Here is a 1,153,433-nt window from a genome sequence, read left to right on the forward strand (position 1 = left end):
TTAAATGAAATCCAAAGTAGCTCCTGTACCTACCTGACATTTAGTTAATGAACACAGTGGTACCTCCAGGAGATTAATGGAACTTTGATAAAGGGGTAGTTTAATTAGGGGAAGTCTCACATCTGGATTGCATTGGGAAAGGGGTAAAATAATCCATATATTTGAACGCAGTTTAATGTAATTACATTGTAATTTTGGTTATTGCCGAAAGACGATTTGCCATTTGAAGTGAGAACGGCCATTTGAAGTGAGGATAGCTCATATACATAATTGAAATCGATGAACGAGTGTTAATTGAGTACCTATTATGTTCAAGGCTCTGGGGTAGGTATGACCAATACAAGGAAGCATAGGACTTAGTATTATCTCTTCTCAAGTGATTATTCTCCAGTAATGTACACGCAGTATAGTAAACTAATTGAGAAATGTGTATGTGTGCGTGACGTGCTCCTAGAAATTCCGTGTATTTTGACTTTATAAGTTGACTGACCTGGGGCGCCTGGGTGGCTCAGTCGGTTAAGCGTCCATCTCTCGATCTCAGCTCAGGTCACGATCTCGGGGTTGTGAGTTCGAGCCCTGCATTAGGCTCTGCGCTGGGCACGGAGCCTACTTAAAAAGTAAATAAATTTATTAAATAAGTTTTCACTGATCTCTCTGTGTAGGATATTGTGTTGGTGACACCAAGAAGTATTAAACACAATTTATTATTCCGTTTGGAATTGGCATAGGAAGGGAGGCCTGGCAAGCCGAGTTGGTGGAGTGTGTGACCCTTGGTGTCAAGGTTGAGGGGTCGAGCCCCACGTTGGGTGTAGAGATTACTTAAGGACAAAATATTTTATTTTATTTTTTTTAAAGATTTTATTTATTTATTTGACAGAGAGAGATCACAGTAGACAGAGAGGCAGGCAGAGAGAGAGGGAGAAGCAGGCTCCCCGCTGAGCAGAGAGCCCGATGCGGGACTCGATCCCAGGACCCTGAGATCATGACCTGAGCCAAAGGCAGTGGTTTAACCCACTGAGCCACCCAGGTGCCCCAAGGACAAAATATTTTAAAAGAAGAAGAAGGAGAAGGAGGAGGAGGAGGAGGAGGAGGAGGAGGAGGAGGAGGAGGAGGAGGAGGAGAAGGAGGAGGAGGAGGAAGAAGAAGAAAAAAAGAAAAAGAAAAAGAAGAAGAAGAAAAAGAAAAAGAAAAAAAGAAGAGGAAGAGGAAGAAGAAGAAGAAGGAGGAGGAGGAGGAGAAGGAGGGGAGGGAGAATTTGCTTAGGGAAATATGGCACTGAGGGAAAAAGAAGTGAAAGGTAGCATATGATAAGGTCAAATATTAATAAACCTTCTCTTCACATAACACTCTAAAAGTGCTTTCATACATGGCCTATATTAAAATTATTCTTCTTAGTTCTGCTTTCCTCTTGAGCTTCAGATCTACCTTTCAGATTCCCAAAAGCCTCATTTGTACTCAGGTCTGGCTGCTTGGCTGTTGTAACCTCTTCCTCCCCGTATACGATTTTGTCTGTCTCCCTTCCCGAAGCGTCTCTCCCATTACCCAGATTCAGTGACCTGTTTCAGTTCCCAGACCACAGGACCTCTCTGTCACGGTTGACACCAGAGACTATTCTCCTGCATTTGAAACTTCCTCTTCTCCTTCTCCAATACCACTTTCTGTTGCTTCCCCTTCGTCTCTTTCACATGAGGTGGAAGGAATGGCCTAGAGCCATGAGCCCCAAAGTGGTGGGTAGGCCCCTGGCTGCCTCTGAGATGGTAACATGACTTTATGTAGTATGTGGGGCCCAGACAGAGGGAGATCCTGTCCCGGGAGATCTCGAAGGTTGGGAAGGAGGGTGTGGTTACGTGGTGAGGACTGTAGGGCAATAAGGATGGGGACGGGCACAAGTAGAGGTCTCTGTCTGGCCCCAGGCCTCCAGGGGTAACCCTTTTTGCTACACAGCCCAGACTCCTTTTCTCTCTGTTCACTCTGACATCTGTACCCGGTGCCTCCCAAGGTCCAGGACATTACCAAACCCCAGCACTGGGAGTTGGGATTACGTGGTTGGGGGGTGATGGGCTGCCGTAGCATTGGGCTTCAATTCAGCAGTCACCAGAAAAAAAGAAAGTGGGTGAAGCGTAGCTTTGAACCAGACCTCAGGGTTAATGTAGCTCTGCCTCTTACTAGCTATGACACCAGAGGAAACTTGTTCATACCAAAACCAAGGAGTCTTTCCTATTTCTTCTGCCTTTCCCTGAATCTTCCCACACAGGTCAGCGTGTCCAGTCCACTCCATCCCCAAACCCACCCCCTTCTCTCGGCCGCCGTTCTGGTTCACCTGCCATCCCATCTTGCTGGACCAACAGACAAGCTTCTAACTTTCCCTCCTTTTGCCCTTTATACGTTATTCTTCACACAGCACCCGAAGGATATTTTTGAAATGAAATCAGATTATGTCGCTCCCCTAATTAAAACCTTCCAAATGTTTTTCATTGCCGAGAATAACTTCCAGACTCCTCAACGTAGCTGCGAGGCCTTATGTAACACGAGATAGAACGTTCCCCATCGATTCCAGCCATACATTCTTTGTTTTCCCTCAACATGCCAAGCTTGTTCTTGTCTTCGGGGCTTTGCAATAGCTGTTTTTTACGCCTGGAATGCTCCTTCTCAGTCTTCGGAAGGCTGATCGCTTCTCATCATTCAGTCTCCGCTCAACTGTTCCTTTCCAGGCAAGACTTCTGTAACCAGGCCCTGCCTCTCTTTCCCCCGCCCTCCCCCAACACATCTCTGGTACGTCGCTTTCTTCAAGGCTTGTTACTATCAGAAATTATCTTGCTTATTCTCCCGTCTTCCCACAACCGTCATTAAACGCAGATGACCTGACTACGTGTACTCTGTGCGTTTCTGTGATCTCGATGGTGCCTGGCACACGGTAGGCAGTCAGTAGTCAATCCATGTTTGGTGACTATTGAATGAATGAGGTCAGTAAATCTCTTGGAGCCTGGAGTTTCCACTGAGAGAATTAAATGAGATTTTTTAAATAGATCACATATATCTTATAGGATTTACTATATAATATATAATCTCATTTATATATCTATTGGTAATATGTAAAATCCTGTTACATGTAACATATCCATAAAATGACATTATTTAATATAGAGATGCCAGCTCTTCTTCTGTTCTATATAGATGTCTACTAGCCACTTAACAAAGTGCCCGGCCCATAGTAAGAATGCAGTTGGGGCTTCTGGCCGGCTTAGTCCGTGGAGCACGTGACTCTTGATCTTGGGGTTGTGAGGTCAAGCCCCACACTGGGTATAGAGATTTCTTTTCTTTTCTTTTCTTTTAAAAGATTTTATTTATTTATTTGACAGAGATCACAAGTAGGCAGAGAAGGAGGCAGAGAGAGAGGAAGGGAAGCAGGTTCCCCGCTGAGCAGAGAGCCCGATGCGGGGCTCGATCCCAGGACCCTGAGATCATGACCTGAGCAGAAGGCAGAGGCTTTAACCCACTGAGCCACCCAGGCGCCCCGGTATAGAGATTTCTTAAAAAAGAAAATCTTTTTTTTTTTCTTAGATTTTATTTATTTATTAGAAAAAGAGACACAGTGAAAGAGGGAACACAAGCAGGGGGAGTGGGAGAGGGAGAAGTAGACTCCTGCTGAGCAGGGAGCCCCATGCGGGGCTCCATCCCAGGACCCCGGGATCATGACCTGAGATGAAGGCAGATGCTTAATGACTGAGTCACCCGTGAGCCCCCCCAAAAAGAAAATCTTTAAAAAATAAGTAACTATAGGGGCAGCTGGATGGCATAGTTGGTTAAGTGTCTGACTCCTGATTTCAGCTCAGGTCATGATCTCAGAGTTTTGAGATTGAGCCCCACATTAGGCTCCGTACTCAGTGCTGAGTCTGCTTAGGATTCTCTCTCTCTGCCCTGCCTCCCACTTGCTCACACTCTCTCTCCCCCCATCTCTCTCTCTCAAATAAATAAATAAATAAATAAACGAGAATTTTTTTTTTTAATTGAAAAATGAGTGCAGTAAATGGCAGCCATTGTATTTTCTATGTATAAGGCATGATAAGCTCGGGATCCCGGGAACAAAGTCTGAAACTGTACTCATTCTGCGGACGATGCTCGTTGAAAAACGTGTAGTTTCTTCGGAGATTTCGTCTGAACAAACTTGCTGAACACGCTTCCAAAATTATGAGAAGCCCATTTGACAAAAGGTTTTTTTAAATGTTTTTTTCAGAGCAGATGGCAACGATGCAGGAAAAGGAAATCCTCTGTAAATTGCTGTTCTGGTTTTACCAAATAACCTGACCCATTCAGAAGATTGGGGAGTTCACTTTGGAAGCCCACGGGGACAATGAAAGTTGTTGAACATCATTTTGAGTAGGAATTAATGATCAGTATCCAACCTTACCTAAGAAGTCCAAGAAATACCTTTCAGCTCATCTTTGTCTCAAACTAGAAAACATTGAGCTGACATTCATTTTCAGTTGAGCGATAATTTTAAAAAAAGAGCTTTTTTTCTTATTTTCAGGCATGCCCTTTAGCAAACCAGTTAGCTATGTCATTCCTCGAAGGTTGTTATTTTACTATTATTTTTAAATTGAGGAGCATCCCTTTGTTTTCATAGTGTTGTCGTTATTTTTCATTTACAAAAGTGATACAGTGCTTATCGTGATGACGTAGTATCATTTAAAAATAAATTTAAGGCTGCCCAGGTGGCTCAGTCCATTAAGCATCTGCCTTCAGCTCAGGCCATGATCCCGGGGTCCTGGGATTGAGCTCGCATCAGGCTCCCTGCTCACTGGGGAGTCTGCTTCTCCCTCTGCCTCTGCTCTGCCCCCCCCACTGTGTGTGCACTCTCTCTCTTAAATTAATTAATGAATTTATTTATTTATTTATTTATTTATTGGGGTGACTGCCTGGCTTGGAAAGGCATGTGACTTTTGATCTCAAGGTTGTGAGTTCAAACCCCATGTTGGGTATAAAGATTACTTAAAAGTAAAATCTTAAAAAAATTAAATAAAAATAAATTTATTTAAGTAAAAGCAATTTTCTATTACGAAAGTTATTTTTTAATTTTTAAGAAAGATTTTATTTATTTATTTGAGAGGGAGACGCAGGCACCCTATTTATTGAATAAATGATAAAATTAATGTACAGATACGGCAAAACCCTGAGGGTAGTATATGGCCCCTGAAGTTTGAGAAACAAGAGTCCTACAGTGGTAAAGGACTAGTTTTGTTTTTTTAAATTTTCAATCCATTGCGGGAAGCTAATATTTTTTTAAATTAATTAATTAAATAAATCATTTTGAGCCATCTCTATGCCCAGATAAGACTTGAACTCACAATCCTGAGATCAAGAATTGCATGCCTTTCCAACCAAGCCAGCCAGGCACCTGGGCAGGATACAACTTTTATAAAATCCAAGAACAATTAATTTTTAGAAAAATAAAAGTAAAAAAAAAAAAAAAGAAAGATGTTAAAAGGACAAGCTTACATTTTAAATTACTGGATTCAACATCTATAAAATACTTCTGTCAAAGTGCTGTAAATTTTTAAACCTTTGCTGTCGATTTCAGAACTAACCTCCTAGCATACTGGTAAGAACTTGTAGATGGGAGGTTGCTTCACCCACCGCACCTGGAGTGACATTGGCCTAGAGAAAGAAGACAGACCAGAGAAAGGTCTGTATTTAAGGGTGGAAGAGAGGAAAGGTAACACCAGTGTCTTCTCTTGCAGATCCTTACTTCTAGAGTATCCTCATGAATTCCTTCTCATTCTCTCCTCTCCGTTCCAATTCCCTTGGTCCCAGCCCTCCCTTACGAAGTGAGTATAGACGTAGTGTCTTAAAGTGTTGTTTCTCGTCAAGTTGTTACCAAAAAAAAAAGAGGCCTCTAAAATTTGCTAAGAAATTATCCATGGACTATTGAACATATTATCCTGTATATCGTTCAAAATCTCTTTGAAGATGGCTCTGGAAAAATTGTCCTTTGGAGGGGCACCTAGCTGGTTCAGTTGATAGAGTGTACCCTTCTCGATCTTGGTGTCATGAGTTCAAGCCCTGTGTTCGGGCTAGAGTTTACTCATAAATAAATAAATAAATAAATAAATAAATAAGTTTTTGTTTGGAATTTAGTGCCAGGAAATGTTTTCTTCTTAGGAAACACGACGTTTTGTTTTTTGTTTTTTTTGTTTCCCCCTCTAATCAGATAATAAGAGTTGCATAACACATCCTGGGTGTGTATATACCTTATGGGTATTTTTTTAAAAATTTTTGCCAGGAAGATCAGGGATAGATTTGATATATAATACAGTAATTGTACTGATATTCAGTTCTCCCTCCTCTTTTCGTCTCTTATGAATCCCCAAACTGAGAGAAGGAACAGTCATTGGACAATCAAAAGGACGACTACTTTTTCAGTACTTCTATTCAAGTCAATGAGAAAGAGTTTAAATCTTAGGAAAAAGAAAGAACGAATGAACGCAAACATGAAACAACTCACTCTTCTTCCTAATTTTGTGTCTTTCGGAAGTCTTCTAAAAGTTTGCTACAAAGCTAGAGATTTAGGAGTTTTTTATTTATTTATCTTTTAATCGGGGGTATTTCACTGGCATGGAATTGAACTTGTCCTCTGAGATTAAACAGTTAACAAGAGGGCTCGTGATAGAGCTAGTTCGACATGTATTTTCTGGTAATTGTTGGTAGGCTGTTGGAATTGGACCTGAATTTGTTCAGGATATGAAGTAGGCATGACTCACCCAGTTATTTTGAAAGGGTTGTCTGTCCCAGATCCGGGAGCGAGGCTGTTGTTTGCCTGCTGCCCTAAGGAGGAAGGCAAAAGTGAAGTGGGTTGTATGACACCATGATTACTGGTCTGAGATAAGGAGTCGGAAGTACAGTGTGAACCTGAGGGCATCCCAGCAGAAGTTGGGGGGAAAGGATTTGGAAATCCCAGGGAGCGAAGTCCTTGCCTCACATCAGTTTGAACCTGTGTTCCTCTAGGTGCCTTCTTGGTTTTGTGTTGTTTCCCCAAATGAGTTTAACTTGCCACATATTCTGGTGGGAAGTCCAAGAACTCTAAGGTTTCAATATTTTTGGTGTAACTGCTGGGCAGTTATAAGCTGTCCCGTGAGATGGTGGGGCCAGAGCCAGTGAGCTGAAGGCGATTTGGGGTCTCAGGAGGATTGGGACTGAATGAGGATAGACCTCAATGAGGACGTGGAGAAAAGTAGGAAAATATCATGGCCTTGATGTTGATGACCAATTTATTGCTATTTAAATGGTATTGGGGTCTTTCATCTATAGTGGACACTGATTTAAAGTCTAGCACAGAGGCAACTGGGTGGCTCAGTGGGTTAAGGGTCTGCCTTCCGGTCAGGTCATGATCCCAGGGTCCTGGGATGGAGCCCCGCTTGGGCACTCTGCTCGGTGGGGAGCCTGCTTCCTCCTCTCTCTGCCTGCCTCTCTGCCTACTTGTGATCTCTCTTTGCCAAATAAATAAATAAATAAAATCTTTAAAAAATAAAATTAAAAAATAAAATCAGGAGCATATTACAACATCAAGATTATCGTCATCCTTGACCTGATTGGGGGCTGGAAAGCCTTTAATGTCCTCCTCAGTTGACTTCATGGGGAAGAGATGAGAGAGAAAACAAGTCCCTGAAATTTTTCATGCTAGAAGAAAGTGCTGGCTGCTTGCTCATCTAAAACACAACAGTAAAGGCGGTGAGAAAAGGGTGGAAATAATAATAATAATAATAAATAAAATAAAAAACAACAGTAAAGGTGGTAGGAGGGGAGTAGAAATAATAATAAATAAAATAAAAAACAACAGTAATGGTGTGGGAGGAGGGTGGAAATATTAATAATAAATAAATAAAATAAAAAACAACAGTAACAGTGGTGGGAAGAGGGTGGAAATAATAAATAAATAAAATAAAAAACAACAGTAACAGTGGTGGGAGGAGGGTGGAAATAATAATAGTAATTAAAATAAAATATAACAGTAATGGTGGTAGGATGAAGGTGGAAATAATAATAATAATAGTATAATAATAATAAACAACAGTACCACATTTAAGGCATTTATATAAAAGTAGCTTCACTGATCATGATAAGGTATTTATTATATGTGAGTTCCTGCTTCATGGAATATCCACTTTTATTGAAAAGAGGGTTGGGGGTGCCTGGGTCACTCAGTTGGTTAAGCAACTGCCTTCAGCTCAGGTCATGATCCCGGAGTCCTGGGATCGAGTCCCACATCAGGCTCCCAGCTCCATGGGGAGTCTGCTTCTCCCTCTGACCCTCCCCCTTCTCATTCTCGTTCTCTCTCACAAATAAATAAATAAAATCTTTAAAGAAAAAAAAAGAAAAGAGGATTATTACAGAAACTGTAACTAAATTAGTGGTTTACCTGTGAAGGGAGGAATGAGATAACTTCTATTGTTTGCCTTTCATGGAAGGAATTCTTTTCCAGCTGTATCAGGAATGTTCTGGAATATAGCTGCAATGACAAACCAAGAAGGCTTGCCTCCTTGACTAAACATTCTGTTTTATATTGTAAAAAATATGATAAAAAGTAATGTATTATTGGGACACCTGGCTGGCTTAGTCAGTAGAACGTGTGACTCTTGATCTCAGGGTTATAGGTTTGAGTCCCCACATTGGGTTACTAAAAAATACAGTCTTAAAAAAAAAAGGCAATGAATTTTTGATGTAGTAATGCCATTTGTTGTAAAATAAGAGCAATCTCCAAACAGAATCCAGTACAACCTTGACAGAGAAATTAGAGTATAAACGGGAAAAGTGCATACTAGTTATATTAGTAAGTGACCAGAGTTCATAAATAATGGGAACACATCTTAGGGAGCTAGGATATCCCCCGTATTTTGGCAATGATTTGACAAGCAATTTACTTAAGCATTTGCTGGAGCCCCAGAACTTTTATATTGGTAAAGGGGATTGGCTTTGAGATGATGTTTCTACCTTTTAATCTAATTTTATAGGATTATGGGATTTGAGTGTTAAAAATAGAAACAAAATAGTAATAGTCCCCTCTGACCATAATGAGAACTGTTTCTAATTCATATTAGTGTCCTTAAGGTATTCTCTCTTCATTCTAAATGACTCCCGTGGGATTCCACTTTTAAAGATAACTAATTTGTGTCTTGACATTAGTTTGACTGTGCAGGTTTTCTCATCTCAAATATTTAGTCACTGAGAAATGAGAGGTCCCCAAAGAAATTGTTTTCTTTTTTTTATATCTCATTTCCTCTAGACAGCTTTCCACTCAGAGGAACTATTTCAAAAGCATAAGGGAAAATAACAACTTTCTCTATATACGAATTTCTAGTGAAATCTTCTAAACACATTTCAAAACTTTTCTTTCTCGTGGCGTCTGTGTAGCCTAGCAACAGAGTATCTAAGTCATCAACGTCGCAACGGGCAATGATCAGATCCGAAAAGTTCTTTATATTTGCAATTATTTTTCTAGGCTCTTTTAATGCTATAGCACCATGGTTTTCTAATAGTTGTGCAAAATTGCTGAAACCCCTATTCTTTGCCACGTAATGCACCACATTTTCATGACTTCATGGAGGACTTAGGCTGTCATGGTATTCTGTGGTTCTGGGCTCCTTTCTCTGTGGTTATTTTTAGATCTGAGATGGTTCATTCTTATGTTTTCCCTCTTCTGCATCAACTTGAGCCGGATAGAAATTGGTTCTTCTTTTTTTTAAGTTCCATTAAGAAAACCTTCCGGAAGTCACTACCATGTGTACAAGTCCTAACTGAATTTTTTGTGATCAAGCAGAGAAATTTAATCAAGAAAGTACAAATATCGGGGCACCTGGGTGGCTCAGTTGTTAAGCTTCTGCGGTTGGCTCAGGTCATGATCTCAGGGTCCTGAGATCAAGCCCCGCATCGGGCTCTCTGCTCAGTGGGGAGCCTGCTTCTCCCTCTTCCACTCCCCAAGCTTGTGTTTCCTCTCTCACTGTGTCTCTCTCTGTCAAATAAATAAAAATAAAATCTTAAAAAAAAAGAAAGAAAGAACAAATGTCTTAGAGCGGAACGTCAGGAACACCCTGCCGCACATTCCTTGATCTCGGCCTTCCAGAACCATGAGAGAAATAAATGTTTGTTGTTTGAGCCACCCAGTCTATGGTAATCTCGTTATAGCAGCCCCCAAATGACTAGACAATGGGTGCTAGAAATGTGGGCTCTTGAGATGCCTGGGTGGTTCCGTCGGTGAAGGGTCTGCCTTTGGTTCCTGTGGTGATCCCAGGATCATGAGATCGAGTCCTGCATCGGGCTGCCGCTCAGTGGGGAGTTTGCTTCTCCCTCTCTCTGCCTGCTCATGCTCTCCCTTTCTCTCCAATAAATGAAAAATAAAATCTTAAAAAGAAAAAAGAAAAGTCCTTCTGGTTCCTGTTTCACAGTCGGGCAGCTGAATGCAAAGATCTGGGCTGTGGTGACAATAACGCACGGTAGAGATCACATCTCTTGTCACAGCACAGGAACCCCACAGGCTAGGGCCCTCGTTTGGTGGCTGGTGCTCCTCTGAGTCTCTGCGTCCTTGAGTTGTTTTCACTGCTCTGTTTGAAGTTCTCTCTTCTCTCTCTCCGAGCTCCCCTTTTATTCTTTCAGGTGTGTGTGTGTGTGATACTTCTTTTCTTTTTCTTTTTTTGTCAAAACGGTGTTGGGGGGGCACCCACACCGCCATATTGTTGGAATGTTGAGATCATCTCTTTGACAAATAGATGGCCATGGCAGCCACGTCGGGGTGATTTCCCTGCCGCCTTGAGCATGGTGATTGTGTAATCCGCTGAGCTGTGGAAGGCTGAAGTCACGGCACTGTGCTAAGTGACCCAGTGCACCCCATGCTGACATGGAGGTGTGGACCACAACGAATGGAAAAAAGGCATGTGTTTATTTATTTATTTTTAAAGATTTTATTTATTTATTGGAAAGAGGGAGAGAGAGGGAGAGTGAGATGGGGGAGGGTCAAAGGGAGAAGCAGATTCCCTGCTGAGGGACTTGATCCTGGGACTCCCGGGTCATGACCCAAGATGAAGGCAGATACTTAACCAATGGAGGTGCCCAGGTGCCCAGGAATGTGTTTAAAATCTGATCATTTTATTTTATTATTTATTTATGTAACTTCATTTTTTAAGATCTTATTTATTTATTTATTTATTTACTTGACAGAGAGAGAACAGAAGCAGGGGGAGTGGCAGGGAGTGGCGGGTAGAGGGAGAAGCAGGCTCCCCTCTGAGCACAGAGCCCAATTCAGGACTCTATCCCCAGGACCCTGGGATCATGACCTGAGCTGAAGGTAGATGCTTAACCAATAAGCCACTCAGTGCCCTACAATCTGAGAATTTTCATAGAACAAAGGCATTTCATCTCTGAAGAGGAGGAATTTCAGATTTACAATTTAAAAGAAACAATTCGGGGCGCATGGGTGACTTCCTTGGTTGGGTGTGTGATTCAGGATCTCAGCTCAGGTCTTGATCTCAGGGTCAGGAGGTCAAGCCCTGCACTGGGCTCCATGCTCGGCATGGAGCCAATTAAAAATAAATAAATAAATAAATATTAAAAAGAAAAGAAAAATGGGGCACCTGGGTGGCTCAGTTGGTTAGGCATCCAACTCCTGATTTCAATTCAGTTTATGATCTCAGGGTTGTGAGATTGAGCCCCACCCCCCCCAGCCCCCACAGGGCTTTATGCTCAGCATAGAGCCAGCTTAAGATTCTCTCTCCCTCTGCTCCTCCCCCTGCCCCACCCGCGCTCTTGTCCTCTCTCTCTTTCAAAAGAAAGAAAGAAAGAAAAATTTAAAAAAGAATTCAGCAAAGCAAGCAAGGCACAACAATAGGTCTTTCCTAAAAGGGCTGGAGCTGATTGGTCTTTCTTTTTGGTTTCTGCAAATACAACGAACGATAGGTTATATATGACACACCCCTAAGTGCATAGCCACAGGAGTCTCTTGTAAATACAAATATCATTTTAAAAAACATACATGAAGATTTTTTTGTGTTGTACAAAACCACAAGCATACTGATTAATTCTGATTTTTTGGTGTAAGACTTTTTTTTATAAGATTTATTTTATTTTATTTATTTATTTTTTAAAGAGTTTATTTATTTATTTGACAGACAGAGATCACAAGCAGGCAGAGAGGCAGGCAGAGAGAGAGGAGGAAACAGGCTCCCCACCAGGCAGAGAGCTCGATTGGGGCTCGATCCCAGAACCCTGGGATCACGACCTGAGCTGAAGGCAGAGGCTGTAACCCAGTGAGCCACCCAGGCTCCCCAAGATTTTATTTTTTTTAAGTAATCTCTACACCCAACCCTGAGATCAAGGGTCACATGCTCTACCGATGCAGCCAGCCAGATGTCCTGGGCTATGACTTTCTGAGCAAAATGTATTCACTGTCCTTGGGGCGCCTTGGTGGCTCAGTCAGTTAAGCATCTGCCTTTGGTTCAGGTCATGGTCCCACCGTCCTGAGAAGAGTCTCACCTCGGACTTCCTGCTCAGCGTGGAGCCTGCTTCTCTCTCTCCCTGTGCTCCTCTCCCCTGCTCGCTCTGGCTCCTTCTCTCTCTTTCAAGTAAATAAATACAATATTTAAAAATACATATATTCACTGTCCTTAAGCTCATAGATTTCTATGGTTATATGTTAATGTTCTCTTTTTTAAATTTTCTGGTAAGTCCAGATGTTTTCAATTGATGTAATAATGACAACAGATACTTAATTCGCTCTTCCGTTTTTTTCAATAACGTATATCTTAAATAAAGGCTTTCGAAAACATACATGTTTTAAAAACTTGACACTCATTTGTTTCTTAACATACTTTATGCCCCATGTTCCATAATCTACTTTTTATGCTATTTATTTTATCTGCAGCCTCTTTTAGAAGTTAGTGTATATAAATTTTGACAGTGTTATAACTTCTAGGTCTTAGGAAGTCCTGTTAATAATCTTCCATTATAAATGCCAGTGACTGAAGGATTATTTTGCCCTAGAATCTATGAGTTGTTTATTGGCCATGTTGAAGGAAATTGTGGAAGACACCAACACAGGGCCTAGCACCAATATTAAATGTGAATAAATGCTGACTAATGATGTTCAGGGTTCATAAATCATTTCCTAGAATGGGGGAGTTGAAGTATGTCAAGCATGAGTTACAGTGGTTCAGCAGGGTATAGGAGTGGCACCTGATTAGAGCATCTCGAATCACTTCCCGACTTCAAATCCACCATCCATACCTCTCACTTTCCTACACTTTTTTTTTTTTGTAAGTATGCTTTATGCCCAACATGGGGCTTGAACCCACGACCCTGAGATCAAGGGTTTTGTGCTCTACCGACAGAGCCAGCCAGGCACTCCTCACTTTCCTACACCTTTTATTTCACAGGTTATAGTCAGAGCTCCAAGTTCAACTAGCCATTTTCCAGAAAAGAAAGCAATTGAATAGCAGACTGTTGTCTCATAGGTGACAGTGATTTTAGTGTCTCAGTATAGAAATGGAAATTCAAGTGAGCTATGTGTGGGTTTGAATTCTAGTTTTGTCCGTTTACTACCCAGTGAGCTCGAACGAATCATTTTGCCTGTCCAAGAAGAGAGCATGACAGGTAAGTCCTACCTTTCTGGGTTAATGTGAGGATGAAATGAAATCATGACCATTAAGACAGTACAATCATCTGACACATTCCTCATTATTCCAACATAGTTCCTAGCTTTCTTATACATTTAGATATTACTGTAAAATCTGTCCAGGAAAAGAATTGTATTCTGAATTTCTTTCAACAGACGTTAATAAGTACCTACTGTCTGTCTGTACAACGCTCCACCAGAGTAAATACTACACTTTCTCAAGAAATGGACTGTGCCTGAAATTGATTCGTCTCTCTTTGGTGTATTAGCCTTCATAAATGAACTTGTGCTTCAAGTGGGTTTGTATTGATTTACCCACTTTGTGTTTCACACTGTCCCCTGTGTGAGCCAGGTCACATATACATCCGAGTGGACAGGACCCAATCACAAAGAGTCTCAGTATGGAGGGAGAGAGGCCAGTGCCCACCTGGGGTGCCGGTAGTTAAGACCATGAGAGTAGTTTACCAGCAGGCACACCTGGGGACCGAAATCTGACCCTGTCTTCTCACTTCTGCCCAAACATCAAATCAAGCAAAAAACCATTTTTTTAAGAGCACCTGGGGGGCTCAGTTGGTGGAACATCTGCGTGCAGCTCAGGTCATGACCTCAGGGTCCTGGGATCGAGCCCCACATCAGGCTCCCTCCTCAGCGGGGAGTCTGCTTCCTCTCTTGCTCATGGTCTCTCTCTCTCAAATAAACAAATAAAATCTTTAAAAAATTTTTTAAAAATCGAGACATTACAGACAATTAGCAGAGGCCAAAAACAACCCATTACCTGGATGGAGAGTAACATTTCTAGGAAGGGAAAATGAGAAGCCAGTACAGGAGGAAATTTAACCCTGTGCATGGTAGCTAGAAATGCCATCCCTGTGGCCAAAGACCAGTAGGTGGAACTTTCAAAAGTGGGAGTTGAATGGGGAATTAGTGTTTAATGGGTACAGAGTTTCTGCCTGGGATAATGGAAACGTTGTAGAAAGGGATCGTCGTGATGGTTGTACCATAACGTGACTGTATTTATTATTTTATTTTATTTTAATATTTTATTTATTTATTTGAGAGAGAGGGAGAAGCAGACTCCCTGCTGAGCAGAGAGCCCGATGCGGGGCTCAATCCCAGGATCCTGAGAACATGACCTGAGCCGAAGGCCAACACCCAACTGACTGAGCCACTCGGGTGCCCCTGCATTTATTTATTTTTCTTAAAGCTCTTATTTATTTATAGAGAGAGTGCATGCGAGTGGGCACAGGAACAGAGGGAGAGACTCTACAGCAGACTCCATGCTGACTCCAGCAGACTCCCTGGACTCGATCTCACGACCCTGAAATCATGCCCCGAGCGGAAATCACGAGTCCCACGCTTCACCCACTGTGCCATCCAGACGCCTCACATCGTGACTGTATTTCATGCCACTGACTGTACACTTAAAAATGGCTAAAATGACATATTTTATCTCTATTGTATCACAATTAAAATAAATTAATTGACAAGGACAATGCAGATACTACACACACCCCCCCCCCCCCCCAAGAAAGTAGAAGTTGGCTCGTTGACTCTGGGGCTTCTCTGGGAGGCCATCTCACTTCCTTATTTCTATGGCTAAAATGCTAAGGCCCTGCACTTCTTTTTTTTGCACTTGTGAACCCTCCCGTGGATGTTGATGTTTCTCTGAGATGCTCCCCTCCAGAGAAGTCCAAAGCTTTGTACGCGAAGTGTTGCCGTGTGTGGACGGTGACGATGAGCTCTCAGACTCCGAGTCATTCCCTGATAATGCAGGGCTTGGTGTCCCTCCCGGGCTGGGACACGTGTTACCCCAGTCGAGCTGCAGAACCCAGGAGGCCCGCGCTTTGTTTCAGGGATTTGAGGAAATGGAAATGCAGAGACGCTGAGGCTTGGCTCACCAGGGGCTCAGTGTGAGTGAGCCTGGAACCTGCCTCCTGGGGACTGAGCGAACGTTCTGTGGATTTGCAGGGTTCAGATGTCCCTTCTGCAGATGCAACGCTGGAACTTTGGTGTGATGAGTGAGAAGAGTCACCAACCACATGAATGTTTGCCTTCTCTCGAAGAAAGCAGGGATAAGTAGGACCAACACCAAGATAGTTGAAATGTTCTGGCATTATATAGTCATACCCTAAATATAAAAAGAATTCAATACAAATGTTGGATCAAAATAATTTTAAGGGGTGCCTCGGTGGCTCAGTCTGTTAAGTGTCTGCCTTTGGCTCAGGTCATGATCCTGGGGTCCTGGAATCGAGCCTTGCGTTGGGCTCCAGCCCTGCTTCGTGCTCCCTGCTCAACAGGGAGCCTGCTTCTCCCTCTGCCTCTGCCACTCCCCTTGCTTGTGCTCTCTCACTCTTTCTCTCAAATAAACAAATAAATAGAAATCTTTAAAAAGGGGCACCTGGTGGCTCAGTCATTAAGCATCGGACTCTTGATTTCATCTCAGGTCATGAACTCAGGGTTGTGAGATCAAGCCCCTCTCTCACTGGGCACCGCACTGAGTTTCGAGCCTGCTTAAGATTCTCTCTCTCCCTCTCCGTCACTCTAAAAAAAAAAAAAAAAAAAAAAAAAAGTCTGAAATGTTGGGTATTCTTGGCTTAATCATTCCTAAAGCACATTTACCTCATCTTGTCATCTTATTAGGGCATTCAAATTCCATTTTTGTAAAAAGAGACAAAATTATTTATGTCTTGGGGTGCCTGGCTGGCTCAGTGGTGGGGTGTGAGACTCTGGATTTTGGGGTTGTGAGTTCGAGCCCCATGCTGGGTATAGAGATTACTTAAAAATAAAATCTTAAAAAAATTATTTATGCCCTGATTCATGTGCTACATTTTATATAAATGCAGAAAGATTAAAAACTGATTTTTAAAAAGAACTTCGTTGGGTGGAAAATACAGGTAGAAAGCCTACATTAATAAAGCAAGGGATAAGATTACGCAAACACGTTTACATTTTCCCCTTGAGCAGGTGCTAAAGGAGAGGGGTGTTTCTGAAGAACATTCTGAGGAAAAAAGCAATGAGGGAATCCGTTTAATTACAGGGTTCACCCATAAGATTAAAGGCAAACTATAAACGAAACACACTTTCTGATCTTAAAACCTGTGAAATACTTTTCCTGCAGGTATACATGAAGAATACTTGGTATGGTAAAGTGAAAAATGTCCTTGGCAATATTTACAACAGCCACAAAACTGGCTTTCTTGCCCCAGGTTCTTTGATATCCTTTAGCCGAGGCCAACAGCCTGGCACCAAGCGTGTTCCACCGAGGGTCACGGACACTCTGTGTTTTGAAGTCTCAAGTCCACCTGTAGCAAAAATAATGGAAATCTAATATAATTTGAGCTCAAATTCAACATCAAAGTTTACCGAAAGTACTTAAAGTAGTTAGAGTAAACCTTACCAAATCCCAAGTGTCTGCAGATTAAACACTGATGTATATCAGAATCCATAAGGAAGGGGGTGGGAAAAGGAGCAAAAATCTTACCTACTAAAGGAAACCGCAATGGGTGGGATGTTCTAGGGACTGGGTTTACCCTTGGGCACGTGTGGTTTAAGACAGAAAGTCACAGTGGGTTGGAATTCAGCGGACAAGTAAGCAGGCGAAATGTGAAAGTAATTAGATAATGAATTGATAATCTACGTAGAAGGAGATTTTTAATATCCTTCTTCTGGGCTCTCACCAGGACTTATTAATCCTTTTATGAAATCAATGAGTTAGTTGAAAGTACGGAATTGGGACTGATGAATCTGTCCTATTAGATGTAAGGGCCAAAGAAATCTTAATGGATTGGTGAGATAATTCTGGCAAGACGAAAGCCATCACAGATGAAATAAGGTCATATATTTTTGATGGGGTAGGAAGGAAAATACTGTCCTGATATTTTTCCCCCAGCTTTCTGCATCTTTCTTCTGATTTCAGAAACCCCGAGAGCCCATTCGGTGCCAGACACTGTGCAGTGTGCTGGGAACACAGTGATAAATGAGGCACAAAACCGAGTAGGGACGATATCTATGAAGACTTCCAGGTAGTGTGTACATTTTGGAATAGAGATGTACTTTAGGTACAAGAGTTGTGGGGTGCCTGGCTGGCTCAGTCGATGAAACATATGACTCTTGATCTCAGGGTCATGAGTTCAAGCCTCTCATTGGGCTCCATAGAGCTTATGTTAAAAAATCCTTTTTTAATTTTTTAATAAAAAAAAAAAAAGTAAGCACAGTGTTTGCATGAAGCATGGCAAGTATTCAGTTCTTTGTAAGATCGGGGGAGGCTCCATTAAGAAGTTCAAGAATCGATCTCTATCAGTCCTGGGCCTGGGGTACGGGTAGAGGGAAGGGGTAATGCAGGGAGAGAAAGACACAGACGAGACCTATCCAGGGGGTTACAATGGTTTCTAGTGTGGCTGGAGATGTGTATGTGTGGAGAGGAGAGATGGCAGGACGTGGTGTGAGGGAGGTTATTAAGGCCAAAGCATGGAGGAAATGGAGTTTGACGTCTGGCGATTGAGGGAGCCATTGATAAAGTTTATTTTAGTAAGGAAAGGAGTAATGAGGTCCAAATGGCATTTTTATGAAGGTCACTGTGCAAACAGTGCTTCAGATCATTTGAACATGGTGCTCGGACGATAATGGCGGATACCAGTTTAGAGACCCTCTAGTCAGCTCCTCTGCCATATAATAAAATAACAGACTAGGGGGTTTAACCAGCAGAATATTTATCTTCTCATAGTCCTGAGAGCTTCCAGCCCTAGACCAAGGTGCTCGCCGGTTGCATTCCCCATGAGGGTTCTCCTCCTGACTCCCCTCTGGGTCCTCACGTGGCCTTTCCATGGTCACATGTGGAGAAAGAGAGTGTAAGAACTCTCTTGTGTCTCTTCCTAGAAGGACACTAACCCTATCGGATCAGGACCCCACCCTTATGACCTCATCCAACCTTAATTACTTCCTTGGAGGTTCCAACTCTAAATACAGCCACCCTGCGGGGTAGGGCTTCCATGTATGAGTTTTGGGGAGACACAAATATCCAGGCCATAGCAGACACGGTTACAGTTGTTCTGTTAAAAGATGATACGAGCATGAATTGAGTAGTAGCCAAAGGGCAGGAGGGGAAGGACGTCAGAGACACTGAGGAGATAAGATGGGCAGTTCTTTGTGTCTGCTTCGGTGTGGATTGAGGGGAAAGAAGAGCATGGGGTGACTCCCACAGGATTTTGTTCTTGTTCCCTTTACTGGTGCATTAGTCAGTGTTCTCCAGAGAACAGATAGATAAAGACACAGATACCCTATTGGTGTCTATATCCTCTTGGTTCTGTTTCTCTCAAGAACTTGGGACTTCATGGCCTCCATAGTTCTAGAAGGCAGCAAGGAGTCCTGTGCTCTGCTGACTGCAAGCTAGAGAACCAAGAAAGCCAGTTGTATAATTCAACCTGGATCCAAAGTCCTGAGATCCAGGAGCACCAATGTCTGAGGGCAGGAGACGATGGATGCCCAGGTCCACAGAAAGCAAATTCATCCCTCTGCCCTTTTGTTTGATGCAGGCCCTCAATATACTGGATCATGCCCATCTACATGGGTGAGGGCCATCTTCTTTACTCAGTCTACCTATTCAAATGCTCATCTCTTCTGGAAACATCTTCAGACACAGCCGGAAATAATGTCTTATCACCTATCTGGGCATCTCTTAGTGGAGTCAAGTCGACACAAAATTAAACCATCATGAGATGGTTACCGTTAATGAGAATAAGGATTGTGGGGAAATCTGATTTTAAGACAAAGCAAGTAAAATGAGTTTAAGATACTCTAAGTATGAGGTATCTGTGGGGTGCGGGAGGGCAAATGTCCAGGGAATGGTTTGGTGTCAGCTTCAAGGAAGAGCAGTGTGGGCTGGAGCTATGGGGAGGGGCACATCAGTCCTCAAAGCCATAGTGGCTGGGGTCAGCATGGAGAGTCAGGTATAGAATAAGAAGACAAGAGGACCCAGGATTGATTTTTGGGAAGAAACTAGGCATGGAAACACTGAAAACTATTGCTAAACATCTTGTGACTTCATTTTAAGTTGAGGAGGAAAAAAATATATAGAAATACTTCGGGTTTCATAATTTATATTTTTCCACATCAGATTCTCACCCTTATTCTTAGTAATTTTGCATGAGCACATCCTCACCTTTACTGCTGACTTCAAGTGATATTTTTGCTAATAAAGGAGAGAATCCTCTGGAAGGTGCTGTAACGAGTAAAGGATTGTACTTAGCTGTAAATTTAACCTCTGTAACTCCAGCTGCAGAATGAAGTCATTTATTAGAGGGAAAAATTGCTGGCTCTGGAGGAGAAGACAAATGGTTGCCTCTTTGCCCTAGTTTAAATAGGATGATGGCCCTAGCATCGTTCCCTAGAGAGAAGGTCTGTGCTTTGGAAGCTACCAGCAGCCATTAACGAGGCCAACTGTGATTGGGCTGTTCTGGGTGCCAAATGGTTCTTCTTATAGAGTGGGAAGGGTTCCTGCCTGTGCTCCGGATCAAGGGCTCTGTCTCTAGCCCTCTTTATGAGGGCAAAGCTTGCCTACATATAGAAAGCAAACTAAATAAATAATGGCAGAAGAAAATGCTGGAAGACAGAGGGAAATCTCTTATGAGCTAACACACACTGAAATGAAAAATGAGTATCAAGCCCGAGTGTATAGAGCCTACCATCCTAAAGCAGGTGGTAACGCATTCGAAGTGAAAATTTCACGGGGGGTGGCGGGTGCGTGCACCTGGCTGGCGTAGTCGGTAGAACATGAGACTCTTGATCCTGTGCTTCATGAGTTCAAGCCCCAGGTTGTCTGGAGAGCTTACTTAAAAAAAATAGTTAGGGGCACCTGGGTGGCTCAGTGGGTTAAGCCTCTGTCTTCGGCTCAGGTCATGATCCCAGAGTGCTGGGATTGAGCCCCGCATCCGGCTCTCTGCTCAGTGGGGAACCTGCTGCCCTTCCTCTCTCTCTGCCTGCCTCTCTGCCTACTTGTGATCTCTCTCTGTCAAATAAATAAATAAATAAAATCTTAAAAAAAATAATTAAAAGATCACCTATTCCAAATCATGGTAGAGAGTGTGTAATCAGTGTTACCATTGGTATACAGGACAATATAATAGAAAGTGCAGGATAGAAAGCCAGTGGCTGGGGAAGAAACCACCTTGTTCATCCCTCATGCTTTTTAATTGTATCTAACAGTGACAGGCTTCTTGGGTTGAGTAAGTCAAAGATATAATAGAAATGTCTCCCTAAGAAGTTGCTAAGACTTGGAAGACTTTGATTTTTTTTTGTAGCCTAGAAGAGAAAGTCTGATAATGCCTTTCTCTACAAAGCAAAATATTTATCAATTCTGGTCTTGTTTAAAGCTATTATCACCACAAATAAGTATTTCCACAGGAAACCAAAAGCAATGGCAAAATTGCATGTATTTTGCAGCACAAAAGTGTTGTAAAATCGAAAGCCAACATGTAAGACCATTTCCATTCAAGTGTACTGCCTTCGGGTTAAAGATTTTATCTAAGTTAGATATAAGGGATAAATGTTATGAAACAGAAAATCTGAAATTAAAACCAAAAATTGTGCTATTTAACAGGAATAGCATGAAGTTTTCCCCCCTGAAGTTCAAGATATTGTTGTGGCAGAATCACGTGAGCTTGAAGGACTGCTTTACACGTAGGTTCATCAGGGGCGCCTGGGTGGCTCAGTCGTTGGGTATTTGCCTTCCGCCCAGGTCACCAACCCAACATCCTGGGGTCACAATCCAGTATCCTGGGATCAAGCCCCGTGTGGGGCTCCCTTCTTACTGGGAAGCCTGCTTCTCCCCCTCCTACTCCCCCTGCTTATGTTCCTGCTCTCACTGTCAAATAAATGAATAAAAAAATTTTTTTTTAAGATTTCACTTATTTATTTGACAGAAAGAGACACAGTGAGAAAGGGAAACACAAGCAGGGGGAGTGGGGCGTAGGAGAGGGATAAGCAGGCTCTCCGCTGACCATGGAGCCCGTTGTGGGGCTCAGTCCCAGGACTCCAGGATCATGACCTGAGCCGAAGGTGGATGCTTAACGACTGAGCCACCCAGGTGCCCCAATAAAATCTTTAAAAAAAAAAAAAGTATACATAGGGTAATCATCCAGAAACATTACTTGCAATCAGACATTGTGATGTACATTGTACTAGAAAAAGCACCACCCATCTACTTAATGCAGAAGGCTTCAGAGAAACTCTATCATGGACAGAAACCTGATTCTAGTGGGAAACATACATTGTAACAGCCAACACTGAATGGGCAAATGTGCTGGGGAGAAAATGAAATACTCCTTAAAGGGAAATGTGGGGGCACCTGGCTGGCTCAGTGGGTAGGGCATGCAAATCCTCATCTCTGGGTTCTGAGTTTGAGCTCCACGTTGGGTGTACAGATTACTTAAAAATAAAAAAAAAATTACAACTATGGTGTTTTAGAATCTTCTACAGTAATGGCATGGAAACAATCCTTGGTTCAGATGGGAAGAAAGTAAGGAGTTGTAAGGTATTATGATGCACAAGCAGACACTGATAGATCATCTTGGAGACAATCCAAGGGTGGAATTTTTGGTATCTCTCTTGCACTAACGTGGGAAAATGCTCTATGGGACAAACGTGACAAGACAGAATTATACCAGTATATTCCTACATGTAAGCTAGGTTATTTCTGTCCAATCTACCCTTCAGAAAAGGAGTTTCTGAGAGTTTCTGGATGGCTCAGTCAGTTGAGCATCTGACTCTTGGTTTCAGCTCAGGTCATGATCTCAGAGGTCATGGGATCATGCCCCATGTAGGACTCCATGTTCAGTGGGGAGTCTGCTTGAGATTCTCTCTCTCCCTCTCCCTCTGCCCCTTTCCCTGCTCATGTGCATGCTCTCTTTCCAAAATAAATGGATAAATCTTAAAAAAAAAAATCTTATTGGGAAAAATGGGAAATTACCTCATATTATTTAGCCCCATGCAGTACATAGAGCAGAGATTTTCTCAAAATTCACTGTAGCCTGAAGGAAATAAAATACATTACCCTCCTTGTTCTTTCTGAACCTTCTAACAGTCTGCTGGGGCCCATACGTAGTGACAGAAAGACCAGAGCACCGTTGATCAGGAAATCAGGTTTCTGGTATACCTTCTCTAGCACAACAGTCTCTGGAGGGCTTGGGTAGCTTTTGTTCCCAGTGCCTGTCACCCTTAACATAGATTATTTATTGCAGTTCCAGATGTTTCACTCTAAGAAGAAAAGCTGAGAATCAAAAAGAAATTTACCATCTCCTGTTTTCCTACTTTAACTTTCTTTACATCTACTGGAAGGAATAGGCACTCAATAAAAGCCAGCTGTTTTTAGTATTGTCAGGCTTCTATGTGAAAACGTTACATTTTATTTTTAAGATTTTATTCTGTTTATTTATTTAAAAATATTTAATTAATTTATTTACTCTTTAGAGAGAGAGTGAGGGAGAGAAGGAGCAGGAGGGAGGGGCAGAGGGAAAAGGAAAGAGAGAATCTGAAGCAGACCCCCCCACCGAGTGTGGAGCCCGACGCAGAGCACCGTCCCTCAGCACTGAGATCATGACCTGAGCCAAAATCAAGGGTCTGACACTTAACCGATTGAGCTACCCAGGTGCCCCCTACCCCAATAAAATTGTTTTTTAAAGGGTTTTGGTCAACCTGAATATACACACTTTTAGTTGTTTATTTTTTAAGATTTTTTCCTTTTTTTTTTTTTTTAAGTAATCTCGACACCCAACGTAGAGCAGAACTCACAGCACCAAGATCAACCGGCCCCCATTCTGCCGGCCGAGCCAGCCAGGCGTCCCAGCACTTCACATTTTCGATGATATTTTATTCATACAGTCCCACCGTGTTATGGTAGGATTATGTTATCTCACTCGTGGCAATGAGGTAAAAAAAGGTGAAGTCACTTCCCTGCGGTCACAGAACCGGTGAGTGGCAGAGCTAGGTGACACACGTCACGCTGATGATTCACAAAATTCACCTTTGTAATAAAAAATCCCACTGGCTCCTAAAAGGGTGGCGATAAGCAGAAGAGGGTTCCTTAGTCCATCCTGCGGGTTCTGGAAGGTCTTCCTATGGGTGATGATGGGGTAGAAGAATCCAAAAGGTTAGGGACGAGTTAGAAATAGGAAAAAGGTGCATGCATAAAATCATGCATGTCTCACATGGCATAGTTAAAGCAGTTTAGTGTTGTCAGAGAGGACAGTGTGAGTCAGTGGGATGGGAAATACAGATTGAGAAGGAGGGGGGACGCCTTCTGTGGAGGACCTTACAGCTCGGCTATGGAGATTGGATTTTACCCTAGGAAATGGAAATGATTACAAACAAGAACAGTAGCAACGAGAGTACAAGTAAAATCAATAACTGGCAGGGCTTAGAAATAAAATAGAATTTCAGGGGTGCCTAGCTGGCTCCCACAGGACAGTCTGCGATTCCCGATTTCAGGGTAGTGAGTTGGACCCCATGGGTTGCATGGAGTTCACTTAAAATTTTTTTAAATATTTTTTAAAAAAGAAGTATAATGTGATTTTAATTTTTTCTTAGATGTCTTTTGGTGAAAGCCGAAGGTGGGCTGTGAGTCTTAAAAACATTTTGCAATATAGTGATTATTGCTTGGATATTAAGGAAATGAAAGACATCTCAGAAGAAGTGATTGTCCTTTCGGACCATATTAGGCAAACTATGAAGTATTTGAAATTGAATAGCAGCCATTATTATGTGTAGCTCCTAGCTTAAGGACTTTATTTTTATTTTATTTTGTTTTTTTAAAATTTATCCATTTGAGAGAGATACAGAGACAGAGATAGAGAGAGAGCATGAACAGGGGGAGAGGCAGAAGAAGAGAGAGAAGCAGACTCCCAGGTGAGTAGAGAGCCCAACATGGGGCTCGATCCCAGGACCTGGAGATCGTGACCTGAGCTGAAGGCAGACGCCCAACCATCTGAGCCACCCAGGCGCCCCTAGATTAAGGACTTTAAATTACTATCTCATTTAATCCTTGTAACAACCCCATGAAGTCGGTGATGACTTCTCAGTTTTATTAGGTAAATAAAATCAATAAAACTTCACCAGAGGTGACATGACTTGCCCAATGAAATTTAGTTTAAAACATAGTATGACAAAGACTCACTGAATTTATAGTACTGGTTAACTGGCTAACCTTCGTTGTTGCTAAACCAACGACAAAGATTAGGGAGAAGTAACTCTTTCTGTGGGCAGATGCAAAAATGAAGTGTATCAGACTCCACAAAATCCTAGCCCATTCTTAGTAATTTGTTGGTAGACTTTTTTTCCTCTTTTTTTCTTTTCTTTACTTTTTCTTTTTTTTAACAAAAAAGATAAGCTAAACTTTCATAAAGAAAATAATTTACCCAACACAGCGCCATTAAACTGGAGGTTCAGCTAGAAAATACTATGGGAAGTTCATGTGAGCTACTGTATAAACTTTCCAAGGTCTAAAACCCATAAAGAAAGCAGCGGTGTAATTTTGCAAAGAAAATTGAGTATTTGCACAAGTGATGATGAGCTGCCTATGCCGTGATTCCAGGCAAACTTAACATCTCAGGGGCTTAGGAGGGGAGGGTGACGTTTCGCTCATGCAAAATGACCGCCAAGGTTTGGCCGAGGGGCTCATCCTGGTACCCAGACTCAATCGGTCACCTTATCCAGCACTGAAGCCGATGGAGAAGGAGCACATGCCATCGCACCCTGGCTGTTAAAACTTACACCTGGAAGAGGCATGTAATTCCCACTCACACGTCATTGGCCAGAACAAATTACATGGCCACACCTGATTCGAGCAGAATAGGAAATTTCATTCCTACCCTGTGCCCAGAGAGAGGATAGCCAAGATTTTGGTGAGTGGCATTTAAGGATGACCATGGTGAAATCTTTTTTTTTTTTTTTTTAAGATTTTATTTATTTACTTGACAGAGAGCACAAGTAGGCTGAGAGGCAGGCAGACAGAGGGGGGGAAGCAGGCTCCCCGCTGAGCAGAGAGCCCGATGTGGGGCTCGATCCCAGGACCCTGGGATCATGACCTGAGCCGAAGGCAGAGGCTTAACCCACTGAGCCACCCAGGCGCCTCAACCATGGTGAAATCTTAAAAATAGCAATGAGGGGGGCACCTGGCCAGCTCAGTTGGTAAAGCATGTGACTACTGATCTCGGGGTTGTGAATTCAAGCCCCACACTGGGCATAGAGCTTACTTTATTTTTAAAAGATTTTATTTATTTATTTGACAGAGAGAGACACAGCGAGAGAGGGAACACAAGTAGGGGGAGTGGGAGAGGGAGAAGCAGGCTTCCCACCTAGCAGAGAGCCTGATGTGGGACTCGATGCCAGGACGCTGGGATCATGACCTGAGCCAAAGGCAGATGCTTAATGACTGAGCCACGAAGGCACCCGATAGAACTTACTTTAAAAAAAAGAAAGAAAGAAATAGAGGTGAAAGCCACCTAAGAAGAAGCAAGTTGTGGAGTGAGGAATGGGCTTGGGCCTTATAATTCCGTGGACACTTGATGGCTTATTCATAATGGTGGCTAAGAGGAAAACAGGGTTGTATGAAATGTGTTGCAGAAGATGGCCAATTTCTGCTGTGAGAAGTTTGCTGAAAAATTCCGTAGGGTCTCCCACTGGACATATTACTGACTAGGTCACACAAAGGCATAATAGGGTATGTGTTAATTATCCTCTCTCACTGTCATCAGAGGCTCAGTCAAAACCCTCTGTGTTACTTCTAATTTTTTTTTTAAAAAGTGATTCTAATAGCTTTCCCTATTGCATTGCTGTCTGCTGGCTTCAGGAGTTCTTTCCTTATGAATCCAGGTACAAACCTTCCCAACGTGAGATAACGACTACGTACTGCTGCTTCTACACTTTATTCAGTAGAATATCTAATTTTAAACTATTGCATAAGAAATGAACTAGATAACAAACATTTTTTATTACTGAAATCACTTCTGTTGCAGGGAGCATCTGATCTTGTAGCTCCGTTCTCCAGAAAGAACAGAGCCCTCATTTTGGAAAACACATATAGGAGAGGTTATGTTGAGCTCTTCCAGACGGTGACCCTGCGATCAGGGTTCAAGGACAAGTACCATCGTTTATCTGGGGTGTGATCCCAGAAAGTACTGGTAGGGAGAGACAAGGGAGGTAGGAGGGAAAGAAGAAAGGGAAGGAGGGAGGAAGGGAGCCAACATAGGGTTCCTTAAAGAGCAGGCAACTGAAGTTCCAAGTTGGGGACTTCTGGGAGACACTAGAATAATACAAGTGAGTATAGTCCTACCTCCATACCGGATTCCTTGAAGGCTACTCTGAAGTCTGTGAACTGCCTGGCGCTTCCGGCCTGCCCCCCTACACTGGCAAAGTGGGGTCTGGCAGCCAGAGGAAGCCTTGAACAGAGAAGCAGAGAGAGGAGAGGATTGCAGTGAGATGCCATTGGTCTGCTAATAGGAAGCCGGTGACATAGGGGTGTGGTCCGGAGTAGAGCTCCTACAGTGCCAGCAGAGAGAAGATACTTGGGTTTCTAAGCCCCTTTGCCAAGACATCCGTCTTTGACCCGAGATGCTAATTAACTTTTTTAAAAAAGTATTAAAAATGTGGTGGCCTGTGAGAAAAGATGGCATCATTTTAAAAGTTAGCAGTCGTCTAGGTCATACACAGTGTGGCCCAGGCGTGGGCCTTATTATAGAGATGGGGGAGCTCTGACCTGTTAAGGAGCGAGAATCTGTGGAGAATTGACTTAAAAAAAAAAAAAAAGATTCATTGGGGGCACTGGGTGGATCAGTGATTAAGAGATGACCTTCTCCTGAGGTCATGATCTAGGGTCCTGGGGTAGAGACCCCATCCAGCTCCCTGCCCAGTGGGGAATCTGCTTCTCCTTCTCCCTCACCCTTCCCGCAGCTCATGCTCTCCCTTGCGCTTTCTCTCTCTCTCAAATAAATAAATAAAATCTAAAAAAAAAAAAAGTGTTTACTTATTTTAGAGAGTGGGGGAGGGGCAGAGAGAGATGGAGAGGGAAAATGCTCAAGCAGAGCCCCCTGCAAAGCTGGATTCCAGGATCCTGAGATCATGACCAGAGCTAGAAATCAACAGTCCACCCCTTAACCAACTGAGCCGCTCAGGCACCCCGAAACCACGTTGTCCATGAGCAGGTTGGGAAAGAGAGCTACCTCCAACAGCTCTGACAGGAGTGTTTCATAAAGCACGGACTAGGCCTTCTTAAGGCCGTATTGACTTTTCACCTGGCAAATGGCCCTTACTCCTCAGTCCTTGAGAAGAGAGAAACAAATAGATATTTTCAAAGGACTGGCAGTGTTTTAATAGGTTCAATTAAGTACGGTCTAACAGCAAGTGGGGGGTTGGGTGTTACTTAGAAGTTGGAGAACCGCTCCGTCGATGGACCCTATAACAAGGATCGGCGAAAGGCAGCCGAAGAGAATCGTCTGGAAGTCCTGACTTCTCAGTATTTTCCAAGCGGATCCCTGACGGCAGCAAAAAGTAAGGGTTTTGTCTGGGGGTGAGGGGCGGGGAGGGGGTCGACTTCTCCTAAAAGAGAATTCTGGAAGTCATCATAATTGAACAAAGGGGAAAAATGGGCCCGACTGGAGTGGGTGGGGGCTGCTTTCTCTCTGGGGCGGGTCGTGGTGCGCCCGGGACTCCGCGGCCCGCAGGAGGCTTGCGAGCCCGGGCGGAGGGCGAGACGCCGGGCTCGGAAGGGGGCCGCGCAGGTGTCCGGCCTTGGCGCAGGGGAGGAGGCCCGAGCGCCGGGGCGTCGGCCGCGGCGGGCCCGGGTCCTGCCTCCGCGGCCGGGCGGCTGCTCGCGGGGAGCGCGGGACGGAACGCACGCGGCGCGTGGACACTCCCGCCGGCGCCCGCTCGCGCGCCCTCGGCCTCCCGCAGCAGCCCCGGCCGCCGCCCCGGCCGTCCCCGCGCCCGCGGCTCCGGGTGCCGCCTCCGCCCCCGGCCCTCCGCGGCCCAGCCCGCAGCCAGACTCGAGGAACCCGTTTCCTTCTCTGAAGGGGGCGGGGGTGGGTGGGGGAGGGAAGCGCGTGCTGCCGCCGCCCCGGCCCCGTGGGCAGCCCGGCGCGCGGGCCGGCACCCGCGGCGCGAGGAGGGCTGCTCCCGGGCCGGGAGGGGACGTGGAAGGGGGCGTCTCCGGGCCCCTGAGGCGATGGTCGCCGTGTCTCCCGCCGCTCCCCGCGCCGCGCGCGCCAACTCCGGGGGAAGTTGTTGCAAAGTTTCCGAGAGCGGCGTGGGCTCGTGCGAGCGAAGCGCAGGGCGGGGTGCGGACGCCGGGAGGCGAGGACAGGCGCTCCGCGCGGCGTCTTTGTTCTGCTCCGGGGGAACGACCTGGCAAGGAGTCGCCGGGCGCGCACAGGGACCGCCAGCCGCGACATTCCGGACGCAGCAGGGGCTCCTGGCTCCTGACCTCCTCCTTCAGGCCGCCCCTCACCCCCAGCCCAACGGCGACCAGTGCTTCCAAGTCCCCAGGCCTCCTTCCCTACCCCAAACTTCACCTCCCCGCCAAGATCCCAAGGGCCTGGGGTGGGGGGAAGAGAGAGTGTGGAGGAGAAGGTGCGCCCTGGGCCGGCTCCCTCCCGAAGGGTGGGTGTTTGCCTTGGAATGTTTGGGTTTTGTTCCTTCGCCCTAGAAGCTGCTTCCCCACGCGGCCCCCCATTCCCTCCATTTCCCCCACCTCCCCGCTCGCCTCCTCTTCGATTCTGGTTAAATCTAGAAGAAATAATAGCGCTGCTCGGAGCCCCTCAGAGGGCCAGTGCGGTGGCCCGGAGCAGGGATGAGGGTCTAGGGATGGGGCGAGGTGAGGATGGGGTCTCCTACTCAGGAGGTCGGGCAGCGACTGGCAGAGGGCCTGGGGAAGGGTCTGGAATTGTTCCGGGTCTGAGACACCTGATTTGCCCAGGGCAAGGCAGTGGGTGAGGGGACGGAAAGAGGGGATGCTCGGACGGCACGAGCCGCGCCAGGGGGTCGAAGACGGGGAGGCGGCGAGGGTCTCCGAGTCAGACCTTCGGGGCGAGGAAGGCTGCGCTGGAGGGAAGGGAACGGGTGTGGAGCGCTGGCTCCGGGGTGTCAGGGAGCCCGGTCGTCCAGAGAGCGTAGCCGTCGCGGTTTGAGGTTAGGGAAGTTGGGGTCTGAGAGGTGGGCGCGATGCTCGAGGTGGAAACCCGCCCTCGGAGTCCCTGGACCGAGTTGTGCAGCGCCTGCAGCAACAGGTAGCCCCGAGGGGTGGAGGCTCCGGCTGGCCCCCGAGCTGGCTTTGTCCTGCGGATTAGAAGAGCGCTCTCCTGAGGGACCGCGCTGGGGTGGGTGGGTGGGGGAAGAGCGTTTCCTTAAAAGAAACCCTCGGAGCCCCCTTTGAGTTGTTTCGGTGTTTGGGTGGAGGACGGTGAAGCTGAGTGCAGGAAAGAGGATGGAGAGAGCCTAGGGTGCGCCCTACCTCTGATTGCGTAAATGCCTTTATCTTTTGGGGTTGACCCCCTACCCTTTGCATGTCCTCTCCCCGGATGATGGGAAACTGACAGAAACTCGATGCCAAAGTGGGTTGTTCACACTGATTGGCAGGGAAAGTGCAAACAAAGAGGTGCATCTCCCGGAAACAATGATTTTGGAGATTCCCCCCCGGAGACTCGTGCGCGCTGGGGAGGCGGGGGATAAAAGGGTGGTGGGCGGGAGGGGACAGGACGGGCATCTCCCGGGGAAAGTTTCGCGCGAGGTCGCGGGAGGAGAGGGTCGGGGCAGAGTTGCGTTGAACTGGGGACCGAGCCGCCCGGGCCGCCTCGGAGGTTCCCGAGCCGGGCGGGAGATGCGGGGAGAGGGAGGGGGCGGGGAGGGGAGGGGAGGGAGAGAGGAAGAAGGGGTGAGAGGGAGAAACCTGCCGCCGCTCGCCGCCTCTTTGTCTGCTCCGGGACTTGGAACAAAAGGGGGAACTCTGATGAACTCTCTCCTCCCCTCTCCCCCGGACGCCCGGGTATCTCCCTCTCGCAACTTTGCCGCCGCGACTTTCTCCGCTGTCAGGCCACACGAAAGTGTCGGAGCGCCTCGCAGACTGCAGCGAGGGCAATGTCCCTTAAAAGTGCGACGAGGTGGGGAAGAGGTGAGTGGAAATTGTTGCTTGTTTACCTCTCTCCCCCTTTGCGCTCCCGGCTCCCCGCCCTTCGGAGGACGGAGGCGTAGTCCGGTGGCGAAGTTTGGCTGGTAAGTTGTACCTCCTTTCCCTGTTTCCTTCTCTTTTGTTCTTTAACGAACTTGCACAGATTGTTTTATTTGTTGTTTTTTTTTAATGGGCAACAGCCAGACAAGGCATTTCTCTCCAGTGCCTTTATTACAGGAGGAGCTGGGGGGGATGGGGCCAGGGTATCTCAGGGGGGCATTGCCTTGCTTTCTCCCAGCTGCGCCCATACCCGAGAAAACTCGCTGAAATGGATGGGGACAAGTCCAGGGTCACCCCCACCCCGCCCTGACTTGGGTCATGCAAAAGAAAGAGGTGTGGGGGGTGGTTCATAACTTAATTGTCTGCGCAGAGCTCGGCAGGACCAAGGCACAATACGAAAGCTCCAACAATAGAATGCAGAAGAGGTTTGGGCTGCAGGGGAGTGGACTCTTGAGTTTGTGGTCAGGGGGGGTTAGAGCAAACAGGTAAGAGTTCAGAAAGTTTTCTGTGGGGCTGAGGTAGGGTGGAGGAAGCCACAGGTTCCCCACTGTCAGAGATGCAGGGATGGAGGGATGGGACCTGGACCAGTCGTTCAGTCGGCCATCCTGACCGCCCCTTCCAGTTTCGAGACCCACCCAGAATAGCCTCTGCAACCCCGGAGATCCACTAGCACCTCTCTCAGGGAGCCCCCCTCCCCGTCACCCCCATTTCCTTGCATTTGAATAGGAAGGGGACCGAGAGCCCCAGAAGCTCCCCAGACCTAGCAGTCTGCCCCGCCTTTTGTGTTTTAACCTTTTGTTTCTATCTGCCACGCCCGCCCAAAAGGGGGATGGCCGTGGCTGCTGCTGCCGGGCGGTGAGACAGCCCGATTCCCTCCTCATTTATAGGCCAAGGGAGACTCCCCAAACTGCTCTCCCAAGTAGCTTCACTTCGCAGTCTTTCTGGTTGGGTTGTTGCTCCAAGTCGGTTGTCCCACCACCCCACGACTAGTAAACACGTCCACTGACTAGGAAATGTCTCTTCTTGCTTTTCCACTTTCCCACAAAAGTTGTTTATCTGTCCCATCACTTGGTGACGAGACTTACATTTAGGGACAAAGTTGGGAGTTGGTGGAAAGTGGGCACGCGTAGTTGGCTCGAGCCGTTACCCTGTGCTCAATTATTAGGAGCGTGTGGAACAGACTTCTCCCATTCAATAATGCAAATTTAGGCCATTATCTTCAGGTATGTTTTCTGGGATCCTTCCAAATACCAAGGTGATTTATCACCTTCTCCGCTTTCCTCTCCTCTCCCCCCACCCCCCCCCAGCTACAGGCTTTCCTTACACCCCTGCAGTCAGTCACCTGCCTTTTCAGTCTGACATGATAAATGAACTATCAGACTAATGTGCTACTCATACCTGGAGGAAACACCCAAACACAGTCTATTTTAACTTGCTAAAGTTATGATTTTGCACAGTATTGTATAGAAGAGCCATTATTTAAAACTTGCAGCTAGCAATGATTCAAGTGCCAGAACTATATATATGAAATCTGTTACCGTTATGGTTACTAATTTTTTTTTTTTACTTTAAGAAACTGAATGTGTAGAATGACTTGGATGCTAATGTTAATTAATTTCAATTGTATAGGTGCGATCATTATCACCAGCATCTAGAAAGCATCACGCAGGGCATTGACCTCCATACTACACAGTTCTTACTGGATCTTCCTATCAGTGGACATTATGGAAGTACCAGTGCTACATCAAGTCCTTCCTGGATGGAAAGTTTTCAAACTTCTTCATTTGGAGTTATTTAAACATTAGGATGTTGGGATTTTTGATGACGCCTTCCCTATGTGGATTACTACAATTTGGTTACTGGGAATTCTCTACCTCAAAGAAGGTACGTTTCTTTTTCAGTACTCTTCAAGCATTCGTTTTGGGGCTGGTGCTTATGCCATTTGAGAATTGTCTAGCTGTTGCCTGATCAAAGTGATTTATGATGTTGGATTTCCTTGTTTTGTACCGGTATTTGTAGGTTCATTTTTATTTGCACTGATGATTTGGGTACTTCTGATGAAACTTTACTAATTTTACACTGGGTCCCTCAACACTAGCGCACGTAATGAATGTAGATTATAAAGTCACTACGGAAAGTTATAGAACAATGATGGGTCCAATGAGCACATGTCCTATATTGTTTCTGATTCATTTTTGTTTTTAAGTCTGGCAGTGGATGTTTATATATTTGTAGAATTTTGTAGATTGCATAATTTTTTTTTCACTTTTGATATTTCATTTTGGTAAACAAAATCCAAAAGTGGCCAGAAATAAATGATTTCCTCATAACGGGAGTCACTATAAAGTACAAGTTCTTTCAGAAGGAAAACTTGACCATGTATAACAACAGAGGCTGTAAATTTATTTATTCTTTATAATATTTATCAAGTTTGTATATTGTTCATTAAGAGCCTTATAGTCCCTCTTTTAAGTCCTTACTGTTCATTTTTGTTAATCTCTGTGAAGAAGCAGTTAAAAGTTCACATAAATACTACCGGTAATATAAAAAGTATTTTGATACAGAATTTACTTTCCTTGTCTAGCAGTTGTTTGCCATGGAACGTGAGAGTTTCCTTTGTTTAAACTAGGTTGATTTGAAATGATTTAAGTTGTTGGATTTGATTCTCCAAAATGATTCAAGTTCAAGGTAGTTTAAAATCCTACAGATGGAGAATATCATTGACATATTAAGGTATCGGGAAACGTGAAGGTCTGGTCAAAGATGATAACTGGGACTTGGAAACGTTTTCATCCTGCTGTAGGTCGAAAAAAATATTGTGATTTGCTTCTTTCTAGTTGTATAAACTTGGGCAAACTCCTTAACTTTCCCAGACTTTAATTTATTGTCCATAAATGGAAGGTTAGGTTAAAGAAATTTTGACTTTCAGATTTTGTGATTTGTCGATTGCTCTTGTAATTAAGGTGCACCCTCTCTTGGAAGTTTGTTTTTAAGTTATTCAACAATAGACTTAGTGACATGGAAAAGTTCATATATATTAATAATCATTATTTCATATGAATGCTTAGGTCAGGGAGTATTAGTTCAGGAAATATGTTTCAAATTTTTTGTAAAGTATACTTTCAGCAAAGTGTGCTGTATGGAAATGCCAGATTTCCTCAAATGTTTTCAACAAAAGTTATCTGTTGGAATATTCGGTGGGGGGTGGGGTGGGTAGAGAGTGCAGCGTTATTTCCCAGAAGGTGTTTTACCTACAAGTGTCTGAACTGAGTGTGTTTGAATTTGTTCTAATGGCCACCCAGAGTGGGGCTCAGACATGGGCTTGGAATGAAACAGACCTGAGTTTGAATCCCAGCCCAGGCAACTGCTCACTGTGGTGCACTGGCCAGGATATTGATTTCCTTGGGTCTCGGATTCCTCACTTCTAAGTGGGGAGCATAATACTTATCCCATGGGGTCATTGTGGGGAATATATTTTAAAAAAGCATATATGTAAGAAAAAACTTAATATAGGGATTAAGATCTATAAACGTATAATAAGAGGTACGATCATTACCTTTCACAATGAACTAGTGATGTCTTGATGCTTCCAACTTTCTTTGTTGACTGCCTTACAAGTTTCAAGCCACATTAACCAAAAATATTCAGTTTAGTTGGATACAAGTTTTATGTATTCAATTTTTTTTTCCTCTAAAAATATGTTCTATTCACTTCTTTTATCCAGTTAAGTGTGGATTAATCCACTTCAACACACATTTCTTTTAAAGTCTTATGTGTGTAAGCATATCGCTAAAGGTTATAGCTTCAACTTGGGAGTATGTGTCTTTCCATTTCCTTATACAACTTTCTGTAAATTGAGATAATAGCAAGTTTCTAGAATTGATTTACTCAAATTCTCTATTTTCAATGCTAACCGTGATGAATAGACTTAGATATAGTTTTAATATTGTCGTTCATTCACTTTTCAGCGATAATATAAAGGGATGGTCCACTGGTTTCTTGAGGAGGACATTAAGAACTCTACCATATTTTTTGATATTTGTTTTAATGGAATGGTCCTTACTTACATTAATAAAAACTCCTCCGTATAAACAACGCTTAGAAGAAAAGCATGTCATTGTGTAATAAAGTTTAAAGTCCTGGATTTTCATTCTCTAGATCTGTGATTTAGCAAGACGTACTGTTTTTTTCTGAGTGATGATTTAGTTTGAGGAAGATTATATTCATTTACCTTTAGGAAGTTTATGATGGGAATGTTATGGTATGCTTCCTCTCATTTGTAATTCTCATTACCTAGAAATGATAATAATAAGGGGAAAAGTGGAATAAATTGATATTAACATGGGAATTTTTTTTTTCTTGAGTTGTATCCAAAACTTTTTGTTTGTGGACAACATTGATTTTAATCAGCAGACTGTATATCATTAGTACAGCGATACTAACATATAATTTGTAATTACAGAGTTTAAAATGATAAATTACTTATATTTTCTATGCGATTTTAATTCTTAAATTATAACCAAATATACTTAATAGCTTTACGAGAAGTATCAAACTTTATAGTCTTGGTTATTTGAAACCGTTGATGTGGACTAGTTCCAATTATTGAAACCAGAGAAATATACCAAGTTGTTCACAATAAACTTGCATAGTAAGAAAATCTAAATATTCAGCTCTGCCTCCTAAAAATGATGAATACAATACATACTAAGCATCTTATAAGTAAAGCATTTATTTAGCTTTGAACTTTGTAATAAGTCTAGGAGGTGATTGCCTGCATATTGTGTTGTATTTTGAATACTGTTTCTACTTATATATTGGCTATGAGTTTCTTTAGGTATATTAGGGGCTCCTAAATTTACTTTGCTTTCTTCTTTATGGGCTCACATTGGCTGATATTTAATTGCCAGCCATTTCTAAGACCTTTGATGGTATTTCTGTTCATTACTGTTGAAGATTCAGGTGTTTAAAAATATATTGATCATGAACCTATGAAACCTACTTTGGCCATCCATTCTTAACTCATTCATTTCTTTCGAGTAATATTTATTCAATCTCTTCTATGTGCCAGGCACTGTTCTAAACCCTGAGGATACAAGAAATAAAAATCCTGCCCTCCTGGACCTTTTGACAGTGACAATAAAACAGATGTTAAGATGTGGCGACTATTGTTGAGAAAGCTAAATTAGAGAAGAGAGATAGGGAGTGGGGGAGGCGATGTTGCCGTCTTCAGTGGCTTGGCCAAGGATGACCTCATGGCGAGGTGAGCTTTGAGGAATGATCTGAAGGAAGTGAAGGAATGAGCTGTGTGGTGGTGGGTAGGGGAACGTTTGGGCAGAGGGGTGACAAGAGCCTGGTCAATCAACAGAAGCGAGGAGAGAATTAGCAGCTGGTTGGTGGTGGGGATGAGATCAGAGAGGAAAGAGGGATATGGGCAGCAGATCACATGGTTCTTACAGGCCATTGGGAGGACTTTGGATTTTTCATGGCCGGGAATGAAATACCACTGAGGGGTTTTAAACAATGATTGACCTGTTATAACTAATGTTGCAACAGGATGATTTGGGTGAGTGGAGACCCAACGTGGGGCAAAGGGTGGGAACAGGGAGACAACTTTTTTTAGAAAGCTTTTTTCATTAAGTATGAAGAGGTGATGCTTGCTTTATACAAGTAACAAGCAGGTGTAGTGAGAAGAGGTTGAATTCTGAAGATATTTTGGTCGGAGGATTGTCTGGTGGGTTGGATAGGAAGTATGAGAGAAAGAGAGGAGTGAAGTAGGAGTCTGAGATTTTTGGCTTGAGCACACGAATGGACCAAACGCCCATGAACTGAGACGAAGTGTGGGCTTGGGGTCAGGGAGACCAGGAGCTTAGTTTGGACCCATGGAGACACATTTTGAGCATCTAGGTAATTTGATACACAAGTCTGGTGTTCAGGGAAGGAATCCAGAAAAGCAAATTTGTGAGTTGCAAGGCATGAAATGCCATTGAAAGCCATGATACTCCATGAGATCAGCAGGAGAGTAAGTAGAGGAAGGAAAGAGATCTAGATACTGAGCCCTCCAGATTCAGGAGTGGGGCAGAGGGAAGGGTCAAGTAAAGGAGAGAGAAGGGGCATTTGGGAGGTCATTGCTCGTTGGTAGTCTTGGCTCCAGAAGTTTTCGCAAATGGGGAGAGGTCGCATCTTTCCCTGTTTGTGTGGTCCATTATGTAACTTAAAACATCTCCTGTGTTCCAACTTTATAGTTGATAACATGCTTTCACATAGTTTATCTCCGTGAAGTCTCATAGCAGCCTGAGGGAGATGGGAAGGTAATGTCTATGTTTCTCTTATAGAAGAAAACATCGAGACTCGGAAGTAAAGTAATTTGTCCAAAGTCACCCAAATAAATGATAGAGCTGTCTTTTAACTGCAAACCCTTTGCCATTCACCGTAGGGGAGATAGTAATAATAAAACAATATCCACTATACTCTGACAGAGGCGGTCATAGCAGTAGGTACCCAGTATTGAATTAAATCGAAGAGGAAATGATTATTTTGGGGGGTCAGAAAAGACTTTTTGCGGTTGGGATTTAAAAGATGCATAGCATTTTAGCATCTGATCAAAGAGGAAGAACATTCTAGGCTTGGGAAATATGTGCGAAAACATGGAGGGTTGAAATCAGGGATGACAACTGGAAAGCATTTGGGATGCTTACGCTGTTTGATTCATGCTGACATGAAGGAGAGTGGATGGGGGTAGGGTAGAGTGATAGCAAGGGCTCGTTCAAGCTTGAGTTGAAATATGGTTTTAATAAAACAACTATTAGCTACCATCTTTTTAAAAGAAAGTTTATTTATTTTAGCCATCTCTACTCCCAGCATGGGGCTTGAACTCACAACCCTGAGATCAAGAGCTGCACATTCTACCCACCGAGCCAGCCAGGTGCCCCTCAGTGCCATCTTCAGTGTGCCTCATGCCATGGAGGATAGTTGCACACAACCTAGTTAGAAATGCCTGAACATACGCACATCACCACAAGTGCTCGGTCTTAGTCTGTTCTGGCTGCCATCACCGGGTACCACAGACTGGGTGTTTTATAAACAACAGAAACTTATTTCTGGCAGTCCCGGAGGCTGGGGAGTCCAAGTTGAAGGCACCAGCAGACTCAGAGTCTGGGGAGGGCTGGCTTCCTGGTTCTTAGGTGGCTGTATTTTTGCTGTGCCCTCACATGGTGGAAGGGGCAAGGGGTCTCCTGGGATCTCTTTTCGAAGAGGGCCACTCACATGACTTAATCACCATCTCGGGCCGCATCTCCGAATATGATCACACTGGGGATTGGTTTCAGCATAGGGACTTTTTTGGTGGGAATGGGGATACAAGCATTCAGTCTGTAGCATGTATATTTTCAAAACGTTTTTCATCCTTCGAAATTAAATGTCTCCGGGAATCCTATACCACTGATGGGGGTCCAGTGACTCTACCTCTAGTCTGTATCAATCAGGAGGCTTTTGGCTTCAAGTGAGAAAATACCTAACCAAAAGTGGGTTAAAAAGCAAGGGTTTTTGTTTTATTTTACTTTTTGGTTTCCCATTACAGAAATCTGGAGGACGGCTATGCAGGACTGGCTAATTTAGCTAATTTAGCTGCCCAGCGATGCTGTATTTCCTGGTTAGCTAACTTTTTCCTTTTGGCTCTGAGCTGTTGCAGTGTTAAGCATGGTGTGTCCACTTGGGAGCCTAAGATGTATGTACACACACACACACACACACACACACACACACACCATTTTTTAGAACTCTGCATCATGCCTGAAATATTCTCTGTGCCTATTTGCTGTCAATTTCTGTTCCCACCCACTGGTCTCAGGCAGCCATTCGTGTATGTGCTGTCTCTGTAGATCTGCCTTTTCTGCATGTTGCATACTGAAATGGAATTACACAAGTCGTCGTCCTTTTGTTTGGCTTCTTTTGCTTACCATAAGTCTCTTTTTAAAAGGATTTATTTATTTATTTATTTTAGAGACAGAGACAGAGAGAGAGCAAGCATGCGCACGCGCGCTAGGGGAGGAGCAGAGGGAGAGAGAGAAATTCCTCAAGCAGACTGCCCATTGCTGAGTGCAGAGCCTGATGTAGGAGGCTGGATCCCAGGACCCCAAGATCATGACCTGAGCTGAAACCAAGAGCTGGATGCTGAACTGACTGAGCCAGCCAGCCAGATGTCCCTTGCTTACCATAAAGTTTCTGAGGTCTGTCCATATTGTTGCCTGCATCAGTAGCTTGTTTCTTTTTATCGCTGAGCACTGTTCTGGTGCGTGGATAGTCCAAGTTTGTTTCTCTGTTCACCAGGTGATGGACACATGGGTGATTTCAACTTCTTAGCTAATACAAACGATGCTGCTGTGTACATTATGCACAAGGTTTTCATGGACACGCATCTTCATTTCTCTCTGGTAGGTTGATAGGACTCGACTTGCCGTAGTGTATGGCAAATTTATATTCAACTTTTTAGGGAACTGCCAAACTCTCTTACCAAAGAAGGGGTATCCTTTGACAGGTTTGAGGGTTAACCAGCAAGGTCTCAGAGTTCCAGTATCTCCACATCTTGGCCTTTTATATCTTCTTAGGAAGGAGGGAAACTTCCAAAGAAGTCGAGAGGATTCTCAGGGCACCGAGAAGCCCATGACAAAATCTAGTCACTAAAAGGGGGCCTGGGATTATTCAGAGAGGCGTGGGCTGATCCAGGTACCCCCGGGCCCCGAGAAGAGGCTCATGACACATGTCAGTGTCAGAACAAAACCGTGGGGGGATGGCTTGTGTGAAGGAGACCATGAGACTCCGCCATATGTCCTTGCGTCAGGCTAAAGACGTATTATTGGTATAAACATAGAAAGCAGAGCCAAAGCTGTGTTGATATGACAGTTAACGACTGAAAAGGTAGCCACAAACTCCAACAGAAATAATACGTTCTATGGCAATTCACGTTAATCTCTGCCTATCACAGTAAGAATTTCTGAAAATTAACCTGTCCAAACGAATCACAAAACAGGCGTAGCCTTGGTGAGTGACTCTGCGGGCAGTTGCTAAGCCCCTACATTCCTTTCCTATGAAGTACCATGTAATTTTTTTTGGCATTTCAGTAACAGTTTTTTATAATCTTGGTTAAGTGTAAGTTAACAGCCACCCAATCCTTGGCTTAAGATAGAGAAAGATATTTAGACTATGTTAAGTGTTGGACAACTTGGCAGCAAGTGAACCAGGATGGGAAGAAAAAAAAAAAAACCTGAAACAAAACCCAAGACAGTATTTTCATAGTCTGCATTATTCTTTTATTAGTTCCTTTAAAATCTATTTTCTTTTTTCCTTTTTTGAGAATTTATTTATTTTGTTATTTGCCAGAGAGAGAAAGAGCACAAGCAGGGGGAGTGGGAGAGGCAGAAGCAGGCTCCCCGCTGAGCAGGGAGGTGGATGTGGGACTGCATCCCAGGACCCTGGGATCAGGACCTGAGCCGAAGGCAGTCGCTTCACCGACTGAGCCACCCAGGGGACACTAAAATCTATTTCCTATTGTGAGTTTTAACATGCAGGTGGGATAGGTAAACTCTCTATGTGTAGGTATTGATGCTGTCTTCTGTGGCAATAGCCACAGCACATGGGTCCACATGGTTATTTCCGTGGAATGACGGAATGTCAAGTGATTCATGCCTGACAGTCCCTGACAATCTGAAAAGCAAAAATTTTGCTAATTTGAATGCATCGATGAATAATTCGGATGACTTAGGCAAAGCTGTAGATAAATTATATTGGAAATTGGTTTCTGTGATACTCCTGCTTTGAAAATTATTCTCTTCAAATCTTTCAAGTAGATACCAATGTAGACTGTGACACCTAGAATGTTGTAACTGTAGTCTTAATACTAATATGTTTAGTTATGTAGTCTCTACTTAAAAGAATCCACATAATCCCGTAGTTCTCTCATACTGGGCATGATTTTCGTCAAGGAAAGATGGAGAAAGCCAAGAAGAGAAATTAAGTTTCTTAATTATTGGTCTTAGTGGGAATGAAGTATACATCTTAAAATGTAGAGCTCCGTGTTCTCTTTCTCAGAGGAGGAATAACCATTACAGAACCCTGGGACATTTATGCAGCACTATTTTACCTATCCTCTTAAAATTTATTTATTTATTTTTTAATAAATACACCCCATGTGGGGCTCAAACTCACAACCCTAAGATCAAGAGTCACATGCTCTACCGACTGAGCCACCCAGGCGCCCCTGAGGTGATTGATTCTGCAAATACCGTGTATATATTTTGAGACCCAGACATTTAGTCGGGCTTAAAGGGAGGACAGTCTGCTCTGATGGTGCTTTTTAAATTCCGAAAGATTGTTTTACAAGCAGTGGTTGAGAAGCCAGCATGATGGTGAAACTGGTAGCATCCAAGGGTTTTATTTATTAGACTTTAATGGGATGGTGTCCTTATTTGTCACGAATGTCCCAGAGATGATACGTAACAATATCCCTAGAATCCCCATTCCGTAGCCAACAACACCACCACCAAAAACCCAAACGGTTTTTGGCTCAGCTGTTCACTCATTTCTTCTTCAAGTCAGATCTCTAAGGAAGAGGGAAGACTTTGGGCGCGGCTTACAGTCACTGAATCAGACACACAGGGACGAGCTCCCTGTGGCTGTGCTCTGCTTTGTCCCCTTGAGCTTAAGCTTCTCCTTTCCCTCTCTCTGTCCGTCTCTCCCCAGCCCCATTTCCGTCTCCACCTCGATAGGTATGCAGGGGGTTCCTGTGCAGTAACGTGCTCTTTATTCAGGGCTCTGCCCCCTACCCCCGCTATCTGCTTTGGTGGGCAGCTGCTCTGGGATTTGAAGAGCCTCTCGGGAGACTCCTTGTCGTTTTCCGTGGGGCCCGTGTGACCTGCCCCATGCCCTCCTCCCCCGTCCCAGGACTGCCTCTTACTCGCTCCCTGGCTATTACCACTCCAGTGGGGGGAACAGGATGTCTTCTCTAAAAGCCTGGGGCAGGGCGAGGCCCAGCTACACGTGCTTTGCTTCCTTTCTCCTGGGTCCGGGTATACCCTGCTTGGATGTGGCCTTCGCTGGTGTGGGGTTTGGGGGGGGCTTCCTGAGACCCTGTTTTTCCAGACCACCTTGGAGAGAAGAAGAGAACTTGAACCTCCCTCAATACCGCCCACCAGCAGGGCTGTTGCCTGTACTTTTTGGGGCTTTCATTCCGTGTCTTTGAGGCCTAGTTTGCCATACATCTTCACAACTCCTGTTTAGATTGGAAAGAGAAGCCCAGGGAGTGAACGAGGCTCTTGGAGGGGAACACTGAGAACCTCTTAATCTCCCTTCATTGGGATACAGTAAGATGTAGAAGAAAGAAGTTGTCTAAAAACTTGAGAACTCCTCATTCTGTCTACCTGCCTTGCACCACAGTGCCACGTAATTGTTCTGTGCTGTGACCTCAGAACTCCAAAGCCAGGGATGGGTTTGGCGACTGCTGGCTTCTTAGATCCCCTTTGGAAGGTAGACGTCCACCCAGGCCCTCAGGAAAGGGGTTTGCATCAGTTTGTCATTATTTACCTCCTGATTCAACTTAGTGATGCAAATCCAGGGACTTGGTGTACAGATTCAAATGGTTTATCTTTGCCTATCCTGGTGTTTGGTGTTCCCAGTGGTTTTGTTACTGGCCTTCATTGGGCCTGGTCCTACCCTGCGATTATTGCTTGTCCTTGGTTCTCATCCTTATAACTCAGTCCTTAGAGCTGGCCAGTTTCAGTGGGTCCTGGCTCAGGTTCTACCTCCTGTTCTTTTTATTTTTTTTTTTATTTCTTGAAGATTTTATTTATTTATTTGACAGAGAGAGAGATCACAAGCAGGCAGAGAGGCAGGCAGAGAGAGAGGGGGAAGCAGGCTCCCCACCAAGCAGAGAGCCCGATGCGGGGCTCGATCCCAGGACCCTGAGATCATAACCTGAGCTGAAGGCAGAGGCTTAACCCACTGAGCCTCCCAGGCGCCCCATCTACTTCCTGTTCTTATAGAATCATCTTGGACCTTAACATGTTGCTAAAAAAAAAAAAAAAAAAAAAAAATCATACAATATAGTTCCAGAATCAGAACTCCCTATTTGGTGTTATTCTGTCTGCCCTTCTTTCCAGGGCACGGCATCAATTAAGATGCTCACATTCCTGGGCACCTGGGTGGCTCAGTCGGTTAGACATCTGCCTACGGCTCAGGTCATGGTCCCAGGGTCCTGGGCTCCTTGCTCAGCGGGGAGCCTGCTTCTCTCTCTTCTCCCTGCTCTTGCTCTCTATTGCTATCTCTGTCTCTCTGTCTCTCTCAAATAAATAAAATCATAAAAAAAAAAGATGCTAACATTCTTGAAGTTCAGTGAAGTATGGAGCTTCTCAATCATCTAAAGAGAATGCGGTTGGGCTGAGTACGATGTTTATCAAATGTATCTTAGTGTTTTGATTCTTTTCAAAACTGTTGATGGCTGAATAATGTATGTGGTGATTCTTTACTAACCAGACTATTGGATGAATCCACATAAGGAACTGTAAGAACGTAGCTGAAATAGGTTAGCTTTGCCTGGAGGCCCTCTGGAGTGACCAATAATAATTGGGCGTTTTGTTTTGAGTTGCGTAAACCCAGACTGCGCAATATTTAATTCTTTTTTTTTTTTTTTTTAAGAGAGAGAGAGACAGAGGGAGGGATTGAGCATGCACGAGTGCGAGGGGAGGGGCAGAGGGAGAGAGAGAATCTCAAGCAGGCTCTGCACCGAGAGGAGAGCCTGAAGCGGGGATTGATCTCAAACAGTGAGGCAAGATAAGGAGTTGGACTTTTAACCAACTGAACCACCCAGGCACCTGGGAATTTTTAATTCCGAGCTTAATTTACAAGCACTTGTTGCATGAAACGCTGTTGGTCGTTGACTGGCTGTTTCGGAGGGGACCTGGATGCCTGGTCCCGTGGAAAGAGGGAGACTTTTCATGGTATGCTCTTTTGTATCTTTTGCATTTTAAACTATGTGACTACATTTTACCCAGGATGAAAGGAAAGGAGGGGAGGGAGGGAGAGAGGAGAGAAACTACTAATTACAGAGATTAGCACATCAATTAGGTCCCATTTTCAAGTCCGGTGCTTATCTGAAGTACTTTGCGAAGCTCCTGGGATATAAAAGTATATAGTTAAAGGAACTCTTCAGAGATTCCTGTATGCTGGTCTTCAGGGAAATGACCTTTAAACCTGTCAACAACACCATAAAGTAGGCATTGTTATCCAGTTTTTACAAGTGAGGAGATGGAAGTTGTTCATGGTAGAGCTGGGGGTCGGCCCCGTGTGTGTCTGAACGCGAACACTGTGCCACGATGCCCGTTACAACAAAACAGTGCTAACAACAGACATTTCTTTCTCGCCATTCCGGAGGCTGGGACGGTCAATGTCAAGGGATAGACAGGTTCGGTGTCTGCGGAGGGCCCCTTCCCGGTGTGCGCATCGCTGCCTTCTTGCTGTACCCGCACGGGGCGGGGGGAGAGAGCTCTGGTCTCTTCACTCCCTTCTAAGTGCACCAGTGCCGCCAAGGAGGGGGGGGCGCCTCATCCTCAGGACCTCATTCCAACACAGTGACCTCCCAGGGTCTGACCTTCAGATACTGTCAGCACCTGCGATTAGGACGTCAAGTTGAATGAATCTGGGGGGAGATACGAACGTGCAGTCCACAGTCCCTCCTCTTCAACCAACCTGTATTATAAAGGATCTGTAAATACCCTCCGGCATCGGCTCACTAGCAGAGCTGGCCTTAAGCAAAGTTGCCAAGTACGGGAAACGGGATTGCAGCTGTGGACGGTCCCCACCCTCTCAATCGTCTTCTCTCCCTTTGCTCTATTCCATCCTTCCTTTTGTCCTCTGTTCTTTTCTTGTTCATCCAGAGCATCTCAAGATGTCACTGTGTCCATCCATGCTCCGAGCCCCACCTTACAGCCGCTCATTTAAATATCATTGAGGGGGCACCTGGGTGGCTCAGGGGGTTAAAGCCTCTGCCTTCGGCTCAGGTCCTGGTCCCATGGTCCTGGGATCGAGCCCCACATTGGGCTCTCTGCTCAACAGGGAACCTGCTTCCTCCTCTCTCTGCCTGCCTCTCTGCCTACTTGTGATCTCTGCCTGTCAAATAAATAAATAAATAAAATCTTAAAAAATAAATAAATAAATAAATAAATAAATATCACTGAGTACCTCTTATGGGTCGGGACTGGGCTAGAGGCTGGGGATACAAAGTTCAGCAAAACTGGACATGGTTCCTGCCACCTTCCTTCCTTAGAAGGGAGAGAGGGTCTGTGTATAAAATACACTTGGGGTTTATGTAGGGGTTTACTAGGTTTATGTCCCTCCCTAAATGCCCTGATTATGTCTGGTGGTTCAAATTTTGCTTTTTTAAAAAAAAGTAACTTCTTGAACTTAACTTTCTAGGGAATAGTGATCCCCTCTGGGTGTTTTTTTTTGTTTGTTTGTTTTTGTTTTTGTTTTGTTTTTTAAACTCATGGAATATTCATTAACAAAACTCCACAGAATTAATCTTTGGACAGACATACATTTTGGGAATACTGACTGAAGTTTGTTTTACAAAACCTCAGTAACTTGACAGTTTCACGTGTAAACCACAAGAAAATAGTATTTGAATTGAACGGAATTGAATTGAATTTGGGCCTTGAATCTGGGCTTTAGTCCAAAGGAGAAACATGAGGAATTTTAGGCCTGGTGACGCGTCCTGTCATGCAATATTTGGGGGCAGGCTTTCTGTGTCTCTCAGGTCATGTAAAAGGTAGTTGCTGACTACAGCTCTGAAAAGAATGACCCTAGGACACAACAACAAAAGAAACAAGAGGACTGTGTGAGATCGTAATGGGGTAGAACAAAAATGTGACGGTGTACGGTAAAATGAAGAGGATATAAGTGGGAGGCCACTAAGAGCATCTCGAATGACAAGAGCTGTGGTCCAAGCATGGCCCTTCTGAAGCTAGTAGGATCCTTTGAGAACGTCTGAGAGAAAAGGAGCAGAGCCTCACCCAGGCCCAGGAGACCCATCCTTGTAGCTCGGTGAAGCAACAAGAGCCCCGTTCCCCGAAATCCGGCAGACACTATTTTGATACCCCACGGTATCCCCCTCACTTACGCTTAGGTTTTTAGGCATTTCAGTTTGATTCCACCGAGGCTCTGGGTAGCTTTGGCTGGAGTATGGTCTCCCTCGCATCCCCCCACCAATCCCCTGCAAGAGATGAGGTCCTGATATCTGGAAACTGCACATGTTACCTTGTAAGGAAAACGGACTTAATGTGATTAAGTTAAGGATCTTGACCTGGGGAGATTTTCCTGGGTTATCCGAATGGCCCTACATCCAGTCATGGTGTCCTTACTGAAGATAGGCAGGAGGACATCATCTCCCCAGAGCAGAGCAGAAGGTGGTGTGAAGGTGGTGGCAGAGATTGGAGTGACGTGGCCACATGCTGGGGAAGGCCAGCAGCCGCCACAAGACAGAAGACACAAGGAATGGGTTCTCCTCCGAGGCCTCCAAAGGGAGCAGGGGCGCTGTCGACACCTTGATTTTGGATATCTGACCTCCAGAATCATGACAGAGTAAATTTCCATTGTTTTCAGCCCTGGAGTTGGTGATGATTGGTTAAAGCAGCCCTAGGACACGAATAGGGGTTGCAGACTCTGAGGGCAGGGCAATGTCTTCTCTCCCTGTCCTTGGCCTCTGTCCAGCATGCGGAGTTCCGACCTTCACCGACACTCAAAACGCTTGAGTACTTGGACGGACTTCTTCACTGGTTAAGCGATTCAGGGCCTGAAGATTTGTGTTTAAAATTTTATTGGAAGGGAAGTAAGGCTGGCAAGATCTGATTTGCAAAAGAAGAAATTAATGCCCCCGAGGCGCCGTCTCTTATGAGTTTATTGTATCTGGAAGTTGGATTTACACCACCTTTTAGTGTAGCAATGCCTTTGCTATGCTGCAGTATTAATAATACCACCAAGGAGACTTCATCTAGCAGAACAAGAAAGGCGAGTCATTCCAGGCAATGGTTTGATGTCTTAATCAAATACTACCTTGGTGCTTGCGCTCTCGTCTTTTGCACCGACAATATCGAAATGACAGCGGTCTGGGATTTCTAGATCAAACGCAAAATGTCTTCTGCTCAAATCTTCCATGAAATGCCATTTGGAACTTATGAGCTTGGTTGTTACTCAAGCAGAACCCTAGTGCATTTATTTACCGAGACTTTGCCTGAATGGGAACTGTAAGATCATGTTCTTGGGGGAAATATAGACAGTTTGTTTTTACACATAGGGTAGCTGCAGAAAAACTCTGGAATCTCGGCTCAGTACACTGGCCCGGTGGTGAACATGATCCTTTCCAACAGGGTGACATCTCTCGTAGGCATTTTGTTTTTGTCTTGGAGGGAGACGAGGTCTGCTCTAAACCATTCTTCTACGGTCTCAGTTACGGAGTAAAGCCACATGTAGGAGTTAAAATAAATTGCTAGAACATTTTACCAAGTATGCTTAAACTAATGGCAAAGGAAAGGCAAATTGCACACCATGCAGCGATGTGGTTACTGTGTTGATTTTGTTTTTGTTGTTATATATAGTGCCTACGCAGTGGTTTCCTTCCCACCCACCCCCGCTTTTTTTAAGTCATCTCTGTGTGCAACGTGGGGCTCAAACTCACCACCCCGAGATCTCGAGTTGCATGTTCCGCTGACTGAACCAGCCAGGCACCCCAGGAGTGGTTCCTTTACAGATTTACCGTGAGATTGATTTATTTTTCTTAAGCGTTGCCTGATGCCGCAGAGAAATAAGATTACGCTTCTAGATTTTGCAAGATTTAGTCACTTTCATTGTTTTTAGTAATAAAGTCTAGCAGGTATTTGCATAATTACCTTATCTTCTGATGCATGTTGAGATTGACATTAGACAGTTTTCACTTGAAGTTAACCCGCCTGAGACGCCTGGCTGGCTCAGTCAACAGAGCATGCGACGCTTGATCTGGGGGTTGGGAGTTTGAGCCCCAAGTTGGGTGTAGTGATTGCTTCAAAGAAATAAAATAAAACAAACAGAAAGAGAGTTAATCAACCTCTCATGTCCAGTTAATTCCTTGGATCGTTACTGGCACTCCTGCCTCTTACCATACTTAAAATACACTTCAGATATACCGTTTAGTTTTTACTACTAATAGTTACAGCTGCATTACCAGAGTATCCACTGTTGTTCGCTGGGGTCTTGTTGGGAAGGTTCCTCATGAAATTCCCTAGAGAGAGGCCCGTGTGTGAAACAATACAATACATTGTATTATTTTGCCTGGGACATAGCATTTGCTGAACAAATAACTACTTGACTCAAATAATAATCGAAAAATGATTAAAATCCACAAGTTTTGCTGTCAGCAAAGCCTTAACTAGCAATTTCAGTGTCCTGCGCTCACAGATGAATCTTGTAACTGATGTCGTGAAGATGAGCATCGAAGAGTATCTTTAACAATTTATCCAGGGCTGCCCAAGAAAACTACAATGCCAGCCACAAATATGAGCCAGCATATGCCATTAAAAATTTCCTAGTAGCCCCACTACAAAAGGAAAAAGAGACAAGTGAGATGATTTTTAGTAGTATATTTTGTTTGACTCAATATATGAAAAATATAATTCCAACATGTAACTAAAATAAAAATTATTAATGAGATATTTTATATTCTTTGGTTTTTGAAATCCCATATATATTTTGTAGTAACAGTACATCTTAATTTGGCCTAGCCTCATTTTAAGTGCTCAAAAGCCACATATGGCTAGTGGCTACCATATTGGATAGCGCATGTTTATACCATCTGGAGGCTCCTATTTTAAGTAATTATTCTTGCTAACTAGACGTAAAATTTGGAATTCGTAAGCTATTGGGTGGGATACATGTATAGTCCTGTCAGTGAGCTGATACAAAAGTTGTATCAGCTGTGCAACCCAAACAAAATTTACGAAAAAAAACCCAAAAACCAAAAAAACCCCAAATCAAAAAAACAAAAAACAAAAAACAAAACAACCTGTACCGTTTAGAGATTTTGTAAAATATGTAATTTCTTTTAAGTTTTAGGGTGCACGGCCAAATTTCCGTTGCTCTGAGATTCCGGTTTTCCTTTGTGCTCTTGGGGGGGATGTTATGTAACTCTCCTTAAACCTCTGTTTTCTCTTCTGTAAAATGGGGATAGTGTTTGCATCCAGGTGTAGCCATAGCATTTGCAAAGGTTTTAAGGCTGAAGCATTGCACACTCCTCATTGTTAGTTGGCGTTAGTACTGGCTCAGTTTTTTCTTTTGCAGAGAAAAAAACTGCAGAGAAACATGGGTGATTTCTGCCCTTTATTTGCTGATCTCTTCATAATAGTTTTTTTTCCAAAGTCAACACCCCATTGTGGCAAGGACTTGATCTGATGATTTGATGAAAAAAAGATCATTGGCAGCTTGTTTTCATGGGTTCCCCGTGGGCTTCTCCGGGCACCGCTCTTGCAGGGGCTTCCGTACTAAGAAATCACAAGACTGGCATTTACAGGGGGGATTTACTTGAGGATCCCTTCATAAACTTTCTTGAAGAATTGAACTGAATAGAGACTTCATTAATGCATTGCCGTTAAACATACCCATATCAAGCCCAAATCTATTATCTAGTGCGGAAAGGTGATCATGATGGAGAATTGATTACACGCGTATCTAGACTTTTCATTCTGTGTAAAGCTTATTTCTCCCTCTGCTCTTTTCTGATCTTATGAATTTGCGGGGATACATGAAATTTATGATAGGAAGTTGTTTTTAGCCAGAGTTCCTTTACCTTGCTTTGGGTAAGGGTGAAACCAATAATAAGAAATCACCTGGAGACATTAGCTAACATTTCTTCTAGTGTCCTACCAAAGCTCACATTAGCTTAGTCAAATACTTTTTTTCCTGTTTTTTTTCCCCCGCCTCTGTTTTTAAATGATGTAAATATGTCTGGAGTGTTGCACTTCCTCTGGCTTTTCCTAAGAATTTTTGCATAACTTCAGTTCCTTTATTTAGATGTAGTCATTGATTGTAATTCTAAGTACGATGATGTTCATGATAAAGCCCAGGGGGCCACCAAGCACCTGTTCTTGGGAATCGGTTGTCAGTCTGCTATTGCTTTCATCAATAGTTAATCAGTGTTCTGATCCTCCTTCTCTTGTTTGTGGAAAAACACTTACCAAGGGAAGAATTTATCATTTCAACAATGCTTGACAAAACCCTGACAGACTTAGGGAGAAGAGTATGATTTTTGAGGCTGGTATTAAGATTCTTCTATTTTTAATTAAAAAAAAAAAAGTTTGGTTGTCAAACCTTGCCATACACAGCTGGACTTTGGGAAAGAAGTGTTAACTTCACGTTTGAAAATGGGCTCTTGGGGCGCCTGGGTGGCTCAGTGGGTTAAAGCCTCTGCCTTTGGCTCGGGTCATGATCTCCGGGTCCTGGAATCAAACCCCACATTGGGCTCTCTGCTCAACAGGGAGCCTGCTTCCTCCCTCTCTCTCAGCCTGCCTACTTGTGATCTGTCAAATAAATAAAATCTTAAAAAAAAAAAAAAAGAAAATGGGCTCTAAAATATCTTAGTAAGGGCGCCTCGGCGGCTCAGTTGGTTAAGCAAATTGCCTTGGGCTCGGGTCATGATCCTGGAGTCATGGGATCGAGTCCCACATCAGGCTCCCTGCTTGTCAGGGAATCTGTTTCTCCCTCTGACCTTCCCTCTTCTCATTCTCTCTCTCTCTCATTCTCTCTCTCAAATAAATAAATAAAATCTAAAAAAAAAAAAAAACAGTAAAAGCAACCTACCTTTACTAAATATGATATTTTATTGAGTGAATCTAATAAGTACATATGCATGTTTTGCTCTTCATATTTGTGTAAATTGAAAAAAATACGCAAAGCTGGACTTGTATTTTCTTTTTTAAGAAAAAAAAAATATTTTTAAGTTCATTTAGTGAGGCACTCTCTACACCCAGTGCAGGGCTCGAACTCATGACCCTGAGATCAAGAGTCGCATGCTCTACCAAGTGAGCCAGCCCTTGTATTTTTATATTGCACGGCCTGGATCACTTCAGTTGAAATAGACATTCATCGAAATGGAGAAAATGGAACAACTGTTAGCTTTCTCTTAAGATCCTACTGTTAAAATATCTGGGTGTGTCTAGATCACTCTGAATGTGATGGTTTCCCTTTTCTCTGAATCACTGGTTGGAAAAACCATGCCTTTGGCTTGTTTTTGAATAGGTGAAAGTTGGCAAGTCTAATGCATTTTCTTTGAGGGAGATCTCCAGGAGGGTCCTTTTTGCTCTGAGGTCAATGGTACGTGGCCTCTTCTCTGACCTTTTGTCTGACACAGCTCACCTTGCTGGAATTGTGGGAAACTCTTCTCTGAAAAAGAATAAATACTGTCTGATTTTTCATGGTTCCTTATCTGTGTAGAACCCTCGGAGCAAGGGGACCCTCTCTGTGGAACTTCCAGAAAACGTTGTGTCCCCGTGGTATGAAGGGGTGGCTGGGATGGGTGCATGTTTTCCCTCCTGTGGAAATAAGATAATCACTCTGCAGTTTTCCTGTGAGTCAGGAAGCAGTTACCAAGCTATAGATATGATACCAGCTTAAGAAAAATGAGGTAGTTTATTTGGAAGGGGGGGTGGGGGGAAGAAGAAGAAGAAGAAGAAGAAGAAGAAAGGAGCTGGTGACTTGAAAGGAGAAATATTTGTTTTTATGGATCTACACCCCAATCTGCTTTTTCCTTTATTATTTTGTAGAGAAACTTAATGGGTGTAAACCACCTCTTCATCCTATGATTGTCCTTTTTAACTAATTCATTGATCAACTTATTTTTAGAGAGGGAGGGAGTGGGGTCAGGGGCAGAAGGAGAGAGAGACTCTCGGGCTGGCTCCACACCCAGTGCGGAGCCCCACGCTGGACCCCGTCTCACCCCCTTGAGATCAGGACCTGAGCCGAAATCAAGAGCCGGGAGTTTAGCCCACGGAGCCACCCAGGTGCCCAGTGATGGTGTTTTTTAAACCTTTGCTTTGGTTTTGTAATGACAGTGGTTGGGAATACAGTATAGTTCTTCCTTCCCCGTGGGTTATCCCTAGTTTCGGTTACCTGGCCAGCCTGGGGACCAGAAGCAGATGATCCTCCTTTTGACGGAATGTTGTAGGGTCAGGAGGTCAATAGTAGCCTGACCTCAGGTCACTCTCCTCAAGTCAGCTCCTCACCGTGGCATTTGGTCGTCTCCCATCATCACAAGAAGAAGCGGGAGTACAGGACAGTATGGTGCCTTGAGAGAGAGAGAACACATTCCCATAACTTTTATTACAGTACATTGTTTTTTTTCATTTTTAATTTTTTAAAAAGATTTTTAAAAATTTTATTTATTTGACAGACAGAGATCACAAGTAGGCAGAGGGGCAGGCAGAGAGACGGGGGGAAGCAGGCTCCCTGCTGAGCAGAGAGCCCAGGGCCCTGGGATCATGACCTGAGCCCAAGGCAGAGGCTTTAGCCCACTGAGCCACCCCGGTGCCCTTACAGTACATTGTTTTAATTATTCTATTATTAGTTATTGTTGACCTCTTACTGTGCCCATTTATAAATTAAACTCTATCATAGGCATGTACATATAAGAAAGAAACATAGCGTCATAGGAATGTACCCCTCCTCTGGGGATAAGTGGGGGCAGGTAGAGTGATTTCCCTCCTTGGAGCTGAGCTCTGTTAAACATTTGGTAAGAAACCCCTCGCGGTCAGAAGAGCCAAGAGGCAGGTCTTGTTAGTGTTTTCAAGCCCAGGGAATATTTACTATCCTAAAGGTTGTTCGACTGATAGTTTCGCAGGATCCCGGCTTAAGATAATTTCCCTCAAGATAGCGAGAGGCTGTGTCTCAGTTACTTTTCCTCAGGGCGTTTCATTTTCATTTTCTGATTCCTGCTCCTGCAATTCAGACTCACTTTTTTATACTAAATGATGATGCTGTCCAATGCCAATGGTAGGCTTTTAGCTTAGGGAAACTTGGTTTATTTACTAAGTTAACAGTTTCGTCCTCCACAGTAACTGTGAGTGGAGAGCCCGGGACATCCATCTTTATTGAGCCAATAAAGTTTTATTTACTTGATCTTTAGAGTTTGGTTCGAGATTCCTGACAGTCGTGTGGACTTCAGATAACTTTCTTGGACGTGAGGCGAGGACTGATTTTCTTCCAGGCTATGAGCTGTGAAAACATTTCGGCTGACGTTTTTAATATTGCTTGACACTCTCAGAAATGGTTCATTCTGGAACAGATCCTTGGATTGTGAAAGAGGGAAAAGGGAGAGTGGTTCTTTCCCCCAAAGCTGAGTGATTGGCTCAAGGGGGAAGTTACAGGGTTTGAGCTAGATTCTTTACCTTGCTGTGTGGACAGTGCCCCTTCTTGCCTCTGAGTCAGATGATCATCCAAGGGAAAGTGGAATCACTTTTAAGGAGTGTATATTTTTATATATATATATATATATATATATATATATATATGATAAGGAATATAGATATATTTTTATATAATATATCATAGATAATATATTTCATAATACATAGGTACTATATTAATATACTATTAATTGAATAGTAATCTTATGCATTATTTAGAAATTACATATAGTATTTTTATTTTATACTATTATAAACATATAATCTATATTATATATTATATAAATATTACACATTATATTTATTATGTATTATATAATTATGTGTAATGTATTTATATTTATATGAAATATAATAAAGAAGAAATAATATGTTTTATAATGTTATAAAATATAATTTTATATTATATGTAAACGTAAGTTATTTCATATATATATTTAAGTAGGCTCCATGCCTGGCACAGAGTCCAATGTGGGGCTTGAACTCACAATGCTGAGATCAAGACCTGAGCTGAAACCAAGAGTTGGACACTTACTGACTGAGCCACCCAGGCGCCTCAGGAATAGTTTTGATTATTAGAATCTGTTCCTCTGCATTTTATCATGGAAGAGTTCGTCCGGTGTCTACCTTTTTGAGCATCAGAGACTCACAGTAAGATGTCTTGCAAATGTTGGCTAGTCTATAAATACTATGTGTATCATGATACGCTGAAGTTTTTGTAGCTACCGCTGCGTGCAGGAAAAGCAAAGCACTCAAACTCCTTAAGTTATTCGGGTTTCTTGCCCACATCAAAGAGCCACCACCAGGCACGGGACTGCCTTTAGGAAGGTCCTGACTTCTGGGAGCTGACTCTCAGCATTGTAAAGCTGTTCTTGTCTGGCTTAGACAGCCTGTGTTCCTGAAATGGGAGTTCTGTAGCAAGCTCATTGGATTAATCTTGGTTAATATATGGTTAGACGTGATGTGTACATCTGTAATGGATGCATTTAGCTTAACTATGTTTTTAGTTAACAAAACACATTGGTAAAGTTAAGTCTGCAAATATCTAGAACAGCATGGTGATTCTACCCCTTCACGTCCTTTCGACGAAATAACAATGTGGGTGTGGGCTTTTGGCCAGTGTTTGAAGGTAATTGACCATAAATCCACTGTTTCCAACACTGAAAGTTTTTATCCTCTAGGCAATTTGGAATCTTCCGTGTTACGCTGATACCCTGGATGGTTTTTCGGAATGTCTGATATTCTCAAATTCTGCAGTTTGTGGTCATTGAACATGAAAAACATAAATCTGCAAACATTTTAAAATGTGCTAGAGGGGCACCTGGCAGGCTGAGTCAGAAATGCATGCTACCCTTGACCTTGGGGTCATGGGTTCTGGTCCCACGTTGGGTGTCGAGATTACTAAAAAGTAATAATAAACTTAAAAACATTTTTTAAAATGCTGTGATAGAGACTTCTCATTTGTCATTACGTACTGAGTCTGTGGGCCTGCAAGGGTTCCTCCTTAATGACACGGCCTGACATTTCTAGGACTAACGGAGGAAGATAGAGTTGGTTGTGAATCACGTGGTCCCGTGCTGGAATGCCAGGCTTCCAGCTCCCAGTGCCCAAGGTTAAGCCCAAGAGAGTTGTTGCTATTCTCAGCACCAGGATTTTTGCCTCCATCCATTTGCCGATGTAGCATTCTTGTAATAAAGGTGGACCTCCACACCTCTTTCAAGTGCTTTAAATTTAGACAAATTTATGTTTTATCTAAAGGTTAATCCTGACAAATTATTTTTAATTATTTCTGGAAGGTCTGCTACAGGCGGGGTTGCATTAATCCCATACCACGCATAGCTGGGTGTATATTTTAGGAACGATTTAGTGCATCTTGTGTGTTCAAAGTAGAAGTCCAAGACTGGAGATGCTCACAGCGGGACCAGGATCTTTGCCCTACCGTGCAGATAAATGATGTTCACGAAAGGTAGAATTGGAGCTTTCATATTCCTGATTGCTATGCTCTACTTTCTAGTGTAATCCTTTTTTATTCTGGCTTTGTGACTTCTTCGCCTTTTGATTTCCTCATTTTAATGGGAAGGTAAAACCCGTATTCCTTTATCTTCTGTAAAGACATAGTCTTTGTGTTCTCCTGACACGTACTCCTCATACTCATTGTTTCCAGAAGCAAGAGGACTTTTTCATTTCTGTGGTCCCTGGGTCACACAGATCCAAAGAGAGGATGAAGCAAAAGTGGGCCTTGGAAGAGGAGTATAAATTAGTGTGTGGAAGTTAAAACAAAAAAAAGGCATTGAGCACATACCTACAGGAGATGGGTCTGATAAATGGAACATATTAATTAAGTAGGTGCATCAGTCCCTGCCTTAAAGGGGCTTATACTCCGAGACCCACATGTCTAATGGGATGTAACAGCCCCTCACCGATCAGCACGTTGACATTTCTGAACTTCCCTCAATGAGTGGTCCGCCTCAGTCCACTCGGGCTGCCGTAACAAAGTGCCACCAACCGGATGACTGAAACCACAGAAACTTACTTTTTCACAGTTCCGGAGGCTAGAAATCCAAGATTGAGGTATCAGTAGGGTTTTTTCTAAGGACCTTAAGGGAGGGATCTACTCCATGCCTCTCTCCTTGGCTTGTAGATGACCACCCTCCCCCCTGTCTCTTCATATTGTCTTCTCTTTCTTGGGTGTGTATCCAAATGTCCTCTTCCTATAAGGGCACTAGTCATATTCAGTGAAGACCCACCCTAATGACCCTTTTTACATAATTATTTATCTTATTATTAATTTTTTTTAGATTTTTATTTATTTATTTGACAGAGAGAGAGATCACATGTAGGCAGAGAGGCAGGCAGAGAGAGGGGGAAGCAGGTTCCCTGCTGAGCAGAGAGCCCGATGCGGGGCTCGATCCCCAGGACTCTGAGATCATTACCCGAGCTGAAGGCAGAAGTTTAACACACTGAGCCACCCAGGCACCCCTTATTTTACTTTTTAAGAGATTTTATTTATTTATGTGAGAGAGAGAATGAGAGAGAGAGCATGAGAAGGGAGAAGGTCAGAGGGAAATGCAGACTCCCCGCTGAGCAGGGAGCCTGACATGAGACTCGATCCTGGGACTTGAGGATCATGACCTGAGCCAAAGGCAGTTGCTTAACGAACTGAGCCACCCAGGTACCCTTAATTCTTTATCTTTTAATTTTTAAAAATATTTTATTTTTAAGTAATCTTTACTCCCGATGACGGCTCGAACTCACTGCTCTGAGGTCAAGAGTTGCATGCTCTACCGACTGAACCAGCCAGCTGCACCTGATGACCTCTTCGAAGACTCTGTCTCCAAAGCTAGTCACATTCTGAGGTTCGAGGAGCTAAGATTTCAATGTAGGAATTTTGGGGATCACAATTCAGCCTGTAACAAATGGTTGTAGATATCCCTCCACACTAACACTCATACTTCTTTTCTCATTTCTTTTGCTCTTTTGAGTATAAAAGAAGTCAGAATATTAAGTTTTGTGGAGTTTCTCTTAGATTCTTCTGTGCTAATAATCTAGAAATTGCCTTTAGAGTTTCCCAGTGAAATTTGGAGTTTTTAAAAACAAATATTTATTTATTTAAATAATCTCTACACCCCAACGTGGGTCTCAAACTCACGACCCCGAGATCAAGAGTCGCACCCTCTTCCGACTAAGCCAGCCAGGAGCCCCTGAAGTTCTGTTTTAGCCCTCGTGAGTAGGGCCAAATTTGGTGGCTTCTCATTTCTCGTTTTCTGGCAGTCTTTATTGGTCTGGTATTGAATAACACCGTGAATAAAAGGTAGGAAAAATAAAATATTTGAAGGAGAAAATATTGGGTTGTTTCTTATGAAGGCCGTCACGATCATCAAACCTTTATCAAATGAATGCCTGTCCTTTGAGCCCTTTTACATAGTTCTGAAGTCAATAGAGTGGTTTTTTTTTACCCCCCAATATGTCTGCTGAGTTAAGAATTTTGGGGAGAAAAAGAAGGCATGAGAATATAATCTCTTGGGTATTTTTTTCATAAACTTTTCACTAAATATAATATACATTAAAAAGTGTATCACTAAGGCTACACTTCAGTGAATTATCACGGAGTGAATTCTTTGGATTAAGGATGTTGAGAGCTCTAATTCTGTCCCTTTCCGTTACTGTTCCTCCCAAGGGTAACTGCTGTCAAGACTTTCATCATCAGAGATGGAAGTTTTAAATAGATTTACATTAATCTAAATGCAGCTGGACACTATGTACTCTATTGTGTTTGGCTTCTTATGATTCTGTCTGTGAAAGTCAGTCATGTTGAGTGTAGCAGTAGTTTGTTTCTTTCATGGATTACGGTTTTTGATTGTTTGAATATGCCACACCACGTTTATCCATTCTATTTTTTCTGCCATTTGGACGTTATGAATAGTGCTGCTATGAACATCCTTGTAAATGTTACTTGTTAAACAGATGGGTGCATTTGTTTTGTGGGATGGAGTTGATGGCTCATAGGGTGTATATTAAGTTTTACTGTACACTGTCAAACAGTTTTCTAAAAGGACTTTTACCAACTCACACTCCCACCAGTACTGTATGAGCGTTATGGTTACCAGGGCTTTGCTGGTAGTTGATATTATCATCAAGTTTTAGACCGTAGGCATTCTCTTTGTTAGGTAGTGGAATTTCATTGTGATATTAAGTTTCTCTGATGACAAATGAGTTTATCTTTTCAACAGTTTTGATCATTAAAATATCTTCATTTGTGAGGTTTTGTTTTGTTTTCGTTTCAGAGGTAGAATTCAGTGATTCATCAGTCTTATATAACACCCAGTGCTCATTACATCCAGTGCCTTCCTTCATGCCCATTGCCCAGTTACCCCGTCCCCCACCCACCATCCCTCCAGCAACCCTCAGTTTGTTTCTTATAGTTAAGAGTCTCTTATGGCTTGCCTCCCTCTCTGGTTTCATCCTGTTTTCATTTTCCGTCCCTTCCCCTATGACCCTCTGTTTTGTTTCTTAAATGCCACATATGAGTGAAATCATGTAACTGTCTTTCTCTGATTGACTTATTTTGCTGAGCATAATACCCTCTAGTTCCATCCATGTCCTTGCAAATGGTAAGATTTCTTTCTTTCTCTTTCTTTCGCTATTGTGGACACTGCTGCTATAAACATTGGGGTACAGGTGCCCCTCTGATACACTATGTTTGTATCCTTTGGATAAATACTAGTTGTGCAATTGCTGGGTCACAGGGTAGCTCTATTTTTAACTTTTTGAGGAACCTCCATGCTGTTTTCCAGAGTGGCTGCACCAGCTTGCATTCCCACCAACAGTGTAGGAGGGTTCCCCTTTCTCTGCATCCTCTCCAACATCTGTTGTTTCCTGACTTGTTAATTTTAGCCATTCTGACTGCTGTGAGGTGGTATCTCATCGTGGTTCTGATTTGTATTTCCCTGATGCGAAGTGATGTTGAGCACTTTTTCATATGTCTGTTGCCCATTTGTATGTCTTCTTTTGAGAAATGTCTGTTCATGTCTTGTGCCCATTTCTTGACTGGATTGTTTGTTTTAAGGGTGTTGAGTTTGATAACTTCTTTATAGATTTTGGGTACTAGCCCTTTATCTGATAAGACATTTGCAAATATCCTCTCCCATTCTGTAGGTCTTCTTTTAATCTTGTCGACTATTTCCTTTGCTGTGCAAAAAAAGCTTTTTATCTTGATGAAGTCCCAATAGTCCATTTTTGCTTTTGTTTCCCTTGCCTTTGAAGACGTGTCTAGCACAAAGTTGCAGTGGCCGTGGTCAAAGAGGTTGCTGCCTGTGTTCTCTTCTAGGATTTTTTTTTTTTAAGATTTTATTTATTTATTTGAGAGAGAAAGTTAACACAAGCAGGAGGAGCAGCAGAGGGAGAAGGGAGGAGCAGGCTCCCTGGTGAACAGAGAACCTGACACCGGGCTGCATCCCAGGACCCTGGGATCATGACCTGAGCTGAAGGCAGACGCTTAACCAACTCAGCCCCCCAGGTGCCCCTCCTCTAGGATTGTGATGGATTCCTGTCTCACGCTTAGGTCTTTTATCCACTTTGAGTCCATTTTTGTGTATGGCATAAGAAAATGGTCCACTTTCATTCTTCTGCATGTGGTTGTCCAAGTTTCCCAACACCATTTGTTAGAAGAGACTGTCCTTTTCTGATTGGATATTCTTTCCTGCTTTGTCAAATTTGACCATAGAGTTGAGGGTTCATTTCTGGGATCTCTATTCTGTTCCATTGATCTGTGTGTCTGTTTTTGTGCCAGTACCATACTGTCTTGATGATTACAGCTTTGTAATATAACTTGAAATCTGGAATTGTGATGCCACAAGCTTTGGTTTTCTTTTTCAACATTCCTTTGGTTATTTGGGGTCTTTTCTGGTTCCGTATAAATTTTAGGATTATTTGTTCCAGCTCTGTGAAAAATGTTGATGGTGTTTTGATAGAGATTGCATTGTATGTACCCAAAGATCGCTTTGGGTAGCATAGACATTTTAACAATATTTGTTCTCCCAATCCATAAGCATGGAATCTTTTCCCATTTCTTTGTGTCTTTCTCAATTTCTGTTGTAAGTGTTCTGTAGTTTTCAGAGTATAGGTTCTTTACCTCTTTGGTTAGGTTTATTCCTAGCTATCTTACGGTTTTTGGTACAATTGTAAATGGGATTGGTTCCTTAATTTCTCTTTCTTCTGTCTCATTGTTAGTGTATAGAAATGCACCTCACTTCTGGGCATTGATTTTATATCCTGCCACTTTGTTGAATTCCTGTAGGAGATCTACCAATTTTTTTTTTTTAAAGATGTTATTTATTGGGCGCCTGGGTGGCTCAGTGGATTAAGCCTCTGCCTTCGGCTCAGGTCATGATCTCAGGGTCCTGGGATCGAGTCCCACATTGGGCTCTCTGCTCGGCGGGGAGCCTGCTTCCTCCTCTCTCTCTGCCTACTCGTGATCACTCTCTGTCAAATAAATAAATAAAATCTTAAAAAAAAAAGATTTTATTTATTTATTTGAGAGAGAATGAGTGAGAGAGAGCATGAGAGAGGAGAAGGTCAGAGGGAGAAGCAGACTCCCCAAGGAGCTGGGAGCCCGATGCGGGACTTGATCCTGGAAGTCCAGGATCATGACCTGAGCCGAAGGCAGTTGCTCAACCAACTGAGCCACCCAGGTGCCCCAGGAGATCTACCAATTTTTGAGTGGAGTCTTCCTTCTTTCCTCCCTTCCTTCCTTCCCTTTTCTCTTTCTCTCTTTAAGATTTTATTTGCATGTTTGAGAGAGAGAGAGAGCATAAGCAGAGGGAGAAGCAGACTTCCCGCTGAGTTGGGAGCCCAACATGGGGCTCAATCCCAGTCCCTGGAGATCATGAACTGAGCGGAAGACAGATGCTTAACCATCTGAACCACCCAGGTGCCACTTGGGTTTTCAACGTAGAGTATCATGTCATCTGTGAAGAGTGAAAGTTTGACTAGTTCTTTGTTGATTTGGATGCCTCTTATTTCTTTTTGTTTTCTGGTCGCCGAGGCTAGGACTTCTAGACTATGTTGAATGGCAGTGGTGATAATGGACATCCCTGCTGTGTTCCTGACCTTAGTGGAAAAGCTCTCAGTTTTTCTCCATTGAGAATGATATTTGCTGTGGGTTTTTCATAGATGGTTTTTATGATATTGAGGTTTGTAACCTCTGTCCCTAAACTGTGGAGAATTTTGATCAAGAGAGGATGCTGTACTTTGTCAAATGCTTTTCAGCATCTATTGAGAGTATCATTTGGTTCTTGTTCTTTCTTTTATTAGTGTATTGTATCACATTGATTGTTTTCCGGATGTTGAACCAACCTTGCAGCCCAGGAATAAATCCCACTTGGTCGTGGTAAATAATCCTTTTAATGTACTGTTGGATCCTATTGGCTACTATCTTGGTGAGAATTTTTGCATCTATGTTTATCAAGGATATTGGTCTGTAATTCTTTTTGGTGGGGTCTTTGTCTGGTTTGGGGATCAAGGTAATGCTGACTTCATAGAATGAGTTTGGAAGTTTTCCTTCTGTTTATTTTTCAAAACCATTTCTGAATCTGTTTAAAGTAATCATGGCCACAGAATCATCCCTTAAATTCCCCCAAGTCTTCTAATTCTTACGTAGATAAATAATGTATTGATCTTTTTTCAAATTTTGGTTTCTCGTTTCTAGGGTGAAGGAGTTGGTTTTCTTGGGGCAGCCAAAGCTTATGCTTTATGCACTGCATACTCACTCACTCTCAGAAGTGCCCCAGTTTACACAATAAAATTATGGTCACCCTGTTTATATCCAGCATCTTTGTTATTTCAAGCTTTTCTATCCAAAAATCCCTCATTCATTTATTCTATCGTTGCGGAGCTCCTACTCTATTCCAGGAGTCTGATAAACACCCAGGAAATAAAGGTAGGTATAAGGCATCCCCACCCCTAAGGTCCTAAGTATTGTGGAAGAAACAAGTTATAGAATGGTTTTACCTGATTTAGTCCTAGCTCTGCAATCATAACTCTCAATTCTAAGGGACCTAGATTTCTGCAAGAAGAATATGAATGCTAATGAAATGATTTGTTGTACCTAATGGCTTGTGTTGAGGATTTATGATCTATGTTATGCAACTAATAGTGACTTAGCAATTATCTTTGGTCTGAATCATTGAGAGAATTCCTTGTGTGATTTCCTCCTTCCTACCTTTGTGAAGGCAGTAGTTAAAAAATATCCCTTTGGGCACTGCATTGGTCTCAAGATCTTAATCTGTGTTGTGTATTTGTGGTCAGAGAGTTCTGTCAGCAGCTTTCTGGAACTCATGTTGTGGGCACAAGCCTTAAGTCCTTGAGTTATGGTGTGAGAAACTTGTCTTAATGAGTTGAAGTCATGTCTTGAAAAAGTCATTCTGGTCCCTATGTCCTCATTCAGTTGGATCCAGCTGTGTTAAAAGGGCAATCTAATACTACCTCTTCCCCAGTGGAGAATACTGTTTTAATTTAAATGTGTCCTGTTGTCGCATCTGCCCAGGTGCTTAGCTCTTACTCTGTGTTCACTCCCCTGTGTGATTGAACCATAAACCCTGTTTTGGAATTGTCTGTTTACTTGTCCACCTCCTAGATTAGATTGTGATCAACGTCAAGTTCCCGGCAGCTGGCACAATGCCCGGTACGAGTTAGCTGTTCTGGTCAGTAAATGCCTTTTGAATGAAGTAGGATAAGCAAATAACAGAACCCAAGCGCACACACTCACTCGTTCTTTCTGACTTTCCACATGTAATTACTGAGAGACTGTAAGGTACCTGGCACAGCACTAGGCACTGGGCTGGGTCAGTGCGGCCCCAGAGAGACGTGCCAACTGCTCTACGGGGCTCCGAGTTGGGGGTGACATGACAGAGGCAGAACGGGAGGCTCTGTGTTGGGAGTGTACGTGTGTGTACTGGGTCAAAGACATTTCTAGAAAAGATAAACCGGTTAGGCCATTCATGGGCTAAGGAGGGTCCACCAACCATACTGTTCTTTAAGAACAATGGTTTGCCTTTTGAAGGTTGTACGGGAAGGTATAGGAGCAGATTTGCATTTTATAGGATCACCTTATGCTAGGAACTAGCTTATTACTTTGAAAATGTAAAGAAAAGGGAAGAATCAAATATTTATCCTGACTTTGCTTTATAATTTATATCTCAAAGCCACTGAAGAGCTTACAAAGAGAAATTTCTCTGTAGAAGTGCTCCAACTGATACATGAAAACGAATGGGAGGAGACCACTATTTTGTAACCCGTAATGAATTAGGCACCTAGGCAATAATTACCAATAGCTGTTAACATTAGGAAAAGAGAGACGAGCAGACATGACATGATTCCCGAATGCATAGACTACCATCATTTGGTAGAATCATTGAAAAGTCAAACCTGGACGCGACCAAGCTTCTAGACCTGACTAGCATGTTTTCCAAGAAGTGGGAGGGGACAGAGGAATCTGCTACCCACATCACCACGGAGACGCAGGAAGCAAAATCCAGATCCTGGGAAGCTGAGCACATACAACCCTGATTATTTCAACTAAGAAATTACAAAGGGGGAGAAAAAAAGATTTGGGGGGGGAACCTCAGGATTAAAAACTGTAGATTAAAAGATTTGCATATGTGTATAGACCCTATTTGAACACACTAACTGTAAATCAAAACAGCATTTATGAGATAAGTGGGATAATTTGAACACTCCTGGATATTTAGCGATATTGAGGGATTATTATGAATTATTCTTGTATAATAATGTTATTTTGATTATGTTTAAAGAGAAACAACAGAAAGAGTTGCTCTCTTTTACAGAGACATATTGAAATATTTATGAAAGGAATGATGTGATGTCTCAGATTTGCTTCCATGGGGAAGTAAAAGTGGATGGAGGTTGAAGCTGGGTTATGGGTCAATGGAAGTTCATTTACTTTTCTTTCTACTCTTGTTTCTAGTATTAAAAGTTTTGGAAAATTATAAGGGGGGGGGATACCACCCTGGCTTTGACTTTTCTCCTCAACCCCCAAATCCTCAATGTGTTCATGTTGATATTTTATCAGGTGATCACAGTTTAATGTATTACTATATTAGAATATTTTAATTTTAATATCTTGGATATTGGCATATTTTAATGCCCACTGGTGTGATTAATCTTTTGGAAAATTAATAAAGTTAATTGTGTAAAATTTGGATATTTGGGAGAAGTTTAGCAGAGACAATAAATAGCACTAATAATTCCAGCATTCTAGAGTGAGCTACAGTTAATATTTTTTGGGTAGCCTCTTTAAGGGATATATACATACTAAATATAATTTTACTCATAAAACTGATTATATGATAGATCTCCTTTTTTGGGGAAAGATTTATTTATTTACTTGAGAAAGTTAGAGAGTGACTGAGGGGGGCTAGGGGCATAGGGCAAGAAACTCAAGCAGACTCCACACTGAGCGAGGATCCTGCTGCAGGGCTTGATCTCACCACCCTGAGGTCATGTCCTGAGCTGAAATCAAGAGTTGGATTCCTAACTGACTGAGCAACCCAGGTGCTTCCCTTGTTCATTTTTTATAAGATTTTATTTGTTTATTTGACAGACAGAGATCACAAGTAGGCAGAGTGGCAGGCAGAGAGAGAGGGGGAAGCAGGCTCCCCACCGAGCAGAGAGCCGGATGCGGGGCTCGATCCCAGGACCCTGGGATCATGACCTGAGCTGAAGGCAGAGGCTTTAACCCACTGAGCCACCCAGGCGCCCCCCTTGTTCATTTTTTAATAGTACATCTTGAACATTTTCCCGAGGCATTAGGGATTATGTTATAAACAAATTTTAGTGGCCATTTAATATATCTTAGACATTAATGGCAAAAATTATTTAATTAATTGCCTCTTGATCAACATTTAGGCTTTTTTTTAAAAAAAAAAAGATTTTATTTATTTGTTTGACAGCAAAAGAGAGATCACAAGTAGACAGAGAGGCATGTACAGGGAGAGGGGGAAGCAGGCTCCCTGCTGAGCAGAGAGCCTGATGCAGGGCTCGATCTCAGGACCCTGAGATCATGACCTGAGCCAAAGGCAGAAGTTTAACCCGTTGAGCCACCCAGGCGCCCTGGCTTACCTTCAAAGCTGATCTAACTATCTTGGCACATGTACAACCTTAAGACTACTTTTAGTTTTCTGTTTTGTCTTTTTTAAGGTGAATCTGTCCACCCATTGTTACATACTGTTTTCCTTTTTAAAGATTTTATTTACTTATTGATTTGAGAGAGAGAGAGAGAATGAGAAAGAGAGCACAAGAAGGGGGAGGGTCAGAGGGAGAAGCAGACTCCCCGCTGGGCAGGGCGCCTGATGTGGGGCTTGATCCTGGGACTCCAGGATCACGACCTGACCCGAAGGTAGTCACTTAACCAACTGGGCCAACCGGGCACCCTGTTACATACTGTTTTGAAGACAAGAAACAGGATTATGTAACATGGAGGTCTCTGAATTAACCATAAGTAAACATCAAACTCTGGGCTCTGTTCTGTCGTCAGTTGGGTGTGTGATTGTAGGTATTAGAAGATGAACTGAGGCATATTAAAATTTTTAAGAGTTTAAGCAGAAGTTCTTTCAAACTGGGCAGCACCTAATTTAAAGATAGAAAGTTGCTCTGAGCAACTGTACAAAATGAAAGTCTTCTACAGGCAGAGGGAGCAGGAATAAGGAAGTTGGTGATTTCAAGGATACTCTCCTTTGGGGGACTATAGGGTCTATGAGGCAGATTACTGATTTAGTGCTGATCAGGTGATTCCTGATTCAAGATTCCACTCGTGGGAGAGGCAAAACTATAATTAAGCCTTGTTTCGGTGATCTAGGGCTTAGCATAAGTGACTCCATGTTGGGTTTGTTGTTTTGTTTTTAATGTAGGCAAACCCCTTATGTCCAGACTTTGTTTTTTCCCCTCAGGTTCTTTCCAGATCTTTATTTCTAACTATGTAATAGGTCCTTAAAATATGTCAGTCTCATACTTTGTGTATTAGAGAGAAGGAAATCCATATTTCAGTGGTAGCACAGCAGATAAAATGTCATAGAAGTGAAATTGTGAAAAATGTTCTGTATTTCCTCCTCATTCTGTTTACCTGGTATAGGCTCATTTTGGCATTTTAATTGCTCAGAATATTCCCCTTGGGTCCCATGTCTCCCCAGCATGATTAAGAATAAACATGACCTCACTCCAAAGAATTATGTCACCCCTCGATTTTAGGTGCCAGTTTTAACACTTCTGAGGGGGAGAACACATTTTTTATTTTAAGGTTTACTTTTATAACAAATGACCCAACTTCAGTATTTTGAATCTGGTAGCATTTTCACATAGGCTCTTTGCATTCTAATGATACAAGAAAAGAGTTCACTGAAGTTGAAACCTGAAATGCTTATTGATTATGGAAAAGAGTGGAAAGCTAATGACTTTGGAAATGCATGCTACGGGCAGAGGTAGTAGGGTGCTCAGGATTATGACCTTCTATTGGTTGCTCTTCTTTTGTCCCACTGGGTATCTAACAACACTGTGTTCTGAGAAGTAACTGAACTTGCAGAAATAGCTCATGAAGTCATTTTCTATTTAAATGGTCTGCACTTTGTAGAATAAATACTCTTTAACTAGGACGATATTAATATATGTCTTTGACAGCAACTGCATTGAGAAGACAGCCTTTGCAAAAACACTTTTGTCACCCATCCAAGTATGGGTCTTTTATGACAGATTGTTGTGTATCTGAAGGAGCTATTGTGTCAACAATGAGCATCATAATGAGTCTAAAAATCTGACTCAATGGAACAAATGTATTTTAATGGCGTGCATTTTACTTTAAAAGGATGTACCAAAATAGAGTGAGAGTCTGAAAGCAGGGCATTATTTTATAATGAAAGACTAATATATGGGTAGTTCTAGCTGAAGTAAGGATGTCACTGGGAATGAAAATTGACTTTGAGTGGATAAAATCACTCCCATCAGCAAACCACAAATGCTGTGGGAGAGTTATCTGCAGGGGTACAAGAGGGACCGTTAAAATGGGTGCGGGTACTCAGGAATGTCCTTTACCGACCTTCACTCCAGGGAGATACAGGGTTCTGTAGGGCATCATAAAACGCCCTTCCTATGGCACTCAAAGTACCCACCATGTTCTTCTGCGCTTGCAAGTTCCCATTTACTAAAGTGCCATAAAAGCAATCCTAGAGTAACGTATTTCTTTTGATACTTAAATTCTACTTATTAAGTGTCCTGTAATATTGAAGGACCAAGAGGTAGGTTTGGAGAGTGAGATACCTTTTCTAACATGGTTAAGATAATGCGCGAGTCATAAATTGGTAGAACTAGGCAACAAGTGTGAATGCAAAAGGCGGGTGGTGTAGATAACAGTTTTCTTCGGTATTGACCTCACCATACTTCTGGAATTGATTTTAAAGACTGTATGTTATTTGTATTTTTGGTAAGAAATCTTACATCTTATGCGAACACACTGTTGTACGTTTCTTGCGTTTGAATTTTTCAATTTACTAGGATTCCTAGTCTGAGATATTGGGTGCCCTGTTCATATGTTGAACCCAACCTTAGGTATGTAATGCTAACGTGGGCATTGTTTTTTTAACTACTGTCTGTGATAATCCACATGGTTTTTTGTGTTTCATCTGCTGGCTGTAAACAGTAGCAACTGGGGGCGCCCGGATGGCTCAGTTGGTTAAGCATCTAGGTCTTGGTGTCAGCTCAGTTCTGGATCTCAGCGTGATGAGTTCAAGCCCTGCGTTGGGCTCCAAGCTGGGCGTGGAGCCTGCCTAAAAGTAACGTGGAGCAGCTACTTTGGCGACAGAGGTACATGCTCTGTCCTTATTACGCTTAGTCTGCTATCACTGCAACCATTAACGCTATTTCAGGAAATAGACTGTGTTCCGGCCACCTCTGCATCACCTAGGAAACAGCGCCTTCTACTAAAACATTACATGGCTGTGGCCCCAATTAATTGAGCTGACATTCCAATGTTTGTTCAATGAGGGGGGAAAAAATGAAAGAACCGTTCCCCTCTCCATTTCAGGTTCCCGAGCCCTTTGCTCATCTGTGTTCTGCTGTTTCCCTCACTGAAAAGAACCTGGGGATGTACAGATGCGATGAGAAGAAGAAATTCTTGCCAACTGTTGCAAGAGAAGGAAGGGCAGAGGTTAACGGCGGAATAGGGGAAGTCCGGCCTTGGGGCCCCGAGGAGTCCCCGGACTGGCGAGGTGGATGGGGGACGGTCCAAGGGGCCATGTCTCCGCCAGTGTGGGGGCGGTCCGGGAGGTCACGCCTGGCTCTGAGCTTTGCCCCAGAAGGGAGCTTCTCTTCACGGAACCCCAGACTATGTTTAAGTGAACAGAAGGGAGCCTTTTGTGCTTTGGGACACTGCACATTCCAGAGTCTAACACGGAGAGGTCAGACTTGTGAACAATGGAGGGGTGCATTTAAGGAAAAGGCATCTTTGTTGAAAATGGAATGGGGCAGGGGTGAAAAGGTGAGGCGTGGCAGATGTTGGGTTTGTGTCCTGATTGCAGTATCCCGTTATCTAAAACGTCACTGGCATACAGGACTTGCTCGACTCCTGGCCGTTGAGGGAAAGCCCGATGACAGTCTCGAGGGCAAGATCTGCTCTGGGCATCTCGCAGGAGGCGTAGTAAGCTTTTTCTGCGTTCTGTGGAGTGCCTTGCCTCTTCGTGACAACTTCCTTTCTAGAGTGAAGCCTGCTTCCAGAAAAGAGTCTGTCTCATTGAAAAGCTACCGGAGTCACTTTCCATAGTTGGGATTTTCTTTTCGTGCTTAAATGCATTTCAAAGTGCCTTTTGAAGCCGCTGGGAAAGAAGACTCTAGCTGGGTGACCAAATGGCCAGCACTGCCCACGTCTAGGTTAGACAAAGATAGAAAAGTGCTTTTGGTCATAGTTACTTCCTCCCAGGCTAAAACTACTCATCGGCACCGACACTCTTTTCTGTATTTTAAAAATACCGTAGCCTGTAATTTTGCATGCTAAATTTGCTCGTGTTGATATTGGCCTCAGTTAACCCAGTCGCTTTTTTTCAAGGCCTGACACACCCCCGCTTTGGCAAGCCAGGGCCGTGGCGCAGGAAATACCTCCAGCCTGGAGACACAGTTAGGAGAGGAAGTTCTCCTTCAGGGAGACCACTGGACACACCGGTGGCAGCGGTGTCCTCAGATCTTTCTGGCTCACTTTTCCTGTTGTTAAACCTAAAATGGATTTGCTTAGCAATGGAGATCTGAGCACGGCACGGGGACCCTGGAGACAGGACATTTCGGACTCATTTGTGCACAATTCAGCAAACATTCATGGAAGCCCAGTTATCTGTTAGGTGCCTTTCTGGGGCTGGGGGCTCTTGAGTAGGAATAAGGTAGCCGTCCACCCCGGAGGATGCTCACAAAATTACCTGATGCTTTTCCAGAGGAAGGGTGCTGATGAGAAGACACTACATTTATGAATTACTTGGTTTTCTTGCCTAGACTCTGTGCCACGTACTTTGTATTCTTGTGCCAGGCACTTAGTCCACTTACTACTTAGAGTAACCCCATGAGAAAGATTTTATAGATGTGGAAACTCTGCCTTTGGGGGTTGGGATAACCTGTCCATGGCCCACAGCTAGAGTCAAGCTCTGCCCCACGTCACCTTGGCTCTACCAAACGCTCTTTTTTTAAAAAAATATTTTATTTATTTATTGGACAGACAGAGATCACAAGTAGGCAGAGAGGCAGGCAGAGAGAGGGGGAAGCAGGCACCCCACTGAGCAGAGAGCCCGATGTGGGGCTTGATCCCAGGACCCTGAGATCATGACCTGAGCCAAAGGCAGAGGCTTTAACCCACTGAGCCACCCAGGTGCTGCTACCAAATGCTCTTTGGGACAAACCAAGTTGCTACCTGTCGCTCCATACCCCATGCTCCTAGAAGATGCTGATGAGACAGCAGCAGGACTGCTGTACTCTCGTGGGGGGCAGGGGGGCGGGGGTGGGGTGGGGAAACACTGAGATAGCAGAATTTTAAAATTCTCTGAAACATAGTCCATCCCTACAACCATTTCCTACTTTCTGGAATGACTGGATATGTACTTGCCTGGACCATGATACTCTCTGGTCTGGGGGAAAAAAAAATTCTTTATTTTCTCAAATTCCTGGTCAACTGGATGGAATTTTTCGTAGCTACAGACACGGTAGCCTGGTGTTAAGAAAGATACTTATTTTATTCTGGGGAAAAAACCTTGAAACTTAAAATTTGTTTTAAATCATTGAAAAGGATTGAGATGATTTTCAGTAATCATACCTACTTGAGGTCTTTTTAAAAAAATTTTTAAATTGAAATTCAATTAATTAACATATGGCGTATTATTAGTTTCAGAGGTAGAGTTCAGTGAGTCAACAGTTGCGTAGAACACACCGTGCTCATTACATCACGTGCCCTCCTTTATGCCCATCCCCCAGTTACCCCTCCCCCTCCCCTCCACTCCAGCAACCCTCAGTTTGTTTCCTATGATTAAATCTCTTAGGGTTTATCTCCTGCCCCCAATTAAGGTTTGTTTTATTTTTTCCTCTCTTCCCTTATGTTCTGGAGGCTCCTTTTTTGTCTTTTAAGAATTCAAAGTTTGATATTACTGCACTTCCTTCATGCATCTTACAGCTGAAAGCTTGATGCATTGCCTGTTTTGCCAAACTAGGGTATTCCCCATTCCTGCTCCTCCGCGGGTGGGGAGAGACTGCATTCCTACTCTTGGGTGCAAAGTTGGGGAACAGAGAGGTGCTTCATTTATCATTTAGTAAGGCCTGAGTGTCTTTCCCTTGACGGCACGCCACGCCACGTTCCATATTGCTTCCTCCTTCAGAAATGCCCTGTTTTACTGAAGCACATTAAAAAAAAAAACAAAAAACCAAAAACCGTGGCTCCATGTTTTATTGGAAGGAAGAAGGGAACTGTTTCACACACAATTGCAAGACACCGTGGAGTGTGTGTGTGTGTATTTTTGCGGAACAGGATGGACAGAACACAGAAGTTTCCAGCTGCCGTGCACCCAAGCCTGTGGAATTCCCTAATCAGTGAGAGGATGTGCGCTCCTCTTCTGGGGACAGTCTCCCATTTTAAGCGTGCAGCTTGCTGTGTCTGGGGACGCCTGCTCGGAACTCTGCCATCTGTAGTGGGAGGCAACATCTCCGTCTTGGAGAATGCGTCTGTTAATTTTCTTTCTCCGACTTGATGACACCATTGTGGTTACTGGCCCTCCCTCTCCAATCAATAACCTCTCATTTTCCATTATTACATCTTAAGGATATTGCAGTGGTTGCAAGCTGTTACATTTTCATCTCGGAGAGGCAATAGCTGGGAGACTGTGTCTGGAAAAAGCAGTGGGAGTTCAAGTTCACCAAACAGGGTGGTCTTCCAGGTGGATTAGTTATTTGATGGAAGAACAACTCCACCTGCCTTCGCTTCTCAATGGTAGCTCAGCCAACCCATGCCGCCATTTTACAGGGGAGCAGCTGGGGCTTGGGGACCCAGTCCGCTGCCCACATGGGGCTGATGTAACTCTCAGACTCCCGGGTTCTCACTCTTCTTCCCTGTTGCCTCTTTCAAGCATCACATGTGAGGGAATATCAGAGGACTTTTGAGGCAGGGCCTTATTTCTATGTGGATATCAGGAAAGATGTGTTTGGCCATCAATAAAAGTCTAAATTCTCAAGGATGTTCTTCTTCAGCTAAATGTTGGAGTGGTGGGCTTCACACAAGGATGACTTGAGGTCACAGATTGGTCTTTTGGCAAAGGAAAGAAATCTGGAGGGTGATTTCCTATGGTTTGGTGTGCTAGCATTTGGAATGCTTTGGTTGATTTCTAATAGACACTATTTGAGTGTGTGTGTGCGTGCGTGTGTGTGTGTGTGTGTGTGGTAGGGGAGAGGGGTGTTCTTGCCTTTGAACAATGAACAAAACAATAGAGAAAAAAATAGAGCCCGTGTTTAAGAAATTGTGTGAGAGAAAGACCCAAGATCTCTCTTGGGAAGACATGGAAATGTTTAGGGAATGTGTTCTCGACTGGAAGAAGAGTGGGGGTCAAGAATGCGTGGCCTTGTGAGATTGTGTGAGTTTGGGACTGATGGTGACAGGATCTGGACTGACGGGTGAGCACACCCCATGGGCCACTTTTCCGTAATGATTTGGGCTTTGGATGTTGGCGGGAGGCTAGGCCTGGAGTGTGTTGGGCTCTCCCTTCCTCCATCTTGGGGCTGGTGAATGGTGACAGTGACTGGGGTGAGTGATGACTGGTGAGCACAGGACAGGAACGGGGAAAGTCAGCTCTTGGGTCTCTTACTGCATACTTTCAGAGACTTTTCATCTCTGTACCCTGGGTGCTAATGTGCCAATCAGGGCTCATTTCCTTATGCAAGATGCGTTATTGTGCTTCTTTTCACAGCCAAGAAAAATCCCTGGGTTTTGCCCCAGAGGAAAGGACGGATCGGATCCCAGCAGGCAGACTAGGACCTGTCTTCTAGACCTTCATCCCTCCCCCCTCACCCCCATCTCTCCAAGTCTATTCTGTTCATCTACTGATTGGCCTTCATAATGTTTTCTTGTGGTTTCCAGCCCTAGGATACTCCCAGGCCTTTCTCACCGTAAAACCCAAAGCCACTCTCCTCACCCTTCAAGCTCATCCTGACCGTTCCCGTGGAAACATCTGAAAACCCTCCCGCATCCCTGTGTGGCCTTAGGCATCTCCCTCCTCTCTTGATGCTTCTGGTTTCTGTAGAATAAACGTCACCAAGATACCTACCTTTTGGGCTCTTGTGGGTTTTAGACGACGGGAATGCAGGTAAAGCACTTTAAAACAGGCCAGACACACGGCGGGTGTCTTACCAGGGTCAGCCTTTTTTGTTATTGCGGCTGCTCCGTTCCCCATCCACACCCCTCGAAAAGCTCTCACGTGGCTGGCGTGGGTCCTGGGGTGGTGTCCGGGGTGGCCCGAAGCAGGCTTCTCTCTTGGCCTGCACCTGCTCTGTCTTCTCCCACGGTGCTGGTCTATCCCAGCAGCCTGACTGGCTGGGAGGCCCCCCTCCCTCTGAACTTGCCAGTCCAACTCATCGGGGCTGCTTTCCTCCCCCCCCTTCTTTCCCTCTTCTTGCTGGCATGAATCCCCTTCCCATTCTTGCCATCTCCTCTTTTTGGATAACTCACCCCTTTCCACTTCCCTGCCCTCTCCATTGCCTCCTAGTTCTTCTTCTCAGGCCTCTCCCTCCTTCTTTTCTCTTTTTCTTTCTCCTTCTATCTACCTCCCCCACATACCCACTCTAGTCTTTTGTCATTAGAACAGCTGAGACGATGGGAGGAGGGCCACTCGCTTTATCACCGTCCTCCGCGTCTAGCACAGACCAAGAGTGTGTGACCAGAAAGACCGAAAATTTGTATTAGCAAGAATGGCAGGCTGAGCGGATCCTAAAGGGGTCTCCCCTGACAGGTGTGATAGACGTGCACAAAAACGAAATTGCTTAGTGCAGTTCCATGGTGGAGAGAGGCAATAGTTAGAGCGAGAGGATAAACAGAAGCCTTTAGGGTGAAAATCTGAGGCACTTAGATTGGGCTTACTGATGTCAAAGAAACTTCCTCTTTATTTTATGGGAAAACCATATTCTGAGTTCTAGAATTCTTTTGACGTGTGCATGTGTGTATGTGCATACTTGTGGACGTTTATTCATATTTTAAAATGGAGCAATTTTCTAGGAACTTGCTAAATTTATATAGTAAATATTATTAGCCTTAGGGAGATATTGTACTAACGCATAGTTAATATTCTTGTGAAACATGGTATATCATTTTTTGAATGAGGTGTTTCCTTTTTTGTGGTATTCCACTCACTTTTCTCCAAACTTCCCATGAATCTTTATTAATAATGAAGGCAAATTAAACAAGTCCTGGCATTTTGATATATTTGTTCAAGATCTGGTTCCCAGAGTGTCTGTTCAACTGGTTTTATGTGATAAAGCCCTGCGTGCTTGACTTTTTCTTTTTCTTTTCTTTTTTTTTTTTAACCTTATCTAATAATTGATGAGACACTGAGGTTTGCAATTGCAAAATATCCAGAATTGCAAATGTAAAAAGTAAAGCTACAGTAGCACTGCCTTTCAACATGTCAGGTAATAATCCCTTCTTGAAACAAGAGGAGGGCTCACTAAGAAGGTTAGGTATTTTTCTGTGAGGCCAGGAGGCAGTCGCCTGGGCCCAAGAACAGATGCTTGGAAATCAGCGTGTCGGCCCCGCCAGATATTACTGGAGAGTTTGGGGGGAGAGTTCATGGTGAACGCAGGCCTTTCCCCTTCCAACTGTCACCTTCCTTTCTGCCTCTAATGCCCATTGATGTTCAGCTGGTGAGAGTGGATAAATAATTTATTTCCTGGTATCAGCTTCATCAGAAACCCATAAAGATTTCTTTAAGTGTTTGGATCTAAAATCTTTCTGAATTGAGCCCTGAATTATTAATCGTGTGAAACTAGGGTCCATTTCCTGCCTGTGGTGTAGACACGGCTGTATTTTGAAACTGAATTATTTGTGGATCCCTTTACCACTTGTTCCTCTTTTTGGGGTCTAAAGCAGACGGCAGGGAGGAAATGGAACATTCTAGGCATTTTTACAACCACTGTTAGATAGCTCCTATGGCCCTGGTGAATTCAGTAGACAGAGTAAAAGTCGTTAGACTCTTGGCCCTCCGTTGTCTGATGTGTAAAATCAAGAGATGCATTGAAGATCCTTTGTAGCTTTAAATTTTGTAATTCTTTCCTATAGAACTCGTGAGGCATGCATAATATTTATGGGAACGAAAGTTCAAGTCACTTACAAAGAGGCAGAAATCAGGTTATCAGTCACAGGATTGTTTTTTCCAGCTCAGCCTCTGCCAGCCCAAACCTTGTTATAACCCCAATGTGGCAAGTTACGATGTCCCATTATTATTTCTCTCACTTGAGAATGCTTCAGCTGTATAGATCTATCACAGCAGTTGTTACCCTGGTGAGTTTCCCCTTATCCATCAGAAGAAGAAAATCCATCACGCCTTTGACTACTTTCTCCTCTCCACGAAAATGATCTTTAAGAGAATGACATGTAATATAGACTTTACTATTCTTAAGGCATCAGAGAAACTGCGCCTGAGATAAAATCAATACATGATGCAGTAGTTTATTTACATTTCAAATGTTGAATGGAAAAGCATTTTATCGCCGACTTTGGGACCAGATGAGTGCAGCAGACTGGGGTAGTGTCGAAGGACAGGGTGCCGCAGAGCTGGGGGCCAGCTGCTGGGCCTGGTGCCTGGCTATGGTTCCGTTAGTCTGTCTGTCCCCAGGTGCACTGCCAGAGGGAGGTGGATTCACCAGAGGCGAAGAAATGTAGATTTGGGGGCCAGATTTAGAGATTGGCTTTTTGTTTTTATTTATTTTTATTTTTATTTTCCTAAGGTAGGAAGATGGTATTTATTTATTTATTCAGTTGGCTAATTGATTCTATTTTATTTTACTTTTTCAGTGTTCCAAGATTCATTGTTTAGGCACCACCCCCAGTGCTCCATGCAATCCGTGCCCTCCTTAATACCCACCACCAGGCTCCCCCAACCCCCCAGCCCCTCCCCTCCAAAACCCTCAGTTTGTTTCTCAGAGTCCACAGTCTCTCATGGTTTGTCTCCCCCTCCGATTTACCCCAATTCGCTTTTAAAAATTCCATCCCATAATGTCAAATTAAGTTATAATGATGTTGCCAGGCAACACAGAGGCACCAAAGCTTGGTCTTAGTCTTCATATTTCTGGTTGCATTTTGCACTGTTTTGTAGGTATAGGCATAAATTATGTGTGGCTGTTGTGTCTTTTTTCTTTTCTTTTTTTTCTTTCTTTCTTTTTTTAATGCTCTGACGAGGTTTATATAGCATGGAAATTACTGGTCCTTGAAATTTAAAATAATTGGCCAATAAAACCAAATGGGCATTTAGACTTTTTGTTTGTATAAATTACTTTATCCATTTCTTAATTTCTTCTGTGGTGTTGTTTTACTTTTGAGAATTGTCTATACAGCCACCAGTTTTATGGGGAGTTTAAAATTTTACTGTGAATATATATCAAATTATTACACTGTACATCTTAAATTTACACAGTGTTGGATGTTAGCTATATCTCAATAAAACCGGAAAAAAAACCAAATAAAATTTTACCGTGGAATCATAGATAAGATAAACTTAATTGATAAAATTTTAAACACCTAGTTATTTTAAATTTCATTGGTGTTTTCTGTTTTTCTTTGATTAGGTTTGCATATTCCTCCCCCACAAAATCCAGCTAATGGGTTCATATATTTATTATAACGCTTTTTGGTTTTCTCTTTACCTTCCAATGTGATCTTTAATTTCTCATTTTCCTCCAGCTATCCTGTTGCATTCCAGGGGCCCCCATTCCGCTAGAAGGTGGGACCCCGTTCACAGGTTCACCTACAACCTTCTGGCTTGTCACTCTGCCCTGGCCTCTTCTCTGGGCCTCCTGGGAAGGAATGTGAGGATTCGTAGGCTTTTATGTCTGTCTGACGGCTTCCTGTACATCTGCTGTCACCCGCCTCCCCATGTCATTGCTCTCACTGCTCTTGGTGTCACGGTTTACAGCTACTATCACTGCCTTAGTTTTAGAAAGGGGCTGTTCTCCCCTTTACCCATCTAGGCAAGCTTGGACATAGACCCTCTCCGTAGTTCCTCAAAGATTTCTAAATTGAGGCTGTGACAGCTACCGTGGTGTCAGGAGGGGATCAGGGCACAGAGAATAACTTACCAAGAGTTGTGAGAGATGGTTATTTCGGGGACCCACGGGCCCAGGTGGTCTGCAAGGGTTTCCATTTGGGTTGAGTGTTGCCAGGCGGGAGCTGTCCCCCAGGGGGGTGGAGGTCAGCATTCCCCTGTTCATGAGCACCTGTAAGTGAATCTAGACTCCTGAGAGCTCAGGCCAACATCCCACCAGAATTAGGGGGAGAAACGGCAAATCTCTTTCTCAGCCTTGGAGTTCCTCCTTCAGGATCTACCTCTTCCCGGACTGACTGACAGAGAGAATACTCATTTCTCTCAAAGGACCCATCACAACTGACCTGGAGAGTTATTAGCTTAACCTTTAGCTCTAGCCAAACGAGCACGCAGTAGTGTGGTGCCCCAACGTTTAGCTTTGTGTCCGCAGCTTTGAGTGACCCGTGAGCCCCAGGAAGCTACGCAGTGTTGTGTGGGTGGAAGTCTTTGTCTGGGTGTGGGGGATGGGCAGATCCGCAGCCTTCATCAGATGTTGAAGGGGTCTGGCATCTCTCCAGGGTTTTAGCTGTGTGCCTCCATGCTGGATTGATGAGGTGGGACAGCCCCGGAATCATCTCAGCAGGGCTTCACCTGTAAGTCTTCCTTACACCAGTGCCTAAAAATGGGCCTTCCAAAGCTTCTCTCCAGACCTCCGTGTCTCTGCATCCGATCGCTTACAGACGACTGTCCAAGCACAGGTATCTCCACGGAATTGTTTTTGGAACCCTACGGTGTCTACCTTGCTTGGACAGGAAGCATTTCTCCAGGACTTACGTGAATCTGCAGAGATGTGATTCTCCCTAGTCTGGACAGTCATGGTCTTCCCAGTCTTCGTGTCAGAAGACGTCTTTGCAAAATTTAACTGCTGGTGTAGCCGGTCTGCCTAGGGCTAAGTCTTCTACAGCTTTCTATCTCACGGCACTTTGAAACGTATTCCTGTCAGGATTGTTGAGATCTTAAAGTCAAGGTTTAGTGAGGTCTGAGGTCTTTTTTTTTCTCTAAGACTTTATTTATTTTAGAAAGGGAGTGAGAGTGAGCTTGGGAGAACAGAGGCAGAGGGAGAGCGGATCTGAAAAAGACTTGTGCTGAACGTGGAGCCCCATGTGGGGCTCGATCCCATGACCTCGAAACCAGGAGTCGGCCTCTCAACCGACTGAGCCACTCAGGCACCCCCTTTGCTAGGTCTGAATTCTCATACCCTCTCATGCTTTCTTCTCCCAGCAGTCTTTGCAAGAAGGAAATGTCTCTGAGGCACCTGCCCCAGGATTTGGAGCCAATGGAGCACTGGTGGCAGCAAAGGCTTTCTTGCTTCTTCCACATCTTGCTGCGGACCTCTCCCCTTGTCCTCTGTTGGAACTCAGGCCCTCTCCTGGCTTGGTGTGGGACCCCAATTCCTTGCAGTTTTCCGTGGACTCTGGCAGATCCCTGCTTTCATTTCTGATAATGCAGGGCAGCGGCATATGCATTGCAATGAGCTCCTTTTATGATGTCTGGCAATGTGTTTAGTGTTTAGTATATGCTCTTTCTCTAATGCATGGATCGTCATTTCAGTCTAGACCTGGGTTAGGTGTAGAAGCGGGGCGGAGTTTTTGCCACGGAATTGCAGCTTTGAAAATTGAGCACCAAGGCCAAATATTCTCGAGGCCTGCAAAGACAAACAGAGTGTTCACGGAAGGCTCTTTGCTGGGCCCCTCACCTTGCCTCTGCCATCCGCTTCCCAGCATCATGTTTTAGTTTGAAATAAGATTGCTCTTTTTCCTTCATCTACCATTTTTCTCTCTTGTGTGGCTCTCCTTGCAAGAAATAGGTTCTTGATCTCTGATAACAATCTGCTGGAGAGTTTCTAATAGTATTATTACGTGTGGAAAAAGGACATGTGGAGCATAGGAGTGTGGGTCACCAACCTGGCAGGCTGTGCATTTTCTCAGGATAATGTAGTTTCTTGCTCTGGTGCCCCCTGTGAAGGTTGGTGAAGATCCCTTGCTTTCACTGTCCACCTTGGAACTCGGGAGGTAGATTGCAAAAAGGTGTTTCCGAATCTAGCCACAGTCCGTGGGAGGGTAGACAATGTCTTCAGATTACGATCATGCCCGCTTCCTGTCTTCGTTCCCCATGATGAGATTTACCCCATCTGGTATGATTTCACCTATTTATAGGAAGCTGGGAGTGAAAAGTCTGAGACATTTTACTATTATATCATTTCACCTGAAATTTTGAAATTTTTGTAAAGGACGATTTCAGCAATTTGCCAATTTGTGATCCTGTAGATGTTGATGGGGTTTCCACCCAACTTAAAACAGTGTCTTTCCCACTGACTTTGAGTTTGAAATTTAACGTAAAGGAAATATAAAATTAGAGAGCGCCCCATTTAAGATGAAAAGAGGCTTTCGGTGTAGTATCGACTTTCAAAGTGTCTCAGTTGTGCGATTGGCCTCTTCACTATTATGGGATGTCCCATTTTGAAAGGAATCCAGGTAATCCCTTTCTGGCCTTATTCAGCATCTCCATTTACAACTCAAGTGTATGTCAAGAACTGTGGATTCACGAGAAATCGTTTTGTAATTCAGACCTTCACTAAGACATGGGGTCTCTCCTCCCCTGATCCCTTTGAATTCGTGCCTCTTTCAGCTCTGGTTCCAGAGGACAGAGTCTGCAGAGTTTCCAGGGCTGAGTGGCGGTCCTGACCAAGGCTCTTGGGGCTGGTGAGGTGTTGGCTGAGTGCTGAGCTAGCACTCGGTCGAGGGACAGGTTCGAGTCTCGCACTGCGGTCAGAGGCTGCGTCTGTGTTGCTTTAGCATTTCATCAGGTGGGCCTGGGCTGTATTCCCCTATCACGGGGCCTTTCCATGGTATTTGTTGGAGCTGTTGGGACGCAGCCTTGGTCTCGAGGTTCTTCTTTGCTATCTCCCTGGCATCCTTTTGTGAGTAGCTGTTTCTCACGTTATTTCTTTTCCTGGTTCATGAAAGGCTGTTTTCTTAACTGACAGAGCCGTCCAGGCACCCCAGGAAGGCTGTCTTCTTGATCTGTCCACACACGGTGGAAGGTGGAAGGGGCCTGGGGTCCCTTTATCCCATTCATGACCCAGTCACCTCTTAGAGGCCTCTCTTCCAAATACCATCCCATTGGGGATTAGGTTTCCACACAGGAATTTCGAGAGCTCACATTCAGTCTGTGGTAGATGAGTTCGTATATTGTGTTGTTAGACCTCCCTGACAAAGCTTGGAATAGAGCAAAGAGTCACAGATAGCTAAAACCAAGAGGGGACTTCACGGCCAATCCCACCCAGCCACCTCCCAAAGACCAAGACCCAGGCCTAGAAGGTTCTGGGGATTTTGATGGGATAACCCAATTGGTGGTAACAGAGCTACTGGGGATTCCTTCCAGTCTCCCTGCTACTGTCCCTAGTTATCTCTGTGTCTGGGCTTGTAATCATATATGGATTGATTTTTATTTATTTATTTATTTGTCAGAGAGAGAGAGAGAGAGAGAGCATGAGAGCACAAGCTGGGGGAGAGGCAGAGGGGGTGGGAGAAGCAGGCTCCCTGTTGAGCAAGGAGCCTGCTGCGGGGCTTGATCCCAGGACCCTGAGATCAGGACCTGAGCTGAAGGCAGACGCTGAACCCACTGAGCCTCCCCAGGTGTCCCTATAAGTGGATTTCTGTTTTTTTTTTTTTTTTTTTTAAGATTTTATTTATTTATTTGGCAGAGAGATCACAAGTAGGCAGGGAGGTGGGGAGGGGTGGGGGGTGGGAGAAGCAGGCTCCCCGCTGAGCAGAGAGCCCAATGTGGGGCTCGATCCCAGGACCCTGAGACCATGACTTGAGCCGAAAGCAGAGGCTTAACCCACTGAGCCACCCAGGCGCCCCTATAAGTGGATTTCTATAGCTCAGCACTAGGTGTATCAAAACCAGGAACCTCTACCCTCTGTATAACTAATGAGCTAAAATGTGGCTTCTTGTTCTTCTTTTGTGGGTCCTTTTTAATATACTTGCTGTGGCATATGTTGGGAGTCTGTTGAACGTTTTCAAATCAAAACTGTTGAATAATTTCAAGTTTTCATATTCATTAGTACTCAGTTAAGTACGAAGGTCATTCACAGCCCTTCAAAGTGTACAAAACATAGGAGTTTGAGGGTTTGGCAATCAATGTACTAGTGTCTTTATTCTGAAATTTGTTTTGTTTGCAATTAACAAAAAATTTAAAAAGGGGGGAAAAAGGCCCTTTCTGAAAGTTTGGACAAGGTCCTAGAATTTGTATGTGCTTTTGCAATATGCTTGTAGTGTGCTGCCTTTCTAGTACCCTCAACCCCCATTCTTGGCTCCTTCAACTGATCGAGTTAGAGCGGACAAGGAAGGGGATTTCTCTTCTGCTACCCGATGATGGTATTTTATTTTATTTATTTTTTTAAGATTTTATTTATGTATTTGAGAGAGAGAGAGAGAGAGAGAGAGAGAGCATGAGAAGAGGGAGGGTCAGAGGGAGAAGCAGACTCCCTGCCAAGCAGGGAGCCCAACGTGGGACTCGATCCTGGGACTCCATCCCGGGACTCCAGGATCATGACCCGAGCTGAAGGCAGCCACTCAACCAACTGAGCCACCCAGGTGCCCCGATGATGGTATTTTAAAAGAATTTTTTTAAATGGTGGTGGGGCACCTGGGTAGCTCAGTCAGTTAAGCATCTGCTTTTGGCTTGGGTCATGATCTCAGGGGCCTAGGCTCAAGTCTCCCTCGCATTGGATTCCCTGCTCAGCAGGGAGCCTGCTTCTCCCTCTCCTGCTGCCTCTCCCCCGGCTTGTGCACGCTCTCTCGCTCTCTCTCTCTGCCAAATAAATACACAGAATCTTAAAAAAAATTGTGGTAAAATATATATAATGTGAAGTTTATCATCTCAGCCATATTATAGTGAAGTACATTTGCATCGTTGTTGAACATCGCCCCTATCCATATCTAGAGCTCTTTCACGTTGAGAACCTGAAACTCTGTATGTTAAAATATTTTCTATACACAAATCAATCCATGAAGCTGCAATAGTAAGATTCTAATAGCAGAAGTTTCAGTAGTGACGTGTCACTATTTTTTTAAAAGATTTTATTTATCTAAGAGAGAGGATACACAAGCTGGGGGGTGCTGGTGGGCAGAGGGAGAAGCAGACTCCACGCTGAGCAGGGAGCCTGATGCAGGACCCGATACCAGGACCCTGGGACCATGACCAGAACCAAAGGCAGACGCTCAGCCGACAGAGCCATCCAGACACCCCCAACATATCACTATTTTGATTTTTATTCTCCACGTCACCATTTCTACATCTTCAACCAACATTTATATGGTGTTTTGCTATACATATTCTCATTTAATATTCAGAACCCATGAAAGGTAGACATTCTTCTTCCCATTTTATAAAGGAAGAAATTGAACTTTGACGAGGTGAGAGGTAATGATGGAGTCAGAATTCCAGCTTGGTACTCTTGCCCTGAAGTCCTTTCTCTTCCCATTATCCTGCCCTTCCAAAGACTGTGACTCGTATTTTCTTTCTTTATCTGTCTATTCTATCCCTTTATTTGGTGGGGCTGGGGTAGGTGTTGAGAAGGTGGTTTTGTGGCATTTGTTTTGAATTACGGGTCTTGTTCCAACAACAGACAGTCTTGTTCATAACCTTGGGCATCTCATCAGATCAGGCATTATTGTGTTTTGCCTAAGCACTGACTAGATGCAGCAGATGTCTATTCAAATATTACTTAAAAAAATGCCTGGAATTGTATTTAAATTGCTTCCATTATTCACTAATTAAATTGCAGATTGTTTCTCCTGGGGATTTTGCACTAGGCTGAGTTTCTTCAATTGTTTGTGTTGGACAATGACAAAATAAATCTTTTGCATTGTAGCTTAGTGGAAAAATCCTGCTGAATGGGCAACGTAAGTCCACAATCATCCTCCAACAGACCTATCTAAAAAAAAAAAAAAAAAAAAACCCCACAATAAACCACCCAACAATCTATTTTCTTCTTTTTGGCAAGAGGGAGCATGGACAGATAGTGGGCTTTTGTTTTATTTTTTATTTGTGCATTTTCGAGGCTGGTGCTTCAGATACCTGGAGGGGTCTTAGATACAATGGAGGCCCGTGTGTTCTATTGAATGTGTCGGCTCCCTTGATCGGTGCGGATTTTCCCAAGAGCAGCACAGTGGAATTCAGATATTTTAGAACTGCATGTGTGTCTCCCACATGGCTGCCTCTGTTTAAATCTTTAATCAGTCCTTTGAAAGGGGTTAGGCGCGGGCCACCAGTTGGCCGGAGGACTTCATCTATGGTCCTTACCAGTTGCTGTTGCCTTTGCCAAGAAGAGTCTCCAGTGTGGTGTGCTATTTTCATTTGCAGAGAGAAGGAAGGAAAGACAAATTGAGACAAGAAATGAGGCAGGAGAGCTCAGTGCCCCTCCATTTATTTATTTAGTTATTTAATTAAAAAAAATGTTTTCCCTCTGTGTTATAAGTTATCTCTACACCCAACATGGGGCTTGAACTCACAACCTCAAGATTGGGAGTCACCTGCTCTACAGACTACACCAGCCAGGTGCCCTGACCGGGACACTTTTGAAGAAGAAAGCTTGCTTGCTCTTAAAATGTAAATAATTTCCAGTCCCCTAAAAACATGCACGAGAGTTTTATGCTAACATTCGCTTCAATCCAGAGATAATTAAGACTGTCTGTTCTCCGAATAAATAAATTTCTGACAGCTGTGAGCACCGGCTTTTGGACAGTGTCTCTGCTGAGCCTTTCACATACATTGCCCCATTTCATTGCAACCGGGCGAGGAGGGCAGTATTCTCCCCATTTTACAGAGGAGGAAGGTGAGATTCAGGTGAGAATAAGAAACTTGCTCAGAGGCCACACCGGTCATGCCCACCAGATCTGGGACCGTGCCCATTCTGTGATTTAAGTGCTCAGGATTTGGAAAAAAAAACAACATGAGTTTTTACAGGATTGTGGCTGATGCTAATGTTCTTTAGACTTGAGATCTCCTGTGGAAGCAAGGCGAACATATGGACATTAAAGACAATGTCAGATCAAATGTAAGATTTCAGTTCCACTCAACGATATGCTAACACTGGCAGAGCTAAAGGGGGGAGGTGTCAAGCCACCAAAATATTGGATGGGGACTAGAAGGCTGTTAGACATCAAGTGTGTCTAAGCGACCCTAGACAGTTGGTGAGAAAGAGTTTGTCACCAACGTAAATAATTGGATAGAACTTGGATATGCTCGAAGATACCCAGAGATTTCCACGTGGAACTGCATTTCCACGTGGAAATGAAGGTTACCGGGTGTCCAGGTTCAAAGAGGACTGAGTCTCAGCACCCACAGATAGAAATGACAGCAGCTGGTAACAGAACCAGAAGGGAGACATTTCCTTCTGGATCTGTTCAGAAGAGGAGCTCTGTAAACTCCAGTGACAAACGCAGATACATCACACTGGTTTTGTCTGATCAAAATGCAAGACCACGTTTAAAAGGGACCCTACCCATAACGATTCCCATTTTGAGACATGCTGTGCCATATAAATTGTGTTGTAGGTACAGATCTGTGTTCGTCTTGTCTATTTAATTTGTTTTAAAACCCAAAACATTCCTTTCCATGGAATGTCATACCACTTTACTGTTAGGCACACATTCCCCTGGTTAGTTTTTGGAATGCAATGTAGGTATTTTCTTCTTTATATTGTTTCCCTGTGTTTTCGTTTTAAGAGATGATATGGTGGGCACATTGTCTTGTTCTCTAGCTGTGTGCTAGCGTCTCAGAAACACCGAGGTGGCTTAGTAACCTTTTGTAGGGTAATGTTGAAATCCCCCACCACAAGGTGGTTTATAGGTCAGTAGGAACGAAATGTTGCTGCTTATTTCTGAATGTCAAGTCACAGTGACCTACTTTTTTTTTTTTTCTTTTTCTTTTCATGATTGAAATTTTCCAGGCGTGTATAACTTGGGTGCCTTTTCTCCTTTTCTTTGCTGTCTCTTCTCATGGGATCTTTGTGCTCTGGTACTCACCTGCTAATGTGGATCTTTGAATCACATTTTATTTTATTTTATTTCTTTAAAAGATTTTATTTATTTGTTTGAGAGATAGAGATAGCTAGTAAGAGAGGACATGATGAGCAGGGAGGAGAGTGACAAGCAGACTCCCTGCTGAGCAGGGAGCCCGATGCAGGACTCGATCCCAGGACCCTGAGATCATGACCTGAGCCGAAGGCAGATGCTTAACTGACTGAGCCACCCAAGCACCCCTTCACTGGCCCTTTATGTTGAAAACAGTGGATCTTTGCTCCAAGAAGAAATCCATACATTTGCAGGCACATAAAATTTTTTTCAATAATTTCCATGGTAGATTCATCCCTGAACTCTTGGTTATGAGTCCTCTGTTCTGAATGACCAAAAGTCATTTTGAATATACTTGGCTTTGGGCACTGGCTATTTGTGTGGTCCCCAGAGAAAGGTGTCCTTTGAGGGTGTTTGAGACAGTAGGAGATCTGGACATTTCTAGATCTCATGTGTATGTACCACGGGCCACAGTTTACAGAGAGAGAACTTGAGTATGAGAGTGTGTTTTGTGGGGGGTGTTGGATTGGTAAGAAATGGAACCAGAGAAATATTAGCACAATTCATGCCTTGGTTTTTTGTTTGTTTTGTTTTGTTTTGAAGATTTTATTTATTTATTTATTTGACAGACAGAGATCACAAGTAGGCAGAGAGGCAGGCAGAGAGAGAGGGGGAAGCAAGGTCCCTGCGGAGCAGAGACCCTGATGTGGGGCTCGATCCCAGGACCCTGAGATCGTGACCCGAGCCGAAGGCAGAGGCTTTAACCCACTGAGCCACCCAGGCGCCCCTGTTTTTTGTTTTTTTAACTTGGAACATACACTAATCATGAAGATTTACAGTAACAAATGCAGTGAAAGCAAATAAAGGTACATATTTACAGCGACATTGGACCCTGAGAATGAAGAACAGAGAGGTCCTTGAAGCCAGGGACCACGTCCTAGTGATGTATGTTTGGGGAGTTCCCATATGTGCTAGAACATGGGCTCTGGGAGTGGAAGAGGCCAGTCCTCATTAGACATCTTCTGGGAAGAGATGAGTTTTGGGTCGGACCTTCATCTTGAATCTTACTTCCCAGCGATAAACCACGCAGCATGGGAGGAAAGGCCAGAAGAGCTTCAAGACCTTCCTGGGTCTTGGGAGGGCCCCCTTCCTCATGGGAGGGTCTTGGGATGGGCCCCCTTACTCCTCAGATCCTGAACTACTGTTGGAGAGTCCTGCAGTGAACAAACTCTGTGTAAATCTTGGCCTACAAAGAGCCCTTAGACCACATGTCTGCCCTCCTAGCAATATGTAACAAAAGGCCACAAAACAACAACAGACCCGACTTCATCCTCCTGTAAATCCCAATAATTCCTTATTTACACTCACATGGCGTCTATCAGTTATGCCTTATTGTTGCCATAGTTCATATACAAGACTGAAAAGCTCTTAAATTAGATCAGGGATCTTTTCCCAACACAACTCAGTGGTCCTTTTACTACTAAAGAAAGACAAGCATGCTGCCGGTATTTAGCAAATAGCTTCTGAGCAAATATTAAAAAGGCCCGATATCTAGCGTCCTTTAAAATCTCTAAGCCTTGCCTTCTGAGTTGTTTCTGACTCCTCACCAAGTTGGAACAGTGATTCCAGGTTGTACTGTCAGAGGCTGAGCCATGGACTTGCTATTATGATGAGTTAGTCTTGTAAGTTAACCTAAGTCTACATCGCAAGTGAACTATAGTGTTTGCATTTTTGATTTTCCATTGATGTTTATGATGTTTACGATATAATATGGACTTACGGTCATTTTCTGGTACTTTCATTGCACAGCTTTAGTCATTGGCAGGGATGAAACAGATCCCTTCACTAAATTGATTTGAGTCATTGACTATCAGGACACCTGGGGGGCTCAGTTGGTTAAGTTTCTGCTTTTAGCTTAGGTCATGATCTCAGGGTCCTGGGATGGAGCCCTGCGTTGGGCTCCTTGCTCAGCAGGGAGTCTGGTTCTCTCTCTCTCTCAAATAAATAAATAAATCTAAATTCCTTGACTATCATATGCTAGGTATTACTTTATACACCAAGATAAAAATATGAATGAGAAGTGGTTTTTCTGCTTATAAACAGCTCTCAAGTTGGTAGGACAGATAGCTCCATGAGTCGTAATCACGATATCTAATGTGTTAAGTGACCTGAACGAGGTAAGGGAAGAAGGGACCAAGGAATAACTGATTTTGCCTGGGCCTGGGACAGTGTGGCAGATTCAAGGACAGGGTGAGGAATGAGACTGGAACGGCAACAGTCCAAGCAGAGGAAGAGCCTGTGCAAAGCGCAGAAGGTGTGGAGATCTCTGAGTAGTGCGCCTGGAATCTGGGATGACAGGTGTCGCTGGAGATGACATGGAGATGTGTAGACGCTCTAGAAGGTTTTTGATCTGCCATTCAAAGTAGTTTAGTTCTTATTTCTGCATACTGGGTGCTTTTGAATCGGTCAAAAGTCAGAACCTGCTTACTACTTTTTTTTTTTTTTTTAAGATTTTATCTACTTATTTGAGAGAGAGAGAGAGAGAGAGAGAGAAAGGATGGGAAGGAGGAGGGGCAGAGGGAAAGAGACAAGCAGACTCTTGGCTGAGCACAGAGCCTGATGCCGGGCTCTATCCCAGGACCCTGAGGTCATGAACTAAACCTAAACCAAGAGTTGGGTGCTCAACCAACTGAGCCACCCAGGTGCCCCATGACTACCACTTCTTTATAGTTAATGTCTTCACCCAGATCTGGCTTCTGGCCCGAGGTAAATAGTAATGGGGGCCGGAGTTGGCCAGAGAAGCTATTTTAGCCACTCCAACAATCGTGAGAGAAGCTTAGCGAAAAGTTAGCATAGGTCATGGTGACTGCTATCGCATTAGCACAGAACCATTTTAGAAAGTGAGGAGCTCCTCCTGAACGTACGGTCACTTATTTGTCTGCTTAGAATTAGGAGAAACAAAGATGAACTTGACATGTTTCTCATTTTGGCATTTTGACTTAGGCATCTGAGAAAGACCAACGTGGTTATGAGCACGTCCTTCCCAAGCTGGCTTTGCCTGGGACTGATGTCAGAAGAGCCAGCGGTGTTATTAAATATGAGCAACAGCAAACGTTCAAAATGCTGAATCTAGGTTGTTTGGTGCTTGGTGGGGTAAGAAAAGTGCACAGACCCTGTATATAACCTGCATAAGTGGATTGGTGTGTTCTGGCCCCCTTGTCCGTGTCTGGCAAGTAGTTCTAATAAAAACAACTCCAGGGGGCGCCTGGGTGGCTCCATCCGTTAAATGTCTGACTCGTGATCTCACCTTAGGTCTTGATCTCAGAGTAACGGGTTCAAGCCCTGCACTGGGCTCTACGCCTATCATGGAGCCCACCTAGAACTATGCCTGTCATGGAGCCCCCCTAGAAAAATGAAAACAATTGCACTTTGTCATATACTTAGCAGCATTGTTGCCCTGCTGGTTCCTTCATCCAATAACACATACTTATTGAACACTTAAGTGCTAGTCTAAGAGGTTACATTTTAGGAAACTTCCAAAAAAGAGGCCCTCTTTGCAGCCCATGTCTAGGGCAGTACTTATGTGGAGACCTCCCCAGCCATGTGAGTGAAAACTTTGTCATCAATTAATTAATTTATTTATCTAATAGATACTTATCTTGATCACTAACAAAGTCTCAGGCCCTCTGCTGGAGGGTGGTGTTGGGAACTTGATGTTGAGCTCTGTAGACTCAGTCCTCGTCTTAATGGAATTTACATTCTGGGGAGAGATGTACAAAGAGCAGCAGCGTTGGACTGTAGCGTGAGAAATGCTCCAATGGGGGTACATTCAGGAGAGAGTTTCGGATGGGTTATCTGTCCCAGACTTAGACAAAAGACTTGTTGGAGCAAGTCATGTCTAAGTAGAGAATTGATGGAGAGCATGAGTCAACCAAAGGAAGGGAGATGAGGGGAAGGATGGCACAGAGAGGGTGTGCTGGAACCCAGGGTGAGTGTGAATGTGTGTGTGTGTGTGTGTGTGTGCACATGCGTGCGCGTGCACATGCAATCGAGGAGAATTCATCCGGTGTAGCCTGGCGGTTCTTTGAGGTGTGGGGTGGAAGCAGGGAGAGCAGGAGGGAGTCTGGTGCAGAGCCTGATGGCGCTTGCAGCTCTGTTCAGGTGCTGGGGATTCACCCAAAAGCCAGTGACAGATTTGCTTCCTGGAAAGATCAGGGTAGCCTGTGTGTGAAGAGTGGCTAGGGTGAACTTGAATGCAGACCAGACAGATCCTGCCCTAATCCATTCGGAAGAGAGCAGTAGCCCTCTGAGGGGCTGTAGGAATGCCGGAAAATGCCCGGAATGGGAAGATCGTGGTGAGGTAGGATCTAAACAGGACTCGGTGACTGTGCATGGGGACCGCGAGCAGCTCCGGAAGAGGATGCTGTCCTGTGCATGAGGCAGCGCAGTACCTGTCTGTGGAGGTGCGCATCATCTACCCTATAATTCAAAGAGAATGACTGCAAACTGATGGGAAAACCCTTTACATTCTTCGCTAGCTCAGGCAGTGGACAGAGGCGCTGGAGAGAGGGAAGGAATAAATTCAGAGGGGTGACCGATGTTCATTTTTTGAATTCTCTCTCTACTTCGGAATTTCAAGGCCAGTGGAATATGCCTCATTAGTTTGAGGGAGACTGTGATCCTAGAATCTGTTTCATTTCCAGAGACCGAGAGAGACGTATACTTCCTTGGAGAAGGAGGTTTTTGCAGCCTTTGAATAAAAGCACTTCCAGTTCCACCTTTAGCTGAAAATCAATGGTGTCTGGTGTTTATCAGAAGCCACTCAACACTCTAATGTCCAGGTCACCGGCACTCATATTTTATGCCTGTCACTTTGAGCCAAATAATCTCTAATGGTCCCCAACTGCTAGGATCTCCAGCTCCCATTCTCTTGGATCTTCCATTTTTTCCTTTTTTTTTTTTAATTAAAAAAAAAGTCTCTTCTAGAAAGGCACATGTGATTTGTTGCTGAATTAATGTTTTTCTCCTTTTGAACGTGTCATCCAGGTCGTTAATGGAAAAATGTAGTCTGTGGTGGCTGCCGGGCATGTCCTTTTTATTTTAATATGTTTTAAATATAAAATATAAAAATTGCCTGCACTCTGTTAAAAGAATGTATAGCTGGAATTTTAATTTGATTATCTTTCCCAATTTTCTCAGGCTTTCATAGGCAAGTCCTTGTTTGAACAGCTGTACTCCTGTAAAGCTCAGTAACAAATGAATGAGGAATGATTTTGTGTAGCAAGTCAGATGAAAGGCATATCCTAAGAAAGACGGATCGTTAAAAGAAGGAAGAAAAACTAGCAAATATTTGAGAAATTTAGCAACTGTTTAAGACAAAATAAAGCAGTTTACTCTAATAATTCTTTTCTAATGATGTTAAAAGATGCTGTCCTTAATAGAGAAAGCTGCTTATTTCATTTAGGTTTTAATACTGGGTGGAAATAACATTTAAAACTCGAGTCAGCAGGAAAGGAGAAACGCTAAAAACAGACGCATGAAAAAGGGGGATGTAGTCAGTTTTCCATTATCTGTAATTTTCTGCCTTCTCTATGTGTGTTGCCCGATGCCGGTTGGGGGGATGGGAGGGGATGGGGGAGGGGCTGTGAAATACGTCTGCCTCCAATCACAAAGAGATCCAATTAGCATGTGAAAAGATATTTGAAAGAGCTGTGGGATAGAAAGGCTTTTGGCTTTCAACATCTTACCTACTGGATAGATTTGAAAGCATAAAATAAAGCTAAAGTAAATTCAAGGGAAACATTGATTCACCCAACTGAATAAACAACTTACTGAATTTGCTAATCTAATTAATCAAACTCAGCTTCTCCTTTCCAAAGTAGATTCACAGGCAGTAAAATAAATTAAGTCAACATTTTTTTCCCCTCCACTTACTAAAAATAAGCTTTCTTTCCCTGGGTAAATCGGTCATTTAAATTCCCAAGGCTGTCCTCCCGCTGTCCACTGGCAGGAAGCAATTGTATGGATGTGAAATCGTTTTCTCTGCAGATTGCCCATCTTGGCTTCTGAGTATCATATCTCCGCTCTACCACCTGAACTGATGAAGAAAATAAATATTAACTGAAGGTATTGTTAGAGATCAGTAGCCTATAGGTGATGTTGATTTGCAGAAATGGGAGCCTGTGACTTACACCTGTACTGTAAAGGGTGGGAGGACGTAATGACTTCGGGGAAAACAATTCTAGAAGATTAAGGATCTTTACAATTTGACAGCAGTGGCAACTGTGAAATCTTAGAGACCAAAGTAGGAAAACTGTTTCATTGCAGTAGTGTGCAGATCTGGTCCTCCATGTCGAGTTTCCCTAACTTTAAGCCACTAGAATAGAATCAGGTTTAGGCTGCTTGAACATACATGAGGTATAGTAACTTTACACACACATGCACTCACACACAGTATGCAAGGGAGAGGGAAGGTCAGCATAAACAGGCAAGAACGCAACCGAAAAGATTATAGGGCGGTGAATGACAAGTGCTATGCCAGTTAGGCAAGATAGAGTATGTGGATATTCTAGATAACAAGTCAAGTGTGAGTCAAGACGTGTCACCAGGTTTTTTATTTGTTCGTTTGTTCTTTGAAGGCATGATACCAGGAGGCAGAAATAGGACTGCCGATGACAATTGAGCAGGAGGGCACCGTTCACATTAAAGTCCTGCCCATGTGGCACATCCTTTGCTTTGCCCTGAACGGGCACACTTCCAAGGACGGGTCTAAGTGCCAAGTGTTTCCAGATGACTTCTTAATGCTACCAACGCTACTCACCTTGCTGGTGCCCTCGCCTTGAGGATCAAAGAATCCCCAGGGATGCCTTTCCCCACATTTCCTTCTGTGATGGACCTATTTGTATTCTTTCTAGTTTTATTCACCCTAGGATATTACACTCAAACTCACTTATATGCCCAACTAATCTTAATTAAAATGTAAGGGAAGTTTAGGGCATGATCAAATGAAGTTCTGAGTATACTTGAATAGTGGAGCAACAGTTTAATGGATTACACAGTTCTTGGAAGTGCTTCCTTTGCTGACAGTAAGTCTTAGTAGTGCTGTCATTTCTTAAGACCCCATTCTATTTCGACTTTGGAGTTCTGGCTCAACGTTCTCTTTTAACTTACAGATTACTTTGCTATCTGGGAACTCAATGCCCACCTCTTTGACTTCGGGTCAAAACTGCTTTCCTCACAGTCTGGGAAAGTTTCCTTTCCTCCAACTGGGAAAGTTGTAAAACATTAGAATGTCCTTCAGCGGTGGGCGGTGGAATGTCATGTAAGTCATTACGAATTTTTTTGTTTCCAGAATGTGACGGATTTTCATGTGTAGATATGGTTGTGTGGATAGCCACACTGGATGGGTTTTTAACAATTCACACTGTAATATATCAAGTTATCCTTAGCGTTCAAATTGGGGAAGGATTTGGCTAGATGCAGGTGGAGATGCTAAACATTACCTTGTTTTAATTGTGATGGCCAAGTCATCCTTAAAAACTCAAAATTTGGGGGAGCCTGGGTGGCTCAGTGGGTTAAAGCCTCTGCCTTCAGCTCAGGTCATGATCTCAGAGTCCTGGGATCAAGCCCCGCATCGGGAGCCCCGCATCGGGAGCCCCGCATCGGGCTCTCTGCTCAGCGGGGAGCCTGCTTCCCTTCCTCTCTCTTCTCTCTGCCTCCTTCCCTGCCTACTTGTGATCTCTGTCTCTCAAATAAATAAATAAAATCTTTAAAAACAAAACAAATCAAAACTCAAAATTTTCTTGTGATATTTACCCCAACTCCTGTCTATGTGGTCGGGCGTTAGTAACTATCTGAGTCACTTCCTGTGAACCATTAAGCATAGTGTCTAGAACCATGGAAGTGTATTTATAAATGCTAGTTATCATTATGATTATTTTCAATATTTATAATAAAAACATTTATTTTGTATTTAATTATATTTTGATTTTATAATAAAAATTTATTTTTATATTCTGTTCTCTTATATAGTAAACTCATACATGCATTCAAGTAGCCATAAAATTTTTTTCTTTTTTTTCTTTTTTTTAAAGATTTTGTTTATTTGAGAGAGAGCAAGTGAGAGAGAGAGGGCATGAGCTGGGGGGTGGAGGGCAGAGGGAGAGGTGTAGTAGACTCCCCGCTGAGCAGGGAGCCCCACAGGAGGCTGGATCCCAGGACCCATGGATCATGACCTGAGCTGAAGGCAGATTTCTTAACTGACCGAGCCACCCAGGTGCCCCCAAAAGTTTATTTCTTAAAAAAAATTTATTTCTTGCCTACTGTGTTTCAGACACTGGTGCTAGATTCTGCAGATAACAGAGATGGCTAAGGCAAGGTCTCTGTCTTTCTAAAAATGATGGTCTATCTTTTGTAACAATGAATCATGCTATAATATATTCATTTACATCTTCTAGACTGTGAGATCATTTGAGGTCAAAACCATGGGAGCCAAAAAATTCATGTCACCTTACCCTGAAATAGTTTAAGATTAAGAAAGGTAAATCACAAAGTGCTTTGCATTGAGAAAATGACTTTTCTTTAAAAAATTTTTATTAGCACTTAGTACAGTCTCTGACACGTAGAGAACTCTTAATAAATCCAGCTACGCTCATTAGACCATTTGTTTTTAATGTGGCTCTCTGAATGACTTTTCACTGAAACATATGTCTTTAGTTAGGGGGCCCAAAAAGGGGTAGAGCATCATGCTAAAAGGTTGACCGTTGCTGAGTTTTTCCACCAGTTTTATTAAGATGTAATTGACATATAATACTGTCTAGTGGGAAGATGTACAACATAATGATTTGATAAATGCATATATTGAAAAATGATTACCACAATAAGTTTAGTTAACATTCATCACCTCACACAGCATTTTTTAAAATGACTAATTACTTAAAAAATATTGTTTTTGGCTCTAGACCAGTTTGGGAATATTGGCAGCTGCTGTATCTTGACATCCTGATTTATGCTTTAGAAAACCGTACTATAGCAATAAGCCCCATTGTTTCCCTCATCGCAGTATCTCTCTACCCACAATACCTAGTGTTCTCTCGAGCTCCCCCCTCCCACAGCTCCTGGCTCATTTGAATCTTACAATAATTCTATGAGATATGGAGGGCAGCAGATTCTCCCATATATTATGGCTGTGGGCAACCTTCCCAGATAATAATGATTTCCCTAAGATCAAGTAACTAGCATCAGGGCTCAAATCCAAGTTTCTTCAGTTCAGATCCACTGTGTGCACTGCTGGACTGATACAGCTGGGATATTATAGAGGCAGGGGAAGAACCTAGGACTATTTCAGGGTAGAAAAGATGACCACTATCTTGCCATGTTTGAAAGCCTATCCTGTAACTGGGGTACTCATCAGTCTTACCCTGAAATTGATTTTCAGAGTGAAATTTTGAGTGTATGTTGTTTATGTCTACATTTATTTTGGCTTAATAAGGGTTCCCCCCCCCCATATGCTAGGTCAGAGGTGTCCTGGCCTCTGCCCACCTATTAGCCTCATTTCATTAAGTTCTCCCCAGCCCCATTCATGACTCATTGGTGTTCTTCTCTACCACAGGACCTTTGCACTGTTGGGCCCTCTGCCTAGAATGCTATTCCCCTTTTCCCCATAGTTTTGCTTGGTCGAATCTTCTACATCCTTTAGGACTCAGCCTTATAGTTTCTTGCCCAGAGAACACTTCCCAAAAAGAATCGATGTTGCACAACAACCTGAGTAAATGAGTCATGGTCCCTAACTGCAACGACAGAAATGGCTAGAGTACTGGCTGCCCCCTGTTCTGGCCCGCGGAGCAACAGGTGCAGTGGTTTGCACTGCTGCCAGAAAATCCTCCTGGTTAACAGCTGCTGCCAGCAGTAGGGCTGCTCTGTGTTGGGGGTTCAGCCTTACAATAAGACTTGCCCCCCCCCGAAGACTTGCCCCCCCACAGACTTGCCCGCCCACCGCCACTGGACACCCTGATTGCCACCCTGACCAGTACAAGCAAATCACATCTGTACCAGTATGTAATGTCCTTCCTCACCTTACTCCCATGTGAACCCTCGTTTTGCAAGGGGTTCTCATTGGTGGTGCTGAAGTCACCCTAGCTGCAAAGAAACCCAGAGAACTGGGTTTCCTGAATTCCATACTCAGAAACCAGCTCGGCAAGCCACAAATCAGCCAACCCCCTTAAGATTGTTCCAAAGGCGTTGATCGGCCAGAAACAGGACTGATATCTTCTGCGCTGAGACCAGTGTTCTAATCTGGATGGTAGACCAGTCATACCCGCCTCACAGTGTTGTTGTAAGGATTACGTGAGGTGATTTGCAAAACCGTTGAATGAACGGTACAGAGAGATAGAAGTACAAAATAATAGTATTCGTTTACGATGACTTGGATCTTTGGTCCAAACATTAAATTGCATGTTTAAACGATTGATTAATCTTCAGTTCACTCTAGAGGTTTTTAAAATACGAAGGCTATTCTGTTTCCCCCAAAAGTGTTTTAAATGTTTAAGAGAAATTGATTAAAACAACAACAACAACAACAACGACAACAACAACAACGAGAAAGCTCTTTTTACATCAGAGTGCTTTCCCTTATAAATTTATATCATCTCCACATTTTTTTGTTTTGTAATGGAAACATACGCCATGATGCCAAGCATAGAAATTATAGTTTAAAAAATGTGGGTGAGTTTTCAGCTACTTTTGACTCCCTTCTGAATTTTAAGGCTTTGTTCTAATCTAGTTTTTACTCCAGTTTCATCATGAATACAGCCCTCTTGTTCCAAAACAGACAATGGCTTATTCAACCCTCAGTGCTCTCCACATTTGGTTTTTCTGCCATGGCCCTTCGGTGACTTTACTAGCAGGATTCTTATCTTGGAAGAAAATGTAGATGTGACAGCTGAGGTTTTAGCACAAGTAATAGCAGTTGTGTAAAAGAAGGTATGCACAAAAATGCTCGTAGCAGTTGCCAGATTTCATTAATGCTCATGCTGTGGGAATTGTTCACATGTGCGGTGAATGCGACGCTGGCCTCCTTCTATGGGGAAACCGCCCCCATAGGAGAGGTCAATAAAAATGCGGTTTCAGGAGAGAAGGAGCCAGGCAGGGCTGTTCTCCTATTGGACAGAAATATTCCTCCGTAGAACAGATCTGACTTTTGAGTTACGCCGTTTGGTTAGCTTTCCTTTTCGATAAATATTAAATTAAAATAATGTATTGCTAGAAAAAACTAAACCAAGACCCCTGCTTTGCAGCCCCCCACATTGAGTTAGAATGCTTGGATTGTTCGATTTCTGTCTTCTTTTTTTTTTTTTTTAAAGATTTTATTTACTTGACAGAGATCACAAGCAGGCAGAGAGGCAGGTAGATAGAGAGGGGGAAGCAGGCTCCCCGCTGAGCAGAGAGCCCAGGACCCTGGGATCATGACCTGAGCCGAAGGCAGAGGCTTTAACCCACTGAGCCACCCAGGCACCCCTGATTTCTGTCTTCTTAAAGTTATCTTTTATTGAGGAACATGGAGAATTCTAAGATAAGTGCTTTTAGATGCCTTCTTACGTAAGTGATACCTTGTACCACACTGGAGAGCCCCGGAGCACCGTGGATGACCAATTCTCTCATGTTGAATTTGGAAGAATTTCTTCTCAATGTACACCCTGCTTCTTCCTCCTCAACCCTTTTCCTGCTTATCTGCACGCAAGCACACACTCACTCATGTACGCCTAACCTCAACAGGACATTTGTTTCAAGACTTTCCCTTACGCTGGATTTTGGTAAAGCGTCTTGGCCTAGGAGGCGGAGGCTGCCTTGGGAACAGCACTCAGTTCAACGAGCTCACCGTAGGCGCACACCGAACTAGTACACGGCAAATTTTGGCGATTCGAAATTTATTTAGTGCGATGGATCAGTGTTTGTGTGATCTGTAAATACTTTTCAGCTATACAAATTCAAATTCCATCTATTAAAAGATATCTGAGCATAAGGGAGCTGTCTGTGCATTGAGAAAGGGGAAATGAGGTACACTGCGGGGGGGGCGATGAGGTACACTGGGGAGGAAATGGAATATTCAGAGCGGAAGCTTTTGCTTTAATTGGTGATGTTGGAAGTGACTTATCCGCCTTCCCCTCCCCGCAAACCCCACTTTTTGTCTGCAAAGGAGTTCTCAGGTGACCGAGCTGGTGTATTGTGGTTGCCTTTTATTTTATTGACTTAACTGAATTCTTAGATTACTCTCTACCATTTGATATCCGCAAACCATAAAATTCTCAGAGAACCTACTCAGGAGCGCCTTACAGAGAATTATCTTGTTAATAAACTCAGCATCATTTGGAATTCAGGTTTAATTAAAATGGAAAAGTAAATGATTATGTAAAGATTTTTCCTCATTTAAGCTTATATCCTTTTACCGTCTCTCTGCCTTTTCTCTAAATTCAGAGACAGATTTTATTTCAAACCCATTTCTGCGAGGTGAATTTTTACCGCATCAGTTGTAATACCTGTTCTGCTGTTAGCTTTTGAATTAAAGAAGTTCTTTTTTTTTTTTTTTAAATAAATTAGAAAGGTTAAGAAGAGTGTTCTGAAGTGGAGTCTGAGGGAGGTAAAAATGAAAAGCAAATCTATGTTATCCAGAGATTTTAGTTTTTAAGGATGCTGTTTGAAGATAATGATTGTTTATGGACTCTTTAAAGATGTTTTCTCATAAGAGTTGCCAGATAACAGATTAGTTATCTGAGAGTGGTTTGAAAGGCCTTTTGAAATTGCCTGGGTGACAATACTACCTTTTGGTACTTATAAAGCTCCTTTGAAGTTGGCTTTTTCTATTGGAAAGCCAGAAAATATTTTTCTTTCCTTCTTTTATTAAACAGAAAGTAATACATGGACCCAAGGTTCAGTCAAACGGTGTAGAAGGAATACACTGGTTATTTTTGTGATTGGCTCAGCTTTTCATCTCTTAGCCTTTGTCGGTTGCAGGATTTTTCTGAATGCAGATTCTTAGCACAATCACGTATGAAGCTTTTTGTAAATTACACACAGTTACCAAGTAGACACTGCCAGGCTCCAGATTTGAGGGCCTTGTCCCTTCACTCCCCTCCCGTCTCCCCTTTGGCACAGAGCCCTGCCGGCTGCTCCCAGGCTTGGTTGTTAAGAGAGCTTTGGATTGAGATAAACGTTGTAGGTCACGGGACATTCCTGCATCACCTTTGTTATAGGCAGTCACGCTAAAAGAACAGGGAAAATGGAATGGGCCGTCAGGGGTCAAGGCTGGAGACTTGACGAGGCCCATATTGGAGTTTGGGTTAGCAAGAGTGCATGGGAGCTCACTCACTTCAGTCCGAGCTGATCTGCGCTCACAAAGGAGGTTCACGGTCCGCTGCTCTGCAAAAGCTATTTGGGCAGGCACTTCTCTTCCCAACTAGCTTTTAAGTGCTTCTGGGGCCCTCCAGCCTATTCACTTAGGCCTCTCGGATTATGAATACATAAACCTTAATGATTTTGGAGTCCTAGAGGAAGACAGAGCAACTACACCATCATCAAAGCATGTTTCTGTTAACCAAATGAGCAAATACATCGTCAAGTATCACGAATGCCCTCGGTTCTAGTAGTGAACGTGGTGGTGAGTTTTTTTTTTTTGCAACCGTGCAAGAACATTTATTCTGCTTTAAGATGGATAGGATGGTTGGTACTGATTATAAATCTGCATTCAGACGGTGGAACCAGTATCGTGTGATAGATGTAACTTCTGAGAGCAGCAGAAGCGACTTTAGTTTTTATGGTGTGACGAAAAGTGTATAAGGCATTGGATGAATACGCAAGTTGGTTATTGCCAGCATTTTGGTCTTTCATGTTTAGAAACTTTACATGTTACATAGTTGTTTCCCCCTCTTTTCAGTTTTGTCTTTCAAAATAAAAATTGTGATTATTTTCACTATATTGGGTCTCTTAATGTATACTTCCGTTTTTGGACGCACTGTTTGATATAATCTGAATCCAACTCAAAATCCTTTCTTGAGAGAATAGAAACAATTGTATGAAATTTGCTATAATAGGACTGAACCTGTAGTGTTCTGATTCTCTCTTCCCTTCAATTTTTATCAAGTTTTTAATTGCCCACTGGATGATTTATTTTAGAATTGGCCTACTTTTTTTTTTTTTGTCTTCAGTGCCTGTGGGCAAATGTAAATTTGCCGCTGAATTAGCAAACCAGCGATCTCTGTGTAAGTTAATAACTACAATAGGGAATCAAATAGCTGATTTCTCTCCTATTCTAGATTGGCTGTGTATATAAGGTGGTAGAGCTAGGATGGGGAAAATAGGGGGTTTTAATGGGGACTTGACTGACTTTATATTGTTTTATTACTATAAAAGGAATGCGTATTGACTGTAGACAATGCAGAAACAGAAAAAGAAGAAAAGAAAATGCATTGTTCTTCACTCAGAGATACTTATGTGAGCAGTTTGATATCTTTTATTTTGGACTTTTATGATTTTTGAAAAAAAATTTTTTTTTTATGTAGGCTCGATACCCAGCATGGAGCCCAGTAGGGGTCTTGAACTCATGACCCCAAGATCAAAACCTGAGCTAAGATCAAGAGCCAGACAGTGAACCAACTGAGCCACCCAAATGTCCCTGAAATATTTTATAGGTAGAAAGTATACATATCTTTCTGTCATAAGGAGTAATACACTCCCTACCTGTGTACTTACTGCCAACCAGCTCTACCAGAAGGAAAGCCATCTTGTTTTCATCCCCGTTCATCCTCCTCGCTATGCCCCAGATGCAGTTTTCCCCTGTTCAGTTAAAGTTTGTCTTTCAAAATAAAACATATTATCATGATTATGATAAACACATCAGCTCTCAATATATTTGATTTTTTCATTTTTTGTTTTTGTGTCAATTTTCAATCTACATTCTAGTTAGCTAACGTGTCGTGTCACGTTGGTGTCAGGAGAATCAATATATTTTAAATAATTCGGTATCCTGGATTCTGTGTTGGTCATTTTCTTGTGTTCCTGAGTAGTTCCACCACACCCGTGTATGTTCCTGAATAATACGTTTTTTGTATGTTTTATGTCTTTGAATAAATGGAACTGTCCCGTATTTCTTCTATTATCGCCGCTTGCTTTTCCCTCTTACTCATATTCCATGTCTTGTGATGTGTGTGGTTGTAGTACATTTATCTTCACTACTGTATTACTTTGGATGAAGAGACCACAGTTTATCCAGTTTCTGTCAGCGGATATTTGGGCGTCTTTGTACAGCAGATTCTCTCAGGGCCTTACCGGTGACAGTGGACCGTTCTTGGTGCTCTTACCACCTTCCAGACACTATTACTTGCATCCGTGCCCGAGGGCTCTTCCCCACTGTGGCAGCAGAAAGGCGCCCTTCCAGGGCATGAGGCCTGCTGGACGTGCCCTCGGAAGCAGCTGGGTTAGGAACACGTCAGCTCCTCGGATGATTCTAGTTCCCGTAGTTTCCCCATGAGATGACACTCCAGTCACCCACATAATGACTGGTTTAATAAGATGCCCGCTAGTGGCTGTCTTTCCTTGCATGAATTTACTTGTCCACACCTCTAAGAGTTTTCCTGTTTATTTTTCCTTCTGAATGACCTCAATCTTACCTCAGGGTCTGCTTCTGAGAGTGGTTAAGTAAGACTGGTTGTTTGCAGTTTGGGTCATTGCAAATTAATATCGCTGTGGACGTTCTTGAACATGTATCCTAGTCCACAGAGCAAGTCTTTCTTTGGGATATATTCCCAAGTAGAATGATGAGATCACACTCATGGGTCGTGAATAAATATTGCTATCATTCAGCAACCTTGTTAATTTACCTTTGGTTTTGTGGTGGGCATAAAGTAGCTCCTTATGGCTTTAATTTGCATTCCTGAAGAATTAATGAGACTGTGCATCTTGCATATATTATTGGCCATTGTGTTTCTCTTCAGTAAAACACATATGTACAGTATATCGTTTGTCACTTTTTCTGTGGGCCTGTATTTTTCTTTGTAAGAGCTCTTTATATATTTTAGGTACTAGCGTTATGTATTTTAAAGATAACCTCTCCCAGTTTGTGTCTTTCAGCTCACTTTTTTTAAGTTATTACATTTAGTTAGCCAACATATAGTACATCATTAGTTTTTGATGTAGTGTTCAACGATTCATTAGTTGCATATAATGCCCCGTGCTCATCACAACACGTGCCCTCCTTAATACCCATGACCCGGTTATCCCATCCCTCCACCCACCTCCCTTTTGTAACCCTGAGTAAGTTTCCTGGAGTCCAGAGTCTCTCATGGTCTGTCTCCCTCTCTAATTTCTTCCCATTCAGTTTCCCTCCCCTCCCCTGTGGTCCTCCACGCTATTCCTTATGTTCCACATATAAGTGAAATATATGATAATTATCTTTCTCAGCTTGACTTATTTCACTCAGCATAATCCCCTCCAGTTCCATCCATGTCAATGCAAATGATAGGTATTCATCCTTTCTAATGGCTGAGTAATATTCCATTGTACATATGAGCCACATCTTCATCCATTCGTCTGCTGAAGGACATCTTGGCTCCTTCCACAATTTGGCTATTGTGGACATTTCTGCTCTTTTTTTTTTTTTTTTAAAGATTTTATTTATTCATTTGACACAAGTAGGCAGAGAGGCAGGCAGAGAGAGAGGAAGAAGCAGGCTCCCTGCTGAGCGGAGAGTCCAATGTGGGGCTCGATCCCAGGACTCTGGGATCATGACCTGAGCCGAAGGCAGAGGCTTTAACCCACTGAGTCACCCAGGTGCCCTGCCCATTTTTTAAAAAAAGATTTTATTTATTTATCAGATAGAGATCACAAGTAGACAGAGAGAGAGGGGGAAGCAGGCTCCCTGCTGTTCTGCTCATTTTTAAAAAATATTTTATTTTTAAGTAATCTCTACCTCCAACATAGGGCTTGAACTTACAACCCCAAGATCAAGAGTTATAAGCTCTACTTACTGAGCCAGCCAGGTGACCCTTGGCTCACTTTCTTATGAATGCTTTGGGTGAACATTAATTTAGAGTAGATAAAATCAGAAGAAAGCATTAAATCCTTCACAATTAAGCATGATATTACTTGCAGGTTTTTCTTAGATGCCTTTTAATTGCAATATTTAGTTCATTTGTATTTAATGTAATTATTGAAATGATTGGGTTTAAAATCCACCATCTCATTTATTTTCTTGTTTTCTTTCTTTCTTCTTTCTTCCCCCTTCCTCTTATCCTCTTCCTTTTTCCTCCTCCCAATCTTTCTTCTTCTTGTTCTTCTCATTCTACTTAATACCTTATACATAAAAGTAGAAATACAATATATTAAAATTTTAATGGCGTTTTTATCATGTGGACAAGTCGAGGATTCTTTTCTCTACTGAAATCACCAGCTGTGTAGTGGATATCTGGAATAAACTGTTTCTGACGGAATGTGTTTGGTTATCACTCATATAGTGAAAAATATGAAGTGTGAATTTGTAATACTGAGCCACTTTCAGTGGGTGACTTTGTTTGCTAATCAGGTGGCTCTTGAAATGCCGTAGAATCAAACAAATATACTGGAAAATACCAAATAATTGAATGTGATACTTACCTTTGAAGACCAAGTGAGATAGGTAATGGGCAATATGTTAAGATTGAAATTGAGAGGAACATCTGTGGGTAGCTCCAAAGGTCCATGATTAAATGACCCTCACATCAGAAGTCCCAGGCAAGAGACCCAAACCCATGGCTCACTTCATTCATCAAAAGAAGGGAGTCTTGTTGCTCAACTTTCCCACATTAATCTGCCTATAAATTCAGCAAAACTCTTAAGAAAAAGTAATTGAAATGACATTAGAAAGCTTTATAAGTCAAACTAAGTCTTGCTGCTTTAAACAGTTCAGTAGAGAGGGGTTTTCAGAATGTTTATAAAACGAGGTTGTGTGAGGTCACTGAAATGGTGTTTGTTTTTCTTGCAACTATCTCAGTGGCAGTTATATACTGCTTGATACACTTTGTTTGGGAATGTGTGATCCCATAAGCATACAATTTTGGGGGCTGTACTTCCTGATGTGACGTTCTAGTCTCTGTATAGATAGTGTGGTAATTCATCATTCCTGGAGTTTTAATAATAGAACAGTAATGTGTGTGACCTGAAGTAGGTCTTACACATCCTCTAACTTCCTTACTATATACTATATACTATATACTTCCTTACTATATAAATGTATTTTATTTTATTTTTATATGTTAAGTGGACTCCATGCCCAATGTGAGATTTGTACTCAGGACTCCAAGATCAAGAGTCTCATGCTCTACTGACTGAGCCAGCTAGGTACCCCAACTCTCTTACTATATAGACAAGCAAACAGACACAGAGAAGACTTATTTCAGTCTTAGCAACTAGGACATCTTAGGTAGAGCTTGTAAAATAGAGACTCACCCACAAAATGGTTTAGTGGCTGACTATTGATTTAAGAAAAATATTCATAAAAATTTTTCTTTTTGCGATCAGAACATGGTTGAAGTTTCAAGAATGAGGAAGACAGGCTAAATTTCAGGAGAATCTCTATTTGCCAAGCGAAGCATTCATTAGAAAGTGGTGGGAAAGGGGTTAGGGATCGTTAATCAAAGTGTAGATGTGTTCGGTCCAATCCCATAATTTTGTGCAGCTCCGTCGGTGATTCCATGTAGGAAACGGGATGTACTTAAAAATGGTTCAAAGGGTGAATTTGATGTTACATATATTTTACCACAATTAAAAACATGCAAATAAATGAAAAAAAAAAAAAAGTAGGCTGTGGGTGTGAGGAGAGGCCGGTTTGGATGAGTATAACTTTTGTGCCTTTTCTCAGGGGAGCTACCAAGTCGTGAGGACAGGCGTCACTTTTGAAGGCAGAGCTGAGAGGATTGTCAGTCAAAGTTGTGAACGTAAAAATTGGCCTGCCTGCTGGAAGCTGCCCAAACCCTCTTTTCTTCTTGCATGTTAAAAGAACACTTCCTTCCTGTCACTCCGGCCAGGCTGCTTGGAATGACTCATGGTTCTGCATAAGCTTGCAGGGATGATAATTTTTCAATATCTGTAATGGGTGAGGCAGTATCCTAAAACTTGCATTTACAGGATCACATTTATATATTGCGATCCTGTGCTGGCAGTGGTATTCTCCCTATGTAATCTACGGGAAAAGCGAGGCTCTGAGAGGTGACATAAATTAAGTTCACACACATAGTGATTTAGAGTTGGAATCCAAACCCAGGTCTCTGTTGTTGAAGTTTTTGATCCTTTCATTATAACATAATTGATTCAAAAAATTTTAATTTTTATTTATTTATTTTAGAGAAAGAGAGAGTGCCAGGGGAGGGGCAGAGACAGAAGGAGAGGGAGAGAAGCAGACTCCCCATTGTGCATGGAGCTGGGTGCAGGGCTCCATTCCTGAGATCATGACCTGAGCTGAAATCAAGAGTCTGACACTTAGCCAACTAAGCCACACAGGTGACCGATTGATTCAAATTTTTTATCCCGTCCAAGTTAAGTGGGGGCAAGAATTTAGTACCATTGACTTGGTATATAATTTTGCAAGGGAAGTAAGTACAGAAAATAGGATTTTTATTTGGCATGAAGTGAGTATTTCATTCATTCATTAGACTTTTAATGAGAGCCCACTTTGAGCGAGGCATGCCCTGAACAAGACAGACATGGTCCCTGCTTGCAGGGGAAAATAAATTATGCTTGAGCTGTGTAAACCCACTTCATCTCTATGCAACAGTGTGTTTGAAACCTAATTAAGGACAAAAGTAGAACTTTTAACCATTTCTCTGCTACTTGTGTTACCACCAGCTGTCATCTGGTTTAGTGGGAACAAAATAGACTACTCAGCAAAATGCCTTTCTTTGGAGAACTCCAAAAATACACATATGAAAAGTAAATGCATTCAGTTCTTGTTTCTCACAGTCGTTATACTGTTTAACGTCCCCACAAACACTGAATTAACAATCGCATGACCATTGCTCCTAGGGGAAGCACAAGGATTAGGTTCCTGCGAGCCTCTGCTCGTAACGTTTTCTTCAACTCGGCAACACATTGCCTTGTTTTATGTGTGTTTCTGGTTCAAGACACCTTATTTAATATATATTGTTGATTCATTAACGTTGAAATCGTGACCAGCAGCCCTGCGACTCATGCCCGAACGGACCCATCACACACGCCTGTGTTCTCAGGAAGCACACCAGTCTTTTTGCTCTACGGAATCAGACAGCTTATGGGGGGCATTCTAAAAAGAGAAATTGACAACAACAACAGAAAAAACAAAAAACACCCAAGGATGCAAAAAATGGGCACTGAATGGAGCTCAGAAAGGACTCTTGGTTACAGCGAGTGAGCCCTGGACTAAGAAAACAGAGCATCGCCTTGTCGGCTCTCCCCTGGGAACACGGGCTTTGGGAAACTCAAAATTCTCACTGTTCTGTGCTTGTTTGTGAATGACATGAAAATGGGGAAGGTACTGATGTGTAGGTTACAAATCAAGTTTAGCTGGGTGGACAAGTTTGTAAATGCAAAATCGGTGCCTGCTGAAGTTTGACTGTACTAACTTCAGTGATAAGAGTAATAACCAAGAGAAGTAGCCTTGCTCTGCAGGGAATTAAAGCAGCGTGAGGGGAAGGGGGCATGTGGAGGCTGCTGGTGGGGCTGTCTGTGGGGGAGCTCTTTGAAGGGGCCTCCTCTAAACAGATCTGAATTATGGAAGGAGTCAGGTCCTCTAGCAGTGGCGGAAGGGCATTTGAGGTGGGTGGGGAACAGCTTGAGCAGAGGCCTGGGGTCAGGAAGGGTTTTGGTGTGAGGAACCCTACGTAGGCCAGCCATGACTACGATTTGGGAAGGGCGGGGCTGGGGCGATGCTGGGGGCGGGGCTGGCAGGCAGGCAGGTGCCTGCCTGGTGACTTGGGCTTCATGAGCCGGGGGCGGGGTGTGCGTGCGTGTGTGCGTGCATGCGTGTGTGTGTGTGTAATTGATTCCAAGTGCAGCAGGACATACCAGGTGGATTACAATGTCAGCACTACACAGGTCAGTTTGGGGGCTGCCTGGAGAGCTTGGAGGAACTGCAACAATATCCCGATCACAGGAGCTATTTGAAGTGTGCTCTGGAAAATTCCATTTTTCCCAGTTCCACCCTGCCACAAGTCTGTGCTCACCCAGTGCATGCCCTTCCTTGCTTGTCTGGCTGTCCCTGGCCAGGGATTCTTCCCTTGTCAGAAGCACCTGATTCCAGCCAGGGCTCTGTCCCCCATTTCCCGAGCCACCTTCTCTACTCCACTTGTCCTCCACTCTTGGTGTATTTGTCTTTTTCATTTTCCCAGCCACATTCTGTAAGGGTAGGGGTCCTTTTTGCTTCTTTATTCTCTCTTGGTGCCCTAGACACCGTAGCTGCTATCTGTGTTGAATGAGACTGAGCTTTTGTATTCTGCTGTGGTAAACTTTTCTTCACCCTGTGACCATTATGAATGAGAAGCAAATGTGAATGGCTGATGGCATTAGAGTCGGCTGGCCGTGGGGGGCTGAGTGGTGGCGAAGAGGGTAGTAGGCAGCATTTACAGGAGAGAAAGTTACCAAAATGCTGGAGGTCTGCACTTTCTCTGAACAAGGAACAGCAGTATCTGCCAGGAAACAGAGGGCTGGAGCAGAACAACATTTAAGGTCTTTGATAATTCTTAATATCTATGCATGATGGTCACAGAGCAGTTTAACTAGCTCAAACCCTTGGGGAATGTGGCAAGGTCAGTGTGAAGATAGTGCTCTTCTCTATCTTCTAGCAGGTCCGTAACTCAAAAGTGCTGCTTTTAGCCCTTGATGCCTCATTACAGTGGTTCGTTTCCCCTATTTATCTACATTCCCTTTAATCCCTGTGAGGTAAGCTCTTAGAAAACACGTTGCATTCAGTCTCCTGCTTCTGCTGAGAAGCGGAGACTAAGGATGATAGGACTTGCAAGTTTTTAAATTTCATAGAACCGTGTGTTGTTGAATTTGTCAAACGTCCTTCAGCGTCTTTGGTGAAGGTGGGCAAATTAAATTTGACTTTTCCAATATCCTCTGAATTTTTAATGAGCTGCTATACGTCTTGTCATGTTTTCTGCCGATAGCTATTGTTTTGAGCATAACTGTATTCTGCAGGGTTTTTTTTTCCTACAGAAGTAATTTATTTCTTTTACTTTTCAAGATGGCTTCCATTTGTCAGCTTACAGTTCCAGATTTAAATATAAGACTTTTTTTTTTTTTCTAACTGAGAAGCTGTAGAATCTAGAATATTGCATGATATAACTGTGACATGTTTATCTAAGAAGGAACATGTCATCATGAGGACATGGGTTTCTCTCTTTGGGAAGAGTTTGCAAATGCCTCAGTGCATTACAAATCACCACTGAGTTGTCCAGATGTGAGGACGAGGGATTTTTAGAAGGAAAGAATATGTTCCAAACAGATCTCAGTTGATTTCTTTAATCATAAATTTATATAATGCTCCCTCCTTTGTATAACAAGCTGAATGTTTTTTACTAAAGTATGAAAATACAATCACGAGCCACTGTGTCGCTTGGGAATTAGCGGTTCTTGTACCTGTGGATTATTCCATAGTTTGTGAAGGTGCTAAATCTTCATGCCGAAATTCATTTTAAACACAATTGCGGGCAGAAGTGGAACTTTGCTTCATTGCTAACTTTTGACATCATCAGCTGTGGTTGAGTTTAGTTGGATCAGATGATAGACTAATTCAGCAGAAGGTTTTCTTTTTTTGAGAACTCTAAAAATGCAGATACTGAAAAGCAGTTTATTCTAGTGAAACTGTTGTCCTTTTTACACAAACACTACAATTTGATTCCAGAAAATACCTTAACTGGGGTTCACGTTGGTTTAAAACCCCAGAAGAAGTGCAGTTCCTACGAAAACCAGGACGAACAAGTTGGTGAGGTGTCTTTGTGAACAGTCTCGCGCTTTCAAGAAAATTCAGAACACAGCAGTGTCCACTGTCTGGTGGGCATAGCTTAGGATCCGCTCTCTCCTTGGGCAGCCGCCTGCCACATGTCCCCCGTGGAACACATGGCTTTTGTTGAGAAAATGGGAGTAATTCAGTGTCAGATAAAACTCTAATGATGGGAAAGACAGCTCACAATATGCAGGTCGCTAACAGTAACCTCATAATAATGAGATCAAATCAATATAGTAATCCTGTATGCACGAAGGCAAAGTCATTTAGAATTTCTTATTAATGATGTGATAATTTCATGGAAATATTGCAGCTCTGACAAACAACAGTGTTTACATTTGCCATTATGTTGGTAGACATGCAAACTCAGTAGTTTGGGTTTTTCAGTGGAATTCTGAGGTCAGTGTCTGAGTGATTGGTGACTCTGTAGGAAACACATACAACAAAGTCACCTCTGGCCTTCAGGATTTTGTAAATTCAAGGATCTCAGAAAACCTCTTTCAAAGGAGGTGACATGGAACTAAATCCAACCTATTTTTTTTTAAACTGTTTTTTTTTAAAGATTTTATTTATTTGACAGAGATCACAAGTAGGCAGAGAGGCAGACAGAGGGAGAGGGGGAAGCAGGCTCCCCGCTGAGCAGAGAGCCGGATGTGGGGCTCAATCCCAGGACCCTGAGATCATGACTGAGCCAAAGGCAGAGGCTTAACCCACTGAGCCACCCAGGCGCCCCCCTAAATCCAACCTATTTTTAATAATACACACATTCATGATAGGAATATTACTTATTGCCAATCACATCTCTTACTAAACACTCATCTCTATCATACCTTTGTCTATTACTGCGTACCTCCCAGAATGTAAGCTGTGGACTTACCTCTTAAGATTTCCTCATATCCTCCCTCCACAGATTTTTCAAAGTTTGAACCCACTTCCCTCACCAGCCCCTGGCACGATGTCTTTGAATTTTTAGGGATCGTCTGGCTATTTCTTTTCTCGAGTCCCTTTCTCATCTGAACCCCTCATCTCCGTTCTCCCCCTTTTCTCTTCTCTCTGCACAAACTGAAACATGAGCTTCCTGCTCTTTCTCGAGATTTTTGCAGAAAAAGCAATGTGTTATGAGTGTAGAGATTTTACTGGAAATTTGGTAACACAGGTTCTTTAGAATGGTGGTAATACCAATAATTGAAAATTTATGGTAGACATTCTTGTTGTTCAGTATCTTGGTGCCCATCCTTCTCCATAGATTCCAGGATCTTGTGAGTGGCTGATCCTTTTCACTCCCTTCTCATCTCTCTCTTCCTTGTCTTCAGATTTCTGCAATATTTTTACGTAGAGGTTTAGCTCCACTGTCTTTTTTCCCTGTCTTCCCTTGCTCTCAAGTGACCCATGAAGATATTTTCCCAAATAGAGACAGTTACCTCCCCAAGACAGACCCTGGGATCAGCTGTTAGGATAAGACTTATTTTCCCCATAACAGATACACTTATTATGCAAGATAGTCCCAAATTGTAAGCCCATTAGTGATTTTCCTCTCTCTGTTTGTCTGTTGTGTAGCCCATCTGTGGATTTTTTGTTTCCTATGATAGCAGGTTTTGATTCCTTGAACCATCTGTGCAAAGGGGGAAGAGCACTGGTGTTCACCAATCTAGTGGCAGAGAAGGGAAACCATCCTGACTGTTTCTCCTGCTTTCCCACATCCTGGCACACCTGAGATGTTTGTAAGGCACACGTGCTGGAGTCAATGGAGAAGGTTGCGTGTGTCCATAGATGACTGACCCCGGGGTTCCGGGTGTTCCCAGTGCTCTGGACACACAGCCGCCCTCCAGCCAACCCAGGACCATGGAGATCGGTATGCAAGCACCCTGTAGAGATCTCACAGCCATGTTTTAGAAAGCTCTGGAAAATGATAGCCTCAGGAAGGAAAATCAAAGCTTCTTCTCATCTGTTTGGGCCAAAAGTTCCTATTTGGAACTTGTCATACTTCAAGGAAATGCCTAGTTTTTTATACCTAATTAAACATATATTAGGTTGTATTACTTCTCACTATAGAACTCTGAGCGTACAAAACCAAAAGCCTACCCCACCACATTAGCGTTACTGGATTATATTTGATTAAGTCATATTTCCAAATGTGCTCTACTAAGATGTAACGTATAGTGATCTTTTGTGCTTATTGTTACTTTAACATTCTACTCATTGCTCCTTTTAATTAGCTGGAAAATTCAAGGGGGCTTTGGAACATCTGTGGGAAAATCACCTTAACACACGGGTGGTTAATTCCAAAGCTCATTTTGAAAGTGCGTGGTACGCGATCCTTCATTTTTTCCTTCACTCGTTCATTCAAGAACTATTGGCTGAATGCCTGGTATGTGGTGGTTAAGGCAAGAAAGGGAAAAAGGTGTGTCCTAGTTGCTCCTTCTAGGAGCTATGAAACCTAAAGTCTAATGGACAGACAGTTCTTGGACATTTGAAGCATCAAAGTTATGTTTAAAAGAGTTAATAGTTAGGTATCAAAATAATAGGTAACAGCAGTGAAGCAGGAGTCCTTCCAAAAGAGTATTCAGCTGAGGGAACGTTGTTAGGAGTAAGATATAATTTAAGCTGGTCCTCGAAAGATGGGTAGAGTGCAGAAGAGCTAGAAGCAAGAGAACACTACAACTATAGATTCTGGCAGAATGCAGTTTTAGTGTAAGAAAGAGCTTGTTTTAAAATAAAATACCTGGGCACCTGGGTGACTCAGTCGGTTAAGTGTCTAACTTCGGCTCAGGTCAAGATCCCGGGTCCTGGGATCGAGTCCTGGATCGGGCTCCCTGTTCCCCTGTTCCTCAGGGAGTCTACTTCTCCCTCTGCCTCTCTCTCTCTCTCTCATGAATAAATAAATAAAATCTTAAAAACAAACAAACAAACAAACAAACAAACAAACAAAACCCTCCCAGAGAATAGGGAAACATTAAAACCAAGAGTATTCATAAGTAAAATTTTATTTGTTGTAATGAAACAGAGAGTGCAATGAAGAAATGATCAAAGATGTTGGCAATAATTCTAGTGTAAAATGATCCAGCATAATTTATTCACTAAATATTGGCAAAGGATTGTGTGTTAGCTGTTCAGATGGGTGGTTATTGTTCCTCTAATGAAGATTAAGTGTCTCAAAATTGTTGCCTATCAAGAGAGCAAAAATAGGAATAATATCCATTTTTAAGATCTTGTAAATATTTTATTTGTTGGTAGCCAACACCTTTACTGAAGAGAAACAATTTTGCTACTGTTGTGACAGTTGCTTTTGCTAGACGTATTACAAGTTCGGACGGATGGAAGAGTGATAAAGGTGGTCCATTTCTCTTCCCAGCCTCAACCCAGAGGAACCAACTTAGGGCTTATTTATTTTCCTTTTCTTCTCAGAATTGCTTTAGGGCCCATCATAGAAATGACATAAAACCATGATTTTTGAGTTTATCTGGGCTATGGGGCCAGGACTCCTTTAAATCCCTCGAAAGAAGCATGACTAAATTTTCTAAATCTTGTTGGTTCTTTCTTGAATGTGCTGGTTTGAATAAATTCTCCTCGGGAGTACTGAAAATTAGTTTGTGTGGGAAAGTTGCCCAACAGTTATAGTGTAGAGGGGCCAGAAGCGGGGGCAGGGACAAACCTAACTCTTTTACTGTAGTCATTGTAATCCGTGGAATAAGTCAAAACTGGAGATTTGTTTTGACAGCTATAAAGAAATGCACTCTTAGACCTGAGACCCAGGTTGAACTTGTTTGTGAAGGCTTGCAGCACAGTGTGTAGTAATGCTGTTTCTTTCTCATTATTGACCAAACCCCAAACTTGATGTTGTTCATGTAAGAATGAGTTATTTAATCCATAAAGGAACCATTATAAACATTTTCCAACCATCCATCCATCCATCCATCCATCCATCAATCCATCCGTCCGTCCATCCATCCATCCATCCATCCATTAGTCAATCCATCCATCAATCAATCTATCCATCCCACCATCCATCCATCCATCCATCCATCCATCCTACCATCCAACCATCCATCCATCCATCCTACCATCCATCCATCCCACCATCCATCCATCCCACCATCCACCATCCATCCATCCATCCATCCATCCATCCATTCAGTCATCCATCCATTCAGTCATCCATCCACCCAGCCAACCAGCCTTTCATTGTTTCCTACCCTTACCAGCTATGGCACCAGGGCTCCAAGGGACTGGCTGTACCTCTTGTACCACCTGTCTTTCCCCCCACATGTCCACCTAGTATGATCATTATTCCAAGCCCAAACATTGACATCTTTCTCGTTCCTACAAATGGCAGCATAGCATTTGATGAAATGTAATAGATGCACCATAATTTATTCAAGGAGTTTCCTTTAAAGAATAGAGCAAAACTTACCAGTTCTCATAATGAAATCAGAGTTAGAGAAAGCATGTAATATTTGATTTATTTGATTTATTTAAAGAATCCCACATACTTGGGGGGTCTTGTGTGTGCAAATTAGATATAGCAGGTAACGTTTCTCAAATAGAAAATCCAAAGCTAAAAATCACTCCTTATAGGATGCAATACCTTCTTTTTTTTTCTTTAAATGAACATGCTTTTTTCTTTTTTTTTTAAATTGAAGTGTAGTTGATGCACAATATTACATTAGTTTCAGGTGTACACCATAGTGATTCCACAAGTCTGTCCGTCATGTGGCGCTGTCTCTATGGGTCCACAACAGCAACAGAACAAAGCATTACATGGGATGCACTAAAGTCTTCTACAGCGTGGGCTGACCCCCATTCTCCTTCAAGAGGAATCAGCTTTTGATCGTTCCATTGTTCCTCATCTCTAGGTGTATTCAATTCTGGGGGGGCTTTTCCTCAAACTGTTCTGCATATTCTTGGAAGGACCACCACCCTCCCTAGCTTTGCCAGAGTCAGCAGGCTTCGTGCATACTCTGGGTGCCCTGAAGATCTGCCCACGTCTTCCCACCAAGGTCTCTTGTATTCATGACTTGTTCTGCTGTTGTATTGTAAGTTGAACCAGAGTCAGTCTTCTGTAAGGTTTGCTAGAAGATGTGGTCCTATTTTCAGAGAGTACCCAGTCCTTGCTTGCTCCTCTGAACATCTTGATTGTTTGGTCTGTCTGAATCCCATGAGACTGATTTATTTTATTTTACCCAGATGAATCCAGAATTTCAAATTCATCTATTCAAGTCTATGTAAACATCAGTAGGTAAAAGTCATTCGAAGATTGTTTTTCATGCAATAAAGAACAATATATCATATCCTTAATTGTACCCTCAAAGTTGAGATGAATACGTGTTTTCACAAAATGGATTTATTAGGGAATCAAATGCCAGCGTTGCAGAGAAGAACTGTGCTGCATAATATCTATTTAGTTTACCAAGGGTAGTCACTTGTGTAATTTGAGAACTAAAACCTTCCAGAGATATATAGAATTAATCTTACCTTTCCAATTATTTTTACTGGGAGAGGGTTCTTTTTGCTTAAAACTCAAATGAAGTCTGATACTTTAGTCTGAAGTCCACTTGGCTTCACATCATTGGGCAGCACAAAGCACCTTTATCTAGCATGATCCCCATTCCTTAAAAAACTTTAAAATGGGTCAGCGAGAAGATAACCGTGTAATTTCTTTTACCTGAGAAAACTATCAGGTATTTGCCCAAACGGAGACATTTCCATGCATTTGTAGCTAAGTAATTTAGAATGGATTGGTTTATTTCAAACTGTCAAATGATATCCCCACCAAAATAGACTCATGAAATAGGAAATCTCTAGGAGATAATGAAAAAAATTATACACCTTACCCATAAGACAATAGTCAGCAAAAAAGAAAAAAAAAACATTGTAGAAAGACAAGAAGACAGAGCTCAACTTAGTCATGGTAAAAGTGGAGAAAATGTAAGAATTAATGTACATTTAGAAAACCCCTCTTGGACAGTGGTTCATACTGAGGCAGACTGATCGAAAGTATTTCTAGTGATATTATCGAATAGCATTTACACTCCCGGTCTCTAAAGAACTCTAGCTTCCTAACAGTCTTGTTTCAGCTCACACCATGTCTTTTAGTCTTTTTGTGTTGTGTTCATTTCATAGGGATGATGTAACTGATTACAGAATCAGTTAATTCGGAAGAGAGGCAGCATAAGTACTGTGAATCACGAAACGCTTTTATTACTTTTTTTTTTTTTTTTAAATTCTCATTTCCTTTGGTCATGGTCCTTTTGGAGATTTAAGCAGTCATATCATTTTGATTTCTCTTTCCTGCCCTCCTCGCCCATGAGAATTCAATCTTCAATTTATTGGTTTTAGTTGGTAAATTCTGATGTTGGTAAGCGGTCAATCCGTTGTTCATGAAATAATTTACGAAGCATCTACCAAGTGCCTAGGAGTCAATTAGGTGTTAATTTGACATTATTTTCATTTCCATCATGTTGTCTTATTTACCAATTTTTAAAAAATGGACATTCATGTAGATGAGAACGGAGATGTTTTTGTTTTCTTTACTAGTTGTTTCCTCCTTATATTAAACAATCAGCTTTTGCTCTCCTTAAGCCATCATCCTCCCTCCAGACTTTTAAAAAAAAATGTATTTATTTGTTTTTAGGTAATCTGTACAGCCAACAAGGGGTTGGCTGACAACCCCAAGATAGGGTCCCATGCTCCTCCTACGGAACCAGCCAGGTGCCCCTCCCCTCGGACTTTTAAAGGTCCCGGTATACAATTAAAATTAATAGTTTCTCAGTAGTGGCTGAGTTCCTGGATTGATGGCACTTGAGAATAACGTTGGCATCTAACGAACAGAATAGATTTGTATGGAAATGTCGGTTTCAGAGGCAGAATCAGGGTTGGGATTTAATTTCCCCCTGTAGCTCTGCTTTGAAAATTTTCCTCCGGCCTCCTCTGCCCTTATCCTGGGGTCATCCCAGAATCATCACAATTTTTTTTTTTCCTTGCTTGGGATTCTAAAGGGTAAGAAGGGCAACCCTGGTCCGTTTTGCACCTATTTTTTCCCTGTCTTAACACCTTCCATGTAAAATCTTTTTTGCCCTCTTTCTGCAACTGCCTTGGGTAGACGGGACTGGCAGTGGGAACGGGAAGGTGAATCCAGGGTCAGCGCCAACATCCTTGTCCTTAGCGGCGAGATTTTTTTTGCACGGAATTACAAGCTCATAGTAACAGCTCTACTTCCAAACTTTAATGGAGAAGCTGGTCTTTCTTGTTCAGTGATGTGATCTGTTGAGTTTGTGTTACGCATCCTGTCTTAATCTTTTCCCCTCTCTAAGCTTCTCCGCACCCCGAGAGCCGTCTCTCTGCATGTGTCAGATTTCCTTTTCTCTCCTCGTATTTCATTCCTCCAGGATCTGTCAAGTGTCCAAGTTCTCATAGCTCGCTTAAAAATGGATCATGTCCAGAGGGACCAGTGCCGACTTCTCATTAATCTACTGGAGTTTCAAATGGACAGGCTCGTACCGAGAGAGATGGGAGAGGAGGAAGAGGAGAGGGAGGTCTCATCCCCAGGAGAGGAAGTTACCTCCTGCGGCGGGATTGGTACCTTCTAGTTTGCCCTCCCAGGGTTGAATTTCGGGCCGAGCCGTCTCAGAACAAGCCATCCTGAACCCGGAGGCCTGAGACAGAGTTTGGCTGGACCTCGTGACTCAGCTTCGTGGCCAGAGAAGAATATGTAAATTCACTGAATTCCCAGGCATTTCAGCTGTAGAGGAAGAGGATTAGGGGAATCCAAGAGTCTTGACCTTACTGTGAGGCTGAATTATAACTAGAGCCTGTTTTAAAAAGCACAGCTTGAGTTTCATACTTGAAATAAAGCTTAAATCAAAATACTCTCCTCTCTGACCATATTCTGATGGGAAACTTATTAAATGTTAAAGTCTAATCTGAAAGCAAACATAGCTTTAAATAAAACGATGCAACATCATTTAGTCGTGTTTATAACTTGAGGGACGAGTGTCTGGGCCTCATAACCCAGATAGGGGATGGAATTCCACAGCCCTCCTTCCCCGTCTGGACCTGTCTGGAAGCGTTTATTTGTACGAAGTTTCTCAGTCTGAAAGTCTGTGTCATTGTTTAGATTTGGCCTGAATAAACAGACAGAACGATAAACTTCCTCTTCAGGTGCTTGTTCTATCTTCTGAACCAGACGGTAGCCCGTGAGCCGTGCCCTCCCGGTCAGAGGCTGTATCAGCCCTGCCCATGCTTGTAGGAGACCCTACTGTGTGCCCAGACCCGCCTGGTGGATTTACGGGCCGGAGGGCCCCGACAGTAACACCCAGCCCCTGGGGAAGCCGTAGTCCCTGCAAGAGTGAATCCGATGCACGAAATTAGAGGCTCCTTCGGGAAAATCCCCAAGGAAACGAGAATCCGAAGTTCTGAAGTCAAATGTCAAATCGTGCTCAAGGAGGTACTAGGCACTTAGTCATCCGGCCGGGGAAACACGAGCATTGGCTGTAGTTGGTGGGGAGACGTCCGATGAGATAGGCTGGATTGGAGACGGTCTGTGCGGCGTGTGTTCCGTCTTGGGAGGCGGACTTTAAAAGCGTAACCGGTGAGGTCAGCACAGTGCTCCCCATCTGGGAACCACACGTGGTTTACAGGCCAGAGCTCCTTCCCCCCAACCCTGCCCCACGCCCTTGCCTCTCTTCCCAATATGCTCTACAGATATTATCGTTTTCTCCGTGTGCATGACATGAGGTGTTCACTGGGCAGCGCCGAACTGGAGGAGTTCTTGGATGGCAAAGGACCTAGACACCCGGGACTCCTGCAGAAGGTGGAAGGCTGTCCCCAAACGCCCTTGGAGCTGAGAACATCAAGGGTAAACATTGCAGCGGTTTTCAAACATTGCCAAGGCCATCTTGTTGCAGAGCAAGTTCCCTTGTGATCAGTCTGCGGTGCAGACCCAGGCCTGTTGGGTGGACGTCCCAGTGACCATGCAAGAGTTCAGCTCAGACAAGAGTTTTCTCCCAATTAAAACGCCTGACCAAGCACTGTTCCTCAGAGCAGTGAACTTTTCATTCCTGAAAACGTGAAAGAGAAGTTGGCTGCCAGCAACATGGGCTTGTGTGGCAGTAGCAGGGTTAGACTAAGTGGGCCCCAAGGTTTCTTTCAACATGAATATATTCTTCGCTGAGTGTCTATTTAGGAAACCAAGGCCACTAGAAATGACGGTAGCCTTCTGGGCGAAGGTCCCTGGAGCAGGAACAGACAACGAAGGAGGAGACAGGGATGTCCCGGGGTCGGTCGGGGGTTTGTGGGGGAATGACAAAAGCATGAGATCACCGATCTTTAAACATTCTGACAGGCTAGGGGCAAAGTCTTGCTTCCTGCCCTGGGGCAGGATATGATAAAACAGGTGTGTGAGGGAGTTTTGCTTACTAACCTGGGCTGGAGGGATGTAGGAGAGAAAGACCGGGGAGATGGCTTCTTGGGGAGACACTGAGGGGTTTCTCCAGTTATCCTACACCTTGCCCGGGCTACGGCGCGAGCAATGCAAACAGAGGAAAAAGGCAAAAATCAGAATTTAATGGAAAGACTAATATGGGTCTCCCTGAAAACCACTCTGAAATAGGATTCTCTAAATTACTAACTGAAGGTTACGTGGTTGAGTCTTTAAATCAGGAGACCCGACACAATCCGGGGCAGCAGCTCTTCCTGCCCACAGGTCCTGTCCCCGTGCTTTAATAAATCAGGAGACCACAATCAAGTATTTACGTTTTGGTCTATCACTCGAGATGGCCAGTGACCTGAGACGAGTCATTAAAATTCCTTATATATGAGTTCCCAGTGGTATCATTGCAGCAACAGAAAATGTTTGCAAAAGTGTTCTGAGTCCTGGATGAGAAGAGCCTTGTTCTATTAATATTTTACTGTAATTTTTCTTGTTGTTGGGGTTGTTGTTCTCCATTACAACAATGATGCAATTTTATATTTCCTACCTCAGGGATGTTTTTGTCTTCCAGCTGGATTCCAAAAGATGTTCTTTGAAAGACTGGCAAATCGTTCAAATATTCGTTTTAGTATTGGTTTATCAAGGGAATGTAAAAAATATGTAATATTTGAGATTATTATTCTTATCTCTCTTCCTCCCCACAATCTAATATCTAGAGTATATTGAAAATACTTTGGCCTCATCTACTTACAAGAAGCTATAGTGATTTAGATTGGTGCTTTCCTGGGGTACTGTTTTTTTTTTTTTTTTGTGGAATTCTCTGAACAGAGCTTTCCTGAAAAGAATACATTAAGACTGTCAGAATGATTTTTTTCAGCAGACTAAGCTTTGCAGATGCCCTTTGTTGAGGGAAAAATGCATTATTCTGAAAGTCCTTCTGATCTTTAGGAAAACTGAAAATATCAAATGTTCTTCTACCATTTGAACTTCCTTACAAGAAAATCCCAGGAATTTTTTATTTTCTGGACAAAAGTAGTTCAGAGCTGATGGTATCTTAAAACATAAGCACAGAAGTACCGTAAAGAAAATTGAACTTTTAACATGGATTTACTGAAAAGAAGACCACCCCCCTTACCCTTGGAAAGCAGACATCGTAGTGCCCCCTTTCTGTTTTCCATTTTATGTATTTTTTGCACCTGAACATTACCATAGGTGAGGCGGTATGTCCAGCATAATTATCCTGGGATATAATTATTTAATGTGTGTCAGTAAGACACGGTTCAGATATTTATTGAGCTCTGCTTGGCTGTGCCCTCAGTGAGACCATGCTATTTCAGGATTGCAAAAACAACTCCAATGCATTGGGGAAAAAAAAAAAAGGAGACCATTCCTCAAAAGGAGTGGGTTTCATGGTTTGGAAATGCATTTTGTGGCTTGTGCACGAGTGGACAGTGCCTTGGTGTGAGAGAGCTGACTTTGATTTCCCGGGGGCTTCTAAGATGTGCCGCTCTTTGTATCCAAAGTCACAGACCTGCCATTAGTAGGACATGGACCCGGAGTTTTCCTGGTGGTAAAATTTTATAAAACCAAACAATAATCTCTTCGGGAGGAGCCTCCAAGGCGGGACTGAGTCCGTTCACTTGGGTTTGTACAATGTCTAGCAGGGGCCACGCACAGACAAGCCGGCACAAATGTCTTTGTTGTTGTTGATGATGATTGAAACCGAGAATCTGGTGAGGGGCAGGGGTTTGTTTACTGTGACAGAGCGAAGGGGACCTCTGTAGGTGGGGAGGAAGAAGATAGATGGGCAGTCCAGGACCTAGTTTGGCAGATTCTACTGCTGTTCTTTAAGAAAGAGGAAAAAGGGCTTGGATTCTCTTCCAGAAGTGTCCTGGCCCCCTGTTAGGAAACTCGTTCCTGGTTTGGAGGCCTCTGAGAAGGTTCTGCGCGATTTGGGTGACAAAGGTCATTTGTGGCCGCATTCTCCCTTGGCTTGGCTGGCTGTCCCCCCTGCCTAATTTTTTTTTCAATCCCCTGCCTAATCTTTTATTCCAGTCCCTTCCCCCCACCTCTCCTCTCTCCCTTTCTTCTGCAACTACTTATTGATGTTTTCTTCTCTTCTGGGCTGCAAAGATCCCACACTTTTCCTTCCCGTATCTGGAGACCGGGGCAAGGGACTGTGGACGTCCACAAATCAGTATTTCTATGTGCGAGGGAGCTGAGGCTTGTTTATGTGCAGACGGGGGCGGTCCCACAGCATTTTCTAGCGTGCCTATTGGGTTTTCTTGCACCTACAGCAGAAAGGCATATAAATAGACCATTGCCTCTATAGGATCAGTATAAACTGTAGATGACATTCCTGTGTATTGTTATTGTACATAATGTATCCCTTTAAAGTAATTTTGTGGAGAGAATTTCTCAGTGTGGGGGAAAGGATGAAGAGCAGAACTGGTATGCAATTGCTACGTCGTTGAGTTATTCTCCAAGGACCAAGAAAAATGGTGTGTTTCTCTTAGGCTGCAAATGCGCTGAAATTCTTCTCCGCCCGGATGCGCTTGTGGAAAGTTAGGGTAATTTAGAATCGAAAAACTTGTACACTGCCCAGTTAATAGTTACGGCAGTTCTGGGTTTTTGCCTAAAGGATGACTTGTTTATTTTAAAGTAGGCTCCACGCCCAACATGGGGCTTGAACTCACAACCCCAAGATCAAGAGGTGCATGCTATACGGACAGAGCTGGCTGGGTGCCCCTGCCTGAAAGATGACTTACCACGGAAGAAAGAAGATATACAATGTATATATAGTTTGTTATAGGTGCAAACATTCCTGTGATTTTAGGTGTTCTTCATTAATTACAATTAAATATTCTTCATTCTTTTTCATTTGCTTCTGCGGCTCTGTGCAGCGAGAACTTTTTACTCTGTATTGATCAATAATCACATTTTCTAATAAAGCGAAGGTCTCCAACCTGATTTTTGCCCCCATTCCCAGTGTTCTCTTTGTTAGGAAGATTGTTACTTGGTCCTACTCTCTGGAGGGCCATGGGGCCCCGGTAAGCCACAGACAGAAAACGACATCCCTCCCAGCGTCCTCACTGCCGTGAGCAGGATGACATCCTTCAGGTCCAGCCCCAGTGACAGGGTGAGCCCTGTGCATCTGGACTTGTCCAGGGACCGTACTCAGGGGTGACCCTCCTTAAATCTGCTTTTGCTTTAGGGTAAAAGTGACCTCTACCCTCCAGCTGGCCCAGGACCCTCTCATTGTGCACCTGCTCTCCCACTTATTAGAAGCACCTTGTTCCTTCTCTGGGCTTATTCCTGAGTTACCTCAGGTATTGGTGGAGAGAAGCCAGGTTCCAGTCTGCTGTTACTTTAAGCAGAAGAGAAACTGCTGTTGTAACTCAGTAACTCTGGGTCTACATTGGGTCTACCTTGACTGGTTTCTGATCTGGGAAGAGGGTATCAGTCATTCCGCTTAGATATTCACTCACCATCTATCTAGATACTGAGAATATAGACATAGTTCTAGATACTGGGAACATAGAAGGGAAGAAAACAGCCATTGCCCTAAAGAAGCTTTTGTTTTGGTGGGAGAGACTAGTGACAATGAAAAAACAAAAAGGTACAAGTTAATGTGGCATAATATTGAATGCTGTGAGAAATAAAGCAGAGTGTGGGGGTACAGATGTTGCCAGAAGGGGTATCTTCAGTGGGGTGGCCATTGGAACTGTCACCAGAGTCTCATCAAATAGGTCCTGCGCAACAGGCAATGCCTCGATTAATGTCTTTGGGTGCCCCTCGGGTATCTTGGAACCTCACAAGGGAAAGGAAAGGACAGTGATTGGGCACAATGCTATAGCCGTTTGTGTGTGTGGTCTTCCGTTGTTCTGAATTTGCTCTCCGTAGCTTATCTCCAGTACCAACAGCCTCACACCATGAGTTTTCCACTTGGTGTGTTACCCACATTGCACCTCCAGGGGACTTTATGAGTTCAGAGAGGGATGGAGAGGGGAGGGCATTTCTGAACGCTCCAGAATGTTACCAGGCTGCCTCCTGTCCGTCGTGTGGCTCTGCAGGCTGACGTTCTGGAAAATTCTTCCTATGCCCCAGATCCTAGTTTGGAGCCTCCTGCCATCTGAGAGGTTTGCAACATTTCCTGAACCATAGAGAGGGAAGGGACATGGGCTCCTAGATCCAAAACCTTCAGACTGACGTGTTTGCCAAGTGCTTTGCAATCTGCCTTTCCATAATCCCCCCCTCATTATCTCTGCGATGGGGTTTATCATGCCGGCACCGCACTTTACTGAAGAAATGGAGGGACAGATGGAGATGGCAGCGTTGGAGGAGAACGAGAGAGGATCTGGAGCTGGAGCTCTTCACGGGGATGGCCCGCCTGTGGGCTTCCTGCGGGGACAAGCACGTGACGGGCGCCCAAGTATTGGCTTTCAGTAAACGCTGTGGCGTGAATAAAATACGCAAGGGGAAGGTGAGCTGCTGCTTGTTTGCAAAGTTTTGAACACGATGACACATCAAATTAATTAAGAGATCCTCCTGTTGAAGGAGAATACTGTTTCACACCCTTTCGCATGGGGAAGTTTCTCGATCTGGATTTCATAAGGAATCTCCAAGGCATGATATTCCAAAATGGGCGGTAGATGAAGAACGCACGAGGGCTGAGGTGGCGGTTAGATGGCGGGTGGGTACGCAGTCCCCCAGGGTTTGGGTTGCTGACAAAATCTTAGATGTTGTAGCTGACGGCTGGTGGGTTTGTCCCTGTGTCTGTCTGTCCATCCCTCTATCCCTTCCTGAACCCACTTCTCCGCCCACCCTTTCCAGTTGGCCCTGTAGGAAGAGTTACTATTACTTATGAATAGTGTGCTTATCTCACGTGGACTCGGTTTTCGCGGTTAGAAAATGATGGGTTATGTCTAGAATGTTTAAAATATTCTGTTAATATCAGAATCCCGAGGTGGTTATATCTGATTATGTACAAGCCATTGGAGAGAATATAAATACGAGTTAAACACGTGTCCTCCCTCGGAAGAGTGCACAGTCCGGTGGGTGTGGTGATGACAGAGGGAGAGACTTGGTGCACGTGGAGGGTGACCCGGGAGCAGAGACTCGGAGGGCAATTCAGAGAAGGGCAAGATGTCTTTTGGGTGCGGGTGTTAAGGGAGACTGGCTGGTGCCCGGGGGAGGTGACCTTTATGTGAGTGCGGGGAAGTAACATGTGAAGTTGAGGAGCATCGTTCATTTCCATCCTGCCTTGTAGTTCACTGTGGCTTGTAACAGCGAGACAGGCTTTCATATCCCCATTGAGCAGATGGGGAAAGCGAGGCGGAGAATAGGATTAAGTAATTTGCCCCAAGCTACCAGGCAGGCTGTTGAGGGACAGAGACGGGATTCAGGAGAAGGTCTGTCCACCTCTTTCCAATCTGCCCTAAAGTTTGGGTCAGGAGGGAGATGAGGCCGGCAGGGCATTTCAGGAGAATAAAAGACCCCCTGTGTGGGCATCTGTGAGGCATGTCTGGGACCTCCAGCCGCCCGGAGCACCACGGGCCCAGTGGTCGCTGTAGGAACCAGGCCTGGGAAGCTGGTTGGACTTCCCTGATGTCTGGCTACAGGATCTGGTTTTCATTCAGCCCCCGTGGAGATTTGGTGCAGGGACACAACTTGATCAGAAGAGTGCATTTTAGGATGTTTATGACTCTAAGACCTTCTCATGATTCTAAAACACTTGCCTGCAACTAAGCTTTTCAGTGCAGTGTCCAGAAACACCCTCCCCTAGTGTCTCCAACAGTCTAGCCCTTGAGATGTTTCGTCCCAGGGCTTTTTGTCCTCAGGCACAGCCGGCCCCCTCTCTACCGTCAGCACTTTTAAAAATCCTTTCTCCATGCTTGGGATTTTGAGAAGAAAATTCCTTAATCTCCGCCCCCCCCCTTGCTATTCCCGTGGTTTTAACCTATTTCCTGCTCTTTCAAAACTTCTTCTATTAATAAATGAATAATTAGATCTGCTTTGGCTTTGCTAGTGAAAAATACACCATAATATTTAGATTAAAACAGCCTATAACGGCACTAGAAAAATACATCCCGGTTACATGATGAGTTCCTCCTTTTTCTTTTTATTCGCAGTATCCCGGGGTGGCCTACTGGAGAAAAAATACTATTTGATTCTCCCTGGGTGGTCGGACAGGACTTGTAAAGACTCTTGTTTGTTTTGTGTTGAGTCTTCAAAGGCATGCGGGCTTTCCCTACATAAAGATGTACTAAGAAAATGGGGATTTTTTTGAAGTTGCTATGTATAAAGGGAAATCCAGAGCAACCATCTTCCTTTAGAACTACAAGCTAATGTGATTAGAGGGTCCCTTTTTACCCCAGATCTTTGTTGTTTCTGTGTCTGGTCGATAACTGCCTGTCTTGGGAGTGGGGTGGGGGAGATCCGTGCTCTTGAAAACCATTTCCACCTGTGTGTGTATGTTTTACCCCCCTCCAAACTCATACTTTAATTTTTAAGCCCACATTTATTGTGCATATAATTTTTTTAAACCCACATTTATTGTGCACAGAATTTTTTTTTAAAGTGAAGGAATCGGAGTGGTGTGTGTGTGTGCGCGTGTGCACGCGTGCGTGTCGTGGAGCGCTCTGTGGATGCGAGCTAAGGCAACATATCCTGGGCCACGTGTTCTGCACATTCCAATTAGTAAGGCCCTCCTGCTGTGGTGTGGGAGAAAAGTTTGGATTGGGGTCAGGGCTGGCTAAATGTAGGCTCCTTTTTCATGCAGTCTTTGCAGAACTCCCTCATTAGCACCTTGAGGTCAGTCGGAGCCGGGGGACGCTGGTGTCGTGTGCACCGTTGGTATTTTCTGCTGTGTGTCGCGTGTGTCAGCCATTTTAAATAAAATCCTTATTTTCTCCATTTCATAAAATTAATTGTACTTAATGGGAGAGGTTGATAGTGCTGAATTATTTTAAGCCTGGAGGGAGCAGAGCAGCTGTGTCCTACATCAGACCACTGATCTATCTAATAGGTTGTCTTGCCACCTGATTCAATGGACGAATGTGCGTAGCCAATTATGTGAATCCCTGTGTGGAGTGAAAAATGACCTTGAGCCCCAGAGAGGGAGACCATTGCTCTATGCAGCGCGTGTTCACCCACTGGAGCTGTTTTGTTGCGTTGGCCGAATAGAAGAGGAAACGTGGTGTATTTCTCTAATCTCTAGAATTTTATTTTCTTAAAAAAAAAAAAAAAGAGGAAAGAAAAAAAGGAACCACTATGTGAAATAGTTAGATCTTTCATGACTTGCCAGTAACTTTGCTTGCGGAACCAGATGCTTAGAAAATAAGTAGTCTGGGAGGTGTAGCCCCTAAAAATTTTAAGGGAGGGAAAAACCTCCAAGCTTCTTTCCCTTGTTACATCCAGACATAACCTGCCTTTATAAACTGTGCTTTTTTTTTTTTAAAATGAAGAATATTAGAGAAAGGGTAGTATACATTATTTGAATAAAAAAATTAGAAACAGGGACGCCTGGGTGGCTCAGTTGGTTAAGCAGCTGCCTTCGGCTCAGGTCATGATCCCAGCGTCCTGGGATCGGGTCCCGCATCGGGCTCCTTGCTCAGCGGGGAGCCTGCTTCTCCCTCTGCCTCTGCGTGCCACTCTGCCTGTGCTCACTCTGAGAAATAAATAAGTAAAATCTTAAAAAAAAAATTAGAAACATCATAAGCTAATTTTTTTGAGTATTGGGCAATTATTTCTGTAATCAAATACATTTTGACAAAGAATTTTAAAAAGCAGATTTTTAAAAAAGATAGTCTGGGCACAGAAAACAGACTTCACCCTTGATATAACCCCGCACGTCTTTCTAAGTCCCGGAGTCAGAGTTCACCGTGGCTTTGATGTGACTCTGTGAGCAACAGAATGGCGCTCCGTAAACTGCCCCCGGCGGCGTGGGAAGAACGTCCTTCTGGGGTCAGCCAGCTCCTGGTTTTGATCTATGGCTCTGCTACTGCTGGTTCTATGACCTTGGGCAAGTTCCTGTATGCTCTCAGCCAGTCTCTCTGTCCAGAGCCTTCTGTTGCTATCGAGACTAGCCTTACAAAAATGGTTTTAGAGGGCAAATGAAATAAGCAATAGACAGCATATATATATATATGTGTGTGTGTATATATATATATATATATATATAGTCTAGCATATATATGTATGTTAGCGTTCACTCTTTGCTTCTGATTACATCCCAGGGCCAGTATTTTTTCAGGTGTAGTAATGCACTGTTAGCTTTGGTAGGCACTATGAACACCTGAAACCCTTCATTTTTCACATCATGACGTCTAGCCCCACAACAGGGGAGAGATGTGCTTGCATTGCCTTATGATAGGAGGCAAGTTCAAGGCCATTCTTATGTGTTTAATAAAAAATCAACTTCCCAAATGTTCCTCTCGAAACCTTCAAGGTAGACCAAAATGTGTACCAAAATGTCACTCTGCTGTGTCCTTCTGTTTACTCTTAACAACTTTTGACTCAGTATCCCTTTCTCTCCTAGTACTTTCAGGTGACTACGGAAGCCTTAGCACCCTGCATGCTCAGGTAAGAGACTTTTTGGGTGGGGAAGATTTCCAGATGAAAGGTCATACTGATTCCTTTTGTGGCTACGGTTTGGTTCTTGCTCTTTCCTCGGCTGCCCTGAAGATCCTAATGGCCACCATCCCTCTGGTGGTTTTCCTTTTGCTTTTATTTTAGTTTCTTATCTATGTTAGTACTTTATTATATTTTTATTTTTATCTTTATCTACTCACCCATGCATGTTGTGATAGAAAACATGCCCGGGAATGGTAAACCCTACCAAGAGGAGAGGCTTTGGGTACAAGGCAGGTGTCAAGTTAAACTTTTTCAATGCCTAACTCTTAAAGATAAGAACTCTGTATTTTTTTTAAACATAGATACAATACTGTTTTCATGCCTAAAACAATAGGTAACTGTAATATTTTAAAAAAGATTTTATTTATTTATTGGGTGTGGGGATGGCCAGAGGGAGGAGGAGAGAGAATCTCAAGGTTACTGTGTTGAGCCTGGAGCCAGATTCCAGGCTTGACACGAGGCTTGATCTCACAACCCATGAGGATCCTGACCTGAGCCGAAATCAAGGGTTGGATGCTTAGCCAAGGCTGAGCCACCCAGGTGCCCCAACAATAATTCTTTTATACGAACTATCCAGTCTGTTCAGTATTCCCATTGTACAGATACTATAATAACAAATCTTAGGGATGTCACATACAACATGGTGACCATGGTCAGCACTGCTGTAGGTATAGTTGAAAGTTGTTGAGAGAGTAGATGCTAAGAGTTCTCATCACAAGGAAAAAACATTTTCTTTAAAGATTTATTTATTTATTTATTTGACAGAGAGAGAGAGAGAGAGAGATCACAAGTAGGCAGATAGGCAGACAGAGAGAGAGGGGGAAGCAGGCTCCCCGCTGAACAGAGAGCCCGATGCGGGACTCGATCCCAGGGCCCCGAGATCATGACCCGAGCCGAAGGCAGCGGCTTAACCCACTGAGCCACCCAGGCACCCAAGGAAAAAACATTTTTTTCTTCTCTTTTCCTTTCTCCTCTCTCTCTCTTTTAGTACCTATCTGAGATGATGGATCTTAACTAAACTTATTGTGGTGATCACTTCAAAACATGTGGAAGTCAAATCGTTATGCTCTCTACACCTTAAATGTAAACAGTGCTGTATGTTAATTTTATCCTCATCAAACTGCAGAAAAAAAAAAGTAAATCTCTGGTATTTCGTGTGTTTGAAGGCGCCAGTTTCAGCTGGAGCAGTGGTTCTCAAGGTGTGGTCCTGAGGTTAGAAATGCAACTTGTTAGAAATGCAAGTAGTTGCATTATTAATCTGCCCCAGATGGCATCAGGGGTCTGGGGCTGGAGAGTCTGTACAGTCCTCCGCTCCACCAGCTGAGCTATGGAAGGGAGCGTGGCGTGATTCTCTAGGCGATTCTACTGCATGGTAGCCTGAAGGAAGGGAAGTCCTGGTCTTGGGAAAACCACCAGGTTTTACTCTCTATACACCCTATTTTATGTTTGTCTTTGTGTTTAACACAAAAGCATATCCAAGATGCTCAAAATACACGAGATGGTGCCCTTCGCTGGGTCACCGTGATACAATAAGAAATACACATTGAGGTCTTAGTCCCCGGCTCCTGGCCAGCGCTCCTAAACCCCTTGTAATATCCTAAGACAAATAGAAGCATTTTTTGTTTGTTTGTTTGTTTGTTTGTTTTGTTTTAATATCTGGTTATTGTTCCCTGGTCCTGAAACAGCTCTGGGGTGGTATGTTTTGTGATTCAAAACAAGCCCCTTCCAACCACACCTGAGTTTCTGTTAATAAGGCAACTCTTGGAAAGCCTCTAATTATGGGGGCCGGTTGCCTGGGGAACCACCGCGTGATTAGAGGACTGGTGCTGACAAGCGCCGCCCCCTGACCTCCAGGGAGGCGAGAAGGGGCTGGAGGTTGAGTTAAACACCAGTGGCCAATCACTTAGTTCATGATGCCTACCCCAGGAGAAGGGGTTTGGAGAGCTTCTGGGTTGAACCTGTCGGAGGTGTTGGGCGCTAAGCAGGGCAGGTGGCCTCCCGTTCGCCCCTCGCCCCTCGCCCCTCGCCCCTGCCCCTCGCCCCAGGCGTCTCCTCCTTCCCGCCGCCCGGCAGTGCCGCCTTCCTAATACACTGGTGATCTGGTGAGTACACGGCTTTCCTGAGTTCTTCCAACGGTTCTAGGAAATTGTGGAGCCCGAGAAAGAGTTGGGGGAACCCCTGATTTAGACAGCCGGTCTGTCGGAGTTCCCCGCGGTGGCCGGGACTCGCAGGTGGCGTTTGGGGGTGGGAGGCCGTCCTGCGGGCTGGAGCCCCTCACCGGCGGGGTCTGCGCAGCGGTGGGCACGGTCGGAATTGAATTAAGTCGCATTTGGCCGACTGCGTGTCCATCGAGATCCGGAGAATGGCTTGGTGTGGGAAAACGCGCAGGTTCGGGGTCTGGGGCGCCGAGGTGAGTAGAGGGTCGTGGGAGCTTGGGCTTTCCAATGGCCAAGTTGGCGTGTAAGGTTCCGTTGCCTTCTGGGGCCTGTCCCAAGCCCACTTCCATCTCTAGCCACAGAGAGCCCCAAGCTCAGCCTGCTCCCAGGTGGGGAAGCCAGCCCCCGCAGCAGCACAAAATGCCCAGGACTTCGTGGTCCTCAAGGCAATGACAGGACAGACGGACTGAAAAGAGAGCTGTAATTTGTTTGAGCGTGTTTGGTAGAGAAATCAACTTTTTCTTTTTTAAAGATTTTATTTATTTATTAGACAGAGATCACAAGTCGGCAGAGAGACAGGCAGAGAGAGAGGGAAGCAGGCTCCCTGCTGAGCAGAGAGCCCACTGCGGGGGCTCGATCCCAGGGCCCTGGGATCATGACCTGAGCTGAAGGCAGAGGCTTTAACCCACTGAGCCACCCAGGCGCCCTGAGAAATCAACTTTTTCTCAAAAGCGCACTTCTAAAACCTGGGCTTCTCAACTGCTGGTTGCACCCGGGAGGCTTTTAAAAAGACATGGTCCCCTGTCCTGACCTCAAGAGACCACAGTTTCAAATGGATTTGGGAGCTGGTGGGGGGAAGGGATGGGCTTGGTCCCAGCATCAGCATCAGGCCTGCCTCGAGGCTCTCCAGGTGAGTCTGCCGGTGGCCGTGGTTCAGAACCAGTGATTTATTTGGTTTGAGATTGAGGTAAGAAAGGAGATGAAAATCCAAGGCAAGAGTGTCCCATTCCCCCCCACCTCCACCCCCATCCAGGGGTTTTACTCTTCAAATGAGTAGGTGCTTTTCCGAACAGTGGTGCTTTAAGCCATCAGTTCTCTTCGCAGCGGAGGCTGACCCATTCCACAATATTCCTGGCCACTTCTAGGTACAGTGATTTGATTTCATGTTCTTGAGACACCTGCAGGTGTTTTGGGGTTGGTGGGGGGGGGGGGAATATGTGTTTCTGTAGCTTGCAAGTGCCCCCTGCCCTCTGAACCTCTCGGGTTCCCCTTCACGGAAGTGGAGATTGCTCCAGGAAGGGGACCCCGAGAGACTGAGTTTTTGCAGTGTGGGCTGTTTTAATGTTTCTAAGGCTATCAATGAGACCAGAACCTTTCCTGCAGTCCCGAAGTTATGGAAAGGAAAGATTGAGCTGTATTTGTTGGTGGAGTGTAGAAATATTCCATGGAAAAAGGGAAACAAGTTCCACCACTGATTTTTCTTGGCAGGATTGGTCATCTTTCCCCCCAAGTTTCTGGCAAGTGTGACTAGAAATTGACTTGCAGGATTTGCTCCCACTTGCTTCCCAAGACATCTTTTGCTGGCTTGCTGCTGACTAGCAGTAGTTAATTTGCTATCTCTCACACGTGTTATCCAAAAATCACAGAACTCAGAAATAAACAGCCTGAACTTGGTCGGTTGCGTTCAGAGGATTAGCCAGATGTAAATCTGAGTTACACTTGGGAGGTTTCCTGTGCCTCATTTAAAAATAAATAGAACTCTAGCTTTGAGTAGAAACAGATTTTTTTAAAAAAATGAAATATCTTACTGGAAAACAAATTTTATTTTTCCAATAAAAAATATGGGGAGGAGGTAAGCTTTGCTTGACGCCAATGCTTATTTTATTTCATGCCCTTTCTTTCTCCCTGCTGATGGCAGATGTGGCAGAAATAAGACCCGATTTCATTTTCCAAAATGGGGAAAAAAAATTAATCATTCAGGAATTTATTTATTCTTAATTGACAGCAGACGTTTAAAACCTGATTGGTCACGGTCGCCGGTTTAACGTGCCTTTTAGGAAAATACACATTTATGTGTATAGCTCAGACTGTTCTGTGGACCCATCACTATGTAGCAGGTTGAGGTGTTGGCCTTGGAGTTTTGATTCTTAGCCCCTCTACAAATTTTTCTCTCACCAAGAGAAAAGTAAAAGCTATTTTTCATGTGATTACAATGTGAGTTACGTGATTAAAAAATATTTACTGTTGATATGCAAATTTCTTGCCAGGAATACCAAATATTCATATGCCACCCATTTTTAATTCTAGCAAAACCTACAATCAGAATGAAATAAAAAAAATCTTTGAAAAATCGGAAAAATGGGGGCGCCCGGGTGGTTTGGTGGGTTGAACGTCTGCCTTTGGCTCTGGTCATGATCCCAGGGTCCTGGGACACAGCCCTGCATTGGGCTCCCTGCTGAGCAAGGAGTCTGCATCTCCCTCTCCCTCTGCCTGCTGCTTCTGCTCTCTCACTCTTTATCTCAAATAAATAAAAACAAAATCTTAAAAAAAAAGAAATTAGAAAAATAATTCAGTTTTATTAACCTTTTGTGTTTACCCTCCCAGATCGTACTAAGTCAAATGAATAGGCTAGTGCCAAGAGGTTGACTCTACTAAGTAGAGATAATGTTTCAGGAAGACACATGAATTGAGTTCCACATCTGCCAAACAGTTCCTGTGAGTGGATTTCGATCATCCGGGTTTCTAGCACTCCCCAAATTTAACAATTGTGGATTACATTACCTTTTGTTTTCTACTTATTACAAAAAACTTATTACAGTTTGTAACTTGACAGAGTAAAACCTTCTCCTTTGTCAAAACCAGTCCAGATTTCCAACCATCCCGTCCCGTCTTCCTGCCCACGAAGTCATTTTCCATTCTTCTTCAATCCTGAGATCAAAGTTTCTATGTCTATTCTTACTCTTTTCTAGGATTAAGGATGGTCTGCCCAGTTAGCTCGTGAGTGTTTTAGAAGTAATGGAGAGTCAGATAATGCAGTAGACTAACTTGGCAGAAGGGCTCCTTCCTGAAAGCTTCAGTCCCTGAAAGTGTGGGCTGAGGATGCGGTAATGATGGGGAAAGTGACTTCTCATCTTCCTATTCTCCCCTTGAAAGCTCTTTGGTTGGTAGGTAGGTAGGTAGGTATTATCAAATTTCAATAAGGCTGCAGGAAAAGGCCAAGAGAAAGGAAGAGAGAAAGTACCAGAAGCAAATAGTCCTATCCACACTCAGAGCTTGTCCATATGACCGCAGAAACAGATACTGAAACGGCAGAACCAGACTGCCTCTTCGTGCATTCCAATGATCTAATTAAATGTGTTTTCACTTAAAAAGGATAACAATGTTAGATCTTAATGAAATTAACCTAACTGAAGTTTATTAGGCATTGCTTTGACAGTAAAGATTATGGATGGCTCAAGTCCCATTTTGAGATTGTAGCTTTGGATCCTGTCATTTTTCTGTTGTTTCCGCTAAAAAGAGCAAAGTGCTCAAACAAAATGTGTGTTACAGGACTGACACTTGGAGTAGAAATAGAGTTTGAATGTTTCTCCCTTTAATTTCTTGGGAAGACCGATTTTCACATGAAGGTGAAATATTTGGCTAAAAACAAAGGGGAGGTTTTTTTTTTTTTTTTTAAATTTTAGTAAAGAGAATTAAGGATGTATTGACCCCTGAGGGTCTCTCTTCTCAAAATTATCTAGATGAACTGTTTCTTTAGCCCAAGTTCATTGTTAAGTACCTGCTTTTCTTTTGTATGGGTTGTAGGTACTGAATATTTTTTATCTTGTGGCAAAATCTTAAATTTATCATTCTAGCTGTGTGAAATTATGTATGGGGAGTGGTACTCAGTACGGGCTTGCACGACAATCCCCTTCCCACTGTCCATCTCTATAACTCAAACTGGAATTGTACCCATTAAATGCTAACTCCTCATTCTGCCTTCCCTTCAGGCCCTGGCAGTCAGCATTCTACCTGTTTCTATGAATTTGACTCTTGTCGTATTTGATTAGTAGAATCATACAGTATTTATTTATTTATTCATTTATTGGGGGGTGACTGTTTTATTTCATTTAGCATAATGGTCTCAAGGCCCATCCATCTTGTAGCAGGTGTCAGAGTTTTGAAGACCATATTCCATTGCATGGATAGGTCATTGTGTTCATTTATCAACAGCATGAATGGGTTTCTTCCAACCGTTGGCTGTTACGAATCATAGTAGTAAGAACACGGATGTACAAATACCTGTTTATCAATACTCTTGAATTGCTTCCCCATGAGAAGTGTCTTTTTCCAATTGTGTAAGGGACCCGTATGCTGGTTTTCACAGCTGATTCAGTGACTTCAATATTCTTTGTAACAAAGCCTTTTATGTAGCTTCATGAGTATTAGTATTCTTTGTAACAAAGTATTCAGTTTTCTGTATTCTTTGTAACAAAGTATTCTTTGCAACAAAGCCTTTTATGTAGCTTCATGAGTATTAGTATGTTGGGTATGGGTTATGGAAGTCCCCACAGGCATATGGGGACAGATAAACACATGGCACTGGAAATCCTTTTAGAACACACCTCACTAGACATAACAGTCCACTTTCTCTGGTAAAGACCCATTGGGATAGACTTTTTTTTTTTTTTTTTAATAGAGTCTGACATCTTATGAAGACCTATGTTTTAGAATCCGCCTTAAGAAGAACTCTTGCATGACATCTGGAAAAATTAAAGTGACTTCCAAAATTAACATTCTCTGGTTAACCAGAATTCTCAAAGCAGAAGATAATCTGGGATTTGGACTGTATGTCTACTCCTAGAGAGTGGGGTTTATGGCTTTGAAAGTAGCATAACAGCTCCTACTACTAGTGCATATCCCCCCTCCCCGTGTCCTTGGTCAAGGAATATCTGTCTCACTTGTGAAATCAGGTTATACTGGTATCAAACACATTGGGATATTGGGAAGATTAAATAAATCATGACATAAAGAGCTTGGAACCCACCATGCCAAGGATTGGGTGCATGTTAACTAGTAATAATATCCTAACTCTAACGTATATTTCATGCTCAGTAAATATTAGCTACAAAGATCTTCTGGGAGGCAGGAATTGTCAGTGGCATCTGACAACTCAGGCATCTGACTTCAGCCTGTGTAACCTTGACCGCTATGCCATACTGGCCTGGCACTTTGCTGTTGATCTAACTTATAAGTTATGTGGGCAGCATTTTTTTTTTAAAGATTTTATTTATTTGACAGATCACAAGTAGGCAGAGAGGCAGGCAAAGAGAGAGGGGGAAACTGGCTCCCCGCTGAGCAGAGAGCCCGATGTGGGGCCCGATCCCAGGACCCTGAGATCATGACCTGCGCCGAAGGCAATGGCTTAACCCACTGAGCCACCCAGGCACCTCTATGTGTGCAGCATTCTTTGGAGGACAGATTCTGTGTGTCTATCTAGAAACCCATGCCATATTAAATGATCACCAAGTATTTTAGAGGCTCAGCAACAGAGGGCCAAGCTTTCTTCTGAACTCCATGCCCTTTATTTCCTTTTTTAAAGGTAAACACATTTCCTGGAAAAGGAAATTCAGAAAGGCCATGGTTGGGAATTAAACAAAAAAATTAATATATTTTTATGAAACCGTTACTACTCTGTGAATTTTTATTTTGTAAAGAATTTTTCAGAAATATGAAGAATAAACCTCACCAGAAATTTGGTGTTAGAATTTATAAGGAAGATCTACTTATGTCCAGTTAAAAGTAAGAGCAGTCCCTCTTAAGATACTGGGGTTCTCAGAAGTACTTGTAGCCCCTTTTATTCTAAAATATCCAAGAATCATTATTTATACCTGTTAGCAAGTGAATGTGTCCTCTTAATGAGGTCTTATTTTTTCTGAATGCTCATGGTGAGGATTAAATAGTCCTTTGTAGCTGAAGGAACATTCTGTGAGCGAAAGTCATAGTTGCCAGGCATTTTGCTAGATGCTGTGGATTTAAAGACCGTTAAGAAATAATGGTTAAGATGGGTTGAACTCAGTGTGGGATACAGAGGGAAGGTAGGAGATTTACTCATTCTGTGGAGGAAGGTGGTCTGAAGAACAGTTAACTGGGCGGGAGCTTTTTCAGGTTGGCTAGGGGTTGTCCAGGCAAAGTAGGAGGTGGTGGGGTCGGGGGTGAGTGGTCTCAGGCAGAGGAAAAGCCACATACGAGGGTATTAAGGTAAGAAGCGGCAGATTGTGTTCTGAAGATCCCTGAATAAGGAGCCGAATTAATGTGGAAAATGCATGGGTTTAGGCAAAAGATTTTGTGAAATTACCTTTGAGTCTTGGCTTATCCTCTGTCAAGATATATCAATCACTTTGGGCTTTGTTTTGAGGATTAAAAATAATGTATGTAAACTCTTCAGCAAACCTGCCATCGAGGTTTCCACAGTGATCCCATCATTTATTATGTCGCTCTCCTTTTCATTTGTCTCTTCGTTTGGGGAGAATATTACATTTGCATGGTTCAGAACCCCCAAATGTGAAAAATCTTCCTTGTTTGAGCCTCAGCTATCAAGTTCCTCCATTTCATTCCCCCACGGAAACCACTATTTATAGTTTCTTCTATGGTCCCCTTCGACAAGCCCCTTCTGCAGCTCTCCGAGGAAACAGGGGTATCCATTCCATACTTCCTGCTCTTACACAAAAGGTAGCATATAATACACATTGTATAATACCTTCCTGTTTTATATTTACCATACACATTAGCCCTCTTTCCCTATCTGTTTGTAGGGAACTTCCTCATATGCTTTCTTTTTTTTTTTTTTTCTTAAGTACTACTTTTTATTCAGATAGTTTGACTCCTAAGAACTTACAGTAACGGTACAGAGTTCTCATGTCTTCCTGACGCCTCTTCCCTCAGTTTATAGTGTCGTAGTATGTTGCCAAACCAGGAAATTGACATTGGTACATTATTAACCCAGATACCTCATTAGATACACTTTACCCATTTTTTTTTTTTTTTTTTTTTACTTTACCAGTTTTTATACACATTCTTTTTTTCGAGGGAGGTGCGTAGTTCTATGAAATGTTATCACCCTTATGTATTCAAGCCACCATCACCACAGTCAGGGGGCAGAACTGTTCACTTCCTGGGGCACCTGGCTGGCTCAGGTGGTGGAGTGTCTGACTCTTAATCCTGAGGTGGTGAGTTCAGACCCTATGTCGGGTCTAGGGATTACTTAAATAGATAATCTTTAAAACAGTGGGGCACCTGGGTGGCTCAGTAGGTTAAGCATCTCACTCTTGATTTTTGGCTCAGGTCACAATCTTAGGGTTATGAGATCAAGCTCTGTGTTGGGCTCAAATAAAATCTTTTAAACCAAACAAAGAACAACTGTTCCTTTACCAACTGGTACCTTACTACGACCTTCTGCTACTTTTTAATAGTGCTACCCTACTCCCAGTCCTGACCACCAACACCTGCTGGTCAATCCACACACCTTACGTGTGCCTGCTTTAAGAAACCCAGCCGTGTATTCTAGCTTTCTCAAGGGTAAGAATCGTATTTTCAAATATTTTTATTCCCTATTGGCCCGAGCACTTAATGGGTACTTAATAATGACTTGTGGAAATGCAGGAGTCAAAAACCGAAACAAAGCCAAGCCAAACAGAAGATTCAGAGCTGAAAAACAGATGAGTCAGGATCATTTGCTTTATGAAATAACCAAGTTCAGACTTTCTTAAATCCGAACTCCTCAGTGTGAATTAAGTGACAATTTATCATTTCTTTTAGGACTCCATTAAAAGTACTAATGATCAGAAACAGCTTTTTAAAAGCATCGCTTTGCAGAGTGTTTCCATTTTTATAATTCCCCCTCCCCCCTTTAAGGCCCTCTGTCACAGTGACATGATAGGGTTTATGACGCCTGGTTGACGGAGTAGGAAACGGGCGCAGAGAGGGAAGAAAGTCAACAATCATGGAGTCTAATAAGGCCTTTGATGTAGGCTGCCCGACAACCTCGAGGTTGACGTTGTCCTCATTCTACAGAAGAGAATGAAAGTGCTCTGAGTTTTAGTAACTTGCCTTTGGTCAGTTGATACCAGACAAGCTTCCAAACCTACAACCCTCACCATGACTCCATGATGAATGCTTTGCTTTCCTCGGGTTAAAAGTCAAAGAATTCCGATTCCCTGCCTGTTTTTTTTTTTTTTTTTTCCTTTTTTAAATAGATGGTGGTGGGAGTGGTACTCCAGCATATTATTTATGGACGATATACACTGTACTAGTTTATAAAAATGGTTAAAGGCTTTGGAGCCAGCCATGCTTCTGTCCAAATCCCAGCTCAGCCATCCTCTAGCTTTGCAGACGATGGACGTGTTGATTTATGTATTGAAGGTTCATGTCCTCCTCTATAAAATGGAGACCCTGGTGATTTCGCCATTGGGCTGAGGGAATTAAGTGGAATTAAACATGCAGAGCACACAACGCAGTGACTGGTACCTACCAGTCATTTAACAGACAACTGTTAAAGACCCAACGTGTGGGTCTTTACTTTATGGGTTTTCCACTTCTCAGTACTGAATTATAAGTAAATATTAGGATTCTGTTATGTGCAACACAACATAGTATGGGTGACATTCTTGTGGTGACACAGCAATTTAATTTTTTGAACTTAGAATGTCCTTTGACCCATAAATTTTTTTTTAATCATGAAAGTTGCCATATTGTCAAGTGTAAGGTAGCCATTTTTCCCCCCAAAGGTGGTTTTTATGTTTAAATCTGTGAATGAGCCGATTTTAAAGAAATCAGTAATTTGCGTTGACCGTCGAGGAAGGACTTCTTGGGGTTCACGTCTTGCTGCTCAGGTTCTGGTGATCTAATCTTCGCTCTATCCATGGACCTATCCCTTACCGGAGAAGCGGTCTGAGCCGCTGAGGGTGTTTAGGAGTGGTTGGGGGTGAGGGGCCTCACGGAAGGCCCCTTTGGCCACCATACAAGGTAACTGAGTGCAATCACCGGCTTTGCCATTTGCGATTCACATTGTTGGAGTTGTTGAGGGACCCCCGTTAGCTCTGCTGCGGGATGTTTGTTTGTTTAGGGTGAGACGGAGGAGGTATCCTGTGTCACAGTGACAGACTGTGGCGAGCTCTTTCCTGCGTCACAGGTTGCTAGGAAATTGGATCGGCTCTCCTGAGAAATCCTATCCCACGGCTTCCCTCCATTCGAGTCTGTGACACATGGGAGAAAGGCAGGTGGGGGGCGGAGCCGAGAGCTGGAGGCCGCAGTACCACACGGCGTGGGGTCCGTGTCCCGCACTTAGGGGGACTCTGCATGTAGCGGCAGGGACAACACCTGGCACCCCGTGGAAGACGTGCCTGTGCTCCCTTGAGAGCCTCTTGCACTTCCCAGAAAAGAGAGATGAGAGCTTGCCAGGCAGTTCTCATTAAAAGTCTAAATGATGGAGGTGAATGCTGTGCTAGTGAGGTTGAAATCAGACGGCAATAGACCGGTGGGTCTCCACTCCTCGTGCCTACTAGGACACTTTTTCTCTTCTTCCTTTTCAAATTTTTTTTTTTTATTTTTGGGGCGCCTGGGTGGCTCAGTGGGTTAAAGCCTCTGCCTTCGGCTCAGGTCATGATCTCAGGGTCCTGGGATCGAGCCCCGTATCAGGCCCTCTGCTCAGCGGGGGACCTGCTTCCCTCCCTCTCTCTGCCTACTTGTGATCTCTCTCTGTCAAATAAATAAACAAAATCTTTAAGAAAAATAAATTTTTTTTAATTTTTAAAATAGTCCAAATGGTTTTACTGCCCAGCTTGGGGTTAAGAGCCCCAGGGATTGGGAGAAATCATCCTGAACAAAACAACAAAAGGGCCACGCTGATTCCCACTCCACGTTGGGTGGACGGATCCCCATGTTTCCCAGGGAGGCCATTGATCTTTTGAGCTGGCTGTGGCTGTGTCTTCACATTCCAGCAGTGGGTCCACGGGGCCGCCGTCCTGTTGGCTGCTGTTGCCGCCCAGCTGGTGTTTCCATGGTGTGCAGGACCCGACCGCTCTGCTGGTCTCTGTTGGGAGGGGTGCCGTGTTTTCCTACTTACCCCTGGAATGGTGATTTAGAGTCTCAACCCTCTGGCTTTACACAGAAATGCATGGTACATTCTAAGGGATATTGTGTTTAAATCTTAATAATTTATCTCTTTCATATACCAGAAGTAACTGCAGGGCAGACAAATGCTCGGAGAAAACCATGTGTTTCCCATTTACTACGAATAAGTCATTCCTTCTCCTGAGCTCTCAAAAGTCATAATTTGGAAATCGTTCTTTTCCTGTGAAAACCGGAAAGCTGTTTTTTTTTTTCTTTCCCCTGTCCGTTTGATAGGAGCTGTAATAAAAGTTCCCATAGGCAAAGCTTTTGATTTGATGTGATGTGGTGGCTTGTCTCTCTGGGGAAGTCCTGCAAAGTGCATTGCTACATCTTTTTTTCCCCTCCCCGTTAATTGATGTGTCTTTCATTCTCCGAGTTGCATGCCCAAGCATGATGTCACTCCCCTGTCTTTGGTCCATCCCAAGTCCTTTCGCAAATGGAAACTGCAGGGGAAACGAAAATGGTTGAGTGCAGAAAGTGTGTTTCAGGAACATCCTGAAGGGTATGTTTCAGGGGCACAAAGCTCCGCAGTATTAGCTGACATTTATGGTCCCGCTTCAAAATTAAATGTCTTTCTGATCACACGTTTTGCATAGTGTGACATGTTTGTCCTCTTTTAAATGCATACGACTTGGCAAGAATCTCATTTCACTGGTGGGTTTGCGGAAGCGTTCGCACCAGACGGCCGGAATGATGGATGAGTGCTTTTCAGGGGAGGGAAATGCTTCCAGCTTGGTTTGTATTTTGTCTTACCTGGAGTTTAGCTCCTTAATTTTCTATTTCAGTTAAGAATAATCCTTTTTCACGCTCATAGCCATCATTGCGCTGTAAGAGACTTAAACATCGCCATTTCCCAGCAGTGTTTTTCAGCGTAAGCATTTTTTAAGATTGCGCTCCTTTTTTCCCCAAAACTTTATGAGAAGGGTAGACTGATACTGAGATTTCCTTGTGTTAATGGTACTGACGTGGGGCACCTTGTGGCCCAGTGGAGAAGCTAAGCGGTAACCGAGGGAACCCGGAACCCCAACACTCCGTCTGAAATGGCAGCAGGAGGAGGTGTGGTGTACTCTCATAGTTTTTGAAACGTAACATTAAAATGGTGCCTGAGAGTCTGATGGCTTTGGTTAACATGGGATCGAGGGGGGCAGTGTCTGATTCTGCCTTTCCCCTATATGGCTTTGATGTTTTCCTGTCCTCTGAAATGTCCGCTGGAGGCACCTGGCCGTTCTTGAAAGAGCCACAGGTCTCTGGACGGGCCCAGAGATGGAGCTAAGCAGGCCCTTCCTAGAGAACCATTTCCAAGTCTGTTCCTGCGAAAAAGCCAGCAGGGTAGAGGGCCACGCTGTATCTGGACAGTGCGAACATATGGGTGTGCTGCCTTGACAAACAGCAAACGCCGTTAGCGCGAAGGAAATTCTTCAGTAATGCTTGGACCCTAACCCTTGTGGTTCCTTGAATAATCCCCTGTAATATTGTACGTCTAGAACTTCGCTTTCGTTTCTCCTTTCTCTCCTGATGAACTTGGCGTGGTCTGATCTTCACAGAGCTATTTTTTTCTGGGCTTAGCACATAAATTCTTTCCTTAGGTCCGTCCCCGTTCAATACCAGGTGCTTAAGAAGTTGTCTGCATTCAGGCGCACGGGATCCTGCTCGATGGGTGGTTTGGTGGTTGTACCTGGGATTTACAGTTGCTTCAGATACTGTAAATGGTTCGTGGCCAGATGGAGTGAATCGCTATTTTAAATGAGCAAGAATATCGACTCTCCTTTATTTTAAGAATACTGACTTAGAGTTTCTGATTGGCTGCCTATGGCTCTTATAGCTATGTCAATTTTAGAAAAGATGAATCGGAAGTATTTTTATTGATGGATCTAATCCAATGGATAAACAGTGTTTGAACTTCAAATACTAATCCTTATCCAAATAGTAATCTTGGTATAGAGCAGGATGTGGGAACACTAGGTCCTCACCTCTTTGGGAATCTTTTCTTTTGGAAGGGGGAGGTAGGGTTCATGTCTCCTGATCTGGTGGCTCACTGAGATCCAAGAGTTCTGTATTCTGTTTTTGCAGAAAGATGGCTCACAGAATTCAGATTATGTTCATAAGTATTCTTGTTGGGTTGAAATTATTATTATTATTTTAAAAAAGATTTTATTTATTTATTTGACAGAGATCATAAGTAGGCAGAGAGGCAGGCAGAGAGAGGAGGAAGCAGGCTCCCTGCCGAGCAGAAAGCCTGATGCGGGGCTCGATCCCAGGACCCTGGGATCATGACCTGAGCTGAAGGCAGAGGCTTAACTCACTGAGCCACCCAGGCGCCCCTGTTGGGTTGAAATTAATTGCTTATAAGTGAAGATGAAGGTGAGCAAACACTGAGCCACGCCTGGGGCAGGGAGAGGGAGGGGTCTCTAAGCATGTGTATAGGTACATTTCCCACAATTTAGTTCAGTTCTACCATCAAAACTAAAAAAAATGAACGGTTTTAGTCCTGGAATGGTCTATTTGACAAGCCCCCAGTTGGCTATTAAATCCCACTGCCTTGGGGGCTCCTGGGTGACTCCGTTGGTTAAGCGTCTTCCTTTGGCTCAGGTCATGATCCCGGGGTCCTGGGATCGATTCCCGCATCAGGCTCCCTGCTCAGCGGGGAGTCTGCTTCTCCCTCTTTCTCTCTGCCCTTCCCCCCTGCTTGAGTGCTCTCTCTCTCTCAAAAAAATAATTAAAATCTTAAAAAAAAAAATCCCATTGCCTTGGCTCTACTTAGGAAATTACGGTTCGTAGGAGCTGGATGAGCTGGGTATTTCCAGCTCTTAGTTGGTTCTCTCCTGTCCCGATCCCCCATTTATGCTTAGATGGTCCTAGAAGTGGAGAAGAGTCTGAAGAAAGAATCAGATTTCCAAATTTCACTGTATGGGATTAGGAGTTGACCTTATTAGATTTTACCTTATTTTCTCTTAATTTGAAGGAAAAACAGGGTATGTGTAGGAGCTGTAAATAAATGGTGGGACCTAAATGATAGCAAAGGTACATAACATCTGTTGGAGACCTGATACATTTTAGAAATACAGTTTTTGTACCAAAAAAAAATTTTTTTTAGCTTGGCTAAAACTGTAAAAAAAAATTTTTATGTTGGTATGTTTTGCTTCTTTAAGCCATCCATCTTTTTTAGTTGGAGAGTTCAGACGGGCCTTCAAGGCAATTAATGTGTCTTAGGTTCTATTGAACTTCCTTTCAGAGATGGGTAAGGACTTGAGTCAGTGCTTGTTAGTTCATCACCATTTTATAGTCTGATGGGCAACATGTTAGGATGCTGGTCTTAAGTGCATGCTGTCAAAATCTGGAGTTTTCTTCTTAGCCCATTACCTGGTAGCTCCTTAACCATTTCACATTCTTTGGTTACAGTTCAGTCCCTTGAGACGGGTTTGGGAGGGTTCTTAAAAGAGAAGTTCATATCCACGTACCATCTTCTCCAGAACAGAACCAGTTCACACCAAGAACATACATTTGGAAGCTCAGAGACCATTCCACAGTAATTATAATCACAATCCAAAAAGAATCAGTTCACCAAAAGGGACGAAAAGAACCCTCAAGAACTTTAAAAAAAAAAAAAAAAAAGGCCAGCTGGGGACTGCCGAGCAATTTGGGGTTATGCTGATCTTCTGGACCTGGCCAGAGCCTCTGGGCACCAGAGTTCACGCAGCTGGATCAAGGTTGTACCCTGTAGTTTCTCTTTCCACTTGGACAGAAATGGAGGTGTCGGGCCTATAATCTGGTCCTTGCCCAAAACCAAGTTAGTGTTAGGCAGTGTTTCTGTTTTGAACACATTTGTCCTCATTTTCCCTTTTCTCTGCTTGCCCACTCGCCGGGGAACAAACCATCAGAGGTCCTGCAGGGGTGGGGCCTCGCTTTGATTGCAATGCCCCAGGGTTTTCTAGGTTCACAAATTAGTGCTTTTCAGCCGGCGGAGTCCGGGTGGGTCCGGCCTTCTCCGATTCCCTTCCAACCTTCCCACTCCGGAGGAGAAAGGCAAGCCCAGTCGCAGAGCTCGGAGGGCGTGCTGGTTGGGGAGCACGGGACTGTCGACGGCAGCTGTGCCTTTTTCCTGGGGAGCCCTTCCAGCCCGTTGGAAGGTGGGGGATGCAAACCGTCTACCTTCTTAATGGGCTCCTTTTGTAAGGTCGCCCCGCGTGCCTCTGCTCCGGTGCAGGGGTGCGGGGCGGGGAGGAGATGGAACTCTCTTGGGCTCCCTGCGAGCAGGAGTCTGCCTCCAAGGAAGCCCAGCGGAAACCGTTGGCCTGTGTCCTCCTGCTCCCGGGGGGCAGGAGGGGGGTGGGATTCGCAAAGACCTTGGCGAGCTGCGTGGGAGCTGAGAAAGTGAGTGAGCCAGCTCCGTGGGGCTTGCCCTGCCTCGGAGGAACGACTTTCCTGCAGCCGCCTCCTGCCTCGCCGCTGGGGGTGTGGAAGAAGCAGTGGGAGGTTTTCTGGAGCTGGAGTTTATTGAAAAAACAGCTGCCCCGCTCCACTTCCCTCCCGCCCCACCCCATCCTTCGTTCTGTGGCAGGATGTAACTGTGCAGTAAACTTTGGCAGGGGTGAGGCCTGTGAATACTTTTTTGAAACAGGAACTTATTTGTTGGCGGGCCGCTCTTAGGTTAAAGCCGGGCGGGGGGAGGAAGGAGAAATACAATTTGATACAGTCCTTCTAGAAATGATCCTTATCCCCCCGCCCCCCGCCTCCCACCCCCCAAGTCGGAGTCCAGTGAGCTGGAGGCTGTAAGAGCCCAGCTCCGGGACCGAGCAGCGGCCCAGGCCAGGACTCGAAAGCATGTTCTCTCCTCTTCCTTTATTATCATAACCTCTTGAACAGAACACGCCATCCGAAACGACAGTAAATGCTTCTCAGTGGACAAGTTTATGACCTCGTTTTTTTGACCAGGAGCCCTTCGGGGATCGAGCGGTGCAGGGAGGCGCCGAGGGCCTTGGACACCATTGGCCAGAAGTTCTGCGCACATCAGGAGCTCGGGGCTCCTGAGAACCCCGAGACGTTAAGAAGCAGCTGTTTTATGGTGTGAACTTTTGCACAGAGGATTTCAAGAGGCTCATGCTCCTTGGAAGTCTGTTTGCGAAGTGGTTCTTTCCTGGCTGTTGCTTCATTCTTCTTCGGAGGCCTGTTTTCACTGAGTGGGAGCGTTTCGGGCCAAACCTAGCCATGACCTTAGGGCGCCTGGAGCGGCCACACAGCCTGATCCAGTGGGGGCTGGGGTGGGCAGGACCCAGCCAGGAGGGGAGGGTCTTTTTTAAGCTCCAGGGGAGTCCGGGAACAGAAGCTAGGGAAGGGGAATGCCATGGAATGTTCCCCTGCCTTCCCTCCGAGGATTGCCAAGGCCGGCCCCCTCCTCCTGCTCTCCTCTGAACTGGGGGACCCCTGCTTCCCCCACTTACTCCTTCACACACTCCCCCTCCCCCTTTAAATCTGAACGTACTTGCTTGTTCTCTGAACTTGAGAATAGATCTTTTCCTTGTTCTCTGAACTTGAGAATAGATCTTTTCAGGGAGAATTTTGGGAAATGTATGTAAATTTCAGGAATGGCCTAGGCCTTAGGGTATGGTTAACAGATTGGCCTCCCTCCCCACTCCTTCCTTTCCGCCCCCCCTCCTCCCTTCCTTCACAATTGTTTTTCTTTCTGTCCTCCCACTTGTGTTTACTTTTACAGTGGAATTACTAAACTAAACATACTTGGACATGTTTGAGAAAGTGAAGCTCCTCTCAGAAAAGTAAGGGCATGATGCAGAGTCTGGGATCCAAGAGAAACTGTAGAAGTCAGAGGCCAAAGTGAGCCGCCGTTACTGAGCCACGGGTGGTTAGTTCTGTAAATGATTAAGATGGCCGAATTCACTACATTTCCCCATTCTACACTTCTTTTTAAGGAATGCCTATCTTCTGTACCTGAAAGAGGCACCCTTTTGACTTTTGTCATTCAGGCACATCAAATCTGTGCAAAAAGCTCTTTTACTTTTTAAAAGTTTTTAAATTATTTTTTTAAATTTTGTTTTTATTTATTTTTTCAAAAAGCTCTTTTAAAAGGGAAAAGACAACACCTCTGTCATACACCACTGGAGAAATAGGGATGTAATTGAAAGCATATGAGAAAATACGAAATATTAAGACTACGTAGACCCTGTCTTCAATTTACATGTAAGTTTAACTTGCATTTGAAGGCGAACTTAAGAATTTTGTTTCACTTCTAGAAAACATAGAAGGACTCGAAGATGGCATGTTCAGTATTTATGTGAAAGGGCGCTTCCGAATGCCAGGAAGGAAGCCTCCTAGAATTAACAGTAATTAGAGATTGCAAATGTGTAAGCGAATTTTTACACTTTCTCCTCGACTTTTCACAATGAGCTCCTTGTTGCTCCTGCCCTGCCTCCTCTTCCCACTGCTGTGGAGATGATCCCTGAATTACTTGATTGAAGATGACTCATAATCCGGGAGCAACAGGTCACCATTAAAGTTAATAGTGCTTCTTAAGGATTCCAACGTGGCAATAAAATTTGCAATGAGGCACGAGCAATTTCCATTTGCAACACTGTTTTAATTGTCCAGCGATGTCTGTAAAAACATAGTGTGGCAAATTAAAATCACTTATGAACCGCTGAGATTTTTTTCTTACCAAAAAAGGTTCTCCGTGGAAAGCCCTCTCCTCTCGGGCTGTGCCATGGGTTTGTTGGTTTGAGCCTTTGTAGTCTGAGATGGTCAAGCTGGGCCTGACTTGTGGGGCAGAGAAGCATGTTTCCTAAAGGGCTTGCTTTCTGTATCTCGTTGAGAGAAGCTTTGAAGCAGAAAAATAGCATCACCGAGGCCAGCTCATTGAATAAACGGTTCTGTTCCTGACGCATTTTTGCCTTGGATTCAACCCCTCTATGTACCACCTAAAGGAAATGAAAACTATTTGAATTCTCCCCACGTTCCTCTTTCTAAATCCTTAAAGTGTACATATTAGATATTAGAATATTTTTAAAAATTAACATACAATGTATTTGTTTCAGGGGTACAGGTCTGTGAATCATCAGTCTTACACAATTCACAGCAGTCACCATAGCACATACCCTCCCCTGTGTCCATCACTCAGCCGCCCCATCCCTCCCACACCCCCTCCCCTCCAGCAACCCTCTGTTTCATGAGATTAAGAGTCTCTTATGGTTTGTCCCCTCCCTGTTTTCATCCTGTTTCATTTTTCCCTCCCATCCCCTATGATCCTCTGTCTTGTTTCTCAAATTCTTCATTTTAGTGAGATCATATGATAATTGTCTTTCTCTGATTGATTTATTTTGCTCAGCATAATGCCCTCTAGTTCCATCTACGTTGTTGCAAGTGGCAAGATTTCGTGTTTTTTTTTTTTTTTTTAATGGCTGCATAGTATTCCATTGTATATATGGACCACATCTTCTTTATCCATTCGTCTTTTGATGGACATCTAGGTTCTTTCCATAGTGTGGCTATGTGGACATTGCTGCTATAAACATTTGGGTGCACATGCCCCATTGGGATCACTACATTTGTGTCTTTAGGGTAAATACCCAGTAGTGCAATTGCTGGGTCGTAGGGTAGCTCTATTTTCAACTCTCTGAGGCACCTCCACGCTGTTTTCCAGAGTGGCTGCACCACCTTGCATTCCCACCAGCAGTGTAGGAGGGTTCTCCTAGAAATTAGAATCTTAAGATAATCTTTCCCTTTTGCGGTTTTCCCAGTTTCCTAAGGGTGGGGGCGGGCAGTGTCTAGGGTGTCATGCTTTCACCAATAACATGACGGTGATACAATGCGTCAAGCTTATGTTTCTACTTCTTGCCCATACCTGCCCATACTTGCCCATACTTGTCTTTTTTGGTACCATCCCCTCTAACCTGCTCTGTTCCTGCATCCCTGCAAGGGTGAAAGTCAAATGTTGGGGATTAGTGCCTGCGTATAATGCCTCTCATTTTGAGTAATGCTGCTTCAGGCTAAAATTCTGTGAGAGAGGCCATTTTTACTTAAGCTCAGTTGTATTGATTCCACCCAAAGTTTTCTTCCTGGTTGGGTAATCAGTGACAGTTGTAGACATTAAATGACATTCTAGGCAGCACCTCTAATACTTTGTACCTAGAAGGAAATTTAAAACCCTGAGTTGGCACCCCAGGCCAGGCTCAACGTGGGGATCAGAGCTGGGCTGCCGAGCCAGAGGAAGGCCACTGACTTCTTCTTGATCCCAGTGTTGGTTTTGCCACCATCTTTCCTGGGCATTTTAACCTCTCTGGCTTCAGTGACTTCCCTGATGGGAGAAGATGATGGTGCTTTGTGATCCTAAGAACTTCTCTGACCCAAACCATGGGCCCAAGGGTCTGGCTCTAGTGTAGGTTAAGCGATTCCTTGTGATTCATGCCGCTGTTTGAAGATGAGGCAGTGCTATTTCTGGAAGCGCAGTCCCTCTTTCTGCACTGACAGCCCTTTGGAATGAATGAGGGTGGGGCACAAGTGTCCCCCCACCCCCCTACTGCCCCCGCATCTTCACTGTGTTGAATGTTAAGTGCTTGGCCTTAACAGCCGCCATTAACCACCTAGGCAGAGGTGGGCAGTAAACTAGCGTCCTTGGGTCCAAATCTCCCTCTTCCTTCTTACACTCTACCCATGCGATTTTATTACTTGCAAAGGGCAGAGCTTTCTGGAGAGAAAACAATTCGTGGTAACATTAAACAACACACTCCAGGCGGCTATCTGTGCTTGTCGGACAGCATGAAAACCCAGCCCCTTCCCTGATCGTCTTTTCTGGTCCCCTCTGGGGCCCTCGAGCCTTCCCATCCCCCTCTTCAGACTCCCCCAGATTAGACTTAGGAACACTGATGTTGGTGGGTTTGGGATGGGTCTTTTTCCTCTAGCGAGTAGAGAAACTCAGTCTGTACTTACTTTTGGAGTCTGGGGGCAGCCCTGTAGCCGTGTTCCTTATGTTGGAGCTGTTCACAGAGCTGCCCTTGGTTTCCAGGGAAAGTCACTGTTCTTCAGCAGACAGAAAATTTATCTTTCCAGTCAACCATTCTCATGGAATACCTTGCCAGTGACAAGATAGTTACATAACTTAGGTGGGGAGGATTCCCTCAGTCCACTCCAAACTCCATCTGCTTGTAGCCAGACCGGATCTTTTAAGTAAGAGAACTAACCGAAAACTGGATTTGGGGGGAAGGAATCACAGTGACCTCATTGATGTTAACAGTCTTGTTTGCATCAGCTGTGTATGTGAGGGCTGGTTTCCCTTTGAGAAAGAAGATCCTAAGAGGTCTTTCCTTAAATTTTTTCTCCAGTATATGAGAAGAGTGACTTGTGCACGGTGATGCTCAGTGAATAGGGCAAGTGAGCTAATGAATGAATACCTTCCCTAAGTCCTGTCTCACTCTTTTTTATACCCTTTGCTGTCACCATAGTTCTTGAAAATCTGCTGCGACCAAGTGAATCTAGTTGTGGTTTTTGTAGACAAAATGTGTTTTCACTTTGTCACTTTGTATAAAATCTTCCCTCCCCCATGTTGCTCCCTGGCCCCCATCCAGTAACTGATACTTGCTGTTAGTGATAGCTGAGCTCAAAACCCAAATCTTCCCCAAAGCCTTCAGTGATGGCCCCGTCCACCTGTTGTCTCCACTGCTTGCCTTTACCATCGACAGACCCCATACTGACCCGCTCTATTTGGAACACACAGAAGCCCATGTTATCCTCAGATAAGGAATGTCCTTGGACAATGAATGTACTTTTTTTTCTTTTTTAAACACTTAAAAAATATATTTAATTGACAGAGAGAGACAGTGAGAGAGGGGACACAAGCAGGGTTAGTAGGAGAGGGAGAAGCAGGCTTCCTGCCAAGCATGGAGCCTGATGTGGGGCTCGATCCCAGGACCCTGGGATCATGACCTGACCGGAAGGCAGACGCTTAATGACTGAGCCACCCAGGCGCCCCAGTGAGTGTCCTTCTATGTGGTGGGAAATTGAGTGTGTGTGTTAGAAAGGACAGCTCATCTTCTCTGGACAGAACAGCCCCGGACCAGCAGATGAAATCACACTGATGCCTTGCTGGTGGCAAGCCTGACCCTTTGCTAGCCTTTATGGGCTCCCGGGTACCTAAGATGAAGCTTATTTCAAGGTGACTCTTGGACAGTCTTCCTGTCTTCTCTGATGCCAGTCATGAAGAGGTGAGGTTTCTTGAAACATCAGCCTTGATCGGCCCCCTGGCTGAGTAAAGCTCTCTAGCTTAAGGAGGAAGGGATTTCTGAATAGATTTTCAGCAGTGAAGAAATGCTGAGTTTTTAAAAATATGCATTCATAGTGCAAGGCGCTCTTTTGCCTCCTGGGAATGGACATACAACTTCCAAAAACTTAATTGCAGTCAAGGGCATTTAGAGCTGTCTGTGGACAGGCAGGGGGAAATGGTGGGGTTAAGAGAGACTGACTTTTCTCCTCCTTGACGGTAACCATCACACAGTATTGGTGGCAATTCTTAGCACGTACGAACCTCGTATTTGGAAGGAATTGCTCAGGTTGCTTCAAGACTTAGTTTTTTGGATCAATGTTTTTAGAACAAGTGGTTGCAAGGTTCTTCATTAATAAAGCTCTTCTCTGGCCTGTTCAACAAAGTGGTAGATTTCACGAAATACGGTTTTGGTACTGAAATGCCCACTAACATCAGGGGAGGGTACTGAAATGCCCACTAACATCAGGGGAGGGAATGGACGGAAACAGACGATTCAAACTGGTAGAGTCACCTTGAAGCAAACTGCATGAAAATAACTACAAGGGGAAGGATGTGATCATTTAACTCCTCCTAGGTGAGCTCTAGGGCCATTAGCATCTAAAAAATGGTGAATCCAGTTTTGTTTGGTAGATAAAAACACCACAGATGGGTTTTGTTTCCATGCCCTTTTTCTTTTTTTATTAGAAAACATCATGGTTTAGGAACTTTTCTGATGGACAGGGGAAGAAGGACAAAGTTGTTTGTCCTCTCCACATCGACTTGCCTGATCAGTGAATCAGGGACCATTTCTTGTGCCTCGATAGTAGAGCATTCAATCAAATGACTGGGCTAATTCTGATAGCTAGAGATACAGTCAGGTTTTCTGTCTTTCTCTATTGCAACCTTCTGGGGCTTGTAACTCGCTATAGAAACCCATTAAAATTGGTGATCAGGCATATTATAAAAGCGGAAAGTGTAATTCTTCACTTTGAGCAGGAAAATAGGGAAGCAACACTTCGCCCTTGAGGGGAAGTTGCACGGGCCCAAATCCATGTGCATGGGTTCTCCGCTCCTGTTTTCGTGTGATTACCGATAATTAAAAGACAAGTGTGTTCATAACTAATCTTTATCTGCTACCTTTTTCTTGACCGTTGCCTGGGAAACTACTCTTCGAGGTACAACCTCTGATTTTTTTTTTTTTCCCTTCCTCTTCCTTTTCCTTTTCATTTTTGCTCCTTATCCCCACCTCTTTGCCAAGAGATAAAATGATAATCTTGTCTTTTTCACTATTTCTAACAAATAATGTGAACCTAACATTTGTCCCTGATATGTATTAAGAATTATGTATATTTCAGCAGTTGCTTCTTTCGTTGCATTGAAGAATCAAGAATCTACATGTTCTTCATGGTCTTGGTGATAGATTGCATGGCCACGAATTGACAATGAAATACATCCCACCACTCAGGGTAACTCATATTACAAAGGGGCTGGTGATGAAGCCTGGACCATGAGCAAAGTTTAAGGCCAAAATGGAGAAGGAGGCACTAGACACTTCTCCCATCATCTTCTCTACAGATTGTTGGTAGGGTCAAGGAATAATTTCCATCAGCGTCTTGACTTGTCTGGCCAATTAAGCAGACATGTTTCCGCAGTGTCAACCCTATTAAGTGAAAAGGGTGAGTCCTACCGGGTATAATTGCAATCAAGGACAGCCCACCATCCCTTTTGTAATCTTACCAAAATAAGTATTCTGAACAGAACAAAATCATGGTGAAGCAAAGCAAAACCTACAACTCTTACTAGAGGCCAGATGATTTTCCATCACTATCAGTTATGTGGATTTCACAGGACTCCCACCCTTGGGAATGGAGACTCATTTGAAGTAAGCTTGGCTGGGGGGAAAAAAAATTAGCTACTCAGACCTATAAAGGATATTTTGAGCTGGACTGTAAAAAGCACATGTAATAATTAATATAAAAGCAGCTGAAAGTGCCTGAGGTCAGTAGTTGCTACATCTATATTACATGTAAACAAAGTATTAGCCAGAATTACTTTCAGAGGGCCCTAATTACATCTGTTTTAATTTGATTTAGTCTGATTTAATGACACTTTTTATATGAATTTGCTTCATGGTTACTCTGATTGCAATTTCCTTTCCCTGACAAAAGTGTATTCAAGGTGGGATAATTGTGGACTTTTTTTCTTTTTCTTTTTTTTTTTTTTTAAGATTTTATTTATTTATTTGACAGAGAGATCACAAGTAGGCAGAGAGGCAGGCAGAGAGAGAGGAGGAAGCAGGCTCCCTGCTGAGCAGAGAGCCCGATGTGGGGCTTGATCCCAGGACCCTGGGATCATGACCTGAGCTGAAGGCAGAGGCCTTAACCCACTGAGCCACCCAGGCGCCCCCACTTTTTTTTTTTTTTTTTAAACCACATAGTTTGGTGACCCTGGATTTATCACAGGCTCAGTATCTTAGAGCATGGGAATCTTTGGTTGCAAGACTATAAAGCTAACAGAGAGCCAGTCCTTGAAGCTTCATTTCAACTTGTTTACCATTAGTGCAAAATTTCGTACAATGAGTTAGCGTAAAATTTCATACAACGAAATGCACGAAGCTTATAGGGCCTTTAGACCTTTGACAAATGGATTCACTTGTGTAACTTGGACTCCTGTCAAGCTACCATTACCATGGCCCCAGCTAGTTATTTCTTGCTCCTTCCCAGCCTCTCCCTGACTCACACTATCAACAGGCAACCACCGCTTGGCTCTTCTCATTTTTTCCATCCCAGAGGAGACTGGCCTTTCCTCCAGCTTCATGCAAATGAAGTCTCACAAAATGTACTGTTTTGTTAAAGGCTTCTTTCGCTCCTGAGTTTCAAGGCATGGTTTTCCCAGTATACTTAATGGAAACTCCTTACCATAAGTAGTTGTGTAGGAATAGAGCAAACCAAGAGTGCTCCTGGTTCAAAGAAGGCAAAATTGGGGGGCCAGGGTGGCTCAATTGTTAAGCATCTGCCTTCGGCTCAGGTCATGATCTCAGGGTCCTGGATTGAGCCCCACATTGGGCTCCCTGCTCAGTGGGAAGCCTGCTTCTCCCTTTTCCACTCCCCCTGCTTGTGTTCCCTCTCTCCCTGTCTGTCAAATAAATAAATCTTAAAAAAAAAAAAAGGCTAAATTATTACAATATCATTTTGGGATGGCTAAGCTATAAATACTTATTACCAAACTATTCTTAAATTAAAAATTTATTTGAGGTATGGTAAGTTCCTATGCAGTGGTAAGAAATAATATAACCTCTACTCTTTCCCACAATGGTAGCATTTTGTGAAAATGGAGTACAGTTTCATCATCAGGATACTGACATTGGTGTAATCCACCAGTCTTAGAGTTCTAGTTTCACTTGTACTGGTGGATTGGCAAACACTTATGCTGCACAGTAAAGGTGCTGCCCGGCTCCCACCACACAAGGATTCCTCTTGTTGTTGTTTGAGGGCTATACCTGTTTCCCTCCTGTCTCTAGCCCCTGAAAACCACTAATGGCTTCTCTGTTTCCTTTCTCCCTCTGTCTACCTGCCATTGCAGGGTTCAGACTCACAACCGCACGACCGAGAGTGGCATGCTCTATGGACTGAGTCAGCTAGGTGCCGAGGTTCTCTATTTCTTAAAAAAATAAAAAAAAAAAATGCACACAAAATTTATAACCTTTTGGAGTGCCCTTTGAAAGCCCCCATAATTCCGGGGAGATAAATCCGAGTTGCATGTATCGTTAACCGGTTTCTTTTTGTGGACTCATCCTTCATGGTATGTGTATAGACATACTGTGGTTTAACCACCCACCTGTTGAAGGACATCTGGCCTGTTTGCAGTTTCGGGCTACGATGAATAAGGCTGCTCTGGTTTTATGTGAATGTAACTGTTCATCTCTTTGGGATAAACACCCAAGAATTAAATTGCTGACTTGTATGGCAACTGCATGTTTAGTTTTAAAATAAACTGCCACACCATTTTCCAGAGTAGCTGTACCATTTTTGTCTTCCTACCAGCCATGCGTGAGTGACCTGGTTTCTCTGCATCCTCCCCGGCATTTGCTGTTCTCGCCGTCTTTTGTTTTCACTCTTTTGATAGGTGGAAAGTGATTCCATTGTAGATTGAACTTGAACTTCTGACCACTGATGATGTCGAACATTTTGTGTGTATTTGCCATCCGTATAGTCTTTCCACTGAAATGTCTGTTCCTGCCTTTTACCCACTTTTTAATGGATTAAAAAAAAAAAATCTGTGCTTAAAAGAAGAAACAAAACATAACCCAACTAGGTTTCAGGAGCATTAAAAATATCCCAAGAAATACTCACTTGGCTTGAGAGATGCTGTTAGTAGCTAGTTAAGCAGATAAACAATTTGAATCACCTAATGAATATAAAAGGATGTTTTACAGCAGAAGGGTGAACAGTAAGAATTCTCATGTGTGGTTCTCATGATTCTTCTGTCCATAGCTTGGGCTTCCAATCATTCCTGTTTTCTCAGGCTTTGTGCCCTTCCTTCTGCCCGAGTCCTGTTCTACTTTTCTCTTGACATCTCCGGGTGCCAGACCCGCCTCCTTGACTCGTTTAATTCAGAAGCATGTCGATGGATTCCTTATGTGGGTCTTGTGCCCCCAATTCAATTTTTTCAGCAGAACTTGGGCGTTGGACATCCTCTATCTTGGCACAGTCCTGTAGTGTTTGCTTCTGTCACTCTAAGAGTAAGACAGTATGACAGTTATCTTGATGGAAGGATAGGAAGTGGTCTAGAGACAGAGTAGGAAACCCTTTGAGTATACTTAGTAATGAATTTACTATAGAGTGACATATAGGGTCATCAGAACATTTCCTTCGATGATGCTTTTCTGACCAAGTAATAAAAGAGCCCAAGGCTTACAGGCAAAAGGACTTGGATTTCTGACCTTGTTCTGACCTTACTAATTGAGTGACATTGGGCAGATGACTCAACCTCTCTGAGCCTTCACTTAATTGTGAAAATGGGTAATCATTCCCATGCTGCTTCCCCAGTGAGTTATAAGTATCAAATAGGTTAATGTAATGCATTTGTAGGGATAAAACACTACACAAAAGTAAGCTGCCGTTGTGCTTATAATAATTAGATTTCTTCTCCCTGTGACTAAAGCAAATAGAAATAAAACCTGGAAGAAAAACAGTCATTTTCACAGAATGATGTCTAATGATCACTTAAGTTTTTTAAGGTGGAGAAAAAAAACCCATAAGCGTTTTCTTGGATTTGATTTTAATTTTGTTTGGTAGGCCAAACCAAACAAAACAAAGCCAAAAACCCAAAACCGAAAAACAGACAAGAAAACCCAAAAAGCAGCTAAAAAATTAATCAACCAACAGCAATTGCATTTCACTTAAGCTGTGATACGGCCACTGAGCAAAGCCAGTTAAGAGTGAAAATGTAGTGGATTTAGGAGCATTCTAGTGTTAGCATTTAAGTTCTAGTTTTAAAATGGGTTATGAATGAACTTGCCAGTCAAAGCCTTACCTGGGATCCTATTCCCTCCCACTCTTATCTTGAATCATCAGCTAGATTAGCCTTGTGGCAAAGAAGCCAGACAGGCCCAGGTTTGTAAAAGGAGTGTTATTAATTGTGTGACCTTGGATGAAAGATTAGCTCTCTCTTTATCCATAATATAGATTCAAATGAAACTGTTAATTTGCTACCTACACCATCAATTATCTGGACATTGCCTTTGAACAGTGACTTTGACTAATTTTATATACAGTAGATGCAGGATAGTTGGCATCCCTGTCTATAAATTGAGGAGTTCAGAGAAAGGGTTGATGAGGGTCTGTTCAGCAGTGAAATCCTTTTCTAAAATGTGAAACTGGCTCTTACCACTTAAGGATTTGATGAAACTAAAAGCCAGTTTGCACGCATGTCCTTGTTTGCCCCCGATCTTCGTTTGAGTAATTTACTTTTGTGACTTAGGGTAATTAGAAGGTCTCAAGGCTGTTGTGAGAATCAGACGAGATTAATGTATATGAAAATGCTTTGGGAGTTATAATGTGCTATGCACACATTGTGTGTTGTTGAGGTGATGGTGGAGGACATGAAGTAATGGAGAATTGCTAGGAAGAGAGTGTACATCAAGCTTGAAGACTTGTCTAATATTTCTGGTTTGTTATTGGGCAGTCTTGGAAACTTTGATTTGAATCGCTCTCTACAATGTAACAACAAAGTTGTAGATGGGAACATTTATAAAATTGTCTTTTAAATCTGGGAGGACCAATGTAATGAATTCCAAGGGGGAGGATCTTAACGGAAACCCAGGCAGCGTTTAGATGAGGTGACAGGAAGGGGGTCAAATGAATTATGGGAAAATGAGGAAGGAAATGAGTTAAGTCTTATGCTTTTAGTTACAGTATATTTTTATAGTTGATTCTGTGGGTGGCATATTGTTTAATTCATTACAGCTTTTAAGGACCAATTTCAGATTAAAAGCCTGGATGATTAGAGTTTTAACCAGACTCTAATCCCAGCTACTAGAAAGTGATGACACTTTTTTTTTTTAATGTCCTTTAATCTGAAATAGATTATGGTTTTCCTGTAGTGTTGGACTCCTCAGATATTCCCTTTCAAATACAAGGATTTATTTCACTCTTTGCAAACTTCTGAGGCAGTTGCTTCCTGCCTTTAACACAGGATATTGCTATCTTAAAAAAAACTGTGCATGTTTTAAATGAGAATTACATGAGGAATTTGTTTGAAGCTCGTTTCTCCTTTATTAAGAATAAGAAAATATCTGATTAGAATTGCGATGAAATTAGTAACAAGATTTTACAAAATTTCTGTTACTTGCATCTGATGGTGTAAGTATATTAATTAAGTATATTCTGTTCTTTCCCTGAAAAAGAACGCTGAGGGAATTAAACAGGGTTTTCCTTGGAATTCATTGTGTGTGTGTGTGTGTGTGTGTGTGTGTGTGTGTGCGCGCGCTTGTAAGTCAGACTTATGGATGGTCTTGGTTGGCTCATGTGAGCAAGGACGCATGAAGGGTGCCTCTCTATCTGCTAGACTGCCTCGCACATTTCTTTCTTTTCTTAAAAATTCCTAGATGTTCCTTCATTCATGTGCACGTAAGTAGCCTTTAGCATTTCATACAGACCAGTGATTATTGATGACTCTGGGGAGTGGAATTAATATTATTCTCAGCGTTGGGTTTAGTCCATAATTGAGTTAAAAGCTTCTGAGAAACTTTCTCTGCACACCCAAATAGCAGTATCGGGGTGCCTATGTGGCTCAGTGGGTTAAAGCCTCTGCCTTCATCTCAGGTCATGATCCCAGGGTCCTGGGATGGAGCCCCGCGTCGGGCTCTCTGCTCAGCAAGGAGCCTGCTCCCCGCCACACCCCCCCCCCCACGCCTCTCTGACCACTTGGGATCTCTGTCTGTCAAATAAGTAAATAAAAATCTTAAAGAAAAAATAAAATCGCAGTATCTCCCCCCGACCCAAGGCTTTGTCACTTTGTATCCCCCTCCATTCTGTTTTCCTTCATAGCATTTAACACTATGCGCAGTTAGATGAAATATTTGCTGGCTGGTTGATTGATGGTGTTTGCTAGAATAAGCACTTATGGCCAGGACTTTACTCTGTCTTTTGAGAGCAGGACTGAGCAGGGCACATACACAAGCACTGGGTGAATCAGTTAATGTGATCCCACAAAACCAACCAACAAATGAGCTAAATTCTCTTAATATTTAAGTTCCTTCAGGTTCTAAGCTTAGTATCTGGAATCGTGCTCCTTTCTGTCTGGATTCCAGCACTTTTTTTTGCACTGGAGAATTTCCTAAAGAACCTTATTCTAGGAGGAAGGATGGCAAATGAGTGTGGGTGTCCGGTTATCAGGTAATTATGGGAACAATTTTAGCCTGTGACTGGAAATGTTTATTTGGTTCAAATGTGCATTTGGTCTGACCATGGAGTTAGACTGACTTATGAAGTTGCATAAACATTAATGAATGTTTCTAATAGGGACTATAAGCTGAAAGCACTTAAAATATGAATATTTCAGCCATATGTTAGAAAATAACCAGAGCATTTCAGCTATTTTGGATTGTGTGGGGGGAGGGGGAATGGCTTTATTGACGAGCGTTGGAAATTCAGAGTCCTGGGTTCTTTTTTCATTCCTGCTTTTGACAGTTCTTCACAAAATATCTGTTTAATAAATGTTTCATTGAATATTACTTTCTTTAAAAATACCTTTTATATCCCTCACACTTTCGGGGCTGCAGTTGTTCGGGCTTTATTGATACTTTGTTAGTCTGTTCGTCAGGTTTATCGTCTAGTTTTTTTTTTTTTAAACCCTTTAGTGTCCCCACTTCAGTGTGTGTGTTTGGACAGTGATCGTCTTCTTGTCAGTGCCTCACCTGTACATTAAAAAACTTTTTTAAAAAATATTTTATTTATTTATTTGACAGAGCGAGATCACAAGTAGGCAGAGGCAGGCAGAGAGAGGGGTCCGCAGGCTCCCCGCTGAGCAGAGAGCCCGATGCCGGGCTCGATCCCAGGACCCTGAGACCATGACCTGAGCCGAAGGCAGAGGCTTAACCCTCTGAGCCACCCAGGCGCCCCTCACCTGTACATTTTTATACCTCAGCTTTGTTTAAACTTCACGGGAACAACTAGTCCAGCCTTTAAGATACAAGATTGTGTCTCTGTACCTAAGGCGCGCGAGTAACAAACAAGGATGGCCGGGCGGCTTTTGATGGCGATGGGGAATGTTGTTTTGAATGAAAGTAGCCCAAGATGAGAGCCACCCGAGGAGGGTGGACCTCGATACCTCGATAAATCTTGCAGGAAGGCAGCTCGGGGTGAACCAGGTGCCCTGTTTAAAGAAAGCCCATTTACTACCATTAGTGTTATCAGGACTTTTCTACCAGACTTCTCTCTGTCTGGGGCGTATTTGGTGAATTTTTAACTGAACAGACTTTATAATGGGAGCAAAGGAAAAGACCATAAACAGCCGAAAGGAACCCACTTGAGAATCCCACATGCCTGACCCTGCTCCGTCCCTCCCTCGGCTCTTTGTCTGCCCTCACCCCCTTGCTGGCGGCTCTGGAGGGGTGGTCCTGAGACCACCAGCATCCACAAGTTCCTTGTGGAACTTGTCTGAAAGGGCTAATTCCTGGCTTCCACTGTCGACCTGCTCAGTCGGAAACCACTGGGAGAGGATTTTGAAGTTTTAAAAAGCACCTCTCCCGTGATTCTCAGGCACGTTCAAGTTTGGCAACCTCTGGTTCCTGGTTCAGTGTTACTCGTTGTCTTAAGGTAGCAGGGTCTTTTGTGTGTGGGTTTTTTTGTTTTGTTTTTGTTTTTTGGACAACATTATGCTGGGAACGGAGGAGAGAGAGCTGCTAAGAAAGAAGACCCATTTTTCTCTTCTGGCTCTAGCTTCTTAAAGGTTGTAGGAGGAACTGAGAACCCACACATCCATTTCTTCAGTGACTGTGCTCTCTGGCGGGATACCCTAGATCTAGTCAATTTTAATGTGCTGGTGTCCATTGGCAAGGAACACCTCTGCGGGCGGAAATGAGAAATCCAGGAGCTCAGTAAGGTCCTACCCATTGGTGTGCAGAACCGCTCTGACAAAGATGGCATTGGGGTGAGCAGGCCAGATGCGTTCAGTAATTCAGGGTGAGCTGGGATTGAATTTTCAGTTCTGGGTGGCAGGGAAGGCTTTTAATTTTAATTTTTAAAGGTTTTATTTATTTATTTGAGAGAGAGAGAGAGAGCGAGAATCTGAGGCGGACTCTGCATTGAGCACGGTTCCCACCACCACGAGATCATGACCTCAGCCGAAACCAAGAGTCAGGTGCTCAATGGACTGGGCCACCCAGGCGTCCCAAGGAGAGGTTTTTTTTTGTTTTTTTTTTAAAGATTTTATTTATTTATTTGTCAGAGAGAGAGAGAGAGAGTGAGCACAGGCAGACAGAGTGGCGGAGGGAGAAGCAGGCTCCCTGCGGAGCAAGGAGCCCGATGTGGGACTCGATCCCAGGACGCTGGGATCACGACCTGAGCCGAAGGCAGCCGCTTAACCAACTGAGCCACCCAGGCGTCCCCCAAGGAGAGCTTTTTAATGCAGCTGGTATAGAATGTTCTCTAATAATCCAGTACCGGGTGGGTCTCAGGAAAGGGTTCAGAGTAAAAATACTGCTGGAGATTTGGAAAGGGACTACATGATCGTGCCCTCTGGGATATCCGTTCATGAATGCTCCTCTGTAAGGGTCCCGGTTTCCTAGCGCATGAACCGCAGCCCATCTATGGTCAGGGTACATTCTGAGACTTGAAGCAGAACACGCTTTCCAAGGTATCTGTAAGGGATTCTAGAGGTGTCCGCTGGTGGCAGAATACCTGGGCTTTGTTGTCTCACATGGGCACCTGTGTTGAAAGGAAAAAAGCCGCTTCCTTGGTTTAGGTCAAAAAGGAGTTTTCGTGCCTAGCTTCTATGACCTCATTCACGATGAGCTGGTGTGGGAAGTATGCAAGTCCGGCCCCCTGCCCAACGTGCTGGGGAGCGGGATGAAGACAGTGGGTTCTGCGTTCTCGCCCTCAATCATCTCCAGTTTGCGGAGTTAGAAGTGGAAACAGGATGGAGAATTCGTTTTGGTAAAAACCACTCGGTCACGAAAACCGATCGAAAGCGTAGCGAACTGCTGCGTTAGATCGGATGGTGGTGGTTTTAAATGGCCCTCAGAAGACCTAGGGAAGAGCTGAGGGTTGATTTTCTGACTGATGGGACCACACATTGGAACGTAAAGCCACAGGGCAAAATGAAGAACGTGGCTTAGCGGCTTCAAGGGTTGTGTAGTGGACACGGAGTGGGCTGGCATTCTGGGTGCACGGCCGCTGGTGGCCACATTCCTTTCTCTTCTCAACTTCCCCAAGACCTGTGGATTCCGGGGAGTCACCCTTTAGGATGTGTAGGTTTTTCTTGAACTAATCTTGACTTAAGTTCCTGCAAGTGCCTTTGGAATACACCCTGGCTGAGTTTCAGCTCAAAATTTAGATTGTCTCCCTCTCTTGCAGCCTCGTGGGAAGGATTACATCAGACAATATCTATAAGGCCTCCATCCAGTTTCTGCTATACAATAAGTACTTGGCCAAATGAGCTCCCCTCGGCCACCCCCACTCCCATGGAAAAATCCATGAATTAATGGAGGGAAAGGAATGATTCCAGGGATGGGAAAGCACTGTTGCTGCCCATGGCTTTAGTATTTTGTTCTCTGGAACACCTGTGTGACTCCGTTGGTGAAGCATCTGCCTTTGGCTCAGGTCATGGTCATGGAGTTCTGGGATCAAACCCCAGATCAGGCTCCCTGCTCAGCAGGGAGTTTGCTTCTCTCTCTGCCCCTCATCTTGCTTGTGTTCTCTCTCTTTCTCTCTCTCAAATGGATAAATAGAATCTAAAAAAAATAAAAAACAGAATGGAGGTATGAGGAGTCTTTTATCATTCCTTGCAAACCAAGGAGCCGCCTCTAGCCTCAGACATTTCCATGCCCCAAATCCAGGCTGGGTGGAGAACCGGGGTACAGAGAGTTCATGGAGCCCTTGTTTCTGGAGGTTCTGCCTGGATGCCGAGTGTTGGGGGACCAGCCCTGCTCTCACATGGGTGGTGAGGAGAGGATGGACAGTCGCACATGGAGAGGAGCCGGGGAGGCCCCGGCGAATGCAGGGCCCCCCGTAGAGCGAAGAAACCTGCTTCGGCTTTAGAGGTTTTGACGTTAGCTTTTATTGCTTGACTTTTGGAGAGGCACAGCTTGACTTAAGATGAGCCAAAGCAGCCTCTTAATTGAAGGAGTGACAGCTCTTGGGACAACCAAGTATAATTAACTTTGATGTTTTCTCGTTCCTTTTCCATTCTTTGCCTTGCTTGTGCTTTGATCTCTAATGATACCAGCACCAGGAATGATACTGCAAAAGCGTCGTCTGTGTTTGTGTTAAATATCTGCAGACCGTTCTTGTCGTTGAGTGAGTGCTGGGGCATTTTTACCTCCTGGTAAGACGGACGGGTAAGGAACAGGCTGTACGGAGGAAGGACGTTTTCAGTTGGAGTAACAACCAGCAACATCCCAAATTCAAGGTCAGAGTAAACTCTCCTCCACAGCTGCACGAAACTCTGTGATGTTAGCAAACGGAGTAGGGTATGGAGATAAGTATTACATGAAAATCAATTTGCTCCCCCCTTGGAGCAGGCTCCCTCCTTCTCTGCTGGTGGTTTGCCTGCGATATTCCTGATTTGGGGAATAGTTAGGAGTTCACTACCTGTTCATTTCCCTGCAACTTCCTTTTATTCTTACGATCGCAAATCCGAAGTTAGTGCTACAAAAACGTAATAATCCCTTACTAAGGAATCAAAAGATCGGAATTGGGGGTGGCTATTCACTCATTTGTGTCCTGTTGGGCAAGTTGGGCAACTTTCCTAAACCTCCATGTTCTGAGCTGTGACAAGGGTATGCCTACTGGCTGCATTGCTGGAGGGCTGCAGAAGATAAGTGTACGCAGAAATGCCTGGGAAACCCTAAATTTCTTTTTTTTTAAATTTTTTTTAATTTTTAGTTTTTAATTTTTTTATTTTTTAAAGATTTTTATTTATTTATTTGACAGACAGAGATCACAAGTAGGCAGAGAGGCAGGCAGAGAGAGAGGAAGGGAAGCAGGCTCCCCGCTGAGCAGAGAGCCCCATGCGGGGCTCGATCCCAGGACCCTGAGATCATGACCTGAGCCGAAGGCAGAGGCTTTAACCCACTGAGCCACCCAGGCGCCCTGAAACCCTACATTTCTTAAAATAGGATTCTCTAATGATGCTGAGAGGAAGACAGCCCAGAAGAAGAGCATGTGTATCCTTTCAGGGTCTCAGGACTGGTAAGAAAATCTCCCTCCTCTAGGTATCTCCCCCTCCTGTCGGCCTCCCTCTACCAGTCCCCACACTGTGTCTGTTCTATGCGTGGCCGTTCGGGGACAGACACAATGTCTTAGGAACACACCGACAATCGGACAGTTGCTGATTTAGATAAGCTGTGGTCCGTTAGGAGATGCAGATACAACTTTTTCTTTTATGTTTCTCCCCTTTCCCCCTTATCTCCTCCTCCTGATTTTTTGGGGAGGGATATGAGGTACTGAAATTGGGGTATCTCAGCCCAGATTTGGGGGTCAAACTGTGCATACGGGCATTGAGGCCCTTTCTATCCAGGAAGTGATATTTCACGTTTTATTTTCAAGGTAAGCAGGTTCATAAACGTGTGTCTAATTACTTTACATTGGAGGCTTAAGAACTCAAATATTACTGTTTATTCTGACCTCGTACCCTTGTTACGTATGTTGAAATCAGGTTCTCCTGCAATTTTGCTCGCGTACATACACACACACACACATATATTTTTTCTTTTCTTTTTAATCACCTTGCTAAGTGTTCATTTAGGAAGGTGGTTTGAAGCACTTCTGTCCTGACTGCCTCATTGTGTAGCTTTCTTCTCCTGCACATGTAGAAATCACTCCCCCATCTCAACCGTGGCCCCGTCCTTGCAGTACGCGTGCGCTGCATATTAGCGCGCTGGCATTTAGAGATGGTCATCCTCCTTGTAGCTTTCGATGGATTTTGTTGCTCTGTTCTTTGTGGCCTCCAAGTTATTCTTGTCCCTTTCTCTTAGAGACAAGACGGAGGAAGGAAGAGACAAGATCACAGCATGAGGAGGGAATGGATTTCTCAATCTTCACATCCTTACCCGCTTTCTTTGATGCATTTGAGTTTGCTCTAAAATGTTAGGGGAGGAAGGAAGGCAACCGCTGATAATCGAAGGGGAAGAACGATCAGGCAGGACTCCGTGACATTTGAGGCTACATTTTGGAGCTGTTGCAAGAGTTATGGCTGCCTGGGACTGTTTGACCTGGCTACATGTCAGGGCCATTTGCTTCAGAATAACAGAGCCCCTAAGAGAATGTACTTTTTTAGAAAACTCCTCGTTAATTTAATTTATGGAGGGGAGAGGAGTTAGGGAGTGAAGAGCTGGAAACCTGGGGTTTCCGCAGTGCCTGGAGGTTAGGTTAGGGGAAAAACAAACGCCGAGAACACTGGATTGTGTGGAAATCTTAAAACTCCGCCGCTCTGCCTCTGGTGGTCTCCGAGGCCTGTCTTACTGGGATGGAATTGCCTCGATGGCCTTTGGAGCTCCGTCCCTACCCATGGATCCCAGCTGGGAAATCCTCAACCCTAATTAAGTTTGTGTCTGTTTTGTTTCTCCTCCAGCCCTTGTGGTTGAAGAGCTCTATGTGTGTCTAGTCTCTTGCTAACAGCTTTTCCCACCGTTGGGAAAATGTAGTGTCTCTGTGGTGTTGGTCTTTACCTAGTAGGCTTTGGCCGCCATCTTGAAGTGGGTGACGTGTGTGCACCCCTCTCCCTGCAGTCCCCCACGGGGCTTTTACCGGATTTGGGGACTGGAAGGGTCAAAGCTATCTTTACTAATCAAAGATCGGGAAGAGATCGTGGTGTCTGGGTCCGCAGAGCCATGGGAATGTGCCAGGATCAACCGCTCCTTTCTCATAAAACCCTTTGCCCTGTTCTCTTGAGCCCGGATAGGAGAGGTCTGTGAGGTAGATGGAGAGAGGAGGAGGAAACCATTCAGGAATGCTTGCTGAGCCTGCCTGTTTGCTGTGTGCTGAGATCCCAAGGAAGGAAGAATATCCTGCCGCGTCATCGAGAGGCAGCAGTGCTGTTCCCCTGGTACCGTCAGTACAACACCATGACGGCAGATGGAGAAGAGCCCACGGCGGGTCCCTAGGGAGGTCAGAGGAAACTGCACTGAGGAAGTGGTGTTCTGGCCAGGGATCAAAGAATGCACACTTAGAAGCCTTTGGGAAGTTCACGTGGAAGGAGTATCATGGAAAATGGTATGGAGGTGAAGAAAGGGTAGGTCTACAAGAAGTTCACTATTTCTGGGGCGCCTGGTGGCTCAGTCGGTGAAGCGCCCGCCTTCAGCTCTGGTCATGATCCCAAGGTCCTGGGATCGAGCCCCACGTCGGGCTCCCTGCTCAGCGGGAAGTCTGCTTCTCCCTCTCCCTCTGCTCCTCCTCCCTGCTCATGTGTGCAGGTTCTCGGTCTCGTTCTCTCGCTCTCAAGTAAGTAAATAAAATCTGAAAAAAAAAAAAAGTTCACTATTTCCGTAAAAGTCCTTTGTTCATTTAACGTGGATTTTGCATACTCACTTGATAGCAGGCACCGTGTTAGGTAGCAGGAATAAAACTGGCAAACAGGCCAGATACTCAGTAGAATTTTGTGGTGGATTGGCTGTGGGAGGGGGTCTCAAGGTGTCTGACACTGCGATCAGATGGCTAGTTTGCTAGCAAGGAGGGGGACCAGGCTGGGAGGAGGAGTAAGGGTGGGCGTGATGTGGGAGGTGGGTCAGGGAACGATGTGGCTGAGCCTCTCCGATGTCTCTAAAGGAGAGATGAGGAGGTGGTTGGGTTTACAGTTCTAGAGCTCCGATCCCAGGTCTGGGTGGCCGACGCAAACTTGAGGGAAAGTTCCCTCTGTAGTTCCAACCGGACCAGGCTTGCTGAGGGCCATTGCCTAGCTGGGAGCAGGGATAGAGCCGGCCGAGGAGGCTACGAGTGAGGAACGGCAGACATTGGGAGATGGTCCTAAAAACTGATGGAAGGGAAATGAGCAGAGTCCAGCTATAGACAGAAGTCAAGGCAGGCCAGATGTCTGCTGAGCGCAGAGACGCGAAGGTCGCTGTCACACAGCTCCTGTGGAAAGATTGTGTGCTGCTTGCTCTGGGGGTATTGGAAACTCACGGGATGCATGTTTTTGCGTGTGTTTTTTGGGTGGGTTTTATCTGTTTGACTCTCTTTGGTCTTCATGACTCGAGGGCCCTGCCGGCGTTCGCCAGCAGAACACAGGAGGTGCACACCTTGTACGCGCTGGGTAGTTCTGTCCACGAAAACACGTCCTGTGTGAACATGACCTTCCAGTCTCTCGACAGATGCTTATGTGAGGTGTAGAAACAGGCCTGTTCTCAGGTACTTGAGTTGGAACTGGGCACGAAGCGTTTGTGATTTATGTTTTAATAAACACATCAAATTTTCCAGGAATAAAACTACGTAAATTGGGGGAAGATGGTACATGCTCTTATGTAGAGTTTTACTAGAAATTCACAATCTGGGGAAACCGCATCTTCAGTGGCAGCACCCGCTTGTGGCATTAGAGTGATCCAGGAAAACACCGCGGGTCTGCACTCGTGGCTGTTGTGTGCACGAGGATTCTACGTGTGGATGCCTCTGTTTGCTCCTTTGCACCCTCTGGTTTGGTTCTGCACAAATATTTAAGCAAAAGTATTTAAAAAGTACACCTTTTTCTTTTCCATTTCGCATTCTACTGAGGGCATTAGAATGATTTGCTTTTGGAAATGATCATGCAGGTAGATCCTACTCGTGATTTCAATTTCAGGGCAGAATAGCGTATTATGAAGAGGGAGACTCGGGATTTTCAAGCTTATTGGCCCCTGGCTGTATCTTCAGGCACCTTCTGTACACTTTTAAGGGGAGTTCTGTACCTTGTCATCTCCTGTTCCTTAGAGCATGAGGCTCTCAGACCTTCTAATCAGAATCACGGGGAGGGCATATGAAATGCAGGTTCCTGGGCCCCACTGTACCCCTTCTGACTTCCTTGCCGAAGACTCTGGAATCTGTATGACGTGTCCCCCCCGCCCCCCAGCATCGACCCAATTCTTATCCTCCTGCCATTTGAGAACTCACTTCTGTAGACAAGGGGAATCCGCCAAGAATTTGGAGAAATCAAGGGACAGAAGCAGATTTGGGGGCTAAAAACCATATATCGATGGGACTTTGGAAGGAGCGCTGAAGGAGCCTGGGACTCATGAACTCACTCACTGGGGCCTGCTCTTGAAGGAAAAAATCTGAAAGCTAGCCATGGTAGACACAGAAGAGAAATGACTAAAAAAGTAAAATGCTGCAACATCCTCCCTATGCGGAGTAAGAGGGACAGAGGATGATGATAGAGAGATTCTGGCTGGGCGGGTGGTGGGATCACAGATGGAGCCGGGGCGTTCAGCAGGGAGGGTGGCTGGACTGTGAGTCCTCGTGTGGGCGTGCTGACTTAGTGTCCCGTCTGACCTGTAAGCTGAGATCTGGGTTTGTACCTGGGTGATTTAGTTTAGGAGAGCAGTCTCTCGGAGAGGAGGAGGAGGGCATCGCTCACATGAAGCGGGTTCCCTGGTAGGGCTTGTTCTCTAGGGCGAGTATCCAGAACTTTCATGAACATGCGTATATGTGGACTCGCCTTTTCTTCCTGTTTCTAAGCAAATCTTCCAAAATCTCTGAGACTTCTTTTAGGCATGGCGGGTTTGATGACTGAAGACAGAAGGACTCGAAGAATCAGCTGAAGGGAATGCAGTTGCATCTTTGAGTGAGCGTAGCTGGGGGGCAGTCGGCCTGCCTCTGGTTTTGCCGTGCAGCCCAGCCTTAGACCCAGGACGTGCGTGACAGGGACGGGCAGGGTTTAGGATGTCGTCAGGAAGGTCACTCCGAAAACAGTTGCCAGTCTATAAAGCCAGTGGGGTTGTAGGAATTGCATCTGTGGGAGCTGATCATGAAGAGCCCCAAATCCATTTTTTTTTTAAACTCTGAATATTTCCCCCCCCTAATATACATAGCCGTGCCTTTGGGATGACTAGAGTTTGAAGTATGTTCAGTAAGGAGATTCTAGCTTTAACGTCCATGTCCCATGCCATTCTTTCCTCTTTACTCATTCATATTGGAAGTTGCAAATAAGATGTAAAATTAAACACACCGATTTCTTTTTGTTTAGCCTCTGACCTCCCGTGTCAGAAATCACAGCTGCTTTCTGTTTGGGCCTCCCTCTTAGCTCTGCTATTAGGAGAAATGGTGTAGTGTGAAGTCATTCCTTCCATGCCTCCTGGGTACTTCTGTCCTCATTTTGCTAACTTAATAGCAAATCGAGCAAGGACTTTCTACACTGGTTCTCAGTCAACGCTCAATGTCTTTCATGAGGGGTCCAGGATCTCCAGCCCTTACTGTGGTTTTCACTGTGGAGAAGTTTCACTTTCAGTGTTTAAAAAATCACCGAGTGCCAGGCTCTGGGGACTGACTTCTGGGGGAGGTCCCCCGTATTTAAATGCATTTTCACAGTGCCAGCTTGTGGCTTGTGTCTCACTGGCGTTTCCATCCCCCCTAACTCCCAGCACGCAAGGGTTTATGACGAGGCTGCTCAGGTTCACCAGAAACTGAAGCTTGGTATGCAGACGTCGAGCCTGAAGCAAACTTTTTCATCTGCAAAAACAGTTTCTCTATAAAACCACTAATAAAGAAGCAAAGCTAGTGATTATTGTTGTTGGTTTACTTACTACCATGGGGACATTAGACTGTCATGTGAACTGGTCACCCCAGGAGTTTGGGCAAAAGACCATGAATGTGATGCTGAATTTTGCAGCATGTTTTCCTCTCAGTTTCAAGGCTCATTTGTCTGACTGTCCTGCGGGGGAGACAGAAATGCTCAGGACCTTGGGCGAGCCCCTGTCCTCCACCCTAGGAGCAAGAGAAGGGACGCCGGTGTAGTTGAGGGGTGCTGGGCAGCACGAGTCCACCATAGAGTCAGGATGGTCATGGTTCAGGGGCACGTGTTCATTCCCAGGTCAACTTGATGCTGAAGGACCTCTGTAGGGAGAGCAGGCACCCGGCGCTCTCTCCCTCCTGCCATGATAATGGTGATGGTGATGGTGATGGGTTTCCCCGTATCACCCAGAGCTCTGGCCTTCCTTGTGCCTAGTTGGAAGCATAGGCAAAATGCTGGTTTGAGTGAGGCACAAAACCTGTGGCCCGGGAACAGAGACAGTGTGATTCCCAGTTGGATGAATCCAGGACTCTGGCCTAACCACTCCATGCTTCAACCACTGAGACTATTTTACCCATAGGTTAATGGCGGGCACGCTGAAGATAACCTCGTGTGGGTCCAGTCCTGCCAGTCTTGTCCCTCTCCACCATGTGGTCATAGACATTCATGACATTTTTCTTCTCTTTCCCTTCTGTTGACTTTATTCTTTTCTGTCGTCATCTCCTTTTCTTGGAGGATCTTCTTTGCTCTCCCTTCAAGTAATTTAGACTCAGGAGCCGTTCTTAGAGACCCTCCTGAGCACCCGGTGGGTGCACTCAATGTTTTCACTCATATTCATGACAGACTGGGGGGGTGGCGTCCAGTCTGATATGGAAATGATACACATACTTAGAATAGATGATCTATGTTTTCCACGGAGGTTTATTAAAACCGAGTTTGAGCGAAGATCGATAGGAATCCGGCAGCATCCAGTCCAGCAGGTAGAAAGTTCTGAGTAGCTGTACAAAATGAAAGGCTCTTATAAGCAGAAGGGAGTGGGAATAAGGAAGTTATACTCTGGGGGACGTGGGGGGAGAAGGGCAGGCTGGGTATTACAAGATTCCTTTCCTCAGGATGGTGGGGGATCTCTCAGGGAAATACCTGACCAGGGCCGATCAGGTGATTCTTGACTGGCTTAAGGTTATGTTGCTGGAAGAGTCAAAACTGTAGGTGGAGTCTGATTTTAGCGACTTGGGACCTAGTGGGAGTGATTCCATTTTGGGTCTGTTGTCTGAGGAAGTGTGTGTGCGCACACGTGTGTGTGTGTGTGTGTGTGTGTGTGTGTGTGTGTTTTAAACATGTCTATTTGTAATCTTCAGGTATTCCTGCAATGAAGTAACATACCCAGTTAGGCTGTTTCCATTAAAGGGATGCATCAAACTTCAGTGAATTAGAAAAACATGTCTCTTCTGGTTCCAGGACTTGTGGTTGGTGAACGAGTGAGGGCTGACTGTATGTCCTCCCCCATCCCGAGTCGGGCATGATTGTATAGGAGAGAGCACTCATAGTGGCCCTGAGAAAGTCATGAATTGGTACCAGTCCTCTTTCCAGTGTGTGTGTGTGTGTGGCTATCACTCAACATGACTCCAGTTTTAGGAAAGGTGTCACACTTACTCAAGGCATAACCAAGTACTGTTAATATAATGCAAAATTCTCTATGGATAGGAGGACATACCTAAGTTTTTAGATGACTGGCACAGGCAGGTGGTCTAAGGAATTATTTGTGCAGATCTTGCTACCCATATGATAGAGTGGTGATTGGCAAGCAAGGCTTAGCCAGGCCTCTGAAAACGACCTGTGGTTGTGTTTTTCTTCCCTTCAGTAACTAGAAGGTAATTTCCAGCATAGACATCTTGTTTTATACTGAAGGGTTAAGTGCTATGAATGCCAGGTGGCTCCTTAGATTCCAGGTGTGATGGTTGTCAATTGGGATTGGATGCCTGGATAAGTAAGTATCTTAGTAAAAGTTTTATGTTTTCATGAAATTCGTATCTTAGCCTTCTCGCCAAATCCAGTGGCTTAGCTCTAATTAGATGAAAGGTAAAACAAAAACCAATAAACAGAGAAACCAGGAGTTACGCTTTGGAACACTGAACTTATCGACCTCCTGTGTGCCTATTAAGAAGTGGGCTTCTTGGGACACCTGGGTCACTCAGTGGGTTAAGCCTCTGCCTCCAGCTCAGGTCATGATGCCAGGGTCCTGGGATCGAATCCCTGCATCAGGCTCCCTGCTCAGTGAGGAGCTTGCTTCTACCTCTGCCCGCTGCTCCCCCTGCTTGTGCTCTCTCTCTCTTTCTGACAAATAAACAAACAAACTTAAAAAAAAAAAAAGGAAAAACAGGGCTTCTTAAAACTCCTTTACCATGCATGGCCCTTTCCCATACCTATTCATTTTCTGTCTTCTGTGTGTGGAAAACATGACCTGTAACAATGTAACTGTCTTCCTTTGTTCTCTAGTGAATGTTCTCTACATTCTGTGCAGAGGTAGCCTGTTAGCTGGGAGTGGGAGAGAATGTGACTATGAATCTGCTGCTCCGAGAGCTCGTTTTTTACACAGAAGCCAAATCCTGTCTATCAAGATTCGGAGTCTTTGGGTGAAGTGTTTACAAGCACGGACTTAGGTCATTATCAACAGAATGGACGACTGGACTCTCTTGGACTGTATCGTTTCCGAACAAAAAGTTACCCATTAAGTTCTTTTCCCTTTGGAAGTCATAGGGTAGTTCCTTAGCTCCGTGGCCCACTTCCTGTTTGGGGGGACAGGATGTTGGGTAGTAAATGGCAGACATCTACTCCAGTAGCCTGGGTGAATGGATTTTTTCCGTGGTTTATCCAAGGAGCATGGAGTCAAGTTGCCTCTTGTCAGAGTGGACTGTTCCTAAAAACAGAAAGGGATGTTTTAGTGGCTTTTTTTTTTTTTTTTAATATTAAATCCACCTAATCTTTCTATTCTATGACCGTGGCTTTGCTTTTATAAAATTGTCTTTCAGTTTATCTTCTCCGTATGTAAAAATGCCCAGCTGATCCCGGGTAGAAGGAGTGATTTGTATAGACTTAAAAATGCGCCCCTTCCCAAGTTGCCAACGCATCTGAGAATGTCTCTTTAATGAGACAAGATTTTTTTTTCCCCCTAAAGTCTCAAACCTGTCTTCATCTGTTGCTCACTTCAAAGTGCCCATCCTTAATATTAACGTTGATTTGTCCCAAACAGAATTTTGCTATTGATGAGAATCATAGGAAATTTTACCTGGGGGTGGGGAGGAGAGAGGAAAGTTGGATGTTCTTCATGCCTTGGTGCCGTATTTTGGGAATACCCTACGCCTTATCATCGTTTGGGAATACCCTCCGCGTACGTACTTCTAAACTTTCTCTTCCTGAATTTTAGAAGCAGATGCAATGCGTCTGCATTCCACAAAGGGACTGCATTAAAAAAATACACCACTGCATTGATTGGAATGAAAAGACAAAGGCTAGATGAGATGACAAGTAGAAGGATGCCTCATGAGGTAGTGCCAGCTGCTGGGCAACACTGAGGAAAGGACTCATCGCAAAGATGGCGGAAGGAGCAGATCCTGTGATACATCAGCCCTCACCAGGGCTTTCTGTAGTTCTGAAAAAGGGAAGCTTGGCCTGGGTTCCCTGGTGTCTACTGGAGGGTGTTTGTTCTGCAAATATCCTTCTGATTTGTCACGTAACTTCAATGTGTAGCCTCTGGGATCAGATTTTGGAAGCCAGATTCCACCTGTCATTGCTGACTTGAGTAAGTGTGTTGTGAGTATGTTGGATTTGAATTACAGATTAAAGAATGAGCTTGGAAAATCGAGTCAGGGAGATTTTATAAGGAAAAACATCGTTTTGGTTTATAATGTCCCAGTGTCTCTTACATCTGGCCGTACCTTTGCTCACACCTTTGTGCACACACGTCACTGGCAACTCTAGGCCTCTGGATGCTTGCCAGCACTTGTACCCCTCGCGGAGGCTAATTCGGTCAACGTGATTAGCGATGTGTGGATGACTTATCTACGACAGTTAAAAACAAAAATGAAAACAACAAAGAAAGCCTCAAAAAACAATTGGCTTTTTCCTGTTGCCAACCAGTCCCTGTCGGTAGTTATTAGTTGGTTTTGTGCTGAGGGAATATAAAATTGAAAATTCTAAACTAAAAGTAATTAGGGAGGGAAATCGGTTGCCAACTTACCACCCCCATATAATACAACTAAAACCAAATGTAAATGATTTTCTGATGATCCAAATTAGTTTTGCCTCCTGCCAACTACATGGGAGCACCAAGATTAGAGAGTAGTAACAAGGCCTTCTAATAGGTGGGTTTTGGAAAGGATTCCATTTATCTTCGGAAAGGGTATTGGGAAGAATGCCTTTTTGAAACATTTACTTAAATGTTTATTTTTGGGTTTACGATACTAGCATACTGCCTTTTGATTTGCTCCTTTTCTGAGTGTTCAGATTTTCATGTCTTCCTTTTGATTTTTGTCTTGGTGAATTTTTATAACTTTCAAAATGAGAACATCCATTGCTTAGCATATGGGACAAAAGGAAAATTTTTCTCCCTTATAGATTTCTCTCTTTCTTTCTTTCTTTCTTTCTTTCTTTCTTTCTTTCTTTCTTTCTTTCTTTCTTTCTCCTACTTTCTCCTTCTTGCTTTCTTGCTTTCATAAAGCATCAAAAACTTTTTTCACTTTTTCTTTTTTTCCCTTAAGCCTCAAATGACCTAAGGGTTTAGAGGTCTGAGGTGAGATTCTTTGCGTCACACGCAACTGTCTTCTCCTTTGATTGTGATCCCCCTGGTTTGAACGGGGATTCCATGGGGCAGGGAGAATCTTTGGTTGGCCTGGGTGGGTGTGTATGTGTGGGCAGATCGATGTTTCAGATTCTGTGGCCCCTAAACAGGGAGGACCCCAACTCCTCTTATCCCTTTGAATCTGAGTTTACCTTTGAAGCAAGTTAATTATGAAAAGGTACAGACTAATGACTCTGTGGCCATGTTTCTGGCATGGGAGCTGGTGAGTTCCAAGCCAGAGGAAGCTTGTAGACATTGAATCCGCTTTGAGTAGAGTCCTTTTTTTTTTTTTTTTCCTTTTTCTTTCCTCCTTGTACATTGTTAAATCTGTAGGAAAGGAACATCGGCTTAAGATCTGTCATTCTGGCTCCAGGCCAGCATGCCAAATTCTGTCATCTTTGCTGCATGGCCAAGCATATTTTATTACATGTTATAATTCTGGGCTTGGGTTTGATCCAGCCATCCTGATACAACATCAGATGGTGTGGAAAAGGAAAAGGGGCTATATTCATTTCTTGACAAGGTTTGGGGAGACGTGTGAGAGCAGAGTGGATGTTGCAGTTGAATAGGGCAGGAATTTTTCACGGGGGCAGTAAACCTCTCCTGTGTTCCGCCTGGAATTTTAATGGCATCATTTCTGTTCATCCAGATTGTTGAGTTTTAGGCTGAAGACAAATTTGGGCCATGCTCCTACTCTGGCCACCACATCTCCAGGGGGCTCAGCGGTGAGCCCCAGCCTGGAGGACAGTGTCACCATCACAGACATGCAGGATTTGTCCCCATGGCCCCATGCTCCTGGGGTTCATGGTGAGGCTTGGCCTCCATTGGTCATGGGTGGGGGGAAGCTGGATTCCTGAACTCTTATGTCTGCCCTGGGCAAGGATTAATGATTTCAGAATGAACTTCTCTCATTCCTTTCTTAAAACTGGCTTCAGGTTGGGGGGTTGGAAGCGGTATGAGTAGATAATAGTTTAAAAAAAAATAGGGAAAAGGATTGTATTTGTTTCTTGGGCCCAGAGAGCCTTGACTTGACCCCGTCGTTGGCAGTACGGTCCCTCCTGCTCCTAGTGGCTTCGCAGATGAACCGGACTTTGGTTTGTCAGTGAGGGACAGTCCTAAAGCTCTAGAGTGGGTTCAGCAGCTTTGCAAGAAGCAGTGACCCAAGGTTCCAGCCACTGTCCCCCACCTTCCACTTATTATTTGGGGATTGTCAGAAGACCGGCTGGGGTGAGGAGGAAGAGGGACGGGGAAGGTTTTTCTTCTTCTTCTTCTTTTTTTTTTGGCAGTTTGGCTGCTGAATGAAAGCAGGCACTTTATTTAGAAGTGAGTAGGGAGGGAAATGCAGCTTAGGGTTGACACCCTTCTGGTGCTTATCCATAAATATGAAATGGTGTTAGAACACCAGACACCAGAGGCCTTTCTGATTGGCTGTCGGTGATGTCATCTTGTCATTAATACTGTGCTCAGAAAATAAACTGATCTGCCTGTTTTCTCTCTTTCTGTCTTTTAAAGCTGAAATGTATAAAATCCATTTTGTAATCTAAAATGCGGCACGTCAGTCAGAGCATTTTGAAAGGATTCTATGTCTCACTTGTTCAGAGTCATTTTGGCCTTCCCTTGAGCACTGCAGTAACGAGTCACAAGTATTCAGCCTGTCTCGTCTTACTGTTGGAAAGTAAGGCAGACGCTTTTCAACACCTGGGCACCAACAGCTGCTATTTACCTGTACGAAGTGCCGAGGTTGTAGACGGGAGTTTCTTTCTGGCAGCCTTTCCATGTCTTAGTATGCTCATGGTCACGGTTGGCACTTTTGGGTACTGGAGGGATGTGGATGGAAATGAAAAGTGCTCGCTCTGTGTTCTTAGATCCTAATTTTATTTCTCTACCTCTGATGACTCTGTAGTCAAATCGAAACCGGCCTCCTTTTCCACTTAATGCTCATCTGATCTCATGATGGTGTTTCGGCAGGAGGATCACACTTGTGGAATGTCCATTCTGTGTGTGTGTGTGTAAAATCCGACAGCCGTCTTGCTATGCAGGATTGATTGACATTCTCAGGGGGAAAGCCACTGCCCAGCAACTGGGTGACCCCTGCATTGATCTGTGACCCCCAGAGTTCTGGGAAGGTCTGACCATCCTTCATTCCTCCTGGTTCACTCCAATTGAAGGCGGTGTACGGAGTTTCGATGAACCATTGGGAAGTGTTTCGTAGAAATACAGCGCTCTGTGTTTTCTTTACGTGTAACATAGAACTGTCCCTTTGAGGGAAAGCCATGATTGTTCATTAGGAATTTTGGCTAGAATCCTCTTACACCTAAGATATCTACCTTGGCTTTTGTGTGTAACTGTTCTATGACACGCCCCTTTGTTAACGTAGTCGCAGGTAGAGTATCTTAACGTCACACACAAGTGTGTCAATTCAGCATCCTCTTCTCCCACCCGAAGCTGTTCCTTATAGTAAAAGTGCATCTGAGCGTTTAGCCCACCACTGATGAAATGGCTGCCCAAGGTTATTTTATGAACGCCGTGGATGGATTCCTTGGATTAGCAGAATGCCGAGCAAGCAGGTGCCACTGATGTCTGTCTTGAAACCGTATCTCTGGGCAGAGGGAGATGCCGCCCTACCTTTCAGAGTTTCCCCTTGTTTTTCAGCAAGCTTAGAAACCATAGATTTCGTGGCCTTTGGGGTCAGAGGGAGAAAAGAAGGGACAATGAGGCCCATTCATTCTTAGGGGCTCTAATGAGTCATAGAGATGGTCTGTTCTCCAGGTTAGAGCTTTGTCTGACAGGCTTCAATTATCTGTGAGCTGAAACAAGGAGTGATAAAAACATGCAGAAGCCTTTCAGGAACAGGTTTTTGAAGGAGACGAATCATGGAGCCCGTGTCCCCCTTTGTGAGGGGCCCCTGTGGCTGCTCCCCCCGCCGGCTTGCCCCTGGATCACGTGACTACCGTGCGGGGACCAAAGGAAAGAAACGATCCTTCTCTCGCAGGAAACCTAATCCTGGGCAGGTGCAGCTTGAGGAACGACCCTGGGCCTGAAGGTCGGCATGGCTGCACGTATCTAAGCTTTTGCAGATGGTGTAAGTGGGAGGAGCAGCTCCAGTAACGCGTCCCTCCTCCGCCGCCCCCCAGACCGTCCTCTCCTCCGAGATCCCCATTTCTCCAGATTCTGCTGAACTTTTGAACCCAAGTACAGTGCACTCTTAGGATGTTTGTTTGAAGGGTTTCAGATAAAGCAGTGGCGGATTTTAAGGAAACAGTAGACAGATCCATTTTCCTTTTCCTCCAGGGATGTGAGCGATCTAATTAGAAGTCAGTGTTTAGCCGCTTCCTCTCTCTGTGTTTTGGGTTCTTTTTCTTTTTTCCAAAAGACGATTCTGGACGCGAACAAAAGCCGGATGTTGCATTAGAGCTTCTGCACAAGTGCTCGGCGTTTAGATTCAGCTCTGGTTTACGGGACCATGTTCGACTGTGCACGGACCCAGCCAGGTCCCGTCCGGTGTTAGGACTTGTTGTTTTCACAGTCGGAGCTGTTGTTTTCAGTCTTAGAGGGTCCCTCTGCCATTTTACTCTACATCCATGACTGATGGCCACTTCTTCTATAGAGATTGTTGCTTGGAACTGATGGAGACGCCAGGTGCACCAGTGTGTCACACCCAAGGGCTGCCGTGTTTGGAAAACCCTAACAATAGTGTAGGCCGTCAGTCACCCTTTGGAGGAAGGGGGAAGGCCAAAAATCCAATGGGAATTGCAGAGAATATCAAATACACAAATTTGTAGGGATAAGAGTGGAACGTTTTCTCAGTTGCTGCCTGATTTCTTGAAATCTGATGTTGGGGAGAAGAGAGTATTTGCTAAACTAATCTGCTTCTCTGAATAGCTCCCTCATTTCTTGTGGCTTGGCGACTAAAACTCAGAAATCCACAATTATACCGTATGGATGAGCCTTGTTGTAAATTTAGTATATAATCTCCACGCTCGGGCTACGTATGGCTATGAGCACCCACTTAAGAGCTAAAAATGTAAGTTACCACCCACTTTGTCCTGAATTGGAATCCTACATAATTGCTCGATGCTTTAAAAATCCTCCCCGGGGGAAGGAGTTCAAGATTAAGTCATCAGTGGGCAATCCCTTCCATGAAGCCAAGAGTCCCTTTGAGCTCGTGGAAGACACTGAGTAGATACTTGTTGAAAAAAATAGAATAAATGAAGGAGTAACATTCAAGGAAGGAGTCATTGGGGTTGCTTGATCCAGATGTCACACACGGTGAGTCTAGAAGCTCTAGACTCACCTTAGAAATAAACACGCGTCGCGCGATGGGTTTAGGATATGCGGACGTGTGCTAACTGGTGGACTAGGCTACTAGAGTGGGGAACAATGGAACCCATGGAAGGTCCAGTGGTTTCCAAATCTGGCTGTGCGTTGAAGTCCTATTGTGAACTCTGGGTTGGGGCGGGGTGGGGGAGGGGGAGAAACAAACAAAACTCACCCACACCCAGACCTAACTTCCAGAAGTCTTGCACAGCCCCGGGGAGCCACTGCCTTTGTCCCTAGGTCGGGGATACCCGGAATGAGAAGGGGATCAGCAAGTGGAGGTGACCCAGTGAGGGGACAAACCAGAGCCATGGCAAGGCCAGAAGAGAGCAAAGAATCACTCGGTTTGGAGGCTTATTTTAAAATTGATTCGGTAAACACAGAGCACAGCACGTGGCGTCCCATATTGCAATAGAAAAATATACCCAGCAAAACTCCTTCCTGCTGATGGGCTCAGGCAGGCTTGAACAGAATCACAACGCCACTTGTCCCGTGGGTTATGGACCCCTGAGCACAGTTACTGTAAGGGTGGTGGATCGAACAGCGGGTTTGAAGAAGCTTCCCTGGGAAGTGATATTTAAACTGGAGAAGACAGCCATGCCTGTTGGCAGTAATTTGGCTAGACTAAGGGGTTTGGGATTCTATGCTGTAAACGACCCTTTTCCCATCAGGAGACGCGGGAGAGGTGCGTGGGTTTGGCCTCCAACAGAATGCTAGCCCTCAGAGCGGGGGGTGGGGGGGGGACTTATTTTCCAAAGGTAATTCTCATTCCCGGCAGGCGGCATGCAGTAGGCACCAACAACTACTCTTTGGTTAATGGAAAGATGTTTAATATCTGCCTCAATAAACAGAATAATCATTCTCTGAAAATGCTTATGTGCCTTATTTTTGTTTTTGTTAAAAACAAAAATTGGGATGAAAAAGAGGGAAATCTGCTGGTTCGCATTCCATGTTTTTTCTCCTTGGGGATTCTTTGATTTTCACACGTCACCCGCTGGAGGACTTCCTCCCTGGCTCCCAGGCTCCTCGGATCCCAAAGTGAGCTCGGCCCCCAGAAGCAAGAAGGTTTAGAACTAGTCTGTTTTTCTTCACACAGCTTCTGAGATAGAGCCACAAGGATGTGGAAAGGAGGGATTTTAAGCATTTGAGATGACTGCCTGGTCTGTCTTTGACACGGAGGGGCCTCCACAGTCCTGGAAAGATGCAAAATGGCCGCTCTCCACAGGCTAGAGGCGCTGTTTCTAAGAGGGGTCTTTGTGCTTATTTTTACTGCTGGTTTGTTTGCATCTCTGCAGAATATATTCATGAGATAGAATAGGAATGTGGTGTTTTTGGTTTTCCCCCCCCCCCCTTCCTTTAAAGATGCCAAATCCAGGTGGGGAGTAATGATCTTGATGAATTCTAACGCTTGTCAATTTGAAAATGTTCAGGGAAAACAAATGAAAGAGAGGGTGGGTTCGATGACGTGCTGTCGCTCAGTGACTCAAAGCTGCAGACATCTCTTTCTCACTGCACTTTTGAAGTTGAGGGTTGGAACTGAATAATAGACAGCCTTCCAATATAAAGCATTATCAAGCTTGAGGGATTTTTTTTATTGGATTGTTTTTTTTTTTGATATTTCATTGTTTTCTAGCTTGCCTTTGTCTTTGATCACTTATTCCTCTGACAAAAATTTGGTCATGTTACTGCTTTTCTCTTCCCCCTAAGCTGATACGGCATGACGGGACTTCTCTTTCTCTCTCTCTCTTTTTTTCTTCCTCCCTTTCTCTTACTAATTTTGTTGGTTACAAATAATTTATCTAGACCTAGAGAGTTTAAATATACCCATCCATTGTATATCTACTTTTGTTTTTTCCTTCAAACATTTTCAGTTTTCTTTTAAAATTTGTTCATAGTAAAGAATTTTATTGATACAATAAAACCTGGTAACCTCAAGTGTTGGCTAAAGCTTATCTTGGTAGACCATTATCAATGCCTTGAATTAAAAGTTGAGTGATATTTTGGAGGATGTGGTGTGTTTAAAAATCTTAGACTGTAAACTATTTTCAAGTGTCTTCAAGTACTTCAAAAAACTCCATTTCCATCCTAGCACTTGATATGGTAATGATGATTCTCCGTGTTCCTTCCAATATGAGCCTAAGGCTCCCCTGACCATTTGTTAACTTCCCATAGGTTGGAAAGTAATGTTTGTTTTGCTTTAAAAAACAAACAAACAAACTATAATTTGGTATTTTCACTAATCCAACTGAGCTTTCTACTTTTTCCCAAGTTGATAATGACATGAATTACTTTTTAAAAAATTTATTTATTTATTTATTTATTTGAGAGAGAGAGAGAGAGAGAGAGCACGTGCACGCGCGTGAGCGCATGGGTTGTGGGGGGAGGGGCAGAGGGGGAGGGAGAAGCAGATTCTCCGCTGAGCGGAGAACCTGACCTTTTAAATACCTCTGAGAAAATGAGGGTGGTCCAGCCACAGTAGGCAGGAAGAAGTGTGGGGTTGCCTTGGAAGGTCCTGAAAGACCCACAAGTCAGAGGCATGGTGATCTCTTGCCTCTCACTTTCTACAGACAGCCTCTGTCGCTGTGTTTCCAGAAACAATTTCTATTTTTTTCTTGAGGTCAAAACAAGTTGACATTATCTCAAAAAGACAGTTCTGTTAAAAAATGGGGATAAGATGGGAGAGGCAATTTAAAAACATGTACACACACACACACACACACACACACACACTCCCCAGAATATTACGCAGCCATCAAAAAAGAAATGTTGCCATTTGCAAGGACATGGATGGAACTAGAGGGTATTATGCTGAGTGAAATAAGTTAATCAGAGAAAGACAATTATCATATGATCTCCCTGATATGAGGAATTTGAGAAACAAGACAGAGGATCATAGGGGAAAGGAGGGAAAACTGAAACAGGAGGAAACCAGAGAGGGAGACAAACTATAAGAGACTCTTAATCCCAGGAAACAAACTGAGGGTTGCTGGGGTGGCTGGGTGATGGACACTGGGGAGGGCATGTGCTATGGTGAGTGCTGTGAAGTGTGTAAGACTGATGAACCACAGACCCGTAGCCCTGGGACAAATAATACATTGTATGTTAATAAAAAATAAAAAAAAAAATAACAAAACATGTCTACCCGATAGCCAAAATGTGGAAGGAATCCCAGCGTCCCCTAGCACTTACAGGGTGGGATATTCAGACTTCAAAAGGAGATGCTGACACGTGATAAATGTGGATGAACCTTGAGGACCTTAGGCTCAGTAACATAAGCCAGTCATCAAAGAACAAGTAATTGCGTGATTGCCTTGTATGAGGTACCTGGTGTAGTCCCATTCCCAGGCACGGTAGAATGGTGGTAGCCAGGGGCCGCGGGTAGAGGAAATGGGAGTTCATGTTTAGTGGGTAGAGTTTCAGTTTTGAAGAGTTAATGTGGCTGGATAGTGATGATAGTAACACAACAACGTAAATGTACATAACACAACAGAAATGGACACCTAAAAGTGGTTAAAGTGGTAAATTTCCTTTACATTTCACCACAATGAAAAAGAAATCTACAACAAAAGGGAAAAGCTAATTTTTTTAAAATTTAAAAGTTAATGTAAAGTCGGTCCTTTTGGCTAATTTTGAATATTTATATATGTACTATAAATAATACATGTTTAACATTATAGCACCATCTAAAATAAAAAATGGACAAAATCTTGACAAATTATTGCATTTAATGTAAAGAGATCAAATAAGTCATCAGATTTTTCTGGTTTGTGGTATTTGTCTCCTGTGCATGTTGTCATTTGGATTCTTGGTTTAAAGTAAATAAAGTGCCCTTTTTTTGAATTTGGGATTCTGGGAACATGTGAGAACTGATACATGTTCCAAACCAAAAGGGAATGACCAATGTGTTACTGGACATTGATAAGTGTGTGGAGCACCTGGGGATTTAACACACATGTTCTGACTTAGGGACCTGAGAATCTACCAGAGGCCAACTTCAGAGCGACTTCGAATGGGGGGGCTCTTCCCACTGCTAATATTAGGATCCCTCCGAAGGCTTGCTGCGTCACTCCCATTTTTTCTTGCCACTGGGAGCTTCTGCGAGATCGAAGCTGTTGTCATCCAAGTCCTCTTGACCTTGAGGATTTCGGCAGTCTAAAACACCTGCACTGTAATGGGGTGCTGGATGAAAGGAAGGGAGGTATAGTGCCCACCTTTTTTTTTTTTTTTAAAGACTTTATTTATTTGTTTGACAGAGATCACAAGTAGGTGGAGAGGCAGGCAGAAAGAGAGGAGAGGAAACAGGCTCCCTGCCAAGCAGAGACCCCAATGCGGGGCTCGATCCCCTGAAGGCAGAGGTGTTAACCCACTGAGCCACCCAGGTGCCCCTAAGTGCCCACCTTTAATAGGAAGACTCTGATCCTGTCTTGTTTTTTTTTATGGTGATGTCCTAGTCATTGGGGGATAGCTGAATAAATTTAGTCTGATCATGAACAATGATACAATGATTAAAGTAGGAAAAAATCTCTCTGCCCTCAGTTTCAGCAATAAAACCTATTTCTGTGAAAGTTCTTAATTGTGTCCATGCCACTTGATCGTGGATATTTTGGGTAGAATTGTTTTTGTAGTTAGGCAGTGTTGGGGCAAAAGAAACACGGCCTTACAGCATTGTGGGGAAGGCAACATTCTGCTACAGCCCTCAAGATCCCCTCTCTGACCCTAACCTGCCTTGCTTACACCAAGTAATCCCTGGCACTGTGAATGTGGAGTTTGAGTTGACCTTGAGATAGGGAGATGATCCAGGGGAGCCTGCCTTAATCACATCAGCTCTGTTAAAAGCAGAGAGTTTTGGGGGGGTTAAAAAAAAAAAAAAGGCAGAGAGTTTGTCTTGGTGATTGAAGAGAGCCTGGGAGAATTTGGTGCACCCTTGCTGGCTTGGGACCTCCGTCCTATAACTACAAAGAACTGAATTCTAATGATGAAAATCAGCTTGGAAGTGGGTTTCCTCTCCCCAACTCCCCCGCCACCCTGCCCCAGCCTCCTGATGAAAACTCAGTCCAACCAACACTAGATTTCAGCTTCTGATGTGCTGAACTTCTGATCTGAAGAACTAGTCTAACACCTGCCTTTTGGAGCCACTCAACAGCAGGGGTCTGTTCTACAGGGAGAGGAAACCGATACACATTGCATCTCTGTGTGTGAGTGCATTTCAAGAACATACCAGCTGTAAGGGTGGCTCAGTCGGTTAAGCTCCTGCCTTCAGCTCAGGTCATGACCCCAGAGTCCTGGGATTGAGCCCCTCATTGGGCTCCCTGCTCAGCGGGGAGTCTGCTTTTCCCTCTCTCTCTGCCCCTCCCTGGCTCATTCCCCCCCCCCCCCCAAATAAGTAAAAACTTAAAAAAAGATTACATAAGCTGTAGTAAGTAAACACAAGCTAATGCTGCTTAGCCAGCTGGACAAAGAAAGTCCATCTCCTTATACACACTGGAAATGAAAAAAAAAAAATCTCGAATATGTAAGAAGTCAAACAGTGGAAAGAACCATGAGAGACTACGGACTCTGAAAAACAACCTGAGGGTTTTGAAGGGGCGGGGGGTGGGAGGTTGGGGGAACCAGGTGGTGGGTATTAGGGAGGGCACAGATTGCATGGAGCACTGGGTATGGTGAAAAAACAATGAATACTGTTATGCTGAAAATAAATAAAAAATTTAATTTAAAAAAAATGTGGATTTTGAGAGACGAAACCTGAGCAAGTCTTAGCTCTTTTACTTCCTAGTTGAGACGAGTGCCTCATGCCTCTAGGCCTTATCTGTAAATCCGAGGTTGGCCAATGGCATCCTATTGTAACCACCAGTTGTACTCCCTGTGTAGTGTACTCAACTTCTCTCCATATCTCTCCATGCAGCTTACCCCTCACCACTAGATAGAGTATGAGGGGTGTTGGTTGCATGTCTTTTTAGGGTAGTTTTCTGAAAGCAGTTGAAAATTTTCTTCATTTTTTTTTTTTTTTTAAGGACTAGTCAAAAGTGTTCCCATGTCAAGAACATCAATAACCTGATGTTTGCACCAAAAAGCTCCATCAAAGCCTATTACTCAAGTAAGATAAAATGTCTGAAATCCACTCATTTTTCTATAAAATGAATGTGCTTCAATAGTTTTTATCTTTTGAAAAATCCAGAAATTCCCTTCCTCTGTGTTTAAAATATAAAGGTAGTAAATGATCTTTAAGATCTATTTTTGAAACCGAGGGTGTTTTTAACTAGAAGTACTTCTCTGCCTGGAACAACTCATCAAAATTCCTTCTTGGTGTGTTTTTGCAGCCTTTGTACATCACAGAGCATGAGCCTGGTCCCTTGCTCTTAGACGTATGTCCATCCAGGTCTGTGTGTCTGAGTGTCGGCGTCTTAAAAGAAAGGGTTGTATGGGGCTCTCCACGTGGCTTGTGTTTTCTTTCTGTGAGAGGACTCTTCCTTGAGCTTAAGGCTCTTACAGTGTGACATAAAAAATCTGCAGAAAATTAAGGATGCTTCACTGACAGTATCTCAGGAATGTGACATTTCAGCGGGAAAATGCTGCTCACGGAGAGATCTTGCCCTCAACACCTGGAGGGCACTGTCACCAGCTTGCTGCTGATGCTCATAAATAGGACTGTAAGGGTTGGTGGGGGGGGTCAGCTTTGGAACCACCAGGAACGTGGTGGAAAGGATTTGTCAGTCATTAGAACAAGAGTAAAGAACTATGTCTTCAGCCACCTCCTAGCAAATGAGGGGCCTCCTCTAGGAAGGTCTTCCCCTGTAGAGAACAAAGTTGTCTACATGGCCAGGGTTTGGAAGTGCCTTGGTCATATGCTTTCATGACTCCATCACAGACATTAATAAACCTTCCCATCGACCCAAGGGGCATCCCCACAGTCCCCACAAAGGCCCCCTCAGAGCAGATCTGTGGTGTGAGCTGTCCCCCTCCCTCTATCCTTCATACTTCTGCCCAGACTTGCCAGGCCCCATTTGGTGTTGGGCTTGTGAAAATACGTTTCCTGGAGCTATTGTTTCTTCTGTCATTTTTCAAGAATATCAGAGGATGGCGGGAGGGGAAGGGGAATCACAGCTCCCACACAAAGCAGATGCCTCTTTGAGAGTGTGCTAAAGCAGCGATATTCTGGGAATAGTGGTCTCGTTTTTCTCGTCCATTCTTCCCCATTAGTAGAAGTGACGTATCCTCTGACAGTGGTTCAGGGACCAGAACCCTCAGGAGTCTCACGGTCTGGCACATTGTCTGGAGCGTGCTGCCTTGCCGTGTGTGCCGTGATGTTTACCGGCCATCGCTGCTATTCCAGCACACCCTGCTTGTAGGGTTACAGCACAAATCCTTCTTCGGATCTGTAGCTTGGGAAGCGCTTTTCAGATGGTTAAGCCTTAAGCAAATGACGCTTCAGTCATTCGACCATTTTGTGGAGCATTTAGAGCTTACTTTTACGTTCCTCCTTCTTGCTCTCTGTGTTAGAAGACTGAGGGAACCAGAGATCACTAAAAGTGGTTGGGTCTTAGAATGCTCATGTAGCTAACTGTGCAAAATTGCCAATGACCCATTATCAATGGAGGCAGCCAATCTCAAATGACCGGTTGCCTAGCTTTCTACGTTACGGAATTCCAGAGTTTTAAAATGATGGCGACGGCCTCCCAAGCTGCAACATTGAACCAGTGTACAAGCTTCAAAGGTTCTGGCCCTGCGAAGTGGTGTTTGATGGGAGGACGTACGTGTTTTCCCCCTGACGTGATTGTGGGTGCTTCCTTCCGGAGGCAGTGTTCATTTAGCAGAACTGGGATGTCCCCTGAAGTCTTGGGTTTGAAGACTTGTTTTCTCCTCTCTTGGCAAATAATTTTCCTCCTGGGGGCTTCAGTTTCCCTATATGAGAAATGGGTATAATAGCTTCCTCACCAGGCCTTGTGGTCATTAACATTGTAAAAAGAATTGCCAAGTATCTGTCACAGACCCACAAGGAGTTAACTCTTTGTTCCAGGTTTGTGCTTTAAACATGAGACATTATTTTTATCAATGTTAACTTACTCCCTTCTAGATAACAACACAAATAACGCCAAACTAGATTTCACATAATGGCTCTAGGTGTGTAACTCACAGCCTTGACTCTCCCAGAGCATACATTGACAGGGCATTTCCCTTCTCTTCCTGGTAATGTTTCTAGGAATGAATTGGAGCGAGTCACAAAGAACTTGTGACTTTGTGAGAGGGGAGAGGGAGAGGCTCAGCCAAGGCACAGAGGAGCCCATCAGGCCTCCTTGTTGGGCATCATCATCATCTTAGGAAGATGAGGGGTGTCCCCTAGAGTTTTGACTTCCCTTGGCTTTTGCTTTGGGTGTGAAGCCACACATAATGAACGAAGCTAATGAGGAAATTGCCGTCTTTCCTTCTTCCTTCAAAACAGGAAAGACCCACCTGTTCTTGAAGGCTAGCTGCCAGCAGTGGCTTGGGGAGTATCCTCGAGGTCAAGGCCGTTATGGCAATGCCATGTCCATGTGTCGATTTTTGTTGCAGTCCTTCGCTCCAACAGGCCCCATCCTTCAGGTCAGCACTGCATGTGGCTCTGTTGGCTTCAACCTCTGCCTGGGGAGAGGGCCAGGATCTCTGCGCTGCCAGGTACCAACTTGTGGCCATGGGGGAGGGCTCCCTTGGCGATCTTCAGGCAAGTCTGAGCACTTCTCCGCAGCCTACCCCGTCTCATTGTTTCAGCTCTCCTCTTGCTGCTGGCCTCTTCCTTTCCTTGTTCTTGTGTCTTCAGAGATGCATAATCTCACTGGGTCCATGGACTCCCAAGAGCTCAAGATCTACTTTGACTTGCTAGTCTTCCTCCTTGACTTCTTTTTGTTCTTGTGCCATAGGGTAAGAACTCAGACTGTACAGTGAGAAATCTGTTGCATTCTGGGGGGTATGGGACATCAGTGGGGCCCAGAGGGGGTGAATGGGACGTTGGTGGGGCCCCTTTAGAGGAAATGTTCACTGCAGAAGAAACCGGAGGACTCCAAGTGCTCTCTGCTATTTTCTAATTGGAAGTCTTTTGACAAGCAACTGCTTTTAAGCTTTGATTTCCTCATCTTGGAGGAGACCTCAACCTCAGGGGTAACCTCGGGGGTAACCTCAGGGCTGCCTGCATGGCTCAGTCGGTGCAGACTCCAACTCTTGATTCGGGCTCAGGTCGGGACCTCACGGTTGTGGGATTGTGAGCCCCGAGTTGGGCTCCATGCTCAGTGAGGAGTCTGCTTGGGATTTTCTCTCTCTCCTTTTCCTCTGCCTCTACCCCCCACAAAAAGTAATAAATCAATCTTGGAAAAAAAAATAGTCATCACATCTATTTAATCTTCACTATGGGGCTGCTGGGAAAATCAAGTGAGATAAAATATGTGTAAGAACTTTGCAAGTTGTAAAATCAGTTAACTAACACCTGTCCAAGGCAACGAACTCAGTGCCATGGGAGAACTAGTCCACGTAGGATGGTAAAAAATGTGCAGGATTTAACGTGAGAAGACGTGGCAGTGGGGCTCAGGTATGGACCCTTACCAGTAGAGAGAACTACGGCAAATCATTTAAACTCTTAGAGGTGTAGCTTTCATTTTGCCTTACATTGTTATCTCTATTAAAAACATAATGTGATAACATATTATCTAGAAGATTCTGGGTAATGCAAATGTTAGCTTTTTTGTCATCCTCCAAAATTGTTCAGTGAGTCAAAGAAACAATTTTTGTATATATATTTTGCATATATTAAAAAAATCGCGTATTGTGGAATCGTGGGAAAGTAAGGAGCATACCTTGTGATCCAGGTTGTGAGTAACATAAGGGGTTCTTTGGAATTGAGAAGTTAACAGGACTTGAGTCAAGTTCCTTCAGCTTCCACATAGAGAACAGTTCTCTCAGCTAATTTAGCACATTCTTTCATTTTTGTAGGATCTTGAGATGAAGGAAAAGTTCCCTGTTTCATCCCTCTTCATATTCAACAAACCTGATTGAATCCTTATGATAACTTAAAAAAAAATTCCTTGGGGCGCCTGGGTGGCTCAGTGGGTTAAAGCCTCTGCCTTCGGCTCAGGTCATGATCCCGGGGTCCTGGGATCGAGCCCCGCATCGGGCTCTCTGCTCAGCAGGGAGCCTGATTCCTCCTCTCTGTCTGCCTGCTTCTCTGCCTACTTGTGATCTCTTCTGTCAAATAAATAAAAATAAAATCTTTAAAAAAAAAAAATTCCTTTAGTATCTTAATGTTCCCAGCTTTAAAAGTAGATTAAAAACACGTGTCTTAGTAGGTGGGATTGTTGTAAAAGCACTGTGAGATGATTTATGGGTAGGTTTTGGAAACTTAAAAGCTAACAAATACATTGTTACTATTGTTTTAGTATATTTAGAACCGAACATACACTCTGGTCCAAAATACTTATTTAGAACATGCTAAAAAATACCTAAGCAAAATAGAAATGAAATGAATTCACGTTAATGGGTTTCATTATGTTGGCCTTGAATTCATAGCTCACAATGATAGGAAGTACAATTGAAGTAATCTCTCTAAATAATAAATACATGAATTTTAATACTGGGACATAATTGGATAACAGGAAAACTGACACCATCCTAACCAGAAACATAAAGGAATCAACAGAACTGCAATGTTAAGGGGTGGGTCAAACACATATCTGTTTGAAAAAGTGAAATGGACCAGATAAAGATGCTAAGGATTTGGTCAATGTTAACAGCAATTAAGAATTAAGTGTTAGGGTCGCCTGGGTGGCTCAGTGGGTTAAGCCTCTGCCTTTGGCTCAGGTCATGATCTCAGGGTCCTGGGATTGAGCCCCAGATCCGGCTCTCTGCTCAGTGGGGAGCCTGCTTCCCCCCTCTCTCTGCCTGGCTCTCTGCCTACTTGTGATCTCTATCAAATAAATAAATAAAATCTTAAAAAAAAAAAGAATTAAGGGTTAAAAACACACGTTTTTTGTGCCTCACTGAGACTGGACCTTATCACATAAGTAAGATTTTTTTTTAAGGGTTCATGTTATTGCTTCTATTTTTTTTTAAAAAGATTTTATTTATTTATTTGAGAGAGAGCCAGAGCCAGAGCGCATGAGCGGGGGTGAGGGGCAGAGGGAGAGGAAGCAGACCCCCACTGAATAGGGAGCCTGACACAGGGCTTGATCCCAGGACCCTGAGATCATGACCTGAGCTGAAGGCAGAGGCTTTAACCCACTGAGCCACCCAGGCGCCCGCTTGTATTTTTAAGTGTCTGAGTAATTGGATGATTCTGTACTATCAACTCGTTGGTAAAAATTGTTAGACTTTTCTGCTGTTTTACAATAGGTGCTTCTGTCTTCTGCTAAAATAGGAGGCTCTCAAGACCTCGTAGTCTGATGAGAGCCAGGCCCACCTAGGCCAGACACCTCCCCAATGAGTTTAACAAGAGGAAACCACCCCCTTCCTGCACCCTCTGTCGTTTCTAGTCTGCATAGAACATTGGGAAAGGGAGGAGGAAGGCTCATTAGCTTTATATCAGAAGCGAGAGGGAAAATTCCAAGACACTCACCCATAGAGATTGGGGGTGCCTGCATGAATGCAAAAAGGTGTCGGGATTTTCTGGTTGAATGTCTGCTCAGACAGACATGCCTACCTCTCCCTGTGCCTGTTTGGGTTGGGGAGGAAAGAACTGAGAGGCATGACAGGGGAAGGAGTGACCAGTGGAGCAGCTTACATATTCTTTGTTTAGTTTGGCAGGGACATGGGAACTCTCCGAGGGTGAACACTGGGAATGGCACATGGTCTTGATCCATCTTGTTAGACTATCCCTACCAGGCAGTCTTCTGGTAATGGGAGCCAAGGGGTGGGTGGAAGAGGTTGGGCCAGAGCTGGCCGGGGTCAGACCTACATCAGAGAAGCTGTGCAGTGAGGAGGTTCCTCAGAAAAATTCACACACCACCCAGCATTAGAGGAGTCATGGCCTTCTATGGAGGGAGACGTTTGTCTTTCCCTCCCAACCAGTTGCTTGCAGGAGTATGGACTGCTCAGAGCAGGGAGGAGGAGAGTGAGTAAAAGAATAGATCCCAGAGGTGTCTGGATGGCTCAGTTGCTTGGGCATCTGACTTGGTTTTGGCTGAGATAATGCTCTCGTGGTTTGTGAGATGGGAGTCCCACATTGGGCTCAATGCTCAGTGCGGACTCTGCTTGAAGGGTCTCTCCCTCTGCCCCTCCCCCAACTCGAGGGTATGTGCATGCACGTGTGTGTGTGAGAGAGAGAGAGAGAGAGAGAGAGCGAGAGCATGACCAGAGGAAGAGGGATAAACAGCGAAAAGCAGGGAGCCTATCCTGGAGCTGGATCTCAGGACCCCAAGATCATGACCCGAGCCAAAGGCAGATGCTTAACTGACTGAGCCACAGAGGTGCCTGTCAAATAAATAAATCTTAAAAAAAAAAAATGCAGATCCCAGCCCTCTCTGTTTATAATGGGAGTTACAGGTTTGCCTGGTGTCAGGTACGGCCTTGCATAAACCAAAGTTGAACTTCAGAATAGAAAAATGAAATTGCCGTAGCGTTTTAGTAACCCCAAATCATCCCCAAATTGTAGGATCTGCACAAGATGCCGTTGAAGATGGAAAAGGCATTGAAAAAATAGCAATTGGTAGCTCTGATGTGAATAAAGCCAACTCATTTCCTGTTAATTGCTTGTGAGATGCTAACACTCAGTAAATGCAATTTCACAGATTCTCCCTTTTTTGTTGTTATGACACCAGATATTCATTCCATATCCAAATCCATGCCAGCACTGCTGCTGTGCCCGATCGGCCTCCAGGAGGAGTTGGACTGTTGTTAAGCCCCTGGCCCTCCCTCTTGTTGTATATGGTGTACGTCATCTCTGAGGGTAAAGACGACTCACGACTCTAGATGTTTCCTTGGGTGAATTGTGGGTGATAATTTGATGGCCTCGTTGTGAGTGAATGGAAATGTCTTTTTAAGAATTGGACTTCTGTTGTCAGTCGTGTATTGGGCAGATCCCCGAGACCTATAAAAGATACAAGATACAATAGTAGAGGCAGATGTACATAACGATGCAGCTGAAGGAGCCTCAGTGCTCCTTATTTGCTTAAGGAAGGCTGTGAGCATTATACGATACCATGTCAACACAGCTTAATAAAAAGCTTCCTCATAAAGGGAGAGACAGATACGGCCTGTCTCTCCTAACGTTTTCCAGAGAGCCTGTGAATGAATTGAGAAGTGGATCCAGGATTTCATGTATAAGCACCATAGGTTTTTATCATTTCTATAATCCTTTTTCTTTCTTTTCCCCCTGTTACTGTCAAGATTTTAAAGGGGGATTCTAGTTTGAGTTGAAGAGAGCAGGCCATGCAGGCATACCACACAAAGTTGTTAAATCTCAGAGGCCTGAGATTTCTTGGCGCCTTTTAAGTTTCGGAAGCCGGGCGCTCCTAGGGAATGCTATTAGGACTTGGCTTCATGGAGAAAGTGTAGCTTTTGGGTCGTCGGCCTTTGAAGCTGAGAGAGGATAATAGGCTGGCGGCCGGGAGAGGGGAAGTCGCTCCAGGTTTAGAAAGTAAAGGGCGTGAGCAGGGCGGCCGTGGCGGCGGCTCTGACTGTAACAGGCAATCGTTCTTCAGCGGGACCAAGTGGTGCTCCAGGTTGAGCTCAATTTTCCACCGAGGGCATTTTCCGAGTCTTGACAAAGCCTGGGTACCCGCTTACAGAGCGTCTGCGTCTTTGTGCCCTGATTGTTAGGGCCGTGCTGTCCGCTTGGCCAACTGCCCCCTTCCTTCGGGCCTGAAAGGAGTAGTTTAAATCAGACGGCGTCCACGCAGGGCTCGGCGGACGGTACGGCCAGTGCTGCGTTTCCTTCCTCCTCCTCACGCCACGAGCGGTCTCGCGTCCCGTGGGCGCATCCGAATACACGTGGACGCCACCCTCGGCCGTGGGGTAGAAGGGGCGGCGGAGCTGTGCGGTCCGGGCTCTCCCGAGGGGCAGGTGCGGGTCGGGTCCCGGCCGAGCGGGGCGCGCCGGGGGAGGCGGCGGAGCCGTACTGGTCATTGGCTTCGGGACGGCCTTTCCGGACCGTGTCCCCCGCTCGGGAGATGGAAGAAGTGGAACACCTCGGTGGGCCGCCCCTCTCAGGTTCTGTGCAGAAGAAGGTTTATGTTGCTTCCCGGGCACCGAGTCTGTCACCTTGTTAAATGTCAGTCCTCTTGAGGGGGTGGACTTAACGGCCGCCCCGGAGCTGCCGGGACCCTGGTTCGGCAGCCAGGGAACAGAGGCGCGCAGGCGCACACGCAGGCACGCCCGCACGCATGCGCTCAGGTCCGCACGCATGCGCGCAGGTGCCCACGCCGCTGCCGGGCAGCGCTGCTGTCATTCATGCAGCAGCTTGCTGGGTGGAATGCGGTTATCTTGCTGGAAGTCCTGTGCCGCGGGATTAAACTCCACGAGGGAGAATCCGAAACTCCGTGTGACTGCAGCGCTCAGCAGCGGTGTTCTGGGGTTGTGGAGGGAGAGGAGGGAGACCTGTGTCGTGACCTGCAGGAACAGCGAGCTCCAGGCTCGTCCCTCCACACGCTTTGGCGGGCAGGCAGCGCGTTGCTTCTGCGGGTGGGGTGTCGGTCTCGTTACGAGCACCCGAGCAGGTTCACTGCTCCTACCGCCGCGTTCAGTCTTGGGAGCTCGTGAGTGTGTTTGCTCCGACGTCGTGGAGGCTCCCTGTGCCAGACGTAGGGGGACGGACACAGGGCTCGGAGCTTCCGGTGTCCGTGTGCTGGAATTCTGTGTACAAGAGCATCGCTCTGTGTTCTGCAGATGAGCGCATTCGGTCCCAGAGAGGGAGCCACTGACCCCTTCCCCTGAGACGAGCCGGCAGAGTCAGTATCAAAACCTAGGTCTCCTGACTCAGCCCAGCGCCTCTCCTGGAGTGTCCCATGGTTTCTCTCCTTGTCTCGGGATTAGCTGGAGCCACAGGGCTGCGGGATGGTCGTGCATAGGTGGATTTTGGCGCTACAGCTGAATTAACTCGTGTCAAAGTCTTTTTAAAAGATTTTATTTATTTATTTGACAGACAGAGATCACAAGTAGGCAGAGAGGCAGGCAGAGAGAGAAGGGAGGAAGCAGGCTCCCTGCTGAGCAGAGAGCCCGATGTGGGGCTGGATCCCAGAATACTGGGATCATGACCTGAGCTGAAGGCAGAGGCTTTAACCCACTGAGCGGGTTTCCGCAACACGTGGCGAATGGCCACTCGTGTGGCCTCAGAACTGGGTGCTGGAGGATATCCTAATCACCCGGGCTAGTCCTTTCTGCTGCTTCCCTGTGCAAGCTCCTCTGCCTCTACTTGTCTTTTCCTCTTTAGGGCAGGGATGGATGGGGTGGAGCCCCGCAGTTCACATGCAAAGGCTGTACCCAAGCTGAGCCGGGTTGGAGCCCATTGAATGGCATTAGTACAGACATCATAGATGCTTGCAAACCAGGGTATTAGTTTTTAGGCGGATATAGGTCTGTTCTAAGAGCAGTTGCTTGACAGGCTCTGAGACTATGAAGGGGCACTGGCCATGCCACAAGTGACGGGGATTCCCGGTGCTTTCTCCAGGTTAGAACTCCCCCTGAGAACTGGCTTTGCCCCGAAAACTCCTCTGACGTTTCTTACCGTATTGGCTGGCAGATTCTGTGCAATGGATTTTACTGATAAGGTACTAAATTTAAATCTTGCAGTTATACAATGTGATTATTTAAAGGAACTTTCACCATTTTAGGCCAGGACTACGTTAAATCCCAGGCACTGTCAGATTTAGAGTTTTTCAGTTGTGGTGGATGGCTCACCCTCCATATGTTCTGATTTTAGTCCACAGTACAAAGTGTATCAAGACAATTAACTGGATTTAGGGATCAAAATAGTGAGATGATTTCTTTTTTGTGAAAGCTGTACTAGCCCCCTTTCACTTGGGTTAAGCTGGCCTCATTCACTGCTCCTCTTAATTTTGTTCCCTGGACCCATTCTTAGAGAAGGACTATTCCATTTCCTATGTTTTCGAAAAGCTAACCAAAGTTGGCTTCAGTTGCTTTTTTGTATGTGTGCCTAATTTCTCACAGCCCTTTTGTCAGAACACCCCACTTCATTTGGGCTGCCCGAGGTGTTTTAGCACAACAACACACACTGGTGTTGTTGATTTTCCTGTTCTGCCTCTTCTGATACGGCCTCTGGGGTTCCCCCCTTTCCTTCTCTGCTCCCTTGGTCCCAGGTCCTGGATGCTCTTTTGGCTTCATTGCCTGTTTGAAGTATGGCCAGTTGGGAATTACAATGCTTTTGCTTCTGGTTCTTCTTCCCCTTGAGGGCTGGTCTTAAAGAGGAGGACCCAGAAGGCAGAATGCTAGAGAACAGGACGGGGAGGAGGTGGGGGCAAGTCAGGCATGAGTGGTGATTGCCCCTTCCTTCAGCCAGATGTTAAGCCCCGGGAGAAGAGTAAATGAAAGCAGGCTTTCTCTCTGTCCCTACAAAGCTCCTTTCCTCCTTGTAACTGCCTTGACCCCTTAGCTAGTCTTTCCTTCTGGGTTCTATAAATGACGAGCATTTGTTGCCTCAGGTATATGTGGAATTAAAAAAAAAAAAGTCTCTGTAGGCTGGTCTGGAATCTTAATCCCTAATTATGATTACTGTTTCTGTGAGAAGCTGTATTCTGAGCTGCAGATAAATTACAAACATTCCTTAGGAGTATGAACCATCTGCATGTTGAAGTAAGTAAAGCCATCCTTTGTGGCTGGGTCTTTTTAAGTTTGTACTTTGTTTTAGAATCTAATGTTGTGACAGATAGCTATGAAGGTATCAGAATGGGTGAGAAGCCTGTTCTTCTCTGGCATTAAATCTCCTTTGCTCTCTCTACAGCTTCTGAGATGTCTACATTTAACTTTCCCTGAGTATCTTACAGAGGATCATCATGTCTTGGTCTTTGGATAATTGTGCTTTAAGAATACAGCATATAGCTGGGGACTTGCTTTGAAAGTACTGTGCAGAGTTTTCTCATTTTAAAATACTCCCCCTGCACCCCCTTGGCTGACTTCACTAAATACCGTAAATTCAAGAAGAGCTCCGTGGTTGCAGATCTGGTATCGATTATCATTAATTCTTCCTTGTATGACTTTGCCACTTAAATACACATTTAGAAACAAACCAAATAAACATTAAATAGCATAACTAGGTCTTTGACTTGGGTGGTCCAGTGAGTTTCAACATGTGCTAAGCTTTGAAAGGTGGTTATGAAAACATTACATTTAACCAACCCATTAAATGATTGCAATAGGTTTATTTTGAAATGTATTAATTCGGATATATTTAAAAAGAAATCTTGGATTATTTATAATTTATTGCTATACAAAGTAGCTAAAAAGGCAAATTTTTGCCCATGCAAGTGTTTAGTCCCTGTATTTCAGTGTGGCTGGTATAACCTGGTTGGCTTCCAGCTGTATGCTATTGGACAAGTCACTGAGTTTTTTCTGTCTCATTAGTGACAAGGAAGATAAACTCCTAGGCTTTTCTGAAATGCTAGGACTCGGCAATTCTGTGAACTTAAAAGTTGGTACTTAAAATAATCCCATGAAGCCAAAAGTATGCTATTTACTCCACAATATAAATGGAGAGATGGCGTGTTCTGGGATGATCAATAAAGGTCTAAAAATAGCATAAAATTCTGAGCCTTCTTTAAAAAGTTGGTCTTTATTTATGGCCTTGTTTATTGAACTGTGCACACGGTTGGGAAAATAGATGGGGCATCTAGAAAAAATACTAACAAAATATTTATGGGCAGAGACTATGCCTCAGCATCTTTAATATGTATTACGGCATGTGGTGATATTGCCGTCAAGTGCAAGGTCAGCTATGTGAATCAGCCCCATCAGAATAACTTTGGATTCGGTCCAGTGGTGTTTCATTGGTTTCTGGATTGTGTGTTAGAAGTTGGAGGTTCTAGAGTGAAGAGTTTCCTCCTTTTACTCGTACAGGTTGGCATTTTGCATGGATGAAAAGGAGGAAAAAAGCACCCCTTTCTGGTTTTGTTTCTCTTTCACACCCTTTTGTGATCGTCTTTGCTTGCCTGTCTGGTGACCCATTCCCCCCCATTACAGGAAGAGTTTTTTCCGCTTGTCCTAAGTTGCTTTCATAGCAGGGATTCTGAAGTGTTTTCCTGGACGAAGAATTGGCGATTAGATCGTGATCTCCTAAAACGATTGTGGAGAAGGTGGTTATAGGAAGAAGAACTATAATCAGTCTTAAAAAAAGGCACTGTAATGTACCATGTTTGCAAAATCAACGTGGTTCCTGCAAACAGAGCCTGGGGCAAGCCATTTTGCTTTGTCACAGTGGCAGCCCTTGGGCAAACGCTAATGGCACATGAAGGAAGAGTGACCGCAGTGTTTCATTGGGTTCCTTTGATCACTCTTACCTGGTTTTAATATTATACCAACATTTTATCAGAAACCAAAATACTTCTTAGTGTTCTAACCCTGGCAATTGTTTTTCCCCTCTCTGAAGGTTGGAAGGTTGGCCGTTGTGTCAGTATCTCATGCAAACAACTCTCTTAAAAACTGTCGCCATGAGGACTTCTGAGTGTTTTCTTCCCATTTGTCCCAGCATGCTGAGAGTGCAGAGGTGATATATTAGTACCCCCAGACCCTACCCAGTGCCTGGTATATGGTGGGGGCTTCCTGTTGGGTTGGGTTTCTGAGGACCCTGCAGGAATCACAGAAAATCTAAGTGATCCCAGAAGACAGAGAATAAAATGAACCTTGTTCCTCTTGTCCTTGTGTTTACATCTTCAAAATTGAGGGCTTTTTCTCCCTGACCCATAAGCGTAATCCTATAAACGCAGAGTTAATGTTGATGCTTTAATAACCACACTCTGTAATAAAGTGTTGATGATGAAAACAAACTTAAATCCCACCTTTCAGCGATAGGCTAGTGAAGGACGGTTACATCTTTAGATGCCGAGGAGGCAGAAGAGTGGGTAGGGGCCTTGACAGGAACGTGAGTTACTTCAAGTGGAAGAGTCTGCCCACATCTATTCTGGCTGCCCTTTTTGGGGATGACTGGGCTGTTGGAGACCCATGGATTTGTGGCCATCTCTACTGTAAAGACCTGCTGAGGTCTTTACTAGGAGTCCTGTGGCCATATTTTTGCCATGACTTTGCCGCCTTCTTGCTTGACTTGATACCTTTAGGCTTGCCAAGGATTTACCGTCCCGCCATCTAAGCATCCTGCCTTCCGCCTCCTCCCTTGCTGCTTCCGTACTGGTATTTATGTCGGAGGCACAGGTCTGTGCAGCTCTTTCTCTGCTCTGGGTGCCTTTGGTGCTTAGAGGCAGAGCCGGTGTTTGTCAGTTGGTGGTTTAGACAAGTTACAGGTAAAACACGATGAAAGTCTCTGTCTAGATTCTTATCTCTTGCCCCTGCAGAAGCAGACAGGGAGGGAGGAATGAAGTAAAATGTCGGGCAGCCTTTGTTTAAACAAAGGAGATGCTGCTGTCTAGAACAATTCCAGCCCCTAAAACAGAATAGGGCCTGGAGGTGGAGGAAAGACCTCATAAAGCTTTACACCCAAAGCCTAATGTTGAAGTTAAGGCTTGTAAAGTCGGTTTCTCAAAGACCCACAGGAGTCATCCTGGAATGTGAAGGTGTTCATTTTTTACAGAGAATGAAGTCTTCCGTGCCAGGTGGTCCCAGGATGGGTTAGTAAAGTTACAATGGAGGGGAAACCTCTCATTTTAAGTGTTTCCGTTTGTTTTGTGTGTGTGGGTTGTTTTATAATATCTAGATAAGGAGTCGGAAGGCTGTGAGGAGAGGGTCTGTTATGATAGCCGCGCCGCTTTGATGTGGACTAGATAAGGGTTGAGGAATGGTGTGAGTGGCTGGTAGCTAAGGTTGAGAGGGGAGGAGCCAGGAGGAGCCCATGCGTTCCCAGCCCACGGAGCCAGCAGTTACCCAGAGTTGTCTGAAATCTGGAAAAACTGGCAGAGGAAATGGCTTGAAAACTCATGGAACCTGCTCTTCAGATGATGCTGTGGTGTCCATGGCAGGTCTGTGCCCTTCCCTGCCCACTTCCTCACAAGCCCAGAGTCTTCCAAGGAAAACGATTGGGGTTAGACGGATTATTCGTTATATATTTGTAGCCTCACAGATTTTTCCTTAGGATGAGCTTTTTAGCCCAGTTAGAGCTCTGCTAAGTGGAGTCACTGATTCCTCAGGAAAGGAAGATGAGGTCACTTATCTTAATTTCCTAAAACCTTTAATCATGGTAGATACAGATGGGGTTTCTTTGGAGCTTGTAGAGATGTCTTCCTTTTGTGGGAGTTGGTTGACTCTTAGCAGGTTGAGTCATCAGAGGACTCGAAGATCTAGAATAACACACCATCTGTAAAGAATTGATGACAGTAGCTGGTCTTGACAGACCAAAAATTGTATTTACAAAATCATCCAACAGATCTTTTAGTGACTGCACCACACCTGAAATAAATGTGTGCTCACCCAGCGAGCATTTTGAAGGCATGACTGATGTCCTGTGTTCAGGGGGCCCTCGGCCTCCGTAGCCAGGATCCCCATTACCCAGAGACAGAAGCTAGAGACGCACAAGGCAATGTAAACTCTTGGCACACACAGTAGGCATCTAGTAAGCACTTGATCAGCAGCTGATCGCCATTGGGAACCCTGGTGATGGGTTAATTCTCAGGTGGAGGGTGGGTGGGGCTATGTTCTTATGCACCAGCCCAAGGGACATGGCCCAGGCTCACACGCTACAATCCTGATAGGATACTTGTTGGCATTTACTACCCTTCTGCAGATTCCCCTTGTGTGTGGGGGGTGCCTTTGCCATAGAATTTGAATCCTGATCTACATTGGCCTTCCCTTATGATGCTGCTTGGAAGGCTTTCCTTGTGGGAGGAGAGCTTCCGGCCTTGTCACCCGTTTTTGGCAAAGGACCACGGGGTAAGCGAGGCCTCCTGCCCTGAAGATCCCCTACAGCTCAGCCAGTACCAGGATCCTGATTCCATGCAAGCGATCCCCACCCAAAGAGCTTGAAAACGAGATTCTTCTCCTTTGAAATTTAAAAGAAGAATAAAAATGTGCTTGCTTTTCAACATAGATTGATTAGCTGGCACGCAGGAAGGCTGGCCTTTGAAATCTATAGGCATCACGTTGCAGGCCTGACCCCGCCGACCCCGGTAGATTAGTAATGGTCTACGCAGCCTGCTCTGTCAGCACGTCTGGCTGGGCAGGCACAGATGGTGCCAGTTGGAGAAAATCACCGTGGAACGCCGCATGGCCGTCTCGCCTTGGCCGTGCTGCTTCGGGAGGAGGAGCCGAGACGGGGTTGTTTACAGACGTGTTCCTGCCCGGCGCTGGGGAATAGACCCGTGAGATGCCGGCCCAGGGTTAGGACGCGTTTGCTGATTCTGACTTAAGTAATGCTTTCTTGTCCTAGCTCAGGCCTTCTGCGCCGTTGAGCAGCTGGGATTTTTACGGGGTCTGTGGCCTTGGGGTTGTTCTGGAAGGGAATTTGAAACTAGAACTGATCTCATTCCAGGGAGTCAAGCATAATGCAATACTTGTTTTCCTAGAGTCAATCAGCCTAAGGAAAATGCGAGTGGGCTGGAAGGGTGGGGGGTGGGGGTGGGGAGGTACAGGAGTCTTTAGAGTTTGAGTAATCAGCCCAGGAGAGAGAAGAATTTTACGACAGGAATAAGCTTCTGCCACCTCTGTCCTTCCATCTGCCACTGGGTTCTAGCCTATCAGGTGGTATCCCGAATTTATGATCAACACTTCTCATGCGGGGTCAGTCCCCTCCCCCCTCGTGTGGGGGTCAGGAGAGCAGTGATTCCGCTCCCCAAAGATAGGAAGGGAAAGGACCTCATTCAGATGTAGCCACCGACTGGGGAATAGTCTAACAAAGCTGATTAGAGCTAAAACTGTAAGCCTGCTCTTTTGAGTTAGGCATTCTGTTGCTGGAAAATTCTACTTGGAGTTGCATTGAAAGTCCAGGTTAAGGAAATGTCTCCTCCTAACACCCTTTGCCTGAGCTCTATTTCAGCAGGCAGAGGCCAGGCTTGAAAAACAGCAATGTTGAGCGGCTGGGCAGATGCCTCTTTGCAGGGACCCTCCATCAGCCTTGGCCAAGGACTTTTGCACTATTTGGAACTTTGTTTTGTATTCTTCTCACCAAAACTTTCTTCTCTAAGTCTCCATCCAGGTTAGTCTGGCTTTGTGACTTGTTACTATTTAACTGACTCACTGGGTTTCTTTTGGGCTTTATGAAATACGTTGTTTCATTCTTGAATTTCCCTTGGAGAGGCCGCTGGTGTGAGATGGGAACAGTTCTTTTAAGCTCTGATTTGAGGAGAGTTTATGGTGGCTTGGGAAAGGCAATTAGTTTTTTCCTCCCAACGATATAAGGAGGCGGGTCCTGTCTGACGCACGCAAATGGTTTTGAAGTTGGGATATGGGTTCACGGTCTGGAGGGAGATCTGAAGGAACGAAAAAGGCCTTTTACTACGCACTGCGCACAGTGGGTTTGCAGTCCAGTGCAGACCACCTGCTTGAGGCCAGAAGGGGGAGAGACTCAGAAAGCGCATTTAAGTGTGATGGAGGTTTATCTGTTGTTCGTCAGTAGAGCCTGGTGTAGGCAGGATGGCTTCATTGACTGCATGGGAGACTGAAGAGGGAAGTCGAGGCTGCCTCCCAAGTGGGAGGTGGGAGAAATCAGCAGATGATGAAGTGTGCTGGCCAGAGGAAGTAGAGTTTTAGGCAAGTTTAAGCGGTTTGTAGTTGAAATGTCCATTAGGGTCAGGATTTGAGCAGAGAGGTCCATCAAGAGAGAAACTTGGGAGCTGTTAGCACAGTCACGGAAGAGAGCGGAGATGAATAGGAGAGTCAGAGAACACCAAAAGCCAGTCCCGGTTTCCCTCCCGCTCTCGTGTTCCAACAATGACAGGTACTGGCCCAGAGCAGGCGACCAACACAAATGATGGAGTGATTGTCAGGGTCGTGCTTATGGTATATTGGGTAGGAAGATGCATAATCGTCTTGGGAAATGAAGATACAAATTCTTAAGCGATCCCAAAGTAGGACTTGGGAGTGCTGTGGTCCATTTCTCAGATGCTGTCCCGTTTGAAGCAGCGGCCAGCGTGCAGCGGAGGACAGAGAGCAGGGAGGCAAGCATGTGCTCATTTCTGTAGAAGCGGGGCATGCACGGGGACTGGAGGGCCACTGGAACCAAGAATCAAACCTGGTCAAGAGACCACATCAGCCCTGCTTGGCAGACAGGCCTAGTGGCTTCGGTAATTACACTGGTGCCTGCTGTGTGTGCCTTTTCCACTGAGTTTAAAAAAGGCTTTCCTCTAACTACTGGGTCTCCCAGAAGTTGGGCCACTTCTGCCCTTGGTGGTTTTTTTTTTTTCTCCCTGTGGGATCTTTGCTGTGTCTGCTGACTCCATGACCAAACTCGGGGCCTGTCCTCTTCACACAGCTCCTGCCCGCGTCCTCCTCCTGCCAGAGCTCCTAGGAGCTTTGTGAGGACATGCCCTTCTGGAAGAGTCCAGCAGAAACCACATGACTGCATGGCTAGACGGGCACACGTGGACTTGACCAAAGCCTTTTCTTTTTGTGTTTCTCTCTCTCTCCCTCCTGCTCCCTTTTTCTCTCTCAGTACTTTTGGCATAAGTACTATGTAATTAAAATGATTAGAAATTTCATGGCAAGGCGTATTACTGGTGGTGAGGGCTTATTAACACCGGAACTTCCTTTGGATTAATACTTTCATTTTGACTACAGCTCCCTTTCACACCCACGTTCACCACCGATTCTATTTTAAGTCTTCTAACTCTGGGAAGGGCAGAGGAAGCAGAGACAGAACACTTGAGAGAAAAGAATCCAGAATAATAATTCTGTACCTTTTCTTTTGTATGCCTCTACCATCTATAAAGTCCCAGAGTCAATATCCAAGAGACTCATTTAAATTCATCGCTGGGATGTTGCTTCTGTTGCTTTCTGGGAGAAGAGAGCCATAAGCACTAGTTAATAATGTGTTTCATGTTATTCTTCAGAAGGAGACAGTGCATTGAGACTAGGATGTCCTAAGTATTTGCAGCTGGAATACTGTTGGCATTTGTTGAATTTTCAGTTGTTTGAAAATTCCATTCTGTTGTACACAAATTTGCTTTTTTTTTTTGGTCACTGTCAGTATGGTTCTTCTCCTTTTTCTTTTTTTTTAATAATATTTATCCACCTTTATATAAATATTAGGGGCACCTGGGTGGCTCAGTTGGTTGAGTGTCTGACTCCTGGTGTCAGCTCAGGTCATGATCCTCAGGGTCATGAGATTGAGCCCTGTATCAGTGTGGAGCCTGCTTTGAGATTTTCTCTCACCTTCTGCCCCTCCTTCCATTCCTGCTCTCACTCTTTCTCTAAAGTAAAATTATAAATAATAGATAAAAATATTAAGCAACAATAGATGTTAAGTCCAGCGCCACCCCCCCCCCCCGCCCCACCACCCCACTCATTTACTGGACACTGTGCTGCCTTTTGGAACTTGAAGATGTGCATGAAGTGGTCTTGGCCTTCAAGGAGGTTGGGGTCCAGTGGTGGCAGGTGCAGAGATAGATGCTTTCGGTTCAGTGTGGTAAGGGCTGTGGGAGTATAATCCATTCCAGGGGGCACTTCTGGGAAAACCCTCTTACTGAATTTAACTCTACCTTATTCTTTAAGATCCAGTCTAGCAAGAGGGGCATGTTTTCCAGTCAGAGGGGTGGTCGGGGACAGGCAGGTGACTGCGGTCGTCAAGTTTTGGCAAACTCTAAGGTGGGGGTGGTGGGAGGAAAGGCTGGAGAGCAGAGCCAAGGTCAGATCTTGAACTAGCGTTCATATTTATAGTTGAAGAGTGTATGAGAGTAGACAACTCTTCCAGTGGGGTAGAGGATGAGAGGGATTGAGAAACGGGAGAACTGCAGTAGGGAATTCAGCGGATCCAGATGGAGAGGCTGAAGTACGACAGCGACACTGAGTGTGTCCAGGGAGAGAAAGATGGGAGAAGCATCTGGAGATGAAATAGGTGAGACTCTTTGGTGGTTATGGTGTGGTGTTTGTAGGGGGTGGTCGCCGGGGAGTTGGGGAGGGGGAGCTTGCATCTTTTTAGCTAAAGTGAGTGGTTAGATAGCATTGTTGGGCTTGTTGAACCAATGAGGAAGAAGAATTACATGGGGAAACCGGTTGTGCGTTTGTATCGTTCGTCTGTGTCTTGAACATTTAACTTTTAAAATACATGCTGGGTACCATTTTATACTTCTCCTTTATAAAAAGTGGAAGTACACATTCAAGTCTGGCAGTGGTGACTTTGAAAATTTGGGCCCTTAGGAACGACTGCCTGTATGGGGCCTCTGTGTCTAGAGACATGGACTTAGGAGGATTGGAGCTGCCCCGTTCTCGTACTTTTCCAGTGCCCAGAGGAGTCGGCGTCTTGGTCCCTCAGGGATTTCTGGATGGTGGACAACAGCATCTGCCACACTGTGTGATCTCAGTGCTTGTTCCTGCTGCCTCTGTGGCCTTGCTGACTCCCCTCCTTTGCTCAGTGTGCCGGGGCCCTGTTGTTTGGGTATCGCTTTGACCTTATATACACGTACTTGTGTTTGGCTGATGGGAACCTATGCTCCCTGTGGGGTAGGGACTGCTTACCATTTGCGTGCTTTTCGATTGTGTCTTTGGAAAGAGGTTCTTGGAAAAGAGAGCCTATAAAGCGCTCTTCCTTGGAAAAGGAGATAGTCAAAGATTTAGAAGTACAAGTGAAATGTCATAGAGGTAGTCATCGGTGACTGTGGTCTGAGCGTGCTGGGACTCTTCAGATAGACGGATTCACCTAGAACATTTTGCCATGATGGGATTTATAAAAAAGATTTTATACATACCATAGTTTTCAGTACTGTGTCTCTTGTATGAAGCCATGTAAACCTACCGTACCTTTCAAGGCTGTGCTAGTTTGTCATGACAGTATAATTTTACATTGGACAAGCTTCAATTGAAATAAATATTTATCCGAAGGCAGAAATTATGCTATTAATAATTCAGAAGAGTTTTCAATTAAGCATTAACAACATCATTGCCTTTGGCGGCAATCTGCTTGAGCTCATAATATCGAATTATTTTTCTCAATGAAGCTAAAATTAAACCTCAGATAACCAGAACACACAAATCCCAACTCTTTAATCAACATGCGCTCTCTTTGAGCATGTCTTAGGAGGAATATAGGATAGTAAAATAGATGAAGGATTTCTTTCTTTCTTTCCTTTTTTTTTTTTTTTTTAAGTGTCCCTTCCCAGGCATATCCTGTGGTCTGTTTACATTTGGCTCCGTATTCTAGGACAACATCATCACAGTTCACTACATTTAAAATTCTGATTCAAAAGCATGATCTTGAACTACTTGAAAATTCCTTACCATCAAAAAATTATGTTTATGACTTGGAAACATGGGCTAATTATAATTAACACATTTCCTGAAGATCTCAGTTGTAAGTCCAGAAAGGCGTTCTTATGCTGGATGGGAGATTGACTTGGGTGGTCCTCACCGTTCCTGCTCACCCCGATCCCCTGACCCCCGTCAGAAAGCGCCTTCGTCTTCAGTGCATCAGATGTTCTGTTGATGAAAACCTCTCCTTCGACCTAACATGTTGAGTGTGTGCACTTTGGTTCAGAACATTTTTTAAAATTTATGATTGTCTACTGGAGAATGAGCGTCTTTCCTTTCCTGAAGCCATAGTTGATGCTTCCGCATTGCAAGTGGACAGAAAGGGGTTCCTCAGGCTCCTGGAGGTGTTGAGGGCACTTGTATTTCTTGGCATGCTTCCTTGGGGTGTGTGTATACGTAAAAAACAAAACAAAACACAATAAAAGTGATGTTACTTTCAGATGTTATCTACACGGAGTTTTTCTTGCTTTCTGTTTTTTGGGCTAGGATCTATTTGTATCCCGCATCCTTCGAAGCAGACTAGTATCACTCTCCATACTTCCCATTCACCCCTAATTTTTTTTTTAATAAAAAGGCACTTTCCCACCTCAGACGCTAATTATCAAAATTGCCTGATTTGCCAGAAAAACATGAGTCAGTAGTGGTATTTGAGCAACAAATCAATGAGCAAATATTGATGCAACACACATGTCACATGAACATGACACCATCTGGGCTTCTGCACATGATTTATACTGGAAGACAGAGAGCATCTCTGCCTTTAAGTGGCTCAAAATTAATTAATAGGAGACTGGAGAGAAACAGCAGAAAAATGAACCAAAGCTCTTAAACTCATTTTCGCAGTTGCTCGTGTAGCAACATCATTCATTCATGCAGTGTTTGCCGATCCCTCTTGCTACTCGTCAGGAAATGTACTGAGGGCTGGAGATCAATGGGCAGTGTGGCCATGCGTGTGTGTCCTGATCCTTCAGGAGATCACAGATGGGGTTTTCTATGTCTGACCACATAGTTAGTAACATGGGAAGATCACCGTCAGTGATCCAGAAATGAGGGTGGTCATTACCTAAACTACTTACAACACAGTTGTCAGGAAGGTTTAATCTCTGCTACAGAGACAGTCCTCTTCATCTCTAGCAACTGGTGGGTTTGCTTATGGGTCTCTAGATCGTGGGAGTGTGCGTTTGTGTGTGTGTGTGTATGTGTGTGTGTGTGTGTGTGTGTGTGTAAATAAGGAAGACTGTGTTGACCAGAGAATCATGTTGAGTTTGGGTGTTCTGTATATTTCCAATGCCGTTTTCAGCTGTACTTTTTTCCCCCTTTTTCTTTTTTTTTAAGTAGGCTCTATGCCCACTGTGGAGCCCAGTGCGGGGCTTGAACTCACGACCCTGAGATCAAGACCTGAGCTGAGATCGAGTCGGACGCTGAACCGACTGAGCCACCCAGGTGCCCTCAGATGCTGTCATGTTCTTAGAGCATAACTCTTGATGTTGGAGTCTGTAGTTCTGGTTTTAAGTCTGGCCTTGCAATTTACCAGCTGTGTGAAATTAGGCAAGTGACATAAACTCGTTGAGTGTCCATTTAGGAGTCTATAGAAGAGAGAGAAGCTCTGAACTGTCCACTTCATGTGCTCTCCGAGCGTTCGAAAGAGACAATGTGTAACAGGAAAGGAGTTTGAAGATTCTGTTTTACATGTAGTGGTTTTTAGTATTGGATGGTGGTGCAGGATCTGTCCCCCTCAAACATACTTTCCCAACATGGTTTTTGGTTTTGGAGGATGATTGTGCACTGCATCCAAGGGATATATGTTAGAGTTTGTGCGCTTAGTGGTGTGATGGGAACGTAAGGACCCTGTCTCATGCCTTTGAGGCTGATAAAGGGAAATTACCGGGTCAAGTGATAATCTAGGCCTCTACATTTTCTTTGTAGTCTGGCTCAGATTTTGACCATTTGAAGGAATTACGTGAAAGCAGCCATATGTATGTTTTCCCTTTCGTTTCGTTGAGTAACTTTCTAAGCCATCAAGAAGGAATGTTCTCTAGTGTTCATCTGTGCAGACGTGGCTTGAGTGGAAGCCCGAGGAAGACTGGTGTTTTCCTCTATTCTATTCACTGCCATAACCACAGGGACTGGGGCAGGGCCTGGTCAGTACCAGATGCCCAATGGATTTTCCTTAAACTGTTGTCTTTGTTGAGAACCAAGGCATTTGGTCATAGTGGGACTGTCATTTCAGAGTCCGTGACCTTAAGGACCTCATCATCTAACAAAGGGAAAGAAAAAACCCCAAAATGCAGTTTTTCACAAGTGCTCCAGTAGAGGAGCTGTGGGGAAGGGTGGCAGTCGGGAAGACTGCCTGGAGGTGGTGGCGATAATCATATTCCATATAATGTGTTCTTCATGAATGGCAGGCCGGTAGGTGTGCTCAGTTCCAAGTACAGGCAGTAAGAGGGTTGGTTCATCGTCTTTAGAGAATTTAAAAACAATAATAAAACTGACTAAAAGTTGGTTGGTTGGTTGATTACTACCCAGGGAGTCATTCTAATGTGAGACTGAGAAAACTACTCCTTACTTCCCCGGCTCCTTGAAGCCTGCTCACCACCCATCCCACACACCCCTTCCTGTGCATCAGTGTTCTCTGGGTGGAGTTTGTCCCTTCGAGATGCTCAAGCTTTAGAAACAATTGTCTCCTGGAGAGAAGAGCCTTCTGGCTTGGTAATGATGATTTTACACAAGTGTTCTATAAAAAACAAAAACAAAAAAATGGAAAAAGCCTAAACTCTGAATACACACGTAATTCAAGACAACCCTGGAAAAAAGAAATGTTTGCTAGAACTCTCAGAAGTCTGGAAAGGCTTTTCTTTACTTAATCTTTAAAAGCAGTGTGGTCCTTGAAAAAAACAAATCTACTCAGTCTTAAGAATTGGACCAACCTCACAGACCGTCACATCTCTGTTATTTAAAAAAAAAAAAAAAAAAAGGACCTTTTCTCTGTCGAAAAATTTTTATAAAAATTGATTTTTTGAATTCCATCCTCTTCATTTTGAAGGTTCAAAATGGATGTACCAGTTGGTTATCATTACATGTGAGGCTTTTTGTTTGTTTGTTCGTCTTAAGAAAGAAGGTAGCCCTTCTCTTGGGCCAGCCAGAGTCCACAGCTCAGTCATGATCACTCACCGTTGAATTTTTATCTTAATGTTTCGCCATAATTTGGGTGTTGTTCATGCTTTAGGCTAGTTAAGGATCTCGTTCCTCACTATGTTTTGGGTTGTATGGAATGAGGCAGGACATTAGTCTGAATATCGATAGCAAACGAAAAAAGGTATCAGTTTTAGAAAGCTCTGATGGGTTTTTGTTCCTTGAAGCAGACACTTCTCGAATCTAATGCTGGGTGCCTTGCCATACCCGCCGGGGAGCCTGTTTACTCAGCAAGGGCTACACCATTGATTTTTGTGGAGTAAATCGTAACATTAACATTCCGTTGTGCTGAGCACAGAACTCATAGGAGAGCATCTGTGGGGTCAGAGATCTAAGGTAGATTTCAGAATGTACTATCCAGAAAAAGGGTGAAGTGGAAAACGTTTACAGAAGCCAGTGGATAAAGCAAAGACTTTAAGAGAGGGTGTAACAAGACCGAAACTGCATCATTGTGTGACTTTGTAGTCACTGGGACATGCTAAGACGGATTTAATCTATTGTTAACCTAATTTACTCTTCACCAAAATGTAGCTGACTTGAACATGTGCACACCTTTGGAACTTCCTTCGATTTTCTCATTAGGATTTCAAGTATTTAACTCAGTTAATTAGAAAGTGCAGGAAAATTATTTGAATGTTATAATCTCATTCAGTGCTTTTGTTTCCGGTGAGGCCCTCGGAGGGCGGGGATAGCCGTTGAGATAGGAGAGTCAGGGAGGGACCTCGTCTTTCAGAAAAGCCTGCAAAATAACCTGGGTCCCTCTCGACCAGGGGGCTGGCAGGGCTCTGAGAGCGACACGGGAAGTAGAACAGAGATGTTTTCCTTTTGCTTTAGCTGTTAAATGGAGCGTCTGTAGGACCCCTAAGTGGCACTGGAAGGAAGCGGACTGTTGAATAGTTTGGGAACTTGGCAGCGTATACTAGGGAAAGTGGTTTTGAATGTGAGAATTTAGCTATATTAAGATTAAATGAAATCTTAAGGTTTATTATGTGCCAAATACTGCACTAGGCATTTTGAGGTGTAAAGTAAGTGAAATTGAATCCTATCTGTAAGTGACAACTTGGGAGGATGGGCATCTGGAAGAATCTGGAACCTGTCACCAGCCTCAAAAGAACCCTGTGGTTGTGTTAAATTAGCTACAGTTAATCTGACCCAACTGTTCATTTTGTTATCCATTAGCCATTGTTTTGGTGGAAGTTGGGGAAGAACATCTACTTCTGAGGAGTGTGATAAGGAAGGAGCGGTCAGACAAGTAGGAAGGTGACCGGAGAAAAGCACGTCCAGAAAACTGAGGAGGAGATAATCTCCAGAAGGAAAGGGTGGGTCGCATCTCTCCCGGCGGAGAAGGTGAGAGAATCCCAGGGAGAGCTGTTCCCAGAACCACACCAGTGCCGTGGAGGTAGCTGGGGACCCTCAGGAGAGGAGGTTGGTGGGAGCGGTGTGGGGAAAGCCAGCTTACAGAAGCTGGAGGAAGATTCTTTTGAAAGACTAAGGGGTGTGTGTGTGTCAGAGAGAGAACGGGGGTGACCTATGAATCCAGCACCATCCATACCATCCATGTGTGATCGTGGTCTTGGACGAGTTACTTCCTCACTCCGTGCCTCAGTTTCCTTGTCTCTAAAGGAAGGCTGACACTCGCAGCTACTGTTAGATGAGTGTCAGCTCACGTTGTTGAGCAGTGAGTCTCCCGCCCGCTGCCCATTAAATCACAACTCCCCGTCCCCACCCTCTACCGCCCTCCCGCCAACTCCTGGCAACCACCATTCCGCTTCTGCTCCTAAGAGGTTGACTACTTGAGATAACGTCTCCGAGTGGACTCCTACGGTGTTGGGCTTTTTGTGCGGGACCTATTTCCCTTCGCATAATGCCCTTAAGGTTTCTGTGTGCGGCGGCTTGAATATTAACCAGTCCTCCAAAGGAAGGACACCTCCTTTTGAGGGCCGAACACTATTTCACTGCATGGATATTACCAGATTTTCTTTATCCATTTGTCTGTTGGTGGATAATTGTAAACTAATACTGCTACAGACATGCCTGTAGAGAAAACTTTCTCTTCTTTAAACAAGTGGGGTTGGTTTTACTTGCTCTGCATGAGTCATGGCTGGTGCAAGGCCAGGCGTAAGCATAGGGTCCGCGCAGGAGCTGGAGTAGCTGTCAGAAGTGTCTAGAAGCCCACTAATGGAAGGAAGCAGAGCTCAAAGACAAAGGCATTTTTCCTTTAGAACTTAGGAAGTGCTATTCCCAAGAGTGTTAATGCTTGTTGTATTTTTCAGACGAAAAGGGAAGGGTCCATCTTCAATTTCTTTTTCAACTCGAGTGGCTGGAAAACCTCAAGTGGGTCTCCCACAGTGCTGGGCTGTAAAAGCATTTTTCTTTACTGTACAGTTTGTTTTTTTCTCGTGCTGTGAGGGACAATGATAATACGGTGCCTTCTAGACAGGTGAAGACACAAATCCTGCAGCAAGTTCATGGCCAAGCTGGTGCTGCTCGGCCGGCCCGGAGCAGGGTCCCTAAGCCCCACTGTGCCTAGTCCCTTAACAGGTGGTCTCCAGCCTCTCCTGTTGCAATGTCACTCCTTTCCCTCCTAGGAAATGACCTCAGATCATGCCTTTGTGCCATGTCTTGTGTGTTTTCACTGCATTTGTAAAAAGTTGCTGTCTTACACTTGAAAGGTAATAACCTCTTAGACCTTGACCTGATCAAGGGTAGAATCCTAGTTGTTGAGATTCTAGGAGATTTCAGGCTGGACAAAACTCCCCAGAAGTGTCATAATCCCGGAGTAAGATCAAAATTCATCCTTCTGCTTTGTCAAGGTTTTCTGAGTAAAGTATCTCCGATTTTTTCTTCAGCGGCTTGAGGTGGACTAGGCTAATGTGGAGCTGTGGACAGAGTAGATTGGTACTGTCATTTTGAGGTAAAAAGGAAGAATGAAGGGAAAAAGTAGAAAAAACTTAAAAATTCACTGTTTATGGCCTACATAGCCCTGACGGATGGGTTTTTCACCTAGTCAGATGCTAGCATTGTGACTTGCCCATCTCCCGCCCACGTGTAAACCTGGGGGCCGCGCCGCCACGTTCCCCTGCTTCCGCCCCAGCCTCTCAGGGTCTCCGGCCGCACGGCGGATCCCCGTCCCCGGTTGTCCTCGGCTCCATGTCACCCTCCCACTCCTTGGAACTCTCCCATCACCCACCTCCTGCTTCCTTTGCAGCTTTAGAGACATACCGAAGTGATAGTCTATTGACTCACAGAAGGCATTGGGCATTTCTGTGCCAACTGTGTGAGAGCGGAGACTCAGGAGAGCCTCCGTCCCATTCCCTGGGGGGGAGCCAAGGGCTCTCTGCTGGGAGGAAATTGCTTCCTGTGAGAACTGAATGTTCCCCTTAGGAGAGCTTGCCTCACTCCAGAACACAAATGCGTGAACGTCAGGACATGACTTAGGCTCTCGTTTCAAACTGGGCACGAGAGTCCGCCGAGCTGTGGCCCAGATCTTGTAATTTTACCATCAAAATGTGAAATGCTACTTGGACACGCAGTAGGAGGTAGGTCGGCTCTGCTTGACCCTGTGCTCACCCTCATCTTCCGATTCTGACTGGATGTCATCCCACTCACAGAGCTAATGTTGTCCTGTTTTGGTAGACTTTGAAATGTTGGTCTGCAACCTAAACAGAGAAGCGACTTTGCCAGAATAACAACTGTGAGAAACAACTGGTTCTGGGGGATAAAGCCTTGACTCAAAATCAATAGATGAGGACTTTGGGGGGGGGGGGGCTTAAAAGTCTCCGCGCTCTCTGAGTAAACAGAGCGACACTTTTCCTCAGTGCAGACAGTCTTGGTGGATGGAGCTTCAGAAAGTTTGTCCCGCTTTAGTTGGGTAGAGGATTTTTAATTCTTATTCGTGGAATTTTATGAAAGGATGGGAGAAAAGAATGAGAAAAGAGAGCAGATAGGAAGAAGGGGAGGTATTGGTGGTTCTGGGCAAATGGTTGGCTATTACCCAGGGCACGGGGAGGGATGGGCAGAATTCCAAGCAAGACAAGCAAGCAAGATTTTGCTCTTTCTCTACCAAATACATGCTGGTTTTACCTGATGGATGGGGCAGATTATGAGGAAAATAATCTTGAGGATCCTATCTGTTGGAGCTAGCCAAGTCTCACCATTTTTCATTCAACACAGACTAAAATTCTCTGTGGTCTAGTAGGCTCTCCTGGACTTCCTTCTTACTTCCTCAGACCTCCTACTGCCTTTGGTGGCCCAGTCCACGCTAAGTATAAGCTTCTCTCCTTCAGTAGAACTTTTGTTCCATTCCCTACTCGGATTGTGGTTTACCTGTTTAACTGTTTCTGCCCTTTGGGTCTTGATCTCTATAAAACCTATATGAAGTAAATCAGTGCTAGAGAGTTAATAGGTATTTTATCCAGGGGATTTGATACCCAGGACACTAAGCCACGGGTGGGGATTTGGGTATCCTGATATGCAGCCTAGAAGAAAGTTCTAGGGCAGTAGGGCTTCGTGATGCTCCTGTAATCTTGTGTGTATTGGCTGATCGAGCTGCCATATGTAAATACACTCAGCATGGTAAGAATGTTTTGTAAATGCATAGTTTTCTGTTACCAACGTCAGAGATTTTCAGCTGGAAAAGACCACCACTGGTCTCTTTCTAAAGATCACAAATTGATGGATACATGTAGGATTTGTTGCTATCTCAGGATGAGAGAAGGGGGTGGGAACGGGAAGTCGGCTCCTGAAGTTACGCTTCTCACCAGTGAGCCAATGACAGGCTGGGATGAATGAGACTGGCCATGTGTTTGTGTTCTCAGGTTAATTGTTTGTTTAGCTGGTGCTCTTTTGGGGCTAAATACCAAAGCCATTTTACCTAAAGTGCCTGACTTGAGTAGTGGTTGTGACGATTTATTGAAACATTCTAGGAATCAATCTTGCTTTGATAATAGGAAAGGATAAATAAAAGGGTTATGAAAATAATTCAAAAATGATACTTCGTGGTACCCCCCTACCCCTCTCAAAGAGAAATCGAGACTTAGTTTTTTCTTTTATCAAGACCTCGCCCCGGCTAGCTGGCCAGGTTCTTTTCATGTGGCACCAGGCCTGGAGTTCGTGTGAGTCCGCAAATGGACAACAGCAAATGTCCAGCCATCTTATTGGTGTCAAGCCTAGCAAATTGGCAAATTATATGAATACACCAAATGTGTAAACAAGTTTTCATGAGCCAAGTTTTCCAAATGGGGACAGCAGCTGCTGGTTCTGTTCTTAAGAATAGAAATGCCTCTCCTGATCTTCTAATCTGTTATTGCCCTAGGTTGGGAAATGTCAGCTGTAAGATTTATAGATTTAGGGCTCTGGGATAACGAGTTCCCTCTTTGAACTTTTCAGCTCCAAGAGCTGCTTGTTATCCTAGCAGACAGAGATAGAGAGCCACATTTATGCTTCCTTGTATAATCGTGAGTCATTCACAGCATTAGTGGTGGGCTTAAATTTTTTTAAATTTTTTTGGTAATTGATGCAAAAGTTCATCAGTAAACCATGATAACTTTCAGCGAAGTTTCCCTTCAGCTGCTAAATGCTAGTCATCCTGATAAGTGGAGTACAAACCTCTTAGTTTCACACTTGTTTTGCTGTCTGAACTTAATTGAGCCTAAGCCATATCCTCAGGGTAATGGAAAACTCGATTCCTTCCTTCCTCTGTTCCTCCTTAACGCCCATCTTTGAGTCTGTCTTTCCTTCTTAACCCTCTTCCCCCCAAAAATGTTGACGTGAGAAAGATTAAGGTTTTATTCCTTGGAAGATTGTTAGTGCCTCATTGAAATTGAGTATCTGTGGTTCATTATTGAGTGCTGAACTTGGGAGGCGGGCATTTCCTGGCAAATCAGTAAAACCAGCCTTATATCTGGCTATCCATAAGCAAGTGGCAAGTCGAGGGGACTCCTGACCTAGCTGGTCTTCCACTTCGATCAACACAAATTGGTAAACCACTTGGTCTATGGACGTTTTCTGTCCTGCTCTAGTGTCAGGAGAATATTTCCATGGATATTTTATTTACATAGAGAAACCAAACCTAGATCTCCAACCACCATTATAAAACCCACAGAGTGCTGGGCTGTCATTTCGGCTGTAGACTCCGAGCGTGCCTCTGGTTGTGTTCTGGGCGGTGGGTGAGTGTGCGACTGACGGGGGTGCGTTGTAAAGGCAAGACCCGTTGGAGGATCTAATTCAGTGACGTTCTGCTGAGCTCCTTGCTTACATGTCTCTTCATATGTTTTACAATTTTAAATTTAGGGGTCTGTTAGCTGACTTGCGTCGGGCCTAACAATTTTGGGACTCTCTAAAACCTACGTCATCACTCAGTGTAAGTCTGATTAAGACATTAGCCCTTCTTGGTTAAACTGAGTGCTATTTTGTGGACTGTGTAGAATACATGTATATTTCACAAATGAGCCGACGAAATGTCATTACGTGAGTTGTCGGCTTGTGCCCTGCCCCAACTTTAAGTTTTCATATTGAAATCTAGCCTTTAACTACTACTTTAAAATCTCTGCCTTTTAATTTTGGATACCAAATATGGCAGAGTTATTCAGGTGGCCAAGTAGACTTTTTCTGACCTTGAATGTGGTTTACTGGTATTACATTTAAAAAAAAAAAAAAAGGTCAGTATTTGCTGTTTTAGGATAGCATAAGCCTATGAGATTTTCCAAAGATCATTTTTAAAGTCTGACGTGCAGCTGCCTGACATCTACATTTTTAGCTAAAAGGCATCTTCCTTGCATTGGGATGTAAGGGACCCTGGAATGCAAGGCAGGGATAGTGAGCCGTGGGTTAATCTTTGGACACTTCATATCTGACAGACACCAGCATCTGGGGTTTATACCGCATTGTTCTTTAGGTCTAGAAATAACATTCCCCTAAACCTGATGATAGTCAGGGGAATGTTTACTAAGATTGGTTTTCTTCCATTTGCATGGTTTTAAAGCCGGAGGTAAAACATAACACAACTGTGATTTGAAAAAAAAAAAAAAAAAAAAAAAAAAAAAGTGTCATTCAAAAAATAATTCATGCCAGGAGTAAGGTTGAAATAATCCCAGGCACTCCTGTTTTGGGTGGAAGTGTCATCAAAAGATGTATTCTTTTGTTAAGGGACATGCTGTGTCCCTGTTCTGTAGTATGGATGCCAGATATGTTAACAGAGGCTTATTGGAGAGAGTGTATTTTTCTATGCATATACAGTCAGGAGAAGGCATTATTATTAGTGTTTTCCAGCAGCACGACCAAAAAGTCAAAGGAGATACTTTCGTTTTAATATAATGTTAATGGAGTGTGGATAAGAGAGTCCTTTGTTGAAAGTTGAGCTGACCACAATTCATTTAAATTCAGTCAAATAGCTTTTGGCCCTACTGTGTAGGGCATATAATCTTGTTAGAAAGCTCTTTAAAATCAATAAAAAATAAAACAACCTTAAAAGTGTGGTAGCACTGAGTTCATCCTGTAAGAAATAAAATCTATTTTCAATCATAGGATTTGATTTTTTTTTTTAAGTGTACCATGGTGTTTTTATTTAAAAGAAAAAATGCTTTTATCCTGTGTATTTACTGCTGTTAAAATTTTTATATATATATATAAATTTTTAAGAATGACATCCATATATGTATGTGTGTGTGTGTGTGTGTGTGTGTGTGTGTATAAAATTCTTTGTCCTAAGAAACATTCCTGCCCTCATCCATTTCAGAGCTAATCCTTGAGGCGGCCATTTTGCTGAAAAGCAGTTAAAGAAAAGCTGTCTGTCAGCCTGGTCTCGCCGAGAGCGAGTGGCTAAGTGCGTTTCTGAACACCCAATGTGAGCTTTAGTTCCAGATTTTTGAATGAAATAAAATTAAGGTCAGAGAGTCAAATAGAAAAAAAATCTTGCGGACAGAGCCCTCATTAGCATCTAGTCATCCATCTGAAATCCAGGAGCTGGGGGACCATTGTACTGTTATCACACTGATACCGAGCTGATCGGGAGTTTGATGGAACAGGCTGGCTGGCCCTTGTGAAGGGCAGCTGATAATAATGGTGCAAACTCAACAGAAAAGTGGAGTTAAAACTACAGGAGGTGTTTTCTATCATTTGGCCTTGTTCTGGGCTGCTGGCTCTTGCTTGGCAAGAGGGAGGCATTGTTCTTATCCCCCAGCTAGAGAGATTTTAATGTCCTTAAAAGTATTGACGGTGCACTTCTGTTCCTGCCTCTCCCCAACAAGACCCGTAAACAGAAGCAGTGCGCTGGTGTCTGGAGGAGGAAAACCCACCGAAACTTACAAAATTCAAGTAAACCTGAAAAGAAGTTGCTTTTTCTTTTTTCTTTTCTTGAGTCAAAACAGAAGAAGCCTGTGATTACTGAGTCCATGTGTTCTTTCTCTTCAAGGCGTAGTGAGGAAATGGGCACAGAATTTTGGAAAATGGGTTAACTTCAGATATTTTTTCTTAGAATTGATAGTATATTTGGATTCTTAACCACTTCTATGGAAAATTGAGTTTTTGTTTTTTGTTTTTGAATAAAACTAGGTGGCATCTTACAAACTTAGGATTGGTCATGTTTCTGCCCTGACAAATTTATGAGAGGAAAGTCATGCTAACAACAGGGCCAATTCCACTAATTAAAGTCATGCCCAAGTGCGTTAACATGATATAGATGTTTGCTTTTAACAGAGCTTAGAAAGGGTACTGAGACCTGAAATGTTCTGTTTGGAAAGCTTTGCTCTATAAAATTTGCCATTAACACGGCTGATGACTCTTAATTAGAATGATATACTTGCTGGTGTGATGTCTTACTTGAGAAGAAACAACACCGGTTTGCCTAAGTATTCTTATTTTTAATGTATTAAGATACCTTTCTTGGGGCATGGCTGTTTCTGAGTTACGGGTCTCCTCCGCTGTGTTTTAGGTGTGAATCATGGTGTCACAGTGAAAGGCAGATTTATTGCTTTGAGGGGTATTCGTGTGTATGATTAAGGGGTGGACGTGCCGGACTCCAAGATTTACCTCCTTCCTGTTCCAGTGGGGATAGTGGAGGAGAGTGAGTAATGGCGTAGTTTATAACGCCACAGACCCTTCATCTGGAGACCTCTAGCCAAAACAGGAAGATAAAGCTCAAAGGTTTCAAATGGGAGTATACAGTATTTGAAATTCTCTGGGCATACTCATTCAGTGCCAGCAGTAGAGTCCTCCGAATGTTCCCATCTTACTCTTTCCAGGTTTCCATTAAAAAGGGGGGAGTGTAGCCACGCTGGTTAAATTATGTAGGTATTCTTAAATTTTGTATCTCTTCGTCCCGTGCTTTTATTTCTTGACATTCTTAGGTTGTTGGGACATCAGAGGAATGCAGTGGCCTCATTACAGAATGCAGATTATTTTTGTGAGTTCTTAGGATGGAACGTTAGAAGTGTAATGACAAATTTAGCAGCGTTATCTTTTCTGGAGCTTACCAAAAATTAGCCTGTTTCTTTGAATCTTTCATTTTTATTTATATGTTCTTCATTCCAGTTTTGAAGTGATGAAATGAGGGGTTGGGGAGGGTAGAGTTTTTCCCAACTCGTGTGTGTGTGTGTGTGTGTGTGTGTGTGTGTGTGTGTGTGTGTTTAGGGCAAAAGGGTTTAGCTGGCCTTGGAAAGGGCTTTATCCCATGGGATTTTTTTTTTTTTTTTTTTAAACAATCAACTACAGAAGTAAAATGGGGTATCCTGTAGTGTTCAAATGGGTTGTTTCATCACCAGTGACTCTAGATACAGGCTTCTGTGCTTAGTTTAGTTTCATGTTCTTTACAAATGGCAGACAGCGCATTTAGAACAAACATCACCTTCAGATTAAGGTATATCCTTGCTTTGGAGTTACTTATTTCTGAGAGTTTTCAGGTATTATATAATGTGATGAGATCTTTTGACTTGTTGGGGGCATTAAATTCATGAAAAGTGACTGTCATAAGTGATATTTTTATGTTAAAAATACTCCTTTTACCCTTGACTTTGGAATGTCTTCGTGGTTGGCAGTAGACCTCTTTTAAAGACGAAGGTAACGTGGGAACGTTTCCAAGCTCTTCGCTTTCTCCTCTCTGCCTGAGGTGACTAAAACATTCCCATAAATAACTGGTACCCTTTTGAACTGACCTTCAAGTTCATGGGATATAAATATTGATGCCCTTGACATTCCTTGGTCTATGCACGGTTTAGGAGGCAAAGTATCTCCCGATAACTGAAAGCAGGTGAACAAGTGGGTAGACAGTCATGGGCTCCCCCTGATCCCCATAATTCAGGGGGACCCTTGTCAGAACCCACTCTCTGGGCTTTGTGCAGGAAGAATGTCTCATGAGCAAAGGAATCTGCAAGTTCAGGGCTTCTAGTCATTTCTGTATCTAAATCTCTCAGATTTGGACCCGTGTTAGTCTGGCCTTAGAGTAAGATGTTTTCTGGGACAAATAAGTAGGGACTTGAGTACTGCTACCAGGGTGATATTGAATAGTAGCTAAATTCTTTGGAGCTGGAGTTCTCTGATTCAGCTTTCCGGTTCTACCACTTACTATCAATCTCACCCTGGGCAGATGCTTTGACCTCTCTCTGCCTTCATTTCCCCAGCCATAAAATGGGGATAATAATGTATTAAAAGTTAATGACCAGATACCTGGTTGGGATTTAACACTTTCGTAAAGATGTCTTCAATATGGGTCGTAAATGAGTTTCCAGGTATCCTGCCCTATGGAGATTAACCTACAGAAGCTGAAAAGTCCTCCAGTTAAGGAAAAAAAAAAAAGATCTCTCTTTGGAGGTTTACCCTCTTGGAGTATATATTTCATTCATGAAAACCATTTGTTTAAAAAAAAAAAATGAGGATATAGCCCTGACGTTGCAAAAAAATGGTTTGAACAAGTTTGATGTTGCTACTGGTTTTAAAGTAATTTTTCCGGTTTTATGCACTGTGTGGATTGGAAATAGGAATATTAGAAAACTTGGTTCATTGTATTGTCAAGCATTATTGTGAGTCTTAATTTATATATCCATTGTACTGCAATTTTAGTTGCAAACTACCCCCTGCAGGGATCATTATAGCACTTGAGGGGATGGAATTAGTGCACTCTGCTGTGGGTACTTTTTTCGCTAAGAAGTATGGGCATCATGAGATGATACTTACCCATCTGTCGGTGGAAGCATTTGTATGTATATTACCTGAGCACTTAGGCCTGCCACCAAGAGAGAGGATCTAAGACGGAGAAGAAAGATGAAAAAATCCAAAATAAAATAACACGATGGGAATAACAGAAGCCGCTTGCAAAGAATACCTAAACGGTTCTTAAAAACAGATTTAATAGCCAGTCAGAGAAACCGTTCACTAGTGTCTTTAAGAAACAAAGCCCCCTCTACCAAGTTGCAACTGAAGGGCAAAATCTGGAAATTTTCCAGGGAAGTCAAGCCACTCAGGCTTCTGTATCTCCAATTCAAGGGAAAAGAAAATCCAATCTACAAAGTAACTTCTTATGTTGATTGTGTGCTGTCAGTGTTTGGGTAGACCCTGAGACATTAACTGATTAAATTCTTCCACATATGCGGTCATAATTATGGCCTCCTCTATTTGGAGCTTCTAAACGTGTGTTCTTGACACGTGGGACATTCACTAAATGAGGAGGTTGGAGCAGAGTGGAACATTCTGGCCCCAGCTTGGATCTTTCCTAAAAAGAAAGAGTAGAGAGAGCTGTTCAGTTCAGTTGAAAAATTATTTTTTGGTTGCCTGTGCTCTGTAGCACCTAATAAACCCTCATAACATCTAAAAACACTTAAAATTACTTAGAATCCGTAGTGAAATAAAACTTGTTAAACCATTTTTGTAACGTCAGTGCTATATTCTCATTTTTTTTTTTTTCAGTGTATTAAAAAAAACCTCCATCTGCCTAATTTTCCTATTCTAGTTACATCGAATACAAAAATACTCTGCGCTGGTGGGGAGGGAGGATTTCAGGTGTACCCCTGGGCTCCTTGTAGCCACTGTCCATTGTGCTGTGGGCCCTCACACTGTTGAATTCCACTTGGGGGATAAGATATGAAGTGTTTCTTTGCTTTGCTTTTTTCCCTCCCCTATATTCAGTTGTCTTAATTTTTTCCCTAGGCGACCCCCACCTCCAAGGACAGCTCTCTCACCCGTACGGTAAGACTGGGGTCTGGTCTCCCATGACTCTTTGTGTCTGTGCACGGTGGGACACCCTGTGGGCTCCTGACTTGGGAGGATTTTGGTGGCTGCTGGGGCTACACTTCACCGACGGCAGAAGTGGAGGCCCAGAGAGCTGAAGAAACTGGCCTGAGATCGTCGACCAGCAACAGGACGATGTCTAAAGTGAGTGTGATCATGCCTTTCCCACTGAGGCGCACTGGGAGGAAGGGATGTGCTAGGATGCTGGCCTCTGTCACGGTTAGCCGATTGCGGTGGACGGACTGAGGAGTGGCAGGAATAGGGTATAAAGGTAGAAGAAGAAGGAGGCAGGGTTTGCTTGAGGTTGTACTGAAGGGATACCCTTTGGGGAGGAAGCCATGAATTTTCTTCCTCTGATACAGGGGGAGAAGAGGAGATTTAAACCTCCATGAAGATCAGGTATTTTTAGTCGTTGTTTACCCTCTATTGAAACTGGAATAAGGGAATTTCTTCATCAAGTAATTTAGGGTAATGGAGTCTGGACAATTTGTGGTTCTACCTTTTCGCCTCCTTGGGTCCCTGCTACCTTCTGCTTTGCCAAAAGATAGAGCAAGTGAAACGCTTTCCAGATCCGATTAAAGGCAGAGATCTCAAGTGAAACTTCTGGCTTCCATCCTGGGGTGAGGTCACACGGTCTCCTCTTCGCTGGGTTTGTGTCACCATGTCAACCAAAATGCAAGGCGTGTTGCCATGATTCTTTTTTGGCGGTCTGTTTATCAGGTCAGTAGGAGGGAGCTCTTGGGTCAGGTGTACAGTCTATATACTATCATTCCGGAGCCCATCCAAGGACATGTGAGTCTTTTCCTTTTCAGTGGATAGTTTTAAATGCATGTGGGAAAGCCGACTTTTAGTTGCAACCAGTGGTATGGCCTTGGCCTGATCTGTGCTTACTCATATTCTTAAATTCAGTCTTGTCTGGGCAAGTCTGGAGGCCTGGTGTTTTGGTTTCCAGGAGTCTATTTTTGTCATTGTTTGAGGAACCTGTGGGAAAGACCTTGTTCTATGGGAAGACTTAGTTGACTCGGACAAGAAATATTGGAAGGATAGGTCACAGTCAAAGCAGTAACTGTATGTTAAGTGTACGCATCTAAGAATAATGCTTAAGGGAACGAGTTATGGTTAATGAGTGCTTACGATGTACCATGAGCCATTCTAAGTATTTTACCAATCTCAGAACCTGAATTGTGAAATCTGTGCTTCTCCTATGCTTGTTCAAAGGAGCTTGTAAACCGATAGAGGATTGTGTATGTAAACCCAACTTCACAATGTGTTACTGGAGGGGAGGAGGGTTTCGAGGAGAGCATGCTGACAGTCCTTTGGGTTAGTCTGCAGTTGACACCTTCTGGAATCATGGTGGAAACCTAGGGGGATTGGACAGTGTTTAAAGTGAAACCAGGAAGTGAGGAGAGCCAACTGACTAGTATTTGTGCCACATTCCGTATGTGAGGTGACACCAGTAACTCCGTCACAGATTGGGGTTGGCAGAATAAGAGTAGGTAGTGTGGACAGTGGGTGGAGGTAACATTGTTGGTGTTTCAGCAGCTAAATTAGTACATCGGGCATTGGCACCTTTGACGTTGGTTTTTGTTTTGTTTTGTTTTGTTTTTGCTTTTTGGTTTTTTGTTTTTGTTTTTGTGTTTTTTTAAAAAGATTTTATTTTTATTTATTTGACAGATAGATCACAAGTAGGCAGAGAGGCAGGCAGAGAGAGAGGAGGAAGCAGGCTCCCCACTGAGCAGAGAGCCCGATGCGGGGCTCGATCCCAGGACCCTGGGATCATGACCTGAGCCGAAGGCAGAGGCTTTAACCCACTGAGCCACCCAGGTGCCCCTTTGTGTTGTTTTTTGAGAGAGGGAATGTGCTAGTGGGGAGGCGGGCAGAGGGAGAGGATCTCAAGCAGACTCCACGCTGAGCAGGACATAGGGCTCGATCTCATGACCCTGAGATCACGACCGGAGCTGAAATCAAGAGTTGGACACACCACCGAGGGAGCCACCCCGGGGCCCTGACGTTGGTTCTTGGTGGCAGAGAACCCTGCTTGGGACAGAGCAGAGGAGGAAGGCGGCAGATATCATGGGATGGATGGGGAGATGGTGTTCAAGAGCTTATCTGTCATCTCCTGGGGAGTCCACCACACTTGCATGACACGGGTGCGCGGGACGGGAGGAAGGAGCGCTGGTAATTAGAGAGAATGAAAATCCTTCATTATCATCCTGCACTTCAGTTTGGGCCGTGTTTGGGGACATGAAGCCCAGAAACTCCCATTTAGCAGGTGTTTGTTCTGGCCCCCCCCATGATGCCTCAGTCCTATTAGAATACAGTGACCATACTAGAAGTTACCTTTTTGGGTTCGTCTGAAATAACTTACTCTAAATTAGGTGCTCACATTATCGAAGTGCTGCTAGCTCTAATGATGAAGGAAGAATACCAGTCTGTTCTTGAAACAACAGGAGACAGAAACCACCTATGCTAAATCAGGGGAGCCCCCCCCCCAAGGAACCTTATCTTATGGAGGAGTTAATTATTTTTGCAGTTGTGTACGTCTAATATCTAATATCTAATGCCTGTCCCTCCATACCTTTCCAGCCCCAGGTTACATTTGACCAACTCGTCTCATGTACCCTCATTCTCTGTAGCCATGCCAGACTGAGTTTGTTTCTTGAATGTCTTGGTGCATTATCATAAGCAATTTCTACCAGTCTAAAGTTGCTTCCCCCTCCACCCCGGCCCACCCCTGGTTTGCCTGTTGGAAGGGACCTCCTCTCTGCAAACCCTCTTCCCGGCCCCAGCCCCTCTGTTCTGCCTCCACTGCCTTGATCCCGCGTCTCCTAGGTGCCCGTTGGAAACCTGTTTGACCTCACGGTCCTCCCTTCGATGGACAGCTGCCTGGGAGACGCTGATACATATTTGCTTATTTCCCATCCTGGGCACTTCATTTTACTCCCTGAACAAGTGATTATTTCTCCAGCGTCACTGTAAGCTCTTTGAGACTGCGTGGATCAACTTTTTTTTTTTTTTTTTTCTGAGCTGGTTTCCTCATCTGTAAAATAGTTTACTTCTGAACACCCAGAACAGTGGTTAGCATACAGCAAGCTGTTGGATTTTTAAGAACAGAAGTTTGAGACACATCTTTTCAACACAGAGTTTGTTTTGATTATATGAAGGTAACAGCAATGCCTTCTTTATAAGTTTTATTCTTCCTGAATGCCCAATCTTCCTTATGTATAAGAGGACGCTTCTTCCAACCCGCTCAGACATACTTCCCTGGGGCCATTTACCTCCCACTAAAAAAGCAAATGAAGCTAATCTCTTTGGTTTGAAATTGATTCTATCTAGACTAGAGGGAACATGCTAATCACCTTTGCTAAGTGCTTTTTGGCCAAAGGTGCAAAAGCCTAATTTTATTTGGGGTGTGTGTGTGTGGCGGGGGAATTTCTGTCTTAAAATTTGGGATTGTGGAATTTGCATTTTGAAAGGCACTAGGATCTCAAATTTAACGATAGGCTATTTGCCGTGGACAGAGCATACATTTTGACCTTTTGGTTGAATGGAGTACAACAAGGCTAGATTTCTGCGACACTATATTTACTTCTGTTACATTCGATTTAATTTCTACAAAAATAGTGCAAGTCCCCCCTCCCCAGTGCTTTTGTGGATGTTTAAAGCCATTCATTTTCCAAAAGCACAGACTGTTTTTAAGGCATGGTACTTAGGGCTGTCAGCCTGCCTCAGTTTCTTTGTCAACAAGCATAACCCGAGCCACCTGCATACCTCCCTGGAGTGTTTGGCTGAATGGCTCTGAGCTCGTAAAGTACTTTGAATTTCTTGGATGAAAGGATCTTTAAGTACAGGTCTTATGAAGGTATTATATGTGGGCTTTCTAAACTGCCGCCCAGCCTGTTTTGCAAGAACACTAATGCACTTCTGGGCTTAGAGTTGTAAAAAGATGTGCGTTCGGAAGCCTCAGGCTGCTTCTTGTGAGGCCCGTGTCACTGCTTGCTTACCTCTAGCAGAAGTGCTCTCCTTGCTGCAGGGAGCGACAAGCATGCACACGCAGAGCAAACATTTGGACGTAGAGTTGCCTGTGTCTGGCTCCCGTGGTGTTGGCCACCAGGAAGCGCAGGATGCTGGAGGGGGGCCTGTGGGTTCCTGGACCGGTGGCCTCAACTCTTCGGGGTTGACGTAACCACGACACGAGCGAGAGCATGCACGGGTCCTTTGGAAGCGGTAGAATCGAGGGGAGAGGGGTGGCTTTGGGAAGGGACACTGAGGTTGCCGAGAACTGGGTTTGAGTTCTGGTTCTTCCGGTTACTGGCCCGGTACCCTCCTGTCGGCCACCTGCCCCGAGCCTGCTTTCTTTACGCCCCGCTGCTTTCTTTGCGGTGCCCAGAGCCGGAATGTGAATGCGGGTCACATGCTATATATCTAAATATTTGGAAGTTACAAATCAAAGTAAAAAAAAAAAACCCAAACTGTCATTATGTTTAGCAGTTTTCCTACTCTGAGAACTACACCTTCATGACAACCTTAAAGGCCAGGTTTGAATTTTGAGTTTCCAAGTTCTTGAGAAGTCTTCGCCTGGCCAGGTGGCATGAGCAGAAGCGCGGACCTGATTTTGAAAATCAGCTGAGTCTGCCCGTCCCCACCGTGCCTCGTGGACCTTGGGGTTGTCTGTCAAACCCGGGCGAGTATCCGGGGGCAAATTCTGCACAGTCCCGATGTAAGGGAGCTTGGGCTGTTTGAACAGGGAACGTTAGGGTCCTGTTGCCTAAAACATGATACAGAAGGGGGTTTGGGGCTCCTACTGGCTGTGTGCTTTTGGCCATGGATTCTTCTGGCCTGGGGCTAGGGATGCATACGGGATTGGTATGAACGTTTATTGCAAAATACATATCGTTTTGCATTTCTACAGTGTTAATATTACGTAAGTGGGAAAGACTTCTAACAGGAACGTTTCAGCTTTCAGTTCAGCCCAAATCACATTACACGACGATGAGAGTGAGATGAACCGGGTGGGATGATGCCTATGGTTCCTGTCTCTCCAGGGCCAAGCCCGTTGTGTTGTCAGTATTTATTTGTTTGGTAACACATAGTCAATACAGGTATATTGGTTACCTCCTTTTTCCTAAGCATTCACTTAGTCACGTTTGTAATGTCCGTGTGCAGACACGACGTCCTGCCTTTATAGAGCTCACACTTCAACAGGAAGAAACAAGAAATAAGGTTAAAATATATAAACTTGTTAGAGTCCTTGAAGATGGCTTACTCTACATTCACTTACATATAAATTGTGCCCCCGCCGGGGACTAGAATCTTGGACTTCACCAGAGATTCAGATGGGAAGAGTGAGGACAAGACGAGACTTCAGCATTATTGTGTGGAGTGCTGTTAATTGCAGGGAACCCTCACGCCCTTTGGGACTGAAGTTCTGGACTTTCTTTTTCATTCAACTCATCAACTGTCTACTCACTCTCCACCGCATTTGAGGCATTATCCTAGGCCCTATGAGAGCGTTCATTCAACTCATCAACTGTCTACTCATTCTCCACCGCATTTGAGGCATTATCCTAGGCTCTATGAGAGCGTAAACATATTAGCTGAGGCTTTTTCATCCTTTAGCATTTATAATTTCCTGGAGGTAATATGTAAGATGAGATCAGTTCTTGGTGTCTGGTAAGTACTTGAACATCAGCACTTTTCACTTACCTGCCTGCATCCCTATCAACAAAGTGAACTATGCTCCGTCCTCTCTCCTGTCTCCTTCACGGGGGCAGGGGGAGATCTCGCCTGCACCAAGCCACACGGTGGGTGCATATTGAAAGAATTCTTTTCAACACCCTGGAATGCTGTCCTTGGGATTCAGCTGACTTCTCTCAATGGGGACTCATACATCAAGAAGGCAGTTGTATAATTATCTCAGCTACTGTGAAGCCACTGAGAAAGCACTTGCTGAATCGGGGTGTAAATTTATTGTGAAGTTTAACAAAGGAAATGTCACCACCTTCTTCCCTTTTCTTCCCTTCCGCTGGGATTGCATTTAAAAGTTTTCTTTAAGAATAAATATGTTATTTGATCTATTAAATGGTCTAACTTTCCGGGTTTGGGGTATGTAAATACCTTCCTGGAGGTGACTTGACTTTGGTGGTGGGGGCAATCTGGGTCTTGTTTTTGATAATTAAAGCAGCTAGAATGAAAAGTATAAACAGTGGTTGTGAGCCATAACTCTGACAATTAGGAACTTCTTACCCAGTTGCTAAAGGGGTCAGCCAGTCTTCACTGAGTATTTATAATAATCAGCTATCCTCTGTGGCTTATCCCTATTAATAGGATTCTTATATATTTCCTACAATCTTTATGGAGATATTGGTTAATTTTCACACACGAGCTATAACAGGTAAACTTTTCCTGTGAAAGAAATTCAGGAGGTGGTTGTAGAAAATGGAGTAGAAAGAATGTTAAACCCAATTTTATGCTCTTTTTTTTCCCCTATAAAAAAGTAATTGTATTTTAAGGAATCAAAAGCATTATCTTTTGGGGTCCATATTTTATCTTTTAGGGGAGATTCTATCTGCATATAACATTCTTCTTTTGGGGGAACTGTAGCTCTGGGGGCAATTTTAATTCTAATGAGTTGTCTGACCCTGGGCAAGTTTCTCAACAGATCTGGCTCCTCCCTGTAAAAGGAATGTGCTAATTTTTGCATTTCTCAGGTTTCTTTGAGGTTTTAGAGTTCAGTGATTGAACGAGAAGAACCTATCGGTTGAAGCTACATAGTATTTCAGGACCCTGGCTATATAGTATAATCACTCAAGAGTTTTTTTTTTTTTTTTTTTTTAAGATTTACAAGTGTGGGCCCTGGCTACCAGCATCCTGATTTAGTCAGTGTAGCGTAGGGTCTTAGGATATGTCTTTCTTTAGAAAGGTTCTCCAGAGCTGCTTCTGATGCATAGCAAGAACTGAGAATGACCAGTTGGCTCTCAGTTCTAAAAAGGGGTGTGTAGTCCTTGAGAATTTAAGAAAGCTATGGGATTGCTTCTAGGACTCTGTTTTTATAAACTACTACAATCAAATGCATAATATCAGATATGATGGAATTAGTGACTACTGTTGTGTCTGTTGGAAATGCAACTGAGAGCCAGAGACACAGGAATTGATATCGAAACTAGGAAGTAGTGTGAATAGGAGACTTTTTTTAAATTTTGCTTTGGCCTTATTTACTGAGATCTGACCTTTCTGATAGGTTTCATGACTCCTTTGGAATGCAAAGTTGGGGATACTAATATTTGCCACCGGGCAGTATTTATTTAGTGATGTGAGAACCTAGGGCCATGAGTTGACTACATGTGTGATTATTAACAGGACCCAGCAAAATGCAACCAGAAATAATGACACCTTTGTTATCACAGTGACTTTTTTCCTTTCCTTTGCCAATGGCACTGAAGAAAAAGTGATATTTGTTATCGAATCAGGCTGGGAATTTACAAATGATAAGGAGTTAGAGGGACTGCATTCTTGCTAGTATCTCACTCTTGTAAGTCCTAAATATCTTTCTCCCATGAAAAGATAAAAACACTTGACCAGGGCCATAAATCTGCTCTGTCCTCTGTCACTAGGGCCTGAGGAAGTATGAACAGCCGTGACCCCCTCCTGCTCTGCTTTTATTGAAATGATGCTCATACTTATTATGTGGTGATAGTTTTAGGAGGACAGACACAGTAAATACATCAGCAGAATTTCCCAAGGAAAGGAGATAAGTGGCTTTTTGGAGGGCAGACATGTCCTCCTTGTGGTGGTGGTGCCTGCTGCCTTCCACACCTTACACAAAGCTTTGTACACAAAGTGGGTTGTGAGACGGATGGGCTACGAGTAAGCATCCAAACCTGAGCCCAGCTCTCCGGTGTCCTCTAATCCCGTTTCTGCTTTTTCTTGTCAATTTCTCTTGCCTTGATTGCTGCCCGTATTTCAGGCAGGGGCACGCACGTCCGTTTTCAACTGGTAGCACTGGGCTAGTGATGATAGACATGGAATGGTTAAGAAAAATTAAACTTCTTGGGGCGCCTGGGTGTCTCACTGGGTTGGGGCCTCTGCCGTCGGCTCGGGTTGTGGTTCCAGGGTCCGGGGATCGAGCCCCTCGTCGGGCTCTCTGCTCGGCAGGGAGCCTGCTTCCCCTGCTCTCTCTCTGCCTGTCTTTCTGCCTGCTTGTGATCTCTGTCTGTCAAATAAATAAATAAACAATAACTAAAAAAAAAAAAAAAAGAAAAGAAAAATTAAACTTCTTTATTTTGAAAGTGTTCAAATGATGTTTTATGGTACCCTGGGAACGACAGAACACTTTGGAGACTAGATATCTCTACGTATATTCCAGGCCAGTACTCGATACACACATTACTGTTATCCGGAGGGGAACGTTGTTATTTCTGGAGGTTGTTAGCGAGTCTGTGGACTGCTTTTGCGGGGGTGCTGTGGATTGGGGTTCTGCTTGTCTCCAGCCCCAAGCTTCATGAATGCACTGTAGTTGACCTCAACGGGACAGCTGGTGTGACCACATCTTGAGTGTCGCTGGCACATTTTTCTTAGTAGATCTGTACTCAACTGTTTTTCCTTTTCAAAACACAACACAAAGACTTTTGGCTTGCCCTGCCTCCCCTATAGGTATGTCTGGCTGTTTCAGATGAGTGAGGTATTGTCCTCCTGTTCATTTCCTTTCCAGGAAGTGTCTGTTGACACAATATGCATTTCAACCCTCTTTATTACAGAGCAGCCTGAGAAATCTTTAGGGCAAGTCAGGAAAGCCCCCCAAAGCCAAAGCAACTTCTGGAAGACGGGCCTGACCAGATACTGGCGGTTCACATTTCTGTTTCTGGAGATGTGACTACTGATAAGGAGAGGTTTCCAGAATATGGAAATATTTTATTTAGAACATTTTGTTAGGAGCTGTGAGCAGAAGGTCTCCAGGGCTTTTCCCCTCTCTGTGTATCTCTCTTGTTAGGACAGTGGTACAGTGCCGGAGCATGTCACTGAAGGCACAGAGGAGGTTGCCAAGTTCAGGTCAACTTGGGGAATTTGGTACTTTAAGACTCTTGGTCGTTTATATTTCTTGGTCTCTTTTTACCAGACTTGGCTATCAAAGATTTCTGCTAAGAAGGCTCTTTCAATTTCAGATATTTGAGGAGCATTGGTTTTCCTGGATTTCTGATGGGGGCATTGAATACTGGAGTCTTACCTGGTGCCCCTCTTCCCTAGTATTGGCCCGTGAGCCCCTAAAATTTGGCGGAGTCTTCCTTTACTCTTCCCCTCCACCTTAGTTCTCCTGCCAGGAGCATTGTACACTTAGAGATAAGCTAGTTGGACTTAGATGCCCAAAGACCATCCGAAGCAGGGAAACCCTCATTTTGCCTGGATTTTGTAATTCCGGCCATGCTTTTCTAGTTCTGACTCTTTCTCTGCTTTCTCATAGATATCGAAAGCAATAGGATTTCTCCTCACCGTCTTAATTTCTGAAGTCCTTCCTCATATCTTATCCTACACCAGTGGCTCCAAGTGGAGTTCGTAGCTTATTTGTGGCCTACAGCTATATCCTCCCCAAAAAGACAGGACGCGTGAGGCTGTGGTGGGAAGTAGAGAAGAGAAGTAAGTGTTGTGTTTGAGTGAGGGGTGGTCATGCGCTGCCGTGTTGGTGAGAACTTCAGGAGGGCAGTGCCTGCTGAGTCTGGGTTCTGTTCCATCAGCTGTTGGAACCCTACTCAGGCTGGAGTGGGCAGGAGACAGGAGTTTCTAATTGGACTTCTAGAACTGGAGTTCACTTTTTCTTTTTTTAAAAGATTTTATTTATTTGAGACAGAGCTCGAGCAGAGGGAGGGGCAAAGGGAGAAGGAGAAGGAGCCCCACGTGGGACTCGATCCCAGGACCCTGGTATCATGACCTGAGCCAAAAGCAGGTGCTTAACCGACGGAGCCATCCAGGCACCCCTCGAAGTGGGGTTCACTGCTCATGGAAGGAAAGTGCATAATTATTGGCTTTTATGATTGTTTTGGAACATTGGTTTGCAAACTTTGAAACAAAGGAAACTGTATAGTGAAATTTTAAAGCAGTTTTCAGTTCCTGTATTTCTGCCAAGGAAACACTTAGTATAATACTTTAAGAATGTATTTTCCGTGTGTGATTCCATCTGTCCCCAATGACTTCAATAACTCATTAACTGCTGACTTCTTTGTGTCTAGCCCCTTGACTCTCTTACTCTCTTAACATCCACATTCCTGTTCTCACTGTACTGCTGTAAGTCTCCATCTAGCTATCTAGAAGGTACGTTGTGTTAAACACAAACACGTTTGAAGCTAATCCATTGTCTTCACCCAATTTCTTCTTACGTTGTCTGTCTTTAGAATGGGTCCAAGTTAGAAGCTGGGACTCACCTTGGACGCCTTCTTCTGCACGGCCAACTGAGTCACCAAGTCTTTCCTGGTTTACCTCCTAAGCATCCCTGGCTCCGTTTTCATTTCCCTCTCTCATCGTTTCTTGCTAGCAGCAGATGCTCTCTCCAGAGCTGGATTTTTAAGGAAGTGTCTGATGACGTCTTTCCCCTGCTTCAAATCCTCCAGGAGAGTACAAGACCCTTCCTAGACTGGTTTTTCTGAATTGTTTCCTGTCTTTCTCCTCCAAATCCTATGTTTAATGTGTCCTGGCTCCTACCTTGTAAGGAATAATGCTCTTTCCTAGTCTGTCCATGAATGCACCTGTCCTTTTCTTGGTTCCTCCCCCTTTGTCTTCCTCCTAGAGACTGTCCTACCTACTCAAAAGCCTAGCCCCAATGTCTTCTCTCCGCAGCTTCTATCAATGTCCCTTTGTCTGTGGCCCCTTTGTTATAGCAAATAGCATATCAAAGTGTAATTGTTTATGTGTCTGTCCTCGCCCTGCTGAACTGGGTATTTCTAAAGAGTGATGGCTGCGTAATGTCTGGCACCCGATAGAAAGTCAATAAGTATTTGCCGAGTGAAGGGAATCCGAGGATGGAAGCTCTGATGCTGAACATTTTTCTTTTTCTTTTCATGGGGATCATTGTTAAAAGGCATCTCTATTTATTTATTCATTCATTCATTTATTTATTTATTTATTTTAAATATTATTTATTTATTTATTTTTAGATCTTTAAAAAAAATTTTATGTATTTGACAGAGAGAGGGAGAGATCACAAGTAGGCAGAGAGGCAGGCGGAGAGAGAGGGAGAGGCAGGCTCCCCGCTGAGCAGAGAGCCTGATGTGGGGCTCGATCCCAGGACCCTGAGATCATGACCTGAGCCGAAAGCAGAGGCTTAACCCACTGAGCCACCCGGGTGCCCCTAAAAGGCATATTTTACATCTATTAATGCTCAGTGATCTGTTGGCATTTATTCCTTTTGCCTTTAAAATAGCTACATTGCTATCTGTTGGGCACAAGAGTGTACTTTTTGAAATTAGATGATGCAGAGACATGGGCACCGTACACACTTGTAATATAAAAATATGCCATCACCAACTCCTCCTTTGTTTGACATACTTGAGGGATTTTCTCAACCCTGACCCATGTCCCTAGGAAATCAAACTTTATTTCCTCTCGATTAGAAAGTCTCCTAAGTATTTCAAGTGTCTAAAAGTCGTTCCCTTTTCAGGAATGGAGATCCTTTCAAGCATAAAATGTCTAAACTTATCTAAAAGTAAAAGGAAGCTGGACATATGGGGATCAGGTCAAGGCATACAGATTCCCAACAGTGAGTTAGTGATGTTTTATTTATTTTTTAAAGCTTTTATTCATTTATTTGTCAGAGAGAGCACAAGCAGGGGGAGCAGCAGGCAGAGGGAGAAGCAAGCTTCCTGCTGAGCAGGGCGCCCGATACGGGACTTGATCCCAGAACCCTGGGATCGTGACCTGAGCTGAAGGCAGATGCTCACTTAACCGACTGAGCCACTCACGTGTTCCAATTTCTGTTTTATAGTCCTGAATTCTTAGTTGATTATTGCTGTTAATAATATATATTGTAAGATGATTCACAGGAAACTAAGGTGAAAAGGATCCTGTTGATCAAGTTAATAGTCTTTTAGCGACTTATGAGCAACTGATTAGGGAGTAGTACTTATGTGGTATGAGCTTGAAGTTTCAGAGTAGCTCTGTTGGTTTTCTTAATGCTCCACACTGATATTGGCCATATTAGAGTGGGTCGACTAGGTCTACCTTGAGATTTCCAAATGACTAATTCCAAAGAATTAAATCTCTCCTGATATTAACTAATTATTAATTTATCAATCAAAGTAGGCTCTATGCCCAGCATGGAGCCCAATGCAGAGCTCGAACTCATGACCCTGAGGTGAAGAGTCAGATACTTAATCAGCTGAGCCACTCAGGCACCTCTCTGTCCTGATTTTAATGCACAGTGAACTTAGGTTCAATTTAAAAATTTTCAAATGTTATAAATGAAGCTAAGAGTGCATCTGTTGAATTTTCATTTCTAGATACTTGGAAATGTTCGTGGTACTGATTTCTGTTTTATTTGCATTATAGTCTGAGAGTATGCATTGTATGATTATTATCTTTTAAAATTGAGAGTATTTTTATGGCCCATTATGGTCTATCTTGTTGAATATTTCATTTCTCAATGTATGTTTTCTTGGTGTTGGGTAGAGTGTCCTCTGTATGTCAACTACATGCAGTTGGTTGATAAATTCAGTTCTTTGCTATCATTATTGATTTTCTGTCTACCTGTTCAACCTGTGTTACTGAAGAGGGGTGGGGTTTGACATCTCCAACTGTAATTGCAGGTTTACAATCGTCCCTCCTTATCTGTGGGAGATGTGTTCTGAGATTCCCAGTACAGATAGTACTGAACCCTATCTACACTATGTTTTTCTGCAAAGTTACGTACCTATGATGAAGTTTAATTTACAAATTAGGCACAGTAAGATATTAACAATAATAACTAATAATAAAAATAGAGCAATTATGTACTGTAATAAGTTATATGTACATCATACATGTACAATGTACTGTAATAAGTTATATGAACATCAGCTCTCTAAAGATCTTAGTGTACTATACTCACCCTTATTGTGATGTGAGATGATAAAATGCCCATGTGATGAGACGAAGTTAGGTGGACAATGCAGGCATCGTGACTGTGGCATTAGGCTACTATCGATCTCCTGACTGTAGCTTAGAAAGAGGATCATCTACTTCTGGGCTGTGCTTGACTGTGGATAACTGAAACCTTAAAGAGCAAAACCATGGAGGAGGGACTACTGTATCTACTTTTCCTTTTATTTTTGTCAGACTTGCTTTATGTATTTTTAGCTCTGTTGTTGGGTGCATATACACATTTTATCATTATGTGGTACTCCATCTTTATTCCTGATAATTTTCTCAGTTCTGTACATAGCCCTATTCATTCCACCTCCCTCTCTGCTTTTTTTAAAAAATATTTTTAATCTGGTGGCACCTGGGTGGCTCACTCTATCAAGTGGCCGACTTGATTTTGGCTCAGGTCATGATCTTAAGGGTCCTGAAATCGAGACTGTAGTCCAGCTCTGCACTCAGCAGGGAGTTTGCTTGAGGATTCTCTCTTCCTCTGCCCCTCTCCTCGCTTGCCCATGTGCGTGCTCTCTCTCTCTCTTTCTCTCTCAAATAAATATCTTTAATCTGCTATAATTGTCGATTCACATTGGGTCATAGGAGTGAACACTTGATCTAATCTGTCTTCGTGGTAACATTTTACAGACTATAATACCATGTCACAGTTAAGAAATGGACATTGATTCAAATCACTGATCTTAACTCAGATTTCCCTAGTTTTAAATGTAACTTGGGTGTGTGTATATTCAGTTAAATGCAGTTGTATTATATATGTAGGTTTCCATATTTACCCCGGTGTTTATCCACTGCTACAAGAATCCTTCTTGTTGTCCTCTAAACACACTCACCCTCTTCCCCCTTTCTGCCAATTCCCAGCCTTAGCAACCACTAGTCTGTTATCCATTTCCATAATTGTCACTTCAGAAATGTAATGTACATGGAATCATACGACACATAACTTTCTGGGATTGGCTTTTTTTTTCACTCAGCATAATTCCCCCACGATTCATCCAACTTTTGTCTCAATAGTTCTTTTTTATTGCTGAGTAATATTTAAATGGTTAATTTTATGAGAATTACACATTATTTAGTGGATTTCCAGAGTGGTTGTATCATTTTATATTCCCACCAGCAGTGTATGAATGATCCTGTTTCTCTACATTCTTTCTAGAATTTGATGTTGTCGCTTTATCTTAATCATTCTGATAGGTTTGTAGTGATATCTCATTGTGGTTTTAAATTTGGACCTCCCTGATGGTTACTAATGTTGAACATCTTTGCATGTACTTACTTGCTATCAGGATATCTTCAGTGAAATGTCTGTACATGTTTTTTTGCCTGGATTGTTTGCTTTTAAAACTTTAAAAAATTGTTTGCATTATATGTTTTTGCATCCTTTTACTGCTAACCTATTAAAGTGAATTTTTCATAGATAGCATATAGCTGAGTCATTTTAAAAATTCAATTTGAGTGGCTCAGTCGGTTTAGTGGCTGACTCTTGGTTTTGGCTCCCGTCATGATTTCAGGGTCCTGAGGTCAAGCCCCATGTCCTCTGGCTCTGCACTCAGCATGGAGTTGGCTTGAGGATTCTTGCTCTCCCTCTACCCCTACCCCCCCACTCATGTGTGTGGTCCCTCTCCTTCTCTCTCTCTCTCTAACTGAATAAATAAAACTTCAAAAAATTTTCATTTGACTATCTCTGACTTTTTATTGTTATGTTTAGACTATGCATACTTAATATAATTGACATTTGGATTTAGGTTCACTATTCCATTTTTTTATTTTTTTGTTTGTTTGTTTACTTTTACTGTCGTATTTTGGGATCTTTGAGCCCTTTTAGTATTCCGTGTTAAGTGTGATTTTTTAAAAAAGATTTTATTTATTTATTTGACAGACAGAGACAACAAGTAGGCAGAGAGGCAGGCAGAGAAAGAGAGGGGGAAGCAGGCTCCCTGCTGAGCAGAGAGCCCCATGTGGGACTTGGTCCCAGGACCCTGAGATCATGACCTGAGCTGAAGGCAGCGGCTTAACCCACTGAGCCACCCAGGCGCCCTTAAGTGTGATTTTTGATATCTCTTTTTATATTCTAATGGTAGCTTCATGGATTACAAAATACACAGTTAAGTTTTTAACATATATTTTATATCTTAACAGTGTATTTGGGCTGTAGAACTCTTTTCCTATAGGTCCCTTTATGGTTCCTTCTTGACGCCAGTGTCTCATGTGATATCTACATCTACTGAAAATCCCATCAAGCACTTTTTTGCTTCCAACCATCAAACACATTTTAAAGAGCTCAAGAGGAAAATAGTCTATTATATTTATCTAGATATTTGCCATTTCTTTTCTTTTTTTTCTTTTTTTTGTTGTTGTTGTTGTTGTTCGTGTTTCCTTCTAGTATCATTTTCTTTCTTTCTGAGCTTCTTTTGGGAATTCTTTTAGAGCAGGGCCACTATCTGCTTCCCTTCATCTGAGAACGTCTTTATTCTGCTGTTATTACAGATGTTTTTATTGGATATAAAACCTGAGATTACAGTTTGTTAAAGATTTTATGCAACTTCTTTCTTTCTAGTTTCAATGGTTTCTACAAGATATCCACAATCATTCTAATTGTTATTTCCCTATGTAACATGTCATTTTACTTTGGCTACTTTGAAATTATTTCTTTGTTGTTTTTAATTGTGGTCAAAATACACATAACATGAAATTTACTATTTTAACCATTTTGCAGTGTTCAGTAGCATTAGTTATAGTCCATTTTTGCAGCCATCACCACTCTCTTGTTCCAGAACTATTTTTCACCACCTCAAATGTAGTATCTTTAGTCCGTAGCAGTTTGTCTTAGCATGGGTTGCTTTGGGTTTACTCTATTTGAGGTTTGCTTAGATTCTTGAATCTGTAGGTTCATGTCTTTTGCCAAAGTTTGCAAATTTTCCACTCCTGTTTTTTTTTTTTTTTTTTCCAAATGTATTTTTAGCACACTTTTCTTTAAAGTAGGCTCTAGCCCAGCATGGAGACCAATATGTGGCTTCATCTCATGACTCTGAGATCGAGACCTGAGCCAAAATCAAGAGTCCAAGGTGTAACCGTCTGAGCCACCTAGGCACTCTGCACACGTTTTTTTCCTGTGTCTTTCAGGCACTTGGGTGGCATGCATGCAGACCTTCCATTATTGAGTTACATGTCTGTAGACCATCTGTTATTGAGTTACATGTCTCTGAAGCTCTGTTCATTTACTTCTGAATTTTTTTCTGTTGCGATTAGATGACTTCTATTGATCAAGCTTAAAGTCCACTGACACTTTCATCTCCCATCTTCATTTAGCTCGAGTCCATTCAGGGATTTGAAAAATTGTGTATGATTGTCGTTTTCAGTTCTAGGATTTTCATTTGCTTTTTTCTTTCTAGTCTCTATTTATTTGCTGAGAACTTTTATTTTAACATTTGTTTCACGAATGTTCATGATTGGTCATTGAAACATTTATATAATAGCTGCCTTAAAGTCTATGTCACATAATTTCAACATCTGTATCATGTCGGCTTTGGCGTCTGTTGACTATCTTTTTCTGTGCGAGTTGAAATTCTTATGGTTCTTGGTATGTTGAGTAATTTTGGAATCTATCCTGAATATTTTGATGATTACATTATGAGACTCTGGGTTGTGTTTAAATCTTATGAAGAATGTTGATTTTTTTTTTTTTTTAATTTTTAAAAGCAGGCATTTGACCTGGTTAGATGGAGACTACAAGTTCACACCTATGTTTAGTGGGGGCAAATGTTTCAATATTAGCTTACTTTTCAAAGTCTTTGTAGTGCTCTTTGGCTCTATTCTCTGCATGTACCTTCCAGCGGTCAGTCTGTGGGCCATGTAGTGGTCCGTCTGCTCATTTCTCAACGTCTTTGGTATGTAATTATCATCTGATCCACATATTTTAGGCTTGGTGATGATCTGACATCTCTCTCTCTCTGCATTTTTCCTGTCCCTTTCACTTTCTTGGAGATCACCTTCTCAGTTGTCTAGGTTCTGCTCTATGCTTCCCTCTTAGTGCCCAAGCCTCAGAAGGACAGAGGGAAAGAAGCACAAGGGCTTGGCTTCCGTGTCTTGTGATCACAACTTCACCAATCGGATAGAAGGACCCTCTCCCTCAGAGTCATTGTTGCTGACTCCCGTTACAGCTCTCTGCCCTCACTGCTACAGAGCTAGCTTGGGGCAAGGGCATCAGAAAACTGGCAGGAAAGGGAAGACATGGAACAAAACTGGGAATTTCCCTCCTCCCGCGAGTGTAGGAGTCCCCTTTTCCCTTCTATGAGTCAGAGTTAAAGGACTTGTCGCTTTCTCCTAGTTGAGTGCAATGCTCATTTCTAGGTTTCTGGCTATATTAAGCTCATGCTGAAGGATTCTTCTGGACAATAAGTGGTAAACCCACTGCCGCTTGGTATTTCAGATTTCATTGGTCTTTTTTGATTTGCGTATTTACTTCTCCAAGTTTTCAAATAGCTCTTCTATGTCATGTGTTCAGGTTTTATAGTTTTGTTCAGTGGAGGAGGTGGAGGAAATATGCTTATGTCATCTTATCCAGAACCAGAAGTCTGACCTAATTCCTGTTGATTTTGATAAGGGTTGGTTTTTTGGTCTCCCCCATGCTAACGGAGTCATGCATGAAAGTGTGAGGACTGCATTAATTTCTGTACTGTTCATGAGTTGTACGTGTTTTTAGGTAATCTCAGTGATCATGAATCAGGTTTCTAACGTGGGGATCTAGGTAAGGATCTACGTAAGGGGACAAAATTTAAAAGGCGTAAGATAGTATGTGAGTATGTGTGTGTATATCCACTCATATTCACACATCATTTTGATAAGGTTAATTTCAAATCAGACCAATTTTTCAGTGATCATAAAATTATCTTAAACAGTGGCATGCGTACTTAGTATGTCATGCCTATCCTAAAGGATAAACATCAGTAACCTGAGAGCGTAGGAATCTCTGTCCAGTGTTGGAGGTGAGAACTTTAATTTTCCTGCTTCACCGTGTTTCATATTCTTGGCATTTAGCAGAGAGAAAACTTACAAAAATAGCTCAAAGGAGCGAGTGGTAGAGTCAAAAAACTGACGTATGGTAAAATGTGGCCTATTTTCAAAGGGGCTCAGAAGAGGAGATTTCGCAGCTTTGTGACTTAGGCGTGGGTTAGTCAAGGGAACGGAATCTATTTATGTATTTCAAGCAGAGAAGGATTTAATACAGGGCATTGAGTTACAATTGTTAAAAGGACTGGAGGAGCAAATCCAGATCAGGGACTGCAGGAGACTGTGACTGTCCGCCCTGGCATGTGTGCCCCTCTGTCCCAGCATGGCCCACCGGGTCGCTACAGGACGGCTGGGCCCCATGCGGCTTTCTGTGGGGGGACCCTGCGTCGTGGGACCCTGCCCGAATCTGAGGCTGTTACCACCCAGAGCCAAAGATAAATGGATTCTGCTAGAAAGAGCCTAAACCTAGAGCCCTCCTGAGCCAAAGGAGCCTGAGGGATGCATTTTCCAGGGCTGAAGCCTTGATGGTCGGGCGAGAGCTTAGAAGGACAGCGATGGTGATCCCTTAACGTAGATGTTTAGTTCACTGACATTTTAAAATTTGTTTTTTATCTCACAGCGTGTTGTCCAGTAAATGAGATTCTAAGCTGCCGGAAGGTAGTGATCATTTTTGTATTCTTCCTAACTCCACAAAGCAGGGTACCCAGAGCCTCGTGCCTGCTTGCTGTTCTTTTCCGATGACCGAGACCGGCACCCCAAGCATGCCTGCAGATCACAGACGGATGTGACTTACATCTCCTTGGTTCCGGAGCCTTCCATGAAAGGGGCCTCCTCTTTAGTCCCTGGGGCAGAAGCCAGAGATGCACCGTCCTATATTCCATAGAATTCCTGGGCTTACATCTTTTCCTCGCATTCATCTACCTTTGAAAGAATAAAATGGTCCGTCTTATGATGTGAAGGCTGTAGAGAGAGAAGGATGCGCAGTTAGGTCTGCGGGTACTGACCCAAGTGACCTCCCCTCTCTTGTCCAGGGGCTTTTCTGCATTTGTTATTCAGTGAGACGGAGAAAGTTTCTCACCCACCCTCCCAGCTGTATGGAGAAAAGATCAAAGCATTCTGGTGTAAACCCTTACGTCATTTTTCTAGTCTAAGTAGAACACATCTTTTAAAGAAAAGTCACATGAAACTTGGCTACTTAAATACAGCAGAGATTTTGGCCTATTTCCATCTGGCCTATCTTCAGTCTTTCCTTTTAATGGTAGTTTGAATAGATGATTGAATCTTTGTAAGACCTTTTATGGTGTCCTTGGTATACTGATGAGATCTGCCATAATTTGCCTCTTCTTCTTGAGTCTTTCTTTTTTGTCATTGTAAACAATGCTGCGTGGCCTGTCATGCCTCAGTTTTTATTTTTTATTTTTTTATTTTTTGGGGTCTTTGGGATCCTTTCCTGAAAGTTCTAGAAGCAGAGCTACTAGGAGCCAGGAAATGCCACACTGATTTTCCTTTCTAGCTAACATTTTTTTTAATAATGTACATGCACAAAACTAAACAAGTCCTAAGTGTATGGCTCAAAGAATACTCTAGACTCTCACCGGAGTCTTGGCCAGCACCTCAGAGACTATCCTGTCGCCTTCCCTTAGATTGGTTTTGCCAGATTTTGAACTCCAAATAAGTGGAATATCATTGTTCATATTCTTTCAAGTTTGGCTCCCTCCTCCCTGCTCCCACATCATGTTTGAAAGGTTCAAAGGTGTTCTCATATTTATTTGAGGTGTCCTATAAAATTTCATTGGATCAACCGCCCATTCTATTGTTAATGGACTTAGGTGCTTTCCAGTTTTGGGCCTGAATCATGATGCTATGAAACAAAAAGGTTTTTGGACAAACTTTTTTTTTTTTTTTAAAGATTTTATTTATTTATTTGACAGACAGAGATCACAAGTAGGCAGAGCAGCAGGCAGAGAGAGAGGAAGAAGCAGGCTCCCTGCTGAGCAGAGAGCCCGATGCGGGACTCGATCCCAGGACCCTGAGATCATGACCTGAGCCGAAGGCAGAGGCTTAACCCACTGAGCCCCCCAGGCGCCTCTGGACAAACCTTCTGGTACATGTGTGTGTGGTTCTGTTAGATACGCACGTATTCACACGGACACACGTGCCTCGGGAACAACATTGCTGGGTTAGGAGGTTTCCATATATTCAGCGTTGCCATCGATATTTTGAAGCTAGTTGTACGTTTTTATATCACCAGTACGAACGTATGAAGTTTTGTTGGAGAAGGTCATTGAGAAGATGTCACTACCAGTTGGCATATGAGCCTTGAGCTAGCTGATGAGAGGCTCCTATCATTGCTCCCTCCCCCTGGCAATGTGGGTGCCCCTTGCCTTTCCTGGTCCCAGAGGCTGCTCCAAGAACACAGCATTGAAATAGTGCCATAGCGTGGAGAACACCTGCGTGGTACACATGACTGAACCCAGTTAGGGTCTCTATGTCAACTTTGAAGATTAGGTGTGGGGGATCCATTGGTCTTGCTGCAACACAAGATAAGCCTCATATGTACGTTCCTTTTGCTTCATTCAAACCTCCACTGACCCATCTGGGAGAGCCGGCCTCTCTTTCTGGTCTCTCCCTCTCTCTGCCCTCCCTATAGTGAGGGTTTGGTGCTGAGGGGAGGTTGAGATTACATGTGGGAAGCCCCTGAGGAGGTTGTGAACAGACAAGTTTGTCCATTGTTCTACATGTGTGTCAACATTTGATGTTTTCATACATGTGCGTTTTTCCATTCTGGTGGCCTTGTAGAAGTATCTCCTTATTGTCTTAATTTATGTTTTCCCTCTAATGGCTAATGAAATCAACATTACATTGTTTTCCTAAGTTTTAATTTTAATTCCAGTTAGTTAACGTACAGTGGTATATTATTTTCAGGTGTCCATCCAGTACCGTCATTCAATACTTCCTTACACGGACGGCCTGGTGCCATTACAAGTGCGAGTCTTTTTTTTTTTTTTTTTTTTTTAAGTAAAGATTTATTATTATTTATATATTTGACAGAGAGAGACAGCAAGAGAGGGAACACAGGCAGGGGGAGTAGGAGAGGGAGAAGCAGGCTTCCTGCTGAGCAGGGTGCCTGATGCCGGGCTCCATCCCAGGACCCCCTGAGCTGAAGGCAGACGCTTAACAACTGAGCCACCCCCGTGTCTCACAAGCGCAATTCTAAATCCCCTTCACCTGTTTCCCCGCATTCTCCCCCATTTTCTTCCCCTATGGTGACCATCAGTTCTCTCTAATTAAAAGGCTATTTCTTGATTTGTCTTTTTTTCCCTTGGCTCATTTGTTCCTTAAATTCTGCATATGAATGAAATAATATGGTATTTGTCTTCCTCTGACTTATTCCATTAAATATTATACTCTCTAGATCCATGCAGGTTGTTGCAAATGGCAAGATTGCATTTTTTAATGGCCAAGTAATATTCCATTGTATAGTTGTATACCACATCTTTATCCATTCATCAGTTGAAGGACACATGGGCGGCTTCCATAATTTGGCTATTGTAAATAATGCTGCCCTAAACACTGGGGTGCCTGTATCCCTTTCAGTTAGTATTTTTGTATTCTTTGGGTGAATATCCAGCCAGCAACCTTTTCATACACTTAGTACACATGTGGATCCTTCTTTTTGAACAACTTGATCGAATTACTTGCCCATTTCTTACTGAATTTTACCTCATTTTTTTGACTTGTTAGAGTTCTTTGTGTACTTTGGAAAAGAGCCCTTTGATAGTTAAGTGTGTTACAAATATCTTTGCCCACTCTGTGGTTTGCCTTTTTGCTCTCATAATGGCGCCTTTTGATGAATAGGAGGTATTAATATTAATGCCCTCAAATTTGTCAGTCTTTTCCTTTGCGATTAATGTCATTTGTGTTCTGTTGAATTTTTTTTTTTTCCTATCTCCAAATCATGGGGATATTTTGTGTCATTTTCTGGAACCTTTATTGTTTTGTTTTTCACATGTAGATCTACAGCCTACTCAGAATTGACTTTTATGTAAGCTGTGAAATAAAGGACCACTGTATTGGAACCAGTCATTTGTTGAAAACTCCACCCTTTATGAAATGCCTTGCGGGGCCGCTGCATCATCAATCAACTCCTGTGAGTGTGAGCTCGTTCTCATCTCATGGTAGTTTATGACTTAACTCTTTATGGCTGGTGATCGCCACTGCTGCTTGCTCTGGCTGGGCTCCATACCCTGCTTGTCTCCATGGTCTTTTACTCTAAGATTTTACGCAAATACAAGTACCTACCTCGCAGATGCAAAATCTGCTGGGTCACCACTTCTACCCAACCCGATTCCTTTATGAATCTGGCGTTCAGGTTCTAATTCTGTGTGGAGAACAATGAGTGGCCTGGTAGGTTTCTTTACAGTTCAACGAAGCTTGTATGCTGTGACTTCCTTCTCATTAGTCATCATGTGTGTATTGACTCAAGCAATCTCAAGCCATCAGTTTGGGCTTTTTTTTTTTTTTTTTTTCTGCCCCTAAGCTCTTCGTCAGAGCTGCCTGAAAGAGGAAGGATGGATTAATTTCATATGATCTTGGCTTCCCGTTATCTCTTTTCATTGTCTGCTAATGGCCGTTGGCAATCAGTGGAATTATCCAAAGTGAAAGGGGGAAGTTTGTATAGTTGTGAAGTGCTGGTCGGGGAGAGGGGCAGAGGGTTTGGCCCATCCATAAAGATACGAACCTCTTCTTCAATAATCTGGGGCCAGCTTTGAAAGTGGACTAGAGGTTCTGGGTGGAGAGGATATTTTCAGATACTCCCAAATTATCCATTTTCCAGAGACCTATTTGTATTCTCCAGTTTTGCTTTGGAAACCTTCAGATACCCTCTTTGAGGAGCATGCATTAGCCTATTTCTTCCCCTCTCTGGAGATGAACTTGTAGAAAAGCTTTATCAAAAATGTTGTCCTACGTTTTCAAAAAGAGGAAGAAAAAGAAAGGATAAACGTTGCAAATATCGTGCTTTAAGAAGCGGCAGTCACATCTTTTAAGTCTGATCTTGTCGCCCGTGTGTACACGTGTTTTTGCTAAAGGTTAACTAAATTGTTGAGACATCTTTAATGGTTGGACAGCCATCTGCTGCATCTAGTTGATTAATGTGCTAGATTTCTGGAGAAAATTCCTTTAATTACTTATTATGAACTGAGAGTGGCTGATTTTGTAAAATGAAATTGCCGTACCAAGTTCTTGGCAACCCAGGGAGTTAGCAAATAACAGTCTACACAAGAAAAAGAGCTCTTGATTCTTTGAAATGCAGTGGAACTTCGTTCTCTAACTACTATTGGTATAACACTGGCAATTTATGAAGCCGTTTTTCTTTTTATTTGCTTCTACAACCATATAGCAATGTTATGAGGACAGGAATATTATGTTTTTAAAAAGAAGGAAACAGAAGCTCAGGGATTTCAAGGACTTAGGCCCAAAGGCATTCAACTAGAAAGCTGGTAATAATAACAGCTCGGGTTTATTGAGTGCTTACTGTTTTCTGAGAGCTTTTCTAAGTGCTTTACACATATTAAATTTTTAAATCTTCACACTCGTCCTATTAGGGAGGTAGTGTACTATTATCCTTGTTTTACCCATAGGGACACGGAGACACAAAGAAGGAACATGTTCGGGATCCTGGGAAGTGCGGCAGTGTGTGTGTGAACCACGCCGAGGCTGTCCCGTCAGTCCGTACTGACCAGGCTTAGACCTTTGGTCGTGACTTAACTTCATGTCCAGGGTTTTTGGTGTTACACCACAGTCCCACATGATGATGCTGCTGGTGTTGTGGATTGAGAATGTGAGTTGAGATCCCCCACTCTTTAGGCTGGGAAGCAGCTCGGTCTTTGGTGGTAGGGAGTCAACATCTGTTGACTGGATTTGGATTCAAATGACGCCATTCTCTCCCATCTCCCTTGTGTGTTTGCTGGTCACCATTGCCGTCCCCTTGTGCTCTTTGGCACAGTGTGGTTGTTGAGGTGTCCTCCGTCACTGCCCTCTCCGCTGCAACCATCCGCTGCGATGTCTTCCTAAACCGGGATTCCAGGCTGCCGGTGACTACGTGACGTCCTCTGTTTTCCATGTGTTCATGAGTGTGTGCTGGGGACCTTGATTCTGCTCCGTGGGCCAGTTGTCACCCTCTGCATTGCGTGTGTGTGTCCCAGTGACACGGTACGCAGAGTGTTGTCCCGTTACAAGGTGTGTCTCCCCCCTCCTCCCCACCCCGTGTCTTGTTCTCCAAGATGTTCTTAATTTTTCTTCTCCTTTGGTTCTTCATGTTAGTTATAAGATTGGCTTGTCACACTGTCACCACGGACAACACTAGTGTGGCTGTCTTGGATTTTGCCTCTTCCTCTCGCTCTCTTTTTTTCACTGAGAATTATTTGTGATGTGTTTTATCAGGAGGCTGATGAGGCCTAGTTATTTTTATGATTTTAGCAGCCATTATGGATCATTCAGATGCATTATTTCCTTAGGGTTTCCAAACTGGTGATGTTCTAATTCCTCGATTATTAGCTGCGATACTTCAATAAAGTATAGTACTATGTAATTTTAAATTTTATTGGCATAAATGGTTCAGGTACTCTCTTGCTTTTAATAGCCTGATGTGTGACTCCCTCTTCATAGTGTCGCTTTTCTATTTTTCATTATCTTGGCAGAGGGTCATGTATCTTAATAATGTCCAGAAGAACTTCTGGTTTAGTTCATCATCTCTGTTTTTTAGTCACATAATTTTCCTTATGTTTTTAGTTTCTTATCTTGTGAGTTTTTTATTGATCTTAAGTTGGACAGTCAGCCCATTACTTTTCCATTCTTGTCATATAAATGCTTAATATCTCTTTTCTATTTTAATAATTTTAAGAACAAGTTCTGTAGGATATGGGTTTTTGAATTTTTATGGAGACCTCATTTATGACAGTCCAGAATTGATTTTAGTAACTGTTTTATGTGTATTTGAAAAGAATGGATATGCTGTACTTGCTCGCTACAGAATTATATATCTATTTATTGGATATTTGATTTTAATCTTTTATATCCTAATATTTTACTTGATCAACGGTGTTTGAGAAAGGTGTCTTAAAATCTTATTAGAATTTTGGACTTGATGGGATCGCCTTGTAATGCCTTTTTTGTGTTTTGTTTTTAAGGCTATATTTGGTGAACATAAGCTTATGAATGTTATAGTTTTATTTTTTTAATGACATGGAGTCCATATTTAACCCTTGAGATATTTTCCTTAAATTCTACTTTTTCTGATATTTGTTTTAACACAGTCTTACTTCTGGTCATTTGTCTTGCCAGGATTATCTTCTCTAATCCTTTTATATTCAGGTTTTCCTGGTGTAATTTTTCAGTTTTCTCTTTTAAGCCTTTATCAGACTCTTTTAGTAAGTACCTTTTATCAATACGCACTTCCTGTAATTACGTATCTATTTTATTTCTACCTCTTTACAACTTAGTCCTTCCTATTTGCCATTTTTTCTTTTGAGTTCTTTCTCCTCATTTCCTGATGTAATTCCTCATTTCCCCTTCCCCCACTGGAACCCACAGTGAAATTTCTAATGTTTTCCAGTGACTGCTTTCACATGTTTAATATCCGATGTATCATATAACTGTACAATTTCCTAATAAAATCAATAGTTCTTCAGTACATTTACCTTCTTCCTGACTATGAACAGAACTCTAGCCTGCCTTACTCATCTATTAAACAACCCCTCTCATCTTGTGTTTGTGGCCAGAGTTTGAACTTTACACTTCTTAACATTAAGAAAAAAAAAATTAGTACTTTCTCAGTCATTTCATCAGATTTACTGATATTTTGCCAGTTGCTTCGCTTGTTTTTTCAAATATCCCCATGTTTGTACCAACCCTCCACTTTTTATTTTACTGAGATCCGTCCTCTAATATTTGTGGGCTTTTTTTGTTTGTTTGCCATTTTTCTTGGGTCTCTTTTTCCCTTTTCCTGCAAGAGGAATTGGAAAATTATTATGTAATATTTAACATATACAAAGAGTACACATTATATGTAATATATATATACATATTATATATATACTATATACATATATTGGATAATGTATATATATTATATATTACGTAATTATAATATAATTATATATTACATACATTATATAATATATACATTATACATACTACGTATATAATACCGTATATATGCTATATATAATAGCACACATACTATTATATATATCTAATGTTACACCTTCTATGTCATGAAGCACGCTGTTAAATGAATACTAGTTAATTCACCACAGGCATTTCCCATGCAGTTTTCTTTACCTGTGTATAACCTTTTACTTTCTCCCCAGAGCAAACCACCCATCTGAATTTAGTGTTGCTTTTTGCTTTTAAAAACACACACATTGGGCTTTTAAAAATAGTTATAACAGACTTAGATTTATATTTGAACTTTAGAAAAATACTGTCACAGCGTAGCTAGTCTTTTGCCACTTTCTCCTCATCCAGAGTCGCATTTTGAAGATTCACTGTGTTAACCACAGCAGCCGTTTTACTGGGGCAGGCATGGGTAATGTTACATTGTTTACAAATGCTACATTGTACTCATTGCCCCATCAGTGCAGGTGTATTTCCAATGCTTTCCGGTCAACAGCAGGGCAGGTATGACCACTGTCACACATGTCAGCTGAGGAGCACACTGGAGAGCTCATCTGGGGTATACACTGTGGCGTGAAGTGGCTTGGATGTGGACTGTGCCCGGCATCAAGCTCAGAACCACCACCCGCATAGCCCCTCGGAATTCCAGCCTCCTTGGGCGTGGCCTCTCTTGCTAATTGGCATTCCTGGTCTGCTTCTGGTCCCTGAAGATGCTTACGATTTTATCCCTTGGGACTTGTCTTTTACTCTTGACGGTGGGTTACAAACCCACCCCACTGTTAAAAAGGGATGTGTCATTTGTGAGCTTAAGGCATTCATAATATGAAGTTGCCGTCCCTGACTACAAATGTTGAGCGGTCTGTGTGAGGTGTTGTCTGGAATTAGAAGGCTGAACCCTTCTTATGATGAAGTAGCTAGCGTTTTCACTGTCTGTCTGTAGGAAATGAAGAACAGCACCTTTTATTATTCTGATTTTAATGTCTATGTTTTGTGGTACTGGGGATGATTTTGTCCCCAGGACATTAGTCAACATCTAGAGATGTTTTGATGGTCATGGACAGGAAGTGTTGAAGATACTTGAATCGAATGCCTAGAGGTCACGGATGCTGCTGGACATCCTGTAGGACAGCCGTCCACAACAAAGAATTACTTGGTCCAAAAGGTTAGTAGTGCTGGGGTAAGAAACCCCGATATACATGAAGAGGGTCAGTCATTGTGTTCTGCAGGTACCCACAACAAAATCTGATGGAGTCACTTTTTTTTTTTTTTCTTTTTCTTACGAGCCATCTTTGGGAGTGTGCTTTTGGAATGCCCAGGTAACAATGCTAATGAATGCCTTGTATGATATCTGTGAAGTGTTCAAGTCTTGTGAAATGAAAGATTCATTATCAAGAAGGGACAGGTGCTGACTTCAGTTGTATGAGAAGCCCGTTTAGTTTCTATTTATATCTGTAAATAGAATTCTGTAAGTGTCCGTGGGTATTCTCTTGGTCTGGAGCCTCTTAGGACTACTGATTCTTCGGGTCATCTCAGCTCTTGATCAGGGAGCAGAGAGCCGCATTCCCACACACCTCCGGGACAGCTGAGGGGGGTGGTGTGGTCCATGGATTTCAGGGAATTTTGTAAAAAAAAACAAAAACAAAGCCCACAAAAAAACCCAGGACATCTCTTCCCCCACTTGATTGGCCCTGGCTGAGCAACTGAGCTACCCGAAGAAGGCAGAGGCACTGGGACTCCCTGAATCTGATTGGCTCTTGGTTTCTGCCCCGGGTGTCCCCCCCATCCACCAAAGGTTGAAACCTGAGTGTCGTTTCTGACAAAGGGAACCAGGGAGGGGGATGAAGGAGGAGAGGGCAGATAGCAGCAGAATGTAATCAGCATTTTATTACCATCCTCAGGAAGTAGGAATGGAGAGGGGGAGGAAAGTAGGTTGGAGCAAGGAAAGTTAATTATGTGAGCTTATTTTACAGGAAATTACTAAATACAAACAGACAGAAGACACACTTTTTGAAGCGGGGTAGGAAATCTCAAGTTACTTCACTGTGTGTATTTGAAACCCCAAAGCAAATTCTGAAAATAGCAGTTTAAACAAAAGCTATCTTATCTGATAAAAGTATTTCAAACACAAAGGGAAATTTATATATTGGGCAGGCGATCTTAAAATAAACTGAGTTTGTTGATAGCACTGCACATTTAATTGTGGGAAAACCCCCTCCGATGTCTTAATTTTTCTTGTAAATGTTTTGAATTTATTTTGAATTTGGCATTTCACGTCTACAAAGGTGTGTATGCGTCACCCTGGAAAAAGTGTATGTGTGTGAAATGAAAAGTACCTATGCGTGTGCTCCTTTTTAGTATTTCAGAATTTCTCTAGGTTCAATATTACTTCCAGAAGAGGAGCGCTCTATCAATAAAGCAAAGAACTGAGAAAGTTTTATCTGAAGTGTTTGTTTCCCAAGGTCATATGTTTTAAGTGTTTTAATTATTTGGTGATTAATATAATACCACTGTTGTTGCTTTTGCAGTAGTTGGGAATGCTGGCAGAATTTTTGTAAATCGGCTAAATGTATTTGATAGTGTTTTTCTTTGAAAGACTGTATGATTAAGGAGCAGGGCCTTTCCCTGTCTTTAATTACTTGGGTTCCAGAATGGCCTCCTGCTGACTAGTCCTTGTTGCTGACTTAGGAGTGCCCAAACTGTCTGCTGGTATTCTGGCCTTATTTTAGTTAAGACTGCTGTCCTCCCTCCTTCCTCCTACCCCCTGCAACACACACACACACACACGTATACAAACACACGTATTTACATCTGGCTTTCCCAAGGAAAGGTACAAGAAAATTTATCTTCCAGCTCTCCATTGTGGGATTCTGTAAAAACATTTAATTAATAGTTGAGATATTGAAGAGTCATGTCAGAGAAATATAGTCTGGGTGAATGTAAAAATCACACAGTCTGGATAAAGTTACACATTCCAAGTAACTTCAAAGAAAAAGCAATATTTTGAAAACATAAATGGAGCTCAAAGTCTGCATTCCTTTTGAAAGGCCAACACCTGTGGAAGGAATGCAGGTTGTTTCCACTTGACCTTCAAGTGTGGAGCTGGGGGAGGTACTTAGATATTACGGTGGTCAAGTATGAGCTCTTCTCTCTGCAGCCAAGTCTCCCGGGGCAGCATCTGTCTTGTCTGTTGTCAGGAAGGGAAAACACGGCAACAGTCCGGCGTAGTCAGAGTGCCTCCCAACCCTCGCTTTGAAGAGCTTGCTGTCTATACCACCAAGTCACCCGGTGATGGATGAGTGAGTGTAGATAATGTGAAGTAAGCCATAACCCCTCGGAGCAATCAGGGTTCCATTTTGCAAGCCCTGGGAATCCCCAGGCAGACAGTATTAGTCCACTCAGGCTGAGTCCTCTGTGAGTAGTAGTTGAAGATAAAGACATCATTGATGTCCCAGACAGATTCTCGTCATGCATAAATAATTCCTGAGGACAGAATTAGCCGCGGTGAGTGGTGCTTCTCCTCCTTTAGGCTACTTGCATTAGTTCAGCAGTTTACTGTGGTGTCTGAAGGACTAAGTGCCCAATTCAACATCAGGGAGAATGTTCCACATAGAATATTCTTTTCGAACGAGGAATTTATGAGTCCGTGCAACTTTGGATGGGAAAGTATGGAGGTCTGGTTCATCTGTCGTCATTACCTTCTTCATATGGGTCTGCAGCCAATATTTCTTAATTGCCTTCTGCGTGCCAGGAGCAGTTGTCGGGTCTGGGAATACAGTGTGGAATCGTACTTGACCTTGTCCCTACTTCTTAGGACACAGAGTTGACCGGCCTGGGGTCTTGCCTTCTCTGTAACCTGGCTTCTGGATCTTGGGCAAGGGGCCATTTGTTCCTACCTCATTTTCTTGGCATAAGTTTAATGGTTTTCCTAGATGAGCCATCAAATCCTGTTCAGTGCTAGTATTTTCTGGATAGTTACCTTTGTTTTTAGATATTTTTATCCCTGTGACTTAGCTTGGTGCCCTTGAAGTGACTGCAGGGCGTGGCACAGAGCCCATCCCCATCGTTGGCTGTGTGCGGATCAGAGTCATTGACTGGGTGTCTGCGTGGTGGGCTAGTTACCTTTCCCGAGATGATACAGCTTTTATATCATCTAGCTGTTTGTCTCTTACATAAATTCAGGCTCCTAAAACTCAACATTCTACTAAAGAGAAAAACGAGGCTTTCCACTGATGGTGGAAACATTTTCAACAGTTCTGAAGCATGGTCTTCAAACACAAAAGATGATTATCACATCTACTTCTTCGCCAAGGCACTAGCCCAGGGTGGTTGAGTTGTTGTTAGCCCCAGTCCAGTGGTAGCTGACAGCACTATGCCTAGGACAAGCGTTATTGAAGTTTGGATTTTCCATAATTTAGTATTCCTTGAGAATGTTGATGAATTCGACTGCTGATTACATGAGCTGGTTTTGTAAATAAAGCTTAATGGGAACAAAGCCACGTTCGCTCATTTACGTACTGTCTATGGTTGCTTTGAGGCTAAAGGGCACAACTGAGTAGTTGGCACAAAGCTGAATCCGAAAATATTTGTCTGGCCATTCAGAGAACGAGTTTGCTGACACCTGGATTCTAGAACATACTCGTCTGCTTTCAAAGCTGGGAACCCCGAATTACTGTTAAAGCAGTTTTAGGTTAAATATTCAGTCCTTTGGTTCCCGAGATCAAGCTTTCATCTCATCTCAGCCGTGAGGGGAGAGGAGACATTTCAGAGACGTGTAAGCCCTTGGAGACATGTTTATAACCTTCCCCTACAGTTTTCCTGTGTGGGTAGTGCACAGAGCTGTAGGGCTAATGCGTCTCATCTGCAGGAGTGCTGAGTCAAAACCAGAGAGGAGGGGGAGGGCAATTCTGGCCCTTGATCCAGGGAGCTGGACCCACGCTAGCAAGCTTCAGTTCAGCATCATAAAATGAGAGGAGCGCTACCCCATGGGCCTCAGAGCGGCGGGCGCCCGGAGCCCAGCCAGCACTGGGGTCCGCCTCCCGTGTTTCCTCAAGGGGTCAGAGTGGGTTTGTGGGGACATCAGGTTCTTTTTAAAAGCATTCCAAGGTGAGGAATACAGCTTCTCAGTAAATGGTTTGTTACTGCCACAGAATACATGAAATTAGGGGAAAACCCAAGTTTTAGGGTGAAGCAAGGCCGCTTTTATGGGTTGAAATTTGCCTACTAAGACTAATCCTAGCATGTAATAATTTCTGAATAAATACTGGTTTCCTTAGTATGTTTAAAAGCTCTTTGGTATTTAAAGTTTACCAATGGGGAAAAAAAATTGTTTCTGGCTTGGGACTTCATGTTGACAGCCCAGTGATTGGGAAGTTTTCATTATTTTCATGCACATTTGAGTGCCTACTATAGACTACACATTCCCTGTCCTCTTGGGGCCTACATGCTCTTGGGAGTGACTGGTAGGTTAACAAACACTTTCCTAAACAATGGGAAATGCCCCTCATAAGGCATGGCCAGGGACCCTAAGAATGTGATGAGGGAGGGGTGCCTCTTTGGAGGAGGGGACTGGGGACAAGGCCACTGGTGGGGGGGGGGCGGCTTCCCAGAGCAGAATGCTTTCTTCTGACCTCTCAGCTGGGATGTCCCTTTCCTTAGAAGGTGGGGTGTGCATGAAGCGTGAATACAGGCCACACCATGGCCCCGGGCATGGAAGCTCAGAGCGGAGCTGGGGAGTCTCCTGCCGCCCCCGTCTGACTTCCCCCCGCTGCTGCTCTCCCCTCAGCCTGGTCCTGTCAGAGAAAAGGGACACGGGCCAAGGACTCCGGTGTGTAAGACAAACAGCTTCCATCCTGGGAGCGAAATGGATGAAGTCATGCGGGATTGCGAAACAAAGCTGACTGCATCACTCTCAGAAAAGCCCTCCCTGCCCAGAGCGCGGGGGCCAGGGCGCCTCCCCTCCTTCCTTGATGGGGTCTGCTCCCTGGCCCTGGCATTTCAGAGAATCCTTTCCTCCTTCCCAGGAGATTTTATAATTAAGTGAGATAAAGGCAGGAAATCTGTAATAAAGTACTAACTTCCATGCATGCCAGATTAAAAAAAAAAAAAGGAGGAAAAAAAAAAAAAAACCCCAGCCTGCAAAGTAACACGGTCTGGTGGGAAGAGATCAAAGGGCAGCCGTCTGGCCAGGCTGGCGAGGGCTCCTTTCCCAGGCGGTCCACATCCTGCCCTTCAGAGCAGAGACAAGTCGGAGGAGGAAGTGGTGTGCAGCAGGCTGAGCGAGGGCTGTTCTCAGGGTTGTGCGCTAGTTCAAGGGCTCCAGGAGTGTGCCTGCGAGTATGGGAATGATAAGCACACATCTGCTTGAATTCGTAAACACGGCTCCAGGAGGCACGGTTTTAAATTACCACTCCTACCCCTGCCGACCGCCCCCACAGTCCCCGCAGAGATGGCAGGTTCAGATAGGGCTCTGCTCGCCCCCGCGCCGCCCCCCACCCCTCCGCCCCCACCCCTGAGGTCTGTCTCACAAGCTCGGATCGAATGGCCCCAGAGCCCAGGATCGGGTTGCAGGCAGGAATACCCTGATCTTGATTTCATTGTTTCTCCTCTCCCTAGAAAGGGGTGTGGGATTGGATCTGGAAGTGGCAGGAGTATTTGCAAGGGAGTTGCTGACACTGTGCGAGGAAAACCTCCAGGGCGGTTATTCCCATTTGGAGGGCTCAGCAAAAAAGGCCAGCAAAGCAGCCACCGGTCCATATCCTGGCGAGTGCTCCGCGGGCGGGCGGGCGGCTGGGGCCGTGCTGGGCTCTAGAATTATTACCTGTAAGGGCAAGCAGGCCGGGTGAGGGCAGCTGTGACGAGGGCGGGTGTGTGTGTGTGTGTGTGTGTAGACACCGCCACCCCCACCCTTCGCGGGACGGTCAGCACTCCGCTCAGGGGATTTATGCTTCCTCTCTGGCCTTTCATTGCTTTCTGGAGATCTACTTAGCCATGACAATGCCGGTTTGGGAATTTCCCTAGGATGGGCCAGGACTTGTTCCCAAAATAACACCTTTCAAAGCATGTAGAGGCTTTAGAAATTAGATAATTGTGTGATATTTATAAAGTGAATTACGTTGTGCTAACAAAGTCTGGGCAGCTGTTTCTGAGGCCGAAGTAAATAACACCTCATGATTCATTAAGGTTGGGGGGGGGGGAGGAAACGGCTTTTTAAAGAAGTTGCTACTTGTGCTCGCTTCGGCAGCACATATACTAAAGAAGTTGCTACTTTACATCTGAGTCTTTGCAAAAAAAATATAGAGAACCCACAAGGTGGGTAAAGCAGTTTCAAGGTAAAATGCTTGGGTGTGCTTGGCGTGGGTAGGTTGTCCTATTCCATTCATAAAACACTTGGCATTTGAAATTTGCTTATCTGTGATTGTACAGAGACAGAAGGGTACTAGTTTATTGCTGCTGTCCTCCATTAATTCTTGATCTAGTGAGGGAGACAGATGTATAAACAGATAATTGTAATACAGTGAGCTAAGTGCTAACAGAAGGATAAAAGAAATGCTATAGTGATATGAGGGACATATCCATTTACAGTGAAAATGGAGAGGAGGGAACAGCTTCACATAGGAAGTGACATTTGAGCAGGATTTGATGGAAGAGGATGGATTTTGAAAGGGGAGAAGGATGTTGCCTTCTTTTGCCTTCTCTTATCCACCAGCCTTCTCTGACCCCAGGGCCTTTGCACATTTCTCTTCCTGGAAAGCTGCCCCCATCTATCTTCCCTGTTTAGTTGTTGAAACTCTAGATTTGGGCAAGCCCTGACTTCCTTAAGTCAGATCTCTTCTTCTCTAAGAGCTCAAGTATCTCGCCTTTTTTAAGGGTACTTATCACAGCTGTACTCTTGTGTTATTTGCATGATTATTTGAAAGATCATTTCCTGCCCCTCCCTCCCCCAGGCAGAGGCTCTGTTCAACTTTGTTTCTTGTCTAAATAAACATTTGTTGGATGATTGGATGAGGTAAGTAAAGGGCATTCTGGGTGCGCAAACCATGTATGTTAAGTGAGTAGCAAGTAGGTAGGTTTGTCGGATCTTAAGATCTATGACCTGGGGGAGGCAGAAGATGAAGCCGTTGAAGGAGAGTGGAAGATGGAAGCTTCTGTTCATGTTGTAGCTTTGTTAATATTTTTAAAATTTATTTTTATTTTTTATTTTTTTAGAGAGCGTGAGTGGGGGTGGGGGTAAGGACCAGAGGGAGAGAGAGACTCTCAAGCAGATGACACACCCAGTGTGGAGCCCGCTACGGGGCTCGATCCCAGGACCCCGAAATCATGACCTGAGCCAAAATCAAGAGTCTGAGGCTTAACCGGGTGAGCCACCCAGGTGCCCCCAGTTCTTATTTGTAAGTATAAAAAGACATTCCAGAAGATCTGCCTCTTAGTATCACATGGGTTAACTGAAAGATGAAATGTTGGAAAAAAAGTAGTGTTTTTAGTTGTGCTCTTGGTTCTTCAACAGACACACCTTTAAAGAACGTGGTGAAAGTACGTAACATGCATATAGAAACCACACATAATTGTCCGACTGGATGAATGATCGCGACATCAATGTATTTGTAGCAGCAGAGCCAGCCAAGAAATAGGTCCACATCTGGAGCCTGAATTATACAAATTGGTACCTGTATCCGAGGCAGAAGAAGACGCAGTGTAGGAGCTTATCCTCCAGGCTATAAAAAGTGCAGGGTTTCTGGAGAAGAGAGGAGAGGGATTCTCCTAATGCTTTCAAGCTTTCTCAGGGACACGAGAAAGTGGGGTGCGAGACTTGCAAACCCACTGTCCCCCATCTGTCTCCTTGTCTGTCCTGGGATGGAGGGTGAGCTCAGCTCTAGATGGGCATGAGGAAGAGGCATTTTTTTTTTAATTTATAAAATTTTTTAAAAAATTTAATTTCTTTAAAAGAACTACTGAGTCCTGTTTCTCTCCTCACCAAGAATGCTGCTTCCTTATCCCCTTCACTGGTGTGTCACCAAGGGACTGAGTTTAGATCTTGTCACCCAGCATTCAGCAGGGAGCAGTGGTGACCTAAGCAGGTTTGAGCTCCCCTGTGACTGATGTCATCTACAACAGCGGTGGCACTGAAGTGTCTGAGTCTGAGGGTCTGTCTGATCTGTCCCTTACTCAGCTGGGGGCTCTCTAGTCACTGTTAATTTTTGTGTCTCACTTTCCTTATTATGTGGGCAGAATAACCTGCCTCCGAGAGCTGTGAGGTTGGACACATTCCTATGTGTAAAGGGCTTATGAGGCGACCTAGCATACAGTAAGCACTCAATAAAGAAAGAAAGCCTTCCTATTTGTAAATATTTTCTTGTTTTGTTTTTTGTTTTTTTTTTTTGACTTAGAATAGCATGGGTGTCCCTAATGCACTATCAAAGTAAGTAGACGGCTTTTGAGAGACAAGACTGGAGAGTTGACATTGTAACTTGGGAGAGAAAAAAGCCTGTAACAAAGAACAAGGCCTTGGTAAATGATCCTAGGAACAGGATATGCTTGGTTTTCTAGACCAGGACTTTGTATATAAAACGATGGAGTCATGGCTTGGGTGGGATGCCTCTCAGAAGAAACAGGAAGACTGCACACTGAAAGGAAATACTAATTTGATCTTCAAGGCTATAAGCTAACGTCTGTGTTGGAGTCGGGGGGTTCGAGGCCGTAAGGAAGATACAAAGAAGGGGACTGTAGCGAGACTGATCGCCGAGGAACAGCCATAATAGAAAACATGCCCGTAATTCCTAAAAGAAATACCAGGGGCTGGAGGTGAGCAAAATTGCATGCAAGGGATGACTTTGAGAGTAGGGAATTTGCAGTTCATCTGGAGAGGTGCACTCGGTCGTGCAGCTAGCCCTGAAGCCGAGGGGTGCTCATTCTTGCATACGGTAATGGAAAACCAGCAGGCAGAGAGAGTATACACTCGTACGCCTTTCTACATGTATCCGCTACCACGTTCAGAGGTTTAAGGATTCTCTTCTGAAAACAGTACTGAGATCTGGGTAGTATTAACGTCATAGAAGGATAAGGAAACTTACCCAGTTTCTTTACTCCTCAGATAAGGAAACGGAGGCTGAGAAAGTTGAAAGTCTCTTGGCAACTTGTGCAACCCTAACTGGGGTAATAAGCCTGAAACTGACTTTAAACCATATGCTCCCTTCTGCTCTGCTACGTTGACTTTCATTTATTAAGGAAATGTGCAGCTGTGTTTAAAAAAAAAAAAAATCTACTTGAAGGTAGAAGCACTGAGAACAACATTCGGGTGAGAAGAAAAGGACAGGAGCAGTGATAAATCCTGTGGTCCTAACAGCACAGAGGGCCGAGGCGGATGGAGCGTTTATAGGATGTTTTCAAAGCTGCAAAATCCGTAGTCAAATGAGGCTGGGGAGGGAAACATTAGTGCCCAGACCTTTGCAGTGAATCTTTTTCTGCTAAGAACAGCACAGGGTAAAATCTAGGCTTGCCTTTCAAACAGTTTTATCCCTGGAAGGTGAAGTAAATAATCAAAGAAACAAGAGTGTGAAGTTTAACTTAACAAAATTCAAAATCGCTTTGAAAGTGGCGGAAACCCAGGCACAAGCAGCATTATTTCAGAGCTTTGAAAGAAGGTAAAATGAGCTGCTACATACCTCAGATTGGGAAGGGCTAAGAGATTTTCTTCTTCCTTTTTTTAAAAAAGATTTTATTTTTAAGGGCACCTGGGTGGCTTACTTGGTGAAAAGTTTGCCTTTGGCCTAAGTCATGATCTTGGGGTCCTGGGAGCGAGCCCCACATCGGGCTCCCAGCGCAGTGCGGAGTCTGCTTCTCCCTCTACCCTTCCTCCATCTTCTGGTACTCACTCTCTCTCTCAAATAAATAAAATATTTTAAAAAGACTTGATTAAGTGATCTCTTCACCCAACATGGGGCTCAAACTCATGATGCCAAGGTCAAGAGAGGCATGCCTTCTGACTCAGTCAGCCAGGTGCCTCAGGTTTTTTTGTTTTGTTGTTGTTGTTGTTGTTGTTTTAAATGGCCACGAGATTTTGTGTTGAATGCTGGTTCTCATTGGGAAGCTGTTTCTTCTAGTGTTTTGTTGTAAGGTCTTCTAAGACCATGTCCAGGACCGATAGTAAGAGTCAATTTCTGTGGGTTTTTAATGGGAAGATGGCTTCATACGCGCTAAGCATCCCCTAGCCTTTCAGGGAGGCCACGCCTAAGGAGTACATTGGAAATATTTAAGTTTTCCATTAGCTGCCATGTTGAGGTATTTTGTTCAAATCACAAGGCGGTGCTTCCCCACCTAATGCTTCTGCTGCCCATGCTTGATTTCTCTGGTGGAAGATTTTCTGTTTGTTTCCGCAAAACTCCATCATGTGAGTGGGGCCCACTGCTCCTTGCCCAGACTTAATTCAGTGGGTCGTTGTGTACAGGCTCTGTGTTGCGGAACACAGTTCTAGAAGTTTTTCCTTCCAGAAGGGGGATAGAGCATATTCCGTTGTGTGTGGTCCAGAAAGATAAAGAGGATGGCAGTTACTCAAGCGAGTACAGGTAAATATCTCTAAATCAAGTAAATATCTCTAAATCAAGAGAGTTTTCCAGTAAAAATGACCTGGTTAGAGTTTGTGGTCTGCGGGGGCATATTTTTGAATGTTAAATATATACCATATTTACAGTGCCCTATTTCTTTCTTTTTCTTGTTGATGCCGTTCAAGTCACTGAAACGATTATCGACTGGGACAGATCAAGCAAGAGACCTAAAGGCCCTCGTCGATCTTCAGATCTCCCATCTCCTAGTTTCAGATCTACTTAAAAATACTCCATGGGAGGGACTGTACAACACGCTTTCATCTGGGGTTATTTTCCTTCTGCCTAAGAGCTCCCTTTAGAATTTCTTCAGTTCATGTATCCCGGTGATAAGATCCCTGCGATTTCATTTGAATGACTTTATTTTGGAAGACTCTTTCCACTAGCTATAGCATTCTTCGATATTTTCTCGTATTTCATCAGAGCTGTCGTTTCTGACATCGTGTCTTTGGTTTAACCGTGACTGTGCTGACATTCTGTCCGTCTTCGTTTTGCCTCTTTGAAAATCCGGCCCCCGCCCCGGCCCCCCACCATGAATCCCCCTCGCCCTCCAGCTTTACTAATGTTCACTTTGTTTTTCAGCGGTTTTACAATAATGGTCCAGGCGTGAATTTCCTTGTATTTACCTAACTCCGGATAGACATCACTTCTTGAATCTGTGGCTTGATTTCTCTTATCGGTTTTGGAAAATTCTCAGCCATTTATCTCTTCAGAGAGTGCTTTTACCCCATTGTCTTCTGGGATTCTAATTATAGGTTTATTCATCTGGGTTTCTTAACGGTGTTTTCTCCGGTTCTCTCCATGCTTTGACCCGCTTTTTTCTGCCTGACGTAGCCTCCAGTTCTCTTCTGCTTCTTCGCCTGTATAGATCCACAGCTAAAACCATATATTGAATATTTTCGTTTGTCCTCTCGATTCGTTTTACACTGGAATTCTTTATTTGCCGTCTGATTCATTGCACATGCTCCTTCGTTATTCTAAAATTGTCTCCTGATAATGTACACTATCTGAATTCTCTGTGTCCCTTTTCTTCTGAGTTTTGGTTCTTATTTTTGTAAGCAGGATTCTTTCTGATGGATGCTGGGCCTTGTGTATTAAAAGTACAGAAATCATACCTACCGGTGGGTGATCTTCTCTGAGGGATATTTATGTTTCTTCTGGGAGGCGGGCGGGGGACAGGCAGGGATTAAACTCCAAAGGGGCCTGGAGGTGCGAGTCGCTGGGTGTCTGGGTTATTACACTGACTCCCTTGGTTGAGGGCTTTGGAATCCCAGTTGAAGGTCTGCCTTGTTGCTGGGTCCCATTCCCTAGCGGGCTGTGAACTCGTTTTTGCCCACCCAGCTCTGTAAGAGTGTTCAGCCTCCGAGGATTTTGACTCTGCAATAGAATCAGCAGAGGCCAGGCTCCCCTCTCTCTGCAGCCCGCGCCCTCTGAATCCGTAGGCCTCTGTGGCCCTGTAATGCATTCACTCCGAGGCTGTGTGAACAGAGTTTCCCCCTGGTTGTTGACTTCTCTGTTGGGAGGGTTGGTCTGCTCTAATCTCATCCATCATACTGAAGAAGTTGGACTACTTGTTTAATTTGCTTTCATCCTAGATGTTTTAAAACTTTGATACTATGTTCTAAAAATTTCAAATGCCAAAGCTTGCCATTAACCTGGCTGCCCTGTGTGTCAGAAGTTTTTGATCAAGTTACTGGAAACTGTTTCTGTGGCTGTGATAGAAAATCACAATGCCACATGTTTGCATTGAAAGATAGTTTATAAATTTTAATTATTGTCTCGTTTAATCTTCACAAGAGCCATAGGATGTCAAACATCACAACCGTGTAGGTGCGTCTCCGTGGAGGACGTAATTGCAATTAGTGACTAAACTGGGTTCGTATTCATTTACGTCTTGTGCAATGAATATTCTGGAAAATGGGGATGGAGAGGGGAGGGTATTAGAGTGGAATTTAGAAGATTAGAATTTGGGGGCACCTGGGTGGCTCATTCGATTATGTGTCTGATTCTAGATTTCAGCTCATGTATTGTTCTCAGGGTCGTGAGTTCAAGCCCTGTGTCCTGCTCCTTGCTGGGTGTGGAGCTTACTTTAAAAACAAACAAACAAAAAAGGACCAGAATTTTAAAGGACACAGTGACCAGCTGATTGTGGAATGAGGAGGGAGTGACCATTTTGTTCCAATAAACTTTAGACATGGTGGTTTTCGCCATAAAGGGATCATATTATGGGGAGCATTAAGGTTTGGCAGGGTCCGTAATGAATAGAGAACACGAACACTGAATTGTGCTCCCAGGAGGGAGAGTTATGGCGCAATGAGACTGTTAAGCGACTTGTTAAGGAGGAGAAGAAGAGGCAGAGCCATCTTGAGGGAGAGGCTTAAAATAGAAGCTCCTCTCTACCTCTTTCCCCCACCTGCTGTCTACTGAGGGCCTATAAAATGCTGGACACCATGCCTGGTGAGTGTGTACTTTCTCCCTGAATCTCTCACCCCGTGGGATGGCTACTGGTGTCCCATTTTCTAGCCTCGTCTCCTGGGCAGGCACGGAAGCCACTGCCTCTAGTGGAGCAATATGGTGGAGCACGAGGTTGATCACCGCGTGGATGCCCATGATCCAGGTCCCGGAACTTAGTCTGCATGAAGGCTTCGGCATTTTAGCCTGGAGTCCACTGGCCAAGCCAGGTGCCGTTTCTGGAAGCGTGTGTAAGCGGCGGAATGCCTGTTTGGATGGCGGGCGGGCTGGCAGGGGCCGGGGCTGGGGTGCAGGGGCCGCTGGGCTGTTCGTACCACCACTACCGCCGCTGCTGCTGTAGGTCAGGCTCCAAGATAGAAGCCGCTCCCAGGGCACAGTCAGCGGGGGAAGGCAGCAGGGCCAGGGCCAGCCTTGCAAGCTCCAAGCTAGAGAGCTCAGGACCTGGTGACTGGGAAGGGGAGGTCTGTCCTAAAGGAGGCTTCAGACCTGGGACAGGAGGTCCTCTCACTGCTGTTTCTGGCTTCTGTCCTTCCTGCCCCCCAGCAATCCCCCCCGCATTCCCCCAATCTCACCAGGTGCGTGCCTCCTGTCCTTCTAGACTCCTTGCCACACCTGCTGTCAGGTGAACCTTTCATGCCACGCCCTCCCTCGTGCACATAGTATGTGCTTGTTCCTCTGTGTCACTTTCCTATAAAGGCCCTACCTCCAGGATAGTAGTAGGATTTTCTTTCCCCCCTTCTCTTCTTCCCTTTATCCTTCCTTTCCCCGTGCCTTCTCCAAACCTCCCTTGATTTTTTGCCTAATGGGGGAAACAATTTTTTGGGGGGGGAGGCATAGAGAGCCTAGCACTGCTGTGCGATTTTTGGGTGTAGGGGCTATGATTTTAGGGTTTTATTGCTGATCTCAGGTACTGTGTCTGCCGTGCGTAACGTACTGAATGTGAGAGCAGATGAATGGTGAGTCACCATGTTGGTGTCAGAAGTGGGTGTAAGTGGACAAGGCTCAGAGCAATGGCAGTCGGCTGTACTTGGCTTCATTGCCGAGTGGGGTTCCTCCTTTTTGTCTTTTACCATAATATACGACATTATGTCTGTATACCGTAATACTAACCAACGTGTCCGTTTTGTTCTCCGTGATAACCTCTTTTCTTTTGGCAATGGAGTTTACCACTCGTCACAGTTTTTACTCGATCAGGTTCTGCTTGATAGAGGTTGTGACAAACCCTCCAATGCCCAAATCATGGGTAGAAGCAGAGAAAGGAAACTCTGTGCGTCAGGACTTATTTGCTTCATAGCGTTGAATCTAACCAAGTCCTAGGGACTGACTGCTAGTCTTGGACAGCAGACAGAGATGGGATTGCTTGGAGCTTGGGATTTAAGAGAGGAATGGAGGAACGGAGGAGTAACAAAATTCATAAGTGAGATCTAGATTGAGAGGTTTTGTATTGGGAACGAAATGCCAATAAGACAACTTGCTGCCTCATCTCAAATCCGGCATTAAGTGCTTAGAAATTAGGACCCTGGGGTCAATAGCCGACAGGCGAGCCTTCCCAGCTGGTTCTTCCTGGGGTAGGGAAATCACAGAAGCCATCGATGCAGTGTTCTGTAGCCCTCTTTTCAAGAAGAGATTCTCCTTCTCAGCGGTTCAGTTCTTTGACTGTGTCTCATAATGCAGGAAGGTTAACAGGAGCTTCGTAATTTTTAAGCTCCCGGGACCAGACCGGAATTAATTTTATCTCTAATTTGTCCAGTGACAAGCACCCTGTTGAAGGAAAATAAATATTCACTGTAATTTTTATTAGTTCATGGCCAGTTGTAAATCAAAGCTGTGAAGAATTTAAGTAGCTTTTCCCAAATCCCTGGGATTCCCAGCTCCCTGACTTATCGTTGGAAAAGGGTTGGTAGCGGGGCACCGGCGCTAACCCCGGATGGCGAGCTTAAGGGAACGGAGCCTCTCCCTCCCCCCTAGCTTTAAAATGGGATGTTGTTCTAAGACTAGGGAGAGAAGACTTTTCAGTTTAAATCCCCCCTTTTCCCTTAGGTAGGGCTCCAAATTTTAGATTTCATGGATGAATAGGTAACCTTAGTGAGTGATCTGAGACTACAGTACATAAAAATGTGTCAATAGTTCAGGGTGATTGATGGCGTCTCTTGTAACCAAAGCCACCTGCAATTTTTTATAGTCCGGCGGCATAAGCCATCTTGAACAGATAATCAATTCTATTGTACAAACAGTCATTTTTGTTCACCAAGAAGGTCCACTTTCTCTTCCCAAGCAGGACTGTAAGAAAATAAAACAACCCGTAGCCTACATAATTCCAGGGATCACAATCTGTGGAATACTGGGGGCATTGGCAAAGCCAGCCTTGCGCATCTCCTCCCTGTACCTCGCTCTTGTCTTCTGTGCTGACATAAAGAACAGCGAAACCATTTATGTGCCTGTGACGCAGATCAGGTCAGTGACCTCTCTCCGTCCGCACACTTGCAGGCACACATTTCCGTCGAGGTATTGTTTCTTGCCCAGCTTTTGCCCAGAATGTTGATCCTTAAAGGAGGAGGAGAAAAACCATTTTTCTCCTTAAAGAGAGCATCAGATGCCATTGCAACCACAGCCTGTGGATAGCAGGTATTTAGTTTTCCTTAGCTACTCTCTACGTTCCATTGAATGAAAAGTTCTTAGAGACCTTGAATTTGAAATCTGAATTTCAGGAGGTGATCACGAAAAATACACTTGAGAGTTAAAGTTTTGTTTTGTTTTGTTTTGTTTTGTTTTGTTTTATTAAAGCAGACTTCTATATAAACAGTTCATCTATCTGTTTTCCTCACTTATATACTGGAAACCACATAGTACTCTTGGATTTTGAGTTCTTTAACTAATTCCTGGTTGAATGTCAACTGGGACGCCCTTTTTTTTTTTTTTTTTTTTTTTTTTTTTTTTTTTTTTAAAACACATTATTTGGCCCCTGTTGTCAGGAGACATGATAAGCCTAAAGCGGCAATTCTCAAATGTTGGTTCACAGGCTCCTGGGGTCCCTGCTGTCTTTTTGGTGGGTCTTCAAGGTCAGTTCTATTTTCATAGTAATACTAACACATTATTTGCCTTTTTCATGCTTTTTCTCTCATGGTGGATGGTGAAGGTTTTCATTACATTTAGAACCTCAGTGCAACTCAGGGACTCGGTGTTTTCTGTGTGACCGATGATGGGTGTTGCAGAGTTTTGCATGGGTGTAAAAATGAAGCAATAAGAGCTCAATAGATTTTAATGTACGAGACTATGGAAAGTTCACGGTTGGGGGTCCAGATTCCTATAGAAACTACCTGTTGTTGAGTTTTGGTGTAGTATCAGGGAAAGAATATCCAAATTCATCTGAGAAGGACATTATGCTTTCCCTCCATTTCCCAAATACGTATATGTGTGAGCATGGGTTTTCTTTATGTATTTCAAGCAAAATAAGGTATCACAACAGATTGAGTGCAACAGATAGGGCACCAGCCATGTTCTGTGAAGCCAGACACGAGCAAATTTGCAACAATGTCAAATGGCCACTATTTTCACTCCAGTTTTCGGAAAATCTAATTGTTTATGAAAATGTACCACTGAAGTTGTTCGTAGTAGTGGGTTTTTAGGTCATGTGTTCATGAATTAATAAATATTACACACATAAGAATTTTTTCAAAGATTGTATTTATTTATTTGACAGAGATCATAGGTAGGCAGAAAGGCAGGCAGAGAGAGAGGAAGGGAAGCAGGCTCCCCGCTGAGCAGAGAGCCCAATGTGGGGCTGGATCCCAGGACCCTGAGATCACGATCTGAGCCGAAGGCAGAGGCTTTAACCCACTGAGCCACCCAGGCGCTCCGCACATAAGAATTTTAACTTGAAACACGCTACATGCTGATGATAACTGTAACCTATGTAGGAAAAAGCTTTTTGGAGTCCTCCAAATTATTTTAATTTTTAAGATCCATAAAGGGGTCTTGATATTAGCCAGTCTAAAAGCCACTGATCTGAAGGACTGTGTCAGCAATAATCTACCTTTAGAAAGATCAGGTGTAGACTGAGTTAAATTCCCTGGGATCCAGGCTGTGCTTCTAGGTCTCATTTCGAAGCAGGTTCATGAAGTTTCGATTGAGTCTGCTCGATGGCTCCGGGGCCCCCATTCTGTGCTCAGTGACAGAGGATGAAGACAGAAAACCCGTACAGTAATTTCGTTGATAGAGTCCATTTTTAATCTCCAATCTCCTGTGTCCCAAAGTCGTGAAATCCTCTAGGACCATTTAAGAGTTTCAAACCGCAGCTCCCGGAGGTGGAGCATGGTGCGAGGGCCGCCCGACATGTCTTCTTCCGGAAATCAAAACTGCTTATCTGAAACATCTTCATCACCCATTTGGAAATAAAGAATTCTGCCTGCGTGACTCCCATCCTTGCAGGAAGCTGCACACCCAGCCGACTTCTCAGTCTGGACTTGGGCTCAAGGTCACCTATGTAATTTTTTTTTCTTCAAAGCCTCCACGTCCTTCACTTTCTGGGAGATAATAGCAAGAAACCCATCAGTCATCATTTCCGTCCTCAATTTTCTTTTTGGCTTCCTGCAATTTTAATCCCAAGCCTCTGCAATTCCTTTCCGTGGAGCCTTAAGTAGCCCCATTTACAACCAATTTTCAGCTAATATTTGATGCATTCTTGTAAAATAAACCGAACAGTCCTCACTCCGCAGGCTTTGTGCATTTGGACTTAATGAAATCAAAGGCCCGAGAGTGGGCTTTAAACCGCTGTGGTTTTGTCTCAAGATTTTTAAAGGAAACTAAAGAGATCTTGAGAAAGAGGAGGTAGGTATTTGTTCTTGATGGCTACATTTCAGAATCCAGTGCTGTACTGTTAATGAAGGGGAAAGCAATCACTCTTTACTCCGTTTTGTACCAATTCTTATAAAGGAGAGGAAGGGAGGAGTGGAGTGAAGGTAAGGTAGACGAGTAAAGAAGTCATGGGTTTTTCTGGGGGCTGTTTCCTCTAACTCCTTTGCATGCCTTATCTCTGGCCCCTTCTGTAAGCTGATCCAGCTCATGTCGGCCTGACACATGAACCATGCAAAGCTGCTTTTTAAAGAGATTTTAATTCTTGCTTGACAGGCTAGGCTGAAGCCCATAAGCCACACTGTGTGTGTGTGTGTGTGTGTGTGTGTAAAATAAGAGCGAAAGGCAAAGTGCACCTGGTATTTCATTGAACACTAGACATTTTTTTTTCCTAGAAAAGAAAAAAACAGTTAAAAAAAATAAGAGCTAAGCTTTAAGTAATAAGGCATAGCTGAGTTTGCCAGGAGTTGTGTATTAAGAACAGAGAGCCACCATTTTTGGCCTGCCTGAAGACTGTTTTTGTTCCTGATCTGTTTTAAATCTTTTAAGGGTTTTATCTTCTTTCCCACATTGCCTTAAAACCAACCCATTTCTTTAAGTTTTGTATCTTAGTCTGAAATTTCATCCTTAATTAAACGTCAGAGTATCATATCCCATAAGGTAAATGACACGTTCAGACCCAGGATATCTGGGTAAACTTGACCACATCCAACGTCCTCACGGAAGGAACGCTAGAAACTGGCATTTTCCTTAAGGACTGTGTGAAGCCAGATCTGGAAAAACAGTGCCATGATTTAGGCATTGCAAAGCCTGTGAGTTTTCTGGGTCCTCTCTCCCCCAGAGAGAGAGGGTGGGGTGTCCAATAAGGACATACTAAAATTTCTTGTATCTGTTTTAGAAAATTAATGATACCTGGTTCTTGAAATTTTTATTGCTTAATAAATATACAAATAGATATACAAAAAGAGCTTGGTTTTATTTACGATCACAGCACATTGTTCAATCAGCTTTCATTTCCCGCTGGTAGTATGTATGCACTGCAAACAGCATCAAGGTTTGAAAGTAATAACTCTGGGTACACCTGGGTGGCTCAGTGGGTTAAACCTCTGCCTTCAGTTCAGGTCATGATCCCAGGGTCCTGGAATCGAGCCCCGCATCGGGCTCTCTGCTCAGCGGGGAGCCTGCTTCCTCCTCTCTCTCTGCCTGCCTCACTGCCTACTTGTGATCTCTGTCAAATAAATATAAAATCTTAAAAAAAAAGATCTTAACTCTGGTAATGGAGATCCCGATGTTGGTGCTGTGACAAGGTGGTGATGAGGCGGGCGCTGTCACTTTCACTGAGGCTTGGGTGCTCTGTTCCCTCATATAGCTTGCAGACCAGCTCTCAGCGAGGTGTCCTCCTCCCCACTTTACAGATGAAGAATAGAGGCACCTGGACGCCAAAAGTCGGGGTGACCCGGTTCGTGTGCTGTGTGGTAAGAGTTTGGTGCCAGAGCTGACACCGTGTTGCAAAAAGTCGGTTTAGTCAGCTTGTGACAGAAACACTGTATTTACATCAAAGGTGGGGGGCGGCGAGCCACTTACCACTGTACAGTGCAGCCCCATTTCCATAATATTTTCGCAAGCACTATCTTAATCCTTCCAGAATGCTCATGAGGTAGGTGGTCTTATTATCCCCGTTCTGCATTTCTTCCTCTCTGTGGCACTGTGGTGATGGATGCTCAATTATGACAACTTGGAACAAGGGCAGAATACTAAAATCAGGAACTGTTTTTGGTTATGTGAACTATGTTTATAGTTCAACATTTGAGTAAGTGTTTTATTAATGTTCCCATGGAAGAGATTGTTCTCTAGTTATTTAAAAGAGGCTTGCTACATCTGTGGGCATAAATTTTTCTCATGAGGGTTCACAGCACTGCATGCTTCTCAGTGGATGTATTTTAAAATTGTATGTTAGTTTCTGGGAAAACGTTTTCAGAGGGACCGTGGTGCAGTGACATGGCAGGTCGGGACCCTAAGAGTTGGGTTGTGCTTCCCTTCTAGTTAGCTCTGTGACTTTGGGCAAAGCCTGTGAGTCTTCCGGGTCCTCTGTCCCCCACCTTTTACTATAAGTGGGGTGGGGTGTCCAAGAAGGACATACTAAAATTTCTTGTATCTGTTTTAGAAAATTAATGATACCTGGTTCTTGAAATTTTTATTGCTCAATGATATTTAAACACATCACTTCTTTTTGTTGTAAACATATGAACAATTGTGTGTTTTATGCACAATGGAAGACTGTAAGAGTCCACTGGAAAATAGCTCTAAACTCTTTTCTCTCCTGTGGCTAGGGAATGGGATGTTGTGTTGATATATTTGGTCTTGGGGCCTGGATTACACTTTTCGTAAAGAGATGATCAAGTCTCAGAAATTTAGTATTGCCAGCCTTCTTTCTTGCCGGCTTCCTTTATTCCTTCCTTCCTTTCTTAATTCTTTTCAACTGAATTAGGCAGGTCTAAGCATGGGGTCCCAGGGAGGCCAATAAGCAGATCTTTTGAAGGTCATGGGAGCCAGACCTCTTACTGTCAGAAGGTGGTTACAGATACAATGCCAGAATGAACGCCATGCTGTGAAATTTGAGTATTGGTGTGAACTCGTGGATTTCAATATGTAGAAATTTTAGTGCAGAAACAAATATAATTGTTAAAGTATTTGCATGTATGTGAGTGTGTACACACATACACACACCGCACACCTGTTTCCTGACTTTGCTTATGGAACAGGCCAGGATGCAGTGATAACCCAGTGTGAGCTTGCTTCTCGTACAGATCTTGGTTTTGAGACACCAGTCTCTGCTAAAAGGAACCACGTGTCTTTAAAAAAAAATGTCTGGTCCTCGGGCTGAGGCAGGGAATGTGCAAAGTGAGCTTTGTATATCTTGTGCCAGAAAATAGAGGCATTCTCAAAGAGAGATGGTAAGACGCCAGAACATAGCAGCCCACAAAGAGATGCCTTATGCAGACCTGGGACAAAACAGGCATCAGAATAATACCAGAGATGATATCCCCCAAACCAGTCAAGAGTCCGTGGGGCCATACTCACATAGATGAATGCATGAATAAGTGAGGGGAGGGGAGAAAGCCAGGAAGCCGTGTGATCAACAGAACGTGTGTTCTGGAAAGATGGTGTTTCTGGCCGTCTTCAGGGTACGGACTCAGGTAGGAAACATCAATGGGTTCAAAATCTAGTGAGCGAGAGCTGAATGAGGACCAGCATAGTATATTGTCTCCAAGGGTCCGTCCACAAAGCCTCATTAATTATAAAGGGTGACACAATAACTCTACTGGAGAAACGTGGAAGAATTGACGTTACTCAAGGGATCGAAGTTACCAGTTAGTTGATGGGACCAACTAACATCGTGTGTGATTTGATGGAACGCGCAGAGAACCCTCCCGCAAATGGTAATCCTTGAATCTTTTCATGAGAGAACCTTGGTAATCCTAGTTTGGGGCTTTCTTCAAAATAATGAACCAGCAATCTTTGGTAATGAAGGTTAAGAAGAATGCAGTACGGCTTTAGATGAAGCTTGTCCTCTCTCTTTAGTTTCCAAGTACAAAGTGTGATCCTAGAGGCACTTTTTTTGAACCAGAAGGAACATTATTGGGGCAGCTGGTCCAACTTGAAGGGAGTATCTGGGTGATGGGAATATGGGGGTTCTTTGACTAGTTCATCCAGTTTTTCTGCATGTTTGGAATTCTTTCGAAACAAAATGAAAAGTTATTAGTACAGGAATGCATAGCTTTTAGTTTTTACTTTATTGTACAAAAATAAAACATTCTTTCTGGATTCTATTTTTAGTCTCTTTATTTGTATAAGAAACTTACAAGATATGGTCATCACATAGGATTTTTAGTTTTGCATTTTTGTGAAACTGTGTAGAGGAGAATATCGTTTGGTGAAATCAGGACGTACGTGACGTGTGGTATGGTTTGTGGAGCTGTACAAATTAACTCAAACTTGGCTGAGAGACGGGTCAGAACCTTCGAGTGTCCTAGGGTCCATACTGTGAATATCATCACGACGGTGAGGCCTTTCCGATTATGGGGATCATGAGTGCGCGTTCTGGAGTTGGACTGGCCCCGGATCTGCCTTTGCTGCTTACCAGATGTGTGACATGAAGTGGATGAACGAGACTGTTTTTCTAATTTCATTGATAAAGTAATTGCTAATAGTACATATGTCATGGAGATTTTGTGAGGACTGTTAATCTTGCTACTGTTCTCACAGTATCTGTACTTTGCATACAGACTAGAGAACCTGGTTAAAAGGAATTTCATTTGTTTGCTGGAAATTTGATCCCTCCTCACACTCCAGTGATACAAAGACAGAAATGCCATCGATTTTGGACATCATCCCTGGGTACTAATCCTTCATGGTGCTTCTCTTACCCCCAAAGTCAGCCCCTACCCTTAAGCACACCTTGGGATTCCTTTACTGCTTTATAAGGGGGGAAGGCACACATTTTAATGTTTAGGAAGAACAGCGGAAATGGAGACAGGATCAAAGCAAACTGTAAGGAAAACAAGACCGGAGAATCAGAATCAAGACCCAAAGAAAAACGTTTACTTTGGCAGAAATACCTAGGAAACCTAATGGCTCCGGGTCTTATTTCGAGTTCATATTGAAACTGAACATGTTTACATATTTGCAAATATAAGTAAATTTATGCACCAGAAGGAGCTAGCAAACAGGGACTGTCCCTGAAGGGAAGGCGGCGTGCTGCCGGTCCCTGTCGTCCGTGAGCTACTCAGCACCCTGCCCCCTGTTCCTGGTCCCCGAGGACTCCCTGTCCCCAAAGGCTTCTAGTCCAACTCAGGACCTATCGCATATAATATTTAGCACTGAGCATTATGCATTTCTCTTTTAGACTCTGCTCCTTTGCTAAAAGGGTTTGAAAACACCAATCAAATTGTAGTAAATGCTGAATTATCCACAATAAAACAGCATTACCAAAGCATAGAATGACACAAGAATCCAACTGGAAGAGTGGGAGGGAACACGGATTTTGACCCACACCCAGAGGAATGGGTAACGAAGGGACTGATCAGAGGAGGGAAATGCACTGGTAGAGGAAGAGGTGAGGGGCTTTACAGAATGTATGTTTTCTTGTCTCATTGGTAAGGAATTCCAGAACTATAAGCGCATTTGGTCAACTAGTTGAGTCACCTTGGGCCTGGGCGAGCTTGAGGAAATAACTCTACATGTACCTCATTTGCTGCAGCGCTGCTTAAAAAACCCGGGTTCCCTTCTGCTGACTCGGTCTCTTTTCTGTGTATCATCCTGACTGTGGTGTTTTGAATTTTGGGGTCACATTTGTATATTTTGAGGAACATTGGCAATTGGACAGGCATAAGTCCCCTAGAATTGCTCAGGGCTTGTAAACTTTAAGAATTTTCCACGGATGTCAAGGCCTTATGGGTCGTGGTTGAGAACCCAGAACCTGGAGCTGGGGCCCCTGGGTCCGACTCCTGGTCTGCCCTTTACTGGCCGCTCCATTTTCTTCGTTTGTAACATAGTGTTGAGGTAAGAAACAGATTTGGTTACCTGTGGACGGTGCTGCATGGGACGCTTTCTCAAAATGGTTAACTAATATATGTTTGAGTAGAAATCAGACGTTAATACTTTTTGAGGACTCCTATAGCACACCTTTGACCTACAATTCTACTCGTTGGCTTTTGTCTATAGGTAGAATCGTTTGGTAGAGTTACTCTGTTATTCTTTTCCCATGGAGATCTAGATCTTGATTTGGAAGTTTCTGACAAAATCTTGAATGTCTGGCTTGTATACGTTAGCGGCTGAATGTAAAAAGTGAATTCAATTCATTTAAAGAGGAATTTCTAGTTACTGAAGCATGGAGACAAATTATGTTTTGAGATCGGGAACACATCAAATAAAATTCTGATTTCTTAATGTTAAAAATTATGAAGAATTTCTTAAAAAAAAAAAAGATACAACCAATAAGGAGAAATACTTGTTTTCCCTTAAGTTCATGAAAAGGTTCGTAAAGGCCCTCGTCACATGAATTTTCGAAGTCTCTACTGCCCAGTTGTTGAAATAATAACAACATACGAAGAAACCACAAATGAACGGAGAAGCTAGTTGCCGTAGGAGTTCGAGAGTTGACGGGCTACCTAGGAAAGGGTTGGAAATGATGTGAATATGGATGTAGAAAAGCAACAGGAAGTGAGCCAGGGCCCCTCACGCTCCAGCCCGAGGATCCCGGAGGTTTGACAGAGGAGGAAATCCCTCTTGAGACTCCCTGCTCCTTTTGTGTCTAAGTGAATTGTTTTATTGTGTTGAACACAGAAGCTGATTTTTTTTTTTTTTTTAAAAAGCAATTGTGGGAAACTTCCAATAACTGGCTTATTTTCCAGGCCTCACTTTCTCCTCTTCTCACCGACGTGGTTCTTACCTTCTTTGTTTTAGTTGAAACTCCTTGACCTGACCGCTTGCCCACGTCCCTAAGAGATGTTTTGGACATGAACTCCCTCTCCCCTCTCCCACACACTTACGCCGTGCTCCCCTCTCTGCCTCTGCCACTAACGGGAGGAGGACCCCCTCATTCCCACTCGTTCCCCCTCTTGCCATGCTCTCGGGTCATGCCCCCTTCTCTTTATGGACTTTATTCTTGCCGGTTTTCCCTGTCTCTGCTTCCTGACCCCCTCAATCCTGTTACTACCTGCACCATCTTATTTCTCACTGAGATAGGATTCATACCCCTAAAAATGATATTTTGTATCTTTTAGTATATTTACAAAGTCGCAAGGCTATCACCACGATCTGATTGCAGAATATTTTCATCACCACAAAGAAGCAGCCCATCCCATTAGCGCTTCCTCTCCGTGCCGCTCCCCTGTCAGCCCTTGGAGACCACTGACCCGCCTTCCGTCTCTGAATTTCCTTGTTACGGTCTTTTCCTGTAAATGGCATCCGACCATCTGTGGCCTTTTGTACCTGGCTTTGTTGGCTTCGCATCACGTGTTCAAGGTTGGTTCATACTCACACGTTTCTCAGCATATTCCAATGCTTTCCGGTGACTGACTGATGCTACAGTTTGGACCGTCCCCTGCTTTGGTTCCCCCTTCATCAATTGGTGGACATTTGGGTAGTTCCACGCTTTGGCTATTTTGGTGGAAAAGTGCTGCTGTGAACTTTTGTGTACAACCTTTTGCGTGGACATAGCTTTTCAGTTCTCTTGGGTATAAATCTAAGAGTGGAAATTCCTGGGTGAAAAGAATAGATCTATGCTGAACATTTTGAAGAATTGTCCATTTTCCCCAGTGGCTGGGCCACTGTCCATTCCCACTGGCGATTGTCTGAGGGTTCCAAGATTTCCTTATCCTCCCCAACACTTGTTATGGACCGTCTTTTTCATTAGCGCCCTCCTGCTGGATGCAAAGTGGTTCTTTATCTCCTCGTCTCTTACAGATGTCATTTTCTCCAGGGGAACTCTCCGGAAGGCCTCAGTGCTTCCCTTCTTTGGGTCGTGTTAACAGTTCATCCTATATCTTTCCATAACACCCTGTGCTTATCCTTGGAACACTCCTCATCACACTGAATTATAATTGTTACCTTTATCTACTCCATTAGAGTGTGAATGTGTTAGGGAGGCTACTAAAATATCATTTCCTGTGTATCTCCTAGGATTAACCCAGTGCCTGACAGTCTAATCTTTTTGAGGAGAAGGGGGTGGGGTAGGAGATTTGCAGACAACACTTGACAGCATTATTACCTGAGCCCCTGAACGTTAGAAAGGAAATAGGCATTGGTGTTTTTTGTTAGCTGATACTTAGTTGTCTAGGAGAAAAGACAGGGCTCTTTAGCCTGTAGGTTTTCTGGGACATTATGTTATTTTCTTTTACTGTCGTACTAATCAATTACAGTCCCTTAATTTTACCAAGAAGTTGGAAGGGGAGAACTAGAGGTCACCGTATCATCCCACTGTAAGGAGAAAACACATAGGTGATTTTAAAAATCTAAATCAACGAGCCATTTTTATTCTGACCTTTTTGGAAAGCATAACTGATTGAGAGCTGTCTGTTCCTTTTTACAAAATACTACCGGTTTCATGTGTAGACTACAAAAATTCCAAAGGTCCTTGGAAGGCCCCACAGTGCCCTGAGATTTGAGGACCTTCAGAACCAGTGCCTTTTGATGGTGCTTAGTTTCAAGTATCAGGACCCTGAAGTTCATTAACATCAGAGCTGAGCAGATAGAGATCAGTGCTGAGGAACAAAAGCCGGAAGTGGAATTCAACATAATTAAAGACTTTAAAAAAAATAAGTTTGAATTAAAAAGTACATCCCGCTTGAGGTTGACTCATTGTAAATTACAATGCCCCTGCATGAGTATGGATTAAAAGGCGTATTTAATTAGTTCTTTTGAGCATTTCTCTTCCAGAAACCTGTTTGACTTCATGATCAATATTTAGATAATTTTGTTTCCGGTTATTATTTATGATCCTATAAGGATTTGTTTTTCGTGTCTTAGGGTTTTCTTAGTTGAAGTAAGGTTATTCTTGGGGTAGACAACCATTCCCTTACTCGATGGTGCTCTCCATGCCCTGGAAACTCTATCCTGCTCTTTTGCTGTGATTTTCGTTTGCTTCTGGAATGAAAAGGAAATGGGGGAGGGAAAGAGAGAGAAACAAATGTAAGTTGGACCCAGATCAGTGAGATAGTATCAGATGAGGCCAAAATGAATTTGGCAGCTGCTCTTCCCATGTTTCCCACTCAGGCGCACACATATTGTTACTTGGAACACCACTTGCATTTCTTTCATACTTCTAAGATTTTTCTTCAGCTTCAGTAACAAACTTTAACTTCAAAGAAGAGCCAGGAATGAAAATTGAGATTTTTTTTTTCTTTCTTTGAGCATGCGAATGTGCTTAGAATGGGCATTTCACTATTGGTAAATAATAGAGTTGACACCTTTTCCGCATGAAAATGAGAACCTGGAGGGGGTGAAAGGTGTTTATCTTTGGAGCCCCATGTATCCGAGTTTGAATTCTCATTTTGCCAAGAACAGTTGCATGACTTCTGCAAATCAGTCCATTTAGTCCAGCTTTCCTCATGTGTAAAATGGGTATGTTCAGTTTTACTTCCTACGTAGTGTTGTTGTGATGGTAAAAGAATTTAATGACACATAGAAGGCATTGAAAAAAATGGTAGCGGTTTCAAAATTGCCTTATTCACTGAAGGAGAAAGTGGCTGAATCATTCTTAGAAAAAGTAAGTTGTTTTTTTTTTTAAATCAAGCAATCTTTTAAAATGTCAACTAAGCATTTTATTCTGGTGATGTTTAATTTAGATATGAAGGGTAGTTCCATTCCCCTGGTTTCTTTTTTGTGTGTGTTTATTTTATTTTTTAAAATTTACTTATTTGAGAGAGAGGGAAAGGGAGAGAGTGCACCAGAGTGGGAGGCCAAGTGGAGGGGAAGGGCAGAGGGAGAGGGGGACTCCGTGCTGCACAGGACCCTGGGATTATGACTTGAGCCGAAGCAGACACTTAACTGATTGAGCCACCCAGGTGCCCCCATTTCCCTGGTTTCTGTCTGTAAACGTGGAAGACAAAGAAAAACAATGAAAATTGAGAGTGGAAACACATAAACTTGTATAGATGAACTATAACACCATGTGGTAGTTAATATGTATTTAATGGGAGTTTAATAATATCAAATGGGAGTAAGAGGAATCCAAGGTTTAATTTCTTGTGGTATATATGTCCACTATAGATAACTGAGTCTTAGCCTTTGAAAAAAAAATACATACCCAAATATAGTATATAAATATATTTCCAAAAGAAATTTATATTTGTCTCCAGTGTGTATCTTAAATATGTACTTATATATGACATAGATGTATATAGACATAACTCAAGTATATCTAGATATTTTGCAAATACACCGTGTATAAATCTATTGATATATTGGCTATATGTATATCCAAAGCAAAAAGAGGTGAGATGAGCTTCCAAAACGTTTATTCCCATGATTTTCAAAGACATTTATTTATTTATTTTTAATTATTATTATTTTTAAAGATTTTATTTATTTATCTGACAGACAGAGATCACAAGTAGGCAGAGAGACAGGCAGAGAGAGAGGGGGAAGCAGGCTCTCTGCTGAGCAGAGAGCCCGATGTGGGGCTCGATCCCAGGGCTCTGGGATCACGACCCGAGCCGAAGGCAGAGGCTTTAATCCACTGAGCCACCCAGGGGCCCCTCAGAAACATTTATTGAAATAAATAATATTTATTGAAAATCATTTTAGGTTGCAGGAAGCTACACAGATGATAGGATTCCCATGTGTCTTTCACTCAGCGTCCCTAGTGATCATATCTTCAGTAGCCATAGTAAAATCATCAAAACTTGGAAAACTTGGTAACTGACACTGGTAAGTTTACTCTTAGAGAGCTTAACCCATTCTAGTCTTTTTAAATGGAGAAAATTCTTTTCTAGGTCTCGATGACCTCATCTTCCCTGAAGTACACTTTTGAACGTCAGTACCCTTCACGGAAAGACATTCTGAAGTCAGGGTGCCTTTGGGTAAATCTTGGCTTTGCCGCATATTTCCGTGTGACCTCGAGGACTTTGCTTAGCACCTGTGATCGTCTGTTTCTTCTTCCGTTAAAGGGGTTATCATTGACCCAACAGAGTTGTTCTGAGGATTAGCCATTGTATATGCAAAGAGCCTTTTGAATAAATGATAGTTTTCAGGATTCTTGTTCTCTTACTATATTTTCATCAGAATCCGATGTAGCTGATTGTTATCTTTGATGTGGCGTGTGCCCTTTGGCACTTGGTGAACGCTTATGAGTTGAGGACCAGATACTAGTAAATGCGCTAAGACAGCTCTGTGGTTCCTCCATGTCCTGCTCTGGTCCCTTCCCCCTTACCCGCACTTCCAGCTCTGCTCTACCTTCGTTCTGCCCTACAGACAGAAATCATTCCCTCTCCTCGCAGGAATTCTCTTTCTCCTCCAGGTCTGTTTTGTTATGTGGAGTCTATGGAACCTAGTTATTTTTAGGTTTTTGTTTTGTTTTAATAATGCCTCTTAATTACTTAATTCTGTTTCCTGAGAAGTTGATTATAGCTCTCTGCAGATGCCTCCTTGAAACCCAAGCTCACAGAGCCAACTCCTGGGTATTCCTGCACAAAGTGCCCTCCAGGAAGCGTCGTTTCCATGGTTGTGATGGGGGTTAGACAATGGTGCTGGCTGTTGGGGGGTGTGTGGAAATAAGCCTCTGTATTCTCCTCTACTTCTCATGGCTTCCAAGTGGAAGCAAAGTTCTCTTCTTAATTGTATTTTTTTTTTTAAAGATTTTATTTATTTATTTGACAGAGATCACAAGTAGGCAAAGAGGCAGGCAGAGAGAGTGAGAGGGAAGCAGGCTCCCTGCTGAGCAGAGAGCCCGATGTGGGACTCGATCCCAGGACCCCGAGATCATGACCTGAGCCGAAGGCAGTGGCTTAACCCACTGAGCCACCCAGGCGCCCCCTTAATTGTATTTTTAAAAAGATTTTATTTATTTTTTAGAGTGTGAGAGCACAAGCAGGGAGAGTGGCAAAGGGAGAGGGAGAAGCAGACTCACAAGCAGGGAGCCAGATGCGGGGCTCGATCCTGGGATCCCAGGACCCTGGGATCATGACCTGAGCTGAAGGCAGACGCTTAACCGACTGAGCCACCCAGGTTCCCCTTAATTGTGTATATCTGTGCATTTTTGCCTCTTCTAGCGCGGAACTCTCTAGCACTATTTAACTAGTTCAAAATGACTGTTTGCAGTATCGGCCCAATGAAGGTGTTTTCTGGCAAGCCCTTCTGGGGCAAGGAACTAACACTCCCCTTAAAAGAGGATTTTCAGTTGGTTTGGGCCAGAAATTTTTGTTTGCTTTTAACTTCTCATTGTGCTGCAACCGGGAGCCGGTGGACGTGTCCGGTCTCTACTGCATCTCCTTGTCCTCTTAGCCTCTGCCCTCCTGGAGTCTGTGCAGCCTCCTTCCCTTCCCAGTTTTCTCTTCTATTTTCTTGGTCCCCAGGACTTCTACCCTTTTCACGCGCCGACTTGAGATTTCCAAGAGGGGGCCCCTATTTTCTTATAACTCCATATTATTCAAATGTGTTTAAGGACGGTTTAAAAACGTTCCTTTCTGTTTTCAAGTATCCCTTTATGCTTCAGCAAGTGGCATATCATTTCCTGCTTTAGTTCTGGCCTCGGGCCAGCGAGCCAGGGCTGAGGCAGGGGTGAAAAGTTCACTCTCCGGAAGTGCCGTGTGGGTCTGACTCACGTGACCAGGAGCAACCCCAGACTCCCAGGAATTCCCTGTGGATGTGAGTCTGGGAGAAGGCAGCCCGGGGCGGGGGGGGGGTGCCCCCCCTTTGCTCCATTCTGCTTTCTGTGCTTGGATTTTTAAGAACTGCACGGCCCCTTTCTTCCAGGGATTCTCTCTAATGCTCTTATTGGCATCTAGAGCGATGGTGTCTTAAAATTGAAAGTTGTAGGGGCGCCTGGGTGGCTCAGTGGGTTAAAGCCTCTGCCTTTGGCTCAGGTCATCGTCTCAGGGTTCTGGGATCAAGCCCTGCATCGGGCTCTCTGCTCAGCAGGGAGCCTGTTTCCTCCTCTCTCTCTGCCTGCCTCTCTGCCTACTTGTGATCTCTGTCTATCCAATAAATAAATAAAATCTTAAAAAGAAAAATTGAAAGTTGTAATCCACTGGTAGATTATGCACTCAATCCAGTAGATAGAAATCAGTATTAAAAATAGGTAGCAATATCCACAGTAGGCGTGACACGTAATAATATGTGATTTTCTTCAACATGTGTTTGATACAGGTAGACACATGTAAACGTACATTCTCATAGGGGCCCCACTTGGGTGTGTCTGCGCGCAAGCTGGCGCGGGACGGTTCCCTCTATCCCCTGTTCTGTTCTTCCCAGAAGCTAATTTCCAAAGTGTAGGCAGGTACTTGCCAACGAATGTGTTCTTACAAAATACACGTGGTTTCATATTTTGAACTTATCGTACCTATATTTTAATTTATGCAAATGTGTTACATATCCTGTTTTCTTATTTCTTTACCCGGCATGGTCCGAAGGTCCGTGAACATTGCTATGTGTTCCTCTAGCTCACTGAGTCCAAGGGGTCCTTGGATGTTACTCTGCCCGGTGTACGGTTATATTCTCCCCTAGTGATGACACCTGCTCTGTCTCCATCTTATCTAACCATGGTCAGGGCTGCTGTGAAAAGCCTCAGACATGCCCCCCTACTGGAAGCTACCAAGGGGCATTTATTTATTTGGGATCCAGTTGGATAGTGGAATTGCTTGACCTTAGGGTGTGTGTGTGTAACGCTCAGATACCCTTAACAGTATAGTTTTACCAGGTACTCTGAGTCTCTCTAGATTGATTCCCCAGCCACACTCCCACCTCCCCAGCGGTATGAGTGTTAATATACCCACATTCCCACTAATACTTAGCATCAAGTTTTCTTTCTTTCTTTCTTTCTTTTTTTTTTAATTTTTAGAGATTTTATTTGAGAGAGAGAGAGAGTGAATACAAGCAGGGGGAGGGGCAGACAGAGGAAGAAACAGGCTCCCCGCTGAGCAAGGAGTCTGATGAGGGACTTGATCCCAGAATGCTGGGCTTGTGACCTGAGCCCAAGGCAGATGCTTAACTGACTGAGCCACCTAGGTGTCCCACCTGTCCTTATTCTATGACCTTTGTCCATCATGTTCTTTTAGTGAATCAAAATCTTTAATGTTAATTCATCAAGATTCGACTTCGGGGGCTCCATGAAATAAATGAATCCCTATCCCTCTGTCATAAAGTTTATGTTATCTGTTATATTTTATAGTTTAATCTTTCACGTTTAGGTCTTAACCCATCTGGAATTTATATATATATAATATATGTATATGTATGTATACACACACACACACACACACACACACACACACACACACACACACACCCACACACCATATATCTCTCTCTCTATGTATGGTAGGAATCCAGTTTTTTTTAATACAGTGATTCTGTCTCCTTGGTATCACCTTTGTGCTCCATTGGCTTCTTTCTTCTTTAACTACACTCGCACTGCTGCATTGTTGTAGCTCTGTAGTGTGTCCGTGTGTAAGTCCTCCTTACTGCTCTTCTTTTTCAGGATGGACTTAGGTATCTTGAAGCTTTTTCATACAAAACTTGAGAGTTTATTAGTATCTTCAAAATACAACTGAAGGTCTGATTTGGGATGTGTTGAATTTGTAACTTAAAGCAGGAAAACCAACATTATTTTTTTTTTAAAGATTTTACTTATTTATTTGACAGAGAGAGAAATCACAAGTAGGCAGAGAGGCAGACAGAGAGAGAGGAGGAAGCAGGCTCCCCGTCGAGCAGAGAGCCCGATGCGGGGCTCGATCCCAGGACCCTGGGATCATGACCTGAGCCGAAGGCAGAGGCTTAACCCACTGAGCCACCCAGGCGCCCCAAGAAAACCAACATTATTTTAGTAAGTTCCATCTAAGATCTTTAACTGTGTTTCTGTTCTATCATCTGACCGTTTTACAGTTCAAATTACTCTCCACAGATACCAGTATTCTCGTTAATACTGGGAGCATATAGAAGATGAAGACAAATAATACCAATAATGCATAAAATGATTCTGAAATACTTATAGAAATTGTGGGTTTAGCAGTTGTTTAGGTAGTAACATCCTTTGACCATGGAATAGTCATATAAGAAGAAATCTTCAGGATAATCTCAGGTACCCCAACATTGTATAAATAAAACCAATTCCCAGGGAGGTCAAGGGACTCACTCACGAGTGCAGAGTTGGGGAGTGAATCTCAAATTGAAAAAAGGTTTTCTATCCCCTAGTCCACGCCTTTTGCCAAAAACAATGCCCATAATGGCTATATACTTCTGATATCTTGGTGTTTTTTTTTTTTTTCCTAGTAGACTTATGATTTGCTTAGGCTTCAGAAGAAATGGGCTTTCTTTGTTACTGGAGTTCACAGAAAGTATGATTCACCTGCCAAAGCCCTGAGATGGGGGGTTGGGGGGGGAGCTTTCTGAGCAGCACATTGTTTTCTTATTAATAATGGTGCGAGTTGGCATTGGGGTCATTTCCAACAGTCATTTCCCTGCATTCCAGTGGTGGTTGATAGAGACTTTAAAAGATATACAGTGGTCCTTGCACAAAATAATGGTCACATATTAGCATGTTAATGAAGGGCTAGACTGCTGAGCATGGCTGGTTTGCCAGAGCAGGAGAGAGGGGTCTGTCCTCATTGCTGTGGTGGCCCCTCTGCTAAAGCCAGATGGGGGAAGGTCCGGCTTGGGTTGAGGGGCAGGACGTTACTCATTAGTGACATGCACTTTCTCCCTCTCCCCATGTGCACATTGAAACTTGGTTTTTGCTCTCTTGAACCCATCTGATTTCTCCCAAGTAAGTTGGTCTGGGGATAGAAATGAGGGCTCTTCCTTGTTTCAGACAGACAGCAGAGCTCATGATGGAGTAATTCCAAGACTCATTCCTCTGTTTTAATGACATCTTGAAGAACCTTATGTCAAAACCCACATGATTTCATAGCATTTTAACTCGGTGCATTTGAATCGGAATAACGTGTCATTTTGCTGTGAGTTTGGGTAGTAGGGCCATTGGCTTCAACAAAAGGAGGGGTGGGGGAGTGTGTGTGTATGTGTGTGTGTGTGTGTGTGTGTGTGTGAGAGAGAGAGAGAGAGAGAGAGATTGTGTGGCTAGTCCTGTTAGTGGGTGGCAGAGGGAACCCTTGAATGTTTCCTGAAGGTTGGAGAGCTGTCCAGCTGCTCTCGTAGCCAGTCTAGTCGAGACACTCCTGTCCCACCGAGGAGACCATAGCAATGTTGGGTGCCCATGTGGCCGAGTGATCCCAGAGTTGTTTCTTCAGGATCTGACTTCCTTTAGTATTCAGTGCGTTCCCACTCACCCGTCAGGACTTCTTAACCCGGATGTTCCCTGCCTACCTAGCCCCCATCAGCTGAACACGTTCTAGAAGGTCACTGCTCATGGTCTTGGGCTGACTTCCAGGACTCCTGGGAGTCCTCTTTCCTGCAGCGTCAGCTGCATTTTCCTGGGCTTGCTGACTTGTCGGTCCCCATAGCATGTCACCAAGTCCTCACCGCTACTAGGTAGTGTCTCCTGTGTGCATCCCTCGCTCCTGCTCCTTCCCCTTGTCACTCATGCCTGCAAGCCTGGGTTACCACTCACTGTCTGTTTAGCAAACTCCGTTGCAGACTCTTCCTGGTCAGTAGCTTTCCCTGGACTCTGGTTTTGGATGTGACCGTGATTTACCTGTTCTGCTGGACAGCTTCCTTAACTTTCATGAGCTTAGTTTTTCATCCCCAGAGTGTGAATGGCAAGAACCTGAACCGTTAGGAAGACTGGAGATAATGAACGTAAGGTACCAAACACAGGGCCTGCCGCGTGTAATAAGGACTCTCTCTTGTGCTGCCCTCCTTGATTTCTTTCAAGGGTGATTTCTTTCTCCTTGATGATGGTGCCCAGTGTTCCTGTCTTCTTCAGATTAGAGTTCACCATCCCTGATCGCCCCCCATCCAGAGGGTCCTCGCGGCCTCCCTCCATCCCCGTCCAGCCCCTCGCCTGGAGATTTGAAAATCTCTATGTCTCTGACATCATCTTGAATTTATTCCTCTAGCTTTTGCTCTCTGTCCTTTTTCCCACTTGTGCCCTGGAATGTGAGCCCTATAAAAACGAAGGCTGCATCTGTCCACTTTGCTGCAATAGCCCAGAATGACCGAAGGAGACTTAGAGGTCTTTTCGAGGCTGACGAGTTGTTGGAACTCAGCCTGCCCAGGCGGGCACCAAGCCCTTGGGCTGTTCAGAATATGCAGCAGCTGCCTGGAAAGCAAGCAGTGTGGGCAAGAGCCTTCTGAAGATGGAAATGCAGCCACGGAGAACATGAGACTCTATCTCCATAGGCTCTTGTGTTTTATACCTGGAAGAATCACCCTAGGGGTAGTCATTACAAGGAAGGACCCGAGTAGCTCCATGAAATTAGGTTTTTTGTTTTTGTTGGATCAAATAGACCTTCTTAACGTACTTTCTTATGGCCACTCCATTCCTGGCTTTCAGTTTTCCTTCAGCCTTGCCCCGGATCCCGCCCAGCCTTCGAGCTGCCCTGTCCATCGCCAGGACTGTAGTCCTTATTTACTATCCTGCTGCAGGCCATGTGACTCTGCTTTTAGGAACCACAGATGCAACCTTGCTGAAGGCTTGGCTACCTCCCTGCACACGCCCATCCCTGGCCTCCTCCTTCTGTTTCTTTGTAACCCGAAAAAGGCCTGCACCTCCGCCATCATTGTTCTCCCCACGCGATGGGTGAATAGTAAGCACGTGCTTTATGCACTAAATGAAGAGTTCCCAGCTGACTTCTAGTGTCCTAGACCAGAGTAGCAAGGAGCACCCTGACCCCGCCCACCATGTAGGTGACACCTGGTCCCCACATCACCTCTGTCCACACCCTACCTTCCTGCTTCCCCACCTCTGAATCTCCGTGTTTTCTCAATGTGTCTGGACTGTTCCACTGCTAAGAAAAGTTGTTTAGGATAAGCTTGGGCTGCTCAGCCTGACGTTCAAGGTTTACCCAGGCTGGACCCCACTTGGTTGCCAGCCATGATTCCTACGTGACTCCCTGGCCAAGTGTTACCCAGGCACGAGCTGTGTTTGCACTGCAGTGCTTGACTTCAGCCACGCTCTAGACCTGCCTGAATCACTCCCTGCTCCAGACCGACGCTGAGCCTCAGCTCCTAACTCAGGTCCTGGTGGCTCCAGGAAGTGTCTCCAGTTCTTTCAGTGAACACGTAACCCACCCTCCCCTTGAACTTCTCCTCCTTTCCTGCTACCCCTTCATTTGGATGGTTTCTGCTGTGTGTAGCACCACTCACCTCACTCTGAGTATGCTGGGCCTCCCCTCTTGACTTGAATGCCCCTTGTCGGAAGGAAGATGGTTTTCTTCATTCTCTGAAATGTTGTCGGGAGAGTAACCGTTCTGTTATTGCTGGATATGGCAATAATGTCTGCCCTTTCCGTGCATCCTGTCTTTCATATATTGTGCTGCATGTTTTACACGTGCTAGCTCCTTTAATCTTCCAACGATCCCGTGACATAAAACACATATTTTACAAGAGAAAACTGCAATTTATCTCATCCAGCTCAGAGTTTGGGGGAGTTGAGTTTCAAAGGTCCGTCCGGTTCTAAACCCTGTGTTCTTTCTGCCGTTCAGTGATGGTGGATCACAGTGGTATGCGTTTGAAATTTGGGAATAAATAGAAAAGGAGGGTGGGATTTCCAGTATAATCTGAAGACTCTGGAACCTGTTCCCGAAGACAAGGGATAGTAAAGATGGGGGAAGACTCCGTGTGTGTTGAGGAGACCAAGACCCACCAAGTTCTTCTCCACGTCTCACTGGTTTTCATTCCTGCTTCTCCGTCTGCGCAGCCTATCCAGTTGAATCAGGCCATGGGAAATTGATCATGGATAACATCTCAAATGTATTTTAGCCAGTGGTTTTCAAGATTTCCTTGAACTTTTTCACTAGATATGTTTACAAGTTAGATAACTTGGTTTTTGGCTTTTTTTCTTCTAGGCTTTCTCGGGAGTCAGCTTATTGAGTGGAAGGAACACGAGCTCTACAGTGAGTAAGTGTCGCTTTAGATTTATATTTAATACAAGAGGAAAGGGATGTAAGTTTAACTTCTAGCATCCAGCAGGTTACAGATCCTTCTGTATTCTTTTTTTGGAGGGGGTGGTATACATTCTTCCATGGGTTCATCCAAATGATTGACTAAGGCCATTTACTTACATCCTCAGAAAAACCTCATCTAAGTATAATGGTAGTCCACTGTTAGTACTCATTTTTTCTTATGTACCCATGATCATTTGCTATAAGTTAATTATCATCACTTAAGAAGTTCTCATCGGCACTAAGATCACATTAGCACTGAGCTCTAAGTAAATCTCAGTATCAACTTCTCATGCACAGTTCCAGGACAAGAAGAGTACATGCATAGACTTTCTCAGAAATTTGGGGGGTCTAGGTTCCAACAAACGAAATTAGAGGATCAGACTTGATGGTCTTTAAGGTTTCTTCAACTTGAAATCATTCAGAATCGATGATTTATTTTTTGTCCATTTCTTGCCTCATTGATTTGTCTTCCAAAAGTTAACCTAATGTCTGGCATATCTGAGGAAATAGAAACAGCAGGCTTATGAGAATTGGAAAGACTGTTAGATGAAGTGGTTATTTCCTTCACTCTCTTTTAAAAATAGCAATGTCTTGGACATTAGGGAACGAACAGGATGCATCAAAAGGACCACTTATCCAATGAGCTAAAGAAGTTAAGAAACCCAAAACACAAAAACCTGGATAGGGTTTTTAGCACTTTACTTGTCCAGACATGGCCAAGAATGACTTAGAACTGGGGTGATAGGGGCACCGGGGTGGCTCAGGGGGTTAAGCCTCTGCCTTCGGCTTAGGTTGTGATCTCAGGGTCCTGAGATCGAGTCCCACGTCAGGCTCTCTGCTCGGCGGGGAGCCTGCCTCTCTGTCTGCTTGTGATCTCTCTCTCTGTCTGTCAAATGAATAAAAATAAAATCTTAAAAAAAAAAAAGAAAGAAAAAGAACTGGGGTGGTAACTGTCCCAGTGTTTTTATAACTTGAAATAGCCAAAGACAATCTTAGTACACTATGATTTAGGGAGTATATATTTATTGTTGGCTCTCTCTCTGCAGGACATCCTCTGGGGATTGACTCAAGTTAATATTGTCCCCATTTTTCAGATAAGAAAACTGAAGTTTGAGAGATGTGCCTGCCCTACAGTCCCATACAGTGGTGTAGCCCCCGTCTAGTTGTGTCTGTATTTGACCATGATCCTTGGTTGTTTCTCCTGCGCTCGTTTCTGTCAACACCAGAATTGTCTGCCTGATGTCTTATTTATAGGTTCCGGGTCCAGCACTGTCTTTCTGTAGTTCGGTAGCCTGGTGGAGCGTGTACGCTGTAACTCACTACCAGATCTTTTCTGGTGTTATGACTTAATTAAATGTTGAATAATAACGAAGGCACACTTCTGTAGGAAGTGTGAAAACACTGTTTACACCTGACAAAATCAACTCACTGTTATGTCTATCAAGGTACAAGAATGCAAATTGTGAGGTATTAGACAAAGAGTTTTTCTGTCTTCCCATTCTTAAAATTAGGGATGAATAATACTGATAGAATTGGATGAAATTTTTTTTTCAATTGTAAATATTGAAAATACTTCCTGAAATACTGGTGTTCCTGATTCCATTTTTAATTCATTGTCTTTATTTTTGGATACTAACCCTGTGTGAAGAAAAATAGTATAATTTATAAAAAATGACACAATACTTAAAAAATATATATATGTGTATACATACACACACACACACACACACACACACATATATATATATAATATATATATAATATATATATTATATATATATAAAAAAAACACCATATATATATATATGGTGTTTTTTTTTTCCCCCAGATTGGTGGCCCCTAGTAGTTTCTAACTTGGTTCCTAAGGTATCTGCTTCAGATGTGGGGAGACCATTGCATGTTTGGTTTGTTGAAATTGTAATTCCAGTTGCAAAATTCTTCCAGACTGTTGGATCGGGGTTCCAATGATGATTTCTTTTTTCCCTACTGATTGAATCTTTTAGAACCATACTGTCTAATATGGCAGTTACTGTCCAATAAAATAAAATCTGTTAGTATAAAGTAAAACAAAAAATTTAGTTCCTCAGTTGCAATAACCACATTTCAAATGCTTCATAGCCCGATAATGCTTAGGGAGTACCAACCAGGCTGGAAAGCGTGGATGTCGAGCATCGCTAGGATCCCAAAAAGTTTTGTTGGACGGTGATGATCAAGGGTCACGTTAATGATTTTTAAAAGACTGTTTTTATGATACTAAAAAGCAAGACTATTTTAAAGAGCAGTTTAAGATTCTCAATAAAATTGAGGGGAAGGTACAGAGATTTCCCATATACCCCCCACCCTCACACAGGCATAGCTTTCCCATTGTCAACCTCTCTCACCAGAGTAGTACATTTGTCGCAGTTGATGAACCTCCATGGACACATCATTGTCATCCAGAATCCATAGATTCTGTCACTGCTCCTGGATGCTTGGTGGTGTTCCTCTTATGGGTTTGTACAAGGCTGTAAGGATAGGTGTCCGCCATTATGATATGGAGTGTTTTCACTGCCCTGAAACACCTCTGCGTTCTACCTATTCAAACCCTCCGCAGTTCTAGCCACCACTGATCTTTTTACTGGCGCCATAGTTTTTTCTTTTCCAGAATATGACATAGTTGGTTTTACACACTGTGTGACCTTTTCAGACTGGCTTCTTTCATTCGGCAACACGTGCTTAAGTCGCCTCCATGTATTTTCATGGCTCGATCACTCCTTTTTGTCCATTTTGTTCAAAGCGCTGTATCATAATAGTCCATTGTCTGAATGTACCATAGATTTTTTTTGTGGTGTTTTTTTTTTTTTTTTTTTTGGTTTGTTCTTCATTTTTAATCCATTCACCTACTGAAGTACATCTTGGTTGCTTCCATGTTTTGGCAATTAAGAACAAAAAAACATGAACATCTGTATGCAGGCTTTTATGTGGTTAAATGTATTCAGATCCTTTGAGTAAATACCAAGGAGCGTGATTGCTGAATCGCATGGTATGGGAATCTTTATTCTTCTAAGCCATGAGTGGAGCGTTCATGTTGCCCCACATACTTGCCAGCATTTGGTGTTCCAGATTTTTGCTGTTTTAATAGATGTGTAGTATCTCATTGCTTTAATTTGCATTTCCTATTGACATATGTAGATCATCTTTTCGTATGTTTATTTTCCATCTGCACATCATGTTTGATAATGGGTCTGTCATGATTTTTGGCAGATTGCCTTCTTATTATTGAGTTTTGGGGGTTCTTTGTATATTCTGAATAACAGTCCTTTGTAAGATATGTCTTTTGCAGTTATTTTCTCCTGGCCTGCGACTTGTTTTCTCATTCTTGTGACATTTTCTCTCACAGAGCGTAAGTTTTTAAGTTTAGTCAAGCCCAGCTCATTGGTTCTTTCATGGATTTCACCTTGTTGTCTAAGAAGTCATAGTCATGCCCAAGGTCAAGTAGATTTTTTTTTCTGTGTTATCTACTAGGAGCAATTTATTTTATTTTTTAAAAAGATTGATTTATTTACTTAAAGCAAACACACAGAAGAAGAGGGAGAAGCATACTCCCTGCGGAGCCCCAACATGGGGCTCCCTCCCAGGACCCTGAGATCGTGATCGGAGCTGAAGGCAGATGCTTAACTGACTGAGCCACCCAGGCGTCCTTGCATTTTCAACTTAGATCTGTGGCCCATTTTGAGTTAACTTTTATGAATGGTGGAAGGTCTGCCTAGATTTATTTTATTTTGCTTGTGGATATGCAGTTGTTCCAGCCCCTCTCGTTGAGAAGACTCGCCTTTCTGCGTTGTATTGCCTCTGCTCCTTTGTTAAAAAGACCGGTTGTGTGTCTTTATGTGGGTCTATTTCTGGGCTCTCTATTCTGTTCCATTGATCTCTTTGTCTGTTCTTTTGCCAATACCACACTGTCTTGATTACTGTAGCTCTGTGCTCAGTCTGGAAGTTGGGTAGTGATGATCTGCTTTTAATAATTTGTTTATTTGGATTAAAAACATTATGAATTGGGGGCTTGCCAAAAAAGGTAGCCAGCTCTTCCAGCCAGAAGAGGTTATGGTATGAAGAATGTGCTTTGGAAGTTCTGGCAGATATTTCTAATTGCACATAAGCAGCTCTGCATTACGTGACTTGCTCCAGCGTATGTAACAGCACTGGCCGCCGTCACTGAAGCTTGTCTCAGAATCTGTTATTCTGAATAACTATAATTTTATCAGATACATGGCCCTGCTGGTCTTGATTGGTTGTATCTTTGCCGCGTGAACTGGTAAGGAGCAGCCGTAGACTCAAACTACTTTGGTATAAAATCCGAATCCAGGGAGTCTTCAGTTACAGAGGCGCTTTAAGTCCGTTTTGTAGTCTGCAGATTGTCCTACAGAAATTCACCCTTGAGAGCCTCAGGGCGTTCAGCAGACTGTCTGGTGGCTGTCTGTCCAAGTTCCTTGAGGCAAAGAAAAGAGACAACAGATCCTTGTTCTTTGACAGCTTTATTGAATGTATTCAGTCTTAGGTTTTGAATAATTTGTTTAACTAGAGATATTTTGCACAGTGAATAAAATTTCTTTGCTATGAAATTTAATCCTTATAGGATCTTCAGAATAATTTTAACACTTGCCAGATCTCTGCATCAACTGCTCAGCTCTCCAGATGCCTCTACGACTTGAAACAAACTCTACTCTCTACTTCTGATTTTTCGTCTCTCGTGAACGGGAAGTACAGAAAATATGTGTTTAAAAAAAGAAGGTTATTTTTTTTTTTTTTTGCAGAAGTTGATTGGTTTAATGTTTCTCTTGATCTTGCTCCCTCCAAGCACATGATATTTGATGATTTTTTGCTAATTCTTCTTTCTCATTGAGTGGATACATGTATAATAGATAATGTAAAGACTGCAAAATTAGCTCAATGACAATAAAAAATGACCAGGGAAGCATACATCCGAAGGTTTAAAGGAAATTGATGATGAACATGGAGAATAATTTTGTTTACAACTAGCGCTGGTGGTTCGTCAGAATCTCTTGTGACTCCAAGCGTCTTCACTTAAAATTGTTTGCTCTAATCTTAATATGAAGTTTGGTGCTTTATTAAGATTTTTAAAAAATGTTTAAATTTTTATTATTTAATTTTTTTTTTTAACACTAGATCCCATGATATTGTCACGGTGCCAAAACTGTTACTTCCCTCGGTGGCCCTAGATGGCCCCCTCCTTTAGGAGATCTAGTTATGGAGAGGACTGAAACTGGAATCTGGAATGGGTGGGTGGGTTAGAGCCTCCAGTAATATAATCTTAGTTTCCTGAGTTCGGGAGCTTCCGAAGGGTGCCGCTGTTTATCCTCCTTTACATTCTATCCAGTTCAGACCTGGTCAGGTTAGCACTTAGCTTTTGTAGTCAGCCAAGAATGCACGCCAAGGATTCAGTCCACCAGATGGCTTCACAAAACCTCTCCTATCCTAAGAGTTTTTCTCTGCTTAAATTGTAACCTTACCTGTTGTGGTTGCCGTGCTTAAAATCGGCCATTTTGAAAGTATCAAACTGTTTCGGTTGCAACTGGTTTTCTAAATCAGTTCAGGGTACTCTTAAGAATTTAGTTAAATATAATTCACCCTCCATTCATCTTTCTCTTTTTGTAAATGACTTACCTAGACTTGAGTAGCAACTGAGCAGGAGCAGTCCTTCCCGAATAAAAGGGCAGAATGTGTGTATTTTGCAGTGTGGTGGACTTTAAGATTTGTTTGTGTTGCCTGGAACCCTGGAACACAAATTGAAAGTGGGTGCTGCTAGGTTGCGAAGTAGCAGTTGGCTCATGGTTGAGCTGAAAGGCTTTTTCAATGTAGGGGTGATAGGAATGAATGAAGGGAGGGGGGCAAGCACAATATTGACGGTTTTAAAAAGAGTACTGAGAAAATCTTCTACCCACTTTATTTGGTGTGAGCGAAGCTTGTGAGTACCTATGAGAAAGGGGGAGGAAAAAGGAGATCAGACAAAGTTTGGTTGTGAAAACTCAGAAGTTCTTTGTTCTTACTCCCCTACTGGGTCTTCTGGATTTTGGAGAAAATGGGCATGTATTTGTATTTTCCATTTCCATTGAACTCAGTTTTCTAATCTTTCATACTTGGCCAGTTCCTCTCTGGGAACATATTGTCCACATGTTCTGATGTTGTTTGAAGGCCCTCCGAGAGACAAGAGTTGATTGAAAGCTCTCAGTTCTACTGAAGTGGGTGGCCAGAGAGCTGCGGCGGAACAGCTGCCATACACCCATTGAACTTGTGTCATTTATAAATTAGTTTCCGTGCCATCTGGAGCAAGAGATGGTGCCGTGGTCTAGAGAAACACTTTGTGGGGTACATTCACATCCAGCGCTTATATAACTTGCTTCTTTCCACGTTCTACTGAAGTCTTAAAATCTTCATTTGCTTGGAGGTTTAAAGTGGGAATAAATGCGAGTGACTTCTTTAAATGTCGTATTCGTGACACCACCTCCACCCCTACCAACATTTCCCTTCCCAATCTCCCTTGTAGTGACTACATCCTGCCTGCTTTCAGCTCCAGTGGAAAACACATTAATCCTAGAGTCTCCATGAGGTTTCCTGTTCGATGACATAATCAGAAAATCCTTCTCACATTGCCCTTGGGGTTGCTGTCTGGAGGTTAGGTTGTCTTGGTGGGCGTAACTCAGCCCTCCAGGAAGAAAAAAAAAAAAAAAAAAAAAATCACAGGCCATAAACGCGGAGCCTGAAATGCATTAATATCACGGTACAAGAAATAAAGCTGTGGGTATGCCTGCTGCACTGGTAGAGAATTTCATTAATCTACAGATTCTTACTGGCATCAGATGGGTTGGCGGGTGGGACGTGTACATATGGCGGGCGCTGGTGCCACGCCACGAGCAGGAGGTATTTAAACTGTTCCAGTGTAAGCTGTTAGACTAAATCTTGTGGGAGAATACCACAAACCCTGGACTATTAGACTCTGGTAGTGTCGACGTTAGCCCCTGCCCCTCCCCGGGGATGGTCACCTAGTGAGTTTTGCCTTTAGGGGTTGGTCGCTGGAAGTCGGGACAAAGGAAACCATGGGACAGGTCAGAAATAGAAGTTGGGACACATTTTAAGATGAGAAGAGCAAACCGCCATCTGGCATGTACTGTGGTCTGTAGAAGTTCTGAAGTTGAAGATCTCATGAGGCAAAAACTCCAGTGGGTGTGAATTGGTTGGAAAGGAGAAAACTGTGCGATGAAAGTTGAAACAATAGTACGGTATTCAGATGCCAAGGGGCATGTACACTTTGACGAGTGTAGACGTTACTGGCATAGGCCGTCGAACATATGTTCAAAGAGGGATCTTTCCTTCATTAGCTGGAGAAGTTCTCATGGTTTTTGTTGTGATGCTGGGCTGCCATAACCCTCCATTTGGTCGACTTGGATGAGTGTCTCTTGCCTTTGATCTTGCACGTCTGCGCTTGATTGGCACTTGGTCAGAACGAGAATGAGGAGTGGGCTCCTTTGCAGGATTTGCACAGTCTTGATGCCAACTGCCTCTGTGATTCTCCCTCTTGTTGTACCAGACTCTCAGATGTCTGGGCAGGAGCAGGAGAGATGATGCTTCCTGATGGAGTTTCACTGGAGTGAGGAAGGAGGGGGTTTTAGCCCCAACCCCCGTGAGTCGAAAGCCTGGGGAGATGTTACCATTTCTACATCCTTGTATCAGAGATGTCATTGGGTTTTCTACCTTCTAAGCAATAATAGACTTTTCACTGGTGCTTCCTATGCTGTTAGGGAGTCTAGAAGCTATATCACTTGAATGAAAAAGATTCTATTTCTTTATGGCTATAGGGAGCATGTTTTACGTTTATAAATCGCTACTGAACTCTAAAACTTAGAATTCTGAATTTGTTTCCGTGATTTTATTTTTAAAATGTATTTACTTATTAGAGAGCATGAGGAGTGACTGGGTGGGAGTGGGGAGAGAGAACGGGAATCTGAAGCCGACTCCGTGCTGAGCGTGGAGCCTGACGTGGGACTGGTCCCATGACCCTGACATCACCATCTGAACTGAAACCAAAACTGGGATGCTTCACCAACTGAGCCACCCGGGTGCCCCATCCATAATTTGTGGTGTTGAATGCTGTAGAGACCACATGCACAAACTGTGAGCCTTTACTCTCAACATAGCTTTATTTATCCAATCTCTGCTTTGTGGTAGAATAATGGTACCCCCCAGGGTGGGAAAGCATCTTACATAATCATATCTGATGGATGAATCACTTTTTCTACTGATAACATTTCTTCCAGATGTTACCCAAACCAGGATGAGGGAACAGCTGATGACAGAGAAGCCACTACGTTCTGTAGTCCTTGGGTATTTCACGTGCCTGTATCAGTCAGAAATCTAAGACAAGGAAATGTAGAAGTGCCTGGCTGGCTCTGTCAGTAGACCATGTGACCCTTGATCGCGCGGTCATGAGTTCAAGCCCTGCTTTGGGCATGGAGCCTACTTAAATTAAAAAAAAAAAAAAAAAAAAAAGAAAACCAACAAAAGGAAATGTGAGATACACACACACAGTGGACTATTACTCAGCCCTAAAAAGATTGAAATCTTGCCATTTGTGACGTGGAGGACCTTGAGGTTATTACGCTAAGTGAATTAAGCCAGATGGGGAATGACAAATGTAATATGATTTCACTTACGTGTCGATGATAGTAAAACAAAACAGCAACCACAACAAAGTGAAACTGACACCTGTTTAGAGCAAATTGGTGGTTGCCAAAAGGGAGAGGGATGGCAGGATGGCTGACAGGGCTGAAGAGGGTTAAGAGGATCCAACTTCCAATTATAAAAGAAGTCACAGGAAGGAAAATACAGCATAGGGGATAGTCAGTAATATTGTATGTGGTGGAGAACACTCAGTGTTAACTGCAGCTGATAAATTTTTGAGCCCTACATGTGAGATTCATGATGTACTATAGATTGGCTCATTGGATTTAAATAAAATTATAAAAACATTGTATGTAATACAGTATAGTAATGAGTATTTCACAGTGTAATTAATTGTCGACTCACTATGTTGTACACCTGAAACTACTTTTGATATTTTATCATTGAACATAAAAAAAAATTAAAAATGGTGTAGCAGACAGAGGAAGGACAAAAATCCCGATCTCTGGGCATCTTCCCCGGAAGATCATAGCATCGAGCGGAGGTTGATGCCATTTTGGATCAACCGTTTATTGGTTTCACAAAGTACCCTAGCATCCAGCATTTATTTTTATACCTTGTTCTTTAAGCTGTCACAAGAGCCTTTGTCCGGTCTCTTACTCAAGTCCAAGTGTATTTTGTTCAGTGTACTTCCGTGATGTGCCAGGCCACCAGCCTTGTCAGAGAAGAAAATGAGGTTTGTCTTGTCCCTGTTGAACCCACACTGTGTCAGGAGTGTTGCTTTCTTTTCTGAGTTGTCACAAACCATTCTTTCAACAGTTTGCCAAGGGTCTTGTCTACCAGTAAGTGTGCGGGTGGAGTGTATTACTGGGATTCTCTCTCTCTCTCTCTCTCTCTCTTTCTTTCTTTCTTCCCTGTCTTTTTGACAGTGGGATCTTTGATCTTCGTCATCTTTAGTCATCTGGCATCAATTCTGTTTCTCCATCAGTATTTATAAGAAGGGATATTTAAGAGCAATTAACTTTTATTTGAGTCTAGGTCGCATACACCTCGCCTTTCTGGTGCCTTGTCTCATTTTTGCAAAGGTTGTCCTACATCCTTAGTTGCAATGAGGTGTGTTTACTATTATAAATCAGAATAGTTGACATCCAAGTAATTAGAAGAAATTCAGAACATATTCCTAAATATTATAAATGCATTTAAAAAATCTAGTGTTTGCTTTCTTTATGAAGGCAAAATCACCTATGTGAAAGGCAGTGTATGAAGAATACTGTAATCACATGATTTTATTTTTGAAAAAAAGTTGTAATTTTTTTTCTCCCCAAGTGACAAAGAGCATCAGAGGAGTCCATTTAGTGGAACCTTTACTTGGCTCTGTTAATGTGAACGTGCATAAACGAGAAATGTATTGCCCTTAAAGTTTTGCTCTAAACAGTAATATAAGGAACACTGGGGTATTTAGTTCTTTATGCTATGTAGCAGACATTTTTCATGTATTGTTCATTTATTACAATGATTCTGCAAGGTGGAGGGGTGTGCAAATTTTGGAAAGGAGAAAACCGACACCCAGACCACTTTCGTAAAATACTTAATAAAGGGCAAGCTGGAACTCGAATTTAGATCACCTGATTGCAGACCCACAGGGGTTTCTATTACGCCACGTTGTAACTTTAAATGACATTTTCCACTTGACTTTAAAATTTTTTACTTCTTTAATAGGATGACCATGCTGAGCGACCTTTCATCTGGGCCACGTCTGTGGGAATTGTATGAATAAAGCTGTTACATTAATGAGTTGAGTGATGGTTGAGTTGGACGGCTTTCATACATTTTAAGTATGAAGAAATTTACCAATGAAGAAAAAGCTGCCTTTATCAATCACTGGTCATAAGTGGAGATTGTGCTTTATTTATTATAAATCAATTAATGGTCCTTTCCTCTAACACCCCATCAATCAATGCACACAAGTTTCCATTGATAAGGATACCTCACCAGAAGAAATCAATTCTCCTTTGTCATTTTGACAGGACTTAGCTATAAAGGTGGATTAATCCAGAATGCAGGAGGGAAATACCTGCGGGCTAAGGGCAAAACCCCATTTTGTAAAATCAAAATTGTCCTAAGAACATTTCATGCTGGATGATAACAAAAGGCTTTACTCCTTGTTCCCATAGTAAAGATCAATTTGCTTTTCCAACCTAAGAGTTGAAAACTACTTCTGTTTGTTCCTTTCAGCGCTTTTGCCCCATCGCCAGATGCTGTAGAAAGGCTCAAGATCATGTCTGCTCTGTTTCCCAAGGCTTGGTTTGGAATTTAAACCATTTTAATAGGGAACGGTATAAGAAAATCTAGTGTAATGCCTGAAAAATGTACAGTTTCAGATCTGCATGAGGCCGTTTGCTGGCTTGGTTACAAGGTTTCTGTAAGAATGGTCCAAAAGAATCTTTGGAAAGGAGAATTTTTCATTAACACAGGCTCACCCGAGGAATGTTTGAACCAGTTTGAGCACAGTCAAGCCACCAGCTCTGTGTACACAGTATTACTAATGGTATGCTGGAAGGCAGCAGCCCAGAAGGTGTCTGCGTAGTCTTACTTCAAAAGGTGATTGCAAACATATGAGTAGTTAGCATGCTCTACTTTGGGCCCTAATCGTGATGTTTCCATAGTATTTACCAAAATTCATTTTTAGGGAAATTTGAAAATTGCACATTAGAAATCCTCTCTCCTTAGCTGTGTGCTAAAAAGCAATCAGGAAACCTTTATGCTGCTTTTAGTTCCTGTTTATCCCCAGGCTGAAAAACCTCAGGGCATTTCTAGCCCTTCCTTCCAGAATGTTGCCTTGCTGCTTTGATTAATAGAACTTATATTATGTGGGTTAAATCCTTGAGTAGGAACTCATGTGCATAAGGTTTACTTCTGAATCTAGCTGTTTAAATAGCTTTGGGGGAACCGTACTTGACTACATCATCTTTGCTAAAGAAAGACCCTAAGTGTTAGGTGTTCTTCATTTTTAGAAGTTTTGCAATATTATTTTATTTTATTTATTTATTTTTAAGTTTCACAATATTTTAAAGGTAACATCCTTTTTAGAAATAAAGTAGTTTTGTAGGCCTGTTTCTCTTTGGAAGTTTTTGAAGAAAAGGTTTATAGTTTTATTTTATATAAATTTGATAGGTAAACCTTGATATTGGGCAGTCATTTTCTGGACAGTCCTTTAAAAAAATCTCAAATCCTACTCTAGTTCAATTTGCCCCAGGATAAGTTTTAAGGTAGTTATTTGATCTAGTAATAACACCTAATTTTCTCTCTCAGAAGTAGAGCAATTAGTATTTGGTTTTAGAAATTGTATGGTTTATTTTAAAACTTTTTATAATTCTAAGATAAGACGTATTTGTGCAACTAAAAATACTTTGTCTATTTTCCTCAAGTAGCAACCAAACTTCCACCTAATGAAGTTTTGTTTTTTTGCTTGCTTCTGTTTACTCAAGCATTCCTATAAGTGACTGATGTTTTTAATTCACATAGCCACAGTGAATGCAGCTATGTTAAAGTATGCTATTACTAGCATTATTCTAATATGAAGACCATATGCATCAGACATGTTTCTCTAATGTAAAAGGGATGGAAATCATACAAAGTATATGTTCTCGGACAACAGCAAAATTAAGTTAGATGTTAGTAACAGAAAGCCATCTAGAAAATTCCACCACGTTTAGAAGTTAAACAACTCACTTCAAAATAACCCATGGGCCAAAGAATGTATTTTGAAGTGTTAATAATACATACCCAATGTATCAAAGACTGGGAGATGCAGCTATAGCCTTCCTCAGAGGCTAATTTATTGCTCTAAGTGGTTCTGGTAGAGAAGAAAAAGGATAGTTTTAGAAACATCGAAGATGGTAAAATGATCAAGAAATGGAAAACAAAAACCATTGGAATGGCTGCCCCTCCGGGACAAGTGTCATGACCTGGGAGGGCCAGTGTACAGTTTCTTGAACTGATGTAGATTGGGAATTAGGGGGGTCAGTTATGGTTTGAACTGTGTTCCCACCCTCCTCCAAATTCATGTGTTGATGTCTCAACCCCTAGTTTCTCAGAATGTAACCTTGTTTGGAGATGAGGCCTTTAAAGAGATACCAAGTTAAAATAAGGTTTTTAGTTTGGGCCCTAATCTTACCTGACTGGTGTCTTTATACGAAGTGGAAATTTGGACACACAAAGGGGATACCAGGGAAGCAAAACCACAGGGACCACCATGAGAGAGAGGCAGCAAGAGGGGAGCTGTATATGTGTCGAAGAGAGAAGCCCCAGAAGACACCAGCCCTGTGGATACTTTGATCTTGGACCCTCAGCCCCCAGATCCATGAGACGATCCATTTCCATTGTTGATGACACCCAGTCTGTGTACTTTGTTATGGCCGTCCTGGCAGACTGATGGAGTGTCCATATATATATATATATATATTTTTTTTTAAACAATTCTCTATTCTTGCATGTGTCTTAAATATTCTGGTATCTGTTCAATACCGCATGTCAATTACAGATGAATGCCTGGATAATATCCTGCTGAGCCTCGATACTGCCCTTCCGTGCTGGAGCATGCTAATGACATTTTGGGGACAAGTAGCTTGAATGTGCCAAAGCAGCGGAATAGCTGTGTGTAAATATTGAATTTGCGACAGCAGCATCGCTTGTGGTGATTTCGCATCCCTCTGAGTTGTGAGACCGAGTGTGAAAATGTAGGTAAAGGCTCGCGTGTAACACACGCCGGGCGCGATGAGTGTTGGCTCTCGTTCCTGGTGTGGGTCTTGATTTTGATTTCATCGTGGTTGGGTTTTCTTGAAAGGTGTAGGCTTCCAAACGAACCTCATGTGCTAGATCTTGGGAAAAGAGTGGTGAGTTACATTTGTTGAGAAGGGAGCGGCCTCCTGCTGACCTGGGGTGAAAACACGGAGGAAGATTGTTGAGATTGTGCGTGTCCTCTTGGGGACAGACAGATGGACAGTTCTGTCTCCAGCTTCAACACGGTTCTGCCTTTTGGGCTATCACGGCAGCGGCAGCAGCAATGGATAATGAGAGATAAATTTCTTGTTTTAGGCTACTTCTTCCTTGAGGACCCGTGTGTACTTTTCTAGAAAAAGGAAAAGGAGAGGAAGGAGGGGCTAGTGCTTTTGAACTTCTTTAGACAGAAGTATGTAGAGCCAAGTGGGGGCACCAGCTACGCTGTGGGTTCTTATTATCAGGTGTACGTAGGCTGGCAATCACCATAGGAATGATATTGATGGGCAAAGAAATGTATATGGAATGTGCGTGTATTAGGGAACCAGTGGGAGTTCAGTAATTTTGTGCTAAAAACTCTGCCCCTAAATAAATCTCTCCAGGTCTGCGCTCCCTCCCCACCCCCTCACTCCCTCTTTCCCTCTTTCTCTTCCTCCCCATCATGCTGGGATTCTAGAGTTAAAAACGTACTCTTTGGATTCAAGACGTTGCCGTCTCTTCCAAGAATTTATTTTAACATGATGAATATTCTTGGAAAGGAAGGCTTGGCTCCATGGGAAGGATGGACTCATCCTATCGCTTTGCCGTATGGTAGCTGGACTGAGGGTCAGGATGGGGGAGTGTCCGTCAGTAGGGCTGTGTAGTCTTTGGTCCCGAGCACATACTCTTAGGGATTTCCTTCTGTTCCAGAGCCCCGTAACGTCCACGTGTTCATTTCGGTAAGAATAAACTGGTCTAAATCCATGTAGAATCATTTGAATGGTAACGTAACGAACCATCCCGGGGAACTTCAGCACCTGTGTTCATATTTGTGCCTGCCCCAAGTAGCAGTCCTGGCTTTTGCTAACCATTGATTTATATGTGATGAGTTTCTACGATGATTAGGCTGGATGACGTCCTTTTCTGATATAGGTTAATTGGAAAAGTGGCAGGAGAATCGAGCCACTCTGCTGCCTGGAGTAAGGCAAGCCCTCTCCGCTTGAGAGACTCTTGGCGGTAGCCTTAGCCCCTAGTCAGGCTGGAAGTTACAAATTAATTGTCACACAACCTCCTCTTTCTGACTCAGTTAATACTGTTACATTGTGTTGGTTTTATAGCTTTTTTTGACTCTGTCTTATACATTTATTTTGGCTTAAGAGTTGTATACAGGCTTAAGGAGTTAATTTGTAGTGGTGTTTGGATTCATACTTTGAACATTTAATTTAAAAAGCGTTAAAACTGGGAGGATGAGTAGACTTTTGTGTATTTTTCAAGTTTAAGGAATGCTGATCTGCTGTCGCACAGAGGAAGAAAGCTGGGATGGGTGAGTGCCTGTAGTGAGGGATCCTTGGGGATGTGGGAAGGACGAGGTTAAGCTCGATTGGGTACTTGGGGGTTGGAGAGGATTTGGGAGGTCATTTTGCAGGTGTCCTGGAGGAAGACAGGGGAACAGGCAATCTGACCTGCTGCTGGCCCTCTGGGTGAGTTTTAAGTAATGGAAGAGCTATCTCAGACAAATCTGACCTCTTCTGGAGTATTTAGAAACAAAGGCATTTCTAAAGTGATTCATTATGAAAATTGAGGTCAGTGACCTCTGTAAAGAAAGGTGAAGTGGTGTCAGACCGTTTCCATTTAGCTACCAGCAGGTCCACAGGCCATATGTGGGGTCCTGTGTTTGTAGAGTGAGCAAATGGAGCCAGCAGCCCTTAGACAGGAAAGCAGAGGGGCGAGAGACAGCCAGAGAGCACTGACCACCCTTCCCCACCTACTTGGCGGAGCCTCATTGCTAAGGCTGAGCTCCCGTGTTTATACTGCCATTGAGATAAAACTATGTCTGTGTCCTTTTTAGTTCTTCATTAACTAATCTCACTTTTAGGTGGACTCAAAGATGAAACCAGCTTTATATCAAATTCTGGAAAGGGATTCATGTCCCCAGGTGCTCCTGGGGTTGATCTGTGTTTTCAGGGAGAAACTTCCGCTGAATGATCTTAGGCTCACTTTTAAGCGAACTGTAACTCTAAGTCCAAATAAAAATACCAAGGTCTTTTAAAAGCAAACATTGTTTGGAAAGTTAACATACTGCTGATTATCTCTAAGAAATAGTACTACATAGAAATAGCCATGATAGCACAAAGTACGGATTTATATGATTTCTGGGCCTTTTAGGGCATTGGTATACAAGGCACATAGGCATCCTGCAAAACTCAGGTGGCTTTATAATACTAAGAAGGTGCTAATCAGACCAAAATAAAATTTCAGAATTTCATTTTCTTAAATAATAGAATTACCCCTAGATTTCATTACAGAAGATGTAAAATTGCTTTGGGTTCTATATATGTGAATAGATACTTACATTTCATTGCATGTGTCATTACAAATATAACGAGAACTTATGCTTTATATGTTATATGTATAATGAGAAAATTTTCAATATGGGCCATAATCCAAAACTGTTTTCATTTTGCATGTTTACCATTTAATCTGTTTTGTTCCTTAACCCTGTGGTGGGGAGAATACAGTGAGTGGAAATTAAGTCTTACCATCTGTGGAGGGGAGACCATGTCTTCATGGAGAGCAATGGCTTGAACAAGCTGATTTGAAGCTGGATTTCATTTGCCGCTTACGCTGTCATTTCCACTTTATGTCAGCATTAAACGCCAACGAGCAATTCTTCTCAAAGGAAAAGGGGAGAAATGAGACTTCTAGAAAGCGACTCACAGTACTGAAAATTTATACACAACATTTACTACAACCAAGTTAAGACATGAAGGAAGTATGAGATTTAAAGATTTAAAAAAAAATATGATCTTGAGGGATAGTGAGCTATGGGAAAGAATTAAGGTATAGAGGTGTGGGGTGCCTGGCTTCCTCAGTGAGGAGAGCATGTGATTCTTGATTCTTGATCTTGAGATTGTGAGTTTGAGGCCCATGTTGGGCACAGAGTTTACTTTAAAAATCAATCAATCAATCAATCAATCCAGGGCCACTGGCTGGCTCAGGCAATAGAGCATGTGACTCTTGATTTCAGGGTTGTAAGCTTGAACCCCACATTGGATATAGAGATTACTTAAAATTCTTTAAAAGAAAATCCAAGAAATAGAGATGGGGAAAGATGGAATAAATAATGAATAACTGAAAATGTTACCAAGTAGGTTTGAATTTGAGATCTTTCCTCAAATGACACCTATTAAGACTTTGGTAAAGTAATTTACATTTATTCATAATGGGAGAACTTGTGAATGTATTGTTAAGAGTTTTTCAGCTGTAATAAGATGAAAATGTATGCTCCCCCTTTTCTGCACAAAGCATTCATTAACGCATTAAATGAAAGAACCATTAAAACATAATTTTTTTCTGTGACTTCCCTTTCATCAAGGAAAGAGAAAAATGTTGATATCTTTCATGTTCAACGTCTTGTACATGATGCTAAAACCACGTGAGAACATAGTAGATATGAGTAAATTAATGACAGTGTGTAAATTAATGACAGTGCAGTGCAAACATACAGCTTCTACAGGTCACAGCAGAGTTGTAATTTAGATTGCCTAGTGAGTTTCCTAGTGATGATGTTTGCTTAAAGTTCTGATTTTACCTTCTCTGCAGGTGGTAGGTAGGACCTAGGGATTGCAAATATTTATTACTAATAAACCCCCACAGCAAGCCCTTTCTGTTGCTTCAGCAGTAAGTAATCCACACACCAGCGTGGTCTAACATTAAGGGCAGCATAAGGGAGGTTTATATGTGTGCTGACTTAGTTATTGCGCTACCCGCCTTCAGGTTAAATCTTTTCCTTAGCTCATAGGAATGTAACAGTGTTAACATATATTGTATGCTGTGTACTAAGCAATGTTGTAAGTGTGTCCTGCGATGGTCATGTTGAAACTTCGCAACAACATAATGGAATAGGTCATTATTTTATCCCTATTTGTCAGTTGAGGAAACTCTGTGACGCTCAGGAGAAATTTGCCCCCAGTGAGATCTGAGTAAGAAATGGAGGCAGGGTTTGCATCTAGATCACGTGCTCCAGGACTTTTAATCAGTCCTTACAGCTTCCTATGCACGTTTGGATGCTCCTTAATGGAAGCCACAGTACTGTGATTCTAATTTTGGAATTACATAATGAACTGCTTTTACAGTGTTTCAGCTCGTCTATATTTAATGGTATATTGATCTTTTTACCTGGTTAAGAAAATGTAATAGTTGATTATTAGGGTAGTCATTTTCCCGAGTGGCTTTCAGAGGTCATCCTGGTAAATACGTGTTATATTCTCTCCAGGTGTATTATCCAGTTACTTTGAAGTCCAGTATTCTTTGAGAATCCTCTGCACCTCAGAGTTCAATAAGTTTCCTTGGTTTGACTTGCTAAAATTGGATAGTGCTACAAGTGAACTTATTTCTTCTGTAGAGATGGGCATATCATTACTACATCTTTAGCTGGGCTTGTGTCACCCGAGGTCCCCTGAAAGGGAGAAATCCATGTGGATATTGTGGATAGGGAATAAAACCAGATCTGTGTATATACAGTACAACTATATCTGAAGTTATGGATTTTGATGTACAGAGTAGAGAGTAGGGAATGGACTTAAGGATCCCAGAGTGGATGGAAATCCCGATGCTACTCCCCTTTTTTATTTTATTTTTTAAAAGGTCTGAGTGTGTTCCATGTATATTAAGTCATTTTTAAGGAATTCCTTTGAGATGTCCATTTGTAGACCTAAGTTGTTGATATGCTTTTGGTAATACCTAAACCAGGCCAAAAGATTTTCTGGAGAATAAAAATAAACACAATTAAATGTTTTGAGTCATTCTAGTGTCCATCTGTTAACTAATGCTTGAAACCATGTGTAGCTTTGCAATACCATTTGAGTGGCTACTCAAGGGTTTTCTAACCCATCAACATCTACATATAGGGTATCTGTTCTGTTGGGGCAATGTTAGGTACAGTAAAAAAACAAAGAGCTTTTAGAGCCTAGTCTTAGCCAGTCCTTAGGTAGTTGGGTGACCAGATATCTGTATAGTAAATATACAGGTAATATGTATAGTAAATATATATATGTAGTAAATATAGAGTAAATATACTCAAAATACAGGTAGTAGGTAGTCCCAAGCATGTGCTCTTTTTTTTGGGTAACCTATTCAGGGGAAAGAACAGATGACATTATGTGGAAGAGACGTGGGAGGAATTTGGGGGGATTAAGTTGAATAAAATGATTGAAGGCAGAAATTCTACAATTGGAAATGGTCTGAACAAAACCATGGGTCAAATGAAGACATTAATTTCACTGGAGGAGAGTCTTCTTTGAGGGAGTCTTGAGATGTGAGATCTACTTTGCTCATCGGAGTTGTCACTGTATGTTACGACTAAGGGTAATTTGAGGGTGGATTTGTACGTTTAATGCTAAGCTTAGAAATCTAGAACAATGTTTCTGAAACTGAATTCTTGATCCCCTGTTAAGTATTAGGTGAAATACATTCTTTGATGATACAAATGTGGGCACTTCACAAACTTTCCGTGGACTTCCCAGAGTCTTAAATTTACTCATGTACATGGTGCATTCCCAGGAAGGAAGGATCATAGCATGTTATGGTCTCCCACTTGGATCACAGAATCTTTGTTTCCTGTAGAGAACCCACGACCAGCTACCCTGTGTGCTAATTTTCTGTTTTATGCTGTTTGGAAAAAGATGGTCTTAGGTTGTTCTGTGTTGGGATGAGGCATTAAGAAACATTTCTGAAGTGGACCATAATATGAAAATTATTGACCTGCTGTTTTTAATTTTTGTAGGCATAGATCTAAGCAGCTAAGAGCTTGATTGATTGATTGACTGATTTAAAAATATTTTATTTACTCATTTATTTAAAGAGTTCACGGGAGGAGGAAATGGGGCAGAGGGAGAGAGAGAGCGAGAAAATTTCAAGCAGACGCCCTGCTGAGTGTAGAGCCTGATATGGGGCTTGATCTCAGTACCTTGAGATCAGGTCCTGAACTGAAACCAAGAGTCGGATGTTTAACTGACTGAGCCACCCAGGCACCCCTAAGATTTTAAAGTACAGAGAAATCCCTAGATTTTATGGAATCCCAAAGTCACTTAGAAGAACTAATTTCAAGGTATATTTTAATAAATTTAGATTTTTTTTTTAATGACTAGTTTTTGGCTTCTGCTGTTCTCATTGGCACTGAGTTTAAAAGACTCTTTCCTTGTCGATTGTATTTATTCAACTAATTGGCATTACAGTGTGTATTAGGTGCTGTTGGAGGGTGTATGATCTGAAAGAGAAAAACATGGCCATCCACATTTCCTGTTTTATCCCCCACACCCACTGTGTTGTTGAAGGAAGGACTCACTAGAACCTAGTTTAATGGAAAAGGGTATGGTGGGGCTGTGTTGGTTTCCAGTCTCTCCAGTAGCTGTTGATAAAGCTTTTAATGCTATTCCTAGCACCTCACTTCTAAAACTCCATTTGGATTTGTCCTGGTAGAGCCATGTGGTCTAATACTTGTGTTCTATATTGTCAATTCTGGATTATCACAGGATCATGCAAGATTGGATCCGAAAATCATTTCCTCCTCTGCCCATATTTGAAATAGAACACATGGAAAATTGCATTTCTTCAGTAAAATCCTTGGTTGCTTTTTTTCCTCTTCCTTTCAGTAACTATGTTTGGAGGCATTTTCTCCTTTAAGTTTTGAAATAAGGCAGCAAATAAATGTCTTAGAAAAAACTAGCCAATTGAGAGCATTTGATCCAGAGAAATGTTAGGAGAATCTAAAATACAATTAATTGGATTGTTACAGTGAAGGGCTTCAGTTAAAATCTATTCTTCACAAATACATGACAACTTTCATTAAAAATTGATGTTTCAACCTGTATGATCATGATTCTGTGCTGGATCTTGTGTAATTCTTTTAAACTCAGATTTAGACTGCAATCAGGGATGATGGGAGGAAGATTGGGAGAGTATAAAGTGCAAAATAAATCCTGAAGTTATCTTAGAAGCAACACTGTATTTACTCCAAACTCTAAAATGTAGATAAGCATGTCTTATAGGAGAATCGCTTTTGTGGAGAGTGGATGCTTACAATTTGTCTTTCAGTACAGCTCATTTTGTTATTTTTTGTCACCCTAAACGGTCAAAAGTTTCTACATCCAAGTGGAATCATTTTTATTTAAACTGTCTTCAGAAAATCTGTGTGTGTGTGTGTGTGTGTGTGTGTGTGTGTGCGTGTGTATGTGTGTGTGGCTATTTTGGTTTGTTTGTATCTGGTACTCTTGGAGATATTTGAAATAATCAAAAAACACTTAGGTCATAGACAGTGTTTACTGTCTTTAAACAATAGTTTACTTTTTGTTGTTGTTTTTTAAATAGGCGATGTGGTGTTGGCACATGTATTGAGCATACGGATTGAGTGTGGGACACTGGAATCCTACTGCTTAGATCCAAATCCTGGCCCCATGACATCCTAAGGATGTGATTTTGGGTGACTACCTCACTTTCCCTATGCCTTGGGTTCTCCTTCTACAACACGGGCTTGGTGATAACAGTATCTACTACATATAGTTCTGTGAGGATATTTACGGGCTTTAAATAGTACCAGGTACATCATAAATATTAAATAAGTGTTGGCCATTATGACTAAATAAATTCATAATAAATATTAGACATCTTTGGTTTTTTTTTTTAATTTAAGAAAGTGGTTTTCCTTCTAGTTTTAGCGGGTTCCTGCAGGCGGAGGAGGAAGTGAGATAGGAGAGCAGTACTGTGTTTTGTGTGTAATATGATGGCTGCAACATCTTTAACGGGAAGATAGGCCTTGATGGTTACAGGTGTTTTTGATACGTATGCAGAAACCGTGTCATTGCCCTTGCCATTAATGACAAGCGTCAGAACACTCAGCGTCTGCAGTTGTAGAAGTGACTCCTGGCTCTGTGTTCCTTACCAGGGGCTGAAAACAACCCAAGAGAGTGTTTGATTTACTTTCCTAGTTTCAGAAACCTTCTCTGGCTCTTTGACACGGAAGATCCCCGTGTTCAGGGGCTTAAGAAACCTTAAAAACATATATGTAAATGTTATTGTCAGTGTCAGTGTCATGGAGGGGGTAGGCACTAAAAATACGAGAATACGTACCTGTGGGTGACTCCACTTTTATTTTATCTTTTGGTCTGGCATTAGTGACTAGAATGAAATTGTTAGGTAGCCATAATTTATTTTCATAGTGGAATGCCACAGAACTCTACTGGATGTCCTTATTGACCATAAAATTGAGGTTGATATTTTAGGATGACTTTTGCTTGTTAGATGTCTCTCTTTGAACTATTTTGAGAAATATATTCGCTATATAAGCCCAACTTCATCTCTGAAGTATTTCCAAGTTCTTTGGTTTAGGATTTTTCCCGAGAGTTGGCTATTAAAATCAGAAGCTGTGATGTGTTTGAGACGTTCCCAAGCCTTTCCATCCCATAGCTGGTACTCATCCTGATGAGTCTTGGGCTAGCAGGGGGAGCTGCTTGTATTCTGCCCAGAGCACTGGGCACTGGAGCGTTTTGGTGAGGAGGAGTATGGCCTCTACCGCTGTAGGGCACAAATGAGTCGTGTGTGTGTGTGTGTGTGTGTGTGTGTGTGTGTGGTGTGTGCACGCATGCGTGCGCGCCTGGTAAGCATACATTTTCTTTTGCAGATAAATCCATGTCTTTTTTCCCCTTCCTTTGCCCAGGTGGTGCATATTAGTGAACATAGTGTTTTCTTGTTTTCTGTTTGTAGGATCTGCAGTCGCTGCTCCGGCAGTGTCCAACTTGATGTCGTCTGCGGATTTAACAAATGGGCCGTCTTTTCCATCATCTGGTCAACCCCGGATCATCACCGAACATGCTCCTCCCCCGCCCTGATTGACAGATTGCTTTTCTCTCTTGTCCCTTCCACCAAATGTCCTGAAACCTGGCAGGAAAGGGAAAGGGCTAACGGTAAGAATTCTTTGCCACTCTTCTTTGAAAACTCCTTTCCTTTCAAGCGCTGCCAGAGAGGGACTTCTCTTACAAGAGCGTGGTATGAGAACGGTTCACAAGTGTTGGTTTTGGATATTAAAATTTTTGTGATCCTTTTTCGATTCCTTTCGTGGTGGTGGATCAGGAGGAAGACGACGAAAGAGCACGGGACCTAACTTTGTCAAATGTGCAAACGTTTTAAACACTCTGGGCTTCGGAGCCCGGCATTCTGTTGGCTTCTGGCGGTCCGCCCTGGCATGACCCACCAGTGCCTTGGAGCTCAGTGGAGCTAGAGACACACTCATTCTGTCTGTTCTGCTACACCCTCTTCCTTTCAGTCTGGTGTTCAGAGATTGGTGTCGTCCTTCATCTGCTGCCCCCATGCTCTACCAGTCACCATTCCCCTGTGCAAGAAACTTGCCCAGTCCTCTAAATATTTACCAAGCTGCCACCATCTCCTCATTATTCTGTCTGCCCTGATCATCTCCAACTGTGACACTTTCAGTCACCTTCGTACTGGGTTGTATAGGTCACTGTGGACATCACACCTTGCCTCCACCCTCCTCCTAAAATGGACCTCACTGAGTTTGATGTCTTGACTGACGAGCACGTGGCCAACTTCTTAGCATTCCATGTTGCATTTCCATAAATGTCCCATATCTGGGTCCACCGAAGTCTTTGGTTGATGGTTCTAGTCCTGAGTCCATCTTGATTGTGACAGCATGCATGTAAATGTTTTCCATCCCTCTGGGCGCTTAAAATTACATGACTATCCTAGGCCAGAAGGTTGGGTGCTCAGGGATTATCTCCGAGTTGCTGTATCTCTTCTTGTCTCTTTACTGTTTAGATCCAGTTCCTTCCCTTGTGTGTCAGTGTTTAGTGGTTATGATTTGCAATTCTTCCATCCATTCTGTATGGACTCACGTGGGGCTTTTACCCGGGTTCCATTCCCTAATTTTTGGCCAGTTACTTAGTATCGTTATCTAGCCTTCCTATGTGACTCCAGCTTTGACCTCAACTTCTTGATAGTTGCGGTGCCTTCCATCTGAGTCATTCTTACCAAGACCGGGAATTGTGATTCCCAAAAGCACTTGGGGAGTAACTCCTTGCTCCCTGTGTCTTGTTTCTTATGGTCACTGTAGCGAATTTCTGCAAACTTAGTGGCTTCATACAGTAGAAATTTAGTCATTCACAGGGTCACACTCCCAACAGGGGCCAATGGGAGAATCTGTTCCTTATCTTTTCTAGCTTTTGGTGGCTGCTGACATTCTTTGGCCTGTGGTACCTTCACGCCAGGATCTATCTCCCTGACTGCACTGTCTTCTCCTTCTGCCTCCCTCTTATGAGCATCCTTGTCAGTGCATTTAGGGTTCAGTTGGCTAATCCAGAATAGTCTCCCCATCTCAAGGTGCTTCACTGCATCTGCACAGTCTTTGCCACAGAAGGGAACATGTATAGTTTTTTCAGGAATTAGGACCTGTTATGTTCGGAGGCCATTATTGAGACGACTACCATGACTTTTACCCACCAAACACCAGCCAACTCCTTCTCCTGGACACCATGCTCTCGAGTATCCCTGAGTCATGGTTGAGCTTACCTGGCCCTTTGGCTTCTCTGCCTCCTTACCCTCCTCACTTGTACCTGGGCCATTGGCCTCAGTCATGTATATTGAGTGACAGAAGATATCAAGTCCCCTTTCAGAAATGTCACCCGCTTTGGCTCCCTCTCCATCTTCCGCAGAGGCCTTGCCACTCGGGGCCTCCTGGATGGTCACTGCGATGCTTCGGTGAACTAGGACTTATCTCGACATCCTGGGAGGTATGGGCTGTCATCAACTGACCCAGAATGCACTCTTCCCTTCTTCTGTACTTGGTGACGGTTGTTCATGTTGTACGGTTCTCTGTTCCAGTGTCAGATTCCCTGAAACTCCCCCAAACTCCTTCCGCCCTTCACTTTTCCATGTTGGATTAACGACTTCTTCCTCTGTCCTTCCTCAGCCCTCTGTCCGTACTTCATCTCAACCCTCACCACATTGTGTTCTGCTTCATCGCGTCGGTGCTGCCTCCTCGCGGGTGCTGAGGGCCGGAGACAGGACAGTATTCGTCTTCTTAAAATCTTCATGTGATGCGTGACACGCAACACGAGCTTGGCCTAATGATACAGATCCATTGTTGAATGTTCCATAATTTGGAGTCTCTTAGGGTCTTTTCCCAGTTGTCTCATAAGTCCTGAAGTGGTCGTTTTCTTCAAGTGAGCTTCTGCTCCTTGTCCTTCCGGCTTCTGGGGGCCACTGATGTCCTTTGGCTTCTGGTTGCTCCACTCGGTGTCCACCCCTATGATCGCTTTGCCTTTGTTCTGCCCATTTTGGCTTTTGTTCCCGGTACCGATTGGTTAAAAGTACTCTAATTTCTGCGTTCTGCACTTAGTATTTATTCATTGTCAGGGGATCATTATGCTTACTCCTCTGTGGAACCAGTTTGCCTTAATATGAGACTTGAACAGGCCTGAAACCGTAGTCAAGGCCCCGTCATCTTGTAGAACCGGACCTTGAGGCGGGAATTCAGAATTCTGTCAGGGTCATTTCTTTCAACTTTCTGGCGATCTGTCCGAACAGCACCTTGTTTTGTTTTGCTTTTCTTTTCCCTGGGTGTTTTGTTTGTCGGAGTAGATCTGAATTGGAGGTATCCTCCCCACCTTTTCCCTGGAAGCTGGAGACAGAATTGCCCATCGCCTGCGTGATTTTAAATGTTACGCCCAGGGAGGCGTCAGCCGCACAGAATTGCCTGCGTCTGTTTCCTATTCCTCGAGCCTTGAGCGTCTTAGGACTTTTGTAAAGGGCTGCTGGTATTTTATTACATTGCATGTCTTATATTTATGAGAAACTCAAAGGGCTTTGAGGATTTTCTTTTTTGGTATCTAATCTTCTAACTGCTCTCTGAGGTAGGCAGCGTGAAGTGTTATCTCCATTTTGCAGATGTTACAACAGAGGTATAGGACAGCTTGATGTAGGCCCCACAGCAAATCAAGGGCCAAGTGCAAAACAGCTCCCCGATTTGTAACCTCCATTTCTCTCATCTGGATGCCAGATGACTTAATTTTAATTTTTACCACCAATGCCCACTTGGGTTTGGCTCGAAATGTAGGCAGCCCTCCTCGAGTAGCTAGAGGTCCAATTTTAGTGTGAATTTTTCCAGCTTTTGTGTCCCTTCTCATTTGTTACGCACGTATGCACTGACACTCGTGTGTGTGCGCGCGTCAACAAAAAATTACATACTTTCTCTCAAAAGAACGTACGTACAGAGTTGGGTTCAGCGAAGGGGTTGCGTGGTCTGGGAGGGAACGAATGCTTCGTGGTCTGTCTGATAACTTCTTGATTGTCTTTCTTGTCCATTGAGTATGCCTTATTGGCATCAGCTACAGACCCAAAAACATTTCAAAACACAACTCGTGACAGTAGGAAACGTGAGAAAGAAACAGTAGGTCCTAATGGCTACGAATGTTTCCTATTTAGATAATTCTTCATGCAAATGACAAGATCCCCAAAGTGGGTTCAGACTATAACATTCATATATGTTTCCTCAAATGTTAAGCCTTTCTTTTTTTCACTTAGAGTAAATACTTTTTTTTTTTTTTTTTAACTTGAAAATGCTACTACACATGGAAGTTCTCCATGGGATTTGCCTGAGTCTTTAAAGGGAATGTCTTGAGGGGCTCTGTGTGTGCCATGGAGGGTGTGTGGCAAGGCTCCTTTCTTCTGTGGGACTGAATTTGGAACAACCCCCATCTTTCACCAGGTGGCATTAATTATACCATTGCTCCTAGAGCACTAAGAATTGCCAGGCGGGGGAAATATCCCCACAGTTTCTGGAATCTCCAAGGCACAGTGTCCGTTTCTGGCAGTGGACTGGTGGTGAGGCCAGCTGCCACCAGTGGCCTTAGGGATCAGCCTTGAGACCCTGGATTTTCCTGAAGCCCCAAGAGGGGGACTGGAAGCCCTGGTGGTGGTGGGGGGGAGCAGCTTTCACCGCCCCCTGCTCTGTCCGCCTCTCCTCCCACCCACCGCATTTCTGAGCACCACCCAGCTGCAGCGTTTTTGCCTTGGAACCATTTGGAGCGGCTGGGATGGAGGCCACCCAGGGCTTCTGTGAGCAGCGGTGGCGGCAGGTCTCCTATTGGCCAGAGCAAAGAAGGTTCTCACTTATCGGGGCTGAGCATGGGTGGCCGGGATCCCTTAGGATAATGCAATTTCTCACTGTCTGGGGGTGGGAGCTTATTGTCCGCCCTTCCAGCTTTCTTGTTTAAAGCTGGTTTGTGAGGCTTCCGGCGTTCGCTGACTCACAGACACACACAGAAGAAGTCGGTCCCTCCCACCCTCTCTCTCATCCCCCATTTAATGGCTTTTCACAATGACTCAGAAGATAACAGATCTCCCGGCGAGGGGGTAACCGGCTGAAGTCAGAAGGAGGAGGAATTGTTCACACAGGTCCTCCAAGTCTGAAAATCCTCGTCTTCCTCTGGAGCTGCTAACTACTTCCTATTCTGTTCCTGTCTCCCCTCTTGCAAAGGCTCCGGGCTGAGCCCCGGAGCCTGGACGTGGCCGGCCTGTGATTTCAGGGGTCCTAACTCCCGTCGGGGGCCGTCGGCGGGGGGGGGGGGGTACTTTTGCAGATGAGCAAGTTCGAGGATGGTATTTCTGTTTGCCCGACAGAAAACTGCCCTTCCTAACGAGCATTTTGTGAAGACGCCTCCTTGGCCTCCCCCTCTCGCGTGTGCTGAACTGTACTGAACATGAACGGAGAGCTTGATTCCTGGTGTGTGCACCTGGGCGCTTTGTGGAGTCTCTCTTAGCAACCCGCCGTGGAGAGCGGCCCGGCAGTTGCTGGATTTCTAAAGCAGATCAAGCCTTTTCACAATAGAAGCTTATAGTTTTAGAAACCGCATGGATAGGAGTGCTGTAATTTTGCAAGATTTGGCAGGCATCCTTGAACCCAGTAGCCACAGTGACTGAGGCTGAAAAACGTAGAAAGTCAGCTTTCCTTCTTAATTACTTTTAAACCGTGTTCGCACATTCTCAGGGTCAGTTTCAAGATTTCATTGCAGTGATTTTTTTTTTTTTCCCCCTTGCAGTGAAGTCATGGTCTTAGGCTGTTTTCCTGCATTAAAGAAGACTTTCATTAATTGAGGAAGAAGTGGGAGGGGGTAGAGAGAGCACTGCTAACTGGGGAGCATGTGAAAACTTCTTGTGATTATCACCGTGTACCGGTTGTGCACATGGAAAATTCTAATCGTATTAGGGCCCCTATTTTGTGTGGGCTCTTGCCCGAGTGGATAAGTCCCTGAGCTGGTAACATGGGCACCTTTCTCAATGATTATTCAGAGGAATAACAACATACAAAAATAGTCTCATTCCTCTATTTTATTATCATCAGTTCATGAAAATACTGCCAAAGGGCTGGAAAACAAAATTTTCTCATGCTTTACAACCCAGGTCCCCAGGGACCCTGGGCCTCATTTGTCCTGAGTAATTTTCAAAAGGGACTCTGTCCTTGAGCTCCCTATCAGTATCCAGGCTCTCTCAAAGCACGCTGCAGCCTGATACAGACACTCTGCCGGTTTCCAGGGGATGGAAGGTTCTGGAATGGGGATCATTGTCTCCCTCTGGAAGATACAATGTATGTTTTAGGTGGTGGTGATGGTGGTGGTGGTGGTGGTGGTGTGTGTGTTGTGTGTGTATGTGTCGTGTGTTTGTGTTTGACATACACATGGAGAGGTCGTAGTACAAAATTCGTGAAACCTTTTGGTTTCTCTAAGGCTTGTCTCCAGTGCTTGTGTCTTGAATGCAGATTATAATAAATAGAGGCAGGCTCTGTCTGGAAATGCTGGACATCTCTGCCTGAGTTAGAGCTCTTGTTCCAGGCCTCGGGGGATAAAGACAGAGGGTTGCTCTCTAGCTCGCCCTGGAGTCCCTGAGCCTTTGCTGAGGGACATAGCTGCTTTTCTCTGTGTGCAGAATCTTGCCGCCAGCCTCCCACAGTGTGGGGAGAGGGTAGAGAGAAGTGGGAGGAGGGAGGTCTATCAGTCGGCTTCTACTAAATGCCAGGGCCGGGCACTCTGCCGGGGTGCTCTGTGTGCATTTCATGGACTCTACACCCCAGCTTTGAAAAGTAAGTATTCTGTAAGTGAGACAGTGTTGAGCTTTAGAGCTCAGACTTTAGGTCCGTTCCACCAGGATTTAATTACAAATTTTTTGCTCTTAGAGGATATGACTTCTCCATGCCTCAGTTTCCCCATTGTAAAGTGAGTATAATACAGTGCCAGCCTCAGTTGCTGGTTGTTGAGATTAAATACGGTAATGTTAAAGTGCTTTGAAGAATTCCTCCCGTAGGGCCCTAGGTGAATGTTTCATAAATAAAGGGGATAGAAATGGAGATTAATGTGCCCAATTTGTAGAAGGAAGTAGCCGGGTTAGGGTTCTAAGTTGGGTCTGTTGGCTTGAAAGAAGTGATCTTTCCATCTCACCGCTTACCTTCGTTCCTTTTTCTTCGTCCTAGTTCTGTTCGAGTCGGTATGCTAACTCCATTGTCTTCATTCTTCCTCACCTCTCCAGGTCAAGGATGGGTTTGTTCCCTATATCGTTCTGGTTTTCCCTTGTGTTTGGTCTTGTAGAGACATCTTGGGGCGCATGACCTAGAGCTTAAACTTTGAAGGTGGTTCCTGGACGCAGGTGTTAACAGCTCTTTTCTCCAAAGGACTTTGGGGTTGACCTGGCCGTTTTAGCCGCATGGTCAAGCTGTTGGGGTGCCCGGTGTCGTCTCGTGTGTTGGTTCTTTTCCTCCCTCCACCATGGAACCATCCCATGAACAGATTCTGTGTCACCGACGTCCCATGGTACTCACTCCAAGCGTTTGACTTACTGCTGAGCACATACACAGCAGCTCAGGGATATGTGAATTTAGGAAGGAGAACACCACATCGAACAGCCTTTTCCTGTCTCTAAACATAAAATTCCATGGGGCAGCATTTTTCCTTTTCATGGTGGCAGGTTCAAGAGTTTATCATCCAAATTTTGGGATCTTTGACATGTCCTTTGCTTCCACTGGCAAGTCCTCCTGCAGTTTCCACTGTAAGCTTGTAACCCTTTCTCGCAGGTCTGCAAATATTGTGGAGTTGGCTTGGACCCGTGTATCTCCTGCCAGGTCTCCTTCTTTTACACTCTCTTAAGAAATGCTGCTAAAGATGTAGAACATATTTACAAAGTCCTTAGGTGTGGCGACGAGGAACATAACATTTGGTCTCCAGAAATGAAAATATAGAAGAGATTTTGATTACTTTTGCCTCAGTCCCACCTAACGCACCTACCCGTGTTCAGTTTACTTTGGACAGGAGTTTTCAATAATGTTAACGTTTATGTAAACTGCAGTGGGATTTTTTTTTTTTTTTTTTTTTTTTTGACTGAGGATACAGGGTCTTTAAGGCAAGACAACACTATTAATAGCATGTGGATGTGTGTGGTTTATTTTTGTTTTCAAAATGGAAATGTTTCTTTGGGGTTTTGGCATGCTCTTTGATATGTTGAAAGATGAGAAAGCATCATTTGGGAAACTCAGTACTCATACCATATTAGGAAATTTACAGTGCCTCGGATTTCACATTTAATGTTTTAATTGCCTGGTTTGGTAATAGAAACATTTCAAACTTCTCTCTTTCATTTAAAGTTACCACCACTTTCCCCCCTCTCTCCGGCGGTGGGCTGATGCCAGCCTCTGCTTCCTGCCACCGGCCCCAGCGTGGGCCAACGAGTTGCCCTGAGAAAGTGGTTCATCACATGTCATCTGGAATGACTGTGCTGACTTCGGACACAGCAGTTGTTTCCTGGGGTGCTTGTAAATGTGCTAAAGGTACAACAAAACATGAGTTATATTTATGAAACTCAGAGGTTCTGTTTGAATGGAGGATGCTACTCTGAACGTCAGAGAGAAAGTACAGAAGAAGTCAAAGAGAATGCCGCCATCTTGGTCTGGGGGCGATATTTAAGATGTCCACCTGTGCATGGTAGGAGACAGAGATGGAGATGGCATGGCAGAGCCGGGAAAGAGCAGAAGTTGAGGAGTTCATGGAGTTCAGGCCTTCTGGAAAAATCAAGACCCGAAATAAAGTTGACATTTACTCTCCTTATAAATACCTTCTTATGGAAGAAACGGTGGTGAAGGGATTTCTAAAAGTCATTTCTTGTGGACAATAAAATGTAGACGGAACAAGCCTATATCTTCAGTGTCACACGTAGTCACAAGGTTGAGAAGAGAAATGTGCTCTTCTCTGGGGGAATTGGAGCTCCATTACTAGGCAGCTGAGAGTGGGGATTATGTTCACTTTCCATGGACCACTCTCTAAATAGAATTCCAATTAAAATGTCTATTTCGTGTTTCAATATCCAAATATAATTTTTAATTACAGAGTAATCCATGCTTAGTGTAGAAAATTTGGAAAATACAGGAAGACCTCCAGAAGAAAATAAAAATAACCTATAATTATATAAACCAGAGAGAATTTGGATTTTTTTTTAGTATTTATTTCTATGTGCTTATGTCTGTATGCATTTTTATGTAAGTAGGATCTCACTGTATATGCATTTTGAATTCTAATTTTTTTCTATAATAATAAATATGGTATTTAATGGTCCTGTTGTAATTCTTGATAAGTTCATCCCAGAATTTCCCCATGGCTTTTCCACTGGGCTACTTGTGGTCATGGTGGTTTATTATGTCAGGTTAAGTAATACCAGGAGGAACACGGGGAACCGAATGCTCAGCAAAATGTTGTCGATTGATCTCACTGGTGGTAATTTGTCTGTTTTGTCTCTATTTCCTTTTGCTTTTCCATTTTTTGTATCTTATTGTTCGTTTTCTTATTCAGGATTGAAGATCACTTGGTGTCCTCATTGTGGAACCCAATATCCCTGCTTGCCGCCCTCTCTCTCAAGCATGACCCCATGCCCTCCTCACATCGTATCCTGTTCCGCTACCACCAAATTTCAAAGTCTTCAGAAACAAATCAGCAAGCAGATATTTTCCCGTCATTTCTCGTGGGAAGTTTTTGTTCTCTTGATAGCCTAACTAGTGCTATTTTCTAATTCTCAATATGCTGCTTACGTCTTTCCTTCTTTGCCACATCTCCACATTTTATAACCCAGACTTGGCTCTCCTCTTTGTGGGAGGTCCTCCCCACCTTTTAGAAAGGGGAAATGGCCTATATATGTGAAGATTTTAGAGGTCAAGCACTGAACAGTGGAATGTGGGTTCTTGATGCACTACGAGATCGGGAGGAGAGAGGTGGATGTGGACTAGTTTACTCAAAAAAAGGCTTCACAGAGGGGGCACCTGGCTGGCTCAGTCGGTAGAGCAGGTGACTCGATCTCGGGGTCCTGAGTTCGAGCCTCATGTTTGGCGTCCATCTTACTTGAACAAAAGGCAGCTTCATTGCTGTGGGTGACAATTAGTGTAGATATAAAAGGATGGCAGGATATATGTGTAGCACAGGGAAAGAGAGGGTATTTAATGATCGGAAAGGCAATAAACAAAGACCTACAAACTATTAGTGGTAGTGTTTGGTAGAAATGAACATGGTATACAAGTGCAAACTTGAGGGTAATAAGGATGTCTGTGTACAGTGGGTGAAAGGGGAGCATGATGATCTCTCCGAATTCAGCACGTGCTGTCTGAGGAAGCCCACCCTGAATTTCTGTAGCCCCTCGCTAGACCTACGGCATAGATCCCTTCAGATTCCTGACTCCTGCTCTCCTTTCTCGTGTCTTCATCTCCTCCTGGAAATGCCGTTATCCACAGATAACACTTTCACAATGAATTTCCCAAACGCTCTCTCGTTTGATGCTTAAAATAGTCTTGGTCAGGCATGGCCACACTGACATCAGTGCGTATGTCTGAGGTTCGCTGAAGTTAAAGAAACTCTCCTGAGACTCATGGACTAACAGCAGAAGTGGCCCCTGAGGCTCGGGCCCCTGTTCCTTGTGATCAGTCCTGCCATGCCTGCCATTTAGGCCCGCTCTGTTGGCTCACGTGCTCGTTCACTGGTTCACTCAGTTTTGGCAGATCTCGATGGACCGCCCTGGGCCCCATGTTGAGACAAAGGTGAGCAGAGCTCACTTCCTGCTCCCCCTTCCAGTCAGATAGGGTTCCAGATGCAAAGCTGGCTGTATGATCTCCTTATGGATAGACCTCGAAGGACTTTAAGGCTGAAATTCTGGCATGGCTGTAACTTCCCGCAGGGGAAGGATGTCTAAACTGCGATACTGGGGAGAGGGTGCAGTGTTCTTTGCAGGAATCCATGACCTAACAGGCCAAAGGTGAGAGAGGCCAGTGGTACATGTGGGAGCTCAACAATTGTTGAATTTGCCTGGAAACTAGTGAGCCAATTAGGAAATGGCAGAAGATGAATGTCAGGAGAAAGGCAGATCACCCGTGGCGTTGGAATCCGTGGTTAGAGACTCGAGCTTCTCAGAGCACTGAGAAGGACCCCTGGAAGGGTACAGAGCCTGAGGACAGGCCCGGGTTGGCCACTGAGAAGGTTCCTCTGAAGTGATGGGAAGGATGGTCTGCCAACGAAGAGCCATTAGCAGGGGTAACAGGTGACCTTTTCTCCCGTTTCTGGAGTAGTGTCTTGACGGAATCAGAAGCCTTCTTCTAGAGCAAAGCTACACGTCACGGAGCGCGGAGCAGGGAAGTTTGCTGTCTTACACAATTCTGAGCCACATGCTCACACCTTGCACTGGTTCCTTGTAACGTCTGTGAGTCCGCTGTTAGGAAAGTGGCTTCAAAAGCCATACTGTCCATGCACATCTGGCCTGTGGCCTACGTGGGCTCCCTTTCTCCAGATGGATAACCAAGGCCAACTTGGATTTCTTTAAAATTGCATACGTTTTCCTTTGTCTTTAAGCCGTCGGTCTAAAAAAGCAAGCTTTTTTATTTTTATTTTTTTTTAATTATTATTTTCCTTAAAGTTTAGAATCCTGGTAAAGTATCAGCATACAGCTAACGTTAATAAAAAAGTTATAAAACGAAATGTAGCTCAGGAGCTTTTCATTATAGATGGGATTCACCAGTAAGAGCACGCTGCAAGGTCAAGCTTCAAGGTCAAGCAAAGCAGCCTGGTGAAGACGTACGTGTCTCTCCGACAGACAGTGAAGTCAGGCTGGCCAGGGTAGCTGGACTTTTGTCTACGAGAGCGGCTTTTCTTCTGTGTAAGGAAAACTCTTGCCTCTTGTAGTCCTTTCTACATTTTTCTCACAGGTAACTCCCTTTAGAGAATAATTCTTCAATTTGTCCTTCCCTATCTTTCCATAAAAGCGATGATAGATTATCCCAAAGGGCTGGTGGGAAGGAACGAAGATTGGAATGTGGAGGAAGGAGCTCCACCTATAATGGGACTAGAAGGACCCTAGCGTAAGGTCCTTTTAAGGCCCTTCTATAGGACCCCTGTAAGCTAGGGTCCTTACAGTCCCAGGAGAGCTCTGAACTTGCCTGTTCCCCTTCAGCATCCCTCAGGTGGCCTCATTGCTTCTCTTACCTGGGTAGAAAGAGTATGTGACTCTCTGGCCTGCCTTGCAGTCTCGTTGCCATGGAAACTTCCATTCCATACACCCGATTCACACATCACGCTTGGCTAAGTCCAGACAGAGGTCACAGACTGGCATTTGCCCTTTGTTTCCCCTTCTTGTGTTTTCTGGGCGCTTAAAAATGGATACAGAGAGATGAGAGGGTGGAGGGGGTGTCATGTGTGAGACAGCACTGTTGGCAGGGGTAGAAATTTGGGAGTTTCCGAAGTAATAACCTTTAAAGGAAGGAACAGAGGAAATGGAGAAGTCTGTGTAGCTTGAAGCTTCTCGTGCAAGGAAAGGCTTTGATTCAACGATATGTCTGAAGGTAATTTCCTGGATTTTTAGGTGAGATAGGGAATGAAGAGATCAGATTTGGGACGCCATTGCTCCTTAGTGGGTTTTCTGTCCCATTTTCAGCAAATTACCCAATACGCTGTGGTCCATGGGATACATGTTAAGATTGTAAGCTGGTTATAAGGCAGCCATCAGTTACAGGTGTGTGTTAAAAAATCACGTCCTCTGGTGATGACGCCTATACCATGGCTTGACTTTTATATAATGTACAGTATTTTAGAAAGCACCAATAATTTTGTGGAAAGTTATCATTACGGATGATACACATGCTGGAATAGGTTTCTGCTTCCCCTCTCATTTCTTCCCTCCTCTTACAAAACTCCTTTAATACATAACCTGGGGGAAAGGACCTTGCAGGAGAGATTAACCTTCCTTCCCAGACTGAATTTCTCAGCCGTAGATTGAGTTTTCTTTTGATTCCTGTTTATGAGGCCAAGTTTTCGAAATTAAAAAGGAAGAAGACGTTCACCTTGACCGGGTGCTCAGTCTTCCTAAGATGCGAAGTTTCAAACCTGCATGTGGCAGAATCAGGGTCACCCATGCGTTGGCATTGGACTTGGCTAGGCAGTGGCTGCTCAGCCTTAACCCTGATAGCTCTTCTGTTTGCTTCTAATTTGCTAATTTTCCTCCTATGTAGGTGGCCTCAGTTTACAAAGTGTGCCCTCACAGCAGTCAAGAGGCCCAGTTTGGAATCCACCAGACCTGAGTGAAAAACCTCCTCTCCCTTGTATTCTTGGATGCATATATTTTTAAAGTTTTTATTTAAATTCCAGTTCGTGAACAGTGTCATATTAGTTTCAGGTATAATTTAGTGATTCATCACTTCCGTACATCATCTGATCATCATCTGGAGAAGTGCCCTCCTTCATCCCCACCACCTGTTTCACCCATCCCTCTACCCCCCTCCCCTCTGGGGACCATCAGTGTGTTCTCTAGAGTGAAGAGTCTGTTTCTTGGTTTGCCTCTCTCTCTTTCTTCCGCCCTTTGTTTTAGTTCTTAAATGCCACAAATGAGTGAAATCATATGGTATTTGTCTTTCTCTGACTTATTTCATTTAACATTATACTCTCTAGCACTGTCCATGTCATTGAGAATGCATTGGTTTTCATTTTTTTTAATGGCCTAGTAACTTTCCATTGTGTGTATGTAGGTATATGCATACTCATGACTTCTTAATCCATTTATCAGTCGGTGGTCAGTTGGGCTGTTTCTGTAAGTTGGCTGTTTTTGATAATGCTGCTATAAACATTGGGGTGCACATATCCCCTTGAGTCAGTATATTTGTATTCTTTGAGTAAATACTTAGTGGTGCTATTTTCCTAGTAGGGCAATTGCTGGGATGGTAGGGGAGCTCTATTTGTAACTTCCTGAGGAACCTCTGTACTGTTTTCCAGAGTGGCTGCACCAGGCTCACTCCTACCAACAGTGCAAGAGAGTTTACCTTTCTCTTGGACGTATTTTATCAAACTCAGTTTCCTCATCTGGGAAATGGTGTTAATCATATTAAGTTGCTATTAAAAATACTGTAATTTAAAAAGCGTGTTGCCCCTTGTCTGCTGCGTAATGTCTTTTCTCGCCTTGCTAGATAATTTTTAGAAATAACATTATAGCATCTGAAAGCATCTTCTTTGCCATCAGTGCTACTGCATTTGTTGTTGCTGACTTAGGCTTGGACAAGGATAGACGCTGGCTAAGAATATGAATGGTGGATTAGAAGAGATAGATAATTCTTTCCAAAAACAGAGTGTGTGCACATGTTGTCCCTGGTTCTCCTTCGTGTGTGTGCCCTCAGTCTGGTTTTGGAATCTCGCTGCAGCTTTGAGCAACAAAATGAAAAGTGTGTACATTGAACAGAAGACAAAAGGCTGACATAGAGACCGTCTTGTTTAGAGAGGGGTGATGATCCATCTACATTTCCGGGCAGTCATGGAGGTGGGGGACGGGTGTGTGAGAATTTCCTTTTCCAGGATCCAAGAGCCATTCTAGTCTTCCTTCCTGCCTCTGGAATCTCACCTCCTTTATTTGCCCTTCTTCTCTTGTCAGATTGCCTTTTTATTATTGTGGTACAATAGACACAACGTAAAATACATCATTGTAACCGCTTGTAAATGCTTTCGTGGTGTGTGCGACCATCAGCGCTGTCCAGCTCCAGAACATTTGTCTTCTTCCCGAACTGAAACTTCCACCTCTTTTGTTTTTTTTCTTTGAAGACTTTATTTATTTATTTGACAGAGCAGGAGCGCACAAGCAGGGGGAGGAACAGAGGGAGAGGGAGAAGCAGGCTCCCCGCTGAGCAGAGAGCCTGGTGGGGAGCTTCTGATCCTGGGACCCTGAGATCATGACCCGAGCCGAAGGCAGACGGACACTTAACTGACTGAGCCACCAGGCACCCCTGAAACTTCTAAACTTCTGTCTTTTAAACAAGAACTTCCTGTTCTCCCCCCAACCGCCATAAGCCGGTGGACAGCATCCCCCGTTCTATTTTCTGTCTCTGTGAATTCCAGATGGATAGTCCGCGGTCGTGGGGTCATACAGTCATTGACCTGTTGTGCCTGGCTTATTTCACTCAGAGTAGTGTCTTCAAGGTCGACCCACCGTGGAGCAGGTGCTCGAATTTCATCCTTTTTAAGGCTGAGTAACATTCCATTGTATGTGGGTACCGCATTTTGCTTACCCGTTCATGTGTGGGCGGGCGTTGGCTTGTTTCCACCGTTCGGCTGTGGTGTATATGGCTGCTATTGGTGTGCAACGATTTCAGCACATTTTCTCCTTTTATTTTGATCAGGGGCGGTGAGGTGTTCTGTTGCTGCAGGATCCCCCTTGTGGATTCTTCGGTAGCCATAAAATTCATCATGCCACCCATTGTCTTCTGGTCTTACTATAGTAAAAACACACCATGAAATTAGTCATTTTGATCATTTTTAAGTGTACAGTTTAGCAATGTGAAGTATTATTTATACTGTTGTGCCACAAATTTTTCAACGTTTGCATTTTGTAAAACTGAAACTCTGTGCCCATTGAACAATGACTTCCTTCTCCCCTCCCCTGAGCCTGGCCGTTGCCATTCTACTTTCTGTTTTTATGGGTGTGACTACTTTGGAGACCTCGTACACATGGAATCATACAATCTTTGTTCTTTTGAGATTGTCTTATGTCATGGCCATAATGTCCTCCAGCTATACTTTCCTTTTTTAAGGCTGAGTAATTTTCCACCGTGTGTATCTACCCATTTTGTTTATCCATTCATCCGTGGACGGACCTTTGGGCTGTAATGAACATGAACAAGGGTGCGCGTATATAACTCAGAAATCCTGTTTTCAGTCCCCCTCCCCCTTTTGGATGTATATTGAGAAGTGGGATGGCTCGATCGTATGGTCGTTCTCTTTTTAACTTTTAGGGAACCTGCATGCTGTTTTTCATACCGGTTGTAGCATTTCACATTCCCAATAACCGTGCCCAAGAGGGTTCCAGTTCGATCACATCCTCACTAACCACTGTTTTATTTCTTAGAGGGGTCATCCTGATATGTGTGAGGTGATGTTGTGGTTTTGATTTGCAGTGAATCTTCTTAAAAAGTCTTAAAGAAGGTAGTAAAAGCCCACAGTTGGACTGAGAGAATAGGGAGAGTTGGCAGAAGGAGCAGCCTCCCAGACGAGCTCCTTCATCTCCCCGGGACAGTTCCTTGCAGTGTGTCTGCCTGGTCGCCTGCACGGCTCCGTCTCGCCCGAAGGACTGGAGGTTGAGCTGGGTCTCCGTGGTGTGGCCTGGCCGACAGACAGTCTGTCGCCCGCTCATCCTTTCTGAGTCCTGGGTGATTAGTAAGCATTTTCTCAGCAGCAAATGACTCAGAATGAAATGTAGCTCCAGATAGAAGCTATTTCAGAAACCAACGATGCCTCACTGCGTTTTAACCATTCCTACTGATTATTTCTCTGTTGGTTTTAAAATATTACTGCTGGGTGTGCCTGGCTGGCTTGGTTGGTGGAACATGCAACTCTTGATCTTGGGGTCATGAGTTTGAGCCCCCATTGGGTGGAGAGATTACTTACAAATGAAAATCCTTAAAAGAAATAGAAAATAAAAAAAGATCACTGCTAATCTTGTCAATATCCATGCACTCAATCATTCATTCGACAGTATTAATGGAATATAAAGAACCATTTCTGTTCATACAGAATAGAAACATAATGAAAGCCATATGGGTGATTTTAAGATTTCTAGTAGCCATGTGAAAAAAAATGAAGCAAAGTAGGGAAAATTAATTTAACAGTATATATCATTCAACGTGATAGATCCAGAATGTTATTTCCATATATAATGAATATAAAAATGTACGCGACCGTTGACTTTTTCATCCTGCCTTTTGTAATGTGCTGTGCATTTCAAACTACCGCACTTCTCAGTTTGGTTTGGCCTCATGTCTGGTGCTCAAGAGCCCCACACCTCTAAGAGTCACCTTATCAGGTGGTGGTCGTCCAGACTTGGTCAAGGACATGAAGTCCCACAGAGGTCAGCCCTGAGCTCTGCCTAGTAGGCAAGAGGCCTCCCTAAAGAAGAAACACGGGGTTTGTGCGCTCAGGGAGGGCAACGTGCCTGGAGGGTCGCGCGAGCCCAGAGGAGGGGCGCCCGGCAGCAGGTGTGATCATTCTGTCACCTCTAGACCTTGTCCCTTTGAACTCGTCTCCTGGGGTTGGGCACTGAGGTTTGCCTGCGTCCCGGTCCACCAGACATTCACTTTTTGCCTCCTGTGTTGAGAGCTGCTGGCAAGTTTACGTTTAATTACAGGCTCTGCTCTCGCCCCTGGTCTGGGAGCTGGGATTTCAGCTCCCCGGCTCAGTGCTCCCTGCCAGCCTTTGGCTCTCACGGGCAGAATCACTCACGGAGCCACTGGGGGACTGTCCGTCCGCTAGATGCACCTCCTCACTCCTCGGGTGGCAGCACCTGGGCGAGGTGAAGGGCATGGTGTGGAGAGAAGGAAGGGAAGGAACACGTCGTGATTTGTTTTTTTTCTGTGTCCAGACACCCCTGCTTGCCCTGCCTCCCTGGGAAGGGACACCGGGAAGCCTGGATGTTCACGGAAAGGTCTCTGTTACCTGATGGGCTCCATGTGGATCCATTCTGGGCTCCCTCCATGCCATGAGTCTCAGGCAGTGACCCAGCCGTGTCACGTGGGGGGGCGGGGTTCCTGCGGGTGGGCAAGCCTGTGCCTTTCCCCCGGGATCCCTGCTGAGGAAGGTGGTGGAGATGTGTTCACAGATCCTAGGAAGCACAAGGAAGGGGAGGAGCTGCCCCCACCATCCCCCTCACCTGCTTTTGGCTTTCCCTTCTGGCATTGCCCAAGGGCAAACAAGGGATGCAGAATTTGGCTAAGCAAAAGTAGCCTGGTATTTGCCTACCCCTCCAGCTCTAACCCACTACCCCCCCCCCTCCCCCCAGGAAGCCAGGCTGGACTTTTTCTACCCAGGTCCATGAACAGTCTGGGACTCGCCATTCCTTTCTCCCACTGGATGTGGAAGAGGCTTGGAAACCATGTTCCTTTCCAGGAGATGAGTGATACGGTGCAAAGAGAGAGGGTGAGACGAAGCCAAGGGCCTGGACCTGGAATCTTGACAGACTGTCACGTCAGCACTGGGGCTGCAGGCAGGCTGTGCCGAGGCCGGAGGGCGGCCTCCGGGTACCCCGGCTGTTGAATCCCTCCCGGGGCAGGCGGAGTCTGAGTGGGACTTTGGGGGAGACGAGGCTGAGCCTGGCCCTTCACAGGGTTGAAGACGGCCTGCCCAGGAGAAGGCTGTGCTTTTAATCCTAATTCCGGCTTTATTAAGGCAGATTTCTCCAGGAGTTCTCCACGCTTCCTACCCCTGGGAATCAGGTCTGTAGTCTAAAGATGGCAAGACCCTAAATAATTACCTAAAGTAAAGGAGAAGCTGAACTAAAATTATTTCCTCTCCTGGGACAATGGAAGCGATGAACATGGAAAAATGGTTCTTGCCACTGGTTCACACTCACAAACTCCTTCAATCCAACATGGGCTTCATCACGGGCCTTCGCAGGTAGTGTTTTTGTTGACAGGAAGTGCCAGGGAGGGAGTTGACGCTTCGAAAGGGAGACAAAGAAAGGGGAAAGGCCACGCTATTTGAATGTCACACATGCAGACTTACGTTGTCCTGGGGTACAGGCGACCTCCCTCACCCACAGTTTGCTTTTTGTGGTTTGTTACCTGGATCAGCTGTTGTCTGGGAACGGGATCCTCCTGGCGTGTTGTGAGAAGGTGAGGGGCCATCGCACGCTGCCTCAGACGCTGGTGTCCTCACCTGCCTACCTCTCCTCTCCCATCATCACAAGAAGAGTAAGAGAAAGAGAGGGAGACCACATTCACGTACCTTTTATTATCGTGTATTTTGGGGAGTGTTCTTTGTTAAAATATATGTGTGTGTGTGTGTGTGTGTGTGTGTGTGTGTGTGTGTGTGTATGAGCCCTGTGTGTGTTACTCAACCTTTCTTACCCTGATCTATTTTCCATAAAATCAGAATTACAGATTTATGTTTGTGGAGCTTATCTAGGCAAATACGATCTGAGTAAAATAGCCCGTAGTGCCTGACAAATACAAAATTATGGGGAAATATTAATTGCTATTAATTCTTCTGAAAATGCTGAGTTTAATTGACAATATACAATTGCCCTTGTTTAGTTTTGCCGGTGACTAAGCAATACATTGTTTGGATAACAGTTTTTTGGCCTCTTTGAAAAATTTTTTAATTATGTATACTTTTTCTTTGCAGTATTTCAGGTGTGTGCATGCATGTGTGTGTGTGTGTGTGTGTGTGTGTTCGGAAGGTCAGTAATTACCTCTTGCAGATGGAGTTGCCAATCTGCAACTGTTTTTCCCATAGCAACTGAAAAAATGAAAAATAAAAGCAAAAAAACCCCACTGGGGTTCCATAATTGCTGTCCCTGGCCTAGGAAAGTAGAGATCATGAAGTTTTTTGTGGCTTCTGGCTTTCTTCTGGCTGAAGGTGTTGGGTGAAGATACAGAGGTCCTACTGACTAACTGAACAGGATGCTGTCGCTTGCTTTGAAGTGAGTAAATTGGTCAGAAGTGCAAGTGGGAGGGGAAGTTGAGGTTTAATGAAGGGTCATTATTAATGTTTCCATGGTTTTAGCAGTTTAAAAGCTGGGACTCGAGGTGAAGTTGTTGGTTATGGGGTAAACAGCTCATAGACATTCAGACGTATTTGAAGTTCTGTCTCTCGGTCTTCATTATAACCTGAAAACTGGAATCCAGGTCTCCTGAATAACACAGCCAGGGGTCACTTAATAACTTAAACAGCGAATGCTAATTGTCCCATCTTCAGAGTGGTGTGGGATGTAAAAAGCCACAGCATTCTTTCCAAGCCCCAATTATCTGAAGAAGGTTTTACTTGGGAGGTGAAAAGCACATTATTTTGGATTACTAACCCTTCTTTCAAAAAAGATAGATGTTAATTTTCTATGGCCCAGGTAGAAGGAAAAACACGAGCTTTGAGTGACCAAGTGTTGTCTTTTCCCAGCATCTATAAATTTATCTTTGTATTTTGTATCCCTTTCATAAAGATGGACATACGAGAGTTCATTTATTTGACTGGAACACAGAATTGACTTTTCCACGGGAGATTTGGCTCTCTGGGTCCTGCAACAAAAACAGATAAAACTATTACCTTCCATTCCCAACCCCCAGATGTTAAGCTCATATCTTGTTTTATTTCTTAAAATTATTTTTACTTCCAAAGACCCATGAGGCCATGTATAGGCCCAACTCTGTATTACCAATAATAATTCGGGGGTAGAAAGTGCATGGAGAATTGAAATCTTTAAATTCTCCTAAAACCCAGCTTTCAAACATTTCTTGTGCTCAGCTCTTTAAATGTAAGCGTAGGGCAGAAGAGCGAGAGAGGAGATAGAGGACTCTTGATGTCTGGAACTCGGCCTTAGAAACCAGCTTCTTCCAATTACCTACTCAGCACTGGGCGATATTTGTAATTTCTTGGTGTTCTCCTTTCCCCATTTGTCAAATGGAGATATTCACAGTATTCGGTGGTTTTTGTTTTTCTGTTTTGGTGGTGGTTCTATTAGATGAGATATATATGTGACAGTTTGTAATCTGTTGCGCATTCTCTGGACCTGTCTTACCTGATGGGGCAAGAGGAGGCACACACAGCCAGTAGCCTGAGTAAATATTTTATATCCTTCACCCTAAATTATCAAGAGTACACTGTGAACTAACAATCTCCATTGTCTGACCCCCATCAGTTGTAACTGACCCAGTCCTGAGAGCTGCTGTTGTTAAGACAAAAATGGAAGACGCAAGATCCATATCTTTTTTCTTCTTGCTTACCCTTCCCCATCCATCCATCCATCCATCCTTCCATCCATCCATCCATCCTTCCTTCCATCCATCCAAGACATCCATGAGGCCATTTACCCAGGTCTGGTTTAATGACTTTTTCCTTTATCCTTTATACTGTACATCCTGTATCACCAGTTTCAATGTTCTAAGCTGTGGGAGCTGGGAAATTCTTTCCAGGACTAGCCCCCTTTTTGATGATAGTCTAGGTAACAAAATTCGGAAGTCTGGAACAGTGGTGATTTGCTTTAGCCTGAATGCTCAGAGCTTTTGCGATATCTCTGCTCCAAGTTTGTCTTCTATCTTAGTTCTCCCTGGAACTTAGCTAAGGAAAATATACCTATACCTTTCACCATCCTTGCCCCGTTCTAATCTAGCAGGAATGACTCTTTTCAGATAATGTTCCTTAAAATTTTTCCCCCTTGCCTTCTCTTCATTGAAGATGGGGTTGGACAATTTGATGCTCTCTCAACTGATTTTGTTTGAAACCAGTATAGGAGAGCTGCCTCTTCGGTGTGGTGCTGGTGGCGTGTGCGTAGCATCGTCTGTAGGCTCCACACTCCCCTCAGCATTCCTAGGCCTTGTGCTTGGTCCACTCCCGAGCTCATATTCTGTGATCCCATGACCCTTGGTGAATTCTGAGCACAAGTTATTAACATTCAGACGGGAGAAAGGAGTGAATTGGTGGTCCGATTAAATATATTAGATATGGTATAAAAATTCGTTCCGGTTATAAGAAATGGTCAGGAGTCAAGAGTGGAGGTGTAGTCTTGGTTTTGCCACTAACTAGAACTGTAAAGGTAGTAGAATAACTTGATTTTTATGAACCTCATATCCAAATATGAAATTATGTCATGTTTTAACTTATGAGCTAAGATTTTAGAGTGAATTACCGTTAACACTTCACGCAGCATTATAGTTCTGTTTTTAAGTCCAGTACTTTTGGTTGTAGTTTTGTTATTTTATTAAAGATTACAATGTATACATTTTATATTACCTAAAGAGTATGACATGGTATTCAAGATTGGTCATGTCCCTTTGTGTGCTTAACGTCCAAAGCACACTGGAAGTAGGTTTCTACGACTCTATCTGACTAGTCTGCCTCACCCAGTGGAGGAGACTTTTCTCATAAAACCAAGCCAAGAAGCTTATGTAAAAATGACCCAGTGTCATACATTTTAGTATGGAGAGGGAGTCTGATATAAAGTAAAAAAACAAACAAACAAACAAAAAAACCTGAGTTCAAGAGTAGACATTACTTTTAGAATCCCTCCTTTTGGAAACTTTAAAAATGGAATGAGCAGATTAGTTTATTCAGGTATTCTCTGAAGACCAGAGAATTTTAATTGGCCTTCTAAAGACCGAGTTTAAACCTTAGCCAGTGTTCAAATGCTTCTCTTTAACATAATCCTCTGTTGACAGTTTATGGATTATTTTCAGATGAAATGCAGAAAAAATATACCTAGGTGTGTATGAAAGCCAACAAAACTGTAGTTGGAAGGTAGTGCTCATTCAGAAAGCTTTATATGAAAGATTTTTCCTCAGAATGATGTACGAACCATGAGCCAGCCTCTCCTTGTTCTTGTTTCAAAATCAATGTATTTGTGAACTTGTACTTGGCACCTATGAACCATTCATGGAGCCATTTAAGGTATGAGCTTCGCATTGGTGTTGAGTCAAGTGAATAAAAGTTGTTTATAACTTTGTATTCCTTGCCAACATAGACACTATCTCTTAAGTAAATCATTTTTATATTAGTCTATATATAACATCATGTGGGAGCTTTTCCTCTTTGCTTTTTGTGTGATCTGGATTGCTAATGTAGACATTCATATCTCCTGACAGTGGTTTTCTCGGTTCTTTTTACATTCTAAATTGGCATGAGTCAAAGTTATTTATTTTATACTTGTCAAGGGATAGCACTTTTTGTTCTATAATAACCAGGGCTCACAGTAAGTTTTAAAGCTGTTTCAATTTTCTATCTGTGTGTACAGGTATACTCTTTAAATAGATCCTATATTGATGAATTAAGAAGTGGGGTTTTTTGGTCTTTTTTACTTATTTATGTATTATCCAAACTCTCGACCTGAGAGTTTGCTTCTGTAGAGGATCTCATGGAGCTTGGCTGTCCTTGAACACATTTTGTGTTAACTAAATCTAAGAGGATGAGGAATGCTCTACATTTTTTCCTAGAAGATTAAAATTATAAATATCAGCATGACTATATTTTATTCTTCTTTGGTTCTCTTTCTCTCTTTCAAAATCAACTTTACTTTCTAGGGCAGCTTTAGGTTCAAATAAAGAGAGAGTTACAGAGATTTCTGATATACTCCGTGCCCCACACATGTATTGCCTCCCTCATTACTAACATCCCCCACCCGAGGGGTACGTTTATTACAGTTGATGAACCTACAGTGATGCATTGTTGTCACCCAAAGTCCATAGTTCTTTTCAGCATTCATTATTGGTGTTGTACATTTTATGGATTTAGACAAATGTGCGATCCTATGCATGCGTCATTTACTGTCATGCGGAATATTTTTACTGCCTTGGAAATTCCCTGTGTTTCACCTGCTCATCGCTCCTCTCTCGCCCCAACACAGGCAGCCACTAGCCTTTTAAATGTCTCCATCATTTTGCCTTTTCCAGAATGCTATAATGTTGGAATCATACGGTATTTAGCCTTTCATCCTCCATGTCTTTTTGTGGTTTCTTAGCTCATTTCTGTTTAGCACTGTATAATAGTCCCTTGTCTGGATTTACCACCGTTTCTTTATCCATTCATCTACTGAGGATATCTTCCAGGTTTTGACAATTATGAATGGAGCGGCTTTAAACATCTATGGTTAGACTTTTTTGTGCACATGTTTTTCAACCCCTGTGGGTATAAATACCAAGAAGCATGATTGCTGTGTGGTAAGAGCATGTATAGTTTTGTAAGAAACTTTCAACTCTTTTCTAATTTTTTACACCATTTTGCATTCCCACCATCCATGCAAACACTTGGTTTTGTCAGTGTTCCAGATTTGGGCCCTTCTAATAGGTATGCAGTGATATCTCATTTTAACTTGCATTTCCCTGATGACATATGATGAACATCCTTTTGCATGCCTTTTTACTCTTTGTATATATTTTCTTGATGAGCTTTCTGTTAAGGTCTTTGGCTCATTTGTTACTTGGGTTGTTTGTTTCCTTACTGAGTTTTAAAGGCTCTTTGTATATGTTGGATATACAAAGTCCTTTATCAGATATTTCTTTTGCAAATATTTCCTCCCAGTCTGTGACTTCTCATTCTCTTGATAATGTCTTTCAAAGTCAAAATTTTTTATTTTAAAATTTTATCAGTTACTTTTTTCACAGATTGTGTCTTTAGTGTTGTATCTTAGGTCATTGCCAAACCAAGTTCATCTAGATTCCTCCCATGTTATTTTCTCGGAGTTGTATAAATTTGTGTTTTACATTTAGATCTGAGATCCATTTTGAAATCATATTTATGAAGGGTAGATTCACTTTTTTGCATGCGGATGTTCAGTTGTTCAGCACACTTTGTTGAAAAGCGTGTCCTTGCTCCACAGTATTATCTTTCCTCTTTGTCTGAGATGAGTTGACTGTATTTATATGGGTCTATTTCTGGGCTCTCTGTTCTCTTCTTTTGATCTGTTTTTCTTTCTTTCATTAGTGCCACACTGTCTTGATTTCTGTAGCTTTATAGTCAGTCTTGAAGTTGGGTAGCTTTAGTCCTCCAACTATGGTGCTCTCCTTCAGTGTGGTTGGTATTCTGAGTTCTTTCTTTCATTTTTAAAGATTTTATATATTTATTTGACAGACAGAGATCACAAGTAGGCAGAGAGGCAGGCAGAAGGAGGGGGAAGCAGACTCCCTGCTGAGCAGAGAGCCCGATGCGGGGCTCGATCCCAGGACCCTGGGATCATGACCTGAGCCGAAGGCAGAGGCTTTAACCCACTGAGCCACCCAGGAGCCCCTGAGTTATTTCTTTTCATGCTTTTAGTGGAGTTCATAAAAGTTGACCTTGGATTTGCACAATATAGTAACTTTTTTTTTTTTTAATGGAGTGTCTGGATATAGGGGTCAATCATGATAAATACAGTGTATTCCAGAAATTTTGGAATGTTGAAAAGCGTGACTTGTTGACCATCCTTTCAAGAAACAGTGAATCCACAACTGTTAAAGACATCAGCATCTGACCAGCAGACACTGTTATAGGAAGAAAGGTTTCAGTTCTTAAATTTCATCTATCTGTGAAAGATACTATTTCTCTTCCTCTTCAGCCTGCTATTTTCCTAATAGAGTTTCAGTGGCTCCTTATACATTGATGGTAAAGCAGACACTTAATGACCACTGCCAGTTGGATCCAGTTTGGCTTTCCAGTAGTGGAACTCTGCTTTGTGAATGCGTAGGCACAGAGGAGGCATCGTTTGGGGAGAGGGAGTGGTGGTTCTGGATTTAGATCATGCGGCTCAAATCCTCATGCTGCATTCATTAGCTATATGTCCTTTGTCAAATAACGTCACCCCTCTGAATCTTAATCTGCTGAAGGCTAAAAGTGTGTGTGTGTGTGTGTATGTGTGTGTGTGTGTGTGTGTGTCTGTTTTCATCTGTGATACCATGTAAGTAAGTGCCATGCAGGATCAGAAATTTAATTATTCCTTCAGCTTCTTATTGTGGCTGATTTGACTTTGTACTCTACAAACATGGGGAATCCAGAATTTAAAAAATACTTCCTCTCCTTGTTACCTGTTTAGGTAGTGAATTATTCTTTTCCTGTCATTTAAGATCAAAATATTTAAGTCACAAACCAGCAATAACTTAATGGTAGATTTGGGGGCACAAACAAGCTGTTTAAAAATTAATGAATAAAAAGGACTGTCCACGTATCGATTTGAAGTTTACATCCGATCTTTAATTTGTTGTGTTACTCAGTTATGAAGAGGAGAGAGAACATGAAATCTGATTATTTTCACGACTATTTTTTTGTCTTCTCTAATCCCGGAGAAATATCGAGGAGGATATACAGTTCAGTATTCTCAGATACTGCTCTCTGTTTTCAAAGTGAAAAGTGAGCATCACGTGGTACTTTTATCATCCTCCACTATTCCAAACTTAGGGGAAAGAGGTCGTTATCGCGTACAACTGGCTGGATACTAACACTGCCTATTCCGTAACCTACTTTCTTGGTCTAGGTTTCTGGTAACCATTCACCCTTTCTTGGCCCCCTCACATACTTATTACAACAGATATTCTTGGCTCAAGGACATAGGGAACTCATTCATGAGGAATGTTTGGGTTTTTCAGAAACAGAAAGTAGTTTTGATTGCCTTAGTGTTTTTTTTTAATTCCTTCAGACATGATCTTGTGCGGAAGGGAGGGAAAGTAATAAAAGAATTTTGGAAGATGGTGTGAATCACAGCAAGTCACAGATTTAGATACAAATTGGGAGCAATAAAGATATAAAGATTGTGTGGGTCATCTATAATTAGATACTTTTTTGTATATATGTGACGTTTTCTCAAAGGCGTTAGCTCTGGTGACACATGACTGATCTCCTTGGACAGAAAAGGAGACACGCTTGGGAAGGCAAGTAACCTGGCCCAAAACATTGCTAGTAAGCATCAAAAAATTAAAAATAATTTTTTCTCCAGTCTATTGTATGTGGCTCAAAATGATGTCTTTTGTGCAATCATATGGGTTGGCATAAAATCAATACTACAATTATGTTTCCTTTCAAAACCTTCCTTTATGTCATGCCCTGTAGGAATGTATTTCAGGATCAGGTTTTCATGCTGCCATCAGTGCCACACGCTCAAAATGGCGGTGGCTTTGCCACAGAGACCTGCTCAGAAGGAGCATGTTCCCCTCTTCTCGAATGTTCTACCAAAGATGAGAACATTCCATGATGAACATATAGCCGTGACTATTGCTAAATGTTTAATGTGCGCCCCCTCTTTGTCTCTTTTGTTTATTTGTGTTGACATTTTTGGTCTGCGCAGTGCACCAGGGGTAGGTACCATGAAGTAGCTATGGTACAACATGATTCATAACTGGCCAAGGGCTCAAAGCTAGTGTGGGATCCAACCCAAGTCCACTGGCTCCATGGCCGCTCTACAGTGCTGCCTCTTCTTCTGAGGAGGGAGCAACGGTGGCTCCATGAGGACCTCGACTTGGCCTTGGTTGACTGAGGAAATAGTTTTGTGTGTGTCTTACCAAGCCATCGTATTTTCTCATTAATTATAAGTGGTTGCAAAATGAGTTTTGCAAGGCAGAGTTAGAGGGTGGGAGAGGATTAAGTCACTTGGAATGGTTAGCAAAGCTCTCTGGGCACACTTCCTGGAAATCAAAGTTTTAGCTGCACATGAGGACCCCGGATGTTTGGAGAGAGGGGGTAGACTTTGTGTCTTTGCACATAGGTGTCCCCACATCCCTTTGGTCTGCAGCCTGAACCACTCTGGGATGGAAAAACAAATCTCAGGAAAGATCAAAGAGTAGAACTAAAGGAAATACCACATAGGTTTCAAAGGACTAGAGTTTCATAGCCATAATTTATAATGTCCTCTGCCCTTGTGATAATTTACATGGGATTGTTTATCGTTTTGTGTTTGAGAATATATTTTTCTTTTATATTTAAAAATATCCTGTCTTTAGAATCCTTTCAAGTGCAGTGGTTGGAGGCTGGAGGTCCTTTTCATTCTACCTTTCTTCCTTTTAGTCTTTTGTGTAATTTAAATGCTCCTTTGTTCACTGGCCCACTTACTGAACAGATGTTCATTGAACACCTACTATAGGACAGACCCTCTGTTGGACTCTGGAGATAAACTCTAGGGGAGATGCTGAATCTGTCTCCAGGGAGATTCTGTCTCCAGAATCTGCCTACCAAGGAGAAACTGTTGCGGACTCAGCTAATCACAGGGCACTTCAAGAAATGCTCTGTTAGCAGGAGGCAAAGTTCTGTAAGGGCACAAAAGAGGGAGGAAGTAATTCCTCCCATGTTTATCAGCAGACATTTGAGCTATCTGTGAATGGTAGGGGTGGTAAGGAAAACTGGGGTTCTATGTGTAGGAGACTGGACTGCTCAAAAGCCCAGAGCACCGAAAGGACAGGAATAACAATCATCACCTCACAGCTACCAACCTGAGTCCATGACCAGCCTAGTGTACCTGGGACAGAAACTGGCCACCAACGCCCAGGCGCATGGATCTCCTTGGTCATTCTTCACTTCTTTGTGTATTCTTGGGTAAAACTGGGCTGCTGCTGCTTCTCTCTCTCTTTTTTTTTTTTTTTCACTTTTTCTGGTTGGTTTGATAGATGTGAAGTAGGTGTCGGTGTTATCCACGTTGGGCTTTAATTATACCCAGGGAGTCTAGAAGAAACCAAGCCACGTGCTGTAACCCAGGGCAATAGAACGTTTTCGGTGCCTTGTTTCTGTGTCCTTGTCCTATTTGTTTTCCTCGGGGAATTGTATTTTTTGTGATGCTGTTAGAATAGGTCTATCTGAGGACAATCTACGTGTCCCTCCACTGCCTCCTTTGACTTTTTGTGAGCCATCCTGGAGAAGTGTGGCGTGCAAATGGGGAGACTTCCTCTGTTGTGTTCTTTAAATTTGCTAGTTTGGACTTTTATATCGGGACAGCAAAACGTTCTTGTTTAAATAGCATATGACTCCTGGAGAGCTCATAAAACTGTCCAACGTGATGTCAAATAGTTTGTCTGTATAAGAAACTTTGCAGATGGCTAAGATAAGTATGAGGGGGTGTTTTACGTGTTTTTTTTTATTTACTGTCTCTTTAATTACCTCATATAAAATGGGGACATCTCCTTGATCATCAGGGAAGTGGATGATTTTCCTATTGTAAATCCCAAATACCATAAACTCCAGGTTTTATGATTGACAGGTCTCCACTGAGAGTTTATGTTCATTCTCCAAGAGGACTCCCCAAAATACCATGTCATCGTAGTTGTTCAGAAAAATCTATACTTCAGTTAAATTTCCCCGACCCCAGTTGGCGTTGTTAAGCAACTCAAATCCGATAGCTTCATTTGCTTGGGAAACCAACCGGAGTCCCAAACAGGATTGTGTAAGTTAAAAGAGCACCGTGCCAAAACTTTGTAAGAACATGATGTCAAAAATAAATATATGCATACACACACACAGGTACAATTGAGTATACTGTTCCCAGTGTTTTGATCCAGGGAAACTAGAAGATGAGTGGGAAGCATTCTGATCCATTCGGTATTTGTTCCAGAGAAAGTCACTGGAGGAGAAAACACATTCTTGGCATGGACTGAAAAGCCACATTCTGTGATACAATTCATTTTGTGATTTAAATGTTTATAATTCAGTATATGTAATAAACAAGGTAATGTTGGATGGTGAGTTGAGTGCTGTGAAGTTAGAAGAAGTGTGTGAACCATCTTCCCTTTTATAAAGCAAAGTGCAGAATTGAGGCTATAGATGGGGTTTTCGCGAGCCTCCTTTCCCTTTCTTCTTGTTCATCATTGCGCCCTGTCCGTATATCCCCTTAACCCTCAGCCTAACCTCCTTTGATCAAAGGAGGAAAAAAAAATCTTCAGGAGTTGTAAGGTAATTACATTTAGGATGAGCGTTCTGTTCAATGTAACATCATTGGCGGATTTAGTCATTTCTAGCTTTCTGCCCAGACTTGAAAATAGTTTCAATGCCCATTGCTGAATACTGCCGTTCTCTGCATGTTTTCCTTCTGGGATTGAACTGGACAGGATTCTGGTGTTTTAATACATTCCAGTGGGTATAAGAATATTGGCTACTCCTGGTTTCCTTAACTGACCTGGTTGTGGTAGAAACGATCCCGCCCCCTGGATCCTCGACTTTTCTCCTTTGCAACACCAGAGATTAATAAGTTGGCCATTATCTCCATTACAGTGGGTTACAGAAGCAACTTTGGGGTGAGACCTGGGGCGTGGCCAGGATGGTCACAGAACCAGGTCCATGGGTGGTGGTGGTGGTGTTTGAATACATGGACAATTTCATAAACTGCCAATTTCACGTGGCACTCCTTGCCCCAAATTGTCCAAATAAAATTTCCTTTGCAATATTTTCTCCACTCGGAGGACACGTGCCTTCCCCCGCCCCCCCCCCCGTCCGTCTCCCTGCCCCCAGCACCGTGGGTACAGTCAGTGACTGGATGTCTTCGTCGCTGTCCGGTGGACGTCTTCCTTGGAACCATAGCTGGTGGCCGGTCTGCGTTGGGGAGGCCTGGGCTCGACTTCAAAAGCGATTTCCCCATCCTGACAGGGCAGGGCACGTTCTCCTGGGGCTGGGAAGTCACAGCTCCAGCCCCGTTGAAGACCGCACCTCCCCGGTGCTTTTTCCTTCCCAGGAGCTGCGGAGTCCAAGTGTGACTGCCAGGACGCATCCAGAAAAGCCAAAGAGCCCGGGCATGTCAGACCTTCCCGCAGCCCGCCACACACACACCTACAGCAACCCGGGGAGATGAGTGAGGAACGGGAGGGAAGGAGCGCGCCGGCCGGCCAGGTGAGCAGCCACATGGGTCTGCGGGCTCACGGAACAGGAAGGGATCCTTGGCAGTTCTGTTTATTTGGCAAGATTGTTGTATGACCTGAGCTTACACTAAGTTACCTCACAGCAAATAACTTCTCACCAGGCGCTATAAAGGGGAGGATGACTCCTGGGCTGAGGACAGATGAGTACATCAAAGAAGACTAATTAGTATCCAGGTGTGGTTGGGGAGGGTTGTCTCTCTGCTTTCAGAAGGGGGTTAAAGCCTAACTTTTGTCAGCCCTTAGGTGAGGTTCTTTTGTTCAAAGCCAATGTAAAAGCTTTAATACAGAGTCTCTGGGCTTTGGTCCTTATGGAGGGGTGGGGTGTGTGTGTGTGTGTTTGTATCCACAAGAGGTGGCCAAGGTTCTGTTTCCTCTTTATTAATCTCATTTTTTTTTCTTTTCTTTTTTCTTTTTTTTCTCTTTCTTTGCTTCTTTCCTTTCTTCCCTCCCTCCTTTTGTTCTTTCTCTCTTTCTCTCCTCCCCTCCCTCTCTTTCTTTCTTTCTTTCTTTCTTTCGTCTTTGGGACATGTGTTTTGAAGCTACTTTCCAGGTGAATTGAATTAGATTACACCTTAAAAAATTTTTTTAGTAGTGAATTCACTGGTTGGCGTCTTTTGCAAAGCTTGGTGCTACAATAGGATTTGCCAGGGTTCTGTTGTGCCTCTAAATTAGTTTTCAGTTTCTGCACCCTGCTTTCCTTTTCATTTATGTTCGTGTTACTATTATGTGATGAGGAGGTATTTTCTTGATAGCAAGATATCATTTAGGAACTCCTTCTGAATGGCTACTCCTAAAATCCAAATGGAATATGAGCCCAGGAGGGAGTTTAATCCCTGAAACAATTCTCAGGCAGGGTTCCTCGACCTCTACGCTCTTGACATTTTGAGCTGGATAATTCCGTATTGTATGGGGCTTTCTAGTATTTTATAGTATTTATTAGTACTCCTCGCTTCTACCCACTAATTGCCAGTAGCACCCCCTGCCCCCAGCAGGTAACCATAAAAGTCCCATGGACAAAATTGCCCCCAGTTGGGAACTGCTGCACTAGACCTAGAGGTAACTAAGGAGAAAAACAAGGTAAAGAACACAGTGACAATGGAGAATATGGAGTTATTGTTTTTGCTTCTTAAACGTATTATCTATGTGATTCTAAAGAATGCACATTCTTGGAGGGTAAGGGCCACCAGTGGAATTCTCACTTACCACCAATGGTCTCTCCATTATTGACTGGAAAGTGGTTTAGATTAATACAGTTGCAATTCTTTTGGAAGTATTGATTTTGACGTTTTTACTATCAACCGAAGGATTCTTAGGGGTGGGGGTTGTGTGTGTGTGTGTGTGTGTGTGTGTGTATTATGTATGAATAATATATATTATGTATAATAATAATATAAATATATTATACATATATTTTATATATATTTAAAATGTGCAGCGCTTTCTATGAATGCCCCCGATCTCTTAGTTGATTGGGTGGGTAGACGGAGCGGTAGGAGGACAGGATTCCAGTGAGGCTCCTGTAAGAGTTTAATAACTGAATGCATGAGTGCAATGGAGAAACACATTCAGTCTATGCTGTAATTGAGCCGTTTTATGGATGGGAGGCCGATAGGTGGTCTGAAGACTGGTTTCGCCAAATTCGCCATTTTCACAATACTAAAAATCGTCTAGAATACCGCGTTTCTCCTGTATGTGGGGCTGTAATTCGTCCTCCCTGCTCTCCCTCCCTCCGCGTTTACTCTGACCTCTGTAGTAGACCGTCGGAGTCGTCAGACAAGTAGAATCCTGTCTTTACTGTGATTGAATCGCGAAGGGTGCTGTTGTCTTTATTTCGCATTTTCTTTTATTCTCTCTTCTCTCGTCACAGGAACACACGTCTGCCAGGCACATTCCTGCTTTCCCCTTTCCGTTTCTGATTGTCCGTCCCTCCCGCCCGTCCTTGTTTTCTTCCCTTTTCTCTGACCAGAGGAACCGTCAGGTGGCCTTGCTGGCATCATCTTACCTTTTCTGAACCCTGTTGCCCAGAGACTGCCATTAGCGATGCCTTGGGCGCTCTGTTTCTTTAACGCTGGGTCTCTCTGAGGGATAGTTAATGATCTTTGCAGCAAATGAAGGTGAACTGTTTGTTGCCACATTATTGTTATAATACAGCCAACTGTATGGAACAGATTGGGCTGAGCTCGGAACAGCTGGGGCTGGCAGAGTGAGTCTTGACTCCTCTCGGAAGAGTTCCAGAACTGCCAAATCATCACACTTGAAGGGGAAAGCGGGACAAGGAAGGTTACGGGGATAGTGCTTCCCGCAGGTGCCTTTTGCCTTTGTGATCTACCTTGTTGCAATTCTCGCTGGCTCGTGGATCTGGCAAAGCGTGGGCTAACGGATCCCAGGGGCTGCCGTCACTGCTGTCGGACTGGCCTGCTTTTAGTGACTCTGATGGTATTTTGTTGCTCGTTTTCAGGTACTGAATACGTGATAAAACAGATGCTCCTGCTGTTAAAACTGTGCCTCTTTTCCGTCCACTGAAACTATTTGCAATGTTAAGGAGAATTTGGATGAGCAAAATGGACAGAGCCCTAAAATAAATGAATAAAGGCTCTGTTGGAACTTCTGGACTTGGGCTATAGTGTGTGGCCTCCCAGTAGATGTAATAAATGGGAATCAATGTGGGGAGGGACAGGCTTCAGGAACGGGCGGCCTACAGAAGCCCAATCCAGCCTTGGATAGTTGTGTTTGCCCATACGAGGAAGTGTGTGTGTGTGTGTGTGTGTGTATGTGTGTGTTTAAAGAACTAGCTGCCAACATTAAAAATTTTTTTTATATAATATATATAAATTTGGGGACTTTTTCCAAAGAAGCTGGAAGGTCGGGTTTCCTTGGAGCTGTAGTCTCCCCTGGTGACTGTCAGCTGAGGCTAAGTAACCGGCTACCTGATACCCATCCTGAAGCGGGTAAGGAGCAAAGTATGCAGTTCCCTGGAGTCCTCCCCCCACCCCCCGTGGCTTCCTGCCTGGCCTCTGCCGGCGAAGTGTACAACAGAGAGCTGATGGAGGCTCTGGGATGGGGAGGAATTGGGCTGGACTCTTAGCTTCACCACCAGCTTGAACCTGGGCACGTTACTTACCTTTCTGACTCTTAGTTTCCTCGTGTATCAGCTGGGAATATGGTTCTTCCCCTCACCCAGGTGCTGGGAAGGGTAGTAAGGGCATGAAGGGAGGTGCTAGGCCTTACACCCCAAAACAAGCAGGGTCCTTCCCTGGTATGATTGCTCCACACATGAGCTGTCACTGTCCTTTTCAGGTGCCAAGTGTCACAAATGATACTTCTTTGGAGTCCTGTCGATCGTGTTACAAAACTGGATACCCTTCTCTGCTACTCAGGATGGTAGGGGACTTGAGTCTGGGCCTCCCGTGTTTCTCTTTCTGTCTGGCAATATAAAAGTGACCGTGTCTCGAGGGGAATAATACAATAGACGCTGCTCCTCAAGGCGGCATTGTCTGCAAAAGGGAACCGTTTATGATTTAGTTCATGTTAGGTAGACACTTGGTTGAGGGTTTTTTGGTTTGTTTGTTTTTTGCTTTTTGGCCTGGGTCACGACTTTGTAATTTTGGATCTAAACTCCTGGAGTTTCCTGTCTCCTCATCGTGACCCCATCGGTATCCCAGTCCCATTCACACTCAGGTTGACGACAGCCCTGGGGACTGAAGATGGCTTGGAATTGTCTTGGAGGGAGAGGTACAGAAATGAGACCACTACATCAATTAATATATTTTCTTAAAAGTGGTAGTTAAATTTAGTTTTGATTTGGTGTGAGGTGTATTGAAAGCAGCCTTTTATCAACATTCTGGACTCTGATTCTTTAAGATTACGAAGGATCCCCCCCCCCACCCCGGTGTTGTTATATTCTGTTGGCATCTCTTCTAACACCTGACCTTTGACATCTGTCGGATATTCTGCTGCCATACCAGATGGGGGAGGGGCTTCCTTGTTGTTATATGTGTGGTGAAGACGCACAGGGTTTTCCACTGATTTTTCTTCTTCCTGTAATATTGGGTTTCCTTTAGAGGTGGATATTTCCCTTCAGTGCCTACGCTTGTCTCAGAAGGATAACAACAGCGCAGGGATTTCTTCTTGTGCCTCGTGAAGGTCTCTGGAATACTCTCATGTGCTCCAGCGAAAAGCCTCTTAGAAGAAGGCAGGGTGGTCGCAGTGTTGAGGCAGTTCTAGGACCAGCAGGAGCGGAGAGATACAGGAGGTGACAAATGACTTGTAATCAGTTCAGTTTCTGGAGTCCCAAAATCAAACCACACAGCGTGTGTTGTCGTAAACCCTCCTAGGGTGAGTGAATGTCGTGATTGGGATGGATGCTCCCTGAAGAGAAGAAATGAGAAGAAATGCGAGGACAGAACATTATTTTTTAGATCTTTGCTTAAAAAAAAAATTCATGATTGGAAGTATAAGTCTCCCTCAGGTCCTTGAATGTGGGCCCGGACCCAGAGTTGGTTCTAAGTGACTACTTAGCCTTTGTTCTAGTTCCCACCTCCACCGGATGGAGTTGAGGAGGTGAAGAGGGAGGATGGGAGGGTGAAAAAAACGATGGTTTTTCTGCCCTTGGTGAACTTTCTCTTCAAGTCTCCACAAGGATGGTGGCATTTTGAAAACTGAAGGAAATATTCATGCTGATTCTTACGAACTTGTCCGGATTGTAGTTGTACAAAAATGGCAATTTTACATAGCTCAACCAAATAAAATTATTATGTGTTTGCTAGTATTTCTCTAGGTCCTCTGACTGGGAGTATGGATGGTTTAAAAAGCCAAAGATGTTTTGTCATCTAACTGGTGATTTTTTTTGGGGGGGGGGATATACTTGTCTAGAATATAGAAGTATTTTCTGCTTGGATTTCTCTGTTATCATTTTTCCCCCCTAAAATGACAGTTACTGCCTTAAATCTCATAGCAAGAAAGCCTGGAAGGAGTACACAGCGTGAGGGGGTTGGTAGAGTGTTGTCTGATCACCCGTCCCTGGTCGTGCATGGCGGACAGTTTGGCTGGGGGTGGGGGTACCCAGATCCAGAATTGGATTTTTACCTTAGCAGACTTTCATTTGGAAACAGACATGGACATGAGAAGACAGGAAGCTACTTTCATGGCCATGACCTATCACAGTGTGTTCCTAGGGGTAGAGCCTTCTGCAGAGTTTAGACGTTGGCTTTGCTGGGTGTTTCCTGCCCAGCTCACCCCCGGGTTCTGTGGGTCAGAACGACTCAGGGAATACTCTTAGAGTCTGGGCAACAGACCAATTCACTTAGTGAAGAAAAATGGGAAAAGTGTCTAAGCCGTCCTGGGTGTAGTGGCGTCAGTGGTCTCCTGACCATGGTGGTACGTGTGTGGGTGTGATTCGCGGTGGGAGTTCTGGGCAGAGGGCGACTTACTTGTTTCCTGGTTCTCAAAGCTGCTTTTTTTGTAGTTTTATTTTAAGGTCGGGTGCCTTCTTGGTCTGTCGGCGAGGGCATGGAGAGCCTCCGGGCACACGCTCCCGCCTCTGTAACTTACTATTCCTTGTGTAATATCAAGTGGAAGTGTGGGCACCACAGACCGCTTTGAGCAGAGCCCACTTCCCTTCACCCGCAGAGAACATGAAGCAGTTACACCGACATCAATCAAGGAGAAGCCACAGGCTGAACTCACACCGTTGAAGCAGGTGTGTGAGTGAGCCTTCTCCAACAGGCGCGTGTGACTGAGGTGGACCTCGGTGTCCTGCCCACAGATGTCAGTTACGATGGCTGTGTGGGGCCGTGCTCACTCAGCACAGAGCCAAGACAGGCCTGTCACCTCGGTGGAACGGAACACGTAGAGCTCGTGGCATCTCAGGGCCTGACTAAGGGAGATGAAGGGGGGAAAATGCAAGGTCTGGTGTGTGTGTGTGTGTGTGTTCATATGCATCGGTATATATCAAATGTATGTAGAAGTCTGTGTATGTATAGATGTGTGTCCATATACACGTGTGTGTACACATACATATATGCAAACTGGTTTATTTTTAAAAATTTTAAAGAAGATTTTATTTATTTGACAGCGAAAGCACGAGCAAGGAAGCTGGAGCGGGAGAGGGAGAAGCGGGCTCATCTGGGACTTGATCCCAGGACCCCGGGATCATGACCTGAGCCAAAGGCAGATGCTTAACTGGCTGAGCCACCCAGGCGCCCATACACACCTGTTTAAAGCAGAACTCAAGTGGGCCATGAACTGAAGAGAATATGATATTTTTAAGTATCTGATAAGGTGATGGCACTAGTTAAAAATAAACAAAAATCATGTATCTCATTCCAGCTGAATCACTCTGATATGGATTGGGCTGTAGGAAATATCTACAACAGTTTTGAATGATCTCAAAACCCTCCCCCCCAAAACATTTCACACTGGGACTTCAATATTTATTGTACCTCTTAAACAGTGACTGGTTCTACCAAGTCCACTGTGTAAGTTATTGGTTATGAGTATCCATGTTGAGCTGCTGTTTCAAAATATTATGCATATTACTTATATTTAAATATGAGAACAGTCACCCTTTTAGCAATATAAGGTAAAATAAGACCCATTCTTTAACTATCAAAACTGGCTTATTTTGGGAATAGTTAGAAATACAATGCCGCTATAGGCACGGGGAAAAAAGATTCTACAGAGGAGGGAACTTTATACACAATTTAGAGACTGTTGAGTAATATATAAAATCAAAATCCACAAAATGTTCTTGTTCATAGCTCTGACAATACAGCTCCAAGGCAAATTTATCCTAAGACTATTATCAAACGTATGTAAAGGGTTTACTACAAGATTTCTTTATTACAATCTTATTTTTGATGTGAATTTCATAATTGTCTAACTAATATTAGGGTGGTCATATAAATTATAGTAGGAATGCATACTGAAATGTGAAATGAAGCATTAAAATAACGTTGTAGCTTTTTCTGTGTTCCTGCTAAAAATACTGAGTTGCATGCTTACACCCATGTCTGGGCCTTAGAAATAGTTTGGGAGAGATTTATGTGTAAACCTTGAAGTTATTATCTCTAGATGCCTTGAAGGTAGTAAAATACACACACACACACACACACACACACACACACACACGTATTTTTTATATATCCATTCTTAATAATAATCTAATATTTATATGTATTACCTACATATTAAAAACAGCAAAAGGGAATCACAGAAATATAATTTTAAGAGTAAAATTTATCCAGAAATACTTTTGAAGATCAGGAAGAAAAAGACCTTTTCTTCCCACTTCCCACCCCACCCCATAACTGTTTAGCAGAAGATGTCAAAGACTGTTGGTTGATTTATTCAGCAATATGTGTGTTCCAGGCACTGTGCAAGGCTCTGTCACTATGTTACTTGCTTTCCACATGGCAAATGGCCGAATCAGTTCTACTTTGACATACTCATAAATGTGGCTTTACCAACAGAGTTAATAATAGTAATCTGAAAATCCTACAATAGACATGCAAACACAAAGATTAAACAATGACCTTTTGCTTCATGTCCTCACGTATGTGTTTTATCTGCTCTAGACTGTCGCACACAGTTCAACTTTTCCTACCATGTGGATAATTGGGGACTTCAGGTCAAGCGAGCAAGGAAATCAGTGGGCAAACCTGACTCCATTCATGTAGACTTTAAAGGACTTGCAAAAGCCAGTGCTTTGAAAAATCTGACCTCTACTTATTTGTAGAGTTTTGGCTTTGAAATTCAATCTCAGTTTAATGTTGAGCAGGTGTCGTTGGGGTGGCAGGACAGGATTCGAACGGGGGGAGATTAGTGTGGTGAATGTGGTGTCCATCCTTCTGGAATGTTCAGACTGTGGAGGATATGAATGTCTGCGAGAGGATGAGGGACTCATTTAGAGGCTTGAAATGCTTCTGAGTCCCCAAGAATCTACCCAAAGGGCAGTCTTCTGATGGCTGCTCCTGGAAGTGTCACCTTCCCTGTGACCTCACAACACATTGGCCTCTTCTACTGGTATGAGATTGGAAATCTTAAAATTCCAGCCAGAACCACCCAAGGCTCCCAAATGAGAAGATTTTTCATGAGTTCAGCTATAAAAATAGCAAAGATTCTTGAGAAGGAGGATTTGTTTTGGATGAGTACCAATTTGCCAAGTCGTTGTGTGTGTGTCTAGGGGAATGATTCTGGCTTCTTGAGTTTTGTTCATTTCTTTCCCATTGGTGTAGGGAACAAGTCAAACTTGGGGTCTGGGTCTCTTCCCATTGTCCGATGAATCAGGAGAGTTCAAGCTCCATCTGTCACCCCCTGCTGGTTTTCTGTGATATTGTGGGAAGACTGGTCATTTTCACATCCTCTTTTTTCTCTGTGTTCCCCCTCCTGTTAAAACATACGCTGCCATTAACTGATTGCCTCGGGATACCTTAAAGCAAAAAGAAGGGTCTGGATTGGGGGGGAGACTTTTTAGCTATTCCTGAAACTCAGAGTGATAAAATCAATAATTTGAGGAATTACTTGCCTTAAAAAAAAACAAACCCAAAAACAACAACCAAAAAACCCTTGTAAACAGAACAAGATTGAGAAAAACATGTCTTTAGACGGCCTAATCTAATCACACACAGAAGGCAGCCTGTTTTCTTACTTGTTGGATAACTTCCACTTTATAGTCTCACAGGGAACAATATATTAAGTACAGTATTTAGAAATATTTGTTGAATCCTACTGTCTGATTTTGGCAAACCCCAAGGAAAAAAAAAAAAAAGAATATGTCTTGGACTGCATGAGCTTTCCTGGGAAGATATTGGAGTTTTCCCAGAGAGGCTGGCTTCACATTGTGGGAAACATTGGTTTAGTAGATAACACTGTTAGCATTTGTATCTGAGAGGGTGTTCCGATTTCTTTAGGTTTTTGGAGCAACTGCGGCTGATCTTCTATCTCTCAGAATCTGATGAAACCCAAAGTAGGTGCTGGTCTTTCCTTCTGCTGACCCCTCATTTCCTCCAGAAGGGTACCCCCGCCTGTCATCCCCTTACCCTGTAATGGTAACACGCCGAGCTCACTAGCACTGGAGTTGCCAGGATCTAGAGGACAAGATGTGGGTGTTAACAAGTGAGAGCAGGAGATGGGGCTGGAGGGGTGAGGTGTCTATTGGCGAATGCTTTTTTTTCCCCCCTCTTATGGAATGTTGAAGCATCAACTTTTGGCAAAGCCTTAAGCTAATTCTGTTTAAATGTGATCATCACATGACATGGACTGAGTCAATGAAATTTGTGATGAACGTCAGGATGAGATACGGAGAATGTAATGTTGTGGCCTCTTTATTTAAAAGTGTGTGCTAAGACTCAAGTTCATTTTGTAAGTGAAGGAGGGACGTAAGTGAAAAAAACTCCTTTGGTGTAAGTTTCTTAGCATGTGATCGGCATAAAATCGTTTTAATAGATCTTAGGCAAGGGCGGGTCTGGCAGCCCCTGTTCCACGGCTTGCTTTTCAGTGTGGGGTAGACGTAGCTGATGGGATTTTTTGCTCATTAGCTTGTAACTTTGGGAGGCTGTCTGCCCTGTAAGTTCTCATCTCCAGAAGGGAGAGAAAGAACATTAATCTCATAGTTTTTCTTTTTCTTTTTTCTTCTTTTTAAAAGATTTTATTTATTTATTGGACAGAGAGTCTGAGCACAAGCAGGGGGAGCAGCAGGCAGAGGCAGAGGGGGAAACAGGCTCCCCACTGAGCAGGGAGCCCGATGCGGGGCTCGATCCCAAGACTCTGGGATCATGACCTGAGCTGAAGGCAGACGCTTAACCGACGGAGCCCTCCGGTGCTCCAACCTCATAGATACTCTAAAATAGAACTTATTTTGGATTTTTAAATCTATTATATTTATGTTATTTAGATTTACAGAGAAGTTGCAAAGATAGCGAGAATGCATTTCCGTGTCCTTCGTCTGGTTTCCTTCGTCGTTACTGTGTTACGAAATTTTTTTTAGAGGATGTGTTTATTTATTTGAGAGAGAGAGTGCTTGAGAGCAAGCACGAGTTGGGGGGGGGGCAGAGGGAGAGAGGGAGAGAATCTGAGTGGACTCTGCGTTGAGCACCGAGCCCAATGTGGGGCTCGATCCCATGACCCTGAGATTAAGACCGGAGCCGAAACCGAGAGTCGGTTGCTCAACTGACTGAGCCACCCGGGCGCCACTGTGTGTTACCTTCTTAAGGTGTGTTTGTCAAAACTAAGGGACCAACATTGGCACTTTATAATTAACTAAACTGTAGAGTTTATTTGAATTTCATTAATCTCTCCCAGTGCCCTTTCTGGGTTCAGGGATCCCCTCCCGATACGTGACATTTAGTCATGTCTCCTTGGACTCCCCTGACCTGGGCCAGTTTCTCAGACTTGTTTTTGATGGTTTTGAGGCGCACTAGTTAGCACTTTGTAGATGGTCCCTGCTTTGTGCTTCCCTCTGATGTTTTTCTCCAGAGGAGACCAGGTTGTAGGTTTTGAGAGGAAGACTGCAGAGGCGGGTCACCGTTCTCCACACTTCTGGTCAAGGGTGGACCCATTCACTGGGGCTCTTCACTCTCAGGCTGGAGCTGGATCACGTGGATGGGGTCACGTGGTGCCGGGTTTCTCCAGTGCAACGTGACTGTCTTTTCCTCTCTTTCCAAACTGTCTTTGGAAGGTGGTCACTACAATTTATAGGGTTGTTTTGACGTTTAAATGAGATGATAAAGCCTTTAGGGCAGCACAGGGTGGTTTGAAAACGCTCTGGAAAGTCCACTGTTACTGTAGGGGCTGCTTTTGCCCTTGTCCCTTTCAATACTTGAAAGCTAGAAGTCTGTCAGGCTTCTTCCGTGTAGGTACACGGTCCACAGCCACTTACTGATGTGGTCCAAAATACAAAAATAAGAGAGAAGAGCGCTTACAAACCTCTCCAGCGAGAGGACCGTATTCGAAGGCCCTCCAGGATGGAGGTCCGTGCCTTCCCTCCAGATTTACCCCCGAAAGACTGTATCTTGGGATCATTATATCAGGTCCATTATATCAGGAGAAAAAACATGGGGCAGAGGTATGGAATAGAAAATAAATACAAATGTAAACTGTTTTGCTAATTGTTTTATAACCACAACAAATTTGTACAGAGAATACGCTGTAAGTGATGGCGTCAGGTGTCGACGAGGGGCATGAAAATGCAGGCATGAAGCGGGGTGCGGGCTAGTCTTGGGCATGAGGGGGACAAAGAAGGTAATTTAGGAGCTGGGTCTACATTACAGTGAGGTGTTTTTCTGTTTTTTCTTTTTTTTTTTCTTTTTTTCTTTTTTTGCTATGTTTGATAGCTTTCAGGTAGAATTGAGAGTTCTTCTTAGAAGAAACTGTCCTCAGCATTTCTCTGTAAAATGAAGGCCTTGTTCTGCAACCCGAAATGCTTCAGAGCCCGTGTGGTTGTTGCTGGAGTAGTAGTTGCTGAGCCTGGATAATAGAGTTCGGAGTCCTGTAACCACGTCTGTTGGAATAAATGAGAACAGCTGGTCTCTTGTACAGATACTGTTTGGCATGAATTTTTTATTTAAGTCTCTCCATGTAGCTAGTAAATAGTAAGCAGTATTCCAACACGACTAAAAGCCTCCTTCCAATAAATTGCCTTCACTCCTCCCCATTTAAAAGTTCAGGGTGTAGGGCAGGGTTCATGTACCAGAGGAGGAATGCTAGGAAAGTATTTGAGGAGCTGGAGAAAATAAGGTCCCTTTTCTATGTATTCTTTCCCATTTGACCTTCAGCTTCTCTCGTAGATAACATAGTTTTTGGACTCTTTCTTGGGAAAGCAAGATTCGTGCCGACATTCTTTCGCCATTCTGTATGTACTAAGTGGAGAGACACTTGCCCACATTGAAATGGAATGCTCTGTCCCCGAGTGCTTGGGGAGGGGGGGGGACGATTTGCATGTGCATTAAGGCTAGGTGAGTGATGGAATATTCTCTTGGTCCTCTTTAAATGACTAGCGAGGAAACTCTTTCCATATATCTTTGTGAATTTGTCTTAACAAGCTTACTGGGGGCTGAGCGACCCTTCCCTGCCTGCTGCGGACTCTAGGATGTGCTTGAGGAAAACGGATGGCGTTATCCATTCATTTCCTGTTATCTTTCTTACCCACAGCGAAAAAGACTTTTTTTTTTTTTTTTTTCCTTTTTGCTTAACCTGATGTATTAACCCAGGGGTTCGATGGAGTCAGAATTGTCGTAACACAGTGTCCGGTCTTATTCTTTTGTCAAGCAGCCATTGTGTTCCCTGTCCCAGGGGCTGGGAATCATTATGAGGAGATCTATATGTATCTCGGGAATCACAAATGATCACCTTGATGGGTCCCAAGCAGTGTTTTCTTCTTTTAAGCCTTTGTGAGACTCTCGTGGTCATCGAGGATGCTCAGAAATGTATCAGTTGCCCTCCTTAGGGACACTTAGTATAGATGTGCTTTCTTGCCCTCTTTCGGGTTAGGCGTGACTTTCTGACTGGCTCTGGCCCACAAAAGATGAGCAAAGGTCACATATGTTACTTCCCAGATGAAGCTGTAAGAGTCACTGTGGGGTTCACTTCATGCCCTTACACTTACCTCGGTGGGAAACACACACTGACATGGCGCCTGCCGTCTGCTCTCGGAGGGGTCCTCGTGGAACGATACCCTGACCGAGGTTGGGCGCGTCGTGTGAGCAAGAAGTGAGCTTTGATTATTACAAGTTAGAAGGATTTGGAAAGAGTGTCTTGCTGCAACGTTATCGTCTTATCCTGACTCGTGCGCTCAGCAGGATTATCTCTGCAGAGGTAAGGCACGAGGGCTGGACCGTGGCGGAGAGAGCCACACTTGCAATGGCGCCCGCAGTAGGAAATCTGTATTCATGGCGGTCACTGCCTCGCAAATACTTCGCCATTTCTTAGCGGTGTGACTTACATGTCAGTATAGTTGTTACATTTCGTCAGGAAGATTCCATCCCTTCTGACACGGATATATATACTTTCAACCAGCATCTTTACATCATGGAGAGTAATTCTCAAGAAGGAAAAAAAAAAAAATCTGTATGCACTCACTCACTCACTCACTCACACACACACACACTCTCTCTCTCTCTCTCTAACTTAATCTCCCCAGAGTCACATGAAAGATTTTAATGCCAAACTACTGGTTGAGTGCCAGGAAGAATTTCTTGGGTGGACATAATGCTTAATTTATATTTAGGGAATTTCCACTGTGAAATCACAGAGCTTGTAAAATCTGAAAAGAGGAGGAGAGAATGGAGAGGGGAGCGGGGGAGGGCCCAGGGATGTGGTTGACAATATTGCCTTTAATTGAAAGCCACCTGAAGGCTTCCTTGGAATAATAAAGTCATTCCCACGGGGCTTCCGCTCTTTCAGTGTTGGGACCTCAGAAACGCAGTCTCCTCTGGGCTTCTGCCTGTCTCTTTGTGGGGCTGAGAAGGCTTCCTGTCTGCCGGCTGGTCAGAAATGTAAGCAGAGCCCGCTTCTGCTTGCTGGTGGGGGGATCGGTTCCAGGTTGCACTTTGTACTGGGGCTGGCCTGCTCCTCGTGCAGGGAGGAGCCACTAGACAAGGCATATTTGACCCCTGGAAAGATGGGGACAGCCCCCGGGGCCCCTCTGAAGGTGACTTCGTGCTTCCTTCAGCAGAGCGTCTCTCTGGCACTTGCCTCCACTTTCTTTTGTTCTTCCCTCCCTTACAGTTCCGTTGGCCGTAAATCCCTCCCCCACCCCCCAAGGAAAACCCCATCATTCCATTTGGGTTTTGTTGTTTGCCCTTAAAGGTTTTGTAGCCCTCGGAACTATGAGAAGGACAAATATTCAGGGAATCCAGAATGACTTTCAATGACTTCTACTTCCATCCGGGAAAGGTTCCTTGTTTCCTTATCGCCTGTGAATTTACCCCCCCCACCACCCCCCCCACGCCCCGCCCACCCGTGTGAAGATGAATTCATGATCTCCTTGAGTTATTCGTGGAAAAGCCTTTTGAGGAAGTTTTACAGTATGCTGCTTACCGTAATCCTGCTGAAATATGTGAGGGGGCTTCCCCTCCCCACCCCACCTCTCTCTTAATGGTTTTTTCAGGATCTGTGCAAAAAAACCAGCTTCACTTTAAATGCTACTGAGAAAAATAGTGATCAGCCTCCAGGGTGACACTCGTGTGAAATAAGGTCAGACGTGAGAGTTCACGTGGAGAAAACGAAAGTATTTACAGTCCAAAAACTACTGTTGATAGTTTAATAGAAAGAGCACCCTCTGAAAATATAAAGAACCAATTAGTATATTTATAATAAAAAATAGGTACAAAGAAGGGGCCTTACTCTGGTTGTTGTAAAGTTGGCCCCCAGCTTGCTTATAGTCTCTTAGCAAAACAATTACAGTTTACACAACCATTTTCCCCCTGAAAACTGTTACACCCTTTATTTTGTCTTTGAGGAAATCCCTGTCTTTCCATTTTTTTCATGTAAATTTTGCATAGTTACTTGTTCATATGTAAATACTTTACTTTTGAAAATGAAGTTTTGAGTTGCTGTTATTTAATATAAGGAATGGAAGGAAAAATTAACTCCTTTATTAAAAACAAATTTGCCTGTAAATAAAAAACCGAGAAAAACAACAACAACAACAAAATATGACTGAAAAACAATCGTTCTCTTTTGAGAGCAACTTAGAGGAAGGCATATTTAAATTTGGAAGTTGTTCATTTATTTCTCAAACTGGTGGAATCAAACTAGCTAAGCCCTGGACATCCATCACGACTGTGGACTCTGGGTCCTGTCTAACTCTTCTGATCTGAACTTGTGAACTCCCACCCTAACGTCATTGAAATGCCATGAGATGATTTTGTTGTGGTTCCAGAAGAAGCTGTGTAGGAAACCAAACGCCAGGAATGCGGATCCTCCATCCTTGCGATAATGTCACTGTTTTAACTTCCGTACCTGTTTGTCTATTTAAAAAAAATGAGATTTATGGGGCTCACCTTTTCCCTCTTTGTGGGGTTGCAAAATGATTTCTTCTCATAAGGACAATCAAAGTGAGGTGTATAAAGTGGTCTGAATCTTTTCGAAAGAAAAGGAGGCGGAAGTAGAGGGAGACCGTGTGCATGGAATTACACGAGAGTCTGAAAGGAAATGGGGTTATCAGCTCCTTCAGTTGGCCAGGCAGTAGGAAGTCTTGAGAATCGGTCCCGTTGCAGCAAGCCAGCATTTTGAGGCGTACCCTTGGGCATAGCCCTCGCATCAGTTATTCCACCTAATTTGAAATAAGAAAGTACATGTTGAGTCCAGAGGCACACTTAAAATGACCTCATGCCCAAGTGGCCTCCATGATGTTCGGAGATCACTCGTGGGATATATTTTTGTCCTGAAAATGATCTTGTCTGGCCTGTAAATTGAACGGCACAGTTTGTCTCCTGTACAATGTGTCCCCAAGTGGTAGTTGATCTGTTTCTAAGAAGTGCCTCTTATAAACTAGACTCACATACAGCATGCGAGCTTTTTCTTTTTGCTTAATTTTTAATTGTTAATTACCAGCATAGGGATTTGGAATCAAATGGAAAAGGAAGAAAATCAAACGTCACCCCAACACCAATCCCGATGGATGCCAATGTCTCCGTGTCCTAAAAATGTCCTCACTATGAATTTTTTTAATGTATCCCTTAAATTAAAAAAAAAAAAACAAACCAAAACTACTTCTGGTTTCCTTAGATAACTTTATAATAGTGTATTTAATGATCTACTTAATGAGATAGAGATACGGGCACTTCATCATTTTCTCCACTTCTCTGTACCCCTTCTGGTTTCCATCATGTTCAAAGTGTCCATTTATTTTCACATTGCTTAAAGTTGCTAACAGTTTTGTCCTATAACTTATTATCAAGTCTCCCTTGTCACATATTCAGGCTGATGCTAAAAATTGAAAACTAGTAACTGGTGTCTGTGCTAGATCTATGTAAGCCATGTTCACTACAGGGCCAATTAAGATGCTCTGATTACATTCTTTTCCAGTTTCATGACCTCGGTGAAAGGGGTCAAATGCAGAGGGTCAAAGGAAGACCCCTTCCTTAATTTTCTCAATGTATTGAAACCATATAATGTTGCATTTGCCTCAAACTTGGCCTGTAACCTTCTTATACAATTTATTAACCCTGAATTGTTTGATCTTTGTTTTTTTCTTGCTGGGAGAAGACATACAAGCCTTCAAGGAAAAGTTGAATTTTTTTTTCTGGGTTCAATGTTTTTTTTCTCATTAAGCTTTTGGGATCTCTTTTAATCTTGGTATTCTCAAATTTCCTAATGATGTTTGGGTCTGATTAATTTCTGAGTGGCACTTGGAGTAATCCGGAAATGACATCCCCTCTTGGGCCCAAGGCATTTCTTTTATTATTTCGGTATGTTTTTCTTTGGTTTTCTGTGTTCTTTCTTACGGAGCTCCTGGCAGGTAGAAGTTGAGTCCTCAGGCGTGAACATCCGCACGTCTTACCCTTACTTCACGTTTTTTATCAGTCTCTATCCCTGGGTTGTGGGGCATTGACTGTTTTTCAGCCTTTCCTTTAGTGTTGTTTTTTTTTTATTTTTTTTTTTTAGCAGTCAAATTTTTAATTTCTAAGAGCTCATTATTTTATTTTGGGGGACAGTATTTTGAAATGCACAAAAACAGTAGTATAAAGTGCTAGTATTCTGCCAGGAATTCGTCTGTTATAAAGATCTGCATTTTGAAGTCAAAATTCCCTGTGGGTATTTAAAGAGACAGCTAGAATTACCCTCCGGTTTCATAATCTGACCACTTAGGAAAAGAATGCCGGTCGCCCGTTGGCCATCTGATTTGACTTTTACCTTATTAATAATGAGTACTGGACAGCAGCTGTAGACACAGTGAGAAGTGAAAAACACACAGTTGCCATTCCCAGGAAAGAAAAGACAAAAGCAGAAACATCTTAAGAATAAAAATTGCCCTATGATTGGGGCAGGGGGGATTTACCAGAGGAGTTGTTTTGTTTTGGTGTGGGGGGAAGTGTTGTGGGGTTGTTTTTTTTTTTTTTTTTTCCATTGTTAGAGGATCCCTTTTGTACACATAGCTTTTTTCAGTGTTTTGAAATTTTTTTATTTATTGAGAGATGTGGAAAGGTAAGCTGTTGGATGAAGAATATTGCTTTTGATAGATATTTGCATATATCTTTGATAAGGCTACCCATTATGTGTTACAAGATGAACTATATCGAAATCTAGCTAGCAGTGGATTTTGTAATTTTTAAAGAATTGATTATGTGTGAAAAGTGCCATTTTATGTTAGCTTGAATGATTTACTGTTCTACCTTTTATTATGCATTGACATTTATGTATAAATTGTAGTATACCCAAATGCGAAAGATACTTTATTTTCCTGTTTCTCCTTCTTTTCCTCCTCTTCCTCTTCTCCCTCATCTTCTCTCTTTTCCAGTTTGACTTCTTTGATCTTACTCTCCTCTAGTACTTATACAAGCATGTACCCAATCCAGTGATCCCATGAGGTCATGGGATGATTTCCTGAAGAAGGGGTTGCATGTGTATTGCATTTACTATTAGAGACAGGGTAGTGTTGGTTCTGTTAATAATGTGAAGGCTACCTCTTCTTGGATGGTATGAAATGGAATTGTGGCTTTTGTTGAGTTAGAACTTGAATTGGAGAGGAGGGGGCATTTCTTTGTTGTGTTGAACTTTTCCCTGAACACTATTTCCATCACTTCTTTAAAGGCTATCTTGATGTGGGGTACCTGGGTGGCTCAGTTGGTTGGGTATCTGCCTCTTGGTCTTTGTCTCAGGTCGTGATCTTGAGGTCATGGAATTGGGGCCACACTGGGCTCTGTGCGCAATGGGGAGTCTGCTTGTCCCTCTCCCTTTCGTCCTCTCCCCACTTACATACTTTCTCTCTCATAAAATCTCTAAAAAAACAACAAAAAAAGGACTATCTTGATGTGAAATGGGAGAACCATGTACCATATGAGGACTTGAATTCTTAACCTGGTATCAAAGCGGGACTTAACTGCATAAGGTTGTCATGGTGCTACTTCTGTTTTGAAAGCTCTCTACTGAAATATACAGAGTCTAACAATGTCATTAATAGAGGAACAATAATTGGCCCTACTTAGTATGTGTTTCCAGCCTTATTTTTTTTAAGTTTTGAAATTGACTGTCAGTATATTTTGGCTCAAGAAAATTCAAGGTCTCCTTGAATTTTGCCAGTTAGAATTCTGCATAATGTTTGTCCATTTCCCGTCCAAGAAACACTTAATTTCTTTGGTGAATTAATTCTGAAAATATAAATACATATTACCTGATTCTTAGAGTAAAGGTATTTGAGTACAATTTTTAGGGCTCGAGTGTCAGGCTAACTATTCTGTTATTGTTGAGTCTTAGTAGCTGTGTATTATGTTGTGATGCTTTATTATACCTGAGCTTCACATTTAAGAGATAAAAACAGGTTTCTGTATTTAACCCAATGGAATTACCTGAAGCTTTTTTTTTTTTTTAAAGATTTTATTCATTTATTCGACAGACAGAGGTCACAAGTAGGCAGAGAGGCAGGCACAGAGAGAGAGGGGGAAGGAAGCAGGCTCCCTGCTGAGCAGAGAGCCTGATGTGGGGCTCGATCCCAGAACCCTGAGACCATGACCTGAGCCGAAGGCAGAGGCTTAACACACTGAGCCACCCAGGTGCCCCTTACCTGAAGCTTTGTAGGTAAATAACATTTAAACACTTTGCTGCTGGGCACAGCCCATCCAGGTATAGTCTTGGATATAATGCTGTTGGTTCCTAAAACACCATCTGGCAGAAGGTATGGGGTATGGACAGGAAGAATCATGGAGAGAGACTGAATTCAGTTTGTCTTCCAAAATAAAGAAAAATAGAATTATTCAGGCCTTATATAAAACCCCATGCGTCTTTGGATTTCTTGGATTAAAGCAGTCAGTAAATTACGGGGACCCCAGAATGTTGTGTAAACATATTCGTATACTTCATGTCACCTTGGGTCACAGCATTTGTAGGATTGTGTTGATAAATTGCATGATTGCTTTTTTCCTGATTGATAGTAATAAATGACTGGTGTATCACTGTGCTTATTACATGGGCTCAGATGATAAGCAACTCAACTGTTCAACAGAAAAGTAGACCCGTCTCTTCTCCCAGAAGCCTATGCCTAAATATTAGCAATGGGTCATAAGAAGGGGGAGGAAAATTGTGTAAGGATTGTTCGAGAAACATTCCTGTGGTCAGAACTGAATGAAGAGCCCGTTTCCATGTCTGCCTCTCTCTCTGTTCTGTGGACAGCGCTAGTATCTTGATCCTTATCAGGTTATTGCTTCTGATGGCTACATTTTCATTTACCTTGGCTGCCATTTAATTAGGAAAAGGAAAAAAAGACAAATGACCAGGAGTGCAGTTGAGAATGGGGGTGTCTCTATTAGTCTATGAATCTGTCTCACCCATCACACATCAGTCTGTGATGGGCCAGAATGCTTTATTTTTCCAAGACAGGTTCCCAATTCTTGCTTTCCTAACTTGTTCTAACTTCTTACATAATTTTTTTTTTTTTGAAATCATAAAACTGATGAAAACTCTTGAGTTCGCATTTCTAGAAGGCGGTCACTTTTCAAATTGCCTTCTAAATTGTCTTGAGTATCAAGATGTCCCCGATACCGTAGAAGATAGAGATGAGGGAAGGCACAGGTGACAACTCCCTGGGCTTTTCAGAAAGAGAAGACTTCAGCCAGATTTTTCAAATTATATAATCACAGTTCTATAAAATTTCTCTTAGATATCTGCTGTGCCAAGTTTGAGAACCATTGGTCCAGGGCATCCTAAATCCTAAAACACCTTCCTTCTTCCAGTCTCCCAGCAAGGGCAGCTGATAAAAAACCTGATAAGATCAAGATACTAGTGTTGTCTTGTACAGCACATTCCCAAAAAGCATTTTGACACTAACTGTAGCCCGGGCTGACTCTGTTCTTCAGACCATCATGCTTCCTCTGGTATTATAAATGTTTCTGCTGCTGGGTAGATGGATGGCTAGGTTGACGGATGAATATGTAAGCATCAATGGGAAGACAGGAAGGAAAGCATACAGTGATTTCCACTTGTCTAATTCCTTTATGCCCATGTGTATATTTATAAGTTATTTGATTATATTTCTTACCACGTAGGGCAAGAATCCCATCTTGCCCATGCTTCACTGTCTTACATGCAGTTAGAATAACAATGAACTCCCTAGTCACTCTTTTATATTTGTATGGGCCAGGCACTGTTCTAGATGCTAAGGTTGCAGCAGCAAAAATGTACAAGAATGGGGCGCCTGGGTGGCTCAGTGGGTTAAAGCCTCTGCCTTCGGCCCAGGTCATGATCCCAGGGTCCTGGGATCAAGCCCCGCATCGGGCTCTCTGCTCAGCATGGAGCCTGCTTCCCTTCCTCTCTCTGCCTGCCTCTCTGCCTACTTATGATCTCTGTCTATCAAATAAATAAATAAAATCTTTTAAGAAAATGTACAAGAATAAGTGACCTCATGGAGCTTCTTTCTACTTGGAGAAAACACAGCAAACATGCAGGTAAAATATAGTGCATCAGTTAATGATAAGGGCTCTGTAGATATAGAAAGCGGAAAAGGGAAGAAGGGAATTAAATTATGTCCAGTGGATACTGATTTATGCGCAAGACCTGAAGGCGGGGGAGGGTTCTTGGTAGATCTGTAGAGTAAGAGCCTTTAGGTAGGGTAATCAATAAGGACAGAGGCTGGATGCAAGGAGTTTGTTTGGTGTAACAGCAAGAAGAGCAAGGAGCTGATTGCTATGGGGACCCTGGCTTTTGCTCTAAGAAGGATGGGAAGCCATTGGAGAATTTTTAAGTAGAGGAAGAGAACTGATTTCAGAGTGTTGACCATGGACTTTCTTTTTTCTTTTCCCTTTCTTCTTCTTCTTCTTCTTTTTTTTTTTTTTTCCGTGCAAAAGCAGCCATGGACAATATGTACACAAAGGACTTTATTTAATAGAACTTCATTTAATAAAACAGGTGGCTTACCTGCCATAGTTAGTCCATCATTGAGACAGACCATTTGCCTCGTGGTTTTGCATTGAGACTGTGAGAGGGTGTGGATTATGTCTGTATCACTTATCACCTGAACCACACCCACTACAGACTGGGGCCAGTTGATAACTCTCGTGCATATCCCTTCGCTGTACAATTCATTTCCTATCACCTTGAAGCCATAGATATAACTTAATAAATGTTTATTGAGGATTTAGAAAGACTTTTCTTCTAAAAGTAAAGGTAGCGCTAGATAAGTTCTCTGCTTGAAGTTTGCAATATCACATTGAGGAGTGGGCTATCTGGGATGAACACTAATTCCCTTTGGTAATTGTTCTGAGCCTGCTTGCTCAGAACTACCCCCCTCTCCTACTCTTTTCTGATTGGGTCAGCCCAGTGCTGTCCGAATGGAACGTGGACCTCAAATGCAAGCCACATCAAGAAGTTTAAAATTTATAGTAGCCACATAAAAAACGTAAAGAGAAACAAGTGAAATTAATATTAAAATTGTATTTAATGTGGTATATCCAAAGTATTATCGTTTTAATATGTAATCACTGTAAAAGTCACTGAGATATTTTTCATCCTTTATTTCCTATGAAGTCTTCCAATTCTGGTGTGTATTTCACAATTTGGACCACCAACTTGCCAAACGCCATAGCCACATATGGTTAATGGCTGCCATATTGGACAGGGTAGGTCTGTAGCTACTGGAGAAGGTTCAGGACTCAGCCTTCCCAGCTGACGAATGACCTTTTATGAAAGCACTAACAACACTGATAACCTAGTAATGTGAAAGCTAATTTGTGAAATGACTTTTTTCTTGAAGGAGTATAGATATGGACCACTTTAGGAATGGTGATTCAAGTCCCCTGCGGTTAATCTGCAATGGTTAATAGCAAAGTAGGACATAGCAGGACTTGGAATTTTCAGTGTACTTCTCTTATTCCAAATTTGTTTTCTCCATGTAAGTTTCTTCTGTGCACTCAGTTAACTGGTTATAAATATAAAAAGAACAAAAGTCTACTTTCTTGGCCACTTCCCATTTCCAACCGCCAGATCAACAACTGAGTCCAAGGTCTTTTGTTAAGACTTTAGAACTCCACGGACTGCACCTTCTCCCTCCCTGAGGGGAATCTTCCCTGTGCTCTCTCATTTATTTCAGCATGAGACAGATTTCCGAGGTGGAGACTGGTCAAGGCCGAATGTGCCAACACAGCTCAGTAATACTCGTTCTGCTCATTTTAGATATGTGCACATTCACTCACCTGTAACATGACGGAGTTCTCCAGAATTTGCTTGAGTAAAAAGAGTCTTATATAAAGTGCAGAAATACCTAAATTTCACAATTCTTTTTAATGGACCTGTAAGAACGTAGAATTTGGAGGGTGCCTGGGTGGCTCAGTCAGTTAAGTGTCCTTCTTTAGTTTAGGTTGTGATCTCTGGGTCCTGGAATCGATACCTGCATCAGGCTCTGCAATCAGCTTCTTCCTCTCTGTCTGCCCCTCCGTCTCTCAAATAAATAAAATCTTAAAAAAAAATATTTAGAACTTGGGAACTTGGGGAAACAGCAGAAAGGCTATGAATAAAAACCTTCAGGGCAGATTGGCTGGACGTTCTGCCATTGGCTACTTCTGTGGCCTGTGACGCTAGAGAAAGTGGCAGCCTTCCTCACTGGGCCTGAGACCACTATCTTGGGTTTATCACCTTGTGGGATTCCAGGCCATGGTGGGAGTTCCAGCTGTGTGGACAGGGCTCCTCAGGGAGAGAGAGAATTGGCTATAGAATCTGGCAAAGGAGGTAAAGACAGGAGCTGGGAAGATTTTGAGTCGTTAGTTTCTGTAACCACAGCTGATTTTATGAGGAGGGTATCTTCGAGGTATACATGTAAGTGCTTAGATCTTCCTTAGTTATTTTCAGGTACAATCAGGCAACTGAAATCATAACTGGGTTATAAAGAGATCATTGCTTTTCCATGTCTTTGTGGATCTGTCGAAACAGTCTTACTCATTAAATTTGACCTTAAGCCAGGTGACTTCGGTTTCTTTAAGGAAGGAGTTGGGTAGATGTTAAGATGTAGGAGTCCACCTGCCGTTTGGAATCTCCTGAGATAGAATGTTTTTGTGTACAGTTTAAAAAAAAAACAAAACATAAGTATTCTCATAGCATAACAGAAGCAATCACTGACTTCTAGATATCATGTACTCTGACTAGGCATTATCTCAGAATTCTTTATGGAGAGCTCATTCTTACAACAAGCATGTGAGGTAGGTATCCCCCTTCCCCCCAGTGCATTAGCAAGGGAGAGCAGTTCCAAGAAAGTTTCGTAACTGTGCGTAGCATCGCACAGCCAGGGACTGGGGAAGCTGGAATTTGAACGCCTGCAGCCTGACTCCCTGGTGCTCGCTCTTATAATCATGCTAGGAAGTAAAGACTCATGGGCAGGATCACTGGGTAACTGATAAATATTATACAATCAACTTCTTTCAAATGCTTTGGGGTTGAAATGTAATGCATTCCTCCAGGGAAGTCGTATGAAAATGACTCCCACAGGGGCATTAGTTTAAATCTTAATAGTTTTTAAATCTAGTTTTTAAAAAAATACCAGGCTTACCTAAAAAAGGAGTCCTCTGTAGAAAAGTATTTGAGTTTAAGAAGTAAGTACTAACTAAATTAATAAAGGATAGAATAGTCTATGGCAGGATAGTTGGTCCAATGTACAGTTCATAATTAAGGATTGAATCTTAACTGAAGTCTTGCTTTTAGCTTTAAGCCATTCTGACAATTCCCATAGACACACCCATCCGATAGATGAAAAATTCAGGTAGGAAAAGTCTCCTAGAAATGATCCAAGTAACTCTTTCTTTGTTCCTGTACTCTCTCTCTGAACCAGCTCCCAACATACAGCCTTTAAATTATGTTGATCCTGCCTTGACCCTCTGGTATCCTTTTTTTTTTTTTTTTTTGGCCTTTTTGCTGTTAGTGTCTCCAGTGTTTGAAATGCAGTTTTCCCTAACTACCTTCTGTCTTTGGTCAGCCCTCAGACCCTCACACTCTCTTGCTGTCTGGGCAGCCAGCTTCACAGGAAGTCCTGCTCCTATAACACCCCGCCCCCTTCTGCCTTCTTGGACTATTTCTACAACCAAATATGCTAGTATCATATCGTATTCAGAATTCTGTTTTCTTCAAGCTCTCTCTGGAGATTTATGTGGGCTAATAGCTCCCCACCCACTTGACATTTTGCCCATTGTACATTATATGTTTCTTCCAAGGAACAAAAATATAACTCTCCTTTCCTGACAGCATGGGAGACCTTCTCTTGTTGGTGCTCTCCAGGAAAAATCTCATAATCTAACTAGACAAACCCTTGCTGAAAAAGTAGACTAAATGGCATTTGTAAACTCCAAGGAAAGCATTTTTCTTATGTGAAGTATTTCCTAGCTGGAAGTGTTAGAAACTTTACACATACTGATACCGGTTAGGTTTATGGAAAAAATGAAAAGCTATGAACAGCTGCATATACTGTCAAAACTGAACCCCATCAGCCTCATTATTTCCCTTCATCCCATAGGCTGGGAAACCCGCAGCTCTCTGAAGCTGCATTTGTGACGTGGAGAAAAGTGAATGCAATAAAGTGTGGCTAGTAATAGAGAGACTGGGTAGTTAGCTTGCTCCTTTTTGCTTCTTTAGTAATTTAATAATTCCTTTAGTATTTTAGTAATTTAGAATTTTAGAAATAATATTAGAAATACTAGAAAGTGTATTGTGTGTCTACATCTTCTTTCTAAAATTCTTTTCACACATGAGAAAAATCAATACACCAACTTACCAGTGTGCCTGACACCACTGATGTGTGTTGGGTTTTTTGTTATTGTTGTTGTTTTCATTTTTGACTCATGACCTAAACCCATTAAGCAATGAAATATCTTGAGAAACAAATAACATCTACCTCTTTTGGGTTACCAGGGAACCATAAAGAATCTAAAAGTCTGGGTGTTTGTTTTCAATGTCAGGCTTTTTATTTTTTTAATTAATTAATTATTTATTTATTTTTATAATTCATGTCACACAAATGTGATTTCTTTATAAGGTTCTTTTATTTACTAATTAGCACTCCGCTGTCTAATGCATTCTAGAAAGTCTTCTCGGGTCCTTTATAGGCTATTGAGCTACTAGAGAGAGAGAAAGCATAGCCAGTGACTGACTGAGCCTTCTTGTAGGCTCAAGATAAGCACAATTACATCATCACCTATTTGAAACAAAAATGGGATGGAGTGAATGAATGTGTGTGTGAGTGTATTTGGAGTGAATGTGTTCTGGGGTTAATATTAAATGTAACTATATCTTCATTGTCTAATATACCTCTTTTTTTTAAGATTTTATTTATAATACACCTTTTTTGAAGACTCCGATTAGTGGCATGTCTGAAATTGAACTTTGAATTTAATATAGTTTAGAGAAATAACTTTTTGTCTTGAAAAGGCACCCATGACCAGTAGAGCCACTTGCTTCTTTAATGAATGCCATTTCTTAAGTGATAACATTTCTTAAGTGGTACTTAACTGTGTAACTTGCAATCTACCATGATTTTTTGTGGTATAGGGAGAACTTTAGAGCTATCCATAGCTGTGTGTTTATATCTGACATCTTAGCAACATGCCCTTGGGTAAATTACTTAATCTTTGTCAGTCCTTAATTTTGACCTGTGTGAAATAATGTATTATATCATTTGAAGAACTGTTACAGACCTAAGATAAAATGTCTTACATAGTGCCTGGGACACAGTGATTATTAAAAGGTAATCATGGCCCAGATGATTTCACTGGTGAATTCTATCAAACAATTAAGGAAGGAATAATACCAATCTTCCTCAAAATCTCTCAGGAGATAGAGAAGGGCGAGAACACACTTTATGTAACTATTAGAATCCTGATCTTAAACCAAAAAAAAATTTTTTTTTTTCAAAAAGTAGAGACCTCAGCAAAATATTATTAAGTAGAATGCAGCAAGGCTAAGTATGATTATATCACAAACAAATCAAGTTTATCCCTTCAAATGCAAAGTTAGGTATTTGAAAATTAATCTATGCAATTCACCCAAAGGTACAATATAGAGGAGAAAGGCTACACAATGATTTAAATAAATGCAGAAAAATTTATGATGTGAACCATTCATTTATAACAAATACTTCAAACAGTAGGAATGGCCAGATTAAATGCATCTATGACACATACTCAACTAATATTTTACTTAATGGTGACATGCTCAATGTTTTCACCCTAAAACTGGCAAGGGTGTCCACTCTTCTCTTTTTCAGTTGTTTGTTTCAGACGTCCTAGATAATATGACAAGAGAAGAAATGGAGATACAGATGGTAAAGGAGACAGTGAAGCTATTTACAGATTACATAGTTGATTGTACCAAGTATCCTAAAGAATCTGCAACACAAGGATTAATGAACTTAGCAAGATTGCAGGGCATGTTGTTGATATACAAACTTAAAGGTATTTTTACGTGCAACACAAAGAATGGGAAAAATAATTTTTTAAAGATTTTCTTATTAAGTAATTTTTATGCCCAGCATGGGGCTTGAACCCACAACCCCAAGATCAAGAGTTGCCTGCTACACCAACGGAGTCAGCCAGGTACCCTGGAAAAATAATTTTTTAAAATTCCACTTATTGTAGCACGTTGTGTTGAGATCTCTGTTTCAAGACTGATATCTTGATTTACTGTAATGCCAACCAAAGTCCTATTGGGTTTTTGGATTTGCAGAAAGAGAAGGTGATTCTAAAACATGTATGAAAATGAATGGACCTAGAATATCCAAAGAAATCTCGAAAAAGAACAAATTCTGACTTCATTACTCCCTATAAAACTGTAGTAATCAAAACTTTGTGATGGCTTCATGAAGCAAACAACAAATAGTCAAACAGAATAGAATTGAGTCTAATAATAGACGCATACTTATATAGTTAACTGGTTACCAACACAGGTGCCAAAACATCCAATGGAGAGAGGAAATTATTTTTTTTTAAATGGTGCTGTGGGACGTCTGGGTGGCTCATTCGGTTCAGCATCTGCCTTCGGCTCAGGTCATGGTCCCAGGGGTCCTGAGATTGAGTCCTGCATTGGGCTGCTTGCTCAGTGGGTAACTTGCTTCTCCCTCTGCCTGCCACTCCCCCTGCTTGTGCATGCATGTGTTTGCTCTCTCTCTTTCTCCCCCCTCCACTTTCTGACAAATAAATAAAATCTTAAACAAAAAAAAAAGGTATCATGAAACATGGGAATATCAATGTCTACCTTACGCCACCCACAAAAATTAATTTGAAGTGGATTACAAACCTAGAAATTAAAACTGATATTATGTTTTTAGAGGAAAATATCTTTGGGGGGTAAACAAAGGTTTCTTAGGTTACAGAAAACACAGACCCTAAAAACTGATAAATTGGACTTAATCAAAATTGAAAATTCAAGCTAATGAGAAAACATTAAGAAATTGACAAAGTATATATCATTGACAGAGGGTTGCTGCCCCCAATTATGAAATGCATTTTTACAACTCAGTGATAAGACAATTCAATAAAAACAGAGGCAAAAACTTGGTCATATGGTTCACCAATGAGGATGTACGAATCGATAAGGAACACAAAATGCTAAGCATCATTAATCATAAGGGAAATGCAAATTTAACTGTAATTAGGGAACAGCTAAATTTACAAAGACTGACAACAAAGTTCAGTGAGCATATGAAACAGCTAGAGCTTTGAAGTTTTTTGTGGACATGTACATCTTGTGCAACCGCTTTGGACAAAAGTCTGGTAATTTCTTATAAAACTAAACACATATGTACCCTGGGACCTACAGTTTTACTTCTAGGTACTTTTCCAAGGTGAAATAAAAACACATGTCCATAAAAAGACTTGGAGAAGAATGTTCATAGCAGCTTTGTTTAGAATAGCCATCGGGGCAGCTGCGTGGCTGAGTCGGTTAAACGTCTGCTTTTGGCTAAGGTCATGATTCCCGGGTCCTGGGATCCAGCCAAGCGTTGGGCTCCCTGCTCAGCAGGGAGTCTGCTTCTCCATCTCCCTCTGCTCCCCCTGGTTGTACTTATGCTCACTCTCTCTCTCTCTCTCTCTCTCTCTCTCTCTCTCTCTGTCAAATAATAGAATAGAATAGCCATTAGTGGAAATAGCCATTCCATATCAAGACAGGAGTAGATCAATGGTGAGATTCATAACTGGAACACTTTTCAGCCATGAAAAAGAACTCCTGATTCATGCAACAACATTGATAAATCCCCACGACCTTTATGCTGCATGAGAAACTTCCAGAAAAGAATACCTACTCTATGGATCCATTTACGTCAAGCAATATCAATTTGTGGTAAAAACATCCAAACAGGAGGGTTGGGGGCAGCGACATGACTAGGAAGCTCATGAGGGAAATTTGGGAGGGGATGGTAATATCCTTTATCTTGATAGAGATTTATGTTAATATGGGTATATATGTTTGTCAAAATTAATTGAATGGAGCATTAAAATTTATGTATTTCCGTGTATATAAATTTTGCTCATGAAGCCCTTGAGATATTTTGAAGTGTGTCCTGCATGCTGATGTTTTTATGGGTGACCTATATTGAGATTTTTTTTTTTATAATTTTATTTATATATTAGAGAGAGAAATCACAAGTAGGCAGGTGGGGTTGGGGGGGGGAACCAGGCTCCCTGCTGAGCAGAGAGCCCGATGTGGGTCTCGATCCCAGGACCCTGATCATGACCTGAGCTGAAGGCAGAGGCTTAACCCACTGAGCCACCCATGCGCCCCTGTATTGAGATTTGTAATGACCTCGGAATGCAACAGAAAATCGAGCGAAGTACTGAAGGATGGAAAGATGAGCAGATATCGGATAAAGGGCAAACGTTACCAAATGTTAATTGTAGAATTGAGGTGGAGGGAAATGGGTTTTCACTGTGCGCTTCTCTCCACTTTTCTGGATGTAAGAAACATTTCGTAATGAAATCATGAGGGAGGAGGCCATTTTTCTGTTAGACATGATCTCGATTTGCAGGGGAAGGTGTTGAAATCCAATCCCTCGAGATCCAAAGTTTTTAAACAGATATTAAAATTAATAAAATTAATACATTTATCAAGAAGGATAAATATAGAAACAACAGGTATTCATTTGGTGCCTCTAATCCTACAATCCACATTCTTCTTGTGTGATTGTGCCGCTTTCTAAATCCAAACACCCAGAGCCTGGGGATAAAAATTGGAAGTGGGCATGAAACCTCAGTTTTGGTTTGAATGTCTATGGTTACTCTCTAGTTTCTTAATAAAGTTTTTTTTTTAATTTATTTTTATTTTTTTAAAATTTATTATTTATTTACTTGTTTATTTGAGAGAGGGTGAGCACAAGAGAGGGCAAGCATGAGTGAGTGGGGACGAATAGTATGGAGAGAGAGAAGCAGTCTCCCCACGGAGCAGGGAGCCCAACGTTGGACTTGATCCCAGGACCCTGGGATCACAACCTGAGCTGAAGGCAGATGCTTAACTGACGGAACCTCCCAGGAGCCCAGACTTTGTGTTTTTTCAACAAAAATTATTATTTTTTTAATTTTAATAAACATATAATGTATTTTTATCCCCAGGGGTACAGGTCTGTGAATCACCAGGTTTACACATTTCACAGCACTCATCATAGCACATACCCTCCCCAATGTCCATTTCTCCACCACCCTCTCCCATCCCCCCTCCCCCCAGCAACCCTCAGTCTGTTTTTTGAGATTGAGTCTTTTATGGTTTGTCTCCCTCCCAATCCCATCTTTTCATTTTTTCTTTTCCTACCTCCCCCTAACCCCCCCACATTGCATCTCCACTTCCTCATATCAAAGAGATCGTATGATAGTTGTCTTTCTCCGATTGACTTATTTCGCTAAGCATGATACCCTCTAGTTCCATCCACGTCGTCGCAAATGGCAAGATTTCATGTCTTTTGATGGCTGCATAGTATTCCATTGTGTATATATACCACATCTTCTTTATCCATTCATCTGTTGATGGACATCTAGGCTCTTTCCACAGTTTGGCTATTGTGGACATTGCTGCTATAAACATTCGGGTGCACGTGCCCCTTCGGAGCACCACGTTTGTATCTTTAGGATATATACCCAGTAGTGCAATTGCTGGGTCATAGGGTAGCTCTATTTTCAGTTTTTTGAGGAACCTCCACACTGTTTTCCAGAGTGGTTGCACCAGCTTGCATTCCCACCAGCAGTGTAGGAGGGTTCCCCTCTCTCCGCATCCTCGCCAGCATCTGTCATTTCTTGACTTGTTAATTTTAGCCATTCTGACTGGTGTGAGGTGGTATCTCATTGTGGTTTTGATTTGTATTTCCCTGATGCCGAGTGATGTGGAGCATTTTTTCATGTGTCTGTTGGCTATCTGGATGTCTTCTTTGCAGAAATGTCTGTTCATGTCCTCTGCCCATTTCTTGACTGGATTATTTGTTCTTTGGGTATTGAGTTTGATAAGCTCTTTATAGATTTTGGATACTAGCCCTTTATCTGATATGTCGTTTGCAAATATCTTCTCCCATTCTGTCAGTTGTCTTTTGGTTTTGTTAACTGTTTCCTATGCTGTGCAAAAGCTTTTGATCTTGATGAAATCCCAATAGTTCATTTTTGCCCTTGCTTCTGTTGCCTTTGGCGATGTTCCTAGGAAGAAGTTGCTGCGGTTGAGGTCAAAGAGGTTTCTGCCTGCATTCTCCTCAAGGATTTTGATAGATTCCTTTCTCATATTGAGGTCCTTCATCCATTTTGAGTCTATTTTCATGTGTGGTGTAAGGAAATAGTCCAATTTCATTTTTCTGCATGTGGCTGTCCAATTTTCCCAACACCATTTGTTGAAGAGACTGTCTTTTTTCCACTGGACATTCCTTCCTGCTTTATCGAAGATTAGTTGACCATAGAGTTGAGGGTCTATTTCTGGGCTCTCTATTCTGTTCCATTGGTCTATATGTCTGTTTTTGTGCCAGTACCATACTGTCTTGATGATGACAGCTTTGTAATAGAGCTTGAAGTCTGGAATTGTGATGCCACCGACTTTGGCTTTCTTTTTCAATATTCCTTTGGCTATTCGAGGTCTTTTCTGGTTCCATATAAATTTTAGGATTATTTGTTCTATTTCTTTAAAAAAAATGGATGGGATTTTGATAGGGATTGCATTAAATGTGTAGATTGCTTTAGGTAGAATAGACATTTTCACAATATTTGTTCTTCCAATCCATGAGCATGGAATATTTTTCCATTTCTTTGTTTCTTCCTCAATTTCTTTCATGAGTACTTTATAGTTTTCTGAGTACAGATTCCGTGCCTCTTTGGTTAGATTTATTCCTAGGTATCTTATGGTTTTGGGTGCGATTGTAAATGGGACTGACTCCTCAATTTCTCTTTCTTCTGTCTTGTTGTTAGTGTAAAGAAATGCGACTGATTTCTGTGCATTGACTTTATATCCTGACATTTTATTGAATTCCTGTATAAGTTCTAGCAGTTTTGGACTGGAGCCTTTTGGGTTTTCCACTTATAGTATCATATCATCTGCAAAGAGTGATAGTTTGACTTCTTCTTTGCCAATTTGGATGCCTTTAATTTCTTTTTTTTTGTCTGATTGCTGAGGCTAGGACTTCTAGTACTATGTTGAACAGCAGTGGTGATAATGGACATCCCTGCCGTGTTCCTGACCTTAGCGGAAAAGCTTTCAGTTTTTCTCCATTGAGAATGATATTTGTGGTGGGGTTTTCATAGATGGCTTTGATAATATTGAGGTATGTGCCTTCTATCCCTACACTTTGAAGAGTTTTAATCAGGAAGGGATGCTGCACTTTGTCAAATGCTTTTTCAGCATCTATTGAGAGTATCATATGGTTCTTACTCTTTCTTTTATTAATGTATTGTATCACATTGATGGATTTGCGGATGTTGAACCAACCTTGCAGCCCTGGAATAAATCCCACTTGGTCGTGGTGAATAATCCTTTTAATGTACTGTTGGATCCTATTGGCCAGTATTTTGGTGAGAATTTTCGCATCTGTGTTCATCAAGGATATGGGTCTGTAATTCTCTTTTTTGGTGGGATCCTTGTCTGGTTTTGGGATCAAGGTGATGCTGGCCTCATAGAATGAGTTTGGAAGTTTTCCTTCCATTTCTATTTTTTGGAACAGTTTCAGGAGAATAGGAATTAATTCTTCTTTAAATGTTTGCTAGAATTCCCCTGGGAAGCCGTCTGGTCCTGGACTTTTGTTTGTTTGGAGATTTTTGATGACTGTTTCAATCTCCTTACTGGTTATGGGTCTGTTCAGGTTATGTATTTCTTCCTGGTTCAGCTGTGGTAGTTTCTAGTCTCTAGAAATGTATCCATTTCTTCCAGATTGTCAAATTTGTTGCCGTAGAGTTGCTCGTAGTATATTCTTATAATTGTTTGTATTTCTTTGGTGTTGGTTGTGATCTCTTCTCTTTCATTCATGATTTTATTTATTTGCGTCCTTTCTCTTTTTTTTTTGATAAGTCTGGCCAGGGGTTTGTCAATCTTATTAATTCTTTCAAAGAACCAGCTCCTAGTTTTGTTGATTCGTTCTATTGTTTTTTTAGTTTCTATTTCATTGATTTCTGCTCTAATTTTTATGATTTCTCTTCTCCTGCTGGGTTTAGGCTTTCTTTGTTGTTCTCTCTCCAGCTCCTTTAGGTGTAGGGTTAGGTTGTGTATTTGAGACCTTTCTTGTTTCTTGAGAAAGGCTTGCACTGCTATATATTTTCCTCTCAGGACTGCCTTTGTTGTGTCCCACAGATTTTGAACCATTGTGTTTTCATTATCATTTGTTTCCATGATTTTTTTCAGTTCTTCTTTAATTTTCTGGTTGACCCATTCATTTTTTAGAAGGATGCTGTTAAGTCTCCATGTATTTGCGTTCTTTCCAAATTTCCTCTTGTGATTGAGTTCTAGCTTCAGAGCATTGTGGTCTGAAAATATGCAGGGAATGATCTCAATCTTTTGGTACCGATTGAGACCTGATTTATGAGCCAGGATGTGGTCTATTCTGGAGAATGTTCCATGTACACTTGAGAAGAATGTATATTCTGTTGCTTTGGGATTGAATGTTCTGAATATTTCTGTGATGTCCATCTGGTCCAGTGTGACATTTAAGGCCTTTATTTCCTTGTTGATCTTTTGCTTAGATGATCTGTCCATTTCATTGAGGGGAGTGTTAAAGTCCCCTGCTATTATTGTATTACTGTCAATGTATTTCTTTGATTTTGTTATTAATTGGTTTATATAGTTGGCTGCTCCCATGTTAGGGGCATAGATATTTAAGATTGTTAGGTCTTCTTGTTGGACAGACCCTTTGAGTATGATATAGTGTCCTTCCTCCTCATCTCTTATTATAGTCTTTGGCTGAAAATCTAATTGATCTGATATAAGGATTGCCACCCCAGCTTTCTTCTGATGTCCATTAGCATGGTACATTGTTTTCCACCCCCTCACTTTAAATCTGGAGGTGTCTTCGGGTCTAAAATGAGTTTCTTGTAGGCAGCATATGGATGGGTTTTGTTTTTTTATCCATTCTGATACCCTGTGTCTTTTGATTGGGGCATTTAGACCATTAACATTCAGGGTAACTATTGAGAGATATGAATTTAGTGCCATTGTATTGCCTGTAAGGTGACTGTTACTGTATATTGTCTCTGTTTCTTTCTGATCTACTCCTTTTAGGGTCTCTCTTTGTTTAGAGGACCCCTTTCAATATTTCCTGTAGAGCTGGTTTGGTGTTTGCAAATTCTTTCAGCTTTTGTTTGTCCTGGAAGCTCTTTATCTCTCCTTCTATTTTCAATGACAGCCTAGGCGGATATAGTATTCTTGGCTGCATGTTTTTCTCGTTTAGTGCTCTGAATATATCATGCCAGTTCTTTCTGGCCTGCCAGGTCTCTGTGGATAGGTCTGTTGCCAGTCTAATGTTTTTACCCTTGTATGTTACAGACTTCTTTTCCCGGGCTGCTTTCAGGATTTTCTCTTTGTCGCTAAGACTTGTAAATTTTACTATCAGGTGACGAGGTGTGGACCTATTTTTATTGATTTTGAGGGGCGTTCTTAGCATCTCCTGGATTTTGATGTTTGTTCCCTTTGCCATATTAGGGAAATTCTCTCCAATAATTGTCTCCAATATACCTTCTGCTCCCCTCTCTCTTTCTTCTTCTTCTGGAATCCCAATTATTCTAATGTTGTGTCGTCTTATGGTGTCGCTTATCTCTCGAATTCTCTCCTCGTGGTCCAGTATTTGTTTGTCTCTCTTTTGCTCAGCTTCTTTATTCTCTGTCATTTGGTCTTGTATGTCACTAATTCTTTCTTCTGCCTCATTTATCCTAGCAGTGAGAGCTTCCATTTTTGATTGCACCTCATGAATAGCTTTTTTGACTTCAACTTGGTTAGATTTTAGTTCTTTTATTTCTCCAGAAAGGGCTTTTATCTCTCCGGAGAGGGTTTCTCTAATATCTTCTATGCCTTTTTCGAGCCCGGCTAGAACCTTGAGAATTGTCATTCTGAACTCTAGATCTGTCATGTTACCTATGTCCGTATTGATTAGGTCTCCAGCCTTCGGTACGGCCTCTTGTTCTTTTTTTTGAGGTGAGTTTTTCCGCCTTGTCATTTTGTCCAGATAAGATTTGCTTTCTCCTGCTGTGGAATTCCACTGTTCTTGGTGAGCGAAGTTGGTTTTGGATGGGTTTCTTGTTGATCTTCTGGGGGAGGGGCCCGTTGTAGTGATTCTCAAGTGTCTTTGCCGCAGGCGGAATTGCACCGCCCTTGCCAGGGGCCGGGCTAAGGAATCCGCTCGGGTTTGCTTTCGGGAGCTTTTGTTCCCTGAGCGCTTTCCGTAGAGTTCCGGAGGATGGGAATGAAGATGGCGGCCGCCCAGTCTCCGGCCCGGAGGAGCCGAGAGCTTGGGTTCTGCTCCTCAGTGCACTCTCAGAGCAAAGCGCCCAACCGCCCCGCCTCCCTCGAGGTCGCGCCTCGAGGAAAGCAGTCAATTGCTGGAGCTGGAGAAAAGCGCCGGGTTGCTTCCGTCTCCGTGGCCTCCTGCCGCGCTCCGAGCTCACCCAGCCTGCGACCGGCACAAGGTAACTCCGGGCTTAGAGCTCACTCCTCGGCTCTGTCGCTGTAGCCGGCTTCCCCGCTCTAATACCTGCGAGCTCTGCGGCACTCAGACACCCTGGTCCTTCTGTGACCCCGCGGGACCTGGGGTTATGCTGACCCCGCCTGGGTTTCCCCCCAGTTTAGCCTCTGGAGCGATGTCTCCCAGTGGAGCCGACTTTTAAAAGTCCCGATTTTGTGCTCCGTCGCTCTGCCGCTTGCCGGGTGCCGGCCCCTCCCCCTGGGGTCTATCTTCCCGTTGCTTTGGATTCACTTCTCCGCAGGTCCTACCTTTCAGAAAGTGATCGATTTTCTGTTTCTGGAATTGTTGCTCTTCTTCTCTTCGATTTCCCGTTGGATTTGTAGGTGTTCACAATGGTTAGATAAGCTGTCTAGCTGATCCCCTGCTACCCGATGTCGTCTCAGCCTGCTACTTCCAGAGACACTCAACAAAAATTATTTTTGAGAGAAGAGATGCTGTTGGTGAGCTCATTGAGCCCACCTTTATTAAAGATCGATACAAGGTAAATGTTGAGATGAAATCAGTGATAAAATTTACTTTCTCACAAAATTATTTTTCTTCCTCGTCTCACATCCTAGGAATTCTATAAACAAATAAAAGACCAAGTATCTTAGAATCATTAGCACATGCTCTACGTCTTGTCTTTTCTTGTTCAGTGCGAAATTCTGCAGTCTTGCAGATGATGAGCTTGTCTGTTATTCCTAAGACCCCACAAGTGGGCTTACAGAGCAGTAGAAGGAACACGGTATTGGGGGTACAGGGCCTGGTGCTTCCATCCCAGGTCAGATGGCACCTGCTTCTTTGTACAGCCCCCTTAGCCAGCATTTGAGCCTGCTTTCCTTGCTAGTGTGGGGATAAGAATAAAACACATTTCAAAGCCAAGAGAAAATTTTAAAAGATCATCAAGTCCAACCTTCTTAGCATATTGCTCTGATATTTGAAGCCCCATGAGTTGTTAAGGTGACAGAGCTAAAAGGAAGCAAAACCATGCTGTAACAGGTTTTTCCTGACTTAGAGTTTAGTGTAATGGTTTCATCATCCTTCCTTCCATTCAGCAGTCATGAAAGCACGCCCCAGGTAAATGCACCATGGGAATGCAAAGTGTTATCGGTATTTCTCTTAAGAAACCTGTGAATATGGCATGCATGTTTTTACCTAGAAAATAAGTGTTTTGGTCTATAATATGTATATTAAGATTTTATGTTAAATCTTTAACTGTATAACAATGCATAGATAATCTGACTGTAGGGAAGTAGTCTCTTTGGTTAAATAAATCCTTCTGTTCCTACTCTGATCACTATGTTGGATCTTTTTATCGATTATTCTGAAGTGTAATAGTCAATATACATAATAAATCACAAGATTCAGTATTTGAATTGTAGATGTCCCACCGGGACCTGGAATCAAATTCTATAAAGCTATACTGTACAGTTTTGCATTTGAAATAATAGGACTTTGCAACAGTGTAACTGAATACAATAGCATCTTTTCAAATATATTATTTACTTTTTATTCTTAAAAAGCTAAAAACCATTCTGAGGTAAAAAAAAAAAAACAACAACAAAAAAGGCTAAATGAAATTTCTTTAAACCAAATGCGTTTTGGCAGCTTTTTAATATTGGTTGTGTTTGTGTTTTGTAGACTTTATGTAAGACCATTACATACTTGTTTTACATCATTATGGAGGTATAAAATTGCATATATTTAAATACAATGTGATCCATTTTGACATGTTTATACACTAATGAAAACATCTTCATAATCAAGATAAATAATAATTTCATCATTCCCCAGACTTTCCTTAGAGCTCCTTTGCAGTCCTTCCTCCTTCCAAACCCATTTCTAGGCAACCATAGCCTTGCTTCTTTCTTTCCCCTGTAGTTTCCATCTTCTATAATTTTACATAAAGAGAATCATAAATATACACTTTTTCAGGCCAACCGTCTTCACTTAGCATGTTTTTAGTGTGTTTTTGATAGTCTGTGCTATTGTGTGTATAAGAATTTCCTTTTTCCTTTTTTTCTTTGCCCTGTGCTATTCCATTATGTGGACAGATATGCCATCATTTTCTTTTCCATTCACCTGTTTCTGGGACATTAGGTTAATTTCCAGTTAATGCAGTTGCAAACTAAACTGCCAGATCTTTGTGTGGGCCTATGTTTTCTTTTCTTATGGGTCAATACCTAGAAACCGAAATGACTGATTTGTAGGATAGGGGGGTATGCTCAACATTTTGTGAAGCCACCAAATGATTTCCCAAGTGGTTACCCCATTTTACGTTTCTACCACAAGTATGTGGGAGTTCTCTTTGCTCAAAGTTCTGGTCGGTGCTGGTTATGGTCAGTCTTTTTCATTTTAGCCAGTCGAAAAGATGTGCATTTAATTTGCTTTTCTCTGAAGAAAAGCGATGTTTGCATCATTTCATGTTGTTTTGGCATTTGGATATTTTCTTTTGTCAAGTTTCTAAATCTTTTATCTGTTTTCTTTCTTTCTTTTTTTTAATGGGCTGTACATTATTGTAAATGCTCTTTTGACGAGTTTGAATACAAGTGCTTCATCTCTCATGGTGTTGAGAAAATTTTCTTGCTGAATATGGCTTGGTTTTACGTTCTGAAGAAGTGTGATTTATTCATTTTAGGTTCAGTTATTTGTATTTTTGTGTGTGCCTACACATTTTTCTGCACCCACCATGAGATTGCATGTATCTTCTCGTATGTTTTCCTTTAGAAGTGTTACCATTCTGGGTTGAATGTTTGGGTCTAGATTCTTTTCTGAATCCATGTTTGTTGAATGTACGGTAAGGAACATTGCACTTTTTCTTTCAATTTTGATTTCCATTTGACCCAGCCTCACTTGTTGAGAACACCATTTCTTTCCCCATTGTACTGCCTTGACACAGTTGTCAAAACTTGACCATATTTATATGTGGATTTATTTCTGGACACACTCTTTTTTTCATCGATGTAGATCTGCATCTTTTTGCTAGTAACACACATTCGGTTTTCTGTTTGTTTGTTTGTTTGTTTAATGATTTTATTTATTTATTTGACAGAGAAAGATCACAAGTAGAGGAGCAGGCAGAGAGAGAGGAGGAAGCAGGCCTCCTGCAGAGCAGAGAGCTCGATGTGGGGCTCGATCCCAGGACCCTGAGATCATGACCTGAGCCAAAGGCAGAGGCCCAACCCACTGAGCCACCCAGGTGCCCCAGTAACACACATTCTTGAAGAGCTTTACAAGTCTTGATAGAAGGTAAGCCACATTCTCCAACTTTTAACTATCTAGATTCTTTGAAATTTTGAATTTTAGAATCATGTGGTCAATTTCTACCACAAAACAAGCCTTGTTGATTTAGTTTGGAATTACATGGAGTCTAAAGATCAGTTTGGGACAATTGTCATCCATGGATATGGTACATCTTCCCATTTATTTCCTCTTTAATCCAGTAATATTTTGTAGCTTTTAGTATAGTGGTATTGGGTATCTTTTCTTGGATTCATTCCCAGGCTTTCCTTTTTTCTTCACTAATATAAAAGGAATTACAAAAAAATTCATTTCAATATTTGCTACTAATACATTATTATAGAATGACTTTTAAAAAATATTAACGTTCGTGTGCACAGTGCTAAATCTTTCATTAGGTTTGTGTAGACTTTTATGGGTTCCTTGGTATTTTCTAGGTAAGCAATCCTAGAAGCATGCAAATATTGACAGTTTTACTAATGCTTTTTTGACTGTTACTTGTTTCTTTTCTTATGTTAATGCAACGGGTAGATTTTGTAGTAAAATGGTGAATGACAGTATCCAACGCAGACATTCTTGCCTTCTTACCTCATGGGGAAAAAATTAGGCCTTTCACTCTTGAACTGTGATATTGTGTTGGTTTTTCCTAGATGTTCTTTATCAGTTTAAAGAAATTCTCTGCTATTCCTTATATGCTGAGGCCGATTTATCTTTCTTTCTTTCTTTTTAATATCATGAAAGGTGTTAAAGTTTGTTAAATGCTTTTTGTTTTGCATTTTGTTGAAGTGATGATATTTTTCTTCTTTATCCTATTCTGCATGTTAAACCTGGCATTTTAAGAAGAGTCTCATTGGTTTTGCTATCACTGTGTTTACAGATACACACACATACACAAATTGTATTACACTTGATAACATTTTGTTAGGGATATTTACATCTATTGCAGGGATATTGAAAAGACTTTATTTTTTATAAAATCTCCTTTAGATTTTGGTATTAGCATTATGTTGGCCTAATAAAGTTGGGTAGTGACCCCGAGTTTTTTATTTTCTGAAAATATTTACAAAAAATAAGTGACTTGGGAGTTTGCCAGAATTCACTACTAAAAATATTTGGCCTGGAGTTTTCTTTACAGAAAGGTACTTCATAATTTAATTTCATAATTATTCTTTTTGTTTTCATGTGTCATTTTTGGTAAGTCACATTTTTCAAAAATTTATCAGTTTTTTTAGTTGTCACATATTTTACTGTCATATTGTATTTTTTACCTTTCTAAAGCCTATTGGATCCATACGATGAACTCTCATTCCTAGTATTGTCGATTTGTGTCCCCCTCTCATTTTCTTAAACATTCCACTTAAGGCTTTGTCAATTTTGTTGATTTTTATTTTTTTTTTCTGAAATAACTATTAGATTTTGTCTGTTTTTTCCCCTCACTGATTTTTTTCTTTTTACTATTTTCTTCCGTTTAGTCACTCTGGGGTTAAATTAATTTTTGACAGCTTTTTATGATGGAAATCTGAACTCTTTCTTTCTTTTGTTTTTTCTAATATAAGCATTTATAGTCATGAGTGACCCTCTAAGTCCTTCTTCAGCTTCACGCCACAATTTTTTGTATATTCAAAATCATTTCCAGTTACCTTATGGATTTGTCTTTTATACATGTATTATTTTGAAGTATAATTTACTGATATTTGGTGGTTTTCTCAGTGTTATTGTTTGCTACTTTAAGTGTTGTGGTCAGAATATACAATCAGTATGACTGATAATTTTTAATATTGACCTCATTATGAACCAGAATATGATCTATCTCGGTGAGTGTACTTTGCATATGTGAAAGTAATGTGTATTCTGAACTCGGTAGATGAGGGTTCTTTGTTAACTAGATCAAAGTAGTGCTGTTTTTGAGATCTTCTGTATTTTGGTGAGGGGTAGAATCTAGTTTAAGAATTACCCAGAGGAGTATTAAAATCTCTTGCCAAGGGTGTAGAATTATCTGTTTCTTCCCTCAGTGCTGTCAGTGTCTTGTTTTATATATTTTTAAGATTAACACTGATAATTGTTTACCTGATAATTTGTCCCTCTTGTCATCTGAAATATTACTTTTATTCTCTGGAAATGCTTTTTGTCTTGAAATTTGTGTTCTCTGATATTAAAGTTCCATTTTTTGCTTACTAACTGCTTGTACCTATTTGTCTATTTGTTACTGTAAATCTATTTTCTTTATGCTTAATGTGTCTCTCTTACATTCAGTGTATAGTGGTTTGAGCTTTTATATTCCTTTTGCCAATCAGTGCCATTTAATTAGTGTCTTCAGACACTAATTTACTCTCTCCATTATATTATTTTGTTTGTCCCCTCTAGTTTTTGATTTTCACTTCCTTCTTCCCTGTGATCTTGTATATTATTTGAGTATTTTTTCCTATTCCAGTTTAGTTTAATGTATGTGTTTTGGCAAAGTCTTTTTGTATTTTCTTTTATAAAAATATTTTCTCTAGGAATCACATTTTGCATATGAAATATTTCAGTCTATTTTAATACTGTATAATTTCACATGAATCATAGAAAATTTACAATAATATAGTTTATCCCTCACTGACCATTATGTTATAGCTTTCATATGTATCATATCTATATACACTGAAAATCCTGCTGGCTAATAAAATAGTTTTTCTTTTAATTATATGTATTCTAAAGAACTTAAAAAAGAAAATTAATCTTTTACGTTATCCAAGAATTTATCATTTCTGTTATTCTTTCTTTGTTCCTTCTGGTATCTCTTCCGTTCATTGTGGAGAACTTGCATTAGCAAATATTATATATCATATCACCTGGTGACGAATTATCTTATTTTTCCTTTATTTGAAAAATGCATTGATTTCACTGTCATGTTTGTAGGATATTTACACTAGCTACAGAATTTGGGTTTGACGTTTTTATCCATTTATCCCATGAAGATGAATGTTCTGTCCTTAGGCTCGCAGTGTTTCTGATGAGAAATCTTCAGTATTTCAAACCATTCCCCTGTGTGCAATGGGCCAGATAGATATAGATTTTTTTTTTCAAAATTGTTTATATTTGTTTTTCACCATTTTAGCTATGATGTCTACATGTGGTTTTCTTTGTGCTCGGATCTGTAAATTTATGTATGCGACTATATTTAGTAAACTTAAAGGCAGTTACTTAAATTGTTTTCTCAAAAATGGCATGATGTGACATGTGGAATCTAAAACAGTTGAATAGGTAGAAACAGAGATTAGAATATTGGTTATTAGAGGTATAGAGTTGGGGAGTTGGGGAGATGTTGGTCAGTTGGCACACAGTTGCAAATGTAGAGTTCTAATGTATAGCATAATAATACAGGCAGTGGTACTATATTGAATATTGGTGATTTGCCAGCAAAGTATTGACTTTAGTCATCATTACATTACCTATATGTATATCAAATCATCATATTGCCCACCTTAAATATATACAATTTTTATAAAAAAGAAATTCTTTTCAGTTTCTCTTTCCTCTTCTTGTACTCCAGTTATGTATGTTACATATTTGGAAATGTCCCACAGATCTCTGGGGGCTTTCTTTTTTAGTTTCATTTTTTCCCCCACTATATTTTTAGATTTGGATTATTTCAGTTGATCTATATTAAAGTTCCTAATTCTTCCTTGTATTATTTGAATACTATTGAATTCACCCAGTGAGGTTTTCCTTTTAAGTATTTTTTGGTTCCAGGAATTTCATTTTTTTAAAATTATTTACTTTTCTCTGTCAATGACGTATATTTTCATTTATTTCCACCGTGTTTTCTTTACTCATAGAACATAGTTATCCTAGCTGCTTACATGTCTTGGATAGCTTCAACACCTAGACCCTCTTTTTGTTGTTTGTTTGTTTTTTGGTCTTTCCTTTGGGAATTTACCATATTTTCCTGTTTTTGTTTGTTTGTTTGTTTGTTGGCATGTTGAGTAGTTTTGGATTGTATTCTGGGTAGTTTGAAGATTGTGTTGTGCAGAGTGTATCATAATATTTCTATCATAACCATCGGGAGATGTTGATGTTTATTTTAGCAGGCTATTAGGCCACTTAGCTTCGGGCTGTAAGTGGTGCTTCACCTTTGGGAGGTGATTCAGACCTCAGTTCTTCTTTCTCAGGCGTGGCTGTATTGGTTTGCTATGTCTCTGGTGCATGTGGTCAGAAGTCTCAGATCTCCGTTCAGCTCCCAGTGCCTTTGATACCTTCACTGGGACCGACTTGTACACGCTTAGCTCAGGAATTTAAATGATACTTATTTAAATTATTAAGGGATCCCCTTTCTCTCACTCTTTCATTTTTGGGGTTCTCTCTAAACTCTCTGGCCTGCTGGAACCCTTACTTCTGATTCTTTTTGCCAGAAAGAGTTTATCTGAGATTTTACCTACTTGTGCAGTCATCATTGCTAATACCTTTACAACTGGGGTCATACTGCCCAAGAAAAATTGAAATGAGAAACTCATCACTATACAAGTCACTTTCCCAAGTTTTGATTCTCTTAACTCATCTGCCTGCTATGGAGAGTCTTCGGGTGGCTGAGATAGGTATGTAAACGTATATGTGTTGCCTACATATGGATGTCTGTATCTATCTAACTATATATATGTGAAGTTTGAGGTTTTTAATTGTAATCTGCCTGAGGAATGGGTGATAGTGGGCTCACTCTACCCCAATGGAATCAGAACCCACATTGAGTTTTTTCCCCCCAGAAAAAAATCGACTTTATGTCAAAGTATGGAATCTTCAGTTTAGCAAACCCATTGTGACAAAGTTCTCTTCCGGTGTGAGTTGTGCAGAAAAGAGCAGAGGTGATAGTCAAATTGTGCTCATAACAAACACACACAAACACAATTTAAGAAAACAGCTCCTGTGATACTTCAGATTCTGCATTCCAACTAATCTTTGCATTTATTATTATTTAAAGGGCATAGAGCACAGTACTATGCTTTTTTCCCTCCACTGGATTGTTAAAGATAAAATAGATTATATGTGTTTGGAGACATCAAATCAATCTACAGATAACTCAATTGCACGACTAATCTTTAGGTGTATTTTTCAAGCCCCTTAGGACTGATACTTTGTAGTGATTTAAATATGTTTCAGTTAAGAATAAGGAGTTTAAGAGTTAACACTGGTGACATTTCCTGTTGTGAAATGCATATAGTAGGTCAGTGCCAACTTCCTTACAAAAGTGAGTTTATATAATGATAAAATTAAAAAAAAGGATAAATTATTATGTCTGAATGACGTGTATTTTGGAAATAGTGCAATATTCTTTGTTTGTTTGTTTCTCAGAATAAACAGGCTGGTGTGTATTGTGTATTAAGTATATCTGCTTTTTGGGTAGTGATTAAGTGAGACTTTTAAGCAAATGAAGAATGAGGGCAGCAGGGCCATTTTATGCAACAATGAAATTATATTGTTTTTTTAAAGCATAGGATGTATGAACATGCGATAAAGCATAGGATTTTCCATATGCTTAAGATACCCTTTTGACCCCGCATTTGATCACGTTATTTGAATAGGGCTCAGAGGAGAAGCACATTGCATTTCAGGTGAAAGAATTTTGTAATGTGCACTTCCCAAGCATTTCTTCTTCTTCTTTGCTCCTTGAAATTGTTGGTATAAAAATAGCAATTCTCTGCATTTACATCATTATTTGTTAAATGATGCAGCAGTTAGACATTTTGTTATATGGCAACACAAATGTAGAAACTACTTGTGTTTAATCTCTATTTTTTTTTTAAAAGATTTTATTTATTTACTTGATGGACAGAGATCACAAGTAGGCAGAGAGGCAGGAAGAGAGAGAGGGGGAAGCAGGCTCCCTGCGGAGCAGAGAGCCCGATGTGGGGCTCGATCCCAGGACCCTGGGATCATGACCTGAGCCGAAGGCAGCGGCTTTAACCCACTGAGCCACCCAGGTGCCCCTTTAGTCTCTATTTTATGATGTCCGATTACCCCAGTGTTTTACATTTTAAAAATTGAGAGGTCATTTGCATTGGGTGCCATGCACAAATCTTCGTGGGAAGCACCAGGTTAGCTTTTCACAAATACACGTTCTCTGTGTGTAACCTCAGATTGAGATCTGGATCCTGTCTCTCAGCCCTGATCCCTGGAACTTTTTTCATTCCCCTTCCCTCTCAGTATCCTCCATCCCCAGCCAGAGCTAATCATTTTGACTTTTGTCCGCACATGTTAGTTACCTGTTCTTAAACTGTATATAAATAGAATCATGCAGAATCCCTTAATGCTTTGAGATTCACGTGTTACACATATCAATAGTTCTTGCATTTCCACTGGTGAGGAGTATTTAATTTTATCAATATGCCCCAGTTTGGTTATCCATTTTTCTCTTGCTAGCTTTCTTCCATTTTGGGACTTTATGAATAAAAACACTTAGAATTTTCTTATACACATCTTTTTGTGGAGATCGCTCACATTTTTCATAGGATACAAGTTCATTATAAATTGTGTTTATTATAGCAATTTCTCTATTCCTTTTTCATGTCAACTTTTAGAAGATACTTGGCTATAAAAGGAAAAAAAAAATGGCCCCAGATGTACAAGTTATGCTAAAATATGTTCACATTTTTGAGAGATTAGTTGCCCTTTTTTTTTTGAAACATGGGCTGTCCATATTTGATTCTCTTGTACAAACTGTAAAGAAAAATTAAGCATTGAATATCTATAAAAGGAATATGAAAATTAAAACATACCAGCTCTATGGGATTCTCTTTTTCCGAACAACTTATAGGATTATTTTCTCCCTCGAAGACCAACCACACGGTAGCATGTCTTTGCCCCGCTTTGCTATTTGACTTTACCATATGATAAACAATCACATGTCCATCTCCTCATGAGACTACGAGCTCCTTGGAGACCAAGGCCATCTGTGTCTCACTCATCTTTCTATTCCTGGAATCTAGCACTTTGCCTGGCGCATGGGAGGTGGACTTCATGTCTTGTGTGAATTGAATAGGGGCTTTATTCGCCTTGCAGAGGCTGTTTTTGCTGTGGAAACATAATACACACTTAGCTTTAGCTCAGGCGTTCACTATTCCCTTTGTCTTGAGTCTTTTGTTTAAAACAGGAGCTGACTTATCCCAGTTTCCTGTTTCTATGGGGTAGGCTTTTGATGGAAATGCACCCTACCGAAAACCTATGAAATGTTTGTTTTATTAGCCCAATTACATTATATTAAACTTCACTGACGTGCCCTTGAGGAAAAACAACTTCAGGTAACGACTTTATATATATGCGCCTATACAGAGATACAGAATAGATTCTTAAGGTTTTTTTTTCCTAAGGTATATAGTACTTGGTGCACTCTGTACTTAGCGGTAGAAGGCAAACCTCATTTTTCCTTTTTTAATGTGCAAAGGACACATTATCTGTTTAGCACAATTAAAAGACCTTGAAATTATGCATGATTTTCGTTACTCCTGGGATTTCTATGTCGAATCAAAGGTCATTATTCTAATCATCTCAGACCTCTCTTTTTCCCTAATAGATCTTTGCCATGCCCATCTGTCAGTGGTTCATGGTATAACCTTTTCTGATAGGGGCAGGATGGCAGATGGACAGCAGATGGGAGTTTTGCCCTGCCTCTTGATTCAGCTCCTGGCCCAGGCAGAAACTGTCACCGACTGTCAGTTTGTCCTCACAGTTTGTGGGTTCCAGGACTGTATTTGGCATCCCGGCCACGGGTCTGAAATGATGCAGAGCTGGATCAGCGTTATGGGTCATTGTGACTCGTTAATGGTTAATGACTAACAGGGTGGGAGACACCTGATGAGTCTATAAAAGCGTTTTCTTTCTATCGCACTGTGTGTTAGAAGTTCAGGACCCCAGAGTCCATTCTCAAGATCAATATGGCATTCTTAGGAAAATATTATTAAAATACAGGACTTTTCGTATTTTTAAAATCTAACTCCATTTGCCCAAAGTCTTTGTTTCTGTGTAAAAGCACGTGAAGAAACTAGTGAGAAGGAGAGATACATGGACAGACAGTGGCTTGAACCTTAAATGTTTTTGTCTAAATTGTTGGATGACTTGTCATCTTCCAGAATTCCTAAAGGTAATGGATGGTTAAAACTTGGTCTAATGATAACATTTTGAATGCAGTAACTACAAATGCTTGTGCCATAGCCTTCAAAGAGGCTTCATGAGATGGCTGGTTTTTATAGGGCAGAGGAGAAAGTCTTTTTTATTCTTTTTCTTTTTATTCCAGATTATTAAACACGCACTGTTTTTAATTTGTGCATGAATTTGTTGCTTTACAAGTGACTCTCTTCATTGTAGGTATAAACGAGATTCGAGTAAATAGACAAGGCTGAGTAAATCCATGATGATGGTTAAGCCTCGACAGTGACCGTGAATAAAAGACTGGCATGAGTCAAATTGTGTGCTGAGCTAAGAGGGGTTTTTTCCCTTAGTTTCTTTGGACTTAGAGCTTCACAAAGATCATATTGTGCCCTTTCTTCAGCTGAACTGAATCTCAACTTTGATAAGAATAGAAGAGAGTTTATGTAAAGAAAAGGTGTCTACTGATCTTTCGGTCATTATCCATCCTGAGTATCGAACATTGTCCGTCTCTCAGCCAGTCGTGCCCAGTGCTCAAGGAGACCCTCAGAATGCCCAGTCCCTCCTTGTACTCTGGGCTAGATTGAAATACGGTGCCCATTTTTAAGAACTCTGTGCTGTGTCCTCGGGTGAGATTGTGTATGCGTGTCTCTGTGTGTGTAATTATCCATCAGATTATATGTTTGATAGGTGACTAAGGTACCTTCTTTTTGGAACCATGGTACTCTGTCTGGGGCTTTCTTGAAACCAACCCATTGATTCTCTTAAAGGCATCTCGAAATAGGAAAAAATCTTGTCACAGCACTGCCTGGGATGGCTTAAAGGACCGTGTCACACCCCTGCTAGCGATAGATGTACCTTAACGTGGGCCTTGCTAACATGATTTCAGGGGAGGTGTGGACAGGCTCTAATTAGTTATGAATCTGTAAACGCTGGAAGAGAGGCTTAGGTCGAAAGTCTCCATCTGACTGATAGTGCTGTGACACTCTAATCCCAACAAGGGGCCTCATAATAAATGTCCTTGAGCCATGGCGTTCAGGCCAAGTCATGAACTTGAGGAAAGTGAGCAGTCCCTATGGTTTAGACAGCCGTCATGCCGCCTGATTCCCCTGGACTCGTTCTTGCTTTTGGAAGGCGACTCTCAGAGGAAAGGTTACGAGCATAACGGACTGTTCTACAGAACGTTTTAAGCCGTCTGACGTTCAATGTCTTTGATAAGCAGCTGAGGTCTCATTTTAATATCATCCCGTACGTTGTAGCGTGCCTGGTGGGTTTCAAAGTGCGTTTCCCACGCTTAATCTCTTCTGATTTAAAAAAAATCCTCACGGGCAAGCGGAGGAGAAATCTAAATAATTGAGGACAAAACGCAGTTCAGCTTCCGGTTGGATCAGTTACTGCCTTTTCGCCCCCGCCGTCAACACGGGATCCATAACAGCAAACTTCCAGAAGGTTCTTACCTTCAGGAAGCTTCCGTGGTCATAGGCAGTAGGGATGATGAATAGATTAGCATACGCAGAAATGCCACACCTGAATGAAAATGATCACAAATGCTAACGCAGACCCCAGTGTCAGAGATGGAGAGGGGGTGTGCTTCTTCATTGGGGGGGCCGGAGAAAGCCCGTGTGTGGGTGTGTGCGCACATTTTGTCCCTGTTGGCTCGTTATTGAGATAGACTTCACAGATACACAGATTGAGAATTTCACAAATTTTAAGCATGTAGCCAGTGGGTTTTGATGAATATAATCTGTGCCCCTGCTAATATGTAGACTCTTTTTATCCCCATAAAGAACACCCCTGCCCTCTTAGAGTCAGACCTGTCGTCTCCACTCCCCAAGGCAAACACTCTTCTGAATTGTTTCATCATGGATCAGTTTTGCCAGTTCTGGAAGTGGACTCAACCACTATGTACTTTCTGTGGCTGGATCTTTCCTTCTCTTAAGATTGTTGATGTTTGGGGCGCCTGGGTGGCTCAGTCATTAAGTGTCTGCCTTCAGCTCAGGTCATGATCCCAGGGTCCTGGGATCGAGTCCCTGTGATCGGGTCCTGGGACTGGGCTGTACGGCGGTACGGACTGGCTGTACGGCGGGAAGCCTGCTGCTCCCTCTCCCCCTCCCACTGCTTGTGTTTCCTCTCTTGCTGTGTCTCTCTCAGTCAAATGAATAAATACAATCTTTAAAGAAAAAGATTGTTGATGTTTATTCATGCTCTTGCTCTGTTGTGATCCTCCCTTTTTATGGTGTTCCCTTTATGGTGTATCACAAATTTCTTTTAATCCACTTTCCAACTTGGATTGTTTCCAGTTTGGGCCATTACAAATTAAGTGGTTAGGAATACTTTTTATACCAGATTGTTGTATATATGTGTGTGTGTGTGTGTGTGTGTGTGTGTGTGTGTGTGTGTGTGTTTACATTTCTCTCTGGTAAATACCAAAGAGTAGGTGTTGAACTTTACAGACAACTTCCATACCAGTTTCCAAAGAGATTATACCATTTTCCCCTCCCAATAGCAATTTGTAAGAGTCCAGTTTTTTGTTCTTTGCTTTTTTGGCCCCTTTCATATCCTCATCGACACGTGGCGGTGTCAGTCTCTCAGATCTCAGCCATTTGAGTAGGTGTCTCATGGTGCCTCATGTGGTTTTGATTTGCATTTCCAGAATGACTAAGATTGGGGAGCACTACTTCTTGAGCTTATTGGCTTTTCACGTATATCCCTTTGTGAAATGCCTATTCAAGTATTTTGCCCATATTTTAAATTGAGTTGTTGGTCTTTATATTGTTGAATTGTAGCAGTTAGAACTCCTTTGTCAGATCCATGTGCTGTGAACATTTTCTCCCAGTCTGTGGCTTTATCTGCTTATTTTCCCAATGACGTCTTTCAGAGGACAAAGGTTTTCATTTTAATGAGGTTCACATTATTATTTTTTCCTTTAATTATCATTGTTGCATTTCTAGGAAATTTTTGCCTTCCCTAAGATCACAAAGATACTCTTTTATGTTTTCCTTTAAAAGTTTTATCGTTTAATTTTGCTGTTTAGATCTATGATAATCTAAGATACGTTTTCATGTATGATGTGAAGTGTGGGTAAAAGTTCATCTCCTATCCCCCCCTCCCCACCTCCCCATAAATAACCAATTGTTGTAGCATCGATGGTTGTGGAGATCTCTCTTTATCCTTAGAAATGCTTTGGGGTCTTAGTTGAAAAGCCACTACTTTTCTATTTGGAATGTAGAAATATGAAAAGAACAGTGTTCCCAGCCTTCCAACAACAACAAAATGATAGAAAATATGTAAATACGTAACACTTCTTCAACACATGAGAGGCTGGGATTCCAAGGCAGCCAAGTGACCTGAAAGCCAAGGAAGGATGAGTGCCTCCAAGGAGAGATGGGCACAAGTCCTTGCTTACCAGAGGCCTATGTGTCCAGACGCTGGCAGGCAGAATTCCACTAACATGGGTAACAAATTGTCTAAAGCCCAGTATGGGGTAGCAAGAGAAGAGAAAACTTCTGGGAGCTGTAGACACCAGTGGAATTTGTAGTCATTCCTTACTGATGCATAAAATATGCATAAGAGTGATAGGTCAAGAGTCCTCATGGTTCATTCTTACCTGCAGGTCATGATCTCAGGGTCATGAAATTGAGCCCGGTGTTGGACTCTGCACTTAGTGGGGCGTCTGCTTGAGATTCTCTCTCCCTCTGCCACTCCCCCCTGTCAAAATCTTAAAAAAGAAAGAATGGGGTACAGTCAACGAGAGCAAATTTAACAAAGCTGCTGGCCCAGGTGAGGGATGGAAAATGTCCATTGTACTTAGCAATTTGGAAAATTATCTGTAACATTAGCAGGAGGTGGTTTCGTTGGACTGGCAAAGATTGGAGCTAGAAACCATTGGATTCGGAAATGAATATGATATGAAGAAGATTGGCCAGTAAAAATACTGTATTTCCCCCAGATGTTTGGATAGGAAGAGAAGGATCGGTGCATAGGTAGTGACATGGGAATAGGAGTGGTTTTTAAGGGTAAAAGTGATTGGAGCTTGCTTATAAGACCAGCGGAAGATGTCAGTAGGATGGGAAAATGTGTCATTCGAAGAGAGGAAAGGGCCAGTGGAGTGGTGTAAGCTTAGCGGGTGGGACTTAGTGGGTGGGACTGGGATGTGTATTGAGGGGTTCCTGGTGTAGTACACATACCCTTACGTGCAACATTAAAAGACAGATAATTTGTGGGGTTTCAATATTTTCCTATGTCAGATAATAACTTATCTATGCTTAGAGACCTATATATTAATGTCACCTATATCTTCCTGGTAATTTTTTTTTTTTGATGGGGTAGCAGGGAAATGTTTCCTCTTTACTGAGTTGTGTACTGATAGGCACTTTGTCAGAATACAGCTTTTTGGGGCGCCTGGGGCGCCCAGTGAGTTAAGCCTCTGCCTTCAGCTCAAGTCATGATCCCAGGGTCCTGGGATTGAGCCCTGCATCGGGCTCTGCTCAGCAGAGAGCCTGCTTCTCCCCCTCTCTCTGCCTTCCTCTCTGCCTACTTCTGCCTACTTGTGATTTCTCTCTCTGTCAAATAAATAAATAAATCTTAAAAAAAAAAATACAGCTTTTTGGTAATGGTGCAATAAAGCAGTGTCACTCTGATGTAGTAATATATAACAGGTACAATAACTCAAATCATTCCATCTTGCTTGACATAATGCAAAATGGTTTGAAAAACGAGACCCCAAAGAAGCAGCTTGAAACTCCCAAGTCGCATGAGTTTCGGGGCAGTGGTGTCTTTGAGGGCAAGGGCTGTGCAAACATTCATGCGCTTATCATTGTTCCTAGGATGGTAAGATGCCTCCAAGATGTCAAGTGGATTGGAAGAGAGTAACATGGATGGAAGTCCTATTATCAACATTTGTTTTGTTGTTTATTTTTTAAAAGATTTATTTATGTATGAGTGAGGGGAGGGCCAAGGGAAGGAGGAGAGAGAGAATGCTTGAGCAGACTCCCCACTGAATGTGGAGCCCAACTAGGGGTTCCATGTCAGGACCCTGAGGTCATGACCTGAGCCAAAATCAAGAGTCAGATGCTCAACTGACTGAACCCCCCAGGGGCCCCTGTTGTCAACATTTTAAAGCATATGACTATTGGAGCATATTTAATCCTGTTATTGGATGACTAGTAGAACCTCTAGAAATCCTGGACTTTCAACAGTGGTTGAAGTCATGAAGTTTCAGCTGGCGTTAGAGGTTTCGTCATGGCAGCCAATTCCTCTGGTCAACGTAGAAGGCATTGCACCTGGCAGAAACACTGGCAGCATTCTTCTCCTATGCTTCTCAGTCCTGGACTGTGGGGCTAAGACTGTTTGGCCAGACTCGTTTCCATTATATGCATCTTATTCTAAATATTCACCCCTTCCAATAATACAAATACAGTACATTTGTTATTTTAAAAACTGCTTTACTTTTTACTCCAAACATGTGAGACAGGTTTATTTATATCCATATCTTAAATATTGACACATATGGATAAGAAAATGACATTTTCCTTTGGAAATTGAATCGACAATGGGAACTTTAGGTTGGCTGTCACAGTGGGTCACATGGAAGAACTTGGCCAAGTTTATCAACCATATTTGGCCTAGTTTTCTGCATATGTTTGCCAGATGCAAAAGCCAGCTTGTTGCTCGAGGGCACAGAAACCTGGAGGAACTTGTGCTTGGAACTTGTGCCATTTAATCCACTGGGTGTCTTTCTTTTTGCTGAGAGTTTACATAGAGAGGTCAGGTTGTCCCAGTGGAACATAAATAGAAAGAGGCTTCTCTTTGCCTTTCACGAGCTACAGAGGATTTTTATAGAATGCTCTTGTCAAGTATTTTTGGTAACACAACTGCAAAAAAAAAAAACCCTACAAATATGAGCTTTATGGTGAAAAAATACAGTTGTAGGTACAAATTACAAATGTTTGAACAATTGAGTTGAATAAATATTTTCTTTTATTGAGGGGTCTCAATGCCTTGTAGAAGTTGTCACTTAGGATACAAAAATATTTGTATTCATATGAAACTCGCTCCCTATGTAACATATTTCAGAAATTTTAACAAATCAATCACACAATCAAAGGTCATATGTTTGTAGCTGATTCAGACCTGAAAATGAATAGAGATGTCAAAGCACTGAGCATATTGGATGTTTACACATGAATAAGCAAGATGGCAGAAATTGTTTTCCAGATTTTTTTTTTTTTTGCCTTTGCATGTTTTTGGTAATTCTTCAAGTTGCAATTTTCATAGAATATGTTGTCATATTTTTGTTAGCTTGTGGTGAGCATGTATGTAATTCCATAGTTCTGTCATTACGTCGTAGTATATAATTACATGGGGATTTGTAAATGTTCCCCCTGCACAAAAGAAAAATGGGCCTGGGTTTTAATTTCCCTTACTGAAACATCTCACTACTATTTGGTATTGGGGGATAACTGTACTTTTTAAAATTAAAATTAACAGTTATAATTACATTATAAGCAAGGACCCTAATATTTTAGGGCACGTATTTGGGTTTCAGAATTTGGAAAAAATGGAATTCCAACACATTTATGGTACTCTTCCCCTTCACCCCATTTTACATGTGAATGCTCTAATCACTCTTTAGCTAACAAAGGAAACCTTGGATTGTTCTCATAAAACGTTCACGTAACAGGACACCTACACTCAAGCTGAAAAATCATGACCTACCTCTGGAGGGAGGCTCCCTGTAATTCTTCCCAGATTACCGGAAAATGTCACATATATGGAGAATGTTTTAATGAAGTTTACCAAATTTTATTTTTAAATGCTGTGTTTGCGTGTGTGTGTGCATGTGTGCATGCGCGTGCATGTGTATGTGTGTGTTTGGACAGCTGCTGTTGCTCCAGAGAGGAAGTGTTCATAGTCTATTGAGGCTGTTGAGATACGAAGTCACCAGGGATAAGTGGACAAAAAGTGAACATGGATGGTTCCCATGACTTCCATATTGTTACATATGCTACATTTTGGTCTTTCCTTTTGTGATTAAGATTTATTGAGACAGGGGATGCCTGGGTGGCTCAGGTGGTTAAGTGTCTGCCTTCACTCAGGTTGTGGTCCTGGAGTCCTGGGATCGAGTCCCACATTGGGTTCCTTGCTCAGTGGGGAGCCTGCTTCTCCCTCTGCCTGTTCTACCTGCAGTTCTCATGCTTCTGCTTTCTGTCTCTGACAAATAAATGAAATAAAAATAAAATCTTTAAAAGATAATTGAGACAGAATTGGGGCACCTGGGTGGCTCAGGTCATGAGATGGAGCCCTGCATCAGGCTCTGCGTGAGGCCTGGAACCTGCTTAGGATTCTCTCTCTCCCTCTGCATCCCCACTTGGGCTGTCTCACTCTCTAAAATTAAAAAAAAGAAAAAAAGAAAAAGAAAGGTTTATTGACACAGGTATTTTGTACCAAGTAATTTCTCACATCCCAATGTATAATGAAACTTCTGCCTGTAAAATTATTGTAAATTATTGTAATTATTCCAGTGACCATTTGATGTATGAAAAAAATTAGTTTAGAAAACATAAGAGCACCAGGATACTTAAAATCCTACATTGCTAAATTTGTTCAGTTGTATTATAATTACATTTATCCATCTTGACTACTGTGTTCTGGTTTAAGAGCAGGGACAGTTTTTATTTTTATTTTTATTTTATTTTATTTTATTTTTTTGGTTGTAATACTAATCAGATTGTAAAGTCTTTTTTTAAAATTTGTGTGTAATTGACAAACATGTTACATTAGCTTCAGGTGTACAGCATTGTGATTTTACAACTCTAGGCAGATGCTGTGTTCACCGGAAGAGTTCACTTCCATCTGTCACCATACAACACTTCTATGATACCTTGACTGTATTCCCTGTGCTGTAACTTTTATCCCAGTGACTTATTCATTCTATAACTGGCAGCCTATATCTGCCACTCCTTTTCACCCCTTTTGCCCATACTTTGACTCCCTCCCCTTCCTCCCCTCTAGCAACTGTTAGTTCTCTATAGGTCTTTTTCTCCTTTTTGTTGATTCAATTTTTAGATTCCAAACACAAGTGAAGTCATATGGTGTTTGTCTTTCTCCTCCTTAGTCACTGAGCGTAATACTATCTAGCTCTACTCACGTTGTTGCAAATGGCAGGGTCTCATTCTTTTTTTATGGCTGCGTAATATCCCATTGTGTGTATGTGTGTGTGCGTGTACACATGTGTACGTGTATATATACATATGTATCACAACTTTCTTATCCTTTCATCTATTTTTTTAAAGATTTATTTATTTATCTGATAGAGGAAGGGAGAGAACAAACAAAGTGAGCTGGAGAGGGAGAAGCAGACTCCTCACTGAGCAAGGAGCCCGATGCAGGGCTTGATCCCAGGACCTTGAGATCATGACCGGGGCCGAAGGCAGGGGCTTAACCCTCTGAGCCACCCATGCACCCCTCTCCTTTCATCTTTTGATGGATGCCTACATTGTTTCCGTATCTTAGCTGTTGTAAATAATGCTGCAATGAATGTAGGAATGCATATATCTTTTTTAATTAGAGTATTTTGTTTGTTTGTTTGGGTAAATACCAAGTAGCATAATTACTAGATCATAGACAATTCTATTAATATTTTATGTATATCTATACTGTTTTCCACAGTGGCCGCACTAATTTACATTCTCAAACGGGTTCTTTTTTTTCCACATTCTCACCAACACTTGTTATTTCTTGTCATTTTGATTTTAACCATTCTGACAGGTGTGAGGCAGTATCTCTCTGTCGTTTGATTTGTATTTCTGTGATGATGAGGGATGTGGAGCATCTTTTCATGTGTTTATTGGCCATCTGTAAATCATCTTTGGAAAAAAATTTCTCTGCCCAGTTTTTAATTAGATTGCTTGTTTTTTGTTTCTTTTTCTTTGTTTTGGTTATGTAAGTTCTTTATCACAATTACATTTTTAGATTTCCAATCCCTAGTGTAGTGTTTGTTATATCTGGAAGTTTTCAACCAATGCTAGCTGAACAAGTAAGTTAATAACTTATTCTAATTTCTCTCTTTGGCAGTCTTCAAGGTCATGTGTTTTTTTTCTTTTCATAGGTAAGTAGCAAGGATTTACGTTCATGTTTTCCCTCCTGGAGTTGACTGCTGTTGTCAAGGAACTTCTGTGTTAGTAGTAAAAAGAACGCTAGAGTTATAGTAACTTTGGCATCACTGCTTACACGCTGTGTCTCACTGGGAAAATTATCTTCCCCAAGCTTCCACGTCTTCATCTGTAAAATGGGTTAATTACAGCTACTCTTCATGGTGGTTATTTCAGTTGCCCTTATTCAAGAAACCCTTGAAATCTCTCGTATTCTTAAATGGCTCAGCTTATTTAATGAGGATAAATTTTTGAAGTATTTAATAATACTTTTAAAAGGTTCCCTATAAATCTGGTCGCCCTACAGCTGCTGCAGTCGTGGAATCAATGGCCTTTCTTGCTGTAGGAGTAGGGCAGACACAGCCTAGACGGTGAAACAGTTGTGTCATTGTGCACTTGTCGGAGGAGTTCTTACGTAAGCCAGGGTTTGCTGGAAATGCTAAAGCTTCCATTAACACATTGAAGGCCTGAGAGGAAAGCTTATCAAAGTGAGACCCAACCGCACAGGAAGGGAAGGCCCCCTACAGTCGTGCAATTTGAGGCTTGGTGAGATTTTTTGGGGATGGGAGCCTGGGCAAGGCGACTTAAAAAGAAGACAGGGAGGTTGAGGAAGGAAATGAGAACAAAGGAAATTGTCTCCCTTCCCCTCTGGAACCCTGGGAAAGTCCTCCTGGGGATTTCTAACCCCTGCCCTCTGCCACCAGCATGGGCCGTAGAGTAGAAAAGTGCCCCATTGGGAAGACACCACTCTGTTCACCTCTTATCTGGGTGACTCATATCTGGGGCAGAGATGGAGACCTGAGCTTGTAAGTCAGCATGAGCACAATTGAGCGGTGTCCCAGAGTAAGGGGGATCTGTAGTAGATAGTGCAATGTGCCTCCTCCACCCAGGGTCCCCACAGTGGACACAGCCAGATCGAGAGAAGCATCCCAGAGGCTTCAGAAACAGACATACCAATGGCAGAGACCCAAACCCAAAGACCAGGCCAAGTAGCTCCGCCCTCCTCAGCACGGGGCAGCCCGCCCAGGAAGGGCAGTGATCACAGTTGACACTCCACTCTGCTACCACAGTCTTACTTAAAATTCTTCTTGAGGAGATGCCAATATTTCAGGAGAAGGGACAAGTGAGAAAAAAGAAAAAAAAAAAAACAACAAAGACTAAAAATGTACTCCACAATGACTATTTTCTGAGGAACCTGAGTTATACCAAATGAATCAGCTTAAAGTTTTTGTTTTGTTCTCCTGGTTTGGCCACCAAGTAGGAATGGAGACTTCTGGGCAAGATGAGGTCAGTTCTGTGATGGGAAAACATTTGATTTGCAAAATTGGGTTTTGTGCCTCTGGGTCATAATGAGTAAATTTCAAATCAACCCCATTAGTCTGCCTTCCTCTTTGTTTATAACATATGTATGTATCATGGTCTCATTTATAATTTATGTCTTTGTAAGCTTCGGTGATGTAGGGAATGCTTTCCCATACACCCTCTCATCTGTTTCTCACCATAACACGGTGAGGTGATGTCAGTATTACTCTGCTTCTGTTCATGTGAAGAAATGGAATATTTGTCGTGGAGCAGAGAGCTGATGAGAGAGAAAAGAGCCAAAACAGGTGCCTGTTCAGGGCTGCTTTCTGTGCTGAAGAATCCCTACAAATGCTACTCCTCTGGGTCTCATTTCGTTTCTAGAACCCTAGTCTCTGCAGTGGTATGGTTATTGTTAGGATCGCCTACGCACTTTTTTTTTTTTTTAATTTAAGGAAATATTGCTGCAAAACTTTATCAGGAAGTATTTGAAATGAAAATATTCACTTGTTACTTGCATGCAACTCAGTCTTTTGATTTGGTGGTGGTCAAAAGTTTGCTAGAATAGTCTGTGTGATAGTTTATGAGTACATCTAGGCAAAACAAAACAACAGCCTATGGAAAACTCATTCTGATCATTTCTTATCCTGGGAGAAAAGCAGAGAACAATGAAAGTGAGTCAATATTTTATAAATTCAAGGTCAATATTCTATGTCAATGTCAATAGTGTATGAGCTCCAAAGGATTTGTGTCACTATTAAATTAGAAATGATCCACTCTTATTTGATGTATAGTAGATTTAGCCATATAATGGACAGAAACAAACAGAATACAAAGGATAGAGAGCAAACATATTTTGTAAGATAATTGGAAACCTCTTATGAGCTTCAATACAAAGTAATAGAGACTACCGTCTCTTTGACTATTCATTCATCTTTAGTATCAGTGAATTCACGGCTTATATTCTTGGTCTTGACCTAGAGCCCTGAAGCGCAACATGCCCTTGCCCCGATTCACAGGTCCACTTCAGGAATGTGAGCAGATGGATGCTATTAAAATTGGGAGGGAGACTGTAGTTTGATGTTCCAGGATTTCTTGCTTTTATATATGTTCGCATCTTGTATGTCAACCTTTCACCGTAAACTTTTTATTCTCAACATTCAGTCCATTTGAATTTGTTGAGCTGTCGTTCATGATTGTAGAAATAGATCTGTAGGGTTTTCTTCAAGGATATTTGTCATTGCTAATGTATTTTTACCTAGTCAGGTTTATGGAAACCCCAGTTTGTGTGTTTCTCTGAGATAGATACACCAATGAATGTTTTTCTCCTCATTCAGGAGTTTTTATTTTCTATCAGAGTTGAGTAGGCCTTGCAGAACCTTCTCCAATCACACAACTTACCCTTTAAGCAGTTTCTTTTAGGATGTTAAGAGAGTGTGTTGGTCCTTTTTATATAATTTCTGTTTTGTCAGATCAGATTTGCCATTAGAGTAGTGTAAATTCACATCTTAAATTCCTTTGGAATTCTTTTTATATTCCTATTTTAGAATCTTCACACTAAGCACAATTTTCCAGTCCATGTCTCCGGATTACTACTGATACGTAACGCAAGATGAGCAAACCCATGTTTTTGTGCCCACAGTGGTGAGCCTCTTTGTCACACACTGTATATCCATCATTATCTGACATAGTGGACAACATATTAAAAATTGCTCAAGTTAAATAAATCTCCTTTTCCATCCCTTTATGAAAATGACAATACAACACATATGTAATTTAAAATGACTTTCTTGAGGGGGGGTGGCTGGGGGGCTCAGTAGGTTGAGCCTCTGACTTTTGATTTCTGCTCAGCTCATGATCTCAGGGTCCTGGGATTGAGTCCAGTATTGGGCTCTGGGCTTAACTGGGAGTCAGCTTGAGATTCTTTTCTCAAATAAATAAATCTTTTTAAAAAATGACTTGTTAGGATATTTTTGGCTAGATTGAAAGGACATTTCTGATAATAAGCCCATTTTATTGTCCGAGTTTTCCATACTATTAACTCAATGTCCTTACTATCCACGGTGCCTTGTTTCTATTTATCATGCTTCCATTGTGTAACATGTAAATGAACAATATTCCTACCTGTTTTAAAAAAGAAAATTGGAAAAAAAAAAGCCCTCCATTTATTTATATAGATTTATGGTGTTGTCAGTCCAGGACTGAAATTCTAGGACTTGGGTGGGAGCTGGGGCAACACCGTGTGAGTGGCCTTAAAGCATCGTGAAAGACGACGCAATGGGACACGTAGTGATGCTGTGTTTACGAGGAACTACTCTTGCCTTTATTGTTCGATGAGCATTTCTCTTTCTCTTTTTTTTAATCTGTTATGTAGTTTACTTGCAATTATTTTCTCCTTGGTTCTTCCATTTCTACGTATCCCTTCCAGTGTTATCTTTTCTGTCCTCTTTCTTTTTTTGATAAAAATCATATTAACTGTAACGTATATAAATAGCTCTGAGCTATTCAAGTAGGGTAGGACAGAGAATTTGCCAGACCTCAGATATTTCCACATCTGGATCTAGAACATAGCACTCATTGATAGGAGTTCTCTCACTCATGTCTATTTGCAAGTGCTGTGTACACATTTCAGCACATTTTGGCAAAAGCTCTGTCCTCTGATGAGGAAGTGACTGTCCTCTTCTTGTGTCATTTCCCAGCCCCGAAGTCTTGTTTATACCAAGCTTCTTTGTTAAGGATTCGACATAAAGGTCTTTGATACTCTGGAGCCCATCCCTGACTCATTATTAGCCGACACTTTTTGTCTGGCTGGCAATTTTTCCAGAGTGGTAAGGTCAGCCTCATACAATATTACACAACCTTCCCCATTCCTTGTGCGTCAGTGAGAATCAAATGACTCTTACCAGTGAAAAACAAAATCTTGGAGTAGGGTAGAAAGATGACTGATCTCTGAACAAAGCAAACCAATGTTCAGATTTGGAGGATTCTTTCTTGTTTATTGTGCATCTAACTGGTTTTCTGTGAAACCACTTTCTCTTGCTAAAGTACTCTTTAAAATTTGTCTTTCCTGTAGGTAATCAGCATCTGTAATTTGTGAATTCTCTCCTTAATTAGGTTTTGGAACATTTGATAGTAACTCAGGGTCAACATAGTCAAGTGAGGAGGGCCCTGAGTCAGCAGACCTTCCCTCTAGGTGCCCATTAAAAGGTTCCTTAACTTCTCCTAGTCTCTGACCTCATCTGTACAATGGAAAGAATCATATCTGCCTCACAGTTCATGCATAATTTAATGTGTATAAAATAACTTTGTCAATTGCAAAAACCTATTCAAATGAAACAGGCCACTATGCTTTTAAGAGCCGGAAGGGTTTGCTATTATCATTTGAGAGGAGGTCAGCGTCTTGGAACCTTCTAGAAATTGTTGCATAATGTTGTTGAAGGGGCGATTTGATAAATATTGGCTTAAACTACTGGGATTCTCAGTAGCTCAGTTGCTGCGTTTTTCTTATTACCTTGCTTCTGTGAGGCTATCATGCTGTATTGCAAAACATTCTTCTCTTAACCATGAAATTAAAAATGGAAGTGGGCTTGAGTTCTCTGATATTCCTTCAGTGACTTATGAGCAATGTAGTTTGAGTAATGTGCTCCTTCCAACTGTTTTAGCTCTGTCCCCGTCCCCTTTCCTCAGTTCTTTCTTCATTGGTTGAAAAGAAACAATGGGGAGTTTCCTTCGACTTTTCCTGCCTGGTGTTTGGTGGACACACACAATTTTTTTTTTTTTTTTCCCAAGGAGCCTGTGTTTAATTCAGAGAGAAAATGTGATCTGTATTTTAAACCTCGCGGTGGATACACCAATTAAGGAACCTACAAGTAAAGTTGAACTTTGGAGCCATAGCGATTGTTGGGCTCCAGAGTCTCTCTCCTGAAAGTTCTCCATTATAATCTCCTTTGGCAAAGCTGAAATTGTCCCCTTGGGATAATTTGCCTTGCCAAATCTTCATCCGTAATTCTGAATTGATTCCAAGCCAGACGCTTACCTGAAAAGCATGTCACGTTGTTTCTTCTCTAATCCGTTCACCTCAAGGATTCAGTTTGTGAGCATTGCAAGAGCCAGAAACTGTTTGGAGAAGAGCACCTTTTTCAAAATTACAGTCATTAAGGAATAATGCCATATGGGCTCAAGGGGTGGCAAAGATGCTGCGTGGCTTCTTGCTCATTAAGATCGAAATATTTATATGAGCAGCGATAATAACAGTATATTTTAGAGTCTGCGTGCTATGAAATCGAGCCCTGATGCAATTAGATAATAGTGACAGCCCTGTTGTAATTATGTAAATGGCACCGAGTTGAGTTTTCCATTTCTGTTCCGTTCCCGTGTGCCCGTGTGCGGAGAGCGCCGGGCGGTATGTACCAGGCAGGAACGCTCAGCTAGTTATTTACCTGACACAGTAGCCTGAAGCTTATATTCCCCTGAGTTATTTTTTCATCTAAATTAAGCAATTCCAGTGGGTTGTACAGAAGGGACATGCGGCTATGGGTTTATTCGGAATCATGCTTGGCGAGAAAACATCTGTAAGAGAACCCTGCCAACCCAGTAGGTCCATTTGGAGTTTTTCCATCTCGGAATTGTGTGTTTGGATCCCGCTTGACTGATACCAAGGCTTTTTGTTTTGTTTTGTTTTGTTACCTTTCGAACGGATCATTTTAAATTGTGCTCCGTAGGGATGTTTTCTACATCCAGCTGCCTATCAGTCTTTCCATCTCTGTGCAGAAGTATTTGATTAGTGTATTTAAAGTAATAAAGATGTCAACAGTAGTGACACCTTGATTGATGCTAATTATAAGCCTTTAATGGTTCCTCCGCTTTGGCCACTCTCCTTGCGGGTTGTGATTTTTATGGTTAAAATAGTGCCCTGCCGTCCAAAGGCTTAATCATAAATTCTGGTCTCTCTTTCTCTAATGATTCTGCATGCAGGGGTATAATCCCAGGAACATACATTATCTTTGTTCGTTAAAAGCACGCAGTGACTTTCATAGGGGTGATTAATGCATTTAGAAGGAATTTGAACCATCCTTGGTGGGATCCCAGCAAAGGTTATGATGATGATTCTTGCTGGGCGTTAGAATTAGCCGCCGTGGTACAGAGGCTGTCGGAACGTAATGGAAGATTCTCCCGCAGCCCCCGTTCAGTTCAGCGCGTTAATGTTGTGAATGCGACTCGAGCCGCAGAGGGAAGAAGATGCTGTCAGTGTGCGGTTGTCACACCAGTGAGCATGAAAGCAAGGGAAATGATTTGAGGGGCTTCCCTTCTCTAAAACACACAGTCTTGTTAAACAGATTTGGGGTCACTCAATTTGAAATATCTGTTGATTCAAATGTCTTTTCCACTGGGGTTTTTTCAGGCTGAATTTTCACAGTGCTAATAGATGTTTAGTTTGATCTCTTTTCTCTCAAGCCCGCAGATAGTTTTAAATAAGAGAAAATGAGCCCAGTTCTGTATACAGTTACAAGACTTTCCAGGTATGGACAACTTGCTTATGGAAATCTGTGCCCATATAGGTCATGTGATAATACTTCTCTGAACTGCCCTATCTTCTTGAAGAGAAGCTGCATGTAAATTAAAGGAATGCTTATCTATTTTGGAAGAGCGGTTTGCACCCACATCCATGACAACAGGTAACTCCTTGCATATAGTAGGCCTTATAAAATCATGTTTTAGGGGGTGCATGGGTGGCTCAGTCATTAAGCGTCTGCCTTCAGCTCATGAGGGTCATGATCCCAGGGTCCTGGGATCTAGCCCTGTATGGGGCTCCCTGCTTGGTGGGAAGTCTGCTTCTCCCTCCCCGACTCCCCCTGCTTGTGTTCTCTCTCTCGCCGTGTCTCCCTCTGTCAAATAAGTCAATGAAGTCTTTAAAAAAATAAAATAAAATTGTGCTTTAGCGCTATTAAAGAACATACCAGGAACTTTAAGCAAGGTTGCTTTCGAACTAACCATATCTGCCTGTTGTCTCCTGTTCGATTTTACTGTTTTCTATGCTCAGAAATTAAGCGAGATGGAACTGCATTCTACCCGTCCCAAATGTGAGAAGTGTTCGTACCTCTTTGCTGTCTAATTTTATATTCCGCTCCAGTGATGATAACCTGCTCTGATATTCTCCACCAGCTCTAACCTCTCCACACAAAACTGTTCATTAATTTCTAGTAAGGAGAAAATACTTTTTAAAAAAATTTTTCGAACCCACACTCATTTTCAGATAAGGAAATACCAGACTGCATTATAGGACGATCGTTATTCCCCAAGTGGTACCAGCTTACGGAAAGAAACCACAGACCTCAGAGGCCAACCCTGAGAGAGTCGTCTTCTTGTAATAACATGTACTTAACATTTCTGGAGGTGGCTACAGTTATAGTTTGGGATGATAATAAGATCTACCCAGTATATTTCTTTGGGTAGACTATTGAGAACATATGCCAAGCTGCAGAGTGTTTTTCTAGAAGGACCCTCTTTTGCAAGCAGTGTACTGGAGACTGTTTAATATCTACTTGGTGTTTTTACAGTGATGACTTACTGTGAAGCCTTTTTATCTTGCCGTTGTCTAGTTCAAGGTGGTTGAAATGTTAATTTTCCTATGGCCTGGTGCCGTCTGTTAGATGATGACAGTCATCCAGTGAGCCAATGTAGATCTCTTTACCGGAGTGGTAACGTGGGAAGCACGCGCATGGTCTGTCCTCTTGCATGGGAGACCTTGGCTTTCAGAGCTTGGCTTAGATGTTGCAAATATGGGCAGGCAGAAGGGGGTGCTAGGCAGCATGGGATGGACGAGGAAGGCCGGAGTTAATTGGACAAGGGAGAATTGCCTGATCAGGGAGAAGCCTAGCCTGGGAACCCAAGGGAGTACTAAAGCTGACCTTCACGGTGATGAAGACCGTGTGAGGTCACCACATGGCCCAGTCTGTCCACTCCCTTCCACGGTGGTAGCATCCCACTTATCATCAGTGGTGAGTTTCATCAGAATAACCAGAGACAGAGACTCCTGTGGGCACCGAGAATTGGTAGGAGCCGAGGAGATCGGGGCCCTAGAATTCTATTGTGTGGGATTCTGCAAAGAGAAATGCAGACTTTTTGATCAGTGGCGGCGTTTGCTGCTTTGCTTGGCCTCTCACAATGTGATTATTTCCTTTTGTAGTTCTGATAAATTAACATCGCCTCTCGTACTCAACAGGAATATTTTTTTAAGTTGTTGTTGTTGTGTTTTTTAAAGCCCCAGGGCTCCTGTTTAAAAATGCAGGTTAATTCTCAGAGGCTTTCAAAAGCATTTCTGCATCATGCTACTAATTAAGATAAGGTTATCATTTTAAGTTATACCAGGAATGCAATTAGAGCTTCTAGTGAGAACTGTAGCAATCAATTTTATACAAATTATTCAGACCTGGTAAGGTAGAATACAGTTTTAATAGGACAAGTGAACATACTGTGATTTATTAGATATAATGTGAATTCAAATGACACCTGAACACAGCATCTCTAACCCATCATGAGCTCAAGTCCCTGGGAATCCGGCTCAACAGCCTTTGATCAGAAGGGATTTAATAATACGCCTTCGGTTCCCCGTTGTTCACTGGCCGCTGCTTTGGACTGGAGAGGGATTGTTGTTTTCAAATGCGAATGAACGGTGTTAGACGTGAAGATGTCATTTGCGGAGGACGGAGTGCAGATTACCTAGGCCTCTCATTTATCTGGACTGCCGCGTGCTGCCGAGAAGTCTGCTTGGTCCCGCTCGCTTTTTTTTTTTTTTTTTTTCCTTTTGTGTGGTCTGCAGCTCCAGGTGACCAACTGACAGCGTAATTAGCTAATTTTTCTGTGTTGTCCATCTCTGCTGAAGAATATTGGGTGTTGGAGAAGAACGCCGCCTGTCTTATCTGCCAGCTGTCTGTGATGACTTATTCATTAAATGGATACCTGTGTTGTAGGGATGTACAAGGATGGCAGGGTCGGGTGGCTCCTGAGAAGGTCTTCTGTCTTTTCCTCGTGAGACTCCGCAGAAGGACGTATAAATAAATAACAGTCCGTCTGGGCTTTCTTTTCTCGGACACCTTAAAAAAATTTGGAGCGCCTTTTACTTTCCCCTGCTTATTAGCTTTTATATTTGGCATCCGCTGTTCTATGATGTTATGTGCCTAAATCCCTCAAACTGCACTCAGTCGTTGTGTGTGCATTTATTGAGCTCCCGCTGTATGCCCTAGGTGGTTCGGGGTGTTTGGTGTACGGTGGTGAGGGAGGGATTGTGTGCTAGTCTCTGGACACGAGCCTACCTTTCTGTTCTCCGCCATTAACCACACATCCTGCCCTCGCACACAGGTGACCTTTCCTTATAACTGAGTGAGAAAGGCCATCTGGGACTGTTGTCTCCATGTTCTCTCTCCTCCCTATCTACTACTCTCTACCAAGGGAGGCTATGTATTTTTTTTTTCTTTTGGGTCTACCTGATAGAAAATGTCTCTCTGCTCCATACAATGAGCTGATTAAGTTTAAGAAGTGACTGAATTCATTGTCCTCTTCCCTCCTCTGTCTCAGGCTTTCTCACTCCTCTGCTCCTTCCCTTCAACTGAAGAGACGTGCTCATGTTTTGCCCCCATCCTACGCAGAAACAACAAATAACCATCCGTTGTCTTACCTGCGTTACCCATTCCCACTTCCTGGTTGCCAGTTTTCGAGAGCGCGTCCACATGGATTCTACGTCTTCTTCCCTGTCTCTTTGCAACTGTCTGGCTTCTGGACCAGTGGCCTATGATTAATTCTAATTCCACGTGGCCTCTTAATAACATTTGGTATGGCTGCCTGTTTCCTACTCCTGGAAATGTGCAACCTTCTTGAAGCCATGACGTCATTCTCTCCTGGCTTCGCATCTGACTGTCTGATTGATTATTCATCCTCCATTTCTTTGGCTGGACTGTCCTTCTTTGTCCTTCTTTGCCAGTCTTTTTAGTGACAGTCACTGTCAAGGTTTCTGTGTTGCTTTTCTTACTCTGTTAGGAGGTTCTTTAAAGAAGAGTCTTCAAAAGTGAGCTCTGAATGCCCTGAGGTCATGGACCCCATGTACAGTATGGGTCTGGGTATGTGCATCTTTCTGAGAGACGAATTCATAGCTTTTATGAGGTTCTCAAGGGTGCCCAAGACTTAAAACATGGTTATAAACTCACTTCCTGAATGACCGCATCATCTTCTGTGGTGTCCCCGTCCCAGCCACTCCTGTCACTCTGCCGTCGTCTCCCAAGCAGGGACCTTGCTCTTGACCTAGGTCCTTCGGTGGCGTTCGTGCATCTTCTCTTACCATGTTGGGTATATGCCAGATTCTTCAGTTATGACTCAACAGCCGTAATTGGTCTATCACAATGTTGTTCTAATTAGATTCTCTGTCACCTATTTCTCATCACCCTGGTCCAACCTGTGTACGATTTCCAGAAATGTCTTTTCATAGATCCTAAAATAAAAAGCCTGCTCCTACCACTCTCCCCCACTCAATTTTCTGTAGCGGATTCCTTTCCTCCCCCCGCAAAGGTTAAATTTCTAGTCACTTGGATTATGAAACCCTCCAATGGAATGTCCCTTGAACCTTTTGCAGTTCCCCAGGTATGTTACGGTGCTGTTTTCTCTCCCAGAAACAAGGAACCCCTCTCTGGTCTACCTGGCTGATTTCTGTTTCCCTTTCCAGATCCATCTCGGCTGTTAGCCTGTCAATGAAGTCTTTCCTGGCCCTAAGTCAAGTTAGGCAAGATTTCCCCTTTGTCCTGAACTCCACTGTTGTGTTGACTTTCTTGTATCTTGACCTTTTTAAAAAAAAATTCCTCTCCCCAATAACATGAGAGTCCAGTCATCTGACCTGAGGGACCATCGGCTCTCACCCTCAGCTAGGCATGAAGGTATAAAAAGACACTATGGTTCAATTGGTAGATTAAGTAAACACATCATTCTTGATTGAAGTCCTTTTTGGGAGAGATTCCAACCCTTGTGATTTAAAATAGGTATCATCTCTGAATTTCCCAGCATGATCTCTTATGCACAAATGCTCATTCCATGTAATCTGTATTGTGATGTTTATTATAACACATTTTACAGTAGGCAAGACATCTGGATCTGTTTTATGAAACAAGATGAACACATATAGACACAAAATATATTTTCTCTGATAATCCTTATAAAAAAGTAAATTCCTAATATACTGACAGCATCTTTGCCTCCGTGGATGTGTGACTTCCTTAAGTTTGTGATGGAAATTTGGTATTTTGAAACTTACAACAATTTTGCCTAGCATACAGGCAGAGACCTCCTCCATTCCCCTCCCCCAAGGTCTCATCCCCCCCGCTTTTGGCTAATGGTTAAGACACTCCCCAGACCAAAGTCATTGACATCTCTCTGTGTCTTGGATTTTACAGTGCTATGCTTTAATAAAAATGATGGATTTTTCCCCCTCTTTTCTGAGATTTGTTGGGTAATTTATTAACATGTTGTGTCCTAGGGAAATATATTTTTAATCCTCTTACTATCTCAGTAACATTTTTTGCTGATGAGAAACCTGGATCACAGAGAGGCTAAATGAGTATCCTTGACTTTTTTTTTTTTCCTCCTTTTCCAGAATACTGCAAGTGTTCTATCATTAAAAGCCACAAAAAATTCTTTTAAAAAAATTGTGGTGCTTCATAATCTGTATTAATCCTTTATTCTCAGTCAACCTGGTAAATAGTTACTAGATACCATGAAGCCTAGATACCATGAATGCTAGACAAAGTCCTAGTATTTTGTTCCCCTCCAACCTACTAAGCTCTCATCTCTGTTTCATTTTGCTCTCCATATCTATGTAAGAAAAAGACATAATAGAGATTCTGAACCACATTTTTCTGAAAGTTCTAAAAAGGAAGGAAGGTGAAAATAGGAACGGAAAGTTAATTTTCTTTCTAATCTCTTCCGGTTGGAGTCTCTTTCTAAATGTTCTTAACATAGGAAGGGAACTGCTTCTTGGGTTGTGATAGGTAGATTAATTCAGTGCTATGCATTCTGGGTTTTTGTTACCTTTTGAATACTTAAAAACTTCCTTTCCTTTTCCGAGAGTTTAATATTTGGGCTCAAATAGAAATTAAAATCTAAGCCACTCTCTCTTACTAGCATCTTTGCTCACATTTCTTTTCATCCTACAATGAGTCCTGTTATAAAACATCCAAATCAAAATTCTGTCTTTGTACCTTGTCACCAACTGCTCAGGCTGATCATGAGTCTACTCTCTACTCCCTGAAACGGATTCATGTTCATTTTGGCTAACTCCTATGTATTTTCTCCGGCAAAAGAATACAACCCAGCTTTAGGAATGTTCTAAGGCTAGAAACTGGATTTTTCTTTTCCTTTTTTTTTTTCCTAGAAGGATCTTTGAAGGCTTGAAGCATTGTTTCATGGAGAAGTGTAGAGACGTCTCGAGATGTCTGACCATGTCCATAAAACTCCTGCGTCTCCTAGATTATTGGGTATCACATGTCATAATTTCAAGTATGTTTTGTGATCATTAATCCTCTCTGTGGCAAGGGCTGACTGGCACATTTGACAAGGTGTGAGCATCAGCTGACAGGAATACTTCTTTTAACACTATTTTATACAATTTTACACAAATTTTAACACAAATTTATACAATTTTATACTATTTATACAATTTTATACAATTTTTATACAATATTTTAATACTATTTTAACACTATTTTATACAAGACTATTTGACCCAGACATTCTTTTTTTTTTAAGACTTTACTTATTTGAGAGAGAGACAGTGAGAGAGACCATGAGAGGGGAGAAGTTCAGAGGGAGAAGCAGACTCCCCGTGGAGTTGGGAGCCTGATGTGGGACTCGATCCTGGGAATCTAGGATCATGACCTGAGCCAAAGGCAGTTGCTGAACCAACTGAGCCACCCAGGCGCCCTGATCCAGACATTCTTGCTAGTCTCCTGGAAGATCAGGCATATGCTCTGATTGGAGACCACCACTCCCCCGATTTTACTCAGATTCTTGCTTATGGCATTTGAGGACATCTAAGTCTTCTGCTTACAACTATCTCGTGACCTTTCCGTATCTTACCTTTTCTGCCTTCTGGATGCTGTTGGTGAGCTTACGGAAAGAGTTAGCCCCATGCTAGCTGCATTCCAGAACAACCCCAACCTAATACATACATATCAATATATAAATATATACATACATATGCATACACACATATATATGTGTGTGTTATATACACATCTATATATAACACACACATATATGTGTGTTATAATATCTATATATAGTATCTATATATAACACACACATATATACGTGTGTATGCATATTTATATATGTGTATATAACACACATATATATGTATGCATATGTGTATATAACACACATATATGTGTGTATGCATACGTATGTGTATATATATTATATGATATGTATGATACATAGATGTGTCTATATGTATACATATATATGTATGCATGTGAGTGTGTGTGTGTGTGTGTATATCAGTTACCCATTTTTCTGCTCCTGTCAAGTCCTGATACAGTAATGACAATCCTAGCAGATTGAAGCTTGTGGCTCTAAGCAACATCTGTGCAAGATTATTTTCTTTTTGGTCTTGAATCCTATAGATCAGTTGAAAGGTGCTACTGCCTGCTTTCACATTAGTTCCTTGAAGATATTTAAATAATGTTTTAAATTCATGGCATGATGAGAAAGTACACTCTAACAACTTGGATACAAGGTTGCGTTTTAAGAGTTAAATTGAGTAAGTCTCTGCAAAATGGATGTGATTTATTATGAGTAAGGACTAACCGAAAATTTTCTATAAATACAGGATTCAAGAGATTACAAAGCACATAGATTCTAATCAAGGTGGTCCCTGGGAAAAATCTGAGAGGCAGGACTGGAAAACAGTTGTAATTTGCTAATCAGAAACAATCAGTGTTTTGCATCCTGTTCTAAGAAAGGCTGTATAAATATAACGAGGTTATATTTATATGACTAAGAAAGTAGAGAAAAGTCTCAAAGGCAAAGTTGTTGATGTCCATTAAAGCATGGCCTGGTGGAGAGGAATTCCTGAATAAAGGACTTGCACATTATGAGAAAACCTAATGCTAAATTGATCATCTATTATGTGCCAGGTATGTGCTAAAAACTTGACATTGTCCTCCTACATCTTCAAAATGACTTTTGAGCAACCCTTGCATTTTGAAGTATAGTAGTACATTTTACAGATCAGGAAAATAAAAGTTAGGTACTGAGTCACGTTTTCGCACCAGGAATTTGCTTACTACCAAGCAATTCATTTAGAGAGCTAGGATTTGAACCCCGATACAAGGGCTCCGAGTCCCATCGACTCACCAGCTGTGAGGTATGACTTTGTTGTACTAAAACTCTTTCCCACAAATCAAGGAAACTTCTTATGATCTTCTAAGTAATTACATGACACATACAGTCACGGAGCCGTCAGGACGATCAGGTTGTAGAAGAGTTTCTCATCCTCTCAGATTCCTTCCTGCCCCAAGCCTCTGGAAACCACTGCTCTGTTTAATGGTCCCACTCACGTTTTTCCCAATTTATTTTTGCTTACTTACTTATTTGCGTACTTCCAGGTAGAGGTCATTGATTCATCAGTCTTATATATTATCCAGTGCTCATTATATCACGTGCCCTCCTCAATGCCCATCACCCAGTCGCCCCATCCCTCTCTCCCCTCCTCTCCAGCAACCCTCAGTTTGTTTCCTATGATTAAGAGTTTCTTACGGTTTGTCCCTCTGGTTTCATCTTATTTTATTTTCCCCTCCCTTCCTCTATGATCCTCTGTTTTATTTCTTTGATTCTAGTGAGATCCTATGATAGTTGTCTTTCTCCGATTGACTTCTTTCACTTAGCAGAATACCCTCCAGTGGCATCCACGTTGTTGCAAATGGCAAGATTCCATTTTTTTAATGGCCGAGTAGTATTCCAGTGTGTGTGTATGTATGTGTGTGTGTGTGTGTGTACACACTTCTTTATCCATTCATCTGTCAAGGGACATCTGGCCTCTTTCCATAGTTTGGCTATTGTGGGCATTGCTGCTATAAACATTGGGGTGCAGGTGCCCCTTTAAATCATTGCATTTGTATCTTTGGGGTAAATACCTCCTAGTGTAATTGCTGGGTCATAGGGTAGCTCTCTTTTCAAATTTTTGAGGAACCTCCATACAGTTTTCCAGAGCGGCTGCACCAGCTTGCATTCCCACCAGCAGTGTCGGAGGGTTCCCCTTTTTTCCGCATTCTCCCTAACGTCTGTCGTTTGCTGACTTGTTAATGTTATCCATTCTGACAAGTATGAGGTGGTATCTCATTGTGGTTTTGGTATTTTTTTAACCTAATTTTGTTTAAAAAAACTTTTTTTAATGATTTTTATTTATTTGACTGAGAAAGGCAGTGAGAGAGGGAACACAAGCAGGGGGAGTGGGAGAGGGACAAACTGACTTCCTGCTGAGCAGGGAACCCGATGCAGGGCTCGATCCCATGCCCCTGGGATCATGACCTGAGCTGAAGGCAGACGCTTAAGAACTGAGTCACCCAGGTGCCCCTCATTGTGGTTGCGATTTGTATTTCCCTGATGCCAAGTGACGTCGAATGTGTTTTCATGTGTCCATTCACCGTTGGTTTGTCTTCTTTGGAGAAAGGTCAGTTCATGTCTTCTGCTCATTACTTGATTGGATTATTTGTTCCCACTCACATTTTTATGTGCGGTGATATGGAGCTACAGCTCCAACATGGAGCTGTAGCTTGTCTAGGTTGAAAATAGGCATTGGTCAGATTGACAACATCTGGTTGAAAGGACAGTGGGGCGTCTCCTTGTAAATTAATAGATTGATGTTCTGATTAGAATTTGGTTTTCTACATTGCTTGTAGTACAGAATTCATTGACATGCTAAGTACAGGCATGTATGTGTTTGATAACACTTTTTAGATAAAAAATAGCACATGTGTACATTTCTGCATTTGTGGGAATGATGAATACGAGTCTAGATCTAAAAAAGAGACTAAAGCGGTGCCTGGCTGGTTCTGTCAGGAAACCATGTGACTCCCGATCTTGGGAGTTTGAATCCCATTTTAAGGGGTAGAGATTACTTAAAAAGCACAAAACAGACATTTAAAAAAAAACTTCCCCAAACCTAGGACTTTAAGAAATATATATATAGCAAAGATAAAGGGTCAGGATGCCTGGGAGACTTCAACATCTTCTTTAAACATGACGTAAGAAAATTTTTTATGATTTTCTTTAGTATAATTGACAAACAGTGTTACAGTAGTTTCAAGTTTGTAGTCTAGTGATTTGACAACTTTATACTTTAGGATATACGTTCACCGCATGTATGGCTACCATCTGTCCTAGTACATCACTATTGCCTATTTTTTATTGACTGTGTTCCTTAAGCTCTGCTTTTATTTCCATGACTTCCTCATAACGGGAGAACTGCATCACCCCTCCCCTTCGCTCATTTTGCCCAACCCTCTGGCAGCCGCCGGTTTGTTCTCTTTATTTACAGTTCCAAATCTGCTTTTTGTTTGTTTATTCATTTTTCCTGGGTTCCATTTGTGAGTGGAATCATAAATACAACTCAGATTTATGCTGGTTCAATGACTATATTGGCACCTGGAAGCAGAACCGCATTAGAACAAATATCCCAGATCACGTATTTCCGAGGGCGCTCTGCTTCAGTAAGCGTTCCGAACACTGTTGCTTCCACAACTCTTTACTGACCATCTTCACCAGGCTAGGAACTGGGTGAAGAAATGGAGCATCGGGTAGAAGGTAGAACATTCTCAGTCAGGAATGCTGCATGTATGGAGTGTGTGAAGCGAGAAGAACATGGCGTATGAAGTAAGGAAAGAAGGTAGAGAGAGTCACGGGAAGATGAGGAGAGTAAACTGGAGAAGTAGCAGAGCCGGGATGTGTTACTAATTTCTGGGACATTCTATGAGGAGTAGCCTTTCACTGTGGCTCTACCCGAATGTACATGAATGTATTTATTTTGCATCGGTCCCTTCCTGAGTACAGGGCAAGTTCACACTGTCATTGTACCCTTTTCTTGCCCATATAGGCAACTCCTCCCTCTCAACTGAACCCTTTCCATGGACTTGAAAGCTTACAGTGTTCTCATTTTACATACAAACAACCCACCCAACCTTCCTTGCGTCCATATCCTGGCCCAAGTATTGCTGTCTTTCTTCCTCTTTGTGGCCAGATTTGTGGAAATCATAGCTCTGTCTTCATGTCCTTGCCTTCCATTGCCTCTGCAGTGTAGCTCTACCTCCATCCTGCCATCAAAACAGATTTCCTGTTTACTGTGACCTTCTCTTGTCACTCCCTTGGCCGTCTTCTTAGTCAACTTTTTATTTATTTATTTATTTTTAAGGATTTATTCCTTTTAGTGAGAGAGGGTGTGAGTGTGAGGTAGGGACAATGGGAGATGTAAAGAGAGACAGAATCTCCAGTAGACTCCCCGCTGAGTGCAGAGCCCAATGGGGGACTCGATCTCATAACCCTGAGATCATGACCTGAGCTGAAACTAGGAGTCGGCCGCTTAACTGACTGCGCCACTGAGGCTCCCCTTAGGCGACTTTGAAGAGCATTTTAAGAAGTCCTCATTTAGAACAGTAACTCCTCTTAGCCTCTAGGATACTTCATGTCCTCTTGTTTCTTCATATTAACATTTTTCAGTTTTTAAACATTTAAACATTTTTAAATAATTTTACCCTCAAAACCTCTCTCCTGTCCTACTGCCTACTGCCTCCAAAATTAGTCTCATCTCCTCCCTTGGATTACTATGAGAGGTAGCTTAGCATGACAGGGAGTACCTGGGGTTATTTCCTGGTTGTGTGACTTAAGCAAATGGCTTTAACTGTCTAATAGTTTCATGATATTAAATAAGGATCATTATAATATCTGTCTCATGTTGTTGTAAGGATAAAATGAGTTCATTTATATAAGGTGCTTAATAGTAGATGCCCCTTGAATGCTTAGCTACAGGTATAATATGTGAATAAAAACTAAATTTATATACTCTACATACTTCTGTATTCAGTTGTTTATAAACATCTCCACTTTCAGCTCTAAAGATAGATAAGACTCAATGTATCCAAGATCAAATGCATGGTTATTCTGGTGCTTCGTCCCCAGTAAAAAATATCTGATCACTTCCAGTGTTTCCTGCATCAGTGAGTAGCTCAACCATCCCTCATTTACACAAGTCAGAAAAGTAGATTCCATTTCCCATGATCTCTCTTTTCTCTTTCCAATTTACCACCAATCTCTTTTGATCTGACCTACCGAATTTCTGTTCAAAGCTTCCGATTTTTAGTATTTCCACTTCTCCCACCCGAGGCTAGATACTACTACCATCTCTCATCTTGAGTACTCTAAAAAGAGGTCTCCATGTTTTTACTCTGTCTACTCATGACATTCAGTAAATTCTCCACCATTTTGGAAGAATTAAGCTTCAGAAGGCTGCCCTGATGATCTCCCTTTTGTTTTAACCCTTTCATTAGTTTCCCATTACTCTTGGGATAATGACCCCAGTCCTCTGCATGGTCTACTAGTCCCGGCACCTGAGGCCTCTCCAGTCTCTCTCCCATCCTTTCTGTTCCCTTTCCTCCATTCAAACCCTTCCACTTAAAGCTACTCATATACACTTGGCTCTCCCCCACCAGAACCTTTTGCACATGCGCTTTCCCATGCGAGAAAGCTCTTCCTACTCGTGCCCCATTTCCCAATACATGTCTCAGCTCAAACATCACTTCTTCGGGAAAGCCTTCTCTGACCCTCCTACTCTACTTCAGATAACTATGTAATAAGCTCCCATAAATTGTATATTCTTCTCTTTTAGAGTATGTGCCTCCATTTTTCATTGTAGTTTAAAGTTGGGATGTTCCCAGGACCGCCTTTAGGTCCAAGGATTTGTCATAAAGTCTCACAAGACTCAAGAAAGCTGGTATCCTCAATGGTTATGGTTTATTACAGCAAAGGACACAGATTAGAATCCACAAAGGGAAAAGATGCATAATTGGAATCCAAGAGAGACCGGCCACGAGCTTCCGGTTGTCCTCTCCCACTGGAGACGCTTACAGTACTTAATTCTGTCAGCAGTATGTTGTTCTCTCAAGAACATAATCTGTGGGGGCGCCTGGGTGGCTCAATGGGTTAAGCCTCTGCCTTCGGCCTAGGTCATGATCTCAGGGTCTTGGGATCGAGCCCCGCATCCGGCTCTCTGCTCAGCAGGGAGCCTGCTTCCCTCCCTCTCTCTCTCTCTCTCTCTCTCTCTCTGCCTGCCTGTCTGTGTACTTGTAATCTCTGTCTGTCAAATAAATAAGTAAAATCTTAAAAAAAAAAAGAAAAAGAAGAACATAAGCTATGTGTTGCCAGCCATGGAAACTCAGTTGAGCTGGTGTGCAGGGTTTTTATTGGGGGTCTCTTACATAGGCATACAGTACCTTATCTACTCAGTCTGTAACTCCCCGGAGGTCAGATTTATACAGTGTGCTCCAACATTTCAGGCTTACAAAAACAGGTGCTCCCCCGCCATAAATCCCAGTGTTAACATAAACTGTGTGGTGTGGCCCAAGGCCTCAGGTGATCAAAGACACTTACCTGGTAAGATCCGCCAGGGAGTCAAAGGTCGTGTTTCAGTTGCCAGGCCAAGGACCACTCCTGAAGATGTGAAAAATGGGCAGGGTTTGAGAGCCGAGGCCTTGCTGCATTACCCTTTCCTGTACACATTTCCCTAGTGCTGTTATTATTTCCCAACAGGCTAACCTGAGACCAAAATTGGTAACTATTTTTCGCCAGCCTAGGGCACCAGCTTTATAATGGTTCTTGACCGATAGCAGGTGCTCTGTAACTATTTATTGAATGAATGAAATCTGCTTTTTATTGTCTTGATTTCCTTCCCTTCTATACTGTTTGCTGTGACTTTCTGTTCTACTGCTTTCGTGTATGTTTTTGTTACTGAGTTTTGTCATGCATTTTATGCCTGAAGTTACTTAGTACTAATGAATGATATGTAGTAAATATCTACGAGACTTTTCTAACTCCCAATTATATTTTTGTACCTCCACATACCATACTACCTATATTTAATTTTATTAATTTTTTTAACTTAAAATTTTATTTATTTATTTTCACAAGAGCAAGACAGAGCACAAGCAGTGGGGAGGGGCAGAGGGAGAGGGAGAAGCAGACTCCCCGCTGAGCAGGGAACCCGATGTGGGGCTGCATCCCAAGACCCTGGGATCATGCCCTGAGCCGAAGGCGGATGCTTAATCCACTGAGCCACCCAGGTGCCCCATAGTACCTATATTTTGAACAGTTTTTAAAAGGCAAATGTTTTTCACATTTATAAATATGTAGTGAAATAAATAGTCAATATGTTGAGTTGTGTGATACTTATATCACCAAAGTTATTTCTTTTTGTTGTTGTTGTTACATTCAGTTAGTCAGCATATATAGGACATCATTAGTTTTTGATGTAGTGTTCAGTAGTTCATTAGTTGCATTTTAACACCCGGTGCTCATTACAACACGTGCCGTCCTTAATATCCATCACCCAGTTGCCCCATCCCCTGACCCCCTCCCTTCTGTAACCCTCCATTTGTTTTCCGGAGTCCAGAGCCTCTCATGGTTTGTCTCTCTACCAAAGTTATTTCTAAGACAGAGAAGTATGGACTCAGCATTTGTTCAAAGAATTTCAATAACCAAGTCATGCTTAACTTTGAAGATACTGACTATATAATGAATTTTATTCTGGCTATATCAAAAAGGAAGTGAGACAGTCCCCTGGAACAAAGGGGTCTAATATCCCTTTTTTCTCTGTGAGCCAGAATAGTGGAAATCTCTTCCTGCGAATCCTCAGCCTCTTAACCTTTACAGTGTTCATGACATTGAGATAGTTGACTCTACCTACACTCTTTCCCTGGCCGGGAGACAAAAAGTGGGCAGGCCAGTTTTGCCAATGAACTTGAGTAAATCTCCTTTCAAAATATCTTGATTGTGGTAGTGCTGGCTTATAACCCATAGTATAAGATAAGCACCTATGGGTCTAGATTCATATGAAAAATGATGGAATAAATAAGTGGGAGAGAAGAGACCCTTATCCCTTGAAGAGGAATTCCACATAATTTGTGTTGCTCTCCTGCCCACGGAAAGGTGGGGAATAACTCCCCACTCCGTAGTTCGGGCTGTGCATGGTGACTTCTAGCTTCGGGAAAGCACAGTATGGGAAGTGGATGGGGATGTGGAGCAGGAGTAACTGGATGGTGGAGGAATGTGCCCGGTGCTCCCACAGTCAGAGGAATGTGCCCGGTGCTCCCACTTCAGCCACAGCTGAAGGCACGTTGACAGTCTGCAGCCTAACATGGTGAGGATGGCCATGACCCCTCCCTTCTGTGGTTCTCCTGCCCCAAACCCATCACCCTAGTCAGACCGTAAGGAAAAGACCAGATCAACTGAAATTGAAGGGCATCTCTATAATACTTGAGCTTGACTCAAGATCGTGAGGAAGGACACAAGTCTGAGAAGGCCGTGACCCATGGACATCTAAGGTCATATGACAAATGTAACGAGGTGTCCTGGATGGGATACTAGAACAGAAAAGAGATATTACGTGAAAACTATGAAAATTCAAATATACGTGTGGACTTCAGTTAATAACACCACATCGGTTACTCATTGTGACACATATAAAATGTTGATAATAGGGAATCCTGGGACGAGTAGGGGATTCTGTCCCACCTTTTCCATTGTTTAATGAATCCAAAACTGCTCTAAAATTTTTAAAAAATTTAAATTTTAATCTGTGATAACGTCTTTCCTATTTAATCTCAGTGCGATGTTAATGAAGTTTGCTTATTACCTGTTTTATTTGTGTTTGACCAAGAACTGCCTCCAGCTGATTGGAGCTTAGATTTTTTTTTTTTTTTTTAAGGTGGTGGTCATAGGGTTGATTTTTCTACCACAGACATAGAAACCATTCTGTCATTGTTTCTTTTGGGGGAAATAAGTCTGTCCTTTGTGATTATGAATTTTTTACAATCATCCAAGAAATTTAAGATGTTATGAGTCACAGAGTGTATCCACTTTAGAAGTAACAGGACAAAACCATTAAATTAACTAAATAAATTGGCATTAAAAGAAAAAAAACCCACATACGCAACAGTATTTTTGAGAGCACGAGTCCAGACAATGTGTCTGCCAGATAGGCTTTACAAACTTAGTTTGATTAATTTTTGTTTTTCTGAGGATATGATTCTTTTCTGTAATTATCGTTCTGTTTTTCCTGACAGGCCATCTAGTACTGGCTGCCGTAAGCTCCCTGTGAATTGAGTTATTCTCAATAATACTCTGTATCATGAAAGTATTATTTGAGTGGCTGTCCACTGTGATCTCACTGTTCGGAGCTTTACATAAAACAGGTGGTTCTTCCATCTCGTGAATGTTTCTTATTACCTGGAACTCACCATCTTGTTGTCTGAGCCCCATCGTCCCCACCCCCTCACGGATGAGGCTCTGTCCTCCAGTTTGCCCTTGTCTATCTGGCTTCCCATATGCATCTTGGTCATTTCTCTTTGATGGTCCGAGCTCTCTTGTTTTCAGACTCGATGGGCTCATGCTCTATGGTTATTTACACTGATTAATTCCCAAAGGGTTTTGCAGCGGCTCATTTTGTTTGGCTCTGAGATGACCCAGGCCACTCCGATTCCAACTCTGCTCAGCATGCACAGGGCTGAGAATCAGAACCAAAGAGCAGGCAGCCATGATCTGTTGATCCTATGAACCCGGGGCTCTCAAAGGTGCCATTCTATGTGACCCATATAGATACTCAGTGCGTGACCTGTTTGCACAGACCGCCTTATCTTTTTTCAAGGAGAAGATGCTTTGAACGTGACCTATCATATATGACTAGTCTGGGGTACACGCTGAAGAGTCAAATAGAGCGAGGAGTGAATCTTCACAGGTGTTAGCGATTTCATCTTGAGGCTGTTGCTTCATCTCTGGGGGATCAGTTTCTTCATCTGTAAAATGAGAATAATAGACTGGCAGAGAGTTGTCATCAACGTCAGGTTAAAATTTTTCTTTTTTTTCACATTTTTATTTATTTGACACACAGAGAGGGAGAACAAGCAGGCAGAGACAGGCAGAGAAAGAGAGAAGCAGGCTCCCCGCTGAGCGGAGAGCCCAACGCGGGGCTCGATCCCGGGACCCTGGGATCATGACCTGAGCTGAAGGCAGAGGCTTAACAGACTGAGCCACCCAGGGGGCCCCAACTTAAATCTTTCCGAGGCTCTCCTAGAGTGCCTGATTCTGTCATGGGTGCTTAATATATGCTCACTGTCCTCAGTCTGATTCTTTGATTGGCTTTAACTCCCTCACCTTGGCGTTAGCCCCTTCTCCCTGGCCCTTGGCTCAGCCGTGTCTCAGCCTCCCGTGCTCATTTCGACCTTCCCATGTGTTTCTAGGATGAGCCGACTTGCCAACTTTTGTGCCCTGCTCTCATCACTTTTCAGACTCTACAGGACGTCATTTGGATAATCCTCCCTCGTTGTAAACATGTTCCTTGCATTTTGATGTCTGTTGTTTTCATAATAAAAGGAAGAGCAGAGCAGACCCAAGCTTGGCGTCTGCCCTGGATTTGTGTTGGGTGTGCTTGGGGTCAGATAAGAGAGGGGAGAGAGAAGGAGGACATACAGGCACAGCATCTGAGTTTGAGGCCCCGAATGCCTGAGGGTGTATCCTGCCCCACCCCCAGGCCTCATCTGTTAGCTGTGTGGCCTGGGTCAGGTTACTTACCCTCTCTGTTATAGCCGGTTCCTCTATATAACGGAGGAATATCTAACTATATAACGTTATATCTAACTCCTAAGTTTCCTAATGAGACTTCAATGTCCAGTGCTCACAGCACTGCCTAGCATGTATTAAGTAATAATTAAGGGTTCGGTATTATTAGAATTATTCTTTTCCCAACGTTTCACAACATTTACTGCATCGGATATATCTTATGGGTAGATCTGCCTCATTTCAGCCTCAGTAACTTCAAACTGATAAGATGGTCTTTATCTTTTTAATATACTCATGTAAGTAAATTTATCCTCTCAAAGTAGTCACCCCAAGAATTTACACTCATGTCAGTATGTCAACATTAAAAAATTTTTTAAAATGTCTTTTGTGTTCCACAAAAATTGTTCTTTTGACGATCCTCATTAATAGCAAATCTGTTTTTAGAGGATCAAAAATGAGCGCCAGCTCCATTAAATTTAAGAAAATGATCTATGTCGACACTCTTTCTAAATATGTATTTGGTTTCAGGTACTTGCATCATTACATAAATCATGTAACTTTTTAATTTTAATAAAATATATATACATCACATCCATCTACGTATAAAATGTGCATGAACTTGAGCGGGAGAATGTTAAGAACCAGCATTCAATGTAAACGGAATCATTTTCACAAAAAAGTCAAACACCGAGTCACAGTTAACTTTCAGAAAAATCACACAGAATGTCTCTTACTTTCCAGAATACTTTTAAAAAGCATAATTGAATTTTTTTCCTTAGGGCATGAATTCTGTGGAAACCATGCATTCAGGCAAACGGTGCGACCTATAAACATCTCTTGTCTTTCTGATTCTGGTGCTCTTTTCTTCCCTTCCATATTTTTACATTCCTGCAGACATCGTGACGTTATAGCCCTGATCTGGGAGGAGCTGTAGCTAAGACCAAGGGTGCAGGGGAACCTGCTCCAGGGAGATGCTCGGTCTTACTGAAGGTCTGGTTCCTGCTTCCTCTGTTGCCCATGAAAGCTTCATTGCTTTTGCAGCCAGTGAGATATCTGTATGCTTTTGGCATCCTAAACATTGCCATTTATTATCTGAAAGCTTCCTCTAAAAGTCTGCCTCGCCAGTTGAATGGAGATGTAGTCCTCTGTGCTAATTTCATTTTAGGACCTCTGTTGGTGACAATTAGCTAATGTTTTCAACCTTTGTTCATAATAGATGTGTTTAGGCACTTTATGGTGTAACAGTTTGCCACCTCTGGATATTTTGCAAACAAGTAACAGAAAGCCTCAGTCCACATCTCCAGCGTGGCCTCTGTCTGGACATCATGTGTGTGTGGTTTAGCCATGGCTTCTCATTCCGGCTCTCTTGCGTGTTGCGTGGTCCTGGCTGTATAACTGCACGGTCTTGAGAACTCGTGCTCACTCCCTAACAGTGATCTGGGGCTGAGGCTAGAATGGGGAAGGGGCTTGCACAGAGAAAAGCGAGGTCCAAGCGGGGCCCCATTTCCAGAAAATCAAGCCCACTTTTCTCTTTGGACCTAAGCGAAACATTGCAGGGTCTTCTAACCTACTCAGCAAAAAGGTCAACTGTTGTGCTCTGCGACATTAATGTCCGATGGTTTCGAGGCCTCTTAGAGCTTCCAGGTGAACTGGTCTTCTGTCCTGTCCTTTTGGCCACCAGCGCCTCCCTTCTCACTAAGAATAACTAAGAATGTGGATCTGTTCCCATTGTGAGAACTGCTGATTGATAGCCAGCAACTCTGTTGTCATGGCTCTAGTTTAAAAAATGTGAAAGAAACTGGATCTTTGCAACCTAAAGGTTCTCTCTGTATAGTTAATTAGAGACATTTTAAGACGACATTTGGATTATGGAAAAGTGATGATATCACATTATGACATTTATTTCATTCCTTACCCCAAGAATCGCAGTAATTGGCTCAGCTACTCAAAACCATTATTTCACCAGAGGGTAAAGATTGCAGGACCCCCGTCCGGCTTGCCTCATTTTCCTAATTAGCATATCTTTTTAAAAACAACTGTGGCCACAAGGAACTTTTTGATCTGTCCATGTGCTGTTCACTTGTTTTGAAACCATTTAATGTAAAAGTCTGTAGGAAACTTGATCCAAGGGTTAGTATTTTTTTTGATGCGCTTGTATTAAGGAACAGATTTTAGAAATTTAATTAAAATTCCACGTAAACATTCAGTGTTCAATTGCTGTGGAGCTCAGGGTACTTGTTGTTGAGGTTCTTACTTTGAAATGGAAGAAACTAGGGCTGGAAAACAGTTGACTGCTCCTCTACGGGGTCATATAGCAAATAAATTCCTCCTGGCAAAAAGGGTATTGCAACCTAGAGCCTTTCTCTCCCCCCACTCCCCCCCCCCCAAGATTTCGTTTATTTACTTAACAGAGACAGAGAATACAAGTAGGGGAGCAGCAGGCAGAGGGAGAAGCAGGCAGAGGGAGAAGCAGGCTCCCCACTGAGCAGGGAGTCTGATGCGGGACTCGATCTCAGGACCCTGGGATCATGACCTGAGCCAAAGGCAGGTGCTTAACCCACTGAGCCACGCAGGTGCCTCACAACCTAGAGCTCTTGATTTCCCTGCTTATTCTTCCTGCTAGGCAAAGCTGATTTACGTAATCAGAGGCATTTCCTTCAAAGCAGTGATGTGATATAGGAAAAAGAGCAGGTGTACTCGCTGTCTTCTGGGCGTGTGTGACTTCCCCAGGATGGGGGTAGGAGGAAGATCTTTATATTTATAAATATGTTCCAGTTTCTTTCAAGGATAGTTCATGACTTTGCCTTCCCTTCGTATGTTTCGCTCATACCATAGGATCCTATATGCTGCGACCCCAAAACAACATAAAGGGTCAAATAATCGTACAGAGTCCCTATCCAGTGATAGCTACATTGTGAACCCCAGTGAGTCACCCCAGTTCAGGAAGGCACAGGGGATCCCAGTGAGTCACCAGAGTGACTCACAGAGTGTGACAGCAAAGGCAGGGGGCGCCTGTGTGGCTCAGTGGGTTGAGCCTCTGCCTTCAGCTCAGATCATGATCTCAGGGTCCTGGGATCGAGCCCCGCATCAGGCTCTCTACTCAGTGGGAACCTGCTTCCCCCTCTCTCTCTCTGCCTGCTTCTCTGCCTACTTGTGATCTCTCTCTCTCTCTCTCTGTCAAATAAGTAAATGAAACCTTAAAGAAAAAAAAAAAAAGAAAGAAGGCAAAGGCAGGTTATGCTGTGCTCACCGAGGTCTGGTCTTCTAGAAGGAGAGAGGTGATGGTAGCATTCACATGGTGTGTCCACACCCTGGCCCTTTGCATCCTGTTCCCTGTTCTGTGGGACACCTTCTTCAGAGAGTTACCAACCAGAATGAATTCACAGGCTGAGAAATGAGATGTTGAGGGGAGACGCAGTCGCATAACAGTGACTGAAGAAACTGTAACTATTCCTTGAAGAGAAGGAAACTCTGATCCCCTCTAGTATTTGAAGGACCACCATATGGAGAACCTTCAGGACAGGAGCTCCCAAACCTCTCAGCTGAGGGCCAAGAAATGGAACGCACAGCATCGTTTTCCCCTTTTGGCTCAGGGCTTTTAAGTAATCAGGCAGTGGTGTTCAGAAGATGGGATGGCCTGTCTCCCTTCCAGGGGACCACATTTTCAGTCCCTGGAGGTGCTCCCTGGGAGCCTGGCTGGCTGTGCGGAGGAGATGTTTTAAAGGGCGGCGTTCACAGTTGGGATTCGCGCTTGGACCAGATGACCTTTATGGTGTTTCCCAGCACCTGGGGCTCTGTGATTCTATCTCTCTTACGCACCAAAGCTGGGTATGTGTCACATTGTTTGAAGCGAGAACACTGAGAATGGACAGGAGCGCAGTTTGGAATGTTGGTGGTGCTTAAATCTATTTTGTGTTTGAATTTCTGGAAGCGGTCTTTGTCTTTGAGGCAGTTTGGTCCCTGACCTTCTGTAACATTTGGAGCCCAGCCACACTGTCTTTGTTTACTGTAAAGAGCATGGAAAAACTGACTTCCTCACAGCGCTCTGCGAAGTCTAAGGTCAAACCACTCACAGGTGAACAAACACAGGCTTTCCACCTTAAAATTGCCACTTGGCCCCTGGAAAATGGGGCAGGGTCATGGTACTGGGTAACAGAAAGAGGGGAAATCAGTGCTCTGCCAGCAGCCGGCCATCAGTCACTCCGTCAGTCTGCCTTGCTAAAACGCTCGTCTTAATTCAGTGTCCATTTGGGGGAAGGTAGAACCCATGGTTTGCCATTTTCTGTCCTCTCGCAAGCCGTTAAGGAAGCCTGGAGACCCTTCCTCTCTCTTCCTCATCAGCGCTGCCATTGTAAATATTTCCCAGGATCGCAAAGCGAGAGCGTAGCCGCCTTCTTCACTTAGGGACCTTATGAGTAACAGCAGCTGAATATCTGTATCATCCAAGCTGTGTTTTAATGTTTTACTTTATGGTAAGACCTCAGAGTAGCCATTGATTTCCTCTCAAGAAGGCATATACTTTTTTTTGTTTTTTTTTTAAAGTAATCTCTGCTATCCTTTATTCTCTTCCAAAGCAGTGGGTCCCCTTCATCAAAGGATGGGAAGTAGCTTCCGGGGTAAGGGTACTGCAGACTCATTAAGGGCCTAGACAGTGTCTCATTCATTTTACACCCTCCTGTGTGTTAAACACCATCTCATGTTAGCAGATCCATGCAACACACGTGTTCAAGAGCCACTGAATCAAACAATGACCTTGTCCCATAGTCCCCATTGACTCAAAATCATTAATTTGCAAGGTCCACCTTTTTTTTTTTTAATATTTCAAGATTGATTACCAGAACACTGATCTAAAGCAATAGAAATAACAACATGTCCACCATAAAATCACTTTTTTTTTTCTTTCTTCTTTTTTTCCTTCAAGAATGCAGGAATAAATTAGGCTTTGGACGTAAGTTTTTTTATTTTTTTATTTTTTTTGGTCTCTCGTGGAAGCAAGCTCTTGAAATGCCCTACTTATACCCAACATTGCTGTTGAACTCCACTTAGAGATGATATACTAGCCTTTTACTAAAATATATCTGGGTATTAAAAGCCCAATTCTTTACTGCTGATGAGAAAGATTATTAGCACTTTTTTTTTTCCCCAGCTATAATATGAGGCAATAACACCCTTTTTTACTTCCAGAGCCAGAGGCAGTCTGTCATATGAACCTCCATTAACTGCCTAAGAAATGAGGTGCGTTCGTTAATTTAGTATTCCGGTTAGCTAAGATTGTATGAGAAAACGGATCAACTTCCCTTTGTTTTGTTTTTTCCCTTTGCTACCTATAAAAAAAAAATAATAATAATAAAAGAATGGTAAAATCAGTGCCGCGTCTGGATTCGGGGCTAGAGGTAGAAGAAGTGGGTCTGTAGCTGGGGGTGTTGGGGGAGGGGCATGGATGGGAGCGGCCAGCGGGGAATGGAGCCACCGCTGCCTCATCTAAGGAGAGTCGAAAAGTAGATGGGAGGCATGTGGGGGGAGAATCGTCTTCAAAAATCTGGGCCAAAGGTGGAAAGAGAAAATAAAGTCCCCTTCTCTGTGTATAATTTCCTCATGGACCTTTCCCTTTGGCTCTCCTGTGAAGCGCTACGTTCTCTGTAGAGTTTTTCCTTATACGTAGCATCGCTTCTCATTTTCCCATTGCTACCTCCTTGACTTTCCTTCCTTCCTTCATCATTTTTTAAAAATGCATCAAGCATGGAGCTAGCTACCGAGAAAACAGAGATGAATGATACGACTCCTAAGCACCGAGAACTGCTTGCTTTCTCTATCCAGGCTTTAAAAAAAAGTAGAGTCCACTTCGCTACCATCATTCTCCAGGAATCCATCTCGATTTTCCTTTTGCCACTGCCAGAGTTCAGGCTCCGTCCCCTTATAGTCAGACTATTGAGGGAGCCTCTTTATTATTTTCCTCCTCTCCAAGCTCCCTCTCTGCCTAGGGATCTTAGCTGTGATGACCAGACCCCGTATCTTGCAATTTGGTCATTCCCTTGGCTTGTTCTCAACACAGTCTCACTTCTGCAAAACTAACAGCCTGCCTGAGCCACGTGGGTTTTTTCACGCACCCTCAGCTCTGGTTACGTCTCCTCCCTCTGCTGGTTCCCCTCCCACAGTGTGTCCAGGCCCGAGACTGTCCAGCAAGTTGGGTAAGGAGGTGTGCTCAGTGGTCTGAGTGACCATCACTTGTAGTGCTGTCTTGGACTACTTCTTTCCCCTCTCTTTGGTGTTTCAGCTCTAGATCCTTGAAAAGAACAATACCTCCCTCCTAAGATCATGAGTTGAAGTGGGCTCATGTACACAAAACGTTCAGAGGAGACACAGCATATAACAAGCGCTAGCATTTTCAATACTGGCCTTGCTGTTTTTGTTAGGACCCAGACTCCTCACCCCTGCCCTGGCCAGACATCTCCGAGCTCACTTCAAATCAGGGTTCCCTGGGGACCTTTCCCGGCATCTAGGTAGGTAGAAGTCATGCCTCCCTTCTCAGCTCTTCTCTTGCACTATTTACCCGATATCGATTTAGCAGGCTGACTTAACACCTGGTTACTTTTTTATGAGAAATAAAACTTGAAGAGATAGCTAGCAGTTCATGATAGTATATGACCAGTGCCAATAGAATATGTCCCATGGGTTCCATAGATGAGACCTTCTCGGAGGGTAGGGACAGTGGCCCATGTGTCTTTGTTTCCCTTACAGCAGTTTGTGCCCTGTGATTAAGCACAGTAAGCCCAAATCATTATGCTTTTCCTGATTCAATGGATGGCGTGTTCAGATGCTCAGGAAAAGAGGTCCGTGTAAATAGTGTATAGGCACATAACAAGTCGTCTTCACTGGTAGCAGATGAATGTGATCGACTAAGAACCATGCTCAGTTTTGGGCAGAGGGCTGTCTAGACCATCTGGATGGGGGTTCTGGACACCGTAAACATAGTGGTTTAGCAGGGTTTCTTGGGTGGCGGGACACCAAATGGTCTGGAACGCAAAGAGGAAGACCAGAGAGAAGACGGTGGAGGATGAGGGCACGAGGGTCTGAGCTTAGACTCTGGAAATGGGGAACAGAGAGGAAAGCTTAAATTCGGGGGTAGGGGAGCAGTTTGTAAGGAAGGAATCCACAGGACATGGGCGTTCTTAGAGGATGATGGCGAGGAAAGAGTGTGACAGTGACTGCTTGCTTGCTTGCTAACTTAGGACTACTCAAGTTGAAAGGAGGCTGTCTTCAAAGGAAAAAAAAAAAAAAAAAGGATGTGCGTAGTTACTAGACTGTGAGCCCGTGAAGGCAAGGACCATGCCCATCTGGCTCACCGGGATTCTCGGTGTTTAGAACAGTCCCTTGTCCCTCACACAATGGGACGCTGAGAAGCGCAGCTCGAATGACTTCATGGCCTCCTTCCTTGCTGTCTACACCATCAAAGAAGCCATGGTATAGACCGTCTTGCCACCTGTGTTAACAATATTCTCTTTCTGGTTAGCCGGCATGATCCAGTTTTCTAAAAAGACCTACTTCTTGCATCAGGGGCACGGCTGTCCCAAAAAGGCAACTTGACCCCTAAGTAAGGGAATCTCCAAGATCCCCAGGGCATCTCCTTCCTAGCTGCCTCATTGTAACTATTAAAACGTACCTGGCCTCGCAGCCCTTTGCGGAGAGGTGCTCCAGAAAGCACTTGTTTCCTCTCACCCTGCTGAGAAGGAGCAATATCGGTGTGGCTTAAGGGCTCTAGCTGTAGCCACGACCAGCATTAGAAAAATATCACCACCATTTGCCAGCATGAGATGCGAAACTGCAAATCAGAGGCATGTCAGTTCAATGAAGCAGAAACATTTCCCTTGTTTTTCACGATGACTTGTGGGAGAACTTTATTGTCCTGTGTTTGCGTGCCTTTAAGTAAGAAATTGCCATTTTTGAAAACGATGAAAACCGTCTCGTCTCTCCTCCCTACGAAGAGGCAGGCTTTTCCCACTTGGGTGAAGATTTGCCTGCGCCACTCGCCGAAGAAAAGGGAGCGGTCTTGGCGAGCATCTTATTAATCTAAAAATAAATTATTCAGATTGCAGGGAGAGATAATAGAATTGGTTTTCCAAGCCTGATCATGCTATGAAGACATGGTGTGTGCTTTTGAGGAATCCACTTAAGTGGAATCAGCTTTGACTAATGCAAACTAGAAATAATATTGCTGCCATCCAGCTAGTGTCCGTGGTACAGCATCCTCAGAATGTCTTCGAGCATCCGTGGTCTCTTCCGTCTCTGTCACTGTGCATGCGGGGAAGTCTATAGGCACTTCTTCGGAGATGCACTCTTATTGTTCTTGTAAGGAAATTTCTCCGTGGCCGCGGGTGAGGGGCACGTCCCCCTTGAGACTTGTCTCCCTCCGGCTCCCCCCTGCCTCCGTGAAAGAGTTGACCACATCAGCAGCCGACTCGGTTGTCATGTGGCTTCTCATGTGATGCTGGGGCTGCAGCACTTTGGAGCAGAGCCTTTGTGACTCCGCACTCATGGACAGTAGCGTTCGGGGACAGACGAGATTTTGGAGGGGGCGGGGCGGCCAATAAACCCAGAACCGTCAGAAATAAAAGTCGCACGAAGTACCCTGATCTATGTATTCCTTTTTATTTTTTATTTTTTGAAATTTGATTTTAACTCTTGCCTTTTTCCCCCCTATGGTTTGTGTCTTTTTTTTTTTTTTCCTACCCCCGCAGGCGCCGAGCTGCGCTGTTTTGTGTTTCTTTCTTTTTTTTTTTTTCCCTTTTTTTTTTTTTTTTTTCTAAATTCTGAAGCCAGACCGTCTTTGCTCACAGCTCCGGGGCTGCATGGCTGTGGGCACGCCGAGCTTCCCTGGCTACCTGAGCTGCTCCTGCGGTGCCCCTGCGTCGGCTTCGCCAGGGCGCACGGGAACCCCGAGTCGCGGTCGCTGCCGTACCGAAGAAGGACCTGCTCTGGACTCTGGCCGGGGTCCCTCGCGGCTGCAAGAGGGTGACACCGCAGAAGACCCAGGGTGGGACGGATAGAGAGGACGCCACGGACCGGGGACGGGGAGTTAGGAGCCCGCCCTGTGCCCGCTGGCCGTGCGCGCAGCGAGGGCGACCACAGCCCCGGCCGCGGGCACCCGGCTTGGGCGGCTCCCAGCGATGAGTCTGGGGCGGCGGGGAGGGGCTCGGGGTTGGGGGGGGGAGAACCAAGCCGAAATGTGGTGGCATTTTACCTGAGTGGAGCTGAAGATGGAGAAACCAGGTGTCTGCCGTATCTGCCTGGAGAGGCAGAGCTGGAGAAAGGCAGAGAGGGGAGCGCATGAGAAGCCAGAGGAGAAGCCGAATGCCGCTTGGTTGCCTGCCGCTTGGTCTGCGTTCCCATTCTGGGGAGGACGGCACAATTTATAACCCAGTACATGGATGGAGGAACTGTAAATTGTAGTCTGGATGTCCCCGGTGCTGTCAAGGAAGAAACTGATGGGCTAGGTGACTGTACCACGTCCCCAGAGAGAAGAGCCGCCTTGCACCATGGGTTTAAATGCATGTGCATGCGTGTAGGGACACGAAAAAGAAAGATTTCTGACCATTTTACACAGGAAGTCTGTCACTTTGCTGGATCGGGCTTGATTGCAGCTTGTGTTTTCAGCTTCAGCTCAACACCCATTTCCTGACTAGCTAGAGAGCATGGCCAGAGCAGCTGCGTGCAGAATTTTCTTGTTAATGGGAAAGCAAGACCCCTCAGCTTTAACTCCTTGGAGCTCTGAGCGCTCTGTGCTTTGCTAGGACTGATGGTGGGGTTTTGTTTTCTTCTCTTTCTACAAATCCCTGTAAACACAGCTGTATTCAGTATGGTGAAAAATTCTATCCTGTAAATAGAAATCTGATCAATTTAATCAAAATAAATGTATCCCAGATGACTTTGAGACCAGCTGGCTACCACAGGCTTCAGATGCTAAGTGTTCAATAGAGATGAATACAGGGTTCTATTTACATGTTTTAGTATTCCGGGATCAGCTTTTAATTTAAAAAAAACAACAAAAAATCCTTTCCTGAGGAAGAGAGGTAGTCCTCGCAGCTCGTAGCTCAAGGGTTGGGCATAGATAGGTGCGGGATGCCGGGTGTGAGACGTGGGGATCGGTGGTGTCGCATTTGGAGGGGCGCGTGACCTGTGGCCAAGTCCCCAGTGTGGAGAAAGCGTGCATCTCACTTCCTGTGTGGAGAGGCGAGTGTCCTCGGAATAGCCTCTTCTGAGGTCGGGGGAGGCGCTTGAGGCTGGTTTTGGACCCAGATGAGGGAGCTTGGGTGCTCCAACCCCAGCTCTGTGGAGTCAGCTCAGACCTGGGGAGGAGGAGCTTTCCCAGTTGTCATGGGGAGCTCTTCTGAGACGCCTGTCTGGCCCTTCCACTGTTTGTTACTATTTCTACAAAGGCAGCTCTGTGTGCTGGATTATGTTTGGCCAGCTGTTGATGCATTCCTGCGGGCGGGGTGGGGTGGGGATCTCATTACTGTACTTCCAAACTGTAGATCCGAGTGCACCGGGTGCAGAGAGGGAATGGAAAGCCAGCAAGCCGGAGAATCCGATCACTCTTAACCGCTTTCTCCAGATAGTCCACGAGCGAATGCAGAAAGGCTTATCGTGGAAAGAGGGGAAGAGGGACAAACGGGGGCAGAAGGAGGGGGGGGCGGGGGGTGTAGAATGAAACTGAGCAAGCACATAAGAGAGAAGAACAGACTTAGAACTTCAAAGCTGCATAGACAAGCAGAATGTCAGCAGCTTGTAATTAGCGGCTCACGGTTGCGTCAGTGACTGGGTCTCTCCAAGAATAACTATGTGATGTGTGCCACAAAGTGAAGAAGATAGTCATAACTAAGTTATCAAACCCGGTTCAAACAAGGGCAAATGGATTAAGGAATTTTCTCTGTTTGTAAATCAAATGCTGATGGATTACACTTTTAAGACTTGGTGAATTCTGCATCATTGCAGGCTGGATTCTCAATTTGTCAGGGGGTACAGACGTTCATGAAATGAAATTAGGAACCCTGAAAGAGTCAGATGACTGCTGCAAGCCGAGCGTCAGGGCAGCCCCTGTCGGTGCAAGGTACTTCCCCCAGGCAGTACCCGCCCGTCCTGTTCTGCATCCACACGTAATTTTCGTCGGCTGATTTTTGTCAAATGGAGAGGAAAGAAGGTACATTCCAACACATAGGGTCGGTGACCTTCTACCATTCCCACGTCAGAGCTCCAGAAACTCCCGTGGGGTTCCGATTTCTGTGCCTAGCCCCGGGTCCAGCCTGAACCGACCTGGTGTCTTGCAGGCGGACGGCAGCCTGTTGGTAGCCCGGTGGGAAGTCAGGGCAGGACGGTGGCTGAGACTTGAAGGGCCCCGTCCGCTTGCTCCCCCTGCCCCCCTCGTGCGCTTGGAGATTTGGGTGGGAGCAGGAGCCCCCCCCACCCCCCGCAGAGACAGGTGGGAGGAGCTGATTGGTGGGTAGGCGGAGGGTGTTGACTCTTGTTTTCGGGGCTTCTCCACGGCATTCATTTCGTGTTTGTGTGTGTGTTCACGCCCCGCGATTGCTCCTGACCCGCCTTGTTTCTCCGCCCGAAGACAAGTCGGTCTCAGCTCCGCCGCGTGCAGTCGGGCCTCGCCGGGCCATCGAGGGGCGCCCACGCAGCGCGTCCCCCCCCCCCCCCCCCCCGCATGCGCGCTTCCCTTTTTAATGGGAATCAGGGAACCTTGTGGGCAGGGAAAGCTGTGTCTACGAATGACGTTGCCAACGCCGACGTCGTCTGAACCCTTTTAATTTCCATCCTCCCTCGAGTCACGGAGCGGACCCCCCCACCCCACCCCCACCCCCACCCCCACCCCATTGGAACAGCACATCGGTGCACCCAACGGGGTGGAAGACGAGATTGTGTTTGTGTTCGTTCCCACAGCTGGTCATTAATGCGGTCCCCATCTCTGGAGGGAGGTGGCGAGCACGAATGCCTCCCTGATGAATGCTGCCCCTCGGAGGGTCCGTCCCCTCGCGGCCGCGCTCGCGGCGGCATAATGTAGCATGATGTGATTGTGCTCTAACAGGGTAGTATGTCATTGTGTCACCAAGCAATTGAGGTTATTACGGGGCAGGGCAGACAGACGGGACAGTGGGGTTACTAGACCGTAGCATTTTTAGAAATACAGGCCTGACCTACTTAGAGGGACTCTCTCTGGCTGGCAGCTGCGGGTCCAGGAAGTCTCCTGATAGGCTGAGGCTGTTGCTAGGGGGAATTAGCATGATTTTTTTTTTTTTTTTCTTCTCCACACACAGACTCAGTGACTGAATGATAAAAGCTGACTGGAATTAAAGCGATTTGGTTTAGTATTATACAGATTTATCTGCCTCGTTTTTCTTTCTCGAGTGCAAAGAAACGGTGCAAAAGACAGATTGGGTTTCCATTGGTTCTTGGACCTGCTGGTTCTCCCCTCCAAGAGGCAGGACAGGCGGGACAGTTAGGAAATTTCGGTTCATCTCTTACTGTTGGGGTCATTGAAACGGCGTTACAAATTGCAAGATATTTAAGCTTAAAGACTGCTGGGAATGACTAACAGAAGGTTAGATGATTTTTTCCTCTTCTGTGCACTAAGCTGTTTTGAAGTTGGGCATGCATCTTTCATGCCCTGTATATTTAAACTCTTTCCCTTTTGGGCTTGAACAAAACATTTATATAAATTCTTTTCTATCCAAACAGATTGAAGCTTGCAATCTCTGGCTTGTTTAAAATAAGATAGTAAGGATTCCAGATTTAGACGGGGAAAAAATATATATATTCCCTTTTTTTATTACAATTTTTTCCCCCTGTGTTATTTTGGGTTTGGCTCATTTTTCAAAAGCCAGCCTGATGTTTATGCTCATGGATAAAACTTAACTGCTCCCACCCCACCCGCTTTGCCTCACAATGTGCAGAAAGACCCAGGTTTTTCTCCAGAAGAAAGAATAGCGGCAGAATTTATCTGCAGATTGTTTTTCCTTGTTGCTGATGTAAACACCGCATGTAGAGAGCTCACATAATCAATTTCATAAGATGACCCATTTTTTTTTTCCTACTCCTGCATTCTCCAAGTATCTGTGTGTTTGTGATTTTTAATAGATCTTTTAAGGTAAACTGAAAGTCCATCAGGAGAAAACGAAAAGCAATGAATGTCTAATCAAGAATACTTTGATTTTTCTTGTTCTTAATTATATACTAGCTGGGCTTAAATTGTAGTGTCCCTAAGTTACCTTTTACTGCTGAAAGTAATAATTATCCTGCCTTTTTGATTTGGAATCAATTTTTGTAAGAACAATTTGTGAGAGCACAAGTAAATAAGAAGCTTGGCTGCATAAGGGAGAGGAATGAATCAGATTCTTGTGAACTCGTACCACTGGATTTCTTGGCCATATGAAAAAAGGCGAGAAAATGTAGGTGTGGATTTTGCTTTTCATTTAGGTTTTTGGAAATATTCATAACTCTTTAGATATGTGTTTTTAAACAGTGATTTCTACTTACACCAGAGACCACAGTCCAAACAAGACAAAACAAAAATGCTCTAATGGTGGCAGAGTCAAGAAATCCATCAATCTTCTTCTTTTTTAAACCCAGAAGTATTTACATTTCAGCATATAAATATAGCTTATCAAGCTAAAATAGGATGTATTTTCTGATGACTGGTATTTCATACCCTCGCTCGCTTTGAGAATCCCCCAGGTAACATTTATTTGTAAAGGGTTTCAACCACACTAACAATCTTTCTTAACTGAATAAAATGTCAGCTTATATTTGTTGAAAAAAAGATTACTTCGGTGTGCTGCTCTTTCCAAAATGAAGCAATTTCATTTATTTTAGCCCGCATCTTAATTCTTCCATGGTATCTTCTTTGCTTAGGTCAATGGACAATCATTTAAATTCAAAGTTACAGAACTAAAATGCCATTTTAAAATCACTTAATTAAGGCAAAAACGTTAGGGTAAGTTCATTAACATTTGTTAAGAACAGATGCCTAATTTATATGTGGAGTACAGCCTGTGTCCAGCCAGGTACCCAGTCAAATCGAATATTTGTCGTTTGATTAATAATTCATTGATCACACTGAAATTGTTCAGTGTGAATCTTGTTTGGTTCATTAGGTTGTTAAGAATTTTTCATTGCTGTGGCTTTCTTCCATTACCAGAGAGGTAAATATCAGGTGGGTCAAAAGCAAAAACAAGCCTATTTTAGGGGTCATTTGTGCTGCCTTAGCCACAGTCAAGCTTATTTTTTATAGTGAAGCTTAACTCTGATAATGCATGTCCATAGTATTAACTTCATCCTCCGCCATTGATCAAAAAGCCAAAGGAGCGATCACACTCAATCATTTCGTCAATCACTTCCTCATTAGGTAAGTCTTTGCTTTCTGCTCACATAGGAGGCTGACTTCTCTCCACTTACAAGGTTCAGTATGGACCAGTGGGTTTGGGGGATGTTGTTGGGTAAGATGAGAAAGGAACATAGTAGTTGGTTGTTGTGGGGCACCAGATACACTTAGAACTTGGCTTAAACCATTTCCTTTAGTGAGTTCTGATACCCAATGTTAGGTTATCCTTATAACTTGGGGCAGCTCTGGTGATGACGATACTGGGTGCTTGGAGATGATCAGTTTTCCTGACCTCGTGAACAAGTTGCTCCCTCTCTTCTGAACCGTCTGGACACTTTGCAATACCGGAGAGCTAACCGGAAGCCAGGATGTGTCTATTGTGAAGTCACGGAAGCCTGATGTAACCCAGAGGTTTTCAACTTCGTTATTGAAACAATAGCATGTCAATCCTTTAAGTACCCAAACTTAACATTGCCTGGACCCACGTGAGTCACCATAAATGGTTTGGTTTGGTTTTCTTCCCCTCACCTTCAACCTTCTTCCACTCTTTGAAATGTGACTAGGTTACCCTCTTGTGTGGCCACCCCCGAATTTCCCAAACAAAGGACTAAACAAGCCATATTCGTGTTTTTCATGATCACCTCTGTAAAAAACCGAAGTTAGACTTGTCCAACTTCCTCAGGGTGATACCTTCCAGACTTCCTTTTCCCTGAGTTCCTACTTTATTAGAGCAATCATTACATGGTGCTTTGTTTGTCTGTTTCTCCACGAGTCTCTAACCCCATTCTTCATCTACATGCCAGGCGCATGGAAGTTGCTTCACAAATATTAGTTGATTAACAAATGAATAAATGAGGGAATTAATGGGAATGTAGAAGACAAATTGTAGAGAATAATGAAGTGTTGTAGGGGCAGACTTCTCAGTGGTACAGGGTAGGTTACAGCAAACCTCTTTATAAGGAGACAGGCAGCCACTACTCAACTTAGCTGGTATAGGGAGAAAGCAGCCATAGACAATATGTAATGGAATGCATGTGGCATGTTTTTTTAATAAAACTTTATTTATAAAAACAAGAGATGGGCCAGATCTGGTCTGTGGACTCTAGTTTTCTGAACAGTGATGTAATTTTTACCTATGATATTTCAAGAATGTGATTACCTAGGACGTGTACATTGAACATCAAGATACTAAAGAATTCCAAACAATTCAAAAAAATTAAGACAAGGGGGCGAATATTATTTTTTGAGATGCATTGCTAGTCCACCAAATTTGATTCCCTTGGCAATGACACAAAACAGTTTATTTTAAAAATCAAAGACGAGAGCAAAGATTCTTGTTCTTTCTTCAAATATGCTATTATAATCCGACACCTAAAAAAGAAGAATGGAAGATTGTTACTTCCCCAAATTATCCTTCTGCCGCTTCTTACCCAGGGACAGGAGGTGGCCCTACCTCTGTTCAAATCGCTGCCCCAGTAATCAAAAGGTGCAAAGTGGTAAATCTGGAAGCAACACCAGTGCATCTTGTTATTGTTTCCAGAGTCTTTTGATCAATTTATATGCTGCATTATTTCAATGACCTAAGTCAGGTCTTTGCTTTTCCAACCTCAGTCCCTTTTCCATTTCATAGTATCTAACCTGCACTATTAGAAGTTCTGCCCTATGCTTTTTCACCTTTTCTCTTGCTACATGGGAGTCTCGTCTCTCTTTTCCTCTCTGTTATATGGCAGAGTTTGTGGAGCTTGGTCAATGGCGTTATGGCGGTGAGTGGGTGTGTGTATCATCTAAGAGCTCAAGCCTGGGTGTTAGGCAAGTCTGTGTTGAAATCTCACGCAGGCACGTACCAGCTAGGTGACCTGTGCCCCTGTAAGGTCCTTGTGCGTGAACTTTGTCCCGCATAAAACAAGGACAATGAGAGTACCAACCACATAGGAGTTCTGAGAGGGTGAGGTAAGATCAGGAAACTGAAACGCTCCTGGCACAACATGAATGTCAACCAGTTGGCCCAAATTTGGGTGGTCTTGAGGCTGCCGTTCTGCCTCCATTGGTGGGAGTCATTCTGCAGACCAGGAAGTGTGTGGCTCACAGGACGATTTGAGATCTTGGTGGTGAGGTTGTGGGGCACTCTCCTCGAAGTGAGGAGTCACCTAGCTCTTTCTTGTGGGGAACCAGGCATCTGAAGTCCTGAAGCTAAGAGCAGTGGAGACACAGAAGCCCAGAACAAGTCTGGAGGGATCCAAAAAACTCTCAAGGAATCCTGTGCTTGCCTGTGTCAGCCTCTTTGCTTTTCTTCTCTTTTTTAAATTGGTTGTGGGTGTGTTTTAGCATTATTTTCTCCTAGGAATGTCCTAGAGGTGCAGTAGGGTTGGTTTTTGTTTTTTTGTTTTTTTCCTTTTCTTTTTTTCCTTTTGGTCTGTTTAGAGGACCGATGTAGCACAAAACTGCTCTTCTACTCTAAAGCTGCAATTTTCTTTCTGGAAAATTACGCTCAACGCTTATCTCCTCCAGAAAATTCATCCTGATTAAACGGCTTAGAAGCAACACATGTCCACAAAGGTTCCTCAGTCTTAAGCTGATTTTATGTCGAATTGTTAAGAGCATTTGTTATTCATCATAGCCTGGCTAACTTCCCTGTCCCTTCCTGGCCTCCCTTGAGTAATTATGTTCCCCCGGACGCTTTTTCTGGCCTTCACATGTGGCCTAGGTTATCCTCTCGTGTGAGCACCCTGAGGTCCCCAAGCAAACCACTTATTAAACCATTATTCCCGCTTTTCATCTCTCTGATCACCCCCATTAACTGTGAGAACCACAAGGTAGGAGAACCATGTGTTTTTTTAATATGATATTCCCATCACCTCACGGTAGAATGACAGGCGCTTGCTAAGTGCTCAGAAAATATTTGAGAAGCAAATGACTGTCAGAAGCTTATCCATTCTGTATATTATACTGATTCAGATTAAATGTGTCACTCGGAATTTTGCCACAGTGATAGGAGTAAGTACTCATTACTGGTGAAATTTAAGAGTTAATCTCTCTCATTGTCCTAGAACATCACCAAAAAATGAAGGGTCCTATCTGTACAGTTATGGAATTAGTAAATGAGATAATAGAAACATTATCGAAACTCCTGTGATCGGAAACAACTAACTACACATTTTTGTGTAGACGTAGTGGAGGTGGGCAACTAATTTTTTTATAGTAGCAAAAATAGCAGTTGTTATAAAGCAAGCATTTTGTACAAAAGAATGATCATTCCTCTTTTGTGGCGATTTCATAAAACATGTATCTTATTCCAGGAGCGAGACATGTTCTGAGTTCTAACAAACCATTGAGAAGCTTATTAAATGAAAAGTGTTCAGGAAACATCAATGGAATTTGATATTTTGACTTGTCTTTTTATTTTTCTTTAATAAAAAAAAAATCCTTTGGTTCTCTATCTGCCCAGGAAAATGTTACTTTGATGCTTTTAAGGACCCTTTCTTAACCCAGGGACTAAAGTGTATTAATCACAGAGAGGTGTCGAGTCAGGAGGGGTGAGGGGATGACTGAGTATGTCTCGTCTCCCTGAGGAACTCCCCTCGTTGCTGCTAGTGGCCACAAATGGCCATGGACCCCAGGGGAAGTGAATGCAACAGCATGGAAGTGAGAGCCTTTTTGTGTTTCCTGCCAATTATTAGGTGTGATTGAATATTTTGAAAGAAACCGGTCCATAAGAATTGGCATTTGGTGGGTGCCTTATAGAAGGGGTCTTTCCTCTCTTGTTTTCTTTTCAAATGCGTTTGATATCTGACATTGGATTCTGCCTACCCCTCTTGTTATCAAAGGCTGACATCAGCCTTACAAAGGATGCTCAGTAGATCTGGGGTAGATGACATTGGGTTTACTGTATTTTTTTTTCCCTTCTCTAGTCACTATGGGTTTATGTTTTTCCTTGTTCTGTTACAAGGATACCTTTTACCTCTGCTTCATCTTTTTTCCAGGAATGTAGGACTGAAAGTTCATACCACAAACCAACTTTGGCTTAGGTTTCTAGTTTTAAGAATGAGCGATACCAGCCTTGTTTCCCAAGAATGGCCACTGGCACGTTCAACTGATGGTATTTTCAGAATGAAAGGCATAACAGAATTTGTAATTTTTATAATTTTAATAAGGAAATCTCTTCACTTTTTTTTACTGGAAAAATATTCTATAGGATTTTGCATTTCACATTGTTTCAACAGAAAACAACATCGGTAGCAGGAGTAATGTTTGACCATCATTAATCTTTATAAAATCTGAGGACTCTTAATTAAGGCATTAAGGAAGCTGGGGGCGCCTGGGTGGCTCAGTCGATGAAGCGTCTGCCTTCAGCTCAGGTCATGATCCCAGGGTCCTGGGATCGAGCCCCACACTGGGATCCTTGAACAGCAGGGTGTCTGCCTCTCCCTCTGCCTGCTGTTCCCCCTGCTTGTGCTTGCTCTGTCCCTCCCCTCCCCCTCTCTCTTTATACACACACACACACACACACACACACACACACATATATATGGAACACATATACATATAGAATGAGTCTTGCAGCAAAATATTAATAGCTTACAGCCAATTCAAGTGAAGGTCAGCAAATAGAGTTCAAATATTTGCATCCCTCTTTCCACCAATTGTATTACTAATTGCTGGGAATCAGAAGTTGAGAAGGGGTTGTTTTCATTCCTGGGGAACATGGGAAGGATGGACAACTACGGATTCCTTGAAGAGAAAATCTGATGGTGCTGGGCAACAGAAACCCGATCCCAGAAGCCTTTGGTGTTCTGAGGAACCATTTTATCATATAGGACTGTACCGTATTCCCAGGAATCTGCATGTCCGAGACTCCGGTTGGATCCGCTTGCCTCCTCTCTGCCATCAAAATCACAAGTATAGGTAGAAAAGTAAACGCGGATGAAGGTCTGTGTTTTGAGAGAGCTGCTTTTTTTTTTTTTTTTTTTTTTAAGGTCAGTTTGGAATATAAGAGGTTGACGTGCCCATACTACAGACTCAGTCCTTAAAGGAGGAGTGAGTTAATTTCCTTCAGATCTATACACTGGACTCCAGTTCCACGGGAACAAGTCTTGTATCAATTTAGCTCACCATTGCCTGGCTCAGAGGAAGTGCCATCAATTCATCTGTTGAATGAATTGAAAGCAGTGGAGGGGATGTTAACAGGGTTTAAGCCAAAATGCCCAGTGTAAATGATTAGCTTCCAGTTAGAAATTAAAAAGAAAAAAAAAAATTCCATGTAACATTGTTACAATTTTTACAACTTTTATTTAAGTACAATGAAATTTTCTGAAGAAAAGTGTAATTTTAGCCATGCTATTGCTCTGTATGAAGCTTTCTGTTATAGGAGGCTCTTTCTTATCGTGGTCATGATACCCTGAGATTTAATTTCTTGATAAAGTCTTCAGTATTATTTGACCAATCCTTAGAAATATCCACTGAGAGAACAGGTGGCAGAATTCTTTTTTCTTCTAAGCAGAAGACTAACTTAGAAAGGTTATTATTATAGAATCATTTGTCTAGCAGGAATTAGAATAAGTATCTTAGAACTGGAAGAGACCTCAGAAATAATCTAATCCTCCCACTGCCAGTCATTTTGCAGATAAGGAGATTGGGTCATGGAGAGGTGAAGAGATTTTCTCAAGGTCACACTGAGTTTTTTCCAGCGCTCATTCCCCACCACACCCCTACCTTGATCCCAACATTGTATATGTTTCTGTAACCCTGCTCTACCTGAGTCCCCGTTCTTCTACCTTAGAAGTAGTCTGCAGTGCTTACATTATCCAAGTCATTTGTTTGTTCACGCCTAACAGATGTATTACTAAGAGCTCATATAGGACAACTAGGGGGCATCCTGCTGTGATGTTGTACAATAGAAATTCATATAGAGCCAGTGTGTGGGCATTCAGCATACTGGAACAGAAGGTTGCAAAGCCAGACATGTGGATTTCCAGCCTGGATCCACTGCCTACCAGCTGTATGAGCTTAGGCAAATCACTCCTCTCCCAAGGGACAGGGCCCGCCCAGTGAGAAGACAACACTGTGATAACTAGTTCCCTCTAGTTCTGTCCCTTAATAGTCTGTGGTTAGATGAACAAAGTTCACCTGAGTAAATCTGAAGATCTAATTGGCTTGATTCAATAATTTGTGAATTGGGTAGCACCCATCCAGCCAGTAGAAAGGAACTCCAAGGAGTTGTACCAAATGGAAGACTTTTACAGGCAGAAATGGGACCAGACAAGAAAGTTACTAGTGAAGGAGAAAGGTTTGTTTCAGGCAAAGTCACCTTCTTTGGGGGAAGGGTGGTGGTCTATCCTGCACATGATCTCATGCTGATCAGGAAATTCCAGATTGACTCGTAAAAGGTTACATTCCTGCAATTAAGTCGTGGTTTGCTGTTTTGAGGGACAAGGTTCATTTGGGGCCTATTCCCTGCCCCCCGCTCTTCTTTTTTTTTTTTTTGAACACTGTCAATGTTCAGAAAAAGTGATCGCTATGTTTTTGAAGCTGTGACCAAAGTATCTCTTTCATCAGCCATGGTCTGTGGACTCTGTCATGAATTAAAAGAATTTGGTTTCCAAACAAAGACATGACACAGTTAAAGTTGTATCATAAGGAATTGTTGCCCGGTGGTATTCCCCCTATTAAAGTAAAAGAAGAGTCCTAGGTATGAGATTTTATCAGATTTGTACTCATTTTTAATCTCTGGAACATAATAATATGGCTACCTTAAAAATATATAGCAAAAGTAGCAAATAAGGAGAGTATTTGTTGGGCGGTGTGTGTCCAGTATGGTAGCCACTAGCCTCGTATGTCTGTTGGGTACTTGGAATGTGGCTAGTATGCATTGAGCTGTGCCGTAAGGATAAAATAAATACATCTTTGACTTTTAAGAAGCTTTAGCACAGTAAGAGGAATGTAAAATGTGCATTGACTTAATTTAAATATTGATTACATGTTAAATGATAGTTTGGATATATCGGATTAATGAATGGTATCAAAGTTAAGTCCCTCTTTTACTTTTCAATATGTGGCTTTTAGAACATTAAAAATGTATATGTGGCTCACATTGTATTTCTGTTAGGCAGCGCTTGGCTGTTGATGCAACTTGCCCACTTTTTATGTGGAAATTCTTTAAGTCTCAGAAGCCTGTGACTACCAGAGTAGATGTGGAGCCTGGGAGGGCTGCATGCCTCTGAAATCCTTGAAAAAGTGAAATTCCCACAGATGGGCTGGAGGTTTCATTCTGGGAGTTCCTAGCTGTGCTCAGACCTTCCTGTTTTAAGCCCAGTGAGCTCACGTGGGATGTTCCGACATTACCTAGCCATGGGTGTGGTCAGTCACCCATTCACAGCCCACTGATTGAAATCAATTTCTGAGACCCCTCTAATCTCTGCAGTGCCAGATGTCTTGGCTTTTGAAGGATTTTTCCTTTTTAAATACGGCTTGCAGGCTTTGAGTGGATTCAGTGCGAGGTTCTTACAATGCCAAAAGGCATAATTACCCATAGGACTCACGATAATAGGGAAGTTATGGAATTTAGAATAGAATAGATGGAATGGATGCCCCAAAGGATCGTAAAGGGGCTTTATAACTTCGCCTGTAATAACAAAACATTTGGGCAATAACAACTGTAAGCTTGTGGGATAACCACCATCATCATGAACAAGCTGTGGGGCTCTTTGAAAATAGTATTGAATTTAAGTTTAGAGAGAGAATGAATAGAACACTGATTATGTTCACGTTGTTTAGTGTATTTCAATATTGCTTTAAACTGAGGAAGCGTGACCGCTTGCTTGCATTGTGATACTTAGACTTATAGCTCAGTGTCTTTTTTCATATGGTTGAAAGCTCACTGCAGCCTCTAGAGTGGAGATGGGCATTTTTTAGTGGTGAGGAATCAGAGGTACAGACGTGGTAAGCAATTCGGTGGTGCTGGACTTGGGGCTCACATCTCTCGATTTAGAGTCAAGTAGTTGTTTCTATATTACCTTGGGAATGTACAGCCTTAAAGCTACAGGTATGTTGTAACCACATCACTAAAGCACAAACTCTTTAAGCTCTCTACAATTTCTTAAATCACAGAATATAAAATGCAGCAAAACCTATCAAGAACCACCCCCCCACCCCCCCCAGGAAAGCTAGTTGTTAATACACAAGCATGGAAGTAACAGAACAGAACCAAATACCCTTTGAAAACTCTAAAGACATTGTGTTAGCTGACTAAAAGAAAGGAACACATTGACTGACCAACTCACAGTAACTCTTGAGCTCAGGGCTCTTGAAACAGAAAATAGTCATCAAAGCAAAAGGAAAGGCATCTTTTGCTTTATTAAAACAACTAAGTAGGGTCCTATGGATGGACACCTGTGCTGGAAAACAGCTATAAATTCTGATTGTAACACAAAAAGCAGCCAATTGAAGGCACTTAGAGAGTAAACAAAAGTAGGCAGGCTCTCTAACAGAGGAGTCTTCCTGAAGGAGGAGAATTGAATGGAGTTATTCTTGTTTTCATGACTTTAGTCTTTAGACATGGCACATAGGGGGACAGGGTGCTGGTGAAGAAATCTCTAGTCGTTCTAAACAGGGAACTAGAAAATGGAATCTGGGGAAATTTCAGCCATTGGAGATGAGGAAATCCCAGAAAAGGCAGAGCTGTAGGCGAGATTCTCATATTTTGTCTCTGTATATATCTGGCTTCTGTGATTCTCATATGTGGAACAGATTCAAAGCATTTCAGCTAGTGATAAAATATCTTAACTTGGACCAGAACTGTCATCCAAAAATCAAAATCAGCAGTTTCTAGTTGGGCAAGGTAATTGTAAGCTAAAACAAAAGGAACGACACTCATAGAAGAAAAATAACAGAATCCAGAGTCTCAATATTTTACTATTCATAATGTCTAGGGTGCAATCCACAATTGCATGACCTACAGGTAATAAGGACAATGGAGTTTGTCCTCACGAGAAAAGAAAAACATTAACCAATGGAAATAGGTTGACATAGGTGTTGGAAGTAATGGACAATATTTAAAGTTGTTATCGTGACCACCTGATATGAAGTAAATACAACATACTCAGTGAATGAAGAATTAGAAATCTCAGACAAAAACAGAAAAGATAAAGTACCAGTAGAAATCCTAGAACTGAAAAGAATGCACTTGATGGCCTAACAGCAAAATAGAGTTGACAAAGGAAAAAATTCGCTTTAAGATCTATTAATAGTGGGGCACCTGGGTGGCTCAGTGGGTTAAAGCCTTTGGCTCAGGTCCTGATCTCAGGGTCCTGGGATCGAGCCCCACATCGGGCTCTCTGCTCAGCAGGGAGCCTGCTTCCTCCTCTCTCTCTGCCTGCCTCTCTGCCTACTTGTGATCTCTGTCTGTCAAATGAATAAATAAAATCTTTAAAAAAAATACTAAAAAAAAAAAAGATCTATTAATAGTAACTATTCAATGTAAAGAACAGAGAGAACAGATTAAAATAAAAATGCAGAGAGCTTTAGAGACCGGTTAGATAATACTAGGTGGACGAATTTACATATACTTTGAGTTCCAGACATAGAGAAACAAGGGAGCAGAAAGAAGTATTTGAAGAAATGATAGCCAACATTTCCCCAAATTTGTTGGAAGACAGGATGCTATTACATACTGAGCAGAATAAACAGAAAGATGGCTAATGCAAGGAAAAGGTCTACAAAGCAGCAAGGTACACACAGAAGAGAATACTGATTTGATTGGCAGGTGACTTTTCTTCAGAAACAATGGAGGCAGAAGAATGTAGAACAGCATTTTTATAACTAAAAAAAGAAAAAACTTCCAATTCTATATTCACCAACAATATCCTTTAAGAATTAGGACAACATAAAAACATTTTTCAGATAAAGAAAGCTATCAGTATTTGTTATTAGCAAACTTACAATGCAAGACATTTTAGAAGAAGTTCTTCAGTGAAGGGGAATGATACCAGATGGAAATTTTGACCCTTATAAAGGAATGAAGACTACCAGAAATGGGCACTATCTGGGGAAATAAACTTCTTTTCCATTTAATTTCTTTGTAATACATATGGTTGTTTAAAGGATAAATTGTAACATGGTATTTATGGTATTCATAACCTATATAGCTATAGTATATGTTGTAACAAAAGAATAAATGAAAAGGAGGAGTGATGATATGAACCTATGTCATTGAAGAGTGCTATTTTGTGAAATTGTGCGCTACTAACTATAAGATGACTATGAAAATTTAAGAATTTATGTCATAATTCTTTCCCACCCCTTCCCCAGTTGTGATAACCAAAAATGTCCTCACACAGCCCCTGGGGACCAAAATAGTGGTTGAAAACCACCGATATGTATAATACAATGATTTTAATGACAATACCTATAAATTCTTTGCCTATTGAAATCACTTAATCAATGATGCTTCAGGTTTGTGTATGTGTGTATATGTATGAAAAGTAAAGTGGAATCAATTCAAATAAATTCACATAAGAATAATTCCAAATTCAAATTTGGAATAATTTCAATTAGTAAATTGAATTAATAAATTCAAGAATAATTTCAAATTCAAAAAAGGCATGAAGATAAGATAAAAAATAGAATTGACAAGAAACAGACACAAACCCAATCATACAAATACATAAATAGTGTTGGGACAAATATTCTAACTAAAATGAGGCAAAATGTAATTATGTGCCGTTTACGTAGTCCTATATTAAATATGAAATGTCTACAAAAGACGCACGTATTTCAAATATAAGAACAAAATTGCATTGAAAGTACGTAGATGGTAAATGTATCCTTAAACAGGAAAGATCGAAAGGCCAGTGAGCCAGACAGGGCATGGGAACTTGGTGCACTGCTCTCTCTACCACAATTCCCCATCCCTGCCCTATGTATGTCTTCTATTTGGCTATTTCTGAGCTATAGCCTTTATAATAAACTGGTAACAGGGAATAGAGTGCTTTTTTAAAATATATATTTTTAAGATTTTATTTATTTGATGGACAGAGATCACAAGTAGGCAGAGAGGCAGGCAGAGAGGAAGGGAAACAGGCTCCCCGCTGAGCAGAGAGCCCGATGTGGGGCTTGATCCCAGGGTCCTTGACCCGAGCTTAAGGCAGAGGCTTTAACCCAATGAGCCACCCAGGCGCCCCTGCTTTTCTGAGTTCTGGGAGTGAGTCCAGCAAATTACTGATCCTGAGAAGATGATTATGGGAACCCCTAACTTATAGCCAGTTGGTCTGGAGAACAGGTCACAACCTGGGGCTTGTGGTTGGTGTCTAAAGTGGGGAGGGTGGCAGACTTGTGGGCCTGAGACTTTGACCTATAGGGTCTGTCCTAACCCTAGCTAGTGAGTGTCATAACTGTATTTTAGGATACCCAGTTGGTATCTGGTAAATTATACAATTACATAATATAAAGGAATAACGCATAGACTAGATGTCAGAAGTATATGAACAAGAGGAGGAAGTTTTCTTTTCAGCTGGAAAAGAAGTTCTACAAATCCATGATTTAAGTTCCCACTGTAAGAAGTTAGACAGTGAAAATAAAAATTAAACCTCTAGTACAAAGAAGAAGAAGAAAAAGGAAACTATAAAGAAAAAATTTGAAGTCACTGAATAAAAGGAGTGGGGAAGTGGTAAAGAAAATATAGTAAATCCAGAGCTCATTCTTTGTGAAGTAGAATGAAATTGGTACATATCTCATGACTGATCAAAAAAATACGAGAAAAGGAACAAATTGGCTATGTCAGGAATAGAAGAGGAGCATCACTACAGGTCCTACAGATACAAAAGAATCAGTAAATGTGACCAGTAAGATGAAATGGACGGATTAACTGAAAGACAAAATTGAAGAGAGCTGATCTAAAAATAAATAAGAAACTTGAGTAGACTGATGTTGAATATCAATAAAAGAAATTTAACTCAGAGTTAAAAAGTCCTCAACAAGAAAAACTAGAAGCTTCAATGGCTTTGCTGATAAATTCTGCTGAAGATAGAAGAAATAAAGAATACTAATCTTACACAGACTTTTTCAGGAAACAGGTGGTGAATTCCTCATTCAGTGAAAATGGAGTAACAGTGTGAAACAAATACTACAATGGAGTTGATGTTTTTAAAGGGAGGTCTAATAAGTATTGATTACAGCCCTATACAGTTTTCTTCAGTGATGGGATTCCGTCTGTACCTTCTGGTACAGTAGTCACCCCTGACATGTGGCTCGTGAACTCTTGAGATGTGACTAGTTGGATCCGTGGAACTAATTTTTTTTTTTTTTTTTTTTTTTTAAGGGAGGGAAGAGAGAGGGGGAGAAAAGGGACAGAGGGAGAGGGTGAGAGAATCCTAAGCAGGCTCTGTGCTCAGCACAAAGCTCAATATGGGGCTTCATCTCACGATCCTGAGATCATGACCTGGGCCGAAATTAAGAGTTAGATACTTAACTGACTGAGCCACAGAACTGACTTTTTAATATAACTTAGTTTTAACTAATTTAAAGTTAAATAGCCACGTGTCTAGTGGCTACCATATTAGAACACCTTTCCAATACATAAATTTGAAGCATCAAGGGAAGAATTCAGTGATTTTAATTATCCAGCGTGTACATGGATATTTTCATTGCAACTCTTAAGAACAAATACTTAGTGTGCTAAGTCTCACGTGAGTGAATGATTTGTCCATATTCCCATTTCCCTGTTATTCTCATGACTGGGATGGTGCTAAGCAAAAATTAGTGTTGACTATATTCAATGTTAAAAAATTAAAATACGTTTTTTTTTTTTTTAAAGATTTTTTTTTTTTAATTTGAGAGAGAGGGAGATTAAGAGAGAGGGAGCTAGCACCAGCAGGAGGAGAGGCAGAAGGAACAGAAGCAGACTCCCCACTGAGCAGGGAGCCTGTCTTTCTGCCTACTTGTGATCTCTCTCTCTCTCTCTCTCTGTCAAATAAATAAATAAAATCTTTAAAAAAAATTAAAAAGAAATAAAACCAGTAATCGTGATTGTTACAAGTAAAAGGTATTTAATGATTAGGTTTGCCTGTCATTGTTTGAAGCACATCACATGCATTCTGTCTCTCTTTTTCACTAGAACCTAATGCGATATTTAGTAGTATTACCCCATTTTACAGGGGAGGACATATGGAGCTTTAAGTATTGAAGTAACCTGCCCATGATAGCCCACTTTGTTGTTCGTGGTGGAAGAATGATTTGAATTCAGTACGTTAGCCCTATTTCTCAACCATTCTACTCGATTAGAATATAAGTACCATCCCTCAAAAGTCTCCTCCATTCAGTCCACTCATGCAGGAGGAAAGTTTACACATTAAAATAATTAGTTCCAGGAGATTTCAAAGTAGCGAAAGACCAGTGTGACCTTGGGTAATCTGAGAAGGTTTTATGTTTTCAATAAATAACAGCTCTTGAGTTGACTTTTTATGGCATTGGCCTGGTTTCAACAAAAGACTGCAAGTTGGGAGAACTTTCGTGATAAGAATGTGAACATAGTTCAGTTGCCTCCCTGTATTTGAAATAAGCATGTTGGGATAGAACATTAGAAATATATTAGTTTATCAGTATAGAGTAGAGAGAAAATGAAGTAGGATCATGATGGGCCTTAAGAGCGAATTATAGTTGTTTGTCTTCTACTACTAGGTCCTAGATCAGTGACCTTTAAACTTTGTATCTTGTCTCCTTAGTAGGATGTGAAGTTAATGTATTGGGTCACAATCAACATATTTATTTTAATGAAATGGACAGAGTAGAGCAGAATGGAAATAGTCCAAGTGTCTTGCTTTTAATAAGGGTCTTTGTGAAACATTGGTTTCAGTTATATATAGCTGATACTCATTATTTGTGGTATATTCTATAGAGTCAGTGAAAACAATGAATTAGTGAATGCTGAACCATTGCTCCTAAGGGAAATACAAGATTAGGATTCTTTGAGCCTCTGGTTCCAGGATTTTCATCAACTGGTCCATACGTCACCTTATTTTATGTTTATTTCTGTTTAAAGACACCTTATTTAATACGTATTAGTGATTCTTTAACATTGAACTCTTGGCCAACAGCCCTGCAACTTATACCTGAACAAAGCATATCTGACACACATATCTTCTTCATTAGACACGTCACAGCCGTCTAGCTCTCTGGAACACTAGTTGGCTCGTTAGCATATGCTTGGGGGCCATTCTAAACATTCTAAAAGTCACCAACCAACAAAAAGCTCAGAAACACAGAAATGGTGGCAGGAAATAGGCTGTGAAAAGGATACTTGTTCATAGAAGGCAGAATAACGTCTCGCTCAGGCTCAGCTGGGAACAGGTGCCTCAGCGACTAATGTTACTCTATGTTACTCCATGCTCCATACAGGTCTGTGAATGAATGAAACAGTGTTGTGAGTATTGATCTGGGAGCTAGAGTCAGTTTTAGCAAGTGGGTGGGTTTGCAAATATGGAGTCTGAATAATGCAGAGTGACAATGTGTGGATATGTACAGAAATGTTTACTAGGTCATTGCATGAAATGTATTTCTCAAGCAGAAAACATTTTTTCTTAAAAAGTCTTTTATTAGTGTGAGCACACAAGTAGGGGAGGCGCAAAGGGAGTCATGTTGGGAGTCATCGTTGGGCTGGATCTCATGACCCATGAGATGTTGACATGAATCGAAACCAAGAGTCAGATACTCAACTGCCTGAGCCACCCAGGGACCTCGAGCAAAAACTTTTTTTTTTTCCTTTTTTTTTTTTTTTTTTTGAGAAATATTGCCCTACATAATCAGAGTACTGAGGAATCGCATGGTGAACAGTGTCTCCAGTATTGATACGCAGAATGGGATTAAGGGGCAAAAGACTAGCTGGGGGCAGGGGAGTGGTGGGAGGGTAGGAATTTTGCTGGCTCAGTTGGTGGAGCACATGACTCTTGATCTCAGGGTTGTAAGTTCGAAACCCACATTGGGTGTAGAGATTATTTAAAAATAACTTTTTAAAAAAAGGCTACCTGTACTACAAGGATCTTGTAGTAGTCTAACGTTTCAAAGTAATGAGGGAGAAGGCAGAAATGGGGAATAGGGTTGGAAATTCAGTGAGAAAAAAAAAAATTGAAGACTTGCTTTTAAATTGATCATAGGAATAAAGAAGTGAAAGTTGATTATCAACCCTGATAGTGTCTGGTCTAGAATTCGCAGGCATGGTTAGGTATGTGTATGATGGAAGAACGGGCACCTGGGGGGTACCCGTTCAGTCTGAGTCCAGTGGGGTCCAGTCTGAGTCCATGCTCGGTGACTTTCTTTGTCAACTCACGAGCTTTGTGCTTCATCTCTAAAATAATGCCAGTGGAAGTGCCTGTTAATTTTTAGAATCGAATGAGACAGTATACATAGGTATGATCCTGGTAGAATATGGTGACACCTGGAATCGAATTAGCTGCTCTAGAAATAGCTGGTGATTGTGTGTGTGTGTGTGTGTGTGTGTGTGTGTGTGTGTGTGTGTATGAGGTGTACCTTCATATATGTACACAGTATACATGCAAGATCCCTATAATTTCCCCTGAACCAGTATTGGGTTTTATAAGTAGTGATATTCCTTGGGCCATTGAAACGTGAGACTATAATAAAGCTGAGAGGCGAGGGCTACAGATTTATTCATCCTCAAAGACAAAGAAGCGACAGAAAAGTTAACAGAACCAGGGATAAAATATGAAGGATATAAACTGAATCAGATGATTCTGTAATCCTTATGTTCTATAAAATATATATAATAAAATAAATGTATACTAAATATATATATACACAACCCTGTAATGTGAATTATATATTACAGCTTAAAATAACGTATGCTACATTACGATGGGTTATGTTCATAACACGCATGTTGTAGGATAGCACCAATTTTCACAGCTCCAGAGCAAAAGAGATACACAGTAAAAATGCCCAACACAATGTGACCTTTGTTTGAGAAGGATGAAGACCTTGCAACTAGCCATAATCGTGAATATCACTTTCACCATAGTCGCAAAGCTTGGAATTGCTAGTCACGAGGAATTTCTGGTTGATGGACTACTGAATATGTAGGCTTTTTGCTGTAATTTGTTTGACAGGCTCAAGTTAGTATTGTCAAACACAGCAGGCAACGTTATAGATTTTAAGGCTTCAGCATCGTTGTATCTCCCACGGTATTAAAGGTAATTCAGCCCCAGAAAAATGCTCTTCTCTCATTTTGTCTTTTCTTTTTGATGAGAGATGAATAGATCCACTTGAGAAATGATTATATTGACTGTTGTAGCTTTAGATTTTCTTTAGTCCTCTAAAACTGGCAAAGGGTGCGAGCTGGTGAGTCCAAATGGACCGGAGAGGGGTGATTTCACATTAGATACTCTCTCTACGACATAATGAAGCAGAGTGTCTGGTACAGAGTTATTCCCCAATGAGCTATGTCCCTCTTGCGTGCTTTGCAAGCAGTTTTCATTAATATTAATCGTCACTAATTGTAATTAAAACTTGCCAGGGAATAATGGGAGTTACATTTTTACAATTTACAAATGTTGTCTCACCAAGGCTTCCTTTCTTTATTTTATTTTATTTTTTATCCTGCATCCTGGTCATTGTGTAGTCTGATTGCCTTCAAAAAAAAAAAAAAAAAAACAAAAACAAGCCAAATTGTCAAAGGCTGTCAGTGTGTAATGTCGTGTTCGATCTGGAGCTGAAAAGTGTGGCCTCAGGTTTCTGGCCCGTCTTTTATGTCACAGAAGCACAGAATTGTTAAACAATCTGGGGAAGCCGAAGGCAGCAAACGGGCAATAAAATTTCCTATGTAGCTCAGTGCTGCATAACGAGAGGGACCCGTAAACTCCGCTCCAGTCTTGCATCAGATGCTAACTTCTCTGCTGGAATGCCGTTCACGGCAGATGTAAAGGAAAGCAGAACTTTTTAAAAATAAAACTTCAGAAGGACCTGGTTTTGAAGGCTTTACTGGTTTCGGCTAATGTTCAAAGCTCTCCTCCAAGTGTTCTGTTGGAAGCCACGAAGATGGTACAGGCTCTATTTTCCATTTTCTCCCTTGTTTCTGGGCTTCCAGAAGGGTCTTTTAATAACTGGGAACTTACAGGGTGTTTTCATTAAGGACCGCATTGTCAGAGTATGATAATGTAAACCTAAGATCTCCTGTGACTATCATGCTTTATGGATGGCTTTGCAACAACCTTGTGTTTTATCCCATTGCTGAATCATCACTGTATCTTTTGGAACGGGGTGGCGGGGGCGGGGAGTCAGATGTTGGAAGGAGAGACAACATCTTCAGCCACTGTCTTTCCTTTTTTCTCGATGAAGTGATCTATCTCTGTATTCAATTTATTGTTTTAAAATGTCATATTTACTTAGATCAGCGGAAGGAGGACTGTGTTGAAAATAAGACAGATAACTATTTTCAAAAAGAATTTCTGTCTCTGTCGAGGACATAATGTCCATTTTCCTCACACCAGGAAATGGGCATAATTTGGACAACATTGCCATTATTTTAGAAAGTGCTTTTATGCTTTTGTCTTAGAAAAGTTAAAAAAAAAAAAAAGAAAGAAAGAAAAAGGGTAAGCAGTGCTGATCATCACCAAAATTAATTTACAGTGGGGTAAGGTGTGAATGGAATTCTAGTCTCTTCCTCATTCTGTCTCAGAAATTAAGTTTAGAACCTCAGTGTGGGGCAGAGCACGGTAGGTGTCTGCTGTGGGAGACGGGGGCTGGGGTGGACAGGGGGCGGTTGTGTCTCAGAGCAGGACGTCCAGCTCATGGGAGTGAGTAGGCATTGGTAGGAGGGCTGCCTGGAGGAGGGTGTCAGAGCTTCGTCAGGGTGAAGGGGGTGTTCATGCATGAAATAGCCTGGAGTGGGGTTTTGAAGCCCCAACAGGATGTAGAGGGGTCTCCACGTGTATCGTGGGTTGAAATGTAGACCCCCAAATGGATATACCCAAGTCTCAATTCCTGGCACCAAACTCTGTATTCATTTCCCAGGGCTGCTGCAACAAAGTACCGCTAACTTGGTGACTTAATACATCAGAAAATTTTTTAATGGTTCTGGATACTTGAAGGCTGAAATCAAAGTATGGTTAGGGTTGTTTCCTTCTCGGGGCTCTGAGTGAAAACCCACCCAACCCATCTGTCCTACCTTCGGGTGGCTGTGGACATCCCTTAGCCTTCCTTGGCTTGTAGCTACATCACTCCAATATCTGAGTCCATTCTCCATATCAGACTCTCCCCTCTGTGTCTTTGTGTTACTTCCTTTTTTGCTTCTTATAAGGAAATCTTGTCATTGGATTTAGGGCCTTCCCTAATCCAGAATGATCTCCAGAGCCTTGCCGTAGTTATATCTGCAAAGAGTCCTGTTCCAAATAGGGTCACATCCTGAGGTTTTGGGTGGATGTATCTTTTGGTGGGGTACTATTCAAGTTTCTATAACATGGCAGGGGGTGGCTTATCTTGGGGGGTCAGAGATCAAGAGGAAGAGAAGGGCATCCCCATGGCGGGGCAGCTGCATGGGAGCAGGGGGCAGAAGGGAGCAAAACTCCTGCAGCATAGGAGAGAATCCAAGTAGGAGGTGATCTTGCCTGGGTATCAGATCCGGAGTGGGGTGAAGAGGCCATCTGCTTGGGGCAGGGGAGAGGGGGCCATGAGAGATTGGTTGTATATGCTGGGCTGATCCGATGGGCATGTAACTATATCAAGGGTAATGGAAGCCAAGTTTCTTCTTGTCAGGGAAGTTAAAAATAGTGAAAAGGAGAATATATTGAAATTGACGGTGTCGGTGAGAACTCACGATTTTGTATTCAATAGTGATGCATGGGAAGGTGATGTGTGTAGGTGTATGTGTGTGTGGATAGCCCCTAGTTCTGCCCTTTGAAGGGGCCCGGGCTCAGGACCCTGCAACTACAGCCATATCTTAGTTTCTAATGGTCTAAGAGAAGTAAAAGAAGAAAGAACCTCTTGGGGAAAAATAAGGCTAATCTCAGTTTGGATCGAGGAAGTACAATAGGAACCTGGAGCATCTTCTGCCCGAAAGTGTGGAAGCGCTCAGGGAACGATGGGAGTATGTTAGCAGGACACCGAAGTCGTCTTCCAGTTGCGCCCAGAGGCCAGCTTGGGAATAAGTTGAGCATCAAAAGAAGTGACAGTCATCTGTTATACCCTATTAAATACAGTGTCCTCAGTCCAGAGTACTCTCAGTACATGAATGAGTACATTAAAGGTCTAATGAATGGGGTAGTTAGATATTTGCAAATATACCCACACAAAATACTTCCTAATGACAAAGGGAGAAGGAGTAACTTCTGCATGGGGACCTGGTGGTTGTCCCCTTAAGTGATCAAAGCGAACACCCATGGTCTTCCAATGGCATCAGTCAAAGGTGTCACCAGAGAGATCGGGAGGAGAAATACCGTGGTGTCCTTGCTATAGACAGTAACCTGAATCTAATCATGAGGAAGCTTCACCAACCTCTTGTGAGGCACATTCTCCTGAATGGACTATGATTTTCAAAAATGTCAACAGTGTGAAAGTCGAAGAAAGACTAGGGAACTGGTCCTGTCTGGAGTGGAAAACTCATTGCCGGGTGTGATTCTGAAATGGACCCACTGTTTTGACACTTGGGTCTGAACATCAGATGGTGTTAACACCTCAACACAGGAATTGCCTGGGACGTTCCTGGAGCAGAGTAAGCCCTCATTAATTTCAGCTGTGATGATCATAATGAAGGAAAGGACTGAAGAATCACATGGAAAGTCTATCTGGCATCTGTCTACTTAATATCCTCGGATTCTGGAAGACAATGTTCTGGATTTACATGGAGAAAATCGTCTCCCCCAGGTCTAATCAAGTTAAACTGAGAGGTAAATTTAAGTTATAGTCTTCTTAGTCAACAGAGAAATGAAAGGTACTTTGTCAGGTAACTCAGTGCTTGGGAATTGTAAAATTAAATTGTTTTCATGAAAGTGAAAAAGTCAGTCTTCTTCCAATAACCAGAGAAGAGGAACAGATATGAGGAAGGGAGCATGAATTGTCCCAGCATTGGAGTATTGGGAGTAATTCACTGAACTATAGATTTGGAAGAGTTTTTGGTAAGCATGCCAAGGATCCTTTTATAAAGCCAGTTTTGGAAGACGGGATCTCTCATTCCAGTTTTCAAGGGGAAAATAAATCCCAATGTAGTTTCAGTATTTCCAGGTAGGTCTTCGCCTGTGTTTTCCAAAGGCTGGAGTTCACAGCACGTCATTTGTACTCAGGGAAATCACGTGAGGATCCCACTTACTCATGTTGCAGTGGTATTCCGAGGGATTCTGAATATCCATAGGCCATTGTATCAGCAACCCCGGTCTAATGCAGCACAAGTCACCCTAGATGTGCATATAAAAATACTTCCACGCTACCCCGTACTGTCTCGAGTTGTCACCAAGGGTGGATTCAGCGCTTTAAACCTGCAGTCCTCGGCATGCTTGATTATCTGATTTCCCAGAGCCCCCCATCTAAGAAGCAGTAAGTTTTTGGTATAACCTTGATGTAAGAAAATCGGTATGTGGTCGAAAGATGGTGGAAGCACAGAGGGAGTCGTAGCTAACATCTGCCTGAAAGGGAACAATGACAGTGTGGACAAGGACATGCTTTAGTCCACAGTCCCCAGAAGGGAAGTGTAGTGACGAGATCACCAGGTGGACCTTCTTAAGACTCACGTTCTAGTCTTGTTCGTTATGGGAGACCTTAGGGAGTTGCCCAGTTGGATGATTTCTCTTTACATCTATACAGTGGGGACAATAACAGCCTTGCTGAATGGCTCCTGCAACTGTAGGAAGGAACAATTTTATGAGGAAAGTGTATTGTACACTCAGAGTTCCACACAGATGTAAGGTGGTGTTCTCTTACGGGTCTATAGTGCTGGTCGTGTTTTTAAGTTACATTTAAGTAGGTGCATTAATCTCCACTTGAGCCCACAGAGAAGTGTGCAACAAATTTGGGAAGGGTTTACGTTAAAGATAGTCCAAACACATCCATCATATTGCTCTAGGTGGTCCGTCCCAGATAAGTCAACAGTTAGACTGTTGTTCGAGACGTTCGGTTGCAGGTGACAGAAACCCAACGAAAGGTAGGGGAAGCCACAAACCTGGGAAGTCCCTGATATGGTTCAGGCTTCGGAAGTGGGAACATGCTGGGGATGCCTGATATTTTGTCTTTGTGTCTTTTTTTTTTCTCCCGGGCAGTGTCCTTGCATATGGTGGCAAAGACTACCTATAAGTAAATTTCCCCCTGTGAAGGGTCATTTCAAGCCATTGTGGAGAAGCAATTAACAGCTACTTTGGCTATAGTGGGAGAGCTTCTTTGTTTTCCTTTGTCTGTGATGAGGGGAACAGTGAGCTGTCATGTCAGAGAATGTCCTTAGAGTACATGGCTTGATATGGTAGGGACCATAGGCTGAATCTGGTTTGCAGCCTGTTTTTGCAACATTTTTGGTTTTTGTTTTGCAGTTTTCATAGGAACTCAAGCAGGCCTTTCATTTAGTCATTGTCTATGGCTGCTTAGGAGCAAAGCTGAAAAATTATGACAGAGATATTTACTATCTGGTCCTTTAATTAAAAAAAAAAAAAAAAGTTGGCTGAACCGTGCTCTGGAGGAATGCGTGTTTCTAGTCCCAGGAATAAACCTCTGGAATTTTGTCTTCTCGTCTTTACAGTGATGGTCGTGGACCCAGTCATCCTTGAGACCCCCTTTTGAATGCTAAGGTTTATTCTTTGACGGTTCTTTGGCTTTGTTCCTGATGTTCACGAACACACAATTTAATGTCCCGGAATTCCCTTTTCTCTTTTGCTGAACGTACGCCCCCTCACATGGTTAACGTCCTGCCCAACCTTAGAGGTCTTCAAAGTCATTTTCCTCAATTAAGAAGAGCTGGTTTCAAAAATGTCCCATTATCCCATGCACGCTACCATTGAAAGAGTTTCTCTTTTATGTACTCTGAGGACCGGAGCACCCTGGCAGCTTCCCAGGTAGCAAGGGAAGAGGTTTCCGTGGCATCCATTGTCTATGCAGGGGTCTGAAACTCCTCTTTACTGTGGAGTGCGATGAAAGGAAGGGATGGGATGGAATGGTGGCAGAGGGATGTCACAAAGCATCAGAAAATGTGAGGCTTGAAAAAGACCCCTGCCATTCAGCCATACAGAATTTTAAAAATGAAAAAATCGTCTCCTGGCTTAATGGCTGTTTTGGTAATGCCCGTATGTTTGGCGTAAAAGGCTCACGCCCTAGCTTTTCAGAGCTTCCCATAATGAAATTTTAAAAAATGATGTTCAGATACATGAAGTAGAGACAAAAATCCCAGAGCCAGTTTCCTCTTGTTCCTGCTTCTCCTTTCCTTTGGGATTGGTTCTCATTTCTAAGACCAGCTCCCCAGTCCTGTGGTTTTTATTACTTGCCTCTTGGTGTTTGCCATTCATGGCCAAGGTAATGAAACCATCTAGGGGCTCATGACCTTGTTGAATGATGCGTTATGTAACTAGAGAAGGGATATTTTTGAATTGTGTAACCCTATGGAACCTTGACAGGGATAGCAGTCCGTGTCTATACCTTCTGTGTTTATGCAGGGGCTGGACAGAGGTAATATCTTTAGGACATTATCCTAATTACCAGCCTGTGAGGGGAGATATATATATATTCGTTACGATGGCAACATTCGTTGTTGTCATGTAGAGCCTGTTGAAGATGAATGCAGGTGTTCATTTTTTCACAAAACTGACAAAATTTTTTAATAGTCAGAAAACTCTGGGCATTTTATATCATTTCCAGTATATCCTAATATTTTAAAACCCAAATATTCAACTGTCTTTCACAACCTGAGAACAAAAATAAATATTTTAACAAGAAAAAAAGTGTGCCATGACAGGCTGTGACTTAATAAAGAAAGACAAGGAATGGTCTCTATAGACCAAGAGAAAAATGGGGCCTCAGATATATTTGTACTAAAGGAATGTCATGAGTATAAAAAGCAGCTTGTCAACCCCCGCTCCCCCAAAAAATAAAAAACAACCCACCAATCTTTACTTATGTGATTGCAAAACTAATGCTTCTTAGTGAAATAAAGAAAACATAAATTGGTTTTACTTGTCTCCATTTAATATTTAATAACTTTATTTTTATAATTCTATTTGCCTGAGGGTTTTAACTTCAAGTTCAGCGGGGTGATTACAATGGTTTTAATTGAGGCAAATGCCAAAAACCAGAAGTGAATGAAAACAAAAATAGTGAGAAATGCCTAATAGGTAGGAACCTTAGTACACCAACTCAGGGGTGCAAGAAATGGAAATTCTCTCTCTAGGTTAAACCTAATTTCACTTTGAGCCTCTGATCCCCAGATATTAATTGAACTCACTTTAGGGATGTGTCCCTTTTCCCAAGGGTGTTGCCTGAGTTTTAGGGGGTAATGTAGGGTTAGGGTATCAGAAGGGTGGAGGCTGGGAGGGGCTTGCTCCCCCTGGGTGTTAAGCAGCCATGTTCTCTGCTGGCATCCATCCACGCTGACGTGGACGGAGATGGTTTTGGTTTTGTTTTGTTTACATTTAATCCTTCATTCTTTCCTATCTTGAGGCTTCTTCAGTTTTGACTCGCCCTCAAGAATTTTCAGGCCTCTTTCGATCCCATGGAGAGCCTTCTGTTCCTTCTACACCAGGTTGATCCGTGAGATACCGTACGGGGTTCTTTGAGATCCTCTTGGTCTAAACGCACCTGACTGGTATTTTCCTCCTATTTCCTGCCCCCTTCCCAGGACTAAAAGAGGACTTTAGCTCTTTTAGTCTTGGCAATTAGTTGGGTGTCTCCAACACCCAAATCTCACCAGGATTTCTCAGAAGTCCACAGAGGTTAAACAGCCTTGCTTCTCCTCCAATCTCTGTCCTTCTCTGTGGGGGAGACATTCAGGATGGGAGTCCGATGGCCTGTCTTTGGCTTTGTGTATACTCTGAAGACTATTGCTTATTTGAGGCTTGTCCCTTTCTTCCTGAGGTCTGTGGTGTTAAAACAGGTTGACTCCCTTTGTCTTTTTCTGTTTCAGCCTTCTGCTGGGTTATGCCTTCTCTGAATCAACACATTAAAAAATGCTTTAACTGATTAAATGGGGCCAGGGTCGAGGAGTGTAATCTAATATTACAAAACCTTTTTCTGCCATAAATACAAGTATGATTTATATTGTAATGGTGTTGTTATAGGGGCTGAAACATAGCCTCTCCTCCATAGTTACTGTCAGCCCTCTTGTCTTTGGAAACAGCAGAAGAGGAGTCAATATAGGTAGAATAATGAGCCAAAATCATGATTGGGCAGACTTAAGAATTCCTATTGATTGACTGCCTGGGCTATTACAATATCTGTCTGAAATAGACTTAAGTCTCTGGTTAAAGTGTCAATTCATTTTCAGGGTCCAAACTCAACTACGAATGATCAGACTTCATTGTATTAGTTGACTACCAAGTGATTGCTGAGCCCCTGACCAAGCGATGGGCGTTGAGTACATACAAATACAAGTCCCATGTTCAAGTTCTGACTCTCATTAATTAGTTCTGAAATTCTCTGTTTAGCGATTGCCTTCTTCATGTCTCATTTAAAAATATATAATTAGGGGCACCTGGGAGGCTCTGTTGGTTAAGCATCTGCCTTCAGCTCAGGTCATGATCTTAAGGTCCTGGGATCAAGCCCCACATTGGGCTCCCTGCTCGGCGGGAAGCCTGCCTCTCCCTGTGCCTCTACCCCGCAACCCCTCCCATGCTCTCTCTCTCCCTCTCAAAAAAAAAAAAAAAAAAATATATATATATATATATATATATCTCACATATATGCTTATTATTTATATATAAATATATATTATATATAAATATATATATAAAATAAAGAAGTGGATGAATTATTCAGATTTCTATTCCAGTTTTATTTCAAATCAGATATATACCCCATCGGTGTGGGTTTGGGCTCTGAAAATGTAGGGAATTCACGTCCTGGAGGATATCTTGAGGTTCCAAGAAGCTTAATGCAGAAAAGAGTTGGGAGATGAAGTGAAATGCTCCTTTAGCAAATAAACTGTCCTTACTTAGCATTTTGCTTCAAGCTGATCATGCCCACGTTTTTTACATGGGCCAGGCCGCACTCTCTGACTCCGTTTATATTTCTGATCTGAAACTCGGTGCAGGAAACACCGTGCCGTATTCGGGTACGTATTATGGGGAGAACTCACATGGATTATGGGAAATCCATACGGCATCTCTGGTGCCCAAGGATTTGTGTTCGTATTGTATGGCACTTTTTATTTCCACAGGTTGGTTTAATGGAAATTACTTAGGCATTTTAAACGATGGCCTTAAACCGTGGGAGTGGGGCAAAAGCGAGCACTTGACCTCTCTCCATAAAACTGAATTGCTCTTTACCTTTAAAGTTTTGACAGAAAGAGACGCTGAGAGAGGATGCCCTTATTTGGTAATGAGCACCCATTAAAAGGACAGTATGTTACATTTCATCTTTGTACTCCACGTCGCTGTGTTAAGGATCTGTGAGCAGAGTGCTGGGAGACCTCTAGAGTTAAGAGCCTGGAGACAAGTAGTTTGGCTATTTTAAGGGGCAGCGGATAGTGTGTGTAGTCTGCATGGTGAAGCTTAATTAGCTTCGATTAAATCCAAATGTACTGAGCAGCACTGTGTGTCTGGCACTGTGCTGTGTGCTCAAATGGTGTGAAGGAGAAAGGAGAGCCGTAGGAGCTTTGAGATGAAAAGGAACGTGGAGCGTTTGGTCTCGTGTTCAACACAACAGCAGGTCACCGGTGCCTTCTCTGAGCTTGCAGTCAGCCCCTCGTCGTGGGAGGCAGAGTGACATGAAAAGAGCACTATATTTAGACTCCGATTCCTGGTTCTTTGAATCCCACCTCCACGGACTATCCCTTGAACCTGCTAAATGGAGTTGGTGACTGTCCCACCTGCCATTCTGGGTCGTTTGAATGGCAGATGAGATGAGGAATAACAGATCGCTTTCTTGCAAACCAGAAAAAGCTATTCTGTGCTAAAGACTCATCACATGGGCTGAATGGCATCCCCTCTAAATTCATATGTTGAAGTTTTAATGCCCACATTTCCCTAGCATGGGACTGGTTTAGAGATACGCTCCCCGCCCCCGCACCCTACCATTAACTGAGGCGTGTAACACTGAATCAATGTCAGGTGTATAGCATAATGATTCGAAATTTGTAGAGATCGCAAAATGACCACCACACTGTCTAGTTAACACCCATCAACACACAAATCCATACATATGTGTGTGTGTGTGTTGAGAACTTTTAAGATCTACTCTTTTAGGAACTTCAAATATGCAATTCAGTACTGTAGTCGCCGTGCTGCGCATGGCACACCCGTGACTTTATTTTGTAACTCGAACTTTCTACCTTTAAAGAGATAATTCAGTTTAAAAGAGGTCCTGAGAGTGAGCCCTAACCCAGGATGACAGGTGTCGTCATGAGAAGAAGATATTTGGATGTAGATGTACACAGAGGACATGTACAAGCCGAGGAGAGGGGCCTCGGAAGAAACCACCCTGGATGGGACCTCGATCTTGGGCTGTCAGCTGCCGGAACCACGAGAAAACACCCTCCGGTTGCTTGTAGCTCCTAGCCTGTGTGGTATTTTGCTATCACAGCTCCCGTCAATGCCTTCCGGGGCTGTGATTCCGCACAGGCCGTGCTTGAGATCCGGCGGACCCAAGTGATTTGCCGTGTCTGACCTTGAAGAGTTCCTTATCCTACAGGGCATGGTGAAACATACACGTGTACAAGAAACAGCATACACCTGAGCGTCCGGACTACTAATCAGTATCCTTGGGGCACCTGGGGGCCGCAGTCTGTTAAGCGTCTGCCTTCAGCTCAGGTCATGATCCCAGGGTCCTGGGATGGGGCCCCATGTTGGGCTCCCTGCTCAGCAGGGAGTCTGCTTCTCCCTCTGCCTGCTGCTCCCTGCTCCCCCAGCTTGTGCATGTTCCCTCTCTCTCAAATAAATACATAAAATCTCTTTTTAAAAAAATCAGTACCCTTGGTGCCACTAATATTTAGGAACCTCCTATTTTGTGTTCCCAGTTTCTAACAGCACCATTCACCAACCTGTTTCTTTAGCCCACAGTGAAGTTTTGGTTTCATCTTTTGATGTTATGCTTTGTGCTCTTAAGAAGAGGAAAATACATACCAGGCTGCATGAACTAAGCCAGTGTCTTAAATATGCTATTTATTTATTTATTTAAAAGATTTTATTTATTTTTTTTTAATTTTTAAGATTTTATTTATTTATTTGACAGACAGAAATCACAAGTAGGCAGAGAGGCAGGCAGAGAGTGAGAGAGGGAAGCAGGCTATCTGCCGAGAAGAGAACCCGATGCCGGGCTCGATCCTAGGACCCTGGGATCATGACCTGAGCTGAAGGCAGAGGATTTAATCCACTGAGCCACCCAGGTGCCCCTTATTTATTTATTTGACAGAGACCACAAGTAGGCAGAGAGGCAGGCAGAGAGAGGAAGGGAAGCAGGCTCCCCGCTAAGCAGAGAGCCCAATGCGGGGCTCGATCCCAGGACCCTGAGATCATGACCTGAGCCGAAGGCAGAGGCTTAACCCACTGAGCCACAGAGGTGCCCTTAAATATGCTATTTAAATGCTTAATCCTCACACTAACATTGAACTTCGGATTCCATTGTCAAGGTGAGAAAGCAGGGTCGAGAGGTGAACCTCAGTGGCGGAACTGCTGTTCTTACCCCCTTCTGTCTAAAAGGAAACCCTGGTTCTTTCCATTAGAGAGCTGCTTTCGTCGTAATTATAATTTTGCGACCAGGATGTATAGTCCACTAAGCGATATGTAAAACAAGAGGCATAGAGAAAGTCATTTATTTTTTTATAAAGACTTTATTTATTTGAGAGAGAGGGAGAGAGCGTGCGGGCGAGGGGATGAGCAGGAGGACAGGGAGAATCTCACGCAGGCTCCCCACTGAGAGCAGAACCCAGCACGGGGGCTCAGTCCCAGGATCCTGAGATCACAACCTGAGCCGAAGCCAGAAGTCAGCAGCTCAACCGACTGAGCCATCCAGACACCCCACAAAGGTCATTTAAAGGGTGTCATTCTTACATCTCTCTTCTTTGCCCTTTGCTCTTTTAGACAGTCTCCTTGTTGCAAAATCACCAAGCCTGGGCCTCTTTTATTCTTGGTGCCATTTTGTAGAATTGCCATGAACTCCATCCAGGTGCTTGATCACGGTCCCCGGCCGTTTGGGTCAAGCCGTGTTGCCTTTGGAAGTTGTGTGATTTAAGCTTCCTACTTGGTCTGCCATCTTCTCCCTAAACACACCCTGGGTTTCCAAATCTGCTCCATGTCTGCCTGTCCCATGCGACACAAGCTTCCTTCGGCTATCTCAGATACCCCCTCCTCCATGAAGCCTTCTGGAGCTATCCACGCAATCTCTCTGAGCTTTCACGGCATTACTGCTTCTAACAGTTCAAGCATGAATTTTATGCCACCCTTTATTCAAGTGATGCATCTTTAAACGTGTATGTTTGATTAATGTAAAAATCTCATTCTTAAATATTTCTTCAATTTTCACAGTGTACTAAATATTGTGATTTAAAATGGATCATAGGAATTATAATGTCGGCTTTTTTTTCCCCCTCCAGAATATGCACACTCCCTTCAAGACTCCGCTCCTCTTTCTGCCAACTTCCTATCCTATGTGCCCCTAATTGAGATTTACTGATTTAAGTATCTTATCTTAGGCCCTGGATGGTGGAGGTTGTCGTGACCATGTTTCACTATTCTCCTAATATCTCATGTATAGTTAGTCTTTAATAAGTATTAACATTTGCACCAAAATAGGAAAAACAGGACAAGGCTTGGGAAAAAACCACCACACATAAAAACTACACAGTTAACCAGGCATTGAACTGTGGTCAGCTCAGCTGAACTGTCACGAACTTGCTTACAGCAGCAGGTAGATTTATGGTGGCGACACTAGGAGACACGGCTGTATTTTATTCCATGGGGGGAAGGACAGAGAAGGTTATCCAGTGCCACGGAGGCAGCGCTCCCAGACCTGTTTCCCTCTTTTTCTTCTCGTGTGCTGATTTTTCATTTTGGCAAATACAAACAGAGGGCTAGCATACCGGCCTCTCATTTGCCCTAATAAATAGAATTAGCGCGTTGGCCTTGCCATTAGAGCCTCCGCGTGGTGCCCCCCACCCAGTTTGAGGGAGTAGCATTACGCTGAGCTATAGCTGAAATGGAAACCCTCAGCAGTGGACTAACCCACTGGCGTCTTTCTCCGTCCCCATGAACCTGTGAGATCCCTCCTAGGAAGAGCAGACTCCAAGGGTCAAGACCACAGTATTGGAATCAGATCTGTCATTGGTTTCCTTGGGTGATATAAGGCTAAATAAGGAGAAATAATTTAAATGGAAGAAAGCTATGTACTCTCAGTGCTATCTTAAAAATGAGTATTTAATGGAGACAAAAGAGGTTCTGGGTGATTTCTCTCCTGTGGGTTCTTTAGATCATCCACACCCCTCACAGGCTTACCTGAACACAGACGGGAAATAACATAAGGGATCCTGGAAGAGTGATGTGTGTCTGCTGTGGACTGAACTGCGTCTCCCCCAGATCCATATGGTAAAGCCCCGACCCACCCCCACCCCTACCCTACAAAACATGTGACCGTATCTGGAGGTAGGGTCTTTAGGAGGTAAGTTGGGTTAAATTAGTTCATAAAGTTCGACCCTAATTTGATGGGAATATGGCCCTAAAGGAAAAGAAAGCTCTCTCAGTTACCCCACTCCCGTGTGAGGACACAGCTAGAAGGAAAGTCTGAAGGAACCAGGCAAAGGGCTCTCATTTGGAGTCAAATCAGCTGGCATCTTTTTTATTTTTTATTTTTAAAGATTTTATTTATTTGACAGAGAGAGAGAGAGGGAACACAAGCAGGGGGATTGGGAGAGAGAGATGCAGGCGCCCCGCGGAGCAGAGAGCCCGATGCGGGGCTCGATCCCAGGACCCCGGGACCATGACCCGAGCTCAAGGCAGATGCCCAATGACTGAGCCACGCAGGCGCCCCCCGCTGGCATCTTGATCTTGGACTTCCCAGCCTCCACGACAGGGAGAAATAATTTTTTTTTAAATTTTTCAAGCCAACTAGTCTGTGGTATTTTGTCATGGTTGCCTGAGCTGACTAATACAACGTCCTTCCAGAAAAAGAACAATGCCCCTGTGTTGAGGGTGTTAATTTCTCCATAATAACAGATGTTCTGGAATATTCAAACCATTTTGCAATTGTTTTAGAAGTAAGGACTGGATCCTTTTTTTTTTTTTTTTTCCTGTGTTGTGAAACTCCCACCTTGGGCTTTTCTTATCTGTATAACAATAGTAGGATGGATTGCTCATAGCAGACGGTGTACATTTCATGTAATTTTTCGTAAAATTTCTTAGAAATATTTGTTGTCACCGTTCCCTGGCCAGACTGAGTGTGTGGATTCATCCCGGGCCTCTGCTTCTACTCAGTCACTAAATGTGATTTGATTTTGCTCTCTATATGTTTCTTGAATCTCTTCCTTATTCCCCATGTCTTTATGTATGTCAATAGCATCTCTCACGTGAGTTACTGTTAGGACCTGCAGAATCTCCTTTGGCCATACGTCTGCCCGTCAGTGACTTTCAGTTGCCCACAGAAATAAGACCTTCCGCTGTCTCTCCTGTTCCATCTCTTGCTATGTTTTCAGATCCATTGTTAACTCATTGCTCTCGCGTGTATCTCCAATACTGCTGTTCAAGTTGGAGTACGTGAACACAACGTGCTCTTTCATTTCTGGGTTTTTGATGAGGCCTTTTCTGGTTCCTAAAATGTCTTCAACCCTATATACCCTCATCCATTTTTCTCGATGGCTTAAATAATAACATGGCCAGGGTAAACTGACATAATTTATAATTTATTATAGACTTTTAAAACTGGGACATGTTTGAGAGTGAAAGGAGGCAGGGGTTAATTGTTTAGAACCCTGGGCATAAACTGAAATTATCATGGGAAAATAGGAGGAATGACTATCTTATTTCTAGTTAAAACTCTACAGTCTGTCTCCTTTAGGAATCCCTCAGTAACATGCCATAATTTGCTTTGTGTTTTCCATGTGATGCTGTTCATGCCTTTAGTATAATGTGCTAAAACTATCTTGTTACATTCTGACTCCTCCTGATTTGAAAGTGGAAAGGTGGGAGGAATTGGGTCTTTCTCATTTTGGGGGGCTAGCACTTAGCCCAAGATCCTAGAAACCAGAGAACTGTAAAGAGGTAAACCCCCATATATGATGCTGCTTTTCCTGTTTAAACAACAACAACAACAACAACAACAACAAAAACTCATGGACATTTCAAGCAACAGCTGAGCATGGGACACTGCAGAACTCTGGTGTGTTTCCCAGTCTGAGGAGACTGAAGGTAATATTCAGGGTCTCCGACACTAAAGCCCTAGGAGAAACTCCAGGTTGTTGGTTGGGACCTTAAAAGAGTTGCACACGAGGAAGAGAAACGAAAAGAACATAGACAGTCTTAACCCTGGGCAAATAGATCAACTTAAATTCAGATTCAAGTTAGGAAAATACCTGATCAAATGAAAAGTGGTCTAGTTTCCCTGATTGCCAGGAGCAAAATTCAATCCACACATAGGAAAATACTCTCTGAGCCTCAAATGTTCTCTTCAATTTTTTATAAACAATGCCCAGCATATAATAAAAAATAATTGGGCACACCAGAGGACTGGATAAACTGAAAAAATGAGATGAAGTGGCAATAAATAAAAACCAAGTCATGGGGATATTGCAGTTTTCAGACAATGAACTTGAAAATATTCAAGAAATTATGTACTAAACTAAAGGATAATTGCAGCGAATGGAAAAAGTATAAACAAAATTACTGAAGTCAAGGTGTGGATATGGGGATTTAACAACAGATTAGACATAGTTCAAGAGAACACTGGATCTGTGGATCTATTTCTAGTTTTTTCAAGCAGAATTTTTCTTAAAGCAAGTCAGAAGAAATTATTAATACTAGGCATGAAGGGAGAAAAGCAATGAAAATACAGAAAATGATAGATACGTGGAAAATAGTGAATTAACATATATGTAATTGAAATCTGAGGAGAGAGGAAACGGTTTATTTAAAAAAAAAAAAGGAAGTTATAGAATTAGACAAAGTGGATCAAACATGTCAAGCCAAAGATTCAAAAAGCCTCACGAAAGCAATGTATTAGAAAAAAGTAGACCCAACCTAGGCATACCGTAATGAAATGTGAAAAATGAAAGACAAGAAGGGAATCTTGGAAGTGTTCGCAGAGGACTTCTGGTTCCAGCCGTAAATGAGTACCTTGAATCAAACCAATGCTTTTCCCAAGCACAACCACAAAATCTAGAATGTACTAGACAAAGTACATTCTGGAAAAGTTCAAGGCCATTGGAGGGCAACTAATGCAGGACTTAAGGTGCTGCAATCCCTGATGGAAGGAGTGTGCATCCTGCTTTGCTTCAAAGTCACACTGACTTCTTCCTCAAGGGCATTTGCCAGGTCATAGCAATGGGGGACTCTTGTTTCTCAGTGGGAAACAGTAGTCTCACTGGCCTGAGAAGACAGAAGGTATAACTTGGCACTGCCAAAATTGTTAGGATGTGTCTAGGTCAAAATCCCTAGACAGGGAAAAACTGTTGAGAAATGAGTTCTAAATTTTGCGTCGGAGTCCTTAACTGATGGGTGAGTTGTACATGTACAGAGTATTCGGAACTCCACGCTGAAAGCAGTGGCAGAGATTTGAACTGCTGTGACAGAGAAATAAAAATTGGAGTTCAGATTGTGCCAAGGTGGATGGACTCCGGTAACTGCCCAAAATTTTACTTGACTTCAGAAAAGGCCACTTCTGGGAGTAAGGGTCACACCAAAAGACAAGGGAAACCTGTGATGTAGAGCAGCCCTAATAAAACATCATATAAATGTCTCACAGGGTCAAGGTGGTACACCTATATTCTCTCCGCCTGCCAAAGAAAAGTTTGTCTCTCTCTGGATGAAGAGGCCATCATTCAGAGATTCTATGAATAATTTAAAAATGAGGGCATAGGAAATAACATGAACAAATGACTGAAAACCAAGGGAAAAAATGACAGTAGAAACCAACCCCAAAGTGATTCAGATAATAATACAGTTATCAGACAGCATTTAAAATAATTATGACTATTTGGGAAAATTGGAGGAAATTGGAAAATTTAAACAGGGATTTGAAATCTCTAAAGGAAAGAATCACATTGAATATTGGCATTAAAAAATCAGTGTGTGAAATTTAGAATTTGTCAGATTGTTTTCATGGATTAGACAAAGCAAACCAGGATTCATGATCAGGAAGACTGGGCAGTAGAAAATGACCATACAGATGCGAAGAAGAAAAATGGAAAATGCGAAAAAAATGTGAAGAGCCATTTGAAACTGAATAAACTCTGGACAAGAATTTTCAAGACTATGGAAAGTCTTCAAAAAACAGTTTTAAGATCCTTCATGAATTCCAAACAGGAGGATTATACTGAGGCCAAACTATCCCGATGCACATAATAATCAAATTAATAAAAGATCATAAAAATCTAAAAAGACAGAAAGGAAACAGAGTAAAAAAATTATTTTAAAAGGAGCAACCATAATACTGATGGATCACTTTTCAACAGAACTGATGGAGTCAGATGATAGCACATGATACTTTAAATTGGTTAAAGAAATTGTGTGCCAACCATGAATTCAGTACTTAGTGAAAATATTCTTCAAATGGGAGAGCAGACTGAAAACTCTTCCACTGAGATGAAAGTTGAGAATTTTTCACCATCACAAATGCATCATAAAAATTCTCAATTTCTTTTATAAAGAAGGATGTTGAGGATATCTTCCCTAGGAGGAAGGACAGAAATGCAGAAAGAAAAGTAAACTATCAAATAATGGAACAATAAATGATATAAGTAATAGAAATCCTTGGTTAATTCAAAAGAAACCAAGAAGTGCAAATAATGGAATAATAGACAAATATATATTTTTTATTATTTTTAGAGGCAGGGTAGGGGCAGACAGAGAGAGAATCTGAAGCAGGCTCCATGCCCAGTGCAGAGCCCAACATGTGGCTTGGTCTCACAACCCTGAGATCATGACCTGAGTTGATATCAAGAGTTGGACGCTAAGCCACACAGGCACCCCAATAATAGGCAAATATAAACAAATGACAAAAATGATAGATTTAAACCAAATGTATTAGCAATTAAAAGTAACTGGATTTAATTCTGCATTGATAAGACAAAATTATCAGACTAGGATAAAACAATAAAACTTGTTTATATACCATGTACATGGAAAATTTAATCCTGTTTTAGTCTGTTTTTTTTTTTTTTTTTTAGTCTTGAGGCTCTCTTAAATCGTACTTTATTTTCCAAAGTGAAATCACTCAGAAAAAAGTCACTCATTCAGTAAGTTTAAATCTCTAATCATATTAAATAGATAGAGTACTTTTGTTATGCTTTTAACTCTAATGAGGTTCCTATTTCTGAAGCAAAATCAGTTCAAAGCAGGGCTTTTTTGATATTTGTTAAAGCTAATTATGAATTACACATAATTATTTCATTTTATAGCTGTATTTTGATTTTCCCATAAATAGACCGAATTATCAGTCAACATTGGTGGTATAAGAAAAAAGAAATTCCTTGGTAGACACTAGTTCTGATAGCTCTCATTTCATTATTTTCTAGACCCTTGGTTTCATCTCCTGGGATGTTCTTCCCTTTCTCCCACCTTCTTTGGCCATATCTGCAGGAAATGCTAGAGAATATGTCCTTTGGGTATGGAGCAGATTCATCAGTGTAAGATCTCATGGGAAAATCTGGGGCCACAAAAATTGTTTTAATCTTTTTTCTTTATCCAATTTGGTGCTACCTCTGCCGGACAATCTGTCAAACTTTTACTGGCTTCCAAACAGCTTCCAGAATTTTTTTCTTTTTTGAGACATACTTTCTATAGATTTATTTTGAGTTTGCTGGCTTCCTAGGTGACCCACACACATATTCTCTGTATTCTGAGCATTTTCGCCTTAACTAAAAGATTTTCTATGGGCTATCTTAGAGCACCTCCCATGTTTAAGCAAGTAGGTGATGACCATACCCAAGACTTGAGATATACAAGAGATATACCTTGAGATAGACAATGTACTGTTGCTCAAGTATTTGTCCGTATTTTCTTTTACTAGTTATAGATGAAAAAAATAATTTCATCTTTCAACTCTGTTAGAACTGGAGTTTCTGGATTCTCTCTATAGTTTCTTCCAAGTTCTTCTGAGGTCCTTTTTCATGTTACTACCTTGTCAATGTCAACTAATAATAAAATCCAGGCACCCTAGCAAAAATCTTTCCTTTGCAATCTCTTTGCCTGAAGCCACGAGTTCAATGGATTGTCGAGCTGACTTCTATGCTATCACAGAAGATATTTTAAATCAATACTAAGCCACAAGTATTCCTCATACTCGAATAATATTTTTCTCACGATCTACCCACCTGGCTCCAAGAGCAGTAACTCATACTTTATATATGGTTAAGTCATCACTGGACTTCTGGTACCAATTTGTCCGGTCCAGATTTTTATATTTTTTGTTTTTGCTTCAATAGCAATGACCCTATGATCCCATTAATTTAGAATAACAAACGTTCATTTCTTGCTCTCAGTACATTTTGTCAGCTGGCTGATCCATAGCCACTGGTCTGCTCTGCATGTCTTTACATTCTGACATGCATATGGAGGGAACAACCTGTATATTTTCTGTCTCCATTTCAGCTCTGTTATATACATTCTTTCTACACGTCTTATGATGGGGAGAAAGAACAACAGGGCTTTCAGAAGCAGCCAGTGTGTCTTCCAGCTTTTGCTTATTTGTAGCTCACATGTTGTCATCTCTTGTACCTTTGGCCAAAGCCAGTCCCCTGGAAAAGTCTTATAATGGTACAGGAGGTGTAACCCACTTACAGGGCACTGCAGTTTTTATAGTAATGGATGGGGATGTAATATTCTTTTATAATGAAGAATGGAACAAATAATAAGGGGCATAATATACCAAAGACACAAAGGCCAATAGTTTCTAAGAAGCTTGACCAGTGTGGTGGGATAATTTTCTGAGATGTCCCTATGCCTATATTTCCTGCCAAACAGACTACCTAGAAGACTAGAACCCTAGTTAAAATAAGAGGCATGCCACAGAGCCTTCTTCCTTGGAAGGCGTTTAAATTATCATGACATGCATTGTTAGAGTCATTACCATGGTGTTAGTTCTATTTACATTTTATATTTATTAAGCACCTACCATGTGCCAAGCACAGTGGTAACCCTTTTCCTGACTTTACTTATTTAAACCTCATAAAAGCCCTGAGATGTAACTATTTCTCTTCCAGTTTATAAATGGGAATATTAAAGGACGTAATAGTTCATTTTTCTAAGGTCACAGATGCCGGCTCTTACCCAATATATTTTCTGTCTCATGTAATGCAGAAATTCTGTGTACATTATCATCCATCCTCTCCTTGGACATTGCAAGAAAGGCAACTTACCACTTCCTGAAGCACTCCATTCTAATGTAGGAGAGCTCAAATTACTAGAAAAAAAATTAATGGATCTTTAATCAGTGTCTTCTAATATTTTTTTTTATTCCAGTTGGTCCCAGTTTCAACTCACTGGCCTCAACATACGGGAAATAATCCAGTGACTCTTCCTTTAAGGAGTAGAAACATCTTTAAGTTTTATCTATTCTGTTCTAAAAGTAGTTTCTTGAGCAATTCCTTATATGACATGGATTACAAATTTTTACCATCGTGGTTAGCTTTCTCTTGGACTGTCAAAATCTTTTGAGGGTGGCGAAATAGGAACTGGTAAGAATAGAACACATACGAACATTTGTGTTAAATTTGCAAGCATTGGTGCCTTCTATCAACTGACATGTCTCAGAACATGAAAGAGTACTTGATATCTCAGAAACTCTGCCTCCTGTCTCCTTCTCTGGCCTGAATTGCTATAATAATGAATCACTATATTCTGCTGAATGACCAGTTCTGTTGCTTTTATGGGGGAATCAGTGTCCATCCCCAATACTCTTGCAGGATCCTGGCCTGAGAGCTCCTCTGTCATCACCAAACCTTAAAAAAAGATTGAAGGTGAGCGATGGGTTGCACTGGGTTGCTTTGGCAAATTTCTGTGCTCACATAGAACATTAATTGTTTGGTTTAACTTCACGGCTCAAGACAAGTAACTGCCTATTTGCATCTGTATTTGTCAAATCCCACAGCCAGTGTGAACCCTCAAGAAACCAACTTCTTGCCATCTCTTCCTAATAATACACACAGCAAACCTGTTCACTCTGATTATACTCAGAAATGTCTGCTCACTTACTTTTGTACTCAGGCAGTTAGCAGAAGGTCCTCTTACTGAAAATCCCTGAGCCTGGAAATGAATGTTCAATACCTGTTGTACCATTTTGTCAGTCTCTTCCTAGTTGGTCCTGTGAGTTAAAGCATTTGCCATCTGAAAAGCCCCATTGTCTGCCCTGTTCTATGTAACAGGTAGGTCAGTAGGCAGACCTATTACCATGACTTCGCTGATGTTACTCTTCATTTAGAATTGGGTAAATGTAAATGGGTTAATCAGGTTAGGAAAATGGAAGTTTTCCTCTCTATTTCCTGAAATTTCTCGAGATTGTAATGCAGTTTTCATCTCAGTTTTGCAGGCTTTTGAATAAGGGAAATAAAGACCAGAGAATCCAGAACTGCATTCCGCCATTTTGTCTTCCTTAATTGTGTATTTTGTTGTTGGGTTTTGGGAGCCTGTCTTGAACTTCTTCGGAGAATCAAAGAGCTCTTAAATGCTAAAACTTACCTGGAACTCTTGTGAGAGCACAGCTTGCTGGGCCCCCACTCTCAGACTTTCTGATGCAGAAGATTTGGGTTGGGACCCATGAATTTGCATTTCTAGTAAGTTCTCAGGTGATCTGATTTTCCTAGTCAGGGGACCCCACCTTTAGAACCATTGGTGTAGGAAACTTTGTTTTAGAGCCGGTGGGGAGAGAGTGTTTTGTAGGGAAGGAGGAGAAGGAGAGGGAAACTCAAGCAGACTCCACGTTGAGTGGGGAGCCCATTTGGGACTCCATCTCACAACCCTGAGATCATGACCTGATCTAAAAGCAAGTGTCAGACGCTTAACCAACTGTACCACCCAGATGCCCTGAGAACATTTTATTTTATTTTTTCAAAGATTTTACTTTTAAGTTATCTCTACACCCACCGTGGGGCTGACTCTTAACCCCAAGATCAAGAGTCAGATGCTCTACCGACTGAGCTAGCCAAGCACCCTGAGAATATTTTAAATGGATCTGTCTCCTTAAGGAATTAAGTCCTCCTCCAGGTACTTGACAGTGGAAATCCTGACCTACTGATTATTGGTCTCCTTGCCAGAACCCTGATTCAGTATAAAACCAACATAATAAATCCCAGCAACAATGAGGTTAGTAGCGTGAGGGGGGTACTAGGGTGAGAGTTATTCAATTGGTTGTATGTGGGGCAAAGTAGAACAAGGGACTATTTAGGTAAATAAAGTCATTATTTAGCCTTTTAAAAATGTATTTTGATATTTCAATGTATCTAAATATCCATCTTCTACAGGATGTATGGAAGAGAGCCATTTGGGCACAGGTTTATTCAGAATCTTCCCAGAAGAGTGATTCAGATTTTGAAAATGCCCACGGTGATTATTTTTCTGAGTAAAGGAGGCATTTTATGGCATTTCCTAATAACCAGGAAACAGATGCAAGGGCCTGAGTTAAGGTTAATACCTCATTAGCTGCATTAATAATTTGACACCTGTATTGGTGATTAAGAATCTTAAGGCAATACATAGTGCTATGACACCTTAATTCAGGGAACATTAATTCATTTGAGTGCTGGTTATTTTTTGATATATTTATTAAATTTTAAATGTCTGACATTTAATTATTCAAATTTTATTTGGTTAGGATTCCTAGTGTTCTTTTCTTTTTAATATGTATGCATGTGTGATTGTGTAGCTTTTGAAATGGAATTGGTTCTTAAAAATCTGGTGTGAAAATCCTTCTTTCAAAAAGGAAATATACTTTATAGCTAGTACTACTACATTTGATCTTTCTTCTGCCATCTTATTTTGTGTTTTCTGTTTACCTCCTATTTTGTGGGTTTTTTCTTTTTTGCTTTTTTTCTGACATTCATTTTTGCCTATTATTCAAAAATTGAGAGTTTTTTTACATTTTTCCCCCATTATGTCAGTGTAGAAGTTCATTCTCTTTAACTTCTTATAGTGGGCATCTTAAATGTACATGCCTAACAACATATACACTTAATATAAATTTTGATCTATAGAAGGATCTTTTTTCAAATTTTTATTTAAACTCTAGTTAACATACAGTGTGATACTGGTTTCAGGAGTAGATTTAGTCACTCATCACTTACATGTAACACCCAGTGCCCATCATAACAAGTGCCCTCCTTCGTGCCCATCACCCAGCGTTCCCTTCCCCGCTCACGTCATCCACTTAACCTCTAGCAACCCTCAGTTTGTTTCCTAGAGTTAAGAGTCTTTTATAAAAATTTGCCTCACTTTCTGTTTTTATCTTATTTTTCCTTCCCTTTCCCTGTGTTCCTCGGTTTGTTTCTTAAATTCCACATATGAGTGAAATCATATGGTATTTGTCTTTCTCCAACAGATCTTAAGGCACTTTAACTCATAACTACCCCCATCTCTTTTTGGTAAATCCAACCTACTTTATACTCTTCCTTGTGTTTAAATACCTCTTAAAAATTGGTCCTTATTAGTAATATTCTTCCTTTTTTTTAAGATTTTTTTTTTTTAATTCATTTGAGAGAGAGAGAGACAGAGCAGAAGCAGGGGCAGAGGCAGAGGGAGAAGGAGAAGCAGACTCCCCACAGAGCTGGGAGCTGGACATGGGGCTCGATCGCAGAACCTGGGAATCATGACCTGATCCGAAGGCAGATGCTTAACCATCTGAGCCACCCAGGTGCCCCAAGATTTTGTTTTTTTGAGTAATATCAAGAGTTCTGTGTTTCACCAACTGAGCCAGTGGGCACCCCAGTAATATTACTCTTATTTATACTAAACGCTTGTTTAGATTTATCCCTGATTTTACTATCATCGTTACTCTTTACACTGCCAGACTTTGACAAGGCCTGAGATTGTGCCCTTCCTACCAGCTAACAAAATAACGTTGGGTTTTGCCTGTGTCTCCTGGTTCCAAGACACACGACTTTATGACTCATGGCCGTAGAATAGTAGCCACAGTCCTTCAGTATTTTTTCTAATGGTTCCCTTTGTTCTCCTACAGAGACAACTCCCGGATCCCTTGCTGTGTTTTAGGTGTGGGCTGTGGATGGTTTTATTTGTCCTTCTTACTGAACCATGTGATTATTTCATAGTATGTGAGAATAGTGAAATTTAAGAAGTTTCTATTATGTTAAGGTAACTGAAAGTATTTTTTTTCTTATTTTAAGGGAATTTTTGGGTATCTACTTTATCAAAGCAGTCATCATTAGATTTTATTCTCCTTATTATTAATTACGTGGTGGAAAGTGTGGTGGATATTACTTACAGTAAGCCCTGAAGCAAAATTTTGGAAAATGATCTAAAAAAAATTGCTGAGCATGTCATTCCATGTACACTAGAAATGCCTAATAGGAATTTTTGTTTTGCATTTTCATATGTCATGATGGAGTTGAACAAACAGTAGACCAGCATCTGAATACCAATTTTAAAATATAGTTTTATCTCCTTTTGAGCGACTGTGGATCCTTTGGTCTTGTTTTCCTCACCTGCGAAACGATTTTCTTCTCCCTCTTGCCATCACTATTGATTCAACATTTAAAGCATTGCCAGGCAGAATCGTGATCCCCTGAAGGTGCCTTATCCTAATCCCAGAACCTGTGAGTACGTGAACTCACCCGGGGAAAAGGGCCTTTGCTGAGGAGACTAAGTTAAGCATTTGAAGGGAGGGAGAGTATCTTGAGAGAATATCCAGCTAGGGGCTGGGCAGTGTAATCACAAAGACCCTTATGACTTCAAGAGGGAGTCAGGAGATGTGGTAACAGAAGTAGTTCAGAATTATGTTGTGGCGAAAGACTTGTCTGTACGTTGCTTGCTGGATTTGTAGATGGAAGGGACCATGAGCCAAGGAACACGGCCAGTCTATGGAAGCCTGGAAAATAGGAGAGAAATAGATTGTTCTTAAAAGCCTCCACAAGGAATGAAATCCTGCTAACAACTTTTTGTGTCTAGATGTATTTTCAGTTGAAGTATCCTTGACATATAATATAGCCAAGTAAGACCTGTTTTGTACCACTGACCTCCAAAAGTATAATAAACTTGTGTTCTAAGCCATTGCATTTATTGTAATTTGTTACAGCAGCAATAGGAAACTCATACGCTACTTTAAGAGATTACTGGGATGATTTTAAAAAGGTAATTGATAATGAGAAAGTGCTTTGTAAACTGAAGTATTATAAACGTTAATTATTATTAATAAAATTAAAGTGTGTTCTAACAACTCTAATTAGAAGGATGAGGTCTGTTGGAAACAAACTCTAGATTAGAAATGGGCTAGTGGGTCTTTGCCATTTTCATCAACTTTAATAGGGTTTCTCTCAAAGTGAATTAACAGAACCATTAAAGCAATCCCTCTGGGACCAATCTGAAATTAATTTTTGAGCTTGATCTCCACAACATTCTTGAAACCATAAATTAAAAGGAAGTAATAATTCTTCTCTGAGTCACACATCTGCTTCGGTAAGAGGCCCACGGGTGCAGGGCACAACTGGCCTGGGAATAAAACAACCTTGTCGGGTTGAAAATGCTTAAGTCAAAGAAAAGTCTGTTATATATCTTGTAGCCCATTGTAGTGTAATCCTAATGATCAACTAATTATTTAAAAAAATGTGTAGTCTGCAAATATATTGAAGAAACTTTTCTAGCAGTACAAGCTCAAGAAAGAACTGATTTTCTCCTGTCTCCCTTACCTGCCTCCTCCCTTCCCCTAACCTCATCCTCTGGTTGTTACCACAAATCGGCCCTCATGAGAAAATATAATGACACCTTTATTGGCAACAGACTATAAAATAATCCAATTGGTACAAATCACTTGAAATTACCCCTTTTTAGCTAGTGGTTTCCTCCTTTGTGCCCTTGGAAATTACTTTATATTCAGGAACAATGATATTAGAAATTCAAGACAACCTATGTGTTTGCTTTGAACTATTCACGTATATAGCATTATGTAGAAAAATTATAAATCAAGTGACTAAAATCTGCACTATTACTCCAGATTTCTTTTTGTCAGATTAAAACAAAACAAAACAAAACAAAACTGCTTCTTTATCCTCAAAATTACTAGTTTGTCCTTGCAGTGATTTTCAAAAGCATGTCAATTATTGAAATTAAAACAGATTTGTTGATCATACACATGACCTTGGTTTCAAACAGACATCAGGAAAGATATGCCTCGGCTGTTGGACCCTGTTGGGACACCCACTCCATATTCCACTTTGGATCTTGAAAGAGAAAATGTTCATTTTGAGTCGATTCCTGCACAAAATTATATTACTCTTGCAGTCAAACAACAAAAACCTCCCAGAGAACTTGAGCCACAAGACTTGTGGGAATCGTCGTCTCCTACAAAAATAGCAAAGCCAAAGTGGTGCTATAGGATGAACAGAAGGTTCTGCCTCCAGGAGTTAAAGAATGCCAGGGCAATATGGGTTTTATTTGGAAGGAATTCTCTTCAGGCTCAACCTTAAGACGGTTGTGTGTGGCGCGCCTTTCAGGAGCACAAATTTGAACAGAACAGAAAACCAACAGAATTTGGGTTTGCTTTGGTGTGTCAGTATTTAGTTTCTTGGACTCTGTCCGAGAGAACTAAATATGAATTGTGATCCTACCCTTGAAATCCTCGTCCTAAACTGCACCAGCTGTTGCAAAACGTAGACTGACACCTACTAGTTCTAGGTGTTTGACTTCCCTATATCCAAGTCCTTCTCTCCAAACTGGGAAGATTTTTGCTTGTTAAAATCATAAATTTTCTCAATCAGGCATGTGAAGTAGGGGATTTTGATTTGTAAGTGCTTTGAAAAATTTTTAAGGGGATTTAATTAAGTTTTTAAACGAGATCGGTTATTTTGAGAGGAGTTTAGTTTATGTAACTTGAGTGTATCAAATGCTAATCAAAGTTTCCTCCAAAAGTTGGTCTATTTTATATAACACTTATTATATTTATAAATAGATGAGAGGATTTGCACGTTGAATTTAAAGCAAAGTCTGTCTCAAGTTTTTTTTTTTTTTTTTTTTTTTTACTTTAATACACAAAAATAAAATTTAAAACACAACTCGAAATAGCTCTTTTTGTATAAATAGGCGCCCTTGGGTAAAATGACTTTGACACCGTTGGCAATTCTCCCAGCTGTGGCATATGTCTTTGAAAATGCCTAATTCTTTCTGCATTGCCAAGGCTTCTCTTTGGATCATTGTTCTGCCTCCAGTGGACATCTTGAGAGTACTTTCTACCATACTCAGGGCACCCAGCTCTCTTCTGCTTGGGTGGTCCTTTGTAATAGACTCCTGAGGCTTTTTACACAGTCGCCCCCTACTGGTCTGTCTGGAAGCCTTCCCAGGTGAACTACATCCCTCTTCACTCCCTCCCTGTTCCACCTCTTTGGTCTTCTTAGTTTCCAAAGACCCCTCTGGCTTTGAAACTCTACTCTTGCTTCTTACTCCCACCACACCCCAGGCATCAACCTACTTTCTTTAGTTTTCTGTCCTTTGGTCTGATTTCATTTCCATCTGTTTTTTTGTTTTGGAGATAGCAGGGGATTTAGATCCATGGGGAGTAGAGAATGAGATTAAGGAAAGCAAAACATCTACAGAAGAAGAAGAATTTAAATCCTTTATTAAGCTAAAAAATATTCTTCAACTCTTTTCTGTGAATTGAATTGCATTACAAATAAATTCCCTTCTTAGCTGGATATTGACCTAGCTTACAAATAAGGGAGCATAAGTACAGACCCCACCAAATAAAAGGGGTGGGGAATGCCATCCTGGAGCATCTAGATAGAGCACTCCTGCCTGGTGTTGTAATAGAGTAAATAATAAGTTTTCTTTACATTTTACTTCTGCATGTCATTTCCTGTGTTGTCCAACCCGTCCTCCCTCTCAAGATGGTCTCTTGACTAGGCCTGTTTTGTTTTGTTTGTTTGCTTAAATCTTACTGTGGCAAGAACACTTATCTACCCTCTTAACGGATTTTTAAGTGTATAATATACTGTTGACTGTAGACTAGCCTTTTTCTTTCTGTTTTAATTTGGAGCAGTTTTAGGTTCATAGCAAATTTGAGAAGATGGTACAGAATTTTTCCTTATGGTTCAGCATCTGACTCTTGATTTCAGCTCAGGTCATGATCTCAGGGTTGTGAGATTGGGCCCCACATTGGGCACCATGCTGGGCATGGAAGCTCCTTGAGAGTCTCCCTGCTCTCCTTGCCTTAAAAAAAATAAAAATAAAAAAATAAAAATAAATCTTAGAATATTTCCTTATATCCCACAGTTGTTGATTTGTTACAATTGGTGAACCTATTCTGATGTAGCATAATCATCCAAAATCCATAGTTTGCATGGTTGTTCATTGGTGGTAGTAAATGTTCTGTGGGTTTGGATACACATATAACGACGTGCATCTACCTCTATAGTATACAGAGCAATTTCACCCATCTAAAAACTAACTAGTACTTACCTAGTCATCCCTCCCTCATCCAGTCCCTGCCGATCACTGATATTTTTAGTGTCTCCGTATATTTATTGCTTGTTCCAAAATATTCCATCGTTGGAACCATATAATATGTATGTAGCCTTTTCAGATTGGCTTCTTTCACTTCCTATTATACATTAAAGTTTCCTCCATGTCTTTTTATGGCTTTTTAAAGCTTAATAGGATTCTCTCCTTACCAGATGATTGTGTTCTAAAACCAGCATGGCCTCTTGTACCCGATATGGCCCTATGCCTAAATTCTTTAGGCTCCACTTAATTTTTTAGTTTCCTGGTTTGCCTTTCAATTTCTTCCTGGATCTGGAGCCCTGTCTTGGACCTTGAAATAAGTAGCAGCTTATTTTGGAAGGCCCCCTCCTCGGGTTGATGGACCATGTATTGGAAAACCCAATAGCTGTGTACTCCACATCTGCCTCTAATAAATTAACCTACTAGGACTGGAGATACATTATCTGCCTGTATGGTTAGGACATATATTTGTCTTATCCCACCACCTGGACAGTACCTCCTGGATGTAAGTATCAGCCCTGACTGAAACCCAGGATCCCTTATCTCCTTGAACTTTATGATTTCAACTCCTGACAAGTCATGTCACCTGGTTATTTTCCCCCACCTCTAGACCCTTCCTTTCCCTAAGGTCATTACTCTTTCTGGCTGCCCTGCTTGTGCTCCCAGTGTGCACAGAGCCCACGTGAGTTATGGCCTTGCACATCCGCAGTTGAATTGTAATTGATGTTCATAGGCCTGTCCCTAAGTCACTATAGGAGCTAAAGGTGCCTTCTAAATCATCAAGGAAAGAATAAATTATGTTCAGTAAAATTTTATTGTTCCCATAATTTATTCGTTGAAATCTGGCAATCCACATAGGAAATATGGTTAGCTCTATATTAATCAGCTTCATCAACTGTCCACTTTTGAATAGCTTCAAATTTACTGCCTTAGGAAAGATCTAGATGATTGAATTTCATTCCATATCTGGATATTTGACGTCATATGCACAGATTTCAGACAGAGGTTGGTATAACAGGGAGATCATTTCTAGCACATGAACCCTGCGTCGCTTGGCCATTCATGCCAACAGTCTTGACTCCCTGCTGGTTCTTTTGTTTCAGTCATTGACCGTCATACCTTCTGGGCCAATAATTCCTTTTATTCTTTGAAGAGTTAGGCCCCTGGTTCACCGTCTCTCTCTCAAACATTGCTTCCTCGATAATTCTTTTTTTTTTTTTTTAAGATTTTATTTATTTATTTGACAGAGAGAGAGAGATCACAAGTAGGCAGAGAGGCAGGCAGAGAGAGAAGGCGAAGCAGGCTCCCCGCTGAGCGAAGAGCCCTATGCGGGGCTCGATCCCAGGACCCTGAGATCATGACCTGAGCTGAATGAAGGTGGAGGCTTAACCCACTGAGCCACCCAGGTGCCCCTCCTCGATAATTCTTAATAGTGGAGCTGTGGAGCTGCTGAGGGGAGAGTCATTGCTGAGCTGGTGCCCTGAAGACCCTATAAGCCATCTCCATTTTATCGATTCGCCTTTGGTAGGAAAGCAAAGATCCTTTCAGTGACTAAAGAGACCACATGTTGAGATGCAGAGCCAAAAATGGAATGTTGTCTGACTCTCTATGTCCCTCAACGGAGACAACAGAGTTAGAGAATCTTGAGTCCCACTTTGCGTGATTAGAAATTTGGGGGTATGTTTGCTACCCCTGAAACGTGGGGATTATTTGTTACTGTAGTGTAGCATTCCCTGTCCAGGCAGGTAATCCTTTCAATACCCCGGACTCAAGTCTTTGACCTCTTTTCATCCTACAGTCTTCACATTCCTCTTACCTCAGCCACATATATCCTGGCCTACATCGTGCTTACTGCCAATAACCAAACCTTCTGCATAGATTAAATCTTGAGTATCCTGATCTTCAAATATGATTGCCTGTGTTTCCAGCTTGCCTTTGCCGATGTCCCAACTCCATGAATTCTTCCCAACCTTAGCATTTATTATTCCCTAATCCACTTTATATTCTTTTCTTCCTTACCCTGTTTTCATTGCTTAGTCTACCATTATGACCCTTCCTGTGCACAGAACTATATCTACTTTGCCCTCTCTCCTTTCATGGCATAACCTCCACCTAGGTTAAATGTGACTTGAAAAAAAATTAATTTCAGTTTTATATTAAATTCAGGTGTGCACTCTAATGATTCAGCAATTCTGCACATTACTCTGTGTTCATCATGATAGGTATACTCCTAAGCCCCTTCATCTAGTTCACCCATACCACACCCACCTCCCCTCTGGAACCCATCAGTGTATTCTCTATAGTTAAGAGTTGGGGTTTTTTTGTTTGTTTGTTTGTCTCTTTTTTCTTTTTTCTTTTTAAATTCCATGTACAGGTGAAATCATATGGTATTTCTCTTTCTCTGACTTATCAAACTCCATATTATACTGTCTAGATCCATCCATGTTGTTGCAAATGGCAAGATTACATTTTTATGGCTGAGTAAAAGTCCGTCGTGTATTTTTACTAATTCTTCTTTATCCATTCATCTATCAGTGGGAACTTGGGCTGCTTTCATAGTTTGACTGTCGTAAATACGGCTGTAATAAAACATAGGGCTACAAGTATTCCTTTGAGTTAATGTTTCATATTTTGGGGCATAAACACCTAGTAATGTGATTACTATATCATAGGGTATTTCTATTTTTACCTTTTGAGGAACCTCCATACTGTTTTTCAGAGTGGTTGTACCACTCTTGAATTCCCACCGATAGTGCAAGAGCCACATCCTCACCAACTGTTGTTTCCTATGTTTTTTGTTTCAGCCATTCTGACAGGTGTGAGGAAAGGTCTCATTGTAGTTTCCATTTCTATTGCCGTGGTGAGGAGTAATGGTGAGTAATGTTGAGCAACTTTTCATGTGTCTTTTGCCCATCTGGAAATTGTCCGGAGAAATAATTATTCATGTCTTCGCTCCTTTTTAAATTGGATTATTTGTTTTTTGGGTGGTGGGTTATATCATTTCTTTATATATTTTGGATACTAACCCTTTATCAGATACGCCATTTGCAAATATCTTCTCCCATTCTGTAGGCTGCCTTTCGGTTTTGTTGATTGTGTCCTTTGCTGTACACAAGCGTTTTATTTTGATATAGTTCCAGTTGTTTATTTTTGCTTTTATTTCCCTTGCCTCAGGGGACATATCTAGAAAGAAGTTTCTGCGGCCGATGTCAAAGGGGTTACTGCCTATGTTCTCTCTAAGACTTTTATAGTTTCAGGTCTCACATTTAGGTCCTTAATCCATTTTGAATTTATTATATGGTAACTGAACTTTAAGGAAGTGGTCCAGTTTCATATTTTACATGTAGCTGTCCAGTTTTCCCAGCAGTATTTGTTGAAAAGACATTTTTCCATTGCATATTCTTTCCTGCTTTAAGATCAATTGACCCAATGATTCTGTGTTTACTTCTGGGCTCTCTCTTCTGTTCCATTGATCTATCTTTCTGTTTCTGAGCCAGTACCATACTGTTTTGATTATTTCAGCTTTGTAGTATATCTTGAAATTTGAGATTGTGATACCTCTAGCTTTGTTCTTCTTTTTCTAAATTGCTTTTGCTCTTTGTGGTCATTTGTGTTTTCATACAAATTTTAGGATTATCCATCTTAGCTCTATGAAAAATGGTGTTGGCATTTTGATAGGGATTATATTAAGTCTGTAGATTCCTTTGGGTGTTTATTCCTTTATTCCCAAATTCCTTTGGGTTTCAAAAATGTTCTTCCAACTTATGAGCATGGAATTTATTTCCATTTTGTTTATATTGTCTTCAATTTCTTTCATCAGTATTTTATATTTTTCAGAGGACAGGTCTCTCACTTCCTTGGTTATATTTCTTCCTAGGTATTTTATTCCTTTTGGTGTAATTGTAATTGGGATTGTTTTCTTAATTTCTCTTTCTGCTACCTCATTATTAATGTAGAGAAATGCATTGATTTCTGTATATTGATTTTGTATTCTGCAACCTTACTGAATTATCAATATTAGTAGTTTCTTGTTGGAGTCCTTCGAGTTTTCTATCTATAGTATCTTGTCAACTGCAAATAGTGAAAGTTTTATCACTTCCTTAGCAATTTGGGTACCTTTTATTTCTTTTTCTTGTCTGACTGTTGTGGGTAGGACAACACAGAAGTGGGAAGAGCAGACATCCTTATCTTGCTCCTGACCTTAGAGGAAAAACTCTTGTTTTTCCATTGAGGATGATGTTACCTGCGGCTTTATTATGTCGATGTTCCCGGGACTAAACTTACCTTGTTGAATGTTTTTACCATGAATGGATATGGCTGTTACGCTTTGTCTGATGCTTTTTTGGCATCTATTAATATGATCATATGGTTTTTATCCTTTCTCTTGTTGATGTGATATATCACATTGGTTAATTTGCCAATATTGAACCACTCCTGCATCTCAGGAATAAATCCCATTTGATTGTGGTGAATATTTTTTTAATACATTGTTGGATTCAGTTTGTTAATATTTTGTTCAAGTTTTGCATCTGTGCTCATCAAAGATATTGGCCTGTAGTTCACCTTTTTTTTTTTTTTTTTGGAAGTGTCTTTATCTGGTTTTAGTATCAGGATAATCCTGGCTTCATAGGATGAATTTGGAAGCTATCCTTTCTCTTCTATTTTTTGGAATGGTTTGAGAAGCATAGGTATTCTTTAAATTCTTGTTAGAATTCACTCATGAAGTTGTCTGGCCTGGGACTTTGGTTTGTTTTGGGAGATCTTTGTTTACTGATTCTGTTTCATTGCCGGTACACAGTGTGTTCTCATGTTCTATTTCTTCCTGACTCAGTTTTGGGAGGTTATATGCAGCTAGGAATTTATCCTTTCTTCTAGGTTGTCCAGTTTGTTGGCATATAATTTTTCATAATATTCTCTTATAGTCCTTTGTATTTCTGTAATGTTGGTTATGATTTCTCTTTCATTTTTTATTTTCTTTCAGTTCTCTCTCTCTCCTTTTTTAATGACTGTGGCTAAAGGTTTTTCAATTTTGTTGGTTTTTTCAGAGCAGCAGCTCTTGGTTTCATTGATCTGTTCCATTGCTTTTTTAATGTCCATTGCATTTATTTCTGCTCTAATCTTTACTCTTTCTTTCCTTCTACTGGTTTTGGGTCTTGCATTCTTTTACTAGCTTCTGTGGGTGTAAGTTTACATAGGCCTGTATTTCTATAAACTTCCCCCTCAGAACCATTTTTGCAGCATCCAAAAGATTTTTGAACCACTGCATCTTTATTCTCATTTGTCTCCATGTTTTCTTGATTTTCTCCTTGATATCTGTGTTGACCCATTCATTGTTAGGTAGCATGCTGTTAAAAATCTTTGCAGATTTTTCTTGTGGTTGATTCCTAGTTTCATAGTGTTGTGGTCAGAAAAGATGCATGATATGAGTTTGATCTTTTTAAATTTATTGAGACTTCTTTTGTGGCCTAACATATGATCTCTTCTGGAGAATGTTCCATTATACTTGAATGTGTATTCTGCTGTTGTAGGATGGAATGTACTGAATATATCTGTTAGTTCGCTCTTGTCCATTGTGCCATTCGAGGCTACTGTTTCATGTTGTTATTCTGTTTGCACGATATATCTATAATGTAAGTGGGCTGTTAAAGTCCCTATTATTGTATTCCTATTGATTACTTCATTTATTTTTGTTATTAGCTGCTTTATATATTGCGGTGTTCCTTTCTTGGGTGCACAAATATTTATGATCTTCATGTTGGCTTGCTCCCTGGTTATGTAGTGTCCTTCTTTGTCTCTTGTTAAGGTGTTAAGCCAGCCTAATTGCAAGAACTCAAGAAATTAGGCCCGTCTGATTTTCAAAGCCAGATGTTTCTGGGATTCATCTTCCCCATGTAAGTTCCTAATGCCTGGGGTTACTGGTGTGAGGATCTGTTTGTTTTCTCCGTGTCCGCAGCATCCCTCCTTCCTGCACACAGTTTTGTGGGTCCGTTTAGATCTAGACTAGGGCTTTGTCTTTCCTACCATCTTCAATGTGGTCTCTTCTCTATATTCAGGTGTGGCAAGTCTGTTTTGCCAGTCTTTGGGCCATTTTCTAAGCCATTACCAGTGATGGGGGGTATTATCTTATTGGATCCATGAGACAAGCTGTACTTAGCATCCTCCTACTCCATCATCTTCCTCGCAAGTCTATATGCGCCTTTCTTGAAACATACTCATGTATTTTGTGAATAGGCAAGTGGATTACGGTAGGGAACAAACCATTTGATTCACTGGCCAGATTCTAATTACTATTTAATTACTCCTACTATATTTCCCATGGCTGTTTACTCTCACACTATCTAAGATGGGTATTTCTTATCTTATTCTCTCTTAAATTACCCATCACTTCCCCCCTTTTCATTTTCAGCTGATGAGTTTGTCTCTTATTGAGAAAATGTGAGCAATCCGAAAAGCAGTTTCACACACTTTCCCTACCACATCTACCAGTCTACCTGCTCTGTCCTTCTATTCTGCTCTTCTGCCTGCTACTTCAGAAGAACTGTCTCTGCTCCAAAGGATAATCCCGTTCATTGTGCACTAGATCCCTTTCTTTATGCTTAGTCAGGGTTATTCATCTGCAATTCTCTTTCTTTTTTTCCTGTTTTATAAATTTCCCTTTCTTTTTTTTTTTTAAGATTTTATTTATTTATTTGACAGAGAGAAACACAGCGAGAGAGGGAGCACAAGCAAGGGGAGTGGGAGAGGGAGAAGCAGACTTCCTGTTGAGCAGAGAGCCCGATGTGGGGCTCGATCCCAGAACCCTGGGATCATGACCTGAGTTGAAGGCAGTTGCTCAACGACTAAGCCACCCAGGTGCCCTGAATTTCCCTTTCTTTACCAAATCCTCCCATCAGCCTAAAAACATGCTCTGATATCACTGAGCCTAAGGCAAAGACAGAAAAACTTCATATAACCATACACGTGCCTGCGACTCCCTCACCCCTGCTCTGCTGTTTTTGAGAGCTCAACTCTTGGTGGGTGGTCTCCATGTCTTCTCCTCCCATTTCATCCTAAACTCCCTCCAATTAATCTTACATAGATATCATTGCAATGGATTCGTTCTTATCAAGATCTCCTCCAGCCTCCATATGACTAAGTGAGATCCAATTCTCCGTTTTCGTCATACACTATCATTTGACATAATTGACTACTTCATCCACATTGAAATGATCTCTTCACTTGGATTCCATGACCTCGTTCTCTCACCCCCTTCTACCTCACTCTCATTTTCTTCTCTTTTTCTCTTCTCATCATCTTGATCCTGTGTCATATTGGCATGACATGAGGCTCAGTTTTCATGCCTTTTATCTTCTTTTATCTTCCTTGACTTCCCTCGTCTCTTTTGATTCTATAGTTTTCATTAATATTTATCTCTCCTCCAGACTTGTTATTCAAACTCCAGAGAAGGCGCATGATTATGGAAAAACTCAACGTAAAGAACACCAAGTTCTGCTGGATTTTATTTTTGATTTTGATTTTCTAAGCTGACATGCAGGGAGACAAGTTTCACCATGTAAGCTATAAAACGAATTCCTAAAATATTTTAGTAATTCTATTTGAGTTTTTAAATCATTTGAATATTCTGACAGATGAGGAGAAGCCAATTATACTCATAATTAATTCCAAAAGCATTAAGATTGAACTTAGGTGAATTTGTTTCATTGCTTCCATAAGAGAGTAACATCAAGTTAACTTTTTCTGGTAGTACTTTATATGCTAGCTGACTTTTCATCTTTCTGTCTGAATGGAGATATGGTCTTCACTCTTCTTTTTCGTTCTTACCAAACTTTCCTCACAGCTCTAGGGGAATGTACACAAAGAGTGTAAAATACGTGAGTCGGTAGCTTTGAGACAGATTACAATGAGGTAATTAAATTGCTATTTAAGAAATAAAGGCAATATACAGTACATTGGGTTTAAAACTTGGTTTCCTGAATATAAATGTTGATCATTTTATGTTTGCTCCTACTCTCCAATGATATTTTAAACTTTATGTATTGGCTCCTCATGGAAAAACTTGTGTAAACAGAGAGAAATCTTTCAAAATTGTAACAACCCTGAAAATGAGGAGTTATGGCCGAAAGTTATCCAGAATCTTGTTGATATTTGTACCAACCACGTTTGAATAGGGCTTTTGTAATAGGCATAATAGGAAGAACATTAGACTGGAAATCATGGTACCTCCCACCAAATAGTGGTTTTCCATGAATCACTTCTCTCTGGGTTTAGTTGTCTCACCTGAAAAATAATGAGGTTGGACTTAGTGGTTTATTAAAAGTTCATTTAGGGGGGTGCCTGGGTGGCTCAGTGGGTTAAAGCCTCTGCCTTTGGCTCAGGTCATGGTCTCAGGGTCCTGGGATTGAGCCCCGCATCGGGCTCTCTGCTCTGCAGGGAGTCTGCTTCCTCCTCTCTCTCTCTGCCTGCCTCTCTGCCTAGTTGTGATTTCTCTCTGTCAAATACATAAAATATTAAATTAAAAAAAAAGTTCATTTAGGGACTTACATCTGATGACCTATTTGTTTTTTTGTTTTTTGTTTTTTCTGTTGTTATTTTTTTCCCCCATATCTTTAGGAAGATTGAAGAGATTGAAGGGGAATTTATGCCTTTCTTAGTGTGTGTATGTGTGTGTGTGTGAGAGAGAGAGAGAGAGGGAAATTTTGCAGGCTCGTACATGTGATTTCCTCTACTTCTGGTAAAAAACAAATCCCATTTTTATGTTCCTTGAAGGGGAGTCCATGTTCTCTCTGTCTCGTATCCTTTTCATTTTACAAAGGAGTGCAACCCTTTCTTTTGAAAATTCCTCATTCTCCTTCCTCAGCCATGCGGTTCTTTTGATTCTTCCATGTTCTTGAAAAATTCCTTTCCTCTTCCATGACCATGAAATCAACCTGCTCCAACCCTAGACAACTTTTCTCCTGATCATGCCTGACTGGTTGCAGAATCAGGCGTGTGACTAAACTGGGGCACCCCAATTTTTCCTATAATTGTTCAAGCTACAGATGAAGGACAAAAAGGCATTTCCTCATATATGATGAAGCTGGGAAATAGGAAACAGGTGGCTTCAGGTTCTATTGTTCCCTGCTATGGAGAGAAAGTTGATCTCAGAGCACAATGTGATACAATGAGAAGCCAGGGAAGGGATGAGAATGATGGCCTTAGGTGGTGTTTGAGTCTGTGGCCAGCTGAATTACCCTACTTCCTGCAGTTGTGTGAGCCTTCCCAACACTCTACTTTTTGCTTAAGGTAGAGTTGAAGGCGCTGTCTGTTGCAACCAAGATTTATTACTGACTTTTAATTTCATAGCCAGGCTGATGGGGAAATTTGTGATAGAAGAAATAGTCATTGTTTCCTTCTTTCTTTTCTCTACCCTCCCACACACCTTTTTAAGCTGTCAAAATAATTGAGGACATACGGGAGGATTCTGCTCTAAATTGGTATCAATCACACCCAAACGTGGCTTACTATTGTTCTGGTCCATTCTTTGCTTTTTCTCTCTTCTTCTGGTAATGGTCCCTGGCCCCAGGAATGAGGATTTGACTCAAGATGCTATAATTACATTTTTTATGGCACAGTGATTAGTCCAAGATGTGAGCACATAACCCATGCCAGACCAATGGGTTCCTTTCCCTGGATTTTTTCACATTAGATCAGAAGGCATGCCTCTTAGATTCCTGGGCCACAGGAGTACTATCCGATTGGTCTGATATGTTCATGGCTGGGTTGTCCATACACGGATTGGAAAACTTCATCTTTATTGGGAGAGAATTAAGCTGATTTGAAAAAAAAAAAAAAAAAAAGACAAAAATTTTGGAAAGAAAGCGTCTGAATGCTTCAGGTTCCATTTTCCAGCAGCTCGAGGCCCACTGTCGTAGTTGTGTTCTCGAGAAGCAGATGCTGAGGTGGGGTTTGGCGTGCTGGGTGTTTTGGGGAATTAGTGCCCAAAGATTGTACACTGGGAGGTGGGTACGTGTTACCTTGCAGGGGAGAGGTCTCCGCGTTTTCTTCGGTGGAGGGAAGAATGCCAGCTCTTATCAGGGATGTGTGGGTTGCTTCCACAGGTTCCAATGTTTCAGAACACGCTGGAGTTTAAAATTTTGAAGGACTTTTGCCCACATGACCTCATCCCACGTGTACGTGTCCCAACCAGGTCTTGCTCTTCATCTAACAACCTGCCGTGGTCATTTTCCCCGTCTGGAGATTGGTCATTCTGACTGTTAAGCCAGGATCGAATCCAGTTGTTGTCATTTTTGTTTGTTTTTCCTTATGTTGTAGGAAATGAAGTCTCTTTGTGAGGGACCAGAGAGGCATTCTGGCTTTTACACTTTTGTTTTCATTCATCACCTGTACCTTTTCATTAAGTTTTCCCAGAAGGACCATTTCAAAGGTCTTAGGACCAGAAACATGAGCGTCACCCTGGACCTTGTTAAAAATTTAAATTCTTTGGCACCACCTTAGACCTTCTAACTTAGAAAAATTATATCAGGGCCCGGAAATCTGTGTTTTACCAAACACTCCAAGATATTTTGATTCACGGTAAGGTTTCAGACTCATGGTGTTGTCAATATCTCTTAGCATTAGCCATTGGTATAATGTTGTCCTCTTAGTTGTTCAGTCACAGCCCCTGTCAAATACCTGATACATCGTACCAGCTGGTGCATTCCCTTCTGTGGGTATGCTGTTCCCATTCAACACTGCAGTTGTACTAACAATTGGAACTCCACCTAGTGCCCAGAACTGTCTAGACCCTACCTACCCAGTGACTGAGTCCTTTCTCGCTAAGGCTAGTTTAAGGTAGGATTCTACCACTTACCACTGAATGAATCCTGACTAACACACCTGAAACACTTGAGTGTATATGGGAAATATATCTTTCTACTAACATTATTAACACTAATCATCTAGGACCACATACTCATAGTGCATTGCTGCTCACCGCATGCTTTCGTATGTTACTTCATGCGGTCGTAACTGTGAGATGGGCAGAGCCGATTCTGCCCTAGATGCATATGGCTCTCTCTATCTGTGGATCATCTTGAGTTTTCCTTTTATTATGATATGAAACATAATGTGAAACAAGGTAGAAGCTTCTGGTTGTTCACAGCAGTGCAAGATGCTCTCATTCTTTTATTGCCTTTAATTGAAACTTGTTCCTATAATCTCGGGAGGACTGAAAAGATAAAGACCTGTCCTCTGACTTCCTCAGAGGCGTCTTCTGCAGGATTTGCTGTCACTAGGATGACACAATCTATCCACAAAGCATATGACAGTGTTCAATGACAATATTCCTCACATGCTCTCTGGGTGTATATGCAGTTTCCAAATGACACACTTGATCCTATCATTTTGGCAGTGCTCACATTCAATACAAATCACTGCTCTCCACTAACTGTGATTTACATTCGCTGTTGAGACAGACGAGCTGGTTTTCCCATTGCACTGCTTCTGTATTTTCCATCTATATTCTTGGTCTCTCGGTCTTGAAAACAAATTAGTAAGCTTTCCTTCTGTAGATATTTGGTTGCTGATATTTCAACCAATCACCCAGAAAACATTAGTTTAAACACCTAACGGTTGGGTGGTATGAAGTTTGAAATTGTGGCAGAGAATAGAAAATACGTAAGACATGGTCTAAGTCTAAAAAGCACTCTCTGCTTAGGTGAGTCTGTTAGGTTGGTTCCATGGATCCCAGGTCCAAGGTCGGCTCCTGCAAGAGAGTAATTGAGGTCATATGTTTAGAAAAATTTTGAAGGGGGTGAGAGAAACAAGAGAAAACAGGGGAAGGAGCCAGAGAAATAAATGTGTGGTTTGAGAAAACATCTAGCCTCGGATTGTTCTCGCTGCAGGATCCGGAGAGCGAATCATACGGCAGAGTATGTCCTACTCAGAGAAAAGGGACTGGGCTGTTTGACCTATTCCACTGGTCAGTCACTGGCTATGAGTTGCCTCCAGGGAAAGGTGGCGCCACACCCCAGACACCTTCAGGAGAGGCAGCTCCCGTCAGCCAAGGACAGTTTTCTGGAGAAGGTTGTGGGCAGGAAACTTTCATAGGCAACACCTGCAGTAGCTGAGCGAAGGGGAATCAGGGAAGCAACAGCTTCTCATACAGGAAAAGTAATTACCTGTAATTCTAATAATAATGATAGCAATGTTAATAATAGGAAAGAATGTTTCATATATGTGATGCCTCATTTTTGAGTGCATTGTGGCTATTGACTCATTGAATCCTCAAAACACTCATGTGTGGTTAGGTAGTATTATTATCTCCATTTTACAGATGAGGAAACTATGAATGGCCGTGACCTTGGAGATAATATAGCAATCAAGGGAAAGCAAAACCCAGGCATCGTGGAAAATGTAATTCACGCACTATGTCTATGGGAAAAATAAGGTAGACCTGGTGTTTGAAAGATGACTATCTAGATGGATGTGGTTCTGGATAAGAACAGGTAGGAATTGAGAGGTACATGGATAATAATGAGGATATTGGCAATAACACTCTACTATTCATAAAATGTGCTTACCAACAATATATTTAGATTTCTACATAACCTGGTGAGGTAGGACTTTATTTTATTTTATTTTATTTAAGATTTTATTTATTTTTAAAGATTTTATTTATTTATTTGACAGACAGAAATCACAAGTAGGCAGAGGCAGGCAGAGAGAGTGGGGGAGGCAGGCTCCCTACCGAGCAGAGAACCCGATGCAGGGCTCAATCCAGGACCCTGGGATTATCCCCTGAGCCGAAGGCAGAGGCTTTAACTCACTGAGCCACCCATGCGCCACAGGACTTGGATTTTAAAGAAGACAAATAGTCACAGTGTTTGTGATCAACTTCATGGCACTCCGGAGAGTTGTCTGAGCTTGGTTTCTAGACCAGTTCTATACTGTCCAAATGGGAATATTTTCAACTGATACAACTAAAAGTAGAATAGAATAAATGTTTGAAGAGTGTTGTGGTCTGAATTGTGTGTGCACAAAATTCAGGTGTCGAAATCTTAACCCTCCATGTGACTGTATTTAGAGTTAGGACCTTTAGGGAGGTAATTAAGGGTAAATGATGTCCTAAGCTTGGCCTTAATCCAGTATGTCTGGTGTCCTTACAAGAAGAGGAAGAGACCTCAGTGATGTGCACACAAAGAAAAAGGCATACCTGACTAACACAAAGATCAATGTCAGTGACAACTAGTGATGGAAACAGTCATCACTAAGTGTATGGAACACACCCTTGGACTTCAGGGTGGAGCAGATCGACACATGTAGGCCAACCCGATACATTAACTCTTACTGGTTTGCTAGAGTTGTTGAAACAAAACACCAGATTGGGTGGCTTTGATAGAAGATTTTAATTTTCTCACAATTCAGAGATTAGCAGTTGATTGTCAAAGTTTTTGGCAGGGTTGGTTTCTCCGGAGGCCTCTCTCCTAGGCTTATAGGCAGCATCTTCTACCTGTGTCTTCATGTGGTCATCTCTCTGTGTCCTCCTCTCTTATAAGGACCCCACTCATGTTGGATGAGGAGCTACCCTAGTGACCTCATTTTAATTTAATTACCTCTTTAAAGACCCTATTTCCAAACACTGTCACATTCTGAGGTACTGGGGGTTTGGACTTCAACATATAGGAATTTTGGGAGGACACCATTCAGCCCATACTGCTGACCATTTCTGGAAAAACACACACACACACACACAAACTAAAAACCCTCTAAGTGCCTTGTACCTATCGTATGTCACTCTACTGAGAAAATTAGCTGCAGATGTTTCCTTTTGTATGAGTTGTTTTGCTTTGTACCAAGTGACTTTACTAAGAAATCTGCATCTGATTGGATCAGTGGCTGAATGGGAGGTGGTTGTGAAGAGGGCTGGCCTGTTATGAGAATTCTCCTTAATAATGCTACTTTCCTGTGAGCAGGGAAAGTCAACCCAAACATACCCTTTGTTTTGGTGGCTTTGAATTCATAGCCTACAAAGGGAAGTTAGAAACAGAAGGTAGAAGATCAGCGGAAAGATGATGAGTCAGGAGTGGTGGGACCTGTGCCTTCAGGACGAAGGGAAAGGCCACTGTATTTTCCCCTCCCTTTTGGTCTTAGTTGATATTACCTTCTGTATTCTGTATTACCTTCGTGATTCCAGCTCTGTTTGAAAGCATCTTCTTCGATGGTCTCAGCTTCCATTAGTCAGGCTTTCCTTCCGCGATTCCATGTTCCTCCAGGTAGCTGTCCTTTGTGCAGTCTCGTAACACTGGACATCCCTTTGTCTCTTCAGCCCTCAGGAGGATAGCAGAGCTTAGCTGTTTTTAATGAGCGCTTCATCCCCCCATGGGCTTCTCACCTCTTTCATCATTCGTGAAACCAATTCCTCTATTAAATTCCTCATTCTTGAAATACCTAGAGTAATTTCTGCTTTCCTGACTGGACCACAGTTCCATCGTTTTCGGAGGAGATAAAGTCAAGAATCGTCAAGGCAATACCTATTCCACACTTAAAACATATGAATGCATGGATAGCGTTGTGTTTCCAGTCTTTGGTGTGAATTGCGTGGACCCTTTTTGGAGTTTCTTCTCTGTGTCATAGGGCCTGACAATATATATCCATCATCTGAGATACCTGAAGCCCATCTCTGAGTTCTGCGACCAAAGCAATGACCTATAAGGGAATAGCACTTTTATCAAAAAGGCAAATTATTTCATTGCAGGGTCATAGAAATGGTAAAGCGGGACAGAGCCTAATAGCAATCTTCTTACTTACGTGGATGTTTATCCCATTCACCCAATTACCCCTGGAATTCTTAGACTGGGATCCAGTAGGTAAGGCATATGTGGTTAGAAGGTGGACCAATTTCGCAGGCATTGTAATATTTCTTGAGGATTCTACCCCCTTTAAATTATTCAAACAGTGGAGATGGTTATCTTTTTACTATGCACATTCCTATAAAAGCCTCAGAGGTAACCTTATAATACTGTTGCAGCAGAATCATGGAAAAATCTTGAATATCAGTCTGATTTATTAGGAAGGGGCACAGGCAACCTGGGGCCAACACGGTTATAAATTTTTTTTTTAAAAGCCCCATAGATGATTCTGATACACACCCAATGCCAAGAAAGTCTAGTATAGATTGGTAGAATGATGCAATGTCTTTCAGCATTTTTTCCTCCAGTAATCATCAGTTAGCTGTGTGGTAGATTTTCATGCTCTAAGTTGACACATGCTATTGAAAGCATATTTGGAAAAATAAATGTTATTTGGCATTATTTCAAATTAAATGCATGCCAAGGACTTTAGGGTGTTCTATGAGATTCCCGTGGGGATAGAGCAAGAAGCTCAAATCCCAATCCCAAGAGGAGGGTGTCTGTGTAACAACAACCCCAGAGATGTTAGTCTGGAGTTTCCCAGCCAGTTGCAACAGTGCCCCCTCGAAAACCTCCTCATTAAATCAAATGATGTGGGTTTCCATGTAAGCATCTGGAGTATCACTCACCAACAGACTATAAATTAATGCTGCTTGTAGCACAGCTCTGCTGACAGGGGCTGGGACAACACAAGCTGCACATCATGGGGCGTGGAGTGACCAAAATCCAATAGAACAGAACTACCTTCAAGGCAGCCAAAGTTGCCTGGCAGTAGAAGATGGATGAGTAAGAGGAATTAACCGATTGTCGTAGGCATGGGTAGACAAGAAGAGCATGGCCACCGAAAAGGAGCCGTGGGTCTGAGTGTCCTTGCTGGGGGAGACCGGTCTGAGCTCGTCTGCTCTCAGATCAGGGTCAGAGAGGGGTGGGAGTAGCCTCACGGGGAAAGGATGCCAGTCCCGAATACGATGTTGCTTGTCCTGCTTCCTGGAAAGCACACATCCGAAGGGAGTGAGAAAATCAGGAATCAGATGGCAGAAAGCCTTTCCCCATGGACGGTCACCCTGTGGCAATGGCTTTGGGTTCAGTTTTCCCATAAACCAGACTGCAGCGGATTTGGGGGAAAGGAACAGCCATGGGATATGGTACAGCTAGAGTTTCCAAATGGGCAGGAGAGGGGACGGCACCAGGAATGTGAGCCTGTTGAGTTTTCACGGACTCTGGGACCCACCTGTTTTTCTTAGTGTGGTCAGTTTTGTGTACGTGCTGGTTTTTAAAGGGCTGCTTCTTTCTTACACAAGGAAAAATGCAAAACTGTGAAGTATGTCCGTGTATTTTTACTTAAATGATAACAGATTCAAGTGATCTGTGCGATGTTATTCAATATTAACGACATCACAGTGGTGAGATAGATAATTTACCACTCACTTATTTGGAATAGTTATTTGCACATTTACTTTGTTAACGTTTTCTATTTACAATATAAGGTTAGGAAGATAAATCATTTTGTGTTGATGGGGGAAATAAGGGAAGGACTCTGTAGTTTTTTTTTTTTTTTTCTTGAACTTTAATGCTTTCAGTGAAAGAACCTCAAGGCATATGCTTCTTTGAGATAAAATGCATTTTGCCTCACTGTCCTCCCCCTCACATCATGGGCCTCTGCCTCACCCCGTCGGATGTTGGCTCTGAGACATGTCTTATCTCTTCCTAACATGCATCCTGCCATGTTATATTTCTTAAATGAATGGAAACCTTGTTTAAACAGGGGAGGAGTATAATGATCACCTCACCTGTTTAAATGACTGCATGAGTGTGCTTTGGTCATCATCATTAAAAATGTGTTTACTTGGCAAGTTCTGCTGTATGAATTACTCCAGAAGAACTCCCCACAATAGTTATCCGGAGATGGAAATACAGTTAAGTGACTACTTCCATATGTATTTTAAAATTAAAGGTGGCAGTTTCATAAAGTGAAAAAGGAATGGGTTTTGGAGTTAGAGCTTAATTCTGATTGTATGTTTTCCATTTACTTCTAATGTGAACTTGGGCAAGATATATGACCTTGTTATGACCTCTGAGGCCATTTATAAAAATGAGAATAAAATCCACTTTATTCAGTTTTATCAGAAAAGGGAAGCCACATGAAAACACCTTGCAGATTTGGCATAAACAAACATGATTTTTTGCTTCTTTTAGTGTCTTCATTTTCCTATTTTTTGTTCTTCTTTGAGAATTCACTGGTAATACTGTATGTTGTTACATAGAGGTTTGCAACTGACTTTGTTCATATCTTCCAAGAGAGTGAAATATGCATTTTCTTAAGATAACAGACCAGCAGAGAGACTTCCGTGAGTGTATAGCTTTGGAGCTGGTGGGTCAGAGGAAGTCATCTTAGCTCTGGCGATGTTTCTCTTGCCTTTTTGATCACTTAGCATCATCCTTCTATTTTAATTTAAAATTTTCTGAATGTTATCAAAATGGGCATGTTCTAGTTCCACAGAAAGACGTTCCGAATGCATATTCTAGAAAAGACTAAATGGCTGCCCACGTTCTGAATACTTGAAAAAATGGTTTGACAAGTTCAGTTTAAAGAGAAAAGGACTGGGGCACCGGGGTAGCTCAGTGGGTTAAGCCTCTGCCTTCAGCTCAGGTCATGATCTCATGGTCCTGGGATCGAGCCCCGCATCGGGCTCTCTGCTCAGTGGGGAGCCTGCTTCTTTCTCTCTCTCTCTCTCTCTGCCTGCCTCTCGGCCTACTTGTGATCTCTGTCTGTCAAATAAATAAATAAAATCTTTAAAAAAAAAAATAAAGAGAAAAGGACATAAGTAATGGGCGTCAAACAATAAACAACCTTTATGGGCATACATTCAGGCTGCTTGACTTTTTCAGAACGACTAGTTTCCAGTTTTAAAGGACCCACATAAAGAGCTCTTTCTATAGGGGACACTAACATTATGATATCACCGCAGCTGGCAAGGGCAGCTGGGACATTGGCTAGGTAACAGAAAACACGTTGCTAGGCTTCATTTCTTTCTAAACAAGGACATTTTCCATATTTTGAATGGAAGACCTATCATTTCATACACCTAAAAAGAAACCAGGTGATGTAGTAAAAGGTTATGAGTTTTGGAGTCGGATAACTCAACAGAGGCCACGTTCCAGCTGGACCCATTTGACGAAGTCCTTTTTCCATCTGTACCTCAGTGTCTGAAAAATGGGGACAGTGCCATCCAAATTGCTGGCTGGTCGTGAGGATTTAAATGAGATACTGCATGTGCAAATGCCTGGCATATCCTAGATTCCCAATAAGGGTCACTGTTGGCTTGTTTGTTTGTCACCAACGATATTCTTGTTTATAACCGTAACGGTTAAACCCCAAAGGCCTAGGCCATTTGGGAAATCTCACAGAGCTCCCACGGAGAAACCTTCTAAGGACTCGTGTGAAGTAATATCATGTACATATGGAGTGGATTTCCAACTTGAACGCACTCTGGCCTCAGGATTAAGATTAAAATTATTGGCTTTTACCCACCCTGGAAAGTCTGACAGGAGTTCAACACATTTGACCCCTCACAAACCTGACTGAGTTTGCCAACACCAAGGAGCCAGGAAATGTTAGGTGAAGAAATCACTGCGTCTGACTGAGAGCTCGGGGTTATACATACAGGTGACCTATTGTGAGATGGACTGTGGTGACTTTTTAATGCCGTGACCATTTTTTCCTTCTCTCCTCCATTTACATTTTTGTGGCAACTCTTCGAGATTGAATCCCTAGCTCAACCAGAGCATTTTCCTCAGCCTTACTTGTTAGCTCATTCCCAGAGTTATGCTACAGTTGGATGAGGTTCAGTTGCTTCTGAGAGGCTGTTGTTTGACGTTTGGATTCCATTCACATGACTTCATCCTTCACAACTCACAGATGATCATGAATAATAAATGCTGTCATGAGTATGTTATGTGAAAAGTAGTATTTAAGAGGCTGAATTTCTGAGGCAAGACCTGTGAGGCTGTAGGGGGACGTCGAGGTTATAAGGAAACTTACTGCCTCTCGGAATTAGACTCTTAATTATGTCCAGTCTCTTCCTCAGTCTTTCTCATGAAACTCCTAATCCTGATGCGGTTGTAGAATAGAATTAGAGACGGAGGAATTGTTAAAACCGAGAGTTCATTCGTCCGGCTTGCTAATTTTACTGGTGAGATAACGGATGAAAATATTTTGGCTGGAAGGTGATGTTCAAAACATATGTATTGCATTAAGGATAACAAGACTATTAATTAACTTATGAGTATTAATATATGAAGTATTATATAAGTATTAATATATGAAAGGTTACGAGAGGCCAAAGCCAAATTTAAGAATAGAGATCTATGGTGCTAAGTGTCCATTGAATGTTAGGCAACAGAGGAATGTATGAGTGAGTGGAAAACATTTTGTATTTAAAAAAAAAAAAAAAAAATATATATATATATATATATATATAAATCGAGTTGTGTTTTTACTAGTCATGTGACCTGTACACATGACTTTGTACTTAACTGTACAAAGTCCTGCAGTCCCATTATGTTATAAATGAAAATAAGGATATTACCATGCAGGAATGTTGTAAGTATTATAATATATATGTAAAAATTTAAAGCCAACCTAAAATGCAGTATGTCCTCAATAAATACTATGAACACTCCTAATGACCAAAAATATACTGTGGGTCGGCAGCACCGTGATTCACAAAAACTGTACTCTTTGAGAGACAGAAAGGGTAGATAATTCTAAATGCCCTACCACTAGTCCAAGGTTACAGAGTGACCATAGCAAATTTGAATGGGTAGCGGGTCTTGGTGTGCTCGGTGTAACGAGATGACATTAGATAACACCGAGCCGTCCAGGTCACGAAGTGGTAGACTCTAATGGTGGATATTGGGAGCTAGGTGCTAGGGGACCGGGGTTTGCCCCCTGGGGCATCTGCTTCCTATTTGCATAACCTTGAGTAAATCAGTTCATCCCTTAAAGCTTCCATTTCCGCATCTATGAAATGCTGATAATAATAGTGTCTCTCAGGGTGTCGTGAGGATAATGTGCAGAAACTCGAAGCAAAATGCTTCCCGAGTGCTAAGCCCAGAACTCTGTACCTCCCCCCACCCCTCCGTGTGTGTGTGTGTGTGTGTGTGTGTGTGTGTGTGTGTGAATTGTGGCAAAGTGCACACAACACAACATTTACCGTCTTTACATCTTTTTTTCCTTCTTGACTATTTTCAAGTGCAAATTCAGTGGCGTTAAATACATTGACGGTGTCTCGTAACTACCACCACCATCCATGTCCTTAATGTCCTCAGGGCCTGTCCCTGTGGTCCGGATGGAGCACAGTCGGTCTTCCATACATCTGTCAATGGAAACTTGGTTGCTTCCACCTTCTTTTGTGAGGAAGCCGCTACGAACAAGAGTACACAAATACCTTCGAGACCTGGCTTCCGTTCTTGGGAGCCTACATTCAGGAGTAGAATCACTGGATCCTGTGCTCGTTCTGTCTTTAAATATCAGAGGCCCTACCATGCTTTGTTTGCTGTAGTGGCCGTGCCATTTCATGGTAGCACCAGCGGTGCACAAGGGTTCCCAGGGCTCCCCGTTCTCATCAGTGCTTCCTAGTTTTCTGTTTCGTTTTACAGTCGCCAACATCATGGGAGTGATGTGGGTAAATCTATTTTTTTTAATACCAAGTTCATATTATTGTGGGTCTCATGGTGTCTCTGGACTATGGTGTATGATTCCCACTGTCCACAATCCTGGCCGGCGATTAATCTTGGGATGGTAGCTAAGTTAGGCATGGACTAGGGAAAGGAGCTTCTCCAACAACAGTTATGTGCCTGGAGGGGAGGAGGCTAAGAATTCTCAAGTGTGGGGTAGGTGAAACAAGTCAGAGAAAGACAAATGTATGATTTCATTTGTGTGTGGAATTTTAAAAATTAAAAAGCCAGACTCTTAAATACAGAGAGCAAACTGCTGGTTGCCAGAGGGGAGGTGGGCGGGGGAGGCTGGGTGAAGTAGGTGAAGGGGATTAAGAGGTGGAAACTTCTGGTTGTAATACCAATAGGTCATGGGGATGAAAATGACAGTATAGGGAATGTAGTGACTAACATTGTAATAACATTGTGTGGTGACTACATTTACCATGCTAAACTGTGAGACTCGTCCCATCACTATGTTGTAGCCTGGAAACTCCTGTAACATTCCATATCAACGATATTTTAATAAGGAGTTTAAAAAAGAATCTAAAACTCCAAGGCATGGGGAAGATGAAGAAGGAGGAAATGCATCTCTTCAGGAGGAAATAAATGATCTTCTCCTGGCCATACTAGCCCAAGCTGGATAAAACTCCCGCATCTTAATGTACTTAAGGAGATTTTTTTGGTTGTAGGTTGTGGAGCTTTGAGTTTTGGAGATGAGCATCTGAGTGGCCCCTTTAGTTGAGGGTGAGAGAGGGCGCGGCCATGGCAAAGACGTTGCTTTACAAATTGCAGTGAGACCTTGCTGGAGACAGCCAGGGCAGCGAGCCTGCTTTCCGGAAGTCCATGGTTTCTCCGGTGGGGTTGAGAAGTGCCTCTGAGCTTTTACCCACCCTGGGCGAGGCAACAAGGAAGTCTCCAAGAGGATCAGTTTCTGTGACCCCAGGAATCCTAAATTGTAGTAGGGGGGGGGAGTGCACTAGATAAAGGATAAGATGCTCTCAGTGGTACCCTGGGCAAGTAGAGGCTCAGAGACCTCGAAGACTCTGAGCCCTTGAAATGTGATCTGGCAGTAGAACAGAAGCTAGGGGAATATGTGCAAAATAGTGAGGTCTATTAAGGCACCATGCATGCGAATTCATCCAGAAGCTGATGTTTTGGGGGTGTTGTAGCACCAAATGTGGCAGATCAGCCTTGTCTTTGATTTTCTGTGACCACACTGTATGTCCATGCAAACAGTGGGGAGCCTCTGGGTACCAGGCTCATTAAAACTGTGCTCCTCAAATTTAAAGATCACCCGATTGTATTAGGGGTAAAGTGTGAACATAGGTGTTACATTCCAAAGGTTGAGGAGTGGATCAAGCTCTTCAGAGAACAAAGTGATTCGGATAGAATGCTCCAGAAGTTTTGAGCCCCAATCCAGACTCCATGACTTCATTTATTGGATAGGTGATCTCTGTCACATTACCTCACCTTTCTGACCCTCCGTCCTCAGCTGTAAAAGGATGGGACCTAACAGCACTGACTAAAGGCCACAGATATAATGACAGCCACATGTGTTTAGTACTACGTTAAGAATACTGAGTGTTGTAGATAAATTGGAGGCAAGTGTGGCCGATTGCATTTTCTAAAGAAAGAGCAACAATGTCATCTATCGTGGTTGCTCATCTACCGTGTGACCTTGATACCTTGATGCCAGTGGCCTTGCTTTAAAAGGCTGACATCTGTGCTTCTCCCCCCTGGAGGCTGGGTTGGCTTGTGACTGGTGGTGGTGTGAGTCTTGAGGCGAGGCTGGGGAGGGGCATCATGGCTTCTGCCTTGCTTGCTGGAACTTCTCCCCTTGAAGTCTTCAGCTGCTGTGGAAAGGGCCCATCTGTCCCAAGGCACACGGGCTGTGAGGAAGCTCAAACTAGCTCAAGTCGAGAGACCAGACTGAGAGCTCTCATGACTTTATGGATAGCTTGAGAGATATCTGGCCAGCCCCTAATGGTTGTGTCCCTGCTGCTTTTCTAGCAGTTGCCACCTTCTGACCAACTGTGGGAAAGTTCCTGAGCCAGCACTACCCAGCGGAACCCTTCTTGAACTCCTGGGCCAAATAAACTGGGGGTATAAGGCCTTATATTTGAGGTGTTTTATTGTTCAGCAAAAGATATCAGAATGGTAGTACCCCTCTCCTAGAGGCTTCCTCAGAGAAATAACATCAAAAATGTGACCTTGAGGGTAAGTGAAGTTAAGGGGTTGGGTGTGGTAATGGTACTCCAGTCAAAGACCCAAAGTGAGGGGGAGTGTCCCTGGCAGGCAGCCCATGGAACATTCAGGGGTGGTTAGGTGTAGTTTGAACTTCGTGTGCTATTCAGGAGAGAGGGTGGCAGGGATTTCCTGACTGGGTAAAGCGCTTGGACTTTATCCTAAGGGTAATTAGAAACCATTGATGGCTTGTAGGGAAGCTAGAGTCAAGCCAACTTGGTTATTTTCTTTTTTTTTTTTTTTTAAGATTTTATTTATTTATTTGACAGAGAGAGAGAGATCACAAGTAGGCAGAGAGGCAGGCAGAGAGAGGAGGAGGCAGGCTCCCCGCTGAGCAAGAGAGCCTGATGTGGGACTTGATCCCAGGACCCTGGGATCATGACCTGAGCCGAAGGCAGAGGCTTAACCCACTGAGCCACCCAGATGCCCCTGTTTGGTTTGTTTTAAAGATAATTTTGACCCCAGTGGGAAATGCAGTTTGGAGGAAGATGAGATGGACGGGGGTGGCACATAGGGATACTGTAGTAGTAATTTGGGTGAGAGGGGAGCCTGGGATGAATTAGGGGTGCGGAGGGACGCGTAGACAAACAAAAGGAAGACACCACTGGAGTCGTGTTCAAGAGTGAAGTTCTGGATTGTACCTTGCGTAAAGTGATACCACTTGATGCTGTAGGGTTCAAAGGAAAAGGAACAGATTTCTGGAGCGGCCCATGGGAAAGAAGCTTAATTTGGGGCCCTACTGATTAGGAGGTTCAAGTGTCCCACCGTTCCTGTGTATATAATGTGTGGCTCAGTGGAGAGGTCTATGTGTGGGAGTAATGGGAGTGTAGATGGTCACTGAAGGACACGGGAGGGGTGAGGTCATCCGGGGAAAAACTTGAAGGGTGAGGGAGTAGAGCCCTTGAGACAGGACTGAGGAACAAAGGCATTTATGTGGTGGGCAGAGCGAGCAAAGGCTATGAAGGAGACCCAAGGGCAGGGCAGTCAGAGGTCAGGGAAAAGCCCAAGTGTGGGCTCTGATAAGAAATGAACGAGACTGTTGTTAATAGTTGTCCTTGGTACCTGATTGCTACAGACGAGTCAAGACAGCGAAGATTCAGGACACGTGTCTGCTTTTGAGTTGCATGTGGGGTTGATGACGTTGGCTGGGGCAGCTTCGGTGCAGGAGTGGGGACGAGGCAGATTGCTGTGAGTGGAGGTATAGAGGGGGGTAAGAGGGTAATGTCAGCACAGAGGAAATTGCCAGTGTCGTTTGGCTAAAGAGAGAGGAGGAATGGAAGAAGGCAAAATCTAGCAACAGAACTTACACGATGAGGGAGAGGTTCTAAGGGTGCACTCTTCTCTGTGGTCATCGTGAGTCACTGGAGTTGTGGCCAGTGCCCCTGGGGAGTGGAGTGTTAGATTTTATTTAATTGTAACTGACTTAATTGAAGTAAGTACACGTGACAAGAGGGTGACCAGAGAAGACAAAGCAAAGAGTCCAGAATCTGTAGAAAGAGAAAGAGATTTGTGGGGGTGGGGTGGGGGGGTGGGGGGGCCGGGTAATTTTTCAGCTGGTAGACACTTGCATGCTTTTAAATGCCAGTGGGTATTGGACAGCAAGAGGAGCCTTTGAAGTTGCAGGAGAGGATCAGGGAAGGAATCAATAAAGGCTCTGAGGAGAAGGTGGCAATTGATGGGATCTAAAGCAGAGACGGTTGCATTGGTCTTTCAGAACGCAGGGGACGGTGCGAGAGGCTGTGGGAGGGAAGAGAGAGTGTGATGGGTTTGGATGGTGTTGCGTGTGTAGGCTGGTGGGAGGAAGCTGAGTGGGTTTCCAGCTGATGGATTCCATTTTCTCTGCAGGATGGGAATTGAGGTCATTTACTGCAAGCGAGGAGAAGCATGGAGAGTTAGAGGTTTCAAGAGAGTTGAGGAGATTTAAAACAGCTTTGCGTAGGAGACTGAAGGTCTCTCCATCTCTGTCAAAGGCAGAGAACCCTTGCACCTTGAGTCTTTCTGATTCCGCAGCCATGCTTATGAACGCTGCCTGGAAATTGGCCCACCAACGCCTGCCTCCCAGCACCTTGCCTTTGAGATTTTTCACTTCCATCTTCTATCATGTTTATTCATGTGAAGGCTTTGTTTCTCTTGGCAAATTCCAGGTGGGCAGGACCCATCGTCTAATTCATCCTTGTATCCCTGTCACGCAGAGAGCAATCAGTAAATATTTGTTGAGTGAGGGAGTGGGGGACTGGATAAGGACAAGATGCATGTGGCTGAGGAAAATCCCTTCTGGGACTTGGGTTCACCTTCCTCATTCATATGCAAGATTGGATCTATTTCTGCTTTACATTTCTTGCGGAGACCAAGGGAAGCCCCTCCCCGTGAGATGATTCAGAGAGGCGTCAATTACAATCAAGTGAAGTGAGGCTCTATGGAAAAGAAAGGCGGTTACTTTTGAGAATTTTTTTCTTTTTTTTTAAAGTTCTTATTTTTGTGGACTCCAGACAGGGCCTAAAAGCTGACCCTTCGAAGGTTCCCCTTTCCCCAATATACCTGACCTCCCAGAGTTCCCTCTCTTATCTTTCGTTCTCCAGGATATAAACAAACATTGGGATTGGCCAGAGCCCTGACCTCCTGGGTGATGAAGGCCCACTGTGGTTAAATTCTAACCAAGATCTTCCCCCTGGGTCTCAAATTCTATCGTTTTGCGCGGTATTTACCAATGATGTTACATTTTATCTTTATCATAGCAAATATTTAACTTGTTGAGAGAAAACATGTCATGAATGCATTACTCATACGTTTCCATATTTCCTGAAGATTTTGGCAAGTGGTGGAGATGAAACTTCTGGGGTCCTATTCATACAGTTGAGACAAAGCCAAGTGCCAAATTTTAGTGAATTCAAAGGGGTAGAAGAAGTGGGTGTTGTATAGCGGCTGATAGAGTTATGTACTAAGTGATTTCATATGGCTGGTTGATCAGTTATCAGCCTTTTCCTCGCAATGTTCTTCTTAGCTTGGAAATCAGATGATTTAATAAACAGGCATCTAAGAATGAAGAAAATGTGCCGTATGCACTAAAAATATGGGGAGCTCACCTCTTTCTCCCCCCTCCCCCCACCCAATTCCATGCTCCTCTGAGCAATGAACTGTATGGCTGCCAGTGGGTAGGCCCAAGGATTGACTGAAATTTTTCATTATCTAATTTTTGTGCCAGTGTGTGAGCCTCTGAACCGGAACATCTTTGGGAGAATAAAATACCTCTCGACATGGATGGTTTTGAGACTACTGAAAGCCATAGTGTTTTAGAAAACCCAAATAGGCTGTTTAAAGAAGACTTTTTATTGATAAGCACCCTTAAAAACTCATTATTTGTGCTGCAAGCTGAAATCGGGCCATAGAAGCTCTTTCTTCTCTTGATTTCCCAGGCGACCTCATAAAAGGTTTGAGCTGACATTCTCTAATTCCAAAATCCAAAGAAAATAAATTTTATCCAGATGTTGGGCTCAGGGATGCGTGTTGCATTCCCAACAAAACGGAATATTCGTTTTTTTTGGAAAATCTTACTACTGTATAGGATTTGAAGCAAAGGTTCTATCTGTTTCCTCTTTCTTGTCCAGTTTCTTGTTTCCAGCCTCGGAATGCCCCTTTCCCACTTCTGAGTCTCTGGCCTCTCTATGTTTATCGACAATGCACATGATTAAAATGATATTTTCATATTTCAGTGTAGTTGGAGCTCCTTAAAGCAGAGGGTTGTAAGTGCAAGGGGGGAAAAAAAGATAGGCAGTTCCCTAATGGCTTATTATCATCACATTTGCAATTCAGATCAGCTCTAAATTGACTGAAATTTTTAGACACATAGCAGGCAGTTTAAACTAATGATTGTCTGGAGGTTCACATCTGACATGAACTAAGCTTCTGTTCAAAACAAATTGCAAATAATTCCTCCCTTAGAGTCAAAATGTCACTTTTAAAACTCCATGTTATTGCTAGATTTTTGTCAGTTACACACAAAAAAAGAAATCCGCTTTTATCGTAAGTATTCTCCCTTTGAACAAACGGAGTGACACCATTTTCCCATTAAAAAAAATATAACACAACAACGCATATCTGTACATGTGGCTCTACATCAGTTTCACTAGGAATCGCCGCCCCCCCCCCCTTCCCCTTCAAAAATCCTAATTGTAAAGTAAAACACCCTTGGGGCAGTGGTAGGCCCATGTTGCCTAGCAACCCTCAGCAGGTAGCTGGGATTCAGCGGCAGCTGTCCTGATTCTTTCCTAAAGAACCTTCTTATTACTGTTTGTGTTAATCTTTAACCAGGCTTTTAAACCACAGTCCTGCTCTCCCAGTCCCTTGTTGTTAGGCTGTGGGGCCCCTGCCCCAGTGCTGTCCCAGAGGTAATGGTATTAAGGGTGGCTGTTGAATGTTTGAAGAGTGATAAGCCCCGAAAGGAATTAGAATTGCATGTTCCAGCTCACTTTATTTTACATTCTTAAAAAATATCATCAGAATTGGACCCTAATAGGAACAATGGTCGGTGTTGACACACAGCTCTGACCCCGCTTTTGCGCCCCGGGCTTGTCAATAAAGTGCGTTCCTTTTAAAAATGCCTACAAAGACCACTTACAGAATTCATTTAGGATTTGGAGATAGCAGTGAGAGCGACTCCTAAGTCTCTTGATTTAATTATAGGACAGCTAGGTGTGGATGGGTGGGTATAAAGACAGATTTACTAGGGCAGAAGCGTCTCCCTCTTGAAGGCAGTGTTTCTGTTCCTTTTGGGGGCTTCCTGGGTCTTGAAGTTGATCATTTCAGGGAAAAATCTGTGTGATGGGACAAGCGAGGCCCATTTCACTTTAATTAGCGTAGAGCTCTGTTCCTTTCCTCAGTTAGGAAGTTTGGATGAATTTCAGAGACTGCCCACAACTGTTATTAACCAATGGGGGTAAGCTCATAAAGCATTTTAAAATGAGGCTATTTCTACACTCCCATTACGCAACCTACGAGGAAGAGAAGAAGGCACAGCTTCTCTGAGGTCTTTTCACTCCCTTTCTCTCAGTAGATTAGTCTAAAAGAAAAAAAAATCATCACAGATGATTCGCTCTCAGGACCTTCATTCTGTGTCATTTTAAAGGAATTTAGGCCTTTTTCCATCATAGCATGTGGTTGTAGACCTGGTCCTATTATGCAACATAATATGTGCTTAATAATACTGATTAACTCGCTTGGAAATTGGAGAAAGGTCAGTGAATAGAAAGGAGATAACATTTTCGTGTTTTCCAGACCTTACCGAAGTCAATCTATATCAATACAATCTTCAGACTCGGGATTACACACCCATGTGCACACACACAATGTTATTACTATCCAGATTTCTGAATTCCGTTGATATTCTCCTTTTTGTCTGAGGCCGTTCTAAAAATATTTTGATCTTATGTGAAAAGCCAAAAAGTATAGCTTCCTACAAATTCAAGATTTGATCGTGTCTATGATCTACCAGGATAGAGGTGGACAAGTTCATTTTTATTCCTCTGATGACACCGAACATCAAACACAGGAGATGTACCTTATATTTCTGTCGGAGCAACTGAGACAGAGAGCTTGTTATCTAGATTTTAGGCTGCAGTGTTTGGATGCCTTGCAAGTTCCACGATATCAGAAAAGAGCGGGCACATTCAGGGTGATATGGCTGGCCGTCCACCCAGAAGTCCCACGAGATCAGATAAACGTCCCCGTGTGTAAGGTGGCATTGAGGTTTCCACTGAGATCAGTTCTGCGTTTAGAATACTAGCTCATTTTCTCTTTCCAAGAAATGTTACCCATACCATTTAGAAGGGATAAACCCTCTCTGTAATTTTTATTTGTCTCCTGTTTAAACTCCAACCTCTGTCTTTTATCTTTCTCTTGCCCTAAGATAAATTATTTTGTTACGTGAATGATTGCCCAAGTGGGTCAATTAAATTCTTAATACAGCTGGTGTTGATTACGATTTTGCTAATGAAAATATCTTTGTGGAATCTTCAAGGCAACTTATAAAAATAAACTCCTTGATGAATCTAAAAGAAAATTCCGAGGAAAAAAATTTATTGGCAAACATGTTGGTAGATTTCATTCTATCCATTAAAACTTGGTTTGTGAAATGATAATTTGTCAAATGCCAGTGGAGGAGAATGTCGGTTAGGAAATGGCAATTGGAGAGAGTGTTCTTCTGCCTAGATTGTGGAGTTATTTTCATGGGGTTTGTCTTTTGTCTCTGCAGGTGGGGGGAACCTGGGCCCCACATCTGTGATCCGCAGGCACTGGGGTCCTGTTCTAGCCAGGCAGCTGTCGGTGTCTGTCTTCTCGGGGGCAGACAGCGCTGTGGGCCTCATGCCTGCCTGCTCCTTATTTATGCCCAGGATCTGTGCCTCCAAACCATCCGTACGCCAGAACTATAGCCCCAGCCCTGAGGGGTCTGTCAGGTTGGGATGACCCATGGGGGACTCTGTAGCTCCCACTGTGGTTCATTATTTAGGTTTGAACAAATATTTTTAATGTTTCCAGTCCTACCCCCCACCTCCACCATTGTTTCTTCCTCCCTCCCTCCCCCCTTCCTTCCTTCCTTTCCCCTTCCTTCCTTCCTCCCTCCCTCTACCCTTCCCCCCTTCCTTCCTCTGACTTTTGAACCTAGGTATGAATAAAACACAATATATGTTATTCCTCAACAGAATATGTTTACATTAAGTGGAGAAGATCCATAGATTTGTTTCGTCCAGAATTTTTCAGCCTTGGCACTACCGGTGTTTTGGCCATTATTGACGTTTTAAGCAATAATAATTCTTTGTGGTTGGGACTGCCCTGGGCCTTGTAGAATGTCCAGCAGCATTCTTGCTCTGCCCATGAGATGCCGGCAGCACCTTCCCCCAGGGGTGACACCAGAAACGTCTCCGGGCATTGCCAAATGGCCCCTGGGGGCCCCACATCACCTCCCAGTTGAGAGCCACTGGTTTAGTCCCTTGCCCTGCTGTGTGGCGTGTAGGACAGCCCATCAGCATCGCCCATAAACTTGTTAGAGACGCAAGGTCTCGAGACCCACCCCGGACCCACGGAATCCAAATCTGTGTTTTAGCAAGATCCCCAGATGACTTCATATGAACATGAATGCATGGGAAGTACTGACTTTAGTGCATCAGCTTCAACAGAAATTTGGGCGTTTCCTTCTCGGGAGGAGAGAATGCAGTTCCAGGGGTTGGGAAGTACCGGTAGCGGAATCCTCTGTCTGCATGTTGCTGTATGTATTGTTAAGTGTATTTCAAGCAAGCACCGCTGAAATATTTAAGAAAAATAAAAGAGCATTGACTAAAAATTTTTCTCCCGAGTTACTACCATACCGTCTTAGATCTCGATCCACTTTGTACCATATGATTATGAATTAATGTTACTTTGGAAATACTTTCATATCTCCCAGGCTGGCCCGTACGGAACACTGATAATACGGCACGCTCTAGTTTCTCAGGTTCGTTATGCACTAAGTGTTCTAGTAGGGGCCTTAATCCTGGAGACAACTCTGTGAGGTATTAACCTCATTTGACAGATGAAGAAGCTGGGACTTTGTGAAATGTTAAGCACCTTTGTCCCGATCACAGATTTCTGTAAAGTGAGAGACACAGCAGTCAGGCCCACGTTCTTGCCCTCTTCCCATCCTGCCTCTCCTTCGAAGGCGAGGGAAAAAAACCCCACAATGAACATTTTCTCCAGCTAATTATGCGCCGACAACATCCCCACAGATTCTCAGCCCCAGGAATGAGCAGGGGAAAGAATCATTATTTTTTCCTTGAAAGGCCTCTTTTGTTCTACCTTCTTAAGCAGTGGTCTCATTATACCTTGAGAATGTCTGAGTGTAGCCAACAGCTTGGGGTGAAGAAGTCGGCTCACCCATGTCCGTCCCTGGGTCCCGCTGGGATTAGCGCTCGGCAACCAGAAAGCCGCCCGGTACGTTGTAAGGAGCATCCTTGGGAAAGACTGTTCGTCTCTTGTGTTTGAGATGTGCCCACCGATGGCTGGGAAGGTGAACCACGGACTGCTTAGCTAGCCTGAGGTTTAATAAGCAGACACAAACTGCGAGGGAAAACTAAATGTGGCGTTTACATGATTTAATTGGAAACTAATACCTCTGTGATGCCTCATTTTTTCCCTTCATTAGAGACACCCTCTGCTCTCCTGATCCTTTCTTCAGCGGAGCTTCTCCTACTGTATCTCCAACCTATTTTTTATTCAACCTCTCTTCCATCCGACGGTATCCCAGCTTCCTTTTATCACCATGGTGACACCATGGGCTTATGCCTTTATTAAAAATTTATCTTAAATAGATCTTCTAGGAACTAGTCTTTTAGGCAATGACAGTTTTTCAGTTTCAAATCCACCATAATGTCCAGATACTGGGAATTTGCGTGCAAATATTATTCCACCATTACTATAAAGGGAAATAAAGCAAAATGTTTAAAATTAGCTGCTATTCTTGCTAGCTACTTATGCATGGAAAAGACATTTTACATGCATTCCATTCTTACTTTCCAAGTGCACTTGGCACACATTCCTTTTAAAGAAGAACTTTATGTAGGCTTGAATTAGCTCCTATGATCATGTATTATTGGTAAATTTTGAACCTTTAAAATATGCCATCCGGATATATAGCCTAAGGAAAAAAATCAGAAATGTGAATAAAGAGTGACATGCACGTAATTGGCCTCACTTAAAAGCTTAAAAGTTACATTTTTGTCCACCTATGAAAGATTAAATAATAAATACAGCGATACGGTTGAACAATGTACGTTTCTTAATGATATTACAAATAATTTTAGTGGTGGGAAAAGGATTATATGTTAATTAAAAAAGATATAAAATTTATATGTGACAGGACCTATATCTATAGCTTTTTAGTTAAATACCTTTGGTTACATTGTATCTATCTACTTAGACAATTGACTAAATGCCAAATATTAAAAATGGCTATACCTAGTTTATCAGTTTATGGATAGTTTTTAGCTTTCTAAAGCTTTTCTCTGTTTTCTATAGTTTCTTTAGTGAACATAAAATGCTTTTGAAATCAGAAAAAAAAGAATATTTAAGTATAAAATTAATTTAATTCTACCTGGATTGCACTAATATGATTGAGAGGTCCCTGGGATTTTTGCATATTTTTCCCATATTTAAAGAGTCCATTGTTACAGAAACTACTCTTAACCTGGTGCTTTTGTTTTAAAAGAGGGTTTCAAAACAGTTATTCTAGATGAAGGACAGAGACTATTGTCTTTGCCATGGATAATGAAAAATGAGTTAGAAGGAGATAGGAACCAAATCAGGGGACATTGTCCCGAGTGTGTATAAATTAAATAGCTAATTTTCCAAAAGGTCAAATCGGGAGTCTGCAGATGGGTTTGACAATAGAAAAGATTGCAGGGATATTTTTCATTATGATTAAACAAAAATGTACTTAAATAAAGCACGATGTAAGAAGGTGCTTTTCTATATGGATATGATTAATGGGTATTTTGGGGGGAAAATTCTCAAAGGATGATGCTGGGGTGGTAAGAAAAAGCCACAGGATTTGGTCACAAGAATCCTGGGATCCTAGATTTGACTCTGCCATTACCAAAACTTGGGACGGGTCATTTGATCTCTCTGGATGTCAGAGTCTTCACTTAGAGTTTAAAGGGTTTGATTAGATGCTATTTAAAATCTCTTACAGTTGGAGCACCTGGGTAGCTGAGTGGTTAAGCGTCTGCCTTCGGCTCAGGTCATGATCCCAGGGTCCTGGGATCGAGCCCCGCATCGGGCTCCCTGCTCAGCTGGGAGCCTGCTTCCCCCTCTCCCTCCCCCTGCTCGTTCTCTTTCTCTCACTTGTTCTCTCTCAAATAAATAAATATAATCTTAAAAAAAAATACATAAAATCCCTTACGGTTGAGAGTCTGATTTAGTCTACTATTTCGTAAGTTCTCGTAGTACAGATCAAATTATGGGAGTTTACTTATCTGCAGCTGGGGTCGAGGTCCTAGCTGGTCCTCAGTGAGAACAACTGTGGAGGCTTCGTGGATGAGAGGATTTCTTTGGTGGCTCGTCAGCTCTGTTATTCTTTCCAACTAAATGAAGCCAGGCGATATGGAAAGTCGACCCAAGCACACAAAATCCCTTCTTGATTTCCACCAAACAGAGCTTTTCCACTTGGAACACTATTTGCACGTATGGAAGTATTTCATCTTTTATAAAGTTTAGTATAAACTTGGGATGAGAAGCCACAAATGGTGACAATAGCAGTTCTATTTTATGAAGACAAGTATCTGTTAAACATATCTGATAGGCACTCCTATATGTGAATGCATGTGTTAAAAAGACATTTAATTATTAAGCATAGATAAATATATTAGCTTTTAAAGCAGCTTTATTGAATGCAGTATAATTGATTTCAATAAACTGCACATATTTTAAGTATATGATTTGCTATGTTTTGATATATGGATATACACATAATCCCTCACCAAAACCAAATTAATAACCATACCACCACCCCAAAATATTGGGTTGTTTCCCATGGTAATTCCTCTGCAAACTTGAATGTGCTATTACGAGTGGCTCAAAGTTATCTTTTATTCTTTGCAGTGTGACTATCTGATTATTCCAGTACTTATTTGTCAAAATATTGTCCTTTCTCCCCCTTAAAACTTTGTTAAAAAGCATTTGACCACACGTGTTTAGGTTTCCTTCTGAATTAACCTGCTCTGCGTCATTGACGTGGTTCTCTCGCTGTATGCGGATTCCACATCGTCTCGATTCCCGTAGTTTTATAATAAGTGCTGAAGTTAGGCAGTATAAATCCTCCGAATTTGTTCTTTTATTTTTTCCAAAGTAGTTTTGCATATTTTAGATACTCTGAATTTTCATAGAAATTTTAGAGTCCATTTGTCAGTTTCTACAAGAAATCCTGCTGAGATTTTTATGGGGAGTGCACTGAATCTCTAAATCAGTTTGAGGAGAGCTGGTAACCTGATGATACTGAGTTTTCTGATCTGTGAGCTCATGGCATCTCTCCATTCGTTTAGGTGTTCCTCACTTTCTCTCTGCAAACTTCTGTATTTCTCAGTGTAGAGGTCTTCCGTGTCCTTGTCATTTTGATATTTAAATATTTCCTGTTTTTGACACTTGTCTAAATGGCATTGCTTCTTTCGATTCTAACTTTTGAATATTTATTATCAGTCCATAAGATTATAGTATTTTTTTTTGTGGTTTGTTGTTGTTGTTGTTGTTGTTGTTGTTGTTGTTGTTTTTAGTTGATCTCGGATCTCATGAACTTGGTAAGCCCAATTTTTAGTTCTGCATGTCTGGGGGTAAATTTCACAGGATTTTCTACAGAGATAGTCCTGTCATTTGGGATTAATAGTAGTTTAATGTCTTCCTTTTCAATCTGGATGACTTTTATTTCTTTTTTCTTATCTTATTCCACTGGCTTAAACTCCAATAAGATGATGAGTTGATGTGGTGAAAGCAGATGCCATTTCTTTGTTCAGATTTTTAGAAGAGCACTCAGTATTTAATATTCAATATGTTAGCTGTACATTTTTTGTAGCTGTCAGTTATCATGTTGTAGAAGTTTCCTTCTGGTTTTACTTTCCTGAAGGTTGTGTGGGTTTTTTATGTTTGTTTGTTTTTTGTTTAAACCAGGAATGGATTTGGGTTTTGCAAAATGATTTTTTCTGCATCTCTTGAAATTGATTGTATGTGTCTTTATCAGTTAATACAGTGAATGGACTTGATTTTTCATGTTAATCCAGACTGGTATTCTGGGATAAACTCTAGTTATGGTACATTATATTTAAAATATATTTATGTCTATCTATCTATGGGATTGATCAATATATCTATACACACACACAGTTGGATTTGATTTACTACAATGTTAAAAACTTGTTGCATCTATGTTCATGGGACATACTGCTCTGTAGTTATCTTTTCCTGTAATGTATTTGATTTTGGATTCCGTATAATGCTATTATCACAGAATGAGTTGGGAAGTATTTATTTCTCCCTTCAGTGTCTGCAAGAACTGGCCAATAAAGCCATTAGATATGGAATTTTCTTTGTGGAAAGATTTTTAATTACAAATTAAATTTCTTAATTGAAAAAGTGCTCTACAGACTGTTACCTCTTGTGTGACCTTTAATAGTTTGTGTCTTTTAAGGAATTTGTCCATCTCATCTTGTTCTCAAACTCACAGGTATAAAGTTCATATATTTTTATTGGGTGTTCCAGTTACCAATTTATTACCTCTGAGCTCAAAATCAACTCTCCTTTACCTGTTCTGTGAGAATGGAGCTTTAAACATTTCTCCTTTGCAGCAGGCGTGATAATAAGCTTTGTCAAAGGCAGGCACCGGAGGACACTATAGAGGAGTGAATTTTCTTCCTGGTTCCTGTTGGGAGTCAATGCTCTGTGTCTATTTTCACATTTTTGCAGTGAGGGCTTTTGAGCAAAGAATTCTGGCACCTGAGCTAAAGGATGATTGAATAGAACTATAAAGATAGAGATATCCGGGGAGAGAGAACGATTTATCTCCCCAGAGCCATTTTGTTTACATTTGTTTATATTCTAGTGGTTATATAGAGGGGAGAGTTGGGGATTTCCAGAGAGGATTTGTTTATATTCTGGAGCAAAGGTCTCTCTTAACAGGGAGGACGGCTGGTGTGCCGGCAGCCCCGTATATGCTTTGCGTTTCACAATTTTAGAGTTTCTCTCCCGTGGTGCAAAGCTCATTTTTACGCACAGAGTACATGGGCCACCCTGCTTCGTCCCGCATTTTCATTTGGAACAATTTCCACATGTGGAAATAGAGCATGTGATGCCCCACCGGGTCGCCGTATGGAAGAATTGAATCATGAGGAAGGGACACCCACTGCTCTGGATATAAAAGGTCTATTCCCTGAACAAGAGATCCCATGCGCTCACATGCACAGCCCCACATATTTCTGAATCCGGACACACGCACACACACAGACCTGCACGGTAGGCTGACTTGCTGGCCTGCAGATCTGGTACCGTGTCCGCGCTCGCACAGTTACAGACTCAACGGTCCCATCTGCTGCTGTGCTGTCCCTTTGCTCCTGCTACATGGCTGTCAGCATCTCACGGCCACGGCAACACACACGGAGGACTCAGTTCCTCCGAACGCTCCCTGCCCCGGCCACAGCCCTCGCTCTGGCCCTTCTGACGCGGACGCCATGTTCTCCAGGGGTCACTTAGGGGCACCCCCCAGCCTCTTCCCGTGGTACCCCGTGGGATCATTCTCCACAGCCCTCCTGACAAGACACGGCATACCACCTGCCGCACAGCGCCCCCTCAGGGAGTGTGCCCCCTACTTCTTCTGTATAAGTGCTGTGTGCCAACCGATGGTGCCGCTGGAGCTCCATCCCGACTCCTTTATTTAGTTATTTAATTTATTTTTTTTATCATGTCCAACTAGCCATCATTAGTTTTCGATGTAGTGTTCAGTGATTCATTAGTTGTGTATAACACCCAGTGGTCGTCACCACATGTGCGCCCCTTAATGCCCATCACCCCGTTACCCCATCCCTCCACCCCCCTCCCTTCCGTAACCCTCATTTGATTCCCAGAGTCCAGAGTCTCATGGTTCGTCTCCCTCTCTGATTTCTTCCCACTCCGTTTTCCCTTTCTTCCCCTCGGTCCTCCGTGCTATTCCTTATGTTCCAGAATGAGGGAAGCCATATGATAATTGTCTTTCTTTGATTGACTTATTTCACTCAGCATAATCCCCTCCAGTCCCATCCGTGTCAGTGCAAAGAGTGGGTGGTCATCCTTTCTGATGGCTGAGTAATGTTCCATTGTATACATGGACCACATCTTCTTTGTTGAAGGGGATCTCGGCTCCTGCCATAGTTTGGCTATCATGGACAGTGCTGCTATGAACCTTGGGGTGTTTGTACCCCTTCTTTTCACTCCATCTGTATCATTGGGGTAATTACCTAGTAGTGCAATTTCTGGGTCATAGGATAGCTCTACTTTTAACATCTTGGGGAACCTCCATGCTGTTTTCCAGAGTGGCTGCACCAGCCTGCATTACCACCAACAGTGTAACAGGGTTCCCCTTTCAATCCTTGACTCCCTTCATGTTCTCATTCACCAGCATTGTTTCACCTGCAACTGGGAGAGGGTGATTGTCATTCATTCATTCATTCATCCATTCCTACTGTTTATCACCCATGGACCATCTCTGGTTTAGGCAATCCAGCTAACTTCGCTGCCATGCCGTGGACGGTAAAACAAACTTTTTCCAATCTGGTCTTCATTTAGCCTTGAAGAGGTCACCACTTCCAAGTTTGATCCTCTTTAAATATTCTCCCTCAAACTTACCTTTTTAAAAATTTTCCTTACATCTTTATCATTGCCCGTCATTATAGTTAATTATTCTTTTTTCAGAGTTATGCCAACTTTATGAATAAAGACTCCTGGATTAGTCATACCATGCCATGCATTCATCTAGAATACAGGAACCCTGTGGGCTTACCGGGGAAAGAGCTCACGACACTTAATTTTTCTTTATATCAAAACTTCTCTGTGCAAGTGACTGAGTGTTTTCTGAACCCTGATTAGATTTGGAGTGATACATTGCTTATAAAAACAAATTTGGGGCACCTGGGTGGCTCAGTTGGTGAAGCATCTTCCTTGGGCTCAGATCATGATCCCAGGGACCTGGGATCCAGCCCAGCACTGGGCTCCCTGCTCAGCAGGGAGACTGTTTCTCCCTCTGTCCCTCCTCCCACTCATGCTTGTACGCTCTCTCTCTGAAATAAGTAAATAAAATCTTAACAAGAAAACCAAATTTATAAACAACATACAATAAGGTGAGACTATTTGAAGTATATAATTTAATACATTTTGACATATGCATATATATGCTCCTAATATACAATCAAGATAATAAATGTATTTATTAGCTCCAAACATTTCTTGATGTCAAATGATATTTTTTAGGGATCACATAAAGAGAAGCTGAGTTAGGGATATGGTTTTGTTTTTTTTTTAAATTTATTTGACGGACAGAGATCACAAGTAGGCAGAGAGGCAGGCAGAGAGAGAGGAGAAAGCAGGCTCCCCGCCGAGCAGAGAGCCCAATGTGGGGCTCGATCCCAGGACCCTAGGATCATGACCTGAGGCGAAGGCAGAGGCTTTAACCCACTGAGCCACCCAGGTGCCCCCAGGGATATGTTTTGAGTTCATTAGTATCTATTTATGTGATTCATAGTTGCTTTCAAGTATCGTTAAATCAGTGCTCGTCATCTTGTTTAAGAATGACTTCTGGGATTACTTCCGCTGCCTGCTGTTGTCACCGGCTTCTCCATGGGAAATACCAAAGCCATGGGGACATATGCTCTGGCATTGAGAGTGGACTTGTGTAGCTGTCGGAGGAAAACTATGGTTTACAATATATAAATCTTTTTTATATAGACCCAGGACCTTGTCTGCACAAAAGTGTTCTAAATTCTATGCTCGTGTATGTAAAGACCTGACAAAAGTTGTCCCAAGTTATCAACAAGCCTTTCCATTCCTGATAACGCAAAAATTAAAAAAGTAAATTATCGATAAGGCATCAAAAAGCGAAGAGTCATTTCTAAACTATTAATAAAAAGAAAATAAAACATTATTAACCACATTCAAGTAAAGACTAAATTAGCTGTCCAGTGTCTCTACAACAGAGGGAATTGTAGAAGTTGAGGCCAAAACATGTAGGTAAAACTTACCGCAGCGGTTGTCTGATAGCTTATTCATGAAAATGTTTGTTTTCCTTGAATTTATAATGTATTCGTCAGCCTTGACATTTTGAAACCTGTTGCAGATGATTTTCATTCATTCCAAATATCTATGTTTATGTGTAATTTTTGCATCCACAATTTTGTGTTTTTCTCTTGAAGTGGGACCCCTAGAATGTATCAGCTTCAAGTCCCATGCGAACTGTATCTGTCCCTGCCTCAAACATTTTTTTACTTGAACATGTCCTAGCAGGTGACTTACCCAGGGTATGATAATTATTTATGATAGTAGGAACTACCAAGGGATTTTGAATATAAATACTGACAAAGTTGATGGTCCCAGCGTTGGCCATGGTGAATGTGACAGCAGTGACAGTAATGAGTGACTGTTTTTTTCATTCACAGATCAAGCTAAATCCATTACCACCCTTGGTAGATTTTTCTGACATATCAAAAATTGCTTCTTGTTTGCTCAAAATTGCACCTAGTGCAATTTAAACTTACTTTACCTTGATCTCTCCTCACTGCACAATGAGAACCTCTGGTCAGCATTTACTGTATATTTCCTGATGTGGTCGAGGGCCGTGATAACTATATTTTATCAACCCCAAATCAGAACACACAGCTTTTCCCTGGTTTATACATATAGGGTATTATACAGTATGGTATTTCAAGCTTTATAAAAGTATCTGGTTAATTTATATTTGGTTATATACTTCAAAAATTGCCCTTATTATAGAAAGTGCGTGAGAGTTGAGTACGTATTTTGAGTACATACTTCAGACACATATGAAAGTACATGAAAATTACAGTGGAAAATTGGGGACACTATTATTCAGAGTAGTATTTGTCTAGTCCTCAATAATTATGTTTTCAGGTACGTTTTTTCATTTAATGGTAAACATTGAAATGCGTAGCTTCAGACCTATTTTAGGCTTGAGACGAAGGCTAGAAATTCTCTTGTATATTATGCCTTGAGAATCATTCAACACAGCATAAGTCAACTCAAACGTGTACCTTCATCATATTTTATTTATGGCAATGTATTGTTTTTAGATGTCTATATTTTGCTTTTATTCTCCGAGTCTATCTTCCTAGTTTGAATAGATTCCTTCTTTCTTCCTCTGTCAGGTTTTCAGTTGGATTGCTCAATGCCAAGACAAAGAGCACTTTGATCATGGGCTAAAAAAAAGGGTTAAAGGACGGTTGAGAAAGAATTCAGGAAAGAATGATCCTGTTCCCGCTTGGAGGAGGACAGAGGAACTGAAACCAATGGGGCTGTGGAGCCTGGGGAGGAAATTGTGAGTACTTACTCTTGATTGAGTATCATTATCCTCCTGTTCTCTAGGAGGATGATTGTTATAATTAGCGGCAAATGTCATGGGCAACTATAATTTACCTTTCCCTGTAACAACTGATAGTTTACCTTCCTCAGTGCCTCCTTCTACCTAGACACCATGTCACTCTCCTCTCCCCGTCCCCATAACAATAAAATATAAAATACAATATATTTGTCTTATGGTATTATATATCGATATACACTTATTATAGCAATCATGTGACTGAATTTTTTAGGAGGCACTCACCCAAATTTTAGGCTCTTGTATAGTTAAAATTCCTACAAGGAGAAATGAGAAGCTGTGGGTTTACATAATAGGCACACGGAAGGCATTGGTAGAGATATTTGGGGACTCTTTTTCATTAATTTTCTTTCTTTCTTTTTTTTTTTTTTTAAAGATTTATTGATTTATTTGAGAGAGAGAAAGACAGAGATGAGGGTGGCGGGAGGCAGAGGGAGAGGGAGAAGCAGGCTGTTCACTGAGCAGGAAGCCCTCTGTGGGCTCGATCCCAGGACCTTGGGATCATGACCGAGCTGAAGGCAGATGCTCATCTGACTGAACCACCCAGGCACTCCACATTAATTTTATTTCTGAGAGCAGGAGAAAGGGATGTGATTTATGGTGTTGCACAGTGCCTTTTAAATAGAATTTTAATATCGTTTGGATTTTATTTGTAGTGGGTTTTTTTTTTCAATTTCATTTTGAATTTATTATGGCAATCCAGTAGAATGATACGCAACTCTTGAGTGAAATTTTAAAAACAGTGCCAAGTACAGTAGTTCATAAAGCATTGTGTAATTGTGATGAGTATTGAACTAGTGTATACCTGTGCTATGTATTTACTACTCAAGAGCCACAGTCATTGAATTGCCTTTAAATAAGTGTAGCTCAAGGGCTCTTTCAAAATGTGTCACTATCTGGTACTTCATACTATATCTAGGTGAATAAGTCCCAGTGCAGATTTTTAAATAATGCAGATTGTTGTATTTAGAATAGTCATGAAATGAAACGTCACTGGATAAATCAATAGACCATGAATCTAGGGCAAAGAGAAATGTGCCCCAAACTGAGGAAGGGTGTGAATCATGTCTCATGGTGACCTGTTTTCATCGGAGTGTAGCTTCTGCCCCAGCATTTTGCACTAGTCCCCCATTGTGTGCCGATTTGCTTTCTGCCATTTCAGTTACTGGTGGTCAGCCATGATCCGGAAGCCGATGCGCCTCCTCCCGACTTCTGTCCGAAGGTCGATAACAACCTAACGCTAGTTCACGGTGCCTGTGTCGTTCATCTCATTTTATGTCCTCATGTAGGCATTTTGTCATCTCCCATCATCCCAAGGAGAGAGTCCATACAGTACGATATTCTGAGAGAGAGATCCCATTCACTTAGCTTTATTGCAGCATACTGTTATCATTATTCTATTTTATAAGTTATCACTGTTACGTGGCCTAATCTATAAATGAAACTCTATCATAGGTGTGTATGTATGGGAAAAACAGTGTCTGTAGGGTTCGTTACTCTGCGGTTTCAGGCATCCACTGAGGATCTTGGAACATATGGGGGTGGGGGGACGACTGTCCTTGCTTTACTACCACAATTCTAGGATGAATAGTCAACATCTTACGTCTGCGTGTCTACTTTACATCCTTATGATCTGAACTCATTCTGTATGTTTTCACTGAGACTGTTCTAGAGTATTATTAATATATTGTTTTAATCGTATACAGTGACCTTTGCTCAGTGTCCGTTCTTCATAGCATCTCTGTTGATGTCAACATTTTTTTAAAAGATTTTATTTATTTATTTGACACAGAGAGAGAGAGAGAGGGAGAGAGAGATCACAAGTAGGCAGAGAGGCAGGCAGAGAGAGAGGGGGAAGCAGGTTCCCCGCTGAGCAGAGAGCCCGATGCGGGGCTCGATCCCAGGACCCTGGAACCATGACCTGAGCCAAAGGCAGAGGCTTTAACCCACTGAGCCACCCAGGTGCCCCTGATGTCAACATTTTTGACCATTCCCTGCCTCTCAGAACGGTTCGCTCTTGTGGCCTTGATTCTGGGCAGTTGTCTCTTATCTGGATTGTTCCTTATCTTGCTATCCCCCCCCACCTTTCTAAATGTTCACGTTCTGTTATTCCTATTTCCAGAACATCTGCTCGTTTCCTCCTCCTTTGGGATGTCTTCTGCTTTTTGAATTTGAAGAACAGTTCCGCAAAACAAGATTTTCTTCCTTCTTAAGTCATTTTCTGAACTGGAAATGTCTATGTATCTACATATGGCCTTCACCATGTATGGAAACTGTATTCGATGGCAAAGAAAAACTTTAGGTGGAAGTTAGAAATATCGTAAAGTGATATTGAGGGTACTATCTAACTAGACAAAATCATGAATGGTATGAACTCTATGTTATAAAAGCATTAAACTAGAAAATTGATGTTATCGTAAACACTTTGAAAAAATTGCCATATTAGAAATTTTGAGATGGAAGTTTAAAGAAGTTACTTGAATATTTTTATTTGACCTGTTCCTTTTAAGCTTATTTAAATACTTATATTCCAAGTGTGAGTAAATTGGAGAACTGAGTTACCAAATATTGGAAGACTTAAAAAATATCACCATATTCATACCACTGTTAAGTGTGTTCTATATTCTAGTGGCTGCCAAAACATATAGTAATATGATGATAAATTTATTGAGGGTAATTTGGGGATGTAGTGGTTGGAGAAAATGATTTCTGTGTGACGTAAGACAAAAAATTAAGATAGTGAGACTAATACTTTCACAAAGGATTCAGATTCTATAACAAATGAATAGTTATGTTTCATGTGTATAAAAATTTTGAATCCAGTTTTATTTCACAATTGAGACTTTCCCTGATAGTTTTAGGTAAAACAACAATAAACAATTCCATCCCTAACACATACCCAAAAAGCCAGCACATTAAAGGAAATCAATTTAAATTAATTTTTAAAACTTATGGATATTTGGGAGGTATGCTATCTTCAGTTCTGTTTCAAAGTAATAAAAATGTAAGTCCACAATGTACTTATTTTCTTGCCCTCCAGATATCCACTTATTAGATTATCAGTTATCTGATTTAAAAAGTATACCAGATTTTGTGGGTTTTTTTTTTAAGTTTTATTTAAGTAATCTCTATATCCAATATGGGCCTTGAACTCATGACCCCAAGATCAAGAGTTACATGATCTCCAAGCCAGCCAGGCACCCCTTATTGTTTTTCTTTTCTTTCTTTCTCTCTCTTTTTTTTTTTTTTTTTTGATAAAGCAGACCACTTAATCCCATATTGTATATAAAGAGAAAACAGACTAACAAATCCATCCCACTATTGTAGATTTAAAGCACACTTAAAACACACCAAGAAAATATAGCAAAATATCACTAAAAGTAAATTAAATTAAAAGCAATTTAAACTTTAAAAGATAAACAATGACAAAAATATTAAATGCATATTATACAAACCTACACACTTGCTACCAATAGACCAAAAAGTCAGCACTAAACTTTTTAACAGTGAACTGAAAAATTGTAACATGGACAATTCCATAGTTCACCCAGTTTAGGTTAGAAATAGACCAGTTGTTCAAGAGGTAGAGTTACTTTGTGTTCTAATCCCAGGAAGGTATTTTTTCGCAAGGCTCCTCATTAAGAGAATAAGGTAAAGAACGGTGTCCTCTGTGAGATTCCTACAGAAGCGCTTAGGGGTTCTGTTTTGAAAAAGTATATATGAAATATTTAGGAATTACTATATATATTGTATGGGATTTATATATGAGCACAGAAGTTAAACATCAATATTAAATATTAAATGGCATATTGTGTTTTCCTAGACTCTTACAACAAAGCAGAGAATAGAGAGGTACACGTACTTTCTTCGGAAGTGCGTGGTATAAGAATCATGAGCCAGCAATGTCTTGAATACACATCTGGCCACATCATTTTTTTTTTTTTAAGATTTTGTTTATTTATTTGAGAGAAAGAACACAGGAGCTTGAGTAGGGGAGGGACAGAGGGAGAAGCAGACTCCCCGCTGAACGGGGGGCCCGATGGCAGAACTCATGACCTGAGCAGAAGGCAGATGCTTAACTGACTGAGCCACCCAGGTACCCCTGCCCACCTCATTTCTTGCCAAGCAGAGGGGCTCATGTGTACCCACTCTAAAACAAAACTCATCATTTTTTTTTTTAAACCATGCAAATCAGGGGCACCTGGGTGGCTCAGTGGGTTGGGCCTCTGCCTTCGGCTCAGGTCTTGATCTCGGGGTCCTGGGATCCAGCCCCTGGGCTCTCTGCTTAGCAGGGAGTCTGCTTCTCCCCCCAACCTCTGCCTGCTGCTCTGCCTACTTGTGATCTCTCTCTGTCAAATAAATAAATAAAATATTTTATTTTAAAAAAAAAAACTATCCAAATCAAACAACTGGCTTACTTTTTTTTTTTTTTAAGACTTTATTTATTTATTTGACAGACAGAGATCACAAGTAGGCAGAAAGGGAGGGGGAAGCAGGCTCCCTGCTGAGCAGAGAGCCCGATGCGGGGCTCGATCCCAGGACCCTGAGATCATGACCTGAGCTAAAGGTAGAGGATTTAGCCCACTGAGCCACCCAGGCGTCCCTGACTTACATTTTTGTAAAGATTTCATTTTTAATTCGTCTGTACACCAAACACAGTGCTCAAACGGAAAACCCCGAGATCAGAAGTTGAACACTCTACCGAGTGAGCCATCCAGGCGCCCCTTATAATTTTTGAGCCTATGCAGTACATGAATTTATTTAGTTCTCTGGGTAAATATTTTCCAGTCAACTCTTCTGTACTATACAGAAAATGGCCTGTTATTCGAAACGAACCATTTCTGAGGTGCTTTCCTGAGATTCAAAAGAAAAAAAAAAAGGCTAAAAGACATGCATAATTGGGGTTTGCCTGCATGTATAATTTTCAGGTTAATTTGCTTCAACCATGTACCTTCTGCTGGTGAACTTTGAGGCGCCGTTGGTCCTTCCATCTGTATTTCCAAAACTGCATCCCAGGGCAGCTTCTTGCTTTTTCCCTTAGGAACTGAGATATTCACTGTATGGCGTGTTGGGCGGACACCTCAACTTTCCTATAGGAAGGAGAGCCCATCCCAATTTAGACCTATTGTTCCAAGCCGACGCACAACGCAGGAGAGCCGCGCTCCCCGAAACTCTCAGGGAACGCTGCCTTAGGGACCCTGTAGCTCCCGTTCTGTGGAAAGCTCCTTTGAACAAAAGATATTTATAAACACATGAATGCCTGCACACACCCCCTCACGCACAGACACACACCCCTGCAGAAGCATCTGTGGTCTGGCCGGGACGACATTAATTGACCGCTCACTGCTGTTGGCCCCCCAAATCCTTGTTTTGATCGAATTGCTTCCTTAGTACAATGCCCCAGCCTCCAGTGAGTGATTTTATTTGGAACAGGCTTACAAAACATGTTGATGCACTTCGCGTAAGGATGCTGCTGGATTTCTTTCACCGCACATTGACCTCTTTAAGAGGACCCACACTAGGAACATTCTCTTAGATTTGAAAGCAATGCCTGTCTTGGGCCACATCGCCCATCCATGCTATGAATAACGCACCGGACTGGGCTTCGTTTGGATCCCAGACTTCCCAGTTCTGTCTCCCAAGGCCCTCCTCCCACTGGGTGCTGGAAAAGATAGGGTCAGTATGGGATCTAGCAAGGGTCTACAGGTCCGGCTCTGAAGGCTGCTTGTGTATTCACTTCAGTCCTGGCCTCAGTGAATTTCTTGGGTTGTCATTTTCCCTTGATGCCTTTTTTTTTTTTAAGATTTTATTTATTTATTTGACAGAGAGAGAGAGAGAGAGATCACAAGGAGGCAGAGAGGGGGGCAGAGGGAGAGGGGGAAGCAGGCTCCCCGCTGAGCAGAGAGCCCGATGCGGGGCTCGATCCCAGGACCCTGAGATCATGACCTGAGCAGAAGGCAGACGCTTAACCTACTGAGCCACCCAGGTCCACTCTCCCTGTGTTCTTTAAGCCACCTCCAAAAGTGGACTGTGCTCAAGACTTCCTCACCATCCCCTTTGTCTGTAGTGATAAAATGATCTTTTACCACCTTCCCAGAGAGGACATGAAAACCTGGTTGCTGTTGCTTCTGTTACCTTCATGTCACTTGTGCTGTGGCTCTTTAAGCATAGAAATTTTAATGTAAAATTTAAGACTTCTTGGAAGTGTTAGATTCTGTGGGCTTAACGTTTTTGATGACTCATATTGTCACTCAGTTTCTTGGGCGATTTAGCGAAAGATCTGAACTCCTCTCTGAAATGAACACACTCACTTAATAAAAAAGTGAGATGTTTACATAATTATTTTGATAGGAGTTGACAGTAAAGCAGGGATTCTGAGAAACGTGGGTACTAAATATTGTCAGTAAACTCAATTCTCCTTTGTCTGAAAATCTTACTTAAATGGCACCGCCAAGATTCATTGCATCCAGGAGTACCTTTAGCATTCATACTTTCGAGTAACTAGGATGAATATAGGAAAGTCATTTTTATTAGCTAATCATTCATTCCCTCGTCCTTTTTTCCTGTAGTTAATTAGCATAACTACTTTGTCCTCACTGCTGGTCTAGCTCCTGGAGATACAGGGATGACAAATCAAAATCCTTGCCCTTGTAGAACTTCTCTCCTACTTTCAGGAGATACTCAATAAATGAATGAATAAGCAATGAGATAGTTTTAGATGGTTGTAAATACAGGGGAAAAAGAAGTGGTTATGTATCCTGATGACCTTTGTTAGGGGGATCAGGGTGGGCCAATGAGCTTTGCTGTAAGACCCAGATAAGAAAGGAAACCAGCCATGGGAAGGACCCTCCAAGCAAAGAGAGCAACCAGTACCAAGAATCTGAGCCAGGAACACGTTTCTATCCTCGGGGTCCAGAGACAAGTCCAGGGGGCTTGAGTGCGGAGATGTCAAAAGAGGTAGAGGGGAGGACGACAGCAGGCAGAGGGCAGATCACTTGATGTCTTTGGCTGTGCATGTGTATCTGTTTGAGCCTTGAGAAAGTGGTCAAACATGTCTTGGCCTCAGTTTCTCTTTCTTTAGAATGAAGAGGACTAAAGCTAGCTCATAGGCTTGTTTGTGAATATTTTGTGTGTCCGTTGATGTTATGTGCTTGGAAAAGAGTCTGGCCCTCAGTAAAAACTCTGGGTGTTCTCTGTTACTAGTATGTATATGTGCATGGTACAGATTTCTTCTAGCTAATCATTTCAATTTATTACTCTAATAGGCTTTTAGAGCTAGCAGAGGTCTTGGCAATCACATCTAATCTTGACGTTTCACAGACGAGGCTTTAGCTCAGAGAGGTCAAATGGCCTACACAAGTTCCCACAAGTGGTAAGTAAATGTTTAGACTAGAATTTTAGTTTCTTGAGTCTCAAGCCAAGAGCTTTCTACTGTTGGATGGTGTTGGCCTGTAGTTAACCTAATGGCCTGGAATTACTTTCTTTAATATTTGCCTTCTAGGATTATATTTAGAATAGCATTATTGAGCCTGAATGCTTTTGTAAAGACAGAGATGGTCACCATGTTGCTAGTAAATCACCTGGCTAATGATTTACTGACAACTGAAAGATGGTTGAAAGTAATTAGAATTGAGATTATCCTAACAGATAAACCACAGGTTCAAATATCCCCTTACTAGCTTTAGCATTTATATATTTTTTAATAAGATGGATATAGGAAAATCATTTTTTTACATGATTCATTCCTTCCCCCAACAACTCCTCCGCGTCTTGTGCTGTTCTAGGTACTGGAGATCCAGTGGTAAATGATTGGAAGGCCCTGCCCCTCATGGAATTTACACTCTTGTCAGGGGAAGCAGATAGTCAACCCTCGACTCACTCGACAACTAAGTAAAAGAAGGCAATTTCAGGGCAGTCCCAGAGATACTTTAAAATCGGGAACTCAGGTGGTCAGTGATTTGATTGTCATTATGATGGATAAGGAGGTTATCGCTCACATTGGAAGAGCTAATCACACTTGAAATGATTAACTCACTTAAACAGTTTATTTTTCAAACCTCAGTTCTCTGGCCTCACTGCCTACTGATAAAGTGTCAGGTTTCATAGGTTCAAATGCAGTCACACTCAGGGATGGTGTGCATTGAATGATAGGTTTTCAGTTAATATACTGCATAAAGACTTTGTTAATGCATCACTAAGACTAAAATTATTTTACCCAAGTTGTAGGATTTGGTGGCTTGGGGAAATTTTAAATTTTACCTTGTCTCTTTCTACAGACTTTATGGGTTTTCCTCGACCTGTCAAAATTGGTTCCTGGGATAATCTTTTATATTTTTTCCCCTCCCTTTGCCTCTTTATAGGATATCTCTTATCTGGGAAAGGTTTTGTTCCAAAAGTTCATTTGTAAGCCATTTTGAACTCCTTTGCATAGAAGCAGTGTTTAACAGGGCAGTTAAGTTCAAATGCTGGTTCATAGAAGTTTCTTTCTTTTGTTCTTGAAGCTGAAAGGTTGCACTTAATGGTGTTCCCTTGAATTTTGGCCTGTTTGGTTTAGAAGGAGTAAACAGAGCGGGTGCGTTTTTCGTTTTCTCTGGGCTCAGAACCAGATCCAGTCCATCTTGGGAAACTGGTGAAACACCCCTTTTGCACCCTGCTGTCTTCCTTTCTGTACGCTTCCCCCCTCAAGACACTCTTCTTTTTAGGCCTTCATGGTCCCCCCACAAACTCCCCCACCCCCACTGGTAGAAGTTACATGTCCCTTATTCTGTTTTCTCTCTTATTGGAATAGCACCAGAGTTGATAATTGAATGCACAGTATCAATGTTTGAGTTTTCAAGATGCCCTACAGTATTCCACACTGTGAGAAAAATGTCTTTTAAATTCCACTCAAATACCTGTTTTGGGGGGCCCATCACATATTTCCGAGTTGCCACCCTTTGCTCCCTAACAACACTCTCTGTTCAGTCAGAGCTGCGGCTGACAGGCCTCCCCTACCCCACACCCCGTGTTCATGGAATGTTCTGGCTTCTCACTTTGGGATGGTCAATGGGATTTGAAAATCTGCAGATTTCACTCAGAACAAGTTTAGTCCTGTAAGAGGGGGAAAAAAAAAAGGCTGAAAAATTATAGCAATATTACCCGATTAGTTTGGGTTCACCCTGCTCTTGGCATCTGCTTTATTCTCTATATTGTCTTTGTGCACTTGGCTGTCACGTTAGAGAAATATACTCTGTGAACTCCGAGCCTAAGCGGAAAGCCCACGGAACCAGTGAGTGTGTCCCCCGCCACCGTGAAGACTGTAGATCGCTTGCTGCCTGCCAGAAATAGAGGTAGTTTATCGTTTGTTCAACTCCGTTACTCAATTTTTTTCATTTCCTGTTCGCAGCTGAATAAATGGGGGGAAAGGGAAAAAAATAACTACCATAAAAAGTACATTTTCCCCTCTCTGTTCAGTTACGGAAGGACATCTATAAACACAGGCATAAAGCCCAAAGGAAAGGAGAGATTTCCTAAATGTTGTCTGATAGTCACGGTAGCGTCCAAATAAAAATTGTTTAAAAATACAGTTAGGACATATAAGCAGAGATATTGACATATGGCATGTGATATTTGGCTGAGTTTGTGGATGACATATGAGCCTGCCTGGGAGGAGCTTCGATGATAACTGTATAAGCCAGGAAGAGTCTGGTCGTCAGAAACACGGACATTTAGGGATCTGCGGAAACTTAATGGTCATGTAGAAGAATTTATTTGATAATCAATGCAAAGGAATGTGACTGACACATTAATGAGACTAGCTAGAAATAACTGAATTATTCAGTCTTTACTTTGGTAATTTCCAAAAAATACTCTTTGCTGGGCCCCTGATGACCATGACCTTTGTCAATGTCTACATGTGACTTCTTGTTTCCAGGCTGCTTAGGGTATGACATTTGTCTCTCAAAACGTTACCTCTGAAATGTATCCCATATACATTTATAGCATGTACAGATATATAAGGACACAGAGATTTAGGAGAAAAAGCTAGATTTGCAGCAGTATGTGTTCAAAACTGTGCTTCCTTGAAAAGTAGAGTTTTCAAGAGATAGCAGGGTTTATGAGAAATTCCATCGGGTTGAAATTAGAAAATTTAGTTTCTATTTCTACTTTTGTCATCTAATTTTATGAGTTTAGATAAATGACATAATCATTCATGGGTTTATTTATACAACTCTAAAATGGAAGGACTGTCTAGTTGATTTTCAAGATTCCTTCATTTTCTAGATATCTGGTGAATCCCACTGGGTAATTATTAGGATATGAAACCCCTTTTTTATGTCAAGACTATTGGTTGAAATACCTACAAAATAATATAAAAAGTAAAGAAAACATATCTGAATAGTTTTTTTTTTTTTTTCATTTTGGTTTTTATTTAAAAATTTGTCTTAGCCATTTGCTGACCCCTCAAGTTCGGGTATTTTTTTTTATTGGAAGCAAAATGAATTTACTGTTGGGGATCTGACACATTTTCAGTATTTAATCACCCCATCCATGTACAATGCTATATACAACCATTTAGGAAGGACCTCTTTGTGTCTTTTATTTAAAAATATATATTATATTTAATTGAAGTATAATTAGCATACAGCGTTATGTTAATCTCAGGTGTACAATACAATGATTCGGTACCCCTGTACATTGCTCACTGTCCATCATGATTAGTCTGGTCTTAACCCCCTTTACCTGTTTCACCTGTCCCCCTAGCCACCTCCCTTCTGGTAACCACCAGTTCTCTATATTTAAGAGTTTGTGTTTTGTTTGTCTCTTTCTTTTTTTCTTTGTTCTTGTTTCTTAAATTCTACATATAAGTGAAGTCATATGGTATTCATCTTTTTCTGACTTACCTCACTTAGCTTTGTACCAGCTGTATCCATCCATGTTATTGCAAATGGCAAGATCTCATTTATTTTATATCACTAAGTAATAGTCTATTATGCATACATACCACACCTTAATCCTTTCATCTACTGATGGACACGTGGGTTACTTCCATGTCCTGGCTATTCTAGATATTGTTGCAATAAACATAGGGGTGTATATATCCTTTCTAATTAATGTTTTCATTTCCTTTGGGTAAATATCCAAAAGTAGAATTAGTGAATCATACAGTAATTCTATTTTTAAATTTTTGAAGCATTTCCACACTGTTTTCCACAGTTGCTGCCTCAGTTTGTATTCCCACCAACTGTACACAAGTTTGCCTTTTTCTCCACATCCTTGACAACACTTGTCATCTCTTGACATTTTGATTCTAGCCATTCTGACAGGTGTAAGGTCATGGCATTGTGGGTTTGATTTGCATTTCCCTGATGATTAGGTGATCCTGAGCATGCGTTCGTGTATCTGTTGGCCATTTGTATGTCTTCTTTGGAAAAATGTCTTTTCAGGTCCTCTGCCCATTTTTGAATTGGATTGTTTGGGTTTTGTTGTTGTTGAGTTGTATGAGGTCTTTATATATTGTGGATATTAACCACTTATTGGATACATCCTTTGCAAATATCTTCTCCCATTCAGTAGGTTGCCTTTTTGTTTTGATGTTGATTTCCTTCACTGTGCAAAAGCCTTTTATTTTGGTGGGGTCCCCCTAGTTTAATTTTGCTTTTGTTTCCCTTTCCTTAGGAAAAATATCTGGAAAAATGTTTCTGCAGCCAATGTCAAATAAATTACTGCCTATGTTTCTTCTAGGAGTTTTATGGTTTCGGCTCTCACATTTACATTTTTAATCCATTTTGAGTTTATTTTTTGTGTGGTATAAGAAAGCTGTCCAGTTTCATTCTTCAGCATGTAGCTGTCCAGTTTTCAGAACAATTTATTGAAGAGACTGTTTCTTCCCCATTGTATATTCTTGCCTACATGGTTGTAGATTAATTGACCATATAAGTGTGGGTTCATTTCTCGGCTCTCTACTCTGTTCTCTTGATCTGTGTGTCTGTTTTTGTGCCAATACCATGCTGTTTTGATTACTACAGCTTTGGAGTATGGCTTGATCTCGAGTTGTGATGCCTCCAGCTTCACTGTTCTTTGTCAAGATTGTCTTGGTTACTTGGAGTCTTTAGTGGTTCTATATAAATTTTAGGATTATTTGTTCTAGTTCTGTGAAAAATGGCATTGGTATTTTGATAGAGATTGCACTAAATCTGTAGATTTCTTTTTTGGGGGGTGTTTTGTTTTGTTTGCAGTTTAATTAGTTAATCATTCTATGATTTCAATACTTTTTTTTTTTTTTTTTTTTTTTGACAGAGAGAGAAAGATTACAAGTAGGCAGAGAGGCAGGCAGAGAGAGAGAGGGGGAAGCAGGCTCCCTGCCGAGCAGAGAGCCCGATGCGGGGCTTGATCCCAGGACCCTGGGATCACGACCTGAACCGAAAGCAGAGGCTTTAACCCACTGAGCCATCCAGGCGCCCCGATTTCAATACTTTTAAGTTTGTTGAGCTTTGTTTCACGGCTCAAGATATGGTCTATCTTAATGGTCCACGGGCACTTGGAAAAAACATTTATTTTATTATTGCTGAGTGTCCTAAGTGTATAATTTAGGTCCTTGGTGATATTCTGTCCCACAGTTGTATTCACTTTCTGAGAAGGAGGTAATAGAGTCAAAACCATAATTGTGGATTTATGCATTTCTCCTTTCTGCTTTTCCAGGTTCTGCTTCATGAATTTTTTAGACTCTGTTATTTGGTGTGTATATATTTGAGATGATTATGTCTTCCTGCTGGATTGATCCTTTCGCCTTATGTAATGTCCTTGTATTTTTCTTTGTCCCTAGGAATTTTCTTTACCTAGAAGTCTATTTTATCAGATATTTATATAGTCATTCCTTCCTTTTTAAATTAATGTTTGCCTGGTATATCTTTTTTTATCCTTTTATTTTCAGTATGTTTGTGACATTACATTTGAAGTGCGTTTCTTTGACTCAACATACAAGTGTCTCGTTTCTTTTCTTTTATTCACTCTGCCGGTCTTTTTCTCTAGATTGGTCTGTTTAGACCATGTTTATTTCAGGTAATTAATGATATGTCAGTTCTTAAGTCTGCCATTTTATTGTTTGGTTTCTTTAGTTCTTCCGGTTCTTGTTTATCTTTCTCTTTTTTTTACTTTCTTGGGCTTGACTTTCTTGACTTGGGCATAGAAGATTACACATTAATTTATTTCCAGTGCTTTTGAATGTCTCTGTTTTCTGGGTCAGTCTGTCTGTTTGCCTGCCTATTTATCTATCTATCTATGAATGAATGACTTCTTTTAGCCTATTAGTATTACCTTGGCAAAGTGTAGAAACCTTATTTCCATTTGCAGTCTTCCCCACCTTTAAATAGTACTCTCATGAGTATCAAACGGTATCATCATTTTTGTTTCAATCAATAAATGTGATATATAAAACTCATGAGGTTGAGATTGGTCTGTTGTAAATACTCAGTTCTTTCCATCTTTCTATCTTTTATCCTGATGCTCCAAAATTGTATCATTACTTCCTTTCTATTTGTAGAATTTCTTTAGCCAATCTTTATGACTAGATCTGCGAGTGACATATTCTTTTAGTTTCTTCTTCATCTGCGAATGCTTTCATTTTCCCTGCATTCCTGAAGGATAGCTCAGCCACACATGGAATTTGCGATAGTTCTTTCCATGTGTATGGCTTAGTTCCTCGTATCCATCATAGTTTCCCTTAGATAAATCAACTGACCTGTGTCTTGGTGCTTCCCTTTAAGTAATGCATCATTTCTTCTTGGTTAGTGTCTAGATTTTTTTCTGTGTCCTGCATTTTCTAAAATTTAATTATAATGTGTCTTGGTGTGGATTTCTTTGGGTTTATCCTTTTTTGGGGAGGCTGCACGTTACGAAACTACAGGTTTGTGTCCCTTTCCCCGCATTTAGGAAGCTTTCAGACACTGTTTCTTTGATTAGTCTTTCAGCTCCATTCTGTTTCTACCTTTTTCCTGAATATGTTGAGAAGAATGTTAGATTTCTAATGGATGTCCTCTAGGCCCCTGGAGCTCTGTTCATTTCAGCTTTAGTTAATTTTCTCTCTGTTGTCCAGATTGCATGAATTTCACTGAGTTGTCCTTAAGTTCACTGATTCTTATCTTCTGTCATTCCTACTCTGTGACTGTTTTGTTGTTGCTGTTATTGTATGTTTCATGTATACAATTTCCATGTGGTTCTCTTTTATAACTTTGACTTCTTTGATAAGTTTTTTTTTTTCATATGTTCCTAGAGAATTTATAATTTATCTTGAAATCCTTTTAGGATGGCTGATTTAAGACCTCTGTCAGATAATCCTATCTGATGAGTTCCAGTGTTGGCATGGGTTGGTTGTCTTGACTCATGCAAGGTTTTATTGTCTGGGTTCTCGGCATGACAAGTCATTTTCATTTGTTGCTTGGAAGTTTTTATCTTAGGTTAGAGGACTTTAAGATCTTATTTCAGTCATTTGTTCCAGCAGAAGCACAACCTGTTTGTATTTAGCATGCCGTTTCAGGCCGACTCTGTGGGCTGTGTTTCCACTGACTTAAAACTTCAAAGCCTTCGCCATGTGATTTTGACTTATCTGATGCATCTTGGGCTCCCGCTGGCCCCAGATGTGCTCTCTGAGGAAGCAAAATGGGTTCCCCTAGCCTGGACCATTGGTTGTCTTGAAGTAAGACCAAAAAAACCCAACAAAACAAAACAAACAAACAAACAAACAAAGAAGAAACCCAATGAACCAACCAAACCAACCACAGGACCTATGGGGATAAAAAGGCTTCCTGCACTAGAACTTACTATGGCACGATCCACATAAAGGGCCTCCTAGAGGCTCCAAGGTCTCTGGATAGAGGATGGGATATTTTGCCTTTTAGAGTCAAAGAGACTTTCCAGGCCCTGCTGCCTGTGTGCTGAGGTCTCTCCTGGTGGTCTTTCCCACCTACTCCAATGTGAGGAAGGGTTTCAGGCTTGCGGAGGCTTCTCTGGCCAGGTGCTTGTCTGACAAGATCTTTTCCTCTGAGGGGGACAGAGAGTGTTCCCAGGCTGGGCTGCTTCTTGTGCCGGAATTCCTTTACAGGTGCCCTCTGGAGGAGAGATACGGGACCCTGGGGTCAAAGAGACTTCCAGAATCAGACTGCGTATGTGGTGTCTCTTGCTTGTGCTGTGTGATAGCCTCAGAGTCTCCACCACCCCAGACTGGAGTGGTTCTTCCAATCTATCCCCCTCGCTGCTCTGGCTTACCTCACCTGGTGTTCATTTGGGTTCCCTCTGGGGGAGGAAGAGCCCTTCCCCAGCTGTCTTCTGGTGCTGGTTGGGGGTCAGGACATGCGGAGCATGGGTCCCCTTCTTCATTGGGTGCTGCTGTGCTGCTCCTCCAGTATTCAGATCCCAAACCAGTTCCCCATCTTCTTACCAACTATTAGAAATCTCTTTTAGTGGCCTCTTGTTATTTCCAGGGCAAAGAGTGCGCACAAATAGATCTATATTTTCTCGTCTTGTTCAGCAGTACAGGTTCTATCTTATAGTTTTATGGGGTCTGAGGGGAGACTTTTTAATGAAGCCAGTTGTGGAAGAAAGTGGAAAACTTCATCGCAGGCAGAAGGAAATGGAAGAGGCCTCTTTCTTTGGAAGCTGTGGGAAGTTGAGTAGGTAAGTAAGTTCTAGATGAATTGCACATCCATTTCCGAGTGAGTAAGCTTTCTGTTTCATCCAATTTTAAGTCTCGTATTTTTTCATTACTTCTGTATACAGGTGGATATGTGTAATGATAATCATACTACCTGTTGTTTCTTCTTATAGGCCATTGCTCTGCTTTTAGCCGTGCCTTTGGACTTAGATCCTTATGGAAATGAATTGTATTGTACAATCTGGACTATTATTTAGCACCAGATGAACTGATGGAATAATAAAAGGGGCTAATGGTGATTACTTAATTGAGCTTACAAAATTTTATATATGCATCTGAAGAGAGATATTCACATGTAATGGTATTCCCAGCCCCTTGTGGCACTCTGAGTGCTTTGATTTAAATTGCATGTAAAAGAATTATTTTATTACGATGGTTAAACTGTAGTATAATTACATGTGTGCATACAGAATCTATTAGTCCAGTGGTCTTAAACGTGAGTGTCCTCATCCCTTTGGGAAGGAAATATCAGCATTTCTATTTATTTTTATCTCATTGTCCTTTAATTTCTATTTTATGCCTATTTTAAAATGCCATAATATATTAGAATAGCAATAGATGCAGAAAAATTTAAAGTTATATAATTTGGGGCCCTGCTAGGGTGCTTGACTGGATGGTGAAAATAGTTTGGAGGTTAGTGATTTAGGAAGCAGACATTTTTTTTTAATTGCCTGCATGAAAATGTACTCAGTCTGGGGGAGTTTACCCTCAAATCTTTCAGTTCAAATAAAGAAAGACAGAATGTGTAAAATACTCATGTTTGCTTGAGTTTGAAGAATATAGATCAGGCTTAGATCCTCAGAGAAAGAAACATTTTTGAAGTCCTGCAGGAGAGAAGGAAGTCTGAGCACACAGGACAGAACTTGTGTGATTGCACAGGGAAGTCAGCTTTTGCTCTCCCTAGTGGCTCTCACCTATCTTTAAAAATCACTTCTCTTTCTCCACCTGTGTTTCCCAAGTTCCTTACTGCTTTGCTATGTCTTTGTCCATAGCATCAGTCACCTGCTAACATGCTATAATGCACTCATATTCATGTCTATTCAGATAGAATGTCAGTCCGTGAGGGAAAGGGTCTGCCTGCTTTGTTCAGTGATACGAACCAGACACTTAACCCCAGTGCCTGGGTAACGTGGGAATTAATTAAATATTTGTTAAATGTCCCATAGCAGAGTACAGGGCTGGCCTGCAACTTGTAGGATTTAGTGGTTCTTACAAGCTATTATCGCTCAGTCATTCTGCAGTTAATGTTACCAGGTGAGGACACTTTTCTTTTTCTCTGTGTAAACATAAACTACATTTGGAGATTGAGTTTTGAGACCCAATATGCTAGCTAGAATACAACATTTACAGAAGAAAACAATATTAGTCGGGGCGCCTGGGTGGCTCAGTGGGTTAAACCTCTGCCTTCGGCTCAGGTCCTGGTCTCAGGGTCCTGGGATCGAGCCCCGCATAGGGCTCTCTGCTCAGCAGGAAGCCTGCTTCCCCCTCTCTGCCTACTTGTGATCTCTGTCTGCCAAATAAATAAATAAAATCTTTAAAAAAATAAAAAAAAGAAAATATTAGTTGATTTGCTTTCTTTATTCAAAATATAAGTCTATTCCTTTAAAAGTTTTACTTATTTTTATTTATTTTTTATGGAGGTGTAATTGACGTGTAACAGTTACATTAGCTTCAGGTGCACGGCATAATGATTTGATGTCTGTATGTATTATGAAGTGATCACCATAATAGGTCTAGCTAACAGCCTTCACCATGCATCGTTACAGGAATTTGTGTGTGTGCGATGAGAACTCTTATGATTTACTCTCTTAGCAACTTTCAAATATGCAATGAGCATATTCCCTTTTTGTGAGTGCACTTAAGTGGGACGAGTGGCTCCAAGTGCGAGCATCAAGGAATCGTGATTGAACAGTTGAGTTGAGTAAGACATCTTGTAGCCAGTTCCTACAGAGCCATCACCGAGGCTGGCCTGGCTCCTGTCATGTTGTACGGCATGGAAGTGTGGACCTGTTTTTAAAACCCATGTTATCTTTTCCGTTTATTCATGCATCGAGTTCTAAATGTCATTCATTTCTCCATTTGTCTTTCCTATCTTCGCTGTCCAAATAGGTTACAGTTATTGCAGAAGCTTTCTGAGTGGCAGAGTCAGGTCTGGATGACTCCTGGGCATTTTGGAAAGATGCTGGGGAGTAGCCAACTCACTCTTAGAGTTCTATTTTCAGAGGGTTACAGGCTTTCTGGTTTTAAGTGTCTTTAAATATGAATATTATCTTCGGAGTGGACACTTTTTAATTATTTGTTTGGTTCATGATTAACTGACTGACTGCTGGGCGTAAGACAATGACGGAGTAGTAAACAGGAGTGGATTCAAGAGCAGAGAATGAGAAGCTTATGGAGGAGGGGACAGATTTTGGGGGGGTCAGTCATGATTTTTGTTTAGGTTTTGTGTAGGGCTGGCTCTGTAAAGAAATGGGTTGTTTTCATTTGATTCTTACGAATTCACTGTGCTTTACCATGTATGTATGTGTGTCTGATGTGAGTGCTGAGAGAGACGAGTGACTTAGCACCGTTATTTCTGGGTGATACAAATACTTTGGTTCTGGTATTTGATATAGTCAAGCCATGCCTCTTGTATGTACTCATTTCTGGGATTTGCTAAAGCCACCTACATATTTTGATGGTTTCCGGAACAAAGCGGATGAAATACAGGGAAATTAAGTTTGGAATCATTTGGACAAAACCTTAACTGATCTCCTCTCTTGTCTCTGACTTTCCCATCCTTTATTTAAAATCCAGTCTCATGTGCTTGGACGCCTTTTTGACTCTTAACATCTCCCTCCTTTCTTCAGTATCGTCAAGCCCTACTTCTGTGCGTGCACCTCTCACTGTACTTCGCTTCTTTGGGCTTGGCAGAGCCCAGTTTTCTTTTCGAGTGTCATCTTGTTTCTGGGCCTGCTTCTTTGCTCTGCCAATCCCATACTCCCACAGCCCTCCAAACCAGATTAGTGTTTCTATTTTCCAATTCTGGACATCTTGCTCTCTTGAACAAAAATTTCCTGGTTTCCTGTTGCCTTGTAGAATAAGTGCAAACTTTCCAGATTGACATATACGATCTTCCCGGTGCATAAACAATCCTTGCATGCCCCCGCCCCCCCCAGTACTGTGCTCTCCCCGCCGCCCCCCATACTGTGTACAGCGTATCATGTGAGCCTAATGATGAGAGCTATTACATGTCTGCTAAAGAGTGCACATTGCTTGTGTTTTGATCAAACTTGATTATTTACTGATACCTTAAATGCTCTACATACTAACAGCTCAGTTCCTTTGTATTAACAGCTCAGAATGCAGGAGATCCTGACATCGTGAAGTGATTTCAGATGAATTGACAGATGTCCCGTCTCCCTAGTTGTGCCTTTCAATATCCCATCAACCTTCAGAACTCCACGATGCATCCATCAGTCCAGAACACTCTCTCATTCTCACATCCAGAGGTCTTCTCAGTCTCCTTTCATTCCCCGCAGTACTTGGGTTCACGTGACTTGCTGTACCGACTCTTCTCTACCATCCAGTATAGTGATTTGCATGTTGACGTCACTCTCTCCACCACTTGAGAGCAAACTTCTGGGAGACAAAGATTTTCTAAACCTCTTTTATTCCTTATGGAGCTTGGGACACTTGGTGGGCTCATCGCTCCTATCAGTGCGTTTCAAGGATGCTTGTTTGTTTGTTTCTGTTTTGTAACCACTGGTCTTGTTCTTCCCATAAGAGGTCCCGTTTCCTCAAATGTGATCTTACATGGATATCCATAAAAGGAAGAAAAAAATAGACTCACTCTGGTTGGCAGGGGAGTGATTGTTATATTCTTCCCAAATATCCCCTTTCCGCCTGCCCCTCGCTGACTCTACAGAACACCCATGGCTCTGCTCAATCTTGTCTGGAAACTACAGTATTTACTTTATAGGTCATGGTCAAGCTGGGAGAAGCCTTTTAATATCACCACCTCAGGTATTTGTCTGAGGTCTTGATTCTGTGCTGGGAATAAACTTTATAAGAGAAGAACACACGTAGATGTCTGTGGGCTGGTGGTGACCTTACGTTTCTTCCAACCGCCTTGTCCATTTATTGCCAAATCTTGCCACTGACAAATACCATCCTCTCGGTTGGAAATATCAAGAAACTGAAGGAAAGGAAGTTAGGTGGGTAACACAATAGAATTAGATGTTTTCAGCAACAAATGACTGAGAAAGGAAGGGCCTACAGGTTTTTTCCTCATATTCTCCTGCTTTCAAAAGAAAACTGGAAGATGAGAAAGCTGACATTTTGTATGCAGGCAGAAGAAAAGGGAGGTTCATGATTGGTTTAGGGCAGGGTATTCTGTTGTGTTCTGAAAGGTTCGGGTCATTACGGCGAGAGACAGAAGCAGGACTCAAACAAAAATGACGTTGGCCACAAGGGAAGAGGTTGGTTTTTTTGGGTAGCATCCCTGTGTGTGTGGGAAAGGCTTCTTCGCATGGTGGAGGGAAATTGCCTTGAGTTCTGATCAGAAGACGTGCCAAGTTCTGCTCATCTCTACAGCGATTTGTCAGTAAGGACAAAGAATAATACAAAGGAAGATTTCAGAAAAGGAAGAGAGAGGGTGAAGGTGGAGTATGAGGAGAATATGATATAATGTTTGCTGTTAGGGTATAAAATCAAAGCAATAGATTTAGGTCTTCACCAACTACAGCACTAGAAACATCCCATCCCTTACAACTCAAGTCTTCTGCTCACGTTTCCCCTCTACCCCTCACCCCTTCGCTCCTTATCCTCCTCCTGCTCCAGCTTTTTATTTCCTCCCTTTCAGGACGTTGGATGGAGTATTTCCTATTGTCTGGTGTCTGGGAATTCCTGCCAAAGCCTTAAAGCTGCTGTAGAGACAGCCTGGCAGTCCCACCGCCTTCTGCGGAAAGCTAGCGGGGATGGGCCCTAATCCCGGGTTATTTAGCAGCAGTCGGACAAGCTGAGCCACCCCAATCCAGTTCCCTCCCTCCAGCAGGCGACTAAGTATGTGAGGAGGGTGTTGTGATCCAGTGGCCCAGCAGGGAGTGTTTGCAAGGCCAACTCTCTAAGAAAAGTATTGACTGAGATAATAATTCATTGGTTCTCAATGAAGGGGAAAACCACATGTCGTCCCTCAGATTCCTGTGTGTTCATGAGCCCAACTTTCTGATCCGCTCTGTGTCTGTGGGAACAGGAAGAGAAGAGGCATGGTCAGGAGACCCCAGGACGAGACAAAGAGCAAAGCAGTGTAACAGCCCCTTGATTGTCTGGAGTGGTGATGATGCATGAGTTTGCTGTGGGTTCCCTAGTGGGCTGATGACCCTGAGCTGGGGTTCTCCAGTAGGGTGAGGGGAGCAGCTGTAGAGGCCGGGGAGAACGCTGCAGGGGGTTCAGTGGTGGGGTAGATACAGAATCAGACCAGAGTATTTCCCCTGGCAAAGACAGTGGACAGTGGGGGTGCCCCCATTTGTGAGTGTCCTGGAAGATCACAAGGGTGGCCCCACGAGAGAGACACTTGCCACTTGAGGGAATTCAAGGTTAGCTTCTGTTGGTGATGAGAGGGCCACGGGCAGCACCACATAAGTCAGTGAAGCCAAAACTTGCCCATCTCTCCTCATCCTCTCTCCCATTCTAGCAGAGCAAAGAGAGATGGAGATCCATCCAGAAAGTGGGAGGGGGGAGAAACCTTGCAGCCACCTCTCCTTCCCCCTGGTAGGTCCGATGAGCCACAAAAGGGCAGAGGATAACATTAAAATAGTTTGAATATGAAATTGAGTTGAGACTTGAATGGACTTATGAGACCCAGAGTGACTAGAATCTATAGGAGGCAACCGTGATGCTGCCCACAAGACGAGTTCAGTGGTACATGGTTGAAAACAGCCCTTGGAGAAGGATAATGCCATTTCAGGTTTGAATCTGTTCTGGTCCAAATTGCCTATGTTGAAATCCTAAACACTAGAAGGCAATTGTATTAGTAGGTGGGGCATTTGGGAGGTGATTCGTTATGAGGGTGGAGCCCTCATGACAGGATTAGTACTCTTATAAACAGGCCCTCCTCCCCCCAAACCTCCCTCCCGCCAGTCCCTGGTTCCTTCTGCCTCGTGGGGTCACAGCAGGAGGTCTGTGACCTTGCAGCGGGAGCGTCCTCACCTGGCTATGCTGTGGAAATAAATTTCTGTTTGTGAGTCTGTGGTGGTTTGTTACTGCAGCCAGAATGGACTGAGACGGTCGCCTACGGAGTTGAAGATGGCTCAGTAAATCTCGTGCTATGTGGGGACATCACAGCCTCGGAGTGCTTCCATTGTCTCTTGGAACACGGTGAGAGTTAGCCGAGAGCGTGTGGCAGACTCTCATTAGCCGTCCTGAGAGCTCACTCTTCCTGGGAGCATGACCGTCATGATGAATATGTACCTAATTCTTGGGTTCTAATAACATGACCCGTAATAATTTGCAGTAATTCTAAAGGAAGCTGCTCATGGTTTTATTTGTCATGCTAGCTTCCGCTCTTTGTGACAGATGTCAATAAGAACTTCCCAAAAAATCGTGATGGATTCTCTTGATTTTCTACGAAATGAAGACGAGAAACTTTGACAAATCGCCTTTTTTTTTGGTTTTGACATCTCTAAGGAGTCAGTTTTTATTTTTTAAGATGAGACCCATTACACCCAAGCCTGCATGAGAAAGCTGCAAAGCTAAGAGGAGCTTGCTATGGGACGGATCATTAAGAACCTTCCGGAAAGGGATGGCGCGGATGTGGGCTTAGCAGTTGCTGTCGTAGACGATCCGGCACTTCAGGAGCTTGAGATAATTGTCAATCTTGTGTGAATCCCTGCGTAGGCAGTGGAGCAGGTTATAAAAAGCAAAAAGGCGCGAGTCTTCATCAGCCATCTGCAGAGAGGGAAGTCCTGACCAGACGGAGTAGACCTCGTTTTCTCTGACTCCAGGGTGAACCTAATTGCCGAAAAGAGAGTGACTTAGTATTACTCGTTTTTGCGCGTCTCGGTTCCTGCTAATTGTCAAATTAAGATGTGGGCAAGAGGCGTGGACGTAAAGCTCTCTAGACAGAGGCGTGGGTTATTGAGCGAGTGTATCTGGCATCTATTCGTCGTCTAAAAAGTAGAAGCAGGGTTCAGGTGTGAGCGTCCTAACGTGTAGGTGATGAGCTGTGTGTGCAGCGGAGTAAATAGAGAACCACACGTTTGCTGTAGACTGAGAGTCCCTTGCAATACAGTTGTGCCATATGTCTGTGTATTTATGAGGCGTATGTGTGTGTATGTGAATGTGACCAAGGGACAACCCAGGAGCTAGTCTCAGTTCTCTCAGTCGAGGGATCTATTTCATGTCCTGAATCTTTTCTCTGATGTGTTCTTTGTACCGTGTTTCTTCTGATAGTTCAGCACGATTACATTTATCTGTTTCCTGCTTCAAACCAGTTCTCTTCTCCGTGTAGTGCGTAGACGACAGACCTCAGAAGCACTAAGGATTGCCCCTGATGGTTTGAGATGCAGGTCGTTTGTGACGTCTGTCACAAAGATCTGCCGAAAGAGTCAGGAGACTTTCACGATCTACCTATGACTGTTACCCGCCCCCGCCCCCCCACACCCCCCCACGCCAAAAGTCTATGAGCAATGGGTGCTTTGTTTGGAGATCTCTGGGGTGGGAGATGCTGAAGATAGTGTCTATGAGAAAGAGTGGGGGTGCGAGCAGTGACCCCTCAGTGGTGAGGGCTGGTGGTGGGCTGGGAAGCATGACAGTGAAAACAAAAGGATGCAGAGGAATGTGAAGGAGGGGCACCCGGGTCTCTGTTCCTCCAGGCTTTGTAAGCTGGGAATCTCCAAAGGACTGAGAGACCCAGTAGGCAGCTTGGGGAGTGGGCATGTCAGTGCCTTTGAGAGCCACTGGATACACATGGGGGATAAATGTAGACCCTGATCTGTTGAACTGTCTCCTACAGAGGAAGAATATTTTTTAAACTTGGGATTTCCTATTGGAATTTAAAGTGTGGGTGTTTGTAGTGTGTGTATATGTTGCCTTGCTATATGTTTATTTTTGGTGCTTGGGCCCTAAGATTTAATTTACTGTGCAAGGGACAATGATAAGAATAAGAAGAAACAAATGGTTAAAAAAAAAAAAAAGTATTCTAGAACAAATTAGTGACCTCAGAAAGTGAGCTGGCAGTAATGAAGAAAATAACTTGAAAGTCTAGGTGTCTATTTCGTGTCTCAAGGTGGAAATGTTCTTTGTGTCTGTGTTGGATATATTCTTCTCCCATGAAAGTGACAAACAGGACACACGATAACATGTACTTTGTATGGAGTAAGGGAAGAATGAAATCACTCCTGTTAACTCTTATAATACTATCATTTTCTTTAGACGAGAAATTATTTCTGAGAACTTCATAAAGCTGTTTGGAGCCACCTCACTCAAGCTGAAATGATCCCATCTGATTGGAGATCGATATTATAACTATTAACTCAATCCAAATTTGATGTTATTTGGGGGAGATTAGATGTAATGTTATGAGTGTTGATTTTGGAAACCTCCCCCCCAAAAGAAAACATAAAATTTGGGATGGTACCACTTTCTGCAAAGAAAAAAAATAAAGAATTTCAGAAAAGCTATACTCCCTTCTTTTGTGACCCACTGAAATCTGACCTCATCTTTTCAATTTCTGACAATCTCTTCTCTCTCTGACAAGTGAGTCCAGCAGAGGTGGGGCTGGGGTAGTGGCAAGAAATACCATTTCGCCTGATTTTGATTTTTTCTTTTCTCCCTTCCCACTGTCATCCTTTGGTGTGGGGAGAAAAGAGAAAGGACATGAGCAGAATTTCAGTAGCAGGTGTCCTGGGATACTTTGAGGAAAATGTTTATCTTGCAGACTCCACTCTCTAGTTTTCTTTTCCTGGAAAATATTATAAACCCTGGTCCCCAGGAAGGGGCAAGCTTTGGGTGGATTTGTATGTTCTGGAGGGAAAGCTGCACCTGTCATCTGTCACACCCTAAGAGTCACTTACAGTAGAACCGACCAGTATGGATTACTAGAGTCTTGCTTTATTTAATGGCGACGCCTAGAATGGGAAATGCCTAAATTTAGTTCTTGCAAAGAGAGGTATTTGGGAACTTGTTTCTCCCCATGGAGGTCACCTCTTTCATTGATGAGGAAAACAAAACAGGAGGATACTCACCTGGCCAACTATCTTCTCCATACCCTCTAGAAGTCTTCTGTTTTGTTCCTCAATCTCGATGGCCCTGGAGAGGATCGAATCTGGGGCTTCTTGCATGCCCCGCACTTCCGTGACTAGATGATACAGGGGGTCGTTCCAGGAGCGCAGAACTCTGAGTATCAAGTTCAGAAGGTCTTCGTGCTACGTGACCATATAAAACAATCACATTAAAGAAAGCACAACACAGGGGGGCAGCCGGGTGGCTCAGTGGGATAAGCGTCTGCCTTCAGCTCAGGTCACGATCCCAGAGTCCTGGGATCAAGCCCCGCATCGGGCTCCCTGCTCAGCAGGGAATCTACTTCTCTGTCTCCCTCTGCTCCTCCTCCTGGTTCGTGCCCTCTCCCAAATAAATAAATCAAATTTAAAGAAAGCATAGCACAGTGGGTTTAGTTGCTTGTGAGTTTTTGCTCGGAGAGGCTGACCTAAACGATCTCTTTGTTATTCCTATGTGTATGTAAAAATGTTTGTAGGTGGTTAAAGTTGTAAAAATAAAAATGTTTAAGCCATGGACTTAGACTTTGCTAAAATAAAAAAAATATATATCTGCCTTATTTGAATAACTACTTCCTCTAACGAGAATTCTAGTTGATAGCGTGAGGAATTTTGTTTTCCTCGGAAGTTCTACTATCTGCCCAGTTAGTGAGCTTTTTCTATTTGACAGCTCTGCTTGTCCAAAAAGAGTTTTGTTGGCTCTTGGGATGGGTCTCTAGTACCTGACTCAAGAAAGATAGATTCCACTGGGCGCCTGGGTGGCTCAGTGGGTTAAGCCTCTGCCTTCCGCTCAGGTCATGATTCCAGGGTCCTGGGATCGAGCCCCGCATCAGGCTCTCTGCTCAGCAGGGAGCCTGCTTCCTCCTCTCTCTCTGCCTACTTGTGATCTCTGTCTGTCAAATAAATAAATAAAATCTTTAAAAAAAAAAAAAAAAGGAAAGAAAGACAGATTCCAGAGTGCCAGTGACAAAGGGCTCACATCACACGTTCAACCAAGGACTCATTCATTTTAATGAGTCAAATCATTCTTTAATGGATTAGCTTGTGATGTGTAGTTTTTATTTTGTATTAGAATGAAGACTCGGTGAAGAAGGCATAGCCCTCATCAGTGTGGTCTCCTCAGTCTGTACCAGCCCCCGTCCCTGTGCCGCGACCAGCGCTCTCTCCTCTGCTGAGCCGTGCAGGTGAGTAAAACGGCGCCGTGCTGGGGGGACCATCATCAGTGGAATTTACAAGGGAGCTCTGGCCCCGATCTTCCCATCGTCAGGATCGCACATGAAACTCTTAGGAGCCGCTTGTCTCTGATTTCCAAGGCTTGCTTTCCTGAGGTCTGGGAACTAGTCTAGGGTAGAAGAATTGAAGAATGGAGAGGAACCCAACAGACGTGGTGACAAAAACATGTCCTGGGACATGAAGGAAGTGTAAGCCCTGAATGGCCGTCTCGTTGAGCTCCTTGGAGCATAACGAGTCAGGGTGAGGGCTTGGAATTAGAGGAAGCTCAGACTCAGGGCTTACCACCCCGTCACGACTCCAGATTTCCCAACCTCTGCGAGCTTCAGCTTCCTCGTCTCTGCACGTGTAACAGCAGTGCCTAGTGTCCTTGGGTTCTTTTCTGTGAGGATTAACTGCAGTGATGCACGTCCATGGCTTGGTGAAGTGTCTGGCCAGGGAGTGGCCCTCAATACATTTTAACTCCTCCTCATCCTTCTCCATTCTTTCCCTTCATTTGATCGTCATCATTAACATCAGTGCTATTAAGGAGCTTAGCAAGCAGCAAGAATGCTGGGGCCCATTAATGAAGTTGTGATTGCATGTATGGGGACATATACGTGAAGAGGCTTAATTTAAGTCACGTTAAGATGGTGCCTGTGGCTGGGAATCAGAAAGGAGAGATTCTTAGGATTAAAAAAAAATGGGGATAAATGATTGGGGCTCCCTGTGCAGACTTTGTGGTCATCAGGACAGAAGCAATCATTGTAGCCAGGAGAAAAGAAACATAGTATTTGACAGGACCTTAGGATTCGGAAGTGACAGGTGATGGAGGAGTCAGGGAAGAATGAAGCGAGAAGCAGGTGTCCGAGAAGCAGAAGGAGCATCAGAAGGGGAGCCTACAAAGTCTGGAAGAGCTGGCTCACCGGGCGCGGGGCTCGGTACTGTGGAATGCTGCCGGTGGAGGAGCCAAGGGTATCCCGGGATAAATACAACCGTATGTTGTATGTATGTATGTATGTATGTATGTATGCATGTCTTCCCCATCCCTGAATCTGCCAGACCTTCTGTTTTATACATGGAAGTCCAGTTCGGTTCAGGCTTTCATATGGTATAATAGATGCAATCCTGGGTCCAAGGCACTGATTAAAATCATGCTGGTTGCATGATCAACTTAGAGATTTATTTTGCTGCTATGGTGTTTAGTCCTCACTTGGTTTTACTGATGCCTCGTTGTTACAGACTGCCATCTCTCCCTGATTACTTGCTCTTCCTCCATTATTTCTCTGCGTGTGCATCAGCATTATCTAACCCAGCACTTCTAACAATCTATAGCGTGGTGACACCTCAGTGGTATCGGTGAGAAACCTGGCGAGAAGACTCACGTGGATCTGCTGGGCTTGCTCCTTGTCTTCAGGGGTGGAGAGGGAGGAAGTGTGGCAGCTGTTGATGGCCTTGGTTATGAACCCCCGGCCCTGGGCATACCTTTTATCCTGAAAGCGGGCAAGCAAATTTAATTAGTTACAGTTGTTTGAGCATTGGTTAAATGAGCCCATTACCAGAATATTAACACACTTGATGTATAATTTTTTTTTAATGAGAACTACATAAAAAACTGAAACTAAAGAATTGAGAAAAGCACCTTTTCCCTACCTTTTATTTTGATTTTCTCTATAGATGCATTCCTTTTTTTTTTTTTTTAAAGTCTTACTTTTCCAAATCCCAACCTCTTGCCTTTTTTGTGATTCCCTTGCTTAATTCCACCCTTTCTACAAGTTACTATTTGGAAAGCAAACACTAAAAATACAAAAAAAAAAAAAAAAAGAAAAGAAAAAGAAAAGAAAGAAACCTTAAATATTTTGTTAACTATCCTCTTTCTTTAGTATTTGAACCAATATTCTTGTGCATGTGTACCTATATTTTGCCATTTAATATTTTCTTTACTGGGGGGTCCAAGCCGATATGCTCCCCTCATAGGTATAATAAAGTTCTAACTTTTCTTTGGCTGACATCTGAATTCACCCCTGTACTTTACCATGTTTGTCATAGGTGTGTAATACAATTTTGTTGATTGTTACAAAATGGTAAGTCCAGAAAAACAGGGTATAAAATTTTAGGAAATATTAATCAGTGGACTCAAAAGTAAAATACACACACACACACACACACACACACAATACCACCACCACCAACAACCACAACACTGACATAAAGCTAATCTCTACCAAAAGCTGTGAAAAATCTAAGGAGATTGCTGGGGAGACGTGAGAGACACCAGAACGACAGTCAAAGGCAGAGGATGAAAGGAAAACCAGGGAGTACAGAGAGCGATGGGACACGTGTTTATTACAAACATCGAACCCCATTCTTTACGGAGACCCTCTGATTTAAGGAACCTCTCCTACACAGTAACACACAACTTTGAAAGTACCGTAATCAGAAGGAGAATATTGTTTCCTATTCTAAACCAATCCTTCAATTCTGGTTCTAAATCTATACGCTGGACATCTTAGAGCAATAATTCATAGCATTTTGCGGTTTCAGAAGACCTATTATTGTTTGTTTTCCTGACATGGATTCAGCTTAGTTTAACTTTCTTCGATTAAGTCCATTTCAGGCAGCGTGATGCTCATTTAATAGAGATCTGGGATGCCTTGGGAGACACAGACCCCACACACAAGGACGCACGCTCAGCGTGCTTCCCTTTACCCGAGCTCCCCAGAAGCGCTTTAAGCCAGGGTGTTGTTATGGAGCGATTGGTTGTGTCTTCCCAAAATTCCAACGGTGAAGTCCTGACTCCCAGTCCATTATATTTGAAGATGGACCTTTTATAGAGGTCAGCAAGGTGAAATGGGGTCTTCAGGCTGGATCCTTGACCCACGAGGATTACTGTCCTTACAGGAAGAGACACCAGAGAATCGCCCACCCCTACCTTCTACCTTCTATCTTCCACCACCAGGAGGACAGGGAAAGGCAAGATGGGAAGATGTTTGCCCTTATCACAACCTGACCACGTCTGCACCCTGCTCGCGGACCACCAGCCTCCAGAACTGCCCGAGAGGACATTTCTGTCGAAGCCACGCAACCTCCAGGATTCTGTTGCGGCAGCCCCATCCGGCTAATGCAGGTGCTTCACATTCCTCAGAAAGTTCTTTTTTAAAGGAAATGAATTAAAGGAAAACTTTAAGGAGTTATTATACTCTTAAAGAATCCTTGAGGTGTCATGAAACTGTCCCTTTCTTCTTGTCCCCCATTTTAGGAGCCAATGGCTTTTTTACATTAAAAATCATGTTATTGGAGATTCAGCTCGGGCAGCGTTCCCGTCTCAAGGGTAGGCTCGTCCCCTCACGCCCAGGAAGCTTCCCCTTCCGGGAAGAAGCAACAAGTGCAGCACTTACGAATTCGTTGAACATCTCTGAGGAGAGGTTGTGGATGTAGTGGGAAAGGATGACCGCGCGGTCGAACAGGTCTCGGAGGGACACCTGGCAGTTGACAGCACCGGTGGGACAGATGGGCAGGGAGGCCACGCCCTGGCACAGGAGCAGGTCTGACACCAGCAGCAGCAGGGGCAGAAGAGACCCTGCTCAGATAGAAACACCAAGCACTGTGAGGCGGTCTGTTCAGCGGAGGTTATCGGAAGTCCCGTCCCCCCCTCCATGTGATTTGGGACTGTGATAGCCCGGGGTAGGGAAGGGCTGACACCTCCCGCCGTGTAAATTTCAGCATGTAACTATATTTGCACAGAGACAAAGTTGGAGAAGCAGGTTACTCCCTGCATTTTGGTCTTGCTCCCAGGAGAGCTTCCCTACTTTGCAAACATCCGGAGCTTAAATGAACTCTGAGCCTGGGTGTTTAAGTCATTCTTCTAAGTGAGTTGCACATCTTGGGGGTTTCTGCAGACTTCCAGCAGCGCCGGGCTCTCTGTGAGTCTGTCATCTTTGAAACTCTGTGTTGACGACTACTTGCATTTTAGACCCCGGAATGGCAGACCTCACACGGTACATCTGTTTGTTTTACTTTCATGCCTGATCAGAATAAATATGATTGACGATGGTGGATACAGAGTACGAAGGGAACCGAACAGGAAGCGGTGCCATGGCCTAGATCTGCTAACTTACCTTCATAACCCTATGCGATTTTTGACTCCTTGCCAAAAGCTTTGCTTTTTTTTTTTTTTTTTAAATGTGTGTTTCCTAGTAACCTTGTGAGTGATGCGGCCTTCGTTATTATCATCAAATTACACTGATGAAGCAGAAGGCTTAGAGAGGTTAAGTGATTTTCCTCCAGTCCTATTATTAGCTGGCGGAGGAGGCCGGACATCAGTGTTTTCGCTCTCACTGTGTCGTGTGACGTCCCACACACCTGTGGGCGCCCAGGCTGCACCCAGGTCACCAGGGGCCAGGAATGGGCGTGAGGACCCAGGGCTTGGAGAGTCACTGCCATTCCTTGAAAAGAATGGTACTTTGCCCTTAATGCGTGCTCACAATGGCCCTAGAAAGTTGGCTTGATCCCTTTCTTCTGTTCTATCTGCAAAACCCCCCATTGTAAAATCTTGGACAATTAGTCAGAGATGATTTAGTTATCACTGTGATAGCTCAGCAGATGGGAAGATACAGACCTCTGCCATATCAGTAATTTATACTTTCAAAAGGAAAGAAACAATCTATTAAAATCACTTATTAGCATCAGTGAAACCACTCCAAAAGACTATCTGAATTAGAAATGTATTATCAGAAAACCAAGCTTCGATGGAAACCTCAGTAACTGTAATCAGAAATGTCTAGGATGACATGAGGCAAGTGCTGAAGATTTATGTGTGAAAAACTTCCTAAACCGAAATACCTACACATATCTAAAATTTTTTGTTAATAGAGACTGTAACTCACAACCTTTAGCTGCAAAAGGAAAGACGGAAATGTTGTGAGTCGTCGAACAGACTTCTAATTTTTCAAAAAACATGATATGTCCAAAAGGCTTATTTTAGAGCCTTTAGAGTCACGTAGTTTATCTGAACGGATATTTTATCTACAGGTGTAAATAAAAAGTGTGCTACGAGAAATTGGAATATTAGTTCTAGGAAATTCATCACTTCATAGATAGTATTTAACTCTGACTACATTTATCATCTGAAGGATTCTCACAGTCTAAGAAGAGATAAAATAGATAAATGTTTTTGTTCTTCCTTTAGTAAAATGAATTTTATGGTTGTTGCTAATTTCTTTTTCTTGCAAATGTCAACCAAGAAAGTAAAGATGGTTAATTATTACTAGGCTGTTTTTCTCTTTGAAATGTCATTTGGCTGAAACCCAGCTGACAAAGTATGATACGAGACGCTTCTACTATCATTGTTTCTATGTTACGACTGCAGAGTTGAAAGTTTCACCAGGCTGACTCGTGTCAGAGTCCTGGGAACCAGAAAATGTTGGTGTCTACCCTCTGGAGTTGTGACAGATCGGACCCATAGACATTGGTCGTCTTATTCCAGGCCAGGGGTTCTCAACTTTGGCATTATGGGTGTTTTTGAGCTGGATCATTCCTTATTCTGGGAGCTGCCCTGTGCGCTGTGGTCCATTCAGCAGCATGTCTGAGGTTTGCCCACTAGATAACAGGAGCATGCCCATTCTGAATTAAGGCAACCAGAACATCTCAGATGTTGGCTCGAGGTCTCTGGAAGAAGGACGATCTCCATTTGAGAATGAGCGTACTTGTACAACTGCTTTCCAGACCAGTGGCTAGATAGCTCTCCTAAACTTTGTAAACCCGAAACCTCTTGCTCAGAGAATATTAGCTGAAGTTTCAAATTAGTGCCACCCCCCCCAAGAGTGTGGATAATTCAACAAACCCGTGAGTTGTTGCACGTACCTTTCAGCGACCACCCTTTGTTGTCCATGGTGGGGATACTTTGGAGAAACACACGTCGCCAGAGAAGGCCTGGTAGTCCAACAGCTTTCTCTCCCAGATATTGGCTTTATAAGCCTTTGACATCTTCATGAATATATTTAATCAAACATTCCCTTCCCTTTTGCCAGTCATCTATTTCCGTCATTGAGATTACCCCCATAATTTCAAACATCAAATGGTATTTTATTTCTTATTCATATTCAGGAAGACATACTGGCCAGAAATGAACATTCGAGGAAGGGTTTTGATTAATTAGACCGAAAGGAAATGAGAGAAATGATGAAGGTGAGGTGTGGAGACTATTTTGGGTGAAAGGCCCCATGTCACTATAGCAGTCGTTTGATGTAAAATTTACCTTTATAGCTCTTGAATATAGCATTATATATCACTTAGGTGTCTCACGGACTCGCAATGGGTATTCTTATTTTCCCAGTTCAGAAGTGCCAGGTGAAGTCAAGATGTCAAAGCCGACACAGGAAATATCAGGACATATAGAATAAGGAGAAAGTAGGACATTCGATCTCCCATCATGCTCTTGTTATTTTCGCTGTCGTCTTTTTCTTGCTCTTACACATTCTCTTTTGCCCCTTTTAAAATGACATATATGCATGGTACTTTGTTTTAAAGTGGGTATTTTCATGCCTTCATTTCTTTTGACTTTAACCTTTGTGTAAATTTAGGTTAGCGTCCCCAGTTTACAGATTAAAGGACAGAGGCCTGAAGAGATTTGTTGTCAAGAATTTGAAGTAATTAGTCAAATGTAGATGCTGGAAGGATTATTGCTTCATTAGGAATCAGGAGGGGTATAAAGAAGACTTGGAAATGAATCATTTAACAAACACAGTTGGGCATGAACAAGAAATAAGAAATCACCCCTGACCTTAGAGACTTTATTCTGGGCAAACAACATGGAGGTTTTCAAGGATGAACACACACACACCCGCCCTGGGAATATGGTGTAATAAAAACAAAATTCTAGGCAATAATTTGCACTCTCCTCAAGGACAGAGTGGACAGACTTCACTAATTTATGATCACTTTATTTCTCTGACCCAGCCCCCCTCCAGGGCCAAGGTGACAAAAATTCATCTTTCAGGGGCTCAAAAGTTCCATCCGCTTCTTAGAGATTTCCTAAATGAAATGATTTTAATGAATAAGAACTGGGTTATTGACGACTTTCTCTAATTTTTGAGTCCTTGCATCTAAAGCAGCCGTGACCTTTAGCTTCAATGTCACCATATGCTCTCCCAGTTAATCAACAGGTGAGCTCATTTTTAAAATAATTCCTTTCCAGGGCATTGACTTTCTTCCATAGTTGCTGCTGCCACAGTTGTGCCTCAGCGATTTTCCAAGTGCTCTTCCGGAGACCTAGAAATCTCAACGAAGAGTCACATCCCTTAAAAATCATCTTCCTCATTGTCTTAGCATAAGCCAGGCTAGATTTTGTACCCTGCGTATCAAGTGTGGTGAAATATGGGCTCTCTCAGTCTGAAGGTGGGTCAGGATTTCATCGATCCTCGGTGGTATCCATTTTTTAACCCTGGACAGTGAAAAATCTGAATTAATTTTTAAGAGAGCAGTGCCCCATGGTTGAAAAATTAATACTGCCCTCCATTCCCCTCTTCTTTTAGAAACTTAAGAGTAGGGAAAGCCGCCATAAGAACTGACAACATAATGTTGTGACTTTTGTAGGTAGCCGGGAAAAAAGCAATCTAAGGACACCTGAGTTGTGTTCATTCTGGGAGGCCAAGTGATTTATTTGACTCCAAAGAGGGGCATGTTTCTCTGTAAACTCTCATTGCTTCCTTGCGGCCTCACCACCCCCCGTTTCCTGTTAATGGGATATTGCAATACCTAAATAAGGCACAAGGCGTATTTTATGCAAAAAGTCATAGTGGTCCTATTTTTTTCTGCTATCTACATCACCTACCTTTCACCTTAATTTTTGTACATGGCTCTTTTAAAGATCTTTCTCTTTACCAAACCCTGCCCTTAATTTAGAGCAATAAGGACACTCACTGAGAATAGACTTGTTTGCTTTTATTTACGAGACTTCATTTGTTTGCCATGTGGGGGCTTAGGATAAACCGGGAGCTGATGATTGATTTCTGTCAAGCAGCCAAATAAATTGCTAAAATGATGTTCAAGTTGCCAGGAAATTTTTAGTACCTGAAACTCGTGAACAATTTTGTCATCTCTTCTAAACGATTCTGATTTTTAACATGAAGTAACATTGGGTTTCTTTTCTTACTAATTAGGAATGGAGCTTGCAGTTTCTTTGAATTTTCTTTTGTTTGTTTTTAAATTTGGAATAATACCGCTTTTTCTTGTCTCACTGTGATGCAAAAATATTAAAAAGAATTCACAAAGCTTGAAAGCTATCTACTGCAGGATATGGAGAACATTAAAAAGTAAAAGAAATTAAGAAGTTTAAAAATCATCAGATAAGAGAATCACAGTCATATTTCAATTTATACTGGTCATGAATCGCCTTTAATAAAGTGAAAGTTTCAAATGGTGAAAGGTGTACTGTTAGTGGATTTAAGAATTCCCAACCAGCGGTCTTGCAAAACCTGGACTGAAAGATCAGAGAGGTTACATGTTTTCGATATAAAATAACAAAATGTGAAAGGCACACTGGAGAAGGAATCAATCACTATGGCCCTTTCTTGAACCGAGCTGTTTTCAGGACAAACAACAGTAATGATTTTGTTACATCCTCTGTGTATGTCAATTTCATGCATATTACAATGTATATTTTCCCTTAAGTGCCTGTATTTAACGCTTATCTCTGCCAGGGTCATCAGCTTCCTTAAGTAACTCCAGAACCCAAGTTCTTAATCCGTTAGCAGTGTCTTCAGGGCATTTTCTCCTTCAGTCAGAAAGCCATCATGGAAACTTCTGGAAATTTCTCCTGTAATTTATTTTCACTGATAAATGTTCACGTCCTCTGCTCTAATTCTCTTGAGTTCTTGGCATTAGCTTGTCCTGTGAGTTTCTTGTCACATGTTTGTTCCCATCAACACGTCCCTTTGAACACATTTTAATGCGTGATATAGGACAATGCCAGATCTAAGGAGAATGTGTGTGGAAACCGCAGAGTCACCCTTTAAGATGACATTTTTTTCAAGGAAAAGCATCAGATATTGGCTGTGGGTTAATGTGAAGTGAGGCAGATGATAGCTTTTTTTTTTTTTTTTAAGATTTTATTTATTTATTTGACAGAGAGAGACATAGTGAGAGAGGGAACACAAGTAGGGGGAATGGGAGAGGGAGAAGCAGGTTTCCCACTGAGCAGGGAGCCCAGTGTGTGGCTCCATCCCAGGACCCTGGGATCATGACCTGAGCCGAAGGCAGAGGCTTAACCCACTGAGCCTCCCAGGTGTCCTGATAACTTTTCTTTTCTTTTTTCTTTTTTAAAGATTTTATTTACTTATTTATTCAACAGAGAGATTGAGATCACAAGTAGGCAGAGAGGCAGGCAGAGAGGGGGAAGCAGGTTCCCTGCTGAGCAGAGACCCCCCCGATGCGGGGCTTGATCCCGGGACCCTGAGATCATGACCTGAGCTGAAGGCAGAGGCTTTAACCCACTGAGCCACCCAGGCACCCCTCGATAACATTTTTTATAAGAGATTTTTCATATTCCAATATTTTGTGCGTGTGTGTGTGTGTGTGTGTGTGTGTATCTTCTAAAATGGAAAGTGGATCTGAAGCACACCCGCTTTCAGGGAGATAGATCTCTATATATAGATATGGACACACTCACGGAGTCATCGTCTAATAGGAAGTGGGACTCTGGGCCATTGCTACTTCCAGGGATAATTTTAAATTTTCTAATTAGCACGGCCACGACCAAACAGAACTGAATGCTATAGCAACAGACCAGGGTCCCTGCGGGGGCCTGTACTCCCGGACAGACATTAATTCTTTAATTGTTCAATTGTGGTGAGACTGGCGGGGCCCTTGGGGAGGTACTGGGGCAGTCGGGAGGAGTCAGGGAACATGAGATCAGGGCAACCGATCTGTATGGAGCCGACGAGAACCTTCCCATAGTGTCAGAGCTCATAGGGCCATGCAGGTCTTGACAGCTGTCATCTCTGCCTTCCTCCTCCGTTCATCATTTTCAGGGTATTGAAAGGACTCAGACTAAGAAGTAGGGCAGGTTCTTCATAGGAAATAATATACTTCAGTTCTAGTCTGTACACCCATCATCCTACAATACGTTTTTCTCCTGGAATTTGCCTAAAATAGCTTCCCTGGGACATGTCCCTCTTTTTCTTTAATTTATTCATTAAATGCAAAATGTATTAGCAGCATAATATATGCTTTGATACTCGGGAGTAACTAAAGTGACATTTGTTTAGCAAAACTCTTTATTAGCATTTGGGGTTTAAATATGAATAATAATTACTAGATGGGATGTTCTATTGACCAAATGCTCTATACATACACACACACATATACATATACACGTATTTTATGCTTTTTATATATGCTTATATTCTCTGTGTAGGTATATATTAGTGTGTGTATATCTGTATGTATACATAGACGTATGTATATATGCACTTCTAAATTACAAGGGCAAAGTAGAGTTACACAGTGATTATGAAGACTTTTGAGATAAGGAGATCTCAGAATTCTGGGTCTCCCTAATTCTAAAAAAATGATCAAAAAAGGAAGCTTAAAAACCTGGCAAAATTACACCCACTACCCAAGGTAGGACAGATGAGCAAGTTATTTTTTTCATGGCTTAGAGTGGGGAATCAATAGATAAAATCAAGCTAGTATTCTAAGAAAGGAGAGGAATCAACAGATGATGCAAATTTATTATAACCACTAAAAATATGGGAAACAGATTATAAGCCTTCTAACTCAGAGAAAGGAAGTATAAGCAGGCACACACATGTACACAAAATAAAAGGCATTCTGTTTAACAAAAGTTAGGAAGCATAGAGAATATGAGCAGACACACACGCAATTAAAAGTTAGAATAAGATCAAATTTCAAAAATAAGGGACAAGTTAATTATTAAAAGAAAAAAAATGACTTAGTTTCTTTAAGGGTGGCAAATGCCAGTTAGGTGCTGGATACAAGTGATATACCTAAAAGAATTATTTTTGAAGGGTGAGGAGGTGGGAGCCGACACACATTGGCCATTGTCTGGAGACAGTTTTGATTGTCGTGACTGATGTGGGGGCGATCCTGGCATCGACAGGGTAGAGTCCAGAAATGCCGGTAAGTACAACACTCCGCACAGCCACCAAAACCAAATGCTACAGCATCCCAAACGTCAGTAGCTCCAATGTTGAGAAGCCCTGACCTAAAACAAAGTGGCTAAGAGAACATAAGGGGGTGGGGATGTGGGGGTGGGAAGAGGACAGAGAAAGCACATCAGGTAAATTACTTAAAATTGCTGGGGTGACAACATGACTCCTAGGCAGGTTTAAGATTAAGGCAAGAAGGTTAAAAGGCCATCCTTTGTGATACTGTATACAGTCAGCAGTGGAGACAAAGCTGTCAACAGTCTATGCATTTAATAGGATCCAAAACGTAAAGCATAGAGTTAAGAAAATGTGAGGGGAAATTAACCAGTACGCAAGAGTAGGAGATCAAATGTGTGTGTGTATTTTAAACACCTATGAAACCTCTCTGATAAATGACATTATTCTTGGCCATAATGAAAATGTAACAATTTCCAACCCCCCCCCCCAATACAATACATGGGAACAAGAATATATAAGTAGTTCATTTTGTTTTGTTCTGTTTTCTCTTAATACTCTCCAGTGATTATTTCATTGCTGAATCAAAATAACTCCCAAGTCCCTAGCTATATCATTCAGCTTGTCATTTCCCACTCAGTGTCCCACCGCGTGCCATGACTACCTGTCACATCCGTGAACATGATCCCAACTCTGTCTTCCTTCCCTGCCTTCTCCTCTGAGATGCCATTTACCTGCTACACATTTCAACCTAGACGTCTCCAACCACCTTGAGTAATTTTTTAGTAATCCATACCTGCCCAGCTTTTCTCTTAAACTGTCCTGCCCATCACCCACACTTAACCTCCCAGAGTTGTGTTTATTGCTTTTCTCTTGTCTCCTTTGACTCCCACTCCCTCCATTCCTAGGTTGCAATTATTCTTCCTCCTTAACTTTCAGAAAATTTTCTTTTCTCCTCTTCCCAGGTTATCTTGACCCAGATACTTCCACTAGCTTCTCCATTTGCTCCTACCTGTGTCCATTTCAGTCTCAATCTGTTTATCCATCAGGAAGATTAGTCGTCCTAAAGGGCAACTTCTGAACAATCTCTAATCTGTCGAAACCGTAGTTTTAGAGATCAGAGACACTAGAGAGTACATCTAACCCAACTGCGCATTGCACGGGTAAAGAAAAATGCATTGAGCATATTTGATTACTACAGTTGGCCCAGGTTTCCTGCTTGCCACACTGGTCCTAGTTCTCCTTGCCTTCCAGGGGCACCTGGGTGGCTCAGTGGGTTAAGCCTCTGCCTTCGGCTCAGGTCATGATCTCAGGGTCCTGGGATCAAGCCCCACATTGGGCTCTCTGTTCAGTGGGGAACCTGCTTCCCGCTCTCTCTCTGCCTGCCTCTCTGCCTACTTGTGATCTCTGTCCATCGAATAAATAAATAAAAACTTAAAAAAAAAAACAAAACACTCTCCTTGCCTTCCACATTCATACTTGTGCCCACTGAACTTCTTGTATAGCTGAAGATAGTAAGTTACTGAGGACGTGCAGATGTGACCTTGAAGACACACTGAGAAACACATTACTTCAAGCAAAAATGCCAAGGTAATTGAGTTCCCAAAGAGAGAGGAGAGAGAAACGGAATGTTTTAAACACTTTGAATCCTTTAAGGAAACACTGACACTGTCAGATGGAATTTGAGTGTGATTCTTAATCGCGTTAAAAAAAAAAAAAACCCTGCATTTGTTAAAATATTTCTTAATGAGTTATACAGATAAGGAATGAAGAGCCATTAATTTTATTTCTACTTCAAATTGGTCTTTGGTTTATCTGCCATTTTGGTCTCAAAAGAATTCTTTTACTAATAGGAGACTTGCTTGTGTCATAAAATCTTCATTTAACTTTTTCAGTTGTCACTACTACATCATTAGTAGAATGAAAGTCAAAGAACTTTTGTAGATTAAAAAAAATTAAAAGGTTATCTGTCGACCACTTGAGAGAAGCGATATTATTATTACCATTGTATGTGACGTGGCATTTGAGGATCCCCTTTTCTACAGGCCATCTGTAGTCCTTCCTTCTACGATGAACTTAATAGATGAAAAATAGAGTGTTTCTTCCAGAAAGGGACATTAATTTCATAGAGAGAGTGACTATAAGCTGTATGTTTCTGTTAATAACTGCAGAATTGGGGAGAGACTTTACTTTCAGCCGTGTCTGAAAATAATCTCCATTTATAAATGAAAATCATGGATGTGTATATATGAAATTGTGAGACTGTTTCCATGTTTGGTTTATAGAAAGCTTTCCCATTAAGGTCCCATCAATTACTTAGAAACACACATTTTATCATTTGGGAATATGTTTTGAAGGAAAGTATGTGAAATAACTCTCTCCTCCAAACTCTTGTCTACATAAATGAAGTATTAAAAATGAAGCGATATCGATAACATTCATTTGAAAGAGAACTTTAATCTCAGATGTCAAGACACAAAATTTTCTTTCCCATTAGTGTTTCGAGCAAATTCAACAAGTATGCTCTGCATTAGTTTGCATGGATCTATGTCTTCTTTTAGTGAGGACTTAAAAAATTTTTGTTTACATGTGAGCAAATTAGTTAAAAAGCCATCAATCAAATTGTTTGCTAAGCTTTGTAGATGAAGCAACTGTTAGTGACATCATTAATAATTTTCACTTTTTGAACAATGATGATTGGGGATCAGAATTCTGTCACATGTATAGTGATGGGTAGATTTTGTTAGAGTATTTTAACCTTAAAAATTGTATGTCACTTTTACTCAGTTTTTGCTGGGGAGGGGAGCAGTCGACGTGTCAGTGTATCTGTTCTAAATTACTTAGATAATTGTCATGGTGTCACTGTATATATCACAAAGATACATTTACGTGCAAAATATGTCTTAATTTCTCATCCATGTCTTAATGGTTTTAGAAAATGTTTTTTTAAATTACATGTGTTATTTCTATCATCTGTGTTGTTACTAACAATATGACGTAAATTAAAAATCCCATCAAAATGATGCCATTGGGGCTTCCAGTAACTGCAGGAAGGTCAAAGATAATGAAAGTGGAAGAAAGTCTGCTTTTGATGCATTTAAAAAATTTTTATAACATATATAAAATAAAAGAGGTGAAAACTTAGGTCTGATAGCATTTTATCGCCCCGGCCCATTTACACTGATAACCAATGCTTCCTTCAAAGGTTAATTAAATTATGAACGCACACCTGCAGAATATTTGTGTGTTTAAAAAATTCATTAAAAGTGGAATATACCTTCCTGTTTGGCCAATTCCTTAATGAATATATTTGCATTTAATAATAGCAGCCCACATTTAGAGCTTTCCTGCTCATTTTCTCTGCCTGTATCCTAAGCAGACAGATCTCCAAGGTTAAGATCAAAGGCTCTGTGAAAATGTCGTGCGTTTGTCCTTGTCGGAAAAAAAATCTCCGAAGTCTTTTCTTGTAGTTTACTTCAATGTCATTCCAAGCAAAGGTAACTTTATCATCCCAAACATAAAACCAAAAATGTTGTTTTATAGTATTATGAAAGACTTTATTGTATATATTCTCCCTCCTGACTGATACATTTTAGCACACAGTTCATAAAAGATGACATTAAAGCTGTCAGCTTTCTTTCCAGCCCCAAATTTCAAGTTTCTATCTTTAAGCCTTCTCTTTTCAGAAAGGGTTATGTGGGAGGAAACTCCAGGATTTTGGATGAAGACATATGCTTGTTTCTTGGAACAAATTGTGTGTTATTGTTTATTAGGGAGTTATATAGACTTGTGCTTAAACCATTGAGTAAGAAAAAGGAGTCTCAAATTATTATTGCATCCATTTCTGGCTTGCTGGGGCTGTACTGCATGATTGTGACTTTATAACCAAATTTGATGAGTATGCTACACCATGGTTCAGGGAAGTTCCTGATTCTGCCTATAAAGCTCTGTTAAGTCAACAAGGGCCAGACTTGAGTTAAGGTATCGTGCGAAGGTCTCATGAAATCACCTGGAATAACTCATGTGGGTTAGTGGCTTCTCTGTACAGTACTTACTTAACTATACGTTGAAGAATGTTAAGAATCCTCTGGTTGTTCTGATTATTTATCGCTGCAAAAAAATACCCCAAATTTTAGTGTCTTAAAATAATAATATTAATCAATTTATTAATACGTCTCAGGATTGTTCCTCTGGGTCTCTCATGCAGGTTGCGTCCTGGTGTCGGCGAGGGCCAAAGGTGTCTCCAAGGCTTCCTCAGTCAGATGTCTGGGAATCCGTTGATATAGTTGATGTTAACTCCGGGGGGTTATCTAGTCGAATCCCTACTCATGGCCTCTCCATGTGATCTGGGCTTCCTCACAGCATGGAGGCAGGGTTCCAAGATCAACCAGTCCAGACCTTGGAAGCCACATATCATTTCCTTCACGGTCACTGGCATGCTCATATGGGAGGGGACAGAACAGATACATCTCTCAATGGAAGGGGCATCAACATAGCACTGCAAGCAAAGTGTGTAGAATGGAAGATTTGGTTGTGTACATCTTAGAAAACTTAGGCTGCAGTCATCCTTATCCTCTGGTGTGGCTATTATGTTCAGTCCTTACATTCTTCTGCAAATGAACTTTGATGTCTACCCAGCTTCAATCTTTTTTTACTCAACCGGGAACACATTTCCTCATATTCTAGCTCAGGGCTTGTCCATCAGGGACAGGTTCCTCCTTTGGTCCAAAGGACTGCTTCTAAAACTACTTCTTGTAAGCTGGGACACAAGTCTTACAAAGGAAGGAATACTAGAAATAATTATTTTTTTTTCTAGAATCTGAATTAGGGGTCAGGAAACTTTTTGTCAGAGCCAGAGAGTAAATGTTTTAGGCTTGGCTAGCCAAGAGCCAAAATGAAGGGTAGAACATAGGTGCTTACATAACCATTTTAAAATAGAAATAACATTCTAAACTCATGACATGTTCAAAAGCAACTTGTTTGGTTGCATTTGGCCTGCAAGCTATGGTTGGTTAACTTCTGGCCTAGATCATTAAGACAAAGGTACAAGTTAAAAAGTTTAAGACCAGTGAATCATACTTCATTTGATTTTAGGAATGGGTCAGTGTTGGAACCTGGCTCTGTGCTCTGATCCCTGCAACCGATTCTGCCGAATGCTGTCAATTCTGGCTGCCAAGAGTTACCACACCATAGTCAGATGGACCCTTCATAAAACCTGTCGATTTAAGTTATAAAACTAGTGTGGCAGTGAATCCTACATATCCAGAGCTGGAAAGCAAAGAAGGAAAAAGAACCAAAAGCAGCGTTCAAAAAATTCAGTTCCTTTTTCCCCCTGCCTTGCTGCTGTTGTTTTGAATGGGCCTCAGTTATGTAAAGGGGAATTTATTTCAGCAAACATTATCACTTATTGTTCAATGCATACCTACTCCCATCACTTTTTTATTTATTACCTGTCCGTATCATCTCTCTCTTATTCCCTCCTACCCTCCTCTCACTTTCCTTTTCCCACCCTCGATCATTCTAATTTGTTTGTAGGAATTACTTTGTATGTGTTCCTGTACGATGTGTATTGTTGTCGCGTGGGAATACATTTGTAATTTATCTCAGAGATTTCATCTAATCGTCATCGCGCTCATTGTTTCCATTGCTGTATTTCGAAGGCGGGTTCAGGTTGCTGTGTGTACACGTAGCCTGTCAATTCCAGCCCCTCGTGATGCTTCATTGAATGTATTAACATTGTATTAGTCCACTCTTCCAAATAGCATCCATTCCCCTCTCACTGTAAACAATTGCATGATAATTATTTGCATACATGCCTTTATGCGAAATATTGATAGAAAATTCTCTTGATAATCCAAATGAAATGAGGAATTTGTTGCTGTTGTGACTACATCAGTGCTCCACTGATCCCCTCGAACTATTATAATTTCTGCATAAACGCAATTATGAAAAACACTAAACATATTGAAAAGAAACAACAGAAAATGTATTTACTAGGAGTATAAAGCCAATGATTGTTCTCTTGGCCCTAAATGTATTTATTTGATTGAAGTGACAGTTACTGTCTTAAAAATGAATTATTATGACCTTCAGATTCTAATAAATTTTTTTCTAGGTGCTCTAGCAATTACAGTATTTATTCATAACTTTTTACAGGCTGGTTAGCCTCAGGGTTTCAATCCACATAAAATATAGAAACCTTAAATTACATAGGTCCATTTATCCCTCTCCCCATTCTTTCTGCTATTGCCATCCTATGTGTTACATACCCATACATGATACAACTCACAAAACAGTGTTGGATTTTTTTGCATTAAACATATTATGTAGAAATTAAGAGAGGAAATAGCATTATCTATTTATCCAGAAATCTGCCATTTCTGGTGTTTTCCATTGCTTCCTAGAAATCCAGATTAGCCTCTCATATCATTTCTTGTAAAACTGAAATATTTTTTAACATTTTATATAGTACAAGTTTGCTTATGAAAACTGTCATTTTTTAAAATCTAAAATGTCCCATTTTGCCTTTATTTTGAGTAATAGCTTTGTCCAATATGAAGTTTTAGTCATATATTTAACACTTTAAATATGCATTCCAGTGTCTTCTAGTATCTATAATTTTAGATGAGAAGTCACATGTTAACTAATCATTGTTCTCCAGTGTTAAATGTATTGTTTCTTTTTGTTGCTTTCAGGGATTTCTCTATGATACACTGAGACATGGTAATCTTTGGATTTGCACGACATGGGTGTCATTGAAATTCTTTTATCTGTACATTTTCACCAACTTGAAAATTTTTTGGCTATTACTCAAATATTTTTCCCTAATATTCTCCTCTCTCTTGGAGACACCAATTAAATGTAAATTGGACTTTTAAAATTTGCCCCATCGGTCCCTTAGACTCTGTTTATTTTTCTTTTTCTCCCTCCTTGTTCTTCATATTAGATAATTTTTATTATTCTACCTTCAAATTTACTGACTCTGTCAAAAAAGATATTGTACTTTTCTGGAATGTTTCATTTGCTTTTTTAAATTCTGTTTCTCTGCTGAGATTCTTTCTTTTCATTCATTTTGGTCCTATTTTGCTTCATATGACTCATTTTCGATATAATAATTGTTCTAAAATTCTTGTTTGCTCAAATACCTAAATCACCTCAAGAGTAAACTCCGCTAATTGGCTTTTCTTTGGAAAATAAGTGACATTTTCCTATTTCTTCATTTGCTCCTGTAAATTTTATATTGCACTCATTGTAAATTATATATTGTATTTGGATTTCAATATAGTGGATGGGAGAGTATTACATTTTGCTCGCTTGTGTGTTTTACCTGGCAATTAATTTAACAAGAATCAACCTTCAATCTGCATTTCTTAGATGGTAGTAAAGAACCTTACTTCAGTTCTTTAATTCTTACCTGTGCTGCTTGGAGTTTGCTAGAGGTCAGCCAGAAATTTGTACAGGCTTTGTACACAGAACTTGGGTCTCCTGTTCCCTGGGTCTTTCTTTTCTGAAATTATCTTCTCACTCTCGAGAGGCGTCAGTTGCCCAGAATAGTTGTAAGATTTCCAACAGGGTTTGAGCCACCCAAAGGAACATTATTACAGTCTTTCCTCAAGTTGAAAGCCATATAATACAGGAAAATCACCCTTGTCTTTCCCTTCTTCTGAATATTGCCTGTCCTCTAGAAGTGTCCTGCATTTGGTGTTCTTTAGTATGTTCAAATATGGTTTTGCTCCCTCTCCTTCCCCCCCCCCCTTTCTTTCCTCCCTCCCTACCTCTCTTCCTTCTCCCCTGCCTTCTCCCTTTCTGGCTTTCCTTCCTTTCTCTGTCTTCCGCTCACTTGCTTATGTTCTGTCCGTCCATCTGTCTATCTCCCTCCCCGCTCTCTGTGTCTCCTTTCTTTCCTCCCCCTCACCTCTCCTCTCTTTCCCTCTCTCTTCTTTTTTCTATTTTCTTGCCCCAGAGTTTACAGTTACCAACAGAAGGAGAAAGTACAGTAGGAGATTCAGGTACATGCAAATTTGAGGATATTAAATCTTCCTCTGAAATCCATCAAAACACAAGTCTTTTGATATTCCACACTGAAAAATATAAACATTCCCATAGTTACAAGATAAACCATGATCTGTTTTATATAAAGCAGTGTTGCTGCACATGGGTACAGAGAATTTCAATCGAATTTTTAAAAATGTCTATTTTCCTTTTTATAAGAAAGGATATCAGAGGATAGCCAAATGTCCTTTTATCTAAAGTATTTTAGTAGTCTTCTTTGTTTTAAATATCTTCATTGTTAATATTTCATCATAAAGATGTTTCTGAGAGGGGAATTTAAAAATATGCCTACACAATCCGCTCCAGTCAGGTCTGCTCTAACTTGCATGTTGTCATCAAGCTTTAATAAACTTGGATATCTTTTTGCCCCTGGAACTGGAAAAAGTATATTGAGAACCTGATTTAAGGGTAGAAGAATAACGAGCTGGTGACCTTTGTAAATAGTGGAATTCAAGACTGAAGTGAGAAAGAATTTAGCCTGGGCAAAGACTGATGAATGAGAGAGATTTTATCATCCTGAATGATATCTGAACATGATTGTCTTTCCAATTTATCAGAAGAATGGTAATTAAATTAAGGATAAGATATCAGCACTTACTAGGATTTCTCTGCTCTTGGTCAATTGAAATGGCCATGGTCTCTAAGAACAAAATTGTTATTTATAATTAGGTGATTAAAGCAAAAGAAATGGCCCTCAAAAAAAGGAATGAGTTAGAGAAGTATGTGATTGTATCTCTCAACATATTAAGAGCTTTTTGTGGCAAGCAAAGGAGAATAATAGCTCGTATATTATAGATATGTTTGTGTACATGTATTTCTGTGTATATTTCATGTGTCGTGCATAAATATAAATATACATTTAATTGCTATATAGCAATTTGGGGCTTATCTAAAGTAGATTGTATGTGTGGCATTAAGTATAGCAGAATGTCCTAAGTTCTTGTGTGATCATGGGATCAGTCATTCATTGGTGGATGAGCAAATGCATGATTTTGTTCTGTTAAGATGTTCTTTTATGACTGGATGACCTATCCAAGTATGTAAAAATGACTAAAAAAGTTCTTAATAGGTAATCCGGACTCTGACCTGAAGATCTCAATGGTCAGTGGCTAAATACACATTACCTTTATAGTTTAATGAGAAAAATAAACTGACAAATACTATTGTCTTCATCTCAGTGTCATAGCAAAACTTAATTTTGACCTATATTCCCTGTTAGGTGTTAGAGTGTCCAAGCTTTACAACTGGGCTTGTTCCCAGAAGTGCCTGGATACGAACCCTCCCTCAGAGTCTTTGCTTTTTGTGCTAGAGTCTCTTCCATTTTCTGGTCCACCAAATCCCATGCTTAAGCGTCCTCTGGTTCTAGCCATTTGCACGATCTTTTGTGTTTCGGCTCCCCAGATTGTGTCTCTTGTTCTTTTAGTGGATACCTGAGTGCCGTGGTGATTTATTTTTCAATCTCTTGTGTTGTGGCTTTCCTGCTGCTGATTTGTGTATTTGATCTCAGACCTACCTCCGCCCTTAAATTTTCGTATCTACACATACATTACTCCGCTTCTCTTATTGGTTGAAAGTTGGCTTTTTGCTTCATTGTATTTTTATGAAATTAATGTTTCTTCTGGCGTACAACTTAAACGGGTCTTTTCCCTTCCGGCTAGTTCTCAGTTCTTGGGCGGCCTTGAGAACTTTGCTTTGTCTCTAGGCAAGCCATCCTTCATGTGCGTCCCACTGCTGACTTCCTGAAATTCCACTTCCTGCCTCACATATTCTGTCTTTGTCTTTCTTTCTTCACTATGATGTCATTACCAGGTTCCTCTATGTTGGTATTCATCTTCATAGTATATCATTAACCTGAGGGACTGGAGAACTAAAAAAGAGATAAAAATACAACAGTAATAACAAATCTCTCTCAAACCGTATAATTCATTAAGGCTGCCATTTTTTTTCATGATTTTCTAACCATATATTATTGAGGTCCCCTAGCTAATTCTTCTACTCTGCCATTCAGTTCCGAAATAGAATTTAGAGAACAATGGGTTGCTAAATTGTAAGCATTACCTTGCTTTTCATATTCCTCATTAATAAGTATTACCCACTGGGGCTAATCTGGGGCCCGTATTACAGTTCACTTTGGGGTGATGACTTCTGAGTGCGGGACGTACACTGTGGACTGCAGTCACAGAACAGATGGGTGGAAATGAAAAAAAAAGTAATGCTCAGGAGACACGGAAGGCCTTTGTTCCTCTGGTGGGAAAAGCTTGCCATCCCTATCATCTGGAGCCTAAGCTGGAGATTTATCAAAATTTACTCTTTCTTTGCCCATTTGAAAAAAAATTTTTTTGCTATTAAATTATGGGTTCCTTTATTATTTTAGATATTAACCCCTTATTGTATATGTGGCTTGCAAATAGTTTCTCTCGTTTCATTGGTAGCCTCTTCATTTTGTTGATGATTTCCTTTGTTATTGTGCTTTTCTAGTTTGATGTATTCCCACTTATTTATTTATTTTTGTTGTTTCCTTTGTCTTTGGTGTCAAATCCACAAAAATCTGCCATGACCAATGTCAAGGAGACCACTGTCTCCAAAACTAATGTCAAGAAAATTATCTTGTGTTTTCATCTAGAGGTGTTAATGGTTTCAGGTCTTATCTTGATGGGGATTCAGTTTCATTCTTTATCATGTGGCCATCCAGTTTTCCCAACACCATTTATTGTAGAGATTGTCCTTTCCCGTTGGATAGTCCTGGCTCCTTTGTCATAAATTAATTGCCCATTTATATTGTGTGTTTATTTCTAGGTTCTCTATTCTATTCCATTGATCTCTGTGTCTTTTTTTTTTTATGCCAACATCATGCTGTTTTGATTACTATATATATATATATATATATATATATATATATATATATATATTTAAATTTTTAAAGCTTTTTTATTTATTTATTTGACAGACAAAGATCACAAGTAGGCAGAGAGGAAGGCAGAGAGAGAGGAGGAAGCAGACTCCCTGCTGAGCAGAGAGCCCGATGCGGGGCTCAATTCCAGGACCCTGGGATCATGACCTGAGCTGAAGGCAGAGGCTTTAACCCACTGAGCCACCCAGGCGCCCCTGATTACTATATTTTTGAAGTACCATTTGAAATCAGGAACTATTATGCCTCCAGCTTAGCTTTTCTTTCTCAAGATTAGTTTGGCTAGGGGACGCCTGGGTGGCTCTGTCGGTTAAGCATCTGCATTTGGCTCAGGTCATGATCCCAGGGTCCTGGGATCGAGTCCCTCATTAGGTGCCTTGTTCAGCGGGGAGTCTGCTTCTCCCTCTGCCTGCTCCTTCCCTGATTGTACACGCTCTCTCTGGCAAATAGATAAATAGAACTTAAAAAAAAAAAAAGATTACTTTTTTCAGCCATTTGGAGTCTTTGTGGTTCTATATGAATTTCAGGATTTTTTTTTTTTTATGTGTGTGTAAAATGCCATTGCAATTTCAATAGGGATTGCATTGAATCTATAGCTCGGTTTGGATGGTATGGACATTTTAACACTCTTCCTCTACTTCATGAGCATGGAATATCTTTCCTCTTATTTGTGTTTTCTTTCAGTTTCTTACATAGTATTTTCTAGTTTTCAGTATAGAGATCTTTCACTTTCTTCAGTAAACTTATTCGTATTTTATTCATTTTGAAGCTATTGAAAATGGGATAGTTTTATTTCTCTTTCTGATAACTTATTGTTGGTGTATAGATACACAACTGATTTTTGTATATCTGTTTTCTATACTGCAGTTTTCCTGAATAGACTTTTTTTTTTCCAAAGAAGACATACTAATGGCTAAACTTTATATAAAAAGATGCTCAACATCATTAATCATGAGGGAAATGCAAATCCAAACCACAATGAGGTATCACTTCAAACACTCTTGAATAACTACTATTAAAGACAAGAAATAATAACCGTTGAGGAGGATGTGGGTGAAAGGGAGCTCTTGCCTACTATTGGCAGGAATGTAAATTGGGGCAACTATTATGGAAAACCACTGTGGAGATTTCTCTAGAAATTTAAAATGGAACTATTATATGATCTAGTAATCCCACTTCTGTGTATAAATCTAAAGGAAATGGAACCATTACCTCAAAGATATAGCTGTGCTTATGTGTTTGTTGTAGGATTATTCACAACTCCTAAGTATGGAAACCACCTAAGTGTCTGTGATTGGATGAATAGGTAAAGAAAATGTACGCACACGTGCACACACATACCCACACCCGCCCCCCACACACGCCCTGTAGAATGTTACACAACCATAAAAAGAAGGAAATTCTGCCCACCTGTGGCAACATGAATGAAAATTGGGGGGAGGGGCAGCAATATGCTAAATGAAATAAACCGGGCAGAGAAAGACAGATACTGCATGGCATCAGTGATATGTGGAATCTAAAAAATAGAGAAGTCAAACTCCTAGAAACAGGGTGGAAAGTGATTGCCAAGGGCTGGGTGGGGGGGATAGGAAGAGGTTGGTAAAAGGTTACAAACTTTCCATCCTAGGATGGATAAGGTTTGCTGATGATCTAACGTATAACATGGTCACTCTAACTGCCCAGATTGTGTTGTGTACTTGAAATCCGAGAGAATCGGACTTCCATGTCAACAACAAAAGGGCAAACGTATGAGGTGTTGAATGTGTTCATTAACTCGATGAAAAGGAGAATCAAGTCACAGACTTTTATACACTTGAAAGCGTTTTACAATTTTATTTTTTATTTTCTTTTGACATCTTACAATTTTAGTGGTTGATCATCCTCAATTAAAAAAGAAAAACCTCTTACTCTTTTTTTTTTTTTAAGATTTTATTTATTTATTTGAGAATGAGAGCGAGCGTGAGAGGGTAAAAGGTCAGAGGGAGAAGCAGGCTCCCCATGGAGCTGGGAGGCCCAACTCGGGACTCGATCCTGGGATTCCAGGATCATGACCTGAGCCGAAGGCAGTGGCTTAACCGACTGAGCCCCCCGGGTGCCCCCCTCTTACTCTTTTGACCATTCACCTGCTTGTGGCATTTGATCTATTTGAGTTGGTGTCTGTGTAGGAGGAAACTTGTTCTTGGCAGCATCTTCTGGGACATAGAATCGAGAACTTACTGGGTAGTTTAAATGCTATTTAAGCCAAAGGGTGAACGCAGAGGTAGTGAAGGGTGGATGGAAAGTCCCTCAGCAGCCTGCTGCAGTTTGAACAGGACCCTGTTTTTTGTCCTTCTAGTATTTTTGTAGGTGCCATCTCTTTTGAGACCAACCCACAGGGCAGCCTTCCTGAAAACGGTCATTGGTGTCACTGGGTGTCTGCTGCCCGGACATGCCAAAGTTCCCTATCATTTGAAACAGTTGGTGCAGAATAAAAACCACCCTGTCTCTCACTGGTGTTCTTGAGGAGGATAAAAAGAGCAGAGGTCATGCTAAGGGAGGGATTTCATTCTCCCGCCTGGATCCCTTCTGTCAGGACCAGATAGTCAGTGTGTAATTTTTTTCAGGCTGAGCAGCAGTGGAATTTGTATGCATGTGTATGTGTGACACACACACACCATACAATAAAGCTATGGGCTTGCAACTGAACGTTAGGATCCCACTTTCCATTACACAAAAGATCTAAAATGTAGACTTCTTTTTATTACCGTAATTCTTTTTTTTCTTTTTTCAGTGTAAAGTCTGAATGAGAGAAGTGAAAATACCATATCATAAAACCTGGAAGTCAGAAGAGAATTTTAGCTTCTCCCCTTAATCTTCTTTAAAAAAAAAAAAAATATATATATATACACACACACACACACACACACACACACATACATATATGTAAAATACACATATGTAAACATATACACATAAAGTATCGCTGAGGGAACTTTTAACAAGGATGCTGTTAACATTTGTCTGGACGTACTGTGACACGTTCATGATGACCAGCCCCTGAAAGAATGGAAGCTCTTAATTTGACCAAAATATTTTCTTGAGATGCAGTGGGGGGCCGCCTGGCTTGTTCAGTCAGTAGAACATGCCCACTCTTGATCTCAGGGTTGTAACTTTGAACCCCACATTGGGCATAAGGTTTACTTTAAAAAATCCAAAATCTTTTGGACAACTCAGATTCTAAAGGCTTTGTGGTGGTGCTGATAAGAACAGAGAAACTCACTCTTATGTTGCTACGACCATATCTGTCATATAATTCTGAACCCCTTGGAATGTCTTGTAAGCAGAAGTGCCAACTAAAATGGCTTTTGTAACGTCTGCATTTGTTGTGTGGTACATATTTTATCTTAAGAATATTGCTCATGATTCATCAGTAAAATGGCATTTTTAAGCTGATTTTCAAATTAATAGATTTTCTTTTTTAATGCGTGTATGTTACACTGAAGTTATAGGGACTTCGCATAAGGTTTTTTAAAAAAAAATACAGTACTTGGACCATTTTGGATTTGGCAAATGTGGTTGGGATGACCTAATCTCTCTCATTTCTTTTGCTTGGTTACGAAGTCTGAACCACATCAGATGGTGACCACTCTTCTTCTTGCACAACTCCTGGGAAGTCAGGCCACAGTCTCTTTTCATGATTCATCCACTCCAGGACTCAACAATGCAGACTGTTGGGATTTTTGATTACCTACACCTTGACACTTGAAGGCACCCATTTTTTTTCTGGTTTTACACAGAGTTTGAAGACCTCCTTAGCCTACTAAATAATTTCTATATACTTGAATGTGGTTATTAAATGACCTTGGACCTAATTTTATTTTTTGAGAGAGAGGGAGAGAGAAAGAGCATGAGTGGGGGGAGGGTGAGAGGGAGAGAGAGAGAGAGAGACTCTTAAGCAGGCTCCCTGCTCAGCCAGGAGCCTGACGTGGGGCTCAGTCTCACAATCCTGAGATCGTGACCTGAGCCAAAATCAAGAGTCGGTAGCTTAACTGACTGGGTCACCCAGGTGCTCTGGACCTAGTTTTCTGTAAGTGAAGAAATCCTGAGTATTTAACCTTCCTCAGAAGTCTTACTTTTTGCTTTATCTTTTGTATATCTTAGGGTATGAATTACTACTCATAATTGAGACTATTATAAAGCTTCCTAGTTTATTATGCATTTCATATCCATGCTCTCTTTTCTTTGGTCCTTCCACAAACATTGTGCTAAACCGGGAGATGAGATGTTTGTGCACTGAGATAAGGAAGGAAGAAATCTGGGAGGAGGATGAAGGTACACGGACAGACTAGAGATGGACACCTGAGCATAGCACAAGGTGATGATAGTGGAGTTCATTTGCTTCACTACATGAGATTGATGCCTAAAACAGCTTCCCTTTTCTGATTCACAAACTTCCATATAAAAACCCAACACCCCTCATTTTTGCAGACTCTTATTGGCCGATTAGAGGGACGCTGAGTCCCACGGTGGTCAACTTGGTGCAGAAATGTGCTTGCACACACCGTGTACACACCCCAGCCTCTGTAAATGAAACGAGCTGGTTGTCCATATCATGCTGCCGTGCTCTCCGGTCTTCCGCCTCTCTCCCTCCAGTTCTCTGTACTTTTCTTGCCTTTCTCCCACTGGGTAGGGAGTAGGAAGAGGGGAGCTCAAACTCGTCTATGTATTAAGGAGTGTGGGGATAGGGGCACCTGGGGGGGCTCAGTGGGTTAAGCCTCTGCCTTTGGCTCAGGTCATGGTCTCAGGGTCCTGGGATCGAGCCCCACATCAGGCTCTCTGCTCAGCGGGAGCCTGCTTCCCCCTCTCTCTCTGCCTGCTTGTAATCTCTCTCTTTTTCAGATAAATAAATAAAATCTTAAAAAAAAATAAAAGAGGGGTGCCTGGGTGGCTCAGTGGGTTAAAGCCTCTGCCTTTGGCTCGGGTCATGATCCCAGGGTCCCAGGTTCTAGCCCCACATCGGGCTGTCTGCTCAGTGGGGAGCCTGCTTCCTTCTCTCTCTGCCTGCCTCTCTGCCTACATGTGATCTCTGTCTGTCAAATAAATAAATAAAATCTTAAAAAAAAAACAAAAACAAAAAAACAATAAATAAATAAATAAATAAATAAAAGAATGTGGGATAAAGGGGGCTCCTGAAAATTTGAGGTTACCTCCACTCAGGAAGACCTTTGAGAAGAAGTAATTTCTTCTTCCTTTTTTTTTTTTTTCCCCTGAGCACAGTCAAACAGGATTTAAAAGCTAGTTGTGTTGCATTAAGGGGGAATAAAAAAAAAAACAACAACTCAGAAATCCTTGTCAAGTTCCTGACTGAGGGATGAGTAGATCCACTCAGACCCTGAATGTTTAAACTTCTAGAACGTCCTTACATGGTCATGAGACAGTCAGGGTTGAGAAATTCAAGCTCAGGTCCGTCTTCTCTTCACAGGGGGTCGGCTAGCAGATGGCCTCCTGCTCTGAGCTTCTTGCTTGTCTCTGGTTGTCTCCAGCTTGTAGAGCAAGAAAGCTTAAAAGGCTGTTAGGGTTTTGTGGGTGAGATACCCAATGGCAAAAAGTTCCCCCATTCGCCGATCCCGCAAAGAAAAGAAAACAGCCCCTTTTTGAAATTGGACCCTTTCAAGGAAGATTTATGAACCTTTAGGGTTATGAAACCATCTGGTGTTTCGGAGCTAGCTAGTGGACCGGTTGCTTTGACCGCTGAAAGTTTGGACTGGCCCCCCCGGTCCTTCTTCTAGAGAAGTTCCATGCAGTCTCTGCGTTGATCCCGGGGAGTGTCATCTTCGACATCTGTTGAACGCCTTGTGAAGATCAGTAGGATTTGGAAGGATATACCTGTTACTTTTTAAGGGCATTTTTACTGTTCACTGCAGGCTGCCTTAAGGAGCCCGGTGGGTGAACCCGGAGTTTCCACTCTGCTTTACTTCCTTGCAGGAGCACTGTGTAATTTTGGTTTTGTTTTGACAGTTGGTGACCTTTGACCCCTCCGAGTAAAATGTTTAGGCTGAGGAGAACTGAAAAGAGCTTTCAGATGGGATATTTCCAACCTCTTTCAAGCTAGAGCCCTCTCCCCCCACCCTCAGCCCAGCAAACCCTTATATAGAAATGGTTTTCAGCCCCTAGACGGTGTTCTGGTGGTACACATCAGATCAAAGGCTCGCTTAATATGTTTGAAAAATGCGCATCCGCATTGCAGAGCAGAAACATGCTATGGAAATCAATAATATCATATTCAGGCAGCCCTAACTTCAAAGCGACTCCTAATGTGTGTTCTCCATTTCAAAAGAAAATGGAGAAGATGAGAACAGGGTGAGTAAGCTTTCTCGGCTTCATTCTGTTTGTAACCGAGCTGAGATCTCGAATGTCTCTTTACTGCTTTTTGACGGGTCCCCAAGGACTCTGGGCGTAGGGCAATCTGCTTGCTAATTGCCTGCACCTGTGATAATCTCACACACTTAGGTTACAAGAGTGGCAGACTCTCTTCCACCCCCATGCTTTTGGGATGCAAATTATTTACACTTCATTGGAGGAATAGCATTTTAAGATAGAATATCAAATGAGAAACACGGAGAGAAGGTGAATTAACCCTTGAGATTCTTTTATGCCCAGGACATTGGTTTTCCCTGGCTGTTCATTTTTCCATGGTTGGTACCATATTTGTTGACCCTTTGTATGGCTGTCTGTCCCTCTCCTAAGTATAGTATAGTTACATTTTTAATTATGTGATTATCTTTTGTAATCTTCATGTACTCTTCAGGGGATAGGACTGATATTTATACATGTTGAACTGGCTTGGGGATAACATTAGGACATGTGGTCCTGGGTGTGTGGATGTAGTTTAGCATGGAAACTATGTAATGCATCCTTTCATCACTTATTTGACACCTGTGTCAGGTGTACGTGTTCTGGTTTGCTGGAAAGTACGTATTAACTATAGTGGGATGGAAGCATTGTATAAAATCAATTCTCCCACCAACTCTTCTTCCCTCTGGGTTCTTTCCTAAAACGGTGATGGTGAACTGTCACTGAACCACGTCAAGGACATACCGTGTCTCACAGCCGGAGACCCAGGATTGAGTCGCGAAACTGATCTGTTTCGTAACTTTGCTCGAACCTGCTGGACATGGTATCGAGGGTCGGGCGAACCCGCGGCGTTCCTTCCCTAGCAAGAGCTCTTAGTTTGCTTCTCAGCTTGTGATCATTCTCCCCGTTCGTAACCTTTTCCAGCACAGTGTTAACATGTCGAAGTTCATGTGACAGTTTGTGATGAAAACTGTTTGAATTGTGGGCTTGAAGTGATGCTCCACAGTCATTGTTTAGAAAATGGGGAGATTCCAAATTGGCCAGATGTTGGCACACTCAGAGATGTGTCTCCATCGATTCTGGACCTGACTCAGTTGTGACCGAATCTGGGTTCCTCGTACTGCATTTCATTTCAACTTAAAACACCAAAAAAGGGCATCAAAGCCTTTGATCAGTTTCCTTTACATGTATTTTTAGGTAATTCTTCAGATGCAGCTTAACAGACGAAAGTAGGACTTCCAACTCCTTACAGAAGGAAATTGCATACTCGGAAATTGTTCTTTCTTGCCCTGCTCAGTAAGGGGTAAAAGGCGGACTTTGGGCTGCTTTCTTTCCGTTCTGCAATTGGCAGGAAATAAAAGGGCTCCCAGGCATTGTCGGGTGAACACACGAGTAAAGCTCGGGATTTCGGAGTCAGTTTTCCCTCGCTCCTCTTTTTTTATCCTGCCATCCTGTATGTCCCTGGTTCTCAGACTTTCCCTCCAGAAAGCAGGTATTTTCACTTGACTCTCATGTCAAGTGCTATGAAAATATTTTTGAGTTTTGACAGATGTTATCAACTTTGATTTTTCTAACTAGCAGCTCCGGATAAACTCTGTCCTGGGGATTACTGACCTCGAGTCTGCCGATTGGCTTTGATCAATGTTGCCGTCACTTTTCAGAAAGACGCTTTTTAAAACATCACATGATGGGACTCTCCGTTGTCGTTGGGCCCCTCAAGATCTATCTGCTGTCCTTACTCCGAGATTTAGAAAAATCTCTGAAAAATATCTATAAACAGTTTTGTATAAATCTATACCATTACATATAAACAGACACACACACATTTGTAGAGATAATAACCTTTGCAGTACCTTAATGTTCATGTTCCCATCCTTCCTCCCCCCTTCCTTCTCTTCTCTTCTCTCCTCTCCTCCCCTCCCTCCCTCCCTCCTTTCCCTTCCTTCCTTCCTTCCTTCCTTCTTCCTTCATTCATTCCAGCATGGTTGACATGTAATGTCGTGTTAGTTTCAGGGGTACAATATAGTGATTCAGCTCTTCCATGCAACACCCAGGGCTCATCACAGCAAGTGTCCTCCTCGATCCCATCATCTATTTCCCCCCTCCCTCCCCTGCCTCTGCTGACCATCAGTGTGTTCTCTAGAGGGAAGAGTCTGTTTCTTGGTTTGTCTCTCTCTTTTTTCTTTTTCCCCTTGGCCTGCTTGTTTTGTTTCTTAAATGCCACATATGAGGGAAATCATATGGTCTTTGTCTTTCCCTCAGCATTGTACTCTCCAGTTCCGTCCATGTCCTGTAGTTGCAAATGGCAAAAGTGCATTCTTTTTTACAGCTGATAAATACTTTTTATTTTTAATCAGGAGAGAAAAACAAATTCGGTTCCATCTTTCACTTCAGAGTATTGGGTCTATCCTCTCAACCTTATGAATCAGGTTCTAATTATCACTAAATTGAGTGAGATCCAGAGTTTGTCACTATTTCCCATTTTATTAAATGCTTCATCATGAGGTCTTCATGTGTTTTTCTGACCACTAAATTTCACCAGTGCGAACCCACAATTTACTTCAAAACCATCACAAGAGTTTACTGGCCTTGACCTCTCGATCGTTTGTTTGAGATTTTTCTCCTAACCACACATTTCTGGGTAAGTGAGCACACATATCCATGCCTTTCTGCAATATTATGGTAAAAGTCTTGGTCAAGTTGTTTTCACAGGGGGTGGGGAGGCTGTATTTTTAGTATTCGTGTGACCCCTGGGTCCTGGGTAAAATGCAGATTGCAGAAAAGAAGACATGACCAATCCTGGAACTTTGGCCTTTGGCCCAGAAATATATCTTGATGGGTCTCTGGCCGAATTTCCACAGCAATTCTTAGCACAATAAAACTGACAACCGTGAGCTTTTCTCAAATGTTTACACTGTAGTTTCTTAACAACATGTGAACACGATTGAAGCATTTAGAAATAATCTTTGGATTCTCAAAATTCACCAACATTCGTCTGACCTTGAAGAATGCTATAGACAAGGAATCCGGAATTCCTAGCCTGGAATCACTGAATTAAGCGAGAATCACATATGTGAAAATCCTCTAGAACTTGTAACAGTCGTGCGGGTGTCAGCCATTTTTATAGTTTGATCATTTTCTTTTGTTTCCCTGAAATAAGGTTCAGGTTAGGTCAGCATTATTGGGTTCTAGTATGTGTGATAGTTAAATATAAACTCAATAGGTTTCAAAATAACTCATTCTATCCTTGCCTCTGTATACCAGGTATCTGTCTGTTGGTTCTGTCTGTGCATTATTTCTTTTACCCCTACTTCTGGGAAAAGCTTCCTTCCTTCCTTCCTTCCTTCCTTCCTTCCTTTTTTCCACTCGCTCTTCCTTCCTTCCTTCCTTCCTTCCTTCTAGAATGTATTTCTCACCTGACTTCATACTTTTTGAGCAGGGCTGACCCAATATCCTACTCCAGAGATGGCCAGCTGTGTTCATTTCACCAACCGTAATGCACTATGATTTGTCCTTGGGTGGGCATCTGAGTAGCGCTAGCTTGGCTGCAGTCATCTAGGGAAAGTCATCTTACGGCTTCTAGTAGCTCTTTTCTTCCCTGTGGGGATGGCCTGCCTAAGAATGAAGTCAACATGGAGAAAAACCAAGGTGTGGAGCGCAGGGACACGTTCCTGGTAACAGAGGTCAAGCTCCCGCATCCACCCATGCCCAAGGTCTGTTCATTGAACTTCTAGCTCTGTGATCCAAGGAACATGCCACTTTCGTGTTCCTTTGGTTAGTTTCAGAGACGTTTCTCTTCCTGGAAACTGAGTGTTCTGGTGTATTCCCACTCTCATTCGCTGAATGTCTCCTTAATTGTTTTACTTTGGGTCTGCCACCTAACTTCTCAGGTTTAGGGTTTTCATCTGTAAACCTCAATTACTTTCTTTAGAATTCAGACAGAAAGTAGGCGGCACAAGGAGGTCTGAGTGCTCCAAGGAGTGCTAGTTTGTGAAAGTACGGAGATTAGGTCGTCTTAGATGGGTAGTGTCGATCCAGAGAGATGAGAGCGGGGAGCATATCTGGAAACTGAACAGAGAGAGAATCTTGCAGACAAGAAGCAGCGATTTGTATCAAGAGCAAACTTAACAGGGGAGCCCCGGGGAATGGATAAGCTCACCAGCCCCATTCTCCTTCCTTTCGTCTGTCTCCTGCCAGGGCTTCCCATCCGCTGACCTCAACAGGAATGGACAGGCGTCCTGCTGATGTGGTCCATGGGGGTAGAGAGCAGGGGGAGGGGGTGGAGAGTGGATCTGGACAGGCAAATAGAAGGATCTTCAGTTTGTCTTCTGTTTCTGAACTGCAATGAGTATCGATGAAAGAGTAAGGCAACTTTGGGGTCATTTTGGATGTATGGACACGTATGTGTGAGAAAAGAGGAAAACAAATCTCACTTTTTTTTTTCTTTTGCACATTGAGCAGTCCAGTTCATGAAGAACCCAAATGGTCAGTGCCGTGGCGTTGTCTCTAACGAGGTGGGGCAAAAAGGGTTAATATGATAGTTATAGTAGATGATGCCTTTGTTCAAATTGTTCTTGAATGTTCCTTTCAGTCAGTAATCAGAGTGGGACTTGATCTGAGTGGCAGTTCTGAAAATGGATAAAAAAGTAATTTTCTTTTGTATGTAGTGGACCTGTAGGGCATTATCGCACTCAATTCCATGTGCTTGATAAAAACAAAAAAATACAAATAATAAATATTTACAGTAAGGCCACTCCAGACAGTTGTTTCGTCTAGTTTCTCAACTGAAGAAACAGCAGTCGGTTTCAATGTTGAAACAAAAGCTGACCCGGGGAGGTTTATTGCAAGACAGTAAAGTATGTACTAAGCCACATGTATCTTTCTTCGTGGGCGACCTAAAGAATGTGCAGGAGTGACTTTCTCTGAGATTCTTTCCCCCCACCCCCCCACCCCCCCGATTTAATTGCTGAGTAAGATACACGGCTCTGCTATGTGGCCCTGTAGATGACTCAGGGAGAAAACAGTCATTCTGCATAATGGTGGGCTGGTTCTATGCATTTTGAAGATGTCTACTGAGTTCTTGTCCTTTTATTAGGGCTGCACCCTTGTATTAGGGCTGCACCCTTATAAATATAAAATATAAATGTATGCACGTCAACAGGTGGTGTGGAAAGGACACACTCCTCCGCGGTGTAATAGTGGTCTGAGTCTCGTTCCAGAAACAGGACAGGCTCCTCCTGCCTTGGGATCGTCCTCCTGTACCCTGCCGTCCACCGAGGTCATGCTGTGGCTTGTGGCAGGAGTGCCCACACAATTCTCGGGTACCTTGCACCTGGCACGTGGCTCGAACTATAGTTGTGCCCCTTCCAGAACTCTGCCTTGGCGACTGTGGCATCCAAACTGGGCCATGTCTCAAGAGTTTTTTCAATCCAAAGGATTTCACCTTGAGGTTTTAACCCATAGCAGTAAAACAGACTTCTGGAAAAAGAATGCAAACTCACGGCCTTGATTGCCCTCGGCATTTAAATCGGAGCTCTGACTAAACTCGTTGAGGTCTGTTTTCGTAGGTCAGGTTGGTTTTATTGTCTGTGCAAGAGTACCCGCCAGCGCATTAAGGTAGACGGTTCATCACGCGGACGACCTACTGTAGGCCTCGTCTGCATGGAGGCCGAGAATGAAACTGACACGTGCACCGGTCACTTCCGGTTGCCTTGGTGGGCCGCAGTCTTGGCGTGCAGCGGAAAGGCTCAGAGATGCAGGATTTGACCCTGGGGTGGGCGGTGGGGGGAGGATACAACCTGCATCGATTGTGAGAAGCAGTGATTAAAATTTGGTTTCCGCCTAAAAATGAGCATTTTCATGTTTTTGAGTCTCTGCTGCGGACGAGGCCGTGTGGGAGATGGGTGGTACGCAGCATCACATTTCCACTTCTATCCACACAACAATGCACGGCAAGGAGTTTACAGATGGAGAATCTCTTTCTCTCTTGCTTTCCGTCTCCCTGCTCTGTATAATTTGTTTTACATTTGAACCCCTCTTTAGTCCTAAATCTGTTTCGGACTTACCCGTTTTTTTGTTTTTTTCCAACCTGCTGTCACAAGCTGTTCATCTCTCTGCTGGATGATCAGTCGTCCCCTAATTAACATCCCTATTTCCACTTGTGCTGCCTTCAATGTAGGTTCTGCTGTTTGCTAGACTTCACTTGAAAAATACAAAGCTAATGATGTCTCCCCTCCTTCAACCCCTGGATGGCCTCCCTTTGTCCCTTAGAATAAAGTCCACGTTCCTGGGTCCCGTCCCATGGGTCTCCCAGGGCTGACCTTTCCCTGGCTTCACTCGTGTCCCTCCTCTCCCTCCCCTGTCCAGACTTCCTCACCTCCTTGAGCTGTAGTTATAGATATTGAAAGGTTCTAAGTTCTGCGTGATAATAGAATATTCACTTTAAAATAGCCTTTTGAAAATGATAGATTATTATGGATTATAGTATTTTGGGAATGGTTTAGTGACAGAGCTGCATGTTATGAAACAGTTTCATAATCTGTAACCCTCCTGTGAAAATGATCATAAACTGCTTTTAATTTTTTTTTTAATCGTCCCATAGTCTTTCCAAAGTAAAGTTTTCCCTAAAAAATTGCTTTTAAATCACAGTATTGCTTGGGTATTTGCTTTTGCCTGGGCAATACCACGAAGAGATCAGTTGCTGCTGTGTAACTGTGTTTGTTTACGTTAATAAGAGAAAGAGGAGAAATTAATCTGTTGGAAAGCTCTTGGCATGTGGAAGGTGAAGTTGGTTTATGTTTGTCAGTCGTTAGTTGATCTGTGAAGTTTAATTCCCAGTCCAACCGGTGTTGAGTAATAGATGTGCAAATGTTGGCCCTGGCTTTGGTTAGCTTCTTTCTACTGAAATTTATAAACACCTCTGGGTTGGTAGCAATTTACAAAGATTACAGATTGCCTGAAACTAACGATTCAGGAGGACGTAGGAAGGTCCCTTCATTCCTCTTTCAGACCTTATTTTTTCAGGCATCTTTTAATAGATGAGAATAACTGAAGGTAGAGAAACCCAGCTAATGCTGGTTAGTGGCAAGGCATAGGCATTTAAGTTGGTTTTAAATGTTAAGGAGTCATTGATATTTTGGTATGTGCTGCCTGACAGTTACCTTCCTCTAACTGGTGCCAGTTCCTCTCTGAAAGGAGATTTGGGGACAGAGAGGCTTTCTGGAAGCCAGTGAACCCGGCTTTCTTATTGGTGACAGTTTGAAAAACAGTGGCTGTGGAGACCTTCACTTTGCAATACAACTTGAATATTACTGGAAGGTATTCCTTTCCTGTCTGTTACCTGCATCTGTTCTGTAACTTTCCACGCACCTTTCCCTGGTTCCCAAATTAATTAATTTTCCAACGTGATTTACAGCTGTGATGTAGCATTTGTGGTGTCTGTTGTGTAATTGTAACAGTAGTAATTTTTGAAGGTTGGCTTGTTGTTGGAGAGTGAGGAATAGTAAACCCAACCACGACACTTCTCTTTGTGTGCTTATAAAACGGACCAGTCTGGTTGCATGAGCTTAGAGCTGTCTCCTTGATTCCCATAAAATAATTTCTTAGGTGGTAACTTCAAAAGTAGGCATTTAGAAAGACAGAAATGTCTGAAACAACTTGTGAATATAGAAGAAAATTTTCTGTTGTGGGTCAGCTGAAAGGTGAAGTTGGTTTTGAATGTTAGCAATGAAATACTGACCTTTTGAGATACTCTGTGAGATTCTCTGAGACAAAATAGCTCTGTAATATTTGTTTCTTTTACTAATTTATTTATGACTTTTGCAATTTTAGTGCTAAAAGGAATATTCTTTAGGGAAAAAAAACACTAGAAGTGACATTTCACTAAGCTCTCAAGAGTTTCTGTTTGTTTTCAAATAAATAAAAATGCTGTATGTGACGCTCTTTGCCGACACTCTTGTACGTTTCACAAGTCAGTTCGCAAAAAACGAAGCTATTTTTTGGTGAAGCAAGGTGAAAATTCTGAGTCGTGAATCCCAGTTGCCTGAAACAAACTCCCAACTGTGGCTCTACTGCCAGAAGATTCTTGACATTCTTAATCTGTTTGGTGGAAAAAGTTATTTTACTCCTATCGATAATCAGATAAGTGCCACCTGCAACTGACAACTTTGTTTTCGAACCGGGTCTGGTACTTGTGGAAATCTGACAAGGAAGAAGGGGCAGAAGAACAAGGTGGGCGTGTGACCTTCAGCAAAAAGGATCATTGGAGCAATAAAGTTCATTTCTCATCTTCTTTTATGACACCCACTATAGATGACTGCTCTCGATATACGGTCCCATGGATTTAGAGATGAATATAGCTTGCATGCTGCTGTACCAGGGGCAACTCCTTATTGCTTACTACCGCCATTAGAAACAGAAGGTCTGAAATGCTTGGGCTGGAGTGGCAAGTCAAGTCACCACTGGGTTCCTGATCATTCTTTAGATCTTAATTAGATAGCATACTTCCTACCTTGGCTTTGTAAGTGCCTCGTGGGTTGCAAATTTATTTTGAACCCAAGGCAGATGCTTTATCTGTAAGCCATCCATTCCTGCCTAAATGTTTTGGGCTATAGATCAGTGGGCCCTGTATGAAATCACAGCCAGCACTTTTACTAAATCTTCATGGGCCGCTTATGTTTAATGGCAAATGGGACAATACCTCGGGCTTTCCCAGACCGTTCTACTGCACCTTAATGGGTAAGGAGCAAAATGAATTTGGGGTACCTGAGGTCAAACTTAGGATGATAGTAAGCAAGTAACAGACTGTAGCCAGGATCGTCTTCTAGGGAAGACATTTTGGGCATCAGTCAGGCTGTAATACATTAACTATGTTTAAATATATATTGTAAACACAGGTCATGATCCTAGGATTCTGGGATTGAGTCCCACATCAGGCTCCCTGCCCAGCAGGGAGTTTGCTTCTCCCTCTCCTTCTGCCTCCAACCCTGCTTGTGCTCTCTCACACTCTTTCTCAAATAAATAAACAAACAAGCAAAAAACTTAAAAAAAAAAAAAAAAAGCTTTACAGAATATCTTCTTGGTGATCACAAATGATTTTAGATTTGGAAGGGGCTGTTTTAGGATCCTTTTAAACCCAAGGTCCTCTGCAGTGTCTTTCTTATACCCATGAACATCCGCATAAGTGACCTTCACTTAAAAAACTCTCCCACTGTTGGGATATCCCTTGTTCTCTTCTAAAACATAACATACTGGTGGCCCCTGTTAGCTGACTAGCTGCTCAGGAGGGCCCCCTGCAGGCCATCACAGCTCCCTGTAGATGAGTTAATGTTCCCCAAGAAACGGTGTTATTTGTCTCCATACTGGTTAATGCCCATGGTGCTTGCTATTATCATTATATAACAGCATGAAATAGTATGTAACTGTATTTACATACTAACTAAATCTATTTACATACTAACTTACATGTCATTGCATGTAAGTTTGATAAGAGAGCTGTTTCAATAAAAATAAGAATGGAAGACATTGGTAAGGCCCTTGAGTCTGAAAACATTCACTATCAAATTAGGAATAATCTATCAGATGGAAACAATTAAAACAATTATATCTTAGGACTCCGTACTTAGATTTCTTTTCTACTGTCTTTATATGATTTTACATTAAAGAAGTGAAATCTAGAAATCATGGATAAAGTGTAATAGGTCTGGCCTTTGAGGGGAAAGGACACTTACAGGTATATTCAAGGTAGAGGGCAAGGCCATATGGGAAGGGAAGCATTTATTTCTTCTTTGGTGGTTGGGATCGTTGTGTTTGAAGGATTTTGCCGTTCACCAAGAAGCTATTGGTGCTGATCACTTTGGTTAAGAGGGATTCGGCCACTGACTGTAGCTTTCTCTGGGATGATCCTACTATGCATTTACACAGGTAAGTTCCTGACAACTTCTCCATGAAAGAAACCCAAGTTTGTTTGACTCTGTGTTTCACAGACTTTTTGGAATTCTTAACTCTTTTCTGGTTTTCATTTCTGGGGAATTATAATTCCAATGTAAAATTTCAATCCTCCACTCTTCTGTGCTACTTGTGAGAGCACGGTGTTAAGAATTTTGCTATGCTGTGGGGAGGAAAGAAAAATGCATCAGCCGTAGTCTTAGCTCTTGAGTTTACTGTCTAATGTGGGAAAAACATAATTGTAATGTACTGATACAAATGTGGTAAGGTAGATACAGAAGTATTTTATATGTGAAGAAATTGGGGTGCAAAGAGGTTTAAATATCTTACCTGGAGTTGGACAGTAGAGCATGGATAAAAAGCCTGATACATCTGATTTTGGATCTAATATTCTTTTCAGTTTATTTTTAAGATTGTATTTATTTATTTGAGAAAGAGAGGGAAAGAGAGAGAGAGCACACACATGGGTGAGTGGGGGTAATAAGAGGGAGAGAGAGAATCCCAAGCAGGTTCTGCGCTGAGTGTGGAGCCCAACTCGGGACTTGACTCCATGACCCCAAGGTCATGACCTGAGCCAAAACAAGAGCTGGATGCTTAGCCGACTGAGCCACCCAGATGCCCCTTTTTTTAGTTGAATAGCATAGCATGAAGTATCCTTAAGTCTGACAAATGTACAGTAAGCTCCCATAGTTTTCAGCTAAATTAGCTTAACTCTATATTGAATTAAAAAATAATTTTATCACTAACTCAGATTTCCAGATTTGTTTTCTAGAATACAGGATAGTAACATACAAAGTGATATGTATCCCCTTTTTCTTTAGTATGCTTTGTTTTAAGTACTTAGTGAGTTTTAGCATTATTCTTCAGTAAACCAGTCAAACTCATTCCTTCCCTCCTCAGCCATATTGGGATAGAAGTTTTTTTTTGTTTTTGTTTATTTGCTTTTCCCTCAAGAGGTAGCCAGTTTGTTGGAGTCTCACTGAAATATGTAGAAAGCCATGCATGACTGAGACAGCTAAAGGCCCATCTTCCATGTTATAATATCAAGTGGCACAAGAGGGTTTATATTGAAAAAACATATTTTTGGAAAGCATTTTAATAGTTTGTTTCAATTTTCTCCATTAAAAGACCAAAGAAGAGAGTATAGACTTAAAAAAAAAAACTCCTTATCTATATAAATTAGAGAATATGCTTTATTGACGTGGTATCCTTAGACAATAAGCATAAGGGTACATAGTGGTTATTTGTTGACATGGGTAAGCTTGGACAATAAACCTCTATCATGTTTATAAGTTATAAATGTTTTCCTTACTATAGTAGAAGTTTCTTACTGGAGACAAGAGAAGAATGATTTAAGAAAATAAGAAAAAATCTAAAGTATCATTTGTAGCAGCTACTAAGGCCATTATTTCTTTGTAAAACTCAATACAGATGTTTAAGAGGCAAACAGATAATGTACATTTCAATTCTGTGTTTTCGCTTTATAAAACTGAAGGATACCAAGTCTCCTTAAAGTTTTGAAAGGACATGCTTGAACGTTTCATCATTTCATAACTTTCCCTCTTGGCTCTTTTTTTTTTTTTTTCCCTCTTCATCTGACAATGCTTCTTTCTTTTGCAGATCTGTTTGGTTTTAAACTATAATCCCAGAGCCTTAAGCACATCTCCTTATTTCATAGAAGTGAAATCTGACAAGCACTTGAATAACTGAATGGTTTTAGAATTCGTAAGATGGCAGGTCAAAAACATGGATGGAGTGTGTCAGCCCGTCCAGAGAGCAGCTGAGAGCTGAACGTTCATAATAGTCCGTTTTGCCTGCACCCTGGGGTGGGTGGTTGGGGTGTGTCAAGTACTATTGGGTCAGATTCTGAAGGACTTGTGTGACAGGTTCAGGGATTTCGTATCCTTAAAGAATGGTAATGGTGAACTTGGAAGGAGATATGGAATGAGAGAAATTTGGGGGAAGGACCTGAAAGCAAAAGATATTTTTTCCCTAATATATCCGTTAGGGAAGCACGGTCTAACGTATTAGCTATAGATTATGAAGTTTTTGGCTTTAAATCCAAAATCTTAAACCACTCTTGCCTTAGGTATAAATACCATGTCTGCCAAGAATAAGAAAAAAGAAAACAAAAGTGTGTATGGGGTTGGTTTGTTCCCTATGGTGGTTGTTGTTAATTTAATTGTTCATTTTAAGGTGAAGCAGCTGCATTAAGGGGTGCGTTTGTGGGATTATTTCGCTGAAAGAGACTTCTGTGCCCTCAGACAATCCCCCTCCTCACAAAGATTCCATTGCTTTCTCTGTGTGAGAGCCCACAAACGTATGGAGGAGATTGCGAAGAGAAGGGATTCAAGTAAGCTGTGAAGTTGGTTTACAACCTGGTGCAGTGCACAAAAGGAAAGCCTAGGGAGAGACCAGGAGGTCCCATTGCAGGGCAAGCCTGGAAGGTTATGGAGACAGGGCTCAGGAAATCATGAAAGGGAGACAGTGCAGAGAAGTTCAAAGACGTTTTGGTAGAATTGGCAGATTTGGATGACTGTAAGAGAGGCAGAAAAAAAAATGAGTGCAGTTTGTGATTTGGGCCACAGACGGGATGCTGAGAGATCACTGGTGGGCAGATCAAAGAGAAGGGAGGTCCATGGCTTGGAAGCAGATGGCTTGGGTTTCTGCCGCCGCACTTAGGTCTAAAGCATTTCTGTCATTCAGAAGAAGCCTGAAAGTTTCAGAGGGAGCAACGATCCCCATACTTACCAACGTTCTGGGTCTAGCAAGGGGTGTAGTTCCTGCTTCCTGCTAAAGCCACCTTAACGTGAGTTTCAGTGTACGCGCCAACAAATGAGTTGGCAGCCTTCCACCCTTGGTTGGCCATGGGGTTACTTGTGACTTTTGTAATGTATCTGTGTATCCATAGGTATTCACAGCATTGGTAGTCTAGCACAATTATGTCAAGCTTTTACTACATATATAGTATTCTATAAGAGGTGTGGTTACCCAATAGATGTATTCGAAGCCATGTAATAATTAGCTGATACAGCATGTCTTTACCAAAGAAAGTAATCATGAATCTGATTCTGTCTTACAAAGGCATATACGTACTCCTCACTGTGAGAAATGCTTGTCTGAAGGGCACTGAAGACATACACATATGTAGGTGGTTGGTTGTGAGTGGTCTGAAGGAAATGAAGTGAGTAAATATATATATATATATATATATCTTCTACCAAAAATTCGACATTCATTGAAAATTGGGCAATGTTATTATACATTATTATTGAAATGAGATGAAACATGTAAAATGAATGAGTTATATTTTGTAAGGTACAGCCACTTCGTGGGTGATGTATTTGTAGCACTGTTCTGTTATGTGTTTCCTGATGTGAGGGAAATGTAAATGGTGATGCAGTGTTCTGAGGTGATTTAGATTTTGGAAGGATAAATGAAATGGAATTTTTGATTGGGATGAATACATTAAATTGTTTGGTTCTACATTTGATTTTGCTTTATGTATAGACTTCATAATAGGGTTTCAAATACATAAAAGGGAATTCATTCCATAAGCTAGAGTCAGAAATTCATTTTAAATATTTAATGATTTAATTAAGTTTTATTAGTGTGATGCTCTTTGCTTTGCCGATTAAAAATTGACAAGGGCCTCATCTGTTTTTTCTCCTTTTTTTCCCCTTTTTGGATAGTATCTTGGTTAGATTTGTTTGTTCTGTATCTTTATAAACAGTGATAAATACTAATTTTTCCAAATAAATGCTCTTTTTAAACATCTGAAGTTGCCAAGAGATAAATAGTAAACAATCATAAAGCATTAAAATCAACAGAATTTACTCATTGCCTTGCTCTTTGCTTCAAAACTGATATTTTATACTGTGTCTCTAGAGAAAATTCGATTTACTTTACTCCAGTTTTCTCTCTATACTAATGATCTTTGCCAGAGTGCAGGAGGCATGCCCTAGCTCTCAGGCCGGGTGCTCAGGATGCTGGCCATTGCACTGGACTTGGGGCATGGCCGAGAGTGAAGCAGATGGTGCTCAAGCAGACAGTGGACAAGAGGGAATTCCATGAATCACACCACTATCAACAATGGGTTCACTGTGAGGTGTTCGTAGGGAGTGAAGGTACCGCAAGTTTATACCTCAGGATCATACAGGTACTCCAAGTGGTTATGGAAATACTGTACAAAGTAGAGACGGACTTTGGCCATATGCATGTCTATGACCCCTCATATGCATATTTCACTTATGTTAATTAACGTAAGAATCCACATCGCTGTAGCTCTGGATAATTTGGTGGCTTGAGAAATTTTATTGACAAAATGAGAGAAAGGGAAGAGAGTATAGGTTGGAATATTCATCCAACAGGCAGCAGTGGACCCTGCGTTGCCAAGAATATGATTCTCCAGACTTTTCTGACAAACGCCCTGCCTTCTGCCCCAGTGGCGATCAATAGTAAACATTACCTTCAAATGTGCTTCTGAGGGAAAACTAAAATATGTTTTGGAGATAATAGATGTAGGTAGTTGTTCATTATCCTCTTTCTCTTTAGAAAAATATAATCAACCAAAATTTACCTTTCCTTTTGTCAACTTTTCAAGACCCAGGAACACAGACTGTTAGTAGATAGGAAGGTATCACAGAGCCTGTTGAAAGCTGGAATGGTGTTACTCAAGATGAAGACTGAGCTTCGCATTATGGTAGTCATTAGCCACACGTGGTTATTAACATTTAAGCTTAAATAAAGTCACAGTTTAGTCCTTCAGTGTCCACAGGTGTTTTGTAGATGCCATATTGGACAGCACAAGAAGGATTTCCATCATTGTAGAACATTCTATTGTACAGCACTGGGTTAGAAAGTATGGCTTATGGTACCTAAGAAACAATATCCTTTTATCAATATTATTAGACACAGTTAAACCCCACCATTTCAGTTATGATGAGTGTTTTTTTGGCTTTTTAAGTTTTTAATTCCAGTTAGTTAACATACAGTGTTATATTAGTTTCAGGTGTAGGTTACAGTGATTCAGCATTTCCATATGTCACACAGCGCTCCTCACTAGGATACTCCTTAATCCCCACCTCCTGTTTCATAACCCCCCACCCACACTTCTCCCCCCTAGTAACCATCAGTTTGTTCTCTGTAGTCAAGAGTCAGTTTCTTGATTTGTCTCCCTCTCTTGTTTGCTTTGCACATTTGTTTTGTTTCTTAGATGCCACATGTGAGTGAAATTGTGTGGTATTTGTCTTTCTTGGACGGACTTTGCTTGGCATTATACTCTGTAGCTCCATCCATGTCATTGCAAATGGCAAGATTTCATTCTTTTTTTAGGCTGAATTATATTCCACTGTATATGTATAGCACTTCTTCCTTATCCATTCATCAATCGATGGACACTTGGGCTGCTTCTGTATCTTGGTTCTTATAAATAATGCATGCATCCCTTTGAATTAGTGTTTTTGTATTCTTTGGGTAAATACCCAGTAGTGCAATTGCTAAATCATAGGGTAGCTCTATTTTTAACTTTTCTGTGAAACCTCCATACTCTTTTCCATAGTGGCTGCACCAGTTTACATTCTTATCAACAGTGCACGGAAGTTCCTTTTTCTTCACATTCTTGCCAGCCCTTGTTGCTTCTTGTGTTGTGGATTTTAGCCATTCTGAGAGGTATAAGGTGATAAGTTATTGTACTTTTGATTTGTGTTTCCCTTTTGATTAGTGATATTGAGTGTCTTTTCATGTGTCTGTTGGCCATCTGGATGTCTCCTTTGGAGAAATGTCTGTTCTTATCTTCTGCCTGATCTTCAGTTGAATTATTTGGTTTTTGGGGTGTTGGGTTTCTAAGTTCTTTATATATTTTGGATACTAACCCTTTATCAGCTATGTCATTTGTGAATATCTTCTCCCATTTTGTAGGTTACCTTGTAGGTTTATCGATTGTTTTCTTCACTGTGCAGAAGCTTTTTACTTTGATGTAGTTCCCAGTAGTTTATTTTTGCTTTTGTTTCCCTTGCCTCAGGAGACATGTCTAGAAAAAAGTTTTTATGGCAACGTCAAAGAGGTCACTGTGTGTGTTCTCTTCTAGGATTTTTATAGTTTCAGGTTTCACATTTAGGTCTTAGTCCATTTTGTATTTTTGTGTATGGTGTAAGAAAGTGATAAATATTTCCTGTTCATGTATATGCTCATGTGGGTGTTCCCAGTGGTCAGGCAGCTTTTCTCTTTGTGATGAAGATCCAGGCTCTTCCATCTTGTGAGTCTGCTCTGCCCCAAATCCTTGAATTCCTGCTGCCAACTGCCTGCAGGGTTAGGTTGCACGGGCCTCTTCGCCACCTTGACCTGAAAGTGATAAGATCAATTTTCTCTCGTAAATCAACTGGTGAGAACTAGTTGTAGGGCCCACCTAGACGTTAGGCTTTCCAGTAGCAACACTACCGTATGGAATGAAAAGCCATGGAGAAACTGCCATTTTCTCAGCAGTTGAGAAGCTCTGCAAAACAAATATGAATTTTTTATGGAAAGTGACTAGCGGGGCACCTGGGTGGCTCAGTGGGTTAAGCGTGTGACTTCTGCTCAGGTTGTGATCCTGGCAGGGCTCCCTGCTCTGTGGGGAGTCTGCTTGTTCCTCTCCCTCTGCCCCTCCCCAACTTGAGCACTCATGCATGCTCTGTCTCTCCCTAGCTCTCTCTCTCTCAAGTAGATAAATAAATAAAATATATATTTTTTTTAAAAAAGCAACTAATGGCTAAAGGATAGTTTTCTTCATTGTTGAACTAATTGTGTGCCTTCATCTTTAGCATACATATATTATTGTTTTCTACCTCCTTTTAAGGAATTGTTTTTCACATTATAATTAGATTCTAATTTTACATTATAATTTGATAATCTCTGAAAACCAAATAATAGCTTTATTTTCATGTTCTTGTGCATTTAACCACTTTGTGCCTTATAGATTAAGAACACTCAGTAAGACCAACCTCATTTTTACTTACTTTATATAAAATGTTATAGATCCAATGGAAATTTATATAAAAATGGTTGTATATTTTTATGCAGGCTTTTAATTTTATAGGTGAAATAGTGATACTCTGTTCTTAGAGGTTTTCTCTTGTGGGTCTGAGTATGATTTAACTTAGAAGACTAGAATGTATATAAAATTAGGATTACATTTATCATGTGTAGCGAAGTAACACTTGCAAAGGCGTCTCCTTCATTATATATGAAGAGTTGCTGGTAAGACTCTCATGGATTTGTCTCTTGTAAATCCTTTCCAAGTTAAAAGATAAATCCATGCTCAATTTCTGCATATTTTGGTTTGTTTCCTGTGATTTTTTTTTTTTTAAACAATCTCTACACCCAATGTGGGGCTGAACACACAACCCCAAGATGAAGAGTCACATGGTGCTTCCCCTGAGCCGGCCAACTGAGCTCAAATCTGCATGTTTAATACATGTGAATATCATAATTGGATACCCAGTGCCTATATATATGCAAGCATACTTCTCTTTATTGACCTTTGTTGGCACTTAAAAACCTCAGAAGAAGATAGTTCAAGGAGTTACCCTATGTCTGAATTCATTTTGACCGTTTTCTTTTCTCTAGATATCTCTATCTGTAATCTCTACTTCTGCCTCTCTATCTTATCTATCGATCTATCTGTCATCTCTACTGACAGTCCTCTGCACAGTAGTGTGGGATTGTAAAAATAACCTTGAGAACTGAAAATGCACAAAGCAATTTTAATTATCATTAGGAAAAAAATATGTTTTACATGTGACCTTTACAATTTTTTGCTAAAACATTAAAAATTCTCTTATTCTCAGTCATAAATGTATAGGGAAATGAAAAAAAAAAGCAGTAAAACTCTATTTAGTATTTTATAATTTGAAACAGAAATTTGGAGAATTAAAGAGCTTTGTTCCTTTATAAAAATTTGTCAAGGGTAGTTTGAACCATGCTTGCCGTCTTCTCATCATGTTACTCATGGAATGAATACCTTCTTGGCCATGGCAAATTGCCATACTTCTTTCTCAGTGTGGATCACTTTCTGACATCTCATCCTTTGTGCCTTCGGTGTCATGAAATATCCCTGAGTGTTCTTTTAATGTGAAATTTATGTTTTACAGACGTCACTTCCTCTAAGACAACTTGACCCTTTCCATCACAACTAGTTTCCTCGTGTTTGTTGGTAAGTCCTCTTTCACTGCGTTTTTATTGGTCATATGTCCAGAGTCTCTCAGATGGTAGCAGGGTCAACGTTCCCATGGTCAGCCATGCATGAACGATTCTAACTTAACTTCCAGGTTAGTGCTTTACATTTCCGTGCTCTACTTCCATCTTTGTTGGCTATTTCCCTCTTGATTGTCCTTTTTTTTTTTGATAGAATGTAAAGTGGACTTTTCAATGGGAGGTAGGGGAGCAATGGAACAACATGCTTTTCTGTCTGTACATGCACAAACTAATAGATGTACAGTGATCAGTCACCAATAGACTGATGAAAGTGTGACGGTTGGTCACGGGTAGGGTGCAACATTGACTTTTTCAACGTAGAGTTTTGTGGACTGAAGAGCTAGCAGCAAAGTTTATACTTCAAGTGATTACTCACATTTAATATATTGCAGTAACTGAAATTTGAACCCTTTTGTTGGAGACCGGTTATATTTCACTAAACCGCGATAGCTGAAATTTGTATATATTGGAATCGTGCAGACAAGGATTATTTGTTTCTGTGTGTGATTTCCTTTTATGGAATCCTCTCCCTCCTCCTCAAATCCTTTCTCCTTCTCTGCTATTATGACTTCAGCTGCATCCCATATAAAACGAACGCCGTGAAGCCCTTTATTTATTCTGCTACAATATGTCTATGACATAAGCTGGGATAGGTTTGAGGAAAAGAAGCATCATTGTTGAGAGAAATCGGTAAAATATTTGCCTTTGGAAAATGGAAAAGGGCTTGAATTGGAGAGGGCTAAAAAAACACTGCACCTGTAGGGAGGGTCACACCCAAATGACTGCACACCGTCTGCGTGCATGGGTGTGATTGCATTCCAGTTTAAGAGTGAAATGTTCATTACTCAAGATAGTGTCACTTGAAACTAGTTAATTATGGGATTTGAAAAAGAGCAATGCCGATATTTACAAATAAATTAGATGTGACTCTGGTGTGTATACAGAATAAATTAAAACAATTTTAAACTATAACGGATAAGATTTCTCTTGGGTTATCGACAGTAAAATCTAGATTCGTGGTTTTTAAACTTTAAAATGCATTTAAATCACTGGCAGTTTTTACTAACAGACAGATTCCGGGGTGGGGTCTGAGATTTTGTAGTTTTAACTACCTCCCGGGGAATGCTAAGGAGCTGACCGAACATTGAGTATGAAGAGTCTAGAACTACCAAGATTCTGCTGTATAAATTTAGGAAGCCAATGGCTTTAGCAAATACAACTATACCATATTTAAAATTGCTTTATTTGCCTATTTTTTGCTTCCATGACAGTGGAAAATACACACCGTTAAGAATGACTTTGGTCCTTCCTCTTTGTGTTTGCGTTTCCTTTCAATGCCTTCTGAAAGATTCCTTTCTTTAGTCCTACATCGTCATCGCCTTCTAGACATTCACCAGCTCACCGAATCTGGCTTTAGTCTGGATGTGAGCTTCTAACTGAGACCCTCTACATGTACATCAGGACTGCCTCATGGTCAACTGTGTGATGTGCGTACAAGGTCTAGTAATGTTGAGCTGCCGCCATGCAGTTCTCCCCTCTTTCGGTTTCTGGAACATTCCTGCTCTTGTTTCTTCTCCACCCTTTCTGATGTCACCTTCTCCACCCCCTGCTCTAGCTCCTCTGTTTGTCCAGCCCCTTCAGTGTTCTTCTGTCCTTCTAACTGACCAGCTGCTCCTCACTGGCATTTCCCCTATGGCCCAGTTGCCCATATATCATGCATATTTCAGTGACCCCCAACAGATTACAGTCACTATATCAATTTGAATTTATTTCTCTAGGATGGGACATTCTGGTTTGACCCAACTGTTAGTAACAGCTGATTTGATGGATGCATCCAACATATGAATAGGATATATTTCCTTGGTTATATTTTTGATTGTGGGCATCTCTCTCAATTTAAAACCATACTAAGTATATTGAAAAAAAAAATTTTTTTTGAGAGAGGGTGGGGAGGGAGGGGCACAGGGAGAGGGAGAGAGAGAATCTGAAGCAGACTCCATGCCCAGGGCGGAGCTGACATGGGTTTCGATCTCATGACGCTGAGATCAAGACCTGAGCTGAAGTTGAGAGTCAGACCCTTAATTGACTGAGCCACCCAGGTGCCCCTAATCAACAGTTTTTATCAAGGGCTACGTTATACATCAAATGTTTATTTTTATAGATGGAATTTTTGGAGTTGTCCACATTTGGAAAATAACTAATTTTGAGTTTACTATTCTATCCCTTACATTAATAAAAATGTAATATTCTACTAAGACATAGCCTAAAGAATTTTAGCATGAGAAATGTGCTTGATAAACAGGGTATAAATAGACTGTGTTTAGTGCATTTAATTCAACACATAATTATTAAATATTTATGAAGCATCACCATTTGAATTAAGTCTTGCTGGCCTCAAATTTTTCTTGAGAAAGGGGCAAATTTGTGAATAAGTAATTATAGTCAGGTGTGTTAATTTGTATGGTAAATATTAGTAAAATAGGCTATATTAATTCAAAGGAGAAGACACCCAATCGATCCAGAGAAGTTATTAGGATTTTCAAAAAGGAAGAGGAATTGGATCTTTTGGAGACCTCTTGAGGTGTGAAAAGGGGAGAGAAATCTGGATCTCGGAGAAGAGCACATGCAAAGACATTAAACCCAAAAGGGCACTGAGGGTTTGGGAAAAGTGGTAAATTCTGTAGGTTCACTCTGTGTTCTTGGGTGGTGGTGGAGGAGATGAAAGCAATAGTGAGGCCCTCTGTCTTCCTATCTTTAGGTTTATTCCCCCTACAGGTGGCCTTCTGGGAAGATGGGTGAATCCTTGAGCCTAGGAATGAAAACTCTGCTCTTCATCTTCTCTAAAGTCAAACTTCATTACCCTGGTCTTGGAAGAGGGTATAGGGCCCTTGATGAAGGAAATTCCAGGGTTCAGAGTCCTGAGGGATGAAGGCATAAGGCCCTGGGGAGGAACATTCCTTTAGTCCTAGGGAAGAAAGCCAGTGCGGGGATTTCTACAGCTACGTCTGGGGCAACGGCCCCATTGCCAGGTCTGAGGATGGAGCCCACGTTCCTTATAGCTCCTGGATAGGTTGCTTGGGGGTGGTTGCATGTAGAAGAGGAAGCTGATCGTAGGGATTAGAAGGAGATTTTATTTAAAAACATAATGGTCACTGTCTCTGGCTATAATTAGTGTAATCTAATTTTACTGTGTAGGATCAAAAAGTTAAACCAGAACAATTACACTTCTCAGTTTATAATGTGGTTGTGAATGAATTATTGATTAGCAGTATTATTCATTTTCAAAGAATTAGAATGCCAGAAACTATACTTAAGCCAAAAGTTGTATTAGACAGAATTAAATCTTTTTTTCCTCTCCAAATTTGATTATTGCCAGCACTTCTAATCTTGTGGTGATTCAAAAATGTAAGTGTAACCTATTAGATGCTGGAAATATCAACAAATTAAAGCATGGTGATTATGTAGGGCCTTGAACTATGCTTCTCCTTTATTATAACTCCTGTGTACTGACTTAGGCCATATATGTGACAGAAGAGTGTTTGGGTTTCCTAAATATGAAACTTCATACCCACTAGTGAGGCTCAAATTCCTAGCTAAAACTCTCCGTCAAGATAGAAAGTTGTAGGTGAAGAGCTCTATGGCCATAGGATAATATTTCAAGAGGGTTTTCCTTTAAATAGGCCAGTCAGAGAAAGACAAATACCATATGATTGCATTCATATGTGGAATTTAAGAAACAAACCAGCAAAGAAAAAAAGAGAGAGAGAGAGAGAGAGAGAGACAAACCCAGAAACATTCTTCACTTTAGAGAATACCCTGATGGTCACCAGAGGGGAGGTGGCTGGGGGGTGGGTGAAACAGGTGATGGGGATGGAGGAGGGCACCTGTTGTGATGACACCTCGTTAATACCTGAAACTAGTATAACACTGTGCGTTATCTCAAAGGACTCTTCATCACAGAACATGACTCAGATTTACAGTAAACCAATGTGTTTGCTAAGAAATTCTGCGGCAGCTAATGACACCATCGGGAAATAAAATAGAAAAAAAAAAAAAAGATGAAGAGAAGTGGGTCAAACAGGAAGCAGAGGAAAAGAGAAGGGAGAAGAAAAAGGGAAAAGAGGTTGTCTGCCCTGGATAGTGCTGGGTGCTGAGTCGAGAACGGTTCCAGTCATCCCTTAATGAACAGTCACATTATTATTATTATTATTATTATTATTAAAGATTTTATTTATTTATTTGAGAGAGAGGGAAAGCATGAGCTGGGGGAGCAACAGAGGCAGAGGGAGAAGCAGGGTCCCCACTGAGCAGGGAGCCTGATGTGGGGCTCGATCCCAGGACCCCGAGATCATGACCTGAACCGAAGGCAGACGCTTAACCTGTTGAGCCAGCAGACATCCCACACAAAGCTTTTCTTGTAAAGCTTCCACTTCCTGGAGCAGTGGGTGTTAAGAAATTAAAGTTATGTGGCATATGGATAAGTGAAAGTTAAACACTTGAAACCCCAAATGTAAAAATCGTGCCAAACCTCTCAGTTCTCCCTTGAACTTGGGGACCAAACTAGGAGACTGGAGTTCCAAACTCTACTTGGGACCAATCAACATTGCTGTTCCAACTCCCTTCTCGTTAATTGAAGGTGATGATTCTAATGGAATGCTACTAATGTGCTTCATTCACATGCTTTAGACACAGTAGGGGCTGCGGAGGAGAAGACACCCCACCTTTCTATGGCCGTTGTAACTCAACATACTATTTGTTCTGTTTAGTCTTTTGGATATTCTAAGTATAGTTCATTTATTTTGCTAAATTAAATGTAGAAGAGATTCATTGGGTGTGGTGGATAAAAGTCCCTTTTCTCAGCAAAAGACATTTTTAATCTCAGGGCATACTCGTATTCTTTTTTTTTTTTCATATTCATATTCTTAATGAAAGCTCTTAAGCGGGCAGCTGTAGCACCTTATTTTTAAAAAATGAAATAAAACAGTCCAGTTGAGCAGTAGAGATTCAAAATCATTAGCATTAGGTAGATGAGACATCTTGATGCCTTATAAAAACCAACTTTGTTAAATTAACCGGATATTTTGGCATTGTGTAGACAAAGTCGTAGTTCTGTAAACATTCAATGACATCAGATTTTTTTCTGCTGAAGGTAGCTCTGGTGATTGAATTCAATGTTTTAAAAATTCAGTTAAAAAAAGTAGTGATTTGGGGGGGCGCCTCGCTGGCTCAGTCAGTAGAGCATGCGACTCTTGATCTTGGCATTGTGAGTTCGAGTCCCATACTGGGTACAGAGATTACTTAAAAATAAAATCTTAAAAAGAAGTGATTTGGTTTTAAAATATACACACAAAAAAAGTTTAAGTTGTTCTTTATTGGGGTGAATTTATTTAAAAGTGGTTGGGACATACGTAAAAACTTAAAAACATGCGTAGTGGGGTGGGGGGACTACTTAGAACAATACAGATTTCTCTGTCAAAACAATATTTTGCAATTCTAGAGTTCTTTCCATTTTTCAAAACTTCCATATATATTTTCTCATGTAACTCTCCCGTTTTTTAAAGTAGTGCAAATTATTACGTTTTCCAATTTAGAGGTGAAGAAAATGAGTGTCAGGCAGGTGAACTGAGTAGCCTAGACTGACAGGTTGTTACAGTAACACGCCTCACATCGTTCACACGTCCCTGTATCTACTCCCTTATGTCGTCTACACCTGCTCTAACCGCACTGACTCATGTTGGTTTTGGCCAGTGGAACGACAGCAAACAGGGTACACACAGCGGCTTGACGGGGGCTTGTGCAATGCTCTCTCCCTTTCTTCCTGCTGGGGATCTTTGTGGTCCCAGGTGCAGCCTGAATGGGCCTCCTGGAGGCTGGGCTGGAGCCTCAGACGTGTGGATGAGGTCAGCCTCGCTCTACCGGCTCCAGCAAGGCAGCCAAGGGGGTAGAACCAGCCAGCCAGCCCTCGGCATCATGAATTAATAATCCATTGTTGTCTTAAGCCACTACCTTTGGGGATGGTTTTTAAAGCATCAAACACTAACTCACAAACCTCCAGTCAGAAGGAGGGAGGGGGCAAGACCAAAGCCCAGAACTTGGGGATCCAATTTCAGCACTCCGCCGGGGGATGGAAAAGTGGGTCTTTTACCCAGAACTTGAAAGAAATCGATCTAAAGGATTTTAAAGATTGGAAAGGGAGAAATCGGATCCTTTTACAGTGACTCTCAGAGGCTTTAGTTTTCGCTTATTTTTACAAAATTCTTTTATCTTTGTAACTGAAGAGCTGTTATCTACCCACTCTTTTTTTTTTTTTCTCTTTCTATTTGTTCCGTCATCTCTTATATCATAGTATGTGGCTTTTATTAAGGGTTAAGTTTTCTAGGCAAAATGTAAGCTAAAACTGCTCAGGCTTATTCATTTATTGTCTTGACATATTTATAATTCAGGGCATATGTATTTTACCTTCTACAGGTCTGTGGTGTTGAATAAAATAACCAGGCGAACACAGGGGAACGTTTTTTTATTTTCAAACTTACCTCTGCAGGGGCTGTGCCCACTCAGGTCAGTAGTTCACAACTGCTTAAAAATAAAACAAGCTATTTTTGTTGTTTCACATGACACCAAAAAATCATGCAGAGGATCCCAAGGAAAACAAACATTCATGCTTTCAGTATTTGTTGTCTCAGTAGTTGCTTTGGTGAATTTCCTTCAACTCTTCCTCAGTTTCTTCTTCTTTTGTGCGGAGATTGATCTTTCTGAGGCCCAAAATAATTTTTTTTTTTTTAAAGTAAGATTTAATTTGAACAGGGATGGGGCAGTGGCTACAACAATGGTTTTCCAAGGGCGGCCGGCCACAGCTTTGAAGCCCAGCCCCATAGCCATGGCTTCATAATGCCCCACTGGGGGAAAAAAAAAAATCCCACAGAAAAGTAAACATTTTGACAAGGATCTAGACATCAATTGGAGCTTATCCAGTATTAAACAGAAACACATGCTTTGTTCAAGGCATTTGCAGAAACAAAACCATCCTGCCTTCTTTCTTTCTTTATTTTTTTTAAGCTCCGTCTTCCATTTATGCTATGTCATGGCTGAAGGAGGCCATGAATTGGAAACAAAGGCAAATTCTCCCAGGCAGAGTCTGAAACACGTCTACCCTCCCTTCCCGGTGCCTTTACCCATGACCTCAAGGCACCGCGCCCTTCCGTGTGTTGCTAGAAATACGCTTTGGCCAGGTCTTCGTTATAGATGCCAAAAACAAGAAAGCTGAGCGTACACCCCTCCCTCTGAGGAAAGTACTGAGAGTCATCCCTCTCTCTGGTTTTCTTTTCCACTTTATTTGAGCGGTAGCTGCTGCTGCTGGGGGTTCCCTGTCTTAGGGAAGTTCCCATCCTATAAGTGATGAAGCTTCTCATCCTCCTCTCAACTAAAAGTTCGAGACATTTGAGAAGTTACCTCATACACCACGGCCAGGAGAGGGTCTGTGTGCATTTTCCAGACTATACAAGCCCCAAATTCAAAGGACTGTGATCTATGAGGTGGTATGGACCTTGGGGACACAAAACCAAATAGTCAAAGAGCTTTGTCAATCCTGTAGGCTAAGTCAGCACCAAACCTAGAACATTCTTCTTTGTTTCCATAGGAGTTGTACAACTGGGTACTTAACTAAAACTTTTCACTTTTCAACTCATTACACTGGTGTGGATTGGATGCCTTTCTAATTCTATTGAAAACAGAAAGCTGCAGTGTTTGTAGAGTGTAGGTACAATGAGGCACTGACAGTGTTTTGGCCAAACTTTTTTAAAGATCGTTTCGTTTCTAATCATTATAAAATAACCCTCGGAGTGAGGCAATTTTACATATTAAATTTCACAATTACCTGTTTATAAAATTTACAGGCAATAAAAGGGGAAAACATCTGTATTTCATATTTCTTTAAAATCAGCCTTGTAACTGATGTTTCCAAGACCACCCACTGGAGAGACGTGGAGGTACAAAATGGTCCTAAAAATGGCTCCAGACCCACATAGTCCTTCCATTGCTCATGCTCACCATTTTGGTTTCCGGAAGGAGCTTGAGCTCCTTCCCTCCTTCTCTGGGAATTCTCTACTCAGGCAGAAACAGGTCTAAGAGGGGGCCGACCCATGTTTTTCCACGAACAGCAACTTCTGCTGCTTAGAACTGGCCCATGTTGCTTCTCCACATCTGGCTGTCTGTGTCTCTGTCGTGGGAACCACTGGCCACCCTGGAGATCTCACTCTGCCGTGGAAGGATGGCCGTGGGTAGAACCACTCCTCCGTCGTGCTATGTGATGGTAGACTGCATCGTTTGTCCTGTCCCGGGCTGGGGCGGGAACTTTCCCTCACAGCTCCCTTGGGGGCACATCCCTTCAACCACCGTTCCTCAGAAAAACGAAGACTCCCCTCCCCGCCTTGGTATCAGGTCAGACTCTCTGGTTGGATTTCACATTGAATTCTGCGTATGTTCCGTCCATTTTCAGGACTCCCAATTTATTTATGAAATATCAACATAATTGGTCACACAGCAAGTTAATGGAAGCTTTACCCCCAAATCTGAGATTAATTGAAATGGGATCAACCAGACGAGTTGGTACCAAACCAAGGCATCCTGGGGTACGTGAAGATTGGCACGGGCCAGGCTCATATGGAATGTATTAAGGGAAACCATTTTTAAACTCCCAGCATCCCTGTGTTGTCTTTTCTAAATTTCTCTCTCTGACAAGGCATGTGTATTGGAAGACTCAAACACCGATCTTCCCACCTCCCCTTTCAGAATTGCCCTTACCCAGTTTTATGAAGAAAGGCATGCCTTTCACTCACCCAGAATCTTATCATTGTGCAGTGCCCCAGGGTGTACAGATCTCTGGGATTCCAGACAAAAAGACCATTTGGAATGCTGTTGTCAATGAAGCCTTCTTTGATCAAGGCACCATGAGCTCATGGTAAATCTTCATGTCCTTCTGTCTTACATTTACTTCTCTTAAATGCATGGCAAGAGGAGTCACTTGTGGCGATCTGAATTCACTTATCCTGTGGAACGGAATGACAGTACGGGACGATTTTCGTTCAGTGACCTTGGCCTCTTTGGCTGTGTGTGTGGAGATCTATGTCCCATGGGAAAGGCAGTACATTTGCCGTATGTTGAGGATTAGCATGAACTCTTACAGTCTCCTCATTGTACCTCTGGACTCACTTGCCTCCTGTTCGTTACATCATCGTCACTCAGCGGCTCTGCAATTTGAGGCAACCCTCAGTTTCCTCATCTCGAAAGTACCATTAAACTAGTGCCCACCGTAGCAGGCTGCAGTGAGGGCTGATGGAGACAGCGTCAGGAAAACTTATCAGAGAAGACCCGAATAAAATACACGCCGAAGAAATGTTTGTTTCATGGATAAGGCCACTTCTAGATTTTCTTTTTTTCTAGTTACAATAGGGGAGCATCCTTGGGCAAAACCAACTCTCCAACTGAGGGGTAAAGAACTCAGCCTTCCCCAGAGAGAAATCTGGCCTCTTGACCTTGTTTCCTGGGAGGGAATCTCTACGGCCTTAGAATGTGTCGTCTTGGAGAAGTTGTCCAAAAGTTGACATTGAGAAAAGCACTTCTGTTTACCTGGAGGCCTTTGGCCAGCCAGATGGGAGCAACTGCTGTTTGAAGTGAAAGCTTTGGGCTGCACCAACCACGTGATTTATGACGGGGTTTGCATCATGCATGAGCTGGAGGGGCTGGAGACTGAGATCAGCTGTCTGGGCAGTTAGTCATGCCGAGGTGACAGAGCCCCAGTGAAGTCTCTGGACACTGAGGCTTGAATGAGCTCCACGGCTTGGGAACACTCTCTGCCTATTGTCACACGTCAGTGCCAGGAAGGTAAAGTGGATCCTGACTCCCTGGGGAAAGGACAGCCAGAAGATCCACATTTCATACTTTCTTTGACTCTGCTCTGTATCCCCTTTCCCTTGGCTGATTTTAGTCTGTATCTCTCAACTGTGATAATCCTAACAAGCAGTATAATAGTTTCCAGTGTTTAACTGAGGTCAAAGTGTACTTGAAGCCCTTCTAGCTAATGATGGAACCCAACAGCGGCCTTAGGGATCCCTGAAATGACGAGCGCTGTCAGAAGTGGGCGTGGTCTTATTCATATCATCATGTGTATAAATACTGACTCCCTGTGTTGTACACCTGAATCTAATACAGTATTATAGATCCACTCTTCAATAGTTAGAAGTGAGTGTGGTCTTGTGGACTCCTCTCTCTAAATCTTGCACCTGCAGAAGGACTTTATCCTTGTACCCGTACACTTGATGCTTTCGTGTCAGCTAACTTGGATTTTGTGATAATGTGCTTCGGAACTTGGTAATTAATTCTTATTTTCCAAATAGGGACACGTACGGAGAAGAATTCCTTGAGCTGACTGATCACCAAGAAAGAACCTGCATATCCTCCTGCGTTGTTGTGAAGGCCATCACTAGGCAGCTGTCTTGGGCCTTGGCTCACATCAGCGGCATAGGGCGCTCTGCATGGATGAGGAACTGGGTTGCTTTGGACAAGTCAGTCTCTTATGACTTCTGTTTCTTTCGAGAACCCTGCCTAATACAGGGCTGGAGGCTCCTAAACATCATCTCAAGGTTATTGTTGAAGGTGAACTGGATCCAGCCTACTGAACTACTCGAGTGAAAGAAGAAAAGAAAAGCGGAATGTCTGGGGTGGAAACAACATGTAGGAAGAAGGCTTTTCTATTTTCCTTAATATCCCTTGTCCATTCCAGGCATTCTGCTTGTGTAAAGGTGATTTATCAGGAATATATTGTTCTCACTATGATCCCTGTAGATTGTTTTTTCATGTTCTGAAAAGGATCTATTCTCTCTCTCTCTCTCTCTAAAAAAGATTTTATTTATTTGAGAGAGAGTATGTGTGAGAGTGAGCTGGGGGTCGGAGCAGTGGGCGAGGGACAAGCAAGCTCCATGCTGAGTGTGGAGCCTGACACGGGGTTTGATCCCACGAGCCTGACCGGGCTCATGACCTGAGCTGAAATCAAGGTCAAATGCCCAACCCACTGAGCCACCCAGGCACCCCTGGAAAAGATAATGTTCCCGTAAGAGCCGCCAATGAAAACGACAACTCAGAAAACCTAGTGCAAACTTGTGGCCACAATTTAAGGACAGCATTAATAAATGGCAATGAATGACTCATCATCTTCCATGTGATGAATACAACTCGTGCATTATCTCGCTTGGTCCCCATCCCAACAATACAGAGTAGCCATGATGTATCCCCCGGCGAAGCTGAGGAAGCTGAAGTTCAGAAGGCTTCAGAAGGGGGGGGGGGAGGGGCGTGTGGATAGATGGGATGAACAGAAGCAGGATTGACAGCCCTGCTATTAGGTTCTGAAGTCCGTGCTAGTGTCCACAATAGCCAAACTGGAAGGAACCAAGATGCCCTTCAACAGATGAATGGATAAAAAGATATGGTTCATACATACAATGGAACATTACTCAGCCATCAGAAGGGATGAAGACCCACTATGTGCATCAACGTGGATGGAACCGGAGGGGATTATGCTGAGTGAAATAAGTCAAGCCGAGAAAGACAGTTATCGTAGGGTTCCACTCATATGTGGAATATAAGGAATAACATGGAGGACCACAGGGGAGGGGAGGGAAACTGAGTGGGAAGAAATCAGAGAGGGAGACAGACCATGAGAGACTCTGGACTCTGTGAAAAACATACTCAGGGTTACAGAAGGGAGGGGAGTGGGAGGATGGGGTAACCGGGGGATGGGCATTAAGGAGGGCACGTGTGATGATGAGCACTGGGAGTTATACACACCAGTGAATCATTGAACACTACAACAAAAACTTGTGATGCACTATATGTTGGCCAACTGAACATAATAAAAAATAAAGTCCATGCCAGGCCCTGCCTACTGTGTCCTGCTGCATGTTGTGTTACAGATCTCTCTAGTCATGGTTCACGGGAGGGAAGAGTGTGTTGTCCCAGCCCTATGGGATGCACAGACAGTCAAACGAGTGCCCACTACATGGAAGGAACTTCGTCTCGACCAGTGAACTGAGAACGCCAGGCCAGAGAGAAAGGCCGCACAGGCCAGTGGGGGCATGAGCTGCCACCGGAAGTCTGGATGGTTATGTCCCAGGACTCTGACATGGAGATTACATATTGTGGGGACCCATTTGCAAGAGCAGGTAGGGTGACAGTGATGTAGCAACTTGACTCCAGGGTTGGACACTGGGCTCTAATCTGAGTTCTAACATAACTGCTTTGTGCTCTGGAGACTCATCTTCACTAGGCCTACGTTTTCTTACCTATAAAAGGAAATTCGATTAGAAAATCCCATACTTTTAGGGTGCCTGGTTGGCCTAATTGGTTAAGTATCCGACTCTTGATTTTGGCTTAGGTCATGATCTCAGGAGATCGAGCCCCATGTCTGGCTCTGTGCTGGGCGTGGAGCCTGCTTGAGATTCTCTCCCTCCCTCTCCCTCTGTCCCTCCAAGACCTCCCCCTCCCTCTCTAAAAATAGATAGGTAGATAAAAGTAAATGAGAAAGTCGTTCAGCTGATGTTCTTATTAGCAGAAATGAGCAGAAAACATTCCTTAAGATTAAATATCGGGGGCGCCTGGGTGGTGCAGTCGGTGAGGCATTCAGCTCTTGGTTTCAGCACCAGTCATGATGTCAGGGTTGTGAGATTGAGCCCTGCGTCGGGCTCTGTGCTCAGCACGGAGTCGGCTTAAGACTCCCTCTCCCCACTGCTGCCCACCCTTGTATACTCTCTCTCTCTCTCTCTCAAATAAATAAATCTTTAAAAAAAAATTCCTGTACTTTTGCAAAGATTGTGCAAACCTTTATATAAAACATGACCCCCAAGCTGAGTTTTTATGGCTGACTCAGAAAGAAAAATATAGATTTGTTGTGCAAGTTCCCCATTGGAATCGCTTACAGTCCTCATTATCTGCTCTATCTCACTGTGTATTTGTCTAGATTCGCTTGAGAAGAAAAATCCTCAGTAGAAACAATCACTCCGTGCTTTTGGAAGACAGTTTTCATCTCCTCGGTCTTCCGTTAAAAAGCCTGAATTGTAGCCAGTGTAGTCTAATGAGAGAAATTATTTCACAATGTCAGTATGTCACCTTGAAGAAGTTTACCCATTTAAGAATGGGTTTTGAAGTGTACAGAGAGGCAGAATTTGCATACGTTTGTTTCCTGCAACAGTGTTTTTCCAAATAACACATCTGTCCTGTCTCTATTTGCCTGAAGCAATATAGAATGCATACTCTCTTTGAAAGAGAGAATTAATAATGCATCAGGGAACTTTCATCTGGAACAGCAGCTCAGATGTAGTCCAGTCGGTATCGAATGCAAGATATTAATATCCTAGTCTCTGGGAAGGCAGAATCCCCGTACAGATTGCCACCAACATCACTTGTATACTTTAATTTGACAGTTACTCATTTACTATATGCTAAGAGCCAGGACCCAAGCCAGATGAGGACTATAAAGTAAACTAATGTCTCTAAGATTCGGTTTCCTCATCTCTGAAGTGCTCATCCTTGTAATATTTACCACAAAAAGAAATAAGTTGGTGCATTTAAAATACCAGTCTCTGGCCTGGTGGAGATAGTCAATAAATAGTCATTTCAATGCAGCAGATGTGAGCCCTTGTTGCCTTGAAGGAACTGAATGTGAGTCATAAGGATTAGTACTATCCAAACAATCAGCAATAATATCCGTCAGGATGTGATCAGTGAGATTAGAATGGCAATGGGGATACCTGGAGGCAGAAGAGGGCATAAGAGGGCACTTTTGTTTAGAGAAATTGGGTAGAATTTGATCATGACAGTACCATTTCTTTTGGACCTTAAAAGGTTAGGTTTTCATGTGCAGTATAAGGGTATTTGATACACAGACTCTCCTTCAAAAATTAGCCATGATCAGGATAATATAGATGGCAAGGTGAACCTCTCTGGTGAAGTATCACAGTCATCTACTAAGAAGTAGTTTCAAGAGGCAGGTTTTAGAGCCTCGACTCTTATTTGTTCTGTTCAGCCCTTGTCAGTGACTTGATTATCATGTAGTCAGATGACAGAAAGTGGGAGAGATGGTGTATGTGGAAGAGCAGAATGCAAACCCAGTGGGTCACATCTTGTAAGATGATGTCTACAAGCAAATATATTTATAGTTCTGCCATGAGATCCACCAAATAATGAGGCTCTAGAGTTTGGGTGGGGAAAGAAAGAACTCCTTGATTTTAGCCAACTGTGAGTCATGCGTGAGAGAGAATCTAAAAACTCATTGAGATTTTACTCTGCCGTAATAAAATTATCTCACTCAACAAACATCTCCTGAAGGGCCACTGTATGTAAAGAATGTACATCAGTAAAGACTACACACCTAGACCTTGCGATCTCAGGACTTAAATTTTAATGGAATAAACAGAAATGAAATGAATTTCACAGTTGAATATTGCACTACAATTGTGACAAGTGCCAAGAAGGACAAGTACACGCATAACAAGGGGACCTGAACTCATGGCAGGGTCAGGAGAGGCTTCGTGGAGGAAGTCACTTTTGCTGAGAAAGAGATTTAGGGATTAACCAGGTAAAAGAGAAAGTCTTCCAGGTAGAGGAGACAGCATTTATAAAGGCCTTCAGCCAAAAATGAGAATTTAGAAGAAGACAAGATATGCCAGGATTGAACCTCAGAGGAGATCAGTTCACCTGGTAAGACTCAGTATCTCAAGTCGACCAGACGATTAATGAGGTGGAACATGGTCAGTGCTGTGAAGGAACTCAGAATCAAGTTTTGCTGAACATTGGAGATACTTCCGTTTGCCTGGGGAATTAGGTACAAATTCACCAAGAAGGTGATATTTCATTTGGGTCTTTAAAGAAAGATCTGGTTGTGGCAGGTAGGGTTAGGTATTCTCAATACACAAAGACCCATTAGCAGAGGATAAGAGAACAGTAACTTAAGTTACTAAACAGAGAGGTAGGAAGAAAATCAAGACAGTGTAGGATCATGGGAATTAAAGGATGACAACAGGACAAAGAGGGAAGGGTCACAATTTAGAATGGTTTCACAGAATTCAAATAAGATGAGGCCTGAACTAGATCTACCATGATCTGAAAGTTATTGGTGAACTTAGTGTGGAGAAACTGAGCTGTGAGTAAAAAGCGAGGAAGTAGAGACAGCAGGTAGATAGCAGCTGATACACCTAGAAAACCCAAAAATGTAGGGTTTCCGTGGCAGGATCCCTATGATGTTCATTTTTTTGTATTTTTGGAAGGACGCATAGTGCAGTAGTCATGTAGTAGTTATACAAAAATTAATTTCAGTTGTTGGATGAATGAATATTGGGGAAAAGAAAGGTTAATTATACTAGAAATGGGACAAGACTTTGGGGAAAAAGAGTTGATATTATATTCTGTCTCTAGCAAATTACTAACTTTGTGACCTTGGGCAAGTCATTTAACCACTTTGAGCCCTACTTTCCTCAGTTACAAAATGAGGATAACGATAATTGATCTAATTTCCCAAGAGAGTTGGTGAGCAGGTGAAAGTAAGAAACTTTACACGAATGTGCTGTATAGACTGTGGGGTGCTTACCTAATAAAAGATATTTTAGTATTCGAAGGACTAGAAGCCATCAGGGACTGATGAGGTGGTCAGGTCATTGCCTCCTCTTCCTGGACTTCATTTCCCAGGGACACCAGCACCGAAAAAGTCATGGGTTTGTGGTTGAGCCAATGACGTGTGAGCAGAGGTGATCTGTGCCACTTCCAGGACTCAGTCATTGAAACCTCCCAAAAGGGCTCCTGTATGTTTCTTCTGCGTCTGCTGGTTTGATGCAGATGGGTGGGGGGATGTATACTGGGGGAATATATACTGATGGAGGTACATGTTCTTACTCCCAATATGGAAACCAGTGTGGCATTAGCTTCAAAATTTGAACGTTCTCATATCCCATAGTCCTGCCATTGTACTGCTAGGTATATGTGCTGTAGAGAAACTTGTAAATGAGCTTTTAGGAGACATCCATGAGTAAGTTTATTGTTTATAATAACCCAAACTGAGAGCAATCCAGATGCCTTTCGATAGGAAATCCAGTGTCCATCTACAGACGAATGGAGAAGACAGTTTATGGTCACAAAAACTAAGTAACAAATCACTGTGAGGACAAATCACTGTCCATGAAACTATGTAAACGGAAGTAAGAAATCTAATGGTATGTGGACAGCGCAAGTCACAAAGGAAAATAGGTTGCAGTAAAGTTGTAAAAAAAGGAAAAGATAAAATGGCAGGGCCTAGGAATATGCTTTTTCGCACTGTATGCTTCTGTGGCTTTTTCAAAAAGAGGAAGGGAATCATATAAATTGTCTATTGGCAAAAACTATGGCCCACAACCACTACACAGGTTGGTGATGTAAGGAGACATGTAGTATTTATGTAGCGCGCCATCTGCTGCGTTCACTCTATCTTGCTGGGGCTCGGCTGGTCCTAGCTGGGCACCCTCATGCTGCCAGGGGAGCCGCGGTTGGCCAGGTGGTTCTGGTAATCTGGGCTGGCACATGCCCTTGTCTTGGCTGTTGACTGCTCTAGGATGGCCCTGACCTAGTGTGACGCCATCCAGATGGCTAGTCTGGCCATGTTCTCATGACAAGGCCCCGAGGGAGAATAAGCAAGCACAGTCCTGCAAAGGGCCAACAGGACTGTGCATGTGTGTTGCTCACAACCTATTGGCTAACGCAAGTCATGGTACCAAGCCTAGCCTTAAAATGGGAGGGGACGATGATGTTATAAGGCCTAGGCCATAGAAGGACATTAATGGGGGATACTAATGCGGTCAGTCTGCCACAGGGACACTCATCACAGAATTCAGGACCATGACGACCATGGTCAGGAAGGCAAGGTGTGGAAAGAAGAAACACACAGCCGCCATTGGTGACATTCCAGTGTCCCAAGTGAGATAGCGGTTCTGTCACTCTTCACTTTATAATTATGCCTTGTGACCTAGACATATATATTATGTTAATCCTTTTGTAAGTAGCAAATGCTATATATATATATATTTTTTTTTTTTCCAAATGCTCTATTTTTAAAATACTGGGGGGCGGGAATCTTTTGGGGAAATCCAGTGGAAGGTGAGACCTCTGGATTCTCTTTCTGTGTCTCTGCCAAATGGGATATTAATGGTCACTTTTTAACAGAAGATTGTGACTTTGACAAAGAAATCACTTATTAAGTGAAACTGAAGGACAAGCTTCAGCAAACTGGTGAGAATAATCCTTGCTGCTAGAGACCTCAGATCGCGTTTCAACATTGTGGAAAACACACATTTGTCCTGCTCTGTTTTTCTCCCTTTTACTCTGTTTATTTTATCCCCAGAACAAAGATACCACAGCTTGCCTTCGAAAGACTTCCATGTGAGTGTGAAAGAGGGTAGAATTTGGAACATGCTAGAGTTCAGATAAAACTCTGGATTTTTTTTTTTTCTTCTTCTCAAAGCGCCCCTCAATTGGACCCAGATCCCGGACCGCCAGGGTTTGATTCATTCATCTCTAGCTGGAGCTGTGTTTTTTCCACCCCTCTCCAGAAGCCTGGGAGATTCACTTTAAAAAGACGCTGCTGCCTGCTTTTTTCACATCACAAAAGAATTAATGTTTGCATAGCCCTTTGAAGATGTGGTGTCACGCATATGCTATTATTAATAATAAACTACAGATCTGCTCCACACCATCTGAAAAACAGGGCTGTGCCCCGATGAAAGGACCCTTATTCCTACCAGTTCGCCATTGGGCTTAGCCCAGACTGGGGCTTGTTCCAGAACCTGGGTAAAGAAAGGAAGCAGCTGGAGGGAAACAAAACAAAGCATATACCACCCAATCCCTTACAAAAATAAAGTAAAAAGGAGGATTTCCTAACCATTAGAGGTCAGTGCCACCCACGACAAGCATGTCAGCTGGAACGTGGGTTTGGGGCGCAGCACCTGCTGGGGAGGGGACCGAAGGAGCATGTCTTTGATTGTGCGCGCGTTCTGAGGAAGGTAAACATTCCCGGGTTCGTGAGCCTGCACAGACAGGAAAGAAGGCACTGATCGCAATCTGCTAGGAGTCTTTCCTCCTCTGTTTGCTCAGTGCTCTGAGTTGTTCTGGTCTGTCCCTTTTTTTTTCTTTTCTGAAGCCACTAATATCATTCCTCCAACAGCTCCGTGCATTTACAAACCACCTTTGCATGGCTGAGTTGGAGGAAATGGGTGTCAAATCAGGCCACTGTAAAGACCCGTCCGGGGAAGGCTTCAGGACAGGTGTTGTTTTGGAGAGGCAGGGACAGACACACAGAGCTGAAATGCAAAAGAATGGCTTCCGTGGACGCCCTTAACAGCGGGGACACCCGCTGGCAACAGCAGCCCGAGGAGGAGCCAATTTGAGAGCTGGGTCTATTACTTCTGTTTTTGGGGGAAAAAAAAAAAATCTTTGCACCTGCTTTTGGTGCCGATTCTTGGCTCAGTCCCCTTGCTTCAGCCTCCCCTTGGCTCTGCGTGTTTGAGAGCTGGTTATTCAAAAGGGACCCTGCTTCTGCATTACAGGGGTTTGCAGAAGGAGAACGTGTATCTCTGCTCCATTTCAGGCCCCGACACGGAAGGTGTTGCATCATGAAAAACGGAGCTGGAGAGAGAAAGAGAAGGAGCAAGCAAAAAGAGGCAAAAACACAAAACTCAAGGAAATCAAGATCATGCTGTGCAGAATTGTTACAGCTGTTTCTGTTTTTATTGGCTGTTTCTTTTGGCTTCACTTTTTCAGCAACTGGGGTTCATATGGGCAGGAAGGCGTACAGCATGGCCCAGCTCTGCCACGGTGGGAGGACGGAGGACCGAGCGAGGAGGGGGGAGGGGGGCATGAGCTGGGTGAGGGGGTTCTGAATTCATATGGCTCTTAGAAGGGATCTGCATCAAAGCATTTCTCTTTCTCTCTCTCTCTCTCTTTTTCTTTCTTCCTTTCTTTCTTCCTTTCTTTCTTTTCTGATAGTTTTGTGGAAGTCTTAGCAATAGAATTCAGATGCACTTAATGGAAAGCTGTTAAAAGCATCCCATTCCCTGGCTGGATCAGATTAGTGGTCCATTTTAAGGCATTGTACTAACTCTGGAAATGACGTCCCGTATCTCTGAGGAAATAAAGCGTCAAGACACATCCCTCTGCCTTCTCTTCCCCCGACTGTGATTCACCTAGACCACTGCACAGGGCGAGCATATGGAGCGTGCATGTTTTCCCCGGGGGCCTCTGCTTCTCATGGTTACAAATGGAATGAGCTATATGCCTACTCACTGACCCCAGGAGGAGATTGGCAGCTGGGAAACAGCACCCCAGGGCCCGGTGTAACCTGGTACCCACCTGGATTCCCCTGCATAGCAGCTGGAAGGTGAGCCAGGAGGAAAAAAAAAAAAAAAGCCTGTGGAAAAGCCCACAATTTCCCTCCCTCTCTCTCTCTCTTTCTTAAAACTTCCTATTGAACCGGTGATTTAAATGACATTTTTAAGGTGTATAAAATTGCCTAAACCAGAGTTCTTGAATTCGATGCTATTCTGAACCACACTTGCCTGCCCCCTCCACACACCCACGCTCTTAACAAAATTCAGTCGACAAACCCTAAGGGAAGATTCTTCTTCTTCTTCTTCTTTTTCTTTTTTTAAAGATTTTATTTATTTGAGAGAGAGGGAGAGCATGACCAGAGTGGGGAAGGGAAGAGGGAGAGGGGGAAGCAGGCTCCCCGCTGAGCAGGAGCCCGACGTGGGGCTTGATTGATCCCAGGACCCTGGGATCATGACCTGAGCCCAAGGCAGACCCTTAACTGACTGAACCCCCCAGGAGCCCCTGGAAGGATTATGCTTAAAGCAAATCCTGAGTCTCCAGATGAGGGCAAGTGGGCAGGAGAATGGGAAGAGAGGAAATCTAGCAAGGAGGAAGGCATTGATGGAAGTTTGGCTTGTGGTTAGAGCAAAAGGGAAAATACAGTGAAAAGGTGATTTATGAAAAATGCCTCTATCTGGTGATGCGGGGTTGCGTGCTTTTGCGTTAAAAAGCAATCCAGGGGGCGTCTGGGTGGCTCAGTGGGTTAAGCCTCTGCTTTTGGCTCAGGTCATGATCTCAGGGTCCTGGGATCGAGTCCCACATCGGGCTTTCTGCTCGGCGGGGAGCCTGTTTCCTCCTCTCTCTCTCTCTGCCTGTCTCTCTGCCTCCTTGTGATCTCTCTCTCTCTCTCTCTGTCAAATAAATAAATAAAATCTTTAAAGAACAAAGTTGTTCCTTGTGAAAGACAGTAGTTAAAACAAAATAAAACAAAAAAACACAAACAAATCTCGTATCTGTCACTAATACTTACAGGTTGGGACAACGCTAAGTTCGTTTCCTGCTCTGACTCCATGTAAGCGTGGGCGGAATTCTTTTTGTCTTGAACTTTGGCCACAAGAGGGATTGACAGGGCTTGACCAGAGAGAAATTCTCTCCTGAGAATCTTGTGAAATTAGGACGTAAAGACATTGAAACCCAAGCACTGGTTGTTCTTGTTCGTACTCGATGGTCACCGCTGAAGTTTTACCCTTACCCCTGTGAAACTCTGCAAAGGGCACTCTTGTGACCATGGATGTTGGTTTTTCTTTAAGTGGTCATGATTATTAACAGTCTCCCTTAAAAAAAAAAAATCTGTTTTCTTAATTCACTTTTCTGTGCTTTAGGATGAAAGCTATTGGGATCCTTGGGTGGCTCAGTGGGTTAAATATCTGTCTTTGGCTCTGGTCCTGATCCCAGCGTCCTGGGATCAAGTCCCAAATCAGGCTCCTTGCTCAGCGGGAAGCCTGTTTCTCTCTCTCCTTCTGCTTACCCCTCCTCCTCCTGATTATGCTTTCTCTCTCTATGACAAATAAATAAGTTAAAAAAAATAGTTAAGTTAAATAAGTTAAAAAAAAATAGAATGAGGGGCGCCTGGGTGGCTCAGTGGGTTAAAGCCTCTGCCTTCGGCTCAGGTCATGATCCCAGGGACCTGGGATCGAGCCTCACATCGGGCTCTCTGCTCAGCGGGGAGCCTGCTTCCCCTTCTCTCTCTGCCTGCCTCTCTGCCTACTTGTGATCTCTATCAAATAAATAAATAAAATCTTTAAAAAAATAGAATGAAATCTATGAAACATCACAATATTTCCCCCAAAAAAGCATCTGTTAGGTGCTACCACAAATTTGAGACACCATTCATCAGTAGCATCCTTTGCAAAGGAAGAGTAGATTTTTGCCTATCGAGGCTCAGCCAGGCACCCCCATTAGCTGGTGTATTCAAGCCCCACTTGCAAAAACATGTTTCTGCCATTATCCTTACAGAAAGCCGTGTGTTCACACACATGCACAATTATGAGACCGAACACTCCCTTCTTCTTCTTCGGTTGCTCTTTGATCTTTTGTGGTCTTGCTGCTTGTGTCCATATGGAAATGTTACCAACCAGCGGGCCATTCCTTTCCATTATGATCCCCCATCCGGAGTCCTCCCCCCTGTCGTTTCGTATTTGTGCTGAGCTCCAGATTGATGCCAACATTTCAAAGGAACACACCTCATCGGGTTCAAAAGCTCAATTTGCTTTAAGTAGCCATCAAAGCTTACACTCAGATTTAAGCACTGGTTTATAGCGAGATTTTCCTGACATGCAGTGACAGCGCTCGGGCATCTCCTGAGGAACCATTTTCTGGTGAGACTGGGGAGACCTAGGGGATCGGGTAGGGAGGTCATGAGTGCTGTCAGCAAGAAACCTGTTCTCCGTGCAGGGCGCTCTGCTGATTTCCATTTTGGTCTTTCCCACCTGGAGCTGTATATAAGACACGCACGGGCATGACCTCATCCAGAGGAAATGTATTGAAAATGTTCAAACCCTAAAAAAAGCTCCATTTGTCGATGGCAGTTTATGTTCCTTCGTAACTTTTCTTCCTGTACCCAGGAACGCCAGTGCTGGAAATCCCCCACTTTTATTATGCTGGAAAATACCAAAGATGTGAGAGCACAGAAGTATGTGCTTACTGAAGGAGCTTTCTTTTTTTCAGAGCCTTCCAAAGCTCCTCCTTGGGAGAGATTAAATCAAGCCGGTGCCTTGCCACTTCCCCAAGTCTATCTCACACATCAAACAAATGAAAATCCTTCCCAAACTCATCTCCCTTCATGCCCACACTCAAATATGCTGTTTTATGTGGGTCGACCAAAGTATTTTTCTGATTTTCCTCCCCATCTGTGCTTTGAGTAAACAGGCATCCTAAAGAAAAGGAGGACTTAGAAGATCAAACTTGATTCCTGTATTTGGAAGCATTTTCAAAAGACCACACCGCACTTGGTGATTCGGGCAAATTAGGTTCCGTTTGCTTCTAATAGCATTTAATTACCTCCCACAGGCTTCTCAAACTCTTTGACTTCTTGGTCTGCGTGATTTAGCTCTTCTGATGTCCAAAACGGTTTACTGGCTATCCTGGGTGTCTGGAATCATAGAAACCAGATAACCAGAGACAGAACCAGTTGGTTTTGGACTTTTTAAATTGTTGTTTTGTGGCCAAAGGCACAGTGCCTCGATTTCTTTCTTTCACCAGTGAAGTGATAGGCTCCAGGGGATTTAAAAACTCGCTGGGATGGAAAGCCGGGTGCACTGATGAATTTCTAAGGGAAGTTCACCCCGAAGTATGAGAAACTGAGAGCAAGTTATCTTGTAGTATCTTCAAGGGATTCGGTCATGCTGACAAATCAGTTTTTATTTTTCTTTCTCCAGACTGCAAAAGAGAAGAGGATGGGGTAAAGAGCTTCTCTGGAAGGGAATGCGTGTGTTCATTTGTCAGTATTTCCAGTTTAAAACTTCTGAATAAGAAGTGCCTGGGTGGCTCAGTCGGTTAAGCGTCTGCCTTCAGCTGAGGTCATGATCTCAGGGTCCTGGGATCGAGCCCCGCATCGGGCACCCCACTAAGCAGGGAGCCTGTTTCTCCCTCCCCCTCTGCTACTCCCCATGCTTGTGCTCTCTCACTCTCTCTCAAATAAATAAATAAAATCCTTAAAAAACCCACTTAATAATAAACAAGAAACTTATTTATTAATAATGAAACTTCTAAATGACTGAGATTATGTTTGTTAATTGGAACTGAAAGCCAGTGGCATTACATACAAAGGCTAGTAATTTTCAATATCACAATTCAGTTTAAACCTGAGGTTGGCAACCTTTTTTTGGTTTTTTGTTTTGTTTTGTTTTGTTTTTAGGTCCAAATAGTGAATGATTTAGGGTTTGTGTCAAAAAGGCAACACTTATCCCTCTGTGGTCCTGTTTGCCCTGTGCATTTGGGGGCTCCTGCCTTCAGCTGGGGACTTTCTCTGGTTCCAGAAGGTGGGACTGATGGGCCGGCAGGAGCATTGGTACACAGGGGATGGGGCCAGAAGAGGATCGATGGCCGTTGGTCAAAGGGCAGGCACTGTGAGCAGGAGGAACTGGGACTGAGAGGGGGGATCCCTTTAGCCTCTGTGGCTCACAGTGTTAGCACAAGGGAGTAGTGTCTGAAGGCTATAGAAAAATGGGCTGTGACCTGCGTTTGTTCCCCGGGCTGTGGTTTGCCGACTCCGGGTTAAACAAACTCCTAGCTACCAATGACGCCCCAATGGAACATCCCAGTGTGGGCTCCAGCTCCCTGCTGCACATTTACCCTCAGCATCCAGAAAAGATGTTCCAAACTCAGCGCACTTTTACCTTCTTCTCTCTGTGCCCAATTTCTGTAAATAGCACCACTCTCTTCACCCGCTGCCCAAGCCAGAAACTCTTGTGCTTGTTTCTATCTCCTTGTCTCCGTCATCCTTTTGCTGACGGTGGTCAGACCGGAAGCGATGGAAAGGCACGAACAGATCTAGCTCGTGTTTATGTATGCACCTCTCTCTAGAGTGCCTGACACAGAGTGGGCTTCTAAAAATTGGTTCCTGAATCAATCTACCTGACATCAAGCTCCGTTGATTCTTCTTATAGCATTCCTCTGTCAAAATTCTTCCATGGCTTTCTACGGAATAAAGAATAAGTATAAAATATTTGCACACCATGCAAAACTTCCTCTCTTGACTTGCCCACCCTAAAGACTGACCACACAGAATTATGGCACATGTACTAGTGTCTTTCATACTTCACATCTTGCTTCAAGCAGTGTTGTCCCCTCTGCCCCGAGCGCTCTTTCCCGCTGTCCGTACGTGTAACCCCCACTTGTCCTTCCAGACTTGGCTCCCTGATCATCTGCGGGAAGGACCCCGGGCACCTTCTCATTCATTAGGTGTCCGTTCTAGCACCAGGGTTCTCCCTCTATCACAACATGTCGTCGGTATATTTTGCCCTTACTGGATCATACAGAGATCGAGGCAACGCTGTCTATGTTCTGTCGTGTCTTAGCTTGGCACTTGGGACATGGCAGCGGAGCTAAATGTAACTGAAAAACCTCAGAACTCTTTCTGCATCCATGCAGACCTAAGAGGGGCCTTTTCTAGGCTCCATGAGGCCTTTCTTGAACCTTCCGTTTGTCTGCAGCCAGTAGACTATAATTTGTCTGGGTCAGGGGTGGCTTGGTGCAGTGAAAGGCCCTAGGGCTCTTGTTGGAAAGGATGTGGTGGGGTCGGGTAGGAGGAAAATGTTTTGAGACCCCAAGGCATGCTCTTTGGTCTAGAAACCACTCCCAGCCCCCCACCAGCTCTGGCTTTGTTACACCCAAGGCAAGACAATTGTACTTGTAAGTTACCTAGACGCAAAAAGGGGGAGGCTGACTGGGGCAGCCAATTGGGGCCAGCACTGAGATGTTGGTTTTGTTGTTGAGTCACAAAAAGCCATGCCCAGCAACTCCGGGGATGGCGATACGCATCTTGAGTGAGTTATTTGTTTGTTATTTTTCATTTTTTTTTTTTAGAGAGAGTGCTAGTGAAAGGGATGGGGAGGGAGAGGGAGAATCTTAAGCAGGTTCCATGCCCTGTGTGGAGCCCGAGGGGGGCTCAATATCAAGACCCCAATATCATGACCTGAGCTGAAATCAAGAATCAAGAGTTGGATGCTTGACCCACTTGGCCATCCAGGAGCTCTGAGGTTTTTCTTTATACGTTTAAAAGAAGGAAAGTCCGGAGTGATCCTTGCAGTCAAGGATCGTAATACCTTCTATGTGCATGTCATTATTAAACAACGAAGTCAAGCAATATATTAGTTTCTCTTGTTCCTTTCTGACGTCTGGATAGGTGGAGAATTACAAATAGAAGAAAGAGTGAGGATAATCGTATCGCTGTATTAATGTAGAAAATCTGAAACGTGACATCGGGGGGAATGTGACACCAACTGGGTTATATGAGGGTAAATATGATGTTGTTCAACGCAGGCTTCATATAATTAGGCATTGTTAAAAATCTCTCTAACATACAGTGATGATTGAGTTAATAAGGAAGAGATGGTAACGATTACAAAACTTTTTGGAGGAAGTTGCTCTTCTCAGTTATAAGGAATACAATAAAGCACCAGAGAGCATTGTAGAGTCCAACAAGTGATTGAACAGATATGTGGATTTTTTTTTTTTTTTGCTAAATATAGTACAACATATTGTAAATGTATTTTCTGTTTCTTGTGATTTGCTTAATAATTTCTTTTCTATAGCTTACTTTAAGAATGCAATATAGAATACGTATGTGAAGTATGCATTAATCAACTTTGTTATCAGTAAGGCTCCAGTCATTGCTACTCAGTTTTGGGGGGAGTCAAAAGTTATAGGCGTTTTGTTTGTTTGTTTTTGTCTGCGTGGGTTAGCACTCAACCCCTGTGTTGTTCAAGGGTCAATGGTAGTCAGCCTTTCCAGTTATAGTCTTTCTTTAACCACAAAGGCCTGAAAGTCAGATGAATTTCGGTTGTTCTCAGAATGGAAGAAAAAGTACAAAATCAGGTGCATAGAAAATGCCTACTTAACTCCATTCTCCCCCACATTTCTTTCACCCCAGTAAAACAAGGGGTGAAAAATATTCCAAAAGTTCTACTTCCAACTTACTTAGAAATGAGACCTTTTAGTAAGCAAGAATTCCCCCAAGTGATAAAATTAACTTACCAAGCCCATGACTCAACAACTTCTCTGGGGAGAAAACTTCCTTTACTTCCATATCTTCCTATTTCATGGAAAAGAAAATACAACATCGTGGTTTGATCCCTAATTAATCACATGAAAATATAATTTATTTTTGTCCTGAAAATGTTGATTTTGGGGGAAAGTGAGAAGTAGATTTTTTTTCCTCCTTTTTTTTTTTTTTAACTTTTTAACTTTTTTTTCCCCCCTTAACATTAAGGAAGAAACTAGCAGAAATAAATGAATCACAAAATTGTGGACAAATCAGACCACTGGAATTAATGAGAGTTCGCCAAGTAGAACTTTCTCTCAGGCCAGATTTAGGCTCTGGGGGAAAAAAAAGAAAAGAAAAGGAAAAAAAAGAGTGTGTGTGTTTGCAGGCTTTAAAGACGAAAACTGTTTCCTCTGCCTGGTAATGCAGAAAAGGATTTACCCCACAAAATTTCCCCAGAGTCCTTACTAATAAGATAAAGTCAGCTGAAAATCACTTTGGCTCAGCACAGACTGTGACTTCTGAAAGGCTTATTGGAATGAATCAGTACATTTCTGTCTTACACCGTCTTTGTGTTTCACATCGAAGAATGTTTGCGAGGACCAAGTGAGGAAGAGATGGTTTCCCTGATGGTGCGCTGGCGGTCTTGGGACATGTCACTTTCCTGCGAGGTGGGCTGACACAGGCTCATCTTAAGGGTTCTGCGTGTTGCTAGAGCTGACAGACATGATGAATGGGTCTGACAAGCCTCTACGATCTACTTTCTTCATTCTGGAAGATTCGGCTCCCGAGTCTCGCACGTGGGCTTCCGAGCCAGCATGAAAGGACGAGTGACCGCGGCACCCGGTGGAAATGAGAGGGAGCAGTCGGGAGAAACGTATCTTGGGTTGGAAACACAAACCAGCAGGAAGGTGGCTTATTTCTTTGGGGAGACCCCCGGGAGGCTTCCGAGGTATGATGCTTTTGTGGCGTCCTTCAAGAGTCCATCGCAGGTTATCTTGTCCTTCTGTTTCAGACACGCCAGCTTTTCTCATCTATCACAATGTCCTCTTCAAGAGGGGTGAAAAATGTCTGGATTTTTTCAGCCTCGCTGTAGAACCTTGTTCAGTGCTACAAGAATGGAAATACTGAATAGAATTTGGGAGGTTGGATCGTACAGTAAATGAAATGATGCATAAACTCTTGCCCTCGAGCTAGACAGTCCTAAACCTTTCTTTCACTTTTGCCATTTAAATAAAATACACTTCACATTTTTATGTGTAAATTTTCTTTTATTAATCACCATAGGTAAACGTTGTTTTTGGTTTTTTTTTTTTCTGATTTTGCTAGTGTGTAACTCTTGCCTCCTCTTAGTTCAATTAATAAAATAGAGTGAGGCTTTATGGCTCTCTGTCCAGAAAAATCTGTTTCAATTCTGAATCTGTGGCCTCACTTGCTAATTCCTAACCTTTTGCTATGTGTGTGTGTGTGTGTGTGTGTGTGTGTGTGTGTGTGTGTGTATTCGGTGTCTGCACCCACTTCTTCAGGTTAATGTGGCAGAGAGGCTAAGTTCACCAAGTTTCATTTTATTTTCCTCTTCCTTGGGTACCCAGCAAATCACACTTCCCAGACTTTTCTGCATGAGGTGGTGGCAGATGATGGATTCTGGTCAAGGAAATGTGAAAAGAAGGAATACATGCCAATCCCAGATGGAGACCGTGAAAGCCCTTGGGAGTCTTGGGTCGGTTTGTTCCCCGGCCATGGAAAATGTGAAGGCCTCACACGGAGACCAGAGAGCCTCAAGATGAAAGCCACTTGGATCCCTGTGTCACCGCGTGGAGGACGCCTGCCATGGAGGTTGGCCTAGGCCCACTGCCAGACTTTGCACGTGTTCCATTAAATTACCCAAATTACATGATTGTTGTTTACACGACACAAGCCAGCCTGGTCTAACCGATCTGAGAGGGATACAGTAGGAGCTCCTTCTAGTCCCCTGGAGCACCTTGTGTTTTATCACTTGTGATAATGAAGGCAATAAACACCATCTTGAGCTGGGGATCCTACATAGTTTGAATGGTCAGCTCTTCAATTATTATTAGCTTGCAAGTCCCCTTCAAGCAAAGGATTAAAACCATGAGAATAGGCTACCCATTGAGGACAAGAGGCCGCAGTGGAGGACATTGGCCCTGGATAAGATGCCCAATCTGCTACCCTTCTCTCCATTCATTTGAGTTTTGTAATCTACTTTCTGAGTCTCGGCTACTTCATAGTTAAAATAAGGATAACAATATCTGCTTTACAGAATCGATGGGAAGAAGTATTGGCATGTGCTTGGTTCGTAATAAGCCTCACTGGATTTTGGCTTCACCACGGATAAGCTGTGTGACCTTGAGAGAGATACTTGGCCTTTGCAAGCATGAAATTCTTTATGTTTAAAAGTAGAAGCAATAGCTGTCTTGGGGGGGCTATGGTGGGGATTAGGGGGATGTACCCCCTCTGCAGCGTCTGGTATATGCTATATGCATAGAAGTTGATGGATGCCATGAGTTGACAATCAGACTCATTGGGACGTACTCTTCATAGTGGAATCTCTAAGCACCTGGACTTATCCCTTGACTAAGGACATGAAGACTTTGCCTTACTTACCTAAGGCCCCATATAGAGCCAAGAAGTTTCTTTCTGCTGTTTTTTTTTTTTTAATTACTGTGGAATACAGATTAATAAATGACACTTTCCTTTGTTGTGCTTAAGCCCTATTGTTCAGTGTTTTTATAGACAACTCTCTGAGTCCATTTTGGATTCTGCATGGAGAGGAAAAGGCTTCAAGGATGCTCTCATCCTGGGGTCCTTAGGTCATGCAGATAAAACCTAAGCTGGATTTTCACAGAATTTTCAAGGAAGCATACCCACCGTCTACACCTGTACTTTCCACTGGTTATTTTTTAGACCACCAAAATCTGTTTTTCCTACAAAACATACAACGGGAATGTAAGATGGCTAGAAAGTTTGCTCTCCCTCAGCTGCTGACGGCTTTGGCCATCCTGATTTGCTCTCCATTTCTGAGAGTCTAGTTCTTTGGAGAAGGGGAAGAACAAATTTCAAGCTAGCATCTTGCATACATTATCTTGTGATAATTCACAGTACAGTAAGCAGCAGTAAATGAAGAGTCTTAGTGCAGAAATATCTGGTGTTATGATTTACTCTATACAACTAAAAAAGAAATCCTTATCGCCTCTTATAACCACGCAGCCCCTTCACATTTCTTTTAGCATTTCTTTTCCCCTTCAGGTTTGTGAGTGATATGGGCCCCCGTTGATTCGTGCTCCAGATGGATTATGATGTAACTGGGTTCTTCTCAATGTCTGTCACTTCCGGTTTCGCCAGCTCCCTACGCTTCAGTCCTTCCACGTCTCAGGAGCTCCAGCATCCTACAGCTGTCCTGGTCCTTTCGCCAGCAATCTGTCAAAGGAAGTAATTTTAAGTTTATAATGGTTTTATTCTACACTTAATAACTGCATCAGTTTGAGCCAGTCACTTACCTCTTGGTGAATTTCCTCATCTGTGAAATACTGATGTTTGACTGGATCACACTGGAAATGTTTCAAGAATGAGGATTCTATGGCAAGCCAGAAATTAAGAGCTTTACAGCTTCCAAATAGAAGACTGGAGGGAGGTGATGCTGAATTTAACCAAAATAATTTCTAATGGTAGGTTGTGTTATAGTCAAGCACAAGCATTTGCTGAACACATCCCATATGCACAGCAGGGTGCATTTCGGTGGAATATAAGAAATATAGCAGACGTTGTTCGTGTCCTGAAGGAGTTTTCAGTTCAGTAGTGAACACATGTATATGACTAATTCTATGTCATAAAGTTGTGTTAAGTTAATTAATGTCGTAATGGAGTCCCAGTCAGCGCAATGGCTGATTTATGTCCATTTTAGCTAGCTAGAGTTTCGTAGATAATTATAACTGTTGGCTGCATCAAAAATAGGATCATTTGCGAAATTGGAAAACCATGCCTTAAATGGTTGCCAGAATTCTATTTAGAGATTTGAGGTCTACTTGTTTATCGCAGAGAAAATGGTTTACGTGTTCTCTAGAAATACATTAAGATGCAATACATCCACCATTTTGAATTTCCAGGAGGCAAAGGAGGAGGAGTCCAGATAAAAGGAGACATTTTAGTGGCTTCACACAACCATTTCATTTGGCACACAGTTGTGTGGGGGTCGGAAATTTCAGCAAGACCAGCTGGGCGGTCTTCTGATACGCACAGGGGGTCATCTGGAGTTGGAGAATCTACTTCCATGATGCCTTTCTGCACGCCTGGCATCTCCGTGTTCTTCAGTCTCTCTTTCTCCACATGGCATCTCATTTGCTTTCTTTCTTTCTTTCTTTTTTTTTTTTTTAAGATTTTATTTATTTATTTGACAGACAGAGATCACAAGTAGGCAGAGAGGCAGGCAGAGAGAGAGAGGGGGAAGCAGGCTCCCTGCCGAGCAGAGAGCCCGATGCGGGACTCGATCCCACGTCCCCGAGATCGTGACCTGAGCGGAGGGCAGAGGCTTAACCCACTGAGCCACCCAGGCGCCCTTCGTTTTCTAAGGCTTCTCCATGTAGCTCAGGCTCCTCATGGCAAGATGGTCTCACAGTAGTCTTCTCACCTAGTAGCTGGGTTCTAACAATGCAAAGCAGAAGTACCTGTTTTTTTTAAAGGTGAAGTCCAGAAACTGGCCTCACATAATTTCTGCCGTACTCCATTGGCCAGAGCTGCCAGGAAGGACACTCCTCTCACTACAGAGAGTGTCAAGGAACTGAGGCTGCCATTCCTTTGCCACAACCTGTGGGACATATGATCTCATATGAAATCCTAATGCTTTGAGGTTTCATTGGCCTCATTTTTTTTTATAAGTAGTAAGTAAATAAATGTTTAACCTGACCAACTTTCCTAATGATGGACGTCTGGCATTTTGAGTGATGCAATTCTTTGTGTGCACATGTGCTAAGAATCACAGGGTCTTTAGCATCCAACGAAACGTCATGTATGCCTTACCCCCACCACTGGATGATAAACACATGATCTGAAACATTTCACAGCTCTCTCAGATGAAAGCCACAGGCCTGATGTCTTCATATGGTAGATTTCCTGATCAGGTTACTATTTGGCCTGAATTGATGCAGACAACAATAACATGATTTCTTTCTGTTCCATTTCAATACATACAATTCAATGTTCCCCCTATTTGTATCCTCTTATGTTCATATCCATGCATGTGGAGATCTGTGGGGATATATAATATACACCCTCCCCTCAAGCAGGTAATTACATTATCAGAGACATATTATTCAATGTTCAATAAAAAAAAAAAAAATACCTCCTGGAGGCACCTGAGTGGCTCAGTTGGTTAAGCGGCTGACTCTTGATCTCAGCAGCTCAGGTCTTGATTTTAGGGTCATGAGTTCAAGCCCTGTATTGGGCTCCATGCTGGGTGTGGAACCTACTTAAAAAATAATAATACATTCTGGTCCTTTCAATAAGAAAAAGACATTTATTCCAGGACATTAGAAATATAGAAAACACACATACCTTGAATCACATAATTCAGATAGACCACTATTGACATTTTGATGGATATGATTCCAATTATTAATGGGCAAATCTATTTGGAATATTTTACATTTGTGTGTAAGTAGATATATAATTCATATGATATTTTATAATATTCTGTATGGATTACTATATATAGTACTTTTGTAATATGCTTTTGATAATTCTTAACACTGAGAAAATGGTATAAAACATTAATTAAATGAAGTGTTAACGAGAATCAGGGTAAAGGTGCACATGGAGATGTTGAGTTAATGGGGAAACCTTCATGTGGTCATAGAAGCTGTTTTCTTAATTTCTCTTCCTGCTACTTTGATATTAATGTATAGAATGCAATAGATTTTTGTATATGCATTTTGTATCCTACAACTTTACTGAATTCATTTATTCTAATAGTTTTCTGGTGGAGTTTTTAGGGTTTTCTATATAGAGTATCAGGTCATCTGCAAACAGTGACAGCTTAACTTCTTCCATTCCGATTCGGATGCCTTTATTTCTTCTTGTCTGACTGTCGTGGCTAGGGCTTCCAATACTGTATTGAGTAATGGTGGTGAGCATGGACATCCTTTTCTTGGTCCTGATCTTAGGGGGAAAGCTCTCAGGTTTTCACCATTGAGTATGATGTTGGCTGTGCATTTCTCATATATGGCCTTTATGATGTTGAGGTATATTCTATCTAAACCCACTTTGTTGAGAGTTTTTGTCAGGAATGGATGTAGAATTTTATCAAATGCTTTTTCTGTATCTACTAAGATGATCATATGATTTTTATCCATCACTTTGTTAGTGTATTGTATCAGATGGGTTGATTTGTGGATATTAAATCATTCATGAATCTTTGAAATAAATCTCACTTGATTATGATTATGCTGAATGATCCTTTTAATGTATTGTTGAATTTGGTTTGTTAATATTTTATTGAGGATTTTTGCATCAGTGTTCATCAGGGATATTGGTTTATGATTTTCTTTTTTACTGTCTTTGTCTGATTTTGGTATCAGAGTAATGCTAGCCTTGTAGAATGAATTTGGAAGCATTCCTTCTATTTTTTGGAGTAGTTTGAGAAGGATAGGTATTAACTCTTTCTTACATGTTTGATAGAATTCACCTGTGATGTCTTCTGATCCTGGACTTGTGTTTGTTTTTGTTGTTTTTTGATTATTGATTTGATTTTGTTACTGGTAATCTATCTGTTCATATTTTCTATTTCCTCCTGATTTAGTGTTAGGATATTGTGTCTAAGAACTTATCCATTTCTTCTAGGTAATCCAAACTTATCATTGTAATCACTTATAATCCTTTGTATTTCTGTGGTGTTGCTTCTAACTTCTTTTCTTTCATTTCCAGTTTTATTTATTTGAGTCCTCTTGGGGTTTTCTTGGGTTGTCTTGGATGGTCTGGCTAAAGCTTATCAATTTTGTTTATCTTTTCAAAGAAATAGCTCTTAGTTTCATCGATCTTTTCTATTATCTTTTCAGTCTATTTCATTTATTTCTGCTCCAATCTTTATTCTGTCCCATTTTACTAACTTTGGGTGTTGTTCTTTTTCTGGTTTCTTAGGTATGAGGTTAGATAGTTTATCTGAGATTTTTCTTGTTTCTTGAGGTACGCCTGTGTTACTATAAACTTTCCTCTTAGAACTGCTTTTGCTGTTCCCAAAGACTTGGATCCATTGTGTTTCCATTTTCATTTGTCTTCAGGTATTTTTTTTTTTTAATTTCCTCTTTGATTTCTTCACTGACCCATTGGGTTTTAGTAGCATGTTGTTTAGCCTCCATGTGTTTGTGTTCTTTTTCCAATTTTTTCACTTGTAATTGATTTCTGGTTTCATTCTGTGGTGGTCAGAAAAGATGTTTGCTATGATTTCAGTCTTTTAAATTTATTGAGACATTCTTTGTGGCCTAACATGTGAACTATCCTATAGAATGTTCCACGTGCACTTGAAAAAAGTGTTTATTCTGCTGTTTGAGATGAAATGTTCTATATATATCTATTAAGTCCGTCGGATCCAACGTGTCATTCAAAGCCACTGTTTACTTATTGATTTTCTGTCTGGGTGATCTCTCTGTTGATGTAAGTGGCATATTGCAAGTGACAAGTCGTCTACTATTGTATCATTGTCATTTTTCCCCCTTTTGTCTGTTAATATTTGTTTTATACATTTAAGTGCTCCTCTGTAAGTTATGGAGATATTTAAAATTGTTATGTCCTCTTGTTGGATTGGTCCTTTTATCATTATGTAATGCCCTTTCTTTGTCTCTTGTTGCATCTTTGTTTTAAAGTCTCTTTTGTCTGACATAATATTGCTATCCTATTATTTTTCTCCCATTTGCATGGATTATCTTTTTTCCATCCCTTCACTTTCAGTTTGTATGTCTTTAGGTCTGCAGTGAGGCTCTTGGGGAGAGACCGACCTAGTTGTTTTGTTGTTTTTGTTGCCAATGGAGTCATCCTGTATCTTTTGATTAGAGCATTTAGTCTACTTACATTTAAAATAATATTGATAAGTATGTGCTTATTTCCATATTGTTAATTGTTGTAAGTTTTTTGTATTGATAATTGTTTTCTGGTTGTTTTGCTGTGCTTCTCTCTCTCTTTCTTTTTCTTTTGCTCTTTTCCCTTGCAGTCGATGACTTTCTTTACTTGGATTCTTTTTTCTTTATTTTTTGTGTATCTACTATATGTATTATAGGTATTTGTCTATCTATTATAGGTATAGTAACTATAGTATTATAGTATTTTTGTGTATCTATTATAGGTATAATAGATATTTTTATGTATCTATTATAGGTATTACCATGAGGTTCATAATTAGCATCCTATGGAAATAGCAGTTTGTATTTAGTTGATGGTCACTTACATTCAAACACATTCTAAAAGCACCATGTTTTAATTCACCCCTCCACATTTATATATATGATGTCATATTTTTCATCTTTTTATCTTGTGAATTCCTTAACCAATTTTTATGGATACAACTGATTTTACTACTTTTTTCTTTAAACCTTCATACCAGCTTTATAAGCTACTGATACACTACCTTTACTTTCCTTGTACGGCTGGCTTAGTGGTGATGAACTCCTTTAACTTTTATCTGGGAAACTCTTTACCTTTCCTTTATTTCTCGATGATAACCTTGCTGGATAGAATATTTTTGGTTGTAGTTTTTTTTTTCCTTTTCATCACTTTAAATATATCATGTCACTCCTTTCTGGCCTACAGAGTTTCTGCTAAAACATCGGCCATAGCCTTATGGGATTTCCTCTGTACCTAACAATTTTCTTTCTCTTTTGATTTTAAGATATTCCCTTTGATGTTTGATATTTTAATTATTATGTGCCTTGGTATGGACTTCCTTGGGCTCATCTTGTTGGAGGTTCTCCTTGCTTCGTGGACTTAGATGTTTACTTCTCCAGGGCTTCAAGTCTGAATGATTCTTATTCAGCAAGTCTGGGGTTAGTTTCCTGAATCTCCCATCTATAACCCGTGCAGCTGATCTACAATCTACATTTTGAAAAAACAGTTTTTGAAATTCCTGCTGCTGTGTCCTTGCTTAGAAGATTCAATCTATTAGTGATTAATGAACCTGAGATACTCTTATTTTAGGAGGACATTTTCATTGTGGTTCTGGGCATTCTTTTGGGGTTTGCCTTCCAACTAGATCACATTCCCCTAAAATCTGCTTTACCTCTCTGAAGTTAGAAACTTCACTCACTCAGGACTTGTGTTCACAAGTAAGACTGGTCTGAAAAGTCCTTTCTGTGTAATCTTTATTGAATTTCAATATAGATTGTTATACATATGTTTTTACGTTATATGTGTGTGTGTGTGTGTGTGTATTTTATGTTATATATATATGTTTTTTATATATTTTTTATGTTTTATATATAACCATCCATTTTTTAAAATAAATATGTCTTCTTCCTTTTTTGTGCTATGGAACAAACCATGTAGCACTAGACTCTACTGCTCTTAGGAGTTTGTAAAAGTCCCCTGTGATACCATGTGGACCTGGTGCCTTTTGTTAAGTGAGGCAACTAGATCTTTGATCAATTCCTCTTTTATTTTCATTTGAACTATTGGCTATTTTATTATTATTTCTATTTATTTATTTTCAAGATTTTATTTATTTACTTATTTGTCAGAGAGACAGAGAGAGAGCACAAGCAGGGGGAGCAGCAGGCAGGGGGAGAAGCAGGCTTCCCACTGAGCAAGGAACGTAATGTGGGGCTCATCCCAGGACCCTGAGATCATGACCTGAAACAAAAGGCAGATGCCTAACTGACTGAACCACCCCAGCATTCCTGTTGGCTGTTTTATTCTAGAGTAAATTTTATATTTTGGAAAGTTTATATTTCATCCATGTTTGCAATTATTTTTTTTTTTTTTGTTGGGGTAAGATTCAGAAAACTAGTTTTATATGCTTCTTTGAATTTCATCAATATATTTTTTAAAAGATTTTATTTATTTATTTGACAGATCACAAGTAGGCAGAGAGGCAGGCAGAGAGAGGGGGGGAAGCAGGCTCCCTGCGGAGCAGAGAGCCCAATGCGGGGCTCGATCCCAGGACCCTGAGATCATGACCTGAGCCAAAGGCAGAGGCTTTAACCCACTGAGCCACCCAGGCACCCCTCATCAATATTTATGAATAGTTCTGTCTCTTTCTTATTTTGTGTATTATTTTGATATCTCACTCTTTTCCCTTTACTTAACTTTCAGGTGAGCCATGGAGAAAATGGCAGCAAGTAATTTAAAGATAATTTTTTTCTTTTTTAATGAGAAAAACAATTTAAAGTGAACATCCTTGGGAGCACCTGGTTGGCTCAGTTGGTAAAGCATGTGACTCTTGATTTCAGAGTCAGGATTTTGAGCCTCACATTAGGCTCAGAGCTTACTTAAAGAAAAAAAAAAACCTCAGAAGATAAGAAAGGTACATGCTAGCACACATACCCATACCTAAGAACTTGTTACCTTCTTTTTTTAAAAATATTTTATTTATTTATTTGACAGACAGAGATCACGAGTAGGCAGAGAGAGAGAGTGGGAGGGAAGCAGGCTCCCCGCTGAGCAGAGAGCCCCATGCAGGGCTCGATCCCAGAATCTTGGGATCATGACCTGAGCTGAAGGTAGAGGCTTTAACCCACTGAGCCACCCAGGCGCCCTGGAACCTGTCATCTTCTATTCTAGTGAATCTTGTAATGTCCCTGACAACGAGGCTTATAGTATTCTAATGCATATATATAATACTTAAATGGAAATATAGATAAAAGAATGCCATTCTATTTTGCCAATAGTGTAAGCTGATTACAGACTAGTTAAAATTTTTGACATTGATGTGTCAGTGTAGATTACATTTTGAAGGTATATTCGTTTTTTTATCTACCCATAAACTTAATTGGATTAAACTTCTTTCAAAGGGTAAGAATGCTTAAAGATTTATAAAATTCTTCTAAGCATGTGATCACCGGCTAAGGTCCAGAAATATGGCAAAATGAGATATTAAGAAAGCAATGGGTTGTATTCAATGCATGGTAGTATCAGAATGGTCATTTGTCCTCATGAAATCCTCCCTAAATCCTAAAGTTGGCTCTTACTAGTCATCCTTTGTTGGCTGATCTGAAAAGTAGGAGACGTAACGTAATATTAAATATCTTATGTATATGGGTAGTATTAACCACATTTTACTGACTTCATTTCAGTAAGTATAGTTTTCTTAATTGTATAGGAGGTACAGATTTGCAGAAAGAAGGTTCTTGGCCTTTTTTATGTAAAAGAGTAAAATTTGGGGGGTACTGGGTGGCTCAGTCACTTAAGTGGCCAGCTCTTGATTTCGGCTCAGGTCACAATCTCAAGGTCCTGGGATTGAACCTGCTTAGCAGGGAGTTTGTTTGTCCCTCTGCCCCTCCCCCTACTTGCACTTTCTCTCTTTCTTTCTCAAATAAATAAATAAATCTTTTTTTTTTTTAACTGAAAATTTCTTTCCTGCAAAATTCACTTGTAGCCCTAGAGAGGTCATTTCCTCTCTGTAGGCAAGTGATGGGTCGGAGGCAGAATTCTAATAACTTTTTCAACACATGTTGACACCTGTAGTCTTTTCTTTCCCTCAGGGGGGTGTGTGGCTCTAGCTATGTCCCGAATTTCTATAAAAATGCCCTCTGTCATAATAGGTGCCAGGTGCCCTGCTAGGGCTCAATAACTAATGGAGAATGATCGGCTATATTCACACCTTGAAAATGAGGTGGTGAATTTCCTGAGTTTTCCTCCAGAGTTCAGCACAGCGAGTCCCCATGGCGGTACGCAGAATGAGGATGCGTCCCGGGGATAGCGGGTGATGACAGAGGGCTCTGTTTCAATATGTTTTGTACAGGAAATCACAGCTTTGGTCCGCTAAAGCTGGTGAGTCGTCATCAGTGATACACCTGTGGTGTTAGAGACTTGAGGAATCTGTCATTGAAAGCCAGCGAGTGACTTACTGCAGACGACCCTGGCATCCTTTGGCATCGATAATTACATGTTTGAAGTGAGAACTTCCCTAAAAGCAACCAAATACACGAACACAGCTTTGAGGGCAATGAGCAGGTGGTGGGAGTTTTCAGGTTGTGGATGGAAAGAAAAGAGCTTTCGATCTCATTTAGAGCAGCTCCTGTTACTACGCAAAGTAGGGACGGCCGAGAAAATCAGTGTTTGGGTGGATTTAATCCCATTTATTTATTTCACAATTTCAGATTATTATTATTTTTTAAATTAGCTGCTAGACAAGTGGAGAGGAGTGCCAGCTGGTGTCTAAAGGTTATTGCTGTCTTGTAAGAATAGGCAGAATTTTAAGTATATCAGTATTCCCATGGGAATCTGTACTGGAGGACTTTATTGAAAGTGACTCTGATTTAGGGGCGCCTGGGTGGCTCAGTCAGTTAAGCATCTGACTCTTGGTTTCAGCTCAGGTTATCTCAGGGCCGTGGGACCGAGCTCCTGTCGGGCTTCCGTGCTCCCCAGGGAGTCTGCGTCTCCCTCTCCCTCTGCCCCTCTTTGCCATGCTCTCTCTCTTAAATAAATAAAAAAATTAAAAAAAAAAAAAACAGTGACCCTGATATAGAGCAGTTTTGAATTTCACCCGAAGACCGCCGTCTATTAGGATTTAGCAGGCCTCGTGCAGTAGTTATGTGTAAAAAATGGTGTGTCCATTGGTTTCAGGCTTTATGCTTTCCCACTCGCACACCGAGAGGGCAGCTCACCTCCATGGAGTAAGGCGAGGACAGGTGGGAGCGGTGCACCTGTTCAGTCCCTCGCAGAGTCATCGTGCTTAGGTCAGGAAGCCATGGCAACGTGCCCCTTCCTCCGCGCACTGAGTGAGTCACCTCTTGGCTCCACAGTTCCTCCCAGCTCCTGAGGTCCTGCCTGACCTGAAGGAATGTTCTCCGAGCCCCGGGGAAAGGACAGGGTCAGCGGGTTGGAATCAGTCCCGGTCATGCTGACCTGTGCGATCCTAAGATACAGACATTAGACTTTTAAAAAATAATTATTTCCCTTCTGTGTATTTTTCTCTTCTCTCGTTTGCCCCTGTATGTTTCATTGTTCTGGAAACAGCTACTTTCCTGAAGCCCTCCCTGGGGTAAGCCGAGCTCTCGCAGGCCCTGTCTCTCTGTGTGAGGGATTGCAGAGCACTCTTTGAAAATGTTTTCAGGGGGAAAAAAAAAAAAAGAAAAAGAAAAGAAACGTTTTCAGGTATTTGGGGGTGGTGTAATTATTTTGCCCTCAGAATTTCAGCCCCTAAATATGATATTTTACACAGCCTTATGAAAATGCTGTTGTACTCTCATGTTGCAAAGCTCTGGAATTCTAACAGTCCTAAATATTTAGACAGACCGTGAAAAAGTAGTCAGACAAGTGTGGTGTGCCTCAGAGACGATGCTAATTCGATTACTTAACTTCGGTTTGCCTTCTCTAAGACATGACTGGATTTTTTTTTTTTTTTTAAACGTGGTTGATTCCTGGTCCCTAGAAGACCATGTCTGTGATAAACTGTCCTCTCTGCCCCAGACCCTACTGTCTACCTCTCATTTGTTCCTGGTGAATGACAGCAAGTTCACAGCCTCACGTGGCTTTTTACTTCTTTCATTCTCAAAGCTGCCGTTATCTTTTCTTCCGGTGTATCTTGAGATTTCGTTTGGGCATGCGGTTGAGGGCTTTAAGGGTTTTGCCTTGAGATCCCTGGATGGGAGTCTTTGATTTAAGCTCCTGCCGAGGATCATGCAGGAGTCAGCAGTCCTGCCTGTCAGTGATGCCCGGTCAGCAGGATCTTTTAGTGCTGGGACAGGCTGGTTCCCCCCCCACCCCCCCCACCCCCGCCCCAGAAGGACCGCTGAGACAGGTGCCTGCCCCGAGAGGCCTGTTGGGTCCTCCCTGGTGTCCTCCAAGTCTGGAATTTACTTCTGGGTTTCAAAAGGGACCCTGAAATCCCACCCTATGAGACCCAACTGGCAAAAGCCTGACCAGCTGGAAGACGCAGAAACCCATCAAGTTTGTAAATGAATGGAGAAGGAGGGCCCGGGACTGCTGTCCTCCCCAGGCCTGCTGCAGCTCTCAGCCCGAGGGGGGTTTGGGATCAGATTGAAGGAGTGCGGAAGCATTAGGCTTTTCTGGGTTCAGACGAATTAGTCAAGGAGCCTCTCTGAGCAAGAGTGCTGATTTCAACCGGTTCCTTTCCCTGTGACTTAATGATAACTGCGAAAGAGAAACAGCAATTTTGTTTGCTTATTTATTTATTTATTTATTTTAGAGTTTATTTATTTATTTGAGAGAGAGAATGAGCAGAGAGGAAGGGCAGAAGGAAAAGCAGGCTTCTGCTGAGCTCGATGTGGAACTTGATCCCAGGACTCCGGGATCATGACCTGAGCCAGAGGCAGACACTTAACCGACTGAGCCACCCAGGCGGCCCTGTCTTCTCTTTCATAAAAGCTTTACCTATGGGTCCGTGGGTCCAGAGTCTGTATATGTGATGGGCTGAGCACCTCAGTGGGAGATAAATCTGAGGTACCAGAGCCTTGAGACAGGAGACCCGGAGGCACTGAGCTGCCGATGTGGTTCCCCTGATGTACCCAGCACTTGTCATTGTGTGTCTGGGTACAAAACACCCAGGGGAACAAACCTTGCCTGCAGTGATGCGGCTTCTGGGAAACCTCCGTTGACGCTGTTGGATCCTTCCTTTCCCTTGACCTGGCCTCAGGTGGTCATACCTCCTGTGATAGTCAGAGTACGGGCGTTTTTAGTCGAGGGACCACAAAAGTCACCCACCTGTGGTGGTTTCGGGCGTGGCCCAACATGGATTTCATAAAGCAAGCTTCCCCACGAACCCAGTTTTACTCTGCGATTGGAAACGATTGGAAAGTGAGGACCAAGGAGAGGAACTTGCCGAAGTGAGCTGCAGTGACTGCTCTGACAAGGGGCCTCATTCCCAGGGAGCTGAGGAAAAGTCGTAACAAAATGTTGAAAGGATTCAAGGATCATCTAAGCCTTCTCAAAACAAAACCAGCTCAAGCAAATTGCAGCAAAGCAGTAGATGGAAAAGTAACTCAAAATTTCCCGAATAACTTGGTTCTTTTGCTTTCTCTGAGAAGGCTGTTTGCTCATTTCTGAAGTAGGCGCCAGTCCTGGTGTTGGAGCCCGATACAGGCCTTGAACTCACAACCCTGAGGTCAAGAGTAGGCCACTTAACCGATTGGGCCACCCAGGCACCCTGTGAAGGCTATTTTCATATGGGCTGGCTTGTGCTTTTTATAAAGAAGTACACTTAGTGTAAATGCTGAGGTAATAAACTTGACAGATTAGGGAAAATCCAAGCAGATACGTTCTTTTTTTGGTCATTAAACTATACACTTAATCTGAACTATTTTATTTCTCTCTTTTCAATATTAATTCGTTTTTGTCTAAAGAACAATAATCCGTTTTATCATGGTTTCTCTTTTTGATTTCCGGCCTACCATGGATCATTTGATTATTTTGAGGAATAGAAACCATTTCCCACTGCCTAATTAAGGAATTAAAAATTTAGAATGTCAGCAAACCAGAAAACTATTGCTCTGAAAAGCCATATGTCTTCTTGGAAGGAACATGGCCCTTTCTCTCTGTTTATTTGTAGTTAGTCTTTGAGATTGTAACAGTTATTGTCCACATGATTATAATCTCTTCTGAAGCACTGAAATCGTGAGATCTGTCTGCTTTCAGACTCACACGGCCAGGTTATTTCTTAGGATGCATTTCTCAAAACATGTATCATTGGCAGTAACTTGCGTGTGCTTCAACTGGGAGTCGTGTAGCTGTGGTACCTGTCAGGGGGATGTTGGTTAGGTTGGTTAGGTTGTTCATTGTTAGGTTAGTTCAATATTGACTAGTTCTTCCTTCCGTATCCGAGGATACTGGTTTCCTTTGCAGGGTATATTTTGAGTCAGCATTAAACCTTCAATGTTAAATCTGTTGTAGATCTCTCCTCTGTATTGCTAAAGGGAATTTTCAACCTATCCTTATATATAACAAATTCCATTGTGTGCTCCCCAATGCCTGATACCATTGGCATTGTTTACATTGTTCAAGAGTCCTAGGGACCTCTAGATCTTATGGCCTCTCCTAGAAGCTGTGCAGTAGATTTCCAGAATGCCCATTGTATCGAGCAATGATTTACGTTCATCACAGAGTTTATAATTAAGAAGTTGCTGTGAGCTTCTCTTTGTAGATAAAAAACTCCCATATCAGTGTTTGTACCTCTCCTCTTGCCATTGCCTTATGACTGAACAGCCCATAGGCCTACTGAATTAAAAGCAATTAAGATTAAAAAAAAAAAGTCATTCAGTCAAGTTAGACTAGTAGAGAGCAGAGACACTGGAAATAGCATGCCATTTTTAAGTTAAAATGTCCTACTTCTTCTAATGTTTTCATTTTAAAATGTGGAGAGGGATGACATTTGGCTGTCAAAGATAACATTTGTGACACATTTTGCATTTCCATATTTGTGATTTTTTAGTTTTGGTTATGAAGTAGACTTCAAGTATTTTAGAGCTTTAAGAAAGATTTATACAACATTTTTTCAATATATAGATATTTAAGATTTTTACTGCTAGGCACACTAAACTCATAAAAGAGTTTCTGTAGTCTAAATCTCCATACTTCACTCAGTTTTGTTTATTCTTTAAAACAGCCTGCATTTAATAGGGTGAGATTGTGCTAAACTTTTTTCTAAAGATGTATTTATTTATTAGAGAGAGCACGAGTGCACAAGCGTGGGGAAGGGCAGAGGGAGAGAGAGAGAAAGAATCCTCAAGCAGATTCCCCACTGAGCGTGGAGCCCAGTGCAGAGCCTGATCCCATGACCCATGAGATCATGACCGGAGCTAAAATCAAGAGTCGGACTCGACCGACTGAGACACCCAGGTGCCTTTCTGCTAGACCTTATGTAGTACTTCAGGTGAACCACCACATCCACATTCTCTTCCCTTCCTTCTCCCCTGCCCCCAGTGAGTAACAAGACACTTCAAGTGGTAAGAGTTACATAAACATGAAGATCTCACCCAATGTGATGCAGGGCTCTTGAGGGGCTCAACCTGCTCGTCCCACTCCTGAGAATTCCTCCCCACTCTGTTCCAGTCTGGCTCCCCAAAAGTGTGACCAGTTTCCCTGGCTTACCTGATTTCCCAGTTTTAGCGCTCAACGTCTCACATCCTATGAAATAACTGTCTCGGGCAACCGGGACAACCGGTCCCCCAACCCAGAAGCTGTGTTTTGGTTCATGAGCCTCCCTCAGGGCCATGACTGATTCAGCCATGATGTACATCTTTGTCAAACCGGACAAATTCCCTTCTCTGTCCGTTGGATTCTGAATGCTGAACTAAGAGAAACCCTGAGACGAGGCGTTGTTGGCAGCATAATGATGTTAAATGCAGCCCTCACAGCAGTTCAGCAATGATTGTACTTTAAAAGCATCTGGAACTCTCTAAAACATACTGCTGAGTAGGCCTTGGCCCCCAAACGCTGATTTAATTGGTTTGGGATGGGCCTGGGTATGGTACTTTAAAAAGGTCTTGTCTGATGATTCTAACGTGTAGTCCCGGTCCAAGGTACTGCTCTAGAAGGAAGATACACACTCCTCGTACAAACTCCTCCCACTGAAACTCTGGAATTGCCTTGATTTCTATCACTTCTGACACTTGCTTGTTGAATACTCTCGGATTCTGTGAGAGACTCCAGTATATTTCCAGTAAGTCAATTTTTTACAAATCTAACTTGCATTGTTTCTTTTTTCTTTTCTTTTTTTCTTTTTTTAGCAACCAAAAGAAACACAAATATTATACCTCATCAGTTTTCTTCTAAGTATTCTACTTGGGAAAAGGCAGATGGAGAAACAGATTGGATCATGATTCAGTAATGGGGGAGACACATGCGCTCAGGGCCCAAAAACTAATAATCCCACAGCTAAGGCCAGAGCCTGAGCAGGGCACAAATCAGACACTCAAGCATTGTTAACCAAATGAATGAATGAATGAATCCCATAGTCCCTTGCATCAAAATCCCCATGATCATTTAGAATTAGGTTCTAGGGACGCCTGGGTGGCTCAGTTGGTTAAGCAGCTGCCTTTAGCTCAGGTCATGATCCCGGCGTCCTGGGATCGAGTCCCACATCGGGCTCCTTGCTCGGCAGGGAGCCTGCTTCTCCCTCTGCCTGCCACTCTGTCTGCTTGTGCTCACTCTCGCTCCTCTCTCTCTCTGACAAATAAATAAATAAATAAAATCTTTTAGAATTAGGTTCTAGGAAAAATTGCCACCCTAGATGAACTAATATGCTTTACATTTTAAAAAATAAATTAAAATGGTTGTAGTACTGTGTTTTATTTAGCCTTGGTTGACAGGACATCTAGAACCAAAATTATGCTTAATGAGTAAGAATGTTTCTTGACGTTTAACGTATTTTTATTTTTCTTTTCCTTTCCAAATTTTATAATTTTTCTCTTTATTCCAATTGTCTTATTTTATGAGTCTCATATATTAAGCTATTTTATTTTTAATTGACATATAATTTATTATTTGCTTCAGGGTATAGGTCTGTGAATCATCAGATTCACAATACTCAGCACACAATTCACAGCACTCACCACAGCACATACCCTCCCCAATGTCCATCACCCAGCCACCCTATCCCTACCCCCCACACCCCCCAGCAACCCTTAGTTTGTTTCCTGAGATTGAGAGTCTCTTATGGTTTGTCTCCCTTCCTGGTCCCATCTTGTTTCATTTTTTCCCTCCCTACCCCCCATGATCCCCTGCCCTGTCTCTCAATTTCCTCATATCAGAGAGATCATATGATAATTGTCTTTCTCTGATTGACTTATTTCGTATTAAGCTATTTTAAAGTTTCTTTTGAATTAAGATGTTCCAGACTATGAAGAAAAAAAAAAAATAAAGAATGAAGTGTTCATAGGATGAAAGCTGATATACTAGTTATTAATACTACTGGATTTCAGAAATTCATGACCTTTTAAATTATAAATGCTGATAAATAAGTGCTATGATAATAAATTTGGGGGAAAATGTCAGTAGGTAAACTGGGAAGTATTTCCAAACATGGTTAATGAAAAAAGTTACTATTTTATAAAGAGGCTTTATAAATTAAGATATAAAGATAATGACAAAACTCCAATAAAAATTGGCAAAGATTCACAAAATGAAATGATAATGATGCGTAAAATGAAAAAGGTTAATCTTTTTATCAAAACATGTTCAGCATTATTAGAAGTCAAACTACAGCAGATTAAGATATGAATGAAGTGGGATGTTTTGTCTGTTTTTCAGATAGGCAAAGATTTTACAATATCTGAGATTGTCAAGAACTTTGTATGAAAAAAAAGCTTTTGGTTAGGGTCAATAAATGTTAATGGGAACATTTCTAAAGGACAAATTATATAAAGTTTTCATACACTTCTACCACTCTAAAAAATTAGTACGCATACATCACATGCTATAAATGTTATACATACATTAAAAACGCATGTGATGCATTTTCACTGTGTGCACACATCTGCATAGAAAAAATTAATCAAAATTTTACTAGGTAATTGATCTATACTACCATTATAGGTGATTTTTATTTACCTTTCTGTAATTCCTATCTTTATTTAATGAATGTTATGAATAAAATAAAATTTTGTCTTAAAAAAGGCAATCATTATGTGTATAAAGCCATTCATTCTCTAGACTTTATACTATTCTGAACAGTCCGCTATGGTTTTTATAGTTGTATTAGGTGTTTCCCACAAGTACAACGTCGTTGAGAAATGGGGTATGTGCATGTAGCCACCATTTTATGATGGAGCTTGGGTGGTCTTTGCCAGAGGGATTTATTATTCGCAGTTGAAACAGATCCATGAATTAGGAAGGAGAGGGTACATGGAGGAAGAAACCTAACAAAGTCATAAGTTATGTACTTTTAGAGTCTTTGCCTAACTATAGGTATACGCTTTGTTTATAAACATTACAGATAATCATAATTTTGTTTTTCATATCATACCAGAAAACTAGAATACAGACACTGACTCTGATAACCTACAGAAAGTCTCCTTTATGGGTAAAAGTTATGATCGAAGTCATCATGTAAATAGTGAACATTTTGGAAGAGAAGGCATTATTTAAAAGTTGGGAATATATTGGTTATTCTTATTTCACTTGAGCATTACCTGTTCCTTAGGTTAAATATATTTTGATACATATGATTAACAGTATACAACCAAATTTTGCAACGATTTGTTTAATAGGGAATGTTTGTAAAATGTATTAACTTGGGAACATTATTAAATGCTATGTGTGGGGCTAAGTGCTTTATGTACCATGTAACAATTTTCTTATCAACCTTTCATCCCATTACAGAGATGATGAAAATAACTGTTTATAAGTGAAGCATCTTGTATCATCATCTATATTTTAAAAATATATAATTAGATTCTGTGATCTTGTAGTTCCTATAATTGTTTTATATACTTTTGTATTTGGGTTCAATAGATTCTTTCTTGCAGGGTATGCATTTTGGGCAGTCATAAACTCTCTGTCTATGGGGTAGTATATTTAATGTAAGTATTGTGGTTATTGCTTTTGAGTTCTTTGTTCATAGTTTTGGAATGTGTACTACCACAAATTTATTACACCCATTAATGAAAAAATTGGTGAGACGTCTAGAAAACTCCATTAAAAGTGGAACATGGCCATTCAGATTCACAATTTTAAAACATCAGTATAATGCTAAAATATAATGCAGGGGATATTAAACTATAGAACAGTAGATAATACATGCATTTAAAAAATATTAATGGTGATATATATTATCTTATTTTCTATCTTGGTTTATTAGAACTTGCACTTGCAAACAACTCCCCTGAGAATTTTGATGCAGCTAGTCTGTCCTATGCTTTTTTTATTTTATTTTTTTTTAATCTCTAGAGTGTTCTGTGATTAAATGAATTGGGAAAGTGCTAGAATAGGTGGAATTAAACAAGTTATTTGGTGTAGGACTTCACAGAATTTGTAAATGGCTAATATACTTTGTAAATCTCAAAAAAAAAAAAAAAAAAGAAAGAAATCCCCAAACAAGAGTATGCACCATTTCTGAAATGCACTTGACCACAGAACCTATTTAAAGGGAACATACCGGAGCACCTGGGTGGCTCAGTGGGTTAAGCCTCTGCCTTCAGCTCAGGTCACGATCCCAGGGTCCTGGGATCGAGCCCCGCATTGGGCTCTCTGCTCAGCAGGGAGCCTGCTTCCTCCTCTCTGCCTGCCTCTCTGCCTGCTTGTGATCTCTGTCTGTCGAATAAATAAATAAAATCTTAAAACAAAATAAAAATAAAGGGAACATACCATGGGACTCAAGGCCTGTGAAACTCTGAATTTATGGCACCTGGATCCGTACTGTTAGAGTGGAAATAATGGAATGGCTTCATTTCCGGAAACTGGAATATTCCCTCAGGTGACACTACCAAGCTCAAATGGGGAGATATTTCTTAGCAGTAACTCTCCTTCGTAGAAACAGGACCTTACATCCCTGTTGGTTTTCCATCTCAATATATGGTCTGTATTTAAAGGCAATTTGAATGAGGAGTTTGTTAGCATGTGTATAATAAGACTTGATAATATAATCAAGACATCGTTTAACAGACTCCTCCAGCCTATTTTGGATTAACATATCTCGCTAAAAATGATTACCATCTATAATATCTTTAATAGCAACAGATATGTTTTTAATCAAAATTCAGCATCAAAAATGACAAGCACAGAGGATTTTCAAAAGAGTTTATTTATTTATTTATTTATTTAAAATAAATAAAAAGATTTTATTTATTTATTTATTTATTTATTTATTTTATTTTATTTGTTTTACCGATAGAGAGAGAGAAAGAGAGAGACAGCATGAGCAGGACGAGCAGCAGAGGGAGAGAGAGGACCTCACGCTGACTCCCTGCTGAGCACAGAGCCCAGCGTAGGCTCGACCCCAGGACTCTGCGTTCATGATCTGAGCTGAATCCAGAGTTGGACATTTTCCCTCCTGAGGCCCCTAGGCACCGCAGCAATTTTTAGGGGAGTGAACCTAGTCTGTGTGATAGTGTAATGGTGGATACGTGTCATTACACGTTTGTCGAGACCCGTAGAAGGTACAGCATCAAGAATGAATCCCAGTGTACCCTGCTGAGTTCGGGTGATAATGAGAAGCCATCGCAGGTCCATCGACTGTGACAGATGGACCACTGAGTCGCAGCGTGTCGACAGTGGGGGAGGCTGTGTTGGCGTGGGGACGGGGGGCACGTGGGACATAGACGCTCCATTCAACTTTGCCGTGAGCCTAAAACTGCTCCAAAAAAATACTCTATTAGAAAGAAGCGACAAGCAAATACATTCTCAAACCATGACGAAACTCTTATTTCTCTCTCTTAATGGAGGCATCAGGTGAATAAAGATGAAAGAACAGTACAGCTGGGGAAGCTAATGGATTTATAGAAACTTCGCGCTCTAAGCACATTCCACGTAAAAATAGGCCAGTAAAAATTCTGCACTTGGGTGGACATTCGGAGCACAAATGATACCAAATATCTCAATGGCCAAAGCTTCTTCAGGTGCCATTTCCTTTCTCATATAGGTACTACCTACTGCTAAGGAGACGAGTTTTTGTTTCAGGGAAGAGCAAATATGCAAAAAAGTTTTCTAGAATATTAGTGATATCCACATGTAACACTTCTTGGTTTTGAAGTCATCTTAATGGATTCACAGGTTTTAATCAAAAATATAAGTTTTCCATAGAATTCTTGAGTTAGTAATAGAAATGGGAAGGGGAGCTTGGAGGATAATGAATTAAAATGACAGATCACTTAAGGAAGGCTGTGAGCAAAGCACATGAAATTTAGAAAAGGTTTTTGGATTCCACTCCATCAGATCGTTCCGGAATCTCAGGCTCACGCTGGCGAGCTGGGAGGCGTGGCCGTCTGTTCTTTTTCAGTTAATTTCAGTGTATACACCATTACGTATTATTACCATTCTTTAAATCCTAGGACCGGTCATAAACTCAGGGAAATTACCAAATGACCAGCCAAAAAAAAAAAAAAAAAAACACCCCAGATCATCCCAAACCTTCCCAACAGACCCACACGTCCATCAACTTAAACCTTTGAACATGCAAGTTCTTCATGGAGATGGCGGTGTCTTTGGGGGGCAACAGACAAAAAATTCTCAGTTACCCTCCCTCTTCCCAAGGATGGTGCCCTTGTGATTCAAGGATCCTTTCTTGGGATACCTTTGGCCCATGATGGAGGTGATAACGACCCATCTCTGATTTTGGCTTTACTGTCACTGGGCTCCCACCTCAGAAGCTCGCCTGAAACCTTACTTTACTTTTGCCAAAATGTCATACAGAAGTCCTGGGCACATGTGGGGACCCTCGCCCCAGACCACTGGGATTCTGTGTCTTTGTGTATTTTCACTTGCAGGCTCTACACGGGCTTACTTCTCCCTGGATCCTAACGGCTTCCTCCCTCCAATTGTGACATCAGTGCCCGAGGCTTCTGTCGCACTCGCTCAAGTGTTCCTATTACAATCCTTGGTAAAGCAAAGTTTAGTATAATTTCCAGGCAGCATTTTTTTCTTTTACTGTTTTTGTTTGTTTTTATGTTGTAATGCTAATAATAGTTGATGAAAGCAAGACAAATTTTGTTGGGTTTTTAAGTTTTATTTTTATTTTTTTCAAGATTATATTTACTTTTTTGAGAGAGAGTGAGAGGGAGCAGCACAGGGAGAGGGAGAAGCAGGCTTCCTGCTGAGTGGGGAGACCGATGACGCAGGGCTCGATCCCAGGACCCTGGAATCATGACCTGAGCTGAAGGCAGACACTTAGTGACTGAGCCACCCAGGCACCCCTTGTTGTTTCTTTTTTTTTTTTTTTAAACAAACCTTCAACAGTTAGCCATCTTTAATTTTTCTCTTGTTCCCATAGTGTCTATCCCTCAAGATAAGAAAAACAGCACAAAGAGACTTCTCGGATAGAATGTCTAGTTACTGCTGATGTCCAGCCCATGACGTGCAATTCGTTCTCTGCAGGCCTTCCGATAACTGGAAACCCGCTCCTTCCCACACTTGTCCTGATGACCCCAGGAGACACACAGCCACTCCCGATGAGAAACTCTGCTCTAGTAGGCTTATGCTGACTTAATTTGTAAGAGTTAACTCTGAGAAACCGTGTTGCATAAGCTGGTGAATATTCCGTGGTTCACAACACATCAATGTCCAGTCCTTTTTTTTTTTTTTTTTTAAGATTTATTTATTTATTTATTCGACAGATCACAAGTAGGCAGAGCAGCAGGCAGACAGAGAGAGGGGGAAAGCAGGCTCCCCGCTGAGCAGAGAGCCCCACGCAGGGCTCGATCCCAGGACTCCGAGATCATGACCTGAGCCGAAGGCAGAGGCTTAACCCACTGAGCCACGCAGGCACCCCCAGTGTCCAGTCCTTTTGACTGAGAATTTATTATACTTTGGTTCTGAGTGCCAGTGATTATGCTGTCTTGTCCTAGTAAAGACCAAACTGATTTTCCTCTCCACATGGTCTCTTCATCCTCCTGCAAGTCCTGCTGGCGTGAGGAAGATTGCTAGGAGTGCTTTACATACCTTTAATGTTGAAACCTCTAGAAAATCTGCTAGCAAAATCTATTTTGCTTTTTAAAAACAGTATATGTGAACAGTAAATTGTTTATTCTTTAATGAATGTAATAATTTTAGCATAAAACCCACAAATATTAGGGGTGCATGCATGGGTGGCTCATTGGGTTAAGCATCTGACTCTTGGTTTCCACTCAGGTCATGATCTCAGGGTTGTGGGATCAAATCCTGCATCTGGCTCATAAAAAATCACAAATATTATGAGTTAATATTCAAGATAAAAAATGTAATAGGGAGATTAAATATAAGTAAAAGAATAGGATGGTATGTTATCTTTTAAAAAAAAAAGTGTTTCAGGAGACACAAGTTAAAAGCCTGGTTGTGATTATAAGTAAGAGCCTGGCGACCTTGATTTTATCACGACCTCAGCAACTCTTGGTTTTCTCATGTATAAAATGAAGGATTTGCATGTTATCCATTGGCTCTAAAATCCAATCTTTCATGAAGGATTTGCATGTTATCCATTGGCTCTAAAATCCAATCTGTCCAGTTAGTCTGTACGAAAATAAATAGCAACGACACCTGAACTGGAAATAAGTATTTCTGGAATTATAGGTCACAGTTGTCAAAGAGTGAGTTTTGGTCCAGGAAAAATGGCCAACTGAATTTTGTTTTTACAATCCTATAGCTATATTAGGGAAAAACCAATTTCATCATGTTAACTTCTAGTGAAAATTTGGACAAGGTAGCAATGACATCAGTTTTATTGGAGGATCGAATTTCTTGAGGAAGTTACAATATGATCCTACGGATTTTATTGTGGATTTATTTAGCTCTTTTTTAGGTGTTGAATTGTGATACACAGTACAGAAAATTACATAGTCTAGACGTTATTTACTATCAAAGGCTGCCAAATCATGGTAGGGGCCCCTTTTGATGTTTCTCAGTTGCTTTTGGAGGGTGACTTAATTCGAAATGGGAGAAAAATGAAGAATTATATAAGCTCTTATCTTTTTTTGTTTCCCTAGTAGAACAGATTAATAGTTCTTATCCCAGGAGAGGCTGGAAAAATTTAGCTAGCACCTGCCAGCAGGGTGGTTATGCTCATTTTCCTAGCTTGAATTCTTCCTGATGTGTTTAATGAATTTGAGGGATAAAGAACTTTTTCACTAATTGACCTAAGGTATGCATATTTCCAAAGAAGCAAGGCTTAAATTAAGTCACTTACTTCATTCATTCATCTCCTACTCCTTTTGACATCCCATGTCATTGGATATTTGAAGCTGGTGGGTACCCAAGCATCATCTTCCCTGAATAGCAATTAAATTAATCTTTAGTAATCGGAAAATTTGAGGTTTTCACCCAAAGACAGAGTAAGAACTAGAAAACAAACTGATCATGAATTTTAGAGATTAAACATGGGATTTCAAAGAAATTTCTCTAATAAAGATGAAGCTCAGAGCTATGTGCCCAGAGCCCCGGTGGGTTTGTCTTTGCTTTCCTTGTCATTAGGGCCTTTTTAGCACAAGGGCTCATGAAGGTTTCCTGGACAGTGATGCATTCCTGGCTTTCAAAAACATATAATAAAAAAAAAATGGAAAGATCTATTATTCACAATGAAATTCAGTTTAACTTTTTTCTTGTAACAAGAAGAATTATTTCCAGCAAAATCATTAAACTGTGTTATTGACAGTGAAAGCCTCATCTATTATTATATTTATTGTGCTTATCAAGCCTAAGGAGTAGAATAAAAGGATTCTTTGTCCTATGAGACAATCCAGTAGATTTTCATAGTACTCTTTACAACTTGAAAATTAAGGGCATCCTGAGGACAGACAGAGGCCCCCATACAGTTCTCCCATCAGGACAAGAAACTGATGCCAAACAGTGATACTTTCTATCCTATTTCAGTACTATTACAAAAGGTAAGTAGTTAAGTAAGACATTCTCTTATCTTAACATGAAACCAAGAGAGACATGCAACAGTAATGATTATTTTCACTTAGTTTCTCTTCTTCATGGCCCACATGGACTTTATTTAATTTTTTAGGGGTGATTGATAATCTTTTTATTTAAAAATGATGGCTTCAAAGGAATTCAGTAACAAAGATCACATGTTAAGCTGAGTTCATGATGACTTAGCTTAAATGATAATAGTGAGAACACAGAGGGGAACATAAAATCATCTTAACTCAGGATCCTTTCCACCAACCGGTAATGAAAAACATCTTGTCATTTTTTAAAATCAAGTGTTTAACATTCTCATCACCTTAAAAGAAGCCAAAAACCCTTCGTTTATTTTTAAAGGTGGACACAATCAAGATGCTAATGAAAGTTCTGCTTTCTGTTCCTGCTTCCCAAACATGAAATCTCTTTGAGCCTGGCAGCCTCCTTTCTCCATGCGCAAAAAGGATATAAAAGTTGATCTTTTATGCTCAACATCGTTCATCATCAGGGAAATATGAATCAAGACCACAGAGAGATACCACCTCCCACCTGTCAGGATGCTTAAAATTAACAACACAAGAAACAACAGATGTTCATGAAGATGTGGAGAAAGGGGAGCCCTCGTGCACCGTTGGTGGGAATGCAAATGGTGCAGCCACTCTGGAAAACAGTGGCTCCTCAAAAAGTTAAAAATAGAACTACCCTATGACCAGCAATGGCACTACTGGGTATTTACCCAAAAGATACAAAAATACAGATTCGAAGGGATATATGCACCCCAGTGTTTATAGCATCATCATCAACAATAGCCAGACTATAGAGAGAGCCCAGATGCCCTTCGACTGATGAATGGATAAGGAAGATGTGGTGTGTGTGTATGGGTGTGTATATAAATAACGGAATATTACTCAGCCACCAGAAAGGATGAAATCTTGCCATTTGCAATAACGTGAATGGAGCTAGAGTGGATCATGCTTAGTGAAATAATTCAGTCAGAGAAGGACCAATACCATATGTTCTCGTTTGTATGTAGAAATTAAGAAAGAAAACAGATGAACATATGGGAAGGGGAAAAGGGGGGGAAAGGAGAGAGGGAAACAAGCCATAAGAGACTCTTCACAAAAGAGAACAAACTGAGGGTTGATGGAGGGAGGTGGGTTGGGATAGATGGGGGATGGGCATCAAGGAGGGCGTGTGTTGCGATGAGTACTGGGTGTTGCATGTATGTGATGGATCACTGAATTTTACTCCAGAAACCATATGTACTGTATGTTGTGGAAAAAAAAAAAAAAGGTTTATCTTCTTAGTCTGTGATGAAATGAGATAATATCTGTAAATTAGAACATTTTATGCCAATATAAGGGAGCATTAGTATTCTGTTCATGAGTGACCATAAACAGACTCACAGATTACGGTAATTTCCCATTCTTTTTGTGGGATTTAAGTGACCAATTTGGTGCAATTTGCCATACTCCAGACGGATTCTTCCATTTCTCGAAATTGAATTTTCATTCACATTTTTTTGGTGTTTCATATTGCCCTCTCCTGATTTTGTGGTTGCCGTATTCTTACAGTTCAGAAAATTAATGTCATAAGATAAAAATACAAATGTACTGTGACCACATTTCCCACTGAGTTAAAAAATATAGGAGGAAATGGGGCACCTGGGTGGCTCGGTGCGTTGAATGTCTGCCTTCAGTTTGGGTCATGATCTCAGGGTCCTGGGATCTGCTTCTCCTCTGCCTTTGCCCCTCTCCCCACCCCAACTTATTCTCTCTCTCTCTCAAATAAATAAAATCATAAAAAAAAATAGGAGAAAAGAGAGAGCAGCCATATTGGTACCATTCAAATACGAGTAACTGTTTTTTGTAGTTCTCTCCTATTTAATAGTATATTCATAGAATTTTCATTTAATATTTTGGCATAAGAATTTTTCTAGGTAGTTCTGCCTCCCCACCCCCACTTCATCTAAATCAGAGGTCAGCGAAACTTCTTTGTAAAGGGCCAGACAACAAATATATTAGGTCTTGTGTGTCGTAGAATCTCTGCCACATCTACCCAACCCTGCCATCGTGGTCACCTTAGACAGTATGTGAATGAGAAAGTGTATAAAAGTTTAGTAACAGACACAGGCCAAGGGTCAGATCTGGCTTGTGGGTCTGCAGTTTGCTAACCCCTGGTCTAAGTGATAACAAGTTATTTTATCACTTAACGATGAGGTTATGACACTTCTCTGTGGTTTTATATTTCTTTCTTCCTCGATTGGAATTTGTCTTAAGTTCTCATATTTAATGTTGGGCTTAATTTCTTTTTTTTTTACAATTGCTTCCTGAGAACATTGTTGAAGTAAGAATTGTGTTAGTGACTACACTTCTTTTAGGTACTTTAAAAAAAAAAGGTTTATTTTATTTTAGAGAGCAAGAGCGCAGTGGGGGGAGAGGGGCTGAGGGAAAGTGGGAGAGAAACTTGAGCAGACTCCGTGCTGGAGTGGAGTGGAGCCTGATGTGGGACTCAATCTTACAATCCTGAGATCATGACCCTGAGATCATGACCTGAGCCCAAACCAGGAGTACGATGCCTAACCAACTGCACTCCCTGGGCACCCCCTTCTTTTGTCTACTTCTAAGAACAATGTATACCTTTTCTTTCTTTAATGGAATGAATTAGCCTGTAACATTGCATGAATCTAAGGTGTACGGCATTTTACTTTGATACATTTCAGTATTATAAAATGACCGCCATTGTAGCGGTATTTATCATATTATGTAATTATAGAACAATATTATTGTCTATATTCATTATACATTGCATTACATGTCTATGGCCTATTTACTACTTGTTACAAGTTTATACACTTAAATACTATCAGTCTTAGGTCCTCATCCCCCTATCCTCTAGTAACCACCATTTTATTCTTTTTTTAGATCCCACATACAAGTGATCTGGTACAGTACTTGTCTTTGTCTGACTTATCTTGCTTAGCATGACATGCTCAAGTCCATCCACATTGTCGCAGATGGCAAGACAGCTTCCTTTTCTCATGGCTGCATAATATTCCATTTTGTTTATGTTCTACAGCTTTTTTATCCATTCATCTGTTGGGCATTTGCTTTGTTTCCATATTTTGGCTATTGTGAATAATGCTGTGATAAACATGGGAGTGTGTGTATCTTAACAAAATCCTGTTCTCATTTCCTTTGGATAAGTACCCAGCGGTGGGATTGCTGAATTGCATGGTATTTTTTAATTTTTTGAGAAACCTCCATTTTGTTTTCTATACCAGTTGGACCAAGTACATTCCCACTACCAATGGAGAACAGTGTATTTAGTGAGAAGTAGGACTCATATCACTAATATACTTTTTTTTTCAAATGCCTCTAACTTCCAATATAAACTAACTGAATAAAATGTCACATTTCAGAAGTTCTAATTGGTTTACTCACTAATGATATACTCTTGAATAAATAAGTCAAAAAATATCTTTAATAGTCACACATGTGCAATATTCTGGAACATACAAAAGGATACAATAACAATAATTCTCCTCAGTTGCCAGTCCCCCTTCCCAGAAAGCACCACTTTTATCCATTTCTTACACATTCTTTTACCTATAGTTTAAGCATATCTAAGCTCTGGAGAAATCCTGATAAATATCACTATTTCTTTAGTGGTTATTGGTCTTCACTATATTTAAAATTTTCTTTTTAGTGCAATATTTGGCATTTAAAATTTGTCAGAAATATATATATTATTTACATTTTTTACATTTACATTTGTAATTTCTTACAGTATTAACAACATTTAAAATCTTGGTTGTAACTCCCTTTTTTTTCACATTATAGTTATTTGCAGCTGGCAGTAATCAGTCTAATAAGGTAGACAACCCCTGTTTTATGTTTGTGTATGTTGACGTTTCTTGCTTTCATTGATATTTTTTGTTTTTTATTGTCTTGTTTTTAATTAGATCTGGAAGCCTCTGTTTTGTGATAACAAAACAAGTTGTATAACAAGTTGTTATTTGCTGAGTTACTCATTGGAAGTTTTATGTCTCCCCTCCTACTTGGCATTTTTTATGGAGCATGATCTTTTATGATTTCTTTTTGTTTTCATTCCCTGCATTCCATCAGATACGTTAAATATTCTTTGCCTGGTTTGAAAGTTATGTATTCTACTCTTAGTCTTCTAGCTTACACATAGCCTATTAAAGTTCAGTCTCAGTTTCTTAAAATTTTAATTTATGTCTCTTCCCCCAAGTAAGACATATCCCTTAGCATACTCTCACCTCATTCTGCTTTTTCCCATTACTCCCCATATTCATATTTCTACACTTATTTCTGGATTATTAGCAATATACTTTTGTTATTGCTTTTCCTTGCTTATTTTGACAACTTCACCAAGTTACTTACTTAACCCTTCTTTCGTAAGAGTCATAGCACTCCACTTTGTTTTCAGAAATATGCTGGATCCCCTGGGGCCTTGGAGACTCGTTTTCCCTGTTATTTAAATGATATTTAGCTATTTTGTATAATTCTGGGCTTGAAGCTTTTATCCCTCATTACTTTGATAAATTAATTTAATGTCTCCTTATGACCTGGGTTGCTTTGAAAACCTGATTTTCAATCTAATCTTGTCCTTTGGAGTGCTCTGGTCTTAGCCTCTGGAAGGTTTTAGAACTTTTTTACTCACTCTTGTTTTCTTAAAATTATCTGAAATATTCCGAGTTGTGGGATTCCCCCCCCCATTTATTTATTAATTTAATGGCATTCTATGAACTTTTAATCAGAGGATAATATTCACCATAAATCTGGGAAAATATCATTCCCTAATTCTTTAAATATGTCCTTACTTTTTATTATTTTGTTTTTATTTGGGGGATTTTCTATTATGTGAATGCACTTCTCCTTCTATGTTCTCGTATCTTAGATTTTATTTTAAAGAAATCTTGCCTTCTGTTCTTCCTAGGTGCCTTTTGGAAGAGTTACCTTTCCTGATCGTCTAGCTTTCTCTGTTTCTCATTTGTTGTTGTTTGCAATGTTCATTCTTTTTTTGAAACCACGTACTGAGCTCTTCATTTTAACTATTTCATTTTTCGGACCCAGTGTCTTCATCTAGATTTTCCCAAATGATGACCCATTTTTTGTGTCTTCTCTTCGATATCTTCCCTTATCTCTTTCAGGACATTAATTACACTTATTTTAATGTCTTCTGTCTAGTATATTAATTCTGCTTTGCCTGTTACAGTTTTCTAAATTTATTGAATTTTTAAAATAACAGGTTAAAATATCTGATTCCTTTTCCTCGTGAGGTGGCTTCCCTTAGGGTATGGTAATGTGTTCTTGGGAAAAAATACTGGTGAAATACTGGATTGTATTCCTCCTGGAATATTTCGGAAGGGGAATGCGCTTCAGGAAGAAGTTTCTTCGGGATTGCATTCCACGGGGAAGGACCACTCTCATTTCCCTCCCCATGCAACACCACATTACCCTAGGAAATTTCTTGTACCTCCCAACTCAGTCACTGCTCTTCCCCACATGCGGACTCTCTGACTTGTAATCGGCTAACCTCTGAGGTATTTTGACAAAGAGAGGAAATGCTCAGAGTCTACGGTGAGCCTCAGTTGTTCTTGTTTGCTCCCTGGCTGGGCCGGAGCACAGTTCTCAAGTCGCCCTGTACTTCCAGGCTGTGCTCGGCTGACATGACCTTGGATTTTACTTTACATGATCTCTTTTCTTTCTTCCTTCCTCCTCTCCCCCTCTTCCATCCCCTCCCCTCCCTTCCCTTCTCTTGTTTCTTACAGAAGAAATGGATGCTCAACAGTGTGTTAAGTGATGGAAGGGGGAAGAAATCAGAGTGACTAGAAAACTCTTACTAAAGTCTATTCCGATCCATGCCTCCTAACCTCTCCCTTTGGGTTTCCCTTCCTGCCCTCAGTTCTGTGTCAGAACTCAGGCTTCCTCTGTGTCCCCCCAAGGGATGGCAAGGGCGTCTACAATATTCTCTTTCACCCCTCAGTCACCCTCCCACTTCTGTGACATCTCCAGTGTTGCACTGTGGTTGGAGGAGGACACCTAATTCCATGTCAGTTCACCATCTCATCAGAGGGAGAAATCCAGTTGTTTCTTTATTTCTTTTTTTTTTTTTTAAGATTTTATTTATTTATTTGACAGAGAGAGAGATCACAAGTAGGCAGAGAGGCAGGAAGAGAGAGAGAGGGGAAGCAGGCTCCCTGCTGAGCAGAGAGCCCGATGCAGGGCTCGATCCCAAGACCCTGAGATCATGACCTGGGCCGAAGGCAGAGGCTTTAACCCACTGAGCCACCCAGGTGCCCCCAGTTGTTTCTTTAAGAAAAGCTTAAGGGGCAACCTGGATGTCTAGTCAGTTAAGCATCCAACCCCCAAAGCCTGACTGAATGAGGGGTCAAAGAAAGCCTCCAGAAAACAGCATGCGTGTGATACAGACAAAGATGGTTAACCTCCACCTTAATGGCAATCTCAAAAAGGTAAAAAGAAATGAATAAAATAAAATAAAGCGTCATGTTTAATTAAAAAAAAAAAACTTCAGAAACTAAAGACTACTGAATCTGAAATCTTAAGAATCACTTGGTGTTCCATGAAAAACAAAGTTACTAAAGCAATTAATAATCAGCCTCAACACGAAAACCACTGGACTCATGGACTTCACAAATAAAGACAGGGTCTTGAAAATCAAAGCAGGGAAACCAAGACTCTTTAAGGGGAAAAATAATCAGTTCTCAGAAGATCTTGAAGTAGTGAAGCCCTAAGGAAAGACACTATAGTCCTCAAGAAAGGCACCCAAGCCAAAATATCATTCAAGAATAAAACAGACATTTGCAGCTTACATGAACTCAGAGTCTTAGTTTTCATAAGCTTTTAATTTGTTTTTGGTTTTTTTTTTTTTAATTTGAGAAGGTGGGCATGTGTGTGAACAGAGGGAGGGGCAAAGGGAGAGGGAGAGGAGACTGTCACGCAGATGAGGAGCGCGGAACCCAAGGCAGGATTCCTTCCTATGACCCTCAAATCGTGACCTGAGCCAAAATCCAGAGTCGGGAGCTGAACCAACTGAGTCACCCAGGCTCCCCAGGAGCTTAAGATTTTTTCTTCTCTTTAAAAATATTTTATTTATTTATTTGTTTGTTTATTTTAGAGAGAGTGTGAGAGCTCGCAGGGGGCAGGGGCAGAGGGAAAGGGAGAGAGAGAGACCCAAGCCGGTCCCTGCTGGGCACCGAGCCCAACCCGGGGCTCCGTCTCGCGACCCAGGAGATCACCACCTGAGCCAAAACCAAGCCGGATGCTTAGCGGACTGAACCACCCAGGCACCCCTAAATTTTGGTCTTTGGTGAACCTCTACCTCCGGACTGTGACCTTCCCTTGTGCTTCTCAGTCCGGCCCACACCCCTCCCTGCCTTAGAGGGGTTAGGATGGCTAAGCGGGGGTTGGGGGTGGGTAGTTCTTTTCCCCAGGCCAATTAGCTCTGATAAAAGCCCAGCGGGTTAGGCCGTCCTTATCCTTAAATACTTTCTCCTGAGGGAGGCCCTTGTTAAGAGGAACAGAACGTTCTGGCTTGTTTCAAGATGGTTCCCTCTTCCCTCCTCCTGCTGGACGCGCAAGAGGACTTTTCTCCGTGTTCACTGTGAGAACCTAGTGGACAGGCAGGAGGTAAGACTCCAACAACGTGGGAGCCCCTCAGTGACTGGACCCCCCCGGAGTGTCTCCCTCTCAGAGGTGTTCACGAGAAGCTTCCCGGGCCGCACGTTGGTTCCTACAGACGCTGCTCTGGTGAGTTGTGATTCCTTGTACTTGCCTGTTGGTCTCTCCCATTCAGGGGCAGCAGTTTGCCCTGGGACCTCCCTTCTCTTTCATACCTAAGAAGAGTTGTTGATTTTTCAGTTTGTTCAGTTTTTACTTGTTACTGGGATGGGGTGGCGGGGGGGGATGATTTCCAAGACTTTTACAGGCTGCTCTGGGTGCAGGCCGTGCCGGGGCTCGTTCTAAAATACCTAATGATGGTTGGTACTTGCCTTGCTGCCGTGTTGCCCAATGGGTTCCGTGGTGCTTCCGTAGACAACGCGTTTACCGTAGTCTTTGCTCTGAGTAAGAGAATTTTGTTTTGTTCCTTCACAGCATGCCATCTAACTGAGGAAATCTGGGCCCCACACCCTTGTTGTTTTGAGGTCACAGCTCTGGACACCTTCTTTTTGTGTTATCTTCACCCCTGTTCAGTTTAACAGCCATTTGGAATCCTTGTTATATATATTAATCTTCAAGGTCTTAACTTCATCAAAAACGGGAGAGAAGGAAGCAGAGATATGAATAAAGTACCACCTTAAAATCGTAAGCTACCTATTTGATTTGGCAAAACAGTCCCTCCCCTTGTTTTGGGTCTTACGGCAACACCAGGTGTAGATGTTTTCCTAAAGAAAAGAGCCATTTACCTAGATCAGTACCCCTAGCCAGAATGGAATTGTCAAGAGTTTTACAATCATAACTCTGCTTAACGTTCTCAAAGTTAAATGCTTAGAGAGATCTCCTTCTGCCGCATTAGTCTGCTGTCTCCCACTTGGGGAAAAGAAAAAAAAGGTTGCGGCTCTTGATGTTCAGGACACATCCCAGGGGTATTTCTTCTGTTTTTTTTCATCATGTAGCTAGAGCCGGTCGGATTTGTTAGTTGACTATGAAACCCAGCTTTCTCTAACGTTCCTGCTAAGAATGGTGTTCTTGACGAGTGAGCTAATCATCTCAAAGACTGAAAAATAAAAAGTTTTTCTGCATGAGACTATTGGTTGTTCCTGGGTATAGGAACTGGGTAAACTGATTCGGAGGAAGAAGGAGAAGTTCGCCATGATCTAGGGAAGTCACTGAGTGAATATGTGATGTTTGCGTTCTGTCCCCTGAGAAATGATGATGAGCTTTTCAGACACGTTCTTGCTGATGCCATCTAAATTGGATGGAATGTGCTCTTGGGCTCCCCCCTCCAAATTACTATCAGCTGGAACACAAAAAAAATTCAAAATGTGATTTAAAATTTTGCTGCCAACATGTCAAGTCACTAATGAGGTTTTTTTTCTCCCTTACGTTTAATGGAGCTTTAGAAAATTTCATTAAAAAATTATTTTTAAATTTATAAAATTTAAGGGTTGTAAAAGTAAAGGCAAAATTGTTTTCATACTCATTCCTTTTAAATGAAAGGAACACTTTCTGTATCATCAGGAGTATAGACGGGAAACAGGGAAAGAATGAAAATTAGTATGTCATTAATTGCATTACTCATTCAGACGAGTAGCATCATTAGCATGGAGATCACCAGTATCACATCACCATCCAGAGTCCTTCTGTTTCCCATCCCTCTCCAAGAAAGTTGAGTTACACAGAAGAAACACCTCATACCTTCAGGCTTCAGTGTCCGATAGACAAGTCTGATAAACATACAACAAAACCTAACCAGAAGATGAATTTCAAAGGCACCAAAATACCTTAAAGACAATCAAAAGATTAGGACTTCTTGGGTCAGATTCGCGAGAATTCCATATTTAAATTGCATTGTCACCAGGGGATTCATTGTTTTTCTTTGGCTTTGATGTATTTATGTCTAAGGAATCATCCAGGAAATATTTATTGGGCACCTACTGTCTGAGAAGTAGCAATGCTAGAGACATAGTGACAGGAGATAAATCAGGCATGGATTCCTCCTTTTAATAATTTACAATGTAAGGGAACAAAGATTCTGCATAGCATAAAATAGAAAGCAGAAGATTGTGAGTGTTATTGAAAGACTATCTGGATACTCTGTGTATTGTACCCTGTTCCACATCATAAAACTCAGTATGAGGTTTAGCTCTCTCTGTGATTTCCACATCAAATATAAAAGAAGATACAGAACAAAACACACAGAATTTGTGGATTGTTTGAAGGTTTGGTGGAGATGGAGAAGGGCTCTTATCGTATAAATAAACAACTTAAACTTCATGTTAGAATCCCTTTTATTAAAATTTATCTGGCCATCCTGCTATCTTGATACCCATTCAGTCCTTGTATACAAGTACCATTTTCATCAAGAACTGGTGTGTGTTTAAGTTTATGTTCTTTACTCTGTGTCAAGAGCCTGCAAATGAGTATACCCTGTATATCTCCACTAAGAAAAAGAATATCGTTTCGGGGCAAATAAGGAGATTTCAAGTTTTTCATTACTTTGCGTAGGATTCGCAAATGCTCGTAGTAGACTATTTATGAGGCGTGGGATGTACGCAGGGCATTGCTTTTCCTTGGGGAGCCAATTACTCTATGTAGTCCTTTTGTGCAGAACTGGTAACCTAACAGCGTTTATTCTTGGAATGAAAATTGGTCATATGAAAAATGGCCCGTGTGAAAAGTCTTAGAATCTCAGGATATTAGACCTTGAAAGGATCATAGGGATTCTGAGCTTAACCCCCTTACATTTTAGTTGAAAAACAGCAACGCAGAAAGGTCTACCGAAGGACACCTGGCTATCTTACGGGATCTAGCAATTTATAACCTTCTCTTACAGTTCCTGAGATTTGCATGCCGTAAAGTGATTGCGTGAAGTCCTAATACAGGGGTTGTAGGGCAGAATTTCACCCTTGAGAATTGTTTTTAAGACCCTAAAAATTTATGTGATTTTCCGTTTCCTCAGATTGATCATTTCTGGTCCTTTATAGTTGTGAAGTGAATGCATGACCCAGGTCCAAATTATTTCCGTACAACAAATATCAATTCACAATACAATATAGAACTTGATGTTAATTTAAGAATCAAAACGAAACCGGCTTCAGAATCAAAATCTTTTCTTCTCTAGACTTCCTCAGCACTTACCCATATATTTAATATTGCTATTATATCTTTACTACTTATGTAATTATTTACGTATTGTGTTTCTACTTATGGATCATAAGCGCTCCGGAAGCTAAGCCTGCCGTATCGCCACCTCCCTCACGGGTTACCCCTGTGTTTTCATATAAGGTTTTGCTCCATAAATGTTTGATGCTTTAATGAATAAGTGAAACGAACTTTAAGCTACTAAATTTAAACTTACTACCTGATATCCCCTCTTAAAAGGAGGCATATGGTAATAAAGGTAAAGCGGTAGAAAGACCTACACTGTAGGTGAACGACTAGCTTTTCTGGCTGATTGAAGTCAACCTTTTCTCACAGTGAAATATCACAAATGGGACTGATTTTTCTATTCATAGCTACCAGGATTGGATTCTTTCCCCTGGTCAACATGCTTTACTTTTATGATGCTCCTTTATTTCAAAGCACTTAACACATAATGACTTACCATGCAGTTTTCTGGTCTTCTTCTTACCATATAATACTATTTCTTTTTAGATTTGACTTGCAATGTAGATTCATTTTAGCAGTCACACAGCGATTTCATGATGAAGATGATTGTAGGACTTGGCGTTTCTCATTTTACATCATTATTCCTAATTGCTGACTCTCAGAATTATTTGGAAGGATTTTTCATATCCTACTCACAGATTCATCCTTTGGACCATTTTCCACTGTAGATGAGGCTCAGGCTGGTAACATCAACTTTGCTTTATTAAGATCATCTGGGTACAGTCAAGCATGAATAGATTTTAAAAGTGTTAGTCCACATTGAGCCTTTACTTACTTTCATTTTTAATGGGAAAAGCTTAAGGCCCTTCAGGTCGAAGCCATTTACAATCAATAGTACAAAAAAAATCATTAAAAAAATAAAGTAATCCATTATTGATGAAGCTGGATGATGGTATCATCCCGTGTTAACATTTCTAAGTTCCAGCAGTTACTAATGAACCTATAGAGTGGGGAACATAAAATATTTAAAATATGAATAATTAATTTGCTAGAGGATCATTCATTAAGGTTAGAAGTAATTCACTAATATGGAAATAAGCAAGTAGAAGCAATACTGTAATTCGTTCCTGAGAAATTGCCATTTGGTTGAGGAATAGAAAAGAGCCAGGGAGCACGAAGGAGATGTTATTAATCTCAACTAATTTGTTGGAAGGAAGGATATAGGTTACAAACAGGTGGTTACAAGTTTTGTTGTTGTTGTTGTTGTTTTCTCCTGTTAGCCATACTTCTAAAGGCTTTAGGCTGACCTTGTGCTCTGTGGATCAGAATTCATATAATGAAGGGTTGCCACTGGAGTGGGTTAACCGTTTGTGTTTGTAAGACTGAACAGTGTAGTGTAGTGATACTCGTGCCTGGACACTATGGAGAGTGGCATGGGTGACATTTTTACTCTCCAAATTGGTTTTCCATTTGGGGAGAAATCTAAAGATTATTTCGGGAAAAGAAGTCTGTATTCCCTGCCGAGGAAGCCCAAAGTGGATCCCAGTGGGTTGAATAGATGTACCCCTTTCCTGACTCTTACCAACTGATAACAAAGACTTTTGACCTCAGCACAGCTCCTCCCCAGGACTCTGATATTTGAGGAGATGACGCGAGGTGCAGGGTCAGGGGATTTTTTCTGATGCTGCGCTGGAGTTGGAAGTCAACGGTTGCACGTTCAGAGGCTAGAGTCACCACCATCCTCTCTGCAGCAGGACCTACCCTGTGTTCTGCCCTCCTCTATGCTTCCTCCAGCCTGATTTTTCTACCCTTTCCACAAATGCTTTCAGCCAGAAGTTTCTGATTAAGTTAACCAGAGTCCCAGTTGATTTATTTGGACTATATTTTCATCAACAAAGTGGAGATGAAAAATTGTATCTGTGAGATTGTTTTGAGGATTAAATGAGATAATGCAGAAAGTGTTTGGACTTTGGCTCAGTGTAGGTATTCATTCCCATCAATATATCAACATAGTTGATATCGATTAGATTTTGCCAGAAATAGTTTGTCTTCAATGGACTAGTTATTTACATGCTTAGTGCAGCAGACTAGACCAAATGACCTTTTATGGCTTCCTTCATTGGTTTCCTAGAGGCTGTGTGTCTTCTGGGGCAGCAGTAGCTTTTGGATTCTTGAGCAGGGTGAGGATGTGGTTTTCAAATTAGCGCTGCATGTTCAATGCATAAGATGCCATTAGAAATGTAGTAAGTACAGATCACAGCATGAATTCAGAAATATACGCCAATGTTTTAGGTCAAAGTTGAAGAAATATTATGGTTGAATTTAGAATTATATTTCAGTGTGATGGAAATAAACAAACTCTTTGTGGCTGCTTTGGGTAGTGATTGGACCTTGGCCAATTTTTTTCCTGAGGTAGAAATCTAGAAAATGGCTGAGGTCTCACTCTACCTTCCATAGGTCTTGGAGCCACAGGTTTATATAAGACCAAATTCCCAGGCTGTGGAGGAGGAAGTTAGCTTCCATTTCTTACAAGAGTCTCTCTGTCTTACTCTCTCCTGGGTCTACCCAACATTCATATCTGCATCGTGTCTCAGTGGAAAATGAATATACCAGTTGGGCTCATGTAGAAATTAGTGTTTTTCACCTAGAGTGCTTCACTGTTCTGAATTAATTCTGTATACCCATGACTAGGAAAGATTATTACTGTTTGCAAGTGGGAAATACTAGGCATGCAAATGTTATATAATTCCTCCATGTGAGAGAATTCCAGAGTGCAGCTGGGAATGAATTATTTAACCAAAATCACTTAGCTTCATCATCCATATTCTTCCCTTTCCACCATGCTTCTTTCCTTCATTTTTCTTTCACTCTCTTGCGTTATTCCGAATATCTGCACGCTCGTGTTAGGGGTTATGCACTCTGCTAGTTTCTGGGAATGTCAAGATAAATAAGGCATTGTTCTCACCTAAAAATGTCTCACTCCAATGGGGAAGATGGACAAGTGAATAGAACATTATAATTTAGCAATAAGTTATTTCATGCCTACCCCATCAACTACTAGACCATATGCTCCAAGAGAGCAGAGACCATCTGGTTTACTGCACAATGCTTAACATATAGTAAGCATTTAATACATATTTGTCAAATTGATGAAATAGGTAAACAAGAGGAAGGGAAGCTCATCAGAGTGGTAAGCTAATTTTATCTATCTTCCCCCCAAATTACCAGAGCATCCCATTGTGTGTCGTATTCAATATATTCAGTGCTTTGCCTCTTTGTTGGAAATCTGATGTTTATATGCTAGTAAGAAATGTGGGTAGGAAGCAAAGAACAGACACAAACCCACAGACACATAGACATAAAGAATATATGTTTTGTTTTTAGGTTTATGGTAGTTTTGCTATTTATGTCAGTCCTGGGTCTTTGTTATCACGTAAGTGATGTAATTGGAAGTATTTGTTTTTGCCTTGGCCAGCCCACCTAGTACTCAAGCAGTCTGTGTCACTTTTATTCATTATGTTGGCTTGTCTGTATCCCTGGAAGTGAAGGATGATTTTTCAGTGATGGATGTTTTAATTCTTTGTCCAGCCTAATATTATAACTCTGTGGTTAACGCACTTTCTCAATCTGACGTCTCCCAGTACCAGCAAATTCTTCCTGATACTCAGATGAAAGATTTCTCTCCTCCTACTTTATTCCAACTCTTTGTGAGAGCATGCATAATTCTTCTAAACTTGTTTTATTTTACTCTTATAAAAATATGTAGTAAATATTAAAAATCATTCAACATAATAATGTAAATATCTAACCGTCATTTCTCTAACCCTTTTCCCTTGTAGTCAATTACTGAGTCAATTTAAATTCAATCTTTTCTTGCCACAATTAGATGGGTCAAAAACTCATTTAAGTTGTTAAGGTCATTTTGCAATTTATGCTAATTATCTAATACCCTAATCATGCACTAAGTGCATCTTTTATACACTTTTCTTGCTAAACTTGAACTAGAAAACAGATATCCTAGATCTTTGCCTCATGAATAAATGAAACACATACATAAATCCCTGAATAGGCTTTCAGGTAATAATTGCAGTCATTTCCGTGTACTCTTCATTCTTTTATGCATGCATTTACTCATTCATTCATTCAAGTATTTCCTGATCACTGTAAGACACAATACTAACAGTACATACTAAGAACCGAATAGAGAAAGACCAATTGCAGGGAAATATTATGAATTGCATCAGCTGCCAAAAGAAGTGTTCATTTTATTTATCAATATTCATTTTTAAGTTATTTGTGCAAATTTGTATTTTACGTTCATGTGGAATATTTCGCATTTTTACTTGCAAACATTTAACGTGAGTGATCAGTAATTAACTTTTCCCTCAAAATTGTTCCTTATGGGGTGCTTGGGTGGCTCAGTGGGTTAAGCCTCTGCCTTCAGCTCAGGTCATGATCCCAGGGTCCTGGGATCGAGCCCCGCATCTGGCTCTCTGGTCAGCAGGGAGCCTGCTTCCCCCTCTCTCTCTGCCTGCCTCTCTGCCTACTTGTGATCTCTGTCTGTCAGATAAATAAATACAAACTTTAAAAAATATCATTCTTTACAAAAATGTGTTATCAATGTTGACAAGAAGCATTGGGGATGAACCAAGCGTTTTGGAGTTTTTTTTTTTTTTTTTTTTTCTCAAGAGAGAGAGTGAGAAAGCACAAGCAGGAGAAGCAGAGGGAGAGAGAGAATCCCAAACAGGCTCCACACTCAGCACAGAGAGCAATGTGGGGTTCCATCTCATGACTCCGAGATCATGACCTGAGCAGAAATCAAGAGTTGGATGCCCAGCTGACTGAGCCACGCAGGTGCCCCAAAGGTGAATTAAGTTTTGAGCTCATCATTCACGCCTTGGTCATGGGAATAGTAGTCTCACTTTACCCTAATGGCAACTTTGTTGTCCTCATTCACAATATTTGCACGATGCTTTCTTTCCTCATTTTCTTTGCATCTCTGATTTCACCTTTTGCCTTAGTCCAAGCTATGGACCCGCTTGTGTTAGGATAGGCTAGGGTGTTTTACTGTTAAAAATTAAGCATGGAGCGTGACACAGGGCTCAGTCTCACAACCCTGAGATCATGACCTGAGCTGAAACCAAGAGTTGGACGCCCAACTGACTGAGCCATCCATGTGCCCCTTCTGTCTATTTTTTAATTGGATTATTCATTTCTTGGATGTTGAGCCTCATAAGTTCTTGATATATTTTGGATTCTAACCCTTTATCAGATACATTATGTGCAAATGTCTTCTATTTCATTGCCTTTTAGTTTTGTTGATTGTTTCCATCACTGTGCAGATTTGCTTGGATAATTCTGACTTGCCTCAAACTCCAAACTTGGCTTTATAATCTTTCTTCCTTAAGCAGCTCCTTATCCAAACTTCTTTCTTGTTACTCAGTGCTTCCATTTAACCACCTCAAAAAACTTAAGACTTGCTTTAGGTCTATTTCTCCACATCTGTCTACATCATCATTCTTCAAAGACTCAACTTCTACTGGAGACCACCTTGGTGCAATCACTTCTCCATCTTCACTGTCCCTGTCCTATGCTGTGGTCTGGTCTGGTCTGGTGGTCTCCCCTGTTCCATGATATGTAAGCTACTGAAATAGTTATTTAGGGCCTCTGATCCAACCTACAAAAAACTCAGAGCAATGACTATTAGGATTTTGCTGACATGCACAAGAATCTTGATCTTTTTATTAATAGTGAAATCTCTACCCCTTTTCAAGGCTCCTTCTACATTGTCATATACCTTGATTTGTACTTATTTCTCAACATACACCCTCTAATTTAATCAAGTGTTGATTTTCTGCTTTACACACTTGTCTTGTCTTAGTTTGGGCTTCCTCATCTCACTTCTGGTTGTTCAAAGCCAAGTCCGTCCCTCTGGGGCCCAGCGCCACAATGGTCTTGGTCTTCCCTGCCCTCTATTCAGTTCATGGCTGCTCTTCTGCTCTGAACTTCCCAAGCTGTGCACAGCATTAGCATGAAATTGCATGTCGTTTGAATTCACTCATTCATTCGATTAGTATTAATTGACTGGCTATATGTAAGAAAAAATGCACATTGCTTCAGATGCAAGGGTAAACAAAATTGTTTTAGCTCTCACAGAGATTGCTATGTAATTGGGCAGGCAGATGTTTAACAAATAATTACCCAAAATATATATATAATGGTAAATGATGATTAAAAGACCATCAGGGAAAGTTACAGGGTACTCTGAGAGTGACTTACTGGAAGAGTAATTTAGAAATTAAGAAACACAGCAGAATATAGTGCTAAGCATACCGACACTGGGCAGAGGGTGTTTGAGGTCAGTGGTGGCCTTGTCATTTGTAAACTGTGAAATCCTGTGCAAGCTGCTTAACCTGTCCAGACCCCAGTTTCCTTAGCTACGTCATAGGGATGGTAAGAGTCGGTACCTTGCAGACTGGGTGAGTTAGCTTGCACGATGTCTATCTCCAACCCAATATTCCAGTGTGGTTGTGAGAAAAGCGAACTACTCTCCAAGGCTTCCTTGTAGCACCGTTTAGTAATCCTGTGACATGGTACTGACCCCAGATGAAGGTACTAGGGGTTGTCTGAAAAATCTTTCGCTTCTCTGATAGAAGATGGTGATAAAAATGTGCTGGCTCTCTACGGGGCTCAAGGGGTAGTGGCTAAGTACATTCCCTGTGGTTTGTCACTTTCCAATGGGGTCTTGCAGGAAAAATCCCTGATCCAAGGTGCCTTGATCGCACCTCTGTCCATCACCATGTGAAGGTGCCCAACCTAGCCACCATGGAAGACTGGCTAGGACCTGTGCTCTGTTTGCTGTAGCTTTACCCCTGCTCAGTGCCAGGGGAAATGAGGCAGCACTTTCTCCCCAGGCCAAGCTGCTGAGCCCATGCAGAACTCAGATGGAGGTGCTGGTGTTTGAGTAGCTGCTCTCTGACATTTCATTTCTGTTCCACCGTGGGAAACCGGGAAGAGTACCCAGCAAGTTCAAATATACCATCCTCCTCCTCGTCCATGTCTTTAGGAGGAAACAGGAGGAATCCTTCGTGGCAGTCCCATTGCTGGCGTGGTGCTCGCTGGATACTTCCAACTCGGTCATGGCATTGGGCCATGGGACAAATGGCAGACATTAAAGAAACTCCTACCCTAGGAAAACAGGTTCAGGCCTTTACATACTCCTGTTAGCCCTTCTTCTCTCTTGTCACCCACCCTTTAGCTCATAGGCACCTCTGCCCACACAGTTCTATGGTCACCAGCCTGGGCCTGCCCTGCTCAGTAGCGCCCAGTGCCCTCTGACCGGGCACTGGACCCAAAGTTCGCCCATTTTACATCTTGGCTGTCTTGGTTTTCTGTTCCTTACAACACTTCGTTCTTGGCTACAGTTAATCACGCTAAATGATGCTCATGTATTAATGGGGTTGTTGCTAATAGAATCAAAGATCTCAATAATTTCCTTATAGGATAACAGGGGTCCTACTGAAAAATCCAATGGAATTCAATGTAGATTCAAATCATGTTATGAGTTAGCCATTGGGCAAGAAGACTTTGTGCACATCTATGTAATCTTCCTAAACCGATGGTATGGGTGCTATTACTCCTAAAGTATGAAAGAGGAAGTAGGAATATTACAAATTTTTCACATAGCTAATTACTGATGAAATTGAGGTTCAAAGTTAACACCCAGTCTAGTGATAGCTCTGTGTTGAGGGGAAAGTATAGCTTAAGGGTTAAGAGCATCAGTCTGGAGCCCCACAGCTTGGGTGGGTTACTGGCTTTGTTGCTAATTGACTGTGTGACCTTGGACAACTTATTCAGTATCTTTGTGCCCTTGTTTCCTCAGATGTAAAATGAAGATGGTAATACTATTAACTGCCCCATAGAATGATTATGTGAGACTTAAATGAGTTAGTGTCTGTAAAGGGCTTAGAGTAGTACCAAGGCCCTAGTAACTGAGGAACAAAATGCTGACAATTACACCCGGGACAGTGGGGCTGTTAGTGACTGGGCATTTTTGCGTCTCTAAAACAACATCACAGAGAAAACTGTCTACCTGATAATGCTTGTGCATAGATCTTTATGAGATACAAGAAAGTGCTGTTAAGGGAAAATTGTAGAATATTTTTCCATGTAGGACCTACTAAAGTAGAATAGACAATTCAGGATATGTGGGACATTTTGGTTATACTGTTCAGTAGAGGCCCAGAGATAAAAGTACCACTTTTAAATAACCCTATTTAAGGTGACTTAAGTGGCTCAATTTGACTCCATATGACTCCAGCTGGGCAAATACCAGCTTGTTTCCCACAAGTCTTCTGGAACCTTCCAAAACAATTTAAGTGTCATTTTCTGAGGAAACCATCCTGGCCTATTAAATTCACATTTACATTCACAAAAAGTTTTCCAATCCATCCTATATCGCTAAATTACGGTTACATTGATCTTACATACATCACTTTTATGACATGGCTATCTAACTTAGAGTATAAATATCTCATCCTTCTATTGTGCTTTGCATGCCGTGACATAGGAGTTAAATGGAGCTGGGAAGGTCTGTGGCATGATTCCGAGCATGCAGTGGTACCCGCTGTATTTGGTGCTCACGTGATGAAAGCTGACACCAAAACTAACATTTCGCAGTAGATCAGCCCCTTTTATTGGCCTAAAAGGTATCATCTTATCCAGTGAAAGTTATTATCTGCACACACACACATTTGGTTATGAGGATAAGCAGTGTTACGGAGAGTAAGCCCATGGTCTGCACCCCACAAATCCTTTATCAGTGTGGAAATTTACATCCGATTTAATTCAGTAGACAGTGAAGAGCTTCACCCTCGAAATTCTTGCTGTATTAACAGAGGTGTATAAATAATACCACCATAGGCCATTAATCTTTCTAATTAGAAGTATCAAGAGTAACAGAAATAGGGGGACAGGGCATATGGGGAGCTACCATACTCAACCACAAAATGCTAATTAGCCCTGAAGGGGGCTAATTAACCAGGCAATGCAACAACCTGCTATTTAAGGAAAAAATCAGAACACTTTCCATACATTGTCTCATTTAGTATTTGCCTAATATAGTGAAGTAGGCATTATTTTCATGCTTTTATAAGACTTCAGCTTAGGCTTTGTACTTTGGTGGAGATTAAGTCGTTTCATTGTCCCATTTTGTCACCTCTTCAGTCCTATGATGATCAGAGGAAGCAGGCGTTGCTATCCTTAGTTTCCAAACGAGGAGACTGAGGCTCGGAGAGCAAGTTCAGTAGTTGCTGAAATCAGAAAATGAGTAAAGACAGGACTTTAATCCAGTTCTAACCCTAAAAATGGTGCTTGTCTTAAAGAAGTAAAATAGTCCAGGTGTGCTGTCTCTCATTCTTCTTCGTGGGTCCCATCCCTGATTTTGTTTGAGGGTCCCTCATTACCAGCGAATCCCAGCTGCCATCAAGGAACATAATCCAGTAGTTACACTATTGCATGGTGCTATAATTAATGAATATCAAGAAAATGCTTTACAACGGCTGCTGGGAAGATTCCAGCCACTCTGAGTTATTTTGGGCTGGAGCTTTTCTATTTCACCTCACAAAAAGTATGGAAACACTTTTCTCAGATTTGTCTATGGTGACCCCTCATAACTAGATACCCTATTTGCAGACTCAATTCCCCCTCCCTGCCGACAGCCTGCCAACCTCTAACACCTCTACCCTGGTTGCTTGTAGGCTCTCACTTGGTGCTTAGTCCTTATCACAGGTCTGCCTCATCCCCCAGGTACAGACTTCCCCAAACACATGCATACACCTTTGCCTAAGTTAATCTCTTAGTGTCCTGCCGGTTATTTGTCTCCTCTTTTCTAGGCCTGGAAACTTCCTTGTTCTGGAATGTTCTACACTCCTACTGGTGAATGAGGTGCTGGCAATTAGTTGAACGTTGCTAACCTGCTGTGTTGTCTGTGCTGTGTTCACAAATTACCTCTGATTTAGCAGCTGAAAACAGTCTAATCAGGCTGTAACCTCATATTGGCTGGGGCTGTGTTCTCATCAGAGGCTCAACTGGGGAAAGATGCACCTTTTAGCTCTATCAGCTTTACAGAAAGCTTGCATGTAGGGCTGAGATCACAGTTTTCTTACTACCTGTCTTGTCTGGGGGCAGTTCGCAGCTCATAGAGGCCATTTGTTCTTTGCCATGTGACCCTCCCCCTAGGCCCTCTGTCATCATGACAGCTGACTTTCCAAGCCAGCAAGGAGGAGTCTATTAGACCATCTTACATAATGCAACATAATCATGGGAATGGTATCCTGCCACATTTGCCATATTCTGTTAGTTAGAAGCAAGGCATAGGTTCTGCCAAGATCCAGGGGGAAGAGGATTATACAAGGGCATGACTCACTGGTGAGAATAATTAGGGTGTGTTGGCCACATCTGGTAGCAGTTTTCTTCAATACCAAAGGCCACTCTTGTGGATTTCTGGGACCTGTTACTCTGAGATCTTGATTTCCTATCTCTGCCCAATTTAATGTCTGACTTGGATTGAAGTACAACCTGGAGAGCCCACTGGATAAGGCAATGAATGGTCTCTGAGGGGAGCTAGGCATCTCTGTGTTAATTGGAAATTTGATGTCAGTAAACTGAAATTTTCACTTGTGAATTTAATATAACAATTGAAATGTAATTAGGAAAAAAAAATCAAAAAATTTTGAAAACTTTGCATCTGTCTAGACCTGGTGTTGTCAAATAATTTTTCAAGGTGCAAGTCAGAGTCACAAGAAGTAATTAATTCTACCTGCCCTGAGACCAGCCTCTAAATGGCACCAGGTATCAAGTGAGATTCCAAAACCAAACAATGCACGACTGGCTACAATTTGTCATGAATAAGTGATTCCTTTATTATTTGTGTTCAGCCATTTATGGACCTTTTAAATATTTGTCTATTTCACAAAGTCATAGTTCTAGGGCAATTCCTAATAAAATGTTATTTAACATTAGGTGCATGTAATGATTTTCTTATTTTGAAGATTAAATATTTTGTTAAAGATTTGATTTATTTATTTGAGAGAGAGTAAGAGAGAGCACGAGCAGGGAAGAGAAGCAAAGGAGAAGCCAACTCCCTGCTGGGTGGGGAGCCCCATGGGAGGCTCCATCCTGGGACTCCGAGATCATGACCTGAGTCAAAGGCAGATGTTTAACTGACTGAGCCACCCAGGCGCCCCTAAATATTTTTAATAGAAAATTAGTTTCTTCTAGTCCTCTAAGTAGATTTTTAATAAAGATATGAAGATACTGCTTTCCAAGGGCACTAGATCCTTACTCTGACTTGGATGTCAGTAAGTCTCCCCGGGGCCACGCCTGTCAGAAACTGCCCTCCCCACTTCCTTTACTTCCTATCCTGCCTGATTGCCCCAAGGGCCACCGGTTGGTCATCACACTCTTTGGCCCTCTGAGTGTTTGCGTCTCTGTTTTCCCGTTAGCTTGCCTCAGTCTGCTTGTCCTGTCCTCTCTGAACCTACCCTCTTGTGCTGCCCTGAGCTGCATGTGAAAATATGACGCATTTGAGCAAGTTCATGCTGGATGACATTTTATAATGCATTACAGTTTACAAGCATATGCTCATGCTTCACGTCCCTTGATTCCCCACAATAACTCTGGTGGGGGTACGTTCCAAAACCGTGCCTAGGATGGACTTCACTGAGAATGGGGGGTTAGGGAGGGAGTTGGTGTGTTTGTCATCAGTTTCTTGTGTTTCTTTTTGGAAGAAAGGCCAGCAGAGAGGCCTAGAACTGACTACCCTGTGATTTTAATTTTCTATGATATTAACCTGCCCTAAGTCCTCCATGGGGTCAGTGAGTCTGAACTTGCCGCAGGTGGAGGGATACGGACTTGAACAAATAACGTCTGGATTTTATCGAATAACACTGAAACTCCTCTCTGCCTAATTTAACAAGATTGGTGACCGATCCAGTTGGTTTTTTTTTTTTAAATTTTCACCTGATACAAATTGTGACAGAAATTACTGTTTTTATTATTGTGAGTGGCTAACAAAATGCATAAATGCCAAGCTTAGAATCGCTCTCACTCCGCCAAAGTAGCAAATTGGAGACTGGAAATTCAGCTAAAACTGATAAAAGAAAGAGGTTGACTCGAAATGGCAAAAATATAGATCAGCTGAAGCAAGTTATCTGGAGAGAGGAAGCTCGGCCAATTCAACTTGCCTAGGCCTGTCAGACGCACTTTCTCGTGCTAGATATGATAGAGTGTGAGTCACACAGGATGAATGAATTAGCGTCTTCAAACGTGGACACCCTCCCCGCCCACGCACGCACAGAGACCTTTACATACTAAGGTCTTAGGCAGCTCAAAAACACATTCATTGTCGGAATGAAGATGAAGGTTCACCAAGATCTACCAATCTCTTCATTGCTTTGGCAATATTGATATTCAGACTTTATGTGGTGTTTTCCAGTGTTGCGTGATAGGTGTTTCTACACATTTAGAAACATGAATAAGTAGCCGCGCTAGCCGTCAGAGTGCTTCATTCAGTTTAACCGAAAGAAGAATGGCGAATGTAATGGATGACAACTCAGGTTCTAAAATCGTCTTTAAATGCAGTCTGTAAATAATAATCCATAACAAACAACATAAGTGTCTGTACCACATCAAACCGATATTCTAAATTCTCTGGCTTCATTAGCAACCACTACCTTTTCCATAAAAATCTTTCCTGTGCTAGCTTCTCAGACACTGTTCTCTCCTGATTCCCTTTTGCACTGCAATGGGTTTTTCTCACTTCCAGAATCTCCTTTTAATTCCTCATGAGAGGCTGGCATTTTCTTAGCCTCTACGCTTAGCCACCGTCTCTCTTCAGTCCCCTGCATTCCCGTGGCAACCTGCTCAGTGCCCTCTAGACTCACTCTTGTTCTTACACATACACCAAAAATCTGACTGTCATTACAAACTTCTCCCTTTCTGCCCATACCTAATCTCTCCTACCTGTCTGGTCACTAGATGTTACAGGTTCTCTGTCTCAACATCTCTCAGTCATCGATTCTCAGGCCCCAGCACTGCTACCCTATGTTACGTCTTTGTCATCTCTCGTGGACCCATGTCAGGATTTTCTCATTGATCTTTCTCCACGGTTTCTCTAAGTTTGTCTTCTCTGTTGTTGGTAAAGTCTTTTTAAAAAATAACAACCATATTACTTTACTTCCATGCTTCAAATTTCCTGGCGACGCAATAAATCAAAACCATCTGTGCACGTCATCAAAGGTCTTCTATGATTTGGTCTTTGTCTTTTTGCTCGACCCATCTTCCTTTTCTTCTTGCTTCCCACCTCTGGTTCCATCTTCAGGCCCTGGGTGCACCTGCTCCTTCAAGTTTTCATGTTTTTGCACTTATTCTCTCCATTGCTAAGGCTCTCTCCTAAGACTCTCTGTGGACCATCTGTCTGGTGAACAGCTACTGATTCTACACGACCTTGACCAAGCATCAGGTCTTCTGTGAAGCATTCACATCTGTTTCCCCTCATTCTCCTTCCCAAGGGAACTCCGTAACTTCTTCTCAACTTCTTCTCTTGTACCACAATATCTTATTTGTTCCGCCATGTTAGGTTTTTTTTAAAATACATTTTCTTATTTATATCAGTATCTTCTGGAATCTCCATTTCTTGAGTCAATAAACCAAATATGAGTACTTTCTGACTTTTAGAAGTCTATGTGATTTACAGTAGTTGGATGAATGCTGGAGATACCGACCTTCGTGGGTGAAGTTGGATAAAGTAGGAGAGAGTGGTGGACATATTTTCTCAAACCATTGTAATATTTTTAACAGGAGAAGTGATATATAAAATTTTATATAAAGAAGATATTCCAACAGAGCTTGCCAATAAAAAATAATGTCAGGAAGATTTTTTTGTTGCGACAATTGTGTTCAGCATGGGAAATGTATAAGCATCACATATACAATTTTTTTCCTCTTCTTTCTTCCCTTCTGTTCCTTCCCTCCCTCCCTTCCTTTCTCCTTTGTCTTTTTCTCTTCCATTTTCAAGCTCACTTTGAATTACTTCAGTATTTACCAGATATTCAGCACTGTGCCATCTTCATAATTACATATTTATTGGATAATTTTAAGTACACATGGAAGAAAAATCCATCTTGACATTTTTTTTCCCTCATTGAATTATACATAGGCATCTGTGAACTTACCCTAATGAAAAAGCAATGATTCAATAAGTTCGTTATTTAGGGCAGTAACGTTGCAGCCCAGACGAATTGAAGTGAACCACATCGCTAGTCTTATTTCTCAGTTCGCTTTTGCTCCTATGTGGACTATGATTCTGAAGTCTGGTCTTAAAATGTTATCAGGATGTTTTCTGAGTCGACCCTAGAAAGGCCTTTTCTTTCCCATTTGAATGTTTTGTCTTGAGGACTGTAGCCTTTAATCTAGTGTCATTCACTGACAGTCTGAGAGTTTTAAAGGGGGCGATGACCGAAGAAGCTCACTGGGCTGAAGCTGGCCGGCGTGTGAAGTGTGCGCGTCCTCGTACATCCGGTATTTCGCTGGGGCTCTGATGTTGGGAATCTTGCCATTCCAGATGCGGCCATGATGTGCAGGTGCTCAAGTTTCTGTCTTGAAATAATTTCAAATTCCATTATGAATTTAGGTAGAAAACCCCAATCCTGGGGTACCTGGGTGGCTCAGTCAGCTAAGCGTCTGCCTAAAGCTCAGGTCATGATCCCGGGGTCCTGGGATCGAGTCCTGCATTGGACTCTCTGCTCGGTGGGGAGTCTGCTGCTCCCTCTGTCCATCCCCCTGCTTATGCGCTCGCTCGCTCTCTCTCAAATAACATCTTTCAAAAAGGAAAAAAAAAGGTATGTTTTTCAGGATAGGTAAGTGAAGCCCCTTTGTGGTTTTGGTTTGTAACCAAACCTAACCATACCAAACCAAACAAAAACCTATCCCTCCATAAACAAGGCATCAGTGGGCAAATCCTGTCCTATCTGGAAGGTACTGTAACATCATCAAGTAAGCGGTAAGAAGAAAATGCGTGTTTCCAGAAAATACCAGATACTTGCTGAGTGCCTCAGAGAAGCCTTCGATCTTGCATGAGCAGACTATGAATCACATACGAAATATGTATTTCTCCTTTCATCCTTCTCTTTTATTGAAAATGCTGGAAAAAGGATTATCCTGTGACAGGAGCTGCATTTACTTGATAATCTCTGACATTGACTTTCTCTCTGGTTCTTACTAATAAAAACACAAAACACGGTTGTATCTGTGGGCTGAAACATGCACGTATTGAACATTCAACGTAGGAACATTAAAACATGTAGTTTAGGTTTAGTTCATTGAGAAACGTAGTACCTGAAACTTCACCGTGGAGAACTTTTTTCTGTCTCATCAGTCATGGATGTGCTTTGTTACCCACAAGACTATCACATCTTTCCGATAAACATGCTCTCCCATTTATTATTTGTTATCGATGACTTTATTCACTGATATACATTGAGAGCTGTTAAAGGCTAACAACTATGTCGTGTCCAAGGATAGAACTGAACAAAACCAGGAAAGGCTTCTGCCCCCATCGGTCTGCCAGTCTAGTGAGGGGGATATAAAATCGAGTGTTTCATGAACAAGTGTGAAACCATGACCACTTACTGGAAGCAGTACATGGCTCGATGAGAAAATGTATGAGAAGAGTTCTACCTGGTTAGACCTATCAGGATAGGGTCCCTCAAGTAAGTGGACCTTGAACTGAAGAGACTCAAAGGAAGGGGAGAGTTAACAAGGTGGTGAGGGAGGGAAAGGCATTTTTAGGCAGAAGAAACAGTATTTATTCAATTTCAAATACATGTTTCTGATGTAACATCGGAGCAATATTTGCATTTGTCCTGTGATTTTTTTCTTTCTTCTTTCGTGATATAATTGGCCTGAAACATTGTATTGGTGTTAGGTGTGCAACATGGTGATTTGGTATTTATACGTACTGCAAGTGATCACCGCCATAAGTTTAGTTATCTATCACACCACACACAGCTACAATTTTTTTCCTTGGGATGAGAACTTTTCAGTTCTGTTCTCTTAGTGGTAGAGCATTTGACTGCAGATCTGTTCTCTTAGCAACTTTGAAATATATGCCTCAGTACTGTTAACTATAGTCACCCCGCTGTACATTACATCCCCAGGAAGTTAGCCCTCATTTGAATCTCCATTTCTGTTTGACCCAACTGAACGCCCTTGGAAAAGTTTTCATATTTTTTACCTAGAGATAAATATACCTTGACAGGCTGAATTTAAGGATTATAACTACGTTGAAACGATTAGTTCCATTTTAATTTCTTTGTCTTCTTTCCTACTCTATTCAGATAAGTTTTTCTAAACTTAAGTATCTTCCACTAGCCATTAAAAAGCGGGGGGGGGGCAAGAAGGGCACAGTCGGTTAAGCATCTTCTCCATTTAAAAAAAAAGGGGGGCTAAGAAATCAAGAACTGTGCCATCCTACTGTAGGATACTGAAGAAAGGTTTTGAAGAAAACCTCTTGATTTTCCATCATCTGTTTTTTTTATTCGTTTAGGGTCATTTTTTTTTTTTCTGTAGTACTTTAGAGTATTAAACCTGATTGCCTCTCAAAAATCTGAACGATCTTAGTGTATTGTTGCTGTCATTTTAACAACATAAGGTTGTGGTAGATCAGTAGTGGTAATGATCCTAGTTCTTCACCCTTGTCTGTCGCTATGCCTTTGGTGCTATGAATTTGCAGCTTTTCCCGTCAAAGGGGTAGGATCTCTTGCCCCGTCCCTTGGATCTGAGCTGGATTACCAACTAACTTTGGGTCATGAGACGTCGGTAGGCAGGGCTGGCAGGAGCAGCGGCTGGAAAAAGGTTTGTGCGTTTCTGCTTGCTTTCCGCGCCCCTGAAATTGCCATGCGAACATGCCCGGGCTAGCCTGTTGGGAGGTGAGACATGTGGAAGGAAGCCGGATCGTCCCAGTTGTCCTGCCTGATGCCATCCTTGTCAGCAACAGCTGGGTGAACCTGAGGCCAGAGTGGTCCCGCCAAGCCCAGCTGAGCCCATGAGAGTCACTGACCTGGACACTCATGAGCAAAACAGATGCTTATTGTTAGAAGCCTTTGAGCTGTGGGGTGATTTATTATGTAGCATTGGTTCTGGCAGTATAAAGCTCACAGAACGGGAGAGTCTTATTTGCGACTTTGTTACTTCTTCATAATCTTTCTCAGGGATCCGCATTTGATTTTCCAATGGGAAGCCAGTAAGACAATGGTCAAGTAGATATTTGGCTCTGAGTGATCTTTCAAGAGGCTTTATGTTCTGTGAAGTTTGGTGCGCTTTTGGTAGACCCTTGAAATTTAGGAACAATGGAAAATCCAAACTCCCCCTTTTGTCTGTAAATATACTAAAATATGCAGTTTGTCCCCATAAAATTTGTTTTCTTTATGAAGAAATTCAGATCACCATGTGATGATGGTCTAGAAATGAAAATGCCATATGAGGAGAGCATGACCGTTGGCTGTATTACGAGACGTGCACAAAACTCTGCGGGTTTGAAATTTTATTGAATATAAACTCGTGTTAGTTTTATTAGCTGTAAAGAAAGTTTCTCATATTCCTGTTCTTTAGAAATGCGCCTGCCGTCTTGGGCATGGAAATGTGACTAGAGGGCCAAGTTTGACAGCTGACTCGGTGTAACCACTTAACTCCAAGTCCCTGAAAGGAAGGGACTCGAAAAGCAAACAAAGGGAAAGTCACAGGTTACAGCAGGTAGGGAGTTACATGAAACCAGAGGTCACACGCAGAGTTTTACTTATGTTTTTAACTAGTTTATATTGCAAAAATCGTGAGGTTCTTCAGGGAACTTGAGGTGTAGCGTAGACTGGGTTTCCCTTGCCGCTCACATGTATGTGGTCTTCTCTGTGCCAAAAATCTGAAGATGGGAAAGCTGCCTTACCAGTTAAGCTCCCCAGCCTTGGGGGTAGGGGCTGCAGAATGGGAATGTGGCAGAAGGAGGTCATGGGGTGCGGGAGTGCTCCCTGACTCTGAGGGCTGCCCATACTACGTAGGTTATGGCAATTCACTCTCTAAAGATGGCCTGTGTTTCAGAAAATTAATTTCTTGTGTCCAGCACCCCAGCTCTGTGGATGGACTGCTATTTACAATGTCTTGGGTTAGTCAAAGGTTTACTTTCATCTTTAGATATGTGGAGGCGATGATATCACAGGCCACCCACACAGCAGAATATCATACAACATGAAAAATGATGCCTTTAAAGAAAATTTTAATGGCTTGGAAGAAAAAGGATTATGATAGACACGAAAAAAGGCCAATGTTAAAACCACACACATGTGCGGTCATGATTCTATGTGTGTGCATTTCCTTAGTTCTCCTATGAAAAGACCAGAAGGAAGTATATGGGGAGGTTGTCTCTGTGTGATGGATTTATGATAGTTTTATTAGTCTCCTGGATGCGTTTCTGGAGTTTTTAATTTTTAGAAGTGATTAAGAATTTATGATGAAAGAAATTAATATATTAATGAAAATATACTGGCTTAGGAGCACTTTGGAAACAAGGGTTGTGTTTTATTTATTTCCAGTTTTGGATGTTCTAGAAACCAGTACTTGGAAGGGGAAAAGCATACCTGATCAATGGAAAGGGGCTCTCAGGGAATCCGTAGGTTGAAGAGAGACTCAGTTAATAAAGCAGAACACCAAGGCTAGTTTAGAGCCAGTTATTTATTTATTTTTTTAAGATTTATTTATCTATTTATTTATTTATTTATTTGAGAGAGAGAGAGAGAGAGAGAGAGAAGTCCAAGCAGACTCCATGCTGAGCATGGAGACCAATGCAGGGCTCCATCCCATGGCCGAGATCATGACCTGAGTCAAAATGAAGAGTCAGAGGCTTAACCTACTGAGCCACCCAGGTGCCCCAAGGTGTAGTGATAAGAAAGCAAAGAGATTATTTCTTTAATAGTTGCTATCATCTGTATCCTAAGATACCAGAAGCTACCTAAGATTTGGGACCATTTTTTCATCAGTTGACAGCCTTTGGGTTATCTCTTGATTGCTTTATGGTTTTGTTTTTCTGTTGACTTATTATTTTTAATTATTGGCAAATAATGATTTAATTACAATGACCTTGGGGCGCCTGGGTGGCTCAGTGGGTTAAAGCCTGTGCTTTCAGCTCAGGTCATGATCCCAGGGTCCTGGGATCGAGCCCTGCATTGGGCTCTCTGCTCAGCAGGGAGCCTGCTTCCCCCTCTCTCTCTGCCTACCTGTGATCTCTGTCAATAAATAAATAAAATCTTAAAAAAAAAATTACAGTGATCTCTGAATGCCGCCATTCCCTGATGTAACACTACTCTAAGGGGCATATAATTTAAGAGAGACTATGAATGACAAAGAATATAAAAGGAGCATTTTTTCTTATTTTGATGAAAACTCCATTCTTTTCCTCCAGGGAGTCTTCCTTGATTACTGCAACTACTTCTCTGCTTAACTGTCTTCATGACATATTGTCATTCAGCCAAACACTGTGCCAAATACATGCTTTGTTTTCCACGGATTCTGTTTTGTAGTGTTCCCCACAGGCAAGGATCATTGCATAGAACTTCTCTTTCCTGCTAGAAAATGAAAGCTCAGTGTAGGACTTACCCTCGTGCAAGGTGCATCCTATGGGCAGGTCTCTGTTCTAAGCCCTCTGCTTATGCTGGTGCATTCATTCTCTCTATAGCCTTAGGAAGCAGGTGCGTTCTCACGCCCATTCTACAGATGAGAAAGCCAGGTAGAGAAGTTAAGGACCTTGCCAGCATCCCATAGTTCATTAGGAGTGAAGCTTTGTCCCAAAGTCCCTGTGCCCAATCACAAGGTCATACTGCCTCTGCTACGATTAGTGATGTTAGGTCACTGCGTGTCAATTGCTTAAAAAGATGGCCCAGGTATCTTCGCAATTCCAGAATCATCTTAGACCATAAATGGAGAAGAATGATAGTATCTGATAAATCTGATAGAAAAGTCTGAAAGCTTGATCCTACTTTAAATGGCAAGTCCCAAGCAACTGAAATTTTCGTTACTGGTTGGAATGACTCCAGGAAACATGAGAGGTCGGACCTTTGGGAGGAGGGTGTCTTTGTGGATACATAAATGTTATTGGGGGAAGTAAACCATTCTGTCCGCTTTCTTAATTCTGCATTTTGTTTTGGTTCTTATTTTGCATACGCAGCAGATTTCTAAGGAAGGGACATGAACAGTATAGACCAGCTCTAACCGTGTTTGAATGGGAGGTATGTTAATGGGCTAGGAAGGCTTTACAACAATACACCGAGGGGAGAGCTCACCCAGCCTCCGAGCTCCTAAGAACAGAGCAGTCAGTATGTTTGCAAAGCGGCCCCCATGCACTCAGATAATACCCCCGAGGACCAGAACCTGATCTGGGGACGGCGGGCTGCAGTTCTTCCCTTCAGCTCACATGCGTGCTCTGGGTCTAATCATTTTCCTGCTCTCTGCTTGAGTTTTCTTATCTGTCATGTGGGGAATTAGTAACTGGCCTTTCCTTGGAAAGCGTTTTGAAACCCTTCCCTGAAAGGTGTGGGTTGTCCCTGTTGTTATTAATATTCCCATATCACCGTGACAGGCCGGCCCCTGGCTTAGGGATGGAAAAAGTGAGCCGAACTTGCCTGACGTTATTGTAACCCTAGGAGCCCGGCCAGCTTGCTTTTATATCTGACCTTGACGGCCTCGTGCTACCCGATGAAGTTCAGCCTCTGACAGCTGGCCCCAGGTCACGCAGTTCAGAGCAAAGTGGGCCCTGCGGACACAACACTTGGAGGGCTCTTGGAATGATCTAGCTGGGGTAGGTCCAGGCTCTTCCCGTGCCAAATGGAAAATAAAGTCTGTGTTCGTCCTAGGGAAGCCCGGCATGGGGGAGCAGAGTGCTTGGTTCCTGCCTTCCTCCCGAAATTCGGATTCAGTCTGAGCTGCCGGGTTCATAGTCTTTATCGCTTCCCATTCACCGTGGACATTTCCAAAGCCCGTGCGCTCTGCCTCTTGGCTTTGAACTTTCCAACTACGGCGGAGACTGTGTATTTTTAATGTCTGCTTGGCTGAGATCTGTTCCTCCGGGAGAGGAAAAAGTCATTGCCTCTTGGGTGATTTCACCTCTACTCGTTATTATTATTATTATTATTATTTTCCACATTCACAGAGGGTTTTTGATAGAAGCTGAAGAAACAATCCTGCCTATCAGGAGAAGGGCAGACATCAGGGGCAGCAGCCTGTTCATAATCTCCCGGGCCTGTTTCTGTGCTAATTTTCCTGAAGACTGAAGTGGATGTAGTGCAGAAAACAATAGCGGGATAACTCTGTAATCCCCTCGATTCCCACACGAGTTACTGGAGAGCGCACATTTGGAGCTGGACGTAAGAGTCTGCAGTCCTCATACCCGTGGGTAAACAAAGGATCCCACAGTCTGTTGCCTATCTCTGGGGAATTAAAAAACAAATGTATATACTATAATGTTCCCGGAGATTAAGTTATTTGAAAGGCATTTTATTTTATAATCATGCAAATACATCTGTTCTTGTTTTTCCAGGCTGGTAACCGGATCGCAAAGGGCCAGTCCGTAATCTCTCTTTTCCTTTCTTTCTTGTCTTTCTCCCCTGATCTCTCTTACCCTTTGCTCTCTGATGCGGAGACAGGATGGGTGGGTAATTGGGCACCGGCGAGCCACAGGGACTGAGGGTCATTTTTCATTTCTGATTTCTTCTGAGGCGTTTCCTTTTCTTGAGTTTACCTGGTTAAAGAAAGGGAGAGGGAAAGAGGTTGATGAGAAGGTTAGTCTATTGTGTTTCCTCAAGATTCTGTGTATTTGCCCTTTCCTGAGTCTGTTTACCCTCTGGATCACTTGAAATGCTGAGCATTCTTCTCTGAAACGTCGCTTTGGGCAGCCACCTTTTCGGAACGGAGGAGGCACACTTAGTTCTAAGACATGAATAATTACAAGAAATGGGGGATTTTCTTTAAATCGCCTGAAGCCTAGGAGAAGATAACACCCTTAATTAGTGGTGACCAATTCTGCAGTTTTTCTCCTAAGTCAACTAAGATTCTTAGGCACAATATAGGAAAGCATTGTTCTTGGACACGTTTAAAGCTCACATGTCATAGTGGGACCCTGTCTGGTTTCCTGAATGGAAGTGGACACCAGGAGTGTTGGGTACTGTCTTTTTTTTTGCATAAATACCCTAACTGGGAGAATCAAATGTTACAATGGGCAAGCAGAGTTAACCTGATCATTGGAGTTCCAGTAAAATTATATTTAAGGGTTTGGATTAAAAATGTACTTATTTAAGATTGCCTTACTATATTTTTCATGAATCTGTATTGCAACTTAAGGCAGAATATTAGTAATTCATAAAATATACCTACCTATCTGCACATTGGAAAATTAGAGATTAGTATATGGCTTATTTTTAAAGAGTAATCAAGTGCCATTCTGAGATTTTAAGTTGATTAAGGCATCAGCGTTTGCAAACATTGATTAAGTCTGCCTAAAAATATGTGATGGGTGAAATTCATACACAAGAAAAATTTAAACATGTTTGTAACAGATGGATATTAAGCAAACTTTTTTAATGATTAAAAGGTAGTACTGATTTTTAAAAGTTGCTAGTAATTATGAAGAGTCGGAGATTTCTAGGTTAAGTCATCTCTCACCAAAAAGAAAGTTCTTGTGTTGCCAGAACAAAACTTCTTTTACTCACTTAGCAAGTTGTATGTTACTTCATCATAAAATAATCCATCATTTGACTGTTTAAAAAAATCATGAACCCAGTCTAATCTCTCCAGAACCACGAAGGCTTGACTAGGCCTGACAGCCCACTCCACCCGATTCTTTCCGTTTATGCTGGATTCTGGCTCTCCGTGGCATTTTGCCGGGTAATCTCGCCAAAGGGCTGTGCTATAAATCTAAGTGTGTTTCCCTCCTGAGCCGCAGCCACAGGAAACCAAAGGACATCTGTGTCAGAACACGGGCTTTGTTCCGTTTTTGAACATCGAAGCCAAAGTTTGGATTGAATTGTTCTTTTTCAGTTGGACAGTGCACTGGAACCCTTATGTACTTTATGTTTATATTCTTCATAAGGAAGACTATGTGGGATATAATAAATGAGTGGGAGTTTCTAATTGCTTTCCCCTGCCATAAACAGGGTTTTGTGTGTAGCCCCTAGCCTTGGCGTTCAGTGAAAGCGGTGGTTCTTGACGTTGGGTTCCGGGAGTGAAGCAGGAGAAGCGGTGTGTAAGAATCTCTGGGAAGGAGGTTTGAATTGGGTGTTGGGTTTCAAAAAATATGCTTGTCTACTTGAGAATTGATTCCATAGTGAAACTCTGTCACTAACGGGATTAGACTGGGTGAAAGGGATAGGCTTGAAGTCATTGATTTAAAGTATTTGTAGCAGAGTAGTCAATTTCAGTGAATGCAAAGACCTCTCCCTTGGCGGGGGGCGGGTTGGGGGTTGTTTTCGTGAGTTGATATGCAATGAGGAGTGTGTGTATGTGTGTGGGTGCTTGATGGAAGCTTGGAGAGAGGATCGTGCTAATCTTTGACTCTAAATGATAGGCAAGACCGGAAACTGAAGAACGGAGTGGTATGTGTTTCCTGTTCTGTATTTAGAGGCAATCCTGACTCTGATACTCACATGGAGGTGCCTTTACGGATTCTTACAGTATTTGGAGACACCTCACTGGTGGTCTGACATCCTATGATACTCAGATTTCAGAGGAACTGTGAAATTCAGATATTATAGGTAACATTTCATTTTCTCACAGGCCTGTGAGACTTGAGAAGATTTGGGTAAAATTTTTTCTTAACTTTACAATAATGATTACAGTAATGGGTATACTGGTAATTTAAAACTCTGCAAATATCATATTCAGAAGGTTGAACTTTAGACAAGAGAACTGTAGGTAGCAAGAAGATATAAAAACCCTGATTTTTTTTTTTTTTATGAAAAAGAAGTTATCCAGCAAAATGACACATTCTGAGAAAATTTTCATGTGTGGATTGTAGCCGGTATTTCAAGCCCTTAGATAAAAACTAATGGCTGAGATTGTTCCTGACTCCTACAATTTATTGTCTGTGTGACTTTTGACAAGTCCTTTGAACTCTTTGTGCTGGTCTCTCCATCAGTGGAAGAAGGTTAATACTCACTGTTCGTATACTTCAGGAAAAGTGCCTTATTAATGTTTTATTTTTATATCCTAATCCAGTGACTGAAATAAGGTAAAAATATCTGTGAATCTAATTTATCAGAAAGCTAAGAAACCAAATTTCAGAAAATCATCAGAGCATTTCCAGTGTTATGGCAAAATTCTTACAGGAATCCCTGCCTCTTCCCCTACTCCCCTAGAACCCCCTTTCCCCCAAAAAACCCCTTTGATACCACATCAAGCTTCATGTATACTATTTATTATAATTTCTTTTTTGTCAGTAGATATCAATATTTCTGTATCTAAAACTTCTGGATGTGAATGAAGTGAGAAAATTCCTGGACTGCAGCATGAGATTGGGGAGGGGGGACCCAAACAGAATCTAATAATCTGGCAGAGTTGAGGAGATGGATGCTAGAGTTGAGAAGGTCAAGGAGTCTAGAATTTGCAAAGCATGGTCTTGGGAGTGGGGAGCTACATAGAAAAAGAGGTCCTGAAATGTGGATAAGGATCCCTCTGAAACTGGTTGAATGAATTTTGCAAATGCATAGGGTGAAACCACACCATGCCAGAGGAGAACAACTTCCAAGGAAACAACTATTACTTGGGGCTGAAAGACAAAAATTCCCAGAGGTCACACAGACCTGGGAAATTTTTTTGTGTGTTTCCTCTAACTCAAGTCAGGGTGAAGAGATCCGGAGCATTCAGGAAATATCTTAGAAGGGTATAACTTGGAAATGGTGCTAACCTGGAGCTAAAATAAAACTACCCCAGGTATGCCCTAAAGAAGCTTAAAATCATGTAACAAGTGGATCAAACCATCCCATGATTAATTTAGTTACCTGATGAAAAAATTGCAACACTCTTTAAAGAAATACAACAAAATCCATTGCTCAAAACCAGAAACATCTAAATGGACATCCTCCAATTAAAAGATAACTAGACATTTGAAGAAAGAGAAAATACAGCAAATTATAACCATGAAAGATAAGTCAATAAAAACAGATCTGGTAATGATAAAAATGAAGGAATCAACAGAAAATATGCTTCATATGCCCAAGATGAAAGGAAATCATAGACATGATGAGAGAAATGGAAGATACAAAAAAATGCAACCATAACTTATAGAGATGAAACATAGAATATCCAAAGTTAAAACTACACTGAATGGGAATTATGACAGATTTGACGTTCAGAACAAAAATCAATGAAATTGAATATATTATAATAGGAAAAATCCAAAATAAAGCATGGTGGATTAAAAAGTAATTAAAGCCTAAGTAACCCATTAGATAATATCCAATGATATAACACGTGTTTAATTGGAGACCAAAAAAGAGTTAAATAATATACGAAGAAATGATAATTTTTTTCCAAATCTTATGAAAATGATAAAGCCACATACCTCAGAAATTCAGTGAACCTAAAGCAGATTAAATAGTTTAAAGCTACAAATGTACATCATAATAAAATTGCAGAAAATTAGTGATAAATATAAAATATTAAAACCAGTCAAGAATGTCACATTATGTAGAGAGATAGAGGGAAAAAAAATCACAGCAGATGTCTATCAGAAAATGTAAGCCCAAAAGAAAATAAAATGACAATTTTAGGGTGCTAGAAGAAAAATACACATTAAAAATGTCCAATTAGTATTCTGTACCCAATGTAAATATCTAGAAAATGATTTTTTTTTCAGACCAGTATTACAAGAATTGCTGGAGGAATTTCTTTTCACTGCAGAACTTGACATTAAATAAAAATTCCTAACTATAGAAATAAAATCAAGAATGGTAAATATGTGTCTACACACATATAGTAGGTCTGAAAGGTATTTTCCTCATTTATAAATTTCTTTCAAAAATACTGCCCAGAGGGGTACGTCAGTTATGTGGCCGGCTCTTGATTTCAGTTTAGGTCATGGTCTCAGAGTCCTGGGATTGAGCCCTGTGTTGGGCTCCCACCCTCAGTTGGGGAGTCTGTTTCAGGATTCTCTCTTCTTCTGCCCCTCCCCCCACTTGCTTACCCTCTTTCTATCTAAAATAAATAAATAAATCTTTAAAAAACCAAAACCTGTAAATAAATAAATAAGAATACTGTGTAGATCAAAAGTGATCACAGTCTTTTATAGGATCTATAACTTAAAGAATGGCAGGGGGCTGAAATAGACTATATTGTTACAAGGTTTTTAAGTTGTGTGCTAGTGATATAATTTTTTTTAAGAGTTTATTTATTTGACAGAGATCACAAGTAGGCAGAGAGGCAGGTAGAGAGTGAGAGGGAAGCAGGCTCCCCGCTGAGCAGAGAGCCTGACTCAATCCCAGGACGCTGGGATCATGACCTGAGCTGAAGGCAGAGGCTTTAACCCACTGAGCCACCCAGGCGCCCCAATGATATGTTTTAAGATAGATTATGATAGGGGTGCCTGGGTGGTGCAGTCAGTTAAACATCTGACTCTTGGTTCAGGTTTAGGTCATGTTTCAGGGTTGTGAGATTGAGCCTCATGATGGGAGTTTGATTAAGACGCTCTTTGCCCCTCCCCCTGCATTCTTTCTCTCTTGTGTAAAATAAATAAATACATCTTTAGGAAAATTAAGATACAGTATGATAAAGATGTATATTGTAAATACTAAAGCAATCACTCATAATTAAACAAAGCAATAGATTTAGTAAGTCAATAGAGGAGGTAGAATGGAATAATAATAATAAGCTCAGTTAAGCCAAAAGAACAGAAAAAAAGAAAATACATGGCACAAGTTGAAGACAAATAGTAATGTGGTGGATTTACATTAAACTATATTGATAACCCTATACATATAAATGATTTAAAATGTCCAGTTTGGGGATAGAGAAGCAAGCAACTCCCTACTTCTACAACTTCTACTTCAGTCTACAAGAAATCCACTTTAAATATAAATATAGATGGGTTAAAAGTAAAAGGATAGGCAAAGAAGACCATCCAAACACTAATCAAAAATAATCTAGAGTAAAACTCCCAGTATCTTAGGCAAAATGATCATTTATTTAGAAAGCAAAATTACTAGAATAATTGAGTTTAGTAAGGTTGCAGGGTATAAGGTCAATACACAAAAGTGATTGTATTTCTTTATATTAGCAGGGAATAATAATTTTTGAAGTTAAAAAGATAATACCATTTACAGTGTACACAACAGAGGAAATATGACTGAAAAAACCTGTTACACTGGCAACAATAAAACTTTGATGAGAAAAACTAAAGATTTCCTGAGTAGAGAGATGAAACATGTTTCCAGATCAGAAGACTCAATATTTTTAAGATGCCAATTCCTTCTTTTTAAAGATTTATTTTATTTATTTGAGAGTAGGGGGAGGGCGGAGAGAGAATCTTTACGCAGACTCCCTGCTGTGCGAGGAGCCCCACATTGGACTAGATCTCATGACCCGTAAGATCATGACCTGAGTTGAAGCTAAGAGGTGGATGCTTAACCGGCTGGGCTACTCAGGTGCCCCTAAGATGCCAATTCTTCACAAATTGACTTATCAATTCAGTAAAATTCTAACAAAAAATATCTTAGCAAGCTTTCTTGTAGAAATTGACAAGCTGATTCTATAAATTACATAAAAATTCAAAGGGCCCAGCATAGCCAAAACGATGGGGCAAACAAAACAAAACAAAAAATAAAACTGAAGGGCTTAAACTACTTGATTTTAAGAATTGCTAAGAACCCACAAAAATTAAGATGGTATAATGACTGATATACAAATGAACGGAATAAAACAGAGAATCCAGAGATAGATCGCCACATACACACTCAATTGTCAAGGTAATTTGATAGAAAAAGAGTCTTTTCATCAAACGGTGTTAGAACAAAATGTGCATCCATGGGGGGAAAAGGAACCTCAAACCCTACCTACAGATCATAGAGCCAAACATATGTGCCAGAACTATACACTACTGGGAAAAATCAGGAAAAAAATTACATGACCTTGAGTTAGTTACATGACTTTGTGCTCTTTTAGAACACAGAAAAGAATCATGGATATAAATGTAAGAACTAGAACCATAAAACATCTAGAAGGAGGTCTTTGTGAGCTGGGGTGTATGCAAGATTTCTTAGATGTTACACGGAGAGCAAATGCCATAAAAGAAAAACAGAGTAAGGTGAACTTCATCAAATTAAGTTTTGTTCTCCGAAGTACACCATTAAAGAGATGAAAATGCCAGCCACGCAACGGGAGAAAATATTTGCAAAACATTCATCTGACAAAGGGCTTGAATCCAGAGTATAGAAAGAGTACTTAGAATTCAATAACTAAAAATCCAACCACCAACTAGAAAAAAACAAAGAATTAAATACTTCACCAAAGAAGAAATATGAATGGTCAGTAAACATAAGATACTTTGCATGATCAGTCAGTAGTGAAATGCAAATTGGAACTACCTTGAGATACCTCTACACACACTCTGGGACTACTGAGATGAAAAAGATTGAAAATACCATGTGCTTCTGCTGATGGGGAGCAACTGGCAATATCGTACATTGCCATACAATCGATCATAATAATCGATCATACATCGATCATAATGTCAAATGATACACTCACTTAGGAAAACGTTTAGAAGTTTGCTATCAGGTTAAATTGCCTCAATAAGTCTAATTAAAAAAAAAGTTTTCTGAACCAGAGTTCCGCATACTATGCATTTATATACTCATGCACTTATTTACTTAATTAATGTGAGCAAGGGTCTGGTGATTGGGCCACTGGTAATTGCAATATTGTAAGCACAACCTGGTACTGAAATGGCTTGCGGTGAGGTTGAGGTGGCCATGGGGCTAGTCCAATATGGTGTCCACCTTGGGACCACAGTGTAGGAAAACTGTCAATAGCAGATTTGTGGGATGAGGGAAAGCTTTTCAGAGGTAATGATAGCCAAGTAGAAACCCAAAGACCTTCTATATTGTACTGTATCATATGGCTCCTGTCTCTCTCTGATTCATCCCATGTAGCTTTTAAAATTTGTGCCTGGTGGCCCCAAAAGGCAGGATCACAAAATGTTGTCCTCCCTAGTGAGATGAAGATGGAGAAATGGACAATATGAATCTCGAGCTTTATCACTGGACGTTATTTGGGCCTTGGCTACCACCTCTTCGTATGCGTATTCTTAGCAATCCATAGGATAATTGAATTAAGCAGAGAAGCACTGTGTGAATTATCTGTTGTGTGACTAACGAGAGGATTGCTAGGGAACGGGGGAATCAGGGGCTGAATGCAGCGGCAGTGGGGCAGAGCGGGTTATCCGGGGCGCCGGGTCTGTGGGTGAATGAGGCCTCCCTGGTCCGAGAAGATGGCTGTTGACGGCTAGATTCTCAGGTGAAATTTGGGGTGACTCACCTCTGCTCTAAGTGTGTTGTTCTCCTCAAACACTAAGCCTGGAGGAAAACTTTCCAACACATCTAAAGCTACATCATGGTAGAGAAAGCCCAGAACTCTCTATTCTATTCTTAATCCCCTTTACCAGTCTGAAAATTCCTTGAAATATGTATGTATTTTTTTTTTCTAAGAATGCGGGACATGTACATTATTTTAAACAATCTGGTTCGTAGATAGAATCCAATAACAGAAGTGCTCTTATTCACAGCAATTGACTTAAAACTAAATCTCTGGGCATAGTAATTTGGGATCTTAATGTTATTCAGATTGTGTTAACAGAGGAAAAAAAATAATCAAACTTTATATCTTCAAAAGTGATTAAGTACCCTAAGGTAAATGAGGTCATAGAAATGAAGATAGGGACTTGGTGTTCTCTCTTTTTTTTTTTTTTTTTTCATAAAATATAAATCTCTTCCTGTTCTCTACCTTTCACAGTTTTCTTAACAATTTAATTTTTTGTTCCCATCTTTCCTAACTCATGTGATTCTGTTCCCCCTTTTGCTTTGTTCATATTTCTTGGCTTGTGGAGTTTCCACGGTTCCTTCTTCAATCAGTGGTTCTCAAACTTGAGTGTACCTCAGAATGGCCTAAAGGTTTGGTTAATGCAGACTGCGACAGGCCAGTAGGCTAGGACTCTAGAGTCCGTCATTCAGTGGGGAGAGAGGAGGGAAGTGTGTGATAATTTGCATTTGCTACAAGTTCCCAGGTCATGCCGTGCTAATGTTGCTTTTCCTGGGTCCGCACTTTGAGAATCACCAACTTCCAAATCACAAAGGAAGTTCTGAGTGTTCTAGAATGGGCTAAAATGGAACTTGAGTGGACTGGAAGCCCCATTCCATGAAAGCCCTGCAATACGTCTACATTCTCGAGGTTAATTGTTCATACGGTTTTTAACCTTAATGTTGGAAATATTTTAAAATCTTTTCGTAGCTGTTCCAGTTGGTTATAAATTCAGAAGGTGTGTAGTTTAAAAATTGTTATCATTCATTGTTGCCTCTTCCCGCTGGTAAGTTTCTTTTTTTCTTGATTTACGTAATCACCTTGTACATTTTAAGCCTTTGCTGAGTGTTTTCTATTAAAAACACCACAAAATAGATCATAGCTTATAACATGGTTCTGACAACGGAAGAAAATGCAAGAGTATGTCTGTGTTTAATGGGTCAACAACAGAAGAGTAATAGTGAGCTTCAGTGAAAAGAGATCTCTTAGCTTTGGACAGGCTCCAGTTATACCCTTTCTATAGGTTTTGCCAGAGCTAAACGTAACAAAATTAATTCACAAAAACTCTGTGAAAAGCAGAACCTCCTTTTAGAATTTTCCTTAGGCTTCAAAAAATTACTTTTCATCTATTATTTTGTTCAGACCTTTCTTCATTTGACTTTCCTTAATTTAATTATGTTTGTGGCTTTGCCATCCAGTCTTGCTTTTTAAATTTTTTTCTTCCTCTGTCCTTCACAGTAAAGTTGGTTTTTCTCTTTCTTGAAACTCATTTTAAGCTTCCAGGTTACTTTTTACTCTGGTGGACTCTTCGTCTTGTACCTGAAGGGAGCATTGTGTACTTTGTATAGTGCATTGATAGCTGGAAACAATAGAGTCCCTATTAGCCAATTAAACCTGGCAAGCAGTGGACTGTTGCCCAAGCCGCAGGACCGTTTGATCCAGACACGTGGTGCGTACCCTTTGAACTCAAGAAAATTCTTTGCTTCTTACCCAGCTGTCCCATTGTTCGTGTTGAATGGGGCAGGGGACATACATGGAGGGAACATGGCTGAACGAGAAAAGTCTTTTGGAGAAAAGTAAGACGCTCACCCAGAGCCTTTATGATACTTTGCTTCCCGTGAAAGAACAAACCCACTCACAATTATGGTTTGCTCTTATTCTCGAAATGCTTTTAGATTCCTTGTTCGCCTAAAATTCAGGTCACCTACTGGAGAGGGCCGTGTCACAAACACTTGAATGTGTTTGACTGTGTGCTTAGGAAAAGGTGGTCAGTGCATACCGACCATACCAGCAAACACATTACACCTTGGGGCTCTCTTCGGAGCCCTTCAGGAGAGTCAATGGGAGCTTTGTGTAAACAGAGGATAGAAATGGGCCCATTGTGTTTGCTTCTTGGCCTATAGTCCCCTACCTTTGGATTTTAGCCTCCTGAACTAAACCTTGCGGAGCCCTTATGGTTTGATTATACCCTCATTCTACTCATTCCTCTTCCTTGGGTTACCTTGGTAATTCTTTGAGCGTTGCATTTGGTAAATGGGCCCGCTCCCAGATAATGTATGCAGGGATTAATACATTATGCCTGAGGCTGGCGGTGTTTAGGGGCTAGCAGATGTTCTGAGATTAGTAACTGGAAGAGAATTAGAGAGAAAGGATGGAGAAGAGTTAGGGACCGTGATGTGGAGGGGATCTGACTTTTGCTTTGGTACAAGGTAGTGAAGCCAACGGGCTTTAGAAATTCATTTTCCTTTTACTCAGTCTAGGATGGTTTAGATTCATGTCTCAGAAAGACATTGTCTTCTAGAGCCTTCTTCATGTTCAGAAATCTTTGTGTGGCCTTATTTTCTTTACTCTGAGAATTTTTTTTTTCTTTTTCATTTTCTTTTGCATCTTCCTTTTCTTTCTTTCTTTCTTTTCTTTATTTCCCCCACAACGAGGAAGTTTTGTTTGGCTTGGAGTAAATGAAACTCAGAGCCCACAAGGCTCAGTTAAATTGAGCTTGAGACTGAAAACCCAAGAAGCTCTGATGAGTGCGGAGCAAAAAGGGGGATATTTGCTGTGCTTCCCCCCAGTGGACTCATCGGACTTTGCTCTTTCTACTTCCTCTTTGCCTTCAGAACTGGAAGAAACTAATTATGAGTGCAGGAAACGAACCCTTCTGAAAGATGAAATTCTTATAAACGGGAGCTCTTTCATGACGGGTGCAGTGATTCCTGTTTAGCTAACGTTGGTTGTGAGCAGACCCGACTGACCTAGTTACAATGAAATGCCTTGGCACATGTGTCTACTTCCACCACCACGCTGGCTAGGGACAGCCATCAGACCCGTGCCAGTTGGCAGCTTTAATGGCAAGACCGTAGATCAAATGGGGATGGAAAAAGCATTGCTCCCCCTCTTACCCACTAGACCCGTCCTGTGCTCAATTCAGGATTGGGACAGCCCAGCACAGGCTCTAGACAAATTCAGTGAAACTCCTAGTAGAGGCACCTGTATAAGAATTGCAGTCAACTGAATTGTTATACCTGTCATCCCCCTGTGATAAATTAGTTGCCATGCCAACATGAAGCCCGATAGAAGATTCTAGCTGAAGGTAGGACATTGAAATGGCAGCATTTTCTTATTGTAGACTAAGATGAGTCTACAGAAGAAATGTTTTACGGGAAGAATTTGAAGACTGGCTAGCATTTAAACATTTGCCTCTGCCTAGTGGTTTGGTTCACTCCTTATCACAAGGCTTGGTAATGACATTTTGTACACCCTTTGATGCTCCAAGACTGACAGGACTGTGTTTAAGGGGGAAAGAATGAAAAACTCCCAACAATACTTGAATTCGGCTCTCTTGGCTATCTGAGTTATGACAACATCTTTCATCACGGTGGTCATCTCATAGAGTAATTCTGGACAGTATAACAATAAACTGCTTTTGTCTGCCTTTTTTTTTTTTTTTTTGAGCTTAGCGATTCCCTCATAGTGAACATTTTTCTGTGGACGCAATCTACATTTCCTTCGTGTGTCTTTCCTTGGGGAAAATAATTGGATAAATGAATACATTTTTGCATCTCTTTGGTATTTTAGATTCCAGTGAAGAAGATAAACACTCCTATTTTCAAGGCTTTCCTTGGTTCTAAACATTTACTACATGCACATAATTATCTTTATAGCATTCTTCTGTAGAGGGCCTAACTCTATGCCAAATACGGGCAGTGAGCAAGGGCCCTTGGGAGAACAGGAGAAGACAGAGTTGAGATGACATTGTTTGTGCTACCTAGAAGATTTTAGGCCAAGTTTCTGTACATGCACTGTTGGTGGCTTACCAACGCTGCTGTTTTTACTATAGTTATAGTGGTGGTCTTGTTCCTACAGGAAGGACGCTGCTTTGTTTCCCTATTGCTTGAACCAGAAGAGAAGTTCTTGTTCTTTGTGAATGTCCTGTGTTCTCAGGAAGAGGGAAAGCAGCATTCCCCACCAAAGCTGGCCATTGGGATTCTCACATTCTTAGACCAGGGTGAGGAATTCATTCCCTGGAAGGTGAATGGGGTACACACAGTGATAATAGCAATAGCATGTGTCGAAACTTCCTGTTAAAATGAAGTGAGTGTAATTAATTTTTTTCCCACTTGGACATTTGATGCTTTGACCCATCTGACATCTGTTGAAATAGCTTAAAATACTGTATGTTTTAGATGGTTTAAATATGTCATCTTGGAGGTTCTAGTAACAGCTCTTGAGGAAAATACTGTTGTTCTTCCCATTTGTGGGTGAGGAAACCGAAGCATCAAAAGTTAATTTCTTCTAAGTTGACCAGTTAATTAATGGTTGAGCACAAGAGCCAGTCCAAAGGAATCTGGCTCAAAATCTCTTGCTTCTAGATGATATACTTCAGTGTTAGAGTTGGGAATGTGTCTCTGGTTAGAGATGGGAATTACTGCTTCTTTTCAGACAAACCACTGGACAGTGGTTATGTTTTTTTCTTGTAGGTTACTGTCTACTGACCTTGCTATTAACACAATCCCTGTTATTTCAATGATTAGTACATTTTCTTTCGGATCCTTTCTGGGTGGTAGCATTCACATTAGAGCAACATGAAAGTAGACTCTCTACTATTAGGTTTCTGCACCAGTTCTTATCTTAGGACCTAGTTTTGATATCAGGATGACCAGAAAGCAGGTTGTGCTGGGACCCCTGCAAGAGACCAACTTTCCTGGAGAGTTAAGAGTGGTTCCTTTATATAGATCTTTGTATTGAATGCTCTCAAATAATTAGTGGGCATTTCTTACCCACTGGGTACTCAGCCTTCTGCTGAATTTGTAGTTTCTTTAAAGTTTCGGTATCTGAAGATCCAAAGAACACCCAGCCAGCCACCAACCACCTAGGAAGAAGATTATAAATGAAAATTCTTGTTCCCAATTCTCTGAGTCTGCATTTGAAAAAGACCCTTCAGCAAGTTGTGCCTGGGTGGCTCAATCACTTGAGCATCTGACTCTTGATTTTGGCTTGGGTCATGATCTTGGGGTCATGGGATCCAGACCTGCATTGGGCTCCATGCTTGGTGGGAAGTCTGCTTGGGATTTTCTTCTCTCCTTCTGTACCCCCCATCTCCCGCCACTAAATAAATCTGTAAAGAAAAAAGGACCCTCATGATTCCTATGTACAGGAAAGCATGAGAAGCTCTGCTTTAAAGAACAGGAGTGTCTACACTGCCAGAATGTGACCCAAAAACCCAGATCCTGCCTCTGTCAAATATTGGCTGTGTAAGCACGGGCAAGTCATGTAGAATCTGCGAGCCTCGCGGTCCACATCTGCAAAAGAGAGGAAATCATCCACAGCCTCGTGTTGTTTAAGGATGGAGGTAGGGTGCACATGGAAAGCCCCTGAAATGATGCTGGTTTAAGTTCTTCAGTGACTCTGCTCAGCTTGTGACCCTGTGTGGATGGGATGCTTTATGTCAGGGTGACGCCAAGGGCAAGGACAGCCCTATGCTTTCAGTCCCGCTCATCGGCTTCCCCCCCGGGCAGTGTGGTGTGGGCAGCTGCAGAGGAGGTGTGGGGTGGTGGTAGAGGGTCACAGGTGCAGAGCGGCCCCAGGCCTGGCAGTTCTGATGTCAGGGAATGTCCCAGAAGCAGGAGGAAGGTAGGCTGGGCACAGGGAGGCTTGTTTCCTTTAGCTTTGTGTACATTAGCTTTATCAGCATATGAACACATGGGTCGTCGCACATCTAGCCGAAAGCCCGGACCCGTCCGATGCCAGAACTGAAAAAGGGAAACCTACGTCAGCAATAAAAAACAAAACAAAACAATACTGAAAACGTAAGAGAGAGACAACTCAGACGTTGACAAGAAGGGAGTGCTGACCACACCCAAACTCCGAGGAAGCCTTGGGGATGTCTGTGTCCCCAGGAGAGAGCCGTGTCCCCGCCAGCAGGTCCGCCCCGCCCTCCGCCCTGTCTGGGGTTTGCAGGTGAGCGCGTGGATGGAATGGGGATTTTCCGACCGTCTCTGGTGGGCTCAGGACACGTTTTCGGAATGCATTACAAAAACAGCACTTCCTCAGCGTCCCTCGCTGTGGTCACACTTCCTGATCAACATGGGTTTTGTTATAATAGTTTCTTTCTGTTGACAGAAATGTAGTCGGCGACCTCAGGCAGCCTGTAGCCGGGACGCCAGCCAAAGCAAACACACCCTCGAGCTCCTCCTAGCTTCGGACGGTTGTCGCTTTTGAGTATGGGCCCTGGCAGCTCTCACTGCCGTCGCTGTTATGATTTCAATTGATTGTTCGGCTTTTCAGAATTCTAGTAAAGATAGATCGTCCAAGATAGGACAGGGGTCGGCTAGGTTCACTGAGAGAGGAGCAAAATGCAGGGAGGGGGTGAAGCTGCCGGGCACAGAGCTCTTTACAAACCGGGGACTCCTTGACCTCCTAGATCACCTCCCTGCAACCTGAATGGGTTTCCTTGGATTCTGTGGGCCGCAGGCAGCCCAGAGCATCAAGAATTCCAACGTGGTCCAGAAGGTTACTAGTGGTCATTTTCTCCACCTGCTGCTAATTCAAGTCCTCAGCAAGTAGAGTCAAATGAATACAAATAAATAGGGGTTTCCGTTTTGTTTTGTTTTTCTCCTTTCCATATCTCTATTTGACAAATCCATGCATCAGGTATCAACGGGAATTCCTGAGGTTTTGGTGAGTGACGTGGGTGACAGGCCATTTTATTCCCTCTGCCTGGTTACAGTCTGCTTACTCATTTGTTTCTCTCTCATTCGCTCCTTGTCTTTGAGATACTCTCCCTGCCTCGCTGACTGTCCCAGGCCAGAGGCCTTGCAGGTGTACTGGAAACTTCCATCAGGGCCTGTCCGCTGCGTCCTATGTCCCATTTGCACAGCTCTGCTTCCTCTTCCTTCGGCCACTTCCTGCATGCATGTTATGACCTTCCTTTAACACTTGTCATCGGCCTTGGGTTGTTAAGATTGCTGGCTTCTCTGACCAGAAGGTATTGTCACTTTTTAATCTTTCTTATTTGCATCTTCATTTCAATTGGCAGCAGAATTTGGAGCTAAGGGGGTGTGATGACAAGGTTGTAGAATTCTTCAATTCCATTATATCCCACTTTGGGTCACCAAAGGGGGTGATGAGAGAGTGTGCTAGTATCTCTTTGCAGTTTCCCAAATGTAAGCAAATGCAATAGTATTTCCTAGAAAACCCCAATTAAAGTGGATGGAGATATCACCAAGCCTTGAAATCATTCATTCCCTACCACCTGAGCCCTCAAACCAGCCTGTCTCTCTTGTACTCTGTGTCTTAACTTTAATGGCCTAGTTTAGATGAGAAGCATACAGTTAGGACCTAGTTTGATATCAGGATGACCAGAAGGAACAATTGCACCACTCCTCCCCCCATGACCTATGACCTCTGTTAACGTCATCAGGTATCTGTAAGTGAGGTTCGTCCTTCCAAGTACTGGAGAGCAGAGAAGCCAGTAGATGACCTTCCTTCACCAAAGTAAGGTCTCAACCATTAACCATCCAGCTGCCCCCCCATGTATAACTCACCAGTGGAGTGGCCAGAAGTGTATCTGCAAGGGAAGCCTGTCCAAGAACTCGGGATGGTCTCTTTCCCACAATTCCTTGGGTTCTTCTCTTACCTTATCACTACAGTCCCTCTTGTTTGTTCTTTGAGTGCCCATGAAAAGTCATTTTACTCTGCTGGTGTGTGTGTGTGTGTGTGTGTGTTGTTGTTGTTGTTTTTAGTCTGATAGAAAAAGTCTAGGCGACTAGGGCCATCAGGTAGAAGGACAAAAATCTGTCATGGGAGTCATCATTGGGTTTAAGAGTTCTTTGTAGGGCAGACAGGAAAATATGAACCAAAGCATAGTAGAACAATGGCTAGAGTAGGAATGTGTATGAGATGTTGTGCTTGTAAATTTTGCTGAAGCTCTTTTGAGATTTCTTGAAGCTCTAGGGCCATGCTGTCCACTACAACTTCCTGGGGTGATGGGAATGTTCTGGATCGGTGCTGCCGTATGGTAGCCACCACCCATGTATGCGTACTGAGCACATAAAATATGGAGAGTGCAACTGAAGGACCAAAACTTTGTGTTTTTTTTTTTAATTTTAATTTTAATTAATTGATCCTTAAATTTCAATAGCCACATATGAGATTGCCTTGTATGGTGGATGGTACCTTTCTAGGGTACCAGTTACACGGAGACATTCTGGGTAGTTTACATTTGCATCTTGTTTCCTGGAAGATAAAAAGGGTATGGGCATACATGACACCTTCTTCTTCCAATATCACCAAAGTCACCGGTAAGAATTCTCTGGATGTTTACGTATACTTCCTTTAGTAAATCAGCCCACAGCTGAGGACACTCTCAGAGCTGTCCATACTTACCCTTCTTGCCCTGAAATTGCCTATTTACTTATATCTTCCCACTGAACGGTATACTCTGAGAAAGGGACTATTTTTATCTCAATCACCGCTGTACACCGAGCGTAGACTACAGCGCCTACACAAGAGGTATTTGAAAAACACCAGTTGAACAAGTAGTTTTCCACATGGATTATTCATAGGATCATTAAATGTCAAAGCCAGAGGGACTTTTGTTATTGTGACACACCCCACTGCTGCCTCCTCTAAACCACTTTTTATTTCTTCCTTCTGACTGGCAATCCCCAGTGATGCTACGGTGTCCAAGGACCCCCCTCCCCTTATGACTCAGTGAAACGTGGCCTATTCTCCTCAAATCCAGGGGTAATTCCCAATTGGTATAAACAGATATGGCTGTCTGGCCCAGTTCCCTTGACAATAATTGGTTTAAAGTAGACATATAACCCAGATCTGGTCACAAAGACGGGAGGGGTTTCTTCATGGGAGTGAGTTTTGGGAAAGTTTTACTCTTAAAAGGGCTATCAGGAAGAAGTGGTCCATCTTTTGCTTGGATGTGAAGCCTGGAAATTCTGTTGTCATTTGTAAGCACTGTGGGAGTTGACTGAAGGTAAAAAGTTGGGGCAGGGGCACTTGGGTGGCTCAGTGGGTTAAAACCTCTGCCTTCGGCTCAGGTCATGATCTCAGCGTCCTGGGATCGAGCCCCGCATGGGGCTCTCTGCTCAGCGGGGAGCCTGCTTTCTCCTCTCTCTCTGCCTACTTGTGATCTCTTTCTCTCTGTCAAATAAATAAATAAAATCTTTAAAAAAAAAAAAAGTTAGGGCAGATAAAGTCTTCCATAATGTTGAGCTGTATTAACCAACCAACCCTGAAATCTGCCCAGTATCTCCACAGTTTGTGATGGGAGATCGTATAGGGAAGACTCCCGTTGTAAGCTTACGTGATCACTGATGACCTTCAGTTCTTCGCATGTCACCAGGGGTCTTGCCTTTTTGCTAGCTGGTGGCCAGAGACTGCTCTCAGCCCCTTCTTGTGTGGCCTTCTCTATGAGGCTAGTCACACCTCAGCTTGCTTCTTCAAAACCACAGTCTCTTCACAAGTTGGATCATTATAATCTTATGTAAGAGAGTCACATACATCTTGTCAGCCTTGTTATAGTCTATGGATTAGAAGTTTCCGGTCCTGCCCACACTCAGGAGAGAGGATCACACATGGGCTCGGTCATGGCGACCAACCCCCGAGTCTTTGTGCCAAACCCTCTCACTTTAAAGGTGAGGAAACAGGCCCAGAGGGATGATTTGGCTTCCCCAAGACATGGTGCCTTGTTGGAAGAACTTGGAGTAGATGCTCCATTTTTTTTTTTTTCATCTCAACCTTGTACTTCAGCCACTAACTAGCTCTGTGATATTATCCGTGCTACTTAATTTCATTGAACCTCAGTTTTCTGATTTCTAAGACAAAGTTGGTGCTATCTACCTTTAAGAGATTGTTTTAGAGAGTTTTATATAGTGATATTTGTATGGGTCTCTCATACTTTCTGCAGATGTTAGGTGTTATAAAATATTCTTTTATGACTTCTTCCTTTTTCTACCATGTCATGTGGTCGCTGTCTTATCTCCTTAGTGAGAAGGAAGGGAGGACTAGGCTGTCCGGGCTGTTGTGTTTTACTTTCAAGGTTTAGAATGTAATCTGTTAGGTTGAAAATGATGGTGAGCAAAGGTTTTTTGAACCATCTCAGGAGTGAAATCGAGGTCCAGAGTCAAACAGGAATCCCTTCTTTAAAAGGTGCTAACATAACTCTGTCTTTGCTTTGGCCACAATCTCTGAACTTAAAGTCAAAGCCATTGTATGGCTGAACTGAGCTCTGGGGACCTTCTCTGCAGCATTTTGGTTTTTGCTTTTTAAATCAAGGTCAACCAGCTCCAGTGAAGGGCATTTTTTGATGTCAGCTGATTGTCATAAACAGTACGCCAATCACTGCTGTAAAGGGATTCAGGCTCGATGGTTAATGAAAATTCTTAAAGTGCTGTTGTGATGCTGTGGTTCTGGAAATGAAATTCAGAAATTTCCATGGGTTCAGGATAAGTTCATTTCATAAAGTCTGCATGAAAATTCTATTCCTTCTTTCTGACCCACACTGAATTGTTTCATAGCAGAAGGTCAACTTTCTTACTACACTCTCAGACTGCTGTTCTTTGGGGACAGGAGTCTTTATACACTGGTGAACTCTCATGTGTGATATGAAAGTAATGTCTTATGATAGACTCTGACAGAGTTAAGGGCTGGACTATTGTACCCTTATTTATTAAGTTAGGCTCCTGAGGGAGACCTGTGTATTAAAAATGGTCCAACGATACTCCCTGACATTTTTCCTAGGTTCTTAGTTCCATGGTGCCATTCTGACCTTTACTGCAAACATGAGTTGCTTTAGATGAAATGATTGTGTAGGCTCTGCCTTGTTATTATAATAAAAAAGGTACCTTTTTGTGAGGTCTCATTATATATGAAGCCAAGCTTTCTTCTAAGCGCTTTATGTACCATAAGTCACTTAGCCCTCTCAAATACTCTTGACATAGGAACTACAGCCCTATGAGGGATGTTTTCTGAACAGAGATAGATATGCTGCCGACTTAGGTTGGCCGCTTATTTTGTCAGCAGAATGTAAAATATTATTCATGATATTGGAGGCTGGAGACAATTTTCTTCTTCTTTTTATATCCTCACAGCATCTAACTGTTGGATTTACCCTGGCCTCTACCCAAGTAAGAGAGTCAGGACATTTAGAGTTTCATAGTTTATTACGGACACAACCTCAGGACTGTGGCGTGAGGATCATCTTACACGCCTTATTTTTTTGCTTATAAATAGTGTTCATCAACTATTGTGAAATTGGAGTTAATATAAATATGCCTCATGAGTTCTAAGTGATTATCTGATATTATTATGTGACAGATTTGCTCATTATGTGCAGATGTCTTATACATAACTAAAAGAAAAGGATTATTTCTAAACTAAGATTTACGTGAACAGAATAATGATAATGTAAAATAAGTATACAATACTCAGTCCTAATGACCTATGACTATTTATTAATGATTAACATATTTTAACATTCTTACTTTCATGAGTTTTTATAAAAGGTCCAGAGTTTATGCTGACCCCAAAATCACCGTGTGTCCCTTTCTTGGCTCATTTTGGTCACATGAGAGGCACTCACTCATGGTTTCTGTATCATACCCAACTCTACCACCACTATTTTTTACTGGATTACCACTAACTTGAACAGAGTTTTAATTCTTCTCCTTGGAAAGTAAAACAGGATTGTGCACACTTCTAATTTTTACTCTAAAGCGACTACTAAACTCTATATTTTGAGTAATTGTGTTTTATTGGAGACTGTCAACTAAACCACCACCATCAGAATGGAAAAAAAAAACAAAATAAAACGGTAATACTCTGTTTCAGTTGATGAGGGTTTTGGGGTGAGTTCTGGGGTTTGGGGAGATTTTTGTTGTTGTTGTTTTTGTTTTAAGCTCGTAGGTATAATAGGTTAAATGGTTGTTTTAAGTTGATGCCAAGGACTTTCTGTTGTAATAGACTGAGTGAATCCCACCTGGTTTACAGTATCTTAGCATCATCAAGAAGCCATGAGAAACTAAAATCCAGCTTCAGAAAAATCTTTGAAGGAAATGATACCCATATTGTTCTGAGAACTATTTTTTTAAAAATATTTTATTTATTTGACAGAAAGAGACAGAGTCCAAGCAAGGGGAGTGGCAGGCAGAGGGAGAGGGAGAAGCAGGCTCCTTGTTGAGCAGGGAGCCCGAAGCGGGGCTCGATCCCAGGACCCCGGGATCACCACCCGAGCTGAAGGCAGACACTTAACTGACTGAGCCGCCCAGGCGCCCCTATTTTGAAAACTATTAAAAGAACCTTGATGCAACAGAATTTCAGAGTTACATATCAGTAACTTGAGCTCTAAGTTAAGTTCCTTATCTTCCTCACTGCTAGAGTGACTGGGGAACATGGAACAGTGGGTTTCCTTGGAAAGTTTTATTTCTCCCATGCACATGGGAGACTGTTAGAAACAGAGAAATGGACGTGATGCTTTGTATGGCATCTTCATAGCCAATAGACAGCTGACATTTTAACTGAACAGATAGGTTCATAAGTAGCTTGGGTGCTAACATATGGTGACATTTCCAATTATAGGCCCCTACTGTTGAGTAGAACTTCTGATTTTTTTTTTTTTAATTTGCTAACACAAAACAAAACTCTCTTAATATCCATTTCTTTTGGTGTCCAAAAGAAGAGACAAAATAATTGAAGGTGTGTTATGTAAAAAAGGGAAATAATTTATTGCCTTAGACAATAAACCAAAATATGTCATGTTTAGAAAAATAAAGGCATATGTATTGTGGGAGAGATTTGCTATCTTTCAAAGCCTTCTACCTGGTTTGGTTAGAGCTCAGATGCCTGGATCAAATTAGTATATCCTGGGAGAAATCAGCAGGGCGGATTACATTCTGGATTGAAAACTCCTACAAGAGGCTTTTTGTCTTAGAATCTAGTTTGTGCGGGGTAGGACAGCTGGGTACCCATCGCTAAGCAGATGCTTATCCAGGAAGTCAGACACAGGCATAAGAATGTGGAGAGAATTTAATTCCAAATTTCTAATGTGTTGTTTTAATTTTGAATGTGTGACTCCATGTTTGTGCGTGTGTGTGTGTGTGTGTGTGTGTGTGTGTGTGTAAACTTCTCAAGGACTAAATTGAGGAAGAACTTTGGTAACTTTCATGATGAGCTACACTTGTCTCTCAGTGGCACAGCATGGCCACTCTCCTTACCCCAAATCCTGCCTCCAGAATGTTCTAGTCAGAGAAGTCTTCAGATTCAATTACTTGTCAGTATATCCTCCTCCTTTTGAAGTTAAAGTTTCTGGTCTCAGAGTTCAAAGTTAAGTTTTAGGCATTTATTTCATTTGTAGTGTCTAGATGAGGTTCCTGACTGATCGGTGAAATTTCATGGCTTTGATTTCCCAAATCCCACGTCCAAAGAGCTTTGCTGTGACTTGCAAGTCTCTGTGAAGATGGTGATTGCAAAATAAAGGACAAAAGAGATGACAGGAATGATGACAGGAAGGACAGAAAAGACTGAGGAGAGCAAATAGACCAAGGCAAGGAATACGTGAGTAAGAAATTGTGACAAAAAAGGGATAGGATATGGTTTTTAAAATTTTATCCCTATTTGAATATTTAAAGACCACAGCTAGTTTCTCAAAGTACTGATAAGAAGCCATTCAAATTAGTTAAGTAAAAGAGCTTGTAATTATCATTTAAAAAATCCTTGAGGATGAAAGTCAGATTAAGAAAAGAAAAACAGAAAACTTTTGCATGGGTCCTTCTGATAATAATTAAATAAGGTTACCTATGTCCATTAGACATCCTGTTACCTATCATACATAAATCAGGTGTCTCTTTCCGTTTTATTTTCTTTGAAGTATATTTTAACTTGTATTTCTCTGTGTTATATTTTGCTTGGAGCTAATACCTACAGATGGAAACTTGGCATGCTTATTTGAATTCTAATAGTTAATAAAGTGAAAAAAAGGAATGTTTAATTGATGCCAATAAATTTATTAGAATTTTGGCCTCAAAATGATCATTTCTGGGACACCTGGCTGGCTCCTTCAGTAGAGCATCTAACTCTTGATCTCAGGGTTATGAGTTCAAGCCCCACACTGGATGTAGAGATTACTTTAAAAAAGTAAAGCTAAAAAAAAAAGAGCATCCAAAAAAATGATTTCTTTGATTTTACTAATATTTTTTATTTTTTTCTTGAGGTCCTCTCATGGAAAATTCCCTAATTAACTAATTAACCTGTTGACATTTTAAATTAATTTTCCACCTAAGATATGCTGTTACAATTAGACGGTAAGATTGGTTTGGGTCAAAGGCTAACCTGTACACGGTATAATAATAATACTGTTTAAACGATGGCATCCATTATTTGCCAGCTCATTTCTCCAGGTATATATACTAGGAGAGGATGTTTATGGTTCATGTTAGCCAAGTTAGGCAGACACAGAAACAGGTCTGCAGTCAGCTAATAAAGATCTGCGTGTGAAAGCTTCATGTTGGTATATAGACTGTGGAATCCGTTTCCATTGGCAGTTGCTAAATTGTCAGCATGAACATGCCAATGGTATAGCCGAGCTCTACAAATTGTTGATCCTTCCCCCTTTTTCTTCTTTCTTTCTTTTTTTATTTTTTTACCACACTTTATGACTTCTGAAATTCAGCTTTTTTTTTTTTTTTAAACAGAATTAGGAAGTTTCATTTTAAACACCATGCTACCATGGTTTGACATTTAGCAGTATTCAAATTGTGGGGGAAAATAGGTTTTCATTATGAAATTAAATCTACTTTCTTCCACACAGAAATGAGCCTTGCTTCTGGTTTGCGGGCTAACGTTTAAGTAGTAAAAATGATCTAATGGGCAGTCTTAAATTTGACAAATATGTAGATCTTTTGAATAAAACCCTACTGGATAGCACTGTCAGTAGGATTAACTTCAAGGTTCTCCGTGAACATGAGACAAGGAATTCATTAAAAAAGATATTTCAAGCGCCTTGCTTGACAAATGAGAGTAAAATCAGAGTGGCAGGCCCAGACCCTAAGCTCTCATGGATACATGAACGGATCTGTCTGTAAAGTTCAGGGATTTACAGGAAGACAGTACGGGAAAGCCCATTTCCAGCCTGATGTTAGAGAGCGAGGGAAATAGGAAGGAGGGCGGCAAATGCATCTGTCTCCTTTCCCATGTGACTCTATTCACAATTAGACATTTAATTCTGTTACTATGGCTTGCTGATTTGAGGTTACTTTCAAAATCTCTTTATTATCTTCCCACCATGGCCACAGGAGAATGGGCAGTGGGACAAACCAGAGAAAATGGCCTCCTGCCTTCTGGGAACTTCAGTCGGTGGGGAGCGATACGTCTATAAATATAATTACAGCTTCTGTTGTTCCCATATTTCAAGATACACAAACGGCTAAAAAGTGTTTTTGGAAAAATGTAGGGGTAGGATGAGCAAAAGCAAATACTGTATGAGAATAGGTCCAGAATGTTTGAATGAGTGAGAGCAGGTGACAGACAGTGTCTTCTCTTCTCGGTGTCCTCCCCTCGAAAGCCGAAAGCTCAAAGCTCCAAGCGCTCCCACCAAGTTGGCCCCAGGAGGGAATTTCAGTAGAAGGAGATGAACCACAGCCTTTTAAGGTTACTAAATCTTTCTTTAAGAACTCAAGGAAGTTCTAGCATTGAGGGAAAGGAGGACTTCTATTATAACTAGAGTCTTCAAAAGAACGATGGCAAATTTGTTTCTGGCAAATCAATCATTTTTTACCATCTTCTGCATTTTGTGACCTAAGCCCACTGAAACTTGACTTTTTTCCTAAGCTTGGTATACACAGTCATTAACACTTGTTTCAAATTTCAAACAAGATTGCCCAAATTCTGAAATCTGGTATTTTATCAAATTACCCTTAATTTTTTCTCAGTGTGATTTTTTTTCACTGCCCAGTGTTTTGGAGTGGCACATGTCTGTCTGTTCCTCTCCTCTGAAGGCTGATCTTTGTCTCTGGTAGTTGCTCACATGCATGTGTGTGTGTGTGTGTGTGTGTTACCTTTTTAGAATAAATGAGCAGGCATTCCCCATAATATATTTTCAAAATGTTTAGTAATTTATGTGCTAGAGATATCAAATATATATTTCTATCAAAGATCTGAGAATTTCTTCTGATGATAAAATGAGAGATTTTGCATATTGAGCTATTCTAAGTGAATGTGAAGCACTTAACTATTGAAAAAAAAAAAGAGCTTCATAGAGTTTTATGAATCCAGATGTCCTTTCAGATTGTGAAACAGCTCAAGCTATTATGTAAATGTTTGGGTTGTGGTAGAAACCATAATATATTTTTCCAAAAGGCATTGCTTCTTCCATTTTAAACTTATGTGCTCTTTGAGGGAAACTTAGACCATGTGTTTATGATTCATTTACACTTAACTCATCAGAAGAATGTTTTCTAAGAGCTATTGGGTATCCAACCAGTTTCTTAATCTATGTGGGTTTTTTTTTTTTTTAAGTCGTCTTTTTTTTTCCTCCCTAGAACCAAGAAGTTGAATTTGATCAAACCACTTGAGTTTTTTGTCTTCTGCTTTTCTTTTTTTAATTTCCCATACTTGAGAAACTAAAAGATACAGTGGGTTCAAAGCAGTAAGTTACCTGCTATCTTGTATGGAACAATTACTCTCCTAAGACTGGGATTAGAAGAGAAATCATTAGCTACTAAGAAGTGAGATGTCTAGGGTTGTTAAACAATTAGGTTACTATAGAATGGACTAAGATCTGATGTGATCAGTGGCAATGATTAAAAATGTAGTGGCATGTCTTGGCCATTTAGAAGTAATATTTCCCTTGCTTTATATAAATATGTTTAAAAATAATCTATTGGAGTGTGTAAAAGAAATGGGCTAACATGGTGACTATGGTTTATTGTACACTTGAAATTTGTAAGAGTAGATCTGAATTATTCTCACAAAAAAAGATGACGAGGTGTTAACTAACCTTATTGTGGTAATCATGTATGTGTGTGTGTGTGTGTGTGTGTGTATAAATAAATATATATAAATAAATATATATATATAATCATTCTGTTGTATACCTTTAGAATACATAACGTTGTATGTCATGATATCTCAGTAAAGCTAGGAAAAAAACAAAGCCAATTAGAAATAGGCCCTTTTATTTATTTATTATTAACATATAATGTATTATTTGCTTCAGGGATACAGGTCTATGAATCATCAGTCTTACACAATTCAAAGCACTCACATAGCACATACCCTCCCCAGTGTCCATCACCCAGCCCCCCTATCCCTACCCCTCCATCCCCCAGCAACCCTCAGTTTGTTTCCTGAGCTTAAGAGTCTCTTATGGTTTGTCTCCCTCCTGGTCCCATCTTGTTTCATTTTTTCCCTCCCTAATCCCCACACCCCCATCCTGCCACCTAAATTCCTGTCAGAGAGATCATATGATAATTGTCTTTCTCTGATTGACTTATTTTGCTTAGCGTAATAACCTCTAGTTCCATCCACATAGTTGCAAATGGCAAGATTTGTTTTTTTTATGGCTGCATAGTATTTCGTGTGTGTGTGTGTGTGTGTGTGTGTGTGTGTGTGTATAATTTGCCACACACACACATATACATACATGTACATACACACCCCACATCTTCTTTACCCATTCATCTGTTGATGGACATCTAGGTTCTTTCCATAGTTTGGCTATTGTGGACATTGCTGCTATAAACATTTGGGTGTACATGCCCCTTTGGATCACTACATTTGTATCTTTAGGGTAAATACCCAGTAGTACCATTGCTGGGTCATAGGGTAGCTCTATTTTCAACTTTTTGAGGAACCTCCATGCTGTTTTCCAGAGTGGCTGCACCAGCTTGCATTCCCACCAACAGTGCAGGAGGGTTCCCCTTTCTCCACATCCTCGCCAATATCTGTTGTTTCCTGGCTGTTGTTTCATGTCTTCTGCCCATTTCTTGATTGGATTATTCTTTGGGTGTTGAGTTTGATAAATTCTTTATAGATTTTGGATACTAGCCCTTTATCTGATATGTCATTTGCAAATATCTTCTCCCATTCTGTTGGTTGTCTTTTGGTTTTGCTGACTTTTTCCTTTGCTGTGCAAAAGCTTTTGATCTTGATGAAGTCCCTATAGTTCATTTTTTTTTAAAAAGATTTTGTTCATTTATTGGACAGACAGAGATCACAAGTAGGCAGAGCAGCAGGCAGAGAGAGAAGGAAGCAGGCTTCCCACTGAGCAGGGAGCCAGATGCAGGGCTCGATTGAGGACCTTGGGATCCTGATCGGAGCTGAAGGCAGAGGCTTTAACCCATTGAGCCACCCAGGCGCCCCTCAATAGTTCATTTTTGCCCTTACTGCCCTTGCCTTTGGCAATATTTCTAGGAAGAAGTTGATGCTTGTGTTCTCCTCAAGGATTTTGATGGATTCCTGTCTCACATTGAGATCTTTCATCCATTTTGAGTCTATTTTTGTGTGTGGTATAAGGAAATGGTCCAGTTTCATTGTTCTGCATGTGGCTGTCCAATTTTCCCAACACCATTTGTTGACGAGACTGTCTTTTTTCCACTGGACATTCTTTCCTGCTTTGTCGAAGATTAGTTGACCATAGAGTTGAGGGTCCATTTCTGGGCTCTCTATTCTGTTCCATTGATCTATGTGTCTGTTTTTGTGCCAGTACCATATTGTCTTGATGATGACAGCTTTGTAATAGAGCTTGAAGTCTGGAATTGTGATGCCGCCAAGTTTGGTTTTCTTTTTCAACATTGCTCCTGGCTATTTGGGGTCTTTTCTGTTTTTTTTTTTTGAAAAAAAAATTGATGGTATTTTGATAGGAATTGCATTCACTGTGTAGATTGCTTTAGGTATCATAGACAATTTCACAGTATTTGTTCTCCCAACCCATGAGCATTTCCATTTCTTTGTGTCTTCCTCAATTTCTTTCATGAGTACTTTATAGTTTTCTGAGTGCAGATTCTTTGACTCTTGAATTAGATTTATTCCTAGGTATCTCATGGTTTTGGGTGCAATTGTAAATTGGATGGACTCCTTAATTTCTCTTTCTTCTGTCTTGCTGTTGGTGCATAGAAATACAACTCATTTCTTTGCATTGATTTTATATGAGACAGGCCCTTTTAATTTTTTAATTTTTTTTCAGAGAGGGAGAGAGCGCACACGCATGCATGTTAGCGGGGCTGGGGGCGGAGGAGGAGGGAGAGGGAGAATCTTAAGCAGGCTCCATGCCCAGTGTGGACCCCTGAAATCATGACCTGAGCTAAAACCAAGAGTCTGACATTCAAACATTTGAGACACCAAGGCACCTTAATATATAGGCCGTTTTTAAAAGACGGTTTGATAAGGCATCATCATAAACACTACCTCTGTACTCAGACTGGGTGAAACTCAAAGCACACATGCCACAGTGTTGTCCAGGAGCATCCTCTAGGGAAGAACAAGGGCTTTTAAAATACTTGAAGCAGAGGGGGGAAAAAAAAAGATAAGTAGTTTTTTATAGTTCATAGCTGATTTTTTTCCCCTAAGATTTTTGTAAGGTTGGAAAATTATGGATAGGCAGATGAATGCTGTCTTTTTGCAGGGATGAGAACTTTTGTGGTATCAAAGTTCACACTTGACTGGTGTTACCCAAAATGAGCTAGGGGAAGGTGTTATCAAGAAAAGACTAAGGGGTGGGGCGCCTGGGTGGCTCAGTCGGTTAAGTGTCTGCCTTGGGTTTCAGTCATGATCCCGGGGTCCTGGGATTAAGTCCAGCATCAGGCTCCCTGCTCACGGGGGAGCCTGCCTCTCCCTCTCCCTCTGCCTCTCCCCCTTGCTCCTGTTCTTGCTTTCTCGCTCTCTCAAATGAATAAATAATAATAATTTAAAAAATAAAAAATCTTCAAAAAAAGAAATGAAAAACTAAGGGCAAATGTCTGTCGTGGGATCAAAGAGGTAGGCAGGAGTTGGTTTGTGCAGTCCCCTTTAGGGTGTGATAAGTTCAGATTTGGTGACAACTGCCATGGGAAACTGCTTGTGGATTTCAGGCAGGGGAGTGATGTAATTTGATCTATGCTTCCTAGACCACTGGACTGCTCTATGGAGAATGGGTCACACAAAGGCAGGAGAAAAAAAGCAAGGCTACGTAGGTGACACGCAGAGTCATTAGGGGAAGAGGTGATGCTGATTTAGCCCATGGTGCCGGCAGCTCAGAGAAAAGTGAGGAGTCTCATAATATATTTTGAAGACAGAATACATAGAACTTGCCGACAGATCACATAGTAGGGAAACAATAAACCAGAGGTGGCTCCTTGTCTGGTCTCAGCAACCTGGAGGATGGTGGCATCACACACTGGGAGGATTAGCTGTGGCTATAGGGGTTATTTGTTTTGGTTTTGCTGAATTGTTGTGTGGCCCTACTACAGTGTCCATTAGATACCCACGTGTAAATGTCAGTCAAAGTGTAGATAGCGATAATGTATATTAGGTATTCTCAGTAGGCATGATGCTATTAAAAAAGGTTTAGATAAAAGTATTCCTCCCTGTAATCTCTACATGGGTTCTTCAGACCATTTTAATGAAAACACGGACAGTCAACGTGGTAGACATGGATAATCCTATTAGAACACTTCTTTAAGACATGTCTGCTTAAGGATTTTCCTAAACCTAGGAGAAAAATAATTGGAATAATTAGAATCATCCACCCGCTGTTTATTGTTTGTGGAAGTGCTGTTAATTATTTTATGCTTCAGCTAACTGTTTATTGTTTGCATGTAATTCATTCCAAAATACCATACTCAGTTCTTCAGAGTTAGAGAGTTCTCTAGCTATTACTGAAGAAGTACGTCTTTAACTGCCACACATCAGATGAACTTATTAACATTGTGTTTGTTTCTAAGAAAAAAAATATGTAAAACAAATTTTATATATGGCATCTGCATACACACAAATGTAGCTATATTTATATACAGATAGGTACCCGTTACATCATAGGTATTTCTGACCCCTTTACGCCAACAATATCTGAGTCCTGTTGAATGATCTTAGCCAATCGGTGCTCTCCAAGATTTTCTGAATTAAGGATATTTTGCAGTGGGTTTTGTTTATTTTGCTGGAGTCTCTTCTGCCAATTATTTGTGTTCTGGCAAATAGTTGTGATCCATAAAAGTGATAGTGCTGGACCTACCCCAAGCAGATTTGCATTGTAGTTGTTAAAAGGCAGGTTTCCTGGTAGCTTGAAATGTCTTAAAAAAATGGCCAATTAGGCAGGGGGAAAGATCACCTGGCACTAAGGGAGTGTTAGAAGGGCTCTAAGGTTACAAAGTGCCTCATCCATACCACTGAAGCCTGGAAGACTTTCCCTACCGTTATATGAACCACAACTGGGAGAATCTGTGGTTGGACAAAAGGCATCCCTTTAGGGATTACACTATCATGACACATCGGGCTGGGTCAGTTGGTGATACCATTTCCAGGAACACATGCCTCATGCAAAACAGAGTGTGTGTTTGTATGCATAGCTTCTGACCTGGGTGAACACCAAATGAAGCCCAAAGAAACAGAGCTGGAAAGCATCCCTCTCCTAGAATGTAGAATGGGGCCGAAAAAAGTCTTGTGAGATACATAGCCTATCTCATGTTAAACAAATTCATGCAGGATAATGTGTTGAAACAGAGGCACTCCACCATTTTTTTCCATTATGATACGCAAGGTGAATGATATTTAGTTCTGTAGAACTAACTCTCAATGTCCCAGCTGAAACTCTCCCATACTTTTTTCACTCAAGAAAAGTTACGTATGTAAGAACACAAGCATGTGATAATAAAAATATCCAGATACTCTTATCATCGTTCTAATTTGTATTAAAACACGAATGTCATTCACAAATGTTGATTCTTTTTTATTGCTAATTGCACTAAACACATCTCAGAGCTTATGGTTGTATTGATAGATGTTTCTGAGATTCTAAGTACAACAAATTGAAACACTTGAACAATCCATGTGTGACATCCGTACCCCCAATCAAGCCAACTCTGTGACAGAACATTCCAGTATCCACTCTGAGGATGCAGCTCTATTATATTATGACATTTGGCAGCATTTACCTCAAGTCTTTTGGGTTGTATCCCATACTTAGAAAGGCTTTCCATTTTCCAAGATTATATTTTTAGAAATAACTTGTGTTTTCTTCTAGTACTTTTATGATTTAATTTTTTTCCCTATGTTTGGAACCTCTGTTCTTATTGAGCTATGGAGAAATCCTGTCAACTACTTACTTTCCTTAAAATAGCCAACTCAAAGGCTTTTATGACATATTAAATCTGGAAGCCAAGATGCAAAGACTTTAGGGATAACTATCGGGTTTTAGAGTGAAAATATGCCATAAAGATCATCTAGCATAATGTCCTCATTTTCAAAATGGGGAAATGGACATAAGAAAGCCAGAGTATGGGGGCACCTGGGGGGCTCAGTGGGTTAAGCACGACCTCCTGCTCAGGTCATGATCTCAGGGTCCTGGGATTGAGCCCCACATCGGGCTCCCTGCTCAGCAGGGAGCCTGCCTCCCGCTCTGACTGCTGCTCCCCATTTGTGCTCTTTGCCAAATAAATAAATTAAATTAAATTTAAAAATGCCAGAATATGAAATGTCTTACTGAAGGCCACACAGTGTCAGGTGCCAGGAAGCACACCTCTCCATGTTCATGAGGTTACTTCCTTAATTGCATTCATTCCTCTGCTTTACCATCACTTAATGAGCAAATCTTGATCTGTGCAGCACAGATTCAAGTGATTCAAGTGGGCTGTATTTATTGATCATCTTGTTTCATTTAAGAGGATAAAATGTATTCAGGTTTTTAGAGCCCTTTGGGGGAAATGGGAACCCAGTACGACCCAACTGTCAGATTATGGCTGTTTTTACTTCTTGCCCAGATTCAGAATATTGTCATTGGTTATTACAAAGTCTAAGGGTTAGTTTTAAAAGTATCCCCGAATGTGAAACCAATCTGTTTTCTCCCTAAGCTTTATTTAACACAGGAAGGTTGAGAAGGGCAGATAAAGAGAGGAGAACTCCATCCATTGCCTTCAGCAACATCACAGCATCCTAAATGGATGGTAGATCTCCAGCATTATTCCATAGTCTCACTGGATTACAGAATCAGCAAAAGAATGCTTTTGGAAGGAATTGAGGTGTAATAAAATGTAAAATGTAGAATTCAGTCTCCTATGACACAGACATTCTCCAGCTTCATTTTGTTCTCATGCACGTAGATGGGTATAACTATGGACTGCAAGGTCCAGCTTAGAGAAGCCCATGAGAAGACCAGATCTGTTCTTTGGGAAAACACTTCCTTCGTGGAGGTTAAAGATTTATGCAGCCATCGCTCCGAATTATTCCCCTTGGGACTCAGTATTTAAATTCACAAAGCACCCTGCAGTCAATTCTTAACAGTGATTTTTGTTTTAAAGAAACCATATTGTGCCCCTGCACCCCCCACCCCACACCTTTCTCGCTCCATAGTAGCATCTCAGGCTGTTCAGAAAAAATGACAATGGGTATAAATAGTAATCTAATTATAGTTAGAAGAGATTTACAGCTCTAATTACAACTGCTGTTAAATTTCAAAGGGACTGACATAAGCAATCAACACATCCCATACAAGAATCCATCTTGCTATTATAAAAGCTACCTGCCAATTGTTTGTCAGTTGAATGGCATGCAACACTGCACACATTATCTCCAGAATTAGTGATACCGACAGTTTTGCCATGTTTAATGTATGTCGGCAGTATAAAGCACAGCCATGGAGCCTAGAAATTACTCAATTAGGGATCGCCGAACTGCCAATATATGCATATTTCATCAAGTATGTGAACATCTCTTCTTCTCAATGGCACCTTAAAAATTATTAACTCAATTGATTACACATTCAGAACCTCTCAGTGGTGAAAGTGACCAGTCTGAGAGACATACACGTACACACACGACCCCTTTGTTAGTCATCTAGACAAAAATACCATGTCTGTTACAGGACAAGCACAAGGTATCTGCGCTGTGTCAGGGGAGAAATTTTAAATTGGTCTCATGTGAGACTCAGAATAATCCCTTAGCCTATTTACTACCGTGTCTGTTCTTTTGGATAACTTCTGTCATGGAATGAATATCATACTTTTGGAGAGATGGGGCCAACACATGTGCTTTTTTGAAAAAAAAATTGCTAATAACTACTGCAGGCTGAGGAAAAATGGGGAAACCATATCTCAGACCCTACCTTCATCAAGCGGCCATAGCTGGGCCGCACTGACCTCCCCATCTGAGGCCTCAGCCTTCCTCTGGATTCCCGAACCATCTGGACAAGGCATATTTAATTCTTTCCAGACCAGTTATCTAATGGGACTTCACATTAATCATGCTCCACAATCTGGAATCTGGGCGTCCCAATGTAAACCATCTGGCATCTAGTAAGTTTCTCTCAACCAATGTTCCCCACTTCCCAGGCCTGACTGCTTGTTTGGGCTCCTTCTGCCCTGGTGGTCCGTGCCAGAGATGGGAACTCTGCTAATAAATGCAGTCCGTGGGTGTGGCCTCACTGCCTCGTGTTCAGACCCAACTATGATGACTTCTTTCTAACATGGTAACGCATGTGCCGCTCTTCCACAGGTGTGTTACCAATACATTCTTCCAACTCCTTAGAATCTGCTCTTTTCTGGTCTGGAAGTCTTGTTCTGATGGTTAATGAAATCCCATTTTGTATCCGGATTCACATTCAGATAAGTATGAACCAGTGAGGGCCTATCAGTTGCTAAAATAATAAGATACTTAATACTCCTTGGTGAAGAGCTGTTGGTTCCAAGACCCTCCCTCACCCCCAAGTGTTCCTCCTTCCCTCAAGCTGGCATGGTCTCTCAAGACTCCCAAACATGCATATCATTCAGCGACAGAAGGGTAGTGCCTGGGCACATGAGGAGACCTTTGTGATCCTCCTGATGTAACTGGTTTCCATTCTGCTTGGTTGGTGGTCTTACCTGTTGTGCTATTAATGTTTTGGATGTCACTCCTGACTTTTACCTTGAGATGTTGTCTTTGGTTTAGACAAATGAACAGCCCTCTATCTCAGGCTACAGGGCTTGTTTTCTGTTAGATACCCATTTCTTTATACTCCTTGTAAATGATAGATTGATATTTTCATTTTTAAAGTACGTGTGTGTGTGCGCGCGTGCGTGTTTTATCATGCAGCTATGAACACCACCGCTCTTTAGTCCATATAAAAAGAATAAAGATGCACTAAACTAGCGAAATGAAGGACTTTTAAAGCAGGATTTTGGCAATGATAGTGCAATTTAACCAGACTGTAGGTCAAGGCAGTTGGCCACGTCTCTGATTCAGTGACATTTGAAAGACATAATTACAGTAAGATAGCGCGTTCGTGCCGACATGAATAGTTTTTTTCCTTGAGATAACTGATCCCAGAGGATGGCAGGAATTATTTTCTTATGTATTCTGCTGGCATTTGTTTTGTCAGAATGTAACAAATTATACATAAATCCTGTTTTATAAATGGTATGCTGTGCTTTAAATACAGCCCAATACGTCATTCTGTCACAGATTAGCACTAGCAAACTGTTTGGTTGATTGATTCATTATTCTCAGTGCCCAATTGAAAAAAAATTATTACTGAATTTATGATGAAATTTTTCCTTTAAAATGAATTATTTAAAGAGTCTATGCTAAAATAATAATAAGGGCGTTTTTATTTTTTGCATGTTAAAACTGTTACGGAACCAGCGACGTATCTGCCTCATCCCCCTGAGAATTCTCGAGAGCGTTACTGATGTTTTAGGTAGCTACATAAATGATGCTTGGTTACGATTAATAAGTAATGTAGAATTTGTGTGAAGCACAAGTTTTTTTTTTTTTTTTAACAGCACCTGGCATCTTTTGGGAAACTGCAACCCAACTTTATATCACCTCAAATTCCTATTTTTTTAAAAATTTCATTCCTTTTTCTTTTATTTTTAAATGTCTAAAGGCCCTCATCGAATTAAGAACACACAGCTTTGGCAAATCCAGCCTTTGTATGTCCTGTGTGGAAGACTACACTCAAAGATTACATCTCAATGGCACCATTGATTCAGAGAAAGAATTAAGCCTACATCATTACTGAATATTTGACCTTTGTCTTTTTGGCAGTAGATACCCTGGTTGTCTGGTTTTGAATAGTAAAGTCCTTGCTCAAGTTTTGTCTAGCCAATTCCTTTAGGAGTCCACAGTTTTAGTCCTCTGGGTTGAAAATTTAGCACATTCACTGTGTGTACGGTTTCCTGGTCAAGATGTTTATCTCTATCCCATCTGAAGTCAAGGCTAATTACCACAAACTCAAAAATCTGAGTTTTCCTGTTTGTAAAATTTTGACCTCCTCATTCTCTCTTTGATCACACAAGTCGCTCCTTTTGCCTGGGTCTAAGCAGCACTAAGTCTGGAACTCTTGTGTTACTTTCTGTTCTAAGAGCCAGATAAGGACGAAAATTTGATCTGTCTGTGTAACAAGGCGTGGTGTTCTCTTTTATCTTTGTATGGGTTAGGCAGTGATCCTCTGATGGTTGGGTAAATCCCAGTATGGATTGAGTGAGTCCCCTTTTTACTGATTGGGTTTCAACTCTGAAACCAAAGAAGATGACCTTGAAGGGCCTTTATCTTACTGGCTCTGTTAATTTTCTAGAGGCGCTTTTGCATCTCTTTCCTCCAAAGGAGGAGCTGGAGGACAAACCCATTATGGTCCTCTTTGGCCCTGTAGCTGCTTTTAGCCTGAATAAACTTTTCCACAAAATTTAAGATTTAGAAAGAAAGTGAGGTCACTTAGACTGTTGAACTTAACACTGACAACGACGACAACTCCTTGTGAAATCTCAAGAACTCTGAGTGGGAAGGAGCGAAGGTCTCCCAAGTGCTCTGAAGAAAGTACTGTATCTACGTCCATAGAATTCACTGGAGCATACTTGGCACTAAATAAAAAGGTGGAGGCATGGGGCAGTGACCTGAAAAGAAGTAACTTGAGAATCCAAACCCAGCTGATTTGCTACGATCGAGAGCCCCAGTTGAATTGAAAATAAAACTGAATCTGTATTAAAGCCAAATTATATACCTTTTTTAGACATTTCTAAAATTTCAGGGCCTTATGCTAGAAGTCTAGATAGAGATTGTCTTGCACTTTAATAGTGTTTTAAAAGTATCTTTCTGAAAAGACCAAGTCCTTAATAGTCCAATGGATGAAAAATTTCACACTGGAGACAGTCAATAGATTGTTGAACTAAATCTACATGACTCATTTGAAGAGGAAAAGACCTGGACAGTTGAAAAATGCCATGTTTTCTGAGAAGTAGAAGCTGATTTTTGTCCTGTTAGGTCAAAAGTTAATTCTATAAGCATGCCTATAATGTGAAATTGTTGAAAGCTTTCAAGTTGTCAATAACTTTGGGGTTTCTAAAAATCTTTTGTCATAGTTCATGTGAATTGATAAAATATCACCTATTTCTAAAAAAAGACATTTATCCTGATGTCATTGCCACCCCTCAAAACTGATTTTCTAAAAATTATCTACCGTGTCCTCCCTACCAGAGCTGTTCTGTGTGATTTGACATATGTGTATGTGTGTACACACCTACAGATACACACATGTATCTTAGGTCAAGTTTCTTGGCAGAAAAAAGAAAAGAAGAAGGTTACGATTTGTAGAAAGTTGATAGGGAAGTATTTTTAAAAGCCCCAACTGGAAGGTAATTAAGGAAGCAGCATTGGGCAGGGGAGGATGTAGGCCTGTGATACACTCCTAACAGAATCTCAGCTTATCCTTGGGAAACTCTGGGGCTGGGATGTCACTTCAGATCTGTCCTGAACTGAGGCAGGAGGACTTACCTTTGTACCCTGCTTCCACCAGTCATTGGCCACAGGCTGTCCTAGGTCAGCCTTGGATAAGGAAGCTTTGTCTGAGAGCAATTTCTAGGGAGATATCCACTGTGAACCACCAGGACACCCAACACTGGCAGCTTCTGTCCTCAAAAGAGTAAACTGGGTACCATTTCCATGCACTTGCTTCATATAATAATTTTACCCCCCTGCAAGGAGCTCTTCCATTCTTCTGGTTGGGAAACTTCTAAGAGGAAGACCAGTAGGGGGAAAAGAGCGGTTCCCACTGCTGCGTATGGCCTGGCCTTGCACTTGCACTAGCATATGTTGTGATCTTCCTATTGTGACTTCCCATGAACTCCCTAGAACGGCTTCCGTTACAGATACCTCTGTGGAAGGTTATGAGGTTATCTGACCCAAATGGCAGGACTGCTGGCATTTTAGGTTGGTCCCCCTGAGGAGTCCCATTCTCACACTCACACATGGCAGCCATGCATTACTCAAAGAATTGGAGCAATGTTCCCAGTTGTGGAATAGGATGCTTCCAGAATCTAAAGAGGTTTCGGAGGTGGGATGTTTTCTTCTTCACGGTGGGAACGTCAAGGTGCAAAAACCTATCCTTTACTTGGGCTTCCTCCGGTTGACTGTGCTTCTAGAAACTTCACCGAAGCTGCAGGATTTGAAATCTTCTTCAGGTTATCAGCACTCCTTATTTTCGCTCGGAAGAAAAAAAGCAATTTTCTAAATCATACTCCACAAAATAGTCTTGGATGTAATTGGAACTTGTTATTTTCTTAGAAGGGCAAAGGGATGATAATGTAAGACAGTCTGAATGGAAAGGCATAAGAAATTTTGAGAGGAGGGATTGTTATGAACCAGGTGGTTTCATAAACAACCAGATTATTTTCTGAGCTTTATTATGACTTTGGTCTTTGGAGAATATGATCACTCTCTCAGTAATTATTTTGATACTCTTGGTTTCTATGAACCTTTGTTGAATTATCTTCTCCTTCACTTGTATATCCCTTTAAACAACATGCATTTATTTAACAAATATGTCTTAAAGCCTACTTTGTGCCAGGCTCTGTTCTATGTTCTGGGAATGTAGCAGTGAGTCAAACCCTTGTGGAACTCATGTCATAGTAGGGATCAATAAAGACGAACAATTTTCTATCCATTAATATCCATTCATCCATCCATACATTCATCCATCATTTCTAAAAGCAGTTTATACCTGAAAACAGTGAGAAGATAAACCATGCAGATTTCAGGAAGAAGAATGTTCCAGGCAGAGGGAATGGCAAGTACAAAGGTCTTGATTCTTGCCATGTTTTAGGAGTAACAAGGGTGCCATGTGACTGAAATGGATAGAGCAATGAAGAGAGTATTAGATGAGGTCAGACTGGCAACAAGGAATCACATCTTGTAAGACCTCGATGACTAGTGCAATGATTGGCTATATTTGGACTTAAACAGGAAGCCATTGGAGGGTTTTGAGCAAAGGAGTAACGTGCTCTGATTTACATTTTCAAGTAATCCCTGTAGCTTCTGTGTTGACAATAAGCAGCAATTAGCGAAGCAGAGATGTAGGTTGGAAGCTATCACAATAATGTCTCAGGATAACGTGTTGGAGCTACTAAGTGGTAGGGTTCTGGTTTACTTTGATTCTGGGTATTTAGAATTTTCTAATTGTATATGAGGGTGGAGAGAAAAATTAAAGTTAATTTTAAGGATTCTGATCTGATCTATTGGAGCTATAGCTACAACAAATGGGGAAAGATATCATGAGTTTGTGGGATTGATGTCGTGAAAGTCTTGGTGAACTATAGCATGTTGCAGTTGGGATAACAACCAAATATGTTAGATGGTGGTCAGAAAATGAAAGGCATGAAGTCTAGGTTATGGGTTGTTTGGAGTTTCTATGAATTATTAAGGATAAGGTCTGGACTATGGGAATTAGTAGCTGATGTGGCATGGAGATCTTTGGAGGAGACGAGGTCGAAGAATTGGAAGGTCGGGTGCAAATATTCACAAGAACTGGGGTGTTAGCATGATTACAAAAAGTAGGAATGTCAATAATTCACAGCTGGGGTTTTAGGAAGGAAAGAGAATGATCTGTGTGATGGTACATAGCAGAAAGGACATCGAGCCCATGGAATAAGAGCCACAACAGAAAAAACTGCCATCTCTTGGGGCTGCAGGGCAGGCCATATTTTAGATTTTAGGTAGAGCTTGGTTTAAGGGTTAGGTTTTGGGTAGAGTAAAAGATGAACTTTAGGGGAGTGGCAGAGACAATAGGGGTTTTGCTGATGAAGTGTCTCCTGTTCCCATGGGAACAATGGAAAAGTTGCAAGATTCAGGAAGGAGCAGGAGACAGTGTCAGAAAATATAGCAGTGAGCACTGGGAGCTGAGGAATGACCTGGGAGCTGTGGGCTAGTGTCTGACTCACGTCAAGAGAGAGCAAGGTCCTGATAATTCCAAGGCAGATGACAGTGTGAAATTGTGAGCATTTGAGGGAAAGAAGAGTAAGATTTTGGTAGGATCATGCAGAGACCACGGGGACTTTTATTTTTATTTTATTTTATTTTTTTTAATATTTTATTTGACAGAGATCACAAGTAGAGAGAGCAGAGAGAGAGGAGGAAGCAGGCTCCCTGCTGAGCAGACAGCCGCATGCGATGCGGGGCTCCATCCCAGGACTCTGGGATCATGACCTGAGCCGAAGGCAGAGGCTTTAACCCATTGAGCCACCCAGGCACCCCCCACGAGGACTTTCAAATGAGGGATTGTGGCCAGTGGAAGATGGGCACATGTTTGATTGATCTGTTACAACATCTTGCTACACATTTGTCTTTTCTTTACATATATTGAAAGGAAATAGAAACAACAGTGATGATAGGGTATGTATAGAGTAATGAAGGTCTGGATCATTTCTCTCCATCCCCAGAAAATCTGCACACCATTACCAGCTTCATCTTTCCTAAAACTCCTATACTAATGTGTTATTCTCAGAGCACCGGGCTGGCTCAGTCGGAGCGCCCAACTCTTTTTGATCTCAGGGTTGTGAGTTCAAGCCCTATGTTGGGTGTAGAAATTGCTTAAAAATAGAATCTTTTTAAAAAGCCACATCAGGGCACCTGGGTGGCTCAGTTGGTTAAGCGACTGCCTTCAGCTCAGGTCATGATCCTGGAGTCCCAGGATCGAGTCCCGCATCGGGCTCCCAGCTCCATGGGGAGTCTGCTTCTCTCTCTGACCTTCTCCTTGCTCATATTCTCTCTCACTGTCTCTCTCTCAAATAAATAAATAAAATATTTAAAAAAAAATTTAAAAAAACCCCACATCATTTTCTTACTTACAATCCTCGTTAATATCTTATTTTTACCTTTATAATATTCGTAGGTTATTCACTTGGTATTTAAGACCTCTAAATATTGCCTAATTACTCTTTATTTCTCCTTCTTTTGGTTTACTTATCATTAACCTGTATTTTTGGAGTGCTTTCCTGGTGCAGACACTGGGGATACAAGTGGTAAATATTCATTGCCCCAACCCTCTGCATAGTCCTTCTGTTGGCTTCTTTTTCTGCACTACACTGCACTTGAAACTGGTATTCCTGACCTGCTCCCCGCCCCCAATGACCCACGGAAGAAATGTCACACACATTCGAGACCGATCACTTGCTGGCGGTATTTTCCTGCAAGGAGGCCGCTCCCATTGCTCTGTATTTTACTACATTTGCTTATGCTCCAGGGCCCAGCTCCATTTCAGCCTCCTTTTCTGGAGACTCTTCCAATCACGGGAATATCTTCATTTCTGGCCATACATCGTTTTCACCATCACAACAAAACCTAACACCAAGTATTTGCTCACCACATATTTGATGTTGAATGAATAGTGCCTCTTAATGCATTGCATAATACAGTCCAGGAAAACGGAGTTAAAGTAGCTACTGGCCATAACTCATCTGTCCGTCCCGTCATTTATTCTTTCATTCCAAACTTACCTGTTGGGAAGCTATTAGGTGCCAGATATGGTCTTTGACACAGGGGTTCTTTTAAGCCAAGATGTCTCTGGGTTCTTCTACCTGACAAACATCTTTCCGAGAGTCTGTTAAAATTCATTTTTAAGGAAAAGTAAAATTGACATATTCCTCCAAGTTAACATTATTAAGGCAGGTTTAACATTTACACAGCAGTGGGTTTCCATTTGGAAATGGATTTATCTTAAAATGCCCTGCCTTCATTACCCATTGCTGCTGTAACAAATGAGCACAAATTTTGTGCCTGAAAATAACGCAAATGTATCATCTTCGAGTTCTGTAGGGCAGAAATCTGAAATGGGTTCACATCCATGGGCTCAGGTCAAAGTGTTGGTCTTCCCTTCTGGAGGCTCTGCAAGGCAGTCCCCTTCCTTGTTTTTCTGGCTCCTAGAAGCTGCCCACTCTCCTTGGCTTGGGACCCCCTTTCCATGTTCTGTCTCCCTGGTATATATTGAAGGAGCTTGTGATGACATTGGGCCCAGCTGGAAATCTGGGATGATTTTCCATGTCGACATCGCCTGATTAGTACCTTTCATTTCACTACGAGCTCCATTCCCCTTTGCCTTGTGACCTAACACATGCATAGGCTTCAGAGATCAGAACATGGACATCCCTGAGAGCCAGTCTTCTGCCCAGCACCTGCCCTTATGGACAGAAGTCATCTGATATCATCATCTTTGAGGTGCTCAGGCTTCTGAAGGTCTGGGATGCCGCTCATCAGTCAACCCTGATGCTTCTGCATTTAGAGGGGAGGGTACTGGTTAAAGAGTCAGCCACCAGACAGCATGCACCATGGTTGCCAAAGGTTGAGTTTCATTGTGGACGGGAAGCCTTCCATATTTCTGGCAGGCTTTGTTTAGGGAAACATACAGGACCATCCTACAACTTACGACATTCGCCCAGATAGAACAGAATTAAGCAGAAAGAATATTTGAGGGAATTATACTAAAAGCAGAAAATGACAAACTTGGCAGCAAGACAGGTTGTGTTTTGGTTTACTGACTGGGAATAATTCATTCTCTCTTGTAAGGAATGGCAGTGCGGTGCAGATGAGAGCTGGGTGTGCAGCTGAAGTTAGGAGCGCTACTATCTTACTACAGATGACGGAACCATGGGTTGAAATTTGCCTCTTCGGCCCAAAGTGTAATGCGTCTTGTACAAGTTTCGGAATGGCCTTAAGCCATGCGTCCCCAAGGGGAAAAGTTTTAAGCGAAAGGAAAAGGGCAGGCGCTGAGGCTGAAGTGAGGGAACACCCAGGCCAGGAAAACTAGCTCCGTAGGAGAGATAGGACAAGGCAGGCAACTGTTGGTATTGTTTTAATTAAATGAAATTACTCTCCAGAGAAAAGGTCGTTATAGGGCTTTTCTAGTAAAACAGAAATTGAATGTCTTGCATGAACATCAAGATGAAAATACACTAAGTGCACTCTGTACAGAATTAGCTAGACTCTATTAAAAATTAATATATTAATTATTGAAATGAAAACTATGCTTAAAATAATTTGGAAGTTCTGTGGGCATTTTATCGCATCATGATCAAACCTGTATGGCTTTCTCCTATGATGTGCTTTGGGGACTGGGGAAGCATTTTCTCTCATCCCTTATTTTTCTTTTATGCCAGGAAATAGAAAGTTATACACACACACATAAAATTTTCACTACAACTTTGTTTCCTTTGGCCGTTTTACTTACAGACATTTTTCCCTCTTTGTTTCTTTCCAAAATCTCATTTATGAGACCAGTTTCTCCAACCCACTTTAAAAAGTTAATTATACAGAATATCTTTTACTTCTCTTGCCGAAGATTTTTTTTTTTGGAAGATTTTATTTGTTGTATGTTCACTGAGTATTGGGGAGATATGTGTCAATTACAGAATCCTTTTTTAGATTTGTGCTTGTATTTAAACTGAAGGCATGCTTTTGGGAAACATATCTAGGTAGTTCCAAGATTACTGACCGTCATTTCACTTTGGACAACACAGAAATTAGAAATTCATGCCACTGCGTGCTTGAAATGCAGACTGAAAATCTGTAAGGAAACCATCTGGATCTCAATTCATTGATTTGACGTGTTCATTTCTATCAACTCGGACACAGTTTCGCCCATTGTCCTTGCCCTGGCAGCAGTTTCCAATTTCAGAGAGTCAGTTGTGATCTTAACACACTGTTCTTATTTCTGACAGTATTTTAACATCTTCAAGAACACATTCTTTCCCCTGTGCTATCAACTCTAGTCCTGGGAGGGATGGAGACACTGGGCTCACCACCTGGATTTTGTTCCTTAAGGACAGGCTCATAAAATTATAGAGCTGGTAGAAGCCTTCGTGTTTGTAGCCTTCTGGAAGGTTTCTGAGACGAACCTTCTGTCCTCAGCTCTCTCTGCTCTGGAAGACAAGGGGTTGTTTGAGACATGAATTCCAACCTAAGTTTGCCCAGCTGGGTGGGGGCTTTCCTTCTGAAAAGCCATAGGAAGGCAGACAGGGGACGTCTGCTCGGATTACTGCTGGTCACATCTGGGCTCTGGTCTTAACGATGCATGTCTTTCTCCTCCCGTAAGAACTCAGCTGCTTCTTCAGTCCCCCCCATAAAAGGAGGCTCCGTCAGTTGCTGATGCTCATGCAGGTACATTACAATACATACTGTAATCAACATATGTTAGAAACAGCATCAATTATTAATATGATGGTCCATGTCTTGGTCGGGCAGTAAGCATCACTGCACTGGCTCTTTTGCTCCCAACTGGTATCAAAGGTAGGTAAGATATGAGAGGAAAAAATGAAATGGAGCCAAGGCTTAGCAAATGTGATAGAACTTCCATGGACCAGAAGTTAAATAGAAATAATAGAGTGTGAGGAGTTGTGGTGAAGAGTCTGGGGGAGTCCGGCACCAGAGGGAGGCACTGGCTCCAGGAAGCTGAGCTCACGTGGAGCCTCAAAGTGCTCAGGAGAAGTGGTTCCAGAGCTCAGCTCACAGGCTGAAAGCCAGGATGTTACAGGGGCGCTGGACCTCACAGAGCACCTTATCCCTGCCCTGAATCCAAGTAAAAGGCTGAAATAAATTGCTGTCAAAGAACCCTCTTTGGCTAAACATAATGGACCTGGCCTAGGTGTCCAGCAACTAAAACAAGTCAGCAGCTGATTCAGTCGTGGACCCTGGAACATCCTGCAAGGCCTCAACCCACTATTCTGGAGCCTGTTTCTGGAATGGGGACCAAGAGACAAGGACCGCAGAGATGAGTTAAAAAAAAAAAAAAATAGCATCCGCAGACCCAGAATTTGGCAAGAAGAGAAGTGAAACCAGATGAAGGATACAAAATAGGACAACAGAAGTGGAGGGTGTGACTTTAGAGTTGATCCAGTAGGTATGTGAAACTCACAACACCCACTCCCCATAGAGAATATAGGATACCATTCAAGGACGCACGGTGCATTTCCAAATATTAGCCGCACACCAAATCACAAAGAGCATCCCTGCAGATTTCAATGGATGGTTTGTACTCAATCTCAGGCTGTAAATTTCACAGCAATTTTTCTTCATCTTTCTAATCTTACTTTACTGGAGTATTAAGCTATTTTGTGGGGCATCTGGGTTGGTTTTTTTTTTTTTTTTTTTGCGTCTGAGGGATCTTCGGAAGTTCTTAAAAAGGATGTATCAAAGGATTGAGTGGGATGGTGGGTGAACCAATGGTGAGGTCTGAGGTAGGAGATCCATCCATCCAAGGACCTGTTGACTGACTTATTGGGACTTACACCCAGTGCAGTGGGAGACAGCTCAGTATAGTGGTGGAAACTATGGGGTCTTGAATCACAGATCTCTGTTGACATGGGGCTTCATCAGTAACTTATTAAACCTTTATGAGGCTCATTTGCTTTGTGTTTAGATTGAGGAAAATATCCTAATTTGCAGCATGGTTGGTAGGACTGGAGATAATGTATGTAGACATCTTTGCAATTCTTGGCACATAAGTACTACTCCCCAAATGTTAGACTGGGAATGGCAGGGATTGAAAGGGGCGATGTGTGGTGTGTCTATGTGAAAAATGGAATGGAGATTACTTGGTAATTGACTCTATTTTTGAAGCACAGAAGATTAAAAGATAATTCTAGGAGCTGCAGGAACTCAATATTTGAATAAAATATTTGAATAAAAATTAAATACAAATATATATTTTTTAGATGGCTCCAAACATCTAAGCATTTGTAAATGTCTAGATAATTAACTTTTTTTTTCAACTCTTGTTCCCAAGTTTGGAGTCATGCAACAGCCCACAGCCTACAAATCAACCTGGCACTTACAGGAGTCCTATTTTGACCATGGCTAATGATTTTTTACAAGATATAAAAATAAGTATGATGCACCTAAAATTTAAAATATCTCAGGTATTTATTTAGTGTTTCACTTTTCCAAATTGTACTCCGTGCAAAAATCCGCCTCAGGCCCCTTTATAATTGGCACTTGCACTTTTCCTTGAATCCAATGTAAATTTAGCTAGCTAAATTGTTACTCACTTCACTATTAATAAAATAGAGCTTTATAGGAAGTCCAATCTTTAGTTATTCCTGTTTTCAGCAATTCACAATATCAAATTACAAATAAAACAGTCACTTTTAAAATACAAAATGAAAGAATTAAAGATCCTGATACTAAAATCCTTTTCTTATTGAAATAACTTTATGATGTATCTGACTTGTACAGGGGGTAGAACAGAGGAGATTTAAAAATTATTTTTAATTGAAAACCATGAGGGTAAAAATTAGGAACAATGAACAGAAAGCACAAAATGTATGAGCTGCTACAAGGAAAAAACTATATACATATTTAAATTATATATAAATTAAATTATATATGTTTATATATAAATATATAAGATTTTTTTTAAAGAGTTTAATTATTTGACAGATGCAGCAGAGGGAACACAAGCGGGGGGAATGGGGGAGGGAGAAGCAGGCTTCCTGCTGAGCAGGGAGCCCGATGTGGGGCTCGAGGCAGAGGCTTAATGACTGAGCCACCCAAGCGTGTGTGCATGTAGGTATGCATGCATGCATGCGTGGGGGGTGTGTGTGTGTACATAGATATATATCTATATATAGTTCTTATTTAAATTGCTTCTTTGATGTAGCCTCTTCTCTCCCTTCAGTTGTGAAGTCTGTACTGTCAGGCATCAGGTTGATTTCTGGGGTATTCAGGATGAGTTGTGTTCATGGGGCGAGGTGAGCCTGGGGTCCCTCTGCATCGCCATCTTCTCTCCCATATATTTTAATGTTCTGTTTCACTAGTTAAGCAGAGACACCGAAAGAAGATGGAGAAGCAATCAACAGATCCGATAAGCAAATAAACATGATAGAAAGGAAGGCATGGAAGAAAGATGCAAAGAAAGACAATTATGAAATAAAGAGTTCTGTGAGCCTTCTAGAAAGGAAAGCAGAGACCAAGACCAAGGACGGACAGCCTTCTTGGGGGATAGTTCCTTGTATGCTGTACTTTCTTCCTCACTTAAACATTTGCTTGCCTGTACCATCCTTTCCAGATCCAGATGTCCTTTCTCCACTGCAGGAAATTCCAATTGGTTTCTTCTTTCAATCATGCCACCTTCCTTCTGTTTACGAATTACTGAAAAATGTATCTTCCTTCTAGTATCACCAGTGTCTTCTAGAATTTTTTTGAGATACATTGTGCCTCAGGAGCTGCTCCAGATACCGTGCCTTGCTTTCTTTACACTATAAAATGTCTCTCATGACCTTAGTCCATTTGCTGCTTCCGTTTCCTTGATATCTGGTCCCATCTAAATTCCTGATGAGCAGTGACAATCCAACCAAGTCCAGTGGTCTTTTCAAAGTCTTTTCTTTGTTTCCTCTTTACCTTTTAAGAATATTGATATCGTTTAAGATAAAGACCTTCTTGTTTAAGATCTCTTCATCTGGACTGTGTAAAACTACAAAATCCTAGTTCTTCACCTAAGTCCTTTCCCTCTTTTGAAGGTTTTTTTCCTCCCTCCACCCTGACTCCCCATCCAAACACAGAGGTTCTAGGACTCTCTTTTCTTGTTTAATGGCTACTCAATTACAGAGATCTCACATACTTTCCCAAATTTCCACAAACTTTGACTTTAGAATCTACCAGCAAGACACCTAGCTCCTTTTGGATTTTCCCACCTGGGTATTTGTTTGACATTCCAAAGTTAGCATCTTGCAACTGGAAACAGACTCCTCCTCTTCCTCGGTAAGCATGATGGCGTTCCCAACTTCAGGAGATGTGGAAGTGAAAGAAGCCATTTCAGTCTGATCCTGCCCCTCTTTGGATCAACTTCTCTAATTAAGCACCAAGATCACCTGGATCTTTCTCTTTGTTCTAATTCTAGATTATTTAAAAAAATATATTCCATTTTTATTGTCATCTTAATTCAATTCTTTCCTTATTTAGGTAGCACAGAAACAACTGCTTAACTCCTCTTTCTCATCCCAGTCTTTTCTCCATGAAAGCACTCGTCAGTCTGAGTTTCTAATACTTATTTCCTGGCTTCTCACAGGATCATATACCTACTCGTATTCAGTACCTTCTCCTGCCCGTTTTAGCTTTATCTCCCCATTCCCAGCACCCTTTGCCCTGCCTTGGATGTTGTACTTAGTGTGAACTGGACATGATTTATACCTCATTGCGCAATGCTCTGTTCTTACTATTTCTTTCCCCGGAGCCTCTCCCACATCCTCTCCACTTCAGTTAAGGACCAACTTAACCAATTTTACCCTCACTTCCTTCCTCAAAGTCGTTCCTGACCATCCCAGCCCAAATTACCCACTTCCTTTGGTAACTGTCTCCAGTACATACTGCTGGGTATTGTCTCGCTAGCAAGACTGTAACACAGAACGTAGTACTTGGTATACCCTTCGGTACCTGGAAGAGTGCTCGCTGTTTGCCATACAAGTAAGTATTAAGAATCTTTGTAAATGATTTTACTGATCTTCACTTGCTCATCCAAACACTCCTCCTCTTTCTCTAGATTTCCTCTCCCAAGACTCAATTTTTCACTCATTTCTTCTACATTTTCCCCAAAAATATCACATCCAAATCTTAGCAACTAGAAAACCCACTCTTCCTTAATTGCTATGTCAAAAAGGGTAAATTAAATACCATTGAGGAAAGCTGACTGCTTTTCCACCAGCCAGCTACCTGATATATTTTTTTTTTTTCTTTTTTAGTAACGAGCCATTTTGTGGGCCAACTGACCTAGTTTAGGATGACATACATCCAGGTTCACCTGGGACGGTTCTGTTTTATGCCTGTTGTCCTGGACTAATTATTAATAGTACTTCCTTTTGCTCTCAGGAGTGTCCTAGTTTTGATGATAAATTATATGGTTACTTTAGCTGTAGTGCCTTTTGTAAAAACATGCTTTTTTGGGGGTAATAGAAACTAAAAAGCAACACTCTGTAGTATTTTAATCATGTGTCATTGAGTACTCCCTACTCTAAAAGTGCACAATTATTTTTAGAATGAGCTGAATTTTGCGACTTGCACGAGAAACGTGTTTGTGTGTCCCATCTTCGATGATGTGCACTGAAGTGTAGGATGGGCTGAGGCCTATGAATTTATAATAGGTGCCACCCCGGGAAGGGCTAGAGGTAGACAGTTGTCTACAACCGAGGAAAAGCACGAAATAGCTTTCAAAGAACATTGTACCAACTGGCCTGCACTTGACCCTGAGCTCCTGCTAACTGGAAAATGGAAGCAGCTTCTAAATCCAATGGAGGTCACACTGGGTACAGAAGCTCCAAACCCGTGAGCAGAGCCCAAGATGGATGGTCAGGGACCTGTAGGGAATAGGAGAGAGCCAGACCTCGTGTGCGGACCTGAACCTCCAGGAAGGAATTTGGCCACATTGGTTAAAAGAATCAAGAAACTGTTTATGCATTTCCTCTGAGACCTCATGGCTCTTAAAAAATTTTTGGCCACATTCCAGGTCTACTCCAGAAAGCTGTTCGGCGTGAGCTCTCCGGTTTCAGCAGGGGATTTGCTCTCCGAGGTTTTGGTTCTGATTCATGGCAAATTTTCACATCATTTATAGGGAACTCAGAGAACATACATATACGGGGAGTTGAAAAAGCATGTTTTCAAATCTTAAAAGGAAGGGAGATCATTTTAAAATCTCCTCTGTTATTTATGTATAAAAAGCCACGTACGATTGTGTTCCTAGAGAGGTCGGTCTTTGGTTCCTCTTACTTAGAACGCACTTTATGCGCAACGGTTTATTTCACTTGTAAAAAAATATATGCAGCCCCTCTACGTAAAATCTTGCAGTTACTGGATGATTTTGAGAAACCTGGCTCCTTACTACCGCCTTGGCCTTGTCTGTGAGCGTGCTCCAAATGGACCACTGCTGCATCTCAACCTTCATTCGTGATTCTTCTCGGTGGATTCCGAGGGAGGAGGCTGTACTTGTCATCAAACTTCCGCCTTTGGAAATGGTCAGTTCTGGCCAGGGGTAGCATGGCTGAAGGCTTGTTTGTCCTGCAAGAGTTCAAAGGAGCACCCAAGTTTTCTCCCCCGGCGCCCTCGCTGTTCTTGCTTTCCAAAGTAAGTCTGCAGCCCCACTAGGGCTTTAACCTCCTCTCCTGGGCATGCGCGTGCCGGCAGGGTGGGGCTCTCGCCCACCTCCCCAGAGGAAGGGCCTTCCATTCCAAATGAAACGTGAAAGTATTAATTTTTAAACTCCCACACCAGTTGCGGTACCTGCCACTTTGGGCTTCTGAATTTCATTAGTGTTGACAGAGATGAACGACATGTCCTAATTGAGGGCTGGCACCTGCAGCTTGACAAGTGCTGGTTTCTTTATTAGCACGAGCAGATGGCCTCGCTGCCCGGTCTGTTCTCGGAGGTACTAGCCGCCCCCACAGAACGCGGAGTTGCAAGAGGGCGATGGACCTGCCCACTGGGGTCCAAAGAGAGTCTCCTCCGCTTTCTCTCTTCCCATCTCCGTTCAGCCACTCTCGCAGTCCCCGTACCCCTAATACATTGAAATAGTTCCATCTTTGTAAGCCCCTAAGAGAAACAGAAGAGAAGAGACAGAATGGGCATAGGAAGAAGAAACGTAGAGGGAAACAAGGGAAGAATATAAAGGGAGAGGGGGAAAGAAAGGGAACAAATATTTGAGCTCATTGAAGTAAAATCTCAAAATTTTTCTATTAGGTCTTCAGGTCATTTATCTGCTCAATATTGCAGTTTAATCCATTATTAAAATGTAATAGCTTTGTGTCGACATTGTGTCCATACACTGATATGAATACAAAATTCACCCACACCCTTGGATTTGTGTTATCTGCTATAACCTTGGCTAAAATTATTCTCAGATGAGATCAAAAAGGGTTCCAGTGACTCTACTTCTATTTACCATTACTTGTAAGTACAAACCTACACATACTTAGCACTGCCATGTATGAGGCACACATGTACAGCTGGTCATATTGGTGTGGGCAGACATTCAAGATTTGCTCATTTATGGTCTTTTATAAGTGGAATTATTTGCACAACCCAATGAAAAGCATCATTTTATATATATACATATATATGCGTGTAAATATAGGCACACATATGTATATAATAAGGAATATATATATGATATATATATCTTGTTTTATTTGAAACATACAATATTTTAAAACACAGAATCACTTCATACAATTGATTAATACAATTATTTCACTTTTCCATAAGCTATTCTGTAGCTATTTTGAGGGCCAATGACAACCAAGAACATTTGACTCAGAGTTTCAGACCTAATTTTACCACTCCTTACGTGTGTGATCTCGATGAAGTCATTTAAATTACAAATCAGTAAGGAGGAAAAAAGAGGTTATCCCATAGCAAATTGGGCAGATATTTTGAATAGGCACTTCTCGAAAGATGCCATCTAGATCATTTATAACCATCAAGGAAAGTCAAAGCAGAACTGTAATAAAACAACCACTACCCAATCTATAGAGAATGGCTAATATCAGAAAGCCTGCCCGTTCTTTCAAGGTAAGTCTTATAAATTTCCAAGACAGCTAGGCGTTCAAGATGAGAGAAGAGATGAATCTCAGGGTGGAAAACCTTACATAGCTCCCATCTCATTCACCCCAGCAAACAGCTCCTCTCTCAATTGCATCATGAAACCCTTAGGGAGGAACTAAATATTAGGGAAGAGGACGGCATTCCCCAACACTAGGGGTTTAGGTGGGGACCGAGAAGGGGATGTAAGATGTTAGTCCACCTTTACCTGGATTTGTTTTTTCATCTCCTGACCCAGTAGGGCCTGGCACTATGTATTAGAGCCAAGGACACCTTGCTGTGGGCCTTCAGTGAAGTCTGGGGCAGTGGTCCAAGGTGAGGGAAGAGCAGGACCAAAGTCTTTTTTTTTTTTTTTTTTTTTTTAATGTTCCTTCCCTGGTTGCAGAACTGCCTTCGGTTTCTATGGTTTTCTCACTTGCTGTGTTGCTGGGACCCTCGTTGTTTGCTGTAGTACATGTTTTCCTCTGTATTTTTTCAAGGATTGCTTGTTGTTTGGATGGCTGGTGGCAGAAAGAGAAACCCAGGCTGGCAGGATGGAGAACCTGCAGCAGTATCTGCTTGGATGTATCTGGGCTTGACAAACAGATGCTAACATGGTTCCCAATCCTGGAAAATTACAGAATTTATTTTATGTCCATGGTAGGTTATGTAGATCAAACCAGAGTCTGAAACAAAGCTACTAGGGAGAATCCAAACCAAGAACTCAGGTGTAAAAAATAGAGGAGAAAGTGCAAAATTGTGTAGCCACATGAGTGGGGGCTGGATATATTTAGCATTTCATCCAAGTTTAAACAAACTGAGCATGTGGGGCGCCTGGGTGGCTCAGTGGGTTAAGCCTCTGCCTTCGGCTCAAGTCATGATCTCAGGGTCCTGGGATCAAGCCCCGCATCAGGCTCTCTGCTTGGCAGGGTGCCTGCTTCCCCCCCCCCCCCCGCCTGCTTCTGATCTCTGTCAAATAAATAAATAAAAATATTTAAAAAAAACAAAAACAAACTGAGCATGTGTACTGATGCTTAGCATTATGTAACTACTGAATGAAATCAGTTATAGGACTTAAAAAAATAGTTATTATTTCCCACCTTTAATATTGCTAAGCGTCAATTTTGTGTCATATACTCTTCCAGGCTAGTGGAACACTAGACCAGGTCACAGCCCTGACCAGGAAGCCAGTCATGGAAAATGCAAAGTAAAGTAGTATGTACAGTGGTATGCAGACTCATGAGGCTTCTGGGTTGCTCAGTCAGTTAAGCATCTGTCTTTGGTTTAAGTCATGATTTCAGGGTCCTGGGATCAAGTCCCACATTGGGCTCCTCCCTCACCAGGAAGGAGCTCTCTCTCTCCCTCAAATACATACGTACATACATACATAAAATCCTTAAAAAAATTAAAAATAATATACAGACTCATATGCTCCAATTTCAAGTTGACTGGATTCACCATGAAAGAAGGACTGGGTCTGGTACAAAGATGGGATATCTTCCACCATAAAATATGACAAAGAATAGAGGATTAGTGGTAAGAAGCAGAGGGTAGTTGATTCTTAGGTTAGAAACTCACCAGATTGTCTATTCTGAGTTAGGAGGTAGCAAAAAATGGGAAGTCTAAGAAGAGAGTTAAAGGTTTCAAATATCAAAGGACAGAGGAAGAGAGATGAGTATGGAGACAGAGAAGTACTGTCAGACAAACAAGACCAGTTGGGGTTGAAAATCATGAATTTGCAGTGAACCAACATGGGTAATTTTGTGATGTTTTTTGCCACTTGCAACTTACCCAGATTAGAGTCATCCGTGATTGAAGCCTGGTTAAAAGAAAACAGAGGATGATTTGGGGATACTGGGCAAGACAGGTAATTGATCTGTTGCAAAATGAAGTGTCGACACCACACCGAAACCTTTTGTTACATCCATCTTAACAGCCAATGACGCGATCTACAAGATCGAGAAACCACCACCCTACACAACGTTAGCTGGGGTCACCATGTATTGGTTGCGTGGTATCCATTTCGGTTTGGAAAAACAGATCCAGTTAGAACTTAAAATAAAAATGTGTGCAAGACAAATGGCTCAAAGCCTTTGTGACACCATCTTTTGGTTTCATACTTTACAAAAATACTTAAGAGAGCTACCAAATTGGGTACTTTAAGAAGCCGTTACTCAGATTTGACCTTTCAAGTGATGAAGCAGCTTGAAAATAAGAAAGGTTTACATGGGTTGATGACTTCAGTGCCACCTCATTAACACACAGAGAAATACTTCCCAAGATATTTAAAGAAGAGCTAAAAAAAAAAAAAAAAAAGAAAAAGAAAAGAAAAGGTGCTAACATAATCGGTGGCTAACGTCTCATCTCAGAAAATGTATTTTATGACCAAAGCGAACCCAAAGAGTAAAAATAATAAGTCTGGGTTCTAAGTTTGTAGTTTTTGTTTCTTACTTCTAGGTAGCAAACACACTATAATTTGGGTCCTCTCGGGTTAAGAGTAAACACAGTGGAACTAAAGAGCCGTTTAATGTGATTACGACTGAACCCAGCAAAACATTATCAGTCCTGGTGGCAGTGAGAAATAGAGCTGCGGTTGGTAGTGGTTGTCAGAAAGAGCCTCTTAGCGGGACAATTCAAACCTTGGAACGCTAGTCTGGGGGTATCACTTGGTACTTTGAGTCTCAGAGAAGCTATCAACTCTGGTTCTGAAAGTTTCCCAATGTGCGAATCAGCAGATCTGTTTTATGTTTTTAGCAGGGTAGCGTTCATCAGGGAGCGAGGCCAACAGATCAAAGTCAGAAAATGTGCTTAAAAATGGATACCATGTGTAGCTACTGATTAGCTAGGCAGTCTCGAAAAAGGCTTCACTTTCTTAGCCTCCATTTCTTCCAACTATTAAATCAAAGAATGCTGGTCAGTAATTTCTAAATGTCCTTTCAGTCCAAATGTTATGTTCCCTTTAAAGATAGTACTTTGTGGGTTGTACATATTATCCCTCAACAGTGACTAGTCTAGCTCTTGAATAAGAAGAAAGTGGCTTATTCTGATGGTATCTGAAGAGGGTGATCTGATAGGGCTGTGACTGGAAAACACAGAGCTTAGTTTTGTGTCTGTTAATTACCTCCAGTGGTGTTGAGCATCTCCATAGTGGTATCCTTGGAATTAACATATATCCTTCCTGTTGCTGGATCACGATGCGATAATACATACGAAAGAACTTTGATCAAATAACATGATATGATAATAATGGACTACAGCAATGTACAAGATTAGTATTCTGGGCCAGTCTGATCATGCATCATCGTTAACCTACGGAAGCCCAGGGGCTAGGCAGCTGCGTTGGAGTTTAACAGTCAGTATTTATAGGTCCACCAGGAAAAATTGGATTATATGAAGTAGATCTGTTAGACCGATTCTCCCCCAAATGAATCTTTCAATTAAAGAAGTCCCAGCTAACATCCCTGAAGCTTTTTTTGGGTAACCTTATAGGTTGATAGTTAAATTCATTTGGATGAGAAAACGGGCAGCAACAGCCTAGGCAGTTTTGAAAAAGAACAGTGGTGAAGGCATAGCCGGGCTGGTGGGCGAAGAGGCCTGTTCCATGTGGTAACAGAACATTTTAGAGGTGGTCGTTAAAATTTGGTCATTTTGGTATAAAACTAGACACAAAGACCATTAGTATTGACTCGAGAATCTATATAATTTGTCAATTTAAAATATTAAAATGGAAAAAATTGGAAAAATTCTGCAGCCTGGTGACCCTTCACTGTCCTTTTTTAAAAAAAAATCAGCGTCCTGATATTCACAAAATTCTAAATGCAAAGGAACAAAAACTGTGAAAATGATACGAGAGAATGCAGCGGCATATGCTCACTAACTTGATCCTGACTGGAGTATGTGCTCTGTGAAAACACAAAACGCAAAAGCCAGGGCGCCCTGGTGCTTCAGTCCATCGGGCATCCGACTCTTGGTTTCGGCTCAGGTCCTGGTCTTGCTGTGGTGGGATCGAGCCCCGCGCGGGGCTCCTCTCTCTGTGGAGTCTGTTCACACCCTTTCTCCCACTCTCTCTCCCTCCTCCTCCTGCTTCTCCCCACTCACCCTCTCTCCAATAAGTCAATAGAGTCTTTTGGAAAAAATGCAAAAGCCAGAAAGAAAAAGAAATGGAAAAAAAATAGGGAAATGCTAAATAGAAACTCATAAAATTAAAAGATGATTTGCAAACGAACACTATTTATATCCTCTACACCAAATGAGACATTAGAAATTCAGAAAAGCTGGAGGGAGGGAGGGAGAGTGACGGAAGAAGGTAGGAGGGAAGTTTCCCCTCACATGAGGGGAAACAGAAACATGTCTGTATATACGTTGTATATATCGTGTTTACATTTCCATATTTATTTCGATTGACATATTTTTTATACCTGGTATGAATTTTTATATATTACATATATATTGATATCCGGATATGGACAGTCACCACGGAGTTATCAGTTATAGGAGAATAAAACCGGAAGTTAGGAGTTAAAAACTCATGGCAAGTCTCATCCAGCAAAAAGCCGGAGACTGGAAAGTAGCGTGGAAACGAAACAAAGTGTGTGTGTGTTTTGTTTTGTTTTTTTTCTAAGAAACAGGGTCTTTCAAGTCTGGGGCCTGCTGACCTCATGACATGATGTTCCTTTCACACACGTAGGTTTACAATAAGGTGCTTACGGAGGAGCCGGCTTGCGCCGAGGACGGTAAACTGAGGGCGGGGGTAAATGTCGATGGCGGATCTGTTTACCTGGAGTCCCCATGCACAAAGAGAGTGTTCTCGAGGCTTCCGAAGGACTGCTGGCCATTACATGAACAGGACAGGGTTACAGTTGGGGCACATTTGCTTGTGTGCCTAAGTTTAGCTGGAACCAAACGATTTTGTGGGAGAGACAGAAAAGTGGCCATATGTGATTTTAACTTCTCTTCACAATTGACTTTGCGATATTTTATTCCTGGGAATGCAAAGGCAAATAAAATAACACCAAATCAAAATAAAGTTTTCCGATGATGTGGTTTGGCTTAATCAAGCATTTAAATACATTCAAAGCTTTCTATTTAGGTTATGTGAATTTTAAAAATACAATCTTATGTCAAGGTAGACCCAATTTCCATCTATTTCTCTTCTATTCTTATGCATTCTAAGATACCGTTACAGCTATATATGCGAAAATAGCACCTTTAATCATACTTCAGACTTGCCAAAAAAACAGTTAATAGATTTTATGGAATTCGGTCAGGTCTAAATTTATAGGAAGAGCTCATGGTGGTCTTATGTACACAGTTTGTTTTGTTTTAAACGTAATTAGATTTCATTATGTGCCCAGTAAACATTTTATGGAGGGTTTCACAATGTCCACGGCCATAGAGCTATTTTAACAGCCAAAACGTTTGTGGAGCTTCGATTCTTTTAGTCACGTTAGTCATGGGAAATCTGAGTGTTTGGGAACTGGAGGCACAGTGTGCTTCAGGCCAGAGAGAGTAGCCTGGGGGTGGCCTCCCCCTCGCTGCCCGGGGGTCTGCGCTCCTGGGAGGTAGAGCACGCTCGCTCCCGCCCCCAGAGCCATCTCCAGGCAGGATGTTGTCAGCAGAATGTTCCGGCTGCACGGGCGGGAGTACCCATCCCGTTCCCCGCACCCTTGTCTCCTCCCATGTGCCCACAGGCTAGCGCCACCTCCGCTCCCAACAGAGAGCAATGACCTGCCTCCCACAGGAAATGGTAGTCTAAGGCTGAGAATAAATCGGGCTCCGGAGCCTCTGCTGGCCTTTGACCCGCCTTTCCCAATCCCTTCATATCCCCCACGCTCCGGGAGTGACTTGCTATATTCCCAGCGCTCCCGGCTTTCACATGACCCCGGTGGGACTCCCCTCACCTTCCATACTCTCCCCCTCTCCCTCCTGTGTCTCCGTGTGTTCCAAATGCTGCTGTTCTTGAGGGCCTAACTCAACCTGCACATATTTCTACGAACCTTCCTCAGCCCCCGATCCTTTTTCATTGTTAAAATCTTTGGACTATCCTCGGTACCTTCTTCTGACATCCATCACTTGCCCTGGGAGAGGCCTCGTTTCCAAAGTAGAGTCTGATAAGTGCAAGCAGATGTCCAAGGGGAAGAGTGTCCCCTTATACATGCATTGGCCTTAAATACCTTTTCTCAGAGGGCTTAAGCCGTGCAGAGACACGAGATAGTTATGAAGAATTGACCTCAGCAACTACCATGTATCAGGCACATTATATACATCTCTTCAATCCTAACTATAACACTGCACTTTAGATATTATTATACCAGTTTTGCAAAGGAGGAGTCTGGGGCTCTGAAAAAAAGTCAAGTAATATCCCCAGAGCTCCAGAGGTACTAAGTATTAGAGTCAAGAGTCACACTGCGGTCAGAGAAAGATAATTATCACTCATATGCAGAATTTAAGGAGCAAACTAGAGGATCATAGGGGAAGGGAGGGAAAAATAAAATAAGAGGAAATCAGAGAGGGAGACAAACCATAAGAGACTCTTAATCCTAGGAACCCACTGAAGGTTGCTGGAGGGGAGGTGGATGTGGGATGGGGTAACTGGGTGATGGGCATTAAGGAGGGCACGTGATGTCATGAGCACTGGGTGTTCTATGCAACTGATGAATCACTGACCTCTACCTCTGAAACGATCATGCATTATAAGTTAATTAATTGAATTTAAAAAAAAGTCACACTGTGGTCATTTGGCGTGAAAGCCCACACTCTTGCCATCGCCAATCGAATACAACATATCTTCCACTAAAAGCAGCCTCACGACGCTGAATATGAGTTTCTCTGATGGCACAGATTTCCTAGTTGTCCTGTTCTCACGTAAGCTGCTTGAGGACGGTCATGTCTTACATCCTCTCTTATGCCTAACGAAGCGAACAGGCCATGATTATTGCACGCCTTATTAAGATGGCCTGAGCCAAGATTTTCTCTATATTTCAAAATATATACAATGAAAACTTGACATTATACCACCTAAATAATACATGATTGTGGAAAAGAGGTCACATCATAAAATTCAAATATAGGAACCTCTTACCTGAAATATTAATAATGATCTCAACAGTTTTTTACTCCAGTGACAATTTAGCCTGAATGTTTATGAAAATTTGATGTCTAAAGTTTAGAGAAAGCAAGAGTTGATAATAAACAGTGAGGAGAAATGGATAAATTGTATGAGTCAACTCACATGAGAATTCATGTTTTAATATAGGCTATCTTGGAAAATGAAACATTTATTTCATTTGAGAAAGAAAACTTCTTCCATTCAAACCAGAAATAAGCTGTATGGTGAGGAGTCAGAAGTAGTGATTGACTTACAGACTTTTCCCCCCTCAGTCTGGTTCTGGGGCAAAAGTCTTTTTCTTTTTTTTTTTAAGAGCAGTTTATTCTAAAATTCTCATCTTCTGTTTACATGGTCTGTCTTCTATTTTCATAATTCATATCCCTGGAGTATGTGTTTATATTCCCCCCCTTATCTCAAACCGGGCTGCTCACTGTTCAGAACTTAATGAGCTTCTGCAGGAAAAACATTAGAGACTATTAAACACCCACTGCAAAACTTTATCCCAGCCTCATCGTGTAGGTCCTTTACTCAAGTTCTTCAGCAGAATAAATATATTTGCTTGTACTTCCCCCTTTGGGCCAGCATTCACTGCTTTCTTGGCCTCCTTATATTAAATCATGAGGTTTTTAAGGCTGGTCTTGCATTCCTGCTAAAACTTGGCTTTGGACACGTGCTCCTTCTTGAGCTACAAAACCACTCTTCCCCACATATAGTGAAAGAACAAAATAATTTACATAATATTTTAATAAATGTTAAAAGTGATATTTTAAAAGAAAAGAGGTAGTTTTACCTTTGTTCACAAAGATAGAAGAAAAGGGAAACGCAAGGGCTCATGAGTGGGAGGAAGGGTCCGTTTCATGATACTTTAAGCTACTTTGACAGTTGTTCTCCTTATGTCTGTGCAGGATATTAAAGTGTTAGCTCTGTGTGTGTGTGTGTGAGATTTATGGTGGAGCCTCTTTACCCAAAAAAGCACTGCTATTTTAGTAAAGTTCAATATATTTCCTTTGGGGAAGATTAAATAAAATATGTTAACTCAGTTAAATGTGGAGTCTGATGACAAATGAATAAATGTGTTCCAATGAGGCAGGCACAGGAAATCTGTCCAGCAAAGGACTAAACTGGGAAATCAAGTTGAATGGACACTGGCAAAATTTTGCTCTTTGTTGCTTTAGAGTTCAGGGCTGTGATGTGCCATTAGTGTTAAGTAGTAAATTAAAGTAGAAATAACTTTCCTGTATTCTGGCACACAACCCAGCTACACACCTATACGCTAAAATTCAAATATATATGAGAAGATATAATAAGATAAAATGAAGATAAAATTCAAGTATACAATATGAAGACAGGATGTAGTGGTGGCATATATTTTACATTTGATTTTGGTGTAGGACATTTAAAAAGAGGAAGGATATATGTATTTAACCCCAATGACATGCCAAACTACCCTCAGGGACTACTCAGTTATTACCTTGTGATAATGGAACTACATTATTCTAGAAATAGGGAATATATTCTAACTGTGTATTTTTTTTTAAGATTTTATTTACTTACTTGACAGCGAGCGAGCGAGCAAGCATAAGCAGGGGGAGCAGCGGAGGGAGAGGGAGAAGCAGAGAGCCCGATGCGGGGCTCCATCCCAGGACCCCGGGATCATCACCTGAGCTGAAGGTAGACATTTACCCTACTGAGTCATCTAGGTGCCCCCTTACTGTGTATTTTTTAAATCTATTATTCGATGTAACGAGTAATTATAAAAATAGCATTAGGAATTAACTTGGGTTCAGACAAGTTCAGGTCAGTTGACTTCAGTAGGTAAAGCTAGGAAAGAAAATACTGAGGCATATTTTCACGTGTTTTGCTCGGGATCAAAACTGAGGTTGATATCAGACACTCGGACATCCCAACTCTGTACATGTTTTGGACAGGAGAGGTTTGGGAAAAGATAATGGATAAAAAGATACTGCAATCCCACTTCATAATCCCAGAGTGACCTAGTGGAGAGGTATACAAGGTAACATTTGTATTAATGCTAAACTCACAGATGTCCAAATATTTCCTATGTTGTGAATTTCAAATCTTTGAAAAACACACAGAAATGTAAACAGAAAACTGGAGAATACTCCATGTGCCCCAGCATCTTCCTTTCATTTAACCCTCAAAGCCCAAACAAGGTTAGGCACCCTTGGAAGCAGCCCGAGTACTGCTTTTATCACGGGAACAGAAACTGAGTTCCTCTGCTGTGTCGGTTCATTGAAGAATTATATCTCCTGGAGGGCAACCCATACTTCCAGCCCCTCATCCTTACTAAAGGGAGATCAAACTCAGAACAAAAACCTGGTAACAGTAAAACAATAAAATGATTCATCTCTTAATTATTCTTACATTTCCTATGAAGCTTAGTTTCCTTTCCCTAGGTGGTAAGGCTCAACAAATGATCATCTTGTAAGATCAATTGTACTATGGTTCATTTCTTCTAGGACATCCAGAAGTGCGTCTTTGGCAGGGTGTTTTTGGTTTAAGATAAATCAGAACATGATCTATTCTTTTCTCCACACCATAATGTGGTGCCATTTTTTGAAGGAAATTTCGAGGTAATCCCGTTTCTGATGTCTGAAAGAATCAGAGCCCAGCACTTAGGATTAGTCCATGGAATTAAAGAGGGACAGGGCTTCTCAGATGTTTGGAATTTAGTTTCAAGTAATGAACCAAAAGGATTTAAAAACATGATGTTTTCAATGGCACTGAGTTAGCAGTATTTGCAGATGAAGTTTGCATCACCTTGAAGCAACGACCTCTTTTTTTTTTTAATGGAAACATTATCATTCTCTGGAAAATGTAAAAATGAATCGTGCAGAGGAGACACTGCATGAGCTCAGACAGGAGCTGAAAAATGTGGGAAAATGAAATGTAAGACTTCCTAATATTAAAAAAAAAAATAGGGGTTGAAGAACATCTCCCAGCAGAGAGAGAAATAAAAAAACAACTATTTTCAAGAGTGCTCTGCAAAATGGAATATATGATTGCAGTTTCGTTTGAAGGGCTTTCTAGGTCTTTCCTAACATTCTGATCCCACTCTTCTGTCTCCAGACCAATGTACTGCCGAACAGTCACTCCCATGAAGCATCAGGAGCTGGAGATACCATCGCCTGTGTGGGTGGGGTATATTTCTGTCCACTTTGATCAAGTTTAAGTGTAAATGATTGAATAGTTTAAAAATGAGTGGCTTTTAGAGAACTACTATAGGTGAGTAGAACTGCACTAAAAGATCACAAGATGGGGGTAGGTTAATGTGTGTGGCAATCTAATTGTTATTGGACAAAAATAATCTCCTGGAGCCTAACAGCCATAGAGAATTAGGCAACACGACTCTGACAGATAGGCATCAAGTTTCAGTTTGAACTAAGTGTTTTGCTTTTATCTCTATTTGTGATAACTTCTGAGGAAGCTAGGTGACTTTGACCGAATTTAGTAGAAAGTTCAGGAAGTACCTTAATTTCAATTAATGTGTCAGTCGGCCATCTTGATCTAATTCAAGTTTGACTTGGGCCTATTTTAAATATCAGTTTTCCTATCTTTTGTATCAAAGAAAATACCGAGGTCCTTTAATATTTCCTTCTTTGATATAAATGTTGATTTAGAGCAACTCTTGGCTAAATCTCCATAGAGACCATTTGTTTCAGATAATGCACATATTTTGCTATAACCTTCGACATAAATGATAATGGTAGAATTTCCTCTCGTTTTTAACTCAAACACATAAAATTAAGGTTTAGAAAGGAATTTTTTTTTCCTGTGGTAGATAAAGTGTGAAGGTATCAACCTCAAGTCTCTGGGGACAAATGACATTTTGTAAGACATCCTAGTATAACCCTGATCTTGTAAAACCTACAGTCGGCAACCTCTGTGCTCTACCCCACGTCCACACATGCACAACCTTTTCAGGAACTATCGTATCCTAAATATTACCCAAGAGATGTCCTGAATACACCATGAAGCGGGTCCAGCCAGTCCCTGTGTAATACTGTCTCTAGGCTTCTCTCTCCATCTCCTGTGCTACTAGAAGCTTCTCAGTCTCTTAAGACAGACCAGTGCTGCTTACTGCCCAAGGACTACCGAATTCTCTGGCCTTGGCCAAATGTAAAGGCCGGTTGTAGTCTAAGCAGTGGTTTAAAGAGTCCCTAATTTTTAAAATAGCTCTTTAAAAAAATAAAACTCCTTCCCTTCCAACATTTTTGAGTTTCAGACACCTCCATTAAGTAGAATCTGGACTGGCACTACATGGCATAGGATCAAACGTCCACAGAAACAGCCCTCCCCACTGCCCATTCCGCTTTCTTGCCTGTGTGCTGGATTTTCTGTTCCCACAGAGCTATCTTCCAGGAAACTCCTCCGTCTCCCTTGCTGGTAGCCTTAGGTCGGGCCTCCCCAGTAAGGGGCCTGAACGGAGCTGCTTCAAAGCAATGATGGTGTTAAACCCTCAGCCATTTGTCTAGCATCTCCCTTACTTTTACAGATAAAGATCTTCTGGGGGGAAGAGAGCTGTTCGGAGGCAGGTGATTACGAAGCGTTCCAGGTATCATCTGGAGCCCTGCACCTGCTGCGGTAGAATGAGATTCCACTGGTGGCTCTGGACGGATGCCTGTTCGGGCTTCCCCACGAGCTCACGTGCATTATGTTGTCGGAGGTATCGTGATCTACGCTCTCGAGGCCACCGTTCTCTATTGGTGAGACACAGTAAGCTCACGCGAGAAGCCACACACTGCCATGCATGCGCATGCTGAGATTTGGGGAGTTTCTCTGTGGACGGGGGAACTGCTACATCCGTGCTCTTACCGTATTCCGGGGGCACGTCACCCCTGAGGCTCGTCAAAGTCCCTCCTGAGCACGTACAAACATTCTCCAGATCTCATGAGGTTTTGAATCCTCTGCAGCCTCATTGGTGCTAACGGAGAGGCAGAAAGGGCTGCCTTGTGGTTTACTAAATCTTCCGTCAGCCCTTGGGGTGTGCAGGCCACAGCCTCCTGCTCACAAATCCTCAACCAGTAAGGAATCCCGTTTCTGAATCTGGTCTTCTCTCCTGAGTGGACCCGGCCCACAGCCCCCTTCTCTGGCTCTGTCTGGCATGGCCCCCCAGATGAGAATGATCTCAGGATCAAACCGATACCAGCACTCCAGGGACAGCTTCCCGAGTTTCTGCATTCTGGGATTATTTTGTGCCTTCCTACAGTCTGGACACAAAACTGAGTAAGGCCAGCTTCGCATGTGTGTTACACTGAAGGCGTGCCTCTTTCTGCTTTTGCAAGTATCACAAGAAGAGTATGTTGTTCCTACAGACCCAATAAATCAAGAACTTAAAATAGTTCATCCAGAAGGTAAATCCATCTCCTAAAATGCAGCTGGCAGAAGGCAAAGCAGAAATCTCCATATATGGTGTTTCCCCTGCATTTTAGCATCGAGCTCTTAAAACGTGTCTCTTAGATACATTATATCATTTCAAGCAAGCAAAATACTGTATTTCATTTCAATACTCGAGGAAAAGGGACCCTCTCACATTTGGAAATATTCTATTCTAAATGTGGAATAATAGGTGTTTGTTATGGAAATACTAAAGAAGTTATATAAAGAAGGAAAATAATTTCCTGTAATCCCATCACTGAGTGTTAACAATTGTTTGTTAACGTTTTGTTCCGTTTACTAAGAGTCTATCTGCCTATGCACCTATCTATAAATTGCCGTACCATATGAGAACAGTAACAGTGGTGATAATAGCAAAAATAAAAGCTACCATTTACTGAACATTTTTACCTATCTGGCACTGTTATCTGTGTCTTTCAAACATTAGCTCATTTAATTTTCATATATCTTCCTGAAAGAAATACTATTTATACCCACCTCCAGAGCAGAGAAAACGGAGGCACAGAGAAGTTAAATAATTCCTTTCAAGGTCACATAATTAGTATTTTAGAAAAAAGTGTGCACATACACACAGAAACCTACAGAGTCAATGTACACAAATCCAACACAAACCTACATTTTCTCCAGCTTGTTAATAGTGAACATTTTATGAAGGATTAAAAAATAATATAGGCCTATTGTGAAAAACACGGGAAAATGCACGAAAATAAAAAAGGGAAGAAAAAAAATCATCTATCCCACCATCTAAAACAAACACTATATACATCTATAAACTATTTTCTTCTATCCAGCTTGTTGTGTTTTTCGTTTTTTTAATATTTAAGTGGCTCAGTTAAACACCTTCTTTTTTTAAGATTCTATTTATTTATTTGACAGAGAGAGATCACAAGTAGGCAGAGAGAGAGGAAGGGAAGCAGGCTACCTGCTAAACAGAGTGCCCGATGTGGGGCTCAGTCCCAGGACCCTGAAGTTATGACCCAGTGCTTAACCCACTGAGCCACCCAGGAGCCCCAGCACCTGACTTTTGATTTTGGCTCTGGGCATGATCTCAGGGTCCTGAGATCAAGCCCTGTGTCAGGCTCTGCCCTGAGCAGGGACCCTGCTTAAGATTCTCTCTCTCCCTCTGTCTGCCCCCGTGCATGTACTCTCTCTCAAATAAATAAATCTTTACAAAAATCTTTTAAATAATGCTATGTACATAGCTTTAGATATCATTTTACTCAGCACTAAAGTGAACGCATTATTTCATCATTTTGAGAGCCATGGTACCATAACTTTTCTTAACCCCATAATTTTGCTGAGGATTACAGCTCAACTAGATGTAAGTCAGATACTGGTAGACAGTAGTCACAGTAGTAGACAGGCTAAAGAAAATGTGCCTCCTGCTTAGTATTTCAGATAATCCATTAAAAGAGAAGGTAGGGAAATCAGTTATGCCTGAGCTTAGTTGGAATTGGAACTAGCCTTTTAACTTTAGGACGAACGTGGCTTCATGACAAACCCATGGTCAGATTATTTAGCATAGTGTAGGCAAATGCACTGAAGTCAACCCAGCTCTTGTGTGTGAAAGGGCCAGATAGGCCTCATATAAACTGGGATGCTGAATCCACATGGAGAATAAACTTAGAAGTTCATATTGGAAAGAAGCAGAGCATAAATCGGGATAGAATACAGGCAGATTTGGAGAACCCTGAAATCCAACAAAAGTTGCTTCTATCTATAGAACAGAAGCATAGCTGAATAATGTATATTGTTAAATACAGAACTTGGTAGTTCTTTGAGAGGACTTAAATTGATCTATATTTGCTGAGGTGATAAGAGATCTCACCCTAAAATCCTTTGTCCCTGGAGGTGGAAGGAGCAGACTATTTTGTGAGTATATCCAAGAATGTCTGCCCCTTGAAAAGAGAAACTTACTTCATTTTAGCCAATCAGCCAATCTGTGTTAAGTGCAATGCTTAACCCATTTTCTTTTAATGTCATTTACCAATAGGATTTGAATTAAGTCTATCCTTTATTAGTAGTATAAATACAGAAATCCGAAGTGAGACATTAGCAAATTAAATCTAGAGGTTAATATAAAAAGACTAATGTATCACAAACTAGTGGAGTTTATGTCAGGTATGCTGGGGCAAATTAAGATGAAAAAAGTCAGGTTAGAGGGGCAAGATGGCAGAGAAGTAGGAGACCCTGTTTCAACCGGTCCCTAAAGTGAGCTAAATATCTACCAGAACACTCTGAACACCAATGAAATCAGCCTGAGATGAACACCCATGAGATCAGCCCTGAGATGTAAGATTATATGCTGGATCTCTACGGGGGCAGAAGACACCAGTGGAGAGGTGGTGACTTCCGATTGCTCCGAAGCATTCCAGGGTGCACCTTGCCTGGATCGTGGTTAATCTCTTCAGCTATAAATCCCCTCAACAACCTCTCACCAAAATGACTAGGAGGAGGAACACCCAACAGAGGAAAAATTCAGAGACTGTGCCCTCTCCATCAGAACTATTGGATATGGACATAAATAGTATGTTGGAAAGGGAATTCAAGGTAACAATTATCCAGCCGATGGCTAGGTTGGAGAAAACCATTAGTGACAACATAGAATCTCTAAGGGCAGAAGTGAGAGCCACCAGGGCAGAAGTTAAAAATGCTATCAGTGAGATCCAATCTAATCTAAGTAACAGCTAGGGTAACAGAGGCAGAAGACAGAATTTGTGATCTAGAGGACAAATTGATAGGGAAAAAGGATCAGGAAGAGGCATGAAACAAACAGCTTAGAAACCATGAAAACAGAATTAGGGAAATAAATGATGCCACGAAACATTCCAACATCAGAATTATTGGGATCCCTGAGGGGATGGAAAAAGACAAGAGACTAGAAGATATAGTTGAACGAATTCTGGATGAAAATTTTCCCAGTCTGGGGACTGGAACAGGCATTCCTGTCCTAGAGGCAGAAAGAACACCCCCCAGGATCAACAATCTAGAAAGACCTTAAGGCACTCAATTGTGAAACTGACGAATCCTAATTTTAGACAAGAGCTTCTGAGGGCAGCAAGGGGGAAGAGTTACCTTAGGTACAGAGTAAGGTCCATCAGAATAACATCAGATCTGTCCATAGAAACCTGGCAAGCCAGAAAGGGCTGGCAAGACATATTCAGGGCACTAAATGAGAAGAACGTGCAACCAAGAATACTTTATCCAGCAAGGTTGACATTCAAAATGGATGGAGAGATAAAGATCTTCCAAGACTGGCAAGGTTTAAAAGAGCATGTGACCACTAAGCCGGAACTACAAGAAATATTAAGGGGGGGAGGGCTTCTATAAAAGAAGATAGAACCCAAGAGTGACACAGAACAGAGATTTACAGAGACAATCTATAGAAACCAAGGACTTCAGAGGCAACATGATATCAATAAAAATGTATCTTTCAATAATCACGCTCAATGTGAATGGCCTAAACATTCCCATAAAATGGCACAGGGTTGCAGATTGGAAAAGAATGACAGGACCCGTCCATATGCTGTCTATAAGAGACCCATCTGGAGCCTAAAGATACTTCCAGACTGAAAGTGAAGGGATGGAGAAGCATCTTTCATGCCAACAGGCCTCAAAAGAAAGCTGGGTAGTGATTCTCTTATCAGATAAATTAGATTTTAAACTAAAGACTGTAGTCAGAGATACAGAAGGACACTACATCATTCTTAAAGGGTCTATCCACCAAGAAAATCTAACAACTGTAAATATTTATGCCCCCAATATGGGAGCAGCTAAATACATAAGATAACTGTTAATTAAGATAACGAGTCATACTGATATGAACACATTAATAGTAGATCTTAACATGCCTCTCTCAGTAATAGATCACCCAAGCAGAAAATCAAAAGAAACAAGAGCTTTGAATGACACATTGGACCAGATGGACCTCATAGATACATACAGAACATTCCACCCTAAAACAACAGAAAACTCATTCTTCTCGAGTGCACATGGAACTTTCTCCAGAATAGACCACATACTGGGTCACAAATCAGGGCTCAACCGATACCAAAAGACTGAGATTATTCCCTGCATATTTTCAGACCACAATGCCTTGAAACTGTAACTCAACCACAAGAGAAAGTTTGGAAGGAATTCAAACACTTCGAAGCTAAAGACCATCCTGCTTAAGGATGTTTGAATCAACCAGGAAATCAAAGAACTTAAACAATTCATGGATACCAACGAGAAAGAAGACACATTGGTCCAAAACCTATGGGATACAGCAAAGGCAGCTGTAAGGGGGAAATACATAGCCATTCAAGCCTCACTCAAAAACAACTGAAAAATCCAGAATACACCAGTTCTCTTTACACCTTAAAGAACTAGAAAATCAACAAATTAAGCCAACCGTATGCACAAGAAGGGAAATAATCAAGATTAGAGCAGAGATCAATGAGATAGAAACTAGAGATACAGTAGAACACATCAACGAAACTAGAAGCTGGTTTTTTAAAGGAATCAATAGGATTGATAAACCACTGGCCAAAGTAATCCAAAAGAAAAGAGAGAGGACACAAATTAATAAAGTTATGAATGAAAGGGGAGAGATCATAACTAACACCAAGGAAATAGAAACACTCATCAGAAATTATTATCAAGAATTACATGCCAGCAAGTTAAGCAATCTAGAAGAAATGGATACATTCCTGGAAACCTATAAACTTCCAAAACTGAGTCAGGAAGACACTGACAACCTGAATAGACCAATATCTAGTAACGGATTGAAACAGTGATCAAAATCCTCCCGAGAAACAAGAGCCCAGGACCTGATGGATTCCCTGGAGAATTCTACCAAACATTCAAAGGAGAAATAATACCTATTCTCCTGAAGCTGTTTCAAAAAATAGAAACAGAAGGAAAACTTCCAGACTCTTTCTATAAAGCCAGCCTTACTCTGATCCCCAAACCAGGCAAAGACCCCCACCAAAAAGGATATCCCTGATGAATATAGATGCCGAGATTCTCAATAAAATCCTAGCTAATAGGATCTAAGAGTACATTAAAAAAATTATCCACCATTACCAGGTGTGATTTATCCATGGGATGCAGGGGTGGTTCAACATTCTCAAATCAACCAATATGATAGAACAAATCAATAAGAGAAAAGAACCACATGGTCTTCTCAACTGATGCAGAAAAAGTGTTTGACAAGATCCAGCATCCATTCTGATTAAAACACTTCAAAGTATAGGGACAGAGGGAACATTCCTCAACTTCATAAAATCTATCTATGAAAAACCCACAGCAAATATCATTCTCAATGGGGAAAAGCTAACAGTCTTCCCTTTGAGATCAGGGACACAACAAGGATGCCCACTCTTGCCACTGTTGTTCAATATAGTACTAGAAGTACTAGCAATAGCAATCAGACAACAAAAAGAAATAAAAGGTATTCAAATTGGCAAAGAAGAAGTCAAACTCTCTCTCTTTGCAGATGACATGATACTTTATATGGAAAATCCAGAAGACTCTACCCCCAAACTACTAGAACTCATACAACAATTCAGTAATGTGGCAGGATACAAAATCAATATACAGAAATCAGTTGCTTTCTTATACACCAATAATGAAAATATAGATAAGGAAATTAGAGAAGCAAGTCCATTTACTATAGCACCAAGAACCATAAGATACCTGGGAATAAACCTGACCAAAGAGTTAAAAGATCTATACTCGAGGAACTACAGGACACTTATGAAAGAAAGGGGTACCTGGGAGGCTCAGTGGGTTAAATCTCTGCTTTTGGCTCAGGTCATGAACTCAGGGTCCTGGGATCAGGCCCTGCATTGGGCTCTCTGCTCAGTGGGGAGCCTGCTTCCTCCCTCCCTCCCCAACCCTCTGCCTGCCTCTCTGCCTACTTGTGATCTTTGTCAAATAAATAAAGTCTTTAAAAAAAAAAGAAAGAAATTGAAGACACAAAAAGATGGAAAAGCATTCCATGCTCATGGATTGGAAGAATAAATATTGTTAAAATGTCTATACTGCCCAGATAATCTATACTTTCAATGTCATCCCAATCAAAATTCCACCGGTATTTTTCAAAGAGCTGGAACAAACAATCCTAAAATTTGTATGGAACCAGAAGAGAAACCGAATTGCTAAGGAAATGCTGAAAAAGAAAAAAAAAAACAACACAAAACTCGGGGCATCACGTTGCCTGATTTCAAGCTTTACTACAAAGCTGTGATCACCAAGACGACACAGTACTGGCACAAAAACAGACACATAGACCAGTGGAACAAAGAGCCCAGATATGGACCCGCAACTCTATGGTCAACTAATCTTCAACAAAGCAGGAAAAAATATACAGTGGAAAAGACAGTCTCTTCAATAAATGGTGCTGGGAAAATTGGACAGCTATATATAGAAGAATGAAACTCGACCATTCTCTTACACCATACACAAAGATAAACTCGAAATGGATAAAAGACCTCAACGTGAGGCAGGAGTCTATCAAAATCCTAGAGGAGAACATAGGCAGTAACCTCTTCGACATCAACCACAGCAACTTCTTTCAAGACACATCTCCAAAGGCAAAGGAAACAAAAGCGAAAGTGAACTTTTGGGACTTCATCAAGATCAAAAACTTCTGCACAGCAAAGAAAACAGGTCAACAGAACAAAGAGGCAACCCACGGAATGGGAGAAGTACTTGCAAATGGCACTACAGACAAAAGGGCTGATATCCAAGATCTGTAAAGAAGTCCTCAAACTCAACACAGACAAAACAGATAATCACATCAAAAATGGGCAGAAGACATGAACAGACACTTCTCCAAAGAAGACATACAAATGGCTAACAGACACATGAAAAAATGTTCATCATCATTAGCCATCAGGGAGATTCAACTTGAAATCTCACATTGAGATATCACCTTACACCAGTTAGAATGGCCAAAATCAAGACAGTAAACAAGTGTCGGAGAGGTTGTGGAGAAAGGGGACCCTCTTACACTGTTGATGGGAATGCAAGTTGGTGCAGCCACTTTGGAAAACAGTGGGACATCCCTTAAGAAATTAAAAATAGAGCTACCCTATGACCCTGCAATTGCACTGCTGGGTATTTACCCCAAAGATACAGATGTAGTGAAAAGAAGGGCCATCTGTACCCCAATGTTCATAGCAGCAATGGCTGCAGTTGCCAAACTGTGGAAAGAGCCAAGATGCCCTTCAACAGATGAATGGATAAAGAAGATATGGTCCATATATACAATGGAATATTATGCCTCCATCAGAAAGGATGAATACCCGACTTTTGTATCAACATGGATGGGACTGGAGGAGATTATGCCGAGTGAAATAAGTCGAGCATAGAGAGTCAATTATCATATGGTTTCACTTACTTGTGGAGCGTAAGGAATAACACAGAGGACATTGGGAGTTGGAGAGAAGTGAGTTGGGGGAAATCGGAGGGGGAGACAAACCATGAGAGACTGTGGACTCTTGAGAAATGAACAGCGTTTTGAAGGGGAGGAGAGTGGGGGGTTGGTTGAGCCTGGTGGTGGGTATTAAGGACGGCACGTATTGCATGGAGCACTGGGTGTGGTGCATAAACAATGATTCTTGGAACATTGAAAAAAATTTTAAAAAAACACTAAAAATGAAAAAATCAATATGATTTACCATCTTAACAGAATAAAGGAAAAAAAGATTACTTCAGTGTATGAGGAATGAACATTTGATAAAATTCAACACTCATTCATAGTCAAAGACTCTGCAAACGTGGAATAGGAAAAAACTTTTATCAATTCGATAAAGAATCTACAAAATATCTTCAGCTAATATCCCATTTAACGGTGAATTTTAAAGCTTTTTCTGTAAAATGGGACAGTTATCCACCGATTCCATTCAATATTCTACTACGAGCGTAGGCTGTACTAAGACAAAGTCGTACTGCAAACAAACCATTAGAATAATATGTGAATTTAGCAAGATTGTATAATATGAAGTCAGTATACAAAAGATCGGTCATATCTATATACTGGCAACAGATGATCAGGAAATAAAATTTTAAAATAGTGCTATTCATAATAGCACAAAACTACAAATACTTGGAAATATTATACCCAAAGATATACAAAATTTCTACACTTGAAGTTATTAAACACTGCAGAGCAAAGTTCCTGAGGACTTAAATGGAGATATTCATCATATTTGTGAATTAGACTACTCAGTACTTTTGAGACACTGTTCTTCCCTAAATTAATCTATAGTTCCAAAGCTGTTTTTTTCCAGAATTTTTCTCTAGAAACTGACAAGCCTATTTTAAAATTTATATGGAAATGCAAAGAACCTAAAATAGCCAGGATAATTTTAAACAAGAACAGGTAGAGGGTTTACCCTACCAGATTTAAGTCTTGCTATAGAGCTAGTCATTAAGGTATTATAATATTCATATAAGAACAGTTAAATAAATTAACAGAAGAGTCCAGAATCATTAAACATATAAAAATCATTTATCTCTGTGATATAGGTACTATTTTACAATATATGCATATGTATTATTGACTATTATAGAAGACTAATGAAAGTCAATGAGGGAAAACAGGTGTTTCAATGAATGATGATGTAGTGAGATATCTAAATGGATAAAAAATGAACCTTGCCCTCTACCTCACAAAATTTATTCAAGAGGATTCATATACCTAAATGCGAGCACTAAAGAAATCAACTTTCTACAACAGGGATTGGCAGTTTTTTCTGTAAAGGGCCAGGTGTATAGGCTTTTGGATTACATAGTATCTGTTTCAAGTACTCAACTTTGATGTTACAGCATGGAAACAGCCAAAGACAGTTTGTAAACAGTTAAACATTGCTATGTTACAATAAATATTTATGGACACTGAAATTTGAAATTTATATAACTTTCATGTGTCATTAAAATATTTTTCTTTTGACTTTTTGGGAACTGTTAAAAAACGTAGAAGCCAATCTTAGGTCATGGTTCCCATAAAAACAGGTGGTGGATTGGATATGGCCCATGGGCTATTGTTGGCTGACCTCTGTTCTAAAAGAAAACACGAGAGAATGAACACGTTGATGATTTTGGAGTAGCCAAGATTTCTTAAAGATTTCTAAGTCATTAATCAAATAACAAAACTTCTGCAAATTGTTATTTCAACAAAATAGAAAAACGCAAACCTTGCATTAAGTCTATTAAGCACGTGTAAGCAAACCATCAGCTGAGAGAAGATACTGTGAGCTCATACACTGAGAAAGGACTTGTGTTCGGAATATATAAAGTACTCTTCAGATCAATTAAAAACAAAACAAAGAGACATTAGTCTTTTAATAAGAGGGCAAAAGTCTTGAACAGACTTTTTACAAACGGGAATATCCAAGTGACTACTAAGTGTATGAACCGATTCTCCACGTCATCAGTCATCAGGGAAATGCACAAACAATACAGCACCATGACAGCTAGATGTTAGTAGCAAAGATGAAAATAAATGGAAACTTGGTTAGGATACGGAGAAACTTCAACCCTCATGAAGGGCTAGTGCAGATGTAGAATTACACAACCACTTTGGAAAACACTTTGGTAGAACCTAGAAATCTAAAAATACGCCTTTCCTGTGATCCCAGTTATTTCATAACTAGTGTATGTAATTGAATCTAGCTTCTATCACTATCCAACTAATATTTTGAGATCCGTCTGCCAGATTCTTGAGCTTATCTCCTAATTGCTTTTGAATTCCGCTTTTGGAAAGAAAGGTGTAAGGTTTTTTTAGACTCTCTTAAATGTCAACACAGAGATTTAAAAAAAAACAAAAAACTTTAACGTTCATGTTCAGTCCAAATCCGATTATGGTCAGCCTGCCATTTGGGATACCTTCATTTAGTCCAGTGGTCTCAACTGGGGCAAAATTGCCCTCTCAGGTGACATATGGCAAATTCTGGAGTCATTTCTGGGTGTCAAAACTAACCGGCGGTGTGTGTTACTGATACCTGATGGGTAGAGACCGGGGACACTGCTCATTATCACAGCGTAGAGGGAGGCCTTCCCAAACAAAAATGATCCACTCAAAATACCAGTGGTTCTGAGACTGGGAAACTCTGCTTTAGTCTCCTATTCCTTGTCATACCTAGCTTTCTCGGTTTCTTGCTTTTCTATTCGGGATCTCCTTCTAGAACTACCCACGATTTTCCTTCTATTATGCAGAACAGTTTAGTTCATGTTCTGACCCTTTGGTGGGAGACAACTCCATCAGTTGTATATTAAAGTGTTTCCCCAAAGGCAGGACTTTCCCCAGGCGCAATTGTGGTGCACATAAATCTTCCTATCTCATTATTCTTAAAGTGAAAAATATATACAACTTTACTGAGATTTATAGTAGTAATTTTAATTAATTTTAACTGAAGACCCAACATGTAGTAAGTGACCGAAAATACATTATGGGGCACAGTCCTAGGTTAATTTCAGTTAAAATACACACGGACAACACACATACTGTACTTGACTTGAATAGTACACTGTCTTCTTAATTATATACATACTATAAATTTAGCATGTACTAAAATTAATATGAAGAGAAATGCGCAAAAATAGTAAACAATTTCAAAAATGATGCTGGGAATGGCAATCCTCTCCTGCCTTTGCAAAATGTCAGAAGATTACTTGTGTGGTGCAAAAACTCCCTGCTTTTGGACTTAAGACTGTGTTTGTGATGAGAGGTTGTGCTGCTAGGGATGTACTGATGTCATGTGAAATGATTACAAGAAATTTCCTGAAGATGGTGTGAGAACATCTCCCTCAGAATAACTGAGTTTTGATCATAAGCTGAAGCACGGCAACATTTTTGATGCGCTGGTTATGAACCTGGCCAAATCCCCACAGTGGTCACAACGGGCACATGCATCCAAAGAAAACCTTTTAAGTTTAGGAAAATCTCTTTAACCACTTCTAGTCTCCTTCTCAGATCCTAGGAAGCAGCTGGAAGTCAGTATTGAAAGACCAAATCCCTTAGCTGCTGTCGAGAATCCGAATGGCCTCCAAGACGGCCTCCGACCTTGGTGGCAGGTGTCTGAGCCACAACCATCAGTTGGATTTAAATAGCAAATGAATTCTTTATCTTTGGTTTCTTGATTGTTTGTTATTTCCCTTGTTGTAGCAGGTCTGTACTGTCAAGGCCATGTGATAAATATGTCTTCTGCCCAACACAATAATCTTTATCACCAACAAAGATGATAATTTATTTCACACTTCATTACAGCTATCACTTAGTGAATTATTTTCAATGCTCAACTTAAAGTATCAGTAGATATTTATAAACACAGGCAGGGTGTAGGAATACCATTTTTTTTTTTCTCAGCACACTGACGATTCTTAGCTAATGAAAGATTAAATGAGGAATCCAATCAGTGCACGGATCATCTCTGTAAAGACTGTTGATAGTCTCGGTTCCAACATCCTTTCAAAATAACGCTGAAGCCCCAGGAGGGACCTAACATAAATTTAGAAATTGGCCATAGCACAGTTTCAATCTTACATGCTTAGGCTTAGTGACACAGGCGTTTTCCAAAACTTTTTTAAGATCATGTTGTTCTTTCCCTTAAAAGTCTGCAATCTTGAATTGTTTGAATTGAGATGATGACCATCCCTTTCTTTGAAGTAGAATAAAACTTCAGTTGCACGTCAATCATGAGGCATGGAGTACATATTAAAATTAACATTTTAAATTATAATTGCCTTTGTGTACATCCTATTTCTCCAATTAGATTATAAACCCATTGAAAGCAGGCACTCCAGTCTCTGTAGGCATTTAGAAAGATGTATAGTTGGAAAGCCTCAAACTCTTAGTCATTATCGGCTACTATTAAGTGTATTTGGCAAGACAGTACAAGAAAAAGAAAAGATCACAAGAAAAATGGCCATTTTGTAAACAGAAGTAAAAGAGAATAGAGAAAGCCTAGCACTTTGAGACCTTAAAGAATGTAACATCTTACTATTCCCAGATGCAGGCAAAAAGGAGAAAAAACACCTTTGAGAGACAAGAGCTTCTGGGATCCAGGTGTTATGGCCAATCTCCAATTGAAGTTGTGGTTTTATGAGTTTGTCAGTTTCAAAATGGCTACCACTAAGCAGAGAGAAAGAAGTGTTGTGGGGTTGAAAGTTGTAATAAAATTGGGCAGATTTGAGAATTAAATCTGGGAAAACACTACAGGTAGATATTGATATACAGAACTCACTAGAAGAAAAGATCAGAAACCTCTTTTAAGTTTTTGCAAGAAATGTATTGCCGAAAACACCAGAAGCTGGAACTAAAATGTCTTTGTTCAAAATGAAAGTGCCCTTTAGTTACCAACCATTCCATAGGCAGGAACAGGTTCCAAAAACTGCCCCACCTTCAGGAGGGCATACTTCCTGATGCCCACTTCAGATGTACCCACGGAGGACAGTGAATAAAAACTCCTTCCCTTCTGAGGTCAGAACCCAGAGCTACGGAGATAAATGGAAAATGGGAGTCTAATTAGGGAACTTCCCTGCAGCCTGTTCAGGAAACTTGATAATGTCTGCTCCATAGTAACAGAGCAAACCAGAAACTGCTCAATGTCTCCCATTGTTCCCTACTCAAATGGGAACTTTATGTGGCTACTGTCCCTACTTCATCATTGAAGACTGGGTGTGTACACGGTGAGGAGTGGCAGACAAACTTTTACTCTTGGGTGCACATTCTACTGTACAATACATATGTGTTATTTTCCAAACACCCCTCCAAAATATTGCTGTACTTTATGATTTGAATATGATTAATAATATTCAATGATATTGGTACTATTTCACCAACAGTTCTTACTTTTTAAGATTTCTCAAGGAGCAGAAGACATCCAAATGGCCAACAGACACATGAAAAAATGCTCAACATCAGCTGGCATCAGGGAAATACAAACCACAACCACAGTGAGATACTACCTCATGCCAGTCAGAATGGCTAAAATTAATAAGTCAGGAAATCACAGATGTTGGTGAGGATGCGGAGAAAGGGGAACCCTCCTACACTGCTGGTGGGAATGCAAGCTCGTGCAGCCACTCTGGAAAACAGCATGGAGGTTCCTCAAAAAGTTGAAAATAGAGCTACCCTATGACCCAGCAATTGCACTACTTGGAATTTACCCTAAAGATACAAATGTAGTGATCCAAAGGGGCACATGTACCCAAATGTTTATAGCAGCAATGTCCACAATAGCCAAACTATGGAAAGAACCTAGATGTTCATTGACAGATGAATGGCTAAAGAAGATGTCGTAAATATACACACAATGGAATACTATACAGCCATCAAAACCCCCAAATCCTGCCATTTGGAAGGATGTGGATGGAACTAGAGAGTATTATGCTAAGTGAAATAAGTCAGAGAAAGACAATTTTCATATGATCTCTCTGATACGAGGAGTTTGAGCAGCAGGGGGGTCATTGGGGATAGGGAGGGAAAAATGAAACAAGATGGGATCAGGAGGGAGACCGTAAGAGACTCTTAATCTCAGGAAACAAACTGAGGGTTGCTGGGGGGTGAGGGATAGGGTAGCTGGGTGATGGACATTGGGGAGGGTATTTGCTATGGTGAGTGCTGTGAAATGTGTAAGCCTGGTGATTCACAGACCTGTACCCCTGGGGCAAATAATACATTATATGTTAATTTAAAAAAAAAAGATTTCTCAAGGAGCTCCTCTTTAAAAGGTCTCTCAAAAGCCACAGGGACTCATGCATACCCAGGGAACCCCAGGACCAGCAACACAATAGCAATACAATAACCAACTCTCTAGCACCCGTCCAGCCCACTCAGTACAAACCAACCACTCCCATGAAAAGCAAGTTGTGGGAAGCACTTACTGTGCATCAGACATCATGCTAAGCATTAAAACATATTAATGAATAAAACAGATGCCATCCTTTCTAGAAGTCTCTCTAAATGCTGTTGGAAACACACTGCTGGAGAGTAAACACACACATTTGATTAGTAACTAGTCGGCTGGCAGTAACTGGAAAACATGTTACAGTATTTTGTATACTTTTCACAAGCATGAAATGTATATTAAGGATAAGTTTTACACATATCCTCCAGTGTTACACTTTTAAAGGTTTAACAGAAGCGGTAAGGACGGACTTGGTCCGTTTATCTTGACTAACATACCGTTAGGGTAGAGTTTGTCTTAACTAATTGTTAAAAATTCAGTGCTCTATTTTTTATTTGCTGAATTCGTTTTTACTATTGTATTGGATTGTTCTACAACCTCATAAAAATAAACTGTCTCGAGTTATCCACTAAATATAAAGGGAATCAATAACAAATATTGAAAATAAGACTTTATTGGAGGCTCTATTTTCCCTAACTCCTCAGAGTATTGTTTATTATGGAGCTTTGTCAATGAGAAGCATAAATTTAGCTAAGATTTCTTGTTATTTTCAAAGTACACTGAACTTTCTCATGTTCCCTGTAATATTTGCAGAACAGGGTACGATAATGCTGTTGGTGCAAAAAGGCTTCATTGAAAGGTACAGAACCGATACAAATCATAGCATTGCTAAGAAGCTGTAAAACCCGCATGCTTCCTGAAAACTATTTCAGAAAAAGAGTAGAATGATCAGTGGCTGGGATTCTTTCATTGGAAGACACTCTTGGACATAGTATTCGTGTGCCAACAGGTATTTTTATACTGCAGTTGGATAAAACAATTGGCTTTTCATTTTTAAGTAATGATTATTTTAAGGAACGCAATATAAGCCAGAAATAGCATTTGGCTCATAATTGACATAGTTTCAGCTATCTAATCAATAAGGCAAGGCATTGTCACATGAAAAAAAGAGGTTGCACAAAGATGGCAATCCACTTACCACATTAATTAGAGAAAACAGTTGGAAGTCAATAATATGTCTCCTAATCTTGATTCAGTGATGGAGAAAATAATTAAAATTGAAAATACAATCAAATTTTGCCTCTGAAGGTATGCTTTTTCAGCATGATGTACACATCCATATTACAATATGCTGACTTGTGTAGGCTAGGTACTCACGTAAACATCTGATAGGAGGAGACAGGAGAATTTTTTTTTGGATTATTTCTTCAGGTGACCGATAATGCCGAAGAGTCAAGATTTTGAGCAACATAACCTAATACTTTAGCATCAAATAATCATGCTGTTAAGCACAGGACTTCAGGATTTCTAAGAAGAACTGTCTTCTAAATGACTTCATCGCCAAGAGATTTACTTTTTACTACACATATTGGATTGGAAGAAACAGTCAATCATGTGTTACTGGACATATTTAGGAATATCATTAAATTTCCTCAACAGAACATAAATGTTTCCCAGCACTGAGTGCATTAAGAGATTGATTAAAAAGCAGCTGCTGTTGGCACCCAAGTGAAAACTCAGCAACCACTAGATTCTGAATGGAACGTAGTCAACGTTTAGTAGCTGATGGAATGCTGAGTATCTTCACGGGAAGAGAACAGGGACTTCTGGGTTCAATCCAAATAGCCAGAACTATTTGAAAGACACATCGAACAGTTACTGTCTTTCTTGAGGATTTCAATCATTGAGTTCACTGCATTTTGTCATTTAGGGGAAACAGAGAAGCAAGAGACACTAATCTGGCTCAAGCCATCCATTACTAAATTGAATATCTAACAAACACTAACAAATACTGATTTAAAAATAAGATGCTTTGTCCCCTGGGGATAAAAATACATTATATGTTTATTAAAATAAAAAAAAATAAAAAAAAGAAAACAAAAAAAATAAGATGCTTTGTTCTAGTATTTAAAATTATGATGGACCTATTAACATATCCATAATTATGGTTTATTTTTGTCAAGCTCTAGTTGAGAAGCTCTAGTTAAGAAGACTGCTTGTGGCTGCTTCCATCCCAGATCCTGGAGACCTCTGCAAGAAGAAGTCTTCAGGCCCAGCCCCACAGCTAGCTGGCTTCTCAGTCTCTCTATTTGGCTCTCTCTTTACTTCCTGTTCTTTCCTGGTTCCCAGAAGTCCCAGGTAAGTTAAAAAAAACAAATCAACAAAAGACCTCTAAAGAATGAAAGAATCTGTTCATCAGATAGTTAAACCTGTTTCTTTACATCACGTGATCTGTCCACTTTAAGTGCGGTTTTAATTTTGGCCCAGGTTCCTCCTCCTCATTTTCCTTTGGCTGAGGCACTGAATGCTCCAAAAGCAAGAGTCCATCATCCCCTTTCTAGTTGTCATTTACCACACTCTTTGCAACAACTTAGTGGCCAGTGATTCACAGTGGATAAAAGTGTACACCAGGGCGGCGCCTGGGTGGCTCAGTGGGTTAAAGCCTCTGCCTTCGGTTCAGGTCATGATCCCAGGGTCCTGGGATCGAGCCCCGCATCGGGCTCTCTGCTCAGCGGGGAGACTGCTTCCCCCTCTCTCTGCCTGCCTCTCTGCCTACTTGTGATCTCTGTCTGTCAAATAAATAAATAAAATCTTTTAAAAAAAGGGTACAATGGGAGAATACACATGTTCCAATGAATAAGAATGCTTATTAGTTCTTATTCTGATCTAGAACCAATTCTGATCAAAGTGGATCAGTCAATCAGTACAGGAATGAGGGGGTGTACTCAAAAGGATTTCACTGAAAACTGATTTACTAAATGATCCACCTACAGAGATGTGATCAGGGTTTGGCCACACAAAGCGGGCTCAGAGGGCACAAGAGTGGATGCAATTCTTGCAACAGCTATAAAAACAAGCCATTTTGTGCCAGAGCCATTTTACTCTTTTTGTACCTGGATACTTCCCCATCCAGACTGCTGGCTCCTCTGTGGAAAGGACTGGGGCTCTCCTGGCTCGACTGGCTCTTTCTGCCTGACTACCCAGGGTTTTCCAGGATCTCAGACATGGCCTGATATTCAGTGGCAACCCCATCACTAATCCAGAACTCTATTTCTAGTTGGTTTCTTAATGCCAAGCTATGACATACATCTCTTTTTTAAATAAATGGCTCACTGGCAACACTGGCATTCAAGGGGGAGGATGAGATGTCACCCGTTTGGAGAAGAGGACTTCCAGCCTTTACACTTTACTTGCCCTCAAGCTTACAACAACATCGGGAGTTTACCCATCAGAGGACACAGGTCTCATCACAAATACTGGATGCTCACTGGCAAATTTTACCTTTTGCATACTACAGATAATTATGGAGCCAAATCACTGCTATATATTTAGTGCCCTCCAAATTTTTAAATGATTGTTGTTTGTGGTATTGAAAAGGTTATTTTCTATTAGTTCCATAGACGATAATTTAAAACATTGACAAAGTCATTGCATTGACTTATGCCAATTTTATTGGAAATGAGGGGAGAAATACATACGTGTGTGTATTTATCTCTGTGTATATTTCTGCCTGTGTGGGGGTATGGGCATAGATGTAGATTCAATATAGATTGGAGATGTAGGTTATATGCAGATATGCATTAGATTTACATCCATACCTCTCTGTATATATCTAATAAGTTAGATGTATATATATACTTTAGATATATCTATATATGTTAGATACAGACAGATATTGATACAGATAGCTATAGGTATAGATATGGATACAGATATAGACACAGACATATATATCTGGTCAATAGCACATTCCAGTCTTGGAATCAGACATATCCAAGGACCTAATCTTTCCACTCTACAATCCTGTCTATGAATCCAAATGTCTTCAGTATGTCTTCTCCTTTGCCTTTGATGGACATCACCAGGCTAACCCTTCCCATGCAGCCTGCCCCTGTCATCTGTCCTCTTCCACAACTGTGGTAAGTACTGGACACCAGGGACTTCTTCTGGAATTCCTGTTGACTAGTCTTTCTCTCATTCTAATATTTGAAATCACATTTTATTATCTCTTCTTTCCCCAAGATCTGTATTTTCTGGCATTTCTTCATGGAACTCATACTCTATATAGACTTCTGAGTCCACTAACTGTGGAGAGATGTATGTGGTATATTTTCCAGAAATGGGAACTTAAGGAGTAGAGGTCTCTGATGACACTCTGTTGGTGGCATAATTAAACAGAATTGTGGGTTTATGTTTATGTGCAGGGCACAGATGCAGGAAGGATGGGCTGTGTGCAGAAATATGTAAATAAGTAACTGTTTAATTTCATTTTGAGGGTCCCAAAACTTATTTGAAGTTAACCACAAATGAGAGGATTTCTTCATAATCTACAAAAGCCCTTTTTAAATCCTAATTACCAACACTTTTTAAGAAATGCCAAATGGTGATCATTTGCGGAGTCCTAGGAAGGAACCAAACCTCAAAAAAGGGCACGTCCTTCCCTAAGTTAAAAATTCTGCAAGTGCTTATGTTTACTTTTAATTGCAAAAACATCTCTTCTTATTATTCATAAAATATAAAGCATTCTGATGGGTTCCCCCCTTTTTTGACACTGAGAATAAAAAAAACTTTGACTTACGAAAGTCACAGATATACACCAACCTTCACTCTCCTGCTAATTAATGCTATCAAAAGACCGAGTAGGATTATTCAGCAGGCTTTTTATCTCTGCATGATGAGCAACTTCAAATAGCCTCCCATCTCCCATTACCAGTTGGATGTCACCTAAAAACTGAGTAATCACAGCAACTGTTCCCAGTAAAAATAATGCAGCCTCTTCTTCCAGAGTATGCAGTAAAAGAAGATAAGCAGCGACATAATTATCTAATGACCAGGTTTTTTTTCTTTTCCCATTTCAATTTTAGAAAGAAACATTCTCTGCATTCCATAGCCATGTATATAGCATTGTCTGAAATGTTTCAGGGTGAATTGATTTTCAGATTGTATTACACTGGACTGCAAGAAAAAATGGCAGGGTTTTTGGTAAAATATCTTCAGAATCTTCATAGGCTTTGCATTAAAATTCCTTAAAGCGGATAAAGTCACAACATACATGTCACTGTCATAGTCTATGACAGTTCATGCTGAATATCATCAAAGGACATATTTAACTTTGGGCAGATATATAAATGACTCTTATCTTTTCTAAATGTACTTATAAAATTATGTCTTCTGAATGTAATCCCCATGATTTCCAAAGTGCTTTTTTTTCTCTATTACTATTAAAAATCAATTTATCCCATAAGAGGACTAAAATCTAAGCAAGTTGAAATAAAAAAGCTATTAATGAGGTCCAATAAAAAAGGCTCTTACTGCTAGGATAAATGAGGCAGAAGAGAGAATTAGTGATATCGAAGACCAAATGATGGAGAATAAAGAAGCTGAGCAAAAGAGAGACAAACAACTACTCGACCATGAGGGGAGAATTTGAGAGATAAGTGATACCATAAGATAAAACAATATTAGAATAATTAGGATACAGAAGAAGCAGAAAGAGAAGGGGCAGAAGGTATAATGGAGCAAATTATAGTAGAGAATTTCCCTAATTTGGCAAAGAAAACAAGCATCAAAATACAGGAGGCACAGAAAACCCCCCTCAAAATCAGTAAAAATAGCTCCACACCCCATCATCTAATAGTAAAACTTACAAGTCTAAGTGACAAAAAGAAAATCCTGAAAGGGTTGGGACAAGAGGTCTGTGACATACAATGGAGAAATATTAGATTGGCAGCACACCTATCCACAGAGACCTGGCAGGCCAGAAAGGACCGGCATGATATATTTGGAGCACTAAATGAGAAAAAATATGTAGGCATGAATACTATATCCAGCTAGGCTGTCATTGAAAGTAGAAGGAGAGATAAAAAGCTTCCAGGACAAACAAAAATTGAAATAATTTGCAAACACCAAACGAGCCCTACAGGAAATACTGAAAGGGGTCCTCTAAGCAAAGAGAGAACTTGAAAGTAACAGACCAGAAAGGAACAGAGACAATATACAGTAACAGTAACCTTCCAGGCAATACAATGGCACTAAATTCATATCTTTCAATAGTTACGCTGAATTTAAATGGGCTAAATGCCCCAATCAAAAGACAGGGTATCAGAATGGATTAAAAAAAAAAAACAAGACCCGTGGATATGCTGTCTTCAACAAACTCATTTTTGACCCAAAGACACCTCCACATTTTAAATGAGGGGTGGAAAACAATTTGCCATGCTAATGGACATCAAAAGAAAGCTGGCGTGGCCATCCTTACATCAGATAAATTAGATTTTAAGCCAAAGACTATAAAAAGAGATGAGGAAGGACACTATATCATACTTAAAGGGTCTGTCCAACAAGAAAATCTAACAATTTTAAATATCTATGCCCCTAACCTGGGAGCAGCCAATTATATAAACCAATTAATAACAAAATCAAAGAAACACATCAACAATAATACAATAATAGTAGGGGACTTTAACACACCCTCTCACTGAAATGGACAGATCATCTAAGCAAAAGATCAACAAGGAAACAAAGCCTTTAAATGACACCATGGACCAGATGGACATCACAGATATATTCAGAACATTCCATCCCAAAGCAACAGAATACATATCTTCTCTACTGCACATGGAACATTCTCCAGAATAGATCACACCCTGGGTCACAAATCAGGTCTCAACCAGTACGAAAAGACTGGGATCATTCCCTGCATATTTTCAGACCACAGTGCTATGAAACTAGAACTCAATCACAAGAGGAAAGTTGGAAAGAAATCAAATACATGGAGGCTAACGAGCATCCTACTGAAGAATGAATGGGTCAACCAGGAAATTAAAGAGAAATTGAAAAAATTCATGGAAACAAATGAAAATGAAAACACAGCTATTCAAAATCTTTGGGACAAAGCAAAGGCGGTCCCAAGAGGAAAGTATATAGTGATACAAGCCTTTCTCAAGAAACAAGAAGGATCTCAAGTACACAACTTAACCGTACACCTAAAGGAGCTGGAGAAAGAATAGCAAAGAAAGTCTAGACCCAGCAGGAGAAGAGAAATCATAAATATCAGAGGAGAAATCAATGACATAGAAACCAAAAGAACAGTAGAACAAATCAATGAAACCAGGAGCTGGTTATTTGAAAGAATTAATAAGATTGATAAACCCCTGGCCAGACTTATCAAAAAGAAAAGGGAAAAGACCCAAATTAATAAAATCATGAATGAAAGAGATCACAACCAACACCAACGAAATACAAACAATTACAAGAACATATTATGAGCAACTGTACACCAGAAAATCTGACAATCTGGAAGAAATGGATGCATTCCTAGAGACATATAAACTACCATAGCTGAACCAGGAAGAAATAGAAAACCTGAACAGACAGACCCATAACCAGTAAGGAGATTGAAGCAGTCACCAAAGTCTCCCAAAAAACAAGAGCCCAGGGCCAGATGGCTTCCCAGGGGAATTCTACCAAACATTTAAAGAATTAATACCTATTCTCCTGAAACTGTTCCAAAAAAATAGAAATGGAAGGAAAACTTCCAAACTCCTTTTATGAGGCCAGCATTACCTTGATCTCAAAACCAGACAGAGACACCATCAAAAAGGAGAGTTACAGACCAATATCTCTGATGAACATGGATGCAAAAATTCTCACCAAAATATTAGCCAGTAGCATCCAACAGTACATTTAAAGGATTGTTCACCATGACCAAGTGGGATTTATTCCTGGGCTGCAAGTTTGGTTCAACATCTGCAAATCAATCAAGGTGATACAATACATTAATAAAAGAAAGAACAAGAACCATGTGATCCTCTCAATAGATGCTGAAAAAGCATTTGACAAAGTATTGCATCCTTTCCTGATCAAAACTCTTCAAAGTGTAGGGATAGAGGGTACATACCTCAATATCATCAAAGCCATCTATGAAAAACCCACAGTGGTATCGTTCTCAATGGGGATAAACTGAGAGCTTTTCCCCTAAGGTCAGGAACATGGCAGGGCTGTCCACTATCACCACTGCTATTCAACATGGTACTAGAAGTCCTAGCCTTGGCAATCAGACAACAAAAAGAAAAAAAAGGCATCCAAATTGGCAAAGAAGGAGTCAAACTCTCACTCTTTGCAGATGATATGCTACTTTATGTGGAAAACCCAAAAGACTCCACTCCAAAACTACTAGAACTCATAGAGGAATTCAGTAAAGTGTCAGGATATAAAATCAATGCTCATAAATCAGTTGCATTTCTATACATCAACAGCAAGACAGAAGAAAGAGAAATTAAGGAGTTGATCCCATTTACAATTGCACCCAAAACCATATGAAACCTAGGAGTAAACCTAATTAACCAAAGAGGCAAATATGTACTTGGGAAACTATTGGGGGGGAGATGAACCAAGAGAGACTATGGACTCTGGAAAACAATCTGAGGGTTTTGAAGGGGCGGGGGGTGGGAAGTTGGGTGAGCCTGGTGGTGGGTATTATGGAGGGCATGTATTGCATGGAGCACTGGGTGTGGTGCATAAACAATGAACTCTGGTACACTGAAAAGAAATTTAAAAAAAAAAAAAAAGAAAACTAAAAAGTACTAAAAAGTACTCATGAAAGAAATTGAGAAAGATACTAAGAAATGGAAAAACATTCCATGCTCATGGATTGGAAGAACAAATATTGTGAAAATGTCTATGCTACCTAAAGCTATCTATACATTGAAAGCAATCCCTATCAAAATACCATCAATTTTTTTCAAAGAAATGGAACAAATAATCCTAAAATTTCTGTGGAACCAGGAAAGACCCTGAATAGCCAAAGGAATGCTGAAATAGAAAACCAATTATGGAGGGCATGCATTGCATGGAGTACTGGGTATGTTGCAAAAACAATGAATTCTGTTACGCTGAAAAGAAATTAAAAAAAGAAAAGAAAAGAAAACCAATGTTGGCGGCATCACAATTCCAGACTTCGAGATCTATTACAAAGCTGTAATCATCCAGACAGTACAGTCAACACACACAAAACAGATAATCACGTCAAAAAATGGGCAGAAGACATGAACAGACACTTCTCCAAAGAAGACACACAAATGGCTAACAGGCACGTGAAAAAATGTTCATCATCATTAGCCATCAGGGAGATTCAAATCAAAACCACATTGAGATACCACCTTACACCAGTTAGAATGGCCAAATTAACAAGACAGTAAACAAGTGTTGGAGGGGATGTGGTGAAATGGGAACCCTCTTACACTGTTGGTGGGAATTCAAGTTGGTGCAGCCACTTTGGAAAACAGTGTGGATGTTCCTTAAGAAATTAAAAATAGAGCTACCCTATGACCCTGCAATTGCACTACAGGGTATTTGCCCCATAGATACAGATGTAGTGAAAAGAAGGGCCATCTGTACCCCAATGTTTATAGCAGCCATGGCCACAGTTGTCAAACTGTGGAAAGAATCAAGATGCCCTTCAACGGACGAATGGATAAAGAAGATATGGTCCATATATACAGTGGAATATTATGCCTCCATCAGAAAGGATGAATACCCAACTTTTGTATCAATATGGACAGGGCCACAGGAGATTATGCTGAGTGAAGTAAGTCAAGCAGAGAGAGTCAATTATCATATGGTTTCACTTACTTGTGGGGCATAAGGAATAACACAGAGGACATTGGGAGTTGGAGAGGAGAAGTGAGTTGGGGGAAATTGGAGGGGGAGACGAACCATGAGAGACTGTGGACTCTGAGAAATAAACTGAGGGTTTTGGAAGGGAGGGGCATTGGGGGAATGGGTGAGCCTGGTGGTGGGTATTAAGAAGGGCACATATTGCATGGAGCACTGAGTGTGGTGCATAAACAATGAATTTTGGAACACTGAAAAGAAATAAAATAAAATAAAATGGGGGGGGAAAAAGACACTATGGTACTGGCACAAAAACAGACACACAGATCAATGGAACAGAATAGAGAGCCCAGAAATGGACCCTCAACTCTATGGTCAACTAATCTTCAGCAAAGCAGCAAAGAATGTCCAGTGGGGAAAAACACAGTCTCTCCAGAAATGGTGTTGGGGAAACAGACAGCCACATGCAGAAGAATGAAACTGGACCATTTCATTAACACCACACACAAAAATAGACTCAGAATGGATGAAAGACCTCAATGTGAGACAGGAATCCATCAAAATCGTTGAGGAGAACACAGGCAGCAATCTCTTCAACCTCAGCCACAGCAACTTCTTCCTAGAAACACAGCCAAAGGTAAGGGCAGCGAGGGCAAAAATGAACTATTGGGACTTCATCAAGATCAAAAGCTTTTGCACAGCAAAGGAAAAAGTCAACAAAACCAAAAGACAACTGACAGAATGGGAGAAGATATTTGCAAACGACATATCAGATAAAGGGCTGGTATCCAAAAATCTATAAAGAACTGATCAAACTCAACACCCAAAGAACAAATAATCCAATCAAGAAATGGGCAGAGGACATGAACAGACATTTCTGCAAAGAAGACATCCAAATGGATAACAGACACATGAAAAAATGCTCAACATCACTTGGTATCAGGGAAATACAAATCAAAACCACAGTGAGATACACCTCACACTAGTCGGAATGGCTAAAATTAACCAGTCAGGAAACAACAGATGTTGGTGAGGATGTGGATAAAGAGGAACCCTCCTACACTGTTGGTGGGAATGCAAGCTGGTGCAGCCACTCTGGAAAACAGCATGGAGGTTCCTCAAAAAGTTGAAAATAGAGCTACCCTATGACCCAGCAATTGCACTACTTGCTATTTACCCTAAAGATACAAATGTAGTGATCCGAAGGGTCATGTGCATCCGAATGTTTATAGCAGCAATGTCCACAATAGTCAAACCATGGAAAGAACCTAGATGTCCACCAAGAGATGAATGGGCAAAGAAGATGTGGTGAATATACACACAGTGCAATACTATGCAGCCATCAAAACCCAAAATCCTGCCATTTGGAAGGACGTGGATGGAACTAGAGGGTATTATGCTAAGTCAAATAAGTCAATCAGAGAAAGACAATTATCATATGATCTCTCTGATATAAGTAGTTTGAGAGGAAGGGTAGGGGGCCATGGGGGGTAGGAAGGGAAAAATGAAACAAGATGGGATCAGGAGGGAAACAAAATACAAGAGACTCTTAACCTCAAAACAAACTAAGAGTTGCTGGGATGTGGGGGGTGAGGGATAGGGTGGCTGGGTGATGGACACTGGTATGTGCTATGGTGAGTGCTGTGAATTGTGTAAGAATGAAGGTTCACAGACCTGGACCCCTCAGAGAAATAATGCATTGTATGTCAATAAAAAAAACTTTAAAAATCAGTTTATCTCATAAATGACACAATTTCTAGTTTTAGTAAATTTATGATGTCAGCCTTTTTTTGTAAGAATTAAAGAACACATGCATGGTTTTATTTCCATTATTATCAAAGGTAAAGGAAATATTATAAATAAGTACCTGCAGGACTATTTCTACATGACTTGTCTGCCAAAACATTTTCTAAGAATGAAAATGGGAAAATATAAAATAGTTCACATCTTCCATAATATTCCACAATAATAATTAAAGTGAAAACGTTTTGACCAAGTCTAATAATCAAAGAATATTTATTTCACTATAATTTAAAGGAGGATTAAGGAAAAACTCATTGGTGTCTGATTTCATTCTTACCAAATATCAAGAAACATAGTACCCATGTTTTGAAATAACAGTTTTTTTTAAAAGCCATATTTTAATGGCCTATCATAGCTATTAAATAATCAGTATTTGGGAAAATATTTTTAACCAACCTCTTTTCCCCTCTTCTCACAAGCTAAATTGTTTGCTACTTCTGAGAGTAATACCATTGTACTTGTTAGATAATTTACAGTAAACACATATCCTCTTAATCACATCACTGAAACTTAAACAGATTTGTAAAACCATTAAAAAATCAATACTTAGCTTTTAGGTGATGAATTAATTAATGGAGTGTGAATGCTTGAAGTCTGCATTACCCAGCAAGCAGCACGGCTTTTCATACCATGACTGTCAGTGGGAGCAGTATACAAAGTAACATGATGTAACTAGTTGGGGAAGTGCTGATAAAAATATATCAATCCCTGGTTCCCAACATTCCAGTAAAAACTGCTTTTTGGTAAGAAACGCAATTCAGTGTTTTTCTGTTACATGTGGTGGTGGAAGAAAGAAGTGTTACTGATAAATGAAATCCAGAGGAAAAAATAATCAGGAATTTTCTAACACATTTTAATTAATCAGACAAGAAGGGGGCCCTTGGCTGGCTCAGTTGGTAGAGCATGGAACTCTTGATCTCAGGGTCATGAGTTCAAGCCCTATGCTGGGCACAGAACCTACTTTAAAAAAAAAAAAAAAAGACATGGTACACATGCTATAAAGCTGCAAAGGGCTGTAAGGGTTGGGGAGTGAGATTTTATTGTTTCCGTCATAAAATTTTTTTTTTAGTCTTTTCCTGAAAAATAGATCATATTTTCCTATTTTCATTTGGGTTTGTTTTATAAATAAATAAGCTCTTCCACAGCTTCTTTCCACTTCTTTTAAAATTTCTTCCTTAAATACACCTACTCAGATTTCTACAGGAAAATATAATTACATACTGGTCCCTGCTTATAAGAACTTAGCCACTCATTGGATAATAATAGTATAAAGTAGACCGCTGTTAACAACAAAGGGGTAATTGAAACTGAATAAGTTCTATATTTTAAGCTGGCAAACACAAATAATTTTGGTGATGTTCTTTAAGATTTACAAATATAAATTTACAAATTTACATATCTACAAATTATAATTTACAAATATAAAATTAAATGTGAAGGCATTCACTTTGGGCTATGATTTCATTGAGACCTAGACTCTCACTGAGAGTACCCCTAAAGCTAAGAGAGTTTTAGAGAAACAGGTCAGTTTAAAGGAACTGGGGAACTGTTGTGACAACCAAGACTTAGGAAAACAATCACTGAGAATGGGTAACTATGCAGAGAAAGAGACTCCGCTCTCATCTTGAGGGGATTTTTGGATTCAGGACATAGGGCAAAAGACTTAGGATCTAAAGGCTTGGATAGAGGGCCTCTATGAGGAGGCAGAATAACCTGTAGAGATTTTGGCAATCTTGCAATAATACAGTCCAAAATTATAGTCTTGAGGGTCCAAGACCCTAATTAAGACCCTAAAAATCAGTAACAAAAGTTAACCAAATAGTAGTTGACGTCTGGTAAATTAAGCTATACACTTCTAAATAATAGTTGGTCAAATAAAAAATCAAAATGAAATTAAAAATATTTTAACTATGTGATGATAGAAATAAGACATCAAATTATTAGGATGCTGCTAAAGCTGACTTAAGAAGACTGAAGTCTTGGGTTTATATACTAGGAAATTTGTAAAGCTCAAAATTGATGACCTTTCTAGTTGTTTCAAGAAATTAGAAAAAGAGCAATAAATTATTCTTAAAGAATATAAAAAATATATAATAGCTGAAGTAAATGATATAGAAAAATCACCTAAGTCAAAATATGAGAGGTCTGAGAGACCTATAGAAAGACTAACCAAAAAGAAAAAGTTCAAGAAAGTGTATATGTACATATGAGAGGGAAAAAAAAAAAAACAAATTATCACTATCAGGAATAAAAAGAAAGGCATCATTAAAGATCCCACAGATATTTAAAATACAAATAATAAAAATCAAGAGTACCATAGACACCTTCTATGTATAAGAGAAACATTTAGTGAAAGAAACATATTACTAGAAGCTTGTCAGCTCTATAACAAGAACAAAGAGAAAGTACAGATAGTCCTGTATGTCTTAATGGAATAGAATCTATAATTAAAATCCTGTTTCTTCCTGACATATACACATACCCGTACACACACAAACATAAAATCTCCAGTGTCAGATGCTATTACCAGTAACATTTTCCAAACGTTTTACCTATGAAACAATAGCCTTACACATAATCTTTCAGAGAATTAAAAAATACTCTTAGCAAAAATACCAATTGCAGCTTGGTTTATGATCCCAGCACAGTCTTGCATTATTTTTAGCTTAAAGTTTATTTTGACTGAGGTAAGTTTAGCTACCTCTTTTTTCTTCCTTCCTTCCTTCCTTGCATCCCTCCTTCCCTTTGTCCCTCCCTCCCCCCTTTCTCTTTTTTCTCTTTCTTCTTTTTCCTTTTCTTTCTTTCCTTCCTTTCCTTTTCTTTTCCTTTCCTTCTCCTTCTTTCTTTTTTTTCCTCTCTTCCTTCTCTCCCTTTTCCTTTTTTCCTCCCTTCATTTCTCTTTTCCTCTCCCTTCATCTTGCTTTCATTTTCAAATAGATATTCACTTATTCCAGCACAATTATAAATAACTGTCCTTTCTCCACTGAATTATCTTTTTATTTTTTTCAAAAATTAATTTTCTCTAGTGTTTCTTTATATGTATGGGCCTATTTCTGGGCTCTACTCTCTTCTATTAATTGACTTCTCCTATGTGGACCTAAATATCACATTGCATTGAAAGATTTAAGGGGTGCCTGGGTGGCTCAGAGGGTTAAAGCCTCTACCTTTGGCTCAGGTCATGATCTCAGGGTCCTGGGATTGAGCCTCGCATCGGGCTCTCTGCTCAGCAGGGAGCCTGCTTCCCCTTCTCTCTCTGCCTGCCTCTCTGCCTACTTGTGATCTCTGCCTGTCAAATAAATAAATAAAAATCTTCAAAAAAAAAAAAAAAGAAAGTAGATTTAAGATCAAATCTTGTAATCAGGTAGAGTTCATCATCCTTTTTTTTTTTTTTTCCTTTCTTCAAAGGTGTTTCATTTATTTTAGGTCCTTTGCATTTCCACAGAATTTTAGAATTGCCCGGTCAATTTCCATAACATTTCTGGAATTTTGACTTGGATTGTATTAAATCAAATCAGTATGGAGAGAACTGATCTCTTAGTGGTACTGAGCCTTCCACACCATCAAGACAATATATCTCACAACTTATAAGTCTTATATTTCTCAGAAACAGTTTTTAGTTTTTAGTAAACAAGTCTTTCATATCTTTTGTCATATTCACTCCTAGATATTTTATTTGGGTGTATTTATTCGAGCTTTAAAAAAATCTCTACTTATAATTTAATTCTAGTATATAGACACATAACTGATTTCTGTTCTTTGGTCTTTTTCTCTGAGGTTCTGTGTGGTTTCAAAGAGGGTAAATCTGGTTGTTGCTACTCCATCCTGAGTAGCAGTGAAAGTCTCTTCTACTGGTTTTATAGTTGTATATTCTATTCCTACTGTTTTAATGATTAGTCTAGAAACTTTCAGATGCTAAAATTAATAAGTATTTACTATTCACTAAGAGAATTTAACTCCAACTTCTTATTTATATGCTGTAAGTATTCAGCTCAATCTTGTTTTTTTCAATTAATTGGTTGATTGATTGATTTACAAGAGAGAGCACACACACACCAGTGAGGGGGAGGGAGGGCATAGGGAGATTGACTCCCCGCTGAGCGTGGAGTGCAATGCAGGGCTCACGCTCAGGATCCTGAGATCATGACCTGAGCTGAAATCAAGAATTGGACACCGAGTCACCTAGGCGTCCCTCAATCTGGTTTTTATTACCCCTACCAAGTAGTTGTTGGTCTCACTTTACGCAGTGTTTATTTATATATATCCAAATGTTGAACATTTTTTACCTTCACCATTTCTCCTAGCATAATTTTTTCTTATTGTTTTTTTAAAAAATTTTAAAGTATTTTTTAAAAGATTTTATTTACTTGAGAGAGTGAGCAGAGAGAGAAGAGCATGAGTTGGGGTGGGGGCAGAGGGAGAGGGAAAAGCAGGTGACACAGGGCTCCATTCCAGGACCCCAGGATCATGACCTCAGCCAAAGGCAGATGCTTAACTGACTGAGCCACCCAGGTCCCCCATTCTTTTTTTTCTTAAAGTGATCTTCAGAAGGAACATTTGTGAGGATATTTTTTTGGCATGAATTTATCTAAATGTCCATAATCTTGAAAAGATAATTTAGCTGACTATATAATTCCAGTTGTAATTTCTTCCTGATACCCTTAAGATATTATTTCATTGCCTTCTGGCTTTTGTTGCTAATATTTTAGTCATTTCTGACTTTTCTCTCTGGTGTTCAATTTCTTTCCCACTGTGTTATGTTCAAACACCAATTTTATTATAACTACTGTCTTTGGGTTTTCTGAATCTAGGTATACCAGATTTCGCTTTCTAAAAATAGGTAATGCTGAGGAAGTTATCTTACAGAAGCCCAAGTTCTTTGTGGAGTTTGAGGGTGGGCTGTGGTGGAAAGATGAGAGGGAAAGACTTTCCTTGCTCGACATCCACTTTGATTGGGTACCATGGTTTTTTCTCCTAATTATGTCTCTGTCTGACATTATAATTGAGGATATGGCAGCTCTCAAGGTAAAAGCACAGTCTCCTGAGTGTGTTTGTCTCACTTCCCCATTTTTTCTGGCCCAGAAGATCTCCTTTGCTTTCCTACCGGTCAAGCAGAGCATTTAAAGAAATTTTATACAGAACAGTTTGGGATTAATTTAAGTGTGTTGTTGTTGTTGTCAGGACAAGTCTCTGGAAATCTTTTCTACCGTAGTATCAGAAAAGGTAGTATGGGAAGGAATTTTGTATTCTGTGTGGGTATGGATTTATTTACCCTCCTGGACCATGAACTCTATCCAGTTTGAAACTGCATTTTAGTTCTTTTGATAACCAGCATATGACCTCGTAGAGAATACATAAATATTTAATAATCATACAATAAATATTTAAGTTTTGTAAAGGAGTGTGGCAAGGGAACCACATAATGACTTTTTAGAAGGAGTGAATGGTGAACGCCCACCATTTTAAAATTCAGAGGAAATGTAATGCGCGATCAGGAGTGAGGAGAAGTCACTGGACATAGAAACTGGAGAGTGATTTCGAAAAAGCAGTTGTTGAAGCAGCAGAGAAAGAGGTACAGAGAGGTGAGCAGAGGAGAGAGAGATAAATGGGGCAGTAATGTGTCTGAGTAGTGTGACCACAATGGAAAAAGATGGAGAGGGTGAGGTTGATGGGGAGGGAGGACTGAGAAAACCAGTTTTAATGGGAAATATCTTTAATTGGAGCTCAGAGTGGGATAATCTAATGAAGGGTGAAAAATTAGAAGAGGAATGAGTCACTGATGAAACAAGTTCATTGAGAAGGTAGGAAAAATACAGGATCTAGAGCAGAGTTAGAACAGTTAGCTTCAAGCCAGAATAGAGACAAAAAAGAAGGAGAAGAAGAAGGAGTGGAAATATAATCCAGTTACTAGTAAAAGGCAGGAAAGGTTGAGAGAGATGTTACCCGATGAAAACTATTTTCTTATTTATTTATAATGTATTTCCCACCTACTACAACTAGAAGCCACTGGAATGTTGTAAAAGGAACTAGAAACTGCATCCCAAATAACTTAATTGCAACAGCTGCATGCGAATTTATAGCCATAGATAGCTAACATTGAATTCCTCATGAAAAGATAACAAAGAGAAAAGATTTGGGGAATAAGCTCCTATGATTCAAAAGGAAGTGTCATCTATACTCTGATTTATTTTCACTTGGCACTTTCATTTCAACAGTGTAGAACATCAATCTTCTACTGAGTCGCAGTGATCACACCTACCAGACTACGACAGGATTGTCTAGAGTTATAGTTTGGGAAAAGCTGTGATTCTCTTAGGCCAGTGTGAAAACATCCTCATCCCTCTAGTTGGATGAACACAAGGGTTGAGGCTGAATCTAGACTGATGTTCCCTCTATTTTCTGCTTTGGGACCCTAGAGATTCAATGTTGAGTTTGAGCCTACATGGCAACTTCAATACACGTACCGCATTTGCCATCAAGGTGCTAAATCACATCATGCAAAACGTCAGATGAATGTCTATACGGAGCAGACCTAGAGAACATTTTATAATTAAAATCTGCTATAGACTTCACTAGCATTTCAGGTATGATAATGTTGGGGAAAAAAAAATTTCCCAACACTTAAAATGTTGTAAAGTATCCAAGCTAAATGATGTCCAAAGTAGGTAAGTACTCTTTGAATCTTTGACAAGAAAGTATGTATCTTACGGAAGTCTTCTTCTATTCTTAGATCTGCACAATTGATTGCTTTAAATAGAAGAGAAATCCACAGCCCTGAATATCCACTTAACTGAGTCACTGAAAGGCAGTGGCCCAATACAAATATTAAAATAGAAGATGAAACTGAGGAGGACCCAATAAGAAGCAAAGATCAAATGGAAAATGTTCTTTCCAAAATGAAACACACTGTCCAGGAAAGCCGCAGGAAAGCCTTGAACCCGAGAAGCACTTGGCTCTGGAATCTTGGCCCCTGGTATGAGTGCGTCTGTTACTTTCTGAATAGGTCCAGGTGATACATACTTGTCAAGCGTGGAGAAAGAAAATGAGTCCCAGCCTGGAGCGCAGGGCTCTCTGAAGACGACGTCTGATTCATCAGTGTCCCTTGTGCCCCCAGGTTGCTGTAATCTAACTTCCGGTTTCCAACCTCACATCCAGAGATCATGCTGCCTTCTGTGGGCTCATGTAGGGGCTCTCTCTGCAGTGTCCCATCGGAGATCCGCTCCCCTCAACCACCGTGTCAGTCACAATGCAAGTCTTATTCCCTGTTTGCACAGAGTATCAGCAACTAGTAACTAGTGAGTCCTGTTAGCAGATGTCAGTGTTGCTAACCCCTCCTAAGTGATCCAAGTGTTCCTGGATTGTTACTGTAATGGAAATAATGTCAAGAGCTGGGACTAACTGCTGAGAAAGAAAGCACTGGTTCAAACTGATCTGGAGTCTGTTCTTGTCCTAGACTCTAAGTGAAGAACAAGAGTCTCTAACATTTAAGGCTATTGATGGCGTACTCTATGCCCAACACTGTGTGTGTTGCATTCACGCACACGGCCTCTTTTAACCCTTCCAAGAACAAGTGGAGAAGCAGGCCAAAGGGGTTCCGTGTCTTTCCTGTGGAGGATTAAACACTTAGGTCATGTTAATTCCCCATGATGATACTCCAAGTGTGGTGTCTAAGAGTAAAATTCAGAATCTCATCATGTCCTTCAAGGTCTTACCTTCCAGGTGTGTGTGTGTGTGTGTGTGTGTATGTGTGTGTGTGTGTATGTATGTATGTATGTATGTATGTATATATACACACCTCCACAGTTGTCCGTCTCAGTCTGCAGTCGTGTGGCTTCCTTGTCAGTCTTCTGACACAGAGGGTTTGCTTACACACAGGAGTCTTGCAAACCCTGGTCCTGCTATCTGAAAGCTCTGCCTTCAGGTGTCTGTGGCATCTGCCCCAGTCTCCACCCAAAAGTCTCCCCCTCAGAGAAGCCTTCCCTGCTACCCTACATAGAAGAACATGCACCACCCCAAATCACACTGCTTTAGCTTCCTTTCAGGGCTTTTTCATGTTATTGATGTTACATTACATCCTGTCATATCATATATTTGTTGTGTTTCCCATGAAAATATAAGTAAACTCTGTAGGTGGGACCATTTTATAATGCCAGGGTTTCGAACAACATCTGGCACGTAGGGAGGCACTCCATGAACGTTGAGTATGTGAATAAGTTATGATTCGTTTTCTCTTCACTGCCCAGGGCACCATTGTGATGCCACAGTCATGTTGGTTTTATTGTTGTTGCTAAGGTTTCCTGGGCGCGGACTGCATTTGGAGTATGAGTTAAATGCCTTACAAACTTGATTACAGGTAATTTTCACACGCTCACATAAAGGCATGTAAGTGAGTTTTATTATCACACCAGTTTTACAGAGAAGGGTATGTTATGCTCAGAAAAATTAAATAATAGGTCACAAAAGTAGTAAGCAGAGCATCTGGGATTTCAAGCCAGGTCCGTCCGACTCTAGAAACCACACTCAGGACTACCACGGACAGACACGCCCACATTGTTTTATCAGTGATTTTGCAACCTTTATAGAATCAGCGGTTTTAGCCCTGTCCTTTCTAGTATGGATGAGAAAAGCTGAGGCCAAGAGTGGTTTGGAGAATACGAAACCCAGCAAGATCTAGAACTCATACATCTTTATACTTTCCTGCACATACCGGAGCAGCCTGTGATTAACAAAGAATCTGATGGAGAATGTTAGCTACCAGTCAAGGAGGAAACACGTTTAGGTACTTCCTGACAACACTAATCAAAATAATATATTCAGTGGCAAATTCAGAAGGAAAGCATGTGAAAGTCACATTTGGAAGTGTGAACGATATTTGGATAGTAAGAATCCTCTGGATGTAAATGGAAATTAACCCACAATGTTTGTGAGACTTTAGCATACTCAATTTGACAAAGGCAGGCTCGATTCATAAGAGACACTGGATCCAGTTTGTACCATTTTTAAGATATTTAAGGGAATATAACCTGGATAACTAAGGAACTTATTCCAGCACTTATTTCTTCGTAAACAATATATACACCTGAAGATAATTCTCTCTGATGTGGGAGCAAATTTCAATATATTTTACTGACAGAGGCTGAAAACAGCATTGATGTTTTGTTACACTGAAAGGTACAATCATTGAAAAACGGAATATAGCTACAGAACTTAAAAAAGGGAGTTATGGAGGGATGGGTGGATAGCTAGACAGAAAGCAGTACTGACACATTCCTTTTAATTGAAGTGTAGTCGACACACAATATTATATTAGTTCCAGGTGTACGGCACAGTGATTTGGCAAAGTCTCTACATTATGCCGTACTCACCACAAGCATAAACCACTGGTCACCACGCAACGCTATCACAATAGTACTGGCTATGTTCCCTAGTACGCACGCACTTCCACCTCAAGTTTCTTGTTTAAAAATGCAAGAATATTTCCATTCAAAACGCTCACATTGAACATTTTGACTGATTCCCTACCAGCATGCCAGAAGTTGAACTTAATATCTCTGCTCTCTCTGAGACAATACTAAAATGATAATTAAAAAAAAAAGATAAAGGAAGCACATTTCCAGAGAAAAAGTGAAATGGAGATGAGAAGACAACATCAGAAAAGAACATACTTTAGAAACTCGGGGAAGATGAGCACGTGGTGGTTCATTTACAGAACAGGGAATCTGGCTGAGCCTGGAGAAGTGGAGGAAGGGTGTGGAAGGGAAGCCAGAAGGAGCGAGCTGATGCCGTGGCGGAGTCCGCACAGGCCCTGGCATCCGAGTCACCTCTCACTGCTAAGATGGGGATCAGATGGGGCTCTATTGGCAGGAGGAAAGATGAAGATTTAAAGAAAAGCAATTGGACTCCAAGATCATCGTCCCAGACTTAGGAGGCTGGTGATACTCTTCCTCTACTCCAGCCCAGGATCAGACAGTGGCCATGGGGACAGTTTGATCAGGTAGACGCTGGGTCTGGGGACATCAGACCCAGGCAATGGCAGGAGTGAGAATATGAGTCGTCTTTCTGAATGAGGACTGGATCAGTACCTACAAATTGACCTCTAGCTCCTTTCTTGAGCTTAGCACCTCTACTGAGCCCACTCAGTCCAGTCTGATCATACCTACTTCCAAGCCCCACCGCCTCACCATCTCCCTTTCAAGTGGAAATCTCCCTTCTGGAAAGCCACCCAGTTCAAGAGAAGACACCAACAGATAACACCATTTACGCATCCTCCAATAAAATGCCCTGGTCATCAGGCACTCCTGGCAGCAAAGACATCAACAACACAAGCCCCACTCCTACTTGGAGACCTTCCAAGTATCACTTTAGACCCTCTCTTTTTTTTTTTTTTTAGGATTTTATTTATTTATTTTACGGAGAGAGAGACACATAGCAAGAGAGGAAACACAAGCAGGGGGGGATGGGAGAGGGAGAACCAGGCTTCCCGCCGAGCAGGGAGCCTGATTCGGGGCTCGATCCCAGGACCCTGGGATCATGACCTGAGCTGAAGGCAGACGCTTAACCAACTGAGCCACCCAGGCGCCCCTAGTGCCTCATTCTTAAACAAGAATGGAATGACATTACCACAGATCCATAAGGGAAAGGCATTAACATGAAACAAAAAGACCAAAATAAACTGAAAAAGAAATATGCTTGAAATCAACACAATGCAGAGAAGAAAAATTTCAAAAAAACGATTATTAAGATCTCCAGAGACGAAAGAGAATATATCACATACATGATGGGTTGGGGGGGGGAATCAAACACGACATATAAGAAGAGTCAGAATTGAGAACTCTCATAAATTAAAAAGACCACAGTAAAAAACAAACAAACAACATCAACAACAGCCCCCCCCCCAAAACCACCAAAAACCAAAAAACAATAGAAGGTCAGGGAGAGAAAGTTGGGATGCGACAAAGATGGGCACTTTCCTACATGCTCCTCCCTGCTGTGCCAGGGTTGGAAACCTGGAGCCCACGTTCAGAAAGTCCCTGCAGGCCAACATTCCACAAGAGGAGACCCCCGTCTGTGGTCTGAGAGGCAGACGCGAGGTCCTGGAGCGGCCAGCAAGCGCTTGGGTCTGGGACAGTACTGACGGTGGCCTCCGGACATCCGCGCTGGGGGTCACCCACCCCATGCTGGGCCCGCTGCAGAGCCCCAGACTCCCCGAGCCCCTGAAACGCGGTGAGGGCTGTCACTTGCCCTCCTCCCGCTAGCCCTTCCAGTGATTTTTAAAGACTGAATCCCTAGATTAAATCGTACTCTGATGAGGATGTCTCGAGTAGTCTCTGGAACCCAGAGAAATTCTCTCATAGCCGGGAAATAGGAAAGAGAACTTTCATTAGAGCTTGTGTGTGTGTGTGTGTGTGTGTGTGTGTGTGTGTAAGTGTGAGAGAGTGAGAGAGAGATTGAGAGAGAGGAGGAAACTAGAGGTAATCCAAGGATTTGTCACTAGAAGAGTTAATAAGTCAAAGGTGGTTGGAGAGCCTGGGTGCCTCAGTCAGTTAAATGTCCAGTTCCTGATTTCGGCTCAGGTCATGATCTCGGTGTCATGAGATCGAGCCCCACCTCTGGCTCTGTGCTGGGCATGGAGCCTGCTTTAGATTCTCTCTCTCCCCATCCCTCTGACCTTCCCGTACCCCCCCTTCCTTTCCTCTCTCTAGAAAAAAGGGTAAAATGTGGTTATAATTGTGCACCATACAGTATGTCAGTTGGGAGCCCAAACAGTATGGTACAGAACTCAGATCGTGAAGACATAATATTTAGTGGAAACGAGATGAAATGAGCTTAATGCATTGCATTTATGTAAATGAGAGCACAAACGCGGGCAAAACAATGTTGCACATTTTGCAACAGTCATAACCCCTGCAGCATACCCTCTAGAATGTGTGTGACTGAGGGAAGAAGATGAGGGCTAGGGTCAAGGGCAGATGAAGAGGACAGGAGGCTGCCGCCCTTGGACAGATGGATAACCATGACGGTAGGGATGGAGGACTGAGACCATCTCCCCTCTCCCCTCTCTCCACGCTGCCATCCCTCACTGGCTCTGGCTCGCTCTCTTACACACACACCACACAAAACTAAAATTAGGCAGCCAGTCTGGAACCACTGCCTACCGGCGCTTAAGTCCAGGAGTGATCTGGGAGCACGGCTGTAAGCACAGAGGTGACAAGGAAGGGGAAAGAGGACATAAAGACAGTGAGCTATCAGCTCACTGAAGACAGGGCTGTAGTTCACCCCTGCGTTCCCAGTGCCCGCTGACGCTCAATACATTTTTCTCACACTGAACTGAACCGCAATCAACCTATATCCTCCCCCAGAGTTCAGGCTCCAGGGGCAAAGTTCCCTAAAGCAAAATAAATCACGCGCACATTCTCGGGTCTCTCATCAGTGCTGCTGCATCAAGAGAGCGGAGGGAGCAGCAAACGGGCAGCTTGTAGTTGCCTTAGTTCGACAGGAACAGTGTCAAGTACGGGGACATAAAGTTAGCCTTCTCCTCTCTGACCTCCAGCTTTTACACCAGTTCTCCGCAGAAAGGTTTAGTGGGGGGGGACTGGGGTCGGTGCCAGAGCAATGATTGGGCTCTTAAACAGCCACAGCCCGAATGGGAGGCCTCCGTCCATGGCCATTCGAAAAACAGACATGTTCTCCATGCATTTTAAAGAATCACAGCTTAAGGCTGGAAATGATCAGGGCTTTATATAATTAGGGAATCCCTCTCATCACTTACTAAGATCAGATCACTGCACAGAAGACGGCTCTATAAAATCAGAGAAGCTGACAATTAAAACGAAGGTTAAAAAATGTGGAGTGTGTGTAGATGTATAGATATTTACATTCACGCTTACATACACGTATGCGTATCTGCATCTACACAAACATACAGGCGGATACATATCATTCGTGGACTGGACCCCGAGAACATTTGGTTTCATAAACAGCTTCACTGCTTAATCGGTAATTAGGTCCTGCTTGCCCGTGTGTGGCATGAACATAAATACGGGGAGAACGGCACCAGGTGCATTCAATTAAAAAAAAAGCTTTAAAGAGAGGTATCATGTTTTACCACTTGGTTGCATGTTGGAAACATATTTCACAGGTTTATTCCAATGTCAGGGTTGCAATAAATGGAAGTCAGGCTGACTCAAAACAGACATGTCCTGTGGGTTAATCTTTCTGTCTCCCGATTTCCATCACCTACTTTGAAACAATTTAGTCTTCCATTTGGAGAACTTGCCAAAGCCTGTGGCCGAAGCCTGCCCTCTTCTTTATAGAACAGAAGAGCCATACACACACACACATATACATACAAATATGTATGTGTATGTGTATATATATATATTTTTTTTTTCCCCCACTTGGAACTGTATTTGTCTGAGTCAGGCTAACCATCAAGGCACAGAGCCAATTATGTCCATTACTTCTGTAAAATGGCTCAATGGGCTTAGGCACAGCATGAATAAGAGAGACTTGAACAGAGGCATTAAATAAACTGTGAGCCCATGTGTACGTGTCTTGCCTCTTATTACCACTCACTGAAGGGCTCTTGGCACATGTGATGACCCCTGAATAGCAGACCTTGGCAGCATTAGAATATTATGCAATGCCATTATTTTTAGACTTTTCTGAGCATATGAGACATTTATGGAGTAGCTTAAAGCTGAAAGCTCAGGGACAGAGGGAAAGAAGACAGAGTGAGCTTCAGATGCCGATTTCTCTGGGAAATAAGTCAATACTGATCCGTTAGTCACTGCTAATAACTTCCTGGAAGAAGATTCCTTTAAATGCAATAGCATCGTAGTCTCGGCCCTCATATCTCACAGATAGAAATATGCATACATTTTCTCCTCTTGCACTGGCTTCTCCAAAATTGATCTATAGCCGTGTCTCTAGTACATGTTTTAAATCTCTATTCTGCTACATTCCGTGGAATTCCTCCAAACTATAGGCCCATGTATTTATTCTTTGTGTCTGATGTAACGGTGATCCTAATGAGTATCATTTCGGAAACAACAGTTTTCACATTATGAATTTCTAATTTTTTATCACTTATCCTAGGACAAGTGTTTACCTGAAAAGGCTAGGACTCCCCCAACATTGTTTTCTCTCAATATTCCCATGATCATGCACCCAGAGCTATAACAGTTTCAACACACTATCTTTGTATCCCTGAAAGCCACTAACAGAAGGGACATAAACTGTATCTTCGAGGCACATAATGAGGCGAATCTGTAGAGAAGTTAAAATTCATAGATTTCTTGTTCACCCGAGTCTTGCTCATTCCTTAAGAAAAATCTCAACTCCTGCCACATCCAAAGAGTCTTCCCTGATTATCTTTTGTATAAATGGGTACAAGTTTTTTGTTTTTATTAGGATCTGTTTTGTATTCTCTAAATATTTCATGCAGAGAATTTTTTCTCCTCAATTAACTTGCAAATTGCTAAGGGAAGGGTATACATGACATTTTATAACTTCCTGATACCTAATTAAGACGCTATAAATTCATGCTTTGAGACTTTCCCTTTTTGATCCAACATATGGCAAATAGCAGATAAGATATAAAAGATACAATTAAATAACTTCAAAGTACTAAATGTATCCATAGGCTAAAAATGGAATGAGTCACGGAATGTTAGAGGAGCTAACACCGTGGCTCAGTTGGGTTTGGAGACTGGAAACAAGCAGAGGTGACCACAGGTCTGGATTCTTCCGTGGGGTAGAAGGAAATAAGTCTGTCAACTGCAGGGGGCGCTAGAGCTGGTCTCACTGCCGGGCCAGCGTGGAGCTTCCTGCCACGGAAAGGGCAACTAAAAAAAGCCCGGATTTACTAATTTGGGGGGGAAACAACATTTATAATGTTGCCTCTTCTAGAGCCACAAAGAAGCAGACAACTCTGCCACCAGGCAACCTTGACTGACAGGCAAGCAACCAGGCAACCTGACAACCCTTTGTCAGCAGGACATGAAATCATGACAGATTCCATGAAAATAAGAGAAAAAATATCAATAGTGGTTTTAAATAGGTATGTTTAGAGTCTCTGAAAGGCTAGAGAAATAAGTAACTCATGAAAATAAAACAGATACAAATAAAATGACGAATGGTATAGATATAAAAAATTAGAAATTTGTAAAGTAAAAACTATCATTACCAAAATGATACTAATTGGGATAACCTTTATATCAGACACAAGAAATAAATACATGGGACTATAGTTTTGAGGAATACTATGGAATCTAGCACAACAGATACAGATTTAAAACATGTAGGAGAGACCTGGCTACAGATCAAGATAATTTAATATACTTATTGAAGTGTCCCAGAAGAGTTTTGAGGAAATGTCTGAGAGGCTAAACTTAAAAATATAGGAATTTTCTAGAACGGAGGACAGACACAAGTTCAGAGTAAAAATCTTAAAGTATCAGTCATAACAAGTAAAAATAAGCCCACTCACGTCTTTACGAAATTGCAGTATACCAAGTATAAAGACTTAATAGTTGGAAAAGAGGACACGATACCTCGAAAGAAATGCCTATTGCGCTGGGGCCGACCTCTTAGCAGCAACAGCAGATGCTCGAAGACAACAAAGCAACGCCTTCTTCACATTCTGGAAGGAACAAAATTTTCATTATAAATCATATACCCAGCTAATGCACTATTTAATAGTGAGGCTATCATAAACGTATTTTGAGTTATATACACCTAGGAGAATTTATATACTACTGTACACCCTCACTAACACCATTACCGGGTAATGTATTTCATTTATAGAAAGTAAAGGAAGGGTGTAGAAGAAATGAACGGTAAAATATGTGATAAAATGTAATAAACTAATTGTAAAAAAATATATTATGGGGGTGCCTGGGTGGCTCAGTTGGTTAAGCAACTGTGTTCGGCTCCGTTCACGATCCCGGACTCCCAGGATCTAGTACGGCTTTGGGCTCCCAGCTCCAAGGGAAGTCTGCTTCTCCCTCCGCCCTTCTCCCCTCTCATACTTTCTCTCACTCTCTCGCTCTCAAATGGATAAATAAAATCTTTAAAAATAAATAAATAAATAAATATGAAAATTTAAAGATGTAAAATTTGAGACAATTACAAAGGTGAGTGTTGGGTCTATTCAACATGTTAAGTTCTTCAGATTTAGTTGGAAAATTTACAGAGTTATGTACGTTCAGTAGTAATTTCTGAAGGAAGAGAGTTACCAGGCCAGCGAAGGGAACTAGGGAAAGGGAGACTGGTAATAGTGATGGTCATACTGATGATTAGACAGTACATCTATTAGTCTACAGGAAAGTAGAAAAACAGGGAGAAAAAGAAAAAAAACAACAGAGGCACGGTAAATCAAATACACGAACTGAGTTGGTAGGTACAGAATTTATCAAAAAATGTTAGAAAGGGGGACGCCTGGGTGGCTCAGTGGGTTGAGCAGCTGCCTTCGGCTCAGGTCATGATCCCGGCGTCCTGGGATCGAGTCCCGCATCGGGCTCCTTGCTTGGCGGGGAGCCTGCTTCTCCCTCTGCCTCTGCCTGTGCTCGTGCTTTCTCTCTCTCCCTCTCTCTCTGACAAATAAATAAATAAAATCTTTAAAAAAAAAATGTTAGAAAGGTTAAATTCTCTTAATAAAATTTTAGATTTAATGCAATCTACCCAGAGACTGGTTTCAAGGGTATCATTAAACGAAAGAGCATAGAAAAATTAAAATTAAAGAACTATACCACTCACCTGCCAACCAGAAAAAGCTGCTGCAGGGGCACCTGGGTGGCTCAGTGGGTTAAGCCTCTGCCTTCCGCTCAGGTCATGATCTCAGGGTCCTGGGATCGAGTCCCACATCAGGCTCACTGCTCAGTGGGGAGCCTGCTTTTCCCTCTGCCCCTCCTGCTGCTCATGCTATCTCTCAAATACATAAATAAAATCTAAAAGAAAAAAAAAAAAGCTGCAGCAGCATGCTGATACCAAAGTGTAATTTCAACCAAAAGTCTTCACTAGGGCAGTATCATTGTGATAAAACGAAGGTTCTAACAGAAGCCAAACAATATAAAAATAAGGAATATGTATGTAGTTAACAATAGTGTCTCAAAATGTACAAACCAACCTAATTTAAAGGAAATTGATAAATCTCGAAATACCATGGAAAATCTTAACGTATTTTTATCATAAGTAGGTGAAACAGAATATTAGCAAGAGTATGGAAACACTGAATAAACAGTTAATAAGCTGACTTAGGCATGTTGATAATAAATATATAAAAATATTATATCAATCATAAAACAGATCACACTGATCACAGATAGTATCTCAAAATGTATCAGAGAATGAACATAGCATAGACCACACAGTATGACCATTAGTTAAAACAGTCCATACTCATGTTATCTTTTCCACATCACTGGGTCTCTCCTGGGCCTCTCCTGGGCATACAGTAAGTGCTCAGACATTGCAGGCCCTGAGCTGGTTTCCTAAAAGATGCATTGCATTCCAGATTTCACTTTTTGTTGTTTTCTACATAAGCAGCTTAAAAACTGCCCGTCAAGTCATAAGGATCCCGCAAAGCAAACCAGAAGAAAAAAATGGAAACCTGAACGAACCCAAAGTAGTCTTTCATGATGTAGAAAACCTACATGTTATAATTCTTCCATTTTTTTCTCAGGTATATTTGAAATGTGCGAGGCAGCCAAAATTAGCAAAAGACAAAACTCAATTAACTATTCCAAGTTATAATTGGTGAAAGCATTATTATTAATATTAAATGGTTCAATTCACTAATTTAAACATTTTGGATTGATCTGCTCAATGAAAATCTTACTGACTTTGCTATTACTACAAGAGAAAAAGTTGTGGTCAGCCATCATGAAAGAATATGGCAGCTGGTAAAAGTCTCAGAATATACGTCGTTTGAAATTTTTAAGAAAAGGGGTGCCTGGGTGGCTCAGTTGGTTAAGCGTTTGCCTTCAGCGCAGGTCACGACCTCAGGATTCTGGGATTGAGCCCGCGTGGGTCTCCCTGCTTGCTGGGGAGTCTGCTGCTCACCTTACTTGTGTTCTGTCAAATAAATTAATTTTTAAAAAATAATGAAAAGAAAATGTTCAAAATGCTCTTATGTGGTTGCAATTTATTGTTATAAATATTCTGAGAGAATAAAGAAAAGCTGGCAGTTACTTATTTATTTAATTTTTGAGAGAGGGAGGTGGGGAGGGGCAGAGGAAGAGGGAGAGAGGATCTTAAGCAAGCTCCACGCCCTGCACAGGGCCCCATGGTGGGGCTTGATCTCACCACCCTGAGATCATGACCTGAAGTCAAGAGTCACTTAACTGAGCCATGCAGGTGCCCCAAGGATGGGCATTTTACAATTTTTTTAAAGATTTTATTTATTTGAGAGGGAGAGAGAGCATGAGAGAGAAGGTCAGAGGGAGAAGCAGACTCCCTGTGGAGCTGGGAGCCTGATGTGGGACTTGATCCCGGGACTCCGGGATCATGACCTGAGGCTAAGGCAGTAGCTTAACCAACTGAGCCACCCAGCTGCTGGATGGCCATTTTAAAGAGAAGTAAGCATTCTATCTGTAATACTTTACATTGGAGAGATACCATATCTACACAAACATTACTTGATGTGCAGCTAACATCATTTTACCTTTCTATGTATCTGCCTATCATAGCTTACCAGCATACTTATTTTTCTCTTTATTATTTTAAGAACTGACACTCACTCACTCTTAAGATTAAATCTATACCTTCATTTCTCCCTCTCCAAACGCGGTCATCAAAGGCAGATAGATACACACAGACTTTTTTTTTTTTTTTAAATTTCACTTATTTAAGTAATCTCTACACCCACATGGGTCTCCAACTCATGACCAGAGATCAGGAGTCACACACTCTTCCGAAGGAGCCAGCCAGACCCCCTGACTCACTATTTTTAATGTAAGGATTCTTGTAAACAGAACTCAAATTGTTACTGAAAAACCCTCGGGGACCGTAACTCCGCTAAGGACGGCTAGTTTCCCCACTGCACTTTTGTGATCCCTCTAAGCACTTGCCCGTGACATTTCTGTTTTCTTAGTATTTGCTTCATCCTTTTCTTTTTCTGTCAACCAACTTTTCTGGAGGCCTACTGGTTGTATTTTTTGAATGACTGTGCTCATGATGAGTAAGTGGGCAGGCAGAAAAAAGAAAACTAAAAAAAGAAAAAGAAAGGCATTGCAGTAAAGAGCTTTAACAATGAATTGGAAACAAAGTGTGTCTATCATCTATCAATGTTTGGCAGCGACGTGCTCAGGAAACACTCGCAGCTCTCTTGTAATTTTACTTATGAATCTATTCTCATTACGGCTATATTTTGACAATCAGGAATAGGGCACGAGCTTTTGTTATGTCTGATTTTGAAGAGCAAAGGTGGTAAGACTGTACCCTAAGTGTCTTACGTATGTATTTCAATTTTGCATGTATCCAAAATACCCTACTATGAAGAGTTGTCAAAGAGAAAAGGGGTAACATCGTTTGTTTCATCGGGAGCCATTTTCTGAGGCATCTGAAAGTGTGCTTTCCTCACCAACTCCATCTAAACAATGAACAAACTCTATTAAAGACAAGAAGCAATGTTTGTCGAAGATTTTGCTGCTCTCAAATGCTGGTTCGGGAAAGTTATGTTGAATTTCTATGCCCTGATTTTCTCTCACTTGCTCTCTAGTCCATGCTTTATGAGCTTGTGAATTTCTATGAAATCTCTAAACTCCCTAGAGGACTTACAGATTTCAACAAATAATACACATGGTTCCCTCATTTAGAAAAACCTCAATCGTTCCGAAGGCAAAATATTTCTTTCACAGTGTTTAAAAAGACAAAGCCATTCAGCTCCAATAATCCTTTGATGAGAAAGATAAATACCAGCTCAGTAGAGGTATCTCTAATCCAAAACTAAATGAAAAATATAAGGCATTTTATAATAATGAAATATGAAAAACTCAGGGCGTCAGGGTGGCTCAGTTGGTTGAGTGACTAACTCTTGATTTCAGCTCAGGTCTGGATTTCGGGGTCGTAAACTCAAGCCCCACCATCAGGCCCTGTGCAGGGCGTGGAGCCTACTTAAAAAAAATTATGAAAAATGCAATCAAAATTATTATCTATGTTCAGGTGCCATTTCCATTAATTCAAAATTAGACAAGTGGGTTGAAAAATTCCCTTTTTCTTGTCACACACATTATTGATAATTTCCTTAAATGAAAACAGTATAAATTACTTATTCCCCCAAATTTGTATTTTGGTAATTATTTTGAAAGCCGCGAGACTAAGGCAGAGTCGGAGGTCACTGAGGTGAAGACAGTTTGTAACATCAAAAACTTTAGCAAGGCTTTCTGAAAGCTTTAGTTATTTTAACCATTTGCATGACACATTCATGTAATGACAAGGGCAGGATTGAAATCGCAAAGCCCAGACCCATAGGTGCTCATAGACGTGACCCTGTTGACCTTGGATCTTTCAAAAATGTGTTTTTACAGCATGAAGAACATGTCCCCTCCAAGAAACAAGAAAAATATATGTAACTATATTAAAATTAAAAGAGCACTGGCAAAGTGTCAAGCTAAATTTAGAGCCAGAAAAAAATTTGTGGTCAGGAGAAACAACAGTAACCCCTCCCAAAGGTCTCACGTAATGCAAAAATAAAAAGATTCAGACTTTAACAAAAGAGTAGCACTCCCTATTCTTTTTTTTATAAATTTATTTGACAGAGAGAGACATAGCAAAAGAGGGAACACAGCAGGGGCAGGGGGAGAGGGAGAAGCAGGCTTCCCACCAAGGAGAGAGCCCAATGCGGGGCTCGATCCCAGGACCGCAGAATCATGACCTGAGCCGAAGGCAGACGCTTAACAGCTGAGCCACCCAGGTGCCTCTAGTACTCCCTATTTTAATAATAATGACTAATAGTAATTGAGCATTTAATAGATGCCAGGCAACCTATTTGACACATACTTTTTGTTCATTTGAAACAGCCTTTCTCTCAAATGGGCCCTAAGTTTATACACATTTTACATTTAAGGAACTAGGTTTCACATAGACTGATAAATGGCCTGCCTTATATATTTTCTTTCTTTTCACTCAACTTCATATTTTAAGCATTTTCAAAGTCATTATACTTTAAAAACCTTAAAGACATAGAATATGGCCATTTAATTACGTAATTATTATGTAAATAGACCATTTTATTCATCTAATCCTCAAGTATTGAATACTCACCAGCACTGATAAATTATTTGCTTACACTTTGCTAATTACATAGATTAAAAAAAAAATAAACCATACATTGTCATGTGATAGTTGGAATAAATATCATGCAAGATTCAAATTAGAAAAACATCCATATTATTGAAACATTTCCTTCTTAATTTTTTTCCCAAAGAGTAACGTGTAAAACCTCTAAGCTTCCAACACATCAGGATAACAAAATATAATTATCTGTAACCATCCACTTGTATTAATTTCCGAGTGGCATTCTTCTTTCCATGGTCACAAAAACAGCAGTTTTGCGAACAATTGTGATCTCTGTGCCCCGTAACATTTGTGCCTGGTCAAGGAGGCCCAAGTTGCTAGCACACGTACACCACTGGGGCAGCCTGTGCCTTCTGTCTCCCCTCCCCAAATGCCATCATCAAGCTTAGGCATAGAGTTGACTCATTACTTAAGTTGATAATGATACAGCTCCTTGGAAACTTTCCATACATCATCCTTTAGCTCCGGGACATCCCCACTGATACAGCTTCTCCTACCCCCAACGGATCCCTTGGATTTCAGAAGTCTCTGAGGCTTTAAGGGTTAGGCTAAATGGACACTGATAAAATGCAAAGGTGACAAAATGTAGAAAAATAGGCATCATCTCCTGTGGCTTTCAGAAAGGACAGCGGGGGCATTTTCTACCCACAGTCACAGAGGGGCATTTTTTTTCTGTATAATTGTGCCTGCTAGAACATTTTAAAAGGAAAAGCCACGACCCCACATCCCAACCGTGTATAAACACTTCAGTCGTACAGACCCAGAGGAGGCTAATATTTTTAACGAAGACAAGAGCACAGAGAGAGCAGTTGCATTTATTTTATATCATAGTTTACATCAGACTAATTGAATTTTAAACTAATTAAACAAGAAAACATCAATTAGGTATCTATTGTCTCTCTTGTATAATTATATTGTTTTATCGCCTGCGTCTCGTAATTGCTGCCAAGCAGCCTTTTAAACGCCATCATGAGTTTTCCAGAGAAGGAAACCGAGAAGGCTTACACGTTTTGGACTCTAAGGGGTTCTGAGAGGTATGCCTCTGCTGAAATTAGGGCCTTCTGACAAACAGGTGTTCTTGGCACACCGCTTTTTAAAACATCTTGATCTATTAGAAACAGCTGAGCTCGTGGAGCTCCGGTTCCTAAAAATTGGTAATTGTAGTTGCTCAGGAGTATTTTGTACAACAGCCCAATCCACACCTAAGCAGGTTATCATCATGAACGCCACTTCCCTCTTCTCTCCACTTGGAGCAAGAGAGACAGTAACTTTTAAGAACAAGTTGGTTTCAAGGGTAAGAGAAGCCAAGCTCGCGCCATTTAATTGCATCGCTGAGAACGCAGGTGTCAAAGGAACGAGGTACGTGTGAAAGTGGTCCCTATTAACTCTTTAAATGCATTTCCCTTTTCCTCAACCTTCCTTCCCATTCTCCCGCTTCTGGGGTCGGCTACCACAGGGGAATCAGTTCCAGCGAGGAATAGTGCTTTAAAAATAGTATTCCCACCCAGCAAAATCTCTTATGTGGTCTCGTGCAGAAATTGTGCTGGGTATGAAATTGCTGGTGTCACATGAACTTGAGCTGGCAGAGACTCTCTCCTCATTCTTTAGTGCTCTTATTCGTGAATCCGCGCCTTCCCATAGCTCTTTATTCTTAGTCTAATAATAATAATAATAGCATAATAGTAGTAAGAATAGCCTAATTCCCATCGAAAATGAAACTCTCCTTCACACTTTGTTAGCAATGACCCTCACACCCATGGTCTGCACTTTCATACCCATCATCTCATTAACATTTTTAACAATCCTGAGAGAAATTCAAAGTATTTCTTTAAACACCTCAAGATCACATAGCAGAGGCTCAGAACCAAGAGATCTACTGCCAGCCTTGCGAGGCCAGTAACAAGTCAGGGATGCAAGAATTCTTTCTATTGTGTCTCCTACTACCCTTCCCAATCCTAATAACCACCCTCCCACGGAGTTCTCCTGGAATTCCTTTGTGTTTATGCAAAGAATCCAGGATTTAGCATTTGAAGATTACCTTGAGTTTCTCAGTAATGAAGTCTCCGGGGACTTACCTGTGAAATTATATTTTAATGTCCTCAAACAGAAACATCTTTTTGTGCCGGCCTCATAGGACCACACCACGAGAGGTGAAGATAGGACAATGCTGGTCTGTGCCTAAGAGAATTTCTTTTATTCCTCGCAGATCTGGGGGCTTCTCTACTAGATTTTCTTTCCTTGCCTCTGTTTTCTTTTTGTTTCAGCTTTTGGTTCTTGGCTCTACCCTTCAAACACCCAGTCCAAGTAATACCCACACGTCTGCCTGCATATCTGCCGTGAGTCAACAACCAGGCGATGCTCTCTGATGTGTGGCTTACACCTGGAGGGCCCGCTTGCCCTTCGTCACTCTCATCTAGCGCTGTTGGTTTTCAGGTCTGGCCCTGCCTTCAGACTGACGGGATGGCATAACTAAGCACCCTTTCTGGAAGTATTAGCCAGTCTTTCTCCTCTTTGACCAACTTCACTCCATGGTCTGTGGTTTAGTCTCGCAGAGCGAGGGGAGAGAAAAAAGGGCGCGAGTGTGTGTGGCAAGACCTCCGCTTACAGAAACTCACATTCCTGCCTACCATGGGCTCCGCAGCCGTCCAGGATGTTCTCTTTCTCTTCTATAGCCACTTAGCATTCCTAGCTCTCTGGCGCTTTCCGTATGAAGCTGAAACAAGGAAATGTATCAGATTCACCTTTGTAGCTGAATGTGCTAAAAAACGTTCTGAGAAAATGGCTTGACGGAAAAGCCAAAAGAACTTGTTTAGAATGATCAGCGTGCATCGTATCTGTTTTGCCTTGTTGGGAGAAGGTAACTCTTTGGCCCAAAGCGGGTCTCGGCTATCCAGAGGCAAATATGGCTGATCCAACCCAGCAAACCAGAAACAAATCTGAGCGTAATGAGACGGGTTAATGGTTCTCATCCTCCCCTGGTCACTGCTGGGTACACTAGGAAGGAACATCTGGGTAGTTAAACAGATGATTGATATTGAAAGGTCTTTGTCACAACAGCCAAGAGTACTATTTTGAGAAATCTGGCTGGGGTTCAAAGTGCAAGCTCACCAGTAGCTCGCAGAACTCAAAAAAGATGCAGAAAGCCTTATAACAAAAGCAGGTACACGGAAACTCCCAGAAGTATCCGTTTAGAATAGTCTTCTATCTGGAGAAACGTCTCTTCCTAAAATAGTGTCTCAGCTGAGATCAAGCTTTTTTTAGTCTAGCCCCCAGGAAGCCCTAGTTCCCAACAGCTTGTTTGACCCGAGCAGACCTCTACCTAGTTGTTAATCACAACCAGCCTACGTTTCCCTTATTGTAGGAGTATTTTGAGAGCGTTTGATACACTTTGTGTTAGAAGCATGAAGTCTGTTTACAATACCTACCAGTTACCGAAAGGATAAAGGCCACGTCCGGCACCCGGTGCAAACCCTCCCGTGCAAAGCAAGAAATTCTGATAATGCCCGGTTCGCCCTGGGTCATGCTGCGGCCATCAGCATTTCCCCCCAAATACTACCGGTTCAGAAGACGTGCGCTCAGGACATCCCAACACTATCCCTGACCCCGTCTCTTTGTCAGACCCCCTTCCCCCCCCACTCTGCTCGAGTCCTGGAGGAGGCTCCAGCGGCGGCCCTCAGAGAAATCAGGAAAATGGTGAAAGCCCTGACCCAGCCAGGGGGTCAACGGCTCCTAAGGCGGGAGCAGAGTTTGCCGCTGCGAGCAGGTCGGGGCCCGCACGGACACCTCGAGTGTGCTCTGGCCGGTTCCTAATGTCCCCCACCTCTGTGCTCATGGGGTCACCGCGTTTCCCTCCGCCCGGCCCCATCTTACCCTCTCGGGGCCCCTCTCGAGGGCCCCGAGGCCGAGGGCCCCCGGATATCCGAGCCGGGGGGCTCCTTCCTTCTGGAAACGGCGGCGTCCGCAGCGCGGCCGCGGAGATAAGGCCGTCTCCGCGCTAGAACGCTCTCGGGGCGCCGAGCGTCGCGCCCGTCGGGGGGCGCGCGGGGGGGGGGCGGGGGGCGCGGGGCGCGCGCCCGGCCCAGCCCAGCGGCCGCCACCCGCCCGCGTTCCGGGCGTCGCCAGGGCCTCCGCCGAGGCCGGGTCCGCAGCCCCCGCCATGTCGCGCTTCTGCCGGCGCAAGTACAAGAGCGGCGACCTGGTGTTCGCCAAGCTGAAGGGCTACGCCCACTGGCCGGCCCGCGTCGAGCACATGGCCGAGCCCAACCGCTACCAGGTGTTCTTCTTCGGGACCCACGAGACGGCCTTCCTGGGCCCCAAGCACCTGTTCCCGTACAGGGAGTCCAAGGAGAAGTTCGGCAAGCCCAACAAGCGCCGGGGCTTCAGCGAGGGGCTGTGGGAGATCGAGAACAACCCCACCGTGCGGGCCGCCGACTACCAGCCGGCGCCGGGGCAGCGCGGCGCGGACGGGCCCGGGCCGCAGCCGGAGGCCAGCGCGGGCGACAGGGCGGGCCGCAGCGAGCCGCCGGGGAAGCCGGGCGCCGACGGGCCGGCCGAGGAGCAGGCCGAGCGGGCGCCGCCCAAGCGGGGCGCGGGCGAGCTGCCCGAGGGCTCCCCCAAACGCCCCCGGGAGGCCGAGCCCGAAGCGGGGGCGCAGCCGCAGCAGGAGGAGCCGCAGCCGCAGCCGGAGCCGGAGCCGGAGGAGGAGGAGGAGGAGGCCGCCGCCGCCGGGGAAGGGGTCGCGCCGCCCGTCGTGGAGCCGGAAACCCGCGGCGCCGCGGCCCAGCCGCCCCCGGAGGCCCCCGAGCAGCAGGCCCCGGGCGGCGGAGAGCGCGACGGCCTGTAGTCACCAGTTTCGAGAAGAGCCCCCACCCCTTTCCTGCCGCGGCCCGGCTGTTACTGGGGAAACTGGTCACGGCCTGCGAACTGGGACGCCTCCCCACCCCCACCCGCTGTCCTCCTCCGCCCCCCGCCCGCCCGGCCCTGGGGGTTGACCTGGAGGGGCAGGCCACCCGCCCCCGGCGCTGTACCCCCGCACCCCCGAGAGCCGAGTCAGGCCTCTACTCCCCGGGACGAGCTGCGCCCGCCGCGCTCCTCCCCGCCTGGAACTGCTTCCCCAAGGCTTCAGTTGAGGCCTGGACCGGCCGTTCCCACCCCCAGACACCCCCTCTCCCTCCCCCGGGCACTCCGGACCTCGGCTTGGGAATCAGGGGTAGCAGGGGAAGGGGTGGAGGGCACCTACCGAGCAGGGGCTGGGGAGGCTTCCAGGGGCCCGGAAGGGGCCATCCTCCGACTGCGGTGGTGGTGGTGGTGGTGGTGGGCGGCCGCCTTCCGGAACTCTCTCCGCCCCTCCCATGCCAATTATCCCAGCTGCTCGGAGTCACCGAAAGTGGGAGGACCCCTGGGCGAGGGCCTCTCTCCTTTCTGAGTCCTTTTTGGGCCTTCTGGGATTTGTCGTTTTTTTCATCAATTTGGGAACTTCCCAGTTGTCCGAGAGATGGGAAGGGTTCGCTTGGCCCGGCTCTTTGGATGGGAGTGGTGAGGAACATCTGTCCCCATTTCCATCTCTGGGGTTTCATGGGATGTTTCCTGGCCACCCCTTTCCCTCTCCGCACAGCCTCCAGGCCACCTTACAGTCATATATGTCACTCAGGCATAAAGGAAAAGGCATGTAGTTGGGGAAATATTTTTAATGAAAAGATTTTTTTTTTCCTTAAATGAAGAACTACCCTGGCCATGCCTTCTATCAGCCGGCCAGCTCTGCCATTGCAAACTCCATTTCAAAGATGGACTAGAAGGTTCCCTTTCTGTTTGGGGTTTGAGGACTTTCATTTTATAGTTAAGGCTTTGGTGTTCCTTGGCAATGCCGATTCCCATCCATGACGTCCCGCACCCTGACCTCCTCAGCATTGTCACCAGACCAGAAATGTAACTTCCTGAGAAGAGAGAAGGAAGTGAGTGCCCCCTCCTTCCCAGCCTCTTCCTGAACCTCTCCATGTGCCCTTCTTCTGTTGTTCCCTTCACCCCTACCCTTCTCCCTTGGGCTCTGATGAAAAATTGTTGACTATAGCTTTGGAAGTTGAGAGCTGAACTATTTCAGTTCCAGGAAATAAAACCCGTTGATTACTTTAAACAAATCTCAGGTCTGTTCCTTTGGTTTCTGAAGAATGGGCCCTTAAGATGAATGCCCCCTCACATCCTGCGTTAAAAGCAATCATTGATAACACACAAGGATGTTTTAGAATCCCCCCCCACCCCTTTGATGAACCTCCATTATCTCAAGGAGTCTGCCCTTCACGCCATCTGTAGGAGCACCCCTACACTGTTCAGAACCAATGGAAAGAAGTCAACTTAAAATGTTTGAATGGTGCTACCCTGGGACAATTACTGAGTTTCCAATACTCTACATGCTGTACCAAACGACAGATTTAGAGAAGATGGAGGGTAAGAGGCTTGGTCTTTCCTTTTATTGTTGTGATTGCTTTCCCGGATCCCATTACTACCCTCCTGATAAAAGGCACTTGCTTTATATTTCCAGTTCTTAAAATATGTCATATCCGCAGAATATTTTGTGTTATCTTCAGTGGCTCTGTGCATATATTGAAGGATATTTAAATATCCTTAACGATAGTGACATGCTGCTTTCCAGGTCTTATATTTGTCACCACTGCATGCATGCAGAGGCTTAGTAAATACTGGAGTCCTTTTCATAGAAAACACCAGGCCATCACCAACCAGCATGGTTGGCAAATAAGACAGCCCTGTTTTCTACCCCTGTGCAAGGTGATGTTATCTTCCTCTGAGGCGGATGTCAAGATGATTCCTTGTTTTTCAGCTGCTGCTATTGTAGTCATATTAATACTCGAAGTTACTATTTGATGAATGTCTACCGACATGCCGAGAAGAATGACCTCATTCAATCTTTGTAATAGTCTCGGAAGGGAGACCTTGATATTCAAATTTTCCACTGGAAACAGCATGGTTCATCGAGGTTAAAGTGGCTTTTCTTGTGCTTCGTGGGACCCTGAGGATTCAAATACAGGTTTTATTGGTCCCAGCCTCAACTTTGTCCCCTGAATTACACATTCAAAAAAAAGCACTAACCATGAAATCGGAAGTTGATAAAATTGCTTTTTTAGTATTGGTAAAAGTTATTGGGAGAGCAGCTAATTAATATGTTCTGTGCATAATGTCTTTATTAATACAACTACCCGATTAAGTACCTACTATTTTCTGGAGACCTGAGGTTCAGAGATGCTAAGTAATTTTCCCAAGTAAGTAAATTTCCCAAGTAAATGAGCTAAGATTCAAAGGCAGGTCTTTGTCATAGGTCACAGATGCTTTGTTTCATGATAGTTCATGGGTTCCTATTGAACAAAATGGGAGTACTTATTTTCCTCTACTATTTTGAAGTGAACATTTAGAAATGTATACAGCCAAGAATGTATTAAACAGTGCTAGTGTGTGTGTAAAAAAGACAATACAAAGTATATGGGGCCCCTGACAATTGTTTTGTCATTAAAGGACTTGGTGAAATGATGAGGACCATTGCACATTTCCGGTTTTTCAAGAAGTATGTGACTATGGGAAGTTCAAATATGGATTGATATATTTGCCACGGGCTAGCATGTGATTTTGATAAGGTTTTTATGGACACACATATGAAATGATTCAATAACCTGGAAGATAGAAAACGAAATTACTACCATTTGAGTCCCTCTCTTTGTATTATCTCTTTCTTCCTTTTTTGTGTCTAATGTTGGGGATGGAAGAAAGTTGGTGTCTATTAGGAAGCCTCCCATACATTTGCCTTCCCAGCAACATCAGTATGGTTGTGAAAATGCCCATCCATCTAACAGAGCCTCTGAACAGCGATACACAGAAGTAGCACACACAATTGCAGTGCAATCAAGAAAGGGAAACGTGGAAAATCTGTATTCTCAGCCCTCTTCTCTGAGGTGGCAGACCCCATTTGTATGGTCTGGTGGTCGAGAGATGGGTTTTTTGTGTGTGTTCTGAAAAAGATGCTAGTCTGTAAAACATGTTTGGCTGTCTGCAATTCCCAGTAATTCCAGTGGTGCGTTGTTTTTTTGGTTGTTTTGTCTTTTTCTAGAAAATGCGTGAAAATTCAATGAGAGAATTACTGATCATTAACTAGTTACCTGGCTGAACAGAGCGCTCCACTGGGCTTTTTCCTGATGCGGCATTGCAGGTACCCAACCGCGATCATGAGTGTTCGGAAGGGGGTCTTGGGTAGGTGTTCCACACAAGTGCCCACTCGTCTGTTGTCAGTGATCTGCAGACGCATTTAGCCTACTGGCTTCGGTAAGGCTCTCCAAGCATTTGATGTTTCAAACAAACGTCACCGATGATGTCCCCGTGGCAAGGGACTATTCCACCGGCGGTTGTAAATTTTGTGTCTGTCTTTTAGCTCCCAAGCTGTTCTGCAAATTCTCATCAAAGGTGCAGATTCGTCTTTGTGGCTTATACCTCTGTTTTATGTTTCCTGGAGTCGATATGTAGGGCCCATAGGGCGTCTCCTATTCACTTCGTTGTCGACAGGCTTGTCAAAGAGAAGCTTTGGCTGCACACGCGATGCGCACGTGCTGCTCCTTGCATTGGGGAAACACCGCCTCCCCCTTCTGGGCCTGGCCGGAGAGCCAGCCCCTGTGTTCCAATAGCATCCATGCTCACATCGACTATATTCTAATTTCCTGCACAGTTGTTGCCTTTCCACTAAGCTAGAGGAGAAAGAAATATGTTTTGTTAATATTTTATCCCCATTCCCAAAACAGGCCATCACAGAAGCACACAGTAGCAATTTTCTAAATGCTTGGACGTCTGCTGTCCGATGCTCCTTATAATCACGGTGCTGGAGTAAATGTCACGCGTGAGGCTGGACACATTCTGATCCCATCAGGGAAGCAGGGTAAACTGACTTACACACTCACGACGTGTGCAGGCTGGGGTGATTTTATGTCCGTCATTTTCATAATGCTTGGGTGCCCAGGTAGGCAAGAGAACATTCTGCTGGCTGCCTTTATCAGACAGGAGCCATGTTTTAGCCCTTCAGTCTAAAAGTTAGAGCACTAATGGGTGAGTATGCCACAGAGAACTTGGATCTGCCATTCCTTCAGCCTTAATGATATAGATGCCTTACTGGGTGTAGACAATTCTCAGAAAGTAAGGTATTTAAAGGCACAGGATCTGTTCACTACACAATATGGTCCCAATCTCAGAAGCCAACTCTCGGGCTTGTATAGAAACACTTATGTTTCCCACTCCTGGTGGAAAAATTGACTGTATTAGACTTTGAGCTCTTTAAAATAGAGACCTCCTAAGTGGTTTTCTAGAGTCATTCTGACAGCAGACGATTTTCTCTTTGCAGTCTGATTTTATACATAAACTTCACCTTCACCGAAAGGATCCTGAGAATGACAGAGAACACACAGAAAAAAAGATTGCGGCCAAGGGCTCCAGATGGCTGGGGGCAGCTTGTGGCCTCTGTCGATCAAGGGCACTCCCAGGCGTGGAATGTTCGAGTCTTTGGCATTGGGACCAGTGAGAAACAAGCTTCACCTGCTTCCTGCCCTGGTGTGTGGTCAGTGCCTGAGGACCGTGGGTCATTCGGTGAGCGCCCTTGTCCCTCTCGTGTTTTACCACTTGGAGACGAGCTCTTTTTTCTGCCCAGAAAGTGAAAAGCTGCATTTCCTCCTTCTCTGATGAAGCTTTCCCTAAATTACTACATCAGAGTTCGGTTTTGCTCCAATGTTGCATAAGACCCTGGTTTTCCCTTAACAACGTCTATCCCACTCCCCTGTGCTCAGTAAAACAGTAAAATTCCTTTACGGGTTTGCATCAATCACTAGGTTATATGTTCTGTGGAGACAGGAAGTGTGACCATTTTGCTTATTCTAAGAGCCCACCAAAGTGCCTGGTTCATATTAAGCTCTCCATACCTGGTTGTTAATAGAGAAATGGACGAATGACTAAATCACCCCCACTCTCAGCCCAGCCCTCAGAGGGAAATTTGTAGAATTCTGTCTTGCCTAGTAAAACATTGTAAGGATTTTTTTTTTAAGGGTGTGGGCCCCATTTGTTAAATAAGATTATTTTGTTATTATATATAGATAGGTGTCAGTCTCATAAAATAACCAACTTCAGTAGGACTGGAGCCCAAGGAAGGGCAGTCAGACCAGCCAAGGTCGCCATCTGAATCAGATAGTCAACACAGTATCTGCCTCCTTAAGTTACATTTTCCCTGGAGTCGTCTGATACTTCATTATCAACTTCCTTTAAGGGAAGAGGCAGCTTGGTGGCAGCTGGCTTTGGAGATTCCCAAACTCCGATTTAATTCCTGGCTTCGCGACTGAAGAGCCGTGTGATTTCAGTTTTCCTCAGCTCAGAGTGGTGAGAATGACTTCCCCGTGACAGGTTTGTTGTGAGAAGCAAACGAGCTCATACATGTTAGAATGTCAGGCGCAGGACCGAGCACAAGACAGCCCTGACATATGTGTGAATTCCCTTCCCTGCGATGCGGCCCGGAGAACTCACCATCCTGCTGGAGATCATCGGAGCCCACCTTAACACTTTCATTTAGGAAAACACCGGAGGCCTCTGCCAGATGCCAAGCAGCTCCCTCGTGGAGACGGACGTGACAAGGTTATATTTAGCCCGCCCATGCACAGGCAGCCGCTGAAATCTCCTCCTCCCCATTTCCTCATCTCCCCATCAAATTCCCCCACTGTGAGTCGAGTTATTCCGTACCCACATATCCAATTTTAAATAGCCCTCTTCTCCGGCGTGACTCATCGCTCCCGTGGCTGGTTTTAGGGCTCCGTTATTTCCCCAGGAGCCACTCTGTCTTCCAATGGGGATTTTTTTTAAGTACACCTCCTCAAATACCTCCTAGTCCTGATTTTTTCCCTCATTTATTTATTTTTTTGACGATAGGAATAGGAATTCTATTGCTCTAGCTGTTTTCTCAGCTCCCTCGCCTTTTCTGCCAGGGTACCTCTCTGTTCACACGTAATTCTAATGAGCTGCCCACCTCGATTACTAGAAGGCACCGGAGTATTCCAGGGGATGGACCATTCTTTCCAGAAACCCTGTCAGGTCTCACGTCCTCCTGTGATTTAAGTGTCACTTAATTTTGCTTTTTTTTTTTTTTTTTTTTCACACGCTGGCTGACTTCTCATCGCAGTCATTATCCACCAGTCTTGGTGATCTACTTAACACTTCATTAAAAAATATGTTCAGCTGCGCTCCTTTCTCACTGCCCGCCCCTCTTCACTTGTCAACAAGACCCGCTTTCCCCTCTCACTCCGAGGCTCAGGATGCGTCAGTCGCGGCTTCTCCCTTGCAGGCAGCGGTGTCCTGGAGGGCCACTCCTCAGCAGTGTCTGCTTCTCAGCCTGCACATCTTCGACATCGTTTCTTTCCTTATTGTCGTTGGGCTCACTCTTCACCGTTGGGCAGACACACCGACGATAGTCAGCAAATGCTTGGAGGACAGGGCTTTGAATATCTTTTTAAAACAAAAACATGGGGCGCCTGGGTGGCTCAGTGGGTTAAGCCGCTGCCTTCGGCTCAGGTCATGATCTCAGGGTCCTGGGATCGAGTCCCGCATCGGGCTCTCTGCTCAGCAGGGAGCCTGCTTCCCTCTCTCTCTCTCTGCCTGCCTCTCTGCCTACTTGTGATCTCTCTCTGTCAGATAAATAAATAAAATCTTTAAAAACAAAACAAAACAAAACAAAAACAAAAACAAAAGTAGGAAAGGACACGAGTCCCCGTTACATGGTACGAGCCACTGTTTTTTTCTTTCGAAAATTAAAAATCTGCTGAATTATTAAAAACCTCACAGTAACGTTGTTCTCCCAGGGTTTGTGCGATGTGGGAGCTGGAACGAAGAGCCTTCTGGCTACCGGTGAGTGGGGCCTGTTGCGGGTGCTGGTGGCAGACAAGCTCTTGACCCTCATGAAGCTTATATTCTAGAGGAGAAACAGACAAGTAGACGATGAGTAGATGCAACGGAAATTTCAGAATGCTGTAATACCAGCGTGTGATAGAGAAATGGCAGAAGAAAGAACAAATATTTTCAACGATGTAAAAACTAAACTTTGCATATCATAAGGCTCTGAGTAACTCTGTGGCTCACTTCATATTAAGCTGTTTTAACAGAACAAAATGTTTCTGAGCTCCTGTGAATTCAGAGCATTATTGCCTCTGCTGGTTGTTCCCAGGCTTTTGAATGCATAGAAAAAGATCCCGGAGACTTTCATGCCAACAAGCATCCCTATATGTGTGGAGTAGCAACGATAAGAAAATAGCACCCATTTTTAGAAGTTTATTTTTTTATTTATTTACTTAATTATGTTCAATTAGCCAACATATAGTACGTCATTAGTTTTTGAGGTAGTGTTCAATGATGCATAAGTTGCGTATAAAACCCAGGGCTCACCGCAACACATGCCCTCCTTAATACCCATCACCCGGCTACCCCATCCCCCCACCCCCTCCCTTCTGTAACCCTCCGTCTGGTTCCCGGAGTCCAGAGTCTCTCATGGTTTGTCTCCCTCTCTGATTTCTTCCCATTCAGTTTCCCTCCCCTCCCCTGTGGTCCTCCACGCTATTCCTTATGTTCCACATATGAGTGATACCCTATGATACTTGACTTATTTCACTCAGCATAATCCTGTCCAGTTCCATCCACGTTAATGCAAATAGTGGGTATTCATCCTTTCTCATGGCTGAGTAGCATTCCATTGTGTATACGGACCACATCTTCTTTATCCATTCATTGGTTGAAGGACATCTGGGCTCCTTCCACAGTCTGGCTATTGTGGGCATTGCTAATAGCACCCATTTAAAAAAAATATATGTATGTATTTATTTATTTATCTATCAGAGAGTACAGGCAAGCATTGGGAGGGGCGGGGGAGTGAGAGAGAATGGCAAGCAGACTGCGAGCTCAGAGCCCAACAAGGGGTCTGACTCGGGACTCTGGGAGAGGCTGGACATAGGCTTGGACAGGGGGCTCAATCGCACGACCCTGAGCTGAAACCAAGAGTCGGACGCTAAACCATGGGACCCACCCAAGTGCTGCACTGACACCCGTGTACTGAGTGCTTCCTGTGCGCCAGACAGTCTTTCAAGGGCTTTGAGATACGTCAGTAAACAACACAAACCAAGTTAAACCAAATACCTGGCTTCTTGGTCCTTCCATTCTAGCAGGCAAAGCGAGAGGCAATGAAAACTGAACTTAATAAACAGGGAGGTTCTACTGTATGTTAGAAGATTATAAGAGACACAGGTGAAAACAGAGCAAGATGAGCAGGGCTGGAGAGTAGTCGGGGGGGGTAGGGGGAGTTGTGCCACGCTAAACCGCCCAGTGAGGGCGGTGGCCATGTTTCCGTGTGCACCCAGGCTCTCCCTTGTCCCCTGCATCTCTCAAACCATCATATCGGAATATAAGTGAATAGAGCAGCCTCTTTACAAAGATGACCTTGAATCGATATATTTATGAAAATGTAAATAACCCACAAACTCAAATACTTTGTTTATAATTACCTTCATAACATGTATAATGTTATTTATAATATATCACACCTCACAACAGAGAGAGACACACAAATCCTATAATACTTGAAGGGAGAACCGTCACTCGCTGTGGCTTATTTGCCAAGCTGTCATACACATCCACGGGGCATCTTTCACACCGTGGTATAGACCCAGATTTTATCATTAGGCTATTTAACATTTTTTACCTCTTTTTTTCCCTTTCCTGCTCCCCAAATAGAAAGGACTCAACCACAAGGGCCATGAAATTTCCCAGATCTCCAGCAGCACCTAGCAGAGTATTTCACAAAGAGTCACCCATCGTTATTAATTAGCTGAAATTCACAAAGTCGAAAAGTAGGCAGGAGTTGGCAGCACATCTCCTATCCAGAGAGCACGTGCGCAGGTGAGAGACGTTTCGGATGGGATCTGAGTTACGGTAGAGGCTGGATGCCATTACAGCCCCATGGAGCCTCCAGGAGGCATGTTGTTGTCGTCTGCCTATAGTCTCACTTTGTAAGGATTTGCCCAAACACTTCCCCGCCCCGGTCTTCACCAGCTAATGTCCCTGAATACAAACTGAGCAGTTCACACCGGAGTGTGTACATGCAGGGAAGCATGTGCAGGTGGGGAATATTCTAAAGGCTACTTTCTGTTTTGACGATCGAAGTCAAGTTTTTACTTAGATTTCGTAAGGATGCTTTGGTAGGTAGAGTTTCTAGTTAGCATGAAGTCATTTTAGGCTTTAAAGCCTTCTTCACTTTTTTTTTTTTTTTCCTGGTCCAGGATCTGAATTGTTGATTCATGACAAGAGCAGGGTCTGGTGTTATAATCGACATAAATCAAATCTGTTTCAGGATCCCATGTTATCCAGGGACCCAAGGAGAGGTCTTGTGGTATCCTGGATTTTTGTGAGACCTAACTTGAAATGCCAGTCTTTTAGATGGAAAATCTAAGCCTGGGATGGATGATGGTGCAGAGTGTGCAGAGAGATGCGCTTAGGATAAGTTAAAAGCCCCCTTTCACATTACAGAGGAAACCAATAATTTTGCTATTTCCACTTGATCGGCGTTCCTAACGGCTACTCATTCGCTAGCAGCCTTTGCCACCCAGTCTGAGTGCCACAGTGGTGGAGAAAAAATGCGCATTAAGGTCCCTCGTTGAGCAGAGAGAGGCTCTTTGGACCACATCAGTTAATGAGAGAATGAGTACCCATCATCTCATATTTCTTAGGACTGTCATGAGAAATGGACACCCTGACTATATTTTAATCAAGTTAATATAAATGTTTGAACGCCATGCAGCTCAGTGCAGGTGTTCCATTATATTTCTGGTCCTGTGGGTTAAAAAGAGCGAGAGAATGATGAAAATGGTATCTTACATTCCCAGCGCTCATTGTGGAACAAAGAAACCCAAATACGAGACTGACCCTACTTTCTCATGTCTCCTCCCCCACCCCAAGCAGAAAGTATCACTTATACCAGCTCCCAGAAACAAATATTACACCATGCAGGGGCCCCCTGATTGTGCTCAGCCCATGAGCTGGGTAAAGCGATTCCCTCAAAGCTGAATAAAAACGACACTGAACAGGTTAAAAATGGTGGACAGAGTGCCCCCCACCCCCCGCAACCTTCCCTCCAGAGACATAGCTTGCCCCCTGTGTCATCACGGAGAGTCAAAGATAAACTTCCTTTACAGAAGCTGCACATTTAGCCTTTTTTTTTTTTTCCCTGATGGTGTGGGATCAGGATGGATATCGCATATTTATCAATTTTGAAAAATAAATCAACCCCGCCTCACATCTGGTTAATGACAGGGTGCCTCATACATTACTTGGAGGGCTGTTTTGTTGTTGAAATAAATAGATGCCCCCAAGAATTATATCGTAAAAATAATTCACGTAGCATGTCTCTGCTGGGCTGTTCTCTCTGCGGCCGTCCCCACTCCCCCCACCCTTAATAGCTATTATCCATAGCAGGGCACTCGAGGTCACTAGTGTGGTCTTTGTGCACAGGCCCCTACTAGCCATCCTATGTCATCCTCCAGATTGTGAGCTACGGCCAACGGATTAGAAAACCAGTTTATTCTTTGTATACGGGATGCGGATTTGACCTTGCGTTGTCCTTTTGCGTCTTGTATGATCTCGCGAACCCTCGACACAAGACTTTCAAGCAGCCCGGTTTAAAAAAAAAAAAAATCTCCAACTGTGCTTTGGTTTTGAGTTTAAATCCTAATATTCCAATCATTTGTTGGTTTTGCTATGAAGATGCCTGGGGCATCCAGCTGCAGCCAGCAGGGCAGACTTGCCATTGTTAGTCTTTAGAAGGAGCCTGGTAGTGATTCAAGGTAGCTCAGAATTCATACATTAAACACACACACACACACACACACACACAGAGATGTGTTAGTGAGATGTAGTTTGCTGAATTCATTAGAGCTGTGTGGCTGTCTTTTTAACCTTGCTGCCCTCCTCATTATACATGCAGTCAGTCACCAAAGGGCCTGCTTTCCTGCTGTGCTCCTGAAGCCTCATAAAATGCATCAAATATGAGATGAATCTTCTGGTCTTCCTCTCTGTTGGCCACTGTCTCTGAGATTTCAGCTATGCTGATGTAGCGATAAAATGAAATAAATTCCTAACACCTAAAATGTGTGCTAGGGCTTTGTAGGCACAGAATAAAAGCCTAATGAATTAATAAAGAAAGAAAGGATTACACGAAAGGATATTGTTTATGGTATTTCAAAGACAGCAGCTTTATTTTACCCCAGAAACTAATCAATAGAGAATCTTGCACACCCACGGAAAATTCTCGGGGGAGGCAAAATTCTATGACTTCTTCTTGGTGTTGTCTTAGTGACCAAGAGAGCAGCACCTGAATATGTGAAATAGTTTCCCCCAACCCAGCGTCCCATTTCAGGGGTTATTTTCTTGTCTCTAAAGAAGGTATTAACACACATTAACAATTGGACTCTGAAAATAGAAAGGGATGCTATTTCAGAGGGCAAAAGTCGTTTGAGTGGTGTAATGGGGAAACATTGGTGGCACAGCCAATTAATGGGCATCGCAAAATTAAAGCCAATATCACACGTTAAACAGTGTGATAAGGTCATTTGTGATCATCTCAGTCAGTAACTTCATTCCATACATTTCAGAGTTTAAGATTAAGGTAGACAAGGTAGAATCATTGAAACAGTCCCGAGTCGTTTACATTTTAATGTGGATCACGCCTAGATGTTTTATGAGCTCTTCCATTGCAAATAAACCTCAATCCAACTTTTTTGATCCACTCTTTGATTTGCCAGCCTCATCCTTCTGGAATTTAAATTTAGCCGGAATGAACCAAATTTCCTTTTAATGTAGATGTGCACAGAACAGATAATTAATAAATTTCCTAATTAGACTTTGCTACGATACCCATAAACACGCTTCTGAGTTTTCATCGTGTCGGCCTTATGAAGTCTTATTTGGCGGATGGACCGTTGTAATCACAAACAGAATCTGAAGCTGAAGATAAGGGGAATGAAAGTAGAAAGGTCATAAAGAAGAGCGGAAATGGGGATCTGCGGAAGATTTCCGGAGCCCAGCGAAAGGATCGGATGTCAGGCAGTCTGCGGGGATGCCTAGATCCAGTTCTCTCTCCCCGGTGTTTCCTGGCGAGCAAGCCTGGCTTCAGCTCTGCTCTGTCTCCAGACTCATTCAGTGATTCTACCAGCATTTTCAGGAACACTCACAGGAAACGCTCATTGAGAAATTGTGGGGAATCAACCACAAAGGTATTTTTGTGTAAAAATGTGCCCTGTTACTCAAGAACAAATTTCCCTACACATGTGTAACAGCAAGGGTTTAGACACCTCTTCCAAAAAATAATATTTTTCAACAGCCCCAGCCTTCTTTATGATAACATACCTCCATCTTCCTTTCTAAGATGGTGAGAGTAAGATGTTTTTTTTCCCCCCTCGTGGTAGCAAGTGACAAACGTACGTCGGAAATCTACAAGAAAGAATTTCTGAAAGCTGTCGATTCGCATTTATAACTTCACGGGAAAGTTTTTTAAAGCTCAACATTTGAATATTTTTGCATTAATTAGGAAGCAGCTACGTAGTGAGCTCTAAGGATGGATTATGAGTTTTGACCTAATGTCTGAAAAATGAAGAGAGTGTAATGATTTAAACCAAATTCTAAAGCCCTTATCCACAGTCTGTGTCTTTACTTGCCTCCTGGTCAATCTTGTTTACAATGTATATAATTAAAGAGGTGTTCAGTCTCTTTCAAGGTGTATGAAAGGAGCCGAGACTTAGGAAGGCTGCCGTAAGTGACTTATCTCAAACCCTTCCTCTCCAAGCAGGGAGGTGAGCTCTTATGGTTGTGATGAGATAAAACACCCGTCTTTAACCCAAGTCTACTAACGTCCCCTTGGCACTTAAAAGTAGTTCGCAGTTTTGTTTAGTGTCACTGTTTCTTTTCTGGCAAAAAGAGCTTTTTTTTTAGTGACCAGGGTGACTCACTCCTCACATCCCAGAAATACGGTTTTCCATGACAGTCAGCATCCTGGCTTCTGATTGTGAGCTCTGATGGTGATGACACTGCTCGAGCTTAACACTGGCCAGGGGAAAACCCTCCAACGTCAGGGCAGTGTGACTTAGCTCTCCTCCCAGAGCTGGCCAAGCCACCCTCACAAGCAATAGAAAGTAGAAACCATTTTAAAATACGGATTTCATTTTGCTACAAGCGAGCTCAGAACTTAGCTGCCAAGTCTGAGGACGAGGACCGCTTGCTACCACGTGCCATCCGGATTTCCAGCTAGGACACGGGCAGTGCGAGCAGAGTGCAAATGTGTGTTTTTGACAGCATTACGGCACAGGGTTGACTTGACTAATGTCTTCTGTGCCGTGCGGACGTGAAAGCACGCAGGAAACCGCTGGAGAAACCCTGTAGGCTCAGCCCCAAGGGTGTCTCCCGTCCAGACTGATGAGGCTGGAACAGTGGGCTCTGGATGTTTGCCCATCGGCTTTGAGGCACATGTGATACTGACCCATAAACATGGGGGTTGGCTGTGGCTCAGATGGCTATGTGATATTGCCCCCATTTCACATACGAGCTTTTATTAAATAAATGATCGTTCGAAGTAAAATCACGAACCCACAAATATGTTCAAGAAAATCCTTGAACAGCCACAACAGATATCCTTATGCTGATGGTGTTATTGTTGCAGGGGCGCAGAGCCAAGGAGGAGAGTGGAAGACGGTCCCCCGATGCACCTGACATGTCGGGAACGGTGCCTCCCCAGGGCCTCTCCAGACTCCAAAGTTCTCCCCCGAGACCGCAAATGTCCGCTTACCTGCCACACATGGCCTTGGCAACAGCCTCAAGATGACATATAGAAGGACTTTTTGTCCTTTTCATCTCCCTTCTTCTTCTGGTGGGACAGCACAGAGCTACCAGGCTCTAGGAGAGGGAGGAGAGCGAACTGTGAGTTGTGGTCACAGAGTAGAGTCCCACTGGGCTGGGAGACACCAAACACGTTACCCAGGCAGTGGACTGAAGTTTTGAACTGAGTGGAATTATTATTATTATTTTTTAAGGAGGCTCCACCCCCAACATGGGGCTTGAAGTCACAGCCCTGAGATCAAGAGTCCCACGACCTACTGACTGAGCCAGCCAGGCGCCCCCGCACTGAATTAAATTAGTTTGGACTTTTAAGCAACTGATAATGGTTGACAAATGATGAAATCTGATTGAGATGACATTAAAGTACAGGGAAAAGGGCTTTTACAGAGCAGGTCTGGAAACAGTGCTCAGAGAAGAAAAAATATCACATATCCATTCCGCTAAGTAAACTTTTCAATTTAACGTCATGTTCCACACCTTTTTCCGGGTTGTGTTGAATGAATGAATGGATGGACGAATGAAGGCATTAGGGCCCTGTCACTAACTGCAGAGTAAAATGCATGTTTTTCTACTCTTAAAACAAAATCAAAACCTCAGTGAGCAGATGGTGGAGGCTTCTATTTTCCAGGAGACAGAGAACCTGGCCTGCACCCTCTAGCTCATGACAGTGGGAGGCTGTGGTCTCTCCCTTGGGCAACATCAGCCCCAGCAAATCTCAGATTATCAGGAAAGCTAATCTATAGTGTTCACTCTTTTTTTTTTCTTTTTATTTCACTTAAATTGTCAAAAAAAATCTTCTTTTTCAGCAAGCTATTTGATTTTTGAGAAAATTAACACTTTTTTATTGGTGTTTTCACTTTTGTTAAAATGTTTAAAAACCTACATTCTAAAAAGAACAATTTCCCCAAAAGGGACAGCAGGACTGCCAAGAATAAAATTTAAAAATTCCAATAACTTGGTATTAGGAGTGACAGAGCCTACACTCCAAAAGGATTGAAACTTGACAATGTGAACTAAAATATGTCTGCTTCTTCTGGGTTGCAATTTCTAAAAGTGTGATTCCAAGAAAAGCAACCGAAAGCGGGCATGTTGTTTGTTATTTCATGATGGGTATTTGCTGGTATCAGAGTTTCATTGTTTGAAAGAGACTCTTTTTTTTTTTTTCTAATATGAATATGAAATATCTTCTATGGGGTCAGAGGCATGCATAAAGATATATCATTTGCCTTTTAATAGGGCTTTCTGGTGACTCTACAGTTTTAAATTGTCCTATATGCATCGACTGTTCCTTACTGAATGTTCTTGCTGTGTGCTCTGCAAATATGGATGGAAATAATTACAGTGAGGATGGCTTCACGAGATGATGTCACTCCAGAGAAAACCTGCACCGAGGGGAGCATTTCCAGTAAAGTATGGCAGAAACCGCAGGGTAATCAAAGTGCAAATTCCAATTTATTTAAGCAATATTGTTCTTGCTCCTCCATTTCACAAAGCTGTCCTTTCTCATTAAATTTTCGAAAGAGAAGGAATGAATTTCACCAGCATAAATCTGAATGCGGGTTGACCTTTTTGAACAGTCGGCTTGGAGCGCTGGCATCCGCTGCCTTTTCATACATCTGGTGGGAAAAGGAAGACTTCGAGGCTTGTAGGGAGTAAATCCATGCGAGGCTTGAGGTCATCTGGCTACGCTTTGATTGAAGAGAAGTGTGGGTATACTGAGGGCAGGGCGTTGGTCGACGGCCCCGCTAAGAGCTTGAGCAAGATAAGGGCCTGAGATGTGGCGCCTGGGTGGCTCAGTGGGTTAAAGCCTCTGCCTTCGGCTCAGGTCATGATCCCAGGGTCCCGGGATCGAGCCCCACGTCGGGCTCTCCGCTCAGCGGGGAGCCTGCTTCCTCCCTTCTCTCTCTCTGCCTGTCTCTCTGCCTACTTGTGATCTGTCAAATAAATAAATAAAAATTTTTTTAAAGATTTTATTTATTTATTTGACAGACAGAGATCATACGTAGGCAGAGAGGCAGGCAGAGAGAGAGAGGAAGGCAAGCAGGCTCCCCGCTGAGCAGAGAGCCCGACGTGGGGCTCGATCCCGGGACCCTGGGATCATGACCTGAGCCGAAGGCAGAGGCTTTAACCCACTGAGCCACCCAGGCGCCCCAAAATAAATAAAATCTTTAAGAAAAAAAAAAAAAAGATAGGGGCCTGAGGATTCCTGTGCCTTTTGCACAGGAACAGCCCAGGGACCGGCTTTGGTCTGACCACGCCTTTTGCTTTCCGGCAAACACGCACACACCCAGACACATGAATATGAATAGAATTGATAACATCTGTGTATTGGCGATGATTTGACAGAGTTAAGCTTTATTTCATAGTTCATCGAGTTTATGGTTTCATGAGATGTTTTTTAGGCAACAGTGATGTATCAGTTGACAGTGTACTAGGGGGAGGGACCATAAAATCACACAGAACACAGTTCTTGCCCTTAACATGCTTATGGTTAGGAGGGGCCTTGCGGTCTGCAGGCAGGCAATTACAAGGCAGCGTGGCCCATTCTGTGATGGAAGGAGGCCCGGGGGGCTTTCGGAGTGGCTGGAAGAGATCCTCACCCAGGTGCGTCCGATAAGGAAGCTTTCCAGAAATGGTGAAGTCTGATGTCCGATTTGAGTCTTCGATGACCAAGAGATCAGGAAGGGGTGAAGTAAGAGGGTGTGAAAGCAAAGGGACTAGAGTTTTTCCAAAACACCCAACACAAGAAACAGCCAGGTAAGGGGCACAAAGTCACTTCCCTTTGCCTCGGAGAGGAGAGCTTGGGAGAAGCGGGGGGGGGGGGGGGGGGGGGAGACAGGAGTTTGCCCGTAGAGAGTCTTGTCTTCTACGTTGTGCTACAGAGACATGGATTTCACCGGAAAAGTGACAACAGAGTTGCTGTCGTCCCAGGCCGGAGGGGCCCTTGCTCTAAGAGGCTTTCCTTTAACGATCACGTAAAAAGTTCTTAAAGAAGGCAAGACTACCTCTGGATTTGGGTTGTGCCACCACGGGTGGCCCAGTTCCGCACGTAATCCTCAAGGATCCTCAGGATCCAGGACATCACGGGCCCCGCGTCCACAGGCAACGGGGGCCTCGTGCCACGAGGATCGGTGGCTGCGCCCCTACCACGTGGCAAAGACACCACTTCAGAAATGGGAAGAACTTGACGGGGGGAAGTGGAAGGAATTTTCTTTTATGAACTTGGGCTTATTGGCTGCAACTTCTCAAAATTATGTCTGCGCTAGATTCTTGCCTAACAAAGGATGGTTTGGAGACAAAGAGGTGCATCAGAATTGGGCTAGTCTTCCAACACTGTGCACAGTGAGGCTAAGGAATATTTTACAGTGTGTTAAATATTTATATTGCTTTTAAAAAATTCTGTTTTCTTCCTTTTTTTCCCCTCCATAGATAATATGTATGGAGAAACACACACACTCATGTACACACAGTAGGTGTATAAAAATATACACATAGGAGGGCCTGGGTGGTTCAGTCAGTTATTTGGCTCAGATCATGATCTGAGATCTGAAGGGCATGGGACTGAGCCCTGCATCGGGCTTCACGCTGGGGCATGGAGCCTGCTTAAGATTCTCTCTCTCTCTCTGTCCCCGCAATAAAAACACATAAAGTATGAAAATCTTAACATTGCTAAAACTCAAATGGCCCTATTAACATTAAAATATTAAATTCTTTAAAGTTTCATAAAAATTTCAGCTTTATTTTAAAATATTTTCTTTTTTAAAAAATATTTTAATTTAGTATCTTGGTGCCCTTACAATTTGTCATGTGTCTTTTCATTTTATAGATAATTCTGAATATTTTAGGAGACTGAAAATATGAAAAATAATCATCACTTTTTACCTGTACATTTAACTTACATCATAAATGAAAATATATTAACCTTTTGTCATCTTGGAATGTATTTCCTCTTTTAGATCATTATAGTCACTAGACCATATATTATGTAAAAATATTGATCAAAATAACATAATTAGTAATTTTGCAAAATGAGTATCACAGAGTACATAATAATTACATTTTTGTGTGTTTTTATTACTCTTTCTACCATCATTAAACTCTAAACAGAATGCTCAAGCAGGTACAATAATAATACAATTAGCTGTTTTACTATTTCCCCGACTTCCTTCATATAAAAACCCCATAACTTGACATGTCGTGGTACTATTTTGTCCACTTAAAGGTATACAATTCGCAAGATATCTGCTGTTCATCAGTTTGTTAAACTGCTTTATACCCCTGCGCTGAATTTAGCTGTATTCTTGTGAAACCAACCCTCCCCCCCACCTGAGCTCTTGCCCCAAGCCCCGGTTCTTGAAACGTCTCAGGCAAGGGAGGAGCGCGATCGGAATCGCACTTGGGAAAGCTCACCGCGCTGGGGACCATAAGACCAGCTTGGAGGCTGGTCTTCCTCTGGGTGGGTACTGTTTCCTCCGCTAGCCTGAGCTTCTGAGCCAGCCCCATTCACTTCTTCCCTCAGCACATCACTGGGAAGGTGTGTTGAGCCCCGCCATTGCAGGCTTCCTGCCAGCAAGTTCTGGGCTGCAGGTCTATCCATTTTCAGACCAGGTTTTTTTTTTTTTTTAAGTGAGAGAGAGAGAGAGAGAGCATGTGTACATGTGAGCTGGGGTAGTGGGGGAGAGGCAGAGGGTGAGGGGAAATCCCAAGCAGGCTGCATGTCCAGCATGGAGGCCATCGCCAGACTCGATCTCAACCTCCCTGAGATCATGACCGAGTTGAAATCAAGAGTCAGAGGCTTAGCCCACTGAGCCACCCAGGCGCCCCTCAGACCAGGCATTTTTGACAGCTCAGCCGCAGGGGTGGACAGATGAGGCAGAAGCCATGAGGCACTTTAAAGTCTAAGCTCTCAAATGCACCCAGCATCATTTTTCTGCTAGTGAAAGTGATGCACAGGTTTGGCCCATGTTCCAAGGGTAGGTTGACAGACTCCTTTCTGAAAGGGTCAAAGAACAAAGTCAAATATATAAGAAGACATGGAAAGCATGAGAGATTGTTAGCAAACTACCACCAAGATCTATTTCATAACATTATCTGATTTTCATGCAAGGTCATTTAGCTTCCCAGGGCCCTCGCCCCCTCTAACTGTGTGCCTCTGCACAGGTCCTCTGAGAGGAACCTGCAGCCAACATGAAAATAGACACGCTAGAGACAGACCCCGAATCTGAAATAATCACCAATTATTTGTGTGTCCCTTGGCCGAGTTTTAATTTAAAATGTCATGGATTACAAACAGCCAGTACTTGACAAGGAGCCAAAAACAATGTTTTCTGAATTTCTCCCAAATTTCGCTAGATATCCATCAACTGCTAGTTCTTCCTTTGTGTCAGGATGCCATTCTGTAATTCACCATCATCAGAATAATATGCTGGGTGGGTGGGATTCTGCCGCTCATCACGGCAAATTACCCAAGTTTGGCCATACAGGAATTGTTGGTAGGAAAAAAAAAACAAAAAATTTTTTTAAAAACACCAAAAATGTTAACAAGCAGCAAAACACTCTGTTTATACCTCTGTCCAACACAGGCACGTGTAGCTCATTTGATGTGCCTGTTACCAAGAGAATGAATGCCATTATATCTCAGCGGACACAACTCTTTTTATGTGGTGGGGTTGGGGTGGGAAGGAGTTGTTATCTTTCCATTAGATGAGCTGCAAGTTTAAAATGAGAATGCACTCTCTATTAGGGCTATAGGGTTTGCCAGGGGTGGGGGCCAGGAAGATTTAGACTAAATATACTTACACTTATACTTACACAAAATTATCTGTTTTATATCTGAAACTTAAATTTAACTAGGCATGGTGTCCCTATCTGGACCCCTACCCTCTTTGACTTTGAAGATAAAAGATATATATTTTTTAATTTTAATTTTTTTTAAATGTTACTTCTCTACTGCCCAAGGCTCTCCCAGTTTTAGTATTAAAAGTCCGATATTCAGGGGAGAAAGGCAAAACCTCTTACACTGTTGGTGGGAATGCAGGCTGGTACAGGCACTTTGGAAAACAGTATGGAGTTTCCTCAAGACGTTAAAAATAGAGCTACCCTATGACCCCGTAATTGCACTACTGGGTATTTACTCCAAAGATACAGATGTAGTGAAAAGAGGGGCACAGGCACCCCAATGTTCATAGCAGCAATGTCCATGATAGCCAAACTGTGGAAAGAGCCAAGATGCCCTTCAACGGATGAATGGATAAAGAAGATGTGGTCCATGTACACAATGGAACATTACTCAGCCATCAGAAAGGATGAATACCCACTATTTGCATCAACGTGGATGGAACTGGAGGGGATTATGCTGAGTGAAATAAGTCAAGCAGAGAAAGACAATTATCGTATGGTTTCACTCATATGTGGAACATAAGGAATAACGCGGAGGACCACAGGGGAAGGGAGGGAAACTGAGTGGGAAGAAATCAGAGAGGGAGACAGACCATGAGAGGCTCTGGACTCTGGGAAACAAACTGAGGGTTACAGAAGGGAGGGGGGTGGGAAAATGGGGTAACCGGGTGATGGGCATTAAGGAGGGTACATGTGGTGATGAGCTCTGGGTGTTATACACAGCTAATGAATCACTGACCACTACATCAGAAACTATTGATGTCCTATATGCTAGCTAATTGAACATAATAATATAAAAAGGAATTAAAAAAAAAAAAAACTCCCACATCCAGGGAACCCCACCCTCTAGTCCTAGGCAAATGGATGGTCAGTAGCCTATCATCTACTTGATCAACTCTGATGCTTCAAAGACAGTGCCTGAATTTCCATGATCATCATTTTTTGTGCCCCCCCCATATCAGCCCCATGTCAGACACTTGATTCATAGCTGGTCAACGCTTCTTAATTGAATGAATGAATGAAACGACCGAGTGCCAACAGAAGAGAAGGGTCCCCGGAGGGCAGAGCAAAGGCAGGGAAGGTGGGAAGGACGTCTCTGAGAGCTGAAATCCCCTGCATGTCTTCCATGAGCAGAGAGTTGGAACTGGCTAGCATCAAGCAGAAGCTTCAGCCTCGCTGCACCCCTGAATCCTCTAGAAAGCTTCGTAAAAATACTGACACTTGGGCTCCACCAACGGAATGAAGTCTCCAGAGATACAAAACTAGTGTCATTTTTTCACCCCCCGCCCCACGTATTTCTCAAGGGCAGCCAGGGTTCCGAATGGCCGGCATCCGGCCTCTCCAGACAGGTAAAACAACAAAACAACAACAACAACACACCCTGCAGTAAGAAAATTCTGGAACAAAACGAGCTGTAAAATGAAAAGACGTTAAGGGGTGGTGTGATTCTAACACACTTCTCTAATAGCCTCACTTGGGTGAGTTGCTTATTTTTATGCTTGTCCCTACTGCTGCTCCGGACACGTAATTATCCTCCCAGTGATGCGAGCTTATGGCTAATTTCTGGAGAGGAGAAGCGGGGAGCCCCAGGACCATAGTGGCTGAATGCTCCTAGATCTAACGGCCGTGGCAAATCTGTCTTCCAAGGGTTGTTTGGAGAAATAAATAGTGTCCAAGGCCAGGTAGAGAAAATCGTGAACGTTAGCAGTTTTGTTAACATATCCAGGAAACAGACTTGCTACCGGCAGGCCAAATAAATGTGCGCCACACATGACCTTCAAAACCATTGATCTTCAAGGTTATAAACAATACCCAACGGACCCATTGGTCTGTGTCCTCGGATTAAGAGATCCTGTTGTGGATCTTCCCCTCTGTAGTGCCCTGCTGCCAATGAGGGAGACTACTTTAAAAATATATATATTGAACCAGGTTATATGTGATCATTAATCACAGACTCTCCGCAGGACCGCCGTCATAAATACTGCATCTGCATAAAACTCGCTGCTGAAATTGCCTCGCCCGCCATCTCTTCAGCCTTCTGTGAGAAAGCAGACTCACTTGGAGGGAGGAGGAATGAAAAAGGCACCAAGAAAGGAAACAAAGAGCAAGAAACGTGCTGCCTTCTACGTCTTATTTTAAATGATTGAATTTAAAAATATATTATTTTTAAAAATTACTTTAGATGTTATTCAAAAGTATTCAAAATTACTTTTAAACATGCTAGCTCTTCGCCTCAGAACACAGCGCGATGTTAAACAGGATACCTTACCTTAATCTTTTATATTTTTGGTATTTCTCCATTACCATGTGCGTCTTCTTCACAGGGCAATTCCTTAGCTCCTGTTGCCAGAAACCTATGCAGAATGATGAATACAAAATTAAGTAGGGGATCGGGGAAGGGATCCCGAGGCTGATACTTCATTAATATCACGGTAAATTTGCTCTGGAAACACCAGCTCCATATCTGGGGATATAAATGGTACTTCTTTCCTCCTGGTTATTGTTTTTAAAAATGACATCAAATCAAACAGGTGTATACATTCCAATAACACCGAATCGCACAAATGAAAACGGAAAGGCTTTTTTCCTGGCCCCTCCTGTCACTCACTCCCCAGAGCTTTCAGCATTTAGTACAGGCGATGTACCCGTTTCTGAGAAGTCCTTCCAAACTTTAAGGTTTATTTTCTCCTTAGGCTCTCACACGAATGCATGTTTCTTCACGTGTTCAGAGAGGTACATATATGCTGTCAGCTCTGCTTTTTTCCATTTGTGGATGTTCAAGGTCATTCCCTTCTCTACCTTGTCCTTCAAGTGCGCGCTTGAGTTGGGGAAAACAGGTCTGTTACTGCCACTAAACAACCGGACCATGAACAGCTCAGGCGTCTCACCTTGGTTTGAACCCCTGCTCAGCAAGTTAATAATCATATGACTTAATGATGACCACCACGTAACTATTTTGAATTCTCCTCAACCACGGAAGAGTTCTGAGGTTCAAAATCAGGATAATAATGATAACTGGCTAATGGTGTTATTGCAAGAATTGAATGAGATAGTCCTTGCAAACAGCTCAGCACTGTCCTGGAATATCACACACACAAAATATGAAAAAACCGTGACATCAGCTTCAAGGTCATCATTTTCTTTATTGGCCTCATTTTCGTTATCAATGAGTAGCTACAGAAAGGGGGGTCATACTAAGTTAAATATGACTTTCACTGCTGATTTGTAACTTGGCAGATGCTTTTTGGTGGAAGAGTTTGAAATTACGGACTATGATGAAACGTGGGGTGCCCTTTGGGGAACGGTGCTCCATGTGACCTCCAAGTACACCTACTTGTATGCTGTCCCAGGCGTCACAGAGCAGAGAGGCTCAGAGACCAAAGTATCACACAGCTTGTTAAATCAACCTAAAACATACAGTGAGAGCGAAGGGAGGTATCGGAATGTCCATCATCTTGGGGTGGTGTGCAAGTGGGACAGCGGGACCTCCCTACCTGAACCCTGGGCGTGCACTGTGCATACGTCCTGTCTCTCTATGGCATCAGCCCGCCCTGTGGCTGCTGCCTTTGCAAGGAGCAGAGCAGGCATCTGAGCCAGGGGCTCAGCAGATGGGAAACGCCTGGAGCCAAGACACACGTGCACTTTCCAAAAGACACAGGGCAAATCCATCTGGCCAGTAGCTGTCACTTGCCAATTAGCCCGACGAGCAACTATGATTTATCTGCATTTCTCAGGCAGGGGACCCATGGGGCCAGGATGAGCGTCCACCCACGGGTGGATGATTTAAGACTTCGTGAATATGGACCGCCTTCTGGATCCTTCCATCCCTGCTTACCCATCATTAGCATCTCCGGCTCTGCTCACCTCCCCTGTGCCCAAAGCATGTCCCAGAGTATTTTCTCCTCTACCTCATTTACATATCTACTTTGCATTTTTAATTTCTTATAGAAGAATGGAGTAGTGTGACATCACAGAGGTAACACTCTTTAGACGGGGTTTGTACTCATCGTGATAGAGCAGGGTTGAAGTAAGTCTGCTCTTGGGCCGGCGCACCTGGATGCAAATTCCAGCCCACCCCATACCAGCTGGTAAACATAGGTGAGTTACTGAACCCTCCTCTGCCTCAGTTGCCTTCTGTGCGAACTGGGAGTGATAATGACACTAAGAGTATCTACCTGATAAGCCTGTTGTGTTGACTAAGAGCATTCTAAGCTTGAGAGTTCCGAACGGTGCCTAGCACAGTCATCCAGCTCATACGATTTTTAGCCCTTCGGACAGTGTGCTCTCGGCTGGAAGCCTGACCTCGGGGACTGGGAGGCGAGGTCAACATGTTTATGTGTGGAGAAAGCCAGTCTTTCCCTCGGCAGAGTGCAAGCAGCTTACAAAGAACACCAAAGTAAATGATCATCTTAAGACTTGAAAAAAACTCTGTTAAGCAGGTAACATAAGCAGGTAACATGACCTACATTTCAGCAACCCTAAATCTCAAATTCGGAGTATGAAATGGCTGACACAGAGGCACACATTGATTGGGTCATGACTTGAACCCAGGCCTTCCGACTGCGCGGTGTGTACGCTTTCCTGCTTAAAAATGAAAGACCTCCTTTCCCACCACCTCCTTCTACCACACGCTTAGACTGAAGTATGGAAACTCTCTCTACGGTCAAAGGGAAGATTTAAAGATGGCTTCTTCCCAACAGATAGTGATTGATTCACACTACTGCCCAAATGGCTTGTAACCGATCATCCCTGATTATGTCCTGGGGTGAAGTATTCATGGTTGAGACAGTTGAGGAGGTTAGAAGACATGTCGAGGACGGATCCCAGAAAGGGCGGGCTGGTTTCACCATCTGGCCTCGGGCTGCTAAAAATGAGTTTCTGTACAACACGTATAAATCTGTCTCAGTATAATCTACGGTACCACGTGTTGTCACATTTAGTAGTCCATTGTAATTCAATCTCTATTCAAAAACTGGTCTAACAATGTAAACAGAATACATGCACAAAGGAGAAAATATTTACATATCTCATGAAAACATTTGCACAAATCTAAGTGTAGGCCTGGGGAAAACCTCCAGACTTCACTTGGTCTCTCCTCTTGCCCCCTACGGAGGCACCGTATTGAGCCAAGTGTCAACAACTACATCCAGTGGGCAAAATACATTAATATAAAGAAATGCCAAAGAGGTCAGAGAAAACCATGTAGAAGGAAATAAAATGTTGACAGAGGACAGCATCCTTTTGCCAAAAGCATGCACGCATACACTCACATGTACACACGCGGGCATATCTGCAAACATGTGCACATACATATGCACCCCAACACACACACACACACACACACAAGTGCACACATGCATACACCTGCATATCTGTAGACACACATACTACATGCACATACACCACATGCACATACACCCCAACACACACATGCACACACACATATACACAAACCCACAAGTACTCCAATAGACACGTGCACACATCTACACATCTACAAACATGTACCTAAATGCATGCACACACCCCAACACACACATGCACACACACATACACAAACACACACATGTAATACAACACACATATGCACACATCTGCATATCTGCAAACACACACACAAATGCATGCACACACCCCATCACACACACATATATACACAAACATGTGCGCACACACGTACTCCAACACACACATGCATACACACACATATACACAAAACACATGCACATACAAACACACACATACTCTAACACACACACACACACACACACACACAGAGAAAAGTGAAATTAAACTGTCAAACCATGCTTCTACTCTCTCACATTTGACCGACCTGGAAGGATCTCTTTTCTTACAGAGGGCATTCTTTCAGATGTCCTGGTGACTTCAAGGATGATTTATTTTCAAATTTCAAGTAGTCAGACGGACTCCGACAGACGAGGTCCCCCCATCAACCTGGCTCCTGGGTCATGCCGACCTCAGTCATAATCAACTCTTTGTATGAAGAGGCGAGATGGGATTTCTTCTCAGAAATCTTAAGGTCTTAACAGTTCTATTAAATAGGGGAAAAAATGGATAAATGGATACTTTGTAATTTTCAGAAAAACGTTATTACTCTTGTTCAAGGCGCATAAATACTCCCAAGGGCACTGTGAGGAGGGGCCATCATGCCCACAGGGCCTCCGGTGTGAGAGGGGGGATCCAGGGAGGCCAGGGCGGATTGAGGAGGGCGGGAGTCCATGCCTGGGTCTTAGGATGGCGTAAGAATTTAGAAATCTCATTTTCAGTATCCAGGAACTACCTGACCTCCAAATATTGTTCGATGTTCTTGCCTTTTCCTAGGTAAACTTCAGGTCACACGCTCTCTTCCGTCAACACAGGTAACCTCCAACCTAAAATAATCGTGATTTATTTTGTAGTACTATATTGTAGAGTGCGACGTACATGTGTCAGTAAGGGTTCTGTCAGAGAAGAAGAGACAGTGGACATACAGGAGAGAATTACTGCAAGGAGGTGGTTTACGCCACTGCTGGGGGCTGGCTAGGCAGGTCTGACACCCCCCGGCCATGCCTTCAGGAGAGGCAGGCTAGGGAGCCTGGATGTGAGCAGAAGCAGACAATCGACAGGAAGATTTGGTTTCTTTTTCTTCAGGGAAGCTTTAGTTCTGCTTCAAAAGCTTTCAACTGATGGACTCAGGCCACCATTTTCTCTAGGATTATCTCCCTCCTTTAAAATCAACTAAGGGGTGCCTGCGGGGCTCAGTCAGTTACGATCTGACTCTTGGTTTTGGCTCAGGTCATGATCTCAGGGTCCTGAGATCGAGCCCTGCATCAGGCTCCGCATTCAGTATGGAGTCTGCTTGTTCTTCCCCACCTCCTCCCCACAAGAATAAATAAAATCTTTAAAAAAATCACCTGATTATGGACTTCAATGATGTCTCCCAAAGGCCTTCACAGCTACACCTACATTTGTGTTTAATTGAAATCCTGGCAGGTGTAGCTTGGCCAAATGGACACTTCGAAAAGACCATCAGAATCTATAGATGTCAGGCACTACTGTGAGGGTCTCATCTACCAACTCCTTTATGTATCCCACAACAGCCCAAGTGGGAAACTGATGTACAGCGTGAGGGAGTAAATTGTTCGAGATGGCATAACAAACATTGCATCAACATTTGAGGCCAGGTGATCTGGCTCTAGAGATGACGTTTCAAACATTACTTTGCTGTCTTGAGATCCAAGCTTCCCAGATGCTTTAAAAAACATTTTCTAGAATGTTGTTTTGTCAAGGGACCATGGCTTTTCCTACCAAAATTTCTGGTACCATACTCCAGAATACACCCCTTCCTGCTCTTTTGTTTACAATGTTACATTTCTTTAAGGTAATGATGTTTCTGACAATTAGGGTCCAGGTTACCCTCCCAAGTAGTAACAGTAGATACACGTATCAAGTTCTCTATCTGGGCACTAATTCTGTTTAACCCTTAGCGACATAATCCATTTTGTAATCCATTTTATAGATGGAACAACAAAGGCTCGGGTAATGCCACGGTCTTCCTAAGCTGACACATCTAGTGACAGCTAGAAATGTCTCCTTCTGTGTTTAAGCCAGATCAAATTTCTACACGCCACATGAAATTTCTGTTTGCTGCTTGGAGATGGGAGCAGACAATGAAAACAAGTCTGGAAGGAAAAAAAAAAAAAGAGGCAAGTAGGATGCAAGTTCATGTATAGTCTGGAAATATTTGGGAACTTAAGCATTTTATATAGGATTTTTTTTTTTCCCCCACGAGTAACTGCCGAGGAGAAGAAAAAAAAAAATCTTTCATTTGTGTCAAACTCAGCGGTGGTTTGACGGCCACACTTGGCATGTTTTTCCAAGCTGTCAAGGGTGTGAGGAGCCGGGCTGTGCTGGCCGATCCCGCTGACCTTCACAAGCCCAGAAGGAAAAGACCTGAGCAGGCAGCTGTGAGCGCTCCTGAAGACGCTTCCCAACCTGAGGGAACTGCTTCTACGATCCTGCCAAGCTGACTTCTGTTAAAAATCCCAGCAACATCCCAGCTGCCCTGACCCTGGGGTGCACACACAACTAAGGAGGCTTGTTTGCGAGATGTCACCCCTCCCCAACCTGTCACTTAGAAGACTTGTCACCTTCTCCATCCCCCATTGAATCCTCAGTGAGGAACATTTCGTTCTCCAGCTTGCTGCTTCAGGAGACTGAAAAGTAAAATAATACAGCCGCAGGAAGGTACAGACTCATTACTTAGAAAATTCCTACCCATCAATTGCCTCTTGCTTGCTTGCTTTTTGTTTTGTTCTCTCAAAAGCATTTCAAATTATTAAATATTTTAAATACACAAAGTAATGGATATCCATGTACCTACCCCTGAGACTAAACAGATGTTAGCAAGTTTTATCTTATTTGCTTTAGATCATTTAAAAGATGGAAAACATTACCATATTAGCTCACACCTTACTCCCCACCTTTCCCTATCCCTTGTTCCCTTGACATTGTTGCGTATCACTCCCATTCACATTTCTGTACTCATATTATGTGTCTTTCAGTCTGTCAATCTATCTCTCCATCTATCATATACCTAGCCACGATCCTCAGTCTTTAACATTACACACATTTGACATCATCTATGTATCTTTTTGCAATTAACTTCTCTTCTTTAGTGCTATGCTTTTAAGATTTATATATGATGATAGTTATAAATCTAGTTCAATTATTCCCATCTTGTTTGTTTAGATTTTTTGTTTGCTCTTAGAAACAGCAATGCCATAACCATCACGTTATGACATCCTGTGAGCATGTGCTGGAGTTTCAAGAATATCCAGTAGTAGAATGATTGAGTCATTTGGTATGTGTATCTTGCTTTTTTTTAGGATAGCCACACTGCTTTCCAAAATGGTGGTACTAATTTCATGTATCTACAGCAATGTGTGGGCAGTATTGTCATGAACAGCACAACCATAGTTGTGCCACTCCTATAAAGGAATCGACAATTGGCACCCTCAGAAGTGAAGCGAATTTGCAGCCCTTTGTATAGGAATCCTTTACTCCTGCTGTCCTCACCAAGACATGTTACCACAGGCAATATCTGCTTTGCCAATTTATAATAATATGCCATTTTATTTGTTTGTTTGCATTTCCCTGGTCAGTAGAAAAGTTGAGTATCTTTTTATATGTTCATTTGGTGATTTTTAATTTCTCTACAATGAATTGCTATTTTTTTCTATCGGGTTCTCGTTCTTTCTATTTATAGGATTTTTTACCAATTCAGGGTACAAACCCCCTGTTGTTATTTGTTTCCATGCATGCCAATATCTACTCCCTTTTGTGCTTTGCTTCATGTAATTTTTGCCTAATAGAAATTTTTAATTCTAATATAATCAGACATGTCAATCTTTACTCTTATGGGCTGTGTTGTTCATGTTTCCATAGGATATCTCTCCCAACTCAGATCTAATAAAGGATTTAGCTTTTTTTTTTTTTGCTGTTTTACATCAGTGTTTATAGTTTTGTTCTTCATACATGGTCATTGATCTTCATAAATGAATAGTTATGAAAGAGACTTCATTTTCTCTTTTTCTATATGAATAAGCTGTTGGTCTAAAACCATTTATTGAACAGTCTCTTTTCTCCAATACTGGATAATTCTACTTGAGTTTCTATGTTCTCTTTCTACCTTCTCTATTCTGTTCTATTAATGTATTTTTTTCTATTCTTGAACTATGGCTGTAATGATTATAGCTTTCTAAGAACTCCTTTTTTTCAAGATCTATTTATTCATTTTAGAGATGGGGAGGGGCAGAGGGATAGGGAGAGAATCCCAAGCAGGTTGCACTGAGCATGGTGCTCAAAAAAGAGGTCAATCCCCCGACCCTGGGGTTACCACCCAAGCTGAAACGGGGAGTCAGATGCTCAACCAACTGAGCCATTCAAGTGCCTCAACTCTTTCTTAATTGAGATACAATTGACATTAATGATATTAGTCTCAGGTGCACCGCATAATAATTTGAGGTACATATTATGAAATGTTTATCACAAAAGTCTAATTATTAAGGGCTCTATAGTATATATGATAATTCTTTATATTTTCCATTTGAATTTTTCAATAAATTGAGTTCTGCAAAGAAGCTCATTAGTATTCTAATAGAAATGACATTAAATTTATGGATTAATTGTAGGCAAACTCCCTTCTTTATGATGACGTTGGAACTTCCCCTCGTCAAACACAGTATATCCTCTACTTTTCAGGATTTCCCTTGTAAGCATCATTAAAGTTTATAATTTTGGTCATGAACTGTGTATCTATTGTTGGATCTATATGCTTGTAATTTTTTTCTACTTAAAAGTTACATTTTAACTATTTAGTTTGAAATACTCATAGATTCACAGGAAGTTGCAAAAATAGTACAGAGGCGTCCCATCTACCCAGTCCCTATTGCCTCAACGGTACTTTCTTCCACAACTACAGTATGATCTCAAAGCCAGGAGATGGACATTCATTCGGTCTGCAGACCTTATTCTGATTTCACCACTGTACACGAACCTCCGAGCAATTTTATCACCGGTGTACATTCACATAACGGTCACCACAGTCAAGATATGGGCTGCTCGATTACTGCAAAGATCCCTTCTGCTATCCCTTTATAGTGATACACTATCCTCCTACCCTAACACTACTCTATTCTCTGTCTGGGTCATTTTGTCATTTTCAGAGTCATATAAAAATGAAATCTTTTTAAAGTATGTGTTATCATTTTGCGATTGGCCTTTTTGAGCCCAGAATAAGTTCCTTGAAAATGTATGTAAACTTTCACATGTATCAATATTTTATTCTTTTTTTAAATGCTAAGTAGTATTCCACAGCAAGAGTGAACCTCGGTTTATTGAACCATTCACCCACTGCAGGACCTTCATGCTGCTCCCAGTTTGGGGTTATCATGAGTAAAGCCACTGTGAACATCTGTGTACAGGTTTTTATGTGAACATAAGTTTAATTCACGCTCAGGAGCACAGTTGCTGGGTCGGATGCTACTCACACCTACAGTTTTGTAAGAAACCTTCACAGACTTTTCAGTGATGATACCACCTCACAGTCCCACTAGCAATTCATGAGTGGTCCAGTTTCTCCACAACCTCACCAGTTTTGCTGTTTTCATTTTTTTTTAATTTTAGCTATTCCAATGAGTGTGTCTTGATCTTTCCTTGTGGTTTTGATTTGCGTTTCTCTAATAGCTAATGCTGTTGAGCATCTTTTCTTGTGCTCGGTTGCCAACTGTACATGTTCTTAAGTGAAACAGTCTGCCCGTATAGTTTATGTGTTTTCTAATTAGATCATTTGTTTTACTGTTTAGTCTAGAGAGTTTTTAATATATTCTAGACATTTCTCATCTGTCAGTTGTGTGCTTTGCAAACATCTCCCACTCCGTGGCTTGTCTTTCTGTCCTCTTTATGGGGTTTTTCACAATGTGGAAGTTTTTGTTTTGCTTTCCAATTTTTTGAAGACTTTATGTTTAAGTAATCTCTACACCCAATGTGGGGCTCAAACTCAAGACCCCAAGATCAAGAGTCATATGCTCTACCAACTGAACCAGCTGGGCATCCCATGTTGTTCCATTTCAAAGGAATTCAATGTATTGGTTTTTCCTTTCATGGAGTCTCAAAACTCTCCATCTGGCTCTAGTTCTCGAAGATTTTCTCCTACTTTTTTTCCCAAAAGTTTTATAGTTTCACATGTTAAATTTAAGTGTGTGGTCCATTTAGACTTAATTTTGTACAAGGTATGATGTGAGGTTTAAACTAAATCTTATTTTATTATTATTATTATTATTGCTTCTGGATGTCTAATTGTTTTAGCACCATTTGTTGAAGAGCTATCTTTCCTCCATTGACTATCTTTCACAATTTTGTCAAAAATCAGCTTAGTACATTTTTTGTATCTGTTTTTGGGTCTGGTTTTGGGTTCTATAGTTTGTTCCATTGATACCTGGCTCTATCCCTCTATCAATATTATACTGTCTTGCTGTTGTAGCTAAAGAGTAAGACTTAACATTGAATAGAGTGATCCTTCCCACTTTATTCTTCCTCTCCAAAATAATTTTAGCTCTCTCAGTCCTGTCTTTCCATACAAAGTTTAAGAATAAGCTTGTCCATGTCCACAACAACCTTGAAGAGATATTGATAGGAATTATTTTCAATCTATAAATCATGCTGGGGAGAACTGACATCTTTACTATGTCAAGTCTTCCAGCCCATGAACACAGTATGTCTTTCCATTTATTTAGGTTTTCTTTGATTTCTTTCATATCCTTTTTCTTTCCTGACAGACTGAATGTACTAAAATTGGCTATTTTTATCTGATTCTTCTTGACTGACAGATATTGGGCACCCAAATTCTTCAGTCTGAACTACAGGCAAGCAGCATACTTAAGGTGAAAGGAGAGGGAGAGGACAGAGTAACAAAAACAGTATCCATTTCCAAGAAAGTAGAAGGAACTCATACTTATTTAGAATACCATCTTGGGCAAGTTACATAATCTTTATTTCTTTGATGTTGTCTTTTGTGATGGGGAGGCAATACTAGAGTTCCCTATCAAGGATACATTTAATTCTTAAAGCAGAGCTTGGTGCACCCAAGCACCTCCTTCATTGTCTTATTTATTTACTTACGGTTTTAGCTGCCGTTGTCATTACTTGCCAATCACTTTACATAGCTTACACTACAACACTGTGTGGTAAACCATATTATCTATCACCCCTGAGAAAAATGAGATCTGGACATGGAAACACAAAATGGCAAAATCAATCTGACCCGTTTGGCTTTAAAGCCCATTATGTCCCCCCACCAATATTCTCAGCCCCTGTTTTTTAGCCTATCCTCTGAAGAGTCACAACTTGCTCTTGGTGGCCTCTAAAGTCTTTCAGATATCCAAACCAGGAGAGGAGAATGGGAAGGTCTTCAAAGAAAAAACACCTTTCCTCCTCTGTGACATGCAAAACAATGAAGAATAGGAAATCCTTCTCTTAACACTTACACTCATTCATGTGCCTGCAACTGAATTTTAAGTCTCTTTCCCCTTGTTTGGTTCTTTAGTAGTACTCTCAACATAATTTCCCCACCATTCACCACAGAAGTTTTAATGAGTTTTACTGTAAGCATTAAATCACTTGTCACTGGAAGACAGAGGGAAGGACACTAAGAAATGAAGAAGAAATGAAGAAGAGAGCCTTGTCTGAAAGGGAGAGTGCATATGTAAGAAGGGGGAGGGAAGAATGACTTTTAAAAAATTAAAGATAATTCATATTTTACATTAGGAAGATTTCAATTAGAGCCACATGTACCTTGTGTTCTCCTTCAACCTGAAGGTGTTGAATCAGGCACACCATAAGCCCCGAAACTAGGAAAGAGCCTGGCACCTGTGTTTCTGGAAGCCTTCCTAGAAACTGGTCCAAAGCATACATTAAGCCATGCCAGGAACAAAGTATCACAGCTTGTAGATTTCTGTCCCCACTCTCTTCTCGTACCCTGAGATGGTGGAACACTCACTGACAGCCTCCCGTTATGGGGACCCATCTCTGAAATCTGCTAGTTGGTTAATTCTGAATTGGTAAGATTCCCACATTTGGGCTGCAGAAACTAATTTGGGAGCTGTAGGGGAGGCTGTTCAGTCAGAACAGGGGAGAGGACACAGAGGGTACACGTGCAGGAGGAGATGTAGTAGGCATATTAGTTTAACTGGTACCACACCAGCTGCTTTAAGACATGCAGTGACTTAACACAAGAGTAGTAGATTACTTACTCATATTTAATCCCAAATAAGTCTTCCTGAATAGCAGATCCGCCTTGCACATGGCTATGTAGTGATCTAGGCACTTTCTACTGGGTGGACCCACCCTCTTCAGGGTCTTAGAGTTCTCTGAATGCCACCAAACACGTGAGAAAAAAGGAGGGGGACTGCTTGGACACTCATCAGTTCCCTTCACACCCTCTTAGTACAGGTTAATCACATGGCAACACCTAACTGCTGAGGAAACTGATAAATCACAACTGTCATGTATCCAGGAAAAAGAGAAAGGAGCTTGGGTATTTACCCCCATCATCCCTGCACAATGATCTCACAGAGAACCTAGTCTCAGATGGTCTTGTCCAGAAGGTAGACCAAAGGCTTGACAGTTACACGGACCCGTTCTCCAGGCCTCCATGAGGACAGAATTCCATCAAGTCTGTGCAGGGAAGGAACCATTGCAATTCGCAGAAGAACTCAGCTGAGAGCAAAGTGCTTTATTAAAGTGCTCCCACTTTTTATATCCGTGAAGTACTTTCCAGGCTCAGAGTATACAGTGTTCATTTCTAGCATCTTGGCATGTTGGCTTTTCCTTATCATTCTCATTTCTGTTTAAGCTCAAGGACCTCAGAGCCCTCTCTCTCATTCGCCTTTCTACAAGTGTCCCTTTACCACCATTCAAACTCTAATGCATTACCCTGTTTGACTTCCTTCACTGAAGTTCTCTGGATCTGAAATTATTACACCCATGATATATTTATTTTCTCTCTTTCCCACTGGGATATAATCTCCAAGATAGCATGGGCTCTCCCTGTTTCAGACACTGGCAATGGCACTTCCTCAATAAATGATGGCGAGATGAATTAATAAAATACATCCTCCTAGTTATAAAACTAGGGAAATCCCATTTCCTTCTCCTTGAATATATAAGAAAACAGAGAACTACAAATATAGGCATTCCTATGCCTAAGAAATGCCAGTGGTGTATTAATTCATCACCGCTTTTAAAAATGTTTCCTATTTAACTGTGTCACTATTAATTCATTTCATTGTAAAGCAATTTAGAGAGATTCCTTTAGAGTTTTCTGTGTCTGATAGGTCTGCTTGAGGTCTAAAAAGTCCTAAGTAGACACACAAATCATTAAACATACCCCCAAATTTATACTGTGGCTCATACAGGGTAACTATAGTAAAGTTAAAAAGAACATAGAATGAAATTAACAGTATTTGTCCTTTTAGAATCAGTTCAGTAACAAATAACCAAGCATGTCACTATCCATTTTATTAATACAAAATCTAAAATATTACAATCTTTACTGCAAGGCCAATGTAGCATTTTTACCAGAAAAATTAAACGAAGGTAAAAAGGTGGCAGTCAAGAAATATCATTAACAGTACAAATTTTAGATCTGAATATTTGGGAGATCATTATGTATCTAACTTAAGGAAAAAAACCAGATTCTATTGATGGATTTATAGACAGGATTTTTACATGGGGTGGGGGGGCAAATCTGTAGCCTATTCAGTCTAGAAGTCGGCTAGCCCACTCCACTATCTTTCTGTGAAACACAATCTAAAGCCATAGCATCTCCTCTTCTTTAAGATCCATGCGCCTAAAAATGTCTATTTCATATAATGAACAGAGAAACTGTGTAAATAGATAATTTCTTCTATTTGCATCCAACACAACATCTCTCTCGCTCAGAATACATGTGAATTCAGGAAATGCCTACCACAGGTTTTACACTGTCACTTTATTTATCTCACGTCACTGCTGCTCCAGGCTTGCTAATCATCCCAAATAGTATTGGCAGGCGCTTCCATAACATGCGGTACCTGTGGCAAATCTCGGATTGTAGCTCCTTTATGATCCATCTTATCAGCTCAAATAACTGAGTTCCGGATGAGTAATGAATGGGGTGTTGCTCTGGCTTCACATCCACAAACTTGAGTCCTACCAATTCTGCAGACACCGAAGGCAGCACATTCTCCTGGCTCACCATCGGCTTCCCCTCCCAGTGGGATGTCCCAGCAGCACTGCTTCTGCCCTACTTTTCAAAGCCAAGCGCTGAATTTGGGTCCCAATCTCCTGCCAACTCAATGCCTCGTTGATTTTCCTTTATTGTTTCCAAGTATATTGTGTAGATAAATGAGTGGTGGACAGGATTGTTTAAGTTTGTATAAGGATTTAGTAAAGATTAAAAAAAAAAACCCAAATGTTTGGGTATTCATACATTGCTTATCTACTCCCTTTGGAAGCCAATGGGAAACCATCCAAGAAGGATTTTATAGCCTTGCCAACATTTCCTGCTTTAAGTTGGGTGAAAACAGCATGTGGTCCTACTTCAATACTTACATGTTTTCAATTTTGGTCAGAGTCAGAAATTGTTTTAATAAGCAAGTTTGGGAAACAAGTTGGCAAGTCAACTCAACTTGAAATTCTGAAAATCTTAGGTTCTGGATATAAATGTGGGTATGCTCCGTTTTGTCCAAAATGGACTGGATGACCAAAGGGAACAGAGGAAGAATGAAAGCAATGGTTTAGAAGTTAGAAGAAGTTAGTCTTGGTTTTACAATCATTCCTTTAATAAATCTGGGTGGGTCTTTTAGATCCTTGGTTCTTTCATTGGCAAAATTTACATATTCTAGGTAACAAGTTTCCTCCAAAAAAAATGTGAGTGCCTTACAAATATGAAGCTTGTTCTAATGGATGTAACCTTTTTCCTCTTTTAGGCTCAACTTTGAAATCAGGCAACTCTCTTGAATTTCACCCAGCAAAAACTCATTGCTAATATTTTAGTTTTTACAATATAGATATGCTTTCTGCTTACAGTATCAATTAGTTATAAGTGGGAAGGACTTTTCTTTACATTATTTTGTAGTAATATGCTCAGTTTTCATGCTCTTTCTAATTTTAACCGGGGCATGCAAAATCATTTAGCATATACTAAGCTGGATTTAGTTAAAATGCTAAAAATTATCTGGGCACAAAACGAGAGATTTTTGTTTGGTCATTATTGGTCATGAATCTCATATCCTCTGCAGCCTTTTATGGAATGGGTGATACAGTTTTTCTTCATGCTCATTGTACCCAGAAATATATATTACACATGTGGGATGGTGCAGAACAGGAAAATGATGACACTCGATTGCGTCCTGCAAGGGCCTTTTCTTGGTTTTACGGATTTATATTCCATGATTACCACAGAGCGTGCAGGTGGCGGTTTCCTTCCGTGAGTGCAAACAGCACTTGCAGAGGGCGTAAAATCAGGGGACACGTCCCTCCACGGCCTCTCCTTCCCTGTTTCTACTTCAATGTCCTATGGCCGGTGATGGTCTGAACACACAGTCCTTTATCCTGTCTGAGTCCAATCAGAGGACCAAATGGCAGCTTTCATGGCGAGTCACAGATTGCAGTGATAATAGGCAAAAGTGGTCCGTTTTGAATTTTTCTTAAGCGTGCCAATAATATCAAAGAATAACTTGAGGAGAAACGATTGCGTGCTTGCTCCCGTTCTTTCCATTTTTGTTCACGTGCACGCTTCCTCATTTGGATTTTAAAGAAAAAGTCTAATTGTGCATTATCTGCTCGTTATTTTAAGCTGCCACATGTGACTTTAAAAGAAAAACAATTTAAACCGATACTATTCTCACATAATATGTCAGGAAGGCTCAAAAGAGAGCTCTAGTTAAATTTTTTAAGGAAACACCACTTCAACTTACTGAAAAATGTACGTGCACACACATACTGAAAGGGGAACAGGGGAATACAGAGCCACAATTCATTCTTATTTTACTCTAGCAAATGTCACGGGAAAACATCAGCTCATTCTCCGATAACTAAGTCTGTTGTATTGGTGCAACTATGAAGAAGTCATAAATGTGTAAAACAGAAACTGCTCCGAGAACTAAATTATGTAGGAAACAATGTCAAAGACCAGTTTATTATGTGCATCTATGAGCAATTTGAAATGATTAGCTCCAAAATACGTTTCTGAGAGAAAGCCATCCAGCTTCGAAACAAGACTGTGAGAACACATGAAGGCCCTGTGGGGCCCTATTTACAGCTGTGGAATGTTCTGCAAAATACCAACCCAACTCCAGAAGCAAATTCTACACTTCACAAAACGAAGCACCCATGGACTTTTCACCAGATCTTAGTTTTTCCTAAGTGGTCATTTTGGATTATTTTGCTAGGTTTTGAAATTCTATTCTCTTTCTCAAAAAAGTGGCTCCAAGCCTCAACGGTGAGATGCATAAATGATTAGCATGGTGTTTTTTATATATCGCGAGAGGCACCCCATACCTGATGCACCAACCGCAATGGAACACAAGCCAGTGGTGACGTCAGCAAGGACGAGGAGTGGCACCAAGAAGGAAGTCATCATTTTGTAGGCTCGACTGCAGAGTCTCCGCCAAAGAGTCAAAAGGTCCAAGATGGTATCACAGGCAGAAGTAGGGCGCATCCTAAAAGCTCAGAGAAAAGCACAAGGACAAGGGGAAGAAATGCTTTCCACTGGGTCACTCTTTCTATCTCTATAGGGATGAATGAATGAGTCTGGCATTCTTCTGTACACTCGGACTAAGCTTTAGTTTCTTGGATTCCAGAAACACATGCTAACTGCAGAGAGCCGGAAAACATAGCACCAAATAGCTCCAGTTGGTACAAACAAGAAAGAAAGAAAGCCATGGTAGCTTAAGCACTCCAGGTCCAGACTGCGATGTTTTTCCTTCTCTGTAGGAATATATAGAGGTATACATTCTTTTCTATATAGAAGTCCCAGCATACTTTGCTGTTCCTTTCCTTTTAATGCATGCCAGATACCTGTAATTTATGGCACACAGCAATGGGCTTCATCAATTACATTTCCTTTCCAAAAAATGAAGCTAAATTTGTAAAGGGAAAAAGCTTGACAAGTTCATGGTGGGGTCCTATCTCCACTTGAAAACTGAAAGAATAATTAATAGCTAAACAACTCTTGCAAGAACTATAAGGCCATTATGTGTACAGAAGTGTAGGAGTGTGTACGGATTAGTCATTTGGGATTGCCGGCCACATTAAAGATCCGTGTTCTTATAACAGGAATTCTACCACAAAGCATCCTGTTTCAAGGGCATTACAAAAAAACCTCTTCAACACACACACCAAAAAAAAAAATTGACTTACCGACCTGGTAAGTCATATAGAAATTCTTCGGGACAATTCCATGGAAATTTCCAAGGAAAGAGAATCTACAAGGAAATTTTATATTCTCTGGTGGAACCAAGGGGACGGGAAAATTGATTAAAATGCAAAAATTTATGCCAAGAGAACCTTGTTATAGCAAGAGGCCACAATCAGAACTCTGCTCTTGTTCTAGCAGCAGTGGGGTGTCCCCAAGACCAGAGTCAGCAGCCAGAAATGTCCAAGGAGATGGTGCATGGGCTTGAGAGCAGGGACCAAGAGAAAGTGGAACACATTCTAGGAAAGGGGTCAGCAGGAACCAAGCTCGTGGTCCAAATGCAGGACCAGAAAGCCGGTCACAAGCCAGGAGAATGCAAACCAAAGATACCAGAGTAAATCTACCAGGAACAGAAGAATGTTGCTGATCTGGAAGCCTTTACAGGATGTTTTTAATCTCATGTCTGGTGGGAGCCAATGAACTGGCTGAGCCAACAGGAGGACCACGTCGTCTGACCTTCCTTCCTTCCTTCCTTCTGCTTTTTCTCTTTCTTTCCCTTCCTTCCTTCCTCTTTTTCTCTCCCTTCTTCTTTCTTTCTCTTCCTTCCTTCCCTTCTTTTCTTTTTTTATGTATGGGGAGAAAAGGAATAAAATAGATCAAAGCTTCAAGTGCGTGTGTGTGTGCATGTCTCCGTATGAATGTGTGTGTGTCTGTGACACACATACGCACATTGGCGACTGTGGTTCAAATGAGAGCCAAAGGATCACACTGTAAACCCCTGCAAGGCAGGGTCTGTGGTGTGTTTTTGTTTGTTTTCTGTTTGGGGTTTTTGCTTGTTTGTTTGTTTGTTTTAATCTATTTATTGCAACTAATGCATTTTATGCATAACAACGAATGTTTAATGAATCAAGGAGGGAAAACTTCCGCCCCTTGTAGTACACAGTGCTTTGCAGTTGCATTTATCAGGGATGAACTGTGCTTAAGTACTTGATGACAAAATAAAATTAATCGCAGTATCTTATCAGGAAGTGATCACTATGTTTTTTTCTTTTTTTAAAGATTTTATTTATTTATTTATTTGACAGAGAGAGATCACAAGTAGGTGGGGGGGAGGGGAGCAGGTTCCACGCCGAGCAGGGAGCCCGATACGGAGCTCAATCCCAGGACCCTGAGATCATGACCTGAGCTGAAGGCAGAGGCTCTAACCCACTGAGCCACCCAGGCACCCCAATCACTATCTTTTTAGCCTTAAATCTGCTTTTATGAAAATATAAATCAGTACTTCTGTGCAAGTCACCTGGTGGGAAGGCGGAGTCCGGGGAGGGAGATAAGACAGAGCTTGTGGGGTTCACCCTCATGTTCTTCTGTGACCGGTGAGGCGGTCGCCTGAGGACACAGGTAAGTGGGGGTCATCACGCCACACACCTAAGACCTGTGCGCTTGACCCTATGTAAGCTGGACCTCCAACAGCAACACTTTGCACGCCGAACCAAATGTGTCTCTCGGTTAGATATGGAAAATAAATCCACTATTATAAAGAGCATTTAATACAGAAATGATTTGTCTCAGTGAAAAGAACATTGCAGACATAGATTCCCGAATAGGCATGTGGGGCTGGGAGGCAGCAAAAGATGTTTGGTCCTGAAGAGGACTTTGCATTCTGCAGAAGCATTAAAATAAATGAGCTCCTCACATCCTAGTCAGTTTGCAAGAGAGAAATCGTACATCGCTCGCCTCATCAGTGACGTGGCTGAGTCCACTACATTCTTAGAAACTCACCTCCTTGCGTGGCTCCAACCTCCCCCTCATGCAGGCCCTCTGCATCCATTTCTCAGCTAAGGGACAGGTTGCCTGTTTACTTTGTGTTAGTGTGCTTCCCAGAGCACTGGAGAGTCTCCCAGAGCCGCAGAGCCAGCATCCGGGGGACTAACATCTCCCCCCTGGCCCTCTAGCCGCCCCCTCCAGTTGGCACGAGAGAGCTCAGCACAGCTCCCGAGGCCAGCGGGCTTGAGGCCACAACCCCGTTGGGGCACCTCTCCCTGCCACACATAGGAATGGAGAATGATCTGCTTGGCATCCAAATGAGTCACATAATACCAGCAGCAAAGAAAGTTTATCACGATTTAGTTTACTTGGAAGGCATTAAGAAGAAAAAAATTAAATAAACAAATAGGGATTATTTTTACAATGAGTGCAATCTTCTTAGACTAATAGTGAGAGAAGGGCTATGATGGTTACATGTCTAAAAATCCCAAATGGCAAAATATAATTAAAGTTAAAACCGTTGAACAAATAAACTGTTTAAATACATAATATTACCAGGCAAAATAGCTCTGTGTTTATCACTTTGCCACTGTAATTATGTTCACTGCAACTCTTCATGCATATATTAATATCTTGCTAACATTATGGAGGCTAAAACATAAATTGCAGAGCACTGAGTATAGCTTCAATGAGAAAGAGCGTGGCAAAAGCTGTTGTTATTAAAAAACAAAAATAAAAAGGACCTTTGGATTTAATATTACTCCTAATTGCTTTATTGAGAAGTAAAAGATTCTTCTGAGCACATGTGTCCTGGTGTCAAGTGAATAATCATCACGTACCTCTACCTGAGTGTCTGCTTAGAAAAGTCAGGAAATTATCTACTGCAGGTCTCCTCGAGCGTGAAGCCCAGAAGTTGTTCAGCTGAACCTGAAAAAAGAAACACCAGGAAGTGAACTGAGGTTGTTATTTCCATGTAAATAGAAGACAAATATTTTTAAGTAATTTTAACTAATTTTCCAAGATTATGGATACACCGTAATTGCCTAGATGTGGGTTGGAGTGGGTGTGTTCGTTATTAGGAACCAGGAGAGGTCAGGAAATTAATTCCCCTGGGGTGAAACTCTGTCTCCAAAAATAAGCAAGAAGAGGCTTTGAAATGATTTCTGAAGGCTGGACAAAATCAGTGCCAAAGGTTGCATGGGCAAAGAAAAGGAAGAAAAGATTACTTGCAAGGAGTAGTGAAAGAGGGAGGGAGAGGGACGGGGGTGGGGAAAGGAGAGAGAAGAACAAGTGCTGTATGTACAGGGCACAGCGTGAGACTCTACCGCCTGGGTTCACGAAACGCTGCTCACACCACCGACAAGCTACAGAAACACGGACTGGAAAAGTTTAATAAAAAATCACAAGCTTTTAGGAACAACAGCAGCACCCAAAGAAACATGTCTCCCTCGAAAACTCCCTCATGTTAACCGATTTACTTTAATGTACATGGAATTTCATTTTCACAAATTAATTTTTACCATTAGAAGAGCTAAGAAATACGAGGAGTCTAGAAACAGCAGAGCCAACGAATGAAATACGGTCACCGTCACCACGATTCCCATCAAACCATAATCATAACCATCTTTGGGGGCACGGATCTCACCACAATGGCTACATTTTATTCAGAGAATCAGGAGATTTAAATATTTTATAAGGGAAAAATTTATAAGGGAAAAATTAACCCGTCTTTCACCAAGTCATTGTAATTTCTTTTCCGAATTTCCTTCAGTTCTCTTAAAATAAATACCAGGAAGTGACAATTTCAGTCAGTCACCATATTTTTTTTTTTTTTTTGTCCATGACGTAATGACTGCAGTTGCTCAAACACATCCAACTGATTGGCCACATTGTGATTGTGGTTTTAGAGTGTGAAGTTCTGTTTCCTCACATTTGGATTCTAATCCTATCACTCATTCAAGGCAGACCGCTGAACACCTACCAATTTTTAGCGACTCAAATTACTCCCATTTTGAGATGGATTAAAACTTAAACCGTGTTGAAGGACATCACCCCGCCAGTTAATGTATATATAAGGGGGTGGGAGGTTGCAAATCTGGATGATCTCAAAATGGAAAGTGTTCCATGACCACCGGTCCCCACACACAACACATCTGCACACACACCCACGGCACAGATTTGATCTCTCCTGAGACAACAACCGCTCACTGTTGGCTCCAACGTTGGAGGAAGACCAGGATTTTTACTGTGGCTGGAAAGGGCCCTTGGCATCACCCTAGCCTCGTGCCCTGCCCTCTCTCTCCACCACTCTCGTTGAGCTGCGGTAAAATGGAGCACTTTTGGAATTCCCCCATCCTCAAATCTCTGCCCCTGAGCTTTGGTGCACCCCGTTCTCTTTCGACGACGGCGGTTCACTGCCTCACTTCTCAGCCTGCCATCTCCGGCCTGTCTTCCCCCACCCCTTGTTTGAAGTATCCCCTCATCCAGAAAGTCTTTGATGAGGGCGGAAGCCCATACAGAGGCCTCTGTGGGGGTTTTCAAAGGCTAATCTCTAGTTGGGTGTGTCTCTCCTGCAGGATGATACGTGAGTTAAAGAAAGAGACCTCTGTTATTCAACTTCGAAACCCCAGGACCTACCACAGCACCTGACACGTAGTTGGAATTCACTCATTCAAGCAAGTTGAACGACTAGATGAGCCCACAAGAGCCGACCCAGAGGAGAGGAGAAAGGAAGGGCCAAGGGAGCATCCACGACACTTTTAACTTTAAGAATGTTCTAGGCTTGTGCTGGTCTGCTCATCTAGCCCTGTGAAATATTTTCCAAACTCTCTTACTTAGATTGTCCACACGGGACATAGACATTCTTCAGCTTCTCATGAGGATACACACTCAAAAAGATTTTAGCGATTGGCCTACATGCAGGAAGGTCGTTGCTAACCGGTGGGAGCGAGGCCTTCTGACCCTCAGTCCCCTTCCGTCCACTCGGTTGCCATGTGTTATGAGCTCCAGAAGAAATGCATCAGGAGGAAGGAAGGGGTGATAGGGAAAGTGTCCCCAGATCAACTCTTGGGACACAAAACCTTTCCTTTCATAAATGTAGATAGAAAGCATCTCATTGCGGCTACCTGTTTGTTCTCTAAAGAACACAAGAACTTTTGCTGTAGAACGTCCATGCGAATGAGACCTTAGTATTCTACCTCCAACCTGTAGCTAACTGATCTGACACTGGCCATCCTGTTTTATCTCCCTGGACCCCCAAAATCTCACCCTTCAGCACACGTATGGCCTTCTATGGCACTACAGTATTGAGATTTTGAGGCATTTATAAAAGCCTGAGACATTTTCTTAAAAAAAAAAAAAATCACCCAGAGAGGCACTGGGGGAAGCAGGTGAATAGAGGTAACTGTGAGAAACAGCTCTCCTGGGGCCGAGAACAAATCCTCAGAGACCCCTTATCAAAAAGAGAGACAGACAGACAGATAAAAAGGAAGGAAGGAAGAAATCTGAATTTCTCCATTGTTGCTGTGCTTAGGCCTATAAACATTTTATCACCTGACTATAAACCTCCCTTGGAAGGTGGTCAGCAACAATTCCAGCCAAGAACAGTGTCTTATTAGGCTGTTACATGCACTATGACCATGATTTTGGTATCGTTGGGGACATAGAATTATCATTCTTTGGCATATGAATTACAAGTGTTTATATATTTTTAAAGAAATGTTTACATTGTGTTATTCTTTACTCTTTTTTTTTCTAATTGAAATTCATTAAATTAACTCCATGTTGTTTTGCCCCTCTACATAGCCACGGTACCCACAAAAATTGAAGTAATTTCCTACTTCCTTGCTTGTTTCCAAGGTCTTAATGCTAAACATTACAAGTGTAGAAGAGCCGGGCAAAATGCTGTTAGCTTTTTGGAGACCTATATACTAGACAAATCTTGCAAATAAATGAATAAGTAATATATGAACACCCTGGGTCCTTCATTCACCAGGTTTCTATGGCAAAATATCGATATAGGACGGACAGTAATGTTAAAATATGTAAATACCTACACTGGACAATTCAGGCCCAAAAATATGTATTGTAACTTGGTGCTTATATAAGTTTACATTTCATGCATTTCCATTGTATGAGTTAACATCTTCCTTGCTTTGTACATTCTTGTTTCTCCTATGATGCCTTGTCTTTGGAGTACAGCACAAAATATCAAGAAAGCATTCCTCTCCAAAGTTTAAATCCTGTGTTTGTTTTTATCAGCCATCCCAAAGCAGAGTTTTCTCTCCATAATGAGGTCTTTCCTAACGGCCTGACAGAGTAGTTTTAAATTGGCGTTGACAAGCTTATTCGGAGACTATTCCCGAGCGCCTGCTTGTCTATCTCTGCACACACCGTCGACACCACTGTGAGCTCTGGGTGGAATTCTTCCCATTTCCTCTTGTGCACTACCAATGGCCTGCGCTGCTGAAAATGTTTCTTAAGCTCACGACAGAGAGTTAAGTGTTGATTTCTTGGCATGGCGCGCTCTGTTTTCTCACCTAAGGGGGAGGACCAGAGACGAGGCATCTTTGTTTGGCTCCACAGTGGATGGTCTTCCAGCCACATTGTTGCAATGTTGCATTTGGAAAGAAGAGTTCTGGAAATCATTCCTCGCTCTATTTGCAACTCGCCTTGTATTTTCAGGGTTTTATTATGATGATCGAAGGCAGCTTTCGAATTAAAATGTGGACACTCGCTCCTGGTTTTCCTAAGGCAAATGTAAAAATTTCCACCTCGGTCACTGGACCATTTTGTCCTTTATGCGCCCCATCCACCCAAGGTCAGGTTTATGATCCTGCGGTAAGCACTTGACTGATGAAAACCGGGGATGCTTTCTAGTCGCCTAGGTTTGAGGAGTTCGTGCAATTATTCCAATGGGCTCTGATTTACCTGACTTTCTCCTTCTGCCTCCTTTCTGATAGCAAGAGATGATTTGTTTGAGTTCTTCTTGCAGCTTTTCTGGAAATCACAGAGGCGACAGCATGGGCTTTTCTCCGCCCTTAAAAAAGCTCCCCGTTGAGAGTATGTCACTGCCCATATTTGGGCTAGAAAGCCTGAGGCAGTGGTATTTTCTAGTAAGAGTTAGGTTTTAAAGAATGACCTGGCTTATATTTTGAAAGATCTTTCTTTGGATTGTTTATTTACCCATTTGCTTCTGACTCTGCCTCTGACGATCGTTCGATCATTCGGGTTCCTCTTCTTCTCCTTGATCTTCACTTTTCCTCCTCCGCATGTGGGATTACATCCCTGCCCCACATCTTTTTGGGGGCAGCAGGGATTTAGGGAGTCAGTGAAAACTATAGGAGACTTCTCTTCTCGAAAATGTGATTTCCACGCACTATCATCGAGCCCCTCCTGCCCCTTCCTCTGGAGCAGACGGCTCACAGGTCAGCTCAAGAAGAATCAAAACCAAAGCTCCTGCATGACATGATGAACATGGAAGAAAGGTTGAAACCAAGAAAATGGAGGGAATCCAATGGTCCATGGGCCCACCAGGAAATGCATGAACAATTCCACAGGTGAGGAGAAGTGGAGCAGACGTGGTGTTGTTTCTGTAACTGTGTTTCATATTTAATTGACTCAAACTAACGTACAGGATGGATTCCTTGCCTGGGGCTCCCAGTTTCCATTCATCAGAGAGACAGGAGAGACATGAGAACAAGATGGCAGGGGCAGAGCATGGGAGAGAGGAAGGGGTCAACCAAGGCCCAGGGGCAGGTGGGTCGGGGGCCCACTGTTCACAGGAACTCCTCTGGAATATTCCCTCATGTGCATGCTGCTCAGGTGGGCTTTGGGGATTCCTGCCATCCAACTTGATCTGTCGTTTCCCCCCTGGTCCTCAGCCTCTGTGCTTTGATTTACTTGTAGCTTATTGAGTAGTGTCTTCTGTGTTGATTAATTATGTTTACGTCCAAGGCCATGAAGGCCCATCAGAATTCCATTTAGGTTGCTTGTCATGGGCTCATCAACACCTGGCAGGCTTGTTCCTGTGTTCTCTGGAGTGATCCAGGCAGATCTCTGATGCAGAGAGGCAGACTTCGTGTCAACAGCCAGGGCCAAAGGTAAACCCACGGGTGTCACTGGGGTGTGACTTGCAGGTAGCAGGGTCCAGGGGAAAGGAGTATGTCAATTAAGTGCGACGCAAGTGTGATGAGGGTACATATTCCTGGTGCGGTTCATAGTTCCCAGGGCTTTCAGATGGTAATTGACACCCCGGGAACGTGGATCGCTATAACTGTCCCCATTTCACTGAGGAGCAAATTGTCTTGCACTCTGGAAAAGCTCATTTACGCTCTGTGTATCTTTGCTGCGTACCTAGGTACTTCCCAGGGGTGTCGTGAGGACCAATTACTAATTATCGGGAAGAGCTCTTATGCTCTGATGAGATCCTTTGGAAGGTAGGTATCTGCGGAACACTGGGGGAGACTTGCTCATGTTTCCTGTGACAGATGGCATCAGGCTAGGCACTTTTGGTCATCGGATCAGCACGGTCTGAACTCAATGGATAAAGGAAAGTGAGGGTCATAAAGAGAAAGGTGTAGGAGAGAGGGGTACCCTCTGCCACACCTCACTTGCCAAGACCGTATCTGTAGAGAAACTCACTAGAGGTGACCCTCCCATTACGATGATTTAAAAATAAAAAAATTTAAAAAACATGGAAAGTGAGAAAATTTTAGAATTGGAAGTGTCCACATAGAAATGAATAAGAAGAACCACATCGCAGTATGTAATGAAAACAACACAAATGACCCAAAAGAAGAGTAACAAGGTAAATTCAAGTGCCCCGGAGTGCTTGGAGTTAACGAGGGAAGAACTTCAAGAGAAGACTTTTGACCACAGTTCCGATAAGAAGTGATAATGGACCAAATCCTCCAGATTGTCTTGGTTCTGCCGGTCCCATTGGTGGTTACAAGCTGGTGTTTTCTTCATTGGCAAAATGGGATGAGTGAGGGTATGCCCTCCGTGACAATGTGGGGAAGAATGAGTGAGGGGATTCCTGGCAAAAAGTGAGAAGAGTCACTGACACATAACAAATTATCAATAAATCCGCTGTTTCCTGGTTGCACCTGTGGCTTTGCTCTCAGCATGAAGTAGGTGCTCAACAGTATTTATTGAATGAATACAGAATTCATCCTTTCTGCAGGTCCTTTGTCTGCTTTGATGTAGTAGTGTTGGAGAGTGAAGGTGGGAAATAGAAATTCTAGAGATGGGCTGGTATCCTATGAGTAGAGACCAAAAAACCAAAGAGGACTGCAAACAACTTTTCTCTGTGTAGCAGCATTAAACTCCTTACTCAGGTCCCAAAAGCATCTTCTCTTCTTTCCTGTTCCATTTGTTCTTCCATTCCTGCTGCTTGGTTTCTCCCCTTTCTCATGGCTTTGCTCACCCAAGTCCTCAAGGCTACCTCGGTGGCTGGGTCAACAGCCACCCCACAGCCCTACTTCTCCTCGACTCTTCTGCACCTGACACCTGGCTGGGCTACTTTCATAGTCTCTCTCTCTCAGTGTCTTTTATGTTTCCCTGTCCCTGAGTTTTGTCCTGTATTTCTTTTTTTTTTTTTTTTTTAAGATTTTATTTATTTATTTATGTGACAGAGAGAGTGCAGAAGCAGGGGAAGAGGCTGAGGGAGAGGGAGAAGCAGACTCCCCACAAATCAGAGAGGCCAACGCCAGGGCTCGATCCCAGGACCCTGAGATCATGACCTGAGCTGAAGGCAGACGCTTAACCAACGGAGCCGCCCGGGCCCCCCGAGTCCTCTATTCCTGACTGCTCCTCCTGCTCAACTTCTTTGTAGATGACCACCGATATTATTGGTTCCAGGGCTCTGCTTGCCATTTGGGTCCCTAACCCATTCTGCAGAGGGGCCCCTGGACTCTCCAGCCTCATGCCCGCCACCCATCCCCTCCCGCCTATGACCTGAACTCCTCCTCATTCCATGAGCTGCCTTGAGAATTACTATCTCATCTTTCCATTAGCCTCATGTCTGGTTACCCTTCCGTGGAGAGTGGACTTCTCTGAGCTCTGTACGTCTGAGTCCCCCTTGCAGGAAATTCCTCCATTAAAATACTAGCCTGTTGTCTTGTAATGACCTGTGTCTGTATTCCCTGAAGAGTGGCCTGGGTGTCCTGGGGCATCTGTTCTAGGCAAAGGTTCGGAGCAGAAGAGGTGAACAGGCAGAGAACTCTCCTGTACTCCATGATCCCAGGAGTGGGGCAGCTCTGCCCAGAAGCTATGTCTTTATCTAATTTGCAAAGAGAACTTTTAGGCCAACAGTAGCCCTTTTCTCTGACACGTTGAAAGTTTAAAGAAGGAGAAGCTGTGTCTGTGGTCTTCACCACTGAATTCTCAGCTCCTATCACAGTGCCTGGTTTCCCTCTAATAACCATTGACCCACTTGTGCCTACTGAGCTCTCGAAATGTGGCTTGAGATGTGCTCGGTATACACGATACACTGTGTTTGAGACCCAGCCCACCCACCCCCAAATGCAGTGCAGTGTGTCTTGTTAATAATTGTGTATTGATTACAGAATGAAATAACATTTTAGAGTTATTGTTTTAAATAAAATGTGTAATTAAGAGTACTGTAACCAGGGCACTGGGGGGCTCAGTTGGCTAAGTGTCTGCCTTGGGCTCAGGTCATGATCTCAGGATCCTGGGATCGAGCCCCGCTTGGTGCTCCCTGCTCAGTAGACAGCCTGCTTCTCCCGCTCTCACTCTGCTCCTCCCCTTGCTCATGCTCTATCCCTCTCTCTCTCTCTGTCAAATAAATAAATAAAATCTTAAAAAAAAAAAAAGTGTACCGTCACCTGTTTCTTTACCCTTTTGCGAGTGGCTGCTAGAGAACTTGCCTCCGAGGCTCCCTCTAGGCATCTGTGGGACAGCAGCATCCTAGACTTCTTCCTTCTGAGATGCTGTTCTCTGTGCAGGTCTTCTCTAAACATCTAAACATCTCCAGCTGATGGCCCACGGCCACCATCCAACTCAACGAAACTGAATTTATCACGTTTCCCAACGACTTGTACCACTTCCTAGGGCGTCCCTGGTCACACTCACCCAGTCACCTAAACCACAACGTGGCGTATTCCATAACCCATTTTTTTCCCCCATAAAATGACTCTCTTCCTCCCACTTGCCCTTTTTCTAATCTACCCTTTGCGATGCTATGGAAATGGCTGCCAGACTCTCTGGTATAAATCATGTCAGGACGCCCCATCGGCACCAGATCCAAGGCCCGTTTTGGCAACGCATGCGTGAAACAGCCCTTCGTGATGAGCAGGTTGCTGTCTCGGGCTCCACTCTGTCCACTCTCAGCTGTCTCTCCAGCCCTCTCTGCTTCGTGCTAATCAAAAGAGCTACTTCGAGTACGTTCCAAAAACAGAGCCCCCCAATACTCACTTTACAGGTGAAGGACCTGACGCCGGGAGGATGAGTAATTTACTGAGCATTTCACCTAACCACGTGACAGAGCCAGGACTTGAACCCAGACCACCTGACAGGGGTCTGTCCTCGGCCAACGGGTTCCATGTCCCTCCTGCAGTAATGAAGTCATTGCTGTTCTCTGAGAGCATCAACACAATACTTTCGTGTCTTGGCAAGGGTGGCTGCGTAGGCTTGGGAATGTCTACCACCCCTTCATCACCTCATTGCCAAAGACATGGATGTGGAAAGCTTCAGCAGACCTCCTCAGGGACGCGTAGTAGTTTTCCTTTGTGCATGCCTGCCTAGCATTTAACAATATGTAAATACCAAGTGTCTGTCTCATTGGGATGATACAGCTTTTGTCTCTTAGTTTTCTAGTAGCAAGCACGATGCCTGACACATAGTTGGTTCCCAGTGCCCATCTACTGGGTTTGGGGCTGCGGGGTTGGCTGGACGGGACACTACTTTGTGCAGAACATTGTTGGCTAGGTGGTGGGGAGGTTGCTGACCGAGTTGACCTTGTCTAGACTTTTGAGATTTCCAGTTCTCATTTGAGAAATGTGAAGTTGAGAGACAGTGGACCAGACAAGAAGGAAGTTCATCCTAGTTCACCTCTTAGTGTGGACGTTTTCATTCATGGGACCATTTCTGACAGAGAGTCATAGAATTTCAGGATTGCATTACAGCTGAGACGATTTAATAACCAAAGTCCTTAAGTGTACATAGAAGTAAATGGAGACAAAGTTTAAATAACTCATCTACAATGAAATTGCAAGTTACTATTAGAGGCTATACTTGAACCTGACCTCCTGCCTTCCAACCCAGAGCCCAGGGTCCTTTCTCACATAAACACGAGGACAATTTTATACACACACACACACACACACACACACACACACACACATACCCCTTCATTGTTAATGGACTGACTGAAAAAATACACGTGTTTCCTCACCTAAAACCCAGAGCCATTTGTGGGAACACTCACAGCTAAAAGAAATTGGGCGATTTATACAAAATATCTTCTCATTTACTTCTCTACTTTACAAGGAAATGTACTACTTCACTTTCCCTGGGACAGGGAAAATCTGTCCAGCCAATGCTTTTCAAACCTGTCAGTGCAAAGAAATCAAGTTTACTGTGTTTGCTAGTTAACGTCTGCCAGTTTCCCATTACTTTCATAATTATCACCGTAAGAGCAGCTAACATTTTTTTGTATTAATTATTCTTTACCATGACTTCTGCAAAATGCTTTACCAGCCTGCCCACCTTCGATCCATATGACCATCTATGAGGTAGACCGCTAATACGATTTCCCATTTTTACGGTGAAAGATTCTGAAGTCTAAAGAGATTTACTAAATTCCACAGGGTCACAGGTCTTCTCTGTGGCAGAAACTGCAGTTGTATTTAAAGGAAACCTGACACCAAACCTTAGGCTCTGAACCACTAATCTAGTCCATGTGTCTTCAACATTGTATTCACTTTCTGTTTAGAAAGACAAAATCACGGAACTAAAGACCTAGAAGTTATTTAGATTCTGTCTGGTTCCTACGAATTATCTGGTAGAAGCACAAAGGAAGGTCCTGGAAAATAAACGCGTCAACCCCTCCTGGACTTACTCTTCTTAAAACGCTTTCCACATTTTTCTGAATCACACAAGGAAGTGCTTCGCAGAGTGTACGTGCTAAGTAGGGATGACTGACTTCCACGAATTCTTGCACAAATACAGGCAACCCTATAAACACATGCATATGCATGTATGTATATCAGAACCTAGTCTATGTATGTCTAATAACACAGACCCTTGGAATAACAACCAGCCTGTCAAAACAGAGTAAAAGGACCACATTTTGGAGAGAATTACGGTATCATTACCGCTGACACGGGGAGAATAGATGAGTGTCCCTTAACTACTGCCTGTCAGGACCCACTCCTATCTTAGCACCCGGTTTAAATAGTACTCAGCCGGCTGCCTGTGGATTTAGCCAACATTGCATGTTAACACAAGAGTCTCATTGCCCAGATGGTTATTTCTAGGCTCTTAATCAAGAATAGTAACCGAGCATGGGACTAAAGCGTATCTGGTCTACACGCAGGCTAGCGGCTTCTTGCTTTCTTCCTAGGTCCCTCTTCCGTGCTCCCTGGTCCTGTCGCTGGCAGCTATTTTGACAGTTCCCACCAGGGACAAGAAGAGAGGATCAGAAAGGACTGGACAGCAATCGTCGAAATCTGTGCAGATCTGCACAACCCTCCATCCCTCTCCTCGCTGCTCTCATTGCCTATGGAGACTCGCCTCTACCTGTGAGCTTCCCTAGAGCGAGCGGTCTCCCTCCTTCCTAGATGCCATGTACCGCCAGTGCGGTGGCTTTGCATTTGAGAAGTGAAGTGAAGACTTAGTGACTTGGAGCAGCCGCACAACAGACAGACAGACGGAACCAACCAGCCCTCCGGGCTCCCCGAGGGTTCAGTAGGAGGAGTTCTGGTTTGGATGCGGGGGGGGGGGGGCGCTCTGTGTGCCCCCAGGGAGGAAACTGCTGGTATGCTATGAAAACAACATAGGACAATATTTCTGAGCAATTCCACTTGGGACAAGAAGGGGAACCACCTTCAGTTTCTCATCAAAGCAACTTTCATTAATAATTCTAGTATTTTATTTTAATAAGTCTAATATTTTATTTTATTAGGAGGAAAACCACAGAGGTTGTGAAGATGCCACACACTGTTCCCACCTGGCAAGCCCCGGATTTCTGGGGCATCCCTCCCGATTACACCCCTGGAAAGAGAACTCTACCGCCTCGTCGCAGGGCCTCCCTTCCTACAAATTACGTTGGTTCAGCCTTCATTGGCCCTTCCTGGTTCTGTTTCAAGAAACAAACATGAAGGAATAAATCATCTTGAGCCTGCTTGCTTGCTTTGTTGATCCGACTTCTTTCCTCCACCAGCAACCTTTTCTAATCGTTCTACCTCCCCAAAGCAGAGAATTTTTACAGGGTAAAATTGTTCATTTCCACTTCAGCATTTTTTTCTTACATTTGGAATAACTTGGCTCAGCTGCTCTGACCTTGAAACACAGCCCTGCCGCCCTACCAAGAAATCAGCAGGAGCCGTAAAGGGAAGAACACGGAGTTTCCATTTCTCTGCAAATCCATATTTACATGGCGAAGGCTACGCCGGATCCAAAGGCAAAGGGACAGCCTACCCTCCAAAAAGAATGATAGATAAGGATTAGGTTTAATACTGGAAAACATTTAGAGACAGAATGAAAGACTGCATTCATGACAGAAATAAAAGGGGCCATTCTTTGGCAAAACATAAAACAGCATCTGTTGAAACAACTCAAGTTCTGAGCTGCTTTGCATGGCATCCTTTGTTGCCCAAGGATGGCAGCATCTCTCAGGCCTTTGAGGACATGAAATGATGACAGATAAAGGACCTGTGCCAAGAAGCAAGGGGAAAAAAACCCCCAAACTTCACGTTTTGGTGTGCAACTACTTGATTCTCAGCCATCTAGAAATGAGGAGGAAAGGCTGTCAGATCGACCTAACGAACTGCTTTGGTAGCACCAGGTGATTAATTTCCAGTTTTGCCCCGTTGTGTCATGGAATGGAGGGCACATTACTAGAGCTTTCTGGCTCTGAGGAGGAGATAAGCCCCATGTGTGTAATCTATGCCAGGTGTACCGAAGTGGGCTTTCTGCCCTCTTTCTTTGGCTGTGTACCCCCCTGACATTCTGATGATATATTCACTTTTTCAGTGTGAAATATTCGTAACACAACCCAGAAAACTCCCAAGTACTCTCTCTCTCTCTCTCTCTCTCTATATATATATATATATATATATATGGCAACAACTCTCATTTCTGTTCAGTATTTTTCACATATAATTTTTTGGCATAAGATAGGGGAAACAAAAACACTATCTTGATCATGCCTTAAACCAAAGAACTAAGTAACCGAGTTCTCCCACCACTTACAGATTATTAACAAAGCTTTTAATACAGGCAACCAATTGTAAGTATTGTTAAAAACAGCCCGGATGGACTTGCTTTTTATTTTTTCAGAAGAGTTCTTTTTTTAAATTTTAATTCAATTAATGAACATACAGTGTCTTATTAGTTTCGCAGGTAGAGTTCATGGTTCACCAGTCTTACGTAACACTTTCTACACTGGAGGCTGCTGATTCACGAATCATTGATTAAAGCCACCAAGATCTTTAAAATATACTCGGTTGAATTTTGCTATTTAACATGGATAACCTAAAAGAAGGGGTATGAGTACTAACTCCTGAGACCTTCGTGGTAATGATCTTAATTTTAATTTCATTTGGTTTCTCCAAACCTCCTATATTGTATTGGAAGTATTAAGACAGTAGAAAAATCTTTGTGAACACTTGTCATGATAGAAAGAGGTTATTTTGTTAATCAGACCCAAAGAGAGCAGTTGAGACCCAGGGCCTATATGATAGGTATCTTCCAGTTCCACGATACAACGGAGCGGTTACCCAGTTGGAGGACGAGTTAATCTTAAGAACTGTTGAACGTTGTTATGGAGGTAGAAATTACTGGTAGGTGGGTACTGCAGGGGACAATGTTCAGACAATGTGAATCTGGGGCAGAATTTGGAAAAGAAAGCCACAGAACCTCTCCAAACTCAAATGTAGCCTCCTAACTATGTGAGCAGAGTTGGGAGCTCAATTCCCACAAGCTCTGCCTGTCCTGGACACACACAAGAAAAAATCTTACAGCTGCATCTGGGGTCAGGGAAACATCATTGCTTACCTCAGTGAAACAAATGTCTTCTCTTCTTTGGTGAGCGTTCCTCATTTCTAAAAGGAAAAAAGAGGTCGGAGTGGGAGATGAACCATGAGAGACTACGGACTCCGGGAAACAGAGGGTTTTACAGGGGATGGGGATGGGGGGATGGGTGAGCCCGGTGATGGGTATTAAGGAGGGCACAGATTACATGGAGCATCGGGTGTTATACACAAACAAGGAATCGTGGAACACGACATCAAAAACTAATGATGGGCTGTATGGTGACTCATGTAACACAATAAAATTTTTTTTATAAATTTAGCTCTTATTAAAACAAAAACAAAAACAAACATATCACCTACCTTCTTCCCTTCACTGCTAAGAAAGAACATTGTCTTAACTTAGGCAGAATGGTTTCCCTACTTAAGGAAGAAAGAGTGAAATTTCTCTGTTGTTCTGCCCAGTAAAGCTTAACTTGACTTCTTATCGGGGAACATTTTCGCTCATTATTCTTCTGCAATGCAGATCATTTGAAGTGAGAGGTCCACGGTGTGGGTAAAGGTCTTCTTTCCTGCCTCATTCCCGGAGCTTTATGTAAACATTCAGAACAATTTTTAACTATTAAACTTTTGAAGGATTCCAATAGACTGTCTCTTTAGGCAAGGTTTTCCAGAAATTGCCTTGTCTGTATGCATGGTCTATAGAATATGTTCAATATTTAGAAATCCATTGTGTTGAACATGTTGGCATCCAGTGCGTAGATTTACTTACATCAAAACTAAAAGATCAGTGGATCTGGAAGGTCAAGGAGACCATCTGGATCTGAACGAGGACGTGTCAGGTCTCACGCAAGCCCCATTAGCCCTCCACCGGCAGCGTAAAACCATGGATGACATCCATCTTCTCTTGTGTGGTCTCCTGAGTATTTCTCCCCCAGCACGTTCCATACTTTCTAAGAACTTGTTCTCCTTTTTAAAAATTTACTAAAACATTAACAAAAATACTAGAGAAAAGGAAAGGCGTATGGATAACGATGTAAATAATAGAGCCAGTCAGAGGGGGAAGATATAGCAGCTCCAAAAACCTAGCAAGGCCCTTAGCCTGAATTAAATTATATTAAGCCAAGAACTTTATGTATGTTATGCCCATGAGTATCACTAATAATCCTGTGAGGTGGATATAATTATTTTAGATTTTAGAGATAAGGGTCTGGGACTCAGATAATGTAAGAAACCAACCTTGGTGGCTACATGCGGAGCAAGAATTTGAATGCAAGCCTTTAATTCCAGGGTCCTTATGATCTTTCCTCTGCCATAGCTTCCACCCAGCTAAAGTGAGTGAGCAAATGCCCCATAAAGCTAACTTAACAAAGCAGTGCTTCTCTGATTTGAGGTTATTTCTTTTTTTTTTTTTAAAGATTTTATTTATTTGACACACAGAGATCACAAGTAGGCAGAGAAGCAGGCAGAGAGAGAGGAGGAAGCAGGCTCCCCGCTGAGCAGAGAGCCCAATGCGGGGCTCGATCCCAGGACCCTGGGATCATGACCTGAGCTGAAGGCAGAGGCTTTAACCCACTGAGTCACCCAGGCGCCCCTTGAGGTTATTTCTTAAGAGTCTGCTCCCATCAGATATCTCTGTTCAGAAAGCCCTAGGCAAAGCTACTCTTATATTTAACACTTACAAATATTCAAGTTCAATTTCTTGGCTGGATTATTTGTTTTTTTTTGGGTGTTGAATTTGAGAAGTTCTTTATAGATCTCCAATACCAGTCCTTTATCTATAATGTCATTTGCAAATATCTTCTCCCATTCCGTGGGTTGCCTCTTAGTTTTGTTGACTGCTTCTGTTGCTGTGTGGAAGGTTTTGATCTTGATGAAGTCCCAAAAGTTCATTTTTGCTTTTGTTTCCCTTGCCTTTAGAGACTGTCTTGCAAGAAGTTGCTTTGTCCAAGGTCAAAGAGTTTGCTGCCTGTGTTCTCCTCTAGGATTTTGATGGATTCCTCTCTCACATTTAGATCTTTCATTCATTTTGAGTCTATCTTTATGTATGGTGTAAGAGAATGGTCCAGTTTCATTCTTCTGCGTGTGACTGTCCAATTTTTCCAGCCAACATGTCCTTCATTGGAATTGAATAGAAAAAGAAGATGTGGTTCATATATACAATGGAATATTACTCAGCCATCAGAAAGGATGAATAACTACAATGTACATCGACATGGCTGGAACTGGAAGGTATTATGCTAAGTGAAATAAGTCAATCAGAGAAACACAATTATCACATGGTTTCACTCATATGTGGAACATAAGGAATAATGCAGAGGACAAGAGGGAAAGGGAGGGAAAACTGAATGGGAAGAAATCAAAGAGGGAGACAAACCATATGAGACTCAACTCCAGGAAACAAATGGAGAGTTGTGGGAAGGGAGAGGGTTGGGGGGATGTGGTCACTGGGTGATGGGTATTGGGGAGGGCATGTGATGTGATGAGCATTGGGTGTTATACTCAACTAATGACTCATTGGACATTCTATAAAAAACTAATAATCAAAAATATTCAAGTTCAAGAGGCAAGTTTCTGGTATACAGGTTTGCCTTTATCTACAACCCACTTCTTGCTCAGGATCAAGCCTTGGGGCAGTTTCGGGTACACAGACTACCTGTCCGACCTGGGAAAATTGTCATTACAGGGAATGTGTTCAGTGAGGAGCCAAGTTCTCTCAGTCCTGGCCTTCACGGGCCAATGAGGGTCAGTGCAAAGTCGCAGTGGATTGTTTCATCACGTTATTCCGTTAAAGTTACATGAAACCTCAAGAACCATCAAAACGCCTAGAAAGGGAGAAACCTGTTTCTTCATCCTCTCAAACAATGGTATTAACCTAAGCAAAGAAGTTTCTTGTAGAAGAAAGAATCAATTGTGTCGCCTTGTCATGTCCTAACAGACAGTAACACAAAGGGTATATTCACAGTGGAAAGGTACTTTCCGTTCTTTCAAAATAGAGAACAGCATATTGTACGACGTTTTACAGAGAAGCCCTTCCTCCAAGGACTCTGCAAACTATGGGTTTAAGAACAAAATCAAAGTTTCCATTCATGAGAGTGATTTGTCTTGTATCTTGGAAATTCTAATTGACCATTTGCACCATGCACTGTAACCTACAGACGGAACATACTTCTTCACTTTTCCCATGTGCTCAACTTACAGTCTGTGAAAAGATGATTCCTTTTCAAATCTGAAATCAGAATATTATTCACTGCAATCGCTGCATTTGACCCAGAATTTTTCTCCAGTCATTACGTTCCAAAGAATTTTTCCCCAATTTACTACCTTCCAAGTTCTCTATCACATCCAAAAGCTGGTACGATTTCAGCTTCTGCCTCCTGCTCTTTACGGACTCAGCTGTTTCATCATGTCCTCTACCTCTCCATCAGTGAAATCTAAAGTGAGTGCAGAATCAAAAGTGCGTAAAAGACAAGCTAACGCTCTGTATCGTGGCATCATTTTATTTGCAGAAACTAAAATATTTGAAAGTGGGTTCTGCAAATCAGAGCTGACAGCAATTGACTCTAAGTGATGGAGAATAATTTTAAATGTTAGAACAAATAATACAAAAGGATGAAACCTCTTGGACAGAAACTTTCTGTACAGGAAAACTCGCCATCCTTCTGGAGAGGAAATGATGCATTTTCAACAACAGAGCCTCAAGAACTGCTTGGTTGTGGGCCTCTCTGGAGACCACTGGGATTTGGGGACAATGTTGATTCGAGTAGAGAGCAATTGTGTTTAGATTCCTTCTTTGACTAGTAAAAGTCTTTTTAAAAAAATATCCTATGTATGTACTTCACTGGGATGCTACAAAATGATTGTTTTGTGATGAAGTTCCAAGACAAGCAAATGTGGGTAGTTATCTTATTTTGGTCTCAGTAGTTCCGGGACCCTAGAGAGAAGCTACTTTGTGTATAAGCTTCATAGATAATGCCCTGTCAGAGGTTTGGGCACAAGTCTAACTCCAAACACTCTGGATAAGCAAATCTTATTCCCAAACCATGCTGCAAATGGAGACTTCTGCACTGTGTTCCAATGTGTGGCAGAGTTCTTTGTCACGTTTTAGCCGCATCTGTGTATTACATGTTGCCTCTTCATACTGGCCATCCCAACCATTGATGTGGTTTGCTCTGTGATTGACTTGGCTTCAGCAATTGCTACTTCTTGACCCAAATGAGTGGATCCAGCTCGCGTCCTGTTCCCAACTCATGAGCAGTGTACAGTTAACACCTAATTTGGAGCCCATGTGCCTTAATTATATAATATGGTATTTTGGTGATTGACTAGAAAAGGGGCTATTTCTATAAACTTGAACCTACTACTCATTAAAAAAAAACACACACAACAAACTTGAGACTACAGAAGCTTCAGATTAGTATCTAAAAACACAGAATAAGTGCCCCTTATCAAAGAGAGGAAGCAGTAAGCAACTCCTTGCTTCTGAACGCATCTATTCCCCCTATTTTGTGATGGTTTGCTCCAAGCACACGTACACATTTTTAAGTCATTCTTAAGCACCTGCCATCTTCCAGAACATCTTCTGAGACTGGATAACAAACCTTCCCAAAGCTGCCAAAGAAGATGCCAAAGAAGAGGATTCCTTGCCTCCAAATGTGGGAGGAGACCTTAGAGTCCCCTTAGTAACCTAGAAACAGAACACTCCTATTGTACATGCATAGTTGGCTGCCATGGCCAAGTTTCCACCCAGGGGTAATAATGACATATTTCAGTGAGAAACCTCTTCACTTGAGCAGAGAGGATCAGTTTGAACATCCTTACAGTGTCAACTCTCCTTAGAAAGGGCAGGGCACACACACACATTCATCCTTACTTGCTGGTTTGTTTGTTTGTTTGTTTTTTTCTTTCTTTCCAAAGTGTTTACCATCCTGTGAGCAAAACCGTCCTCTTCCTTGTTCTCAAATAAAATTGTTGTTGGTTTGTGCTTTTCTCCAAAATGCCAAGTTGAAAATTTTCAATGACTCTTCTGAAACAGTAAAAACTAATGATTTTCTTTAACACGACATTATAGTATTTACAGAAAAGACTCTCTGTTTGACAGACTTTGACACTAAAGAGGAAAAGAATTATTTCAAGGGCTATGTACAAACAGAAGGCAATTGGTAGGCATCCTGTGTACAAGTAAAAGACCCTGTGTCTATCTGACCTTGGGAAAACTGAAGGACCTAAACACTCCATAATAGGAATTTCACCGGTTTAGAAACACTCTTCCTACCTGTGGGCCTGCATGTCGGCCACAACAAAGTAAGCCAAAAGAATACTGACAGTCAACGCATTTAAAATTGTTACAAGAATCAAAAATATCTACCATTTTATTAGCTATTCCAACCTAGTTAGTGATTTCAACTGGAGAGGAGTAGTGCAGTCATCACCGAATTAATCAGTACCTCTGTGTATTCAGATTATTTTAAAAAGGAGTCCAGGGGCGCCTGGCAGGCTCAGTCCATAGAGCACGTGACTCTTGATGTCAGCGTTGTGAGTTCGAGCCTCATGTTGGGTGTAGAGATTATTTAAAGATAAAATCTTTGGGGTGCCTGGGTGGCTCAGTCAGTTAAGCATCTGCCTTCGGCTCAGGTCATGATCTCAGGGTCCTGGGATCAAGCCCCATATGGGCTCCCTGCTCAGTGGGGAGCCTGCTTCTCTCTCTCCAGCTCCCCTGTGCTTGTGTTCCCTCTCTCGCTGTCTCTCTGTCATAAATAAATAAAATCTTAAAAAAAATAAATAAAATAAAATAAAATCTTTTAAAAATAAATTTAAAAAATAGAGTCTAGGTAGATAAGGTAAATACAACAAATTAACAGATGATTAATTTGCATTATGAAACAACAGAGAGGAAGCATTGCATGTTTTTGTAAGCTAAATGGAAATGCCCAGAGATAGCTGCATATATATCTCTAATTCTTTCTTTCTTTCTGTCTGTCTGTTGTCTCTCTGTCTATTTCTCTTCTGTTGGTCTATTCAATCTGTTCAATTCACTTTGTGTGCTTCCCTTTATGAAGCTTCTTGGGTGTTGGCGTACTTGAAACTACCATTCATCCTCATTTTCTTTAATTTATGTTTTACTGAGACATATTTAAGATAAACTATACCAATGCTAGAAAGGAGTCATGCATTTTAAACCACAGATAAGCAATACACTGAATTACCAATGTTCAAATTCAGATGATATTGGATGAAAAGAGGCTAAGACATAGAGCCGAACAAATGATCATGTTGGCAGACTAATTCTATAGCCGTGGTTCTCAAAGTGTGGTCAGGGAATCCCTGGGGTTCCTAACACACATGGAGGCGTCCATGAGGTCAGAGCAAATTTCATAATCAACTCAAATATTATTTTTGCTGTTTCCTTCTTTTTCTTTCACAAGGGTCCAATGGAGTTTTCCAGAGAGTACATGATGTACGAGATCATAACAGACCGACTAGAGAAGCAAATCTAAGAATGCAGCTGTCTTCTATTAAGGCAATAAAGAATTTTTTTTTTTAAATCTAAAACTGGGCCATTCTGATGTTTTTTATGTTGTAAACGATAGTTATTTTTATAAGAATATTCAGTTATGTCAAAATGTAATGGATTATTGTTACTTTTTAAATAAATGGATGATTCAATATTGACATTTTTCTCTATTTTAATTTCTAATATAAATTATTGACAGATATAACCCACATTGATAGAAGCTCTGGGAGGGGGGCGGTTCTCAATAATTCTGGAGTATGTGAACGGGTCCTGACTCCCAGACAGGTGACAGTGCTATTTTACAGTCGGAATCTCAGTTTGTTTTTAAAGCCTCAATTGGGAATTTTACAAGAATCAAAATTAGGGTGGCACTTGCTCTGAAGGGCTGTAAAACTACTCTTTAGCAAGACTAGATCCTTATTTTTTTTTTTGTATCAGTTGCTGATTGACAAAGTCCAGCCAACAGAATAAATGCAAGTGTAATTTCTGAGATGATTTGTTTCATCCCTTCCATTCCTGGCTGGCTGCTTTTTCCTGGACCTAACTTTGTACCAATGCCAGTGTATTAAGAGACACCTTTTTTTTTTTTTTTTTTTTTTTTGCTGTGGATTCTGCATCCACTATACATTTGTTGACTTGATTGAAATTAAGGCTACTTCCTCACTTAAGTTTATTTGGCTGAACTGTTATCTTTATTCCTTGTTTTGTTTTGTCATCACCATTTTGGCCAGCAAAACTGGACTGGTAGGCCCTGGTGAGGTGGGGAACAGAGGTGGGGAACAGAGAAGTCTCTGGAGCCACGCAGACTGGGCTGACATCCTGGGTCTCACACTTGCTCCCGTATGAGCACGGACAAGGTCTTTACCTGATCTGTAAGTAAATTTCCTCGACTGAAAATTGGGGATAAAAGTAATGTTTCCTAAGTAATAACTTCATTGTGATACAGATCAGCCAAGTTAACACTTCTTAAAAAATTTAGAGCTAAACTTACCATGTAATAAATGTTAGGTGAGGAGGTCTCAAAATACCATCAATATAATTTCAACTGCCATTTAAAGCAAGGGTGTGGATACCAGGATTTAGTTTTCAGAGAAAATATGGCTATTTTTTTTGATTATTTATTTATTTGAGAGAGAATGAGTGAGAGAGAGCATGAGAGAGGAGAAGATCAGAGGGAGAAGCAGACTCCCCAAAGAGCTGGGAGCCCAATGCGGGACTCGATCCTGGAAGTCCGGGATCATGACCTGAGCTGAAGGCAATCGCTCAACCAACTGAGCCACCCAGGTGCCCGAAAATATGGCTATTTAAAGTGAATTCAGACACCTATTTAAATAAATCCAACCCCTTTAATTCCAAGTTCATCCCCACTACTAATAGTTAAGGATAGCAAGGGAAACATGAGTAACAACACAAACACACTGATAATACAGAGAGGAAAATGGCAGGAAAATGAAGATCGGAACATAGACACAAAAGCTGAGAAGCATGGTAGAGAAATTCAAAAGCATACAGCTAGCAAAGCATCAAAAAGGCAATAATTGAAATTATCTATTTGGGCAATAGATAGAAAATTCAGCCAAGCCTTCTAACTACTTTATTTTCTTAATGATGCAAATGTGGACATAGTTGTTAAAGTATCATTAATATTATCATCTTAATAGTGTCTTTGCAATTCTAGCTCCTCTTCAAAAAATGTCTTACGATGGTAAGCGCATACAGTCATGTAATGTAGTCCAACTGAAAGCAAAGGAAGGATTAGAACATTTCTAGAATTCTTTCACCCTCTGGCTTCCACCGTTTCATTTGGGTTGATTTTCCAACTCCTATCTCCCAACGAGATAAACTCCCCTTCTGCTTGCCAGACTCTAAGTCCCAAAGATGTGGACATAATGCAGATGGGATGGGCTGTGCTCACCAGCGTTGGCGTGCGCTCAGCCTCCTCCAGCCTCACGGTCGCGCCAAATATCCCAGACTCTGAGCCTGTTTACAACAGGCAACAGCGCATACCTTCCAACTTGACCGTTGTTGGCCATTGTTGGGCTTTGTTCTTTTTCTTTTAAGCCCGTTTGAATTCAAACAATTAGATGAAATAAAGGAATTACCAAAAAAGATGTATTTCTTAGCTCTGGTGAACTTGTTTTCTTTATTCGTCTGTTATCCAAATGAAAGGAGATCAGAGAAATATATATCGGATATATATATTTTTTTTAACAGAAAAGGTGAATTGCCCTGAAAATCAGGTATAACCCCAAATTCGCTAGCACCTTGTCAGAAATCACAGGATGGAAAGTCCTCCAGTCTGTCCCCTATTAAGCGACTGCCTGGGGAGGTAAAGCCCCCCCCCCCCCATCTCATTGACCATCTCACCCCATGGAGCTGAGTGCTGGAGAAGCACACTGAACTGTTTAAGGATAATTCATTTTAGGTTATCAACAGTGCAAATATTTTGCTCTTGAGCTCTGCCTTGAAATGATTTTAAGGAAATCGATTTAACGATTTAATGATTTGAGGAAAGTTTAAAATCAGAAAGAGACACAAATAGAAATGTTGAAGCATGAGTACTTCTGGGGGGAAAAAAAGTCAAGTTTTGAGATCAGAAAAACAAGGTGTGAAATGAATTACTACACCCTAACACGCATTGTTTTCTCTCTGCGCATGTTCAGGCAGGTGAACTCCAGGTAGGGAAAGCCCATTTCTGCGAAAACCATCAAGTGCCTGGCAGTTTGTTTTACTTATCACCAGAGGCCTGCCGCTGAGCACGGGGGGCTGCTCTGTTGGGGCTCCCATGGCCGTGAGCCGCGATGCCTGGGGCACAGTCCAGCGTGGCCTGCGGAGCCATGAGGGGACATGGCACGGAGGAGCTTCTCAGTCCTTGGCTCCTGAACCCTGGCCAGCCCAGCCTATACCTCCTCCATCTCGTTACCTCACTGAGGGAGCTTCCTGCGAGAGCTTTCTTTCCATGAAGAACTGGCCGTTCGCTTGCGGTCCTCCAGGGGACAGGACACAGGCCCGTCGTCCCGTTTTCACCTTGTGTGATGGGGAGATGGTCCGTTTTACAAGCGATGCTGTAAAATCAAGAGCTTTGCATATTCCTGCCGCCCCTTCATCTCACTCATAAAGCCAAACTGGATGAACCCTGCGAAATCTCTGCCATTAACTCTCTTTTGTTGGTATTATGGGAAACAGGCTAGACCACCAAAAATGAGTGGAGGTGGAAGAGAGCCATGGCTGTTTCTTTGAGGAAAAAACAAGAAGCAAAAACCAAACCAAACCAAAACAAAACTGTTTACTAGTGATGGGCAAATCAAAGAAGAAACAGAGGAAAAATAATAAGTTTTATGAAGCAACTGAAACAAAACACTGATGGTTTAGATGTGAACTCATCAAGAGTAGGAATCCTCTCTTTCAGATTAGCACAAGGGGGGAGTTTCCCTTGTTAAAGAAATATCTGCACCCTGGGCTTGTTCATCAACAGTGGGGAAGCAACTATCTTCAGCCAAGAATTTCTGGACTGGGTGAGCTCTGGGAAGATTTCCCCCAAGTTCAATGATTTCTGTCCTCTGAATTGGGGCAAGTGTTTCTGAGTGCATCCAAAATGACCCTTTGTCTTCCCCCCTGATGAAATCACATTGCAAGAGGGCCAGAGAGAAATGTAGGGCATATTTACAGATGGAGGAGCCCAAACTTATCCGTGAACTTCAAGAAAACGTGACCGAGTACCTCATTCTTTGGACCCTCACAACAGAAACGGCAGAAACTTCAGGATTATCTGAAGGAAAGAATGTTTCCCAGACCACGTCTATCACCACCTCCCTTCTTTCAGAAGAGAAAAATCGGGAAATTATTACCACAACAGTTTTCTCAGAGGCTTTCCCAGGTTTCTGAAGAAATGGAAATTTTCCAAAACACTGTAGCTATTTAAACTATATTAAATGCCTGATAAAATCATGAATGATATTTGTATTTTGGTTGCAGATTATTTGTATCTTTCATCAAGAAAAAGGATCTGTGACTATTGTCAAGGTAGTCATGGTGATGACTTAAATTCTGAAAACTGTATCTGTGGGAATAACAACCAGATGGACATGGGATGCACAAAGACCACTTACTTAATTAGATGATAAAATCAGTAAAAAAAAAAAAAAATACTGGTGGGTAAAACTGAGACTTGTTTTTACTGAACTTATTCAATTTAATATGTAAAGCTAGTATCAATTCTATAATTACGATGTTATATTTACATTTTATGTGTTTATTAAGTTATAACAATTTGAGGGCGCTTGAGCACAATAAAAAGTTGTTTTCATCTTGCCAGTAAAGAAACTGAAGACCAGAGAGAATAAGTAACTCTTTCAGAGGAGCAGAAGTAGTAAATGGCACAGTTAAAAATAGCCTCCAGGAGTTTAGGTTCTTTTTAGAAGCTCTGCTACATTACGCATTTTTATGTTGCTTCTCTAAGTTAAATTTAAAAGATATTTTGATCAACTAAAGAATTTGCATGAAAACCTAAAATAGCATGGAATATTTAATTCATTCTCCTCCATAGATCGATAGGTGGATAGAGAGGTGGGTAGAAAGATGGAGAAGATAGATAAATAATGGTAGGTAGGTAGGTAGAGAGACAGATGCAGAAGGGCTCAGTCAGTAGAAGCTTCTCCACTAAAAAGCATGCAGCACATTACTGAGATGCCCTGTCCACAATTTTAATGACCCCAATCCAATTTCAGGCACTGCAAACCTACGTGAACTCTGAAAGTAATCACAGGGTCAGATTTTGTTGATACATCAACACCACGTGTCAAATTGAGAACATGTGGATGGCTTATATTGGGTAGAAGGCTATGAGAAGAGCCACAGACAATGGCATAGGACACATGCCATATAAGAACAATTATATTTTGTTTTTCTTTAGAATTGGATATCTTACCTTCTGTTATTTTCTCCAAAACCACTTCTATCTTGGATAAACATAAAGGCAGAGAAAGTATATTTCTAAGTTAACTTTTCATTATAACTGTCCACATCAGTGTCACCATCCCAACTACCTTGTCGATAGCGGTCATAATAGCACACTATACTATGGGCAAATTTAAAAAATGGCGTAAAATAGTAACAGGCAATAGATGCACCAACGTAGAAAGGTCTCCATACAACAAAACAAAACAAAACACATGGATGTACTTCGTAAACCAAAGGGTCAACAGTCTTCGTGGAATGGCGTTTGAAGAGGGGAATATCACTTGCATATTTGCTGGGTTTTTGTCAGGAAAAAAATCATCACTTTTCGTCAAGGAGTCAGAAACGCTTTAGAAAAGAGACTGTTTGCATCGTGAACTTGAAACGTCTTGAGCTTGTGGCAGAGGCATAAATTGGAATGTGTGCAATTTAGATCAAGTTTTGAGCAGGGTGTTCTCAGTTCTTGTACATTCCTCATAGGGCTGGGCAGTCTAGCTATACCTTCTATCAAGAAGAGGTCTACTTCTCTATCTTCATACCACCTTTGCCTTCAGTGTAGAGTGCCTGAGGCTGATTTCCCACTATGGGCACCTAGGAGTTTGCCAACGAGTGCCCCCGTATCATCCTTCCTGCTTTCCAGGACAAGTAAAACCAACCAGTGTAGTGCCTGGAAATAACAGAGACTCAGCAACGACTCTCTCAAAGAGAAGTGAAGTGAGAAAGATGGAGGTACAGTGCTCTGATCCCTTATTTTTATATGCTATACTGTTTGCTCGACCTAATTTCAAGGTAATGTTACCCATGGTGCATGGCATTCAGCAAACTAAAATAATGGAAACCTTTTCCCAACCCCCAGGGGAAAAAAATGACATCACTGACCACACTCTCATGGTTGATTATCTTCCACATATATTTATGCTTCATTTCTTGGTGTCTACTACTGTTTGTCTTCTAGGAAATGCTGGTGCTTAAAAAATTTGCAGAGATCATATAAAAATAGCAACAGCAAACCCTCATAACAATAGCCAACACCTATTGAGAGCTCCTTCCATACTCCATGGTCTGCGTGCATGAACTTACACGGACAGAACCCTGACGGTCATTGTAGGTAAGAAGTTGAACTGACTTTACTCTCATCTTACCTATGAGAAAAACTGAAGGTTAGTGGCTTCAGTGGTTAAGACTGCACTAGCTGCTAATAAGATAAACCCTGAACTCTTAGTATTTAAAACAGAAGTATTTCTCTTCTATACAATAGTCCAAAGTGAGTGTTAAGTGGATCGTCTTTCTTGCCATAATTCAAGACTCAAGATTCGTACTGTTAGGATTCCACCATCTTTAAGACATAGCTTGCAAAGTCGCTGTGGAAGAGGAAAAATCATAGCACCCTAGAAATGATACTCTTCATTCCTGCACAACTTCCATTTGTGAAAATTGGTCATATGGCTTCATTTAGAAGCAAAGACGACTGGAAAATTGAGACCAAAACTTGGAAGCCTCTGTCCAGCAGTATGTTCACACAATGGGTGGGGAGCATAAATTCTTGGTGGACAGCTGGCCATTTCTGCTAGAGGAGGGGTAACCTACTTTCTTAAGAGTGCTCTTGAATAACTAGGGAACCAGGAATTTGAGCTCATCTTTGTGTCCAGATGTAAGCTCCCGCTCACAATTTCATACTTTTGGAAGTATGGCTTATGGTTTCTTGGCTCCTTCACCGCCCTGTACATAAATCTCTATGGTTGTGACTATATATAGCATAGTGAAATTATAATAATATTTTATGGCATTCTGAAAAAAAAAAAAAAAGCCCCATTACTGCCTGAAATTCTGCCAGCAAAATAATCTTGAGAAATTCCATGATGGGGTAGGACCGTCATGTTCTAAGACCGGAATGGGTGTCACGAAAAGATAATAATTTTTAGTACTCAGAGGACACAATTTTCATCACTTTCCCTATAATATTCCCTATAGAAAAAAAAAATCTTAATGTACAGTTTGCCAAATCAAATATTATTCAATGGTGCTTTATCTCTTTTCTATATCAATCTTATTTGATGAAGTCATATGTGGCCTAGAACGGAACTATTTTTCTTATTAACAGCTTTTCTAATATAAAATTTCACAAAGGCAAGTTTTATATAAAATATTAATGTTGGAAGTAACTGTCCTCTACCAATAAGATTTTATCGGTCATGTCTAAGCACACCAAAATAAAGAAAACCACTTGCCTCCCACTGTTCAACAGCAACGGAGAACTATAGAAACCCCAAAGATAAAAAATATACGGAAATGGAAAAGACAATATTACCCTCCTCCATTATGTTCTTTAAACAAAACACCCTGACAGGACTTGCTATATACATTGCTGAGCAAGTTGAATCTCTCTTGAAATTATACACCAAATAAAATTGCTACATAACTCTTTAATTCAACAAATTCAATTTTACATGTGTTTATTTAACAATGCAGCCGGACTGGGAATGCTGACAGATAGGACTAGCTGACTGACAGTCTGCACTGAAAATAAACTGTAAGATCAGTGTTTTGCTATTTCCAGTCTTTCTTCCTATTAACGACAACATAATTATAATTTCTGAATCAAATGCACCAATGATCTACACTTATTTTTAATTCAGATGAAAAGGTCAAAAGTAAGACCTGTAAATAACTACTAACATTGTTTTCTTAAAATGTCAAAAATGGAGAAAAATATAACAAAACTAGAAGCTGAAAATTAGCCTTTTCAACTAATGACATCAACACCAGTTCTTTTCAACAAACATTTAGTGAGCACCAACCGTGTGCTACACCTTGTGATAAGTGTCCCACAAGAATGAATCCTATGTCCTTTTTCTCTTCCAGGTGTCTACAATGTAGTTGGGGGAAATGTGTGCTCACATTCTTTAAAAAACGAAATATAGATAACATCCACTAATGTAGTTCTTCTTAGAGTTCACCTGTGGCCGAATCTGGGAAGGGGCTGTATGTTTGTAGCATTTTTACAGAGGTCTGAAAGCGAATCACTAAACTTCATCTACTGAAAATCACCCAATAACCAAAAATATCAGGAATCAATGTGAAGTTCCTTATTATACTGATTTATATCCATGAGATGGAGGAACCCCCCCCAGGCTGGTGTGGGCTCCTCTTTCCTGTCTTATGAGATTTCACAAACAGCTATACACACAAGGGACAGGGACACACGAGGAGTTCAATCACCACATAGTGTAATAATCCAACTGTCCGTAACTCCCAGTGAACCCCCACGGTACAGCTGAGGTGGAAGGCTTGACTTCGACAGAAGGAGACGCCCTTCCTCGGCTTGGAGTTCCATCAAAACAGTTGCTGAGCCTGTTAGTGAGAAATCCAATGCACAAATGCAGTTGTACCCGATGAAGGTGGCTCGTCTTCCCCAAAGAGTCACACCAAACTCTGTTTGTAGCTTTTATGATGGAGACAAGAGACAGAAGAAGGACATGAGAGCCAAGAATGGCTGCTTACCTCATGGAAGCAAGAAAGATGACAGAGCTACATCCGTGGGGACCACTTTTTCACAGAGCTATCCTCCCACTACAAGATGGGTCCAATTTGTGTTTTGGAAACTGGCCGAACTGGCAACGCCTGTGTGTGGTCGGGTAAACAGAAGCAATGTGAGGAGGACTAAGGGACCGGTCAACAGGGAAGAGACAGCTTTCCTAAAATTCAAATTCTGCTATCCTCTCTGCTCTGGAAAACTTTTCTGAGAAAAATTTCAATAACCAGCTGGTTTGAAAAAATAATCTGCATCCTGATAGGGTGTCATTATAAAATTAGTCTAAAAAGAAAACAGACTGAAATAGGTCACACTCCATACATGTAGGTTCTCTTCCTTTGGGAGGATGGAGGGGACACAGCAAGGTAAGGAGTTAGTGAAGTGGGTGACTTCCCCTCTACCTCATGCAATATCATATTATCACATGACACACGTTATTACATGACAAAAGCTTCACCTTAGTCCTTTATCCTCAACAAATTCAGAATAGTACCTATCAGTACTATAAATAGTTAATACACACTTCTAATCTGGGGGAAATCTATAAGGCTATCCAAAATCCAATAGTTTGTCGATAGATTCTGAGAGAAGGCCAGAATAAGGCAAATATTAATATAACACATAAACCTTGCCCAAGTGGTAGCTAAAGCTGTTGCTTGCAATGCCAGCCCATCAAATTATGACAAGTCATGTCATTTATAAACAACTTCTCAGAGGTTCCTTTCGCTGTGTTTCTTTCCAGAAATATTACTAGGTTTCCTTTTGAATAGCCTAACATAGTACTTCCATTCCTGTTCCTAACATAGCACTTCCATTCCTGCCTTGGGATATAATACAGCTAATAATCAGAAGTATTTTCAAGAGAGCGATGCCACCGAGGTGGTGGGATAGGAGACCCCATCCTTCATCCCCCATGAAGAACAACAACTAGGTAGCAATTCATCAACAAAAACAGCCCAGGAAGGCCTCAGGAATCCACTTACAAAGCTTCAGTAACACAACAGAGCAAGCACTTGAGAATAACAGCACAGAAAGAGTAGGAAAGTGGTTACATTTTGCCTGTATCATCCTCTCCCCCAGGCCAGCACTCTTCATGGCCAAGAGAGAACTCTCCAGCCTGAGGCAGTTCTCCTCACCAGGCAAAGAACAGTGATGGGAGCAACAAGCTGCCTCAGCCTTCCCAGGACTGCATGAAGGATTTGGATTCACCCCACCCAGAGCCCAGCGTAAGTGAGACATATAGTTGTGGCTAGAACAAGGGAGGAGGACAGGTTCTACCAATAGCAGCCACGTGGCGGGAGTGACCATGGTTGCCAAGGGCCTTCGCCACTGAGGACCTCCACAGCCCTTGTGAACACCGTGGATCCTAACAGCTTCCATCACAGATGACCTTCTCGCAGACCTCAGCAGACTGCTCCACAGAGGACTCAAGCAGCTTTCACCACTGAGGAAACCAATCCAATGGTCGACACAACCACCATGAAACCCTGCAACTTTTGCCACTAAGAGCTCCAGGGGAAGAGCTCTGGAAAATTCACAGATATGGTGAGATTGAACAATACGGTCCTAAACAACTAATCAGATAACAAAGAAATCAAAAAGGAAATCAAAAATTTAAAAATGCCTTGAGACAAAAGAAAATGTTAATACAATATTCTAAAACAAATGGTATGTAGCAAGAACAGTTCTAAGAGGGCAATTAATAATGATAAATACCTACAATAAGAAAAATATAAAAAAACTATCTTTATATTACTAGCAACTAGAAAAAAAAATCTAAGCTCAAAGTTAGTATAAGGAAAGAAATAAAAATCAGAGCAGAAATAAATGAAATAGAAACTGGAAAGAAAAAATAAAAGATCAATGAACCTAAAGAGGGTTTTTTTTGAAAAGACAAAATTAATCTAAATTAATTAATTTAATTATACATTAAATTAATATATAATATGTAAATATTAATTATATTATGAAATGTATATTTTATGTTATGTTAAATATATTATATAAAATATATAATATATAATTAATTATATAAAGTAAGTTGATTAGATTAAATTAAAAAGATTTAACTAGACTAAGGGAAAAAAGAAGATTCAAATAAAATCAGAAATGAAAGAGATGTTACAACTAATAGCACAGATATACAAAGAATCATGAGACTACTATGAAAGATTATAGACCAACAAATTTGATAAAAAGTCTTAGAAACACACAATTCACCAACACTGAATCAAAAGAAATAGAAAATTTGAATAAAGCAATAATGAGTAAGAAGATAAAATCAGTAATAAAAAAACATAAAAACAAAACAAAACAAAACCCTCCCAACAAAGAAAAGCCCAGGACTAGATGGTTTCACTAGTGAATTCTATCAACTATTTGAAGAAGAATTAATACCAATCCTTCTCTAACTCTTCCAAAAAAACTGAAGAGGAGGGAACACTCCCAGACTCATTCTACAAGGCCAGCATTACCTTGATTATCACAACCTAACAATGACACCATAAGAAAAGAAAACTACAGGCCAATACCCCTGATGAACATAGATTCAAAAATAGTCAACAAAATACTAGCAAACTGAATTCAATGGCACATTAAAAGAATCATATATCATGATCAAGTTAAATTTATCCCTGGAAAACAAGGATGATTCAGTATATGCTAACCAATAAATGTGATATAGCACATTAACAAAAGGAAAAATAAAACCATTTAAACATCTTGATACCAAAAAAAAGCATTTCACAAAATTCAACCTTTTATGATTTAAAAAGAAAAAAAAAAATCTCCTAATAAAGTACATATGGAAGGGATGTTCCTTAACATAACAAAAGTCATACAGAACAAGCCCACATCATACTCAATGGTGAAAAGCTACAAGCTTTTCCTCTCAGATGAGAAACAAGACAAGGGTGCCTGGTCTTGCCACTTGTATCCAGCAGAGTACTGAAAGTCCCAGCTAGAGTAATTAGACAAGAAAAAAAAAAAGCATCCAAATTGGAAAGGAAAAAGTAAAAATGTCTTTATTTGCAGGTGATATAATCTTATATAGAGAAAACCCTAAAGACTCTACCAAAAAAACTAAAATTTAGAAAAAGTTGCAGGATATAAAGTCAACATACAACAATCAATCGCATGTTATACACTAACACCAAATTACCAAAAAAAGACATTAAGAAAACAATCCCACCTACAATTACATATAGAAGAATAAAATACTTAGAAATAAATTTAACCAAGGAAATGAAAAGATCCATGTGCTGAAAACTATAAAATACTGATGGAAGCAATCAAAAAGGACACAAATAAATGGAAAGATATCTTATGTTCATACATTAGAAGAATTGATACTGTTAAAATATCCATTCTACCCAAAGTGATTTACATATTCAATGCAACGCCTATCAAAATTCCAATGGCCTTTTTCACAGAAGAGACATTGAATAGCTAAAGCAACCTTGAGCGAGAAGAATAAAGCTGGAGGCATCTGAAGTCACAATTTCTAACTTCAAACGATATTCCATAGCTGTAGTAACCCAAATCATATGGTATCGTCATAAAAACAGACACACAGAACAATAGAACAGAATGGAGAGCCCAGAAGGAAATCCATCCGTATACAGTCAAGTGACTTTTTACAAAGTTGCCAAGAATATACAATGGGGAAAGAATAGTCTCTTTGATAAACAGTGTTGTGGAAACTGGATATCTCCATGTAAAAGAATTAAATTATATTACACCAGATGCAAAAATCAACTCAAAATCACTTAAGACCCGAAACCATAAAACTCCTAGAAGAAAACACAGGGGAAAAAACTCTTTATTATTGGTCTAAGCAATGATTTGCTTTTTGAATAGATACTAAAAGCAGAAAGTAAACAAGGTGGACCACTTTAAATAAAAATTTTCTGCATAACAGAGCAAATAATCAACAATTAAAAGGCTATCTATGGAATGGGAAAAACATTTGCAAACCACACATTTGATCATGGGTTAGTATCAAATCCTGCCATTTTCAACAACATGAAGGAATCTAGAAGATGTTATACTAGGGGAAATAAGCCAGACATGGAAAGACAAATATCAGATTATCTCATTCATATGTGGAATCTTTAAGAAAAAAAAAAAAAAAGGAGTGGAATTTATAGTAACAAGAGAGGAGAGTGACAGTTACCAGAGGTGAGGGAATGGAAGGAAAGGGGAACTATTGATCAAAAGGTACAAATTTTCACTTATAAGATGAATACATTTTGGAAAGCTGATGTACAGACTGGTGACTGCAGTTAATACTAATGTACTATATACTTGAAATTTGTTAAAAAAAAAGTTGATCTCAAATCGACCACAAGGAAAAAAAAATGGTAACTATGGAAGATGATGGATGTATTAATGAGTTCGACTGTGTAATCATTTCACAATGTATAGATATATCAAAAGATCATGTTGGACACCTTCCATATATACAATTCTTACTTGTCAATGATAAATAAATTATTTTTTAAAAATAATCAGGTGCGTGTGTAGCGCAGTCGGTTAAGCGCCTGACCCGTGGTTCCAACTTAGGTCATGATCGCAGGGTCATGAGATTGAGCCCCACATCGGGCTCCACACTCAGCGTGGAGTCTGCTTGAGATTCTCTTTCTCCCTCTGCCCTTCCCCCACTGCGCTCCCTCTAATAATAAGTAAGTAAGTAAATAAGTGAATAACTAACTAACTAAATAAATAAATTCAAAGACCAGAAGAACATCATGCAGAAATTCAAACAATTCGCCCATCCCTTTCCTTTCTGAATTCTTAAGCAGCATACTCCATTTTGCTTTGAAGAACTTGGAAAAAGATATTTGCTCTCCTTGTACCAGCACTTCATCCATTCCATCCACCATCTTGTGAATTTGTTGAAGTAATTGCCAGAATTTCCCATCACCAAGTAGTTCATCGATTAAGATAGGATTTTAGATCAGGTCCGACTACCTTTCAATAGAATCAGATTTTGTATGTTGACGGAGCGAGGAATATTAGAGGAGGGGTCATCACTGCTAAGTTTGTAAAGTAGCATATGAAAAAAATGGTCTTTGAGCCAAAGAGAGGGGAAAAATGAGAAAAGGAAGCAAGCTTTTGATCACCCAACTCATAGAGAATGGCATCTGTCTAGCCTTAGGAATGTATCCCACAAATGAGACTATGAGAAGGCTCTTTAGATATTCCCAGCGCATCAGACATGTCTCCCCTGCACTCAAAACCTGCAAGGCCTGTCGTGGCCAGACACGCCCAGGAAGCACATGGGGTGACATCACATGTTTCCGCAATTGCGGGGGCGGGGGGGGGGGTTTACGGTGCGAGGTCCGGCTTCAATGCAGTCTGTCTCCATGCCCCAGGCTGTCGCTTCTTTGTCGATACCCTCAACGGCATATCCCGGAATGTTACTTATTGCTTAATGAAGAAACAGATTGCTCTGCCTAGCATCTAACAGTTGTTAATATCCTAATAACATTAATGTATGCAATATCGAGCTGAATTGTAAGACTGACAAGAGCCTGCGTGTGTGGAAATGTAATTACAGTGCAAGTTTAATGATAAGTCACTGCAGTTTCTCTCTTCCCTAATAAACTGTCAGGTAGTACCAAATACAGCAGAAGCAATTAGAGGAAGAAACAGGATCTGGGGCTGAGGGACAGGAGGGATGGAAGAAACAGAACGTCTGCACCCCCAAAATAGCTTGCATCAACCGCGGGGACTTCGCAGGTGCCAATCTCTGGCCAGCAGGAACGTCAGGCCCCTCGTGCAACCACCGAAAATCGAGCATTTTGATGGCTCATCGGAGGTCCCTTATTTTCAACTGTGATAAAGGGCCTTAGATAGCCAAACAGCCTCATTAAATTCCACCTATTATTTCTGTATTCCCCTCACACCTGTTTAAAGTGGTAATTTATAAAACACTAACATTTTATTTAGTTTTTGCAAAGGCAAGAAATCCCTTATTCCCCAGGTCTTTTAGCTGTAATTGTTAGACGGACAGAAAAGGGTCCAGACAGGGCAATGGATCCAGGACAGCCCATGGCACAGGATAGGGACTGCGCTGCCAAGTGGGGGAACAGCCAAGGATTTAGAGAGTGACAGACCTGAGTCTACTGCCCAGCTCGGTAGCTTTATAGCTGGGTGACTTTGGGCAAGTTATTTCAATCATTTTGATACCTTATTTCCTGATTTAGAGCATGAGGATATCAGTTAATAATATCTACTTTATAAGGTTATTATGAGGAACAAATTAAATAATGTATTAAACTTCTGACATGTCCACCTATGATGCGCTCAGTCCTGATTATTAATAGTTTATTATTATATCATCGGTTGCCATGTGTATACGTGCTCACCCCCACCCTGCAGCCTCCCCACGTTTGCTGGACCCTGCTCCTGCAGCAAAACTAAATGACGGAATCACTACGGCGTCCGGACAGACAAGATTATCGTCATTACACTGGCAACCCTATTATTGGACACCTGAGGGACCTCGGTTGATCTGAATTCATCCGACTCATCTTCAGTTTGGCCGATATGAGCTAGGGACCGGGCTCTGAGGGGGCACCCGAAACGCAGACAGGAGTAGAGCAGAGTCCCTCTTCACCCGAGTCACCATGTTGGTACTGAAGCAGTTCAGAGGCAACGCGAGAAATGCTGCCATGGTTGCTCAAACACCAAAGAGACGGGACGTGCCTCTCTGGCCGGCTCTCTGACAAGGTGTTCTAGAGAAGATGGTATTTGCTCTGTTGTCTCTCGATTATTTCAGTACCGAGCTGCTCTCCTGTGAAAGGGTGGGTATTCCAACAACTTGTAGCTCTACTTCCTTCCAGAAGGGCAACAACTTAGAGGGGTTTTGGTTGCGTCTTGGCTTGGTTTTGTCTTATAAAAATTCTTCCCGGTCAAGGGACCGGATGGGATGAGGATGAGGGAAGGGAGCCCAACACAGGAAATGAGGTGTCTGGGGAACAAAGGACAAGAAGAGAAAAGTTTAGAGAAGTGACTCTGTGCTTCCACTGAGAATCGACACGTTGGGGTTTTATCACGACTGAGTCTTCTGAGGTTCGTCCGTCACTAGACAGTACCAAGCACGGTGTCTTGAAAGGAAATCTTTGTTCTAATTCCCCCCGGCAGGAAAAAGCTTCTGGGTTCACTCAACCCTATCTTTATCCTTTACAGAGGAAAACTATAGAGGGAATGGCTTTACTCCCAGGGGCTTCGGCAGCAACTTCTTATTTAACTAGCTCTGTCTAACCAGACAAGTGTTCCGACTCCCTCCATGCACCTGCTGCAGCCCTCACACAACAAAAAAGCCTGCTTAGATGCTTTTATTTGCTTTCCTTTGGGGTTCCTCAAAGTCTAGGTGCGCCAGAGAGGAAGACTTTGAAACCGGGTGACCTAAGTGATTGATAAAAGGGCTGGAACATTCCAAAAGTTCCAGTGGTTATTGCTTGTTTTCCTCAACCCCACAAGAGTGGAGAATACATGACCCAGATTCAAATCATCAGAAGGAGAGGGTTCCAAACCTACATTAAAACACAAAGAAATGGCAATATGTCTCATATCAAATTTAATGGCTGAAAGCCTCTACCATCCCTTATATACAAAGAACGCTGACAAGCCCTCACTCCAAAGCAGGACTGCATCCACTGCATTTTAGAAAAATTAGCGTTTACTTAATTTTAGGGAGTTCCAGTAAAGAATATTCAATCTCAAGATAACGTCTGTCAACTTTTTACAGCATTCTATACTTGAATTTTCTTTTTTTTAAGATTTTAATTAGTTAATTAATTAATTATTTTATTTATTTATGTGAGACAGAGAGAGAGGGCATGTGCACATGAGTGGGGGGGCAGAGGGAGAAGCGGACTCCCCGCTGAGCCCAACACAGGGCTTAATCCCAGGACCCCAACATCATGACCTGAGCCTAAGGCAGGCGCTTAACCGACTGAGCCACCCAGGAACCCCTATAGTTGAATTTTCTAATATTTATCTCCAATCTCCTATGTTTGCACTGGATCATAATTTCATGTGTATTGCAAAACTGCAGACATCTTCTCAAGAAATACTGCTAGGCCTGGAATTAAAATGATCACTTCCCGTTCTAATGATGCTCCGTGGTTACATCGTGTGTATTGGGTAAGATCCGTAGCTGCAAGCAACAGAATCTGGTCCTGAGTAGTTTATTTATTTAATAGAGAGAGAGAGAGCACGTGCATGAGTAGGGGCGGGAGAGGGGATTGAATCACAAGCTGACTCCTCGCTGAGCACAGAGCCCAACTCAGGACTCCATCTTACAACCCTGACATCATGACCTGAGCTGAAATCAAGAGCTGGATGCTTAAATGGCTGTGCCCCTGGTCCTGGGTAATTTAAATAGAAATGTATTTATTGGGGCACCTGGGTGGCTCAGTTGTTAAACATCTGCCTTGGCTCAGGTCATGATCCCAGGGTCCTAGGATCAAGTCCCACATCCAGCTCCCTGCTCGGTGGGAAGCCTGCTTCTCCCTCACCTTCTGCCCCTGCTTGTGTTCCCTCTCTAGCTGTGTTTCTCTCTGTCAACTAAATAAATAAAATCTTAAAAAATAATAATAAAAAAAAGAAATGTATTTATTGAAAATATAATGGGTTCCCAGAATCTGCAGGAGGATGGAAAATCAGCCTTAGGAAATAAATAGACGTAAAGTAAGGGAATTTGGTAAAGACAAGAAGCAAGAAGCAAAGAAACCACTGCCCTGGGGCAGAAATGTCCAACAGAGACATTGCCTCGGTCACTACAGAGCACTGACGGATCCAGACCCCATAACCTCATTGGTCACAGTGAGAACTATGAATGCACCTTCAATCCCTCTCTCTTTGAATCTTCTGTTGCAGATGAAAATTCAGAAGCTGAAACACCTAATTGGCCAAGGCGAAGTCATGTCCAGTGTGTGCTGACTGCTGATTACTCACACGGACACTCTCTACACATCAATGTTACCACCACAGCACCTTCCTCTAAAAGGTCTTCTTGGCAATAAAAATCTGAAACTCCAGAGAGGGGGAAAATATCTTCATTATATCACTACCTACCATGAGGTAGTAGCTCAAATATCAACAGAGAACCACATGGTAATAACAGAAAAACGAAAGGGGGCCACTAAGACGCCTCCACTCTGCTCTTGGCATTAATTTTGGCTGAAGTGTGCTCACATTTGGTTAGGCCACAAACTCGCAGGGCACTCACCAGCACCAACAAAGAGATTTTTGTCCCGTGTGGTTCTTTCTTGATTACAGGGAAAGTCAGCGGCCTCGGAACAGGTGGCTTCCTTCAGTCAGCTGTGTTCCTGAGAGATGAGAGGCGAGGCAGGTCTTGCGAGATCTGTCACCGTCTGGCAGTGGCTCAGAAATCCCAAGACTTTCTGTCACGTTCTGGAAAGAAGGGGACATTTCAGAAACTACAAAGCTTTTCTCAGCTTTGATTTGGTGCACCGCTCCCAACAGCTGTAGAAGTTGAAAAGTTGACTCTTTGGGGGTGGCAAACAAGGTCAAGTCTGATTATAATGTGGTTCTGCCGGAGTGTATTGTTTTCAGAAGAGGGGAAAATTACTATGTATAAATATGCAGAGAGTGAAAAGTGAAAAGAAAAAAAAAAGGTGTTAGTTTTGTTTTTTTTTTAAGATTTTATTTATTTATTTGACAGACAGATCACAAGTAGGCAGAGAGACAGCCAGAGAGAGAGAGAGGGGGAAGCAGGCTCCCTATTGAGCGGAGAGCCCGATGTGGGGCTCGATCCCAGAACCCCGGGATCACGACCTGAGCCGAAGGCAGAGGCTTAACCCACTGAGCCACCCAAGTGCCCCAAAAGGTGTTAGTTTTTCAAGCCGAAGAGATTGAGCCCACAATCCCAATTACATATAATACATTTCTAGGGGCAGAAGGAATCACTACCTGTCTTTGAAACGCTCCAACATCATCTCCAAGAACATTCCCTGTTTTAGTTCGTTTTAAGCTGTCATGATCTGAATAGTGAGGGGTGATGGTGTCTAAATGCTAAACAGGTTAGTAAAACAAAATTATTTATTTAAAAATGAGTGACTGTTTTTTGCTGTATCCTACGGATTCAGGAGCAAAGTGAAGAATTTTTCCCTTTGGACTTATTTCCTTTTATTGATTTCCTACTATAAGGAGATTTTTTCCTCCAAAACAATTCAAACATATCTCTCTATTCTCTAGAGATTCAAACTGGAACTTTCCCCGCCCCCCTCCAAAGCAGCAGAGTTGTCTCTTCAAAGAGTTCCCAGGTTTTTCAGGGTTCTGTTATCAGTTAGCTGGAAGTGTTCCCATCACTTTTGACAATAAATGCCAGCAGGAAGGTAGTTCCATTTTAATTATTTAGGATAGCAGCTCTTGACCCTTGAAGCATGTTAGAATCTCCTGGAGCACTTCAACAAAATGGATGTCTGGGCCCTTATTCCAGACCAGCTAAATCATCATCTCTAGACACAGAGCCCATCCTGGTTTTTTTTTTTTTTTTTTTAAACCTCTCAGTTGAATCGAATGGGAACCTGGGCTAAAAACTCCTTCTGCCACTTCTTTGTGGCCAAGGATCGAATTTTGTACAAAAGGATTTCTATAAGGCTGCAAAGAAAGAATTAAAGCTGAGATATTCCTGCCTCTCTCCCATAGAGGAACCGATGAGCTTGTGAGCCCAGGTGTAATATAACAACAATGACAGAAGACACCTCACCAAGCCCCACAGCTCTAGCCCTCTTTCTCCCTAATTAGTCTTTTTGATTCAGAAATGGTGCCTGAAACTTGTAGCTTCAGTATCTCTGACTCTCAGAGATCCTGGCTCTCGCGATGTTGCTTGCTAGAAATGGTATCGTCCATCAGAGAATACAGGAATCCCAAGGCGTATGCCTTTGACAATTTCTGGAAACATTTTTAAAGCACTTTTGAGATTCTAAGGGCGAGTTCCCCACTGGTATTCACTTGATGGGCAGAGGAAACTCAGTTAAAAGGAGTGCAGAGCAGTTTAACACTGAGCCCAGCTGGGGCCCGACTCCCACAGCATAGAGCGATGGCTCTCCGATCTGACATTCCGACTCGGTACATCTGAGGTAAAACCCTAAGATGGGCAATTTTTTTAATACGAACCTTCAGAAGATTCTGCAACAGATGGTCTGCAGACCACCCAGGGAAATATGGCTATAGACTATTATAGGAAAAGCTTTCAGAGAAACCAGGAATATTTAGCTGGGGAAAGCTAAGCTGTCTTCAAATATTTAAAAGGTCTTCCTGTTTGGAAAAAAAAAAAAGTAAAATAAATTTTTTTTAAGTCTTCTTCTTTAAGACCTCAAGAGACAGAAAAATGAAATATGGGTGAAACTGTAGAAAAACTGATTTGGCCTCAATTTAGAGAAGAATTTCATAGCAATCAAATTGGACTGCTTTGGAAAGCAGTATTTCTAGATTCGCCCTAGAATGACTGCCACTTAGAAAAGATATGATCAAGGGGATCCAAGTTTATGGAGGGTAGATGGTTCAGTTTGCCATGTCCCTTAATATATGAATTCACTTTGAATAATAACATTTATCTCTATAGTGGGATAAGAAAAATGCAGCTGGGCATTTGTGCACCATATTAACTAACTCAATTTCCTAAACCACATCATTGCGTCTTGAATATTTTATGCAAAGGAATCTTGAAACTAGCTTTTGAGTTAAGAAATTCTAACCTAAACAATTAATAGGGCTGCCAAAATAAAATGTCGATCAACCATTTATAGCTTTATAGTCTAGCATCTAAGCTAATCTAATATAGGGATGGATACATAGATGGATAGATAGATAGGATGGTAGAAGTAGAGAGAGACAGAGAGAGAGATTCATTCACTGCTAGCTAGGACAGACTGAGCACTCCCTACTCCATCTCTGTTTGAATGTGCCTTAAAACCTAGAAAGGAGGATACGGAGTGGTTACTTGAAGATTCTGAAAAGAATATAGCAGCAAGTGGACTGGATAAGACCAGAACTCAAAGTACTATCAAACAGTTCACCAGTCGTATTTCCCTCTGGAGTTTCATGGCCTGAATTCAAGATAACCCAAGAATTAAAAAGGGTCCTTGGCATAGACAGAAATCCAGGACAAACATTCTAGTTCTGACTCAAGGAGTGCTAAGAGGGTCTCCAAATGCTCGTGAAGAGTGTGGAAGTCCCATTTTACTTCTTCTTTTTTTCTTTCTTCATCTTTTTTTTTTCATCTTTTTTTTCCCTTTTGCTGCTTTCTCTTGTGCTTCAGCCAAGCGATTCTAGAGCAGTGGTGGCAATGGCAGCAAGTGGATCCAGCAAGAGCCCATGACTTTGAGAAAAACCTTCCCTTCCAAATACAGGCATTCTGGTTTCAAAAAAGGGGGGGGGGGAAGCCCCAGTTGCTTCTTCTTCTCCCCATTTCCCACTCTGTCTTCCCTTGACCCCAATGTGGGTACAGCTAAGGAAAGTGTGCAGCCCAGCAGGATAGATGAAAGCTCCGGCTTTACGGCCAGAGGACTGAAAAAGAGGAGTTGAAGGAAAGTACTGGGGAGCTAGCAGAAAGGGAAGAGCCTGAGACGGTAACTGCCTGCAGTTGCATATGAACTCTTGTGCTTAGCTGAGCTACATGTGCAAGGATCTGAATCTGAACAACACACACCCACTGTGAGAACTAAATGACAATTTAGTCTACTTTCCCCCCACTGCATCCCAAGTTCCAGACTGGCTATTTGTGGGACATGCAGGACGGATTGGAATAGCACTGTGAACGGATTTGAAAATCAAATCAACAGTGGGACCACAACCTGAAGAGGTCTAGTCAAGACCTGTGATTTGAACCCTAACAAGTTGATTGCTTCCAGAACAAAAAATACCAGCATCTCTGTAGGCTTTCAAGCAGAGCCAGCGATGCAAGGTGGTACTCAAAATGTCCACAGCGTAACTTGAACTTTCTCAGCAGATGCCGAACCTGGAAAATCCCAACTTGCCTAAGAAAAGACAATCTGAAATGATGGAGGTTTTGGAATTATCTGAGGGGAACTTTAAAGCGGTTGTATAAAATTCTCCAACAAGAAAGGGCAACGGAAACACCCTTGACGGGATGGGAAGATAGAAAATCCCAGCAAAGAAACAGGAGACATAAAGAAGTGAGTGAGTGAAGATTTTAGAACTGAAAAATATAATAACTGAAATGAAAACCTTGTAGCTTGGTCTCAACGACAGAATGCAAGCGGCACAAGAGAGAGTCCGTAAACTTGGAGGCTGAAGAACAGACGGAAGGAAGGGAGGAAGGGAGGAGGGAGGTTGGGAGGGAGGAAGAGAGAAGGGGAGGGGAGAAGAAAAGGAGAGAAAGAAAGCCAACAGAGCATCAGGGAACTGTGGGATAACGCCAAGTGCTCCAACACTTGTACCCTCATAGGGCCAGGAGAAAGGAAAAATACGTGGCTGGAAATCATTGGGAAGGAATAATGGCTGAAAACTTCCCGAATTTGGTGAAAGTCTACCTATAGAAGAGCGTGCCTGCGACCTTGGGCAGAAGAGCCAGCGTACAGAGGGACAAGAAAAGCAGATTAGCCCAGCCCTCTGGGAGCCCCAGCAGCAGGAGACGGAGAGCGATACCCCGCCCCCACCTCGTTTAGAGTTAGTTTGTCTCCTCTGCGTTTCCGTAGCGCTCGCTCCACGGCTGCCCTGGGATTGGCTGGCGCTGGGGCCCGTGGAGGGTTGGGCGTCTCCCTATTTCTTAGGGTTCGAAGTTCCGGTTTCAGCTCTTCCAGCCGGGCTTCGCCTGGTGCTTTCTCGGATTGGGTTGTGCCACTCACTTCCGGGGTTCGGGCTGTGTTAGGTGCAGGCCCGAGGATGCTACAGGGGGAAAAAGGAAAACTCACTCAGTATGAAAAGTCGGCTCTTCTCCAGCCCTTGTGCTACTGTATTTACCTGCACCCACAAGTTGCTGCCCCTGGGTGCTCCCCAGGTCTCCTAGGGGCTTTCCGTCAGAGAGACGAGGACTGCTCGCTCCAGTCCTGCAACCCCATCCTTCCAGATAGCTACAAAGGACACACAAATATATGTATGTGTGTGTATACACACACACACACACACACATATATATGTGTGTATATATATATACACACACACACACACACATATATATATATATATATATATATATATTTGGGGGGAAATTGTGGAATACTACAAAATGTTACTTTTGAATCTTCAGATAACATGTTCATGGATGAATGCTAAATAAGTCGCTTCTGGTTTTCTGTTTATAGATTCCTCAAAGGATTCTAATTCCTTTAATTATATTCCTAGTCACTTCCCCATCACACTGCCAATGCGTCTTGAAGAACTAGAAGGATATTTTAAATGTGTCCAAGAAAATCATCTTTTAGAAACTTAAAATGTGTGTCTCTAAACATATAGACTTTACAGATTTAAATAGTCGTGATTTTGGACTATTCTGCCACTGACTACTGTCATTAGTGCGAATAGTGGGAAGGTAGCTGTATAGTGAAGCATATAGTCTTACATGTTAATCATACATTCTGTATTATTTATTCAGCAGATACTGAGTGTTCATCTAGTTCTGGCTTTGGCAGTGGAGCAGCGATCAAATTGGGTAAGGTCCTGTCTTCGCCCTATCAATGTGGATATTTGAATAAAATACCGTAGGCAAGCTGACAAGCACAACTGTTCAGTAGTGTGAATATGTAGATATTTTCTTTCTTAATTATTCTGCAAATACAGTTTGCCTACTTTTCTTTTCAAATGCACTGTGTGGTTTTCGCTATGAGTAAACCCTGCTCACTGTGAAATTCTTGCCTTGAAATATTTTGCAAATTTTTAAAATTTGGGCAACTATGTCAGCTTTACAAAAGCAAAAAACAAAAGAAAAAACATGTTAAGTCCAGTCTTGTTTTTATTGATTCGTGCTCTCCCAGCTGAAGTTAATAATTATACCTTTTATTTTCTTAAGCAACTTTTTAACTTAAAAAGATAACATGACTTGGGCACCTGGGTGGCTCAGATAGCCAAGCATCTGCCTTCGGCTCAGGTCATGATCTCATGATCCTGGGATGGAGTCCCTCATCGGGCTCCCTGCTCACGAAGAGCCTACTTCTCCCTCTGCCTCTCTCTCTCTCTCATGAATAAATAAATAAAATCTTTTAAAGAATGAAAAAAATGATAATATGACTTGATTTAGCACGGTTTTCTCTTTTCCCATGTGGTTTATTAAATGTCACAGTTAACCTCAGGCCTAAAAATAAGGATAAATTTTTTTTTTTTTAAGATTTTATTTATTTATTTATTTGTCAGAGAGAGAGAGCATACAAGCAGGCAAAGTGGCAGGCAGAGGCGGAAAGAGAAGCAGGCTCCCTGCCCAGCAAGAAGCCCAATGCAGGACTGGATCCCAAGACACCAGGATCATGACCTGAGCTGAAAGCAGTGGTTTAACTGATTGAGCCACCCAGGCATCCCAATAAGGATAAATTCTTAACGAAAATGAATTTTTGTTTCTTCATTTTATATCATTTTGGGTTAATTGCAACATAATTTGGATTAACTGCTACAAATTCATTAGCTCATGAACTTGGGGGATTTTGTTAACTTAGTATTTTGTCCTTGAGCTCTGTTAGAAGTCAGCATATTTACATGTTGGACACCAGGCTTCAATGATCTCTTCTCTTTTTGCCCTCATCTTTCATGTCTTCCTCAGTCTCCATCATACCCTCTCTGACCCATCTTTGGCCAATTATCATCTTCCAGAATGTTTTCACCTGGTACTGAGAGTAGGCGCATGCCATCACTTCTCAAATATATCCAGGTGTGGTTCACAGCCAAGTCTGACAGAGACTAAGGCAAGTCTATCATCACGATCACATGCGGTGTGCACGCGTCTGTTTGTATGAGTCCAAGAATGCAAATAACCCTCACTTGGCAGAAACACATTCAACTCATTAAAGCTGGTGGAAACTACAAAAATTTCACCGAGTTCTAAAAATCATATAACCTCTCCGTTTGTTTTGAGGCATTTTTTCCCTAACATTGGTTAAATAGCTATCATTTTTAACATTTGCATTCCTCCCACCCCCCAAGGGAGGATAGTACTATTGTAATTATACTACATTCTTCTGAGGTTCCATAACGAGCTATTATTTTGCTAATGGAATATTCAAGTAGTCTGTAGTAATTTATCAAATAGTCCTAAATCCCATTTTCTCAGTGTGAATCTTTTTGTTCACAGGTAAATTGATGTGTGGGGGGTTATCCAGGCTTTTTTGTAATTCAAATTATCCATTTCACCTCCCTTCACCAAAAAAAAAAAAAAAAAAATTACATTCAATCTTAGAAGAGTTTTTAGAAATATTTAGAATTAAAACTGTACGGACTTCATGTAAGTGGTATTTTTTGCATTTTAATTTGTTTTCTATTTTTTGCATTTTGATACCTAATTTTGAAAAAACCTCCAAACTGAGCTGGGGGAGGGGGGGGCAGGCAAAAATGTAATTCAAGTTCTTTCACACTACAATCTGTTCTTTGTCTGTTTAACTACTCGCAGGAGAACAGTATTTTAAATGAGATCCAGTGACAGGAAACGATCTTAGCTCAAGCTCTCCCACTTCCCTTCAGTCTGAACGACAGGAATTTAAACTGGTGCTGTTCTCATGGATATGGATGGCCACCACTCTTCAGCCCAGAACTCTTCAACGTATAATGACTCGTGCACATTTTGATGAATATATAAGAGCCCTTGAGCAAGAAAACGATGCCAACAGACCCAAGCTGGAAGAAGGGTTTTTAACTATTTGGACAACAGTAACAACACAAGCAAACAAATGCAAACGACTTGTAAAATTAACGAAGCTGCTGACCCAGAGGGTGCCAGTTCTTGTCACGATGGTGAAATGGCTCCTACTGCTGGTTCTGTCTCCTCAAATCAACCTTACAAGTTTATTTTGTCATATTGTCACTATGGGAAAATGTCTCTGAGAGGCTAACCGAAATAACTAACAGACGGCCCTGAAAAGGCTGAGGGATGTCTGAAATCGCTGCATGTGGAAAGGGTCAGGGCTCGCATCCTTCCGCAAGATTTGTATCCTATGGACGTGCTCCAAACATGACGTTGGGAAGACAAAGTGGAGAAAAGCCTTTCAAATTTGGCACTTGCCTTTCCCCTATGTGGTCTGTGGACAACCTCATTTGCCCGTTCACTGGAAGTCTGCTACAGCAGCTCAGATCACTAAGGCGGTGTCCCTGAGATACTGAGGCAGCACAGAGGCCCTGCCTGAGTGATGAATTGTCAAAAACAGGTGAAGGTTGACCAGCTGCCCTTGAGCATTCACTGTCCCCAGCCCCCCCACCCCTGCCTCCATATTCATTTGCTGATCAATGTCAACCTAGACAGACAGCCTACCCCCATTGATGTGTTACCATTAAAAATGAGCCATGAATCACCCGCAGGATGCAACTCCTGTGAGTGACAGTTAACAGCCTGGAATGCATGAGATTCTGTGGTTCCTGGACACTCTGCCCCAGGGCTTACCCCCTCCTCTATTTTTAAATTCCCCACAATTCATGTAGACTGGAGTCTGGCCTTTGGCCCTTGCCCCAAACACATTTCCAGAAATTAAGATCGTCTTTTCTTTTTAGAGGTCCTGCTGAAACAGAGTACCTGATGCACCAGGAAAACAGGAAACAGAGTATCTGATGCACCAGGAAAACAGGAACCAGAATAACTAGATGTCAAAACCTACAATTACCTAAAAGAGAAAGCACAGACCGGGCAACATACACCGTCTTAAGCAAAAATATTAGAACTGACACATTAAGAATTTAAAACAGTATGATCAATATAGAGATATTAGATAGTATTAGCCACATAAAAGAAGAAAAATGAACCACAACGAAGTTCTAAGTGCGAATACGATGTATACAATGTGGGCATTTTTCTCAGAATGAAAGAAACATAAAAGATCTTGCATTTAGAGAGACAAATGAGTACCAAATAGGGCTGTTAATGAAAAACCCACACCTAGACAGAGTATAATTAAATTAAAGAATACAAAAAAGAGAAAATCTGAATACTACTAAATAGAAAGCAAAGGAAGGAACTAACACCCCAATTCAAACAACTCTAGAGGATATAATCAAATCAGAAAAGAACACATCCAGAATATGATGGAAGAAATACGATTAAGTAGGATGCGTGGATATTGTGGCTAACAGTTATTGTTGGCAAAACTTGAGAGAGAATCTAGAGCAAATGAAGAGGTATTATATAATAACCCAGAACTAAGAGTTAACATGACTCAATTTGATGAGGTAGCAAACTTGAGTAGTAAGACTGAATTAAGATATTTGTCTTGTGAAGGAAAACTTCCCTTCAGAAAGTTACATTCATCACTGGTTTTGTTAGAAGAAAAATATATACAATTCTTAAAACATATATACCTCATATACATATAGATGTGTGTGTGTATACATAATACAAATTTAAAAATTTGCTACAAGAATATAATCATGATTATTGGGTCTTTGGAGAGGACATTATCATAGTAACAAAAAAAAATGCCACGTATACATTTTAAATAGCAAAACAAATTACAATCTATCGGATAAAAAACATGAGTAGAGAAAAGAAAAAATGTGAAGTTTACATGAAAAATAAGTACCAGTAAAATAGCAGTTGTATTTATCTAGTAGTTATAGTTATCTATAAAAGCGAGCTAAACATGAGTCAAAAGGTATGGACTCTAATAATTCATGCAAAAAACACAAAGATTTAATAATATGTTCTATAAAAAAAAGATGTATCAAGCAAATATGAATCAAAAGAGAACTGACAGAGTAATCTTATTACCTGACAAATATAATTTGATATCAAGGAGGATGTTATCAACCCATAAAAGAAACACTAGAATAAGAGGATATATTTATCATAAGCCACATCCATTCATTTGTGTATTGTCTGTGGTGGCTTCTCACAACATGTATATGACTTGCAAACCCTAAAGTATTTTCTCTCTGGTCTTTCACGGAAAAAGTGTATCAACTCTTGATATATACAGCTGAGTACTCCACAGAGAGAAAGAGAGTGGAGCAAAAATAAGATCTTAAGAGAACCAGAAATACACAAATGACAGAATTGGTAAAAAAGAGCATTAAAAAAGCTATTATGTCTGTATGCCATATGTTCAAGAAGTTAGAGGAAGGAGTGAATATTTAAAATGGAGACATAGAAGATAAACTTTTTTTTGAAAGATTTTATTTATTCATTTGAGAGAGAGAGAGAGAACATGAGACAGAGCATATGTGAGAGAGAGAGAGAATACAAGCAGGGGGAGGGGCAGAGGGAAAAGCAGACTCCCCATTGAGCAGGAAGTCCAATGCAGGACTTGATCCCAGAGCCCTGGAATCATGACCTGAACTGAAGGTAGATGCTTAACCCACTGAGCCACACAGACGCCCCAGAAGATAGACTTTTAAAAAACTAAATTGAACTGCCATATCTGAGATGAAAAAAATCACTGGGTAGGACTCATGGATGATTAGACATTGCAGAAGAAGAGATTAGTGAAAATGAAGACATATCAATAAAAAGTAATTTTTTTTTAATGTAGAAGATTAAAGGCTAAAGAAATATGGGTATAACAGTGAGCACTGGGAAAAATAAACATGATTGGAGCTGCTGAAAGACAGAGTACAGAGAATATTTGAAAAAATAACAGACATAATTTTTCTGAATTTGCTGAAAAGCCTATATCCCAAGATCCAAAAACCTCAATAAACCTCAAGTGCAAGTGACATGAAAAAGACTTTGCCAAGTCACATTAGAATCAAACTTCTTAAAATCAGGGATTAAGGAACTCTTAAAAGCAGCCAGAGGTAGAATAAAGTACATTTCATATAAAAGAACAATACGTCACAGCAAATTTCTCATTGAATGTAATGTGAGAACCAGGAGTACTAAAAGAAAAACTGTCAACCTACAATTATTTACCCATTGACCATATCTTTCAAAAACAAATACTGAATAAAGACTTTTCAAATATATAAAACCCACGGGGAATAAAGAGCTTTGGGAATAATAACTATGTAGCTACATGTAAAGCTTTGTAAGAAAATTATTTAAATAGTTTTAAAAAGGATTTGCTATTTAAAGCAAAATTAATAACTGTGTAATATGATTTATAACATATGTCAGAGCAAAATATTTAGTTACAATATCTCAAAAGCTCAGAGGGAACAATGGAAATAGATCATTTTAAGTTTCTTAGAGTATACATGACTTTGTATCATATCACTTAAAGGTGGACTCTGATGGTTAAAGATATATACCTACAGACCCTAAAGTAAACACTAAAATAAATGCTCCATCCAACAAAAGAGACAATATGAAATCATAAGTAATACTCAAAAAGAAGGCAGAAAAGAAAAAAAAAGGAAAATGGAATAAATAGAAATCAAATGGAAGGACAATAGAAGGTCAATAATCACATCAAATCTAAGTGGTCTAGACCCCAGTTAACAGAGAGGGATTGTATTATATAAATTTATACAATTGATACATATGCAGAGAGAGAGAGAGAGGACACAAAATACATTTATAGGTTGTCTAAAAGAAATCCATTCTATAAGGAAAAAAGTTAAAAGCAAAAAGTTAGGAAAAGCTGTGATACACATGAAATGTATGAAAATAAATGATCAATATATGAAAATACGTTTTTCTCTTATACATGAGCAAAATCTTGGCTAGAAATGGAACCCATTTGCTTATGTTATAGCTCTGTTCTGTATGAACTGCTTACCAGGAAGTAGTTTAGAGACCATATATTTGCCTGCTGATGTGTTTTTCTTGGCTTGTCACAGAAAAAATGTGAATTTGTTGACGACCTTAAAAATCTGGAGACTTCACATAAAAATTCATAGTCCCTAGTGACACAGAACGAGAGTCCAGTGGCTACCACCACCCTTCATCGGAACCTGCACTCCTCAATTAGCCCTACTTACTTGCACTACTTCACTTGCTTGCATGACCTGACTTCTATCAGTAATTGAACAATTGAGAATGTGAGCCCTGACATTGCTTGACTGGTTTTTAGAATTTTGTGTTATTGGAAAAAACAAAACAAAACAAAAAAAACCCCAAAAACCTGTGATACAATTCTGGTTTTTGTGGTTTGGTTTGTTGTAACTTCTTTAATGCTTTTTCTGGATTCAGATTTCTTTAAAAGTTGAAACCACAACTATACAAGAAAGAAAGCAAAACTGTATAGACCTATGTCTAATTGTTTTTCTCCAATTACTTGTCTGGAACCTAATTTGTTTTACATACTGAAGTATTGAGCTTAGTAAGTTTGGCTTCCATTATAATTTATTACTTTTATTTCTTTAGGATGATTAGCATATGTTGATGATGTTTTTCTGACTTTAATATCTATCATTTTTTCTATCACTGTTTCTGATGTAGGAAAGACATTGACTACAATGCAGGGGCCAAGAAAGAATTCTTGAGAAGTCTTTGGTGCAAAAAGGTGATTTTATTAAAGCACAGGGACAGGACCCATAGGCAGAGAGAGCAGCACTAGGGTCATGAGGAGTGACCCATTATATACTTTCAAGTTGAGAGGGGGTAAGGGAGAGCATAGGTCTCCAAGGAATTTTGGAAGCAAGGTTTCCAGGACCTTGAGGGGGCTGGCTATCATTGGGAAAAGATCATTTATTACTGTCTAATAAAACCTTAGTCATGAGACCCTTCAGATGTATATCAGTGGGTCATATGCTTGGGGGATGATTGCCAACACATATCTTGGGGGATCGAGATAAGGGAAGTTTCCAAAGTAATTTTTATATGTTAAAGTAGACTTACAGGACCCTAGGAGTTGGGTTGAGATTGGCTCTTGCCTTTAGCAAAGTATTAACATCATTGCAGCTGGGTTCCTAGAGCAATGTCACTCAGCCTGTTTCAAGGACTCGTCAATTTGCTGTAGGTAGTAAGGAAATTTAATAATTTTTCCTTTGCCTCTGTTTCCCACATTAGCTTCCATTTCCTTGTTTGTTTGTTTTTTTTTCCTTCTGGGTTCTAAGACACTTAAGATTTTATTCCTTATTAAAAGCTCAATTTTCCATAATGTTGATACAGTTTATTATTTCTAATAATTTTAATTCTGTAATTACATTTTCATTTTTGAACATATCAAAAATATTTATTGAGCACTTAACTATATGCCAAACACCATTTAAACATTTTGGATATATTATTTCAATGATTTTTCTTCCCCAAAAATCTTATGAAAAAAAAATGTACTATTATTATCCCTTATAAAGGCAAAAATAATGAGGCTTTCAGAGATTAAGTAACTTTTCTGAAATAAAAGAGGTAGAAAAGAGTGGAACCAGGATGTGTAATTAGGCTTTTTCTTTTTTTTTAATCCAAAGCCCATGCTCTTATTTAATGAGCTGCATGGTAAGATTTCTTTATCTCTAAATGGTGAAATAAATATTCCAACATCTGGGTCTAAAAGGTTAGCCACACCCATGTTGACCTCAGTCATGTTTCACTCCCTAGGACTATTGGGCAAAGGTGCATTAAAGACTAAAGTGGAGCCAAAGGGGAGAAGAGTGTGTTTGGATCCCACATGGAGGAGCTTTCACAAAACAGAAAGGTGCACCTCTGTCTCCATGAGGTGGTGTATGTAGATGGAAAATCCCTCACCTGGGTAGGAACCCACCTGGCTTTGTCATTCCGCCTCCAGGCTAAAGCTTTCCCTCCTTGACTCCCCACCTTGTTGGCCTGATATTTTTGACCAACCCTTCAAGTTTTCACTGCTGTTGAAACAGTATCTCTTTTCCTGTGTTCATGAGCATTGTAATGGAAAGACGGCAGAGGGAGAGTTGGCAACTGCAGACCGCCAACAAGATAGCCAGAATGCCCTCTTTTCATATTTAAAGAAGATGAAGGTAGGGCGCCTGTGTGGCTCAGTCCTTAAGCATTGCCTTCGGCCGGGGTCCTGATCCCAGGGTCCTGGGATGGAGTCCAGCATGGGTCCCTGCTCCGCAGGAAGCCTGCTTCTCCCTCTCCCACTCCCCCTGCTTGTGTTCCCTCTCCCACTGTCTCTCTCTCTCTGTGTCAAATAAATAAATAAAATCTTAAAAAAAAAAAAAGATGAAGCTAGTAGTTGTGTTTGCCCTCTTGTGCCTAAAATCCAGTGTGTGCCAACAGTCATACACAAGGACGAAGTACCCTTCGACTGTAACTTCAGCTGGTCTTTGAAGAGCCAATTTCTGTTTACTACCACAATCTTTCCCATTTTCTTATCAGTAGTATTGTCCAGGAAAAGGTATATATAAATTGTACAAATTACCTATATTCTATCAAGATACTATTTGTATTTTTTCCTTAAAAATATTCATTTTTTAAAAGATTTTATTTTTGTTTGAGAGAGAGACAGAGAGGGGGTGCATGCGTGAACACAAGCAGGGGGGAAGGGCAGGGAGGGAAGCAGACTCCCGGCTGAGCAGGGAGCCAGAGGCAGAACTCAGTCCCAGGACCCTGGGATCACAACCTGAGCCGAAGGCAGACATTTACCTAACTGACCGAGGCACCCAGATGCTCCAATATTCACCTCTTTTTCAACATCTTTAAGACCAAGTAGAATTCTGATGTGATAACTTTAACTCCTATCACGGTCAAGATTTGAATACGTCCCACCTTCCAAATTCTGTTTCATGTCCCTAATGCCTGTGAGTTTAATGACCAGCCTTTGTGGAAGTGACAATAGCTCAATTATACAATCTGTTAAAAACCCATTCTCCTGTGGTCTAGTTCTTTCATTATATGACTTAGGGAGGGCGGAACGAGTAGGAACAGAAGAGGACAGAGTGTGAAATTTCGGCAACAACTGTGGGCCAAAGCTTGAAATTAAAATTCCAACTAAAGCTTGTTTTAAGAAAACAAAAACAAACTAAACCAAGAATGGGATTTTGTGCGTATGTGTGTATGTGCTGGTGTGTGTGTGCATGTGTGCATTCACTGTGGCCCATGAATGTTCTGTGAGTTAGCTCATCGGCCATGACCGCAGTATTTCTTATGGGAAGAATGGGGTATTGTTAGCATGACCTCATCTATCCTCAAGGAGCAGGAGGTGGTTTACGTGCAAAGGCTTTGAACAATAATAATTCTAGAGAGAGGAAGTGCTGCCCAGTGCTTACAGTCAGCTGCCTGGATTCTATTTCTGGGTCCATCAGCGTTTTGAAGGAGGGTTTAGACAGGTCACATTTTCTTAGGACTACTGTTTCTATATCTGCCTTTGATTGGCATACCAACAATTTCCATTTTATTACTTCAAGGCTATTCTGTGAGTTTTAAAAACCTTAGGTAGAGTAATCTGCAAAAATGTTTTAGAGTCACTGGAGAGCCTCCAAACAAAGGAGGAAGTGTTACTTCTCTGGAGAAAATGTAATATCTTTTCATAGCAAGTGTTGTGTGGTCTTTCGTTCCTTTTTTCTTTTTTAATGGAAAGGCTCAGCAGTGCCAAGTAAATTCCATAAACTTTCTTTCCAAAATTGCCACTTAGCAGCACCTTACCAGAAGCTGTAGGCATTTTACATGGCCTCATTATTATACATGCTTTGTGGCAAATACATTTTCTTATTTTCTTACTATGTTTCAAAGGGGAAAAATAACCAGGGAGGGGGGTGGCGGGGAAGAAATTTGGGAAATATTCCCGGAGCAATATTTGTCACATATTTTGGAAATGTACTTGTGAGAACAAGCCCACTCTTTCTTATAAGATACCCTGGGCAGGTAAGTGAGGAGAAGCCGGTGATTACATTGTTTATATGACTGGGACCAAAGAGGAAGTGTAGGTGCTTGAGACTCAGCTATAGGGAAATTGACGAAGCTGACGGGTTCACCAGTATGTAGAAGCCGGGTATGCACATTCATCTGTCACTCATATGAAAAACCTAAATCCAAAATGCGGTCAACATTTTAAGGAGCACATTCATCTAAGTAGTTCCATGAAAACTGTGAGGCAGAGCAAAGCACCCGTCCTTTCAAGATGAGAAAACTCACGTGCAGGCTTCCTAACAGATCTGTCCACAGTTTCCCAGGCAGAGCACTAGTACCCTAGCCCAATGTTCTGATTCTTCAAAATAGCAACTGATGCTCTACCCTTGATTCACAACGAGGGAACAGAGGGGGGCACTTTTCACACATTTCATGTTTCCTACCCAGCTCCTCTGCAAACTTGGATAAGCAATGTCCCACCAGTTGAGAATCCCTGACCCAGTCAGTCGTCATGATGCCCAGCTTCCCTCCAATGTATTAGAACAGAACTGAACTCGTCAACCACAGAATATGGCTTTTATGTGGATGTTTTCCTTTTCTTTCTATGTCAATGATGCAACTATATTATGAACATGAAATACTTATCTTCATTTTCTAAAGCATGCATTTTTTTTTTTAATGTTCCCAGATACTTATGACAACGTTTAGCCCCACTCGAGAGTTGAAATCTGGCTGCTGTTTTTATGCCCTGATTATATCCCCAGCCGTCTTCCACTGCCTGTACCTAAAACTGACATTCCCCAGGCCTACGTCCCTTCACGGCTGGGGCCTGAGTTTTTTACTAATGCACATTTTAACCGAAAACACATGACATTGGAGAGATTAAAACCTTTCTAAAACATAACCAAGACCCATTTCATACTTGATTTTCCTCTGGACCTTATTCCAATGAGATTTTCATGAGGCTGCAAATGTTGAACTTCACACTGGCATCTATGTTTTGGCATGAACTTGGAGAGAGAAATAAAAGGGGCTCCTTTTCTCATGAAAACCTCCTCTCAGCCTTCAGAGAAAGAAACGGGGAACGTTTCAAGAGGGACATACCTCAATTTTGTTGCAAATCCTTTTCTGCCTTCCAGACTTCAATATCAATATGTCACACTAAATTATTTCATTAAGTACTTCGTCTCCTCTGTAACCTGCTTGTCTTTGAGGACAAACTTTAGATCTGCCATGGACACGTCTGCAATATTTCGACTCAAAGGACACCGGCTGACTCTCACCCAGAAAGCTGGTGTGCATTCCTTTCCTCTCCCCTTCATAAATATATATTGCAATTGCCACTGTTATTAAAAAAAATTATCCTTTGGTCCTTAGTGGTCTCCCGTGCTCTACTCTCCCTTCATTCTTAAGCTGACCTTGCTCCCTCAGAAAGACAAGAAGACAACCTTAAGTGACAACGAGACAAATTTCATTTTGTTGGGAACTGCCTTTTCAATTATTTCTCTCTTCTCGATTTCTCCTTGCTGGCCTGGTCCAAGCTGTTACTTTGACAGGGGTCTCTAACCTCTAAATTAAAATATGCAAATTGTTATGCTTCCTGCACCAGGACCAGTAAAGCCTATGCATTGTAATTGCAAAGGATCGCTCAGTTCCGTTTGGCACCAGAAGAATATAGTTACCTACTTCTGCCATTTCCTGTTATGAGAAAAATAATACCCTGCAGACGGATACATTAGAAGCAATACATTTATGCATCAGTATATTTCTATTTTAAAAATGAAAGATTATTCTCCGTGACCCACATTCTGCCACAAGGAAAATATGTCCAAATATATCCAAAGACTTTCAAAGACTTAGTGGATATATTTTAAATGTTTCAATACTGACACCTCATCTACCTTAATCGGAACCTAACTACGCTTTTAAGTACTTAATTTTTATTTAATAGACTTGAAATGCAGAACACTTACCGCAGGTGGAGTTTTCTTTACATTCCTCCCCTGGTACATTCTTGGAATTGGGAATGCTTCTCTAGTCAGTTGATCAATCAAGTCCTGTTCCAGGCCAGTGAGCAAATCATTTTCAAGGCTATCCTACACACGGTTTGCGTGTATGGACAGATACAGCATTTTCCTAATATATTTAAAAAGTTCTTTTTCTCGGGTGCCTGGGTGGCTCAGTTGGTTAAGCAACTGCCTTTGGCTCAGGTCATGATCCCGGAGTCCCAGGATCGAGTCCCACATCAGGCTCCCAGCTCCATGGGGAGTCTGCTTCTCCCTCTGACCTTCTCTCCTCTCATGCTCTCTCTCTCTCACACACACACACTCTCTCTCTCAAATGAATAAATAAAATATAAAAAAAAAAGTTCTTTTTTTCAATCCCATAATAAAATCAGCTTTATAAATACCCACTGTGATGACAAATAGTATTTACAAAAATTGCTTAAGGCCTATCTCTATGATGCTGTTATATTTGCTACAGTTCTCAAAAATTTCTAAGTGATCCTGAAATGTTTTCTGAGCCTCGTGATTCTTTCCAAGTTGTCTTGGGATTTTGGGGGTGAAAGCCTATTTGGAAGCCACTGAATGGGAACCAGCTATGTATAGAAGAAATAGCAATAATAAATAAAACTATTGGAAAATCAAAAAGTTATTTATTGCTTTGGGATAGGTTTGATATTTTCTATTTACTTTTTCCATCAAAATTTGATTGTGTCAGATTGGCTTAAAGTGAAAATTTTAATACTTAAACATTTGCTGAAAGGAAGAAAACCTATCAAGTAATCAGAAGAAACCCCTCTTGAGTTTAAAATTTTACACATTTTGAGTTTAAAATTTTAACGTAAACATCTTCAATGTGAAGACATCAAATGTCAAGTTTTGTCTCTGTTAGTGAAGGGTAGTATAGACACGGGCTAAATCACTGATCTAGACCTTATTTTCCAAATCTATTAAATTCTACATTCCACGTCGGTGAACTTTAGAGTTGAGAGGACTTTGATCACCTCATCTACCCCCTTGGTTTAAAGAGGGTAACGGGATAAATTATGTGACATTAGCCTACCATCAGTTTCTAGAAAGGCAGGTCGAGAATCCAAGTCATTTGTTCTTTCATTGAATGAGCACTGCACTGAGGAGCGACAGAGCTGGAGAAGCCATTTGAGGCCATGTGAAAATGGTAGTTGTGGAGTGGATAAGACAATTATTGACTCTTACCCCAGTCCAAGGTCATTTGAAAATGGGCAGGGGTCTCACCAATCTTCTCTCAGCTTCTGAATGCTGTGGAGTTAAGACCTAGCTCTAGTACCAATTCTTTGCTCTCATTGAGTTGGTCTTCCTCTCCAAGAGACTGTAAAAACCATTCCACAGTTACTGTGCTTGGTTCACAAGATGGCAAGTGGTTGTTAGATTTTAACAAGAAGGGAAGAAGCCAAAAGGCCCAATTTTGTTTTGTTTTCTTCTCCCAGCAATATGCTTAGATATTTGGGTCTACCATGATGTGGCAGATTTCCTTGTGTTTCACTCTTCTGCTGAGGACATGTGGTCATTTGACCATGGTATATGAAGGCAACTGGAGAAGTATTCAGCAGAGACAGGGTTCCTGAACCCCAGATGACTTGGATACCCAAGTTTTTACATGTAAACGCAACACACGCTTGCCTCTGTGTGTGTGTGTGTGTGTGTGTGTGTACATGCCTGTACCCATGTGTTTAATGTTTGTAAAGCAAGGAATTTGGCAAGACCCTAAATTTTGTTTAAAAGTAGTAACAACAAGGGGCGCCTGGGTGGCTCAGTGGGTTAAAGCCTCTGCCTTCGGCTCAGGTCATGATCTCAGGGTCCTGGGATCGAGCCCCACATCGGGCTCTCTGCTCAGCAGGGAGCCTGCTTCCTACTCTCTCTCTCTGCCTGCCTCTCTGCCTACTTGTGATTTCTCTCTGTCGAATAAATAAATAAAATCTTTAAAAAAAAAAAAAAAGTAGTAACAACAACAACAACAAAAAGGATCAATGGCAGCAGGTATAACATAGGAAAGTTTACAAATTCAGAATGGAAACAAACTCAGAGGAAAATATGTTTTTCTTTACCATTGAAATCATTTCAGAGGCATGAAGGATAGTTAAACATGCTAGAAAACAATGTCTCATGTCAGGCAGACAGAAGGTAATATCCTACCAGGATACACCCAATTTTAGGAAAACTAGTCTGTGTATACATGTCTATGTGTGCTAATATCTAAAATTGGTTTCTAGAGATCAATGTACTGAATAAGAAAAGGGGCATGTATGTCAGAGTTTTGTTTTGTTTTGTTTTGTTTTCCCTGTGTGTGAGGGGTCTAAGAGAAAATGATTAAGTTTTTACAAACTAAAATAAAAATGTGGAAGAGAATTTTCCCTGATCTCTTAGATATTACTGAAGAATATCAGTTCTGTGATTATATCGCCCTGGTTCTGGGCCCTGTTGTTTAACTTTCCTTGCTTATTGGGGGCATATAGAAAGAAGTGTATCATTATAAATCATCCTTTATAACTCTGAATGTCTGAGATTATTAAATAGATTCTAAAATAAACGATTTTTTTCTCTTGGTTTTATCTTTTCTCTTGAGTCACTGTCTTTGAATTTTCCTCAACCCCCACTCTAATCTTATATTCCATCTTTACAAACTAATAGACTTCTGGTGGCATCAAGATAGCAACAAAGGTCATTCCTGACTTCAGTCCCCCTCATAAGAAGATGACCTAACAACTGTTCATAGACCAGATACCATCGGGAAAATTCCAGAAAAGAGGGGATGAGGCTGAGCCCTTCCTTGGATCACAGAGACAAGGAAGGAGTGCATCAGAGGGGCAAGAGAAGCAGCCATATTTTGACCAGGTGGCCCCTTCCCAAGGTTGGCATTGTGTTACACCAAGAGCCGTCCCCCTGACCCCAGTCTATGCTTCCCACAGTAGGAAGATGAGAGTCCAGGGTGGACATCCAGCTCCCCCAGCATTGTCATTCCTGGGAAGCCCATTCGGGTCTCACTTTACAAGGACTCCAGGGGGAATGTGGGGCTTGACTACAGAAGGTCAGACTATGATGGAGAAGAAGGATAGGGCTTAAAGCCACCAGCACTTGGATTTTGGCAGACTAAATTTCTATTCACAGAAGCACCCAACTAAAAATCCTAACTAGCAGACTGTAATACCCCAACATTGGACAAATCAACCAAAAAGAGAATCAATAAGGAAACAGTACATTTAAATAACACTAGAGACCAGATGGCCCTAACGGATATATAACGAACATTCTATCCAACAATAGCAGAATATGCATACTTCTCTAGTGCACATGGAACATTCTCCAGGTCAGATCATAAGTTAGGCCACAAAACAAGTCTTATAAAATTACGAATATTGAACTCATGGCAAGAAAACCGTTTCTAGGGGCAGCTGGGTGGCTCAGTCGTTAAGCATCTGCTTTCAGCCGAGGTCATGATCCCAGGTCCTGGGACTGAGCCCTGCATCGAGCTCCCTGCTCAGCAGGAAGCTTGCTTCTCCCTCTCCCACATCCTGTGCTTGTGTTCCCTCTGTTGCAGCCTCTCTCTCTCTGTCAAATAAATAAATAAAAATTTTAAAAAAAGAAAAGAAAAGAGAAGACCTTTTCTATATAATAGTATGATACTAGAAATCAATAATAGGAAGAAAACCAGAAAACTCACAAATACATGGAAATTAAACACCCATGCTCCTGAACAGCCAATGGATCAAGCAAGAGATTACGAGGAAAATAAAAAAGCATCTTGAGACAAATGAAAATGGAAATACAATATGCCACAATTTATGGGATGCAGCAAAAGCAGTAGAAAGAAGGTGGTGCATAGCTCTACGTGCACACATCCAGAACACAGAAAGACCTCAAGTAATCAACCTAACATTGCACGTAAAGGGACTAGAAAAAGAAGAACAAACTAAGCCCAAAGTTAGAAGAAGGAAAAGAATACCATAACGCAGGAATAAATGAAATTGAGAACAGGAAAACAATAGAAAACTTGGAGTTGGTTCTTTGGAAGGAAAAAAAAAAAAAAACAAAGTTGAAAAACCTTTAGCTAGACTGACCATAAATAAATAAATAAATAAATAAATGTGAGAGATGACTCAAATTAATAAAATTATAAGTTAAAAAGGAGACTTTACAACTGATACCACAGGAATACAAAGGGTCATAAAAGACTTAAACCATTCCACACCAACAAACTAGGCAACCTAGAGGAAATGGAGAAATTCCTGGAAATACACAACCTACCAAGTCTGAAACAGGAAGGAATTGGAAATCTAAACAGACCAGTAGTAATCAATGAGACTGAAAACCTCCCCCTAAAGCAAAGCACTGCGTCAGAGGGCTTCACTGGTGAATTTTACCAAACATTTCAAAAACATAATGAATGACCGTTCTTCTCAAACTCTTTAAACAGTTAAAGAGGAGGGCCCACTCCCGAAGTCATTTTCTCAAAGCCAGATAAGGAAAGTACGAGAAAGGACAACCACCCGCCGATATCTCTGATGAACATGGGCGTCAACATTCTGTCCAAAATACTAGCAAACCAAGTTCAGCAGCACAGGATATAAGAATTGGGGGAGAAGAGCGATCGAGATTTGTGGACTCCTGCTAAGATGATCATGTTTAGAAAAATCTCTTCGAAGGAAAAATATCACTATCGTTGTACATAAAAGTGCTATCAGTATTTTGGTAAATGTAAACCTTACAGTACTTTATTGGCCTTAGTCAGTCCCATAGAGATGTCTTCAAACATTACCATTATCAAATATGAGCTTGGCAATGCCTGAGATTTCACAGGAACTTTCTGGGGAGAGTTTCCCCATGAGCGAGGTGCTGTGATAGCAAGCTCAGGTGTGGGGGGGGTGGGGGAGGGGTGGGGTGCAGAGAGGGTTCCACCAAAAGCAGGGAGGAAAGGCACACAGTTTGACCATTTAGTTTGGGGTATACTGATCTTGCAAAAATATTAGGATGGGTTGGTTTTGAGGAGTGTCATTTTAAAAATAATTTACCAGTAGGGTATATGTGTACACAGTAGGAAATTATGTGGCTCATATTTTACCCTAAGAAAAATGAAGCCAATAAAATCGTCTCCAAAATTCAGTTACTATTAGACTTGTCAAAAGAGGCTGTATGATTCAACCAATGGGCAAAGCAGGCTAATCAAGAGACCTCAAGATGCAAGGTCTCTTATATTTACCTTGTATTGGAGTTTATTTCTCTCTGACATACGAGCGGCAGGTACGTGAGTGGTTTCTTATTGGAGGATCTCCCACACAGTAGAAAGGAGAAATGGGAAGGATCCAGCCCTCCAGGAGGCATCCTCTCTCTTCTGCTGGATCGTGACCAGGATTTATTCACTCCAAACTTACAAGAAGCTAGAAAATAACAGTTCTCATCTGGCTGTGTATTCAGGGGAAACTGAGAAGTTCATGTATTAGGTAAAGAAGAAGGGAAACCGGTAGACAACCAGCAGTTTCTGCCGTTTCACATTCAATTGATTTTAATGGAATAAATGAACACCATTTGCATGACATTTGTTTAAAATCCAGAACAGGAATCCTGGGTGAATTCCCCACTGAATCAGAATAGTGTTTTTAAGCTAGTATTATACAGTTCTAATGCATATTCGCATTAAGTATCATTCATAGGAGAATGTAACTCACAAATATTCCTTTTCTGATTACTGATATTTATTTTCTCCTTTCTGCAGGATGACTTAATGTGGCTCTGTAAAACATGTCTGTGGTTAAGGACGAAGCAAAACACACACACCAAGGTTGGTCTGAAAATATTAAGGGATCGCCACATGCATATCTATAGATATATAGTAAGGAAAAGAAACCGATATCTTATTACCTGCTCCTAGCCATGGAGTGTCTCCCCAATTTTCTTTTTACCTTTCCAGGCCAACTGACATGTTCTCACTAAGACGGCTTGGTACGTCCTTATTTTGCCACTAACTGAAGGAGAATGTCAACTCCAGCCACTATCCCCCATCTCTGTCTACTTTCTGTAACATCTGGCAGGGCTGTGGTTACCTACTTAATTCAGAGCAATGGTACTAATAATTAAATAACATGTGCAAGCCACTTCAGGAAGTGATTTTGCTTTTCCTCCACCAAACCTTGTTTAAATTAGCTATGTTCATTTTCTAGTGCGTTAGCCGGCCTTAATTGAAATTCAGCTTACTATATCTTGGTGATTACCTCCACATTATGCACCACTCTGCCAAGGGCTCTCAAATACATTTATTTATATGCAGCCTTTGGGCTTCCCAAAACTATTATAAAAGCAAGCTGACCAAGAGACACGCGTGTTTTCTCAAAGGGACTGAAATGTCTGCTTCGTATAGGTAATATTAAGGGCAACGATTTATTTAAGTTTTGAAGTAGAGCAAGCAAAATTGGCATAGAAGATATTGACATCAACATTCAAAGGATCAAAAAAATTCAAAGGATCATAGAAAATAATAAAGGTAAAGACAGAGGACATAAAAGTTGATCAAATTTTAATCTAAAAGTATCCTATGCAATTTTAATTAACCTATTGTTTCTAATGCTACATAAAGTTAAATCATTTATAGATGCTGTTGGTGGGTTTTAGCAAAATTATTAGTTTCTCATGTTTCTTTTTCTCTATTCCCATACTCAATCCACCCCATTGAAGTAATTAGCATAATCACCAACATTATAAGATCATTTTCCTCACTCCAAATAAATGACCATCAAACTCATGCTTTACTCTCTATATTCAGAAATGCTTAAATAGTTCATTATTACCCAAATGACTATGGGGAAATGCTGTGCATAAGATGAAAGGAATAATGACTCATGCCCCCCACAAAGAAGATGAAACTCTCCCACATAAGAATTAATTCACTGTAAGATATCTGAGTATCAGGATGATAATTGAAAGGACTAAAAATAAAAATGAATGCAATAGGTGATCTAAAGGTCATGAGACTTGTCACTAAACAATTAGATTTTTAAAAAAATTTCGATAGGTTTTATAAATATTACCAAGGCTTGTATTCTGAATGTAGATTATTTTTAAATGGAGTTTTCTTGTATCTAAATGCCTAGCTAATGAAAATACTTCATATGCTGCAAGCTTTCCCCTCTATCATTTCAAATTATATTGCTAAAAAGCTAAAGGTCATGAGACTTATCACAAACAGATTTTTTTTTTTTTAATTTTCTTAAGGTTAAGTCTTATAAATGTGGCTATTGCTTCTTTGGAATTCAGAACAACTTTTAAATGGTGTTTTTCTATCTAAATGTACATCAAATGGAAGTATTTTTATATATTGTGTGCTTTACATTTCTTACAGCAAACCTACAGAGAATCTGAAACAATAGTAGCCATTTAATTATCCAACAACAGTATCTTCTGTTGGTGACAAGCTTGATGGATTTTCAATTCTGAACCTATAGTACCTGAAACAAATGAGGAGAAATGAGGACAAATAATACTGTCCTCATTTTTAAAAAGATTTTATTTATTTATTTGAGAGAGAGCAAGTGAGTGAGAGAGAGAGTGTGTGCTCAAGGTAGGGGTGGGGGCAGAGGGAGAGGAAGAAGCAGACTCCCAAATGAGCAGGGAGTCCAATGTGGGGCTCGATCCCAGGCCTGTGGGACCATGGCCTGAGCCGAAACCAGACCTTTAACCGACTGGGCTACCCAGTTGTTCCTACTGTCCTCATTTATAAACAAATTTGCTTATGGGGATACATATCAATTTGCATGGCATCACACAACTGTGTAACAATACTGGTTAATAACAGAATTTAGATTTCTTAACCTTGAACCTAGAGCCCAGGTCTAAGCCAAAGTGTGAAGAGAGGGGTTTACTCGTAGCATATCCCCCCCCCCCACTTTGTTTGTCTCTAGCATAGAGACAAACAGTCTCTGGAGGTCTCTGGAAGTCTACATCCAGACAGTTCCTCCAGGACTAACATGAATCTGTTAAGCTATAAGCCTCTTACGGTTGGCATCCATATGATACCTACAGTGACAGGTGATAAAATATTTTGAAACTCACCCATGGTGCGCACTCTTTATGCCAAGCCACTCCTTCCCTATGAGACTTTCCTAATGGAACTCAATGGCAGAGCCATCTCTTCCTCTCCCGAGTGTCTGCTCCACTTCAAATTCTTACAGTCCTGGAGAATCATATACAAGATCAGTGTCCCTCTTCACTTTGGTCAATGTAAATTTCTGGGGTGAGTTCTTAACTTACCTTTAATGTCTGCAGGGGTGCCTGTCAGGAATTAATATTCACTGTTGATATCAAGTTGGGCACCGAACATCTTTAGACATTGTCACAAACCTTCAAGTCATTGCAGATATGCAAGGTTTTTGTGACAGTTTTCCCAGCTGATGGCTTTGAAACATCTTGAAAAATGAAGGCTTTTCCCCAATTTGCAGAAATGGTCAATAAACATAATTCATTTCTAATTTCCAAATGGTCAATAAATACATCAAAGGGTACTCCACATCATTTGTCATGAAAGAAAAGCAAGTGCAAAATATGATACTATTAAACAGTGACAAAATGGCTAAAATTAAAATAATTTAGAGCGAATGAGACTCACACCTGATACACCTTCATGCAATTACTTCAATAAATTCTTGGCATCTGGACACATATATACCCACTAACACCAGTTGTGGATATACCTAAAAGAAAGGCATATATATGGACTCTAACAGAATAATAAAAACAAAAAAACAAAGAAACAAAACCTTCATAAAACACTTCATTAAAAACAAACTAGGAATAAAAACAGTATCTATAGTAAATGGATAAAAAAATTGTGATAATGGGCAATGGAATGCTATCCACCGAGAGAAAAGAGCAGAGAGGAAGCAAGATGGCAGAGGAGTAGAAAACTGAAACGGCAGTAGATCCCAGGAGTTGAGCTAGATCGTTATCAAACCCTTCTGAACACCTACAGACTCAACAGGAGATCGAAGAGAAGAAGAGCAGCAATTCTAGGAACAGAGAATTGACCACTTTGGGGAAGGTGGGACACATGGAGAAGTGAATCCGGAGCCACCGCAAGAGAGACCGTGGGAAGAGGGGCGGCTCCCGGCAAGCCGTGGAGCAACGGAGCAGTAAATTAGAACTTTCAGAAGGTCCGCCCCACTGAGGGACATCGCTCCAGAGGCTAAGGGGGAGGTGTGGAAGCCCACATGGGGACAGTGGGGTCTCAGGACCCACCAGGTCACAGAAAGACCGGGGGTGTCTGAGTGTGACAGAGCTCCCAGGTATGAGTGCAGGGAAGCCGGCTGCAGAGACGGACCTGAGGAGGGGTTTTCAGATTGGGGTTACCTTGATCCAAGGCAGTCGGGCCACGGCTCTTCAAGCAGGGACCCATGAGGGGCAGATCCAGGGAGATTCACCTTCCTTCCCAGGAGGAACAGTGCAGCAGGAATCTGCTGGGTCTGGAGACTCCAAACGGGGCGGTGCGCCAGAGATAGAAACGCTTGGTCACAGGCTGGGTGAGCTTGCAGCGCGGCCAGAGACCAGGGAGACGGGAGGGACTGACCGCTTATCTCTGACAGCGCCCTGAGGAGGGGGGCTGTGAGCTCTTGGCTCCTCCAGGCCCGCCGACTAGGCAGCCGCCATTTTCATTCCCGCCCTCCAGAGCTCTACGGAAAGCGCTCAGGGAACAAAAGCTCCAGAGCGCGAACCCGAGCAGATTACTTAGCCCGGCCCCTGGCAAGGGCGGTGTCATTCTGCCTCCGTCGGAAGACATTGAGAGTCCCGGCAACAGACCCCTCCCGCAGAAGATTAGCGAGAACACCCAGCCAAGCCCAAGTTCACTGATCAATGAGAACCGCAAAACTTCACAACTATGGCAATACAGCACATAAAATTCATGGCTTTTTCCCCATAATCCTTGAGTCTTGCAAAGTTAAATTTTTTAAATTTTATTTTGTTCTTATTCTTTTTTTTTTGAACTTTTCTGCTTTCCTCTTTTAACCTTATTTAACTATTTTATTTTATCAGTAGCTTTTAAAAAAATCTTTTTAAATTTTCATTGTTATAGTCATATTTTATCCCTTCATTGTATTAACCTTATTTTTTGTATACATATAGTTTTTTTTCTTTAAAATTTTAGGATATAATTTCTTCTAATAGATCAAAATATACACTAAATCTAGCTCCAGCCTGATCACATTCTCACCTCTTTTTATTTTCTTTTTCCAACCAACTTATCTTACAATTCCTTTTTTAGAATCCTTTTTAATTTTCATCTTTACAGTTATATTCCATCCCTTCATCATGTTTACCCTTATTTTTGTGTGTGTATATATATATATATATATATATATGTTTTTCTTTCCTTAACATTTTGGGAGGTAGTTTCTTCTAAGAGACTAGAATACACCCAAAATCAAATGGGTGGCTCTGTTCTATTCACCAGTCTAATATGTATATATATTTATATTTTTTACTTCCCCCCCTTTCTTCTCCTCCCAGTTTCAGGTCTCTTCTGATTTGGGTGGTGTATATTTTTCTGGGGTCCTTGCCACCCTTTTAGTATTTTACTCTCTCATTCATATATATATATATATATATATATATATTTAGATTTTATTTATTTATTTGACAGAGAGAGATCACAAGTAGGCAGAGAGGCAGGCAGAGAGAGTGAGAAGGAAGTAGGCTCCCTGCTGAGCAGAAAGCCCGATGTGGGACTCAATCCCAGGATCCTGAGATCATGACCTGAGCCAAAGGCAGTGGCTTAACCCACTGAGCCACCCAGATGCCCTCTCATTCATATATTCTTATCTGGATAAAATAACAAGGTGGAAAACTCACCACAAAAAAAAAAAAAAAAAAAAAAAAAAAAAGAACAAGAGGCAGTACTGATGGCTAGGGACCTAATCAATACACACACTGGTAATATGTCAGAACTAGAGTTCAGAATGATGATTATCAAGGTCCTACCTGGGCTCAAAAAGGCATGGAAGATATTAGAAAATCCCTTTCTGGAGAAACAAGATCCCTTTCTGGAGAAATAAAAGAAATAAAATCTAACCAAGTTGAAATAAAAAAAGCTATTAATGAGGTGCAATAAAAAATGGAGGCTCTTACTGCTAGGATAAATGAGGCAGAAGAGAGAATTAGGGATATAGAAGATCAAATGATGGAGAATAAAGAAGATGAGCAAAAGAAAGACAAACAACTACTGGACTATGAGGGGAGAATTCGAGAGATAAGTGATACCATAAGATAAAACAATATTAGAATAGTGGGGATTCCAGAAGAAGAAGAAAGAGAGAGGGGAGCAGAAGGTATACTGGACCAAATTATAATAGAGAATTTCCCTAATATGACAAAGGGAATAAGCATCAAAATCCAGGAGGCACAGAGATCCCCCCTCAAAATCAATAAAAATAGGTCCACACCCCGTCATTTAATAGTAAAATTTACAAGTCTTAGTGACAAAGAGAAAATCCTGGAAGCAGCTCGGGACAAGAAGTCTATAACATACAATGGTAAAAATATTAGATTGGCAGCGGACTTATCCACAGAGACCTGGCAGGCCAGAAAGGACTGGCATGATATATCCAGAGCATTAAATGAGAATTTAATGCAGTCAAGAATACTATATCCAGCTAGGCTGTCATTGAAAATAGAAAAAGAGATTAAAAGCTGCCAAGACAAACAAAAATTAAAAGAATTTGCAAACACCAAACGAGCCCTATAGGAAATATTGAAAGGGGTCCTCTAAGCAAAGAGAGCGTAAAAGTAATAGACCAGAAAGGAACAGAGACAATATACAGTAACAGTCACCTTCCAGGCAATACAATGGCAATAATTCCATATCTTTCAGTAGTTATGCTGAGTGTAAATGAGCTAAATGCCCCAATCAAAAGACACAGGTATCAGAATGGATTAAAAACAAACAAACAAACAAACAAAAAGACCCATTGATATGCTGTCTGCAAGAAACTCATTTTAGACTCAAAGACACCTCCAGATTTAAAGTGAAGGGGTGGAAAACTATTCACCATGCTAATGGACATCAAAAGAAAGCTGGGGTGGCCATCCTTATATCAGATAAATTAAATTTTAAGCCAAAGACTATAATAAGACATGAGAAAGGACACTATGTCATACTGAAAGGGTCTGTCCAACAAGAAGATCTAACAATTGTAAATATCTAAGACCCTAACATGGGAGCAGCCAATTATATAAACCAATTAATAACAAAATCAAAGAAACACATCAACGATAATATAATAATAGTAAGGACTTTAACACCTCCCTCACTGAAGTGGACAGTTCATCTAAGCAAAAGATTAACAAGGAAATAAAGGCTTTAAATGACACCCTGGACCAGATGGACATCACGGATATATTCAGAACATTCCATCCCAAAGCAACAGAATACACGTTCTTCTCTAGTGCACATGGAACATTCTCCAGAATAGATCACATCCTGGGTCACAAATCAGATATCAACCAGTACCAAAAGATTGGGATCATTCCCTGCATATTTTCAGACCATAATGCTCTGAAACTAGAGCTCAATCACAAGAGAAAAGTTGGAAAGAACTCAAATACATGGAGGCTAAAGAGCATCCTACTAAATGGGTCAATCAGAAAATTAAAGAAGAATTAAAAAAATTCACAGAAACAAATGAAAATGAAAACACAACTGTTCAAAATCTTTGGGACAAAGCAAAGGCAGTCACAAGAAGAAAGTATATAGTGATACAAGCCTTTCTCAAGAAACAAGAAAGGTCTCAAGTACACAACCTAATCCTACACCCAAAGGAGCTGGAGAAAGAACAGCAAAGAAAGCCTAGACCCAGCAGGAAAAGAGAAATCATAAAGATCAGAGGAGAAATCAATGAAATGGAAACCAAAAGAATAGTAGAACAAATCAATGAAACTAGGAGCTGGTTCTTTGAAAGATAATAAGATTGATAAATCCCTGGTCAGACTTATCAAAAAGAAAAGGGAAAGGACCCAAATTAATAAAATCATGAATGATAAGGGAGAGATCACAACCAACACAAGAAATACAAACAATTATAAGAACATATTATGAGCAACTATACACCAGAAAATCTAACAATCTGGAAGAAATGTATGCATTTCTAGAGACATATAAATTACCAAAACTGAACCAGGAAGAAATAGAAAACCTGAACAGATAGACCCATAACCACTAAGGAGATTGAAGCAGTCATCAAAAATCTCTCAACAAATTAGAGCCCAGAGCCAGACAACCTCCCAGGGGAATTCTACCAAACATTTAAAGAAGAATTAATACTTATTCTCCTGAAACTGTTCCAAAACACAAAAATGGAAGGAAAACTTCCAAACTCATTTTATGAGGCCAGCAGTACCATGATCCCAAAACCAGACAAAGACCCCACCAAAAAGGAGAGTTATAGACCAATATCCTTGATGAACATGGATGCAAAAATTCTCACCAAAATACTAGCCAATAGGAACCAACAGTACATTAAAAGGATTGTTTACCACGACCAAGTGGGATTTATTCCTGGGCTGCAAGGTTGGTTCAACATCTTCAAATCAATCAAGGTGATACAATACATTAATAAAAGAAAGAACAAGAATCATATGATACTCTCAATAGATGCTGAAAAAGTATTTGACAAAGTACAGCATCCTTTCTTGATCAAAACTCTTCACAGAGTAGGGATAGAGGGTACCTGCCTCAATGCCATCAAAGCCGTCTATGAAAAACCCACAGCAAATATCATTCTCAATGGGGAAAACTGAGAGCTTTTCCCCTAAGGCCAGGAACACCGCAGGGAGGTGCACTATCACTACTGCTATTCAATGTAGTGCTAGAAGTCCTAGCCTCAGCAATCAGACAACAAAAAGAAATTAAAGGCATCCAAATCAGCAAAGAAGAAGTCAAACTCTCACTCTTTTCAGATGATATGATACTTTATGTGGAAAACCCAAAAGACTCCATTCCAAAACCGCAAGAACTCATACAGGAATTCAGTAAAGTGTCAGGATATAAAATCAATGCACAGAAATCAGTTGCATTTCTATACATCAACAGCAAAACAGAAGAAAGAGAAATTAAGGAGTCAATCTCATTTACAATTACACCCCAAACCATAAGATACCTAGGAATAAACCTAACCAAAGAGGCAAAGAACCTGTACTCAGAAAACTATAAATTATTCATGAAAGAAATTGAGGAAGACACAAAGAAATGGAAAAATGTTCCATGCTCATGGATTGGAAGAATAAATACTGTGAAAATGTCCATGCTACCTAAAGCAATCTACACATTTAATGCAATAAAAACCAAAACACCATCAGTTTTTTTCAAAGAAATGGAACAAATAATCCTAAAATTTCTGTGGAACCAGAAAAGACCCCTAATGGCCAGAGGAATGTTGAAAAAGAAAGCCAAAGTTGGCAGCATCACAATTCCAGACTTCAAGCTCTATTACAAAGGTATAATCATCAATACAGTATGTTACTGGCACAAAAACAGACACATAGATCAATGGAACAGAATAGAGAGCCCAGAAATGGACCCTCAGCTCTATGGTCAACTAATCTTCAACAAAGCAGGAAAGAATGTCCAATGGAAAAAGGACAGGCTCCTCAACAAATGGTGTTGTTGGAAATTGGACACCACTTGCAGAAGAATGAAACCGGACCATTTCCTTATACCACACACAAAAATAGACTCAAAATGGATGAAAGACCTCAATGTGAGACAGGATTCCACCAAAATCCTTGAGGAGAAATATACAGCAACCTCTTCAACCTCAGCCACAGCAACTTCCTCCTAGAAATTTCACCAAAGGCAAGGGAAGCAAGGGCAAAAATGAACTATTGGGACTTCATCAAGATCAAAAGCTTTTGCACAGCAAAGGAAACAGTCGACAAAACCAAAAGACAACTGACAGAATGGGAGAAGGTATTTGCAAATGACATATCAGATAAAGGGCTAGTATCCAAAATCTAGAAAGAACTTATCAAACTCAACACCCAAAGAACAAATAATCCAATCAAGAAATGGGCAGAAGATATGAACAGACATTTCTGCAAAGAAGACATCCAAATGGACAACAGACACATGAAAAAGTGCTCAACATCACTTGGCTTCAGGGAAACACAAAATAAAACCACAGTGAGATACCACCTCACACCAGTCAGAATAGCGAAAATTAACAAGTCAGGAAATGACATATGTTGGCGAGGGTGTGGAGAAAGAGGAACCCTCCTGCACTGTTGGTGAGAATGCTGGTGCGGCCACTCTGGAAAACAGTATGCAGGTTGCTCAAAAAGTTGAAAATAGACCTACCCTACAACCCAGAAATTGTATATTGGGTATTTACCCTAAAGATACAAATGTAGTGATCTGAAGGGGCACGTGCACCCGAATATTTATAATAGCAATGTCCACAATAGCCAAACTATGGAAAGAACCTAGATGTCCATCAACAGATGAATGGATGAAGAAGAAGTGGTGTATGTATATATACAATGGAATACTATGCAGCCATCAAAAGAAATGAAATCTTGCCATTCGCAATAATGTGGATGGAACTAGAGGGTATTATGCTGAGGGAAGTAAATCAATCAGAGGAAGACAATTATCATATGATCTCTCTGCTATGAGGAATTTGAGAGGTAGGACGGGGGGTTGTGGGGGGTAGGGAAGGAAAAAAAATGAAACAAGATATGATTGGTGGGGAGACAAACCATAAGAGACTCGGTCTCACAAAACAAAGTGAGCTTTGCTGGGGGTGGAGAGGTAGGGAGAGGGTGGTTGGGTGATGGACATTGGGGAGGGTATGTGCTACGATGAGTGCTGTGAAATGTGTAAGCCTGATGATTCACAGACCTGTGCTCCTGGGGCAAATAATACATGATATGTTAATAAAAATAATTAAAATAAAATAAAATAAAATTTTAAAAAAAGAGAAAAGAGCAAATATTGCTACATGCAGAAAATATGGATAAATATTGAGAAGAACAGTCGTAAGAGAATGAATACTACATTTTTCACTTATATGAAATGAAAAAGCAAGCGGAATGAATCTACACTTGTCTTTGGAGTTGAATCACTGAGGAGGCTCTTCCCTGAGAAGTAGGGATGTTTCTTTATAAAAGCTGACTGGCTGGGTACTCATAATGTAGCCTTGGGGTGCCATGTTTTTATTTTTGTTTTTGTTTTTCAAAGAAATTCCATATTCAAAACAGATTCATCTCTCACAGATAGATTCTCATTACCCAGGTACATGAGAGTCAGGTGGGCAAACAGAATGCCAATTCACTCATTTAAATTAGTAAATGTAGCAGTTTCATAGACAATAGTTGTGTCAATATAATGAACACATTCATGCCCTGAAAACAACCCCCCACGGAAAGCAATATTATGCAAATACAAGAAGAATGACTGTTGACAACAAATGTCCTTTCCTTTCACAATGAACAGAACATTTCTTATGCAAAGTATGGAGAGCAAGTCTGTTCACTCAAGAGGGACTTGGATCTATCGGATGACACTGGTTCCATTTTGCTGCGCAAACACCCAAACATTTTATCAAGTTCATCTACCGCCTCTCCTATGGCTACAGACACAATTTTGACACATAAAGCAGTTTGCATGAAGAACCCCAAGCCACTTAGGGATAGTGTGACTCTCAGAGAAGGTCAGGAATAGGCATTATCTGATTTTATAAGAGGTAAACTCAAGTTTAAAGACATGAGCGCTTAATCCAAATCATGTTTATTTTGAGGCCACAGATAAAACTAGAAGATTCAGTATACAGGGCTTTGACTCACAGGTGCTGCTCTCATTCATTCAAGAGCTATTTGTTGAGAAATGGCTTTTTTTGTGTGTCCAGCTGTTGCCTTATGTGCTTAGAGACCGAGCTGTCCTTGGAAAAGTCTTTGCCCTCAAGGTGATTACATTCTGCAGGGCAGAAAGACAGACCATACGTCTGCAGGCAGATAAGAAAATTTCACTTAATGATGTGTGCTCCAAAGAAAATACCATTCGAGATCGGGGCAAAAGGCTGGTGGGGATTGCACACATCTGGATGTTCTCAGGGAGAGGGGCCAAGAAGGGCTGTCCAGAAAGCATAAAGACCCCGAGGCAAGAACAAGGTTGGCACATTTGAGGGACAGCAAGTGGCTCAGCATGGCTAGAGCTCATTGCAAGGAAGGGTGGGAGCAGATCAAGTGGGAGAGGCAGGCAGGGGCCAGATGGTGTTAGGCCTCCAAACCCATAATGAGGGGCCTGGGTATTAAGCAAAACAAGAACACATTTGTAGGGCTTTAAGCAAAGCAAACAATGCCAATGCCTTGAAACGAGCACTCTGGCATGTGGTGTAGAAACATACTTGATACTGAGGAAATTTGGAAGTGAAACACCTTAGAAGCACGAGCACACTTCCTTCCCAATGGATAAAACGTTCTCTCAAACGCCTTGTAGGAACACCGAACTCAATGACTTCTCCTTCACATTTTACATGCAGAATTTTATGGTCGCTAACATCATCCCTGCTCTCCTGGGAATCTAAAGAATATCTGAAATAAAGGACAGTCTTATCTAAGGGGTGTCTGAAGAGAAATTTATGATAAAGAGCTAGCATCTAAATTAAATTATCGATACATGATATATAAAAAATACATTCCCTTGGTGGCCAAAATTCATAGCAGCGTTTACGGCTCGTCTCCTCCCCCACTGCTCAGCCCGCTTCTGGCTGAAGGAACACGGGAGCTCCTTGGGTATGTTTTCTAGGTTGGGTGAAATTATCATCTCTAGCCCTCCCCAAACTCGAGAGCTTGTTTCTGTATTAACCCAGATCTCTGCAAATAAAACGTCCTGACGAGGATGTCAGCCTGCTAATTACAGATTGCCTATCTGCTCGCGACGCATTCACAGCTATGAACGGCTCCTTACCATTTTGTTATCCTGAAATCCCCCGTGGCTTAGCTTGCCCTGGAAAACAACTGTGAGAGGCATGTTCCGGACATTATCTCCCACTTGGCTCTCCCTTGAGTTCACCCTCAGGTGAACCACCAAGCCCAAGGAAATGGGTCGGGGATGAATCCAATTTCGTGAACATCTGAAAGCTTTCATCTGGTAGAACACGCCATCCTCCTCTCAGAGCTGAACAGATCCCTCCCCAAAAAGTTATTAGTTAAAAGGCCAACGTGGGGTCCCCGTGGTGATACTTTCAGTGCCACGAGCACTGGGAGAAGGGAGGTAAATAATAGATGGCCTGCTCGCTGGGGAGTTTATGTCAGCCCTTCGCAAGCAGCAGTTGGAAATTTTAACCCACTCCCATCTGAGCTCAGTTGAGAGCCATCTTTCTTGCCCTCCGAAGAACAAAGACGGAATTTCAGGCTAGTTAAATCACTTCCCCTCAAACGACAGGTTGAAAATGATGGGATGAATCACTGCTCTGACCTTCCTGCTGGGATAGAGTTAACTGCTTAACTTCCTTGTCTTCCAAGCCTAAATAACCAGGGTTGAGCACTTAACCTTGGTCTGGGAAGGGTTGTGGGATTCAAAGTAGATACCTTGGAATGGGCCTCCATGCATGCACACACACACACACACACACACACACACACACACACACACACTCTGCAGGACAACCTTTGTTCCCTTTCCCAAATTCCCTCTGGCTTGTCACTGAATTCAGCCAATGGGAGGCTCTGGTGGAAAGGGCAGGTGCAGAGTGTGGTCAGGGTACGTGTGTCCCATGTTTGTCTGTCTCCACTGGCCCACTGACTGGCAGTGGGTGTCTTTCTGCACGAAACACCAGAGCTCCATCTGGCTGGCCTCTCTCGCAGCTTGGGGTCTCTCCAGCTCTCTCGACTTGGCCATACCTCTGGTCAAGTAAGCACATTCATTTCTTCTCGACTGAGCATGCCGTCGCCTTCCTGCCCCGCCATGCCAGCCCTCACTTACAGAAATTGATTCCAAAAATAGTACATGGTGGTTACAGTTCCTATGGCATATGTTTGTTATCATTATGATTATTTTACTATAGATGATCAAGGGTACAATCTAGTCATCTAAGATATTTTATTCGAATAATTTTTTTTAAGAAGAGCAGTTTTATATAAATCTACAAACAGTCAACTGGTGAAGATTTGCCTTAGCAGGTATCAGCCAATAAATTAAGGTTAAACTTTTCAAGTAAATAGGAGATGAGAGCTAACATTTATTGTAAGTCCTCTGAGTGCTAGAGAATTTACACTGTACTCTAATCACTATAACAACTATATATGAATTAGAGTTAGTAAAAATCAGAGCAAATATTGAACAGCTAACCTCACCCTGAGATATCTCCACCTTATTCACACTGCTGTCATTCAAAGGTGTTCATGCAATTTTCTATTTTTATTCCTCGCCATCAAAGAGTGGAGAAGGCAGAATAAAGAGGAATTAGTGAAAATTCAGCACTGTAATCATGGATGCCTCAAAGCATTCCTTCTGGAGGCTGCTGTGATCTGAATGTTGTGTTCCCCTAAAATGGGCATGCTGATATCAGAACCCCCGAAAGGTGATGCTATTTGTAGGTGAGAAGTGCTTAAGTTAGGAAAACACCACCCTCAGGAACCACTATCTCTGTAAGCCGAAGCCACTGGTTCTCCTATCTGGGTGAAAATTAATACACTTCCCTTATCCATGCAGAATGCCAAGTCCATGTAATATCACAATAAAGCCACAGGTTTCAAACCGAATTTCCCCCCGGCCTATCCGTGGAAGTGCAAAACTCCAGCACAAATGCCTTTCCACAATTTTTTCTCCTCTTTCCATTAACAAATGGTTATTTCGGCTGCAGGATTCTCAGCTCTCCCCAACTCATTAGTGAAGCAAGCCACTGACCCGCATCTCTCTTCCTTTGCTCTGTGACTGGCCAGGGGGTGGGGGTGGGGGTGGGGTGGGTGGGGGTGGGGCAGAGAGAATGTCCTGCAGTTTGGGTTCTCACAGCTCTTCTCTTCTTGACACTTCCTCCCTCCATTGTCTGACATTCCTCTGGGTCTGTCCATGTAAATGCAGCTCACCAGGTCCCCCGCCTCCGAAGGAGGCTCCGAAGGAGGCTGCCCCCCATCTCCAGGACACCCATTATTCATCTGCAGATGTCTTCCTGGGCTCCTCCCACAGCTCGCAGCACAGGGGTGGATGGGGGTTGGGGGGTAAGAGCCTCCAAGGAGGCTCCTCCCACCTCCGAAGGAGGCTGCCCCCCATCTCCAGGACACCCATTATTCATCTGCAGATGTCTTCCTGGGCTCCTCCCACAGCTCGCAGCACAGGGGTGGATGGGGGTTGGGGGGTAAGAGCCCTGTTCTCCTTAACTATTCCCTGAGCTTAACTGCAGAAGCCACTGCAGCTGGGCAGGGTCCCATCAGCTTCCCCAGAGGAGGGGAAGATTTCCCAGTGGCGGGGGGAGCTGGGCTTTTCCACTGCCCTTGTAAGGATTCATCTTCCTTTTCTCTCGGGATTTGCTGGTACAACTAATCTCCAAACCTGTGTGTTCTCCTCTCCCTTTTCAGGTCCCTATTTTCTTTTTCTCTTCCTTCTTTACTGTGTCTCCTTCCTCCCTTCTTCCCTTCCTTCTTCCCTTCCTTCTTTCCTTCCTTCCTTTCTTCCTCCTTCTTTTCTCCCCCTCCTCCATTCCACCCTCCCTTCTTGCTCTCTTCCGGGCAAAATGGCAAACAAAGAATGGTAAGCAAATTTTAGAAGGTGGTCATTAAGAGGTGAACCCCATCTGCGTAGTAGCCTGTAGTTGGGAATACTTATTTTTAATGAGAGAATGCACTCAATAAAAAGGGCCATGCCCATGGCAGAAGGCATACTGAATTAAGGCATGACTTTTAACCCCACAAATTAGATGAAATGTACTTAATTCTGCACATATAAAATAAGGAATGGCCCAGATCGCATACAACTTTTGTCCACCTTTACTCTCTAATTTCCTCGAGAATTTAGCCTTATCTGTGCTGGGGGAAAAAAAAAATCATTCTACACATCGTTGTCCACATGGGTATTTCCTTCAAAGTCAAGGATCGCCAAGGTGTAGCATGCCTTCCACACTGTCCCTCCAGTGCCCGTGTTAGTCTTTGCTAATCAATCACTGTTATTTTTACATTTGAGCACAGAGGCAGCCTCTGTTTTTCTCAAAACAGTAATCCACCTGTTAACAGAGCGCATCCCTGGAGGAGAAGTCTATTTCCATTCCTGTAAATAGACCCCAGATTCTCGCCGTGATTATCTACACCTATGGCATTAAGGGTTGTTTCTTCTACTTCTTAAAGATTATCAAAGTGTGCTACAATGATTGCACATTACATCCGTAATCAGACACAGAGTCACTCTGAAGAAATCGACTACCCTGTGTGATTTGAAGACAGAGGGGCCAACACGCAGATTTCCAGCTGACAAAACCGAAGTAGAAAAGTCACGTGAATTATCCGGGCAAGTCTTTGTCTTCCAACCGGTTTTCGAAGCATTATGAACACCCCAAGGGAGTCATATTTCATGACGTCATTTTAAAAACATGAAGACCAGTATTGATTTTCCAAACGTATCTTAAGACACTTCTTATGATTTGTAGAGGAGCAAAGAGGGAAGGGTGAGAGCAAAACATGCAGCGCCGTGATGACTCGTGGAAACTTACAAGGAGAACACAAGGGGTTACAAAAAAAAAATTGTTCTTAAGGGATAAAACATTTCATTTCTATTCCAATTGATAAATCTTCAAATTAGTTTTGACATAACACTTGGAAAAATGTTAGTTAACATTCACAGGCAATAATAGTACCCTAGCTTAAAGAGAGTGTGTGTGTGTGTGTGTGTGTGTGTACATGTGTGTAAACTTCTATCTAATTCACTGTGATTTAGCTTTATCTTGACATTTACCTGGACTCTGGTAATGGCATTTATACTTAACAATTTATTCTTAACACATATCTTACAACGTTATTCTCAAAAGAAGCTCTTGGTAAATATTGGTCAAGGATCCAGAATCTGTCAAGGAGCCTAATATTGGCTTTCACTTTTAGCCATCTTTTTCTCATCTCTATATAAAGAAAATCAGAAACCATTAGCACTCAGGATTTAAGCTCTCATTAATGTCTCATATATAATCCGGGCATGATATCAATGCTATGGGGGAAAATTTGAATAATATGGTGATAGGCCGGTGTGCAGTATGATTACTAAAATGACTTATCTATGTTTCACTTACCAGTTGCTCCTATACACAGACTGTACACTAACAGAGCCCTGGATACTCAAAGAAAAGTCACAAGGTGTATGCATTTACTCATTTGAAAAGAAAGTGATTGAGAGCCTCTTATTACAACATTGTGTGTATCTTAGAAAGTGACCACGATGTGTTCCCTGCCTCACTGTGCACACGGTTTGGTGAAGAGTACGGACGAATAAATGCCCACCCTACAATACAGGCTGCTAGGATGAATCTCGATCGTGATGCATCAACACCACTCTGTTTTGCCCAATGGCTTCTGATAATGGCATTTTGAAAAGGAGATGTCCTTTCTGACTGAATCAATAAATGAGAGAACACGCCTGTTCTTGGAGAACAAGGCTGCTTCTCGAATGCCCTGTTTTCCCCTGCTTAATCTCACCTTTTTCCCCTAAGACATGAATATCTTCTATGGAGTACTGGGTCTTTACTTAGTGAAATATCAGTGACAATAAGCTGCAGCTCTTCTCTACACTTGGAAATAAAATAAACAGACAAAATATAAAGAACGTTTCTTGACACGGGCTTTTCAGAGAGCACGTTTATCCTAGTAGAGGCTATGGAACTTCATGAGCTATTTGACTCCAGGAGGGATGGACAGGGAAGACGTCAGTACGTACCTCCATGAGCTCTATATCCGGTGGACAGGTAATTAAACCTCCCAGCAACTCAAAGGGAGGGGATGTTATTAGTATTAGTATTATTACTATTTTATTTTTATCTTATTATTACCATTTCACAGACGTGGAAACTGAGCCTCTCCAACAGGAAAGTACTTACATGAGGCCACTTAACAGTAAGGGACATAGTTGGGAATCAGATGAGACCAGTCAATACTCACAGTTTCACCTTTCTCACACCTGAGGTTTCCAGGGCCAGATACCAGTAAGATGCACCTCTGACTGGTCAATTAAGGACCAGAAGAGGCCAATCTGTGACTTTATTGGAAGTCACCAGTTATTTTTCTCTATGTTTCACGAATGAAAAGAGCAAGTATTCTCCATGAAGGGCTGCCAAACAGAGACAGATCTATTTCAGGCCAGTCAAAGATCTGGAAACCCTTGCTGATTGGGCAACTCACATTTGTTGGTAAGATAGCTGAATCCAATGAATATGGTACCAGAGACTTCTTTCCCCACCAAAATTAGACCTAGATCATTGGGACGGCCAGCCCAAAGCCTTCAAGTCCGTGGCCCAGCATCACAGCTCTGAAGGCTCTGGCTTCTGCCTACCTCCCTGATCCCAAGCACCTATTTCATTTCATTTTATTATTTTATTTTATTTCTTTAATATAACGCATTTTAAAAAGATTTTATGTATTTATTTGAGAGAGAGAAAGAGAGACAGGGATAGTGACAGAGAGCACAAGTGGGGAGGAGAGGGAGAGGCAGGTTCCCCACTGAGCAGGGAACCCGATGAAAGGGGACTCAATCCCAGGACCCTGAGATCATGACCTGAGCCAAAGGCAGATGCTTAACCCACTGAGCCACCCAAACACTCCATTGAGCACCAACCTATTTTAGTTCATGAGACTCTTTGCCTGCAGGAAGAGATGTCAAGGCAGGAGATGCTTAGGCTAAGAGTCCTAGTATATGGTTCCCCATAAAATTCTCTTCCTCCATCATACAAACTAGAAAAGAGATTTTCAGAAAAGTATACCCACAACTCCATTCTTTTTCTATTCCCTTCTTCTCCTGTTCCTGCTGCCCTTAGGTGCCCTTTTTCTTTCAATTCTCCTTGATATCTCAGTCCAATCCTTTCTACACACACACACACACACACACACACACCCCATTCACTTCCTTCTATGGTGTCACAGAAAGAAGAGATAGTGCAGGCAGTTAGGTTTAATTTTGGCAATAGGCCTGGCATTGAGGGAAACTTCTAGGACAGGGGTTTTTAACGCTTTTTGTGCCATGAAGCCCTTTCACAGTCTGGCAATTCCTGTGAACACCTTCCCCAAAATACAATGTCTTTCCTCAAAAGAATGTTTTTTGAGGAGGATAAAATACATAAGATTAAAATGAAAGCCAATTATTTGGAAATAAGGTTTCAAAATATTAAGAAAATAGATATGGGATATGCTAATTCCTACAATTTTTTTTTTTACGGATCCATTAAATAAAAGGTGTAGCAGTTGGTCCAATAACTACCATAATTTTTAAGTGCTGATGATCTTCAATAATATTTAATGCTCTCCACAACTGCCATAAAATGATACAAAAACCATCTGTGATTCCGATTGGTGAAAAGTTACATTTGCCACTAAAATATGATTTATCTATCTTTGAAAATGAAAAAAATACTAAATTCTGTTAGCAGTTAGTGAAATTAAAAATGTTATTTCCCCCACATTATGGACCCCTTCAATTTAGGTGAAGAATTCCTGCTTTAAGGTCAGTGTTGAGCTCCTCCTGCCGCACGAGGAAGATCATCAATGAAGCGTAACTTCACTGTGAAGGTAGAAACACCACTTCATTCCAAAAGAGCAATAATCCCATGCCTTGGTGTAAGGTGGGCTAAGCCCATCCGGACAGGAACAGCTCTTACATTATTTTGGGGGCAGAAAGGTAATAATCACCTAAGAGTCTGAGGTGCATGGAAGTTAGTTACGCAATCTTATTCCAGATTATAATGAAATAAGGCTACATTCTGCTGCGGTAAATATAGAATGTATTATACAAACACTTCTGCAGTCAAACCCCAAATAGATAGTATTACCTATTCTGTAACTTGGAGAAGAATCTTACCTTTCTGCCTTTGTAGAGGCTCTGGCCACCCTCCTGCATGAAACTCCCACTCCGGGTAGATGTTACCACATTCAGGAGGTGTGACGCTGTGACTTTCATGGTCAGATCAGGTAACTGAGGACCAGCCAGAGAGAGCGACATGGGATTAAGGAGCCACTTGTAAGAACACTGGCTTTGGGTCTTTCCTGAATTCCCGCATTCTATCCACGCAACTGTGCTCAACATCACTAAAATATTTTAGCCACATCACATCCCTAGAACAATTTTCATCTTACCTAATCAGAGTATGGTTCTACGTGCGAACGTGCTAAATAACAAGCCACTAATTTCACGGAGCAAACCCATGTCTGACCTTCATTATGCTGATTAGAAAATCCTCAGGTGTTGATTGAGCTATAGATAGTAAAGGACTTTTAGTAGCCATCTTTGGAATGAGCCCTTCTCATATAATGTTGGGCGCCAACCCTGGCGTCTGGATTCCTGATTATAGAATCGGAATGGCCCCAGAGCTGAAGCTTGCGTTAAGTAGCATGTGTATAATATTGTACAGTGTGTGCCATATTGTTTTAAAGTACATTATTCCAGGCACTGTAATAGACAGTCCCCCATTCAGCATGAACACAGCAAGTGTCTTATCTGAATCAGTTCCCTCACCAAGTACTTCCGGGTGCCCGGGAGAATGGTCACATGTTCCCCGAGACCCGCCATGTCAGCACTTGTCTCAATTCATTGTTGTTTTTTCTCTCTTCACCTCCATCATTCCCTCTTCTATCCGATGCTTTGAGAACACTGGACTGAACCTCAGGATTGAAATGAGATCCTTCCTTAACAAACTCTTCAGTTTCCATTAATTATCTCAAATTGACTTGTCTGGTAAAGTCGCTGATACATTCAAGTGTGAGTTGTTTATTTATTTAGATGAGTTGTTTCCTTTCGAGGAAGGAAGTTGAAAGGTAACATGAATTTCAGTTATTATTGCAAAAGTCCAAACGTATTTTTTTTTTCTATACAAGGTAGCGGCAAGATGGATTCATTCTAAAGGGACCAGAAAATATATGCTAGTGGCACTTGCAAGTTATTACAGTCTAATTGTAGTTAATTTTATTCTCTGGGACAACTAATCTCTCGATAACATTTGCAGTGATTGATTAAAATCCACTCCTTGCTAAAAACCAAGGTCTTTGGGTAATTGATGTGCTAATAGACCTGCAATTATTTGAGGCTGTGCTTCCTCACAGAGAGCAAGTCAAGGAAAGGATAAAGTCCAAATAAAGTACCTATTTTGCAACAGGCCCTATGATAATTGCCAGGAGACAGCCTGCTTATCAGCTGTGAGAGGTTTCCATCCTTCATTAATATGTAGTTCAGTTGGACATCAGAGACACTGGACCCCCTGGGAATACTCTTTGAATCTCCCATTATCTCATTCTCCATACACTTGGCTTGATCCACTTTTTATCTACGTTCACAGAAAGATCTGGCTTTTCACGTACGAGCTTTCTAAACAATCAGCTAGCCATGAACCTGAGACCCAAAGCTCCATGCGGTGTTGGCTGCTGTAAATTTGGACAAGTGTGTACACCATGAAAGGATCTGCTTAAATGTCCAGGCTAAATAGTTTAGAAGAAGACAAAATAAATATTCCAAAGTGGTAACCTGTGAGTTTTCCATTCTGTGTCTTGTGCCTACATGGGATCCCCGCAGTAGACTCTAAACAGGGGCCACAGGTCTTTACCGACTTCAGTTATCTTTCTGAGTGGTCCTGTTCTGCTGTCCACCGACTCCTGGTTTCTTGTGCATCGGACTGACCTCTCTACTGAATCTAAACTTGCCTAAAGAGAGACTGGGATGAATGCATTAAACACTCATTTAGTGGGGCACCTGGCTGGCTCTGTCAGAAGAGCACGGGACTCTTGATCTCAAGGTCATGAGTTTGAGCCCCAGTTTCCTCATAGAGATTACTTAAAAAAAAAAAAAAAGGGACCTCATTTAGTAAAATAACAATCATTTTCTTCTATCTCAGCCAGACATGATCCAGGTGGCCAAAATGATAGAATTGTTACCTGACACTAATCAATTTTATTTTCTCCTGGGCCTTATGGGAGAATTTTTAATCGGGGGACAATTCTTTGTGGCTTTGGCTCCCTTTATCTTTGGCCTCATAAGGAATATTCTTGCCTTAGGGTTTATAAGTGAAGTTCATTAAAGATGATTCTTCACAATTATGAGGAATGACTGGGTTATCTTTATATTTCATCATCATGACGGCTCAAAACAAATAGCCAATGTGGTTAATTACTATGGACAAATGAAGAGAAAACACAGCTGTTCAAGTATTAGAAAAATACCATTTTCAGGTCCTATAATAACGGCTAATGTATATTGTGTATATTACACAATATATACATTGTGTGAATATAGCAATGTATATATTGTGAACTGACTATGTACCAGGCTCTGTGCTGAACTTCCCTCCTACCGTGTTATTTCATCCGTACAACATGTGTTATTTCCCTTACATTACATCCCAACAGGTACTGTTAATCTTCCCATTTTACAGATGGGTACACTGAGGGATGGAAAGGTTAGCTTGACTAAGGTCTCCTGGGGAGTAAGTAGCAGATCCCAGATCAAACCAGAACACTGATCAACTGTTTGATGACAACACCCTCAAATATGACTTGTGCTATTTTGAATAAAATGTAGCAAAAGGCAAAGTGGCCATCAATCATTTTAACCAAGTTCACCTCTTGTTGTTGCTTTTTAAGTACGATTTCATCCCAGGAAATTGGTAGTGAGTGATTATGATTACATTTTCCTCATCTGCATGCCTCTGACACTCTTGTTGAAGATGCTAATCCTGGGTAAAGCTGTCTTTGGGGTTGATGATGCTGCCACATGCCACCTCCTGTGGAAAATGGATAGATGTCATGTATAAAATAGAATAAAAGGCACTGAGGCAAGCTAGGCTGCTAATAAATCACAGTAATAGATTTAAAAATTGGGGCACCTGGGTGGCTCAGTGGGTTAAAGCCTCTGCCTTTGGCTCAGGTCGTGATCCTAGGGTCCCGGGATCGAGCTCTGCATCGCATCGGGGCGGGGGGGGGGGGGGTCTCTGCTCAGCAGGGAGCCTGCTTCCCCCTCTCTCTCTGCCTGCCTCTCTACCTACTTGTGATCTCTGTCTGTCAAATAAAGAAATAAAATCCTTAAAAAAATTATTTTAAGTCTAGTTTTAACCACATAAGTCCATTTCAGAACTCCTACGGATATGAAGAGAAATTCATAAATTCTACACAAATTGAAAACAGAGATTATACTGTTTGTTAAAATACTACTGTCTGGATTATCATATATGTAAATTTATGCATATATACATAAAATTATACATTTATAGGTATAAACTTTAATTTATCAGGACTAATCAGTTTCATCCCCTACTAAATTTAGTCCTGACTAACCTTCAATATTCCCATCCAGATATATTCTCTCATCAATGATGATAAAAACATAAGAGCATTCTAAGATTACTGAGTGTGTTTTCTAAACAAAATTTGCTTCCCATTTTAGAAACTTGATGTCACTGAAGCATCACCATCAAATTTAACTTCTGTATTTTTCGTTAAGATAAAAACAGAGAAGGAATCTTTCTAAATGTGTAAGTCCAAGAAAAACTTCAATTAGAACCCCCTGACTCTTGCTTAGGATTAAGTCTACATCTCACTTCAGTTTGACAGTAGGAAGGAGACTTTTCCTTCAAGTCTAGGTTGAAACCAGAATGAAATGTACTTTGGAAAAACAAAACAAAACAAAAACAAAATAAACCAATGCAGCATATTTGAAATAGCATCTCCGATCCACCTGGCTCCTGTCACCGAAGACACTGGATGGCTGACTCCTGGGGGGCCCCTGGTTGATCGCACTGGAAGGCTGCGACCTGAGTGGACCCAGGGAAGCTTTGCAGACTCACTGGGGGAGCGGTCAAGCTAGAGGTCTCAGATACTCTAATGAGCCTCGATTATTTTGTCACTCAAGTCTGGAGGGCTTTCCCACCAATGGCTTTGCTATGCGGGGTTCAAAACATTGTTATTTTGCCTGAACAGTCCTTGTGGTTAAATGGTTGGCACTGGTTATTGCATGAGACTTGGGTTTTGAAACCCAAGACAGCCTCCTATAAACTTTCAACTTTCTTTTTAGTTAAGCGCAGAAGACCTTCGGTCCATCCATCCTTGTGGCTGAGCTGTCAAAAAAGCCTGGTCTGAAAATGGATAGGCCTGCAGCCCAGAACTTGCTGGCAGGAAGCCTGCAATGGTGGGGCTCAACACACCTTCCCAGTGATGTGCTGAGGGAAGAAGTGAATGGGGCTGGCTCAGAAGCTCAGGCTAGCGGAGGAAACAGTACCCACCCAGAGGAAGACCAGCCTCCAAGCTGGTCTTATGGTCCCCAGCGCGGTGAGCTTTCCCAAGTGTGATGCCGATCGCGCTCCTCCCTTGCCTGAGACGTTTCAAGAACCAGGGCTTGGGGCAAGAGCCTGGGGTGCGGGGGCGCGGGGGGTGGTGGTCTCACAAGAATATAACTAAATTCAGTGCAGGGGTATAAAGCAATTTAACAAACTGATGAGCAGCAGATATCTTGTGAATTGTATGCCTTTATGTGGACAAAATAGCACCACGACATGTCAAGTTACGGGTTTTTTATATGAATGAAGGCAGGGGAGCCTGGGTGGCTCAGTTGGCTGGGTGTCGGACTCTTGAGCTCAGCTCAGGTCTTGACCTCAGGGTCCTGAGTTGGGACCCTGCATTGGGTTTTGTATTGGGTAGGGGTCTACTTAAGAAAAGGAAAAAAAAATATGTATGTAGATGAATGAAAACAGAAAAATAGTTAAACAACTAAATTGCATTATTGTGCATGTCTGGGTATTCTAATATAGTCTGATTATGTTAGGATGGTTAAGAAAATAGAGACAAAATATACAGCTATTGTATATTCTGTAGTAGTCATCTTAGCAAAATCACTACTTTTGTTTTTTTAAGGATTTTATTTATTTGTCAGGGAGGGGGGCATAAGTGGGGGAGAGGCAGAGGGAGAGGGAGAAACAGACTCCCTGGTGAGCAGGGAAACTCCCCCAACCCCCCTACCCTGGGCTCAATCCCAGGAGCCTGGGATCATGACCTGAGCCAAAGGTAGATACTTATCCCACTGAGCCACACAGGCATCCCACTAATTGTGTTTTTAATCAAGATTTTCAGATAATTTATGTTCTAGTGATTGTAAAGAATTGATCTAAAGAATTGAAAATCTTAAAAATGTGCAAAATTAATATTGTATTTTTACCCAAGATATATGATAAAGTAAATGCAGGAAATGAAAAATGAAGATCATTTTTCATAAGTTCGAAAAGGACTTTTGTCCCAAAAGGTCAAAGTTACCTGTAAAATTAAAAGGCAAAAGCCAAATTATAATGGAACAACATCAAAATAAGACCTTTTAAAATAAAGCCTTCTCCCTCATGGACCCATTTTGCTACCAGGTACGGCAGGATGAGAAACTCTCCGGAGAAAAAGCAAGTCGCAGCGTTGAAAGCCCCAATCCTGTTAGACACTGGGAGGGAGATCCAGATGGCCCAGGTGAGCACAGGTGAACACAGGTGTGCCCAGGTGAACCCAATCCCCAGAGGACCTATCAGCTGAATGCCCCCTCCTGAGAGAGCCCAGGCAAGATGAAAAAAAGTACCAACTGGTCCATACACAGAATCCTAAGAAACGATAACTCATTCTTAGAAGTCTGAGGTAGTATTATTTCTATTTACAAACACGGAAAGATGACAGAGAAAGACGCCTTGCCCCGTGTAATACCATCACTTCTTGCAGGGGCAGTGGTTTCAAACAAAGTCTCTGTAATCTCTGTGCCCTCTCCCTGCTCTTTCTTAGAAAACTGCCGGGAATCTTCAGGAAATTGAGAAACCTAATTGGGCCTGGATGATTGCTTTGGCCCATAGATTTTATCTGCCAGGCAAAGTTAGCAAAGTTAATCCTCATTTTTAGATCCCCTGACTACTACTCGGAGTAGCAGAAAATTAAGGGCCGGGTTTCTACTGGCACTGAGTTAACAGAGGCGTGAACATGTATCAGATGAACTAAGGAAGGTACCATGAAGGACTGTTGGGCGAAATCCCTGGCGCTAACCTATATATTACTTCATTTTCTTAACCGCACACCTATAGACTTGACCAAAAATGAGAATTTATTATCTTCAGGGAAACCATGTGCGTCTGGTTCTGTAAAGCTTATTATCTGAGGCACCATTAATCCAACCTGTCAAGTGAACCTGTTGAGCTCGCACCGTGCGTGAAGCCCTGTGTTGGGTCTTGTATCACATTTTCCGGCTGAAAACCCCAGTGAGGATGGAGTGCTTGCGACCGGCTCTGATTTCTAGAATGATGTGGATATTCTTCTTGGGTGGTAACAGGGGACAAAGGAAGACCCCAGATTAATTGCTGTGGACACTTGAGGGCATATGAACTACCGGTCGTCCGTATATATCAAATAAAACGTTCCTGCTGTCTATATTTTGTCCAGATACACATTTGTCATGATCTCATCTATCCATTTCAAACAGAAGTAAGGAACGGAAGCTACTTTTTATACTTCTTTTACTCTCTTCGGTGGTTTGAATATTTCTTGTGTAGAAAGATTGTTTTCATTGAAAAATACGAGTTTAAAAAAGTACTCGTGTTTGGGAGTTAATAAATTTAAGATGCCGTGTGTCTGTCTTTTTAATCCTTGTTTTGTGAACGTGTATTTTTATTATTGAACATTGAATTGCTGTGGTCGGCTCAGGGCACCATGATACCACAGAGTGGATGGCTCGGACACATCTCTCCCAGTTTCTGCAGGTCGAAAGTGCAAGGTCAGGCTGTTGGCAGGTTTGCCTTCTCCCGGGGCCCCTCTCTTTGGTTTGCAGCATGTCACCTTCTCCCTGTGTCCTCACATGGTCTTTTTGTTGTGTATGTCTATCCCCGGTGTCTCTTCTTGTGTCCAAATTCCCCCTTATAACACTAGTCAGAACAGATGAGGACCCCCAGAGGACCTCGTGTGACCTTGATGAGCTGTTTAAAGGTCCTGTCTTGGGGTGCGTGGGTGGCTCAGTCATTGAGCCTCTGCCTTCAGCTCAGGTCATGATCCCGGGGTCCTGGGATCGAGCTCCGCATCAGGCTCCCTGCTCATCGGGGAGTTTGCTTCTCCCTCTCCCACTCCCCCTGCTTGCGCTCCCTCTCTCTGTCAAATAAATAAATAAAATCTTAAAAAAAAAAAAGCCTACTTCTATGGGTTGAGCAATGAGGGTGATACCTGTCTGCAAACTTGGCAGACCTCGAAGACACCTGTGTATTGCTGGTTGGTGCCTGCACCGGCGACCCACTGGGTTCCACGTTTTGGACAGTTTCAGCTGTCGCTTTGAATGGAAAGCCCTGGGGTCTCAGCGAGCTTTCCATTAGAATCCAGTTCATTGGATTCTGGATACTGCTGGGAGTAACTGGGAAACACTGATCCTTTATCAGAGCATAGAATGATGACATCCTAAGCACTCCAAACGCCTCTTAGTTTTTTCCACTTGGAAATCAAATTCGATCGTGTTACTCTTTTTGCCCCCTCATTGTAGCCAATTCTGTGTTAACTTAATAGGCCTTCCTTGACTTTCCATCTTGTAAAAATAGGAGAGAGGCTGTTTACCGGCAATTTCTTAAACGCTTTCCTTACTCAAACAAACACAGAGGTGTTTTGCCTTGTTCTAAATTGGTGTTTTCATTGTACACACCTGCTCATAAAACACATATTTACTCCCTTTTATTTAGTCTTCTGCTACGTGTAAAACTGATTGGTTCCGCTATTCATACCTAATTTTAAAGAAATAATTTTATCTTTTTTTTTTAACCATTTAATTTGCTCATCTGGAGACAGTCCGTCTGAATTATTTCAGGGGTAACCGAGGGAAATAAATTCCAGTTCAGAAAGAAGTTTAAGTGGCTCTACGGAAGGATTTTATAATTGATATTATTTTTGTTCCCATCAACACACTGCGGAAAGTAATAGAAACAATTTTAAAGGCACGAGGTCTGGACCTCATGCGCAAGGGTTCAAGTGTAATTCTGTTTCAACATAGATGCCTTAAGTTCAGCTCCGAGTGTGATTGGACCAGCAAAAGGCAGAGCCTCCACAAACTCATTACAATCAAATGGGACTCGAATTCTCTTGTCTAATGTCATAATAAGCAATTACGAGCATCTTCTCAGCATTCAAATAGGGTAATAGTGAACCCCTAGAGAGACATTCTGTGCTGGCGGGCTCTGGCTGATGGAATATGCATGTGCTCAGTGGGCCCCTAGAGGCAGGACGGGTAGCTTGATGCTAGGGCCGATTGGCCGCACTATTTAGGGTCGACGCTACCTTCCATGATGACTTGTGTTTTATGAGCTGAGCGGTTATAATAATATGTGTGTTCATTCTGGAGAATTCTCTGTAGCAACAGAACCAACAGCCTTTCCCATCTATTTCCCATTTCCGTGAGAGTATAGCAGAAAGAGCTTGTCTTTTAACTTCACATTTCTCTGATGGCCCAGGCTGGGAAAAGAGAAGTTGCTGCTCTGTGTAGCCCTTTCACGTTAAGTTAAATGCCCTTTGTCCACTCCAGGAAAGGCAGCAGCTTTTGCATTATCAGAGGGACAATTTGTCAAGATAATTAGATAAGTAAACACTTGCCAACCTACAGCAAGGCAGTGAGCCTCTGACTTATTGGAAAATTCCCTGCAAACAAATACTACTGAGTTGTCATATTCTTTTTCAGCCGGGTCCTCACAGCGACACGACATGGCCTTTTTTTGTGTGTGAGTTAAAAAGGAGGTTCAACTAAGGGATAGTTCTGCTCCAAATGTATGATTCAGCAAAATAACGATAAGATGACATTAATACATATTGTAATATTTAAACTGGATATCTTGAGAAGAATGTACTTTCCGTAAGGACCCAGTCTACAGGGTACAAGTAAAATAGAAAGTCGGGCCAAATTAAATAGCTCTAAAACAAGTATCAGCATTAAAATTTTTTTTCTAATGTGAAGAAAAACATAGAGAAATGGGAATGATTTGCAGAAATTATTGAATTATTTTCATATATCCCTCATTTGCACCTTACCTATTTCCAAAAACTATTTAAGGCCCAAAGTACACATTGAAAATTGAACCATTATAGACACTCCAAATGTGTAGAATAAGCCATAGACTTCAGTATTTTAAAATGTTCCATTTATTTATTTTCCCTCCAGCAAAATCAACGTAGTTATTTTGTCTGTCTTAACCAGGTCTCCCTGCTCTGTGGTTGATCTGATTCACGATGGTAGTCAGTTACCAAAAGAGAAGCCTGATGTGGCCATCCCATGCAAAGGTGGTCAGAACCAAGCCTTAGCTGTATCCTGGAGTCTCTTTGATGCATACGAATCATAAAAGGATTCTTTTTTGGCTCTTTTTAACCATCAAAGTGAGTTATTTTAAGACCGTCTCACCTTGAGATGGCTGTTTTTCATTTTGCAAATTACAAATGTCATGTTTTCTTCCAGGTAGTGTCGTCGCTCTGGATCAACCCAAACAGTTGTCAATAAAGGGGCAAGCACACACTTTAACAAACAGAGAGACATTCTCCCGTTTATCAAAATCAGATGTAGGGGTTTTCACAGCATGGCGACAGAAAGCTGAATACAAATGTATAAGCGGTCTCAAACACATCACATTGAAATTCTTTTTGAGTAGAAAAGAATTTGGTTGGCTTGACTTCCAAATCGGCATGTCATTGACAGTAATATTTATTTACACAGTTCGGCTCAAGGATTGGTTGGAGGAATTAAAAACAACCTAGTCAACAACCAACAATCAAGGAATGGTGGGAGATTGGACGTCATTGAACAGTGGCCTGGAGTTCAAAAGGCCTGCTTTCCACATCGGTTTTCATAATTCTGATTCCCTCTGTAATGACCTCGGCTCTATGTTTCTATGTGATATCGAGCGCTGGTAACACCAAGAAAGAAGCACGACACAATGCTCCCAAGTGTGAGAAAGACATTTTTTTTTCATGCTTTTAGCAATGTGACCTTAGGTATTGATTTATAGCCCGCTGCAGCCCCCCAGAGCAAAAGGGAACATTGATAATTAAGTCAGTATCTGCACTTTCTAAAATAGTGCTGACTTGCAATAAAGAGAGACCCTTTATTTTTCCTCTCTGTCTCCCCATGAATGCAGATGCAGGCGTTGACCTCTGACCTTTCTCCAAACTCTCTCCCTGCAGCTGCTGTTTTTCCTTCTCTGGGCCTTTAGCTGCTGATAGACTGGTAAGATTCATTAAATGGTGTGTGTGCAATTTTCTTTTAAGCAAACATGAGACAACTTATACCCCAAGACTTACTTATAAAAATATATCTTTACTGAGCTCAGAAAGAAAGGAAGTGCTTTCATTGGGGTGTCTATCAGGGATTTGTTGGTTAAGTACCTAGGCCGATTGGCTAAAATAAGAAGACACAGAATTTATTTTTTTTAAGAATTTTATATTAAACCTTGAACTTTCCATTGTAAAACTCCCAAGATTGTAAAGCAAATTGAGTCAGAAATCTCTCTCTCTCTCTCTCTTTTTTATATTCCATTAGAGTCATTACTGAAATAGGGCCACAAAAGGTAATAGCAATAAAAACCAAATACCTTGAGGTGTGTATGCAAATTATATGCTAATATATGATAATCTGAGTACCATGTTCAGTGGCCATAAAAAATACTAAATGCAGCTAATTAAAGGTAGGTAAGTTGCTGTGTTTTATACTTCACAGCAATACGAGGGAGGTAGTATATTATGATAATTATAGCATCACTTGCCTTGGGGAATACATCCAACATTTTAACAGGATTTCTTATTCTGGTATATTTGTCCATTTCACCGAATGTAATCACTTATTCTCTTTTCTACCCCAGGTTGTAGATCCATGAAGTTAGTGCAGAACTAAGTAACAAATTATGTCTTTAGCCAGAAGGAAAGCACATACTACTCTCCATAGAAATTTTGGAAGTATCATTCCCACTTCACAAGCCTATAATAAGGAGTGCCCCCCACTGGGGTAGTGGGACTCAGCAGTCAGCCACATTGAAAATCTGGGTAACCAGAGCCAAGAATTCTCAACATAACTGGGAAATGCAAAGAACTCCCTCTCCCAGAAATGTAAGCTCAATATAGAGCATGCTTTCATATGGTGAGGTCGAGTCATGGAATATATATTTCCTTTTTTAATCCTAAGAAGTTCAAAGAAAATATAGAACAAAAATTGCAATGAGATTTATAAGAGAGCATAAAGTTGATGTGAGATCTACCTGCCCAAAAAACCCCCCAAAAACCTGCTTTTCCATAATCTAACAAAAAAAATTACGTATGTATATTTAACGTTGGTAGTAATTTAATCTCGAAAATGATTTTGCTACATAATAAAAGTATATATGAAGCCAGTCTGAATATTACCTAAGTTAGGCACAAAACTCACCGGAAATCAATTTACCAACTTGTGATGTTTATGTTGTTGATGTTTTCTGGGCTCTTGGTTGGAGATTTAAGTGTTCTGCAATAAGATGGGTTGATATTTTATGAATTCATCATATATCATGCATCAGTATTTCAAACAAAATGAAATGCAAAAGCAAAACAAAACAAAGACAACCTACCCCAAACCAACCCACAAAAACTCCCAATGCTATGGTCATCCTGTGCGTTGGTGGGTCTTAAATTTTGGAAGACCTTAGAATCACGTGGAGAACTTGTTAAACATTAAGTACTAAACCCAGTCCCAGAAATTTCTTACGAAAACAGGTTTGAGGTGGTGTGGGAGAGTGTCGCTAGTGTGTTTCTGGGCGATACTGCTGGTCCAGAGCCCACGCTTTGAGAACCAATGCTGCAGCCCAAGGAAAGCTAGTTGTGTAGCCTGCAACAGTTAAAAGTGTGCATTAGCTTGCTCTGAAGGCCTTCCAGGCCATTCCAGCAATGAACACAAGAGTCCTTGCAAGGGTGGAGGTCACACTATTTCACCATTGGATGGAATGGTTTCATCTTCATCCATATTCGGGGTCTTATGAGCAAAGTTTTGTGAGTTATTTGAATTTTTTTTATTACCCTGACTTATTTAATGATAGTTCTCTTTGCCAGGACTCTTTTTGTTGCAGGAGCCATAAAAGCAATTTAAAATAATTTAAGAAAAATAGGAGATTTGACTACAAGATCATGGCGAGTCACAAAATTCAGGTGGCAGAGGATTAAGAGTGAGAATTTCATTCACACAGACCTGAGAGCCTGGGAGACCTGAGTGTCTCAGACTAGTAACTAGACACATTCAGCAGTTTCCATTTCTTATTGATTGTCTTCGTTTTCACAGGTGATTTTTCTCTATGCAGCAGAGAACAAAGCTGAGAGCACAAACACAGTAACGTCTTCCCAGGTTGACCATTGCTGTCCTCCTTTCTTGCGGACCCTCTGGAGAATCCCAGTGGACTGACTGTGAGGCTGGTCTTAGGTCCCAGTGAGTATAGTATGACAGTGGAGAGACAAGTAGACATATTTAAAAGCTCTGTCAGGTTCACTTCAATGAGGTGAAGAAGGTCCAGCTTGAGGAGATGAAGGGTATTTGTTTTGAGGAGAATATACTTTCTTAAGAAGTCCTCACTGAGGACAAGAAAGCAAATTTTCATCAAGAACGGTTCATCACTCTCCACCTTGGTGGGGGATCCAGGTAACCACTAACGACAGTGGTACCTTGAAGAATGACACACAATCAGGGACATCCCAGAACCTAGGGGGCTGCTTCTTATTTCTCCAGAAGGGATGGGGGCTGGAAGAACAGTAGTGCCTTTGGGGGATAAGTCTCCATTAAGACAAACATCAGAGTATTCTTTGAAAGCTGAGAGGATCTCTAACTCCATTCAGAACTAATTATGTCTACTGTGCTGAGAGGCATTCACTGTGAACCGGTCTCAAACCGACTCTGTGGCAAGTGCTACTTGTATTAGTTCCCTTTGGCAGCTGTAACAAAGTAGCCCAAACCTAGTGGCTTCAAACAGCATGAACTTATTATCTTCGAAGTCCAACACAGGTCTCACTGGTTAAAGTCAAGGTGTCAGCAGGGCTGTGTTCCTCTCTAGAGGCTGAAGAGGATAATCCATATCCTTGCCTTTTCTAGCTGCTGGAATCCACTGGGATGCCTGTAATTTGTCCCTTCCTCTGTCTTCCAGGACAGCAAAAGCTGGCAGAACCCCCCTCAAATGCATCACACTGACCTTGTCTTCAGCTTCTCTCTTCCACTTTTAGAACCCTTTAGTGATTACTTTAGGTACACCAGATAACCCAGGAAAATCTTCCTTTTCTTAAAGTCAGAGGAATATCAACCTTAATTTTTCTTTGCCACATAAGACAACATATTCACGGGTTCTAAGAATTAGGACACGAATATCTTTGGGAGGGGAGTGTTATCCTGTCTACCACATTGGCGTATGTGTATGAGGAGTAGATTCAGATGTGATCAAACCATATCTTCAATGATTGTATAGCTTATGGTGAGAGGTAAAAGTGCAAACAAATCGTTGTCATACAATTTAATAAATAGTATAATAGAGGAATCTGCAGGGCCCATATATGGAGTAGCAAATTTAGTTTTCTTAGATCATAAAAAATTTAAGAGAGATGTAGGAATTTATTTTTTGAAGGATGGGTAGAAAAGTTCTGTAGAGATATCATGTAGGCAGAGATTCAAGATAAAGATAAAAGTGCAAGGTATAGGACAGGAGTGAGGGGTGCAATGCAGTTGCAGTAATGAGCAAAAGCAGGTATTTAGCTATGCTAAGAACTTGAATTTTATCCTGTGTACAATGAGGAGACACTGTATGTCTCCTCATGCCCCTTATGAATTCAGAGCACTGTAGATATAATCATATCCAATATGTGTGTTAAGTAGATTTATATATTGACAGTGTAGAGGAGAACTTAGGGAGGAATTCACCTGGAATTAGACACCTCCCTAAGGAGATGGTTGCAATATTCCAGGATGGTGGATGTCACAGGCATTTGATGAATTCAGGGGTGAAGATGATGAGGAGAGAGAAGGATGGAGAGAAATGCCAAAGGATGGCTGGAAGGATTTGCTGAGGGTCGAATGCAGAAAATCAGGGAAAAGGGGTCAAGGGATCACTCCTGGTCTCTGCTTGGGGTAACTGGTTAGATTATGACACCGTTAACCAGGATAAGAATTACTAGAGGATAAGCAATGATGGAAAAAAAAAATAATTTCTTCCATCTTGAGTATGTTGACCTTAGAGTTTGTGGGAGAATGCTGAAAACCCATCTTTACAGCAGTTAAAGTGAAAAGATTTGGGATATTTGGTTGATTTTGAAGTTTAAAATAAACCCTCCAAATCATAGTCTTAGTTTAGTTGGATGAAGAGGCTCTCTTGGACCGAGATGGTGCATATGGAGGGGGCTATTGGCCAAGGATGGAGAAGGGGACACGGCCCAGAACCGTGTGGATAATGTCAAGAAGGAAAGAGACAACAAATGTACAAAAATGTTAAGAGTAACTAAAAGCACTCTGTAATGAATATTTAGAGTGGAGGGAAGGTAAGCAAAGGGCATGAGATATAATAGTAACAAATGACACTACAAAGGCAGAGTTGACAGGGATTTTCTTGTGTCTTCACAAAAGAATGGTCTTCAACTTGAAGACAAGCATATGGATCCAAAAACAGATAAAAGAGACACTTAAAGAATATCTTTTTTTTTTTTTTTTTTGCTTAAATGAGTTCCTGTCTTCAGAGTGAGATGATTCCTGAATAGTGAATTAATTTCCAGACAAAGAGCCCAGGCCCACAATCTCTGAAGAGCTGGGGAAGGGCTCAAAGCCCAGCACCTGAAGGATAAGGTCCACGGGGAGGAGAGTCCAGGTTGGTTATCTGGTTTCTGACAAATTCTACAATGGGCCACTCTGACACGTCGCTGTTTGTGGTTAGAGAATGTGAAGGCATTAACGTAGATGCGTGAATGGGAAGTTATTTCATGTTTATTTCACTTTTTATCTTTATTTTTTGAGGGCACACAAAGGTTGGAGAAAGCTAACTCATTGGGACTGCAATTAAATTCTTAAATAGAATGAATATCTTCATTTTGGAAATAGACCCAGACAAGGTGCAAGAGTCAGGGGAGACGTGAAGTCCCGTGTTTAGGTTTAAGAAATGAAACAAACAGGGCAAATGGAAGGGTGTGAGGATGCAGCTTTAGAGTAGTGAAAGTGCCAAGGGGTGCCCAGTTGGCTCAGTTGGTAGAACATGTGAATCTTGATCTTGGGGTTGTAGGTTTGAGCCCCATGTTGGGTGTAGAGAGTACTTAAAAATAAAATCTCAACCCAGCAATTGCACTACTGGGTATTTACCCTAAAGATACAAACGCAGCGATCCGAAGGGGCATGTGCACCCGAATGTTCATAGCAGCAATGTCCACAATAGCCAAACTATGGAAAGAACCTAGATGTCCATCAACAGATGAACGGATAAAGAAGATGTGGTTTTTATATACAATGGAATACTATGCAGCCATCAAAAGAAATGAAATCTTGCCATTTGTGACGACATGGATGGAACTAGAGGGTATCATGCTTAGCGAAGTAAGTCAGTCAGAGAAAGACAACTATCATATGATCTCCCTGACATGAGGAAGTGGAGATGCAACGTGGGGGATTTGGGGGGTAGGCAAAGAATAAATGAAACAAGATGGGATCAGGAGGGAGACAAACCATAAGAGACTCTTAATGTCACAAAACAAACTGAGGGGGGCCGAGGGGAGGGGGGTAGGGAGACGGTGGTGGAGTTATGGACATTGGGGAGGGTATGTGCTATGGTGAGTGCTGTGAGTGTAAACCTGGCGATTCACAGGCCTGTATCCCTGGGGCTAATAATACATTATATGTTTATTAAAAAAATAAAAATAAAATTTTAAAAATTAAAAAATAAAAAATAAAATCTTGAAAAAAAAGAGAAATACCCAAAGGTGTACGTTGGGTTTGCCTTCAGGAACATGGATCATGTCAGACAAAGAGGAAAAGAGCTTTATCCTCACTGGCAAAGATTCCATTTTCAACATTGAGTTGTCTTTTGGGCACTCTATTTTAAAGGGACAAAAATTAAAAGAAAGGAAACTCTTGGGATCTGGAAATTATGCCAAATGAGTAAAAGTTGAAGGAGCTAATTACAATGTTTAGGCCAGAGAAGACATGTTATATCTTCAAATATTTGAAGAAATGATGAGATTAGGCTTCTAATTTTCTTTAGCTTGAGAAGTGGAAATTAATGCAATGAGGTACGATCAAACTCAATATTGAAATAACTTCTAAAAATGAGATCTTCCCAATTTCATCTAATACCCAGTCCTTACAAATTTTTTTAAATTAAAAAAAAAATGATTGAGCTTCTGATGAGAGATGATTCTTCTCCATAACAATCCTCAGATACAGAGTAAGAGACCACTTATCAGGGATGTTGGAAAAGAAATTCTAGCAATAGGTGTGAGGTTGAAATGTATCAGACTTTCCCCTATCTTTTCAACTATGAAGATTACTTTTAACTAAAAAAAAAAAAATTCCATGGGTCTTCATATGCTGATACTTCTACCCATTACATGAAAAAGTAGAGACAGTAACATAAAATATTTATTTTGGTCCAGAACTATAGTCACATAAATACATATTGAAATGGCCCAAAAGTATGTTCACGTTTTGCAAAAATCAAATCCTCAAGACATACTTATTCCACAGACAATGCCTACTGCTCCTTTGGATTCATGGCTCCATGAATAACCTCATGTCCTCTCACCTTGGCACGGTTCAGACTGAGACTGAGCAAGATAATAACGATGGGATTCAGTAGGTCTGGCTAGCATCTGAGAATCTGCATTTTTAACTGATAGAGAAATGTTGTTGATGCTGCCAACTTGCAGATCACATTTTGCATAGCAATAAAGCATCTTCCAGGTTCAAGTTCTGTCTTGTTATGAGCTTTACCCTTCATCCAAGTCCAACCTTGACAGTGTTCCCTGTGGATAATTTATAGCCTAATTCCCCAGCTTTTTCAGAATCCTGACTTTCCTGTTTGCTAAAGCGGAGTGATCTTGAGGAAGTTCATTAAGATTTCCGACTCTTTTGGGAGGTGGTTACATAAGATTAAATGCAATACTCTATATAAAGTGCTTCATATGTTACCTGATAGATAGCGTTCATCCTATGTCTGTGGTCACAGATTATTTTAATGACAATGAGCATAAAGGTGTTGGTGAGAAATTAAGTGGAATGAGAATACAGGAATTTCTTCTCAAGTGCTCTATGCGTTCCTTAAAAAAATATTGCACATTAAAATAATAGAGTTTAGAGCATCAGAACAGTCCAATGCATTTTCTGTAATCAGAGTACTAAGAAGGAAGGGAGGGAGGGAGGGAGGGAGGGAGGGAAGGAAAGGAAGTAAGCCTGGGATTTAATTCAGATGGCCCAGGCAGATGGCTCAGCATTGCCGAAAATTGTCTCCCTGGATGTTAAAAATAAGCAGAAGAGAGTATGGAAGCAATACTGACAACAGTTTCACTAGTGCGGCGTCGTTGGGTAAAGGGATTGGGGTGATAGGGCTGCCATTAAGATGGGCGAAGCGGGGGTGGCCAGAGGGAGAGCTCCAGGAGGCTGACCATGCTCCTAAAATTCCTTCAAGTACAGTCGAATAGGCTCCTGCCGAGATGGCAACAGCTGAGCTGATTTCCCCCCTTTCCTCCTGAAAATCCTAGTTCTGTACCGCACACATCATGCCTCAGGGTGGGGAGGGCAGGGATCACATCCGAGCCAAACCGACTCCTGCATCCTACTGACGTCATCCCCGTGACAATACTGCATTTCAGAACTAGTTCCTAATCTTTGTTACCAAAACCTGCACTGCAACAGAACAGAAGGTACTGAGTTTTAATTTTGAGAAGACGAAAAAAATTTTTTTTGAAAAAAACTACATTTTTTCAGGAAGGCACTGAGAAGGAACAGTTCCCATAAACTTCTTGGATTCCCTAACGCCCAGGTGATCGAAGCCTCCCCAGGGAGAGCACCTTCTGGAAACTCTGATGAATACAGACAAGGGGGTGAAGCAGCCCCCACCGAGGCTCGTCCTGCTGGTTAAACATCGCCCATCATCTTCCTTCTGCTGCTCTCACTCCCTTCCCCGGTGAGGGCAGAGCTCAGCTCAGAAGCACTGTCCCCTCATTCCAAGTCATTCCTAAACCCCCTTCTCATCTTCCCACACCCCTGCCCCCACAGCTTCCTTGGACGACAGCGACAGCGACTGGGGAAGCAGACATCTTCAAAGGGAACGGAGAGGACCAGGTGCCACTTTGGAGTTGGCGACCTCATTTCTTTGGGGAAGGAAAGGATTAAAAAAAAAAAAAAAAAAAAGTCCAGAGCGAGGCTACTATAGCTCTCAGTCTGGAATCTGGGCTCACTGAAAGCTTTCCAGCTTTTCCTTGATGTGTGTTTAAGCAGCTGCCTGTAGCCAGGTACAAGGCAGATTTTCCCTTCGCTTGTTTTATTCTAAATAGTTTTCAAAAGCTCCTGTGAACACAGATGGTGGCTTTGATCCGGGGAACTTCCTCGGGACTGACATTCCCATGAAGGACTCCAGCTTGGACCAGCTTTAGCCACTCTTTAAATTCTCATTTAAATTTAAATTCCCCATAATCTTAACAGGCGGGAGATGGATGGAGAGTGAGAAAGGGACCAGTAAGCTGCCTCTCACGTGTCCATAAGGCCCTCAGATCAAATGGAGCCATGTAGGCAGCAGGGAAGGGGTCAAATTCCTGGAGAAACTACCAGAATACTTGGTGAGCTCCATAGCCCTTCTGGACGTGGTCTTCTGACTGACACGTGGTCTGGACCAACCTGACGCGTGTTTGGGAAGGTCCCCGTAAACCGTGAAGATCAGAACAAAGTAGCTATACATTTCTAAATATCAGGCTGTCCTACAAGACTTCTGAAAAAATTCAAGCCCTCTTTTGGGTTAAAAATAGAAATGAAAGGCTTGATGTGGTGAGCAGTGCGTGGGGGAGGAAGTGTCCTTTGCTTGGGTTCATTTCATGGGCGTTCCTAAAATCCACGGCCAGGTTTTTCTTCCCCACCTCTCACCCCATCGCCTGCTCTAAAGTCGTGCTCAAAACCCGCCCCCGTCCTTGGTGGTGTGAGGAATTTCTCTATTTTGGAGATATAGGAAGGTATTTTTAACTTCTACACATTGGCAGCTGATTCACATTGGTTCACTGAGCTGTAGAGGAAATAAGAAACCCTTTTTCTGCATTTCATTTTGACCCTGGGAAACGGCCCATCCCCCATTTGCTTTGCTATAGAATTTGGGTACTTCTGCTTTTACCTTGGACTCTCCCACTTGTGTGCACTACCCGCCCCCCCCAACACACACACATCTACTGTGCTCTGCATTTGGTGACTTTGGGCGAGTCCGTGTTGGTACCTTTAAGTCTTCTCAGCTAACTTCTCAGTTCTCTGGACGTAGGGAGCTCTAGTCCTAGGACTCTGCTCTTTGCTGGGCTCCTTGGTCTCTCCTTTGAGACAAGAGGGAGGCTTATCCCCTTTGGTTCCCTCATGCTCCACATTTGGGGGACTAAGGATATGTTTTCTTGCTCCAAAATCTGGTCTTTGTAGAAGAGAGGGCGCACGCCAACATTAATTTAATCATTGATCTGCAGGATACACCTGGGACACATGATAATTTTCTAAGTTACAACTCATTTCACCCAAGATCCCTATCTAAAGAAATACGCAAGATGCAGAGACAATGAGTCAAGATGATTCTACAAAGTATCATTTCCTTAAACTGTCGTTTGCTTCCTCTCTTCATTTCTCTGCCTAAGATGACCTTATTCCTGATCACTAATTACCTCTTAATTAGTTCTCTTGCTCTCAGGCCTACGCCTTTCACATTGCCACCAGAGGATAATGTCAAAAATGTCAGAATGCAAGACTAATGAAGTCTCTCTCTTGTTCCAGTGTTTAAAAACATTTCACTGCCTATCCAGCAATTACATCAGCATTTTTGAAAACAGGAACAAACAGAAACAACGGGGAATGCAGGAGAAACTTTAACAAACGAATAAAGGGTTGAATATATGTTTAAAAATTGACACAGTGAAATCCCCTCTTGGAGACTCTGTAGTCATTCATAATTCAGAGCAGTAATGGTTCTGAAGAATCTTACAGTAAGGAAATGTGTTCAATCCATAATTTTCTTAGCATATTCGATCGTGGAATTCCTTTTTGAGTTTTACCTACTAGATATCTACAGTAGAAACACAAGGGATGAAAACCAAGCTGTCTACCTTTGTAGCACTGGGTGCACTGGGACACGTCGTTTCCCGTCTGCCCATCACAGGGCCTGATCTTCTGTCTCTGGAAGCTTGACCCTTTCATTTTCTTCCTGAAAACAGATGCACCAGATCTTCCTCTGTGCCTTTGCCTGTGCTCATCGCTCCTCCCAGAGCGTTTTCCCTCCCCTTGTCTGCCTGGCAAACTTGCCCTCCCCCAAAGGTGCCTCCCCGACATGGAAAATTCTTCCCTGACTCGCTCATTAGAGGCGGTCACTCCCCCTTAGGTTGACCGCCATGCCTTGTTCCCTCGTTCCCTTTGGTTGAATCCATAAAGTGGTTTATAATTGTGTTTGTGGGTCTAATATAGTCAAATGGCCGAGAGGGAATGGATGAGAGAGGTCGACTCTATGGGTGTCATTAGTTTTTAGGGGAATGCCTGGAACATGGAAGGAGCTTGAAAGATGCTTGTAAAACAGATGAACAGCCACACAGTGTACAGTGGTAACATCTTTCGGGATTCTGAACTTCTGTTCATGTAGATTTCTTTAAGTTAAAGAATACGTGTGCATCAAGAAATAAAAGCAACAAGGTTCTCAAAGGGAAATGATATTCATACACATCTGCATATATACATATATACAAACAAGCTCATGCATAATACATAAACAGCTTGTATGTATGCAAGGGACACACACGGGTGAACACTTCTGCCTTGACATCATTTTCTCCAGTCCTAAACCACAGCTATTTCTTATAGACATATCTTGTTTTATTGTGCTTCAGTGGATTACGCTCTGCAGACCTAGTGCTTTTTACAAATTGAAGGTTTGTGGGTCCAGCAAGGCTGTGGACACCATTTTTCCAGCAGCATTTGCTCACATCACATCTCTGTGTCCTATTTTGGTAATTCACACACTAATTTCAATCTTTTTAATTATTATATTTGTCATGGTGCTCTGTGATCAGTGATCTCAGATGTCACTACGATAACTGACTTGGGACACCATGAACCGCACCCATATAAGACCGAAGATTAATTGATAAATGTGTGTGTTCTGTCTGCTCCACAAACTGGTCATTCCCCCTCTTTCCCCGTCTCCTTAGGCCTCCCTATTCCCTGAGACATAAAAATATTGAAATTAGGCCAAATGATAATACCTACACAATGGCTTCTAAGTGTTCAAGTGAAAGGAAGAGTCATGTGTCTCTCACTTTAAATCAAAAGCTAGAACTGAGTAAGCTTAGTGAGCAAGGCATCTAGAAAGCCAAAATAGGCTAAAATCTTGGTCTCTTGTACCAAACAGTTGGCCAAGTTGGGAATGCAAAGGAAAAGTTCTTGAAGGAAATTAAAAGTACTTCTCCAGTGAATACATGAATGGTAAGAAGGTGAAACAGCCTTATTGTGGGATGGATACAGTTTGAGTGGTCTGGACGGAGGATCAAAGCAGCCTCAACATTTCTCTGGGCCAAAGCCTCATCCAGAGCCAGGCCCTAACTCTTGAATTCTGTGAAGGCTGAGAGAGATGAGGAAGCCACCTTGAAGCTAGTGGAGGTGGGTTCATGAGGTTCACGGAAAGAAGCTGACTCCATAACATAAAAGTTCAAGGTGAAGCAGCAGGTGGTGATGTAGAAGCTGCAGGAAGTTCTCCAGAAGACTGAGTTGAGAGCTAATGAAGGTGGTTATAATTTAAAAAAATTAGTTAAAAAATAATTTAATTATTTTTATTAATTATTATATTTATTATATTATATTTATTATATATATTTATGAATTATTATAAAATTAATTAAAAATAATTAAACAACAACAACAACAAACAAACAGCTTTTCAATGTAATGAACCCTGCCTTCGAGGACTTTCAGAGCTAGAGAGGAGAAGCCAATGCCTGCCTTCAAAGGACAGGCTGACTGTCTTGTTAGGGGCTAACGTAGCTGCTGACTTGAGTTGAAGCCAATGGTCAGTCACCATTCTGAACATCCTAGGGCCCTTAAGAATGATGCTAGATCTACTCTGCCTGTGCTCTATGAATGGAACAACAAAGCCTGGATGACAGCACATGTTTACAACATGGTTTGCCGAATATTTTTCAAGCCCACTGTTAAGACCTACTGCTCAGGAAAAGAAAAAAAAAAAAAAACAACTCTTTCAAAATATGACTGCTCATTGACAATCACCTGGTCACCCAAGAGCTCTGATGGAGATGGACAAGAAGATGAACGTTGTTTTCATGCCTGTTGACACAACATCCATTCTGTAGCCCATAGATCAAGGAGCAATTTTGACTTTCAAGTTTTTATTATTTAAGAAGCCCATTTCGAGGGGCGCCTGGGTGGCTCAGTGGGTTAAAGCCTCTGCCTTCAGCTCAGGTCATGATCCCAGGGTCCTGGGATGGAGCCCCGCATTGGGCTCTCTGCTCAGCAGGGAGCCTGCTTCCTCCTCTCTCTCTCTCTGCCTGCCTCTCTGCCTACTTGTGGTCTCTGTCTGTCAAATAAATGAATAAAATCTTAAAAAAAAAAAAAAGCCCATTTCGTAAGGCTACACCTGCCATGGACAGTGATTCCCCTGACGGATGTGAGCAGAGTACATTGGAAATTCCCTGGGAAGGATTCACCATTCTCAGTATCATTCAGAACATTTGTTGATTCATGGGTGGAGGTCAAAATAACAATATGAATGGGAGTTTGGAAGAAGTTGACTCCCACCCTCAGGGAGGATGTTGAGGGATTCACGACTCCAGGGGAGGAAGTCCCTGCGGGTGTGGTGGAAACAGCAAGAGAGCTGGAAGGGGAGCCTGAAAGGGGAGACAGCACGGCTGCCGTCCCGGGATCAGACCTGAACGCATGAGGACGTGCTTCTGACGCAGGAGCGAAGCTCGTGGTTTCTTGAGATGGAATCTTCTTCTGGGGAAGATGTCGTGAAGTGTGTAGCAGGGACAAAAAAAGATTTAGAATACTACACGAATTTGCTTGATAAAGCAGAGGGAGGGTTTGAGAGGATTCACTCCAAATCTGAAAGAAGCTCTACTGTAGGTAGAATTCTGCCAGACAGACTCACAAGCTGCAGAGTAATCGTTTGTGATGGGAAGAGTCAAGTGATGTGGCAAATTTTATTGTTGTTGTATTTTAAAGATTTTGTTCGTTTGCTTGTTTATTGGACAGAGAGAGAGAGAGAGAGAGCATAAGCAGGGGGAGCAGCAGCGGGAGAGGGAGAAGCAGACTCTCCGCTGAGCCAGGAGCCGGGACTTGACTCCAGGACCCCAAGATCATGACCTGAGCTGAAGGCAGACCCTTCCCTGACGAAGCCACCCAGGCGTCCCCGTCGTTGTTGTGTTTTAAAAAGTTGCCACAGCCGCTCCTTCCTTCAGCAACCACCACCCTGAACGGTCAGCATCGACATGGAGGCAAGACCCTCTGCCAGGAAGCTCAGATGATGGACAGCATGTTTTTAAGCAATAAAGCATTTTTTTAAAAATTTGTTAGCAATAAAGCATTTTTAAACCAAGGGTGGACTTTTTTTTTTTAGCCATCAAGCTATTGCACACTTAGACAGTAGTGTGTAAACATAATCTTTATATGCACCAGGAAACCAAAAAATTCATTTGATTCATTTTATTGCAATATTCGCTTTATTGTGGTGGTCTGGAACTGAACCCACAATATCTCTGAGGTTGTCTGCGCTAAATAAATAGATGTGGGCGAATGCAATAAAACACAGACTTTTGATGGAATAGAGTCAAGAGTGGTGCTGGTCATTTTCTAAATCAGCTCTGGGCCCGTTCCTGGCCTGCCCTGTGCCCTGGCTTGACAACCCAGTCCCCAGGTGGCTGCCACTTGCACCAGCTGTCAATGGGACGACAGGAGGAGGGAAGGAGGGGTTGGTTTTCCTTGTTCCCTCCTGCCTTGCCTGTCACGAGGACAGCTCCTTCCTGGGCCCAGATGACCCCTCCTCCCTCCAGGCCCAAAAATGGGAGCAGATTCTCCTATTGCTGCTTCTGGAAGGCTTCCCGTCCCTCTCCTCCCCCCACCAATGTCACAGCTGCCGAACTGAGCCTTCTGGACAGTCTCCCCATCTGCACCATTGGGGTGGAGTGTCTCCAGTTGGAATCTTGTCCCATATTCAGGCAACTCTGCTCTTGTGTGTATGTGAATTGGGTATCTTTTGTGTATGTGCAAATTGTGTGAGCATGACTTTCCTTTCTTCTTAATTTTTTAAAAAATTTCCAGCTTTGTTTTTATATTATCCTGATACTGACATACTAAAAGCAACTCCTATCCGCATTGTTGGGTGTGTGCGTGTGTGTGCGTGTTTGCCATTAGGGTAAACCTTTATTTCGGAGTGCTCAGCCTATGACTCAGTCTCAAGTTGCGGGTTTGAGCCCCACATTGGCTGTAGAGATTACTTAAAGATAAAATCTTAAAAAATAATTAATTTAAAAAATAAAATTTTAAAAAACACTTATACTGAACTGTATGACAGTTAAAAACATTTAAACAACAAACAACATCTTAAACAAAACAAGAAATTTTAAGAAAATGACAAAAAATGAGTTGAAAAATTTAAACTCCCCTAAATTAATCTATGAATTTAGGGCTAATTAATGAATTAATATATTTAATTAATTAAAATGTCATGACTTTTGATTGAGTGTTGCTGTTATTTAGGGTTTTTTCTTATTTTTTAAAAAGACAATCAGAAGTTTTTCAGGTAAGTATTAACTTTCTTGTACAAACTGTTCATATAGTTCAAGATCACATACAAAAATGCTCATGCCATACAAAATGTTCTTAATTGTTTTGAAGGGAGGTATCCGTGCCAAATTTTAATGATGGTTAAACAGCGGATTTTTTGTTTAAATCAAAATATAACACTTACATTATCTAATTTTAGAGGGCCCAATGATGTGAAAAAAAAGTACTCATAAGAACGATATTACACGAATCTTTATTTGAGAAATACTATCTTAAAATTATGCTAGATCTACTTGAATAAGAGCGATTGTAGCATCAATTAAATTACAGTAGCTAAACCAAAAAGAGATCAGTGAAAATTACTGCAAAGACAGAAAACACATGCAGACGTTGTGCCATGGCTGTGGGTGCTCAGGACGCAGCCTGGGAGCTGAGTCACACCTGCAGGTGACCCTGGATCCCTGCGCCCTCAGTGTGGGACCCTCCTCCCTCCTGGGGGGCTGATGGCTCAGGGGACCCCAGGACACTCGCAGCCCCTGTGGGCTGTGGGAGGAGCAGCGGGAGCAGAAGGGCCCTTGGGAAGGAAGGGCTGGCAGTTGGACTGGGCGATGGCCAGCCTTTGGCTGCGCGATCATTTCCTTCTCTCCCTGAGGTTTCTCTCCATCAACAAGCTGCTGTCCAGCTTTCTTGGGCTCTTTCCTCGTGGAAGAGGATCTCCTTTCGACGGCAGAAGTCTCTCTCTCCCGATCTTTGCCTACATCTTCAGCCATCTCCTTGTAGAGGCTGCGGATCTGACTTCTGCTGCTCATGTGTCGACACGTGTCGGGAAGTTTCTTCTCGATTCCCAGCGGTGTGTTTCCTCCTCAAACCATTTTCTCTGACGTTGCGTGACGTGTTCCTGACGTAGTCCAGGCAGAATTTGAAGCTTCAGCTTCAGCTGCTGGATCTCACTGGCAAGCTGTGAATTTCCACGCTAAGAAGATGCTTCCTCAGTTCGGAGTCTTGTTCCGTGTCCCGTAAGCTCTTCATCCATTTGTTTTTCTTCCACGATTGTCTGGCTCTTTCTTGACTTTTCTCTTCAGTACTTTGAAGGGACACAGCGAGGTGGGCATCATCAAGGATGCTCTTCAGGTCAACTCCTGACCGACGGACGGGGTGACGGCATCTTCTGCTTCCGTCTTTTGCTTGACTTCCCGGTTTACGGGATCTCTAAGGACATCAGGGAAGGGGGAGATCCTCCGCGGGTGTCAGCCATGGGCATTAGCTGGCTGAGTTTCTCTCCCAGGACCCGCTCCGTTCCTGCATTCAGCTACTCCAGCCTCCCTTTCTCTTCCTCCTTTTCCCGGACTCCCTCCTTCCATCTCGAAATTTCTCATTTAGGCCGTTCTGGACTTTTGGGAAAAGAAGTATTTTCATTCGAATCATCCATTATTTCCTCCTGAAGTTGTTCTCCATCCTTCCCCGATGCTTCGAAGATGGGTTTTTCATCAGTTGCTTGGAAAAGTCTAAGAGGCTGGCTTTTCTCCGCCTTTTTCAGAAAGTTCACCCGGCTTCCTGCTCAGGTTTGTATTCGTTGCAGAGAAGCACAAGTTTGTGATGTGAGAGGATTGTCCTCCCCCCCAGGTGGCCTGAGGGCCCCATCGGCCCGTGTCGTGGGTCCCATATTCTCACACCTTCCCACAGACTTCACTGCAGGCAGAACACCTTGTGCCCAGGGCCTTCACACTTCTTCAAGTGTCATCTCTTTACTCTCAGAACCAGCACTGCGGTACATACCAGGACTCCCAGGGAAATGCACAGAGACCTGGGACACGGCTCCAGATTTCAGAAATCACCACCAGGGCCCCGCCGGTGCTCCAGGACCAGCCGGAAATGGATCCGGAGGCAGGTGGCCGGCGCTCCACGGCTGCGTAGCACCCCACCGCTCTGCCTCCGAGTGCCGGTGTCCTGTGGGTCTCAACGGGCAGCTTAGAACCCCGGGGAATGTTCCATCTCTAAGGCAAACGGGTGCCAGACAACCAGGGCTGATCAGCTGGGTTAAAGGAGCTGGGGAAAGGGAGACCGGCCGGGTGCTAGAAAGCAGTTCTCCCTAACTTCGCCCCGAAATAGAGCGTGATCTCACTTACACCGGCACTGGCAGAAGTGGAAGCGGGGGGGAGTCAAAGCAGGGCCCGGCCAGGTCCCTCTCTGTGCACAAGAGCCAGTCGGGGCAGAGTGGTGGGGCCCCGAGTCTGGGCGAGCCTCATTTTCCTGGCTTAAGGCGTCCTTCTGCCGCAGGAAGCCTGGCGCTGCCCACAAGGTTCCGGAATCTGCCCCCTCCTAAGGCTCTCTCTCTCCTTTGCATGTGGTCACTGGAGGCAGGCAGGGGCCCCCGGCTAAGGGTCTCCCCAAAGGTATAAACTAGGAGACCTGGACTCCAATCCTAACAACTCAGGAGAAATCAGTCACAACTGACAGGTCTTCTAATTTCATGGGTTTTCTGTGGGGTCTGTGTGCCCTGTTCCACCCAAGTGTTCCCGGGAGGGGGTGACCGCTTCAGAGGTGACACGGTGGCCTGGGCTCCTCCCCTCATGTGGCCTTCCATCCGCAGCCCACGCCTCCCACGGTGGCCTCAGGGAGGGTCCCACGGAGTCGTCTTCAGATGAGGGCCTCTGGGGAAGGGAACGGGTCCTTCTTTGGGCTCCGTTTGCCGCCTTTTATTTCACTGAACCACATCTCACTCTGCGGTATCTCCTCGGCAGACCCGGCTCAGAACCTCCTTGTCCCTCGCCGGGGACTCTGTCATGAGCAACTCGCCCCCAGTCCCTTTACTGAGAGGGATACAGGACAGCCGTCAGCCGAGGCCAGTCTGGGGGTCCTGAGGGGCTCCACGGGGCCGGAGAACGGAGGCTCTGACCAGGTCCGGGGTGCGGGGAGGAGATGGCCCAAAGCCCGCGGGGGTAGGGGGGGGTGTTCTTTCCTTCTCTTTAACCGGACTACTCTTTAAGAGCATTTTCAGGTGAAAAGAAAACCGGAGGGAGAAGTCCAGAGAGCTCGCATACATGAGGGATTATTCGGAAGCCCAGGGGGAGAAACTCCAGCTGGGGCCCTGGACCACAGCCGCGTCTGAGCCATATCACCTCGGGAGCGCTCCTGGTCACGCGTGCCTGGAGCCTCTGGGTGACATCCGCACCGCAGCCCCGCAGCGCCGCGAGCGCACACGCCTCCGCTCCCGTCCTCGGGCGGAGCTGACCCCGCTGGAGATCGAGCACTGCTCCTGCTCCTGCATCGATCCGCTCACGGGGGACCCTGGCCAGGCTCCCTTTGTGTGGAATTGACAGAGGATGCTGTTCAAGGGGAGCTCTGCCGTGCAGAGCAGAAGCACCTGGAGGGGATGCTTCTCCCCGCCCCCCCCCCCCCTGGGGAGGGGACAGCGCTGGCGTGATGCCCGTGGGACTCCTGGGCTGGGCTCCCGTGACCTTCACATGGTGCGCTGGGGCTCTGTTCTCCTGCTGCCCCGTCTCTCTGGCCTTAAGCTAGAGTGAACTCACTGAGCACGAGACTCCTTTTTCAAAAAAAAAAAAAAAAAGAAAAAGAAAAGAAAAAAAAAAAATCGAACTGAAAGGAGGGTTGTTTGCTCTCTGGCCCTCGAACACCAAGGCGCTGTTGTGCTCCTTAAAATTGTAAATTATGTCTGTTTAAGAAAATGTCAGTGTTTTTTAAAACAGAATAACAGTGCTGGAAAAGACTTGGCTGCGCTGTTTGTTACCAAAGTTTCATGCAAGAAAAATGATGCATTCATCATTGTGAGTGCAGCCGAGGGGCCTCAGGACGGGGGCACAATGTGGCTTCAGTTCTTTTAAGTAACATGATGGATTTTTTTTTTTTTCCTCTCCCCGGCAAGTTATCTGAGTAATGTAAAAGCTCATAAGCCCAGATCCAGGCCGATTTTGTCAATAATGCTCTATACTTAACAACAATTAAAGCGTAAGAAACATCTCATATAATTAAATTGATTTTTTTTTTCCTGCCAGAAACAAGTCTTTTTCAGGTAATGATTGCTTTGGCTGTCTAAAATTGTATTTATTGAGGTGGGGGTTGGGGGGAGGAAGAGATCCGTGGTTACCTCCAGACACCGCTTCTTGTGCCTTCGAAATCCAATTCTTAAACAGGCCGATAGGATGATTTTTGAGTCCAGAAGGGTAAGTAGGTATGGATAACCTGGGCCGTCAAGGTAGAAGCACTGTGTTGGGAAACATATTATTTAGGGATATGGAATTTCAGCCCTACAAGTGGCCTCTGATGCATAGGAAAGCAAGGATAAAGGCATTCCCAAAGGAACCAGGGCCTCTGGGTTTGCTGGGTTCGCTGGCCAGTGCGGACCCTGAGCACAGCTCTTAATTTCGTCCTGCATTTCTGCAGTACACTGCAAGCATAAAATGGTCACATTTTTCTGTGTCTAAAATATGTTAAGGTCTGTAAAACAAGGGGCTTCACTTTTTCCATTAAAAATTGCCTTTTAAGGGTAAATGGAACACCATCCCCCCAAAAGCACATAGCTCCTTTTTGACCCCTGGATAACTCTCCTAAATTGAGGTATTTACCTGAACTTTCCTTACTTGGCCTCCAATCATGTTAAACAGCTGTTGGAATGAATACAAAGGGACTTGCCTGACTTTCTAGTAATAACCTTGATTTTCTTTTCTTTTTTTTTTTCCCCCTGGTGGCTTGAAAGCATTATTTAGTGAATTGAGTTTTGCCTTTTCCAGCAATGGGAGTGGCTGTTTTCCCATTAAATATTACTGGGTTCAATGCAGCTAGAAACCCTAGCCACATGGAAATTTTAAAAGAAGGAAAGAAAGAAAGAAAGATTATTGTTTTCTTTTATTTTTATTTCAAAAATTTTTAAGTTTTTATTTAAGTTCATTAACTAACCTACAAAGCTGTAAGTACCCAGAGCAGACAAGGATTCCATGGACACGTGATGGAATGTTTACCGAGCTATTTAACACAAGAATCTAGATGTTTCTCTTCCCATCCTTCATTTCCCTCGTGGTGGCCTCTTAAAAAATTTGCCTCAGTGACTGGTGGTCAGACCCCTTGGAAGTAATGGCCATAGAGTGTGACCATAGCTCATGCTATGGGCACAAGTGCTGAGAGATACGCTCCCATTTCCGACCACGTGGGGATGGAGTTCCAGCTCTTTCCAGGGTTTGCTGGAGAAATGGTTGCAGGAGGGCACGGGAGAAAACTTATCCTAACAGAGTGCTTCCTTGCCGTTAGGGGCTACAACGTGTATCTCTGGGCCTGACTCTTGGCCCTTCACCACTGCTTTTGCTATCACTTGGCCCTGGGCAAAGGAGGAAGGGTGGTGTGGATAGAAACAGGGCCCAGGAGGAGCTCCGAGTGTGCCCTGGAGCCCATCCCTCGTTCTCTGTAGGTCTCCACCTTCTGTGAGACGGAAGCCATGACACCACCTCACAGTAGCAGGACAATGGCTTAAAATGACGACATGCATCAGGAAAGGGGTGGAATTTAATGCAAAAAAATTATAGAAGTGCTCATGTTAGGGTAGTGGGATTTAGGTCAATTTGTTTTTCTGTTTCTCTGGATTTTCTGTAATTTTCCCAACACGCACGTATGCGCAGAGGAGCACACCAGTAAGAATAACAACGAAAGGTCTTGGGGCAGGTCTTTCCCTGGGGATGATTCAGTTTTTGGTTTTGCCTATCATGTGAATCAAGAATCTTTAGTTTATAAAAAATAAAGTTTGTAGAAAATAAAATATGTAAAAATAAAATACAGGTACTCTGGCCTACCACTTTATGAGTTGTTTTGACATTCAAATTAAATGATCAAGGGATAGTACTTAGTACCTTACAACCTATTTAATAGGGAGTAGTTATTATTTTGGAGATCAAATTCTCTTAAAACAGTGATGATGAATATCACAATCTTTTTATTCTCTCAAGAGAATACTTGAGAGAATACTTGAGTCTTTACACACTTGTAGTGACTCTATCAGTTAGTTAACAATGTCTTTATTACACAAGCAAGGAAACCGTGAGTTGGAGAATTTGGCAACGAGGCTGGAGTCACACCAATAGAACTAACATCCAAACCAGGCTTTCTGACTCCTAAGCTCATGATCTTACACTCATTGCTGTCGAATCACCAAGTCCAAGAACTGGAATTTGTCTAATGTGATACCAGCCTAATTTTGTTAATTATTTGGCCATCTGGAAAATATAGTTTATCACAAACATGCATAGATATATCATATATATATATGATTATATGATTACATATATTATATTTACAAAATATTTTTTCAGCCTTTGGAAATGGGACCATTTCAGCTTAACTTACTGAACTTTTAATTTTTAAATCTCTGTTCATGTTACCGTATGACAGTAAATCCCTTCACTACTTTTTGAAGGGTCAACAATGGTAACCAACTTCTTGATTTTAAGAACATAGCAAAGCTCAGTGATGAAAGGTGTGTAGTAATAATTTAGAGTAGTGCTATGTTTAGATCTTTGATGTTTCAGGACAACCCCCCAAATGTTTAATTACCTTGAGTATTGAATTTGAATTCATTCAGGTGAGAAGATGTTAATTCAAGCCTTCAGTTTGGAAAGGTGAGGATGAACTCTTTCAGAATGTACTTTTAGTAATTAACAAGTTTATTTTTTTAATAACAACAAAAAAGAACAGACATTTTTGTTGTTTCAATTACTGCTGTCACTTTTTAAAAAATTTCATGTTTTCCACCCGCGTCCACCATTTTCTGTCTTTAAAATTTACTTTAGGTACATAAAGTCCTTTTTTTTTTTCATTATTGGTAGATCCTGCATTAGAAAACTGACAACTGTTTGCAGCTTGTAATTAATTACAAAAAGATAACTTTGCCATTATTGACTTCAATCTTATAAAGCCATGAAACCAAGTATAGACCAATCAAAGTAAATTGCTTTTATAGGATTTTTATCTTCAAAACTGACTGTGACTCCATGGTTTGGTATGATTAATTAAACCTCATTAGTCTGAACTTCTGATCAAATTAGCTGTACTTGGCGAATTTGTTTTGCTCTGCATTTGACCAAAAATTTGACAGTAACAGCCCAAGGTGAATTTTAGGAACAATAATAAAGACTGGTAAAGGCACTAAAGAAGGAAGTGTAGTCTTATGCCTTAACAGTGTGAGAACTTGAAAATACTTAAACCAAAAGCAAGCAAAGTCTACAAACAAACGGAAAGGGAAGGAGCAAAAGTCAGAAGCATATAAATAAGCAGGATAATGCACTAGAAAGAACACTAGGTCCAAGTCAGGGGACATGGGTTCTTACTGGAGCTTTAGAAATTCCTGTGTGGATTTGCATGAATTTTCCCCAGGGCTTTAGTGCCCTTCACTTGTAAATGGTATTGATTGGGTGGAAATACTGTATGGGTTTTTTTTAACATTTTTAACATTTTAACATTTTTAACATTTCTGTAGTAAATACTAATAGAAGATTGTAATATGTCCCTTTTATTTAAAAAACTCTGTATACTCCTGTTCCATATAAAGTTCAGTTGGGATGGGTTAGGAATGGGGGACTGTTCTCTGTTCAAAAATCCCTCTTTCAGGGCGCCTGGGTGGTTCAGCGGGTTAAGCCTCTGCCTTTGGCTCAGGTCATGATCTCAGGGTCCGGGGGATCGAGCCCCGCATGGGGTTCTCAGCGGGGAGCCTGCCTCCTCCTCTCTCTCTGCCTGTCTCTCTGCCTACTTGTGATCTCTCTCTCTGTCAAATAAATACATAAAATTAAAAAAAAAAAATCCCTCTTTCTCTCTCTTTGCTTCTCTGTCTCTCCTATATGAATGTAGTGTGTTTGTATCATCTATCTTGCTTCCTAAACAATCACTGGGACAAACTGAGCTGCTCTAATATTTTGTGATCGAGGATATTCCTCAATGTAGAGAAAGTCACATTACCTGGAACAGTGTATAGAACAGAGTAGTGATCTTGGCAGACCTAGAATCCAGCTGGGTCCAAAAACGAATCAGCCCTATCACCTAAATCAAGTTGAATCTCTAGCATTAGCTCATTCATAATGGAATTCTCTAAACATCCATCTTGTCAGAGTTTGTCCTGGATTTGACCTTCCCATCTGGCACCTTCCCCCTTCCAGCACCCTGAACACACTGCCACTCACTTCCATAATATAACTTGGACCACGCTGCTGTCCTAATTTCGATTTGATTGCTCACTGATCTTGGGTTTCAGGTTTCTGGAAACTCTTTTCCAGAATATTTCCTTCTCCGGACTTGTGCTCGCCGTGCTGTTCTATCACGAAAGCTTCGGTTGTCTACTTTCAGCATGGGGAGCTCTGTGCTCCTTGAAAATGCTTCTCTGGGCGGGAAAGGCTTGCGCCCACCAGCCCTTCTGCACGAATCACATCAACGAGTATTTGCCCACGACAGGTGGGACAAAGCACAGTAGCGTGTAGTCTCAGATTGCCTCCTTGTGAGAAAGGGAGGAAGAGGAAAAAGAAGCAAGTGAACGACCGCAGGAAGGGAAAATGGGAAATTGCCAAATGCATCAATAACACAAAGTTCCTGATGATTGCAGCAGAGTTTAACTTCCTGTCATCAGGAAGCTTTAAAAATATTTTTTAAAAGATTTTATGTATTTGTCAGAGAGAGAGAGAGAGAGCGAGCGAGCGCACAAGCAGGGGAGCAGCACGCAGAGGGAGAAGCGGGCTCCCCACTGAACAAGGAGACTGATGCTGGCCTTGGTCCCGGGACCCTGGGACCATGACCTGAGCCGAAGGCAGATGCTTAACCGACTAGCCACCCAGGCACCCCTAAAAATATTTTTAAAGAAAAAGCACAGACAAAATGGAACGGTTAAATGATGATACAGGTATGTAGGAGTCCAGTCCTGAAGTTGGCGGATCGTAGAGTTCTTTGGAATCATCTCTGTCAGCTGATTTGCAAATCAAGGGACACCCAGAGGTAAAACCAAAAAGCTCACACTTGCCAACATCCTTATCACACTGTTATTTTTGTGGAAAATATGATAAAATATCAAGCTATCAAATACTCCTATTCCGATTACCAGGTTGGAATAACTCACATTGGAAAGACAGCTATCCCAGTTAATGTGTGGGAATGCATGGTGGGGTTTTGGTTTTGGGAAAGCAAGGCAGAGAAAGAAAGAAGTTACCCAATTGAGTCAAGGGCAGCAACAGAATCTGACCTGGTCTGCGGTGCCAGGTTCAACCCTCCCCGAGGTCTGCAGGTTTGGTTTGTTTGTTGTTAGTAGAAATAATCACTTCTCACACATTTATATTCAAATAGAGACTCAGGAGTCAATAAATGAATCTATTCACTCAGTCAAGAACAGCAATCCAATTTTCCCAGGGTGTGCACATATGTTTGTGGTTTGCTAATATTTTCTTTTTGTCTTTTTGAGAAATACATATGCTCTAGCTTCAAGGGTGGAAAATTTTACACACTTCTGTAGTGAGGAGGTTTAATTGTAACCCTTTTGCATATGTTTTTGGAGAAATATCTATTTTCTGGAAAAACAGATCTTACCTTAGCACCTAGGAATACAAATAAAATACTATATTTAAATATCCTCCTCCAGCCTTTCCACACAAGAGTATCAGGTCACTCGTTCTTTCTGTGCCCCATCCTGGGGCTCTGTTAATTCTACATAAACACATTCTAGAAAACAGCAAGAGGATATGCCAGTCGTAACCTTCCAAATACATTCCACTTCTCTGCATGCTAGAATATATTTAAAACAGATTATATTTTCCCTCTGTGTTTCAGTTTTCACAGTTAATAAGACAGGCATTTTCATGGCTGACTTGCTGTTTTCATGGGTAGCAAATATTCTGATTAGTATTCCAGATACCAAGTTTACCGAATTTTATCCAGAAGAGAAAGTGCCACAAACGTTAAAGATTTTGCTTCTTTGCCATTTCTATTTACAGTGCCAAAATGGTTCTAATCATATCATTAAATACGCTAGGATTGCTCTGGTAGCTGGTGTTTCTAAAGAAAAGTCTTTTGAACCTGTTTGTCTTGAAGGATTTTCATGCAAGCGGAAGCTGGTGAGATTAAAAAAAAAAAAAAATCTCCTAGCATCCATCTCCTATTCAAAACTGTAAAAGAAAACCTTGCTTCTCATGAGAGAAGGCAAGCAGGAGATTCCCACCGCTGACTCGGTGTTAAGAGATGCATTTCTTACAATCTGAATTCCTTTGCTCTTCTATCATACATGATCAACCTTTTAAGCCACCCACTGAGTGCAAGTAGTCAATGGTAATATTGCATTAGCCACTGGTAGGTTTTTCCAATTATTCTTGTGAAATTGACAGAATCAATTTCATTTTAGTACAAAGATTTCATTTAGTACAAAATCTACTTACCTTCCCAACCTCTCTTTTTGTGGGGAGAATTGAACCAGTGTTTCCAAAACAGAGGGAGCTCAGCCATTTCCTCAATTTGATCTGTCCTTAGTCTTACGATAGCAAGGTTGGCACCATCCTAAGTAGGATAGGTAAAGCTCAGTAAAGCAATTGGAGGGAAGATGGAAGGCAACGTGGACGCCACGTGGGGGTGGTGACAGAGACGGACATTTCCAAGGGAAATGATGAGCCAGCATGGAGGTCACACGGATTTCTATCACAGCTTCTAAAGACCAGCCCCAAACTACGAAATGAGTTGTTTATAGTGAAAATATTATATTCTGCATAAAATAGGGGGTAATATCATGGTTATGCAGGCTTAAGAGCTCATTAGTAAGCCTAGGAATGCTATTAATTAGTTGGATGTCAGTATCTTGAGTCGGATGCACCGCAAACCACAGTTTGAGAGCACCACCCTGATGGCGTGGGTCTCTGGGAAGCCGTTGTCCAATCTCACCAATCTCTCTTTCCCTACTGAGAATTTTCCGGAAGGCGGTGTATTTAATTCAGCGTGGCACGTAGGAAGGAACACGGTCCTCTCTTCTAATACTCAAACTCACAGGTGCGTCTGAGAGGAAGCGTGAGCATACACAGCTGACTGGCCAGCTAACGCCACAAGTACATGTCCAGTGATGGTTCCTGGCTCTAGCGGTCCTGGTGGGTATTGTTCTGCCTGGACACTGGTCTCAGACTGGTTTCTAATGGGAAGTCAAAACTTCTGCAGAATTACTTATGTGGGACCCTTTCACAGTTATAATTTTGGTTTGGATCCAGAGCCGAGAATCAGCATGATGGGATTATCTTTTTTCCAGAATGTTGAATAAACAGAAGAGGAGGTAAATTGCCCTTAGGAAGAACATGCACTTTTTTTTTTTTTTTGGTTGTTATTTTTGTTTTCAGCTTTAAATTTTTTTCAGCTTTATCGAGATAGAATTGACAATAAGATTGTAAGACATTTAAAGTAGATAGTGTGAAGACTTGGTAATCACGTATGTCATGAAGGGATTCCGTGTCCCACAGCTGAACTAATAACACATTCATCACCACTACATTTTTTTCTTCTTCTTCTTCTTCTTCTTCTTCTTCTTCTTCTTCTTCTTCTTCTTCTTCTTTTGGTGAGAGCATTTAAAGTTTACTGTCTTAGCAAATTTCATTATACAATACCGTATTATCAACTACAGTTGCCAGGTTTTACATTAGATCCTCAGACCTTATTCTTATAACTGAAAGTGCAGGGTCACCTGGGTGGCTCAGTGGGTTGGTTAAGCGTCTGCCTTCGGCTCAGATCGTGATCTCAGGGTCCCGGGATCGAGCCCCGCATTGGGCTCCCTGCTTGGTGGGGAGCCTGCCTCTCCCTCTCCCTTGGCTGCTCTCCCTGCTTTTGCTCTCTCTCTCTCAAATAAATAAATAAAATCTTAGAAAACAAACAAACAAACAAACCTGGAAGTGTTTACCCTCTTATCACCTGCCTCCCATCCACCCATGCCCAGCCCCCAGCAACTATCGTTCTACTCTTCATTTATATGAGTTCAACTGTCTTTCTTTTCTTTTCTTTTTTTCCCCTTTTTAGATTCCACATGTAAGTGATGCCATGAAGTATTTGTCTCTCTCTGTCTGGCTTATTTCAGTTAATATAATGCCCTCCAGTTTCATCCTTGTCCCAAATGGCATAATTTCTTTCTTTTTTAAGAAAAGGCACATTTTAAAGAAAGATGTTAGGATACAACAGCCCCCAGTGTGCCTTCAGAAAATAACTACTCTGTTCCCAGAGGCAGACGTGGGTTCATTACCTAGGGGTTTGTCCTCTCTGACTACACTAAAGACAAAGGAAAGAAGAAAGAACGAATGAAAAATGAAAGAGAGAAAGAAAAGAGGAAGGATGGAAGGAAGGAAAGCGGAGTATTTACAACTAAGATGCTTTCTGAGAGCTACCCAAGTAGGCACATTGTAAAAGCAACACGAAAGTCCAGATCTGGTCCCATTTACATCGGTTAGCATTCAGTTCTTTGTCAGTTCATTGCCGAGTCCTGCCTCTCGTTCCTTCTGCCGGGCATGGCCAAGCACTATTAGAAGAGAGACCCCGTCCTTAGTGTGCTTGGGGATCTCTGACTCTCAGCAAGATGACCTCCACGTCTGCCATCCAATTTCTCTTATCCGTGCAGCTCTCTCGAAGTTTCAGGGGCTCCTAGATGACGCCTTCTGTGTTTAACATTGATAAACGGGTTAGCTGTCTCAGGCTTTGGCTCGAAACCACACAAGATAGGGACAGCGTGTGAAAGAGTGTAGTCAGAGTCAGAGAAACAAGCAGAAGGAGGAGAGTCTCAACAGACCTCCAGTTCTTTTCCGTAAGCAACTGGCCCTTTCGACACAGCTGCCATCCTTAGTCAGAGGCGAAGCATGTGACGACCCGATTCTCTGAACGGATTCCGCACCCTGGCCCTGGCCTCTTCGTTAAAATGGGACACCGAGGCAAACACGGGATCCCCTGTTGTGGACTTTGGTTCTTCTCCTTTCCCCCCATCCTCTGGTTTGGAAACGGGAGAAGCGGATGTAGGCAAGGCAGGCTTTACGATCCCTGCTTTTCCACTTGTTAAAATTGGCCCCCATCGCTTCCACACCGTGACTCCCCCCAACTTGGAAATGATGCGTGAAATGGGGAAAAGAAATGGAAACAGCGCTGGCCCCGAATGCCCGGGACACAGAAGTGACAGACATAAACTCGCAAAACCAAGGGTGCTACGTGTCCACCTCGCTCAGCCGGGGTGAAGCTGAGTGCGGAGGGTCGTGCCCATCACCGGAGTCAAAGCACAATGGGGACGAGTTTACCTCCTTGGATGCTGGCTAATCTGACTCTTGTCAAGCTTTCTCCTTCTTCCAGCCCACGCACGGGCGCCCCTCGGCTGGAACTCACATCACGTCCTGCTGTTCGCTTTCGTGGATGCCCTCCCCAAATACTCCGTCTTCCCTGCGCATGCACTCTTTTCTTCCTACTATCTTTTTGCTCCGAGCTTTCTTACACTGAGCCACTGCTCAGGAAGCTGGCTGAAGGGGGGCACAGTGGGAATGGGGTCACGAAGTTGAGTATTTATTACAGATACAGGCTGGCCCAGTAGGGACAGCTGCCGAGGGCTTCCGATCTTTAGATGCCCGTCTCTGCATTCTAAGGAAAGAAAAACTATGTCATGTCCCCACCGTTGTGACTGTCAAGCAATTGCCTCCCGGAACATACTTGGGAAAGGTCATTACGCTTAGCATCTCACGCCCACGTGTGTGTACCCCTAAAGCGGGGACTGGGTTACCCTGGGTGTCTGTCTCTATTTTCATTTCTGTCTCTCCCACTGAAAGAGATGAAAATGTAAGTATAGGAGATGCAGTAGAAGTCTAACTTTGAAATTTATTTGAAATAAAGTAAAATAGGGTTGCCTGGGTGGCTCGGTGGGTTAAGCCTCTGCCTTCAGCTCAGGTCATGATCTCGGGGTTCTGGGATCCAGTCCCGAGTTGGGCTCCCTGCTCAGTGGGGCGTCTGCTTCTCTCTCTGCCTACTGCTCCCCCTGTTTGTGCTTATGCTCTCTCTCTCTCTGACAAAAAAACAATAAATAAATAAAGTAAAATAAAAATTTATGCCTCATTTTAAAGACACTATATCTCAGGGATTTTGCTGTTTAGATGTATAAATGAGGCTGAGAAAATTGGTTATTTTCTTCCCTGCTCCTTTCCCTTGGTGAATTGCTACTTGGCTTTTGAGACTTTCTGGGGTTTCCAGAAAAAGTATGGGACTTGACATCAGCACACTGGCAAAGAATTCTGGCTGTGGCATCTACCGCTTGTACAAACTGCCAAAATTAGTTAATCTTTTGAAGGCTCTTTTTCTTTTTTCCCCCCATAAAGTCAGATTGGAATAAAGCCCTTTGGAGAATTTTGTGAATCATATGAGATAGAGTGTGTTCAGGACCTTATAAAATTAAGCAACTGTGCACAGAGAAGATTATTATCTGCTCCAGGATGTTAACCCCTACTTCCATGTTGAGCAGCTAGACTATGAGAATATGGTTTTCACTTCTTCAAAATTTGCCATATTGGTATATAACCAAATATTTCCAGAGCGAGAGTCTAAAATCAATGCCAAGGATCCATTTCACGCTGTGGCTAGGAGCATGAACTCTGCAGCGAGTCTGAGTTCACATCCCAACCTTGCTATGTGACTTTGTCTCCCCATTTGTAGCATGTGGATAATAATACTACAGCCTACAGCACAGGACAGTATGGGGATACTGTGACATAGAGCGGTGCTGGGCCCATGTTAATGTGGTGCATAAACATTTGCTGAAATAAAGAAAATAGAACGTGCTCAAGGCTTTTCTGGCCACGACTGCTCTCCTTAGTATCCTCCTTAAGTATCCCAGGCTACGGATGTCGTTTGAGCTTAGAACTTGTGTGCAGAGATCAGCACTACACATTTCTCTGTGGTTCCAAGAAGATATTTGAATCCTTTTTATTTCAGTCTTTTCATCCCCCGACAAACCACTTTCCGTGATTCGTTTTTATTGGCCATCAGCCGGCCTGCTCTAATGGCGTGGAGAATTTCATCAATCAGTGGAATTCAATCGGCCATTTCCAGTTGCAATATTTTGAGAGGTTCACTTTGCAAACACCTGAATACTCTGGAGGACTGTGGGGCAGCCTACAGGTATGGTACGTGTGTAATGTCAGTGGACCCAACAGGGAATGATCAATAGGTAAGTAGAATCTTTCCCCTCCACCCAACGTCCTTGGACGAGACGCTAATCCCCTACGGACTCAGGGTCTGCATCTGAAATTTACATTTTCAAGTTGTTTTCAAAAATAATTTTGCAGGAAAAAAAAGTGTTCATGGCTCTAGTGGCATTTATCACGTATGCTGGCTTCTTTCTTTACCACTGTCCACCTCTTCGTTCATCTCCCCGGGAATAAACAACTACATGTGACAAAAATCCTGATCCTTGGAACATAAAATATGAAAACAACAACAACAACGAAACCAACAACAGCAATAATAGAAGAGTGAAAAGAAATAGAAAAAAAAAAAGGTGTGTGTGTGTGTGTGTGTGTGTGTGCGTGCAGAAACAAGGATTATTTTTAATTAGCCATGCTTATATTCTCGACAATGGTTAATGTTAATAGTCCTAGAACACTGCTGATAAAACGGATTTCTTATAACTAATACCGAGTTAAAAAGTATGAGTTAACTAGTTCATATTAAGAGTTAACTGGTTGGTTACGCTTTCACACTTTCCACATATGACACAGATGCAATCTAATACATTTCTTTTGCCCTTGGGTCCTCAAACTTTTGTTGCATCGGTATCACCCAGAAGGCTTGATAAACACAGATCTGTGCACCTGTCTCCAGCATTTCTGATTCAGTAGGTCTGGGACACAGCCCAAGAATTCGTGTTTGGAAACAGTTTCCTGGTTATGCTGATGCTGCTGGTCTGGGGACCACACTTTAAGAACCGCTGTCCTATAATTCCCCTGTAGCCAAGGGAACTGAATTTTATTGTGACAGACTGTTAATGGATGTGGCCTCCTATAAATCACACCTCCTGGGGTCCGCTCCCTTTGCATGTGACTTGCCTTAAACAATGGAATAGGGCAGAAGTGATGTCGTGTCATTTCTGGACCCGAGCCTTACAATAGCCTTATAATAGCCTGGCAGCTTCTCCTTTTGGGCGTGTGGAAATCAGCCACTAGGAAGAAGCTTAACTTCCCTGAGAACTTCATGTTTGGGAATGTTCAAGATAAGCACACAGAGAACCAACCCAGGGACTCAGCCAGCAGAGAGACCGAAGGTCCCAGGCAGACAGCCTCCTCTGGGCTCCCCACAGCCAGACAGCCCAAACTTATCTTATGAGTGAAGGCCTTTGAAACCTGCTAGTCCTCCGTCAGCACTTGGCAAAGTGGAAAAACTGTCAAGTCAATGGATGGATGATCGTGAGTCATGACAAGCTATTATTAAGTTTTGGGGTGATTTTGTAAGCAGCAATAGAAAAGGAGAAAAAATATGGTACCTGAAAGTGGAATGTTAATGTAATAAAAAGCTGAATCACATGGTATTAATTGGTTTTTGGGATTAAGGGGCAGGCAGAACTCTGAAAGTCCTCAAGGAGACTTTCCCTATGAACTGGGCAAACGGGAGGAAGTTGCTCTTGGCAATGAGACCGACAGAGGGAATGAGGGAATGAGACCGACAGAGAAGTGAGCGTGAGACTTCCGTCTGCAGGAAGGCAGGTGAGGAGGACGCTTGGTTGGGTTGTGGATCTGGCTTTGGAGATTTCCAAGCACAAGCCCAAAAGTGCAAACATATTTCCGCTGATAAAGACAAAAGGCATGGGACGCATTAACAAGGAAATTGTAGTCGTCCAGCAAAATTAAAGAGAAATATAGAGAAGCCGGGATTCGGTTCACTCAAATATAAAGTTGTTTCTCATTCTCAGCTTTTGCATTCGTCAAATGATTCTCAAAATTATAAATGGCCTTAGGACAAGGATCAAATCAGGTGGTTGTAGGTAAAATGTGCTGTTTGGGTTAGGGTCAGATCTTAAGACCATTTGTTCATCCCTTCGAAAAACTTAAAAGTGAAATTTTCTAGGCCCTCTCTGCTAGACAATAGGGTTTCTGAGAATCTTAAAGGGTATCTCATTGAGCTCCTCAGCTAAACAAAGGACTTGTAAGAATTATAGGACATTGTGCCCTGGCAAAAACTACAAAGGAGTCTTTCTTGAAGAGATTTTTTGTTGTGCTACGTATCTGTTCCATAGTAATGGGATGAACGAACTATAATGAGATTCATTGGAAATCTACAAAACTTCTAAGATAAGAGTATTAGCAGACATGGACTTCCAATATGGATTCAAAGAGACAGGCACAGTTCCGAATTAACAGAAGCTTTTGGACCCTTGGCGTTCCGTCAGCAGGAAGTAGGTTGAGAAACCTCCTCGTCTACAAATACGGGTTATTTATTATGGGAAAGGAAGGACAGGTCAGAAGGTGGATCCAATGGCCATGAGGAAATAATCCCAGATCCTAATCAAGGAACTATTTATGTTTACCCTAACAGATTTCAGAATTTCTTTGACCAGTGATTACTCTGTGCCTTCCATATTCCTTGTCTTTGAATGGGAATTTCTATTATGATTTTCCTCTTCCTGGTTGACAATTGTATGTTGGGGATGCGAAGGAGAGAAAATCTATCCCATTTGCTCACAGATCTTCAAATCAAAGGGAACCATGCCTGATGAACCTCATCTCCACCTGGATTTAGGTGCTGAGTATCTGGACTTTATGCCTAAGACCATGCTTTAATGAGATGAAGTTTTGCGGGTCATACTGGGGGGGAAGTAGGTTTTGCATGTGGAAAGGACTTGAATCACTGAGAGCCAGAGGAAAGATGAACCTAACTCCAGGGTGGGGCCAGTTGAGAAGGAATAAAGGCCCTTGCTGGCCGCCACTGAGCTTCAAGCTATGAGGGGCATCAGGTTGCAGAGACTGAGTGAGTCATTGTGAAAATACATGCTCAGGACCAGATAAGCCATGCCAACCGAAAGCATGTAAAAGACAATTCAGCCCAAATTGCAGAATCAGGAGCAAATAAATCAGCATGTTTTTTTGTTTTGTTTTGTTTTGTTTTTACCCTTAAGTTTTAGGGTAAGATATTTGAAATGTTGTACCTTAGAAAAGACAGGTTAAGGTTTGCCCTAAAACTACCAACCACCCCCTTTTCCCTTTCCATCTGTACAGTAGTTAATTCTGCCTTCTAGGATTCCTACTATCTTTTGCACATTTATGGGTTTTTTCCTAGATGATATCGGCAACTTTCTTCATACTTTCACCCCCACCCCTTGCTTTTTGTTCATTGCTTGCATCATAATTAGTGGACACATTTGTAGTCATTCACGAACCTTCTTCTGCTTCGGTGTGTTGTATCTAATATTTGACTTCAATTCCTCCCAGAAACTGGCCAAATGGACCCTCCTGAGAAGTGCTGGAATCTGCCTGGTACAGTGGGATTGGCAAGCTTCCTGGTCTCTGCGTCCTCTCTGCTTTCTTTCCTAGACTCGAAGGGTATGTGAATGGCACTCAGGAGTGTATCTGCAGTGCCCACAGGGTACGGGTGGCCTCTGTCCCACCATCTCTAGTCCCAGACAACTGGGACTACTTTATTTTCAAGTCCATTAACCTTCCAGTTACCTTTTTCCAGGACTACATTAGCATCCTTCCTGCCTTCCAAATATGGCTCTATTTTATCTCCCAATGATAAACCTGAGTAAATATTCGACACGAGATCTATTTATAGTATTGCACCCTTTCACGCTCAACTTAATTCGGTATCGTTCCTTCGTTCACAAGTTCATTTATGTATCTCCATCCTCCCATCCATCCATTTCATATGCTTATCCCTTCTGAATAGCTCTGTACTAAATACTGAAACAAACATTTAAAAAAAAAAAGAATGTCTCAACTATGATGGATTTTAAAAAAAAATTTAGGTGGCTTCAAAAGATCTGGGAGAGGAGAAGTGAGTTGAGGGAAATCGGAGCGGGAGACAAACCATGAGAAACTGTGGACTCTGAGAAACAAACTGAGGGTTTTGGAGGGGAGCAGGGTGGGGGCTTGGGAGGGCCTGGTGGTGGGTATTATGCAGGGCACGGATTGCATGGAGCACTGGGTGTGGTGCATATAACAATGAATTTTGGAACACTGAAAAAAAAAAAGATCTGGAAGAAATAGATTACTCTTGAACTTTATCACCTTACATTTGTTAGTTACTCAAAGGTTAAAAAATAAGTAGCAGAAAAGAAAATTGCACTTCTGACCCATCGTTGTGTCCTTTGTAAGTTTGTTTGATGCTCAGTGATGTGATATAGATGTGATGTGGAAATGGAATATCATCTTGGGGCTCAGTCTAAACCCAGGAAGATCAAGGGAGTCCAGGGAGATTTTTGTTTTCCAGATTGGAATGTGTTCTACTGAGTTGAAGTCATTCTTGTCTTTCTCCCAGTTTCCCTTAGGGGTTTTCTGGATTCGCAAGTTGTTCTCCTTCCCCTGAGAGTTACCAAGAATAGAGACAACATGAAAAAGTGTCTTTACTGAAGAAGGAAGTAACAAGTTTGTCCAGATAATCACACGAACTAATACTTTTATTTATTTTTTTAAAGGTTATCTACTTATTTATTTATTTGAAAGAGGAAAAGAGGGAGCACACGCTTGAGCTAGGGGAGAAGAAGAGGTGGACAGAGAAGCTGCCTCCCCATGGAGCAGGGATCTCAATGTGGGGCTCGATCCCAGGACTCTGGGACCATGACCGAAGCCGAAGGCAGATGCTTAACTGATGGAGCCACCCAGGTAATCCCTGAATGAATATTTTTAAAGAACTAAAGGCATTAAAGACATCTTTCCTCTCAGAATTGCATTAACTTGTCTCTTAGAGACTCTCAGTCTGGGAGACCGAGTAGAAGCTGGGGGTGCTGGTCACAGGATCCTAATGGAAGGGAGCCCTGCATATTATTGGTCGTGAAAAATAATTCTATTGGACTCTTTAAGATGTGAAAGTGGTCAAGTCAATAGTAATAATTCGGTCTAATGCCGCTATGAACAAGCAACTCTAAACTTTATGGCTTAAAACAACCACCTTTCATCTTTTCCCATCATGGCACCAGGGAATGGCTTGTTGGGAGGCACATGGCTTAATGTCGCCCAACTGGGGTCATAGGCCGGGAACTTCGGTTTTCTCTTTTAGCTGGGGGAATCCATAGACTCAGGGTTTCTGCTTCTCTGTATGTTCTCGCCCCATGATCTCACCACACGGTCTCTCTAACCCGGTAGCCAGACTTTCTCACAGGGAAGTCAGAGCTCCCACGAAGACAAAAGCAGAGGCTGCCAGGCCTTCTCCAGCCCGAGGCCTGGACCTGGGACAACACCGCGTCCATCGTTCTGTTGTTCGACACACGTTTCCGGCCCAGCCCAGACTTGCGGAGAAGGCTCTCCACGAAGGTGTGACTCCCGGAAGCGGGGGGTCTCTTGCGGGCACTCCGACGTCCCAGAGTACAGAGTGCAATCCTCAGCGCTCATCCACGGCAGTACCAAGTCTAACAACGAAGCTTGCAAAACACGCAGGGCTCCCGCAGAATCAATGGTTGGCAAGAGAGGAAGATCACTGTCGGATGACCGCCACCGGTCTCCCGAGGATGGACTAAGTAGGGAAAAAAAAGGGCCCCTGGAGGAAGGAAGACACTTCCAGTGGTCATCTTGAACATCCATTGTTTTCACTGAAGTCATGCTTTTCATCAGACCAGAGCGGAATGGATTGCATCACACTGATCATACGGCTGTGAATTACACATTAGAAAAATCAGACTCTGAATGTATTAATCATCTCTGTCTCGGGAGTGTGGGCATTCCCGCAAAATTCTTACTCCTGGTGCTGATTTCCTGCGAAGATTTAAAATTGAAAAGGAAATAACAGGCGTGCTATCCTCACCGAGTCCTGTGTATTTCAGCTGAGGGGTCCGGCCTGGCAGAGGAAGACAAACACCAGGGCAATCTTGTACATCAGAGCACCAACATTGATACCTTTTTTTCTCGGGGTCTCTTATGTATTATGCGAGGTCCCTACCTAAAAATGAACTAAAGGACAGCTGTCGAGATGAGGACTTAAAAATAATCTTTTCCGCATTATTTCTTTGATGTTCAATTGTGTAGTTAAAAAAAAAAAAGACATGTTTAATCATCTCTTTATCTGATTAATTTACATTATCTCATTGCATGATATTAAAGGAATAGGGCAATTCATATTTTTGGGGGTATATTCTACTATCTGTGGCACTAGGACTCACTCAGTTTTACAAATTAATATTGGAAGAGGTGGCAAGGAACATTCCAGGGAAAAAGACAATCCTAAGCAGATCGTCAGGTTTATTGGAGAATAAATTGTCTTCTTGGGTTGAAATTCTATTTTCTATATTGTTTTAATTTTTCAAATCTGTGTCTAGCTTCCCATGTAGTGGATTTTTTTTTTTTAGGCACTCTCTAATTATAATCCACATTTCTATTTTTCTGTCACACAGAATGGTATGTGCTCCACATACATTTTTATGCAGCTCTGGCTCAGTGCATGAGATGAAATATTTGAATAGCAACTGATGTTGTGTGTGCTTCTCACCCCAGGAGGTTTCTCTCAAGAAAAAGCAGGAGCCGGGTTGTCTTAGAGTCTCTCTATCCGCACTCACACCGCTCTTACATGTGGCTTCATTCTAATCCTCGGGTATAAGAACTGAGCCCAAACCATGTCCTCTTTGTGTACATTATACAGAAGGGCCAAGGAGGAGAAAAAGGGAAGCAGGAGAAGAAGAGAGTAGAAATAAGATTTGTAAATTTCATTGCTCCTGTGTTACGGAGAAATCAGATGTGAGACCACCGCTGATATTAACATGTATGCGCACACACGTGCACGCGTGCGTGCCTGTCAGTGGCGACCTCTTTGCTGGGTCGTAATCCATACCCTCCTCAGAAAAGCTTACAGGCAAGAATGCCAATTTGACTTTGATACTTTAATGGGCTCATTCTTGTGCATTTGGGGCATTGGCAAGAATGGATATGTGCCCACGCGATCCCTTATTATTAAAGGCAACATGCTTGATTATGTTTCTGTATTAATAAGGGCACTTCGTTCCTTGGCTGAAAATCACGAGAGAAGTCAAAACCACCTTCCCAACCCCCCACCCCCTCACCACCGGTTTTCTGCTCTGGATAATCTAAAGCCCCATTCAGCTTGCAGCCAGATGTGAACAATCACCGCTTGACACGGGGTACAAATAACACCTACTCCAGCCATTACTCTGAAATTGGAGCTCTGCCCTTGATGGAGGCTGGAGATTGCTCTGGCTTTTGTAACTTGCACGTGAACAGTAGTAAGCTCGGAGGGACGAGGAGGCCGTCGCATTTAGGTTGTGAGCTGGAAGCCGATCTGGACTTGGCCCAAAGGCGAGTGGTCTATTTTAAAGTGGAGGGAGGTCACAGGTCACAGTTCAGCCCGAAGGACTAAGTGGACTAATGTGCCGCGGGCAGACACAGTTAAATAAAATGAAAGAGAACAACAAATAAGGCGGGGAATGTTGCAGGCCAGCCTTGAAACCTACATGACCGTTTGTTCTCATTCCTCAAAAACTTCCAGGAGTCTTCTAACCATCCAAGGCTGGAGCTATTTATGGTTCATAGCATTCAAGCAAATGGAGTCCTGACATCTAAACTTGAATTAGCCGGAGATGCAGCATAGAATGAAAACATCTGGACTGGAAAAGCCCGGTCCCTTAGCAAGCTGCTGTGTTTGCTAATCATGGTCAGATTGTACCTTGAAAATAAAACTAACACCTCTTCTTAATTCCATAGTATTGACTGGTTTTGGTTTTGCTGCATGAGCCTCTCTCTCTCTCCAAGTTGAGGTTGCAATCGTCCCTTCCCCCTGGATGCCTCGTATTTGTTGTGAAGAGTAACAGCGTGGGCCATCTGCAGAGAAGGCTCTTGCTGAGTTCATGTTCAAGTCCAAGGCAACACAGCTACACAAATCGGGAAAACAGGTAGTCTTCCTTAATGCTTTATTCCTGAACTATTTCTGTTTTGTTTACTTCTGCATTTTTCTTAAATGTTGTTTTTGACAAAAACGAGATTGTCTTCTGTTTCTAACCTTCCCATCGAATTGATTCCCTCGGAAGAGGGACATGAAAATGTTGCAAAAATAAACACGGTCTACAGATCGTGATCAATACCAGTGACGTTCATGGTTCGATGATCAGAAGAGCAAAGCAGAGAGGAGCACGATATGTTCTTTAAAAAGAAACCCAGGTTACTCATGAAGGCGTAAAATGCATAGAAACTTTCTCCCATTAGGAATCACTTACTGGAGCAACAGGAGCTCCCATTCGTTGCTGGTGGGAGTGCAAAATGGTTCAGCCACTTTGGAAGACATTGCGGCTCTTTGTTACCGAACTAAACATACTCTAACCGTACGATCATGCTCTTTGGTGCTTACCCAGAGGAGTTGAAAATGCATGGCCACACAAACACTTGCACACAAATGCTTATAGAAGCTCATCTCATGATTCCTAAAACTTGGAGGGAATCAAGATGTCCTTCGGTAGGTGAATGGATAAACACACCATGAAATATTATTCAGCGCTAAAAGGAAATAAGCTATCAAGCCATGAGAAGACATGGAGGAATCTTAAATGCGTTTTACTAAGTGAAAGCAGCCATTTGGAAAAGGCTACATATTATCTGATTTCAACTCTAGGACATGGAGACAGTAGAAAGATCAGTGATCGCCAGAGCTGGTGGATGGGGTTGGGGGAGAGATGACGAGGCGGAGAGCAGGGGACTTTTAGGGCAGGGCAAATACTTGGTACGATATTATAATGACGAATATACGCCATTACGCATCTGTCCAAACCCACAGAATGTACAAAACCAAAAGTGAACTGTAACATACACTGTGTACTTCAGGTGATAATGGGGTGTCGATGTGGGTTCTATCAATTGTAACAAATGTATGGCTCCGGGGGGAATGTGGATACTGGGGGAGGTTGTGCATTGTGTGCCTGGGGAAGGAGTGTGTATGGGAAATCTCTACCTTCTCTGGATTTTATTATAAACCTAACACTGCTCTAAAAAAATAAAGTTGCTTTTTTTTTTGTTTTTTGTTTTTTTTTAACTCATGTAGAAGTGAAAAGTGAGACACGGAGAGGAAAAACACTGTCACCTCCATTAAATAGAAAAAAGAAAAATCTTAATGTCACTTCTGTTTCTATTGAGTCTTTGTTGCTGTCTGATTTTGTTACGGCCCAGGTGAAGGCTTAGCAGAAGCAACTCACTGGCTTCATTTAAATTTCAGTCACCTTGGCTCTCAGACCATGAATGGACTGCTCCTCATTTGTTTGGTCTGTGGGGAACATCCCCTCTTATAAGCACAATTTGTCAGAAGGATACAAGAATTCCCTTGAAAATAGCATTTATGTACTGAAGCATTTAAGGAAAGGAAAGTTGCTTGTTAAACAAAGAGCAAACTATTTAAAAATTGATCAAATACAAAATTCTTATTGAGAATGTCAGCTGAAATAAATATGTATGTTAGAAATGTGAAACAATAAAACTGCGTAATTTTTTTTTTCCTTTCTGGAGAGGGTGGAGGAGTGTGCTTTAAAATGTTAGCTTAATGTCCTGTTTCATTAGGTCTAGTGAAGTCACACCATGTCTCAATATCTCGCCGTTCCATGAGAAATCCGCCTCATTGCTTCGCTTGGGAAATATTCTTCAATGTGCTCAAATACTGACAGATGAATGGGGGCTACCAACAGCTTACATTTGATCTTTGATGTTGTCTCAAAGAAATGAAGCAGAGAAAAAGTGGGAAAAGCAATCAGTAAGCCGAGTAATTGTGCCTAAAATTCTCTGCTGTTTCAGTAACAAAGAAACCTAAGTCTACCATTGGTTGAGGAGAGGTAGTCGTTGAGGAAATAGTCAAGAAGCTAATAGGAAAATGATGGAGAACTCACAAAAGAACTTCGGCCCTTAAAGAGAGAATGCATCCTTCTTTTACCTTTCTGAAGAAAATAACACCTGTGGAGTGAAATGGAGTGTCATCTGCTTTGTCTTCGAGTTATTTGACATGAAATCTGGGTAGTTGTGGCGGTCCGGCGATGGTTCTGTGCACTGCGTAATTATATCAGCTTTGGATTGAGCGAGCCGTAGATTCTCATGGTCTGCCATTGCCTTCATCGTTTACTAGCTACTCTTACATAAGCTCCTTAACCTCTCTGTGCCTCAGTTTCCTTATCTGTAAAATAAAGGTAATAGTGGACTTCACCTCATAAGTCTGGTTTGAGAGTAAAAGAAAATCATGTGCATGAATTATTGAAAGCAGGGTCAATTCTTTCATAAAAAACCCTATTTTCTGTTATTATACTAGGGCTCTTTCTCAGTTTCAGAAAAACGATTAGATATATTAGATACATTGGAGTATGAAATTACCAGTTCCTAGGCTACAATTTTCTCAAATCTACAAAATAAAGAGATACATAAACATAGAACAATATTGAACTAAAACAGGAAGTTGATGAAAAATAATCGGACTCAGACTTCCCTGTTTATTTTTTTCTTTAATTGGGTCTCAGGTTTGATGTTGAGCTACTTAATCCTGTTAAATGAGTTATATCACATATAAAAATATATGATATAAATATCTTATTATAGATATTATATATTTAAGATATTTATATATATGGGGGCGCCTGGGTGGCTCAGTGGGTTAAAGCCTCTGCCTTCGGCTCAGGTCATGATCCCAGGGTCCTGGGATCGAGCCCCTCATCGGGCTCTCTGTTCAGCAGGGAGCCTGCTAACCTTCCTCTCTCTCTGCCTGCCTCTCTGCCTACTTGTGATCTCTGTCTGTCAAATAAATAAATAAAATCTTAAAAAAAAAAGATATTTATATATATGTTAAAGGGCACAGATTTTAAATGACGATCTTAATGAATTTTTACACATTGCACAAACTTTGTCAACACCACACATAGTAGGATAGAGGGCATTTCTAACATTCTAGCACTCTGGAAGGTTCCCATCCCACCCTACAGTCAGTATATACCCGAAGGGGAGCCATTACTCTCTTTACCTCTTTCTGAATGTTATGGAAAAGAAATATATAAAATGAATGTTTTTGAACTGACTTCTTTCTCTATCATTATGTCTGTGAGGTTCACCTACATTATTATGTGTAAGGTTCATTCTGTTTTATGGATGATAGGATTCTGTTCTCGTTATATACCACAATTTATTGTGGTATATATTATTGTTACTGTTGTGGTATATATTATCGTTCCTGTTGATGAATATTGGTTTTTTTTTTTTCCCCAGTGAGGGGCTACCGTGTGACAACTGTTGTATATCTAATATGGAGGACAAAGACACTCACTCTGGTGTATATGTACTCAGCGGGGGACTCACAGGTCTTAGATAGACTATGTAGATTTACCAGGTGCTGTCAAATTTTTTTCTAAAGTCACCGTACCAGCGAACAGTCCCACCAACAATCCGAGAGTCTTCATTCTCCTCAACCCTTTATACTCTTAACTATAGACATTCTTCAGGTTGTTGGTGATACCATATTTTAACTTGTATTTTTCTGATGAATAATTACCTTGTGCATTTTTACATTTGTATATTGCCCTAATCTTTTGTAAATGTAAGATTTGGGAGATCAGTTTAAAAAGTTGCTCAAGAGGCCTGGGAATAGGGGTGTGTGGGTGGCTCAGTTCTTAAGTGTCTGCCTTCGGCTCAGGTCGCAAACCCAGGAGCCTGAATTGGGCTCCCTGCTCAGCGGAGAGCCTGCTTCTCCCTCTCCCACTCCTCCTGCTTGTGCTCCCACTCACTGTGTCTCTCTCTGTCAAATAAATAAATAAATCTTTTTTTTTTTTTTTTTCAAAAGACGTTTGGGGATGATGTCAGTTTCTTGGCAGTGATCAAGAAGGTGAGAAGAGAGTAATAAGGTTCACTTAGTACTCATCATGTTGTAAGGACATCGCCCAAGCTATCTCATTAACTTTTTAACAGCCATTGGTGGTAGATATTTTTAATGAGTGGTAAAGTTCACGTATTTGTGAATAGGACCCATCTCATTTTTGATTCCCTCTTCTCTTCCTTTTCCTTGATACACCCCTACTTTCCTTTAACTCCCACATAAGTTGGAAAGTGTATTTCCAGATTTAGGAGAATAATGATCACTGCTTTGGCTTCTTGGTGATGCTTATTGAACCCGTGAACAAGCTAACACCATGTGTGATAGTCTTTTGGCATTTGCCTTCTGGTATTTGAATTTTTATAATAAATCACCATTACCACTATAGCTTTAAAACTGTAAACATATTTCCATTAAAAAAAAAAAAAATCCAACCCTTCCTTCTGGTCAAATGAGGAACCAGAACCTTGCTTTCTGAAACTGTAATGTGAGAGGTAATCAATAACCTGTTTGCATCTTTACTTATTTTTTGAAGGCCATTCAGATCCCAGGTTTAAATTAATAGTCTTATCCCAACTCCTGAAGAATCAAATATTTACACTCTTAAGTCTCAGCATTCTTCCTTATCTGTGACTTTAAAAAAAAACTTCTCTTATGTATACTCAGTCTCATTGACACAATTAACCTATTCAAGAAAAAAAAAAAAAAACTCAATACAAAAATGTTAAGCTGAGAGGAAAATCATTAATTTCCCTAACCTCAAAAACAAGTTTATGTGGTGCCTTGGTTGGGAGAGTCCGAGTCAGCTGCTCCTGTTAATGACTTTACCACTGGGTAAGAAGTTTCCCACCCCCTTACTCTCTCTTCCTCTCGCCTTACTCAGCCTTGCAACCCCAAACAAAACCCCCAAACAGAAAGGAAATTAAAAACTTTACTGGAAAAAATAAGCTGGCATTTATCCATTAAAAAAAAAAAGATAAACATATACTTTAAATATTAAGCAAAGCCCTTCTGGTATGGTTCTCAAGGATGAAGGCAAAAGCCGGTTGGAAATGTAAACTCAGTGTGTGGCGTTTAGGCTGTACTCATTTTATACGTGGCTCAGTACATCTCAGATACTTTAAAAATTTCTTTGGATACATCTTATTTTTCCTTGTCCAGCTACTTTTAAAGTCAGTGTTGTCTCAATATGCTTGCTTATCTTGTGTCCAAGCACAAAAGCCTGTTCATCATTGGTATTAATTCTATTTACAACAAAACTAAAAACATCTTCCCTGAAATATCATAATAAGCCACTTCAACTTCTGAAATGTACCAGGTCCAGATGAGTTTTTTTTATGTCTTCATTAGGGACGAATACATTATCTGCAAGTGTCACCAGGAGCAAATACATTAGCTTCTGAGTTCTCCTGGAAAATGTCAAAGGACCTGGCATAAGTCCAGCATGATCTTATTATACCATTTCTGGATTTACCTTTGTTTGTGTTTTTCTATACGATGTGTTTTTCAGTGGCTGGAGGTGGGCCTAAAATCTCAAATCTACCTTTTGCCATACATTTGAGTAGGTTCACACTATTAAGTCCAGAGAAAGTTTATGGATTTGATATAAATGTGTTATCTTGTGTTTGGCAATGGTAACTACATATCTGGATAGACAAAAGAGCTAGCTGCCAGCTCTCCACAGGGGTAGGAATTTTTGATGCCTTTTCCCAAGACTGTTTATTTTGCCCTTCAAGTAACTTTATTAAGTTAAAGAGTCACAATAAATCTCTATCGTAGAATCCAACAGATTCTCAGTCCCTCTTTGCAGCAATGATGTTTTCTAAGTTAGTATGGAATAATTCAGGTTGGTTGCCTTCCATCTAATGTCATTCGAGAAGACAGAACCAGGCCTTCATTAAGACAGAGCGGGAAGCCGGGAATCAATCAATCAAACAAACAAGCAAGCAAACCCTAGAGGCCAGGAAGAATGTGGGTGAGACAGTGACCAAGGTTTTGGTTGGAGTTGCTGCTCAAATTGCTGGGAAAGCTATTTCTAGGCTGTTATTTTGGATATGTGGGAGGGGCTATTCTGAGATTCTTGGATAGGCTGGACAGGATATGGCTGGGTGTGACAAAGATGTGGCTTCTCGGGAAAAGCAACCAAACCAGGAAAAGGGATGAAAGAAATGCATGCACTTCCTTTAGATGAAGGTTTTTGTATCCCTGTAGATTTCAAGCGTAGATTTCAATCTATGAAATTTTGTGTATAATGCCAAGGGGAAGGAAATGTGGTTCCACCCCTCTTTCTGGCTCAACTTTCATTTTCGTTCTCTACGGTGATGAGATATGGTATGCTCCGCTGAAGATGCACATCTCCAAGCCAACCTGTGCTCAGGTGTGGCTGGTGGGCTACAGAAACCAGAAGGTGGGAACGGAAGAGGAAGAACCATTTGGAATGAAATGCAGTTGGAAGAATATACTAGCTCTGACACAAGCTAAGGCTTAGAACAAAGTCGTTGGTATATTTGATCATTGGTGATTGCAGATGAGAGCCAACCAGCTGGTAAATGAAAAATAAATAGTATATTGCCCGCTTCCCAAATCCACAGAGCACTTCCAAGTTTTAATCTTGTGCACGTTAGAGCGGTTCTAGATAACTTATGGGAATACTTTCTCAGTTTCATTGGCTCGGTTATTTAACAGATAATAGTTTCATATCTTGATAATGAGAAAGTTTCACATTCTTTGTGAAATGCTAGGTGGGAAGGCAGAAATTAAAGTGGAAAGATCAGCAGTGGTCAGGTAACAGACAGGCTGCCTTTTCTTGCTGAAGACTCGAGATATACCCTATAGTCTACACAAAGTGGAGCCCCTGAAGGGCTTCACCCAGGGAAAATATTTGCATTTCATTACCACACTCAGTGCTCGCATTACCTTCACTGTATGTGATTAATATAAAGTCATGGTTCCCAAATTTATCTGAGCCTTGGAATCATCTGGGGATCTTTGAAAATTCCAAAGGCCAGACCATATCCCAAAACCAATAAATCATAGTCTCTGGGAGTGTATGTTGGGGAACATTGGTTTAGGCATAAAGAAAAAAAGAAGTATTACTTGGAGCAGACTGAATTGACTTAAGATGGGTTGGGCCATTTCATTTGTTTATTTTACATTTTTTTTCATGATTTTTTACTTCCTAATTTTTGAGTGGTAGAGAATGGCACGAGGAAATGGTGTCAGGACCTTTCAGGCAAATAGAAATCTATTCAGTTGTGATTCTGCACAGGCAATTTGTGTCCTGTTAGTAGAACTGGGAACTTGGGGTGAGGCAAGGAAGATGACTTTCCAGACACTGTATCCTTGGTCCCATCAATTACTCTTTATTTCTCCCATGGAATCATGCTGCTAGGAATATTTTTAATATACCGTACTGTATTTGTGCAATATTTGTACTTTGAGAACAAATAATATTTATTTTTACTGTAATGTAGTGATATGTTTGAGCAGGCATGAGCATATAAGTCCATTATATACGCCATTTCCTTGTTACTCAATTCAGAAATGGATCACTCACCCAATGGACTTTTCCATTATGTTCTGAGTCAGACCTTCTTCTTTTACTCTGGGTTCAAACCAGGATCCTTTCCCTCAGCCTTCCTTGGATGTCAAGAAGGAAGTTTGTTTTTCCCTTTTTTAGTTATAAATGTTGTTTAGTGAACACACGCATCTGCACACACACACACACACACACACACCCCACTAACACAGATTATGAACTCATTGGTCTAGCTGGTGACATTAAACTAGAGAGCTCACCTGAGACACAGCATAGAGTGATTCTGTGCCCCACCTCCAGATCTGGTAAATTTAACGTGTTGCTAAAAAATCTGAATTTTAAACAATTACTCTGCTACTTCTGGTATGGTTGGTCTACTGTCATGGTTAGAAACACAGATTTGCAATGGAGTATGATGCCTCTATCAGAAGGGAGGAATACCCAACTTTTGTATCAACATGGTTGGGACTGAAGGAGATTATACTGAGTGAAATAAGTCAAGCAGAGAGAGTCAATTATCGTATGGTGTCACTTACTTGTGGAGCATAAGGAATAATGCAGAGGACATTAGGGAAAGGAAAGAAAAAGTGAATTGGGGGAAATCGGAGGGGGAGATGAAACACTAGAGACTATGGACTCTGAGAAACAAACTGAGTGTTTTGGAGGGGAAAGGGGTGGGGGGATGGATGAGCCTTGTGGTGGGTATTAAGGAGGTGATGCATTGCATGGAGCACTGGGTGTGGTGCCTAAACAATGAATCTTGGAAACACTAAAAAAAAAAAAAAAAAAAAATTAAAAAAATTAAATAAATAAATTAGCTCACCCCATCACTTTCCAAAAAGAAAAAAGAAACACAGATTTGGACAATTGAGATACAAAGATAAATCAGGGGGAAAAAACTGTCTTGAAAGGGTTTGGGACCAAAACAATCTTCTGTGGCTTCCATATTTGTCACAGACATCGTTCTGTATCTGGATGACTCTTCCCTCCCCATACAACCCAAGAAAAATGTCCAGGCCAGACCCTCTTCTATCTTTTAAATGGTCTCTCCTCTTTTCCCCTACTTTTCATGGTGTGTTTGCTTTCTCTCACCTCATCTACTATATTGGTTGGAATTTTGGATTCTCCTCATTCCTTAGCTCTGTCCCCTGTATTTAATCCAATTTTCTAGCTTTTTAAAAAAAATCGCTTTCACAGTGCTGGGTTATTAGGGGCTCCAGCTGATCAGCCCAGTCAAGACAGTCACCAGAGGCAAGTGAGCCTCCATTCAGCACCTGCTCAGGGAGGAGAATGCAGGGGGATGAATGTGGAGCCAGAGAGCCCACGATCCGGTCTTGCTCTAACATTGAGCTGCAGGAGGCCCCTGAACAAATTCCCTTTCTAAAGTATAGTTTCTTCTTCAGGTCGTTGAAGAAGCTAATATCTGCCCCGCTGATTGGATGAAGTTGTTAATGAAATGAAGTGAAACTGCTACATGGCGTAATAATTTGTAAATCTTAAAAGCCTCAAAAATGTCCAAGGCAGGGTCGCTTGCGTCAGACTCACCTGGAGGGCTCACTCAACACGGCTGGCGAGACTGAGGATTTGTGGCTCAGCGGGTCTGGAATAGGGCCCAGGGGTTTGCTTTTCTATCAAGGTTCCAGGTGCCATTGATGTTGATGCTGCTAGTTTCAGGATCACCCTCTGGAGAACCCTGGTCCCAGGCATGGTTACAATAGGGTTTCATTTCTCAGTTGTCATATGCTCTCTGTGGTTCCTTGTGGATCTAAAATGCTGAGATGCCATCAGCAAAGCCAAAGTGTGCTAAGAGTAATTTGAAAATTGGCTGGGAGTGTAGGTCTCTAGAGTGGACCTAGTACCGCAGAAAACAAGCTCATAAGTGAGCTCCACCAATCTCAAAGAAATTTGATTTTTCAACCTTGTAGTTTCTCAGATAATGGGTGAATTTGCTTTTCTGGGCTATGGAAGCAGGCAGCATTATCCTTGACCTGAAGCTGGACGGGACTGACTGGGGCAACCGTGTCGAGAGCTTCTGCCAATCAGACTGCCGTGTCCAGGTTTAATGGGGCAGTCCTGAGATACTGTAATGAAGAGGAACAGGACACTGTCAGCTTCCAAGCACCTTTGCTGTGCTGTACATGGTAAGGCAGAGAGCTGGGAAATTAAAAAATATATATATATGTCACTACATATCTATGGAACTCTTTGCCATCAAGCCAAGAAATAGTATTCTGGCGAATGGCTCTGAGACTCCACAAAGGGAGGTTAATTCATGAAACAAAGCTGTTCCAAGATGGTCAAAAGGAGGTCTGATGGGTTGGGCCAGCCTTTGAGACGCTAGAGAAGACCCAGTCTGCCTACACAGAGAAGGAGTGGGCTGGAGTCAGCGACCGTCAGGACGGGATGCCCGTAGACCCGCGTCTCCTGCCTGACCTCTGTGGAGTATGTGGACCGGACCAAGCCACAGAACAATCAGGCCTTTGAAGGAATGATGATGGGTCAGCCTAATTGGTCTTTCCCAAGCAGTTGCTCATACTGCTAAATTAAAAAGAAAAGATGGGTCAGCTTAAAGCCATTCCCATGACTGTGATTAGCTGTCAGAGTCCTACAAAAGCCCGAGCCGGGAGGAAATCCACGCTCTCTGTTTCTTCAGGGCGCAAGGGTGGATCTGGCCAGCAGCGCGGCTCTCGGTTGCCCCCTGCAGGGACGGACATCAGGAGCCTCGTCTGGGGAAAGTACTCCAGAGAACTGTGCGTCTTCCCAAGATCTATATGCTCGTGGCAGTAAATTTCAAGGCCTGTCTGGCTCTTTAAGGGCCTATCCAGTGTGGGTGATTTAACAAGCAGGCAGTATTTCCAGGAGCCAAGTTGAGTGCTTCGATGTACAAGGCATTTGCTGACTTGGGAAAACGGGGAGATTTTGGTCAAATAAGAGAAATAAGGGAAGGATAAGGTTTGTTCGTCCCCTTCCCCTTTCACGGGAAGGCTGCAGCCTTGTGGGGGTGACGGCAAGATAAAACAAAACTAGAGCACCACACCACACACACACACACACACACACACACACACACCACTCTTGTTTTTATATATTTAGTACTGATGTTAGTGGAACTAATGAAAAGCAGATTGGTCACAGCAACATAGAAAATCAATTCTCAAGCTCTTTCCTATTCAGGTTTTTGATAGCACACAGCTCTCCTCTGCAACGTGCAGGTCTCAGTGTGATTTTCAAATGGGTTATTCTTTAGAATAGAAATGAAGACCCTTGCCCAGGGTCATGCACAATAATAAAAAGTGACCTCTTGCTCAAAATGGATGCTTTCCGGGGCCTTCAGTTCCCAGGCTAAAAGGAGAGAACTTGTACAAGTCTCTTCCATGAGACTCTTTCTGAGTGACAGGAATCACCAGCGGAAAAAGAAGATGTGTGCATTATGCATGCACTTACAAATTAATATTGATCACCATTTGGGATATTTTATGACTTCATGGTGACCTCATGCTTGGTCATTTCCTCACGTGTTAGCAGGACTTGAAACTCATAAACCTGACTAGGTAAATACATATTCAAAGACGGATCAAAGACCATAGTCTCTAGTCTACAGCCAAGGAATACACATTTAATACCCATTTCCTCCAGCAACACTTGCAGCAACATTATCTTTAGGAAGTACATGGACTAGAGTCCTTTAGGGGATAGGTTAGAAATTATTTCTAAGTACAGATTTGCAAGTTTGCTGTGTCTCTTTGTTGAAGGATGATGAAAGTACGTTTAGCCATTTTGGGCCAAATGCAGCAATTAGAAATATCTGGGTGGGAGGTAAGTGCACAGGCATGAAGGAGAATGGGAATATTTTAGAGGATTAAAAGAAAAAGAATGAGAAGGAGGCAAATAACCACTTCGGGCCTCAGTTTTCTTGTGTATAATAATAAATTGGGGTGATAATAACATTTTCAGTGTGTCCTACCTTTAGCGCAATTTCTATTAGGTCTAAGTACAGATCCCCCAAAGTTTTCATCACAAAATGGGTTTGAGAAAAACCTGGCCAGAGGAATTGAACATTTCTATTTACCACTGGGTTCTTTGGGTTTCATGTACCACGGAACACTGGGAGTTTCCAAGAGGTGGGTAAGTTTCCTGTATTTTTGGCCATGCAACCTTTCTCTCCATACTACAATAAAACTGCCAATTTTCATTATTGTTAGGGTCTTTCCAGTTCTAAAATTATATGGATACACTCTGAGAAGATAGTCTATAAAAAGAGACACTATGCAACGGAAAATAGATACAATTAACCACATTATCTGGGGGACAAGGACCTTCCTTTGCATTTCTACTACATTACAGCAAATTATCATTATTTTCTTTAACTTTCTTTAACATTTCTTTGACTTTCTGTAACATTGTCTTACCAGGATGAAGAAACTTAAGGTAGGGAAAAAGTCACCCAGTAAGAAGCGAAATAACCAAATAATTACATGGCAACAAAAGAGACCTGGACCTGAGATTGTTATTATCTGAGAGCGCACCAGCAACTCACTACTATTTTTAAAGGCAACACAATATCTAGCCATAAAACCCAAGCTCTTCCCTGTCCTCATTTTCCAGCCTGGTAATTCACACAACATGCGAGCACTGGGCAGGCTCATGGCACTGTATCCGTTTCGTGCCTTCATAATTCAGAGAGAAAATGTGGAACGTCCCAAGGTGAGCCGCAGAGATTATTAAGGAGTTGAAAAACAAGCCCCATTTGAAAAGGTTAAATGAGATGGGATTTTTTTTTTTTTTAAGCCTGACGAAGAGTGAGTAGAGAGGCCAGTTAATAGTGATTTCTAGTACTGGAAGTGGTTAAGCCAATGAAGGGGACCAACTATTCTCCGTTGTCTGTGAGGAAGGAACAAGAGAAAACGGGCTCATGCGAGAGCCGTGGGGACTTCTCTTCGATGTGCCCAATCATTTTCATATCTCATGTTTCCAAACAGTGATTGCAGTTAACTTACCATTTGATTAAGTCATAACAGTAGTTTCCGAAGGTATTTTGCCAATGAATGACTAATAATGCTAACCTCCACTAAATTATTTTTGTGAGACATGTTCTTTACTGTGCACGTTATATACCTTATGTCATTTAATTTTCACATGAACTTTTTGAGAAATGTATCTTTATCCCCATTTTATGGATGTGGCAAATGAGGCTTATAGATATTAACTACCATCAGTACTTAGTGGAGTTGTTTTCTGACTAGTTCTTCATGAGATTAAAAGTCATCCCCTGTGCACCATGATATACCATCTCCCCCCCCCCCGTCGTACTATCGCCCTGTGTAGATCAATTAATATTTCTTTGAGTTTATTCTTCAATGATAATATATAGTACAAATTTACCATAATAAGCAGACCAAAGGATATTTAAAGAAGTTGTGCCTTTTTGTCTTGACACAAGGGGTCAAGTGTGATTTTATGGAAGGAGAGCCTACTGCGATGGTTCCGTGTGGTGCTGGGATCGCAGATTGGGTTCTCAGGGATCTTCACTGCCACCCTTCACCTTGCCTTGACTTTTGCTGGTTCTACTACTGAAGACAAAAGGTGAAAGATAGCTGTATATCAGAAGCATGGGTCCTGAGAGACAGGGTCTGTAAAGCAAGACCCTTGGGTACTTTATGAAAGTATATAAAAAGGAGAAGAAGCTGATCAGGAATGTATTATACAAAGTTCCTGAAAGTCAGTGTCACCTCCTTGTATGGGGCCCAAGTAAGTAAATTTAAGGTATGAAAAAGAAGGAACATTGCTATGAAAATTTATATGGGTTTGCAAGGCTATATCTGACTGTATCTGACTTTGAGAGTCTAATTCAAGATAGGTAAATCAGTAATAAAGGGAGAGAGAGAGACAGAGATAAAGAAGAGGAAGAAGAAGGGGGGAGGAGGAAGGGAGAAGATGTTGATGTTGAAGAAGAAGAAGAAGGAGAAGAAGAAAAGGAGAAGGAGGAAGGAGAAGTAGAAGAAAAAGAAGTAGAAGAAGGAGGAGGAGGAGGAGGAGAAAGAGGAGGAGGAGGAGGAGGACAAGGAGGAAGAAGAGGAGGAGGAGGAGGAAGAGGAGGAGGAGGAGGAGAAGAAGAAGAAGAAGGAGAAGGTGGAGGAAGAGGAGGAGGAGGAGGAGGAGAAGAAGAAGGAGGAAGAGGAGGAGGAGGAGGAGGAAGAGGAGGAGGAGGAGGAAGAGGAGGAGGAGGTGGAGGAAGAGGAGGAGGAGGAGGAGAAGAAGAAGGAGGAGGAGGAGGAGGAGGAGGAGGAAGAGGAGGAGGACAAGGAGGAAGAGGAGGAGGAGGGGAAGAAAGAAGGAGGAGGAAGAGGAGGAAGAAGAAGAGGAAGAGGGGAAGGGGGAGCAACATTAGAATTGCTATCTAAATTGTTACCATTTCACTATAATTCATATGAGGAAATTGCTAAGCCCTAAAGTGTATGTATACATACTGTGAATGAAGTTAGGGCGTTTTGGAAATCCATGTAGACTGGGAATGGTCTGCTCACCTGAAGTCCTAGGGGATAAATTCTATGTAGAGAGATTAATAGGAAACCCATTAAGGCTGTCTAATCCAGGTTATATTGTTAATTAAACTGATAATATGAACTTGATATGTTTGATTTCCTCATATCTTGTTTTTTTTTTAAATTTGGAAAGAGAAGAAAGAAGTAGTTATTCACTTTTAAAATGTCAGCTTATTAGTAATGACAATCTAATATATATCAACTATAATCAGATATTCTTAAATTTGTGCCTTTGGAAGTTTCTCAAGGTACGTTTCCCTTTATACCTCTTATTGAACCACAAAAGCTGATTCTTTATTTTAATCCTCTAAAAGGGATAACACTCAAATTCATTAATATGGGGTAGGTAAAATTTTTGGTTATATTTCACATATTTATTATGTCTTTTTAAAAACTTTTATAATCATATAAGGTATTACTTGATAATTAAGCAAAAAGTCTCAAAATATCTAGTATTATCCATGAAAGGATTAGTATTATCCATCAGTAAGATATTTTGGAAGTGAGTATCTTTAATATAACTTAAAAATTAATAGATATGGGAAAGACATCCTTTCTTACTGGATTGAAAGACTTAATATTGTCAGGATGGTAATGCTCTCCAGGCAATCTATGAATTTGGTGCAATCCTTATCAAAGCTTAATGGATTTTTTCTACAGAAATGAAAAAGCTGATCCTAAAATTCATATGGAATTGCAGGGGAACCTGAAGAGCCGGAACAATCTTGAGAAAAGGAGTATTCACATTTCCTGACTTTATAATTTAATACAAAGCTCTAATAATAATAATGAAGTGTGGTATTGGCATAAGGATGGACATACATTCAATGGAATAGAATTGAGAACCCACAAATAAGTTCATACATCTATGGTTAAGTGATTTTTTTTAATGGGTTTGGAGACCATTTACTGGAGAGCAATTGTCTCTTCAACAATGATACTGGGACAACTGGATATCCAGATGCAAAAGAATGAAGTTGGATTCTTACATTATACCATATTAAAAAATCAACTCACAGTGGATCTAACATCTAAGTATAATAGCAAAACTATAAAACTATGAGATGAAAACATACAAAGGAAACTTCATGACCTTGTATTTGACAGTGGTTTCTTAGATGTGTAATCAAAAGCACCAGCAACAAAAGAAAGCATAGATAAATTGAACTTCACAAAATTTAAAATGTTTGTTTAATCTGCAGACACTGTCAAAAGAGTGAAGAGATAATAAATGGAGTGGAAGAAAATATTTGCAAATCATACATCTGATAGGTGTTTACTATCCAGATTATACAGAGAACCCTCACCACTCAGCAACAAAATGCCGAAGGACTCAAGGAAAAAATGGGCAAAGGACTTGAATAGACATTTCTTCTTCAAAGAAGATATACAAATGGCTACCAAGTTCCTGCAAAGATGTTCATCATCATCAGTCATTAGAGTAGTGCAAATCAGTCTGTGTGAGATGCCTCTTCACACCTACCGAGATGACCAGAATAAAGATATTAAAAAGAAAAATAGCAAGTGTTAGTGAGAATGTGGAGAAATTAGAATCTTCCCATATTGCTCATGGGAACAGAAATTGAGCAGTTTCTGTGGAAACCAGTTGGGCAGTTCCTTGGAAAGTCAAACATAAATTACCATATGATCCCACAATTCCAGTCTTAGGTATATAACCCCAAAGGCTTCAATACGTGTGTTCAAACAAGAAGTTGTACACAAATGTTCATAACAGCACTAGTCACAATAAACAAGGTGGAACAGTTCAAATGTCCATTGGGACGAACGGATAAACGATAGTGGTATACCCATCCAATGGAATATCATTTAGCCATAAAAAGAACAAGCTTTATCAACAAACTCAAGAACTGAGTTTCTATGGAACCAAAATGAATGGATTGCATTGATGACTTTTAAACCATTGAGAGTCAGGAACTGTTTGTTACACAGCATAGCCTCTCTTCTACTGATACAATATATTATAGTTTTATGTTAATCAGTAGGTATAATACAGCATACAATATGAATGTGTTTGTAGGTGAACATGAAGTAGTATAATATGATATAAAATAATATATATGGATTCCTATATTGTTGATTCAATGCTAATTTCTTTTCTCCAAGAAATTGGTGTAACTCTATACAGATCTTCCTCAAATTACCACGGGGTTACACCCTGAAAAACTTACACTAAGTTGAAAGTATCATGAGTCAAAAATTCATTTAATACACCTAACCTACATAGCTTAGCCTAGCCTACTTTCAACTTGCTTGGAACACTTCTATTAGCCTACAGTTGGGCAAAATCATCAGACACAAAGCCTATTTGATAATAAGTGTTGAATATCTCATGTGATGCACTGGGCCCTGTACTGAAAGTGAAAATTAGAATGGTCGTATGGGCACAGAATGACTGTAAGGTCCTGGTTGTTCACCCTCGTGATCACCTGACTGCCTGGAGGTTGCAGTCGCCACTCAACCTCCCAGGAGAGGATCACAGGGCACATCTCTGGTCCTGGCTAGAAAGATCCAAATGCAAAATTCAATGTATGGTTTCTATGGACGTGTATGGCTTTCACCCCATCATCAAGTCGAAAATTGTAAATGGAGCCATCGCGAGTTGGACGCCCATCTGTGCCAGATTAGGGATGTGTTTGCCCTGGCTGCTGTCTAGACCTACTACTGTAGTCATCAAGTTCAGGACTCTTCATGGCTCTATTTCTGTGTACCAGGCTATTCCATACTATCAATACGAGACTTATTACTTCTTGGTATAAAGGCAGACATATGGATTACATAGTGTTCTCATTCTTTAAGCCTGAAATTTTGGAAATTAAAATCTGTAAGTCATATTTTTAGTATTTTATTTAAATTGCCCATACCTGTCTTCTAATTACTGGTTGACCAAAAATGGAAAAACCCTGGTGTTTTCTAAAAGTCAGCAGAAGAATGCTTCATGTGGTCTTTTGGTTGTTTCCTTGGATTTTGCCGTCTTCTCAGGATTTTTGAGGAAAGTTTCATTGTCAGGGAACCAGGAAGTTTTCCTTCACTGAACATCATGGTAATAATTAAATATTGACGTGTGCAATCATGTTTTTTAAATGTCTCCTTCAACAATTAAGCTGTAAGTTCCAGGACTCTCTGTTTTGTTTACTCGTTTGTCTTCAGAGGCCACACCAGGCCTGTCACATAGTAGGTTCTTAAATAAATATTTATTGATAATGACCGAAGGAACTTTCCAAAGTTGATTTTTTCTCATCTGCGTATGTGTATGTGTATGTGTGTGTGTCTTTTCTGCTCCCAGGACCACTTTTGTTTACATGAGACTTTAGCGAAAATCTATGGTAGAAAGAATTGCATGGTTAGTGTAAAAGCTCTGTTTTCCCTCCCTCCATCCCACCTGATTTCATCTGGTGCACGATAGCAACATAAGTGAAGTGTGCATGTGGTTCTGAATACAAAGCACGTAAAACCACGTAAATCACTTCATTTTTTAGCTTTTTTATGGTTGTGATTCATGGCAGTGTTGGTGAGACTGGGTGTCAGGAGGGAGTGTTGCATTTGTAATTAGAAAGGGAAACAGATGTAGAAGCCTTCGTTTTAAATATTTCCCTTTTAATAGTCCTCATTGCTCGCTGATCATTTTCTATGTCACCTATTGAAATTCTCACTGAAAAGATCTGGATCTCTAGATAATGCTCACCATATGAGGGCCTCACTGCAGTGGGGCAACTGAAAATTTTTGATTCATTATGCTTATAAAGCAAAACCCCAAAAGATCTCATGTGTAAAGGCACAAAAACAGAAACAAATTTTGAAAAATTCTTTTTGGGGGGAAGCAAAGTATTGAGCGTATAATCACATTTGCACGCTGACTTTTTAACTCTAAACGATTACAGAATTTACCTAGAGTCACCAACACCCGCTTCTCCCAACTGATCAAAGGGTAGAAGAAAGGAACCTGTGTCCTAAATCAACTGAACCCTGTAACTCTGCTCAGAGATGGACCAGGCCAGAGTCATGAAATGCATCCCAGCACGCTGAGTCATGCGATGGGAAACGCCACCTGTGCGGTCTCCATCGTGTCTCCTAGTCAGGGCGCGTTCGCCCACCTGCTCAGATGGGGGTCGAGTGGCCTTGATGTACCTCTATATTTCCGACACTGATACCTGGGCTGCAGAAAAGATGTAATGCTGCCGATTTTAGTTCAGTTGTGATTTATGAGAAGGGTGTCATTGAGGAGGAAGGATATGAAAATGGGGGATGAGTATCAAAAATGGCTGCAGGCCAATTTATGTCTCCCTCTTCTCCCTTCATTCTTGCTTCCACCCCCACCTTGAATACGGGGCCGTGAGCTACGTCTGGTTGAAGCTGGAAAAATACTTGAGAGGTTACGAATGTGTCTGTATGGGGAGACCTGAGAACAAACGGATGCCTATTTACACCCAGAATATCATGAGGGCAGACAGCATGTCTATCCCGTCCATCACTCTACCTGCAGGGCCCGACACAGTAAAAGGTGGAAGGTAAGGGTTTAAGAATTAACTATTAAACCATCTAAACGGCTAGTAATGTTACTCAATAATAGACAGCCCTGGGCTGGTTGTGAACATTGAGTCAAGGAGACCCAGATTTCAGGCTCAAAAAGCACTAAAAATATCTAGAACCAAGCTCTCAGATACAAATCTGCAGCCCAGCTTCTTTTGCCTTGAGGGAGAAACACTTATTTGTCTGGTTTCGCCGGTGGAAGTGGTTGTCCACATCTGAACCCGAGCGAGCCAGTCAGCTCCTGCTTCAGATAGAACGCTTCTCTTCGGAAGAAATAAACGTCAGGCAGTTAGCAAATGGAACGGCACAGGAGATGGGAAATTCAGGTAATGAGTTACAGAGATGCATTGAACAAATCTGCTTTGATGTGACTTTGGAGTGCTGGTGGCAATACTAGGGGGGCCAAGCCCATTTGATAAAGCCCATGGAAAAACAAATTTAAACTTCTTGTGTAACAGCCTGCATAAATGTGTGTGTGCACACATCACTCTTTGATCAGTTAATGGAATCCCCACTGAAACACATTTTCAATCCCCAAATGGTTGTTAGTCAAGTTTTTCAACTTTTGCTTCGCATTCTTTCGTGGGGTCCCTTGACTTCACGGAGTCACTCTTTGGTCTACTTCAAAGCGAGGTGTGTGTTTATTGTCCCTAACGTGCACAGAGGAAGAATAAAAAGCTTTGGAGGGGAGCCTTGTAAATTTGCTCCGAATATATATCAGTGTAGGAAAATGATTATGTGCAAGAGCAGACCTGTGAAATCTCATTCCTTTAAAGGGAGATGGTCTCCGTTAGGGAAAATCTGTCCATAGAGATGTCTATCCATAGACATGAGCGTTGTTCTTCCTTTGATAAGGAGACATTTAACAGGTGATTCCGTTAATCAGCACTCCAATGAGGGCTTCACTTTATTTCTATAAATGAACTTGGAGAGTAAATCCTTAGTTTATAGGTGGCTCATGGCTGTAAGCAAAACGTTCCAGCACAAACCACATGAAGCCAGTAGCCAACTTTGTAATATGTGGAGGCTTCTTCAAATTAGAGTCTGATCTCAACGCTTTGCAGGTGTTGTCCGTGTCACTTTATTCATATTTAAATGCTCTAACTGTAACTTGTGAGCAGCTAAGAGTAAAGGATCCAGCACCAGGGTACTGGCTGTTGGTGGAAGATGGTAAAGCCCGAGGTCCTGGTCTGCAAAAGCCCACCTTTGAGTGAACAGAACGAGCGTCATGAGAGACGGGGTGACTTGCCACTGGGGTCTGAGGAGAGACCTCTGCGTATATATATATATGACTTAGGAAGAAAAGGCAGAATTGACTTGTTTATGATTCAGGGATGTTTTGCTCCTCATCTGAATTTTTGAATAATCATGATCCGCTCTGGAGAGGCGGTGTCATCTTTGCACGAGATGATCCGGCGTCTGCCCTGTTCGTTTCACCTCGCGGGTCAACAGCCCTCCGCGATCGCCCGCAGCGCTGTGCGGGGTACGCTTGTGGCTTGGCGGCCGGGCGTCTGCAGGTGATGGCTTCCAGGTGTTAGCCTACAGGAACGCGCTGAAAGTCAACGCAAACGTCAGAGCTCAGGACGTTCAGCTGCAAAAAGCCTCCCAGGCAAGGTCATGGTTTCGGAACCTGCAGCAGAAACTAAAGAGAAACTCTCAAAGCAGTGTCCATGCTGTCCCAGAGGGAGACCTGACAAGTTTGCTGCGCTGTGGAAAACATTTCACACACATAAAATGCCCACGGCTCCCCGAGGCGAGAAAGAGAGAGTTTTAAGTGTGCGTGTGAAGGAAACAAAAGCCACCTTTTGAATGTTGTCCTCGTGTGGCAGGTAATTAAGGCTTTTCTGAGTGAAGGTCCCTTTGTTTCTTGGCAACTCAGCATTTTTTCCTTCATGCTCAGTGACAAGAAATTTCCCCCTTCCAAAATTCAAGCCATCTGCGCTATTAGCAACATAATCAATCCTAGCCAATAAATCACCCCACCCAAAGTTCTTGACAACACAAATTCTGTAGTGTGTTAAAACATTATAATAAATGACAACATGGTATGATCTATGAGGCCTCTTACCACTATCCCCTTCATCCAGCTGGGAAAATTATGGTCTCCAAAATCTTCACAATTTGGGGCACTTATGTTTGCTGAACAGACGTCTACAAATGTGTCAGTTTTGCGGGATTTTAAAACCACTCACCCATGGAAGAAGCCCTCAGCTTCTCTTGAAAGAAGACTTTGGGATCAAAATGTCTTTTTAAATTCTCTCTATGGCCAAGTAGTCAGTGAGTTAATAAAAACCAACAATCTGGAAGTTAGTTAATAATGGAAAATGTTTCTTAAGGTAGAAAATAAAAAGGTACGTTTGGTGTGGCTTCCTTTTTATGTAGTTCTATTTCTTACGGTTAAGTCTTACAAATGAGCTCTGCTGTCCTCTGCTGTGAAAATATCTATATAGTGGCTTGCAAATATTAACCCATGTATCCTCTGTGTCCTTAGGGTAGACAAGCTGGGAGCATTCTATTTCAAAAATCCAGAATCAACGTATTAAGGCTGCGTCCACCACCTTCCAATGGCCACAATGATAAAGTATCACGTGTGCCATTACACTGAATGACTCATTGTGAATCTTCTTGTTTATTTCTTCACCAGGTAACTCTTCTTGAGAATCTACCAAACTTCTTTAATAAAAGTAATGCATGGTGATTCCCAGTACCAGAAATGAGATCCCAGGTATACTAATAAGAAGCCCTCGGGAAAACTTATGGATTAGCTCTTATCAGTAATAGAGGAGCTATGAAATATTTAAAAGGAGATATAAATAGGTGCCTGTGAGCCATCGCTAGGCACATAATACAATAGATGGCTTGAAGATTTGTTTGAGTCCAACTCTGGCATTTCCCCTGCCATAGTGACAGCTAATGTCAATTATGTCGTACAGGTATGCTGCATCAAGAAAACATTATTCAAGAGAGCGCTAAAGCCCAACTAGAGTGCAAGATGTTAAAATAACAAACTATTGGGGGAGAAAATGTCAAAACTAGAAAATAGGGCACAGATGGTGGAACTGAGAAGAAGCTCTGTTTGATGCAAGGCTAGTAGATATTTACATGCTGAAATCGATGTCACTCATATGTCATGTATTATTTATTGTCTAGGTATACACAAACACGCAGGGTCATCGACAAGAAAGCCATTTTGACAGTCCAGAGCACTCAACTTCAGTGCATCCTTCTAGAGATTTTTCTCCTGAGTGACTGTCTAACTGAAAACATCTTCAGAGGATGTTACTGAGAATAGCCTGCCTGATGAATCCGTCATCACGTGCCCATCAGTCCATCATTCAATCAATCAATCAATCAATCAGAACTAGATATTGTCCTAAACAATCTCTCCAGGGCTTCTGCATTTCATCAACCAGTGAAATTTTAAAAAAAAAAAATTACAAATGGAGAACTGACACAGAATTGCTAACATTTTTATTTTCCCAAGCAGGAATTTAAATAACGGAAACTACTAGTACCAGGTGCTATTACTAGTACTCAATAAAAGAAGCTGTATTTTAACACCAAAAGAGAAATACAGATATATTTCAGATTAAAGCATAGTCCTTTCTAAGAATGAAGAGTTGGGACCTTACACTTATGTCTACCCATGTGCACACACAGACTTACATACGAACTTACCTACATACAGACACACAACTGTTCTCTTCCTTTACGGATTCTAAATCACCAATCATTGTGTATATTGTCAGAAGTTGGTAGATTAGGGACAGGGATCTGACATAATCCCAATCTGAAATAGTCCCCCACATGCCCATAGGGTGATAATGGGAGATATTTTCCAATCATAATAGAACCCTGAAACGCCGACTAAAACTGAATATCGGGTTTTGATATAATGTGCCAATTACGTTACTGCCTCTCAGCTCCAAACCTGCCCTTCCATCCACGGTGAGTGTCTGAAGCCGTGATAGCTTCAGCAGCCCATTGGGGCGCTCGGGGGAGACACAAGGCTACAGAAGACAAAAACCCATTTGTGTCTTCCTATCTCTGTCCCCTGAGCCTCTGTGGGCTGCTGACGACTCTCCCCGAGGATCACCCCAGCAATGCTTCCTCACCCGGGGAGAAGCTGTTCTAGCCACTTGGATCTGGTGTGTAATTTTTGCAATACGTGCAGAACCAAGTTCATAACGCCTTTCCCAGCCTCAGGGGTCTGGCTCCACTCTTGCCAGGGGAGGCCCCTCTTGGAACTTTCCAAATTCTAACAATCCAGTCTTGTCTTTTGTTCTCTCAGTCTACCGGAAGCTGCTGCTTGCAGCTCCTACCTCAACTGATACCTTCAAGCAGGACTTGGCAAACGACAGCTTGCTTGCTCTCCTGCTTGCTGATTGCTTTGTAAATAAAGTTTTATTGGGACACACCCAGACTCACTCCTTCTACCCCAAGCTGCTGCTTACTTGTTTCTGCGTAGAGTCCAGTCATTGTGATGACCTGCAAAACTCAAACTATTTAATCTGGCCCTTTATAGAAAACATTTGCTGGTTTCTGACTCAGAGTTCCCTTTTTACCCTTTCAGTTACCAAGTTAATAACCTCATATCTGATTAATTATTTTTTGGGTAAACGTTGAATTCTCTTTGTTCACATAACGGGATGAGACATTTACAAATTAACAAGAAACTGGCGAGTAAGGGAACTGGAAAACAGACACGGGAAGGGGGAAAGGCAAAGAAAACAACCATAGGTTACCAGGACCTCCCTGAAGAAGAAGCCAGCAAATCACCAGACTCTGGAATTACCACATTCCTAATGCTAAAGGAAACAAAATGGAAAAGTTTTGTACCAGGGAGAAATGATAAATGGTCAAGAGAAACTTTTTAATTGCACATGCTAAAATCAGATAAACCTGCAACAAGAATATTTATGAACAAGTACCATTGCCATGGAGACAGATCCCAACAACAGATCAAAAGAACAACTTTAAAACCAAACTATATTTCAACGAAAGTGAACTGCAGGTCTATTTAGAATTTTCCTTCACTCTGCTTTAATAATTTTAAATAGATTTTATGAAAGTTGGAATGATGGGCTCAGATTACATCTCCACACAATTCTGCATTCCTTTTCTTTATACAGCACTTTTTCTTCAGCTACAAAAAAATAAAAAGCTATGCAAGGATGAGAAGAGGAATATAGGTATCTCCTCATTATTTTTATCCCATCTTTTGACAGGAGCCCATTAAGGATATAACTAGTGGGAATATAGTTTCAACATGATATTCCATTAGGCAACTTATTTTTGGTGGCTTATTAAGAAGTGTTGCCTAATGTACTCTTTTAATGACTAAATCAGGTTTTTTCCTACCTGGTACACAAGGAAAGATTTCTGGGCTTTCGAAGGTAAATGTCAGTCCCTACAGTGAAATACATTTCGTCGACCATCTCTGGAGATTTCATTCACAACATCTCTTTTTATTAGACATCATTTTGGTAAGACATTAAAACCTTATTAATATTCTTGGCTCCTGAATATTAGAAGAGCTAGCTAGCTCTTCTAATAGCCTACCAAGATTTTCCACCAGAATTTGTAGTTGAGTCTGTATTTTTAAGAGGATGTTATTTTACATACATACACTCACACGTGTACAAACATGGTGTGCATACACATGTGATTTGCAATGGAAAACAACTACCCTCTTTACTCTGGTGTCTCTTAATACATGCCTGATGTAGATTGGTATCTGTTTTGTTTTTGAAGCCTGCTACAGTCTTTATGAAAAATATATATGTATTATAGGAATCCGCAAGGAAGGAAAACCTAACAATCAAGGGTAACTTTGAACATGCCCTTGACATTTAGACAACTGAAAAATTATCTGATTTCATGGCAGCAAAATTCCAGAGAAAACATCTCATACAGTACCTTTTTTTTCTATCAAGGCCGCCTCTGTATCAGGGCTTGGCCAACCATGGATGGTAGGCCGAACTGGACCCACCGCCTGCCTTTGTAAATAAAGTTTTATTGGGACACAACCAGACCCATTTATTTACATACCATCCATGGCTGCTTTCGTTATGAGAGCAGATGAAAGTAGCTGTAACAGAGACTATCAGGCTTTCAAAGGCTGAAATATTTACTATCTTGTCTTTCACAGAAAAAAGTTTGCTAACCCTGAACTGTACAAAGCTGGTGTTTATAATTATATTATTTGATCTCAGACTTCATCCTGCCTTCTTTCATTAGCGTTCGGAGAACCAAAGTCTGGAAAATATGAGCGCAGGGCTTCCCAAGTGTCAGCATTTCTAAAACGGATGTATTCCCCTTCCTCCCATCTCTGACATCCTTCTGCTGACTGTTCTCACGTTTAAGCAGACCCCTACCCTCCTTCTCCGTCGCCATGTGTACTCCTTGGTGAGCACGTCTTTCCCCCTGCACTCCTCACACATCCTCCTGTTCTCTCCATTCAGAATGGCACAATTTCTGTTCCTTTCCTAGACTACTGAAATAACCTCGAATGCACTCTACTTTCTTCAGTCCGTCGCCTCAGTATCATTGGGCCAGTCTTGCCAGAATGCAAATCGAGCATGTCCTTCTCTTGACACTAACCCTTTATTGCTTTTGGCATCAGAGTAGCTCTTAACCTTGCTATCATAGGACATTGGCGTGAGGACAGCTGTTCTACATTCATCTGATCTAGAGAGCTTGCTAGATCTGACTGGAATGAAAGAACTGAATTTTGAGGTGATTTTTTGGTGAAGAAAACAAAGGATTCTGCTATCCTTCTGTTTACCTCGACTCCCTGGGATTCAAACACGTGTTTTCTCACAAGGGGAAAAGCGGATGAAGCCTTAGTTAGTTTACCTGGAATTATGCTTTAATGAGGATCTCCCCTGGAAGGGTGGGACCCATGGGGATTCTTCTAATGGGAATCTACGACCTACAGGAGGGGCCTCAGAATCTCAACCTTGGGCACAGGGCAAGCTTCTCTATGGGACCTCCAATCAATATATCCCATAGTCCTATGGCTGTGATGATGACCTGTCCCTGGTTTCTCGACTGTTCTTTCTATCTTGGCTGTCTGTTTCTGTCACCTCTGTACGCTCGGCATACTGTTTCCTCAGCTTTCAATGCCCTTCCTCGTCTTCATGCTTGAGGTACTCCTATTTACTCTTCAAGACTTGGCTCGACTAACTCCTATTCAAGGGGAGCCCTTGCTGACCTATCCAGGCAGACTTATACATATCCTTCCCCGTTCTCCCCGAATGTCATGTTCACACTTTATGCCAGATGTTTCCCTCACCACCTGTGCACAATCTTCAATTACTGTATTGTCTCCCCTCTAGAGGATTTAAACTGTATTTGTTTTCTTTCTTCTTTACATCTCCAGTGCCTGGGACCACACCTGTCATATCAAGGGTGTCAAAGAATTATTTGTTAAGTGATTGGATCTACTATTTTTTTAAATCAGAAAATGTTAGTGTTTACTGCTGGACCTCTGCCCTAGCTTTTCCTCCCAAAGAGTAAAACAGGGACGAGATTTCACTCACGCCCCAGCGTTAGGAGTTGAATGCCATCTGTATTGCTCTAAGCACTAATAGGCAAAGAATCTTAACTCGAAACAATGAATTTGTTGCAAATGATGGGATTTCAGAGGTCAGTAGAAGGTTTTGGGGGTAACAGCCACAGCCTTCCTCACGTCATTTGCATTGAACTGTATCTTCCACTGAGTGGGAAGTCCCTGTCCTCTCTTTGGTATGGTGAGTGTCGCAATTCGAGAAATATTCCTGGAGAATCCCAGGTAAGGTTACCTGGGGGTATTTCTATGAACTCTGAGGTGCAGCAGATGCCAGATATAAGCAGAAGGGTTTTTCAAGAAGAGTTTGGGAGGTTGTCTAAAATAAAACACACCGCCTTCCTCTTAATCCTGCATGCACTAGCTACTGAAAATAGAATACTTAAAAAACATAACCAATTTCAAGTTAGTATTTTTGACTTTCAGGATTTTTTTTTTTTTTAACCAGAGGTGTTTTTTTGTTTGTTTGTTTTTTCTCTGTATAGGGTTCTTGGGTGAGCCAATTGATAGTGAAAAATCCAAACATCATGTAGTTTACATATTTCAATATGATATAATGATTTTTAAAAAATTTTAAACTGAATGACTAACTGTATTTTTTTCTCATGAAGTCATGGGGTTTAATTAGAGCTCAGGACTTAGTAACAGTGAAATAGCAGGTCTTTGCCTTGGAGTCATTGTTTTAAAAAATGGGAAAAAAATCCATTATAGGAGTTGAAAAAATTTACCTTAAGATAATTCAATCCGAACATGAATTGTGAGTGAGAAGTTGATTTCTGGGTTTTCAGTAATGGCACAGGAAATAATCAAACTTGATCAGTGACAAGAAACCCGTGAAACTGGCAATGATAATGGGGCTATTTTGCCCTCGAAAGTTTTCCTGAAAACACAGGGTAATGCCATTAGTGCTGAATTTCCCCACCTGTAGCAAGATCATTTCCTTAGGGCAGAGTCAACGTGAATAGAAACCACAGTGTGATGAAGAAAAAGTCTGGGATGATTTATGTGTGTGGTCTGGCTTGAAAGTGGGTGGCAGAGGTAAGGGAAAAAAAAAAAATTAATGACCTTTCCAGGGCTCCTATATTCCTCTAGTTCTATAGAAAGAGCTGTGTTTGGTGGAACCACAGGGGTAAAATGAGGGCTAAAAAAAAAAAAACATAACAGGGATTATTATTAAAATGTTCTCATAGACGTGGACAAAGAATGTTAGAGTCAGTGGCATGATTTCCACTGGAACGATGCCCATCGTGTACATTGACGGACGGATGGGATAACGGGATAAAGAAAGCCAACTTCTGGGAGTATTTACAAAATCTAACAGTTGGAAAATAACCCCATCGGTAAAGCTAATTTATTTTATTTAACAAATGTTTACTTAGGGCTTACCGTGCATCTCACATTCTTGTAAGGGCTTTATGACCACCAACTTCTCTAATCCTACGTGGAAGGTACTACTGTTGTCTTCATTTTACTGGGGCGCAGAGATGTTAAGCAAGTGATAGAGGAGCACACAGCTAGCAAGCAGTGAGGCCAGGATTTAAACCAAGGCAGTCTGGCTCCTGCTTGTCACCTCGTGGATGATGGAATTCCCAAGAGAGGAAAAGAGTGGGCTATCCTGGGAAAGCCCAGCATGAATTGTGCACCATGTTGACATTAGTTAAAGCAGCCCAGGATTAAACGTTTCCGGTTCTAGAACATCCCCTGTGGCTCCTCACTTCCTCTGCACTTGCCACCGGCCCCTGATTCTTCTCCAGGGAGAAGGATGTAAAGGGAAGACGGCAGAAAAAAAGCAACAGCAAAGTGATCCAGATAATCCGGTGGGATTTTTCTTGATTGAGATACTACTTAATAGGGCGGTGGCTCTTCCAATAATGTTGAAATGAGAGCTGGTTTTCATGGTTCACCAAAGAATGTTTTTTTTTTTTTTTTACTTTTTGCTGTTGTTTGAGAATCTGCGACTGCCCTTAAACCTTGATCTCCCCACACTCCAGGGAAATGAGAGATGAGGATTACCCCTAGCTAGGTCTGTATATGATTAAGACACTGCATGACTCTCTTAATGATCTACTCACAGGACTGTAAAATTCTGTCATATAGGACAAGTGTAACTTCCTTCAAAGTCAGCTGGAATTAACTGAGTGTGGTCTGTGTGTATGTGAGGAGAAAACCATAGGACTCCACCAACATCATCCAGGCCACCACTGAAGTAATTGCTTTGTCAGCAACCCAAACACCTCTCTCCCTTGCCCCTCCGCAGCTGACCTGACATTTTGTAACCAGTTTTGGGGAACTGAGCTGCAACTTAACGTATGAACGACCCCACTTCAAAGCCTCCATTGAACCGGAAAGGATGGTTGGCTGCTCTCGTCTCTGAGCCATTTTGGTCTGAAGAGTTAGCTGGCCTTGAACTCAGTACCACGGAGTGTTGTTGTCTTTCTTGTTCCTCGTCCTTGTGGATACTTCACCTTTTGGATCAACAACGTATTAAATAAGACATTCGGAACGGCCACCGAAATATGCGGCTACATGGGTCGCAAAGCTGGGGAGCTGGGAGACCAAGCTCCTACTGCAAAGTCAGAATGATTTCTCAAGCGAGACATGGGAGCGGGACCTTGAAAAGGAAGATGCCCGCTGTCGTTTTCATGAGGTAGAGACGACCAGTGAAAACCTGTGTCCTTGACTCTATGAAAGGAGACTTCTTCGAGGTCCAGCTAATGGGACAGTGTCTCCAAAGTCTTCCTCATCGTGCCATCTTGGATGGATCCCTACCCTGCAGTGAGTGACAGAGATCAAGGGCTGGAAGTGTGCAGTCACAGCATACAAAATTGTAGGACATGTCACAGTGTGTGTGTGTGTGTGTGTGTGTGTGTGTGACAATTCCCCTCTGAGAACAAGTAAAATATTGTATATACCTTTTCTCTTAACCCCAGTGCTTATTACATTTAAGACCTGAATACACATTCATCAAATACTTGATTCGTCTACAAGCTTGTCCTGTCCTCCTTCCAGACGTGGCCTTTGGCCCGTACATGTACCAACACACTCAGTGATCCTATTTAAGTTGTTTCTCTGGGTCAGACCAACAATGGTCCGTCTTGCCTGCTTGTCTCATTTGTTAAAAGAAGATATTTAGAGAGTATAAAGGCATAAAGGCAGTCTCTTACTTTTGATTCAGACAGAATCACATCTTCAAAAATAAAGATGGTCCAGGAGAGTTAGTTACCCTATCTTACACCTCCTTTGTAGCTCTGAAGAATTAAACCAAAGATGTCTAAATATAAACCCTTTAGATCATTAAAGATAAAACATTAAAAGACACTAGACATTCCTATAGATCATTAAACATGTAACATTAAAAGATACTAGAAATTTCTAATATTCTCCAATCTCTCTCTCTCTCTCCCCCCTCCCTTTTCAGAGTGGTTAATAATCTCTTGGCTGCCTAGTGTAGTGATCTTTATGGCTCACAGACCTGAATTTCCATTTCCAATTTCCCACTTCCTAGCTGTCTGAACCCGGTAAGCTGCTTAATCAGAGACTCGGCTCTTATATCCGCAAATTTGGTATAAAGTGATTTAGCAAGTACATTACGAGGAACAATAAGTGTATGCCTGATCATTCCTCTATATTCCTTAACACATAGAGATGCAATAACTATCAGTCTCCTTTCCCTTTTCAGTTGTGAATGGTTAAGTAGTAGTTCTACTCTCTAAAACAGTTAGGGCCTGATTTCAACAATCTGGAAACGCACTCTGGAAAACCTTTCCCGAACAAGAACAGAGACCCCAGGACTCGTCAGCCCTTGTTGGCTCCTCCCTCGCATTCCTAGTTTCTTGGCTTTGATAACTGAGAGACCGAGGTCTTTGTCTTGGAAGGCAGGAAGTTTGTGCCTCTGCTCTACTTCGTACCCAGTCTTTACGGGATTACCTGGCATTATTTAAATAAACAAGAACATACCAAGCACATCCTCCCCATGGAGCACAAAGCCAACTGAGTCAGAATATCATTTCTTTGTAGCTTGACACACCTTTAGGAAGATCAAACACCGAACCATCTCTTCAAGTCCCTGAGCAGAGGTGATTCTTAGGGTGTGGCCCTTGCTGTGGTGTCTCAGAGACTTTTGGTTGAATCAAAACTTCTTAGAGGCTAATGCAAGAATTCATGACAATGAATGATCTGACCCTAGCTCAGGGACCACTTGCAAATATATGTTTTATATATTTGGTAGTATACTATTATTATACATCATAATGTATAAAATAATGTAGGCTATTATGTAACACAATATACAATGGGCATAATACATAATATAATATTATATATTTAAAATTTATATATTTAAAATGTATTTTTATGTGTGTATTTGTTTATACACATATATACACGCATTTCTGAATTATGTATATCCCAGTAAGTTGAATGATAATATTAGAAGATCTCACATAGGGGCACCTGGGTGGCTGAGTCGATTGAGCGTCCGACTCTTGATTTTGGCTCAGGTCATAATCTCAAGATGGTGAGGTCGAGTCCAGTATTGGGCTCCATGCTCAGCAAAGAGTCTGCTTAGGATTATCTCTCTCCCTCTGCCCCTCCTCTCTCTCCCCAGTAAATAAATTTATATATTTTTAAAGATCTCGTGTAGTACCGTGGTTTGTCACAACCGTATCTGCGTGCACATTGCTTCCCTACGTTAGAACACAAGATTCAATTTTTCTCTTTCTTAACCTTTCTTCTTTCAGCCTATCATCAAGTTTTGTGGGTTCCGTCTACAAAATGTTTCTCATCAATGTGACCACCGCCCTGGTCGAGACCTTCATTTCTCGACTAGCCTATTGCAACAGAGTACCAATGGGATTTCTTGCTTTCTGTTCCTGATTCTCATCAACCTGTTTTTCAATTGTACAAAGATCTTTTCGTAAAAGGTAAACCAGTTGAACATAAGCAGGTTCCCGGTTACTTGATCCAAGAGAGAGAATTCTCTGTCCTCAACCACAAACATGGGTCCACAGACATCTCAACAGCTAGCATGCCCAAAGCAGAGGTGGGACAGAATCCACCCCTTCCTCATCACCCAAGGCTGGCTTAGCATGCCCGCTGGGACATTTGCAGTTATAGTCTAGAAACACTGTAATCCCTCGAAACTATCCTCATGACCACTAGCTATCACCCTGCATTCCCGTTCTGACCCCTTAGCCTTATGCAAAAACTAACCTACTTTCTATTTTCTGTCTCCATAGGTTCTATCTCCTTTTTTGGACATACATGGAGTCATATAATTTTTGTGATGAGCTTCTCTCTCACTATAGTTTTCAAGGTTCATCCATGTCGTGGTGTGTATTAGTACTTCATGCCTATTTTTTGTCAAATAATATCCCATTGCATAGCTATACCCCCTTTTATCCGTCCATTCTGCAGTTGATGGACACTTGGATTGTTTTCACTTTGGGGTTATTACAATAATGCTGATATGCTGATATACCAACTTTTCTGTGGACATAGGTCTTCAGTTCTCTTAGATGCATATCTAGGAATAGAATTGCTATTCTATATAGCCTACCTTTATGCTTATCTTTTGAGTAGCTGCCGGTTTTTCCCCAAATGGTTGCACCATCGTACACTTCCTCCTGCAACGTTATGAGGGTTCCAATTTCTTCACATCCCATCCAACACTTTTTATTGACATTATAGTGGCCGTAAAGCCGTATCTTCTTTTAATCCTCCCCTTCTCCAAAGGAAAAAATGAGTAGTTATCCTTTGCTCTACCACATGCAGCCCAAACTGTCATCAATAACAACGGGCTAGTGGGTGAATTGTGTAGCAGATGCTAGGAGGAAAAGACTCCTAGTAGGGCCTGGTGGTTCACCCACATGAAGAACTGAAGTGACCGCATGGAAATCACCTTACATGTATCCCTTTCTTTACAAATATTAAGATGCAGCGGAGCCTGATCTTCAGATGAGCCCTGGGATTCTTCTTGATATATACATAGCTCCTTGTCTACATAGCTCTATGGCTTTAAACAGGCACGTATGTGGGACCCTCATTATGAGAAGAACGACTCACTGAAGGACAGAAAGCAGAGCAACTTCTTTAATTCCTGCTCCCTTGCTGTATTCAGAAAAGCTGCAAATTTCATGCACAGCTGTGAAATGAAGCTGCCCAGAAGCTAAACCTGCCCAGAGCAAATATTCAGAGTGACAGGCGGGGGTAAAGGCTTCCACTCAAAAACCCTGGCCACTCTTGCGTCCTGGGTTCCGTATTAGGCTAAGATTGATAGCGGTCAGGGACACCAACAATTTGACCTGTTGCTCCATCTAGGGACAGCGTTCTAGGTCACTGGATGGCTATGGGGCACTGAGTGCTTTTGCTTGGCCATGCTGGAATGTTCCTCAGCATCTCGATGCCTCCCTTACTAGACCCGTATTTGAAATAGCCCAGCATCGTCTCTTAGTCCATCTTTTCTGGTGACAAGGAATCCGCTCAAAATTGTGCCATTAAGGGAGAATCTTATAATAATACAATGAAACTCTGGCATTGAATTAGATAAGGCCAGTCACCCTGGGAGGTTAATATGGGAAGACACTGCAGCAACTAGTTTTATTGCCGTGTTTCAGGTGCATGTGTTACTCTCTCCCTGCTCATTGGAGTTCTGGTGTTTTCCCCCACTGCTGCCTGCACCCCACCCCCCCCAATATGCAAGTAGGAGGAGACACTGATCTGTGTGCCGAAAACAAAGCTAAAAGGCAAGAGGCCAAAGGAAAGTGAAGTGAAGTGTTAGCCCAGGGAGAATGGACACCGAGAAGGAACCAAAAGGTAAGTGAGAATGGCTAATAGCCTGATTGGGAGGTAGAAGGAGCTCCAACAGGGCCTGTTCTAAAGCAAATGCCACAAGTCTGGAAAGCCTGCGAGATAGTCTTTTTACACATAGCCTGCTCTGTTTCACCAAACCAGGAGCGAACTCTTCAAGGGACGACTCTAACCTGAGAAACACATTCTCACTTTTTATAATAAGTTGACATTACTATTTAGTCATAAGTATTCTCCCGCCTTTAAGAAATCACGGGATGTCACTTCTAAGTAATTGTAGGGGAAATACATGACATCTCCCTTAACTTTTATGAAACTATGAGACTTTTCTGCAGCATAAAAAGATATTGCTTATTTAAGCTGGAAATGAGATAGAGTTAACCTAAATGAATAAATACATCTTTGCAGTTTTATTCGATGTTCGGGTTCTATATGAGACAGAACTAAATGCTTTCTTCAGAATTAGAGCTGTTCTTAAGGGTGAATTCACTCAAGATATGCATTAATACTCCAGAAACACATTGCCTGTCACTTCTTACTGCTCGTTGCTTAGTTAAAAGGGATGTCAGACACTTCTGAAAAGGCTCTGGTAAATTGTCAAATTCAACAAAAGAAAGAAAATTTTAGATAAAAAGCACCTTATGTAAATTATGCTTTCCCCAGCCCAATTTCCTTCCTTCTTCTAGCCATGGTTACCGTCATTTTAGGTGACTTTTGTCTGGCATTTGAAAATGAAATGCGATTCTCTTACGCACTCCTTGGCAACAGTCCCTGAAATATTCTGTTAAGTGTTTTCAATTATATCCCAGCCCCAATAGAATTTCAGTAAGAGGTTTTAAAAGATGTTTTACCTAGTACATTATGTTTTTCAGTTTGCATGCTATTTATGTTGCAATAAATATAGAACAATTGGGCAATGTTGAAAAATCTTATAACTTGAAATCAATACATTTGCATATGGTCGAACATACCTTCTGAAAGGTTAGGGATTGTAAGAGGTCATTTCAAACCTTTGCATTAGAAATGCCACCAGAGGGGCGCCTGGGTGGCTCAGTGGGTTAAAGCCTCTGCCTTCGGCTCAGGTCATGATCTCAGGGTCCTGGGATCAAGCCCCGCATCGGGCTCTCTGCTCAGCGGGGAGCCTGCTTCCTCCCCTCTCTCTCTGCCTGCCTCTCTACCTACTTGTGATCTCTGTCAAATAAATAAAATCTTAAAAAAAAAAAAAAAGAGGGATGCCTGGGTGGCTCAGTTGGTTAAGCAGCTGCCTTCGGCTCAGGTCATGATCCCAGCGTCCTGGGATCGAGTCCCACATCGGGCTCCTTGCTCGGCAGGGAGCCTGCTTCTCCCTCTGCCTCTGCCTGCCAGTGCTAACTCTCTCTCGCTCTCTCTCTCTCTCTGACAAGTAAATAAATAAAATCTTAAAAAAAAAAAAAAAAGAAATGCCACCAGATTTACAGGCAACAAAATTGCAAAAAAATTAAAACTAAAATTATGGTTATAACAAGTGGAATCCTGGTATTATTTGATTGTATACAGTTGCTTAAAGTTACATAGAAAATAAGCTGCTTGTTGATATTAAACTTGTTAAAGTTGTAAATTAAAAAAATATATATTTTTCTTACATCCTTGGGGACCAGTGTTATTTGGCGGAAAGTCCAATAGAATAAGAAAGAGAACTCTTGTGTGCTAGGCAGGCTTCACAATTCTCCCAGATCTGTAGCTTTCCACAGACTGAACATCCCATGCTTCAATTTCTCCATCTTTTTTTTTTCTTTTTTTTGAAGATTCATCCATTCATTTCAGAGAGAAGGAGAGAGTGCCAGAGCATGGGGGGAGGAAGGGGTGGGGGAAAGCTGACTCCCTGCTGAGTCCAGAGCCGGCGCAGCACTCCCCGCCGCATCTCGTGACCCTGAGATCATGACCTGAGCAGAAACCAAGACCGGGGCGCCCAACTGACTGAGCCACCCAGGTGGTCCCAATTTCTCCATCTTTTCATGGTGATAATAATGTGTGCTTATCCTACGGGATTTTAGTGATACTTAAACAAGAAAATGGCTGCTGACAGCTTTGGAAATTGTAATCTGCTGGGTATGTGCAGGGATCTCGTCGGTTTCTCTCCCAGGTGTGATAGACCCCTGGCCACTCTTGAACAAAGGATGGATTAAAAAGAGATCACCAAAAAGAGGAGAGCCCTGCAAGAGTCCAGTGTGGTTGGCTGTGACATATTTGATTAGTTGTCATCTTGTGCCAGCTTCGTAAGGTGTTTCAAGATTTATAACCTAAGGCTTCAGGAAGTAAAACAAGCGGGAACCGAAAACAAGAGGCTGATAAAAGAAATCTAAGAAAGGATTATGATAATTAGCACGGAATTAATGGGAGAGGTGGAGATTTTAAAAAATTGCATATCTGTTTTAATGATCACTTGAGCTATTGATAATATTAGGTCTTATGATAGGAAGTTTAACAGAAATATAAAGTGAAAGTTGTCAATGATGTCTAGATATTAAAATCGAGAATTTACAAATTCTTACTGTAATTTGGAAAAACAAAAATTATCCAAACAAGACGACCCTTGTCAAATTCCTACTTAAATAGATTAACTAGACTGGGAGTGTTATTTCTGGGAAAACACCCTGCTTGGTTAATTAAAAAAAAAAAAAGAATAAAATCCTTTGTCATTTGCCATCAGGGTAAATGCTGTAATAAGTAATTGTTCTCTGAGTAGCAGCTCCTTCCAAAGTGTCACTTCATTCTTTCTTTGCATGTTTCACAAATTTGAATATTCCCAAAAGACAGTAGTATGCCTTCTGCATGAATAAGATGATTATAGGATGACAGAATTTTTCTTGAGAGCCATTTCGAGAGTCATTATACATACTTTGTGAACTTGCCGTTGGATGCCAGATGCATTAGGCGATGAGACTACTATTGAAAATAAAACAGAGCAAGATAATTATGGCAATTGACCAGTTGCAAACTGAGAAGTCTGCATGTTATGTCTTCAAAAATTTATTTCTGCATCCAAGAGTATGTGACTTCAGCTTAATGGCTATACCCATTGACTTTTCAGTTCTCCTGCATGTCTCTTATTGATTTTCAGGTTATGAAGATTAGGAGGCCGGAGTGCAAAATTTGCTTTCAATCCTGTGTAGGTCTCAATAATCAGGACACAAACAATCTTTTTCCCTCCAACTGGCTGTAATAAACACACATCTAATAGTTATAATTTTCTGCTGTCTCGTTTCAATGGAAAAATTTTTTTGAGATACAGACATACCTCACTTTATTGCATTTTGCTTCACTGTCCTTCATAGAAATTCCATTTTTTTTTTTTTTAAATAATTGAGGGTTTCTGGCAACCCTGCATCCAGCCCCGTCGGTCAGGGCCATTTTTTCCAAAGGCATTTGCTCACTTCATGTCTCTATGTCACATTTTGGTAATTCTCACAATATTTCAAACTTTTTAGTACTGTTGTATTTCTTATAATGGTCCACGATCAGTGACTTTAATGTTACTATTAGAATTTGGGGGGCAGCTCCCCAAACTGTGCCCATATAACCAACCGGCCATTGCTCCACCTGTCTCCCACTGTTCAGGCCTCACTATTCCCTGAGAAACAAAAACATTGAAATGAAGCCAAATAACCGCCCTCCAGTGGCCTCTAAGTGTTCAAGTGAGAGGGACAGTTGCATTATCTCTCATTTTAAATAAAAGCGAGAAATGACTAAGCTTAGTGAGGAAGGCATGTTGAAAGTCAGGGTAGGCTGAGACCTAGGCCTCCGTGCCACAGAGTGAGCCAAATTGTGACTTCGGAGGGGTTCTTGAAGGAAATTAAAAGTGCTACTCCCAAGAACACACAAACAATAAGAAAGCGAAACAGTCCTACTGCTGATATGGAAAAGGTTCGCATGGTCTGGACAGAAGATCAGAAGAAACAGTCACAAACTTCCCTTAAGCCAAAGCCTCATCCACAGCAAGGCTCTGACTCTCTTCCGTTCCAGGAAGGCCGAGAGGGGTGAGGAGGCTGCAGAAGGAAAGCGTGAAGCCAGCAGAGATGGGTTCATGAGGTTTAAGGAAAGAAGTCGATCCCATAACACAGAGTACGAGAGGAAGCGGCAGCTGCTGATGGAGAAGCTTCCGCAAACGTTATTGAGAAGATCTACCAAGACTATTAACGAAGGTGGCTACACCAAGCAACAGATTTCCAGTGTAGATGACACAGCCTCCTGTTGGAGGAAGATGCCGTCTAGGACTTTCAGAGCTGGAGAGGAGAAGTCAGTGCCTCCCTTCAAAGCGTCAAAGGACAGGCTGACTCTCTTGTTAGGGACTCACAGCTGCTGGCTCGAGGCTGACACCAATGTTCATTTGCCTTTCCAAAGTCCAAGGGAGCCTTGAGAATGATGTGAGATCAACTCTGCCCGTGCTCTATAAATGAAACAACACAGTCTGGGTGACAGCACATTTGCTTAGAACGTGGTTGACTGAATATTTTAGACCCACTGTTGGGACCTACTGCTCAGAAAAAAAAAAAAAAAATCCTTTCAAAATAGTACCGTTCATTGACAATGCACCTGGTCACCCAAGATTTGGAGGTGTTCACAACTCCAGTGGAGGAAGTAACAGGACATGTGGGGAAACAACAGAAGAACTAGAGTTAGAAGTGAAGCCTGAAGATGGAACTGAATTGTTACCATCTCAGGATCAAACTTGAACAGATGTTGCTTCTTATGGATGAGCAAAGAAGGTGATTTCTTGAGATGAAATCTATTTCCGGTTGAGATGCGGTGAAGATTGTTCAAATGACAATAAAGGACTTAGAATACTATGTTGATAAAGCAGCAGCAAGGTTTGAGAAGATTGACTCCATTTTGAAGGAAGTTCTACTGGGGATAAAATGCTATCAAACAGCATTATAGACTGCAGAGAAATGATTTGTGCAAGGAAGAGTCCATCAATGTGGCAAACGTGATTGTTTTTGTATTTTAAGAAATTGCCACAACCACCCCAGCCTTCAGCGATCACCATCCTCCTCTGTCGGTAGCCATCAACGTGGAGGCAAGACCCTCCACTTGGCAAGGTCAGATGACAGTTAGCAATTTTTAGTGACAAAGTGTATTAATTAAGGTCTATGCATTGTATTTTTGACATAATGCTACTGCACATTAATAGGCTCCAGTAGAGTATGAAGAAAACTTTTATATGCACTGGGAAACCAAAAAATTCATTTGACTCACTAATTGCATTGTTTTGTTGTCACGGTCTGGAACCCAATCTACAATATCTTTGAAATGTGCCTAAGCCTTTAAAAATGATGTCTGAGGAAAAGCTGCTCCTCAGGGGGAACAAAAGTTACCTAAAACACCTGCCTTTAGTGTTCAAGATATCCATAGACATATTTTATAGCTTTGGGCAGTAAAATGGGATGATTAGGTGACAATGGCTATACACTAATTATTTTTTTTTCAATGAACCACAATGAAGGATAAAGTTATATTACAGTATTATATATATCCTAACTTCTAAGTTTGCTTGAAAGTGGCAAAAGAAGATGGAGAATGTTGTCGATTATTTATTTATTTGTTCTCCAGTGGATTCTGGGCTGCCCGTCTGGACTGCTTCAGTTTGAAGTTAGATGGGATCCACCAAAGTGTGAAAACTTTATTTACTCCACAAATATTTATTCAATAATGCGAATAAATATGTACCAGGCTCTTCTCTACACACAGGTGCCATTGGTATTCTTGTGATGAGCAAACCCCCCAGGCACTGTTCTCATGGGCCTCATGTTCTAGTATAGGTAGACTAGAGAAACCTTCTTCTGGGGAAGGGATGTTTGAGCTGAGTCTTGGACAATGCAAGGGGGGAGAGGCACATCAGCAAGGGGAAAGCCTAGGAGGACAGGATGAGATTGGTCTATCTGAGGAAGTGAAAGAAGCCCAACATGGCCAAGGTATGACTAAGGGGGAGAGGGTTACCAGGTATCTTCAGGGGGCATTTAACATTAGTCTAGTTGTTTGTGGGAAACACATCTTTTCTTTTTCATTTTAAAAGTATAAGTAAAAATATAGTAAGAAAACAGGGGCGCCTGGGTGGCTCAGTGGGTTAAAGCCTCTGCCTTCGGCTCAGGTCATGATCCCAGGGTCCTGGGATCGAGCCCCGCATCGGGCTCTCTGCTCAGCGGGGAGCCTGCTTCCTCCCCTCTGCCTGCTTCTCTGCCTACTTGTGATTTCCATCTGTCAAATAAATAAAAAATCTTTAAAAAAAATATATAGTAAGAAAACAAAAATCAATGCCACCAGCAACTCATGCCATCACTGGGATTTTTATTCCCAAAGTGGCTTGACCAATTGGTCAAACATTACCAGAAGCTGAAGGCAACCATCATATTAGCCGTCAGACACGACTCCGCTGGATGATTTATGAAATTAAAGGAGAGGAACTTCACCTGATCTATAGGCTGAAGATATTGAAAAAATTCTGAGATGAAGAGATACTGAAAATTTTAGGTACTTTAACATAGGAGAAATCAGTGGTACCTAGAAATTCGGAGGATTTGGGTTTGTTTTTTTTTATTTTTCAAAATCTATTTATCTGACAGAAATCACAAGTAGGCAGAGAGGCAGGCAGAGACAGAGAGAGGGGGATGCAGGCTCCCCACCAAGTAGAGAGCCTGATGTGGGGCTCGATCCCAGGACCCTGAGATCATGACCTGAGCCGAAAGCAGAGGCTTTAACCCACTGAGCCACCCAGGCGCCTTGGTTCTTAAAGAGAAATTACTGCATTCATCTAGATAATTTTCCATAATGGAAACATATGTGGGCCATCAGTCTGTTCAACTCTCTTTATCTCCACCTCCTCTCCCCCCCCCCCCCCAGTTTTTTCTCTTAGGTAGACAGGTTTCTGGTTAGGGCATGATATTTTTAAAAACATTCTAAAATAGTAAATGTTGCCAAAGAACTTTTAAAGTAAACACTTTTAATCTAGATCTCCAGAGCTGAGTGAAACCTTCTAAAATTATATATATAGTTTTGTATATACCTGTGTATATACGAGTGTAAGACGCTAAAGTAGAATGTGCCATCCAGTCAAGTAGATTTTGGAACCATGCTACTTGGGTTGAAATCTCAGCTCTGTTGCTTATTAGCACGTGATCTTTGAACCGTTCATCTGTACCACCGTCTCTTCATTAGAAAAATGGATATAATAGTATTACCCACCTGATAGAACTGTTTTGATGCCTAGATGACTCAAGCATCTGGTACCGTGCCTGGAAACATAATCAACACTTCTTATTACGTGAATTTTTCTGGGAAGAGAGTCCATGCAAAACCCTCTCACCCTTCGCCTCAAATAAAGAAAGTTGAGAAGGACTGTCTGAACACTTCAGGAAAATTATTTTTTAAAGTGGCAATAGGCTAACCTGTCGAGGTAATTAAAATATCAATCTGTGCATGTTATTTCCTCTCTGAGGATATACTCATTATTCTGATCTTGTTCCAGAACCACTGAAGTTAACATCTTACCTTCCTTTATTATTAATTTCTCTCAGTGTCATATTAAAGATTTTGTTCCAGTAAAAATAGTAATAACTACTTAGCCTTGAAACCTACTTCCAATATGGAATTATCTATCATGAAGGAGAAAAAATTAGAGTTAGTTTAAATAGAATTTTAAAAATAATCTTCAGTTAAAGCCATTACTTTTTTTTTTTAAGTCCTCTCTGTTTTTTCTTTAAGAGTCCTTTTATTGAACTTCCACTCCAGTAACCTTTTGTTAATTTTAAAATACAAAGCACTCTTCACCAAAAATAACTACCAAACTTGTGTAGGTCGATGGCTAGTAGATGCTGGAGAGAGAGTTTTCCAAAACACTAAAGGGTGAAGTGTTCCTCTGAGATGAGTTCCCTTTTTCTCTTTTAACTTCCAGAGACACTCAGAACCACAACTTAAGCCTAGGCGACCTCTCTCATCTGTGTGTTGAGTCCTGTTGTTGTGACAAAGCTCAAAAATGCCTACCCTTGGTGCATGCAGGAAGCAAGATTTCATAGAAAAATAAATACAGGGCATGAGTGGCTCAATTGGTTAAGCATCTGCCTTCGGTTCAGGTCCTGATCTCAGGGTCCTGGGATCAAACCCTGCAGGCTCCCTGCTCAGTGGGAAACCTGCAGCTCCCTCTCCCTCTGCCTGCCACCCCCTCTTCTTGTGTTTTCTCTCTCTCTCTCTCTGTCAAATAAATAAATAAAATCTTAAAAAAAAAAAAAACATAGCAAATTGTGGTCAGCTCTCAACCATCACTTTCAAAGTCTATTTAACACACAACGTACCTAAAATAAAAGGTGTGTATTTGCATATTTTTGTGCATCCAACAAAAAAGAAAACTATGTTAAAAAATATGAAATACCCTATTTCAATCATGGTCACAGTCCCATAAGCCCTTGCGTGCTGGTCTGGGAGTCTAACGTTTATACATTGCATTTCCCCGCCGCGTTCCCCAAATATCTACCTCTCATTTCTACACTGTTTTGGCTTCTGGTAATTTTTCCCACAAGCGTATCATTTCGTCTCTGATGATTCTGACTGACAAAGTCTGGGACTGCACCTGTTTGATATGTCTACACAGCACTGCATTAAGGCTACTCAAAACAGGGCCCCAAGCAACAGGGTGAAATCAATTCAACACGACGTTCCCCACATCCCCCAGTCCTGGTCTTGGAACCAGCCAGCCCAGGCTGTGATGAGAGAGGTAGACAAACGTATTTTCAAGTCGATTTTTGCCAAGGCCGTTCCACCGCTCAAAAAACCCTATGAACAGTAGATGCCTGTAAACAGTACAAAACATTCAAAGCCCTTCATTAAGTTTTGACTATCAGCCCGCTGTTCCGTCGCCTTTGCGATGAAAGGTGCATACCTATCATCGTGTGAATGGCCCCGCAGGCCTAAGGCATGACACTGATCAGTTTCAAGGGCCACGACGGTGTGGCTGGAGCTGGCTGATCGGACTGGGACAGCAACACCATAACCTATAAAAGTGTCGATGGTGGTGTAGTGTCACCGATAGCCTGTAGAGGGGTCAAAGGTCAGCTGTAGTAACGCTGCCAGGATTGGGTATGAGTAACTGCTCATAGGATTTCGCCTTTTCCACCGCAGGGCAGATGGGTCAGCGTCTGGCGGGCGTCACTCATTTGGCATTCAGCGGTGGCCTCTGCTTCAGCCACGTAGAATTCTTTCCTTTGTGCTCAGTCTAAAGTGGCGACTGCATGCCAGGTCTGGCGCGGTGATGGGTCCAGGCACCCGTGTGGAGGCAGTCTGAGGATACAGGTTCACGACCAGCTTGATTCCGGTTGGTCTCTTCGGACAATGAGCTCATCAGTTGCAGAGAAGGGAATACATTGTTCCCCAGAGGAAACCGTCACCGCATTTTCACGAAAAGCAAAGATGCCTCCGTGCCAGATCATGTGTGTCCTTGGAGACACAGTTTCCATTTGACAAGCATGGCTGTTTGGGTCTTTACCACCTTTTTGGTCATGGAGCCTGGGTTGATCAAATCCCAGTGGGAAGAGTAGACAGGGGAGTCACAAGGCCACTGGGGATCAGACACTCTGTTTCAACAAGACCCAATAGCAAACCAAGAGCTACTTCAAAAAAAAAAAAAAAAAAAAAAGATATACCAGGTGACCATGTCAGGGAGGCCAGAACCTCCAGGGGCATCTCTAGACGGAGCCTGTCTTCTTTTTCCGGAGCCTCTGTTGAAGACTCTTCAGTCGCAGAGATCAGAATCTCGAAGGGATCATGATGAGAATGGTGGGACCTCCAAGGCATAGTGTGTTACAGCTTTCTGGAAAGCTTCCGGGGTGCCTGTTGGTTTGGTTCCCACTGAAAGGATGCTAACTTGAGGACCAGGCAACATAAAGGACCAAGCAGAATGTACAGGCGAGGAGTACACTGCACTACGGTTCCACCAAAACCCTATGTCGGTGGGGCTTGGAGACAGAAGAGTTCCATCACTGGAGGGATTGAACGTTGTGAATCCAATCACATTTGTGTGACAAGCACCCCCTTAAATTTTGTAAAGATTTATCAGCTCACCCTGTTGGCAGAGGTGTGAAAACACTGCAGTCAAGGCCATTGAGGGGGAGGTTCTATGGTACATTATCTATGCACTCAAATCTATAGGACATTATCTGGGCAACCAAAGCTTTGCCAATCAGAGGGTAGAGGAAATTGTGCTGAATCTTGAGGCAGCTGCTCCTGGCAGATAGGTTTATCCCTCTACCACCTCTCTAGGTGCTGTTCTTTGCCGTCAGAAGAAATTCCTCTGACTTGTAGGAGAGGGACAAAGCAGCAGAAAACCCATCAGCCGTCACATTCACATGTAGAAACCACCACGACAAAAGTATACTGAATTGGCACAAAGGACTCACTCTAAGATTCTATTAGCCCCTCAGCCTCGCCGTGACCTCTGCTCAAACCACCTCGAGTGAGTCCAGATCCCTCAGAGACCAGGGTCAGGTGGTGCATTGGATTTGGGTGCCTGTATCCTGTGGCTCCATAAAATCTGGAGTTCTTCCACAGAATTCTCCAGAATATTCAGACAGATTCATATCATACTTAATCCCCATTGGAGACAGGGGAACTCCGTGCCCAGTCCCGAGTCATTTTTTCTCCTTAAAGAACTAAGTTCAGAAAGCCGGGGATCAGAAGGCATGAAAGGAGCAGAGAGCTCTGTGACAGTAAGTGAGGCACATTGGTGGCTCATGGGCCAAATGAACGCACTTCCAGTGTTCTCTGTGCACCCAAAGCCCACTATGAGTTTTGGGGACCCCTTTACCCTTTCTTCTCCAGCTTAGAGTTTGCCTGCTTCGGTTTATTGAGTGGTGGCAGAAGACATGAGACTCTTGGGTCAGAGACGAAAAAATCTTTATCATTCATGGCACAGTAGGCAACATGAGCTGAAAGCTCCCACTGGTTTCTAATGCCCCTGGGTCTCACCGGAGTGACCCAGAGGGGCCCAGGTGGGGACTGTGCCTATAGCTGTGTCCCAGCTGAGGGATGCTGAGCTCAGTGTACCCCAGGACATTAGAAGGGGCCGCAAGCACAGCCGTGCAACATTTGGTCCAAAGAGAGACATTACCTTTAACATACTAGGCAGCAAACAAACGTGTCCTCTGCTCCAAAAGGAAGACACAGTCTCTATCTCCCAAGGCTGTTCTCTGTGCAAACATCCCTGAAAAGACAAGACCATAAGAAAAGGGCTGTCAGCCACTCTGCTTGAAAGATGTGTAGATATGGGAGTGACCCATGGAAAATTGTTTCCCCACATACCTAATTCATCACGCTGTTGGGATGATTAAATGAGATAAGATGCCTTGTAAAGCATTTAATGAATATTAGTTATCATTATTACATTGTTATAATTCTTATAAAGAAGGGTTTATTTTTTTAAAAATTGAGTTAATTTAATTTAGAGGCATTTTAATTTAAGCTTTACAGCCCTGTGTGAGAAAAATGCAGCTACATACACAAATAAGGTTTTGAAAGCCAGAAGAACTATATATGCTTAGAGAATGCAGAAATGATATTCAAGTCTTAGTATGCATAAAATTCTAAAGATGGTATATATGAATAAAAAACAGTTTCTACACTCATATTAAGAGGGCTTATGCATTTTAATATGGTTAATTTTTTTCCCACAGTTACAACAGTTCTAATTGAATGCTCTAAGTTAATAAATAGATAATTAATATATTCTTAGCAAACATTTTGCTTAAGAAAGCAGATCATTTTTTTGATATTGTTTCTAGAGCCTACAGTGGTATTTTTTATGGCCTCATATCTATTTATCAGTCTCTTGTATATGGTATATACAAAATATGTTTTTTTCAAAATATGGCAATATTTGTCTAGATCATTTGCTTCTCCCCATGTCTAACTGAGTCCCAGAGCTTAATCATAGGATTTATTTGTGGAAATTTTGGTGGGGAAAATAGCACCTGTTTTTATCGTATCATCATTGAGTGAATCTTAATATTCTTTTTTTTTTAAGCTTTCATTTCTGTAAAATCTTAGAGAGATAAAAAAGTAGAGAAAACAGTAAAATGCTCTTAGTTTACTCATTGTCCACCTTCTGTGAATCCATAGCCAATCTTGTTTGATCTCTGTTCTCATGCAACACAACCCTCTTCCCTTCTGGGTTATTTTAAAGCTAAACCAAGATGGAATATTATTCCATCTGTAAATATTTCAGTAAATTTCTCTAATAACTTAAGGACTGATTTTTAGTGACATAACCACAATACCGTAATCACACTCTAAATAATTTCTTAATGTCATCAAATATCTACCCTGGTTCGCATTCCCAATTATCTTATACTCAAGTTTTTATTCCCAGGTCATTGTTTAGTTTATTAATTAATAGATACACTTGAATCGGGATCCACCCTGTCGGGTTTGGTTTCTTTTCATCCATGGGGTTTCACGTGGCAACTTTTGTGGCTGCTGTTGAAGAACCCAGATCGTTTGTCTTGTGGGTTTTTTTGCATCCTGGATTTAACTGACTTTATCTCTGTGGTTTTATTTGCCGTATTTGCCAGACGTGGCCTATCTTCCACTTAGAGACCTGATAAAATTCAAGTTCACGTTTGATTTTTACTGGTTTATTTGGAAGGGACAGCCTCAAAGGTGACGAATGTGTAGTCAGTGTTGCTGTCAGCTGGTGACCTCTGCCGGACCCACTGTCGTGCAGGGGTTACAATGTGGAGATGCGGGAAGTTTATTTCTATAAGGAGAAACTTCCTCTTATCAACCCTTCGGTTCTCCTCCTGTATCACTCACAAAGGAAAGTCGGGGTAATTGGTTGCATCTTTCCGTTTATTTACCAATTTCATTTAGTCATGGAATGGTTTCTCAGCATCCACAGTGACCCATTAGTTGTTTTTGTTTTTTTTTAAGTATCATTATAAATTCGCAAATTGAAGCATATTTGATTTTTCTAGCCAAGGCAGGTATTGTTTTTACCGATGGTTAAATTGTTCCATTTTGGCCAGGGAGAATTTATCCAGATTGGCTCCAAGTCCTATGATAAAGAGCTGTCTTCTTTTCTTGTGTAACAAAATCTCCATGCTTATTTTGTATTTTCCTGCCTCAGATGGAAATCAGCAGTTTCTCCAAGAAGCGTTTTATCCTTTTATGGGAAATAATATTACCCATCCACTCCCATGAAATGTCACAATTATGACATTTTTAAAGGGAGAAAACATGCACTCTAGATTGGGCAATCCAGCAGACCCGTAAAATACCGGGTTGTGTCTGATACTCGACAAAGGAAAACAGGAGGAAAAGATGTTGGAAGAAAGTCTGCTTTTGTGCTTTATCCACGAGGTCATCATAGTCACTGTCTCCAAAAAAACGAAAGAAAGATTTAAGCCAAATTCCATCCTTTGTTTCAGGTCGGAGGACCCCGGTGACTACTATTTGCCTAAGCGCACAGTTTATAACTTCAAGATTTTGATTAAGTGACAAATTCTTAGTATTGCCCTTAAGTACCCCCTTTAAAACTGGATTTTCTTCAAGAAGGTGTTTAAAAAGCCAGGCGTGGTTTCCTACCGATGGGACTGATTTAATAATGTTCCTCTTCATTTTGTCGGGGCAGCCTTATTGGAACTGTTTGTTCTAGCCTGTTTCAAGCTTGGTATCATAATCGGGTCTATTTCTGTGGGTAGTAAGCTAAGGAAAGGGCTGAAGTGGGCAGAGATGAATGTGATCCTCCGTGCTCCCCAGCGCGGGGGCAGCTCTGCATGTGGTGACCTGGAATCCCAGAGCCCCTGGATGGGCAGCTCTGGGCTTGGAGAAGCGTTTTCCTGAGGCTCCCATGACAAATGCAACGGAAGGCTCTGGCTAGCTGGGGCAGAGCTGGCCTCCTGCCCTCGTTTAACACACAATGCATTCTTCATTCCGCATACCATCGTCTATTTATGGATTCTGTGCAGACCAACTCCGAAAATAACATATATCTTTGCCTTGTTTCATAAAACTGGACACAGAAAAAGGGAGGGAAGAATCACTCCAACTCGCCGCCACATTTTAGCACACAGATGGTAACTCTAGGAGGTGTTAGTTGCAGGGGCAAGAAAAAAAGAGAGAGAGGGAGAGAGAGAAAGAGAGGGAAAGAGTTGATCAGGAAGATTTGCTTGAGTGAATTTTGATTTTGTTTCCAGCAGACCTCCTCACATGGCATTGTTTATGCAAATAGACCCTCTTTTCAGAAACCGTCTGGCTTCAGAAAACCACTGTCAGTAGAGCATAAAAGCGAAGTTGTCCAGCAGCAGTTAGCAGATCTGAAAGGCTGGCTGAATGGGGCGATGGGTGCAACGCGCGGGCGGGCGGACAGAGCAGGCATTCTTCTCCGCGGCCCGACGGTGTGCGGAGACGCGGCGGACCCCCAGGAAAACAGAAAAAGCCTGGAGGAGAGGGGCAGTCACCCCTCTGCTAGAGAGAAAGAAAAGCCTCCAGTCAAAGTAGCTCAGGGTTTCATACACGAGGTACTGAAAGGGGAAAAAAGAAAAACACACACACACACACAGGATTTTACCCTTTCTACTCTATTTTTAGTGTCTCTGATAACTGGACATAATTTTTTTTCTCTCTCCGTCTTTCTGTCTTTGCGTCCTGTTAGATAAGATTTAGGGAAAGGAGGCAATCGTGTTCTTGACTCACTTACAAAGAAATGGAAAAACTTCGGCCTCCACTCTCCCAGCATTTCTGACGAGGAACACACGAGCAAATTTTATTAATATTGGTGGCAGAGGTAAAAGGGGAAATCTGAGGGTTTTTTTCTTTTTCTTTTTTTTTTTCTTAGTAATCTCTGTCTTCCTGGACAGTGTGCCGGGCACCAAAAAAAAAAAACCTGGAAATTCTCCGGGTCTTTGCGGTTTGCTAGTACTTGCTGTGTTTCTGTGCGTAAACAGGTAGAGTTTTCCATTTACAGCGTACGCAAGTCATTCGCGAGCTGTCCTGAAAATCAAAATACTGTACCAAGAACAATGCCTTTGTAAATCAAGCAGCGGGGGACAAAGAATTATATAAATCCAAGTGCATTTTGGTCCCCATACAAGATTATTTTATTTTTTTTCACTTTGGAAAGAACAGAGATTCTCCCACAGAATTTTCCAGAAAGTTAAGAGGCATAAAATCAAAGCTGGTGAGGGCACTTCTTATCAACAGACTGAAAAACAGTTGATTTAATTGTTCCCCACAAGTGTTCCCTTGTGTCATTTGTAATAACTCAGTTCAGAGAAAGCTCAGGCTTATTTTCCTCTTTCTGTATGAATAAATACTCTGTTCTTAATTGGACACATCAATATAGATGGTATAACATAATATAATTGGGTATAAATATGGGAAACATTGACACTCCAATAATGAATATATGCGTTTTAGTTCAACACAGCAGAGTGTTTTTTGCCTCTTCTCTGACCATGGCTTTCAGAGTATTAATTATTTTTTAAACTAGTATAGAAAGGCATCCATTCTGATCAGGGATGAAATAAAAAAGTAAAACCCTAGGCCAATGCTCCATAAGGGAAATGAATAATATATTTTTAATAGTTTGGCCTTTCTTGCTTCTGCTGCCTTTTAAAGACATGAACAAATCCTGGGGATCTTTTCTAAAGTCACTGGACAATCACAACCAAGAGTGTCAGAATGCTATGTGTTTGCGGGCTCTGGGCGTCGCTGGTCATTATGTCCACCTGAGAAGAACATCTTTTTTTTTTTTTTTTTAAACAAGGGTCTCCTTTATTCTAAAGCTTGTTTTTCTTTTCTTTTTTTTTTTTAATTTTTTTTATAAACATATAATGTATTATTAGCCCCAGGGCTACAGGTCTGTGAGTCACCAGGTTTATACACTTCACAGCACTCCCCATAGCACATACCCTCCCCAATGTCCATAACCCCACCACCCTCTCCCTACCCCCCCTCCCCCAGCAACCCTCAGTTTGTTCTGCGAGATGAAGAGTCTCTTATGGTTTGTCTCCCTCCCGATCCCATCTTGTTTCATTTATTGAGAAGCACATCTTTTTAAGCGATGTGACTTGAACGCAGCCGAGGAGGGGACTGGCACCATCCTCAATGCAGGGGCCTGCCTTCCTTCCGAAATAGGATCGCCTTTGCTCTCCTGTATCACCCACAAGAATAACAACAGACATTTTAGAGGGAATGTTGGGGGGCTCTTAGCAAAGGGTTATTTCCATCTGTCATCACTTTGGGGTTTGCATATCAATAAAAAATTAATAAACTAATTTCAGGCACATATGACACAGTTAATGGGGAAGGCCTATTGTTAGGAAAGAAATAGTATATTCTTATCCGTGGCTTTAAACAGCTATTCATCATTTCTAAAGGGCAATTATTTGGAATCCATTAAACTGGAATTCATAATACCCCTGCATACTGAATTTTAAATAGAAATCTGTATTTAGATGAAGGAATACATTAGTATAAGTCATTAGAGCACTGAAAATCCATGACTTGTTCATTTTTCACTTTTTCTTCAGATAATATGAAGCACCAGGGATGTTGGTCCTTTGGTAAAGCAAACAGAAAGGAAACCAGGTGCTCCTTTCATAGCATTGCCGTAGAGAAGGACGTTCTCTTTTCTCTCCTCTTTTTTTTTTAATCTTCATGTTCCAGATTTCGTAATTATTACATAAGAAATGAATCATCCCATGGAAAAAATCCTCAGTAACCAATAAAATACTCCTGTCTCGACCGTGGTGGCCCTTTTATACAGTTCTGTGTTCTGCCCTTTTATACAGTTCTGTGTCCTCTGGGCCCCTGGTGTCTACATTCTAGAAGTTTCTGCTCAAGACAGCACATCGAAGCTGAAGGAGACAGGCGGGCCAGCGGTCATGATTCCAGGGTCCTGGGATCGAGCCCCACATCGGGCTCTCTGCTCGGCAGGAAGCCTGCTTCTCCCTCTCTCTCTGCCTGCCTCTCTGCCTGCTTGTGGTCTCTGTCTGTCAAACAAATAAATAAAATCTAAAAAATAAAAAAATAAAAAACATTTTTATTTGTTATTTATTTGAGAGAGGGAGAGTGCACTCAAGAGACAGCACAAGCGAGGGGAGCTGCAGAGGGAGAGGGAGAAGCAGGCTCCCGCTGAGCAGGGAGCCAGGACCCTGAGGTCAGGACCTGAGCTGAAGGCAGGTGCTTAACTAACTGAGCCACCCAGGCGCCCTAGACCTGTTTTAATGCATGAACCACAAATATTTAATATATTTATGTCTGCAAAAGTAGGGTTTTTTTTTTTTAAATAATTGGTGTAAAGGGACAGAAGAAAGCTTGGTTGACAGACATCTAACTTAGTCAAGCAATAAACACTACACTTTCGGTTTGCTTGATATCCCCTTGCCCCAATACGGTGTGTTAAATAAATCATAATCTAGCCCACGTTACAGAAAGTGCCGACTCTGGACTGCTGTGGATGGATAGAAGTTTTTCTGGCATCTCTACTCCCCTCCCCTAACTTGGACTTCTCTTTCTGTTGATGTACTGTTGATGATAGTACGTTGTACTATGTACTATTATCACTGTTATTTATATTGACTTCTTTAGCAGATATATTCGGCGAAGGGAACATGAGAAACCCACAGCTAAGAAAGATAAAGCTGAAGATAGCTTCGCTGAGCTGGACCGTTCCAGAACAGCCTTTACGAAGTTTCCGCGCCCGCCGACACCCACACACCGATTCCTCAGCCACATGCAGATCTCGGGAAGGCGAATTAATGGAAAAGCAACTAAAATAATAGTTACACGCTCCACGTGTGTTGACGTGTGCTGGCAGTCGAAGAGGTTTCTAAAAAACACAGCATATGGCCCTGTGACTTGGAGCCTCATTTGGAACGGTGCAAACACAGTCTGTTCCTGCTTCCACACTATTAACATTTCTCTTGACAAGACCCTAGGTTTTTAAACATGTGCACAGACATGTACATCTGCTCATACGTGTGTGCGCACGCAAGCAAGCCCTCGCCGTATTCACAGACTTTCTATCAGACCAGATCCCGAGCCAGCAAGCGTGTAGCCTAGGTAACATCGAGCTGTCGGCCACCGTTCCCAAAGTTCAAAGGGCCCTAAGCCATAGAGCTGCTGTTTCAAGTCTTGGATAATATCCATTCATACTGGACATCTACAATAACGTGCTTCTCCACACCAAGGCAATGGGAAATCCAGGTGCTGGGGTCTGTGTTGGTGGCTGCCTTGAACTTCTTCTTGATGCACTTTCACGATGTCTATTTGTTGTTGTTGTTTTTTTTTTCCCCACCTAGTCTGAAGGTATGAATTTAATCTCACTTTCCTGATTCACAAAGGAAAATTAAAGCATTTGCTAAGCAGCTTTTAAAGATGCATTAAACTGGGGCACCTGGGTGGCTCAGTGGGTTAAAGCATCTGCCTTTAGCTCAGGTCGTGATCCCAGGGCCCTGGGATCGAGCCCCGCATCGGGCTCTCTGCTCTGCAGGGAGCCTGCTTCCCCTTCTCCCTCTGCCTGCTTCTCTACCTACTTGTGCTCTATCAATTAAATAAATAAAATCTTCTTTAAAAATGATGCATTAAGGTATATTTTATACACATTGCTCCTAAGTATATATAGATAATATAACCTATACTACAAATACACCTTTGTGTGTCTGTGTGTGTGTATAAACTGATGAGCACATGGCCTTCAGAGCCGCCCTTGCCCCGGAGCTCATATCGTTTGCTCTAACAAAGCATCCGCACCGCTCTAACAAAGTATCACAGGATGAGTGGCTTCAACTGCAGGAATGTATTGTCTCACAGCTCTGGAGCCTCAGAATCTGAGATCTAGGTACTGGTGGGGTTGGGTGCTCCTGAAGGTGGGGAGGGAGAATGTTCCAGAACTCTCCCCTAGTTTCCGGTGCAGACGTTCCTCGACCTGTAGGCACATTAGCCTGATCTCTGCTTTAACGTTCTCATGCGGTTCTCCCTGTGATCGTGTCTGTGTCCAAACTTCCCCTTCTTAGAAGAACAGCAGTCCTGTTGGGTTAAGGACCCACTCCTCTATGACAGCCTCACCCTGACCGAACTAACCCAGCGACAGTGACCCTACTGCCAAATAAGTCTGGACTCTGAGATACCAGATTAGGACCCCAACACACAGAGTTAAGAGGAGAAACAACTAACCCTATAGTGGGGAATATAGAGGCATCCGCAGAGAACAGCCTCTGTGAATCGGATTTAATTATGGCTTTGTGGGGGGGGGGGGTTGCCTTCACGGGAAGCTAAGCTCTCCGGCACTGCCCCATTCTCAAGGGCAGAAGGAATCTGCTAGTTTGGGCTCTGCCCGGGGCCACCTTCTCCCCACACATGGTTGTAGACTTCACCAAGGCAGCAGTTTCATTTTTACCTTTCTTTCTTTTTTCTTTTCTTTTCTTTCCTTTTCTTTTCTTTCTTTCTTTTTTGTTTGTTTGTTTGTTTGTTTGTTTTGAGCAGCAGTTTTCTAAGAATTACTTAGAGGCAAACAGCCCCCCGAATCACAGTCCAGCCAAAGGTCAAAAATGCAATGAAACAAAAAAAAAAAAAAAGAAACAAAAAAAAAATGCAATGAAACTACACTTAGACGTACAAGTTCTAGCCCAAGGTTTGGAGTGGGAAAAATGGACATGGGCAGATGGAGAAGCTTCTCCAGGACACAGATGAGGATGTTTTGAGCTCCGATACATCGAGGAGCCCAGACCGTCCCGGCTATGCCTTTCGCTGGCACAATGCCAAGAAGGCCATTTGTTAATACTTCAGAGATAACTTTGTTTTGGAAACTTATACTAGTACTTTATTGGAGTTGAAAGTGTATCAAGCAATAAAATTTTGTTATAAAGTAATTAGAATAAAATGCCCACCTCTTGCGAAGTGTGTAAACCTGGCGATTTGCAGATCTGTACCCCTGGGGCTAATAATACATTATATGTTAATAAAAAAAATAAAAAATTTAAAGAATTTTTTTAAAAGTGCCCACCTCTTAAAGCTAGCTCAGGACATACCTTGTACATTTAAATTTCAGTCTGTCCTATTTGAATAGAAACACAACGGCTTATCATTAGATTTGTTACATTAAAAATATAAAACTTCGTGCAAATGAGAACACAAAGGGAAGGGGCACATGATTTATACTTAATAAATGTTTATGGCATGCATTTTCATTGTACCTTAGTAAACAGAAGAGCACGTGTAGTGTTTTAGAAGATGTGAATTAAAAAAAAAAACCACGTAGTTGTTTGGTGAGGGATCACCATTAGATTGGGACAAGCTGCATGAGAAAATCAAGACAATGTTTAGACAAAAATGAATGAGCTGTTGAAGTGACTAGAGCAGATAGAGTCTGAGAAGACCTTGTGCTCACTGATTAGAATATCTCCTTTATCTAAAAGGCGGGAATATCGTGTCACCTGCCTAACCAGTGGAATGTGAAGAGCCAGAAAGCAAGCTCTGAATGAATTCCAAAATAACTGTTTGAAGAAGCATGTTCGGTATTGTTAGAAATAAAAATAGGTCCAGGGGTGCCTGGGCGGCTCAATCAATGAAGCATCTGCCTTCGACTCAGATCATGATCTCAGGGTTCTGGGATCGAGCCCCACGTCGGACTCCCTGCTCAGTGGGGAGCCTGCTTCTCCCTCTCCCTCTGCTGCTACCCACTGCTCGTGCTCTCCCTCTCTCTCTCTGTCAAATAAATAAACAAATAAAATCTTTTTAAAAAAGAAATGGTGTTCAGTAAGTTATTATATTATCTACAGTGCTCTTTACCCATTATTTACTAATGCTCTTTGCATTAGTCAGTGTTATCATGATGAAAATTAACGCTGTTTAGTAAAAATTTTATAAATAATTTTGCTTTTGATCAATTAGTTATAATGTCAGTCCTCTTCACCATTCTGAGTTTAAACACCTGGTTTTTGTTAGATCTTGAGGTATTTATGAGATAATTCTGGGCTCTGTCCCCCAATGGTGAATTACCACTGGCTGAATTTGGGGAGGATTAACTACAAATGGTCATCTGATTCCTCAACAACTCTGAATCGAGTGAGGCGGTCATCTCCCGTTACCCAGGAGTGAATTGGTTTTATGGGTTGAATTACATCCTTCCAAAAGATACCTTGAAGTCCTAACACCCAGGACCTGTGAATGGGACTTTACCTGGAAATAGAGTTTTTAAGGTGAAGTCGTTAGAGTAAGCCCTCACCCAATCTGACTGATGGCCTTTTAACGAGAGGAAAGTGCCATGGAAAGAAATAGAAGCCCAGAGAGAGGGCCACGTGAGGACAGAAGCTGGGATTGGAGGGCTGCCAGCCAAGCGTGCTAAGGAAAGGTGATTTAGCCAGAAGCCAGGAAGAGGCGGGGAAGGGTCTTCGGGAGAGCACGTCCCGGCTTCACACCTTGCCTTGGGCCTTCTACATCTAAAACCTTGAAAGAACCAGTCGGTCGTTTTAAGCTGTACGCTGTTACAGCAGACCTAGGAGTCCAATAGGTTGGGTTCTGGACACTTAGCTCTTTGTGTTATAGGAACTACATGCCCACACAAATAAAATTGCAAACCTCTTGAAAACAGGCATACACTTTCTTTGCCTCTAGCCCCGCTCTGAAGATACATATTTGCCCATGTACACGTGTGTTTTTCTTGCTCACGTGATGTAATAAATGGGTCAGGCTTGCACAGCCCAAAATGGGAGTGTGTTTGGGAGGAGTTTGTGTGTTCTTTAAGGAGACATCGAAGCTGGACCTTCATAAACTAAGGAGGCAAGCCACGTCTTTCCAACCTCTTTCTGGACCCCTATCCAAATTGTTACTATCTCTTCTTCCAAACGCAGGGACCCACCGCCCTCACCCTGCTCTTTGGAATCACAGAGCCTTTTACGGTGCCTACCCAAGTCCATTCTCACATGAAAAGCCCTTTTCCACCTTCCTGTTAAAGGCGTAAACTGAACTGAAATGCCTATTTTCTCAGTAAGACTCATCTCAGCTGGGTGGAAGCCATTTGATTAACTCAGTTCACTTTAAGGAATTAATGGCAACTTATTTGATTTTCTCAAGGATATTTGCATTTTGAAAGAGGAAAATTATTAACATAAATTAGTCTTTTATTAATAGAAATTTAGACAGCATGCAAAACAAAGAATTGCTTGGTGTGGAGAGAGATTTTGAAGGAGAGAGTCTATTGCATTATTCATCACATCTCCCCAGCAGGTAAGAGCTCACTCTAACATCCTACTCAAGCGACGAGGTTTCCCTATTTTTGTCGCTTGTGGGCACCGAACGGGAGACTGTGTTCTGAAAATACTGGACTAAGATGAGCATTTAGATTCATATTTAATATGCATGGGATTTTTAGGGTAAAAATGTTTTTAGGTAAAGACATTTACAAACAGGTAGACCCAACTTTAAATTTTGGAGTCACCTCATAGGACAATATGAGCTCAAAACCTAACTTCACAGTGTCCCAAAATACTCTATGCAAAATTAAAATTAAATGAAAAAGCACATCTAAGTGGCCTGGCCCTGTGCCTGACCTTCATTCATTCAAAAATATCTACTGCACCCCTATTACACCCCAAGCACATTGTATGTTATCGATAAAATCGTTTTCGCTCCTTTGCTTGTTGGCAAGCATGCGACAAAAATATGCAATGGTATGACGCAAAGATTGAGACAAGCATAATTAATTCCGTCCAGCAAACAGCATATGTTTTCCAATTAGGTTATTATTTTTTCCATACTGTTTCCAGCTTCATATATAAATTCCCGTGTATGGCATGTACCGGTTACATTATAGCATTAATCTCAAAGAGATTTGAATTACATCGAACGTTCACATGAAGCAAGAGACAGTTGCTTTGTGATGAATGTTGGCCCTAATGTAGTCCTACCATCCCCTTAGATTTTGATAGCTTTTTCAATATGGAAAATTTTTACTTGATACTATGAAGTATTTTTTAGTGCAAAGAAGTATTTTTTATTGTTTTTATTAAGGAAGTACCTTATTTACTGGTCTAAAAATTGAAAAAAAATCTATTTCTTAAGGTTACAGAGTAACAAAGTTAAAGTTCTAAAAACACAGTTTGTTCTGATCCACAGACTGAGTTTTAAGAAATTGCTTCTGGCCCCTTCCATGTCAGGAGCCAGAATTGTCTCACATCCCAAATGAGGTGTGCTGTAGAAAGACAAAGCGTGTTTAAGGTCATGATTTGGATTTAGTCTTAGGTTTCTATCAATAATTAGGCTCTGAAAACCTCCTAGGCAAAAATTCTTTTTTGTTTCCAGAGGTTAATTGCAGAGTTTTTCTGTGTATTTCTATCCTTTGAGCAAATATTCCATTAGCGAATGAGTTACCTGGCTCAGTGTATCTGATTATTTGCGTCTGTTTGCTAGCTGTGAAAAATTCTCAGGAGCCCATCTTTGATGTCTAGGCACATATCATGTGTCTATATTCCAGCATCACGTGGCTGCACATGTGGGTTGTACCATGAAAAAGCTTCCGTGGCTCAACCCATAAATACTCCATCCCGTCTGTATTTTTTCAGTATGTCCATCTGCTTGCTTTCTTATCATTTGCATATTAACTTAAAAATAAAATGATCAGTAATCCTGATCGCTCAGAATCATCTCTAGCTTTCTTAGGATATTTTGGAAGAGTGGTTGGCTATGACGTGGGTTGACCTTAGTCACGTTATTTCAAGGGGGCAGGTTTTTTCCTGATTTAAATTTCAACGAGTCCATATTTCTGTGCTGGACAATGGTACTGCATTCACAGGGACATTATGGAGACACTGCCCCCCCCAGGGGGGGGCGATATTTACCATTGGGCCCAAGTGCAGGTGATGATGATATCAGTAGCAGGGACTGGCGTGGAAAGCTCGTGTTGGTTACAGGGAAGACGTAGACAGTGGACTAACGTTTGTTCTGAAAGTTTTCCTTTGATGGCCAAGACACTGTACAGGGTTTGGGGTTATTTCTGACCTAGCGATGAGTCGTACTCGAGAACTCTGGGTAAAGCAAAAGTAACTTCCGAAAGAGGTCTTCTGTAGGCCCACACTGGTTTTAAACTACAAACCTCAGGTCGCTAGTTAAACTTGTGAGCCTGAGTGACCTGATTCAGTTTTAATTGTCTCCATCTATCAAATTAGTGAAGCCAATGACTGAATTTTTATTTTGCTGCACTTTACTTCAAGATGTTTATTCAGCTCAAACTGGTACCTTTCTGTGCGTATGTGTGTGTGAATTTGTGCGGTCAACAACTGTTTGACAAGTTCCTGAAGTAAGGAACTGTGTTAGGTTGGTTAGAGGAGAGCCACGCTTACCATAACTCTTTCCCAGAATTTGTTTATCTCACACGTGAAACAGGGAGAAAAGTGTCATCTCTGAAAATGTCGCTTTGAGGCCCAAAATGTTTTAAATTCCTAACAGTGTTATGTCTCTTTCTGTTTCTATCTCATATTTATACTCTTTATGAATAGAGGTCTGTTTTCAGTTCATCCTACAATTTTCCAAGCAGGAGTAAGTCTGAGCATCACGATTAAGCCAAGATAACTGAATGCTCAAAGCTGAACTTACAGTAGCTGCACTTCGAGGTTTATAGAATGACTGAACAATGGTATGACTGAAGGTTCCACCACACTGTTGCTATCTGGTGTTTCTGGATCCAGTGCTGATGTCATTTATCAAACACTAAAGCAGTCCTCGCTCACTCTGACCTAAACATCACAGGCCATTGGTGGTCCCGTGTTTGCTTTTTATTATTTTAGCTTTCGTATTTTCTCTGGGTTTCATCTGTTGAATCTGAACCACGATCAGGAAGATTTTTCCCGGATCAGTGGTTGGTCTCCCTTATAGGCTCAGAGGACTAACTCAGAATGTCTCATCCCTGGAGAGCTGGTAGGAACACTCAGCAGTTAGGAACACAGCAGATTTTCATAAAAACTATTCTTTTGTTGTCTAAATTTTGCTGCTTTCTCAACCAAAGAATACACTGGAATGTAAGAGCCAAGGAGGGAAATTAAGAAAATGACATTTAGTATCAGAACATAGCCGTCCTAATGACTTAGAGGGGTCATGTGCTCTTTCTTGCTATCCTTACTCATTAAAGTAGCTTTCTGCTGGGGCACTGTGTTTTAAGCCCCACCTGAAATTCTAAGGGAGAGTCATATGAAGTTATGATATGAATTTGTTTTTTCTTCTTGGCATACCAAATTTAGTGAAAGATTTTGGAAAGAAGATAAATTCATTGCTTCATAACATATAAAAGTATGGTTTGGAACACCTGGGTGGCTCAGTCAGTTAAGCGTCCAACTCTTGATCTCAGCTTGGGTCTTATCTCAGGGTTGTGAGTTCAAACCCCTCATTATGCTCCATGCCCAGTGGGCAGAATACCAAAAAAAAAAAAAAAAAAAAAGTATTGTTTTATTACATATGCATACACATGTGTGGAGAATGAACTACTCACTGAAGGTTTTGCAATAAAGAGATATCAATGATATTTCTTCCAATGGAAGGTCTAAAGTTTCATGCCTTAGCTCTTACCTTCAGCTCTCATGTCTCTGGGTAGTCTTCATTCATGCATTCATTCATTCATTCATTCATTCCTTCATTTATACACTGTAGTTAGGAGTTCTTAAAGGGAAGAGTTTGAAGAGTCTTGTTCTAAGCAATGCCTGTGTGAATGAGGTGGAGGAAAGTAATAGGCCTAGTATGGTGGTAGTCACATTTTTTTCTCTCCATGGTGATATTAGGATTTACTTAGTCATGCCAAATACTGTTCTGATCTCCATCAACTTGTTTGAGGGTAACATCAAGTCCCATTACAAATATCAATAGAAGAAATAAAAATGGCACCAAGAGAGAATATGGCATACTTTTAAAATATATGAATGTTATAAACTTCTTTTTTTCCTAAACCCCAAAAGGCCACAGAACGCAGAATACAAAGCTTAACATAGAATGATCTGGAAGAATGTTTGCCTAATGTATACCTTCTCTTGACTCTTCAGTTTTTTCCCTCTTGAAACATACTTGCTTACTTAAATGTTAGCTGTCTGTGTATGCTGCATAAGCACCCTAGCTCAGAAACAACCCCTTCCAAGTTTTCCTGGACACCCAGAGGCTATGGGAACCTCTGCCTGTTCCCCAGTTATCGTGAGCAGTTACTATAATTTTTATGGCCTATAAAGAATATTCTTAGAATAGTCTCTGTCTTATTGTTAGTTATTTTGATAGGCACAAATGCCTGGTGTCCAAATCTTGTGTGTTATATATTTTACATATATATAATGTACATTGTATATATATAATATACACATACATAATATGTAATATATAATGTGTGTAATCTATACAGATCTTCCTTAACTTACCATAGGGTTATGTCTTGATAAACCCATTATAAGTTGAAAATATGTTTAATACCCCAACCTACTGAACATCATAGCTTAGCCTAGCTCACCTTAAACATGGTTGGAATGTTTCCATTAGCCTACAGTTGGACAAAATCATCGAACACAAGGCCTATTTGATAACAAAAGTGCTAAATATTTTAAGCCATTATTAAGTACTGTACTAAAAGTCAGAAATAGAATGCTGTATTGGGTACAGAATGGTTCTAAGTGTATTGGTTGTTGACCCTGGTGAATCGTGAAGCTGACAGGGAGCTGTGGCTTGCTGCCTCGTACCACGGGAAAGGATCATACCACATATTGCTAGCTCTGGAAAAGATCTAAATTCAAAATTTGAAGTACACTTTCTACTGAATGTGTATTGCTTTCATACCATCATAAAGTAAAAAATCACAAGTGGAACTATTATAATTCAAGGACCATCTATGATGTAACATTGTATTTTACGTATCATATCTCCATATTATATTTATTTCATGTGCGCCTAAATCATTTTGTAGTATCTGAATTGCCCCTGAAATATCTTTAATGGGGAGTTAATGATAAAAATTTCTAATAACACGGGTCAAGTTAGAAATACAGCCATTTTGCAAAATATAATTCCATAAAGCAATATTTTCTCAGGAGCGCCAATAGACATATATTGAAAAATGAGTATTATGGGAAATTAATTTGAGTGTGCTAAGTAAAAGCCATTTAAAAGCATTTAGTAAAGAATTTTTAAAGTCTATTGTGTGTAACATGTATGATAGGTAATTAAAATGAGGTTGTAATAGACAGGGGTTGTCCGATTATTTAAACGTGGCAGATCATTGGGGTGCATGGGTGGCTCAGTTGGTAAAACATCCAACTCTTGATCTGAGCTCAGGTCTTGATCTCAGGTTCATGAGTTCAAGTCCCACATTGGGCTCTATGCTGGGTGTAGAAACTACTTCCTTAAAAAAAAAGAAAGTGGTAAACCATCTACCAGTATTTCAGCTGACAAACTTAAATTTGATAGTGTACATTTCAGTAAACACCAGATATTTAGGAAGCACTAGAGGGCTTAAGTTTATACCTTACAGCTAAAGATACTATAAAAGCATGCGCTGTCAACAATGTTTTAACGCCCAGTCTTAAGTAACTGTTTTCACATCTTGACACACTCCCAGGAAATTCTAGTTTCCTGTATTAGGAAACAGCAGTGCTAACTCGGTATTTAGAAGCCAACTTCTTTAACAGTCAAGGTAATTGAGGGAAATAGTATGGTTTATCAAATCAAGTATTTATTACCACTGAATAAGCATTATTAGAAGGAGAGACATAAACAAGATAAAAATGTAGCCAATGTTCTCATGGCATCGACTCAGGGACTCTGGGGCAGAGACGTTTATTAGACTACTTCTCTAGAAGTAAGCCTGACAGCGAAGATATCTTGAATTCTAGCCCCTTTAAAGTATAACCCATGCCGTCTTCATATCCACAATTTCGAGCATCAAGAGAATTAGTCTACATACTTGTCAACAAATTAGTCCTCCAAACGACCTAGAAAAAATCATCTTCCTCCTTCCTGATCCATCTAAATATGTCTGCTTCTCCCACTTTTAATGTCTTGCAGGCTGATCAAATGTGATTTGCCACAGGTTCTGATAATAGGCAGTGTTCAGTGAGGATGCATGGGGGCCCACCGTTGCTCAAGTTAGTTGTCCATCTGCCACCAGATCTTCTCAATTGCAACAGAGCCCTGAGAGCTTGACCAGTGCTGTAGGGATTGCCAGGTTCCCACTGTGTGTATCAAGGTGCCTGCACTGCCTGTTAGCGTGGTGCGCTTCTTAAGGATGTTCCTATGTCAAGGACATGTTTTCATATCATGCCAAAATCCCAAAGGACCAAAGGCATGCTCTGTTGCTCACAGCCCTCAGTATTCTAAGCTCATGTTCTTGCTCACTATGTTAAAAGGACCGTGATGTAATACTCTTTTTTTTTTTTTTAAAGATTTTATTTATTTATTTGACAGAGAGAGATCACAAATAGGCAGAGAGAGAGAGGTGAGGAAGCAGGCTCCTCGCCGAGCAGAGAGCCCGATGTGAGGCTCGATCCCAGGACCTTGAGATCATGACCTGAGCTGAAGGCAGAGGCTTAACCCACTGAGCCACCCAGGTGCCCCCGTGATGTAATACTCTTATGGGCTCTTGGGGTCTTCTGGGCTATTTAAAGTAACCCTTCCTCAGTTTTCACTTCCATCCCATCTCATGCCTGTTCTTAGATTGCGAGGGCTGAGCTAGAAGACAAATCTGAAAGACAAATGTAACTATAATTCACTTCTGTTCCCTTCCTCCTATACTATTGGAGACATAGAGCCCACATCCAACTTTTCTGTTGGGATTTCCTTTCCTTTGAAATTATTTTCCAGTTGGTTGCTCAGGCTGTCACATATTCTATGATCATTGATAAGTGTGTTTTGCAAGTCTTTGAGATATATCCAAATCATCTATACTCTTGGGTGCCTACAATTAGAAAGAAAATTTTATTAAAACATTAAAGTGTGTTGTATTTCTTGATTTTTGCTGGGATCTACTTCTAGTTGGATTAAGTAGTAGGACCCATCTAAAGTAGGAACATAGGGTTGAAAGCATCTTTTCCTGCATTTGGAAGTCTAAGCTCAGTGAAAAGATTTTGACTGGATATGTAGGTAATGGAGGGGAAGGTGCCTTGAAGGGAGAAAAGCTGGGCATAGACAAGGATTTCTCCAAAATAAAGGAAAGGGTGGTAATTTCTGAGATCCAAAAGGTTTTAGGATTTAAGTACTAGTTTCTCAGAACGCAAAATGGTATCTGGATTCCAGGAAAATTCCTAAACTGAATTCTAGGCATTGGAATTCCCAGTCTTGGAAATTTCTAGATTACATGGTGCTTCTAGATGTCAAGGACTATGCAGGCATGGATAATGGTCTTCCCAGGGTAACTAGAGCAGACCAAGGACTGGAGGAGATAATCTTGTCTCCATTTAAGATTTCAGGATCTTAAATAAACCAAGAATTACCAGAGTTGAATTTTCCACAAATCTAGACGGACAATGGGAGTTCGGAGTGGAATTTAATTTTATTCAAAGGAAAACACAAATCTGAGGTAAGACTTGAACCTGAAAGAGCAGTTTAATTAACCTCAGAATCCAACACAGAAACCCAAAAAAACTTAATTAAAATCTGTGTCCTGACAAAACTTACATTTTTATGATTTGCAACATCTTCTAACAATGAGAGGCAATATATACCAAATGCCAAAATGAGAACAGAGTCTAATAATTTATAAGTTTCAAGGCAGAACATATGTTTGAGCATAATACGGGAGGTTTTCAGAGGAAACAAGTGACTTCTCTTGGGCCATAACAGGGTAGTTATGGATTGTAAGCAAAGAAGAAAGTAAAACCTTTCCAAGTGGTCAAACAGTGTGAGCAAGCCTACAGGCAGGAAAGAGAATCATATTGTCAGGGAAGAGTGAGGATGTCAGCATGACAAATAGGAATGAGAGGACGGAGAAGCAGATCCACTGAAGAAACTCCTAGGACATAATGCGAGCGCTTGGTCTTTCGTGTTCCACCACATCACGCAAACCTACAGTATACCAGGGACGATGCAGTTCCGTATTTAAATGAATGAAATGAACAAGTTAACAATCAAAATTCCCTTTCGGGGCACCTGGGTAGCTCAGTCGGTTAAGCACTTGACTCTTGATTTTGGCTCAGATCATGATCTCAGGGACCTGAGATCGAGCCCTGCATTTGGGCTCCTAACTGGGTGTGGAGCCTGCTTAATATCCTCTCTCTCTCTCTCTCTCTCTCTCTCTCCCCCTCTCTCTACCCTCCCTTCTAGAACATGTGCATGCATATTCTCTCTTTCTAAAAATAAAATTCCCTTTTATATTTGTTTCATACACTTTGTGTATGAGTAATAAGTAATAGATACATTTATAAAATATATACTACATGCCAGGCTTTGCACTAGGTGGCTTATCTATATTATGTCTAATCCTCATCATAAACAAGTATGGGAGGTATTTATGTCTCCATTTGACAGATGAGAAAACAAGGACTAAAGAAGATGGGATGATGAACCTAAATCAACTAGGTTGAAAACACTAAGCTATGAGGTAGGCATGATGGTGAGATCCATCTCTGGATGAAGCCTATACATTTTATTTTAACTATCCCCCATCATGTCTATCATTAAAATATTTTTATGGTACATTAACAATTCAATAGATGGATTCTTACGTTCTGGGAGAACATATAACTAAATCATTAATTGAAAGTAAACAAATAGCTGTTTCTTATTTTCTTTCAGCTACAATCATGTTTGAGGAATTTTAAGAATGAGATAAAATTAAGCTGTGTTGATTTAGAGTAATGTCTGATAATCAGGTAAAAGATGCATGAAATTTACATCAATTAACAAAGCCAAATAAAATCAGAAGAGAGTAAAATCTCATTCTTCAGAATCACATATTATTTTTTATTTAATTTAACATCGTTACGAAAGAGGAGCAGAATCAGCTACCCTACAATGTGGATAACAGGAAAAATAGCAGAACATGACTGTAGTTGGTTGAAAGGTGCCCCCCAAAAGATATGTCCACCTAGAACCTGTGAATATTCCTTATTCAGACATGGGACCTCATTTTGGAAAAGGGTCTTTACAGATGTGATTAAGTTAAGGCTATGGAGATGAGATTTTTGTGGATTTGGGTGGGCCCTATATCCAATGGTAGAGAAAGGGACCATGGCACAGGGGAAAAGGCCATGTGAAGGAGGCAGAGAATTGGGGTGATATGACCATGAGCCAGGGGACCCCTGGAGCTCCCCAAAGACGGAGGAGTCCTAGAGCGGACTCTGCCTCGCGGTCACCAGAAGCAACCAGCCCTGCCAGCAGCTTGATTCTGAGTTTCTGGTGTCCAGACTGTGAGAGAATAAATTTCTGTTGCTTTAGGCCATGCAGCTTTGTTGTAATTTGTGATGGCAGCTCTAGAAACGGAATACAGTGACACACGATACAGTGTAAACCACAAGTTCAACAGAGTTCAGAAAAGCCTCTCTTCTGCGTGCAATGATCCTACTCCTTACCCGGTGGAATGGTTTCCTCACGGGCAAAACAAACAAACACGCAAAACAAAATAAAGAAGGGGTGCCTGGGTGGCTCAGGCGGTTAAGCATCTGACTCTTGGTTTCAATTCAGGTCATGATCTCATAGGCGGTGTGATCGAGCCCCGTGTCAGGCTCCGCGCTCATTGAAAATACAGAGGGCTCTGCACTTAGTCTCTCCCTCTGTCCCTTCCCTCACTCACTTTCTCTCTCTCTCTCTCTCTCTCAAATAAAAATAAATTTAAAAACTCGTTAAAAAAAGAAAGAAAGAAAGAAAGAAAGAAAGAAAGAAAGAAAGAAAATAAAACAACCCTGAGCACGATACTGGGATTGGCCCTGAGTCTGTTTCTAGAAAGTTTTCTTAACTGGGTTTTCCTAGAAGCAAGAGAAAGTACCGGAGTGCTGGAATTTGTTCTTTGTTGGTCATTAGAGGACTTTGTCCGTTTATATGAAGCTGTTTTCTTTTTTTTTTTCCCCAAGAACAAATCACCATATATACTTGAAAGGACAAATACATACATTTACTTCTATCTAAGCTCAGAATATAGGCTTCCCTTGCTCTTTTCCTTAACTTGAAACACAAATATATTTACACGAAGGGACTGGTACCCTCATGTTCATGCGAAATGAATGTTTGATGATTTAGGTATAAATCACATGCAAATGTCCCACAAATAAAGCCTTTATTATAAATTTAATTACTTATGTGATTTATTTTGTTTTTATGAGACCAATACTTTAATAGCTTTTTTTTTAAACTCAAAGAAACAGTTGTTTATGTAACCACCATAAAATAGAATTAGTATTTCTCATAAATAATAGTGCCTACATTTAGAAATAGAGAATTACCAAATTCTGGAGCCCATTCTTCAGTTCTATATTTGGAGACTATAAATCAGTCTTAGGGACACATGAATATTTTAATTATCTGAGCCATTTATTGGAAGGTTTCCTCCCCTTTGATTTAAAACATGATGGCCCATGTAGCAGACTTATAAAATCCAAGCTCACATAATATATTTTCATCTTCACAATGGAAAACACTACTTAGCATCCCTCCGCATCTTCTCCACTTTTACGCTCTAAAAGGGCTTACTTGACTCAAAGGCCACTCTATTCGTGAAGCCTTGTGCTCTCACCCTGGCCAGAAATCATTGTTCTCAACCAAGTTTCATTGTTACACTGCTTTCCAATATTTACCACGTGCCACCATGTGTGTCGTGGTGATTTACCGGTGTTGTAGGCACCGCTCAGAAGGTGACAGCTAGTTAAGCAGTGGTGGGAAGTCACTGTCACTTGAGAGGTCACCTCCAGTGATGGCCAGGAATGCCTGAGGCGCCATGTTGAAAAGCGTCCAAAGGCCGTGTTCTTCCTCAGCCAGCAAACCAAACCAAACCAAACCAAACACCTCTGATCAAATAAGAATAGTTACTACACAAAGGAGGGCTTTTGCTCTTTCTGTCCTTCAAGGTAGGACCAGATTACCCTTTCTGTCTATTTCCAACACAGCCTAGCCCTGAGGCACAGGTTCATTTCCTGTCTGCCTCTTTAATTAACTCCAACATAAGTGTACCGGAGACCACAAAAACGTCACCGAAACTAGTCGCACAGATCTGATCTCTCACCGAAGGAATTCAGACTTGTCTTTTTTTTTTTTTTTTTTCAGTTGGTTTCAAACCTTCTTATTTTGGGTCTCTTAGGTCCCCGATTTGAAAGCATAATGGTTCCTTTTCTTGATTAATACTCCTTTGGATTAATAACTGGTTTCAGATATCATGAAAAACACTTCCCAGTGGATTTTTCCTTATTTCATTAATTGTGATTACAAACACAGGGCCGCTGTCTGTCCCCTCTCAGACGTTGCAGATGGGGGTGACCCTGTAGCTTTCCATGGGCTGAGGCTGCTGCCCGTGACCCCAGCACCCCAACACAGTCAGGAGGAAGAGATCGTGAACACAACAGGCTATGTATAAATGGCGCTGGTAGAATTTTTAATCAGTTGATTAAGTGTGGGTGTATATTAGGGGGACCCACACACCGTGCAGATCCTCCCTGCTTTTTATCAAAAAGGCAATTCTTTATTCTTGAGGTATTGTATAAAATTAATGAAAACACTGGATCATTGGCCTACCTATTTTAAGTGAAATATTTAGTACCGAGAAAAGAAAAAATGAACTGACCCTGAGATTTGCGGGTTTGAAAAACACTTAGGTATACTGTTTCGAGGAACAAACTGACCTTCACTAGAGGAAAAGCCATAATTTTTTTTTTCTGCCTCTATGTTTCATTTTGATGATGTTGGTTTTTATTTTTTTGTCACGGCAGAATGTTTTTTGAATAAAGTCTAACTAGTAAGTAAAAAAAAAAAAGGATTTTTGGATTCAAGATGTTTATTATTCAAAAAAAGGAGAATAAAGTATTTTGATTTCTAATTTATTTTTACCTTTCTGCAGTCTTTCATAAATGATATTATGTACGGATTGTGTTGACAACCGCCACGACTTGTTGAACGAGAAGAAAATAATGCATTTATGAGACTTTGGGTATTTCTTAGGGTAGCACATGCCCTAGGACTGGACATTAACCAACCTTGCAGGCTGGCAAGGGCGTTTGCTGGGAGCTATGGCAGTGAGGATGGGAACGGGCGTTTTCTAAGCAAGCAGCATGGTTACATATATGAGTGTACGTACATATATTCATGTGTGCACAAAAGTCCATATATATCAATGTAAGTCAGGGGAACGCAAATAGGTGTTCTATACGCAAATAGGTGTTCTATCTGCAACCAGATAAGAGAGTCATCATAGAAAAGAAAAATAGTTAAGACCGGAAGGTTTAGGGAGATAAAATACACTTTGGCATAAAAAAAGATGTACAGTCTAGGGTCCCAAGCCTCAACAAATGGAAACAGAGGACTCCCAGCTTCATGAAATTTAGGCAGACAGGAATTCTAGAATGTAGTGGGGTCCAGTGACAGATCTGGTGAGAGCAGGGGTTTGTAATTCAGAAGAGACACACAAGGTTTGTTCTTAGCCTCAGCCAGGAACCCAGGCAAGACTTGGGGGTGAGGTAGGTTTCGCATCTTTAAAAGCCTCACAGCACCAAGAAGGGTGGCAACAGGGATGAAGTTATTTGGCTGGGAGGGAGGCTTGGTGTTGCTTTGGGAGGTGGTCACGGGGTGGAGGTGGTAGCAGGAGGAGCCCAGTGCTGGTGATGGGAGGCACCATCACCCTCCCCGATGTCGGTGGTAGTTACCCTATGCAAAGTTCGACTCTGCTACTTACTAGCTGTTACACTGAGCACAATAATTAAACCTTCTCTCTCTCTCTCTCTCTCTCTCTCTTTTTTTTTTTTTGAGATTATATTTATTTATTTGAGACAGAAAGAGAGGAAACAAGCAAGGGGGAGCAGCAGAGGGAGAAACAGACTCCCCCCTGGAGCAGGGATCCTGATGTGGGACTTGATCCCAGGACCCCAGGATCATGACCTGAGCCAAAGACATGCTTAACCGACTGAGGCACTCAGGCGCCCCGGTAACGAACACTTCTGAACGAGAGTTTCCTCAAATATAAATGGTGGCTAATATTTCATTATTCTTTTGAGCGTTAATGGACAGTATGCATGTAGAGTACTTAGCAAATTTCTGGGCATGTACCAAACAACCCTTCAAACAAGAATAAAACCACTAAAGATGGGAATATTTTTAGCTCTCCAGACGGGACATCTGAGGATCAGTGGTTTTAGGTACCTCGGTCCCTGTTTCCCCGTGGAGAATGGGCGAGGCTTCATAACCGGGTTTGTCTAACTCGGGAAGCTGCACCCTTTGATCCCCATCACACTGGACGTGGGTCGGCGGCAGCCCCGCTTGGGGGGACCCTCAGAGAGCGAGCGCATCCCCGCTGGTATCCGCCGGTATCTGCTTTGAACATCTCTCTAAACAAGATCTGCTTCACGTTATGTCAAGATGGAGACTTCTGATCATTAAAAAAAAAAAAAAGAAAAAAAAAAAACCAAAAACCAAAAAACAAACCCACAGGAACGACTAGGTTTTAGCTGCTTTCGATAGTCCGGCGACTTGCAGGAATCAAGAACCACGTCTTGTCCGTTCTGGATAATGCGCTTCACCCACGTGTGGTCCTCAGGCTCGCAGGATGCGCGAGGGGGACAGGAGCTTTCCCCGACATCCTGCACGTTCTCACTCTTGTCTCTCTGTTTAAAAAACTCTGCTCCCCGCAGCGCTCCCCGGACTCAGGGCCACTGGCCGCTTCCCTGACCGTGCGCTTCCCTGACCGTGCGCTTCCCTGACCGTGCGCCACGCGCGATGGGAAGGGAGGCAGGGACGAGGGCAGGACGCGCCTGTCCGACGCGGCCCCGGGGTCCACGGTGATGGCGCGGGTGTCGCATCCCAGAGACGCGACGGAACGAGCGGTGTCCACCTCGAGGTCACCGTTCACGGACGCGCTCAGGCGCGCCTCGCCCCAGAGGCAGCCGCGGGAGTTTTCTCCGTCCGACGACGGCAAGGAAGCGGGTCGCGCTCTCCCCGTAGATTTTTACTTTGATGTATGAAGGGCTGAGAAATAAGACAAGACAGAAAACGCCAGGCTAGTCAGAAACCAGTGAAGTGAGATCAAGAATAACACTTTGTTCTGATCAGTGGAAGGTCACAACGAACCCTCCCTCCCGCCCTCATTTGGAGACTCTCCGAGCGCCGCTTTGCAGGGGGATGATGAATTGGGGGCTGTCTTCGCTCGCGAGGTGCTGTAGATCTCATTTATTTTATTTTACAAGTCATTTGGCACAATGGTAATAATGACAATGAAATTGGATTCTTGCTACTTAAAAGGGCCTTCTACTTTGTGCATAAATACCTCGGTCCATGCATTCTGTTGTCAGCGGAAGGCCATTATCCAGTTACCACCTCTAGTTACAGTAACTCTAATTCAGTCATTTTAGTGCCACCATCAGACCCATGCATAAGCAGGATGAGAATTTGCCTCTACAGTGCATTTAGAGCTGCGAAAATGATCTCTTTCCCTGGAATATCTTGTCTACCTACATGTAAAAAAAAAAAAAAAAGCAGACATCCTATTAAAGGACCATTTCTTTCTTTTATGTCCTTATGTATCTTTTAAGAAGCAAATATTCTGCTGTTATAAGCCATTTAGTTATCAATGTGAACCATTTTATCTCCTCCAGAACAATGAGCAAAGATCTCAAGTCACATGAAGGAGGAGCCTATGTCTGATTATTCTCTGTACCAGACACCCTTCTCAGTACATCGTTGTACACACTGCAGCTAATAAATGACTTCAGGGCGCCTGGGTGGCTCAGTCGGTTAAGCGTCTGCCTTCAGCTCAGGTCATGATCCCAGGGTGCGGGGATCGAGTCCCACCTGGGGCTCCCTGCTCAGCGGGGAGCCTGCTTCTCCCCCTCCCTTTGCCTGCTACTCCCCCTGCTTGTACTCTCTCTCTCTCTGTCAAATAAGTAAATGAAAAGTCTTAAAAAAATGATTACAGATAAAAAATAAGTAGCTGATTTCAGCGTTATAGGCCAAAATACATTTCAAAATTCCAGGTCCTGCAGGATGAGAAATGTTGATGGCAGATAAAAGAAGACTCTTTAGAGGGTGCAGGGACCATGGAGGCCTTGTCGAAAATTGGCAAGTGAAGAATAAATATGTCTCGGGCCTGGCGGGGTGAGAATGAGGGTTACCAAAAGGAAAAGCAGAGGCTTCAGAAGGGCATGCAGGAAAAATATCCAAGACAAAATCCATAGTTCTGCCTCAAAGTGATCGGGACAGAAAAAAACTTGTAAGATTGGCCCAGCAGAAGCTTTTCTCAGCAATCAACTGCACATTGACTATCTCGACCACATGTCTCTCTTCTTTAACCTGATCCCACTGGGGGATAGCTGATTTGGATTTAAAAAAAAAAAACAAAAAGCAAGAAAAGAAATCCCTTCTAAGATTCCTGGTGAAATGTGCTAAGAGCACGTTTTGTCCCCTTGAAGTACAGACGCTTTCCACGCTTTATTGAATCACTATGTCTCGAGGATAATTCAACTCCTTTCTCGCACACACCGTAGAACTAAGCCAGGCATTACTGAAACACCACCGCTCTTGACTGTTGTGGAAACTGAGAAAGTTGTATTTTCCTCAAATAAAAGGTATTTCCAGAAATGAATTTGCTTGATTCAGATGTGGTGCTTTTTTAGCTCTTCAATTTTTTTTTTTAACGATATTTATTTCAGGGGCACCTGGGTGGCTCAGTCGGTTAAGCGTCTGCCTTCAGCTCGCGTCATGATCTCAGGGTCCTGGGATCGAGTCCTGCATCGGGCTCCCTGCTCAGTGGGGAGTCTGCTTCTTCCTCTGCCTGCCTCTCCTCCTGCTCATGCTCTCTCTCTTTCTTTTCTTCTGGCAAACAAAACCTTTAAAAAATATATTCATTTCAAGAGCGTTTAAATACAACTTTTAACCCATCCACCCACACACAGTCACACAAAACAGGATTTCAGCTACTCCCACTTGCCACCAATGACTTCAAGGAGTCAATATTCTCAAAGCTGGCCCTTGTTAGTATATGGGGCCATACAAAATATATTTGCCTCAAAGGAGTTGAACCGCAGCAGTAGCTGGTTAAATGGGGCTTCTCAGGCTTTCTGCTCAGACAGCAGCATGCTCTATCAAAAAATGACAGTTTAGAAACATAAGACACCTCTAAACGCCCAGGTGCCTTGACATCACAAGAGGCCCCACCTGAAACACTAACGCTTCAAATAGGCATCGTGGAAAGAAATATTTACAGGTGAAAATGCTTATGGTTGCCATAAACAGGACTCATCCCTACAGAATTTAGAAATTGTTTTTTTCTTTCCAGATCGAACACATGATCTCACTTCTTACGTGGTTCCGTATATTTCTTGCCCTACTATTGACAGATCTGTCATATTCTGTCTTTGGTTGAAATAATATGCCCTGCCTTATCACCAGCAAGGGTATATTTAAAAAAAAAAAAAAAAGAGGGAGGAAATTGTATTTCAAAGACCACACACATTCCCTCAGCTGCCACTCAGCATCTACTTACGGAGCGTGTACCGCGCACCAGGAAGAGAGGAAGGCGTTAGTGAAAAAGTTGGCCAGATGCACCAAAGGAGCTGACGTGCCCTCAGAGGAACATAAATCTTGAAGAGCTACGCCCGTAAATAAATAGGGTAATTTTAGAGCGGGATGATGCTAAGAAGATATAAATCAGGGTACCAGGACAGAGAGAAATGAGTGAAGTGATCAAAGACAGTGTGTCTCTGATCAAGCTGCCGTTTGAGTAGAGCTCCTTGATGGGAAGAGGGAAACCCCAAGATCTCAGAGAATCATGCCCCAGGCCCACGGAACAGCTAGGGTAACAATGAACCGTTGTCAGCAATGCAGGAAGACTACTGTGGGGAACTGAGTAAGGTAGAACAGGAGAGAGGCAAGAGTTGGGGGGATGGGGCGGGGGAGGCAAAACAAAGCAAGACCTTGTGGGAATTTGAATTTACTCCAGTGATGGGATTTGGATTTCCAAAACATGACTCTGTCCTCATCCTTTTGGGCAGCTACTCGGAATACTGCGGGATGGAGAGCTGAGAGACCACAGAAATTTATTTCGCATCCTTGTAGAGGCTGGAAGAATCCAAGATCAAGGAGTCAGCAGATTCGATGTTTCATGAGGAGCCACTTCCTAGTCCACAGACAGGTGTCTTCTCCCTGTGCGCTCACGTGGCTGAAGAAGATAGGGGCCCCCTGAGGTTCCTCCTAGAAAAGCAGGAACCCCATTCTTGAGGGCTCCTCCCCCCCATGCAGTCATTTCCCAGAGACCCCATCACCGAACGCCATCACACTGGGGGGTTAAGATTTCAATACATGCATTGGGGGAGGAGGAACTCACCAACCTTTAATCTATCACATGGTCTCTGGAAGCCAAGGGTGGAGTGAGAAACACTGGTTATTTTCCTTTCTAAATCCTTATAGTTCTGAGGGTTGCTTCTTAATTCTTTTTTGATGCACGGGTTACCCTGGCTAAGGAAGCACATGACGTCATTCCTCTCTTCTGCCCTATACAGAGAAAGGGATCCTGACCTGCAACCTTACAGGCTTCCTGTCGGGGTCACAGCGAAGGGAGGTGAAGTTCTCCCCTGGTCCATTCCACTTGAGCTTGTGCATGATTTTCTGACAAGAATAACTGTGAGATCACAGATTTCCCCTCTGACTCAGTTACTTTCTGAGGCAGGGTGGTCACTTGCAAATAACGTAAGACTCAGAGTCAGGTTTAGAGCTGGTTCTCCATCACTTAGTAGCTGCATGAGATTTGGAAAATCAGTTACCAGCAGACCTCAGGCTGCTCCAATTCAGAGGGAAAATACCAGTGTGTAGGGTCAAGTGAGACAAGGCGTGCGACAATGCTCCTTAAACCTGAAAGCACGATACCAACGTTAGGCATCTTGACAAATGAGTATTTAGGTTTTTTATAAGAACTCTTATTTATAAGACGGAGATGAAAGAATACGAAGGTGCCTCGTCATGTACAAAATTGGGCCTCTAGGGTTGACTCACGCCACGATCTGAAAATACCTTCCACATCCCAAAGCCAAGACAAAAGTGGGAACTGGACAGGGAAGGAGGTAACTGTCACATTAAAATAAAATAAAAATTGGAAAGGGAATTTGAAATTTCATGTGGGCCAGGGACAGGCACAATTTATGAAGGACTGGAGACTAAGTGTTTTCGGTTTTGCTGGTGATGTGGTCTCCACCGCAACCACTCTTCTCTGGGTGGTGGCAGAAAAGCAAAAACTGACTGTTTTTGTAAAATATTAAAAAAAAAAAAGAAAAAAAGGGCATGGCTCTGTTCCAATATAACTTTATTTATGGACACTAAAATTTGAATTTCATATAATTCCCGCGCGTCAAAAATATTCTCCTTTTAATTTTTTCCCAGCCATTTAAAAATGTAAAAAATTGTTTTTAGCTTGCAGGCCGTCCAAAAATATGGGATGGATTTGGCCCAAGGGCTGTTGTTTGCCAGATCCTGATATAGCCCATTCCCGTCTCTCCTCGATTAACTTGAGGGACAACCCAAACCACCTAGCTGCTAGTTTATCTGTTAGGGATCCTCGAGAAGACGGGATAATTAAAACTTTGCAGGGAGAGAACATCATTCAAAAAACAAATTATAAGGAAAAAACTCTACTTAGAGGATTTTGAGAAGGCATTAATTAAATAAAGAGGATGGTTACAGGCGCAGGGCTGCGGCAAACGGAGACGTTCGCCGGACCTCCACTGGTAGGAATGCCCAGCTAGATTAAGAAGTTTGCCAACTGACACTTGTAAGTTTATAAAAGATAAATAGAGCTTCATTTGTAGAACACATAGGCTGTGTTGTTAGGCACAGAGACACCAAGTTCACTGTTGCTAAGAATCCTGTCAGATTAAATCAACCTGCAAATCTATAATTGTGACATCTTGTTCTCATTGGTACAATGCGTGCCACTGTAGTCATTATCTGAAAGCTCTCTCATTCTGAAGAGCGTCAGTGTTTAATTATATTCTTTTATGAGACCTCATTTGTAGACATCATCCTCCTTCGGAGTTGACTTTGCTCAGGAAAAGCAGGCCATTATGTTCAAGACTGTCCCCAGCAGTACCGAACATTAGGTCTCTCAGCAGTGTTCCTTTAAAGAGAGTGTCCTGCGGAATCCAAACTCGGTGTTCTTGCTTCAAATTCTTTAGTTGTAAGTTGACAGATGAACTCATTCCCAATTCCTACAGGCTCTCCCTGTCTTCGCGAAGACCCAGAGAAGACGACAGGTTTGCAGTCTGTTCAGTCTGGCAGATGGATCCTATTCTTTATAACAAATGGGGGGAGGGGGCAATATTTTATGTCTCTATTTCAGATAAAAAAAAAAGCTAAAATTATGAGTAAGTTGAGAATAATTGCTCGGGCTTTCCATGAGGAGAGGAATTTCAGTCAATGCAGGAAACCATGGTTGCTAAAGACCAGGGGTTGACAGACTGTGGCCCAGGGGCCAAATCCGGCTCACTGCCTGTTTTTGCAAATGCGTTTATATTGGAAACCAGTCACGCTCACGTGCTAGGTATGGTCTGTGGCTGCTTTCCCGCTCCTCAGGCCAAGTGCAGTCGTTGCAACCGAGACCTCTGGCTGGCAAAACCTAAACTCTCTTCCGGTCCTTCAACAGAAAATGTGGCTGACCCCTGCTGCAGACACTTGAAGTCACCGAGTTAAAAACACAAATGCATTCGGGGTAGCACTTTTTAACAATACTCAAGGACTTTTTCAGAATTAAATCCCAGTATGCTATTTGCAACGTAAAACGAGACGTGGTGTCTGCAGAACGTTTGCTCTCCTTTGTTCGGCTAAATTAATAGTAGCTAGCAACAAGGACTATATATTTTACCAGGATTTCAGAGAAACTCCAAATAAGGTTCTTTCAGGGAAGGGGTGTGTGTGTGTGTGTGTGTGTGTGTGTGTGTGTGTATGCACATGTGTGTGTGTGTGTTTAACAGAAACAAGATTTCTCAGTTTTTTTTTAAATTTTACATTGAAATAGGAGGTCTACGTTCCTGCTGTCATACCCCACTTAGGCAGACCTGACGGTTCATCAATAACATCAAGCTTGGCACGACAGGATGCTTCAAAAGCAAGACATTGCTCAGGTGCATTACCAAGGAACCACTGCCCCCTCCCTTATGTGGGAATTCTTGTTTTCCTAGCATCCTGTTGGGATAGGAATCATGCCACCTACTACCCTTGTCCAGAGCTCCAAAGGTGGCAGGAGGGCTTTTCAGGAGACAGATTTGGGGATGAACAGATCTGGTAGAGAAGTTAGCCAACCGCTTTATTCTTTTACTGGAGATGGTTAGCTTGTGGGGCCCATATACTCAACAGAAAATAACCTGGTTCAATGGAAGGTTGGATTTGGCAGACTTCTTTAACTAAATGTAGGTATAATTGTTTTTCTTTTGGTCCCCCTCCCAGATTATTTTTACGTGCATTCATTGTTAAAAAGTACCACCTACACTCTGTCCCCCAGTCAGCAGACAGTTGGATACTGAGATTTCATTTGGCAGTTATTGAAAAGCTAGTTCTATGACTGGATACATAGGAGATTTTTAGAGTTCCACAAATGTGATTCTATTTCTAAACACAAACTTTTCCAAACTAGGATCCATTCACCAATGCCAAACTAAATGTTGTTTGTCAAATACGGCACAAGGAAATAAAGGAATATATAAGCATCTTTTCTAGAAATTATGATTTTTAGGATACATCTTTTTTTGAAAGTCCAAAAGGAACACAAAAACCCATCACTTAGCCTACTGAATACTTAACCATTAATTACGATTTACTTCTAAAGGTCTTCTGTGAACAAGGGCTCACTATGTTGAGTGACAGCTTGATTTTCCTTCTTTTGACATCTATTAAAAATGAGCTATGATATCATCAATCATATTAGCTCTGTGGTACTGTGTTATTCGTTGGGTGTTCCCAGGTGTCACATGACAACTTTTTCTAGGATTCAAACCATAAATGTTTTCTCCAGAGACTGTAATGAGAGGGACAGATCAAAATCAAGGGGACTGGGACTGATTTTCAAAAACAAAAAACAAACAAAACAAAAAAACCAAAAAACAAAAAACACATTTTTTGCACTCTTTCTCTCTTTAACCTACAAAATGAATCCTTCACCATGAGTTCCTAGAAGTATAAGAAACCAGTAGCACCACTAGAACCTGAAAATCTAAAGAGATATAGTTTAATCTCCCAGAACTAAAGAAGGGAGGAATCTTTTTGGAACAAATATTAAATTTGTTATACAGTGATATAAAGCAGTATAAGAAACATATGTATTATAAATTTGAGCAGAATCTAACAATTTGCACAACTAAAATGATAACTAAGCAAGAATAATGAAATATTTTATTGACAGCTTCTAGGAGGACTTCACTCATACAACAAGGAATAGTAAGTAAAGTAGTTTTGTTTAAAACAATGACTTTGATAGGAAAATTGTATTTTCTCATACTTAGAACATTTCTATTTCTCTTTTTGGATATCTATGCACAACCCAAGAGTTTGGAAGCCAACTTTCAATGAAATTCCAAAATATTGTATGCATTTAAAAGCTCTTTAATGCTTGTTTGGACTGTAAACAACACAATAGCAGAAGAAGCTCTGTGTTACAGGAGTTTATCTGAGTGATTTTCAAACCATTTTATACTGAATGAACTTACCTTTTTTTTTTTTTATTATTATTACTCAATGCAAAGCAAGCACCCAAGAGACTTTACCAAGCTTCGTGAGGAAACTAGGTAGCTTGTCATCCCATTTTGTTTTTATTCTTCTTGGGTAAAATACAGCTATGCAAATATGCTGTGCACCTAGAAATTCTGAACAGCCGTATACCTGATTATTGGTAGCTCGGTGTGTATGGGCGAAAGTTGGGTGTGCACAGTTTCCAGATTTGGCCCATAAAAGCTCTAAACATGCAATTCTCTACATTCTTTCCTCTTTTCATGGTGACCTTGGAAGCTATCTGTGGAACATGGTGGAACCACAAGCTGGAATGGGATCAGCTCCTTCAATCATGGAGAAGAGTTATCCAGTATTCAAGAGCACCCATTTTGGACTTTAAGTGAGCAAACATTAGATCACTGGTATTTATTTATTAGAGCAGCTATAATTACCTTTGTTGACACAAGTTTGGACTAATTTAGATGTAATTCTGAACTGTTTTGTACATTTGAATACTGATGGGTCTATGGAAATATTGGGTCAAAGTTACCTCTAAATTCCCACAAAATGGGATGGCTGGCTCAGTCAGGAGAGCATGTGACTCTTGATCTCAGGGTTGTAAGCTCAAGCTCCATATTGGGTGTAGAGATTACTTAAAAAATAAAATCTTTAAAACATAATAACTCCTACAAAGTTAAGTCCAGGTATAGTGAAAAGTTCATCTTCCGAGACCTGCTGGCCAGCTTTGACGGAAGGGGTCTGAATCGTTTTAGCATAAAAATCACAAAGAAATAATATAAAGTTCAAGGAGTCACTTATATCATCAACTATATCAGCTTTCCATGGCAGAAATTTTAGACACTCCAGAGGCTCAACTTATATATGAATCTCAGAGCCTTATTGAAACTAAATTCTTACGTGCAGATCATGTGAAGAATTGACTTTCAAAGGAATGGTTCTCAATTCTCTATGAATTTTGCATCACACTTGATTCCTAATGGTAGTGACCATGGAGGAAACAGGAAGAAAAAGATAGTGAATATTCCCATCGAATCCAGTTTTATGACCCAGGCTACTACTCTCCTATTCATGGAGAAAAACACATTTCTGGACATGCCAGCACCCATTTTTAATTTTTTTTTTTCTGGAGACAACTGGGTGCCTCAGTCCATTGAGTTGTCTGCCTTCAGCTCAGGTCATGATCCTGAGGTCCTGGGATCGAGTCCCATGTGGGGATCCTTGCTCGGTGGGGAGACGGCTTCTCCCTCTACCTGCTACTCTCCCTGCTTGTGCTCTCTCTCTCTCTGACAAATAAATAAATAAATAAATTCTTAATTTTTTTTCTTTTTCTGCAAACACCCTGTAAATAATTATATAAAAAGGGAAAAAGTCACTGACAGCAATCTCAGCAGATTTAGGTGGGTATTGTGCAAAAGACAACAGTGATGTCCTGCACCCCCAAATCCTTTTGATGCATCCAAAATAGAATTAGCATTTGCAGTTGATAACTTTTGGGGCAACAGTCAACCCATAGTTTGCCTACTCTGGAAATGCCCTTCCCATTCAACAGAGGTTTGTTTCCTCGACTCCTATCTGACCACAGTGCACTATTTCCACGACCCCCGTGTCAGTGGCACGGATAAGATTCTCCCTCTGGAAATTCGGGGACTTAGATATAGTCATAGCAGTAAGTCTGAACTGTAACTAGACATAGTGGTAGGTAACCTGTGGAGTTTCACTGTGCTGGTCTTCAAAGTAGAATGACTCAGGCCTAGAGATGGGAGAATCTGAGCAGGAGGGGGAAAAAGAAAGAGACAGAATCAGGGACAGGGAATACATGAGCAGGTATGAGAGCAAGCCTAGATTACTGGTGGCTTTCCTCTTCCTGGGATATCCTCCTCAGGAACGTGTGAAGTTTCTGGGTTTTTCACTGGAATCAAGGTGCAAATGAATGGCACATTCAGGGCTCCCCAGTGCAGGCTGCCCTGGCTGACATAAGATTCTAGCTTTCACAAGCTTTTCTCTTTCAACCCTCCCTCCTCTGCTTTTATAAAGCTCTTTCCTCTCCCTTACTAAGTTTTCAGCAAGCACTTCCTACTTATCTGTAAAGATCCAGATCAAGTATCAGCTCCTCTGTGAAGTTTTATCAAATTCTGTTAGACAAAGTTAGTCATTTCTGCACCTGTGCTTTCATAATACTTTCCACATTCCTGAATTACAGCTATTTGCTTATGCAACTCTCATCCCTCCAACTGGGCGTGCTCAGGGGTGGGGCTGGGCTATATTTTCCTTTGAACCTCTAGCATCTAACAGTGTTCGGCACTTAGTAGGTTCTCATTAAATGAATGAATCAATGCAGCCAATTAGTTGGTGTTACGTTCTCCATGAGATCTTAAAACACCAAGGTGTGGGGCACCTGGGTGGCCCCATCAGTTAACCATTTGCCTTCGACTCAGATCCTGATCCCAGGGTCCAGGGATCGAGCCCCGCATCGGGCTCCCTGCTCAGCGGGGGGTCTGCTTCTCCCTCTCCCTCTGCCTTGCTTGCGCTCTGTCTCTCTCAAATAAATAAATAAAATCTTTCAAAACAAAACCAAAAACCAGACAAACAAAAAACCAAGGTACTCCTAAATATGTTACATGTACCCTCAATATTTTGAGGAGTACCTTTCCCTTCGAAGGAATTCTGCCTCCTTGCCCTCTGTTCTCACTCATCTTGAAGGAAGCTCTTTCTAGAATACTTATGATTTTATAATTAACATATTTTTCATAAGAAGTGACTCAATCTTGCCTATATCTAGAGTTCTTCAGCAAACGAGGCTTTTATATTCCAAAAATCACTCCCAGAATGAGTTTACACTTAGAGAAATTATGTAGAAAAATTAATTTGAAAAACTTCAAATTGCTGTCATTTATTATTACTATACTTTATTACTAGACTTACTAATTTTATTGTCCTGAATAACAATATGTTAATTATACCACAAAGCACCAAATGGATTTGAAGAAAACTGTGATTTATAATATAGATTCTTTTTTTTTTAAGTTTTTATCTATTTATTTGAGAGAGAGAGAGAAAGAACGAGCAGGGAGAGGCGCAGAGCCAGAGAAGGTTAAGCAGATGCCTTGCTGAGCAGGGACCCCAAAAGTGGGGAGGGGCAGAGAAGGAGAAGGACAAGTAGAGGGATAAGCAGACCAGCACCCCCAGCTGAGCAGGGAGCCTGACTCTCAGGACTTGATCCCAGGACCCTGGGATCATGACCTGAGCCGAAGGCAGACACTTAACCAACTGAGCCACCCACGTGGCCCTATAATACAGATTCTTTTAGAGACTAGGACAAGCCTAAAGCATCCTATTAACACAGTGAGTGAAACAAGTTGCATATCGTAAGTCCCAGCAGTGCTGGCTTTCTATCCCATTGGCATCAAGATGGCCAGGCTCACTGTTTTTAGTTCAGGGAGTAAATGCTTAAAAGAAATACATGAGTAGCATATGCGGCTACAGAACTTTTACCTTCTTCTTATTTCAAAACAGAATGAGCTATTGACTCACCGGAGTTTTGAATATCTATGGAAGAAAAAAAGAAAGGGATTTGCTTTTCCTGCTTTTCCTGCATCCTGGGTATCTCTGTGTTTTTCCCTGTTGTGTGTATTTATGTCTTTATATACATAGGCAAGATTACGTGCATGATCGATGGAAGTCCGTATACCCAAGTGTATATACATGGATGTAAGGGCTTGTATATGTATAAATCTGAAAGAACTCTTCTGATATTTTTTTCCCCTTCAACCTTTCATAAGGTGAAGTTTCATCAAACCCTATCATGTGACTCTCCAGGAACCTCACTGAACGGGTCTGACTCATCGTCTGGGAATTTTAAATAGGCATGTGCTTCCATGAGAGTTAATACTTAAAAACACACATACACACAAACTGGCAGTGAAAGAGAGAAAGAAAGAAAGAAAAAAAAAAACGCAAGCGAAACTTTTGCTTGGCACAAACACTCGGGTCAGACACTGGCCACTCCATATTTCACAGCTAATTACCAGGTGGAATTACCTTTAGAGGGGAGGTGGTGGCTCAGTGCTCAGGGGACAGAGGCAGTAAATCTACAGTTTATATCCTTAAATCAGCCTGGTTGGATTAAGCAGTGAAAGGAACTGCCCCTGAATTAGTTGACCCTGATTCCCCTCAAAGATAGGAGTTTTTCTCAGAACCAAGGGCTGCTTCTGCCCACTAGTGGTCAGATGGCAGAGCTGGTACCCAGACCCTCCCTAGAGGATTTTATGCCAAGTTCTATCTGTATCAGCTTGGGGATGGCAAGGGTCATCCCGTCTGGTTTCTAAGCAAAGATCTATCAACTCATCTCTGTCAAGAAAGTTAGTAAGAGTCACAGGCTAAGTTAACTCCAAGCAAAACTTGCAAAAGTTCCTTAAAACCCTTATTGATGAGTAGGCTTGGCAGTGGAAGTGAGGTTGCTCATCCATTACCAAAGGATCAACTATGTTCATAACACCTAGTATGAACAAACAAGTTTCTTTTCTCTTTTTCCAGATATCCGTAAAATGCCACCTTGGGATATTTTCCTGTTGGAAAATCACTATATGTTCTTTCATTCCCAATGGAACTAACTAGAAAAGCCTTAGATTGGAATTAGAACTCTTCCATTAATTGGTACCAACCTACATTTTCATCATTATCTCCATTAGGTCACTAAAATAAAATCCATATTCTAGCTAAACTCAATTAAACACTTTCTAGCAGAATTTCCCCCATCCATTCCCCATACTTTGCTCATGACTGCCCATTTGAACAACCTACCATGTTCTCGTATCTACCTAAACAAACAATACCTTCAATTCAAACACACACACGCGCGCACACACACACACACACACACAGAGTTCAGTTCATCCAAGGTCATTTAGGCATTGTACTATGCCTAAAAGTTGAAGTTGCCCCAAACAATTCCACCCCATCCAAGCATATATCAGCTTCCTCAGGAACTATACATTAAGATAATTTCAAGTTTCAAAGTCCAAACTTGGAACAAAAAAAATATAAAGCAATTCCCTGTTTGATTGTGGTGCCTTCAAATAAATTCAGTAGAAAATGCATCAAAAGGGGAGAATTAATTAAACAATCAAGCTAGGAACTGCCAAGAATGGAGCCATTATATTTTCTAATCTCTTCTCTCTAAAATATGATCAGAAATCCTACTTCAGACACAAGAGAAAGATGTAACTGGTCGACAGGGAATAGTTGATAATGTCGTGGGGAGGTGAAGGATTTTTTTGTCATTTAACTCTTTGAAGAATCTCTCACTTTGTTATTATAAAACTGTTTTCAAAAATATTACAATTTCTTCTTTCATTCAAAAAACAGTTACTGAGCATCTGTTTCATTTCAGGCCGTGGGAGAGGCATTGGTAGAACCATGTGTGGAATGTCTCTCATCAGCTTCAGTTGTGACTCTCTGCAGACTGAGCAAGGGTTATGTAGATCTTTGCTGTGATATCAGCCAAGACCACACAGATAAAAAAAAAAACTAGTCTGTATTAAATCACTACTTTTTATCCATTTGCTTACTGATCAGATCCATTGTTCCTGGACATGTGGGATAGTCATTGGGAAAGCCAGAAACACCTGAATAAATGATATGTATGTTGGCATTATCATTGGTTTGTGTGACATCCATTATCCCTCTTTAGAAAGAAGACAGGCCTACTTAGAAAAAGAGAAAAGGAAAGAACAACAGAAATGACACAAGAAAAAAAACAGCATAATGATTCTTCATGATATAAATGTATAAAAATGATAAAAATGTCTAATCTCATGTATTGGTGGCTTAAGAAAATGGGAACAATTTGAAGAGAACTGTCTTTCAGAAATATTTTATACTTACCTATCTTAACAGATTGGAAGAAAAAAGAATAAAGTGTCTGTGCAGAGTTTTTCATTAAGGCATTCATTTCTCCCATCCACAAATTAAGTAATGATGTGACACAAAAGGAAATAGTGAGTGATACATTAGGGCTGTCACAAATAAGGGTAATACCTTAGAGCAGGCAGGTAAGGTAAAAATTTCACCCTGTTTTTATATACAGTCTAGAGCAATAGAGTTCCCTTATCATCTAGATTATATACTTTCCCTTTTAAATACATTCTTATGTAAGATTGCTGGTACATGGGGCAGATGGGTGGCTCAATCGGTTAAGCCTCCCACTCTTGGTTTCCACTCAGGTCACGATCTCAGGATCTTGGGATCAAGCCCTGTTTTGGGCTCTGTGCTCAGTGGGGAGTCTGCTTGAGATTCCTCCCTCTTCTCCCTTTGGCCCCTCCCCGGCTCTCTTACTTGAAAGAAGGAAAGAAAGGAAGGAAGGAAGGAAGGAAGGAAGGAAGGATGGAAGGAAGGATGGATTTTTAAAAAGATCGTTGGTGCACTTGTAGACCAACTACGTGCTACAGCAATATGGAGCAGAATATTACAGATGTATTTTTCAATTTTTTGTGATATTTACTTTGTCTTGGTCACATGAGATAGACTCCCAGAGAAGAACTAGAGAATAGTTTTAAATGTATTCTCCTGTTGTTAGTATCCAAGATATATAAAGAACTTATCAACTCAACACCCAAAAAATCAAACAATCCAAAGAAAAAATAGGCAGAAGACATGAACAGATATTTCTCCAAAGAAGACATCCAGATGGCCAACAGATACATGAAAAGATGCTCAATATCCCTTATCATCAGGGAAATGCATATCAAAACTACAAAAACATCTCATCTCATACCTGCCAGAATGGCTAAAATCCACAACACAAGAAACAACAGGTGCTGGTGAGGGTGTTGTGAAATAGGAACACTTGTGCCCTGTTGATGGGGATGCAAACTGGTGCAACTATTGTGGAAAACAGTATGGAAGTTCCTCAAAAAATTTAAAATATAACTACTGTATTATCCAGCAATGGCACTACTGGGTATTTACCCAAAGAGTAAAAAAAAAAAAAAAAAAAAAAAAGCAAAAACACTAATTCAAAGGGATATGCGCTTCTATGTTTATTCCAGCTTATATACAAAGTCAAACTATGGAAGCAACACTAAGTGTCCTCTGATAAATAAGTGGATAAAGAAGATGTGCTGTACAATGGAATATTATTCAGCCACACAAAAGAATTAAATCTTGCCATTTGCAAAAACATAGATGGATAAATAAGCCAGTCAGAGAAAGACAAATACCTTGTGATATCATTCATATGTGGAATTCGAGAGACAAAACAAATGACTCTGGGGGAAAAGAGAGGGAGAAAACCAAGAAACAAACTTTTAACTATACAGAACAAACCGAGGGTTTCCAGAGGGGAGGTGGGGAAGTGTATGGGTGAAATAGAAGATTAAGAGTACACTTACCTTGAGGAGCACTGAGGAATAAAAGGAACACCTGAAATGAGTACAACACAGTATGTTAACTATACTGGGATTAATATAAATAAATAAAAACAGGGGCGCCTGGGCGGCTCAGTCAGTTAAGTGTTTGACTCTTGATTTCAGCTCAGGTCTTGATCTCAGGGTTGTGAGTGCCAGCCCCACATTGGGCTCCATGTTGGGGGTGGAGCCTACTTTAAGAAAGAAAAGAAAAGAAGACAAAAAAAAATGAATTATGTTAAAAAGGTAAGATAAATATAAAAAATAAATAAAAACTGAGAAAGTGAAAAAAATGTATTCTGTTGATTTCATTGACAGAATTTCTTAACTGTATGGAGAAAACCATGGTATTATTATTTTTTTAAATTTTTTTATTTTAATAAACATATAATGTATTTTTATCCCCAGGGGTACAGGTCTGTGAATCGTCAGGTTTACACATTTCACAGCACTCATCATAGCCCATACCCTCCCCAGTGTCCATTTCCCCACCACCCTCTCCCGTCCCCCCTCCCCCCCGCAACCCTCAGTCTGTTTCTTGAGATTGAGTCTTTTATGGTTTGTCTCCCTCCCAATCCCATCTTTTCATTTTTTCTTTTCCTACCTCCCCCCAACCCCCCCTGCCTTGCATCTCCACTTCCTCATATCAAAGAGATCATATGATAGTTGTCTTTCTCCGATTGACTTATTTCGCTAAGCATGATACCCTCTAGTTCCATCCACGTCGTCGCAAATGGCAAGATTTCATGTCTTTTGATGGCTGCATAGTATTCCATTGTGTATATATACCACATCTTCTTTATCCATTCATCTGTTGATGGACATCTAGGCTCTTTCCACAGTTTGGCTATTGTGGACATTGCTGCTATAAACATTCGGGTGCACGTGCCCCTTCGGAGCACCACGTTTGTATCTTTGGGATATATACCCAGGAGTGCAATTGCTGGGTCATAGGGTAGCTCTATTTTCAGTTTTTTGAGGAACCTCCACACTGTTTTCCAGAGTGGTTGCACCAGCTTGCATTCCCACCAGCAGTGTAGGAGGGTTCCCCTCTCTCCACATCCTCGCCAGCATCTGTCATTTCTTGACTTGTTAATTTTAGCCATTCTGACTGGTGTGAGGTGGTATCTCATTGTGGTTTTGATTTGTATTTCCCTGATGCCGAGTGATGTGGAGCATTTTTTCATGTGTCTGTTGGCCATCTGGATGTCTTCTTTGCAGAAATGTCTGTTCATGTCCTCTGCCCATTTCTTGACTGGATTATTTGTTCTTTGGGTATTGAGTTTGATAAGTTCTTTATAGATTTTGGATACTAGCCCTTTATCTGATATGTCGTTTGCAAATATCTTCTCCCATTCTGTCAGTTGTCTTTTGGTTTTGTTAACTGTTTCCTTTGCTGTGCAAAAGCTTTTGATCTTGATGAAATCCCAATAGTTCATTTTTGCCCTTGCTTCTGTTGCCTTTGGCGATGTTCCTAGGAAGAAGTTGCTGCGGTTGAGGTCAAAGAGGTTGCTGCCTGCATTGTCCTCAAGGATTTTGATAGATTCCTTTCGCACATTGAGGTCCTTCATCCATTTTGAGTCTATTTTCGTGTGTGGTGTAAGGAAATAGTCCAATTTCATTTTTCTGCATGTGGCTGTCCAATTTTCCCAGCACCATTTGTTGAAGAGGCTGTCTTTTTTCCATTGGATATTCTTTCCTGCTTTGTCGAAGATTAGTTGACCATAGAGTTGAGGGTCTATTTCTGGGCTCTCTATTCTGTTCCATTGGTCTATATGTCTATTTTTGTGCCAGTACCATACTGTCTTGATGATGACAGCTTTGTAATAGAGCTTGAAGTCTGGAATTGTGATGCCACCGACTTTGGCTTTCTTTTTCAATATTCCTTTGGCTATTCGAGGTCTTTTCTGGTTCCATATAAATTTTAGGATTATTTGTTCTATTTCTTTAAAAAAATGGATGGGATTTTGATAGGGATTGCATTAAATTTGTAGATTGCTTTAGGTAGAATAGACATTTTCACAATATTTGTTCTTCCAATCCATGAGCATGGAATATGTTTCCATTTCTTTGTGTCTTCCTCAATTTCTTTCATGAGTACTTTATAGTTTTCTGAGTATAGATTCTTTGCCTCTTTGGTTAGATTTATTCCTAGGTATCTTATGGTTTTGGGTAAGATTGTAAATGGGACTGATTCCTCAATTTCTCTTTCTTCTGTCTTGTTGTTAGTGTAAAGAAATGCGACTGATTTCTGTGCATTGACTTTATATCCTGACACTTTACTGAATTCCTGTATAAGTTCTAGCAGTTTTGGAGTGGAGCCTTTCGGGTTTTCCACATATAGTATCATATCATCTGCAAAGAGTGATAGTTTGACTTCTTCTTTGCCGATTTGGATGCCTTTAATTTCTTTTTGTTGTCTGATTGCTGAGGCTAGGACTTCTAGTACTATGTTGAACAGCAGTGGTGATAACGGACATCCCTGCCGTGTTCCTGACCTTAGCAGAAAAGCTTTCAGTTTTTCTCCATTGAGAATGATATTTGCAGTGGGTTTTTCATAGATGGCTTTGATAATATTGAGGTATATGCCTTCTATCCCTACACTTTGAAGAGTTTTAATCAGGAAGGGATGCTGCACTTTGTCAAATGCTTTTTCTGCATCTATTGAGAGTATCATATGGTTCTTACTCTTTCTTTTATTAATGTATTGTATCACATTGATGGATTTGCGGATGTTGAACCAACCTTGCAGCCCTGGAATAAATCCCACTTGGTCGTGGTGAATAATTCTTTTAATGTACTGTTGGATCCTATTGGCCAGTATTTTGGTGAGAATTTTCGCATCTGTGTTCATCAAGGATATTGGTCTGTAATTCTCTTTTTTGGTGGGATCCTTGTCTGGTTTTGGGATCAAGGTGATGCTGGCCTCATAGAATGAGTTTGGAAGTTTTCCTTCCATTTCTATTTTTTGGAACAGTTTCAGGAGAATAGGAATTAATTCTTCTTTAAATGTTTGGTAGAATTCCCCTGGGAAGCCGTCTGGTCCTGGACTTTTGTTTGTTTGGAGATTTTTGATGACTGTTTCAATCTCCTTACTGGTTATGGGTCTGTTCAGGTTATCTATTTCTTCCTGGTTCAGTTGTGGTAGTTTATACATCTCTAGAAATGTATCCATTTCTTCCAGATTGTCAAATTTGTTGCCATAGAGTTGCTCATAGTATGTTCTTATAATTGTTTGTATTTCTTTGGTGTTGGTGGTGATCTCTCCTCTTTCATTCATGATTTTATTTATTTGCGTCCTTTCTCTTTTCTTTTTGATAAGTCTGGCCAGGGGCTTATCAATCTTATTAATTCTTTCAAAGAACCAGCTCCTAGTTTTGTTGATTTGTTCTATTGTTTTTTTAGTTTCTATTTCATTGATTTCTGCTCTGATCTTTATGATTTCTCTTCTCCTGCTGGGTTTAGGCTTTCTTTGTTGTTCTCTCTCCAGCTCCTTTAGGTGTAGGGTTAGGTTGTGTATTTGAGACCTTTCTTGTTTCTTGAGAAAGGCTTGCACTGCTATATATTTTCCTCTCAGGACTGCCTTTGCTGTGTCCCACAGATTTTGAACTGTTGTGTTTTCATTATCATTTGTTTCCATGAATTTTTTCAATCCTTCTTTAATTTCCTGGTTGACCCATTCATTTTTTAGAAGGATGCTGTTTAATCTCCATGTATTTGCGTTCTTTCCAAATTTCTTCTTGTGATTGAGTTCGAGCTTCAGAGCATTGTGGTCTGAAAATATGCAGGGAATGATCTCGATCTTTTGGTACCGATTGAGACCTGATTTATGACCCAGGATGTGGTCTATTCTGGAGAATGTTCCATGTGCACTAGAGAAGAATGTATATTCTGTTGCTTTGGGATGAAATGTTCTGAATATATCTGTGATGTCCATCTGGTCCAGTGTGTCATTTAAGGCCTTTATTTCCTTGTTGATCTTTTGCTTCGATGATCTGTCCATTTCAGTGAGGGGAGTGTTAAAGTCCCCTGCTATTATTGTATTACTGTCGATGTATTTCTTTGATTTTGTTATTAATTGGTTTATATAGTTGGCTGCTCCCATGTTAGGGGCATAGATATTTAAGATTGTTAGATCTTCTTGTTGAACAGACCCTTTGAGTATGATATAGTGTCCTTCCTCATCTCTTATTATAGTCTTTGGCTTAAAATCTAATTGATCTGATATAAGGATTGCCACCCCAGCTTTCTTCTGATGTCCATTAGCATGGTACATTGTTTTCCACCCCCTCACTTTAAATCTGGAGGTGTCTTCGGGTCTAAAATGAGTTTCTTGTAGGCAGCATATGGATGGGTTTTGTTTTTTTATCCATTCTGATACCCTGTGTCTTTTGATTGGGGCATTTAGCCCATTAACATTCAGGGTAACTATTGAGAGATATGAATTTAGTGCCATTGTATTGCCTGTAAGGTGACTGTTACTGTATATTGTCTCTGTTTCTTTCTGATCTACTCCTTTTAGGGTCTCTCTTTGTTTAGAGGACCCCTTTCAATATTTCCTGTAGAGCTGGTTTGGTGTTTGCAAATTCTTTCAGCTTTTGTTTGTCCTGGAAGCTCTTTATCTCTCCTTCTATTTTCAATGATAGCCTAGCCGGATATAGTATTCTTGGCTGCATGTTTTTCTCATTTAGTGCTCTGAATATATCATGCCAGTTCTTTCTGGCCTGCCAGGTCTCTGTGGATAGGTCCGCTGCCAATCTAATGTTTTTACCCTTGTATGTTACAGACTTCTTTTCCCGGGCTGCTTTCAGGATTTTCTCTTTGTCGCTAAGACTTGTAAATTTTACTATCAGGTGACGAGGTGTGGACCTATTTTTATTGATTTTGAGGGGCGTTCTTAGCATTTCCTGGATTTTGATGTTTGTTCCCTTTGCCATATTAGGGAAATTCTCTCCAATAATTGTCTCCAATATACCTTCTGCTCCCCTCTCTCTTTCTTCTTCTTCTGGAATCCCAATTATTCTAATGTTGTGTCATCTTATGGTGTCGCTTATCTCTCGAATTCTCTCCTCGTGGTCCAGTATTTGTTTGTCTCTCTTTTGCTCAGCTTCTTTATTCTCTATCATTTGGTCTTCTATGTCACTAATTCTTTCTTCTGCCTCATTTATCCTAGCAGTAAGAGCTTCCATTTTTGATTGCACCTCATGAATAGCTTTTTTGATTTCAACTTGGTTAGATTTTAGTTCTTTTATTTCTCCAGAAAGGGCTTTTATCTCTCCGGAGAGGGTTTCTCTAATATCTTCTATGCCTTTTTCGAGCCCGGCTAGAACCTTGAGAATTGTCATTCTGAACTCTAGATCTGTCATGTTACCTATGTCCGTATTGATTAGGTCTCCAGCCTTCGGTATGGCCTCTTGTTCTTTTTTTTGAGGTGAGTTTTTCCGCCTTGTCATTTTGTCCAGATAAGATTTGCTTTCTCCTGCTGTGGAATTCCGCTGTTCTTGGTGAGCGAAGTTGGTTTTGGATGGGTTTCTTGTTGATCTTCTGGGGGAGGGGCCCGTTGTAGTGATTCTCAAGTGTCTTTGCCGCAGGCGGAATTGCACCGCCCTTGCCAGGGGCCGGGCTAAGGAATCCGCTCGGGTTTGCTTTCGGGAGCTTTTGTTCCCTGAGCGCTTTCCGTAGAGTCCGGAGGATGGGAATGAAGATGGCGGCCGCCCAATCTCTCGGCCTGGAGGAGCCGAGAGCTTGGGGTTCCGCTCCTCAGTGCACTCTCAGAGCAAAGCGCCCAACCGCCCCGCCTCCCTGGCCTGCGGTCGCGCCTCGAGGAAAGCAGTCAATTGCTGGAGCTGGAGAAAAGCGCCGGGTTGCTTCCGTCTCCGTGGCCTCCGGCCGCGCTCCGAGCCCACCCAGCCTGCGACCGGCACAAGGTAACCCCGGGCTTAGAGCTCACTCCTCGGCTTTGTCGCTGTAGCCGGCTTCCCCGCTCTAATACCTGCGAGCTCTGCAGCACTCAGACACCCTGGTCCTTCTGTGACCCCGCGGGACCTGGGGTTATGCTGACCCCGCCTGGGTTTCCCCCCAGTTTAGCCTCTGGAGCGGTGTCTCCCAGTGGAGCCGACTTTTAAAAGTCCCGATTTTGTGCTCCGTCGCTCCGCCGCTTGCCGGGTGCCGGCCCCTTCCCCCGGGGTCTATCTTCCTGTCGCTTTGGATTCACTTCTCCGCAGGTCCTACCTTTCAGAAAGTGATCGATTCTCTGTTTCTGGAATTGTTGCTCTTCTTCTCTTCGATTTCCCATTGGATTTGTAGGTGTTCACAATGGTTAGATAAGCTATCTAGCTGATCTCCTGCTACCCGATGTCGTCTCAGCCTGCTACTTCTCCGCCATCTTGACTCAAAACCATGGTATTATAATGCTGAAAGAGAATGTTCTCATCATTTAATCCAATCCTCTACTTTGCAAATGGGGAAAATGAGGACCAACATGTTTCAGTGACTTTCTAAGGGTCAAATATCTAGCTATTTAAAAATCACAGGTAGAATAGCTTTCTTTGGGGTCACAATCTACTATACTTCCTATAATACCACATTTCCCTCATATTTTGATGGTAATTTTGTTTGACTGAAGTATTTGGTATGAAAGATTTTTTTTTTTTTTTAAAGATTTTATTTATTTATTTGACAGACAGAGAGCACAAGCAGGCAGAGAGGCAGGCAGAGAGAGAGGAGGAAGCAGGCTTCCCGCTGAGCAGAGAGCCCGATATGGGGCTCGATCCCAGGACCCTGGGATCATGACCTGAGCCGAAGGCAGAGGCTTTAACCCACTGAGCCACCCAGGTGCCCCTGGTATGAAAGATTTTATATGATGTTCTTTAGCAATTCATTGTTTACTATAACAATAGGACCTATGGCTTCCCACGTCAAGTTCCATCACTAATCATATCAAATCTTCTTCCATGGCTGGTAGTTCCTTGGTTAAAGGGAAGTTGATATAAGTTACAGAGATGGCAGAAGATACTGTGCGTGTCTTAGCTCAAGCTGTTAAAACAAATTACCATAGACTGGGTGGCTTAGGCAACAAACATTGATTTCTCCCAGTTCTGGAGTCTGGGAAGTCCAAGATCAAGGCGTCTGCAGATTCAGTGTTTGAGGAGAACTCTCTTCCTGGTTTGCAGGCAGACATCTTGTATTTTCTCATGGCAGAGAGAAAGATCTTATGTCTCTTCCTCTTTTGATGAGGGCCCCACTCTCCATGACTTCCTCTAACTTTAAGTACCTCTCAAAACCTCCCCGGACAAACTCTGTTACCCTGGGGATTAGGGTTACAACAAATGAATTTTGGGAGAGACACAAGCATTTAGTCTACAGTAGTGCCCAGAGAGGAAAAAAGTACTGAGAACCGTTACAAAGTCCAAGCATTCCTGTGAAACCACTTCCAGCACTCCAACGGTAAGCATCAGGGACCATGGATTCATCGCAGGTAAGAGAACTTTCTTTTCTCTCATCAAAACTTGTAAATTCATCCTTACAGAATATGCAATTAAAACAAAAATTGCTACTCTTTTTTTTTTTTTTTTCTGGGCATGAAAGTAATATGTGCTATTTGAAAAGGGTAAAGGAAATAAAAATCACCTACAGTCTCATCACTCAAAGATAGAAACAATTTTAATGTTAAATATTTCTAGCATTTGGGATACACCTAGCATATATACACTTTGTTTAATTCAGAAGGCAAAAAAAAAAAAAAAAAATCTCAGAGAGTTCAAATTACGTAAGTGTTTTATGGTAATTTTATTAATATTTCTTCATGAATGGGGTAAGTTTTAGAAGAATACTATTCCATGGAAATGTTCAAAGTCTAGTGCTGAGATAAAGGCAAGGAGTTTTGCTTCACAAAAGAGATGGAAGAGGAAGGTATACTCACAACGGGGCGCTTTGTTTTAAAGTGCTGTTGACCAGCACTCCCAGACAGACGCATAATGGCCGCCTTTCTCAACGTTGACTTGGGCAGGTTCTTCACCAGTCATGGGCGTTCCTGAATGCTGGTTGTCAATGAAGTTGGTCCATAGCAACGTGCATTTAGATTAGCTGCTCAACTCAAAGTATTCTCCGAGATAGATTCTTTCATGAACCTGGAGACTTCTGTTGGCTTAGAACTAGGCATTTCACCTCAAATAATCTTTGCACTTTTTAGAAAACCTTTTTATCAGACAGACTGCAATTTGCTTTGCATACACAAATGAGACACCTTTTGAAAGAGTACAGCTAATTGAAACTGTCTTGAGTGTCTTTATTCTTCTAGACAGCATCTATTACAATATCTATTTTTACATACACTTTATATTTTCCCACTTTCAGGCTGATTAAGGTTTGAAGCATGAAGTAAATGCACACTTTTCTTTTTTTTTTAATGTTTTGGATAATTCTAGTGGTCAATCCTTAAATGGCCCTAAATCTTAAAATGGTCAGTTTTGAAAATTTTAATAATAAGAAAGTGAAAACAAAGCAGGAATGCAGGAACCCCTGTATTTTCTGTCTCTTGAAACAGGTAATATATAGAAACGAAGGGCCGGTTCACGACATTCCGAACACTAAAACATGCACATTTTTTCAGAATATAAAAAGATTTGTTTTCTGTCAGATATGGCTTCCTTCAGCTTTTGTTTTTAAAACTATTGCTTTAGGCCCTTCCTCGCTTCCTGTACACATTTAAGGCCCTGTGTTAAAATCACACATCATCAGTGTTTATTGGATGCACGCCTATGTGAGTCTAGACTTCAGAAGAGAAGAGTCTTCAGAATCAAGTTTCATTAGCATTTTTCAGTCCTTGCTTGTTTGTTTTTTTAGCACTTGCAACTTGACATCATTGATTTTAGGCCATTTCTCGCTTCCCCTCCAGAGAGCCTCCACCTCTTTCTTTCAAGCTCACTTCTTACAGCCCATCTCCTTCTCAGGCTTCATCCTTTGCTGTGGTTGTTTTTCATATTGGTAGTTTATTACGCTAGTAATACATGAATGAACGATCGCGTGGAAGAGTCAAGGTAGACAAACTCATGAAAAATAAAATGTACAAATCACCCTCTCACTGAGGAACGATTGTTGGAAGGCAGGCAGGCAGGGACAAGGGACCCCCCACCCTAAGAGGAAACCACTCTTAAAGGGATTTTATACCACCCCGGAAGGAACCCCCCCAACACTTCCCATATGATAGATAGGTGACAAAAACCTGATTGAATGACAGGTGCAGGGATGGTTAATCAGATGAAAACAGCCTGCTGACAAGTCCATTTAAAAACCCCTAGACTTAGAAACTCTGGTGGCAACCCTCTCTGGTTCCCTCCCTCTTTGGGGTGCTTTGTACTCTATCATTCAATAAACTTTCCTATAGCTCAATAAATCCTTGCTTTGCTTCCCACCACTCTGTCTGGTCTACCTCTTCATTCTTTGAAGTGGTGTGGCCAAGAAGAGCAGGCACCACTGTTGGAGAAAAAAATCCTATAACATCATCACCCACACACTTAATTTCCTTAGCAGAAATAATCTAGGGTGAAGCTTCTTGTCTTTTTTTCCATTCATATATGTACACATATACCTCATTCATCACAAATGAAAGAATAGTACAGACATTGTTCTGTGACACATTTTTCCATTTAATGAGCTGCTCTAGAGTTTGGTCCCAACTATTATGTGGGTCTGTCTGTTTCTTTTTAATTGTTGCATAGCCTTTCATTTTATTTGGTACTTTATATTTTATCTAAAACTCTCCTTTTAGGCATGTTTAGTTCTTTTTGTATTTTTTAATAGTTTAAATAATACACAACAAAACCTATATACATATATCATTATGCACAGATATTTCTATGAGATAGACTATCACATTCTGGATCAAAACATGCATATTTAAATTTTGATAACTGCTGACAAATTGCTCTCAAATCATTTTGCATACTCATCACCATTGTATGACAGCACCCATTTTTAAAAATATTCACCAACATAGAATATTAATGCTGGTATTAGGCAAGGTTCAGTCAGCATAATAAAAGCCATATCAGTTATTTAGAAAGAAAGAATGCAACATAAGGCATTGGCTAATGGTATTAGAAGACTGGACCAGACAAAATAGCAAGAAGGAAGTGCAAGTCATGGCAGGAAGCAGCTAACATCCCCTGTAATTGTGGGGAAGTGAAAGGATGAAGTTGAATTTATCACGTGAATGTTGGCGCACACACAGAGCTGGGACCCAAACAGCTATGGGGAAGAGGAGGAAGTGCCCATCCAGTTGGTGCTGGAACATAAAAAATCCAGAGGACAACACTTGAAGAGCTGGGAATGTCCAGAGAAAAATCTAGACACTGGAACTAATTGCTCTGTTGGATCCAACTGTATTTCCGGGGCAAAGAATTACAGTTGTAACAATGTTCCAAGAAACAAACCAGTCTGGGAATAGCAGCTAAAATTAATGGGGGTCCCACCAACTCTGATTCTCAATGAAATCGAATAATGGAGGTCGTATAATGGAGGAAGGTCCTGGAGCATTCCCAGTCCTGCAAAGTCTCTGCACTAATAAATGAAGACCCTCTTTCGTGCAAAGACCAATATGGAGAAGTTTCTAGGAACTTCATCCAATTTGAGAGACAGAGGTAATAGGGTGAACAGAGATGACAAAGATCAGGGTTTTGTTAACTGTTTATTTTTTTTAAAGATTTTATTTATTTATTTATTTGAGAAAGAGAGAGAGTGAGCACAATCAGGGGAAGGGGTTGAGGGAGAGGGAGAAGCTGACTCCTCACTGAGCAAGGAGCCTGACATGGGGCTCGATCCCAGGACTCCAGGATCATGACCTGAGCTGAAGGCAGATGCTTAACAGACTGAGCCACCCAGGCACCCACCCTAACTTTTTCTATAAATAGACAGCAAATATTTCAGGCTTTGCTAGCCATAGAATCCCTGTCATAAAGACTTAAATCTGACTTTGCAACATAATACCTACCAAAGGGAATGAGGAAGCCAATGGCTGAGGCCGTGTTCTAATAAAAGTTTATTTATAAAAATGAAAGGTGGGCCAGAGGAATTAAGTTGAAAGGGAACAGGTGTAATAGTTCTCAGGCAATTTAAGTCATGTTTTTATTAATTTTTAAAGTGACAAAAGAAGGAGCTCTAAAGCAGTGAGGCTGAAGTTTCTCTATACCCACGATTTACTCCTGAAAGTACAGAAAAAGGCAACTCACTTTAAAAAAGGACAGGAAAAAAAAAGACAACAAAAGGGGATTTGTGATCAAATCCAGTAGAAATTATTACAAGACAATAAGAATAAAATACAGAGTAATACACCCCTAGACAATGAAACCCCACTGAAACATACGCTTAGAAAACTATAACCCAATACATTTAAATGCAGTCAAAGAACTATTCTTTATTTCTTTGATCTCATTAAAAATATTAGGTTTTCTGGGCATAGCATTTTGTGGGGATTTCATTGCCTAGGGACCCTGTGGTGATGTTTTCATGGATATACGCTTACCTCCAAAACTTGTCAGGTTGTGTATACTGAATATACCCAGATTTTTGTATATCAACCATACCTCAATAGAGAGGTTAACAAAGCAATTAAGAATTTAAAAAATCTTTAAAACCAAACATCAAAATTTTAAAAATTCAGAACTTAGGTGATTGAATAAGGGAAGTTTGAAGAGATATAATAAAATCCAAGAACGGGGTCAGAAATTAAGGAAGAAAGTTGTGGAATAAATATCAAATTAAAAGGAGCATAAGAGAGAATAAACACAATGATATTGCCTTAAGAAAAAGAGAAAATAGGAAGAATATTTATAAGTCAAGGAGAATGATAGGGACAGAAAATTAGTGAGGAAAAAAAGGACCAATATATGTATAATAAGTGTTCCTAGAAAAGAAAAACCAAAGCAATAGAATAAAATAAATACTAAAAAATATGATTCACAACAATGTTCCTGTCATGAAAGCATCTTAAAAATATATACTGAAATGCACATTATGTAGCTTGGAAAACTGACCCAAAATAGCCAATACCAACACACAATCTCAAAAACTATTGAACTTCCAAGAAAAAGAAAAAAAAAATGGGGGCACATGTACAAAAAGATTTTCATTTATTAAAGAAATAAAACCATATTGTCAGCCTGCTTTATACCAGATGTCAAAGGAGAAAGAAAGTTAAGATACTCAAGAAAATATGAGCTAAGATTCTCTGTCCCCACAAAATGACCTTTAATTCTAAAGGCTCTGCACAACCATTATGAACATTCAAAAATTCAGGACATATTGTTCCTTGTGTCTTTACTAAGGGATTTCCTAGTGAACAAGCTGCAAGAATTGAAATGATTGGAGAGACACCAACCAAAGGACTGGTGAGTTTTCAAATGCCATGTAATTGCAGACTACTAAAGAAAAGGAGTTTTTCAAAACCAGCATAAAAAAAAGCAGAAGATTTTCAAATAAGTAACAGACTAACTGTTAAATTTTCATCAGCACCAGTGGATTCCAGAAGACCACGGAATAATGTATTTAATGTACTATAAGGAAATAATGGGCTGTGATAAAGTCTATCTTCAGGAAAAAGAACTTCTAAAAATGATACTAAACTAAAGACATTTTTAGGCAAACAAAACGCATAGGAATTTGCCACCAAAAGATCCTAACTAAAGGAATTTCTAAAGGCAGAAGAAAATGAATTCTGTTTGGTGGCCTTAGATGGAAGAAGGAATGAAAATGAAAAACATGGTAAACCATAATCAAACACTAACTGTATAACGGAACAATAATACTATCTTGAGTGACAACACGTTTTAAAACCTCCCGATTATACTAAAACACTGGATGAAGGTAGCAACTATTTCAGGAGGCTCTGAGAGTGGGATGGGATGGGGTACTTCGGGCAGTTAATGATAACTGATGTACTTGGGTTTTCTTTTATCCTGATTTGTATATATCATATGTTTTATGAAATTATTTTATATTTTATATATATATATATTTGTATCTTATATTTTTTGTGTTAGTACCTCTCAATGGTTGCTTCAAGTCAGTAATGGCATTCTTTAAAAATATTACCAAAGAGTTCCTTCTTTTTCAACCCATTATCAAATTTATTAGCTTTGATATGCCTAATAAGAAAGTATGATTTTCATCAAAGATCCTAATACGGTTCATGCTGTTCAAGCTACATTTAAGAAGGGAAAAAAAAAAAAACAAGTTTATCTTCCTTTTTCCCTGGAAGTTAGAGTTGGAATAAAACTAAAGTCAAAACAATGTAGAGTATTAACTATTTTTCTTATTAGCCCTGGGATTTCTGCAGCTAATGTCTCCCCCTTCTTTTCTATATATTTAGATCATTGTAGTCATTAGTATTACACTTTGGTAAAGACCCCTCCCTATTGGTGTTTCACAGGAATATTTTCATGGTAAGGAAAGTGAGAAAATGCAGAAGTTTGTCCTCAGAGAGCTTTAACGTAGTGATATGTTAAGTCAGAACTGGGCATGAGAAGGGAGGAGCAGAAACAATGAAAAGAAAGAGCTAGAAAGCTTTAAATGTAAATGAACGTTAATCATGAAAAACACTGATTAAAGTGTAATGATGTAAAAGTTAATCTAGCTACTATGCAATTAACTCAAAATTACAACCATATATTGTATGTGTAATCACATCCTAAGAAACATATTACATTTTAAAAAATGAAACCACTCTAACATGGTGCTTATGGGAGTCTGCTGACAGATAGCTATACCAATTTGATAATTAACTTTTTAAGGCTAGTTCACATTTTGTGTTCCTAATTAATGCCTACTTAATTTTTGATACATTCCATATTAGGTTAAGTGCCAATTAAATGCTGTGCAAGCTTTAGGAGTGGAAAAATCTCTAAACCTCAAAAACCATGTGATTTTATCATTAAATTGCTCAATAGAAATTAACTAAGAAAACCAATTTCTCACTAACACCCTCATAAATTCACTCTCGGACACAATTATTAAAAAATAGATCTGATTGCTATGATGACTTAGTGAATTCAAGTCATTATGATGGTCATTGGGATGATGGTTTCTGGGTATGTGGTCCCCAGTAAAAATGATCATCCCTGTTACATTAAGAGAGAATCTGAGGCTTCAGATGAGACAGAAACTTGCCCTGAGCTTCACTCTGTTTTCTACTTGTGGTCTGGCACTCATCCTGTCATTCGCTCGTGGTGTTCTTGGACAAGATTTCAGTCCTGGGCTCTCTACTGCTTTCTGATGCAGATGAAGAAATAATTAAGTGCCTCGTATGCGACCTCCCAGAGATTGTTATGGGATTTTGTGCAAGTTACCTTAAGAAATTTTTACTGGCAGACAGTAGTAATCACAACAAACAATATTAACAGTTAATGTGCACAAAGTAGCCTAAATTCTTTGTACACATACTGGTAATTCTCACAATATTGCTGTGAATTGATGATACTTCCCTCCCACTTTGCAGATGGGAAGTCTGAGGCAAAGAGAGCTTCAGTAATTTGCCAAAAGTTGCATTAGTTGGTAATTGGCAGAACCAAGGAATTGATCCCAGGTACTTTGATTCCAGAATCTGTGCCATTAACAACAGTGCCACATAGTTTAGTAAAAATTAAGGATTTGCAAGTACTTTGTGACCACTGTTCTCTGCCTTGTGCCTGTGCTCAACCCAGTGAATTCTTAAGCCTACAGAATATTGAGTGTTGTGTACCCTACACTTTATCAAACTACTGAGTAATATGGTAAATTTTCCTGGATGTATAGTTAGAAGAACCTTAAAAAATGAGCATTAATACATCTGAAGCAAATTTTAATTTTAGGTATCTGATGTATATTATATTCTAAAGAAAGCCTTTTTTTTTCTTTTTTGAAGTATCATATACACAGTGCCTAAATTATTAGTATAGGTCTAGGTGAATTTTAAAGTAAGCACATGCATGGAACAGCACCCACATCAAAAGTACTAGCACTCCAGAAACCCCCCAACATGCTTCCACTAACCATCTTTTCTCTGACATCAGTCACTGTTTGATTTCTAATGTCATAGATTTTTTTTTAGTATTTTTGAAATTTATAAATGGAATCATACCCTCTGTATTATTTGTCTCTTTTATTTCTGACTGTGTGCATTTAACATTACATTTTTGAATGTATGAAAAATACACATTATATGAAAATACCACAATTTGTTCATCTATTCTATCATTGATAAGCATTTAGTTTATTTGTAGTTTGGAGCCATAGTGCATCATTTTTTCTTGGGTTTTTTGTTTGTTTGTTTTTGATGAATATATGCACACATTTCTATCAGGTCTACCTTAAAGGTGAAACTGTTAGGTCATGGTGTTTGTATAGGGTGGCTGTCCTATTTTTCTTAGGACTGTCTCAGCCTGACTTCTGAAAGTCCTGTGTCTTGGGAGACCCATAAGGCCTCATAAGCCAGGACAATTGGTCCTCTTAAGTATGCTTGGCATGTGCAAGCTCATCTTTAGTGGATACTGCCAAAGAGTTCTCCAAAAAATGTACATTTCCAAAAAAATGTACATATTTACATTCCCAAGAGCTGTTGCTCCATATCCTCACCAGCACTTTTAATTATCTGTCTTTTTCGTTTTATCCATTTTGCTTGATTTGTAATGCCCTCTGTCTGTGGTTTTCGTGAATGATGGATTTGAACATCTTTGACATGTATGCAGGCAATTCAGCTCTTTTGTTTGTGACGTTTCTGTTCCAAACTCCTACCCATTTTTTTTTTATTCTGTCTTCTTCTTATTGATTTATTAATTCTATATGTTGAAAACCACACACTTCATTCCATGTCTTGTGTTTTTATTTGCTTAACGATGTCACTTGTTGAATAGCAATTATTACTTTTTAAAAAATATTTTATTTATTTATTTATTTATCTATTTATTTAAAGAGTGAGCACATGAGCAGTGGGAGGGATGGAGAGAGAGGGAGAGAGAATCCCAAGCAGACTCCATGCTGAGCATAGAGCCCAATGTGGGGCTCAACCTTACAACCCTAAGATCTAGGCCTGAGCCAAAATCACAAGTCCCATGCTTAACCAACCAAGCCACCAGGTGCCCCAGCAATTTTTACTTCTAATGCCATCCAATTGATCAACTTTTCCTTCATACACAGTACTTTTTTTCACTCATCTTAGAAGTCCTTTCCTGTCCCAAGGCCATAAAGTTATAGTCTTGGCTATTTTCTACAAGATTCGTTTTACTTTTTGCATTTAGATCTTCAGTCTCCTCAGAATTGACTTTAATGTGAGGTATAGATAGAAATTCATCTTTTAGTATATGGATATTTGCGGAGTAGCGTAAAATTCCAAATGCTCTGTAATGATAATATTTTCATAAGGTAAGGGTCTACTTGTGCTTTTGACTTTTCTGTGCTGTTTATTATGTTCCATTTTTCTATTTCTTCATCCTGCACCAATACCACACTACTTTGGTTAGCATAACATTACAGTAAACCTTGATAACTTGTTGAAAGGTTTTCTTACATTGTTTTCATAAAGAATATCTCAGGTACTTCTGGCACTTTGAATTTTAACACACTTTTGGGAATTAATTGTTAATTATCATGCAACAAAAAATTGTGAGATTTTTATTGGGATCTTGCTAGGTCTTTTAATCAGTTCATAAATAAATGACATTGTTACAATACTGAGATTTCTAATTCATGAGAAGGGCAATCATCCATTTACTTACCATTCATTAATACCATTCAACAAAGTCTTCATGTATGGATGTATTTTATGTATTTTGTTAGTTTTATTTGTATGTGTTTGATAGTTTTGTTATTTTTGTAAATCATACTGTTTTTTAATCAGCTTTTCTCTATCTGCTTGTTGCTGGCATGCAGAAAATAAATTGAGTTTTGTTTAGTAAACTTGTATTCAGCAAACTTGCTAAACTTGAATGACTGGAATTATTATTAAAAAATATTTGTAGAGGTTTATAACTTTCTACTAATACAATCATAACATCTATAGATAAGGACAGTGTTATTTCTTCTTTTTGATTCCATACAATTGAGTAGACAATATTGATTACATAGGTGATTCCAAGCATCTTCATTTCATTTTCAATCTCATAGATAAAAATGTAAATATTTTGCTGTTTTTCCATAGCATTTTTGTGGATAAACATCATCCAATAGAGTATGCTTCTGTTCAAATGTAGCAGAAGTTCAAGATGCTTTTCAGAGTGGGATGCCGATTCATACCTCTTCTGCATATAAGAATTACCATTCCATCATATCTTTGACAATGTTCGGTCTTGGTAGTCTTTTCCTAGTCTGCTAAGACTTCTACCATGGGTATTGATTTTTCTTTTTCTTTTTTTTTTTTTTTTTTTTTGAGAGACAGAGCGAACATGAGCAGAGAGAGAGAGACAAAAGGAGAGGGAGGATCTTAAGTCTAGATCTAGGGCTTGTTCTCACGACCCTGAGACCATGACCTGAGCTGAAATCAAGAGTCAGATGCTCAATGAACTGAAGCTCCCGGGCACCCCTGAGTACTGATTCTTAATAGATATTTTTTCTGCATTTATTAAGATGATAATATGACTCTCCTTTATTCCATCAGTCTGCAGAACTCCATGGATTGATTTTATTTTTGTCATCTTTGCATTTCTGAAATAAGTCCAGATTTATCAGAATGCCTTATCTTTTTAATATATTGCTTAATTTTGCTTGTTAATATTCTGTTTATGAAAATTTCATCTATGTTTTTCAATCAGATTTCCCATAATTTTCTTTTCTCATAATATCATTGTAAGGTTTTGGTTTATAGGCTATACTGGATTCCTAAAACAAAATAAAAAAGGTTATCCCTCTTTGTAATTTTTGGAGGAATTTCTGCAAGTTTGGTACTAACTTTTTCTATAAATATTTACTAGATTTTTTGGAGAAACTCTATGCTTATAGTTTTCTTTTGGAAAAGTTTGTAAATATAGACCAATAAAATTTTAATTGTTGTTTGGATTTTCTGTTTCTTTTTGTGTTCATTTGAGAAATTTTTTCAGGACTTTTCTATTTCATTTACATTTTTAAATTCATTGACTTGGAATTTTCCATTGTATCCTCTCATGGTGTTTTAAAAATAGTAGCTTCCCTAGTGATGTCACTTTAATTGACTTAGGTCACTTGTGCATTCTCTCTCACATATATGTGCATACACATATAAGCACACCAGTAAGACCAGGCATTTACCAAATTTAATTAATTTTTTGTAGAAGCAACTTACTGCCTCATTGCTTCTCTCAATGGTATATTTTTTAAAAAACTAACTAATATCTTCCCTTTTCTTTTACATTTTCTCCTTCCTCCTTTTTGGGGTTTAAATGGACATTTTCCCCCCTAATTTCTGTCATGGATGTCTATTTCATTGGTTTTTCTGCCTCTCTTCATTTTCAGCTACATAAATTTAAGGCTATGTATTTCTCTCTTATCACTGTTTTAGCTAATTCCGTTTTTCATTTTCATTATCATTTAGTTCAGAATAATTCTTAAGTTTCACTATGACTTCTTTGACTCTTACATTATTTAAAAGCATATTGTTTGGGACGCCTGGGTGGCTCAGTGGGTTAAGCCTCTGCCTTTGGCTCAGGTCATGATCCCAGGGTCCTGGGATCGAGTCCTGCATCAGGTTCTCTGCTCAGCAGGGAGCCTGTTTCCCCCACCCTCTGTCTGCCTGCCTCTCTGCCTACTTGTGATCTCTGTCTGTTAAATAAATAAACAAAATCTTTTTTAAAAAAAGCACATTGTTTGTTGGTCAAATATTTGGGATTAGAAAAATTCTCTTTGTGCTACTGATTTATAGTTAAATTTCACTGTGATCAGAAAGCATAATCATTTGATTTCAATCTTTTGATTATTTTTGAGAACTTCTTCATGGCTCAGCATGTGAATCAATTTTATAAATACTCCATGTGTGTTTTCTTTTTTTTTTTTAAGATGTATTTATTCATTTATTTGTTTACTTTAGTAAGCGAGAGAGGGAGGAGAGAAGCAGACTTCTCGCTGAGCAGGGAGCCTGATTTGATGTGCGTCTTGATCCCAGGACCCTGAGATCATGACCTGAGCCAAAGGCAGCCACTTAGCCGAATGAGCCACCCAGGCATCCCTACAAATGAATTCTTGATAGGAAACCCTGTGTGTCAATTACAAAAAACCAGGGCTGCAATTTTCAATGTGTTGAAGTGAAGTGCTGTTTGGGGTTACCTGTGGAGCATGAATTCCCTTCCCCACCCCCTTTGGCTTCCTCTTTGCTATTGATCATGATGACAACTGTGAAAGTATAGTTGTAAATTCATTTACTTAAACCTGTTCTCTCCCATACCATCTTTCCTAATTGGGAATACCAACCAACATCTGATGGTCCAATAATAACAATTGTTTCTCTTTTCTCTCTCATCCACATGTCAAGCTGTTTCTTGCTTAAATTATACTTCTCACAAATTTTTGTTTCCTTAAAATTTAATTTCCAGTTCCTCAACCGGTAATCCCTTTCTGTTCTTTAAAATTCAACTGAATAAGGGAAATCTGCACCCCAGTGTTCACAGCAGCAATGTCCACAATAGCCAAACTGTGGAAGGAACCAAGATGCCCTCAACAGATGAATGGATAAAGAGGTGTGGTTCATATATACAATTGAATATCACTCAGCCATCAGAAAGGATCAATACCCACCATTTGCATCAACATGGATGGAACTGGAGGGGATTTTGCTAAATGAAATAAATCAAGCGGAGAAAGACAATTGTCATATGGTTTCACTCATGTAGAGCATATAAGAAACAGCATGGAGGATCACAGGGGAGGGGGAAAACTGAATGGGAAGAAATCAGAGAGGGAGACAGACCATGAAAGACTGAACTCTGGGAAACAAACTAAGGGTTACAGAAGTGGGGGTAGGGAGATGGGGTTACCAGGTGATAGGTATTAAGGAGGGCACATGTGCTGATGAGCACTGGGTGTTGTGTGAAACTAATGAATCATTGAACTCTAAATAAAAAACTAATGCTGTACTACTACATATTGGCTAATTGAACATAATAAAAAATAAAACAAAATTCAACTGAAGTGTAACTTCCTGTAGGGCTTCTAAGACCTGTGATATGGTCTAACCATCTCTCAGTATGCTCTTATAAGACCTTGTAGAACATCTAAGTCATTTTTCAAATCACATGAAAATTAGGCTCAAAATTCCTTAAAGGCAGGGTATACACTTATTCTTTGTTACTGCTCAGTGGAGTGCAAGGCATATGGAAGAGATCTGTAAATGCTTGTTGAAATGTTGAACTTAACTGCCTGGTAGTATGTGATTTCAAAAGCTAATATAAGAAAACTTAATATTTTGTAAAATCACCTTATAGATTACACAACATTTCCAACTCAATTTTTCTAATTTGACCTCCACGACAATTTCATTAAATAAAGCACAACTGTTATGTACCCAACTTTACTCTTAAAAAGGGGGTGCTCAGAAATGCATCATTTCACTGCCTAGTTAAAATTAATGTCAGATAGAGCTAGAAACTATGTCTTTGGAATATGAAACAGCATTTCTTGAAATCTAATACATTTTATTCACTATCAGATTACCAATGTTTGTTTGTTTGCTTGTTTTTTGTCTCAAGTTGTATCACTTTAACCTTCTCAACAATTCCTTGGAGTTTTCTTTCTTTTATTTATTCGTCAGAAAGAGAGAACACAAGCAGGGGGAAAGGCAGGCACAAAGAGAAGCAGGCTCCCTGCCCTGATGAGGGACTGGATCCCAGGACCCTGGGGCTCATGACCTGAGTCGAAAGCAGATGCTTAACAGATTGAATCACCCAGGCATCTCTCCTTGGAGTTTTCATGACATGTCAATATTTTGATAATATCCAAGGAAGTGAAATGACTGTGACTACAATGTTTCTGTTGTATTAATACAGCATTTTAGCTTTGCTTATTTATATTTTCAAAAGGTTTTATTTCCCTTCCCAAATACCCTCATATGTCCATTAATGGGGCCCACAGCACTCTGACATTGACTTTATAGCTTTTATTTTCCTTAATACCCACTATCAGCTGTAAATACTGCTTAGGAACTTCTTCCTGGACATACATTTCTGTCTTAGTCTCTATAGATTTGGGCTTGCTTGGAGTTTTTGTTTTCTTAGACTTTTTTTTTTTAAATCTGTGTTGGATAATCTTTTTATGCTGTGCCTTCCTTTGAAGCACTTGCCTATCTGTCTCTTGATTTATGCTTCTACTCCATACAAGTTGCAATTTCCTATAAAGACTAAGATAACACTTGTCTGATCGGCCATAGGTGTTCCCTCTATAGTTAAATAGGAGTATTTTACCTCATTCTATTTTTTCCTTTCTCTTTTTAGAGCAACTGCATCATCTTAAATGCTCAAATAATTCACATGAATAAAGGGAAAATACTTGACTGCATTTAAATTTTAGGCATGAGATTCCAGATGGTCACAGTTATTGCTGTGGGGGCATTTTGTCCTGGAACATTTTTTAAAAAAGGTTTAGTGAACCCAGATTTGTCATCAGGTTTCATAAAAACCATACATTTCTGCTATCTGAAACATTTGGTCTAATTGCAAGCCAGAAGTCTGGTTCACTGTAGATATTTTTATTTACGTAAGTTATTTAGGATTATTATTTGATATATATTTTCAGAATGAAAGAGAGAGATTTCACCTGATTTTGATAATATCAAGTAGCCTGATAAATCAAGTTAGACAATTTTAAACTGATTTAAATATTCTTTTCATTCTCTTAGGCATCCTCCTGTTACTACCTCAAAAAAATATTTATTAACAAGTAAAACTTGTATTAATTACTACTGAATGCTGAAAAAGTGTTGTAAAGCATTCATTTCTTGCCAGCCAAACCCTTGTCTAATCTTCTTTTCAGCTAAAATGAGCCGCCCTAGAACAGGGGCCCGTCTCAATGACCGTAAGACTTCATATAACTGGAATATTTTTTGTCGTGCAATCAGCATTAGTTAAAGTTTAGGAAAAACAGCCTCCCCCACAAAAATAAGAGCAAAACCAAATCAATATTGGAAAGGTCTTTGTGATGAAACTTTACTGAAAGCTTCATCACAAAATTTCATTTCTATTTTTACTATACAGATTGGACTGAGTTGATGGGGAAGTGGAAGGAAAATGGTGATATTTTAGATAGGTTCATATTGTCAAGTAATGACACTAATATCTTATATATGTATATACACATATTGCTTGAGATGGGAGAGTCAGTTTGTACTCTATTCAATAAAAATATAACTTTTTTTTTTACAATCGATCTGAAAATTTTGACCTGATTGAATGAATGGATATGGTAATAGGTTAAGGCTAAAGCACAATTAAGCATGTCCTGTGTGAATAATGATGGATTTTTTTTTTTTTTATCACAGCCCTTGTATCCCCAGAGAGTCATAGTCACCATATTAACAGAAAACCTCATAAGCCTCATTTAATTCTTCTCTCTACTCCATCTTAGTTGAATGAACTTAACCAACTTATATAACCTCTTTGTAGATCTGCTAAAAAATGAGTAAGTAAGATGATCTTACATGGATTTGATCTAATATACAACAAATGTGGGCAGGCCAACACACTCCATGGAAATAAATGTTCTAGTCTATATGCATTCAACAAACATTTGTTGTAAAGGATATAATTAGAAATTCTCCCAGTGAACTTCTCTCCAGTGTTTCTAAATGCATCTCACTATGCATATATATTTAAGTTCCATGTCTGAGTATGCCATCAAGAATTGATGTCTGCATATCATACAAAAGACATAAACATTTTACTGGACATTTATCTGGTCCTTATTTCTTGTAAAACCAAGCTTCTACTGTTAACTTCTGGTCATATTTTTTCTTTGTTAGGGAAAGACAAAAAAGATTGAATTTGCACATTAAGATAATATAATTAAGGATAATGAAGTTACTATAGGATCATTATTCAAGCAGAATCATTCCAAATAGATTGAAAAAGGAAATGAGTACAGGAAAAAAAATGAGAACAATAACTGTGAGTCAAAGGGCATCATCTAATATGTTCTATCAGTATTCACAAGGAGTTTCCACTCTAATGTTTTTACTTTTCATTCAATGTCTTGATTTACTTCTAGTAGAAAAAGTCCCCCAAAATCTATATATCCCTTTCCACTACTTTCAAGATAATTCTACACATTGTCTTGGTATATTGAATCTGGTTGGGAAGGATTTGCACAAGAAATGCCAGAGTAAAAGCGTCCTTTGTTAGTGTCTTCAACAACTGTAAAACTGGGCTTTGACATCACAGCCCTTGTCCCAGAAAAACTATGAGCCCTGTTGTAAGGAACACATGGTGAGGCAGATTCATGCATTTGTGTGTGACAGGAAGCTCTTTTTTTTTTTTTTTAAATTAATAAACAGGCCTATAGTCTCCAGGGCCCATTTCCCCAGCAGTCAATTCACTTAGAAAAATAAAATGTCATTTAATTGGCAGGAAAATTGCCTAAATTTTGTGTGACAAACTCAAAGAAATACATTCTGTAGATGGAAAAAGGAAAGAGAAAAGGATATAAATTAAATGTTAATTATGAAGATGATTAAAATGTAACAATACACAAAATTCATCTAGCTCCTTAGTAATTGACACAAAATTATATAAATTTGGGATATGTAATCACAATCAAACTAATATTATAAACTTAAAAAAATAAATTGCTTAAAATTGATGCTTAGGTTCCATTGTGTTGACAGCTATCTACTAAATCTGTAGAGAACGCTAATTTGATAGGAATGACTTGCATTTAAAAGTCAGTTCAGATTTTAGGTTAATTGGCATCCACTTAACTTGTGAAGTCTACCTTGTTAAATATAAATTTTTAAAAAATTAATGCCAATAGAAATGAGAAAACCATTTGACACAAGGCAGCAATTAACTATATAAAACCAAAATTCAAGAATCTGGAAGTTGGTAAAAATGTAAACTCCTTTATTTGCCCTTGAATTTACAAATCAATCATATGTCAAAATGAAAGGTAGGGGAAAAAATGAAATGTAGGAAAATAACCTGCCAAACGGTATAAGAGAAACATCAGAAAATCCAGAATAAATGCTAGTGTAAGGATTAAAACAGAAAATAAGGAAATGAATAATGAAAAAAAGGCCAGGTACTCTCAGAAATTTTTGTATCTCTTTATAGCCTACTTTAATACTTGAATTTATTATTGTTTAATATCTGTAAAGATTCTTCTATCTTTTACACAACGTGCTTTTATTAATGCTAAGTTACATCACATAGTCAAGTATGTTCTAATCTAGAGGATGATTTTTAGTGAAAAGCTCTAGTGCCTGTGTTTTATAATAACCTGTCTCTTCTCTTTCTCTTTATTTTCTGGGTCTTTTATATTTCAACCCAACATATGTTCATTCACAGTCTCTTATATTTGAAGCACTGAAGTGGTTACAAGAGATATCTATCTCCAACAATCTAATATCGATATGGCTCTGGATGGGAGGGTTTGACAATTACTGGGGCATATCTCCTGTTGACAATTTCTCAAGAACAAATAGGGACAAATACAAGCAAGTCCAAATGAAGAGAGATGATTTAGAGTCAAGAATGTCAGGAACCTTGGCAGCGGATAGCAAAGGAGGACAGAAAAGTAAAATATTGAAAGCAGGTGGAGTTTTGAAGTCCAAAAGTGATGGGGTTTTAATTGATTTTGGTGCTGTCTTAGCACCATGATGTTGGAAAAGGTTAAAGAATTTGTGAAAAGGACAGATCTGAAATGATTCAGACACAGTTCTATTCCTTAAGGAACTCTTAATGAATGGTAGACTTGTGATCATCCTTGTCTTGCTTAACAGACTATTATTATTATTTTATTATTTTTATTATTATTATTATTAATATCATCATCATCATCATCATTATTTCCGAGAGGGAAAGAGAGAGTTGGGGAGGGGCAGAAAGAGATGTAGACAGAGAATCTCAAGCAGACTTCCCCTGGACTCCCCAGTGCAGGGCTTGGCCTCACAACACTGAGAATATGATGTGAGCCCAAATCAAGAGTCAGAGGCTTAACCGACTGAGCCACCCAGGCTCCCTTTGCTTAGCAGACTCTTAAGAGTGTAAGTTCAAGATTCAGTTTATGTGAATAGAGATCCTAGCCCTGCAACTTGCTGTTTGACTTTGTGCAAATTACTGCAATCTTCTGCCCACAGTTTGCTCATATTTATAATGGGAAAATGGTAATTGAGAGCCTGGGACCATGAAGAAACACCTGGTCTGATGAAGGAAGAATGAGGATGCAACTCTGAAAACACAATTTCGACTAGGAAGGGCTCAAAGAATGCATGCATTAAATAATAATATGAAAAAGATAAAGAGCACAGAGGAGAGCACAAGACCTAAGATTAACATCTCTGCAATTTCCCAGATTTAAACAGAAAATACACCTACAAAAGAAAGGGAATAAAATTGGTGTAAGAAACTTCATCAGCAGCTTGGCAACATGGCAAGTGGCAGAGTATGGGGGGGAAGGTGTCACCTTAATGTGCAGAGGAAAAATTGTTTTCAAATTAAAATTCTATACCCAGCTAAAATGGTAGTCAAATGTGATAGTAAAGGCATTCATAGATATGCAATAATTCCTCATGTATCTTTTTATTGAAAGTATATTAAGGATTTCTTTCTAGAAGAGTAAGAGTAGAAAACAAAAAACAGATATCCATGGGGAATGAAATGGTATAGGGAAAAGCAAACAAACCATAATTTAATCGATCAAAATGTCTATGGGAGGTGGTGGAGCAGGGCAGGAAAATTTTAAAGAAAGGAAGTGCAGAATGTAAGGGCAGGTATAATCTACATTTATATATCTTTTATATGAAAACCATATAATTAGAACAATATAAGAATAAAAGATGTTTAATAAAATTAAATATCCCTTTTTGATAAAAAAAATTTATATCAATCTAGGAAAATAATAAAAATTCCTTAATCTGATATAGAAAACCTCCTAACGACTATAGATCATATAGCTTATAATAATGAGGAATTGTAGAAACATTCCCTTTAAAGTGATTACAAAGGCAGTAAAGCCCAGAATCATCTTTTTAAGACATCACCAGTAAAGGACAAAGAAAAAGAACTGCAAGTATTAAAAAAAAAAAAAAGATAATAACTTTTTATTATTCACTGGTGATTTGACTATGTATTTTTAAAAAAAGAATACACAAGGAGATTACTACAATTAATAAGAATGGCATAGCAGGCAAGGCCGTGAAACAGACAATACTAGGAAGAAAAGAGTACACACATGAAGTAGGCAATCTTAATTCACTCTCTCAGTGCATGCCAGATCAAATCAAGTAGAAAGGTGCAGAAGATTTATATTACGTAACTAATAAGTCTCTTGTTTTTTTTTTTTTTTTAAGATTTTTTTTATTTATTTATTTCACAGACAGAGATCACAAGTAGGCAGAGAGGCAGGCAGAGAGAGAGGGAAGCAGGCTCCCTGCCGAGCAGAGAGCCCGATGTGGGGCTCGATCCCAGGACCCTGGGATCATGACCTGAGCCGAAGGCAGAGGCTTTAACCCACTGAGCCACCCAGGTGCCCCCTAATAAGTCTCTTGTGATTGATATATTAAACTCTACACTCTGAAATAGAAAATATACATTTCAGTTCCCATAGAAACATCATAAAAATTTACCATACATTATGCCATGTGAAAAATCTTAATACAGTTCAAAAAATATGGAAGACAACTGTCTTAGTCAATGAAGGCTGCTATAACATACACCATAGACTGAGTAGCTTAAACAACAAACATTTATTTCTCACAGGTCTGGATGCTGGAAGTCCAAGATCAAGGGGCCAGCCTTTCTCCTGGCTTGCAGATGGTTGCCTCCTCTGTGTCTGCATAGGATGGAGAGAGGAACAGCAAGCTTTCTGGTCTTTTCTTATAAGGGCAGTAATCCCATCAGAAAAAACCCATGTTCATGACCTCATTTAAACCGAATTATATCCCAAAGCCCCCACCTACAAATACCATTACATTGGGAATTAGGGTTTCAATGTATGAATTTTGGATACAAACATTTCTGTTTATAACAGTAACATTTCTAATCATAGCGGAATTAAAAATGAGCAAAACATGAAAGAAGATCACCCATACATGGGAAAATTTAAATAGTCTTCTTGAGTGAATGGTAATTCAAGCTGGGTATGCAGAATATTGGCAAACTCTCAATAATGAAAACTGTACCTGTAAGAACCCACGACATACATCAAATACCACACTCAAAGGAAAATGTGTAACATTAATTACACCAATTAAAATACATTAGTACACATCTGAATGAAAATTAAAAAAAAATTGATCCAAATGAAAGAATAAAAGGAGACAAAAGAAAGGAGTAAATATATGCAAGCAGATATAAATAAGTTAGGAAACTAAAAATTTGTGGAGTAAAAGATTAATAATAATTTTTGAAAAAAAATACACTATAAACTTACCTAGTTAAGGAATAAACATGGAGATGGGGTGTGGGGTGAGGAAAAGTGGGAAAAATGCAGATCAACCGCATATGTATTTTTATGTAGAAATAACCATCAAATCTAAAGACATTTAAGAAATCGTGTTGAGCCAACTTTTTCCAAACCGTTTACAATGATATAGAAGTCTTATTAAAATGAATACAATCTTGTAAGTTAAAACAGGACAATTCCCATATATTTCTATAGAAGAAAGAGGAAACCCATCAAGAAACTAGCTTCTCAAACATCTCAGACCAGAACAGTTTCATTCTGAATTCTACCAAAACTTTTAAGAGCAGATGTTGCCTGTGCCATTTAAACTGGTCCAGAAATTAGGAAAAGAAGTAAAGCTTCCAAAATTTTTAATTATATTAATAGATCTAAGAAAAAAATCATGAATATCCTCATATATGCTGAAAAAGAATTTGAAAAAATTCGAAAATCATTTTTGGTTTCAAGACAATCGTTTCTTTCTTTCTCCTTTCTTCCTTCCTTCCTTCCTTCCTTTCTTTCTTTTTCTTTCTTTCTCTCTCTTTCTCTTTCTTTTCCTTCCTTCCTTCCTTCCCTCCTCCTTTCCTTCCTTCCTTCTAACACTGAGCCATTTTTTAATATGATAAATTATACTTCCATCTCAGCATTAAAAACCCACTAGTAGAGGGGTGCTTGGGTGGCTCCGTGGGTTAAAGCCTCTGCCTTCAGCTCAGGTCATGATCCCAGGGTCCTGGGATCGAGCCCCACATTGGACTCTCTGCTCATCTCTGCTTCCTCCTCTCTCTGCCTGCCTCTCTGCCTACTTGTGATCTCTGTCTGTCAAATAAATAAAATAAAATATTTTTAAAAAAACCCCACTAGTGGAAACCATTAGGCATATTCACACTAAATTCAAGTGCAAAGCAAACTACCAGTTTCAGCTCTAATACTCAGGGTTGTTCTGGAGTTAGTAGCCTCCAGGCTATTTGAAATTACCAAGAGAATAAAGCTACATGCATAGAGTTAATAAATTAGGACACAAAATTTATTAGATTAAATCAGGAATTCATATATAAATTTGGCATGCAGTTAAAGGCTGTAAGGAGAAATAGAGGCCGTTTATAATGGCGATAAAAAAGGTAACAAGGTTAGGAATAAATTGAAAGCAACATGGAAGAGCTAGGTAAGGAGCACAAAAGAGACGTAGTCTCTAGTCTCGGCAGATGCAGCGTGACAAATATCTATAGGGTCTCCATAAGTTTATGAAACTAATGTGAGTTCAGTAAAAATACTCGTTGTTTGTGTGTTTTAGCTAGCAAATTCCTTAAAAGTTTTAGAATTTTAGGGAATCACTGAAATATAAGTGATACAGTGGGAAATGGAGGCCAGTCTTACTAAATATTAAAATTGAGCACAAAGCCTTAATGATTAAAATAGTGTAGCAACGGTGCCTGTTTAGACAAACCAGTAAAACAGAGATCTAGAAGTCGACTTTGATGTAAGGGTGCTTGGGTGGCTCAGTCAGTTAAGCCTCTGCCTTCCACTCAGGTCATGGTCCCAGGGTCCTGAGATCAAGCCCCACATTGGGCTCCCTGCTCAGCAGATAGCCTTCTTCTCCTCTCCCTCTACCCACCACCTCCCCTGCTTGTGCTCTCTCTCTCTCTCTGTCAAATAAATAAATAAAATATTAAAAAAAATAGAACTTGATGCAATGGGGGAAGTTTTGTATACAGTACAGAGAGTATCTCAAAATCTGTGTGGAGAAGATGGAAAAGATGAACTAATAAAAGTGGGTGACGCCCAGATTCAGAACTCATACTTACATTTGGCTGAATTCCCAAAGAATCAAATGTTTAAAAGAAATTTAAAAATGAAGCAGTAAAATGACTAGAAGAAAACAAGTAATAATTTATTATAAACCTGGAGTAGAAAAGACCTTTAATCTATGACAGAATCTATAAGCTATAAAATAAAGTACTGATAAATTCGAATATTTAAACATTAAAATAAAAAAACTTCTAGAGGCAAACAACAGCAATAGTGAAACAACTCAACCTAGCATTGTGGTAAAGAAACAATGACAGAGGGGTGCCTGGCTGGCTCAGTCAGTTGGTTAAGTGTCTGACTCTTGACCTCAGCTCAGTTCTTGATCTCAGTGTCATGAGTTCAAGTCCCACATTGGGCTCTACAATGGATGTGGAGTCTGCTTAAAATAAAACAATACAAAATCAATGACAGAGATGGACTAGTAAAATGTTTTGCAGCCCACGTCACAGGTAAAATTTAACAATTCTTCCTAATGTATCAAACAAATCTCCTAGAAATTGAAAAGGAAAAGTCAATAGTCCCAAAGAAAGCTGACAGCTAGATTTTAAGAAAAAGAAATGCTAGATGCTTAACCTTATTTGTATTAAGAGAAATGAGGATAAAATACCAATATTCACACATCAAATTAGCAAAAATGCACAAAATTGAATACAATTCTGTTCACAAGGCCACAGAATCAGGGACTTAGTTTCTGGAAGGAGTGCAAATTCTTACAAACCTGATGGAGGGCAGTCTGGAAATAACTATCAATAGTAAAACAAATACACATTTCACACATGTGAGACCACATTTACAAAGCAATTTTTGCAACACTGTTTCTCACAGCAAAAAATTGGAAACAACTTCATATTCATCCATAGTAAACAAGTCAAATAAATCTTGGTGCATCCTATATAATAAAATATAGTTGAAAATAAAACTGAAAAATCTCTTTTATAGACTGACATGGAAATATCTTCTGGGGATATTAAGTAAAGATGCAAGAAACAGAACTGTGTGTCTAGTATGTTATATCTTCTGGGGGGTGATGGGGAAGGAGGAAAAATAAGAATATATTTGAATTTGTTTATAAGTTCAGAAATAAATGTCAGTAGGACAAACAAGATACAAAATGCAATCAGGAGGACTCCCTGAATGGTCTGCCTGGTTGTTAATAAAGTAAGAAGAAAAGAGTCACTTAAATGTGTAAATCATGTCGGTGTATTAGAGTCAAGAAGGTTAATAAAAGCCAAATACAGTAATATAGATGTGATAAATATTATAACTGAGGTATAGCAAATACCAGGGAAATGGTGATGAGGGGATATTCAATTAACTCAATTAGTCCAACTGGTAGGAAAGTTTGCAGAAATAAAATCCTAATAGTATTGATATTGGTTCTAGAACGTTGAGTAGAAATCCACCAAGGAAACAGGGTGGCAGGAGTGGAAATCCTGGTGTATCCTGATCAATAAATGATAATGAAACAAGTAGAAACTCTACGAGGCTTTAGAAATATATCTTTTATAAGGGCATTTTTTTTATTCTTGTGAGAGGGATATCAAAATAAGACAAGATTTGGAAAAAAGATCTTTATTTCTATATGAATTATAATATCGTTGCATTAATGTCCAGAGTTTTTCTACAAAATTAACAAATTGATTGCTTATTAGAATGAAATGTGAGTATTGGGGTTCCCTCCCCTCAGGTGTGTGATAAATTGAAGGCTGAACCATCTTTATTTTCTCTCTGGGTCCCCTTTGTGAGGATTGACAAGATCTGACAAATGATAGAGTCACTTCTAGAGCATCTTCCATTTTTCACTTCTCACATTCTGTCAACTTCCACACATAATATCTCACAGAAGCCCGCCACCTCCTCTCTGAGTCTTGCTACCACTCACCCTACCCTTGAACACTCCCATTGTTATGGCTTCTGCTACCTCAATACCTCAGAGCCCCTTCTTTCTTTTTTTCTCCTCCAGGTTAATCATTTCTGAATGCATTTCTTTTTAACAGGTTTCTTCATCCTCTAGTTTAAAGGCACTGTCGTAGGAAATTGTAAGGAGGTTTGAAGAAGTTACTAGGCTTAAGTATTTCCCTGCTGAGGCACGTTCTGAATTATTTTCCAAGACTCATTTTCTTCGTTGTTGACTGCTACACCAGTGGCCTGTAAAACCTCAGAAACTTGGATTATACCACTGGAAATGTGTTATAATTCAAGTAGAGGTAGAGCTAACGTTCCCTTTGTACTTCTTATCTAGAATTTCTTTTTTAACCAGACATAAATAGTATCAAGACTGCCTGGATAATTTCTAGGCTATTTAGGAGAACAGATTGTTTTCAAGCATTGGTAGGCAGTGTGGAAGAATCTATTTACATTTAAATTATTTGCTAATTACAAATCATTATTAGCTATTAACTAGGAAGAGCTACGTAAAGAGAAGGACTAGGCAACACTTTGTTAAACTTGCTCCAATGATGGAGACTTGGATAACAATAAAACCAAGGTTAAAAATAGTTCATAACCCATATCTCTTTTCATCAACTCAGATACACCTCCCCTCGTTTTCAGGCCAAATGCTTGTGGTTTTATTGGACCTGAACTATCTCAGTACAAAATAATACATATAAGAGGACAGATGATAAATTGTCTGAATCCAAGAAATCATACCCTTCAAGGTTACTCCCCAACTAGACTCTTTGCCTGGATTTTTTAAAGCCTATAATCAAGGAGGTAGCACAATGCAATCTCAGAAAAGACAGTTGCAGGGGAAGCAGGGATAAGCATTTGTTTTCATTTTGAAAAGGAGCCCATTGCCAACAGGTTTTGGGCTCCCGTACAAGTCTTTGCAGAATTACACAAAGATTTCAGAACACAAGAGAAACAATGGCCACAATTACCTTAGATTAAGCACATCATTTTTCATGTCTGAACAGAGAGATGTCAAAATAGATGTCCCATCATCTACCATAGAGGTCAACTTAATGAAAGAAGAAAGAGGGCTTTGCTCCAGTCCCTGCAGTGCTAGACGGGAGCAGTATAATCCCACATGACTTCAGTGGGTGACTGTTGTATCTTAGACTCCATGTCATGGAAAAAGCATAACAGCCAGCATAAGATTCTCGTTCTGACACTCTTAATCCCTCCTGTGGCATGAATCATGGTACCCTTACAGAACTGGTGGAAATTTGTGAGCGCTAACTCTATTTATGTGGTTTGAAAACTAGGTATTACTCTCTAGAAGTAAGTGGTATGATTACTACCTGCTGGTGGACACTACTAAATGTCTAGACCAAGAAAGATGGGACTTAGAAGTGATCTTTCCAAGTGGTTGTATAAAGACAGAATGAGATATTCATTGAAAAGAGAAGGCCTATGTGATGCATGAACCCATGTTACATGAAAACTGTGCATGTCACATCAAAGACAGCATTTTCACCAACAGGTTTATATAAATTAGGGTGGAGTGGAAGAATAGGAAGACCACATAGAGGTCAAAGATTTCATATGTTTGGTCTCCATTTAGAGCGGTGGGTTCACAGGTTGTCAATATATTGTTAAAACTATCAAAGAGCACTATGCATGGTTCAACAAAAATCTGTCATATATGAAGAATTAGGATTCATCCAGTTCTGTGTACCTGACAGGTCCTTAAAATATGTCAGCAAATTAAGAAAGGCATTTTTTTTTAACTCTTACCAAGTAACTTTCAGCTAAGCTCAATAAAGTCATTAGTGTCTGTCAACTGTCAATAAAAAATTTGAATTTCTTGAGCTCTTCCATTCCTCGACTTAGAGATCCTACATCTCTCTATGTCCCTCACATAGACTAGTGGTTGTCATAAGTTAATAAATAGAAGGCCTTAATAGTGGCACCATGAGCAGGAAACTGCTTAAGGAATGTTCTATCTGCTCTGTGTCTGAAGGCGTTGGTGTCTATGTGGTTCTTCAGTGTGAAAATAAGACACTCTGTGAATTCATTAATTTGATCAAGAAGAACTCTTTACTAGGGAAATGAATTAAACCAGTTGTTTTAAGCAGTTTAGCAGAACAAACTATTAAACGGCCAAATTAAAAAAAATACATTTATATACATATATATATGTCATTGGGTTCTGTTCACAGAGTGGACATTGTGTTATTTTAACCTTTTGGTGATTATCTATCAAATATTACCACCATACATTCATGTGCCCCTATCGTGTGCACATGTTTTGTAAGAAATAGCAGGAGAGAAGAGTGTTCTCTACCAACAGAGTTCTCATAACCTCCCTAGATGGGTCTTCCTTGGCATTTTGCTTCCTGGTTCAGACCACAAGCTCAAGGCTTGTAGGTGTTTCCATGTTCCTCCTTTTTGCTCCAGATCACCTGACATCAAAGACATGTCCTTCAAAATAGTTGGGACTCTGGCTCCGATGAAGAGGTAACAAATGATTTTTATTTGGGTCATTTATGTCAAACATTCAACACATTTTAAGAACGTCTCTCATATTAACTTATATTTCTTTACAACATGCATGCTAATCTCTTTCTAGTGTATGGCTAAGATGATAACAGACTTTTTAAGTCATTGCCCTTTTGAAATATTGCAGAATGGGTACTGGGAGCTAGGAAGAAGCATGGAACAAAAGAAATACCCCTCTGGTTGTCTGTAGTATCACTGAGTGGAAGAGGGATACATACTCCATGACTCTTTGCCTACACTCGACCCAAGACTAAAAGTTGGTTCTAGAGTATTCAACTGAGCTGCCAAGTCTAGTGCCTGGCTGGACTGAGACTTTAAAAATGCCCTGCTAAAGGTTTTCTGAAGAAAAAGGAAAAAATATGAATGTTTATGGTATTTCTTTTTGCAACTTTGTAATGTACACACTCATGGAAGGTTCTGAGAAATTCGCTGTAAAGAAAACTGCCAAAGTGACTGAGAAATGTATAGAATTATTGAATCACTATACTGTACACCTGAAACTAATATAAGACTGCATGTTAATTATAATTCAATTAAAGAAGAACAAATTAGGAATTAGCAACATGAGCATATTACGTAGATATATGACAAAATACACCAGAAGAAAGAGCAAATGAGTTAAACGTGGTTCCGGGACTGAGGGCATGGCCACATACTACAGAGACCTTACTTTTTTAGTTGCTCTTGTTGTAAGCCTTTTAACACTTCTTTTGATTTAAAAACAGACTGTATGGGGCACCTGGGTGGCTCAGGTGCTGGGCATCTGCCTTTGGCTCAGGTCATGATCTTGGGGTCTTGGGATCCAGCCCCACATCGGGCTCCCTGCTCGGCAGGAGGCCTGCTTCTCCCTCTCCCACTCCCCGTGCTTGTGTTACCTCTCTCGCTGTGTCTCTATCCGTCAAATAAATAAATAAAAATCTTTAAAAACAAACAAACAAACAAAAAACAGACTGTATTTGTAATACTGACTTTGATAAAATAGGTTTTGAATATAGAAAAAATTCTTAAAAGAAAAAAAAAAAACAGTGAGGACATATGTTTTCTCACAAGACAAAGTACAATTTTTCACGACCTGAAAGTGCTAACAATTTCCTTGAGCTGAGTCATTTTTGGAAACTTCAACTCTAAGATTTGTGCTCATGACCCAGTCAGAGCTGTCAGAGCCAGTCATGGAGTTTCCAATAGCTCCAGGCTGGAACCATCCTGTGGTACATTCAAGGCCCACAGCAACCGTATTTGATAACCACATCCTACTGTCACCAATGATGGGGAAGGGTTACCCTCTATTGGCTTCTTCTCTTGAAATCATGTAATTTACATAAGTGAAATATGTTTGTTAATCATAAATCAATGGTACTGAAGCATTAGTGGATAGCTCATTGTTTTAAACATATTCCCTATAAAACTTTTATCTCCAGTGTAGTGAATTCATAATTAAGGGAGTTGCTAACTTTGTCAAGGGATTTGAATCATTACAGACCACAATAATAATGATGTTGATTTTTTTCCTTTAAACAAACCAAAAAAGAAGCCTGCTGTATTGTATTTAACCCAGAATTTTTCTAAATACTTTTGAAATGGAATCCCTAATTTTGAGAAACATCCATCAAATCAGATGAAACTACCTTTTTTAGAAAGCGTTTTGGGACATACTGGTGTACACATGGACAATTTATATTCCTTAGTATGATAATGAGAGGGTGTGAGAGGAAGTACCTAGCATGGGGAAACGGAAGGATGAAGAAAAGGACCAATTGCCTTCAGGTGCTACCAGTAAGAGACCCAGTTAGGAGAAAGGGACCATCATTTTGCTGAAGAACAAATAATTTTTTTAGCACTTGAAAATCAGCACATGTGTAAATGCACATGATAATTTTAAGAAATTACCAGACATGCAAGATTCAATAAATAGAGCAGAATTTTTTAAAATATGAAGTGTTACTCTTTATTTTTCCAAAAAATTTACCCAAATTATCTTTGGAGAGTTGACTCAGAGAGAACTATTCCTGTCTTCTCCTTTAAAACTCTTCAATTCATGCCATGAATAAGCAGAGACATTTCTATTTTGTGCTCCCTCACAACCGTGTTCTGAGGGCTTCAAGCGGCCCACTTCTCTTGTCTTACCAACATCTCCTCTTTGGACACGAGTAGCCCAGAGTATTGGAATGTGGAGTGAGTGTGGTCTGGTCCCCTGAAGAATGGGGGGGAAACACCTAAGCGAATGTCAAGTCCTTCATTACACACTCTCCTCTCAATGGATCTTGAATATTTATGTAAGCCATTGAGCAGAACACAAAGGGCTAACGGTTAAGCGTAGTTGCTGGAGTGGTTGCTTCTTTCCAAAGCAGAGATTTGATGTCAATGCTCCTCTTGGAATTCAGGGAAAAGAAGAAACTGAGGGGAAAATGTGTCCTTTTGGGTCAATGCCATAAATATTTAATGCTACGAATGTGTATCTATGGGTCACAAGCAATCTGCCAGAAAACAATTGCTTATTTTCTATTTTGCCAAAAATTTCTTTTCCTGAAGTGCAGTTACTGGAGGGAGGAGTTATGAAGGAGAGAAGGAGAGCAAGGAGGAGAGAGGGGATGGGGAAGGAAGAAGGGAGAAAGAAAGGGGGGCTTTTTCTCTTTATTAATCCAGAGTAATCACTTTCAACGAGAAAAGCATTCTGATTCTGACTCAGAGAGGGAACAACTGAGATTACCCTTCCTGGAAGCAAAGCTTTGATGTATTTAATAACAAAAGGTCTGTGTCTGCCAGAGAATCCAAAATTATCTGAATGTCTGCTGTGAGGAATGACTTCCCCACAGGCTTTCTGACACTGAAAATTTCTCTATCCTGAATCAAACTAACAAATAACAATATATATTATTATACTATATTATTGTATAGGAATATATAGTAAAATATATATAATACAAATAATAAAAATGTGTCTACATATGCTTAATATTATATGCTTCCATAACATAATTTGATAGTAAAATAATAGCTGTAACTCATATTAAAATGACATCGCCGACAACATGAACAGATGGTAAACTTAGTGCATTGATTGAAAAGTGGGCGATAATATATAATGACAAATGAATGCTTAGGCTTCCCCTCAGCTCCCGCAGCCCTGATAGTTTTGCTGTAGTTACCTCTCTCAAGCACATATTCAACGTATCCTAGCTCAGTTTCTCCTTTTATCCATGTTCTTTCACTTGCTTACCTGTTTTTTTAATTGGAAAATCCTTTGTTCCCTGGGTGGTCTGGCTGGCTCAGTGGGTAGAACCTGCGGACTCTTGATCTCAGGGTCAGGGTTGAAGCCCCACATTAAGCGTGGAGCCTACTTAAAAAAATAAAAATAACAGTATTTAATTAATTCAAAAACAAAACAAAAGAAACTTTGGTTCCTGAAACCTGTTGATTTCATCAACGTGTAGGAATGACTTAGCTAAGTTGCACTAGGATTTACGTGGTCGGCTGAGCATTCCCGGCTCTCTGCTCTGACAGACTCTGGGGTTCAAAGGTGGCAGGAACAGTATCCGGGGGCCTCAAGACTCTGTGTGTTCCTTTAAAAGCAAGGATGCTTATAGTAATATAACCGAAAAGCCAAAGTCTAGGAGTGCATAGTCACAAGTGTGTCTTCTCTAAGATATCTGGGCTATCTTAGCTTGAAGCTGAACTTGCACGTAGCTTCAGGTCACGATCCTTCAAGTCTTCTCCATCCACACAAGATCTTCTGAAAACATAAACTGCAAGTGACAATCATTGCTAAATGCCCTTCCAACTATGAATGCCCTTCTTTCTGTCACCCTAATGGAAATTTTCTTGCCCAAATATGGACGTCTTCTTATTAAGTAGGTATCAATTAGTTAGTGGGTAAGAATCTACCCACTTGGGTTCAAGACATAAAGTCTTCTTTTTTTAAGACGCTATTTATTTATTTGAGAGAGAGAGAGAGAGAGAGAATGAGACAGAAAGAGAGAACAAGCAGAATGGGGTGGGAGATGGGGGGTGGGTGGGAGGGGCAGAGGGAGAGGGAGAGGCAGACTCCCTGTTGAGCAGGGAACCCAATGTGGGGCTCCATGCCAGGACTCTGGGATCATGACCTAAGAGTATGGCAGATGCTTCACCAACTGAGCCACCCAGGTGCCCCAAGGCATGATTTCTTTGCATAATTTTTATGTGAGCTTTGGAAAGTGATTTTCCTCCCCAAAGCTATTTCTCTTCTGTAAAACATGGGTAAAATATTGCCTACTTTATGGGGATTAAGGAAAAGAAAATTGATTCACATTATCGAGCACATTCTGGTATATAGGAAATGATAATAAAAAATAAGGTCTAATTGTGATCTACACTGGATTTGGAGAAAATGTGATAATAATCGCACTGCCAGAGTGGACAGGTTCTATGTCCTCAAAATGAGCTGGGTCCAGTCCTGTGCCCAGTAATGCCAGAAGACCCTGTATAAGAAAGGAGACAAGAGAAACTTGGAACTGTTCTCTATTGAAGGATGATAAATACTTCATCTCTATTATTCATATACAGTAATAGGGATGTCATTGACTAGGTTGGAATTGCTGAGTCTTTATTAGTCTCATGTAAAAATCAGGCATAATATAATTTGCACATTGTTGACCTAAAAAGTCATATAAATGCTGTTCTTATTGTTAATATTTTCATTGGTCCTGATATAAATGAAACGAAAACTGGGAACTTAAACTACTAGGATTTGTGTTTTATCAAAGTGCAGTGAAAAGCTGTTCACATTACTCTGGGGAGTAAAGCCATTCCTTTGCTAGTTCTTTGCTGGCACATGGATACACACAAAGACCATTAGGATACGTGTGTTATATATAGTATTTTTCACTTATAGCCCAGTCCATGAAAAGTTTCCATAATATAGTTTGTCATGCTTCATTGGGTATTTTAAAGAAATAGATTATTTCAGGTTTAGTTCATCTTAGCCTTGGCTGTCATGTTTCTTTCTGGCTGGAAATACACCACTGATTTTGTGAGACTCTAAACAAGCAAACAAAACAAGAATTAAAACCACCATGAACGCTCAATACTTCCTCCCTAATTATTTAAATATGTCAACAATAAATGCCCAAGTTACCTTCTGATGGCTTAAAAACTGAATTGTGGATATGCAGTAGATGGATAGATGTATGAAGATGCACTCTCCATGGCCGTCTGATGGACCATGAAGGCAAAACTCAGGACTCCTGCTCTCAGAAAGCCCAAATATTGTTTTGTGCAATCTAATCTAGTTCTAGAAATCGAATCCTACAAATGAGTTTGACTACCATGGAATTCTATGACTTCTTAACTGCGGTCTCTCTTTTCCCTTTGAAAGCCTAAAGAATATTTCACAATTTAAAAAAAAAAATGGGTTCCCCGAAAAGGACTTTTTTCCAGCATGCTCTCCCATCCTGCCCAGTGTGCATGTCATCCCTACCCCTGACCCATTACATGCTTCCTGGGATGCTGGGCAAAGAGAATGCCAGGACTGTAGGGAATGTACCAAAGCCACTGAGGTCACTGTATAAACAGACTTTGCTTAAAGGAAATCTTAAGAGATCCCAGGAAATCTGAAACCCATTGAGGTTCAGCCCAGGGAAAAGACGCCCCCACTTGCTAATTCTCTCTTGCTTAATCCATGGAAAAAGATTCAACCAGACAAGTTGCTGAGTTTAAGGTCAAATTGAAATTCTTTTCCCACCTCTTTTCATTTTTTCCAAGCCAAACATTCTACTGGCTCTAAAGCAGAACGCATAGAAGTTTATCCTCACTTGCCCTAGAAACCCTGTTATTTTCATCTTAAATAACCAGTCTCTGTGCTTGGCGCTTTTAACCCACTACTCAGTGAGGTTTCCCTGGATTTGCTCTCCCCCGATTTGCCTCAATTTGTACTATTTTAATTTGTAGATACATAAGCCAGTGCATTGAATTTTGCTTACCTACAATAACCAACCATCCTACTCCACCTACAAGGTTTCTCTCCAGCTCAAATCTCCATTTTCAATCACTCTATGTAGCACAAGTCTATAAACATGGTCTCGGTTTTCTTTTCTTCCTTAGTTTTTTCACCTCTTCTGATGAGGTGTTTGCCCAAATAAACACTCAAGTACAAGTCGCTAATGGCTTCCATCTTACAAAATCCAATGGTCATAAATGTAAAATTGATTCCTATAAAACTTCTAGAAGAAATATAGGACAAGACTTTTGTCAACTTGGGTTAGTTAAGCAGAGATTTCTTAGGTACAACAGGAAAAGCCTAATTCGTGAAAAAAATAATATACTGGACTTCATCAAACACAGAAACTCCTGTGCTTTGAAAAACACCGTTAAGAGAAGGAAATGACAGGCCACAGACTGGGAAAAAAATCTTTGCAAAGCATGTATCTGATAAAATCTGGTACGCACAGAGAACTTTTGTAACTCAATAGTAAGGAAACAGACAACCCAATTAAAAGATGGGCAAACTTTAAAAAAAAAAAAAAAAAAAGATGGGCAAAATATTTGAAGAGAGAGTTCACCAAAGAAGGATAATAAGGCTGGGAGATAAATACATGAAAAAAACACTGAATATCATTAGTCATTAGAGAAATGGAAATTCAAACCACAATGATATACCACATTTTAGAACAGCTAAAATTAAAACAAAGAAAGGAAGAAAAAAAAAAACTGTGAAACCAATGGAGATCTCATATATTGCTGATGGGAACAAAAATGGTTCAATGACTTTGGAAAATAGTTGAGATTTTTTTTTTATAAACTGAAATGTGCAATTATCATGTAACCCAGCATTTTGTTGCTTTGGAATTTATACAAATGAAATGAAAACCCACGTTCACACACACAAAAATCCTGTGTGAATATTTATGGTGGATTCATTTGCAGTCTCCCCAAACTGGGACCAACCCTCAACATGGATGCCTAGCAAACTGAGGTTTGGATGTTCACTGGATACTCCCGTGAATGGAAAGGAACTCCTGATCCATGGGACAACCTGAGTAATCTCACATTCTGCTAAACGCAAGCGGGTTCTAGATGTTATGTACCAAATACTTCCATATATAGGACATACTTGCCGAACTAGAGGAGGAAAAAACAGATCCATGGTTGGATGTGGAAATGGTGTTCATTACAAAGAGGCGCTGAGAATTGGGGTTTGTGTGAAAAATTTTGTCATGAACATGCTGGTGATAACACAACTGTAAATGTTTCCCAAAACATGGGGAACTGGGGGGCGCCGGGGGGGGTCATTTGGTTAGGCATCCGTCTCTTGATTTTGGCTCAGGTCATGAACTCAGGGCCCTGAGATTGAGCCCTGCATCAGGCTCTGCGCTCAGCGGGGAGTTGGCCTGAGATTCTCTCCTCTCTCTCTCTCTTCTGCTGTCCCTCTCCACCCCCACTCACCCTTTCTCTTAAAAACAACAACTTAGGGAACTGTATGCTAAAAAGGATAGATTCTTCTGTATGTAAATTCGACCTTACTTTTAAAAAATAGCAAAAAGTTTGTGGACAATTAATTCATAACCATCTCTATAGTAATTGATTATCATTCAAAAATTAATGCAGTGGTCAATTCTAGGCCCTCGCCTTTTCTGACCTCTCTGAGGTCATTTGACAAAGGTGATTAGTCCTTCCCTTCCTGAATTACTTTTTCCTTTTTAACGTTTGGCTTCCTAGATAACACACATTTCTTCTTCTGTTTCTACATCACTGGCTGCTCCTCCATGGTCTCACACGCTGGCCTATAATTCTCTGACCTCACCTGTTACCCCGCCCTCTTCACGCACTCCGCTCTGGGCACACTGGTCACCTTGCTCCTCTTCAGCCCAGCCAAATGCTTTCCCTCCCATTTGCTATCCGTTCACATACAGCACAGCTCCTTGCAAGGTTGATTCTCATTTTTCAGGTCTCTGTTTCAGTCTCACGTCCTGAAGGCGACCCTCCCTGGACACCCTATCTAAAAGAGCTGCCCCCCAAACCCCAGGTCTAGCTGTAGTTCCTTTCATGGAATAGCCTGTTTTCCATAGCACGTATCTGGAATGATCTTTGTTTATTGCCTGTCTCCCATTGGGACATATAAATTTCACGAGACCTGAGGCTTTATCTGGATGTCCTGTATATCTGGTGTGTAGGACAAGGCCTAGCACGCAGAGACGCCAGTAAACACACACACACACACACACACACACACACACACACACATACACACACACTTCTTCTTTCTTTTACTCCTTGCTTGAAAATTCTCACTTCACTCATCTGTAAGTAAATGAACCTTAGATTGGACCATATGAAATTGTGAAATTGTCAATATTTAATCACTTTTGAGCTCCAGGATGGAAATTTCATACGTTCCCCTGAACACTGTTGTTAAAAAACTAAATGAAAACACACGAACGTGCCAATGACACATAGATTAAAATAATAAAGGTGGTAGACCAGTCAGCCATCATGAACAGAATATTATTACCCACAAATAAAATCTGGCGCTGCCCCTGGGATGTCTTCCCGTGGAAGTCTGTAAGCCAGTGGACAGTGACAGGACACCTGCTTCCTGAATGATAAGAAGAAATGAGTGGATTTCACACTGATGGCTCGTTAATCCATTACCTGGCAACCACAACATCAGAGACCAATCCTCGTTTTCAAAAACCCATGTTCTCTCTTGAAGTCTTATTTAAGTAATATCTGTGCAATCTGTGAATGAAGCCAGAGCAGAGACATGCAGAAAAATCACAGTGGCATTCACTGACATGTATTACCTCTTTCTCTGTTAAAACAGAGAACGGACTTCTTCATTTTTCTTTCCAGCACACCAACTATAATTAAATTTAAGAAGTGCTACAAAATAATGCTTTCTTTTTTTTCTCTTTCTTACCACGGAAACAAATAATCCCATGGTATTTGCACGTTATACTTAATTGCAAATGGTAATCGACAGCATAAATCTTACATTAGTACGCTAGCTTCCGTGACACCCATTTGTGCCTTCAACCTTTAATATGGCAGATGGTTTAATACGGAATAATCTTTATTTTTCAATCTCTTCAGCTGCTTTTACGTTTGTAAGTCTTTTTACTCAAAGTTTTTCCTGCATCTTTGTGAGTATGATAGATCTACGGGGGTCTAAATTCCAGCCGCTGGAAAGTTGACGGAATTTATACCCATAGTGTGGGTTTCCCAACTGGGCGTCAGATTGAAGTTTCCTTCCTTACTCCTTTTCTTACTTTCTCCCATTGGCTAATGTAATTTATAAGCCCACGCATTCTTTGAATATACTTAAAACCTGATGTTTATGCTTTCGAAAAATATGGCACTAATTAAGTTTACCCTTCCGATAACTCAGCTTATGGACACAATCATCACACGTTGCCGACTTAGTCAATGACACAAATGGTCTTCTTTTTTTTTTTTTTAAGATCTTATTTATTAATTTGACAGAGAGAGGCACAGTGAGAGAGGGAACACAAGCAGGGGCAGTGGGAGAGGGAGAAGCAGGCTTCCCGCAAAGCAGGAAGCCTGATGCGGGGCTTGATCCCAGGACTCTGGGATCATGACCCAAGCCAAAGGCAGGCGCTTAACAACTGAGCCACCCAGGTGCCCTGACACAAATCATCTTCTTGCCAGGATGCTGTGCAAATGCTCTCGATTATTCATTAGTTAGGCACTGGATGAACAACGAATTATTACTAATAGCAAGAGAATCAACTCAATTGATACCTTACCTTGTGAAAGGAAGGCCGGGATGCCTTGGATATTCACCATAAGTACCTAAAGTTTCATCTCATACTAGATGAATTTTGAAATTTACTAGCTACTAGCCACTTGTGAAATATCCAAGTACAACGAAAGGACTGCTTACAAATCTCACCATGAAGGCGCTGATAAGGATTCACCAAGGAACTAATATATAGTATATATTCCAATTAATGCTGGTTAATTGAAGCTTGTAAAGTTAACTGCTTATATTTTTATAAAACAGCATTCTGTAATAGCACAGGTAGAATGTACACATGTGTGTATTTGCATGTATGTGTGCATGTGAACACATGTGTGTGTGTGCACGTGTATGCACTTGTTCATAGGAAGAGATGTAAATGATACTAGCATGGTCTAAAATACCACAGTCCAATAACAAGGGGCAAAATCTGATGCTGATGTCTGTCGGGGGCAAAAAGAAACAATGCAGACATTGTGATCTTATCCAGTCCTTCTTATTGGACATTTGAAGATGTTTGACTGAACTGTGCATATATGGGCACTTGGGAGGAGTAGATACTTAAATTCATGAATATATTTTCCCTGTTTTCAAGCGGCATAGGTTTTGTCAAATAAACACGTTCACAAAAAAACAGGATGGTTTAATAAAATAGATGAGAATTGAGATGCTCACAAAAGAAGGAAAGATAAAGAATGTAAAGTGGGTTTTTTTGAGGCACCTAATAGATTTTTCCTGTCTATGGCAATTTCCATTGTGGACGGGAGGAGGATTTCTATATGAAACACAGATAGGAATTCCTGTTCTATCTTATTATTCCCTATACCTTATTCTCTACATCTAATTTTTGTACACTAACCTAGACTTTTAAATTTGGCAGATAATACCTGTTTTGCTGTAAAGCATGCCTTCCTTAACTCTTAAATCTCCCAAGGCTTGGTTCTACCCTAACAATAGTTCTCAAAGCTGGGTGTGTATTAACACCACCAAGAAGTTTTTAAATACTGATGTTTACAGTCTTCTACAGAGCTATTACATCAGAATTTCTAAGGAGTGAGACCTGAAAAATCATAGTTTCAAGAAATAGATCCATTTTAATTGAAATAAAATATGCCTACAGACGAAGGTAGCTCTCATAAATGTACAGCTTAAAGAATTCTCACCAAATGAACACACCTGTATTCTGGCAACTAGAACATCCCCAGTATCCCACCTACAGGCCCTCGCACTAGGCATCACTATTCTTAGACCTGCTCAGCAGATTTTAAGGTATGGCCAGGGATGAGAACCACTCTATCAACTGCTAATTGTTCTCTACACCACCTTCTCTGTTTTGGTTGAGTTCTGAGGAATGAGTTATGAGACTTTATTAAACACATACTCTATGTTGGTGATTGCACAAACACGATCTTGTTCCATTTTTAGAATAACCATTTAGAAGAGTCCACATCATACCTTTTTGTGCACATGAGGGAGGGAGGCTAAAAGAGGGGTATAATTTGTGGAAGTGGTACCATTAGTGTGGGGGGACTGGACTGTCAAACACATTAGCTTAGGGGCTGTAAGTTAAAACTGGGCCCAGACTTGGGTTGCCTGGGTGGCTCCGTCAGTTAAGCGTCAGCCTTTGGCTCAGTTCATGATCCTCAGGTACTATGATCGAGACCCACACTGGGCTCCCTGCTCTCCTGGCTTGTGCTTTCTCTCGCTATCTCTGTCTCTCTCTCTCTCAAATAGATAAATAAAATCTCTAAAAAAACAAAGGAAAACACCAAAACCAACCAAACAAACAAAAACTAGAACCAGACAAGCTTAGGTTTGAACACCAATTCTACCACTTCCTATATGTGCAATCTTAAGTCGACTGATTCAGTTTTCTCATCACTAAGACAAAGATCACAATGTCTTCTAGCTTATCTCACTGGGCTTGCATGTAAATGACCCAGTATAGTGCTCTGTAACTATTATTTTCGCCAGTGTTGGTCTTAGGTCTGATTCCAGACTTAGCTTTTCTACTCTTCCAAACTGCTTCTTCTAAAAGCCCAGTTCATGACCTTCTGTTAGATCTTTTTTTTTTGGTAAGATTTTATTTTTAAGTAATCTCTACACCCAACATGGGGCTTGAACTAACAACCCTGAGATCAAGAGTCACATGTTTTACTGACTGAGCCAGCCAGCCACCCCATGACTTCTTGCCGGATCTTTAATGCCTTAATTATTTGATTTAATTTCTATGAGAAGATCATCATAATATATACACATCACAGTGTGTCCCCAAATTCTAAAACACAGGGCAAACAGTATGCTTATTAGCAATTTTTCAGATTAATAATTAGACCCACTGATTAAAATTTTGAGGCCTTCCATCTGAAAAGGTGTCCAGATACTGAAGAGAAACACATTAAAATATTAATTAGAAATAAAACTGACATGCTGTTTCATTTTAACTGTATCATACATTTCTTCCTTTTTAGGGAAAGGAGACGATAGATAATACATAGATAATAAAAAGACAGATAGGTAGGTCTATATCTTTATAAACAGGTAAGGAAAGTAGATTAAGTACAACATATCGTGGGATTTCCCTTCCTAGTCCCCTGAGACTGAGCCTACCTACCACAGAGAGCCTTTAGAAAGTCAAGAGCTAAGGAAAATAACATTCCCTCGCTGTTGTCCTTTCGGGTTAGCAAACAAAAGCTGGATACAGCAAATCATGACAGTCTGCGCCAGATACCTTTGCCTTACTTCATTACAACGTTGGGGAATTTCCACTAGAGTGTTGGGATGGGCCCTGGGAACAAGCTACTTCCTTATTAGACCAGTTACCTCGCTTGACCCGTGGTTATTGCTCACCATGCAGTTCTTCTAGGAAAGAGGAAAAGAGGGAGGAAAAGACAGAGACGAGAGTGGTTAACGATCATATGTCACACGCATTTATCCTTCCACTTTGTAACGTGAACAGGTAGAGATGAACAGCTTTCTTTAAAAAATGTCGTCAGTTGGATCAGACCTGGGCTGTAGGAATCCCATCACGAAGACAGAGGTGCTCATGGAAAGAACTGCGATGACTATCTGCAGGGTGGGTGAGACCTGCCTGTGACACTCCCCTTGGTCAAGTATTTTCTTCAGCTGCCTTATGTGTAAAATATTTCTGTGACCTCAGGTTCCCTGTGTGATCTGACTTTGGAAGGACGAGGACAAAAACTGACGTGTCACGGGGCTTTATTAATGTCGTTTTCTTGGTGTTTGCTTTTCTGTCTACACGGCTTTAAGTTTATAAGTAGGTTAAAGCAGGAATTTCCTAGGTAAGCCAGTCAGAGACTGGCCCAGGAATCAAACTCACGGAGATCTTGTAGGGTCAGTGGATCTTAAAGACAGGGACAGCTACCCACAGGGAGCTTTCCACAAATTTCAGTTCTGACTCATTTCCCCTGAACTCATTCACCTTTGGTTCTTAAAGTTTTATTTTATTTTTTTTTCTGGTTCTTAAAGTTTTATTATTTTGACCCAGAGAACTTTGTTTTAACACCAGGTTATTTACTCTTAACATCAAGGTATTTACTCTTAATATTATATATTATCAATTCATTTTCTTATATACAGACGAAAGTCTGGAGCAAGTGTGATCGAGAAGACTATCAAATAGGAGTTTACAGAACTAAGAAAAACTTCCTATTTGAACCATTCCATCATCTTGTCAGGACTCCACCAAATTATACAAAATGATTACAAATTTCCTCTTTAGGGGAAGTCACATCAAAGATGACAATGAAAAGAATAGGAACACAGATTCAAGACTTGTTTAGAAAGGATCCAGTGGTTTTCTTTCTCTTCTTTTCTGTTCTTTTCTTTTCTTCTTAAGATTTTATTTATTTATTTGACAGAGAGACACAGCGAGAGAGGGAACACAAGCATGGGGGAGTGGGAGAGGGAGAAGCAGGCTTCCCTCTAAGTAGGGAGCCCAATGCAGGGCTTGAACCCAGGACCCCAGAATCATGACTGAGCCAAAGGCAGATGCTTAACCAGTGAGCCACACAGACACCCCAACCCAGTGGTTTTCAAATGTAAGCTGTCAGTAGTTGTACCATGAACTACTATAGTTGCTGCTTTCTGACAGGCAGGATAGGACTCATCTCATATAAAAATGTGTGAGGATAGATAAAGGCTTCAGCCTAATGACTAAATTTTCAATCATGTTAATAAATAGAATGTAAAACAGCAATGATGTTAGTTATATTTTGTACCTAATTTAGGATTTAACCTTGCTCTGTGTCTGGTGTACTGCAATCACTAGGGTATGTGTCTTCAGACGAGACAAAGGTCAAGTTGATGGTGAGCCATTTGGAAACTGGATACTGTTCTTTGAAATTAGAATATCTGTCATCAGCCATACAAATCAGTGTTTACCAAAGTTAACTTCATAATGCAGGCATTCTCGACTGTGGATGTTTTGGGGCTGGATAATTATTTGTTGTGGAGGCCTGTCCTGTGCATTGCAGGATGTTTACCAGCTTTCCCAAACTCTGTCCACTAGGTGACAATAAGAGCCACTCATTTGTGGCAATTAACAATGTCCCCAGACATTGCCAAATGTCCCCTGGGCGGGGATGTGTGGGGGGGGTGGGGGGGGAATGCACCTAGTGGAGATCCTCTTTTCTAACGTCCCATTCCTCCTCAATGGTTTTGTGATGAGATTTACATGACAAATTCTGCAATAGTATAACTCTTAAAAATTCATATTTATTATCAGCATATTAAAGATTCTGAAAAGTCTTATTGCAAAGAAACCAATTTATTTTTGTTTAATTTAACATTTCCCAAATATTTTGACTACAGAATCATCTGTATCTCAGTAATTGCTATTATAAATCTCTGCACTTTATTACAAAACACACCAGAAAATCCTGGCGAAATTGAATGTGTACACAAGCACTTGATTCGCTTAGAAGAAATTCTTAAAGCTTCAGAGTTTCTTATGAATTATGTGATGTATTTGTGTTCCTCTAGGTTTAAAAAAGTCTTCATTTCTATAGATAGCCACAACATCGACTACAGTAAACCAACAAACTCTTTTTATAGCACATAATGGTTTACAAAATTACTTGGCAGGTGTGAAATAATAGAAGATGCATATATTGGTCTCTGGGCCCAGTTTCTAGCACAGAGCTCCTAAAACCCTTGTAATTTCCAAAGTGATTAAAAACACTGAGAGCAGCTTTTGTTCTAATACAAGTTTCCCCCTGCTATCCAAAAGTAGAACATTCCTATGAATCTGAAATGGCTTTAAGAGAAAAAGCAATTATCGTTAATTTACGTGAAAAATTTTTTGAGTGTTCCCAGATCCAAAAAAATAAGCTCTCTTCAGTTTTTCTGATACCTTAGGACCCAACAAATGGATGCACAAAGTAAACCGAGATAAAGCCCAGATGCTTGCAGTCACAGTTCAAAGCTAGGGTAGCTTGATGGTGAGATGAGTGTGGTCCCCCAAAAAGGAGATCTGTGGGGCCACTCTGGCTGCTGAGACCATGTTGTCCATGCACCAGCTCACTGCAAAACAGACGTCCATTGATATTTTCACTTTTCACCTTTTTTTTTTTTTTTTGGTAAAAGCAAAAAGTCCTCTTTGATTTCATCTGGTTAGCGAAAAGATACTAATGTAGGTCTTTTCTTAAAAGTGAACTTTTAAAAAGCAGAGGATACCAGTATTTGGTCTTTGGCCCTGGTACTTGACAATTCTCAAAATACTTGTAATGTCCTGGGTGCTAAAGGTATCTTTTGATCTAATAAGGCAGCTCTTGGTGGGTCCTGGGGAGCTTCAGGATGGGGGATGGTCTCTACAAAGACCAAGCCATGATGAGAGATTTGGAACTTTTAGCCTCATCCCCCATCCTCAGGGAAGGGAAGAGGGGTTGGGCTTTGAGTTAATGACTCATCATGCCTACTGAGGAGGCCTCCTAAAATCTAAGTAGTATATGGGTTTGAAGAGCTTCCAGGCTCATGAACACGTGAAGGTGTGGGAAGGGTGGTACCCAGAGAGAGCATGGAAGCTCGACACCCTTCCCACATACCTTGTGCCAGGCATCCCATCAGCGTGGCTGTCTACCTCTATCCTTTTTATAGTCTTAATAATAAGCCAGTAAATATAAATGTTTTCCTGAGTATATGGAGGCATTCTGGCAAATTTGAAGCCAGGGAGGGGATTGTGGGGCCCTGATTTACAGTGTCAGAGTACAGGTGACAACAAGTGACTTGTGGTTGGTGTCTATGTGGGGGGATCTCATGTGAACTCCAGAAAGTGTCCAAATTGACTGATTCAGAAGCTACCAGCTGGTATCACAGAGAATGGTATGATGTGGAGAAAACACACACATTTGGTGTCACAGTGAAGTGTGGTAAGAGCATGGGAGTGAAAGAGAAACACATAGGCAGTGTTTCCTCATTTTGCAGGGGACATTCATTCTTACCTTTCCAAGATATAGATATTAGTATTATTCTTCTTTATGAGTGAAGAAAGGCTTAAGAATGGGAAGTGACTTGCATGGGGTCTTACTATTTAAAAATGGGAGGGCAGGAATCTTGACATTCCCAGATCCCACTTTTGGTCACAGTATGCATCATAGAAGTAGCCACTGAGCACACTGCTGCCTCTCTCCAACAGGGCACGAGCCATGCAATGAACATGGGACCACCCTCCATCTCCCCATGTCCACCAGGGATTAGCTTCATCAACTCAGCTTAAATCCATCCCTATTCACAATGACTGGTTCAGTGACAGGGACCTAATCCAGGCCTACTCAGGGTATGGCATTGGACTACTCTTCTAGGAGTCCACATTTTACCTAAATTGGTCCAGTGAGAGAAAGGTCTAGGGTTTCCGTAGAATGCTAGGGGAAGGGAAGTCTTTTGGTCAGGTCAAGCTGATGGTCAGGTTAACAGACGTGAGGTCATTGATTGTTGGAAATTTTAGCTGCTATGTGGGAAACTTGCCTGCATAGAAAGCCAACACATGGAGGACAGACCCAGAAAATTCCAGAGTAAGAGATGCCACACTCCATTAAAACTGCCTAAAGCCAGATCTACCATTTGATGTTTCCAGTCATCCAATATTTTCTTTATTATTTTGTCCACTTGTGTTTGGGTTTGTGTCAATTGCAATAGAAGCCATTGTTTCTATTCTGTTTGTTTGTTTTTTTTTTAATGCACATTCTTAGCAATGCACATAAAAAAAGTAGTAATAAATGACTTGTCATTTCAAAACTTAGCTACTACAGTAGAAAACAAGGAATTTGACTTAAAATGTTTTATCAGTTTTAAACCACTATATATTTGTATCACAACTCGTAACTTAGGTGTGTCTAAGTTAGACTGCTATTAGTTACAAACTCTGAAAGAGAATGAAAACAAATTCCAGGTGGTATGGTTAGACACGGTTAGTATGGTTACTCTAAAGGAATGCTACAGATAACCAGCTAACTTCCAGATGTAAAATAATAATAATAATAATAATAATAATAATAATAATAATAAAAATATGGAGAGAATGGCGTGGGTGTAGGTTTGTAAAAGGAAAAAAGTCAGGGTCAACTAAGAATTTAGTATGTAACACATTGGTATTGGTATTTAGTAATGATGTTTAGGAAATTCATCTGAAGCAGTAAGAAAAATAAGATATCAGTTGCATACTTTTTGGCAAAATAGATGAATGATCCTGCGTAATTATTTAATTCACTGTGGAGAAGTTGGAATTGAGGAAAAGATTAAAATCAGTCCAAATATTTTTCCAATTTTCTCCATAAATAGAGTCTCATAAGAATTTTTTCTCTTTCAATTCCAAATCTGAGATCTAGTTCCTGCAAGAGACACATTTCTTTATTATTTCTGCAGCTAATAACTATTCTAATGTGGTTAGCTTTCTGTCCTTTGAAGCCCAGACACTTCTATCATGGTGGATAACAAAGAATGTTCTTTAAACACTGTCACATACCCGTGCCATTCAAAGAAATGCCCAACGCATCTCTGACTGTATCCCAGAGTTGTTAGCTCTTCATGTGGGGGAGCCATGCAATAATGAGTAACAGAAGCTACTGCCTAAGACAATAAAAACAGGTTATGAACAAATCTGAACCCACTTTTATTATCTTAGGTAGTAGTTCTCATTTACAAGAAACAAACAAACTCAAATAAAAGGGAAGAGGATCTACTGGCAATGGCCACCTCCCAATGGAGTCTTGACAAAAAAAAAAAAAAGGTATTTCTGGATATACAATATTTCTAGAGACCTCAGTAGCAATAATCTGGCGGTCTTTATTATACACCCTGCTGTGCTCACATTATGGTATAAACACTCTCCACATGCCCACTTTTAATGTCCTTTGGGAGCAAAAAGTTTCCTTAGGCTTCATTTTATATTTTCTCTCTACCTAATTGTTCCACTTACTCATAGTTTCTGTGACCTCATAACTTTGGCAAAGTCCATCATGGTCTTTCCAGGCTGATTTCTACAATATTTAACTTCAGTTCCTGCTGCTAAATGACTCATTCTGCTAGAATTTCCTACTTTAAGAGACTCTCACTTACCGAGCTCATCTTTGGTGAGCCAGGCCCCATCACAGCTTCCTCATCAGCTTTTGAGTTGACTGACCTTGAGTGTCCTACCTCTCAGTCCAGTTGGAGATGGCTAAGGAGGTAAAAAGCTGTGCAGTTAAGATGTTTCCGAGGCAGCTTGTCTTGCTCAGAAGTGTGTTCACCATGAACACAGTCCTTGGCATGCACAACAGAATTTAGCTCTTGCTAAGCAGTAAACTGCCACATCCCACCCACATGGTTTCAAAGTTGCCCCCACCTAACACATTTCATTTATCACACACATTGTAAATACACCCACATCTTATGAATAGGATGGTGTTAATCTTGTGTCGAGGTTATCTACTGCCTCTAAGGATAATGTCAAAAGGTCTTATAAAAAACTGCTTGATGGGGGCGCCTGGGTGGCTCAGTGGGTTAAAGCCTCTGCCTTCGGCTCAGGTCATGATCTCAGGGTCCTGGGATCGAGCCCCGCATCGGGCTCCCTGCTTGGCGGGGAGCCTGCTTCCTCCTCTCTCTCTGCCTGCCTCTCTGCCTACTTGTGATCTGTCAAATAAATAAATAAAGTCTTAAAAAACAACAACAACAACAAAAAACTGCTTGGTGGTCTTAGAGTCAACTGGGTCATGGTTAAGGCCATTGATCCAAGGCTAGACAATGAGATTCGGCTCTGATACTTAATATCTGGGCAATTGTTGTAATCTCTTTATTCTTCAGTCTCCTATCTCTAAGATGAATATGCTTCTCACCCACTACATAAGATTTTGGAGTGGAATAATTAAATCGTTATTTCTCAAGTACTTCAAAGACTGTAGGACTATAGGACTATAGACTTACCTACCATTTTAAATAGGACCATTGAAATGCACTCAGTTTTTGTCTCCTCTCCGCACTTGTAACTTACACAAACACCACTAAATAACTGATATAAAATAGTAGTAAAAACCCACAACCATCATAATAGATACCTTTTATGGAAGAGAGAAATGAGAGGGAACCTTCACTTCTCAGTTCTTGGAGCTCTGTATAATGCATTTGTTTCTGGACCTGAACATATAATTTATTTTCTAGAATAGTTCACTAACCTTGAAACATGAGGTGTCCATGGTTGGTATTACAAGGCCATTTATTTTGGGATGGTAAGATACTTAATAGGATGAGTGACTCCCAGGATATCTGCTTGCTACCTACATTCTCTTAGAGGGAAGAGTCCTGATACTCCCGTTCTCCAGAAATCACAGATGAGGACTTGGTTAGCTATATCTTAGGTACAATAAGGCACTAAATAATTCCAATTACCTCATTATTTCCACTTGCTTACACTGATTCCTGGTACAAATTTATGTTTTACTTAAAGTCTTCTTGTTACAAGTAAACAGACTCATTAAAGTGGCGTCAACATGAAGAGACCTTCTCTTAAGCATCTATGTGGTCCAGTTCTAGAACAAGACTTTTGACTGGAATCCAGCTGTTCTATCTGCATCTCTCAGGGTAAATGAGACTCTATATTTTGAGTCTTGGGTTTTTTCTGAATTTCTATTCTCTTATAACTTGAGATTGCCATATTCCCCACCTTAAGGTCTCAATACTGCCTCACAACTCCTTTCTTTATGCCTCTTTTGACCTTTAGCAAGGGCTACCAATTGCTGGATTTTCTTTGTGCTTCCTAATTAAAGTGAATTTTGTCAGACTAGCCTCCTTTATCATAGGTTCTGTATACCTAGTAGGTTGATTACTCTTGGTCAACACCAACTCCTGCCTGATTATTTATAGAAAGAAGAGAGGATATTTCATTGTTTTACACAGCACTGCCTCTTCCTCTGTGGCTGTGGGCAGGGACATTTCACTTAGAAGGTTCTCCACGCACAGAAGGTGTTATGAATAAGATGATAATATAATAGTCTAAGATGAAATCACATCTTATTTCTCAGGCCATTGTACTGACCATCAGTTTTGAAGGACCATAAATAAAACTTTGCATTTAGTGGAGTCAACTCAGTAGCTTAAAATCATCTAAAGTGGGACTGTATTTTCCATGGAACATCAGCAATTACTACAGATCAGAGCTCTCTTTCTCTCCACTACTCACCAGCCCCACCACCCCACAACTAATATACCAAGACCTTACTGCCTCTTACACAATAATTTCAGGAAAAGAAAAAAAATCCTAGTTACATGGGCCAGGAACCCATTCCTGAATCTACTACTATAGTCACAAGTAGATTAACCACGTTGTCTGGCTCTAAACCTCCATGGAGCTAGATTACTGGTTGTCCTTGTTAGAATGGCAAAGACAGAGGGGAAAAGAAGTGGTTTCCTCACTAGCATTGAGATGATTAGGAGAAAGAGTGTTGAATAATGAACCTGCAAAAATCACAAAGCAAGACTCTTAGAGAATCTGAGATACATTTCATCAGAAGATGAAATGGGACAGGGCAAACAGCTAAGGTCATAAAAGATCTCAGGACACTGGAGGATTGTGTGGATTTTCCCAGTTACATTTTTGCTACCCTAAAGTAGAATTCCTTATTAAACTTAATCTCATTCACCATAACTTCTCTAAAGTAAAATATGCATTCAGTGTATGTAAGAGGATATAGAAATATACAAACTTTCTTCCCTTTTGAAACTCTTAGAAAATAAAAATGACACCATCTACATTTTATGATCATTATTTTGAGTAATTTAGCTATTAATTATAAATAGATCACTCAATCTTATAATCACTTAGACAATTTCTCAAGTGCTCCAAAATTAGGGTATATGTGTATGAGTGCTCAACTAAGAAAACATAATAGCTTTTAATGATTATAGCTTATTCTTGTCCATACAGCAAGGCTTGTTGGTTTGCCCCAAGTGATGTGAGCTCACATAACCACACTTCTTGTTAAAGTTAGAGTAACACCAAAGTAATGAACACTTGCTGATAGGTCTCCTACGGATACAAATGCAATCGTTGGAAGGTCATCCTGACCACAGAAATCATTTCTGCCAATTTACTGAGGAGTACAACCTAAATACAAGCAATACAGCTTCTTGGCATCATTTATTTGCCCCAGCTGATGCTAAATGCTGCAAAGATTCACTGAAGTTCCAAGGGCTCACATGTGATACAACCATTTGGCTCCACTTAATTTATGTTTTCAGGAAGCACCGAAAGCACAGAGAAAGAAGTGGGTTTCCACCCTCCCACCCCCATGCACCCCCTTTCAAAAAAGGGCATTTTTGTTTGTATTTCCTTCTTTATCCTTGGAGTCTTCTTCATCAGAATCAAGAATTTATTCTTTTAAACTATCGTAGTGTCTGGGACATATGGAATAAAAAATACAGAAAACTCCACATTCTACACTTCTGAGCCTCAAACATCCCCAAAAAGGACTTGGATTTTCCCACTCCCCTTTTACTGTATGTCCCAGTAAAAACACCAAGTATAAAAACAAAGGCACCTCCAGTGAATTTAAGACATTCAATCAACACCCAACACCAGTCTCTTTCCTCTTTGACTCTTGATCAAGACTATTTCATAGAAAAAGGGACAAAGATATCACTGCCACACTTGTTAATAAAAATTCACTGGCACTAAATAAATGAACAGATCAGGAACAGAAAATTAAAACTGGACCTACTCAGTCTGCATTGAGCATACTTGATGTGAGGATACAGTGACCTTTTCACTGTCTCTGTTGAATTGACTTCGATGTGGTGTCTTTCATCCCCATGTAGGAATGAGAAAACCACCTCCTGTGGAGGTTGAATCTTACAAGAGGTCTCCTTCCTTTGCTAAGATCCTTGCTCAAAAGAAAGGTCATGAAAGCTGCATACTGATCACATTCTAAACCTTTTTGGCCAGGCCCCAGTGGAAGCCTGGATTAATGAGACTGATAAACTCTGACTTACCCTTTAAGGCAGTTAGAGAAAAACACCCTGTGGTGATCATTCAAGGCCAATAGGGGAGGCCATTACCAAGTCTCAGCTCTCTTAACTGGCTATTGTTCCAAGACACTTTTGATTCACTGTAATAGGCAAGTGTGCAAGCCTTCCTTTCTTCTTTCCTTGAGTGAGAAGGGGATACAAAAGTCAAAATTTCCAGAATAAAGGTGATATGTCAAAGGTCACTAGAATGCTATGCTTATCAAAATTGTTAATAAAGAATTTTTATCCGTACCCGTTGTGATGATTTTATGTCCAAATGATCCATGTATATGACACTGGGACCTCTAATGTTTCCGAAATTTCAGTTCTTCAACTTAGGGTGAAATAGCGATCAGGCAGAAAATATTCAGAGTCCTTGGGGCGGGGGTGGGGGGGGGGAGAAGCCATTTTGACAAGAACTCAAACAACAGATGCATATTGTTGGTTCATAATGAGAAAAAATACATTTGACATATAAGAATAATCATCTCCCCAAAGAGGTCCATGTTGTAATTCCTGGAATCCATGAATGTGTTGGGGTATATGACAAAAGGGACCTTGCCAATTGTTATTAAGTTAAGAATCTTGAGGGGGAATATTATCCTGGATTCCCTGGATGGCCCTGAATTGTCATAAGCAAAGATTTTATGCATGTAAAGGGTGACAGAAAAGTCAGAGACAGAGGAGGAGATGTGACAACAGAAGAGAAGTTAGGAATGACACAGATGCTGGCTTTTTTTGACCTTGTGAGACCCATTTTGGACTTCTGACCTGGAACTGTAAGTTCATGCCTGTGTCTTGTTTTAATGCACAAAATTGTTGTAATTTTTTATGGCAGCAATAGGAAACTAATACATGATCTAATAACCTCATTATTAAATCATTTAAAGATTGTGGGACAATATATATAAACCGCCTAATTATAGCTGATTGTTAAAATGATTACTAACAAATCTTAGTTGATCTGCCTCTTACTTTCTAAAGAATTATGTCACCTTTAGATTCCGTGAAAACGCATGACTGAAATATCAAATGATTTCTCATTTGTACTCAATACAGACCATGTTATCTGCTTTAAAAGTATTTGCAACGTTATCAATCAAAAAGTCTACAGATCAAGGATTACACTTACTTTAGTCTTACCTAGTTTATTGTTGGCAATCAAATGACAGTATTCAAAAATAAAGGACAAGCTATAAAGATCTAACACTTTGTACATTCTAAGAACTAAAAGTAGTAAAGTCACATTTAAAAGAGTTAAGTGAATTTTTGAGTCTTTCAAAATTAAGTAAGTTCTTTAAAATGCACACTCGGGGCAACCAAAATGACCACGGAAATATGCCTCTCTATTTATTTTAAAAGAATTTAACTGGAATGAAATGTTTCACTAGTGCATTAAACTTAGGGCATTTCAATTCATTTAAACATCACATATATGAACTCAGAAGTGTTATCATTGTTAATCATCACTCGTTTTTTTCAAAAAAAAGAAGCTTTGATACTTTCAACAGGAAAGACAATGCTTTTAATTCCCTTGTATTTGTTCAAGGAAAGTTCTAGCCTCAGACTACGTCTGTGCCTGCAGAGATAATGATAATATTCTTCTGATCATCAAGGACAAAAGCAAATATGGGAAACTCCAGATGGATATTGAATCTATAAGCTGAAATACCTTCATGGGGGAATAGGGGCGGAAAAAAAAGCGTATTTTTTCCTTTAGGATTTTTCACTGAGAGAGCCAGTCAATCCTTGCTACACCTTAAAATTATTATTTAGAAAATTGTAGAATGAGAAACTTCAAGAAAGAAAATAATTTGGTTGCAGCCTGAATATTTGGCCTGGGCCCCGTCTGTACCCTGAAGGTGACCCAATGGGTTTCCCACTTCCACAACTGTACACAGTCTTCATTCAGGATGACAACTGGAGTCCTGCACGTCTGTACGATGTAGACCAAGTCCAGCACCACACATTTTTTAAAAACATGCCTAAAATACAACATTGGTTACTTCTAGAAAATTCATGTTTTATATGCTTTCAGATTAAACATATATATACATAATATATATAAATACTCTTAGTTATGATCATAAGTGTTCCATAATCTTTTACCCCACATGATTGTCCACATCAGTCCTCAATAACATTAATTTGTTTCTGAATACCTCACTGCTCTATCAAAAAGCATTAAAGTGAAAACATATTTCCATTATTTCATTGGGGAAAAATATGATATATTTAATTCCATCCCAGTTTTTGCTGAGAGAAAAAGATTTCATTTGAGAAAGTTATGTATGTAATCAATGAAGACCGGGAAATACATGAATACGTTTTTTATAAAAAATGGAATGCAATGAAGGCTTATTTTACTCACCTTAGGAAGAAAAAAGCCATAAAGGTGGTGGGTGGGACAGGTAGGCCTGAAGGTGCTGCTACAGAAAGTGTTTCCTCAAAGGATCTGGGTGGCTCAGTCCCGTTGAGTGTCTGCCTTTGGCTCAGCTCAGGTCATGATCTTGGGGTCCTGGGATCGAGACCTTTGTTGGGCTCCCTGCTCATCAGGGAGAATGTTTCTCCCTCTGCCCCTCCCCCTTCCCCAGTTCTCTCCTTCTGTCTCAAATAAACAAAATCTTTAAAAAAAAAAGAAAGCATTTCCCCTCTGTACTATTTTCTTCACCATATTTTGTTCCCACCATCATCTTGTACTCCCACTGCTTTAAATAGAGTCATGACACAGAGAAACCCTAGAAAGCAAACAAAGTTAAAAAAAAACAGGTGCACTTCAAAATGTGAGGAAGCAGTGCACATGCCCAATGACCCAAAGTCAAACGTCCTTTCTTGATCCAGGGTCTGGGCAAAGGTATTGAGTTCATCCAAACAGCAGGCACAATTCTGTCTCATACAGCATCCGTCTCATACGGCATTCTCAAGCCAAACCCAGTCATGGCAAGTAAACTATCTCTGCCTGAACCAATTGTGTTGAACTATTTCTTCTTAAGGTGTATTTATTTTTAGCAAGTTTGGGGATAAATTCCTTATTACTAAAAAAGGTGGGGGAGGGGATGGGAATTGTGTGGAAAATGGTAGAGCTTTGCAAGCACTACTTGGAGAAAAACGTATTAACTGAACTTATGTGAGAATAAGTGTATTGTGAGTGTAATTAGAGATATTACCAAAGGTGTAAATCATAGTCTTCTTCCTCAGGAACCATCCAGTTTAGGAAACAAGATGTTATTCCATCTATGTGCGACAGCCATTGTGAGAAAAATTACCTGAGAAACACCGAGGAATTTTGTGGGGTATTGTAGCAATTAGATAAAAACTTAAATATATATATGTATATATTTATTTATTATATATATCTAATAGCATATATTAGATATATATCTAATATCATATCTATTATCTAATTATCTAATATATTATCTATTATCTAATATATAATATAATATATATCTAATATATATTAGATATCTCTAATATATTTATAAATATCTAATATATATCTAATATTATATATAAAAAATATTAGACCCAATAGTTCTACTTCAGAGAACTTATCAAAAAATTTAGAAATGTATGTACATGTATGATTATTGCTGTGTTCTTTGTAATAGTAAAAATTTGAATCCATCTCTATGTGTAAATAGTAATATTGAAGTAACTTAGTGCATCCATATGCTGAGATAATTCAAAGCCGTTAAAACATGTCTCAAATAATAGCACATGAAAATGCATTGATACATTGCTAAATTAAAACAATCATATTGTAATATATTCAAATCAATCTCAATATTGTAAAATATCTCTGTAAATGTAGATTTATTATTAGAGACACTTGAACAGAAATAAACCAAATATTTTAAATGTATTTATTTATTTATTTGAGAAAGAAAGAGCACAAACAGGAGAAAGGGCAGAGGGAGAGGGAGACCCAGGCTCCCCGCTGAGCACAGAGCCCAACATGGGACTCCATCCCGGGACCCGGAAATCACGACCTGAACCTAAGTCAGATGCTTAACTGACTGAGCCATCCAGGCACCCTGGAATAAAGCAAATACTAACACTAGTTTTCCCTGTTGTGGAATTTTGGGTGATGAATGTGTTCTTTTCTATTCTTTTCTGTATTCTCCCATTTCTTTTCAATAATTAAAAATACCTTAACTTTTCTTGAAGATTTTATTTATTTATTTGAGAGAGCATGAGCAAGAGAGAGAGCAGACGCAGGGGGAGGGGGAAGGGGAAGCAGGCCCCCAGCTGAGCAGGGAGCCCAATGCAGAACTCGATCCCAGGACCCTGGGATCATGACCTGGACTGAAGGCAGAGGCTTAACCGACGGAGATGCCCCATGCTTTGAGATCTTTAAAGGATAAGGCATTCAACCGGAAGCAGTTTTCAAGGTCGCATGATGGAAGAGAAGACTGAGAAACAAGCTCGAGTAGGAATTACAGTTTGAAGGAATAGGGCGTAAAGTGAGCAGGGCGTTAAGGAGTTGGTGGTTGTAGAGAGGAATATTTCAGAAGAATTTCAAGGGGAAAATTTAACCCAATACTCGGGGAAAGGTTAATCAAATGCCCCAAAATAGTAGTCATTGAACACATATTTTTAATCCGAGAAGGAAATGGATATATTCTGGTGTGCTCCCAAATTTTTCACTCTGGTTAATTGGATAGTTCTAAAATCTCTGAGTTTTCTTTTTTTTTTTTTTTAAGATTTTATTTATTTATTTGACAGACAGAGATCACAAGTAGGCAGAGAGGCAGGAAGAGAGAGAGGGAGGAGGAAGCAGGCTCCCTGCTGAGCAGAGAGCCCGATGTGGGACTCAATCCCAGGACCCTGGGATCACGACCTGAGCTGAAGGCAGAAGCCTTAACCCACTGAGCCACCCAGGCACCCCAAATGTCTGCGTTTTCTTAAGGTCAAGGACTGAGTACGTTTTTGTTGTTAAGTTCTCTGACGTAGCCATTACAGAACCTTGTCCACTTTTGAATTTAGATGTTGGCAGAACCTGCCATATCATGTCGTCCATTTGGACATAATTGAGGAGTTCCGATGTTGACAAGAGATTTGGGTTAATTATAAAGCAACTAGTTGCTCAGTCTTACGATTCAGTCAATCATAAGTACCATCCAGCTTCCTATATTTTGTTTTATGAGAGGAAATAGATATGGAACTAAGTAAATATTTATAAAATGGTCAGCTGTGTTAGTACATGTACACATCATTTTTAAAATTCAGACCCTTAGAATACATAGATATGAAGTAAAAAAGAAAGTCAACAAGTGTACAATTTAGAGATTTTTTTCTGTTCAACATTATACATTCATTAAAATGAAAGTATCATATTTTATTTTTTTTTAAAGATTTTATTTATTTGACAGAGAGAGAGTAGGCAGAGAAGCAGGCAGAAAGAGAGGGGGAAGCAGGCTCCCTGCTGAGCAGAGAGCCCGATGCGGGGCTCGATCCCAGGACCCTGGGATCATGACCCCAGCCAAAGGCAGAGGCTTTAACCCACTGAGCCACCCACGCACCCAAAAGTATCATATTTTAAAGCCCATTTCGAATGTTCAGTGCACAATTTTTTTTTCAACAGGAATAAAATAAATACTGTATTGAGACTTCACATGCCCAAAGTTCATAATTATCTCAAAGAATCTTTTTACTCCAGGGCACCTGGAAGCAAAATTATAAAGAAGGGAAAGTTTGCATTTATCATTTCCTTCCCTATTGCTTTTTACCTTTAGGGACTCATGTGTTACCCTAGATCCTGGACTCAACCTGGATGCTCTTACCTGGCTTTTTTTCATTACCTCCAAAACAGGTTTCCTGTCTACTCCACAGGACTCGGTACTCTATGCTTTCTTGATAAGTTTGTTTTAAGCGTGAGGAATCGTTCTTCCCTTCTGACTTCCAGCTCCAGTCCTGTGTTTGAAATGGGATTATTCACATATTGAGTGACAGCCCCTCACCAGCAACCACACACAAAACGAGACATCGAAGTCATGAGCGCTTACACACTTCCCATAGGATCCGAAGTCACCTGAGATAGATGCGCCATCTTAGCGGCCTAGTCAAGCTTTGAATGTAAAACATGAAAGATTTCATCCTGATGGTTCCAGCGGGACAGTCCTGACGGGTTTCCAACAAAGTAGATTGGGAACCATAACCAGGAGTCCACAGGAAACAACGCTACTCAGAGTCATTCACCGATGTTAACTTTCTTCTGCCAAGCTGAGCTCCAAATACTCAAGACATCACAGATGTGAGATTCGTCTCCTCCCGTTCACTGCCATCCTGGGCTTCAAGGCTTTTCTCTCTGCAACGAAGGCAAAGCTATCCCAGGGGATCAAGATATCATTCTGGCCTTGTTAAGTGACATCTTTAACTATGTTTGGGTCTTTCCTCTTTTTTCTGTGTGATTTTGTTAGTTTATTTTTATGATTGGTATGGATTAGAAAGGAAAAAAAAAGAACCTATAAGGGTCCCAGAGGCTATTTTTAGAGAACTAACACAACGGTATAACACTTATTTTAAATGGGAAATAAGAACAAGAGAAAAGACGCTAAATAAAGTTCTGTATAATCTATATTCTGTGGAGAGACCTTTGTAGCAAGCTGAAAAGCTGAAAACTTTATATAGTATTTGCTTTGTTGTCTTATTAATTGTCTTAATTTCTGTTTGGTTCATCTTGTAAATTAATTTTGCACAATGAGGCATGGATATAGGTAAGTAATGAGAGATGTACCTAGAGAAAGAAGTAACATACTTCCCAAATGTCTGATTTTGACTTCCGAGTGTCTCTGCAAAACTTGAGGATGAAGGAGCATCGTATGTGAAATAAAGAAATTGTTGTAGCACTGATCTAGAAGAAATCTCAGCCACTTAAATTTGTGTTAACACCTCAAATGAAGACAAAAACAAAACAAAACAGAAAATACCACAGCCTGAAATAAATACATGCCAAAATCATAAGAACATCTGAAGATATATTATTGATAAGAAAATAAAAAGTATGATTCCTCTTTTGTGAAAAAGTCTTATGCTTTTTGTTATCACCTGCAGACCGAGATTGCCTGCCTTGTCCCTGGCTCCCAAGATGTGTTAGTAGAGGTAAAGACGCTGACATACAGGGAAGATGAGGGATTTTTTTTTTTTTTAAGATGAGGGATTTGTCCAGTGTTGCCCAGTAAATTAATCAATGGGGAAAGAAAGAGCAAAATATAACCCCACTTTCAAGTCTTTGGTGGTTACTCAAACCAACTGTGAATTCCAATGTATGAAGTATGCTTATAGGCATGTTTCCAAGTCAAAATATATATTTAAGAAGAAGCCTACTCTCATATTTATGTGCATGTGTTTTAACTTTTTATTTTGAAATGATTATAGACTTATGTGCATAGTCAATATTTTTTAAAGAAATCTGCAGAATCCAAGTATTTCAGGCTTCTAGGATTGTCTCAACATCTGTATTATTTGTAAAGCTTGATTCTCGGAATATTTCCCCCCAAATCCTGGCTAGTGACATCATCTTCTCAGGGAGGACGATAATAAATACACTTTACTAATAAAATGGCCTCCCAACCCACACATATAAACACTGCCCTACTACTTTCCTCAAAATCAAACAGTTGAGTATGTCTCACAGGACATTGCCTTTGGAACTAAATTTATAATAAAACAATAGACATGGACTTGACCCTACAGCACTTAGAGTTTACTGGGTGAAATGACATTTTTGTACGCCCTTGAAAAGTTCCATACCCAAATACACTTTTGGTTTCTGGCATTGTCTGAATAAGACACGACTGTCTAGCACAAGTTAAATCCCAAAGAACAACATGGAAATTTGAAAAAAAAAAAAAAAAAAGGAAAATTGGAAATAAATCTACTTCTTACAAACCATGTTTATAAAACACTTCACTGTTCAAATATAAAATATTGTAAGTCTTCAAGAAATGAACATTCTGTACAAAACATGGAGTCAGGTTCTGAGTCCTGATTCTGGCATACCTGGTCTGATTTTTGAAGAAGTCATTTAACTACTACCATTATTACACAATGGGGCTGCTATTGGCATTTGGGCAGGATAATTCTTTTTGGGTCTACTTAGAAATTTGCCAGATGTTTACTATCCTTTTTTCATGGACATCAAAGATTGGAGCTATCTTCTTTCTTCCCGCAAATTTTTGAAGTTTTTAATTAAATTTCAGTTAGTTAATATACAATGTAATATTAGTTTCAGGTGTGCAATTTAGGGATTCAACACTTCCATACAACACCTGGTGTTCATCACAACAGGTGTCCTCCTTAATCCCCATCCCCTATTTCCCCCATCCCCCCACCACCTCCCCTGTGGTAACCATCAGTTTGTTCTCTGTAATTAAGAGTCTGTTTCATGGTTTGCCTCGAGCTTTCTCTCTTTTTTCCCCTTTGCTCATATGTTTTGTTTCTTAAATGTCACATATGAGTGAAATCATATGGTATTTGTCTTTCCCTGATTGACTTATTTCATTTAACATTATACTCTCTAGCTCTATCCGTCAGTGCAAATGGCCATATTTCATTGTTCTTATGGTTGTTATGGCTGAATAATATTCCATATATACAGCACTTCTTCTTTATCCATTCAACAGCCCATGGGCTCCTGGGCTGCTTCCATAACTGGGTTATTGTATATAAGCATCAGGGTCCACATATACCTTTGAATTTGTATTTTTGTATTCTTTGGGTAAATACTTAGTAGTGAAATTCCTGGATCCTAGTTCTACCTTTAGCTTTTGAGGAACCTCTATACCGTTTTCCAGAGTGACTTCACCAGTTTGCATTCCCACTAACAAGCACTTATCTCCCATTTGTCTTGACAACAATCCCCCCTCCTGAACCCTCACATTTTTCAACACATTGGGTAGGAGGTTAGAAATGGGTGAGTGATATCATCCTTGTGAGAACCTCTTTTTTTTTTTTTACCATTATGTGTCTTTTATTACCTCATTTATAGATGAGACTTTTGCTTCACAAATTAATTTGCTTCCTTTTGTTTCAGAGTTTCTCAAATTCTCCAAAGCTGACTACATAGAGTAAAATTATAAAGATAACTCTTTTGTGTGGTAGTTTGACATTTAATGTTTTTATTTTTTCTTGTCTCACAAATAGGGCAATTATGTGGAAGATATATTTTGGTGGATACTAGAGGAAGTGATAGACAGCTAGAAGCAAAGTATACAATAGGATAAGAAAAAAATAACCTTCTCTGTGACGTTCATTTCTCAAAATCTTTCTTATCTTCCAAAGCCCAAGACAAATGTCGTTTGAAATATTTCATTTCATCCTCCGCCTTTTCCCCATCTCTTAGTAAACTTATACTGTGTGTGCCATGAAATTGGAAGTAACAACAAATTCATTGCATTATATAGCAACTGGGCTCAGCAAGACAAGGTGAATTTTAATAAATACAGATACTAAATCTTAGCACAGGGGTCTAAGAAAATTAACTGTTTACGTGTAGAATAAGAAGTATTACTGAGCAGCATCATATAATACAAAGACTATAGAAGATTCTCAAAACTTGTGTCAGCTACAACAGTCGAAAGACTATGTACATACATTAAAATAAAAAAGGATCAGAGAAATACAGTAGTTCCCCCATGTTTGTGTGGGATACGTTCCAAGACCCCCAGTGGGTGCCTGAAACCATGACAGCAGTGAACACTATACATGCTGTGTTTTTTCCTATACATACACAGCTGTGATCAAGTCTAATTTATAAATTACACACAGCAAGAGACTAACAACAGTAACTAGTAATGAAATAGAACAAGTGTAACCATCCACTCTAATAAAAGCTAGTGAATGTAGACTCTCTCCCTCTCCTTGAAAATACTGCACTGTACTCACCCCTCTTTTTGTGATGATGTGAAAAGATATAATGCCCCCATGATGAGAATAGAGTTGAATGGCCCAGGAGTTGTGACCTGGCATTAGGCTGCCATTGACCTTCTGACCAAATATCAGAAAGAAGAACATCTGCTTCCAGACAGTGGTTGACGAGGAGGAACCTGGAACTGAAGAATGAAATAGCAGATAAGGGGGCTACTGCATTCCCCAGATTTCAGGATAAGGCTCTTCTTTCTAAAATCAGAAGGTCTTTTCAATCCCACCTTTTGTATATTTCAGGAATCACTTGTTACCCTGTGGGCTTCTTTCTCTGCCTTAAATTCTCCCTGTGCCGGTGGAAATAGGAAGGTAGGAACTGTCAAGAACAAAACCTTGAGTAAACTAAAATTGATTTTGGATAGCTGCCTTTGACCTCTCCATCCCTCTCTCTTTCTTTTTCTCTCTCAGTAAGTTTTATGATTTTATATCCACTTTCTTTTGTGAAATTTAATTGAGTCATAATCCAAGACATTCTCATTCATTTTGTGATGGAGCTCCATTTTTTTTAAATGGAAAGAGGGTTGGTTTGAATACAAAAAGGTAGGTGACCTTTACCCAAGGATGAGATTGCGGGAGAGATTTATGATCTTGAAAGGATTCATGTCTACGCAGATAGCAAATCCCAGCATGTCCAGGCTCTGCCACCGCCTCATTTCCTCCTGCCACGTTGTTTTGCTGCAATGTTCAGTCATTGTCTTCTTCAGTACGTTTCCATTGACAGGAACATTTACAAATGAAATCCTTACTAAAGGTGAAGTAAAACGATTTTCTCCTTCAAGGTCTGAATTTAGGAACCTGTCTTTTCTCATAACAGCTGACATCTCTGTTGTCTAGGAACAGAAGGGAGGATCCATCTGTTGGCAGGAAGAGAAAAAAGAATATACACAAGGTACTGCTTATTTGCAGGTTTTTTTTTTTTTCCAAACACCAGAGACAGGAGATGTGTGAGTTGAAGTAGCAATGCTGAATGTCTAGGTACGTGTTCTCTTATTGTTGCACAATGATGGAAAATGGGCATTTAGAATGAATGTAGAGATGACACACTGGATAGTAACTGTTCATCCCCCCCAAATCATTTTTTAAAAAATATAATCTACAGCTATTTCGGTTGGTGATATGTTAGAAAAATTAAAGTTTAGATTTTATTACTGCCATTGAACGGATAATCATTTAGATTCTCTGATGCAGAGAGAAATATATATTGGGGTGTGCCCATTAATTTGAAGTCCTTGGATATTTCTCTTTATAATATAGGAGCTTTGAACATTCCTAATTTTGAAAAAGAAGTAAAAAAAAATAATTTTCTGGTTAGGAGAAAACCATGTGAATACAAGACCCCCCAAATCAAACCGAATCAGCGAAATAGCCTGTCCAGCTCCTGTGTATCACAATTCCATCATTACCTCAAAAATTGGTTCTTGGAGATGGCCTGGGTTGGATCGTTTTAACGATACGTTACAGAATATATCTCAACTGCTATAAACAATTCCCCACTTGTTTAAAAGAATGAAAAAAAGAGAGAAAACAAGAGCAAGTAAAACATTTCTTCTGGTTTTTTGTTTTGTTGTTTTTTTTTTCATTTCCTCTTTCAAAGGGATTATTCTTAAAAAGCAATTCATACCCTTCTGACACATTCCCCTTCAGCCACCACACCAGCAGCCACTCACAGCCAAGGTGAGGTGTGTATGAGCGTATGCACGTGTGTCTATCCCCTCACACATCCCCCTGAATTCACTATGTGTCCAAACTTTAGGATTCTTCAAAATCAATTTTAAGACTGAAAAAAATACCAATGTGCTGAAGACCTAAAACACCTGGTCAGGTCTGCTGTAGTGGGAAAGACGGTGGACTCCCTGCTCTTTAGTTTACCAGCTACTTTGAGGAACATATTCATGCACGTAAATAAAACTCATCACAAAGATTTGGCGGGATTCATGTAAATGAACATGTAGTCGGCACATTGCAAGTGCTCTACAGCTGGGGTTGGTTGAATCTGACTCCAATCTAATCTGTTGTTCCCTGTGGGAAGCAAAACAATATTCCAGAAGGTATCTCATCATTTGAACCAAAACCCAAACAAAACATTGGAAAATACAGACACACACATAGACATACATATTACCTTAAAAAAGGAAAAGAAAAAAAAAGAGAAGAGAAGAAAAAAGAAAAAGAAAAACAATGAAAGCAGAGAGTTCAACTTAAAATTCGAGGAGAAAGACGTTCAAAATTATGCAAGTGGATCACTGGGGCCTTTAAATATTTACCTTCTTTTGTAATATGCTCTAATGCAATGATGTGATTGGTCTTGAATTTGGTTTCTTCAGCTCAAAGATCTCCCTCGAATGAAGTAAACCAGTAGACTGAGGTTCAAGCTCCACTCTATTTTTCTTTTTCTATCCTCCAATTTAAGATAATAATGAGATGGGTGGTGGGGGAGTTGGTCAACAGAGAAAAGTACATGGTATGATTTGCCTAGGGCTTTGAACTTCAACTACATTGAGGGTAAGTGCAATTCAAAGAGAAGAGACCAAGTATGGTTTTATTGATAATAGGTTTGCATCTCAACTGCTTTATGTAAATGAGAAGAAAAGGCACGTGCTATCTTTCCAATTTATAGTCGCTAAAGCTTCTTTTGGACCCCACATTTTCTGAATATTTTGATAGCAGTTCAAACTTCAACATGAGATAGTCATATCAACAACCCTATATAGTTAGATAGTCAACAACCCTATATAGTCATCTAGAACATGAGATATATTGTGGCTATTACTCAGTCATGGAAGAGAAGGAAATCCTGACACTTGCAACAACATGGATGGACCTTAAGGGCATTATCCTAAGTGAAATAAATCAGACAGATAAAAGACAAATACTGTTAAGATCTCATTTATATGTGGAATCTAAAAGGAAACCAGGCTCATAGATACAGATAATAGATTTGGGGTTGCCAGAGGGGGCAGGGAGTGCGGAATGGGTGGTCCAACGCTCAAAAGGTATAAACTTCATATTCTGCTTTAATTTTTAAACTATAGTCACCATGCTGTGCATCATATCCCCAGAACTTATAACAGGAGTTTCTACCTTTTGATCATTGGATCACTCATTTCACTTAACAGGCTTTTTGGTATCGTGATTGTTTTCCTTAAATTTTGCCACATACAGTAGCCAGAACAAAAATTAGCAGACTTAGAGTTCTAATAGCTTCTTCTAGACTGACTATTGACATACTCTCATATAAGACTGTGTCCGCCATCAATGTTCCTTCCACTATCCTTAGTCATAGTCATCTACTGACTTCCAGGTCTCTTCTCTGTATTTACTATAGACTTTAATTCCTGGTTTATGGTTTTATCTCCCTTAGGCATTAATGCCATCCATCATACCCTTCTTCACACATCCTACATATTAACCCACATATTTAGGTCTTACTACCACTTCCCACTGATGCTATGCAATTTTCCAAGCCCTTACTAGACAGCAGGGAGAATCCAGTTAAGTAATGTTGGCATATCCTAGGTAATTTGTAAGTGTTTAGAGAGGGATTTTCTTTAGTGCCCAATATCTTAGTCTTTTCATTCTTTCGGGTAAGCTATAGAACCTGCAGGAATAAAATCAGTTATAAATTTATTACTTGCTTTATGGACATACCTTGAGAGGGAATCATAAAGAGAAACAAGTGAACAGCAAAGTTGAAAGGAGAGCAAGCAAGAAAATCTTCATCAAGACATAAATGATACCATTGGTTGTTAGTTGCTGAAGATGTTCTGTGGCCTGGAATAGCTTGGTCCTGAACTTCTTGTAGTTTGGTTGAAAAACACCCAAAAAGATAAATCAAAAGAAAGGAAAATAGAAAAACACCCTCCACCGGGTCGGTCTAATGGGCAGTATGCCAAGGGTGAGTCGGTCATTTTTGCAACTAGGAATGGGTGTGTGTGAAATCAAAGAGAGCGCGCTTACAAAGGGAGCCCTTGCCCATTGCAGGTTGGTCTCACATGGCTCCCTTTCCTTAAACTTGCACCAGCTCAATTCTGAGTTTCCATTTCAAGGCCAATATGAGCTTGTCAGTGACATCAGAGAACTGGAGGGGAGCTCGCCTGCACATGCAGAAGGAAACTCGACTTTCTTTGGGGTTGGATATACATTATTTTATGGGTATTGAACTTATTATAACCTACTTCTCATTATCGTTTTACATCATGACTATTTTTTCACAAAAATAATAAATGAAATAAAGATGGTAATCCACATGTTATACCACACATAAGCAAGAAAGTTACCTTCTGGACGTGACAGCTGAATCACAAACCCTGTGTCTTTCAGAGGAACTACAATTTCTTCGGAGGGAGGGCATTTAATTTTCTGAGACTCTCTCAAACACTGAGAATATAACAGTAGCAGTAGTAATAACAGATCCCTGAGTTTCTTTGATTTGTTGGGAGAAGAAAATACCGTGAGACCTTTTTATTCTTTTTTACATATTTATGTTAAAGTACTATTAATATGATTACAAACATGTAATTATTGTCATATCAATATTAATAAGAATAATATTGAAGATGTCCTTTCATTTCATGTTTACATTTAATAAATACCCACCAGGGGCGTGCCTGGGTGGAGAGTTGGTTAAGCGTCTGCCTTCAGCTCAGGTCATGATCCCAGGGTCCTGGGATCAAGTCCCACATCAGGCTCTCTGCCCAGCGAGGACCCTGCTTCTCCCTCTCCTACTACCTGGTGCTCCATCTTTGACTCTACCACTAAATGTCAGGACCATCCTTAGCCTCTGAAAGCAGGAAAACGGAGAATGCGTCCCCACCCCAACAACCACATCTGTGAATGTTCCCTGCCTGGATGGTGACACTCTGAAAGATGCAGATCTAAAATTAAAAAGCATATTTTCTTACAACAAGAAAGGCGATTCTCAAAGAGGGCATTTATTTTTGTCTCTTTAATTTTGTCTCCCCTTCCCCATCTCAAACAGGCTACCAAACCTAGAGAAAGTCCTTCTTTTTTTTTTTTTTCTAAGACTTTATTTATTTATTTGACAGACAGAGATCACAAGTAGGCAGAGAGGCAGGGAGAGAGAGAAGGAAGCAGGCTCCCTGCTGAGCAGAGCGCCCGATGCGGGGCTCGATCTCAGGACCCTGGGATCATGACCTGCACCAAAGGCAGAGGCTTTAACCCACTGAGCCACACAGGCGCCCCTAGAGAAAGTCCTTCTTAACATCAACTACTTTACTTGAACGGGATAGGCTCTAAAACGTCTAGCACAGAGTAGGTGTTCAACGAACGCTGAGTTCTTTGTTTCTGTCCCTTTTTGCAGGAGAAGGAAGCAACGTAAGGAAACATTTTGTGCTGAAATAGTTTCATTATGACTTTATTACTCCTTTGGAAAGGGGAAGTCATTTTCTTACCCATCTGCTTATCAAAAGCAAGCTGTCCACTCATGTTTGGTCGCCTTGGTGGACAGGGCATAATTTGTTTGATATTATTAACGCAGAGCTGGGTTTTTCTAGCCAAGCTGCAGGCAAATTTCAATGGCAGGAGTTATCATCCTTTAAAGGAAACCTTGGACAACAAGGCACAGGCACTTCGCTGACTGATAGAGACTGGTATTTTATTTTTGGAAAGTTGCCTAAAGCTATTATGGCTCTGGGTGTTTGACAACCATCCTGTGCTGCTATTTCAGAAGAAAATTTAACTTTAAAAAATCAAGTAGCCTGAGGCTTTGGAATCATACTTAAATTTTTAATAAGTTGTCAAAAAATACTTCACAGTATTCATTTGTAACTGGACTGAACTCTGCAAATTAATATGTAAACCGTCACAACCCTATTGACTACTGGTTGTGTTAAAATACTTTTAAAGGGCCAGTTATCAAGTCCCCGAGAAGTAGGAGGTTCTACCTATTTATTCTTTTTGTGTTGGACAAGACAGACTATCCTGAACCTATTTTTTGTCTGGAACTAAACTGATACAGGCTGTCTTCTGGCTGTTTTCAATTTGACCAATGAAATTCTCAGACTAGAACTGGGAAGCATGTGGGTCTGGGATAGAATGAAGGGATCATGGGTGGTTTGGATTAGGTCTAAGAGAAATGTAGAGGATCCTCATGTAATCTTTGAAGGCTCCTTGCATTAAGTGAAACAAGGAAAATTTTTTAGGCAGATAGAGCTAATTTTAAAGTTCTGCATCTTCTTCTGATAGGCCATGTAAGTATGTCTAAGAGTTTTATTCCCTCTGAATGTCAGTCTCTTCATGGAAAAAATTCCCACAACCATAATGATGGAGATGCTAATGATAACAGTAATAATTTCTGTCTTATTACATTGTTATGGGGATTAAGAAATGTATCAGAAACACAGTCTGTAATCATGTCTGCCTCAGAGAGCTGCTATTTCTTTTCGTGTCTATTCATAGTTGGGGCCAACATGGCGGCTCCTGTGGACCTCCAGAACTTACTCAGGTTATTCAGGCTAACAAACCTACATGCAAAACACCCATGGAGTGGTATTTGACTGTTGTGTCCCAGAGATAGTTAGTTAGCTTGCCAGAAAACAGAGAGTAGACATAAAAGTCAGCTGCTTTCTGACTAGTGGATGTGTAAAAGTTTATCTACAATGCAGGAAGAATTTTGTAGTTGTGCTGTCAGAATGACAAATGGGTATGCAAAATACACAGGTCTCTGAGGATCCCACAGAGTCTGCTCCCTTACTAAGGTATCTAAGATATTCTGTAGAAGCACAAAAAAACTTCAGCTTAATCACTCTAAGGAGTGGTTGAATGTAGAAAGGTGAGGCCGAGAATAAAGTCATTCTAAGGGATCACGGATAATCCTGCTCCTCAACATGCAAACACTTATGTCCTATTTTAGGGACAAAGTTGTTCAGAGCAGAAGGTTCTAGAGTATTCCCAGGAGGGAAAAATAGAGATTATTTGGAGGCGGTGTTTGGAAAGTCTTGAATGTCCAGTAACCCCTATATCTTCAGAGTGTTTGACCATTGTGACATGGGGGGAGAATGGAACTTCCAGAAGAGCCCACGATGACATGCAGAATGGGTGGGAGGGCAAAGAAACCAGAGATACACACTAAAAAACTATTATGCTCTATGAGCAGTGTGTGTGATTTCCTGAAAACACAACCAAAAATGGTGAGGAATAGATAACAACAGAGAATTCACAAAATGTCGATATTTTGAAAGGGGGTGCCATCTACATGAGAATTCATGTTACCATTATCTCTACTTCTGCTTATGCTGAAAATTTTCGCAATAAAATAAAAATAAATATATAATGCTAGCGTTCTTACAAATGTTTGTCTGCTTTGAATGGCTAATAAAGGCAATTCTTAGTCTTTCCAGAAATGTGTAAGTATTCAAAAATATTTGGGTGCATTTGCAGAGAGTCACAGCTCTCTTTTCTCCCTTCCCCTCACCTTGAAGTTCATCCATATGCCTCCTGGGTTCAACAGATTCCTGTTTATATATGGAAAATGTCTCCATATTGAGACTTCTGGCGACTTTTTACTGGGACTTTGGATCTTCAAATGAAATTCACGGTTCTCATTCCTCAGAGCTTGCTGTAACTCAGATCACTTAATTACTTCTCTTCCTAAGCACCTTCTGTTCTATGTCACACAGAACTTTCTCAAGGGTGACAGTTCTTCTCTTGTCTCTGCTCTATTTAAAGAAACATAGGGAGGAGTCAAGGTCAATTCAAGGGAAAGAAGTGGTTTATGATCCCATGCTCCATGGCCACAAAACTGTTTATGATAGTAGAGGCATTTTCTAAACTCCAGTGAAAGGAATTTAGGACATCACTCAACAGCTGAGCAGTATTCAACATATCTGAACTGATTATTATTCCATAATGTGGAGGCCATGTGGGCAAAAACTAGGAAAGGAAGCAAAACACCCCATTGGTTAAAAACTGAGATTCTGGAGTGACGAAGACCAAAACTCAGTTCCAGAAACTTCTCATCTTTGAGACTCCAAGAAAATCTCTCACTTCTGCGGGCTTCAGTTTTTTCTCTTCCATAAACTGTGTGATATAGAACTCAGACTTGTTGAGAAGATGAAACGGAGATGGTATTGAGGATCCCTCCAATTAATAGCAGCTATGGGCTGCTGTTTCAAACCGGGGCTTGACCAGGTTTTTGTGTCAGACTCAAGACCTCATTATTTTATCCGAATAAAGCCCTCAAGCATACCAACAAGGTGGCATAGGTCATCTCCGATGTGTTTATATAACATCATCTTCTTTAAAGTCACTTCTCCTTGGGATCACTCTTTTCTGTCCTGGATTTTTCAGGTCTCCAAACATGAACCCTGACTGACCTCCAGGCTGCCTCAAATCTTCTTACTCTATAAACGAATCCTCAGGATCCCATGCAGTCTCATTGTTTTAATTTCTACCCATACATGGATGATTCCCAGTTCAAAAAAAAAAAAAAAGAAAGAAAGAAAGATATATATATATGTATATATAGATAATGTAATCTTTAGCTCTTTATTACCCCCTGTGTTTCAGACTTTGAAATGCAAATGCCAAGAAGTCAGTATTTCTGGAACTGAGCTCCTGTTCCTGTCTCCTTCCATCCCGACAACACTTATCACTCTTGGCTCAGTCATCACAGCTCATGTTATCACAAACCAACTTGCAGATGCCTGCAAACCCTCTCTCCCTCATCATCCAAACCCCAGCAACTCTTGTGAATCTTCCAACCCAATTATTATCATTTTTGTGTTCTCTCCCCTCCTCTCCCTGCCAGTTGCTACTGCCCCGATTCAGAATGGCATTGTCTCTCCCCTGGTCTTCTGAAAGATCTGCTGACTGGTCTCCCCAGCTCCATCATTTTCCCCCTTCCCAATGCCAACATCTCCCAACATGTGGTTTATCTGAAGGTAAGGCTGGTCTTAAGCCCCTTTGCTTAAAAGGCAGTTTGGCATACAGTGGCCACTACAGTCAAACTGGCTTCCATCACCAGCTCCTCCTTGATTCATATTGAATATTTGGGCAAAAGCAAAAACCAAAAACAAAAACATGTGGGGTTCTCTCATTCAGGGAGATTTTTTATCTTCTTGCTTTTGTTCATACTATTCTGAGTGTATGAAGTATTTGCTTCCACTTGTGTTTTCACACAGTAACTCGTCCTCATTCTGTAAGATTTCTTCTTCCCTAACTCTATCACATGAATTTCTTTCCTTGGCCTGAAAAGTTGTATGGCTTCATGGCATAGCATAGCTCTATCCTTATTTTTTTTTTTTTAAGATTTTATTTTTGAGGGCTCTCTACACCCAGTGTAGGTCTCAAACTTACACCCTGGAGATTAAGAGTTGTTGCATGCTCTACCTCCTGAGCTAGCCAGGCATACCTATCATGACCCTTGAGTTATTTCTATCCTTCCAGTTAGATAGATGCTCCTCAACAGCAGCATTTTATTTTATTTTCATTATGAATTTCTGTTACATGGCACATGTTAAAAACTTCACATGTCTATTGCACAAAATTAAAATTAAACATGGCCCCTGTAATCATAGAATATTTAGAAATGCAGTAATAGGGGACGCCTGGGTGGCTCAGTGGGTTAAGCCGCTGCCTTCGGCTCAGGTCATGATCTCAGGGTCCTGGGATCGAGTCCCGCATCAGGCTCTCTGCTCGGCAGGGAGCCTGCTTCCCTCTCTCTCTCTCTGCCTGCCTCTCTGTCTACTTGTGATCTCTCTCTGTCAAATAAATAAATAAAATCTTAAAAAAAAAAAAGAAATGCAGTAATAGGTAAAATTCTAGGAAAATATGAAACACAATAGATTCCCCTACCCCGTTACCTGTGGGGCATACATTTGAAGACCCCCAGCAGATGCCAGAATCCATGGGTTGTAGAGGACCCTATATATGCTGTGTTTTTTCTTCTATATACATGCCTAGAATAAAGTTTAATTTGTAAATTAGTCATAGGAGGGATGAACAATGGTAACTAATAATAAAATAGAAAAATTATAATGATACAAAAATTATGTGACTGTGGTCTCTCTCTCAAAATACCTTATTATCCGATGTTCCCCCTTGCTCTTGTGAGGATGTGAGATAAGATGCCTGCATGATGACATGAAGTGAGGTGAACGGTGCAGACACGTAATGTAGCGTTAGGCTACTATTGGCCTTCCGATGATTCCTCAGAGGGAGGATTATCTGCTTTACTGAGGTTGACTGCAGGTAACTGAAACCACAGAAGACAGGACTACACGTAAGGGGGACTACCGTAGTAAGGATTTTCTAAATCTGGCATATACCACCAGCTGCACTCTTCAGTGAACTTCTTGTAATGTCAATGATTTCCCCTGAAGTGATTTTATTCTTTTATCAGCATGAGAAAGCTGAAGCTAGAGTAGTAAAAATGGCAGGGGGTAGAGTCCAAAGGCCTTCTGGTACCCAGATATTTCCTTCATGTAATCTGAAATGAGATACTTTGCATGCTTTGGAAGTTCTACCAATTAAAGATCACTTTGGGCTCATAGAGGAGAGTCGATCATTAATTCATTTATGTCTGCTGGAAACTAGAATATTTTTCTCATGTTAAAGACTTGAGATAACATTGGTTAAGGAAATAATTTTCCATGTGGGTAGCAGAGAAAATGAAGGAGAGAATTTTCTTTTAAATGTACGGCTGTGGAGAGTAGGGACAGATCTAAATGGAGGGACAAAATGGGACAGGATTGGAGTAGCGCGGTGGCATTACGGTGTCCTCCTTGCAGTGTGGTCACGATGTTTGTACACACATCACTTGCGTTGTGGAGGATTCACATCACAGTCTGCAAATGGAGCTCCTGGTATGGCTGCGGGTGGTGGCTGTGGCTGGGCCTGGGGGAGGGCAGATAAGAGCGACGAAGGGGATGTAGATCACAGTGGATAAAGGCACAGAGCCACCAGACACTGTGTTCCTATTCACCTTCATGCCTGCAGGCCTCTTTCTAGAATATGCATATGATATATAAGAGCAAAATCGATTTTCAAAGTAATAAACTCTCTCAGATTCAGTGTCTAGGCACAGAACTATAAAAAAATAAGCTGTCAGAAAAATCTCTAGTGAATGAACGTTGTGCATATACTGAGAACAGAGGCTTCTCCATCCTGAGAGGTCTCTGTTATCGCTATCACATACAATCGGGTGAACTTGCTGGCCATCCACTGAGCAGGTTGAGTCCTAACAGCAGAGTGGACTTGTATTTCGAGTATATTCTGACCATTATGGCAAACTTCCCCAATCAAAAACAACACACACACACACACACACACACACACACACACAGAGGGTATGGCATAGTATCCTATTTTTCTGGTTAGCGAAATTATTTATAAATATACAAAAAAGGATAGGTATTTGAAACTGGAACCATCAGAGAAAACCTGGAATAGATTGTCACTTATGTTTTTATGCAGAAAAATTCTCGTGACCTATCTACTAAAAATGGCTTATGTTGTATGGGTCCTTTCAATATAAGGCAGTCCATCTTTAGAAAATAAAATACTTTTAACTGGAAGATACTTCATGGATTTGTACCTTGAAATTTAGAAACCAGTGTCAGTGGTTAAATAAGAATACATGATAATATTATGTCACAGGGATCTTCAGCACAGTTGAGTTTATGATCAGAAAGATACTTCTGAAGACAGTGGAGGGCTTCAAGCTAGCCCTCCATATAAAGTCGCTTTTATCACCTTGTCTATATTCTATGAACCCAAAATAGAGTTGACTGGATGTTGAGAAGACAGAAAACTTCTGCCCTGAAAAAGGGCAGGAAAAGTCTGAAAAAGTCTTAATAGTTTATGGATTTTTCTGAAAAAGTTTATCAACACCTATAGTATCCATGATAGCAAAAAGGTTTCTATTCTTAGTACTGAAATAATGTTGAACGTTGGTATTTTAGAGTTCCTATGCTTCCTTCTCTGGAATCATCCCCAGTAATTTAGTCAAGGAATGCGATAATATAAAATAGCCAGTCTCCGCAAAATGTAAGATTAAGAGAAACTGACTTTTTATTCACCTTAGAACTAAAATTTACCAAAATAAACTCAGGGAAAAAATGTTCAATAATAAGAAATAAGAGAGAGTATAGCTAGAAGAAAAGAAATCAGAGGACTACCCCTAGTTTGGCAAATTCAGCATTTCCACTGTTTGCTTCCATACTTGGCTGAGATAAGGTAAACATTTTTGAAAAGAAAGAGCAGGCACATTCTGGCTTTCTTTAAGGAGAAGCATAGTTGCTTAAGGAACAATTTCATCAACGTGTTAGTTCCTAACCAATCCCATCCCCGTGAAAAAAGTTACCAGTCAAAACACTTCATCAGTGGCTGATCAAGACAGCTAATGGTCTATGTAGATACACACTTCATGACCTAGAATAATTGAAATTAATCTTCTATGAGTGACAGCTGTCCACTCTCACTCAGCTTCTGAGTAAAGAACAAAAATAAGAAATGAAAGATTAAAATTTCTAGCTCGCTATATCATACCAGTTCGTTTTCTGGGGTATTTTAAATACTGACTTTTTAAGAAATTGAGGGGGAAAATCTGAGTACATGATTTTTCAACTCTACATTTTCTATAATTTTAATAGATTATTTCTGTAGAGTTCATTAATTCTAGTGGACAGTGATCTGAATATATATTTAAAAGGGACACACAGTTGACATATATACTCATGAGAGACACAGTCAAGTTGGACATTGTTGCTAAAGAATCCGGTGGACAAAGGTAGATGACGAAGCACATTTCCTGAAGGACACATGAGGACAGGAAGTTACAGGGCCCGAGTTTAACTCCCTGTTCAGTCTCTGAGCACTGTTAAGAAATTTGAACTCTGTTTCCTTATTCAACTTAGGTCAATTTAATAAAAAATATATTAAGTTCAGTAATTTTTACAGTGTCTAAGTTGGGCTGAAGGAGTAGTAAGTTCCATTCACACAACTTGTGATTCTTCAATCTGCTACTAAATGAAGACATTATATCTGTTCAGGTAATTTCCTTTGAAGGAAATTTGTCTTCTTTCCTTCAGGTTTAGGGCCCGATTTGCATTTGTCAGATACACTTCCTGTCTGAGGCAGGTGACCCTATATACCTGAGTATTGTTCTGGTTTCCTTCTGGGAAGTTACCAAGATATGCTCAGCCTAACATCAAAACTTTACTCTAGAACAGAGCTTTTCGCATAGAATAAGACAGGCATTAATATATGCTGTTATATTAGTGAATAAGGAAAGGGAATATATATATGCAGAAATAATTCATTTGAGTCTTCAATCTTCCAATATTTATTGGTTATTTAAGGCATTCCTAAATTGTACTGTTAGCATAATCAATTCCCTTGTTTAAAGTCTTACATCTAGTTTGAAATGTCTTTAATCCTGTGGGCAAGAAGGAAAGACCCTTTTTAGTTCCTGCAACACCTTCTTCCCCAAAGCCCTGGGTCAAAAAATGCAAGCGTCTATCTGTTTAAGTATTGCCATATTGCCATAGCAAAAACTTTTACCCAGAGCTTGAAACTTCACTCTGGACTAAAATGACCCACTCATTATAAGACTCAAATTTCAACCTTGATTTGGTATGAAGGTGTCTCCTCTGTACCCCCCCCCACCCATGCACCCCACACGTACCCCACAATGCACCATGCACCACCACTCCCTCCCCCACCCCCCACCTCTCCTTCTCTTAGGCCTCTACAGGTGGGAAAGATGGCCTGGAGGGAAGGAGCTGGAGGCAGCTTCCTTCCTTTCTCTGCTCCCTGACCTTCCCCTCCTCCAGCTGGTTCCTGCTGTGTCTGACCCTCTGGGGCAGGGACACAAGGCACACTGAGAGGAAAGCTGTTCAATTAACAAAAACCGTCCCCCGAGCTAGTATCAGCACTCTAGGGGGCTGGCAGGAGTTTAAAACTTATTTCCTCCTGAGATGTGTGAGTTCTTTGCAGACCTCAGTGCATCTGTTGCACTGAGGTCCTTTCACTTTCCCCCATCTAAGGAACTTACAAATCTAGTTCCCTCCAGTATGGCAAATACTGTAGGACCCCAATGGCACTTATGATGGCCATCTGCCAGATGGCCCTTTTGGACTCATGGGTTTATCTAGGGGAAACATGGATTCTTCCCTCACTTTGGAGTCTGTGGGGGGTGGGGTTACTCCACAAACCTCCACATTTTATCTGCCAGCTCTTCATCCATCTCTAAGTTGACTTGGTCACCAGTCCTCTGTAATTTCCTTTTGGAAAGGGGAGGTGCTGAGGAGGCAGGGCTCATTTTGGTGATTTCTTTAAAGCCTCATTCTCCTAAAGTAAGGGACATCCTCATTTCCCTCCTTCGGGTTGGGAGAGAAACACTCTCCTCTAGAAAATGTCCTTCAATATGGTCTCCTTTCCCTACCTCCAAACTCATTTATACCTTTTATGTGTGCAAGGGGAGGTTCCAAATCTTCCACTGTGCTCTTTATTCAAAAGAAGTTCTTACCGATCTCAAACTGGCACCATCTTTAAAATGTGTTTACTTGACACAGTCAATGAAACACCACATCAATAACACTAGCAAATTTTCCCATCTACACTTGTTTATGTAGGGTTAAGTGTGTTTGTTGACGAGTTTCTGAGAACTTAGGAAAATTACTCTTTGAAACATTATTAGATCTGCCAATATCTTATTATAACATTGCATATGGTTTATACTTAGGTAAAACTGAAACAATTGGACTGCAAAATGATAGATCTACAGATGGCCTCTGGAACTTCCATTTGCAATGTTTTTCGTGGAGCATTAACAAAAGCTATTTAACATTCTTATCCCAGTTTGAGGTGCTTGTTACCATATTTTACATTTAACAGCATAAAGGATCAGAAATATTGTTCCTTAAATATATATTAAGGAATTCAGAACCAAGAAGCATATTCTAGGCAGTTACGAAGTCACATTGCCCACTATAATAATCACCAGCCTCCTGTAGATATGCACATTAAAGGTAATGAACTTATAGAAAATTATAAATTCTAGTTCTTACACACACTAGCCATATTTCAAGTGTCCAGTAGTAATAATTGGGCTAGGGACTACCATATTGAACAGTGCAAATATTAACAATTATTTTTTACACCATTATAGAGATTTTAACTAGACAGCACTACTCTAAGGGAAAATATCAAGATTAAACCCATATGCATGAAATCTGAGACTCTCCTTGTCAGGGGAGCCAGAGGGATGATTGGGGGTTACTTAGGATGGGCTTCTTAGGTGGGATTAAGGGTTTGCCATCCTATAAATGATTTGATGCCTTTTCTGGGACAGCTGATCTTGTTCTGGTGATGTGATTTAGGAAGGTTTCAAGTCAGGCAGTGTATCTCCAAACTGGTTCTGCTGAATTACAAGGTTATAGCTACCGGGAAATGATCTTGATATAAGGAGATCTTGACCTTACTGCCTGAGAAACTTAGAAAGAGCATCTTCAAAGAGGCAAAGTGAAGACACTACCTGGTACAAATTGAACTCACTGTTCAATATTATCATTTATTTTTTTCAAGAAACCCACTCGGTTTGCAAATGTGAGATATTTCCATTCTCTTTTCTTGAGTCCTTAAAATAGTTATGATATAGATTCACTTATTTATTAGGATAACAAGGCCTATAGTCATGGTGGGTAAAATGTCACTGGAACTTTTCTAGGGGAAATTGTAATGCAACTTCTCTTTCTAAAATTTATTTACTCTTCTTTGCTTTTAAAAATTGACTTCTTTTGTTTCAAAAGAGCAGGAAAGGATGAGATAAAACCTGGAGACGGTGAAAAAAATACATCCTGTTTGTCTGTTTTCTGTACAAAACAAAAGGTTAGAGCTATTATTTCTTCTCCAAAATAAAGCAAATATCTCTTTGGTCATCCATAATAGGTCAGAGCTATTTTGAACAGTTTGATGTCATTTCTACATCCCTCAAGGAAACAAAGGGGAAAGTCAGAGGAAGGGGAAAAGGCAGCTTTGATAAGTTATGCCAGCCACTGGTCCCCAAGAATGAAGCATCCTGTTTTTATCATGTGGCTGAAAACAGTAGGAAAAAAAAGTCCGCCCTGATCAATGGTATTCATTCTTTTGTTATTTCACAGTTACCTGCCATCATTCCCTAAATAAACTGAACAAGGGCCTTTTTGGTGACAGCTGTGAACAATAGGTCAGTCTGGGCAAAGGTCACTGGAAAATTACAGCTGGAGGGGGAGAAGGAACCGTGACAAACCAGAGAAAGTTCACAATACAAATAACATTCAGTCCTGAATGTCAGTCGTCATTAGATTTTATGACAGTCTTATCAGTGCCGTCAATTAATACTCCCAGTTATTGTAAAAGTGGGCTAGACAACATATAAAAAGTAGTAAGAAATTTAATGCTCATGAAAATGAAGAATTCTTTCCAAACAAAATGTCTTTTCAATGGACTTTTGTGGTTCCTAGGATGACTATGGCCATTAATCAACCAATCATTTAGAAGGACTTCTAGCAAAATGACTCAGAGATTGCTACTGATGGGGACGAGAGTATGCCACCCCAGAATATGCCACTTTGTCGTGGGGGTTATTTTGAACTGCAGATAGTGGAGGCCCAAAGGCTCAGGAAGAGATTTTAACCTCCCCCTTAAGTGGCCCTAAGAATTTAGTTAGAGGGTGTGGCCCAGGAAGAGAGCTATCACCAGAGACAACTGCAGAGAGTCTGGGTCAGGTGTGGTCAGCTGTGGGGAGCTGGGCAGGGTCTGTATGTTCAAAGCCTTCTCTGTGTCCTGCTCTCTCCCATTAGCATGGCAAGTCATTGTTCACCAAACATTTGCTTTCCCCATCTTCCTGTGAATTGTCCTCCTTTCCTTTGAAGCCCCAGACTCCTATCCTCTTCCTTAGCTCAGGATGATGTAGAGGCCTCAACTGCCCAACTTTGCCCTTGAACCTATCTTTCTGGCTCCCATAGGTATGAAATTAAATTTGTTTTTCTCATATTTATCTGCCTTGGATGTTAATTAATTATTAATTAATAAACCAGCCAAAAGAATCTGGAAGAGTAGAGAAAAAAATTTTCCTCCCGTACGCTACTATTTAGGATGTATATACATTTGGTCTTCTTGTCTCTGGGGGTCCAGGCACATTCCTATTACACCTGTCAACATGGCTTCTACAGGATGTGACTTCAGCATGAGGATACATGTGGCAATTATAGAAGAAACGCCTCTTCACCCATCTACATGTCAGACTGGCTTCCTGGGAAGCCTGCTGGGGCAGGAGGAGAGCAGCATCTCTGCATTTCAGTACCTTCAGGAATAACATCTGAAACAAAGTTCTAAGTATTTTTCTTCACAAAGATGATTCTTTGCTTAACATAGGATTATTAAACATGGATCTATCTGGTAAACAAATTGCATTCTTTCCTTCTGTGTCAGGACTTGGAAGAAACATTTAAAATTCTAGTCAATCATCTGGATGTTTGTTTTACTTCCTGCCAAACATCTGGATATTCAAACATACCGAGATAAAGAAATACTCTTCAATGATTTTGTATGAACTATGATGTACCCTTAGATTGGGGGCAAGAACTTGAAATGATTTCACAGCGTTATTTATACAATTAAAGCTTTATCAAGGGGAGAATGTGATTTAAATCTCTGTCCTTGGGAACATCATCTTGATTTATACAGGGTTGACTTACTATTTTAAAATTTCTATATTTTGTTTTCTTCCATAATAGCTCCAAGCCTCCTAATGAATTGAAAATATTCAAGTATTTAGAATCCCAATGGATTGCCACAGGGAATGAACAGAAGGTCTCTCTCCCTCCCCCTCCTTTTCCTGTGTTCAAGTTACGGGGCCAGATATATGGCCTTGAGACAACACAGAAGCAGTGTCAAGAAAACCATTTTGCTCGAGGGACCTGGCAGCTGAACTCTCCCCAAATGCTTTTAAAAAGAAAAAATATACATATTAAATGCCAATTTTAAACAAATCCAAAGATTTGTGGAGCCCTTGTTCACCTCATGATGTTGCTGTAGATATGAATGTACACCAAATGAGGTAACAGATTATGAAAAGTCAATGCTTGGAGTCTCTTGAGTTTTCTAACAAGAGATCTGGGAAGTTTAAAAGCATATCGGGTTTCTCAGAGATTATTAATTCTGGACTGCATTTCAAAGTATATCAAGTGCAGTCTGCTTTATACCAACAGAAGGGAATGCACTACCAGACTAAGCAGACAGAACTAATAAGAGCTCTAATAAATCAAATTAAGAAATATTTATTGAACATCTCTGTGTCTCCAGCATTGAGCTGTTAGGTGTGTGATGTATATAAAATATAAATGAAAAGGTCTGTGGTCTCAAAAAGCTTAAATGAATTTGGAGAGATAAGACGATTGCTCAGAAATTAAATAATCATCCAAAATGTGAACAGCAATCCAAAATGAATGTCTCAAGAAATATCATAAATGGCAAAAATAAAACCAAAGCAGGAACAGAAAATAAGTCATCATTTAAATTTTTAGGCTAAAAAGGCAACTTCATGGAAATGTTCCTGTGAAGAAAAATGTTGGCCTTCAAGTTTGTAGATAGTTATGCTTCAGAGATACCAGGCTTTGGCTGAATCCTGTCCTTGTTCCCAGTCTGACGCTGTGTTTATAATGGCGGCGTAGAGCCAAACTGACTACAGTCAATGGTGTTCATGGAACGAAGTTTAAGAAGTAAATTAAGGAGGGCACATATTGCATGGAGCACTGGGTGTGGTGCATAAACAATGAATCTTGTAACACTGAAAAAAAAATAAAATTACAAAAAAAAAAGAAGTAAATTATAAAATATGCAATAGCCAAGTGACTACATTGCAGTGTAGGAAAAAATGGAAAAATGGAAAAATGCTCCTGGACATATAGTATGACACAGTGACTCAAGTTTCTATTTGAATAGCTTGGCTTCGGCTGACTGTCTACCAGATCTGCCCATCTCAGGAATCTCCAAAAGGCCCAGCTGTCTAGTGGTGTCAGCTTGTTTCCTCTTTCTTGATTTACTATGCTTATTAAGACAATCAAAAATTATTTTAACCAAGGTAAATTAAGCATGCCTTCCTTCCCTTTGACCCCTGATGTGAATGACCTAGCTCTTCTTGACATTCGATTGTTGCTATTACATCATTATGAGGCACAACAAAGAGTTTAAAGAAACAATAATAAATGACCGTGAAACCCAGTGTAAAATAAATAAACAAATGAAGTGTTTTTAAAATGAAGAAAGACTTCACAAACTCAAAGTAAATGAACTAAAACAGAGAAAGGGAGAGAGGTAGGTAAAGGCCAAATCCTTTACCTTGAAAAAAGAGGGATCAAAAATTATTTTGTTCTACAATTGATAGTTTAATATAGTATAAAATATGCTGTTAAGACATTAAGTTAATCTCAAATGGAGCTAAAAATAGAATGCTTACCTTGAAAGTCCCTGCTGAAAACTAAGCTGAAATAGATCCTCTACTAAAACAGGAGAAAACGAAAAGGCAAAGGGACTGAAATTAAAGCATATAACAAAACGAAAACAGCTTAAAACCAAACACAGTAAATCAACAAGGGATTGGTGGGCGAGAAGTGGAATGGGGTCGTTTAATAAGGTGTTGTTTAAAATGCATGGGCAGGTGTAGGGACATCCCCCAGCTAGATTCAGTATCCCAGAGCAAGTAACCTAAGGGATTTTACCCCACCATAAGCCTGAAGGTAATGAGAGCAAACAGTTTTGCAAACACCAAACCAGGAAGCCAGAAAATGGGTCTAGAAAGAGAGCCTCTGGCAGGCTGTGGCCATTGGTGGAAAGACGGAGCGATCATGAGGCTCAGCAGGGTGAACTAGGATGACTCCCTGACCTTACTCTCTTTCTTGTCTGCCATCCCCTGTCAAGAGTTTCCACTGATTCACTCGACAGGAAGCCAGAAGGCAAGATGTCAGTTAATGTGTCCACGAAATTCAGCATCCTGGAGCACAGAGCAGTAGAAACCGGTGAGGGGGGTGGGGAGCGGAGGTGATGGGGGGAGCAGATGGGAGTGCAAAACCAAGATACCCAATCCCCAATGCACACAACAATTACAGAAATCATCATAACCAGGCATAACATCATTGTGAAGATTGAGTTTTTAAAAAGATTCCTTTCTTGAGATATAATTCACATACCATAAAATCTATCCTTCCGAAGTGTATAATTCTGTACTTTTTAGTATAGAGTTTTATAACACTGCTATATAATTTGTTGGACATTTTAATCACCCCAAACAGAACCCGTTGTCTGTTTCCTCCTACCCTCAGACCATGGCAAACACTAACCTTCTTTTCTTCTCTATGGGATATGCCTATTCTGGACATTTCCTATACATAAAATCGTACAATATGTGCTCTTTATATGTGGTCTTTAACCTTAGCATGACATTTACAGGGGACATCCATTCATTGAAGGTATCATTACTTCATTATTATAGCTGAATAATATTCCATTGGATGAATTGATCAATTTGCTTATCCATTCTCCAGCTGATGGACATTTGGTTATTTCTACTCTTTGCTGCCATGGACATTCATGGACAAGTTTTTATGTGAACATATGTTTTTCAATTCTCTTGTATAAATATTTTCAGTGGAAATTGCTAGGTCTTGTTGTATCTCTGTGTTTAACAATTTGAGGAAACACTAAGCTATTTTTCCAGAGCTATTCCGTTTCACATTCCCGTGAGCAGTTGACAAGTGTTCCACTTTTTCCAAAGCCATGCTAACACTTGTTATTATCTGCCTTTTCTTAAACCTTAGCCATCCTCAGTAGGTATGAAAATGTATCTCATGTGGTTTTGATTTGCATTAATGACTACAATTTTTTAAAATGTATTTCTTGACCACTTACGTGTTTTTAAAATGTCTCTAATCAAGTCCTTTGTCCTTTTCAAAATTGGGTTGTCTTTTAATTGTTGAAGGATTTTTAAAAAGATTTTATTCATTTATTTGTTTGACTGTTTAAGAGACACAGAGCACAAGGAAGGCAGAGGGAGGGAGAGAGGAACAAGCAGATTCCCCGCTGAGCAGGGAGCTGATGCGGGACTCGATCCCAGAACCCTGAGATCATGACCTGAGCCGAAGGCAGACACTTAACCGAATGGGCCACCAGATGCCCTTATTGTTGCATTTTAAGAGTGCTTCATACATTCTACATACAAGTCTAGTGTAATATATATGATTTGCCAATATTCTCTCCCATTTTATGTCCTTCCTTTTCACTTTCTTGATTGTGTTCTTTGACATACAGAAGATTTCATTTAGATTAAGTCCGATTTACCATTTTTTTTAAAAATCACGTACTTGTTAGTTTGTAACCCTCCTGGGAACTTCTCAGAAGTAATCTAACACTGGCCCCCATGAGAAGAGTGCAGAGAGAAACCAAGTACAGAGGCAGGCCACCCCAGGTCGGTAGGTGGTGGCTTTAATAAAGCAAAAGAAACTTACATAGGACGCTTGTCTTGGGTCACACCAAGATGAATGGATCACTGCATCTGCCCATTACATCTTAAAAGTTCATAAAGAGGCCTGAACTGGGCTCAGTCTTATAGACCATATAGGAGTTTTCAACACCAGGTCACTCTCTCAAGGTTATGTCCCTGGAGCAGCCTCTGGGAGCAGCAAAGGCAAGTGGAACCCATGATCCAAGGGCAGGGGAGAGGGTGAGGAGCCTCCAAGTGTCTGGGTCCAGCTCGCCACTCAATTGGTGGTCACATCTTCTTTATCATATCCTCCAACAGTAATTTTGATGTGCTCTCTTAACATCTAATGATCCTAGTCTGAAGTTGTGAAAATTTAATTTTCTATTTCTTGCCAAGAAGTATATAGTTTTATCTCTGTAATTTGAGGTTATGGCATAATATTATTTAATTTATGTGTATAGTGTGAATTAAGAGTTCAATTTCATTCTTCTGCATGTGGATATACAGGAGTCCCAGCACAATTTGTTGAAAAGACTTTTCTCCCTTGTATTGTTTGGCACTCTTGCCCAAAGTGAACTAATGATTAATGTATGGTTTTATTTCCAGCTCAATTTTATTCACTATTATGCTGTCAGTACAACACTGTCTTGATTACTGTAGCTATACAGTAAATTCTAAAACAAACAAACAAAAAAATGTGAATCCTCCAAACCAAGACAGTTCGGCTATTTCGGATTCCTGATTTTCCATGTGAATTTGAGGATCAGCTTGTCAATTTATTGAACAAATAAGCGAAACAAAACAAAAACCAGCTGGGATTTTAGTAGGGATTATACTGGATCTGTATATCAATTTGAAGACTGTTACCACCTTACATCTTCCAATCTGAGCATGGGATGTATTTCCAATCATTTATATCATCTTTGTTTTCAATAATAATGTTTAATAGTTCTTAGTGTACAAGCTTTGCACGGCTTTAGTAAAATTTACTTCTTAGTATTATATTCATTGTAGTGCTATTATAAATGCAACTGTTTTCTTAATTTTATCTTCAGATTATTCATTGCTAGTGTATGGAAATGCAATTCATTTTTGTACACTGACCTTGTATCCAGAATTGCTGAATACATTCATCTGTCCTAATCATTTTTTCAGTGGATTCCTTAAGACTTCTACATACAAGTGGACAACGTCTGCAAATAAAGATACTCGTTTCTTTTTCCCAGTCAGAACAGCTTTTATTCTTTTTCTTGTCTGATTGCCCTGGCCTTAGAGAAGTGGCAAGAATGGACACCCTGGCTTGTTTCTGATCTTAGGCAGACAGTGTTCATTCTTTCCTTAGTAACTGTGATCTTAGCTGTGGTTTTTTCCATAGATGGTTCTTTTAATTGAGGATGTTTCCTTCTATTTCTAGTTGTTTTTCTAAGCATTTTTATCAAGAAACAGTGTTAGATTTTGTCAAATTATTTGTCCTGCTCCGACTGAAATAATCGTGTGTGCTCTGTTTCCTATTCTACTGATACAGTGCAATGTGTTCATTGATTTTCATGAAAAATTAAGAATTATACCACAGGTGGAGCCGGGCCACATGGTGTTTTCCTTGGACTTGAAACCCAATGGAGGCCGGTTGACTAGATTTTAAAATTGCTTGGGACCGGTCTAGTGAGTCTTATGTTTGTTTTGTCCCATTTTCTCTCATTTTGAATAAGAATATCTGTAGCTGTTAACCTATGCATGTCCTACCTTTGTATTTTGGCAAAAGATAATATATCTTTAGTTTCTAGGTTTACAGGTGGAAAGGAATTATACCTCAGGATAGATTACACCCAGACTGTTTTAAATGTCAAAATTTGGCACTTTCTTTTCTAGGGAGAAGAAGATAAAGAGAACACGTGCTTGTGAGCAAAGGGTGGGCAGATGGAGAGGGAGAGAGAGAATCTCAAGCAGACTCCCTGCTGAGCACAGAGCCCAACACAGGGCTCTGTCTCACAACACTGGGATCATGACCTGAGCTGAAAGCAGAAGTTGGACACTTAACCAACTGAGCCACCCAGGCGCCCCCAAATTTGGCACTTTTGAGATAATGGAAATATAGGTGAGATTTTGGACTTTTCAATGATTCTGTAATGGGATGATACTTTTCGGGGATATCAAGATGAAGTCAATTTATTTGTAATATTCTAGTCAGTAAGGAAAAAAGATAAGTAATAGAGGCCTGGCTAATATGCACTAGAACAAATTTAATAAGAGCTGAGAGAGAAAGGAGAAAGAAGGATGCCTGTCCTGATTGTAGGTAAGAATCCTCTGTATCAGGATTTCATTTTAGGTAAGAGAATTTCAGAATTTCAGGTGAATATTTTTTGGGGAGACAGCAATGGAGAGAGATATTATTCTGAGCATTAGCACTGCATGTATGTATTTCTACTAGGACTTTAGTATGTCCTTGTGATTCAATGTAAAAATTTGATGATTTGGTTTTCATTTTTATTTTCCAGGCTATATTCCATTGAAAGCAAGTCCACTTAGCAACCATGAAGCCCAGATATATTTGGGTAAATAATGAAGCCTAGCCTCTGGGTTGGTGAATTTAAGGTTCTCAGTTTTACCTCCAGTTCAAATTATTACACTAGGTTTGAGAGAAGAGTTTATTTTTATCAGACTTTAAGATTTGGGGTGGGAAATACTATAAAGAAAAGGGAGTGGGTGGGGTTGGCAAGCTTCTTGAGGCATGAAAGTTCTTAAAAAATAGAAACAAACTAAAACACATGCAGGTACATGCATACATACACACATAAACCAGTCCCCAAGCACACACACATTAAAAGACACACACACACACACACACACACACACACACACACACACACGAGAAAAACACAAAAAGATACAGTGGAGTTTACCCTGAGGTCAAATTTGTAGGATAAGAGGGGATGTGCCGCTGGGCTCTATATTCGAGAGAAAGAATGGATTCTATAAGTCTGTATGTGTCTTCTCCAGTTAAAAGAAATCTTTAAAAATTCTTTTCTGCATTTGCTGTCTGGAAGTATTTAACCCAACCTCTATGGAACCCCTGTTTCTTAAGAAGTTAGAGTCCCTTCTGGAAGTGTGGAGAAGATCGATGGCGGCCAAGTTTGCATTAATTCAAATTTTCTAGTTCCACAAGTGAAACTGGATCCCTGGGGACTTGGAAATTGCTGCTGGATTTTCAAGTAAACAGGCTTTGGAACCACTGATACAAGCTAATTGCTAACAGAAACTTGAGAAACTGGCAGAAAGAACTATGCCAATGACTGGTGAAAAATCTTTGGTTGGAGCAAGATGTTTAATGACAAAGTAAGAAAGTCTCAGAGACTGGGATGTTCTGCTGACTCAACTTATTCTGCAGAATCTGACGTGAGTCCTTATCAGTGGACTCCTAGCCAACCTCATGCTCATTCTGTGCTGGGCCCACCCATGGTTTAAAGGAAGCTTCAAAACTAATGACTTGTTGAACTTAAAACGATGCTTTAATAAAGAAAAAAATTATTCACCTTTACATTGGATGACAGATGCTGCCTGCGGTGATGTGCCATTGACAAGCAAGATAAAGCTTAGAGATTCCTCCAGAGACGGACAAGATTCATGAAAGGTGATCTATGAGCCCTGTTTGTTTAACATTCTGGAACTGCATAACAAAACCTAAGGGATAATTTGAATATTCACTATTGGTTGTATTCATCAAGGTTTAGGGGGAAGAAGCTGTCATTTTAACTACACTCTGGAAGTTGGATTCAAGAATGACATTGAGATGTGAGATGCTGGGGCAGCCTTGACAGTCAGAAGTTATGCAGACATAGCTCTGACTCTTATTTAGAGTTGGACCCTGTAGTGAGTGGGCTGCTGGTGGAGGGAGAATGGATCAGTTGGTCCATGTGGATTAGTGTGTTCCTCAGAGTTAGACAGGGACATAAGACAGGGACCATGCCTTTAAATTTGAACCCAGTATGAGAGAGTGGATCATAATATTTTGGGAACAGATACTAGCTATACTATGAAACTCAATGCAACCCAGTTAATCCTCGATTGGCTGTAGACAAGGGAAAAGACAATGCTATGTTTTCCACATTGGTAGAGATGGGCCAGATTGATAGGGTCGTGTGATGAAATGGTGATAAAAGCAGGAAGGAAAATTTTGGCAAGGAAGGTTAGTATTACAATTTTAAATTGACTGGACTTCAGCAATCATCCCACCCAAGCTGTTCTCTTGATTAATCAGGAAATAACTAAGGCCTCCAAATCCCAAGTAATCCATAGAATTAACAGAAAAGCTCATCTTAGAAATCATCTTAGAACTCAGACTTACTAAAACTGAAGCCTCAGGTAGGTAATTCATCTCAGGGATGAAATAACTAGCATTCTGACTGAATGATCCAAACAGTAAATTGAGATATGAAGAGTTACTGTAGATCCAGTGAGAAGAGTAGAAACCTGAAGGTACATTTGTCCAGTTCCTTGTGAGTATGAGGGTCTAACCAAAAACTCAGTAGAAAGAGGATAGCAATTAGATGATGGTATATGTGGCTATATATTATGAGCTTCAAGTTAAATGACTTTGTAATATGAAATGCGTTTGCTACAGAAATGGCAATGGAGGGATGCTTGGCTGGCATAGTGGGTCAAGCAGCCAACTCTTTGGTTCAGGTCATGTTCTCAGGGTCATGAGATCTAGCCCCACATCAGGCTCTGAGCTCAGTACAGAGTCTGCTTGAGATTCTCTCTTTCTCCGTCTACTCCTCCTGCTTGTGCTGTCTCCCTCACTCGGTAAAACAAATTGATCTTTGAAAAGAAAGAGAAAAAGAAATGGCAACGTAGAGTGCACAGCACCATTAACATAGGATAGCTTTTTATCATCAATCCCTTACGGTAACTTTGCAGGTAAAACAAAGCCAAATAAGGGAAAGTAGACATTGATACTAGTGATCAAAGTGTGCCTACGGTTGCTGGCTTACTCAGCAGATAATAGTTTTTACAAAAATAAGCAATGGTGAATGGGAATATGGACATAATGCAAAAAATTTTTGAAAAATGATGGCCAACAGTGGAGCCAACATTGCATTACTAGTGGAATTTTCCCAGTACTGCCTGCATTGACCTACTTCTGTATTTGCTCTTTTTAATTTCTCCCACATCTTCCCCATACTCAATCTCCTTTCCAAAAAGAATTTCTTCACTTTGATTTAAAAACCATTTGCTCAAGGCACTTCTGAAGACCCCTAAGCCAATAGACTATGGAGTTGTTCTCTTTGTTCTTTTAATTATGTGCCATCTAAACAATATAAATGTAGTTAAACTAACCCACAATATTCTTGGACCTGATCGTTTCTGGCAGCCAGTGGCTAAACTTCATAATTATCTTCATAATGTAATATATTTGAAGTTGTCAGTACACAGAAGTTATATTTACTCTAAGGAACATAGATACAAAAGCTAAGGTCAGGATGTAGAAAATCAGAAATTGATACAAAACCTTTTGTTTCCTGGTTTAATATTTTGGCACTATCTCGAATTTCTTTTATACAACTGCAGCATTTAGCATGGTCTGGATTACTTGGAAAAGATGTGTCCAAAATTGACTTTCTCCTTTTAAGAACTGTTGAATATAATAGGAAATTGCAAAATAAGATAAGGTGTCCTCTTAAGGGGGTGGGGAGGATACACTCTTTATGCTGTATGTGGAGAGATTTAATAGGAATTAGTCCTGACACTGAAAAATCAGTAGTACATATAATATCTTATGTTGTAATGTTGTTATCTTGAGCATTTTAATATGATTTACAAAAAAAAAGAGTTACTCTCAATAAAGTGTAGAATATGAAGACTAGATTTATGTAGTGTGAAATACTATGTCAAAAATAAAACTGTCCATATACTTTCCTCCATCTTTACATTATGATATAATCTAGTTCTTGCTGATTGATATCTGGAACTCAAAGAGCTGTAGCTTTATAAGTGGAGACTAAGATGAAATTTTAATGGTGATTAATGCAGATTCTAAATATATATATATATAAATATATATATGTGTGTGTATATATATACATATATATGTATATGTATATATATGTATATATACATATATATATTTTTTGATGAATGCAAAATGTATTTAATAAAATGATTTAAGATGTTCCAAAAGAGTTTGACATAAAGTCAATGGAGAGAAAATGGTTTTCTTACACTGTCTCTGTACAGTTCTTTCCATTTTATCTATAATTTTCAATTGCAGAATTTCAGCCGAAGCCCTTACAGCTAAATAAGACTTTTCCTTAAACAGACCAGAAGCACAGGCTCCTGTGATCATTAGTGACGCTGGTTGGGGCAAAATCTTTGTGAAGGGCGGGGTGTATGGATTTTGTTTCTCAAAGTGTTTTGTCTAGTCAGGCCATTAGAGGTTTGGACAACCAGCATACTTTAAGGCTATCGTTTTAGTTCCATAAACTCATTTAGTTTGTTGGGCTCATCACAGAAATTTCATTCTCGGGAAAACATGGTGCCCTGTGTTCCCCTGTGTCAACCAAGTAACTAGCGGAACCATCTTAGACAATAATACAGAATTGGTTGGAAGAGTTTTCAGCCCTGTTTTGAGTCTCAGGATTTCAAAAAGATCCTTGGGTAATGACCTTTTTCAAACTTCTTTTCTACAGTCAGAAGGAGAATTCCGAGAGTTTACCGTGTTTACACGGTAAGATTGGCAGGTAGATGTGTTTCTTACCTGTCATGAATATGCTAACTGTAGTTTGCAATATTTGATAATTGATCAGGCTCAACATGTTTGAATTTTCTTTACCTTGTGATTTCTGGATATAAGTTTATGATAGTATTACTGTTAGAAAGAAATAAAAAGGGATGAAAAATTATTTGGTATGATGGTAAAATAGCCATAATAAAATGGTCTTAGTAAATACACTTTTTGTCTTTTTTATCTTTTTTTTAATTTTGAGAAAAAATTTGATAAACTCAGCTGGCTAAGGAAACACAGCCATGTCAGCATAACAAATCAGAGATGTTAGCTAATCAGAAACACACATGAGCTTCACACTTTTTGGGGGGTTTCTCTATGGGTATTCGTCTCCTTCCATGGGTTTATTTTTTCCAGCAGATGTACTAACTGTATGAAAAAAAATGTATTTCCTTCCCGGATTCTGCTGATAAGCCACATGCTGTTGTTGCTTTCATATTTTTTGTTGAGACCTACTTGTTCTTGGAGGCATTGGTAACATTCACTGTTGTGTGAGCCATACTGACGGCTCCTTTCCGTCCGAGAATGAGCCAAAGATGAGACGCCTAATTCCAGAAGGTTCTAGGGGAGCAGGAAAGATGGTGTATGTATCTTCTAGCTCAGCCAATTCCAGGAATGTGTGTGTGTGTGTGTGTGTGTGTGTGTGTGTGTGTATACACACAATCAGTTCTTGCCATCTGCACCGAAGTCTTCTTCAAGAGCTTTAATTGCCTTGGAGATTCACAGTAGAAATGAAGCATGAATGGAGAGGCTGATGTAAAATTATGTTGTACATGTGATTACTACCCTGGGAAGATGATACATCCTTTCTTCAACCAATATAAGAGAGAGTTAAGTAAACTTAGTAAATTAAAAGATCATATCGAAGGAAGTTAAAAAAGAGAAAAAAATCTATTTTTATGATTGGCGAAAATATGAAATTATATAGGGGAGGTGAAACTTTAATGTCATTCAATTTTGTTAGAATATGGCAAGCCAATTAGATAAAATTAAATTTCAAGCCTAATTGATTTTTTAAATATTCATTTTAAGCACTGCATTTGGTGTTTATTATATTATACAGGAAATACCAAAGTATGTCTGCTGCATCCAGGAATTAAATGAAACCTATACTGTCAATAGCCTAGTTGGGGTTTTGATAAAGTATTATGACATTTCTATCTTATACAGCAGCATAAAATGCTAAACAGACACAGAGCATAGGACTATAAGTTTCAGAAAGCGCATACTGGAAGCTAGAGTGCTCTGGCATTTATAGCTGGCTAGCACGGGAAGAAAATGAGGAGTTTGATACCTTGGAAATCATAACTATGAAATATACACAATAGTTTCCCATCAAGACGGATCATATATCACACAATATTGGAGGATAATTCAAGTCTGCCGTGCAATCTGCTTTTCATTTCAAGTGGAGGGCAATGTGAGCCATAATTTACCCAGGTAGTACTCACGTGGGAAATAACGACAAATTTAGAACAACTCACAACCAAAAAAAAAAAAAAAAACAAAATTCACACAGGAAAACGTGAAAGATGGGCTATCCTCTTGCCTCTCAACTGTTTCCCCCCTACTGTTCTTACCTTTCTCCATGAATTATAAAATGTTTGGTGTTACTATGGATTTGGGACGAAATATTAGTGTTCCTTGAAAAATATAAAGGGATATATACAATTATTAGGTAGTCCTTCCCAAATTGTTGCTGGAGATAAAGTAGGATAAATCATTTAAGTGAGTGTTTATTGTGGTTACCTCAGTCTCCAGGAAGATCCAAATTTAAATAATTATCTACTAAAAACCACTTTCTGTGTTAAGATGGGCAATAGCTCTTTGCTTATATACCAATTATTTCTCTAACAAAAAAACCTTCTTTGATATCATATAGAAATGGAGTTTCGGTGGCATAGGAGGAGCACTTGTGGATTTTGGAAAGAGCTTAATGACCGATACCTGGTTTCCACTTACCATTTCAATATTTAATGAAATATTGCCAGACCATAGGAAGTCAGAAGGAATTTTTAGTAAGAAATAGAACAGTCCTTTGTGACTAGGCAAAATGGTGGGAATTCTGTGGTCTCTGGCATTTTTCTTCATAAATATATATTTTATGCTATATATAAAGACAATAGAACAGACCCAAGAACATGGAGTGCATATTTAATGTTTATCATTTTTCTTCTTTTTTTTCCCTAGTTAAGCTGTAGCTTACATACCCACCTTCTTCTTCCTGAAAACCAAAGAAAAAAATCAGTTTGGACCAATAGATAGATTGGGCCTATCTTTTCACATCTGAAAACTAGTGGAATAATGTGAACATTTTAACTCTCTTGAGTTTCAGTTGTACAATTCCTTCATGTTTATAAACATGGCAACAACACAAGCAAGATGCCAGCAAACAGAGATAACACAAAACATAATGGACAAATTCCAGCAGGAAGTTCTTGAGTAAAATATTATTTAAGCACACAACACCATCTTCCTGATTTTCATTTCAGACTTTCAAGCTTAATTTCTCTTATTTTTACACAGGCTTTATTTTCTAAAGAGGTAGACAACAGTTGTCAGGGATGGCTTACATCTCAAGCACTATTATTTAATTTTTTTATCCTCATTTACCCCCCTTAAATTCAAGTAATCTTAATTTCTTACTCATTCTTTTATGTCCTCTTTGCCAATTATATCATCATTTCAGATGTTGTACTTGAGTTTCTTTACGCCTTCAGAATTGTCTTTTTTCATCTCATTCTCTCTTTCACATTTTGGACATAAAACAAAAAGCAGTCTGGTATAAATATCATACAAAAATTAAATAGTTTTATAAAACTACTACATAGCAAACAAGTAAAGCTTTGGTTCAATTGTCTTGCACTTCAACATCAGGGCTTAACCTAGATTTACTTATTGACTTACTTATAAATTCCCTGATTTATTTCACAAAGGAATTGCCAGAGTTTACAAAAATAAACATAAAAAAGATTTTAAAAAATTAGTTGAGAGAGACAGAGTAAGGGGGGGGGGCGTGCTCCTGCGATGTTCTAATTAACCCCTTGATAAATAGAAGTGTAAATATTTAGGACAAACCCACTGTAGTTACTAAAGGCAAGTCACAAATTTGGCCTCAAAGCTTTTAGCAGTTAAAGTAAAAAGGGAACTAGTATCAGTTACAAGAATCACAGTGTTCCTAAGACTCAAAAATAAAAACAACAGAGAAAACCATAATTCAAGAAAAAATACCCCAAACTCAAAATCCGAGAAATTTCTCTCATGGCTTCTCATAAACAAGTATCAGAAAATGTAACAGAAATAATCCTCCAGTAAGTATAAAGACACATTTTATTGGGCTGTTTCTTATGGTGTTTTCAATACAGACAACTGGCATAAAGTTACTGGGCAATTTAGTGAAAACCAATAAAAATGGTGCCAAACATTTTGGTTCAATGCCCAGTTCCTTGGTTTGATCCAAAGATAGAGTCAAAATACATGAAAGAATAAATATTTAGCATGCCCATCAAGCCTCCATCCACAAACATTTCTTCACAGCTTGCATTCTGATAAGGATTCCATAGCAGAGATTTAAATTTTTTTACCTGCCTCAAAGAGTCCGAGGGCAGTTTTGGGTGCCGTGGTTTAAAGGCAGAATCCTATCCCTTAATGTCGGATTTAGCAAAAATAGGGTCTTCTTCTGTCTTCCCTACCTGAGAAAGAGGAAGATCTAACTTGAAGAGCTCAAAGGAGTGAATGAGGTCTCCTTCTCTAGGGACCATCAACTTCCCCAACGTGTAGTCCTAATGTACTTGTGCGGAAACGGAATCTATGGCGACTTGCAGACATCGTCGGGGGCCATAAACTCAAACTCCAGTGGACTCCACGCAACCACGTGAGCAAAGAGTGGGCATGGGACCCATGTTCACCAGAAGATGGGGGTCTCAACAGAAACCGTTAGGCTACTTGAGGTCAGCACACCGGTCTTGTTTAGGAACTGGGAAAGTGACATGAAATACACACAATGGACTATAAATAGAGTTTTTGATGTGTTTGGCTTTCCACAAAATTAAAAATAAAATACTACTGCTCATTTGCCAAACATATCAACTCTTGGGGCAAATTCATTTTGGGAGGCATCTGGAGAATGTTCCATGGCTTTATTTTTATTTTGTTTTTTATCTCAAGTTTTTATTTAAATTCTACTTAGTTAACATATACAGTAAAATTGGTTTCAGGTGTAGAATTTAGTGATTCATCACTTCGATTGCTTTACAACTTGCATTTTTAGAGGAAAGAGTAGGTTTCCTCCCACCTCCAATCCCCAAGAGAGGTGTGACGGAGAAGAAAATTCTGGAAAAAATGGCCGGGTCTATATTCTCAAGGAGGAGGAACTTCTTATTTGCCTCCTAGCCCCCTTTAGGGACAATATGGCAGTTTTGTTCTGTTGCTTGTTTTTCCCCCCCTTTTTTTCTCCTGTAACCTCTCATCCTCGTAGTACCGAAAGAGTTTAAACAAAAATGACTTTGTTTGGTTCTGCAGAATTAACGCGACACTCAGGCATATTTCTAATTGAATGCAGATGTTTTCTAAGCAGAGAAAAGCCTCAGCCTTGTATACATAATTCTTACACAGCCCTAATGGAGGGAAGGGAGTTCAAAATTAGCAGCTTTTTAAAGCCAACCCTGGCCACGTGCCACAAAGACTTTGCTTTTGCTTTTGCTTTTTCTTTATTTTTCTTTTTTTCATTTTCCAAGGGCGTGCAGACAGAAGATCTTTAAAAATCTATACAGGGAGGGCCACCACGTTTCCAAGAAACTTGAAAAAGGAAGAAAGCAAGCCAAACCAATCAGTGTGGCAATGCATTTACAGTCTCCCCTGCTCTCTGCCCTCAGAAATAAAACTTTGAAAAATCCACCAACATCTTGATCCCCGAGTGACAGAGCAGCAAACGTTGCAGGGAATGAGGTCAACCCAAGGGCTCTGTTTTGACTGTCTTGAGACTGAGTTGCTGACACAGACAGACTTGTGAACACCCGATGAAGAAAAGGACACTCTGTGTTTTTTCTACTCCTTATTTCAACAATTTGCTCTATCATTCCTTCCAGATCCACGGCCCTGGCATGTGTTTGCTAGAATAGTAGGTTTATGAGCCCGATTATGTTGTCCTTAAAAAAAAAACAAAAAAACAAAACACTTTGACTGTTGAGAACCTCGTAAGTAGGCAGTTTGAGTATGATTTCTGTGTTCCAGGAGCCAGACCACGGGACTGACAAGAGAAAGAATGCACAGCTGATGGAAATTCATGCTTTAGACAGAGGATGTGTGTGTCCTGTTTTTCCTTTCCCATTGGCGAAAGATTTCAGGACAATTAAGCAAACTTCCAAAATATAGAATGACATCTCATGTGAAAATGTGAAGAAAAAATTCTGAAAAAAAAATTCCCAGAAATGATGTATTCATAATTGAGAACAAAATGTTTGAGTTGTTAGAGGGATGGCCTAATAACACTAGTGAACATTAAAAAAAAAAAGTTCAGCTTACACTTACATTACCTTACAACTAGGTTTAGATAGAGACATTTATTGTTTTCAGTAATGTTTTAGAAAAGTTCACCTGCAAACCTGTTACACTAGGTTTTAGTGATCTAGAAATCACTGGCCCGCCATGGATTTTGGTTCTATGGATTCATTTTCAAGGATTTGGTTATATGATCTTTCAGATTCTACTTTAGGTAGAGAAAGCATCCTTTGGCACATGGCTGAGAATCAGGCTTTTAAGCAAAGCTCAACATTCTGGGGAGAGAGGAAAGGAAGACATATTTATTCCCATTTTTTGCCATTTATGATTGACCTCCCAAGGAAAGCTCTTTTACAAAGCCAAAGCAGGTTACAACTTTGAGAGGCCAGAAGTGGGATCCTCCCTCCAGAGAACTAATTCTTCCCTTGCTCAAATAACGTATGAAAATGGAGAAGTGATGACAGCATGTCCTGTAGTGTTTGTTTGTTTTTTGCACACTGTAGGATACTTATTTATAAACTACAGACTTTCTCATGAAACATTCAACATGTGGGCATCTCTATAATGAGACACTGTCCTTGTGAGTTAAAAGGTTTTAATGGGTTCTGTCTATCCCATACCCATGAGAAGATGTGGGGCTTTTATGATAAATAATTAGTGTGTTACCTAAAAGTTACCTAAAAGTAAAAATCATGATACGAGAGCCTAGGAAAAGGGATTGCTGAACACATGAGAAATGTCTTTATAAATGCCATCCAACTTGAGTGTCCTTAAAGGTTCGAAGATATTGTCTGTGTCTGTGCCAGGGATCAAATCTAACATGATTTCACCAAGCAAAGGCCAAGATGAGTTGAAAACAACAACAGCAAAAGAAAACGAAACAAACACCAGTCCAAACACCAGCAAACCAATGCAACATCTGCTTCTTTCAAAGCTTGAAGGAAAAGGGGGAATATTTTTGCAGTTTTCACATTCAAAGTTACAGAAAAAGACTCAAATGATCTGTCATCAAGGAAAGCATTTAAAGCCAATGTCGCCTGGGTGGCTCAGTGGGTTAAGCCTCTGTCTTCAGCTTAGGTCATGATCTCAGGGTCCTGGGTTCGAGCCCCGCATTGGGCTCTCTGCTAAGCAGGGAACCTGCTTCCCCCCTCTCTCTCCGTCTGCCTCTCTGCTTACTTGTGATCTCTCTCTGTCAAATAAGTAAAATCTTTAAAAAAAAAAAAAAAGATTAAAAAAAAAAATAAAGCCAATGTCGACCATGAAGACTCACTTAGGAGGCTGAATGGAGTCAGTAGTTTGGTTTTTCCTCCAAGTAGTACCCGAGACCCTGGGCCACCCGGAGCCTTGGGGTGCGTATCCACACGACAGAAGCCTCCCGCCCTTTTGAAGTTCTGCCCTAAGCCATTCCCAGTTTCACCTGTTCCTTTTTCGGTTTCTTCTTTAAGTTTCAGTTTCTGTTTGTTACCGGCTCCGTTTCGTTACCTCGAGGGCACATAGCTAATAGCTTTTCACTGAATAACTTCTGCTTTTAAAGGGAATTTAGCAGTGTGCTGTTCTCAGCTTATTCAGTAACTGATTGTTTTTAATGAATGGGTCTTCTTGTTTGACTAAGGATTTCTGACCTTTAAGACTGTTAGTATTTTCTAGGTGATATTTACTCTGTTGATCTCTCGCTTTCATTGTTTCTTTGCACTCTTTGTGTGTAGTTTTCTGTGTTTAAACTAGTGATTTCATGTGTTTTGAAACTAAACACTTAATCTCCTTTGGTTTGTATACTTTTGAGTCTGGGCGTATGGAAGCACTCCCCCAATGCATTAGAGATGTTGAAATCCTGGTTTCAGATAAATTCTAGTGCTTCTTGCCAGAGGGAGAGGAGAGCCACTTGATGTGGCTTAACAACACTGGTTTATTTTCTGTTTGATCTTCGTTTATTATACCTAATAATTTCAGACACTTGCTGAGAAGAGAGGAAAGGAAAAAAAATCCTACAAGATCTTCACACTATGGATTATTTTTTGCTTTTCTGGGAATGATAAAGGGTAAACCCGATGCACTTAAAATAATGTCATTTATTTCCTAAGGATAATATCAGGTTATAAATGACCTACCAGGAGGTTGGAGGCCAGTTTTCCCAGGTTAGAGTAAGCCGGGGGGCAGGCCGTAGGGGGCATGTCCACATTTTACCAGTGAAATCAAGTTTAAAAAATTAAAAAAAAGTGCTTAAGGAAGTTCTAAGAGAAAGAATTGAATAACCAGATGGGGTGGATAAAAATGGAAAGGGTCAGAGGAACTCTTTATCTTAATAATTTGCTCTTGGGGTGCCTGGGTGGCTCAGTGGGTTGGGCCTCTGCCTTCAGCTCAGGTCATGATCTCAGGGTCCTGGGATCGAGTCCCGTGTCGGGCTCTCTGCTCGGCGGGAGCCTGCTTCCCCTCCCTCTCTCTGCCTACTTGTGATCTCTCTCTTCTCTCTCTCTTTCTCTGTCAAATAAATAAATAAAAATCTTTAAGAAAAAAATAATAATTTGCTCTGTGCTTCTGGGCTTATAAGCGGAGTTGAACCTGGGATTCCCATGACCCTGAGTTACTGGACAGACACCGGCCTCAGCGGAGCTGGCCCGTTCCCTGCTCCACAACCCGGCCCCGGGACTGAGAGGGCTGGAACACACTCAGAGGGACCTTGACCTCCTAGAGTGGATGCCACCCAATCTGCCCAAATCGGTCGTGGGTTAGCTAGGCGATCCCGTCTGGAGAGCCCATGGACACCTCTTGGGAGTCTGGGACAAATAAAAGCAGTAATCACAAGGGAGGTACTTACACAGTCCCAGAAAGCAAGAAAAGACAACAAATACCATTCCATTTACTGGCTTTCAAAAACTGGGAGACCAAAAAATAAGATTTAACACCGAATCATACATAAGAAAGAAAAATCAAGGCAGTATAGCAGGAGCTGGGGGGAGGAGGGAACACGTAGAGTCAAAATTCCCTCGGAGCCCACGAAAAGCAATAAGAGTTCTCATTTAACCTCGGAAAATGACTTGAGAATCACTTGTACTTTGAAACGATTCTAAATTGCAAACTAATTTCCCAGTGGGATATGTTGATGGCCTACTGTACACAGCATAAATAATGAGTTTGCAAGCAGGACCCCAAATAAAGCAGTTCGTGGAATTTATGAACAATTTTTCCCCCTACCTGACATTGCAATGATAATGCTTCCAGTTAGGAGTTTTACTGTGTCAGCAGGTGAATCCGCAGGCAGTAAGTCAAGCTTTAATGGAACATGCTGGTAGGAACGGTTAGGCTGCTGCCCTGTAAAATTCTGGTGTCAGTGCTGGGCTTCTAGAATACACGGCCACGGTCTGTTACCTACCCTGATGGCAGGTGTTCCTGGTTATCGGACTTCTCATGCTACAGTTCAAATTGGGAAAGTGAAATTTCTATCTTATAGAAGATTTTGAGAACTGGAAACCATCATGATGTCTAGTCTAACCACCTTTTTCTTTTCTTTTCTTTTCTTTTTTTGGAACAAGGAAGAAAGCCAAGACTTGAGGGTTTATCTGGCTGATTGGATAATACACATTCGTAAGTGGTCAGACTGGGATTCTATCCTAAGAGTCCTATGTTCCTTAGTACTCTGTTCCTGTCTCCCTCAAGGATGCTGCCTTTTGCTGAGAAAGAAAAATGGTGAATGCAATAAATGGCTTAAATGTGTTTAAGAAAACGTGACAAAAATGTGAATCCTTAATATGCTTTAATAACAGAAAACAAAACATTCTACCTGGTATATATGAACATCCAGACTTCTCTGAAGGATAGACATCTAACGGGACAGGTCTGTAAGTGCTCATGATTTTTTATAAGGCTTTATCCACAAATGTAAAGATATTATTAGATTGAATGTCACAAAGAGGTTCCTATGATGCTGTAAACAATTCACTGCGGGTAAGATATCACAGTCTTTATCTAACTTCAAAACTGACATTTCTTTAAGTCCGGAATAATTGGTGTTTCTCAAGAAAGTCGTGTGTGTCAATGGCTTAGGAAGATGTAGGCAAGGTATACCCAGCTATAAATCTTCACTCGGGGGTGTGTGCCCTGTGGGGGCTGTGCAGTTCCTTCCACGAGAGCAATACCCAAATTCTTAACCACTTATCCCCTGGTGCTTACTCTACAACAGGGTATGGATTCTGTGGATCAAGGCAGTCCCATTTATCAACTATCCCTGGGCTCACAGAGCTTACAAATAGCGTTGCCTTAATTGTACCTTCTTCATTGGACCTCCAAACCTACAAGTGAGATCTGTGGTCTAACCTAGCACGAGCAGTGGTGCCACCATTACAAAGCCATCCTACTGGGCTTGGGAGGCTAACCAGTGATCCTTTCCTCACTGGTTCCTTTTCCTAATCTCCACAGCAACTATTGCAATCAACCCTCCTTTCAAACCCCCTATGTCATTCCTTCATCATCATTCTCCAGAGATAAGCACCCATTTCCTTTTTCGTAGAGAACTCCAGTCAAGAACACCTCAAACTGTATCCCAAACCATCATGCTTTGCTTTCCTGTACCTGTACCTCTTTTTTCTGGATCCTATTTCATTTTACTGCAAACGCTGTCCACTCTTCTGAGGTAGCCTTTGCCTTCTAGCAGACAAATATGTTCAAATCTAAATCTAACAGCCTTAAGAAAGCAAAAAACTTCATGTGGCCCCACATCTCCCTTTAGCTGTTACTCCGCCAAACTTCTAGAAAGAGCAGCCTGCCCTCCTAGCTCTTCCCCACTGCTGTACGTTCCCTGTGAACACACACCTCAGCAACCCCACCGGACACTCCAAACCAAAACCATCCATGACTTTTCAGATGCTAATGCAAAGAACTATCTATCAGTGACACCATTTGTCTCAATTTTCTTGCATCCTTCTTGACAATTCTCAGTACGTTCCCATTCCTATATGTGAAATGTTGGCATTCCTTGGGATTTCATCATTAGCCTTTGTTTTTGTCCCATTCCACCCACTTCCTTTGGGTGAAAGTATGGTTCTCATGGCTACAACTACCTTTTTTATGAGACAACTCCCAACTGCAGAGCACTCTTCTGTGTAATAAACAAGTATATTTTCCTGTAAACTAAGCTTGTTTTGCAGAAATTTACATATGAATCTGCCTAACTAGATGCAAATCTGGAAACAGTCCCATTTTACCTAAATCTACCTAATCCTCCCATGTTCTTCCTCTTGATTAGTGACACACTCAACCATCCAGTTAACTAAATCAGGTAACTCAGGGGTATATTCTGAACTTCTCCCTCTCCCTTCAAATTTCAATCCAACTGGTGACAACATTTATATATATTCTTCCACCTTAATGTTTCTCAAATTTTCTGCCTCTTCATTGTCTCAACTCCACTGTCTTAGTTTGGACCAATCAGCTCCCTCCCAGAGTATGAATTCCTGAAATGGTAAACTGAGCGTTTTCCCTGTCTTCAACCGTATGTTCCTCTGTTCCTTTTCCCCAGTGTAGACTGTGTGGTGAAAAACAGTCTTCAAATGCTTCCCATGAGTAAGGTTAAAAACTAAACCACTTAATACGACACTGAAGGTTCTTTGTTATTTCTTGCCTTCCTACCCTACAGTCTGCAACACGTGCTAAACTGCCTGGACCGTCCCTTCCTCTCATCTCTGACAAAGCATTTCCCAAGAACAGCATTGTTCTTGGTGTTCGGTCTTCTCCCTTCTCCTAAACTTCTTGGTGGGAGATAGTGACCATGCCTTTTAATAGCTCGCAATGCCTGATCCACAGTAAATACTGAACAGTACTTCTCAAGTGAATTCAGGTCAAGTATCTAAAATGCATTATTATAATTGTGATTATACTTTCTCATGTATGTGCTTTCATATATTTTTAATCTTTTTGTTCGATTATACGCATTTGCCAAATATCGATCAGTACATTGCCTTTCTTACCTAGCTCTTTAAGCTGATAATAAACAAATTAATTAAGGTCTTGTTATTTTTCTTGGGCATGTATACATTTTATTTTATTTATTTATTTAGAGTGACAGTGGGGGAAGAACAGGGAGAGGGATAAGCAGACTCTGCGCTGAGTGCAGAGCCTGATGCAGGGCTTGAGCGCAGGAGCCTGACATCAGGACCTGAGCAGAAATCAAGAGTCAGACACTTAACCTACTGAGCCACACAGGTGCCCCTCAACCGCCCTTCAGGCACATTTTTATTACTTTGCGTGAATTTACTTAATTTTTCTAACCACTACAAGACATTATTATTATCATCTCTATTTTACATATGTGGAAATTGATGCACACAGAGAAGCAAAGTAGGGACTGGAAGCCAGATGATGGGAATCCACAGTCCTGCTTCTTAACCACTCTGTTATCCTTCCAAATCTCAATGTTAATACTGTGTTGGAATTATGCTTCATCCTAGCTATGTCTTTCTTTTTTTTTTCTTTTCTTCCTTTTTTTTTTTTAGATTTTATTTATTTGACAGAGAGAGAGGCAGCTAGAGAGGGAACACAAGCAGGGAGAGTGGGAGAGGGAGAAGCAGATTTCCTGCTGAGCAGGGAGCCCAGTGTGGGGCTCGATCCCAGAACCCTGGGATCCCAGAACCTGAGCCAAAGGCAGACACTTAATAGCTGAGCCACCCAGGCACCCCTAGCTTTGTCTTTTATCCATTCTTTTTTTGTATATTCCTTAAACGTTTATTTTTTACAGTTTCAAGTAGTAATGGCAATAAACCTCCCAGTTTAAAGACAATCCCTCTTCCAAGGACTAGCCTATTCTTGTCCTTTGAAGTCTGTAATATGTACATAGGATAGAGAACTGTTTCAATATAAAGTGTAAAGAGAGGATTAAGAAAAATGGGCATGAATGAGTGGCAAAAACTATTACATCTAAAAGTGCTTGAACATTCCCTTCAGAATCCAGAGGCAGTAAAAAGATGTTTAAAATATATTTAGAGCATTGATCCAGAGAGTTCCACAAATGGTAGCCAAAGGTGAATGATTCTTTTTGTAAGGCATTTTTTTTTCTTTTTTCTTTTTTTCGGGGGGGAGGGGAGGCATTTGCTGACTGAATTATAAGTGAAAATATATCCCAGTCAGTTCCCATGACCTGAAGAGCTCTCGATATGCTCTTATGCTTCCAGAGTCACACGATCCCCAGAATTCCAATGTTTATAAAGTCCTTAAAAATAAGGTATTCTATTCCTATTCCAAAATACACTCTTCTGAGTGTGAAGCTCTTTCTAGAGTATTATGACTTGTGTCAGGGTAATGGTGACAGAAGGGATAAATCTGTTCATTTGTTTATGCCCACAGTTGAAAACAAAGTGAGTATCAGCCAACATAACTCAGTTGACATTATTCTAAAATATCCTCCTCCCACACGAAGTATGATTTCACATTTGCGGAAAATATTTATCCCAAGTTGCAAACAATATTACAGTGACTCTTTGTTTCAGACTACTAAATCACCGTGTTTAGGTAGAATGCAAATGCCAAGTCAGGTGTCTTTCAACGCATTGTAAGAACGAGGAATGTGGTGGGAAATATCATACATTCTGGGAAGGGCTGCATTTGACCTAATCAATTTGTAATGACTATCAATGGGAGAGCAGCATAGTCTGCATTTACCAATTTTTGGCCAAGCAGGTGGCCATTTGCATTAGCCCTCTGGTTACCCTGGATTGTTCCGTGGGGATCCATGACAGTGTGGTCTGGCTAAATTTGTCTAAACAAGCAGAGGGAAGTGGGTCCCCTTGGTTATCTACTCTTCACATTTGTTTGAATGCCAAGTGGAAAACATGAAGACTTTTCACTGTCTGAACTTTGCCTGTATCCTGAGCGCTACAAAGCTATTCAAAATAAAAATATGATTTCCTCTAAACTTTTATCACATCATGATTTTTTAATTAAAAATAAGTTTTTGCCCTTTCCCTTTTAGTTACAAATATATCCCACACATAAAAGGCATGAAACAGTTAAGCAGCAAAACCCTGAAAGACAGTTTTTTTTGTTTGTTTTTTTTGTTTTTTGTTTGTTTGTTTGTTTTTTGCAGAATGTTGTATTTTCAGTTAACGCATTTATTTCTTTTCTAAATATTTATCACTGGTACTTACAATGTATCTGTCACGGACCTGGGCAGTAGGAGTGCAAATACAAAGACATCTCTTCTGCCTTCAAGAGGGCTATAATGTCTTGGAGAAGACACTCAAAATTAAGTTATAGTAGGATATGATAAGCACTTTTGCAGTAATATGAATAAATACTGTATAAAACAACAACAAAAACTTTACAAACTACTGATAGCCTTACAGACAAGAAACTTGGCCTTCGTTAGTGAACAGAAGTTCACCTGGTAAGGGGATTTGCCTTATACATGGGTGCAAAAATAGGGAGTGTCAAACCGGTCTGATCTAGCTCTTGGCTTCTGTTCCTCAATAGTGGAGAGGAACCGCAGGGTTGTGAAGGCGTGAAGAATGAAGGAAATTTTCTCCTGGAAAACCATGGGGTTCTCCAAGGTAAACCATGGGGTAAATGACCTTGACCTTCCATCTCGGAAGTTATTTTTATTTCCTCTTACCTTGAAGAGTCTTCTAAATCTCTACCCCAAACCCACTTGAAGTTGGGACATATTTGCCATTACTTCAAGCCACCGAAAAGATTTTGTACCTTTTAATGGTTACAAACATAGCTTAGATTTGGGCCGTGGTCACTGGGGATCAGGAGTGGTACAAGGGAAGAGCTGCCACCAGTGGAAGCACAGAGGACCCAGGGGTGAGACTCGAAGAGCTGCAGTTGGCAGAAATTGAGAACGCTCCCTTGTTTTGCTAGAAGATTCCACACCACAACACATCCAGTCTTGCACAAACAACGGTAGAAACCAGAGCCATGGAATTGTAATGATGAAGGAGGATCTGAATGAACACACTAGCCAGGACCCCTTGTCCCACTGCTTCTAGATGAGTCTGCAAACACCATGGTGAGCAGGTCATCCCGTCTACTAGGTTGCAATTATGCCCACACGTTGCTTCATTTTTATTTAACGCACAGGCACAGAGGCTAATGGCGCCATGTTTAGGTGCACATTTCTTGGCATAGGGACAGTTCTTCTTAAATATTTATGGAGTGAATGAATATGCTGTAAATTGTTTATTCCACAGGTAATTTTCTTTTCCCCATGTTAATCCTTTATTGGTTATTATAAATTCCATATTAAAATAATCCCTTCAGCTCTTATTAAGTGAAGGTCTTAGAAGAGAAAGGACCTACCAAATTTGGTAGCTGGGCTACCAATTATATAGCCCAGCGGCCGGTGGGCTATTGCGGTTATATGGACCATGAGGAGAGCTGCTGAAACAGGCCTTCTTCAGTGTGAGAGAGCCTCTCTGTAGGCTACCCTCCTTTTTAACCTATTGTTCTTGCTTTTCTATACATATACCTTAAATTGAGCCCCCAAAAGCCCAAACAAATAAGCAAAAAACGTCCGTCTGGACTTGGTAGATTCTCGTTGTGGATGTGGATTGAGAACTCTTCTAGTGAGCGAAGAGTTTATGTGGGAAAACAAAAGCTGTTGTAATGATGTATTTACATCAGCTTCTAGGAAAAAGGTCGCCTCGTGTGCCCATCTTTATTAATTACTGCTCGAGACATTCCCCCAAGTCCAGACCATGTTAAAGAACAAAGAAAGGCATTCTTAGCCATTTTACAGGAGAGGGGAGGATTTAAAGGCTTTTAACGCTCTTTAAAAACCGTCAGAAGATAACTTAAATTTTACAGGACCCATCAAGAGTGCCAATAACCAAAAGCTAAAATAATCCAGATCGGATTGCTACCATGATGCATACCACTGATGGAAAACTAGAGATAAGTTCTTCCTGAATCACAGAATAAAAATTAAACTTAGGACAATTTTATTGCTTTGTATGTTTGATAATGTTCTGCTTATTTGAATATTGGTTAAACAGGTATACATTATATATTCATCCATTTATTCAAAAATACATCTTTTCCTCTATTTGAGAGGCAGTATGCTAGATGCTGGGAGTATAAATAAATTGATTGGTCCCTGCCCTCGAGAAACTTAAAATCTGGTATATTAAAACTAGAACTTCCTATAATGGTTTTGTCATATCACTCTGGCTCATTTACCATTACATTTGGCTAAGATGATGGATTCACAGCTATTGTACAAAAAAAAAAAAATGGACATCAGGAAGAATGAAAGGATACTAAAAGTCCCTTATATTCATAGCAACACATTTTTATTATTATCATCATCATTATTATTATTTTATAAAAACAATGTCATTTTTTCATCAAATTGAAAACCTGTTATTAGGACACATTAGCCCAAAACTCATTCAAAAAATAACCACAGCCACATGGTGGTAAAGAAAATTCAGGATTCAAGGCAGCTGAAATCATAAATAGCTCATTGCTCGACTTAATTGTTCTTTCTCCTCTCAATCCCGCCTGTTAACATTTTGCAATTGGAATGTTTTCCATCTGTGCCTTTACTTGAATTGTGTGAACATAGCTGATGAAAACCATTATCACTCTGTCTTTTAGTCTTTGATCTGCTTTGTGTTGACACACTCACCACCAGAAAAATGTTAGCTCAGTCATACACCTGATGTTTGCTATATATGCTTTATGCTCCATGTTCAAAGTTTTCCATCTGCACTTGGAAGTTACTGCTTTCCTCGTTCTGATAGAGGCACCTACACCCACGTGTGCAGAAGGATTATCTGTGGGATCAGTAATTGGGAGAGTTGTGTTGGGTTCGTTTACAGCACACTGTTAAATATAATGGCGTCAATAAATGAAATCAATAAAATATATTAGCCTAGCAAATATTGGTGCTTGAGGTTCCTCCAGTAGAGTCCCTTATTCCGTCTTCTCTCCGCCATGTTTTCGCGTGTTCTTCTCAGAAGGCTGGAGTCGTGACTGTGTGCTGTTCCAGAGGACACCATTCAGATCACAGAGAGATGACAGTGGTGCCTCCTGACACTGCAGAGCCCAGACTGCTCGGTTTATGGTGGCTCTGGGGTGAAGACTTCATGATTTGTCATCCCCACCTCAGGGGCCATGTGAGACCAAACTTCCGTTAGAAAAGGAAGATGGTATTGGATGCGGGGATGCGTATCTGTGTGTGTGTGTGTGTGTGTGTGTGTGTGTGTGTGTGTGTAAATCAGTTCACTGAGAAGAACATGAGTCATTGGAGTAAATGGCAAATCAAAGGCTAAGACAGGAGAGAGTGACCAGAAGCTGAATCTAAAATCAGAGAGGGGAAATGGGTGTGGGGCACAGTCCTGGCTTTCGGTTTGAAATGAGAACATGGTGCTAATTCCCTTGATTATTTTTGGGGTGATATCATCTGCCTTCTTCCTAGATAACATGACCAGAAGATGTCTGGACCAGAAAAAGAAGTCAAGTGGTGTTTTGTATTTCTACATCAGAAAAGTTTTAGTACCTAATTTGAAAAAAGGGAGTTTCTCTAGCTCAGATGATGCCCAGGGAGAAACCTGCAAAAGATCAGATGCCTTTTTTTCCCCCCCAAGTTCTGAGGGAGTTTGGTTGACTCTTTCCTCCTGTATGACATGGAGATGAAGCCAGTGTCCCTCTCTGGTCCAGTAGGAGAACGAAACATTTCCTCAAAAGCTACACTTCCTCATTTAGTTTCCAAATAGCAATCTTAGAAGCACAGGAAACAAAGATAATGCTGAGAATGCAATGTGTTTAAAGTTCATGTTTTTTTTTTTTCCTTTGCGTGATTACATTAGGAGAAGCACATAGGTGAATGCTGAGTAAATTCATTGCTAATGGGTATTTATGCATGTTAGGGGCTGAATGCGTGTGTCCACAAAATTCATGTGGGAAAACCCTAACCCTCAGTGTGGCTGTATTTGGAATAAGAAAGTAATTAAGGTAAATGGATATGGTAAGTGTGGGACCCTGACCCAACAGGAATAGTGTCACCACTTGGTCCTTCCATTGTTGGCTCATGCTTGTGAGTTTCTCCCAGTAATTATTATTTTTTTAAGGAGGTAACAAAATGTTCATAGTGGAATGTACAGATATTTCTAAACACAAGTGATCCAAATATTTCTGTGTCAATATCTAGTCATGTAGGTAGAACATTTATGCAGCTCAGTCCGTGGACTATAAGCTATTTTTATGCCTGAATAGATTTGTAGCTGATTAAGTCTTAAGGAACAATATCACAGTATCTCTTCCTAGGAAATATGCTAATTTCATAGAGCTGTTTTATGATGGCGGTGCGCAAGCATGCACGTGTGTGTGTGTGTGTGTGTGTGTGTGTGCACGTGCACGTGTGCACTTTCAGCACGTACTCCCTATCTCTCCAGGATTATCCAGGAAAGCGTTTTCCAGAGAGCTTTATTTCTAAGCTTCACATGAACATCTGCAGTTTTCCAGGTGAAAATGATTCCTGGCGGATTGGTTTTAACAACAACCTGGGTAGTGCAAAGTGAAGAGGATTAAGGCAGACAATGTGACCACACACCAATTTCCTCCCTTACAAACCTCTTATATCACTTATCAGAATTTTAATCCCATCTGCTAAGCAATGCAGGTCCCCAGAGCAAAGGTTATGCATGTCCTCAACGGCTTTCTCATTAAACTGTGTTCTTCAATTTCTGTGGGCCTCTTCGGTGATGGAGCAAGGGATGTTTGAGTTAGATGGTTCATTCTTTTATTTATTGTTTCAATAGGGAAAAAAAAATAAACCCATATAGTTTAAAAACCGTTCACCCATTACTGGATAAGGATGGCCCCTACCTTCCTTTGACCCAAATATTTCCAACCTATCGATTGACAGATTTTAGAACAGTCACTGATCCTTTCTACTACACCATTTTAGGAAGATTTAAGTTGGAATATTTCAATATAATTCTTGGAAGGGAGACCATCTTTTCTTAACAGAGCTGGAATCCTCATTGGCAGTCAGCAGAGATGGGCTGGGTTAATGTCAATTTCTTTACTTTTTACAAATGCCACCTGTGTTACCAGCATTGATTTGAAGGTGATGTAATTTTCTTGCAAATCCATTAGTTTTATAGGTTTCTGGCAAGCCCCACTGCTGTGTTGATTAGATATAGTAACTGTGTCTATTTAAACAGGGTTTTAAATGCCTGGCTCAAGTCTCGGTATTGGCTGGATAACAAGACATACAGTGGGCGCTCTAACTTAAGGTTGTGCTAAGCAATGATTTGACATATAGCTTAGTGTTTAGCCATTTGTGATAATAAGCACTTTAATTGTGGAGTTAATTGCAAGTACCTGCAAGACATACCTTAAAGGGATCCTGACAAGTAAGATACGGGCTAGGCACCCTCTTTTGGTGCTTTTAGTCTAACAGTGCTTCTCAAAGTTCAGTCCTCAGACAAGCAATATTGGCATCTTCTGGGACTTGTCAGAAATGCACATTCTTGGCCCCATCCCAGACCCAGTGAATCAGAAACTCTGGGAGCAGGGCCCATAATGTACACGTTAACAAGCCCTCCTCGTGATT

At 41.6% G+C, this 1,153,433-nt stretch overlaps 3 protein-coding genes and 1 long non-coding RNA gene across 6 annotated transcripts; 2 read left to right on the top strand and 2 right to left on the bottom strand.

The window, feature by feature from the left end:
• Nucleotides 1-30,563: 30,563 nt before the first annotated feature.
• On the top strand, nucleotides 30,564-604,357 carry LOC308344536 (uncharacterized protein). Of its 3 annotated transcripts, XM_080806122.1 has the most exons (9): nucleotides 30,564-30,803; nucleotides 32,490-32,744; nucleotides 217,809-217,847; nucleotides 281,785-281,836; nucleotides 304,297-304,496; nucleotides 334,234-334,388; nucleotides 372,745-372,941; nucleotides 513,474-513,643; nucleotides 539,718-541,653. In XM_080806122.1, the coding sequence occupies exons 2-7, from the start codon at nucleotides 32,696-32,698 to the stop codon at nucleotides 372,853-372,855; spliced, it is 606 nt and encodes a 201-aa protein (XP_080662248.1). In that variant the 5' UTR covers nucleotides 30,564-30,803; nucleotides 32,490-32,695; the 3' UTR covers nucleotides 372,856-372,941; nucleotides 513,474-513,643; nucleotides 539,718-541,653. The 3 variants fall into 3 exon arrangements, 1 of the variants encoding a protein (XP_080662248.1); XR_013966994.1 differs by lacking the exons at nucleotides 30,564-30,803; nucleotides 32,490-32,744; nucleotides 334,234-334,388 and adding an exon at nucleotides 476,512-476,580 and having other exon boundaries at nucleotides 217,809-218,033; XR_013966995.1 differs by lacking the exons at nucleotides 30,564-30,803; nucleotides 32,490-32,744; nucleotides 217,809-217,847; ... (2 more) ...; nucleotides 334,234-334,388; nucleotides 372,745-372,941 and adding exons at nucleotides 542,756-542,981; nucleotides 586,345-586,406; nucleotides 592,916-593,005; nucleotides 596,839-604,357 and having other exon boundaries at nucleotides 513,553-513,643; nucleotides 539,718-539,829.
• On the bottom strand, nucleotides 536,190-545,744 carry PRL (prolactin; the record flags this gene model as incomplete). The annotated part of the gene is made up of 5 exons (XM_080806121.1): nucleotides 536,190-536,381; nucleotides 538,616-538,795; nucleotides 541,240-541,347; nucleotides 543,253-543,434; nucleotides 545,717-545,744. The coding sequence occupies 5 exons, from the start codon at nucleotides 545,742-545,744 to the stop codon at nucleotides 536,190-536,192; spliced, it is 690 nt and encodes a 229-aa protein (XP_080662247.1).
• Nucleotides 604,358-785,261: 180,904 nt separating the features above from the next.
• HDGFL1 (HDGF like 1) lies at nucleotides 785,262-785,948 on the top strand (the record flags this gene model as incomplete). Its single annotated transcript, XM_080805965.1, has 1 exon — nucleotides 785,262-785,948. One exon carries the CDS (start codon nucleotides 785,262-785,264, stop codon nucleotides 785,946-785,948), a length of 687 nt encoding a protein of 228 aa, XP_080662091.1.
• Nucleotides 785,949-786,775: 827 nt separating this feature from the next.
• On the bottom strand, nucleotides 786,776-791,744 carry LOC308344729. Its single transcript, XR_013967008.1, has 3 exons — nucleotides 791,657-791,744; nucleotides 789,265-789,843; nucleotides 786,776-788,126 (listed from the first exon to the last, which is right to left on the bottom strand). It is a non-coding gene; the product is annotated as an uncharacterized lncRNA (long non-coding RNA).
• Nucleotides 791,745-1,153,433: the final 361,689 nt, after the last annotated feature.

Source organism: Martes martes (assembly GCF_963455335.1).
Source record: "Martes martes genome assembly, chromosome: 6".
NCBI classification, from domain to species: Eukaryota; Metazoa; Chordata; class Mammalia; order Carnivora; family Mustelidae; genus Martes; species Martes martes.

Bases quoted from the DNA above. Each gene is read 5' to 3' on its own strand.
- LOC308344536 (XM_080806122.1), top strand. From the start codon at position 32,696: ATGTGGATTACTACAATTTGGTTACTGGGAATTCTCTACCTCAAAGAA. The intron at 217,848-281,784 runs GTAAGACTGGGG...TTTTTCTTCTAG, and splicing joins ACAGCTCTCTCACCCGTACG to GCTTTCTCGGGAGTCAGCTT. The intron at 334,389-372,744 runs GTGAGCAGCCAC...TTTATTTGACAG, and splicing joins GGAGCGCGCCGGCCGGCCAG to AGAAAGATCACAAGTAGAGG.